The sequence below is a fragment of the Oncorhynchus mykiss genome, chromosome 2 (assembly GCF_057628025.1).
Source record: "Oncorhynchus mykiss isolate SJ-2025 chromosome 2, ASM5762802v1, whole genome shotgun sequence".
Classification (NCBI taxonomy): Eukaryota; Metazoa; Chordata; class Actinopteri; order Salmoniformes; family Salmonidae; genus Oncorhynchus; species Oncorhynchus mykiss.
Window position 1 is genome coordinate 84,504,087 of NC_143023.1, and position 949,780 is coordinate 85,453,866.

The 949,780-nt window shown below is 42.7% G+C and overlaps 9 protein-coding genes across 20 annotated transcripts in view; 5 read left to right on the plus strand and 4 right to left on the minus strand.

Moving 5' to 3' along the window:
• Window positions 1–679: 679 nt before the first annotated feature.
• Window positions 680–431,391, minus strand: LOC110498022 (tetraspanin-9). 5 transcript variants are annotated; one of them, XM_021574569.3, is made up of 10 exons: window positions 292,910–293,519; window positions 262,138–262,202; window positions 214,868–214,960; window positions 135,253–135,332; window positions 43,625–43,816; window positions 38,337–38,411; window positions 14,218–14,319; window positions 13,668–13,799; window positions 9,660–9,743; window positions 680–5,434 (listed from the first exon to the last, which is right to left on the minus strand). In XM_021574569.3, the coding sequence occupies exons 4-10, from the start codon at window positions 135,313–135,315 to the stop codon at window positions 5,363–5,365; spliced, it is 720 nt and encodes a 239-aa protein (XP_021430244.3). In that variant the 5' UTR covers window positions 135,316–135,332; window positions 214,868–214,960; window positions 262,138–262,202; window positions 292,910–293,519; the 3' UTR covers window positions 680–5,362. The 5 variants fall into 5 exon arrangements, with proteins under 5 accessions (XP_021430244.3, XP_090066717.1, XP_090066720.1 ...); XM_090210591.1 differs by lacking the exons at window positions 214,868–214,960; window positions 262,138–262,202; window positions 292,910–293,519 and adding exons at window positions 430,825–430,886; window positions 431,255–431,336; XM_090210594.1 differs by lacking the exon at window positions 135,253–135,332 and having other exon boundaries at window positions 292,910–293,204.
• Window positions 392,987–435,239, plus strand: LOC110498034 (protein arginine N-methyltransferase 8-B). Of its 3 annotated transcripts, XM_090210605.1 has the most exons (11): window positions 393,711–393,836; window positions 396,125–396,139; window positions 402,341–402,562; window positions 403,196–403,351; window positions 409,185–409,248; window positions 416,444–416,586; window positions 416,807–416,894; window positions 421,492–421,607; window positions 424,131–424,281; window positions 428,768–428,889; window positions 432,949–434,896. In XM_090210605.1, exons 1-11 carry the CDS (start codon window positions 393,768–393,770, stop codon window positions 433,030–433,032), a joined length of 1,230 nt encoding a protein of 409 aa, XP_090066731.1. In that variant the 5' UTR covers window positions 393,711–393,767; the 3' UTR covers window positions 433,033–434,896. The 3 variants fall into 3 exon arrangements, with proteins under 3 accessions (XP_090066737.1, XP_090066731.1, XP_090066729.1); XM_090210611.1 differs by lacking the exon at window positions 396,125–396,139 and having other exon boundaries at window positions 392,987–393,842; window positions 402,335–402,562; window positions 416,444–416,590; window positions 421,463–421,607; XM_090210603.1 differs by lacking the exons at window positions 393,711–393,836; window positions 396,125–396,139 and having other exon boundaries at window positions 402,152–402,562; window positions 432,949–435,239.
• Window positions 435,240–435,292: 53 nt separating this feature from the next.
• Window positions 435,293–482,618, minus strand: LOC110498041 (EF-hand calcium-binding domain-containing protein 4B). 2 transcript variants are annotated; one of them, XM_021574603.3, is made up of 18 exons: window positions 482,450–482,618; window positions 470,622–470,914; window positions 461,259–461,370; window positions 460,827–461,022; window positions 459,531–459,677; window positions 458,016–458,106; window positions 457,705–457,800; window positions 456,534–456,721; window positions 455,961–456,032; window positions 455,386–455,434; window positions 455,100–455,185; window positions 454,328–454,679; window positions 453,399–453,531; window positions 452,046–452,127; window positions 444,456–444,570; window positions 442,285–442,386; window positions 440,354–440,430; window positions 435,293–439,919 (listed from the first exon to the last, which is right to left on the minus strand). In XM_021574603.3, the coding sequence occupies exons 2-18, from the start codon at window positions 470,835–470,837 to the stop codon at window positions 439,832–439,834; spliced, it is 2,202 nt and encodes a 733-aa protein (XP_021430278.3). In that variant the 5' UTR covers window positions 470,838–470,914; window positions 482,450–482,618; the 3' UTR covers window positions 435,293–439,831. The 2 variants fall into 2 exon arrangements, with proteins under 2 accessions (XP_021430278.3, XP_021430269.3); XM_021574594.3 differs by lacking the exon at window positions 482,450–482,618 and adding an exon at window positions 477,656–477,824.
• Window positions 482,619–563,784: 81,166 nt separating this feature from the next.
• On the plus strand, window positions 563,785–569,615 carry LOC110498064 (uncharacterized). Its single transcript, XM_036934715.2, has 7 exons — window positions 563,785–564,233; window positions 564,548–564,641; window positions 565,420–565,521; window positions 565,611–565,937; window positions 566,060–566,202; window positions 566,285–566,394; window positions 566,497–569,615. The coding sequence occupies exons 1-7, from the start codon at window positions 564,219–564,221 to the stop codon at window positions 566,633–566,635; spliced, it is 930 nt and encodes a 309-aa protein (XP_036790610.2). The 5' UTR covers window positions 563,785–564,218; the 3' UTR covers window positions 566,636–569,615.
• A 9,085-nt stretch (window positions 569,616–578,700) lies between these two features.
• LOC110498083 (protein O-mannosyl-transferase TMTC2) lies at window positions 578,701–742,671 on the plus strand. The gene is made up of 12 exons (XM_021574670.3): window positions 578,701–579,387; window positions 657,838–658,417; window positions 693,392–694,238; window positions 696,436–696,550; window positions 697,108–697,193; window positions 698,935–699,119; window positions 699,721–699,799; window positions 702,924–703,045; window positions 710,121–710,202; window positions 711,540–711,654; window positions 715,755–715,818; window positions 739,587–742,671. Exons 1-12 carry the CDS (start codon window positions 579,305–579,307, stop codon window positions 739,767–739,769), a joined length of 2,541 nt encoding a protein of 846 aa, XP_021430345.2. The 5' UTR covers window positions 578,701–579,304; the 3' UTR covers window positions 739,770–742,671.
• Window positions 742,672–830,740: 88,069 nt separating this feature from the next.
• LOC110498095 (protein FAM180A) lies at window positions 830,741–836,308 on the plus strand. Its single transcript, XM_021574681.3, has 3 exons — window positions 830,741–830,963; window positions 835,580–835,677; window positions 835,791–836,308. Exons 1-3 carry the CDS (start codon window positions 830,861–830,863, stop codon window positions 836,136–836,138), a joined length of 549 nt encoding a protein of 182 aa, XP_021430356.3. The 5' UTR covers window positions 830,741–830,860; the 3' UTR covers window positions 836,139–836,308.
• A 44-nt stretch (window positions 836,309–836,352) lies between these two features.
• On the minus strand, window positions 836,353–852,196 carry LOC110502232 (solute carrier family 23 member 2). Of its 2 annotated transcripts, none has more exons than XM_036957475.2 (12): window positions 851,635–852,196; window positions 850,045–850,179; window positions 849,515–849,672; window positions 847,481–847,640; window positions 840,709–840,890; window positions 840,256–840,376; window positions 839,932–840,088; window positions 839,381–839,634; window positions 839,076–839,240; window positions 838,624–838,732; window positions 838,370–838,465; window positions 836,353–838,171 (listed from the first exon to the last, which is right to left on the minus strand). In XM_036957475.2, the coding sequence occupies exons 1-12, from the start codon at window positions 851,680–851,682 to the stop codon at window positions 837,909–837,911; spliced, it is 1,848 nt and encodes a 615-aa protein (XP_036813370.2). In that variant the 5' UTR covers window positions 851,683–852,196; the 3' UTR covers window positions 836,353–837,908. The 2 variants fall into 2 exon arrangements, with proteins under 2 accessions (XP_036813370.2, XP_090066751.1); XM_090210625.1 differs by having other exon boundaries at window positions 850,073–850,179; window positions 851,635–851,915.
• A 28,005-nt stretch (window positions 852,197–880,201) lies between these two features.
• Window positions 880,202–949,780, plus strand: part of LOC110498104 (protein bicaudal D homolog 1-like) — an 81,014-nt gene continuing 11,435 nt past the window's right edge. For 3 of the 4 annotated variants that reach the window (XM_036957511.2, XM_036957505.2, XM_036957497.2), the window contains exons 1-5: window positions 880,202–880,803; window positions 929,362–929,574; window positions 944,316–944,468; window positions 945,920–946,399; window positions 948,864–949,780. The exon at window positions 948,864–949,780 is cut by the window's right edge and continues 247 nt beyond it. In XM_036957511.2, coding sequence (XP_036813406.2) covers window positions 880,588–880,803; window positions 929,362–929,574; window positions 944,316–944,468; window positions 945,920–946,399; window positions 948,864–949,780 — 1,979 coding nt within the window. In that variant the 5' untranslated portion in view covers window positions 880,202–880,587. The remainder of the gene's footprint in view (window positions 880,804–929,361; window positions 929,575–944,315; window positions 944,469–945,919; window positions 946,400–948,863) is intronic. The other variant, XM_090210672.1, reaches the window with a different exon arrangement.
• LOC110498116 (pyrin-like) lies at window positions 903,743–911,766 on the minus strand. The gene is made up of 2 exons (XM_021574712.3): window positions 911,597–911,766; window positions 903,743–906,206 (listed from the first exon to the last, which is right to left on the minus strand). The coding sequence occupies exon 2, from the start codon at window positions 906,202–906,204 to the stop codon at window positions 904,855–904,857; it is 1,350 nt and encodes a 449-aa protein (XP_021430387.2). The 5' UTR covers window positions 906,205–906,206; window positions 911,597–911,766; the 3' UTR covers window positions 903,743–904,854.

Genomic DNA, 949,780 nt, shown 5'->3' on the forward strand with positions numbered 1-949,780 from the left:
TGCTGGGATGCGAGGCCGAATTGCTGTGGATGCCAGGGAATGGAGTGAAAACGTCAGGAGGACTACATGAGAAGACTACTATAGGGGTTTTCTAGTTTTTCTTTCTACTGATGAAATAAAAATACAGTATTACCCTATGCTGGAAAATCAACAAAAAAAATCCCCATTCATCATTGATTCTAATCACTTTATTTCAATACATATTACTAATACAAAATAGTATGTACAAAGGCTAAACTAGGTATTTTTTGCATAGACGGAACAGTGAGGTTAAAGAAAGCCAGAATGGAATGGCACAGTAAACTCCAATAACTACCACACAGGAAGGACAGATGACTTCATGGGGTAAAGCTCAGTAAAAAAAATACTCGTACCCACATCAAGCAGTAAAAATACTAGATAAAATGGCCAATGTTATAGGATGCTCATCATCTGTAGAAACCAACTCATAAAATCAGAGAGAGAGAGAGAGAGACTCTGATGACAACTATCATTTGAGTTTCTATTAAGATAGTTCATCACACTGTCTGCCGTACCGGTCCCGATTCAAACATATACGGTATAGTTTTTTAGATTCAAACACATACGGTATAGTTAACAGTGCCAACAAAAAAGCAACACATCAACAATGTCAGTCTTCAAACATGAAAGGCAAATGAGTGTACAGGGTATCATGGAATTTTACGACACACTTTCCTTTATTTCAAAAATAGCAGGATTTAAAGAATGAAATGTAGTGCACCACCTTATATTCAGAGTGATTTTACATGTAGCAGAGAAACTCCACAGGACAAGGCTGACATGGAGCAGATAATACTGCCGTTTGCCACTACATCAAACACACTATTCAAGAGCATACACTTCAGAACAGCTCAGATAGTCAGCTTTAGTGGTGGGGGATTAGAGAAGAGATTATACAAATATGTCAAAGGTGGTAGATAGAAATGAGCTGCTTCCTTTCAAATTCCCTCATAGCCGACAAAACCCCAACAACCATTCTTCCCTTTCCGTCTCTAGTCTGTGGCAGTGTTTCCATGTGAAGAGAGTCAATACTTAATGCTCATTCCAAATCCATGCATGAAATGTATCTCTCACTACAAGCTGCAATAGTGTAAAAACATGAATACAGTACTAACCTCAAAAAACATATGAACATTTCATATACACTGCTCCTGAATGAAAATGTACAAATGCAAACAAACTATCAAAGGATTAAAATATGAATAAAATAACAATTAATGGGTAGGATATTAGTTATCACCCATACAGCTGAGAAAATGATTTCCAAAAATATACAGTCAGAGAGAGCGTAGGTGTTAGTTGGTAAGATCCTGCTGTCATTTAGAATTTCATATCAAATGATGCCAATAGGTATTAGGTTCATGAGTTCCTTCCTACTGTAGAGGTGCAACTGCAACAGTTGATCATTTGTGAAATTATATTATTTACACTCAGGACTAGCATAAGCTTAATGCAGTAAAAGGAATTATGTTGCTTAGTCAGTGTCATCTGAGATTTAACACATTCCACAGGGCAAGGTTGGGCAGGCATTTATAAAAGTGGTACAGGCATGGTTAAAGACATACTGCAGATAATAGAATAGCACTCTTAATTTAAAAGATCTTCATATATCGTCCTACTCTGACTGCATGTTCCTCCCTCAAAACGGGACTTGGATAAATGCCTGTGGCAAAGTTAAGACAGGAAGGTGGTTTAGTTGCACCTTGAACAGGAAAGTTTATTTTATCTTCAACTCTCCCGTCTAACCATCCTTTTATAATCCCGAGGATAAAATACTAATGATGTTATGTTCTCCGGATAACTGACAGTGAGCTTCAGACAAAACAAAGCCAAGTAGAACATAGTAAAACAGCATATTGTATAAAAGCAAGAGACAAAAACAATTTGTGTTAAAGTAACAGGCCTTCTTATACTGCACCCCTACGAACATGAACAAACAACAATTGTTAAAACACTGAGAAACCAATTGACGATGGGAGAATGTGAGAGAAGCACAGACATGAATGAATTCCTTCAGAAGAACAGAAACATTTCTGAATGGTTGAAAACTGACATTTCAAAGAGGGCAGTGACAGTTACATGAATGACAACGGAAAAACAGTTTGGGATTTTGAGATGATTCTTGAACCACGTCTGACATATAAACAGTGTGAAGCTGGTTCGTCTTCAGGATTTTTAAATATATATCTATCTATCTTCATGCTGAAAAGGCTATTCTGCATTTCATTCAACATCAAACCATTCCACCCCAAATCAGTTCACACAATGTGGCAATGTCAGACTTTTACAATACAGTAATGATCACAGATATGATCAGTTAAGTCTATGATGTTAGATGCAGTATTACTTCTGGGAGCAAACATAGTGACAAATAAAACGCCCCTCACCACCACCCAATCTTACTCAAGGGAGAGGGTGCAAGGATTTACAAGGGAGGTACAAAGGATACACATGTAGGTCTACACTCTACAGCAAACAAGTTCTTAAGGGACCAAAAACAACTGTCACGTCGGTACAAATGTCTATCCTGGCATGTACCTTGCAGAATTTGCTGGAGCGCTAAATTGTGACGACTGTTTGTGGATGCACCCAGGCTGAGGGGATGTGAAACCTGTGCTTTACATCAGCAGCTGTCATGTTTTCCCTGTGGAGTATGACGGGGGCATCTGGTGAATCAGAGGTAAAGGTGAGCAACAACCTGTGCCTGTGACGCAGCTACCCACAAACCAGCATCTGCCCGAATCTACCACTATGTAGGGTATGTACATCCCAATATGTTCAAATAAAGATGTCCTAATCAGCCTTAATTAATGACCTTAGATGATCCTGCAGATGATCCTTGCTGCAGACGGAGAGTGTAAAAGCTAGGCAGCAGTGTCTCTGAGCTAGCTGTGTTTGGTTACATTACCTCTACTTCCCCTTTATTCTTCATGTAGCAGCAATGCAGTGTCAGAGTTCTTACACTTCTTATCCCAAACAGAATCCTAGCCCTAACCCTCCTACATTTGTAAGATCACATTTATTAGGGCCTCCCGGCTGGGGCAGTGGTTAAGGGCGCCAGCTGTGCCACCAGAGACTCTCTGGGTTCGTGCCCAGGCTCTGTCGTAACCAGCTGCGACCGGGAGGTCCGTGGGGCGACGCACAATTGGCCTAGCGTCGTCCGGGTTAGGGAGGGTTTGGCCGGTAGGGAAATCCTTGTCTCATTGGTTGGGTTGTGTATTGGAGGATGCATGACTTTCAACCTTTGTCTCTCCTGAGCCCGTACGGGAGTTGTAGCGATGAGACAAGATAGTAGCTACTAAACAATTGGATACCATGAAATTGGGGAGAAAAAGAGGTCAAATTCATAAAAATATTACATTTTTTAGCTTTGCAACTTCTGGGCCCGATTATCAAATTTCCCAAAGTACAGTAAACATTCAGCCAGTTCAGCCAACCTCCATGTTAATGATGAATCAGTTTATCGATTACTACAAGCAGACGGTTGGCAGTGAACGCCTCTTAAAGTTCCCTCTTCTTCTGCACGATGACATGTTAAAGGAAAACTGGGTTGCGTTCATTAGGGCAAGCATTGGAAAATGTGCGTTTCCAGGTAGTCCCACACTGTTTCGGTCTGTTTTGATGGAGCCTAATGGACATGATCCTGTTGGTAAAGCCCTCCTAAGTAATTTAGAGTGTAGATATCCAAGTGGCCTGAACAGAACTACACTTGTTGTTCAGGACTCCTGTGGTTGAGCCATACATTGACCTACGTTGTGGCGCCAGTAACAGGACGCGTTGCCGTATCTAAACCACTGCATCACCTTTTGATCCGATTCCCTCCCTCACCTTCCACCCCCTCTGTGACAGACTGAAGCAGGGGATGTGCTTTGAAAACTACAACAGCAGTAGCATCCAGACTAGAGGTATAGATAGATACATCATCACTTAGTCTAGAAGGAATGTCAGTGGAAATGTGTACTGCGAAGAGTTTCTATCCCTCCTGCCGTTCTGACATGTAAAAAGGAAGAGAGAGAGGAAGAGGAGAGAGCGAGAGAGAAGGGGATAGAGAAAGAGAGGGATTAAAAAAAAGAGTTCAGGTGTGCAAGAGGAGAAACAGCAGAGAAACTCTTCAGACGATCAATGCCGTAGTAGACGTTTGAAGGCAGCCATCCATCCAGCAGTTCTGTTCTCTCTCTCCTCTCAAATCTCACGCTGCCTCCACTGCAGTAGCAGCTCCATCAGTCTGATCTAATGCTGCAGTCACTAGTCTCAGCCCTCAGAGAGAGAGAGAGCACCAGATATGTGCCAGTCCTGACGGGCCCGTATTAAACATTCATTTTGTAACCGTCTATTTATTTTATTTCAGAATGGAAGTACTGGTGGTTATAGACTATCTTAAGATGAATGCACTAATTGTAATTCACTCTGGATAAGTGTCTGCTAAATGACTAAACTTTGAAATGTAAATGTAGGTGGAAGTTGAAAAGAGAACAACACTGGTATGTTTCTTTGTGTCTTGCATGGTGAGATGGTTATCTGGGGGATTTGGTTGAAATGACTATTGATTTCAAGATTTGTAATTCTTCCTATCACAGAACATTCCTGACGTTCCAAGAACCTGTCTGAATCCAGAGCACCACGCACTAAGGACTCCTGGCATTATAACCTTGATCCTAACCCCTGACCTCTGGCCATCCACAGCCTCATCCATTTTACAGCTCTGACAAGAGATAAGACTTAGCATATCAAACACTCCATTCCATATGAGCGTAAAGAACACATTTAGAAAAAAAATCATGTTGTAATGGGGAAAAAAACATTGTTGTCTGACATTTTCAATAACAAAAAGTTCCAGGGAGTAGAAAACTAGCATGCTATGTTGGAGCCTTTCATCATTTACAAGGGAAAGTTAACGTAAATAATCAACACGACAAAATCCATGAAAGCCAGGAGGGAACTACAATATCGGTTTTGTTGTCTTCTCTTTCTTTGCCTTGCAGGGGGATGTGAGTATTAGTAAAGCGTTTGTCGTTTCACAAAATGCGTACTTCCCACAAAACTGTTAGTACAAGCACCCCAAAAATAGAAATGTACTTCTGAAGAGGAGAGCGATAACCTAAGGGTTCCTTGCCAAGTATATTTGTCCTTTTATCTTCCAGTCCGATTTTTCTTTGGCAAATGAATGGTGGCGTGGACAGAGCAGAGGAGGAGGGTGACACAGCTGCAGTCTGTACAGGGTTTCTGGGAAGAATGGGGAGGCTTAGTGATGCAGTGGGTAAGGGGGGATAGGGGGTCATCCAGAGTCTTTCCCATCAGGCAGCGTATGGGGCTCGTTTCACTGTGTGCCTTCTGTCACCCGCTAAGCGTCGTACTTCTTCCCCGTTCTATGGATTTGGTGGAACAGTGTCATGGAGAACGCCATGCCGAGGAGCTGCAGAGGAGAGGGAGAACACAGTGAATTTGAAGTCTAAATGGGTTTTATTATTGTTATTGACACAATGAATGGTACAGTGCAGCCAGCTCTGAGTGATGTGTATACAGATGTAAGATCTTAATTTGAGCCAGTTTGCTACAGCAGGAAAAAATCTTGCAGCCACAGGAAATGCAAATTATTATTTGGATTATAATTAATGGATATTTGTGTCAGACATTAAGTATCTGGTATAAAAAAAAAATATTGTCTGTGTCAAATCAAATTGTATTAGTCACATGCGCCGAATACAATAGCGAAATGCTTACTTACGAGCCCCTAACCAACAGTGCAGTTAAAAAAATAAATAATAATTAAATAAATAAATAAATAAAATAAGAGATAAAAGTAACAAGTAATTAAAGAGCAGCAGTAAAATAACAATAGCGAGACTATATACACAGGGGGGTACCAGTATAGAGTCAATGTGCGAGGGGCACCGGTTAGTTTAGGTATTATATACATGAAGGAAGAGTTATTAAAGTGACTATGTATTGATGACAACATAGAGTATCAGTGGTGTAAAGAGGGGGGGAGCAATGCAAATAGTCTGGGTAGGCATTTGGCTAGATGTTCAGGAGTCTTATGGCTCTTGGACCTAGACTCAGGTACCGCTTGCTGTGCAGTAGCAGAGAGAACAGCCTATGACTAGCGTGGCTGGAGTCTTTCACAATTTTTAGGGTCTTCCTCTGACACTGCCTGGTATGGAGGTCCTGGATGGCAGGAAGCTTTACCCTTGTGATGTAATGGGCCGTTTGCACTACCCTCTGTAGTGCCTTGCAGTCGGAGTCCGAGCAGTTGCCATTCCAAGCAGCGATGCAACCAGTCAGGCTCTCGATGGTGCAGCTGTACAACCTTTTAAGGATCTGAGGACCCATGCCAAAATTTTTCAGTCTCCTGAGGGGGAATAGGTTTTGTCGTGCCCTCTTCACGACTGTCTTGGTGTGCTTGGACCATGTTGGGGCGGCAGGTAGCCTAGTGGTTAGAGTGTTGGACTGGTAACTGAAAGGTTGCAAGAGCAAATCCCTGAGCTGATAAGGTACAAATCTGTCATTCTGCCCCTGAAGGAGGCAGTTAACCCACTGTTCCTAGGCTGTCATTGAAAATAAGAATCTGTTCTTAACTGACTTGCCTAGTTAAATAAATAAAAAATTGTTTGTTGGTGATGTGGACACCAAGGAACTTCAAGCTTTCAACCTGCTCCACTGTAGCCCCGTCGATGAGAGTGCTTGGTCCTGTAGTCCACGTATAAGTATTTTCAAATACACAGTCAAAAACAAGTACTTTTATTTGAGTATTTGAATCGTTAATTGTAAAAAAATAAAAAAATAAAATACTTGACCAAATTGTATTTAAGAAGATTTTCAAATAATTCTTTAAAAAAACTATTTTTAAATACCTGGGTAAACGCATGCAAGTGTATTTGAGTCAGTGTATTCACATTTTTTTAATACTTTCAAAACTTTGGACGTTTGTGATATTTGAAATCGTATTTGAAACATGGTCAGACTTTTGTAGCGGTTGATTTTTTGTAAGGTAAAATCAAGTCTGAAATTTCTAAGGGGAAATTACAAACTTCAGAAGCCTATTTAAACCTCAAATACTCTACAAGTTGCAGAAAGTTCTCCTGCAACAGGGTGATAAAATTAAGATTCTACATCTGTACTGTGCTACACTAGTGTTGTGTTACCTCTCTCTCTCCACACATAACAAGCTTCCTCTGTATCTCACTGAAGGAATAACGTGAGATAAGTGAGCGCATTATGTCAATTAGGTGAATTTTGATGCACCTCAAAGAAATGGTATTCTCTTTGAAGTTTTCCATTAAGAAATAGCCTGTGATACGCACAACTACTTTCACATCAAACAAAGTCGGAAGGCTGATCCTAAATTCTTTATCTGAAGCAGTAAGGACGGGAGTGAGTGGTACTCTTTATTATAGAACAGACCTGGGTTCAAATACTATTTAAAATCTTTTAAAAACCTTCAGCGTTTGCCTTAGCCTGCCTGGAGTGCCATATGGATGGGGTTCACAGTTTTGAGACTGAAACCAGGTCTGTTACAGAAGCAGACTGCACTTACTGCAGCCAGAAGTTACCTTGAGTGTGTAATCACAGTTATTATACCAGTCTCCAGAGCAAGGCTAAGCACACACCACAGATCACACCCCAAACCATACACTGTCACACACAGACCCACACCCTTGTTGTGTATATGTACTGACATGTATGTTAACCAATAGATGCACACACACACTACATGTTCATGTTTTGAAATGTATGTCAATTGTAAAGTCTTGTCTGTAATGTATTTTTCGTTAGGTGTCAGACCCCTGGCATACAGGTGTACTGTACTGTCTCACTAATGGGCTGTGGGATGTTATCTAGGTGGTGGGGTCAGGTCAAAGGTCAAAACCCTGCAGAGGAAAGGGGAAGGGTCTATTGCCCTTCTGCTGCTGCATGCTCAACCTACTATATACTATGCTTTAGAGGAGATCCAGATCCCCATTCTCTCTCATTCTCTTTCCTGCTCTCTTTCTCTCCCTCCCTCTCAAACACCCTATGCAAATGTTAGGTGTGTTTGGGATTTGTGTGTGTGCAGACAGAAGCATACCATCCCTGTGGTACAGTCTAAAATCATGGTGACTACACTAGTCTACATGAAAGAGATTGGGCTCTGCTGCTTCTGAGACAGAGGGTAGGTGATAGCAGAGTGACAGAATGCTGGAGTTAGACAGGTTGGGAAGACAGGAAGGGTAGACAAGGAGACAGACAGGTAGGGAAGACAGGAAGGGTAGACAAGGAGACAGACAGGTAGGGCACAGAGAATCACACAATAACAGAAGATAGTCAGACAAAAAGGAAAGTGAGTCAGACTTCTGAGTTGGGTACTTTAGGTTAGTCAGAGAGACAGACCACAAGGACAGAGAGACAGGCAGGTACTTTAGGTTAGTCAGAGAGACAGACCACAAGGAGAGAGAGACAGACAGGTACTTTAGGTTAGTCAGAGAGACAGACCACAAGGACAGAGAGACAGGCAGGTACTTTAGGTTAGTCAGAGAGAGACCACAAGGACAGAGAGACAGGCAGGTACTTTAGGTTAGTCAGAGAGACAGACCACAAGGAGAGAGAGACAGACAGGTACTTTAGGTTAGTCAGAGAGACAGCCAGGTACTTTAGGTTAGTCAGAGAGACAGACAGGTACTTTAGGTTAGTCAGAGACACAGACCACAAGGACAGAGAGACAGACAGGTACTTTAGGTTAGTCAGAGAGACAGACAGGTACTTTAGGTTAGTCAGAGACACAGACCACAAGGACAGAGAGACAGACAGGTACTTTAGGTTAGTCAGAGACACAGACCACAAGGACAGAGAGACAGACAGGTACTTTAGGTTAGTCAGAGACACAGACCACAAGGACAGAGAGACAGACAGGTACTTTAGGTTAGTCAGAGACACAGACCACAAGGACAGAGAGACAGACAGGTACTTTAGGTTAGTCAGAGAGACAGACAGGTACTTTAGGTTAGTCAGAGACACAGACCGCAAGGACAGAGAGACAGACAGGTACTTTAGGTTAGTCAGAGAGACAGACCACAAGGACAGAGAGACAGACAGGTACTTTAGGTTAGTCAGAGAGACAGACCACAAGGACAGAGAGACAGTCAGGTACTTTAGGTTGGTCAGAGAGACAGACAGGTACTTTAGGTTAGTAAGATTGCACACCACAAGGACAGCGAGACAGAGATGTACTTTAGGGTAGACAGAGAGTAAGACAAGAAGGACAGAGAGACAGAGATGTACTTTAGGGTAGACAGAGAGTAAGACAAGAAGGACAGAGAGACAGAGATGTACTTTAGGGTAGACAGAGAGTAAGACAAGAAGGACACACATGAGGAACATAGAGATGCAGCAGCATGCTGAGATCTCTTTATCAGGTCTCATATCACTTCCAAGTGTCTGGCTCTGGATCCAGCTCCAGTGTTCGGCACAGCGCCAGGGGGATTTCATTCCCTCAGACAGGACCAGGGTGCACCAGACACCATCTTCAATATTTCAGTATGGCAGAATGTGTGTGTGCTACTACACTCACGGATCATGGACCTTATTACGGGGCTGTCTCTCACAGGCAGGGTGAGAGAGGAGTCACTCACACACACAGGCTCCATGGAGAGCTTGCTGCTTACCTGCACTACCAAGATGCACATGCCAATGGTTCCCATGAGATGCTTATTGTCATCGAGCCACTCCTCCACCTTCTCATAGCAGCCCTAGGGGACAGAAAGATAACAATAGAAGAGTGAGTGGACACTAGCACCTGACAGAGAGAGAGTGAGAAAGAAGAGAAATAGAAGAGAGAAGGATACAGGGCGATGGAGAAGATATAGAGGAATAGTGATAGTTGATGGAGATGAATAATGGTCTGCCGAAATTGTCAAGCAATTTAACACGATACATTTTGAATGTGGGAGACATGACATATTTCAGACAAACAAGGGTATTCAGAAAAGAACACAGACGCAGTTAAATCACTGTAGCTATCATCTCTGGTTCATGCATACGGTTAGATGTTATCGCAAGTTCATTCGCAGGTCACAATTACTATCTCCATTTGGCGGGGGGAGTTTGTTACAGTTTCAGCTGTTACAGTGTGTCCTGTCTATACTGAAACATACATGACTATCTGGTCATCCCCGCTGGGCAGGATTACATGGCAAATATTAGAACTGAAGTCCCTGATGTTTTGTATTGTAAATGCTCAGGACCGGCATGTTGTCAGGTCCTCTAGCAATCTCTATGGGGGTACCACAGGGTTCAATTCTCGGGCCGACTCTTTTCTCTGTATATATCAATGATGTTGCTCTTGCTGAGGGCGATTCCCTGATCCACCTCTACGCAGACCACACCATTCTGTATACAGTGCCTTGCGAAAGTATTCGGCCCCCTTGAACTTTGCGATCTTTTGCCACATTTCAGGCTTCAAAAATAAAGATATAAAACTGTATTTTTTTGTGAAGAATCAACAACAAGTGGGACACAATCATGAAGTGGAACGACATTTATTGGATATTTCAAACTTTTTTAACAAATAAAAAACTGAAAAATTGGGCGTGCAAAATTATTCAGCCCCCTTAAGTTAATACTTTGTAGCGCCACCTTTTTGCTGCGATTACAGCTGTAAGTCGCTTGGGGTATGTCTCTATCAGTTTTGCACATCGAGAGACTGACATTTTTTCCCATTCCTCCTTGCAAAACAGCTCGAGCTCAGTGAGGTTGGATGGAGAGCATTTGTGAACAGCAGTTTTCAGTTATTTCCACAGATTCTCGATTGGATTCAGGTCTGGACTTTGACTTGGCCATTCTAACACCTGGATATGTTTATTTTTGAACCATTCCATTGTAGATTTTGCTTTATGTTTTGGATCATTGTCTTGTTGGAAGACAAATCTCCGTCCCAGTCTCAGGTCTTTTTTGCAGACTCCATCAGGTTTTCTTCCAGAATGGTCCTGTATTTGGCTCCATCCATCTTCCCATCAATTTTAACCATCTTCCCTGTCCCTGCTGAAGAAAAGCAGGCCCAAACCATGATGCTGCCACCACCATGTTTGACAGTGGGGGTGGTGTGTTCAGGGTGATGAGCTGTGTTGCTTTTAAGCCAAACATAACGTTTTGCATTGTTGCCAAAAAGTTCAATTTTGGTTTAATCTGACCAGAGCACCTTCTTCCACATGTTTGGTGTGTCTCCCAGGTGGCTTGTGGCAAACTTTAAACAACACTTTTTATGGATATCTTTAAGAAATGGCTTTCTTCTTGCCACTCTTCCATAAAGGCCAGATTTGTGCAATATACGACTGATTGTTGTCCTATGGACAGAGTCTCCCACCTCAGCTGTAGATCTCTCCAGAGTGATCATGGGCCTCTTGGCTGCATCTCTGATCAGTCTTCTCCTTGTATGAGCTGAAAGTTTAGAGGGACGGCCAGGTCTTGGTAGATTTGCAGTGGTCTGATACTCCTTCCATTTCAATATTATCGCTTGCACAGTGCTCCTTGGGATGTTTAAAGCTTGGGAAATATTTTTGTATCCAAATCCGGCTTTAAACTTCTTCACAACAGTATCTCGGACCTGCCTGGTGTGTTCCTTGTTCTTCATGATGCTCTCTGCGCTTTTAACGGACCTCTGAGACTATCACAGTGCAGGTGCATTTATACGGAGACTTGATTACACACAGGTGGATTGTATTTATCATCATTAGTCATTTAGGTCAACATTGGATCATTCAGAGATCCTCACTGAACTTCTGGAGAGAGTTTGCTGCACTGAAAGTAAAGGGGCTGAATAATTTTGCACGCCCAATTTTTCAGTTTTTGATTTGTTAAAAAAGTTTGAAATAAATGTCGTTCCACTTCAAGATTGTGTCCCACTTGTTGTTGATTCTTCACAAAAAAATACAGTTTTATATCTTTATGTTTGAAGCCTGAAATGTGGCAAAAGGTCGCAAAGTTCAAGGGGGCCGAATACTTTCTCAAGGCACTGTACTTCTGGCCCTTTCTTGGAGACTGTGCTATCTAACCTCCAAACGAGCTTCAATGCCATACAACACTCCTTCCATGGCCTCCAACTGCTCTTAAACGCTAGTAAAACCAAATGCATGCTTTTCAACCGTTCAATGCCTGCACCTGCACGCCCGACTAGCATCACCACCCTGGATGGTTCCGACCTAGAATATGTGGACATCTTTAAGTACCTAGGTGTCTGGCTAGACTGCAAACTCTCCTTCCAGACTCATATAAAACATCTCCAATCCAAAATCAAATCTAGAGTCGGCTTTCTATTTCGCAACAAAGCCTCCTTCACTCATGCCGCAAAACTTACCCTAGTAAAACTGACTATCCTACCGATCCTCGACTTCGGCAATGTCATCTACAAAATAGCTTCCAATACTCTACTCAGCAAACTGGATGCAGTTTATCACAGTGCCATCCGTTTTGTTACTAAAGCACCTTATACCAACCACTGCGACCTGTATGCTCTAGTCGGCTGGCCCTCGCTACATATTCGTCGCCAGACCTACTGGCTCCAGATCATCTACAAGTCTATGCTAGGTAAAGCTCCGCCTTATCTCAGTTCACTGGTCACGAACACCCACCCGTAGCACGCGCTCCAGCAGGTGTATCTCACTGATCATCCCTAAAGCCAAAACCTCATTTAGCCGCCTTTCCTTCCAGTTCTCTGCTGCCTGCGACTGGAACGAATTGCAAAAATCTCTGAAGTTGGAGACTTTTATCTCCCTCACCAACTTTAAACATCTGCTATCTGAGCAGCTAACCGATTGCTGCAGCTGTACATAATCCATTGGTATATAGCCCACCCAATTTACCTACCTCATCCCCATACTGTTTTTATTTTATTTACTTTTCTGCTCTTTTGCACACCAGTATCTCTACCTGCACATGACCATCTGATCATTTATCACTCCAGTGTTAATCTGCTAAATTGTAATTATTCGCCTACCTCCTCATGCCTTTTGCACACAATGTATATAGACTCTTTTTTTTATTTTTTCTACTGTGTTATTGACTTGTTTATTGTTTACTCCATGTGTAACTCTGTGTTGTCTGTTCACACTGCTATGCTTTATCTTGGCCAGGTCTCAGTTGTAAATGAGAACTTGTTCTTAACTAGCCTACCTGGTTAAATAAAGGTGAAAAAAACTATTTAAAAAAAATTGAAATCAAACTGCTTTACGCATAATGAAAGCAAAAGTTTACATGGTGACCAAAAATGCAGACCATTTAAAATCTTAATGATATTCAAAACAATTTAATCCTTATCTTAACACACTTGCAAATTAACTAGTTTAGTAATATAATAATAACAATAATAATAGTATAAATAATAATATAATAACATATGTTATTTAGCTTTTATCCATTTAAAAAATATAGATTTTTTTTTTCTGGGCAGAAAAGTGCCCTTTTTTTCCCAGGCTTGTGACATTGGCAAATACATTGGATTGTTGCACATTACCTAGCCAGTTTGCTACAGCAGGGAAAAAGTCCTGCAGCCACAAGATATTAATTATTTTCTGGATTACAATTAATGGACATTTCAAAGGGAAAATTACAAACTTCAGAAGTCTTTTCAAACAAGTTTAAAATCTTGTGACTGCCCAGTGCCCACCCAGTTCGCTCACCCTCGTCCAAAACATGTTGGTGGAGTTGCGTCCGCATTCTTGGTAGTGCTCCTGGCAGCAGCGGTCGGGCACCATTTTCTCCTTGAGGGCCTCATGCCAATCTGTGTACCCTACCACCCCACAACACTTCCACTGCATGACACACACACACACACACACACACACACACACACACACACACACACACACACACACACACACACACACACACACACACACACACACACACAGTTAGTGCTACCTGTCTGTGAGCCCTTAAACCAAATCTGATAAATACCACAGTAGTAGTCTACTGTAATGATTTATGCTCCCTGTACAATGCAGTCCCTATGTAGCTTCAAGGAGCCCATAGCATATTTGAAGAAACAATATGGACTTTCCATACTGGATGTTCCATTAATAATACATTTTTAAACATTCATTGTAAATAAGGCTTCGCTATACAGTAAATGCATTTTTGTACTATCCTGAGGTGAACTTGAGTCCACATGAAAGTTAGTGTGCAGTCATGATGATCCCAGAGTGTTCAGTGTGTTCACATACTACAAACCTCTGCTTGGATGATGTTCCATGCATTCCTAAGGCCTACGTTGTTGTCTGTGTTGTACAGAGACAAGCCATCCTTCAGGTCCTGCTTGGCATTTTCACTGACCTGAGGACAGATCACAGACAACACAGAAACCTTGATTACAACAATACGTGCTTCGCATTCTCGCTGACCTGAGGACAGATAACACAACCCTGGGTTAGATAGATAGCTTCAGGTGAGCTAGAAATCCGGAAGAAACATTGAATTATACTGTATATCTATTTGACTTTGACTGACGTCACTCGAATCCCTCCACTGAGCTTACATTTAAATATGCCTTATGTATTGCTATAGCATTTTCCTCTCGACTGGATCTTAACAATAAGACCAGTGCTCATGCCATATCTGGTGGAGATACATATTTCAATGCTTGGCTGTTCCACAGCAGCCCTGTATACCTAGAGGGCTGGGAAACTGCGATAGAATATTGGAGACGCAGAATGGAGATGAGAGTCATTATATTGGGAAATTACACTGTGGAGTGGTTGCTGATTATTTCACAAGGAAGGAAGGAACGGGGCTGGGGCTGGGGAAAGCAATTTGTATCATATTGAAATCTTAAAACGTAAGCACGGTGTCTGTAGAAGTACAAGATTTCCCCCCATTGAAGTGAATGGCACATTTATTGTGCCAATGCGGTCAGTGGAAGATACAAGGATATGCAGTGTGTCTGTCATCTCTAATCTACACTCTGAGATGAAGCACAAACAGACTGACTGAGGAAAAGTTGAACAATGTTTCCATTTACATTTCAGTCGTTTAGACGACGGTCTTATCAAGAGCGACTTACAGTTAAGTGTATTCGTCTTAAGATAGCTGTGTGAGACAACAACATTGTTACTAAAGACTGGCTCGTTGTTTGGTAAAAGGTGAAAATTAATATGAAAGGACCGGACATCAAAGTACAATACTTCTGGACAGGAACTGAGCAGCCAGAGAATAACAACAATTGATTCTTGCTGAGGACATTGACATATAAGATGACCCTTTGAAAGACCAGTAGTCCCCTACTATTCTGTGTCACAATCAGTGAGCCACAGCAAAACATTTGAACTCATTTGAATTATCTTGAGTGATACATACTGATTCATAATCGGTGTGAAAAAAATAAAACAAGTGTAAATAAATGATTTGCTGAATTAATCATAAGAGAGGAATTTGTTTCTTCAGAGTAATTATAATTTCACAAAGAATAAAAAATGATCATTAATCATGCATAACCCACTTAAATTCTCCCAAATCTTTGAAATAAGATTACTATAATTTCAAATCATCCTTTTTTTCTCCCTCTCTCTGCCAAAGTGGAGCAGTGTGTGTGTAATGTACCTCATCAGTCGGGAGGAATCATCATATCTGTCTCTTAGTGCTCTCCATCATTTCCCTGCACAATCATCCATCTCTCCCTCTCTCAGCCCCATGTCTCCATCATTTCCCTGCACAATCATCCATCTCTCCCTCTCTCAGCCCCATGTCTCCATCCTTTCCCTGCACAATCATCCATTTCTCCCTCTCTCAGCCCCATGTCTCCATCATTTCCCTGCACAATCATCCATCTCTCCCTCTCTCAGCCCCATGTCTCCATCATTTCCCTGCACAATCATCCATCTCTCCCTCTCTCAGCCCCGTGTCTCCATGATTTCCCTGCACAATCATCCATCTCTCCCTCTCTCAGCCCCATGTCTCCATCTCTCCACTATCATCCATCTCTCCCTCTCTCAGCCCCATGTCTCCATCTCTCCACTATCATCCAGCTCTCCCTCTCTCAGCCCCATGTCTCCATCTCTCCACTATCATCCATCTCTCCCTCTCTCAGCCCCATGTCTCCATCTCTCCACTATCATCCAGCTCTCCCTCTCTCAGCCCCATGTCTCCATCTCTCCACTATCATCCATCTCTCCCTCTCTCAGCCCCATGTCTCCATCTCTCCACTATCATCCATCTCTCCCTCTCTCAGCCCCATGTCTCCATCTCTCCACTATCATCCATCTCTCCCTCTCTCAGCCCCATGTCTCCATCTCTCCACTATCATACAGCTCTCCCTCTCTCAGCCCCATGTCTCCATCTCTCCACTATCATCCATCTCTCCCTCTCTCAGCCCCATGTCTCCATCTCTTCACTATCATCCGGCTCTCCCTCTCTCAGCCCCGTGTCTCCATCTCTCCACTATCATCCAGCTCTCCCTCTCTCAGCCCCGTGTCTCCATCTCTCCACTATCATCCAGCTCTCCCTCTCTCAGCCCCATGTCTCCATCTCTCCACTACCATCCAGCTCTCCCTCTCTCAGCCCCATGTCTCCATCTCCCACTGAGTCTCTCTCTACTCTCTCCCTCCTTCCTACCTCTCTACTCTCTCAGCCCCATGTCTCCATCTCCCACTGAGTCTCTCTCCACTCTCTCCCTCCTTCCTACCTCTCTGCTCTCTCTTGCTCATTACTGCTCCCCACAGCCACACAATCACAGGAGAGAACAGGGGACCAGTCATCATTGAGCCCAAAAGCACCTTATTCGAACCTGGCTTGAAATGCAACATAATGATCAAGTGTTTACCGCAGTTAGCGAGGCATACTAATGACTGCAAAACAAACGACAGGCTTGATCTCTCACTACTTTGATCAATTTTTCTCTCTTCACAGCAGAAATGGTTGCAAACACATTGTGTGAGTTCTGATAAAACAGTCTATGCTGATGGTGAAGTAGTTCCCTGATAGCAAAACTATGCCATTCCTAGAGAAAAATCACTCATGATGAGATTAACTTTCCTCAGCACCTGTCAAAATGCATCAACAGAATACCTAAAGGAGACATATTGACAGAGTGTAAAATGTGTCTCATTATGGAGCACACTGTACTGGCTTCCTCTGGGCTGCAGATCCACCTGCATCAGCAGAATAGGATGGGAGCGAGAGAGGCCATCCATCATGTCCAAGCAAGCCAGGGGGATGCGGGCTGCAGGCTGGAGCCATGGCCAGGTGGACGGGATGGACAGTGAGAGGGAGTAAGAGGGAAAGGCCATTACACTACTGTAAGTGATTAGATAAGGAGCCAGCTTCCCACCGGTCACCGTGTGTCTCCGGTGCTGGAGACAGACACACTAACATAGAGGTGGGTTGTGCTGTTTGGTGTTGTCATGACGTTGGCCTCTTTGGGTATAGCAACCCCATCCCCCTCTCCCTGCCTCCCCCTTTCCTCCTTCAACTAGGCTGCTGTGGTCAGAGGTCGTCAATTCCTGAGAAGACCCTGCCACATGGCCACATAGTAGAGAGAGAGTAGATTTTCATGGAGAACAAAGGAAATCCTTCCACCTCACAGAACTTGAGGTACGAACAAATTTCATGTTCCGGAGAAAGTATAAAAGATCAGTGAAGAATCCAGCTACGAACTGGTTCGTTTGTCACAACTTGGGGAAGCTCATGGGAGACAGCGTGGCAACATTACCATAACGCTCTTTATATAATAGCCTCAGATATGAGGTTTACATCTAATTGTTGTATAAGATGAATGAGTGAGGATGATACTGTTTGTATAATTGTGTAATATGATTTTGGACTGTTTAATGAAGAAAAATACAATTCCCTTCTGAGTTGAACTAAATCAGAGGACCGCTCCTGAGCCCAGTTAGGGTCAGACATCCTGGGACAGCCCTCTTCGGCCCTTCCGAATAAAACCCCCACTCGGGTTTTCGATCAGCAGACTGAGCTTACCTCAATTACGAGATGGCTAAAGGTTACAGAACATGCTTTTCTCCATTAGGATGAGACAAAGGTTGTAGACCATGGCTGAATCTTTTAACCATACCACGTGGTTAAACTCTTAGACTATCGATACCGACAGAATAAGAACAAGTCTTTGGTATTAATTACTAGTCTGCAGCTAGGAATTCCGTATCAGTGAACGCGAAGAACGACAACCGCCGAAACATCCATTCTATAACGAATGTCACTCTGAACAATCCCCTCTAACCACGACAGAGAGAGAGAGAGAGGGAGAGAAACAGACAATTCTACAAAATAAACAAACTTTTCACCAGCGATCAAGATGACATACTGAGCATAAATATATATATACTGAAATTGTTCCCAAATGAGTGAGCGTTCATGTGCAAAGGATTAGCATTTCAATTGTTAGAATTATCACTCTGTAGTGACCTCTTAGTCGATCCCCACTTCCCTTTTGTCTAACAAACCGCCATGCCAGTTTAGCCCACTAGGGCACATTCCCCTATCATTTAATGTAACCACATTTACCTTGTTTGTTTGTTTGTTTGTTTATGCATTTCTGTGAATTACTTAGTTAGTAATAAATAAATTATTTAAGACAATTGAGGTATGGATGACTCATAGTGAAGACTGGGTTCGTGCAGATAACCAACAATTTACGACGTTTGTAATGAGACTAATGTGAGGTAAAGTAAATCATGAATTAATTCGAAGACTAATTGATCAGATAAAATATCTGAAAAGTTATTTTAAGAAATGATAACTTTGTAATCTGAATATTTTTCCTTGGTGCCCCGACTTCCTAGTTAATTAGTTACGTGATTAATCAGTTGATCGCGTAATAACTAATTACAGAGAATCTTTGATAAAAACTATCAGTCTTCAGTTAATGATAGTAAAGACACGACAGTGTCAATGTGTCCTGCCCTGGCTGCAGGGGGCAAGTGGCTCTGAGATCACTGTAAAGTGTTTCAGAGCAGACAGCCAGTGTGAGAGAGAGGAACACTGCTACCCCCTGCCTGCTAATGACCTACAGACCTGGGGGATGCCTGGCTCCTCTGGCTCCTTTGTCATGTAAGACAATGGCCTTGTTGGGTATGAGTATGACATCCTGGCATTTAAAGCATACACATTTTCCTACATTTCATATACTATGAAAGGTCATATTTTCCACATACGGTCTAAGTAGTAGACTGCTTGGGTAAGTACAGGCATTTGGACACGGACCATGATTTTCCTCTGTCATGGAAGACAATTTCTTTCTCTCTCTGGGGCTTGGGTCACTTGGCCAGGTGAATGTAAAGAGAATAGCTTTTTAGTATCAAAGCTTTTTTAAGTAAAATATCCCGTTTGAAAATATACAAAAACATTTTGAGTACATTGTCCATTGTTTTGTTCACTTTCAGAAGTGACATGTTTACATGCTATTATTTTCTTATTTGTGGTGCAGGGAATTACAGCTCCAGCGATTACTACTTTGTAGAAAAGATAGCAGAGGTGACAGCTCCCACACACATCACCTCTGCTACCACTGTTTATCGTGTTGACGTTTCAAGGTCAGAAATTGATTGGAATTGAAAATGAGAATTAGATTACATATTTGGCGAACCTGGACAAGTAAGGGTTACATTCAGGTAAAAATAGGTAAGAAAACCACTAAAGGCTGTGTGACTCACCACACATCTTACAGCTTACAGCTTACATTGTGGTGCCTTAATGCTCACTGAGGGAGAACTATATTGTTGATCAAAGAGAAAATATTTCTTAGACATCCCCATGGTCAAATCCTAGCGTAATCCTCCTGACCTGCTCCCGTTGGATTTGTTCTATCCACAGTTCACTGAACATTCCGCTACCTGGCCAGGGCTGCTACTGAGCACACCTGGGTTCAGATACTACTCACAATCGTTCAAATCATTTTACCGTTTGCTCTAGCCTGCCATTTAATTGCCAGATGGTCAGGTTTTGCACTTTTGCTAATATTCTATTGGTTCCATTGAGACAGGCAAGTTCAATCAAGCCCAGCAAAAGTATTTGAAATGATTTCAAATAGTATTTGAACCAAGGTCTGCTATTGAGACCCAGCCACACCACCTGGGACACTCTACGATACAGACAGACACACACAGGTGTCCATGCTAAGAGCTGGCACAACAACACTCAGCCAGGCTGGGTACCACATGGTATCAGTCACATGGTTTGGAATGGGACAGAGCACCCCACCCAGTGTCCCTTGCTAGTGCTCACGTATATGAGAGACTTAGCCAGATTGGGTTCTACTGTATGTTTGGAACCTGTCCCAGTGCCCCACCCAGTGTCCCTCGCCAGTCCTCACATACAGTAAGATACTCTGGGGGTCATCCCATGTCTGTCACATGGTTTGGAACTGGTCCCAGAGCCCCGCCGTATCTATCTATGCCCCTCCCTCAACAGTTCACATACACAGATCTCCTCCTCTGACCACTAACGGCTTGTTCACTGTCCCTCTAACAGAGAGAAACAACAACAAAAACAGCAGGGCAAAGCCAAGAAGCCAAAAGAGCCCAACAACACAAGTTCATTAATAGAGCTACTCTAATCTCCCTCTATAGACTGTAGAGTGATTAAGGTCAGTGCTGACTGCAGGGGGTCCTGGCTGTGGACCGATAGACAGGGCAAGAGAGTGTAATTGAATGGTGGATGGTGGATAAATAAGGTATGGGTGGGGATTTATAGTACAGTACTACTTTAATTCTCCCCATTTGTCCAGCACTGTGAGATGCCAGAGGGGCTCACAACCCCATACACACTAAAATGCTGTTGCGGTCTCCTAGCAGGGGCAAGAAGGAGCAGCAAAACCTCCTGAAACCCTCTAGGGCCCGGACATCGCCCCGTCCTCCCTGATTCTCATGCTTCATAAACAACAGCTGTAGACAGTGAAATGAAATGCTTATTTACAGGTCGTTTTCCAACCATGCAGAGTTCAAGATACAAGTAGAATAAAACAGAAATAGCGACACGAGGAATGAATAATGCATAACAATAAGGAGTAAAAAATAACATGGCTATATACAGGGAGTAACAGTGCTGAATCCATGTGCAGGGGTACTGGTAATTGAGGTAGCTATGTACATATTGGTAAGGGTAAAGTGATTAGGAAACAGGAAATATAATAGACAGTAACAGCAGCATATGTAGTGAGTGTGAAAGAGTGTGTGTGTGTGTGTGTGTGTGTGTGTGTGTGGTGTGTGTGTGTAGCATCAGTATGCATTAGGGATGCAACAGTATGTTGTCAAACCTTTCGGTATGCCCCCTACGGTTCAATACGCACCCGTGAACCGCAGAATTACGATATGCCTGTACTTTTCCTATAATTTCCTAAACTTGCTTATTGTGCTGCAGACTACACACAAGTTGTACATTCAGATCCACAGAACCAAACGCCCAGATTGTGAACAGGCAAGGCAGGCAACTGCTTGGGGCCCCAGGCCGTTAGGGGGCTCCTGAGGGCTGACAAACTTTACTCCACAGCAATGTATCCCTTGCAGCTGGAGCAAGGAGAGTCCACTCGTTAGCCAAAACACAACAATCTCTCGCCGTTGTCTTCCAACGACAATTTGCAACAAATTCAGAAAAACAAAGAAATAACGAAAGCAGTGGGAGTATTCATAGCCAAACATTTGCAGCCCCATTCGGTGGTTACTGACTCAGGATTTCGTCACCTGATGAAAAACATGTAACCGTGTTACAATGTCCCCTCCCGCACACATTTCAGCGGAAAAGTAATTCCCAAACTCTATGAAACATCACAGAGAGAAATTGAAAATAAATTGACACATACAACCTATCTAGCTCTCTCCACTGATAGTTGGACATCCAGAGCATCTCAAAGCTACCTCTCTGTGATGGTTCACTATGTACTGGAAGCTACCTCACTGTGATGGTTCACTATGTACTGAAAGCTACCTCACTGTGATGGTTCACTATGTACTGGAAGCTACCTCACTGTAATGGTTCACTATGTACTGGTTTGGGAGATGAAGAGCTACGTGTTGCAAACTCGTCCCCTGTATGAGAGTCATACAAGTGCAAACTTAAATATAAAGATACAGAAATCGTACCGTTACCGTGGCCCACAAACCGTGATACATACCGAATGGTGGGCCCACTTTACTGTTGTATCCCTGGTATGCATGTGTTCGCATGTTCCTCCGCCAACTCGGATGTCCTAGCCGTGTCTGAATCCTGGCTTAGGAAGGCCACCAAAAATCCTGACATTTCCATCCCTAACTATAACATTTTCCGACAAGATAGAACTGCCAAAGGGGATGGAGTTGCAATCTGCTGCAGAGATAGCCTGCAGAGTTCTATCATATTACCCAGGTCTGTGCCCAAACAATTTGAGCTTCTACTTTTAAAAATCCACCTTTCCAGAAACAAGTCCCTCACAGTTGCAGCTTGTTATAGACCCCCTTTAGCCCCCAACTGTGCCCTGGACACCATATGCGAATCGATTGCCCCCCATCTATCTTCAGAGTTCATACTGTTAGGTGACCTAAACACGGACATGCTTAACACCCCGGACGTCCTACAATCTAAGCCAGATGCCCTCAATCTCACACAAATTATCAAGGAACCTACCAGGTACAACCCTAAATCTATAACCATGGGCACCCTCTTAGATATCATCCTGACCAACCTGCCCTCTAAATAGACCTCTGCTGTCTTCAACCAGGATCTCAGCGATCACTGACTCATTGCCTGCATGCGTAATGGGTCCGCGGTCAAACGACCAACCCTCATCACTGTCAAACACTCCCTAAAACACTTCAGCGAGCAGGCCTTTCTAATTTTTTTTTTTTTTTTTTTTTTTTTTTTTTTTTTTTTTTTCACCTTTATTTAACCAGGTAGGCTAGTTGAGAACAAGTTCTCATTTGCAACTGCGACCTGGCCAAGATAAGGCATAGCAGTGTGAACAGACAACACAGAGTTACACATGGAGTAAACAATTAACAAGTCAATAACACAGTAGAAAAAAGGGGAGTCTATATATACATTGTGTGCAAAAGGCATGAGAAGGTAGGCAAATAATTACAATTATGCAGATTAACACTGGAGTGATAAATGATCAGATGGTTATGTACAGGTAGAGATTGGTGTGCAAAAGAGCAGAAAAATAAAAATAAATAAATAAAAACAGTATGGGGATGAGGTAGGTGAAAATGGGTGGGCTATTTACCAGTAGACTATGTACAGCTGCAGCGATCGGTTAGCTGCTCGGATAGCAGATGTTTGAAGTTGGTGAGGGAGATAAAAGTCTCCAACTTCAGCGATTTTTGCAATTCGTTCCAGTCACAGGCAGCAGAGAACTGGAACGAAAGGCGGCCAAATGAGGTGTTGGCTTTAGGGATGATCAGTGAGATACACCTGCTGGAGCGCGTGCTACGGATGGGTGTTGCCATCGTAACCAGTGAACTGAGATAAGGCGGAGCTTTACCTAGCATGGACTTGTAGATGACCTGGAGCCAGTGGGTCTGGCGACGAATATGTAGCGAGGGCCAGCCGACTAGAGCATACAAGTCGCAGTGGTGGGTGGTATAAGGTGCTTTAGTGACAAAACGGATGGCACTGTGATAAACTGCATCCAGTTTGCTGAGTAGAGTGTTGGAAGCAATTTTGTAGATGACGTCGCCGAAGTCGAGGATCGGTAAGATAGTCAGTTTTACTAGGGTAAGTTTGGCGGCGTGAGTGAAGGAGGCTTTGTTGCGGAATAGAAAGCCGACTCTTGATTTGATTTTCGATTGGAGATGTTTGATATGGGTCTGGAAGGAGAGTTTAGAGTCTAGCCAGACACCTAGGTACTTATAGATGTCCACATATTCAAGGTCGGAACCATCCAGGGTGGTGATGCTGGTCAGGCGTGCGGGTGCAGGCAGCGAACGGTTGAAAAGCATGCATTTGGTTTTACTAGCGTTTAAGAGCAGTTGGAGGCCACGGAAGGAGTGCTGTATGGCATTGAAGCTCGTTTGGAGGTTAGATAGCACAGTGTCCAAGGACGGGCCGGAAGTATATAGAATGGTGTCGTCTGCGTAGAGGTGGATCAGGGAATCGCCCTGGCCAGGGTATCCTGGAAGGATATTGACCTCATCCCGTCAGTAGAGGATGCCTGGTTGCTCTTTAAAAGTGCTTTCCTAGGGCCTCCCTGGTGGCGCAGTGGTCTAGGGCACTGCACTGCATCGCTGTGCTACCAGAGACTCTGGGTTGGATGCGAGCTGTGTTAAATAGCAGTGCGGCTTATTTGGGTTGTGTTTCGGAGGACGCATGACTTTGGACCATCGTCTGTCCCGAGGCCGTACGGGAGTTGTAGCGATGAGACAAGATAGTAACTACTAGCAATTGGATACCATGAAATTGGGGAGAAAAAGGGGCTACATTTTTTTAAAGTGCTTTCCTCACCATCTTAAATAAGCATGCCCAATTCAAAAATGTTGAACTAAGAACAGATATAGCCCTTGGTTCACCCCAGACTTGACTGCCCTCCTGTGGCGTACTGTATTAGATGAACAGGAACCAATATACTCAGTCAGTTAGGAAAGCTAAGGTCAGCTTTTTGAAACAGAAATTTGCATCCTGTAGCACTAATTCCAAAAGTTTTGGGACACTGTAAAGACCATGGAGAATAAGAGCACCTCCTCCAGCTGCCCACTGCACTGAGGCTAGGAAACACTTTCACCACCGATAAACCTACGATAATCAATCATTTCAATAAGCATTTTTCTACGGCTCGCCATGCTTTCCACCTGGCTATCCCTACCCGAGCCAACATCTCAGCACCCCCTGCAGCAACTTGCCCAAGCCCCCCCCCCCCCCCCGCTTCTCCTTCACACAAATCCAGATAGCTGATGTTCTGAAAGAGCTGCAAAATCTGGATCCCTACAAATCAGCTAGGCTAGACAATCTGGACCCTATCTTTCTGTAATTAACCGCCAAAATTGTTGCAACCCCTATTACTAGCCTGTTCAACCTCTCATTCGTATTCTTTGAGATCCCCAAAAATTGGAAAGCTGCCGTAGTCATCCCCACACTCAAACTGTTATAGACCTATATCTATCCTACCCTGCCTTTCTAAGGTCTTCGAAAGCCAAGTTAACAAACAGATCACCGACCATTTCGAATCTCACCGTACCTTCTCCGCTATGCAATCTGGTTTCCGAGCTGGTCATGGGTGCACCTCAGCCACACTCAAGGTCCTAAACGACATCATAACCGCCATCGATAAAAGACAGTACTGTGCAGCCGTCTTCATCGACCTGGCCAAGGCTTTTGACTCTGGCAATCACCACATTCTTATCGGCAGACTCACTAGCCTTGGCTTCTCAAATGACTGCCTCGCCTGGTTCACCAACCACTTCTCAGACAAATTTCAGTGTGTCAAATCAGAGGGCCTGTTGTCCGGACCTCTGGCAGTCTCTATGGGGGTGCCACAGAGGTTCAATTCTCAGGCCGACTCTTTTCTCTGTATATATCAATGATGTCGTTCTTGCTGCTGGTGATTCTCTGATCCACCTCTACGCAGACGACACCATTCTGTATACATCTGGCCTTTCTTTGTGTTAACAAACCTTCAAACGAACTTCAATGCCATACAACACTCGTTCCGTGTCCTCCAACTGCTTTTAAATGCTAGTAAAACTAAGTGCATGCTTTTCAACCTATTGCTTCCCGCACCCTCCCGCCAGACTAGCATCACTACTCTGGATGGTTCTGACTTAGAATATGTGGACAACTAAAAATACCTAGGTGTCTGGTTAGACTATAAACTCTCCTTCCAGACTCACATCAAGCATCTCCAATCCAAAATTAAATCTAGAATCAGCTTCCTATTTCGCAACAAAGCATCCGTCACTCATGCTGCCAAACATACCCTCATAAAACTGACTATCCTACCGATCCTTGACTTTGGTGACGTCATTTACAAAATAGCCTCCAACACTCTACTCAGCAAACTGGATGTAGTCTATCACAGTGCCATCCATTTTGTCACCAAACCCCATACACTACCCACCACTGCGACCTGTATGCTCTCGTTTCCTGGCTCTCACTGCATATTTGTCCCCAAACCCTCCTGGCTCCAGGTCATCTATAAGTCGTTGCTAGGTAAAGCCCCGCCTTATCTCAGTTCACTGGTCACCATAGCAACACCCACCCGTAGCACACGCTCCAGCAGGTATATTTTTCTGGTCATCCCCAAAGCCAACATTTCCTTTGGCCGGAGTCATATCTCTCTCAAGCATCAGCTGTCAGAGCAGCTTACCGATCACTGTACCAGTACTTGGCCAATCTGTAAATAGCACACCCAACTCCCTCATCCCCATATTGTTACTTATACTCTTGCTCATTTGCACACAAGTATCTCTACTTGCACATCATCATCTGCACATCTATCACTCCAGTGTTAATGCTAAATTGTAAATATTTCGCCTCTATGGCCTATGTATTGACTTACCTCTCTACTCTTCTACATTTGCACACACTGTACATATATTTTTCTATTGTAATATTGAATGTACGTTTGTTTAATGTGTAACTCTGTGTTGTTGTTTTTGTCAGAATGCTTTGCTTTATCTTGGCCAGGTCGCAGTTGTAAACGAGAACTTGTTCTCAACTGGCCTACCTGGTTAAATAAAAGGTGAATTATAATATATATATATATATATATATATATATATATATATATATATATATATATATATATATATATATATATATATATATATATATATATATATATATATATATATATATACAGTGCCTTGCGAAAGTATTCGGCCCCCTTGAACTTTGCGACCTTTTGCCACATTTCAGGCTTCAAACATAAAGATATAAAACTGTATTTTTTTTGTGATGAATCAACAACAAGTCGGACACATTCATGCTGTGGAACGACATTTATTGGATATTTCAAACTTTTTTAACAAATCAAAAACTGAAAAATTGGGCGTGCAAAATTATTCAGCCCCTTTACTTTCAGTGCAGCAAACTCTCTCCAGAAGTTCAGTGAGGATCTCTGAATGATCCAATGTTGACCTAAATGACTAATGATGATAAATGCAATCCACCTGTGTGTAATCAAGTCTCCGTATAAATGCAACTGCACTGTGATAGTCTCAGAGGTCCGTCAAAAGCGCAGAGAGCATCATGAAGAACAAGGAACACACCAGGCAGGTCCGAGATACTGTTGTGAAGAAGTTTAAAGCCGGATTTGGATACAAAAAGATTTCCCAAGCTTTAAACATCCCAAGGAGCACTGTGCAAGCGATAATATTGAAATGGAAGGAGTATCAGACCACTGCAAATCTACCAAGACCTGGCCGTCCCTCTAAACTTTCAGCTCATACAAGGAGAAGACTGATCAGAGATGCAGCCAAGAGGCCCATGATCACTCTGGATGAACTGCAGAGATCTACAGCTGAGGTGGGAGACTCTGTCCATAGGACAACAATCAGTCGTATATTGCACAAATCTGGCCTTTATGGAAGAGTGGCAAGAAGAAAGCCATTTCTTAAAGATATCCATAAAAAGTGTCGTTTAAAGTTTGCCACAAGCCACCTGGGAGACACCTGGGAGACACACCAAACATGTGGTCAGATGAAACCAAAATTGAACTTTTTGGCAACAATGCAAAACGTTATGTTTGGCGTAAAAGCAACACAGCTCATCACCCTGAACACACCATCCCCACTGTCAAACATAGTGGTGGCAGCATCATGGTTTGGGCCTGCTTTTCTTCAGCAGGGACAGGGAAGATGGTTAAAATTGATGGGAAGATGGATGGAGCCAAATACAGGACCATTCTGGAAGAAAACCTGATGGAGTCTGCAAAAGACTTGAGACTGGGACGGAGATTTGTCTTCCAACAAGACAATGATCCAAAACATAAAGCAAAATCTACAATGGAATGGTTCAAAAATAAACATATCCAGGTGTTAGAATGGCCAAGTCAAAGTCCAGACCTGAATCCAATCGAGAATCTGTGGAAAGTACTGAAAACTGCTGTTCACAAATGCTCTCCATCCAACCTCACTGAGCTCGAGCTGTTTTGCAAGGAGGAATGGGAAAAAATGTCAGTCTCTCGATGTGCAAAACTGATAGAGACATACCCCAAGCGACTTACAGCTGTAATCGCAGCAAAAGGTGGCGCTACAAAGTATTAACTTAAGGGGGCTGAATAATTTTGCACGCCCAATTTTTCAGTTTTTGATTTGTTAAAAAAGTTTGAAATATCCAATAAATGTCGTTCCACTTCATGATTGTGTCCCACTTGTTGTTGATTCTTCACAAAAAAATACAGTTTTATATCTTTATGTTTGAAGCCTGAAATGTGGCAAAAGGTCGCAAAGTTCAGGGGGGCCGAATACTTTCGCAAGGCACTGTATGTATATATATATATATATATATAAAGATAGTGGGGCAAAAAAGTATTCTGTCAGCCACCAATTGTGCAAGTTCTCCAACTTAAAAAGATGAGAGAGGCCTGTAATTTTCACCATAGGTACACTTCAACTATGACAGACAAAATGAGAAAAAAAATCACATTGTAGGATTTTTTATGAATTTATTTGCAAATTATGGTGGAAAATAAGTATTTGGTCGATAACAAAAGTTTATCTCAATACTTTGTTATATACCCTTTGTTGGCAATGACAGAGGTCAAACGTTTTCTGTAAGTCTTCACAAGGTTTTCACACACTGTTGCTGGTATTTTGGCCCATTCCTCCATGCAGATCTCCTCTAGAGCAGTGATGTTTTGGGGCTGTTGCTGGGCAACACGGACTTTCAACTCCCTCCAAAGATTACAGGCCTCTCTCCTCTTTTTAAGTGAGAGAACCTGCACAATTGGTGGCTGACTAAATACGTTTTTTGCCCCACTGTGTGTATATATATATATATATATATATATATATATATATATATATATATATATATATATATATATATATATATATATATATATATATATATATATATATAAATATATATATATAAATATATAAATATATATATATAAATATATAAATATATATATATACATATATAAATATATGTATAAATATATAAATATATATATATGTAGTATATATATGTGTGTGTGTGTGTATGTTGGTAGAGTCCAGCGTGTGTGCATAGAGTCAGTGCAAGTGTGTTAGTGCAAAAAGGGTCAATTTCCGTTTAGTCCTGGTAGCCATTTGATTAGCTATTTAGCAGTCTTGTATCACAGTCTATGGCTTGTGTGCCTGGAGTCATTAACGTTAGCATAGGGTAGCTGACCCAGAATGAGGCCACGGCGCTGAAGACAGATGATAGTCATTTTTTGTCTGGCCTTGCCATCTGCTGTAGTCAGATAGTGGGTCACTGCAGGGCCAGTAGTAGTATACTGGAGGGCTTTCATCAGAGATGAAGCCTGTGTTTGCTTATTTTGAAAAAAGAGGAAAGAAAGAGACGTACCTGAGTCTCTGCCATACCTGGAGGCAAGACTCCCATTGCAGAGCCACCGTGGGAGAAGGGGAAGATACTAGCCTGGAATTAAAAACTGATATGCCATGTTTCAATGATGAAATTAAGCATATCAACTAGATTCCAGGCTAGGAAGATACTCCCATATTCCAGTGAACTGACATATCCCAAGATGGTAGCACCTCCCCATCATGTGGTATCACAAACACCAGAGCATACTCATGCCTTGTGATTTCCATATCAAATAGCCTTGGTAAACTAGCCATACTTCTGATCGTAGAGCTCGAGGATGGGGGAGAGTCTAACACGAGATATAAATATATATATATAGAGAGAGAGAAAAAATAAACAAATAAATAACGAGAGCGATAGAGAGAAAGCAAAAGAGAGAGAATGAGAAAGAAAATTAAAAAACAAAACCAATTATGTTCAGGGCCTACAAATCGCTCCATACTCTCTCCTCACCATTCTCATATCCAGTAGCCTCATGTAATGTCACAGTCTGAACACAGTCTGAATAATCCTGTGCTGAACTATTCCTGACCTGATACGGAGTTCCTGAACTAAGAAAAGCAAGACATGCCACATTCAATAACACACAATTTGCAGTAACAGCTTTACATTTGAATGACACTTAGAGACCAACAAAAGAAGATACATTTCAGGCCATCCGCGTTATCGTCCCTTCATCTAACCTTAATGTGCAAGTGGAGTTCACACCGCTACCATCCTGTTCAAACCACTGCCTGTTTACACCGCTACCATCCAGAAGGCAAGGTCAGTACAGGTGCATAAAAGCTGGGACCGAGAGGCTGAAAAACAGCTACTATCTCAAGGCCATCAGACTGCTAAACAGCAATCACTAACTCAGAGGGGCTGCTGCCTACATTGAGACCCAATTACTGGCCACTTTAATAAATGGATCACTAGTCACTTTAAATGATGCCACTTTAAATAATGCCACTAATTATGTTTACATATCTTACATTACTCATATCACATGTATATACTGTATTTTATAGCATCTACTGCACGTTGCCTATACCGCTCGGACATTGCTCATCCATAGTTATATGTACATATTCTCATTCACCCCTTTAGATTTGTGTGTATTAGGTAGTTGTTGGGGAATTGTTAGATTACTTATTAGATATTACTGCACTGTCGGAACTAGAAGCACAAAGCATTTCGCTACACTCGCATTAACATCTGCTAACCATGTGTATGTGACCAATAAAATTACATTTGATTTGATTTTGAGATACACACAGGAGACAGAGGGCTCAGAAAGCACTGTAGCTATTGACTGGATTTGAATACAACTAACTTGAGACAACTCTTACAGTAAAGCCTAAAGTCGGTCTTACAGCACAAAATGTCAGGGTCCATATTTATGAAGCCACTCCAAGTAGCAGAGCTGATCTAGGATCAGGGCCTGTATTCATAAAGCCTTTCAGAGTCTAATCAAATCAAATTGTATTTGTCACATACACATATTTAGCAGATGTTATTGCGGGTGTAGTGAAATGCAATTAATGAACATGCACCTGTGGAACGGTCGATAAGACACTAAAAGCTTACAGACGGTAGGCAATTAAGGTCACAGTTATAAAAACTTAGGACACTAAAGAGGCCTTTCCACTGACTCTGAAAAACACCAAAAGAAAGATAGCCACAGTCCCTGCTCATCTGCGTGAATGTGCCATAGGCATGCTGCAAGGAGGCATGAGGACTGCAGATGTGGCCAGGACAATAAATTGCAATATCCGTACTGTGATACGCCTAAGACAGCGCTACAAGGAGACAGGACGGACAGCTGATCGTCCTCGTAGTGGCAGACCACGTGTAACAACACCTGCACAGGATCGGTACATCCGAATATCACATCTAAGGAAGTCTCTAGATTTTGCTCACCTGAAGTAGTGTATATTGGGATAAATTGCAGGCCACACTGCTTGCCAAGAGAGTTTTCAGCTATACTTTGCGTGGCTGTTTATTTACCACCACAGACAGATGCTGGCACTAAGACTGCACTCAGTCAGCTGTATAAGGAAATAAGCAAACAGGAAACCGCTCACCCAGAGGCGGCACTCCTAGTGGCCGGAGACTTTATTGCAGGGAATCTTAAATCAGTTCTACCAAATTTCCATTAACATGTTAAATGTGAGGGGAACCAGAGGGGAAAAAAATCTAGATCACCTGTACTCCACACACAGAGATGCGTACAAAGCTCTCCCTCACCCTCCATTTGGTATATCCGACCACCTGATTCCTGCTTACAAGCAAAAATTAAAGCAGGAATCACCAGTGACTCTTTGTTCACCCACGACTGCATGGCCAGGCACGACTCCGACACCATCATTACATTTGCAGACGAGACAACAGTGTTAGGCCTGATCACAGCCTATAGGGAGGAAGTCAGAGACATGGCCGGGTGGTGCCAGAATAACACCCTATACCTCAACGTGACCAAGACTAAGGAGATGATTGTGGACTACAGGAAAAGGAGGACCAAGCATGCCCCCATTCTCATTTACGGGGCTGTAGTGGAGCGGGTTGATAGCTTCAAGTTCCTTGGTGTCCACATCAACAAACTAGAATGGTCCAAACACACCAAGACAGACGTGAAGAGGGCACGACAAAGCCTATTCCCTCTCAGGAAACTAAAAATATTTGGCATGGGTCCTGAGATCCTCAAAAGGTTCTACAGCTGCAATATCGAAAGTGGGTGCATCACTGCCTCGTATGGCAATTGCTCGGCCTCTGACCGCAAGGCACTACAGAGGGTAGTGCATACGGCCCAGTACATCACTGGGGCAAAGCTGCCTGCCATCCCGGACTTCTACCTGGCGGTGTCAGGGAAAGGCCCTAAAATGGTCAAAGACCCCATCCACCCCAGTCATAGACTGTTCTCTCTACTACCACATGGCAAGCGGTACCGGAATGCCAAGTCTAGGACAAAAAGGCTTCTCAACAGTTTTTACCCTTAAGCCATAAGACTCCTGAACAGGTAATCAAATGGCTACCCGGACTGTTTGCACTGTGTGCCCCCCAACCCCTCTTTTACGCTGCTGCTACTCTCTGTTTATCTTATATTCATAGTCACTTTAACTATACATGCATGTACATACTACCTCAATCAGCCTGACTAACCGGTGTCTGTATGTAGCCTCGCGACATGTTTTATTTCTTTACTTACCTATTGTTCACCTAATACCTTTTTTTGCACTATTGGTTAGAGTCTGTAAGTAAGCATTTCACTGTAAGGTCTACACCTGTTGTATTCGGCGCACGTGACAAATAAACTTTGATTTGATTTGACCTGTGGGACAGGTACAGGATGGCAACAACAAATGCCCGCGTTACACCAGGAACGCACAATCCCTCCATCAGTGCTCAGACTGTCTGCAATAGGCTGATAGAGGCTGGACTGAGGGCTTGTAGGCCTGTTGTAAAGCAGGTCTTCACCAGACATCACCGGCAATGGGCACAAACTCATAGTCACTGGACCAGACAGGACTGGCAAAAAGTGCTCTTCACTGACGAGTTGCGGTTTTGTCTCACCAGGGGTGATGGTCGGATTCGCGTTTATCGCCGATGGAATGAGGGTGAGAGCTAGGGCCATTCCTCCCAGAAATGTCCAGGAACTTGCATATGCCTTGGTGGAAGAGTGGGGTATCATCTCACAGAAAGAACTGGCAAATCAGGTGCAGTCCATGAGGAGATGCACTGCAGTACTTAATGCAGCTGGTGGCCACACCAGATACTAACTGTTACTTTTGATTTGACCCCCTTTTTGTTCAGGGACACACTATTCCATTTCTGTTAGTCATATGTCTGTGGAACTTGTTCAGTTTATGTCTCAGTTGTTGAATCTTGTTATTTTCACACAAATATTTAGACGTTAATTTTCTGAAAATAAACACAGTTGACACTGAGAGGATGTTTCTTTTTTTGCTGTGTTTACATATGAAATGAATAAAGCAGTATGTAAACATTAATACAGTGACTAGTGTTCCATTATTAAAGTGACCAGTGAATCCATGTCTATGTATATAGGACAGCAGCCTCTAAGGTGCAGGGTTGAGTAACCGGGTGGTAGCCGGCGAGTGATGACTATTTAATGCACCTGTACCCGATGGCTTCGATGCACCTGTACTGACTTTGCCTTCTGGATGGTAGCGGGGTGAAGTAGGAGTGTCTTTGCCTTTTAGATCTTAATGAACAAGATTACATTGACAGAGTGGTACTGATCCTATAATCAGCAGTCCCAAGTCCCCCTGTCTATTTATACCTGGTAAAATAAGGTTTAAAAATATAATAAATAATATAAATAATAATAATCTAAAAGGCAAAACTGATCCTAGATCAGCACTTCTACTCTGAGTGGACACGAGCCCAGGCTTCTCTGACTGCCGATCACCCCACACCTTCACAGGTGATCTGAGACTGCTGTACTGCTGTCAAGTACTCTCCTATAAGATCCTTTGGAAAGGCTCTCGTTTGGGTTTATGATGTTAAGCTGGTGATATCTGGAAATAAGGCTACGGCAGACATATTGACTCCTGATAGTGTGTGCCTGCCCGCCTGCCTTCCTGGGAGACAGGGATAGATTCAAATATCTGAATGGATTGGGTGCTAACTGCTAAAGTCATTCCTTTATCTGTTGGAGAAGCTGAATTTGAGCAATAACCTCAGAACAAAGCGAATTAACTTATGTCCCGGAGGGAAACGACTTGGAATATATAAAGAAAGATTTTTCCCTGACTCATTTTTAAAAATGTCATACAATGCCCTAGGACAAAAGAGGATACTTTCACAATTTCATTGCTGGTCCATATGACCTACACAAAATGTATGTTTATTCTGTTATATACTGTTGTTGACTCAGTGTGCATGTACAGTATATACTGTATTCTCGACATAGCTCGTCTTAATTTAACTACTACTGTACATACCATTTTCTTTCTGTCATTTCTTGGTTTATTGTTTTGATTTCTTTTTTGTGTGTATTTGCATTGTATTTACGTGACATTCTATTGCACGGTTGGAGTTAGTAACATAAGCATTTCACTGCACCTGCTATAACTCCTGCAAATCTATGTACGTGACAAATAAACTTTGATTTGAAATATTTGGGTGCGTCATCTATCTGTGAACATTTATAGGTTGATTTTAAGACTTCACCCATGGCGGTCAATAATCTCATGAGCTTTACATGCTATCCAGTGTTCTCAGATTCTCAGACCCTTGGCCATACATAGCAGCACATAGCAACATCCCAGGCTCTAGGGGTCATGGGAAATGCTGATCTAAAGATTTAGGTGGAGGAAATAAGAGAGTGGGGCTAAAACAGAGCTCAGGAGCAATTACACCGAGCCAACTGGCCAGGGGTTAGACTGCATTGTGCGGGCTGACCTGTGATCTTTTTAACCCTGGGGGTCACCTCTGAGGGGTGAAGACGCTTAAACTCTCGCTGTGAGACAAGTGTCTTTGAAAGGGGAGACTGAGGACACTCAGCATAGAACAACTGGGCCGTGCTTATGTACATGACACCATTTGTGTCTTGGGGTGTGTGCAAATATGCAGTATGTCTGCAGGTTTCATGTCGGTTCATGTGAGGCCTAATACATGATAAGTAATTAAAGGAAAGTAGATGTTAAGTGAATTGGGAGATTCCACGCCAGAGTTGGCCGAAAATGTTCTGTCAATTGTCACATTGTAACTTCATTGGGAGGAAGGACATTTGACATGCTTATACAATTTGTATCACAAACCATTTTGGGGAAATTCATGATGAAAGTGGCCATTTTAGGCCCTTTTTAGATCTATACATGCCTGCAGTAAGACCCTGATCTGAGAACCATATATGATACAGACAACATATTGGTGTCATTAGATTCTGAAACACTATTTTTCAAATTAATTTATTCAACATAATAAATATAAATATTACTATCTCAAAAGTACCCTATTTCATTTGTTTGTAACAATATACTCTTCAAACACGTCAAATTTGCACATTCAGCAAATCACCAGAAGAGGGAGTACGCTTTGAAACCATTTTCCCATTCACTGTGTTGGTGGTGCTCGTAAAATGCACCTACCTTCAGAATTAGCAGAGCCCACACTGGAAATTTGCTGTACTTGAAGAGTATATTGTTACAAACAATGTCTTAAGCAAAGTCAAAAAGGCAACTTTTCAGATATTAATATTTGTAATATTGAATAAATTAAATCAGACATTTTTTAATTCAAAATGAAGACATACTTCATATTTTAGAACAACATACTATAAGGAATATAATGACATCAATATGTTGTTTGTATTATTAGAATGGTGCCGGAGGAGATGGCTGCAGTGCGCGATGAGACAAGGATATCCCTACCGGCCAAACCTGGATGACGATAGGCCAATTGTGCGTCGCCCCACGGACCTCCCGGTCGCGGCAGGTTACGACAGAGCCTGGGCGTCTCTGGTAGCACAGCTGGCGCTGCAGTACAGCGCCCTTATCCGCTGCGCCCGGCACGCCACAGGAGTCGCTGGTGCGCTGGTGTGCCTCTACTTATCTGTTTTTTACACTTATTTTTCTTAACTGCATTGTTGGTTAAATACCTGTTGTACTTGCCGCATGTGAGAAGTAGAATTAGATTAGATTTGTATCATGTATGGTTCACAGATCATAGGGTCTTACTGGAGGCATGTATACTGTAGGTTTAAAAAGGGCCTAAAATGGCCACTTTCATCATGATTTTCAAAAAAAGTCAAACAAATGTAAAAAGCGGTCAATCATCCTTCCTCACAATTACGTTTCTCTGTGAGAAGTGCCAGAACAATCTGAGATACAATTTTTTTTGGGGGGGGGCTACGCTGGCATGGATTCTCCCAATTCTGATGACAAACATTGTGACTTCGTACAGCTGGGGTAGGTTACCAACCCCCGACCTCAGCCTGAAGCTATTTTCCTGCTGCAGAAGGCCACTTCACACCTATGTCTTAGGGACCGGGTTGTCATGGACCAGAGTCAGCTGACCCGGTCAGCCAATCAGTGGTATATCTTGGGGTTGGAGACACCAGTCTGGCCCTGAACTCTTTTGTTGTCTCCAGGAGGGCAGATTGAGACAACCTTTATAAAGTCCTGTCCTCCACCTCAACTCACTTCTGGACCCGTGCAACATGAACAATCCTTCTTCTGGAGTCCCTGACTGGTGTTAGTGAGTCTTTGACCAAGCAAGTGTTCTAGTAACTGGTTACGGTTCAGTTGATATACAGTACCAGTCAAAGTACTCATTCAAGGGTTTTTCTTTATTTTTGACAATTTTCTACATTGCAGAATAATAGAGACGACATCAAAACTATGAAATAACACATATGGAATCATGTAGTAACCAAAAAAGTGTTAAACAAATCAAAATATATTTTATATTTGAGATTCTTCAAAGTAGCCACCCTTTGCCTTGATGACAGCTTTTCACACTCTTGGCATTCTCTCAACCAGCTTCAGGAGGTAGTCACCTGGAATGCATTTCAATTAACATGTGTGCCTTGTTAAAAGTTAATTTGTGGAATAACCTATTTGGTAAAAGACCAAGTTCATATTGTGGCAAGAACAGCTCAAAAAAGCGAAGAGAAACAACAGTCCATCATTACTTAAAGTCATGAAGGTCAATCAATGCATACATTTTCAAGACATTCAAATGCAGACGCAAAACCCATCAAGCGCTATGATTATGAGGCCCGCCACAGGAAAGGAAGACCCAGAGATACCTCTGCTGCAGAGGATAAGGTCATTAGAGTTACCAGCCTCAGAAATTTCAGCCCAAATAAATGCATCACAGAGTAACAAGTAACAGACACATCTCAACATCAACTTTTCAGAAGAGTCTGCATGAATCAGGCCTTCATAATCAAATTGCCGCAAAGAAACCACTACTAAAGGACACCAATAAGAAGAAGAGACTTTCTTGGACCAAGAAACACCAGCAATGGACATTAGACCGGTGCAAATCTGTCCTTTGGTCTGATGAGTCCACATTTTAGATTTTTGGTTCCAACCACCGTGTCTTTGTGATGCAGAGTAGGTGAACAGATGATCTCCGCATGTGTGGTTCCCACCGGGAAGCATGGAGGAGGTGGTGTGATTGTGTGGGGGTGCTTTTGACTGGTACTGTCCAAAAATGTATGTAGCAACTACAGATTTCCTCTTAAGTCTATCAAAAGTGTGTGAGTTTGAGCATGTGTCCATTAGGCCTACATATTTATTTTTTTATCAGCATGAATTAGAAACCCCACTTTTGGATAATCTTTGGGTGCCGACAGCAGTCGGACCATTGGAAGACATTGGACTATAGCCTACAAAAGCCTATTCCGTCTGTTTTCCCGCGATCCATCAAACATATTTGGTGTGTCATCATAGTGGTCTCTGACTTGTGGTCAGACTCGCTCAGGTGGAACAAATTTAAACTTGTGCCTTTTTTCAATGCTGATTTGAATGTCATTGAGAAAACAGAGAAGTGTCAAAGATGTTTTTCGCAAACATCCTTTCTGAATTTAAAAGTAATCATCTAGTTTTTCAAAAATATGTAATCTGATTACAATATTTTTTACTGGTAACGTAACGGATTACAGTTACCGTTTTTTGTAATCCGTTACTCCACAACCCTGATTGTAACCCTGTCTCCTGCTGGTCATTATCAGTCCTCTTGCCAGGACTCTGGGACAGTTGTACCTATTTCAAAGACCACCACTTGGTGGCGCTCTTTTTCATGGTCACTGAGAAGTACTCTTGGGCAACTGTAAGGGTTTTCTGGAGTATCTTATAATGTATCATAGTCAAACACTGTTAACCTTGGGGACATTAAAGTATCCTTACCTTATCTGAATACACAAAGAACAGGATGAGTAGTATCAGCTCTGCCAGCAGGATTATCAGCAAGACAATGAAGAACTGCAAAAGAAAGGGAGATAGAGAGAGGGGGGAGAATAGAGGGAGATGAAGAGATACAGAGGGAAAGACAGCAAGAGAGGGAGGGAGAGAGATGGAGAGAAAGTGAGTGCCCGAGGGCCAGTGAACATGCATGGAGGAGGTTTAATTGCTCTACAGATTCATCTCCCACGGACGCAGCCCAGTGCCTCCTCTCTCCTTCAACTAAATATTTACTCTGTCCCTTCTTCACAGCATGGGAGCGCAGCAACCGGCACATTCAGAAATTCAATTTGGGTAGAGTTCTATTAATTTTGTTATGCGTTTATTATTTGTGTCACGGTCTGTATGAACAAGGGATCACAGCGAAAACCACACAGACAATTGTTTATTGAATCTTTAGGTGGCCAGTTCAGCGTTAGATTGTTTCATTGAATGTTTTGTCTTTTGTTGGCAGGTCCCACAAAGTTTGTTTGTCATATTTCCTCTGGGTGTGGAAAGTTTCGGGAACAGCTTGTTTAGACAAAAAGTTAGTGCTCTGATTACGGTGTGTGTGTGTGTTTGTGTGTGTGCGCGCACGGACACATACACACTCACTTTCATGTCAACAATATCGGCCGAGTGTGTCACACATAACAATCCTGCCTTTTGAGATGGGCTCAACTTGTCTAGCCTAGGCGCAAGCTTCCTGATGGAAAAGGTTCTCTGAGCTTTATACATTTCAAATAGTTCCAATCTAAAGAGAGTTTGTTCACAGAACAATTTTACAGATAATATGTCAGGCCGGTACCTCAGATCTGATTGGCCCAAAGAGGGCAAACTCCAATCTGATGTTTCCAAACAGACAGAATTTATCTTCCCAGGTTTGGGAAGGTTTGGGCGAATAGCAATCAATCAAATTAATTTATAAAGCCATTTTTACATCAGCAGATGTCACAAAGTGCTATACAGAAACCCAGCCTAAAACCCCAAACAGCAAGCAATGCAGATGCATGAAATACCCATTGGCTCAATATGATACGGCTTAAAGATGCATGATGCAGAAATTACTCTGCCAATTACTGGTTGCTAAAATTCTAATAGTTTGCCTAATTTCAGTTTATGTGGCAAAACAAGTATAGTGTGTAGACAATCATTGTACCATCTAAATCACAGTAAAATACATTTTCCATAACCAAAAATACTGTGTTTTCAGCTGTTTGAAGCTGGTGCACAAAACCAAAAGTAAAAGATGCAAAAACAAAACTGAAGACCTGTGTGGCTCATCTGGTAGAGCATGGCACTTGCAATGCCAGGGATGTGGGTTTGACTCCCACGGGGGACCCGTATGAATTTAAATGTATGCACTCACTACTGTAAGTCGCTCTGGATGAGACCATCAACAAAAAAACTCAAATGTAAAACCGGGAAGCAAGGAAATAGCACACATAGAACTGATCACATGCTTCTTAGACTTGCTTTCAATGAGAATGACAGAACTTTAATTTACAGGAAGTTTACATACACTTAAATACACACATTTTTCAACCACTCCACAAATTTCTTGTTAACAAACTATAGTTTGGGCAAGTCGGTTAGGACATCTACTTTGTGCATGACACAAGTCATTTTTACAACAATTGTTTACAGACTGATTATTTCACTTATAATTCACTGTATCACAATTCCAGTGGGTCAGGGGTTTACATACACTGAGTCGACTGTGCCTTTAAACTGCTTGGAGAATTCCCGAAAATTATGTCACGGCTTTAGAAGCTTCTGACTGGCTAATTTACATTATTTGAGTCAATTGGAGGTGTAGCTGTGGATGTATTTCAAGGCCTACCTTCAAACTCAGAGCCTCTTTGCTTGACATCATGGGAAAATCAAAAGAAATCAGCCAAGACCTGATTGTAGACCTCCACAAGTCTGGTTCCTCCTTGGGAGCAATTTCCAAACGCCTGAAGGTACCACGTTCGTCTGTACAAACAATAGTATGCCAGTATAAACACCATGGGACCACGCAGACTTCATGCCGCTCAGGAAGGAGACGTGTTTTCTAGAGATGAACGTACTTTGGTGCGAAAAGTGCAAATTAATTCCAGAACAACAGCAAAGGACCTTGTGAATATGCTGGAGGAAACAGGTACAAAAGTATCTATATCCACAGTAAAACGAGTCCTATATCGACATAAACTGAAAGGCCGCTCAGCAAGGAAGAAGCCACTGCTCGAAAACCGCCATAAAAAAGCCAGACTTCGGTTTGCAACTGCACATGGGGACAAAGATCGTACTTTTTGGAGATATGTCCTCTGGTCTGATGAAACAAAAATAGAACTGTTTGGCCATAATGACCATCGTTATGTTTGGAGGAAAAAGGGGGAGGCTTGCAAGCTGAAGAACACCATCCCAACCATGAAGCAATGGGGGTGGCAGCATCATTTTGTGGGGGTGTTTTTCTGCAGGAGGGACTGGTGCACTTCACAAAACAGATGGCATCATGAGGCAGGAAAATTATGTGGATATATTGAAGCAACATCTCAAGACAGTCAGGAAGTTAAAGCTTGGTCGCAATGGGTCTTCCAAATGGACAATGACCCCAAGCATACTTCCAAAGTTGTGGCAAAATGGCTTAAGGACAACAAGGTCAAGGTATTGGAGTGGCCATCACAAAGCCCTGACCTCAATCCTATAGAAAATTTGTGGGCAGAACTGAAAAATCGTGTGTGAGAAAGGAGGCCAACAAACCTGACTCAGTTACACCAGCTCTGTCAGGAGGAATGGGCCTAAATTCACCCAACTTATTGTGGGAATCTTGTGGAAGGCTACCCGAAATGCTTGACCCAAGTTTAAATTGTTTAAGGCAATGCTTCCAAATACTAATTGAGTGTATGTAAACTTCTGACCCACTGGGAATGTGATGAAAGAAATAAAAGCTGAAATGAATCAATCTCTCTATTATTCTGACATTTCACATTCTTAAAATAAAGTGGTGATCCTAACTGACCTAAAACAGGGAATTCTAACTGACCCAAGACAGGGAATTCTAAATGACCTAAGACAGGGAATTCTAACTAACCTAAGACAGGGAATTCTAACTGACCTAAGACAGGGATTTCTAACTGACCTAAGACAGGGAATTCTAAATGACCTAAGACAGGGAATCCTAACTGACCTAAGACAGGGAATTCTAAATGACCTAAGACAGGGAATTCTAACTGACCTAAGACAGGCAATTCTAACTGACCTAAGACAGGAAATTCTAACTGACCTAAGACAGGGAATTCTAACTGACCTAAGACAGGGAATTCTAACTGACCTAAGACAGGGAATTCTAACTGCCCTAAGACAGGGAATTCTAACTGACCTAAGACAGGGAATTCTAACTGACCTAAGACAGGGAATTCTAACTGATCTAAGACAGGGAATTCTAACTGCCATAAGACAGGGAATTCTAACTGACCTAAGACAGGGAATTCTAACTGACCTAAGACAGGGAATTCTAACTGACCTAAGACAGGGAATTCTACCTGACCTAAGACAGGGATTTCTAACTGACCTAAGACAGGGAATTCTAACTGCCCTAAGACAGGGAATTCTAACTGACCTAAGACAGGGAATTCTAACTGACCTAAGACAGGGAATTCTAACTGATCTAAGACAGGGAATTCTAACTGATCTAAGACAGGGAATTCTAACTGACCTAAGACAGGGAATTCTAACTGACCTAAGACAGGGAATTCTAACTGACCTAAGACAGGGAATTCTAACTGATCTAAGACATGGAATTCTAACTGACCTAAGACAGGGAATTCTAACTGACCTAAGACAGGGAATTCTAACTGACCTAAGACACGGAATTCTAAATGACCTAAGACAGGGAATTCTAACTGACCTAAGACAGGGAATTCTAACTGACCTAAGACAGGGAATTCTAACTGACCTAAGACAGGGAATTCTAACTGACCTAAGACAGGGAATTCTAACTGACCTAAGACAGGGAATTCTAACTGACCTAAGACAGGGAATTCTAACTGACCTAAGACAGGGAATTCTAACTGACCTAAGACAGGGAATTCTAACTGACCTAAGACAGGGAATTCTAACTGACCTAAGACAGGGAATTCTAACTGACCTAAGACAGGGAATTCTAACTGATCTAAGACAGGGAATTCTTACTATGATTAAATGTCAGGAATTGTGAAAAACTGAGTTTAAATGTATTTGTATGTATTTGTAGGTGTATGTAAACTTCTGACTTCAACTGTACATTTCTATGTGAATTTGGTCAGGATTGCACACAAAATTACATACTACAGTGATGTGTTATGAAGCTTTTACACCAGAGTTCATTATTTATAACTGTGGTGTTCTGGCAAAGATCCAGGCCCTCCCTCACTCTTTCTATTTTTTATCTATTTTTTTGTCTCTCTCTCCTTCCTTCTCTCTATTTCTGTCTTTCTCTCTTGCCGTCTCTCTATTTCTGTCTCTCTCTCTGTCCGTCTCGCTCGCTCTCTCTTTCTCTCTCTCTCTCTCTCTCGCTTCATGCTATACAAAATTGTTATAGCACATAGTGCAGACGTAGTGATTTGCTGATGCGGAATATTCAATATGCTTTTAACTGATGTTTGAGATAGCTGCTCCAAGGGATTGGAGGTGTTTGAAATTCCAACTCGTCTCATTTTCAAGTTGATATAAAAAGTTTTGCATCCAGTTATGTAAACCTACTTGTGCGTTATCTTTTCAAACTTTGCTACTTAAATAACACTTGAGATAAAACTCTTAAGTTAACAGTTCTCCGGGAACAACATGAGTCTAGACAAACAAGAGTATTCTTTGTATTAAATAATTCAATAAATAAAATAAATAATTATTTTTACCAATACAATGAATGTCTAATCTACATAACTCAAGCATGTGACAGCATGTCACAAAGGGCCTCACACTGACAATTCTTTCAATCAGGCTGTGACCATGGCCATGGAGGAATGGGAGACTCCCGCAGTGCCTGGCACTCGGGTCTAATTTTATCTGTGAGCCCCCAAGGTTTTTACTGAGGATTCATCTCCCCCGTTGAGCTCGTTAGCCTGACTGCTCTACTGAAGGCTGGTGTGTGTGTGTTTGTGTGTGTGTGTGTGGGACTGGGGTAGAGAGAGAAATAGATAGAGGGAGAGAAGAAAGACAGAAAGACAGAGTTGTATATATGTGCGTGTGTGTTTGTATGTCTGCCTGCGTGGGCAGGCCAGTTCTTAACTCACACTCAGAAGCAGGCACTTGTTCTCCTTGATGGCTCCCAGGCAGCCCAGGAAGCCGGTCACCATGACGATGGCGCCGATCGCGATGACCAGGTTGGCAGCGGAGAGCGACGGGAAGGAGGGTGAGAAGGTGGCAAAGCTGCCCTGGGACACAGATAGCCAGATGCCCACGCCCAGCAGCCCACAGCCACACAACTGCAAAGCAAGAGATACCAGGTAAGAGAGGTTTAAAATAGAATCATCACAAAGACATGTCTGTTCTGAATTAATTGGAGTTGGCAGAAAACAAGAGGCTTATAGTTTCTTTGCAGTACTGAAATGAGCATGCATATTCACTAGGGATGCAATGGTACACAGTATGTTGTCGAACCGTTCGGTACGCCCTCTACAGTTCAATACGTACACGTGAACCTCGGAATTATGATATGCCTGTAATTTTCCTATAATTTCCAAAACTTGCTTATTGTGCTGCACACTACACACAAGTTGTACATTCAGATCCACAGAACCAAACGCCCAGCTTGTGAACAGTCAAGGCAGGCAACTGCTTGGGGCCCCAGGCCGTTAGGGGGCTCCTGAGGGCTGACAAACTTTACTCCACAGCAATGTCTCAAAATGTAGAAACTGCAGTGTCCACAACCCCCTCCCCTTAAACAACCTATGGACAATTTGCAATGACTTCTCAGTAGGAAATCCCCCTAAAAGGGCCCCATGAAGAAAGGCAAAACTAAAAACAAATATTCTCTCAGCTCCAACCTGACAATGGCGAGCGATAGCGAGACAGAGAGAAGCAAATTTGAAGAGGCACCACCGTCTTTCAAATCCGCTGTGTAGGAACATTTTGGATTCAACGGTCAATACAATGACGAGGGTAAGAAGACCATAAACAAACAAAGTACAGTCTGCAAGCATTGCTTTGTCACCATCAGCTACTCAAGTGGAAACAATTCTTACATGATGTGTCAATTATGTGGCCATCACCTGGCCGTAACCCTTGCAGGTGGAGCTGGAGCAAGGAGAGTCCACTCATTAGCCAAAACACAACAATCTCTCGCCGTTGCCTTCCAACAACAATTTGCTACAAATTCAGAAAAACAAAGAAATAACGAAAGCAGTGGGAGTATTCATAGCCAAAGATTTGCAGCCCTATTCTGTGGTTACTGATTCAGGATTTCATCACCTGATGAAAACAATGTGACAATGTCCCCTCCCGCACACATTTCAGCGGCAAAGTAATTCCCAAACACTATGAAACATCATGGAGAGAAATTTAAAACATATTGACACAGACACAATATCTAGCTCTCTCCACTGATAGTTGGACATCCAGAGCAACTCAAACGGGGTGGCAGGTAGCCTAGTGGTTAGAGCATTGGGCCAGTAAGCGAAAGGTTGCTAGATTGATTCCCCGAGCTGACAAGGTAAAAACCTGTCGTTCTGCCCCTGAACAAGGCAGTTAGGCAGCTACGCTGTCTTTGTAAATAAGAATTTGTTCTTAAAACTGACTTGCTTGGTTAAAAAAAAAAAAAATTATAAAAAAAAAGCTACCTCACTGTGATGGTTCACTATGTACTGGAAGCTACCTCACTGTGACGGTTCACTATGTACTGGAAGCTACCTCACTGTGACGGTTCACTATGTACTGGAAGCTACCTCACTGTGACGGTTCACTATGTACTGGAAGCTAACTCACTGTGACAGTTCACTATGTACTGGAAGCTACCTCACTGTGACAGTTCACTATGTACTGGAAGCTACCTCACTGTGACGGTTCACTATGTACTGGAAGCTACCTCACTGTGATGGTTCACTATGTACTGGAAGCTACCTCACTGTGATGGTTCACTATGTACTGGAAGCTACCTCACTGTGACGGTTCACTATGTACTGGAAGCTACCTCACTGTGATGGTTCACTATGTACTGGAAGCTACCTCACTGTGATGGTTCACTATGTACTGGAAGCTACCTCACTGTGACGGTTCACTATGTACTGGAAGCTACCTCACTGTGATGGTTCACTATGTACTGGAAGCTACCTCACTGTGATGGTTCACTATGTACTGGTTTGGGAGATGAAGAGCTACGTGTTGCAAACTCGTCCCCTGTATGAGAGTCATACAAGTGCCGTTACCGTACGGTACCGTTACGGTACAGTTACCGTGGCCCACAAACCGTGATACATACTGAACCGTGGGCCCACTGTACCGTTGCATCCCTAATATTCACAAATAATGAAAAAATATATATTCATTATGTATTTTCATAGTCTTCACAAAGTATAAATCCAAGCTAAGTGAGCATATAGATATCCCCAGAAAGGCTGTAGCAGTAGGCTGTAGCAGTAGGCTGATTACCCTCTACGCACCAGGGGAGGAGAGAACAACTAATCAAGAGCATTTACACCCATTACAGCATATTAACTGATTCTGTTAAGCCAATAAGAGCTCTACCAATGATTAGGAGAGAAATGCGTTCCGCCAGTCTGAGCAGCTTACTGGCATTGAACAAACACAAAATTACACACCGGCACCCATATGACACCAACCTGCCCCCCTCTACCCACCCACACGGCACCAACCCGCCCCTCTACCCACCAGCACTCACACGACTCCAACCCGCCCCCCACCGCGCACACACACACACACACACACACACACACACACACACACACACACACATAATGCAGTCTAGGTTCATAACACTGTAGGGCAGGGGTATTCAACTCTTACCCTACGAGGTCCGGAGACTGCTGGTTCTCTGTTCTACCTGATAACGAATGATAATGGTGTCCCAGGTCTACATTTGAGTTTGAGTTCCTCCTCAAGACACTGCCCCTCTGCCCCTACAGAGACTGACTGGAACTTGACTGGACACCAAGGAACTTGAAGCTCTCAACCTGCTCCATTACAGCCCCGCTGATGAGAATGGGGGCATGCTCGGTCCTCCTTTTCCTGTAGTCCACAATCATCTCCTTAGTCTTGGTCACGTTGAGGGATAGGTTGTTATTCTGGCACCACCCGGCCAGGTCTCTGACCTCCTCCCAATAGGCTGTCTCGTCGTTGTCGGTGATCAGGCCTAGCACTGTTGTGTCGTCTGCAAACTTAATGATGGTGTTGGAGTCGTGCCTGGCCATGCAGTCGTGGGTGAACAAGGAGTACAGGAGGGGACTGAGCACGCAACCCTGGGGGTCTCCAGTGGTGAGGATCAGCGTGGCAGATGTGTTGCTACCTACCCTCACCACCTGGGGGCGGCCCGTCAGGAAGTCCAGGATCCAGTTGCAGAGGGAGGTGTTTAGTCCCAGGATCTTTAGCTTAGTGATGAGCTTTGAGGGAACTATGGTGTTGAACGCTGAGCTGTAGTCAATGAATAGCATTCTCACATAAGTGTTCCTTTTGTACAGGTTGGAAAGGGCAGTGTGGAGCGCAATAGAGATTGCATCATCTGTGGATCTGTTATAGTGGTATGCAAATTGGAGTTGGTCTAGGGTTTCTGGGATAATGGTGTTGATGTGAGCCATTACTAGCCTTTCAAAGGACTTCATGGCTACTGACGTGAGTGCTACGGGTCTGTAGTCATTTAGGCAGGTTGCCTTTGAGTTCTTGGGCACAGGGACTATGGTGGTCTGCTTGAAACATGTTGGTATTCCAGACTCAATCAGGGACATGTTGAAAATGTCAGTGAAGACACCTGCCAGTAAGGTCAACACATGCCCGGAGCACATGTCCTGGTAATCCGCCTGGCCCCGCAGCCTTGTGTATGTTGACCTGTTTAAAAGGTCTTACTGACATCGGCTACGGAGAGCGTGATCACACAGTCATCTAGAACAACTGATGCTCTCATGCATGCCTCAGTGCTGCCTGCCTCGAAGCGAGCATAGAAGTGATTTAGCTCGTCTGGTAGGCTCATGTCACTGGGCAGCTCGCGGCTGTGCTTCCCTTTGTAGTCTGTAATAGTTTGCAAGCCCTCCCACACTTTGAAAGTGGCAGCTCTACCCTTTAGCTCAGTGCGAATGTTGCCTGTAATCCATGGCTTCTGGTTTGCGTATGTACGTACAGTTACTGTGGGGATGACGTCCTCGATGCACTTATTGATAAAGCCAGTGACTGATGTGTTGTACTCCTCATTGCCATCGGAAGAATCACGGAACATGTTCCAGTCTGTGCCAGCAAAACAGTCCTGTAGTTTAGCTTCTGCTTCATCTGACCACTTTTTTATAGACTGAGTCACTGGTGCTTCCTGCTTTAATTTTTAATTGTAAGCAGGAATCAGGAGGATAGAGTTATGGTTGGATTTACCAACTTGCAAAGCGTCTCTGTGTGTGGAGTACAGGTGATCTAGAAATCTTTTCCCTCTGGTTGCACATTTAACATGTTGAAAGAAATTTGGTAGAACTGATTTAAGTTTCCCTGCATTAAAGTTGCCTTGGCTCTAGTGATAAAGGCAGACCGGACAGACGCTGGGATGCATCACAAATGTTTTATTTTATTTATCCATTATTTCACCAGGTAAGTTGACTGAGAACACATTCTCATTTGCAGCAACAACCTGGCGAATAGTTACAGGGGAGAGGAGGGGGATGAATGAGCCAATTGTAAACTGGGGATTATTATGTGACTGTGATGAGACACAGCCTGATACTGTGATGTTAGCAAACAGTGATGCGCTGCAGCCCGCCATGCCGGCCCCAGTGAAATATAAGTGGAGAGGTAAGTAGTGACATTTTCCCTCTGCCTAATGGAATGAAATATCCCATGCAATCATGTCGTGAATAAGAAATCACAACAAGTTGAAATATGGTTAGACACCGTGGTAAATCATAGCACCGCCACTCCTCCCTCTATCCTTTCCCTCAAATCAAATCAGTCACATGCAGATGTTAATGCGAGTGTAGCGAAATTCTACACAGTGCAGTAATATCTAACAAGTAATCTAACAATTTTCCAACAACAATAGATGGTATAAAATACAGTATATACATATGATATGAGTAATGTAAGCTATGTAAACATTATTAAAGTGGCATTATTTAAAGTGGCATTGTTTAAAGTGACTAGTGATCCATTTATTAAAGTGGCCAGTGATTGGGTCTCAATGTAGGCAGCAGCCTCTCTGAGTTAGTGATTGCTGTTTAGCAGTCTGATGGCCTTGAGATAGAAGCTGTTTTTCAGTCTCTCGGTTCCAGCTTTGATGCACCTGTATTGACCTCGCCTTCTGGGTGGTAGCGGTGTGAACAGGCAGTGGCTCGGTTGGTTGTTGTCCTTGATGATCTTTTTGGACTTGACATTGGGTGCTTTAGGTCTCATGGAGGGTAGGTAGTTTGCCCCCGGTGATGCATTGTGCAGACCGCACCACCCTCTGGAGAGCCTTGTGGTTGAGGGCGGTACAGTTGCCTTACCAGGCTGTGATACAGCCCGACAGGAGGCTCTCGATTGTGCATCTGTAAAAGTTTGTCAGGGTTTTGGGTGAAAAGCCAAATGTCTTTAGCCTCCTGTTGCGCCTTCTTCACCACACTGTCTGTGTGGGTGGACCATTTCAGTTTGTCTGTAATGTGTACGGCGAGGAACTTAAAACTTTCCACCTTCTCCACTGCTGTCCTTTCGATGTGGATAGGGGGGTCCACGATCATCTCCTTTGTTTTGTTAATGTTGAGTGCGAGGTTGTTTTCCTGACACCATACTCCGAGTGAGCTCACTTCCTCCCTGTAGGCTGTCTCGTCGTTGTTGGTAATCAAGCTCACTACTGTTGTGTTGTCTGAAAACGTCCTTGTTTGCAGAGGACACTCCCTCCTTCCTTGTGATCACACCAGTGCTTTCCAACACATTAACGCCTGTCAGCAATATATGGAGCTGTGTACTGTACACTAACCAACCTGGAAACCTGCAACCCACCACAGGAACGCAGGCAAACCTGGACACAATAAATAATTAATCACACGTACCCACAAGCTAAATGAGTTGGTTAATTGGACTGACAAATAGCGCCTTTAATACCTCTAAGCACTGAGCACTTAAAGCCGGCTTACATCCAGAGATGACTAATGGCTCTGTCAGCCTCTCTCAACATCATCGACACCCTCATCTAAGAGCCCCACAAAAGTGTGACTTTACTTTACAGTAAGAACTTTACAGTTTGGCCAGGTTAAAGTAAGCGTCTTCCACACTGCTGGTGTATATGAGTGGGAGTGGGGTCTGGGAGGGCTGTGTGATGGTTATGTGAGGGCTGTGTCAAGAGGGGCCGGCCAGGGGTAAACTTCTGTCTGCTGCTGATGGTGGTGTCAAGAGACGTCTCAATCCTAATGATTCCTACGGGGTCTGGAACCATGGATATATAAACCTGAGTCCAGGTCGTCAACCCCCCCCCCCCCCCCCCAGCGGCCTTCTGTTGAGTGAAGGATCACTCGAATTAACCCTTGACATCTCCATTGTGAGGGCTGTGTGGCCTGTGTTTGTGTAGGCTAGAGTCGACGGGAGATGATACCGCTTCATATATACATGGGGGCTACAGGGGGTCTGCATAACCTTTTAAGACCTGAAATGGATGGAAAACACTCCTGTAATAAGTACCTCAGTCCGTTGGCAACAAAAGGTTGCCGAGTTGAAAGTACTGAGATTCTACCACAGAGAATGTGTTGCCAGGGGCCCGATCCTGACTGCCTGACTAAAATTAGACCCTCTATCATAACAAACAAAAAGGAGAGCTCCTGTGAAGGTTAAAGGATGGAGCAAGAGATGAGTCCATGAAGCCTCAGCGAAGTACAGCGTTCGATCCCTCCGGAGCGGAAGATAAGATTGGCCACCCGATGGGCATCCTATTCAAAGGGACACAGGGAGCATTTGCTCCTTCCCTCAGAAAAACAGCAGTAAAACAAACAACTAACTGCTGTGCGGCTAACAAAGAGAGAGACCGACCCAGGAGTTGTTTATTTGAATGGCATTAGATCAAGGGAGCATCAGCTCAGTACGGGGCCTCAAGAATGCTACAGTATAATTGTCACTCTGGATAAGAGCATCTGCTAAATGACTACAATGTAAATGTAATCATCTTAATAATACATAACCAACCACTCACTGGGAGGAGTGAACCAGGAGTGCCCGATTAAACATAGAAAATGAAAATGTCAACTGGAAATGCTGTGAAAGGTCACGTATGTCTTTATGCTGAGTGGATATGAAGATAGATTTCCCAGCTCATGAGGCCTCTGCCATAGAAATAGAATAACTAAATATTTCCCTTTCAAGGCTTTCCCTTTCATGTCAATGGGTCTGTGATGGGTGGAGAGGTGGCCATATTGAGTGTACCTATAGGAGTAAAGCATGCTTTTTTCCGTTCTAATAATTCTCTCTCTATGGCCACAGTTGCTGTTGAGTGAGAGGGTTTATTGCAAGGACATGTAGTGGCGGTACTAGGTACATTATGAGGGCAGACAGGCTGTATTTACGAGGAGGGAGCGCAGAGACGTTAGCCAGTCCAGGTGGAGGTAGGATCCTGTGCCTAGTTGATTGTGAGTAATGCCCGAACGCGTCCAAGTGTGTCTGCTGTAAGTGACTGTGAAGCCATCCAGCCCCCACCCAATCTGTCTGATCTCTGTCTGTGTAATCTCTGTCTCACAATACCATTACTACCAGCCCTAATGTCAAACGTGAACAGATGTTATGTAGGGAAGCCCAGAGTAGAGAGCGATTGGTCGTTTGACCTTCGATGGTCGCGACTGACCTCAAGCCTGCCTACTGAGATAGGCTTTTTTTCACATCCCATCTGTGTGGATCAAATCAAATTTTATTTGACACATGCGCCGAATACAAGAGGTGTAGTAGACCTTACCATGAAATGCTTACTTACGAGCCCTTAACCAAATAGGGGTATGCTCGGCCCGCTTTTACCTGAAGCACACAATCAGCTCCTTTGTCTTGCTCACGTTGAGTTGTTGTCCTGGCACCACACTGCCGGGTCTCTGACCTCCTCCCTACAGGTTGTCTCATTGTCGTCTGTGATCAGGCCTACCACCGTCATGTCGTCTGCAAACTTAATGATGGTTTTGGAGTTGTGCCTGGCCACGCAGTCATGGGTGAACAGGGAGTACAGGAGGGGACTAAGCACGCACCCCTGATGGGCCCCCGTGTTGAGTGTCAGCATGGCCAGCGGTGTGTTGTTGCCTACCCTCATCACCTAAGGGTGGTAAGTCAGGAAGTTCAGGATCCAGTTGTAGAGGAATGTGTTTAGTCTCAGGGTCCTTAGCTTAGTGATGAGCTTGGAGGGAACTATGGTGTTAAACACTGAGCTGGAGTCAATGAGCAGCATTCTCATGTAGGTGTTCCTTTTGTTCAGATGGGAATGGGCAGTGTGGAGTGCAATAGAGATTGCATCATCTGTGAATCTGTTGGGGCAGTATGCAAATTGGAGTGGGTACAGGGTTTCTGGAATAATGGTGTTGATGTGAGCCATGACCAGCCTTTAAAAGTATTCCATGGCTACGGGGCGGTAGTCATTTAGGAAGGGTACCTTGGCGTTATTGGGTACAGGGACTATGGTGGTCTGCTTGAAATATGTAGGTATTACAGGCTAGGTCAGGGAGAGGTTGAAAATGTCAGTGAAGACACAGCTGGTCAGCGCATGCTCGGAGTACATGTCCTGGTAATCCGTCTGGCCCTGCGGCCTTGTGAATGTTAATCTGTTTAAAGGTCTTACTCACACTGGCTATGGAGAGCGTGATCACACCATCATCCGGAACAGCTGGTTCTCTCATGCAGGTTTGTGTTACTGGGCAGCTTGCGGCTGGGTTTATCTTTGTAATCGATGATAGTTTGCAAGCCCTGCCACATTCGATGAGCGTCAGAGCCGGTGTATTAGGATTTGATCTAAGTCCTGTATTGACACTTTGCCTGTTGATGGTTGTCGGAGGGCGTAGAGGGATTTCTTATAAGTGTTCGGATTAGTGTTCCACTTCTTGAAAGCAAGAGCTCTAGCCTTTAGCTCAGTGCGGATGTAGCTCAGTGCGGATGTTGCCTGTAATCCATGGTTTCTGGTTGGGATATGTACGTACGGTTACTGTGGGTACGAGGTCGTCAATGCACTTATTAATGAAGCCGGTGACTGATGTTGTATACTCCTCAATGCCATCGGATGAATCTCGGAACCTATTCCAGTCTGTGCTAGTGAAACAGTCCTGTAATTTAGAATTAGCTTCATCGGACCACTTCCGTATTGAGCGTACTGGTACTTCTAGAATTTTAGCTTGTAAGAAGGAATCAGGAGGATAGAGTTATGGTCAGATTTGTCAAATGGAGGGTGAGGGAGACCTTTGTACGTGTCTCTGTGTCAGTGGAGGCTGCTGAGGGGAGAACGGCTCATAATAACGTCTGGAACGGATCAAATGAAATGGGATCAAACATATGTTTGATGTATTTGATACCATTCCACCTATTCCACTACAGTCATTACAGTCACTACAGTCTCTAGCTGCACGTGACATACTGGTAGAAATTTCAGTCTTCCTGCATTAAAGTTCCTGGCCATTAGGAGCTCCGCCTCTGGATGAGCATTTTCTTGTATGCTTATGTCCTTATACAGCTCGTTAAGTGTGGTCTTAGTGCCAGGATTGGTTTGTTCTGTCAAATTGACAGCTACGAAGAATATAGATAAAAACTATTTGGGAAAATAGTGTGGTCTACAGCTCATTTTTTTATCTTTATTTAACGAGACAAGTCAGTTAAAAACAAATTCTTATTTTCAATGAGAGCCTAGGAACAGTCAGGTTTTTACAGAATGACAGATTTTTACCTTGTCAGCTCAGAGATTTGATCTGGCAACCTTTCAGTTATTAGTCCAACACTCTAACCACTAGGCTACCTGCCACCCCATCATGAGGGTCTCCAGCTTAGGCAACCAAAACCTTGAGACTTCCACTAGCTGTTGTTGACAAAGAGACACACACCACCCCCCAATCTTGCCGCTGCATGGAAAAATCCAGCTAACTGTATATTATCCATGTCCTTGTTCAGCCACGATATTACAGTTTTTATTGTCCCGTTAGTAGGATAGTCTCGAACGGAGCGCATACAGTTTATTCTTCCGTGATTCCACGTTCACCAGTAGAAAAAGGGTAAAGGCGGATTATCCACTTGCTGATGCAGTCTCGTCAGGCATCCAGCTCGTCAACCTCTGATGTCCAGAAGCTCTTTTCGGTCATAGGAAACGATGGTGTAAACATTATGTCCCCAAAAAATTAAAACAGCTCAAAACAGCACACAAAATAGAACAATTATTGGTCAGGCCACATAGAATGGCGGCCATCCCCATTCTTTAACCAATGGATCTCTTATTATTTTACTGTAGGATCTCAAGATACTGAATAACTCAGAGCGGTCATAAAACAGACATAATGCACACGAGTGTACAGTAGTTAAAAGCCACATGAAAATGATGGACCAAATGTCCTTCCACATGTGAAATAGCTAGATCTTCATCCCACATGGTTCCACATTCCCTAAAGTTATGTGGTAGTAGTCCTGCATTACCATACTTCCAAGTCTTGTTTATCATTAAGCTGGTGGGAGATGGAAAAGCCTGGAGTCGAGGCCAACTATGTGGGAATAGGGAGCCATATAAGACAAAAGCATAGTTTAATGTTGAGATGAAAGTAATGTGTGAGCTGGGTATTTTGGTTCTGGCTGCCTCTCTTTGCCGCATGGCAAATCCTGCAGTAATTAACTTTGCATCGAACGGGGCGGAGAGAGACAGAGGGGCGCGTTGGGCTCTGACATTCTGTCTTAGCTCCCACAATCCCCTGGCTCCCCGTGCGCGCCCTTGCAGCGACACAGTCTCTCCCATTAAGCCAATGCTGGGAGTGTGTGGGGGCGGTACGCTGCTTTCTACTACTTCTCTGCCAGCGTTGACAAGCTTTTACTGGCTGATGGGGATGTGTTAAAAGTTTTTAGTGCATCATAACATTCAAATATGTATAGCATTGGCATACTGTACATACAGTGAGCTCCAAAAGTATTGGGACAGTAACAAATTGTGAGTAAGTTACATATATCATACACCCCCCCAAAATGTCTTGAGGGTATGATATTTGTGCATCTGTAACTTTATCACTATCATTATTCACAATTTATTCAGGACTACCTGTAATCATGGTAGCACCCACATGTATCTCTTCATTCAAAGACTCAATCATGGACACTTACTAACAGTTGTGGCTGCTTTGCGTGATGTATTGTTGTCTCTACCTTCTTGCCCTTTGTGCTGTTGTCTATGCCCAATAATGTTCGTACCATTTTTTTGTGCTGCTACCATGTTGTGCCGCTGCCATGTTGTGTTGCTACCATGTTCTTGTAATGGTGTGTTGCTGCCATGCTATGTTGTTGTCTTAGGTCTCTCTTTATGTAGTGTTATGTTATGTTGTCTCTCCCAGGCCTTTTTGCCTTTTGGTAGGCCGTCATTGTAAATAAGAATTTGTTCTTAACTGACTTAAGAAACATATTCTATTCTTATTTACAATAAAAGTGACTCCAAAATGACACAATATAATATTTACCATTAATTTTCTGAAACACAACCAAAACAAACAGCAAATGCATCCAACAAATGTGTAGAGTCACAAGCTTGATGTAATCATTACGTGCTATGAATGTGGGACCAAATACTAATCTTTTGACTAGTTGAATACACATACATACATTGCATTCTGAAAATATTCAGACCCTTGACTTTTCCACAAAACTGAGCAATCGGGGGAGAAGGGCCTTGGTCAGGGAGGTGACCAAGAACCCGATGGTGACTCTGACAGAGCTCCAGAGATTCTCTGCAACACTCCATCAATCAGGCCTTTATCGTAGAGTGGCCAGACAGAAGTCACTCCTCAGTAAAAGGCATATGACAACCCACTTGGAGTTTGCCAAAAGGCACCTGAAGGATTCTCAGACCATGAGAAACAAGATTCTCTGGTCTGATGAAACCAAGGTTGAACTTGGTGAAGCATGGTGGTGGCAGCATCATGCTGTGGGGAAGTTTTCAGTGGCAGGCACTCGGAGGCTAGTCAGGATCGAGGGAAAGATCAGAAAGAACGGAGAAAAGTACAGAGAGAGATCCTTGATGAAAACCTGCTCCAGAGCGTTCAGGTCCTCAGACTGGGGATAATGACCCTAAGCACACAGCCAAGAAAACGCAGGAGTGGCTTCGGGACAAGTCTCTGAATGTTCTTGAGTGGCCGAGCCAGGGCCCGGGCTTTAACCCGATCGAACATAAAGGTGTGCCAAGCTTGTAGCATTATACCCCAAAACACTCTAGGCTGCAATCACTGACAAAGATGCATCAACAAAGTACTCTGTGAAGGGTCTGAATAGTTATGTAAATGTTATATTTCTGTGTTTAAAAAAAAAAATGTATACACTACTGTTCAAAAGTTTGGGGTCACTTAGAAATGTCCTTGTTTTTGGCAGCTTCATTAAATAGTACCCTCAAAACACTCGTCTCAACGTCAACAATGAAGAGGCGACTCCGAGATGCTGCCCTTCTAGGCAGAGTTGCAAAGAAAAAGCCAAATCTCAGACTGGCCAATAAAAAGAAAAGTTTACGATGGGGAAAATAACAGACACTGGACAAAGGAACTCTGCCTAGAAGGCCAGCATCCCGGAGTCGCCTCTTCACTGTTTGCTGGTACTATTTAATGAAGCTGCCAGTTGAGGACTTGTGAGGCATCTGTTTCTCAAACTAGACACTCTAATGTACTTGTCCTCTTGCTCAGTTGTGCACCGGGGCCTCCCACTCATCTTTCTATTCTGGTTAGAGCCAGTTTGCGCTGATCTGTGAAGGGAGTAGTACACAGCATTGTACGAGATCTTCAGTTTCTTGGCAATTTCTCGCATTGAATAGCCTTCATTTCTCAGAACAAGAATAGACTGACGAGTTTCAGAAGAAAGGTCTTTGTTTCTGGCCATTTTGTGCCTGTAATCGAAACAACAAATTCTGATGATTCAGATACTCAACTAGTCTAAAGAAGGCCAGTTTTATTGCTTCTTTAATCAGGACAACAGTTTTCAGCTGTGCTAACATAATTTCAAAATGGTTTTATAATGATCAATTAGCCTTTTAAAATGATAAACTTGGATTAACTAACACAACGTGCCATTGGAACACAGGAGTGATGGTTACTGATAATGGGCCTCTGTACGCCTATGTAGATATTCCATAAAAAATGTTAATGCCATTTCCAGCTACAATAGTCATTTACTACATTAACAATGTCTACACTGTATTTCTGATCAATTTGATGTTATTTAATGGATAAAATAATTGTTTTCTTTCAAAAACAAGGACATTTACAAGTGACCCCAAACTTTTGAACGGTAGTGTATATTTGCAAAAAAAAAAAAAAAGGTTTTTGCTTTGTCCTTATGGGGTATTGTGTGTAGATTGATGACAAAGCATGAAAATGTAATCCATTGTAGAATAACAATAACAACATGTGGAAAAAGTCAAGGTGTCTGAATACTTTCCGAATGCACTGTATAAGTGAATTTGTCCCAATGCTTTTGGTCCCCTAAAATGGGTGGACTGTAATCTAAGTGCTGTAATTTCTAATTGGTTCACCCGATAAGGATGAAAATACCCTCAAATGAAAACTGACAGTCTGCACTTTACCCTCACAGTCATTGTATTATTTCAAATCCAACGTGCTGGAATACAGAGCCAAAACAACAAAATACTTTTGGAGCTCAATGTATATATACTGTAGGGCTGTACATACACATACACACACACACACACATATATATATATATATATATATATATATATATATATATATATATATATATATATATATATATATATATATATATATATATATATATATATATATATATATATATATACTGGCCTATATATATGTATATAGGCCAGTAACCGAAAGGTCGCTGGTTCAAATATGCGGGCCGACAAGGTAAAAAAATCTGTCCTTGTGCCCTTAACAAGGTACTTAACCCGAATTTGCTCCAAGGGTGCTGTACTGCTATGGCTGACCCTGTAAAATAACACATTTCACTGCACCGATCTGGTGTATTTTTTGGTTAAAGGCCTGTAGTACACAATCCCTGGAATACATCAAAAGAAAAGATCCAAGTCAATACAAGTCTACAGTTCTTAACATCGAATATACAGTAACTTAGACATTTGGGGAGATGATAGAAAGAGGACATTGAGTTTCAAGGTTCAGCTGGATGAAAAGGGTCCTACGAGGGTACCAAGGAGATAAAGGCTGAATGAAGACCAGGCTTGTTTTGAATTTGTGACTAGACTACTGTACCTATTCCTTTAGCCCTTTATGACTAGATTGAGTTATTCCCAAGTCAAAATACCAAATGGCATTGGTTACTAGCTGGCTGTCAGTGTTGTGGAGAGAGGAGCGAAGCAGTAACCTTATTAGCTTTTGGGAAAAGACTGGAGGACATGATAGAGAGCTCTATTTGACTGGAGGACATGAGAGAGGGCTCTATTTGACTGGAGGACATGATAGAGAGCTCTATTTGACTGGAGGACATGATAGAGAGCTCTATTTGACTGGAGGACATGATAGAGAGCTCTATTTGACTGGAGGACATGATAGGGAGCTCTATTTGACTGGAGGACATGATAGAGATCTCTATTTGACTGGAGAACATGAGAGAGAGCTCTATTTGACTGGAGGACATGAGAGAGGGTGCGATATGACTTGAGGACATGATAGAGAGCTCTATTTGACTGGAGGACATGATAGAGGGCTCTATTTGACTGGAGGACATGAGAGAGAGCTCTATTTGACTGGAGGACATGAGAGAGGGTGCTATATGACTTGAGGACATGATAGAGAGCTCTATTTGACTGGAGGACATGATAGAGGGCTCTATTTGACTGGAGGACATGATAGAGAGCTCTATTTGACTGGAGGACATGATAGAGAGCTCTATTTGACTGGATGACATGATAGATATCTCTATTTGACTGGAGAACATGAGAGAGGGCTCTATATGACTGGATGACATGATAGAGAGCTCTATTTGACCGGAGTACATGATAGAGGGCGCTACATGACTGGAGGGCATGATAGGGAGCTCTATTTGACTGGATGACATGATAGAGAGCTTTATTTGACTGGAGGACATGATAGGGAGCTCTATTTGACTGGATGACATGATAGAGAGCTCTATTTGACTGGAGGACATGAGAGAGGGCTCTATTTGACTGGATGACATGATAGAGAGCTCTATTTGACTGGAGGACATGATAGAGAGCTCTATTTGACTGGAGGACATGAGAGAGGGCTCTATTTGACTGGATGACATGATAGAGAGCTCTATTTGACTGGAGAACATGAGAGAGGGCTCTATTTGACTGGAGGACATGATAGAGAGCTCTATTTGACTGGAGGACATGATAGAGAGCTCTATTTGACTGGAGGACATGAGAAAGGGCTCTATTGGACTGGATAAATGGGAGCCCTGCTGTGTGGGTCCTTCTCAATGCTCAAGGTCAGGGTAAGTTAAACTGTAGAGACAAATTCACCAGTAGAGAGAAGAGAAAGAGAGGATGGAGAGAGGGAGGAGAGCGAGGGAGAGAGAGAGGGGGAGAGAGCGAGGAGGAGAAGAGCAAAAAGAAGAAGAGAGGAAGCGAGAGCAGCACTTCTCATGACACTGTCTGGGTGTTTTATCAGCAACCTGCTCAGTGACATGGAGAGTCACGCTACGCAGGACGCCACTTCAATCTTCCCCCTCAGTGGTGCAAGCAGGCCAAGCAGGAGGGACGTGACTTGGAGAGGGCCTGAGACTGGCTGAGTGTGGGCGGGAGGAGTTTAACTTTTCACACTCTCTCAGAGGTCACAGGGCACACAGCCGCAAACAACCCGGAATGATGGCTTTGATGGCTTTTGTTAAATAAAACTGCTTCATCTCTTTTTTTGGGCTCTTGGTATTACAATGGAGGTTGATCAGGGGTTGATTTCTGAAGGGGTTTGGTGTGTGTGTGGGTTGGTTCTTCTATCCTTGTGGGGACCTAAAATCCCCAAAAGTCCTCACAAGAATAGTTAAACAAGAAGAATTCTCCCTAGTGGGTACATTTCCCACATCCACATGAGGACAAAGGCTATTTTAAAGGGATTATATGGGATTTTGGCAATGGCGCCCTTGATCTACTTCCCCAGAGTCAGATGAACTTGTGGATACCATTTGTATATCTCTGCGTGCAGTTTGAAGGAATTTGCGAACAGCACTAGCACAATTGCTAACTAGCGTTAGCACAATGACAAAGTCTATGGGTATCTTCTAGCATGCTAGTAAAATCCCCTAGACTTCGAGTCATTGTGCTAACACTAGCTAGCATTGACGCATGAAACTACCTCTAACTTCCTTCATACTGGACAAAGAAACATTACAATGGTATTCACTAGTTCATCTGACTGGGGAAGTAGATAAAGGGCCTGATGGCCCAAATCCCGAAGTATCTCTTTAAGCTTGAAAGTTAGATTTAGAGTTTTGGTTACAATTAGGTTAGGGTAAGGGGTTAGTGGTTAGGTTTAGCATTAGGGTTACGGGTTAGGCTTAGGGTAAGGGGTTAGTGGTTAGGTTTAGCATTAGGGTTACGGGTTAGGCTAACGGCTAGGGAAAATAGGATTTTGAATGGAAATCAATTTTAGGTTCCCATGAGGATAGAATAACAAAACATGTGTGTGTGTGTGTGAGTGTGTGTGAAACTGACCCTCCAAACTACTCACTCACCTCAACCTGTTTATTGGCTTGACAACATAATTTTGCAACACAGAGGCTGAAACTGATGACTGACCTGGCCAGCTCAGAAGTCATCCATTCTGGACCCAAAACTCTTCAGAAGTGTAATGGTTCAGTGAAAGTGTGTTTTGTTAAAGAATACCTCTAACATTACAGACTGGTGACAAAGCTTGACTGTTCTGGTTCTGAGAATTAGTGCTCCATTATCCCTTTATCATTCCCAGCCACTCTATTCTTCACTTCATTGGAAAAAACATATTTTTAGCAGCAAACATGATTGCCCACCTTTAAAAGGGCGGTTAGCTCTCATTGATTTTACAATTAAATAACCCTGGATACTGTAATGAAGACAGACAATGTCTAACACCTTAGATAAAACGGGGTTGGGGCAACATAATTATAATTTGTACACTTCAAATTCACCACAACTAGGCCAAAAAAAGATTGTATTTGAAAATAATAATTTCATACCTTGATTAGATTGAAACACGATCACTTGTCTCTTCTTTTATTTGTGGGAATATTTGGGAACAGATTTCCTAAACTAAACGATTTGTTTGCTGAATTCCTGGTTAAAGAAAATCACTCTCAGGACGCTTTTTAGCGCTGGCAGCCTGTTACCGACCCATGATACAGGCCTACAATGCTGCTTGGAGATTGTGGCATATGGCCATACTATAGGTACATGGACAAAGTTCAGGAAATGTACTTTTGACATAGGAAAATATCTGAAATGACTGAACAAATTAAACTTACAAATTACACAAGAAATTCTATCATTTCCTTTCCATACTGAATCATGACTCTAAATAACGTTAGTCTAAAATAAATGGGAAAATGTATTTCTCATGAAACTCCATCGTAAATCAAAAGGATCATATATACCAGTCATCTTTCCAGAACCAACCTTTTCAGCCTGGATGTCAAGTTAACTGTGCACAAGTCTAGTCTTGACTGATACAGCTTGGCAAAAGCTGCCATATTTTTAGATGAAAAGTTATGAATAAATATAGGGAAATGTAGTTTCTATGATGAACACAATATTTTGGGGGACTTAAGCAAAACAGAGTGATGAGAATAGCAATGGCGCAGCATTCTAAGGCACTGCATCTCAGTGCAAGCGACGCCACTGCAGTCCCTGGTTCGAATCCAGACTGCATCACATCCGACTGTGATTGGGAGTCCCATTGGGCATCACACAATTGGCCCAGTGTTGTCTGGGCCTAGCTGGAGTAGGCCCTCATTGTAAATAAGAATTTGTTCTTAACTGACTTGCCTGGTTAAATACATATTATTTAAAAATAACATCCCTTATGTTTAAAAATGTATTCCTCTTGCTTGGCTCTCATCAAATACTAATGAAATCACAGTCGTCATTATACAGAACGTCTTACTTGATTATGTGTTAAATTGGAACGATCGGAGAGAGGGGCAGTATGCTCTCTTGTTGCCCTCATTACCCAGCCGAAACCAACAGACAGATGAATCTATGTTTGACGTTTTTATAGTTTTGGCTGTTCAACATAACATTGGTTATGATCATACGCCTACATCCTTTAAAAACCCAGGTGCTGGGCTTATAATAATGTGTACACTTCTGTGTGATCCGATGAAGATCCTGTTCGGATCGGAACGTTGCCATTAAAGGTAGTATGATAAGCATACGGAGTGTGGGCCTTTCTGTTCTTTTCATGTACAACATAACAGCTTGAGTATTGTCAGTGGATTCTTGTACGGTTTTCTCATACCGGAGCGTAGTCTGTGAGTGTGAGCCATACAATATCCCAGGTAGATGTCTCGAACAGGGCAAGTACTGGTTGAATCAACGTTGTTTCCACATAATTTCAACCAAAGAAAACAATGTAATGGTGTTAAATCAATGTGGTAAACTGATTGGATTTGCAAAAGTAATCAACATAAGGGCATTTCATATTTTGTTTGACTAAACTTTTAACCTAAATCTAATGACATGGTGACATTTTTAATGATTTCACATTGAATACACGTGAACTAAACATTGAACTGATGTCTGTGCCCAGTGGGTAGAAACTATTTTATCACTCAAGTACAAGTGAAGTACAGAGTGAATATAATGACCCACAGCTTCTCACAGCGCTGTCTGGTTCAAAGTCCATGTATATATATATATATATATATATATATATATATATATATATATATATATATATATATATATATATAGAGAGAGAGAGAGAGAGAGAGTTATGTTCAGAAAACTCTGTTCTGACGCAGAACTCCTCAATACAGAAGAATCTCTTCTGCAGCTCAGATGAAATTGGAGGGCACCATCATACTGTGTGTGTGCGCGTGTGCGCTCAATATTGATTGGACTCGAGTCTGTCTAAACTATACTTTGGCACAAACAAATATACAGCATTTATAGCCCCGTCTCGATCTACATGACTATTGTTTTGCAACACCCAGCAGGCACTACAAACAAACACAACCAATGACTGCTGCCTGCTGGTCCTTATTACATTCAGGAAGCCTTTCTCTCTGCTTTACAGCAAAACACATCCTATGTACTGTACACTATCTCCTTGGTGTGTTCCTGGGTTGCTACTCTGCTCCACCGTCCTAGGTTGAGTATGGTACAGTAAACTTCCCACTAAATAATTCAGTAGGGCAATTTCGAGAACAGCACAGTGCTCTCGGGGATGAGAATAAACATGAAAAATACTTAAAAAGTGAGACAGATGCAGAGTATGAGATTAAAAAGCAGTAGCACCTGCTTAAAGTTTAATTCGGGGCACCAGAGAGTCTTTGGGAATTCAATTGTACATAAAAAAAAGCACAGTTGAAGGCAAAGCTGTGTAACAAAGTACTGTGTAAATGGGACTATCGCCAGTGGCTTTGAAATTATGCCTCTGTTGGAATGTTAATGTAAATGCCTCAATACAGTCCTGCTTCATTAATGCCCCATCCAGGCTTGCTTCTCCATCAGAGTCTTAATCAAGCGTTCCGATTCAGAGTGAATTCTGCTGACTGTGGCAGTTGTGCCCTATACACTGTCCTGCTAGCGGCTTGGTTGAGTTCTCTGAACCCAGTATGTGTAAGATTGGCTAGTTTAAGGGCATTTAGTAAAGGGCCTTTTGACTCTGGAGAGAGTGAGAGAGAGAGAGATAGAGAGAGAAAGATACAGAGAGAGAGACAGACAGACACACCGATACTGATACATAGACAGAGAAAAAGAGCGAGAGAGAGATATAGAGAGAAAGAGAGGAAGACAGAGATACAGAGAGGAAAAGAGGGAGAGAGAGATACAGAGAGGAAGAGGGAGAGAGAGATACAGAGAGAAAGAGGGGGAGAGAGAGATACAGAGAGAAAGAGAGGGAGAGAGAGATACAGAGAGGAAGAGAGGGAGAGAGAGATACAGAGAGAAAGAGGGGGAGAGAGAGATACAGAGAGAAAGAGAGGGAGAGAGATATACAGAGAGGAAGAGGGAGAGAGAGATACAGAGAGGAAGAGGGAGAGAGAGATACAGAGAGGAAGAGAGAGAGATACAGAGAGGATGAGAGGGAGAGAGAGATACAGAGAGGAAGAGAGAGAGATACAGAGAGGAAGAGAGGGAGAGAGAGATACAGAGAGGAAGAGGGAGAAAGAGATACAGAGAGGAAGAGGGAGAGAGATACAGAGAGGAAGAGGGAGAGATACAGAGAGGAAGAGGGAGAGAGATACAGAGAGGAAGAGGGAGAGAGATACAGAGAGGAAGAGGGAGAGAGATACAGAGAGAAAGAGAGGGAGAGAGAGATACAGAGAGGAAGAGGGAGAGAGATACAGAGAGAAAGAGAGGGAGAGAGAGAGAGATACAGAGAGGAAGAGGGAGAGAGAGATACAGAGAGGAAGAGGGAGATAGATACAGAGAGGAAGAGGGAGAGAGAGATACAGAGAGGAAGAGGGAGAGAGATACAGAGAGGAAGAGGGAGAGAGATACAGAGAGGAAGAGGGAGAGATACAGCGATAGAGTGAGGGAGAGAGATAGAAAGAGAGAGAAAGATATCCATCTGTCTGCCTCCTGAGCAGCACTGAAGAGAGGGAGAGAGGAGTGACTCGAAATCAATCAGGTCGGGTCAGGAGAGGAGTACTAAAGGACAGGGCTCTATCTCAGCCTGTCCCACGCAATCCCACTCTTGGCTCTGACGCTCCTCCTAACAACTATCTCCAAAGTTAGGCGAGAGGAAAGAGAGAGAAAAGAGAGAGGAAAGAGAGAGGAAAGAGAGAGGAAGGAGAAAGGAAAGAGAGAGGAAGGAGAAAGGAAAGATAAAGGAAAGAGAGAGGAAAGAGAGAGGAAAGACAGAGGATAGAGAAAGGAAAGAGAGAGGAAGGAGAAAGGAAAGAGAGAGGAAAGAGAGAAGAAAGAGAGGAAGGAGAGAGGAAGGAGAAAGGAAAGAGAGAAGAGAGAGAGGAAGGAGAGGGGAAAGAGAGAGGAAAGAGAGAGGAAGGAGAAAGGAAAGAGAGAAGAGAGAGAGGAAGGAGAGGGGAAAGAGAGGGCAAAGAGAGAGGAAAGAGAGAGGAAAGAGAGGAAGGAGAGAGGAAAGAGAGAGGAAGGAGAGAGTAAAGAGAGTAAAGAGAGGAAAGAGGGAGGAAAGAAGACAGAACAAGAAAAGCACTGTAGATCTACAGGCAGGCAGCCCAACAGGATTCTTCAATCAGCCGGGGCAGTCACCTGCACTTCAATTATGTATTGAAACAAGGACAGACAGAGAGACAGAGAGGGAGACAGAGGGAGAATGAGAGAGTGAAAGAAAGAAAGAAAGAAAGAAAGAAAGAGAGAGAGATAGACAGAAAGAGGTGGTGCTACTACAGTGATTGGAGCTCTAGAACAGCCCATGCAGCAAAGCAATAGAACAGCCCATGCTGCAAAGCAATAGAACAGCCCATGCTACAAAGCAATAGAACAGCCCTTGCTGCAAAGCAATAGAACAGCCCATGCTGCAAAGCAATAGAACAGCCCATGCTGCAAAGCAATAGAACAGCCCTTGCTGCAAAGCAATATAACAGCCCATGCTGCAAAGCAATAGAACAGCCCATGCTGCAAAGCAATAGAACAGCCCTTGCTGCAAAGCAATAGAACAGCCCATGCTGCAAAGCAATAGAACAGCCCTTGCTGCAAAGCAATAGAACAGCCCATGCTGCAAAGCAATAGAGCAGCCCTTGCTGCAAAGCAATAGAACAGCCCATGCTGCAAAGCAATAGAACAGCCCATGCTGCAAAGCAATAGAACAGCCCATGCTGCAAAGCAATAGAACAGCCCATGCTGCAAAGCAAAGCTGCACCCTTTACTTCTCTGCTCTGTGAGTAGACTAAAGCAGCCATCTGAGGCAGCTGTCTCCTTTTCTCAGCGGAGCCACAAAGCACCCAAACAGTTTTAGAATCGCAGATATGAAGGATCACAAACACAAACCATCCTTGATGTTCTAATGAGGACAAAACAATACAAAACATAAACAGAGTTGATAAAGAAAGACTCAACACTACAAGAGCAACTGATTAAAAGAGCCAACTGCTGCTTGCTGTTGACATCAAGCAGTTGGGTTATATTAACAGAACAAGTCATGGAGGTCCCATAAAACTGGAAGTGCTGTAAGAAATAGAAATATCTGTTAATGTGGCACTGGGTATACAAGTGCAATTTCCCCTACGCTATACTTCTCATCTATCGAGGCAAACAAACACACACATAGAACAATCTGGCTCTGTGTCTTGCCAGTGCATTTATCCCTTTCATTCAATGGTGCAGACAGTTAGACTGACGCTTGGCCTCCCTCCAGCCCTGTTTCTATCTAGAGAGATGCTTAATGAGGGGCTGTGCTGGCTCATCAGAGTAGGTGTGGTACAGGTTCAGAGGCAGCTCTAGCCTAGATAGTACAGCTACTTGGCCCGGAACAAAAGTCCACAGGGCTGCAGGTGATGAAATGGCCCATCGGGCATGGCCTCATGGTGAGATCTAAGATTTTTACTGTAGTACAGTAGACTGGGCTATTAAAGACCGGGACCGTGAGAGATACAGCTCACCAAGCACACTGAGCAATTATTACCAGGTCTGCTGATCTGTAGGGATGTAGTGGACTATAGTGCAGATGATACACACACACAGTAAAGGGGGCGGTAAGCAGAGTTATATCCTCTGGGCTACTATGCACCGGCTGCATACACTAATATGTCCACTGATGTAGCTGTCCAAATGCTGCATATCTAAAAGTGAAACTCTCTCCCTACAGTAAACACAACAACAGTGTTGCTGGGCTTTCCAGGCATGCAGTGGGACTGTCAGAGCTGAGCTGTCATGACTTTGGAGTCAGAGAGGCCTAAGTAGAGCCAGAGGCACTGAAACGCCAATACAAGTATATTCAAAGTGTCTGAGAATAGTCTTATAGTTAGTCTGAAGTGGGCTGGTTTGAAGTTGCCTCTCTGGCCTGGCTTGGGAACAAGTAAGGGGCTTGGGTGACTTGGGTATCAGGGTGATGGTATCCGAAAGGTCAGCCATTTTGACCTACTGCATAGAGAGAAAAGCCACTGGGGCTTCTGGGTCTATTGTGAGCCTCCCGAAGGGGTTTATTAGCTCATGTCTAATTCAAGGGCATTGACCGCTGTGGCCTCACTGCTGCCTTGCTGCCTGGCCAGGGATGCCTTGCCTGCCTGTGCTATTGGGTCTGACAGGTGACTGAAAGTGGGCTCTGGTTACCACATAACCACCTCTCATCTTCAGTCATGGTCCCCAACATACATCAGACCCAGTGGCACACAAATGACTGATAGCATTTCAACACAACGTGATGGGAGGTTGGGTTACCATCGCTATCAGTAATTAGATAGACTTTCACTTAAGACTGGAGGGCTGCATGAAACTGCACATTACTTGAGCGACTGTACGCGTATCAAGACATCAAAAGATGTTGACTAGGTATTGTGGTTCAGTTTGTGTGCCACTGCTACCTGTACCTGTTTCGATGATACCTGTCGTTTCACAAATGCATGGTTCATTTGGGAACATTGAACATGCTTATTCCAGAAGCAATCTGACTGTGTGCTGGAAACACACTTGTGTTATGCAATGTGCATAACATTACGCATCCCCTGGGAGGGAAGGAATACTCAAAATATGCACATCCACTTAAGTATAAACAATACGAGCATCATCAGGTATCTCCCCCCTAGTAAGAAAGACGAAGTTCACCATAGTGGGCGTCTAATCAATAGCCACTTTACATCCACGCCACTGGCTAAAGGTCTAGTTTCCCTCCATTTGAGGCTCTTCTTAATAACCCACCTTCTCTTCGTGTTGTAAACAACCACACTCTTAAGGCAGAGACAGAGAGAAGGAGAGGAAGAGAGAGAACGAAAGAGGTTACTGCTAAAGTTATTATATGCTGCTGAGGGGAGAGAAGAGGATAGTCAACTCTGCTGTGTAGAGATACAGTGGCCTGGAACTACGCTATACAGTGGCAACAAAAAGTATGTGAACCCTTTGGAAATACCTGGATTTCTGAATAAATTGGTCATATAATGTGATCTGATCTTCATCTAGGTCATAACAATAGACAAACACAATCTGCTAAAACTAATAACACACCATTATACATTTTCATGTCTTTATCGAACACAACGTGTAAACATTCACAGTGCAGGGTGGGAAAAGTATGTGAACCCTTGGATTTAATAACTGCTTGACCCTCCTTTGGCAGCAATAACCTGTTGTTTTGGACAACTGTGGCTTCTTCCGTGGTGTCCTCCCATATAACACCATTCTTGTTTAGCATTTTACGTATCGTAGACTCGTCAACATATTCAAGAGATTTCTGTAAGTCTTTAGCTGACACTCTAGGATTCTTCTTAACCTCATTGAACATTCTGCACTGTGCTCTTGCAGTCATCTTTGCAGGACGGCCACTCCTAGGGAGAGTAGCAACAGTGCTGAACTTTCTCCATTATAGACAATTGGTCTTACCATGGTCTGATGAACATCGAGGCTTTTAGAGATACTTTTGTAACCCTTTCTAACTTTATGCAAGTCAACAATTCTTAATCTTAGGTCTTCTGAGATCTCTTTTGTTCGAGGCATGGTTCACATCAGACAATGCTTCTTGTGAATAGCAGTGTTTTTTAATAGGGCAGGGCAGCTCTAACAACATCTCCAAACGCATCTCATTAATTGGACTCTGACTCCAATTAGCTTTTGGAGAAGTCATTAGCCTAGGGGTTCACATACTTTTTCCAACCCACCCTGTGAATGTTTAAATTATCTACTCAATATAGACAAGAAAAATACAATAATTTGCGTGTTATTAGTTTAAGCACACTATGTTTGTCTATTGTTGTAACTTAGATGAAGATTAGATCAAATTTTATGACCAATTTATGCAGAAATATGCAGGTAATATTTTTTTGGAATATGCAGGTAATTCCAAAGGGTTCACATACTTTTTCTTGCCACTGTAAATGTGGACACCCCTTCAAATGAGTGGATTATGCTTTTTCAGCCACACCTGTTGCTGACAAGTGTATAACATTGAGCACACCGCCATGCAATCTTCATAGACAAACATTGGCAGTAGAATGGCCTTACTGAAGAGCTCAGTGACTTTCAACGTGGCACCGTCATAGGATTCCACCTTTCCAACAAATTTTTGCCCTGCTAGAGCTGCCCCGGTCAACTGAAAGTGCTGTTATTATGAAGTGGAAACATGTAGAAGCAACAGCTCAGCCGCGAAGTGGTGGCCACACAAGCTCACAGAACGGGACTGCAAAGTGCTGAAGTGCATAGAGCATAAAAATCAAGCAAGTCAGTACAAGAATTGTTCGTTGGGAGCGTCATAAAAGGGGTTTCCATGGCCGAGCAGCCGCACATAAGCCTAAGATCACCATGCGCAATGTCAAGCGTCGGCTGGAGTGGAGTAAAGCTCGCCGCCATTGGACACTGGAGCAGTGGAACTGCTTTCTCTGGAGGGATGAATCTTGCTTCACCATCTGGCAGTCCACCGGCTGAATCTGGGTTTGGCAGGTGCCAAATGATTTTATTGAGTTACAGTTCATATAGGGAAATCAGTCAATTAAAATACATTTATTAGGCTCTAATAAACCGATTTCAAATGAATGGGCAGGGGCACAACCATGGGTGGGTCTAGGAGGACATAGGTCCACCCACTGGGGAGCCAGGCCCAGCCAGTCAGAATGAGTTTTTCCCCACAAAAGTTGCTTTAATACAGACCTAAATACTCCTCACTTTCATCAGCTGTCCGTGTGGCTGGTCTCAAACGATCCCGCAGGTGAAGAACTCGGATTTGGAGGTTCTGGGCAGGTGTTTTTACACATGGTCTGTGGTTGTGAGGCCGGTTGGATGTACTGCTAAATTCTCTAAAACGACATTGAGGCAGCTTATGGTAGAGAAATTAACATCACATTCTCTGGCAACAGCTCTGGTGGACATTCCTGCTGTCAGCATGCCAATTGCACGCTCCCTCAAAACTTGACACATCTGTGTCATTGTGTTGTGTGACAAAACTGCACATTTTTGAATGGCCTTTTATTGTCCCCAGCACAAGGTGCACTTGTGTAATGCTCATGCTGTTTAATCAGCTTCTTGATATGCCACTCCTGTCAGGTAGATGGATTATCTTGGCAAAGGAGAAATGCTCACTAACAGGGATGTTAACAAATTTGAGAGAAATAAGCTTTTTGTGCCTTTTTTTCACCATTCTGTGATTTTTTGTTTCAGCTCATGAAACAATGTTGCGTTCATATTTTTGTTCAGTATAAAAAAGAAATACAAATACACCATTTTTACTTACATATTCATTTGAAAGAGGTAATGAACTGCTTCAATCAATCCCTACTAGAGTCGCGCCGAGCGGCACAACTATTATCTCTCTGTTTTATATTCTGTAATGAACCAGAGTTTAACCCTGGTGTGTTTTAGTATTTCCTACAAACTCGGCTCATTCCAGACAACAAGTTGCACATGCTGAATCAACAGATTTAGGCATTAACAAGCATTTGGAATACTACCAAACATGGTGTAAAAACCCACAATCACACACACTGTATACACATACGGTGCACACACCCACGCACACGTACACACTGGCACCTGCACCTGAAAATAAGTTTAGAGCGTAGAGAAAACAGCGTGTGAAAACAACACCATATACATACACTCAGCCCCATCTGTATTCATGAAAGTCTTATGTGGTCGTCCGTGCTCTGTGAATGTTGATGATGCTCACTCTGGCCTGCAGCTGTCTCCACATCAGGGGAAAAATGTGTGTACGTGTGGTGTGTACGTGTGTGCATGCATTCATGCTTGTGTGTTATTTCACCTTTAGAATGAAATAAGACGCATACACGGTGCCTGTCTAAAGGCTAAACTCTCCCGTATTATTCATGATTATGAAAAGCCCATTCAAAGACACCACCAGGTTGGCATAAGGATAAAACAGACTTGACTCCGAATAAGAATCACAATGAGTCTAGCCTTGACAGCTCAGTGTATACTGATTAGAATCAGAGGACGCATGCATTTTCCTCCGGCTACAACAAAAATGATAAGAGAGTGGCTTAGTGTTAAGGGAGCTCGGATAAAAATAATGAAAAGAAACGTCCTTCAGAAATTCAAACTTATGCAGGTTTCTGTAAAATGACATTCTAGCTTCTCAGTATCTCCTCTAGAATCCCCTGTTGATTGCACAGCATCCATCTCGCTCCCCATCTCTAATCTGTATTGTCTAGCACCATTCACTGAAGGACTGTGTGTGATGGAGGGGGTTGGATTGTGTGCCTTCTCTGTATGTGTGACAATATTAAGGTTCTCATGGAGGGCTCCCTAACACACTGACCTCAGTCACACCTCATTCTGATGACACTGAATAATAAAAACCTACCCTCCCTCAGCCTCCACATACACACCCACACAACTAACCATAGACATACTGTGCTGACACCCTCATCACCAGTGCAAGGGTAGTCTCTTCAACACTAGCAACCCTTCATGCCCCTCCACACCCCTTTGACCTGTGGAAAGGACAGGTTCTATGGTGCTGGGTGCAATGGAGCAGGGAGTATCCACCACTAACTTGCCCCCACTCCCCCTCCACCTTAACGGCTCATCGGAGGCAACTTTACAGTTGACATGCTAGTTAGCACAAAGGGAAGGCTTATGGGGTGTTTAAGGGCTCAGACACACTAATAAGGTTTGCTGGCCAAGAGTACTTAGCCTCTCTGAACAGAGTCCCGGACATAATTTCTGAACTGAGTACGCACCGATTTTACATGCAGAATTGCTTGAAAATGTCGGCAGTCAAACATTTACAGCGAGTGGCCCCTAAAACACACCCAGCTGGACAATCGGCAGGCGAAATCCACATTCGGTGCGCTGTGTGCGAGCCTTAACCAGTCTGTTCTAGTCAGCGAGCTCCTGGATCTAACCCCCCCCCCCCCCCCCCCCCATCCCAAAGCATTGGAACGCATACATGGAGGTTTCTTACAAAACCATATCCACACATGAATCCATTCTCTCATATTATACGTGTGAGGAATAACGCAGCCATTGGAACAGACCCAGGGCGAAGGGAGGGGAGCGGTGAGGGATCATGTAAGCCTGTTCTGACAGTTATGTTCCTCCAGACTGATCGGCTGGTAATGGCATACAGACGATGACCTCCACTGCAAAGGAGGCTGGGTAGTGCTGAAGGCCAAAAAGCCAAACGACCTAATCAACTCCCCCATCGCCCTGCTCCCAACTCTGCCATAAATGAATAGAAAAATGGGCCGGGACGAGGAGAATAAGCCATAAAGCATGCTTGTCATTTACACACAGGTAGTCCTAGCTATACACACATGACGTAGGCACATTAATAACATCAACTCACAGAGCCAGGTTTGAAGGCAGGGGAGGAAAGTAGAGATCCCCCCCCCCTCCACAAAATTGAAATATTACAATGTTTATCCGATTGTTCCGAGGTGAGGACGTCAGCGCATGGGGAGAAAAGTAATCTTGGTTTATCCAGAACTAAAGTATTGCGTAATTGGTCAGATGCTCGATTAAGTTCTGGGTCCATATGTGTTAATAGAAGAGATTGAACAAGGAACGGAACGAAGATCTCCACCCTCTCTCTCATTGCAAGTTACGGGCAAGTCTATGGGCCAATTGTCCTCTCCCTTCCGAAATTTGAAAGATTATAACACCTGCAAAATTGTGATTTATCCAAAGTCCCCGGAACTAATGCTGCTCGTTATCTCACCCATCTCATTGTATCAAGACTGATCTATACTACAACATCTGTCCAAGAGAGATTAGGAGAAAAGACACTGGGAGGAATGGGGACAATATGGATAACTGGCTTGCTCCGAAGACTGACCCTGAATAAATCAATACTCAGTACATAAGTATGAAGGTGTGCGATAAAATAATACTGGTTAAATTAAGTAAAACAGGGCCTCCCACGTGGCGCAGCGGTCTAAGGCACTGCATCGCAGGTGTCACTACACATCTGGGTTCAATCCCAGGCTGTGTCGCAGCCGGCCGCGACCAGGAGATGGGGAGGGTTTGGCAGACCAGGATATCCTTGTCCCATCATGCTCTATTGACACCTGTGGTGGGCTGGGCACATGCATGCTGACACAGTTGCCAGGTATATGGTGTTTCCTCTGACACATTGGTGCTCCTGGGTGAAGCTTGGCTCTCCCGAGTCCGTACGGGAGTTGCAACAATGGGACAAGACTGTAACTACCAATTGGGGAGATTAAAAAAACATTTTTTCTTAAATAAAACACTGTGGACTACGGCGCAGTCCCCCAACAACTATATGAATCATTCTCACACCTTTAACATAGTCCTATATGTGTGCTATTAGGGTGTTCTGTCAATCCTCCACAGACTCCCAAAGGTATAATAAGGCAGTGATGCCTATTCCCTCTGGGCCTAGCCACCTGTAGTAGGTGGGGTTGCTAGAGTTCTACGAACGTTTGGGGTGGGGTTATGGGGTGCATTGAGACAACATCTCAGTTCCTCTCCAGTCCCTCCCAGGCAGCTCGGTCACCTGTCACCAGACACGGGTTCAAAGACAAAGCCAGGCAGCAGGAGGAGTGAATGCCAACAGGAGGTCGTCTCTCTCTGTGACAACTACACCTCTTTCCTCCCATACCGTTGGTGGTTAGCTTGGAGCTTAGTCCCTGGCCAAGACTTAAGGCACACAGGGAGAATGTGACATAGCTTGTCATGGGGTCTTCAATAATACATTATGGTAATCCCCCAGACCTCAACCTTTCCTATTCCCTAATTCCAATCAATGGTGCTGTAATAGGGTCGTCATGATTCTTAATATAACCGATTGTTGTTGCAACTATTGTATATTGTCTTGATAGCAGCATTGGTATATCAAGCCAGTTAAATTGCTCAAAGATAGGACACAGGCTAGCCCGAAATGGGGCAGCAGACTACTACTCAAACATCAAAGTCATCAAATATGTATGAGTGTTTTTGACAAATTCTAATTTCCGTACCCAATTAACTTTTTTGAAAGGATTTTAAATATGAAGACATCAAAGCGGGGGAAATGCACTCTCATTTCGAAAGGGGAAGGTTGATTATACACTTCAGGGGGCATTTGAGATGTGATGCTGATAATTTGTTTACTTAGCCCGAAAATACACAGATCTGGAGGACGTACTGCTGAGTGCACTTGCTGGGCAGCAGTAGTAAGACACTGACATCTACAGACTCACAGGGATTTGATGCAGATAGACAAATCTCTACTCTGTCCCTAAATCATGATTACAGAATGGCAAGATCTAACACTAATGCTCTTGGCCTCCAAATTCAACTATCCATATTCTATAACATGAATGAGTAATGCCATTTGGCAGACAATGTTATCTGAAGCAACTTTGTTTGGGTGGCCCCAGGAATCGAACCCACAACCCTGACATTGCAAGCATCATGCTCAACCAACTGAGCCATACACACTTGTAAAGGTGCTGTAGAAATACAATATCCTGTTCTCTAATATGGTTATCCCTGACGTAGAGGCAGATCATCTAATCTTCAAATGTACCGAGCTGTGAGAACATCCCAACCTCAACCGGGTATCTTCCACCGAGCATCTTCCACCGAGCATGCAGAAAGTCAGTACCCTCCGTCCTCCTAACCATAACCTGTTCTAGGAATAGAGGGGTGTTTGAGGAAAATGCTCCAGCCAGGCCTCTCGGGTTGCTTTTGTTAAAGCACCGGAGCATGTGGCCCAGGTCAAAGTGAGACGCTAGTCAGGCTTCCTCCAGAGAACACACATCATACTGTCATAAGAAAGTTGAAATCTTCTGCAGGAAACAAGAAATACATGCAAACAGCTGTAGGGAAGAGTAAACACTGCAGGGTACAATATTGACGTGGGAGTTGACAACTGTCAGGATCACTTGTTATCTGTTGAGCTGTAGAATTCAAGTTAAAAATAAATAGCAGGCGGTGAATGCTGCCTTCGAGCTCGGATAAGTACCGTCAATGCACCCTTAGAAAAAAAATGCTATCTAGAACCTAAAAGGGAACCCTTTGAAGAACGCTTTTTGGTTCCAGGTAGAACCCTTTTGGTTCCAAGAATAACTATTTCCACAGAGGGATCTACATGGAACCCAAAATGGTTCTACCTGGTTCCAAAAATGGTTTTACCTGGAACCAAAAAGGCCTCTCCTTTTGGGACAGTCACAGAAACATTTTGGAACCCTTTTTTCCAATTGTCAGTCATGTAGCCTAAAAAACGGTTATTTCTGTGTGGTATAGAAGAGGCCTATTTTGGAGTAAACTGACATAAGCAATGACACACACCGAGGCATAGATTTCCCTTCAGGAGGCGCTCATGGGAAATGTCGGTCAATGTGACCTCTGGCTATGGGGTTGTCCACCTTGGACACCCTATGGATTTTCTGCTCTACATCTTCACATACCAACGATCCCTTTCTCATACCGACAATTCCTCTGTATGTATTTCAGTCCATTCTGCTCTCAAGGTCTCATAAACACCTACTGTCAATGTCTTACACCTACAGTGTCTCTCACATCTATTTGTATCAAACCAGGCAACATGTCACTTTGCATTCTGCCATTTTTGTGACTTATTCAAATATATTGTCTTTGAATTAAACAAGATATGTGTGTGTGGGTGGGTGGTTGACTGAAAAGAAACAGAACAAAAACTGAAGAACAGTTCTGAAACTTTTGCAAAAGCATTAAATGAAACAGGTTTTATTTTATTTTTAATAAAACAAGTGGAAATGGCCATTGTCTAAACAGAGAATCTCTATTGGGTAGGATAATATCAGGTTGAGCAGGTAGTCTTGTCCTAGCTACTGTATCTGTGTGACTGAGACCTCTCAGGTGTAGGGGTGTGAACAGTATCATGTCAGCCTGTTTACCTCAGCTGTTTCACAATTCCCACACCAGGCAGTCAGAGGTTCCTGCTCACCCATGGCAGCTAGGGCTCTCCCAGTGTAAAATCACAGGGCCTCTCTACCCCATTTAACACTGTAAGGTCATGCCAAGTCCAGCCAGCCACTGAGCTGATGAGGGGGGGGCATATTTAGAGACGTCACTGAGCCAGCAATGAGGGGATCGCACACTGAACTGTTCCTGCAGTGCTATCAGCCCAGCAGAAAGAAAAACGGAGGACGTAATACCGTGGCATATCAATTATAATGAAACTTTATAGAGACAGAAACGATAACAATATTTCCCCTTAAGTGTATTGAACCAATTCAACATAAATGGATAAGAATGATCCATTAAATGCCCTTGTGAGAGGCCACAGCCACCGCAGCAGAGTGAGAGCAGGGCATGGTCAGTGGGTGGTATGGAACCGTTTAACTGTGCCTTAGAGGGATCATGCCCATGGGATTCAGATCATTTGGACATAATCTGAATAGCATTGTGTGCCACTGTGATGTCAATGTCTATGGGCTATGTACTGTATGTGGACACATGGGCTGCAGTAGAAACCTACAGTGTAATCCCCGGGCACCATCACTCTAGGCATGCCTGGCGTAGCAGACATGGAACAACACCGGGTCCCTGAGGGCAATGCGGCATTCTGGGTACTTGCAGTGTTCCATCGGTCTCGTGGCATGGTATAGCATGGCTGAGATGAGCCTTTTATGCTGGCTCTTATAAAATCTAGTTTAAATTAAAGGGGTCAGATTGGGAGATATATTTAATTGTTTCGTTAATTTTGGTGTCTGCTTATAAATATCTGCCCTCGTTCTCTGATGTATTTATTCAATCTTAATTACATTTGAGAAGCTTATTGTATGGAAACCTCCAGAAATACATAGGCAAGCCACTTGTCTTGCCTGTTGAGGAACTAGTAGGAGGTGATGTTTAACTGGTGAAGAATTAGGAGGAGGTGATGTTTAACTTGTGAGGAACTAGGAGTAGGTGATGTTTAACTTGTGAGGAACTAGGAGTAGGTGATGTTTAACTTGTGAAGAACTAGGAGCAGGTGATGTTTAACTGGTGAGGAACTAGGAGTAGATGATGTTTAACTGGTGAAGAACTAGGAGTAGGTGATGTTTAACTTGTGAGGAACTAGGAGGTGATGTTTAACTGGTGAGGAATTAGGAGTAGGTGATGTTTAACTTGTGAGGAACTAGGAGGTGATGTTTAACTGGTGAAGAACTAGGAGCAGGTGATGTTTAACTTGTGAGGAACTAGAAGTAGGTGATGTTTAACTTGTGAGGAACTAGGAGGTGATGTTTAACTTGTGAGGAACTAGGAGTAGGTGATGTTTAACTTGTGAGGAACTAGGAGGTAATGTTTAACTGGTGAGGAATTAGGAGGAGGTGATGTTTAACTTGTGAGGAACTAGGAGTAGGTGATGTTTAACTTGTGAGGAACTAGGAGTAGGTGATGTTTAACTTGTGAGGAACTAGGAGGTGATGTTTAACTGGTGAGGAATTAGGAGTAGGTGATGTTTAACTTGTGAGGAATTAGGAGTAGGTAATGTTTAACTTGTGAGGAATTAGGAGTAGGTGATGTTTAACTGGTGAAGAACTAGGAGGAGGTGATGTTTAACTGGTGAAGAATTAGGAGGAGGTGATGTTTAACTGGTGAGGAATTAGGAGTAGGTGATGTTTAACTTGTGAGGAATTAGGAGTAGGTGATGTTTAACTGGTGAAGAACTAGGAGGAGGTGATGTTTAATTGGTGAAGAACTAGGAGGAGGTGATGTTTAACTGGTGAGGAATTAGGAGTAGGTGATGTTTAACTAGTGAGTAATTAGGAGTAGGTGATGTTTAACTTGTGAGGAACTAGGAGCAGGTGATGTTTAACTGGTGAAGAATTAGGAGTAGGTGATGTTTAACTAGTGAGGAATTAGGAGGATGTGATGTTTAACTGGTGAAGAACTAGGAGCAGGTGATGTTTAACTGGTGAGGAATTAGGAGTAGGTGATGTTTAACTTGTGAGGAACTAGGAGTAGGTGATGTTTAACTGGTGAAGAACTAGGAGCAGGTGATGTTTAACTGGTGAAGAACTAGGAGCAGGTGATGTTTAACTGGGTGAATGAAGGGTGAAATGCTCGAAATATAGGATGTAAGTTAAATAATGTTCCGCACTCATGTATCTTAAATGATACACTGTTCCAATGGAAAATGTATTGACGCGCAAAACAACTTGTGTAGCCGGCACAGTGTAGGCACCATTAGTGCTCTTATTCTAGACTAAAAGGGTTTTCATAACAGTATAACCATAGCCTATAACAGTACAGAACGCTTCTGTAACAATAGGAACATCCTTTTTCCTGGACTGGAGAAAAGGTATGAGAGTATATTTATTTGACTGCACTTCATTTTAATCTAATTCTTTCTCAACCATTTTGTGTCACAGGGGAATTATTTGATTGATGTGAATCCCGGTAATGAAACAGAGGAACATTTTCATTAAGTCTGGTCCTCCTTACACGTAGAATAGACTCAATTCAAGCCCTTCTGAAACAAAAAGGTTAACTTTATTGAAACATAATCATAAGTGGAAATCAAAATGACTAAATAGAGGAGGACTATTAAGAACACTTCAGGGAAGCGGACTTAACTTTTAATGGAGTTCAATTTTGTTCAATGGAGTCCAAATAAAGCACATCTGGAGATGGACAGATAGCATCCATCTCCAACATTCATTTTACACCAGGTGCCAGCTTTGGACCTCAAATCAAAGTGAGGCAAGTTAAAGCATACACGTATGCAACGTACACACATAGGGCCGGATGAAGAAATCACAGGCACCGGGGCTTCGTCTTTTTTTATAGGGGGGTTCCTGGGACACCATAATGTTCTGTAAACAAATCTGTGGACCAAGATGAAATTGGATGCGTGGTAAATTTACTGTTCAAGAAAAAGCCCCTTTATAATAAAGCCATAATAACGTTTGTCATGTGTAGGCTAGAGTTGAGCAGAGACAGTTTTAGGATATTTTTTTTTGTCAGTTATATTATAGAAGACATTAGTTGAATCTTATCACACAAATGTGTGGCTACTCTGACACTGGCAAACAAAGATCAATCTGGTCTTGAACTCAAACAATAACTCAGGCCAATGAAGCGACACACAGTACAATATTAGGAGGTAATATACTCTGTATCATATCATAGGCTAGAGTAGGCTACTAAATAAAAATTCCGGTGGCACAATGACTCACCTAACGATGAAGATGAAGCCATAGGCTACTCACGGTGATGGCCAATGCGCTCGTTGTGGCAACAGCCTATCTCAAGATGAGATACTTTGAAAAACAGTGCTGCTGTTTGCTACAAATTGGGAGTTGAGAAAAATGGTTTATATTGGATCTAAAGACAGATTAGTCTTCTCTTTTCATCAGTAGTCATTTGCTTTCCAAACTGTGTGTTTCTCCAGCAATTGTGTTTTGAAATCTACAAAAGGCAAACCGACAACTGCAATAATCCATAGATGGCAGTTCCCATTATGTCACACCCTGATCTGTTTCACCTGTCCTTGTGCTTGTCTCCACCCCCCTCCAGGTGTCGCCCATTTTCCCCATTATCCTCTGGGTACATATACCTGTGTTCTCTGTTTGTCTGTTGCCAGTTCGTTTTGTTATGTCAAGCCTACCAGAGGTTTTCCCTCTGTTCCTGTCTATTGATTCTTCCTGTTTTTCCCGGTTTTGACCTTTCCTGTCCGGCCTGAGCCTGCCTGATGTCCTGTACAGTTGCTCCACTAGTCTGGATTACCGACCTCTGTCTGACCTGACCCCGAGCCTGCCTGCCGTCCTGTACCTTTGCCCCATTACTCTGGTTTATCAACCCCTGCCTGCCATGATCTGTCGTTTGCCTACCCCTGTTGCTGTAATAAACATTGTTACTTCAACACAATCTGCATTAGGTTCTTACCTGAAATGTGTTACATTCAAGTCAGGACTGGCATCAACTGCTAGTGTACCCATGACTTTAACAGTCAAATTACCAGGGTAAGCAATACCCTTCTATGGATTACATGTCTATGGCTACAACGCAACAGGCTTTTTCCAAATAAACCAGTATACGGTTTATACGGTATACCGCCCAAGCCCCTCACTCATGTATGCATGTACAGAGGAATGTGCACGGCCAACCAGACACACACACACACGTTGGCCTGGATCCTATTCTACAGTGCATGGGTTATATATTCCACCTAGGCAGAGGAGTATAGGAGGTTTAGCTTGGTGAATGTCTTCATTAATGCTTCTGCATCTGTCGAGCCAGGCTGCTCACAGTGGGCTTAGTGAAAGAGGGCTGGCGCATTAATCTCTGCTATGCAACGATTGGAGAAACAGGGACCTTTGACGTAGCCAGATTACAGTGTACTAGGTCTGCCTTGGAAAGGCTCCCTGAAAATACCTTTCACTGTTTTACATACAGATATAAACTTCCACATTGGTGCATTTGACATTAGAGACACATGAGTGCCAACATTAGAGCTCAAATGGAAGAAGTTCAAGATGACAGTCAATCACCCTCGGTCTGGGGCACCATGCAAGATCTCACCTCGTTTGGCATCAATGATCATGAGGATGGTGAGGGATCAGCCCAGCACTACACGGCAGGACCTGGTCAATGACCTGAAGAGAGCTGGGACCACAGTCTCAAAGAAAACCATTAGTAACACACTACGCCATGGATTCATGGATTAAAATCCTGCAGCGCACGCAAGGTCCCCCTGCTCAAGCCAGCGCATGTCCAGGCCCGTCTGAAGTTTGCCAATGACCATCTGGATGATCCAGAGGAGAAATGGGAGAAGGTCATGTGGTCTGATGAGACAAAAATAGAGCTTTTTGGTCTAAACTCCACTCGCCGTGTTTGGAGGAAGAAGAAGGATGAGTACAACCCCAAGAACACCACCCCAACCGTGAAGCATGGAGGTGGAAACATCATTCTTTGGGGATGCTTTTCTGCAAAGGGGACAGGACGACTGCACCATATTGAGGGGAGGATGGACGTGGCCATGTATCGCAAGATCTTGGCCAACAACCTCCTTCCCTCAGTAAGAGCATTGAAGATGGGTCATGGCTGGGTCTTCCAGCATGACAACAACCCGAAACACACAGCCAGGGCAACTAAGGAGTGACTCCGTAAGAAGCATCTCAAGGTCCTGGAGTGGCCTAGCCAGTCTCCAGACCTGAACCCAATAGAAAATCTTTGGAGGGAGCTGAAAGTCTGTATTGCCCAGCGACAGCCCCGAATCCTGAAGGATCTGGAGAAGGTCTGTATGGAGGAGTGGGCCAAAATCCTTCCCGCAATGTGTTTAAACCTGGTCAAGAACTACAGGAAATGTATGATCTCTATAATTGCAAAAAAAGGTTTCTGTACCAAATATTAAGTTCTGCTTTTCTGATGTATCAAATACTTATGTCATGCAATAAAATGCAAATTAATTACTTAAAAATCATAAAATTAGATTTTCTGGATTTTTGTTTTAGATTCCGTCTCTCACAGTTGAAGTGTACCTATGATAAAAATTACAGACCTCTACATGCTTTGTAAGTAGGAAAACCTGCAAAATCGACAGTGTATCAAATACTTGTTCTCCCCACTGTATATATACACTGTATGTATATATGATGATATTTGAGGTGTGCACACAAGCCAACTGGGGGTTGAGGTCCTAAAAAATGTCTAAATATCACTGAAGGACAGCTCATCATTCCACTGCACCATCTCAACACTTACAACACAGGCAGTTTTCAGGTCAACTAAGGAACTTCAATGTGGGGTCCCAATGCCATTCACATGGGCTGACCTCAATTTCAGAATAGGTGGAGAGTGAATAGATGCAATGTTGTCCTATTCTGGGGGGGAAGTTCAACCTCTCTTTTCCTAATTCAAAAATTGAATGAATAATAGATTTCTAGAGGCAGCGTTGCAAGATGAAAACATCACTGTTGCTAAATCTAACCAGACCCCTAGAGTGAAGGACTCTAGAGGACGCCACCTATTTCATCACTTAAAGTTCAGGACAAAAATTGAAAGGCAGTGAGTTACAAAATATGAAAAGACCTCTTTCAGAGTAAAGAGTACTAAAATGGAAACGGACCACTCCTGCTTAACTATCATTCATTGAGACACAAAGCTAACTGTGTATCAAAATGTGAAAGAATAGCGGCTGAGTTGACCTTTTATTTGCTAAGCAGGACTAATTGATTCCTTGATTACCTTAATTAAAAATAACTCCATAATTATCCACAGTTAGCTCAGCTGATCTCATCTCCCCCCGTCCCTGACTGACAGCTCTAGACAATAATAACTTTATTTGGCTGGGCACATTATCATTCTGATACTTGAAGAAAGGTGAAGCTTCTAGTCCGTTCCATCACAAGGGAACAGCAATTTATAACGGAGCCACCTGGCTTTTAAATGTGATCATCCCTGTCTCCTTTGTGTGCTGAACACATTATATTTGGACTGGACATTGGTACAGAGCAGGCCATTATGAGAGGCGACCGGTTACAACCCAGGAAGGGAGTAGATCAGACAGAGAGAAATCCTACAGCCACCTCTGTCTCCACTGTACGCACAGGGTTGAGAACTAGACCAGCTAGCAACAAGCACATCACATGAGTTCAAAATCCTTTTGTGTGTGTGTCAACACCCCCCCCCCCCCCCCCCCCCCCCAAAAAAAAATAATATTTAATCTAAAAACCACTAATCCCATATACAGTATGATCTCGTCAAAAACTGTCACAATCCTTTCCCCCATATAATAAAGTTGGATTGCATTTAGATGGATTGCATTTATACTGTACATTTAATTCATAGGAATTTAAAGGGATTACTAGATATACAATAAAAAAAATCTATTAAAAAGACAAATGATTCCCCAAACATCAATATAAGGCTAAACCATAACTGTAATGGTGGAAAAGGGATACATTTCTATGAGTTTCACAAAGAATTACCAAATGTACAGTACCAGTCAAACATTTGGATACACCTATTAATTCAAGGGTTTTTCCTTACTTTTACTATTTTCTACATCAAATCAAATCAAATGTAATTTGTCACATACACATGGTTAGCAGATGTTAATGTGAGTGTAGCAAAATGCTTGTGCTTCTAGTTTCGACAATGCAGTAATAACCAACGAATAATCTAACCTAACAATTTCACAACAACTACCTTATACACACAAGTGTAAAGGGATGAAGTATATGTACATAAAGATATATGAATGAGTGATGGTACAGAACGGCATAGGCAAGATGCAGTATATGGTATAGAGTACAGTATATACATATGAGATGAGCAATGTAGGGTATGTAAACATTATATTAAGTGGCATTGTTTAAAGTGGCTAGTGATACATTTTTACATCAATTCTTCCATTATTAAAGTGCCTGGAGTTGAGTCAGCATGTTGGCAGCAGCCACTCAATGTTAGTGGTGGCTGTTTAACAGTCTGATGGCCTTGAGATAGAAGCTGTTTTTCAGTCTCTCGGTCCCTGCTTTGATGCACCTGTACTGACCTCGCCTTCTGGATGATAGCGGGGTGAACAGGCAGTGGCTCGGGTGTTTGTTGTCCTTGATGATCTTTATGGCCTTCCTGTGACATCGGGGGGTGTAGGTGTCCTGGAGGGCAGGTAGATTGCCCCCGGTGATGCGTTTTGCAGACCTCACTACCCTCTGGAGAGCCTTACGGTTGTGGGCGGAGCAGTTGCCGTACCAGGCGGTGATATAGCCTGACAGGATGCTCTCGATTTTGTGCATCTGTAAAAGTTTGTGAGTGCTTTTGGTGACAGGCCAAATTTCTTCAGCCTCCTGAGGTTGAAGAGGCGCTGCTGCACCTTCTTCACCATGCTGTCTGTGTGGGTGGACCAATTCAGTTTGTCCGTGATGTGTGCGCCGAGGACCTTAAAACTTACTATCCTCTCCACTACTGTCCCGTCGATGTGGATGGGGGGTGCTCCCTCTGCTGTTTCCTGAAGTCCACAATAATTTCCTTTGTTTTGTTGACGTTGAGTGTGAGGTTATTTTCCTGACACCACACTCTGAGGGCCCTCACCTCCTCCCTGTAGGCCGTCTCGTCGTGTTGGTAATCAAGCCTACCACTGTAGTGTCGTCTGCAAACTTAATGATTGAGTTAGAAGCGTGCATGGCCATGCAGTCGAGGGTAAACAGGGAGTACAGGAGATGGCTCAGAACGCACCCTTGTGGGGACCCAGTGTTGAGGATCAGCAGGGTGGAGATGTTGTTTCCTACCCTCACCACCTGGGGTGTCCAGTACCCAGTTGCACAGGGCGGGGTCAAGACCCAGGGTCTCGAGCTTGATGACTTATTTGGAGGGTACTGTGGTGTTAAATGCTGAGCTGTAGTCGATGAACAGCATTCTCACATGGGTACTGTATTCCTCCTGTCCAGATGGGTTTGGGCAGTGTGCAGTGTGGTTGCGATTGCATCGTCTGTGGACCTATTGGGGCGGTAAGCAAATTGGAGTGGGTCTAGGGTGTCAGGTAGGATGGAGGTGATATCGTCTTTGACTAGTCTCTCAGAGCACTTCATGATGACGGAAGAAAGTGCTACGGGGCGGTAACAGGGAACAGGAACAATGGTGGCCCTCTTGAAGCATGTGGGAACAGCAGACTGGGATAGGGATTGATTGAATATGTCCGTAAACACACCAGCCAGCTGGTCTGCGCATGCTCTGAGGACGCGGCTGAGGATGCCGTCTGGTTCTGCAGCCTTGCGAGGGTTAACACGTTTAAATGTTTTACTCACGTCGGCTGCAGTGAAGGAGAGTCCGCAGGCTTTGGTAGCGGGCCGTGTCAGTGGCACTGTATTGTCCTCAAAGCGAGCAAAGAAGTTGTTTAGTCTGTCTGGGAGCAAGACATCCTGGTCTGCGACGGGGCTGGTTTTCTTTTTGTAATCCGTGATTGACTGTAGACCCTCCCACATACAGTGCATTGCGAAAGTATTCGGCCCCCTTGAACTTTGCGACCTTTTGCCACATTTCAGGCTTCAAACATAAAGATATAAAACTGTATTTTTTTGTGAAGAATCAACAACAAGTGGGACACAATCATGAAGTGGAACGACATTTATTGGATATTTCAAACTTTTTGAACAAATCAAAAACTGAAAAATTGGGCGTGCAAAATTATTCAACCCCCTTAAGTTAATACTTTGTAGCGCCACCTTTTGCTGCGATTACAGCTGTAAGTCGCTTGGGGTATGTCTCTATCAGTTTTGCACATCGAGAGACTGACATTTTTTCCCATTCCTCCTTGCAAAACAGCTCGAGCTCAGTGAGGTTGGATGGAGAGCATTTGTGAACAGCAGATTTCAGTTCTTTCCGCAGATTCTCGATTGGATTCAGGTCTGGACTTTGACTTGGCCATTCTAACACCTGGATATGTTTATTTTTGAACCAATCCATTGTAGATTTTGCTTTATGTTTTGGATCATTGTCTTGTTGGAAGACAAATCTCCGTCCCAGTCTCAGGTCTTTTGCAGACTCCATCAGGTTTTCTTCCAGAATGGTCCTGTATTTGGCTCCATCCATCTTCCCATCAATTTTAACCATCTTCCCTGTCCCTGCTGAAGAAAAGCAGGCCCAAACCATGATGCTGCCACCACCATGTTTGACAGTGGGCATGGTGTGTTCAGGGTGATGAGCTGTGTTGCTTTTACGCCAAACATAACGTTTTGCATTGTTGCCAAAAAGTTCCATTTTGGTTTCATCTGACCAGAGCACCTTCTTCCACATGTTTGGTGTGTCTCCCAGGTGGCTTGTGGCAAACTTTAAACGACACTTTTTATGGATATCTTTAAGAAATGGCATTCTTCTTGCCACTCTTCCATAAAGGCCAGATTTGTGCAATATACAACTGATTGTTGTCCTATGGACAGAGTCTCCCACCTCAGCTGTAGATCTCTGCAGTTCATCCAGAGTGATCATGGGCCTCTTGGCTGCATCTCTGATCAGTCTTCTCCTTGTATGAGCTGAAAGTTTAGAGGGACGGCCAGGTCTTAGTAGATTTGCAGTGGTCTGATACTCCTTCCATTTCAATATTATCGCTTGCACAGTGCTCCTTGGGATGTTTAAAGCTTGGGAAATCTTTTTGTATCCAAATCCGGCTTTAAACTTCTTCACAACAGTATCTCGGACCTGCCTGGTGTGTTCCTTGTTCTTCATGATGCTCCCTGCGCTTTTGACGGACCTCTGAGACTATCACAGTGCAGGTGCATTTATACGGAGACTTGATTACACACAGGTGGATTGTATTTATCATCATTAGTCATTTAGGTCAACATTGGATCATTCAGAGATCCTCACTGAACTCCTGGAGAGAGTTTGCTGCACTGAAAGTAAAGGGGCTGAATAATTTTGCACGCCCAATTTTTCAGTTTTTGATTTGTTAAAAACGTTTGAAATATCCAATAAATGTCGTTCCACTTCATGATTGTGTCCCACTTGTTGTTGATTCTTCACAAAAAAATACAGTTTTATATATTTATGTTTGAAGCCTGAAATGTGGCAAAAGGTCGCAAAGTTCAAGGGGGCCGAATACTTTCGCAAGGCACTGTATCTATATATATTTGTAATAATGACGATTACAACAATACTGAATGAACAATGAACACTTTTATTTTAACTAAATATAATACATAAATAAAATCAATTTAGACTCAAATAAATAATGAAACATGTTCAATTTGGTTTAAATTATGCAAAAACACAATGTTGGAGAAGAAAGTAAAAGTGCAATATGTGCCATGTTAAAAAGCTCATGTTTAAGTTCCTTGCTCAGAACATGAGAACATATGAAAGCTGGTGGTTCCTTTTAACATGAGTCTTCAATATTCCCAGTTAAGAAGTTTAAGGTTGTAGTTATTATAGGACTATTTCTCTCTATACCATTTGTATTTCATAGACCTTTGGCTATTGGATGTTCATATAGGCACTATAGTATTGCCAGCCTAATCTCGGGAGTTGATAAACAGCACTGTGCTTCATGCATTGCGAAAATCTGCTGGCAAACGGAGGAAAGTGCGGTTTGAATTGAAGAAATGTTAGGAAGAAATGGCCTTCACACAGTTCGCAGCGAGCCAGGCGACCCAAACTGCTGCATATACCCTGACTCTGCTTACAATGAACGCAAGAGAAGTGACACAATTTCAGGCACCGCATTGATTATATGCAATGCAGGACAAGCTAGTTAAACCAGTAATATCATCAACCATGTGTAGTTAACTAGTGATTATGTTAAGATTGATAGTTTTTTATAAGATAAGTTTAATGCTAGCTAGCAACTTACCATGACTCCTTGCTGACTGCACTCGCGTAACAGGTGGTCAGACTGCCACGCAGTCTCCTCGTGGGTTGCAAAATAATTCAAAATTTGTCCAAAATTTCTGATTACCTATTGTTATGAAAACTTGAAATCGGCCCTAATTAATCGGCCATTCCGATTAATCGGTTGACCTCTAGGGCTTTGCTGGTGACACTGTAATTTATTTAGGACTCAAGGCACACTTAACCAGCATGGCTACCACAGCATTCTGCAGCGATACGTCATCCCATCTGGTTTGCGCTTACTAGGACTATCATGTGTTTTCAACAGGACAATGACCTAAAACACACCTCCAGGCTGTGTAAGGGCTATTTGACATAATTCCATATGTGTTATTTCTTTTTTATGTTTTTATCTTGTCACAATTGTTCTACAATGAAGAAAATAGTAGAAAAAAAGAAAAAACATTTAATGAGTAGGCGTCTCCAAACTTTTGACTGCTACTGTACATATTCAGAATAATCACCTAACAGGTGACACAATTATTTTATGTGCATTACGGGAAGACAGAGACTTACAACAATACCTAGATGTACTAGTTAACTCTGATGTATGCTCTTTAGCACATGTTAAACAAGGTTTTCCCCAGGCATTAACACAGCGAAGAGACGCAACCAAGCACAAGCTTAATTCACCAAGCCATAGCTAGGGAGGGAGGGAGGAAGGCAGGCAGTGAGGGAGGAAGGGGAGACAGTGAGTGGAGTCCTCAAGGCAGAAATGTAGTAAAATGAATGTTTTGAATATCAAAACACTATTGCCTTTATATAATACTTTTTAACTCGAGCCCAGATCTTTCTCTTTGGGAAAAGGATGCAGGACTGAAAACTCAATTAGGAATCTGAAATCTGAAGAAAGTCCTAAAATGAGTAAGAACGGATGGCTCTATAAAGTGAGAGGGCTGTGCTGAGGGGCAGAGGAAGGGGTGACAGAGATTACCCAGAGAAAGAGACGACCTAAACACATGCAAATCCCAGGAGCGGTGGCAATTTGACTGGTACATTTCCACTGCTCCCTGGGTGACGAACTGTAATGCAGTGGTAAAGCTGTGAATCGGAATCCAGCAGCAAGTGACTTACTACTGTTAAACAGCACACACTCCTGACACATTAGAGATATAGGTTGCTGTAGCTATGCAACAGAGCATGGCTTTCAGGTGTAGCTTTAAGGGACAGTAACGGGTACAGACAGTAACAACATACCTAACATTAGCCTAGCTGTGATCTCTGATCTGATCTGGAGTTTGGGGCCAGGTGATACTAAATACTAACACAAGCCGGGCAGCTTTGACTTCTGATCTAGAGTGAGATGTGGAGTGATTTATTAGTGGAACAAAGAACCCCTGTGATGTACTGACTGCTCCACCTCATTCGTCACGCCGGGTAACACACACGGCCCTGACGAGGGCCTATCTCTACCAGGTGACCAGGCATCACTTGGCCAGCTATATTTCCAGCCTGACATTATGCTCTGTCATTGCTAACGTCATGGTCTTATCCTGGTGCCCAAATCTATGAACAGAACAGCCCCCTTAAAGCTGGGGAGCAAGATACTAGAGCTGTGTCATGACACCTGTAGCAGCATGACAGCTGAAGTGTAATAAAGATGTACAACATCTCTCACCAGGTGTCCATCTAACAGAAAAAAACATGGGCTTGACGTACTGTTTCTTATACTAGTCTACAGCCTGGGGATCTACCTACAGTATGACGTTCCGACCAGGCAGATAAGCTTGAGGCACTTCCTAACTCCACCGACTACGCCATCTCACTCAGAACTCGCTTGGCTGGACAGAGAGAGAGAGGATGGAAGCGTGCACTGCATTATAGAACACTAGAGGAAACACCAACTCTCTCCGGGCCATTAGACAGAGAGGCTGGTGGAGACACAGAATGATCTCACTATACCGCTGTTTAATATTACATCAGCTTCCATAATCTCCATTGCATCGTATTGTTTAGAGATGTGCATCTTTCCCTTTGAAGATGATTCGATACACATCTAGATGCATAGGATCCGATACAGGAACGATACGTTTTAGTTAGAAATGATCTGGTGCGATTCTGTTTGATTATAGGAACAAATCGATGTGATTCGGTCCGATGAAATACAATTCGAGGCACTAACATTTGTTGTATAAACACATTCATTTTCCATTCTAAATTGTGTGTGTGCGTAAATGATGGACAGCTAACTGCCAAAATAAAGGAAACACCAACATAAAGTGTCTTAATAAGGCGTTAGGCCACCACAAGCCGAACATCTTCAATGCACCTTGAGATAGATTCTACAAGTGTCTGGAACTCTATTGGAGGTATGTGCCACCTTTCTTCCACAATAAATGTCATAATTTCGTGTTTTATTGATGGTGGTGAAAAATGCTGTCTCAGGCGCCACGCCAGAATCTCCATTAAGTGTTCAAATGGGTTGAGATCTGGTGACTGAGATGCCATAGCATATGGTTTACATCGTTGTCATCTCTTCAAACCATTCATTGTCCACTTGTACACTGTGGATGGGGGAATTATTACCCTATGGGTGCAAAGCCATGGTATAGCCAAACAAATGGCCAGCACAGTATCTTTTTACATGACCATTAGCATGATGGGATGTTAACTGCTTAATTAAATCAAGTGCCACATGTGTGTGGAAGCACCTGCTTTTCAATGTACTTTCTATCCATCATTTACTCAACTGTTTTTACAGTGCTTTTAGAAAGTATTCACATCCCTTGACCTTTTCCACATTTTGTTGTGTTACAAAGTGGAATTATAAATGATTTAATTGCCATTTTTTGTCAACCATCTACACAACATACTTGGTCATTTCAAAGCTGAAGAAAAAGGTGAAACAAAACTTGTATTAATGGAAAATAAAACACGAATATATTTAAATTCGATAAGTATTCAACCCGCTGAGTAAATATATGCATGAATGAATTTATGAAATGTTATTTGAGTGTCAAATCGCCAATTGGCAACCCATCCCTTATGGGATTATTTGACACATGAACAAACATTACAATAATTCATTATGCTAATTAAATGATAATTCTTCTGGCGCTCTCTGTATTGCGCATCACATGAAGAGTGAAAATAATTGAAACAAAAAAGTAAATAAATAGATAATAGTAAATAAGGTTATCCAAACAATAATAAATCCTAGAGCAGTAAAATAATATACATACATATACACTATCGTTCACAAGTTTGGGGTCACTTAGAAATGTCCTTGTTTTTTAAAGAAAAGCAAAAAAAATTGTCCATTAAAATATCAAATTGATCAGAAATACAGTGTAGACATTGTTAATGTTGTAAATGACAATTGTAGCTGGAAACGGCAGATTTTTTATGGAATATCTACATAGGCGTACAGAGGCCCATTATCAGCAACCATCACTCCTGTGTTCCAATGGCACGTTGTGTTAGCTAATCCAAGTTAATCATTTTAAAAGGCACACTGATCATTAGAAAACCCATCTGCAATGATGTTAGCACAGCTGAAAACTGCTAATTAAAGAAGCAATAAAACTGGCCTTCTTAAGACTAGTTGAGTATCTGAAGCATCAGCATTTGTGGGCTCGATTACAGGCTCAAAATGGCCAGAAACAAATAACTTTATTCTGAAACTCATCAGTCTATTCTTGTTCTGAGAAATGAAGGCTATTCCATGCAAGAAAATGCCAAGAAACTGAAGACCTCGTACAACGCTGTGTACTACTCCCTTCTCAGAACAGCGCAAACTGGCTCTAACCAGAATAGAAAAAGAAGTGGGAGGCCCCGGTGCACAACTGAGCAAGAGGACAAGTACATTAGAGTGTCTAGTTTGAGAAACAGACTCCTCACAAGTCCTCAACTGGCAGCTTCATTAAATAGTACCCGCAAAACACCCGTCTCAACGTCAAAGGTTAAGAGAGACTCCGGGATGCTGGCCTTCTCGGCAGAGCTGCAATGAAAAAGATCTCAGACTGGCCAATATAAAGAAAAGATTAAGATGGGCAAAAGTACACAGATACTGGACAGAGGAAGAATGTAAAAAAGTGTTATGGTCAGACGAATCTAAGTTTGAGTTGTTCGGATCACAAAGAAAAAATGAAAAGATGCTGGAGTGCTTGACTGTCACGTTCTGACCTTAGTTCTTTTGTTATGTCTTTGTTTTAGGTTGGTCAGGGCGTGAGTTGGGGTGGGTTGTCTATGTTCGTTTTTCTATGTTGTGTTTTGCGTTTGGCCTGGTATGGTTCTCAATCAGAGGCAGGTGTCGTTGGTTGTCTCTGATTGAGAATCATAGTTTGGTAGCCTTTTCACACCTGTGTTTAGTGGATGATTGTTTTCTGTCTTTGTGTATGTCACCAGACAGGACTGTTTAGTTTCGTGTCATTCTCTTTGTTATTTTTGTTTTAGTGTTCTGTGTTTAATAAATTCATCATGAACACGTACCACGCTGCGCATTGGTCCTCCGATCCCTGCTACTCCTCCTCAGAAGAGGAGAAAGACGAGCGTTACATTGACGCCATCTATCAAGCATGGTGGAGTCAATGTGATGGTCTGGGGGTGCTTTGGTGATCGTAAAGTGGGAGATTTGTACAGGGTAAAAGGGATCTTGAAGAAGGAAGGCTATCACTCCATTTTGCAATACCCTGTGGACGGTGCTTAATTGGAGCCAATTCCCTCCTACAACAGGACAATGACCCAAAGCACAGCTCCAAACTATGCAATAACTATTTAGGGAAGAAGCAGTCAGCTGCTATTCTGTCTATAATGGAGTGGCCAGCACAGTCACTAGATCTCAATCCTATTGAGCTGTTGTGGGAGCAGCTTGACCGTATGGTATGTAAGAAATGCCCATCAAGCCAATTCAACTTGTGGGAGGTGCATCAGGAACCATTGGGTGAAAAATCTTCAGATTACCTCAACAAATTGACAACTAGAATGCAAAATATCTGCAAGGCTGTAATTTCTGCAAATGGAGGATTCTTTGATGAAAACAACGTTTGAAGGACGCAATTATTCCAATTAAAAATCATTATTTATAACCTTGTCAACGTCTTGACTATATTTCCTATACATTTTGCAACTCATTTCATGTATATTTTAATGGAAAAGGACATTTCTAAGTGACCCCAAACTTTCGACCGGTAGTGAATACATACAGTTGAAGTCGGAAGTTTACATACACTTAGGTTGAAGTCATTAAAACTTATTTTTCAACCACTCCACAAATTTTTGTTAACAAACTATAGTTTTGGCAAGTTGGTTAGGACATCTACTTTGTGCATGACACAAGTCATTTTTACTACAATTGTTTACAGACAGATTATTTCACTTATAATTCATTGTATCACAATTCCAGTGGGTCAGAAGTTTACACTGAGTTGACGGTGCCTTTAAACATCTTGGAAAATTCCAGAAAATTATGTCATGGCTTTAGAAACTTCTGATAGGCTAATTGACATCATATGAGTCAATTGGAGGTGTACCTGTGGATATATTTCAAGGCCTACCTTCAAACCCAGTGCCTCTTTGCTTGACATCATTGGAACATCAAAAGAAATGAGCCAAGACCTCAGAAAAAAATTGTAGACCTCCACAAGTCTGGTTCATCCTTGGGAGTAATTTCCAAACGGCTGAAGGTACCACGTTCATCTATACAAACAATAGTTAGTCCACAAGTATAAACACCATGGGACCACGCAGCCGTCATAACGCTCAGGAAGGAGACGAGTTCTGTCTCATAGAGATAATTCTGTCATTTAGGTTAGTATTGTGGAGTAACTACAATGTTGTTGATCCGTCCTCAGTTGTCTCCTATCACATCCATTTAACTCTAACTGGTGAAATCCCTGAGCGGTTTCCTCCCTCTCCGTCAACTGAGTGAGGAAGGACGCCTGTACTTTGTAGTGACCGGGTGTATTGATACACCACCCAAAGTGTAATTAATAACTTCACCATGCTCAAAGGGATATTCAATGTCGGCTTATTTGTGTTGTTGGAATCTACCAATAGGTGCCCTTCTTTGCGAGGCATTGGAAAATCTCGCTTGGATTTGTCAATGAATCTGTGCTTGAAATTCACACTCAACTGAGGGACCTTACAACTGTATTTGTGGGGTACAGAGATGTAGTCATTCAAAAATCATGTTAAACACCATTATTGCACACAGTTAGTCCTTGCAAGTTATTATCTGACTTGTTAAGCAAATGTTTACTCATGTAGTTATTTAGGCTTCGGATTATTGATACTTATTGACTCAAGACATTTCAGCTTTTCATTTTTTATTAATTTGTAAACATTTCTAAAAACATTTGAACCACTTTGACATTATGGGGTATTGTGTGTAGGTCAGTGCCACAAAGTCTAACTACTAAATTCAGTCTGTAACACAAAATGTGGAAAAAGTCAAGGGGTGTGAATACTTTCTGAAGGCACTGTATACACACTGAGTGTACAAAACATTAAGAACACCTTCCTAATAATAAGGTATTGAAAGTGTCCCACAGGGATCCTGGCCCAAGTTGACTTCAATGCTTTCCACAGTTGTGTCAAGTTGGCTGGATGTCCTTTGAATGGTGTACCATTCTTGATACACACGGGAAACTGTTGAGCGTGAAAAACCCAGCAGCGTTGTAGTTCTTGACACAATCAAACCGGTGTGTGTGCCTGTTCAAAGGCACTTACATCTGGGGTCTGCCCCGTTCACACTCTGAATGGCACACTTACACAATCCATGTCTCAATTGTCTCAAGGCTTAAAAAATATTCTTGAACCTGTCTCCTCCCCTTCATCTACACTGATTGAAGGGAATTTAACAGGTGACATTCATAAGGGATCATAGCTTTCACCTGGATTCACTTGGTCAGTCTATGTAATGGAAACAGCAGGTGCTCGCAATGTATAGTTCACTCAGTGTATGTCAATGGTGTATGTAGGCATCTGAGCTAAACAATAAGGATAGCTGGGATTCTACCACCAGTTAGGGGGCAATGTCTTTTAAACTGAAATCATCACCCACTAAGTAATGTGTCTTTTTGCAATTTAAAAGTATTAGCTATTAATGTCACTTTTAAAGTTAGCTATGACATAGCCAATATATATATATATATATATATATATATATATATATAGCACAACTTTGGATGTCAATCGAATGGTTTAGACCGTTTGGTAGTTGACTGACTCGGAGTGAGCTTCTCTTCAACCATGCAATGCGGGTAAAAAGAAAAAAATCTGTCTTCTTCATGACATTTTTCATCTTTACCCTGTATATCTTAATGACCATTTATACTGATTGTTTCAAGGAAAACTACCAAAATGATTGCTGATGGTGAACCTGAACAATCCATTTAAGATCTAATGTAAGCCCTGATCAGCTGTAGGCAGATGTAGCCTCATGTCAACCAAATATTCAAATCTTGATGAGTTGGTTATCTGAATCAGCTATGTAGTGCTAGGGCAAAAACCAAAACGTGCACCCCTTGGGGTCCCGAGGACCGGGTTTGGGAAACACTGACAGAGGCTTCAAGAAATGCCACAAAGCAGGACTACATTTATTTTCAGATCCTGCACCCCTCCTCAATATACTGGAACTCATCATAGGGTGTATCTTTTGGTGCGTGAAGTCCAGTCCTGCCCTCTTCATGGCCAATTCTGTGTGAAACACATCTCACTGACTTAGAAATACCTTGGATATTATCAAAACAAACCGGGGACCAGTCCATATCGGTGAATCGTTACATCTTGTGGCAGGGAGAGGTGAAGGGAGTGGTTATTGAAGGGAGATATATTGCAACCCGCTGGCTCCACCCCTGAGCCTTATATGGACTTCCTGCCCAACGAGGCGAGCCTGTGGATCATTAAGCCAGGGAGCACTGGGGGATAAAAGAGGAGGCGGCCCTACACAAAGGGTCAGAGAATGGAGAGGGAAGTGTATGTTATGAAGAGTGTGAGAAATAAGAGCAATAACTGACTACCCCCACTGTGTACCGAACCGGATTGGCTAAGGACCCAAATTTTAGGATTATCCCTGGAGAACTGAACGGACGATGAGAACGGATTGTGGGCTGTGAAATGGTTGGTGAATTCCCCCCTTTTCCCCAGTGTGCAAAACTCTCTAATAAACTCCATTTGCATTCTAGCTGTGCTCCTTGTGGTTGTTTGGTTATTGAACTTGGTGACGTGGAAACCCCACACCCTTGAACCTGCTACAATCCCTAGTATTGTTACTGTCACCCCTGATTGGATGTTCCTCGTTTAAAAAAACAAAGAGAACAATTACTGTACAAACACTGTCGCCTGAGGAATGATGTCTGGTAATTTCCTATCTTTAAAGATCTGGCTTTACCATCTACGGTCTCTGCGGACACACTACTGTGGGACTGGGTGTTAATGTGCTTAGTTCTCTAATTTAAATATTTAATCTTTATCCTTTTATGTCTCTAAAGGGTAATGAATAAATCAGTCATAAAAAATAGATACTTGGAATGCTGGCAGTGACGTAAATGGTAAATAGAGACAAATGGCAGAATGTATTAGCCATTCCATTAGCAAATATATTTAGGATGCTTGCTATTACAATTGGTAATTGGTATTTCCAATTCTTGACGGCAAACTAAGATAATGAATATAGAATAGTTAGACCTTAAAGAGTGAGTGTGCATGTGTCCGTATACTGAGAGAGTTAGAGTATCTGTAATGTCCCTGATGAGAGCTGTCTAGGCTGTTTACATCCCTAGCCTGTCTCCCTCGCTCTCCTCTTCATTACTCTGCAGCACGGCTGCTGATCCATGTTGTAATTTTTATTAAAAATCCTAAGAACGCTGGGAGAGAAGAGGGATTGGCTGTTGATGTTTTTTACTTTGTCTTCTTTAAAACACTTGAGTCTGGAGAGACATGTTCCTGACTGTGAGAAAGCCATTAATATGGGAGGGGAGAACACTGAGGACTGTGGGCTCTCACTCTCCTTGACTGACGTGAGTAAGATATTTAAGCGCGTTAACCCTCGCAAGGCTGCCGGCCCAGAATCGCTAGCCGCGTCCTCAGAGCATGCGCAGACCAGCTGGCTGGAGTGTTTACGGACATATTTAATCTCTCCCTATCTCAGGCAGCTGTCCCCACTTGCTTCAAGATGTCCACCATTGTTTCTGTAGCCAAGAAAGCAAAAGGTAACTGAACTAATTGACTTATCGCCCTGTAACACTCACTTTTGTCATCATGACGTGCTTTGAAAGGCTAGTTAAGGACTATATCACCTCCACCTTAGCTGACACCCTAGACCAACTTCAATTTGCATACCGCCCCAATAGATCCACAGACGATGCAATCACCATCACACTGCCATATCCCATTTGGACAAGAGGAATACCTATGTAAGTATGCTGTTCATTGACTACAGCTCAGCCTTCAACACCATAGTACCCTCCAAGTATCCTCATCATTAAGCTTGGGGCTCTGGGTCTGAACCCTGCTCTGTGCAACTGGGTCCTGGACTTCCTGACGGGCCGCCCCAGGTGGTAATGGTAGGAAACAACACCTCCACTATGCTGATCCTCAACACAGGGGTGGTGCTCAGCCCCCTCCTGTACTCCCTGTTCACCAATGACTGCATAGCCACGCACGCCTCCAACTCAATCGTGAAGTTTGCAGATGACACAACAGTAGTAGGCCTGATTACCAACAAGACGAGACACTACAGAAATGAGGTGAGGGTCCTGTCCTCTCCCACACCGTCAAGGAGGAGATCGTGGAAGGAGATGATCGTGGACTTCAGGAGACAGCAGGAGAGAGCATACCCCATCCACATCGATGGGACCGCAGTGGAGAAGGTGAAAAGCTTCAAGTTCCTCTGCGTACACATCACTGACAATCTGAAATGGTCCACCCACACAGACAGTGTGGTGAAGGCGGTACAACAGTGCCTCTTCAACCTCAGGAGGCGGAAGACATTTGGCTTGGTCCCTAAGACCCTCACAAACTTTTAAAGTTGCAACACTGAGAGCATCCTGTCGGGCTGTATCACGGCCTGATATGGCAACTGCACCACCCGAAACAGCAGGGCTCTCCATAGGGTGGTGCGGTCTGCCCAACGCATCACCGGGGGCACACTGCCTGCCCTCCAGGACACATACAGCACCCGATGTTACAGAAAGACTAAGAAGATAATCAAGGACATCAACCACCCAAGTCACGGCCTGTTCACCCCGCTATCATCCAGAAGGCGAGGTCAGTACAGGTGCATCAAAGCTGGGACCGAGAGACTGAAAAACAGGTTGTATCTCAAGGCCATCAGACTATATTAAATAGCCATCACTAGCCGGCCTCCACCCAGTACCCTGCCCTGACCTCAGTCACTGTCACTAGCCGGCTACCACACAGTTACTCAACCATGCACCGTAGAGGCTGCTGACCTATGTACATAGACACAAAATCACTGGTCACTTTAATCATCTTTACATACTGTTTTACAGTATGGTCGAATTAATAAACTAAACTACTAGTTTCATGTGTATCAAATCAAATCGAATATATTTTGTATTCTACTGTATTCTTGTCAATTCCACTCTGACATTGCTCATCCTAATATTTATATTTCTTAATTCCATTCTTTTACTTTTAGACTTGTGTGTATTCTGAATTGACGAGCTAGGAACACAAGCATTTCGCTACACCTGCAATAACATCTGCTAAATGTGTATGTGAGCCAATAACATTTGATTAGATTTGATTTGAGAGAAGAGGAGAGAAAGTGCCTGTTCTTCATTCCTGTCAGGCAGGGTCTGAGACCTGGGATACTCAGCTTACCTGCAGTAATCCTCTGCAATTGCACAACTAGCACCATGCTTCTCTGTGTGCTGAATGTTTTCCAATTATGACAGAAAGGCAATTTGTCAATTGCAGTGTATTAAACACCATACTCTCTGGCTAAATCAGCACCTGAGTACAATAAAGGTGTGAAGGTGCTCCATGGGGATGATCTAGCCAGGCCAGTGCTCATGGTGAAGTGAATGGCTTTTAGACTAGAAAGCCAGAACCATGTTTTATAGACCTTCATTAAGATTCTCCCAGCACTAAGCCTGAGCTCAGGGCAGGCATGTTGATCCCGATCATAATTAATGAAATCTCTCCTTATTCTATGTGCAGCATGAGGGACACTAGCCAGAACCACGGTCTTCATTGGGGACCCGTGGGTAGTTCTCTTGCATAATTTACTGAATTAAAACCCCCTGGCATCATCTAAATGAAGTGTAATAAAAGAAGAAGCCAGCTAAATTTGCCCTTGTTAATTGAGAATCTGCAGACGCTGGCTCCCAAAGGAAAGGGGATGTTTTGATTCCACACATCTCTATCCTTGTTAGAACCACAGAAACCCAGTCATACATTCCCTCCTTCTGTATTCACCACCTGAACAATGTATTCTCAGAGGGATTTTTCTGAATCCAATTTCAGATGCAATTCCACTTCCGCAGGGCGCTGTGTTTGCCATAGATCCACACAGTGGCTTCTAAGAGTAAGAAGTAATTAATATTCTTTAGAAGATAAATGACAGACTTTGTTTGGAAGAGCCACTGTGGACAAATTGGGCCCGTGTTCCCTGGAGGTTGTGCAAGCTCCTATCTTCTTATCTTCCTTCGATTGACTGGAAAAGTTCTGACATGATGGAAGATTGATCCAAAAGTTCCCTAATAAAAATAACTCAAGCAGGGGACAAATCAGCTTGTGTTTTCTGGATAGGGTAAAATAAACTATTGTTCACAGAATGGGTGGAAAACACGCTCTTAAAAATGTTTTTCAGAGTCAACATGTCATTACCTATTTAGTCATTACCCTATTTAGTCATTACCTATTTAGTCATTAACCTATTTAGTTAGTCATTAACCTATTTAGTCATTACCTATTTAATCATTACCAATTTAGTTCGTCATGAATCTATTTAGTCATGAATCTGTTTAGTCATCAACCTATTTTGTCATCAACCTATTTAGTCATCAACCTATTTAGTCAATCTATTTAGCAAGTGAAACAGTCCATTTGGCATTGTTGTGCACTGTTAATTCTCTTCCTGATTGAGCTTGCCTGCCTGCCTGTTAAAGACTTCCCTCTTCCGTACGATGCACCAGGGAGAACAGATAGCTTGGCAAGACCAACCCAAAATAAAGGCGCCTTAGGGGGCTCCGCACTTACAATGGCAGGAAATTACCATAATGTTTAAGATGTTTTGGCAACAATGCGTTTTGCAGTGGGAACCAAACATTACAGGAATGAAGAAAATATGGAATGTACCTTCTCCAGGTTAGGTACAAAACAAGGTCAACTTTGAGGGAGGGAGGAGAGCAGCGGTAGCAGCTTTTAATCCCTGTCACGCCTGCCATCCATCGCAGAGGGGCTACTGCAACACAAACTGCTGCCCTCAGTCCCCCATATCACCATATTCACCTTGTGCAGCTGCAATATGAAAGAATGATAAGGCACTGGAGTCACTCACCAAACGTTTTGCTATCTCTCTCCAGACACTAACTGCTGTGACTTGTTCACTTTGAAAACAAGGCAAAATTATGACTTTTGCCTGTTCTCTGTAGTAGCACCTCCATTTTGACTCATCTCTTATCATGCAATGGTTCAGTGCTGACGAAGGCTGTGATTGAGATTTCTGGCAGCCCCTTGGTGAGCATGAGTCCTGCACTGTGTGTTTGATGTGAAGGTTGGCTGCCGACAGCATGTGCCTTGCGAAAGTATTCGGCCCCCTTGAACTTTGCGACTTTTTGCCACATTTCAGGCTTCAAACATAAAGATATAAAACTGTCTTTTTTTGTGAAGAATCAACAACAAGTGGGACACAATCATGAAGTGGAACGACATTTATTGGATATTTCAAACTTTTTGAACAAATCAAAAACTGAAAAATTGGGCGTTATTCAGCCCCCTTAAGTTAATACTTTGTAGCGCCACCTTTTGCTGCGATTACAGCTGTAAGTCGCTTGGGGTATGTCTCTATCAGTTTTGCACATCGAGAGACTGACATTTTTTCCCATTCCTCCTTGCAAAACAGCTCGAGGTTGGATGTGAGGTTGGACCTCAGTGAGGTTGGATGGAGAGCATTTGTGAACAGCAGTTTTCAGTTCTTTCCACAGATTCTCGATTGGATTCAGGTCTGGACTTTGACTTGGCCATTCTAACACCTGGATATGTTTATTTTTGAACCATTCCATTGTAGATTTTGCTTTATGTTTTGGATCATTGTCTTTTTGGAAGACAAATCTCCGTCCCAGTCTCAGGTCTTTTGCAGACTCCATCAGGTTTTCTGTTGTCCTGATTAAAGAAGCAAAAAAACTGTCCTTATTTAGACTAGTTGAGTATCCTTAAGCATCAGCATTTGTGGGCTCGATTACAGACTCAAAATGGCCAGAAACAAAGATCTTTCTTCTGAAACTCGTCAGTCTATTCTTGTTCTGAGAAATTAAGATAATTTGGGACAACAGTTATGCTAACATAATTGCAAAAGGGTTTTCTAATGTTCAGGTAGCCTTTTAAAAATGATAAACTTGGATTAGCTAGCACAGCGTGCCATTGAAAAACAGGAGTGATGATTGCTGATAATGGGCCTATGTACACCTATGTAGATACTCCATTTAAAATCTGCCATTTCCAGCTACAATAGTCATTTACAACATTAACAATGTCTACACTGTATTTCTGATCAATTTGATGTTATTTTAGGCCTGCGTGTGTGTGTGTGGTACAATATGTGAGGAAATGTACCACACGTGTTGACAGGTCTCTCTCTCCCTGATTACCATTGAATGGTTTTCTCTATATGAAAAACTTTCTTTAATCACACAAACCCCATACATCTGAGACACTACAATGAGGTGTCAACGCTACAGACACCAGAGTGGAGATCACACAGTAGCTAATGAATCAACAGGCGGCTCGCTGTTCTCATTTGTTGGAGCTAATTAACCCCGCAAGCATCCGCAGGACGACCTCTGCTAATCTACACTCTTGACTCAGCCACCAATGACGATACACACATATTCTCATACACTATACACAGTCACATCCATACACCTACAGAAAATATATTCAACAAATGACATGTCAAGTCTACTACTCTCCCTGGGGTCCTCCACTCTATTCAGTGGGTAATTGCAGTGTTATTAGCAGAGAGAGGAGAGGAGGTCGTAGATGAGATAGACAAGAGAGGCTCATATGGTAAAGCGTCTGCCGCTAGTCTCTGGAGGGTTAGTCAATGTAACGGTTCTGCATGAGTGGCCATTGAGGATCCTCTCTAAACAAACACACACACATTCACCTAAACTCGCACCCACACCCTCACACACACCCACTCATTCACACACTTCTTTCTGGGCTATAAGAGGAACTCCACTTTGACACATTGCTGGAGGCTCAGATTCCCCGGGGGCAATGCATGCCAAGCTGCTCACTTCTAAAATATTAAGGGTAGAGTCCATTCTGTGTTACTAATTCTAGAAATGTGTGGAAAATATGGAAGTAGGCAGTCGTGTTCCCGATGTTTGGACTTGAGAACAAACACAGATTTCTGCTGCCTTTATATTAGAGCCAAAGTCCCAAATCCTTCATATAATTGAGGTCATAAATAAGCATTGGTGCCCTATCATGTCCCTGACTGACACTGAATGACAAATTATGTAATAATACACCAGAGACAAATCTATGAATGCGAGATGTCAAAGGCATGAGGAAATAAATTGAAGTTTAGCACAGTAAATAACTTCTCTGGCGTTTATATTTGTCGATGCATGATGTCATACATCAACAAACAAGACAGATTCCACTGAAAACAAACCGACCCATTTCCATACTCTGCATCTCATCCTTTCAATTTTAGAGTTTATGATACAACAAAGCTCTCAGGTGGCCGATTGAGGTATAATCTAGAATGTGTCGTATGTAAACATCTTGACGCCACTTAACTTGGCAGTGCCACTCTTGAAATTAGCAGGTTGAATTAATGGCCGATGTGCTTCCATATGGTGAGGATGGGGAAGCCCTGTCTGTCTCAATGTCAGGGGAGGCCTGTGGGAGGGCAGTGCAAAGGAGGAGTTTTTATTCCCACAGAGAGGGGATAAAAGGTCATTCATATTGTGGCCAATGATAACATACAGCCTCTTAGCAGTCCCCGCTCAATGCCGTGGTGATAACCAGAGGGAGATTACGAGTAGAGAGGGGAGGTCAGGATCCCTTCTGGAGCTAAATGCCTGCCTGCCTGCCTGGGAAACTCAATGGTCTGTGAAGCAACACTGCTGGAAAGATCAATACCTTCCAATCGTAGTATTTTTCTCCCCGAAGTGCTGAGAAATGACTTTCCCCTGCAGCAACACAATGGAGGTGTGTGGAGAGGAGGTCAATTAAATTACACCGCTTTCAGCTCACATTCTCTGTTGTTTACTCCGAGCCATGTCACTAGACAAAGGGGGAAATGAGGCAAATAATATGTCAGGTGACTCAACACATTTCCAATGGTCCTATCCAAATGGCCATTGGCATCTTCGAAACTTGATTGAAAGCTCAAAGTTATTTTATTCCGGCACCGAAATCTTAAAGCCTCAATCAAAATAGACAACAATCTGAGATTCGAGTAGAAGGTTATGCAGCATCCATTCTAAATTAACAGAAACGGGAAGCTAAGATGGGCGCTGAACTTCTCAAAGCTAATTTCCTCACACAAAGGTTAACAAAGCCCTTGGTTATAGTGACATTGTCATCCTGTGAATAAGCAAGAGTATGTGACATGGTGTCAGCAGTCCATCAACAGATGGTTTTGTAGCCATGACGACTCACTCCATGTCTACAGCAACAGCAGCAGGTGCATAGAGCGTATCGACTCTGATTTCACAGTAGTCATACATTTAACTTCTAACAAACCCAACTCCGCATTGGTCCCTCACACAGCAAGCACTGTGGTTTTCACCACTCAAGCTGAATTTATTTTCTTATTTGACCTTTTTTACAGTAATCATTTTTGCTCCCATTTGTTTTGGCTCTGGCTGGCAAATGAGAGGAAGTCCGAGAGAGGTTGTAATGACAATAATGATAACACATACCATTTATAATTTATGCCTAGTTTTCGACTGGGCGCTAATCCAATCTGGGTCCAAACGCTTCCATCATACCGAGGTCAGAGGAACTGTTTCACCAATAATACTCTCCCTTTCCGGGCAACAGAAATAAACAGAATAGACAAGGTTGGTAATAGATGGAGAGAAGCAGAGCTGTAAACATAATTTCCCTGTGGGGGGAAATGTTCAGAGCAGAGCTGCGGTCATCTAGTCTAATTCCTCCTCACATCAATATTGAAAAACTGCACTCTGCAACAGAACCAGGTCAGGCCAAGCATCTGCAGAACGAGGCTCATAATCCAATTGATGTGTCTCCAGATATGTGTCCACATACAGTCCAATGCCATCACAACTCATATCCCATTAAGCTAGAACGTAAACCAAAATGTTTCAGATAAGTTGCTGGGTAAACAAAACCTCAGGATTTATCTCCCAACTCTTCCATTAGTGGAGACAGGATGAAGTGATTCCTGTTCACTTGTTTAATCAAGAAGGCATTTCTGTTGTATAACATGTCAAACTAAATATTTGGTTTGAAAACTGTCATATAGATGATTATGGTGTGTTTCAATTGTTTCTTTTTATCAATCAAGTATTCCCAGAGCTCCTGGAAAAAAACAAGAAACAGGTGAGGCCTTGTGGGAAGTCTTAAAACTAAATGCACACAATATGAAATTAGCATTAAAGAGATGTTCCCACTCAAACAAACATCTGCTCACGCCAATAAAGATAAATGCATTTTCTTACACTGAATCCCCCGCTAGCCTCCAGTCACCATTGAGAGATAAACCAAAGCAAAAGCTCTGTGTTGTGTTCATCATTTCCCTCATTATGTTGAGGTGCTGGAGGTTTTCACGCCTACATGGCGAGGAAAAGACAAGCACTTCAGAGGGAGAGGGCGTGTGATCTATCACCCTCCGATGAGTAGACAACGAAACAGTGCACACTGGGAGCTGGAGAGGGGAGATACAGCAAATGAAACAGGAAAGCAAAACAAAAAAACAACACAAACAACTGAGAGACATTGGCAGTCCTATGGGGGGATATAGGCCTGCAATCCCACAGAGTAATACATGCAGCCGCTTCTTTGCATGGCTGCTGTCCTTGCAGCTGTGACCAGGCGTCCCTGGAGTGCAGTCAGATCACTGTGAAGAGGCACTACTCAGTAGGAGGGGAGGCAGTAGCATTAACACTTGGGAGTTCACATATACCAATAACATTTCAGCCTTTAGGCCAATTTACTGGAGTTGAGAGTAAAAGAGGTAATTGCAGATTGAGTAAACAAATCTCTCCACAAGCCATTCACATTGGGCAAACTTGTAATGAAATATTCTTCCTTCAAATAGTTGTTTGTAATTCCCTTATTTCCCTGGCTGTTATTTTCAGTGTAATGGAAATGGCCTGCAGACTGCAGGAAGATGTGTGGGTACTACAGGATGTGCTAGGGAGCAGCCTGTCGCTGCAGACCTGCAGACACGGGAGCTCTCGGCTCATGATCTAGTAAATATCAGCTTGCTCTACTGCTATGAATACTCAGCCATCCTTAGGTTCCAACCTGCAGTGAGCTCAGTCAGATTTGAGTTGGAAGGCTACTCTGCGCCACAAATAGGCTGTGTCACAAGGATAACCTTAAAAGCTACGGTGAAGGTTATTACCATCTATAATGTCTATAAATTATCATTCTTAACCCTCTGAGGACTGGCTGCACTTGCACACCTTACCTACAAATGCAACAGCGTGATATGAAATGTACATGCATAGATTTAAAACAGCAAAAATTGGAAGGAATGACGCTTTTAGTGTCAGCCGATGAAAAGCAAAGTGACAGGTCTAGAGAGGTAAGGAGTTCTACAGAGTTTCTAGGTTCTGGCAACATTCAGTCTGTACTTGTGCCTTTGCTGCTTGGCACTCCATATTTAGCATTATCTGCGCTTTGTTTTTCAGCCTGAGCCCAGAGAATGGGGAAGCAAGCGCCGAAAGAGTCCTTCGAAAGTGGATAAATACACTACAATCTCACCGGGGCGCATAGTCAGCGTACACATTGAGCCACCTCCATAAATCAAAATACATCACAGCCATCCTCCAACCACTGCTGCAACAGGTGTCCCCTCCTCCCTCTCCCCTCGTCTTACTATGCAAATAGCCTTCCTTCAGAGCTGTTGTGTTTACTGAGCAATGTCCATAGATTCTCTCAAGAGGCCCACCTAAGAAGGCTCGACATGGTAAGACGCTTGGAGAGCCCTTGCCTCAGAGTGGTAGGGAGGGACTGAATGCAGGATAAAGCCTGCTTCATCTTCTACGGCTTGAACAGCTCCTGCAGCGCACCCTGCGGCCCGAATGCTAACGAAGTCTGATGTTTACCGCAGTATAAACAGACAGCCTGATACTTACCGCAGTGTTAACTGCCACCTCCGCTCCTGGTGCTTTGTCTTCTAACTGGCTTTTCTTTCAGGAAGGCCTGTAACAGCGAGGATAATGGCAGTGGCTGTGAAAGTCGGCGGTCTGTTCGCCTGTCACACAGGTGCCAACAACAGCGGCTGGCCTTTATCAACACAGCCTGGTGGCCAACTGATAAGAGCCTGTCCCATCCAAACAGGAACAATGAACCACAGGAGACCACCACTGGTTGATCCATGCAACAGCTACTAACAGTATCTGTGTGTCTACAAAAGCCCATCACCCAGACCATAGATTAGATATACATTGTAACTCAATTCAAAAAGCATTCTGGTTCCTAGTGTTTCCATTCACATTGCATGGAGTGTAATGGGAGTGTAACTCAACTCTTTCACTATCCTAACCATTAATATCAAAGGAGGAGGAGGAGGTATTGCTGCAGCAGCTAAAGCAGACATTTGTTCCTCTTCTTTAGCTACTTGAGTTACCCTCACTGCTGTGCATCCTATATGATTGGCTATATATAATAAATGGTGTTTAAGAGATGGAAAAAGCTGTCTCAGATCCTGTGTGGTTGGACATGCCAGACCTCAGCCACTCCATTGTGTTGCACATTCTGATATTGCCTGATCTCTCTAATCACCATGTTCTACATGACCTGGACATGGGAGAAGGTGCAGAGGACATTTAGATCAATAGAGGACTTTATATTTGCTTAGTGACCTTAGTGACAGAGTGCACTAATGTCGTGTTTATATTCACATCCAGGTACAGACTAAAGAAGTGTCTTTATACTGTAACTCCTAACATGAGAGTCTAATGAGGCTTGCATTGGCATTTTGGGTGGCCAATGTTGTCACAGATTGCCATTTATTGTCATGAATTTTGCCCTGGAGGCAGCACTACTGAGTGATCACTAGCTGGCACAGCTACAAAGTCATTATATATATTTTTTAAACATAACCACACTGCTAACCCTAATGCCTAGTCCTAACCTTAACTGAAATTAGCTTGGTCTTTCATTAATTTCTACAATGTAGCCATTTTTTGCTATCTAGCGGAAATCTCTCAGTTCTGCCTCCAGAGCGAGTATCATGATAATAAACGTCAAGCTGTGATGTTGTCATCCGAGTTATTTAACACACAATATGACCTTGACAACTTAACAGAGGGAGCCTTATTTTTTGTTGAAGCCTTCATGGTCTTCATCAAACTTTATCAGGCTGACAAGCAAGGTTATCCCAAGCATGGATTCTCCCATGAACTACTGTCTGTCTACTTCTGTGTAATTAAGGAAGGATGACAATAAATAAATTGGGAACATTACCTTAGGGAATAAGACACAGATATAAATGTCAGTTATATATAAGAGTGATCACCAAGTTGAATCGATCTTTCGCGCTTTGAGCAATCCAAACACACTTTGATAGTGTAATTCAATTAAACGAGTAAAAGAAAGGAGGACAGACAGTGAGTGTAATCCAATAAGGTAACAAACAAGCTGTGGCGTACAGTAGATCACAAGACCATACGGTCATGGTGTTCACCTCTAATCATTAGAGCCCACTGACTCTGCTGTGCGTCTGTTCTTCCCCTCATTACTGGAGGGAACACAGAGAGAGTGGCCATTGCTCCTTCTCTCTGAGCTATGACCACTTTACGTCACTTTATGTCCCCTGTGCCTGGGAAGAATGGTCACATTACCGCCAAAGAAAGTGAAACAAAGACGCACGGAATGAGGGAAGGCGAGAAGGGCATCTCCCCAACCATGAAAAGCCTTCCGTTTAATGGCAGCCTACTTTTCTTCATACCTTCGTCCTATCCTGAGGCTACACTTTGCGGAGCGCCTTTTGTTTCCATTTGCGACGTGAGACAATAACCAATAAAAAAATAAAATAAAAGGGAGAGCAAAAGAGCCGAATCCCGATCCTGCTGATATTTATTATCAGTGGGTCTATGAATAACTACTATCAGGTAATGGGGGCTTAGATGTCCACAGTTTGCTGGGGCCCAGAGCCGGAGCCCACAGTGACTGACACTCCTAAGGAAACCTATTGACTGGGAGCTTCTTTTCATGTCTGGAGGTTTGCAGTAAATACATTTAAATGTGTATGGCTTCCAGGCCTTGTCAATGAATATACATGGGCCATGCTCTGCTGCCCTTGCCTGCCTCCTGTACACTGGGACTCATTGTGGACTGCATTATGCAGAAACTAAATGTTGACAGCAGAAAACCATGGGAAGATACTCCTCTATGTGATCCCTGCTGCACAGCAAGCCCACACAAATCCAATGGGCTCATCTCTGTGAATTGTAAATGCACTGTGATATAATGAGAGTGTCTTCCACACCAGCCTCACTCTGGTATTGATGAAGAGCGTAGATGTGTTTTGAAGACATATCGATGTTTTGTTTTGTTTGTATACGGTGCTTTTGTGCAACTTAATGTGCCTCGGAATTAAGTTATTCTTGCCGGTGAGACGAAAATGGAAACCGATGATCACTGGGGTATTCAGGGCTTATGAAGGCATCCACCTGTAATGCTTAATATCTGTTAAACAGCCAGCTTCCTCTAGTGAGAATCTTCAAGAGGCAATGTTCTGTCTGCTATCAAAGCAGATAAATAGACAGGGGGAGATGGAGGAACGTATGCTATGCGATTGCATTTCAGGAAGATTTAACACTATGTTAGCTAGTAAAAACTCAGAAAATAGGTCAGCTAGGATCAACATTTTATTTTAAGAATGTGAAATGTCAGAGTAATAGTAAAGGGACTGATTTATTTCAGCTGTAATTTCTTTCATAACATTCCCAGTGGGTCAAAAGGTTACATACACTCAATTAGTATTTGGTAGCATTGCCTTTAAATGGTTTCATTCTTATGGCTGAGATCCTGCTAACGGGATCAATATGACAACAGCCAGTGAAAGTGAAGGGCGCCAAATTTAAACAACAGAAATCTCATTATTAAAATTCCTCAAACATACAAGTATTTTATACCATTTTAAAGATAAACTTGTTGTTAATCCCACCACAGAGTCCGATTTCAAAAAGGCTTTACGACGAAAGCACAGCAAACGATTATGTTAGGTCAGTACCTAGTCACAGAAAACACAGCCATTTTTCCAGCCAAAGAGAGGAGTCACAAAAAGCAGAAATAGAGATCAAATGAATCACTAACCTTTGATGAGCTTCATCAGATGACACTCATAGGATTTCATGTTACACAATACATGTATGTTTTGTTCGATCAAGTTCATATTTATATCCAAAAATCTCAGTTTACATTGGAGCGTTATGTTCAGTAATGTTTTGCTTCCAAAACATCCAGTGATTTTTCAGAGAGCCACATCAATTTACAGAAATACTCATAATGAACATTGATAACAGATATAAGTGTTATGCATGGAACTTTGGATAAAATTCTCCTTAATGCAACAGCTGTGTCAGATTTCAAAAAAGCTTTACGGAAAAAGCACACTATACAATAATCTGAGTACGGTGCTCAGACACAAAAACAAGCCATACAGATACCCGCCATGTTGTGGAGTCAACAGAAGTCAGAAATAGCATTATAAATATTCACTTACCTTTGATCTTCATCAGAATGCACTCCCAGGAATCCCAGTTCCACAATAAATGTTTGTTTTGTTCGATAAAGTACATCATTTATGTCCAAATACCTCCTTTTCCCCCGCGCGTTTAGTTCACAAATCAATATTCACGACACGCAGGCCAGACGAAAAGTCAAAAAGTTCCGTTACAGTTTGTAGAAACATGTCAAACGATGTATAGAATCAATCTTTAAGATGTTTTTAACATAAATCTTCAATAATGTTTCAACCGGAGAATTCCTTTGTTTTTAGAAATGCAATGGAACGCAGCTACCTCTCATGGGTGTGCGCCTGACTGAGCTCATGACATTCTGCCAGACCTCTTACTCAATCTTATTCTCTCCTCCGTCACAGTAGAAGCCTCAAACAAGGTTCTAAAGACTGTTGACATCTAGTGGAAGCCTTAGGAAGTGCAATCGGACCAAATTTACACTGTATCTTGAATAGGCAAAGAGTTGAAAAACTACAAACCTCGGATTTCCCACTTCCTGGTTGGATTTTTTCTCAGGTTTTTGCCATATGAGTTCTGTTATACTCACATACATCATTCAAACAGTTTTAGGAACTTCAGAGTGTTTTCTATCAAAATATACTAATAATATACATATCTTAGCTTCTGGGCCTGAGTAGCAGGACGTTTACTTTGGGCATCTTATTCATCCAAGCTACTCAATACTGCCCCCCAGCCATAAGAAGTTAACTTGGGTCAAATGTTTTGGGTATCCTTCCACAAGCTTCCCACAATGAGTCAGGTTTGTAGGCCTCCTTGCTCACACACGCTTTTTCAGTTCTGTCCACATATTTTCTATAGGATTGTGTTTAGGGCTATTGTGATGGCCACTCCAATACGTTAACTTTGTTGCCATTTTGCCACAACTTTGGAAGTATGCTTGGGGTCATTGTCCATTTGGAAGACCAATTTGTGACCAAGCTTTAAAATGACTGATGTCTTGAGATGTTGCTTCAATATATCCACATCATTTTCCTACCTCATGATGCCATCTATTTTGTGAAATGCACCAGTCCCTCCTGCAGCAAAGCACCCCCACAACATGATGCTGCCACCCCCATGCTTCACGATTGTGGTGCTGTTCTTCGGCTTGCAAGCCTCCCCCTTTTTCCTCCAAACATAACTATGGTCATTATGGCTAAACAGTTCTATTTTTGTTTCATCAGACGAGAGAACATTTTTCCAAAAAGTATCCTCTTTATCCCCATGTGCAGATGCAAACCGTAGTCTGGCTTTTTTTATGGCGGTTTTGGAGCAGTGGCTTCTTCCTTGACTTTCAGGTTATGTCGATATAGATATAGGACTTTACTGTGGATATAGATACATTGTACCTGTTTCCTCGAGCATATTCACAAGGTCCTTTGCTGTTGTTCTGGGATTGATTTGCACTTTTCACACCAAAGTACATTAATCTCTAGGAGACAGAATGCGTCTCCTTCCTGAGCGGTATGAAAGCTGCGTTGTCCCATGGTGTTTATACTTGCGTACTATTGTTTGTATAGATGAACATCGTACCTTCAGGCATTTGGAAATTGCGCCCAAGGATGAACCAGACTTATAAGCATCCCAGAGACGCCTCTTCACTGTTGAAGTTGAGACTGGTGTTTTGCGGGTACTATTTAATGAAGCTGCCAGTTGAGGACTTGTGAGGCATCTGTTTCTCAAACTAGACACTAATGTACTTGTCCTCTTGCTCAGTTGTGCACCGGGGTCTCCCACTCCTCTTAATATTCTGGTTAGTTTGCACTGTTCTGTGAAGGGTACACCGATCTTTAGTTTATTGGCAATTTCTCGCATGAAATAGCTTTCATTTCTCAGAACAAGAATAGACTGACGAGGGTGGCGCAGTGGTAAAGGGCGCTGTACTGCAGTGCCAGCTGTGCCACCAGAGACTCTGGGTTCGCGCCCAGGCTCTGTCGTAACCGGCTGCGACCGGGAGGTCTGTGGGGCGACGCACAATTGGCCTAGCGTCGTCCGGGTTAGGGAGGGTTTGGCCGGTAGGGATTCCTGTGGCGGGCCGGGCGCAGTGCGCGCTAACCAAGGTTGCCAGGTGCACGGTGTTTCCTCCGACACATTGGTGCGGCTGGCTTCCGGGTTGGATGCGCTCTGTGTTAAGAAGCAGTGTAGCTTGGTTGGGTTGTGTATCGGAGGACGCATGACTTTCAACCTTCGTTTCAACCTTTTGTTTTGTTTGAATTTTACCCCTTTTTCTCCCCAATTTCGTGGTATCCAATTGTTTTAGTAGCTACTATCTTGTCTCATCGCTACAACTCCCATACGGGCTCAGGAGAGTGGTATGGGCCAGTATGGGAGTTGTAGCGATGAGACAAGATAGTAGCTACTAAAACAATTGGATACCACGAAATTGGGGAGAAAAAGGGGTAAAATTCAAACAAAACAAAAAAAAGAATAGACTGACGAGTTTCAGAAGAAAGGTCTTTGTTTCTGGCCATTTTGAGCCTGTAATCGAAACCCACAAATGCTGATGCTCCATATACTTCATATACTTCATATACTCATATACTCGTTGTTTTTCTTAAGGCCAGTTTTAATGATTCTTTAATCAGAACAACAGTTTTCAGCTCTGCTAACATAATTGCAAAAGGGTTTTCTAATGATCAATTAGCCTTTTAAAATGATAAACTTGGATTAGCTAACACAATGTGCCAATGGAACACAGGAGTGATGGTTGCTGATAATGTGCCTCTGTACGCCTATGTAGATAATCCATTAAGTAGATAGTCCATTCCTTTCCAGCTACAATAGTAATTTACAATATTACCAATGTGTACACTGTATTTCTGATCAATTTGATGTTATTTTAATGGACCAAAAATGTGTTTTTCTTTCAAAAACAAGGACATTTCTAAGTGACCACAAACTTTTGAACGGTAGTGTATCTGTTTAATTGTTTCCAATTTAATGTAATTTTTGTTACATGTAATCTTTTGGTTCAACCATAACGCATAAAAAGCATCAAAGTTGTAAGCTTATAAACTGTAGAAGGAATATATTCATTTATAAGACTTAATTTATAAGAATTGCTCATAAGAAGGGCCTGAGATCAAAGTCAATATTCAGACCATTAGGGGTCAATGTTTTTAGATAGGATATCCAGTAGGCCTCCCTCTGTAGTAGTAGGATGTACATTTTTCCTCCTCTCCTTGGTAGAGCAACATGCTCAATGCCTGTGTATTTGAGGGAGGATGTTTAGCTTCAACAAGGTGAGCTACTACAAGATAGTCAGTGTTCTTACCCCTGATTGAGCTGCGGTGTTCAGCTATGCATTGTTTTAAATGTATTTTTGTTTGTCCTACATAGGCTTTCCCACATGGACAGGTGATGAGATAGACTACTCCCTTTGTCTTGCATGAGATGATACCCCGAACAGGGATTTTTCGACCTGGGTGTCTGGGTGTCTGAAGAAGGATATTTTTGTAGTGCTTAGTGCACCATGCGCATGAGCCACATTTGTAGTTCCAATTTGGAATGGGTGTCAAAAGTGTGAGTGGGCTCAGGGGGCAGGTCAGATAAGCAGTGAGGGAAAAAAGTATTTGATCCCCTGCTGATTTTGTACGTTTGCCCACTGACAAAGAAATGATCAGTTCATAATTTTAATGGTAGGTTTATTTGAACAGTGAGAGACAGAATAACAACAAAAATAATCCAGAAAACGCATATCAAAAATGTTATAAATTGATTTACATTTTAAGGAGGGAAATAAGTATTTGACCCCCTCTCAATCAGAAAGATGTATGGCTCCCAGGTGTCTTTTATACAGGTAAAGAGCTGAGATTACGCTTATAAACCACCAGTAGGAGTTCCTTGGAGAGGTGTGCAATTTTTTTGTCTGATTGCAGAATATGCTTTTTCAGGATTGCTTTCATTTTCTCCAAACACTTGGTGTACTTAGTGCAAAATACTTTTGCGTTGTTTTTCTTATTTGGTTTACTTTTTAGCAATTCCTCTCTTGGTTTTAGATATTTTCATCATTGCAGCATCCAGAGTTTTGTCCTTGTAGTCTCTCATTTTGAATGTATCTGTAATTTTCTTAGCTTTGCTGTCAAAATCTGACTGGAGGCCACAGATTTGTTTAACCCTGCATAACTGGCTACATGGTAGACCATTCTTGAGGGGAAGGGGATACATACTATCCGCACATAGCAGGGTATTGTGGTCTGTGTGCTTTGTGTATACGTCTGTGTGAAATGAATCCTTCTCTTTAATGATCCAAGTCCAGGAAGTTTATTGATTCTCATCAGTCTGCATGGTGAATTTGAGATATTCAGAGCTCTCATTTAGCAGAGTTTGGAATTAATTTAGTTCCTGCTAACTTCCTTCCCAGAGCACAAATACAGTTGAAGTCGGAAGTTTACATACACTTAGGTTGGAGTCATTAAAAATTCGTTTTTCAACCACTCCACAAATTTATTGTTAGCAAACTATAGTTTTGGCAAGTTGGTTAGGACATCTGCTTTGTGCATGACACAGTCATTTTTCCAACAATTGTTTACAGACAGATTATTTAACTTATAATTCACTGTATCACAATTCCAGTGGGTCAGAATTTTACATACACTAAGTTGACTGTGCCTTTAAACAGCTTGGAAAATTCCTGGGTTTAGAAGCTTCTGATAGGCTAATTGACATAATTTGAGTCAATTGGAGGTGTACCTGTGGATGTATTTCAAGGCCTACCTTCAAACTCAGTGCTTCTTTGCTTGACATCACGGGAAAATTAAAAGAAATCAGCCAAGACCTCAAAAAAAATGTGTAGACCTCCACAAGTTTGGTTCAATTGACAAACGCCTGAAGGTACCACATTCATCTGTACAAACAATAGTACACAAGTATAAACACCATTGGTCTATGCAGCCGTCCTACCGCTCGGGAAGGAGACGTGTTCTGTCTCCTAGAGATGAATGTACTTTGGTGCGAAAACTGCAAATCAATCGCAGAACAACAGCAAAGGACCTTGTGAATATTCTGGAGGAAACAGGTACAAAAGTATTTGTATCCACATATGCTGATGCTCCATATACTCAACTAGTCTAAGGCCAGTTTTAATGATTCTTTAATCAGAACAACAGTTTTCAGCTCTGCTAACATAATTGCAAAAGGGTTTTCTAATGATCAATTAGCCTTTTAAAATGATAAACTTGGATTAGCTAACACAATGTGCCAATGGAACACAGGAGTGATGGTTGCTGATAATGTGCCTCTGTACGCCTATGTAGATAATCCATTAAGTAGATAGTCCATTCCTTTCCAGCTACAATAGTAATTTACAATATTACCAATGTGTACACTGTATTTCTGATCAATTTGATGTTATTTTAATGGACCAAAAATGTGTTTTTCTTTCAAAAACAAGGACATTTCTAAGTGACCACAAACTTTTGAACGGTAGTGTATCTGTTTAATTGTTTCCAATTTAATGTAATTTTTGTTACATGTAATCTTTTGGTTCAACCATAACGCATAAAAAGCATCAAAGTTGTAAGCTTATAAACTGTAGAAGGAATATATTCATTTATAAGACTTAATTTATAAGAATTGCTCATAAGAAGGGCCTGAGATCAAAGTCAATATTCAGACCATTAGGGGTCAATGTTTTTAGATAGGATATCCAGTAGGCCTCCCTCTGTAGTAGTAGGATGTACATTTTTCCTCCTCTCCTTGGTAGAGCAACATGCTCAATGCCTGTGTATTTGAGGGAGGATGTTTAGCTTCAACAAGGTGAGCTACTACAAGATAGTCAGTGTTCTTACCCCTGATTGAGCTGCGGTGTTCAGCTATGCATTGTTTTAAATGTATTTTTGTTTGTCCTACATAGGCTTTCCCACATGGACAGGTGATGAGATAGACTACTCCCTTTGTCTTGCATGAGATGATACCCCGAACAGGGATTTTTCGACCTGGGTGTCTGGGTGTCTGAAGAAGGATATTTTTGTAGTGCTTAGTGCACCATGCGCATGAGCCACATTTGTAGTTCCAATTTGGAATGGGTGTCAAAAGTGTGAGTGGGCTCAGGGGGCAGGTCAGATAAGCAGTGAGGGAAAAAAGTATTTGATCCCCTGCTGATTTTGTACGTTTGCCCACTGACAAAGAAATGATCAGTTCATAATTTTAATGGTAGGTTTATTTGAACAGTGAGAGACAGAATAACAACAAAAATAATCCAGAAAACGCATATCAAAAATGTTATAAATTGATTTACATTTTAAGGAGGGAAATAAGTATTTGACCCCCTCTCAATCAGAAAGATGTATGGCTCCCAGGTGTCTTTTATACAGGTAAAGAGCTGAGATTACGCTTATAAACCACCAGTAGGAGTTCCTTGGAGAGGTGTGCAATTTTTTTGTCTGATTGCAGAATATGCTTTTTCAGGATTGCTTTCATTTTCTCCAAACACTTGGTGTACTTAGTGCAAAATACTTTTGCGTTGTTTTTCTTATTTGGTTTACTTTTTAGCAATTCCTCTCTTGGTTTTAGATATTTTCATCATTGCAGCATCCAGAGTTTTGTCCTTGTAGTCTCTCATTTTGAATGTATCTGTAATTTTCTTAGCTTTGCTGTCAAAATCTGACTGGAGGCCACAGATTTGTTTAACCCTGCATAACTGGCTACATGGTAGACCATTCTTGAGGGGAAGGGGATACATACTATCCGCACATAGCAGGGTATTGTGGTCTGTGTGCTTTGTGTATACGTCTGTGTGAAATGAATCCTTCTCTTTAATGATCCAAGTCCAGGAAGTTTATTGATTCTCATCAGTCTGCATGGTGAATTTGAGATATTCAGAGCTCTCATTTAGCAGAGTTTGGAATTAATTTAGTTCCTGCTAACTTCCTTCCCAGAGCACAAATACAGTTGAAGTCGGAAGTTTACATACACTTAGGTTGGAGTCATTAAAAATTCGTTTTTCAACCACTCCACAAATTTATTGTTAGCAAACTATAGTTTTGGCAAGTTGGTTAGGACATCTGCTTTGTGCATGACACAGTCATTTTTCCAACAATTGTTTACAGACAGATTATTTAACTTATAATTCACTGTATCACAATTCCAGTGGGTCAGAAGTTTACATACACTAAGTTGACTGTGCCTTTAAACAGCTTGGAAAATTCCTGGGTTTAGAAGCTTCTGATAGGCTAATTGACATAATTTGAGTCAATTGGAGGTGTACCTGTGGATGTATTTCAAGGCCTACCTTCAAACTCAGTGCTTCTTTGCTTGACATCACGGGAAAATTAAAAGAAATCAGCCAAGACCTCAAAAAAAATGTGTAGACCTCCACAAGTTTGGTTCAATTGACAAACGCCTGAAGGTACCACATTCATCTGTACAAACAATAGTACACAAGTATAAACACCATTGGTCTATGCAGCCGTCCTACCGCTCGGGAAGGAGACGTGTTCTGTCTCCTAGAGATGAATGTACTTTGGTGCGAAAACTGCAAATCAATCGCAGAACAACAGCAAAGGACCTTGTGAATATTCTGGAGGAAACAGGTACAAAAGTATTTGTATCCACATATGCTGATGCTCCATATACTCAACTAGTCTAAGGCCAGTTTTAATGATTCTTTAATCAGAACAACAGTTTTCAGCTCTGCTAACATAATTGCAAAAGGGTTTTCTAATGATCAATTAGCCTTTTAAAATGATAAACTTGGATTAGCTAACACAATGTGCCAATGGAACACAGGAGTGATGGTTGCTGATAATGTGCCTCTGTACGCCTATGTAGATAATCCATTAAGTAGATAGTCCATTCCTTTCCAGCTACAATAGTCATTTACAATATTAACAATGTCTACACTGTATTTCTGATCAATTTGAGATGAATGTACTTTGGTGCGAAAAGTGCAAATCAATCGCAGAACAACAGCAAAGGACCTTGTGATTATTCTGGAGGAAACAGGTACAAAAGTATTTGTATCCACAGCAAAACGAGTCCTATAATCGACATAACCTGAAAGGCTGCTCAGCAAGGAAGATGCCACTGCTCCAAAAACCGCCATAAAAAAGCCAGACTACGGTTTGCAACTGCACATGGGGATAAAGTTCGTACTTTTTGGACATATGTCCTCTCGTCTGATGAAACAAAAATATAACTGTTTGGCCATAATCACCATTGTTATGTTTGGAGGAAAAAGGGGGAGGCTTGCAAGCCAAAGAACACCATCTGTGAAGCATGGGGGTGGCAGCATCATGTTGTGGGGGTGCTTATCTGCAGGAGGGACTGGTGCACTTCACAAAATAATGTTATCATGAGGATGGAAAATTACGTATATATATATTGAAGCACCATCTCATGACATCAGTTAGGAAGTTAAAGCTTGGTCACAAATGGGTCTTCCAAATGGACAATGATCCCAAGCATACTTCCAAAGTTGTGGCAAAACGGCTTAAGGACAACAAAGTCAAGGCATTGGAGTGGCCATCACAAAGCCCTGACCACAATCCTATAGAAAATTTGTGGGCAGAACCGAAAAAGCGTGTGCGAGCGAGGAGGCTTACAAGCCTGACTCAGTTACACCAGCTCTAGGAGGAGGAATGGGCCATAATTCACCCAACTTATTGTGGGAAGCTTTTGGAAGGCTTCCCGAATCGTTTGACTCAAGACAAACAATTTAAAGGCAATGCTACCAAATACAAATTGAGTGCATGTACACTTCTGACCCACTGGGAATGTGATGAAAGAAATTACAGCTTAAATAAATAATTCTCTCTACTATTATTCTGACATTTCACATTCTTAAAATAAAGTGGTGATCCTAACTGACCTAAGACAGGGTATTTACATTTTTTAATGTGTATGTAAACTTCTGACTTCAACTGTACATAATCTATATATCTCTTCCATAGGAGGCTTTTAGAAAGTAGGGTGTGTGTCTCTTTTGTAAACGAGTGCTTCCTCAAATTGTCCCACATACAGGTTTGCATAGTTGGGGGCAAAGGGAGAGCCCATGGCTACACCCTGAATTTGACATGTAGTTAATCAATCCAATGTGAAACGTGGGAGAGGCAGATAGCCTACAAACACACTGGCAAAGATTTTAAACTGGGAGGTAGGCGGACACTGGAATATCTTTCTAAGTGATAAGGTGAGGGCTTTGCATAGGTGCTTTGTTGCATTTTTTTGTGGGACTGGAAAAAAATGCCGAAATCATAAAATAATGTTATTAACCAGTTCCCATGCTTTTAAAATAGCGGTTATGTTCCGGAACAGTATAGATCACTTTCATTCTCGGTTCTGGTTCTGTTCCTCTATAAACATTGTTCTTTCATGGTTTTCAGTTCTATTCTCTAAACCGGTTCCAAACCCTGGTTGTGAGTGAGATTTCCTAGATAACTATGTTCTTCTAATAGTGAGATGAGGTGTGCTTTCATATCATATGAACACAGACATGAGTGACTGGGACTGGCAATTGATATCATCCTTCACATGTGAGGGCCAATGCAATGACGGTTATGTCCTCCTGCATCCAGCCATCTCTGGATAGTCCTATTTCTGGAGAATGCCATCGGCACACAATTAATCAGCCCACCCCCAGACCAGGTTGAAGTCCAGCTGAGAACAGGATGACCTCATCTGGTGGGCCAACACAGTGTAAAATCAGCACACCAACGCCACACCACCCATAAACAATGTCAATTGATTTGTGTGGGAACTGACTGTACACTGGGTGTTCACACATCTAACACTGTCATCATGTTTAGAATAGATGTAAAGTATACATTAGCCACATGTTACATTCTAGTGATTATGGGCCATAAATGAATGAATAAATTACTGAATGGATGGATAAATTAACAAACAAATGAATGCATTTATCCACCTATCGTGGTAAAGCAGAGGTCATTTTTAATCTAGCATAGTACAGCTTAATACAATTGCAGCCTTCCATATAGAGATGCATAATGCATAATGTGACCATGAAAGCATTGTGCTTAGCACAGCTAATCAGAGACTAGAGAAAGGATAAATGGAAGAGGGATCAAGCACTAAACACACACTGATTGTGTCAGCTTAATTCAGCTTTCAAACAGCCACTTAAAATCGAACCCCCTCTTTATGGTTTATCTGTTTTTATCTGTTCATCTCATTCTTAAATGTTCCCTCCTTTTGCACAGAGCGATAAACATCATTACACCTCAAAGGTGAGTGAACATTTCATCAGTGTAAATGACTCACAAACATTTTCTGGATTTTTTTTCTGCTCTGTTAATCAACATGTGCAGTCCCTTGATGAACATGTAATTTATAGTGTGTGGCAAATTGTTAGTTAATAAATAAGTATTCACCAGAGAGAATGAGAAACACAACACTGTCTAATAGAAAAAATCTAAACGGTTGTGCTTTTGAGCAGTTATAACCAGTCTTTCAGTTATTTCCCCATAAAACTGAGTTGGAATGATAAGCAACCTCTCCGCCTGAGGGAGAGTGACAAACAAACATGACATGACGTGTATGCCTTAGCAATCGCCAACAGGACCACTGAGATAGGGCTGGGTGAGTCACGTCATAGGACTTGTCACTACACATCACGGTCTTCACCTGACTGGGCTGTCAGGGCCCTGGGGTAGGATTAGGGCCCCTACTACCCACCGTAACCCAGCCCTATGAATAGAGCCCATGCATCCACAGATCCAAGACTAGGAAGCCATTTTGGGTCTGCGATGGGTCTGTGTATTCAGAGGGAGGATGGAGGAACCCTGTCCAGCACCGTCTGTTCACCATCTCCCCAGGAGCTGAGCTCAAGATGGTCCATGTGGCCATGCCAGCTACAGCAAACCCACTACCAACCAGGACCTAATATTTCTATATTTCTTAATTCCATTACTTTACTTTTTAGATTTGTGTGTATTGTTTGTATTGTTCAATTGGAGCTAGGAATACAAGCATTTCGCTACACCCGCAAACATTTGATTTGATTTTGACAGACCTAGCGGAGAGAATTATGACAAACTAGCTCTGAGCACCATTTCACACTGAAATGTGTTGACAGAGAATCGTTAATGGGGCTACACACTGACCTTTCCCTACCCATTAGCACTACCTAAAACATCATGATGTCTCTCGTCATCCTGCCCAGTAAGATTGAGTAGCACTACATTTATGTCAAAATGGCTGTATTTCAAATCACACAGCTTCAATGCTTGAATGACATCAAGCAGAGGGATGGTGGTGATGAGCTCATATTAAAGTGTACAAATCACAGTTCTCCTCCCCTCTATCTATATCCACCTTCATCTGCTCTTTTGTATTTTGTCACAGAACCAGAAATCATCCATTACTCATGCCTGGTTTGCCTAATCAGCCTAATAAGTGTAGTGCAGACATCTGTCCAGAAATAATGACTCCATTCATTCAATTTGCCATAGAGCTCTATGTGTGCCGCGTGGCCCACTTATACGCCATAAAACTATAAGATCCGTTCTAAAATGCTTTCTAAATGGGGTACTCTTCAGTGTTATAGATATATACGCTTCTAGTAGAAGGAGGCTGGTTAAATGCACTTCCTGCTTCAATATACACTTTATATGCTGTGGGCAATTAGACCTCTTCAGATCAGAGACGGCAAAACACATAAAACTCAGTCCCCTGTGAAAACGCAGAGTTCTACAAAGCAAATGCTCTTTTATGTCGGACTATGTTTGCATTAGCCAACATAATCCAACTGGGTTGTGAAATAAATGAGGAGGAATATGAGAGTGAAGTGTTTGATAAGACATGATGAAGGTCACAGGGACATGCAGAAGCTCAGTTCATGAAAAGAGTGAAGATTGGCAATTTGCATTTAGGAACCATGTTAAAATCCCTGTAAACTTGACAGAGTCAGTTTGCGATAGATAGAGTTGATGTTGCCTTGTTGCTGGTTTCCCCATCTATCTTCAGGGAGATTTATCTCATTATAGAAAAAGATGCATCCTCTTCCACTGAGAACACGGAGTACTGCATATAACACAGGGTCAGTATGTGCCAAATAAAGTCAGCTCACTAAACTAATAATGATAAAAACATGGCAATGATTAATGTCCAATCATTGGGCCGGGGCGTTTGTGTTTTCGTTTACACCATCCATAATGCTGTGCGACCCAGTCATAGGTGAGTTATTACCTGGCAGGATGACGGGGCTGTAAAGACTAATAAATCAATAAGTGTTATAATGTTTAAAGCATAAATATGCCTGATGCAGATTAGTTCCTGGTCCCTCCCACCTTGGGTGGTGCTCTGTGTCCTATAGGAGCCTGACAGGGGATCAAGTTGTTCACCCTGTCGCTGTGGGCCCATGCTCACCCTGTCACTGTGCACCACACTGGATCCCCAAGGCCAAATGCAAGATGATAACCGCTAGAAATGCATGTATTCAAAGGCAATTTGCCGCTCATATTTTGCATGCATCACTATTGGTGACTGAGATGCCAAAGTGAAGAGGTTGTGAAGTGTCTAGGTTATCTGACTTCGGTTTGGATAGAGGAAAAGAGATAAGCAGGAGGATGAGGAGAAGGTTGAGGAGGAGGAGGATGGTATCTGGATATGAGGGATGGAGAGCTATGGTGCGAAAGCAATCAAGCCCAATAGAATCAATTGCAGGATAGTGACCTTGGGGAAATACCCCTTAGATACAGTCAATGATGGATCCTCAGCCCAGAATGTCTAACCTCTGGAGGACCTGGCCAGTCAGTAAGACGGACCAGGCAGCTAATATAATTTCCTGATAAATTCAATTGGAAAACATTAGGGATTCCCATGATCGACCCGACAACAGTCTCACATGATGACCATTAAAGTGGGGCTCAAAATCCCCTATGGCAGCTACAACTATAAATATTCTATTAAATTACTAGAGGGGTTATGTCATAAACCCTCAAGGTTCCATAATGGGGTGAAAATGGCAGCCATCTTGATCAGGGAGAAATCCAAAACCAGTCTAATTGGAATTAACGGTAGTAGAGGCATAGGTGATGCATTTCCTGCTTTTACTTACGCAGGACAATAAAAGTAAGGCATGTGATGTATCAGAAATTGTGTAATGGAATTATAGTCGACCTAAAATATTGTCATATAATTAGAAATACAGTTTATACGGGTTTTATACAAATGTTCTGTATAAATAGCCTCTAAAATATACACTGAGTATAGAAAAATCCAGGTGAAAGCTATGATCCCTTATTGATGTCACCTGTTAAATCCAATTCAATCAGTGTAGATGAAGGGGAGGAGACAGATTAAAGGAATTTTAAGCCTTGAAACAATTGAGACATTTTATTTATTTATTTCACCTTTATTTAACCAGGTAAGCTAGTTGAGAACAAGTTCTCATTTACAATTGCGACCTGGCCAAGATAACGCAAAGCAGTGCGACACAAACAGCAACACAGAGTTACACATGGAATAAACAAGCGTACAGTCAATAACACAATAGAAAAAAAAGAAAGTCTATATACAGTGTGTGCAAATGGCGTGAGGAGGTAAGGCAATAAATAGGCCATAGTAGCGAAGTAATTACAATTTATCAAATTAAAACTGGAGTGATAGATGAGCAGATGGTGATGTTCAAGTAAAAATACTGGTTTGCAAAAGAACAGAAAAGTAAATAAAAACAATATGGGGATGAGGTAGGTAGATTGGGTGGGCTATTTACAGATGGGCTATGTACAGCTGCAGCGATCGATTAGCTGCTCAGATAGCTGATGTTTAAAGTTAGTGAGGGAAATATAAGTCTCCAGCTTCAGCAATTTTTGCAATTCGTTCCAGTCATTGGCAGCAGAGAACTGGATGGAAAGGCAGCCAAACGAGGTGTTGGCTTTGGGGATGACCTTTGAGATATACCTGCTGGAGCGCATGGATTGTGTATGTGTGCCATTCAGAGGGTGAATGGGTAAGACAAAAGATTGATGGGCCTTTAAACGGGGTATGGTAGTAGGTGCCAGCCGTACCGGTTTGTGTCAAGAAATGCAACGCTGCTAGGTTTTTCACACTCAACAGTTTCCTGTGTGTATAAAGAATGGTCCTCCACCCAAAAGACATCCAGCCAACTTGACACAACTGTGGGAAGTATTGGAGTCAAAATGGGCCAGGCCAGCAAACCCTGTGGAAAGCTTTCAACACCGTGATGAGTCTGGGGGGGCAGAGGGTGCAACTCAATATAAGGACGGTGTTCCTAATGTTTGGTATACTCAGTGTATGTAAACAGACCATAAATGTATCAGATTTTGTTTTCTTGGAAAGCTGTGAATTTGACTGCATTGTTTGAATAAAATGTTGGCATACTGGAAGTTCATTTGAAATATTACTGGAATCATTCCCCTGAAACTGGTTGGGTTGCTAACACACATACAGTGCAGATACATTTGTGACATTCATTGTTTTGCACAATATCTTATCACAGCTTTGGCAAATCATGGTTGACCAACTCCCTGACCAACATGGCTGACCTTTGGACCATCATAAGAAGTTTCATGTCCATTCTAGTATTCTAATTCCTAATTCTATGGCTACATCAAACACAGGAAACTGAGTGTGTTACGGTCTACAGCCAAGGGGCATCAAAGCCAACCGCCCAAAATTATTAACTTAATAGCAGAGAGGTAATCCAATCAAAACCAAGTTATCGCTCAGCAGACCAAGTGGAAAGAAATTGTCCCAGCTTTCTCCCTCAGAGTTGAGGCTCTGAGGGAGAAGGGGTATTTCCTTAATTTGCCTTTGGGTGACAGAGGAAAATGCTGAGTAGGACGAGGCAAACGAGCTAGTCTAACATTCTACATTAATTCACTGCAGATTAGCGGAGTTAGTGGAGGCATGAGATAAAGACAAGTTTCCAAGCACCTCCTACACTAAGACTTTTCTGTAATTTCAACCGTAAAATACTGTAGAATGCACAGTAAAATAGCGTAAATGTCTTTTACACCATTAATGCTGTAGGTTGTATGCCTCCTGTGAAATTACTCTAACATACAGTAGTTTATGCCTACTGTAGATTCAAATGGTGAGACACATGAAGCTCAGACTATTTTAGTAAATATCTTTGTGAAGTGGCTGTTAGGTGGAATAATGTTTTTAGCAGCTAAATTACCGTTTTAAGCTGGCAACTTTGGTGCCAATATGATGCTGTACATTTACAAGGAAAATGTTTACAGTTTACAGTATAAGGACAAGCATGGGCACACTTTATACTCAACACCTATTTGCATGAAGCTCCTTAGTAAATATTGTAGCACAATAAAACATACTGAGAGTCCCATTATTCTGGGTATTAAAGGTTGGGGATTTTTGTAACAATGTAAAAACAGTGCAGTAGCTCTGAACGAAAGAAGAGCCCGACTGTCTGAAAAGAAACAATAAAGTTAACTCAACAAACCAACTGAGAAATTATTCATACAGTAGACAAATAATCCGCTATAACCCTTAACAAGGTAAATACACTTCAAGGATATATGTTCTTTTAAATGTTGCTTTTACATACAGTAGATAAACAGCACCAGAACATCACATCTCAGTTTTGTGGGTAGAATACAACAAAAGTTTGCCTTACGCAACCATAAAATACCACAAAATAGATGGCCTATTTGAAGTATTTTTGATTTATTTATTTCACCTTTATTTAACCAGGTAGGCAAGTTGAGAACAAGTTATCATTTACAATTGCGACCTGGCCAAGATAAAGCAAAGCAGTTCGACACATACAACGACACAGAGTTACACATGGAGTAAAACAAACATACAGTCAATAATACAGTATAAACAAGTCTATATACGAAGTGAGCAAATGAGGTGAGATAAGGGAGGTAAAGGCAAAAAGGCCATGGTGGCAAAGTAGATACAATATAGCAAGTAAAACGCTGGAATGGTAGATTTGCAATGGGAGAATGTGCAAAGTAGAAATAAAAATAATGGGGGTGCAAAGGAGCAAAATAAATAAATTAATTAAATACAGTAGGGAAAGAGGTAGTTGTTTGGGCTAAATTATAGGTGGGCTATGTACAGGTGCAGTAATCTGTGAACTGCTCTGACAGTTGGTGCTTAAAGCTAGTGAGGGAGATAAGTGTTTCCAGTTTCAGAGATTTTTGTAGTTCGTTCCAGTCATTGGCAGCAGAGAACTGGAAGGAGAGGCGGCCAAAGAAAGAATTGGTTTTGGGGGTGACTAGAGAGATATACCTGCTGGAGCGTGTGCTACAGGTGGGAGATGCAATGGTGACCAGCGAGCTGAGATAAGGGGGACTTTACCTAGCAGGGTCTTGTAGATGACATGGAGCCAGTGGGTTTGGCGACGAGTATGAAGCGAGGGCCAGCCAACGAGAGCGTACAGGTCGCAATGGTGGGTAGTATATGGGGCTTTGGTGACAAAACGGATTGCACTGCATCCAATTTGTTGAGTAGGGTATTGGAGGCTATTTTGTAAATGACATCGCCAAAGTCGAGGATTGGTAGGATGGTCAGTTTTACAAGGGTATGTTTGGCAGCATGAGTGAAGGATGCTTTGTTGCGAAATAGGAAGCCAATTCTAGATTTAACTTTGGAATGGAGATGTTTGATATGGGTCTGGAAGTAGAGGCCTCAAAGTATTTTATTGAGAAGAATAAATTCCCCAGGGGGAATATGACAAAATATAATGTATGCCTAAGCCTTTTATACCAAATATACCACAGCCTCTATCGCTAATGCTGTATCAACACAATGACAATCACTTTCAGATGCATTTAATTTCTCGAAGAAAGCATTTTACAACCATCCACTATTGTGCAATGCACACAGCAATCATTGAAATTAAGATCCAATTGGGAATCAATGCAATGTTCACTTTGTAGTCAGTCTGTTGTGTAAATCCTTAACTATGTGTGTGCATAGTTCTCAAAAGTAAAAAGGCGATATTGCCAGCATCACAGACGTCTCCTACAGATCAAAATATATTTCGAATTGCGCATTCTCAGTACTGAATCCACTTCTGTGACCAAGTGATACTATTGCTTCGAAAATAATCCCAGAGGCACATGGTTTGACATGACATGTTTATTAATGAGGTCCTGGTTATCTATGAAGAACTAATGATGGTCATCTCTCTATATCTTTCCTTGGCTATATTTAAAAAGGAAGAGGACTTCCACCGAGAACAGGAGAAGTCAGAGGGATGCCAAGCAACTGTCACACAATGGCAGGTGCCCAAGGTTTTACGGAGATAGCTTAGCTACCTCTCTCACAGCAGTTGTTATTTCATCTGGTCTCCATCTCTAGCTGTTCACCAAATAACATTTCTTCCTGCCCTAGGACAGTGCTTCTCCAGTCCTCAGGTAACCTCAACAGCACACAGTTTAGTTGTAGCACGGGACAAACATACCTCATTCAACTAATTTAGGGCTTGATGATAAATTGACAAGCTGAATCACGTGTGCTTGTCCAGGGCTACAATAAAAATGAGTACTGTTGGGGGTACTTGAGGACTGGAGATGGGAATCACTACCCTATGATAATGCCTGATTAGATTCAAAATGTTTACCACAAAAAAACTAAATACATAACTCTTTGAAAAACTACACCCCCCACCAACCCCCCTATCTACCGCCCCCAAACCTCCCCAATCCCCAGCCTCTAGGCACCCCTGGAGCGAAACATACGTGCCCATATCCCATTTGATCTGCTACACGAGCGAATGAGCTCTGCAGAGGTATACTACGCAGCAGTGTGATGATCGAAGGAGCGGGGTGGGTGGAGATGGGTAAATTAGACTGATCTCCTCAGACACTTAGCTATTTGACACAGGCAGGGAGAGAGGGTATAGAATGGAGATATTCAAAGAGCAGGTTAGTGTAGGAATATTGAGCCAAGGCTTTGTCTTCTCCTGTGGGGTGCTAAATACAAAACGTATAATAATTAAATGCATATCAACTACGTCAACGTTTCTTCTATGTAAATGTAAAGAAATTAAATGCAAGGTCCAATGCAGGAGGATCAGATATGTCATGTTCATATTTGTAAAAATGGACATGGCAAGATGATGTGCTTTTGTACTGTTACGGATGGATATTAATTGTCTTTATTAACCTAAAGTATTGATCGATTTAGCTTCTCAATACTTTAATAAAAAAATATATATTTTCACCTTTATTTAACCAGGTAGGCTAGTTGAGAACCAGTTCTCATTTACAACTGCGACCTGGCCAAGATAAAGCAAAGCAGTTCGACACATACAGCAACACAGAGTTACACATGGAATAAACAAACGTACAGTCAATAATACAATAGAAAAAGAAAAGGTCTACATACAGTATGTGCAAATGAGGTAGGATAAGGGAGGTAAGGCAATAAATAGGCCATAGTGGAGAAATAATTACAATATAGCAATTAAACACTGGAGTGATAGATGTGCAGAAGATGAGTGCAAGAAGAGACACGGGTGCAAAGGAGCAAAATAAATAAAATAAATAACAGTATGGGGATGAGGTAGTTGGATGGGCTATTTACAGATGGGCTATGTACAGGTGCATTGATCTGTGAGCTGCTCTGACAGCTGGTGCTTAAAGTTAGTGAGGGAGATATGAGTCTCCAGCTTCAGTGATTTTTGCAGTTTGTTCCAGTCATTGGCAGCAGAGAACTGGAAGGAGAGGCTGCCAAAAGGAGGAATTGGCTTTGGGGGTGACCAGTGAAATATACCTGCTGGAGCACGTGCTATGGGTGGGTGCTGCTATGGTGACCAGTGAGCTGAGATAAGGTGGGGCTTTACCTAGCAAAGACTTATAGATGACCTGGAGTCAGTGGGTTTTGTGAAGAATATGAAGCGAGGGCCAGCCAACGAGTATCAGGCGTGTGCGTACTTGTGGTGAAGTTAGGTGCAGGAGCGCAGAGAATTGTGAACAGGCGCACACTTGATTACGTCAGGAGAGATATACAGATTGACACAGCTGCGTCAAAAACCTCCTCCAGCCAACAAGGCAAAGTGTATAGCGTGCACAAATGTCACACAACATAAATGTATAGCAATACAAATAAGCTTTGTGAAAACACACGGAAAATAACATACGCTTATGTTAAATAATTAGACACAAAGACATGAGGGGGAACAGAGGAATAAATACATGTAGTGTGATTGGGGAATGCAAACATGGTGTGAATGGAACAAGACAAAACCAATAGATAATTGAAGAATGGAGCGGCGATGGCTAGAAAGCCGGTGAAGTCGAACACTGAACGCTGCTCGAACAAGAAGAGGGGCTGACTTCGGCGGAAGTCGTGACAACGAGAGCATACAGGTCGCAGTGGTGGGTAGTATATGGGGCTTTGGTGACAAACGGGTGGCACTGTGATAGACTGCATCCAATTTGAGTGTTGGAGGCTATTTTGTAAATTACATCGCCGAAGTCAAGGATTGGTAGGATGGTCAATTTTATGGGGGCATGTTTGGCAACATGAGTGAAGGAGGCTTTGTTGCAAAATAGGAAGCTGATTCTAGATTTAATTTTGGATTGGAGATGCTTAATGTGAGTCTGGAAGGAGAGTTTACAGTCTAACCAGACACATAGGTATTTGTAGTTGCCACATATTCTAAGTCAGAACTGTCCAGAGTAGTGATGCTGGACGGGCTGGCAGGTGTGGGCAGTGACCGGTTTAAGAGCATGCACTTAGTTTTACTTGCATTTAAGAGCAGTTGGAGGCCATGGAAGGAGATTTGTATGGCATTGAAGCTCGTCTGGAGGTTAGTTAACACAGTGTCCAAAGAAGGGCCAGAAGTATACAGAATGGTGTCGTCTAAGTAGAGGTGGATCAGAGAATCACAAGCAGCGAGAGCAACATCATTGATGTATACAGAGAAAAAAGTCAATCTGAGAATTGAACCCTGTAGCACCCCCATAGAGACGGCCAGAGGTCCGGACAACAGGCCCTCCGATTTGACACACTCAACTATGTCTGAGAAGTAGTTGGTGAACCAGGCAAGGCAGTAATTGGAGAAACCAAGGCTGTTGAGTCTGCCGATAAAAATGTGGTGATTGACAGAGTCTAAATTCTTGGCCAGGTCTATGAAGACGGCTACTGTACAGTACTGTCTTTTATCGATGGCGGTTATGATGTCGTTTAGGACCTTGAGCGTGGCTGAGGTGCACCCATGACCAGCTCGGAAACCAGATTGCATAGCGGAGAAGGTATGGTGAGATTCGAAATGGTCGGTGATCTGTTTGTAAACTTGGCTTTCAAAGACAGGAACAGACAGAAAGGCAGGGTAGGATAGATATAGGTCTGTAGCAGTTTGGGTCTAGAGTGTCTCCCCCTTTGAAGATGGGGATGACTGCGGCAGCTTTCCAATCTTTGGGGATCTCAGACGATATGAAAGGCTAGTAATAGGGGTTGCAACAATTTTGGCGGATAATTTTAGAAAGAGAAGGTCCAGATTGTCTATCCCAGCTGATTTGTAGGGGTCCAGATTTTGCAGCTCTTTCAGAACATCAGCTATCTGGATTTGGGTGAAAGAGAAATTGGGGAGGCTTGGGCAAGTTGCTGTGGGAGGTGAAGAGCTGTTGACCGGGGTAGGGGTAGCCAGATGGAAAGCATGGCCAGCCATAGAAAAATGCTTACTGAAATTATAAATTATTGTAGATTTATCGGTGGTGACTGTGTTTCCTAGCCTCAGTGCAGTGGGCAGCTGGGAGGAGGTGCTCTTATTCTCCATGGTCTTTACAGTGTCCCAGAACCCTTTGGAGTTTGTGCAACAGGATGCAAATGTGAATTCGAAAAAGCAAGGCTTAGCTTTCCTAACTGCCTGTGTATATTGGTTGCATATCACGGGGGCTATTCGATGCTAATGCAGAACGCCACAGGATGTTTTTGTGCTGGTCAAGGGCAGTCAGGTCTGGAGTGAACCAAGGACTATATCTGTTCCTGGTTCTACATTTTTTTAACGGGGCATGCTTATTTAAGATGATGAGGAAAGCACTTTTAAAGAATTACCAGGCATCCTCTACTGACGGAATGAGGTCAATATCCTTCCAGGATAGACTTCTGGTGAGAGTTGACGTCATTATGGTTGTTACAATTTGAAGTCCATTGGGGCCGAGGGGCTGTGGATTAGTGAACTTTTTAGCACTCTGTGAGGGCCGAAAATAGCAGGCAAATTGCTTCGACACCTTGTATCGAAACCTGTGTTATGGAGGAATGGGACAGCATGAGTGAAATGTTTCCCAAGGCAATGCTTTATAGAGTTACCATTCAACTAGGAAAGCGCGTGCACATGCACACACACACACACACACGCACACGCACTCACACACACACACACACACACACACTTACACACACTTACACACACACACACACACACACACACACACACACACACACACACACACACACACACACACACACACACACACACACACACACACACCTTGAAACTGTCAATAGGTTTGAAACTATTTTATTTGGGTGGTGGCTAGCAACATTTAAAACAAAAACGTCAACTTAAATACAGAAACTCCAATCAGCTAAATCACAGCAAACCCAATCTTGCTGTCCGACTCATAGTGTGTCTACCAACATGTCATCCAAATGGCATATAAATAAGCAAGCATGGGAATTGATGAATGCACAGTTGGTTTCTCTACTCCCCACACAAAAGATTAGCTTCGATATCACCACTGCTTTGGCACTTTATAAGGATGCTGAGCGGACATTTATTCTCTAAATATAAATATCAAAATGAGGCTTTGCTTTTGATATATTATAATAATGACAGATTGGTGGGATGTGGGCTCCAGGCTCACTGCCCTCCCTAACAAAGGAAGTGTTAGAGAAAGGAAAGAAACAGGGAGGTTTTAGGGAGAAGGAACCGATTAATAGTGGAGGGAGTGAAGGAGGGCAGAGCAGACCGGAGTTTCTGTCAGACAGCAGAGAGAGAGAGAGAACACAGAGCAGGGGGCTGCAAATACACCAGCGCCAGGCTGCTAGCTGACACACATGCTGGAGGAAATCACAGCCAACAGAATCTTGCTGTGTGTCAAACCAACACTGTCTTTTAAGCAAAGCCACTGTGATTCAATGTGATTGGCATAAACATTGGCTTTATTGCTGGTGCTGTGCGTCACCCGAAGGAGACTTTCAATCCCGACTACTAACCCACCAGATACTCTGATCTGCCCCCCCCCCCCCCCCCCCCCGCAGCTCAGACTAACACTAATCCACATAAGTAAGAGAAGCCAGATGGTCAACAACTGCGGAAGAGGCCTGGAGATAAGTGCATTGGACATGCCTCCTACTAGCACTGACTTTGGTGATAGCTACTTTCCTGAGGAAAATGTATTTACTATGACTGAGATATGTGGTTGTCCCATCTAGCTATCTTCAGATGAATGTACTAACTGTAAGTCACACTGGATAAGAGCGTCTGCTAAATTACTGAAATGTAAATGTAATGTGTGGCGTGCCTGCCGCTGTTTACCTTGTGCTTCAAGTTACCACTGTAAGCCCTGTGGAGGGAATGGAGGATGAGGGAGTATAGCGAAGCTGGTGTGTGGCTCAGGGGAGGCCAACTCCGCTCCAATCTGAGGTGTCAGAGCTGAGGCCCTGGGCAGGTAGAGTATCCTTTCCCCCAGTTCTCATGCTCCCCTGTCTGTCCCTGAACTGGGGCCCACAACAGGCTTCAATCAGTCCCACCCCTGCCTCTAGACAGAAGGGCATGGGAACTGGGGACAGAGTAAAAATCAGCCCTGTATCCTGACACACCTGGGATAGAGCTGCTCTCCCTGTGGCACTCTACCTGCCCAGGGCCTCAGCTCCGACACTCCAGATTGGAGTGGTGGTGCGGAGGTGGCCTCCCCTGAGCCGCACACCAGCTTCGCTATACTCCCTCATTCTCCATTCCCTCCACAGGGCTTACAGTGGTAACTTGAAGCACAAGGCATGCGCTCGCACGGGATGTTCTCCAATGCTGGAAGGGAGGCCTGAGTAAAAAAGTTTGGGAACAGCTAGTTTAAAGCACACTTTTACAAGTCTCAGTCATAAATGACAGCTCCAATAAGCCCCCTATGGTGAACGGGATGTGAGAACAATAGGCTTGTAGAATCATGACCATTTCCAGTTTTCAGTTCATCGTCACTGGTAGGGGGTCCTGCGTTCTCTGGGCATTACTGACTCAAATGAACCAAATGAGCCGAAAGATTTGTTCTTTTGACAGAATGACTCGAGAAGATTAGAAGATTCGAGAAGAGTCCATAAAGAAAGCCAAACTTCCCATCACTAGTTCTAATGTTGTTTTTGTCACAAAAGGGGTGGCTACTTGCAATATGCTCCAGCATTCAACATACTTATTTACTACCTGAAAATTGAAGTGTCATTCCTTCCGCAGCTGTGGGAGCAGGGTCAGTGGTGTCCCTTGGCTCCTTGATCTGATCTATAGTCTATATTGGCTAATTACCAAAGTAGCCTATTTTGCATTGCTAACCAAATATAATCTCAGCGACTGTTCAAACAGTAAACCAAACAACAAGACACCACCCAAAAAAGGTAGTATGTTGAGAAGCAATAACTAGTGATTAGGGAAAGGGGGATACCTAGTAAGTTGTACAACTGAATGCATTCAACTGAAATGTGTCTTCCACATTTAACCCAACCCCTCTGAATCAGAGAGGTGCGGAGGGCTGCCATAATCAACATCCAGGTCTTCGTTGCCCGGGGAACAGTGGGCTAACTGCCTTGCTCAGGGGCAGAACGACAGATTTTTACCTTGTCAGCTCAGTGACTCGATCCAGCAACCTTTCGGTTACTGGTCCAACGCTCTAACCACTACAACTACTATAGCCAACTAGCTAGCAATGTGCTTTTTTCTCTGTGACCAAAACATGTTTTATTTTTCTATTTGAACTGATATGGGAATGAATACACAAGCAGCATATCAAACTGGGATAATGTTTTAAGTTACACCGGGAAGTATACAAATACTTGCTAGCTAGCTTGCGAGGATTTCATGTTACCAAAAGGTGTCCGCCACTCTAAAAATCCCACTCCATCCACGTGCACCCACGCACGTAGATCAACGGTTTAGTAACCTTTACTCTCCCCAACCCCAGGAGGGTACATGCAGTGGTAACCTTTACTCTCCCCAACCCCAGGAGGGTACATGCAGTGGTAACCTTTACTCTCCCCAACCCCAGGAGGGTACATGCAGTGGTAACCTTTACTCTCCCCAACCCCAGGAGGGTACATGCAGTGGTAACCTTTACTCTCTCCAACCCCAGGAGGGTACATGCAGTGGTAACCTTTACTCTACCCAACCCCAGGATGGTACATGCAGTGGTAACCTTTACTCTACCCAACCCCAGGAGGGTACATGCAGTGGTAACCTTTACTCTACCCAACCCCAGGAGGGTACATGCAGTGGTAACCTTTACTCTCCCCAACCCCAAGAGGGTACATGCAGTGGTAACCTTTACTCTACCCAACCCCAAGAGGGTACATGCAGTGGTAACCTTTACTCTACCCAACCCCAGGAGGGTACATGCAGTGGTAACCTTTACTCTCCCCACTCCCCCCTCCAGTCCTCCTTCTCCTCCTCCTCCCAGTGTGGAGCTAGAGCTGCAGGTTATTGACGTGGGGGTTTATGTTCACCAATAGGGGTTAAGTACAGATTTAGCAACACAGGCCCCGGGAAAGTGAGGGCAGCACTGACACAATGACCTCAGCCGCCATCCATCGGTCCGGCCTAGCCTCTGATCCCTCCAGATTCCACACGAACTGTAAACACACCTTGCCTGATCTGAGCCTGCCTTGCCAATCAGACACACATACCCCTCTGGCCCTGCGTGGATGTTTTGCCCTTGAGTTACATTGGAATCTGCTCTGTGCTGTGGACAGTTGGTCTCACTATAGTTCTGATATAATTTCCAGCAGCCTGGAGCCTGAGCCTCAGATGTGCCCCAGATTGCAGGGTGCACGTAGTAGGCTAGTGGTGACGTGATTGGAGATGTAGACCCTGTTGTGTTGTGATGTTTTTATGCTTCACGCATGATTGGCTCCACACAAAAGACTCTGGCCCATCAACTAAGCCCCCGTAATCCACTGGTTCAATATTCCAGGGGATGCCCACTTTCACAAACAAAACAACAGATGCAAACATTATGTCCACTGAAATCAAAACTGGGATATTTTGATTAGATTGGATGATGGGTGGAAGTGCTGTTAAAGGTGTAAAACATATAGAAAATCCAGCTACATTTGTGATTTTCAATTTTTAGTGGCACGGCCCAATCTTTAAATCCAAAACATAAAAAAAATGTAAATGTGTGAAATACTAAGTAAATAAAAACCACAAATCAGATTAATCCTATCTATCTTCTCTTCAGTGGCTCACCAAAATGAATGGAAACATTCTCAGACATTCTAAATCATTCATAATCAATCCACAGATATGTCATGCTTCCATCTCATACATGTAAGCAATGCCCCCTGTCCTTTGCCTAGACAACTTAACACGCTAAATACTCATAATGTTTGCAGTAAATCAGTAGCACCCATGAGGACCCATGTTGTAAAGCCATCTGAATGAGTGGCAGCCCCAGCAGAGCACACACAGGGAGACATGGTGGAGCAACCATTTCAACGACTCAATGACAACCAGGAATAGTAACATGCAAATTATTATGAGCCCCAGCATAAATCTTTCTCTCACATATCCCTGAAGAGAAATCCTTAAATGATCAGTATATCAGTTTACAACTATTATGTAATATGGCATTTTATCATCTTGTCTTGCTCATATGACTGTTAAACTAATGACTACTACTTTTACATTTGTATCTGCTGAGTAACTTCAAGAATCATGTCAGCATCACACTGCTTCTACATCCATACAGATACATAACTAGCACCCCAAAAAAGAGAGGACGCATGATGGAGAGATGTGAAAGAGAAGAACAACATAGTAAAATAGTGCTTTGCTTACCCAGAAGATGAGGTTGAAGAAGAACATCATGTACTTCAAACAGCAGAGACAGCCCCGTGCCATGTTGTACTTCTTGAACTCTAAAAGGAACACAAATGATAGATCCAGGTAAAAGACCACGTATTTGCTGCCTTTGGGCGCCGTGTACTTGTTATTGCTGCTCTTGTCTCCTCCGACGTTGACGCTGGTGTCGGCCGCTGTCCCAGCCTGCCCCTGTGCCGTGGTACCGCGCGGCCCCGTAGAGCCGTAGAACGCGCCGGCGGTGAACCCGCGGCCGCCAAAAGGGCGGCCAGACGTGGAGTCGCGGACAAAGTCGGAGTCGAGGCTATCCACGGATGGGCTGCGGTGAATGGCTGACTCCTCACTGCTGGACTTCTCCATGCTCTTGGGCTAACACTGCTGCTGAGGGGCTCTCTACCGTAACACACTCTACCATGTCTCAGAGATGAGAGGACACAACTCTCCCCCTCCAGCAGTCTCCTCTCTCCCTCTCTGATCTCCAAGCCCAGAAACTCTGAATCTTTCTATCCCCCCAACAATGGCACGACTAAACTGTATCGGGTAAGTAAAAAGAAGACACAGGCAATATTCCCGGCTCTATGTGTCGTCTGTCCGGTGTCCAATGTCTGCTCTCATGCTCCTGAGTTGGAGAAGTTGCAGAGAAGTCCTAGTCCAGCGAGGAGCATTATTACCCTGATGAGTTACAGCAAGCTACGTCCTTGAGTCAGTAAGTTTCAGTAGTGTCCCCTGGATCTCCACACTGATATGCTGTGTGTGTGCCTGTGAATCTTTCTCTCCAACTCTCAGCTGCTCCACTTCTTCCTCCCTACTGCTGACCTCAGGACTGATTTCTGCCTGGGGAGCTGGAAACTTTTGCCCCCCCCCCATACAACACAATCCTGTATCTGTATTCCTCTCTCCTCTTCTTCTCCTCCTTTAATGCGCTCACTCAGTCCTCTGTGCTTTGCGCTCTCCAACGTGCTGATGATAATCTGATTCAGTTATTCTCTCTCTCTCTCTCTCTCTCTCTCTCTCTCTCTCATTGTACAATTCTGTGCTCAGCTGCTCAGTCCCCCGCTCTCTGCCTGTGCTGTCAGTCGCAGTGCCGTGGCTGATGTGTGCTATTACCGGCAAGATGCATCTAACAGGCATTCCCTATCCTATCCCCCTTAACTAGAGCACTGCCCTTGCCCCCCCCCCTCTTCTCTCTGCTCTCCCTCTTACTCTCTTGCTCCCTGCCTCTCATCAACCCCTCCCCACTGCTGAGGGAGCAGCCAATGAGGCAGTTGCAGGCGGCTACAGACAACCCGGGCTCCTCCCCTGTGCCCCGACCATGTCTTTAATAAGCTGATCATAACACAGCTTTGACTATACAAGTTCAGCAATTTCCTCAGTGTTGTCTGTGCTTCAGGGCGTTCGAGAGGCCATACATTAATAATACGAAAATGATTATGTGATACCTGTGATTTCATTGAGACACTTGATATATTTACGCCCAATTAACTTTCACAGTGGATATTTATTTTCTATTTTGAAAGGCTGGATAAGATGACATCAGAGCACGATCATGATTAGGAGGATTACTTCATGCAGACTTGCAGAGGCTATGTGCAGCCTTGTCACAAAATCGTCAGTTGCACAATGTAGGCTCACTTCCATGCAAGGAGCACTGATAAATTGGCAGAGACCCAGCCTTTGGAATTATTGCACCATTTCAAGCATGGAAATGGGAGAGTGGCTTAAAGATACTCAACACTTTCCTATGGAAACCCAGGGTCAAACACCGACTCTCTCAGTTGTTTCACACATGGAGCTGACAACATATTACAGCTCTAATATTCTAGAGCTGCGTCCTTACATTTATCTAACCCTCTGGTTTGAAATACAATGTCAGAAGCCTAAATGTACATGATCTGTGAACAAAGAGAAAAATGCATTTTTACCAGATCAGATATCAACCCCCCCCCCCCCCCCCCCCCCATGATAGAGAGGCCATTTCAATCATATCGTACATGCTGATTTTATGAGATGGGGATGAAAGATTTGCAACCTTTTTATACAGCGTTTGAGTTTCCTTTGCAATGCCACATCTTTTCCTTCAGAGAGCTACCGTACAAACAACAGCAATACCATTATCTGTCCAACCACTCACATAGCCCTTTCACTGGGTTGGGTTTGTGAAAACAGCCTAATCTTTACTCTGTACTGCTGTGCTGTGGTAACGGTCCCTCTCTCTGTCAGCAAGGTGAGGTTGAGTGCTCGTGATGGCTGCAGCTCAGAGACGGATGGAGCAGAGTTCCAACTGAATGGTCTTAAAGTAAACCCAGTAATGCCCTGTATACACAGAGATACACTGATCCATGTATCTTGTGTTTCTACAGAGTATACACGGCTCTAACAAGTCTGACATCCTGTAGCTTGATGGTAGTGGTTGGAAGACAACACGAGACAAAATCACATTATACTAGTCTTAATCAGCTAGGAACAATGGAAGTGTTCCTCCAAATCACAAACCATTAAACCATTAACATATGTATTTTTTAAATTATCAATACCATACTTAACATGACACAGGTCTATAATTATAATTAAGTAGTATTAAAAGGTATGGAACTGGCAAACTTCCAATTGCTCCCAGTACTACCCACATCTTTCTTGTAAAAAATGGCAATGTCAGTGTCGCTGTTCATGCCATCCTGGTGTGGGATGAGAATTATGAAAGCAGTCCCACAGAGATAGAACAGGGGATATTTGACCCAGAATACTCTGTCCCTGGTGGTGCCATGGATAACTGAAGAAGCATTTGGCTCAGCTCCCGTGGGTCGTCTGATCACAGCCCGTCAGGACCTTTACTCTTAATTCAATATGTTGTGTGTCAGTAGCCGCCACCTCAGAGGAGGACATGCATTCATCAGAGGGCTATTGGTATTTGTATTTATTATGGATCCCCATTAGCTGCTGCCAAAGCAGCCGCTACTCTTCCTGGGGTCCAGCAAAATTAAGGCAGTTTATACAATTTTAAAACATTACAATACATTCACAGATTTCACAACACACTGTGTGCCCTCAGGCCCCTACTCCACCACTACCACATATCTACATTACTAATACTAAATCCATGTGTATGTATAGTGCGTGTGTGCATGTGTGTGTGTGTGCGTGTGTGTGTGTGTGTGTGTATGCATGTGTCTGTGCCAATGTTTGTGTTGCTTGGGCCTCTTAGCTTGCATGTGCTGCTGATGCCTCGACCAGACACAAGGGCACGTTCCTCCTCTCACTCCCTCCTGAGCCAAGCCCAGCTCAGCTCATCGCCATCCACTCAACAGAAGAGAACAGAGAGGCATGGGGCTCTGAAGTCCTTTATTAGGCAACAAGAGGTTACTCAGAGACTCAGAGAAACTCTGGAGAGACAAGGTCTATAGCATAGAGTCAGAGGAGTGGGCAAAGGAGCAGTGGAGATACAGTGTATAGATGTGGTACAGCAGAGTAGGCTTGGACAGGGATTCTTCATTCTAACTTTCCCTCTGATGCTGAATAAACCTGGCAGCTCCTTCAATACATGCTAAAAAGGCATACTGGAAGGCGAGCTTCGTGTTCAGTAGGAATTCATCTTTGAATCCTCCATTTCAGGGCTCTTCTAACCAAGACACTGCTGTTTTTCTATCATGGCCTGAAAGAGTATAACAACAAAATACAAGTAGAAATGTAAATATTAAATGGACAGTGTTGGTTCTGGCATATCTGTGTGGAGCTCTATTGAACTAAAGCTTGTGTAGTCTATCCAACATTGCACCACTGCCAGCACAACAGAAACAGTAGGGGGTGGCGGGCTAGTTCTTATTTATTTACACAGGAGGTTGGTGGCACCTTAATTGGGGAGAACGGGCTCATGTTAATGACTGGAGCGGAATAAGTGGAATGGTATCAAATACATCAAACACATGGTTTCTATGTTTGCTGGTTCCTGTCACGTTCTGACCATAGTTCTTTTGTGTTTTCTTTGTTTTAGTGTTGGTCAGGACTTGAGCTGAGTGGGCATTCTATGTTTTGTGTTTCTATGTTAGGTTTGTTGTTTGGCCTGATATGGTTCTCAATCAGAGACAGGTGTTTGTCATTGTCACTGATTGGGAACCATATTTAGGTAGCCTGTTTTGTGTTGGGTTTTGTGGGTGGTTGTCTTCTGTCTTTGTGTCTATGCACCAGATAGGACTGTTTCGGTTTTCACATTTGTTGTTTTGTATTTTGTAGTGTTCTTGTTTATCGTCTATATTAAACATGTTGAACACTAACCACGCTGCATTTTGGTCCTCTCCTTTGTCCACAGAAGAAAGCCGTTACAGAACCACCCACCACAATAGGACCAAGCGGCGTGGTAACAGGCAGCAGCAGCAGCAGCAGGAGAGGCAGCGCTATTTAGAGAAATGGACTTGGGAGGAGATCCTAGACGGGATGGGACCCTGGGCACAGCCAGGAGATTATCGCCGCCCCAAAGAAGAGCTGGAGGCAGCGGAGGCGCTGGTATGAGGAGGCAGCACGGCGACGCGGATGGAAGCCCGAGAGACAGCCCCAAAAATGTATTGGGGGGGGCACAGGGAGAGTGTGGCAGAGTCAGGACTCAGACCTGAGCCAACTCCCCCTGTTTACCGTGAGGAGCCAAGGATGGAATCCGAGCAGTCGGCGAAGTTGAGGTCTGTGTGTCTGAGAGTGTGGAGGAGTTATTGGACAAATTGGAGGAGAGTGAATGGAGGGAAGATTATGAGACATTTGAGGAGTTGTTGATAAAATTGGAGGGGAGTGAGGAGAGAGAGCTGTTGGTTTGGCGTAGTATGCACGGCATTCACCCTGAGGAGCGTGTTAGCGGTCTGATGCCACGTGTCAGTTCCTAGTACTCATCCTGAAACATGTGTTAAAGCTCCGGAACAATTGATGCCGGCTATACACACCAGGTCTCCAGAGTACCTTCACAACCCGGGTGTTCTGTTCCTGCTCCCCGCACTCGCCCTGAGGTGCGTGTCCCCGGCCCAGTACCACCAGTGCCGGCACCCCGCACCAGGCTTCCTGTGCGTGTCCAGAGCCCAGTACTCCCTGTTCCTCCTTCCCGCACTCGGCCTGAGGTGCGTGTCCTCGGCCCAGTACCACCAGTGCCGGCACCACGCACCAGGCCTACAGTGCGCCTCGCCTGTCCAGAGCTGCCAGAGTCTCCCGCCTGTCCAGAGCTGCCAGAGTCTCCCGCCTGTCCAGAGCTGCCAGAGTCTCCCGCCTGTCCAGAGCTGCCAGAGTCTCCCGCCTGTCCAGAGCTGCCAGAGTCTCCCGCCTGTCCAGAGCTGCCAGAGTCTCCCGCCTGTCCAGAGCTGCCAGAGTCTCCCGTCTGCAGGGAGCCACAAGAGCCGCCATTCAGCCAGACTATGGTTGAGTGGGGTCCACGTCCTGCGCCAGAGCTGCCACCGCGGACAGATGCCCACCCAGACCCTCCCCTATGGGTTCAGGTTTTGCGGCCGGGGTCCGCATCTTGGGGGGGAGGGGGTACTGTCACATTCTGACCATAGTTATTTTGTGTTTTCTTTGTTTTAGTGTTGGTCAGGACGTGAGCTGATTGGGCGTTCTATGTTTTGTGTTTCTATGTTGGGTTTGTTGTTGGGTTTGTTGTTTGGCCTGATATGGTTCTTAATCAGAGGCAGGTGTTTGTCATTGTCTCTGATTGGGAACCATATTTAGGTAGCCTGTTTTGTGTTGGGTTTTGTGGGTGGTTGTCTTCTGTCTTTGTGTCTATGCACCAGATAGGACTGTTTCGGTTTTCACATTTGTTGTTTTGTATTTTGTAGTGTTCTCATTTTATAGTCTATTTTAAACATGTTGAACACTAACCACATTGCGCTTTGGTCCTCTCCTTCGTCCACGGAAGAAAGCCGTTACAGTTCCAGCCATTATTATGAGCCTACCTCCCCTCAGCAGCCTCCTGTGTTTAAGAAGCACTTCAATAATTAGACCAATAGTGCAAAGTTTTCTTAGGTGGATTGGTTCTCCTTAAAACTATTGGAAGAAATTATAAAGAAAATATACATCTGTAGGATTACGACTCGGGCAACTGCTCTTAATGGAATCCAAAACAATTTTCACATGAAGAAATTAGATGTGTGATCGATCACAAGCCAAAAAACATCAAACAATAGCTTTATTTTGTTTTACAATGAACAAAAATATAACAATTTCAAAGATGTGGAACCCTTCCAGGAACTGAGTTACAGTTCACAAACTCAGCAAAAAAAGAGACGTCCTCTCACTGTCAACTGCGTTTATTTCAGCAAACTTAACATGTATAAATATTTGTATGAACATAAGATTCCACAACTGAGACATAAACTGAACAAGTTCCATGTGACTAACAGAAATTGAATAATGTGTCCCTTAACAAAGGGGAGAGGTCAAAATCAAAAGTAACAGTCAGTATCTGGTGTGGCCACCAGCTGCATTAAGTACTGAAGTGCATCTCCTCCTCATGGACTGCACCAGATTTGGCAGTACTTGCTGTGAGATGTTACCCTACTCTTCCACCAAGCCACCTGCAAGTTCCCGAACATTTCTGGGGGAAATGGCCCTAGCCCTCATCCTCCGATCCAACAGGTCCCAGACATGCTCAATGGGATTGAGATCCGGGCTCTTCGCTGGCCATTGCATAACACTGACATTCCTGTCTTGCAGGAAATCACACACAGAATGAGCAGTATGGCTGGTGGCATTGTCATACTGGAGGGTCATGTCAGGATGAGCCTGCTGGAAGGGTACGACATGAGGGAGGAGGATGTCTTCCCTGTAACGCACAGTGTTGAGAATGCCTGCAATAACAACAAGCTCAGTACGATGATGCTGTAACACAGACCCCAGACCATGACAGACCCTCCACATCGATCCCACTCCAGAGTACAGGCCTCAGTGTAACGCTCATTCCTTCAACGATAAACGCGAAACCGACCAAAACCGCGACTCGTCAGTGAAGAATTTGTGAACAAAATTTGAGAGAAATATGCATTTTGTGCTATGGAAAATGTCTGGGATTGTTATATCAGCTCATGAAACATGGGACCAACATTTTACATGTTGCGTTTAAATATATTATATATCTTTTTTTCAGTGTAGTTTGGATATTTAAAGGCAGTCATGAATCCATTTTGAAGGTGCTTATTGAATTGAAATGATGTCCGTTACATCTACAGTCATAATACCGTTTAGACATTTAACACGGTTTCAGGCTCAAACTCATACAGCTTTGCTGACTCTGTGACCCTTGATGAACTCTCTCAACTGCCTACAGTATTTTAGGAGTCTGTTTTAAACTTGAGTAAAGAAAAAGTTTGCCCACCCCTGGACTAGAGTGACTTACAAGCAGGAGCAGGGAGACAATTCTAAAGCCTTGCTGGAAAATCACTGCTTTGCTTTCTACTGCATATGTTAACTGAATGCGAGGGGGAAAATCCAAAGCAATCTCCTAAACCCCAGGATTCACAGCAGGCAGAAAGGGGATACCAACTGATCTATGAAAATAGAGGTCAGCTCTTCAACGTTCATTAAAACCGGTCTTTTCGGTTCCTGCAAAAGAGAACGAGTCTTTACCCTATAGCTTACCACATACTGTATGTGTGTCCTATGTATGTGTGTCCTATGTGACATGTGATAGTAGATAATATCCAGTGTGAAAGTCTCATGGAAGACTGAGCATGAGTGGAATAGGATGACAAAGGGCCTGTTCGCCCACACTATCTCAGCTCTCATTCCCCTTGGTTATTCTATACACTGTATACACACTGGGGCTGAAGCTGTTGCTGTGTTCATGGAGGACAACATGAAGGACAACATGGAGGACATGTCAGGTGATAAAACAGCCTAAATGGACCACACACTTCCAGGAACTCAAATGTCACCAGGGGCCAAACAGAACAAACAAGAGGGGGTCATCCCTAATTTGTCAGACACCAGTCAGTCTCCCGTGTGTCTGGTACCCCCCTAACAATCATTCCAGCTGGCTAAAGGTTATTATACATAGAAATATGTATAATAATAATACTGTCCTGTCCATCCTTGTCAGTATGCTAACAAGCTCTATTCTGCCTGGCCCAGTTTAATTGACAGACAGACGTCAATCCAATCTGATATTTAGGATTCTGTCTTGGCCTTTTATGATAAAGTCTGACATCCATGTATTTGGGCAATGAGACGATAGCAGACATTGTAAGTCCATCCCCGATGACTTAAAACAATAAAGTCGATAAAGGTGTCTGAAGAGTGTAACTAAATAAGGATTCATGATGCTCCTCTCCTCAGCAGACCCAACTAGAGGATCATAGGCAACATCTGCACCGAGTTAAAGGCAAGAGCTGCCCTTTCCCACTGTTGAACTGCACTGTTGTTTAAGCGCTTGTAAGTAAGCATTTCATGGAAAAATCTACACTTGTTGTATTCGGCGCATGTGACATATAAAGTGTGACACTAATCCGGACCCTTATAAGAAATCCAACTATTCCCTCAGATGAACCATCAAACAGGCAAAGCGTCGATGTAGGACTAAGATTGAATCCTACTACACCGGCTCTGACACCAGTCGGATGTGGCAGGGCTCGAAAACTATTACAGACTACAAAGAGAAACCCAGCCCCGAGCTGTCCAGTGACGCGAGCCTACCAGACGAGCTACATGCCTTTTATTCCTGCTTCGAGGCAAGCAACACTGAAGCATGCATGAGAGTACCAGCTGTTCTGGACGACTGTGTGATCACGCAATCTGAGCAAGACCTTTAAACAGGTCAACATTCACAAAGCCGCGAGGCCAGACGGATTACCAGGACGTGTACTCAAAGCATGCGTGGACCAACTGGCAAGTGTCTTCACTGACATTTTTTAAAGAGACAACCATTGTCCCTATACCCAAGAAAGAAAAGGTCAACTGCCTAAATGATTACCTCCCCGTAGCACTCACGTCGGCAGCCATGAAGTGCTTTGAAAGGCTAGTCATGGTTCACGTCAATACCATCATGCCGGAAACCCTAGACCCACTCCAATTTGCATACCGCCCCAACAGATCCACAGATGACGCAATCTCAATTGCGCAACACTGCCCTTTCCAACCTGAACAAAAGGAACACCTATGTGAGAATGCTGTTCATTGACTACAGCTCCACATTCAACACCAAAGTGCTCACAAAACGCATCAATAAGCTAAGAACCTGGGGACTAAACACCTCTCTCTGCAACTGGATCCTGGACTTACTAACTGCTACTCGCTGTTTATCTATGCATAGTCACTTTAAAAATTACCTCAACTAACCTGTACCCCCGCACATTGACTTGGTACCGGTACCCTCTATAAATAGCCTCATTATTGTTATGACATTTTCTTGTGTTACTTTTTGATTATTATTATGATTTTTTTTAAACTTTAGTTTAATTAGTAAACATTTTCTTAACTCTATTTATTGATCTGCATTGTTGGTTAATGGCTTGTAAGTAAGCATTTCACGGTAAGGTCTACACCTGTTGTATTCGGCGCATGTGACAAATAACATTTGATTTGATTGGATTTTTACTGTGTGACAGTAGGGGTGAGCTCCCAGGAAATCAGTGTATGGTTGTGTTGTTAAGCATCAGACATTTGAAATAATGTCAAGAGTTGCTACTCGTGAGAGAAGTTTGTTTGTGGTTGTTTAAAAAAAGATGGCAGTGTTAAAGTGAATTTCACACGCATTTTCACAAACACACTCAACCGTGATACACACTGGTGGAAAACAGTGGAAAACAGTGGAAAACTCCCACCTGACATCTCCCATATTCCGACTACAGGAGAAGAGACATATTTGTGCACTCTTGTCAACAAGAGAGTGAGGAAGCTATAGAGATGACAGAGCACACAGACCTCACACAGATAGAGAAGCCAGGTCCCCCAGTCTAAACAGTAGACATGCAGGCAGATCCATCACACAGACCTCTCACAGATAGAGAAGCCAAGTCCCCCAGTCTAAACAGTAGACCTGCAGGAAGATCCATCACACAGATAGAGAGGCCAAGTCCCCCAGTCTAAACAGTAGACCTGCAGGCAGATCCATCACACAGACCTCTCACAGATAGAGAAGCCAGGTCCCCCAGTCTAAACAGTAGACCTGCAGGCAGATCCATCACACAGACCTCTCACACCTAGAGAAGCCAAGTCCCCCAGTCTAAACCGTAGACCTGCAGGCAGATCCATCACACAGACCTCTCACACCTAGAGAAGCCAAGACCCCCCTTTTCTCTCCTGAAATACAACATATGCTACCAAAGATATCAGTCTGTAACAAAATAAGACAATTGGCGTTCAATAAGGCAACATGTTTGCAATGTTAAATACTATAGTGTATGATGCCTGGAGTTGTGCTGTAGCTCACATGAATTCAAAGATACACAAAAGAGATATGGTTCGTGACAGGGATTCATGATTATTATGTTGATCAAAGGAGCAGGACAGCTAAGTCCTCCGGACAGTGGACGAGTTAATGTAATATTTAAAAGGCCCATAACAGTATATGGAAGAATGGAACGTCAGTAATATGAATCTTATTCAGTTCAGGGGGAAATCAGTCGAGTGTTGAAGTCAGGCCCCGGTCATCAATTTATTGGCTGTAAGGTCATTTAAAGTTCACTATAAGCCTTCGAACAGTGTGTGGAAACCATCCATTCGTCCTCAACATGAGCTAGATTCAACTCTTAGATTCTGAAGATTTGTGATTTCATTTAGCATACTGTGGATAACTCAAAGGTTCACGAGAAACACACATGCACAGATGTGCACATACGCATGGACGTACACACTCGGACGTACACACTCGCAAGCCCACACATTATTATATTAAATAGCCCTTTTGTGCAGGAAAAATGGAACAAAACAAAGCAAAGCAGTATATGCCTTTGAATTAAATGGCATTTTCAGGTGAACAATGCACACACTGCTTGACAAATGCATCCCTGAGAGCTACTGTCTGTGATAAATGTTGAAGGTTGTGGGTTTCCTACCCTCTGCCTCCTCTCTGTAATGCCTTGAATCCATTGTCTTGCAGAAACTGGCGACCAAGGATATTTGAAGCCATCAACCAAGCAAACCTACATGAGTCCCTACACACAGCCAGTTGCCTGCAACATCGATGTGAGATGCAAAGCTTTAAAGCTACAATCTGGGATTTGTTTTAGCTTTAAGAGACAGGGATCTCTTTTTAAAAGGTCATTATCAGTTACACTTGCCATGATGGATGCCTATCCGTCGGCACGCTTACACAAATCTAATAAAACACACTCCGGAAATGAACGACGGAAAAAAACCACTTCCACTTCTATAGTTAGTGACAGTGGGTTAAGTTACTGGCCCTAGACTAGTAGGAGAAAAGGCGAGTGATCCGGGGGGCTTTTATTTTCGTCCGGTAAGGAACAGAGAGACAGATAAAAGGGGATGTGGTCTACGCCCCCCCTGGCCTCACTGCATGGAACCATCTGTAACGTAATCGTCTCTCTGGGCACATACTTTCATCCCTGTTTCATTCCTGTTTCCTAAGAACCTGTGGATGTTGTCCAGCCACAACCAAAGCCTATTTAGGGCTCTGGAGGTAAGTGTTTATATCAGCAGTCAGTCTGGGCTCGCCCGCAGATGGAGCCCTCTGTGAAGCAGTTTTCCTGTGGCGCCGCTCAGGCAATCCGACACATATTTAAATCTCCTCTGTTTTTCAGGGAAACAAGTTACAGGACACGGCATGGGACAGGGATAGAAATACATACACCATCCTGGGCACTGGCTAGGACTCTATAGAGAGAGATGGAGTGGGAAAGATAGAGAAAGGAAGGTTAGAAATGGAAGAGAGAGAGCGAGACAGAGAGAGAAAGGGGTTCTGACCTGGGTCAGATCCTTTATTAACCTGGTGGAAGAGAAGACAAGAGGAGCCCTAAAGATCCCTCTGTGGTTTCCACTAAGGCTCAGACTATGGAGTCTATGGCAAATCCGATAGATCTGTAGTGTTCGGATCTCTGTCTGTCAATGGTTCAGGATGAAGGGGTCAGCTTGCTGAGAGGTCACCTTGGTTTAATATGGAACTCCTACAGTGGGAAACAGCTGGTGACACCATGTGTGGAGCAGTTTGTAAAGAGTGTCCTATAAATGAGAGTTAGTCAATAAGACCAGGCAGAACAGGGTAGTATCTACAGGATACAGGACACAGCGCCGAAAGGTCAGGTGAATCACAACAATATTTCAGGGGCTGTCGCCTGCAATGCAAACAAAGGAAGGGGTGTCGACATGCCGCTGTGTCGAAAGAGTGAGGGATGCGGGAACATGGAGGGAACATGCGTCCATCTATTTGTTCTGTTCAGAGAGGATAGACACAGTAGCTAGATGGCTGAGGACATTTCCCATTGTGCTCCTGCTCCACACCACATATACTGTCATTCCTCAAGCCTCGAATACCCCCTGTTGTTGGCTGCTCTGATTTACTATCCTATGTCGTATATCTCACAATGCCATACTATTAGCATATCATCGGATAATAAAATACCACATGCATGCTCACATAGAGTACTACCCCAAGGGATGAGCGCCATACTGATCATAGAGGGGGACCCAGCAGGCCCAGACAGCTCTATCTATATGAAGAATCTAAAGAGCCTTCTTCCTGTCCACTCCAACCAGCCCACTGGCACTGATGCCTGACTGCTACAAGCAAACAGAGAAGTTTCCCTAGAAGTGCCCAGGCTCTCAGACCCACGAGCTGGGCAGCACCTCCCCTCGATATGACCCTCTGTCAGCAGCCTGTGTACTGTGAACTGTGTATGTGTGCGTGTGCATATGCTTGTGTGTTTGTGCACTGCGAGCTGGCTCAACCCTGTTCAATATGGCCCTGGGTCAATCTGAGCAGCCACACTGTCCTGGCCGTGCACCCATGGACAGACAAACACAGGGCAGCCAGGAGACCAGATCAGCAGTAAGCAGTAACCATGTCACAGCTTCCCAGATATGTTCTATTTGGATAAGCATTAGAGAAGTCACCCAGTAGGGCAGGGTTCATCAACTAGATCATTTGTACTCAGCAAATTGACGCAAGAAGCACAAACAGATATTGTATTTGACAAAAACATAATCATTTCAAACCTTGATTACATTGGTACACAATCACATACAGTATGTCTTTCTATTTACCAGTGGAAATATTTGGGAATAGATTGAAATAATTTTGAGGTGGATTCCTGTAACCATGTGCGCTGAGAGTCGGGAAGCAAGTTCAGGGAGTGAGTGTTTTAATAAAATAAACGGAACATAATACAAAACAAGAACCTCGAACAACACACAGACATGAAACAGAAACAATAACACCTCAGGAAAGGACCAAGGGGGGTGACAGATATAGGGAAGATAATCAAGGAGGTGATGGAGTCCAGGTGAGTGTCATGAGGCGAAGGTGCGCAAGACGATGGTGACAGGTGTGCGGGATAATCAGCAGCCTGATGACCTAGAGGCCGGAGAGGGAGTATACGTGACAATTCCTAGTGATTTTACAGTGTTTTATTTGGGGGGCCAAATAGAATCGGCCACGGGCCTCCAGTTGATGATCCCTGTAATAGGGGATTATGGGGCTGGACCAAGGAAGAGGCCAGCCCCCCTCTCTGACAGGGACATGCTCCACTATTGATATGAATTCACAACTGCTGCTAATAAACCTGCCATGGAGATGAACCCACTCACAGGAAATACTGTATGAGGCTGTAGAAGGCTCCCAAGCACAACCGGAGATTCACTCAATGAAGTGCTTCATCTGACAAAGTGCCCTCATTCAGAAAGTATCTGTACATGAAATTCCCCGGTGGCTTCAAACTCCATACCAAAGTGAAACACCAGGCCTAAGAAACTAGTTGATTACACTGTAAAGTGAAAGAAAAAAATATTTAAAGGATGCATGTTTTATTCAACGCGCACTTATGGGTCAAATCTAGCCTCTTCACCTCGCTGCCTCTGCGGATCTACAGAGATCCCAGCAGCAGATGTCTCCGTGTGAGGTTACCGCCGTAGCTCTTTGGTGTGGAACAACTTCGGGATGAACGCCATCACCATCCAAACCTGCTGAATACCAAAGAGCATTGCCCTAATCTGTCAACACAAAACAGTTACCTCACACTTTCTCTCACACTTTCACTCCTGCAGCCTCCCTGTGGATTTCCAGAAGGTAAATAAAGAGCCGATACAGAAAACTGAGTTTTTTATTTTACACTCCTGTTAGACAGTGATATGAATATTGAACAGAGTCCACGGTTAACATCTGATATTAAACTAACCAAATTATGGAATAATCAATTACCCACATTTATTCATTTCCCTCACAAAAACAACTCTGTCCTGCTAATAGGCAGTGTATATGAACATATTGTGCATGGCCCTGACAGATGTTCTTAATTAAAGTCTGCAGAAGGAGGAAATTCTCTTGAGGGCTTAAGTTTAAATTAGCTCAGGCTACTTCTGTTATTACACTAATACGTACTGTGCTGAAGGCTCCCAATTTCGCACAGCCCTCTGAGCATTGTGGATTCTAAATGGACTTCTTCTTGCACTCCAAGCAAGCAAGAGTTTAGCAGTGAAATATATTGAAATACAAATGCCTGTTGATGATTTGAATAAAATCTCTTTATCGTTTCCCAATACATGGGACGGTGGGAAAGTACATTACGTATTAATGTTTTAAATACATCCATATATACATTACACACAGCTATAGGTAAATAATAAGGGGCAAATTAACATATTCTCTTGGCGGAGTGCTTTGAGTGAGATTGGGTACAACAGCTCTCCAAAACTTCAGAGGAAAGTGGCAGGTGGGGATAGGCATGCAAACCCAGTCTCCCACTCTGTCATCAAATTTAAATCACTCTCAGGAACACAAGTTCTCTCTCAAAATGATTTAGGGCCATTAAGTAGCTTCCCCCAGAGCGCCCATGGTTTAGGATTATAATATCTACCTCCCATGTGTAAAAACCATGATCTTGCATCTTGAAAAATTAACCATGTTTGAAGAATTTCCGAGACGCACTCAGGGTGTCTTTGATAGTTTAAACCAAGCCTGTGATTCTGATGCAGACAGGAACACTTCCGCCATTATAAATCTAGATGAGAGAGAGAGAGAGAGAGAGGAGAGACCCGCAGGAACACTTCCGCCATTATAAATCTAGATGAGAGAGAGAGAGAGAGAGAGAGAGGAGAGACCCGCAGGCACACTTCCGCCATTATAAATCTAGATGAGAGAGAGAGAGAGAGAGAGAGAGAGGAGAGACCCGCAGGCACACTTCCGCCATTATACATCTAGATGAGAGAGAGAGAGAGAGAGAGAGGAGAGACCCGCAGGAACACTTCCTCCATTATAAATCTAGATGAGAGAGAGAGAGGAGAGACCCGCAGGCACACTTCCGCCATTATAAATCTAGATGAGAGAGAGAGAGAGAGGAGAGACTCGCAGGCACACTTCCGCCATTATAAATCTAGATGAGAGAGAGAGAGAGAGAGAGAGAGAGGAGAGACCCGCAGGCACACTTCCGCCATTATAAATCTAGATGAGAGAGAGAGAGAGAGAGAGAGAGAGGAGAGACCCGCAGGCACACTTCCGCCATTATACATCTAGATGAGAGAGAGAGAGAGAGAGAGAGAGAGGAGAGACCCGCAGGAACACTTCCTCCATTATAAATCTAGATGAGAGAGAGAGAGGAGAGACCCGCAGGCACACTTCCGCCATTATAAATCTAGATGAGAGAGAGAGAGAGGAGAGACCCGCAGGCACACTTCCGCCATTATAAATCTAGATGAGAGAGAGTGAGAGAGAGAGAGAGGAGAGACCCGCAGGAACACTTCCGCCATTATAAATCTAGATGAGAGAGAGAGAGAGAGAGAGAGAGGAGAGACCCGCAGGAACACTTCCTCCATTATAAATCTAGATGAGAGAGAGAGAGAGAGAGAGAGAGAGAGAGAGAGAGAGAGAGAGAGAGAGAGAGAGAGAGAGATACAGAGAGAGAGAGAGAGAGAGAGAGAGAGAGAGAGAGAGAGAGAGAGAGAGAGAGAGAGAGAGAGAGAGAGAGAGGAGACCCGCATGAATTTACCATTTTAATGACATGGCTTTCTGGATGGAGACACATTGGATATGTACATTATGCAGTGTGTGGTTTTCCTGCAGATCTGGAGGACCCGGCTGGATGTGATACTGTTCATTGCCTTGAGTCGTCCAGGTAAAAATATTCTGCAGCTGTTGCTGTAGTGCCGGATGACAAGTCTAATAAAGCCTAAATCACTTCCCAACATGCAGCACACCGCAGGCTTTAACTACACACACCATTAGAAATCAGATACAGTGTCTAAGACACAACCTGCCTACAGAGATACTGTATGTTTAATGCAGGCGTGTCCTCAAGTTCCTCTTCAGACATTGACCTTCACTGGTGACAGAAAACAACTTGGGCCAACTCCTCCACTCCTACTCGTTAACATTAATATAAAACACTGTAGCCCTGCCAGTGCCAATGACCTGTTCTTTAGGTGTGTTTACTCCCCATTGACATCAGACTGCAGCGCTATAGATGACTGTAAATACGAATGTGAGATATGAAGGACTGTTAGTACACTACATTAAAAAGCTTATTTAAGATGGTGAGGAAATTACTTTAAAGAACGACCAGGCATCCTCTACTGACGGGATAAGGTCAATATCCTTCCAGGACACCAGGTCGTTTAGAAAGGCCTGCTCGCAGAAGTGTTTTAGCGAGCCTTTGACAGTGATGAGGGGTGGTCGTTTGACCGCGGACCCATAGCGGATGCAGGCAATGAGGCAGTGATCGCTGAGATCCTGATTGAAAACAGCAGAGGTCTATTTAGAGGGCAAGTTGGGATAAGCAGATAATATCTATTAGGGTGCCCATGTTTACAGATTTTGGGTTGTACCTTGAGAGGAGCACATGGACGGAACACACCCTGATTTAATTATCTCTAAACTGTGCTGAGTGCTGACAGTACAGTGGTAAGAGGTATTTCTGAGGGAAAGGTTTCACACTCAGTCATTTGTAAGGATTTTGACATCCCCATATCTGGAATCAACAAAACTAAAAGTGAACAGCAAGGTGCTTCAGAAATAACACAGCCGAGGCAGCAGCAACACAGCAAAGAGTTTTCTTTGTTTATTTCTCCACTTAATGTTCTATTTTTGTGGTGCTTTTAATAAAGGAACGGTCAAATGAAAAGAGCACCCAGCCTGAGTCATCTAGATAATAGGATGTATCACGCATCATTGTTCATTCTTCTTCTTCTGCTCATTGATGTCATCTGATTCTTTCCTGTGAACCTAATATCCCTGCAGGGTATATTGGGTAATTTTTGTTGAACTATTGAACCAATGTGGAAACTACTGAGTATGAATCTGATTAAAATACACAGAGAAATATATAACATGGGCTATGCAGCCTAGTAGTGTCCCACTGTCCCGCTAAGAATACATTACCATTTCAAATAAATATCACAATTCAAGACCAGATATCCAAACATCAACTGTTCCTAGGTTGTGAGGAGTGAGATGTCCTGTCGACCATCTTGAAAATGAAAGCCCAGTGTCTGTATAACTAGAGCCACACACACACACAGATGACAGGACTGAGCGAAGCAGGAAGAGATGCAGTGAAATCCCTATGTTAGTTTCACCAGTGTAACTGGAGCTCTGCTAAAGAGCAGTGCATTCGCAAGTAATGCAGTGATTTATCTGCTTTATAATGAGCAGCTGTTGTAGGAGACAATAGCCCTGCAGTGGCCTGCACCGAGGAAGGCGCTTTCAGCAGCTAATGAGGCTGGCCTAGGCTGAACCACTACTCCACTACCACCCTTACTCTCCCTACAGTACAGAACAGTACAGTACAGGGACAGAGCTCAGGAGTATGAAGGAATGAGGGAAGGAGGGAGGGGAGGAGGGTCGGTGGCACAGAAACCTGAATCACTCAGTGAGAGAGAGAGCGAGAGAGGGCCCGGGTCCAACCACGATACATTTTGGTATGGCAAACAGAATTTGACAGAACATTATACCTCTATTTTGCTCAGGCTGTATGCCTATGACATTTTGTAATAGTGCAGTAGCATCTTAGAATGCAAAACAAGTTCATGTCTTGAGTAGACATAATGTAGAGCTGGCCAAAACCTGCCGTTCCCTGGTGTGTTTTGCATCAACTGTTTCATCATTTTTTAATAAGCCCATTGCAAAATATAACGCAGAACACACCTTGCATCATGCACCACCCTGGGTACACTAGAAAAACATTCCCTTCTCCAAGTCAATGTACAGCTCAAATCAAAGTGTTGAGTTACAGCAGTACCTATCTCCTACACCCACTGGCCCCAATAGCAGAGGATGACTTGTCCAGCAATATACAAAGCCAGTTTAGCAGCTAGCCAGTGGAGGGGTCTGATAACTGGCCCGGTTCAGAGTAGGGATTTCCCTCCCTTCCTCCCAGCCAGCTGCTGAAGACTGTCTGTCACTCATTCACTCAGTCACCCTGCCTCCTCCTTCACACAGCACGAGAACCAAGCCAGTCCATGACTCCACTTCCTGCAGCATGGATAAAACAGTTCCCAGTTCCCAGTTCCCAGACAGCATGGGAAAACACAGTGAAGAGAACAGGACAGTTCCCAGCTCCCAGACAGCATGGGAAAACACAGTGAAGAGAACAGGACAGTTCCCAGCTCTCAGAGCACTCTCCACACGTCTCCAACGTGTCCAGAGTGTCCGTTTGACAGAGGTTGACAGTAATGCTGCTTCTGTATGTCAGAAAATTGTAGCAAAATGGATGGTGCCGTGTATGGTCCCTCTGCAATTAGAAGAGACCATACAGGCGTTGGTTGTACCATGTTCGCTGCAGAGGCTTTATAAATTGATGATGGGTGCTGCAGTACATGGTAGACGGCTGGGACTGGAGAGTGGTTATGAAATGCCCTTATCACTCAAGGAGCTCTGAGTGAAGACAGCCAGTCCTCAGTTCACTGAGCCAATACAATGGAATAGAGAGGGATAAAGGAGGGAAAGTGAAAGAGGGTGAGTTCACCCCAGATTGATGGGAGAACAAAGTGGCAATCTGTCTAACTAAGCCTGTAATTTCACAGTGCAAGATAGGGGAGCGAGGTGAGCAGTAGAAGTAATAAACTGATAATCCACGGTCTACGGGTGTGGGAATCAACATGTCCGAACTATTAACACTAGAACCGCTAAAGCTGACTTTTTTGACTGCTCATTCATTTAAAACAATTATTACTATGCCATTTTAAAAACCATGCCCCCCTCTGTCCTTGACGTTTCCTAAATATGTCAATATAAAACACTGCCATTGTTAGAATCTTAATATCACTAACAGAACTGGAGTTATAACCAGTTTTATGAGGGCGCGAGTTTTCCTCCTCCTGACATTAGGGCCTGCTCTGCTACTCCCGACAGTGGAATGTGCCATGCCCAGTTGATAATCACCCCAATAATTGCCTCGAAACTGAACCTAAACTATATCTAAACTAATTTCACTAACAGGTGAAATAAATGAAGTAAAGTATGATGGAGTAGATGAGTGAGGGGAAGCGAACGAGGCAAAATTATGTAATCACCAATTGCGAATGAAGAACAGAGTAAGACATTTTATTATATTGGTATATTGTGACTATAATCTCAAAATGGTATGTACCCTATATCAGTCCAAAAAATCCAAGCAGTTTCATCAGTCTACTATAGCCTACTTGGAGTACACAGTGATAGCGTGTGTAATTTACAACTGCAAGAAGACCAAGACGAATGGATGCACATGCTGCGTTAGTGCTGCTACAAGATCTGAATGAAAGTGACTACGATGGCGGGGAAGAAATTCACTTCTTAGGGATAGCCCCCCTTTTTTAAAATGTTCGCCTAAATGACATACCCAAATCTAACTGCCTGTAGCTCAGGCCCTGATGCAAGGATATGCATATTCTTGGTACCATTTGAAAGGAAACACTTTGAAAACACTTTGAGGAAATGTGAATTGAATGTGGGAGAATATAACACAATAGATCTGGTAGAAGAAAATACAAAGAAAAAAATCAACCAGTGTTTTACCACCATCTTTGAAATGCAAGAGAAAGGTCACTGTTAAAGCCATCACTCTGGTTGTAATTCCGATAGTGTCCACAAGATGGCAGCAGTGCATGTGCAAAGTTTCAGATGGATAACTTGGAGTATGAATGATCCTCAAGACTTTTAGTGTGAAGTCCCCAGGTACATTTAGGCAAATTGTGAAGGAGACGTTCGTTTCATATTCCATTTTTCTGCAATAATATTGTCAAATCTGTATACTTGGACTTTGATTTAGCTTTCCAAGAATTAGTAGCCATATTATAAGTTCAACAATTGCAAAACAACCAGTTTTCATAACATCATAACTCTGAATATCCTGATAATTTTGGTCCAAAATGAAAAGTCATGCTGTCGTACAAGGTTAGAAGCTACATTTGACAACATATATGGTTTCTAGCTCACTGGCTATCTAGCTAGCTTTGTTTGATCCCAATTGGTGCTTATTTGACAAAGATACAGTTGTTCAAGTGATGGCCGCCCCCGTCATCGGCGTGCCATAAAGGCGTCGCTCTCTGACCAAATATGGTGTCCTATAGGATATACTACACCCCTAATGAAATAGTGAAGTCTTGTTACCTTCTAGGATATCTGAGGAATAGATACAAACGTGATTTGACTAGTTCAAACAACATTTAGGGTGAGATTTTCCCCAGATTCCTTTCTTTGCAAATTGAACGATTGGAAATATAAAATGGATTGTGCGTGCTATATGGACCTTTTTAGGATATGAAAAAGGATTTAATCTAACAAAACAACACTTCATGTTATCTCTGGGACCCTTTGGATGATAAATCAGAGCAAGATTTCAGAATGTAAGTACACATTTCACCTTCAGAGGTGAATTTACCAAACCTAAAGTGTTTTGTTGTTGTCACGTTCGTTGAACAAATAAGTGGACCAAGGCGCAGAGTGAGTAGAGTTCTACATATTTATTACAGTGAAACTTCAAAACAACAAAGATTTAATGAACATGGCATACGTAGTGCACATAGGCACTAAACAAAACAATATCAAAAGTGTGGACTCCGACCGCAAAATCTGAAACTAGATGGGGAGGGTTAGGGTGGACAACTAGCGTCTGTGGCGGCTCCGGTCAGACCGCGGATCCGGCCATGAAGCCGGACTGAACACGGACTGGGCGCCGGCGTAGAGGAAGGCTCCGGCCATGGAGCGGGACTGGATGCCGAGCCTGGACTGGGCACCGGCGCAGAGGAAGGCTCCGGCCATGGAGCGGGACTGGACACCGTGAACTGTAAACCGTCACTGGAAGCTCGAGACTGTGAACCGTCGCTGGAAGCTTCGGGCCGTGGACTGTCGCTGGAGGTTCTGGGCTGTAGACGGTCGCTGGAGATTCATGGCTGGTGACACACTCTTCAGGGTGAGTGCGGGGAGCCGGCACAGGACGTACCGGACTGGGGAGGCGCACTGGAGGCCTGGTGCTTGGAGCCGGCACAGGTTTCACCGGACTGATGACACGCTCTTCAGGGCGAGTGCGGGGAGCCGGCACAGGATGTACCGGGCTGGGGAGGCGCACTGGAGGCCTGGTGCTTGGAGCCGGCACAGGTTTCACCGGACTGATGACACGCTCTTCAGGGCGAGTGCGCTGCAGAATACACCTAACCAACATCTCTCTCCGATATCCCTCCTACAATTGCTCCATCGCCTCCCAGACGTTCTCTGGCTCTCTCCTCGGCTCGGCCAACCATCCCTTGTGCCCCTCCCCCCAAAAAATATTGGGGTTGCCCTTGGGCTGCTTGTGGCCGCGGACCCCGGCGTCGTTGCTGTCCTCCTATACTCCTTGGCGACTCCCACCAAGGAAGGTTCTCGCATCCACCCAGAATTTCCTCCCATGTCCAACTCTCCTTAACCTTCTGGGCACGCTGCTTGGTCCTGAAGTGGTGGGATATTCTGTCACGTTCGTTGAACAAATAAGTGGACCAAGTTGCAGCGTGAGTAGAGTTCCACATATTTATTACAGTGAAACTTCAAAACAACAAACAAGATTTAACGTAGCGCACATAGGCACTAAACAAAACAATATCCCACAACGCAGGTGGGAAAAGGGACACACTAAGTATGATCCCCAATTAGAGGCAAAGATCATCAGCTGCCTCCAATTGGGAACCATACTCACTCCAACATAGAAAATAAAACCTAGAAAAACCCCTAGTCACGCCCTGACCTAAAACAGCATAGAGAACCCCGAGGGCTCCCTATGGTCAGGGCGTGACAGTTGTTAGGAGCTCTCCTCAAACAATAGTATGGCATTTTTTCACTGTAATAGCTACTGTAAATTGGACAGTGCAGTTATATTAACAAGAATTTAAGCTTTCAGCCAATATAAGACACTTCTATGTACCGACATTTGTTGTTACTCTAAAATCTGTCATCTTGATATACTGCCTGCATGACTTACAACTGTCCCGTTGACGGATCGCCGATCCTTATTAATCATGACTTCTCTGATGATTATTCTTCTGATTCTGAGCCTCAGCCTTAATAACCTACACCTCCGAGGCCTAAGCGCAAAAAATCCGGAACGGTGTGCACTGAGCAGGTGCCCACACCACTACTAAATGAAACAGTGAGACAAGAGAGAGGAAGGGACGGCACGGTTAAGATAGAGCAAGAGGGTGACAATGCTTCTGGTCAATTATCAGCACAAAATGTAATCAATGAGAGAGCAGGCTCTACATCTCAAGCAAAAAACAACAACAGCAATGCACTCACCAGGTTTCATTGTTTATGTGACATGGACATGCTACAGTATTCAGGGACTGTACTGTGGCAAAGGCGCACACGGAGCTAGGAGACACTGCCTGGGACCAGTCTGTTGACGGATGAGCTGGAAGTGTGCGTTCATTTCAATCCTGTATGTCTGAGGTGCATTTGGTGGATAGATTGTTTAAATGTAGAGCTTCTGGTCATTTCTTTGGAGAAACCATGTCACAGGATCGTTTCAGAGAGATCATGGTTTAACTCCATTTTGATGACAAAGAAACAGACAAAATCGCCATTGGTATCTGACATATAAATAATTGACTATTTTTTACTGCTGTCATAGACACATATTCATTATAATGCCATTATTGCTTTTGTGTTGATTTTCACTATTTATCAAGCACATTTGGCGCTTATAATTATGTTTAGGCTACTGATGCTTTAATCACTTGACCGCAGTCTTGCAGACTGTGTGTCTTGGTCGTTGTGATAAAAAAAAAAGTGTCACTATAAAAAATAAGCTGTTACCCTGTTCCAACACATATAGTTTCTGTTTGATATTTGTATCGAAGGCACTTAAATTTGTGTTATTTTTGAATAGTTGTTTGTAGAGGCCGACCGATTAATCGGAATGGACGATTAATTAGGGCCGATTTCAAGTTTTCATAACAATCGGAAATCGGTATTTTTGGACACGGATTTTGCAGATTATTATAATTTTTTTACACTTTTTTAAATCTTTATTTAACTAGGCAAGTCAGTTAAGAACACATTATTATTTTCAATGACGGCCTAGGAACGGTGGGTTAACAGCCTCGTTCAGGGGCAGAACGACAGATTTTATATTATTTTCATATAATTGATGCGGTGCCTATCATTGCTCCAATGTGTACCTAACCATGAACATCAACGCCTTTCTTAAAATCAATACACAGAAGTACAGTGCCTTGCGAAAGTATTCGGCCCCCTTGAACTTTGCGACCTTTTGCCACATTTCAGGCTTCAAACATAAAGATATAAAACTGTATTTTTTTGTGAACAATCAACAACAAGTGGGACACAATCATGAAGTGGAACGACATTTATTGGATATTTCAAACTTTTTTAACAAATCAAAAACTGAAAAATTGGGCGTGCAAAATTATTCAGCCCCTTTACTTTCAGCGCAGCAAACTCTCTCCAGAAGTTCAGTGAGGATCTCTGAATGATCCAATGTTGACCTAAATGACTAATGATGATAAATACAATCCACCTGTGTGTAATCAAGTCTCCGTATAAATGCACCTGCACTGTGATAGTCTCAGAGGTCCGTTAAAAGCGCAGAGAGCATCATGAAGAACAAGGAACACACCGAGATACTGTTGTGAAGAAGTTTAAAGCCGGATTTGGATACAAAAAGATTTCCCAAGCTTTAAGCATCCCAAGGAGCACTGTGCAAGTGATAATATTGAAATGGAAGGAGTATCAGACCACTGCAAATCTACCAAGACCTGGCCGTCCTTCTAAACTTTCAGCTCATACAAGGAGAAGACTGATCAGAGATGCAGCCAAGAGGCCCATGATCACTCTGGATGAACTGCAGAGATCTACAGCTGAGGTGGGAGACTCTGTCCATAGGACAACAATCAGTCGTATATTGCACAAATCTGGCCTTTATGGAAGAGTGGCAAGAAGAAAGCCATTTCTTAAAGATATCCATAAAAAGTGTTGTTTAAAGTTTGCCACAAGCCACCTGGGAGACACACCAAACATGTGGAAGAAGGTGCTCTGGTCAGATGAAACCAAAATTGAACTTTTTGGCAACAATGCAAAACGTTATGTTTGGCGTAAAAGCAACACAGCTGAACACACCATCCCCACTGTCAAACATGGTGGTGGCAGCATCATGGTTTGGGCCTGCTTTTCTTCAGCAGGGACAGGGAAGATGGTTAAAATTGATGGGAAGATGGATGGAGCCAAATACAGGACCATTCTGGAAGAAAACCTGATGGAGTCTGCAAAAGACCTGAGACTGGGACGGAGATTTGTCTTCCAACAAGACAATGATCCAAAACATAAAGCAAAATCTGCAATGGAATGGTTCAAAAATAAACATATCCAGGTGTTAGAATGGCCAAGTTAAAGTCCAGACCTGAATCCAATCGAGAATCTGTGGAAAGAACTGAAAACTGCTGTTCACAAATGCTCTCCATCCAACCTCACTGAGCTCGAGCTGTTTTGCAAGGAGGAATGGGAAAAAATGTCAGTCTCTCGGTGTGCAAAACTGATAGAGACATACCCCAAGCGACTTACAGCTGTAATCGCAGCAAAAGGTGGCGCTACAAATTATTAACTTAAGGGGGCTGAATAATTTTGCACGCCCAATTTTTCAGTTTTTGATTTGTTAAAAAAGTTTGAAATATCCAATAAATGTCGTTCCACTTCATGATTGTGTCCCACTTGTTGTTGATTCTTCACAAAAAAATACAGTTTTATATCTTTATGTTTGAAGCCTGAAATGTGGCAAAAGGTCGCAAAGTTCAAGGGGGCCGAATACTTTCGCAAGGCACTGTATATATTTTTAAACCTGCATATTTAGCTAAAATAAATCCAGGATAGCAGGCAATATTAACTAGGTGAAATTGTGTCACTTCTCTTGCGTTCATTGCACGCAGAGTCAGTGTATATGCAACAGTTTGGGCTGCCTAATTTGCCATAATTTTACGTAATTATGACATAACATTGAAGGTTGTGCAATGTACCAGGAATATTTAGACTAATAGATGCCACCCCTTAGACAAAATACGTAACGGTTCCTTATTTCACTGAAAGAATAAACGTCTTGTTTTCGAGATTATAGTTTCCGGATTCGACCATATTAATGACCTAAGGCTCGTATTTCTGTGTGTTATTATGTTATAACTAAGTTTATGATTTGATAGAGCAGTCTGACTGAGCGGTGGTAGGCAGCAGCAGGCTCGTAAGCATTCATTCAAATAGCACTTTTGTGCGTTTTGCCAGCAGCTCTTCATTGTGCGTCAAGCATTGCACTGTTTATGACTTCAGGCCTATCAACTCCCGAGATGAGGCTCGTGTAACCAATGTGAAATGGCTAGCTAGTTAGCGGGGTGCGCACTAATAGCGTTTCAAACGTCACTCGCTCTGAGACTTGGGAGTAGTTGTTCCCCTTGCTCTGCATGGGTAACGCTGCTTCGAGGGTGGCTGTTGTCGTTGTGTTCCTGGTTCGAGCCCAGGCAGGAGCGAGGAGAGGGACGGAAGCTATACTGTTACACTGGCAATACTAAAGTGCCTATAAGGACATCCAATTGGCAAAGGTTAATGACATTCAAATGGTATAGAGAGAAATAGTCCTATAATTCTAATAATAACTACAATCAAAAACTTCTTACCTGGGAATATTGAAGACTCATGTTAAAAGGAACCACCAGCTTTCATATGTTCTCATGTTCTGAGCAAGGAACTTAAATGTTTCTTAAATGGCACATATTGCACTTTTACTTTCATCTCCAACACTTTGTTTTTGTATTATTTAAACCAAATTGAACATGTTTCATTATTTATTTGAGGCTAAATTGATTTTATTGATGTATTATATCAAGTTAAAATAAGTGTTCATTCAGTATTGTTATATTGTCATTATTACACTTTTTTTTTTTATTTTTTAAATCGGCCGATTAATTGGTATCGGCTTTTTTGGTCCTCCAATTATCGGTATCGGTATTGCTGTTGAAAAATCACAAACGGTCGACCTCTAGTTGTTTGAAATATAGCCTGTAGTAAGAAACATGAACATGCTATTGTTATTTGAAATAAAATAAAAAGTATATTCTACTGTTACCGTAGGCCTTCATAAACACAAACAAATTATTAATTTTTGCGATAGCATAAATGAAATGTATTAATTACATTGTTAAGAGTGTTGCTGTGAAAATGACTGCTCATTAGCATGAAGGGGGGTCCCTCAAGGTCCAGCGTGTCACGACTTCCGCCGGAGTCGGTCCCTCTCCTTGGTCGAGCAGCGTTTGGTGGTCGACGTCGCCGGCCTTCTAGCCATTGCCGATCCATTTTTCTTTTCCATTTGTTTTGTCTTTGTTCTCTACACACCTGGTTTCAATTCCCCCATTACATATTCATTATGTAACCCTCTGTTTTCCCCCATGTTTGTGTGCGTGTTTGTTTTATTGTTCTGGCTGTTACTGACGGCTGGTATTTTGTTGCTGGGTTTTGTTATTTCGCCCGTTTATTTCGTGGTACCGGTATTTTTCCCGCACCGTAGTATTGTGTTTATACTGGTGTTATCTTGTAGTAAATACCTTGTCCACGCATCTCAGCTCTCCTGTGCCTGACTCCTTTCACCAGTTACCCACAGCCTTGACACAGAGGTTTTAGTGTTAAGGAGAAAATACATACACAGGCAGGCTAAAGTATTTAGGCAACACACTGCTAATTGGACACTTTGCCATTGTGTGTACATTACAATGTAAAAGGATGGATGCCAAACGCTGGGCAGGCAGCTAGGCTTTGCCTCCACTAGAAGGTTGGGTTCTAGCACCAACTGCATTTTAATCAACAGCTGCTCGTCTCTCCCTCCCGCCTTCCCAGCTTCCCTCTCTCTCTTCGTTAATGATCTATGGCTAAGTGAATTGAAGTTGACCCAACCTTCTTCAGCCTCTTTGTAGGTACCCACACAGTACACGTGTGCCTGAGAGACTTTATCATAAACAATTTTTTCCAAGTTTATTTTCTTATATTATCATTCATTGGAGGAAAATGTCCTTAACTCTCAGCATAAATCAGTGATAGAAGTGTGACCTAATTTGGACATTTTGAGAAATCAGCTTTATGACAGCACCTTTGGCCGATGGGAAGTGATGACCGGGTCAGTGAGCCAGTGAGTGAGTCTATTGGATAAGGTGCAGTTGCGCTGGCTGTTGATGAATTACTTTTTAATGATAAACTAGCTGTGCCGCGAGCTACAGCCCTGGTCCCACGCTCTGATCAAGGTCACTGAGCTGTGGCTGTATGCTCCGAGTGGAAAATACTGCTGCTGTATGTTGCGGGCATCCTATTGTTGACACTCAAGCCTAAACTATCCTCCCCCCTAACTTGACTATTTCTCTCACTCTCCTCTCTCTGTCACCATCCATCCACATCTCTCTCAAAATGTCTTCCCTCTCTACTCTTTCTTTCTCTTCATGGGTGTCCTGTGTCTTTGTAGATGAAAGCCTTCCAGTGCTGTTGTCTTGTTGGTTCATAACTAAGTGTTATGTGCAGTGTGACAACAGAACTGTAAGAGATAAGGGGAATGAATCATGGGATTGTGTTGTCCTTTAAAACGATCCCTCTCCATACTGCTGCGGTGCCATGGAGGGTATGTGTGTGTATATGCATTAACATATGTGTTTTCTGTGTGTCTCTATCTTTTTATTGTTTACATTTTTTATTTAGCTAGTCAAGTCAGTTAAGAACACATTTTTATTTTACAATGACGGCCTACCCCGGCCAAACCCTCCCTGCATCTGCCCCGGCCAAACCCTGCATCTGACTAGGATGTTTGGTGCAATATTTCTCAAGTGAAAAAAATTGCATGAGGACGAGTCGCCTTTTGTTGAATGATAACAACTGTTGTCCAGTTGCAGACGAAGGGGGTGTAGATTTCGGGGAAACACTTCAGCTTGCCTCGAGAAAAAAATGTTGTGTGCTTGAGCAGCCAAAGAAACCCTTGCCGAAGTCCAAAACTAACAAAGACGTCACAAAATGTTGTCATAATATATGCATAAACTGTTCCGAACGGTTTTGGCTGGGACTTGCTGTTACAATTGGAACGCTCACTGCAGCCTCCTGTGTACACTCTACACTGTTCTGTGTGGTGCAGCGTGTCACGCACAGAGTCTCGCTACTGTCAGGGAGAGATCTATCTGCTAGAACACCCTGCAACTCTCCTCTCAGTGGGTGACTGTCACAACTTCTGCCGAAGTCGATGCCTCTCCTTGTTCGGACAGTGTTCGACGTCGACGGTTTTCTAGCCATCGCCGATCCATTTTTCATTTTCCATTTGTTTTGTCTCATTTTTCCACACACCTGGTTCTCATTTCCCTCATTATGTGTTGTGTATTTAACCCTCTGTTTCCCCCATGTCTTTGTGTGGTATTGTTTATCTGTTTCATATATGCGCACATATGTCTGGTTGCGCTGAGTTATGTTAACCCGTATTGTATTTCGTGTTCGTTGTGCCGTGTGCTTTTGGTTCGCCTAAATAAAAGGCTCAGTTTTCTACCCGCTATCTGCTTTCCTGCGCCTGACTCCCTTGCAGCCATTTACACATACCTGACAGTGACAATCAACCCCTGAAGGTTACAGAAGAGCAAGTCCATAAGGCATATATAACCTCATAGAAATTGTAGTGCTAGTTTCTAGTTATTTGTTTTTGGCCCCAATGTGTTGCTGTGAATGTTGGTCCCCATTCGAAGTCAACTTAATTACTATGCATGTCATGACGGTGAGTGCTGACAGCATTTGTGTTAATTAGATAAGCTTTTTACATGATTGGCAAAAGTGTCTAAATGTGGGTATAGACCTTTAATTTCTCAGTCAATGTAAAAACAGTCATTCTTGTAGTAATGACACTCATCTCCATATCTTTTTAATCAGTTAATTATGACATGCAATAATTGCTGGATACAAGTGACTTGGTTGATGCTCTGTGTTTTATTTAAGAGAATACTTCAAGTTGAGTAAACATTTTTGCTATTTAGCAGACGCACTTGTCAGTGCATTCAACTAAGTTTAGTAGGAAAAAACAACCACATACAGTTATTCCGAGTTACTGAGTTCCTCAGTATTTTCAATATACTGAAGTAGAGACAGGACTGAATAAATAAATTGAGTAGAAAAACAACAGAAGTTGAGCCGAGATAAGAAGAGTAAAGTGGGATGTTAAAACAACTTGAGATCTGTTGAAGCAGTGACACAGACAGTTCCCGGTCCAGACTCCAATCATCTGCTAATGTTCAACACAACACCTGTTACTTCAGCAAACAGCTTGCTAGCTGACGCTCTGTCCCCTTGATGAAGAATGATTGAGCGCACATTCATTGTGCCTCATTGCACTTAAGAGGTTACAATTGACACACACGCATGCACAGACACACTCTGTCTCACGCACACACACACACACACACACACACACACAGATGATTGGTTTTGTTCAAGCTCAATTACCCCAACCACAAGGACATTCCACATTCGATATATATTCATCAAATCATAGTAAGCTTAAAACTGCATCAAATTCACATCAGATGGAAATGCAGTCTGAAGGAACTGGTGAAATCACTCTTGAAGCTAGGGAGCACTATTTTCATGTTTGGAAAAATAACGTTCCCAAAGTAAACAGCCTATTTCTCAGGACCAGATGCTAGAATATGCATATAATTGACAGATTAGGATAGAAAACACTCTAAAGTTTCCAAAACTGTCAAAATATTGTCTGCGAGAATAACAGAACTGATATTGCAGGCGAAACCCTGAGAAAAAGGAAGTGGCTTCTATTTTGAAAACTCCATGTTCCATAGCCTCGAATTGCTCCATTTAAATGGATATCAACCAGATTCCTTTTCCTATCGCTTCCTCAAGGTGTCATCAGTCTTCAGAAATAGTTTCAGGCTTTTATTTTGAAGAATGAGCGTGAACGACCACATTGCGTAAGTGGATAGGTGGGGGCTCTCAGAGTGAATTGTGCGCAAAAGAGAAAGGCGGCCATTGTTACTCCCGGTCCTAGTGAAAAGCCAACTGTCCCGGTTAATATATTATCGAATAGATATTTGAAAAACACCCTCAGGATTGATTATAAAAAAACGTCTGACATGTTTCTGTGGACATTATGGATATAATTTGGAATTTTTGTCTGCGTTGTTGTGACCGCTCATTCCGGTGGATTCCTGGGCATAACGCACCAAACTAACGGAGGTATTTGGATATAAAAATATCTTTATGGAACAAAAGGAACATTTCTTGTCTAACTGGGAGTCTCGTGAGTGAAAACATCCGAAGATCATCAAAGGTAAATGATTAATTAAATTGTTTTATTTTTTATTTCACCTTTATTTAACCAGGTAGGCTAGCTGAGAACAAGTTCTCAATTACAACTGCGACCTGGCCAAGATACAGCATAGCAGTGTGAACAGACAGCAACACAGAGTTACACATGGAGTAAACAATAAACAAGTCAATAACACAGTAGAAAAAAAAGAAGTAAAAAAAAAGAGTCTATATGCATTGTGTGCAAAAGGCATGAGGAGGTAGGCGAATAATTACAATTTCGCAGATTAACACTGGAGTGATAAATGATCAGATGGTCATGTGCAGGTAGAGATACTGGTGTGCAAAAGAGCAGAAAAGTAAATAAATTAAAACAGTATGGGGATAAGGTATTGGGTGGGCTATTTACCTATGGACTATGTACAGCTGCAGCGATCAGTGTTTAAAGTTGGTGATGGAGATAAAAGTCTCCAACTTCAACGATTTTTGCACTTCGTTCCAGTCACAGGCAGCAGAGAACTGGAAGGAAAGGCGGCCAAATGAGGTGTTGGCTTTAGGGATGATCAGTGAGATACACCTGCTGGAGCGAGTGCTACGGGTGGGTGTTGCCATCGTGACCAGTGAACTGAGATAAGGCGGAGCTTTACCTAGCACGGACTTGTGGATGAACTGGAGCCAGTGGGTCTGGCGACGAATATGTCGCGAGGGCCAGCCGACTAGAGCATACAGGTCGCAGTGGTGGGTGGTATAAGATGCTTTAGTAACAAAGCGGATGGCACTGTGATAAACTGCATCCAGTTTGCTGAGTAAAGTATTGGAAGCCATTTTGTAGATGACATCGCCGAAGTCGAGGATCGGAAGGATAGTCAGTTTTACTAGGGTAAGTTTGGCAGCGTGAGTGAAGGAGGCTTTGTTGCGAAATAAAAAGACGAGAAAGACGATTCTAGATTTGATTTTGGATTGGAGATGTTTGATATGAGTCTGGAAGGAGAGTTTACAGTCTAGCCAGACACCTAGGTACTTATAGATGTCCACATATTCTAGGTCGGAACCATCCAGGGTGGTGATGCTAGTCGGGCGTGCGGGTGCAGGCAGCGAACGGTTGAAAAGCATGCATTTGGTTTTCCTAGCGTTTAAGAGCAGTTGGAGGCCACGGAAGGAGTGTTGTATGGCATTGAAGCTCGTTTGGAGGTTAGATAGCACAGTCTCCAAGGAAGGGCCAGAAGTATACAGAATGGTGTCGTCTGCGTAGAGGTGGATCAGGGAATCGCCCGCAGCAAGAGCAACATCATTGATATATACAGAGAAAAGATTCGGCCCTAGAATTGAACCCTGTGGCACCCCCATAGAGACTGCCAGAGGACAACATGCCCTCCGATTTGACACACTGAACTCTGTCTGCAAAGTAGTTGCAGAACCAGGCAAGGCAGTCATTAGAAAAACAGAGGCTACTGAGTCTGCCGATAAGAATATGGTGATTGACAGAGTCGAAAGCCTTGGCCAGGTCGATGAAGACGGCTGCACAGTACTGTCTTTTATCGATGGCGGTTATGATATCATTTAGTACCTTTAGCGTGGCTGAGGTGCACCCGTGACCGGCTCGGAAACCAGATTGCACAGCGGAGAAGTTACGGTGGGATTCGAGATGGTCAGTGATCTGTTTGTTGACTTGGCTTTTGAAGACCTTAGATAGGCAGGGCAGGATGGATATAGGTCTGTAACAGTTTGGGTCCAGGGTGTCTCCCCCTTTGAAGTGGGGGATGACTGCGGCAGCTTTCCAGTCCTTGGGGATCTCAGACGATATGAAAAAGAGGTTGAACAGGCTGGTAATAGGGTGGTAATAGGTGGTAATAGATTGATTTTCTGATTTTACCTGATGCTAAGTGTACTTATTTTTTTGTCGAGCGATCGATAAACTTACACAAACGCTTGTATTGCTTTCGCTGTAAAGCATAATTTCAAAATCTGAGACGACAGGTGGATTAACAAAAGGCTAAGCTGTGTTTTGCAATATTGGACTTGTGATTTCATGAATCTGAATATGTTCTAGTAATATTATTTGACTGTGGCTGATGACAATTATCCCGGATCCGGTATGGGTGGTTCAGAGAGGTTAAGAGAGCTTGGAGATCATAGCAGAGGCCAGCTAATATGACTCTGGAGCTTAAGGCCCGAGCTCTTGCCCCATTGCAAATGCACAGCTAATTTGTAATTGAATATCAAAGGGTATGAATAGGGGGAAACATTCAATTATATTTCCGCCAGCGGAACTCATCAATCAACCCCTCCAGTAGCACATTCTCCTTGCTGCTTAAAATGCTACCTAGCCCCACAGTGCACTTTTTCTCATTTTTCTGAGACTTGCTTGGAATTACAATTCTCCCCTGTTTAACACTTGGCTGGGCTCATATGCTGTGTTGTGCTTTACCCTGGGAGGAGGAAGAGATATGCCATATGCACTGCATATTTCTGTCAGACAGTCAGTGCTGAGTGGGGGAGGAGATGTGACACTTTTAAAAATGTACTTTTCTCATAAGGTCTGAGTAGCTGCATTCGGCAGTAGGGGGAAAGTAACTATGTTTCTGTTTACTGAAGATATATGAGTACACAGGCCCGGGGACATGAGTTCACACAGCACAGTGTGTGTGCATGCATGTGTCCTTAGAGCATCTGATGAATTGTGGGGGCAAACGAGGCCAAAACATATTACACAAGTGTTCCACAAATATTCCTTGGGCCTCTACGGCCCTGCATTAGAGTAGACAAGTAAAATCAGTAAGGACGAGAGAAAATATTAATATCAAAAGCCCTTGATGGCCAAATGGGTTTATGTAATGGTGTGATGGCTGGTGTCTCCACAATTCTAGTGTTAGTGCTGCTCTGCTCCTGTCCTGGATAGAGTCATTACTTTGACCTAGTATGACTTCTCTTCTGAAGAGGACACGGAGCAGAAGGGAAATTGGGCAAATGTGGCCTGGCTGTCTTCACTAAATAATACTAACATTTTACTCCAGTCAAAACCTCTCCTCTCCCATTCCCAATGATGTGATATTAATATAATATTTTAACAGAATGTACTAGGTGAACGTACTAGACAACCAGTTCTTATAGCCTTTAGCCGTACCGTTATCCTACTCCTCCTCTGTTCCTCTGGTGATGTAGATGTTCATCCAGGCCATGCAATGCCTAGCTCCACTCCCATTCCCAGGCGCTCTCATTTGTTTACTTCTGTAACCGTAAAAGCCTTGGTTTCATGAATGTTAACATTAGAAGCCTCCTCCCTAAGTTTGTTTTATTCACTGCTTTAGCACACTCTGCCAACCCGGATATCCTAGCCGTGTTTGAATCCTGGCTTAGGAAGACCACCAAAAACCCTGAAATTTCCATCCCTAACTATAACATTTTCTGACAAGATAGAACTGCCAAAGGGGGTGGAGTTGCAACTACTGCAGAGATAGCCCGCAGAGGTCTGTCTTACTATCCAGGTCTGTGCACAAACAATTTGGGTTTCTACTTTAAAAACACACCTTTCCAGAAACATGTCTCTCACTGTTGCCGCTTGCTGCTATAGACCAACTTCTGCTCCAGCTGTGCCCTGGACACCATATGTGAATTGATTGCCCCCCATCTATCTTCAGAGCTCATGCTGTTAGGTGACCTAAACTGGGACATGCTTAACACCCCGGCCATCCTACAATCTAAACTTGATGCCCTCAATCTCACACAATTATCAATGAACCTACCAGGTACAACCCCAAATCAGTAAACATGGGCACCCTCATAGACATTATCCTAACCAACCTGCCCTCCAAATACACCTCTGCTGTGTTCAACCAGGATCTCAGCGATCACTGCCTCATTGCCTGCTTCCGTAATGGGTCCGCGGTCAAACGACCACCCCTCATCACTATCAAACGCTTCCTAAAACACTTCAACGAGCAGGCCTTTCTAATCAACCTGGCTCGGGTGTCCTGGAAGGATATTGACCTCATTCCGACAGTAGAAGATGCCTAGTTATTCTTTAAAAGTGCTTTCCTCACCATCTTAAATAAGCATGCCCCTTTCAAAAAATGTAGAACTAGGAACAGATATAGCCCTTGGTTCACTCCAGAGCTGAATGCCCTTGACCAGCACAAAAACATCCTGTGGCTTAATGCATTAGCATCGAATAGCCCCCACAATATGCAACTTTTCAAGAAAATTAGGAACCGATGAATATACACAGGCAGTTAGGAAAGCAAAGGCCAGCTTTTTCAAACAGAAATTTGCATCCTCTAGCACAAACTCCAAAAAGTTCTGGGACACTGTAAAGTCCATGGAGAATAAGATCACCTCCTCCCAGCTGCCCACTGCACTGAGGCTAGGAAACACAGTCACCACCGATAAATCCATGATAATTGAGAATTTCAATAAGTATTTCTCTACGGCTGGCCTTGCCTTCGAGCTGGCTACTGCTACCCCAGTCAACAGCCCTACACCCCCCACAGCAACTTGCCCAAGCCTCCCACATTTCTCTTTTACCCAAATCCAGATAGCTGATGTTCTGAAAGAGCTGCAAAATCTGGACCCCTACAAATCAGCCAGGCTAGACAATCTGGACCCTCACTTTCTAAAATGATCAGACGGAATGGTTGCAACCCCTATTACTAGCCTGTTCAACCTCTCTTTCATATCGTCTGAGATCCCCAGAGATTGGAAAGCTGCTGCGGGCATCCCCCTCTTCAAAGTGGGAGACACTCTAGACCCAAACCGCTACAGACCTATATCTATCCTACCCTGCCTTTTTAAGGTCTTCGAAAGCCAAGTTAACAAACAGATCACCAACCATTTCGAATCCCACCGTACTTTCTCCACTATTCAATCTCGATTCCGAGCTGGTCATGGGTGCACCTCAGCCACGCTCAAGGTCCTAAACGACATCATAACCGCCATCGATAAAAGACAGTACTGTGCAGCTGTTTTCATCGATCTGGCTAAGGCTTTTGACTCTGTCAATCACCACATTCTTATCGGCAGACTCAACAGCCTTGGTTTCTCAAATGACTGCCTCGCCTGGTTCACCAACTACTTCTCGTAAAACTGACTTCCTACAGATCCTTGACTTCGGCGATGTCATTGACAAAATAGCCTCCAACACTACTCAGCAAACTGGATGCTGTCTATCACAGTGCCATCTGTTTTTTCACCAAAGCCCCATATACTACCCACCACTGCAACCTGTATGCTCTTGTTGGCTGGCCCCCGCTTCATATTTGTCGCCAAACCCACTGGCTCCAGGTCATCTATACGTCTTTGCTAGGTAAAGCCCCATCTTATCTCAGCTCATTGGTCACCATAGCAGCACCCACCCGTAGCACGCGCTCGAGCAGGTATATTTCACTGGTCACCCCCAAAGCCAATTCCTCCTTTTGGCAGCCTCTCCTTCCAGTTCTCTGCTGCCAATGACTGGAACGAACTGCAAAAATCACTGAAGCTGGAGACTCATATCTCCCTCACTAACTTTAAGCACCAGATGTCAGAGCAGCTCACAGATCAATGCACCTGTACATAGCCCATCTGTAAATAGCCCATCTGTAAATAGCCAATCCAACTACCTTATCCCCATACTGTTATTTATTTTTGCTCCTTTGCACCCCAGTATCTCTACTTGCACACCCATCTTCTGCACATCTATCACTCCAGTGTTTAATTGCTATATTGTAATTATTTCTCCACTATGGCCTATTTATTGCCTTACCTCCCTTATCCTACCTCATTTGCACATACTGTTTTCTTTTTCTATTGTATTATTGACTGTACGTTTGTTTATTCCATGTGTAACTCTGTGTTGCTGTTTGTGTGGCACTGCTTTGCTTCATCTTGGCCAGATCGCAGTTGTAAATGAGAACCTACCTGTTTAAATAAAGATGAAATCATTTTTTTTTAAACAGACGCTTTTATACAAAACAACTTACAGTACTGTGAGAGCATACATTTTCCTATATGTGTTCCCAGCAGGAAATGTCATGACAGGTGTTGTATCATAGACCCGGATGTTAGAACAGCCATTTTGTCTGTCTTCTGCCAAACATTCCCTCATCTACATCCTCATTACTCTCAGTGTTTTCCATATATTTATTTTATATGTATATTTTTCCCCTATATCCTTGCCGCCATCTACAACATATATGAAAACAAATAAAAATGTGGGATGGTAAAATGTTTTCATTGTAAACTTAAATGACTAAAATTAGATATAAGTACAAGTATAACGTCAGTTCATGCTGCAAGAGCTCTGAAAGGTTTGAGGACCTACTCTGGATGTTGTCATAATAACTATGGCAGTCTATGGAAGGGGAGGAGAACCATGAGCCTCCTAGGTTTTGTATTGAAGTCAATGTACCCAGAGGAGGACGGATACTATTGTTGTTGTCCTTCGGGAACACTATGGTGCCACCCTACAGAGTGCTGATGAGGCTACTGAAGACCTTCATTTTAAAACAGTGTTTTGAATCAATTATTTAGTGACGTGAATATATTTAGTTTAGTTTTATCTAAAAACGATAACTTTTTAAATGTTTCATTATTTTTATGAAATTCACTGAGGAGGATGGTCCTCCACTTCCTCATCTGATGAATTCTCCACAACATAGCATAAGAACAAGGCATGAGCTATGGCAAAATGAGTATACTTGCAGGAAATTAGCTTTAAACTGTAAAATGCTATCTCCGCTCCATGGCAAATCAGAAACATTTTATCTCTGCTGCTAAGAACAAACTTGAACACAGTAAGTTAGCCTACTTTGTCTTTCTAGTTGAATGCTAATACATTGGCAGGTTTTATATGCTTGATAGTTGACAATTTCCAAATTGAATAAGCCTAATCACAATGTAATAGCATACAGAATTAATTTTAATGTACTTAATTTGAAGCTTCGTTTATTTATATAGCATGAAAGCCTCCACTGCTAACTCAGGGTTAACCCAAACCATCTTGGACCTGAAGCACCCATCTCAGAAAAAGACAAAGACAGATAACCAAAGGTATCTTGGACTTCATTGCGACTTGGAGAAGTTGCCGCCACATATGAAATCACAGGATGTAAAAGGATTGCTGTGGTACACGACAATGCCGCAAACATGGTTTTGTGTGCAGATATACTGGGGCAAGACCTCATCTGTCGCACTGTGGCTGCAGCCAGACACATCGTGTCTCATTTTAAGAATGGAGAAAAAGACAGAAAGGGGCTAAATGAGAAACAGAAAGAACAAAAGGTGGTTGAACACCTCCTGATCCAAGATGTTTCCACGCGGTGGAACTCTTCTCAGGCCATTCGAAAAGCTTCTGCTAGAACAGAGATAGCAAGTAACAGCAGTGCTCTCCGACGCAAACTACACCGGGAAAAATGTACTGAACCTTGATCTCATCACAGCGCAATGGAACATGGCAGAGGACATGTAGAATGTGCTGAAGCGTATAGTCAGCAATACTGAGCTGAGGTCCGAAGAGCGTGGCGAAGCCAGAGGAGCCATCGCCCGCTGAGGGAGACAGAGACTGTTCTACATCCACGGATGAAGAGGAGAAACCTTGCCGTGCTTCTACATCTACAATGCTTGCTGTTTGGGGTTTTAGGCTGGGTTTCTGTATAGCACTTTGTGTCATCGGCTGATGTAAAAAGGGCTTTATAAATACATTTGATTGAAATTTGATTGAAACCTGCACAAACATTTTTGAAAACAGACAAGGAGCGGGAGATGGAGATGGTCATGTGTGGAGATGAAGGAGAGAAAGAGGACCAAGGGGATAGCAAAGAAGAAATTAAGGATTATCTCCAAGATACAGAACAAACGTCTATGCTGGACTGCTAGCTTGGTGGGGGGTAAATTAGGAAGCTGGCCAGAGCAGCGAAATACACATGGCCAAATGTATGTGGACACCCGTTAAAATGAGTGGATTCAGCTATTTCAGCCACACCTGTTACTGACAGGTGTATACAATTGAGCACACAGCCATGCAATCTCCATAGACAAAACATTGGCAGTAAAATGGCCCATACTGAAGAGCTCATTGACTTTCAATGTTACACCCTCATAGGATGCCAGCAGCATACCACCGTGCATCCCACTGCTGGCTTGCCTTTGAAGCTAAGCAGGGTTGGTCCCTGGATGGGAGACCAGATGCTGCTGGAAGTAGTGTTGGAGGTCCAGTAGGAGGCACTCTTTCCACTGGTCAAAAAAAATTAATAACTATTGCAATGATTGGGGACATTACTCTGTGTAGGGTGCTGTCTTTCAAATGGGATGTTAAAAGGGTGACTTTACTCTTTGTGGTCACTAAAGATCCCATGGCGCTTGTTGTAAGGGTTTTAAACCTGGTTTCCTGGCTAAGCTCTCAATCTGACCAGCTTCCTATTGACTCATTCTTCATCTCCCCTGTAACTACTCCCTAGGTTGTTGTTGTAAATGAGAAGAGAATGTATTCTCAGTCAATTTACCTGGCTAAATAACAAGTCAGTTGGTCAAATTTCAGCCCTGCTAGAGCTGCCCCTGTCAACTGTTATTGTGAAGTGGAAACGTTTAGGCTCAGGGGCGAAGTGGTAGGACACACAAGCTCGTGTAGCGTGTAAAGATTGTCTGTCCTCGGGTGCAACACCCACTACTGAGTTCCAAACTGACTCTGGAATCAACACCAATACAAGAACTGTAGTCGGGAGCTTCATGAAATGGATTTCCATGGCCAAGCAGCTGCACACAAGCTTAAAATCGCCAAGCGTCGGCTGGAGTGGTGTAAAGCTTGGCACCAATGAACTGGAATGGTAGAAATACATTCTCTGGAGTGAAGAATCACGCTTCACCATCTGGCAGTCCAATGAACAAATACGGTTTTGGCAGATCCCAGGAGAACTCTACCTGCCTGAATGCAAAGTGCCACATTTTGGTGGAGGAGGAATAATGGTCTAGGGCTGTTTTTCATGGTTCGGGCTAGGCCGCTTCAGCATACAGTACAATGACATTCTAGATGGTTCTGTGCTTCTAACTTTGTGTCAAAAGTTTGGAGAAGGCCCTTTCCTGTTTCAGCATGACAATGCCCCCGTGTACAAAACAAGGTCCATAACAGAAATGGTTTGTCGAGATCAGTGTAGTAGAACTTGACTGGCCTGCACAGATCCCTGATCTCAAACCTATTGATGAATTGGAACGGCGAGCCAGACCTAATCGCCCAACATCAGTGCCCGACCTCACTAATGCCCGTGGCTGAATGGAAACAAGTCCCCGGAGTATTGTTCCAACATCTAGTGGAAAACATTCCCAGAAGAGTTAAGGCTGCCAAAGCAGCAAAGGAGGGAACAACTCCCTATCACTGCCCATGATTTTGGAATGAGATGTTCGATGAGTGTCCACATACTTTTGGCCATGTAGTGTACATCTTCTCTATCCCAGCCACCTCGACTCCATCAGAGCAGATCTTTTCCAAGGCAGGGTTTATAGTCAATAAAACAAGGAGCTGCCTTCTGCCCGAAAATGTTGACAACCTGTCTCATAACTTGAAAAGATAGGGGAAGTAGGTTATTAAGTGGCAGTCCAGGTCTATGTGAGTAAGTAGGCCAGTACGATACAGTTAAGCTATGATGAAGGCTACTACATTTCGGAAAGCGTGCATTGCCTATGTTTTTTTTTTTAAGCAGCCAAGGCCTATACAAGCCAGTTTACCTGGTTGTTGTGGTCAAGTAAAAGTATAGGCCTCTGTGGTGTTGGGTTTTGGGGGAAAGGGGAATGGGAAGGGAAAAATCAACAAATCAAAATAAAATGACATTCTCTCGACCGGCAGCCTTCTCCTGCTATGCCAAACATTTCTGTCTCTGTAGCATACAGTTCCCGACTCCTATACCATACATGCTGCTGTGGGTGCGGGACGCGGCTTCTGCAGTGGCACTATCAAATGTGCTTAACTTAATCTTCAGTGAGCGCTTTTCCCCTCGTTGGATGGCGGGTAGGGTCGGAAAGGAGGGTAGGGTCGGGAACAGGATTTTTTCTTCTGGTTAACTTGATCTCTGGCTCCCTCAAGTCATTTGTGTGTCTTAATTATTTAATTAAACCGTGAGCTTAAAGCATCAGACAAGCTCAGTGCATTTAGTTAATTTTATTAAAACACATAGGGTGTGTACACCAATCTATTGGAGTCGGCGTTGGCCACGTCCACGCCTATCCCCCCACTGCTGCTGAAAAAAATCCTAGGGGACTTGAGCCACAATATAAAATAAACAATTAGAGGCAATTAAGATTCAATTAAGCCAGCAAAGTGCCAGGCTGCTGGGATCGAAAAACGTATAAAGCCACGGGTAAAGATTGCCACGGTTGACTCCTCTTTACTTCACAGAGGACGGCCCGCCTTTCATCCCAGCTACTGTACTCTACCCACCACCAGAGCACTGGGGCGGCAGATTTCACTAATGCACTGTGGGGGAAGTTGGAAGTGAAATCTTTAAATGAGTCAGATTGCTGCGGCTGCACCGAAGAACAGATGAAGCCAACAGGGAGCAAGTAGGGCTTTCGGAGAGAATAATTGCGAAAGCGCCTTCAATCAATTAAAGTGAAAGATTAAAAGAAAAAACAAATGTACTTTCTGCAAAGGTTTACTCAATCAATGATTAAAACAAATAGACAATTAACCTGTGGGTCCACATTGAAATGGATGATAAGATGCGGGTGTAGACTCAGACTGGTTACTTAGAAGACTCCCTGTTCTCTCTGGCTTGACATACAGATTTAGGGTGTATCCGACATGGTAACCTATTCCCCATAAAGTAGGGGAATAGAGTGCAATTTCAGATGAAGCCATAATTTCAATCCCTGCATGGAGAGTGAGTGGGTACCATCTGGAAACTCAAATACAGTATCATATCTGTTCATATGGCCATCTGCTTCATTCAAGAGTACTCTATTGACAATGTGTACTTTATGTGACTAAGACAGCCCTAGAGAGCCATAGAACGAGACGTTTTGTTGATGTTCTAAAGAACATAACTCACCAAGGTTAATGCACCGAGGGACGTTACACAAGACCTAAGGCATCCAATCAGCATGCAACTTTAATACGAAACTCTCTGCCATCATTTCTCCCAGCTCATGCAGTGAAAAAGCCTCAGTTCATGTAAGGTGAGGTACAAAATGGACTGAAGTAATCTAAAGTGCAGCACAAAAGAGTGAGAGTGCAGTGTGTCTCACTCCACTCTGATTCAAGTCTCATCCTGAAAATGATGGCTTTCAGCTATCTGATCTGTTTCACTTCATCAGACCTTTAACCTGGTTTCAGCCCATTGGCTGGATTACAGACCTCGTTTACACTCATAGGACGGAGAGAGGAGAGGCGGGGAGAGAGGAGAGGCGGGGAGAGGAGAAGGAAGGAGAGAAGAGAAGAGGGGAGGAGAGGCGAGAATAAGAAAGGAGAGAAGAGACGGTTGTTTAGCCAGTCATAGGCTGTACAGTCAGTCCAGGGTGGTACTGTGTTCAAACCTCCTACATTTTCTGGCACACATGCTCCCCAAACGCCACAAAGCAGGCTAAGGACATAGTACTTATTTATCATTGCTGCTTTCGGGAGATGAGCTCAAGTTACATTTACCAACACAGAACTGTTAAAAAATGTGCATGCAAATAGGATGCAAGGTTCTTTGAATGTTTTACATAGGGATTTATGTAACCAAACTCTGGGTAGTTGGAAAAGGACAGTCCACTATCTCAAGTGTATCAATTTCCCTGAATAACATTCAACATGTAACACACTTAAAAATACAGGAAACCAGGTACAAAAGCAAATCCTTGACATATATGCACTGACTTCCCAAAGACTGAGCAAACATATCAATAACAAACCATGTACTTCACACAAAACATTTTTTGTAAGTTCTTGTAAAAAAAAAGGAAGAAATCCTTTAAATATTCTGGACTGGATTCACAGGCAACGGCCATACCTAAGAATCATCAATGCTTCATGTTCAGGGGCCAGGGCAAAAACTGGGCAAAACACATCACACAAACTATTTTATTACTAGTTCACACACACACACACACACACACACACACACACACACACACACACACACACACACACACTCTGCAGGCTAAAAGGCGCAGAGTTGACACTCCTCCATGGAATGTGAGCTGCAGCAGTGCTCCAGCTGTCGGTGTGCCGTGACAGAGAGAGAGAGAGAGAGAGAGCTGTGTGATGAAAGAACCAGAGAACTGCTTCAGCACAGGGGAAATGAAGACCTAGCAACCCTGCAAAATTATCCATCAAGAGACGCCTCTCATCAATTCACCTCACTCTATTCCCCATTTACAGCGGGAGGGAGTTACGCAGTGAGTTTCTTGGGTGGGAGGGAGGAAGGAAGGGAGGGAGGAGAAGAGTTCAAGAGGACCCCCAAGGCTGGAGATACAGGAGAGGAGAGATTGACATGAGAATCAGGAACTGTAAAAGGTGTTCATTTTTAACTACAGTACGCAGCACTGAAACAGTAGACTTGACATGGGAGATAGAATGAGTCAATTTGACAATTTTTGATTATACAGTAGGAATTCATTCATAGATATATTCTGCAACTATGTACATTTAATCAATTTACATGACAATCATATAGAGGTCCTCACTTTCTGAAGCCCTGACTCTTTAAAAGGGATACCGCAAGATTCTGGCAATCAATTAATCTGACTGTAAGTAGAAAAACGGCTTAATTGCCAGAATCTCGCAGTTACCCTTTAACCAGTTTGAGGCAGAGAAGAGATAATGTATTTATGTGTGTGTGTGTGTGTGTGTGTGTGTGTGTGTGTGTGTGTCAAATGAAACATTTTCTATGAACAAAACAAGCCCTCCCATTGCTGCTATTGAAATCAAGGTCAAAAGACTGAAAAAAAGACTGAAGCTCACTGGAATTAATCCCAGGTCTGATTCATCTTCAAAAGCAGTGCTTTGGAAAATTGAGTTTATCTTTCCGGAGGAGTTATTCCTTTGAGAAATACAGTATATGCTATCCTGATCACAACCCTATCTCCAGGCATGACTGTTCGCAACATGGGGCGTGGATGAAAATCAGACAAAAGCAGACGAGTGCAGCAACAAAAAATGAGCTGAATGCACAAAGCCATGAACAAGGACCTATTTTCCATTAATATCTAGCTATTAGAGAACAGAGGCAAGCTCTCAGTGTGGGAGACACCTGTGTAAAATCTACTGTTGTATATTATGTTATAGTGTATTATATTGCACTTTTGAAATAGCATGAAACCCAGGTTGCATCTCAAATGGCACTCTATAGTGCACTCTTTTTGACAAGGGTTTCTTGTAGACGTGTAGACTACTCTCTGGTAGTCTACTCTCTGGTCAAAAGTAGTGCACTATTTAGGGAATATGGTACCATTTCGGAAGCAACAATTGCCTATATCGAATACAGTTTCGTAACGAAGGGAGCAAATAAGGTAAATGTAGCTACTATGTACCATTCTGGATCACTTCTGAGTAATTACAGGAGTCGACCCACAGTGGGCAATTTAAGTAGATCTTATTAGGAGCGAAGCAGGACGTTTAACTGATGAAACCTCTAAACTGATGAAACAATAAACTAATGAAATATCCCTGGCTCTGAATGTTTTCTAATGAAGTGAGATGAATGGGAGCAGCTCACCCAAAACATTAGCTATACTGAGTCAGCGGCTGGCTCACAAATATGTGAGACCTGTGTAGAGACTGAGGACAAATGCAGGGGAGGGTTGGGAGGGCTGGCTGTGGGAGACATGCAAAGCCCCTGGCTGATACTGAGTCTGTGAGAGTTGATGTTACGGATACAAGTATCCTGTGTGTGTATCCTGTGTGTCTGTTTTTCTTTTCTCTCCCTCTCCCATCACAGGTGGAAATCATCACTCCCCAATCAGTCCCGAATCAGTCACCAATCAATCATCAATCAGAAGACACACCTCTCCTGTTTCCTACCCAATCACAGTTCCTTTCCCTTGGTTTAAAAACCCTGTCAGTTGTTTGCTCTAGAGCTCAATCTTTCTGGTAATGCCATATGTCTGTAGATCTCTCTGTTTCACTCTCTCCTACGATGTCTCGCTCTTTATGTATTGAGCTATCTTTTGTTTGAGTACCTCCATATCACTTTGTCCTCACCTGTGAGTATTGTTTTTGGTAATGGTGTTTGATTGTTTGTTTGATGGTGGGAAAAGGGGGACCCAAGACAAGTTGCCCATGGGCATTCACTACCCGTAGGTAAACTTTGTTAAATACACTAGTTAGAACTGGGCGGACCACCCACTGTATTTTTGGTTAGTTAGCTGTTGTTAAAATAGGCTAGACTAGCTTAGGGGTGTTTTTGGATGCTTATTGTTTCTTTCCTTGGGTCCAGCTCAGCCCCTTTTCCTGCTCCCCCCATTACCGTGTGTTTTCCAATAAACCATGTGTTTGACGGTAATTTAGTTGTCTGTGGTTATTTCGTTCTCACTCTTACTTTTTCACTATTATAATTTGCATGAGTTATGTTACGGGTCTCGTTACCGTCGGGCCAAAAGGGATTCGTAACAGTTGAACATGACTGCCCTGTGGGGGTGGACCATCACCACCATGAACCCCGCCCTGCGCAACTGGGTTCTGGACTTCCTGACGGGCCGCCACCAGGTGGTGAAGGTAGGCAACAACACCTCCACTATGCTGATCCTGAACACAGGGGCCCCTAAGGGGTGCGTGCTCAGCCCCCGCCTGTACTCCTATTTACCCATGACTGCGGGGAAACACATGCCTCCAACTTAATCATCAAGTTTTCAGAAGACAACAGTGGTAGGCCTGATTACCAACAATGACAAGACAGCCTACAGGGAGGAGATGAGGGCCCTGGCAGAGTTGTAAAAGGGAAAATTACCTCTCCTTCAATGTCAACAACACGAAGGAGCTGTTCGCAGACTTCAGGCAATAGCAGCCCCCATTCACATCAACAGGACCGCAGTGGAGAAGGTGGAAAGCCTCAAGTTCCTCGGCGCACACATCACTGACAATCTAAAATGGTCCACCCACACACACAGTGTGGTGAAGAAGGCGCAACAGCACCTCTTCAACCTCAAGAGGCTGAAGAAATTTGGCTTGGCCCCTAAGACACTCAAACTTTTACAGATGCACTATGGAGAGCATCCTGTTAGGCTGTATCACCGCCTGATACGGCAACTGCACCATCCGCAACCGCAGGGGTCTCAAGAGGGTGGTGCAGGCCAAGAAGATCATAAAGGACCTCGGCCACCTGAGCCACGGTCTGTTCACCCTAAAATCATCCAGAAGGCGAGGTCAGTACAGGTGCATCAAAGCTTGGACAGATAGAAGCTGTTTTTCAGTCCAACTTAAGGCAATCAGACTGTTAAATAGCCATCACTAGCCGGATTGCACCCAGTACCCTGCCCTGAACATAGCATACTGTCACTAGCTGGCTACCACCCATCCCTGCATTTTAGAGGCTGCTGCCCTATGTAGACATGTAACACAGGTCACTTTAATAATGGAACACTGGTCACTTATCCAATTAATATGTACAGTCGAGGTCGGAAGTTTACATACACTTAGCTTGGAGTCATTAAAACTCATTTTTCAACCACTCCACAAATTTCTTGTTAACAAACTATAGTTTTGGCAAGTCGGTTAGGACAACAACTTTGCATGACACAAGTAATTCTTCCAACAATTGTTTACAGACGGATTATTTCACTTATAATTCACTGTATCACAATTCCAGTGGGTCAGAAGTTAACATACACTAAGTTGTAAAAAGAATTGTAGACCTAAAGTCTGGTTCATCCTTGGGAGCAATTTCCAAACGCCTGAAGGTACCACGTTCATCTGTACAACAATAGTACGCAAGGATAAACACCATGGGACCACGCAGCCGTCATACCTCCCAGGAAGGAGACGCTTTCTGTCTCCTAGAGATGAACGTACTTTGGTGCGAAAAGTGCAACTCAATCCCAGAACAACAGCAAAGGACATTGTGAAGACGCTGAAGGAAACAGGTACAAAAGTATCTATATCCACAGCAAAAGGAGTCCTATATCGACATAACCTGAAAGGCCGCTCAGCAAGGAAGAAGCCACTGTTCGAAAACTGCCGTTTAAAAAAATAACAAAAATAAAACTGTTTGACCATAATGACCATCGTTATGTTTGGAGGAAAAAGGGGGAGGCTTGCAAGCCAAAGAACACCATCCCAACCGTGAAGCACGGGGGTGGTAGCATAATTTTGTTGGGTGCTTTGCTGCAGGAGGGACTGATGCACTTCACAAAATAAATGGCATCATGAGGCAGGAAAATTATGTGGATATATTGAGTTAAAGTTTGGTCACAAATGGGTATCCCAAATGGACAATGACCCCAAGCATAATTACAAAGTTATGGCAAAATGGCTTAAGGACATCAAATTCAAGGTATTGGAGTGGCCATCACAAAGCCCTGACCTCAATCCCATAGAACATGTGTGGGCAGAACTGAAAAATCATGTGTGAGAAAAGAGGCCTACAAACCTGACTCAGTTACATCAGCTCTGTCAGGAGGAATGGGCAAAAATTCACCCAACTTATTGTGGGAAGCTTGTGGAAGGCTCCCCAAAACGTTTGATCCAGTTAAACAATTCAAAGGCAATGCTACCAAATACTAATTGAGTGTATGTAAACTTCTGACCCACTGGGAATGTGAGGAAAGAAATAAAAGCTGAAATAAATCATTCTCTCTCTTATTATTCTGACATTTCACATTCTTAAAAATAAAAGTGGTGATCTTAACTGACCTTAGACAGACAGGGAATTTTTACTAGAATTTAAATGTATTTGGCTAAGGTGTATGTAAACTTCCGACTTCAACTGTATATACTTTATTCTAGTCAAGTCTATACTATTCAACTATTGATGTACATATACTATTCTATCCACATTCTTCAGATATACTATATATTCTATGCACATACTGTCCATACTGTCTGTACATCACATATATACAGTACCAGTCAAAGGTTTTAGAACACCTACTCTTTCAAGGGTTTTTCCTTATTTGTATTATTTTCTACAATGTAGAATAATAGGGAAGACATCAAAACTATGAAATATCACATATGGAATCATGTAGTAACTTATATTTGAGATTCTTCCAAGTAGCCACCCTTTGCCTTGATGACAGATTTGCACACTCTTGGCATTCTCTCAACCAGCTTCATGAGGTAGTCACCTGGAATGCATTTCAATTAACAGGTGTGCCTAGTTAAGTTAATTTGTGGAATTTCTTTCCTTCTTAATGCATTTGAGCCAATCTGTTGTGTTGTGACAAGGTAGACGTGGTATACAGAAGATAGCCCTATTTGGTAAAAGACCAAGTCCATTTTATGGCAAGAACAGCTCAAATAAGCAAAGCGAAACAACAGTCCATCATTACTTGAAGAAATTAAGGTCAGTCAATTTGGAACATTTCAATAACTTTTTGCAGTCGCAAAAACCATCCAGCGCTGATGATGAAACTGGCTCTCATGAGGACTGCCACAGGAAAGGAAGACCCAGTGTCACCTCCGATGCAGAGGATAAGTTCATTAGAGTTACCAGCCTCAGAAATTGCAGCCCCAATAAATGCTTCACAAAGTTCAAGTAATGAACACATCGCAACATCAACTGTTCAGAGGATACTGTGTGAATCAGGCCTTCATGGTTGAATTGCTGCAAAGAAACCACTACTAAAGGACACCAATAATAAGAAGAGACATGCTTGGGCCAAGACACACAAGCAATGGACATTAGACGGGTGTAAATTTGTCCTTTGGTCTGATGATTCCAAATTTGAGATTTTTGGTTCCAACCGCCGTGTTTTATGTGAGAGACGCAGAGTAGGTGAACGGATGATCGCTGCATGTATGGTTCCCACTGTGAAGCATGGAGGAGGAGGTGTGATGGTGTGGGGATGCTGTACTGGTGACACTGTCAGTGATTTATTTAGAATTCAAGGCACACTTAACCAGCATGTCTACCACAGTATTCTGCAGCGATACGCCATCCCATCTGGTTTGCACTTAGTGGGACCATCATTTGTTTTCAACAGGACAATGACCCAACACACATCCAGGGTCTATTTGACCAAGAAGGAGAATGATGTAGTGCTGCATCAGATGACCTGGTCTCCACAATTACCTAAACTCATCCCAATTGAGATGGTTTGGGATGAGATGGACACAGAGTGAAGGAATAGCAGCCAACAAGTGCTCAGCATATGTGGGAACTCCTTCAAGACTGTTGGAAAAGCATTCCTCATGAAGCTGGTGGAAGGAATGCCTAGACTGTGCAAAGCTGTCATCAAGGCAAAGGGTAGCTACTTATATATATTTGAATTTGTTTAATACTTTTCTGTTTACTACACGATTCCATATTGTCACGCCCTGACCATAGAGAGCTTTTTATTCTCTATGTTGGTTAGGTCGGGTGTGACTAGGGTGGGTCATCTAGGTGATTTATGTTTCTATGTTGGCCAGGTATGGTTCCCAATCAGAGGCAGCTGTTTGTCGTTGTCTCTGATTAGGGATCATATTTAGGCAGCCATTTTCCTGTTGTGCTTTGTGGGATCTTGACTATGTATAGTTAGTTGCCTGTTAGCACTATTGTTAGCGGCACGTTTCGTTTTGAGATTTATTGTTTTGTTTTGCTGTGAGTTTCACCTAGTAATAAAAAGATGTGGAACCCAGATCACGCTGCGCTTTGGTCCACTCATTATAATGATCGTGACACATATGTGTTATTTCATTGTTTCTACAATGTAGACAATAGTAAAAATAAAGAAAAACAGTTGAATGAGTCGGTCTGTCCAAACTTTTGACTGGTACTGTAGATGCATTGTTGGAGCTAGGAACACAAGCATTACGCTACACCCGCATCAACATCTGCTAAACGTGTATGTGACCAATGCAATTTGATTTGACAGTACACACCACGGTGCTCTTCTCCTGCTCACACAGCAGGCTCACACAGAGACCCAGGAGGAAAGATTCAAACAAGCAAACACACAAGTCAGACAGGGGCAAAGTAATGACTCTATCCTGATTTGGCCAGGACAGGAGCAGAGCAGCACTAACACTAGAATCGTGGAGACATTGGATTGATATCACATGTCTATTTTTTTGATTTTGCTTGTCTAAAGCTGGGCCTCATGGGCCCAAGGAACATTTGTGTAATGTGTTTGACAGTGAGAAACGTAACTTCGTCTGTCCTTGTTTGCGCACATGCACACACGCACGCACGCACACACACACACACACACGCGCAGGCCCCCTGTCTCAGAGCACTGTATGTGAAATGAGAATGTACAATAAAAGAGAGGAGCAGAAATAAGACCTTTAATAGGTAACCACTGACATGAGACATCGCCACGCCAATACCTGAGACTGCAATTCAATGCAAATGATCCAACCATTTTTGTAAATTACAATAATTTTCCCCTTTCATTAATTTATATAATGTCACCTCCGCTCATACTGTCTAATGGGACTGTAACAAACAACAAGCAGCCAGGCAGGCACAGACCTGTGGTAATGGAAACCTATCAGCAGCAGTCTTAGACTAGACAGTAATCAATTTGGAGTATTTTTTAAATGTCTCAGGCTTTTCTGAACTGAATCTACTTGTAAAGCTACTGCCTTTTGTTTCTCCATTGGAGTATTTAGCCTATCTGTGGGTTGTTTCTGTGGACTTCATAAGGAACGTAGATAGGAGTTTCTAGCACGTACCAGTCATTTTAAAAAGCACCCGTCCTCCATCCATGTGAAGTCAAGGACTTGTGTTCAAATTGATTTACCTAAAACATCAATTTTAGTCAACAAACTTCAATAGCCTTGAAAGGGGAAAACAAAGTGTGGTTTTGACAACCGTCTGAAAACCAGCTGGACACACACAGCACGGCATCAGACCTCTAACAAAGCATGTCTTTTTCATGCTCTTTAACACTAAAAAGTTAAGGCCTGGTGTCTAGCTTTAACTTTTACCCCACATTCTTAGAAAAAAAGGTGCCATCTAGAACCTAAAAGGGTTCTTTAGCTGTCCCCATAGAACCCTTTTGGTTCTAGGTAGAACCCTTTACACAGACAGTTTTACATGGAACTCAAAAGAGTTCTCCCTGGAACTAAAATGGGTTCTACCTGGAACCAAAATGGGTTCTACCTGGAATCAAAAAGGGTTATTCTATGGGGACAGCCGAATAACCTTTTTTTCTACGAGTGTAACCCCTATCATGATCTGTGTGTGTGTGTGCATGCGTCGAGCATGGGGTAGACCTGTTATAGTGCTGTACAGACAGACAGGAAGACAGATAGACAGAAAGACACTCCCCATGCATACTGCAGACAGCAGACCATTCAAAGCCCAGTTTAAAGCCATTCTGCAGGTAGACTATATAAATCATAAATCAGCATTCAATGTGACCAGACAGACAGGCCCACCTGCCATCATAATACCCCCCTCTGCTCTGTCTTAAACCTGGCTGGGCCGCTCACTATAGTCGCTAGGCCGGGGATTTCATCCTTGCAAATAAAAATACACCAGTTTATGGGTCTAATGCAGACGTCAAGGGCATTGTGCCTTTGATTTACAGCTAACCTATTGCTGCATTGTGAAGTTTTAGGGAGGAGTGGCTGTTTCACATATTGATGAATACTCTTCTGTAGGACCAGATCAATTCTAAAGGACACCATAGGGGCTAGGAGCTGTTGTGCACAGTGCACGTTGCGACAGATGGGTTGCGACAGACGGGTACAACCATTACTTATAAAAACATTACATTTGTTTTATCAGCTCTCGACAAGAAACACATAAAATATTCACGTCTCTTTTCTTAAAGGTAAGAGTGGAGACTCAGAAAATGACTTTTGTTCTGTTTGAAAAGCATAAATTAACTAGCGCACCTGGGTTTGAGGATGATGTGATGTGACGGGTAGGGGAGTAAGCTCTAACAACATCTCCAAGCCTTTCTTCTGAACAGCTGTGCTTTCAATTTCAATTCATAAGCCAGCTGATTGCATGATGGAGAACACATACTTATTCAGCAATTGCCTGCTGAGAAAGAGTTATTCATTCCCTCTCGAACATCACCAGGGGAATAAGAACACACCTAAATGTGTTGGTAAACACAGGGGAACAAACAGGAGAGGAACCTTGGATAGTGTTGCATCTAATTTAACAGTCAACACCTCCTTCTGTAGTCACAGAAAGCTGCATTCAGTAAGTGTGCCTTTTGTAGTTCGCTTAGCTCAGCTACCCCTGATAATCATGCTTCTAGTTTAATGTCATAACATGCTGCAATCCTCTTAGGCTGGTAGATGATCCGCAGACAAAGGGAGCCTAGCCCACCCACCATCCAACCCCCCCTCCCCGGACACCAACAGACCAGAACCTCTCAGAGTAGGTACTGTACTGTGGGTGGAGTAGACAGACAGCCCCCCCCCCCCCCCCTTCCCTGCCCCATAATCTCCATATTCAAAGCTGACTGTACTGTATAAATCCGTCCGGGCGGGCGTTGAGAGGTTCTCCTCTATAGAATGGATGCTGGAGGACAGTAACAGTCCATCTCAATTTATTCCATCCCCCTCCCCTTTGGCACTACCCTTTCAATGTCTGGATAGGAATAAACCATTTAGTGGTGGAGCTGCATTACAATTATTTTGCTTACACCTTAAAGATCTGTAAACAACGAAGGCCAAGACAGAGGGGTGAGGAGTAAATTGGGACCTGCTGGGACTCTGTATACATCTTGGGTAAAAGGTGGTCCCTGATCTCACATCACTGGATATATAGTCCTGCCACCTGTCTGATTGTCACATGGGCCTTTTATACTGTCACAGTAGTACAATCATTTGTTTTCATTTAGAATGGACCATTATCATGCACCTGTCTCGAAACAGGGGCAGCGGGGAAAAATAAATGTAATCTCTGCACTTAAATAGCAAATTGAGGACACTTTTCCCTGTAGTTCATTTTCATGCCAGCGTGGTAGGCTATAAAGAAAAGGAATGTGCTTAATATTTACTTAGTATTAGGAATGTTGAGAAATAAATAGAGGAGGCCTAGCCTTTAGAAAGCTGATGGGAGCCTCCTATTTTTAATAGAGGTCATCACTCTGTTTATCACGCAATTGCATAGCCTATAGAAATGTTGAGCAACATGAGCTCATGGGCTCTTATTAAGTGTTTAATTAGATTTTCGATTACATTTGCATTGATATCAGAGTGATTAGAGGGAAATATAATGCTGAGGAGCAGGCAGTTAGCAAGTTTGGTAGGCTACTAATGACCATCAGCAGCATCAGAGCTTGGAGTAGCCTAATTACTGTGACTAAATAGGCAAGTGCAATTTGACTGGCTTCATGACTCGTGACCGCCGGTGTGGCGGTAATATGGTCACCGCAACACCCCTACGCCTGGCACATCCTACCATACCCCGTTCAAAGGGACTAAAATGTTTTGTCTTGCCCATTCATCCTCTGAAATGCACACATACACAATCCTTGTCTCAATTGTCTCAAGACTTAAAAATCCTTACTCCTCCCCTTCATCTACACTGATTGAAGTGGATTTAACTGGTGACGTCAATAAGGGATCATAACTTTCACCTGGTCAAGTCTATGTCATGGAAAGAGCTGGTGTTCTTAATGTTTTGTACACTCAGTATGTATATACTGAACAAAAATATAAACGTTACAGTTCATATATGAACATCAGTAAATTGAAATAAATAAATTAGGCCCTAATCTATGGATTTCACATGACTGGGCAGGGCATAGGTCCACCCGCTTGGGAGCCAGGCCCACCCACTGGGGTGCCAGGCCCACCCACTGGGGAGCCAGGCCCACCCGCTTGGGAGCCAGGCCCACACACCGGGGAGCCGGGCCCAGCCAATAAGAATTATTTATTTTCCCACAAAAGGGCTTTATTTCAGAAAAAAATACTCCTCAGTTTCTCGCAGGTAAAGAACCCGGATGTGGAGGTTCTGGGCTGGCATGGTTACACGTGGTCTGCAGTTGTTAGGCCGGTCGGATGTACTGCCAAATTCTCTAAAACGACGTCGGAGGCAGCTTATGGTAGAGAAATCATCCAATTCTCTGGCAACAGCTCTGGTGGACATTCCTGCAATCAGCATGCCAATTGCACACTCCCTCAAAACATGATACAATTGAAGGTACAGCAGATTGGATAATGTTGGATCACAAATATGTAACCTATTATTGAGGGATATTTATTTAAAGTAATGTCAACATACCATATTTTTTGAAGGACATTGACATGATATCCAGAGAAACAATACCAGATACAGTAAATTGTATATCGCTTGATATCAAATATGTAACCTATTACTGTAAGCATAAAAGGAGAGGTAAGACTGTGAGTATGATCATGTTGACTGTCGGTTTACATCTAAGGAACATTGTAGTGTTAATAGAGCTGCCTCAGCTGCGGCCTGGGCACCATATAGGCTACCATCAAGGTAGACATGGGTATGATTCTTGTCCAGTGATAAGCTCTGACTGAATTATAGGAGGCAGCGCAGGGCTGGGGACAGAAGGGCAGAAGACAGGATGTCACACACACACATACAAAGAGAGTCAGATACTCAGACACACACAGTGAGAGAAATCCCTGCTTTGGGCCCTCCGATGGCTTGACAGAACAGAGGGCACCTATACGACAAAATGCCACAGCTAAAACCCTCACCACCGCTCTGCTCCGGCCCAGCATATTAAACCCCTCTCTCTCTCTCTCTCTCTCTCTTACTCACTCCCCAGCGGCCCGGCGACACACATATCTGCACGAAAACCTGGACATAATCCCTCAATGCCTGGCACACAGCTCTCTAAAGGATCACAGATCAGACTGTTTTCATTTAATGCACTTTCAAAAAGAGTCATGCTGCATTTGGATTAGTCTGTCCATGATTATGAGATACTAACTTTTAACTGAATACCAGGAAAGCCAGGATCAACGGATACACAATGGGGGAGACGTCAGTCAGCTGTAAGTGTAATGATGGTGCTTAAAATGTATTACATTAGAAAAAGTACTGCCATACCCTGAGAAAGCTCTGGTTCATTGCCGGTGTTGGCAAACTGGTGGGGCTGGTGCTGGTGATAAGACAAGAGACATTCGTAATCCTTGTACTATCCTTGTTCCTCTCTCACTAACATCTATCAGCAATTAGTTCATTTGTTGAACTTGTCTGTGTAAGGCCATTAGAAGCTAACCAGTAACGCTCACTAAACCCTATAAACGTCTTAACTCCTTGAACTCTCTGGAAGCATACAATCTAAATATCCAGGATTGAGGACCCAGGACGATAAAAAAAGGATAGTTGTCCAAACATTTCCTCCAGTCTATGTCGATTCAAACTTTTTTTTGTTCACTGAAACATGCAAAAACTTCCTGCTTGGGGGAAATGCAGGTTTTAACTAATTAAACAACAAAGAATATGATCTACATGATCAGTCTCTGTGTGTAAAATAAAAAGTGCTTCATGTCAACCTAACTCACAGCTAAAAATGTAAAGAAAGCAATCCAATGTTATTTTTTGCCAAGACTTTACTGCAAATGGCACTCAAGTCTTGAGAAAAAACAATACAATACACAATACACACGGGGCGGCAGGCCTAGTGGTTAGAGCATTGGGCCAGTAACCGAAAGGTTGCTGAATTGAATCCTGAGCTGACAAGGTAAAAATCTGTCTTTTTGCCCCTGAACAAGGTGGTTAACTGACTGTTCCTAGGCCGTTATTGTAAATAAGAATTTGTTCTTATTAACTGACTTGAGTTAAATAAAGGTAAAAAAATATATATATTGCCATGACAGCCTTTATAATAGAACACTTGTGACCACACATATCTAAATATTGCACTTGGGGAAAAAACATCTTAAAGTAGAAATAGAATGAAACAAACAGGCATTCTATTTTTGCTCTATTATAGTGGCCACTATACTAGACATTGATCAAGTGCACAAGGCTACATGTGTGCAAATATAACATTCACTGAGTAAAACATGTAATAATCCCCCCTCACTCACACACAAGTGTCACTGTCAAGTTCAACACAACAAAAGCAATATCTTTGGGCTACACATTATTACATTGTACACTTTCTGCCTGTGTACAGGTGGCATCCAGCTTAAGCCAGGCACAGCTCCAGCTACACTTCATCCCTGAATCTACTTGTTTTAACAAGTAACGCCTCATTTTCACTTAATTCTCTCATTACGGAACATTTACTACATCATTTATAGGGAAAACGTCAGATAGTATTTAGCTAATTAACATTTCACACAGTAAGCAACTAACGCGTTATAACTTGAGGAACGGCAAGGAGTCGTTTACCCGTTAATACTAGGGGTCGACCGATTAATCGGAATGGCCGATTAATTAGGGCCGATTTCAAGTATTCATAACAATCGGAAATTGGTATTTTTGGGTGCCGATTTGCTGATTTAATTTTTTAATTTTTGTATCTTTATTTAATCTTTATTTAACTAGGCAAAACAGTTTTAAGAACACATTCTTACTTTCAATAACGGCCTAGGAATGGTGGGTTAACTGCCTTGTTCAGGGGCAGAACGACAGATTTTCACCTTGTCAGCTCGGGGGATCCAATCTTGCAACCTTACAGTTAACTAGTCCAACGCAATAACGACCTGCTTCTCTCTCATTGCACTCCACAAGGAGACTGCCTGTTACGCGAATGCAGTAAGCCAAGGTAAGTTGCTAGCTAGCATTAAACTTATCTTATAAAAAACAATCAATCATAATCACTAGTTAACTACACATGGTTGATGATATTACTAGATGTTATCTAGCGTGTCCTGCGTTGCATATAATCTGACTGAGCATAGAAGTATCTAAGTATCTGACTGAGCGGTGGTAGGCAGAAGCAGGCGCGTAAACATTCATTCAAACAGCACTTTCATGCGTTTTGCCAGCAGCTCTTCATTGTGCGTCAAGCATTGCGCTGTTTATGACTTCAAGCCTATCAACTCCCAAGATGAGGCTGGTGTAACCGATGTGAAATGGATAGCTAGTTAGCGCCGCTAACAGCATTTCAAAAGTCACTCGCTCTGAGCCTTCTAGTAGTTGTTTCCCTTGCTCTGCATGGGTAACGCTGCTTCGATGGTGGCTGTTAGTTGTGTTGCTGGTTCGAGCCCAGGGAGGAGCGAGGAGAGGGACGGAAGCTATACTGTTACACTGGCAATACTAAAGTGTCTATAAGAACATCCAATAGTCAAAGGTTAATGAAATACAAATGGTATAGAGGGTCCTATAATTAGTATAGAGATAAATAGTCCTATAAATACTATAATAACTACATCCTAAAACTTCTTACCTGGGAATATTGAAGACTCATGTTAAAAGGAACCACCAGCTTTCATATGTTCTCATGTTCTGAGCAAGGAACTGAAACGTTAGCTTTCTTACATAGCACATATTGCACTTTTACTTTCTTCTCCAACACTTTGTTTTTGCATTATTTAAATCAAATTGAACATGTTTCATTATTTACTTGAGGCTAAATTGATTTTATTTATGTATTATATTAAGTTAAAATAAGTGTTCATTCAGTATTGTTGCAATTGTCATTATTACAAATACATTTTTTTAAAATCGTCCGATTAATCGGTATCGGCCTTTTTGGTCCTCCAATAATCGGAATCGGCGTTGAAAAATCATAATCGGTCAACCTCTAGTTAATACTACAGCGAATTGGTTTGGTTACTGACGTTAGCGCATCTGATGTTGTAATGTTAGCTGTCTGACTTTATTAGCCTTTATTTATCACACCATAAACTCAATTGTTTGATCAGTTAAATTGGCTAATGTTGCTCAACATTTCTCTGGCTAGCTAACAGAGAATTCGATGAGCTAGCAAGATACTTAACAATGCTAACAATACTTGTTGTTTGAACTTCCGCCGCTGACAGAGATGGCCGCCTCGCGTTCCTAGGAAACTATGCAGTTTTTTGTTTTTTTACGTGTTATTTCTTACATTAGTACCCCAGGTCATCTTAGGTTTCATTACATACAGTCGAGAAGAACTACTGAATATAAGAGCAGCGTCAACTCACCATCAGTACGACCAAGAATATGACTTTCGCGAAGCGGATCCTGTGTTCTGCCTTTCACCCAGGACAACGGAATGGATCCCAGCCGGCGACCCAAAAAAACGACTTCGTAAAAGAGGGAAACGAAGCGGTCTTCTGGTCAGACTCCGGAGACGGGCACATCGCGCACCACTCCCTAGCATACTTCTCGCCAATGTCCAGTCTCTTGACAACAAGGTTGATGAAATCCGAGTTAGGGTAGCATTCCAGAGGGACTTCAGAGACTGTAACGTTCTTTGCTTCACGGAAACATGGCTCACTGGAGAGACGCTATCGGAGTCAGTGCAGCCAGCTGGTTTCTCCACGCATCGCGCCAACAGAAACAAACATCTTTCTGGTAAGAAGAGGGGCGGGGGCGAATGCTTTATGGTTAACGAGACGTGGTGTGGTCACAACAACATACAGGAACTCAAGTCCTTCTGTTCACCTGATTTAGAATTCCTCACAATCAAATGTCGACCGCATTATCTACCAAGGGAATTCTCTTCGATTATAATCACAGCTGTATATATTCCCCCCCAAGCAGACACATCGATGGCTCTGAACAAACTTTATTTGACTCTTTGCAAACTGGAATCCACACATCCTGAGGCTGCATTCATTGTAGCTGGGGATTTTAACAAGGCTAATCTGAAAACAAGACTCCCTAAATTGTATCAGCATATCGATTGTGCAACCAGGGCTGGCAAAACCTTGGATCATTGCTATTCTAACTTCCGCGACGCATATAAGGCCCTCTCCCGCTCTCCTTTCGGAAAAGCTGAACACGGCTCCATTTTGTTGCTCCCTGCCTACAAACAGAAACTAAAACAAGAAGCTCCCGCGCTGAGGTCTGTTCAACGCTGGTCCGACCAATCTGATTCCACGCTCCAAGACTGCTTCCATCACGTGGACTGGGATATGTTTCGTATTGCGTCAGACAACAACATTGACGAATACGCTGATTCGGTGAGCGAGTTCATTAGAACGTGCGTTGAAGATGTCGTTCCCATAGCAACGATTAAAACATTCCCAAACCAGAAACCGTGGATTGATGGCAGCATTCGCGTGAAACTGAAAGCGCGAACCACTGCTTTTAATCAGTGCAAGGTGACCGGAAACATGACCGAATACAAACAGTGTAGCTATTCCCTCCGCAAGGCAATCAAACAAGCTAAGCGTCAATATAGAGACAAAGTAGAATCGCAATTCAACGGCTCAGACACAAGAGGTATGTGGCAGGGTCTACAGTCAATCACGGATTACAAAAAGAACAGCCCAGTCACGGACCAGGATGCCTTGCTCCCAGGCAGACTAAATAACTTTTTTGCCCGCTTTGAGGACAATACAGTGCTGAGCTAAACGACTACCGCCCGTAGCACTCACTTCCGTCATCATGAAGTGCATTGAGAGACTAGTCAAGGACCATATCACCTCCACCCTACCTGACACCCTAGACCCACTCCAATTTGCTTACCGCCCAAATAGGTCCACAGACGATGCAATCTCAACCACACTGCACACTGCCCTAACCCATCTGGACAAGAGGAATACCTATGTGAGAATGCTGTTCATCGACTACAGCTCAGCATTTAACACCATATTACCCTCCAAACTCGTCATCAAGCTCGAGAACCTGGGTTTCGACCCCGCCCTGTGCAACTGGGTACTGGACTTCCTGACGGGCCGCCCCCAGGTGGTGAGGGTAGGTAACAACATCTCCAACCCGCTGATCCTCAACACTGGGGCCCCACAAGGGTGCGTTCTGAGCCCTCTCCTGTACTCCCTGTTCACCCACGACTGCGTGGCCACGCACGCCTCCAACTCAATCATCAAGTTTGCGGACGACACAACAGTGGTAGACTTGATTACCAACATCGACGAGACGGCCTACAGGGAGGAGGTGAGGGCCCTCGGAGTGTGGTGTCAGGAAAATAACCTCACACTCAACGTCAACAAAACTAAGGAGATGATTGTGGACTTCAGGAAACAGCAGAGGGAACACCCCCCTATCTACATCGATGGAACAGCAGTGGAGAGGGTAGTAAGTTTTAAGTTCCTCGGCGTACACATCACAGACAAACTGAATCTGTCCACCCACACAGAAAGCATCGTGAAGAAGGCACAGCAGCGCCTCTTCAACCTCAGGAGGCTGAAGAAATTCGGCTTGTCACCAAAAGCACTCAAAACTTCTACAGATGCACAATCGAGAGCATCCTGTCGGGCTGTATCACCGCCTGGTACGGCAACTGCTCCGCCCACAACCGCAAGGCTCTCCAGGGGGTAGTGAGGTCCGCACAACGCATCACCGGGGGCAAACTACCTGCCCTCCAGGACACCTACACCACCCGATGTCACAGGAAGGCCATAAAGATCATCAAGGACAACAACCACCCGAGCCACTGCCTGTTCACCCCGCTATCATCCAGAAGGCGAGGTCAGTACAGGTGCATCAAAGCTGGGACCGAGAGACTGAAAAACAGCTTCTATCTCAAGGCCATCAGACTGTTAAACAGCCACCACTAACATTGAGTGGCTGCTGCCAACACACTGACTCAACTCCAGCCACTTTAATAATGGGAATTGATGTAAAATATATCACTAGCCACTTTAAACAATGCTACTTAATATAATGTTTACATACCCTACATTAGGGTGTCTACGTATATACTGTATGTCTACGTATATACTGTACTCGATACCATCTACTGCATCTTGCCTATGCCGTTCTGTACCATCACTCATTCACACATATTTATGTACATATTCTTTATCCCTTTACACTTGTGTGTATAAGGTAGTAGTTTTGAAATTGTTAGTTAAATTACTCGTTGGTTATTACTGCATTGTCGGAACTAGAAGCACAAGCATTTCGCTACACTCGCATTAACATCTGCTAACCATGTGTATGTGACAAATAAAATTAGATTTGATTTGATTTTTGTTCCACAACACTTTCTCCCTCACCTAAAACTGTCAAATGTCAGTTATTTTCGGTTACAGCTAGGCTTCATCAAGTAGGCTTCATCAAGTAAGCTTCATCACCTTCTCGCCCCCATCTCCGTGGTCAGGCTTGTCACGTACAGTTGAAGTCGGAAGTTTACATACACCTTAGCCAAATACATTTAAACTCAGTTTTTCCACAATTCCTGACATTTAATCCTAGTAAAAAATCCCTGTCTTACGTCTAAAATTTGCAGGGAGGTGAGCACATTCTCACATCAAGTTACATTGTTATAAATGCCAACCTTTGCGTGAAAACAGGCTTACGCACATTTTGGGGTATATTTTATACTTACGCACGGTTTATAAATGAGGCCCCAGATCTCCACACTCCCTTTTGAGCTGATATCTAAAATTGATATTCAAGACAGACAGAGGAAGCCAAATATATCTAGATGTGCCTAAAACTATGTGTGAATACATAGGACCTATCCCTAATCAATTAGAAGTTATTTCTGGATATTGATCATCACATTTATTGGAAATGTGAACAATGTGTGTAGTGCACTCCCTGTCTATGATTGCCATTGCCTCCCATGTAGAATGTAACAGCATAGTTAAGGCTGCTCATTGATTTCTGTTCCAGCTTCTAATGCCTCATTGAGCAGAGACCTCCAGACGTGTTTTACATAAATCAGCACAGCTACAGTGCCTGGCCTTCTGACAGATATTAGGTAGCACTCTGTGATTTCACCACACATTACACTGTAATCAGAGCAGATTCAATCCCCCCACCCCCCGATTATACGTCCATTCTAGTCTGATAAGTACCTGGCTACCTGTATTTGACATTGTGTTGTTATTTCGCTTTACAGCAGATGGTTACATTTTATTTTGGCAGTGAAATGAGGCTACTCAGGCAAGAAAAAAAACTGACCAAAATGTATAGCCCCGTTAGAAAATGTAAATAGACTGTTTGAAAATGTGAAGAAAATAAAATGTAGACAATAACTAAATGAATCAAATTTTTATTTGACATACCCCTGACGATATTGTGCGCCATTTATCACATAGCACAAGAAAAACAAATAAGTACTAATCCTATATATTTTTTCTTGGCATAGAGCAGCACATGCCTTACCAGCTATTAGTGGCCAACATACAAACTTAGTTATACACAGTGTCACGTTCTGACCTTAGTTCCTTTATTTATGTCTCTATTTTTGGTTTGGTCACGGCGTGAGTTGGGGTGGGCATTCTATGTTTTTGTTCTTGTTTTGTATTTCTGTGTTTGGCCTGGTATGGTTCCCAATCAGAGGCAGCTGTCTTTCGTTGTCTCTGATTGAGAACCATACTTAGGTAGCCTGTTCCCACCTGTGTTTGTGGGTAGTTGTTTCCTGTTTTGTGTTTTGTCACCTGATAGGACTGTTTCGTTTTTTCGTTTTTTCACCTTTGTTATTTTGTGTTCAGATTAATAAAGTTAACATGGACACGTACCACGCTGCATTTTGGTCTGATCCTTCATATTCCTCATCAGACGAGGACGAGAATCATTACACACAGAGTGCTTCTTTAGTTTTGTCTCGGAGAGTCACCTGTTGAAAGGTCCTGGGCTAAGGAAAGCTTTTTTGCATTATCAAGTCCCTAAAATGAGCGATTGATTGCCCTTTTTGTTCAAGCTGGGCTGAAGTGCTTTTGGGTACACTTTCATTCCATGAGACTGTATTGGAATAATGACAATAATGACAAGGAGTACAGTATATCATAGACGACTAGATACTTTACATGACTTTGGCTACAGCACACAGTCAACATCTCTACTCACTTTACACAACATGTTGTTTCTGACATTCAGATCAAATCTGATTTAGGCTACAATAAGTGAAGACAGCACTTAGAAAAACAAAACGAAAAGTCCAAATATACTGCAAGTTTAAGCACTGGGAATATTCTTATAGTCGCAAACATCGCTTCTCGAGATGAGATTTGTTCACCTTTGAAGTCCTTTTCCAGTCATTCTGTCTAGACCTACAGTAAGCACTGCATGGTGAATGTAGTTATGTTCCAAAGGCCTGAGAGTTATCCCCAGTACCGTTTGTTTGTGTGAAGAGGATACTACAGTGAAGAGCTCACCTTGCGGGTGGTCTGAGAGAGGGGTGATGGGGGTCAGGATTTGAATGTATTCTTTACCCAGTTCTAAAAGAAGGCATATTTGTCTCAATCGAGGCAGCCAAGTTGAAGGCTTGGAATTGTCACACACACGCACACAGATATACTAAATATTATATCCACATACTGTCCATAATGTCTATACATCCCATCACATACACACATTTATATGCACATCTACATTGTAGAATAATAGTGAAGACATCAAAACTATAAAATAGCACATAAGGAATCATGTAGTAACCAAAAAAGTCGTTGGCCACTCCAATACCTTGACTTTGTTGTCCTTAAGCCATTTTGCCACAACTTTGGAAGTACGCTTGGGGTCATTGTCCGTTTGGAAGATCCATTTGTGATCAAGCTTTAGCTTCCTAACTGATGTCTTGAGATGTTGCTTCAATATATCCACATAATTTTCCTGCCTCATGATGCCATCTATTTTGTGAAGTGCACCAGTCCCTCCTGCAGCAAAACACCCCCACAACATGATGCTGCCACCCCCTTGCTTCACAATTGGGATGGTTGTCTTCGGCTTGCAAGCCTCCCCCTTTTTCCTACAAACATAACGATGGTCGTTAGGGCCAAACAGTTCTATTTATGTTTCATCAGACCAGAGGGCATTTCTCCAAAAAGTACAATCTTTGTGCAGTTTTTGTGCAGTTGCAAACCATAGTCTGTCTTTTTTTATGGTGGATTTTGGAGCAGTTTTTTATTTTACCTTTATTTAACCAGGCAAGTCTGTTAAGAACAAATTCTTATTTTCAATGACAGCCTAGGAACAGTGGGTTAACTGCCTGTTCAGGTGCAGAATGACAGATTTGTACCTTGTCAGCTCGGGGGTTTGAACTTGCAACCTTCCGGCTACTAGTCCAACACTCTAACCACTAGGCTACCCTGCCGCCCCTTGCTGAGTGGCCTTTCAGGTTATGTCGATATAGGACTCATTTTACTCTGGATATAGATATGTTTTTACCTGTTTCCTTCAGCAACTTCACAAGGTCCTTTGCTGTTGTTCTGGGATTGATTTGCACTTTTCACACCAAAGTACAATAATCTCTAGGAGACAGAACGCAGAATCTCCTTCCTGAGCGGTATGACAGTTGTGTGGTCCCATGGTGTTTATACTTGCGTACTATTGTTTGTAAAGATGGACATGGTACATTAAGGCGTTTGGAAATTGCTCCCAAGGATGAACTAGACTTGAGGTCTACAATTTATTTTTGAGGTCTTGGATGATTTATTTAGATTTTCCCATGATGTCAAGCAAAGAGGCACTGCGTTTGAAGTCAGGCCTTGAAATACATCCACATGTACACCTTCAGAAGCTTCTAAAGCCATGTCGTCATTTTCTGGAACTTTCTAAGCTGTTTAAAGGCACAGTCAACTTAGTGTATGTAAACTTCTGACCCACTGGAATTGTGATACAGTGAATTATGAGTGAAATAATCTGTCTGTAAAGAATTGTTGGAAAAATGACTTGTGTCATGCACAAAGTAGAAGTCCTAACCGACTTGCCCAAACTATAGTTTGTTAACAAAAAATGTGTAGAGTGGTTGAAAAACGAGTTTTAATGACGCCAACCTAAGTGTATGTGAACTTCCGACTTCAACTGTAGCTAGTTAAACTTAGGGGTTCTGAATTCTGTGTTTTTCACACAGTAAAAAAAATAAAACTAATTAAAAAAAGAATGTATCTTGCTGGGTTTTGTAAATGCATATCAAAAATGCTTCTTATTGTAATGTCTGCTTGGCATTAGAATAATTTTGTGCTTCAGTTGCACTTCTCCACACGAACGAGAATTCACAAACGGGTATTCGATCAGCGAACAGGCATTATATTAGCAGACAGCGCCTTTACTGATGTGTAACTACTTGTCTCTGGTCCCGTTCTTGGTGTAGCCAGCCCATTTTCCCCCGGTAAAATGTAAGGTTACCTTTAAGCAAAACATTAGGAAATGTAGCTGGCTACATGAAATATGTATGAAATATGATGGCCATACATTGTGTTTTACAAAAAATACCTTGCTTTTCATTGTAGGCTAATTTGCTTCTGTATCTTCCAGCCAAACAGCGTTGCACTTCTGTTCTGACGAAAATGAAGCTAGTTTCTGCCGAATGTGTTGCACTAATTTATTTTCTGTGAAGGAAAACTATAGTTGAATGTCCCTGATCACAATATTGACGCACTAAAACACTTGACTTTCTGTATAAAATGGGAACCCTGTCAATACACAGCCGGACAACTGTTCCCGCTTTCTCCTGTTGTGCTATTTACAGACAAAGGTAAGCTTAATAATTGAAAAAAATGTCACAGGTGAAATGAAGAACTGTCACGACTTCCGCCGAAGTTCGGGCGGTGTTCGGCGGTAGACGTCACCACTTTTCTAGCCGCCACCGATCCACTTTTCATTTTCCATTTGTTTTGTCTTCATTGTAGAACCTGGTATACATTCCCTTAAGTACAGTGCCTTGTGAAAGTATTCGGCCCCCTTGAACTTTGCGACCTTTTGCCACATTTCAGGCTTCAAACATAAAGATATAAAACTGTATTTTTTTGTGAAGAATCAACAACAAGTGGGACACAATCATTTTTTCCCATTCCTCCTTGCAAAACAGCTCGAGCTCAGTGAGGTTGGATGGAGAGCATTTGTGAACAGCAGTTTTCAGTTCTTTCCACAGATTCTCGATTGGATTCAGGTCTGGACTTTGACTTGGCCATTCTAACACCTGGATATGTTTATTTTTGAACCATTCCATTGTAGATTTTGCTTTATGTTTTGGATCATTGTCTTGTTGGAAGACAAATCTCCGTCCCAGTCTCAGGTCTTTTGCAGACTCCATCAGGTTTTCTTCCAGAATGGTCCTGTATTTGGCTCCATCCATCTTCCCATCAATTTTAACCATCTTCCCTGTCCCTGCCGATGAAAAGCAGGCCCAAACCATGATGCTGCCACCACCATGTTTGACAGTGGGGATGGTGTGTTCAGCTGTGTTGCTTTTACGCCAAACATAACGTTTTGCATTGTTGCCAAAAAGTTCAATTTTGGTTTCATCTGACCAGAGCACCTTCTTCCACATGTTTGGTGTGTCTCCCAGGTGGCTTGTGGCAAACTTTAAACAACACTTTTTATGGATATCTTTAAGAAATGGCTTTTGTCTTGCCACTCTTCCATAAAGGCCAGATTTGTGCAATATACGACTGATTGTTGTCCTATGGACAGAGTCTCCCACCTCAGCTGTAGATCTCTGCAGTTCATCCAGAGTGATCATGGGCCTCTTGGCTGCATCTCTGATCAGTCTTCTCCTTGTATGAGCTGAAAGTTTAGAGGGACGTCCAGGTCTTGGTAGATTTGCAGTGGTCTGATACTCCTTCCATTTCAATAGTATCGCTTGCACAGTGCTCCTTGGGATGTTTAAAGCTTGGGAAATCTTTTTGTATCCAAATCCGGCTTTAAACTTCTTCACAACAGTATCTGGGACCTGCCTGGTGTGTTCCTTGTTCTTCATGATGCTCTCTGCGCTTTTAACGGACCTCTGAGACTATCACAGTGCAGGTGCATTTATACGGAGACTTGATTACACACAGGTGGATTGTATTTATCATCATTAGTCATTTAGGTCAACATTGGATCATTCAGAGATCCTCACTGACCTTCTGGAGAGAGTTTGCTGCACTGAAAGTAAAGGGGCTGAATAATTTTGCACGCCCAATTTTTCAGTTTTTGATTTGTTAAAAAAGTTTTAAATTTGAAATATCCAATAAATGTTGTTCCACTTCATGATTGTGTCTCACTTGTTGTTGATTCTTCACAAAAAAATACAGTTTTAGATCTTTATGTTTGAAGCCTGAAATGTGGCAAAAGGTCGCAAAGTTCAAGGGGGCCGAATACTTTCGCAAGGCATTGTAGCTACAAATATAAAAATGTATTGAAAAATGTTGGTATTGATGATGATTTCCAAATACCCCGACACACAGTATACTGCCCTAGCCTACTGCATTCATCACATCTCAATACTGCAAGAGAGCTAATAAATCTTTACAGCTAAAATATTTTTTATCTCACAGTAGTTCTCTCATTTAACTGATAAACTATTTCATAGCACAAAGCTGCCTGACGCTCATACAGTGTGTAGGTTTTCCTCCAGAAAATAAACGTACTGTACAGTCATTGCTGATATATATGTAGCTACTCTTCCCACACAATGAAAGTCAACCAGTCAGGCAGTCCAAGCAGTATTCAGCCTGTTTAGAGGGAAAACCAATCTCCCAGTAGATCAGAGAGGCTCAAAGAAGATAACAGCCTCCTCTGAAACACCAAGCATGTTCATTAGACTGCTTAAAACCAGAGATTTGAACATTCTAACATCATCATACAACTATTTTATTGGAGATGTGTGTTGCAAATGCAGAAGTTGTAACATACTTATTTATAGTCATTCATTAGCTTTCACATGGAAGGGTGGTTCCTCCTCGCATTACGGTGAGACCGAGACGCATTCACATCCAAGCATACTTAATGAACCAATGACTCCTGGAAAATGAAAACTATGTGCAGGAACCAATTTAATTTCAAATGGATGTCATCAGAGGACAAAATTGAATTGCTCGTCCTTTCGTATTGACATAGCTCGCCTTATGCTAGTGACCTCTCCACAGAATAGAACCTGTATCCATGTCTTGACACTATATAAATAAATAAGGAAGATTCCATGTTGCCATCCCTCCATTTCGTAATGCATCATTAACTTCTTATGGCTGAAATCCCGTTAACCTGTTGAGTGTAGGGGACAGTATTTTGATGTTTGGATGAAAAACATACCCAAATGAAACTGCCTATTTCTCAGGCCCAGAAGCTAGAATATGCATATAATTGTCAGATTAGGATAGAGTTACCCAAAACTGTCAAAATATTGTCTGTGAGTATAACAGAATTGATAGTGCAGGCGAAAACCTGAGGAAAATTCAACCAGGAAGTGCCTCTTATTTTGAAAACTCCCTGTTCCATTGCATGCCTTCCCTCCATTTAAAGGGATATCAACCAGATTCCTTTCCCTATGGCATCCACATGATGTGAACAGTCTTTAGACATAGTTTCAGCCTTTTATTCTGAAAAATGAGCGAGAACGATCACATTGCGTCAGTGCATAGCTGCGTGTCCCCAGAGTTTTTCATAAGCCAACAGCTTGGAGCAGACCTTTTCTCTCTCTCTCCTATTGAAAAAAACTACCGTCCGGTTTAAATATTATTGATTATTTATTGTAAAAACAACCTGAGAATTGATTATAAAAAACGTTTGACATGTTTCTACGAACTTTCCGGATACTATTTGGAATTTTTCGACTGCCCGTCGTGACCTGCGAATTACTAACCAAAATGCGCCAACCAAATGGAGGTTTTTGGATATAAAAATAATCTTTATCGAACAAAAGGAACATTTATTGTGTAACTGGGAGTCTAGTGAGTGCAAACATCCGAAAATCATCAAAGGTAAGCGATTCATTTTATTGCTTTTCTGGCTTTTTTCCTCATATAAACGCTTGGTTTGCTTTCGCTGTAAAGCTTTTTTGAAATCTGACACGCCAGGTGGATTAACTTCTTGGTGACAGATCCAGGTGACGTCTGAATGAAATGCATGCCCAAATTCAACTGCCTGCTACTCATCCCCAAAATATAAGATATGCATATTATTAGATAGAAACAGTCTTTACAAATTGGTTGCGGTTTTTCCTTTGTGTAATGAAGAAGTACGGCCATTTTGAACGAGGGTAACTTGAAGTGTACTGTTAGATAGAGGCGCGTGACCAGAAAGCTAGCTACAGTTTGTTTTCCTCCTGTATTGAACACAGATCATCCCGTCTTCAATTTTATCGATTATTTACGTAAAAAAATACCTAAAGTTGTATTACAAAAGTAGTTTGAAATGTTTTGGCAAAGTTTACAGGTAACTTTTGAGATATTTTGTAGTCACGTTGCGCTAGTTGGAACCCGTGTTTTTCTGGATCAAACGCGCCAAATAAATGGACATTTTGGATATATATAGACAGAATTAATCGAACAAAAGGAACATTTTTTGATGTTTATGGGACATATTGGAGTGCCAACAAAAGAAGCTCGTCAAAGGTAAGGCATGAATTATATTTTTATTTCTGCGTTTTGTGTCGCGCCTGCAGAGTTGAAATATGATTCTCTCTCTTTGTTTACTATGGTGCTATCCTCAGATAATAGCATCATTTGCTATTGCCGAAAATCCTTTTTGAAATCTGACATGTTGACTGGATTCACAACAAGTGTAACTTTAATTTGCTATCTTGCATGTGTGATTTCATGAAAGTTTGAGGAATTCAAACAACAGAAATCTCATAATTAAAATTCCTCAAACATACAAGTATTATACACCATTTTAAAGATAAACATGTTGTTAATCCCACCACTGTGTCCGATTTCAAAAAGGCTTTACGACGAAAGCATACCATGCAATTATGTTAGGTCAGCGCCTAGTCACATAAAAAAAAAAATCCAGACAAAGAGAGGTATATAATCAATCTTTAGGATGTTTATATCATAAATATTGTTCCAACAGGACAAATCCTTTGTCTTTAGATATGAAAGGGAACGCAGCTCGCTCTCACGGCCACGTGCGAGACTTAGCTCATGGCATTCTGCCAGTCACCTGGTTCAAACAGCTCTTATTCGCTCCCCCTTCATAGTAGAAGCCTGCCTGCCGCCCAGTACCGTTGCCCCACCTCTGGTTTACAGACCCCTGCCTGCCTTGACCTGTCTATTGCCTGCCCCTGTTGGAATATTAAACTATTGTTTATTCGACGTGGTCTGCACCTGGGTCTTAGCTTCATACCTGATAGTATGAACTGGACATGACTGACCCAGCAGACCCGGGCCAGCTGCGCAACACCCTCTCCTCCCAAGGAGCCTCCATTGGTAGACACGAGGAATTGCTTCGTGGGCTGATGGAGGGGATCCAAACGTTGCATGAGCGCCATGACCGAGCGTTGGACATGCTGCTGGAGCAATTCCGCGGGTCGTCTGGAGCGCAGCCTGCCACGGTGGTAACCCAATAGCCGGTTAGCAGCGCCGCCCCACTAGCCACTCCACCTTCCTGGGAGCTCCGGTTACCTCCTGCGTAACGCTTTAATGGAGCGTCGAGCACCTATCGGGCGTTTATAGCTCAGTGTGCACTCATTTTCGTGCTTCAGCCCTCCTCCTTCTGCTTTGGTTGCTCCAAAATAGCCTACCGCATCACGCTGACATCTGGTGGGGCTCTCACCTTGGCTACCATCATTTGGGAACAGCAGCTGGCCATATGCGGGAGCCTGGAGGGTTGGGAGAGCGTGGGGAGAGAAGCTAATCCAGCTCTGGCAGGACACCCGCACTGTGGCCGACTATGTGGTGGATTTCCGTACGTTGGCAGCGGAGAGTGCGTGGAACCCGGAAGCACTGTTCGACATGTTCCTCCATGGCGTCTCAGAGGAGGTTAAGGACGAGCTTGCGGCTCGGTAGTTACCCACAGATTTTGACTCCCTCATCGATTTGACCATCCGCACCGATGGGCGATTGCAGGAACGACGGATAGAGAGGAAATTTAATTTCACTCACACGTCCAGGGATTCCACCTCTGAGTTATCCCGGAAGTTCTCAGCGGTCCCGTGGCCGAGAGCACCCGAGATTTCCCTACCTTCCTCGAGAATCACAGAGGAGGGCCGGGGCACGGTTTCCCGAGCCCATGCAACTATGCAGGGCTTGGCTGTTGCCAGCGGAATGGCAACACCGGATTAGCGCAGGGAGCTGTCTGTATTGTGGGACTTTTGGTCATTTTGTGTCCTCGTGCCCTGTAAAAGACCAGGCTCACCGGTATGAGCGAGTACACTCTATATGGGGAACTTTTCTGCTTCCTTTACTCGCACCTATTTTCATGTCATTCTGCTGTGGGGAGACCAGTCCAAATCTCTCCGGGTCCTCATTCACTCTGGGAACAATGAGAGCTTTTTGGATGCCACACTGGCTTCCGAGCTGAACATCCCCACTCAGCTCCTCTCCATTCCCGTGGATTTTAGAGCATTGTATGGACGCTCTATAGGTTGGGTAACCCATAACACCACTCCCATCAACCTACGGGTGTCAGGGAATCACAGCGAGACCATTCAGTTCCTGCTCATCAAGTTCCACCAGATCCCCGTGGTTTTTGGATTCTGCTAGCTCCAACAACACAACCCACTCATTAACTGGTCTATGGGTGCCATCATGGGCTGGAGTCGGTTCTGCTTTGCGCATTGTCTGAAGTCGGCGCAACCTGCCCAGGGACGTCTTCCTGGGTCCTCTGAGGTGGTTCCGGATCTCTCCGCCATTCCCGCGGAGTACCAGGATCTTTGGGAGGTGTTCAGCAAGTCCCGGGCAACATCCCTTTCACTGCACCGCCCCTATGATGGCGAGATTGACCTTCTCCCTAGCACCACGCCGCCCCGGGCGTGTCTGTGCACACTGTCAGGACCTGAAACCAAGGCTATGGAGGACTACATTGGGGACTCCCTAGCTACTGGATTTATTCATCCCTCTTCCTCTCCCGCTGGTGCAGGAGGGTTCTTCTATGTGGAGAAGAAGAACAAGACTCTGTGCCTGGTGTATTGACTACCAGGGACTCAATGACATCACTGTTAAGAACCATTATCGGCTACCACTCATTTCCTCGGCTTCGAGCCGCTCCAGGGCGCCACTGTGTTCTCCAAGTTGATCTACGTAACGCCTACCACCTGGTGCAGATACGAGAGGGGGACGGGGACGGGGGACGGGGTACTGTCACACCCAGATCTGTTTCACCTGCCTTTGTGATTGTCTCCACCCCTCTCCAGGTGTAGCCCATCTTCCCCATTATCCCCTGTGTATTTATACCTGTGTTCTCTGTTTGTCTGCTGCCAATTCGTCTTGTTTGTTCAAGTCAACCAGCGTTTTGTGTCTCAGCTTCTGCTTTTTCCAGTCTCTCTTTTTCTCGCCCTCCTTGTTTTGACCCTTGCCTGTCCTGACTCCGAGCCCACCTGCCTGACCACTCTGCCTGCCCCTGAGCCTGCCTGCGGCTGACCTGTACTGTACCTTTGCCCCCCCCCCCCCCCCTCTGGACTACCGACCTCTGCCTTACGGATGAATGGCACAATAATAGGCGTCAGGATCTCGTCATGCTATCTCTGTGCATTCAAATTTTCATTGATAAAATGCAATTGGGTTCGTTGCCTGTAGCTTATGCCTGCCCATAACCATAACTCCACCTTGGGGCACTCTGTTCAAAATGTTGACATTAGCAAACGCTCGCCCATATGATGCCATACACATGGTCTGTGAGGTCAGTTGGAGGTACAGTACCAGTCAAAAGTTTGGACACAGCTACTCATTAAAGGGTTTTACTTATTTTTACTATTTTACACAATGTAGAATAATAGTGAAGACATCAAAACTATGAAAAACACATGGAATCATGTAGTATCCAAAAAAGTGTTAAACAAATCAAAATATATTTTATATTTGAGAGTCTTCAAAGTAGAAACCCTTTGCCTTGATGAAAGCTTTGTACACCCTTGGCATTCTCTCAACCAGCTTCATGAGGTAGACACCTGGGATGCATTTCAATTAACAGGTGTGCCTTGTTAAAAGTTAATTTGTGATATTTCTTTCCGTCTTATTATGTTTGAGCCAATCAGTTGTGTTGTGACAAGGTAGGGGTGGTATAGAGAAGTTAGCCCTATTTGGTAAAGGACCAAGCAGCTCAAATAAGCAAAGAGAAACAACAGTCCATCATTACTTTAAGACGTGAAGGTCAGTCAATTTGGCTGAAAATTTCAAGAACTTTGAATGTTTCTTCAAGTGCAGTCGCAAAAACCATCAAGTGCTATGATGAAACAGGCTCTCATGAAGATCGCCACAGGAAAGGAAGACCCAGAGTTACTTCTGCTGCAGATGATATGTTTATTAGAGTTACCAGCCTCAGAAATTGTAGCCCAAGTAAATGCTTCACAGAAATCAAGCAACAGACACATTTCAACTTCAACTGTTCAGAGGCGACTGTGTGAATCAGGCCTTCATGGTTGAATTGCAGTAAAAAAAACACAACTAAAGGACACCAATAAGAAGAAGAGACTTGCATGAGCCAAGACACACGAGTAATGGACATGAGGCCAGTGGAAATCTGTCCTTTGGTCTGATGACTCGAAATTTGAGATTTTTGGTCCCAACCGCCGTGTCCGAGACACAGAGTAGGTGAACGGATGATCTCCGCATGTATGGTTCCCACCGTGAAGCATGGAGGAGGAGGTATGATCAAATCAAATGTTATTTGTGGGGGTGCATTGCTGGTAACACGGTCTGTGATTTATTTAGAATTCAAGGCACACTTAACCAGCATGGCTACCACAGTATTCTGCAGAGATACACCATCCCATCTGGTTTGGCTTAGTGGGACTATAATTTCTCTTTCAACGGGACACTGACCCAACACACCTCCATGCTGTGTAAGTGCTATTTAACCAAAAAGGAGAGTGATGGAGTGCTGCATCAGATGACCTGACCTCTACAGTCACTTGACCTCAACCCAATTGAGATGGTTTGGGAGGAGTTGGACCGCAGAGTGAAGGAAAAGCAGCCAACAAGTGCTCAGCATATGTGGGAACTCCTTCAACACTGTTGGAAAAGTATTCTAGGTGAAGGTGGTTGAAAGAATGCTAAGAGTGTGCAAAGCTGTCATCAAGGCAAAGTGTTGCTACAAAAAATATATTTTGATTTGTTTAACACTTTTCTGGTTACTACATCATTCCATATGTGTTATTTTATAGTGTTGATGTCTTCACTATTATTCTACAGTGTAGAAAATAGTAAAAATGAAGAAAATCCCTTGAATGAGTAGGTGTGTCCAAAATGTTGAACTGTACCGTACTTTCAAATTCTCTAAAACGATGTTGGAAGCGGCTTATGGTAGAGAAATTATCATAAAATTATCTGGCAACAGCCAGATATGGTGGACATTCCTGCAGTCCGCATGCCAATTCCACGCTCCCTCAAAACATGAGACATCTGTGGTATTGTGTTGTATGACAATTAAGAGTGGGCTCTTATTGTCCTCGGCACAAGGTGCACCTGTGTAATGATCATGCTGTTTAATCAGCTTCTTGATATGGCACACCTGTCAGGTGGACGGATTATCTTGGTAAAGGAAAAATGCTCACTGACAAGGATGTAAACAAATTTATACACAACATTTGAGAGAAATACGTTTTTGGAGCTTATTGAACATTTCTGGGATCTTTTATTTTAGCTCATGAAATATGGGACCAACACTTTACATGTTGCGTTTATATTTTTGTTCAGTATAAAACCAGAGATATAAATAAAGTAAACCAGGCCAGACTACTTTGTCTCGAGAAGCAGTACTACCACAGCGAGCGACCGGTAACTCATTGTCTCCCTTTGCCAAAGCACAGTCAATCAATAGCCAATAAACTGAGGCGTGCCATATCTCTGGTGGCCATCGGCGCGTGCTGCTGCTGCTTCAGCCTGGGAAAAAATAATTGTAAATAGTTCAATTGGAGGAGTAGCATCAGGTAGACTAAGATGCAGGGAGGGAGAATGGAATAGTCTGGCTCAGAAAAGTCTATACCTGTTCTTTTCGGCACATGTGACAAATAATAATTGATATTATGATTTGATTTATTTGAGTTGAGGGGGGTGAGGGTTTGGACATCCTCTCTGAGCAGGCCATCCCTGTCCTGTCGTCCTATATCCTCCACCGGTCTCAGTTACTCCTGACCTCCCAGCAGTCCACTTCACGCTGGCCCACATGCCTGTGGTCGAGGCCTGGGAGGCTGTGGAGGGGGGCTGATGATGTTTCAATGACCTCATCTGTCAATATCCCTAAATTTTCTGCCAGCTGAAGGTTGTCTAATTGAGTGAGGGGACTCTCTTCACACACATATGAGCTCACATTATGTGTATGTGCACATACAGTTGAAGTCGTAAGTTCACATACACTTAGGTTGGAGTTATTAAAACTAGTTTTTCAACCACTCCACAAATTACTTGTTAACAAACTATAGTTTTGGCAAGTCAGTTAGGACATCTACTTTGTGCATGACACGAGTAATTTTTCCAAAAATTGTTCACTGTACGCCAATTCCAGTGGGTCAGAAGTTACACTAAGAACATACACTAAGTTAACTGTGCCTTTAAACAGCTTGGAAAATAATTGACATCATTTGAGTCAATTGGAGGTGTACCTGTGGATGTATTTCAAGGCCTACCTTCAAATTCAGTGCTTCTTTGCTTGACATCATGGAAAAATCTAAAGAAATCAACCAAGACCTTAGAAAAAGAATTGTAGACCTCCACAAGTCTGGTTCATCCTTGGGAGCTATTTCCAAATGCCTGAAGGTACCACGTTCATCTGTACAAACAATAGTACGCAAGTATAAATGCCATGGGACCACGCAGGCGTCATACCGCTCAGGAAGAGGATGAACGTACTTTGGTGCGAAAAGGGCAAATCAATCGCAGAACAACAGCAAAGGACGTTGTGAAGATGCTGGAGGAAACAGGTACAAAAGTATCCATATCCACATTCAAAAAAGTCCTATATCGACATAACCTCAAAGGCTGCACAGCAAGGAAGAAGCCACTGCTCCAAAACTGCCATAAAAAAAGCCAGACTACGGTTTGCAACTGCACATGGGGACAAAGATCGTTTTTGGGGAAATGTCCTCTGGCATGATGAAATAAAAGTAGAACTGTTTGGCCATAATGACCATCGTTATGTTTGGAGGAAATGGGGGAGGCTTGCAAGCCGAAGAACACCATCCCAACAGTGAAGCACGGGGGTGGCAGCATCAATTTGTGGGGGTGCTTTGCTGCAGGAGGGACTGGTGGGAGGGACTGGTGCACTTCACAAAATAGATGGGGTCATGAGGCAGGAAAATTATGGGGATATATTGAAGCAACATCTCAAGATATCAGGCACGAAGTTCAAGCTTGGTCGCAAATGGGTCTTCCAAATGGACAATGACCCCAAGCATACTTCCAAAGTTGTGGCAAAATGGCTTAAGGACAACAAAAGTCAAGGTATTGGAGTGGCCATCACAAAGCTCTGACCTCAATCCCATAGAAAATTTGTGGGCAGAACTGAAAAAGCGTGTGCGAGCAAGGAGGCCTACAAACCTGATTCAGGTACACCAGCTCTGTCAGGAGTAATGTGCCAAAATGCACCCAATTTATTGTGGGAAGCTTGTGGAAGGCTACTCAAAACGTTAAACAATGCTAAAAGCAATGCTACCAAATACTAATTGAGTGTATGTAAACTTCTGACCCACTTGGAATGTGATGAAAGAAATAAAAGCTGAAATAAATAATTCTCTACTATTACTCTGACATTTCACATTCTTAAAATAAAGTGATGATCCTAATTGATCTAAAACAGGGAATTTTTACTAGGATTAATTGTTGTATGGGATCTTCAGTTTCTTGGTCAAGAATTGTGAAAAACTGAGTTTAAAATTATTTGGATAAGGTGTATGTAAACTTTCGACTTCAACTGTACCTGTAAATACATACACTACAGTTCAAAAGTTTGGGGTCACTTATAAATGTCCTTGTTTTTGAAAGAAAAGTAGGATGCTGGCCGAGACAAAGTTGCAAAAAAAAAGCCATATCTCAGACTGGTCAATAAAAATAAAAGATGGGCAAAAGAACACAGACACTGGACAGATGAACTCTGCCTAGAAGGCCAGGATCCTGGAGTCACCTCATCATCTGTCGTTGAGGCTGGTGTTATGTGGGTACTATTTAATGAAGTTGCCAGTTGAGGACTTTGAGGCGTGTGTTTCTCAAACTAGACACTCTAATGTACTTGTCCTCTTGCTCAGTTGTGCACCGGGGCCTTCCACTCCTCTTTCTATTCTTGTTAGAGCCAGTTTGCGCTGTTCTGTGAAGGGAGTAGTACACAGCGTTGTACGGGATCTTCAGTTTCTTGGCAATTTCTCGCATGGAATACTCCTGATACTCAACTCGTCTAAAGAAGACAAGTTTTATTGCTTCTTTAATCAGGACAACAGTTTTCAGAAGTGCTAACATATTTGCAAAAGGGTGTTGTAATGATCAATTAGCCTTTTAAAATGATAAACTTGGATTAGCTAACACAACGTGCCATTGGAACACAGGAGTGATGGTTGCTGATAATGGGCCTCTGTACGCCTTTGAGGTTATTTTAATGAACAAAATGTTTTGCTTTTCTTTCAAAAACAAGGATATATCTAAGTGACCCCAAACTTTTGAACGGTAGTGTACATGCATGCATACATACATACATACAAGTCACAGTCACTCACACACACACTATCATTCTCTGCCACACACACACACACACACACACACACACACACACACACACACACACACACATCTCCTGCAAACCACAAAGCCCAGAGGGGGATGTTTGTATGCATTAAAAGGGACAGTGAGGGAGAGAGAGCGATGCCCATATCCTTGACCCTTCATTCCCAAACCCCCCATCCTGTTGATTTCTCTTCTATGGATCTGACACCTCAGGGCCTGAGGCTTCTTACCGCATCACTCACATGACTGGCACAGTAGCCCTGCCGCCGCCGAGCCTGCCAGTTCAGCTACAGTACGCTTTGATCTAAAGATGTAGGATCTTCATTTGATCACTCTTTTGTTGCTGAGAATGTCTCTGTAAAGCAGGAAATGCAAACTTGTAGTGTATTTGAGTTTTAAAAAGGCTTGTAATGGCAGATTTCCGTGTAGCAGGGATCGGACCAAAACGCTGCGCGGTAAGTGCCCATGACGATTTTAATAAGAAAAGCCTGAACACTATGAAATACAAAACAATAAAGTGAAATAAACCGAAACACCCACAAACCAACAGTGAAACCCAGGCTACCTAAATATGGTTCCCAATCAGAGACAACGACTAACACCTGCCTCTGATTGAGAACCATATCAGGCCAAACACAGAAACAGACAAACTAGGCATCCAACATAGAATGCCCGCTCAGATCACACCCTGACTAAACAAAACATATAAACATACAAAGCAAACTATGGTCAGGGCGTGACAAGGCTAGTAAAGTTTGTAATTTCCACTTTTAAAATTTCAGACTTGATTTGCCCTAATGAAAAATGTACCAACCCCTACAAAAATGTATAATAACCCCTACAAAAATGTATATTAATTATAATTCACATAATAATTCACATTTCCTGTTGCTGCAGGATTATTCTCCTGTTGTAGCAAACTGGCTCAAATTAAGATCCTACATCGGTAGCTAAACACAAGTTAGCCGGTCTTTCTGAGCACTGGCTAGCGGCAAATTTTAGTCCTCCTTTTTTAGCAACGCTTGACTTTGAAGTGGGGAGCCACCGGGAAGGGGTCTGAGTGGCTATCAGAGAAGACCTTACACCTTGGAAGGCCCGGGGAATAAGAGCACAACTGACTAGGGAGTGTTTGCTGTAAGATGAAAAAGATTATACCATGCTATTTCTTAAAGACACACTGAGAATGTTTACATGGACAGTAATAATTCGCTTATGGTTGTAGGCAGATTATGCAATAGTCCTGTAAACACCTTACTTTGCTTATCTTAAACGGCATGAGGTCAAAATCAAAGAAAGCATGCGCTGATTAAAACTGGTTTTCTGACTGGTTGCATCACTGCCTGGTACGGCAACTGCTCAGCCTCCGACCGCAAGGCAATACAGAGGCTAGTGCGTACGGCCCAGAACATCACTACGGCTAAGCTGCCTGCCATCCAGGACCTCTACACCAGGCGGTGTCAGAGGAAGGCCCTAAAAACTGTCAAAGTCTCCAGCCACCCCAGTCATAGACTGTTCTCTTTGGAACAACTAAATGTATGTGTCTTAGAAGTAGTATATACAAACATTATAAGTCTTAAATCAGGATCAAATATGCTTCCCAAAAATGACATGGTAGAACGTTTATTTTGATTGGGAATGTTCTGCATTTACCAGTGTCATCAGGTAGCCTGATTTCAGATGTGTCCACGTAAACAGGATTATTAGGGGAATCATTCTTCTTGCAAAGCATGTAAACGTTTTAATCTAACTATTGTATTAATCTGATTATGCACAATAATCACATTATTGTGTGCATGTAACCATACTCACTGCAGAGAAAACAGTAGGGCTGTCAAAGGTGCAACAGTGTACTGTGACATCAGAGCAGAGGGGGTTGAGCTAGAGGAGCTAATGCTGATTACAGTGCAACTGAATCGAAGTTCATTGCGCAAACACATCGATGGTGACTGAGACGTGGCTAGGGCACTGGTATTATATCTCTGGTAGGTGTAATTACAGTGTCTTGTTCCCTTTGATAATGTGTTAAACAGGTCCTGAAACAGATGGGAACCCTGTGTGTGTGTGTGTGTGTGTGGAGTTCTTACCTTTGCTCTGGGGGTGAAGATGTAGAGGGAGACAGTGTCTGTTCCGCAGTCACAGGTCAGTCTCAGAGTCTCAGAGTAGGAAAGCCCTGAAGCCTGCCAAAAACACAAACTCAGTCAGCACTCTATGCTCTCTCTCTTTCTCACCACAGTCCATGAATAATAAACGTCATATGTATAGAGGGCCAGGCCTGTAAAACACAATAAAACCCAGAGTATAAAATGGCCACATGGATAGATCTATTCCACAGGCCAGGAGGGACAGTTAAAATGTAAAGAGCATCAACACCACAGTTTGAGAGACTAGAGCAAGTAGTAAGCTGTTTTTCACCAGAGTGGTCAGTTCATCACTCAGCTCCAACAAAACTCCAGGCGCTACGTGTGACCTTGAGCACTGCGGCAGAATACTGAGAGGGGGAAATAAGAAAGGACAATATGCTGGGAGTGGATGACAAGATGTATACACACTGTAGCTACTGGGTCTGATTCTGTGTCAGTGAGTCAGTCAGTCTCTCTCACTCTCACTTGGCAAGCATGGTAAAATACAAAGACTATCAATAGCCAGCACTTGCTCTGCAGAATGAATGATAGCAATCCATGAACAGGTGTGTGCAGCAGGCGTCTAGTCTACAGGCTGATCTACAGCCCCAATCATATAAATCAAATCAAATCAACATGGCCCAGGTTGCCTCTCCCTATAAGATGATATCCCAGGCAATACCTTACATTTCCATGTAATGATGAGCAATGGCATCTCCAGTTTCCTTTTATCATTTGGAGGGCTGTTCTACAATAGCGGCAGAAGGGAAACAGCCTTGGCGGTGCCAACAAACAATTCCAATATAGCCGTCGGGGCATTTGTATTTGTTAGGGATCCCCATTAGATGCTGCCAGGGCAGAACCTACTCTTCCTGCGGTCCAAACAATTTAAGGCACTTACATCACACATAAAACAAAATATAAAACAGTACATCATATAACATTATTACACCACTACATATCTACAATATAAAATGTATAATACCACCATACAACAATATTGTTCAGAGCTGTTGTGAAGGAAGTTGTCAAGGAAGTGAGTTTGTGTTTATAAAGAAAGTACCGCCCCCACCTAAAGTCAACCAATCATGTCAATTTCATCATTCTAAAATGTAGAAAATCGTCAAATTAAAGAAAAACCCTGGAATGAGTAAGTGTATACAAACTTTTGACTGGTACTGTACAGTATATATTTGCTCCTGCTCAACAACAAAAAATCTCAGTCAACCAACAGCCTAACGACCAAACAATCGACCAGTCGACTAATTAGGGTCAGCCCTAGAGAGCAAGAGAGTCTGCATAACAAATCAGTTGTGTCTGTCCCATTAGTGATCCAAATGAATGGCTTCTATGACAGTACCTAATAAGACTTATGTAATTACTCGCAATTATTTGAGCAGCGCATTTCCTCCTCAGAGAGTGTGGACAGCCACTGGACCTCCAGCTATAAACACAAGCCAAGGAAAATGATGGCCATCAGCACATGTTTAAGAAACTGCTAGAGCAACATTCCCACACTGGGCCCGGAGTAGTATAGTGTGCTCCCCTGTGTGTGTGACTAGAGGAGATGGATGACGTGGGGATGGGATGGTCAGCCTTCTGAGGAGACATGCTGAGGAGATGTTACTATATAAACCGTCTCAATCAGTATGTGCTATAAACAGGCCTGCTGTAATTTGGCCCTGGTCGTAATCGCTCACCCTCATTATTATTTTAACTGTCTGTGGGCCTCTGTCTGTCTGTGTGTGTGTGTCTGTGTATGAATGTGTGAGGTTTTTCCAAGCAAGCCGATGATAACTGGGCATCTTGAGAGACGTACTACACATGCTCCATTACACTGGGTGAACTATGGGAAATAGAAGTTCCTCCTCCTGCTGCAGCTGCTGCTGCCTTAACTGAAACCAGGCCTGTGTGATGTGTGTCAGTGTGTGTCAGCCCCACTCCACCAAGCTTCAAGGCCAGCCGTGAGATAAAAGTCAGAGGTAACCTTTGAGAAGCAGCCAGACCAAAACACACTGCGTGTCTCCCTCTGTTCATAGAAGCAGCCAGACCAAAACACACTGTGTCTACCTCTGTTCAAGAGAGAGTGAGACAAATCTAGTATTCACACAAAAGGGCCGGAGCCGGGAGTGGGAAATGCTCTGGAGCAGCGGTCTGCCGTAGAAGGGCTGTGATCTTGCTAGCAGTGGAGAGCCGTATAGAGACTCACTGGAGACTGGAGGGAGAGTAGCCATGTTCTAATAAGAAAGCTGGAAGAAGGTGTTGATAGGCCCATGGCGTGCTGTTGGCTGTATTGGCGTATCATTAGTCCCAGGGGAGAAAGGGGAGGCAGGCAGCTGCCCCTGTCACAGAGCCCCTCCAGCTGTGAGGGTGGCAGAGGGACGTCACTGTGGCACAGGAGGGCACAGGGCAGTCAGCTGGGCCTCCACCTAAGGCCTGGGACAAACACACACATACATACACATATGTGCGCGCACACACACACACACACACACACACACACACAAGCCCAAACTCCTTTCCAGTCCCATACCCGGCCTGCCAGGGAACAATGAAATTGAAAAGGGATATGGAACGAAGTACATCTCGATGAGATGAGGGGGTGATTTCATAATTTCAAAGTGCTGAGATGCTATTGATCACTCTCAGAATAATCCCTCCGGTTAGAACAAAATGTATCATCGTCCAGAAGGGCTGGATGTGTATGAAAAATATCTGGGCTCCAATGGCTGTCTGGACTGCTTGGCAAGGTGGTGGTTTACTAGAGGGCTTTCACCACAGTGGGTTAATACAGTGTGAAGACAGGACTCTAGGTTCTTGCTCTCATCCTTATGTAGGGAGCCTTGGGTTCAACAGCTGTCCTTCCTCGTCTCTCTTTTCCAATACAGTCTTATACATTTCCCTGTTATCATCTTCATGGCCCAGTGGTGTCCTCTCTCCAGGGTCTCTGAGTTTTCTGAGGCCAGGGCTCCTCTGCTGTTCTCCCTGCTTAATCCTGCTCCGAGTACAGCAGGGTAACTTCAGTCCACAAATCCCCAACAGCTGCATTGGTGCTGTGGCCCCTCCAGCCATCCAGCCCCTCCCACTCTAACCACATCCCCGCCTCTCCTCACTCAGAGTCCTAGTGGAGGATGGGGTTACACCACAGGGCATGACGCTACCGCCCAGGAATGCAATGAGGAAGGAGCCATGGCTGATCCCATATCACGGTACACCGTGAGGGAGAGGCAATGGGAAGGATGGATCCCATGATCCATGAGCCACGATCAGGAAACCCAACGTACTCCCTTGTTAATGGAGCTCCATGCCAATAAGACTCTGTGACTTGTCACACCCTGATCTGTTTCACCTGTCCTCGTTATTGTCTTCACCCCCTCCAGGTGTCGCTTGTTTTCCCCAGTGTATTTATCCCTGTGTTTCCTGTCTCTCTGTGCCAGTTCGTCTTGTATGTTTCAAGTCAACCAGCATTTTTCCTGTTCTCCTGCTTTTTGCATTCTCCTTTTTCTAGTCCTCCCAGTTTTGACCCTTGCCTGTTTCTGGACTTTGTACCCTCCTGCCTGACCATTCTGCCTGCCTTGACCACGAGCCTGTCTGCCACTCTGTACCTCCTGGACTCTGATCTGGTTTTGACCTTTTTGCCTGTCCACGACCATTCTCTTGCCTACCCCTTTGGATGAATAAACGTTGTAAGACTCCAACCTCTGCCTCCTGTGTCTGCATCTGGTTCTCGCCTTGTGCATTGAAATTACTTGTGTCAGGTACTTATCAGAGTAGAATGGATGCATAATCGAAGACTGGGGGGGGGGGGGGGGGGTGGAACTGCTCTGATTACAGTGTAATGTGTGGTGAAATCACAGAGTGCTACCTAATATCTGTCAGAAGGTCAGACACTGTAGCTGTGCTGATTTATGTAAAACACGTCTGGAGGTCTCTGCTCAATGAGGCATTAGAAGCTGGAACAGAAATCAATGAGCAGCCTTAACTATGCTGTTACATTCTACATGGGAGGCAATGGCAATCATAGACAGGGAGTGCACTACACACATTGTTCACATTTCCAATAAATGTGATGATCAATATTCAGAAATAACTTTGGTTAGAACACCAAAACTTTCATCACGCACACCTGTCCCCTATTCCCACTGATTAAATCAAATCAAAGTTTATTTGTCACGTGCGCCGAATACAAAAAGTAGACCTTACATTGAAAAGGTGTATGTATGTGTATGTGTGTGTGTGTGTGTGTGTGTGTGTAGGTAAGTAAAAAATAAAACAGCAGAAAAAATACATTTGAAAAAGAGTAGCAAGGCTATATACAGACCCCTGTTAGTCAGGCTTATTGAGGTAGTATGTACATGTAGGTATCGTTAAAGTGACTATGCATATATGATGAACAGAGAGTAGCAGAAGTGTAAAAACAGGGGTTGGCGGGTGGTGGGACACAATGCAGATAGCCCGGTTAGACAATGTTGGTCGGGCCATTTCCTGGTTGGTCTGACCATTTAGGTAGTATGTACATGAATGTATAGTTAAAGTGACTATGCATATAAGATAAACAGAGAGTTGCAGCAGCGTAAAAGAGGGGTTGGGGGGGGGGTGAACACAATGCAAATAGTCCAGTCAACCATTTGGTTACCTGTTCAGGAGTCTTATGGCTTGGGGGTAAAAACTGTTGAGAAGCCTTTTTGTCCTAGACTTTGGCACTCTGGTACCGCTTGCCATGCGGTAGTAGAGAGAACAATCTATTATTAGGGTGGCTGGGGTCTTTCACAATTTTTAGGGCCTTCCCCTGACACTGCCTGGTGTAGAGGTCCTGGATGGCAGGCAGCTTTGCCCCAGTGATGTACTGGGCCGTATGCACTACCCTCTGAAGTGCCTTGCGGTCAGAGGCCGAACAATTTCCGTACTTGGCAGTGATGCAACCGGTCAGGATGCTCTCGATGTTGCAGCTGTAGAACCTTTTGAGGATCTCAGGACCCATGCCAAATCTTTTTAGTTTCCTGAGGGGGAATAGGCTTCGTTGTGCCCTCTTCACAACTGTCTTGGTGTGTTTGGACCAATCTAGTTTGTTGTGGACACCAAGGAATTTGAAGCTCTCAACCTGCTCCACTACAGCCCCGTTGATGAGAATGGGGACGTGCCCGGTGCTCCTTTTCCTGTAGTCCACAATCATCTCCTTAGTCTTGGTCACGTTGAGGGATAGGTTGTTATTCTGGCACCACCCGGCCAGAATATTCTCTGACCTCCACCCTATAGGCTGTCTCGTTGTTGTTGGTGGTAGGCCAGCAAACTTAATGATGGTGTTGGAGTTTTGCCTGGCCATGCAGTCGTGGGTGAACAGGGAGTACAGGAGAGGACTGAGCACGCACCCCTGGGGAGCTCCAGTGTTGAGGATCAGCGTGGCAGATGTGTTGCCATCTACCCTCACCAGCTGGGGGCGGCCTGTCAGGAAGTCCAGGATCCAGTTGCAGAGGGAGATGTTTAGTCCCAGGATCCTTAGCTTGGTGATGAGCTTTACTATGGTGTTGAACGCTGAGCTGCAGTCAATGAGAGTCAACAGCATTCTCACATAGATGTTCCTTTTGTCCAGGTGGGAAAGGGCAGTGTGGAGTGCAATAGAGATTGCCTCATATGTGGATCTGATTAGTATTTGTATATATGTGCCCTTTGGTTTCCATGGTCTTGTCGATCATTGTTACAATGTCCGTTAGTGCATGTGAGTACCTGTGCTGTGTGTTTTTGGGCTTTCCTGCCCTTGTGGATTGCACAGATGATAACGGGTCTCGTCCTGTGTGATAATCATTGTGCGCGTGTGTTATTTATTCAAGGTACTCCTTGCTCTTTTTTGGGGTTTCAACCCTGTGTTTTTGTTACGTGTTTGTTTGGTCTTCGTCCCCGTGCCCTTACACGGCACGCCGTAATAAAAAATATTATGCATTCCTGCGTCTGTCATGCCAACGTAACAACACGCTTACTAATAAAAACATGATAACGAGGTGCAGCCATTTGCTGTTAGTGAGAAGAGCGAAAATCTGTGTTTTTGGGGGGGAATCTAAAATGATTACAAAAAGGAATATATTATTTTATTTTCCTAACCATTGGAGAACAGATTCCACACCTTTTCTGGCTGTGATGGGTTCAAAATTCCTGAAGTAGCCATACAACAAATTGTATTGTGGAGGTTTGTAAGTTTTTCGGTTGATTGTGTTTTATGGATTTACTGAATTATCATGTGACTTGTTTGTTCTCAGTTAATCATTTTGAATGAGACCCTGGTCTCAATTGGGCTCCCCTGAATAAATAAAAGTACAAAATTATAACAAAAATACGATGTGCATCTCTCATTTAATTGGGCCTATAGTAGCCTAGTAAATAGAAAGGCTATGTATTTCAAGTTTTGCTGTATGCAATCCCATAGGCAGCGCAGTTCATAGGTGAACATCAAGAAAGTTGATATTTTACTTTTAAGTAGCCGATATAAATTCAGCAAAAAAATAAACGTTCTCTCACTGTCAATTGCGTTTATTTTAAGCAAACTGAACATGTGTAAATGTTTGTATGAACATAACAAGATTCCACAACTGAGACATAAACTGAACAAGTGACTAACAGAAATGGAATAATGTGTCCCTGAACAAAGGGGGGGGGGGGGGGGGGGGGGGAGTCGAGTCAAAATCAAAAGTAACAGTCAGTATATGGTGTGGCCACCAGCTGCATTAAGTACTGCAGTTCATCTCCTCCTCATGGACTGCACCAGATTTGCCAGTACTTGCTGTGAGATGTTACCCTACTCTTCCACCAAGGCACCTGCAAGTTCCTGGACATTTCTGGAGGAATGGCCTTAGCCCTCACCCTCCGATCCAACAGGTCCCAGACGTGCTCAATGGGATTGAGATCCGGGCTCTTCGCTGGTCATGGCAGAACACTGATATTCCTGTCTTGCAGGAAATCAATCACAGAACGAACAGTATGGCTGGTGGCATTGTCATGCTGGAGGGTCATGTCAGGATGAGCCTGCAGGAAGTTTACCCAATGAGGGAGGAGGATGTCTTCCCTGTAATGCACAGCGTTGAGATTGCCTGCAATGACAACAAGCTCAGTCCGATGATGCTGTGACACACCGCCCCAGACCATGGCGGACCCTCCACCTCCAATTTGATCCCGCTCCAGAATACAAGCCTTGGTGTAACGCTCATTCCTTCGACGATAAACGCTAATCCGAACATTACCCCTGGTGAGACAAAACTGCGATTCGTCAGTGAAGAGCACTTTTTGCCAGTACTGTCTGGTCCAGCGACAGTGGGTTTGTGCCCATAGGCACAACAGCCTACAAGCCCTCAGTCCAGCCTCTCTCAGCCTATTGCGGACAGTCTGAGCACTGATGGAGGAATTGTGCGTTTCTCCTGTACCTGTCTCGCAGGTGTGATGTTCGGATGTACCGATCCTGTGCATGTGTTGTCACACGTGGTCTGCCACTGCGAGGACGATCAGCTGTCCGTCCTGTCTCCCTGTAGCGCTGTCTTAGGCGTCTCACAGTACGGACATTGCAATTTATTGCCCTGGCCATATCTGCAGTCCTCATGCCTCCTTGCAGCATGCCTAAGGCACGTTCACGCAGATGAGCAGGGACCGTGGGCATCTTTCTTTTGGTGTCTTTCAGAGTCAGTAGAAAGGCCTCTTTAGTGTCCTAAGTTTTCATAACTGTGACCTTAATTTCCTACCATTGGTAAGCTGTTAGTGTCTTAACGAACGTTCCACAGGTGCATGATTAATAATTGTTTATGGTTCAATGAACAAGCATGGGAAACAGTGTTTAAACCCTTTACAATGAAGATCTGTGAAATTATTTGGATTTTTACGAGTTTGCGCTACCACTGTATGAATGAAGCCTACTGTAATTTCTATTTGATTTGAGTAGCTTAGACAATGTTTCAGTCCATCATATTTAGGTTGGGTGAAAAGTCGATGCAAAACATTGTTGAATTCAATCGTTCTGCTCACAGGTCCAAAACAATGGGACATTGTTTTCTCTTTCAGAAACGGTCACAGTCCTTTGCCAATAAGCATACATTACTGCAAAATATGAAAACATTCTACCAACACAGTAAATAGAACTGTAGCTTATGTAAAATATTGAAATGTATGGACAGGCTATTGCTGTGCGATAGGAGTATGACGTCATCAGAGCCTATACCAAGGCAGGACATAGAAACACAATCTATTGATGAACTAAATATTGAACAACAATTCATATTTTGCATAGAAGTGAGGGCTGTAGCATTTAGACTACTTTTAAATTGTTTCAAGTATACAATCAATCTTACAGAATGTGCTGACAGGCACTCGCTAGAGGCAGCATGCATATTTAGTTTGAAAAGGTCACTGCAAAATATCACAACATTTTGCCCACACCTCCACAGAAATGTAATCACATTTACCATTGCTCTTCCTTTCAGGAACTGCAAATATTTCCAAATTATACAGCAAATAAAGGCTGTTATTGTCACCATAAAGAGGGAATGCAGGGCATTTTCCAGAATGCTCGTTCAAGCACGCAGTTTTATGACAGTTATTTATAACGGTAAACGTTAAATGTATGGCGTGAGACAAGTTTATAAATCTCATTTTTCAGAAATGCCGCACACAGATATTTAGTGTGAAATTTACACAACGTTTATAAATGAGGCCCCTGGTCAGTGCATTCATGTGTTGTACTATGAGTTGTACAGTCCGTCACAGGAGGTTGGTGGCACCTTAATTGGGGACAATGGGCTCGTGGTATTGACTGGAGCGGAATCAGTCAAATGTTATAATCTACATCAAACACATGATTTCCAGATGTTTGATGCCACTCCATCTGCGCCATTCCAGCCATTATCATGAGCCGTTCTCCTCAGCAGCCTCCACTCTTCAGTCCATGCAGTATATCAGTGAACTAGCCTATATCTCAGAGCTCAAGAGTTGTACAGAGAGCTTCTCTCCAGCCCTGGTCTGTCTCATCCCCCACCTTGTTGTTTCACCATGGCATCAGCTGGAGAAGTACTAGAATAAGGAGGACATTCTTTATCTCTTCAAAGCCATGCCATGAACTGGAATGGGTTTTGTAAATCACCACTCTATGCTATTATACTACTGTAGCTCAGGGGCTCAAAGTAAAGCAAATGTTGCAAATGTCTCCTGAATAGGCCAACTGAGCACACACCGAGCCACATGAACTACGGCCCTGGCAGACACTGTCATGAAAATGAAGCCTGCACATCAATGAGGAAGAAGGCCGTGTGGTGTTATGATTCTAAACAGTCAGATAGCTAGCAACAGTGACAATAATCTGCCATGTGGGGAATCATACGTGGCTCATTTCAGCTCGTTGTATCTTGTCATGTCTAGGGTTGCAAAGCTACCGGTAATTTACCAAAGTCACAGGAATCTTCAGTAATTTGGGTAATTAACAGAAAATATATTTTTTATAGCTGTGTCCATATTGTCTGTTAGTTTCTAGTAGAGGAAGGCCATTTTCTCTTGAAGCATATGGTCTAATTAATGAAAAAAGCATCTAATCAACAATTACATTATTTTCAATTAACTCTGCAACTCTTCCAACTATTGACTTTTTTTACAACTGTCACCAGTTTGTAAAATATTAGGCAAAAACATATCTGCAACGCTGACCGTCAACACTGGGGAACCAGGGGTGCTTGCTTAGTCCCCTCCTTTACTCCCTGTTCACCCACGACTGCAGGGCCACGCATGACTCCAACTCCATCATTAAGTTTACTGATGACATGAAGATGGTAGGACTGGTCACCGATGACACTGAGGCAGCCTATAGGGAGGAGGTCAGCGACCTGTCCCTCAATGTGAGTAAAAAAAGGAGTTGATCGTGGACAACAGGAAACGGAGGGCCAAGCACACCCGTATCGACATTGATGTATCTGTAGTGGAGTGGGTCGAGAGCTTCAAGTTCCTTAGTGTCCACATCACTAAGGAATTAAAATGGTCCACACCAACACAGTCGTGAAAGAAGGCACGACAACGCATCTTCCCCCTCAGGAGGCTAAAATATTTGGCATGGGCTCTCAGATTACGGCAAACGGTACTGATGCTCCAAGTCTAGAACCAACAGGATCCTGAAAAACTTCTACCCCCAAGCCATAAGACTGCTAAATAGTTAATCAAATAGCTACCCGAACTATCGGCATTGACCCTTTTTGCACTAAATATTTTGACTCATCACATATGCTGCTGCTACAGTTAATTATTTATCCTGTTGCCTAATCACTTTACCTCTACCTACAGTGCATTCGAAAAACATTCAGACCTCCTGACTATTCCACATTTTGTTACGTTACAGCCTTTTCCCTAATCAATCTACACACAATACCCCATAGTGACAAAGAAATAACAGTTTTTTTATGTTTGAAAATGTATTCAAAATAAATAACAAAAGTATTCAGACCCTTACGCAGTATTTTGTTGAAGCACCTTTGGCAGCGATTACAGCCTCGAGTCTTCTTGGGTATGACACTACAAGCTTGGCACACCTGTATTTATTATCCCATTATTCTCTGTAGATCATTTCAAAGTCTGTCAGGTTGGATGGGAGCTTCGCTACATAGCTATTTCAAATCAAATCTTACATTTTATGTCACATAAGCCGAATACAACAGGTACAGTGAAATTCTTACTTACAAGCCCTTATTAACCAACAATTCAGTTAAGAATAAGATAAATAAGGTAAAGTATTTACTGAAATAAACTGAAGTAAAAAATGAATTAAAATATAAAATATAAATATATATAATTAAAGAGCAACAATAAAATAACAGTAGGGAAGGCTCTATACAGGTGGTACCGGCACAGAGTCAATGTGACGGGTAGCAAGTTAGTCGAGGTAATTGAGATAACATGTACATGTAGGAAGATGTAAAGTGACTACTGTGTGCATGGATAATAAACAGAGAGTAGAAGCAGCGAGAAATGGGGAGGGAGGGGGGTGCAAATAGTCTGGGTAACCATTTGATTAGCTGTTCAGGAGTCTTTTGGCTTGGGGGTAGAAGCTGTTAAGAAACCTTTTGGACCTAGACCTGGCGCTCTGGTACCGCTTGCCATGTGGTAACAGAGATAACAGTCTATGACTTGTGTGGCTGGAGTCTTTAGCAATTTTTAGGGTCTTCCTCTCACACCGCCTGGTAGAGAGGTCCTGGATGGCAGAAAACTTGGCCCCAGTGATGTACTGGGCCGTACGTACTACCCTCTGTACTGTCTTGCGGTCGGAAGCCGAGATGTTGTCATTCCAGGTAGTGATGCAACCAGTCAGGATGCTCTCGATGTTGCAGCTGTAGAACTTTTTGAGTATCTGAGGACCCATCCCAAATCTTTTCAGTCTCCTGAAGAGGAATAGGCGTTATCGTGCCCTCTTCACGCCTGTCTTGGTGTGTTTGGACCATGATAATTTGTTGGTGATGACACCAAGGAACTTGAATCTCTCAACCTGCTCCACTACAACCCGTCGATGAGGATGGGGGCGTCCTTGGTCCTCCTTTTCCTGTTGTCAAAAATCATTTCCTTTGTCTTGATCATGTTAAGGGAGAGGTTGTTATCCTGGCACCACACTGCCACGTCTCTGACCTTGTCCCTATAGGCTGTCTCATCGTTGTCGGTGATCAGGCCTACCACTGTTGTGTCATCAGAAAACTTAATGATGGTGTTGGAGTCGTGACTGGCCATCATGGGTGAACAGGGAGTACTGGAGGGGACTAAGCATGCACCCGTGAGGGGGCCCCGTGTTGATGATCAGCGTGGCAGATGTGTTGCTACCAACCCTTACCACCTGGAGGCGGCCGGTCAGGAAGTCCAGGATCCAGTTGCAGAGGGAGATGTTTAGTCCCAGGATCCTTAGCTTAATGATGAGCTTTGTGGGCACTATGGTGTTGAACGCTGAGCTGAGGTCAATGTATAGCATTCTCACATAGATGTTCCTTAAGTCCAGGTGTGAAAGGCAGTGTGGAGTGCAATAGAGATTACATCATCTGTGGATCTGTTGGGGCAGTATGCAAATTGGAGTGGGTCTAGGGTTTCTGGGATAATGGTGTTGATGTGAGCCATTCAAAGCACTTCATGGCTACAGATGTGAGTGCTATGGGTCAGTAGTCATTTAAGGAGGTTACCTTGGTGTTTGTGGGCACAGGGACTATGGTGGACTGCTTGAAACATGTTGATATTACAGTGCCTTGAAAAAGTATTCATCCCCCGTGGTTTTCCTATTTTGTTGCATTCGTTGCGTATGAAGCACCTAAATAAGATCTGGTGCAACCAATTACCTTCAGAAGTCACATAATTTGTTAAACAAAAAGTCCAACTGTGTGCAATCTAAGTGTAATCTGTCACATGATCTCAGTATACAGTTGAAGTCGGAAGTTTACATACACTTAGGTTGGAGTCATTAAAACTCGTTTTTCAACCACTCCACAAATTTCTTGTTAACAAACTATAGTTTTGGCAAGTTACTTTGTGCATGACACAAGTAATTTTTCCAACAATTGTTTACAGACAAATTAATTAACTTATAATTCACTGTATCACAATTCCATTGGGTCAGAAGTTTACATTCAGTAAGATGACTGTGCCTTTAAACAGCTTGGAAAATTCCAGAAAACTATGTCATGGCTTTAGAAGTTTCTGATAGGCTAATTGACATAATTATAGTCAATTGGAGATGTACCTGTGGATGTATTTCAAGGCCTACCTTGAATGTATTTATGTATTTCAAGTTTTGTAGACCTCCTCAAGTCTGGAACATCCTTGCGATTAATTTCCAAATGCCTGAAGGTCCCACGTTCATCTGTACAAAAAATATAGACCGCAAGTATAAACACCATGGGAACACGCAGCTGTCATACCGCTCAGGAAGAAGACGCGTTCTGTCTCCTAGAGATGAACACACTTAGGTGCGAAAATTGCAAATCAATCCCAGAACAACAGCAAAGGACCTTGTGAAGATGCTGGAGGAAACAGGTACAAAAGTGTCTATATCCACAGTAAAATGACTCCTATAATCGACATAACCTGAAAGGCCGCTCAGCAAGGGAGAAGCCACTGCTCCAAAACCGCCATAAAAAAAGCCAGACTACGGTCAAGGTATTGGAGTGGCCATCACAAAGCCCTGACCTCAATCCAATAGAACATTTGTGGGCAGAACTGAAAAAGTGTGTGCAAGCAAGGAGGAATACAAACCTGACTCAGTTACACCAGCTCTGTCAGGAGGAATGTGCCAAATTCACCCAACCTATTATGGGAAGCTTGTGGAAGGCTACCCGAAACGTTTGACCCAAGTTAAACAATTTGAAGGCAATAACACCAGAAACGGATTGAGTGTATGTAAACTTCTGACCCGCTGGGAATGTGATGAAATAAATAAATGCTGAAATAAATCCTTCTCTCTACTATTATTCTGACATTTCATATTCTTAAAATAAAGTGGTGATCCTAACTGACCTAAGACAGGGAATTTTTACTAGGATTAAATGTCAGGGATTGTGAAAAACTGAGTTTAAATGTATTTGGCTAAGGTGTATGTAAACTTCCGACTTCAACTGTATATACACCTTTTCTGAAAGGCCCCAGAGTCTGCACCACCACTAAGCAAGGGGCACCACCAAGCAAATAGCACCATGAAGACCAAGGAGCTCTCAGGGACAAAGTTGTGGAGAAGTACAGATCAGGGTTGAGTTACAAAAAAAATATCTGAAACTTTGAACATCCCACGGACCACCATTAAATCCATTATTAAAAAATGGAAAGAATATGGCACCACAATAAACCTGCCAAGAGAGGGCCACCCACCAAAACTCACAGACCAGGCAAGGATGGCATTAATCAGAGAGGTAACAAAGAGACCAAAGATAACCCTGAAGGAGCTGCAAAGCTCCACAGCAGAGATTGGAGTATCTGTCCATTGGACCACTTTAAGCCATTCAATCCACAGAGCTGGGCTTTACAGAAGAATGGCCAGAAAAAAAGCCATTGCTTATTAAATAAAAAAATAAGCAAACATGTTTGGTGTTCACCAAAAGGCATGTGGGAGACTCCCCAAAAATATGGGAGACGGTACTTTGGTGAGATGAGACTAAAATGGAGCTTTCTGGCCATCAAGGAAAACGCTATCACTGGTGCAAACTCATCACCTCGGTTCACCCCAAGAACACCATCCCCACAGTGAAGCATGGTGATGGCAGCATCATGCTGTGCGGATCTTTTCATCGGCAGAGACTGGGAAACTGGTCTGAATTGAAGGGATGATGTTCCTAAATACAGGGAAGTTCTTGAGGGAAACCTGTTTCAGTCTTCCAGAGATTTGAGACTGGGACAGAGGTTCACCTTCCAGCAGGACAATGATATACTGCTAAGGCAACCCTTGAGTGGTTTAAGGGGAAACGTTTAAATGCCTTGGAATGGCCTAGTCAAAGCCCAGACCTCAATCTAATTGAGCATCTGTGGTATGACTTAAAGGTTGCTGTACACCAGCAGAACCCATCCGACTTGAAGGAGCTGGAGCAGTTTTGCCTTGAAGAATGGGCAAAAATCCCAATGGTTAGATGTGCCAAGCTTATTGAGACATACTTCAAGAGACTTGCAGCTGTAATTGCTGCAAAAGGTGTCTCTACAAAGTATTGACTTTGGGGGGGATGAATAGTTATTCACGCTCAAGTTCAGTTTTTTGTGTTATTTCTTGTTTGTTTCACAATAAAAAATAGTTTGCATCTTCAAAGTGGTAGGCATGTTGTGTAAATCAAATTATACAAACCCCCCAAAAATCGATTTTAATTCCAGGTTGTAAGGCAACAAAATAGGAAAAATGCCAAGGGGGGTGAATACTTTTGCAAGCCTCTGTACAGACTCGATCAGGGACAGGTTGAAAATGTCAGTGAAGACACTTGCCAGTTGGTCAGCGCATGCTCGGAGTACACGTCCTGGTAATCCGTCTGCGGCCTTGTGAATGATGACCTGTTTAAAGGTCTTACTCACATTGGCTATGGAGAGTATGTGTCACGCCCCGGCCTTAGTTATCTTTGTTTTCTTTATTATTTTGGTTAGGTCAGGGTGTGACATGGGGGATTTATGTGTTTTGTCTGGTCTAGGGGTTTTGTATGTTTATGGGGTGTTTTCTAGTCTAGGTGTTTATGTAAGTCTATGGTTGCCTAGATTGGTTCTCAATTAGAGGCAGGTGTTTATCATTGTCTCTGATTGGGAACCATATTTAGGCAGCCATGTTCTTTGGGTATTTTGTGGGTGGTTGTCTTCTGTCTTTGTGTCATTGCACCAGATAGGACTGTTTTGGTTTTCACATTTGTTGTTATGTATTTTGTAGTGTTCTCGTGTATGGTCTTGATTAAACATGTTGAACTCTAACCACGCTGCATTTTGGTCCTCCTCTCCTTCAATGGAAGAAAACCGTTACAGTGTGATCACACAGTCGTCCGGAACAGCTGATGCTCTCATATGCATGCTTCAGTGTTGCTTGCCTAGAAGCGAGCATAGAAGTAATTTAGCTCATCTGGCAGGCTCGTGACACTGGTCAGTTAGCGGCTGTGCTTTCCTTTGTAGTCCATAATAGTTTGCAAGCCCTGCCACATCCGACGAGCATTGGAGCCGGTGTAGTATGTCCTGTTTTGATGCTTTGCCTGTTTGATGGTTCATCGGAGGGCATAGCGGGATTTCTTATAAGCTTCCGGGTTAGAGTCCCGCTCCTTGAAGTGGCAGCTCTACCCTTTAGCTCAGTGTGGATGTTGCCTGTAATCCATGGCTTCTGGTTGGGGTATGTATGTATGGTCACTGTGGGAAAGACGTCATCGTTGCACTTATTGATGAAGCCAGTGACTGATGTGGTGAACTCCTCTATGCCATCGGAAGAATCTCGGAACATATTCCAGTCTGTGCTAGCAAAACAGTCCTGCATCTGACCCCTTCCGTATTGAGCGCGTTTTCAGACCCTTTGCTATGAGACTCGATATTGAGCTCAGGTGCATCCTGTTTCCATTGATCATCCTTTGTCCCTAGAGCTCCGCAACAGGATTGTGTCGAGGCACAGATCTGGAGAAGGGTACCAAAAAATTTGTGTAGCATTGAAGGTCCCCAAGATAACAGTGGCCTCCATCATTCTTAAATGGAAGAAGTGTGGAACCAACAAGACTCTTCCTAGAGCTGGCCTCCCAGCCAAACTGAGCAATCAGTGGAGAAGGGCCTTGGTCAGGGAGGTGACCCAGAACCCGCTGGTCACTCTGATAGTGCTTCAGAGTTTCTCTGGAATAAAATTAGATTTGAGTGTGACGTCAAAACATTGACAAGTACATATTGACAAAGTTTAAAAAAAATTGTGGCCTTTCGGGAACTTTCACTCGCACTTTACTTTCTCCCCCCTACTATCACTGACTTTGCTGTAACAATGTTCTTCACTGTAAAATGTATGCGGCCACTGTTGGGAAAACAAGGAGAGCAGGACGTTGAGGCTACAGATTAAAATAAAAATGCACAAATGAAAACCTTCTGGCTACTCCGTGACTCGGCTCCAATGAAAACTTAGAAGAACACACGAAGACAAGGAATTAAACTGTAGGGACTGAGATTGTTTTACTTTCTAAAAGCTTTTCTCAGCACCTTGTGACACAGACCATATTTTTATAGACACTTGTCCTTCAAAAATCTCTTGAATTAATTCAGCCTTGTTCTCATATCTTCAGTGCTGAAGTTTCACAACAGTAGAAGACAACAGCACCTCTGGCATGTGAGGAACAGATGGGTTTTCTGATGTTGTGGAACTCTACTCAACTGTAGCAGATTCATTAGCAGGGAGATATGAGGATCCTCGGGGAACATGGGGTATGATAATCCATAATTAGTTTCTTGTTGAGAAGAGACAGAAAACAGCATTCTCCAAACCACAGAATCCCCCCACTTGGCACATTGTTAGGGGCTTATCAGCAAGACATCTGTAATACAGGGAAGCAGTGCTGGTTGACTGTGGGCCAATGCCCATTCTTTCTGGCCAGCACTTATTTTTCATCATTATTAAGACACAATACAGCAAGTCAACTCTGACATTCACCAACATTGTTATAACATGCAAGCTGTGGGCAACAGGGGCTGCAATACTAAATAAATACAGAGTAGTTTTAAGGCTGTTGTTTTGGACACCTCGCCTGGTCCTACTCTCCCACGCAATGTTCAGGTAAAATAAACAAACTAGAATCCAAGGGGAGATACAATTACATTAGAATATCTCCATACTGTAGAATACAACATTATGAGTCATGAGGACATAAAACAACAAAAAGACTCGTTGTGAAAGTGATGGTGATGGTGTCCAATTTCAAAATTCCAATCTTGGCACTAGTGTTCTGAACAGCAAGTGTATGCAACACATGTTAACATCCCATATGGTACCTCACGATTACTACAGTGCATAAATAATGCAGTGTAATAACGCAGAGTTTTACACGGTCCAGCACCGTCCAATGAATCCAATGACTTCACAAATGTACTTCAATTACAGATCTGTAATGTCACATGGGTTGGATTGGGTGCAGATGACAACAGCTAGCGAGGCCATCCATCCATGTTATCTAGCTAACTACCTCCTGTAGCCATCTTTGGCTTAGAGCCGCCCAAGCACCAGCCGCAGCCTGACCTGAAACTGACGGACAGGAGACATGTTTTGTGTCCCAGGGGACTCGTGAGGAGATTAGCACCTCGGTCAGTAGATAAACAGCACTCATCAAGTCCACCCGTCACGAGAGGTCTGGATTGGATTCTCCGCTGAAGCTGTTTCATGGGTTTAGAAGCATGGCAGGCTGGCAGGACATGGGCAGCCTTAAATGTCTACTATAGTCCAAAATGTGTACACGTACACACAAGTGTTCTTGGCTTTCATACTTTTCAAATTCTCAACACAGCTCAATCAATTTCTCCAACTGTCAACACATTCAAATGAATATAGGAAGTGTACCAGAGACACGTTGGTTGGGGAATTGTGGGGAGGTGTGTGTTTGGGCTATGCGTCTCCCAATGCTGGTGGTCTCAGAGCTGCGTTGCTATGTCACAATGGGACGCTGGACTATCGCGTCTCAGCATCTGTGGACTGTGATTTAGGCCTTAGTCTTCTTTGCCCCAACAAGACCCAAACCTTGACTGGCTGCTTGGTTACCTCTTGTCCACTCATTTGATGAGGAATTTCCTTCCTGATCCTCCATGCAATTGGAGGCATCTGCAAAGTCCATTTAGCCAAGATTCTTGTCTCCCCAAACGTTTACAGATATACTGTGGCATCTGCCTGGGATGAGCCGGGGAGGCGTGCAGCTGTGCGCCACTCCATACCCCCTCCAAACCCCACACAAACACCAGAGCAACAAGTGCGGCATAGCTACAGGATGAACTGCCATTACCCGTGACCCCAGCATAATATAGCGCATCATCGGCAAGGCATGACATCATCAACTGGGCAGAGTTCACAACCTTGCAGCTAATGCGTCTGTTCTTTGGACCTGTGGTGCATCAGGCCATTAGACCATGACATCATGGATACAAAGTGGACCTATGGTGCATCAGGACATTAGACCCTGACATCATGGATACAAAGTGGACCTGTGGTGCATCAGGACATTAGACCCTGACATCATGGTGACAAATTGGACCTGTGCTGCATCAGGCCATTAGACCATGACATCATGGTGACAAAGTGGACCTTTGGTGCATCAGGCCATTAGACCTTGACATCATGGATACAAAGTGGACCTGTGGTGCATCAGGACATTAGACCCTGACATCATGGTGACAAAGTGGACCTGTGCTGCATCAGGCCATTAGACCATGACATCACAGTGACAAAGTGGACCTATGGTGCATCGGGCCTTTAGACCATGACATCACGGTGACAAAGTGGGCCTGTGCTGCATCAGGCCATTAGACCATGACATCACGGTGACAAAGTGGACCTGTGGTGCATCGGGCCATTAAACCATTACATCACGATGACAAAGTGGACCTGTGGTGCATCAGGCCATTAGACCAGGACATCACGGTGACAAAGTGGGCCTGTGCTGCATCAGGCCATTAGACCAGGACATCACGGTGACAAAGTGGACCTATGGTGCATCAGGCCATTAGACCAGGACATCACGGTGACAAAGTGGGCCTGTGCTGCATCAGGCCATTAGACCAGGACATCACGGTGACAAGTGGACCTGTGGTGCATCAGGCCATTAAACCATGACATCACGATGACAAAGTGGACCTGTGGTGCATCAGGCCATTAGACCAGGACATCACGGTGACAAGTGGACCTGTGGTGCATCAGGCCATTAAACCATGACATCACGATGACAAAGTGGACCTGTGGTGCATCAGGCCATTAGACCATGACATCATGGTGACAAAGTGGACCTGTGGTGCATCAGGCCATTAAACCATGACATCACATTGACTAATGAGAGGTTGAGGGGAGAGGAAAAACGTATTGTGCTGACTGAGCTGCGCTAGGCTACACATCAGTTTGGGTTTTAGGGGCTCCTATCCTTCATGCTAATTTTACAGTGTCTGCTAAGAGTAATGCCACACCGGATATATGAGAGATTAAAACATCTATTATTTAATCTCTCTCCCCGGGTTTTAAATGACGTTAATAGACAAGCTTGGTGCGATTTTACAGAATTAAGTGATGCCGAATGAAGACAGAGAGAGGGAGATAATGAGGGACTGCGAGCAGAAGATGAAATATGTACTTGGAAAACACAATTTGCAAGCATTGTCACTCGCTCTCATACTGCAGCACTGCACACTGCAAACTCAGTCTCACCAGAGACAACGTCAAAGGGAAAGTGGGTGTATGCAAAGATGGTCTGTCTTTACAGATAATGTACTGTCGGCTCACAAATCCAACATCCCATCTTTAATTCTCTACACTCTATACATACAGAACATCTTCATTTGGGATTATACTGTATAAACATCAAGATCTATCAAAATAATTCTTATCTAGCGCTACCACAGGGGAAGAGGAACAAGGAGGGTAGAAGACAGCTAGCATTGATCACTATTTTGCACACATTGTTTTATTCCTCAGAGTCCATCTCCTCCACCACGGTGTGAAGATAGAAGACTAGCAGCCAATGTTTCATAAATGGATTCTAGCAACACACTAGTTCTACTGTAGCTCCCGGTGTTGAACAACCTTCAGGTCTCCACTGCTGGTGTTGATAGGTGGGAGAGCCACATTGAATGTGTGTTTTCTATTGTGAATCTGTCCTTTAGTGTACGTGTATGTGTTGACCTGAACCCACTGTCCACACTCCCCTCTGCAGGAAGCCTGCTCTCCCACAGATCCCTCTTCCCACCTGATGAAGAGAACACAGGGCCTGCCAGGCTGCGTTACTGTTTCTCAGGCCTGGGCAGGATTGCTGCCAGCTCCTGGTGCATGGTATCTGCTCACTGGGCACTGTGTCAGCAGACATAGGAGAAAGTGAAGAGAGGGGGAAGGGAGGGTGGACTGAGACACAGAGATACGGAGAGAGAGAGCGAGCGAAAGTGAGCGAGGCAAAGACAGACAAGAGAGACCAACAGAAAGAGAGAGAAAAAGAGAGAAAGAAAGAGACAAAAAGAGACAGAAAGAAAGAAAGAGAGAGCAATAGAGGCAAATAGAAGTAGCGGCAGAGTGAGCATATAGAGACGGACAGAGAGAGATAGCGGAAGTGGAATACATGCATGAGAGGGCAGTAACCAAAGGGAGGGATATAGACAACAGTAAAACGGTACAGTAGATATAGAGAGGACAACCAATAGAGTAGAGAAATACAGAGAGAGCCCTTTGACTCATACATGGGCTCAGTGTGACCAGCTCAGCTCCATGGGGAAGCTTTTATGGGCATACTCCGGCATTAGATCCCATCTTAAACAAATGGCATTTTATGGTGTGTCTAATTATACTTTTTGTGAGTTTGATATTCATACAGTTTCTAATAGGTAAATACACTACATGACCAAAAGTATGTGGACACCTGCTCGTTGAACATCTCATTCCAAAATCATAGGCATTAATATGGAGTTGGTCTCCCCTTGCTGCTATAACAGCCTCCACTCTTCTTGGAAGGCTTTCCATTAGATGATGGAACATTACTGCAGGGATTTGCTTCCCTTCAGCCACAAGAGCATTAGTGAGGTCGAGCACTGATGTTGGACGATTAGGCCTGGCTCACAGTCGGCGTTCCAATTCATCCCAAAGGTGTTCGCTGGGGTTGAGTTCAGGGATCTGTGCAGTCCAGTCAAGCTCTTCCACGGCAATTTTGACAAACCATTTATGTATGGACATCGCTTTGTGCACGGGGGCATTGTCATGCTGAAACAGGAAAGGGCCTTTCCCAAACTGTTGCCAAAAAGTAGGAAGCACAAAATCGTCTAGAATGTAATTGTATGCTAGAGCGTTAAAATTTATCTTCACTAGAAGTAAGGGGCCAAGTCCAAACCATAAAAAACAGCACCGGACCATTACTCTACCAAACTTTAAAGTTGGCACTATTCATTGGGGCAGGTAGTGTTCTCCTGTCATCCGCCAAACCCAGATTTGTCCTTCGGACTGCCAATGAAGCGTGATTCATCACTCCAGAGAACACGTTTCCACTGCTCCAGAGTCCAATGGCGGCAAGCTTTACACCACTCTAGCTGACGCTTGGCATTGCGCATGGTGATCTTAGGCACATGATGATCTTATATTTGAGATTCTTCAAAGTAGCCACCCTTTGCCTTGATGACAGATTTGCACTCTTCCAATCGTGCAAAGCTGTCATCAAGGCAAAGGGTGGCTACTTTGAAGAATCTCAAATATAACATATATTTTGATTTGTTTAACACTTTTTTGGTTACTACATGATTCCATATGTGTTATTTCATAGTTTTGATGTCTTCACTTTTATTCTACAATGTAGAAAATAGTACAAATAAAGAAAAACACTTGAATGAGTAGGTGTGTCCAAACTTTTGACTGGTACTGTATATCTCAGGAGTAGTTTGGTGAGTTTTCATAGCAGTGTAATATTATTTCACATTAAATAAGAGCTTGTTAATAAATATCCTCTGTAGTCTAATCAGGATGCGCTAACTACGTTTTATACTTACTGCCCCCATTTACTGTGATGTCAAATGTTTCATATTTACTATCAACCGAGTCCTAACAGCCAAATACAAATAGAAAAATGTATATATCTTTCTAAAAAACAAAAACACCCCAAACACCTGTGATGCAAAAGAAAATGATCATCCTAAAGCTTTTTTTTTGCCTGGTCTCAGGAGATATAGTAAACAACCTACATACTCCAACACCCAACACTAGCATACCAGCGTAGATTCCATGAGCAGCTTTATAAAGTGCCGGATACCATAAAGCTATAAACACAGGCGAGGAATCCATACAGAGATACCAAGGGTCGTTCTGAATGGCACCCTATTTCCTATATAGTGCCTTGGTCAAAAGTAGTGCACTATGCAGGGAATAGAGTGCCATTTGGTATGCAGCCCTAGTCCAGTGATCCAGTCTCCCAGAAGCATCCATTAGTTCCCGAGGGAGAAAATTCCGCCTGATAAATCGCACATGAAACGTGAGAGATATGGACGATTTGTTTGCGTCTCCCAAGAGACACTATCCTCTGGCATTATTTAAGGGCTGAAATGAGATATGGCTGGAGGAGGAAGGCCGAGCAGACAGAGGCATTAATATAGGAATTCCTGTTAGGAGATACATGGGACTGTCTGCTGACGTCGGGTAAAGAAAAAGCCTGTGATTCATCTGAGATATCCAGAAGGAGGAGAGGAAGAGGAATGCAAATCTGGAAGAGGATATGCAAGTGTAAGTCTGGTGTGGGAATGGGGCGTTTAACAAGCGTTTCATGAGGAGTGTGTGACAGATCGACAGATCGGGGCTGAAGATTCAGCCGCTCCTCCTCAGATGCACAGGCCTCTGGTTTAACAGGTGTCTAACTGTCCAGTCAGACAACTTGTCCAGTGGCCTCCCTCTCCTCCATCTTTCACTAATCTTTACTGGCCCCAGTAATAATGTGAAACAGGCCTGGCAGATTCCATAAAGGCTCACTCCATGTACACTGCATTTTAGGCCTTCTTCCTTCCCTTTGGATTCTTATTTATTTATCTGCTGACAGGAGTGTTGATGAACAGACATCTCTGGATTTTCTTCCCCTGACAGCTTTATTAAGCAGAGGATGGGGCGTATGGGGACTGGTGCTCCATTGCCTGCCTTTGATCATGCAGCGCCCAGGGGATTGACAGGGTGACTGATAGGCCAGAGCCCTCTGGGTTCTGTACATCTCCTTACGGGGCCAGTAGAATCTCAGCGATGGGGCAATGATAAATCCAGACCGGGGGAACGGTTTCGATTTTCACGCCTATGGGAGTCTGGATTTTAATGCCATGTATCACAGTTCCTATTTTAATGCTCCCCAGTAATTCAGAGGAAGGACGTGCTGGCCTTTTCCAAGCAACCCTCCATAATATTTAGTGGTGGCGCTCTGGGGGCAGCACATAGCTGAGCGGGGCTGCGAGGCTGTGGTGTGTGTGTGTGTGTGTGTGTTTGTGTGTGTGTGTGTGTGTGTGTGTGTGTGCGTGCACGCCATGCCACCCTCTGCGTCTGTCAGAGGAGGAGAAGATGAGTCAGGCGCCTCGCAGACTCACTGGCACCTGGCCACTGTTTGTCCTTTAGGTGTCCTAGTGACCATAATGTCTGCCTGCGCTCACTGAGGGCTCTCCGCAGGGGAACACTAAGGCCAGAAACACAGCACGAGCCTGAGGCGTCAATACATCCTCCAGATGTGTGTGTGTGCGTGTGTGTGTATGCATGCTTACTGTGATGGGAAAGGACACAGCAGGTAGTGTCGGCTAGATGCTTTTCTCATTGCAGGATTCACACTTTCCCCTGCCGTCATTTCCATCACCCACTCTTTCCACTATTCTAAGCATGAACCCTTAAAGCCCTACAGTGTGATCGTGAGTAAAGCCTTCATGGAGAACCGTTAAAAGAAACAACCTTCAAATCCTGGAATCATCGTGAATGAAATAGTGAAAGTGTGCAAGACTATGGACATCCACTACAATACATCGCTATGCGCACTGAGGGAAGCAATCATAACCTAGGGGTCAAAGTACAGTATTGTACTGTAGGTAAGACGGTGTGTTGCTTCTTCGCCTTCGCAAGGCTGTGGCATTCTCTGTGTGACGAAACGTGTGGCGGGTGCATCATGACAGGCGGTGCACACTGAATAAGGGCTGACAGGGTAGCCTAGTGGTTAGAGTGTTGGACTAGTAACCTGGAACATTGCAAGTTCAAACCCCTGAGCTGACAAGGTACAAATCTGTCGTTCTGCCCCTGAACAGGCAGTTAACCCACTGTTCCTAGGCCGTCATTGAAAATAAGAATTTGTTCTCAACTGACTTGCCTAGTAAAATAAAGGTACATTTAAAAATTAAAGGGATACTTCGGTATTTTGGCAATGAGGCCATTTATCTACTTTCCCAAGAGTGAGATGAACTAGTGGATACCAGTTTTATGTCTCTTTGTTCAGTATGAAGGAATTTAGAGGTAGTTTCATGAGCCAATGCTAACTAGCGCGATGATTGGAAGTCTGTATCTGCTAGCATCCCTCATCACCCACTTTCTGAGTGCTTCGCTTCTTCAGTCTCTGACAGCTGTTCTCCACACCTGACTGCATAGTGTCAATGCATATTAATTCACTGGCTAAGACACTAAGACCAGTGGAGGCTGCTGAGGGGAGGACGGAGGAATGGAGTAGTATCAACCACGTCTTTGATGCGTTTGATTCCATTCCTTTGACTGTATTCCAGTCATTATTATGATCCGTCTTCCCCTCAGCAGCCTGCAATGACTAAGACACACCAGGAGCCAGCCCAAAAATTTTCACCATTTTTTTTTCAACAGATACCTCATAAAATCAATGATCATGCAAATAAGTAAGTTTAACTCTCATTTAGGGCTGAACCCATTTAGTCCACTGGTCGGTTTGGTGGATAGGCTGTTGGTCGACCAAGATTTATTTTGTCCAGCACTGTCAAATAGAGAACATAATTTCATGGCACACAAGACACCGTTTTGATTTTATGCCTGTCTCAGTGGACTCATTCAATAAGAAGGCCACGGGGATGCCACGGTCCAAGAGAAATGGTGTGGCTAAGATGCACAAGGCATGTAAAAATGGTGTGGCTAAGACGCACAAGGCATGTCAAAATGGTGTGGCTAAGACGCACAAGGCATGTCAAAATGGTGTGGCTAAGACGCACAAGGCATGTCAAAATGGTGTGGCTAAGACGCACAAGGCATGTAAAATGGTGTGGCTAAGACGCACAAGGCATGTAAAAAAGTGTGGCTAAGAAGCACAAGGCATGTAAAAAGTGTGGCTAAGACGCACAAGGCATGTAAAAAAGTGTGGCTAAGACGCACAAGCCATGTCTCTCTCCAGAATTCCCATCATTTCAAATCTACAATGTGTGTATTAAATATATTATTATTACAGTAATTTACCATTCTAATTGTCGGGGTGGACATGTTGTTTGCAGAGCTCACAAACTCAACATTGACAGAACCACTCCAAACAAAAGACAATGAATAAATTGACAAAACTCGTAAATTGATTGAAATAAACCAACTTGTTTCTCATTTACGAGTTTTGTCAATTTATTCATTGTCTTTTGTTTGGAGTGGTTCTGTCATTGTTGAGTAAAGAAGCGCACCTGATTACACATATAGAACTAGGCTTAGGCTACCTGGCCTGCAAGCAAATGTAAGCCTATAAATGTGCCCATTTGGGGATGTCTGATAGTATTTCTGATTGTCTTAACTCACCACCAGTAATGAGCTGTGGAGCTTCCTAAAGTTTTTTTTTTTCTTCACCTCAAACAGCAAGTAAACAAAGTCTGTTTTTAGAATCCATTGAGAATGACAATAGTTCATTTGAAAAATATTTCTTTACATAATCACTTGGCATGAAATCGAAAAATGTAATGCTCTGATCCAGTGAAAACCTCATAAAATACCTGACTACTTATTATCTCTTGCACAAATAGACTACAACTGGGTCTGTCCCGAGCTCACTGGCGCAGGAAACTCTGAGTGCCCAGAATATGTTATAAAATGTTGCAAGTTTGCTAGCACAAGCTTCGAGCCAGACACAGCTGATAGTTGATACAATGTTTCAAGTTTGATGTGTAGCCAATGTGGCTTAGTTGGTAGAGCATTGGCACTTGCAACACCAGGGTGTTGAGTTCAATTCCCACTGGGGACCTGTATCGAGAGAAAAAGTTATGTAATGTACGCTCTCACTACTGTAAGTTGCTCTGGATAAAAGTTTCTGCTAAAATGTACATTTTATTTTTAAATCAGGATATTTTCTACCTGCAGGCAGCATTATTTATATTTGTTGGCTTTATATAGGCTATTAGCCTACTTTTAGACAATCATTTTGAGATACAAAGTCTTTTATAAATGACATGTGCACATGAAAATCAGAACTGGCATGCAGATCGGTAGAAATGGTAAGATAAATTGACACTCCAAATGGAAAAGGTTGCCGACCCCTGGTGCAGCCTATTAACAGCAACTTCGGGAGCATAACGGCGCAAGGCCAGCAGCAGCGGGAGGAGGAGGGTCGGGAACAGTAGTGGTGCGTGGGTAAAAACACTGGGGAAGCCAAGCCAATAATAAAGCCAAATTACAACCTATGCTGTGACATTTGCTTTGTTCGCAGCATACCACCCACTGCTGGCTTGCTTCTGAAGCTAAGCAGGGTTGATCCTGGTCAGTCCCTGGATGGGAGACCAGATGCTGTTGGAGGGCCAGTAGGAGGCACTATTTCCTCTGGTCTAAAAAATATCCCAATGCCCCAGGGCACACTGCCCTGTGTAGGGTGCCGTATTTCGGATGGGACGTTAGACGGGTGTCCTGACTCACTGCGGTCATTAAAGATCCTGTGGCACTTATCATAAGAGTAGGGGTGTTAACCCCGGTCTCCTGGCTAAATTCCCAATCTGGCCATCAAACCATCACAGTCACCTAATAATTCCCAGTGTACAACTGGCTCATTCATCCCCTGTAACTATTCCCCAGGTCGTTGTTGCAAATGAGAATGTTCTCAGTCAACTTACCTGGTAAAATAACAAATAAATAAAATAACCCATTCATTCATACATTACTCCGTTCTGATATACAATAAGGCTGTGAAGACAACAGTCACAGTGGGGGAATAAATTCATCACGAAACAAAATCTGTCCAGTGAAGTCCACAAAGCAAATATTGCATGTAACAAACAGTTATATGACCTGCAGCATGGTCAAGCAAGTTAATGTTTTCTACGGTTTGCTAAACAACTAGTGATTTAGAACCACAGAGTTACCGCAAGTCAGCACACAGACAACAGCACCACTGCCTCCACCATTCCAGCACCATTTCAACTTAAACATCAAATACACTGAAAACAAACTTAAAGATACCAAAAACAATTCAGTCCAATCAATGTTCCTAAATATCATGTGGCTGTCCATGGGACTGATTTCTGTATGTCCCTCTGTGTGTGTGTGTGTGTGCGCAAAATAAGCCTAATTGAACACGTTAACTAGCTAGCTATCTTAGCTGGTTCATTTTAGCTAGCAAACATTTTAGCTATTAAAACTAAAAGCATACTGCATGACAGAGCTGACAACACTAGGCAAATTGTGCGTCACCCCAAGGACCTCCTTGTGGCATAGCTAGCGCTGCAATGCAGTGCCCTAGACCACTGCGCCACCCAGGATCCTCCTCTTTTATGTTGGCAAAACGGTCTATGGTTCTGTCATGCAGTACGCTTTTAGTTTTAATAGCCTACCTAGCTAAAATGTTTGCTAAGTTAGCTAGTTAGTTAACGTGAGCCTACATCTAGGCTACATATTGAACTTAAATCGTCTCAGGCCAGTGGCACAATATATTAATTTATGGTAATTCAGAATTGCCTTTTTAATCATTGGCCTTTACAGAGAGTTAAGTCAAAATCCACATCTCCATCCATGGCTTAGGAAAGGGATGATTTAGCAAGCTAGCTCCTGCAGGACATCAACACAAGCAGACCAGAAACACATGTCTGACAATGATGACATTTTGCTTAGGATGGAATTTGATTAGTGTGAAGCCAAATTCAAAATTGGCCTCCGTTGAGGGGCATTTTGCTGCGCCAGGACAACCCACAGTTGAGCTTAGCTTAACTGTGATTGGCAAATTATTTTAATATTTGTTTTTATCAAGGCAGGTCAAATGCTTGCTGGCATCAATCAATCAAATGCTACAATGGCCACATGTTTTGGTCCAGACAGCATCAGATACATGGGCTACACATACTGAGACAGAGGGGCGCTGGTTCCCTCGCTCAGATGATTTCTCCAGTGAGATTCAGCCACTTGATCATGGCTGGCTGGCTCATTTTCAGGTATTAATTATTTAACCAAATAGTGCACTTAAATCATCAGACAAGCTTACTACTTATTGTTGATTTTATTAAAACTCATACGGTGTGTCTATATATGGAAAGATCCACATTAAAATGATTTTGATTGGTCGAAAGAAGACTACTCTCAGTCTACCAATATTTTGGGGGTTTGGGACAGCCCTACTGTAGTTCGTGTTTTTTATTCTTACCTTTATTTTGTATGCTAATTTCTACTATTATGTAAATGATTATTATCACTGCATTGTTGGAAAGAGCTCTCAAGGTAAGAATTTCAATGTACACCTGTTGTATCCTGGGCACATGGTGAATAAACTTTAAAACATTTGAAACTTTGAAGTTGGCGATGGCTCACAGGATGGGATTCAGTTCTTGACTGCAGTGAGTCAGTGACCACTTAGGCATGGCCTGGTAAAAGTGTGTTTGGTTGGAGGAAGTTTTTCCCGAGACACCTATAAAAAGAGCGACGCTGTCACCTGTGTGGCACAGCAGCGGCAGCCATGATGGATCCCACAGTGACGCATGTGTACCTTTCTAGACAGCCTGTGGTTATTATTAGTTATCTACAGGGATAGACAACAGGAGAGCAGCTGAATGAACACACACCCTGATGAGCTCTCTGAGTGGGGCCCGAACTGATTCTAGAACTGCCCTTCCTAAGGTCATCAAAGGTCACTGTGCAACTGTGACAGGGCTGGCGGTGAGGTCCAACCCAGATTAGAGATCCATAGGCTAATGGCTGTTCTCAAAGTGTTGAACAGGCCTAATTGAGCAAGGACAGACTTAGCTACTGATAGAGTGAGTGACAGTCTAGAAGCTTGATTGATATAGGAAAGAGGTGAGGGACTGAAAGACTGGACTTTGAAGAAGTATAGATTAGTTGGGAAATGTACGTATTGAGTACGGAGTTGATTGACAGTGTATAGCAAGGCAAAACTAAATAGATTCCTATTCAACTGTTAATATTAAAGAACATTGGGGGTTTTCTGTATATTTTCTACCTTCAACAGCTCGGAAAATAATTTGTAGTGGTTTTTAGCACGTTCAACATACTCATTCGTATTGATATTCATACATATTGTCGGTGTTTCTTTTTTTTTTTATCACAGCCACCAAAGACTGTGCATTATTTGCTAAATACACTGTGCTCGTGTGTATTGATTATATTTCAATGCAATTTTGCTTTGGATTCCTATTGTCAATGTTGACCTTGTGTTGAATATAGTCATGTTCAATTCTATGGTAAGATTCTGAAGGCTTTTCTTATGTAAAAACAACACACAATTTATTTGGATGAACATTTGCCAATAACAATCGCAATGAAATTCAGTGCCTGGCTTAGCATGGTGGGTCGTTCCACGAAAAGAGTGTCTTTTGCGTCCCTTTTGATATTTTAAGTAGAAATTGTGCACCAATATTGAATTTTAAAAGCTTGTTATATTAAATTAGGTTCCATGGAGAATTCAGTAAATCCAATGTTTTATTAAATGAATAAAGGCTCGCTAAAGTGCAACATTTTTACATTTACATACATCAACCCTGTGTCACTTCTAGGAAAATTAACTTAATCTCAACCTTTCTCCAAGTTTCACTATCATTGTAAAGCCTTAGTTATTTTGTCATTTTTTCCAATTCTGAAGATTATTATTTACTTCATGTGATTAGGCGTTTCATTCACGTCTGTCTCTCATTTTAAGGTCAACCTAGTTATGTGAACTGAACTCTCATTTTAATATGGTGAAAGTATTCCTTAAAAATAAAAATCGAAAGAAACATTGAAAGTCTAATAGTCAAATCATAGAGTAAAAGCAGGTGAGCTGGATCTACTCTTTTTGGTGTTTTGTGGTGGAAAACTGAGCAGATCTGAAGCTTGCATTCTCCCACTCCATTCCCCTTGTCACAAGGGATTTTATAGCTGATTTAAGAAGAAATCGTCAACCCTGTTACGGTCAACCCTGTTACTTTATTTGGCACTTACTAAAGTATTGTTTTTATTTAACCTCTTGGGATGGGAAAATTATTTTTTTTATGAAGTTGAACATGTGCTCTTTATGACAGAATGTTAAAATCAGGTTAAATCAAACGTTTTTTTTGACCAAGTTACACTTCTCAAAAGGCACTGAATTGGTGGTCCTGGTGGAATTGAATGACCACTGCGAAGCTGGTGTAGTATTCCAGCCCATATCTACAAAAGGAATGCTCTCTGGAAACAACAAGGTATTCCTGATTTTGATTGGAATGACACCGTCACTCTGTAGAACTTAACACCAGCGCGGGGTCCACTGAATTTTTACAAGGAGATTAGTAAGGTATTATCCAACATCTGCACTGGATTTTGGTGAAAAGATCTCAAGTTAAAAGGTTCCTTGAAACTTCCAAAGAACTTCCAAAAAATTACATAAAATGCAACTCGAGCTTCATAGTGCAGATAACCCTGAGCCTATAGAAAGGTTGATTTGCATTTTACAGGGAGCACATAACACAGTTTTCTTAGTGGGATGATTATCACCAAGTAACACTTACGATGGAATGGATGTGATTTGTGTTTCATGACAGCCTAAACAGATTGGGAGACATTGGTATTCAACACCGCTGCACCCAGCTGTAATGATACACGTTTAGCATATTGGCAAATACACATTTAGCTAAATGTCTCCAATTAAGAGATTTAATACACTTAGCTACTGTAATTCTATCAAAACACAACAATTATGTAATAGTTAGGCTAATATACAAAATGTCAGCAACTATCTCTGAGGTTTAATGCAAAGGTAATAATCTCATATTTCCAATTAATAATGATAAAAGATTCATAAATGTTTAGATATTTTTGACAACTTGATTTCACAGATGTTTTATACTCAAGCTGTGCTATAATAGGCCTATCATATAAAAAATATCTGAACTTTAAAAAAAAAAAAAAAAAACTTGGGACTACAAAGCCCTCACATTGATCTACAAAGCAAACAGCTATCATTTTCAGTTTACTTGATCGGTGAAAAGCATATTTCAACGGTTACCGTTACCACAGAGTTGCACTTTGAAGATTCATTTGCAATCCTTTGAGTCTTTGAAAGGCTGAGAATGTTGCGGCATGAACACCATAGAGTAGACATCTGATTTTTACCAAGCCAGTCTGAACGCAGGGCTCATAATGTCGCTTCAATGCGTCTGACAAGGAGACAGAGGTAACTATAGTGATGTCACACCTGGACACTCCTGGATCCATTATCGCATTTCCAAAACAACATCAGGCAACATTGTCTTTTTGTCTTTGAGCTTTAGAGGGCCAACTAGCTTTCTCTACCACAACAAAATGGCACGGGAGAAAGCATGAGGGCTATTACGACCATCACATGTTAATCATACCAGTGCGTGGCTATAATATACATTTGCATCATCAGCCCGTATTTATTGCCTTAACTCCCTTATCTTACCTCATTTGCACTCACTGTATATAGACTTTTTGTTTTCTTTTATCTACTATATGTTTTGTTTATTCCATGTGTAACTGTTGTTGTATGTGTCAAACTGCTATGCTTTATCTTGGCCAAGTCGCAGTTGCAAATGAGAACTTGTTCTCAACTAGCCTACTTGGTTAAATAAAAGGTGAAATAAAAATTGTAAAAATAAAAAGTACTTTAAAGACCCCTTAACTTGTCAGCTAAGGGATTTGATCTTGCAACCTTTCAGTTACTAGTTCAACACTCTAACCACTAGCCTACCTGCCTAGTATAGCCCACTGACCCACTGCAGGGCGAGTTTATATAGCCAAGTTATCATTATTAATTTTGTACCTATTTCTCAATTTATTATTTTTCTATTATTTCTCTTTTTTTACTCTTTGCATTGTTGGGAAGGGCCATAATTTTTGTAAGCATTTCACTGTTAGTCTACACTTGTTTACGAGCATGTGACAAATATAATTTGATTTCATTTATGCAAGGTGTTTGCAGTTCAAGCTCCACACAGAGGAGTGGAGAGATTTACTCTCCCTTTCAAGGGCAAGTCAGTTGAGTCGATCCTCACGACAGTTTTATACAGTCTGTTTAGCCACACTAATTACTTTACTGAACAAAAAAAACTAAATGTACTAGAAAAGGAAGTGTCTGTAGAAATGTCTGCTTGCTCAGCTGGCCGAAAGTATTATTATTAATGTTAGTGGAAGAAGTTTACATAGTTAGTTGATTTATCGTCCAGTAAATGAAAAGTAAATATTTGGTGACCATTGAAACTAAATGTTCCAATGTTGGTTAATGCAACTTTAAATGCTAACAGTTTAAAAGTATAGCCTAACAGTTATCAAAATGCTGCATTGAAGCAGCTACAGTAAGAAAAAAAGTGTGTTTTGGATGTCTACCCTCAAAGATGAAAAAGACAACTTTAACCGTGGTTAGAGTTGGGCCATTAACCAAGAGGTTGCTGGCTTGAATCCCAGAGCTGGCAAAGTCAAAAACTGTTGTTCTGCCCCTGAACAAGGCAGTTAACCGACTGTACCCTGGTAGGCCGGCATTATAAATAAGATTTTGTTCTAAACTGCCTTGCCTAGTTAATTAAAGGTTCAATTTAAAATAACTGCACATTCAGGTGACCATAACTACACATGCAGTATAGACTTACGTCCATCCCCTCCCCCGACCAGGGACGCTCTGCACACGTCAACAGTCACCCTGGAAGCATCGCTCCACAAAAGCCGTGGCAAGTGACGTCACCGATTGAAATGCCAATAGCGCGCACCACCGCTAGTAGCTAGCCATTTCACATCGGCTACACAGGCTTGAAAACTCTTCCATAAGACGCAGTTAACACCTTAGAAAATGTTGTAGTTAAATGACATTGGGCTCCAATTTGCTTCCACTAAACTGGTGCGCAGCCCTAAAAACATATCCAAAGACTATTTTGGTAATGTGGTGTCACCCCAAGGTGTCTGCTCCGACCAACACACTTTGCACCAATACACAGTGGAACAGTAAATGGAGTGTTCGGGGCACTTGTCAAGGGGAGTGGGCAAAGTAGCCATTCCACGTTCAATAATTAACAATAGGCGAAAATAGACACTTACTTTATCATAACAGGTACACCATTGGTCGGGAAATATGTGGAAGTAGGCCTAGTGTAGGCCTAGTGCCTTATTTTTTTTACGTGTTTCCCAAGCCCGCTATCAGACATTTTTCATACTGCCCTGTTCACCCCGTCTAGACTGTCGCATTGGAATGTGAACATCGCTGTCTTAACAGGTTCAACCACGTTTGTGTATCTGTTCCACGATGATCCCGCAAAGTATTTATTTGTATAGGGCATCCACCCAGGCCCAGACTCATAGTGCAAGAAGACAAAATTTAGTGAAGGAATTTCGCTTCCTTATGATATAAAATATATTTCCCCAGAAAAATACGACCCTTCATTTTAGAGTTGTTCAGTGTTGTATTTCTCTAAGAAATCACCAACATTATGCCTATATTCAAAATCAGATTTTGTAACGTAATACATCCTACAATAAAGCACTTGAAACTGTTGACAGCGGTGCCGCTTTCTCGCGTCAGCAGTGGTTCTCTTACATGTTTTACACGGGTCGCAAAAGGTAAAATTAGGAAGACAGGAGCTAAAATATGCAGGCTTTGAATGTAAAAATGGTTTACACTAGAAGTTCCGTTGATATTTCGCAGAACTACGCTTATTTTTGTAGGAAATCATTGAAAAATATTTTTTCTTTGAATAGGAAAGCGAACCCCACTTTTTACCTCACGCCTCCCCATAACGGGAATAAAAAACGGGAATAAAAAACAATTTATGCTTGATCTGAAAATGCGTCGGAAGCTTGGTATGGACAGTGTGACACAATTGCAAAGCGTTCAGCGGTATGCAAAGGCCAAAACCGAGCTGTGTATCAATGCGATTTTGTAACAATTCTGAGGGCTCCATATAGCTCCGCATTGACATGATTGGTTGACGGTAGGTGGGGGCGGTACATCCTGTATAAAAACAAACTCACTTCCTTGACAACCTCCTTCACAACAGCTCTGCGTTGCTCCGCGAAGCGCAAGAATGTCCTGACTTCTGCAGTGGTCGTATCACTGTAAATGCAGCACGGCAAATGTGGACGCAGACTAACCATGCAGCACCTTTAACAGTAGTGTGTTTCTTTGCAATCACACTAAATATGGAAAATCCATTCTACCACAGCACTTCTACGCATGATAGCAAATCTAATAAATGCATTATATGCAGAGTAAAGTCAGCCAACAGAAGCTCCATGCCTCATGTTGCCTGGGAAATAAAGAGAGGTCTTATCTCCCATGCCCAGTGCAACGTATCCTGCCATTTGGCCTACTGCTATATACTCTATGTATAGGGGGGCGAGCTGGGTGATTCATATTGTGATTCAGCAGTGCCCTCTCTATCCTTCCGAGCTCTTCCAGAAGAGTGAGGGGCAGTGAGAGAGGGCTAGGCAGAGAGAGAGGGGCAGTGTGGACCTCAGTTTCAGCCCACAGCACTGAAGTAACATTGCTGCTCTCTGTACTGCTATATTTACTCCCTAAGCGGGCCAGGACATCAGGCTGGGATTCTGTTACCCCCCTTGCGTCCCGGCAAATACACCGTTAGTTATGTGAAAGCCTGTCGGGTCAGTCACAAGCCTTGCCGGCTGCCTGCGCCTGCCTGCATTCACTCCAGCTAACACCATCCTACCCAGCTGGCCCCTCCGGACTGAGACAGGGGGTCAGCAGGGGGCAAACCAGGGAGGGGACAGAGATTAATGACAGGACAGGGAAGACAGAATGAACTCAGACCAAACTGGGATCGATACAGAGCAGAGAGCTAAGGGATTTTGGATGGCTCAGTGCTCCTGATTTGGGCAAGGCAGGGGTTCAAGGAATGCCACTGGCAGATCGGATCTCATCATGGTTTGATTGCACCTGGCCCTGACTGACTGACTGACGCAAGTAATGCTGATCTACGATGGAAATCACAAGTAGATCTTTTAGCCTCACATCACATGAGATGGATGATTGGGAACCCTGAAATAGAGTGGCTGAGTCACTCTTAGTTAGCACAGTGCAGTCAGTCAGTGCTGTGGAGTCATAAGCTATTCCATTTGAACAGTGAGCTTCTTCTGACTGTAAATACACAGGGTTGAAGCATGTTCTGAAGTTTCCTTATGCAAATTGCATATTTAACTTGAATAAGTTTGTTAAAATGTGATCACAGAAGTGATATAGTAAAATTTTAACTACATCCAAAGCTATGCGTTTTTAATATGGACATATGGCAAGCGCTGCCAACTGCCCAATCCAAATATGACATCTTTACTGAATCTGGATTGTCACTAGTTACCACAGCCACAAGGTCAACATTGACTATATCTTAAATTCATTCATTTGTTTTCTTGCTTGGTCTTAATTTAAGGTTAGGGTTAGGCATAAGGTTAGGAGTGTGGTTAAGGTTAACATGAGCTGTATTAATATAAATTGTAGAAATAGGTGGGATTTAGCCATAATTATTACTTTGTGGTTGTGGTACCAGTGACAACCCTGACTCTGCCACATCAAGACTACACTACTTCCATCTAGTGGCATAGTCGGGAATAATCACCCATACCACATGTACAGTACGACCGATTGAGTGATCCCTTACTTGTACCCAATGTAATTTTGTCAGAACATTGATTTTGAGTCAGGGAGGTAGGTTCAGTGGCTCTCAGTATAATATGAATGAATAGCCCAGGGGAGCACTTTCCTTCAGCACACAGTATCTCTGATGTGCCGTCTTCGTCTCCCTGTTCTCCAATTATGCAATGTACCTCGATAACACCACTACCGGTTAACATCAATTTAAAGGCCCAGTGCAGCTAAAAATTAGATTTGTGTTTTATGTACATATTTACACACTGAGGTTTAAATAATGTGAAATTTTGAAAATTATGATAATCTTTTAGTGTAAGAGCTGTTTGAAAAAAACACCTAAAATGTCAGTCTGTTTTTGTGGGTTGGAGCTTTGGCATGTAAATGAATTAATACACCCATAAGAAAAAGAGTTCTAAAACTCTGCCAATAACAGCTACTTTTCCACCACTGATGGGAACACAAAAAGCGATGCATGAGTTTCTCTAAAGTAGACAACATAGAACACTATGTAGTTCCATGCCACTTTCACCAGATGGCGCTCATTGCAAGAAAACACAATCAGAGATTGAGCTTCCTTTGATTTTCCTCCATTCTTACCCAAAATGTTCACTAACACAAAGAGTTATATTGTATGAATATGTTTGATAATAGAATCAAATATACTCAATGGTACAAACATGACTACTATCATACAACTATCAGCTTGAAAAAGGGGGGTTGGTTACCTTGTTAGAAGAGTGATTGCATCATCAGAAGAGTGATTCATAAACAACTCCAGTAATGTTCCAGCAACCTAAACCTTGTTTCAGTCCATCAAACCAAATACCTCCTTGTTAAATAATGTTCTTTAGATAGAAGCTCTTCTACAGACCACACCATACCACATGCCCTGATGCCCCTGGTGAAACACACATTCTCCATTCATTCATCTACAATAAAAACAAGCCTAGGTGTCATCCAACCTATAGGGTCCTGTTACCTACCAGCCATGTTTCCTGGGTAACAGGTTGGAGTGTTGGGCATGGAATTGAAAGGTTGCTGGATCGAATCTCCGAGCTGACGAGGTAAAAATCCGTAGTTCTGCACGGGCAATGCAGTTAACCCACTGTTCCCTGGGTGCCGTGGATGTTGATTTATAGCAGCCCCCTCCACCTCACCAAGGGGTTAGGTTAAATACAGAAGACACATTTCAGTTGAATGCATTCAGTTGTACAATCGATTAGGTATCCACACATTCCCATATATGAGACTCATCGTCATCATCATGGCCTTTGATCCAGATTTCCTGAGCAGGAGAGCACTTTATTTTAAGTGTGATGTATGCGATCAGGGTTACGCCCACTGCTCTTTGGACATACATTGATCTTCCAGTGACAGTTCAGTTAGTCCAACATGTTGAGACAGTTGGCTTTCTTTACAAAGCATCTCAGAGTAGAAGTGCTTATCTAGGATCAGGTGGCCTCTGTTGATATAATTAAGATCTAAAAGGCTAAACTGATCCTAGATCAGCACTCCTCTACGATTTGTGTGGTTACTAGTGTAGACTGTGGTCCCTTGGCTCAGCAGGCCTGATGTGAGACAGAAATCTAAGTGAACTGTGAGTAAGTAGTAGCCCACATCAGCCCCACTACCAGCAGGCCTGGCACAATCAAACTGTGTGAATATTCCCTCTGCCGTGCTGGCAGCACACAAGAAAATCCCCCCATATTTACAGAGCTAATGAGAGAATGTACACAGACAAGGTGATAATGAGAGATAGAGTGGGTGGAGAAACAGGAGCTAGGTGATACAGAGGGAAGTAGAAGTTAGGGCAGAGGCATTGTTATGAGATTCTATGGCTACTGTAACTCACCCACTGCCCGCTAACCCCATTCACTCACTCATCCCTGACTGACTCCTGTGCCTCTATTGCTATTCTACTGCTCACAGGAGACCAAACACAATCGAAATGGTAAACAAACACAACAACAATTGCAGTGAGAATAAGGGCCCAGGGACTGGCGATATATATTCACATGGAGAACGGGAGAGTGGAGTTGTAATTATTGAAATAGTCTGTTGGTGTGTGGTTCACACAGGCCCCAGTGAGGCAAGAGTGAGAAAATAACAAATTTCAAATGAGATATAGCATGTGTAATTAAAAACTGTTTAACTAAACATAACAGAGCATGCGTGGCTGAATATAACAGACCATGTGGTTGTTATTATGGGGGTTGGTTACCTTGTTAGAACATGGAATAAAGGAGAGAGAAAGTCCCACTAATCTTCACTCACAAAAAAAACTGTAAGGTCACTATTGTCCACTGTTTTCTGTGCTTCTAACTTAAGCAGAATTATACAAGGCCAATCTTACATTTGTATTTTTCTCTCCTCCCTATTTTCTTGAAACCCCCTAATAGGCAAATAACCATCATTCCCCTCTCTCAGCAGGAGCAGAAACTCTATAGCAACACATTCAGGTACAGCGGGCACTCCAAGGGAAAACAGCCCTCACTGCAGAGAAGAGAGGCAAGATAATCATACATCTTGATAAAACCAACATTTGCGAGCAAAGTAGCACAAATTAATACCTGGTTGACTGTGTCGGTTCTCTTTTCCCATTGGACCTGTGGTGTATGCAGATATGGTCCTGTATGGCTCAGTTGGGAGAGCAAGGTGCTTGCACTGCCAGAGTTGTGGGTTCGATTCATAGGGCCACCCACGCGTAAAATGTATGCATACATGACTAAGTCGCTAAATTGCATATATAAATATGTAATTAAACCTCATATTACATTTTCCTTGTCAGGAGCTTTTGGCTGTATGCCAGTGAAACAGCTTCAAACTGATTATATGGGGCATTTAAAAATGGGATAGAATAGAAAATGTTAGTGATTGGCCTAGTTTGAAGTTGCAGTGTTCTCAAACTAGAGGCAGGATGGCATTTATTGTCATGAATCTTTCCCTGGAGGCAGCAATGCGGAGTGGTCACTAGCTGGCACAGCCAAAAAGTAATAAAATCCGATTTTAAACCTAACCTTAACTACACTGCTAACCCTAATGCTTAACCCTAACCTTAAATTAAGACCAAAAAGCATATTTTTGTTTTCATGAATTTTAACGATACAGACAATTTTGACGAAGTTCTGCCTCCAGGGCAAGATTCATGACAATAAATGTCAACCTGCAAACTAGGGATGCACAGGTCTAATAAAGGAACGCCAAAAGCTGGTGTATTCATCTTCTTAATATTCCCTGCTAACAATAATGAGTCATTAGGACATCACAAAATGGTCGCCTAAAGTCGGCAGGATGTTGTGTCATGGTTGGTTTTAGGAAATTCTTGGAGCATTGTGTCAAAATGTCCCCTGGAGATTTTATCTAGTTCCAAGTTTGTCTCTGGGGCATCCCCGAGGACTTTTGTAGGACATTCTTGGGATGTTGTGTCATGGTTCCCTGGAAGGTTTTGTTTAGTTCCCTGTTTTTCCCCGAGGACTTTTGTAGGACATTCTTGGGATGTGGTGTCATGGTCCCCTGGGAGGTTTTGTCAAGTCCCCGGTTTGTCCCGAGGACATAGCCTGATGGTCTCAAATAAACATTCCCCTTTCACCCAAAATAAAATATAAAAAAACATTCTATCTAGGGCACGTGGTCCATCAAAACCCTGATTGGTAAACCACTGATCCATTCACAGCTGTCTTTTGGCAATGCTAAGGACACCGAAACACACACAGAGCTTTTATCATAGCGTTTTCAATCAACATATTTAACACAATTTGGCATACTATATGAATAAACACACAATGTATTGTAATTATTATATAACATGTTCTCATCTGGTATTTCAGCTCACAACCTCTTGGTTCACAGCATTGAGATTTCCCTGCCATGCCACCATGTCTGATTTCACCTATAGGCATATTCCTACACTTTGCACTTCAAATCAAAATAACATTTTGTCACATGTGCCAAATACAACAGGTGTTGTAAGTGAAATGCTTACTTACAGTTGAAGTTGGAAGCTTACATACACCTAGGTTGGAGTCATTAATTTCTTGTTAACAAACTATAGTTTTGGTAAGTCGGTTAGGACATCTACTTTGTGCATGACACAAGTAATTTTTCCAACAATTGTTTACAGACAGATTAATTCACTTAATCACAATTCCAGTGGGTCAGAGGTTTACATACACTAAGTTGACTGTGCCTTTAAACTGCTTGGAGAATTCCAGAAAACAATGTCATGGCATTAGAAGCTTCTGATAGGCTAATTGACACCATTTGAGTCAATTGGAGGTGTACCTGGTGTACCTGCAGATGTATTTCAAGGCCTACCTTCAAACTCAGTGCCTATTTGCTTGACATCATGGGAAAATCAAAAGAATTCAGCCAAGACCTCAGAAAAAAAGTTGTAGACCTCCACAAGTCTGGTTCATCCTTGGGAGCAATTTCCAAATGCCTGAAAGTACCACGTTCATCTGTACAAACAGTAGTTCCTTGGTATCCACAACAACAAACTAGAATGGTCCAAACACACCAAGACAGTCGTGAACAGGGCACGACAAAGCCCATTCCCTTTCAGGAAACTAAAAAGATTTGGCATGGCTCCTGAGATCCTCATAAGGTTCTACAGCTGCAACATCCGAGAGCAGGTTGCCCAGCCCGGCGGTGATACAATCTTCGGCAAAATCATTCGCAAGGAGATTCCTGCAAAAATATTATTTGAAGATGACTGGTTTCATCACTGCCTGGTACGGCAACTGCTTTGCCTCTGACCGCAAGGCACTACAGAGGGTAGTGCGAACAGCCCAGTACATCACTGGGGCAAAGCTGCCTGCCATCCAGGACCTCTACACCAGGTGGTGTCAGAGGAAGGCCCTAAAATTGTCAAGGACCCCAGACACTCCAGTCATCGACTACCGCATGGTAAGCGGTACCGGAGTGCCAAGTCTAGGACAAAAAGGCTCCTCAACAGTTTTTACTCCCAAGCCATAAGACTCCTGAACAGGTAATCAAATGGCTACCCGGACTATTTGCATTGTGTTCCCCCACAACACTGCTGCTACTCTCCGTTTATCATATATGCAGAGTCACTTTAACTATACATTCATGTACATACTACCTCAATTGGGCAGACCAACCAGTGCCCCTGCACATTGTGTCCCAACCACCACTCCCTTTTTTTACACTACTGCTACTCTGTTCATCGCGTTCTGTCTCTTAGAGATGAACATGTTTGGTGCGAAAAGTGCTAGTCAAACCCAGAACAGCAAAGGACCTTGTGAATATGCTGGAGGAAACAGGTACAAAAGCATCTATTTCCACAGTAAAACAAGTCCTCTAGCGACATAACATGAAAGGCCGCTCAACAAGGAAGCAACTACACATGGGGACAAAGAACATATATTTTTTTACTTTTCTCCAAAAAGTAATAATAAAACTTTTTGGCCATAATGACCGTCATTACGTTTGGAGGAAAAAGGGGGATGCTTGCAAGCCGAAGAACACCATCCCAACCGTGAAGCACAAGGGTGGCAGCATCATGTTGTGGGAGTGCTTTGCTGCAGGAGGGACAGGTGCACTTCACAAAATAGATGGCATCATGAGGCAGGAAAATTACGTGGATATATTGAAGCAACATCTCAAGACATCACTCAGGAAGTTAATGCTTGGTCGCAAATGGGTCTTCCAAATGGACAATGACCCCAAGCATACTTACAAAATTGTGTCAAAATGGCTTAAGGACAACAAAGTCACGGTATTGGAGTGGCCATCACAAAGCCCTTACCTTCAATCCTATAGACAATTTGTGGGCAGAACTGAACAGGTGTGTGCGAGCAAGGAGGCCTACAAACCTGAATCAGTTACACCAGCTCTGTCAGGGGGAATGAACCAAAATTCACCCAACTTATTGTGGGAAGCTTGTGGAAGGCTACTCAAAATGTTTGACCCAAGTTAAACAATTTAAAAGCCATGCTACCCAATACTAATTGAGTGTATGCAAACTTCTGACCCACTGGGAATGTGATGAAAGAAATAACAGCTGAAAGAAATAAATCATTCTCTACTATTATTCTGACATTTCACATTCTTAAAATAAAGTGGTGATCCTAACTGACCTAAGACAGGGAAGTTTTACTTGGATTAAATGTCATGAATTGTGAAAAACTGAGTTTAAATGTAGTTGGCTAAGGTGAATGTAAACTTCCGACTTCAACTGTACAAGCCCTTAACCAACAATGCAGCTAAGAAAATACCAACAAAAAAGAGATAAAAATAACAAATAAAGAGCAGCAGTAAATAACAATACAATAGCGGGACTATATACAGGAGGGGGGGGGGGGGGGGGGGGTGTAAGCTTGGCCCCGGTGATGTACTGGACCTCAGTAGTGCCTTGCGGTTGGAGGTCGAGTAGTTGCCATACCAGGCAGTGATGCAACCCGTCAGGATGCTCACGATGGTGCAACCTTTTGAGGATCTGAGGACCCATGCAAGATCTTTTCAGTCTCCTGAGGGGGAATAGGTTTTGTCATGCCCTCTTCACGACTGTCTTGGTGTGCTTGGCCCATATTAGTTTGGTGATGGACACCAAGGAACTTGAAGCCCTCAACCTGCTCCACTACAGACAGCCCCGTCGATGAGATTGGGAGCGTGCTCGGTCCTCCTTTTCCTGTAGTCCACAATCATCTCCTTACTCTTGATCACGTTGAGGGAGAGGTTGTTTTCCTTGCACCATGCGGTCAGGTCTCTGACCTCCTCCCTATCGGCTGTCTCATCGTTGTCGGTGATCAGGCCTACCACGGTTGTGTCATCAGCAAACTGAATGATGGCCTTGGAGTCGTGCCTGGCCATGCAGTCATGAGTGCAAAGGGAGTACAAGAGGGGACTGAGCACGCAGCCCTGAAGGGCCCGCCATGTTGAGGATCAGCGTGGGGGATGTGTTGTTCCCTACCCTTACCACCGGGGTCGGCCCGTCAGGAAGTCCAGGATCCAGTTGCAGAGGGAGGTATTTAGTCCCAGTGTCCTTAGCTTAGTGATGAGCTTTGAGGGCACTATGGTGTTCACTTCACAGTAAATCTCAGCTCTTAAAATTAAACTCAAGAAAAACGATTATACACTGAAGAAAAATATAAACAACATATAAAGTGTTGGTCCCATGTTTCATGAGCTGAAATAAAATATCCCAGAAATGTTTAAAGCTTATTTCTCAAAAATATTGTGCATAAATTTGTTTACATCCCTGTTAGTAAGCATTTCTCCTTTGCCAAGATAATCCATCCACCTGACAGGTGTGGCATATCAAGAAGCTGTTTAAACAGCATTATCATTACACAGGCCACTCGAAAATTTGCAGTTGTGTCACACAACACCACAGTGCATTTGGCATGCTGACAGCTGGAATGTCCACCAGAGCAGATCATTTCTCTACCATAAGCCGCCTCCAACTTAGTTTTAGAGAACTACGCTGTATGACCAACCGGCCTCAACTGTAGACTACGTGTAACACTTTACATGTTGCGTTTATATTTTTGTTCAGTATAAATAAAATCAATGAGAATAGTCAGATGAAATGATAATTAACATGACAATCTTTCCTTAAGTGCAGAGATGTATTACAGGTAGGTAATGAATGTGTGGGAGAATTAACGCAGCAGAAAGATCCGCATGTTAGTTCAAATCCAAGGTGGGGTCCTATTCAAAAGTAAATATTAAGTGATCATGTCAAATGTTGTTTAAAGATTTGTACACTATTTTAGCTGAACGGCATTCCACTTACCTTAAAACCCAGATACCATTTCATTACTTTACTTAAAACGGTTTGGGTCACCAGGGACAATCAAGGGAGCTTCAGGTGACCATGACACAACAACAAAATCGTCTCCGGGACAAACTGGGAACTAGAAAAAAGTATGCAAAGGAAAAGGCACAACACTTGCTCACCATTAAACATTTGTTGTTTTATTTAAGCAAGGTTAAAAGACAAACATTTCAGCCTACATTGGCCTTAATCAGAATCATAATGTTTTTTATACACAGTATGCACATTGATTAGACACAGTATGTTTAACATAGTAGAAAACACACAAAGTCCCGGTCTTATAATATCACGTCAGTAAGCCATTTGAGCAGTATATGTTGGTCAAGAGCCAATGTCATTCCTGAACCTGTTGATCTCACACCGTGCTCTGTCCTGTTCTAGCACAGCCATCACACAGACAGACCTTGTGCTGCAGAGCAGTGCAGTGAAGCGAGGACTTGATGTTTTAACAAAAACACATAAGAGACAGTAAAATAGGACACCCAACTCACTCGGTCTTCATCTCCTCTCACTTCACCTGCACTATTAATCTTGGCAGCCCACTCAGCATTTACCACAGAATATGCAGCCCACAGGATGTACTGCAGAATGTGTAACTGCTGTAGCATGTTCACTGCAGAGGGTTGTGTGAGGACCGAGATGGCATTTGGCATAAAGACTTAATATTTAGCATGACAATAACAATTCAACAATCGGGTGGGCTGTGAGCAAACTTCACATCACAGTTAGAAAATAAAAAGTTTGACTAAGACCATTTCTTGTTTATACTGTACAGCCAAAGTCAGACTTCAGGCTATACCTCGATTTAAAGTTCCATTTTATGTTTGCCACAACATAAACCCTCCTGGGTTGTCATCCATTAGACACCAGCTGCTTCTACACTATTGCCAGCATGCTTGCTTAAAAAGCATTGGAAATCCATGCCTTCTTTGTGAGACTGCTGACTTAGCCACCAGCGAGATGTCCCGTCTCAGTTTAAAGGAATCCTAAACTTTGTTGTTTTATCTTGTTTATTTCTTCATGGCTATTGACTGACTCCACATGAAACCTGACCAGCGCTGTCTGTAGTGTTCAGAAAACGTCCTAGCTAGCATAGAAACACACAGAGATTAGGGAGGAGCAGCTCCCACACCACGAAGAGACAAAACATCACATGCATATTATGCACCCACACACATACCATAGAAACAGCCACACTCGTCACACAATCTGATAAACGCAGCTATACCTCTTCGTATGGATTTATGCTGACAACGTTGGGCTTTTATTTGCTTTTCTCTCCACAATTTCACCCCAGAAATGGCTTGGCCCGGCAGTATCCCTGGGCGACCCCCTTTTCACAGGTCTAACAAATGTAGCGGATGTTGCTACGCTACTGAGTGACCAATAGGGAACACTGCAGCATGGAAACTAGCTGCCAGAGGTCACTGCTGTACTGGGCACTGGGCAGTACTGCTGTACACAGCCTCTCTCTCTCAGACACGCCAGCCTGAACAGCATACCAAGCGGGGGCTCACAGCTCAGTTAAAGAAATCACTGGGATTCAAAGTTTGCTGGAGCTGGAGGGACTTATTGTTGGTTATTACGGGGCACTTTGTTTGTGGTCAGCGAGTCACAGAATTAATTATTCTTCTGCTCTCCACCCTGGTTTCACAGAATGAATTATTCTTCTGCTCTCCACCCTGGTTTCACAGAATGAATTATTCTTCTGCTCTCCACCCTGGTTTCACAGAATGAATTATTCTTCTGCTCTCCACCCTGGTTTCACAGAATGAATTATTCTTCTGCTCTCCACCCTGGTTTCACAGTTTGTGCTGGCAACTGGTGTACCCAACGATGTACATAAACTGACAGGGGTTATGTACTGAAGCCACCACGCTGCCATCTTGGTACTCATCCTCCAGTGTAAAAAAGATTTTGGAAGCTATAGGAATGCATTTATTAATGTCCACATTCGTTTTTGACACGTTTATTATTTTACAGACACCTTAATACATACTTTAAAATTATATTCATGTTAGCTAAACATGATTAAAAACAAGTATATATTATTTTGAGTACTAATATTACTGTCCCCACTACAACCCCCCAAAATACTGAAATACATGTAATTTTGTCCTTGAAACACTTAATTGAAATATTGTAGAATTCCATTAATTCCTGTGGAGGACTGCCGGTGGAGTACCAACATGGCCGACCGGTAGCTTCAAAGCCTCTCAATGGCCAACAAATAGCATCAGCAATCCAGGGTTTATACACATCATTGAATGTACCTAATTTTAATTGGAGCTCCTGAACCTCAAGTTTTTTCTTATTTTTGTCAGAGCAGCTAACTCAGACATGAATTAAGACTGGGGAGAAAGCCTTAAAGCTTGAGATAATATACAGTAAGTCTTACTTATTAAGACTCCTCAAATGTAACTTATTACATTTAACCTTCATGAACTTTGTAATATGGGGGCAGAGCAGGTTGAATGTGTTGAATGCATTCTGCAAATTGTTTCTGCTGCCATTTGGTACATTTAGGATCCCATCTGGGCTTCCCAGTGTGTTTCCATGTGTGCCTCCTGTCCTCTTGGGGCAATATTAATTACTACACCACTGAGACTGTGCCGGGAACAGAACACTTTCCTGGTGCACATAGTTGCCTGGAGGTCAGGCCTTGGCCCTGTGATGCTGGGGAAACTGGGACAACTCAGAGCCTACTGGGGGGGGGGGGTCTTTCCTGTTGCCATCGACCCAGGGCCTTGGAGACAGCCAGACAGGAAGCAGGCCCTATACCCTAGCAGTGAGCAACTCTCTCTGGGTAGCCTCTAATTTACCCCCAGGAGTGTACTTCCTGTTAGGCCCATTATCAGCCTTTGTGTAAACCACCCAAAATACCCGAAAGGGTTATCCCTCCTAATAGAGTGTGTATAAATTATCCTAAAGCAGTAGGAAATCAAATCAGGTAAGTATTTCCCACCATAAAATGACTCATGAAAAAGAGGAGGATACCTAAACCTGACCAGATTAATAAGCCATACATCTGATTTTATGGTTTCTTGTCTTTGGGGAAGCCAAATGGTATTTAGCTCATGGATGACATTTAAAACAAAGTCAAATGTAAAAACTAAGTATGGTAGATTTCATAAATGTTGTCTTTATTGGTTAATAAAATGACCTAAATACTGAAATGATATATAACAAACAAATGATTCAAGTTTGATGGGGTACAAAGAAACAGTCCATCACACGACTGGAAGAAATTAAGTAATTTAAAAGGTGATGTCATGTCTTACCGGCTTAGATGTGGTGGAGGCCAACAGAACAGAAGCAGTTGGGCCACTTGATGTAATGGAACAGCCTGTCAAACAAAATAGAAAAAAAACAGGGGCTGAACTTCAAGCTGACTCTTGATGAAATACAAGATGGATGGGGACATTTTAAAGTACAAACCACATACAGCTACTGTAAAGAACAGGCACACAGCAGTGAAGTGTTATTTGTGGGTAGATGTTTTGTAGAAGCCAGAATGGAGTCTACAGATAATGTGAAGGTAGGCTGTGTGTTTTGTGAATGAGTGAGGGTGAAGCCAAGTGGCAAATGTCATTCAGGGGCCATTAAAGGACTGGGAGATCACAGAAAACAATATTTAGCCTGACACACACAACTCTAAATTGGTAAACGAGGTCAACTGCTCCTCTGCCTGTGCGTGTGATTGTCTGCTGCACATCTGTTTATGTATGTATGTGTGTCTGTGTGTGCATTCACCTTTAAAAACCTCTACAGGCAGATGGCAATTGTTATCATGTTATTGAACCACCAACACATGGGAATGATACAGCGGAAAGCAGTACAAGAGGCAATGCACTTGTGATGAACATAGTATTTCCTTTGGAGTGAATTGAGTCAATTAAAATGGCAGAACAGACACTTAGTACAGCGAACCGCTGTCTATTTTGGGCCTTTGGAAATTCCATAGCCGTCCCATGATCAAATGGACAAAATGTCTTATGGGTGCATTTAAACACTCAAGAAGCTATTCTAGCCTAGATTAATAAGCTACCGAGCAGAGATGTCATCCTTTTCTGGGTAATGGGCATGCCAAATCTGTCAAACCAGAGGTTAGAATGAGTCAGTGAGTGTCTAAGTGGAAAGAATGCAGGTTGACGGTGAGTGGAGCGAGAGCTTTCAGTCTATTCCATGAGCTCATGCTGCATTAAGCCGTGCAGGTCTGAGTGGCATCTTCCTCCATTTTCCTAGTTAACAGCAGGCCAGCTGCTCAGCCGCTCTCTCACTCTTTCTTGTGGGGCTTTTCTCTCACATGGCACTCATTCAATTACAGGCAGACCAGTCAGGTGCTCTGCTTCCAGCCCCAGTCCCAGTCCCAGCCCCACTCAGTTCCCATTGATTGTGGAGTGGAGGGTGCAAGGGGTGGGAGGTAATAAAGAGAAACATTAACTGCGGACATGGTATTTTTAAGAGAGTACATTCATTTTTTTTTTTTATAAAAAAAATGAATGTAAAGTCAACATGTCATTACTTTTTGTTTTGTTGTGGATCTCAAACCATAAATAAACTTGTGAAACATAAGTTAAAGATGGCAATGAACTGGCAATTGGTATTTTTCTTTCTTCCTCAAATCTCCCCGATTCCGACATTCTGGGAGACCACACTCCACTGCTTTCGTATTGCTGTTCTCCTGTGAAACCTTAAAAGGGAAAGTTGTTGTTTGTTGTTGTTTCCTCCAAATCGTTTTTAAAAAATGGGTTAGCTGGTTCCTTGGCAATGTCCAGAATCTCCTGGCTAGTATTTATCATTCATGGTTAATGGAAAATAAGCTTAACTTCAAAAAAGTGTAATGTCCCTTTAAGACACCCATGTACGAGCACAGGGGATAGGGACAGAATCTCACTTTGAGAGATAATACCATCTTTGATATCAGATCTCAGGGATTATCAAAGGAGAAGAGATCTTCTACGGCACTCAAAGAATAGCAGGTGTGCCGACAAAGAAAAGGAACAAATCACCTCAATACATTTTCTTTCATTTCTGACCTTTGTACCTTTTCATAAAATCTTCAACAGATGACAGAGCTTAAAAACTGCATGCTTGGGGGTGTTAATAACGAGACAAAGCTTTTCACAATACATCTGATTTAATTTAGCAGGTTGAGCTAGTCTTTCCCAAAATGTGTTATAATTACTCCATCTGTACATTCTCACAGCCTACACACTGAGTATGACCACCAGGCCTGGCCTATTAAACATCCTACACACTGAGTATGACCACCAGGCCTGGCCTATTAAACATCCTACACACTGAGAATGAACACCAGGGGTGGCCTATTAAACATCCTACACACTGAGAATGAACACCAGGCCTGGCCTATTAAACATCCTACACACTGAGTATGACCACCAGGCCTGGCCTATTAAACATCCTACACACTGAGAATGAACACCAGGCCTGGCCTATTAAACATCCTACACACTGAGAATGACCACCAGGCCTGGCCTATTAAACATCCTACACACTGAGAATGAACACCAGGGGTGGCCTATTAAACATCCTACACACTGAGAATGAACACCAGGGGTGGCCTATTAAACATCCTACACACTGAGAATGAACACCAGGGGTGGCCTATTAAACATCCTACACACTGAGAATGACCACCAGGCCTGGCCTATTAAACATCCTACACACTGAGAATGAACACCAGGCCTGGCCTATTAAACATCCTACACACTGAGAATGAACACCAGGGGTGGCCTATTAAACATCCTACACACTGAGAATGAACACCAGGCCTGGCCTATTAAACATCCTACACACTGAGAATGAACACCAGGGGTGGCCTATTAAACATCCTACACACTGAGAATGAACACCAGGGGTGGCCTATTAAACATCCTACACACTGAGAATGAACACCAGGCCTGGCCTATTAAACATCCTACACACTGAGAATGACCACCAGGGGTGGCCTATTAAACATCCTACACACTGAGAATGAACACCAGGGGTGGCCTATTAAACATCCTACACACTGAGAATGACCACCAGGCCTGGCCTATTAAACATCCTACACACTGAGAATGAACACCAGGGGTGGCCTATTAAACATCCTACACACTGAGAATGAACACCAGGCCTGGCCTATTAAACATCCTACACACTGAGAATGAACACCAGGGGTGGCCTATTAAACATCCTACACACTGAGAATGAACACCAGGCCTGGCCTATTAAACATCCTACACACTGAGAATGAACACCAGGCCTGGCCTATTAAACATCCTACACACTGAGAATGAACACCAGGGGTGGCCTATTAAACATCCTACACACTGAGAATGAACACCAGGGGTGGCCTATTAAACATCCTACACACTGAGAATGAACACCAGGGGTGGCCTATTAAACATCCTACACACTGAGAATGACCACCAGGGGTGGCCTATTAAACATCCTACACACTGAGAATGACCACCAGGGGTGGCCTATTAAACATCCTACACACTGAGAATGAACACCAGGGGTGGCCTATTAAACATCCTACACACTGAGAATGACCACCAGGGGTGGCCTATTAAACATCCTACACACTGAGAATGAACACCAGGGGTGGCCTATTAAACATCCTACACACTGAGAATGACCACCAGGCTTGGCCTATTAAACATCCTACACACTGAGAATGAACACCAGGCCTGGCCTATTAAACATCCTACACACTGAGAATGAACACCAGGCCTGGCCTATTAAACATCCTACACACTGAGTATGACCACCAGGCCTGGCCTATTAAACATCCTACACACTGAGAATGACCACCAGGGGTGGCCTATTAAACATCCTACACACTGAGAATGAACACCAGGCCTGGCCTATTAAACATCCTACACACTGAGAATGAACACCAGGGGTGGCCTATTAAACATCCTACACACTGAGAATGAACACCAGGCCTGGCCTATTAAACATCCTAGACACTGAGAATGAACACCAGGGGTGGCCTATTAAACATCCTACACACTGAGAATGAACACCAGGCCTGGCCTATTAAACATCCTACACACTGAGAATGAACACCAGGGGTGGCCTTTTAAAAAGGAATATATTTTACATTAAACAGTCAGGAAGGGCGCTGATTCTATACAGTAAATCCAATGTGAGCCAGAATGGCTGCTACCTCTAATAAGAGTGAGTTCCTCTGCTGAGCGGGTTGCCAGGTCTGTGGTGTATTCCCCCCTAGGTTTTTAAATTCCCCACTCTGGGATGGTAGCTTTGGAGAAACAGAGAAGAGCCCTGGTGTCCCTGGCAGATACACTGGTACTCCCCTCCCCTTTTCCGCCTCCTTCCCCTCTCCTCGTTGGCAAAGCAATCAGCCCTACGTTTGGCCTCAATCAAATCAAATGTTATTGGTCACGTACACGTATTTTGCAGAAGTTATTGCAGTGTGTGTGTGTGTGTGTGTGTATGTGTGTGTACATGCGTATGATCGAACAGGCGGGCAGAGGTGTAGGAGTGCTTGTGTGTGTGTGTGTGTGTGTGGTGCAGTGCGGTCCAGTGATGCCTCAAGTTGCTAACGCTGTAATTATACTCAGAGAATGCTGGAGCCGGGCCAGTCATGTAGTGTGGCTGGCCATTCACCCCTCTGAGGAGCAGCCTCCACGGGCTCCACGTTCCAACAGGAAAACAGCATTTGGAAAAGACAAACACTATGTATACATACAATACCGTTCAAAAGTTTGGGGTCACTTAGAAATGTCCTTGTTTTTGAAAAGAAAAGAAACGTTTTTGTCCATTAAAATAACATCAAATTGATCAGAAATACAGTGTAGAGACATTGTTAATGTTGTAAATAACTATTGTAGCTGGAAACAGCAGATTTTTTTAATGGAATATCTACATAGGCGTACAGAGGCCCATTATCAGCAACCATCACTCCTGTGTTCCAATGGCACGTTGTGTTAGCTAATCCAAGTTTATCATTTGAAAAGGCCAATTGATCATTAGAAAAACATTTTGCAATTATGTTAAACAACCGTCTCAACTTCAACAGTAAAGAGGCGACTCCGGGATGCAGGCCTTCTAGGCAGAGTTGCAAAGAAAAAGCCATGTCTCAGACTGGCCAATAAAAATAAAAGATTAAGATGGGCAAAAGAACACAGACACTGGACAGAGGAACTCTGCCTAGAAGGCCAGCCTCCCAGAGTCGCCTGTTCACTGTTGACGTTGAGACTGGTGTTTTGCGGTTACTATTTAATGAAGCTGCCAGTTGAGGACTTGTGAGGCGTCTTTCTTAAACTAGACACTAATGTACTTGTCCTCTTGCTCAGTTGTGCACCGGGGCCTCCCACTCCTCTTTATATTCTGGTTAGGGCCAGTTTGCGCTGTTCTGTGAAGGGAGTAATACACAGCGTTGTACGAGATCTTCAGTTTCTTGGAATTTTCTCACATGGAATAGCCTTCATTTCTCAGAACAAGAATAGACTGACGAGTTTCAGAAGAAAGTTATTTGTTTCTGGCCATTTTGCACCTGTAATCGAACCCAGAAATGCTGATGCTGAACAACAGTTTTCAGCTATGCTAACATAATTGCAAAATGTTTTTCTAATGATCAATTAGCCTTTTAAAATGATAAACTTGGATAAGCTAACACAATGTGCCATTGGAACACGAGTGATGGTTGCTGATAATGGGCCTCTGTACACCTATGTAGATACCATTTGAAAAAAATCAGCCGTTTCCGGCTACAATTGTCATGTACAACATTAACAATGTCTACACTATATTTCTGATCAATTTGATGTTATTTAAAATGGACAAAAAAATAAGCTTTTCTTAGAAAAACCAGGATATTTCTAAGTGACCCAAAACTTTTGAACGGTAGTGTATGTGTGCACACACACACACACACACACTTGCAGCACAGGTATCCCAATGTCAGATCATCAGAAACTCTGAGATGCTGAAATATGGTAATGTCAAAAGCAGAGCCATGTGTTTTGATCCTTAAAACAGTGATATACTGTGCACCGCACCCGTATTGACCGGAGGCATTTTATTTGGCATGACCCTGCATTGCTGATATCATTCCGAGGGACAGGTTACGTCGCACAAGTGGAAAAGAAATTGCAGCCATCATTCACTGTATTATACACTAAAAAAGTAACATGAAAGTGGATTTGGAGAGCACATCTTAAAAATGACAAGCACTTGAATAAAGAGCAAGAGAGGTGCCGAGAGACCTGAAGGTCCACCCCAGAAACTACAGGTCATTAAATCAGAGAGGTCTATTCAGAGCTTATGGCATGGACGATCCCCAAGACATATCTGGAAATTCTGAAATCACTACAAGGCCCTGATACATTACATTGTCAGCAGCGGAACGCATACCTATGTGCCTTATTCCACAATAATTACATTTTAATCTATAAAGCTACTAGCTAAAGCACTTTGCATACTAAGCTTGTCACAGCTTTGTATATCAAATATGACAATGCCGTTACAATACCTGCAGTATGTCCGTGTCTTCATATAGTCCAGTCATCCCATTGGTCTGTCTATAACCTATGAGACAGGGACACACAGGGGCCACCTAGGCATCGTGGACAGCATGGGTTCAGAATTTATTATACACTAATTACACAGTAATTAGGCCATCTGTGCATTATTTAATTTATTTAACAAGGCAAGTCAGTTAAGAACAAATTCTTATTTACAATGACGGTCTACCCCAGCCAAACCTGAATGATGCTGGGCCAATTGTGCACCACCCTATGGGACTCCCAATCACGGCCAGATGTGATTTAGCCTGGATTCGAACCAGGGACTGCCTCTTACACAGCAGATGCAGTGCCTTAGACCGCTGCACCACTCGGGAGCCCATTAACAGTGCAGAATATTTCAGATCAGTTATAAACACCTTAAGCATTAAAAGTGTAGGACCAAATATCACAAAATGGGACACAAGTGCAGATAGGCTTTGTTACAGTTCAGATTCTAAAAATATGATTCACATTACAAAACATGAATTACCTAAATAACTCTTAATGGGAAAAATATGTTTCCCTGCAAGTGAAAAGCGATACAGAAAAATAAACTGTTTGAATTAAACAGATACTTTCCAAGGAATCAGGTCAAAAACAGTTGCATTTGGTGCAGTAACAATTACTTAATATTTAACCATGTTATTAAACACACCTTTGCCTAAATTGGGTAAATTTCTGCCAATACTACTGTAAATCAAGGAATATAAAATCACATACTGTATACGCAACATGATCGGTAAACACAAAAACACAATGCAAAAAATATTGTTCACTATTTGCAAGTGCTAGTCAAGTAAAGTGCTTCTTGACTTGTAAAGTGTACGTCATTTGATTGAATACAAAATGATCAGCAAATTATGGATTAAGATTTACACACAACTAGAAGCAGCCTGTGTATGATGCACCAGCTACTTTTGTCAGCTGCCCACATCAGTGTTCCTCTTGCATGGTCTGAGAGCTCCTGTCCTCTCCTGCAGTAGCAGAAGCAGCAGTGTGCTAAGTCTCATAGTCCTGTCCCAATCCTAAGAGTGAATGATGGGATCCTTTCCTGACTGACACAGCTTATCCCAGCTACACATGCACACACACACAGACATCTCTCCCCACAAACCGCACTACCCTGTCCCAGCTGCTTTCCTTGCACACTGGCAGCTGAGAAGCATAGCTTAAAGGGATACTTCAGGATTTTGGCAATGAGGCCCTTTATCTACTTCCCCAGAGTCATATCAACTAGTGGATACCAGTGTTATATATCCCATAACCAACGCTAACTAGTGCTAGCGCAATGATAACGCTAGTTAGTTGACTCGAGAAACATCTTATAACTTCCTTCACACTGGACTGAGAAAAAACAATGGTATCCACAAGTGTATCTGACTCTGGGGAAGTAGATACGGGGCCTCATTGCCAAAATCCGGAAGTATCCAGTGGGAAATCTGAGGTTTTTCCATATCGGCTAATAAAAATCATTGATTCCGAAAAGTTTTACACTGGGTAGACATAAAGAGGGAGGGAGAAGAGAGCCTTCATATGGAGTTAGTTAGGCTCCATTCATGAATGAAAGGTTGAGCTGCAGGATCAATCACAATGTGAACAACAAAGACAAAGTAGTGTGACGTTAATTTATTCCTCGTTTCATTCTTTTTTTTCTCTATCATTTTTCAACGTTTCTCTACATTGTTGCGAAGGGCCCATAAGAATGCATTTCACTGTTAGTCTACACCTGTTGTTTACCAAGCATGTGACTAATCCATTTTGCTTGATTGATTTGGATGGATTTGACTGAGAAACACATGCAGAGATAGAGTAGACTACCTCTGTCTGTGATTCACATTGGTCCTATACCCTTGGCAAGGTGCATTTAAACATCATTCAATTCACACAATGTCTGAAGCTAAGGAGAAGTGAGCATGTTAGACGTTGCAATTAGGGCACAGTAAATTAAATACCACTTTACATTGACAACTATTAGAACCAAGAAACTTGTGTTGTCTGTTCATTCTTTTGTTTCTGGATAATATAAGTCCTCATTTCTAAATTGCTCTTTTAGAATAGGTACTATATAATAATCCTCTTGACGAGAGCCACATTATTAATTACCACTTTGGACAGTATGAAAAACAGGCCTCATTCAGATTTTACTTCAGAGCCAGATAATGACACTACCAAAAAACCAGACTGGGCCACAAAACCATAAACTCAATCTTAAGAATAACCTCAGTCAGCACTGGAAACTGGGTTGGTACAAGAAGGCCAGTGTGTAGTGCTTATCCCCCATATAACACCATACTGTCCATTTCTACATACAGTATGTGTCCTCATAGAAAGATTATTGGCTTCCAGAATGCAATAATTAAATCAATCATGAGATGATTCATATCTTCAGTTCATTTTCAGAAAGTAGTCCATTCTTATTGATTTGATATCAAGCATATGTCCTGCAAATCACTTGACATTCCTCACCTGAAAATGACATGATAAAGAACAAAATGATGATATATAGTCTTCGAAGTCATATCATTTGAAACACTAATTTTTGGGTCAACATCAGTTCAAAACCTTGCACACAATTTTTTAAATAAATCACACTGCAGCTAAACATCTTCTCCACTTGAATTGCTTCTCAGGTATTAATATCCACTTATGAATAACAGATTTATTGAAAAAGAGCCATTGCAAATGATTGGCATGATAACCTCAGTGATGCTGAAGGACACTTTAAAATTACCTTACTTTTATGTGTACCAGTATAAGCATGAGAAAAATGTATATTATACACCCACTAATTCATTCTATTTCTATGTTACCATCTTTCAAAAGGCCGACGTACAGCCACGATGAGAGTTAAGCTACCTCTGATATGTAGTTAGTCTGGCTATCCAGCAGCCCAATTACTGTGACAGTATTTCCTGATCGGTAGCTAACCATTCAAATGCTGCGACACTGGCCATTATAAGTTGTATGTGTTATTTAGTGAACTTTAGTTTGTAAAACGGTGTACCACATTTTAGTATGACTTGGTGCTTCCTCATGCCATGTGCCTGTGTAGCGTCCAATGAGTTGACTGAGCCGGTCTGTGGCAGTTCCCACGTCTGTTGGGAAAGCCAGCACTCCTAGACCCATACCCAGTCCCACAGCTGCACAAAGATGGGGGGGGGGGGTTCAATGTAAATAGTACAGGTGGCCATTTGATTAATTGTTCAGCAGTCTTATGGCTTGGAGGTAGAAGCTGCTAAGGAGCCTTTTGGACCTAGACTTGGCGCTTGCCGTGTGGTAGCAGAGAGAACAGACTATGACTAGGGTGACTGTGCCCTGTGTCTGTGTCCATGTCTGTCCTGTGGTCACGTCTGCACATGGTACATCATTCTCAACCAGTCTCTTGAAGAAGAACAATACTCATGGAAACGCCTAGGCGAACGCTCTCATGGATTCTGATTTGAGTTTGAGGCAGAAACCACTGGCATCCTCTCTGGACTGTGTTTTCCATTGCTTTACATTTCAGGAATTGGCCAATGTTTTCTAATGGTCTTAAATGGGATCAAACCCTTCAAGCCCAAACTTTACCCAGTGGCCCAGACAATGGGTGTATTCAGCCACTTTCCTGGTGTGCAATTTAGTTCCAGAGTTCAAGCCTAGCTCGACTCTCCGTGCGAGCTAAGCAAGCATACAGCAGGCTACGCAGCATGCGTGGGTTTAACCCCATTTACTTGTTAAGTGGGGACCCCTCAAAATGTGTGAATGTGTTGTAGCAGCATCAAACAAACTCCCGCTGCCGCCCCCGGGTGGTGGATTAGAGGGGGACAAAGAGAGAGGGAGGGAAGGGGTTAATGGGTCAACTCGTCTGCGTCATCTCAGCTGAGGAGAGGCCAGTCCCTGGAAAAGAGGACAAGGACCTCATGACCGTAAACAAACAAAAACACTAACAGATCACTCTAGAATGTATGGATTTCTGCAATGGTCCGAGGACTTTATCAATGTAACATTTCTATTGTATTGACACAGTGTTGTTACTTTAGCCAACCATTTTCACACTTCAAAGAAGCTTGACAATTTGCCTGCTAGTTTGACTGAGAATAGAACAGGCTCTGGTTTGCCAAGTGGCAAGGACGTATCATGGTCTGCAGGCTTCAGTGGAGAAACTCCTTCTGGCCAACAATGTGCAGAAAGATCTAGAAATTCAAAAAGGCCATCATCCTAGCCTATTGCTTTCAATCAAGAAAAATCCCTGAATCTCACCTTCACAAAATAGCAAAAATAAGATTCCAGGATTTGTATGTATTTGTATGGGAAATGCTGATGGTCGTTTCCTTCCTGTGAACTGTTAGTAATCCATTAAATGTAGCTAGCTTGCAGGAAATGTTTGACTTTGTTTAGTTGCATTATGTGAGCACAAAATAATGTTAAGGTCCACATTAAAATGGCCATTGCAATGTATTTGAAGAACCCTTTATAATCCTCCCTTTATAAATTGTGACTCAAATACGAAATGCTTCGGTCTGTCAGCACTGCAGCACCCTTCGTACAGTGCCAGCCTGCCCTGCTCATGGTTACCACTGCAAACAGGGCCCAGACAGCTTTGTATTTAGATGAGAGATGTGGACTGCTGCTGCGTGTGAATTTGGAGGGCCTGTAGAGGGCACTCTTCCATCTGGATGAACAGTATAATTCATGGCTGGAGTGCAGTGATGGGGACACTGCAGTGATGGATGCTAACAGAGCAAGCTCACAGTTAGATAGTACAAACTGTCATACAATATCCTTCCAGTCATTTAATTAGGCCAACTGGAATTAGGCTAATCCTTTCTTTTCAAGGCACATTTCTTAATATTTATCATGTTATTTGTGAGGGAGAGGATAAAGAATCAAAATGCCTTTTCAAAGCAACTCTTACAATTTTATAGCAACATGAAACAAACCAAACAGCTCATTTGTACGCAAATTAAGTGCCGGATTAAATGAGGAAAACATAAATAGTTTAACCAAAATCTCTGAGAAGAAACTGGCTAAATGGGAGTTCATCTGCTAAATCAGTGTTCTGGGTGTCTGGGCAGCCCAGTGAACTCTACTTCCTGTGTGTGAAGTCACTCGTAAGACAGAGCAGGGAGGAAGTGCTAAGTCAGGAATATCCTCCTGAATGGATCTGCTGACTCAAACTGCCAGCAGCGTAACTCTGTTTTCTCTAAGATAAACACAGCGTCAAAGTAATTATATTATATATATATATATATAATGCTAAAAGAAATAAAGAGGTGCACAGGCAGGCACACACACAGCTCGGGTAGCCTAGTGATTAGAGCGTTGGACTAGTAACCGGAAGGTTGCAAGTTCAAACCCCTGAGCTGACAAGGTACAAATCTGTTGTTCTAACCCACTGTTCCTAGGCTGTCATTGAAAATAAGAATTTGTTCTTAACTGACTTGCCTAGTTAAATAAAGGTAAAATATATAAACACACACACACACACACACACACAATGCAACAGGTAAAGAGAACAAGAGAGGCTTCACATACCAGATGTTTGAGTGGAATGTATTATGTTATTGATAGTCCCTGGTGAAACCACTGGGGAGGACATTCAGAACATCTATTTTAGGGTCATAAAAGGACAACTATTTACAGAGAAGCTATCCAAATCAGACAGACATCAGACTCAATACACCAGGAAAAGCATTGACATCACTTCATCTTTAGAGCATCATAATCAGTGCTTCCATTTGCTTCAATTTGTGAATTTCAGTGAACCAATAAATAGTCGGGAACCCAAATATGATTTGAGCTTGTGTTCAACTTGCAGTAATGCAATGCAGGGGAATCAGAGTGAGATTGAAAGACAAACGACCCATGACTAGTCACTCAGCTGATGTTGGGGCAGACAGCAGGGGAAAGAAGAGGCTTGGCTGTTGCTTCCAGATGCACTACTGACTGTATTTAAGTGGTGTCAAATATAGTTTACGCCAGAGCGAGCAGACCAGTCCAAAACCACGACGGCTCAAGTCAAAACCACGATGGTTGAAGTCCAAACCACAAGGATTTTGCGAATGCAGGTGGCAGTGTGGAGTTGTGTAACTCCTCTGAGCACCTACCAGAACACAAGTCAACAACAGGGATGCAGCTATCCATTCCGGTAGAGCTCCATGATGCACAGCGATACAATTATAATAGGGGTTATAGGATCACATAGGTCGACAGGTAGCCTAGCCCAGCGGTTAAGCCTAGCTTAGAGGTTAAGAGTGTTGGGCCAGCAACCGAAAAGTTTTTGGTTCAAATCCCTGAGTTGACTAGGTGAAATTATTATTATTTTTTTTAATCAGTCAATTTCCCCATGAGCAAGGCACTTAACCCTAATTGCTCCTTTAAATTCACTCTGGATCAGAGAATGAATAGGAAAAAAATTCCCTGTCAGAGCTGGGAAGTGATACATGATGTAGTAATTACAGGTATAGGATAGAGGTCGACCGATTAATCGGAATGGCCGATTAATTAGAGCCGATTTCAAGTTTTCATAACAATCGGTATTTTGGGGTGCCGAATTCCGATTTAAAAAAAAATATATATATATATATATATATATATATATATTTTTGTATACCTTCATTTAACAAGGCAAGTCCGTTAAGAACACATTCTTATTTTCAATTACGGCCTAGGACGGTGGGTTAACTGCCTTGTTCAGGGGCAGAACGACAGATTTTCACCTTGTCAGCTCAGGGGATCCAATCTTGCAACCATCTTACACTCCACAAGGAGCCTGCCTGTTACGCGAATGCAGTAGAAGCCAAGGTAAATTGCTAGCTAGCATTAAACATATCTTATAAAAAACAATCAATCAATCATAATCACTACTTATAACAACTAATCCAGTTTAGCAGGCAATATTAACCAGGTGAAATTGTGTCATTTCTCTTGCGTTCATTGCATGCAGAGTCAGGGCATATGCAACAGTTTGGGCTGCCTGGCTCATTGCGAACTAATTTGCCAGAATTTTACATAATTATGACATAACATTGAAGGTTGTGCAATGTAACAGGAATATTTAGATTTAGGGATGCCACCCGTTAGATAAAATAACGAACGGTTCCGTATTTCACGGAAATAAAACATTTTGTTTTCAAAATGATAGTTTCTGGATTCGACCATATTAATGACCAAAGGCTCGTATTTCTGTGTGATATTATGTTATAATTAAGTTTGATTTGATAGAGCAGTCTGACTGATCAGCAGCAGGCCCGTAAACATTCATTCAAACAGCACTTTTGTGCATTTTGCCAGCAGCTCTTCGCAAGCACAGCGCCGTTTATGACTTCAAGCCTATCAGCCTAATGGCTGGTGTAACCGATGTGAAATGGCTAGCTAGTTAGCTGGGTGTGCGCTAATACCATTTTAAACGTCACTCACTTTTAGATTTGGAGTAGTTATTCCCCTTGCGCTGCAAGGGCCGTGGCTTTTGGTGGGCGATGGGTGTGCTTCGAGTGTGGCTGTTGTCGATTTGTTCCTGGTTCGAGCCCAGGTAGGGGCGAGGAGAGGGGTGGAAGCAATACTATAGTGCCTATAAAAACATCCAATAGTCAAAAGTATATGAAATACAAATGGTATAGAGAGAAATAGTCCTATAAATACTATATTAACTACAACTTAAAACCTCTTACCTTGGAATATTGAAGTCTCATGTTAAAAGGAACCACCAACTTTCATATGTTCTCATGTTCTGAGCAAGGAACTTAAACATTAGCTTTTTTACATGGCACATATTTTTACATGGCACATATTTTTACATGGCACATATTTTACATGTCACGCATTTTTACATGGCACATGTTTTTACATGGCACATATTTTTACATGGCACATATTTTAAATGTCACGCATTTTTACATGGCACATATTTTTACATGGCACATATTTTAAATGTCACGCATTTTTACATGGCACATATTGCATATTGGCACATATTACTTTCTTCTCCAACACTTTGTTTTTGCATTATTTAAACCAAATTGAACGTTTCATTATTTATTTGAGGCTAAATTGATTTTATTGATGTATTATATTAAGTTAAAATAAGTGTCCAGCTGTGCCACCAGAGACTCTGGGTTCGCACCCAGGCTCTTTCGTAACCAGCCGCGACCGGGAGGGTTTGGCCGGTAGGGATATCATTGTCTCATCGCGCACCTGCGACACCTGTGGCGGACCGGGCGTAGTGCACGCTAACCAAGGTTGCCAGGTGCACGGTGTTTCCTCCGACACATTGGTGCGTCTGGCTTCTGGGTTGGATGGCGCTGTGTTAAGAAGCAGTACGGCTTGGTTGGGTTGTGCATTGGAGGACGCATGACTTTCAACCTTCTCTCCCGAGCCCGTACGGGAGTTGTAGCGATGAGACAAGATAGTAGTTACTAAAAAAAAACAATTGGATACCACGAAATTGTGGAGAAAAAGGGGTAAAATAACAATAAATAAATAAGTGTTCATTCAGTATTGTTGTAATTGTGATTATTACAAATAAATGTAAAATATATATATTTTTAAAATCGGCCGATGAATCGGTATCGGCTTTATTGGTCCTCCAATAGTCAGTATTGGTATCGGCGTTAAATCATAAATCGGTCGACCTCTAGTATAGGAGCATCGAATCAGTAGTTTATTACTTCATAGACATCAGTAAATGACAGCCTAGCTGACCTCATTCTGCAAAACATTGATAAAAAAGAAGAGATGAGTTCAGAATAATATGTCTTCAGTGAGGAAGCCCGGGGGAAGTCGAGAGAAATAGCGAGAGGGAGGTCCATGTTTACCGACTTGTTTAATTGCCACAGTGTGGTAGCCTAGCCAAGAAGCCCAGCCTGCCTTTCTTCTAGCTCACAACGGTGCTTTTGATTATAGGCCTGGCGGGAGCTTGAGGGAGAGATGGCTGTGCCTTGGCAATGAGCTTCCCTTGTCTGCCATTAGTCACACTGGGGACAACTCTCTGAGGTCCTTCACTTATAGTAGCTACTACTTCACACTGTACAGAAGTGTTATGGTAGGCCTCTTACATATTGCCATATAATATTTCCTAGTAGTATGTGTTTTTACTACATTATTACCATGGTTGCTACTGAAATTGATAGAAATGAACAGAACATGATGTTTTTGTTGTTGTTGTTGTTGCACTGTTGAGAGGAGAGCTTGCAAGTAAGCTTTTCATTGTACTGTATATCCTGTGCATATGACAAAACAAACATCGACTTGATCTGAGATGCGATTCGAGAACAGAGAGGATGAAGAAAACAAACTTTCCAGGAACTGACTGTTCCCTGCTCTGACTACTAAAGGTTGTGAGCAACTCTGTCTGGAATAAGTGTAATTCCCCTGCTAGGTCTACAAAAGCTACTCATTCACATTGGACAGGGGTCAGACTATGCTGGCGCAGGAAATAGATGCTGTATTGACAAATTATTTATCCTACTGCAACTCACAAATAAACATTATAAGGGCCTGTGACGTGGGGTACAGATGTGTTCAAGTCGAAGCTGGAAAATCAACAATAATATTATTTTCCTGGTCTGAGTGAGAGACAGAGGTCAATGGTAGGAGATGTCAGGCAATGAGCAGTGAGTGTCTGTGATAAGTGATTGATGCTACAGACTAGCCTATAAACTTTAGGTAGGGACTAAATCATCTTGAGGTCAGAGCATACAGTAGATGATTTTTGAACCATTCCATTGTAGATTTTGCTTTATGTTTTGGATCATTGTCTTGTTGGAAGACAAATCTCCGTCCCAGTCTCAGGTCTTTTGCAGACTCCATCAGGTTTTCTTCCAGAATGGTCCTGTATTTGGCTCCATCCATCTTCCCATCAATTTTAACCATCTTCCCTGTCCCTGCTGAAGAAAAGCAGGCCCAAACCATGATGCTGCCACCACCATGTTTGACAGTGGGGATGGTGTGTTCAGCTGTGTTGCTTTTACGCCAAACATAACGTTTTGCATTGTTGCCAAAAAGTTCAATTTTGGTTTCATCTGACCAGAGCACCTTCTTCCACATGTTTGGTGTGTCTCCCAGGTGGCTTGTGGCAAACTTTAAACAACACTTTTTATGGATATCTTTAAGAAATGGCTTTCTTCTTGCCACTCTTCCATAAAGGCCAGATTTGTGCAATATACGACTGATTGTTGTCCTATGGACAGAGTCTCCCACCTCAGCTGTAGATCTCTGCAGTTCATCCAGAGTGATCATGGGCCTCTTGGCTGCATCTCTGATCAGTCTTCTCCTTGTATGAGCTGAAAGTTTAGAGGGACGGCCAGGTCTTGGTAGATTTGCAGTGGTCTGATACTCCTTCCATTTCAATATTATCGCTTGCACAGTGCTCCTTGGGATGTTTAAAGCTTGGGAAGTCTTTTTGTATCCAAATCCGGCTTTGAACTTCTTCACAACAGTATCTCGGACCTGCCTGGTGTGTTCCTTGTTCTTCATGATGCTCTCTGCGCTTTTAACGGACCTCTGAGACTATCACAGTGCAGGTGCATTTATACGGAGACTTGATTACACACAGGTGGATTGTATTTATCATCATTAGTCATTTAGGTCAACATTGGATCATTCAGAGATCCTCACTGAACTTCTGGAGAGAGTTTGCTGCACTGAAAGTAAAGGGGATGAATAATTTTGCACGCCCAATTTTTCAGTTTTTGATTTGTTAAAAAAGTTTGAAATATCCAATAAATGTCGTTCCACTTCACGATTGTGTCCCACTTGTTGTTGATTCTTCACAAAAAAAATACAGTTTTATATATTTATGTTTGAAGCCTGAAATGTGGCAAAAGGTCGCAAAGTTCAAGGGGGCCGAATACTTTCGCAAGGCACTGTATTGGCTCCGTCTCTACTAATGAGGAGCCTTAAGGTTCCACTTTGTATTGTTAAAATTTCACCACAGCATGATGACATCAACACTTCAAAAATTATCATATTATGCTGAGGTACTTCTCAAAAAGTATATTATTAAAAACCTGTTTCATAGACAATTAAAATGTAACTTTATGATCAAGAGGATCTGAATACTGAGGGATCCATCCACCCCTAGAACTACCTCTATCAGTCCTGTAGGAGATATAAAATATGGGGCCAATTCATCAAAACCAGGCCAGTCACAAACTGACTTAAGCTTGCTGGCAAGCTCCAGAAACAAATCATTTCCATATAACACTCACACTGGATATGATCATTAAAGTTGAATTGCAACCCAATATAGCAAGGGTTAGACATTAATAATATCACTTTAAATAATATATTCACTCCAGAAAGGTAGACTAGTTATCTAAAGCGACACAAAGAAATTGCTCCCTCATGCCTGACTGTGTATACTCCGTCAAGCCTCTGCTAAATAAAAGGTTCACAGATACGTACTACAACTCATCTTCCAAACTCTATTTGGGTTTCCACTTTACTCTCTCCCACGTCATCCATAATGTTTTAGTCTTTATAAAGGACATTTCAAAATCTTTCAACTTCATATTCATCATTTCCAGCACCACACCAAAAATCAACATGTGAAAATGGCTACGTTTTGTAGTAAAAAAGATATTGGAAACACTTTCCGCTTACATCAACATATTAGTAGACAATTAGTCAGTAATGCCTACTCATAATTGGTTAAAATCATATGATTTCCACACAACATAGAAACATACCATTTTCACATATGTTGATGTTAGGGTGGTGCTGGAAATGACGAATATAAAGCTGTTTTTTTTTTTTTAAATGTCTCTTTACAGAAACACTAGGACCAGACATCCCTTATGTTACTGTAAAAACATGACCCAAACCAATCCCTCAGATTGTGGCCTTTAAAAATTAAGAGCAATTATGAGGCCTTCATTTCCAAGTAAAGCATTTTTCCTCCCAAGAGAAGCAACCATTTCAATCATGTTAAACTTTACAGCACATATAGCTGATAGGGATCTTAAAGGTGTTGTCTAATCATCTACTACCTCACCAGTGCTGTAAAAGTCCCGTTTTATGCAGCAGTGGTGGCTCTCAACTCAGATAACAGTTCAAAACAGCCAGAGGCCAAGCCCAGACAAGGCTTGCCAAAAACCCAGACAAAGACAATTGTCACTGGCTAAATTCACTGTCAGGAAATCCTCCCCCATTAGTCAACAAGCTAGACATTACCACTGCTACGAGGTAGGGCTGCACTGAGCATGACTTATCGTAGAGTAACAGCCAGTCAAGTCTTTCTCAGGAACTCTAGCCTTTATAGGTAATAAGACATGTTGTATTTGCCATCATCTACCAAAATACTAAATAACAGAGCAATTCTGAGCCGATAAGGAAGATATCAACACCTCTCAGTCTGAGCAGGACACAGCTTGTCTTCCCATTCATAATACGGTCATTGTAGCACCTGTAAAAGCCTTGCCGAAGCTGAAGTAATCTGAGCTAATGGCAGGGGATGCTTTGGCAGTCACACCAGAACAACAGTTCTGAAACACTATAACCCAACAGTCTAAACAAGATACCATTAACCGCAAGGGAACCGAGCAAAAGGCTCCCTACCATTTGATAGCAAGCGCAACACAACAGGATGCCTCCATTCCCCGGTTCACACTGAGATTTCAAAGGAAATACTGCTTAAAAACAAGAGCATGCAGAATGCATGGCTCTAAAATAGTAAACAGCAGTGTGAGGTTGCTCAAATAGCAGTGTCAAAATATCGACACAGAATGTGCTCACAGCGTATGTATAGCTGGAGGCTGCATCCGAGAAGCATTTCATAAATGTGCACTACAGCACAGAAAAACATGGATACATTTACTGTCTTCATCCTGAAATGAGCAGTTTGAAAAGTATGGGTGTGATCTGAGCTGCTGTTTGTGAGCCAGCCAGGGGTAGATGCACAGTCAGAGGCCAAGCCTTGTTCCTGTTTGTGATTGGCCCTGAGCTGTAGCCACAGAGGGTACAGACTGGCACTGAGACCCTGAGCCAGATGTCAAAGGGACAAAAAAATGCTGATATAGCAGCCTTTGTGGCCCAGTGGCATGGGAGCTACCCAGTGCTGTTCAGACTGTCCAGGAGAATGGGAACTTTCATGAAGGGGCAGCGGAAAAGGGCTCTAGCTGGTCACCATGAGTGTAGCCTATGGGACACAGAGGCAAAAAAAACATAATTGGGACTAGGGTTGCATATTTTGAGGAATATTCAGAGGTGGGAACTTTCCGTGGGAATTAACAGAAATATATGCAATATCCATATTGCATTGGATATATTTACCACATCGTACGCAGACAGAAACAAATATTTTACCTTATCATAAGTAGACAATCATTTGCAATTAAGTGCTTCCAATAGAAGAAAAAAAGATGTAGTTACAAATTGAAATTTTATTAAATGATCTGACTCTTCACATGGGATGATTTGACTGTACAACAAATGAAAGGGAATATTGAATGATTCCCCAATGATCCATCGCATCTCCCAAAAATGTTTTCAACATACAGTTGAAGTCAGAAGTGTACATACATCTTAGGCCTTCCACAAGCTTCCCACAATAAGTTTGGTGAATTTTGGCCCATTCCTCCTGACAGAGCTGGTGTAACTGAGTCAGGTTTGTAGGCCTTCTTGCTCACACACGATTTTTCAGTTCTGCCCACAAATTTTCTATGAGATTGAGGTCAGGACTTTGTGATGGCCACTCCAATACCTTGACTTTGTTGTCCTTAAGCCATTTTGCCACAACAAGTCACAGTCAACTTAGCATATGTAAAACTTCTGACCCACTGGAATTGTGATACAATTAATTATACAGTGAAATAATCTGTCTGTAAAAAAAATGTTGGAAAAATTACTTGTGTCATGCAAAGTAGATGTCTGAACCGACTTGCCAAAACTATAGTTAGTTAACAAGAAATTTGTGGAGTGGTTGAAAAACGTGTTTTAATGACTCCAACCTAAGTGTATGTAAACTTCCTACTTCAACTGTACAGTCATGGCCAAAAGATTTGAGAATGACACAAATATTAATTTCCAAAGTTTGCTGCTTCAGTGTCTTTAGATATTTTTGTCAGATGTCACTATGGAATACTGAAGTATAATTACAAGCATTTCATAAGTGTCAAAGGCTTGTATTGACAATTATATGAAGTTGATGCAAAGAGTCAATATTTGCAGTGTTGAACCTTCTTTTTCAAGACCTCTGCAATCCGCCCTGGCATGCTGTAAATTAACTTCTGGGCCACCTCCTGACTGATGGCAGCCCATTCTTTCATAATCAATGCTTGGAGTTTGTCAGGATTTGTGAGTTGTTTATCCACCCGCCTCTTGAGGATTGACCACAAGTTCTCAATGGGATTAAGGTCTGGGGAGTTTCCTGGCCATGGACCCAAAATATCGATGTTTTGTTCCCAGAGCCACTTAGTTATTGCTTTTGCCTTATGGCAAGGTGCTCCATCATGCTGGGAAAAGTATTGTTCGTCACCAGACTGCTCCTGGGTGGTTGAGAGAAGTAGCTCTCGGAGGATGTGTTGGTACCCTTCTTTATTCATGGTTGTGTTCTTCGGCAAAATGTTGAGTGAGCCCACTCCATATTGGCAGACTGATATTCCCATTCTTTGGAGAGACTCCTTCCCCTCCAGGAGACTGTCAAACATGATAACACCACTCCAACGGGTGTTGGACAGCTTCAATGTGGTGCTCTTATTCTTCTCACTTTGCTTGGTGAGGTAGATTGCTGCTGTAACTTGATGACCCTTCACATACCTAACCATTCCTTGGCTCTCGTAGAGTGTATCCACTGTTTTCAGTGCCATGATGTCCTTGAGGAGCAGATTCAATGCATGAGCAGCACAGTCATATGGGTGTGATGTGAGGGTAGGACGACTCCACTTTAGACCAAGCATCCTTCATGTTCGCAACATTGTCTGTCACCAGTGCAAATACCTTCTGTGGTCCAAGGTCATTGATGACTGCCTTCAGCTCATCTGCAATGTAGAGGCCGGTGTGTCCGTTGTCCATTGTGTCTGTGCTCTTGTAGAATACTGGTTGAGGGGTGGAGATGTAGTTAATTATTCCTTGGCCACGAACATTCGACCACCCATCAGAGACGATTGTAAAACAATCTGCTTTCTGTATGATTTGCTTGACCTTCACTTGAACTGTGTTGAACTCTGCATCCAGCAAATTAGTAGATAAAGTATGTCTGGTTGGAGGGGTGTATGCTAGGTGAAGAACATTCAGAAAACTCGTCCAGTACTTGGAAGCATCAGAGATGAACCAGCTGCATACACAGCTCGAGCAAGACATTCATCAGCATTTCTCTGACTACGTTCCTCCATTGAGCTGTTGCTATCGATAACGTGTCTGATTCATCATTTTCACCTCTAATAGAAGTAGAGGGTCTTTTGTCAGAGGTTGCTTGTTGTGAGCGCTAAGGGAACTTCATGCACTTGGCCAGATGATTCTACATCTTTGTTGCATTCTTCACATATGATTTGGCACAGTTTTTGCAAATGTACTCAGCTTTTCCTTCGACATTAGCTGCAGTGAAATGTCTCCACACATCAGCTAGTGCCCGTGGAATTTACCTGTAAAGGATTGAAAAAAAACTAAAAAAATTCCAAACTAATACAATTCCATGTACAGATAAATAGTTACGCCGTCAGATTAAACAACTCCTTTGTAAGATAAATGTTTTAAAAATGAAACATGTATGGAAACAGGCTCAAGCAAGCTAAAACCCACATGGTAGCAAAAAACTAACTACCAGAAATTGAAGTTAGAAATGAACACACTTTGCTGTAGGCTACTACTTACTAGATAACAAAAAATATAATGTATGTCGTATAAAATATATTCACCCCACCCAGTATTGTAATCAAAACTTACCAGAAAGCATGTAGTCCTTGGCTCAGACTGTGTAGTAGTGTGGGCTCAATAGCATCTCATTAGTGTGCAAGATCTTGAGAATCAGCTGTACATGTGATGGAAGAATGCACTGTGCATGCAGAGGGTTGCAATTTCATTGAATTGAGGATAGCTTAACCAAAATATGCCACAATAACTTGAATTGCCTTGTGTATCACACAAAAAAAGGTTCACTGTCATAAGCTAACTTTATTGATGAATTTAAAACAAAATTCCCCAAATTCCAGGGTGTAACTTCCCATTGAAAAATTCCAGAAATTTACCGTAAAGTTTCCAACCCTAATTGGGACTGCTGCTGTTTGTCTAACACTGCTGCTGTGAATTAACCAGCGTATCTGAGGAGTTCTATGAGCTGCACAGAGTATGATCATTCATTCCAAATAGTCATGGAGAGGGATTGCTGTGCACAGTGCCCTTTGAAGGCAGCTTTATATTGGCTTCATTAAGCAAACCAGCCCAATGAAGGGCTCAAAACAATGAAAAACAGATGAGGGTCCTGGAGTGAGGTCATTTGTCTTTGGGTGCGGCATTGCTATTAATTATCCCTGGGCCTTCCTTGTAAGGGATATAGGGGAGATATCCATATGAGGTATGTAGCAAAGAACTCATCCATCTTTACATGTTGTCTACATATTCACATCACTCCTCTGAGAAGGACATAAAACGGGAAATTGACATTTCTCCTCAGTTACAGGTCTAAGAGGTCACAGACCCGTGGCCAGCATTAGAGCAGGAAGGGTTTGAGAAAACGTGGGGTCAACTGCAAAGCAGAAGGCTTAACAAAGGTAAATGAATTCCCTCTGCCAGAGCAAGGATGTGAACCAGACAGCCGTGTGTAAAGGCAGAGAGAAAAGCAAAAACAGTTCCCCATAAATCATTAGCCTTATTTAGAAAAGGCGTACTCTGACTTCTGTATTGGGCGTATGAATGAATTGGAGAATAAAAATGTTCTATTTGGTTTGTGCTTCAACACTTCCCTCTGCAGAGGGTGAAGAATCCGAAAGTATGGCAAAATTTGGTATGAAGGGACATTGGTCTGTTTAGGTGGACTTGGAAAACACTTGACAGACTGATAAATTAGAAAATGTCTGAACAAAATGTTTGTACAGGCTTGACAGACATTGTACAGTATATTGAGTGGTCAGCCACAACGGGCCTACAAGTGAACCGTTGAATATGCTTCAAAGCATGTAAAGTGCAATGCACATAACATCTGGAGAATGCACTGAAGGAATGAGATGCACCCCAAAAGTCACCCTTTTTCACTCATGGCTCAACTGTAAGAGCTCAATAATAAAAATAAAAACAGGGCCAACTGTCTATGGAAATAAAGGTTAAAGCCAAAAATGTGGCTGTTGACAATATCGACCAAGTGCTTTTGAGGAAACGTATCAGATCCAGGACAATGGAAAATGCAAGAAATACATTTAAAATGGCGCAATCTGATTTTGTATTTGATTTATTAGGATCCCCATTAGCCAAAGCCAATGGTGATATCTAGTCTTAAGGGGGTTAGACAACAAAAAATACATTTCAATTTACATACAGTACATTTAAAAACATTAACATGTAGTGTGAGTGTGAATCTATCAGTTTCACATACAATGCATTCGGAAAGTATTCAGACCCCTTGACTTTTTCCACATTGTTACGTTACAGCCTTATTCTAAAATGAACTAATTGTGTTTTTCCCCTCAATCTACACACAATACCCCATAGTGACAAAACAAAAAACAGGTTTTCAGAAATGTTTGCAAATTGAAATATCACATTTACATAAGTATTCTGACCCTTTTTTCAGTACTTTGTTGAAGCACCTCTGGCTGCGATTGCAGCCTAGAGTCTTCTTGTGTATGGCGCTACAAGCTTGGCACCCCTGTATTCGGGAAATGTATCCCATTCTTCTCTGCAGATCCTCTCAAGATGTTTTATTGGTTTCAAGTCCAGGCTCTGGCTGGGCCACTCAATGACATTCAGAAACTTGTCCCGAAGCCATTCCTGCATTGTCTTGGCTGTGTGCTTAGGGTCGTTGTCTTGTTGGGTCGTTGTCTTCACCCCAGTCTGAGGTCCTGAGTGGTCTGGAGCAGGTTTTCATCAAGGATCGCTCTGTACTTTGCTCCGTTCATCCTTCCCTCAATCCTGTCTAGTCTCCCAGTCCCTACCGCTGAAAAACATCCCCACAGCATGATGCTGCCACCACCATGCTTCACCGTAGGGATGGTGCCAGGTTTCCTCCAGATGTGATGCTTGGCATTCAGGCCAAAGAGTTCAATCTTGGTTTCATCAGACAAGAGAATCTTGTTTCTCATGGTCAGAGTCCTTTAGGTGCCTTTTGGCAAACTCCAAGCGGGCCTTCACGTGTCTTTTACTGAAGAGTGGCTTCCGTCTGCAGAGATGGTTGTCCTTCTGGAAGGTTCTCCCATCTCCACAGAGGAACTCTAGAGCTCTGTCACAGTGACCATCGGGTTCTTGGTCATCTCTCTGACCAAGGTCCTTCTCTCCCGATTGCTCAGTTTGGCCGGGCGGCCAGCTCTAGGAAGAGTCTTGGTGGTTCCAAACTTCTTCCATTTAAGAATGATGGCAGCCAGTGTTCTTGGGGACCTTCAATGCTGCAGAAATATTTTGTTACCCTTCCCCAGATCTGTGCCTCGACACAATCCTGTCTCGGAGGTCTACGGACAATTTCTTCAACCTCATGGTTGTTTTTTGCTCTGACATGCACTGTCAACTGTGGGACCTTATATAGACGAGAGGTCGACCGATTAATCGGAATGGCCAATTAATTAGGGCCGATTTCAAGTTTTCATAAATCGTAAATCTGTATTTTTGGGCGCCGATTTGCCGATAAAAAAACAACAACCTTTATACCTGTATTTAATCTTTATTTAACTAGGCAAGTCAGTTAAGAACACATTCTTATTTTCAATGACAGCCTAGGAACGGTGGTTAACTGCCTTGTTCAGGGGCAGAACGACAGATTTCCACCTTGTCACCTCGGGGGATCCACTCTTGCAACCTTACAGTTAACTAGTCCAACGCAATAACGACCTGCCTCTCTCTCGTTGCACTCCACAAGGAGACTGCCTGTTATGCGAATGCAGTAAGCCAAGGTAAGTTGCTAGCTAGTGTAATATCTGTGTTGTGGAGAAATGACCAGGCAGGAGACGGGAGTACCGTTAGTTTCTGTTTAGTCAAAACCACTCGTGCTCTACAGTTCGCGGCATTCCAGTGCGCATGTGCATTTCCTATTAGGTGTAGTAACGTAACACGGCCGTAATGCATTACTGCTTAGTAACAGCACAGTAACTAATATAAACAGATGTAGATCCCAGATACTACAGCTAGCATTAAACTTATCTTATAAAAAACAATCAATCATAATCACTAGTTAACTACACATGGTTGATGATATTACTAGATATTATCTAGCGTGTCCTGCATTGTTGCATATAATCTTGACTGAGCATACAAGTATCTAAGTATCTGACTGAGCGGTGGTAGGCAGAAGCAGGCGCGTAAACATTCATTCAAACAGCACTTTCGTGTGTTTTGCCAGCAGCTCTTCATTGTGCGTCAAGCATTGCGCTGTTTATGACTTCAAGCCTATCAACTCCCGAGATGAGGCTGGTGTAACCGATGTGAAATGGCTAGCTAGTTAGCATGCGCTAATAGCGTTTCAAAAGTCACTCGCACTGAGCCTTCTAGTAGTTGTTTCCTTTGTTAAAAGGAACCACCAGCTTTCATATGTTCTCATGTTCTGAGCAAGGAACTGAAACTTTAGCTTTCTTACATAGCACATATTGCACTTTCTTCACCAACACTTTGTTGTTGCATTATTTAAACCAAATTGCACATTTTTCATTATTTACTTGAGGCTAAATTTATTTTATTTATGTATTATATTAAGTTAAAATAAGTGTTCAAAAAACAACAAAAACAACAAAAAATGATTGCATTTTTTAAAATCAGTTGATTAATCGGTTTCGGCTTTTTTGGTCCTCCAATAATCAGTATCGGTGTTGAAAAATCATAATCGGTCGACCTCTAATGTAGACAGGTGTGTGCCTTTCCAAATCATGTCCAATCAATTGAATTTACCACAGGTGGACTCCAAATAAGTTGTGGAAACATCTCAAGGATGATCAATGGAAACAGGATGCACCTGAGCTCAATTTCAAGTCTCATAGCAAAGGGTCAGAATACTTATGTAAATAAGGTATGTTTAAATTTGTTATAAATGTGCAAATTAAATTTTAAAAAACTTTTCAATTTGTCATTATGGGGTATTATGTGTAGATTGACAAGGAAAAGTGTTATTCAATCCATTTTAGAATAAGGCTGCAACATCACAAAACTTGGAAAAAGAGAAAGGGTCTGAATACTTTCTGAATGCACTATATATGTTCCTCTCAAGTTCTTGGCTCTTTCCAGAACAACTACCCTGTCATTGAACCTCAGTAACTTGACCACTAACGGCCTGGGTTTGTCACCTGGTGGGTTTTCCAGTCCTGTGGGCGAGCTCCACCTCAATCTTCCTGTGGTCCATCTTCAGTTTCTCTGAGATCATTTCCATCATTTTGTGCTCAGACGCCGTCCAGGTCTCATGTGGATATTCTGAGATTCCATCCACAACCATGTCGTTCCACCTTGATTGTCCCTCGAGATAATCCGATTTCTCCGTAATTGTTATCATGGATTCACAAACAGAACTGTGGTCCTTCCTCAATGACTTACAGATTGCTGTCATCTTGCCATTCTCCTGTTTAAACTCATCGAGTTGACCCTGGGAGCTCGATGAGTTCTTCAAGTCCTGGACCTCTCTGGTCAGGTTGTCCATTATTATAATAGTTGACTCCACCAGTATTTGAACAAAACACTATTTTCTTGCTGTTGTAACAACTGCTTGTAGAACTATTTTTGTTCATTTAAAAGATCCTTCACCTGTGATAGAGACACACCCCGGTCCTCAACAGTACTCCTGCCAACTTTGGTCTTTGTCATGATAACAATGTAGGTTTCGCTGTTACTCCTCATTTCCGTTCCAGACAAGGCAGGTCACAGGGAAGATTGAAAAAAATAATAACAGCAGGGATCCAGACAGCCACAAATCTGGGACAATCCGCAATCTTGAGGAATATAATTTTAAATGGCTCTAACTTATTTCTTGCCCCATCAGAAACCCAACTACAAAGATGTTCTACTTGCTTTATTGTAAACATAAAAAAAAAAAAACTGTATAGCCTCAAAACATGGTATAAACTATTATTTTGAACTTATAGATAGATGGTCAGTACTTGCATCCATAGCTCCATCTATGAATTTGAGAGTGGTTACATTTCTCCAGCCCCTAAACTGTTTACCTAAAAAAGTGGTGGGGTGACCGGGTTGTTATCGGTTGAACTGTAGATTGTCACTTAAAATCTCTCTGTGATAGGGGGTGGTATTTTCACGTCCGGATGAAAAGCGTGCCCAAAGTAAACTGCCGGCTACTCAGGCCCAGAAGCTAGGATATGCATATTATTAGTAGATTTGGATAGACAACATTGACATTTCTAAAACTGTTTGATTAATGTCTGAGTATAACAGAACTGATTTGGCAGGCAAAACCCAGAGCACAATCCATCCAGGGAAATATTTGAGGTCAATATGTTTTCCATTAGTTTCCTATGGCAAGCCCGTTTTAATAGAAATATGCTTGCAGTTCCTATAGCTTCCACTAGATGTCAACAGTCTTTAGAAATTGGTTGATGTTTTTCTTTTGAGAAATGAAGAAGTAGCCATTTCCTTTCTGCGTGTATAGCCAAGTGTACTCTTGTTTGGGGCCCGTGAATTGAAGCTCGCTCCACTTTCATTTTATCCACTATTGAACGCAGTTTATTCCATCTTAAATTTTATAAATTATTTACGTTTTAAAATAATTCAAGTTGGATAAGGAAAGTTCTTTGAAATGTTTGGACAAAGTTTACAGGTTAACTTATTAGATATTTTGTAGCCATGCTGGGGGAGTTGGAACCAGTGTTTTTCTGAAACAAACACGCCAAATAAATGGGGATATAACGACGGAATTAATCGAACAAAAGGACCATTTGTGATGTTTGGGACATATTGGAGTGCCAACAGAAGAAGATCTTCAAAGGTAAGCATTAATTATATTGTTATTTCTGAGTTGTGTGTCATGCCTGGCAGGTTGAAATATGATTGTCATGTGTTTGTTTGATGGGGTGCTGTCCTCGGATAATCACATGGTTTGCTTTCGCCATAAAGCCTTTTTGAAATCTGACAGTGGCTAGATTAACAAGAAGTAAAGCTTTCATTTGGTGTATTGCACTTGTGAATGTAGGAAAGTTAAATATTTCTAATAATTTTGGGGGAATTTCGTGCTCTGCCATTTCACCGGATGTTGTCAAATTAATCCAGCTAACGGGATTTGGTCCATAAGAAGTTTTTAAAAGGAATGACAATGGTTATAGGCTAAACAAGGAATTAGACCGATAATGATTTTTGATAATGATTCAACGCCGAAATCCGATAACGATTATTGGAGAACCTAAAAAAGCCAATACCGATTAAATCGGCATACATACACACACATACATACATACATACATATATATATATATATTATAATGACAATTACAACAATACTGAATGAAGACTTATTTTAACTTAATATAATACAAAGAAAATCAATTTAGTCTCATAAATAATGAAACATGTTCAATTTGGTTTAAATGATGCAAAAACACAGTGTTGGAGAAGAAAGTAAAAGTGCAATATGTGCCATGTAAAAAAGCTAACGTTAAAGTTCCTTGCTCAGAACATGAGAACATATGAAAGCTGGTGGTTCCTTCTAACATGAGTCTTCAATATTTCCAGTTAAGAAGTTTTAGGTTGTAGTTATTATAGGAACTATAGGACTCTCTCTCTATACCATTTGTATTTCATATACCTTTGACTATTGGATGTTCTTATAGGCACTATAGTATTGCCAGCCTAATGTCAGGAGTTGATAGGCTTGAAGTCATAAACAGGGCTGTGCTTCAAGCATTGCGAAGAGCTGCTGGAAAATGCAGGAAAGTGCTGCTGAATGCTTAAGAGACTGCTGCTGCCTACCACCGCTCATTAATACGGTAAAATCCGGAAACTATCATTTCGAAAACAAAACGTTTATCCTTTCAGTGAAATACGGAGCCGTTCAATATTTTATCGAACGGGTGGCATCCATAAGTGTAAATATTGCTGTTACATTGCACAACCTTCAATGTTATGTCATAATTATGTAAAATTCGGGCAAATTAATTACAGTTCACAACGAGCCAGGCGGCCCAAACTGCTGCATATACCCTGACTCTGCTTGCACAGAACAAGAGAAGTGATACAATTTCCCTAGTTAATATTGCCTGTTAACATGATTTTTTTAAACTAAATATGCAGGTTTAAAAAATATATACTTGTGTGTATTGATTTTAAGAAAGGCATTGATGTTTATGGTTAGGTACATTGGTACAACGACAGTGCTTTTTTCACGAATACGCTTGTTAAATCATCACCCGTTTGGCAAAGTAAGCTGTGATTCGATGATAAATGAACGGGCACCGCATTGATTATTTGCAACGCAGGACAAGCTAGTTAAACTAGTAATATCAACCATGTGTAGTTAACTAGTGATTATGTTAAGATTGATTGTTCTTTTTATAAGATAAATTGAATGCTAGCTAGCAACTTACCTTGGCTCCTTGCTACACTCATGTAACAGGTGGTCAGTCTGCCACGCAGTCTCCTTGTGGAGTGCAATGGAATCGGCCATAATCGGATTCCAAAAATGCAGATTACCAATTGTTATGAAAACTTGAAATCGGCCCTAATTAAATCGGCCGGTCTGAAAAGCCATTGATACAGACATGATAGCATTGTTAAAGCAATAAATAGGCTTCATCTGTGCTTCAGACACATCCTTTGCAACACAATATGGCACTCAAACTAGACAGTTGTTCAAGCTAGAAGACAGTTGTTCGACAGGGCATGCTTCCCACATACTAGATCAGCACTAGCCGCCTCTCAGCTGTTCCTCCTCAAAGTGCTCTGAATTTATCTTGATACTTCACATTGCTTAGGTCTCTGCATGAGAGGAATAATAACCCCTATGCATTCCTTTAGGAATGATGCATGCAGCAATTTCTGCTGGCACCATGTTATGCAAATTGTATGCTCAGTTGGCTAATCACATGTGAAAACGTCTTCCCGAAAAGTACATTTCAAATGTTATGCTTATAATGTTTCTTCAGACTTCATGAGGTTACATTTTACTTTGTATTAATTTAGTAGCCTATAGTGACATGTTCACACATTAATCCCATGTAACTAACATCATGTGAACGTGATGTTATTTTATGGTAGACTACACAACATGATCGTTGTGTCTGTCGCATTGTAACAAATTATACGTGCTCTGTATGAAGCCCTAACAGCTCGTGAAATCAGCAGCTCAGCTAAACAAAGCTATCAGCAAACTTGGTAAAGTTATTGAACTGTCAACAACGAAACACCCATTAATTGTCTAAAACAGTACTGTGAATTACTACAATATAATGTAGAGTTTAATATGCGGTCTTACCTGTCGAGAATCACCTTACAAATTACTTTGTCGTAAACTGTCAGACTTGTATCAGCGCAGAGCAAATCCAGAAAAAAACATGCCTGGGAACTTGCAAGCAATGAACAAAGTTTTCATTCCGTTTTCTACAGCGAGATATTAGCCCTACTGTTTCATAATTTGTTCGAGCTTTGTCCCTCCATAGGGTGTCCAGGAAGACGGGGTATTTAGCAAAGACGTAAATAGTGACTTTCTGTAGCCTACTTCTGAATCTCGTTTACTTGCTAATACTGACCTCGTATTTCTCCCGTTGGATAAGGAAATGGAGCATGCTGGGGGAAGAAAAGTGGAGAAGCTTAGTTTGCTGACTCCTACAGGCATGATACGGACGTCTATTTAAGAATGTGATGTTTGGAGGGACCGCTATATTCCAAAACTGAACCATTAATTTTTTAACAATCCTTGTTTTTTTGCCATTGAGTGGAATTGATGTACTATGACTCACAGATCGTATCCCGTAAAGTGAAGATCTGAAAGCCGAATCTTCAGTCCTGGGGAATTTAAGTATTGTTAAACAATGGATTATTCCTGTCAAATAACATAGGTGACCTTTCAGTGTTTTGTCACAAGCAACATTAGTAGGCCTAGTCTATAGGTAAACCTAAACCCCAATGCTGTTTTATAAGTTACTAATGTGCTACTACTATTTTTGTTCCATAAAATACAGTTGAAGTCGGAAGTTTACATACACCTTAGCCAAATACATTTAAACTCAGTTTTTCACAATTCCTGAAATTTAATCCAATAAAAATGTCCTGTCTTAGGTCAGTTAGGATCACCACTTTATTTTAAGAATGTGAAATAGTAGATTGAATGATTTATTTCAGCTTTTATTTCTTTCATCACATTCCCAGTGGGTCAGAAGTGTACACACACTTAATTAGTGTTTGGTAGCATTGTCTTTAAATTGTTTAACTTGGGTCAAATGTTTTGAGTAGCCTTCCACCATCTTCCCACAATAAATTGGGTGAATTTTGGCCCATTCCTCCTGACAGAGCTGGTGTAACGGAGTCAGGTTTGTAGGCCTCCTGGCTCGCACATGCTTTTTCAGTTCTGCCCACACATTTTCTGTAGGATTGAGGTCAGGGCTTTGTGTAATAATAATAAACTCCAATACCTTGACTTTGTTCTTAAGCATTTTGTCACAACTTGAAGTATGGAAGTATGCTTGGGGTCATTGTCCATTTGGAAGACCCATTTGCGACCAAGCTTTAACTTCCTGACTGATGTCTTGAGATGTTTCTTCAATATATCCACATAATTTCCCTTCTCATGAAGCCATCTATTTTATGAAGTGCACCAGTCCCTCCTGCAGCAAAGCACCCCCACAACATGATGCTGCCACCCCCATGCTTCATGGTTGGGATGGTATTCTTTGGCATGCAAGCCTCCCCCTTTTTCCTACAAACATAACAATGGTGATTATGGCTAAACAGTTCTATTTTTGTTTTATCAGACCAGAGGACATTTCTCCAAAAAGTACGCTCTTTGTCTCCACGTGCAGTTGCAAACCCTAGTCTGGCTTTTTTATGGCAGTTTTGGAGCTGTGGCTTCTTCCTTGGTGAGTGGCCTTTCAGGTTATGTCGATATAGAACCTGTTTTACTGTGGATATAGATACTTGTGTACCTGTTTCCTCTAGCACCTTCACAAGGTCCTCTGCTGTTGTTCTGGGATTGATTTGCACTTTTCACACCAAAGTATGTTCAACTCTAGGAGACTGAGCGGTATGACGGTTGCGTGGTCCCATGGTGTTTATAATTGCGTACTATTGTTTGTACAGATGAACGTGGTAAAGAAGCACTGAGTTTGAAGGTAGGCCTTGAAATACATCCACAGGTACACCTCCAATTGACTCAAATGATGTCAATTAGCCTATCAGAAGCTTCTAAAGCCATGACATCATTTTCTGGAATTTTCCCGAGCTGTTTAAAAGGCACAGTCAACTTAGTGTATGTAAACTTCTGACCCACTGGAATTGCGATACAGTGAATTATAAGTGAAATAATCTGTCTGTAAACAATTGTTGGAAAAATTACTTGTGTCACGCACAAAGTAGATGTCCTAACTGACTTGCCAAAACTATAGTTTGTTAACAAGAAATTTGTGGAGTGGTTGAAAAACAGTTTTAATGAATCCATCCTAAGAGTATGTAAACTTCTAACTTCAACTGTAAATGCAATTGACTTCCCTTTAGGCCTACGACATGAAGATATTAGATACAATACAGTAATACAACATTTGCTTTATTGGTTCATCTGTCTGCATATTCTTTTGACTTATTTTTCCAGGTAAGTTGACTGAGAACACATTCTCATTTACAGGAACGACCCGGGGAATAGTTACAGGGGGAAGGATGGGAGATGAATGAGCCAATTGGAAACTTTGGAGGATTAGGTGGTCATGATGGTAAGAGGGTCTGATTGGAAATTTAGCTAGGACACGGGTAAACACCCCTTCTCTTACAATAAGTGTTGTGGGATCTTTAGTGTCCACTGAGCGTCAGGAGACCCGATGAACGTCCTATCGAAAAGATGGCACCCTACACCGGGCAATGTCCCCAATCTCTGCCCTGTGGTATAGGGGTGGTTTTTTTAGACCAGAAGAAAGAGTGACTCCTACTGGCCCTTCAACACCACCAGCAGCATTTGGTCTCCCATGCAGGGACTGACCAGGACCAACCCTGCTTAGTTGTACAATACCCAATTTGACACTCCACACATACATCACAGGCTGGGATCAGCGCAGGGGTTGCTTAGGGGTAAAGTGCCTTGCGCAAGGGCACAAAGGCAGTAGGTATTATACAGGATTTAAGCTCCTACCATTATCATCAGGGTGAGAATCAGATCCACTATGTGAAACATAAATATCCATATGTTTACCATGCAGTTGTTATTGGCACCCCCAACTCTACTGGCACGCCCAACTCTGCCCATGAGTTTCAAAATAGAATTATCCCTCATTAGTTTTTAAACTACCACCTGAAAACACTGACAAAGTGGGAAAAGTGAGATCAATAAACCTGTGAAGAGATATCCTCTGTCATACTAACAGTGCGTTATCGAGACATCTAAATGGCATAACCATTAAACAACACATGTATGGAACCATTTGAGTGGAAATCAGTCTCTATTTCTTTAAAATAGCTCACTAAAAACCTGACAACCTGACAGCTCACTAAAAACCTCTTAATGGAGCCTCCACCAACCCTAACTCCAGGAGCTAACATCTTACATTCAGACATTAAAATAAGGTGTGTTTTCTGTTGTCCTTTGTAGAAGCTTGTTTACTGTGTGTGTTTTTTTCCTGAGTGAGGTTTACATTTTTATTTTATTTTAATTGTTTTAATTTTTAAATATTTTTTTATTTATTTTTTGTTGTTTTTCAGGTGTAGTGTGATCCTGCGGCTACTGTTTTCTCAGTAAAGTATTATGTTAATCCTTAGCCACTGATTCCTTGTGTCACGACTTCTGCCGAAGTCGGCTCCTCTCCTTGTTCGGGCGGCGTTCGGCGGTCGACGTCACTGGCTTTCTAGCCATCGCCACTCCATTTTTCTATTATCCATTTGTTTTGTCTTGTTCCATTCACACCTGGTTCGCATTCCCCAATCCCACTACATGTATTTATTCCTCTGTTCCCCCTCATGTCTTTGTGTGAAATTATTTGTGTGTTACGTATTGTGCTCACTAGGCTAAGCTTTTGTTATTTTCCGTGTGTCTTCACAAAGCTTATTTGAATTGTTATACATTTATGTTGTGTGACTATTGTGCACGCTATACACTTTGCCTTGTTGGCTGGAGGAGGTTTTTGACGCAGCTGCGTCCATCTGTATATCTCTCCTGCCGTAATTAAGTGTGCGCCTGTTCACAATTCTCTGCTCTCCTGCACCTGACTTCGCGTCAAGTACGCACATGTCTGGCACCTTGTCTGGTCTCTTCTCTGCACCTGGGTCCAACCTCACCACGTCACAGCAAGCTTCTTCCTCAACATGGACCCAGCAGAGATCACCCAGATCCAGAATGCTATAACCCAGCAAGGAGCACTGCTGGGGCGGCAGCAAGAACAACTCTCCCAAATATCAGAGACCCTCCGGATCCTCCGGTGCTCTCTGGTGTTAGAGCTACAGTCCTCCTCGTTCCACACTGATTGGGCCATGATGGTCTATATCATCTCTCTACTCTCGAGCAAAGTCCTGGCGTGAGCAACGGCAGTGTGGGAACAGCAGCCACCATCTTGCAGCTCCATATTAGCCTTCACTGCCAAGCTGCGACGAGTCTTCAACCACCCAGTTAGCGGATGAGAAGCGGATAGCCGACTGTTCAACCTCTGCCAAGCGGCCAGACCATTGGCTGACTTCGTCATTGAGTTCAGCACCCTCGCCGCCAAGAGTGGGTGGAATACTGGGGCGGCTTTCCACCAGGGTCTGTCTAACTCCATCAAGGATGAACTGGCCGCTCTGGAACTGGGAGAGGACCTCGAGTCCCTGATAACGCTGGCCATCAGGGTTGGCATCCGAGAACGTTTGAGACAGCTCCTTTTTGACACATCCCGGTTTCCGGAGCACCCCAAGCCCCCCGAGCCCAGCATTGAGGAGCTCAGGCACCTGGGACGCACACATCTGAGCCCACAGGAACGTGACAGGCGCATGCGCAACGGCTACTGCCTCTACTGCGGAGGTCTCGGCCACCTCCATTCTACAAGCCCAGAGTTGACCGGAAACGCCGGGACTCAACAGGACAAGGGGAGACCCTGATGAGCTGTGCAGTTACAACCCAGCTACCCGGTCATCGTCTGACACTACCCGCAACCATCCATTGGGACAACTGTCAGCACCACATTCAAGCCTTTGTAGACTCCGGGGCCGTGGATAATTTCATTGACCAAGCCTTTGCCAGAGAATTACAAATCCCTTGCGTGAAATGTCCCATCCCTCTGCAGATTCAAGCCCTCGATGGACGCCGCTCTGGCCCGGTGGAATATCAGGCCAAGCCCATTCTACTGCAGGTTGGGGTGAACACTTAGACTTTTAGTTTTCATTTGATCACTGCTCTTGAGAACCCCCTTATCCAAGGGTACGCCTGGCTAGTGCTACATAACCCACTATTCTCCTGGTCCACGGAACAAGAACTGCCAGACTAAATGCCTAAGACCCCCACCAAGAGTCTCGCCGTATTCCCTGGCATCTATTGAAGAACAATACTTTTCTGTACTCCCTCTTGACCCCTGAAGCAGCAGTCATGGACAATTACATCCGGGAGTTGCAGCAGGCAGGTTTCATTCGCTCCTCTACATCCCCAGCTGGTGCAAGCTTCTTCGTGGGAAAGGATGGAGGTCTGCGTCCCTGCATCGATTAGAGGGCTGAACAGGATTAAGATTAAGAATCGTTACCCCCTACCCCTGATGTCCACCGCCTTGGAGTTGACCCATGAGGCCCAATTCTTCACCAAACTGAAACTCCGCAACGCTTACAATCTGGCGAGAGTCAGGAAGGGAGATGAATGGAAAACTGCCTTTAACACCCCGAGTGGCCATTTAGTCATGCCCATCGAATTATCGACCTCACCGGCAGTCTTCATTGGTCAATCACACGCTTAGGGATATGTTGAATCGGTTTGTCTTTGTTAACCTCAACGACATCCTGATCTTCTCCAAGACCCTTCCGGAAACCATCCTGCAAGTCCGCCAAGTCCTGAGTCCCCTCCTGCAGACTCAACTATACATCAAGATAGAGAAGTGTGAGTTCCATTTATCCCAAGTTTCTTTCCTAGGCCACATTATCTCTACCGCCGGCATCCAAATGGACCCCGTAAAAGTGAGGGAGGTCACCGACTGGCCTCGTCCTGCCTCACTCAAACAAGTCCAGTGGTTCCTCAGGTTTACCAATTTTTACAGGTGCTTTATACGCAACTTTATAATTTCTAAGTAAAGTATTATGTTTATCTTTAACCACTGATTCCTTGCCTGGTCTCTTCTCTGCACCTGGGTCCAACCTCACCACGTCACAGATGCAGTTAATTTCATACCCTGTGCTTTTCTCTTGTGACCATCTTGATCATTACACTACAAACAGAAGGTAGGTCATTATCATAATAAGATGCTAATTTAGTCCCTGTTCACAGCAGTAGTGATTTATCAAGCATGAAAGTTGCCCAGGTCGACCATGCTGTATTAGTGACTTAATCACAGGTGTGGGCCGCACATGGACCAGAGACAGACCCTGATTACCTGCATACTGTAGACCACTAGAGCTTAAACAAATCAGTCCTGCCTTCTGGACTCTAGGTATCTACATAGGCAGTGCTCCTATACCCCATACCCTCTGTCTCACTAGAGGTCATTCCTCCAAATTGGTATTCTATGCAACCTAGCAATCTTGGATATTAGTTTAGCAGTGGAGATGGATGATGTGCTTTGCGAGCATTTAGGTGAAATCCCTTTTAACAGCAGTGGCTGGGAGATATTGCCATTGTGAGGTGTTGCTCATTGTGATGCCGTGTGATACATTTACTGCCCAGAAGGACTGTTTCTCAGAGGCACTAGGCATGTGTGTGCCTTGTATGAGACATCAGGCGAAATGGTTGCCTTTTACTCACTGACAGAATGTATACACAGTATGTGCTCTGTGCAAAGCTTACAGAACTGACGTAGGACTGATGATGAGAGGTGTACATACTATTTGCGCACTCTTAGAAAGAAAATTGCTATCTAGAACCTAAAAGGGTTCTTCGGCTGTCCCATAAGAGAACCCTTTTGAGGAACCCTTTTTGGTTCCAGGTAGAACCCTGTTGGGTACCATGTAGACCCTGTTCCACAAAGAAAGGGATCTACATGGAACCAACAAGGGTTCTCCTATGGGGACAGCCAAATAACCTTTTTCTCTAAAGAGTGTGCATACTTAGTCTTCCATAGCCATACCTCCAAATCACGTTGTTGTCACACGTCCTTCTGTTTAGGGAAGCCTGGTTCTCAAGGCTAGTGTATACTATACATTTTTTCATCATAGTTAGAATCTACACTAGGCCTACATGTAACTGAATAGGTAGAATCAGACCTCACTGTCATCATCCTCAGCTGTTCCTTCTATCCTTATCTTCTTAGTTTGGTCCTGTAAACCACCATCTCCCATTAAAGCAGGTCGCCATGGTCACCATGCATTAAACCCCTCACATCAAATACACTTTAATTGGCTCAATCAGAGCCAATCAGGCGTGGCCCATTCTTCTAAAGTGAGTCTAATCACCCGGTGTTTATTGTTGTAGCCTTCCCCTCTGACTCAGGTGCAAGGTGTTCTCCAGGGCTCTGTAAGTCAACAGATATGGCTGGGGACCTTGAATAAACCCAGACATTCATGAGTCCTACCACATCATTAATCCAGAGGTTTGCTTGTGGAGCAAGATATTGTAATCAAATCCATTAAAACAAACGATTGACTTGAATAAAGTACTGGGGTGAATTATACAGTGTAATGTCACACAACCATCACTTACTGTATGTGTCACGCCCTGGCCATAGAGAGGTTTTTATTCTCTATTTTGGGTAGGCCAGGGTGTGACTAGGGTGGGCATTCTAGTTTCTTTATTTCTATGTTTTCTGTTTTTATGTTTTGGCCGGGTATGGTTCTCAATCAGGGACAGCTGTCTATCGTTGCCTCTGATTGGGAATCATACTTAGGCAGCCTTTTTTCCTTTGTATTTTGTGGGTAGTTATCTTTGTTTGTGGCACTATAGCCCTAGTAAGCGGCATGGTTGTTGCTTTGGTTCTTGTTTTGTTGGCAACATTTACATAAATAAAGGAAAATGTACGCTCACCACGCTGCACCTTGGTCCGGTCATGAGCGCACTAAATTTTTGTGCCTTTGTACACCAAGTTGTCAAAGTCAAATGTTATTTTTGTCCCATCTGCTGCCTGTAGTGTGTTTATTCAAAATGACAAATACAGGACTACAGTACTATGCATAAAAGTAAACCACAGTACTGTGCACTCAAACAACTGTCCGACTGTCCGTGTTCACTTATGAGAGGCAAGCGACCCTTTACAGGTAGGCTATTTTCATCAGCCTATTCAACTCCAGAAACAAGTTGCTTTACTTATGATCACACTTTAGTCTGGCAAAATATAAATGCCATTCTGCAAGACATGTTCCAGTTGGACATAAAGTCCAACATTGTTTATATGAAGCATAAATAACAATTTTTATGATCTTCAGAAAGTGCATGTGATTGCAAAGAACAGAGGGTGGGATATCCTAATCATTTGCTCTCCCTCCATAAGACAGGTTGGATATAGAAAACACATTCTGTATATTAAAATATGATGTATATAAAACATACCTTTTAATTTTAGCAGAGACACTGTAATATGATATTGGCAAAGAAAGAAATGACATAGGCTTGTTCTGTAGCCTATAACCAAATGTCCTTTAAATGACATGCTCTGCCTCTGATATATCATATAAGTTATGAATATATTATTATCTCATGTCAAAAGCAGATATAGGGACTCCGAGAAGTGCAGAACCATAAAAGAGACTTCAACCTTGAAATGTCACTGTCACTGCAGGGAGGCTTGTCATGTGAATCTGAGGTCACCAGTAGAGCCCTACAGCAGAGCACAGGTCCTGCAGGGCCCAGTGGATGTGGTGACAGTGGTGTCACAGCTGGGAAAGCACACATCTCCATCCCCGGCAAATGAATCTGACTTGCCAGTCAGATAAGTCAATGATATCACAACAGTTCTCTGATTACAATAAGTTGTGGAGATACTACTGTCCCTACCCTTCTGTTTTTACATTATGTCTAATTCTGTTTATTTTAAAGTGTGTAGTTTTTATTAGCATAATATGGCATTGGTGAATGTGGTATGATGTCAGACAAAGAGTAAGTAGTAAGGTATAACAGTGAAACAATGTGTATCTTCAATATCTACAGTTCTGTTCCTTTAGTGTAGGTTGTCTTTCTGAGGCATATAATTGTTCTATGAATGTCCATATGTCAACATGTCTCTTGTTCAGGGAGAGTGTTGAGGTGCAGTTGCTCTGAGCGTATACTCAGGAGTTAAGCCTTCGCACTAACTGTTGATTGTAGGGTGAAAAGGGCTTTGCTTTAAGCACCCTAGAAACTCTACAGGGGCTTCTCCATGTCAGCTAATATAGCTTCTTGAATGGGGTTTGCTTATATTAAATTACATGGTTAGCTAGTTCCAATTCCCTGTTTTTAACATTTAGCTGTTTGTGAACAACTGCGCTCTATGCTGCTAGTTGGCGTTCACTCCCCGGGAAGCTCCTTTAAAAACCATTAAAGTATGAACTATGAGGTAAGTGAAAATTGAGGGCCTTTTAGGGCCTTTGGGCTTTATTGAACTTGCTGTTGCCATTCAGCAAGAAAGCATTTTTCATGGAAAGTCAATATTCAGTCAAGTCTTTCTGTATAACATAAAAAATATAAGAACTGGGCACACCAAAGAATTGTCACACATATTTTACAATATATTTCCAGATAAGTATATACTTACCATATACTGTACATCCTTTACTATTTGTATTACACCTTACTCTATCTGTACAGTATTGTATCCATTTCATATCCTTGATGGCAGGGGCTTGACAAGCAGCTGGGAGTCTTGTCTGTACATCTTTGTATCAAATCAAATCAAATGTATTTATATAGCCCTTCTTACATCAGCTGATATCTCAAAGTGCTGTACAGAACCCAGCCTAAAACCCCAAACAGAAAGCAATGCAGGTGTAGAAGCACGGTGGCTAGGACAAACTCCCTAGAAAGGCCAAAACCTAGGAAGAAACCTAGAGAGGAACCAGGCTATGAGGGGTGGCCAGTCCTCTTCTGGCTGTGCCGGGTGGAGATTATAACAGAACATGGCCGAGATGATCAAATGTTCATAAATGACCAGCATGGTCAAATAATAATAATCACAGTAGTTGTCGAGGGTGCAACAAGTCAGCACATCAGGAGTAAATGTCAGTTGGCTTTTCATAGCCGATCATTGAGAGAATCTCTACCGCTCCTGCTGCCTCTAGAGAGTTGAAAACAGCAGGTCTGGGACAGGTAGAACATCTGGTGAACAGATCAGGGTTCCAAAGCCGCAGGCAGAACAGTTGCAACTGGAGCAGCAGCACGTTCAGGTGGACTGGGGACAGCAAGGAGTCATCATGCCAGGTAGTCCTGAGGCATGGTCCTAGGGCTCAGGTCCTCCGAGAGAGAAAGAGAGAGTTAGAGAGAGCATTATTAAATTCACAGGACACTGGATAAGACAGGAGAAATACTCCAGATATAACAGACTGACCCAGTGACTCAACCCACTCAAGTGACGCACGCCTACTAGGGACGGCATGGAAGAGCACCAGTAAGCCAGTGACCCAGCCCCTGTAATTAGAGGGTTAGAGGCAGAGAATCCCAGTGGAGAGAAGAAAAGACTTAAAGGTTGAGACCGAGTCTGCGTCTCTCACATGGGTAGGCAGACCATTCCATCAAAATTGAGCTCTATAGGAGAAAGCCCTGCCTCCAGCTGTTTGCTTAGAAATTCTAGGGACAATTAGGAGGCCTGTGTCTTGTGACCGTAGCGTACGTGTAGGTATGTACGACAGAACCAAATCAGAAAGATGAGTAGGAGCAAGCCCATGTAATGCTTTGTAGGTTAGCAGTAAAACCTTAATCAGCCCTTGCCTTAACAGGAAGCCAGTGTAGGGAGGCTAGCACTGGAGTAATATGATCAAATTTTTTGGTTCTAGTCAGGATTCTAGCAGCCGTATTTCGCACTAATTGAAGTTTATTTAGTGCTTTATCCGGGTAGCCGGAAAGTAGAGCATTGCAGTAGTCTAACCTAGAAGTAAAAAAAGCATGGATTAATTTGTCTGCATCATTTTTGGATAGAAAGTTTCTGATATTTGCAATGTTAAGTAGATGGAAAAAAACTGTCATTGAAATGTCTTGATATGTTCTTCAAACAAGAGATTATGGTCCAGAGTAACGCCGAGGTCCTTCACAGTTTTATTTGAGACAACTGTACAACCATCAAGATTAATTGTCAGCTTCAACAAAAGATCTCTTTGTTTCTTGGGACCTAGAACAAGCATCTCTGTTTTGTCCGAGTTTAAAAGTAGAAAGTTTGCAGCCATCCAATTCCTTATGTCTGAAACACAGGCTTCTAGCGAGGGCAATTTTGGGGCTTCACCATGTTTCATTGAAATGTACAGCTATGTGTCGTCCACGTAGCAGTGAAAGTTAACATTATATTTTCAAATGACATCCCCAATAGGTAAAATATATAGTGAAAACAATAGTGGTCCTAAAACGGAACCTTGAGAAACTCCGAAATTTACAGTTGATTTGTTAGAGGACAAACCATTCACAGATACAAACTGATATCTTTCCAACAGATACGATCTAAACCAGGCCAGAACTTGTCCGTGTAGACCAATTTCTAGGAGCACGAGGACAGATGCAGAGCCTCGGTCTGACGCCATTAAAAGGTAATTTACCACCTTCACAAGTGCAGTCTCAGTGCTATGGTGGGGTCTAAAACCAGACTGAAGCATTTCGTAACATTGTTTATCTTCGGGGAGACAGTGAGTTGCTGCGCAACAGCCTTTTCAAAAATTTTTGAGAGGAATGGAAGATTCAATATAGGCCGATAGTTTTTAATATTTTATGGGTCAAGGTTTGGCTTTTTCAAGAGAGGCTTTATTTCTGCCACTTTTAGTGAGTTTGGTACGCATCCGGTGGATAGAGTGCCGTTTATTATGTTCAACATAGGAGGGCCAAGCACAGGAAGCAGCTCTTTCAGTAGTTTAGTTGGAATAGGGTCCAGTATGCAGCTTGAAGGTTTAGAGGCCATGATTATTTTCATCATTGTGTCAAGAGATATAGTACTAAAACACTTGAGCGTCTCTCTTGATCCTAGGTCCTGGCAGAGTTGTGCAGACTCAAGACAACTGAGCTTTGGAGGAATACGCAGATTTAAAGAGGAGTCTGTAATTTGCTTTCTAATGATCATGATCTTTTCCTCAAAGAAGTTCATGAATTTATTACTGCTGAAGTGAAAGCCATCCTCTCTTGGGGAATGCTGCTTTTTAGTTAGCTTTGCGACAGTATCAAAAACAAATTTCGGATTGTACTTATTTTCCTCAATTAAGTTGGAAAAATAGGATTATCGAGCAGCAGTGAGGGCTCTTTGATACTGCACGGTACTGTCTTTCCAAGCTAGTCGGAAGACTTCCCGTTTGGTGTGGCGCCATTTCCGTTCCAATTTTCTGGAAGCTTGCTTCAGAGCTCGGGTATTTTCTGTATACCAGGGAGCTAGTTTCTTATGATAAATGTTTTTAGTTTTTAGGGGTGCAACTGCATCTAGGGTATTGCGCAAGGTTAAATTGAGTTCCTCAGTTAGGTGGTTAACTGATTTTTGTCGTCTGACGTCCTTGAGTAGGTGGAGGGAGTCTGGAAGGGCATCAAGGAATCTTTGTGTTGTCTGAGAATTTATAGCACTTCTGATGCTTTTGATGCTCCTTGGTTGTGGTCTGAGCAGATTATTTGTTGCGATTGCAAACGTAATAAAATGGTGGTCCGATAGTCAAGGATTATGAGGAAAAACATTAAGATCCACAACATTTATTCCATGGGACAAAACTAGGTCCAGACTGTGACAGTGAGTAGGTCCAGAGACATGTTGGACAAAACCCACGGAGTCGATGACGGCTCCGAAAGCCTTTTGGAGTGGGTCTGTGGACTTTTCCATGTGAATATTAAAATCACCAAAAATTAGAATATTATCTGCTATGGCTACAAGGTCCGATAGGAATTCAGGGAACTCAGTAAGGAACGCTGTATATGGCCCAGGAGGCCTGTAAACAGCAGCGATAAAAAGTGATTGAGTAGGCTGCATAGATTTCATGACTAGAAGCTCAAAAGACAAAAACATCATTTTTTTTGTAAATTGAATTTTGCTATCGTAAATGTTAGTAACACCTCCGCCTTTGCGGGATGCACAGGGAATATGGTCACTAGTGTAACCAGGAGGCGAGGCCTCATTTAACACAGTAAATTCATCAGGCTTAAGCCATGTTTCAGTCAGGCCAATCATGTGCTTGTAGTTCCGACAATGCAGTAATAACCAACGAGTAATCTTACCTAACAATTCCACAACAACTACCTTATACACACAAGTGTAAAGGGATGAAGAATATGTATATACAGCTATATGAATGAGTGATGGTACAGAACGGTATAGGCAAGATGCAGTATATGGTATAGAGTACAGTATATACATATGAGATGAGTAATGTAGGGTATGTAAACATTATATTAAGTAGCCTTGTTTAAAGTGGCTAGTGATACATTTTTACATTAATTTTCCAATGTTAAAGTGGCTGGAGTTAAGTCAGTATATTGACAGCAGCCACTCAATGTTAGTGGTGGCTGTTTAACAGTCTGATGGCCTTGAGATAGAAGCTGATTTTCAGTCTCTCGGTCCCTGCTCTGATGCACCTGTACTGTCCTTGCCTTCTGGATGATAGCGGGGTGAACAGGCAGTGGCTCAGGTGGTTGTTGTCCTTGATGATCTTTATGGCCTTCCTGTGACATCGGGTGGTTTAGGTGTCCTAGTTTGCCCCCGGTGATGTGTGTCGCAGACCTCACTACACTCTGAAGAGCCTTACGGTTGTGGGCGGAGCAGTTGCCGTACCAGGCGGTGATATAGCCTGACAGGATGCTCTCGATTGTGCATCTGTAAAAGTTTGACTGCTTTTGGTGACAAGGCATATTTATTCAGCCTCCTCACACCCACCCACACGCTGTCTGTGTGGGTGGACCAATTCAGTTTGTCCGTGATGTGTACGCCGAGGAACTTAAAACTTACTACCCTCTCCACTACTGTCCCATCGATGTGGATAGGGGGGTGCTCCCTCTGTTGTTTCCTGAAGTCCACGATCATCTCCTTTGTTTTGTTGATGTTGAGTGTGAGGTTATTTTCCTATATTGACGCTGTGCCTGCTTGATGGTTCGTTGGAGGGCATAGCCAGATTTCTTATGAGCTTCTGGGTTAGAGTCCCGCACCTTGAAAGCGTAAGCTCTACCCTTTAGCTCAGTGCGAATGTTGCCTGTAATCCATGGCTTCTGGTTGGGGTATGTACATACAGTCACTGTGGGGACAACGTCCTCGATGCACTTATTGATAAAGCCAGTGACTGATGTGGTGTATTCCTCAATGCCATCAGAAGAATCCCTGAACATGTTCCAGACTGTGATAGCAAAACAGTCCTGTAGTTTAGCATCTGCTTCATCTGACCACTTTTTTATAGATCGAGTCACTGGTGCTTCCTGCTTTAATTTCTACTTGTAAGCAGGAATCAGGAGGATAGAATTGTGGTCAGGTTTACCAAATGGAGGGCGAGGGAGAGCTTTGTACGCGTCTCTGTGTGTGGAGTACAGGTGATCAATAATTATTTTCCCTCTGGTTGCACATTTAACATGTTGATAGAAATTAGGTAGAACTGATTTAAGTTTCCCTGCATTAAAGTCTCCGGGCACTAGGAGCACCGCCTCTGGGTGAGCTGTTTCCTGTTTGCTTATTTCCTTATACAGCTGACTGAGTGTGGTCTAGTGCCAGCATCCGTCTGTGGTGGTAAATAAACAGCCCCGAAAAGTATAGCTGAAAACTCTCTAGGCAAATAGTGTGATCTGCAGTTTATCATAAGATTCTCTACATTAGGTGAGCAAAATATAGAGACTTCCTTAGATTTCGTGCACCAGCTGTTGTTTACAAATATGCACAGACCTCCCCCTCATCTTACCGTGTGCTGTTCTATCTTGCCGGTGCAGCGTATATCCCGCTAGCTGAATATCCATGTCATCATTCAGCCACGATTCTGTGAAACATAAGATATTACAGGTTTTGATGTCCCGTTGGTAGGATATTCGTGATCCTACCTCGTCTAATTCATTGTCCAATGATTGCACGTTGGCGAGTAATATTGACGGTAACGGCAGCTTTCCCACTCGCCGTCTGCTGATCCTTACAAGGAACCCCACTCTGTGTCCTCTGTACCTGCGTCTCTTCCTCTTGCCAATAACGGGGATGTTGGCCTTGTCGGGTGCTAGACGGATATCCCGTGCGTCCTGCTTGTTGAAGAAAAAAATCTTTGTCTAATCCGAGGTGAGTGATTGCTGTGCTGACATCCAGAAGTTATTTTTTGCTGTAAGATACGGTTGGCAGAAACATTATGTACAAAATAAGTTACAAATAACATGAAAAAACCCCACATAATAGCACAATTGGTTGGGTGCCCGTAAAACTGCTGCCATTTCTTCCGGGGCCATTTTTACAACACTGTACATAGACATGATATGACATTGGAAACGTCTTTATTCTTTTGGAACTTATGTGAGTGTAATGTTTACTGTTCATTTTATATTGTTTATTTCACTTTTGTTTATTATCTATTTCACTTGCTTTGGCAATGTAAACTTATGTTTATCGTGCCAATAAAGCCCCTTAAACTGGAGGGAGGGAGGGAGGGAGAGAGGGAGAGAGGGAGAGAGAGAGAGAGAGAGAGAGAGAGAGAGAGAGAGATGTTTCCCATGCCAATAAAGCCCATTGAATTGAGAGAGAGAGGAAAATAAACAAGAGGTGCTGCACAACTCAAATCAGAGAATGTCCCCTTTAAACCTCACTTATTACACCTTTAAGGTGAAATTGAGAACCTGAGTCATTAGAACAGGCAAAACCAAACAGATCATAAGCTGAATGAAGTGTAGTAGCTCCTTGTCATTCAGAACAATGGGCTTGTCCCCTGAGAGCCCAGGAAGATGTAAGCCACTATTAAACACATCTAGCAGTAGCAGACACCAGAGGAACAGCTACAGGGCGAGGTGGTATTGAGCTGCTTCAACACACCATGCCTAAAACAATATTTCTATGTTGTGCCACTTTGAGTGACAACAGATTACAAGGAGCACAATTCCCGGCCAAGGTAACAGCTCTCCTGCAAACACAGCACTCTCCCAGGCCTCAGACTGAGACCTTGAGAAGCCATTTGTTCTGCTCATTATTACAGTGGCCCATAGTCCTTTTTAGTATATTTATAAGCTCTTGTGTTATTGACACATAACACAGAGAGCAGTATCACATGATTGACCAGGAGAATAAGAGAAAATAGCTATTTCTTTCCAGACTGCCATTTTCCCCTGACTTTCCTGTGAGTGAAGGATGAGCCAGCTGGTGAGTAACTCTGTGGGACAGAAAGCTATAACTTTAAAACCATGGCTACCACACTATAGCCTCATTCATGAAACATAGACATCCATGACTTCTTAATGAAACTCACATGCCCCCAAAAACATGATCCAATACACTGTCCCACTTCAAAGGTGATGCCACACAACTATATGTGTCAGTTTCATCTCCTGCAGCCTCAAATCTATTCACTATTGTGTGCCCTGCCAATGCTTTGGTGTGATTGTGGCCTCCTGCTATTATGTGCCCTGCCAATGCTTTGGTGTGATTATGGCCTCCTGCTATTATGAGCCCTGCCAATGCTTTGGTGTGATTGTGGCCTCCTGCTATTATGAGCCCTGCCAATGCTTTGGTGTGATTGTGGCATGCCGGATCGGTTCTAGTGTTTTATTCTCCGCATTTAAACCTGTTATTGGAGAATATAAAAATAATTTATACATGCTCATACGTTTTTTGTTAGTAAAAAGAAAAATTACCAACACACATTTTCCGTCACAAGTTAAGGCTATCGAAGGTGTGCCGTAGTAAACAGTGGATAGATGCACATTTTAGCCATTACTTCTAGGGAATAGCACTGGGGTATTGTAAACACATAGGGTGATTAAAAACAAATAAACACATTTCATGGTCTTACCAAGAGCCGTCTCTCAAATAAACAAACTTCACTTCTTCCATCTTTGTGTCATTAGCTGGAGATATTGCACTGTTGAGAGCAGCTTGTTTAGATGTTCTGAGTGACCCTTTACCACTATGTAATTGCAGTGTGTGTGTTCATGGGGACCCTCGGTACATCAGGGAGGCCCCTCTGGGGAGTCCTGTGCCACGACTAGGAAGGACATGAATCTAATTAATGTGACGCTGCCACAATTCCCTTTGTTAAGCTCTGTTTTAAAAACAGTGTGTTTCAATGAATCATGGAAAGAAACAACACAAAACATAAAAATGATTGCCTAAAATGTTGATAAAGAACTGAGTGTTGGAGAGTCAGAGTGAAAGTCTTCAACACAACCACTCAGTGTTTGACTGTTATGGGCTTTTATCAGCTGGGATTTTCCAACATGCTATCACAGATTGTTGTGAAATAGACATAAATGACTTGCTAAATTCGTGACAGGCACACAGGTTAAGGTTATGGTTAGCTAACACGCTAGCTACGTAGTTAAAAAGTAGGAAGTATTTGCTAATTAGCTAAAATGCTAAAGTTGTCCATTGTGTGATTTGAACATGCAATTTAGGTTGCTAGACCTTCGCGTTAAACACCCACCTAACCTCCCTCCTATTGTTTCTGTCTTAAGTAACCTACTGCCTTCATCTGTGATTGGAATGTACTGAATACAAAATGGTTTGGTGGACACAAAAAATATATACTTTCTGTCTATTTCACGATAAGTTGTGATTGTGGGTTGTTTTTTCCTGTGGAGAAGAGAAGCTCCGTGGTTCTGAGCTCTGCATGGATCCTCTGGAAGACTCCTTCACTGTAAAAACATTTACTTATACCTGACCAAGACACACAAGGAACCATGTGTAAAATCTGATCTGTGTCACACACTGCATAGAGCAGTCTGGCAGTTTCCATAAAAAGGTGGGTGGGTCATTGAGGGGACTTTTACTGCGTTAAAGCTTGCACATTATAGTTACTATGGGAACTGGGACTCAGTGGTTATTCCACTGGTGCCATAATTAGGTCGTAAAGAAATTGAGAGAGAAAGAGAATGTAAATGTATGTGTGTTGTGCGTGTGCACGTGTGTGTGAGAAGTGCATGTGTGTGTTATAACCATCACCCCATATACAGGGAGTAAGGTAGACATTAGACAATGGCCAGGCAGCCATGAACCTGAGTCTCCCACTGTGGGGTTCATTAGGAGTGAGAGATTGTACCTGTTTATACTTCACCATTCACATACCGATGACATCTCTGCCTTTTGTATCACAAATGCCTCGAAACGGGCCAATTTTACATAAGGCAAATTACAGGACATAACAAACTCAGTGACATGAGTCTGAGGTTAAAACAGCATATGCAAATAACTTCAATGGCAGAGTAATGTTCTACTTTAGTCATGTAAATGATGTTTTCCAACAATGCTTGGTCATAACAGTGTGTAAATGAATAGTAAAGAGACACCACAGCTATTTCAGGGTTGTTTTATTTGTAGAAACAGAGGGATCGCACCAATGCAGTTTTATGGGTATTGTAGTGTCACACCCTGACCATAGTTTGCTTTGTATGTTTCTATTTTTTGGTTGGTCAGGGTGTGATCTGAGTGGGCATTCTATGTTACATGTCTAGTTTGTCTAGTTCTATGTTTGGCCTGATATTGTTCTCAATCAGAGGCAGGTGTTCGTCATTGTCTCTGATTGGGAACCATATTTAGGTAGCCTGTTTGGTGTTGGGTTTTGTGGGTGATTGTCCTTAGTGTCCTCTGTGTTAGTTTGCACCAGTTTAGGCTGTTTCGGTTTTCACATTACGTTTATTGTTTTTGTACAGTTCATGTTTCATCATTGTTAAATAAACATGGATCGCAATAGCCACGCTGTATTTTGGTCCGACTCTCCTTCTACCGAAGAAAGCCGTTACATGTAGTGACTGGAACACTTTCAACACAGATGACTGGCCCAGTTGGTCAGTGGTCATACCCTAACCAACTTCATGAATTTGCTTCTCTAAACACTGGGTAGGATCAGGAATGAACAGATCAATTACAGTTCAGGCGCTGCCAAGAGCCAAGGACTAGTGCCTATCAACACAATGATCCTCCAAATATTGAAAAGGCAGCCTTGAAACTGCAAGCAATATGATTTGAAGATCACCACACCATCTTGTCGCAGGCAGGAGATCTAAGATGGCATAGCAGTTCAGATGTCTTTTTGTCCTCGTCCTGTCGTGTCCCGTATATATATATATTTACAACTTTTGTTTCACATACATTTTTAATTTTCCATAAACTCATCTTCAGATAACTCTCCTGCAATCCGCTTCACCAATTTATATTTATATAAAAAAGTATTATTTACCTCAGACCTGTAATCCTTATAGAGGCTAGCCAGAAAGCTAGCCGGGAGCTAGCCAGAAGCTGGTCCAGAAGCTAATCAGAAGCTGGTTCAGAAGCTAGTTAGCTTCTTTACTGGCTAATCGTTAGTACTCAGCTAACCACGGTTTGTGGTCATCGGCTGTCCTTTGGCTCGAGAATCTATCGCCAGTTTTGTACGGCGCGGTGCAGCGCAGCGCGGCTCGGAACGGAACATACCGGACCAATTTTTCTCTCCATGTCCTTGGATTTCGGCCGCTGGCTCTGGACATTCATACCTGATCTCACAGCTAGCTAGCTGCTATCCGTGTGACTATCGGCTTTCGTCGATTCCGGAGCTAACATCAATTGTTCCAGAGCTAGCCAGCTGAAGAGTTCCATCAATCACTCCTGGGCTGCAGTCACCTATCCGGACCCGTTTTGCTGCCTACGCGGAGCCCCACTGGGCCTTCACAGCTGGACTGACGACTTGTCTACCCGAGGGAGTTGTCCGGCTGGCTCCTCCGGCGCGACGTTGCCTGGGCGCCTATCTGCGGCCTGCTAGCCGTTGGCTGTCTTATCGGCTGCTATCTGAATAGACAATCGGACAATTTTATTTTATTTTTATTTATTTATTTTTCTTCTTGGGCCTCTATAACTATATCTATTGTTTTTATTTTTGTTGTTGTTGTGTGATTTGGATCAATCCTCTCTACCACACGGAAACCCACTAATCTACTGACGGAACGCAAGAGGTGGCTAATAACAGACCTCCATCCTATGCTAGCTTGCTACCGATTTAGCTGTCTAAATCGCCGTGACCCCCAACCAACCTCTCCACTCACTGGACCCTTTTGATCACTCGACTAAGCATGCCTATCCTTAATGTCAATATGCCTTGTCCATTGCTGTTCTGGTTTGTGTTTATTGGCTTATTTCACTGTAGAGCCTCTAGTCCTGCTCATTATACCTTATCCAATCTATTAGTTCCACCACCCACACATGCAATGACATCTCCTGGTTTCAATGATGTTTCTAGAGACAATATCTCTCTCTTCATCACTCAATGCAATCTACTGCAAAGATAGCCTGTAGAGTTCTGTCCTAAGTGCAAAGTAGATATAAAAATAATGGGGTGCAAAGGAGCAAAATAAATAAATAAATTAAATACAGTAGGGAAAGAGGTAGTTGTTTGGGCTAAATTATAGGTGGGCTATGTACAGGTGCAGTAATCTGTGAGCTGCTCTGACAGTTGGTGCTTAAAGCTAGTGAGGGAGATAAGTGTTTCCAGTTTCAGAGATTTTTGTAGTTCGTTCCAGTCATTGGCAGCAGAGAACTGGAAGGAGAGGCGGCCAAAGAAAGAATTGGTTTTGGGGTGACTAGAGAGATATACCTGCTGGAGCGTGTGCTACAGGTGGGAGATTCTATGGTGACCAGCGAGCTGAGATAAGGGGGGACTTTACCTAGCAGGGTCTTGTAGATGACATGGAGCCAGTGGGGTTGGCAAGGGCCAGCCAACGAGAGCGTACAGGTCGCAATGGTGGGTAGTATATGGGGCTTTGGTGACAAAACGGATTGCACTGTGATAGACTGCATCCAATTTGTTGAGTAGGGTATTGGAGGCTATTTTGTAAATGACATCGCCAAAGTCGAGGATTGGTAGGATGGTCAGTTTTACAAGGGTATGTTTGGCAGCATGAGTGAAGGATGCTTTGTTGTGAAATAGGAAGCCAATTCTAGATTTAACTTTGGATTGGAGATGTTTGATATGGGTCTGGAAGGAGAGTTTACAGTCTAACCAGACACCTAAGTATTTGTAGTTGTCCACATATTCTAAGTCAGAGCCGTCCAGAGTAGTGATGTTGGACAGGCGGGTAGGTGCAGGTAGCGATCGGTTGAAGAGCATGCATTTAGTTTTACTTGTATTTAAGAGCAATTGGAGGCCACGGAAGGAGAGTTGTATGGCATTGAAGCTTGCCTGGAGGGTTGTTAACACAGTGTCCAAAGAAGGGCCAGAAGTATACAGAATGGTGTCGTCTGCGTAGAGGTGGATCAGAGACTCACCAGCAGCAAGAGCGACCTCATTGATGTATACAGAGAAGAGAGTCGGTCCAAGAATTGAACCCTGTGGCACCCCCATAGAGACTGCCAGAGGTCCGGACAGCAGACCCTCCGATTTGACACACTGAACTCTATCAGAGAAGTAGTTGGTGAACCAGGCGAGGCAATCATTTGAGAAACCAAGGCTGTCGAGTCTGCCGATGAGGATGTGGTGATTGACAGAGTCGAAAGCCTTGGCCAGATCAATGAATACGGCTGCACAGTAATGTTTCTTATCGATGGCGGTTAAGATATCATTTAGGACCTTGAGCGTGGCTGAGGTGCACCCATGACCAGCTCTGAAACCAGATTGCATAGCAGAGAAGGTATGGTGAGATTCGAAATGGTCGGTAAGCTGTTTGTTGACTTGGCTTTCGAAGACCTTAGAAAGGCATGGTAGGATAGATATAGGTCTGTAGCAGTTTGGGTCAAGAGTGTCCCCCCCTTTGAAGAGCGGGATGACCGCAGCTGCTTTCCAATCTTTGGGAATCTCAGACGACACGAAAGAGAGGTTGAACAGGCTAGTAATAGGGGTTGCAACAATTTCGGCAGATAATTTTAGAAAGAAAGGGTCCAGATTGCCATTGCAAATCTACCGTTCCAGTGTTTTACTTGCTATATTGTATTTACTTTGCCACCATGGCCTTTTTTTGCCTTTACCTCCCTTATCTCACCTCATTTGCTCACATCGTATTTAGACTTGTTTATACTGTATTATTGACTGTATGTTTGTTTTACTCCATGTGTAACTCTGTGTCGTTGTATGTGTCAAACTGCTTTGCTTTATCTTGGCCAGGTCGCAATTGTAAATGAGAACTTGTTCTCAACTTGCCTACCTGGTTAAATAAAGGTGAAATAAAAAATAAATAAAAGGCAGAATTGACGGTTTGGGGCCCCGTGTTTTTTTTTAAGGAACTAAGTAGGGCTCTCCACTTACTGTTGAGAGTTTGAATTATAGAATACACACACATTTTTTGTTTTCCTCTAGTTATGTCAATGACAGATCTTAGCTCAACTAGCCCAGGGAAGCAACATTTTTTTGCTTGCTAGGTAAGTTAGGCTAGCCAGCTACCTCAACCTTGTAGTAATCTTGGCAGGATTGTCATTGATCTATTCATTCCAAGCAGCCATGGCAAAATGTGGACAATTGTAGAAAATTATCTTTAAAACTGCACCTTTTTTTTCTTCTCCGCACCATGGCAAAATGGTGCACAGCGGTCTAAGGCACTGCATCAAAGTGCTAGAAGGGTCACTACAGATACTGGTTCGATCCCGGGCTGTATCACAACCGGCTGTTATCAGGAGTCCCATAGGGCGGCGCACAATTGGCCCAGCGTTGTCTGAGTTAGGGGAGGGTTTGGCCGGTGTAGGCCATCATTGTAAAACAAGAATTTGTTCTGAACTGACTTGCCTAGTTAAATAAAGATAAAATAAAAGTGTAAAAATGAAATTGTTACATTTTTGAAATTACCTTTAAAACTACATTTTTTCTTCACCCCGTGGTAGAATGCATTGAATTGCAGGAAATTCATATTCAAACTGCAAACATTTTGCGAAGGTCGAGAGATGGGGGGGCTCACAACCAAATGACTTGCTTAGGTTCCCCAAAAGGCTATGGCTAGCCCTGGCAGGCAGCTGCATATCGATGGATCGTTCCAAATCCATGAGCGTCTTTATGATACCACACTGCTGCAGGATCCCTCAGGAGTGACATCATCAAACCCAGTTGCTTCTCTGCGGGCACTCCCTCGGTGGAGAGTTTGACACAGCCTGATAAGGAGGAAGCATCTCAACCTCAGCCATCTGGACCACAGACAGGGGTGTACCTTGGCATCTGGTCCCTACTAATCATGGACTGTAAGCATACAGTAGTGTGTATGCAGCCAATAATGAGTGTACTTATACAGCCAAAGGACAATATACTGTGTGTCTCGTTGTTACAGATGGTCTTGTTAGATAGCGAGCTGCCAGTGTTCACAGGCTCTGCTGCAATAGCTTATAGTATCAGACACCCAGATTTCGGCTGGCTCACAGGAGCAGCCCAGTCAGTGGCTATGGGGTCAGTTTCTGCATTGCCGTCATGGCAGATTTAGCCAGCCCTGCCTCTCTGAATGATCTCTCGGCAGAAAGTCATTATGGAGTCGATCAGACAAGACTATCGTAATAGCCTTATAATTGCTAAAATACATCAGTGGTGTCCGCGAGGCAACATAATATAACAAAAATGGATTTTCATATAATAAATTGAAGTAGCAGGTATACAATTACGACTTTGATTAAGTTTAATCATTAGCGCACAGCAGAGAAATAAAGTATGATTATCGAAGCATTCGTTATAGAGTCAGGGGATGGAGGGAGGAGAATTCATTATTCATTAGAGAGGACGAGCAGCAAAGCCGTCATGGTTCCATTTGAGTCTGTCCTGTATCTCCCTGGCAGCTCATTCACAGTGAAAGAGTTGGAAAAGAGGCTCACTTGGCCTCCATAGATACTGGCATGGCTGGGTTTAGCCTGATGCCAACACAAACAGTGGAGGCAGAGGAGGCACTGTCATGGAGCACCTGAGTATCTCTCAGTAAAACCTTTCAGTAAATATCTTACTGTTGTGACTAACTATAAATGGATATATATTTATCACTCATTAATTCTAATTCAGATTTTTTGGATGGCCTCTATTTTACCTGGTTTTGGTTTTAGTCCCTAAAAGCTATGTGAAAGCAATATGTGAAGAGCTATAAAGAATCAGAAAGAATAAGTACTGTTCCCCCTGGTTTTAGCCTATGACTACTAAAATATACCATTGGGAAATATGGTTGATTCTATCAGTCCAATTGGTTTAACTTTGTTTTTTGTTTTGACCAAAGAAAAATTACTGTTACATCGATAAAGTTAGATCAGAAAATAACTGGCTTCTTCGTATGTGTCAAAGTGAATTCAGGAAGATACTATTCATATGATTTGCTTATTGGGATGGTGCAATGTCACCAATGGTAACGTCTTATTCTCTTACCAAATGTAAACACCACCTTGTAACCATCATCACATTTACAGAGCTATCTAGCTAGTCTACTGGTGCCAAAAGAAGACTGCAGGGTGTTAGCAAAGATACTTATAAGGTTTCCCCCATTCATAGATGTTTCCCATTTGATCTGTGTTTGTGGTGTTAGCTAGTTACTGTCTAGCTAGGTCTTCAGCCAGCATGGTATTTTTCCATGCAAATTACAAATATGCATCCCAATAAACCAAATCATTGTGGTTTTCCCTTTTTGGTGTGTGTAATTACAAGATTAAAGCGAGCAAGGAGTATGAAAACTGAAATGTAACATCAAAGCTAACAACAGTTTAGCCCATGTCCAAGCCCTTCCTATAGGAGGGCACTGGTGGTGAAAACTGCTGAGAAATGACACACTGTTGACTGACACATTTCAGTATAAAGATTTACAGAATTAATTTTGACAGACTGACCGCATTGTTGCTTATCTTTCTCACTAGAACAGAACATGTAACAAGAATATGCAATCATCTTATCCTTGTGCGGATTACATCATTTACCTAGATGTACCCAAGAAGCACGTAAAACACCATATATTTCCTCTGCCCTTGAGAGACTGTTATTAAGGCCGGGTTTGTCTCACTGTCAAGCCTCACGATCCAGGCTTCGCTGGAGGACGACACACATGGCCTTGTAACAAAGGAAGCAACACTGATTTCCATCGGTTTCTACTTTCCCTTTGGTCAATAATCAATTGTGTTCTTCCATGAAGTGTACTGTCTAGCCTGGCTGTTGGCTGACATGGTACTCCTGCTAATCTAAATTAGAGTATTTCTTATCTCATCACATTCCATATTCTATTGGCAAGTAATGAGCAGAGCGGAAATACTGTGAAGGTAAAATATGATCGTAATTGCAGAGTTCAAACAAAACCCAGCGCAGTCCCTCACACAAAAGGAGGCACACGATAAGAGGGTCTGGACTGAATAAAGGCCAAAGATACTCATATATTTTATGTGAATGAAAAATGTGAAACTTACTCAGTCTGGCTTTCTGTGGAGTTACTCCAGTGACTGATGTGTCTTCCCAACTGAAACAGAGCAACCATCCTTTCTCAAAAGGTGACTATAATGAAAAGGTGACGCTATACTGAGGGTTATGAGGAAGGTGATTTTGGTTTTAAACCCTGCCAAGAACTTTGGTTAGATCAGGAAAGTAGGTTAAGGCTAGCAGTGGGCTTTGACCGGTGGATTAGGTTTCTTAACTATTACAGTGTAAACCCATTAGTCTTGGTCATTAGTCTCATTATGTCAATTAAGAATAGAGAGTAGATCCCAGTCTGAAAATCTTAAGTCAATCTGTAATGTTTTATGCAAAAGTAAGCATAGAGAGAACCGGTCAAACCCCTCTCTATGTTTTCATTTTATTTTGTTGTATTTTTTTGTGACTACTTACTGGACGAGTCGTGGCAACAACAAAAAAACTTTTGAAAGTTCCCCTTCAGCTCTAAATCAATAGTCTTCTGGGCGTAGAAGAGAATGATAGATCAATAGATGCTGTTCTTCTGAACATTTGTCATGTGATTCTGTTTCATGGCATGTAATGCTTGCTATAAAGTAATTACCAAATGTGGAGGTTCACAAGAGCTCAGTACAAACCTTATCGTAATCAATAGCAGTTGTTGGCTGGCCACACATAGTGGTGTTTGAGAATGCTCTGCCCACATTGGTCAGTAATATGAACACCCTGATAGGCTGATCTCATACATTAACGAGCAAAAACACGTTTTGTTCTTTGCTTGCGGAATCTGTATACATTGTATGCTTTGGCATGAGGTGCAACACGGTGTGAGAGGTTTTTCAGAGAAAAAAGCGCAAAGCCAATAACATAATGAGGGATGTCAGGCCGAGATGGTTATCCTGACAAAGTAACCCAACTCTTTATTTCAGAGGAGTCTACTTTCAATCTCTATTGGAGTTTACTTTGGCTGAGGGAGTTAAGTCACTCTAATTCCTAAACTGGCATGAAAGCCCCGATGCATCTGTTTATCCCTTAGACTTACAATAGATGTCTGTCTCTGCATCACAACAGAATAAAACAGGGCTAAGTCGACAGCTTTCAAATGGAACCTAATGTCTCAAGGAAAATATTGTTCTCTCTCTATGGCAGTGGTGGAAAAAGTACTCAATTGTCATACTTGAGTAAAAGTAAAAAGTAAATGTTATACATTCAATTCCTTATATTAAGCAGTGGTGGATGTACTTAAGTATCAAAAGTAAAATAATGAAACGTAAGAGCAGTAAATCCAAAAACCAAACAGCCAGACTTTTTATTTGTTTTGAGCTTTTCTGAAAGGTAACATTCTTACAGATGCAAGAAGAGCTCAGATAAAAAAAATAAAAAATAAAGTTGATTCTCAAATAGGCAACAATCAAATAGGATTTGGGGGAAATAAATTCTGATTTGAGAGGGTTATGTGCTAATGACACAATAGTGCCAACCTTGTTTCAAACACCCCTGCAGAGACACACACCCCCGAAAAAAAACATTGTTTTTGAAACACACACGCACGTCTTTCCTGAAATACTTTTTTCTGAGACACACTTGGAGAGAGAGAGAGCATGATATTCCAGGCGTTAAAGGTGAGATACAATTTTAAAACCCTTAATTTAATTGTAAATATTTAGTACAGACCTTTTAAAACATGCTATAATTAGTACAAACAATTGTACTATTCCTTTCTGACAGATAAAGGGGTTAGCTTCTTACGGCTGAAATCCCGTTAACGGGATCGATATGACAACAGCCAGTGAAAGTGCAGGGCGCCAAATTCAAAAAACAGAAATCCCATAATTAAAATTCCTCAAACATACAAGTATTATACACCATTTTAAAGATAAACTTGTTGTTAATCCCACCACTGTGTCCGTTTTCAAAAAGGCTTTACGAAGAAAGCATACCATGCGATTATGTTAGGTCAGAAAAACAGCATAATTTAGCTCATGGCATTCTGCCGGACACTTGACTCAAACAGCTCTTATTCACTCCTCCTTCACAATAGAAGCCTGAAACAAGGTTCTAAAGACTGTTGAGATCTAGTGGAAGCATTAGGAAGTACAATCGGACCAAATTTACACTATCTTGGATAGGCAAAGACTTGAAAACCTACAAGCCTCAGATTTCCCACTTCCTGGTTGGATTTTTTCTCAGGTTTTTGCCTGCCATATGAGTTCTGTTATACTCACAGACATCATTCAAACAGTTTTAGAACCTTCAGAGTGGTTTCTATCCAAATCTACTAATACTATGCATATCTTAGCTTCTGGGCCTGAGTAGCAGGCAGTTTACTCTGGGCACATTATTCATCCAAGCTACTCAATACTGCACCCCAGCCATAAGAAGTTTTAATACAAAATAGGGTATGTATATTTTTATTTCAGACTCCTCCCCGGCGTATACCGGCACAGAAGGCCCAACACATTGAGAGGATGTGTTCGAGGAGGAATTCGTCGCCCAGGACATACAGAGTAAAACATTGAAATCTGATAATTTCAACGCCTTAAATGACAATTCTGAGCTAGACGATTTGCTGATGTATGAAGTAGCCAGCCATCTTGATACAGCCAATTCTGAGGTAGAAACAACAGATCCTGAAATAGAACAATATAGGTTTCTCACAGCCTTTTGCAGGGTTCTAAAATCCAGAGAGGTCCAGCTAGACAAATGTATGATTGCTTTACTCAAGCGGCAAGACAGTCAAGATCTTTCCTTCTAGCATAGTACAATCCCCCGTTTGTTAAACAACAATCTGATTAAAAATGCAGAAACAAGCGCTAAAAACCTATATGTAACATGGATCCTTCCAGAATACCACAAGAACACACGTCCTTAATTAACCTTAACCTGTTATCACAGATCCCGGCCGAACTCATATCCTCAATTAAAACCTGTTATGGATGATGCGAATTTTCGCAGCTTTTTGTAAAAAATTGCGCAACATTTCAAAGTCCTGCTACTCATGCCAGGAATATAGTATATGCATATGATAAGTATGTGTGTATATAAAACACTCTGAAGTCTCTAAAACTGGTTAAATCGGGTCTGTGGCTATAACAGAACGTGTTTAGGAGTAAAAATCCCTGGTAAAACTGTTTACCAAAAACACAAAAAAAATATTTGTCCGCCATTCAATGTATTGTTTAAGACGACAGAAAATATATGTGAATCCCCTGTAAACGCCTACAGCTTCCACACGATGTCGCCATTGCTATCTGACTCATTTATCCTTGGTTACAACACGAATAGACCCCTCCTTTCTTGAGGCGCACCACAGTATGTTGTGAAACTGAAAAAATGGACGATGATTTCCAGACTTGCTGCTATCGAATACAGATCGCCCCGTGATCAATTTGATACATCATTAACGTTTATTAATACCTAAAGTTGGTTTAGAAAAGTCGTTTGAAGTGATTATATGGGGTTATATCCTTCCTGTTTGGCCCTGTCCGGGGGTGTCCTCGGAGTGGGCCACAGTGTCTCCTGACCCCTCCTGTCTCAGCCTCCAGTATTTATGCTGCAGTAGTTTATGTGTCGGGGGGCTAGGGTCAGTTTGTTATATCTGGAGTACTTCTCCTGTCCTATTCGGTGTCCTGTGTGAATCTAAGTGTGCGTTCTCTAATTCTCTCCTTCTCTCTTTCTCTCTCTCGGAGGACCTGAGCCCTAGGACCATGCCCCAGGACTACCTGACATGATGACTCCTTGCTGTCCCCAGTCCACCTGGCTGTGCTGCTGCTCCAGTTTCAACTGACCTGAGCCCTAGGACCATGCCCCAGGAATACCTGACATGATGACTCCTTGCTGTCCCCAGTCCACCTGACTGTGCTGCTGCTCCAGTTTCAACTATTCTGCCTTATTATTATTCGACCATGCTGGTCATTTATGAACATTTGAACATCTTGACCATGTTTTGTTATAATCTCCACCCGGCACAGCCAGAAGAGGACTGGCCACCCCACATAGCCTGGTTCCTCTCTAGGTTTCTTCCTAGGTTTTGGCCTTTCTAGGGAGTTTTTCCTAGCCACCGTGCTTCTTCACCTGCATTGCTTGCTGTTTGGGGTTTTAGGCTGGGTTTCTGTACAGCACTTTGAGATATCAGCTGATGTACGAAGGGCTATATAAAATAAATTTGATTGATTGATTGATTGATTGATTTGTAAAAGTTTATAGGCGACTTTTGTAATTTTAAAAAGTGACGTTGCGTCTTGTAAATGGGCTTTTCGCGGCATCAGACTGGCCTTCAGCAAATGACATTTTGGGTATACAATGACGGATTTAATCGGGAAAAAGACCCAATTGTGATGTTTATGGGACATATAGGAGTGCCGACAAAGAAGCTCGTCCAAGGTAACGAATGTTTTATATTTTATTTCTGCGTTTTGGGTAGCGCCGGCTACCGCAAAATCTGTTGTTTACGTGTCGTGCTGGTATTTTGGGGGGGTGCATGCTATCAGATAATAGCTTCTCATGCTTTCGCCGAAAAGCATTTTACAAATCTGACTTGGTGGCTAGATTCACAATGAGTGTAGCTTTAATTCAGTACCTTGCATGTGTATTTTTATGAAAGTTTGAGATTTATTGAGTACTATACTCGAGTACTATAGGTGGCGCTCTGAAATTTCCGCTGATCTGTCCCTGTGCAGGGACCACCTCCGTAAGTCGTTTCAAATGAATGAGAGCACAAGATCTTCAACACCAGACCACACACACACACCTCCTTTAACTCCCATGTCCGAGGAGTCTGAGCAACAATACAATGTTTTTGAGGAATTGGAAAGTTGTATTATAAATCAGTGGTGATGGTCTTGATAGAAGTGTTCGGGTTGTGTACCGAAATAAATTCAACAATACAGAGATTTGACAGTTTCTTAATTTCACATGGCTGAATCAGAATCTTGATAATGCAGTTTTTTATGTGATGATCTTGGATACTCTGAGCAAACTTTTAGAGAGGGCAACAGATTTTGCCAGACCTCGTGATGTCTTACAGTTTGACATTTGTGGAGACACTGTATCTCTTGTTTTACCCAATGGCGCAATTTATAGCCTTGCTGTTACGTTCTGACCTTTATTTCCTTTGTTTTGTATTTATTTAGTATGGTCAGGGTGTGAGTTGGGTGGGCAGTCTATGTTTGATTTTCTATGATTTGGGGATTTCTATGTTTCGGCCTAGTATGGTTCTCAATCAGAGGCAGGTGTCATTAGTTGTCTCTGATTGAGAATCATACTTAGGTAGCCTGGGTTGCACTGTTTGTTTGTGGGTGATTGTCTATGTTGCTTGTTTCAGCACAGTTCGCATTAGCTTCACGGTTGTTATTTCGTTTATTGTTTTTGTGTTTAGTGTTTCAGTGTTCAGTGTTTTCTTTATTAAAATTCATGATGAGCACATACCATGCCGCATTTTGGTCCTCCGATCCATCTCGCCTCTCCTCTTCAGATGAAGAGGAGGACAACCGTGACAGAATCACCCACCAACCAAGGACCAAGCGGCGTGGTAAAAGACAGCGACGACAGCAGCAGCAGCAGCAACAACAGCGGCCAGCATCACAGGACTCCTGGACATGGGAGGAGATACTGAACGGAGAGGGACCCTGGGCACAGGCTGGGGAATATCGCCGCCCCAAAGCAGAGCTGGAGGCAGCGAAAGCTGAGCGGCGGCGATATGAGGAGGCAGCACGGCAGTGCGACAGGTACGAGAGGCAGCCCCCCAATTGTTTTTTGGGGGGGGGCACACGAGGTGTGGAGCTAAGCCAGGTAGAAGACCTGAGCTCACTCCTCGTGCTTATTATAAGCAGTGCGTTACTGGTCAGGCACCGTGTTATGCGGTTAAGCGCACGGTGTCGCCAGTACGTGTCCATAGCCCGGTGCGCTATAGGGCAGCCCCCCGAGAGTGTCATGCGAGTGCGGGCATCGAGCCAGGGCGTATGGTGCCTGCTCAGCGGGTCTGGTTGCCGGTATGCAGTTTTGGTCCAGGGTATCCTGCGCCGGCTCTGCCTGCTGTGTCTCTGGGGCGCTGGGTGGGTGCAGTGCGTCCTCTGCCTGCGCTCCTCTCGTGCCGGGCAAATGTGGGAGTGGAGCCTAAGGGAGAGGTGCGCGTAGTAAGCACTAGATCTCCCGTGCTTACCCACAGCCCGGTTCAACCTGTGCCTGCACTCTGGAGGGTCCGGGCTAGAGTAGTTGTCCAGCCTGGGGAAGTGGTGCCAAGGCTGTGCACCAGAGCTCCAGTGCTCCCCCAAAGCCCGGTCCTTCAGGTGCCTCCTCCTAACACCAGGCCTCCTGGAGGTCTCCCCAGCCTGGTGGGTCCTGGGGCAGCCCCACGCACCAGGCTGTTTCACTGTCTCCTCCCTACAGGTGGTCCTGTCTGTCCGGCGCTGCCGGAGTCTCCCGCCTGTCCGGCGCTGCCGGAGTCTCCCGCCTGTCCGGAGCTGCCCCTCTGTCCATTGAGAAAGGTTGCCATGGTTAGGAAGCCACGGAGGCGGACAATGAGGCGGACTAAGACGATGGTGAAGTGGGGTCCACGTCCCGCGCCAGAGCCGCCACCGCGGACAGACGCCCACCCAGACCCTCCCTTATAGGTTTAGGTTGTGCGGCCGGAGTCCGCACCTTTGGGGGGGGGGGGGTACTGTCACGTTCTGACCTTTATTTCCTTTGTTTTGTATTTATTTAGTATGGTCAGGGCGTGAGTTGGGTGGGCAGTCTGTTTGATTTTCTATGATTTGGGGATTTCTATGTTTCGGCCTGCGAAACACCTGCCAGTCTTCAAGCCTGTAGTCCACTCCTAAAGTCTGGTCTGTATATTATTCATACATACTAGTAGTGTCTTGAGTTAGAGTCTTGGGTGGATGTGTAGGGTTCCTCAAGCGTACTTTACATTGATATGAATAAAGTCAAGATGGCCTCTTGCTTTACCTACTTTTAAACACATGACAGAACTGACAGAAAAGGTCCTCCTTGTTTCAAATGAATAATATATTTGATATATATAATTTGAAAATATTTTTGTACTTGAAATGCTACTTGCTTGCTGAAAACAATTTTGTAATTTTAACGAAACTCTCTATGGCAAAGGTAAACACACGATTACAGTACAAAACATCCAACAAAGACATTTCCTCACATAAGCTAAATTCTAATTACTGCTAAAAGAAAAGAGGGAAAGACATAGCTTTGCCAAACGATGAGGTAGTTCAATGAGATCAACTGAAAAACAATGTTTGTGCTTCTGGACACAGGGCAGATTCCAGCTGGATACATATAAAGATCATAGATAAACGTTCTCTCTGTTTTAGGAGAAAACTCAAAAACTTGAGTAACCTACTGTATATCCAGCAGGGTCTCTCTGGGTCAACTTAGGGGTGCAGAGCGATCCCTCATAAAAACATTATCCCCTCACAATCCAACAAAAAAAAGATACAAGGCTGGTTTATAGTAGAACTAAGCCAAAGTGCTACAACTCAAGCTGTCACTGTTATATCACTCAATCAATTTCTGATGTGCTTGAGCCCCTGACATGAAGATAAATATTAAAGTGAGTTGGAAGCTGAAGTGGATGGCATCACTACTCAACAAATAAACCCTAATGAAGACAGCTTGATGCTGAAATATTGTTGCTCTAGTAAATAACTTGCACCAAAGTTGTAACAGAAACCTCCGCAGCCCCCGCAAGGCAGGGAGGTCCAGCTCTGTGGGCCCATCACCCTTCATCCCACACCTACTGTATGTCTAAATGTTATTTTTTTAAATAAATAACTTATCATGCATCTAATTAGCCAATTTCTCAGAGGCGTCAGCGGCAGCCTGCCTCGGTCTCTTCAACTAATTGGCTATTAAGTTCCAAAAGGTTTGGTGAATCAAGTCGGACTCAAATGGAGAGTGAGTGTGTTGTTCAAGATGGATAAACAAAAGTCAAGACCAAGTGGTGCACAAAAGCACTGCAAAAAACTTTATCTGATCAAGCTCATGCCAAGTTAGCACATCAGCAAAGCTATCACCTTGTCCTCATGCAGCAGCTAGCACTAGCAGCCTTCCAGTCCCGACAGAGACCCGGCCCCGGGAATGATAGTGGCCTTGCTCCTCCACTTCTTCCTCCCCTTGAGAATAGTGACAGTTCCACTAGTGAGAGTGCCAGGCCCCCTTCTCCTCTCCCAGAAAACCAAGCTGATGACTGCCAGAGACCCAGCGGCTCTCATGAGAGCAACCCCCCTTCTGTGACCACTCTGTGTTCTAATGTGTAATATAAATAGACTACCAGATAAATACAGTTCATAGCTATAGATAGGCTAGTAGGCTAGACTGCATTGTCTCCACAATGAAACAATCCCTAGTAAACTATTGTTTTGACGATGGATTGTATTATTTGGCATTAATAGATTTGTTTTATGCAGGACAAAGTTGCCATCCAAGCCTACAGGCCTACATCACAGTTGTATATTCAAAACAAATCTATTGGTTACAAATTAGTATGCTGTTGCATCGGAAATTCATTTTACAATCTGCAATGTTTGAATTTCCCACTTTAATTACTGAACAAGAAAATACATTAATGCCGCCATCCAGCATTCTAACTAGCAGCATTGCGACACCGTAGGCTTAACATGAGAAAATGTTTACCAAATAACAATAAACATGTATCCATTAAAGCAAAGCTATAGGCTACTTCAAGCACTAGCACCACGTAGATGTGACAATTTCAAAAACGTGGACAACTATTGGTAGTCTATACTTTGTGAGTGTCTGACTCATTTTTCAGAGGGGGGAGGCCAAACTCCAGGGGACCAGAGAAACTGTGCTACGTCAGTGACAGCTACACCCTTTCCCCTCTCTAGAAAACCCATTTGTTTCTTACCTGGCTCTACTACTATAGGTGCCAATTATAGCGACAACAAAATCAATCATCTGGATAAGCTTATGGATGTCAATCATATCACTTACAGCTTAGTTCAGCTTCAGAGGTGGTATAATGGAAAGATACTTGGAAGTGTATGTTAGGCTTGGCTTGTTTCGTCCACAAAATAAAAACAATAATACAGGTGCTGGGGCAGACTGTGGCGCTGTTTCCGCTATTGCAGATTCCGTCTTTAAGATGTTTTCTAGTAACATTTAGATACATCCATAACAATGAGCTGATGATAGACAATTCCGCCTGGCATAGAAATGTTTATTTCTCGTCATGACACTCACACTGTTCCTTACAGTGAAGGAGATCACATTGCAAATCAAACACTAGGATATAAGCCAAATAATTTGTTGCTAGCAAATCTGCCAATATGACAACCAAATCATCAATACCTGTTGCTGAAAACAGCTGGTCAAACGAGAAACATGTGGGAGGATTTTACAGCATAGCACAACTTGCATCATGTGACTGTCACATGCAGGGTATGGAGCCAGGATTGGCTTGTGTATCTTTTACACATGGACATTAATAGGGATTAAGGGCTAACCTTACAGGGATAAATCATTCCCATATGACCTAATGTCCATACCATTGCAATACAGTATAATGTATTTTGTTATGTTTTTGTCATTGTTGTCATCTTTGATTATAAAATCCTTGTCTGATATCTGCATTCAAGCGAGACAAATCCACAGCCATCAACATCATCTTGTGCTGCACATCTAAGCAGAATGAGATTCCAGGGAGCCCCATGCTAATACAGTAGAACTAGCAGCAGGCTGGCTGAGACATACAGACTCTTTTCTCATATTAACACCAGTCTGCAGGCTAGGATAGGGGTTTGTTATTTTCCCTTTGCCTATTAACTTCTCTCCATTCTGCTTACCACCTCTCTCTCTCTTACAAATACCTCCGCATACACAATAGGTTTTTAGGTGTTTCCCTTTATGTGGCCTAAGCAGACAAATACAGTCATTTGTTTATGGGGATGAGGATTCCTCTTTAACGTTTATATCATTACACCATCCATTTTAGTCTTTTTTGAATTGTAGTTTTACAGGGCCTAGATTAGAAGCTGATCCATCGATTTACCAGAAGATAAATTCCCCTCAGACACAAGACCATACAAATGACAGTTGCATAAAGCCTCAAATTATAGCTTGCGTGAATATGCACTCAATATATGCATTTCTGTGGATTCCCATAAATGACCTGTATGCTTTGACAACCACATGTCTGTTATTGTTGATGATTAGATCTTACAGCTGTGAAATACAACACAGCCACAGTTTTACACACTCTCATGGTCAATGTGAAAGTGATCAAGCTGTCGAACGTGCCAATCCCACATGACAGAGCCATTACTTTAAGTGAAGTCTGGGGACAGCATACGTAAACTGCTTCAACTGTTAGAGGGGGAGAATAAAAAAGCATTTTACTCATTAAAGTCTTTAAACTTAAATTAAGGCGACTAATTGTCTAATCCTAGAGGAGTAGGATTAATGAAGCCGCTCACCACCCATCTGCTTGTGACAGAAACAAATTCAAACCAGGGAGAGGGACGGATCCGCTTCTCCCGACCACCCCCCCCCCCCCCCCCCCCCCCCCCCATAAGTCTCTCTCTCTCTCCCTGTGCTTAGGGCCATGTGGAAACCATCAGCAAACATTCTAACAATACGAACATCTATATATTACACAGTGTCTCCGCTCTGAGAGACACAATTATTATAGTGTTGTCTCTCACTGTCGCTACCGGCTTCACTTTATTATAGCCTACATCCACTCTGAAAACGGTCAAGGAATCATAGGATGTGATTTCATATCAACATTATAGTTGCTTGTAAAAACCTAAAGCAAAGCATTTCTCGCCAGAGTGCTGAAGTGACCTGTAAGCGGATCCATGTGTGAACTGAAGGGGTTTGATACCCAATAATGATGATGCAAGACAGCTCTATGCAACCAACCCTGGTTGCACACCATGGCATGGACATTAGGTCATATGGGAATGATTTATCCCTGTAAGGTTAGCCCTTTAGCCCTATTAATGTCCCTGTGTAAAAGATACACAAGCCAATCCTGGCTCCATACCCTGTCAATTAGTTCTATAGGAGTAGATCTGTCAAATGACAGTAAGAACTGTAAATCCACTATCAGAAGTGCCTAAGATTACAAAGTTAGCCCGAAAAAGCACAAATTAACTTTATCTTGGGCCTCCTGAGTGGCGCAACGGTCTAAGGCACTGCATCGCTGTGTTGTGGTGTCACTACAGCTTGGGGTTCGATCGTGGAGGTCCAGGAGTCCCATATGGCGGTGCACAATTGACCCAGCGTCGCCCGGGTTAGGGGAGGGTTTGGCTGGGGGAGGCTTTACTTGGTTCATCATGCTCTAGCGACTCCTTGTGGCGGGCCGGGTGCCTGCAGGCTGACTTTGGTCATCAGTGGAATGTTGTTTCCTCTGACACATTGGTATAGCTGGCTTCCGGGTTAAGCAAGCGAGTGTTAAGAAGTGTAGCTTGGAGGGTCATGTTTTGGAGGACACATGACTCGACCTTTGCTTCTCCTGAACCTGTTGTGGAGTTGCAGTGATGAGACAAGATTGTAATCACGAAATTGGGGAGATAAAGGGGGTGAAAATGACAAGGAGTATTACAAAAGATAACCCCATCTGATTTTTGTGGAAATTAATTGGATCTCATTGGAACCACATGGGGCAGGCATGGACAGCAAAAATAAACAGCCATACAGGGCTTTCGTTTTTTGGGGTGACTGATTGGATCTTTCGGTTAGATTACGAAAATATACATTTGATTACCGTTTTACAGGGGCTTTATACTGTGCAGTTTGTCAGTGGGACAAACAGGGTCATGTGTATGTACTGTACCTATTGGTACAGAATATGGTCATGACAGAGACTTCATCCACATGCCTCATGTTTAACCAAAATGTTCTCTGTTGTTGGACTTCTAGTGAATGATCAAGTAATGATGTCTACATTAGATCAACAACGTCAGTACAGCTGAAAATAATGTATTCCCTTTCAGAAGGACACAGCATACTGGGTTATCATACGTCAACTTAGCAACAATAAATGTTTAATGCATGGTAGCATACCTAATGACTCTCACACCGTACCAACAGTTAGCGATCACAGCTACGGCTGTTTGAGTAGCATGCTTTGTAATATAGTTAATTTAACTCTGCACATGAGGGATATTTGATAGGCTTGACCATTGAGGAATTTCCTCCATTCACAAAGGGAAACAACAGGTGTGCCCTCTCTAACCCGGTGAAGCAGAATACCTTCAAAAAGCTCCAACAGGGTCGATAGGCCAAACCATTTGAAGAGCAATCTAACAACATCTGTCACCTCCACTTCTAGTTTCACTTTGCATTGCTTGCTCTTGGCTGGTCAGACAATTGCTGTTGCTCAATGAACCTGGCTTTGTGAGAACCACCATGTATCAGACAGAATGTGAAGTGAACAACATACAGGACTTCATTAGGGTACAGAACAGAGAAAATTCCGCCAGAAGGCCTCAGACAGTTACCATCATTGAGCACAATGTTCGTTCTGTTTTAACCAGTGTTTAAGACAGTAACAAAGTGAACAGTGTGTTCCGCTGGGGAAGGTGTAACTTTATACCCTGAAATGTCTTCCAATGAGCTTTGAACCCTGCATGGTGTGACACGTCACTGGTGTTTAAGAAGAAGCGTGTTCTCTCTGTGTGTGATCCAAAATGTACGACTTGACACCATGCAGGGTTGACTTGACACCAACGCTGTTCAAACATTGTACAAGATCATGGGTGCTGAGCCATGTTTCTCCATGTTTCTTTGTGGTTTTCCTTTGTGTCCCAAATTGTTCTTTTCATGACAGGAAACAGAAGTAAATCACATGGGTTATGTCCAACTACAGTTTTTTTTTATAATATTAAAATGTACTGCTGGGCGACCCGACCGAGTACGTTAGCCCCTTCCAGAAACTTGAAAGGGACCATTCTGCTTATTGGAGTCCTCATTAAAAAAAATTAAGCACTAGGACAGTGACGGATGAGAATGATTTGCTGCTCAGTGCTAACAAACACATCCATTCACCCACAAAGGAGTTGCATTAGCAAGATGAAGGCTGATGATGGCAAAAGGGTGCCCTGAACTGATGTTTCTGCTGAGAAGACCTCATCATGGTCTCGTCTTGCTCATGTTCTGTGGTCTTCCCTTGGCTTCCCACTGTTAGACAACGAGAACCAGATGGTTAGCTTAGTGTTTTAGTCCCGGTTTGCCCTTGACAGCACAACAAATAAAAAGCTCATTTTGGGACAGTGAAAGGAAATTAGTGTAGACTGGGAAGGCTTAGCATGCTGTATATGAGGATAGTTTAATGTCTTGAATCTTTAGTGCTGTAGTTGTACGTCCTATAATGTAAATTGAGCCCTAGTTTTGGTGTATAACAGTATCTCTTTATATCACCCCATCGTTACACGCTTTGGCATTGGATGAGAAAAGAGGAGCACAGATGAAATCAATCATAGACACTAATGACTTGTGGGATCAAAGAAGACGCCACTTCTCTGTAAATGTTTAACAAAAGGCACGTAAAGAGGACCTGCTCCTTTATGTAGAAAGTCTATTCTCCCTGTGCGACCTTGAGGACGGCTGGGAGGCAGCGACGACGGCAACCTGGCCTAGCACCTCTGGACACTAAAACCTGCCATCTGTCAAGACCAGAACCCAGTAGGTCTGTAACTCTTTCTCATCGCTCACAGTCTCCCTGTCTCTCTCCTTGTTTCAGCCACTGGTTGTCTCTTCTCTCTCGCTTAACTCTCCCTCTGTCTCTCCATCGCTCTCTCTGCTTCAGTTAATCGGGCACCATCATATGTTACTAGCCATTTGTCCCAGAAGAGACCATGGGAAGAAATATGGTGTCTCTCAAACACAATCCTGTCAAATAATTACAGTTTTTAATTTCCTAGGAGATTCCTGAATGTTGATCACTGGTCTGTGCTGCTAGGAAACAGGCAGAGGGAGTCAAAATTGCAATAATGTTAGTTTCCTGTCACCTGGTATTTTAAGTGGGAGCTTGTAAAAAGTGCCACTGGCATGCTATTTCTGACCTTGCTACGGTCGAAGGTGAAGTTAAATCTCCTAATTCCTGCCAGCCTGTCTTATATCATTGTGGTAGTAACACTAGCTTTGGAACAGTCTCCCTGCTTAGCAACTTAAATGGTTCTCAATACCTTACGAGCGTGGTGTTCTACTTCACAACACCCTCTGCTGAGCAAAAGCAGGACACAGCTTAAAAGTTCCAAACTAGATAGTAATATTTTCTCCTCGCCAAAGAACAGACTTCAAGGTCAGCGGCATACATCAACTTCAATGTTCAAACATTGCTAGGCCAGGTTGCCAGGTTGCCGTCATCGCTGCCTCCCAGCCGTCCTCAGGGTCGCACAGGGAGAATAGACTTTCTACAAAGGAGCAGGTCCTCTTTACGTGCCTTTTGTTAAACATTTACAGAGAAGTGGTGTCTTCTGAAGCCAATTCATCATCACAGCACTAATACATTAACCAGTAACAACAATGAAGCCAATTCATCATCACAGCTCTAATACATTAACCAGTAACAACAATGAAGCCAATTGTTATCCAAAGAAAAGATAGCTGTTATAAGCATCAGTGTACACACATATTTTGGGTTGCATTAACACGTTTTTAAAAATCAGTTTATCTTTAGCAAACAGTCTTTATGACCATTTACATGCATATTTCTCCTTTCGCCTTAACAGCATGGGGGTTTATATCAGTGAAATAAAACAGCCCAGTGACATCTAAATAAAGGCATGATTGATTATAAATGCATGTAACAAAGGCAGGCAGAGATGTTGTAGTAATATACTGCCGGTCAGATATAACAAGTATTACAGGAGAAGGAGTAGGGCAATACGGGGCAAGCAGGAGGCAGGGTCTGTTAGGAGGCAGGGCCTGTGTTCTCCGTGAAAACCCTATCCTTTCACACAGCCAAGAAAAACAATGAATTTCTACAAATGTCTTGTGTGAAGTCTTATGGGAAGTGAGTGGCTGCATTGCTGAACCAGAGTGTCCTCAAAGCAGTGTCACATACAAGCCTCCGTCCTCAAGGTTGCGTGGAAGAATTGAGCTTAATCCCTCCCCAGAGTGTCCACAGCTCCCCAGGAGATCTCAGCACACAGTCCTGCTACATTAGGCCTCACACCACATGGGTTCACATACAAGGCCCACAGACTCTATTTTGTGGGCTGATGAGACATAGCATACAGTAAATAAATTACAAAGCCATTAGAAGAAGAAGAAATGTCTTCATTGTCCACTTGTACACAAGGTCAACTTCGGTTTTATCACAACTTCTCCAAAAGACACATACAGTTGAAGTCAAAAGCTCCAGTGGGCCAGAAGTTTACATGCACTAAGTTGACTGTGCGTTTAAACAGCTTGGAAAAATCCAGAGAAGTCAATTGGAGGTGTACCTGTGGATGTATTTCAAGGCCTACCTTCAAACTCAGTGCCTCTTTGCTTGACGTCATTGTAAAATCAAAATAAATCAGCCAAGACCTCAAAAGACAATTGTAGACGCAAGTACAAACACCCTGGGACCACGCAGCCGTAATACCGATCAGGAAGGAGACGCGTTCTGTCTAGAGATGAATGTACATTGGTGCAAAAAGTGGAAATAATTCCCAGAACAACAGCAAAGGACCCTGTGAAGATGCTAGAGGAAACAGGTACAAAAGTATCTATATCCACAGTAAAATGAGTCCTCTATCGACAATACCTGAAAGGCCCCTCAGCAAGGAACAAGCCACTGCTCACAAACCGCCATAAAAAAGCCAGACTACGGTTTGCAACTACACATGGAGACAAAGATTGTACTTTTTGAAGAAATGTCCTCTGGTCTGATGAAACAAAAATAGAACTGTTTGGCCATAATGACCATTGTTATGTTTGGAGGAAAAGTGGGAGGCTTGCACGCTGAAGAACACCATCCCAACTGTGATGTACGAGGGTCGCAGCATCATGTTGTAGGGGTGCTTTGCTGCAGGAGGGACTGGTGCACTTTACAAAATAGATGGCATCATGAGGACGGAAAAATATGTGGATATATTGAAGCAACATCTCAAGACAGTCAGGAAGTTAAAGCTTGGTCGCAAATGGGTCTTCCAAACGGACAATGGCCCCAAGCAAAGTTGTGGCAAAATGGCTTAAGGAAAACAAAGTCAAGGCACTGGAGTGGCCATCACAAAGCCCTGACCTCAATCCCATAGAACATTTGTGGGCAGAACTGAAAAAGCATGTGCGAGCAAAGAGGCCTACAAACCTGACTCAGGTACACCAGCTCTGTCAGGCGCAATGGGCCATAATTCACCCAGCTTATTGTGGGAAGCTTGTGGAAGGCTACCCGAAAAGTTTGACCCAAGTTAAACAATTTAAAGGCAATGCTACCAAATACTAATTGAGTATATGTAAACTTCTGACCTACTGGGAATGTGATGAAAGAAATAAAAGTTGAAATAAATCATTCAATCTACCATTATTCTGACATTTCACAATCTTAAAATAAACTGGCGATCCTGACTGGCCTAAAACAGGGATTTTGTACTAGGATTAAATGTCAGGAATTGTGAAAAACTAAGTTTAAATGTATTTGGCTAAGGTGTATGGAAACTTCCAACTTCAACTGTACATTAACACAGATTGTAGAGGTTGGAACAGAGGGCAACCAGCTTGAAGCCAGCTCCACTGCATGTTTTCATTATCAAATCAAATCAAATTGCATTAGTCACATGCGCCGAATACAACAGGTTTAGACCTTACAGTGAAATGCTTACTTACGAGCCCCTAACCAACAATGCAGTTTTAAAAAAAATACAAGTAAGAATGTTTTTAGATTTTACCTTTATTTAACTTATTTATCATTTAAAGCAAGTCAGTTAAGAACAAATTCTTATTTTCAAGGATGGCCTAGGAACAGGGGCAGAACGACAGATTTGTACCATGTAAGCTCGGGGGTTCTGGTTACTAGTCCAATGCTCTAACCACTAGGCTACCCTGCCAACCCAGAATAAGAAATAAGTAACAAGTAACAAGTAATTAAAGAGCAGCAGTAAAATAACAATAGCAAGACTATATACAGGTGGGGTACTGGTATAGAGTCAATGTGCGGGTTCAACGGTTAGTTTAGGTAATATGTACATGCAGGTAGAGTTATTAAAGTAAATATGCATAGATGATAACAGAGAGTAGCAGCAGTGTAAAGGGGGGGGGGGGAATGCAAATAGTCTGGGTAGCCATTTGATTAGATGTTCAGGAGTCTTATGGCTTGGGGGTAGAAGCTATTTAGAAGCCTCTTGGACCTAGACTTGGCGCTCCGGTACCGCTTGCCGTGTGGTAGTAGAGAGAACAGTCTATGACAAGGGTGGCTGGAGTCTTTGACAATTTTTACGGTCTTCCTCTGACACCGCCTGGTATAGAGGTCCTGGATGGCAGGAAGCTTGATGTACTCGGCCGTACGCACTACCTTGCGGTTGGAGGCCGAGCAGTTGCCATACCAGGCAGTGATGCTCTCGATGGTGCAGCTGTAGAACCTTTTGAGGATCTGAGGACCCTTGCCAAATCTTTTCAGTATCCTGAGGGGGAATAGGTTTTGTCGTGCCCTCTTCAAGACTGTTTTGGTCTGCTTGGACCATGTTAGTTTGTTGGTGATGTGGACACCAAAGAACTTGAAGCAATCAACCTGCTTGTTGTCCTGGCACCACATGGCCAGGTCTCTGACCTCCTCCCTATAGGCTGTCTCATCGTTGTCGGTGACCAGGCCAACCGCTGTTGTGTCATATGCAAACTTAATGGTGTTGGAGTCATGCTTGACCATGCAGTCATGAGTGAACAGGGAGTACAGGAGGGGACTGAGCAGGCACCCCTGAGGGGCTCCTGTGTTTTGGATGGTAGCGTGGCAGATGTGTTGCTACCTACCCTCACCACCTGGGGGCGGTCCGTCAGGAAGTCCAGGATCCAGTTGCAGAGGGAGGTGTTTAGTCCCAGGGTCCTTTGCTTATTGATGAGCTTTGAGGGCACTATGGTGTTGAACGCTGAGCTGTAGTCAATGAACAGCATTCTCACATAGGTGTTCCTTTTGGGCAATAGAGATTGCATCATCTCTGGATCTGTTAGGGTGGAATGCAAATTGGAGTGGGTCTAGGGTTTCTGGGATAATGGTGTAAGCCATGACTAGCCTGTCCCCTTCTAATTAGGGACTGATTTAGACCTGGGACACCAGGTGTGTGCAATTCATTATCAGGTAGAACATAAAACCAGCAGGCTCTGGACCTCATAGGGTCAGAGTTGAATACCCCTGTTCTAGACTATTTAAGTTTACTCTCATCCCCCCACTTTTCATCTCTTTGCTGGGAACGCATGATTCCACCCCATTTGCCCTGAGGTCCTCTGAGAAAGAGCCCATCTCCAAATAAACTTCTTTAGGAAAACACCCCTTTTGTTGGAAACAAACATCATTATTTTCCAAGATATAGCACACAATATATATATATTTTTTATTTTTTATTTTTTTATTTCACCTTTATTTAACCAGGTAAGCTAGTTGAAAACAAGTTCTCATTTACAACTGCGACCTGGCCAAGATAAAGCAAAGCAGTGCCACACAAACAACAACAGAGTTACACATGGAATAAACAAGCATACAGTCAATAACACAATAGAAAAAAATAAAGTCTATATACATTGTGTGCAAATGGCGTGAGGAGGTAGGCAATAAATAGGCCATAGTGGCGAAGTAAATTACGTTTTAGCAGATTAACACTGGAGTGATAAATGAGCAGATGATGATGTGCAAGTAGAGATACTGGTGTGCAAAAGAGAAGAAAAGTACTTAAAAACAATACGGGGATGAGGTAGGTAGATTGGGTGGGCTATTTACAGATGGACTATGTACAGCTGCAGCGATCGGTTAGCTGCTCAGATAGCTGATGTTTAAAATTAGTGAGGGAAATATACGTTTCCAGCTTCAGCGATTTTTGCAATTCGTTCCAGTCACTGGCAGCAGAGAACTGGAAGGAAAGGCGGCCAAATGAGGAGTTGGATTTGGGGATGACCAGTGAGATATACCTGCTGGAGCGCGTGCTACGGGTGTTGTTATCGTGACTAGTGAGCTGAGATAAGGCGGAGCTTTACCTAGCATAGACTTATAGATGACCTGCAGCCAGTGGGTCTGGCTGTCACGACTTCCGCCTAAGTTGGACCCTCTCCTTGTTCGGGCGGTGTTCGGCGGTCGAAGTCACAGACCTTCTAGCCATCGCTGATCCTCTTTTCATTTTCCTTTGGTTTTGTCTTGTCTTCCATCACACCTGGTTCCAATCCCATCAATTACATGTTGTGTATTTAACCCTCTGTTCCCCCTTATGTCCTTGTCAGTGATTGTTTGTTGTAGGTTGTAGTGCTTGTGCATGTCTGTCCTGGTGTGCGTTGGGTTATGGACCCATTTATTTTATTATTCTGTTTTCCGGTGGGTTTTGTTAATAAACTGTGCCGTTGGAAACACAGTTATTTCTCTCCTGCATCTGACTTCTCTGCCGCCAGTTCGCACCCCTTACACTGGCAACGAATATGTAGCGAGGGCCAGCCGATTAGAGCATACAGGTCGCAGTGATTGGTGGTATAAGAGGCTTTGGCAACAAAACGGATGACACTGTGATAACTGGATGCAGTCTTTCTGAGTAGAGTGTTGGAAGCTATTTTGTAGATGACATCGCCGTAGTCGAGGATCGGTAGGATAGTCAGTTTTACTAGGGTAAGTTTGGCGAAATAGAAAGGCGATTCTAGATTTGATTTTGAGTTGGAGATGTTTAATATGAGTCTGGAAGGAGAGTTTACAGTCTAGCCAGACACCTAGGTATTTGTAGTTGTCCACATATTCTAGGTCAGAACCGTCCAGGGTAGTGATGCTAGTCGGGCGGGTGGGTGTGGGCAGCGAACGGTTGAAAAGCATGCATTTGGTTTTACTAGCATTTAAGAGCATTTGGATGCCACGGAAGGAGTCTTGTATGGCATCGAAGCTCATTTGGAGGTTAGTTAACACAGTGTCCAAAGAAGGGCCAGCTGTATACAGAATGGTGGCGTCTGCGTAGAGGTGGATCAGGAGCGTCCCTGATCCCATATCTCTCTGGACTTTGTCACTGGGCTACCTCCGTCTGATGGCAACATCGTCATTCTGACGATAGTGGATTGGTTCTCCAAGGCCGCCCATTTCATCCTTCTCCCCAAACTACCCAGCTCGACGGCCCAGCTCATGGTGCAGCATGTCGTCTGGATTCATGGATTCCCGGTGGACATTGTCTCCGACCGGGTTCCTCAGATCTCATCTCAGTTCTGGAAGGTGTTCTGCACTCTCTTATTGAGTCGTCGGCCAGCCAATCCTCCAGATTCCATCGCCAATCCAACAGCCAGTCGAAGTGAGCTAGCCAGGACCTGGAAACCACCCTAACAAGCCTGGTCTCAACCAACCCCACTACCTAGAGCCAGCAACTGGTTTGGGTGGAGTATGCCCGGAACACCCTTCCCTGTTCTGCCACGGGACTCTCCCCTTTTGAGTTCTGAATGGGGTAGCAGCCTCCCCTCTTACCAGAACAAGAGCAGGAAGTCAACATACCCTTGGCCCAGATGTTCGTACCTGGAGAAGAGCTCAGACGACTCTTAAGACCAAATCCAGGATTTGTCAGCAAGCGGATAGCCGCTGGACTCCAGCTCCCCATTATCGCATAGGGCAGAGGATATGACTTTATACAGGCCCGCAAACTGTCCCCCCGTTTCATTGGTCCTTTTCCCATCTCTAGAGTCCTCAGTTCCACTGCTGTCCGTCTTGTGTTACCCCGTACCCTCTGTATTCACCCTACTTTCCACCCTACAACCATGGTTGTAAAATGAGCATGACCAGAATGCATTACCCTAGTCACACCTCCTCAATGTTATTTACAACACTCACTGTCACAAACAATAGGATGCCAGCTCTCAGTTTGCATACTGACACATTCTGTTCCAAATGATCCCATTTTACAAACTCTAGACTCACATGTCATCAGAGTTTGTGTCCATGTGTGTGAATGCTCCAGGAGCCAGGGAGAGCCAGGAATAGATTAGGGGGAAGAGAGGCCAGCCAGGGAGGATGCTTGGCATTGCAGCCTTCAGTAGTCACTTATGCATGGGGCCTGGGGAGCTCAGACTGCTATTAATACTGCATGATGTTGGAGTGAGGAGCCAGCAGACACTCCTCATAATGCCCTGGGCTAATAGCCAGGGTTGGGTTTCCCAAAATCATCGTAGCACTAAGATCATCTTAATTCCGTTGAAACTAAATGGTTGAAAGATGATCTAAGTGTTCCAATGCTTTTGGGAAACCAAGCCCAGCACTGCACCCTTAGGATGTTTACAGGGATAGAATAGTCAGGCAGCACCACCAGAAGCACCACAGCAGAATCTCAACATGATGGATATGCCACTCCCTGATTTATCGCTAATTGATGTCTGGGAACAGATCAGGGTGTGATTCCAGCAGACAGGGATGCTCAGACCACCAGGGGTTAGAGTCCTAACAATGCACCTTAACTGTGGCCACATCGACAACCCTGGATTAGCTCTTATCAATTCTTCAGATTCTTCTGGCCATGCCATCAGGGGACAAAAGCAATATGGATGGGGTTGTGTAACCTAACCAACTGTGGTCTCTCTGTTAATGTAACTGGGACTCTACCTTAAAACTCTTTAAAAATAAAGTTGGAGACTTTGTTCCAAAGCATAATTGTGTTAGATTTAATTACTACAATCATTTGTGGCATCTCAAACTCAAATTATAAAATAATTTCAAGGTTTCATTACAGTCATATTTTTAGGATGCTATTTACAGTAATATAACTTTTTAAACAGTGAGGATATTGCAGTTTCTTTGAAAATCAACATAGTAAAACAAAAGTAGCCCTGTGACAATAAATGTCACTGTTATTGTACATTTATATAATTTTCCTCATATAGGAATAGAAAGGAAATGTTTCAGTGAAGGAATCATGTTATTTCTTCACAAAACTAACTACTGAGTGTCATAGCATTCCATCTAACGGTCTTATACTCACTATATGAGTTCCAATTCAGTGTGGAGCTGGACGCGCCCAGGACCCACACTGCTTCGTAGGGAAATGCACCTTTTTTGGCCTTACTATGATGTTGGCAGAACCCTGCCTTAGTGTGAATGGTACAATAGAAGATGAAAGTTTACATACACTTAGGTTGGAGTCATTAAAACTCGTTTTCAACCACTCCACAAATTTCTTGTCAACAAACTATAGTTTTGGAAAGTCGGTTCGGACATCTACTTTGTGCATGACACAAGTAATTTTTCCAACAATTGTTTACAGACAGATTATTTCACTTATAATTCACTGTATCACAATTCCAGTGGGTCAGAAGTTTACATACACTAAGTTGACTGTGCCTATAAACTGCTTGGAGAATTCCAGAAAATGATGTCATGGCCTTAGAAGCTTCTGATAGGCTAATTGGCATCATTTGAGTCAATTGGAGGTGTACCTGTGGATGTATTTCAAGGCCTACCTTCAAACGCAGTGCCTCTTTGCTTGACATTATGGGAAAATCAAAAAAAATCAGCCAAGACCTCAGAAAAAAATTGTAGACCTCCACAAGTCTGGTTCATCCTATCACGTTCATCTGTACAAACAATATGACGCAAGTATAAACACAATGGGACCACGCAGCCTCAGGAAGCTCAGCTCAGGAAGGAGACGCGTTCTGTTTCCTAGAGAAGAACGTACATTGGTGCGAAAAGTGCAAATCAATCCCAGAACAGCAGCAAAGGACCTTGTGAAGATGCTGGAGGAAACAGGTTTTTAAAAAAGGATCCATATCCACAGTAAAACGAGTCCTATATCGACATAACCTGAAAGGCCGCTCAGCAAGGAAGAAGCCACTGCTCCAAAACCACCTTTAAAAAATCCATACTACGGTTTGCAACTGCACATCGGGACAAAGATTGTACTTTTTGGAGAAATGTCCTCTGGTCTGATGAAACAAAAATAGAATTGTTTGGCCATAATGACCATCATTATGTTTGTAGGAAAAAAGGTGACGCTTGCAAGCCGAAGAACACCATGCAAACCGTGAAGCATGGGGGTGGCAGCATCATGTTGTGGGGGTTCTTTGCTGTAGGAGGGACTGGTGCACTTCACAAAATAGATGGCTTCATGAGGCAGGAAAATTATGTGGATATATTGAAGCAACATCTCATGACATCAGTCAGGAAGTTAAAGCTTGGTCACAAATGGGTCTTCCAAATGGACAATGACCCCAAGCATACTTCCAATGTTGTGGCAAAATGGCTTAAGGACAACAAAGTCAAGGTATTGGAGTGGCCATCACAAAGCCCTGACCTCAATCCCATAGAACATTTGTGGGCAGAACTGAAAAAGTGTGTGTGAGCAAGGAGGCCTACAAACCTGACTCAGTTACTGTCAGGAGGAATAGGCCAATATTCACCCAACTTATTGTGGGAAGCTTGTGGAAGGCTACCCGAAACGTTTGACCCAAGTTAAACAATTTAAAGGCAATGCTTCCAAATACTAATCGAGTGTATGTAAACTTCTGACCCACTGGGAATGTGATGAAAGAAATAAAAGCTGAAATAAATCATTCAATCTACTATTATTCTGACATTTCACATTCTTAAAATAAAGTGGTGATCCTAACTGACCTAAAATAGGGATTTCTTACTACGATTAAATGTCAGGAATTGTGAAAAACTGAGTTTAAATATATTTGGCTAAGGTATATGTAAACTTCCGACTACAACTGTACCTGTGTTCTCTGTCTGTTGCCAGTTCGTCTTGTCCCGCCATGTCTTACCAGCGTGTTCCCTGTGCTCTAGTTTTTGTTTTTCCCTAGTCTTCCCAGTTCTGACCTTTCTGCCTGTCCTGATCCTGCCTGCCATCCTGTACCTGCCTGAATCTGATGTTGATTACAACTCTTTGCCTGCCTTGACCTACTGATTGCCTAGCGTCCTGTACCTGCCTGACTCTGATTTGGATTGCGACTCTTTGCCTGCTTTGACTTACCTTTTTTCTGACCCTTGTTCTCTAATATTTGTATTTTTTTTTTTGTTTAACCTTTATTTAACTAGGCAAGTAAGGTTAAGAACAAATTCTCATTTACAATGACGGCTTACGCCGGTCAAACCCGGACGACGCTGGGCCAATTGCGCGCTCTCCTATGGGACTCCCAATCACTTTGCGGCTGAGCCGTTGTTGCTCCTAGACGTTTCCACTTCAAAATAACAGCACTTACAGTTGACCGGGGCAGCTCTAGGATGGCAGAAATTTGACGAACTGAATTGTCGGAAAGGTGGCATTCTATGATGGTGCCACGTTGACTGTCACTGAGCTCTTCATAAGGCCATGCTAATGTTTGTCTATGGAGATTGCATGGTAGTGTGCCCGATTTTATAACACCTGTCAGCAACAAGTGTGGCTGAAATATCCAAATCCACAAATTTGAAGGGCTGTCCACATACTTTTGTATATACTGTATAGTGTAGGTGTTCCCCTTCTCCAGGTGGGAGAGGGCAGTGTGGAGTGCAATAAAGATAGCTTAATCTGTGGATCTGTTGGGGCGATATGCAATTTGGACTGGGTACCAGGGGGTCTGGGATGATGATGTTGATGTGAGCCATGACCAGCCTTTCAAAGCATTTCATGTTCTATGGGGCAATAATCATTTTGACAGGTTACCTTGCCGTTCTTGGGCACAGGGACAATCATTTCGCTCCACCCACAATAGCATCTGCTAAATATGTGTATGTGACCAATAAAATTTTATTTGGTGGTCTGCTAGAAATATGTACGTATTACAGACTGGGTCAGGAAGAGGCTGAAAATGTCAGTGAAGCCACCCGCCAGCTGGTCAGCGCATGCTCTGAGTACGAGTCCTGGCAATCCGTTTTAATATAAACCTGTTTAAAGGTCTTACTCACACATTTACTCATCGGCTACGGAGAGTGAGATCACAGTCGTCCGGAACTGCTGGTGCTCTCATGCATGGTTCAGTGTTTCTTGCCTCGAAGTGAGCATAGAAGGCATTTAGCTCATCTGGAAGGCTCCCGTCACTGGGCAGCTCGCGGCTGGGTCTCTCTTTGTAATCCGTGATAGTTTGAAAGCCCTGCCATATCCAACCAGCATCAGAGACAGCGTAGTAGAATTTGATCTTATTCCTGCATTGACGCTTTGCCTGTTTGAGGGCTCGTTGGAGGTGGTAGCGGGATTTCTCAAAAGTGTCCGGAGTAGTGTCCCACTCTTCGAAAGCGTCAGCTCTAGACTTTAGCTAAGTGCGGATGTTACCTGTAATCCATGGCGTTTGTTTGGGATGTGTGCGTAAGGTCACTGTTGGTACAACGTCGTCGATACACTTTTTAATGAAGCCGTTGACTGATATGGTAAACTCCTTAATGTTATTGGAAGAGTCTGTGCTAGCGAAGCAGTCCTGTAGCCTAGCATCCGCTTCATCGGACTACTTCCGTATTGAGCGCACTGGTACTTCCTGCTACTTCATGTTTGAGTTTTTATTTCTAAGCAGAAATCAAGAGGATAGAGTTATGGTCAAATTTGCGAAAAGGAGTGGCTAGGGAGAGCCTTTTATGCGTTTCCTTTGGTTTTTGTCCTAGCACTACACAGCTGATTCAAATAATAAAAGCTTAACATAGGTATTATCATATCATGATGAAAATATTCTACATTTCACTGGGCTGGTTAGATGCCTTGCAGATATTTGTTAGGACTGTGTAGAAATCTATAATATATTCCACTATCCCCACTTCTTATTCAAAATGCTAGCTAATGAATCTCTCTCATTATAACTCCATGGGAAGGGGAGGTAATGACTGTGAATATAAGGTGAGCTCTCAATCTGTTTGCTGCTCTGCATGGGAAGGCGAAGGGTGTGAAATATGCACACCATCATCATCAACGCTCTCCCCAGATGACGGTTTGAGAGTGTGCCAAAGTGTTTGGTGATTAGCACCATCATCAAGCTTCTTGAGTGTGCTGTTTATACCCATAAACCTGCTCATGAACATGTCTGTCTCAAGATTCCACAACTCTCTTTCTATCGCTCTCTCCGTCTCAGATTATTTCTCTCTTCACAGCTCTTTGGTACACAACAGATGGGCCTCTTGGAGAAACTAATTCTAAAAGTTATTCCTTATACACTGGTATTCACTTGAATGTTGTCCACACAGTGACTATGTACATACCCCAACCAGAAGCCATGGAATGCATGCAACATTTGCACTGAGCTAAAGGGTAGAGCTGCCTCTTTCAAGGTGAGGGACTCTAACCCGGAAGCTTATAAGAAATCCTTCTATGCCCTCCGACAAACCATCAAACAGGCAAAACGCCAATACAGGACAAAGGTTGAATCGTACTACACCGGCTCCAACTCTCGTTGGATGTGGCAGGGCCCTCAAACTATTACAGACTAGAAAAGGAAGCACAGCAGCGAGCTTCCCAGTGACACGAGCCTACCAGACGAGTTAAATCACTACTATGCTCGCTTCGAGGCAAGCAACACTGAGGCATGCATGAGAGCATCAGCTGGTCCGGACGATTGTGTGATCACGCTCTCCGTAGCCGACGTGAGTAAGACCTTTAAACAGGTCAACATTCACAAGGCTGCGGGGCCAGACGGATTACCAGGACGTGTGCTCTGGACATATGCTGACTAACTGGCAGTTGTCTTTACTGACATTTTCAACATGTCCCTGATTGAGTCTGTAATACCAACATGCTTCAAGCAGTCCACCATAGTCCCTGTGCCAAAGAACACTAAGGTAACCTGCCAAAAAGACTACAGACCCGTAGCACTCACGTCCGTAGACATGAAGTGCTTAAAAAGGCTGGTAATGGCTCACATTGACACCATTATCCCAGAAACCCTAGACCCACTCCAATTTGCATACTGCCCCAACAGATCCACAGATGATGCAATCTCTATTGCACTCCACACTGCTCTTCCCCACCTGGACAAAACAAACACCTACGTGAGAATGCTATTCATTGACTACAGCTCAGCATTCAACACCATAGTGCCGTCAAAGCTCATCACTAAACTAAGGATCCTGGGACTAAACACTCTAAACACCTCTGCAACTGGATCTTGGACTTCCTGACGGGCCACCCCCAGGTGGTGAGGGTAGGTAGCAACACATCTGCCACACTGATCCTCAACACTGGACCCCCTCAGGGGTGCATGCTCAGTCCCCTCCTGTACTCCCTGTTCATCCACGATTGCATGGCCAGGCACGACTCCTACACCATAATTAAGTTTTCAGATGACACAGCAGTGGTAGGCCTGATCACAGACAACAACGAGACAGCCTATAGGGAGGAGGTCAGAGACCTGGCCAGGTGGTGCCAGATTAACAACCTACCCCTCAACGTAATCTTGACAAAGGAGATGATTGTGGACTACAGGAAAAAGAGGACCGAGCACTCCCCCATTCTCCTCGACAGGCTGTAATGGAGCAGGTTGAGAGCTTCAAATTCCTTGGTGTCCACATCACCAACAAACTAGAATGGTCTAAACACACCAAGACAGTCGTGAAGAGGGCACGACAAAACCTATTCCCCCTCAGGAGACTGAAAAGATTTGGCATGGGTCCTCAGATCCTCAAAAGGTTCTACAGCTACACCATCGAGAGCATCCTGCCTGACTGGTTGCATTACTGCCGGGTACGGAAATTGCTTGGCCTCCAACCGCAAGGCACTACAGAGGGTAGTGCGTATGGCCCAGTACATTACTGCCTGCATTCCAGGACCTCTACACCAGGCGGTGCAGAGAAAGGCCCTAAAAATTGTCAAAGACCCCAGCCACTCCAGTCACAGACTGTTCTCTCTGCTACTGCATGGCAAGCGGTACCGGAGCGCCAAGTCTAGGACCAAAAGGCATCTCAACACCCCTCCCCCCACCACCAACCCCTGTTTTATGCTGCTGCTACTCTCTGTTTATCATCTATGCATAGTCACTTTAACTATACCCACATGTACATATTACCTCAATTAGCCCGACTAACCAGTGCCCCCGCACATTGACTCTGTACTGGTACCACCTGTATATAGCCTCGCTACTGTTGTTTTCACTGTCATTCGACTTAAAAAAAAAAAGTATGTCTTTACTTATCTATTGTTTACCTAATATCTATTTTTTACTTAAAAATTGCACTGTTGGTTAGGGCTTGTAAGTAAGCATTTCGCTGTAAGGTCTACACCTGTTGTATTCGGCACATGGGACAAATAAACTTTGATTTGATTTGAATGTGATGCATTATTTGTTCAAACAAAAAGATCCAGTAGTGTTACGTTCATTTGAACCGGTGTTCCATAATTCTCCTCATTCTCCTTTCTCTACCTATTTGTACATACAGTGCCTTGCGAAAGTATTCGGCCAGGTGGATTGTATTTCTCATCATTAGTCATTTAGGTCAACATTGGATCATTCAGAGATCCTCACTGAACTTCTGGAGAGAGTTTGCTGCACTGAAAGTAAAGAGGCTGAATAATTTTGCACGCCCAATTTTTCAGTTTTTGATTTGTTAAAAAAGTTTGAAATATCCAATAAATGTCGTTCCACTTCATGATTGTGTCCCACTTGTTGTTGATTCTTCACAAAAAAATACAGTTTTATATCTTTACGTTTGAAGCCTGAAATGTGGCAAAAGGTCGCAAAGTTCAAGGGGGACGAATACTTTCGCAAGGCACTGTATGTTTGAGGCACCTATCCTGTGTCTCCATACAGTCAGTGATACAGCTTCCACTGCTTCCAGCTTCCATACTGACAGCATAATTTGGCTGTTATGTGCTCCATTAGCTTGAAGGGGCTGAGGGGGGTTAAGGTGGAGAGCAGATGGGGGATGAATGAGTCTGAGCAGGTGGGGGGGTGGGGCAGGCTGAGGGGAGTGAGAAAGTTAAGCCTCTCTTCTTGATTAGAGAAGAGGGTTATCGTTTGCGAACATCCCCTGAATTTATTGCCTCACTCTCCTGAACTTTCATAAACTGTATGCATATTGGTTTTTTGTTCCACTCATTGCAGCTGAATTGCAATATCATCTGTCTTCAGGGTACAGATGTAGTACTAGGCTTGGAGAACAACGATAACAGCTTTATTTTCTACCATTCCATGAGACGACTCCAGGTTGAATCTCTAGTGCTCTCAAAATAAACTGGGAATCCCATATTATCTAAGAAAGTAGCCTACTTCTTGTTACTTCTGTGTCTCTTTGACGTTAACTTTTTTCACCAAACTATAGCAAGTACATCCACTTCTCTTGCATGGGTACTGCATGATGACACAAGACACTCCATGGGTGATTCCTTAACAATGCAGGATAACACACCGCTGTCCAGAAGCAAAAAACACCCGAATGGGCCCATACCAACATCCTCTAGTAATGTATATGTGGAGGGAGTAGATATAGATGGAAGTAGATGTAGAGGTGAATGAATGAAGTAGATGGAAGAGGTGGTAGAGAAGGAGTAATTTAGTTAATCTAACTCCAATAGGCCCGTGTCAATTAACACTCAGTGAAACTCTATTCTTGCCCATGTCTCCAGTTGGGAGGTCTCAGCCTCATAACCCTCCAGCCTAAATCTAATCTGTATTCCACGCCGGTAGTTTCTCCCTGCCGTACCATACTATAATCCACTGTTGATTACCCCATTTAATGATGTCAGCAGTGGAAAAGTCAATGAATGCTGATCGTCCAGTATTTATGAAAGGCAGAACGGATGGTGTTTGAATATAGAGCTCTGTATACCTTGGCACAGGCTGGCTCATTATTCACACTGGTGGTCCGTTAATCTTGCAGCTCCTAATGCTTTTCTGAGAGCCCTCATCGGACCATCTGCACCACGAGGCAGCCATGTTGGATCTGTGTGGTCCAGTGACTGAGTTTGGTGTGTGGTCCAGTGACTGAGTTTGACTGTCAAGCCATTAGCAAAACAATGCAAAAACTCTAGTGAATAATGTGTCACGCCCTGATCTGTTTCACCTGTTCCTATGATTGTCTCCACCCCCTCCAGGTGTTTCTTATTTTCCCCAGTGTATTTATCCCTGTGTCTCTCTGTACCAGTTCATCTTGTATGTTTAGTCAAGTCAACCAGTGTTTTTCCCATACTCCTTTTCTATTCTCTTTTTATAGTCCTCCCGGTTCTGACCACTGCCTGACTCTGGACTACTTTCCTGCCTGCCTGATCATTCTGCCTGCTCTATTGGACTCTGATCTGGTTTTGACCTTTTTGCCTGTCCATAACCATTCTCTTGCCTACCCCTTTGGATTAATACAAATTAAGACTCCGACCATCTGCCTCCTGTGTCTGCATCTGGGTCTCGCCTTGTGCCTTGATATAATGCAGCTTTCTCCCCATCATTTTAATGTTGGGGTCCTCCTCCGCTCCAGTCTGGTGAAACAATCCTTTAAAAGGGTCCTTTTAAAGCACTCGAAACACAGCCTGGCAGCTAGGGAGAGGTCAGCGGGAATTCACACTGGGATCAACTTTGGTTTAATGCCTCCCCACATCTATCACACAGGCTTTTACGGGTGAGACAAAGCCTTGTTTCCTGTCCACGGTAGAAAGAGGTTTTCAGTCTGCCGACAGGGGCCCTGCCCTAAATTTCTCCACGTGCCCTTCCTCTAGTCAATCTGATTGGTTGGTGGCAGGGGTCCGTGCCTACATACTGTAGTTGGTGCAAAACTATGGAAAGGGTCCCACACTGGCCACAGATCTCTGACGTACGTTGTCTTTGATCTTATCCATACTGGAATCAGGCTGAGGAATTGCCTGCTACCATCTCTCATTGTTTTTACCACAGAAATGTGCATCTCCGTGCCAGACAGCCGGGATTAGGGAGATGGAAAAAGGCAGTTCACATTAAAGGGGCTCGGTTTCAATCAGAGCACTCAACAAGGCTGCGGTTTGGTCCACTGACCACAATGTAGTGGTCCACAAACTAGCAGCATCCCTGATACCATGAATCAACCACTGCTCTGATGATCTCAAAACGCAAACAGTAATCTCAAATCACCCCTAGTCTCTACTGATCATTGCTGGGAAGGACTTTTATGTTCTCACCCCCCAGCACAATACTTTTTTACCCCCCCCAAGCAGAGATGACAAAGTGCAAAGCAGTTTATTTTCTTATGTTTTCCAATAAGAATGTTTGACAGGTTATTCCACTATACCTATTTCACCCTGTCAAAACATACTACCTTGTCAGTATTCATCTACCTCTCTTGTTGATAAGGAAGGCTGTTAACATCTTGTTTATTCCACCCTGTATTGTAGCCATGAGTTTTACTGGTTTTACACCCAATCACACCAAGGGTTTTAATGTGGGTGCATGATGGGTGGGGAATGGTTGATCCCACTTATGAGAAGGAAGTGTCGTTAAGTGTGGTGTAGTGGCTGCATGCGACCTGTGAGTCAGCTGTGTGGGAGGGGAAGACCGAAAACTTGATAAAGGTGATTGCTAGGTAGACATTTCTCATTTGAATTGACTGAAGATATATGACATATTGCCTGTGGAAACAGCTCTAGGGTCATGTCTATAGGCAGCAGGAACTGGATAGACATGTCCGTAGGCAGCAGCCCACCGGTGGTAGATAGATGGAGCTGTGGGCAAAGAGCGGGACTGGAGTAGGACTGCTTCACACCCTGCTACTGGGGGAGGATGACAGGGTCAAGTCTCCCAGTTTGGGCAGTGAGATGAATAGACTAGAGTGGTAATATTTATCTCAGCCTTTCCTTTAGGAACAATGAAGGAAGCACAACAATGTGGGAAATCTTGTCCTGCCTAGCATCAAGGTAAAACTATGATGATCTGTTTTGCAAAATGTGATGAAATTATCTACTTTACCAGAACAGGTAAAATCATTATTTTATTTTAGAATGGAAAATGTAACCTCTCAATTTTGTAATTCACAATAGAAAGCAGGCTTTACTTATAGAGTGAACAGTTCCTCATTATTCGCAGTGGGGTAGAGAGACAGAGAGATTTAGAGGCAGATGGAGGCTGAGACTAGTCCTCCAGAGCGACACACACGTGGACACACTCACTGAAGCCCATTTAATTCTCCTCCAAATCCTTAGCTACTCCTCAACCCCAACCCCATCATCAACTCACTCCCATTCCCCTCGCCGCCACCCAATAGTCAAGTGAAAACACATTGCAATTAAATGTGTCCTCTTATGTTTCCAGTTCCACTGCCTCTGTCTCCCTCTCTCTGTGTTTATTCAGACTATTCTGTCTGGGACAGTGAATGGACTACTAATCCTGGTGGTGGAGACCTGTAGTCCCATTCACACTGTGTCACCCCTCCAGTGAGACAAGCTGCTGTATATATCAGAAGACAAATGACAGATCCCATGTTTGTCATTTTGAGGTCCATCCAGGCTCACGTTTCCATGTAAAACTAAACCTCTACTTTGTTTGAGATTGGGCGGGATGAACATAAACCACAGTGTTTCGCATCCACAGCCACTCTCTATTGAGAGCAATAGGGTTTGATTTCTAAAAGTTTATGGGTAAACAAACTGAAGGGTGATATGTCCAAGGGGAGGCATGGGATTCGCTGCAAGTGGGTTTATAAGTGGTACACATCACTGGCCTCTAATTGGAACCAGTACAAATGATGTCTCTCTGCTTGTTTATGAGCTGTTTTAATTTCCTGTGTTGGATGCTTCTCTCTCTCTGTGATCCGTCCTGGGGCTATCTGCGATGCTGTTTAATTACACCAGTGACAAAAGTGGTGGTGGATATTGAGTAGGCTTAAACAACAAACTGTGCAAAGAAAAAACAGCTTGATTCAAGTGGTACAGTACACCTTTTTTACATTGGCTGTTTCATTACGGTAGTTGTATGTTAATGTTATATGGTGCCATGTCTCCCCTAACTAATGTACCCGGCCTTCATGCTGCATGTGACAGAGTACTTACTGTAGGTCTTGTGAACAAATGGGGTACTGCTGTACATGAACCAGCATCCCTGCTCACAAATTGCACCTGTCTCCTGAACCGCAGGAGCATCTTCAAACCAGAACGTTCTCAGCAGAAGGGAGTAAGAGAATTCTGGTAAAATTACATGCTTTCATCGAGACAACATGGCAGCTTATAGATGCCACCAGAGCCCCTGTTGCCACCTGGCTCCCTGCCTGCCTAGCGTCACCTGGCAGGCTGAGCTATGACGGAGAGCAGCATGGCACAGCTTTAATGAACCTAGTGGAAGATGAATCAACTCAACCCAATGAGCTCATCACAAGCTTTGTCAGACACAGTGAGACGCCCCATTATGTTTTACACTGTACGAGATGTAATCCTTCTAAGAGGGGAAATATCGATATATGCTTCATAGAAGTTGAGGATAACAGCTGTAACCCAATTGTGTGGCCTAACAGCCATAGGCCTACAGGTATTCATTGTGCATTGACAGAGGGGGCATTAGTATGTCTGCTCTGAGGATATCAATGTTTGATTGATCGTTTCTTTTTACCTCATCAACCTGTACCAAGTTACAACCTTGAAGGTAACATTAAGCTTTTAATTACATTACATACATTACAAAGGTTGAGGAGAGAGTATCGGCTTCCTTCTGAAGCACTCAAGGCACTCCCTCCTACCACGCAGTCAGACAGAGTTGTACACACATCAACATTTGAACTTCCATAGGACAGTGATGGACAGAGCCTATGAGTCTCTGTGAGTCATTTACAGTCACAGAGGTCCTGTAACGGTTGTCGTCTGGAGAAAGAGAGGAGGACCAAGGTACAGCGTAGTAAGTGTTCATTATTTTAATAAAAACAACTGAACACTGAACAAAACAACAACGTGAACAAACACTAAACAGAAAATAATCACCCACAAAACACAGGTGGGAAAAGGCTACCTAAGTATGATTCTCAATCAGAGACTACGATTGACAGCTTCCTCTGATTGAGAACCATACCAGGCCAAACACAGAAATACAACATAGAAAAAAGGACAGACTACCCACCCCAACTCACGCCCTGACCAAACTAACACAAAACCATAATATAGGAATTAAGGTCAGAACGTGACAGTTCCCATCATTACTGCAGTATGTAATAAGACTCCAGCAGGGTGGGCTCTAGCCCTGCCTTTGATCTGGTCTGGTCTAGACTTCAGTGTGGGTTGAGGTTGAGCCCAAGTCCTACTAGGTCTCCTAATTCGGTTCCTAATGGTACCGACCATATTTCTTCTGTACCTACCCAGACCAAAACGTGTTGAACATTTGTGCCAATTATCCCTTCCAACAGGTAATTCCTGTACGATAAATGTAGCCTAATCTTGGTTGTCGAAAAAAAGAAAGAATTCACAAGCAAGTACTGTGTATATGACTCAACAGTTGTACAGAAAGTGCACAGAGAAAGTGCACAGAAATGATGACCTGTAAAATGATGCAGTTTGGCTTAGTTTTTAAAAGCTTGACAATGATTATCCAAGAAATAAAAACTGCAACAGCAACAAAAAATGCGTTATTGACTTGAACCAGTACCGAAACATTTCAGACGATACCGATCCATAAGTCCTACCCAGTCGTCTTCAGGAGTGGAGCAGAGAGAACCGGGTGGAGGGGCAGAGCAGACCAGAAAAAAGGGTGGTAGCTCAGAGAGTGACAGACAGCCTGGGTGGTATGACACAGGAGCCTCCGGAAACCTTCCAATATGGAAATCAAAAGAATCCAGACTGCTACTGACAACACTTCAAAGAAAATCCCCAGGCATAACTGACTGTCACTGGGTAAGGATGCACTGGCAGACGAGCAGCTTTGTAGTTTTACTTCCTCATCACTGTCACTGTCAGGCAGGCAGTGGTGTGATCTGGATAAGACATTTGTTTATTTGGATCCCCATTAGCTTTTGCAGAAGCAGCTACTCTTCCTGGGGTCCACAAAAACACAAAACACAACACAAGGACAGTCACACAAATTTAACATACAGTGATATACAAACAATACAACTAAAAAACAATACAGACATAACTAAAAATGTGTGTACTATGGTGCATTTATTAAACTGGTCTAACCAGCTGTGAGATGATAGAGATTACTGGATTGACATTGGATATGCCAACAGCAGAAAAGAAAAATAACAGCACAAAAATGAACCATGTGCATACAGAAACAAGCTATTTCACTCTTCTAGCATAGAAAGTATATTTAGGGCTATAATTCATATTCCAGGCCGAGTCATATTTTATTCAGGAAGACTGTCACACTTGTGTCCAGAGACAAATGGCTCATTTCAATGCAATGCGAAAAAGGGAGATAAATCACGTGTGGGGAGAGGATGAAAGACTGCGTACCTGGCCTCCACACACACACAGACACACAAACAACACACACACACAGGAGCATGTGCACACACAAACATGGACACACACAGCCAAACACAGATGAACAGGTGGGATGTCACATTGAGGCATACTGGTGTCCTATTCTCAGGCCCAATCAGAACACTGCTAAATGAGTAATGACTGTATGCACCCGAACAGATAAGGGCCAGCGCCAATGTCAGCCTCTGCAAATTATCAAAACTCAGTGAACACAAAAACTGATTTAGGGGACTCAAATAAGATTTCTTTCAACAGATAAGACAGTTCCACTAGACCAGGGCTCCCAATCCAGTTCCTGGAGAGCTAACATGAGAGAGCCCCAGTAAGCCAGTGACTCAGCCCCTGTAATAGGGTTAGAGGCAGAGAATCCCAGTGGAAAGAGGGGAACCGGCCAGGCAGAGACAGCAAGGGCGGTTCGTTGCTCCAGAGCCTTTCCGTTCACCTTCCCACTCCTGGGCCAGACTACACTCAATCATATGACCCACTGAAGAGATGAGTCTTCAGTAAGGACTTAAAGGTTGAGACCGAGTTTGCGTCTCTGACATGGGTAGGCAGACCGTTCCATAAAAAGGGAGCTCTATAGGAGAAAGCCCTGCCTCCAGCTGTTTGCTTAGAAATTCTAGGGACAATTAGGAGGCCTGCGTCTTGTGACCGTAGTGTACGTGTAGGTATGTACGGCAGGACCAAATCAGAGAGATAGGTAGGAGCAAGCCCATGTAATGCTTTGTAGGTTAGTAGTAAAATCTTGAAATCAGCCTTTGCTTTGACAGGAAGCCAGTGTAGGGAGGCTAGCACTGGAGTAATATGAACAATTCTTTTGGTTCTAGTCAGGATTCTAGCAGCCGTATTTAGCAGTAACTGAAGTTTATTTAGTGCTTTATCCGGGTAGCCGGAAAGTAGAGCATTGCAGTAGTCTAACCTAGAAGTGACAAAAGCATGGATTAATTTTTCTGCATCATTTTTGGACAGAAAGTTTCTGATTTTTGAAATCTTACATAGATGGAAAAAAGCGGTCCTTGAAATGGTCTTGATATGTTCTTCAAAAGAGAGATCAGGGTCCAGAGTAACGCCGAGGTCCTTCACAGTTTTATTTGAGACGACTGTACAACCATTAAGATTAATTGTCAGATTCAACAGAAGATCTCTTTGTTTCTTGGGACCTAGAACAAGCATCTCTGTTTTGTCCGAGTTTAAAAGTAGAACGTTTGCAGCCATCCACTTCCTTATGTCTGAAACACATGCTTCTAGCGAGGGCAATTTTGGGGCTTCACCATGTTTCATTGAAATGTACAGCTGTGTGTCATCCGCATAGCAGTGAAAGTTAACATTATATTTTGACATCCCCAAGAGGTAAAATATATAGTGAAAACAATAGTGGTCCTAAAACGGAACCTTGAGGAACACCGAAATTTACAGTTGATTTGTCATACAGTCCCAGGAGAGGGTGCGTCCCCTGAGTGGGTTGATTCACTGATGTGGTCATCCTGTCTGGGTTGGCGCCCCTCCCCCCCCCCTTGGGTTGAGCTGTGGCGGAGATCTTTGTGGGCTATACTCAGCCTTGTCTCAGGATGGTAAGTTGGTGGTTGAAGATATCCCTCTAGTGGTGTGGGGGCTGTGCTTTGGCAAAGTGGGTGGGGTTATATCCTTCCTGTTTGGCCCTGTCCGGGGGTGTCCTCGGATGGGGCCACAGTGTCTCCTGACCCCTCCTGTCTCAGCCTCCAGTATTTATGCTGCAGTAGTTTGTGTTGGGGGGCTAGGGTCAGTTTGTTATATCTGGAGTACTTCTCCTGTCCTATTCGGTGTCCTGTGTGAATTTAAGTGTGCTCTCTCTAATTCTCTTTTTCTCTCTTTCGGAGGACCTGAGCCCTAGGACCATGCCTCAGGACTTCCTAACATGATGACTCCTTGCTGTCCCCAGTCCACCTGGCCGTGCTGCTGCCTTATTATTCGACCATGCTGGTCATTTATGAACATTTGAACATCTTGGCCATGTTCTGTTATAATCTCCACCCGGCACAGCCAGAAGAGGACTGGCCACCCCACATAGCCTGGTTCCTCTCTAGGTTTCTTCCTAGTTTTTGGCCTTTCTAGGGAGCTTTTCCTAGCCACCGTGCTTCTACACCTGCATTGCTTGCTGTTTGGGGTTTTAGGCTGGGTTTCTGTACAGCACTTTGAGATTTCAGCTGATGTATGAAGGGCTATATAAATAAATTTGACAGTAGGTTTTCACTCCAACCCTAATCTAGCACACCTGTTTCTAACAATCAGCTGGTTGATAAACTGAACCAGGGTTAGTTACAACTGGGTTTGGAGCAAAACCCTACAGGAGGGTAGCTCTCCGGGAACAGAGTTAGAGTGAAACCCTACAGGAGGGTATCTCTCCAGGAACAGGGTTAGAGTGAAACCCTACAGGAGCGTATCTCTAGGAACAGGGCTGGAGTTAAAACCTACAGGAGGGTAGCTCTCCAGGAACACGGCTGGAGAGCCCTGCACTAGACTCTGTGGATGGTTTTCTGCAACACATTATACCATTTTCCTGGCTGTTTTGCAGTCAGTACAATCGCTTTAGCCTGTATTCAGCTGTGAAATGAATGAAGAAATGTTAACATTTTGCTGCCGCATATAGAAGTTATTTCATAAAAATACACTTGATTAAATAGAGCGAGATAGGAAATTTCAGTTTGACAGATCAACTTGAGGTTACTACTTCTTAATGGCTAGTACTTCAGTGGCTTAAGCCAATACAACATTAGGGAGTGACTGTTAAATAGGCCCAGCTTGTCAGAGGGTTGTCATGGTGGCATCGCCAAATCAAATCAGATTTTATTTGTCACATACACATGTTTAGCAGATGTGTCTGATGATTTAAAAATGTTTTGTAATTCTATTCTATCTTACCCAGTTGATTAACTCACCCAAATCTTAAATGCCCAGATAAATCTACCCTGATTGATTTGATATTGACACATGTTCCACATAAATATTCTGTGGTTGGTGTTTTTGTAATGATTTAAGTGACCATTGTGCTGTTAGAAATACTAAGGTTCCTAAGACAAACCCACGTTTTATTCGTAAGAGAAATTTGAAGTGTTTTAATGAGCAAGCTTTCTTTCATGATTTGTTTTATTTTGACTGGAGCAGATTGAGCTTATCCCTGATGTGGAAACTGCCTGGAAATTCTTTCATAATGGTTTTTCCAAATAGCAAACAAATATGCCCCATTCCACAGGTTCAGGGTTAAAGGGCGGGATAATCCATGGTTTTCTTCTGAGCTGTCTTGTATTATTCACGACAGTAATATAGCTTGGGCTAAAGCAAGGAAATCATGTTCTGATACTGATTGGCTTATTTTTAGGCAGTTACGAAACAAGTGTTATTTTCTTCTCAGGAAGGCCAAGTCTGAATATTTTATGTCTGTTACCACTGATAACCTGAATGACCCTAGAAACTTTTGGAAGGCTATTAAGTCTATGTCTGGTAACAGTAATGTTAATGAATTACCGTCATGTGTTTTGAAGGACTCTGTTGCTGTATATGACAAAACTGAAATGCTGAATTGTTTCAATGAGCACTTTGTATCATCTGGTAGGCTGTTTGATTCAGTGTCCTCTGTCTCTGTACAACCCTGTGTGGATGAACCAGTGAGAGCTGGTCAAACTTTTTGCTTTTTGCCATTCTCAGTGCAGATGGTACATAAAGCCGTGAAATCCTTAGATCAGAGAAAGCCTGCAGGTCCTGATCTGGCAGCTGATTTCATAGCTGAACCACTTACATCTCTGTTCAATCTAACCCTGGAATGTAATGAGATTCCGAAAATCTGGAAATCAGCACTTGTCCTACCACTTTTAAAAGGGGGAGATCCAACTCTTTTAAATAATTAAAGGCCAATCTCAAAGCTGTCACCCCTGGTGAAAATACTTGTAACCCTTGTGAGTGAACAGCTAAAAGAGTTTTTATTTACTAACTATATTTTATCAATGTACCAAATCGGGCTTCAGGAAGAAGCATAGCAAAATTACAGCAGCCATGAAGGTTTTAAATTATATCACTGAAGTCCAAAAAAAACAGCACAGTGTCTCACTTTATTGATTGATCTCTCTAAGGCTTTTGATACAGTTGATAATGCAATACTAAGGCAGAGATTGTCGAGTGTAGGTCTTTCAGAGCATGCAGTTGCATGGTTTGCTAATTATCTGTCTGATAGAACTCAGTGCACTCAATTTGATGGGCTTATGTCTGTTAAATTGTCTGTCTTTAATGGTGTGCCCCAAGGCTCTGTACTTGGTCCTCTCTTATTCACTATTTATATAAATGATTTAGACAAAAATGTCCAAAATGTGCAACTTCATTTTTATGCTGATGATACTGTTATTTACTGTTGTGCCTCGTCTCTTACAAAAGCTTGTAAGAACTTGCAAACTGCTTTTATACTGTTCAACATACCTTGTGTCAATTGAAGCTTATCCTCAATACTGACAAAACTAAACTAATGGTGTTTTCTAATGCAAGAAATAGACCTCTGAACCTTTCACCTATTACTACATGTCAGGGCAAGGAGAGTGAGGTTGTAACCTCATATAAATATCTTGGAATTTTAATTGATGACGGCCTCTCTTTTAAATTGCATATTCAACAATTTACAAAAAAATTGAAGCTGAAATTGGGATTTTAATTTAGGAATAAGGCCCGTTTTTCTTTTGAAGCCAGGAGGCTAGTAATCAGCTACATTTATGCCTTTACTAGACCATGGGGATATTTTATATATGAATGCTTCCGCTCAGTGTTTGAGATGAATTGACACCCTTCACCATGGCACTGAGATATTTTTTTAAACTGCAAAATGCTTACGCAGCACTGCACTTTGTATACCAGGGTTGGCTGGCCTTCTCTAGTCACTCGTAGGCTCAGTCACTGGTATACTTTTTTTACATAGCCATTTTGGGTTTACTACCTTTTTATTTGTGCATTTTTATTGTTCAGAAATGTGGTGAGTACTCTCTTCGTTCGCTAGACTTTATCCTGCTAACTGTTCCAAATGTCCGAACTGAATTTGGTAAAAGGGCTTTTATGTACTCTGTGCCATCGTCTTGGAACGCCTTACAAAATATTTTTAAACTGGAAGAACTTGTCCCGATTGGTATTTTTAAATCACTGATGAATGATCTTGAGACTGATTCCCTGACCTGTCAATGTTTTTTATTTGCTGTTTTTTATTTTGTTATACTCTTGTGAGAGGGGGGGATATATGCGGCTGTGATTATAATAGAAGAGAATTCTCTAGGTAGATAATGCGGTCGGCATTTGATTGTGAGGAATTCTAAGTCAGGTGAACAGAGGGACTTGAGTTCCTGTATGTTGTTATGATCACAGCACGTCTCGTTAATCATAAGGCATACACCCCCACCCTTCTTCTTACCAGAAAGATGCTTGTTTCTGTCGGCGCCATGTGTGAAGAAACCAGCTGGCTGTACCGACTCCAATAGTGTGTCTCGAGTGAGCCATATATCCGCAAAACAAAGAACGTTACAGTCTCTGATGTCTCTCTGGAAGGATAACCTTGCACGGATTTCGTCTACGTTGTTGTCAAGAGACTGGACATTGGCGAGTAGTATGCTCGGGAGCGGTGCACGATGTGCCCGTCTACGGATCCTGACCAGAAGACCGCTCCGTCTGCCCCTTCTACGGCGTCGTTGTTTTGGGTCGCCGGCTGGGATCCGATCCATTGTCCTGGGTGGTGGGCAAAACAGAGGATCCACCTCGGGAAAGTCGTATTCCTGGTTGTAATGTTGGTGAGGTGACGTTGCTCTTATATCCAATATCCAAAAAACTAAGATTACCTGTGGTAACAATGTAAGAAATAACACATTTAAAAAAACTAAATACTGCATAGTTTCCTAGGAACATGAAGCGAGGCGGCCATCTCTGTCGGCGCCGGAAAGGGGGTGTTGTATAAACAATTCAACACAAGATATGTCAAGTGTTTTACAGGTCATATATTTTCCAAATAGGAGAATAGAACCACAAGAATGTGCCTAAGACGTGTTTACTACTGCAGTACATGATGTTAGGGGTTAAAGTCAACGTCCGCATCCCCCCGGAAATCCCCATCAAAATCTGTCTGTTTAAGCTAGACTGCACGAACTGTCTCAATCCACCACATCCGCCGATGTCGGCCTTCCGCATCTGTGGTGGAAGGTGACAGAGCTACAGCACTGTTTGTCAGACCAGGGGACATCCCGAAAATTGTTCTTACAAAAATTTCTGTAGCGTCTTAACGGTTTGGGTTACCAACTAATAAGGCACCGACAAGCGGTTCTAGGAAGTGAATTCTGAATGCAATCACCCATTGTAATATAAAATATTAGCGATAGTAGTCTGCAACGCAGATGTTCTATTTTCTCCAGAGGTTGCAAGACAATTCGTATGTTGATGTAATGCCCATCAGTTATGAATGTTTCAACCTCTGCATTGAGAAGTCATGTTTTTACTGTCAGCTTCTGGTGCAAAGAGCCCCAAAAACGACACTAACCATGAGCCTTGCAGTCTGTATTGTCCAGTCCCCGAGCTGATACAAGTCACATGATACGCAAGCGTGTTCGCCTACAAATCATGTCATTTGCATTTGCATTGGATGAGTACTTTGTTTGCTTCAAAACTCAGGTATGTACACAGTCTTGTACCCTTGACTTTGAATTAGGCTAATGGTTCACCCCAGAGATTTTTTTTACCTATTCAATATTTGGAACCACGATAACCATCATGTTGTTGAAATGTGTATGCAAAAAATTGTGGAAGTGTCAGCTTTGTAGCCACAACCATGAAAAGAGGGGTGTGGCCCGTCGAAAACCTTTATGAGACCTCTATGGAAAAATGTGACTCTCACAAACACGATGGTGCCAGAGTTTCTAAACACAGATGTGCAACATTGCGAGACTTCTAGGAACACTTGCGAAGCAGACCAGGCCAGGGTTTGAAAAGTCAATCAAGTAAGTGAAAAATGTTTCCTTAGTTGTTAATTTTCTCTGAATCTAAAGGCCCAACCTAGAGTCAAGCCAATGTCTTAAGTAGTTTAACATGCTATTACTCCAACCTCGTGAAAGCAACAAACTGACACATTTAAATTTGTCAAAAACTATATTGAAGGAGTGCCTTTGATTTGACAGCGCTACGACCTCCACAGGACTCGTCTGAAGTAGGTACCACCGATGTGCCAACTGTCCGTAGTGTCCCAATGGTTTGGGCTACACACTAATACTGTATGACCCCTCTATAGAAAGATGAGACTCTCAGGATTTGCTCTATGACCCCAACAAGTGTCACGGGACTCATCTGAAGGTAACCCTATACTGGGCCAAAACATTTATGGAAGTGAAATAGTGCATTTCCACTTCCCCCAAAAAATATATTCCTGCGCTTTCTTATCTCTCAGATATAGGACAGACGTTTCAAAACATCCTTTCTTTTGATTGTTTTTTTACTGTTTTTCCTTGCACAAATCTGTTATTCAATGTGTTTCTATGGGCTAATAGCAGTAAGGCCAAATGCAGCGTAAAAAAACCTTTTATATCTACAGGGGTGCTAAAATTCTAAATCGCTAAATGATCCTTGGTATGACCATCTTAAAACAATTCCATGTGTTAGCTTAGTAGAAACCCAGCCCTGAGCCCTTAGGGTTAACGCCTACTAAATATACTATGTGCGTCACTGTGAGAAGACTTCAAAAGTCATCACCTATATATTGAAGTTGAAAGTTTTGGAAGTTGCTTTGAATAACAATGGTCGCTTAATGACCCCTATTCTAACCCTGGAGGAGAATATTGGCTACAGGTACACACAAACTGTTCTCAATAAATCTACAGAAAGTTGCCGAGCACAGACAGACTTCATCCTCAAAAAGTTTAGTGACATTGACCTGCCTTTGATGAAGCTACAGTAGAAAACTTGTTTAAAAAGTGTGCAAGTAAAAAGCTGTACACTGACGCTGAGGGGCTGCTCTGTACTCACAGCTAATGCCCAACATTGTCGTCATATTACCCTCTAAGTAGCGAGCAAAGCACATCACTTTTCCAAGTGGGACCAGGAAGCCCTAAAATGTCAAAAGGAGGGGAAGTGTTATCCATCAGAAGGGTTTATTTTTAGCCATTGGAGGCCAGGTGGCCTTCATGCTGCTTCAGCCACTGCAGCTGATTGTTGGTCTGTAACCTTCTGAATTCTGACCCTAATGGCCCTTGATCAGAAAGTCACTGAATCACAATCAAAGGTTGGTAGGGTGATGGTGCTGTCTGAGAGAAACACAGTATTACTGGCATAGCTGTACTGTATTCTGACCATGTCTGCTTCATTCAATTCATTATCTTTTTGCGAGGTAATGCCTTGAATAGGCGATCAAAGGAAAGAACGGGGAACAGAATGTTGAAGCACACATTAAGCTTGAAACTTAGTGTAATTCCTTTCAAAGGCATTTCTTTCTGAAACATTTAGATGCAAGCTCTAGTGCTTTGATGAAGGTACTTATATTATTGAAAGGAATTAAGTTTGCCATCCTAGACCCATCTATATTTCAGTGTATTCACTGTAACAGTAAGTTACAGAGTGAAGTTATGCAGACAAGCCAGACTTTTGTACAGAGACTGTTTTACTTTCCATACCTGGAATAGGTCTTAGACAGAACCTCAAACCCCTCATGTTTACTGCCTAGTTCACAGGACATTACCAAGTAACCTTCCTACTCAACTTGTTGTATCATTCAACTCGTCAAACTGGACAATCCTTCAGGGTTTATATACTGAGAGCATCCGAATGTAAAGGCCAGACCCAGATGCAGACACGGGAGGCAGATGGTTTGAGTCTTTTGATATTTATTATATTCCAAAAGGGTAGGCAAGAGAATGGTCGTGGACAGGCAAAATGTCAAAACCAGTTCAGAGTCCAGGAGGTACAGTAGGAGGTACAGTGTGGCAGGCAGGCTCAAGTCCAGAAACAGGCAAGGGTCAAAACCGGGAGGACTAGCAAAAGAGAATAGGAAAAAGCAGGAGCACGGGGGAAAACCACACTGGTTGACTTGGACAAACAAGACGAACTGGCACAGAGAGACAGGAAACACAGGGATAAATACACCGTGGAAAATAAGCGATGCCTGGAGGGGATGGAGACACAAGGTCAAGTGAAACAGATCAGGGCATGACAGTCTCCTGTGTATGGCTCAGACCTGGGTTCAAATACTATTTGCAATAGACAAACTCAATTAGAAAATATATAATATTTGAAATAATTTAAAGTAGTATTTGAACCAAGGTCTGCTATAGATGCCTGTCTTCATCCTCACCACATTCTTACTCTGAACCCCACCAGTTAGTGATCTGCAACATGAGAATTAATCACGTCACACAAAAAATACAATCGCCCTGATGAGAACTTGGCAAATGGTAAAACATTGCCTGAAAAGTGGAGACCAGTCTCAAATTGTAATGTTCTGCCGACATGTGAGAATGTAACAGAAATCAATGGGTCACACAAAATGAATGAAGATTTAAGCATTCATGCAGCCATTACCTCTAAAGGTGTCTGAGTAGAAATTCAGTTTTCTAGGATTTTCATCCCTGCATAGCAACACCTCGACCTGGAGATTTTCTTTCTAATGACAAGGTGATAATTACACACTGGTATAGGCCAAATTACAATCAAGCATGTCATTATGACTTCAATGAGACTTTCTGCTAAACTGGAGTCAGAATAACTTTGAAATTAGTGGTCAAAGCTATGCATGAACAATACTGATGGCATTCTGACTGTCTAAATTTGTGATGATGCATTTAACCTTGAAAAGAACATGAAGGCTTGCTTGGCCAGTTTTAAATCACTTTAAATGTTACATGACTCCAGAGTGAGTTATATTAAACATAGGCAATGTCTGAAACCCGGTCAAGCTCTGATGAACATGTGATTTGAGTTTCACTGTGTGGTTTGGTTTTTTAGGAGGGTTTATACCAATGGAAAGTGCAACCATCCTTCTTGATGATGCCACTACTTCAAAAAAACAAAGCCCTCTAAACCAATGTTTCCCTAATAGTGGGCTGGGAGTCATTGGTGGCATATGGCTCTCAGCAAAATATGGGTTCTGACAGTGGCATTCTCAGTGGCATCCTCTTTGAGTTCACCTCCCAACCGGTCTGAATTCATTCCACTATTATCAGTAGCACTGTACTTGAAGGCGCTATACAAAAGGCATTCATAGGGAACCATTCATGAGTGTTGCAATCATTCATTCAGTATCACTACAACCACAGTACTCAACGTAGTTACCATAAGACATGTTTAGGTTTCCCTTCTTAGAGAACCCACTATAGACCTAACATGACATTTGGGGTTGGATCTCCAGAACTTACTCTAGGACTTTACTTCAGATCCACCTTGTCCCGCATATCAGTCAACTTTCTCACAGAGGGAAAGTCATAAGTACATCATTACAAGGACTGTTTAAACAGTTACTTCATGCCACATTGAAAGAACGGAACTTAATGCAGTCATACCACATTATTTCAACAGACAGTAGCAACTGCACTACCCTCAACCACATGCCTCTCCAGAGGGTGGTATGGTCAGCCCAAAGCATCATGACACGCTGCCCGCCCTCCAGGACATTTACAGCACTCTGTATCAAAGGCCAAGAAGATCACTAAGGACCTCAGTCACATTGTTTACTCGGCTATCGTCTACAGTTGGTCACAGATACCTTCAAAAAAGTAGGGGCGTGGATCAGAAAACCAGTCAGTGCCTGGTGTGACCACCGTTTACCTCATGCAGCGTGACACATCTCCTTCGCAGAGTTGATCAGGCGGTTGATGGTGGCCTGTTGCACAGCCATTGAAGAGGAGTAGGACAATGTTGATGGATGTTACACGCGCCTCTTGGAGGGAACGCAACTCCCTGCTACATTCAACTCCCCGTGGAGTGAAAGAGGTATGTGATTGTAGGTGCGGGTAAGGATGACAGAAGCAGTGCATAGACAGTACATACGGGTATATGTATGCCCGCAGGCCTCTTGCCTAAGTACACCCAAGGTACCTTCCCCCCCTGGGAACAAATTAAACAGAATAATACAAACTTAAAGTGAACAATTTCAATAATCAAAAACACAGCCCTATTGGCACACACATACCTCAGAAGTAGCAGCTACAAAATACTTTCAACAAAACTGTCTCTGAGCAACAAACAACACAGGACATCCTAGAAGCTTTCTCTCCTAACAAAGGAACACTGGCTTTTCAAGCTGCCGCAGGAGACGGTAATTGCCGACAGCTGTATCCCCTAACGAGTGGGCGGGATCAGAGCTCCAATCTGCAATGGGGCCGACCAATCAGCTGCTTGAGGGAATCCAGGAAGCCATTTCCTGAAATACACACATACTTAATACACAAACCCACAACACTGGGGAACTGGAATAAACTGTCGTACACGTCAATCCAGAGCATCCCAAACATGCTCAATGGGTGACATGTCTGGTGAGTATGCAGGCCATGGAAGAATTGGAACATTTTCAGCGTCCAGGAATTGTGTACAGATCCTTGTGACATGGGGCCGTGCATTATCATGCTGAAACATGAGGTGATAGCGGGTGAATGACACGACGATGAGCCTCAGGATCTCGCCAAGTACCTCAATGTATTAAAATTGCCATCGATAAAATGAAATTGTGTTCGTTGTCCATAGCTTATGCCTGCCCATACCATAACCCCACTGCCATCATGTGGCACTCTATTCACAATGTTGATCAGCAAACCGCTTACCCACATCTGCCCGATACAGTTGTTGAAATCGGGATTAATCTGTGAAGAGCATTGAAGGTGAGCGTTTGCACACTGAAGTCGGTTACGACACCGAACTGCATTCAGGTCGAGACCCTGGTGAGGATGACGAACACACAGATGAGCTTTCCTGAGACGGTTTCTGGCAGTTTGTCCAAACACAGTTTGCACAACCCTCAAAACTGCACATTTTAGAGTGGCCTTCTATTGTCCCCAGCACAAGGTGCACCTGTGTAATGATCATACTGTTTAATCAGCTTCTTAGCATGCCACACCTGTCAAGTGGATGGATTATCTTGGCAAAGGAGAAATGCTCACTAACAGGGATGTAAAGAAATTTGTGCACAACATTTTAGATAATTATTATTATTATTTTTTCAGCTCATGAAACATGGAACCAACACTTTACATGTTGCATTTATATTCTTGTTTAGTGTAGTATATGTTATGTTTGGTATGTTTACATAAGACAGAATGTTACTTAAGACAAAAAAGGAAGTAGGATGTTTGGTTGGGGTGGATGGGTGAGCATATAATGTGAGTGTCTAGCAACCCAAAGGTTGTGTGTTTAAATCCCATCATAGACAACTTTAGCATTTTGGCAACTTTGCAACTACTTACTACTTTTTAGCTACTTTGCAACTACTTAGCATGTTAACTAACCCTTCCCCTAACCTTAACCCTAACATGAACCCTTTAACCTAATTTCTCACCTTAACGCCTAACATTAGCCACAACAAATAGTAATTCTTAACATATTGTATCATATGTTTAGCAAAATTTTAACATATTGTACAAATTGCGATTCATAACATATCATACAAATAACATAATATAGAAAATGGATGATGAGCATTCACATGAAACGTAACATACCACACTAATTGGAGAGTCCCAGATTTACATATACTATCTTACATCTACCCCTGAGTCCAGGTTGAAATACTGTATTCCCGACATTCTAATATTTCTACTAGGGTACTTTGTTTTAGTTACACTGTTTATACACACCACATATTTATTTATATACTGGATTCATGGCATAGTTCACATTAATATATACTGTATACTGCTGTGCATATCATTCTTAGTATATCTTGTCTAAATTCTCCCGGTGTACATATGTATAGATCACATTTTGATTACTGTTACAGTGCTATTTGGGTGGTTGATTGGATTCGTCCCAATGTTCTTGATTTATTTTTTCTACATTATTTACAGTACTTGTTTGACATTTTACTTCACTGTTAGAAGCTAGTAATGTAAGCATTTAGCTGCACCCGCTATAACATCTGCTAAACTGTGCATGCGACCAATGAACTTTGATTTGATTTGGCTAATATTTGGTAGATACGTTGATCAATGAGATTCCATCCTATTTTCACCCATTCAGAAAGACAGCCAAAAGTGTGTTGAATTCCCAATGTGTTATCACTATGCTTTGAACCATCTAAAAGCACAACTAAATTCCAATGGAAAATACATGTACTGTTTCAGTAACCTCAAAATGTGTCTGACTATTACCAATGTGCTATGTAACCTTCATTTAACTAGGCAAGTCAGTTCCGAACAATTTCTTATTTACAATGACAGCCTACCCCGGCCAAACCCAGACAATGCTGGGCCAATTGTGCACAGCCCTATGGGACTCCCAATCACAGCCAAATTTGAACCAGGGACTGCAGTGGCACCTCTTGCACTGAGCTGCAGTGCCATAGACCGCTGCACCACTTGGAGAGAAATCTCCACTTAATAGATTCACTGTTGCTATCGAAGTAATTCCTAAAGGTAAGTTAATTAAATTAATGTAGTTAATTAAATGTATGTATTTATTTATCAATCATACATTATCAACAGCTATTGTTTAAAAATCTAAATTAAAGAATAGGATTATATAAAATCACACTGAATTTAAAGTGCATTTAAAGTTTGATTTGATTTAGTCTTTAAAAAAAACTTTTTGGTTGAATTTGAGATGTGAAAACTGTAACTAAAGCCAGACTAAGTGGCCCAGCGAGAGATATCCAAGCAGAACATACATCTTCTTCAAAAGTTGATATTTGGCTGCGTTGACAACCAAACAATGAGTAACAGACAAATATTAAAGCTAGGCAGGGCAAAAACCCTGGATGGGAGACTAGTCTGAAGGGATAGCTGTAGATAGGGCAACTTTCTAGTAGGAGGTGATGCCCAACAATCTGATACTGTTTCAAAGGTACAGATTCAACATATTGTATACAAGTTCTGTCTGTGTTGAAGACTGGTTACCAGAATGACATAATCCTGTGATTGAAATGTTACCCTCAAAACAATAGTTTGATTACTTTTTAAAATCCAATGTAGTTTTCACGTAAAGTCCATGTCACAATACATAAGCATTTTTCTAAGGCTGGCCATGCTTTCCACCTGGCTACCCCTACACCGGTCAACAGCCCTGCACCCCCCACAGAAACTTGCCCAAACCTCCCCCATTTCTCCTTCACCCAAATTCAGATAGCTGATGTTCTGAAAGTATTGCAAAATCTGGACCCCTACAAATCAGCTGGGCTAGACAACCTGGACCCTCTCTTTGTTAAATTATCCGCCGTCATTGTTGCAACCCCTATTACTAGCCTGTTCAACCTCTCCTTCATATCATCTGAGATCCCCAAAGATTGGAAAACTGCCCCCTCTTCAAAGGGGGAGACACTCCAGACCCAAACTGTTATAGACCAATATCTATTCTACCCTGCCTTTCTAAGGTCTTCGAAAGCCAAGTTAACAAACAGATCACCAACCATTTCGATTCCCACCGTACCTTCTCCGCTATGCAATCTGGTTTCCGAGCTGGTCATGGGTGCACCTCAGCCATGCTCAAGGTCCTAAACAATATCATAACCACCATCGATAAAAAACAATACTGTGCAGCCGTATTCATCAAACTGGCCAAGGCTTTCGACTCTGTCAATCACCACATTCTTATCGGCAGACTCAACTCAAACGACTGCCTCGCCTGGTTCACCAACTACTTCTCAGATAGAGTTATGTGTGTCAAATCGGAGAGCCTGTTGTCCGGATCTCTGGCAGTCTCTATGGGGGTGCTACAGGGTTCAATTCTAGGGCCAACTCTTTTCTCTGTAAACATCAATGATGTCGCTCTTGCTGCTGGTGATTCTCTGATCCACCTCTACGCAGACGACACCATTCTGTATACTTCTGGCCCTTCTTTGGACACTGTGTTAACTAACCTCCAGACAAGCTTCAATGCCATACATCTCTCCTTCTGTGGCCTCCAACTGCTCTTAAATGCAAGTAAAACTAAATGCATGCTCTTCAACTGATTGCTGCCCGCACCTGCCTACCCGTCCAGCATCACTACTCTGGACGGTTCTGACTTAGAATAAGTGGACAATTACAAATACCTAGGTGTCTGGTTAGACTGTAATCTCTCCTTCCAGACTCATATCAAACATCTCCAATCCAAAATCAAATCTAGAATCGGCTTTCTATTTCACAACAAAGCCTCCTTCACTCACGCCGCCAAACTTACCCTAGTAAAACTGACTATCCTACCGATCCTCGACTTCGGCGATGTCATCTACAAAATAGCTTCCATTACCATACTAAGCAAACTGGTTGCAGTTTATCACAGTGCCCTCCGTTTTGTTACTAAAGCACCTTATACCACCCACCACTGCGACCTGTATGCTCTAGTCGGCTGGCCCTCGCTACATATTCGTCGCCAGACCCACTGGCTCCAGGTCATCTACAAGTCCATGCTAGGTAAAGCTCTGCCTTATCTCAGTTCACTGGTCACGATGGCAACACCCACCCGTAGCACGCGCTCCAGCAGGTGTATCTCACTGATCATCCCTAGAGCCAACACCTCATTTGGCCGCCTTTCCTTCCAGTTCTCTGCTGCCTGTGACTGGAACGAATTGCAAAAATCGTTGAAGTTGGAGACTTTTATCTCCCTCACCAACTTTAAACATCTTCTATCTGAGCAGCTAACCGATCGCTGCAGCTGTACATAGTCCATCGGTAAATAGCCCACCCAATTTACCTACCTCATCCCCATACTGTTTTTATTTATTTACTTTTCTGCTCTTTTGCACACCAGTATCTCTACCTGCACATGACCATCTGATCATTTATCACTCCAGTGTTAATCTGCTAAATTGTAATTATTCACCTACCTCCTCATGCCTTTTGCACACAATGTATATAGACTCTTTTTTTCCTTTTTTCTTTTTTTTCTGTGTTATTGACTTGTTTATTGTTTACTCCATGTGTAACTCTGTGTTGTTGTCTGTTCACACTGCTTTGCTTTATCTTGGCCAGGTCGCAGTTATAAATGAGAACTTGTTCTCAACTAGACTACCTGGTTAAATAAAGGTGAAATAAATAAAAAAATAAAAAACTGCATCTGTACACAGCCCATCCAACTACCTCATCCCCATATTGTTATTTAGTTATGTTTTGCTCCTTTGCACTCCAGTATCTCTACTTGCACATTCATCTTCTGCACATCTATCACGCCCGTGTTTAATTGCTAAATTGTAATTACTTCGCCACTACAGCCTATTTATTGCCTTACCTCCCTAATCTTACCTCATTTACATACACTATATAGATTTATTTTCCTGTTGTATTATTGACTTTACTTTGTTTATTCCATGTGTAACTGTGGTGTTGTTTGTGTCGCACTGCTTTGCTTTATCTTGTCCAGGTCGCAGTTGTAAATGAGAACTTGTCCTCAACTGGCCTACCTGGTTAAATAATGGTGATGTAACCAGCGTTGTTGGAAGGATCGGACCAAGGCGCAGCGTTGTAGGCGTACATCTTTCTTTATTTCAATAAACACAAAAAAATACAAACTAAATGTAAAGTTTAGCACAGTACCAAAACAAGATCCCACAAACTACAGGTGGGAAAAGGCTGCCTAAGTATGATCACTGCCTAAGTATGATCAGAGACAACGATCGACAGCTGCCCCTGATTGGGAACCATACCCGGCCAACAAAGAAATGGAAAACATAGATTGCCCACCCTAGTCACACCCTGACCTAACCAAATAGAGAATAAAAAGGCTCTCTAAGGTCAGGGCGTGACAGGTGAAATATATATATATTTTAAATTAGAAATGACATTGAAACAATGTTGATTTAACAAGTTTGTGCCCAGTGGTAACCACTATCATTATGCTGCTCCTAGCCTGTTGAGCAGTGTGTCAGAGGGTTGGGTGCTGTGGCAGTAAAAATAGACATTTCAACTGTACAATGGATAGATGAAGATCTATTTGGGGGGACTTGTATTTGTAATACTCCTCATTAATTATGTTGACTGATACTACAACACTCATAAATGACTGGTTTCATGAAGGTGTTATGAAATTCTTACATGAATGCCTTCAGGTAAAGTATTACCCTGTGATACTTCACTTAGCCAAACAATTAGAAAAGCATAAAATGTGCACAGTGGCTTATCCATCTAATACACTTTAATCTCCTGTTAATGAGATGGAGTTCAGAGACGATAGAGCACAAAAAACAAACAGATGTGACTGAGACAGCTCGGTGACAAATCAATTTCATCCCTCGCACCGTGGTGAGATACAGCTGCACAGTTATAGAGAGTAAGAAATGATTGTGTTTTAATTTCACTCGTATAAGGGCTGTTTTAACATCTCTACATTATGGTGGGATGGGATTGTTCAGAGTGGTCAAATATGCTGAATAGAAATCATACTGCTATGAAGACAATGTTCACATTTAGAATACAAATTATAATACCCTATCTGGCCAAACATCCCGAACTAACGTTCACACGTTCACACGTTCACCCTCACACGTTTCAGTGTTGGGTATTAGAGACAAATGGAACAACCCAGACTTTGACACATACAATCAAAGTGTCAGTCTCAAATGTATATATTCTATGATCCTTCTTAATCCCTGGTTGAAGTGATTACATGGATGGTACAGGCAGACAGGGAAAAGGCAGTGTCACTTTTCCAATTTGTCATATTTCTCAGCCGTTTGAATGGTGTAAATCACAGGTGTCAAACTCATTCCATGGAGGGCAGAGTGTCTACAGATTTTCATGCCTCCCTTGTACTTTATTGATCAATCAAGGTCACTGATTAGTTAGGAACTCTTATCTTGAGATCTTAATTGGACACGAATTGAATGTAAATAACAAAAACCAGCATATACGCATATCTCCATGGAATGACTGACACCTGATTGTGTGGTGTAAATACTCTGTACGACCATCTAAACAATAGGAATTTGATCTGTGCATCTTTGGGATTGATGCCGCCTACGATAAGATAGCACTGTTGACACTATTGACATTTTCAGTGGGTGTAGCTCTGTTTTCTTAGAATGAGCGCTCTCTTATTGGTTTCCTTTAGTAGTGATTTCTTTGCAGCAATTCAACCACGAATGCACGATTCACGCAGTCTCTGAACAGTTGATGTCGAGATGTGTGTCTTACTTGAACTGTGTGAAGCATTTATTTGGGTTGCAGTTTCTGAGGGTGTTAACTCTAATGAACTTATCCTCTGCAGCAGAGGTAACTCTTGGTCTTCCTTTCCCTTAGCGGTCCACATGAGAGCCTGTTTCATCATAGCACTTCATGGTTTTTGCGACTGAACTTGAGGAAACTTTCAAAGTTCTTTAACTTTTCTGGATTGACTGACCTTCATGTCTTAAAGTAATGATGGACTGTCATTTCTAGTTGCTTATTTGAGCTGTTCATAATATGGACTTGGTCTTTTACCAAATAGGGCAATCTTCTGTCTACCCTCCTACCTTGTCACAGCACAACTGATTGGCTCAAACGCATTAAGAAGGAAAGAAGTTCCACAAATTAACTTTAACAAGGCACACCTGTTAATTGAAATGCATTCCTGGTGACTACTTAATGAACACTGAATGAGCAGGTGTGTCCAAACTTTTGACTGGTACTGTACGTTTAAGGAAAATGCCCTGTGGGGTGCTACTCGGCATCCCGATTCAGAGGAACTGAACCTCACTGCACCCCAGAAACTATAATTGTACTGTTAGTGTGTGATTGTGGGCTTCAGCCAAAATGATGGGCCTGGCAATGGGACTCAAACAAAATACTGAAAAGGTTAAAATAAAAATGATAAGTATACCAACGCACTCGGGTAAAGTTCAGCCTTCAACTAAGCAAGAGAATGGTTCTGAGGGGTGACTGTCGAATATAAGTCAGTCAGACTGTATAAAAATGATCAAATACCACACAGGTGCTGTCTAGAAACTAAAAGGGTTCTTTGGTTGTCCCCATAGGAGAAACCTTTAAAAAAAACTTTTTGATTCCATGTAGCACCTTTTAGTTCCAGATAGAACCCTGTTGAGTTCCATGAAGAACCCTTTACACAGAAGGTTTTACATGGAACCCAAAATAGTTCTACATGGTAGAAAAAAGGGTTCTGCCTGGAACCAAAATAACGATTATTCTATGGGGACAGCTGAAGAACATTTTTCAAAGAGTGTGGCTTGCTCCCCTCCTGTGTGTGTGTCCCTATAGAAATATCTGTATTATTAATACAACTCAGCTCAGCTCCTCTGTAAACTGTAGCATTAAAGGAGCCAGTGGGTTTATGCCCAGGTTTGTTCAACTACAGCATCCCATTTCCATGCATGCATCTGGGTCATGAAATATGGATAGGGAGAGAGGGAGTGCTGAAGAATTACACTGGAAGCACTGACTTTAACCTTCTCTCTCTCCCCTGTGGCACATGTATAGCCTGATCCATATAACATAATCATCTGATTGAATATAAGTAATTACACCAGTAGTGATTTTACATTACGAAGGAGGACATTATGGAGGACATCATTGTAAATAACCCACTGGGCACACACTGGCTGAATAAACATTGTTTCTACGGAATTTCTACTGAATTACGTTGAATAGACGTTGAATCGAGGTCTGTGCGCAGTGGGAACTCTCCTACAGTGATTGTTGATCATCATAGTTCTGACTGGATAAGACAGAACCTATGTGACGCCGTTGATGGAATGTCAGTAGAGATTCCAGAACAGCATCTGTAGATTCTCCCCACCACCTCACCCTTAATAACAGCCTGTCAGAGAACATAATCCCAGAATCCTCCCTCCCAATGTCACATGCACTGCCACAACCAGACCCGATCACTGTTAGGACTCCAGCCAACACCTGCCTCTTCCCACTGCAGGGCTGTAACCTCATCCTCCATCCTTAGCTGAACTTAAACCACAACCAGCTCTGCAGTATCCAGCAAGGGGGAAACATAGTGGCTTGGTTGTGTGCAATGTCACCCAACCCTGGTTTACCGTTTATCCTAATCTAAAAGCATAGAAGCCCTTATTAACCTGAGCACAGTGGGCTACCTGGACTCTCCCTGCTCACACTTTATTTGGCTATCAACAAACTATCTGTTGATAAGCAACTGCTTGCTAAGGTTACAGTTAGGGTTAGGTTTAGTATAAGGGTTAGGATAAGGGGTTAAGGTTAGGGTTAGAGCTAGGGTTAGGGTTAGGGTTAGTAGATTGTCAGCTGAAATGTTACTGATAGTCTGTATATACAGTAATCTGTAAAGCATCTACAGGTGAACTATCCAAATAAAGTGTTAGCCTCTCCCCAACACCCCCAGCCAGCATGGAGGCAGTGTGACAGGAGCACCAGTGATGAACATGCCCGTCAATCACAGCAGGAAATCAGGTTTGGTTTAGGAAGTGTATGTGTCTATTCTGGGGTGCACAGTCATTCCTGATTCCTGTAGGATAAGCAATTAGTATGTGTGTCATTGGTGCTTTAGCTGACAGGCAACTTAACTCAGGCAGTGTAGCCCTTGTAAAAAGTGGCCGTTGGCTGACTGCAGCTCTGTGTGTGTGTGTGCACATCCACGTGTGTTTCTGTGAATGTATGTGTGCAAGTGTTTCCATGACTATATGGCAGGGGTAGGCAACTAGATTCAGCCATGGGCTGATTTGCTCCCGGACAAGATAACCTTCTTTGCCTACTTCAGGGAAAGCACAGTGCCGACGACGCGGGCCACCGCCGCTCACGAGGACTGTGAGCTCTCGTTCTCCTCAGCCGGTGTGAGTGTTTAAAAATATCTATATATATTTCACCTTTTATTTAACCAGGTAGGCTAGTTGAGAACAAGTTCGACCTGGCCAAGATAAAGCAAAACAGTTCGACACATACGACAACACAGAGTTACAGATGGAATAAACAAACATACAGTCAATAATACAGTAGAAAAAGTCTATATGCAGTATGTGCAAATGAGGTGAGATAAGGGAGGTAAAGGAAATAAATAGGCCATGGTGGCAAAGTAATTACAATATAGCAATTAAACACTGGAATGGTGGATGTGCAGAAGATTAATGTACAAGTAGAGATACTGAGGTGCAAAGGAGCAAAAATAAATAAATACAGTATGGGGATGAGGAAGTTGGATGGGCTATTTACAGATAGGCTATGTACAGGTGCAGTGATCTGTGAGCTGCTCTGACAGCTGGTTCTTAAAGCTAGTGAGGGGGATATGAGTGTTCCAGCTTCAGAGATGTATTCAGTTTGTTCCAGACTGGAATGAAAGGTGGCCAAAGGAAGAATTGGCTTTGGGGGTGACCACTGAGATATACCTGCTGGAGCAGGTACGGGTGCTATAGGTGGGTGCTGCTATGGTGACCAGTGAGCTAAGATAAGGAAGGGCTTTACCTAGCAGAGACTTGTAGATGACCTGGAGCCAGTGGGTTTGGCGACAAGTATGAACTGAGGGCCAGTCAACGAGAGTGTACAGGTCGCAGTGGTGGGTCGTACATGGGACTTTGGTGACAAAATGGATGGCACTGTGATAGACTGCATCCAATTTGTTGAGTAGAGTGTTGGAGGCTATTTTGTGAATGACATCGCCGAAGTCGAGGATCAGTAAGATGGTCAGTTTTACGAGGGTTTGTTTGGCAGCATGAGTGAAGGATGCTTTGTTGCAAAATAGGAAGCCGATTCTAGATTTAATTTTGGATTGGAGATGCTTTACAGGCATACTATTCTAAGTCAGAACCAACCAGAGTAGTGATGCTGGATGGGTGGGCCGGTGCGGGCAGCGATCGGTTGAAGAGCATGCATTTAGTTTTACTTGCATTTAAGAGCAGTTGGAGGCCACGGAAGGAGAGTTGTATGGCATTGAAGCTTGTCTGGAGGTTAGTTAACACAGTGTCCAAAGAAGGGCCAGAAGTATACAGAATGGTGTCGTCTGCGTAGAGGTGGATCAGGGAATTACCAGCAGCAAGTAAGCGAGTAAGACATTTAAGCGTGATAACCCTCACAAGGCTGCCGGCCCAGACGCATCCCTTGTCGCGTCCTCAGAGCATGTGCAGACCAGTTGGCTGGAGTGTTTACGGACATATTCAATTTATTCCTATCCCAGTCTGTGTCCTCACTTGCTTCAAGATGTCCACCATTGTTCCTGAACCCTGCCCTGTGCAACTGGGTCCTGGACTTCCTGACTGACCCTAGGCGGTGAAGGTAGGCAACAACATCTCTGTTACATTGATCCTGTTCACCCATTACCGTGTGGCCACTCACTTCTCCAACTCAATCATCAAGTTATCAGACAACACAGCAGTGGTCGGCCTGATTACCAACAACACCGAGACAGCCTACAGGGAGGAGGTGAGGGCCCTGGCGAAGTGGTGCCATGAAAATTACAGATGGAGCTGATCGTGGACTTCAGGAGACAGCAGAGGGAGTACGCCCCCATCCACATCGACAGGGAAAGGATGAAAAGCTGCAAGTTCCTCTGCGTGCACATCACTGACAAACTGAAATGGTCCATCTACACAGACAGAGTGGTGAAGAAGGCACAAAGGCACCTCTTCAACCTCAGGAGGCAGAAGAAATTAATCTTGGCCCCTAGGGCCTTCACAAACTTTTACTGGTGCACCATTGAGAGCATCCTGTCGGGCTATATCACCGCCTTCTAAGGGAACTGCACTGTCTGCAATCACAGGGCTCTCCAGAGGGTGATGTGGTCAGCTCGCTCACTTCACTCACCCTAAAGAGGGAGGCTCACTCGGCTGGTGCTAGCACATGATCAAATACACCGCTGGAATGCCGTTTAAGGTGTTTACATGTCCTAATCATTTGAAAGATTCCCCCGAAAACCAGGTGTTTTAATTGGCATATGCTTACTTTGATTTTGAACCGTTTAAGATAAGAAGAGTAAGGTGTTTACGTGACTATTGCTTAATCTGCCTACTGCCATAATCAGTATCGAATTTTTACTGTACATGTAAACATATTCATTGTTACTAGCCGGCTACCACCCAGTATTCAACCCTGCACCTTAGAGACTGCTGCCCTACATACAGTGCCTTCAGAAAGTATCCGTACCCCTTGACTTATTACACATTTTGTGTTACAGCCTGAACTCAAAATGGATTAATTTAATTTTCCTCTTCACCCATCTACACACAATACCCCATAATAACAAAGTGAAAACATTAAGCAAATTTATTGAAAATGAAATACAGAAATATCTCATTTACATAAGTATTCACACCCCTGAGTCAATACATGTTAGCATCACCTTTGGCAGCAATTACAGCAGTGTGTCTTTCTGTGTAAATCTCTAAGAGCTTTGTCAGTTTTACTTTAGTGCCTTTTTGCAAACAGGATGCATGTTTTGAAATATTTTTATTCTGTGCAGTCTTCTTTCTTTCTACCCTGTAATTAGGTTAGTATTGTGGAGTAACTACAATGTTGTTAATCCATCCTCAATTTTCTATTTTCTCCTTTGCCATCCACCTGGCAGGCGTGGCATATCAATAAACTGATTAAACAGCATGATTATTACGCAAGTGTACCTTGTACTGGGGACAATAAAGGGCCATTCTAAATGTGTAGTTCTGTCACACAACACAATTGTCACGGATCCCTCCGGTACTGTTGCTCAGGCGTTCTCGACGACCAATTCCCATTGCTTTTAGCCGTACCCTTATCCTACTCCTCCTCTTTTCCTCTGGCGATGTAGAGGTGAATCCAGGCCCTGCAGTGCCTAGCTCCACTCCTATTCCCCAGGCGATCTCTTTTGAAAGACTTCTGTAACCGTAATAGCCTTGGTTTCATACATGTTGACATTAGAAGCCTCCTCCCTAAGTTTGTTTTATTCACTGCTTTAGCACACTCTGCCAACCTGGATGTTCTAGCTGTGTCTGAATCCTGGCTCAGGAAGACCACCAAAAATTCTGAAATTTTCATCCCAAACTACAACATTTTCAGACAAGATAGAACTGCCAAAGGGGGCGGTGTTGCAATCTACTGCAAAGATAGCCTGCAGAGTTCTGTCCTACTATCCAGGTCTGTACCCAAACAATTTGAACTTATACTTTTAAAAATCCACCTCTCTAAAAACAAGTCTCTCACCGTTGCTGCTTGCTATAGACCACACTCTGCCCCCAGCTGTGCTCTGGACACCATATGTGAACTGATTGCCCCCCCATCTATCTTCAGAGCTCGTGCTGTTAGGCGACCTAAACTGGAACATGCTTAACACCCCAGCCATCCTACAATCTAAGCTTGATGCCCTCAATCTCACACAAATTATCAATGAACCTACCAGGTACCACCCCAAAGCCGTAAACATAGGCACCCTCATAGATATCATCCTAACCAACTTGCCCTCTAAATACACCTCTGCTGTCTTTAAACAAGATCTCAGCGATCACTGCCTCATTGCCTGCATCAGTAATGGGTCAGGGGTCAAACGACCTCCACTCATCACTGTCAAACGCTCCCTGAAACACTTCAGCGAGCAGGCCTTTCTAATCGACCTGGCCGGGGTATCCTGGAAGGATATTGATCTCATCCCGTCAGTAGAGGATGCCTGGTTATTTTTTTTAAATGCCTTCATAACCATCTTAAATAAGCATGCCCCATTCAAGAAATGTAGAACCAGGAACAGATATAGCCCTTGGTTCTCCCCAGACCTGACTGCCCTTAACCAACACAAAAACATCCTATGGCGTTCTGCATTAGCGTCGAACAGCCCCCGTGATATGCAGCTTTTCAGGGAAGCTAGAAACCATTATACACAGGCAGTTAGAAAAGCCAAGGCTAGCTTTTTCAAGCTGAAATTTGCTTCCTGCAACACAAAGTTGTGGGACACTGTAAAGTCCATGGAGAATAGGAACACCTCCTCCCAGCTGCCCACTGCACTGAAGATAGGAAACACTGTCACCACTGATAAATCCACTATAATTGACAATTTCAATAAGTATTTTTCTACGGCTGGCCATGCTTTCCACCTGGCTACCCCTACCCCGGTCAACAGCACTGCACCCCCCACAGCAACTCGCCCAAGCCTTCCCCATTTCTCCTTCTCCCAAATCCAGTCATTGTGTGCTTGTGTATTTATTCAAGGTACTTGGGCTCCTTGGGATGTTTAAAGCTTGGGAAATCTTTTTGTATCCAAATCCGGCTTTAAACTTCTTCACAACAGTATCTCGGACCTGCCTGGTGTGTTCCTTGTTCTTCATGATTCTCTCTGCGCTTTTAACGGACCTCTGAGACTATCACAGTGCAGGTGCATTTATACGGAGACTTGATTACACACAGGTGGATTGTATTTATCATCATTAGTCATTTAGGTCAACATTGGATCATTCAGAGATCCTAACTGAACTTCTGGAGAGAGTTTGCTGCACTGAAAGTAAAGGGGCTGAATAATTTTGCACGCCCAATTTTTCAGTTTTTGATTTGTTAAAAAAGTTTGAAATATCCAATAAATGTCGTTCCACTTCATGATTGTGTCCCACTTGTTGTTGATTCTTCACAAAAAAATACAGTTTTATATCTTTATGTTTGAAGCCTGAAATGTGGCAAAAGGTTGCAAAGTTCAAGGGGGCCGAATACTTTCGCAAGGCACTGTAGTTTAGCCTACTCAAACACCCGGCTCAAACAGAGAGGGATGCTATGTTAGCTAGCTGGCTTTGGCTATCCAACACTGGAACTCTTCTAAGTCAAGGTAAGCTTTTGGTTTTATGAATTTATTGCCACGGGGCCCGTCGGTGAAACTGCTAAACTGCTTGCTGCTGACTGACTGTACACTGTACTGCATGATTATAGCAGGTTTAATAATGCATTAGTTATTGTAGCTATATTGACTCTGACTTGACAACGATGTAGGCTGTGTGTAGCGGTTAGTGGCTATGATATGAATGAAGGTTTGGCTTAGAAAGGTTTTTTCACCTAGTCACAGTCAGCTTATGTGTTGGGCACTGAAGTCCACAAGCGAAGGGAAAGGGTGAGAGTAGGAGAGCATGTAGATAGATGCAAGAAATAATTATATATTCAATGAGCTGTTTGTATGTGGCTGCTATGAAAGTGAATTGTGTTCGCATGTGATCAGTGGTGTATTCATTGCGCTGATTCTGTTAAAACATTTTTTAAACGGAAGCAAACGGAACGAAATGGGGATAAACATAACTGAATTTGTCCCATAGAAACTCTCGTTTGCAACTGTTGGACTAGTAATTACACCCTAGATCAGCTAGATGCAGGCAAGAGAGTGCAATGCGGTATTGCAAGTATGACTGTCTGTCACCTTGATTACTCAAAATTGTCTTCACCTGTGCACCTACATTGTAAACTTTAATTCATTACCTAGGTTGTAGCAACCTCATGATGGGTACAGGGAAAATTGGAGTATCATGTAGTAGCCTAAACCTATCGATATGCTACATTGAGCTGGGTGAATGGAATATGAATGACAGTCATCAAATATGCTGTAATAGAAATAAGGCCATGTTCATGAAAAAACATATATATCCCTCATCTTAAACAGCACCTACCGCCACTGATTCCCAGTCATATGAAGTCCATAGATTAGCGCCTAATGAATTTATTTCTATTGACTGATTTTCTTATATGAAATGTAACTCAACTCTACTCTAATCTTTGAAATTGTTGCATGTTGATTCTATATTTTTGTTCAGTGTATATTTATACTGCATATATACTCTGATATTGCTTGTTTAAATATTTCTATATTTCTTAATTAACTCCTTTTTTTGAGTGTATAGTTTTGTTTTGTTAAGTATTACTGCGCTGTTCGAGCTAGGAACATAAGCTTTTCACTACACCCGCGATAATATCTGCAAAATATGTACAGTTGAAGTTGGAAGTTTACATACACTTAGGTTGGAGTCATTAAAACTTGATTTTCAACCACTCCACAAATTTCTTGTTAACAAACTATCGTTTTGGCAAGTCGGTTAGGACATCTACTTTGTGCATGAAACAAGTAATTTTTCCAACAATTGTTTACAGACAGATTATTTCACTTATAATTCACTGTATCACAATTCCAGTGGGTCAGAAGTTTACATACACTAAGTTGACTTTGCCTTTAAACAGCTTGGAAAATTCCAGAAAATTAAGTCATGACTTAGAAGCATTTGAGTCAATTGAAGGTGTACCTGTGGATGTATTTCAAGGCCTACCTTCAAACTCAGTGCCTCTTTGCTTGACATCATGTGAAAATCAAAAGAAATCAGCCAAGACCTCAGAAAATGAATTGTGGACCTCCATAAGTCTGGTTCATCATTGGGAGCAATTTCCAAACGCATGAAGGTACCACGTTCATCTGTATAAACAATAGTACGCATGTATAAACACCATGGGACCACGCAGCTGTCATACCGCTCAGGAAGGAGACGCGTTTTGTCTTCTAGAGATGAACATACTTTGGTGCGAAAAGTGAAAATAAATCCCAGAACAACAGCAAAAAACCTTGTGAAGATGCTGGAGGAAACAGGTACAAAAGTATCTATATCCACAGTAAAACGAGTCCTATATCGACATAACCTGAAAGGCCGCTCAGCAAGGAAGAAGCCACTGCTGCAAACCGCAAAAAAAAAAAACAGACTACAGTTTGCAATTGCACATGGGGGATAAAGATCGAACTTTTGGGAGAAATGTCCTCTGGGCTGATGAAACAAAAATAGAACTGTTTGGCCATAATGACCATCGATATGTTTGGAGGAATAAGGGGTAGGCTTGCAAGCCGAAGAACACCATCCCACCCGTGAATCATGGGGGTGTCAGCATTATGTTGTGGGGTGCTTTGCTGCAAGAAGGACTGGTGCACTTCACAATATAGATGGCATCATGAGGAAGGAAATTTATGTGGAAATATTGAAGCAACATCTCAAGACATCAGTCAAGGAGTTTTAAAGCTTGGTTGCAAATGTGTCTTCCAAATAGACAATGACCCCAAGCATACTTCCAAAGTTGTGGCAAAATGGCTTAAGGACAACAAAGTCAATGTATTGGAGTGGCCATCACAAAGCCCTGACGTCAATCCTATAGAAAATTTGTGGGCAGAACTGAAAAAGCGTGTGGGAGCAAATAGCCCTACAAACCTGACTCAGTTACACCAGCTCTGTCAGGAGGAATTGGCCAAAATTCACCCAACTTATTGTGGGAAGCTTGTGGAAGGCTACCCAAAATGTTTGACCCAAGTTAAACAATTTAAAGGCAATGCTACCAAATACTAATTGAGTGTATGTAAACTTCTGACCCACTGGGAATGTGATGAAATAAATAAAGGCTGAAATAAATCATTCTCTCTACTACTATTCTGACATTTCACGTTTTTAAAATAAACTGACCCAAGACAGGGCCTTTTTACTAGGATTAAATGTCAGGAATTGTGAAAAACTGAGTTTAAATGTATTTGGCTAAGGTGTATGTAAACTTCCAACTTCAACTGTATATGCGACCAATCAAATTTGATTTGATTAGATTGTGCTATGGATGGTCTGGCCATTCTTTCGGAGTGTGTTATTTATATCAGCAACGACAGCCTCACTCCACACATATGGGCCTCATTCTGTGAGCTTAGGAGGATACTATTAATTAGCCTTTTCAATTAGTGTTCCCAGAGAAACCAGACTATCTTTACATCAACAGGAGATAAAACCCAAAGTATTTTCATAGTATGCAATGACATGGGTTTTTAAGGCAAGGACAACATCCGTTGCTGTGAAAGCAAACATCACGTTGACTAATTTCAATGGCAAAACACACACCCTTTATCATTAGCTCTAATTACAGATATTGGACGGACGCCAAAGCTAGTCCATGCCTGTGGGCAACCATTGCAGCTAAAAACAGACTCGTAATTAAAAACGTCCATGTATCCACAACACACAATGAGCCTAATGAGATTTCCAGACAATCACTTTGATTTGTCAATCATCTCCTCAGCTGTCTTCCAGTGGGACTGAATGACAGCTTAATCCAGTCTTAGTTTGCTACAGACTCACTGGAGAACACATCGCTCCATTCAACAACAACAAATCACCACACGGATAAAACCAGAAAGTCCCAAAACCTTGTGTGAGCATCGTAAACTAAACTTTTGGTAGATAGAGGACTCATCTTATATCTCTACCATTATAGCATCTGTGACAGCATGGGCAGAACCATATGGCTACAACCCATAGGAATCCCCACCCAGTTGACTACTTTAAAATGGAGGAAGCATGGTTGGAAGTCCTCAAGGGCGCTGCCCATGCTAAAACAGTCTTTTGGCCACAAGAGGCTATCATTCTATCATTCTCTATGTACTCGCCACAATATTGTCCTAGTTAGCAACCCTGACCTGTATAATAGACAAGTTAGGCCAATAGGGTGTCTATGAGGAAAGTTATCAGGAGGTACCGCAGAGGGCTTGGAGGCTAGTGTGGCTAGTTTAGTTCCGTATGGGTCAGTTGGTAGAGCATGGCACTTGCAATGCCAGGGTTGTGGGTTCAATTCCCATTGGGCACCAGTATGAAAATGTATGCACTTGCTAAGTTACTCTGGATAAGAGCATCTGCTAAATGACAGAAATGTAAAATGTCGTGCTGGCAGGTGCTCCATGAAGGGGAGTCTGCAGGCTTTTTTTGTATGTAGGTCTCCTCATCTGGGGTTATGGTTATATTGTTTCATAGAAAGTCTAGGAATTTAACTGGAGATAACATAATGTCACAATAAAAGACATAACCATATCACTTTACTACAAGACTGTTCTAAGACAAAACAGTATACATATTTTTGGGCAACGGAGTAAGCCAAGCCTAACCACAATGACATGACACCATGGTGTAGCTAATGTTGGCATATCATAGGTGAAGAGGTGCAATCGGAGACGGAAGAGGAAGTGAGACATCCCACTCCCTAATTTGTTTTGTTTCAATCGAAGTCAATGAACTAAGTAGACCAGACCCAGCTGCTATCACATTGGTGTCTATGGGAGAGCCACCCCCTTAAGTAGACAGGAAATGTAAAAAAAATTAAATGGTAAACAGCCTGGATGAATTATCTTCAATTATCCACCATCTTTGGTGTAATTTCACACCTGAGATGGCTGACAAACACACAAAAGGCTTATTATTACTGTATGAAGGTTAAATCTTTCATTGGGATTTACACTGTACAGTATTATCAGAACACTGTTCGCTTCAGTCTGACAAAATGAGCAATGCAGCTTTTTCCCTTCCCTCTACTTAATTTTGGCATTACTAACTCAGGCCAACCCTAAGAGCGCCCACAGACATCAGTAAATGGAAATGCTATTTAACATTAAACAGTCGTACACTATCCAGATCAGATGGAACCAACATCAAAGACCTATTTTCTCCACTGCACTCCATTATAACTGCTTAATTCCATTGACAGGTCAGGATAGCTTCCCTATCCAGAACCTCAGCTTTCCCGAAAATCGTACCCTTCCTTTCCAGGCAGTTGCTGGCCATAATTCGAACCAGTTTCGATGCCCATGTGTCTCAACAAATGAATCATGAAAAGAATAAGCCAGCTGTTTCTCTTTCCGGTTGATGACCACTATATTCTGTCAATTGTAAATGAATGCCTCCTGATTGATGTGTAGAATAACAAGGGGAACACAAACCTATCGCAGGAGTGAGTGAGAAAGTCACAAGTGAAGTCATTTTAGGTTCCATGCCAACAGTTGCTTGGTACCAGATGGCAACGCCTACTGTATCTGTTTGTCAGCAGAGTGTGTATGTATATATGTGTGTGGTGAGTGAGTGAGTGAGTGAGTGAGTGAGTGAGTGAGTGAGTGGGAGAATAAAGCATAAGCTAATACATTGCTCATTATCCTGTTATATTACACTAATCTGGCTACTACTGAGCTCTGTTTTGCCTGCTGACAGAGGGACTCAACTCCAACCACTTTAATAATGGGAATTGATGGGAAATGATGTAAATACATCACCAGCCACTTTAAACAATGCTACCTTATATAATGTTACTTACCCTACATTATTCATCTCATATGCATACGTATATACTGTACGCTATATCATCGACTGTATCCTTATGTAATACATGTGTCACTAGCCACTTTAACTATGCCACTTTGTTTACATACTCATCTCATATGTATATACTGTACTCGATACCATCTACTGTATCTTGCCTATGCTGCTCTGTACCATCACTCATTCATATATCCTTATGTACATATTCTTTATCCCCTTACACTGTGTACAAGACAGTCGTTTTGGAATTGTTAGTTAGATTACTTGTTGGTTATTACTGTATTGTCGGAACTAGAAGCACAAGCATTTCGCTACACTCGCATTAACATCTGCTAACCATGTGTATGTGACAAATAAAATTTGATTTTATTTATGTAGGCTGGCATACTCCGGTAGCAGAAAAGGGCCGTGATTTCAGTTAACCTCTCTTGGGAGAAAAAAATACGCTTAGCTACGTGTGGCAGGAAGTTGTTGGAATTCAGATAGGAGAGAGGGTAGCTTTGTGCAGTATGCTGAATGGCGAATGGGTAGATGATGCAACTTAGAAAGAAGGGTGCTAGGTACAAACCGCACAAATCTATGTCTATGAAATAGAAGCCGAGTACTTTCTTCTATCAGTCAACATATTGCTTAAAAAAATGGTGTTATGAATTAACATCCTCTACCTTATCATGGATGGACCGTTACGTATCCAATAGAACACAGAGAGTTTTCTTTAATGGAAGCTTCTCTAATGCAAACACAAGTGTGGTGTACCTCAGGGAAGCCGGCTTGGACAAATATTGTTTTCTATGTTTACTAATAACCTTCCACTGACCTTGAATAAAGGCTGTGTGTTCATGTACATAACTCAACAGTATACACGTTGGCTGCAACAGTAAAATAAATAACTGACACCCTTAACATAGAGCTCCAGTCAGTTTTAGAATGGGTAGCCAGCAATAGGCTGGTGCTAAATTTCTCAAACTAAAAGCATAATTTTTGGGACAAATCGCTCGCTAAACCCTAAACCTCATCTGGATCTATTATTGAATAATGTGGCTACTGAGCAAGTTGAGGAGACTAAACTGCTGGTTGTCGACCTAGTCAGCAACCTATCATGGTCAAAACATATAGACTCAATGGTTACTAAAATGGGAAGAGGTCTGTCAATGATAAGGTGTTTCTCTGCTTTCTTGATATCTCAGTCAACCAGACAGGTCCTACAGGCCTTAGTTTTGTCACACCTGGACTTCTGTCCAGTTGTGTGATCAGGTACAGCAAAGAAGGACATAGACAAATTGCAGTTGGTCCAAAACAGAGCAGCACGTATGTACACAGAGGGCGAATGTCAATGACATGCATGTCAATCACTCCTGTCTCAAAGTTGAGGAGAGATTGACTACATCATTATTGGTCTTTGTGTGAGGTGTTGAAGGTACCGAACTGTCTGTTCAAGCAGTTGGCACACAGTACGGACACTCATCGGTATGAGAAAAGACATGCAACCAGATGTCTCTTCACAGTCCCCAGGTCCAGAACAGAGGCTGGGAAACACACAGTATTAAATAGAGCTATTACTAAATGGAACTCTCTGCCACTCCTGGTAGCTCAAGCTAGCAACAAAACCAGATTTTAAAAAACACATAGTAGAACACCCTGTCACGCCCTGACCTTAGAGATCCTGTTTATGTCTCTATTTTGGTTTGGTCAGGGTATGAGTTGGGGTGGGTATTCTATTATCCATTATTTGTATTTCTATGTTTTGGCCGGGTATGGTTCTCAATCAGGGACAGCTGTCTATCGTTGTCTCTGATTGAGAACCATACTTAGGGAGCCCTTTTCCACCTGTCTTTGTGGGAAGTTGACTTTGTTTATGGTGCATAGCCTTTAGTTTGACGGTTTGTTTTGTAGTGTTTATTGTTTTCTTCGGCGTCTTTTCAAAATAAAATAATATGTACGCTCATCACGCTGCACCTTGGTCCTCTTCTTTTAACGCCCGTGACAGAACCTCCCACCACAAACGGACCAAGCAGCGTGGTAAGTAGGAGCAGCGTGTTCAGGAGGACTGGACATGGGAGGACATCCTAAATGGCAAAGGATCCTGTACATGGGAGGAGATCCTGGCGGGAAAGGATCGCCTGCTGTGGGAGCAGCTGGAAGCAGAGAGGAAGTTGGAGGCAGCGAGAAAGAGGGCCCAGGTTTACACAGGGTCACGGCTGGCACTAAAGACCGGGAGGCCACTCCCCAAATGTTTTTTTGGGGGGGGGGGGGGCATGGGGAGTGTGGCAGAGTCAGAATTCAGACCTGAGCCAACTCCCCGTGCTTACCGTGGCGAGCATGTGACTGGTCAAGCACCGTGCTATGGGGTGATGCGCACGGTGTCTCGAGTGAGCATTCACAGGATGGTGTGCTCTGTGCCAGCGTCCCGCATTTGCCGGGTGGAAGTGGGCATCCAGTCAGAACTGGTTGTGCCAGCTCTGTGCTCGAGGCCGCCAGTGCACCTCCACGGCCCTGTGTTTCCAGTGCCTCTGCCAAGAACTAAGCCTCCCCAGCCTGGTGAGTCCGTTGCCTGCTCCCAGAGCCAGGCCTCCTGTGTGTCCCTCTACTCCAGTGATCCATGGCAAGAAGCCTCCAGTGATGATCCATGGTCCGAAGCCTCCAGTGGTGATCCATGGCACGAAGCATCGAGTGATGATCCATGGCACGAAGCCTCCATTGATGATCCATGGCACGAAGCCTCCAGTGATGATCCATGGCAAGAAGCCTCCAGTGATGATCCATGGCAAGAAGCCTCCAGTGATGATTCATGGCACGAAGCCTCCAGTGGTGATCCATGGCACGAAGCCTCCAATGGTGATCCATGGCAAGAAGTCTCCAGTGATGATCCATGGCACGAAGCCTCCAGTGAGGATTCATGGCACGAAGCCTCCAGTGAGGATTCATGGCACGAAGCCTCCAGTGAGGATTCATGGCACGAAGCCTCCAACGACGGCCTCCAGTCCAGGGCCCGCAGCGAGGGTGCCCAGTCCGGGGTTCCGCAGCGAGGGTGCCCAGTCCGGGGCCCGCAACGAGGGTGCCCAGTCCGGGGCCCGCAACGAGGGTGCCCAGTCCGGGGCCCGCAACGAGGGTGCCCAGTCCGGGGCCGGCGACGAGGGTCCCCAGTCCGGGGTTGGCGACAATGGTCCCTGCACCAGAGGTGCCACCAAAGTGGGGTGAGCCAGTGGTGGAGCGGGGTCAGCGTCCCGCACCTGAGCCGCCACCGCGGATAGATGCCCACCCAGACCCTCCCCTATAGGTTTAGGTTTTGTGGCCGGAGTCCGCACCTTTGGAGGGGGGTACTGTCAAGCCCTGACCTTAGAGATGCTGTTTATGTCTCTATTTTGGTTTGGTCAGGGTGTGAGGTGGGGTGGGTATTCTATATTCTATTATTTGTATTTCTGTTTTGGCCGGGTAGGGTTCTCAATCAGGGACAGCTATCTATCTGTCTATCGTGACTTTGTTTATGGCGCATAGCCTTTAGCTTCACGGTTTGTTTTGTAGTGTTTGTTGTTTTGTTCGGCGTCTTTTCTAAATAAAATAATATGTACGCTCATCACGCTGCACCTTGGTCCTCTTCTTTTAACGGCCGTGACAACGATGGAGACTATGAAGATAGACAAAGAAATGTTTATGCATTATGTATTGTATGATGTATGTGATACGTGGATGGGGTACAACTGTAATATGTGGTTGTCTCGCCTGGCTACTTTAAGATGAATGCAATAGCTGTGGGTCGCTCTGAATGAGAACGTCTGCTGAATGGCTAAATTGTAATGTAAATGTAGTGCAAAAAATATAAGCGTAACATGCAACAATTTCTACGATTTTACTGGGTTACAGTTCATATAAGGAAATCAGTCGATTTAAATAAATAAGTTAGGCCCTAGGCTATGGATTTCACATGACTGAGCAGGGGTGCAGCCATGGTTGGGCAGGGAGGGCATGGGCCCACCCACTGGGGTGCCAGGCTCAGCCAATAAGAATTAGTTTTTCCCCACAAAAGGGCTTTATTACAGACAGAAATACTCCTCAGGAATGTTAACAAATTTGCTCACAAAATTTGAGAGAAATAAGCTTTGTGTGCATATCCCGGACAGCTGATGAAACTGTGGGTTTGCACAACCAAAGAATTTCTGCACAAACCGTCTCAGGTAAGCTCATCCACGTACTCATCGTCCTCACCAGGGTCTTGACCTGACTGCAGTTCGGCGTCATAACCGACTTCAGTGGGCAAATGCTCACCATCGATGGCCAATGGCATACTGGAGAAGTGTGCTCTTCACAGATGAATCCCAGTTTCAACTGTACAGGGCAGAAGGCAGACAGCGTGTATGGCGTTGTGTGGGTGAGTGGTTTGCGATGTCAACATTGTGAATAGAGTGCCCCATGGTGGTGGTGGGGTTATGGTATGGGCAGGCATTAGCTATGTAAAACAAACACAATTGCATTTTATCGATGGCAATTTGAATGCCCAGAGATACCGTGACGAGATCGTGGGGTCCATTGTTGTGCCATTCATCCGCTGCCTTCTCCTCATGTTTCAGCATGATAATGCATAGCCCCATGTTGCAAGGATCTGTACACAATTCCTGGAACCTGAAAATGTCCCAGTTCTTCCATGGCCTGCATACTCACCAGACATGTCACCCATTGAGCATGTTAGGGAGGCTTTGGATCGACGTGTATGACAGCGTGTTCCAGTTCCCGCAAATATCCAGCAACTTCGCACAGCCATTTAAGAGGAGTGGGACAACATTCCACAGGTCACAATCAACAGCCTGATCAACTCTACGCGACGGGATGTTTCACGCTGCATGAGGTAAATAGTGATCATACCAGATACTGACTGGTTTTCTGATCCACACCCCTACCTTTTTTAAAGGTATCTGTGACCCACACATCTTTATTTCCAGTCATTTGAAACCCATAGATTAGGGCCTAATGAATTGATTTCAGTTGAGTGATTTCCTTATATGTAACTCAGTAAAATCTTTGAAATTGTTGCATATTGCGTTTATATTTTTGTTCAGTGTTGATAGAAGAAAGTGCATTGGGTGTGGGATATCTATGCTATGGCATATTCACCTCAAATCCCTGCAGACTGAGACAACTGTAAAGCATGTGTGAAAAAGTTACAAATCGAACTATACACAAACTCTATGATCAACTCCTTGTTGAGATCAGAGCATCTTATCAAAATAACTTATCAAGCAAACTACAAATTAGATTACGTATCAGACATAAAAAATGTATAGCTTTGAAGCCAGACCAAAGAAGTACTGTGTAAGTTAGTTCACTGAGCTCAGTTCTCTCTCTGCGGGGTGCTGGAATGAACTCACTCACAATTCCCTCTGTTCAAACAGAGTAGACAAAGCCAGCCAAACAGGGGAAGACAGGAGCAGGTAAAGAGCGACAGAGAGAGAGAAAGAGTGGGAGAGAAAAAAAGAAAAAGAGCAAGTTCTGAGAGGGGGAGGATTATACTTTCATCCTCTTTTCAATATTTGTTCACTCAAAGCCCATAGATGTCATGCTATACTGTAGGCATGCTGTTTGCATACACAAGGTATGTAAGGGGCAATCAATGATTGTACACCAACTGGTTTTGTCTAGATCATTCTGAAAATAATAATTGTTGATTGCGAGCATTGAGCTTTGCACAAGATGTTAGTGAGCATGACATTGTGAGAAGCATTACATTTTCACCTTATCCACCACCTACTACTGCAACATGGTGATGCACTGAAGCCATTTTGTCCCCGAATGAATCAGAATTCTCAACACATATCAGTTCTTGCATATAATAAGGAATTAGAATGTAATAGGATCTATATTAGTTCTTGGAGAGGTGAGATGCACTGCTCACATTATTCAAACCACCGACAGAAATATCATCCTGCTGTACTCTCTATACTTGTATTCCCACTCCCTCCTGTGAGAGAGCAATGTTCTGGGACTAAAATGCACATTTTGAATATTTTGGAAATATCTATAGGGCATTGTACATTTTATGTGGAGGTGCTCTAAATTCTACCAGACCAGTTAAAAAGTTCACCTGTTAAATGGGAGGGAAAACTCCTCCAATCAGAACATCATGCAGAGGTAACTGAGAGATAACAGCAGTCAATAGATAGCTCTGAGCAGCATCAGTTAAAAAGAGGCTAATTGAGTTGTAACTCATTGTATTTTGCTATTGTCATTCCTTGTTACGTTGCTCTATTGTTAGACAAGAGATGATAGGACATTTTCGGTAGCAGTCGTTTGCTGATGAAAAGGCGGTATATAGATCAGCAGAAAGCTGAAGAGGAAATTGAAGCAATTTCAGTGCATCACTTTTTACAGAGACTCTTATGGGGAGAACAGTGATAGCTGATAGCTGACACAATGAGACTGCCCGTCCTCTGCCTTTGCACTATGTTCAGACAGAAATAAAGAGACAGATCGAGACAAGACACTGCATAACATCTGATCTGAGGAGCAATAACACTTAAAGTGATAATTCTAAGACTTAAGCCAAAGGGCTGGTCACCATTCAAACACAATCTGTCCCCTCCAATCTGTTCCATAGCCAAACATTTGTCAAGGGCCTCAAGTGTGTGTGTATGTGCTTGTGCATGTGTCCTTGCATGCGTGTGTGTGTGTTTTTTTGCATGCGTGTATGCGTTGTTTACAGTATCTGGGAGTCATGGTGTTTGTGCAGGCTTTGGTACGCAATTTCTCAGCTCCATGCATGATGTGCAGGGGCTGTGGAGAGTGGATGGGATGTACTGTATAGCATGGGCTTCACTGGAGCTGCTGAGCAGTGTGTCTGGTGAGTGGTTGCCCTCTGCCGTGAATAATGCAATGAGTGGTGTGGGTGGCAGAGGAAGTAGGTATTGCCTGATGATAAACACAGCTTTCACTCAGTCAAATTGCACTCAGCAGCACAACAATATATAGGCTACATGCAAAGAAATAGAATAGATAAGTACCGGTAGCTAAATAAAATTAGATGGCAAGCTCTATGTCATCCCTTACTTAGCCCAACAACAGTACCTTGTATTTACATTGAACAAAAATATTAATTCAACATGTAAAGTGTTGGTCCCATGATTCATGAGCTGAAATAAAAAATGTTCCAAACCCACAAAAAGCTTATTTCTCTCAAATATTGTGCACAAATTTGTTAACATCTCTGTTAGTGAGGATTTCTCCTTTGTCAAGATAATCCATACATGTGGCATATCAAGAAGCTGATTAAACAGCATGATCATTACACAGGTGCACCTTGTGCTGGGGACATTAAAAGGACACTAAAATGTGCCGTTTTGTCAACACAACACAATGCCACATATGTCTCAAGTTTTGAGGGAGCGTGCAATTGGAATGCTGACTGCAGGAATGTCCCCCAGAGCTGTTGCCAGAGAATTGAATGTTCATTTTTCTACCAATGTTCTTTTAGAGAATTTGGCAGTACGTCTAACTGGCCTCACAACCGCAGACCACGTGTAACCTCGCCAGTCCAGGACCTTCACAGTCGGCTTCTTCACCTGCGGGATTGTCTGAGACCAGCCACCCGGACAGCTGATGAAACTGTGGGATTGGACAACCAAAGAATTTCTGCACAAAGTGTCAGAAACCTTCTCAGGGAAGCTCATCTGCGTGCTTGTCATCATCTTCAGGGTCTTGACCTGACTGCAGTCGGCGTAGTCACCGACTTCAGTTGACAAATGCTTACCTTTGATGGCCACTGGCACGCTGGAGAAGTGTGCTCTTCATGGATGAATCCCGGTTTCAACTGTACTGGGCAGATGGCAGACAGTGTATATGGTGTCATGTGGGCGAGCAGTTTGCTTATGTCAATGTTGTGAACAGAATGCCCAATGTGGCAGTGGGATTATGGTATGGGCAGGCATAAACTAAGGACAACGAACACAATTGCATTTTATCGATGGCAATTTGAAAATATTTACAAATATTTTTTCTGCTAATACAGGAATATTAAAGAACCACTGCACTACTTTTGTGATTTAAGAAAAATGTATAAATATTTTTGTAAATATATTTTGGGGCTTTGGAGCAGCATAAATTCACTGACTAGACCCCTATTCCTATATCGTCTCACTGAATATAGGAATAGGTGGACAATCAAGCAGAATGGACTGATGTCACACGCGCAAGGTGAGGTGGTGGTGCCATGTCTTCCAAGCATCAAGACTTGCTTCCTGTCTTATCATCGCATTCAACCAGAGTAAAGTTGAACTTTATATAATAAGCTGCTTTGCAATTCGACAAAATGGCAATTAGATCAAGCAAAGCGTGAGCTCTTCTACGTTTTGGAGCTGCCTGCGCTGAAATGGGCTCATTAGAGGACAAGTTACTGCGCTATTAATAGGCTTAGTTAAATAGGCAATAGGCAATGCTTGCAATAGTTTCGTGGAAAATGAGCTGACATGAACATCTATGAGGCCTGATCAAGACATCACAGCAATAGGGACGTTGGATTATATTTTTAGAAACCAATTGTGTTGGGAACATTTCTGCTAGTGTGCGTCGCACCTGCTCTGGAGCAGCGTACACCGCTGGAGAATATGGAATGCCGTTTAATGGATTCCTTTTGCCCAAAGGTTGCAAAGTGAAGAGTGGTTGCTTTATGCTCTCCTAGAAAGCACATGTGAGATAGGTAACTTTTGCACTCTGGATTCCAGAACACGTTTATCTGCTAAAACGGGTTGCTATTCTTGTGGGACTTTATGTACTCTTTTCATCTTTGAATTGTAAGAGCCATTTTGTAAAATGTCATAGATGTGGAACATTTTTGACAAACAGAACTCCGACTAAATCCTTAAATATATACAATTTCATCCTATTTTGATCCATATCGAGACACCATCTCTGTGGCTCTTATGGGAATGAAACACTCCTCCCGCTGTATGCTCCTCAGGAGAAAAATGGCGGAGTCCGAGAGCACTGAGGTAGGTGTGCAAGTTACGATAAATTAATGTAGGCTACACTAAATATATGAGTGATGAATAGGCTAGTGCAATGAGCTGTCAGGTTTGATTATCATTTCGAGGATGCAAAACCCATCCAGAGTAGGCTGGTACCTCTGAGATGTATTTTCTAGTACTCATCGGGTCCACTCTTGTGCACCAAATGCCCTTCGGTGACAGTGGCACGCTCCACTCATGGCATATAATTTTAATCAAAGCATAAAATAGTGACTTCAAATTGTTCTCTGAGCATAAATTGAGTCTTGTGACACCCTGTTTCATGGTAGCCTAGCTATCATAATGATAGCCTACTCGTGTGTCTGCCACCAACTATTTGTTTGTCTCTTATTCTGAGAAATGTCGCACTCCGTCACAGGTAAAGATTCAGAGCGATGTGATTTAGGGCGCGAAGATTTGAGCTCGTGCGTCTTCCCTTGTCCTGTAGCTGCATTGCTGGACCATGCGCCGAATTGTCGACTAAAAACGAGTGTTATAACCAACATATGTTTTTAGTTTGTTGTTAGATTGTTAGGCGAGTGTTTAAACAGATTTGAGCAGGAATCTGACAGGCCAAAATCCCGTTCAGACGAGTGAGAGGTCCCTTAGTTTAATCAGTAATGTGTGTTTATCACCAGTAGCTAGCTGAGTGTGTTTGGAAAATGCATATATTTCTATTAAATGTTGGATAGGGTATTGGGAAGTCCATAACTCATATTTGTATGCATAGCATAAAATAATCTGCTCAGCATAATATGACAGCCTAGAAATCAGTTTCAATTTAGAAGTATGAGCAGGGTCCATGCTATTCAGGAACATCCCAGCCCCCATGAAGTTGAAATTTAAAATGGTTAAGGGCAGGGGTGTAAAAAAACTTTAAAGTACTACTTAAGTCGTTTTTTGTGGTATTTGTACTTAACTATTTATATTTCTGACTACTTTTACTTCACTACATTCCTAAATAAAATGTGATTTTTACTCCATACATTTTCCCTGACACCCAGAAGTACTCCTTACATTTTTAATGCTTAGCAGGACAGGAAAATGGTCAAATTCACTCACTAATCAAGAGAACATCCCTGGTCATCCCGCATTACTGCCTGTGATCTGACGGACTCACAAAATGCAAAATGCTTCGTTTGTAAATTATTTCTGAGTTTTGGAGTGTGCCCCTAGCTATCTCTGAATTAAAAATATTAGCTTAAAATAAGGAACTTTAGAGCATTTATTATTTTACTTTTGATACTTAAGTATATTTTATCAATTACATTTACTTTTTTCAAACCAAATACTTTTACTCGAGTAGTATTTTACTGGGTGACTTTTACTTGAGTCATTTTCTATTAAGGAATCTTTACTTTTACTCAAGTATGACAATTAGGTACTTTTCCACTACTGGGGCAGGGTTTAGGGATATTTAGGGATATCAAGAGTTAACAAAGGGTTGAACATTTTCTGGACATTTTCCATGGAAGTTAACCCCGGGAATTTAGGGAATTTTGCTTAAATTCATCAAAAAAGTTAGCTTATAACAGTGAACCTTTTTTTGTGGGATACACAAGACAATTCTAGGTCTTGTGGCATATTTTTGTTAAACTATCCCCAATTCAATGGAATTGCAACCCTCTGCGTGCACAGTGCATTCTTCCATCACATGTGCAGTGCACTCTTCCATCACATGTACAGCTGATTCTCAAGATCTTGCACACTAATGAGATGCTATTGAGCCCACACTACTAAACTGTCTGAGCCAAGGACTACATGCTTTCTGGTAAGTTTTGATTACAATACTGGATGTGGTGAATATATTTTATGTGACATGCATGACTTTTTTTTGTTAACTAGTAAATAGTAGCCTACAGCAAAGTGTGTTTAAATCATTTCTAACTTGTTAGGAAGTTCTGCTAGTTAGTTTTTTTGCTACAATGTGGGTTTTAGCTTGCTTGAGCCTGCTAACTGAGGAGTGTTAATTCACTTGTTTCCATACATGTTTCATTTTAAAACATGTATCTTACACAGGAGTTGTTTAATCTGACTGCTTAACTATTAATCTGTACATGGAATTGTATTTATTTTTTTACTCATTTTTTTCTAATCTTTATAGGAAAATGCCATGGGCACAACCTGATGTGTGGAGATATTTCACTGCAACTAATGTAGATGGAAAGCATTGTACATTTGCAAATACTGTGCCAAGTCATTTGTGAAGAATGTAACAAAGATGCAGAATCATTTGGCCTAGTGCATGAAGTTCCCTCAGCGCTCACAACAAGCAACCTCTGACAAAAGTCCCTCTACTTCTACTCGAGGTGAAAATGATTAATCAGACACCTTATTGATAGCAACAGCTCATGGTCCTCCTGGAATCAGAAGTTTTTTTGACTCAATCGTGGAACGTAGTCAGAGAAATGCTGATGAATGTCTTGCTCGAGCTGTGTGTGCAACTGGTTCACCTCTGATGATCACAGCAATGTTTATTGGAAGAGATTTCTGAATGTTCTTCGCCCAGCATACACCCCTCCAACCAGACATGCTTTATCTACTAATTTGCTGGATGCGGAGGTCAGCAGAGTTCAAGTGAAGGTCAAGCAAATAATAGAGAAAGCAGACTGTATTGCAATCATCTCTGATGGGTGGTCGAATGTTCATGGCCAAGGAATAATTAACTACATAATCTCCACCCCTCAACCAGTATTCTGCAAGAGCACAGACACAAGGGACAACAGACACGCTGGTCTCTACATTGCAGATGAGCTGAAGGAAGTCATCAATGACCTTGGACCACAGAAGGTATTTGCACTGGTGACAGACAATGTTGCGAACATGAAGGCTGCTTGGTCTACCCTCACATCACACCCATATGACTGTGCTGCTCATGCATTGAATCTGCTCCTCAAGGACATCATGGCACTGAAAACAACGGATACACTCTACGAGAGCCAAGGAATGGTTAGGTATGTGAAGGTTCATCAAGTTACAGCTGCACCAAGCAAAGAGAGAAGAATAAGAGCATCACATTGAAGCTGTCCAACACATGGTGTTATCATGTTTGACAGTCTCCTGGAGGGGAAGGAGTCTCTCCAAGAAATGACCGTATCACAGTCTGCCGATATGGACTGCCCCATCAAGAGGATCCTCCTGGATGATATATTTTGGGAAAGAGTGGTAAGCAGTCTGAAACTCCTGAAACCTATGGCAGTAGCCATTGCACGGATTGAGGGAGACAATGCCATCCTGTCTGATGGTCAGACTCTGCTTGTAGATGTAAGAGAAGAAATCCGTACTGCCCTGCCCACTTCACTGTTGCTCCAAGCAGAGGAAACTGCAGTTCTGAAATACATAAAAAAGCCAGAAGACTTCTGCCTGAAGCCCATACACGCCGCAGCGTACATGGTGAACCCCAAGTATACAGGCAAGAGCATCCTGTGTGGTGCAGAGATCAACAAGGCCTGTGGTGTCATCACTACTGTGTCTCGCCACCTTGGCCTGGATGAGGGCAAGGTTCTTGGCAGTCTGGCGAAGTACACTTCCAAGCAACATATCTCATCAGCCACCTGGTGGAAGGAACTTTGTGGATCTGAGGCTCTTTCCCCTGTTGCCTCCATCCTCCAAATCCCACCAACATCAGCCGCCTCAGAGCGCAACTGGTCCTTGTTTGGGAACACACACATCAAGGCATGCAACAGGCTGACCAATACAAGGGTTGAAAAATTGGTGGCCATCTGAGCAAATTTGAGGCTTTTTGAGCCTGACAACAAGCCATCCTCAATAAGGTTGGAAAGTGACAGTGAAGAATAGGCCTCAGAGTCTGATGTTCAAGAGGTGGACATTGAGGAGGTCCAGGGAGAAGACATGGGAGCCTGAGAGGAAGACAACGAAAGCTTTAGTTTCTAGACTATGATTTTACTGATGTATGTAGAAAATGTTTTTGGGAGATACGATGGATCATTGGGGATCATTCAATATTCTTTCTTTTGTTGTTCAGTGAAATCATCCCATGTGAAGACTCATTTAATTAAAGTTAAATTCGTAAGTAACATTTTATTTTTTTATTTAATCATTTGCAATTGTCATACTTATGATAAGGTCAAAGGTTTATGTTTCTGTCTCCATATAATATGGTAAATACAGTGCATTGCGAAAGTATTCGGCCCCCTTGAAATTTGCGACCTTTTGCCACATTTCAGGCTTCAAACATAAAGATATAAAACTGTATTTTTTTGTGAAGAATCAACAACAAGTGGGACACAATCATGAAGTGGAACGACATTTATTGGATATTTCAAACTTTTTTAACAAATCAAAAACTGAAAAATTGGGCGTGCAAAATTATTCAGCCCCCTTAAGTTAATACTTTGTAGCGCCACCTTTTGCTGTGATCACAGCTGTAAGTCGCTTGGGGTATGTCTCTATCAGTTTTGCACATCGAGAGACTGACATTTTTTCCCATTCCTCCTTGCAAAACAGCTCGAGCTCAGTGAGGTTGGATGGAGAGCATTTGTGAACAGCAGTTTTCAGTTCTTTCCACAGATTCTCGATTGGATTCAGGTCTGGACTTTGAGTTGACCATTCTAACACCTGGATATGTTTATTTTTGAACCATTCCATTGTAGATTTTGCTTTATGTTTTGGATCATTGTCTTGTTGGAAGACAAATCTCCGTCCCAGTCTCAGGTCTTTTGCAGACTCCATCAGGTTTTCTTCCAGAATGGTCCTGTATTTGGCTCCATCCATCTTCCCATCAATTTTAACCATCTTCCCTGTCCCTGCTGAAGGAAAGCAGGCCCAAACCATGATGCTGCCACCACCATGTTGGACAGTGGGGATGGTGTGTTCAGGGTGATGAGCTGTGTTTCTTTTACGCCAAACATAACGTCTTGCATTGTTGCCAAAAAGTTCAATTTTGGTTTAATCTGACCAGAGCAGCTTCTTCCACATGTTTGGTGTGTCTCCCAGGTGGCTTGTGGCAAACTTTAAACGACACTTTTTATGGATATCTTTAAGAAATGGCTTTCTTCTTGCCACTCTTCCATAAAGGCCAGATTTGTGCAATATACGACTGATTGTTGTCCTATGGACAGAGTCTCCCACCTCAGCTGTAGATCTCTGCAGTTCATCCAGAGTGATCATGGGCGTCTTGGCTGCATCTCTGATCAGTCTTCTCCTTGTATGAGCTGAAAGTTTAGAGGGACGGCCAGGTCTTGGTAGATTTGCAGTGGTCTGATACTCCTTCCATTTCAATATTATCGCTTGCACAGTGCTCCTTGGGATGTTTAAAGGTTGGGAAATCTTTTTGTATCCAAATCCGGCTTTAAACTTCTTCACAACAGTATCTCGGACCTGCCTGGTGTGTTCCTTGTTCTTCATGATGCTCTCTGCGCTTTTAACGGACCTCTGAGACTATCACAGTGCAGGTGCATTTATACGGAGACTTGATTACACACAGGTGGATTGTATTTATCATCATTAGTCATTTAGGTCAACATTGGATCATTCAGAGATCCTCACTGAACTTCTGGAGAGAGTTTGCTGCACTGAAAGTAAAGGGGCTGAATAATTTTGCACGACCAATTTTTCAGTTTTTGATTTGTTAAAAAAGTAGAAATATCCAATAAATGTCGTTCCACTTCATGATTGTGTCCCACTTGTTGTTGATTCTTCACAAAAAAATACAGTTTTATATCTTTATGTTTGAAGCCTGAAATGTGGCAAAAGGTCGCAAAGTTCAAGGGGGCCGAATACTTTCGCAATGCACTGTATATCCAATGCGAAAAACATCTACATTTAAATGGTATTAATCTTAATTTGCATATATTTTCGTTAATTCCCATATGTTCCCGTTAATTCCCATATATTCCTGTTGATTTCCACAGAAAGTTTCCCAAAAATGTTCAACCGTAGGGATGTCCCAAGAATCCCAGATAGCATTGGATGCTGCTGCTTCCAATTATTCAAAAACTACTTCTCTTTGCTGACATGTTGGCACATATAAGAGGCATATACATATAAGAGGCAGACTGGCACTCTGTTTTTCAAAAGGTCTTCTGTAAATTATTCATCCACAAAGTTCTTTCAGACTCGGATAATACAGGGGAAAAACATTGTCAAACCCCTCATCCTGTCGATTCTCATTACTAAGGTAGAGTGTAGTAAGCGGACTAAGACCATTATCTGAGGGCAGTGTAGCCCTCCCCTGAAGTAATGGAATGAGCCTAGTTGGATGTGAAGTGTTTGAGTGCCGTGGTGGCAGGAGCCCAGATCCACAGTGGTTTTCTTGACTTCTGAAAGTGATAGACTCCCCTGACCAGGGCCAGAATACAGAACGGGCACACAGGGCACGCGAACCGGGACCCGGGACCCCCGACCCCACAGATAGCATGTGATAGCAAAATGTGTACAATTGCAGTAAATGGGCTTTAACACTTTAAAATGATCTGTACTTCTTGGCAAAATAGGAGGAAATTATCTTTAAAACTGTAACATTTTCCCTCAGCCTCATGGCAAAATGTAAACAATAGCTTGAGATGAGCTATAAAACAGCACAATTTTCTCTCTGACCCATGGCAGAAAGTGTAGAATTGCAGGAATTTAGCTTTAAAACTGCAATATTTGTTGTCAGTCTCATGACAGAATGTGTAGAATAGCATTATAAAACTGCAAATTCTTCCCACAAAATGTGTTAGAAGCTAGTGCCCCGGGGCCCCAAATGCGGTAGACTAGCCCTGAGAGCAATGATGCCTTCATGCACGAATTGCTCTTAGGGAACCATGGTCAATATCAGTCATTCATTTATGGGGAGTTTGTCATGTCTATTCTGATGAAGAGCAGCATAATCTGCCATGCACCTATTTCTGTTTCTGTTTCTGTATTTGTCTACTGTGGTTGTTCTCCAGACACCAAGGACTGAAGAGGTCACTTGAGGGTTAAGGGGCTGTGGTTTACACTAGCCAAAATAATGCTCCTCCCAAATAACAAGACAACATGTTGAAGTCCAAATCTGACTGGTCAGTGAACAGAGGTTGATGGGGACACATCCTGTACAGTGTCTTAACCTTAAAAAACATCAGATTGCACGTTCCCCTTTCACACAAAGGACCCATCATTCCGCTCTTGCATTCTGAGTGTCTGTGCTTAGTGGAATTACCTTTTTCTCTGTCATTCTATACACCCTGGAACATTCTCCTCAGGCATCTGATGTTGAGCACAGCAACTTAACAGATTTAGGGAAGGATCTCAGCATTTATTTAATTAATGTCTCCAATTAACATTCATTCAGAGAGTCTGAGGTCCATTGCAGGACAATACAACTCACTGAACTTTAGCAGATAGAAAGTAGTGGAGTTTTCTTCTATTTTTGTGGATGTTCCTGAGTAAAATATTCCCTGCTGTTTTGGGATGCGCTGTCAAATTTCACATGACGTGAATTGCACTCATTGTGTGTCATTTCCCGATGGAACATCAGTAAATAGATAATACCAGTGGATCTCAGCTTGGCAATTCACTGGCAGCGGCTAAAGGCTGGTTTTCTTTACATGCTTGACATGGCAATTGTACTATTTTCTGCTTGAGAGTAAAAGTTGAGGAATAAAAAATTGTGGTGAAAAAAAGATTACTGCAGTACCCATATAGATGACCGCTCAGTCCCCTGCAGCTAGACCATCCCCATTACGAAAGAAAACAAGGACAAAGACAAAGCTGCACAGTCAGATTGGCTGCTGAAAGCACAAGACAGAGGAGAAGCACTTATTGTTTTTAACAAGACCAGATCCATATCACTGACAGCCATGAGAGTGAAGTCTAAATCGTAAGATGTATGTGCACCGAGGAATAGAACAAATGGATTGAGTTGAATGCTCACATTAGATTTTTTCCCCCTCTGTCCTCTGATAATATGTCCAGAAGGGATCATTTTGGATCATTTTTCTCCTGCTGAGCTATGGGCTGATCAGACAGGCTTTTCTCTCCTCTCCCAGCATTCATTGCAGGTGACTATCAGAGTTTTACAGGCACACCTGTGTAGAATTATGTATCTTCTGCTTTCCTCAGACAGACAGATATACAGACAGAAATGTAACATTTACATTTTAGTCATTTAGCAGACGCTCTCACCCAGAGTGACTTACAGTAAGTAGTGAGAGCATACATTTCCGTACTTTTTCGTACAGACCTCAGGTCAATACTGTTATCGTTGTCTAGGAGAATAGGCTCTGTGAACTCACCTCTGGGGCACCATGGGAAAGCTAATGGCAGCTGAGAGATGAAAATAGCAAAGAATATAAATGTCTGCACGATCTAAGCTTTCCGCAGATTGTGAGGTGAATGCAAATAGTGTTATGTTCTCCAGAGTCAATGCATTGGGTTTTTGAGTTTTATCATCATTCAGTATGCCCTTCACCCACTGTTTCTCTATGGAAGACTTGACTTATCTGCCCCCACCCCATGAAGTCTTTATTGTGTATTACCATTCTCTCCCCCACCCTTAGCAGCAGCCACAGCCAATCCGCATCATCCAGTCTCAGCGCGTGCAGCCAACCTCGCTGCCCAAGCCTGTGCCCTCCATCCACCATGTCCCACAGCCGCCCCATACGCCCCACGCTGCCTCCCTGCCCAGCTGCCCTGGCCGGGGGAAGATGGCCAAGTTCCTCAACCCTGAGGAGATGACCTCCAGGGACTACTACTTTGACTCCTACGCCCACTTTGGCATCCATGAGGTAGGGCTGCCCTGTGGCTGTATGTAATGTATCAAGCATCTCAAAGTGGTAGTGCTGATCTATGATCAGCAAAAGATTAGACGGGGGGGGGGGGGGGGGGGGTGCTTGAGTTTAGATGAGCCTTCCTACTCTATATTATGATTATGATGATTATTATTCCTACTTTGCGATACCATGTAAATACAGGCCCACTTCTTACCTACTGTGTCTTTACATGACTATGTAAAGTTTGTGTCACAATAGACTGGCCCACTTTAGAACATATCACAGTAGTGCATCTCATCCCCAGAGATGTACTGTGTTTCAGGGAGTAAGGGAGGAAGATGTCAGAAGGGTGCAGAGCATCTTTCAAGTTAGACCTGTGAGATGAGGTTTATTCTGTGACATTTTTAGAATGTAAGTCAGATGGGTTTTAATCATTTCTGCTCTGTAAATGTTTCTGTCAGAGAGAGAATGGCTGAAATTACTTAAGAGGGATATGCAGTAACGCATTGTTTTTCACTGTACCAGTGTGTCTGAAATGACTGCAGATTAATATCTACATAGCCTGTGCAATTATGATTTTTATCCATACTACACTAATCTAGATTTGGACATCTCCCACCCTGACATCAATCATTTTTCACTGAGCAGGAGATGCTGAAGGACGAAGTGAGGACGCTGACCTACAGAAACTCCATGTACCACAACAAGCACGCTTTTAAAGACAAGATCGTCCTTGATGTGGGCAGTGGGACTGGTATCCTGTCCATGTTTGCAGCCAAGGCAGGAGCCAAGCACGTGTATGGGGTAAGAAAAGCTTTCTCCCTCCATGCGCCCTGTCCGGTCTCAAACTAGAATGTTATCAGTCAGAACCATTATGACAGACAGCATCAGGAAATGCTGTGAAACCTAGCCTGACAATATGCTCGCTCTCCCCAGACTGTCTTTGTGTGTGTGTGTGAATTTGGACAAATGTTCTGCCAATACCGAGGCTGTGCAACACTAACTTCTCAATGCCTGCAAGTTGCAACTATATCGTTCCATCCGTCATTCTATTTTCCTGTTCTATTGGTTTTGATTTCCCATCTATATTCTACTGCAACCTATATGCAGTTTCCCGTCTTTGGTTTTATTATGCTCTCACTGTGAGCTCTGGGGCCATGCCGTTATCAGATCCATCACTTAGACTCCACCAGAGAGACAAACCCCAGAGAACAGATCTGGGCTCGAGGCCAACTCTGAACTCTTCCATACAGAACACCACCCTGTCAGAGAGACGGCCTTTCACAGAGAAAAGGAACATCTAATGTTATTATAAAAAACAGATCAAAGACCTTTCATACAGAACATCAAAACTGACATCCCAGTATCAAAATGGAGGATCATTCCTAAGCAGTGGTAGACTCTCTAAATCACACAATTGGAGTAAAATCCTGTATCACCATTGCTGAACTGATAAGCCACAGTCTAGGAGTTTAATTAACAGGAAAAGCACACCCAACTACAGCAGTGATGACATCTATGCTACTGTAAGTCCTTCACACTAAATAGTTTAACAGTTCTTATGCAGATGTTTGCCTGCCGTAAAGCCTACCTAGTAGAAGTTATTCCTAAGAGGTGTGCTATGTGTGTGACTATGGGAGACTATCTCCAGGTAGGAGCTGTGTGACTGCCTGTGGGTGATAGGTAGTGATGCCTCCTGGCCCCAGTGAGAGCTGAGAGATGTGAGGGGCATATAGATCTCTGTGGGAGAGAGTGCCCACTCAGGAATGGCACTGAAAGTAGATATATGTCCCCGTCTTGGGCAAGTGGAGAAATCAGTGCCCACACACACACACACACAGGCTACACAAATCAATGGCATACTCTCCTCCACATGCCGTTATACAGCAGGTCAGGCCTTGGGGAACAGATGTGGTGGCAGGCTGGCAGATGACCATGGGCACTGGGGTGTAGAGGGCCAGGCATGCCCCAGGTGACAGCCCCAGAACAGCGAGGCACGGAGCGGGCAGGCCTCAGCTGGGTCCCTCTACCCTGGCTTTACAAAGGGCCCAAGCATTAGCCAGCTCCACCCTGTTGCCCTGTTCCAGAGTTCATTACAGATTGAGATCCACATGGTTGGTGTAGAGCATGATTCCCCTTGTACACCTCAGACATACACATCCATAGTAGGCTGTGGAGCATACATGGAGGAAAAATCGATACCTTCAGAATCCTGACACTTTTAAAGTTCAATATTGATCAGTATGACTGTGTCCCGGGGCCTGCTTTATTAATGTGAAGGCTTTCAATGGAAGTCTCCACAGTTGATGGATGAGTGCTTTCATTGTAGAAAAACGTGTATAGTGAGCTGTTGGGCTCTCCTGGTGGGGTTCCAGACTATGGGCCTCAGCCCCCTACAGTGTGGCCATGGTGAAAGCCAGACAGGGAGGCAGAGTACCACTGACAGGGGGAGAGATGCTTTTTTATACAGGCAGAGAGCAAAGTGTGAAAATATGACATTTTATTCAGACACCTAACTCGCTGTGCTCTGTGTTTGTGTGAAAGGGAGAGAGAGAGAGAGAATAGAGATATAGAAAAGGCAAGCGTGCGAGAGGTTCTTCAGGTCCTGCTGAACTTGGGTTCCCGAGTGGCGCTGCAGTCTAAGGCACTGCATCTCAGTGCTAGATGTGTCACTACAGACATCCTGGTTCAAATCCAGGCTGTATCACAACCGGCTGTGATTGGGAGTCCTATAGGGCAGAGCACAATTGGCCCAGTGTCGTCCAGGTTTGGCCGGTGTAGGCCATCATTGTAAATAAGAATTTGTTCTTAACTGACTTGCCTGGTTAAATAAAATTGTACATTACCTGAAGAACACAGCTCTGACAGCTGAGCACAGGAAAGGACAGACTGTTATATTATTTGTTTCTACAACTCTACTGAAGAAGACTTCAAATCAAATTTTATTTGTCATGCTTTGTAAACAACAGGTGTAGACTACCAGTGAAATGCTTGCTTATGGATCCTTTTCCAACAATGCAGAGTTAAATTAAATTGTAATAGTGACACAAGGAAAAAATACAGTGAATAACGAATAATAATGAGTAAAAATAACATGGCTATATACAGGAAGTACTTGTAATGTCGATGTGCAATGGTACTAGGTAATTGAGGTAATGATGTATACTCAACAAAACTAAACGCAACATGCAACAATTTCAAAGATTTTACTGAGTTACAGTTCATTTGTAAGGAAATTAATCTATGGATTTCACATGACTGGGAATACAGATATGCATCTGTTGGTCACATACAGTGCGTTCTTGTCCTAGTCCTCTTCAATGGCTGTGCGACATGGGGCCGTCCATTTTCATGCTGAAACTTGAGGTGATGGTGGCAGATGAATGGCACGACAAGCCTCCAGGATCTTGTCACGGTATCTCTGTGCGTTCAAATTGCCATTGATTAATATGCAATTGTGTTCGTTGTCCTGTCCGTAGCTTATGCCTGTCCATTCCATAACCCCACCGCCACCATGTGGCACTCTGCTTACAATGTTGACATCAGCAAACCGCTCAACAACATGCCAACAGGCGGCTTATGGTAGAGAAATGAACATGACATTTTCTGACACTAGCTCTGGCGGTTATTTCTGCAGGCAGCATGCCAATTGCACGCTCCCTCAACTTGAAACATCTGTTGCATTGTGTTGTGTGACAACTGCATATTTTAGAGTGGCCTTTTGTCCTCAGCACAAGGTGCACCTGTGTAATGATCATGCTATTTAATCAGCTTTTTGAAATATCACACCTGTCAGGTGGATGGATTATCTTGGCAAAGGAGAAATGCTCACTAACAGGGATGTAAATACATTTGTGCACAAAATGTGAGAGAAATAAGCTTTTTGTGCTGATGGAACATTTCTGGGATATTTTATTTCAGCTCATGAAACATGGGACCAACACTTTACATGTTGTTCAGTGTACATATAGGTAGGGGTAAAGTGACTAGGCAACAGGATAGATAATAGACAGTAGCAGCAACGTGTCAAAGGGTTAGTGTGTGTAACTGAGTCAGGTTTGTAGGCCTCCTTGCTCGCACACGCTTTTTCAGTTCGGCCCAAAAAAATTCTATGGGATTGAGGTCAGTGCTTTTTGATGGCCACTCCAATACCTTGACTTTGTTGTCCTTAAGCCATTTTGCCACAACTTTGTATGCTTGGGGTCATTGTCCATTTGGAAGACCCATATGTGACCAAGCTTTAACTTCCTGACTGATGTCATGAGATGTTGCTTCAATATATCTACATAATTTTCCTGCCTCATGATGCCATCTATTTTGTGAAGTGCACCAGTCCCTTCTGCAGCAAAACACTCCACAACATGATTTTTCCACCCCCGTGCTTCACGGTTGGGATGGTGTCTTCGGCTTGCAAGCCTCCCCCTTTTTCCTCCAAACATAACGATGGTCATTATGGCCAAACAGTTCTATTTTTGTTTCATCAGACCAGAGGACTTTTCTCCAAAAAGTACGATCTTTTTCCCCATGTGCAGTTGCAAACCGTAGTCTTCTCCCTTGCTGAGCGGCCTTTCAGGTTATGTCGATATAGGACTCGTTTTGCTGTGGATATAGATCCTTTTGTACCTGTTTCCTCTAGTATCTTCACAAGGTATTTTGCTGCTGTTCTGGGATTGATTTGCACTTTTCGCACCAAAGTACATTCATCTCTAGGAGACAGAATGCGTCTCCTTCCTGAGTGGTATGACGGCTGCGTGGTCCCATGGTGTTTATACTTGCGTACTATTGTTTGTACAGAGAAACGAGGTGTTGGCTGATTTCATTTGATTTTCCCATGATGTCAAGCAAAGAGGCACTGAGTTTGAAGGTAGGCATTGTGATACAGTGAATTGTAAGTGAAATAATCTGTCTGTAAACAATTGTTGGAAAAGTGACTTGTGTCATGCACAAAGTAGATGTCCTAACCAACTTGCCAAAACTATAGTTTATTAACAAGAAATTTGTGGAGTGGTTGAAAAACAAGTTTTAATGACTCCAACCTATGTGTTCTTCCGACTTCAACTGTACATCTCGCTGTTTTTGCTATCTATCATCAAGACCGGACTGCAGACTGGTAAGACGAAGGGATGAGGGGTGTGTCTATTTAACAACAGCTGGTGTGCGATCAATAATATGAAGGAAGTCTCAAGTTTTTGCTGACCTTTGTTAGAATACCCCGTTGTAAGCTGCAGACCATACTTACCACAGACTCATCTCTTCAGTGGGTCATATGATTGAGTGTAGTCTGGCCCAGGAGTGGGAAGGTGAACGGAAAGGCTCTGGAGCAACGAACCGCCCTCGCTGTCTCTGCCTGGCCGGTTCCCCTCTTTCCACTGGGATTCTCTGCCTCTAACCCTATTACAGGGGCTGAGTCACTGGCTTACTGGGGCTCTCTCATGCCGTCCCTGGAGGGGGTGCGTCACCTGAGTGGGTTGATTCACTGATGTGGTCATCCTGTCTGGGTTGCCCCCCCCCCCCCCTTTGGTTGTGCCGTGGAGGAGGTCTTTGTGGGCTATACTCAGCCTTGTCTCAGGATGGTAAGTTGGTGGTTGAAGATATCCCTCTAGTGGTGTGGGGGCTGTGCTTTGGCAAAGTGGGTGGGGTTATATCCTTCCTGTTTGGCCCTGTCCGGTGGTGTCCTCGGATGGGGCCACAGTGTCTCCTGACCCCTCCTGTCTCAGCCTCCAGTATTTATGCTGCAGTAGTTTATGTGTCGGGGGGACTAGGGTCAGTTTGTTATATCTGGAGTACTTCTCCTGTCCTATTCGGTGTCCTGTGTGAATCTAAGTGTGCGTTCTCTAATTCTCTCCTTCTCTCTTTCTTTCTCTCTCTCGGAGGACCTGAGCCCTAGGACCATGCCCCAGGACTACCTGACATGATGACTCCTTGCTGTCCCCAGTCCACCTGGCCTGCTGCTGCTCCAGTTTCAACTGACCTGAGCCCTAGGACCATGCCCCAGGACTACCTGACATGATGACTCCTTGCTGTCCCCAGTCCACCTGACCGTGCTGCTGCTCCAGTTTCAACTGTTCTGCCTTATTATTATTTGACCATGCTGGTCATTTATGAACATTTAAACATCTTGGCCATGTTCTGTTATAATCTCCACCCGGCACAGCCAGAAGAGGACTGGCCACCGCACATAGCCTGGTTCCTCTCTAGGTTTCTTCCTAGGGTTTGGCATTTCTAGGGAGTTTTTCCTAGCCACCGTGCTTCTACACCTGCATTGCTTGCTGTTTGGGGTTTTAGGCTGGATTTTTGTACAGCACTTTGAGATATCAGCTGTTGTAGGGCTATATAAATAAATTTGATTTGATTACCAAGGGAGTTTTCATCTATAGTTTTCGTAGCTGTCTATTTACCATCACAAACCGTTTCTTCAAGTCCTGGACTTCCAGTGCCAACTACTTTCTCAGAACTCATCTGTTGGACGGAGTTAGAGAGCAGCATGTTCCACCATTGTTGATTTGATTTGTCATCCACACATCTGACGCACAATAGTGCCATTCTGAAGTATTTTTCAGTTAATTAGTTTTCTTTGGTGATCAGTGATATCGGTGTCAAAATGTTTGAAGTGATGTTTGTTTTGTTTTTTCCCCAGATTGAATGTTCCAGTATATCGGAATACTCTGAGAAAATCATCAAGTCTAACCACCTGGACAGTGGTAAGAGCTGAAGGTCTTTCTTATTCACTGTGCCTATTTACTTTTCTCCTCGGAGATGCAGTACAACAAAGATGTGACCGTGACTGTCATTGTCTAAAAGGGGAGGATTCACCAAGATCGTGGGAAGTTGTCCATCTGTGTGTGAGAGGAAATATGGCTAATTTAAAACATAATGCGAATGTAACTATATTCTCACTTCTCTGTAGAAAACAAGTGAGTTTACTTCTTGGGGATCAATTTCACAATTTGTACAGTGATATTTAATAGGGGATTAACCACATATTCATGCAAAATGTTTACTCAGCTAACAGCCAAGTTGCGATTTAAGCTCTACCAAAATAATAGCATAGACAAAAAGTAGCATCAGCAAAATCAATCTTTCCAAAGCCCTGCCTGTTAAATATGGATGGAGTAATTGTGTGGACCAGCTCATTTGCAACTTCCAGTGTGTTTAGGGAAGCTTTTGGAAAGCCAATGACAGAGTGGTAACTGGTACCAAGCCTGGGAGCGTTCATTTTCATGCTGACAAAGACTTCTGTTCTCTGAGAAACTGTATTCAATAACTCCAGGTAGGAGAAGAAACGTGATTGTCGCCAACTCATCTCAGCCGGAGTGAGATTCCACTTATTTTCTTTAGCCTCCAGGTGAGCTGATTTATATGAGAACATTATGGACTGGCTGTGTGGCTCTGTATAGGGATAGCTACCACTTAGAAAACATACAGTGCATTCGGAAAGTATTCAGACCCCTTGCATTTTCCACATTTTATTATGTTACAGCCTTATTCTAAAATGGATTAAATTAAAGATTGTCCTCGTCAGTCTACACACAACACCCCATAATGACAAAGCTAAAACAGTTATTTTTTATAAAAATAACAGAAACCTTATTTACAAAAGTATTCAGATCTTTTGCTATGAGACTCGAAATTGAGCTCCGTTGCATCCTGTTTCCATTGATCATCCTTGAGATGTTTCTACAACTTGATTGGAGTCCACCTGTGGTAAATTCAATTGATTGAACATGATTTGGAAAGGTACGCAACCGTCTATATAAGGTCCCACAGTTGATGGTGCATGTCAGAGCAAAAACCAAGCCTTGAGGTCGAAGGAATTGTCCGTAGAACTCTGAGACAGGATTTTGTTGAGGCACATATCTGGGGAAGGGTACAAAAAATGTATGCAACAAGAACACAGTGGCCTCCATCATTCTTAAATGGAAGAAGTTTGGAACCACCAAGACTCTTCCTAGAGCTGGCCGCCTGGCCAAACTGAGCAATTGGGGGAGAAGGGTCTTGGTCATGGAGGTGAACACTCTTACAGAGCTCCAGAGTTCCTCTGTGGAGATCTTTCCAGAAGGACAACCATCTCTGCAGCACTCGACCACTCAGGCCTTTATTGTTGAGTGGCCAGATGGAAACCACTCCTCAGTAAAGGCACAGCACACTTGGGATTTGCTAAAAGGCACCTAAAGGACTCTCAGACCATGAGAAAAAAGATTCTCTGGTCTGATGAAACCAAGATTGAACTCTTTGGCCTGAATGCCAAGTGAGATGTCTGGAGGAAACCTGGCATCGTCCCTACGGTGAAGCATGGTGGTGGCAGCATCTTGGTGTCGGGATGTTTTTCAGCGGCAGGGACTAGTCGGGATTGAGGGAACCGTGACGTGAACTGAGCAATGAAAACCTGTCAGGACCTCAGACTGGGGCAAAGAATCACCTTCCAACAGGACAACAACTCTAAGCAAACAGCCACAAGAATGCAGGAGTGGCTTCGGGACGGTCTCTGAATGTCCTTGAATGGCCCAGCAAGAGCCTGGACTTGAACCTGATCAAACATCTCTGGAGAGACCTGAAAATAGCTGTGCAGCGACGCTCCCCATCCAACCTGACAGAGCTTGAGAGGATCTGCAAAGAAGAATGGGAGAAACTCCCCAAATACAGGTCTGCCAAGCTTGTAGCGTCATACCCAAGAAGACTCAAAGCTTTAATCGCTGCCAAAGATGCTTCAACAAGGTACGGAGTTAAGGGTCTGATTACTTATGTAAATGCCATATTTAAGTTTTTTATATTCATATATTAAAAACCTATTTTATATTTATAAAAACCTGTTTCTGCTTTGCCATTATGGGCTATAGTTTGAAACCCCCCCTGATTTAATCCATATTAGAATAAGGCTGCAACGTAACAAAATGTGAGGGGTCTGAATACTTTCCGAATGCACTGTATGTGTAGACAAAGCGCATACTGACTGGAAAAGGACTTTACATTTGTTCAACTTTAATCTCAAGAAGAGATACGTTTTTGTGGCTACAACAGTACTTTGAGCCCACTATTCAGTCATCATTAAAGGGTAAATCTGATTTGATCTGAATGTCAGAAACAACATGTTGTGTAAAGTGAATAGAAATGTGTGCTGTAGCCAAGGTCACCTAATTTTCCATGATGCACTCTACTCCTTGAAAAAGAAAGGAGAGCCGCACACTAGGAGCTCAGATGCAATAATTTAATAACCAATCATCTGTCGAATGTTGGTTATTAAATTATTGCATCTGAGCTCCTAGAGTGTGCGGTTCTCCTTTACATTTTCAAGTGTACTACACCGCTAGCCAGCACCTCGCCTAAATAGGTGTGCGTTTCTTTCGCCTCCAAATTACACTGTACTTGTCATTATTGCGTTACCCAAAAGCACTTCAGCCTAGCTTGAACAGAAGGGGAATCAGTCGCTCAAGTGAGGAACTTGATTATCCAAAAACGTTTTCCTTAGCCTAGGACACTTCAACAGGTGACTCTCCCAGAAAAAACAAAAGGATCTTTGTTTTTATTCATGGGACCAAACAGACAGGCTTGCGTTTCAGCATAAGACGCCTTCAGCAGAGCCTGAAACTCATTGGTTTGATCAGAGCTAACATATTTGTCTTTGTGTCATTTGTAAGTGCACTTACTCTACAGATGATCTAGGGTAAACGTGAAGATAGCCAGATAGAGATTTTGTTGTTTGTCAACTGGTGCGATACATTCGGAGCAACACAGGTTTGTCGCTGTGTAAGGGGGAGTCACACAAGGCACAGGGCCTTTTGCAGGGGGTGGATTTAGTGATTTGTCAAACAAATCAGTTCAAAAAGTAGGTTACCTTTGAACATTTATCCAAAATAACAGTGCACTGTGCACCTCCTCCAACTTTCCTTCAATTCACAAGTGGCTGAAACATCTCACTGGAGAAAGCATCCGAGCGAGTGAATCGGCCCTCTCTGTCTTACTATATGTAGCCTGTGTATCTGATGCTGTCTGGCCAAAAAAATTGTAGGAGGACATCTTTTGGTCCAGACAGCATCAGATACATGGGCTACACAAACATGTCCTCTGCCTCGAAGACGATGGCAGTATTTTACTAAAGAAATGTGTAGGCTCGAGTCACTGTGCACCTCGCTGCTGGGTCTCTCTTTGTAGTCCGTAATAGCCGGTGTAGTAGGATTCAATCCTAGTCCTGTATTGACACTTTGCCTGTTTGATGGTTCGTCTGAGGGCATAGCAGGATTTCTTATAAGCGTCCGGATTAGTGTCCCGCTCCTTGATAGCGGCAGCTCTAGCCTTTAGCTCGGTGCGGATGTTGCCCGTAATCAATGGCTTCAACGTCGTCGATGCACTTATTGATGAAGCCGGTGACTGAGGTGGTGTACTCCTCAATGCCATTGGATGAATCCCAGAACGCATTCCAGTCTGTGCTAGCAAAACAGTCCTGTAGCTTAGCATTTGATTCATTGGACCATTGAGCAAGTCACTGGTACTTCCTGCTTTAGTTTTTGTTTATAAGCAGGAATCAGGAGGATATAATTATGATCAGATATACCAAATGGAGGGAGAGGGAGAGCTTTGTCTCTGTGTGTGGAGTAAAGGTGGTCTAGAGTTTGTTTTTTTTTTCCTCTGGTTGCACATGAGGTAAAAATGGATTTAGGTTTGCCTGCATTAAAGTCCCCGGCCACTAGGAGCGCAGCTTCTAGATGTACATTTTCTTGTTTGCTTATGGCCTTATCTAGCTCGTTGAGTGCGGTTTTAGTGCCAGAATCGTTTTTTTGTGGTAAATAGACGGCTATGAATAATATAGATGAGAACTCTCTTGGTAGATAGAATCCCTCATGATACGCTGTAGATCACACTATCTCAGGCGAGCAATACCTCGAGACTTCTTTAATATTAGACATCGCGCACCAGCAGTTATTGACAAATAGACACACACCCTGTCCCTCATCTTACCAGATGTAGCTACCCTGTCCCTCATCTTACCAAACATAGCTACCCTGTCCTGTCAATGAACATATTTGCACACTCTTGGCATTCTCTCAACCAGCTTCACCTGGAATGCTTTTCCAACAGTCTTGATGGAGTTCCCAAATATGCTGAGCACATGTTGGCTGCTTTTCCTTCATTCTGCGGTCCGACTCATCCCAAACCATCTCAATTTGGTGAGGTCAGATGATTGTGGAGGCCAGGTCATCTGATGCAACACTCCATCACTCACCTTGGTAAAATAGCCCTTACACGTCCTGGAGGTGTGTTGGGTCATTGTCCTGTTGAAAAACAAATGATAGTTTCATTAAGCCCAAACCAGATGGGATGGCGTATCACTGCAAAATGCTGTGGTAGCCATGCTGGTTAAGTGTGCCTTGAATTCTAAATAAATCACAGACAGTGTCACCAGCAAAGCATCCCCACACCATAACTTCCTACTTCATGCTTTACGGTGGGAAATACACATGCAGAGATCATCCGTTCACCCACACAGCATCTCACAAAGACGGCGGTTGGAACCAAAAATCTACATTTGGACTCATCAGACCAAAGGACAAATTTCCACTGGTCTAATGTCCATTGCTCATGTTTCTTGGCCCAAGCAAGTCTCTTATTATGATTGGTGTCCTTTAGTAGTGGTTTCTTTGCAGCAATTTAACCATGAAGGCCTGATTCACACAGTCTCCTCTGAGCAGTTGATGTTGATGTGCCTGTTACTTCAACTCTGTGAAGCATTTATTTGGGATGCAATTTCTGAGGCTGGTAACTCTAATGAACTTGTCCTCTCCAGCAGAGGTAACTCTGGGTCTTCCATTCCTGTTGTGGTCCTCATGAGAGCCAGTTTCATCATAGTGCTTGATGGTTTTTGCGACTGCACTTGAAGAAACTTTCAAAGTTCTTGAAATGTTCCGTATTGACTGACCTTCATGTCTTAAAGTAATGATGGACTGTCGTTTCTCTTTGCTTATTTGTGCTGTTCTTGCCATTAATATGGACTTGGTATTTACCAAATAGGGTTATCTTCTGTATACCCCCCTACCTTGTCACAACTCAACTGATTGGCTCAAACGCATTAAGAAGGAAAGAAATTACACAAATGTACTTTTAACAAGGCACACCTGTTAATTGAAATGCATTCCAGGTGACTACCTCGTGAAGCTGGTTGAGAGAATGCCAAGAGTGTGCAAAGCTGTCATTAATGCTACTGTGTTCTTGGGGACCTTCAATGCTGCAGCCATTTTTTGCTACCCTTCCCTAGATCTGTGCCTCGACACAATTCTTTGTCGGAACTCTACAGACAATTCCTTTAACCCCATGGCTTGGTTTTTGCTCTGATTTGCACTGTCAACTGTGGGACCTTATATAGATAGAGGTGTGCCTCATCATGTCCAATCAATTGAATCCAAATCATGTCGAATCAATTGAATTTTCCACAGATGGACTCCAAGTTGTTGAAACATCTCAAGGATGATCAATGGAAATAGGATGCACCTGAGCTCAATTTCGAGTCTCATAGCAAAGGGTCTGAATACTTATGTAAATACTTTTAAAAAACATTTTTTTTACATTTATTGTTTTAATAAATTTGCAAAAATGTCTAAAAAACAGTTTTTGCTTTGTCATAATGGGGTATTGTGTGTAGATTGCTGAGTTTTTATTTTTTTATTGAAGCCATTTTAGAATTAGGCTGTAACTGAAAAAGTGAAGTGTTCTCAATACTTTCTGAATGCACTTTATGTACGACAGAATTACACTATTACAGAAAAACACTTCAGCTAATTGAATTCTTGTCATGGTTCAAGGCTAGCATCATTTGCAGATTGTGTTATTAGAAGCAGAGCTTAAGTGATAATATTAAGTGGTAAGCAAATGTCATAGTTGAGTAAAAGAAAATATACCTTAATAGAAAATGAAAGTCACCCAGTAAAATACTACTTGAGTAAAAGTCTAAAAGTATCAAAAGTAAATGTAATTGTTAAATATACTTATTTCAATTTCCTTATATTAAGCAAACCAGACATTTTCTTGTTTATGGATAGCCAGGGGCACAGTCAAACACTCAGACATCATTTACAAATTAAGCATTTGCATTTAGTGAGTCTGCCAGATCAGAGGCAGTAGAGATGACCAGGGATTTTCTCTGTTTAGTGAGTCTGCCAGATCAGAGGCAGTAGAGATGACCAGGGATTTTCTCTGTTTAGTGAGTCTGCCAGATCAGAGGCAGTAGAGATGACCAGGGATTTTCTCTGTTTAGTGAGTCCGTCAGATCAGAGGCAGTAGAGATGACCAGGGATTTTCTCTGTTTAGTGAGTCCGTCAGATCAGAGGCAGTAGAGATGACCAGGGATTTTCTCTGTTTAGTGAGTCCATCAGATCAGAGGCGCTAGAGATGACCAGGGATGTTCTCTTGATAAGTGCATGAATGGACCATTTTCCTGTCCTGCTAAGCATTCAAAATGTAACGAGTACTTTTGGGTGTCAGGGAAAATGTATGGAGTAAAAAGTACATTATTTTTATTAGGAATGTAGTGAAGTAAAAGTAAAGTCTACTTAAGTAGTAGTACTTTAAAGTATTTTTTCTTAAGTTCTTTACTCCAATGCTCCCATGTTATCTTCACAGATACAGTGGGGCAAAAAAGTATTTAGTCAGTCACCAATTGTGCAAGTTCTCCCACTTAAAAAGATGAGAGGCCTGTAATTTTCATCATAGGTACACTTCAACTATGACAGACAAAATGAGGGAAAAAAATCCAGAAAATCACATTGTAGGATTTTTTATGAATTTATTTGCAAATTCTGGTTGAAAATAAGTATTTTCACAATTGGTGGCTGACTAAATACTTTTTTGCCCCACTGTACCTAATGTGATTTGCTCCATGTTAATGGTGTGTAATGATATGTTTTGCAGTTATCACCATCTTCAGGGGCAAGGTGGAGGAAGTGGAGCTGCCAGTAGAGAAGGTTGACATCATCATCTCAGAGTGGATGGGCTACTGTCTCTTCTACGAGTCTATGCTCAATACCGTAATCTTTGCAAGGGACAAGTGGCTGGTAGGTGTGTGTTTGAGGTGTGTGTGTGTGTGTGCACATGCACTGACCAGACATGCTAGCAGCATGACGAGTGCTCTAGCCTCACTGACTTACCCAGGGATAAAAAACATAACCTGGCCTGGTGTTTGCTTCTTCTCACATGCAGCACAGCTGAGAAATGAGATGTCCTTCTATGCAGGATTGATTGCAGGTACTTTTTTTCTCCCCAAATTTTAAACAGAAACCCGGCGGTCTGATGTTTCCAGACCGTGCTGCATTGTATGTGGTGGCCATCGAGGACAGGCAGTACAAGGACTTCAAAATCCACTGTGAGTGTGTATGTTTACTTGGCCCTGTGCCCCTGACTCGCTCTCTATTCCCGTGGTGGGTCTTACCTGGCTTATATTTCTGCTTTGCTAATCAACCGTGAATGTAGAACAACCACAGCAGCACACGCACCAAAGAGACACACTTAAACATACATAATATACTGTACGCAGACACACACACACACATACGGCAGGCACACACACACACGGCAGGCACACACATTAGTGTTGGTCATACATTTGAACTTTTCAAAGGCATAAGTGATGATCGATACAATATTCAAGTCAACAAGCCTCTCCATCTCAGTGCTAGCCCACACAAAGCTCTCCTGGTGGATTTGGTGGAATTGTTCATCTCAGCACAGAGACCAGAGCCATGACAGTCAAACAGAGGACATGAAGCAGAACAATGCCTCATACCACCACACACACCCATTCCACATACCTACACACACATACGTACACCACCAATAGGGAATTCCAAACCAACACAATACTCTGAGACAGCGAGTTCCTTAGGCTTACAGAAACCCAGACCACATGACTGAGCGAGCACTGAGGAGAAGTCCAGCCAGTGCTGTTCCGCTTTCTCAGCCTTGTGCAGTGAGAGGTTTTAGTGAAAGCAGAGATAGGAGGTAGAGGACGAGTGGGGGACAGTGTCCATATTTGGCCCAGTCTGGTTCCAACAGACAGATGTCTTTTGGGAAAGAATGACATACCTGATCACTTAGTGTGCTAAAATAATGTTCTGCCATCATGAGAACAGGGTGGTATTCATTATGGCATATCATAGCAAAGCATTTTGAAACGGAAAAACGAAATTAGCATTTCTTATTGGATAAAGTCAGATAGTCACTCCCTGTTTCAATCTGTGTTCTTGCATGTTCTAGAATAATACCCAGGATTACTTCAGTTTTAGGGCCTGATAATGCACAGCTGAGGTGCGACCTGCTCATTATTCCCTCCTCCCCCTGTCACGCTTAAGTGTTTCCACTTCAAAGGGACACATAAAGATGTTTACACACTCTTTGAAAAAATATATTATAATTATTTATTTTTTATTAACCCATCCACCACGCCCCCTCTTCGGATTACACAAATATCTTATTTTGTTTTTTCATCTGTTATGCTACATATACATACATTTTACATATCACACTTTATATATACAGTTACACATTTGACATACATGGTACTTTTATATACAGCAATCACATACAATAACACATGACCAAACATAAGCTCTTAATCTCACCCCTCAGCAACTCTTAGCCCATCCCACCTATCACCCTAAACCACCCTCAAAATATACAGAGCTGAGGTTGTTGTATGCCCCATATATATAGCATTCTGTTGGTATAATAAACCACATGGAAAAATGTGAAGTGTTGAATCAAGAATTGTTTTTTTTTGTATCAGTTCATATGCCATGGAATCGGTACATCGAACATCTCTGCCCATTTATTTTGCAACCTGTAAAAAAATAAATAATAATAAAATCCTCAAATGAAACTGGGATATTTGTCCATGCCACTCCTTTTCAGCCAATTCGTATCTTTAATATATGGCAGACAAACAAGTTCTCATTTTTGCGGTAATGATGCAATCAGTTGGTTGTAAATTTGGATTGAGCAGACATTCCCATTTATTTTTGATAGCTGCACCATTTCTATTCATAGTATCATTAATAAATATAATAGAATTTAAACACTTTTTTCCCATAGTTTTTTTTATCAATCACTATATTTGAGTTTAACCATAATTGTTGTAATATTTGTTCTTTCTTTTCTGGAGGATAAAATTGAAATTGTAACCAGCTTTGTATGGCTTGTTTAAGAAAGGGTGACTTTTAACAAAGTTTAATTTTCAATTTTTCAGAAATGAGAAGTGGTAATACGTATAAAAGCTCATTCTTTGTTCCAACTTTTGCCTTAATAATTTACTGGAGAACCAGTTCAGGTTTTAGTATAACTTATGTATGAGTGAAGCTTTTAGTGATAGATTTATTGCTTTAATATTTAACAATTTTAGCCTCCCAAACTCATATTCATTATATAAATAGGCACGTTTAATTTTGTCTGGCTTAGCATTCCAAATAAAGTGAAATACTTTTGGCTAAAAACGAGTCGTCTGGAGTAGGCAACACCATCAGTAAGTAAACTGTGATAGGACCAAAGAGTTAATCCATGTGATTTTTTTCCATAAATAGACATGTACAGTGCATTTGGAAAGTATTCTGACCTGGTGACTTTTCCCACGTTTTGTTACATTACAGCCTTATTCTAAAATGGATTAAATAGTTATTTTCCCTCAATCTACACACAATACTCCATAATGACAAAGCAAAACAGGTTTATGTATTTAATATAAAAAACTGAAATTTCACATTTACATAAGTATTCAGACCCTCTGCTATGAGACTGAGACAGGATTATCTCGAGGCACCGATCTGGGGAAGGGTACCAAAACATTTCTCCAGCATTGAAGGTCCCCAAGAACATAGTGGCCTCCATCATTCTTAAATGGAAGAAGTTTGGAACCGCCAAGACTCTTGCTAGGGCTGGCTGCCCAGCCAAACTGAGCAAACGGGGGGAGAAGGGATTTGGCCAGGAAGGTGACCAAGAACCCGATGGTCACTCTGACAGAGCTCTAGAGTTCCTCTGTGGAGATGGTTGTCCTTCTGGAAGGTTCTCCCATCTCTGCAGCATTCCACCAATCAGGCCTTTATGGTAGAGTGGCCAGACGGAAGCCACTCCTCAGTAAAAGGCTGACTGCCTGCTTAGAATTTGCCAAAAGGCACATAAGGACCATGAGGAACAAGATTCTCTGGTCTGATGAAACCAAGATTGAACTCTTTGGCCTGAATGCCAAGCGTCACATCTGGAGGAAACCTGCCGCCATCCCTACGGTGAAGTATGGTGGTGGCAGCATCACACTGTGGGAATGTTTTTAAGTGGCAAAGACTAGTCGGGATCGAGGGAAAGATGAAAGGAGCAAAGTACAGAGAGATCCTCGATGAAGACCTGCTCCAGAGCGCTCAGGACCTGACTGGGTTAAAGGTTCACCTTCCAACAGGACAAAGCCCCTAAGCACACAGCTAAGACACGGCTGGTGTGGCTTCGGGACAAGTCTCTGAATGTTCTTGAGTGGCCCAGCCAGAGCCCGGACTTGAACCCGATTGAACACCCCTTGAGAGACCTGAAAATAGCTGTGCAGCGACGCTCCCCATCCAACCTGACAGAGCTCGAGAGGACCTGCAGAGAATAATGGGAGAAACTCCCCAAATACAGGTGTGCCAAGCTTGTAGCGTCATACCCAAGAACACTCGGGGCTGTCATCACTGCCAAAGGTACTTTGACTATGCACTGAGTAAAGGGTCTGAATACTTACGGAAATGTGATATTTCAGTTTTTTAAATTTAATACATTAGCAAAAAAACTGTGCTTTGTCATTATGGGGTATTGTGTGTAGATTGAGGGGAAAACTGTATTTAATCAATTTTAGAAGTCCAAAAAGGGGTCTGAATACTTTCCGAATGCACTGTACATACCTCTCCATGGTTGCAGCATCTTATCTGAGATATGAATACCAAGTATGTCTACTTTACCATCCACCAATTTTATTGGTAAACTACAATACGTAATATGGTACACTTTTCATAATTCGGTTTTAATCGAGAGAGGCTAGAAAAGTGATCAAGATCTTCATTGAGACTGTGTAGGGATCCAGATTGCGGACTCAATAAAATACTTTATTCATTGCAATACATTAACATTTTTGTTTTTATCCCCTGGATTTCTAACCCCTTGATGTTCTTGTTGGATCTAATTTTAATAGCTAACATTTCAATGCCCATAAATAGATATGGAGACAACAGACAGCCTTGTTTTGCTCCTCTTAACAGCTCAATACTTTCTGAGAAGTAACCATTATTTACTATTTTACACCTGGCATTGCTGTACATATCATTTACTTATTGTATAAGATATTCACTGAAATTAAAGTAGTCCAGGCATTTATATATAAATTCTAGTTGTACTTTATCAAACACCTTTTCAAAATCTGCTCTGAAGACCAGGCCTGGTATTTTTGACGTTTCATAGTGTTCAATTGTTTCAAGTAATTGTCGTATATTATCTCCAATATATCGTCCTTGTGAAAAACCAGTCTGATCAGGATGAACAATATCTGGTAAAACCTTTTTTATTCTATGTGCTATGCATTTCGCCAGGATTTTCGCATCACAACAGTGTAAGAGGGCTCCATTTTTTAAAATTTATTTTTTCATCTTAAACACTATCTTAAGTACTGTAGCCATGCTTAATACATGATGAGTTAGCCTGAGGAGAGATTAGGCAATCTCTCTGTTTACTGCGGTGCACTGCACTACAGTGATGGTTAGCCGACACTGCGTCTGAAGTGGCCCCCAATTCCCTATTTACTCCACTACTTTTAACCATGTATCTTGTGCCTTGGTCATCTACATAGGGAGTATGGTGCCATTTTGGACACACACTATGTATTCCTCCCTCTCTAAGACTGATTTATTTAATTGCCCTTCCACAAAGGTGTTCCATAATGCGCTGTGCATCCACAGGGTGGGAGAACGTGTATGGCTTTGACATGACCTGCATCCGTAACGTGGCCATGAAGGAGCCCCTGGTGGACATAGTTGACCCCAAACAGATGGTCACCAACTCCTTCCTGATCAAGGTCCGCTTTGTCTTCATTTCACGTGTGTGTGTGTGGATGTGTGTAGAACTATTGCATGTCTCTGTGTGTGACTGTATGTGTGTGTAGTTAATTTGTTTTGTATTTGTGGAAAACCAGCAGTTCGAAAGCCCACTGTTGAATCACAAAGCATTGCGTCAGCGTTGTCTCTGCCCATAAAAACGACACCCTTTTAAACTGTTTGTCTTCTGTGCCCGTTTCATTGTACCCTACGATGTAACTGCAATGATGAGATAGATGTTCTTCTTTGTTTTTCTGTTTTATTATCTCGCTGCCATACTGTGTTCATCCGTGTCTCAAGAGGACCACAATCCCTTTATTGTGTTATCCTCCATGATTTTACTCAAGTGCACCTATGGCTTTTTCAAATGTTGTGTGCTTGTTTTTTTAAATAGTTGAAATAATAAAGTAAACAAAAAACTCTAGGCTAATGCAGTGTAGGATTTACATAACCCGGTGTTACTGTTATTAGTATAACAGGCCACCAGACGATTTCTTGATCTGTTCATTCGAATGGTGAACATAGCTGCCAAGCTTCAGGTTTTGGACTGCTGAGGTGTGTACTTCTCATCCACGTGCCTCAACGTAACATTGTAGCATTGTTGAAAACACACTGTAGGAATCAATACTTTTTAAACTGTTTAACCTAATTCAGAATCTGGAAAGAGACCATACGTTACAGTAAAGAGACTGTAAATCATCCACATACATATCACAATCTAGTGGCGTATGTCTTCAGCTGTAAATTGACAATATTTCACCCTAATGTGATCCTCCAATTCCAGCCTTCTGGCCATGCTTTCTGTGGCCTTCACTACTAGCTACAGATTGTGCCATGTTAATTCCCATGTCTAGACTGCTGATTGTCTGATTGTCTTGTTTACCTAGATTATTGATTGTCTTGTTTACCTAGATTATTGATTCTTGTTCACATAGATTATTGATTGGATTGTTCACCTAGATTATTGATTGGATTGTTCACCTAGATTATTGATTGGATTGTTCACCTAGATTATTGATTGGATTGTTCACCTAGATTATTGATTGGATTGTTCACCTAGATTATTGATTGGATTGTTCACCTAGATTATTGATTGGATTGTTCACCTAGATTATTGATTGGATTGCCATTTCTAAGTGCATGTGTTTATGTTGTTTCTTTCTAAAGCCTTTTGTCTGTAAAAATAACACGCAGGGAAATAATCTTTTGAAAAGTCAGTGTTTTATCTTCCAGATTTTTATACTGGCACCTTCTTTGCACTCACGCCTGGCAAGATTAAACCTGACAACCCAGAAAATGACAAGCCACTGACAAGGTGTTGCATGTCTCTGAATGGATTATAGAATGAGTCCTGTAATTAATATTGTACACAGACAGTGCGCAAAGGAGCTTAGGATGTTAAAGGGATCAAACAAGTTCCTTGTGTTCAAAATGTTTCCTTTACTGTGAGTGAGAGGGCACCGAAGAGGAATTGTCGTCCTGCACTATGAAATATGGCTTTAAGGAGTTTGTGGCGCATAACCAAAGTAAACAGTTGCTACTCTTACGAAAGCTGGGAGTTGTTTGAGAAAGATAGCTGGGGACGTTGACTTGAATTATGCTGTTTTAACTGCTGATCGCCCGATACATAAAAATGGTATTTTTCCACTGCAAATGTGTCACTTTGGAAACAGAGCCAGTTGCCCCCCGCGGTGAATACATTATAGGGGACTGCATAACAACACATTATCTGAACCATCTGTCTGCTTACCTAGCAGCAACAGATTCAGATGGGAGGACGCTCCTGATTTCTCTGTAATCAAACGCTAACGTGATTTGGGAACTGCTGGTGTGCTGACATTTGAGTGAAAGATGAAATGTGGGCCTCACCGGAGCAGAAAGCTGTGTTTCACAACCATATGCTCTCCTCTCCCACTGCAGAATCACGAGGCAGTAGATACCCTTTTAAAATATGGGATATGAATCATACTGTAGGAGGTCTATAAAGGAGCAGCATGTGAGCACAATAGAAGCCTAACAATAGTTATTGCCTTGGTTCTCCAGCCACATGACCCCATCTTCTCCTCATTTATCCACCTTTAGTGGGGGTTTCTGGGCTGGTCCCTCTGGGGTGAGGTGGGGTTAGTGGGGTTTCGTTTCAGCTCTGTGGCCCTTGAACCCAAAGGGAGAGGTTGGAGCAGAGTAGCAGAGAGCAGAGGCTTCAGCTTTGACAGACAGAACAAGAGGCTCAGGGATAATACAGGACTCAATGCCCAGGGGCACCGCCACATAGATCATATGACTCACATATAAGACATGCACGTGGACCTGCTCCGTACAAGACTTGTAAGGCAACAGAGGAAGAGTTAGGCCTACATGTACACATACACAATGGAGAAACTACTGTGCTGGCAGTGAATGGTGTGAATAGAACCCCAATCACTATGGAGTATGTATGTGATTAGCATTAACACTGCTAGCTGTAGATGTAACAGGGAAGTGTGGTTGTTGTCCCTCTTCAACAGGAGGTGGACATCTATACAGTGAAGACTGAGGACTTGTCCTTCACCTCAGCCTTCTGCCTTCAGATCCAGAGGAACGACTACATCCACGCCCTTGTCACCTACTTTAACATCGAGTTCACCAAGTGTCACAAGAAGACTGGCTTCTCCACCGGTACATTTTCAACTCTCTCTCTTCCTGTTCTCTGCCTCTCTTTCTCTGTTATTGATATTCACACAGGCTTACACAGGTGTAGCCTAATTGTAGATGTAAGATTGACATGTGATTAATAAGAGGAATGTGTAGGTCAGGGGTTGGCAACAGGCAATTGTTGGGGGACGACGACAATAAACTGGATGATAAGAAAGTTTGAGCAATAAAGGAAGGCTCGGTGTGGAAGGCTCATTAGCACTCTTTGTACCGTAGTACTAGCAGCTCTTCAGTTCACAGTGTCGTTATCAGAACAACTTCTGCAGACCTAGGATTTTATCCTTTTAATTGGCAGCAGCAGCAGATTACAGGCTAGGAGAGTCCTGCTGCTCCCTGATAGGTTAGCTAGAGTTCCTGCTCCCTGCCCACCATCCATCCTCCCTATGGGTTCCATCCCAAGACAAAGAACCCCCTCTAATGAGCTCTTTGGTAAGCCAGAAAGGCCTAGACTACAACAGCAAACGCTGATACACTATATATATTTATATAAAAGTAAGTGGACACCCCTTAAAATTAGTGGATTTGGCTATTTCAGCCACACCTGTTGCTGACAGAGGTATACAATTGAGCACACAGCGATGCAATCTCCATAAACAAACATTGGCAGTAGAATGGCCTTACTGAAGATCTGTCTTTTTCAATGTGGCACCGTCATTGGCTGCCACCTTTCCAACAAGTTGGTTCATCAAATTTTGGCCCCGCTAAAGCTGCCATAGTCAATTATTGTGAAGTGGAAGCATCTAGGAGCAACAATGGCTTAGCTGCGAAGTGGTGGCCACACAAGCTCACAGAACAGTGTGTTAAAGTGCACAGCGCTCCAAAGCAACGTCAGCACTGGAAGCAACGTCAGCACAAGCACTGTTTGTTCGAAGCTTCATGAAATGGGTTTCCATGGCCAAGCAGCCGCACACAAGCCTAAGATCACCATGGGCAATGCCAAGCGTCGGCTGGAGGGATGTAAAGCTCCCCGCTATTTGACTGTGGAGCAGGGGAAACTTGTTCTCTGGAGTGATGAGTCACGCTTCACCATCTGGCAGTCCGATGAACTAATCTGGGTTTGCCGGATGCCAGGAGAACGCTACCTGCCCCAATGCATAGTGCCAACTGTAAAGTTTGGTAGAGGAGGAATAATGGTCTGGTAATATCGATGCATCGCCTGTGTAAAAGAGTGCTTGCGTGTGTTTGTTTGTATTACTCTTGTATAGCCAGCCAGCGCAGGGAGTTTTACAACCCTTCAAGTGTAAAAATGTGTTGTAACTCTCTATCTAGACCTTTATGGTGGTTCGGACTAGGCCCCTTAGTTCCAGTGAAGGGGAATCTTAATGCTACAGCATACAATGACATTCTAGATGATTCTGAGCTTCCAACTTTTTGGCAACAGTTTGGGGAAGGCCCTTTCCTGTTCCAGCATGACAATGCCCCGTGCACAAAGCGAGGTCCATACAGAAATAGTTTGTCGAGATCGATGTGGAAGAACTTGACTGGCCTGCACAGAACCCTGACCTCAACCCCATCGAACACCTTTGGGATGAATTGGAATGCCGACTGCGAGCCAAGCCTAATCGCCCAACATCAGTGCCCGACCTCACTAATGCACTTGTGGCTGAATGAAATCACAATGTTCCAACATCTAGTGGAAAGCCTTCCCAGAAGAGTGGAGGCTGTTATAGCAGTAAAGGCGGGACCAACTCCATATTAATGCCCGTGATTTTGGAATGAGATGTTTGACTAGCAGGTGTCCACATACTTTGGGTCATGTAGTGTATCAAGTCTAAAATTAGAAGAGGCCCCAGGTTGAGGCCCCAGTTGATTTGCATGTCCACAGAACGTAGAGCGATGAGCTGAGTTCATTTGGATCAGTCAGTGAGCGACCTCTAGTGGTGGTGTGATGTTATACATTTTGTGATGTGATACCGCATAATATCTTCATTCGTTTGCCTTCATTTGAATTTGTGACGCACATAGGAGACTTTGCACTGTGACTTTCTGTGGCGTACATTTTGCAGAGGCAGTGGCAAGATGACCATGTGTTGTCACTCTGCAAAGTGGACCATGTCTTAATTTTGACCTCCAATCATACAGCTCTTCCACCTCTTTGTATTGATTTGAGCCAGTTCCATCAGACTAAATCACCTTAGCCAACGCTAAATCTTGCTACCCTCGCTGCACCCCTGATACGCATCTAAATGCACACACAGAGGCCTAAGTCCTTTAATGCCATTGATTTCCTATCTTCTCCTGGAGGACAGGTATATAGTGTATAGAGCACACAGAGACACTCAGACATGCTGAGTTGAGGTAGAAAAAGTTGAAGTTAACTTTTATTTTTATTTTACCTTTATTTAACCAGGCAAGTCAGTTAAGAACAAATTCTTATTTTCAATGACGGCCTGGGAACAGTGGGTTAACTGCCTGCTGCTGGACAATAACAACTCACCCATTGAATTAGCAAAACAAATCGAATCAAATGTTATGTCACATGCGCCGAATACAACCTTACCGTTAAATGCTTACTTACAAGCCCTTAACCAACAATGCAGTTCAAGAAATAGAGTTAAGAAAATATTTACTAAATAAACTAAAGTTTAAAAAAAATATGTATGCATGTGTTACAAGATATTTAAGATTACAGTAACAAGGCTATATACAGGGGGTACCGGTACCAAGTCAATGTGCAATGTACAGATTAGGCGAGGTCATTTGTAAAGTGACTACGCATAGATAAACAGTGAGTAGCAGCAGTGTAAAAACAAAGGGTGGAGGGGGTCAAAGTAAATAGTCTGGGTGCCCATTTGATTAGTTGTTCAGCAGTCTTTTGGTTTGGGGGTAGAAGCTGTTAAGGAGCCTTTTGGTTCTAGACTTGGTGCTCTGGTACCACTTGCCATGCAGCAGCAGAGAGAACAGTCTATGACTTGGGTAGCTGTAGTCTTTGACAATTTTTTGGGCCTTCCTCTGACACCGCCTAGTGTATAGGTCCTGGATGTCTGGAAGCTTTTCCCCAGTGATGTACTGGGCCGTACGCACTAGAATCTGGGGACCTTTCGAGGATCTGGGGAGGAAGAGTCTCCTGAGGAGGAAAAGCTGTTGTCATAACCTCTTCACAACTATAGATTTACCTATTCTGTTTGTTCCCACACAGCTTTCATACTCTGTGTGTGTGTGTGTGTGTGTTTATGCAGCAACCATGCTGATCAGAAACTCTGTTTTTTCCATGAGCCATCAAATGGCATACATTTTTAAAGGTGCAAAGATACCCAGGGACAGCCTGCTGAGATTTGATTAAAGGTGTATTGACCTTTGGCTTGGTCCAGCAATCGTTTAACAGCGCATTCACAAGGGAGCGCACACTTTTGTTTGGGGCGGTGATGTCGGCTATCATCAGTGTGCAGCTGGAGATAAGCTGCCACACACATATACACACACAATTCAGGTAGCGGAATGCATGATGAGTGGCGAGGTAATGGGAGGATAAAGATGGATAAAGACGAATGTCGGTGGGGAGGTCAGCCCAGTCAGTTCCTCTTATTTGTTCATTACACCAATGATATTTATATCCTCAACCAGCATTTTAGCATTACACATCTGTGGTGTTACTAAATCGCATGATGATTAGTGATCAGGGTTCAATTCCCTCAGGCTTTCAGACGTATCATGTCCCTGTTCAGAGAGCCTAGCTGTCCTGGAAATTCAGCAATACAAGTTGAAATGCATTTAAACAAATCCTGCAGTCCATTTTTGACACTAAGTGCATTCATTCTATTAACTGGGAAATGTACAAATAATGAATTTCAATTCCAAGGATTTTACTGAGTTACAGTTCATATAGGGGTCAAAACTTTGGCTCATGATTGTTTTGGTTTTAAGGGTAAATGGTCTGGGGGTCATGTCCACTCCAAGGGCCGAATTCTAAAATGAACTCTTCAGTTGACAATTATGCATAATGTACGTGAAAATACGAGTATAAGGGGCAGTGCAGTCAAAAACATGATTTTCCTTTGTTTTATATACTGTATATCTCCACACTATGAGGTTGGAATAATACTGTGAAATTGTGAAAATTATGAAATTCCCTTTTAGTGTAAGAGCTGTTTGAAAATAGCACCTGGAATTTCAGCTCGTTTAGCAAGGGTGGAGTTTTGCCCTGCCTGGCTACATCACCAGGTATAAGTTAATAGACCAATAACAAAGATAACTTTAAACCTCTTTGCCAATAGCAGCTTCTTTTCGGGGTACATATCCCTCCCATTAGGTCCTTGTCTCAGACCACTCCCAGACAGTCCTAGCAAAATTATTGCTATTATAAGCTATTTATTTATTTTTGACCATTGTAATTGAAAACAATTATGCAGAAATGATTTGATATTAAGATAAAAACGGTTGCATTGGACCTTTTAAGCACACTGACCTGAAGTTAGGATTTGGCCTTAACTGCCTGTCTGTCTTCCTACAGCCCCTGATGCTCCGTACACACACTGGAAACAGACAGTGTTCTACCTGGAGGACTACCTGACTGTGAGGAGAGGGGAAGAGATCATTGGCAGCATCAACATGAAGCCCAACGACAGGAACATAGTGAGTATCTGGAATCTATGACCAGTAAAATGTCATCAATTTAGAAGTTAAGCTTATAAGGGTAATTTCTGGGACACAGTCTAGAATATCCATTGAAAGTGCTTTGTAGTCCAGGACTAGGCTAAATCTGTGTCTGGGAACCCCCCCCCCATCTAGGTACCAGGTTTGTTCTGGTCCCCAAAAATGTTTTTTAAAGGCCCTAGCCCCTAGCCAGGCCCCACAGGGATAGGTACAGGTCATATACAGTGCCTTGCGAAAGTATTCGGCCCCCTTGAACTTTGCGACCTTTTGCTACATTTCAGGCTTCAAACATAAAGATATAAAACTGTATTTTTTTGTGAAGAATCAACAACAAGTGGGACACAATCATGAAGTGGAACGACATTTATTGGATATTTCAAACTTTTTTAACAAATCAAAAACTGAAAAATTGGGCGTGCAAAATTATTCAGCCCCTTTACTTTCAGTGCAGCAAACTCTCTCCAGAAGTTCAGTGAGGATCTCTGAATGATCCAATGTTGACCTAAATGACTAATGATGATAAATACAATCCACCTGTGTGTAATCAAGTCTCCGTATAAATGCAACTGCACTGTGATAGTCTCAGAGGTCCGTCAAAAGCGCAGAGCATCATGAAGAACAAGGAACACACCAGGCAGGTCCGAGATACTGTTGTGAAGAAGTTTAAAGCCGGATTTGGATACAAAAAGATTTCCCAAGCTTTAAACATCCCAAGGAGCACTGTGCAAGCGATAATATTGAAATGGAAGGAGTATCAGACCACTGCAAATCTACCAAGACCTGGCCGTCCCTCTAAACTTTCAGCTCATACAAGGAGAAGACTGATCAGAGATGCAGCCAAGAGGACCATGATCACTCTGGATGAACTGCAGAGATCTACAGCTGAGGTGGGAGACTCTGTCCATAGGACAACAATCAGTTGTATATTGGAAGAGTGGCAAGAAGAAAGCCGTTTCTTAAAGATATCCATAAAAAGTGTTGTTTAAAGTTTGCCACAAGCCACCTGGGAGACACACCAAACATTTGGAAGAAGGTGCTCTGGTCAGATGAAACCAAAATTGAACTTTTTGGCAACAATGCAAAACGTTATGTTTGGCGTAAAAGCAACACAGCTCATCACACTGAACACATCATCCCCACTGTCAAACATGGTGGTGGCAGCATCATGGTTTGGGCCTGCTTTTCTTCAGCAGGGACAGGGAAGATGGTTAAAATTGATGGGAAGATGGATGGAGCCAAATACAGGACCATTCTGGAAGAAAACCTAATGGAGTCTGCAAAAGACCTGAGACTGGGACGGAGATTTGTCTTCCAACAAGACAATGATCCAAAACATAAAGCAAAATCTACAATGGAATGGTTCAAAAATAAACATCTCCAGGTGTTAGAATGGCCAAGTCAAAGTCCAGACCTGAATCCAATCGAGAATCTGTGGAAAGAACTGAAAACTGCTGTTCACAAATGCTCTCCATCCAACCTCACTGAGCTCGAGCTGTTTTGCAAGGAGGAATGGGAAAAAAATTCAGTCTCTCGATGTGCAAAACTGATAGAGACATACCCCAAGCGACTTACAGCTGTAATCGCAGCAAAAGGTGGCGCTACAAAGGATTAACTTAACCTTTCTGATCTCCCCATCCCGGATCCGGGTTCGTGAATACAGACTCAAGCTCATTACCATAACGCAACGTTAACTATTCATGAAAATCGCAAATGAAATGAAATAAATATGCTAGCTCTCAAGCTTAGCCTTTTGTTAACAACACTGTCATCTCAGATTTTCAAAATATGCTTCTCAACCATTGCAAAACAAGCATTTGTGTAACAGTATTGATGGCTAACGTAGCATTTAGCATTAGCATTCAGCTGGCAACATTTACACAAAAAAACAGAAAAGCATTCAAAAAAATCATTTACCTTTGAAGAACTTCAGATGTTTTCAATGAGGAGACTCTCAGATAGCAAATGTTCAGTTTTTCCTGAAAGATTATTTGTTTAGGACAAATCGCTCCGTTTTCTGCGTCACGTTTAGCTATGAAAAAACCCCTGTATCCAGGATTGTGTAAATCTATCAGCAAGCTCATTAGCATAACACAACGTTAACTATTTATGAAAATCGCAAATGAAATGAAATAAATATGCCATCTCTCAAGCTTAGCCTTTTGTAAACAACACTGTCATCTCAGATTTTCAAAATATGCTTCTCAACCATAGGAAAACAATCATTTGTGTAAAAGTAGCTAGCTAGAGTTAGCATTTCGCGTTAGCATTTAGCGTTAGCATTAGCGTTAGCATCCAGCACGCAACATTAACAAAAACATAAAAGCCTTCAAATAAAATCATTTACCTTTGAAGAACTTCTGATGTTTTCAATGAGGATACTCTCAGTTAGATAGCAGATGCTCAGTTTTTCCAAAAAGATTCCTTGTGTATTAGAAATAGCTCCGTTTTATACATCACATTTGGCTACCAAAAAAAATCCATAAATTCAGTCCTCAAAACGCAAACTTTTTTCCAAATTAACTCCATAATATCGACTGAAAACATGGCAAACGTTGTTTAGAATCAATCCTCAAGGTGTTTTTCACATATCTCTTCATTGATACATCGTTCTTGGACACATGCTTTCTCTCCTGAATCCCAGGAGAAAATGCCAGCACCTGAAGATTACGCACAAATTTAGACAAAGGACACCGGGCGGACCTCTGGAAAATGTAGTCTCTTATGGCCAATCTTCCAATGATATGCCTACAAATACGTCACAATGCTGCTAAGACCTTGGGCGAACGACAGAAAGTGTAGGCTCATTCCTTGCGCAATCACAGCCATATAAGGAGAGAATGGAAAACAGAGCTTCAGAAATTCTGCTAATTCCTGGGTGATGCATCATCTTGGTTTCGCCTGTAGAATGAGTTCTGGGGCACTTACAGACAAAATCTTTGCAGATTCTGAAACTTCAGAGTGTTTTCTTTCCAAAACTGTCAAGAATATGCATAGTCGAGCATCTTTTCGTGACAAAATATCGCGCTTAAAACGGGAACGTTTTTTATCCAAAAATGAAATAGCGCCCCTAGAGCTCTAAGAGGTTAAGGGGGCTGAATAATTTTGCACGCCCAATTTTTCAGTTTTTGATTTGTTAAAGTTTGAAATATCCAATAAATGTCGTTCCACTTCATGATTGTGTCCCACTTGTTGTTGATTCTTCACAAAAAAATACAGTTTTATATCTTTATGTTTGAAGCCTGAAATGTGGCAAAAGGTCGCAAAGTTCAAGGGGGCCGAATACTTTCGCAAGGCACTGTAATATCTGTACTTGTCTACCCCACAGGGATAGGTACAGGTCATATATATAATATCTGTACTTGTCTACCCCACAGGGATGGGTACAGGTCATATATATAATATATGTACTTGTCTACCCCACAGGGATGGGTACAGGTCATATATATATATAATATCTGTACTTGTCTATCAAAATAAAGTCACAAAGTCTAATAAAGTCATTTCAGGCAGATAAAGCACTTATTCTAACATTATGTAGCTAGAAAGAAAGTCCATTCCACTGCTACTTCTCCACCGTAGACAGCTTGTTTTAATCATGTTTGCAATAAAGGTCAAAGAAGAGAAAACACTGATCATTCCCAGACCAAACAGGAGATGATACAGAGTCCTGGAATCCACCCTCTTTCCTCATCTGTAGAAATGGCCTGTGTGAGAACTCTGTCAAGCCCATGTTCAGGTGACAGGCCTGAAATAAGAAACGTTTGATTTAACACTCACTCTGATTTCTCTCTTCCCCCCCTGGTGAATTCTCTCTTGGTCTCTCTCTCTCTCTCTTTCTCTCTCTCTCTCGTTCTCTCTTTCTCTCTTTCTCTCTTCCCCCCCTGGTGAATTCTCTCTTGGTCTCTCTCTCTCTCTCTCTCTTTCTCTCTCTCTCTCTCTCTCTCTCTCTTTATCTGTTTCTCTCTCTCTCTCTCTCTTTCTCTGTTTCTCTCTCTTTCTCTCTCTCTCTCTTTCTCTCTCTCTCTCTCTGTCTTGCAGCGGGACTTGGATTTTACCTTTGAGTTGGATTTCAAAGGACAGTTATGTGAGGCAGCCATCTCCCACGACTACAAGATGCGTTAGCTAGGTGTCCAGCAGGGAGAACCGGTGTGCAGTGCTGCCTGCAGCCCCACAGAGGGAGGCAGAGGCACCCCCCTTAACAACAGACACTGAGGAGAGAGAATGGGGTGGAGGGAGATGAGAGAGTGGGATGGAAGAATGCGAGAGGTTGGGATGGAGGGACGAGATGGTGGGAGGCAGGAATCAAAGAGCAGATAGATAGATGGAGAGAAATGGTGGGATGGGCCAGATCAGAGGAATCAGGTGACGATGAGAGAAGAGTACAGGGGTGGCACTCCAAGCAATATCAACATGCACATCAACACCTCTCACTGGCACTTTTTTCATTTGCATTTTTTTAATTGAACCTTTTTATTTAGCTAGGCAAGTCCTAACTGTTAGGCCAACCGTTCAGAGGACAACTTTGAATGTAACACCTCGTGAATTCAAGAATGTTCTAGTCATAATGAATGTTATTTATTATTTATCAATATTGTATGTTATCTTGATTTTGTTAATTGTTCTTCCAAAATAACCAGGCCACAGGATTAGTTAGCACTTTTTAAAATGTCTTAATTTTCCCCCCTTTTTGGAGAAAATATTTTCTGTGAGCTTCAGTGTTTGGAGCCCATTATGATCAATTACTGTAGTTACTGTACTTTGCATATATATTGCATATAATGATACTTTTTAATATTCTACATCCTAGGCCAGTATCTTCTATCTTCAAATATACTTTTAAATTACCCAATTTTGCATGTTTGCAAATAATCTTCACCATATCTGGTAGTGCAGTAATTAAATGTATCGGCCAAGAAAAATTCAGTGCTGCGTAATGTATGTGTAACGATGTGAATGAGAGTGTGTGTTTGCAATCAGGTCATGTAATGTAGCTTTTTGGGGGTGTGCAATATAACAGTATGAGCGCTCATACATTTGCGCAGCTTGCACTCCAAAGTGTGGTCTGTGGTTTCTGTTAGAGCTGTGATGTCGGCGTTGTAATCAGCATTGTCTGCGGCTCTTGTCTAGATGCCTGCAAAAGCTCCTGATTACAAGGCCTACCCCACTGGGCAGACACTGATCTTCAATAATAACCATTGTCTCTTAAATTCTGTGTACACACTGAAGCCATACCAAGAAGTGGCGAATGTGCCGAAGCATTCAGTGGGTGGGGCCTCACTTCGGTAGCTGCTGCTCACTGAACTTCTCTCAACTTGAGGGCATTGTAGTTACCATGCTTTCCCTGGCTCTGCTGATCTCGGGTCAGTGACTGGCTTGTCCTCAGAGCCTGGCCTAGCAACTGTCAGCAGTGGTCCTGTCCTTAGATCAGTAGCAGACAGTTCATTCCAGCCTCTGCTCAGCGCTGGAGTTGGACTCTCAGGCGGCAGCTCCTTCCCTTCACCTGTGCTCTTACTAACTCTTAAGGTCATCGCCAAGGCAACAACTGGAGGTGTCCTCCAGTCCAACTGTGTGACCTCCCCTCACAGTTGTGTAGTACTGTTACACCATCCTTCCTCACCAAAGACGTTCTATCTGCAGCCAAGATACAGACTCACTTCCAGTCCCCTCGCTCTTCCATGCCTCTCAATGAAGCTCATCAGCACAACACTTATGACTGTTCAGAAGACGTAGTGTGACATGCCATGTATGAATAGACTAGTGGCTAGTAATGAGTGAGTGACATTTGGCTCATGCAGACTCTTTACGGAACAGATTGTACGTTTTGATCTAGAAGGGCAGGGACCGGTAGTTTCATGTTGACAGAGCTGTCTCTTGTGAGCAGATAGTATGTCTTTCTTACCTGTTTTGCTTTTGATCCAGTATCAATGTGTGTATGTATAGCACAGCGTGTGAAATATAATAAAAAAGCAGAATAATGTGAAGAAAATCTAACTGAAATAGTATCCACTAAGTAGATTGTGTGCAATAGCAAGTCAGTGATTTAAGCTAACTAACTTTAAAGTTTACCCTTCAGCAGATATAACACTTGATAAGTGTTATTCCTGTTTACCACTCATGGCATTCATTTAAATATTTACACCTGGTAACCTGCCTAAGTACTAAAATGTGGTTAACACTATTTAATTCAAGTCAGCTACTGAAATTGTGCTATGTTCATTTTGTATGGCAATTCCATTTTCTATAGAGTTTAAAAATAGTGCTATTCAAGCATTGTATTGTTCATTTGACCAACTGTCGTGTAAGAGTTAAATAAAAGTTAAGCTAAAGACTAACATTGTCCACTAGGTGGCATCTGTAATTCAAGTTCACACAAGATCCCTGAAATATACAATATCCATTTATTATTCAGAGAAGCCATAACATTGTTCATATTTACATTTTCACATTATTGTGCAAGAACACAGGCACAGTAACGTGGCACAAATGCAACCGGGTTGGTTAGTTTAGAGTGGCCATAGCACACTGTCAAATACACAAGATACTCTACACCGGAGGACCCCAAAGGACGATTTGTCAGTGTTCCTCAACATCCCAGAATATACACGTACTAACGACACCTCCATTGTCTCATAGGTATCGATTGGAAGCTAAATGACTATACTGTACGAGTGCAGTGATGGTGTACATTACAATATGTTATATTTACAACAAATTCCCAGCTGGAGCACAAGAATTTGTTCAAGAATACTTGGTGCTATATCAACTTTTATGGAATTATGAGATGTTTTGGCACATCCACAAAAACACTAATAAGAGATCTGGTTATGGAAAAGGCATATCACTTGGCAAGATTGAGCAAACAACTGCAGTTCAATAGACAACTCCTTCATAGAAATAACACTTTACATTACATAAAATGACATAAAAAAGCCAAATAGTGGTGACAGTTTGCATGCAAACGCTTTGATAGAGGTACAGTATGGCAGAGCTCTACTACCGTCCACTGTCATTGCAAAGGCATTTCTATACACATAGTTGACTTCTGGACAATCATCCCCACATACAACAGTAAACCTTATTACGTTTAAGAGAGGCTAATCTAGTAACCAAATTGATCTGAGATAAATAGAGTCAATCTGACAAATAATATTAACTCTTCTTTACTGTTGGAAATGTTCAATTAGTTCTGAACAAAATCCCCATTTCACAAATTGTCCAAAACCTAACCCAGCCATAAACAAAGGTTTACTTTAACCGTTTCATTTTTATACAGGATATAACTTGGTTTTGGCTTAGCTGGTTGAAAATACATTTTAATTAAAAATACATTGTAATTATTAGGAAAATACATCTACAGTGCCTTGCGAAAGTATTCAGCCCCCTTGAACTTTGCGACCTTTTGCCACATTTCAGGCTTCAAACATAAAGATATAAAACTGTATTTTTTTGTGAAGAATCAACAACAAGTGGGACACAATCATGAAGTGGAACGACATTTATTGGATATTTCAAACTTTTTTAACAAATCAAAAACTGAAAAATTGGGCGTGCAAAATTATTCAGCCCCTTTACTTTCAGTGCAGCAAACTCTCTCCAGAAGTTCAGTGAGGATCTCTGAATGATCCAATGTTGACCTAAATGACTAATGATGATAAATACAATCCACCTGTGTGTAATCAAGTCTCCGTATAAATGCAACTGCACTGTGATAGTCTCAGAGGTCCGTCAAAAGCGCAGAGAGCATCATGAAGAACAAGGAACACACCAGGCAGGTCCGAGATACTGTTGTGAAGAAGTTTAAAGCCGGATTTGGATAAAAAAAGATTTCCCAAGCTTTAAACATCCCAAGGAGCACTGTGCAAGCGATAATATTGAAATGGAAGGAGTATCAGACCACTGCAAATCTACCAAGACCTGGCCGTCCCTCTAAACTTTCAGCTCATACAAGGAGAAGACTGATCAGAGATGCAGCCAAGAGGCCCATGATCACTCTGGATGAACTGCAGAGATCTACAGCTGAGGTGGGAGACTCTGTCCATAGGACAACAATCAGTCGTATATTGCACAAATCTGGCCTTTATGGAAGAGTGGCAAGAAGAAAGCCATTTCTTAAAGATATCCATAAAAAGTGTTGTTTAAAGTTTGCCACAAGCCACCTGGGAGACACACCAAACATGTGGAAGAAGGTGCTCTGGTCAGATGAAACCATAAATTGAACTTTTTGGCAACAATGCAAAACGTTATGTTTGGCATAAAAGCAACACAGCTCATCACCCTGAACACACCATCCCCACTGTCCAACATGGTGGTGGCAGCATCATGGTTTGGGCCTGCTTTTCTTCAGCAGGGACAGGGAAGATGGTTAAAATTGATGGGAAGATGGATGGAGCCAAATACAGGACCATTCTGGAAGAAAACCTGATGGAGTCTGCAAAAGACCTGAGACTGGGACAGAGATTTGTCTTCCAACAAGACAATGATCCAAAACATAAAGCAAAATCTACAATGGAATGGTTCAAAAATAAACATATCCAGGTGTTAGAATGGCCAAGTCAAAGTCCAGACCTGAATCCAATCGAGAATCTGTGGAAAGAACTGAAAACTGCTGTTCACAAATGCTCTCCATCCAACCTCACTGAGCTCGAGCTGTTTTGCAAGGAGGAATGGGGAAAAATGTCAGTCTCTCGATGTGCAAAACTGATAGAGACATACCCCAAGCGACTTACAGCTGTAATCGCAGCAAAAGGTGGCGCTACAAAGTATTAACTTAAGGGGGCTGAATAATTTTGCACGCCCAATTTTTCAGTTTTTGATTTGTTAAAAAAGTTTGAAATATCCAATAAATGTAGTTCCACTTCATGATTGTGTCCCACTTGTTGTTGATTCTTCACAAAAAAATACAGTTTTATATCTTTATGTTTGAAGCCTGAAATGTGGCAAAAGGTCGCAAAGTTCAAGGGGGCCGAATACTTTCGCAAGGCACTGTATATGATATTTTAATAGTACAATACTGTCTTTTTTTATTTAATTCTATTCACCAATGGTAGTGTCAGCCCATAGTCTGGCTCTTTTCGTTGGGTGAAGTGCTAAGATAACATCTGAAAGAGAGCTGTTTTAAAAGCCACAGACTCATGAAAAAAGGTGTACACACTGCATGTGTAGAGAGTTAGAGAGAGAGACAGATCAAAAGAGGTACAATTGAAGTAGGAAGTTTACATAGACTTCGGTTGGAGTCATTAAAACTAGTTTTTCAACCACTCCACAAATTTCTTGTTAACAAACTATCGTTTTGGCAAATCGGTTAGGACATCTACTTTGTGCATGACACAAGTAATTTTTCAAACAATTGTTTACAGACAGATTATTTCACTTATCATTCACTGTATCACTATTCCAGTGGGTCAAAAGTTTAAATACACTACATTGACTGTGCCATTAAACAACTTGGATAATTCCAGAAAATGATGTCATGGCTTTAGAAGCTTCTGATCGGCTAATTGACACCATTGGAGTCAATTGGAGGTGTACCTGTGGATGTATTTCAAGGCCAACCTTCAAACTCAGTGCCTCTGCTTGACATCATGTGAAAATCAAAAGAAATCAGCCAAGTCCTCAAAAGAAATTGTAGACCTCCACAATTTCCAAATGCCTGAAGGTACCACGTTCATCTGTACAAACAATAGTACGCCAGTATAAACACCATGGGACCACGCAGCCATCATACCCATCAGAAAGGAGACACGTTCTGTCTCCTAGAGATGAATGTACTTTGGTCCAAAAAGTGCAAATCAATCCCAGAACAACAGCAAAGGACCTTGTGAAGATGCTGGAGGAAACGGGTATAAAAGTCTCTATATCCACAGTAAAACGAGTCCCATATCGACATAACCTGAAAGGCCACTCTGCAAGGAAGAAGCCACTGCTCCAAAACCGCCATAAAAAAGCCAGACTACGATTTGTAATTGCACATGGGGACAAAGATCATACTTTTTGGAGAAATGTCCTCTGGTCTGATGAAACAAAAATAGAATTGTTTGGCCATCGTTATGTTTGGAGGAAAAAGGGGGAGGCTTGCAAGCCGAAGAACACCATCTCAACCATGAAGCACGGGGGTGGCAGCATAATTTTGTGGGGGTGCTTTGCTGCAAGAGGGACTGGTGCACTTCACAAAATAGATGCCATCATGTGTCAGGAATATTATGTGGAAATATTGAGGCAACATCTCAAGACATCAGTTAGGAAGCTAAAGCTTGGTCACAAATGGGTCTTCCAAATGGACAATGACCCCAAGCATACTTCCAAAGTTGTGGCAAAATGGCTTAAGGACAACAAAGTCAAGGTATTGGAGTGGCCATCACAAAGCCCTGACCTCAATCCCATAGAAAATTTGTGGGCAGAACTGAAAAAGCGTGTGCGAGCAAGGAGGCCTACACACCTGACTCAGTTACACCAGCTCTGTCAGGAGGAATGGGCCAAAATTCACCCAACTTATTGTGGGAAGCTTGTGGAAGGCTACCCGAAACGTTTGACCCAAGTTAAAAAATGTAAAGGCAATGCTACCAAATACTAATTGAGTGCATGTAAACTTCTGACCCACTGGGAATGTGATGAAAGAAATAAAAGCTGAAATAAATCATTCAATCTACTATTATTCTGACATTTCACATTCTTAAAATAAAGTGGTGATCCTAACTGACCTAAAACAGGGAATTTTTACTAGGATTAAATGTCAGGGATTGTGAAAAACTGAGTTTAAATGTATTTGGCTACGATGTATGTAAACTTCCGACTTCAACTGCATTGTGCTATAGATCCTTGAGTTCCTAAGGACCGGAGGTTAAAATGTACAGTGAACATCTGAACAGGTACATGTGAGTACACTATGGTGTTGTGAAGACAGTAACTAATAGCCATTAAGTTGCTAGCAGCAGGACCTCTTATTCTGTGAAGGGCTGTTTACCAGATGGATCGTCTTCTCTTTCTCTCTGTCCTCCTGCTCTTTCAGAATTCTAGAAGACACAGCAGAAGAGATTTCACTCAGAAATGCGCCAGTCACACATATACTTTAGGTTAATTGTTTATTATTGAGAGTGAGAACACAACCTCTATTACAGTGACTTGACTAGAGAAGAAATTGCACACAATATAAGATTCTGATCCTATTATTGAAGTTCTAGGATAAATTGATGTACTACGTGTCTAAAGTGTGTATTTAGGAATGATAAGATTGGTCATTGTTTTCTTAATCTTGCCGTGACACATTTGGCTTAATGTCCAAGCAGACAGTTATTACATTTTTGGCCTGACAGTATTAAGTTTGTTTTCCCGTCATTTATAGCCTTGTTAATTAATGGCCTAAATTAAAATGACAAATAGTGTTAAGACAATAGTAATGTGGAATAAGTAGGAATTATGTCCTGTTAAATTTTTGTACTCAACTCACCTTGCCAAATTTACCATTGAGTCTACCACGTTTTGTCCAGAGCAAGCACTGCACTCGTAGAAAATCAACTGGCAGTCCTGCAAAGGAGATTTGATAAGTCTTTACCAGATGACAAACATGAAGTCCTCTCCCACACAGCCATCTCCTACCCAGGCCTCTTTAGTAGCATTAAGGTGAACATCGTCTGGACTAATGGCCATAGGAGCAAAATGAAAAAGAAGAGCAGCTCTTGACTGATCTGAGGCACTTAGCAATTATCTATCACCATAGAAACTACATACCCAAAGAAAGGAAAAAGAAAACATATACAGTGCCTTGCGAAAGTATTCGGCCCCCTTGAACTTTGCGACCTTTTGCCACATTTCAGGCTTCAAACATAAAGATATAAAACTGTATTTTTTTGTGAAGAATCAACAACAAGTGGGACACAATCATGAAGTGGAATAACATTTATTGGATATTTCAACTTTTTTAACGAATCAAAAACTGAAAAATTGGGCGTGCAAAATTATTCAGCCCCTTTACTTTCAGTGCAGCAAACTCTCTCCAGAAGTTCAGTGAGGATCTCTGAATGATCCAATGTTGACCTAAATGACTAATGATGATAAATACAATCCACCTGTGTGTAATCAAGTCTCTGTATAAATGCACCTGCACTGTGATAGTCTCAGAGGTCCGTTAAAAGCGCAGAGAGCATCATGAAGAACAAGGAACACACCAGGCAGGTCCGAGATACTGTTGTGAAGAAGTTTAAAGCCGGATTTGGATACAAAAAGATTTCCCAAGCTTTAAACATCCCAAGGAGCACTGTGCAAGCGATAATATTGAAATGGAAGGAGTATCAGACCACTGCAAATCTACCAAGACCTGGCCGTCCCTCTAAACTTTCAGCTCATACAAGGAGAAGACTGATCAGAGATGCAGCCAAGAGGCCCATGATCACTCTGGATGAACTGCAGAGATCTACAGCTGAGGTGGGAGACTCTGTCCATAGGACAACAATCAGTCGTATATTGCACAAATCTGGCGTTTATGGAAGACTGGCAAGAAGAAAGCCATTTCTTAAAGATATCCATAAAAAGTGTCGTTTAAAGTTTGCCACAAGCCACCTGGGAGACACACCAAACATGTGGAAGAAGGTGCTCTGGTCAGATGAAACCAAAATTGAACTTTTTGGCAACAATGCAAAATGTTATGTTTGGCGTAAAAGCAACACAGCTCATCACCATGAACACACCATCCCCACTGTCAAACATGGTGGTGGCAGCATCATGGTTTGGGCCTGCTTTTCTTCAGCAGGGACAGGGAAGATGGTTAAAATTGATGGTAAGATGGATGGAGCCAAATACAGGACCATTCTGGAAGAAAACCTGATGGAGTCTGCAAAAGACCTGACTGGGACTGAGATTTGTCTTCCAACAAGACAATGATCCAAAACATAAAGCAAAATCTACAATGGAATGGTTCAAAAATAAACATATCCAGGTGATAGAATGGCCAAGTCAAAGTCCAGACCTGAATCCAATCGAGAATCTGTGGAAAGAACTGAAAACTGCTGTTCACAAATGCTCTCCATCCAACCTCACTGAGCTCGAGCTGTTTTGCAAGGAGGAATGGGAAAAAATGTCAGTCTCTCGATGTGCAAAACTGATATATCTTTATGTTTTATATCTTTATGTTTGAAGCCTGAAATGTGGCAAAGGTCGCAAAGTTCAAGGGGGCCGAATACTTTCGCAAGGCACTGTATGAAAGAAGAATGTAGGAAGTAGAAAATAAATCCTGGGCCATATTAATAAGACCACATACGTCTTGTTAAAAAGCCTACATTTTTTGCTTTTACTTATTCAGTGAGAAGATCTGTGGGCACTGTGAAGCCTGTGGGTTGAAGACTGGACCATTACCAACGCCCAGGGAATGGCTGATAGACAGACCTTGGCTAATTTTTCGCCCATTCTCGTCTGAACCTTCCGCTCACTCCCCTTGTCCATTTTGTTCCCCAGCAGCATGATGGGAATGTCCTCGCCAGCCCCCTCCTGTGAAGAGAGACAGAGATGATGGACACAGAGGCATTACATTAGGGCTAGATCTCCTTCTCTCTCAGGTAGTACATGACAAAGCTGGCTTTATCAGTATAGTGGACATGATGTACTCTGAACTGTGTCACCGAATGCATAACGATATTGAATGGTAACATGTATCGTGCCTCTACAGATATCCAGTATGAACTACAATAAGTGGCGCATTTGATCTGGTATTGTATATCAATGTTATGTAGGCATACAGTGAATGTGCTATTGAGCAGGAGGAGGCCCTCAGTGCGATCTACATTTCTATGAGCTACAGTGGCAAGAAAAAGTATGTGAACCCTTTGGAAATACCTGGATTTCTGCATTAATTGGTCATAAAATTTGATCTGATCTTCATCTAGGTCACAACAATAGACAAACACAGTCTGCTTAAACTAATTACACACAAACAATACATTTTCATGTCTTTATCGAACACACCGTGTAAACATTCACAGTGCAGGGTGGAAAAAGTATGTGAACCCTTGGATTTAATAACTGGTTGACCCTCCTTTGGCAGCAATAACCTCAACCAACTGTTTTCTGTAGTTGCGGATCAGACCAGCACAACGGTCAGGAGGAATTTTGAACCATTCCTCTTTACAAAACTGTTTCAGTTCAGCAATATTCTTGGGATGTCTGGTGTGAACTGCTCTCTTGAGGTCATGCCACAGCATCTCATTCGGGTTGAGGTCAGGACTCTGACTGGGCCACTCCAGAATGCGTATTTTCTTCTGTTGAAGCCATTCTGTTTTATTTGTGTGGTTTGGGTCGTTGTCCTGTTGCAGAACCAATTTCTGTTGAGCTTCAATTGGTGGACAGAGCCTAACATTCTCCTGCAAAATGATAAACTTCGGAATTAATTTTTCCGTCGATGATAGCAAACTGTCTTGCTGAGGCAGCCCCAAACCATGATGCTCTATCCACCATACTTTACAGTTGGGATGAGGTTTTGATGTTGGTGTGCTGTGCCTTTTTTCCTCCACACATAGTATTGTGTATTCCTTCCAAACAACTCAACTGTAGTTTCACCCGTCCACAGAATATTTTGCCAGTAGCGCTGTGGAACATACAGGTGCACTTTTGCAAACTTGTTTAGTGTTTTACGTATCGTAGCTTCGTCAACAGAGATGTTAGTATGTTTTTGTTCGAGGCATGGTTCACATTAGGCAATGGTTCTTGTGAATATCAAACTCAAATGTTGTGAGAGTTTTTTATAGGGCAAGGCAGCTCTAACCAACATCTCCAATCTCGTCTCATTGATTGGACTCCAGGTTAGCTGACTCCTGACTCCAATTATCTTTTGGAGAAGTCATTAGCCTAGGGGTTCACATACTTTTTCCAACTTTCTGTCAGGCGTGTGCGTACTTGTGGTGAAGTCAGGTGCAGGAGAGCAGAGAATTGTGAATAGACGTACACTTTATTACGGCAGTAGAGATATACAGACGGACGCGGCTGTGTCAAAAACCTCCTCCAGCCAACAAGGCAAAGTGTATAGCGCACACAAATGTCACACAACATAAATGTATAGCAATACAAAATAAGCTTCGCAAAAACACACGGAAAAGAACAAACGCTTAGCCTAGTGCGTACAACACATAACACAAAATAATTAGACACAAAGACATGAGGGGGAACAGAGGAATAAATACATGTAGTGTGATTGGGGAATGCAAACCAGGTGTGAATGGAACAAGACAAAACCAATAGATAATTGAAGAATGGAGCGGCGATGGCTAGAAAGCCGGTGAAGTCGAATGCTGAACGCCGCCCGAACAAGGAGAGGAGCCGAATTCGGCGGAAGTCGTGACACCTACACTGTTTAAATGCTGTATTCAATACAGACAAGAAAAATACAATTTGTGTGTTATTTGTTTAAGCACACTATGTTTGTCTATTGTTGTGACTTAGATGAAGTTCCGATCAAATTTGATGACCAATTTATGCAGAAATCCAGGTAATTCCAAAGGGTTCACATACTTTTTCTTGCCACTGTATGTCAGAGGTGAGCAGTAAAGTGTTTGGGCACTTCCTACCTGTACACTGGTCAGCCACTGCCTCACCGCGGTAAAACTCTGCTCAGCAGTAATGTCATATATGACTACCACACCGTCAGCCCTGCGGAAGAACTGCTTGGTGATGCTGCGATACCTGAAATCAAATCAAATAGTATTCGTCATATGCTTCTTAAACAACAGGTCTAGACTAAGAGTGAAATTCTTACTAACGGGCCCTTCCCAACAATGCAGACAGAAAGAAAATAGAGAAATAAAAGTAAATACACAAAGAGTAACGATAACTTAGCTATATACACGAGGTACAAGGATATTGTAGTCATTTAGCAGACACTCTTATCCAGAGTGACTTACAGGAGCAATAAGGACACAGACAGATTTTTCACCTAGTCGGCTAAGGGATTCGAACAAGCGACCTTTCGGTTACTGGCCCAACGTTCTTAACCGCTAGGTTATCTGATGCCCCAGTACCAATATCGAGTCTATGTGCAGCGGTACGAGGTAATTTAGGTAGATATGTAAACTACCGTTCAAAAGTTTGGGGTCACTTAGAAATGTCCTTGTTTTTGAAAGAAAAGCACATTTTTGGTCCATTAAAATAACATTGAATTGATCAGAAATACAGTGTAGACATTGTTAATGTTGTAAATGACTATTGTAGCTGAAAACGGCTGATTTTGCTCATGGAATATCTACATGGGGTACAGAGGCCCATTATCAGCAACCATCACTCCTGTGTTCCAATGGCACGTTGCGTTAGCTAATCCAAGTTGATCCTTTTAAAAGGCTAATTGATCATTAGGCAGGGAGCTCAGCCCAGTGATGTACTGGTCAGTATGCACTACCCTCTGTAATGCCTTGTGGTCAGATGTCAAGCAGTTGCCATTCCAAGCAGTGATGCAGCCAATCAAGATGCTCTCAATGGTGCAGCTGATGGCCCATGCCAAATCTTTTCAGCCTCCCAAGGGGGAAGAGGCATTGTTGTGCCCTCTTCACGACTGTGTTGGTGTGTGTGGACCAGAAGAGATCCTTAATGGACACCAAGGAACATGAAGATCTTAACCCACTCCACTACAGCCCCATCGATTTGAATGCGGGTGTGCTCGGCCCTCCGTTTCCTGTAGTCCACGATTAGCTCCTTTGTCTTGCTGAAGTTGAGGGACAGGTTGTTGTCATGGCACCACACTGCCAGGTCTCTGACCTCCTCCCTATAGGCTGTCTCTTCGTCATCGGTGATCAGGCCTACCACCGTTGTGTCGTCTGCAAACTTAATGATGGTGTTGGAGTTGTGCGCGGCCACACAGTTGTGGGTGAACAGGGAGTACAGGAGGGGAATAAGCACGTGTTGAGGGTCTGCATGGCGGATGTGTTGTTGCCTAACCTCACCACCTAGGGTTGGTCTGTCAGGAAGTCCAGAACCCAGTGCACAGGGCAGAGTTCAGAACCAGGGCCCTGAGCTTCATGATGAGCTTGGAGGGTACTATGGTGTTGAAGGCTGAGCTGTATTCAATGGAATGCATTCTTACATAGGTATTCCACTTGTCCAGATGGGATAGGGCAGTGTGGAGTGCAATTGAGACTTCGTAATCAGAGGATTTGTTAGGGCAGTATGCGAATTGGAGTGGGTCCAGGGTGTCAAGATGATGGTGTTGATGTGAGCCATGACCAGCCTTTCACATCATTTCATGGCTACAGATGTGAGTGCCACGGTGCATAAGTCATTTAGACAGGTTACTTTGGCGTTCTGGGGCACAGGGACTATGGTGGTCTGCTTGAAACATGTAGGTATTACAGACTGAGTCAGGGAGATGTTGAAAGTGTCAGTGAACACACTTGCCAGCTGCTCAGAGCATACTCTGAGTAATCCATCTGGCCCTGCGGCCTAGTGAATGTTAACCTGTTTAAAGGTCTTACTCACATCGGCTACGGAGAGCGTGATCACACAGTCATCTGGAATGGCTGGTGCTCTTATGCATGGATCAGTGTTGCTTGCCTCGAAGTGAGCATAGAAGACATTCAGCTCATCTGGTAGGCTTGCGTCACTGGGCAGCTCGTAGCTGGGTTTCCCTTTGTAATCCATGATAGTTTGCCAGCCCTGCCACATCCGACGAGCGTCAGCGCTGATGTAGCAAGATTTGATCTTAGTCCTGTATTGACGTTTTGCCTGTTTGATGGTTCGTCAATGTCGTTAATGCACATATTAATGAAGCCGGTGTCTGATGTGGTACAATCCTCAATGCCGTTGGATGATGGGCGGAACATATTCCACTCTGTGTTAGCGAAACAGTCCTGTGTCTTAGCATCTACTTCATTGGACCACTTCTGTATTGAGCACGTCACTGGTACTTCATTTCAGTTGTTGCTTGTAAGCATGAATCAGGAGGATAGAGTTATGCTGAGGGAGAGATTTATATGCGTTTCTGTGTGTGGAGTAAAGATGATCTATAGTTTTTTTTCACCTCTCGTTGCACAGGTGACATGCTGGTAGAAATGAGGTTGGACGGATTTCAGTTTACCTGCATTAAAATCACAGGCCACTAGGAGCGCCGCTTCTGGATGAGCATTTTTCTGTTTGCTTATGGCCCCTATACAGCTCATTGAGTGCAGTCTTAGTGCCAGCATCGGTTTGTGATTCTAAAAAGACTGCTATGAAAAATATAGATTAAAACTATCTTGGTAAATAGTATGGTCTATATATAGCTTATAGGTATTCTAACTCAGGCGAGCAGAACCTCGAGATGGCACACCAGCTGTTGTTAACAAAGAGACACCTCCCCTCTTGAGATTACCTGCTGCTGCTGTTCTGTCCTGCCGAAGCATGGAAAAACCAGCTAGATGTACACTGGGTGTACAAAACATTAGGAACACCTTCTCTTTCCATGACTGACCAGGTGAAAGCTACGATCCCTTATTAATGTCACCGTTTAAATCCACTTCAATTAGTGTAGATGAAGGGTAGGATTTTTAAGCTTTGCGACATGGATTGTGTAGGTGTGCCATTCAGAGGATGAACAGGCAAGACAAAATATTTAAGTGCCTTTGAACTGAGTATTGTAGTAGGTGCCAGGCACACCGGTTTGAGTGTGTCAAGAATTGCAATGTTACTGGGTTTTTCACCCTCTACAGTTTCCTGTGTGTATCAAGAATGGTCCCCCACCCAAAGGACATCCAGCCAACTGTGGGAAGCATTGGAGTCAACATACAGTGCCTTGCGAAAGTATTCGGCCCCCTTGAACTTTGCGACCTTTTGCCACATTTCAGGCTTCAAACATAAAGATATAAAACTGTATTTTTTTGTGAAGAATCAACAACAAGTGGGACACAATCATGAAGTGGAACGACATTTATTGGATATTTCAAACTTTTTTAACAAATCAAAAACTGAAAAATTGGGCGTGCAAAATTATTCAGCCCCTTTACTTTCAATGCAGCAAACTCTCTCCAGAAGTTCAGTGAGGATCTCTGAATGATCCAATGTTGACCTAAATGACTAATGATGATAAATACAATCCACCTGTGTGTAATCAAGTCTCCGTATAAATGCACCTGCACTGTGATAGTCTCAGAGATCCGTTAAAAGCGCAGAGAGCATCATGAAGAACAAGGAACACACCAGGCAGGTCCGAGATACTGTTGTGAAGAAGTTTAAAGCCGGATTTGGATACAAAAAGATTTCCCAAGCTTTAAACATCCCAAGGAGCACTGTGCAAGCGATAATATTGAAATGGAAGGAGTATCAGACCACTGCAAATCTACCAAGACCTGGCCGTCCCTCTAAACTTTCAGCTCATACAAGGAGAAGACTGATCAGAGATGCAGCCAAGAGGCCCATGATCACTCTGGATGAACTGCAGATATCTACAGCTGAGGTGGGAGACTCTGTCCATGGGACAACAATCAGTCGTATATTGCACATTTATGGAAGAGTGGCAAGAAGAAAGCCATTTCTTAAAGATATCCATAAAAAGTGTCGTTTAAAGTTTGCCACAAGCCACCTGGGAGACACACCAAACATGTGGAAGAAGGTGCTCTGGTCAGATGAAACCAAAATTGAACTTTTTGGCAATAATGCAAAACGTTATGTTTGGCGGAAAAGCAACACAGCTCATCACCGTGAACACACCATCCCCACTGTCAAACATGGTGGTGGCAGCATCATGGTTTGGGCCTGCTTTTCTTCAGCAGGGACAGGGAAGATGGTTAAAATTGATGGGAAGATGGATGGAGCCAAATACAGGACCATTCTGGAAGAAAACCTGATGGAGTCTGCAAAAGACCTGAGACTGGGACGGAGATTTGTCTTCCAACAAGACAATGATCCAAAACATAAAGCAAAATCTACAATGGAATGGTTCAAAAATAAACATATCCAGGTGTTAGAATGGCCAAGTCAAAGTCCAGACCTGAATCCAATCGAGAATCTGTGGAAAGAACTGAAAACTGCTGTTCACAAATGCTCTCCATCCATCCTCACTGAGCTCGAGCTGTTTTGCAAGGAGGAATGGGAAAAAATGTCAGTCTCTCGATGTGCAAAACTGATAGAGACATACCCCAAGCGACTTACAGTATTAACTTAAGGGGGCTGAATAATTTTGCACGCCCAATTTTTCAGTTTTTGATTTGTTAAAAAAGTTTGAAATATCCAATAAATGTCGTTCCACTTCATGATTGTGTCCCACTTGTTGTTGATTCTTCACAAAAAAATACAGTTTTATATCTTTATGTTTGAAGCCTGAAATGTGGCAAAAGGTTGCAAAGTTCAAGGGGGCCGAATACTTTCGCAAGGCACTGTAGGCAGCATCCATGTGGAACGCATTCGACACCTTGTAGAGTCCATGCCCCAACGAATTGAGGCTGTTCTGAGGGCAAAAGGGGGTGTTCCTAATGTTTTGTACACTCAATGTTTATTATCCATGACCTTGTTCAGCCACAACTCTGAGAAACATAAGATATTACAGTTCTTCAGGTCCCGTTGATAGGATAGTCTTGAACAGAGCTCGTCCAGTTTGTTCTCTTTTGAGTGTAGAGGCGGTTTATGTACTCGCCAATGTAGTTTTGTCAGGGTGCCCACATGCCAGCCTCTCTTTTCTCTGGGATTAGGGTCTGGTCCGGGATGAGCAGTATGTCCAGTGCCTACGACTTGTTGAAGTAGAAATGTACATGCAAATCAAGGTTATTGATCGCTGTTCTGGTGTCCAGAAGCCCTTTTTGATCATAGGAAACGATGGCAGAAACATTATGTGCAAAAAAAGTTATGATCAGCGCAAAAAACCCACTAAATAGTAGAATTGTTCAGGAGCCTGTAAAATGACTGCTATCTATTGCAGGACCATTCTGATAGTCCTCTCCTGAAGTGGTGGAGAAGGGAGTCATTGTAAGACTGAGAACATATTACATTTTTTTATTTCACCATTATTTAACCAGGTAGGCTAGTTGAGAACAAGTTCTCATTTGCAACTGCGACCTGGCCAAGATAAAGCATAGCAGTGTGAACAGACAACACAGAGTTACACATGGAGTAAACAATTAACAAGTCAATAACACAGTAGAAAAAAAAGAGAGTCTATATACATTGTGTGCAAAAGGCATGAGGAGGTAGGCTAATAATTACAATTTTGCAGATTAACACTGGAGTGATAAATGATCAGATGGTCATGTACAGGTAGAGATATTGGTGTGCAAAAGAGCAGAAAAGTAAATAAATAAAAACAGTATGGGGATGAGGTAGGTAAAAATGGGTGGGCTATTTACCAATAGACTATGTACAGCTGCAGCGATCGGTTAGCTGCTCAGATAGCAGATGTTTGAAGCTGGTGAGAGAGATAAAAGTCTCCAACTTCAGCGATTTTTGCAAATCGTTCCAGTCACAGGCAGCAGAGAACTGGAACGAAAGGTGGCCAAATGAGGTGTTGGCTTTAGGGATGATCAGTGAGATACACCTGCTGGAGCGCGTGCTACGGGTGGGTGTTGCCATCGTGACCAGTGAACTGAGATAAGGCGGAGCTTTACCTAGCATGGACTTGTAGATGACCTGGAGCCAGTGGGTCTGGCGACGAATATGTAGCGAGGGCCAGCCGACTAGAGCATACAGGTCGCAGTGGTGAGTGGTATACGGTGCTTTAGTGACAAAACGGATGGCACTGTGATAAACTGCATCCAGTTTGCTGAGTAGAGTGTTGGAAGCTATTTTGTAGATGACATCGCCGAAGTCGAGGATCGGTAGGATAGTCAGTTTTACTAGGGTAAGTTTGGCGGCGTGAGTGAAGGAGGCTTTGTTGCGGAATAGAAAGCCGACTCTAGATTTGATTTTCGATTGGAGATGTTTGATATGAGTCTGGAAGGAGAGTTTACAGTCTAGCCAGACATCTAGGTACTTATAGATGTCCACATATTCAAGGTCGGAACCATCCAGGGTGGTGATGCTAGTCAGGCGTGCGGATGCAGGCAGCGAACGGTTGAAAAGCATGCATTTGGTTTTACTACCGTTTAAGAGCAGTTGGAGGCCACGGAAGGAGTGTTGTATGGCATTGAAGCTCGTTTGGAGGTTAGATAGCACAGTGTCCAAGGACGGGCCGGAAGTATATAGAATGGTGTCGTCTGCGTAGAGGTGGATCAGGGAATCGCCCGCAGCAAGAGCAACATCATTAATATATACAGAGAAAAGAGTGGGCCCGAGAATGTGGCACCCCCATAGAGACTGCCAGAAGACCGGACAGCATGCCCTCCGATTTGACACACTGAACTCTGTCTGCAAAGTAGTTGGTGAACCAGGCAAGGCAGTCATCAAAAAAACCGAGGCTACTGAGTCTGCCGATAAGAATATGGTGATTGACAGAGTCGTAAGCCTTGGCAAGGTCGATGAAGACGGCTGCACTGTCTTTTAGTACTGTCTTTTATCGATGGCGGTTATGATATCGTTTAGTACCTTGAGCGTGGCTGAGGTGCACCCGTGACCGGCTCGGAAACCAGATTGCACAGCGGAGAAGGTACGGTGGGATTCGAGATGGTCAGTGACCTGTTTGTTGACTTGGCTTTCGAAGACCTTAGATAGGCAGGGCAGGATGGATATAGGTCTGTAACAGTTTGGGTCCAGGGTGTCTCCCCCTTTGAAGATGAAATATGAAAGAGAGGTTGAACAGGCTGGTAATAGGGGTTGCGACAATGGCGGCGGATAGTTTCAGAAATAGAGGGTCCAGATTGTCAAGCCCAGCTGATTTGTACGTATCCAGGTTTTGCAGCTCTTTCAGAACATCTGCTATCTGGATTTGGGTAAAGGAGAACCTGGAGAGGCTGCCAGGCATGGCCAGCCGTTGAGGAATGCTTGTTGAAGTTTTCGATAATCATGGATTTATCGGTGGTGACCGTGTTACCTAGCCTCAGTGCAGTGGGCAGCTGGGAGGAGGTGCTCTTGTTCTCCATGGACTTCACAGTGTCCCAGAAATTTCTGACCTTGACTTTTTTACCTTTTAAAACGTTTGTCTCATTATTAAAATACTGACATTTAACCATAGTAGCAGTGGTGCGCCATTCAGCCTAACTGCTTGTAGCAAAAATAAAAGCTGCTGAGGCAAAAGGTTGAACATGTGTAAATCCACCCAGTAGAGTTCCCACCTCTCCTGTCCTGCTGTATCCCACATCTGCAGCGCCACCTGGCTGTTGTCCACCCGTATCGTCTTCACACTGTAGTCTATGCCTGTTGATGATGCAGGACGGACAAGATATCATTCATCTGATTTAAGTAACTTTGTCATTTACAATTTTTTGCCTTACAATAATATTTTGTCCCTGTAATTTTGTATCCATATTCATTTTCAAAAGCAAACAAGAAATGATTGGCACGTAATAAGATACAAACGTGATGAAAGGAACCAACAATTGATTTCCGGGCTAAATCTGGATAAAACAAGGAACTTCAAAGGATAACATGTGGAACTTTATATGGAAATGTCCTTCTGAGTTTCTGAAATGTTACTTATCCATTGATGATTCCAATCGACTACATTTGTCTCCAGTGCTCAAATAGAAATGGCGAAACAACATGTTTTATTGTCAATGCTTGCGTCACAATTGCGTCAACAGGAGTTGATCAGATATTGTATATTGTTCTAAAGGGACCACACAATTCAAAATCCATCTGACTTTCTCAACAACAACCAAAATACATTCTCAGAATCGTATGACTATTTTGAGAATCAAATGCTTCCAAGCAGGGCCTAAATAGAGAGGATATTAAGAAATCTGGAGCTGCTTGTACCAGGCTGCAGAATGACAGGAGAGGAACATGTCTTCACAAGCTGTTTCATGTGGCACTGTTTGGTCTGCCCAGCTCTACTCGTTTAAAACTACAAGATCCCCAATACACTTACAGTGCGCTTGATTCATGTATGCAGAATAGTGCACTGACTTACGATGGGATTGCACAGCACTGTATGAGTGAAAAAACTTAATTGAATTAAACCAATATAAAATGGTATGGTGAGTCATGACATAATTGAGTATGCTCTCAGTCACACACAGAACAAACTCGTTTTGGGTGTGCAACATTAACCTACAGTACAACAGAAAGGTCAATCGGAAGAATCCAAGTCATGGTCAGTGTGAGTCAAGTCAGTCAATATACAGCACCACAATATGGTTTCTCTGCTTATTAGGCTGTGGCCTATAAGTGCAAGATCAACACAACATAATCAGCTTTCCACAGTGTTAAACAATCAGCATCTTAAAGTGCTTAGTGAGTAAAGCCAGTGTGAGAGGGAGGGTGGGGTCAACCAGCCACAGGACTGGGCTCGGCTCTGAGTCGTGTTCATTAGGGCACACCGTAGCGAAACATTTTTCAGCGTAAAATACAATGATTCTTCTACAACAATTCCAGGTAGTTCTGTTTCAGTTGGTTTTGTTCCGTTGGTGCCTAATGAACACAACCCTGCTCTGCTGTAGAAAAGGAAGCCTGGAAAGGCCACTCACCGACGGTGGCAGAGGTGCCTGGGTAAAAGCAGTCATCACAGAACCGCCTGAGGAGAGAGGTCTTCCCCACACTGGAGTTGCCCACCAGGACGATCTTAAACAGGCGGTCTGGGGCCAACGCTGCACCCTCCTCCTGGAAACACAACACAGAGTGAAAGAGGGAGGTGTGTGTTAAGACTTCATATTATACATTTCATCCAACTCACTAACTCACTATGTACTCAAGTCTACTTTTCCTCAAGTAATTACCAGGATAATTCAGATGGCAAGTATCCAATTCAATATATACTGGGAGAGAGTACAGTACAAACGACGACATGGCAACAAATATTTGAGCATTGAGCAGCATATTTGAACATATTATGAACACTGCATAATTAGCCCCCTAATTCCAAGAAACTCCACAACTATTATCCTATTATACTATTCTGTTATAGTAAAACAAAGTTGCACAAAGTTCTTGAAATACATAGTAATTTTCTAAAATCGACAGTAAATCATGGAAACACTTTCAACAAACACTAATACAAGTAGCTAATCCTGTTTGTGAGGTTCACTGCGGGGTCAACTCACTCAAAGTGAGAAACCCAACACCTGTGACTGTTTTGTTCCTTTCTCAGGTCTGGTCTGTTGGAAAAACTGAGCTTTGTGAACACACTGTGCTGTACATCCACCTACACTCCTCCCCCACAACTCTCTTTACGGGGTCAGGAGAACAAACAAAAACCTGGTGACCTACAAACAACCCTGGAGGGAACATAATGTGAAAAATGCTGAACAATCTCTTTCACTTCAAATGGAGGATAATTATGCCAAGCCAACTGAATCCTTCTAGTCTATTCAGTAGACGGACCACAATGTCTCTCCACATAATTTCATACCAACACTGATGTTGTGTCTCTATCTGAGCCCTGGTCCTACATGCTTACATTCCCCATAGTCTCCTTTCCGACAGGCTGGCCCCTGGGGGATGTAGGCATCTCTGTCTCTCTGGTGTCAACTGGCTGCTGCTGCTCCATCGTTGGAGGAGAACTGGGAGGATTTATAGAGGTCATCTGTAGCTCTATGTGCTCTTCCTCCTCGGCCTCCTCATGCCACTCCCAGAGCTGAGTCTGGTAGTTATCCTGTAGGAGCTGGGGTAGGTGGTCCTCCTCTATGGAGATGATCCTCTGGAGGGGTCTGTGGAGGGGTCTGGAATCCACCACGTCCTCCAGGCTGTAGCCATTCACTCCACCTGGACTCTTACTCTTAGATTGGGGGAGCACTACCTCCTCATCCTCACTGGAGAGACAGGGATGAGATGGAAATTGATGGGGAAATTGGCTCAAATGCTTTTTTTGGAGTCCAATGGTATGGATGTAGAATGTGAATGGACTTACAGGCATTTGCATATATTAAGAACAATGTAAAAAACTGTACAGACACGTTCTACACAGAACTTAAGCTGCAGCCCTATTGAGCAGCTTTCTGTCCAACATGTGAAATCTGTTTCATGTGCTTTATTTGGCTTTTTGCAATGCCACCTACTTAGAAAATATGAATCATTCACTATTAATAACTATTCAAACTACAGTCATATTCATACTGAACAAGAGTGTATTGTAGGTGAATTGAACGTTTGTATCAATTAAGGCTTCCATAACAGCACCAGCCACTATCCATTCAATTTGTATTAAAAGCCTTTCTAAGCAAATAGTATACCTAAAGGCCTTTCTGTCAAAGGGATTCAGAGTATTTGATCCAGGTCTCAGGTTGGAAGCAGGATTTTTAACAGTATTCCTCAGTTTCTGCAAAACAACAAAACAAAAACAAATTCATCAGCAATTTGATTGAAAATGTTTTCTAGATTCCATGCTTTTCAAGGAATCATGTTTTTAAGTTAGTATCTATCAAACTTGATGGAGACAGACAGATACTGTAGATATATAGAAGGGGATTTCACAAAAAGAGAATGATTAATAAATACATTGCACCTGTGTATACTTACTTGATAAGAGCACATGTCTCGCTCATCTCGTAAGTGCTTGTTCATTTCCCTGAAGATAATATAACAAGGAAGGGGATCATTGCAACAGAAATACATACTTTCTAAGCACTTATAAACTGGATGGTTGGAGCACTGAATGCTGATTGGCTGAAAGCCATGATATACGAGACTGTATACCACAGGTATGGCAAAACATTTAGTTTTACTGTTCTAATTACATTTGTATGACTAATTTACCACTGCTAAGGGCTGTTTCTAGGCACTCTGCATTGCGTCGTGGTTAAGAACAGCCCTTAGCTGTGGTATATTGGCCATGTACCACACCTCTCGTGCCTCATGATTTAGTATAAAACAGCTTGATGAGTTTGCCTGCGGTCTGTTGGATTGATGGCCTTGGTTTGTAGTGAATATAACATAACCTTCAGTATTGTACAGTATGATCATTGCTCCTTGATTTGGAGAGTAGTGGCTCTGAACTGATATACAGTAACCCACTGCCTCTCTCCTAGTGTGTGTGTGTGTGTGTGTGTGTGTGTGTGTGTGTGTGTGTGTGTCTGTTCCATCTCCGCTTTTACCTCAGCAGGTCAAGTTGTTTCAGCAGGCTCGCTCGCTCCCTCTGCAATCCCTCTGTCACCCGGTACATCTCCCTGTGTTGGACAACAAATACACATATTCATGTTATAATATCAGTATTTCATTAGGATCCCCATTAGCTAGCAGCTGCGACTCTTCCTGGGGTCCAAACAGAACATAAAACATGATATAATACAGAACATTAACAGACTAGTACATCACACAGACATAACTACATAAACATAAATGTAGGTATAGAGGCTTTTATACATTTATGCCTTCATAATCATGTGATTTATAAACGCTACTGAACGCAAGTAGCGCCTATGACAGATGTTCCCAACTCCAGTCCTTGAGTACCCCAAACAGTACACATTGTTATTGTAGCCCTGGACAAGCACACCTGATTCAACAAATTAGCAGGCCCTCAATTAGTTGATTCAGGTATGGTTGTACGGGGCTTTTGGGGTACTCAAGGAGCGGAGTTGGGAACCACTGGTCTAAGATGTGGACTCACAAGGAGAAACAAGCACCCAAACAGGATCAAAGACACAGCCAGCCATCCAGATACCTACATCTCCCTCTCCTGGTTCAGGTGTGAGGACTGCTCCTGCAGGAGGACCAGCTGCTCCTGGGCCAGGCTCAGCTCCTGACTGGTGTGCTCCAGCTCCTGGGCCAGCTCCTCATTGGTCTGCTTCAGTGCCACGTTCTCCACCTTGGTCACATGTTGCTCGCTGTGCAGCTCCCGGCACTGATGCTCCCACTGGGAGAGGAGACAAGCAGAGGTGACAACACACAAAACAACACTACAGCCTAAAGCAGACGCACTACAATAACCTACACTTTCATTTCATTGATATCCCAGATGCTACTATGCAGTAACAATCATGGTCTGGGGTCTATGATTGGTAGAGTATGATCAATGTGCGATTGCTATGACACACCAAGCATTGATGAATCAAAGGATGAAACAAATTATATCTTCTAAACACATACTGGTCTGGTTTGACACGCATCCATTGAAGCCAGGGGTTGTGTGAGGACACGCAGATAAGGCTATTGTCTGAATGCAGCCACAAACACTACTATCACTGTTCTAAATATATAAGTGTCACAACGGATCCAACACAACAACATAAGAGATGTTTTATCTAGCGACACTGATTAGGCTATCCAGCATAGCGCCTGTATGCCTGCTCTACAGAGAAGTGTTGGCACCATAGAAATAGAATATCTACAACGGACATTCCCAATCCAGTCAATGTTCTGCCATTCAATTTCTGGTTGGCAGAGAGGAATGTGGATGGTGCCAGGGAGATCTGAGTGAAGGCTTTGGTGACTTGGGCACAGTACAAATTAAGGCCTTGTTTCCTTTTATAAAGCAAATTAAGATGCACTGGTAAGACTCCTTTCCATTTGATTAATTAGTTTTAAAAGCTTCCGTGGAGTTCTGTTTTTGATAGTGTTATTGTTGCGTATTATCATCATTGGGTATTATCATCATTTAATTTCCATTTGAGAGTAAGCTGCAGACACTCAGGGACAGCTCTTAGAGCTTCAAGTCTACTAATAAGGCTGGTCACAATTCATTCCAGATCAATCAGAGTTGATATTTCACATTGTTCAAAACACTTTCAGGAAAATGTGATTTAATAAATAATAATGATATGTTTTGTACAGTAGAATTCTATCCTTTACTGTGATGCCAGTGATGATACATTTCTCATCATTGGTGTCCCGACTCACCCTCCTTTGTTTCTGGAAGATCTGATCCAGCTCCCTTTCCTTACTGGACAGCTGATGCTCCAGATCCTGACTCCTAGACAAGAAGTGCTCAGAGTCCTGCAGTGGAGAGTGAGAGTCAGTGTGAAACAGAGTGAGAGTCAGTGTGAGAGAAAGAGTGTGTGTGAGAGAGAAAGAGAGAGAGAGAGAGAAAGAGAGAGAGAAAGAGAGAGAGAGTGAGTGTGAGAGAGTGTGTGAGAAAGAGTGTGTGAGAGAGATCTCAGAAAACTGAAGTTACTAACAAGTGTGTTGTATTCAGTGGGAGATCTCTTTACCTGCAGTAAGATCCTGTCCTTCTCCTTTTTGATTTGCTGTTCCATTTCTTCATATAAGCGATGGATCTCATCGTCATGTGTTGCTGATTTTCTGTTCGGATTTAGAAATATTTTCATCTTGTTAATGCTAATACAGCATATTCCGTTAGTTTGGTGAATCACATGCATAGGCATAGAATCACATGCATAGGCATAGAATCACATGCATAGGCATAGAATCACATGCATAGGCAGCACATAAATTCCATACTTGAGATCTTACATGAGCTTCCAGTCTGCCATTTCAATCATACAGTAGGTATTTGTAACCTATTGTGATGCATTCCAAACAGGCACAGCAACAAATAGATTTTCAAGGGAGTACCATGAAAAAAGAACACTTATTATCAGTCTAGCATTACATGCAGTTCACATCTGAAGATAATAGGGATAACTGTAGTTACTGAAACATTCCAGGCCTGACTACTCTGGTCAGCTTTAATTAAACATCCCTGCGTGTCTACAGCTCAGAATACAGCAAGAAATACATTGACAATACATTTTGAAACAGCTGCAAAGTGTGAGCCACACGTTCTCTCTCTTACGCAACATTTGCATTCATTTCTGTCAGAAACAGCCCACCGAACTGGATGCTTTTCAACTATGTGAAACTGTGTGATAATGCACCACTGCGGTACAACAGCTGTGCTCAGTTGAAAAGTGACATAATAAACAAGTACTGTAGGTAGAGATTGTGGAGTACTATTCCTTGTGTAAAATTGCCATACATATTGCCCGATTTGAAGAAAGTTGGTGTTTAGGGAGAACATTCACAAACACTTAACATGGCTTTGGAACTGGAAGGTTGAGTAAATGTGTCTCTTGAAGTAAATGTTTGTTGCACCCACACTGTAAAACTTTAACACTTTTACCCTCCCAAGGCAGGACTAACACTCAATGTGTGGAATTTAGCTGGCTTAACTAAGGACTACAAATCTGAAAGAAAAAGTTATGCTTTTAGTAATAGAATGAAAAAAAAACAGGGAAAACAGATACATACCTGGGGATGACCATTCTGTAGATGCCCTCATGCCATAAAGGTCTAACTGGCACACATAGCAAGTACATGCAGTAGGCTACTTCGCCCTTCATTACTCAGGCAATGAGGTTTTCTGTAAAGGAACATTTAGAGCTAGCCTGGTCCCAGGTCTGTTGGTGCTGCCTTGCCAATGACCATAGGAGTTGGCAAGACAGCCCAAACAGCCCAAACAGATCTGGGACCAGGCAACAGTGGGCTGCTAATTGCCTAAATCCTACATGTGCACCAATATCTGATGAATGAAGTAGTAGGCTTCACTAGGCAGGGTAGCCTAGTGGTTTGAGCGTTGGACTAGTAACCGGAAGGTTGCAAGTTCAAACCCCCGAGTCGTTCTGCCCCTGAACAGGCAGTTAACCCACTGTTCCTAGGCCGTCATTGAAAATAAGAATTTGTTCTTAACTGACTTGCCTAGTTAAATAAAGGTAAAAATAAATAACCTTTTAAGGGCGCTCTCCATCTCCATCCTCTCCTGGTTGGCCCCTGTGATCTGTAAAATTACTCTGGCCAGGAACTCCTCAAAGTTGGACAGGAGGTGCGGCTCGTCCCTCCTCAGCTGGGCCCAAAGACTACGCACCTCACCAGGGCTGATGGGAAGCGGGTCAGAACAAAGATTAGCCTGAATGACAAGACCTGGAATACAGTCTGTATACTGCAGTTAGATTTCTGTAGAAGAACTGTACTGAGGTTCTTCATGGAGGAAAGAAATTGAATTATACTTGAAGTAGAATTGTATGGAGACACGGACATAGAAATAGAGCCATGAATAGATTTTCTTTTAAGACAAGGTCAATGTGAACAATTAGGACAATGTAGGCAGGCAGGCTGTGGACAGGCAGGCAGTGGGTGGCTGTGGGCTGCCTGAAACCATGCTTACATATTTGTTTAATATGTACATTTGGGCAAGATGATCTTGGCCTTGAAAATCCCCTTTCCGGTTAGAAGAAAACAACTATTTTGACGGTTTGAAGCCATCTTTGTCTGTGCCCAGGTATTCACGTCAGTGTTCAGATAACGACTGCTATTGAACATTGTATTGTAAAAGGCAGGTGAATGTGTGGAAAGACAAAACAATCATCCTCCGCCATGGAAGACTCCTTACAGTAGACTCCTACGCCATGCCAACTTCAGGAAGACACACCAGAGGTTGGTGCACAAACCGATCTGATGTAAATTGTCAGCATTCCTCTCTGGTTCTAACCCAGGTTTACACAGTCAATAGGAAGTCCTTATCAAATGTACATCCTCCACTACTACTGTTTAACTTTATTGAGCTGTACTTGTTTGCTAAAGGTGAGTCTAGTCATGCGTTATATGAGGCCTGGCTTTATCTTTTCCCTCCCAATGCCTGGAGTTCAAAAAGCCAAAATCATTGGTACCAGCACCCAGTCACCAATGTCTGGAATAGACATGAATGTCGTCGACTGTAATGATTTGTCGAAGGTTAAGCAAGCCAAATCAATTTTGATGAACTTTTCCTATGTCTGATGTTTTTGAGGAAGAAGACAGTACACTTCAGGATTTAATCTATGTTCTATGCTTGGTTGTTAAGCTCAGAATTTCCAGAGAAATATCAAAGCAAGTAGATTGAAACAGCAAGTAGTGGCTCGCACTACTAAGGAGTGGCAACTTACAGTGCTTTTTGTTTTGCACAGCTGACCAATCTAATGGAATAGACAAATAGGTCATTTGAGGGCATTGTTGAGGGGTGGATTGCATAAGACAAAAACACTCACTCCTCAAAGACGTTGCTGGCTCCCAAGCTCTCCATTAGCATGCAGAAGTGCTTCTCCTCCTCGTCCTCGCTGCCCACCAACCGTTCCTCCCACTGTGTCTGGTACAGGGAGTCTGGAGGGCCCTGAGTGGGTTCCTTGGCAATGGGGCTGTCCCTCCCCTCTGTTGCAGAGATCCTCCGGCCAAACAGGAACTCACCTAAAGAAACAAGAGTCCAGGAGATGATTCATAATATCCTTTACTCTCACTCTCCACTCTTTCCCTCTACCTGCACCTACGCTGAGCTACCATGCTCCGCCTGCACGGTGCACTAGCACTGTTGATGTTATTATGTGGAAATAGAAGACACTAAGATTGACATCAACACTGAACAATCACAGCACAAAAACATACAGTGGAGAGTAGAAAGTGAGAAGGGAACATAGTCAACCTACTAAAGCCCAAGGAGAATTCCTCCAGGGTGAGGTATCCATTGCCGTCAGAGTCCAGGGTGTCAAAGACGTTCTCCAGCTCCTCGGCACTGAGGGGCAGCTCTCCATGGAGCCTCTGTGGAGTAGGACACACGGTCAGGTGACATTGACACGACTGGGGACCTGAAGGATTCTGGAGTATTTACATTAACAATACAGTACATGGTACAACAGCTGCCAGCCAGGCATAAGCCCCTGGGAAAACACTCAACACTATGATTAGCATCAGAAGAGATTTGTATCCAAGTACAGGACGAGTCTTTGTAAGGACTTCATATTCATAAGGAGTAGGATAGTGTATTATTTACGCTCACACAACTGATCTAATGGATGTAAACGGGTTCATGATGAAGGAATCGTGAATAACTACTCTATTTGTTTTGTAAAATGTTTATATTAATGAACCTGTGACATCTTTATTCGGATTGAACCCAAACATTTTAGAAATTAATATATGCCCAGTCAACAAACACAGCAAAAAAAGTCAACAACATAAACCTTAATCTGTGTTAATACATAGCCCGAACCACCATTTACACACCAAGGCCAAGCAGAGTGTAAAAACTGTTTGGAATATAGACAAGCAAACAAGAGACTTAAAACCTACTGAAACTCTGAAAATAAACAGTAAAGACCAGAATGATCCTGAAAAGTCAAATGCTGCCACACCTCTGTGAGCTGTGCATGTCAATGTTTACACTGAAACAAACCACTTGTGAAATTCATAGTAGGAACTCTGCTGTCCACTGCTTGTACATTCTGTTATCTGGACTGAACACATCCCTTATGTCAGCAAACAGAGTTCACAGAGACACACCACTGTCAACCTTTAGGTCATGGTGTGAAAAACATTGTACAGGCTGTACAGTATGTGCATCAGCACAAAATGCTACATGTGCACATCTATGGCAATGCTGTCATTTGCTAGAATACGTTATTAAAGTAAATAAAACATATATTTTAAAAAGGGTTCTTGTGTCACTTAACCAGATTCTTAACCCTTGTGGTCAAACAAGGGTTGCCTTATCAAGCATAGTAAATACCTGACTAAATCAAAATTACTTTCTTGTACCACTTGCTCTGGTTGTATGTAGTGGATTCGGAAAGTATTCAGACCCCTTGACTTTACCCACATTTTGTTACGTTACAGCCTTATTCTAAAATGGATTAAGTAGTTATTGTCCTTTGTCAATCTACACACAATACCCCATAATGACAAAGCAAAAACAGGTTTATGATATTTGTGCAAATTTATTTTTAAAAAACCCCATCAATATCACATTTACATAAGCATTCAGACCCTTTACTCGTTACTTTGTTGAATCCCCTTTAGCAGCGATTAAAGCCTTGAGTCTTCTTGGGTATGACGCTACAAGTTTGGCACACCGGTTTTGGAAGTTTCTCCCATTCTTCTTTGCAGATCATCTCAAGCTCTGCCAGGTTGGATGGGGAGCGTCGCTGCACAGCTATTTTCAGGTCCTTCCAGAAATGTTTGATCGGGTTCAAGTCCAGGCTCTGGCTGGACCACTAAAGGACATTCAGAGACTTATCCCGAAGCCACTCCTACGTTGTCTTGGCTGTGTGCTTAGGGTCGGTCCTGAGCACTCTGGAACAGGTTTTCATCAAGGATCTCTCTGTACTTTGCTCCATTCATCTTTCCCCCAACCTGAATAGTCAAATCAAACCACATGTGCTGAATACAACAGGTGTAGACCTTAAAATGAAATGCTTACTTACGAGCCCTAACCAACAATGCAGTTTAAAAAATACGGATAAGAACAAAAAATAAAAGTAACAAGTAATTAAAGAGCAGCAGTAAAATAACAGCGAGATTATATACAGGGGGGTACCGCTACCGAGTCCATGTGCGGGGGCAACCGGTTAGTTGAGGTAACATGTACATGTAGGTAGAGTTATTAAAGTGACTATGCATAGATGATAACAGAGAGTAGCAGCGGTGTAAAAAAAGCGGGGGGGGAGTGGCAATGCAAATAGTCTGAGTAGCCATTTGATTAGGTGTTCAGAAGTCTTATGGCTTGGGGATAGAAGCTGTTTAGAAGCCTCTTGGACCTAGACTTGGCGCTTTGGTACCGCTTGCCGTGCGGTAGCAGAGAGAAAACTTATGGCTTGGGGATAGAAGCTGTTTAGAAGCCTCTTGGACCTAGACTTGGCGCTTTGGTACCGCTTGCCGTGCGGTAGCAGAGAGAACAGTCTATGACTGTTGTGGCTGGAGTCTTTGACAAGTGCCTTCCTCTGATGGTGTCAGAGGGCCTTCCTCAGACACCGCCTGGTATAAAGGTCCTGGATGGCAGGAAGCTTGGCCCCAGTGATGTACTGGGCTGTACGCACTACCTTCTGTAGTGCCTTGCGGTCGGAGGCCGAGCAGTTGCCATACCAGGCAGTTATGCAACCAGTTAGGATGCTCTCGATGGCGCAGCTTTAGAACCTTTTGAGGATATGAGGACCCATGCCAAATCTTTTCAGTATCCTGAGGGGGAATAGGTTTTGTCGTGCCCTCTTCACAACTGTCTTGGTGTGCATGGACCAAGTTAGTTTTTTGGTAATGTGGACACCAAGGAACTTGAAGCTCTCAACCTGCTCCAATACAGCCCTGTCGATGAGAATGGGGGCATGCTCGGTCCTCTTTTTCCTGTAGTCCACAATCATCTCTTTTGTCTTGATCACCTTGAGGGAGAGGTTGTTGTCCTGGCACCATATGGCCAGGTCTCTGACCTCCTCCATATAGGCTGTCTCCTCGTTGATGGTGGTCAGGCCTAAAACTGTTGTGTCATCGTCAAACTTAACTTCTTGGTGAAAGGGGGGCAGTATTGAGTAGCATGGATGAATAAGGTGCCCAGAGTAAACTGCCTGCTACTCTGTCCCAGATGCTAATATATACAGTGCCTTGCGAAAGTATACGGCCCCCTTGAACTTTGCGACCTTTTGCCACATTTCAGGCTTCAAACATAAAGATATAAAACTGTATTTTTTTGTGAAGAATCAACAACAAGTGGGACACAATCATGAAGTGGAACGACATTTATTGGATATTTCAAACTCTTTTAACAAATCAAAAACTGAAAAATTGGGCGTGCAAAATTATTCAGCCCCCTTAAGTTAATACTTTGTAGCGCCACCTATTGCTGCGATTACAGCTGTAAGTCGCTTGGGGTATGTCTCTATCAGTTTTGCACATCGAGAGACAGACATTTTTCCCATTCCTCCTTGCAAAACCGCTCGAGCTCAGTGAGGTTGGATGGAGAGCATTTGTGAACAGCAGTTTTCAGTTCTTTCCACAGATTCTCGATTGGATTCAGGTCTGGACTTTGACTTGGCCATTCTAACACCTGGATATGTTTATTTTTGAACCATTCCATTGTAGATTTTGCTTTATGTTTTGGATCATTGTCTTGTTGGAAGACAAATCTCCGTCCCAGTCTCAGGTCTTTTGCAGACTCCATCAGGTTTTCTTCCAGAATGGTCCTGTATTTGGCTCCATCCATCTTCCCATCAATTTTAACCATCTTCCCTGTCCCTGCTGAAGAAAAGCAGGCCCAAACCATGATGCTGCCACCACCATGTTTGACAGTGGGGATGGTGTGTTCAGGGTGATGAGCTGTGTTGCTTTTATGCCAAACATAACGTTTTGCATTGTTGCCAAAAAGTTCAATTTATGGTTTCATCTGACCAGAGCACCTTCTTCCACATGTTTGGTGTGTCTCCCAGGTGGCTTGTGGCAAACTTTAAACAACACTTTTTATGGATATCTTTAAGAAATGGCTTTCTTCTTGCCACTCTTCCATAAAGGCCAGATTTGTGCAATAAACGACTGATTGTTGTCCTATGGACAGAGTCTCCCACCTCAGCTGTAGATCTCTGCAGTTCATCCAGAGTGATCATGGGCCTCTTGGCTGCATCTCTGATCAGTCTTCTCCTTGTATGAGCTGAAAGTTTAGAGGGACGGCCAGGTCTTGGTAGATTTGCAGTGGTCTGATACTCCTTCCATTTCAATATTATCGCTTGCACAGTGCTCCCTGGGATGTTTAAAGCTTGGGAAATATTTTTGTATCCAAATCCGGCTTTAAACTTCTTCACAACAGTATCTCGGACCTGCCTGGTGTGTTCCTTGTTCTTCATGATGCTCTCTGCGCTTTTAATGGACCTCTGAGACTATCACAGTGCAGGTGCATTTATACGGAGACTTGATTACACACAGGTGGATTGTATTTATCATCATTAGTCATTTAGGTCAACATTGGATCATTCAGAGATCCTCACTGAACTTCTGGAGAGAGTTTGCTGCACTGAAAGTAAAGGGGCTGAATAATTTTGCACGTCCAATTTTTCAGTTTTTGATTTGTTAAAAAAGTTTGAAATATCCAATAAATGTCGTTCCACTTCATGATTGTGTCCCACTTGTTGTTGATTCTTCACAAAAAAATACAGTTTTATATCTTTATGTTTGAAGCCTGAAATGTGGCAAAAGGTCGCAAAGTTCAAGGGGGCCGAATACTTTCGCAAGGCACTGTACATATTATTAGTAGTATTGGATAGAAAACACTGAAGTTTCTAAAACTGTTTGAATGATGTATAACATAACTCATATGGCAGACGAAAACCTGCGAAAAATCCAACCAGGAAGTGGGAAATCTGAAGTTTGTAGTTTTTCAACTCTTTGCCATTCCAATATACAGTGTAAATGGGGTCATATTGCACTTCCTAAGGCTTCCACTAGATGTCAACAGTCTTTAGAACGTTGTTTCAGGCTTTTACTGTGAAGGGGGGCCGAATGAGAGGGGATTGAGCCAGATGTCTGGCAGAGTGCCACAGATTCTGACGTACGGTCACGAGAGAGTTAGCTCTCATTCCATTGCTTTTCTATAGACATAGGAATTCTCCGGTTGGAACATTATTGAACATTTATGATAAAAAACATCCTAAAGATTGATTCTATACTTAGTTTGACAAGTTTCTACGGGCTGTAACAGAACTTTCTGAACTTTTCGTCCGATGTTCGGCTGGACCTGAATGCGCGTTTGGATTTGTTTACCAAACGCCCTAACAAAAGAGGCTATTTGGACATAAATTAACTTTACCGAACAAATCAAACATTTATTGTGGAACTGGGATTCCTGGGAGTGCATTCTGATGAAGATCAAAGGTAATGAATATTTATAATGCTATTTCTGACTAATGTTGACTACACAATATGGCAGATATCTTTTTGGCTGCTTTGTTGTCTGAACGCTGTACTCAGATTATTGCACGGTTTGCTTTTTCTGTAAAGTTTTTTTGAAATCTGACACAGCGGTTGCATTAAGGAGAAGTATATCTCTAATTCCATGTACAACACTTGTATTTTCATCAACATTTATGATGAGTATTTCTGTAAATTGATGTGGCTCTCTGCAAAATCACTGCGTTACTGAACGTAACGCGCCAATGTAAAATTTGATTTTTTTATATAAATATGCACTTTATCGAACAAAACATACATGTATTGTGTAACATGAAGTCCTATGAGTGTCACCTGATGAAGATCAAAGGTTAGTGATTAATTTTCTCTATTTGTGCTTTTTGTGACTCCTCTCTTTGGCTGGAAAAATGGCTGTGTTTTTCTGTGAGTTGGTGGTGACCTAACATAATCATAAGTCTTTTTGAAATCAGACACTGTGGCTGGATTAATGAGAATCTTATCTTTAAAATGGTGTAAAATACTTGTATGCTCGAGGAATTTTAATTAGGAGATTTTTGTTGTTTTGAATTTGGCGCACTGCACTTTCACTGGCTGTTGGCGATGTGGACGCTACCGTCCCACGTATCTCAGAGAGGTTAATGGTGTTGGAGTCGTGCCTGGCCGTGCAGTCATGAGTAAACAGGGAGTACAGGATGGGGCTGAGCACGCACCACTGAGGGGCCCTTGTTTTGAGGATCAGCGTGGCGGATGTGTTGTTACCTACCCTTACCACCTGGGGGTGGCCTGTCAGGAAGTTCAGGATCCAGTTGCAGAGGGAGGCGTTTAGTCCCAGGGTCCTTAGCTTATTGATGAGCTTTGAGGACACTATGGTGTTGAACGCTGAACTGTAGTCAATGAATAGCATTCTCACATAGGTGTTCCTTTTGTCCAGATGGGAAAGGGCAGTGTGGAGTGCAATAGATTGCATAATCTGTGGATCTGTTGGGGTGGTATGCAAATTGGAGTGGGTCTAGGGTTTCTGGTATAAATGGTGTTGATGTAAACCATGACCAGCCTTTCAAAGCACTTCATGGCTGCAGACATGAGTGCTATGGGTAGGTAGTCATTTAGGCAGGTTACCTTAGTCCTCTTGGGCACAGGGACTATGTTGGTCTGCTTAATAAATGATGGTATTACAGACTCGGACAGGGAGAGGTTGAAAATGTCAGTTTAGACACTTGCCAGTTGGTCAGCGCATGCTTGCAGTACACGTCCTGGTAATCCGTCTGGCCCTGTGGCCTTCTGAATCTTGACCTGTTTAAAAGGTCTTACTCACATCGGCTGCTGAGAGCGTGATCACACAGTCTTCCGGAAGAGTTGGTGCTGTTATGCATGTTTCAGTGCCATCTGCCTCGAAGCAAGCATAGAAGTAGCTTAGCTCATCTGGTAGGCTCGTGTCACTGGGCAGCTCTCGGCTGTGCTTCCCTTTGTAGTCTAATGGTTTGCAAGCCCTGCCACATACAACGAGAGTCAGAGCCGGTGTTGTGCGATTCAATCTTAGTCCTGTCTTGACGCTTTGCCTGTTTGATGGTTTGTCGGAGGGCATAGCGGGACTTCTTATAAGCTTCTGGGTTAGAGTCCCGCTCCTTGAAAGCGGCAGCTCTACCCTTTAGCTCAGTGCGGATGTTGCCTGTAATCCATGGCTTCTGGTTGGGGTATGTACGTACGGTCACTGTGCACGAAGCCAATGTACGTACGGTCATCGATGTACGAAGCCAATGACTGATGTGGTGTACTCCTCAATGCCATCAGAGGAATCCCAGAACATATTTCAGTCTGTGCTAGCAAAACAGTCTTGTAGCTTAGCATCTGCTTCATCTGACCACTTTTTTTTATTGATCTAGCCACTGGTGCTTTCCGCTTTAATTTTAGCTTGTAAGCAGAAATCAGGAGGATAGAATTAGGGTCAGATTTGCCAAATGGAGGGCGACGGAGCGCTTTGTATGCGTCTCTGTGTGTGGAGTAAAGGTGGTCCAGGTTGCACATTTAACATGCTGATAGAAATTTGGTAAAACGGATTTAAGTTTTCCTGCATGAAAGTCCCCGGCTACTAAGAGCGCAGCCTCTGGGTGAGCGTTTTCTTGTTTGCTTATGGGTGGAATACAGCTCATTCAATGCTGTCTTAGTGCCAGCCTCTGACTGTTGTGGTATGTAAACAGCTATGACAAATACAGATGAAAACTCAAAGTAGATAGTGTGGTCTACAGCTTATAGAGCTTACACTCTACCTCAGATGAGCAATAGCTCGAGACTTCCTTAGATATCATGCCCCAGCTGTTATTTACAAAAATACATAGCCCGCCGCCCCTTGTCTTACCAGACGCCGCTGTTCTATCCTGCCGGTACAGTGTATAACCAGCCAGCTAGCTGTATGTTGATAGTGTCGTCATTCAGCCACGACTCCATGAAGCATAAGATATTAGTTTTGAATGTCCCGTTGGTGGTTTAATCTTGCGCGTAGGTCATCTATTTTCTTCTCCAAAGATTGCACATGTGCTAGCAGAATGGAAGTAAGTGGGGGTTTATTAGATCGCCAACGAATTCTCAGAAGGCCGCCCGCCCTTTGGCCCCTTTATCTCCACCTCCTCTTCACGCAAATCATGGTTGTTTTGGTACCGTCTCCCCAGATCTGTGCCTCGACACAATCCTGTCTTGGAGCTCTACAGACAATTCCTTTGACCTCATGGCTTGGGTTTTGGCTTGCCATGCACTGTAAACTGTGGGACCTTATATAGACAGGTCAATTGAATTCCAAGTTGTAGAAACATGATCAATGGAAACAGGATGCACTTGAGCTCAATTTCGAGTCTCACAGCAAAGGGCCGGAAAACTTATGTAAATAAGGTATTTCAGTTTTTTATTTTGAATACATTTGCAAAAATGTTTTTTTTTTAAACGGTTTTCGCTTTGTCATCTTGGGGTTTTTGTGTATAGATTGATGCGATTTTTATTTATTTAATACATTTTAGAATAATGTTGTAACGTAACAAAATGTGGAAAAAGTCAAGGGGTCTGAATACTGTACTGGGCTATAGACCAGCAGATTTGCATTTCAGTTGCTAACACTGACTACCTACTTGTATGTTAATTAGAATTTACACAGTGGGAGAATCAATGTACTGTGCACTCCTGCATATGTTGAGTTATGCATTTCCATTACTAAAAAAAATGTAATTCTTCCACTCCTAATGAACATGAGGAGTGGGTATAAGGTCATTTTCTATATATTTCCGTAAGCAATGATCAAAGAGACCTATCCATTCTATTGAGAGACCCTTGTCACGGCGTGGGCTCACAAGTGCTCCATCAAAATAATACTACCATGGATGAATGTGAAAGGCTTCTGGATCTGCACAATAATGCAGCTGAAGGAGATGTATGACAAAGCGTGGATCCGCTTGGCTCTTTGCTGCCAGTAGGTGTTGTGGGTTCCTGGCACTCTTTTCACATACACTCCTGAATTAGAACGAATGTCCTCAGAAACATCTCTAATGAGCATACAACAGAGATATAGAAGTGTTCTAGCTAATTCTAAGAGCACACACAGTCTCTGTCTTCCATGTGCAGCCTAATGAAATTACCAGATATTTGTCTCCAAATCTAACATAAACGTCTATGGAGGATTTGTTGCAGTTGTTAGATTGCTATAATTTCCTCATTGTTTAGTGTATTCTACTGTTATCAGCAGTCATTCAGATGCCCTTACAAAAACCTGAATGATAACAATAGTGAGATACGGGACCAGGTGTGTTGGCTAGAATACATCTAGAGAAATCCATCACAACTCCAACCGACTACCACTCAGAATTATTTTGAACCTTCAGAGCGGCAAAACAATATTCAGCATGAATCACAGTTCAAAACAAAAGGGTCATAACTTATTGCATCGTAAAAATCAGTATCAAAAGTTGGAGCTTTAAAATATTTGGTACTCTTGACCTAATGACAACAAAGTAACATTGACACATGACCAGGGAACTACACAGTAGGGAGTGGAACATACATAATGCACGTCTGGTGTAGCCTAAACATTTCAATAACTTCCCATGACATGATTGTCAGACTCGGTGATCCCATATAGGTGATCTTACCTGCATGTCCCGGCGGGTGATGAAGCCCTTGTCCTCAATGTCACAGGTCTGGAAGAAGTCATGGGTCTTCTCCAGCATGGTGCGATGTCCTCTAGACCTCTCGCTGCCTCCAGTGTCATAGTCCTTCCAGTCACACTTCGCTGGGCTCTCCACCCTGAACCCGTGGCGAGGAGCACTCCCGGAATTCACTTTCGGGGTACTGGTGAAAGCTGCCATGGCGTGTGGTATGTGGTGTGACTCCGCTTTCTCTCTCTCTCCCCCTACTCCTTCACATGGGTCAGGTGCACTCAGGTCTACATGGGGGTTAAGAGAAGAGACCCAGAGTAGAGATGCAGGTTCAGGCTGCAGCACATCAGAGGCTCTCAGCAGCGATGTCACTGCTTGTTATCTCTTAGCAACTGCCTCTTTAATTAGTAGATGAAGCCTAGTCTGAGAGAGATAGACAGGAAAGAAGCAAAGGTAAAATAGATCCCTTTAAATAACTCTCTCTGAATGAAGGAGCATGTCAGACTATTGTCTTTCTATGTATACATAGCATTTTAATGTTGTTCATTTTCTCTAGATAACATAACCTAGATCTTATTAGAATATAATGACATGTAGCCTAATAATTAGTGATGAGGGCAACAAACAAAAAAATCGATAGTTACATATCGGGATATTATTTTTGATGATATATCGTATCGTATAATTTTGACAAAATCACAATATATTTTTTTCTCTAGTTGGCTGTACCGGCACCAAAACTCAAGTATTTTTCCTTCATAGATTGTTCATCTTCTTTTTAAAAAGGGAGTCAATTGATTTCAACACTTATATCCATGACTGATGAAAACAAATTCTTATGGCTCTGTCCCTCTGCTGCAGACATATGTTGAGTAATATGTTTGGAACATCGAATCTGAATAAAATCACAGTATCAAATCACAATACATATAGAATCGTGATAATCGCAATTAGGGTTGCACATTTTGGGGAATATTCAGAGGTGGAAACTTTCCGTGGGAATATATGGGAATTAACGGAAATATGCAAATTAATATTAATACCATTTAAATGTAGATGTTTTTTGCATTGGATATATTTACCATATCATATGATCCAAGATGGTGTAGCAGTCAGACGTCTTTGTCTTGTACCATGTGTATATATCTATTTCTTTGCGTTATTGACTGTTTTGTTTATTCCATGTGTAACTAACTCTGTGTTGTTGTATGTGTCGAATTGCTATGCTTTATCTTGGCCAGGTCGCAGTTGCAAATGAGAACTTGTTCTCAACTAGCCTACCTGGTTAAATAAAGGTAAAATAAATAAATAAATATGGAGACAGAAACATAAATCTTTTACCTTATCATAAGTAGACATAATTGCAAATGATTAAATCCTTCCATTTGAAAAAAACAAACATTTAGTGACGAATTCAACTTTAATTAAATGAGTTGACTCTTCACATGGGATGATTTCACTGAACAACAAAAGAAAGGGAATATTGAATGATCCCCAATGATCAATCGCATCTCCCAAAAACGTTTTCAACATACATCTGTAAAAAGTCTAGAAACTGAAGCTTTGGTTGTCTTCCTCTCAGGCATCCATGTCTTCTCCCTGGACCTCCTCAATGGTCACCTCTTGAACATCAGACTCTGAGGCCTATTCTTCACTGTCACTTTCAACCTTGTTGAGGATGGCTTGTTGTCAGGCTCAAAAAGCCTCAAATTTGCCCGGATGGCCACCAATTTATCAACCCTTGTATTAGTCAGCCTGTGTGTGTGTTCCCAAAAAAAGGACCAGTTGCGCTCTGAGGCTGCTGATGTTGGTGGGATTTGGAGGATGGAGGCAACAGGGGAAAGAGCCTCAGATCCACAAAGTCCCTTCCACCAGGTAGCTGATGAGATATGTTGGCACGACTGCCATGTTGGCACGACTGCCATATTGCATCTCCATCTCAAAGCCCTTGCTTGGAAGTGTAAAGCCCTTGCTTGGACCACAAACCTATTTCAACCAGTGAGGTGCGACACGAAGATCAGAAATATCGATATAAAAAATGACTTACCTTTGATGATCTTCTTCTGTTTGCACTCCAAAAGGTCCCAGTTACATCACAAATGGTCATTTTGTTCGATAATGTCCTTCTTTATATCCATAAAAACTTAGTTTAGCTAGCGCGCTTCAGTCAATAATCCATCCAGTTTCCCTTCATCAAAATGCATACAAAATGAATCCCAAACGTTACTAATAAACTTTTCCAAACAAGTCAAACAATGTTTATTATCAAACCTTAGGTATCCTAAAACGCAAATAAACTATAAAATTTAAGACGGAGAATAGTATGTTCATTACCGGAGATAAGAAAGAATGTGCTTTCCTCCACGCGCTTGGAAACACTATAGCCAAAATGGGAGCCACCTAGAAAAACTACAATTTCTGGATCATTTTTCCAAAAAACAGCCTGAAACTCTTTCTAAAGACTGTTGACATCTAGTGGAAGCCATAGGAACTGCAATCTTGGAGGACTTGGCCTTATGATTAAAGTTCTAGCCATTGAAAATAGTGGTAAGCTGAATTTTTTTTTTTTTTGGGGGGGGGGGGGGGTTGCCCTTGGGGTTTCGCCTGCCATATCAGTTATGTTATACTGAGACATCATTTTAACAGTTTTAGAAACTTTAGACTGTTTTCTATCTAAATCTACCAATTATATGCATATCCTAGCTTCTGGGCCTGAGTAGCAGGCAGTTTACTTTGGGCGCGCTTTTCATCCAGACGTGAAAATACTGCCCCCTATCCCTAAGAAGTTTTAAGCAACAACGAAAAAAATTCCCATGGAAAATTCTGGAAATTTACCGGAAGGTTTCCGACCCTTTGCAACCCTAATCACAATACATATCTGCACCTAAGGAGTGTTAATATCGTATCATGAGGTCCATGGAATTTCCCAGTCCTAGTAACAATGTAAAAAAACATACAGTTCAACAAGTCTAGAAGGACAGATGCAAAGCTCAAAGCTCACAAGGAGAAAGTTAGCCTACTTGAATACTATTTGAAAACATCAACAAAGGGACAAAGAGGAGCACAGACATACGCGTGTAAAGATATATTAATTATAGAAAGCCATTCAGTACATTCACCGGAGCAGAAGGTGATATATGAGCTTAGTTCCCTTCCCATCATGTTCTCTCTATCACAGTAGTTCAAACAAAACCATTAGGTTGGCACTAGGCTTAGCCAATTCTTACTGGTTGCAACGCGCTAACACAGGACATTAACATGAAAACTCAATCCAACAAGGTCCACTGTGTGTTGTGCATCCACAAAAGACTACAGTAGTGCTGTTTGCTTGGTACGGTACACATCAAGACTACAGTAGTGCTGTTTGCTTGGTACGGTACACATCAAGACTACAGTAGTGCTGTTTGCTTGGTACGGTACACATCAAGACTACAGTAGTGCTGTTTGCTTGGTACGGTACACATCAAGACTACAGCAAGTATGAGTGATGGGATTGATGATGGCGACAAGTTAAACCAGAGTTGGAGGAGTTCTTTGGCCTGTCTGGAAGGGATTCTTGGAAATATTGACTGGTAAAGCCACACAGTGGTTAGTGGTTAGGCCTACATGGGCTCCTGACTTCAAAAAGCTGTCCCCCAAGCCCGTAGGCTGCAGCCTGAGTCACTGCAGGGCAGGCAGAGAACAGACAGAGCACCACCACACATGCAGTCAGAGAGACACACACACACTCCCTATTCTTCCTCATGCTCCAACCAATCTCTGATGCTCCGCATTAGAGTTTTTGGATGGTTATTTTGTTGGCAAAAAAATAGCTCACTCCAAAGTAAGGGAACAAAACACCCTGTTGGCCAAACCCTGGAAGCTGAACCAGGAAGATATCCTCAACACTATTGATGAAACACAATTTGAAACACTTGATTGTGCATTTCACTCTAAAGCGCTAAAGTTGCACTGTTTTATTTTACAAAGGACCAGTAATCTTACCACAACACAACTACCCCCTAGCCTAGGCCAGGGTTTTTTAAACGTCTCCTCGGGGACACCCAGCCGTTCCTTGAATTTGAACTATTGCACCGCTAGCCCACCTGTTTCAACTTGTCAACTAATCATCAAGCCCTTGACTAGGTGTATCAGGTAAGCTAGTTCACGGCTACAACTAAATTGTGAAATGTCTGTGGGTTCCCGAGACAAGGTCTGAAAAACACAGGCCTATAGGCTATCATGAATTGGCCTAGTCAGTTTAAGAGCTTGACCGATAATCTCATTATCATGGATGTATCTCGAGCCAGGGATCGGTCCAGTCTCAAAGACAATATTTGACACTTTGAAGTTGAACACTGTGGTGACAACTTATGTAATCGGCTTTTAACAATAGACACAGCATGATGACACGTCGCCAACTCAAAGACATAGGCTATTTATAATGCAATGAATGACACATGGTACGCCCACTGTTGAATGCAAACAGAAACCTGTACGTCTTAACTATGAGTCTATGACCTACAATGTTAACTAATGGGAGAAGAAGAACAGCCTAGGCCTAGTGGAGCTTCCATAACAATTGCATTTCAAACAGAGGCTACATTTCAATGTAAGGTATTGGCTTGTTTCAACTGTCATCTTCACAAAATAACCTGCTGTACTACTTTGCATACAGTCAGCTGACTTATCTTTCAAGTACAACAAAACAGCTACAGAGCCAGCCTGTACTAGGGACAAAAAGTCACGTAGGGTTACTGGATTGTGGAAACAGGATAAATGTACAGTTGAAGTCAGAAGTTAACATACACCTTAGCCAAGTACATTTAAACTCAGTTTTTCACAATTCCTGACATTTAATCCTAGTAAAAATTCCCTGTCTTAGGTCACCACTTTATTTTAAGAATGTGAAATGTCAGAATAATAGTAGAGAGAATTATTTATTTCAGCTGTTATTTCTTTCATCACATTCCCAGTGGGTCAGAAGTTTACATGCACTCAATCAGTATTTGGTAGCATTGCCTTTAAATGGTTTAACTTGGGTCAAACGTTTCGGATAGCCTTCCACAAGCTTCCCACAATGAGTTGGGTGAATTTTGGCCCATTACTCCTGACAGAGCTGGTGTAACTGAGTCTTTGGAAACCTTGGAAGTATGCTTGGGGTCATTGTCCATTTGGAAGACACATTTGCGACCAAGCTTTAACTTCCTGACTGATGTCTCGAGATGTTGCTTCAATATATCCACATATGCCATCTATTTTGTGAAGTGTACCAGCCCCTCCTGCAGCAAAGCACCCCACAACATGATGCTGCCACCCCCGTGCTTCACGGTTGGGATAGTGTTCCAAGGCTTGCAAGCCTCCCCCTTTACCTCCAAACATAACGATGGTCATTATGGCCAAACAGTTCTATTTTTTTTTCATCAGACCAGTGGACATTTCTCCAAAAAGTACCATGTGCAGATGCAAACTGTAGTCAGTGGCTTCTTCCTTGCTGAGTGGCATTTCAGGTTATGTCGATATAGGACTCATTTTAATGTGGATATAGATTCTTTTGTACCTGTTTCCTCCAGCATCTTCACACGGCCCTATGCTGTTATTCTGGAATTGATTTGCACTTTTCGCACCAAAGTACGTTCATCTCTAGGAGACAGAAAGCGTCTCCTTCCTGAGCGGTATGACGGCTGCGTGGTCCCATGGTGTTCATACTTGCGTACTATTGTTTATACAGATGAATGTGGTACCTTCATGCGTTTGGAAATTGCTCCCAAGGATGAACCAGACTTGTGGAGGTCTACAATTTTCTTTCTGAGGTCTTGGTTGATTTCTTTTGATTTTCCAATGATGTCAAGCAAAGAGACACTAAGTTTGAAGGTAGGCCTTGAAATACATCCACAGGTTCACCTCCAATTGACTCAAACGATGTCAATTAGCCTATCAGAAGCTTCTAAAGCCACAACATAATTTTCTGGAATTTCTGGAATCCAAACTGTTTAAAGGCACAGTCAACTTAATGTATGTAAACTTAATGTATGTAAACCCACTGGAATTGTGATACAGTGAATCTTAAGTGAAATAATCTGTCTGTAAACAATTGTTGGAAAAATTACTTGTGTCCTAACCGACTTGCCAAAACTATAGTTTGTTAACAAGAAATTTGTGGAGTGGTTGTAAAACTAGTTTTAATGACTCCAACCTAAGTGTATTTAAACTTCCGACTCCAACTGTATACTAAATGTGATAACGAACAGAGCATTATTCTGCCTCCTACCACGCCAATTCATACACCAATGGTGTGTGTGAGTAGAATTTTTTTTACATTGTTTTATATATATTTGTCCAGACAACGATTAAGATTTGAAAATGTTTAAGATCTGAGAAAGAGAGAAAACACTGTAAAATGACTCACTATCCAGTCTCCATTGACTTCCATTAGATTTGCCTATACTGCATGTACTCTAGAGGTGTGTGTGTGTGTGTGTGTGAAAGAGTGTGTGCATTCGGAAAGTATTCAGACCCCTTCACTTTTTCTACATTGTTACGGTGCAGCATTATTCTAAAATTGATTCAATTGTTTTTCCCCCTCAATCTTACATGGGTCAATGACCCATTGACCATTCATGTAGAAAATAAATCAGCACAATGCCTAACACACCCTATGAGACAGACAGATACCTTCATCTTCAATGATTTACACGACTTATTTTAACAGATCATCAAGCCAAGGCATGTGAAACATTCAGTTCACAACACCTGAAACAAAATGTAACCGACACTTCCTGATCACGTCATATTTTTGGCGACGTACGTGACTTTCGTTACTAAAATAGAAAATGTTCCTCCTCCCTAAGAAAAACATATTTATATGTGTAAGGTAAAACCGCTGGCACGGCCGCAATGAAAGAGTTGCCGACATAAAGTTAATATCAAGCCAGGGTGATGATCCGTCAAATCTTTCTCAAGTTAACGTTAACTTACTGTAGACAGTTGTACAGTCCAACTAGCTAAAGTAGCCTAAAAAAGTAAGATAAAGTAAAGTAATACGTTACCATGTGAAGGCAGTAAAGATAGTCGTAGACAACATCAAAAGTGTGTCTTTGTCACAATTTGATAAAGCTGTATTTCTTCTGTTTACAATGTAACAGTGGAGGAATTTCACTGAACTGCCTGCGGGGGAGGAACTTTCAAAAAAGCTGACAAGACTCGCGCATCGTCTGTAGCTATAGTAACCTTTCCACGCAGAAGTTACATGGGACAACCTGGGGGAACAGGTCGGAAAATCTCCATGCCACAGCTGGACTTTCTCAAGACATAATGCAGTGTGCCAAATGTGGTTGAGGAAAATAATTGATTCACTCCAGTATCCAGAGAAGAAAAAATAAATTGATATTTGTTATTAGCCTAGCTAGATCTTTTTACATCATAATTAGGCCTGGCCTTTACACTGTATATCTAAATTGGACCATTACCTCTGATCCTTATGTATGACATTTGCAGCTGAATCCCATTCACAGCATAATTTCACAGAGAGCTTTGACAATACCGCCTAATAGGGGCTCCTGAGTGGCACAGCAGTCTAAAGCACTGCATCTCAGTGCTAGAGGCATCACTACAGACACCCTAGTTCGATTCCAGGCTGTATCACAACCAGCCGTGTATTAAAAATAAAAAACTGAAATATGACCTTTACATGAATATTCAGACCCTTTACTCAGTACTTTGTTGAAACACCTTTGGCAGCGATTACAGCCTCAAATCTTCTTGGGTATAGTTTCCCCCATTCTTCTCTGCAGATCCTCTCAAGCTCTGTCAGGTTGGATGGGGAGCGTCGCTGCACACCTATTTTCAGGTCTTTCCAGAGATGTTCGATCAGGCTCTGGCTGGGCCACTCAAGGACATTCAGAGACTAGTCCCGAAGGCACTCCTGCATTGTCTTAGCTGTGTGCTTAGGGTCATTGTCCTGTTGCAAGGTGAACCTTCACCCCAGTCTGAGGTCCTGAGCGATCTGAAGCAGGTTTTCATCAAGGATCTCTCTGTACTTTGCTCCATTCATCTTTCTCTTGATCCGGACTAGTCTCCCAGTCCCTGCCACTGAAAAACATCCCCACAGCATAATGCTGCCACCACCATGCTTCACCGTAGGGATAGTATTGGCCAGGTGATGAGCGTTGCCTGGCATTCAGGACAAAGAGTCCTGAGAATTTTGTTTCTCATGGTCTGAGAGTCATTTAGTGCCTTTTGGCAAACTCCACACAGGCTGTCCTGAGGCCGCATTTATTATAGCTGTGGATTTTAACAAAGCAAATTTTAGGAAAACGCTACCGAAGTTCTATCAACACATTGACTGTAGTACTCGCTTAGGAAAAACATTAGACCCCTGCTAGTTACCTTTTCAAGATGCCTACAAGACCCTCCCCCGCCCTAGCTTCGGCAAATCAGATCACAACTCCATTTTGCTCCTCCCTTCCTATAGGCAGAAACTCAAACAGGAAGTACTTGTGCTGAGGTCTATTCAATGCTGGTCTGACCAATCGGAATCCACGCTTCAAGACTGTTTTGATTACACAGACTGGGATATGTTCCGGGTAGCCTCTGAGAATAACATTGACGTATACACGGATACAGTGACTGAGAACATCAGGAAGTGTATAGGGGATGGTGTTCCCACGGTGACTACTAAAACCTACCAAAACCAGAAACCGTGGATAGATGGCAGCATTTGCACATAACTGAAAGCGCGAACCACCACATTTAACCACAGCAAGGTGACTGAGAATATGTTTGAAATCAAACAGTGTAGTTATTCCCTCCGTAAGGCACTCAAACAGGCAAAACATTAGTACAGAGACAAAGTGGAGTCGCAATTCAATGGCGCAGTCACTAATCATATGTGGCAGGGTCTACAGATAATCACGGATTATAAAGGGAAAACCAGCCACGTCGCAGCGCCGGCGTCTTGCTCCCAGACAAGCTAAATACCTTCTTCTCCAGCTTTGAGGATAACACAGTGCCACCGACGTGGCCCTCTCCCAAGGACTGTGGGCTCTCCTTCTCCGTGGCCGACTTGAGTAAGACATTTAAGCATGTTAACCCTCGCAAGGCTGCTGGCCCATACGGCATCCCTAGCCGCGTCTTCATTGCATGCGCAGACCAGTTGGCTGGAGTGTTTCTGGACATATTCTATCTCTCCCTATACCAGTCTGCTGTCCCCACTTGCTTCAAGAGGTCCTACATTGTTTCTGTACCCAAGAAAGCAAAAGTAACTGAACTAAATGACTATCGCCCCGTAGCACTCACTTCTGTCATTATGAAGTGCTTTGAGAGGCTATTTAAGTATCATATCACCTCTGCCTTACATAACACCCTAGACCCACTTCAATTTGCTTACCGCCCCAATAGATGCACAGACGATGCAATCGCCACTGCATTGCAAACTGCCCTATCCCATCTGGAAAAGAGGAAGACCTACGTCAGAATGCTGTTCATTGACTACAGCTCAGCATTCAACACTATAGTACCCTCCAAGCTCATCATTAAGCTTGTGGCCCTGGGTCTGATCTCCGCTCCTGGATTTCCTGACTTGCCACCCCCAGGTGGTGAAGGTAGTAAACAACACCTCCACTTCCCTGATCCTCAACACAGGGGCCCTGCAAGGGTGCGTGCTCAGCCCCCTCCTGGACTATCTGTTCACCCATGACTGCGTGGCCATGCACACCCCTAACTCAGTCATCAAATTTGCAGACAACACAACAGTAGTAGGTCTGAGTACCAACAATAGCGAGTCAGCCAGCAGGGAGGTGGTGAGGGCCCTGGCAGAGTGGTGGCAGGAAAATAACCTTTTTCTCAACATCAACAAAATGAAGGAGCTGATTGTGGACTTCAAGAAACAGCAGAGGGAGCACGCCCTGTCCACATCTACAGGACTGCAGTGGAGATGGTGGAAAGCTTCAATTTCCTTGGCGCACACATCACTGACAATCTGAAAAGGTCCACCCACACAGACGCCTCTTCAACAGCGCCTCTTCAGGAGGCTGAAGAAACTTCGCCTGTACCCTTACGAACTTTTACAGATGCACAATTGACAGCATTCTGTCGGGCTGTATCACCGCCTGATTCGGCAACTGCACCGCCTGCAACCGCATGGCTCTCCAGAGGGTGGTGCGGTCTGTCCAACGCATAACCGGGGGCACACTGCCTGCCCGCTAGGACACTTACAGCTCTTGATTTCACAGGAAGGCCAAAAATATCATCAAGGACATCAACCACCCGAGCAACGGCATGTTCACCCTGCTGTCATCCAGAAGGCGACGTCAGTAAAGGTGCTTCAAAGCTGGGACTGAGAGACTGAACAACAGCTTCTATCTCAAGGCCATCAGACTGTTAACCTGTTTAGCCATCACTAGCCAGCTAACACCCGGTTACTCAACCATGCACCTTAGAGGCTGCTGGAACTGCTTTACTAGTCACTTTAATAATGATTACATACTGCTTTACTCATCTCATATGTATGTTCTGTATTATATTCAACTGTATTTTAGTCTATGCCACACCGATATTGCTCTTCCTAATATTTATATATTTCTTAATTCCATTATTTTACTTTTAGATTTGTGTATTGTTGAGAATTGTTAGATCCTAACTTCAACAGTGCAGTAGTAACACAAGCATTTCACTACACCCGCAATAACATCTGCTAAATATGTGTATATGACCAATAACATTTGATTAGATTTTTGATATGGTAGTAAACATAGTACAGAAACGTGAAGGGGTTAATACATTATAAGTGATCTTGTCCATATACTTATGACACCTTCAAATGGGGGGGACTAGATACATAAAGTGCTTTCATTTCTAAATGGCAAAAAATACCCTCAAATAAAAGGTGACATTCTGTACTGTATCTCAAATCCAAAATGCTGGAGTACAAAGCCAAATTAAACGTTTTAGCTGCAATGTCCAAATCAATATGTATGGGAGTGTAAGTAACTAGGTCAATGTGTGTGGTAACTAAACAGCATCCTGTCTTGATATGTGACAATCTAGTTCAATCAGGCCGAGGCCATACATCAGTCTGTGGTTCCAGCACATCTTACCGGGTCAGAGGTTTTTCAAGTACACCAAGTCAGACAACTGGCAATTGAAACTCACTTCCGGGTTGAGGCCACTTCCCAATGCTGCTCTCAATTTAACATTGTGGATAGTGGAAAAATTATACAATGCTAAAGTAGTGTAGTGAAATTGTCTAACAGGTCTGCACTGCAATATTGTAATGCAATGGCAAAGCAGTGTTGCAGACTATATTATAAAACTAATGACTGGATGAAAAATGAGGTTCTGATCTGCATTTTCTAAAGATGTAGACATACTTTTTTTAGTGGACTTAAGTACGACCAATTGATCATTCGTGTAGAAAATCAATCAGCACAATGCCTAACACACCCTATGAGACAGACAGATACCTTCATCTTCAATTATTTACACGACTTATTTTAACAGATCATCAAGCCAAGGCATGTGAAACATTCAGTTCACAACACCTGAAACAAAATGTAACCGACACTTCCTGATCACGTCATATTTTTGGCGACGTACGTGACTTTCGTTACTAAAATAGAAAATGTTCCTCCTCCCTAAGAAAAACATATTTATATGTGTAAGGTAAAACCGCTGGCACGGCCGCAATGAAAGAGTTGCCGACATAAAGTTAATATCAAGCCAGGGTGATGATCCGTCAAATCTTTCTCAAGTTAACGTTAACTTACGCGCCACTGTAGACAGTTGTACAGTCCAACTAGCTAAAGTAGCCTAAAAAAGTAAGATAAAGTAAAGTAATACGTTACCATGTGAAGGCAGTAAAGATAGTCGTAGACAACATCAAACGTGTGTCTTTGTCACAATTTGATAAAGCTGTATTTCTTCTGTTTACAATGTAACAGTGGAGGAATTTCACTGAACTGCCTGCGGGGGAGGAACTTTCAAAAAAGCTGACAAGACTCGCGCATCGTCTGTAGCTATAGTAACCTTTCCACGCAGAAGTGGGACAACCTGGGGGAACAGGTCGGAAAATCTCCATGCCACAGCTGGACTTTCTCAAGACATAATGCAGTGTGCCAAGTGTGGTTGGGGCAAATAATTGATTCACTCCAGTATCCAGAGAAGAAAATATAAATTGATATTTGTTATTAGCCTAGCTAGATATTTTTACATCATAATTAGGCCTGGCTTTTACACTGTATCTGCAAATTAGACCATTACCATCGTTATGCATGACATTTGCAGCTGAATCCCATTCACAGCATAATTTCACAGAGAGCTCTGACAAACCTGACAGTTTTCCACTTCAAAGCCATAGATACCTTTGAAATGCTTATTGACATGGGCAATAATTCCTGCCTGTTTACTCTTCTCTGCATTTGAGACAGTGCATTAGAAATGAATTCGTGTCTATGTTGATTATTAAAATACCTAAGTATGACGTAAAAAATCTCAAAATGTAGAGAAATGTCATTAACCAGAACATTTTTGGAAAGAGGTTCTTGGCTTTTGTCCGTTTGTCAACTTTCCTCTTGGCATGCAGAGATGCTTCAATGGGGATGCAGATTCTTAGATGAAGGTGCCACCAAGTGGTGTCAAATGAAACAACACATACATTTGATCGAACTTGAACAATGCAATGCCATTAGTATAGTAGTGAGACCATGACAGAATAGGCTACTCATAATAAAGGTTGGTTTTAATGTCACTCTCAATGTTATTTTTTTACCGAATGGTATTTGTGTGGTGACTGTACAGATCAGAGGTATGAGATTTGTAGTGTCAACAATATTCAGATAAGGGCATTAGAGGAGCATGTACCATAGCCTGTAAAGAATGTATGTACACTGGTGCTTTCAAGAATGAAGTACAAAACAGTATGGTAAAGGTGTGGTGGCCCTAAGGGGCAAACCAGCTTTCAAAATAGACGTGTCAAATATTTCAAAAGGTTGCAAAATATTTCCATGGACAACAAAATATATTAAATGCTCACAAAGCAATTCAAAGGCTGTCAAAATAAAGTCCTGCGACATATTTTTATGACTGAAATATTTAGCAGGTCTTTGAACATTTTTGCAGGTCTTTGAAATATTTATAAGGTCTTTGACATATTTTGCATCTTTTTTAATTATAAAATATATGTATATATATATATATTTCACCTTTATTTAATCAGGTAGGCTAGTTGAGAACAAGTTCTCATTTACAACTGTGACCCGGCCAAGATAAAGCAAAGCAGTGCGAGACAAACAACACAGAGTTACACATGGAATAAACAAACGTACAGTCAATAGCACAAAGGAAAAATCCATATACAGTGTGTGTAGATGTAGTAAGATTAGGGAGGTAAGGCAATAAATAGGCCATAGTGGCAAAATAATTACAAAAAAAGAAATAACAATATGGGGATGAGAGAGTTGGGTGGGCTTTTATAGATGGGCTGTGTACAGGTGCAATGATCGGTAAGTTGCTCTGACAGCTGATCCTTAAAGTTAGTGAGGGAGATATAAGACTCCAGCTTCAGTGATTTTTGCAATTCCTTCCAGTCATTGGCAGCAGAGAACTGGAAGGAAAGGCGGCCAAAGGAGAAGTTGGCTTTGGGGATGACCAGTGAAATATACCTGCTGGAGCGCGTGCTACGGGTGGGTGCTGCTATAATAACCAGTGAGCTGAGATAAGGCGGGGCTTTACCTAACAAAGACTTATAGATGACCTGGAGCCAGTGGGTTTGGCGACGAATATGAAGCAAGGGCCAGCCAACGAGAGTGTACAGGTCACAGTGTTGGGTAGTATATGGGGCTTTGGTGACAAAACGGCACTGTGATAGACCATCCAATTTGCTAAGTAGACTGTTGGAGGCTGAAGGATAGTCAGTTTTACAAAGGTATGTTTGGCAGCATGAGTGAAGGATGCTTTGTTGTGAAATAGGAAGCCGATTCTAGATTTAATTTTGGATTGGAGATGCTTAATGTGAGTCTGGAAGGAGAGTTTACAGTCTAACCAGACACCTAGGTATTTGTAGTTGTCCACATAAGTCAGAGCCATCCAGAGTAGTGATGCTAGATGGGCGGGTGTGGGAAGCGATCGGTTGAAGAGCATGCATTTAGTTTTAATTGCATTTAAGAGCAGTTGGAGGCCATGGAAGAGTGTTGTATGGCATTGAAGTTTGTTAACACAGTGTCCAAAGAAGGGCCTTTGAAAAATGTATCAGGTCTCTGACATATTTTTCAGCTTTTTGAAATATTTTGCATGCCTGTGAAATATTCCGCAGGTCTTTGAAATATCTTCATGGCTTTGAAATATTTTTCAGGCCTATGGAATATTTTGCATCCTTTTTAAATATTCTGCAGGCCTTTGAAATATTCTGCAGGCCTTTGAAATATTCTGCAGGCCTTTGAAATATTCCGTCAGTAACAATGAAGCTGACTAGTTAGCGCTGCTGACGTCGTAGCTAACTTGTTATCACAACTACAGACTTAGTTAACATTGCTAACTTCGAAGGCAAACAAATATTTCTCAGCGCTTTAATGAACTTTACAGCCTGAAAAATTTAGATGGCCTTTGAAATATTTTGATGGTCTTTGAAATATTTAGCAGGCCTTCAAAATACTTAGCTGTTCTCTGAAATATTTAGCAGGCCTTCAAAATACTTAGCTGTTCTCTGAAATATTTAGCAGGCCTTCAAAATACTTAGCTGTTCTCTGAAATATTTAGCAGGCCTTCAAAATACTTAGCTGTTCTCTGAAATATTTAGCAGGCCTTCAAAATACTTAGCTGTTCTTTGAAATATTTAGCAGGCCTTCAAAATACTTAGCTGTTCTTTGAAATATTTAGCAGGCCTTCAAAATACTTAGCTGTTCTCTGAAATATTTAGCAGGCCTTCAAAATACTTAGCTGTTCTCTGAAATATTTAGCAGGCCTTCAAAATACTTAGCTGTTCTCTGAAATATTTAGCAGGCCTTCAAAATACTTAGCTGTTCTTTGAAATATTTAGCAGGCCTTCAAAATACTTAGCTGTTCTTTGAAATGTTTGGCAGGTCTTTGAAAATGTTTGGAGGCCTTAGAAATTTTTTTCAGGTCTTTTCATGGCCTTTAAAATATTTTGCAGCTTTTTACCAAACTTCGCAGTCCAAATTATATAGCTGGCCAAAATATTTCACAGGCTGAAATATTATACTTTCCCAACATTTTTTTTATTTTGCAGGCCTTTGAAATATTTTGCAGCCTATTACCAAACTTCGCAGCCTAATATTTTGAAAGCTGGTTTGCATCTTAGGGCCAGCGTATGAAGGCCTTTGTGACTAAGAAACTGAGATGTTATGCATCTTTTCTTCAAGGCATTGTTTTCGGAAAACTGAGGTTTGTGTCGAGCATTTGGAAACTGCATTAGTCTTTGATGTGGAAGAACACATTATCATGAAAACAGAATTACCCTCTAAAGTTAACTGGACCAAGTCTTTCATAGCCTTTATTGAGAATGTATTTGTCTTTGGGAGAATCAAAGACCAATAAATCAGAGTAAAGAATAGTTCCATGGTTTAGATGGCTTATGAAGCTGTATCTATAGAAATTCCTTAATTGGTCAAACTTAGCATTCAGTAGCAGTATCTCCAGGCTCAGCAACTATATTTAGTCTGACAAACAAAGTCATTTAATTTACAGTAAAACTGTCATGCATCCATAAATAATGTGATCACATTTTTACTTGATACTTGACCGTTCTTTGATCATTCTTTAGTATGTGAATAAGCGAGTGACATGTTCATCAACCTGCCAAAGTGCTGTTTTATACGTGGCTGTTTCAAACTTGTCTGCTCCATCTCACGGCATCCATGTCTGTCACTGTCTCCCAGGTTTTGGACTTGACTAGGGCTTGTGAATGTTCCTCATATCTTGTGATGATTAAGGCTAGAGCTTTGTACATCTTCTAAAACAGCGATCATCAACTAGATTCAGCCGTGGGCCGATTTGTTCTTGAGCAGATGGTCGGGGGGCCGGAACATAATTGCAAATAATGTGTAGATTGCATATTGACCCTAAGAAGCCCAAAGAGATATAATGTTTAACTAAAACATAATAATTTCAAATCGTGCTCACATTTGTATACGATCACGTGTCTCTCTATTATGAGTGGGAATACTTGGAAACAGACTTCTTACATCAAAATCACTTAGAGCTGATTTCCTGGGGGTTTTACAATATTTTATGTCCATCAATGAAACAATTCTAAGCCCTTATATACCAAATACATGTATTTGATTAAATTCATTGTCGCTTCTGAACTACAGCCATTTCAGTATCATACTATACTTAGTCTTTGGACACATGGGGTTACTGTTTTTTGCACATTTCATGAAGCAAGTCATGTGAATACATGTTCAAATGATCAGGTCTACTCATTGAAGGGTTTTCTTTATTTGTAATATTTTCTACATTGTAGAATAATAGCGAAGACATAAAAACTATGAAATAACACATATGGAATCATGTAGTAACCAAAAAAGTGTTAAACAAATCAAAATATATTTTCTATTTGAGATTCTTCAAACTAGCCACCCTTTCCCCTGATGACAGCTTTGCACACTCTTGGCATTCTCTCAACTAGCTTCACCTGGAATGCTTTTACAATAGTCTTGAAGGAGTTCCCACATATGCTGAGCACTTGTTAGCTCCTTTTCCTTCACTCTGCGGTCCAATTCATCCCAAACCATCTCAATTGGGTTGAGGTCGGGTGATTGTGGAGGCCAGGGGCCTCATTTATAAAACTGTGTGGCGGATTCAAGTCAAAAGATGGCATACGGACGAAACACAGAAAGTGCTTACACACAAAAATATTCTGATTTGTTACACAGTGCGCACGCACGTCCCACGCCGGTTTCCATTTATAAATCACAATCAACTCGAAATTTGGCGCACGTGAGCGAGCGTCTTGTCCCACCCTTTTAATGCCCATAGTTGCCTATAAATAGTCAGTGAAGCGCTCCTAATTAATATTCATCCATACTGACTGCATGACGACAATGACGTCAAATCCCGACATAAATGCTAAAAAAGAAAACATTCACCCAGTGTGAAATGAAAGTTCTTGTAGGGGAGATTGAAGCAAGAAAAAATATAGTGTGGTGGATATGTGGGCATTACAAATGCCAAAAAGGTGTTAGAGTGGCAGCATGTGGCGGACGCTGTGAATGCTGCTGGCTCAGAAGGTCGGACCCTCTCAGAAATAAAAAAGAAGTGGCCAGACATAAAAGTGGAGGGCAAAAGGCTCGTAGTGTTTGTGCCACTGGCAGGGGGGAAAGGGGACACCTGTCACACCCTGACCATAGTTTGCTTTGTATGTTTCTATGTTTTGGTTGCTCAGGGTGTGAGCTGGGTGGGCATTCTATGTTACATGTCTAGTTTGTCTAGTTCTATGTTTGGCCTGATATGGTTCTCAATCAGAGGCAGGTGTTCATCATTGTCTCTGATTGGGAACCATATTTAGGTAGCCTGTTTGGTGTTGGGTTTTGTGGGTGATTGTCCCTAGTGTCCTTATGTCCTTTTTCTGTCGTGTGTATGGGAACCAGTATTAGGCTGTTTTCGTTACGTTTATTGTTTTGTCGTTTTTGTATTGGATTCGTGTTGCTTCAGTTTCATTAAACATGGATCGCAATAGCCACGCCGCATTTTGGTCTGACTCTCTTTCACATACAGAAAACCGTGACAACACAGGAGCTCAACACCATTGATGAGCGACTTGCCGGTATTGTAGGGGACATGCAAAACGCACCGGATGATCAAGGTTTGTAATTAGTATTCCCGCATTTGAAAAGAGTAAACCAAATGCATTCATGTTGTGTTTAAACTTTTGTTTACACAAACAATAGTGACATTTTCTATTGTTTTTAGTCGCTGCGTGTTCCAGTGGGGTTGGTGGTGCTGCAGCTGAGCAGGAGCTGAGTGTGCCAAGCCCCTGTGTCTCCACTGCAACTAGTGCATCACAACCCTCCAGCGGCCGTGTCCTCACAGATGTAGTCCTGCAAACGCAAAGAGACACCATCGATGCTATTAACGAGGTTCCCAAGGAGTTGACATGGGACAGGCACGGCTTGGTTTCTGCAGGTTCTTCACTGTAAAGCTGGGCCCACTGCAGCACAGAGGTCCAAGAGAACAGCTCTTGGTAATCAGAACCAGCTCATAAGCCACTCATCATTGGCCAGTAAATCTTGCTGGTCTCTGAAAATTCACTTTCTTCGAATTCTTCCATTCACCAAATCTTCCAGCAGTGCCAAAGCAGCCATTGTGTGTCATTAGGCATTGTAATTGCATGCCTTTTATACCCACCCATGTGATTGTCAAAGCTACCCAATTGCATAACACCTTCAGGTGTGGAAATGACCCTGACTGTAACTGACAATGACAGTTCTGCGCAACGAACATGTGCTAAAAATATATGAAACTGTGCACTTGTATCTGCCTGACTGAGGCATTGAAAACAGCTCAGTTTAAATGTAATTTGTCTTACTGTTCACCTTATTTATGAGCATAACATGCAAGTATTATTTAGTAATTACAGATCAAATTAAACATGATTCCTGATTAAACTGTACTACATATTTGAGGGGTTCTTTTGCAAAAACATATCTCCATTTGTATTTATTATCCTAAATCATGTTTATGTGCACTTCATTTATAATATGTGAGGTAATATTTCAATTAATTCTATTGTTTCTCAAAGTTATATCCATTCTCATTTCTCCAGTTTGGGTCAAAGTGTCTGTGGAGGACAGGCACATTCTCCTGTCAAGTTTGTTTCTTATAAATCCAAGTTTTTTGCCTATGCAATGTTAATAAATCAAATGTATTTATAAAGCCCTTCTTACTTCAGCTGATATATCAAAGTGCTGTACAGAACCCAGCCTAAAACCCCAAACAGCAAGCAATGCAGGTGTAGAAGCACGGTGGCTAGGAAAAACTCCCTAGAAAGGCCAAAACCTAGGAAGAAACCTAGAGAGGAACCAGGCTATGAGGGGTGGCCAGTCCTCTTCTGGCTGTGCCAGGTGGAGATTATAACAGAACATGGCCAAGATGTTCAAATGATCATAAATGACCAGCATGGTCAAATAATAATAATCACAGTAGTTGTCGAGGGTGCAACTAGTCAGCACCTCAGGAGTAAATGTCAGTTGGCTTTTCATAGCCGATCATTGAGAGTATCTCTACCGCTCCTGCTGTCTCTAGAGAGTTGAAACCAACAGATCTGGGACAGGTAGCACGTCCGGTGAACAGGTCATAGCTGCAGGCAGAACAGTTGAAACTGGAGCAGCAGCACGGCCAGGTGGACTGGGGACAGCAAGGAGTCATCATGCCAGGTAGTCCTGAGTCCTAGGGCTCAGGTCCTCTGAGAGACAGAGAGAAAGAGAGAAACAGAGAATTAGAGAGATCATATTTAAATTCACAGGTCACCGAAAAAGACAGGAGAAATACTCCAGATATAACAGACTGACCCTAGCCCCCCGACACATAAACTACTGCAGCATAAATACTGGAGGCTGAGACAGGAGGGGTCAGGAGACACTGTGGCCCCATCCTATGACAGGGCAGGGCCAAACAGGCAGGATATAACCCCACCCACTTTGCTAAAGCACAGCCCCCACACCACTAGAGGGATATCTTCAACCACCAACTGAGATATCGGATATCGCAACCATCCTGACACAAGGCCGAGTATAGCCCACAAAGTTCTCCGCCACGGCACAACCCAAGTGGGGGCGCCAACCCAGATAAATGAGGCCCCTGGTCATCTGATGCAGCACTCCATCCCTCTTCTTCTTGGTCAAATAGCCCTTACACAGCCTGGAAGTGTGTTTTGTGTCATTGTCCTGTTGAAAACAAATGATAGTCCCACTAAGCCCAAACCAGATGAGATGGTGTATCGCTGCAGAATGCTGTGGTAGCCATGCTGGTTAAGTGTGCCTTGAATTCTAAATAAATCACAAACAGTGTCACCAGCAAAGCACCGCCACACCATCACACCTCCTCCTCCATGCTTCACGGTGGGAACCACACATCTATTCACCTACTCTGCGTCTCACAAAGACACGGTGGTTGGAAGCAAAAATCTTAAAGTTGGACTGATCAGATCAAAGGACAGATTTCCACCAGTCTTATGTCCAGTGCTTGTGTTTCTTGGCCCAAGCAAGTATCTTCTTCTTATTGGTGTCCTTTAGTTGTGGTTTCTGTGCAGCAATTCGAACATGAAGGCTTGATTCACCCAATCTCCTCTGAACAGTTGATGTTGAGATGTGTCTGTTACTTGAACTCTGTTAAGCATTTATTTGGGCTGCAATCTGAGGTGCAGTTAACTCTAATGAACTTATCCTCTGCAGCAGAGGTGACTCTGGGTCTTCCTTTCCTGTGGTGGTCCTCATTTTTCTACTGCACTTGAAGAAACTTTCAAAGTTCTTGACATTTTCCACCGGACTGTCTTAACACTTTTTTGGTTACTACATGATTCCATGTTATTTCATAGTTTCCATGTCTTCACTATTATTCTACAATGTACAAAATAGTACAAATAAAGTAAAACCCTTGAATATGTAGGTGTGTCCAAACCTTTGGTACTGTAGATATATAAAACATTGGGGGCCGCCAGCTGGGTAACCCTGAGCTAAAATGTTGTGTTGTGAGTCTGGTGCAGCTGACAGATACAGGTGGGATTCCAAATAAGATTCTAAAGCCAGGTGCATGTACAGAGTTTTTTTATTTTTTATTTTTATGGATTGACAATGTTACTCCAATTTAAAGATCACAGGGAATTATTTTTTTAATGTTCATTCGGTAAATGATGCACAGCACTGATGAAGAGTGAGATGGTGATGGCACTAGAAGCTAGGCTATATGCTTCCTCCTTATTGTGCTTACACAATCAATGGGCTCTGGCTGTGGAGAGCACTGGTTTCCCCTGTCTTCCAAGGGCTCAAGGTTTACAGCTTTGACTCATCCAGCACTAACTCCCCGGGAGGAGCCCAGGAGAGGAACAGGAAGCTCAAGAAGTCATCTGAAACATACCAAAGACTACTAGACCCTTGGGAGCCATCTGATTTAGCGGAGAGGAAAAGCAGACCACATGAAGAGAGTAACAACGCCGCCAGGCCAGAGTCACACGGCACAGGTTTAAAGGGCGTGGAAGGACTGACATCACTCTTGGAGTGTCCCTCTGCCTCGCTGAGAATGACCGTGGCCTGAGGACCCACCGTGGTATTCCTGTTTCAGGCTCCAGGAGAAAAGCCCACTGCTCTTTTAGTGTTACAACAGGATACATGCACTGAGAGATGGAGGAGGATGTTAAATTACATGGCTTATGGTTACGTCAGTCTTGCTTATTAATTCACATCTGACCTTTTCTGTCAAAAAGGAAGACAAGAGTCATCAAAACGTTATAATGAGCAACCCATGCCTTTTTTCCATGTACCACTTCAGTCTCTGCACTGCAAATAAATACATGTAAGGCTTTCAAGTAGGTCAGAGACACTTTGAAGGATTGCTTAATTTCTGGCTTGAGCCCTCCAAATCTCGCCCCAGTGTGACAGCTATGATACAGTGAGTGTCCTCAGCCATGTACTTGGAGGGCCTTACTAACGTATCCGGGTTCTGTTTCACCGCTCTACTGTTTTGTTTTGTGTGATTGCCATCTGTTTTTTAGCAACTTTTGATAGTGTTTTTGGGTTTGATATATTTACTTTGATCAGCACTAAAACAAAACATAAGTAGGCTAGTTTTAGGTAGTGTAATGTAAATCGTTGAGTTGCAGTCCCCCCAGGAAAAGACAATAAAGCAAATAGATATTGAGGCATTTGAATCAGACAAACTATTGTTGAGTAGTGGCTGAATATTAATCAATCATTGTGATGTTTTTAGGGCATGAAATGTGTCATTGAAGAGTGTTCCTGTGCATGTGAAACATTGGAAATATGAGAGCAGAAATATATTGGTATCATTTGCTTGTTGCCACCCCTAGGTGGCAATCTTTAGCAGTGATAATGATGTTGGGAGCAGAATATTTGGTTGAGCACCTGTTTTGTTGCAAACACTGCCAAAAGCTTCCATGCACTTGAACTCTGACTCTTCCTTGCAAGAATGTGTCACTTTATGTTTTCTTCAAATCATATTTGAGCAACATTTTATGACTTGAAGACAAACAAATATATTAAATGAATCAATCTAATACTAGTATTAAACTGTTTTGACTTGTGGAGGTACTGTACTCAGCAAATTGGCCAGTGTTACATACTGTAATGTTGATTTTTCTATGTAACATTTATAGTGTTGATTAAGGGCTTAAATTAACTCTGTAAAAGTGAAATTAACACGCAGTGGTGGAAAATAACCCCAGGGTTGGTGTTAATAACCAGTGTTGAGTGGGAGAATGTGAATATGTCAGTTTTATTCTGTGGAAAGTAAAACATTCCCATCAAACCATGCCCATCATTATCAGATTTCCCCCCATGCTCTACTGCAGGTAGACATTTTTAGGATTGTTTTCACTATCTTTGTTTTTGCATGAAGGCCTATATTGACTGATTGATTGATATTATGCTACACAAAGATAAATAACGTAAATGTGTATAAACGAATCCAATAATTTTGTTAGATTTATTGCAGCCGTTGCAGCCGTCCCAGTTTAAATGGTTAACCTAGTCTCCTCACAATCTTTCTTATCCTGACAGTCATTCTGAATGCAGGTTGCAGGTGAATAAAAATTCCCACTGTTGGATGTACTAACTCCTGCTGGATTGCAATAGGAATTACACAGCACTTTGTAAGCCAGCGAAATGTTACTTGCAGGCCTGAACCAGGGAGGTTCCTAACACCACTGTGTTAAGGAAGAACTTGGCCTTGACTTGACTTGACAACCAAGGCCTTATTATATATTTAATGTATTGTCCTAAAGAGTTTGATTTGAATGATAACATCTGCCTCCAGTAGGAACTTACTTAGTGAAATCCACAGGACTGAAAATGACCGAATTCAACAACCATGTCTCTCTCACTAACAAAACAGTCATGGGTGGTAACGCTACAATTCACGCGAAAAGGCAAGGCGTTATAATGTAGGCATGGCTTAGTGGGGGCGTGGCTTTCAATTTGTTTTTTGTTTGTTGTTTTTGGCCAGCCATGAGTGGAAGTTTTGTACTAGTTTAAGTGGTCTATGTTTATGTTAATTAAAGTTTGAGCTTGTCTGCTGCCAGTCCTGAAGTCTTTGGAAATCAGCACATAAGAGCATATGAAAATAAAGACTTATTATAAATAACAAATATTATTGTTATGTCCTTAATGCAACATGAGTTGGATCTCTTTGTGTAATTGTTAAAAATACTATATGAGGTGTTATTGCATAACATCATTGGTGTAAACTTTATACAATTCCTAGTGTTAAATGCTAAAATGTTAATTCCCTAGCACTGACCAAGTGTAACAGTGTCAGCACTAAGCACAGTGTTAACTTAACACTGAAAATTGTGGACTCGTATAGACACTGGCCCAGTGTTAAATTTGCTTGCTGTGTAAGGTGCAGATAGTTATATATATACGTTGAATCAATGTGGAAAACTGATTGGATTTGCAAAAAGTCATCAACATACAGTAAGGGCATTTTGTATTTTTTTTCACACAAATTTAACCTAAATTCAATGACAATGGTGAAATGTATTTTTTGATTTCACATTGAAGAATGCAGTCATGGTTGGCCTGCAGTCATGCGACAACCTGGCTCCTAACTCTAGACAAGTTAACGCTTAGGACTGCATGCAGAGTAGGCTGCTTTCCTTGCTGCTATCGCCTCTTATCACACACAGTCTTATTGTGCAAGACAAGCTATTACACACCCCATTTTCAGCCTGGCTGCAGATACGATGTGGAAGGTCAGAGTTGCCAGATTACTTTGTGATATGGAACAAAGCTGCCCATTACGGAGCATTATCAATCCAGCCACTTAGACTGGATTCAATCTAGATTAGGATACTGCAATTACAGCTAATTGATTGGAAAGGCACCTGTATTTGTGCTCACCATTACAGTATATAAATTAGCATTAGGGTTTTCCATCGCCTCTTGTAACTGGCCTACGGCCGTTAGACATGATTGTATGTAAGCACCACTCCCCATAGGCCTCTCCTTTGAGAACATATGGTTCCCATTGCTTAGTGTGTTCCACCATTCAGTACAGTATTTTGGCCTCTCAGGCTTTCCAGTGTCTCATATGCCTCCACAGTTCTCCCGCTTTCTCTGTATTTATATCATAGACTAATTCCAGACCCTGAGGTTAGTAGCACATTGCATGCTTAATATTAGTATTAGTATTTAATCTAGTGTGAATCAACCACATTATCGCTGCATTACTTGTATGTTGTGCAGTGGCAATTGGTGAGCTGTAAATGACAGATTTATGTTAGTTTATATAAAAAAAACAATATAAATGCCAGGTCCCAACATATCGTAGCGAACGAGAAACAAACTCAGGTATCTGGCGTGAAAGGCAAATATCCTACGCATCACACCAATAGGGTTAACCCACTTAGTAGGAATTGAGGTGTGGCTCATATATAGGAAGGATCACTAATCTATTGAATTATAATTGAGAGTTGAGGTGATCTGAAGGGTCAAATATTCGTTGAGGGAATACTGCAAAGTGTTCCCCAAGTCAGAAGAGAACATTTAAGCCCCGCACCACTGTTTTTCCAGTTAGTTGCTAAGTGTGCTACACTGCAATTTCAAACATCTGTCTGAGTTTCTGCAATCCCTTTAATTTCAGCCCCAACCATAACCTGGGCAAGTGAAAACATTATATTTGGATCTTTTCTTTGGCTCAACCTCTCAAAAGTCCCTTTAAACAACCCACAGGAGTCAAAACCTCATACTCGAAGACAACTTTTTTGGCCTGCACAGCTTCAAGATAAATGTTGCATGTAGAAATTAATTACAGGTGTTATTTCAATCATGTCACAGCCCTGTTTTAAGATAAATGGTTTAAAGTCCTACATCAGTCTCCTTTTTAGCTAATTTATCACCTGTTTTACTTAACTAACGGCTCATCTCAGTTAGTGTCCCTGGTGTCCTCTGACATAGCTCTTGTTCCTCAAGCAATGGGAGACCGCTGACATCACGAGGCTCCATTAGACCAACTCCTTGAATGGCCTCCTTCATGAAGTTTGCGCTTGTGTCTACAAAAAACACTATTTTGCAACAAAAAAACATGTTTTTTACCCTTAAGTGTGTGTACATTACTGTACTTAAACATGCCGTGGGATTTTTCAACAGGAATAGTTCAGAAATAGCTGGAGTGTGTCTTTAAGGCTTGTTAAACCAAACTAAACTTAGCTTATGATTTTTGGCTGTGCAAGCTAACCAGAGGTGAACCTGAACTGTAGCACCCCTCCCTTATACAGAAACAGGTCTTTGTAGTTCATGCACTGTCCTCCTGTACCCACATTAAAATACAACCAGAAAAGCCTCAAGATGAACTAGAGCCATTGGAATTTCACATTTAAAATTCCCATTCATTTTGTTGTTAGTTCTACATTTTTCACACCTCGGATTTGTGTATGTTGAAAACTCTACATTCGTCAAGGTGTGTGTGTAACGGATGTGAAAAGGCTAGTTAGCAGTGGTGCGCGCTAAATAGCGTTTCAATCAGTGGTCACTTGCTCTGAGACATTGAAGTAGTGGTTCCCCTTGCTCTGCAAGTGATGGGTAACGATGCTTCGTGGGTGACTGTTGTTGATGTGTGCAGAGGGTCCCTGGTTCGCGCCCGGGTATGGCCAAGGAGACAGTCTAAAGTTATACTGTTACATGTGCCAAGTATTTGTTGTCCCTTAAAAACTACACTACAGCATCGTAGCATGGTAAGATGTAACATGGCACTTTTTTTGTTTGAAGAATGACAATTCCCACTGGATATTTTGGGAAAGTGGGGGAGTGGTGTGAATGTGTTTACTTGACTGTACTAAAATGTTTCCCGACTGAAATGTAAGGTCATAGGTAATGAGGTCATGCCTGGTGTGCCACTCATTTCGCACCGTGACACCGTCAGTCCTCCCACATGACATCATGTTCTCAACCTCCAGTGAGTCATGTCATTTTGCTGGGGTTTTGACGTACACCATATTTCCACAGGTTGTCTGTTTTTTGTTCTACAACTGGTCCCTTGCCCAGTTTTGTGTGAAAAGGTGAGGGTGTTTGATGAGGTGGAGGATGGAATGGAGGGATGAGATCACTAGTTTTCCCTATATAAAAATACATGTCATAGATCCCCCCAGTAGAGGGCACTATAAATTGTAGTGACTCCAAATTAAGAAGACACTTCCCACTGGGCAAAACTGGTTGAATCAACATTATTTCCATCTCATGTGATGACATTGAATAACGTGAAAAACTGATTGGATTTGCAAAAATAAATCAACTTAATGGAATTTAGTCTTCCTTTTTTTGACATGGTGAATGTTTTTGTTGATTTCACAGTGAATTCACGTCAGTTGACAACTCAACCAAATGTTGAAATGACGTCTGTGCCCATTGGGTTGGTTTTGCAAAACTGTCAAATGTATTGGCAGCAAAGCCAGCATGAAATGTGTAATTGTTGTTGTTTTTCCACAATAAATGGGTTTTACAGTCATGGTCAAATCAAATCAAACCAAATTGTATTTGTCACATACACGCGATTAGCAGATGTTATTGCGGGTGTAGCGAAATGCTTGTATCTAACAATTCAAACAATCTAAAGTAAAGGAATGGAAATAAGAATATATAAATATTTGCACAAGCAATGTCAGAGCGGCATAGACTAAGATACAGTAGAATAGGATGGAATACAGTATATACATATGAGATGAATAATGCAAAACATGTAAACATGATTAAAGTGACTAGTGTTACATTATTAAAGTGGCCAGTGATTTCAAGTCTATGTATATAGGGCAGCAGCCTCTAATATGCTAGTGATGGCTATTTAACAGTCTGATGGCCTTGAGATAGAATATATTTTCCAGTCTCTCTGTGAACAGGCAGTGGCTTGGGTGGATATTGCCCTTGATGATCTTTTGGCATATCTGTGACATTGGGGGCTGTAGGTGTCCTGGAGGGCAGGTAGTTTTCCCCCAGGGATGAGTTGGGCAGACCACACCACCCTCTGGAGAGCCCTGCGGTTGCGGGCGGTGCAGTTGCCGTACCAGGTGGTGATACAGTCCGACAGGATGCTCTCAATTGTGCATCTGTAAAACTTTGTGAGGGTTTTAGGTGCCAAGCCAACTTTCTTCAGCCTCCTGAGGTTGAAGAGGCACTGTTACGCCTTCTTCAACACACTGTCTGTGTGGGTGGACCATTTCAGTTTGTCAGTGATGTGTACGCCGAGGAACTTGAAGCTTTCCACCTTCTCCACTGCGGTCCCATAGATGTGGATAGGGGATGCTCCCTCTGCTGTTTCCTGAAGTCCACGATTAGCACCTTTGTTTTGTTGACGTTGGGTGAGAGGTTATTTTCCTGGCACCACACTCCCAGGGCTCCTCCCTGTAGGCTGTCTCATCCTTGTTGGTAATCAGGCCTACTACTGTTGTGTCGTTTGCAAACTTAATGATTGAGTTGGAGGCGTGCATGGCAACGCAGTCATGGGTGAACAGGGAGTACAGGAGGGAGCTGAGCACACATCCTTGTGGGGATCAGTGAAGTGGCGGTGTTGTTTGCTACCTTCACTACCTGGGGGCGGCCTGTCAGGAAGTCCAGGACCCAGTTGCACAGGGCGGGGTTCAGACCCAGGGCCTCGAGCTTAATGATGAGCTTGGAGCTATGGTGTTGAATGCTGAGCTGTAGTCAATGAACAGCATTCTTACATTGGTATTCCTCTTGTCCAGATGGGACAGGGTAGTGTGCAGTGCGATTGAGTTTGCATTGTCAGTGGACCTATTGAGGCGGTAAGCAAATAATCCTTGACTACTCTCTCAAAGCACTTCATAATGACTGAAGTGAGTGTTGCGGGGCGATAATAATTTTGTTCAGTTACCTTTGCTTTCTTGGGTACAGGAACAATGGTGGACATCTTGAAATATGTGGGGACAACAGACTGGGATAGGGAGAGATTTAATATGTCCGGAAACACTACAGCCAGCTGGCCTGCGCATGCTCTGGGGACGCGGCAAGGGATGCCGTCTGGGCCGGCAGCCTTGCGAAGGTTAAAACGCTTAAACATCTTACTCACATCAACCACGGAGAAGGAGAGCCCACAGTCCTTGGTAGCGGGCCACGTTGGTGGCACTGTGTTATCCTCAAAGCGGGCGAAGAAGGTGTTTAGCTTGTCTGGAAGCAAGACGTTGGTGTCTGCGACGTGATGGTTTTCCCTTTGTAGTACGTGATTGTCTGTAGACCCTGCCACATACATCTGAGCCATTGAATTGTGACTCCACTTTGTGTCTATACTGACGTTTTGCCTGTTTTATTGCCTTACGGAGAGAATAACTACACTGTTTGTATTCTGCCATATTCCCAGTCACCTTTCCATAGTTAAATGCGATGGTTTGCACTTTCAGGTATCACATCTAAGAAGACGATAAGGATGAGTATTATTTGGATGCATGTGAGGAAGAGCGTTGTATAACACTGAGTGATTTGAATGTAAAGCACTGTCCTGGAAGCCAATATACAGTAATTCCACTAAAAATATATTCCTGTCTGGTTGTTGGCCGTTGGACCCTACATCTGATGATGTCACTTACTGTTGACAGGGGGCAACTGGGTACTCTCTATTATTTCCTCAACTGTTCAAGACAACTTCCTTTAAGTCCCTTCTACATTTCAAAATGTACTCCTATGTAAAAAATGAAATTCTTCACTATATTCTTTACAGGCCCAGCCATAAATAATTGATTGATTTATAACGCTGATAGCGAGCCAGACGAAATAGTCCCTGTTCCTTCTCGCAGATCGTACAGACTTTATATGTTATTTTAATTATATTCTGTCTCAGCTCGTTACCCCGTCCCGATGGGTCATATTTCCCATTTGACTGGTTAGAAGGACTTCCTGGGTCAGTGGATTCAGGTCGTTGTTAAATGCATTTTCAACTTCAAAAGGTATCTCAAAGTCAGATACCACTCTTTCTGCGATGTAGTGTAGTCAGCATTTTTACTCAGCACATAAAAGTGTTTTTTTCCCCTCTTAGAATCTTTTCATTTGCACAAGAGGGCACTTGTTCATATTTTATCAGACTTGGTTGAATTACTTTACATAGTCAGGTTAAATTCACAGCCTAAACTCACAACTTTTTTAGTCTCTTGATCCATATCATGCATACCTCTGTCATGCTCAATGTGTCAGTACATTTTTGCCATAAATTTCAATTTCAGACTAAAAAGAATGGAGCATCGTTATACCTCTGTTTATATACTTGTTATAGGATACCATGATATGTATTTTATGATCAAATAAGTGTATTTTCTGTGTAAACACTGCTGAAAGCAGGACAAAAGCTCTACCTGACGGTATAAAGGTTTAGAGAGGGAACAACTATATTTCACTTTTCTATATTTAATGTACTGGACTGTAGGCATTGTCACGGCAGGTTATCTGTTGAAGTAAAAGGCTCTTGTTATCTCAGACAATCCATGTGATATCTTTACTTTATTATAACTTGCAACATATCTAATTTAATTGTAACATATTAAATTAGATTTGAACACTTCATCTGGTAGTCACCCCACCATGCTGCTGTATGAATGACTAGAACCAGATGTCTCAATGCTTGCATATCAACCTACTGTTCTGTCTCATCATTTTGAAGATATCTCACACCAATGTACTGTTATTCTCCCCGTTTCCATGATCTAACATTCCAGCCATGGCTTTGATTTATGTTGAGATAAACTTTGCAGGTGCACCAGAAACGATAGCCAACGTCATTGTGTGGATTGTGTGACCTGTCTGAATGCAGAGGCCATGATTAACATGGTGACTTGCGAATGACGTACCGTTGTGAACTTTTGACATGGAAATATTTTTATTGCCAAATATAATGTTTGATCTCTCACCCTCAATGTTGAGATACTGCTGTACCCTGGCACTGTCTGCTTGTTGACCTGATTTGGATTTGGAATATGCCCAGTTTAATAGGTCTGCAGACAGTATCCCAACTCCCACAAAGTGCCCCTCAATGACATGCAGTTTGCCAGGATATACAGTATGCCAAGATGGAAGACCTAAGTCAGATGATCCATTGATGGCGTGTTTAGTGTGTATAAAATGGAAATAGCTGAAATCAAGTATAGATTAATGAGAAATAACTGTAGCTATGTATCCTTCCTCCTGGACTATACAACTTGAAATGATTGTGTTTTTCCCTTGGAGTCAGCAGTATGTCAGTGTCTCTGCGCTGTTGACTTGGTTAACCAACCAAGATCTGAAAACCTCCCTCTTTAATAGGGTGTGGGTAAACACAGCTTTTAAAGCTTGTCATCTTTTGGTATTCAACGGTAAGAAATGAAAGGATGATTTATTCTACAGCCTTTAGCCCAAATAAATAGTTTATTAGTTCCCCCAGATCTCAGTCTAAAATGTCCTGGGAACAGAATGGAGTGAACAGCGAAGCTTCGCTTCAGTGTTCCTGAATGAGTGTAAAACATTTCCAGTGTAACAGTATAAGTTTAGACCGTCACCTCGCCCATACCCGGGCGCGAACCAGGGACCCTCTGCACACATCAGCAACAGTCACCCACGAAGCATCGTTACCCATCGCTCCACAATTACATAGATGATATGGTATCATGCTAAATAGTATTTAGGCCTATGTTTTCTGATTTTAGAGAAGGCAGTCTATGTTGCCCTCAGCCTTGTTCTCTAGCTAGGCTGTATCATCAAAGCGGTTGCTTGCTTTGTTGGTATGTTAACATTAGCTTCATTAAAAGGGTTATGATGCTTTAGTACATTATTCACCTGGTATACACTTCAAAATGGCATTGTATGTCCATTTAAAAGTGTAATTCACCTGTGCAGCTGCACAGGCCTGTCAAATGATAGGCAACAGACTATAAATAACAGAAAGGTCTGTGGAAAATATTGTACATACCTTGAGTTGCACAATGAGATTTCTCTTTTAGTTTCCATGGTCCAAGTTCTAATGTAATCTGCCTCCTGTTGACCAGCAATAGCACAGATATCAGGGTATCAGAAGTTTAAAGGGTACTTTGGGTCAACGGTTTACTGTTTGGCTTGATAAGGGTTTTAGTTTCCATGGCAGTAGGGTTCAATGCAGTTCTGTATGCTACAGGCTGAGCAATTTTTTCAAAGTTATAACAGACAGAGACACCCTCTATAAAAAGATGGATGTAGGATCTTCATTTACTGTATGGTTTTTGTTATAATCCACTCACAATAGTTGTGCATGTCCCCAGTTCATAGGCATTTTTTTGTGTTGTCATTGACCTTCACGATCGTGAAGACAATTGATGAATTTCTTTCTTTTCTTCCTCATGGCAACCTATTGATGCCATTTTCCTTCACTGGTAAATCCCACTTTTGTTCTCCTCGTGGAGATATAAAATGTTAGCTGGATTCCTTTTAGTCACAATAGGTTAAGTGTCAGGCTGAAAGCTAACAGAATGAGAGTATGGTGAGAACCATATCTCCCTCTGGGGAGCACAGGGCTTCGGTTCAGAACTACAGCTTATTTTCTACAGCCAGCTTCAACTGATTATTTCCATTCCAGCCCACAGTCGCCACCTCTGCCAAACACCAGCTTTTTCACATAGCGTATACTTACTGCACAGTGAATACTGCTCACATAGCACCCTCAGGGACCTTCAGTCTGTTGGAGGACAAAACATCAATGTATTTAATGTTGGGGGTTGTTAGTTACTGGTATATGGCTTATAGAGTGTAACAGTAAAGGCATGCATAGAGTGCTGTTTGAAAGTCATTTTACAGAGTGATAGGCAATGTATCTCTCAACACATTTACTGTGGGCATGACGGTCAGCCCCAAGCTGCTCTCTCAACCACAATGGTGCCCTGCTTGGGTAGGGAGACCACCCACTGGTACGATGAGTGGGCATTGCTGTCTCTATGGGTGGCATCCCTTGTAAGAATCGTTGACCTCACAGACAGACCCACGTAACCCGGCCAATACTGTGTTTTGGTTGGTTAAGGCTCATGAAGGCCAAGACATCAGTCAGACAGGAGCTTGAGAACACTCCCTATGATACAGTTCCAAACGAAATGGGAGGAGACCTAACCCAAGGCCAAATTGCTTAAAGGTTGATGTACAGGACTGCATAATGAGGGAAGACAGGGCATTTTCAACACCCTGTGTTCTGTTGAAAGATGTGAGGGTGCATCATTTTCTTGTTGTGTCTGTCAGCATAGATTAATGGGAGAATGGAGCTTTGTCATGCTGTTTATTACACAGCAGGGTCATCCACCAATTAGGTGCCTTTTGAGATGTGTAACTTGGTGAACACATTTTAACAATCTGTCATAAAGAGCAAATGTTCAACAATAATAAAAAAACATATCAAGAGGTTAAAAAAAATTACTATAGTAAGTTTCTGGGGGAATAGGTGTAATGGGGAAATGCTAGCTAGCTTTCCCAACCTGTGTTAGTATATTTTACTAACTAATATGGCTTTGCTTTGAGTCTGAAATGGGAAATTGAATTTCAATGGTTTGAATATGAATCTTAGTGATCTGTGTCCCCGCCCACGGGACGGTTAGGCTAACATAGGCTAATGTGATTACCATGAGGTTGTAAGTAACTAGAACATTTCCCAGGACATAGACACATCTGATATGGGCAGAAAGCTTAAATTCTTGTTAATGTAACTGCACTGTCCAATTTACAGTAGCTATTACAGTGAAATAATACCATGCTGTTGTTTGAGGAGCGTGCACAGTTATTAACTTGAACATGTATTAATAAACCAATTAGGCATATTTGGGCAGTCTTGATACAATATTTTGAACAGAAATGCAATGGTTCATTGAATCAGTCTAAAACTTTGCACATACACTGTTGCCATCTAGTGGCCAAAATCTAAATTGTGCCTAATTATGGCCTTTCTCTTGCATTTCAAAGATTATATATTTTACCATATCTAATGTGTTGTATTCTCCTACATTAATTTCACATTTCCACAAACTTCAAAGTGTTTCCTTTCAAATGGTATCAGGAATATGCATATACTTGCTTCAGGTCCTGAGCTACAGTCAGTTAGATTTGGGTATGTCATTTTAGGCGAAAATGGAAGAAATAAATGTCTGATTCCTAAAGAAAAGTCCAACTGAAAAATGTATCTGGTCTCCTTTTTCTCCTGGTTAGCCTAATGTCTGCAAAGGTTGTCAGGTTGTAACTACAAAGTAATTTAAATGTCACTTGATTTCACATTAAGTTGCTTGCTCCTGGGTAAGTACATTGTAAATACATGTATATCCCTTGTAACAACAATGTAATTACAGAGTTGGTTGATAAAGATTGTTACATTGTAAGAACAATGTAACTAAAAGGTTTATACCTAATGTTGTCCTGTCTCATAATTTCTCCTCGTTAGCCTATTGTCTGCAAAGGTTGTTACATTGTAACTGCATAGTAATTACAAAGGTTATACTCTACTGGGATTCACTTTATATCAAGTTGCTTGCTTCTGGGTAGGTACATGATAACTTCAAGTATCTCTATCTATCTATGTAACTATATCGTTCTTACATTACATTTGATTTGGTACAGCATTTGAGCCAGGTCATAGCATAGTAATAAATTAATTGAACACGGCTGGTAGATAATGACAGGGTGTTTCTTGTTATAATTGTTGTTAACAGGTCTAAGCCTATTTATAAACTCTGGTATTACATGTGGATTCAATGGTAGTGGCACCTTGCAGTAACATGTAACAAGGTCAGATTTTGGTTCAAGTTAATAACACGGTATTCACAGGTGACTTTATAATGTATAATTACAAAACATTATTTACATAGTGGAACAAGAAATACGTAGTAATATTATGCAAGTGGATATGTAATTACACATTCCTTGTTACAATTGTGTAAAAACTGAAACAGCTACAACCGTATTACTATGTAATTCCACTACTATGTCATTAGTACAGTTATTACTGTGTAACTAAATAGTAATAGGGGCAACTTAATGTAAAGCGTTACCTAAACAACTTCAAGCATATCTAGCCTGTATATTTTTGGGTAACAGGGTTGTTTGCTCGACCCGTTCAGATTTCCACCCCCAAACACCAGAAAAAGGCCAAAACAGCTCAACTGCTTTTATGCTATGACTTGGCAATTAGATGTTCTTTAAAAAAATACATTTGAAAGTGAATGGTTTCACCATATTAAAACGAGAGTTCAGTTCATGTAACCGGGTTGACCTTAAAATGAAGGACAGGTTGTTGTTTTTACCTTCAAATAATTACTAATAACATGAGCTTTACAATAATGGTGAAAACCTGGATATATTTTGGTGGGTTAACATCTTCCTGGAAGTCACAGAGGATGCACGGAGGGACAGAACAAAGTTAAGAATTTTGGCACTTTAGAAAGTCTTTATTAACATGAAAAATCTACATATGGTCTGCAGTGCATTCGGAAAGTTCAGACCCCTTGACCTTTTCCAAATTTTGTTACGTTATTGCCTTATTCTAAAATTGATTAAATCGTTTTTTTCCTCATCAATCTACACACAATACCCCATAATGACAAAGCAAAAACTGTTTTTAATAGATTTGAGCAAATGTATTGGTGGAGTGCTGCAGAGATGGTTGTTCTTCTGGAAGGTTCTCCCATCTCCACAGAGGAACTCTGGAACTCTGTCAGAGTGGGTTCTTGTTCACCTCCCTGACCAAGGCCCTTCTCCCCCGATTGCTCAGTTTGGCCAGGCGGCCAGCTCTAGGAAGATTATTGGTGGTTCCAAACTTCTTCCATTTAGGAACGATGGAGGCCACTGTATTCTTGGGGACCTTGGAAAATTCTTGGAAAATTCCAGAAAATGATTTTATGGCTTTAGAATCTTCTGATAGGCTAATTGACATCATTTGAGTCAATTGGAGGTGTACTTGTGGATGTATTTCAAGGCCTACCTTCAAACTCAGTGCCTCTTTGCTTGACATCATGGGAAAATCAAAAGAAATCAGCCAAAACCTCAGAAAATAATTGTAGACCTCCATAAGTCTGGTTCATCCGTGGGAGCAATTTCCAAATGCCTGAAAGTACCACGCTTATCTGTACAAACAATAGTACGCAAGTATAAACACTATGGGACCACGCAGCCGTCACACCACTCAGGAAGGAGACACGCTCTGTCTTCTAGAGATGAACGTACTTTGGTGCGAAAAGTGCAAATCAATCCCAGAACAACAGCAAAGGACCTTGTGAAGATGCTGGAGGAAACAGGTACAAAGGTATCTATATCCACAGTAGAGTCCTATATCGACACAACCTGAAAGGCCGCTCAGCAAGGAAGAAGCCATTGCTCCAAAACCGCCATAAAAAAACAGACTACAGTTTGCAACTGCACATGGGGACAAAGATCGTACATTTTGGAGAAATGTCTTCTGGTCTGATGAAACAAAAATATAACTATTTGGCCATAATGACCATCATTATGTTTGGAGGAAAAAGGGGGAGGCTTGTAAGCCAAAGAACACCATCCCAACCTTGAAGCACGGGGGTGGCTGCATTATGTTGTGGGGGTGCTTTGCTGCAAGAGGGACTGGTGCACTTCATAAAATAGATGGCAACATGAGGTAGGAAAATGATGTGGATATGTTGAAGCAACATCTCAAAACATCAGTCAGGAAGTTAAAGCTTGGTCGCAAATCTGTCTTCCAAATGGACAATGACCCCAAGCATACTTCCAAAGTTGTGGCAAAATGCCTTAAGGACAACAAAGTCAAGGTATTGGAGTGGCCATCACAAAGCCCTGACCTCAATTCCATAGAAAATGTGTGGGCAGAACTGAAAAAGTGTGTGCGAGCAAGGAGGCCTACAAACCTGACTCAGTTACACCAGCTTTGTCAGGAAGAATGTGCCAAAATTCACCCAACTTATTGTGGGAAGCTTGTGGAAGACTACCCGAAAAGTTTGACCCAAGTTAAACAATTTAAAGGCAATGCTACCAAATACTAATTGAGTGCATGTAAACTTCTGACCCACTGGGAATGTGATGAAAGAAATCAAATCTGAAATAAATCATTCTCTTGTCACTTTCTGTCCTTAGTTATTTTGTTATGTCTTTGTTTTAGTATGGTCAGGGCATGAGTTGGGTGGGTTGTCTATGTTCCTTTTTCTATGTTGTGTTTTTGTGTTTGGCCTGGTATGGTTCTCAATCAGAGGCAGGTATCGTTCGTTGTCTCTGATTGAGAATCATACTTAGGTAGCCTTTTCCCACCTGTGTTTTGTGGGTGATTGTTTTCTGTTGAGTGTTTCGTTCATTCACTTTGTTGTTTTTGTTCAGTGTTCTATTACATTATTAAAAATATGGACACTTACCACGCTGCACATTGGTCCTCACCTTCTTCCACCGCCAACGGCCGTTACATCTCTCTACTATTATTCTGACATTTCACATTCTTAAAATAAAGTGTTTATCCTAACTGACCTAAGACAGGGAGTTTTAACTAGGATTAAACGTCAGGAATTGTGGAAAACAGAGTTTAAATGTATTTGGCTAAGGTGTATGTAAACGTCCGACTTCAACTGTGAATAAGGTATTTCTGTAAAATAAATTGTAATTTTGATTTGTCATTATGGGGTATTGTGTGTGGATTAATGAGGTTGTAATGTAACATAATTTGGAAAAGGGAAGGGGCTGAATACTTTCTGAATGCACTGTATATTAAAGGGCACTTCATTGAATGTAACATGCTTTTAAAATTCAATGCTGGTGCAAAATGTCTACTTAAAATATCAAATGGCACTCATTTGGTGGAACGACCTAGCAGCTCAACCAGCAGATAAAGCCATTGTAATAATTCAATGCAATCAAAGAGTTTAGATTTAAGCATGCATTCACGTATGTAACCGTGCTTCATATCACTATGATGCACATACAGTATCTATCAACCTCAGCAGTCCATGATGTCCCTCTTTGTGGAAATGTCCTTCACCATGATCTTTCTGTTATTCACGTCAGTCATGATTTGTTACTGCCTCTTTGTCCTACTGAGAACTTTTAAGATCATTTAAATGAATTGGATCTATTAACTTTTGGCTTCGGACGATACATTTTAATGTTGACCAATATGCTATAACTCACTAGATTTTCTGGATGTGCTTTGTGAAATCGGTGTGTCATTTTATAGATGAGAGAATTGTACTGAATCCTACTCGGTTCTTACTGCTTCTTGGAGACACTTCTAATGCTATCACTGGCCATGAGATACTGGCTCTTCTCCTAGCTACCTTTGTGAGGTTACGGTAGTTGTTTGAGTTGGAAGTAGTAATGTGGTGATACTGTAGGAATGCCTGAGGGTGGCATACTTTTACTCCTCACAATCAACTGCTTCTCTGCCCTAGAAATAAGTGATATCAGAGTGGTGTCTTACCACTGGAAGAATTACAGTATATTTAAATATCAACTTTATTTGGCTTATTTGGTCATTTTAGTATTCAAGGCAGGTAGCCTAATGTGGTAGCTGTAACCTATAAATACCTAGTTGGTTGGTTGGACAACACGCTTTGGTGGTGTTTATATCCATGATGATAAAAAAAAGATAAATGTACTGTGACTAACTCTGTTAAATGGCTTTAACTGGAGTTGCTGTTGGCTGCAGGGCAGGATTACCGAACGGGCACGCAAGGCACCCAGGGTCTCTAACCTCCATGAAGGTCGGGGAGGCCCCAGATAGTATATGATAGGAAAATGTGTAGAATTGCAGGGATTTCGCTTTAAAACTGTTACATTTTTTTCTCATGTTCATGGCAAAATGTGTAGAATAGCGGTAAATGACCTTTAAATCTGCTACATTTTCTCTCAGCCTCATGGCCAAATGTGAACAAAAGCATCAGATGAGCTATAAACCAGCAACAACAACAAATATCTGCCCCATGGCAAAAAGTGTAAATTGCAGGAAATTAGCTTTAAATCTGCAACATTTTCTCTTAGCCTCGTGAAAAAATCTTGAGAATAGCATTACAAAACACATTTTTCTCACTGCACCATGGCAAAATGTGTTGAAATGTAATAACTTAACTGATTAGTCCAGACGTGGTTGGCTGAGGAGTATAGTTATTGGCAGACATGAATTTGGGGAATATAAAAGTGGCTGCCTTCGTGCCGTGTAAGAGCCAATTCATGTACTGCTACACTTATTTGAAGTTACATTACTTCTGTGAGTTGTTTCGACCTATCTAACTTTATCAGATTTTCTTATAAATGATGTATGCTTAAATGACTTGAGCTCTCGACATTGGGCATCTCACTGCCATAATGAAAAAACGTATATGCCACAGCACTGTAACCTTGCCACAGCACTGTAACCTTGCCACAGCACTGTAACCTTGCCACAGCACTGTAACCTTGCCACAGCACTGTAACCTTGCCACAGCTAGCGTAATATGTTTGAAATTTGGTCAATCAAGATATTTTACTGTTCCAGACGTGTCAGGAATGACCAATTGTGACTCTTGGTCAAAACATGAGAAGTGCAATGGGAGCTGTCACAACTATATTTTTTACAAACTAGGAGACAAACCCTACATTTCAGTGTACCCAAACATAAATCTGTCCAAAGTGCCTAACAATGATGAGTATGTGGCATACTGTGGTACTGGTTTTGGAGCATTTGCTGTATAGCATTACATAACGTCAGTGTTGCAAGTGCGACGAGACAGTGTAAACAGATTAGAATATTATGTTCCATATTTTTTCCTAAGCACATTTCAGTTGTCAGTGTCACACTCAAATGCAACGCATTGGGTTGAAACTCATTACATTGTTTAGGATGCAGCCGAGTCTCCACTGTACAGTATGTACCTGAAATCACTCACACAGTGAACAATGAACATCTCTGACAACGACCTATTCACCAGCACAAATGTATAAATGTTTTCTGTTTAATGAAACCATAGGAACTTGTTCAGTCAGGCCATAATAGATATGTTTTCTCTGCACAATGTGTTTTTAAGAGAACCACATCCTGCATTGGAGCCATCCACCCAACAGTAAAAACAAAGCAGGGACTTTCAGCTACGGTTTATATGGATGCTCTATCCTGCATTCTGCGGAGCGTTGCAGCAAACACTTCTCGTTTAGCTTCAAAACAAGCTGCCACCGTGTGTATATCATGAAGACCTACAACAACAACAACAAAAAAGATTACACTGGCTGGATGTTACACTTCCATTGACACGATTTTTAAAACATTGATTTGGACAGGCCACGGTTTATGTGATGTTGTCTTAAATATATAGATCAAACTGTGATTACATTTGCCCTAAAAATCTCACAGGAATGTAATATCGTTAACCTTGTTTCAAAATGGCCTTATGCTACCACTCAGCAGCAGTGGCAGCTATGACATTTGCTTTGGTTGATTTGTTTGCCAATCCGTCTGGTTCAATTATCCAGTGTTAGCAACAGCAAATTAAGTGCATTAAGTACCGTAACTGAGTTACCGTATCACAGTCATCATCTGTTGCCAATTGCATTGCCATGATTTTCTACGCTATGGTTTCACCTGCAGTTCTGCTGATGCATTCCTTAACTCAAGCAACCGCTCCAGAGTCTTGAGTACGAAAGGAGGCATTCAAAAACATACATCTGACCTTGAAATTCTATTAATGGAGTGAATCTAATGCATGTACTTGGGCAACTCAAAGAAATATGTCAAACTATGCATGTGTGAGCGGCGTGCACAACCTCCCAAGTAATCACCTTATATGAATTCAATTTGAATCCATGATGGATGGCATGTTCTTGACCGCAATTTCTGGTCCAGAAGTTGTGTTAAGGGCAGAGATGTGTGAGCGTTCTCTCTGTGTATTAATCATGTTGAGTGCTGTATGGAACAGCCTTTAAACAGGCTCTAGTCTTGGCAGATGAAGCACAAACTCCACAAGGAAGTACATCACAAGCAAAGCTCTGTTATTGGAGCTGGTGCAGAAGTCCTTTTGGACTCAATCAGCAGAAATGGGTTGTTTATATCAGAATCAGACTCTGCCAGAGTGTTATTTGAAAAGCCACCATGACATCTTGGATGTGTGCAGGGTTCTGTCTTGGAATGGACTGAACTGACAGTACAGTGGTTTATATCTTATGCCTCATGCATTCCTTGAATTCCTCAGACCTGGGCTTAGTGTACTCTGAGGCAGCACACTCTATTGTTCTCATTTATCTTTGTCACTGTTAACACTAACTGGACTTGTCCATTCATTCTCAATCTGATTGGCTTTGGATCCTTGTTTTCTCTCTTAGCATCCCAGAAGGCCCTGATACTAATGTGTAGGGAAACAAGGCTATTCCAAAGAGCATGTATTCTCTGTCTTAAGTTGAAAGCCAAATATTTGATCAAAATGTAAGCGGTAACATCCATTTCCTGCTGGATCTAGATTTTAGTAAAGAGTGTTTCCTATCTGGCCCTGATGATACAAGCTAAGCTGTGAGTCGACATCGAAGACATAATACGTGTGGTCTCTCAGACTATGTGAGTGACCACATTCATGCACTTATGTCTAAGTGTTTGCAGTTGGACAGACTTGAGACATTTTCTACAGGTTTTTATTTGCCAATGATGTCACCACACCTGTTAAACTTCCCATGAAATCCTCCAGGCCTGGTACTCTGCACCTCACAAGTGGTGTTTCCTGCCTGCCTCCGCATCACCATACATTCAGATGCCCCAGAGCAGAACAAAGCCTCCTCATATACTAAAACTTTCCATTTGCCTGTTTTAAAAGTTGTACCGTAAGCATCCAGATCTACTGGTCATTCAGGCGTCTTCTACGGTGTTGCTGATATTAAATTCCTCTCCTTCGTCTTGCTTTTAGCCTCATATGCCTCGCCTCAATCATGGTAATGACTGTGCTGATTAAATTAAGAAAAGCGTACATGTTAAAACATATTCTCTTTGTGCTAGAGCTTGGAGAGCTCAGGCCATCTTGGTCGTGTTCCAGCCCACCATATGCTTCCAGTCTTTATGTTTTTGTCTTCAGTTTTATAAAATGAGGAATTCTGTCGAAAAAGATAAGACCCATCAAGGGCACTGAATAATCATGAATCAAGTTTCCTCCTCTCTAAGGTAGAAATGTGCGTTCCACATGGTCCATAAATTCCCCCTGTATGTACCTGGCTGGAGAGACCTTGGGTGACCTTACCTTTCTGCTGTCTCCTAATCCTTCTTTCTCCAGAAGAACAGGACAGCTGCCTCCCAAAAATGGTGTACAATTGATTATTATTTCTTGAATGCTGTTTTTGTCCCTCGTTTTATATAATTCAGTGTATTCATCTTGCACAATGCACAATGCCAACACCCCCATGACCATACTATGCTTTATGTCTGTTATTTTTTTTAAATCTTTGCCAGACATGATTCTTCCTATTGTAGAATCCTTTCTATGTGATGTGATGAGTACTGATACAGCACATGACGCTGTACCATGCATAGAGGACAATGCAAGTTTGTTATGCCATGGCTCAAATCACCTCATTAATGTTTGGTTGCTTTTGAAAGAACAAGTCACTATCCGTGTTGGTTTGCCAAGTTATTCAGTAAGTGAGTGAGGAAAAATCACTGATACTGTATGTTTGCTTTTTGATTATGCTTCCCCAAATGAATCTCCACTTTGAATATTTTTGAATCTCCTGCAGAGCTGTAATGGATTGGTCTTTGTCCTTTTGTTCTTTATCACAACGCAAGTAGTTTCAGAACTTTAAGCACTTGGGCCACATCTAGGATTGTCTTCCAAATGCACACTATCCGAACATTCTGACCCATCCCCACAATCTCTGATTCTAGTTTATTTTTGCCCAAAGTGACCTCACCCAAGTCTCATGTCTGGAACATATGTAGGGATGTAGTACCTCGCCAAACATGTGCAAACATTGCTCTCTGATACTGTTTTTATTTCTTTCCAGAGACAACCTCCTGCTTTCTCCCCTGACTTCAGAAGTCCATTCCTCACAGCAGTCTCTGTTTGTTTGATTTAGGTAACTATCCTGGTGTGAACACAATGTGCATTTATTAACGTTGGAGTGAATGCTTTAATCATATATTCCCAGTGCAATACTGCATTTAATCATTAAGCTAAGTGTTTTAAACTACTCCAATAACAAGTGATAACTCTGAGAATACAGCATTGTTGGAGTAGTACTACGTTTGATTCTATAGTACGATATCCATTGACTATGTACTCTTTTCAGTAAGATCTATATTATTGTTTTTTTTTTTGTACAATTTAAAGGGAGCGTTGGCTGAAACAATTCCAGGTTGAACTCATCCATCAGCACACATATTATAGGAGAGGGGAAAGAATGTATTTGCCTAACTCCAAGTGACCTATGGAATGTCGAGTTTAAGCATGCTGTGCTTTATGCTGTTGAGCATTAAGGGCTGAAGATGTATTTGAAATGCGTCCAGAAAGACGTGATGAATGAGTGGTGAAAACATAAATCAAAATAGAACACTTGTATCCACTTAGAGAAATGCTTACCGCTACACAAGTTCAACTTACTGGCCTGAAGTGGTGTTTATTTTTTCCATGCCAACTGTATTAATGACCCAACTGGTACTTGGGAGACTTGACTAGGAAAAGTGTCTCTCTCTCTCTCTCTCTCTCTCTCTCTCGCTCTCTCTCTCGAAAGAAAAGTATTTGATCTCCTGCTGATTTTGTACGTTTGCACATTGACAAAGAAATGATCAGTTCATAATTTTAACTGTATGTTTATTTGAACAGTGAGAGACAGAATAAGAACAAAATAATCCAGAAAAACTCATATCACAAATGTTATAAATTGATTTGCATTTTAATGAGGGAAATAAGTATTTGACCCCCTCTCAATCAAAAAGATTTCTGTCTCCCAGGTGTCTTTTATACAGGTAACGAGCTGAGATTAGGAGCACACTCTTAAAGGGAGTGCTCCTAAGCTCAGTTGATACACCTGTCCACAGAAGCAATCAATCAGATTCCAAACTCTCCACCATGGCCATTACCAAAGAGCTCTCCAAGGATGTCAGAGACAAGATTGTAGACCTACACAGGGCTGGAATGGGCTACAAGACCATCGCCAAGCAGCTTGGTGAGAAGGTGACAACAGTTGGTGCGATTATTCGCAAATGGAAGAAACACAAAAGAACTGTCAATCTCCCTCGGCCTGGGGCTCAATGCAATATCTCACCTCGTGGAGTTGCAATGATCATGAGAACGGTGAGGAATCAGCCCAGCACTACATGGGAAGATCTTGTCGATGATCTCAAGGCAGCTGGGACCATAGTCACCAAGAAAACAATTGGTAACATATTACACCTTGAAGGACTGAAATCCTGCAGCGCCCGCAAGGTCCCCCTGCTCAAGAAAGCACATATACATGCCCGTCTGAAGTTTGCCAATGAACATCTGAATGATTCAGAGGACGACTGAGTAAAAGTGTTGTGGTCAGATGAGACCAAAATGGAGCTCTTTGGCATCAACTCAACGTGTTTGGAGGAGGAGGAATGCTGCCTATGACCCCAAGAACACCATCCACACTGTCAAACATGGAGGTGGAAAAATTATGCTTTGGGGGTGTTTTTCTGCTAAGGGGACAGGACAACTTCACCACATCAAAGGGACGATGGACGGGGCCATGTACCGTCAAATCTTGGGTGAGAACATCCTCCCCTCAGCCAGGGCATTGAAAATGGGTCGTGGATGGGTATTCCAGCATGACAATGACCCAAAACACACGGCCAAGGCAACAAAGGAGTGGCTCAAGAAGAAGCACATTAAGGTCCTGGAGTGGCCTAGGCAGTCTCCAGACCTTAATCCCATAGAAAAGGGGGGAGCTGAAGGTTCGAGTTGCCAAACGTCAGCCTCGAAACCTTAATGACTTGGAGAAGATCTGCAAAGAGGAGTGGGACAAAATCCCTTCTGATATGTGTGCAAACCTGGTGGCCAACTACAGGAAACGTCTGACCTCTGTGATTGCCAACAAGGGTTTTGCCACCAAGTTCTAAGTCATGTTTTGCAGAGGGGTCAATGTCACGTTCGTTGTAACGAGGAGACCAAGGCGCAGCGTGATGAGAATACATTCCTCTTTATTAAAGGAAGAACAGCTATAAACACTGGTGCTGACATAGGCAACTAATACATAGACACTAACCCACGAAATACCCAGGGAATATGGCTACCTAAATATGGTCCCCAATCAGAGACAACGATAAACAGCTGCCTCTGATTGAGAAGCAATACAGGAACATAGACATAAAAACACCTAGACTAGACACAACCCCATAAACATACAAAAACCCTAGACAGGGGAAACACATATATCACCCTTGTCACACCCTGACCTAACCAAAATAATAAAGAAAACAAAGAATACTAAGGTCAGGGCGTGACAGTACCCCCCCCCCCCCCCCCCCCCCCCTAATGGTAATGTATACATGCAATTAGGAGTAATAGTGACCAGTCACAGAATAAATAGATAGATTAAGGTTAATGGTAATCAATAATCAATGAACAGCAGCATAGTGATAGTAATAAATCTAATCATTAATAATTTTAGCAGCAGAGAAGGTGTGAGGGGGAGCCGTTTTCTGACCTACTCTCTGTAGGCTGTCTCCTCGCAGTTGGTGATTAGGCCTAGCACCGTCGTGTCGTCAGCAAACTTGATAATGGAATTGGAGTTGTGCACGGCCACACAGTCATGGTTTAACAGGGAGTACAGGAGGGCTCTAAGCCACACCCCTGAGGGGCCCCCGTGTTGAGGGTCAGGGTGGCGGAGGTCTTGTTGCCTACTCTTACCACCTGGGGTCGGCCCGTCAGGAAGATCAAGATCCAGTTCGAGAGGGTGGTGTTCAGTTCCAGAGTGTTGATTTTTGCCATGGTCCACCATTCAAAGCACCTCATTTTTACAAATGTGAGTTCTTCAAGGGTGGTAGTCATTGTGGCAGGAATGATGGTAGTCAGCTTGAAATGTGGGGATTACAGGCTGGGACATGGAGAGTTTGAAAATGTCAGTGAACGCCAACCAGCTGGTCTGCACATGCCCTGAGGACACGCCCTTGAATATAGTCTGGCCCTGCGACCTTACGAGTGTTGAACTTACTCATGTCAGCCTCAGAGAGCGAGATCACCCAGTCCTCCGGATCAGCGGGGGCCCTCATGCAGGGCTCTGTGTTGTTTTTGTCGAAGCGTGCATAAAAGGCATTGAGTTCCTCTAGTAGAGAGGCATCGTTGGGCAGATCACGCCTAGGGCTTCTTTTGTAATCCATAATGTGCTGTAGCCCCTGTCACATGCATCGAGAGTCAGAGCCAGTATAAGGTGATTCCGAAATTGTCCTTTTGATGGTTTGATGGCTCTATGGAGGTCATAGCGGGACTTCTTGTATGCGTTCATGTCCTCAACCGTAGCCTTAGGGTTGGCTACGATAGCCTTGTGAGCGGTAACTCGGTCCTTTAGTTTAGTGTGCAACTCGTTTTAATCCAGGGCTTTTGATTGGGGAAGCAGCGAACCTTCACTGTGGGGACGAAGTCGACGATGCTTTTCCCAATCAAGTCAGTGACGGTGGTTAGCTCGTCGGTGCTATCTACAGCAATTTTGTGTCTACCTACAGTATTTACATACAGTATATATATATATATATGTCTATCTAGTGAGGTTCTGAAACAAAATATGATTTTCTGAGACCTACATGCCTGATGATACAGTGCCTTGCGAAAGTATTCGGCCCCCTTGAACTTTGCGACCTTTTGCCACATTTCAGGCTTCAAACATAAAGATATAAAACTGTATTTTTTTGTGAAGAATCAACAACAAGTGGGACACAATCATGAAGTGGAACGACATTTATTGGATATTTCAAACTTTTTTAACAAATCAAAAACTGAAAAATTGGGCGTGCAAAATGATTCAGCCCCTTTACTTTCAGTGCAGCAAACTCTCTCCAGAAGTTCAGTGAGGATCTCTGAATGATCCAATGTTGACCTAAATGACTAATGATGATAAATACAATCCACCTGTGTGTAATCAAGTCTCTGTATAAATGCACCTGCACTGTGATAGTCTCAGAGGTCCGTTAAAAGCGCAGAGAGCATCATGAAGAACAAGGAACACACCAGGCAGGTCCGAGATACTGTTGTGAAGAAGTTTAAAGCCGGATTTGGATACAAAAAGATTTCCCAAGCTTTAAACATCCCAAGGAGCACTGTGCAAGCGATAATATTGAAATGGAAGGAGTATCAGACCACTGCAAATCTACCAAGACCTGGCCGTCCCTCTAAACTTTCAGCTCATACAAGGAGAAGACTGATCAGAGATGCAGCCAAGAGGCCCATGATCACTCTGGATGAACTGCAGAGATCTACAGCTGAGGTGGGAGACTCTGTCCATAGGACAACAATCAGTCGTATATTGCACAAATCTGGCCTTTATGGAAGAGTGGCAAGAAGAAAGCCATTTCTTAAAGATATCCATAAAAAGTGTTGTTTAAAGTTTGCCACAAGCCACCTGGGAGACACACCAAACATGTGGAAGAAGGTGCTCTGGTCAGATGAAACCAAAATTGAACTTTTTGGCAACAATGCAAAACGTTATGTTTGGCGTAAAAGCAACACAGCTCATCACCATGAACACACCATCCCCACTGTCAAACATGGTGGTGGCAGCATCATGGTTTGGGCCTGCTTTTCTTCAGCAGGGACAGGGAAGATGGTTAAAATTGATGGGAAGATGGATGGAGCCAAATACAGGACCATTCTGTAAGAAAACCTGATGGAGTCTGCAAAAGACCTGAGACTGGGACGGAGATTTGTCTTCCAACAAGACAATGATCCAAAACATAAAGCAAAATCTACAATGGAATGGTTAAAAAATAAACATATCCAGGTGTTAGAATGGCCAAGTCAAAGTCCAGACCTGAATCCAATCGAGAATCTGTGGAAAGAACTGAAAACTGCTGTTCACAAATGCTCTCCATCCAACCTCACTGAGCTCGAGCTGTTTTGCAAGGAGGAATGGAAAAAAAATTCCGTCTCTCGATGTGCAAAACTGATAGAGACATATCCCAAGCGACTTACAGCTGTAATCGCAGCAAAAGGTGGCGCTACAAAGTATTAACTTTGTAAATATTTTTGTATCCAAATCCGGCTTTAAACTTCTTCACAACAGTATCTCGGACCTGCCTGGTGTGTTCCTTGTTCTTCATGATGCTCTCTGCGCTTTTAACGGACCTCTGAGACTATCACAGTGCAGGTGCATTTATACGGAGACTTGATTACACACAGGTGGATTGTATTTATCATCATTAGTCATTTAGGTCAACATTGGATCATTCAGAGATCCTCACTGAACTTCTGGAGAGAGTTTGCTGCACTGAAAGTAAAGGGGCTGAATAATTTTGCACGCCCAATTTTTAAGTTTTTGATTTGTTAAAAAGTTTGAAATATCCAATAAATGTCGTTCCACTTCATGATTGTGTCCCACTTGTTGTTGATTCTTCACAAGAAAATACAGTTTTATATCTTTATGTTTGAAGCCTGAAATGTGGCAAAAGGTCGCAAAGTTCAAGGGGGCCGAATACTTTCGCAAGGCACTGTATATGTTAGATATAAGATAGTTAGATATAAGATAGTAAGTGATTTGGTTATAATAAAAAATGCAAGGCAGATGGACTGAGTCAATGTCTTTATGTATCTGCCTATCATTTTTTAGCCATATTTTTTCAACTGTGTTGATTTCAAAGAGGTAGATTGATGATCATGCATAGCTACATGGTTTCTTGTGTCACTCATTGATAGCCTCAGGACCAAGTGTTCTACCTCCTCTGCAGCTCTTTGACAACCTCATTCAGAGACACGGGACAATGATGAGGAAGATAGAAGACCTCCGTGTAATGCTATTCTCTCTCTGAATACTAACCTGTAAAGTCATTCCTTAGGGGGAAACCATCTGATACTGCCATTGAAAGTAATCTCATAATTTGTAAAACCGGTATGTGCCTCAGTCTTTCTTAACTTTCTTAACCCTGCTTGCAGTGCAGTAGACAACAAAGCCTCAACTGATGTAGATAAATGCGCATATTCCATATTCCTAGTTCAGACTCAGCCAAAGTAGTCTGTATTGATTGATCACATGCACACAGTTCTTTATGTTTCCTGGACAATGTTTATGGTTACAGGACTGTTATGGGTAAACAGTAAGATTAACGCAAGGGGAAAGATCTGTGTTACATCAAGATATGCGCTTTGGAAACGTGTGGAGCCAAAAGCACTAATCCTGTTCATGAGATCCATCAGCTGCTGATCTTTCAGATGAATACACTGTGTGGAGATGGATAGACTTACTGGGGAGCTCCAGATAACACACAGCCAGCTGTTTAGACAGTCTAGTGCATCTGTCAAGCTCCCCCAGTAACAGCGCTCTCCTCCAACGGGGCTGTAACACAAATGCAGATACAGTACTGGAATACGGTATGCATGCTCTTTGGGGTGATCTCACTACTTATGCAGCTTTTCACTGTGCCATTTGTAATTTGTTAGATGAAAGAATCGGCACCGTAAAGAAATACGAGAAGAACACATGCAGATACATAATACTGTATAAGCCCCTAAGGCACTTGTGTTGGAAGAATTTATTCTAAACACAGGAAATTGTGTTATTCGAGCTAGATTTAATACACACCAATCTACCGTGATTTATTGCACATAGCTAATGAGCTTTGGAACTACTGAATAAAATGAATATGTATTGCTCAGATGTAGGTGCAATAATCAGTGTTACACTATAGATTTGGACTGTACTGTATACTGACCTGTCTGCCTGCCTTTGTTAAAAGATTTGTGGTAAGTTTAAGCAAAAATGTGAAAGATTTGACCGCCCTTGTTTTCAATCGTCCCCTATTCTCAGAGGTAACCAGCTCCACATGCCATTGGCTTGACTTAAAGTTAGATCACCTTGACTTTAAACATATCCCTCTGCCGTTGAAGATACAGTGCCTTCAGAAAGTATTCAGACCCCTTGATTTCTTCTACATTTTGTTATGTTACAGCCTTATTCAAACATTTATTCAACCTACATGCAATAATACCCCGTAATGACAAAGCAAACACAGATTTTTAGAAATGTTTGCTAAATTATAAAAAATTAATCAAATTAAATATCACATTTACATAAGTATTCAGACCCTTTACTGAGTATTTTGTTGAAGCCCCTTTGGCAGCGATTACAGCCTCGAGACTGGAGTATGACTCTACAAGCTTGGCACATCTGTATTTGGGGAGTTTCTCCCATTCTTCTCTGCAGATCCTCTCAAGCTCTGTCAGGTTGGATGGGGAACATTGCTGCACAGCTATTTCAAATCAAATGAAATCAAATTAAATTGTATTTGTCAGATGCACCGTATACAACAGGTGTTGATCTAATAGTGAAATGCTTACTTACAAGCCCTTAACCAACAACAAAGTTTTAAGAAGAAAAAAAAAAGAATAAGTAAGAGATAAGACTAACAAATGTATTTATTTTATTTATTTATTTCACCTTTATTTAAACCAGGTAGGCAAGTTGAGAACAAGTTCTCATTTACAATTGCGACCTGGCCAAGCTAAATCGAAGCAGTTTGACACATACAACAACACAGAGTTACACATGGAATAAACAAACATACAGTCAAAAATATAGCAGAAAAATAAGTCTATATACAATGTTCGCAAATTAGGTGAGATAAGGGAGGTAAAGGCAAAAAAGGCTATGGTGGCAAAGTAAATACAATATAGCAAGTAAAACACTGGAATGGTAGATTTGCAGTGGAAGAATGTGCAAAGTAGAGATAGAATAATATATTAAAGAGCAGCTGTAAATAACAATATAGTGGGGCTATATACAGGGGGTACCGGTACAGAGTCAATGTGTCGAGGTAATTGAGGTAATTATGTACATGTAGGTAGAGTTAGTGGCTATGCATAGATAATAACAATAGGGGGGAGGGTGGGGGGGGCAATGCAAATAGTCTGGGTAGCCATTTGATTAGTTGTTCAGCAGTCTTATGGTTTGGGGGTAGAAGCTGTTTAGAAGCCTCTTGGACCTAGACTTCGCACTCCGGTACTGCTTGCCATGTGGTAGCAGAAAGAACAGTCTATGACTAGGGTGGCTGGAGTCTTTGACAATTTGTGTGGCCTTACTCTGACACCGCCTGGTATAGAGGTTCTGGGTGGCAGGAAGCTTGGCCCCAGTGATGTACTGGGCCGTACGCACTACCCTCTGCACTGCCTTGCAGTTGGAGGCTGAGCAGTTACCATACCCGGCAGTGATGCAACCGGTCAGGATGCTCTCGATGGTTCAGCTGGAAAACCTTTTGAGGATCTGAGGACCCATGCCAAATATTTTCAGTCTTCTGGAGGGGAAAGGTTTTGTTGTGTCCTTTTCACGACTGTCTTGGACCTGCTTGGACCATGTTAGTTTGTTGGTGATGTGGACGCCAAGGAACTTGAAGCTCTCAACTTGCTCCACTACAGCCTCGTCGATGAGAGTGCTCGGTCCTCATTTTCCTGTAGTCCACAATCATCTCCTTTTTCTTGATCACGTTGAGGGAGAGGTTGTTGTCTTTGCACCACACGGTCAGGTCTCTGACCTCCTCCCTATAGGCTGTCTCATCATTGTCGGTGATCAGGCCTACCACTGTTGTGTCATCAGCAAATTTAATGATGGTGTTGGAGTCTTGCCTGGCCGTGCAGTCATGAGTGAACAGGGAGTACAGGAGAGGACTGAGCACACACCCCTGAGGGGCCCCCGTGTTGAGCATCAGTATGGCGGATGTGTTGTTACTTACCCTTACCACCTGGGGGCGGCCCGTCAGGAAGTCCAGGATCCAGTTGCAGATGGAGATATTTAGTCCCAGGGTCCTTAGCTTAGTGATGAGCATTGAGGTTACTATGGTGTTGAACGCTGAGGTGTAGTCAATGAATAGCATTCTCACACAGGTGTTCCTTTTGTCGAGGTAGGAAAGGGCAATGTGGAGTGCAATATGGATTGCATAATCTGTGGATCTGTCGGTGCGGTATGCAAATTTGGGTTGGGTCTAGGGTTTCTGGGATAATGGTGTTGATGTGAGCCATGACCAGTCTTTCAAAGCATTTCATGGCTACAGACGTGAGTGCTACGGGTCGGTAGTCATTTAGGCAGGTTACCTTAGTGTTCTTGGGCACAGGGACTATGGTGGTCTGCTTGAAACATGTTGGTATTACAGAATTTTGACCTGTTTAAAGATCTTATTCACATCAGCTGCTGAGATCGTGATCACATGGTCGTCTGGAACTGCTGATTCTCTCGTGCATATTTCAGTGTTACTTGCCTCGAAGCAAGCTTAGAAGTTATTTAGCTCGTCTGGTAGGCTCGTGTCACTGGGCAGCTCTCGGCTGTGCTTCCCTTTGTAGTCTGTAGTAGTTTGCAAGCCCTGCCACATCCAACGAGTGTCAGAGCCGGTGTAGTACGTTTCTATTTTAGTCCTGTATTGACGCTTTGCCTGTTTGATGGTTCGTTGGAGGGCATAGCGGGATTTCTTATTAGCTTACGGGTTAGAGTCCCGCTCCTTGAAAGCGGCAGCTCTACCATTTAGCTTAGTGCGAATGTTGCATGTAATCCATGGCTTCTGGTTAGGGTATGTACTACAGTCACTGTGGGGATGACGTCCTCGATGCACTTATTGATAAAACCAGTGACTGATGTGGTGTACTCATCAATGCCATTGGGAGGATCCTGGAACATATTCCAGTCTGTGCTAGCAAAACAGTCCTGTAGTTTAGCATCTGTTTCATCTGACCACATTTTTATAGACAGAGTCACTGGTACTTCCTGTTTTAATTTTAGCTTGTAACGGGAATCAGGAGGATAGAGTTATGGTCAGATTTGCCAAATGGAGGGCGAGGGAGAGCTTTGCATGCATCTCTGTGTGTGGAGTAAAGGTGGTCTAGAGTTTTTTTCCCTCTGGTTGCACATTTAACATGCTGATAGAAATGAGGTAAAACTGATTTAAGTTTCTCTGCCACTAGGAGTGCCACCTCTGGATCAACGTGTTCCTGTTTGCTTATGGCAGAATACAGCTCCTTAAGTGTTTTTTTTATTTATTTTACCTTTATTTAACTAGTTAGGAACAAATTCTTATTTTCAATGACAGCCTAGGAACAGTGGGTTAACTGCCTGTTCAGGAGAAGAACGACAGATTTGTACCTTGTCAGCTCGGGGGTTTGAACTTGCAACCTTCCGGTTACTGGTCCAACGCTCTAACCACTAGTGTGGTTTTAGTGCCATCCTCTGTCTGTGGTGGTATGTAAACAGCTATGAAAAAAACAGATGTAAACTCTCTAGGTAGATAGTGTGATCTATCTTGGCCATGTTCTGTTATAATCTCCACCCGGCACAGCCAGAAGAGGACTGGCCACCCCTCATAGCCTGGTTCCTCTCTAGGTTTCTTCCTAGGGAGTTTTTCCTAGCCACCGTGCTTCTACACCTGCATTGCTTGCTGTTTGGGGTTTTAGGCTGGGTTTCTGTACAGCACATTGAGATATCAGCTGATGTACGAAGGGCTATATAAATAAATTTGAATGTGGATGTCGATTAAGGCAGGCCCCCGCACTTCTCTAATTTAGAGGGGTTGGGTTAAATGCAGAAGACACATTTCAGTTGAAGGCATTCAGTTGTACAACTGACTAGGTAGCCCGCTTTACCTTAACATGTTAGTTAAGTAAACCCACAACAATCATACAGTACAGTGTATACACTGTACTGTATGCAGCAAGCAGTTTAGCAGTTACACCAGTGGACCTCTGTGACAATAAATTAATAAAACCAAAAGCTTACTTTGACTTGGAAGAGATTCAGTATTGGATAGCCATAGTCAGCTAGCTAACATAGCATCTCTCTCTGTTTGAGCCAGATGTATCAGGCTCAAACAGGCTAAACTCGCTAGCTACATTAGATTATCTAAGTAAGTGAAAGTGAAAAAAGTATCTTTCTCTCTCTCTCTCTTGCTTCTCTTGCTTCTTTTTCATTTTGGAAGAAATGTATTTGTTCTGAAAAAGTTCAACTATTGTGTTTCTCTCTTTGAGTCAACTACTCACCACATTTTATGCACTGCAGTGCTAGGTAACTGTAGTTTATGCTTTCAGTACTAGATTCATTCCCATTTCCTTTGATGTTAGTTCATGTTGCAAGAGCTCTGATAGGTTGGAAGACATCCTCTGGAGGTTTTCATAATTACTGTGTAAGTATATGGAAAGGAGTGAGAACCATGATCCTCCTAGATTTTATATTGAAGTCAACGTACCAAGAGGAGGACAAAAGCTAGCTGTCCTCAGGCTACACCATGGTGATACCCTACAGAGTGCTGATGAGGCTATGGTAGACCTTCATGGCAAAACAGTGTGTTTTAATCAATTATTTGGTGACATGAGAAAATATTTATGCTGAACAAAAATATAAATGCAACATGTAAAAGGTTGGTCCCATCTTTCATGAGGTGAAATACAAGATCCCGGAAACGTTCCATACACACAAAAAGCTTATTTCTCTTAAATTTCATACAAATTTGTTTACATCCCTGTTAGTGAGCATTTCTCCATTGCCAAGATAATCCATTCACCTGACAGGTGTGGCATATCAAGAAGCTGATTAAACAGCATGATCATGACACAGGTGGTCCTTGTACTGGGGACATTAAAAGGTCACTCTAAAATGTGCAGTTTTGTCACACAACACAATGCCACAGATGTCTCAAGTTTTAGGGAGTGTGCAATTGTCATGCTGATGCAGGACTGTCCACCAGAGCTGTTGACAGAGAATTGAATGTTCATTTCTCTACCATAAGCCTCCTCCAACATTGTTTTAGAGAACTTGTCAGTACGTCCAACCGGCCTTACAACCGCAGACCACGTGTACCACACCAGCTCAGGACCTCCACATTGTCTGAGACCAGCCACCCAGACATCTGATGAAACTGTGGGTTTACACAACCGAAGAATTTCTGCACAAACTGTCAGAAACCATTTCAGGGAAGCTCATCTGCATGCCCATCGTCCTCAACAGAGTCTTGACCTGACCGTAGTTCACCGTATTCCAACTTCAGTGGGCAAACGCTCACGGATGAATCCCGATTTCATCTGTACTGGGCAAATGGCAGACAGCGTTATTAAAAAACAACAACATTTATTTCACCTTTATTTAACCAGGTAGGCCAGTTGAGAACAAGTTCTCATTTACATCTGCGACCTGGCCAAAAAAAAGCAGAGCAGTGTGACAAAAACAACAACACGGAGTTACACATGGGATAAACAAACATACAGTCAATAACACAATAGAACAATCTATATACAGTGTGTGCAAATGTAGAAAGGCAATAAATAGGCCATTGTGGTGAAACAATTTAAATTTAGCATTAACACTGGATTGATAGATGTGCAGATGTTGATGTGCAAGTAGAGATACTAGGGTGCAAAAGAGCAAAAAAATAAATAATAATAACAATATGGGGATGAGGTAGCTGGATGGGCTATTTACAGATGGGCTGTGTTCAGGTGCAGTGATCGGTAAGCTGCTCTGACAACTGATGCTTATAGTTAATTGCGCCTTCTTCACCACGCTGTCTGTGTGGGTGGAACATTTCAGTTTGTCTGTGATGTGTACGCCGAGGAACTTAAAACTTTCCACCTTCTCCACTACTGTCCCGTCGATGTGGATAGGGGGGTGCTCCCTCTGCTGTTTCCTGAAGTCCACGATCATCTTCTTTAATTTGTTGACGTTAAGTGTGAGGTTGTTTTCCTGACACCACACTCCGAGGGCCCTCACCTCCTCCCTGTAGGCCGTCTCGTCGTTGTGGGTAATCAAGCCTACTAGTGTAGTGTCGTCTGCAAACTTGATGATTGTATTGGAGGCATGCATGGCCACGCTGTCATGGGTGACCAGGGAGTACAGGAGAGGGCTGAGAACGCACCCTTGTGGGGCCCCAGTGTTGAGGATCAGCGGGGTGGAGATGTTGTTTCCTACCCTCACCACCTGGGGGCGGCCCGTCAAAAAGTCCAGGACCCAGTTGCACAGGGCGGGGTCGAGACCCAGGGTCTCGAGCTTAATGACGAGTTTGGAGGGTACTATTGTGTTAAATGCTGAACTGTAGTCAATGAACAGCATTCTTACATAGGTATTCCTCTTGTCCAGATGGGTAAGGGCAGTGTGCAGTGTGATTGGGATTGCGTCGTCTGTGGACCTGTTGGGGCGGTAAGCAAATTGCAGTTGGTCTAGGGTGTCAGGAAGGGTGGAGGTGATATGATCCTTGACTAGTCTCTCAAAGCACTTCATGATGACGGAAGTGAGTGCTATGGGGTGATAGTCGTTTAGCTCAGTTACTTCAGCTTTCTTGAGAACAGGAACAATGGTGACCCTTTTGAAGCATGTGGGAACAGCAGACTGGGATAGGGATTGGTTGAATATGTCCGTAAACACACCAGCCAGCTGGTCTGCACATGCTCTGAGGACAAGGCTAGGGATGCCGTCTGGGCCAGCAGCCTTGCGAGGGTTAACACATTTAAATGTTTTACTCACGTTGGCTGCTGTGAAGGAGAGTCTGCTGGTTTTGGTTGCGGGCCGTGTCGGTGGCATTGTATTGTCCTCAAAGCGAGCAAAGAAGTTGTTTAGTTTGTCTGGGAACAAGACATCTGGGTCTGCGACAAGGCTGGTTTTCTTTTTGTTGTCCGTGATTGACTGTAGACCCTGCCACATTCCTCTTGTGTCTGAGCCGTTGAATTGCGACTCTACCTTGTCTCTATACTGACGCTTAGCTTGTTTGATTACCTTGCAGAGGGAATAGCTACACTGTTTGTATTCGGTCATGTTTCCGGTCGCCTTGCCCTGATTAAAAGATGTGGTTCGCGCTTTCAGTTTTGCACGAATGCTGCTATCAATCCACGGTTTCAGGTTGGGGAAGGTTTTTATAGTCGCTGTTGGTACAACGTCATCGATGCACTTGCTAATTAACTCGCTCACCGAATCAGCGAATACATCAATGATGTTGCTCGACGCTATCCAGAACATATCTCTGTCCACGTGATCGAAGCAATCTTGAAGCGTGGAATCAGATTGGTCGGACCAGCGTTGAACAGACTTGAACACGGGCGTTTCCTGTTTTAGTTTCTGTCTATAGGCTGGGAGCAACAAAATGGAGTTGTTGTCAGATTTGCCGTAAGGAGGGCGAGGGATGGCTTTGTATGCGTCGCGGAAGTTAGAGTAACAATGATCCAGAATTTTCCCAGCCCGGGTCGCGCACTCAATATGCTGATAGAATTTAAGGAGCCTTGTTTTCAGATTAGCCTTGTTAAAATCCCCAGCTACAATAAATGCAGCCTCAGGATATGTGGTTTGTAGTTTACATAGAGTCCAATGAAGGGGATGTACACGACTGTGATTATAATCGAAGAGAATTCTCTTCTAGATTTCCTTTTGGATTGGAGATGCTTAACATGAGCCTGGAAGGAGAGTTTACAGTCTAACCAGACACCTAGGTATTTGTAGTTGTCCACATATTCTAAGTCAGAACCGTCCAGAGTAGTGATGCTAGTCGGGCGGGCGGGTGCGGGCAGCAATCGGTTGAAGAGCATGCATTTAGTTTTACTTACTCCGATTTGACACACTGAACTCTATCTGAGAAGTAGTTGGTGAACCAGGCAAGGCAGTCATTTAAGAAGCCAAGGCTTTTCCAAATCAAATCAAATCAAAGTTTATTTGTCACGTGCGCCGAATACACCTTACAGTGAAATGCTTACTTACAGGCTCTAACCAATAGTGCGGAGGGGAAAAAAAGTGTGTGTGTGTGTGTGTGTGTGTGTGTGTGTGTGTGTGTGTGTGTGTGTGTGTGTGTGTGTGTGTGTGTGTGTGTGTGTGTGTGTGTGTGTCTGTGTGGGTAAGTAAAGAAATAAAACAACAGTAAAAAGACATTTGAAAATAAGAGTAGCAAGGCTATATACAGATACCGGTTAGTCAGGCTTATTGAGGTAGAACGAACATGTGGGTATGGTTAAAGTGACTATGCATATACAGTGCCTTGCGAAAGTATTCGGCCCCCTTGAACTTTGCGACCTTTTGCCACATTTCAGGCTTCAAACATAAAGATATAAAACTGTATTTTTTTGTGAAGAATCAACAACAAGTGGGACACAATCATGAAGTGGAATGACATTTATTGGATATTTCTAACTTTTTTAACAAATCAAAAACTGAAAAATTGGGCGTGCAAAATTATTCAGCCCCCTTAAGTTAATACTTTGTAGCGCCACCTTTTGCTGCGATTACAGCTGTAAGTTGCTTGGGGTATGTCTCTATCAGTTTTGCACATCGAGAGACTGAAATTTTTTCCCATTCCTCCTTGCAAAACAGCTCGAGCTCAGTGAGGTTGGATGGAGAGCATTTGTGAACAGCAGTTTTCTCCACAGATTCTCGATTGGATTCAGGTCTGGACTTTGACTTGGCCATTCTAACACCTGGATATGTTTATTTTTGAACCATTCCATTGTAGATTTTGCTTTGTGTTTTGGATCATTGTCTTGTTGGAAGACAAATCTCCGTCCCAGTCTCAGGTCTTTTGCAGACTCCACCAGGTTTTCTTCCAGAATGGTCCTGTATTTGGCTCCATCCATCTTCCCATCAATTTTAACCATCTTCCCAGTCCCTGCTGAATAAAAGCAGGCCCAAACCATGATGCTGCCACCACCATGTTTGACAGTGGGGATGGTGTGTTCAGGGTGATGAGCTGTGTTGCTTTTACGCCAAACATAACGTTTTGCATTGTTGCCAAAAAGTTCCATTTTGGTTTCATCTGACCAGAGCACCTTCTTCCACATGTTTGGTGTGCCTCCCAGGTGGCTTGTGGCAAACTTTAAACGACACTTTTTATGGATATCTTTAAGAAATGGCTTTCTTCTTGCCACTCTTCCATAAAGGCCAGATTTGTGCAATATACGACTGATTGTTGTCCTATGGACAGAGTCTCCCACCTCAGCTGTAAATCTCTGCAGTTCATCCAGAGTGATCATGGGCCTCTTGGCTGCATCTCTGATCAGTCTTCTCCTTGTATGAGCTGAAAGTTTAGAGGGACGGCCAGGTCTTGGTAGATTTGCAGTGGTCTGATACTCCTTCCATTTCAATATTATCGCTTGCACAGTGCTCCTTGGGATGTTTAAAGCTTGGGAAATCTTTTTGTATCCAAATCCGGCTTTAAACTTCTTCACAACAGTATCTCGGACCTGCCTGGTGTGTTCCTTGTTCTTCATGAATCTCTGCGCTTTTAACGGACCTCTGAAACTATCACAGTGCAGGTGCATTTATACGGAGACTTGATTACACACAGGTGGATTGTATTTATCCTCATTAGTCATTTAGGTCAACATTGGATCATTCAGAGATCCTCACTGAACTTCTGGAGAGAGTTTGCTGCACTGAAAGTAAAGGGGCTGAATAATTTAGCACGCCCAATTTTTCAGTTTTTGATTTGTTAAAAAAGTTTGAAATATCCAATAAATGTCGTTCCACTTCATGATTGTGTCCCACTTGTTGTTGATTCTTCACAAAAAAATACAGTTTTATATCTTTATGTTTGAAGCCTGAAATGTGGCAAAAGGTCGCAAAGTTCAAGGGGGCCGAATACTTTCGCAAGGCACTGTATGATGAACAGAGAATAGCAGAAGCGTAAAAAGAAGGGTTGGTGGGTGGTGGGACACAATGCAGATAGCCCGGTTATCCAATGTGCGGGAGCACTGGTTGGTCGGGCCAATTGAGGTAGTATGTACATGAATGTATAGTTAAAGTGGCTATGCATATAAGATAAACAGAGATTAGCAGCAGCGTAAAAGAGAAGTTGGGGGATCACACAATGCAAATAGTCCAGGTAACCATTTGGTTACCTGTTCAGGAGTCTTATGGCTTGGGGGTAAAAACTGTTGAGAAGCCTATTTGTCCTAGACTTGGCACTCCAGTACCGCTTGCCATCCGGTGGTAGAGAGAACAGTCTATGACTAGGGTGGCTGGGGTCTTTGACAATTTTTAGGGCCTCCCTCTGACACGACCTGGTGTAGAGGTCATGGATGGCAGGCAGCTTTGCCCCAGTGATGTACTGGGCCGTACGCACTACCCTCTGTAGTGATTGCTGTCGGAGGCCGAGCAATTGCCGTACCAGGCAGTGATGCAACTGGTCAGGATGCTCTCGATGTTGCAGCTGTAGAACCTTTTGAGGATCTCAGGACCCATGCCAAATCTTTTTAGTTTCCTGAGGGGGAATAGGCTTTGTCGTGCCCTCTTCACGACTGTCTTGGTGGGTTTGGACCATTCTAGTTTGTTGTTGATGTGGACACCAAGGGATTTGAAGCTCTCAACCTGCTCCACTACAGCCCCGTCGATGAGAATGGGAGCGTGCTCGGTCCTCCTTTTCCTGTAGTCCACAATCATCTCCTTTGTCTTGATCAAAACCCTAGTTTTAGACTGTTCTCTCTGTTACCCCCCGGCAAGCGGTACCGGAGTGCCAAGTCTAGGTCCAATAGGCTTTTAAACAGCTTCTACCCCCAAGTCATAAACATCTAATCTAATCATGAACATCTACTCAAATGGCTACCCAGACTATTTGCTTTGCCCCCCCACCCACTCTTTTATGCCGCTGCTACTCTGTTATTATCTATGCAAAGTCACTTTAATAACTCTACCTACATGTACATATTACCTCAATTACCTCGACTAACCGGTGCCCCCACACATTGACTCCTGTACCTGTACCACCTGTATATAGTCTCGCAATTGTTATTTTACAGCTGCTCTTTAATTACTTGTTCCTTTTATTTCTTATTCTTATTTTTTTTACTTGCATTGTTGGTTAGGGGCTTGCAATTAAGCATTTCACCTGTTGTATTCAGCGCATGTGACTAATAACATTTGATTTGATTTGATTTGATTACCCTAAAAAAGGATAACTTTGTTAATGATTCACATTTTTTTTTAAATATAATTCACTGAGGAGGATGGTCCTTCCCTTCCTCCTTTGAGGAGCCTTCACTGCCTGTTAAATATAAACTTGGATGTGATAATTTTCTGATCACAACAGAGAAATTATTCTCTCAATGGGCTGGCAGGTAGCCTGGTGGTTAGAGTGTTGGGCCGGTAACTGAAAAGTTGCTAGATAAAATTGTTACGGTGCGTGAATGAGGACCCAAAAGCGAATCAACTTAAACAGAGCTTCTTTAATTACCAAACATAGGTAGGCTCAGACGGGCCGGCAGATTCCGACAGGACAAGACAAGGTTACAGCAAACATGACGACAGTCTGGTTCAGGCATGAAACACAACAAACAAGAATCCGACAAGGACAGGAACAAAAACAGAGAGAGATATAGGGGACTAATCAGAGGGAAAAGGGGAACAGGTGGGAGAAGGGGTGACGAGGTAGTCAAGAGGAGACAAGGAACAGCTGGGGGAAAGCGGGGGAGAAAAGGTAACCTAACAACGACCAGCAGAGGGAGACAGGGTGAAGGGAAAGGACAGAGACAAGACACAACATGACAGTACATGACAAAAATACCCTAGCTGACAAGGTAAAACAAATCTGCCGTTCTCCTCCTGAACAAGGCAGCTGACCCACTGTTCCCCGTTAGGTTCTCATTGTTAAAAATATTTTTTTCTGAACTGACTTGCCAAGTTAAATAACGGTTAAATAGAAAAATGGATGCCAGTGTTTCCTTTCACTGTGCTCATCCTTTCCACCACTGTTGTTAATTCATCTGGGTCATATGCAGAACAGATGTTTGGTTTAATTTGCTGTAACCACAAACAAAACATTTAATGTCTCTGTAACTTCTCCAGAATGACTTGTGTCTGCAGCCTAAAAGCCACCTCATATGAAAACATTACCTCAAGAATTCATATGAGAAGAAAATATTTCAGAGCTGCTGTATATTGTGTTCATAGAAGCTAAGTCATGTCCTCTTTGAAGCTCAGAGAAAAAATGTGTCCGTTGGTGCTTTGTGTGTGCGTGCGTGTGTTTCTGCGTGTGCGGTGCCTGTGTATTCGTTGCTCTAACAGCATATACACGTATCCCTACTGCAACAAAAGGGCAAACATGCTTTTTGACATTACAAAGATATAGAGGCAGTATTATAATTACATGTTTGTTTAAAAAAAAATACAAAAATGACCACATATTTGGATGTTGGCAAGCCATACTGCATGAAAAGCACAAGCCATCGTTTTTTTTAAGTGAACATGTCTTTAGCTGTCCTATGGGGGTGACTTCACAGCCAGTAACTCTAAATCGAATAAACCTCTGCTCTATAACTTCATTGTATGTTTCTCCATATTTTACATGGATTTCTGGGCCTGTTAAATTGTCTTGATGAAAGATATGCAAGACAAGTCTGCTCACTGAAATCCAAGTGGACATCATGACAGTCCTCTTGGTTGCTATTTGTTATTTCCGAGCTTTTGCGGCCTTCTACAGTTTTAACAGCCTGGAACATGAAACCATGATTCTACATTGCAGCCAGGAAGCTGGGTTTCATAGGCTGTTATATTGACTGGATACTATGGGACTATGCTATACTGGATCTGTGGATCTCTTAAGACAGGGTTCATTTGAAACTCTACTGGATGCAGGCAGCAATCAGATAGAGATGTAGGATCTTAATTTGATGACTCTTTTGTTGCTGAGAATGATCCTGCAGGAGGAAATACAAATTTGGAGCAGATTCGAGGTTTAAAATTGTATTATTAATTCCATTAATTATCATCCACATAATAGTTCACATTTCCTGTTGCTACATTATTATTTTCCTGCTGTAGAAAACTGGCTAAAATTATGATCCTACATCTGAATGTCTCTGATATGATCTGAGTAATAGGCTACACTCGAAGGCCTACTGTAAAGTTGCTCTCTTCTCCCTAACATGAAGCCACTTCTTCTGTGGTAAAAAGCAATCACTATCGCATTTAATTTTTTACTCAAGATGGTTGACAATGGAAATATAAAATGTACCACCACTTAAGCCTTCGCAATTTAGAGTAATTTACATTTCGATCTTTCCATTTTCATGGTATGGCATAACTATCTCCATATGCTAAAGTGGAATAGGCTGTTACAGTACTCCCCATTCAGGACTAGTGAAAAGTGAGATAAATTGACTAATGTTCATGTTCTCAAACGTTATTTTGCCAATCAAACAGAGATTGATCCATCTGTAGTGGAGGATTTGATCTGATCTGACCTCCATGTAGCCTCTTAGCGTTAGCCACATTAAACTATGAACCCTTCCCCCTGGGACACCAATGTTCCTGAGCCATATTTGGATTCAATTTGCAGCAGAAATTCTTTGCTGTTCAAAAAATTATGTTTTATTTTAAAGGGTTGTGCAGGGTGGTCGTGGCATTGTCGTGGAAACTTAGCGTGGGGAGTGTTCACTGGGATCAGATAGCTGTGGATTTATGGTGCTCAGTTGCAGTGGGGCTTCGTCACAGCTCTTGTTTAAATTTCTACATCTTGTTTTGATGAATCTTGTTTTTAATGTCCCGGAAACACCACTCTCTTTTTTTGTCTTGTCACACTGCAGTCACTCGTGTCTCTTCAGCCCCAGTGAGACTTTTAGGTCATTCATTTTCAGCTGAATATTATCTTCAGCTTCATACTTTTCCGGCAATCACACAGATATTGCAGCAGAGATGGAAAATTCTATGAAATGTTGCAGTGACATTACAGCATTGTTTCCTCTGCAGTCGCCATATATGTCATATTTATTTGTTGATGCACATCACTGTTAGTGTTTCGCCTGTGTCTGCCTCGTGTGGACACCACTGGTGTTGTCTGTTGTTTCCAATCAGACATGTACAGATTACAGTATGTTACCTATTCTTCAGATCCCATAACATCAGACGAGATGTTTCTGAACATACAGTTGAAGTTGAAAGTTTACATACACCTTAACCAAAGACATTTAAACTCAGTTTTTCACAATTCCTTACATGTAATCCTAGTAACAATTCCCTATCTTCGGTCATTTAGGATCGCCACTTTATTTTAAGAATGTGAAATGTCAGAATAATAGTAGAGAGCTGTTATTTCTTTCATCACATTCTCGTGGGTCAGAAGTTTACATGAACTCAATTAGTATTTGGTAGCATTGCCTTTAAATTGTTTAACTTGGGTCAAACATGTTGGGTGCATTTTGTACCATTGCTCCTGACAGAGCTGGTGTAACTGAGTCAGGTTTGTAGGTCTCCTTGCTCGCACATGCATTTTCAGTTTTGCCCAAACATTTTCTATGGGATTGAGGTCAGGGCTTTGTGATGGCCACTCCAATACCTTGACTTTGTTGTCCTTAAGGAATGTTGCCACAACTTTGGAAGTATGCTTGGGGTCATTGCCCATTTGGAAGACCCATTTGTGACCAAGCTTTAACTTCCTGACTGATGTCTTGAGTTGCTTCAATATATCCACATCATTTTCCTACCTCATGTTGCCAGCTATTTTATGAAGTGCACCAGTCCCTCTTGCAGCAAAGCACCCCCACAACATGATGCTGCCACGCCTGTGCTTTACGGTTGGGATGGTGTTCTTCGGCTTGCAAGCACCCCCCCTTTTTCCTCCAAATGTAACGATGGTCATTATGGACAAACAGTTCTATTTTTGTTTCATCAGACTAGAGGACATTTCTCCAAGAAATACGATCTTTGTCCCCATGTGTAGTTGCAAACTGTAATCTGGCTTTTTTTTATGGCGGTTTTGGAGCAGTGGCTTCTTCCTTGCTGAGCAGCCTTTCAGGTTATGTTGATATAGGACTTGTTTTACTGTGGATATAGATACTTTTGTACCTGTTTCCTCCAGCATCTTCACAAGGTCCTTTGCTGTTGTTCTGGGATTGATTTGCATTTTCACACCAAAATACGTTCATCTCTAGGATACAGAATGCGTCTCCTTCCTGAGCGGTATGATGACTGTGTGGTCCCATTGTAACGAACTTCTTCTTTGTCTGATGAGGAGTAGGAAGGATCAGACCAAAATGCAGCGTTGTAAGTGTCCATGATAAATGTATTATATCAGAACACGAAAAATACAAAATAACAAAACCGCAAAACCTAAACCCATAGGGGAGGGCCTGGGTGGGCACCTGTCCGCGGTGGCGGCTCCAGCGCGGGACGTGGACCCCATCCACCTTAGTCTTGGCACACTTAGGTGGTGCCTTTAGAGCGCCTTACACACTTAGGTGGCGCCTTACAGCGGGCCCCGAATAGACGGGAGACTCTGACAGTGCCGGACAGGCGGGAGACTCTGGCAGCGCCGGACAGGCGGGAGACTCTGGCAGCGCCGGACAGGCGGGCGGCTCTGGTAGCTCCTGACTGACGGGCGGCTCTGGCAGCTCCTGACTGACGGGCGGCTCTGGCAACTCCTGACTGACGGGCGGCTCTGGCAACTCCTGACTGACGGGCGGCTCTGGCAGCTCCGGAAAGATGGGCGGCTCTGGCATCTCCTGACTGACGGGCGGCTCTGGCAGCTCCGGACAGACGGGCGGCTCTGGCGGCTCCGGACAGGAGGGAGACTCTGGAAGCGCCGGACAAGCAGGAGAACCTGGAGGGAGGAGACGGAGAGACAGCCTGGTGCGTGGGGCTGCCACAGGACCCACCAGGCTGGGGAGACCTACAAGAGGCCTAGTGCGTGGAGGAGGCACCGGATGGACCGAGCTGTGGGGGAGCACTGGAGCTCTGGTGCACAGCCTTGGCACCACTCCTCCAGGCTGGATGACCACTTTAGCCCGGACCCTACAGAGTGCAGGCACAGGTTGAACCGGGCTGCGGGGGAGCACTGGAGATCTGGTGCATACCACTCGCACCTCTCCCTTAGGCTCAATGCCCACATTCGCCCGGCACGGGCGGAGCGCAGGCATAGGGCAAACTGCACCCTTCCAGCGCCCCGGAGACACAGCACGCAGAGCCGGCGCAGGATACTCTGGGCCGAAACGGCGTACCAGAGACCAAACACGCTGAGCTGGCACAACACGCTGAGCTGGCACAACACGCCCTGGCTGGATGCCCATGCTTGCATGGCACTTGCGGGGGGCTGGCCTATAGCGCTCCGGGCTATGAGCGCACACTGGCAACACCGTGCGCTTCACTGCATAACACGGTGCCTGACCAGTACTACGCCTCTCCCGGTAAGCATGGGGAGTTGGCTCAGGTCTATCGCCTGACTCCGCCGGGGGCTGCCTCTTGTGCCTGTTGCGCTGCCTTACCTCATATCGCCGCCGCTCAGCTTTCGCTGCCTCCAGTTCTTATTTGGGGCGGCGATATTCCCCAGCCTGACTCCAGGGTCGCTTACCGTCTAGTATCTCCTCTCAAGTCCAGGAGTTTTTTTCACCTTTATTTAACCAGGTAGGCAAGTTGAGAACAAGTTCTCATTTACAATTGCGACCTGGCCAAGATAAAGCAAAGCAGTTCGACACATACAACAACACAGAGTTACACATGGAGTAAAACAAACATACAGTCAACAAGTCTATATACGATGTGAGCAAATGAGGTGAGATAAGGGAGGTAAAGGCAAAAAAAGGCCATGGTGGCAAAGTAAATACAAAATAGCAAATAACACACTGGAATAGTAGATTTGCAGTGGAAGAATGTGCAAAGTAGAAATAAAAATAATGGGGTGCAAAGGAGCAAAATAAATAAATAAAATTTAAAAAATACAGTAGGGAAAGAGGTAGTTGTTTGTGCTAAATTATAGATGGGCTATGTACAGGTGCAGTAATCTGTGAGCTGCTCTGACAGCTGGTGCTTAAAGCTAGTGAGGGAGATAAGTGTTTCCAGTTTCAGAGATTTTTGTAGTTCGTTCCAGTCATTGGCAGCAGAGAACTGGAAGGAGAGGCGGCCAAAGAAAGAATTGGTTTTGGGGGTGACCAGAGAGATATACGTGCTGGAGCGCGTTTTACAGGTGTGTGATGCTATGGTGACCAGCGAGCTGAGATAAGGGGGGACTTTACCTAGCAGGGTCTTGTAGATGACTTGGAGCCAGTGGGTTTGGCGACGAGTATGAAGCGAGGGCCAGCCAACGAGAGCGTACAGGTCGCAATTGTGGGTAGTATATGGGGCTTTGGTGACAAAACGGATGGCACTGTGATAGTCTGCATCCAATTTGTTGAGTCGGGTATTCCAAACACCTGAAGGTACAACGTTTACCTGTACAAACAATAGTATGCAGGTATAAACACCATTGGTGTCACGTCCTGACCTTAGTTCCTTTTTAATGTCTCTATTTTGGGTATTGTTACCATGCTGCTTGGTCCTTTTTTGGTGGGTAGTTCTGTAACGATCTTCTTCTTCGTCTGATGAGGAGTAGGAAGGATCGGACCAAAATGCAGCGTTGTAAGTGTCCATGATAAATGTATTAGATCAGAACACGAAAAATACAAAATAACAAAGTGAGGGAAAGAAATAAAAATCGAAACAGTTCTGTATGGTAGAATACAGACACAGAAAACAACTAACCACAACCCATAGTGGGAAAACAGGCTGCCTAAGTATGGTTCTCAATCAGAGACAACAATTGTCAGCTGCCTCTGATTGGGAACCCTACCAGGCCAAACACATAGAACTTTAACACACAGAACAAACATAGAATGCCCACCCCAACTCACACCCTGACCAAACTAAAATAGAGACATTAAAAAGGTACTAAGGTCAGGACGTGTTTATACCTGCGTACTATTGTTTGTACAGATGAACGTTGTATCGTCAGGCGTTTGGAAATTGCTGGATGAACCAGACTTGTGGAGATCTACAATTTGTTTCTGAGGTCTTGCCTGATTTCTTTTGATTTTCCCATCATGTCATGCAAAGAGGCACTGAGTTTGCAGGTAGGCCTTGAAATACATCCACAGGTACACCTCCAATTGACTCAAATGATGTCAATTAGCGTATCAGAAGCTTCTAAAGCCATGACATTATTTTCTGAAATGTTCTATTTAAAGGCACAGTCAACTTAGTGTATGTAAACTTCTGACCCACTGGAATTGTGATACAGTGAATTATAAGTAATTTAATCTGTCTGTAAACAATTTTTGGAAAAATTACCTGTGTCATGCAGAAGGTAGATGTCCTAACCGACTTGCCAAAACTAGAGTTTGTTAACAAGAAATTTGTGGAGTGGTTGAAAAATGAGTTTTAATGACTCCAACCTAAGTGTATGAAAACTTCCGACTTCAACTGTATGTGTATACATGTTTGGCCGGAAAAGAGGGTCCGTGGTTGTTCTTTGTATTACTTATGTTGTGTAAGACACATTCAAAGTACAGTACAGTACAGTACAGTACAGTACAGTACAGTACAGTACAGTACAGTATCAGAGCGTACATTTCTGATAAGACTAGAGCTATATTGAGTTTCACCATATTATGATCAATATTGTGTTACAGTTTTATGAGTGAACAACTCCCATACTACACTACATATGCAATACAAACTAGACTGTCTCGATCCCATCAGAGCGAGGTCTCCAGCAGCGCAGGCCTCTAGTTGACTCAGGGGCTATTTGGACAAGGGAGTTTCACTGTGTTACCATTATCGCTTCATAAACACTTACTACCCGAGAACTTGGGGTTTTTTCAAACCAGCTGGGAGAAAAATTGAGCTCCCATTGTACATTAATGTTGCTCATATGTCCTGAGATGGTCTGAGAGAAGGAGAGGGGAGGAGAGCTAGGAGGTGAAGAGCATTGTGCCACAGAGCTCCCCAGGGTATGCTTTTTAAGACGCCTCTTCAGTCTATGTTTTCAAATCCAATAATCATGTTACCGGAAGTGTGGCGGTTATACTGCTGTGAATGGGGGTTGTGAACGATCATCATATTAATAGCTAAGAGTTCTATGATGTACCCCCACACACAGATAATGGCTTAATATTGATTTTCAGTCTGCTCATACTGTATATACTGAGTATACCAAACATTAGGAACACATTTCTAATATTGAGTTACACCCCACCCCCTGATTTCCCCCTCAGAACAGCCTCAATTTGTCAGGCATGAACTCTACAAGGTGTCGAAAACCTTCCACAGGGATGCTGGCCCATGTTGACTCCAATGCTTCCCGCAGCTGTGTCATGTTGGCTGGATTTGGTGGACCATTCTTGATATACACGGGAAACTGTTGAGCGTGAAAAACAAACCGTTGCGCCTGGCTACCATACGTCGTTCAAAGGCACTTAAATATTTTGTCTTGCCCATTCAGCCTCAGAACCTTCACAATCCATGTCTCAATTGTCTCAAGGCTTAAAAATCGTTCTTTAACCTGTCTCCTCCCCTTCACCTACACTGATTGAAGTGGATTTAACAAGTGGCATCATTAAGGGATCATAACATTTACCAGGATTCACCTGGTCAGTCTATGTCATGGAAAGATGTTTTGTCCACTCAGTGTATATCGTAGTATAGAAGTGTGGAATTCCCGGGAATGTCCTGTAACTTTAGACCCAACAAAGTCAACACTTTCAATGATTTAAAAATATATATTTCCACAGACCACTTTGTGCTTGACACACCTGCTAGTTAGATTTTCTGTTGTGTTTTGGTCATATATCTCTTTTACCTGCGTCCTGTGAGCACAATGGCCACACAGCTTCCAGTAATACAGTCCCACATGTGCAATTGGGCAGTACATCTCCAGCATGGTGCTCCCAGAGTGAGGCCTTAGATGATAAAGTTATGTCTTACTGACACTCTATGTCCTTTCTGTCTAAGCTTCAGTACTTGTATTCAGCTTACTACTAATGATCCTTTAGCTTCCGTGCTCTGATCAAGCACAGGCTACATCCTCTGCACAGCAGTCTAGTGTTTGATCTCTGCCTGATGAAAAATGTGGGGATGCTGGCTGCTGAGTCCAAGGTCGAGTCATGCTCATTATTCCACAATCAGGCCACACCAATAAGCAGCACATTGGCTTCGTCTTCTTTATGGTTCACAGTTTATTCACTTTCTCATCTAATGGAGGGTAACTTCCATGCACATGTTCCTGTATGATGAGTCTATGTTGTTATATACTCCTTTGTAATTGTTTAATTTCTGTGCCACCATCTGACAGAAAGGGAAGACATAGTGCTTTATAAAATGTCACAGAGAGAATGTATCTGTAAGGAAGAAACCTTTACCTGAGTAGATTTTAATGGCTTCTCTTCTGGCAATGGACATCGTCAGGACAGTAAGGTCAGTTCACTTCAAGAGGCTTCATTCAGCCATCAACATCATTAGGATAAGCCTTGAATGGTGCAGAGCTAATCAGCACCCCCAACATATCAATGAGGAGGGAGGGTGGTGAGCTGCTAAATTAGGGATATTTATTATATACCGAAGAGAGAAGAAGAAGGAGGAGGAGGAGGAGGAGGAGGAGGAGGAGGAGGAGGAGGAGGAGAGGAGAAGAAGAAGAAGAAATCCAACGTTAGGGAAGGTGAATACTGTGAGGTGATGTATAGTCCAGAGCCATTTTAAAATAGCACCACCATGAACATTTTACCACATACATCATCATATATACGATGTGAGCAAAAGCGTGGGTGTTGGAGTGATCTTTTTCTTCCTATTCGTCAGCACATACAGGTGTGAGCGGATGGAAGCCTTGATCCCGTTCGCAGTAACCTGTAAAGTAAAAGTCCAACTCATGGTTTATTTTGGTAGGGGGCCAGGAACAGCACCTGTTTTTATCTCATTGAAAATATGAGAAATTGATTTGTAGTCTTTCAAAGTGAAATCCAGTGGCAGTGTTTCCAAACCAAAATAAGCAAAGAGCTGCCTGAGACTGACAAATCCATGTCACTTCAACACTATATTAGACCAAACTTACAAACCAACTACATCCCACTCTTCCAACATGCAGTAGGCCTAGGATACTGTATCTCCCAGAGTCAATAAGGGGGTGGTGTTAGGCCTGAATAACCTTTAGAGCCCCTAGTTTAAATGCTGTTAATCTTGACAATTAAATATTCAGTTTGCCAGTTCATCAGAATAAGACTCCCTGTCATCCTGGGTCATCACCACAAGAAAGAAAGAACTCAGTGATATGATGCACAATAGGCCTGTACATGGGCTGTGCTCGTTAGGTCAAAGCCTGTGAGGAGCTTGCATGTCAGTGTGGGGGAGATGTGCGCCAGATGGCTGCAGATATATGGCCGAATGGTTGCTTTGTAATTTGAACGTGTGGGATGAGAGAGCGGGGACCTTGGAGCTGCACTGCTGTGATCCAGTCAGCCTGGCGGGCCTGCCACAGGTCTGGGCTCTATGTTAATTGCCTGTTCCACGCAAACGTTCCAGCTTGAGCCTTAGAGGGAAAGGAGGAGGAGAGGAGCCACTGCTGGCAAGCACTCTAATCCCAATAAAAAAGCATCCTCCATATTTTCACAGGCACTCTGTTGGCTGTTATCTTCGGGGCATCTAATATCTCACTTGTGGCTGTGAGTGTTTACATGTCAGTGTGGAACAGTGCTTCTCTCTGACCGATCCACAGGCTCACTCTCAGCCCTCAGAGCCACGGAGTCTTACTTACCTCTACATTGGAGACACACAAGCACACGTGTGCGCATACACACACACTCACAAACACACAGACACACAGAAATTCTCCAGTGCCACTCTTTTCATTCAGCAATTCATGTAGGTGGCGTCATTTCACCAGAGGTGGATGGCCTCCAGTCCTGCCCTACACATCACCATCTATACCCGAGGGTAATGGGAGGAGTGAGCTGAGGATTAATTGGGATTTCGCAGGCATCAGGCTGCACTTTATGATGTATGGGTGGAGTATGTACAGCTGAGGCTCAGCCAGCCTGCCACTTCTGAGAGAGCGGCAACACAAATAACAGCCTTGATGAGATTAAGAGCTTCAAGATGTTCATTTAAGGCAAATAGCAAGAGAACCACTCATTGTGACTCCATTGTCACTTTTTGTTGTTTTGTCCTTGCCTCTCTCTCCCTCTCTTTTCCCCCTCCCTTTCTCTCTCTCCCTCTCTCTCTCTCTTTCTCTCTCCCTCTCTCTCTCTATCCTTTTCTGCCTATCTCTCTCATTCTTTCACTCACTCACATCAGCAGCAGGAATGCTGTACCCACACCAACACTGCAATACACAAACATTCAACGGAAAAGGAAAAAAGGCACATGCATGATATTGTGAAAGATGCACTTGAAGACATCTGCTGGCCTTAAAATAGAGGCTTGATGGGAAACAATTCTATCTCGCCTAGGTTCCTGGATAATCTTTTTACTGGCAGAGAGGAGCAAGTGGAGAACTCACAGCGAACATGGAGGAAAATGTGTCCTTCCTTAGAAGATTTCTGGCAGCTGTTTGCCTCACACACATTTGTTACCTATTCAAAAAAAAGTTTCCATTTGGGAAGCCAAAATGTGACAGGGCTTTGGCCTCTTCAATCCCGTTGCAAACCCTGAGTTATAACCCTAAACAAATTTTGTCTGAATAGTTCGTTTTATACTTGCGCATGCACACACATCCCCGGCCCGGCTTGTCCTGGAGGAAGGCCCAGTGTCCTGATTTCTGAGCCGGAGCAGCTTTCTAATTTGGCCCCTGGTTTCCTCCATGTACACAAGTTCATCATTTTTTTTTCCAATCAAAAGGGAAAACACTCTCATTTAAAAAGCAGCCCTGGAATAACCTTTCTGTGTTTTGTTTTTCATGGTGTTATCGCACACAGGGAGTGAAAATGGTCTGCGTTTGGAGAACGTGCCACAGAGGGTCACAATCACACACAGCTCTGTGAGTGGCAGGGCCTGCACAGCAGTAGAGAGCAGGGTCCACAGAGCACCGTAGCACTGATAAGACCAGAGGGAAGTGAAGGCCAGCTGATAATCAACAACCCAATGACAAACAACAGGTTAATGAAGGGCATCTGACATTGAAGCAACAACGATTTACGCTCTCTGTTACCTGAGTGAAATGATTTCACTGAGCTATTGGGTACACAGAGATCTTGGTTGAATCAATTCAAAAATCAAATCAAATCAAACTTTATTTGCAACATACGCTGAGTACAACAAATGAAGACTTTATTGTGAAATACTTACTTACAAGCCCTTAACCAACAGTGCAGTTCAAGAATAAGAAAATGTTTAACAAGTAGGCTGAAATAAAAAGTAATAATAAAAAGTAACACAATAAGAAAAACAATAACGAGGCTATATACAGGGGGCACCAGTACCGAGTCAGTGTGCGGGGGTACAGACTAGTTGAGGTAGTCTGTACATGTAGGTGGGGGCGAAGTGACTATGCATAGGTAACAAACAAACAGCAAGTAGCAGCAGTGTACAAGAGGGGGGGTGTCAATGTAAATTGTCCTGGTGGCAATTTTTATGAATTGTTCAGCAGTCTAATGGCTAATGGGGAGCTGTTGAGGAGCCTTTTGGTCCTAGACTTGGCGCTCAAGTACCGCTTGCCGTTCGGTAGCAGAGAAAACAGTCTATAACTTGGGTGACTGGAGTCTCTGACAATTTTATTGGCTTTCCTCTGACAGATATAGGTCCTGGATGGCAGGAAGCTTGGCCCCAGTGATGTACTGGGCCGTTTGCACTACCCTCTTTAGATGTCGAGCTGTTGCCATACCAGGCGGTGATGCAACTGGTCAGGATGCTCTCAGTGGTGCAGCTGTAGAACCTTTTGAGGATCTGGGGACTCATGCCAAATCTTTTCAGTCTCCAGGGGGGGAATAGGTTTTGTTGTGCCCCCTTCACGACTGTCTTGGTATGTTTGGACCATGATAGTTTGTTGGTGATGTGGACACCAAGGAACTTGAAACTCTCAACCCGCTCCACTACAGCCCTGGTGATGTCCACTACAGCCCTGCCTTTCTAAAATGAGGGTGCCACAGGGTTCAATTCTAGGGCCGACTCTTTTCTCTGTGTATATCAATGATGTCGCTCTTACTGTTGGTGATTCTCTGATCCACCTCTACGCAGACAACACCATTCTGTATACATCTGGCCCTTCTTTGGACACTGTGTTTACAAACCTCCAAACTGGCTTCAATGCCATACAACACTCCTTCCGTGGCCTCCAACTGCTTTTAAATGCAAGTAAAACTAAATGCATGCACCTCAACCGATTGCTGCCCGCACCCTCCCGCCCGACTAGCATCACTACTCTGGACAGTTCTGACTTAGAATATGTGGACAACTACAAAATACCTAGGTGTCTGGTTAGAATGTAAACTCTCCTTCCAGACTCACGTTAAACATCTCCAATCCAACGTTAAATCTAGAATCGGCTTTATTTTTTATTTATTTTTATTTATTTCACCTTTATTTAACCAGGTAGGCTAGTTGAGAACAAGTTCTCATTTGCAACTGCGACCTGGCCAAGATAAAGCATAGCAGTGTGAACAGACAACACAGAGTTACACATGGAGTAAACAATTAACAAGTCAATAACACAGTAGAAAAAAAAGAGAGTCTATATACATTGTGTGCAAAAGGCATGAGGAGGTAGGCGAATAATTAAAATTTTGTAGATTAACACTGGAGTGATAAATGATCAGATGGTCATGTACAGGTAGAGATATTGGTGTGCAAAAGAGCAGAAAAGTAAATAAATATAAACAGTTTGGGGATGAGGTAGGTAAATTGGGTGGGCTATTTACCGATAGACTATGTACAGCTGCAGCGATCGTTTAGCTGCTCAGATAGCAGATGTTTGAAGTTGGTGAGGGAGATAAAAGTCTCCAACTTCAGCGATTTTTGCAATTCGTTCCAGTCACAGACAGCAGAGAACTGGAAGGAAAGGCGGCCAAATGAGGTGTTGGCTTTAGGGATGATCAGTGAGATACACCTGCTGGAGCGCGTGCTATGGGTGGGTGTTGCCATCGTGACCAGTGAACTGAGATAAGGCGGAGCTTTACCTAGCATGGACTTGATAGATGACCTGGAGCCAGAGGGTCTGGCGACGAATATGTAGCGAGGGCCAGCCGACTAGAGCATACAGGTTGCAGTGGTGGGTGGTATAAGGTGCTTTAGTAACAAAACGGATGGCATTGTGATAAACTGCATCCAGTTTGCTGAGTAGAGCATTGGAAGCTATTTTGTAGATGACATCGCCGAAGTCGAGGATCGGTAGGATAGTCAGTTTTACTAGGGTAAGTTTGGCGGCGTGAGTGAAGGAGGCTTTGTTGCGGAATAGTTAGCCGACTCTAGATTTGATTTTAGATTGGAGATGTTTGATATGAGTCTGGAAGGAGAGTTTACAGTCTAGCCAGACACCTAGGTACTTATAGATGTCCACATATTCTAGGTCGGAACCATCCAGGGTGGTGATGCTAGTCGGGCGTGCGGGTGCAGGCAGCGAACGGTTGAAAAGCATGCATTTGGTTTTACTAGCGTTTAAGAGCAGTTGGAGGCCACGGAAGTAGTGTTGTATGGCATTGAAGCTCGTTTGGAGGTTAGATAGCACAGTGTCCAAGGACGGGCCAGAAGTATACAAAATGGTGTCGTCTGCGTAGAGGTGGATCAGGGAATCGCCCGCAGCAAGAGCAACATCATTGATATATACAGAGAAAAGAGTCGGCCCGAGAATTGAACCCTGTGGCACCCCCATAGAGACTGCCAGAGGACCGGACAGCATGCCCTCCGATTTGACACACTGAACTCTGTCTGCAAAGTAGTTGGTGAACCAGGCAAGGCAGTCATCAAAAAAACCGAGGCTACTGAGTCTGCCGATAAGAATATGGTGATTGACAGAGTCGTAAGCCTTGGCAAGGTCGATGAAGACGGCTGCACAGTACTTTTATCGATGGCGGTTATGATATCGTTTAGTACCTTGAGCGTGGCTGATGTGCATCCGTGACCGGCTCGGAAACCAGTGTGCACAGCGGAGAAGGTACGGTGGGATTCGAGATGGTCAGTGACCTGTTTGTTGACTTGGCTTTCGAAGACCTTAGATAGGCAGGGCAGGATGGATATAGGTCTGTAACAGTTTGGGTCCAGGGTGTCTCCCCCTTTGAAGAGGGGGATGACTGCGGAAGCTTTCCAATCCTTGGGGATCTCAGACGATATGAAAGAGAGGTTGAACAGGCTGGTAATAGGGGTTGCGACAATGGCGGCGGATAGTTTCAGAAATAGAGGGTCCAGATTGTCAAGCCCAGCTGATTTGTACGGGTCCAGGTTTTGCAGCTCTTTCAGAACATCTGCTATCTGGATTTGGGTAAAGGAGAACCTGGAGAGGCTTGGGCGAGTAGCTGCGGGGGGGAGCGGAGCTGTTGGCCGAGGTTGGAGTAGCCAGGAGGAAGGCATGGCCAGCTGTTGAGAAATGCTTGTTGAAGTTTTCGACAATCATGGATTTATCGGTGGTGACCGTGTTACCTAGCCTCAGTGCAGTGGGCAGCTGGGAGGAGGTACTCTTGTTCTCCATGGACTTTACAGTGTCCCAGAACTTTTTGGAGTTAGAGCTACAGGATGCAAATTTCTGCCTGAAGAAGCTTGCCTTTGCTTTCCTGACTGACTGCGTGTATTGGTTCCTGACTTCCCTGAACAGTTGCATATCGCGGGGACTATTCGATGCTATTGCAGTCCGCCACAGGATGTTTTTGTGCTGGTCGAGGGCAGTCAGGTCTGGAGTGAACCAAGGGCTATATCTGTTCTTAGTTCTGCATTTTTTGAACGGAGCATGCTTATCTAAAATGGTGAGGAAGTTACTTTTAAAGAATGACCAGGCATCCTCAACTGACGGGATGAGGTCAATATCCTTCCAGGATACCCGGGCCAGGTCGATTAGAAAGGCCTGCTCACAGAAGTGTTTTAGGGAGCGTTTGACAGTGATGAGGGGTAGTCGTTTGACGGCGGATCCGTACCGGGTACAGGCAATGAGGCAGTGATCGCTGAGATCCTGGTTGAAGACAGCGGAGGTGTATTTGGAGGGCCAGTTGGTCAGGATGACGTCTATGAGGGTGCCCTTGTTTACAGATTTAGGGTTGTACCTGGTGGGTTCCTTGATGATTTGTGTGAGATTGAGGGCATCTAGCTTAGATTGTAGGACTGCCGAGGTGTTAAGCATATCCCAGTTTAGGTCACCTAACAGAACAAACTCTGAAGCTGGACACTCATGAATGGTGTCAGGGCACAGCTGGGAGCTGAGGGGGGCAACAGTGAGAGACTTATTTCTGGAGAGAGTCATTTTTTAAATGAGTAGTTCGAACTGTTTGGGTATGGACCTGGAAAGTATGACATTACTTTGCAGGCTATCTCTGCAGTAGACTGCAACTCCTCCCCCTTTGGCAGTTCTATCTTGATGGAAAATGTTATAGTTGGGTATGGAATTCTCAGAATTTTTGGTGGCCTTCCTGAGCCAGGATTCAGACACTGCAAGGACATCAGGGTTAGCAGAGTGTGCTAAATCAGTGAGTAAAACAAACTTAGGGAGGAGGCTTCTGATGTTGACATGCATGAAACCAAGGCTTTTTCGATCACAGAAGTCAACAAATGAGGGTGCCTGGGGACATGCAGGGCCTGGGTTTACCTCCACCTTACCCGCGGAACAGAGGAGGAGTAGTATGAGGGTGCGGCTAAAGGCTATCAAAACTGGTCGCCTAGAGCGTTGGGGACAAAGAATAAAAGGAGCAGATTTCTGGGCATGGTAGAATATATTCAGGGCATAATGTGCCGACAGGGGTATGGTGGGGTGCGGGTACAGCGGAGGTAAGCCCAGGCACTGGGTGATGATAAAAGAGGTTGTATCTCTGGACATGCTGGTTGTAATGGGTTAGGTCACTGCATGTGTGGGAGGTGGGACAAAGGAGGTATCAGGGGTATGAAGAGTGGAACTAGGGGCTCCATTGTAAACTAAAACAATGATAACTAACCTGAACAACAGTATAAAAGGCATATTGACATTTGAGAGAGACATACAGTGAGGCATACAGTAATCACAGGTGTTGATTGGGAGAGCTAGCATAAACAGTAGGTGAGACAACAACAGCTAATCAGCTAGCACAACAACAGCAGGTAAAATGGCGTTGACTAGGCAGAGAGGGTCGGATTAACTACATACAGAGCCTGAGTGCAGCTGGGGCCGACAGATATAACATAAACAAACAGAATGGAGTACCGTGATTAATGGACAGTCCAGCAGGCATCAGCTATGTAGCCAAGTGATCACAGTGTCCAGGGGGCAGCGGTGGATGGGACAGGGAAGCTAGACTGGCGAGTATTATCCAGGCTAAAAAAAAAACTGGCTGGCTGTGCAGAAGTTAAAAGCCGCTAGCAGTGGCTAACAATGACTACAGTGCCTTGCGAAAGTATTCGGCCCCCTTGAACTTTGCGACCTTTTGCCACATTTCAGGCTTCAAACATAAAGATATAAAACTGTATTTTTTTGTGAAGAATCAACAAAAAGTGGGACACAATCATGAAGTGGAACGACATTTATTGGATATTTCAAACTTTTTTAACAAATCAAAAACTGAAAAATTGGGCGTGCAAAATTATTCAGCCCCCTTAAGTTAATACTTTGTAGCGCCACCTTTTGCTGCAATTACAGCTGTAAGTCGCTTGGGGTATGTCTCTATCAGTTTTGCACATCGAGAGACTAACATTTTTTCCCATTCCTCCTTGCAAAACAGCTCGAGCTCAGTGAGGTTGGATGGAGAGCATTTGTGAACAGCAGTTTTCAGTTCTTTCCACAGATTCTCGATTGGATTCAGGTCTGGACTTTGACTTGGCCATTCTAACACCTGGAAATGTTTATTTTTTAACCATTCCATTGTAGATTTTGCTTTATGTTTTGGATCATTGTCTTGTTGGAAGACAAATCTCCGTCCCAGTCTCAGGTCTTTTGCAGACTCCATCAGGTTTTCTTCCAGAATGGTCCTGTATTTGGCTCCATCCATCTTCCCATCAATTTTAACCATCTTCCCTGTCACTGCTGAAGAAAAGCAGGCCCAAACCATGATGCTGCCACCACCATGTTTGACAGTGGGGATGGTGTGTTGAGGGTGATGAAGAGTGTTGCTTTTATGCCAAACATAACGTTTTGCATTGTTGCCAAAAGGTTCAATTTTGGTTTCATCTGACCAGAGCACCTTCTTCCACATGTTTGGTGTGTCTCCCAGCTGGCTTGTGGCAAACTTTATATTACACTTTTTATGGATATCTTTAAGAAATGGCTTTCTTCTTGCCACTCTTCCATAAAGGCCAGATTTGTGCAATATACGACTGATTGTTGTCCTATGGACAGAGTCTCCCACCTCAGCTGTAGATCTCTGCAGTTCATCCAGAGTGATCATGGGCCTCTTGGCTGCATCTCTGATCACTCTTCTCCTTGTATGAGCTGAAAGTTTAGAGGGACGGCCAGGTCTTGGTAGATTTGCAGTGGTCTGATACTCCTTCCATTTCAATATTATCGCTTGCACAGTGCTCCTTGGGATGTTTAAAGCTTGGGAAATCTTTTTGTATCCAAATCCGGCTTTAATCTTCTTCACAACAGTATCTCGGACCTGCCTGGTGTGTTCCTTGTTCTTCATGATGCTCTCTGCGCTTTTAACGGACCTCTGAGACTATCACAGTGCAGGTGCATTTATACAGAGACTTGATTACACACAGGTGGATTGTATTTATCATCATTAGTCATTTAGGTCAACATTGGATCATTCAGAGATCCTCACTGAACTTCTGGAGAGAGTTTGCTGCACTGAAAGTAAAGGGGCTGAATAATTTTGCACGCCCAATTTTTCAGTTTTTGATTTGTTAAAAAAGTTTGAAATATCCAATAAATGTCGTTCCACTTCATGATTGTGTCCCACTTGTTGTTGATTCTTCACAAAAAAATACAGTTGTATATCTTTATGTTTGAAGCCTGAAATGTGGCAAAAGGTCGCAAAGTTCAAGGGGGCCGAATACTTTCGCAAGGCACTGTAAATAGCTTGTAGCTAGTTAGCTTCTGGAGGTTCTTGAATGTGTTCTAAAATTTAAAAATAATAGCGATTCCGTATCACATTGGGTGAGGCAGGTTACCGGAAGGTATAATCGAATTAAAAATCGAAAAGAGATAGAAAGTAAATATGGGTCCAGTGAGTGGTTGGGCTGGCTGGGGACGCGGCGATTCAGACTGTTAGCACGCCTGTGCTAACAAGCTAACAGTTAGTAGGCCGGGGCTAAACAAGCTAGCAGTAAGCAGACCGGGGCTAAACAAGCTAGCAGTTAGCAGGCCGAATTAGCAAGCAAGCAGATAGCAAGGGCTAGAAAGTTAGCCTTTGGGGGACGTCATGATTGGGGTTAAGTCTGTTTATGCCTCTTCATGCGGTGACATCGATAGACCTGTCATGGGTCCGGATATTGTAGCCCAAGAGTATGCTTCGGTGGTAGCACAGGCGCTCTGACCGGGCTAGCTTCAAGCTAAGTGGATGGAAACGCTAGCCAGGAGTAGTCATCCGGAATGTAGTCCATCACAGTGCCATCCGTTTTGTCACCAAAGCCCCATATACTACCCACCACTGCGACCTGTATGCTCTCGTTGGCTGGCTCTCACTACATATTCGTCACTCCGGGTCATCTATAAGTCTTTGCTAGGTAAATCCCTGCCTTATCTCAGCTCAATGGTCACCATAGCAGCACCCACCTGTAGCACGCGCTCCAGCACGTATATTTCACTGGTCATCCCCAAAGCCAACACTTCCTTTGGACGCCTTTCCTTCCAGTTCTCCGCTGCCAATGAATTGCAAAAATCACTGAAGCTGGAGTCTTGTATCACTCTCTCTAACTTTAAGCATCAGCTGTCAGAGCAGCTTATCGATCATTGCACCCGTACACAGCCCATTTGTAAATAGCCCACCCAACTACCTCATCCCCATATTGTTAATTATTTTTTGCTCCTTTGCACCCCAGTGTCTCCACTTGCACATTCATCTTCTGCACATCTATCACTCCAGTGTTTAATTGCTAAACTGAAATTATTTCCCCACTATGGCCTATTTATTGCCTTACCTCCCTAATCTTACTACATTTGCACACACTGTATATAGATTTGTCTATTGTGTTATTGACTGTACGCTTATTTATTCCATGTGTAACTCTGTGTTGTTTGTGTCGAACTGCTTTACTTTATCTTGGCCAGGTCGCAGTTGTAAATGAGAACTTGTTCTCAACTGGCCTACCTGGTTAATTAAAGGTGAAATAAAAATTAAAATAAATAAATAAAAATTTAAAAAACAAGAGAGGTCATGATGTGGACGATGGTCAAAATACCAATCCAAATATTTACCTTGAATCCTCCATTTCTCTCTCCACCCTATGTCCGCTGTGTTCCCAGTGTTGAAGTGCTGTCAAGATTAAGGCCTATTATAACCAGAGGGATATCTCTGATCACCAGGACTGTCTGGAAACCACAGAGCCTACAGTATGTAACCCTAGACAGTGTTATAAACAGTTTGAAATATTACACAGCCCAGAGCACAGAGGACAAAAAACATTCCTGTATGTTAGGACGTGTTTAGCTCACGGAGACCATTATTTTTTGATACAGTGCTGAGCTATCTGAGGATTTCCTGTAATTTCATGCCGGGTTTTGAACTGAGCACTTTCTGCCCTTTTATCTACTTGACTTGCTGCCATACTGTAGTCTCTGTAAGGGAAGGAAGCTGGGTCGCAGATAAGCAGACTCCTTTATAATGTTAAGTTGCTGATAATAAACTGTCGTTAAATGGACTCTTAGGAACCTCCTCTGTGTCTGTTAATTACATGGATACTCCTGCAAGTGTTTATAGTGCCTTATATTTCAAGAGGACATGAAGGCTTAGTGGTAGAGCAGCGGTATAGAGCAAGGGAATTGGCCATGTGTGTACGAGAAGTGGGTGGATGTGACTCCATGTACTGTCTCAGCAGCACACAGAAACCTCTCATGATGTTGAATACTACCCTCCTTCAATGATAATTGAGAGGATATTGACTTTGTCTCCTTAGATGAAAAGTTCAACAGTCTTGGGGGGGCATGTCTATTAGTGGCTGCTGTATGTTTGGGTTATGTCATATAGAAACATCCCAATATAAGCACTGAAACTGACAGGTTGTCAGGATGTTCACACTGCCCTGTCCTCACTCCTGACCATCTCCGTTGAGTCCAGTTATTTCAGGGCAACAGACCCTCCTCCCCACTCCCATTATGTGCAATGGCCCAATGCACCATATTTCCCAGCAATACTATACGTCATCATGACCTTGTCTAAATAAAAGAACTGACTCAGAGACCCAATAACGGTCAATGCCCTTTGATCAATGCGCTCTACTGAGAGCAATGTGGTGAGTTCACTCCGCTTCCCTCCACTCCTTTGGGTGGCAATACTATACGTCATCATGACCTTGTCTAAATAAAAGAACTGACTCAGAGACCCAATAACGGTCAATGCCCTTTGATCAATGCACTCTACTGAGAGCAATGTGGTGAGTTCACTCCGCTTCCCTCCACTCCTTTGGGTGGCAGGTACCCTAGTGGTTAGAGTGCTGGGCCAGTAACCGAATGGTTGCTAGATCAGAGCTGACAAGGTAAAAATCTGTTTTTCTGCCCCTGAACAAGGCAGTTAACCCCTAGGCTGTCATTGTAAATAAGAATTTGTTCTTTACTTACTTGCCTAGATATATAAAGGTTAAAAAAAATGTTGAAGTGTCCTTACTCCAAAGTAACTGCTCTGCTGTTTTTCACAGCCATGTGGTTTCTAAAGACTTTTCTGCTGGAATCACTAAGTCCCTCTCCCCAGTATTCTTTACAGTTCATTTTTTAGCAGCTTCCAGGAACTCTAGGAACTGCCGATCCTTGTGGTACTGAGTTAAACGCTACGGTATTATGGGCTCATGGGACTTATGTCCTATCCATGTTAATTCAGTCTGATATCACAACCAACACATAGCTTCAGTGAGCCTCCTACCTGAGATGTGGCTTTCAACGTGCAATGGGAAGACAGAGGGAGGGAATCACTGGAGTCTTGACGGGAAAGACCAGTTCCCCAATAAGCTACATTAACCAAACTCTAAACCACAACCCACACCTCTGTGTGTGTGTGTGTGTGTGTGTGTGTGTGTGTGTGTGTGTGTGTGTGTGTGTGTGTGTGTGTGTGTGTGTGTGTGTGTGTGTGTGTGTGTTGGAGCTAATGCCTGAACTGAACTGACCTTAAAAATGTGACATTTGGAAGAACATAGAAATTTGACGTTTGTGGAACACGGATGAACGTCTAATTCTGACGTGAGACTGTGAGAGCTAGTTACTCTATGCATCCATAATATATGATGCTTATTGCATTTATATGCCAGAGAATATTGCTGAAATACATGTAGTCTCCACATGTATTGTAGACAAGGTGTGCACAAATACCTACAGTAAACACAGAGTGCTCTCTTGTATTACTGTTTCTTAATGATGACGATTGTATATGAAGACAATTCATCACAATTATCACTCCTACCCTTTCAGACTTAGGCTACCTTTGTGCATGTTAACTCACTCAAATCATCTGTCCAAAATGTGTAAACATGTTGCCTTTTGTCCTGGAATGCCTGACTCCAGTAGGCCACACATAACACCACTTCGCTGTTAGCATAGCTGGTCCCTCAAGTCACTCTGATATAATGACATCAGCACAAAACACCATTCCTGGGAAGAAGCCTCAGACCCCGGTCTGTCCATATTCTCTACCTTCCCTCTATCAAAGGAAGGGAGGATGAGGGTAACAGGGGTAGGAGAGGGAAGAGCAGTGGGTGAAGAGGATGAGGAGGATGACTCGGCTCTCCTCACGGCTCCTCTGCCGGACGCATTCACATAGATCAGCTGGGATTCTCATCAGAAGAGTTTAGGATTATTACCACATGCTACACATCAGGCCCAGTGCTGCTCAGGCATTAACACACACACCGCATTGAGATTCATTATCTGCACAGACTTCCAGGGTGGAGCTGGATAGTGTACGCTCATTAATGTAATCCCCACTCCTATCACACATAAGTACCAAGAAGTACCAAGATGGCGTAGCAGTGAAGACGTGTTTTGTTCATGTCTCGTGTACTTTTGTATTTTTCATATTTTTTGTATATATATTTCAATTTTATTTTCAATCTCTTTTCGATTTTTAATTCGATTATACCTTCCGGTAACCTGCCTCACCCAATGTGATACGGTATCGCTATTATTTTTAATTTTAGAACACATTCAAGAACCTCCAGATGCTAACCGGCTAATTAGCTATTCAGTCATTGTTAGCCACTGCTAGCGGCTTTTACCTTCTGCACAGATGCCAGCCCTGTTCTTAGCCTGGATAATACTTGCTAGTCTATCTGTATCGGACTGTCTCTCCACAACAACGCCGGATTCCTGCCGTAATCCCTGGACCACTACTTCTGATCTTCACAGCTAGCTTGCAGCTAGCTAGCTCACCGTGGCACCCAGTACCGAAGCGATCCTTGCTGTAAACTCTGGACATTGGCACCGGATCACCGCTGCTACCGATTGACTATAGTAGATAACGCCACTGCCACAAAGCTAGCACCAGTTAGCCGTGAGCCAGGAGCATCTCCCGGCCAGCAAACAAAATTCTACAATACCTCTTTCGCCATCTGGCTTGGATTCTCTGTCGCCCCGCCGCACCACCACGAGTGGTCTGCCGACGAATACTCCATCCTCTGTGCCTTCAACCGGCCTCCGTCGGAGGGCTACTCACTTTAAACGCCTTGTCGCCTGCTAACGTAGTGGCAGGTTCCCTGTTCCATCTACTGCTGCCTCATGGACACTATGATCACTTGGCCACATAGATGATGCCTTCTGGACTGTCCATTAATCACGGTACTCCATTCTGTTTATTTATTTATTTATCTGTCGGCCCCAGCCGCGAACTCAGGCTCTGTGTGTAGTTAATCCGATCCTCTCTGCCTAGTCATCACCATTTTACCTGCTGTTGTTGTGTTAGCTGATTAGCTGTTGTTGTCTCACCTGTTGTTTTAGCTAGCTCTCCCAATCAACACCTGCGATTACTGTATGCCTCGCTGTATGTCTCTCTCAAAAGTCAATATGCCTTGTATACTGTTGTTCAGGTTAGTTATCATTGTTTTAGTTTACAATGGAGCCCCTAGTTCCACTCTTCATACCTCTGATACCTCCTTTGTCCCACCTCCCACACATGCAGTGACCTCACCCATTACAACCAGCATGTCCAGAGATTCAACCTCTCTTATCATCACCCAGTGCCTGGGCTTACCTCCGCTGTACCCGCACCCCACCATACCCCTGTCTGTGCATTATGCCCTGAATATATTCTACCATGCCCAGAATTCTGCTCCTTTTATTCTTTGTCCCCAACGCTCTAGGCGACCAGTTTTGATAGCCTTTAGCCGCACCCTCATACTACTCCTCCTATGTGATCGAAAAAGCCTTGGTTTCATGCATGTCAACATCAGAAGCCTCCTCCCTAAGTTTGTTTTACTCACTGCTTTAGCGCACTCTGCCAACCCTGATGTCCTTGCCGTGTCTGAATCCTGGCTCAGGAAGGCAACCAAAAATTCTGAGATTTCCATACCCAGCTATAACATTTTCCGTCAAGATAGAACTGCCAAAGGGGGAGGAGATGCAGTCTACTGCAGAGATAGCTTGCAAAGTAATGTCATACTTTCCAGGTCCATACCCAAACAGTTTGAACTACTAATTAAAAAATGACTCTCTCCAGAAATAAGTCTCTCACTGTTGCCGCCTGCTACCGACCCCCCTCAGCTCCCCAGCTGTGCCCTGAATACCATTTGTGAATTGATCGCCCCCCATCTAGCTTCAGAGTTTGTTCTGATAGGTGACCTAAACTGGGATATGCTTAACACCCTGGCAGTTCTACAATCTAAGCTAGATGGCCTCAATCTCACACAAATCATCAAGGAACCCACCAGGTACAACCCTAAATCTGTAAACAAGGGCACCCTCATAGACGTTATCCTGACCAACTGGCCCTCCAAATACACCTCCGCTGTCTTCAACCAGGATCTCAGCGATCACTGCCTCATTGCCTGTATCCGCTACGGGTCCGCAGTCAAACGACCACCCCTCATCACTGTCAAACGCTCCCTAGAACACTTCTGCGAGCAGGCCTTTCTAATCGACCTGGCCCGGGTATCCTGGAAGGATATTGACCTCATCCTGTCAGTTGAGGATGCCTGGTCATTCTTTAAAAGTAACTCCCTCACCATCTTAGATAAGCATGCTCAGTTCAAAAAATGCAGAACTAAGAACAGATATAGCCCTTGGCTCACTCCAGACCTGACTGCCCTCGACCAGCACAAAAACATCCAGTGGCGGACTGCACTAGCATCGAATAGTCCCCGCGATATGCAACTGTTCAGGGAAGTCAGGAACCAATACACGCAGTCAATCAGGAAAGCAAAGGCCAGCTTTTTCAAGCAGAAATTTGCATCCTGTAGCTCTAACTCCAAAAAGTTCTGGGACACTGTAAAGTCCATGGAGAACAAGAGCACCTCCTCCCAGCTGCCCACTGCACTGAGGCTACCTACCTCATCCCCATACTGTTTTTCTTTATTTACTTTTCTGCTCTTTTGCACACCAGTATCTCTACCTGCACATGACCATCTGATCATGTATCACTCCAGTGTTAATCTGCAAAATTGTAATTATTCGCCTACCTCCTCATGCCTTTTGCACACAATGTATATAGACTCTTTTTAAAAAATGTTCTACTGTGTTATTGACTTGTTTATTGTTTACTCCATGTGTAACTCTGTGTTGTCTGTTCACACTGCTATGCCTTATCTTGGCCAGGTCGCAGTTGTAAATGAGAACTTGTTCTCAACTAGACTACCTGGTTAAATAAAGGTGAAATAAAAAATAAAAAACTCCCATTTCCATGGCGTGGAAATATTCTGTCTGAGAAAGACATTCAAGTTGTTTTTCAATTAGATCGTTAAACCAAGGATGTTGAAACAATGCAGGTGCTCAGACATTCCCCTATGTGCATGGGTTTGGGGTTTGGGGGTTTTATTTTACAGAGGTTATCAACCTTCCTCTAACCATCTATATCCTGTGTGCAGCCAAACGTTCTCTCTGTCTCTCACGCTCTATCTTCCTCCCTACACTTTCTTTCTGCTTTACCCTCTTCATTATTCCTCCTTTTCATCCCTCTCTTCTCAGTGTCCATTAAAAAACAATCTCAGCCATGTAAGCTGGTTGTGGAGGCATGTTGTGGCGACCATGTTGGAGGCAGGATATGGCGGGCTATAGTGATCCAGTAAAACACTTTTTGTGTAACAACCTGAAATGTCTCCGCTTGAGTGGCAGAATAGCTAGCTTTAGTGTGGTGCGACTGGTTAATAAGAACGTTTTAGGAAGGCGGTCACGTGTGTTTGCAAGTTCCCGAGTTCTAGTCTCAGTGTGAGCTAGAGCAGGAGGAACAGGTACGGCTAAGCAAGCAGGCTGATGTCCACTATACTTACCTAAGAAGAACTGCCCCTGAGGTGGCTACAGAGGGAGTTTCAGGAGGATATGAGCAGTTACAGGAAGATATGAGGATAGTGTGAGATTTTGTTATTTCAGCTAGCAGTTCCCATAGACTTCCAGGCATTGTGCTAATGCTGGTTAGCAATAACTTGTGAAACTACCTTCAACTTCCTTCAAACTGCACACAGAGACGTAAAAAATGTATCTAAAAATCTGTCGTTCTGCCCCTGAACAAGGCAGTTATTAACCTATTGTTCCTCATTAGGCCGTCATTGTAAATAAGAATTTGTTCTTAACTGACTTGCCTAGTTAAATAAAGGTTAAATAAAAATAATAAAAATAAAAGTTTATCTCACTCTGGGTACGTAGGCAAAGGCATTAATTGCCAAAATATCGCGCTATCCCTTTAAGATCAGAGTGACAAGTTACAACTATTTGTAGCAAACAGAGTGAACAGTGGAGTGAATGAGCCACTGCTTGCTCCTCATCATCTGTCACAACTTCTGCCAAAGTCAATGTCTCTCCTTGTTCGGGCGGTGATCGACGTCTCTGGTCTTCTAGCCATCGCTGATCCATTTTTAATTTTCCATTTGTGTTGTCTTGTTTTCCCACACACCTGGTTTCATTTCCCTCATGATGTATTGTGTATTTAGCCCTCTGTTTCCCACGTCTTTGTGCGTGATTGTTTATTGTTAGGTTGGTACGTTTCCAGCTGGTTTATTTCCTGGGTGCTGTTTTACCCGTGTTTAGTGGCAACCGTTATTTTGTTCACACATTTGGGTTTGTTACTTTGTGCTATTGCCTTTATTAAAGTCTATTTATTATCTCTGCTCTCTTGCGCCTGACTTCATGCACCAACTACACCCACCGCCTGACATCATCTCCTTACAGTGCAGTGGCGCGCATCACTTATATTTCAGATGGTGTCCACCAATGTTAATTTTCATACATTTTGGAATAGAAATTCCTCTCAAAAAGGACCCCCACCACTACCGTTGTCACCTCTTCTGAAAAAAAATCCTAGAGGAAACACTGCGAGACGTTGATTCAACCGTGGAGAAACTCTGGTGTAATTTCATTATGTAAATTAGTAAGAGTGCTCATGTGCTTGAGTGTATGCTGAAAGGGACAGGGGCGTGTGTCTGGCAGGACGCGTGTGGACTGGCAGAATTATCTGTATGTTTGCGCAAAGCGTGCACCAACCTGACACTCGATGACTTGCAGTGATTCCCTTTCCTTGCTTTGCTTGAGAAAGGCATTTTGAGAAATCCGCAACATTCCTCCCGGAATGTCTATGTCTGTATAGAATAGATGTGAGGTATTGGCTGCATCAGTCCAGACAGATATAACCATAGGATTTCTTGTTTTACTTCTAAAAAGCAGTAGCTTTTGCAAGCTAATTCTACTAAGGATCCATTCAATCAGATGATGTTCATTGTCAGCAGTACATGCTGCTAATTATTAATTCATAATATAAATGCCTAGTTGGTAATGCATTTATATAAATAGTTTCTAAATAAATACTTGCTTGTCCTTTCTGGCAGTTATTTACATTGTTCCTTGTCCTTTCTAGTTCCTCTCTGTGCTGTGTGAATAAACCGAGTGCTCCATCTTGTCCTGAAGTAACCTTGATCTCTTCTGTTGAGTTGCAAATGTGTACAGCTACCAGAGCGAAAAAGACTGATGCTTTGAGCTTCATGGGTATTAAAAACATTGCCCCCTGTCCCATAATAGGAAGTGACTCGTGGATATTGCCCAAACTGAGAATTCGTTCCCACTTTACATCACAAGTGCACATACCTGAATGGCCACGAGAACTGAGACAAGCTAAAAAAACTCAGTTCCCCAAAGAGATAGCGGAGGCAGATGCTACAGCGTGGGAGCAGGAGCGGAAATATTAAAGTTATTTATCCGTGACTCATTCAATCCGGCTTCCACAAATTCTATCCCGGGAATATTGAGAATTAATCTCACAACAACCCTTATGCTTGTAAAAAAAAGGACACCTGTTACCCTCATAGCCAGAGTTCAAGACAGGCCTGCTCCCCTTAGACACGTGAAAAATACACAATGTATCCAGTGTCTTGAAGTCTGTCACAGTTAAAAGGCGAAGGCACTGAGGGCATTGACACCAGCACATGATGGACTAAGAAGAGTGAGGTTAGACTACTGGTCATCTCACTGTAGAACTGGAAGTGTGTTAACATAATGGGAGTCCATGCCCCTCTGTTTAAAGAACCTCTGAATTAGTCAAGTTCAGTCTAAGATAATATTGAAATTCCCTGATTATATAGGGAGCTTTCCACTTACTTTCCCACTCAGCATTTAATTGCTTTTTAAAATTGGATTGTCTCTCTCTCTTTGCATCATTACACTTGGCGAGAGCCGAAGTCATCGTAAATGATGGTTCCCCTAATTTTATATAGCCAGACAGCTCAAGAGTCCCAAGACGCTACTACCCTTCAGCAATGTTAAAGCCTGTACATGTTCTGAAACAGTACCACACATGTCAGTGTGAGAGACATCCACCCTCCCAACCTCCTCATTATTAACAGGCCTGCTGCTGCTGTAGTAAAAGTCTCTTCACACTAACGCGGTGGGAAACAAATGATGTGAATAACCATGGCACTGATTCTAGACCTATAATGTGTACATCATCAATATTCTATTCCATCTAGCCATCAGCAGCCTGTCCCCCTATCAAGCCTGAAGTGACAACATGATTTATTTAAAATACATCTATTTTGCTGCAGTGCAAGCCATGTGACAGGAGGAGTATTTTGAGCAATGATATAAAGCTAATGATCTCATGTTTTCCCTTATGGCTGTGAGGCTGCCCAATATGGAACTAGACCGCTGCACAGATTGGACAGCAGAAGGGAGGTTTGATGTCACAACAGGGAAGGACAATATGATCAACAATACAAGGTAGAGGAAATGAAGTACAGAGAGGGAATAACATTACAGAAAAAAGAACTGCTGATGGTGCTACAGCAATGTTGCTTTTGCCAAAGATAATGCATTCATATGCGATAATCCCACGTTACCTCATGCATCACCTACAGAATGATGATCTGTCTTCTGTTTCCAGCTTGTTTGTCTTTCTCCCTTTCCATTGGTATGGATGAATGAATATACATATCCAGGTGGGCTTCATTGGGTTGCTGTAGTGTAATTGGGGAGAACGGGCTCGTGGTAATGGCTGGAGAGGAATGAGTGGAATGGTATCCAGTACATCAAAGACATGGTTCCCATTTGTTTGATGTCATTCCATTAGCTCTCTTCCAGACATTATTATGAGCCGTCCTCCCCTCAACAGCCTCCACTGATCTGGTTGGTTAGCCCTGTATGTCTGTCCATCACCCTCATTATATTTTATGTGCCAGTCAAAGCGTGTTACATGTGAATCCCTTCAAGAAGGGCCTGTACAGTAGATGCTACCATTGGAGTTCATACAATGTTACTCTCCACAACCAACTTCAGTTGCTTTAAGTTCCACTTTTTACCACACTCACGTTTCTTCCACTTTTAAACTTCTTTCCAGAGAGTACTTGTTTTACCCCCAGAAGTAGTCCTTAAAACCTGTTATTACCCCACAATCCCAGAGCAACGTCCCTGTACTTACTTGAATATGTAAGATCTGAGGATAGTTAGACAAAGCAAGACGGACACCTCACACGTGTCGGGGCCGAGGCTTTATGGAATCAACAACAGAATGAGAGTGCTCTGAAAGGGGAGCAGCAGTGGATGATGCAATAACTTTAGCTCAACCAAACCCAATAGCACAAGTGTTTTTCTTAGAATGGAGGGAAATGAGAAACCTTACTGTCCACCAGTCTTTAGTAGCACATCTGGAGCATAGAGTGAGTACAATGACAAAGAAAATGTCAATGGTTGGATGAATGGATTAAATCCAATTTTAGACATAAAATGACATTACCATTAAAACACTTAATTTATTGCAGTGGGCTAAATCAGGGTCAACCAGAATGATTCTTGCTAGTCTTAAACAAATCTACTTTGAAACAAAAGTATACACCTCGTGCACACATGGTTGTGGACTTAAAAAAGAAGATACCTGTACCATGTCAGATATTGAGTTGAAATATATTTAATTTTGGAGTTTGCACTCCAATATTTCATTTTACATACATCACAAAAAACTGCAATATAACAAAACTGTTTGACATAGAAACATCGGAATTTGTCAGGATTAAAAAGAGGCCAAAGAGGGCGCTTTTGGTCATTGACTGCAGGAAAGGGCTACAACATACAAGAAAATCAGAAGAAGGTGTAACATTCATTTGCATAATAACAACCTGGATCAGGCAATGAATAGTGTAACAACTTCCCAATTTGTTCATTCTTATCAGAAGCACATTGAGAGACAAGTCTAGTGCATTGCATGCTGAGACATTTAGTGGTCATTTAACTGATAATGACAGAGAAACATTTGTTTGGAGGATTTATTTTCCGGGGTGTTGTTAGGCTTCGTGGACATTATCACTTTTATGCAACCGGTTACCAACATATTCAAATAATGATTGACATACTTTCATTAAAAACTTTATTTTGATGAACGTATTCATTCTATTTCATCCTTATAGTTCTGACACAGAGGTAGCGTTGCGACCCAAACCTGCTAGTCATTCGTTCTATTGGTTCAGTTGCCAGAGGCGTGACCCAGTCGTTTTATTCTAAATCTATGGACGCGACCCAGTTGTTCGTTCTAAATGTTCCATTGCCATGATGGTGGGCAATGTTCTTATCCCTTGCTCACTAGCTAGCCAACTTTGGCTAACAGTCACATCAAACAGTACAGCCATAATAACAGCAAAGTACCTGCATTGTTTAAGCTGTTTTTTAGTGATTTTTTGGGGATACATCCATAACAATGAGCTAATGATGTGCAATTTCACCTGGCATAGAACATTTGCTCTCTCACCAGGCCACTGTTCAGAAGAGATAGCTAACACAATCACTTCAAACTGAAGCTGGAATGACAGCAAACTAGCTGCCTTTTGTGCTTTTCTATTGACATTTCTTTGTATATATCCATAACAATTATGCTGATTCATGACTTCGTCTGGCTGAGAAAAGCTGCCAGTCTGTCTCTCGTCCCGACTCCGACACGCTCATTATCATAGGACAGCTATAGATCCAATTTCAATATTGAAACAATGTTGCAAATGTCGGAGAGACAGACAGCAAGGTTATTTCAAATCCCTGCTGTTGAAAACTAAAGGCTAGTCTGAAGGAAATGGGAGATCTGATGACCAATTTACTCCTTTAAACAAAGGGCACCTTTTATTTACCAAGATCAATTATTGTGTACGAGGCACCACTTCCCTGTCTCGTTCTGACCATAGTTCTGTTATTTTATTCTTTGTTTTAGTATGGTCAGGGTGTGAGTTGGGGTGGGCAGTCTATGTTTGTTTTTCTATGTTGGTTTTTGTGTTCAGCCTAGTGTGGTTCTCAATCAGAGGCAGGTGTCGATAGTTGTCTCTGATTGAGAATCATTCTTAGGTAGCCTGGGTTTCACTGTTGGTTTGTGGGTGTTTGGGCCACACGGTACTGTTACGGTTTTGTAAATTCACGTCATCGTTTGTTGTTTTGATTCAGTGTTTAGTGCTTTCTTTAATTAAAATCATCACGAACACTTACCACGCTGCGCTTTGGTCCGATCCTTACTCCTCCTCAGACGAAGAGGAGGAAAGCCGTTACATTCCCTTCTTTGTTCAAGAAAGTACAAAATCTTCATGATGTACAGTAAGCAAAAGGAGCAAACATACTGTATAAACATAAAACATTATTTTATACAGTCACTTAAATTAATGTATGATTAACTCAACAGTGATTTATTGATCACTGCTATTGAAGATATACATTGTGTAAAATGTGCACACACTTTGTGTGTGTGTGTGTGTGTGTACGGGTGCCATTCTTCCACATCTAGTTCAGTGTATATTTCTTCAAGGGAGCATCTTTCGTCATTCCAATCCTCTGGTCTGTTGAATGGTGTACAAACTCCCCACAGTCCTGTTCTGTTTCTTTCCAGCTGTTAGGCTTCCCATCCCCCCAATACCTGCAGTTGAAACAACACAGACTCACAGTCAACTATATAAGAGCCTACTACTCCAGTCAGTGATTTCTAATAGACACATCCCTCTGATTGACCCTGATTCGGCCCACTGCAGTAAAATGTTAAACCAGAGATGTTTCTTGTCCCTCTAAACACCATGTTATATTAACCTCACGTATCAAATCTTTTTTAAATAAATTATAGATGAAAATAACTTATTGCAAGGAACAATTCTGGGAGGCATTTCAGGAGAGTGACTTGAGTCTGCTTATGGAGCATTTCCTTTTGATTTCACAATATCTGCATCTGCATAATAATGCAGAACGAAGAGAGAAAAAACAAGAAAGAGAGAGGGAAGTGAAAGAGTGAGAGTGAGAGAGGAGGAGAAGTGCCATTGACCAGTACAGTGCCAGTACAGTAGAAAATATATCAGCTAAAGAATGTTGTTCTGTAAAATCTTTGTTCGACCATGAACTGCACCTCGTCTTCTAAAGAACTATGACCTCTCTTAAATCCTATGCAGCACCTTTCCTGGGAAATCACATTATCTTGACTTCCGCCTAACCATAAGGCCTTAGACAGATGGATAGTTTCTTACTAATCATCACATTTGATGGGTACGCCCAAATCAACCACAAGTTACAATGGTACATTATTACTTCATAACTGTTTGACCAAGTAATGGTATGATGATGTTGGCACAAAATGTACTGTACTTTGGACTATAAAACACGTTTGGTGACCAGGATCTTGCGTTTGGTGCTAGATCAATACATTTCAGTACAGTAGGTTCATCATATGACTTAAATCCACACAAGTGCAATATATTTGGATTAATCAATTTTCAAATGTCAAAGACCATGGTAAGAATGATTTCCATTGCATTTGTTATTTTGTATTCATTGTCTGACTATTTTGTGGGCTAATGTGTCACTGAGAGTCTGAGAATCTGTCTGTTTATGTGTGCTTATTTGGCATGCTAGTATATTTGACTTTTTTAGCTTCAGTGTTTTGGGTTAAAGTGTTTTTGATAGACAAACTTTGCCAATACATACTGTACATACACACATACTGCGGCCATCAGATTTTCTGAATGTAGACCTAAAGTACTGCAAGGTACAGGGACAGTATCTGAGCATATGTGTACAGATACCTGAGGAAATCTTTACAAACACAGGTAGAAGACAATGATTCCAGCACAATGAAGATATTGGATATTGATGACGACACACATAGCATGACCAGAACAAGAGATGGCGTTAAATATTCAGGTACCAACACACACACACACACTAGTGGTGCGGGTCAGTTGTTTGTTCACCCGCACCCAACCGCATTTGTTAATAATCCATCTGCAACCGCCCGACTATTCGTGATAAAGTGAAAATCTGAGGACCGCACCCGACCCTAACCCACTAATATACAAAATGTGTCATAGGATATAGTCAGAGACAGCGGAAATATTTTTTGACATGATTTAGATATGTTTCTGCTTATAATTTCCAACATTTTGGTAGGCTATTTGTTAGTCAACTTGTCTATAATTAGATACATGCAGCTTCTCTTCTGTCATTATACTGTATGTTGCCCTAGAACAGGGCTTCCCAAACTCGGTCCTGTGGCCCCGTTGGGGGCACGTTTTGGTTTTTGCCCTAGCACTACACAGCTGATTCAAATAATCAAAGCTTGAAGGTGAGTAGGTTATTTGAATCAGCTGTGTAGTGCTAGGGCAAACACCAAAAGGTGCGCCCAGGGGAGGCCCCAAGACAGAGTTTGAGAAATCCTGTTCTAGAAGACTAAATAAACCCTTGCTCACCAGAGTAATGTCATACATCGATAGAATTAATACTTCCGTCTAGTTGAGATTGGTCAAGTTTTCTCTGTCAAACGTTTAGGGACCGGGGAGAAAATGCATTAATCAAAAAGAAGGGAAAGATTTTCTGTGCAAAAGTTCCAAATGGCATCAGTTTGACCAGTTGTAAGGAAATAGAATGCTGTGAAAACGACCCAATATGTTTCTAATAAGATTGATAATATCTTGTGATGTAGTACATTTTCAGTGGTGGAAGAGACCATACAAAGTTGCTGCATTGTGTCTGGGGCTGCTGTGTGTTCTCCTACTGGCTGGGATCATAGGCCTGTGTGTACACTGTAAGTTTAGTATGTTCTCACTAAAACATTGATCTTCTTCAGTGACATAATTATTGATAAATGTTTTCAATGTTTCACTGTTCCCCTAGTCACTGGTCAGCATTATTCTCCTGAGAGAGACCAGCTACAGACCAGCTACAACAACATGACTAAAGAGGGAGACCAGCTACATATCAATTATAGCACCCTGACTAAAGAGAGAGACCCGCTACAGACCAGTTATAGTACTCTGACTAAAGAGAGAGACCAGCTACAGACCAGTTATAGCACCCTGACTAAAGAGAGAGACCAGCTACAGACCAGTTATAGTACTCTGACTAAAGAGAGAGACCAGCTACAGACCAGTTATAGCACCCTGACTAAAGATAGAGACCAGCTACAGAGGGAGACAATCAGACTGAACAAGAAGCTCAAAGGTGAGTAAAATGACATTTGACTTCATTAGAAGTCCTTTCTGTGTCATGTTGTTTTCTTGCTACTTCATTCAATGAGAGTGGTATCAATCAATGATTGTAAATAAAGTAAGGAAAACTTCTAGGGAGACCTTGTCACGAAGGATGGATAAAGTTCGAAACCAGCTGTTACTTCTTCTCAACTGTGAATAAAACCTGGGAGGAGAGCATAATGGACTGTCTAAGGAGAGAAGCACACCTTGTGATCATAAACAACAGAGAGGAACAGGTGAGAGAGATAAAGACAGAGAGAGAGGTGGGTGATAGAGGATATATATGAGCAATGTCTTTTTTCTGTGCCGCAATGACAGGTATTTATCAATGGGTTAAACGGAGCAAATAAACAAATCTGGATTGGTCTGACTAACACATTTGCTGAGGGAACCTGGAAATGGGTGGACGGCACACCACTGACTACCACGTAAGACATTTGAAGAGTTCTGTTTCTATTAGAAATCACTGACTGGAGTAGTAGGCTCTGATAGAGTTGCCAGTTTGATTCTATGTGTTGTTTCTACTTCAGGTATTGGGGGGATGGACAGCCTAATAGCTGGAAAGAAACAGAGCAGGACTGTGGGGAGTTTATACACCGTTCAACAGACCCAGGGGATTGGAATGACGATGGGTGTTCCGTTGAACAATACTGTGTCTGTGAGAAATAGGATTATCATAGATACTCTCTCTGCACTGTCATCAATTTAAAGGACCTCTCTATGTCCTATGTTACTCCTTTTAGTCTTATGACTGAAGACAGATGTTATTTGGTGGAATGGTACTAGATGTGGGAGAATGCCACACGCTGACAAACACACACACATGTACAGTGCCAGTCAAACGTTTGGACACACCAACTCATTCAAGGCTTTTTCTTTATTTTTACTATTTTCTACATTGTAGAGTAATAGTGAAGACATCAAAAAGATCAAATAACACATATGGAATCATATAGTAACCAAATAAGTGCTAAACAAATCAAAATATATTTTATATTTGAGATTCTTCAAAGTAGCCACCGTTTGCCTTGATGGCAGCTTTGTACACTCTTGGCATTCTCTCAACCAGCTTCATCAAATCAAAATCAAATCAAATCAAATCAAATTTATTTATATAGCCCTTCGTACATCAGCTGATATCTCAAAGTGCTGTACAGAAACCCAGCCTAAAACCCCAAACAGCAAGCAATGCAGGTGTAGAAGCACGGTGGCTAGGAAAAACTCCCTAGAAAGGCCAAAACCTAGGAAGAAACGTAGAGAGGAACCAGGCTATGTGGGGTGGCCAGTCCTCTTCTGGCTGTGCCGGGTGGAGATTATAACAGAACATGGCCAAGATGTTCAAATGTTCATAAATGACCAGCATGGTCGAATAATAATAAGGCAGAACAGTTGAAACTGGAGCAGCAGCACAGTCAGGTGGACTGGGGACAGCAAGGAGTCATCATGTCAGGTATTCCTGGGGCATGGTCCTAGGGCTCAGGTCCTCCGAGAGAGAGAAAGAAAGAGAGAATTAGAGAGAGCATATGTGGGATGGCCAGTCCTCTTCTGGCTGTGCTGGGTGGAGATTATAACAGAACATGGCCAAGATGTTCAAATGTTCATAAATGACCAGCATGGTTGAATAATAATAAGGCAGAACAGTTGAAACTGGAGCAGCAGCACGGCCAGGTGGACTGGGGACAGCAAGGAGTCATCATGTCAGGTAGTCCTGTGGCATGGTCCTAGGGCTCAGGTCCTCCGAGAGAGAGAAAGAAAGAGAGAAGGAGAGAATTAGAGAACGCACACTTAGATTCACACAGGACACCGAATAGGACAGGAGAAGTACTCCAGATATAACAAACTGACCCTAGCCCCCCGACACATAAACTACTGCAGCATAAATACTGGAGGCTGAGACAGGATGGGTCAGGAGACACTGTGGCCCCATCCGAGGACACCCCCGGACAGGGCCAAACAGGAAGGATATAACTCCACCCACTTTGCCAAAGCACAGCCCCCACACCACTAGAGGGATATCTTCAACCACCAACTTACCATCCTGAGACAAGGCCGAGTATAGCCCACAAAGACCTCCGCCACGGCACAACCCAAGGGGGATGAGAGACAGGATGACCACATCAGTGAATCAACCCACTCAGGTGACGCACCCCCTCCAGAGACGGCATGAGAGACAGTCTTGAAGGAGTTCCCACATATGCTGAGCACTTGTTGCCTGCTTTTTCTTCACTCCGCGGTCAACTCATCCCAAACCATCTCAACTGGGTTGAGGTCGGGTGATTATGGAGGCCAGGTCATCTGATGTAGCACTCCATCACTCTCCTTCGTAAAATATCCCTTACACGGCCTGGAGGTGTGTTGGGTCATTGTCCTGTTGAAAAACAAATGATAGTCCCATTAAGCACAAACCAGATGGGATGGTGTATCGCTGCAGAATGCTGTGGAAGCCATGCTGGTTAAGTGTGCCTTGAATTCTAAATAGATCACTAATAGTGTAACCAGCAAATCACCACCACACCATCACACCTCCTCCCCCATGCTTCACAGTGGGAATCACACATGCACAGATTGTCACGCCCTGACCTTAGATAGTCTTTTTATGTCTCTATTTGGTTTGGTCAGGGTGTGATTTGGGGTGGGCATTCTATGTTTTTGTTTTCTATGATTTTGTATTTCTATAATTTGGCCGAGTATGGTTCTCAATCAGGGACAGCTGTCTATCGTTGTCTCTGATTGGGAACCATACTTAGGTAAACCTTTCCCTCCTTTCAGTGTGGGAAGTTAACTTTGTTTGTGGCACATAGCCCTCAAGCTTCACGGTTGTTTTTTATTGTTTATTGTTTTTGTCGGCGTCATCCTAAATAAAAGGAATATGTACGCTCACCATGCTGCGCTTTGGTCCGCTTCTTTCGACGGTCGTGACAGAACTTCCCACCACAAAAGGACCAAGCAGCGTGGTAAGGGGGACTCATGGACTTGGGGGGAAATCCTGGATGGTAAAGGACCCTGGAGGCAGGCTGGGGAATATCGCCATCCCAAGGAGGAGCTGGAGGCAGCAAAGGAGGAACGGCATCGTTACGAGGGAACATGGCTAGCAAGGAAGCCCGAGAGGCAGAAATTCGACAAATTAACTTTTAACATAGTACACCCGTTAATTGAAATGCATTCCAGGTGACTACCTAATGAAGCTGGTTGAGAGAATACCAAGAGTATGCAAAGCTGTTATCAAGGCAAAGTTGGCTACTTTGAAGAATCTCAAATATAAAATATATTTAGATTTGTTTAACACTTTTTTGGTTACTACATGATTCCATATGTGTTATTTCATAGTTTTGATGTCTTCACAATTACTCTACAATGTAGAAAATAGTACAATTCAAGAAAAACCCTTGAATGAGTTGGTGTGTCCAAATGTTTGACTTGTACTATACACACACACATTGTGTACACATTTCACACAATGTACATCATTCAATAGCCGCTGTCAATATACAGTATCACTGGAAAATTTTAGTCATAGATTAAAGGGACTGAATAAAATGATGTTTCATGTTCTTACAGTATCTTTGCTGCTTTTGCTTACATTGTGCTGTACACTAACTAGCAAGGCGTAATTTCTGCTTAGTCAATAAATCATTGAACCTCAATGACATTAAGGAGTTTAAGTCATTCCCTTATTGCTCTCTACTCTCCTTTGCAATACAGTCGGTAGAGCATGGCGCTTGCAACTCCAGAGTTAGTGGGTTCGATTATGAAATTAAATTATGAAAAAAAGTATGAAAATGTATTTAATCACTATTGTAAGTCGCTCTGGATAAGAGTGTCTGATAAATTACCAAAATGTGCTCCATATTGAGTTAATAGGGGGTGGCTGGTAGCCTAATGTTAATGTGACAAGGTAAAAATATGTTGTTCTTCCCCTGAACAAGGCAGTTAACCTGTCATTGAAAATAAGAATTTGTTCTTAACTCTCTTGCTTAGTTAAATAAAGGTCAAATAAAAAAATTAAAGAAATAGCAAGTAGAATTGGAATCTTTGGTCCCTGCCGAAAAAAAGCCTTAGGTTTGAAAGTAACTATCTAGCTAATTACTACAAATACTACATATGTCCTTGTTTTAACTATACTGCTTTCACTGTCAATGCAGAATACATTGCCTGATCACAGACATTCACTGGTAGATGGGTTACAGGCACATAAAGTAGAATTAATTCTTGCGAATGTATCGTCTCTTGCTGTTCAGTGAATGGCCACATTGATACCTTCTTGCTAGATGGGGAACTCTATTCAAATAGCATTTGTATTTTACCCCTTTTTCGTGGTATCCAATTGTTTGTAGTAGCTACTATCTTGTCTCATCGCTACAACTCCCGTACGGGCTCGGGAGAGACGAAGGTTGAAAGTCATGCGTCCTCCGATACACAACCAACCAAGCCGCACTGCTTCACACAGCGCACATCCAACCCGGAAGCCAGCCGCACCAATGCGCCGGAGGAAACACCGTGCACCTGGCCACCAGAGTGTACACTGCGCCCAGCCCGCCACAGGAGTCGCTGGTGCGCGATGTGACAAGGACACCCCTACCGACCAAGCCCTCCCTAACCCGGGCGACGCTAGGCCAATTGTGCGTCGCCCCACGGACCTCCCGGTCGCGGCCGGTTACGACAGAGCCTGGGCGCGAACCCAGGGACTCTGATGGCCCTTAACCACTGCGCCACCCGGGAGGCCGGCAAATAGCATTTCATCAATTGCCTTGGGTGCTTGACTTTGTCTGAAAGTGGGATGCAAATATATATTTTTATACTGTTTCTTCATAGAGGGAATCATATTTATGAACAGAACACAACTATTTTTCTGGTCCTGCCACAATAAATTATATTGAACTTGAGTACTCCAATTAAAAAATATATGCATTTAAAAAAAAATCTAAAGCCCAGATGTTTTTTTTCTTCTTTTTTTCTCTCTTTTATTGATATGCCAACAGTGCTCAACAATGTCTAATGTATCATAACCATTACAGATAACACATCATAATAGCTAAATTGCCCGATATATTCAGTCAATAAAAAAACAAGTGGCATTTATGATTGATGTATTGAAACTGTACTATTAACTGGTTATATTATATCGTGGAACACAATCTTGAAAAAGGCAGCAACCTCAGCAGTGACACTTGCTTGTAGAAGCCTATGGCTGTGCAATGGCATAGCCTTGTTTCATTAATGTAGCAGACAAGACCCTCTTATTTCTCGAACCCTTATCACAGTCAAGACACTCCTATTTTATAGTAAAAAACATGTAATATAACATAATAAAATGGAAATGTTTTCTTTTTCCAAATAAAAAAAGTTGCAATTGCGAAGTGATGTGCATCTTGCGTCTAGAATAGTTATTTTCAGGCTTAATTATTCGGATGAAAATATGGTATTTGTCTTTATCAAACAAATGTTTAGCATATTTTCAGTGCGGAATCTGTCTATGTTTAGGGGGTGACATCCTAACCCTAGGCTAACCAATTCTTAAACGGTACTGACAGTTTGCAAAGTAGCTTAAGCGGAAAATACAGTGAATTCATAAAATCTTCACACCCCTTTGCTTTTTCAACATACATTTTTGTTGTGTTACTGCCTGAATTTTAAATGGATTCAATTGAGATGGTTTGTCATTGGCCTACAAACAACACCCTATAATGCCAAGGTGGAATGGTGTATTTAGACATTTTTACAAATGTAGTAAAAATGAAAAGCTGAAATGTCTTGAGTCAATAAGTATTCAACCCCTTTGCAAGCCTAAATCAGTTCAGGTGTAAAAATTTGCTTAACAAGCCACATAATAACTTGCTATTATGTGTTTTTTTCCCGCGTTATTTGTAACTTATTTTGTACATAATGTTTCCTACATGTACATACTACCTCAATCAGCCTGACTAACCGGTGTCTGTATGTAGCCTCGCTACTTTATAGCCTCGCTACTGTATATAGCCTGTCTTTTTACTGTTGTTTTATTTCTTTACCTACCTATTGTTCACCTAATACCTTTTTTGCACTATTGGTTAGAGCCAATAAGTAAGCATTTCACTATAAGGTCTACCTACACCTGTTGTATTCAGCGCATGTGACGAATAAACTTTGATTTGATTTGATAACTTGCATGGGCTCATTCTGTGTGCAATAGTAATGTTAAACATGATTTTTGAATCATCTCTGTACCCCACACATACAGTTATCTGTAAGGTCTTTAAGGCAAGCAGTGGATTTCAAACAGATTCAACCAGCATTTTATTTGTCACATGCTCCGAATACAACAGGTAGACCTTACCGTGAAATGCTTGTGTGTGTGTGTGTTTGTGTTGGAGTGTCAGTGTCAGTGTAGTACAGTATGTGTGAGTGTGTGTGGTTAGAGTTCAGTGAGTGCATATCAAGCCTACGCCAGAGAGCCAGTGCAAAAAAATATAATAGATAAGAATAAAATAAGGGGGTCAATGTAAATAGTCCTGGTAGCCATTTGATTAACTGTTCAGCAGTCTTATGGCTTAGGGGTAGAAGCTGTTAAAGAGCCTTTTGGTCCCAGACAGTCTGTGACTTGGGTGGCTGGAATGTTTGACAATTTTTTGTGCCTTCCTCTGACTCTCAGCCTGCTATAGAGGTACCATACACACTACCCTCTGTAGCTCCTTGCGGTCAGATGCCGAACAGTTGCCATACCAAACGGTGATGCAACCAGTCAGGATGCTCTCAATGGTGCAGCTGTATAACTATTGTAGGATCTGAGGTCCCATTACAAATCTTTTCAGCCTCCTAGGTGTTGTCGTGCCCTCTTCATGACTGTGTTGGTGTGTTTGGACCATGATAGGTCCTTAGTGATGTGGACACCGAGGCATTTGAAGCTCTCAACCCACTCCACTAGCCCCATCGATGTAAATGGGGGTATGCTCGAACCTCCTTTTCCTGTAGTCCACGATCAGCTTCTTTGTCTTGAACACATTTGAGGGAGAGGTTGTTGTCCAGGCACCACACTGCCAGGTCTTTGACCTCCTCCCTATAGACTGTCTCATCATCGTCAGTGATGAGGCCTACCAACGTCATGTCGTCGGCAAGCTTAATAGTGGTGTTGGAGTTGTGACTGGCCACGCAGTTGTGGGTGAACAGAGAGTACAGGATGGGACTAAACACTCACACCCCTGAGGGGCCCCCGTGTTGATGGTCAGCGTGGCGGATGTGTTGTTGCCTACCCTCACCATGAGGTGTTCAGTTCCAGGTTACTTAGCTTAGAGATGAGCTTGGAGGGCACTATAGTGTAGAATGATGAGCTGTAGTCAATGAACAGCATTCTTACATATGTGTTCCTTTTCTTCAGGTGGGAAAGGGCATTGTGGAGTGCAATACAAATTGGATCATCTGTGGATCTGTTGGGCAATATGCAAATTGGAGTAGGTCCAGGGTTTCTGGGATGATGGTGTTGATGTGAGCCATGATCAGCCTTTCAAAGCATTTCATGACTACAGATGTGAGTGCTACGGGGCGGCAGGTTATCTGGTGCTCTCAAGCATGGTTCAGTGTTGCTTGCCTCGAAGCAAGCAGAGAAGGCATTTAGCTCGACTGGTAGGCTCGCGTCACTGGGCTGCTCGCAGCTGGATTTCCCTTTGTAATCCGTGATGGTTTGCAAGCACTTCCACATCCGACAAGCCAGTATAGTAGGATTTGATCTTATTCCTGTATTGATACTTTGCCTGTTTGATGGTTCATCAGAGAGCATAGCACAATTTCTTATAAGCGTCCGGATTAGTGTCCCGCTCGTTGAAAGCGGCAGCTCTAGCCTATAGTTCAGTGCGGATTTTGCCTGTAATCGATGGCTTCTGGTAATACCGCAAAAAAATGCACTGCAAAGTAACTCATTTTTTGTCCTGAATACAAAGTGTTATGTTTGGGGCAAATCTAATACAACACATTACTGAGTTCCACTCTCCATATTTTCAAGCATATTGGTGGCTGCATCATGTTATGGGTATGCTTGTAATCGTTAAGGACTGGGGAGATTTTTAGGATAAAAATTAAACGGAATAGAGCTAAGCACAGGGCAAATCCTAGACGAAAACCAGGTTCAGTCTGCTTTCCACCAGACACTGGGAGATAAATGCACCTTTCAGCAGAATAATTACCTTAAACATAAGGCCAAATCTACACTGCTTACCAAGAAGACAGTAAATGTTCCTGAGTGGTTGAGTTGCAGTTTTGACTAAAATCTGTTTGATAATCTATGGCAAGACTTGAAAATGATTGTCTAGCAATGATCAACAACTAATTTGACAGAGCTTGAAGAATTTTGAAAATATGAATGGGCAAATATTGTACAATGCAGGTGTGCAAAGCTATTAGAGCTGTAATCGCTGCCAAAGGTGATTCTGACATGTATTGACTCAGGAGTGGGAATACTTATGTAAATTATTGTATTTATTTTTCACTAAATTTGCTAACATTTCTAAAAACATGTTTTCACTTTGTCGTTATGGGGTATTGTGTATAGATGGGTTATAAAAATAATACATTTAATCCATTTTGAATTTAGGCTGTAACACAACAAAATGTGGAATAAATCCAGGGCTATGAATATTTTCTGATGGCACTGTACACAGGAATGCAACTATTCCAACACTGAAGCTCATTGTTGGAATATATGTGTGTTCACTCAAGAAATGTGTGTAGAGGGATCGGTTAGAATGCAGTTGAGTGAGTGAGACATGGAGGGGAAAGGGAATTTAGAGAGAAGAACTGTGTGATGCTTGGTTTGGTTTATTTTTTGTTATGCTCCGCAAATGCCTGTCGGCAAATGCACATGTAGGCAAATGGTACACTAGAGACAAAGCAAATTAATGTTGTCTTCAAGATATAACATTTAAAAAAGTCAAAGCACATTCCACCAAATAGTTTGACAGTATTTAAAGAATAAAAATATTTCTGGTTAACACCACCCACAGTCGGTCTAAGGCACTACATCGCAGTGCTAGCTGTGTCACTACAGATCCTGGTTCGATTCCAGGCTGTGCCGCAGCCGTCCATGACCAGAGACCCATGAGGTGGCGCACAATTGTCCCAGCATCGTCCGGGTTAGGGGAGTGTTTGGATGGCCTGGATGTCCTTGTCCCATCGCGCTCTAGCGACTCCTGTGGCAGGCCGGGAGCATGCATGCTGACACAGTCGCCAGGTGTACAGTGTTTCCTCCTACAAATTGGTGTGGCTGGCTTCCGGGTTAAGTGGGAATTGTGTCAAGAAGCAGTGTGGCTTGGCGGAGTCGTGTTTCGGAGGACGCATGGCTCTCGACCTTTGACTCTCCTGAGTCCGTACGGGAGTTGCAGCGATGGTACAAGACTGTAACTACCAATTGGATACCACGAAATTGGGGAGAAAAAGAGGGGGAAAAAATATATATAATATGTATATATATATATATATATATATATATATATATATATATATATATATCAAAAATTATACTTTCAAAAAATAAAACACCCCCTACAGTCGATGTCCACGTCCCCGCGGAAATCCAATTACAATAATAAAAAGTACCCCATCAAAATCTGTCAGTTTAAGCTAGAGATATCCGTTTTTTTTTGCATTGGATGCGTCTCAATCAACCACATCCACCTATGTCACCCTTCCGCATCTACGGTGAAAGGTGACAGAGCTAGAGCAGTGTTTGTCAGACCATGAGACATCCCAAAAATCATTTTACACACAAAATCATCTGCAGCATTCAAACGGTTTGGCCTAGAAACCATTTTGACCCCTCGATGGATAGTTGACTCTCACAAACAAGATGGTGTTCTCCTTTTTTCTCTACGACCCTCACAAACATCTTGAGACTCATCTGAACTCAGTACAGCCGATCTTAAAACTTCTGTCTTCCACCTTCACACTAATATGACCCTTCTGTGCAAAGGTGAGACTCTTGTGAGGCCTGTAGGATGTAGGATGTAGGATGCCCACCGGCCTCACAAGATCCGTCTGAAGGTCCCCGTTACCGTTTGAAAAAGTTAATGGAAGTATATAAGGAGACTGTTCAGTGCCAAAAATAAGGGGTTAAATACATGTAACAAAATATATAATTACCTATAATAATAATAATAATTCCTTAGCTTTCTTAAGAACAAACTTCCTTCAGATAATTTTTTGGTGACTATCTGTTGTTCCATGTAGTGCTTCTGTTATTCAATGCGTTTGTATGGGCTAGTAGCAGTAAGGCCAAATAACATTTTTCCTCAAAAAACTATTCTATATATTTTTTGATACTTCAAGGGATCTTAAAATTCCAAAATCAAATAGCAAAATATTCCTTGTTATGACCTTAAAACAATATATAGCTTAGTTCTACGCATCCAATTAGCTAACTAATGTCAACATGACATCACCTACAAGTGTGATCAGAGATTTCTATTGGAGATGCAGTTCTAACCTATCTTCACACCAGTGGAGGCTACTGAGAGGAGGATGGCTCATAATAATGGCTGGAACGGAGCCCATGGAATGGCATCAAACACAAGGAAACCATATGATTGATGTATTTGATACCATTCCACCCATTCTTCTCCAGCCATTACAACGAGCTCGTCCTCCCCAATTAAGGTGCCACCAGCCTTCTGTGCTTCATACTGAACTGTCTTTGGTATATTCTTGCGAGCTACTCATTGACAGCCCGTGAGCTACCGGACATTCAGTTTTCTCCAAAGGTCCAACCTTTGGTAGGCTGATGGATGTCAGTGGCAGAATCTCAAATGCATACTCCTCGCATCCTCTCTCCTTCTCAAAACACATTGGAGTAGAAAGCCAGATGTCCCTCCCCTCTGAGGCAAGGAGAGAGGACGCAAGCAATTGAGATTCTCCCAGAGGCTGCGATACAGTGAAGCCTAATCAGACATGCCTGTGCTCATCATGGTTCTTACAGGCAAAGTCAAATGACAAAATTTGCTTGTGGTGGACGCCTCTCAAATGATATGTAGGAACACCTTGAGTGCATTAGACATGAAACAACGATACAAATGTAACGGTACAACAAAATAGATTAACAATTTTCTTTTCCAGGTGTCTTTTCCTTTTCAACACCAATGGTACAACTAGTGCTTTCTAACTGCACTAAACCAAAACAGTGGTGTGTGGGAGGGAAGCAAAACTTTCCAGTGGGCTAAAGCATTCATCTTGAGGCGACGGGGGATGCAAAATGCAATCTGTTAATTATTATATCGTACATAAAATGGACATATCAATTTTAATGCAGACTAGCTCAAAACATTACTAATCATTGACAATGGCAAATTACCCGATGGATCGTGATACTTTTTGGGTAAGAAAGTGGGGGTGCAAAAAAAATAAATGTGCACTTCTATTTTGAAAGTGGAGATGCTCTGTTATCTCCATTGCTCAAGCGTCTAAGTGCAGTGTACCATACTGGCCTCTTCGTCTATGGATCACACTATGGAGCACAGAGATTGATTCCGTTTTTAGTTTTTCTCATCTGTTCCCCCTACTTCATCTCAATCTCTCCATATCCAAACACTCAAATGGTTATATTATTCCAATAGTACATATTGAAAACACTTTCCAACACACATACAGTTGGAAGAATGACTGTGCTGCATTGCTTCAAAGTTTGACTCCCTGTTGCTGAGAACAGTCAGTGTTGCTCTTCTTGCTGTGTGAGCCCTCTACTGGATGTTTTCAAAGACCAATGGAAGCACTCGTCGTAGTAGCCTGCAATGGCCACAAAAGTAAATGATTGCTGTAAAGACACCCCGCCTGCCTTGATTCATACTAAAGGAATGGATCTGTTATAAGTGTTTTATAACCATGTTGTAGATTATGGATAGTAATAGGTCATTCAGATATTACACCTACTTCCCCTGAAATATTTTTTTCCCCCCAGGCGGTCATATTATTTCTCTGCCGTAGATTTCTTTAACACAATTTAACTTCAAATGATCTCCTGAGGTAGCAGAATAAACTCCACTCCATGGTGAAGGACGTTTCTGATGTCGGTGGTTGTATTTGATTAATGTTTATTGAAAAAGTATGGAAATAAAGAAAGGCACGCAAATACTAAGGACGAACACAGGTACAAGGTTAGCGTTTCATAATTTAAATTTTTAAAGTATTGATCTTGGGCGAATCGATGTAATCGGAGCTAGATTCCACAACGTCTTGTCTCTGCTCCACTCCATTGAGTATTAGAGTATTCTAATCAGAGTTTAGTCTGTTTAGAATATTGTTTGTTCTTTTTTTTATTGGACCATTTTTTCTGCCTCAGGTTTATTGCAATTTAAGTGGAGTGTTTTGCCTCTGAAGACTAACCTCAATGGAATATTTACTACACGGTTAACGTGACGTAACACTTTAGAGAAGACACCTGTCATTTCACATTCTCATTTCTGACATACAATCCTTAGTCTCTAATCAAATGTCTGTTGATTGGTTATTTAAGAGTAATGAACAACAACCATTATGCCATTTCAGATTTTATAATCCAGTAATCAACAGACATTTGAAGCCTGAATAACTCATATTTTGTATCCTTGTAGGTCAGTAGTTCTATTCAATTAGTTTCAAATTATATTTATATAAAAAAAATGGTTTCAGCAGAAGGTAGATCAAACCTAGTGTTTGTATGCCTTGCGCAGTGTGGCCCTAACCAAGTACTGTTTATGGCCTACTGCTCGGTTTAAAACCAGATTATGCGACTATGCTGTGTTTACAAAGAGCTCCCCAGAGGTTGGAAAAAACACGCGCGACCGGTGTCACTGTTCCTTTAAACCAAGAATGGCATATTCACACTCATAATGGGCTATATAATCACGGCTAGAATACACATAGAAGGCTACGGGGGATACCAGCGGTTCGCAATCAAGAGGTGTGCCATCACCATGCAGTCAAACCTAATCCTCAAATCATTAGCATCCTTTCTTCTATTCACTGTTGGGAGGAGGGGCATCGCACATGCGCAGAATATCCTTTGAACCACACGCGGCTCAATCACGACGTTTATCCAGCGGACCACTCACTATGCATCATAGGAGCAGTCTTGTAGGAAAGGCGTGCAAATGCAGTCACAGAAACCGTAAATGCTGGCCGTTTTGCTCTATTTCGTGTCGGATCAAAACTGCCCTCCTCTAGCTCAAAATGGGTTAGAAGGAGGATGCCTGGATTATCCACTTTCAACACTTTGCGAGGATGGGGAATTGGAATTTATGTTTTCGTAGAGACTTCTTGACAAAGACGGAGATAGAGAATAGAGATCGGATTTGAGATCTATCTCCACTGTTCTTCGTTTTCTTTTCTTGTTTTCTTTTTTGAGAAATGATTGCAGAATTCGTGTGCAGCGCTGTGGCTTTGGTCCTCTATGTCAACACTCTGGGCGCTGATTTCTGCTACGATGACAGGTACATGATTGCATGACAGATGACGTCCGCCTCCGATGGCATTGCTGTTCTGCCCATATTGTCATACAACACAATGGTTTTGCATAATGGTAGTTTATTGCTTGGCATAGTAGGAAACGTGTTCACATTTCTATACAACATTTCGCGGTAGTGTAAGGAATGGCGGGCCGAGGGAGGGTGACTTCTGTCAGCTCCGTGTTGGCGGCAAGGTCTTGGTAAACAGCAGGTATAGCTTGCCAGTACACAGTGTCACTGCATAAAGTTTGAATCCTGAGATGATAATACATTATTACAGGCGAAATTAACCTAACGCAACAAAATGATTATGAGAGTAATTTGATACGTTGTATTCCATAATTTTTTATTTTTTTATTTCACCTTTATTTAACCAGGTAGGCTAGTTGAGAACAAGTTCTCATTTGCAACTGCGACCTGGCCAAGATAAGGCATAGCAGTGTGAACAGACAACACAAAGTTACACATGGAGTAAACAATTAACAAGTCAATAACACAGTAGAAAAAAGGGGAGTAGGTTCAGCAAAAAGTTTTAAAGATATGTGAAGAAAAAAAAACGAAAACAAACGATATATACAAGGGACACAACACGACAATACGTCCTACTGCTACGCCATCTTGGATAATCACCATGTCCATGGCACATCACTAAAATAAAACCGTTATCATGACCAAGTCTTTTCAAATTACGTGTGAACCAGTCGTATTTGTTAGGTGCTGTACCGTCCCGAGAAACAGGTGAATCATATTTAATGAATATCATTATTCTAACAGACAATATTGATTGATGATCCTAAACAAATTAAATAAGCCAACCCTGTTTTAAATAGGCAATAGGACGTCTTAAAAACAGCGTGCTTTATTAGGCAGATTAAAACATTGATCAATTCTCAAGTGGTTCATGCTCCATTGAAAGCAACGGTCTTAAAAGTAGAGATGCGTTCAGTTCAGTCTGTTGCCGTCTGGGCTGCACCGTGAAAATGTATCTGCCTCCAGGGAAACAATATTTCTCCCGGGCCTGAGAATGTATTGTGCCAAACAGATTTAAGTACCTGTAAGGAATGAAGATCTTAACACAAAACCTAAGCACTTTTCTTTTACCAACTTCTTACTGCTATAGACCTACTGCTGGGCATTTAACCCGCTATGGCCTCAGTATATTAGCTTGGTTGATTTATTAATTAATTGATTAATAATTTAAATATAATGTTTTAACTTGTAATGCCTGATGTCTAAATGTACACCAGGTTTTTAAAACTAACCTGGTGGTCTATGATAAGCAAGTAATGCAGTGTACTACATAGGAGGCTTATACTGTAATGCGGATGCCAATGTATTACACTTCAATCATTTGGTCAATAGCCTAACTGCTTATAAAAGGTTTGATACATGCAGAATTAGAGCCATCATTGTTATGTATTTGGACAGCTATGGCCTATAGGAAATTAAGTTATTAGTATAAGTGCTACTGTTTCTATGGATGCATTGAGACCATTAAAATGTAGCCTGGGGATGCTGTTCAGTGAGCGTAAATCTACTGCACTCATGCCAAGTGGTGTGTTGATGTTTTTTAATTTTTTTACATGTTTTTTTCCCCCACATACACCAGATCGGCACACTGAAATGTGTTGTTTTACAGGGTCAGCCATAGTAGTGCGGCGCCACTGGAGCGAATTAGGGTTAAGTGCCTTGCTCAAGGGTACATTGGCATATTTTTCACCTTGTTGGCTCGGGTTTTCGAACCAGCGGCCAAAGTTTCATTGTAATCTTATAGCCTACATTTTTGTGATGGAGTCATAAACTTAGACAGGAGTATACGCCTTTGTACTTTGTGCTCAGGACACACCATCACTCATGTGACAGCAGTGGTGTTCAGTTTTCATAAATCTTCCTGGGAGTGGCTACAATGTGGAGAGGTTAAGGCTACCACTGACTGCTGCAGGACCACTGAGATGTGTCAGTGTACACATTCTACATTTCTGCCTCCAGGTTGTAGTTTGTGTGTGCGTAGCACGCACCCCCATGTGAATATATTATCCTCAATTTTAAACTAATGGCCATTGTAATAATAGTCTATCTTATGACAAACCCACTCTTTTACTGTGCTGAAGCCCAAACCATATCAACTGCTATTTGTTTCTGAGATATGACATACTAACTATCCTATCTGTTTTTAGCGCTGGCGTTTTGTTCAGGCTTGTACAGTATGTAATTAGTAGTCATTAGTGAGGTGGTATCCTGACTTGTTAACATGTGATTTGCCTGGAGAAGAAGCAGATGTGGTATAATGATAGGGAAAGGGGCTTACTGATGGCTGATATCATATGTGTGAATAAGAAGCTTTATCTTTATCAAACCGTGAGCTCACTTTTTGGGGAGAACTGAATTTAAACCATAAACCTTAAAGGATCTTATCGGATTGGATACCACTCTTTTGAATAATATTTGAGGTAATTTCAATGCAAATTGGTTTGCATCTTCTAACATGACAATCTGTTATCTATACCTTTAGGCTACATGTAGTTGTGCACTTAACAACATGCATTTCTTAAATTCTAAATAGCAAGGAATCAAATATGGATATTTTGTCTCAATGTGTAATACACCCTCCTCTCGAAATTCAGAGAGCAATTTTGTACACGAGTTGAGAAACTGCTTTGATTTAAATATTTAATGATTAAAAGTTGAAATCCAATGTGACAGTTGTGCATTGAGCATGGCCAGGAGCACCAAGGGTGGCTGACAGCATGCCACATGAGGATTTCACATCGATCTGCTCTTGGAGTCTTGTTGCTCAGGAATACATCATTATACTGTTCTTGTTACTTTCAGTTGTATTCTTGAGAAAATAGCGCCTACAAGAATGGAGTGCTCTGCCTGCTTTAATGAATGTAGGGTTTGCTGAGTCAGATCTCTGTAGGAAAAACCTGATGAAAGGTCACTGGTTTTACTGGTTAATTTAAGTTACCTGCCACATACCAGTTGTTATTAATTGTAACTCGTCATGGTCTAAGTTAACAACACCGTAACTACACGTTTTGTGCAATGTGTTTGCTAGCCTAGCACCGAAGATAACTTTTCTATGGAGGAATGGAGGGGCCTCACAAGGCTTTCTTCTGTCAATGCTTTCACCACCACCACCACACCCAACTCCCTGCACAAACAGCCCATCCTTGAGGAGTGGACAATTACTCCATTATGTGATGTCAGAATTACTTCTGGGAGTTCTCCATCTGGGCACGGTCATTATTATCACACAGAGCCTTGACACCTGGATGACAACATAGTGAGTCATATGTCATACGTGTTGTTCATATCTCTGTCTATAGCTATAATCCTGAGACCTTTACCACCAATAGGAGTGAATAGGTTTGTGTCAGGAGAAAAATACCCTCAACATCAACAGTGAAGAGGCGACTCCGGGATGCTGGCCCAACAAAGTACTGAGCAAAGGGTCTGTTTTTCCTTTTTTTGCTTTGTCATTATGGGGTAATGGGTGCACATTGATGAGGGAAAAAAAGTATTTAATCAATTTAAGAATAAGGGTCTAACGTAACAAAATGTGGAAAAAGTCAAGGGGTCTGAATACTTTCCGAATGCATTGTATCTCTTGTCATGGCTAGTATGAAATGCCTTGCTCTTCTTCAACAATGCTGCATGGCACACTTCTCTTTCTCAGCTAAAATGTTATCTTGTTAGGATGGTGATGTATATAAATGTGTGAATGACACACATAGTTTGTTATTGAGGACATAGCCTTCCTGAGCGTTGCTGTGGCCTGACAGGGGGATGCAGTCAAAGCATGTAGCACTGCAGTCGGATGATGTGGTCTGGGACTTGATGGCCAGAGTGCCAAATGCTTCAGGTCATTGACACACAAGGCTTCGTCGGTTGGGGAGAAGCAGTGGATTACCGAAATTCCTAGACTTTTTTATGATAAAGTAGGGATATGTGGAATATAATTAGAATCATATTTTTACAGATATAAAGCACTGCTTAGAGTTAGGATGAATAATTTTTTCCCCCAACATGTTGTTACTTAATGTTCAGAATGGATTCATGGTCCATAGTTCCTGCCTGGCTGTCCAGTAATCTGTTCTAAATAAACCTTGACATGGTTTCTTCCACGTATCGCATTAAGGAGTGGTTGAGTGGCTCAAACTATAATGAATCACTATGTTTGATGACACGTCATTATGTAGCTTTCTGTCAATTAACAACCTCTGCCTCTTATAGTGTAGTCAGAGTGCTGTGTGTGTTTAAAGTTTTATTGTCATGTGCACAAGTACAGTGAAATGCCTTCCCTGCTTGCTCTTTCCCAGAAATGCAGTAATCAATATCAGTAGTACTATAAAAAAGGTAAATTAGAACAGAAACACACCAGAAATATGAGGAAGTAAGTACACTATATACAGGGCCAGTTCCAGGGTCAGTAGCTATATACAGGGCCAGTTCTTTCAATGATGGCCTAGGAACAGTTCTGCCCCTGCCTGTTCAGATTTGTACCTTGTCAGCTCAGGGATTTGAACTTGCAACCTTCTGGTTATTAGTCTAACCACTAGGCTACCCTGCCGCCCCAGCTATATACAGGGTCAGTAAGGTGCAGTTGCTAGGTTCAGTAAGCTATATACAGGGGCAGTTCCAGGTTCAGTAAGCTCTATACAGGGTCAGTTCCAGGGTCAGTAAGCTATATACAGGGTCAGTTCTAGGGTCAGTAAGCTATATACAGGGCCAGTTCCAGGTTCAGTAAGCTATATACAGGGTCAGTTCCAGGGTCAGTAAGCTATATACAGGGTCAGTTCCAGGGTCAGTAAGCTATATACAGGGTCAGTTCTAGGGTCAGTAAGCTATATACAGGGTCAGTTCTAGGGTCAGTAAGCTATATACAGACGCAGTTCTAGGGTCAGTAAGCTATATACAGGTGCAGTTCCTGGTTCAGTAAGCTATGTACAGGGGCAGTTCCAGGATCAGTAAGCTATATACAGGGCCAGTTCTAGGGTCAGTAAGCTATATACAGACGCAGTTCCAGGTTCAGTAAGCTATATACAGGGTCAGTTCCAGGGTCAGTAAGCTATATATAGGGTCAGTAAGCTATATACAGGGTCAGTAAGCTATATATGGGGTCAGTAAGCTATATATAGGGTCAGTAAGCTATACAGTGCCTTGCGAAAGTATTCGGCCCCCTTGAACTTTGCCACCTTTTGCCACATTTCAGGCTTTAAACATAAAGATATAAAACTGTATTTTTTTGTGAAGAATCAACAACAAGTGGGACACAATCATGAAGTGGAACGACATTTATTGGATATTTCAAACTTTTTTAACAAATCAAAAACTTAAAAATTGGGCATGCAAAATTATTCAGCCCCCTTAAGTTAATACTTTGTAGCGCCACCTTTTGCTGCGACTACAGCTGTAAGTCGCTTGGGGTATGTCTCTATCAGTTTTGCACATCGAGAGACTGAAATTTTTCCCATTCCTCCTTGCAAAACAGCTCGAGCTCAGTGAGGTTGGATGGAGAGCATTTGTGAACAGCAGTTTTCAGTTCTTTCCACAGATTCTCGATTGGATTCAGGTTTGGACTATGACTTGGCCATTCTAACACCTGGATATGTTTATTTTTGAACCATTCCATTGTAGATTTTGCTTTATGTTTTGGATCATTGTCTTGTTGGAAGACAAATCTCCGTCCCAGTCTCAGGTCTTTTGCAGACTCCATCAGGTTTTCTTCCAGAATGGTCCTGTATTTGGCTCCATCCATCTTCCCATCAATTTTAACCATCTTCCCTGTCCCTGCTGAATAAAAGCAGGCCCAAACCATGATGCTGCCACCACCATGTTTGACAGTGGGGATGGTGTGTTCAGCTGTGTTGCTTTTACGCCAAACATAACGTTTTGCATTGTTGACAAAAAGTTCAATTTTGGTTTCATCTGACCAGAGCACCTTCTTCCACATGTTTGGTGTGTCTCCCAGGTGGCTTGTGGCAAACTTTAAACAACACTTTTTATGGATATCTTTAAGAAATGGCTTTCGTCTTGCCACTCTTCCATAAAGGCCAGATTTGTGCAATATACGACTGATTGTTGTCCTATGGACAGAGTCTCCCACCTCAGCTGTAGATCTCTGCAGTTCATCCAGAGTGATCATGGGCCTCTTGGCTGCATCTCTGATCAGTCTTCTCCTTGTATGAGCTGAAAGTTTAGAGGGACGGCCAGGTCTTGGTAGATTTGCAGTGGTCTGATACTCCTTCCATTTCAATATTATCGCTTGCACAGTGCTCCTTGGGATGTTTAAAGCTTGGGAAATCTTTTTGTATCCAAATCCGGCTTTAAACTTCTTCACAACAGTATCTCGGACCTGCCTGGTGTGTTCCTTGTTCTTCATGATGCTCTCTGCGCTTTTAACGGACCTCTGAGACTATCACAGTGCAGGTGCATTTATACGGAGACTTGATTACACACAGGTGGATTGTAATTATCATCATTAGTCATTTAGATCAACATTGGATCATTCAGAGATCCTCACTGAACTTCTGGAGAGAGTTTGCTGCACTGAAAGTAATGGGGCTGAAAAATTTTGCACGCCCAATTTTTCAGTTTTTGATTTGTTAAAAAAGTTTGAAATATCCAATAAATGTCGTTCCACTTCATGATTGTGTCCCACTTGTTGTTGATTCTTCACAAAAAAATACAGTTTTATATCTTTATGTTTGAAGCCTGAAATGTGGCAAAAGGTAGAAAAGTTCAAGGGGGCCGAATACTTTCGCAAGGCACTGTATATAGGGTCAGTAAGCTATATATAAGGTCAGTAAGCTATATATAGGATCAGTTCTAGGGTCAGTAAGCTATATACAGGGTCAGTTCCAGGGTCAGTAAGCTATATATAGGGTCACTAAGCTATATACAGAGTCAGTTCCAGGGTCAGTAAGCTATATACAGACGCAGTTCCAGGGTCAGTAAGCTATATACAGACACAGTTCCAGGGTCAGTAAGCTATATACAGGGTCAGGTCCAGGGTCAGTAAGCTATATATAGGTGCAGTTCCAGGTTCAGTAAGCTATATACAGGGGCAGTTCCAGGGTCAGTAAGCCAAATACCGGGGCAGTTCTAAGGTCAGTAAGCTGTATACAGGGGCAGTAAGCTATATACAGGGTCAGTTCTAGGGTCAGTAAGCTATATACAGGATCAGTTCCAGGGTCAGTAAGCTATATACAGATGCAGTTCCAGGTTCAGTAAGCTATATACAGGTGCAGTTCCAGGTTCAGTAAGCTATCTACAGAGGCAGTTCCAGGGTCAGTGCCAATACAATATTTACAATGTGCAGGGATACTGGAGTAGTAGGGGTAGATATGTATGGGGGTAAAGTGACTACTCATCAGGATATATGATAAACAGTAGCAGCAGCGTAAATTATGATTTTATGTTAGTGTGTGTGTAGACTCAGTATGAATATGTGTGCGTGTTATGTGTGTGTGAGAAAATGAAGTGTGTGTGTGTTGGTATCTGAGTGTGTGTAGTGTGCATAATGTCAGTGTAGAAATACAAACTAAAACAGAAGGGTCAATGCAGATAGTTTTTGTAGAAATGTTGTTAGTCTGTGTGTGTGAGTATGACCTATGACCTATCTACTCTCCCCCTCCTGGATTGTCCGTGTAAAGTTGCTTGAGCCCTGTAAATAGCCTTGGCTGGCCCTGGTTGGGTTTCTGTGGTACTGCTGTCTGGGCTCTGCTCTGCTCTGCTTTGCTCCAGCCCTGCCTGTAGTGTCCATCTAGTGGGATAGAATGGACCAGCCCAACCCCAGCCTGCCCCAGCCCAACCCCAGCCCGCCCCAGCCCCAGCGCAGTGGTAATGTAACGAGCCCAAGAACCCAAGGGCGTCAACCTAACAGTCTGAGTATATCTCCCTCAGTCTCTCCCAGTTCCCTGTAATTAGTGGAAGCATCCAGAGTGGGGTGGATACACGGACGGCAGACAAGGCGTGCAGGACCTCCCGCTCTAATCTTCCGTCGGCCGCCGCCAGATGGTCACATTTGCGAAGCGTTGAGGGTTTTTCTCCCCTGTTCCCTCGGGTTTGAGGTGGAGTCAAGAGGAACATGTTCAGTGCAATCAGGATGGCGATGTCAGTGTTTGCCAGATGTCAGATAGTCTGAGCGATGAAGCCATCTAAGAGGTCCATGTGAGAGGAGTCCCTTGTATTGTTCACACATTGTCACCTGTTATTTTTCCACGTGCTTTGAGATTTCTTTGAACGTCATTGAGACGGAAGAGTTTTGAAATGTTCTCTTATTTCAATGGTTTACCATACAATACAATGTCCTTCCATTCTATTATTATTACTATTATCTCTTGCGACTTCCAGTTATTGAGTTATGCAGTTATTGTTCCCTTAATGCAAATGCTTAGAAGTTGGTTTCAATTGTGATCAGACATACGATTTCTCATCTACAGTCTAAAAAGATCAGCACAGTTCTGATCAAAGATACATGGGTTGACTTCACTTCATAACTGTATTTTCCAGCAGACATGAAGATGTTATTTTCACTCTCGCCACAAATGCGAGTCTAAAAAGCTTTCAATATTTAATGCTAAAAATACTATTAATAAGAGGTTGCAGTATGTTGTGCATTGCTTCAGTTTCCCACAAACCCACATAATTACTTGAAACATTTTAGCCTTGGATACGATCAGTTCACTTTTAGGTCATGGGAAACAGTTGACTAGATACGATACACATTTTCCTAACTGCCAATAACCTCTGAATACGATTTGAGGAGACCTTGGTATTTCACTTGACAAACTGACTTCATTTAAAGGCACTGGCCCTCAGTCCACATTTCCTGAGCTGTGGAAGCAAGAATAGCTCAAATACATGCAATGAGTTTCCATTGAAATGAACAATCGAATCGCATAACATGTGGAAACATTTGCTCAATATTCCAAGTTTGAACATGAGAATGTGTTGTGTTGATGCACTTTACAGCACATAATCAGGCTCAACGTGGAATGACAGGGAAGGAGGGAGGGTTAACTAACTAAGGGGTATTTTTTACTGCCCTTCTTTTCTGGGTCACTGCCTCTCTCAGTGACTGTCAGCATTATTACATGTGATGGCAGCTCCCACTGGGTGATCTGGTGTGACCCTGCCGCGCTGAGGTGAACTTTCTCAGTCATAATCCCTCTGAGCTCTCACTGTCTAAGCACTGCTTCGGGTGATCAAAACTGGATTTGGTTTGAAAAATCAAGGGCGTTGTGAAGAGTAATAACCTTTTGGGTAGGTATCTGCTCTGTAATAACATATTATATATTTTTACATAATTTCAAAGTGACATTTCCTTACATATCCTCTGTAACCTTACATATCCCAGTATCTCTACATTCATCTTCTGCACATCACTCCAGTGTTTAATTGCTAAATTGTAATTACTTCACCACTATGGCCTATTTATTGTTTGACCTCCCTAATCTTACTTTATTTGCACACACTGTGTATAGATTTTTTCTATTGTGTTATTGACTCTACTTTATTTATTCCATGTGTAACTCTGTGTTGTTTGTGTCGCACTGCTTTGCTCTATCTTGGCCGGGTCACAGTTGTAAATGAGAACTTGTTCTCAACTAGCCTACCTGGTTAAATAAAGGTGAAATAAAATTAAAACATAAAAAAATGTATCACTGTAGGTTAATTCAAAACAGTAGTGCAAAATGTCAAGTGCTTATCAATTGCAAGTAAATGATCTTTGGACTTTTAATTAATTATTGATGGCATTTAACATAATGAAGGTGTTTCAGAGATGCCAGCATATAGCCATAACCACCATGGTCCAGATGGTGTCTAGACGTAGGTCTTAAGATAGAGGTCTTACCCTCCCTCTGTCTCCAGCTATTTGTGATGAGCTGCATCAGCATGGAGAAGGTTGAGAGGTTGAAGGGATCAAACTCCCCATGGCTTTGATTGCTGGAGCTGACTGGTATCGGCCATGGGAGAAATTGGATAGACTTGGCCCATTCTGCTGCCTCTGTGATTGCCTTGGCAGATGATTGTCATGTGTGAGTTGCAGTAGGAATAGGGTGAGTGTGGGTTGGTCTGATCAGTCACTGCCCACCGGTTCATGAAAGACCCTGTGCACAGACTGACAGCCTCACAGTCAGTGCTCCTAAAGGAAGCAGGATGCTTTGTAATCATCCTACAGGCATCCACAGAAATGAGATGGGCCTTATGTAGTTGTCGGGTTTACTGCTCTGTGGTGGACAGCATTGAAGATGAACTTGAAGCATGCTACACAAGAGTTTAATCTGCGCCCTCTTTGCTTTTTTCCAATCTCTTTGCTGGCTATTTAATTATAGCCAACAGATTATCTCTCCAAATGTAACATGTGGTGCCCTCACCATCCCCTCGACAGACACGCACACACACACACACACACACACACACACACACACACACACACACACACACAGCCTACTCATAATCATTTTAGACATTTAAGATTGAACAGAAGATTTGATCAACCAGCACGAAAATCCTTCACATGGGCAGCAGTGCATTGCAAAAAATGCAAGAGTGCGACACAGTAATGTGACATAAGTAATTAAGCTGCCAAAAGAACACATGAAGCTTGGTCAAAGAGTAGAACCCTTGCAGCACACTCTCCACAATATCTGAAGAGAGGCCCCCCGCAGTAAAGGTTTGGTGTAGTGTAGGGATCATCAACAAGATTCAGTCGTGGGCTGATTTTTTTCTTTAGCAGATGGTAAGGGGGCCGGAACTTAATTGAAAATAATATGTAGACTGCAAATTGACCACAAGAACCCCAAACAGATATAACATTTGACTAAAACATAATCATTTTAAACCTTGCTTACATTTGTATAGAATCACATATACAGTTGAAGTCGGAAATGTACATACACTTAGATTGGAGTCATTAAAACTTGTTTTTCAAACACTCCACAAATTTCTTGATAACAAACTATAGTTTTGGCAAGTCGGTTAGGACATCTACTTTGTGCATGAAACAAGTCATTTTTCCAACAATTGTTTACAGACAGATTATTTCACTTATAATTCACTGTATCACAATTCCAGTGGGTCAGAAGTTTACATACACTAAGTTGACTTAGCCTTTAAACAGCTTGGAAAATTCCAGAAAATTATGTCATGGCTTTAGAAGTTTCTGATAGGCTAATTGACATTATATGAGTCAATTGGAGGTGTACCTGTGGATGTATTTCAAGGCCTACCTTCAAACTCAGTGCCTCTTTGCTCCAAAACCGCCATAAAAAAGCCAGACTACTGTTTGTAACTGCACATGGGGACAAAGATCGTACTTTTTGGAGAAATGTCCTCTGGTCTGATGAAACAAAAATAGAACTGTTTGGCCATCGTTATGTTTGGTGGAAAAAGGTGGAGGCTTGCAACCCGAAGAACACCATCCCAACTGTGAAGCACGGGGATGGCAGCATCATGTTGTGGGGGTGCTTTGCTGCAGTAGGGACTGGTGCAATTCACAAAATAGATGGCGTTATGAGGGAGGAAAATTATGTGGATGCATCTCAAGATATCAGTAAGGAAGTTAATGCTTGGTCGCAAATGGATCTTCCAAATGGACAATGACCCCAAGCATACTTCCAAAGTTGTGGCAACATGGCTTAAGGACAACAAAGTCAAGGTATTGGAGTGTCCATTACAAAGCCCTGACCTCAATCCTATAGACAATTTGTGGGCAGAACTGAAAAAGCGTGTCCGAGCAAGGAGGCCTACAAACCTGACTTAATTATACCAGCTCTGTCAGGAGAAATGGCCCAAAATGGCCCAAACCTATTGTTTGACCCAAGTTAAACTATTTAAAGGCAATGCTACCAAATACTAATTGAGTGTATGTAAACTTCTGACCCACTGGGAATGTGATGAAAGAAATAAAAGCTGAAATAAATCAGTCAATCTACTATTATTCTGACATTTCACATTCTTAAAATAACATGTTGATCCTAACTGACCTAATACAGGGAACTTTTACTAAGATTATATGTAAGGAATTGTGAAAAACTGGGTTTAAACGTGTTTGGCTAAGGTGATTGTAAACTTCCGACTTCAACTTTATCTCTCTATTACACATAGGAATACTTTGGAACAGGTTTCCATAATTAAAATGACTTGGAGTTGATTTGCTGGTGTCTTTTACAGTCTTTTACAGTCCCCCCCAAAAAACAAAAATCTTTCTCTCTCATATACAGTACATATTCAGTACCAGTCAAAAGTTTGGACACACCTACTCATTCCACCTACATTGTAGAGTAATGGTGAAGTCATCAAAACTATGAAATAACACATATGGAATCATGTAGTAACCAAAACAGATAGCCTAACATTCTCCTGCAAAATGTCTTGATTAACATGGAATTAATTTTTCCGTCGATAATAGCAAGCTGTCCAGGTCCTGAGGCAGCAAAGCAGCCCCAAACCATGATGCTCCCTCCACCATACTTTACAGTTGGGATGAGGTTTTGATGTTGTTGTGCTGTGCCTTTTTTTCCTCCACACATAGTGTTGTGTATTCCTTCCAAACAACTCAACTGTAGTTTCACCTGTCCACATCCAGGTGCACTTTTGCAAACTTCAGATGTTTTTTTTGGACAGTAGTGGCTTCTGTGGTGTCCTACCATGAACACCATTCTTGTTTAGTGTTTTATGTATTGTAGACTCGTCAACAGAGATGTTAGCATATTCCAGAGATTCCTATAAGTCTTTAGCTGACACTCTAGGATTCTTCTTAACCTCATTGAGCATTCTGCGCTGTGCTCTTGCAGTCATCTTTGCAGGACGGCCACTCCTAGGGAGAGTACCAACAGTGTTGAACTTTCTTCATTTATAGACAATTTGTCTTACTGTGGACTGATGAACAGCAAGGCTTTTAGAGATACTTTTGTAACCCTTTCCAACTTTATGCAAGTCAACAATTCTTCATCTTAGGTCTTGTGAGATCTCTTTTGTTCAATGCGAATAGCAAACTCAAACGTTGCAAGTGTTTTTTATAGGGCAAGGCAGCTCTAACCAACATCTCCAATCTCGTCTCATTGATTGGACTCCAGGTTAGTTGACTCCTGACTCCAATTATCTTTTGGAGAAGTCATTAGCCTAGGGGTTCACATACTTTTTCCAACCTACACTGTGAATGTTTAAATTATGTATTCAATATAGACAAGAAAAATACAAAACTTTTTGTGTTATTCGTTTAAGCACACTATGTTTGTCTATTGTTGTGACTTAGATGAAGATCAGATTAAATTTGTTGACCAATTTATGCAGAAATCCAGGTAATTCCAAAGGGTTCACATACTTTTTCTTGCCACTGAATGTGTGTGTATATATATATATATATATATATATATATATATATATATATATATATATATATATATATATATATATTGCTTAGACAACTTCGGGGGACAAATAAAATCAACCGTGGGCCCCCAGTTGGGGAACTCTGGTGTAGTGTTCCCCCCCATCAATAGACATGGGTCTCACATCATTTGATTTCATGTGGGTGTATCAGTAATGGGTCTAGACAAGACCTTGGATTCAGAGGGCCAGTGTTGGCTAATGGGTCTAATGCCGTGATCCAGCACGGGTTGCCGAGCTCTCTTCATATTAATGGGATTAACGGGTTGTCGATGAAGGGCCGAGTAAAGAACCCAATCCATGAGAAACAAAAACTCCCTTGTTGCCTATATCGAACAAGGATGCTGTAGTTCGGCGTTTCAATAAAGGAGACACTTTTTTCAGTACCGCCATCTCGGTGGCCTTGTTTCCCCGTAACACGGGACATTGGCACATTGTGATAAGACTGTGACATATCCTGGTACAGGCCTGTGCCTTTGTGCATTGTAAAGGGACTGTGTGGGTCTCACTATTCTCCCTGGACCCAATGAAGGTCCTCATTTGTCACAGAATTATGGCCCTGGTTGTGTCGGCCGTTGTTTTGGACAGACAGTGAAATAAGACCTCACTGTTGGGGCAGAGAAAAGATGCGGCACCTTTGTGGAACAACTTGTCAGAACCAATCGGGTCAGCTCTTTGTGGGTGGATGGGGTGTACGTGCCTGGCTTAATGTAGCCTACCTAATGGGAGTTCAGTGTTGCGATGGCCAACTGAAGCTGTTCTGCTGTGTCCACTCAGCAGTGGGTGGCATGGCTGTGGGATGGATGGGTGTCTGAAGAGTTGAGAAATGAAGTCACCTGTGATAAAATTGTAATCTATTTTACAAATCAACTTTTCTCAGTCAGTGAATGTTCTCTGTTGGAGATACACTCAGCTTTAGCCAGTGCTGCAAAATACAGGTGTTGGATTTCTTTGAGGTTCTGTTATTATTGTGGTCGTTTTAAAATATGATGACTGTATCTTGTTTTTCCTAAATCTGGAGAGTGAGTCAGATGTAGGACAGGGGAAACTGTGGTTAGTTATATTTAGTTGCTGTAGTGTTGGCATACCAGGCTCTCTCCACAGATCCTTACTGTCTTACTGCTGAGGTCATATTGTTTTTTTTCATTTTACCTTTATTTAACTAGTCACGTCAGTTAAGAACAAATTCTTATTTTCAATGATGGAATACCAGGAAATAGTGGGTTAACTGCCTTGTTCAGGGGAAGAATGACAGATTTTTACATTGTCAGCTCAGGGATTTGATACAGCAACTTTTCAGTTACTGGCCCAACACTCTAACCACTAGGCTACAGACATGCATGGTTTGTTACAGCAGATGAGAAAGATCAGGCCAAGGTGTGTTTTGAATACTAAAGTAATTTGATGGTGATTTGTGGGTAGATAGGCTGTGTGGGAGGTGCCTGCACTGAGACCCAGAATACTAGTCCCAGTAGTGGGCCTGCGCTGTACCGTACTTTATGTCATCCAGGTTTGTGTGAGTACCCATCTCAGGTTGTCACAGTTCATCTCTAATTGTTACTGTAAAGGCAGAGCCCTCCCAACATAGTGCTTTGAATTCATGTCACTCTGCATCGTCTGGCAACCTTTGGGACCCTTTAGGACAGTGGCACGTATTAACATCCAGACGGTACAGTCTTTACTGTACAGTATATCATTTGTCTCAAGTGGGTGAAGAACAGCTTGGAAGTGTGACCCCCAACCTTTCATCAAATTGCTACATTGAGAAAGGGGAAGTTGAATCCACTCCAACACTGTAATCTCAGCCCTCTGGGGCTTTTCACCAAGTGGTTGTGTGGGATATAGAATAATGAAACCTGAGATGTTGCAGGGTTAAGTCATGGCTATTGAAGCTGGAGTTAACTAACATCCCCCTACGTTTCATTCTTTGCTCAGTCTGACTCAAGCTGGCTGTTATTTTAACTTCTGCTGAGCAGTGAGGGTTTCATCAACCCTACTTCTGTTTTGGCAATAACTGTGTTTTTGTGTGCATGTTGGACGATTGCATATGGCATTATTTGCACAACAAGTAACAACTATGGTAATGAAATTTAGTGTGTAATGGATTTTATTCTAATTCCAGTTTTCCTGGCTCTGAGAGGAAGACAAGTCTGACATTTCTCCAGATGGAGAAAGACTCATGTTGTATTGTATTTCACATTTTCATCCAACTCTCTCTCTCTCTCGCTCTCTGTCTCTCACCATCAAACTTCTTTCTGTTTAAACAGAAAGTATTTCATTAAGACTTCAACAGTGAGTCAGCGATAGACAGTGTCAGTCCACCCACTGTTTGAAACATTAACACATTTGCTTCCCGTCGTTTATTTTGGCTGTGTGTTGACCCTTAGGATCGCAAACCGTAGCATTTATTATCATCTTTGAACTTGGTATATATGATTTTCCCCCTCTGCCGATCAAGCCAAGTGAGGTCTTCCTCTCCGATGCAAGGAGGGTGCACGTGGTGTGTGACAGAGGTTATTTTTGGTCGGTGAGGAAGATTGGGGTTCTGAGAGAGTGTGTGCAACTGTTTTTACTTCATGGGCCCTCAGGTTTGAGAAGCTGAAGTAGAGTGCTGTTAGCTCATCTGACAGACTAATGAGACTTCCTAAATGTAATCTCTAGAAAAATAAAGGATTCAATCTGGAGGGGGAGAGACATTATGAAAAAGGCTGATCTCTGTCTGTTGGTTCATGCTGCTAAGAAGGCATTGGGCTATCTGTTCTGACCATAAACTTCTGCAGTCTATAAGGACTTGACTTAAAGGACTTTTACCTGATGGCGTCGACACCACCTCCATATTTAGCACAGTCAGCTCAGTCGCAAGTTTAAATCATCAGGCTGTCTAATTATGAGAAGTTTAAGTCAATTCATCCTAATACCGATTGGTGTTTTATGTTCTGCTTGTCTTTAGTGTGAGCGACTGGTGTAAAAGCCGGAGCTCCTCTTCAAGTTGTTCACATCTGAGCGAGAACTCTTGAAACAAATTGTCGCTCAAAAACTTCAAGGGCCCCTCTCTCTACCTCATCAGGGCTCATTTGGACCAACATTCCAGGATTGGTAATGTAGGGCGCCTGTCACTCTCTCTGATTGATGTGACTGAGTACGGGATGGATGCTAACTAGCGCAGCCCGGCATTCTCAGGTTGGTGCCATGTGTGCTCCCAGGCCCCCAGGCTCTTTGTTCGAACAGAATAGATTGACACCATTATCTGTCAGCTCCCTCAGGAATGCTCCCATGCAGCTCAGCTATTGTCAATTGCCTGACAATCATAGAGGCACTACAGGCTGACATTATGGGGTTATTGATTTCTGTTGATGAGTAAAATTGTAGGTCACAGTTTGGCAGTGAGACACCGATGGCTGGTCCTCTTTGGGAGATTTTTGACATTTTATTAATTCATCCTCAGTTTGACAATAAAGGGTATCCATAATGGAAAATAAAGGGTTTTAGCGTCTCTTGCCTGCAATGTCACAGAGCCATACTTTATGTATTATATATACACCCTGGGTCTGGATACTGTCTCAAAATGGCGTGTGCACTTATTTATTGATGAATGGAGCCAAGAAGCCACTTTTTTGACTAGCACAAGGAAATGAAATTGCACTAAAAGGACTCTCCTATATCTTCTTAACGTCTGATCCATAGCATGTGGGGCCTGCTGACACACAGAGATCTGAGGTGTGTCTGGAGATGTGGTATATCTCACCCGCTGGGTGCTGTATTGGGAGAGGCGTCTGGGAGTAAACCATGGGAGTGATTGATACTGGGTGTCATGAAGAACAGATGAACTAACAGGACCCATGCTCTGTGTTTGTCTGCTCAATGAGCTTTTAATTTTGCGGTAATGACTCAATGAACAAAGATGGGGGTCTCTGGTAATCAGAAGTCGTAGGAAATAATGCTACCAGGTTCTGTTTCCATTTCTCAGAGTGATCTGTTGTAACACGTGTCCGTTGTGTCTGATAGAATACTCTTGTGGTGAGAAAAGAGTTGAAATACATGTTTGTTGGATATGGGTGAGACCCAATGAAATGAAAGCTTTCAAAAAGACAATCCGGTGACGTTTGTTTGTTTGTTTCAAGTTATAGTTTTTTTTCATCGCAGTATTGCCCCACCACTTTCATTTTGATGTCTTGCTTCCGAAGTGCTTGCTCTTTTCAAAAGCGAACAGAAAGTGAACACTAGGAGACATCTCGTCTGAAAATACCTAAATTACACAAGGCGAAATAACAGTCATCCTTGCTTGCTGGAACATTGGGCTCGTCCCCTTCAAAATCTAACAAAAGAAACCATGATTACAATGAATTTCTGTTACTCTCCACAACATCTCTGATTGATCAAAATCTTTCAAACAAGGCTAGGCTATATTTTAGCCCACCACTTTGTGTGATGCTATTCATGCAAATGTCACATCTGCAGCTTGATTGCGATACACTTATGTCAACTATTGTCGAGCCCCAATTTTTTCTTGGTGTTTGACCAGGAGTCCTGCAGCAACTGGGTCTGTCTTTGGCAGCCTGTGTTTGAGCGAAACATTTGACTAATTACTGTTTTGGTCTCTGTATGCAGAATCTGGCCTGATGTGAAATACAACGAGGCTCAATAATGCACGGAAGACGAGTATTACGGTTGGAAGCTGCCAATGGTCGCTTGATTTAGCCACATCTGGGAAAGAGCTGTTAGACGTTAAACATTAGTTTACATGAATTATCCTCCCCTTTCTTTTTGGCCATTGTTCTTGTACCTTAGGTTTATTCTAGGACAATTGGCGGTTGGTTCCATGCAGGTTTGCATTTACACAACTTAAGATCTTGGCCCTCACCCTGCACAATTACAATCCCTCAGTTGTGTGCCGTGATTAGCTGTTCTTGCTCTCCATGACCCACTCAACACTAGTCAAGGCCAGCTGTTCCATTAGCCTAAAACAATTCACTTGATCAAAAACCTTCTGTGCAAATACCACAATGCTGTTGTAGTTCTTGACCTTATGGTTCCACTGTGGATGATACCACTGTAGTGTCAGAGCTCATGCACTGTTGGAGAGCATCTACAGCTCTGCTATAATCATCGTGAAGGTTCTCGTGTCAGTGAAGAGGGATTCTGCCTTGCTTCAGGAGTACTGTGCTGCTTTTCCTATTTCCGGCTTTGATTAATAGTGGAAAGAGCTGTTTAAAATAACAGTTTCTCTTGGAATATATATCCTCGGAAGCCATCGGAGCTCATGGTTTTTCACAGTATAACATTTGCCCCCTTGTGGAATGGTTGTCAATGTTAAATATCAACTAGTTCAGCCCCATTACATTCCCTTTAATCATCATCTTGGGCAGGATAATCTCTTGTGTGGGACAAGGCAGTAAGGGCATGGCAGGCGGAATCTGCACTGGAAAATCGGAGCTTGGTTTGAGATTAGCCGTAGGTCCACTGCACTGCCGCATGTGCTCACTACAGTGTGTGTCTCAGCAATGATGCAGCCGCCCGTAATCAAAAGCAGATTTGGTGTGTTATGCAAGTCCTCTCCAAAACCCTGCTGATAAGGCTGATGCCTTGTGGTGTATGTCATCTCACATGAAAGTTTTCATGTTCCTTTTTGTGTTGAGCTTTTCTTCTCTCAAAGTGAAGAGCATGACACACAGACGATTTGGCATTCTGAAATGTTTTTCTCATTAAGGCATTTATTTCCTCTGTGTGCAAGTTCTGGAGATATTAAACAATGAAACCCACCGAAGCTTTAATTATTTGCAGATTTGTCTGACTTAGGAGACTTTGTGGGTAACTGTTAGGAGATTCACAGGGGATGAGGCAGCTGTTACAGAACTAGATCCCCACTAAACCAGATAAGGGGTTAAAACACTCTAGAGGCAGGGGTTGAGAAGCTCTTTATAACTCTCCTGTGGTGTGCATCTATTCTCTACAAAGGCCTATACAATACATTGGAGAACAAGGTACAGTAATTGCATTTCTATGAAAAAGGAACATCACAAATCCTCATTATCATTCAACTCAGGGTTAGAATCCAGTTTTATCTGCAGGAACATGCCCATATGAATGACAGAAGCCTGTTCTGCTGCCATGGCTCAAAACTGAGGATGAGCCTAAAAGGGTCAAAGAATCAATCCTCAGATCACTGGAACCAGAGGCAAAATGTTGCTACACTTTCTAACAGCGTTCTATTTGGACACCCAGGTTGACCTAGCACAGGGAGGTGTACAAAGCTCTGACAGCGGCAGGAAAGGGCAGCCTTGACAGGTTCATCCATGGCTGTTTGAAAAATGGTCGTGGGATTTATTGAGATCACACAAAAGCAAGTCTGGCTGTACACATCTTTGCTGAGGACTTGCAAGAAGGACCATATATCAGGGCAGGTGTCCAATAAATAATGATTTTCAGGAGATTGCAGCTGCTGTCATGCTGCAAAAAAGTGAACACCTCTATAAATGGTAGGCCTAGACACCAGGATTGTCAAACTCACTGAAAAAATAAGAAATATAGGCACCTCATAGAGCTCCTGTGCTGTCGATCCAATGAACCAGTGATGATAGTGTGCATGTTGTAGGGTGAGGGGTAGCCCTTGGCTGTCTCGCTGGTTGCCGCAGGCCCAGCCAGCCCTGTGTAGCAGCCAGCTTCCTCTCTGCCCTTAGCTATGCGGTCAGCTTCCACATCTACTATTATGGAAGTAGCTGCTGGCAACAGTAGCAGGCATGGGCTTACACAGCTAGATGTGGCTTTATAAACATTGATACATTCAGCTAGTCTCCTCAGTATTTTTTTTTCTACACAAACAAATCGGACAAACGGCCTCTTTAAGGGTGTTTCTGAGGTCTAACCAATCTTTATTAGCACAGGCATGTACAGTCGTGGCCAAAAGTTTTGAGAATGACACAAATATTAATTTTCACAAAGTCTGCTGCCTCAGTTTGTATGATGACAAATACTCCAGAATGTTATGAAGAGTGATCAGATGAATTACAATTAATTGCAAAGTCCCTCTTTGCCATGCAAATTAACTGAATCCCCCAAAAACATTTCCATTGCATTTCAGCCCTGCCACAAAAGGACCAGCTGACATCATGTCAGTGATTCTCTTGTTAACACAGGTGTGAGTTTTGACGAGGACAAGTCTGGAGGTCACTCTGTCATGCTGATTGAGTTTGAATAACAGACTGGAAGCTTCAAAAGGTGGGTGGTGCTTGGAATAATTGTTCTTCCTCTGCCAACCATGGTTACCTGCAAGGAAACACGTGCCGTCATCATTGCTTTGCACAAAAAAGGCTTCACAGGCAAGGGTATTGCTGCCAGTGAGATTGCACCTAAATCAACCATTTATCGGATCATCAAGAACTTCAAAGAGAGCGGTTCAATTGTTGTGAAGAAGGCTTCGGGGTGCCCAAGAAAGTCCAGCAAGTGCCAGGACCGTCTCCTAAAGTTGATTCAGCTGCGGGATCGGGGCACCACCAGTACAGAGCTTGCTCAGGAATGGCAGCAGGCAGGTGTGAGTACATCTGCACGCACAGTGAGGTGAAGACTTTTGGAGGATGGCCTGGTGTCTAGAAGGGCAGCAAAGAAGCCACTTCTCTCCAGGAAAACCATCAGGGACAGACTGATATTCTGCAAAAGGTACAGGGATTGGACTGCTGAGGACTGGGGTAAAGTCATTTTCTCTGATGAATCCCCTTTCCGATTGTTTGGGGCATCCGGAAAAAAGCTTGTCCGGAGAAGACAAGGTGAGAGCTACCATCAGTACTGTGTAAAAGCCATACAGGTGCGGAAAGGGTTTTACATGGAACCCAAAAGAGTTGTACCTGGAACCAAAAAGGGTTCGACATTGAACCAAAAAGGGTTCTTCAAAGGGTCTTGGGGACCGCCGAAGAGCCCTCTTTGGAACCATTTATGTGTAGTGTTGGAAGGTCTGCTTTAGCCTTTACATTGATGAAAGCAGGTTGTCTCTGCCCCTGACCTCAACGCACTGAGTTTTTTCCCCATCGTCTAACGTTTTCTACTTGGCAGCATTGAATCAATAGCACCTGCCGTAGAATTGGCAGAATGAGCCCTTTTCGATCCACTGTGTTTCCCTCTGATTGTAAGAGACATAAGGAGTACCACAGGCAGTCCACTAGGACTAAATCATTTAAACACTGTCTGTGTTCTAACACACTTTGGCCTAAGGCTGCCCATGGCTTGGAAAATGTTCACCACAAATGGTCCAAAAAAGACAACAGCGCATTCAGACGAGGGATACTACTGTATAACCTTCTTTGTGTGCCTTGGCAACACAATAACAAAATGGTGATAACTCAAGGATTACTGCTGTGGAAGATCAAATTAGTCTGAAGCATGAAAGAACCCAACAGAAATGCTTGTGATAATGTGTGCATTCAAACATACAGTATTCAAGCGTAGGTATTTTAGGTATTTTTTTTTTGTTTAATCATGTACGAATTGTGTCCTTATTTTTTTTCTCCTCTGTGGTCCTCAACCTCTCCCTAACTCTGTGCTGCTGGCTCCTTATCAAAGGTAATGCAATCATGTTGATTTCTATATGCAATGCTGTGCTCTGCTTTGTTGTTAACATCAATGGTGTCTTTAAGTGGAAATTCCACCTATTCTAGATCAGTCCCAAACTGCCCTCTCTTCTCAATACTTTCACATTTCAAACAAAAGGATTCCAGTTTTTCTCAGTGATTTGAAAGAAAATAGGCATTGGCAGAGTATCTGGAAACAGGCAGCAATAGATCAGTCCAGTTCATCCCTATCAAGCGGAGAGAGCAGTGTCTGAGCTAACTAGACAGACTAAAGCCAGGAGGGCTCCCCATCAGAGGCACCCAATAAGATTATGTTATTTGCTCAACTTGTCAGTGTTCCAAACAGGACATTATTTGTATTTTTACTTAAGACAGTACTTGACTTGGGCAGGAGCTCACCGGAACTGAGTACCGGCACCTCACATGTTCTTCTGCTTGAGTTCCTGCACCTCCTGTAGAATATTAGCTCAAAAGAATTAAGGCGTTCCTGCACCTAAATATAAATGGTACCGGCACCCAAAATGAGTACAGGCACCTATTTCAGTCCAAGTCAAGCGCTGGCCTAAACATGCATACAGTACAGTGCCTTCGGGAAGTATTCAGACCCCTTGACCCCCCCCCCCCCCCCCCCCCTCATCATCTACACACAATACCCAATAATGACAAAGCAATAACAGGTTTTTAGAAAACGGAAACATGACATTTCCATAAGTATTCAGACCCTTCACTCAGTACTTTGTTGAAGCACTTTTGGCAGCGATTACAGCCTCGAGTCTTCTTGGGTATGATGCTACAAGCTTGACACACCTGTATTTGGAGAGTTTCTCCCATTCTCTGCAGATCCTCTCAATCTCTGTCAGGTTGAATGGGGAGCGTTGCTGCACAGCTATTTTCAGGTCTCTCCAGAGAAACAGCAGAGGGAACACCCCCCTACCCACATCGATGGAACAGTAGTGGAGAGGGTAGTAAGTTTTAAGTTCCTCGGCGTACACATCACAGACAAACTGAATTGGTCCACCCACACAGACAGCATCGTGAAGAAGGCGCAGCAGCGCCTCTTCAACCTCAGGAGGCTGAAGAAATTCGGCTTGTCACCAAAAGCACTCACAAACTTCTACAGATGCACAATCGAGAGCATCCTGTCGGGCTGTATCACCGCCTGGTACGGCAACTGCTCCGCCCACAACCGTAAGGCTCTCCAGAGGGTAGTGAGGTCTGCACAACGCATCACCGGGGGCAAACTTCCTGCCCTCCAGGACACCTACACCACCCGATGTCACAGGAAGGCCATAAAGATCATCAAGGACAACAACCACCCGAGCCACTGCCTGTTCACCCCGCTATCATCCAGAAGGCGAGGTCAGTACAGGTGCATTAAAGCTGGGACCGAGAGACTGAAAAACAGCTTCTATCTCTAGGCCATCAGACTGTTAAACAGCCACCACTAACATTGAGTGGCTGCTGCCAACACACTGACTCAACTCCAGCCACTTTAATAATGGGAATTGATGGGAAATGATGTAAAATATATCACTAGCCACTTTAAACAATGCTACCTAATATAATGTTTACATACCCTACATTATTCATCTCATATGTATTTGTATATACTGTACTCTATATCATCTACTGCATCTTTATGTAATACATGTATCACTAGCCACTTTAACTATGCCACTTTGTTTACATACTCATCTCATATGTATATACTGCACTCAATACCAACTACTGTATCTTGCCTATGCCGCTCTGTACCATCACTCATTCATATATCTTTATGTACATATTCTTTATCCCCTTACACTTGTGTCTATAAGGTAGTAGTTTTGGAATTGTTAGCTAGATTACTTGTTGGTTATTACTGCATTGTCGGAACTAGAAGCACAAGCATTTCGCTACACTCGCATTAACATCTGCTAACCATTTGTATGTGACAAATAACATTTGATTTGATTTGATTTGATATGTTTGATCAATTGGGTTCAATTCCAGGTTCTGGTTTGGTCACTCAAGGACATTCAGAGACTTGTACTGAAGCCACTCCTGAGTTGTCTTGGCTGTGTGCTTAGGGTCATTGTCCTGTTGGAAGGTGAACCTTCGCCCCAGTCTGAAGTCCTATGTGCTTCGGAGCAGGTTTTCTTTAAGGATCTCTCTGTACTTTGCTCCGTTCATCTTTGCCTCAATCCTGACTAGTTTCCCAGTCCCTGCCGCTGAAAAACATGCCCACGGCATGATTCTGCCACAACCGTGCTTCACCGTAGGGATGGTGCCAGGTTTTCTCCAGACGTGACTCTTTGCATTCAGGCCAAAGAGTCTTGGTTTCATCAGACAAAGAGTCTTGTTTTCATCAGACTAGAGAATCTTGTTTCTCATGGTCTGAGAGTCTTTAGGTGCCTTTTGGCAAACTATAAGCGGGCTGTCATGCACCTTTTACTGAGGAGTGTCTTCCGAAGTTGCTTCCACTCTACTATAAAGGCCTGATTGGTGGAGTGCTACAGAGATGTTTGTCCTTCTGGAAGGTTCTCCCATCTCCACAGAGGAAATCTAGAGCTCTGTCAGAGTGACCATCGGGTTCTTGGTCACCTCCCTGACCAAGGCCTTTCTCCCCCGATTGCTCAGTTTGGCCGGGCGGCCAGCTCTAGGAAGAGTCTTTGTGGTTCCAAACTTCATCGATTTAAGAATGAAGGAGGCCACTGTGTTCTTGGGGACCTTCAAAGCTGCAGACATTTTTTGGTATCCTTCCCCAGATCGATGCCTCGACACAATCCTATCTTGGAGCTCTATGGACAATTCCTTCGACCTCATGGCTTGGTTCTTTCTCGGACATGCACTGTCAACTGTGGGACCTTATATAGACGGATGTGTGCTTTTCCAAATTCTTCAAATAGTGTGCTTTTTCAAAAAAGTGTGTGCTTTTCCAATCAATTAAATGACCACAGATTAAATTTGTAGTGACATCTCATGGTTGATCAATGGAAACAGGATACACTTGAGCTCAATTTCGAGTCTCATAGCAGAGCGTTTGAATACTTATGTAAATAAGTTATTTCTGTTTTCGCTTTGCCATTATGGGGTATTGTGTGTAGATTGCTAAGAATTTTTACTTTTTTAATCCATCTTAGAATAAGGCTGTGGAAAAGTAATGGGGTCTGAATACTTTCCTAGGGCACTGTACACCATCGTATTGAATTCGTTGAGAAAGGGGTTGGAAAATGAAAGGGATATGTATTGACAATAATAATAATAATAATATATTTCATTTGGCAGATGCCTTTCAGGACATCTTACAGAAAATCTAATGCTGTACATAAAATCAATTTCATTTAGGCTTATGTAATGAATTTGAATTATGCTTGATCAATAATAAAAAAAATGAAAGATCAGCTTATCAATTTCAAAAATAATGGGTGGTTTCTGGCACGTGTCACTTCACACTGATACCGTCTGCAATAAACAGTAGGTATTGCTGTGTAGGCTGCTCACCGTTGGCTGGCTAGCTAAGAATCACCAGCCAACTTGGCTAACAAAAACAAGTAAAATGGCCAAACAAAGCTCACCCTTTATACCAATCACTGATTGCCTTGATCCAATGGAAGGCCTTAAAGACAGTTTCAGTACATTCAGAGACAATGATCAGTACTACAACACTTTTTATTCAACACTTTTAGAAATCATGAAACACACTTCTCCACTTCGACTCACACTATCTCCCTCCGCTGAGACCTGACCTTCAGTCCAGTGAAATAAAAAAACAAGTTATTTAAATTATGCTCTGATGTGCCTCACAAGTAATAGGCTACAGCTGACCTATTACCAGTGTTATCATCTAGTCTAGCTACAACAACTGACCTATTACCAGTGTTATCATATAGTCTAGCTACAACAACTGACCTATTACCAGTGTTATCATATAGTCTAGCTTGAGATTCAACTTTTGAAATATAAGGGACTCTATGTTATTTATGATAAGGTGTAGGTCTACATGGAGAAAGACCTCTTATTATATATGAACATAGGCAAATGCATGAAATAATATTTATTTTCAGTCAATGTAGTAGCCTATCACCATTGATCATTTTAATTGATATCAAACAATACATTGTCGGAGTACTTCATCTCCCGCGCCTAGCAGAGAATTGCACTCTGCTTGCATTTTGACTAATAAAGTGATCTCTACTAAGAAAAGGTTGGTGACTATTGTGATTATTACTGTTATATCAAGGCATTATGTTCTAATCTCATAGTCTATTATATGCCTATGGTTTGTTATGTGTAGGTTATGTAAGCTCTCTGTTAAATTCTGGACGTAGGCCGAGAAGACTATTTGGTCTGTAATGTTAGATGGTTTGTTGTGTGTGATACAGTAGGGCATAGGGTAGGTTATTATGTTATGATCATTTAATGATGATTTGAGTGCCGAAATGTTGTCCCACCTACATTTTTGCTGGCCCCACGGCAGTGTTACCGGTAATTGATTTGATTGAACTACCTGCTGAGGTGACAAGTCCAGAGTGGACAATGGGAGATGGGAGAGCCTGTTCAATGCTGCAGATTATAGGCTGTGCATGCTGCAGATTGTGGGCTGTGCATGCTGCAGATTGTGGGCTGTGCATGCTGCAGATTGTGGGCTGTGCATGCTGCCGATTGTGGGCCGTGCATGCTGCAGATTGTGGGCTGTGTATGCTGCAGATTGTGGGTTGTGCATGCTGCAAGGCCTTTGTTCCCAACTATCCCTCTCAGTTTTGAGATTACAAAAGGACCATATTTCTGCACAGCCCATTTGTTTTATGGCCGTATATTGGACCCTGTGGTTTTCCATCGTACCACAGGCCAAAAATATTTATTTTTTCATTTTAAGAGATATCAAAGTCATAAAATGCAATATGAATCCTAACCAAGGGCTGTTAATACGGCATGACATAGACGTCCTGCTATGAAGGGATGTACACGTTATTCACCCTTCTACTGAACTCAAGTGTGGTTTAATATCCCCTACAAGCCATAAGGAAGGGCAATAACCACAATTCCTTTCTATTAGAAATCTGGTGATATATAGTACAACAGCCAATGCACGACATTGAGAGTGCAGTAGATTCCAACAAAATCTGTCGTTGGGGTTTGGAAGTTTGTGAGTACATTATGAATTTCACAGGGAAACATTTAATGACAAATTATTTATTTTAGTACTCCTAAACTCCAAAACCAGCTGTACCCATAGTTTAATTCATATGTTTTCATGCAACTGAACCTTACCTCACAGTACAGTACCTGCCAGCTTTGCCTTCCAGCAAAGACTTTTGTAGCCAACAGACTGGCTTGGTCAATTGTACTGACACTTCTCAAATCGTAAAATTCCATATATGGTACATATTTTTTTATTTAGGTTCACAATTCCATACTGTGAGGACGAGAGGGGAAGATAATAATACCCCACTTTGCACCTCATAAAAACCTGAGTGCACCCCTATTGTTGCAGCAGAGTGCTTTCTCTCCCCCTCTGGAGGGGCCTCAGTTGCACCCCTCCATGGGGGTGTCCCAGAGAAGAGTAATTTGAGGTGGTGAGGGAAGGTGTGTGAGGGCACTAACTGTCCTCATATTTAAAGTTGTGGAAATGTCTGACAATTGAGAGTGCTTCTCTGTCTCTGCTTCTCTCCCTCTCCTTCTCTGCCTATGTTTGACAGTTTAGAGTGGAAGTTGATAGAACGCAGGAGGAGCCTGTGACTGGCTTCCTCTTTGACCCTGCTGGCACATCTAGCCCATTGCGGCTGCCGGTTGACACTGCCGAGAAGTAAAATGATTATCCCCCTTTTTGTCGCAAATACAAGCGTCTGGGCTGAGCTTTTGCCCACTGAGCTGAATCGAATGTATATACTGTGTGGTGTTTTAATCCAGTTTACACAATGGACATTTTTTATATCTGTTAAGATCCAGGAATGCATTCTGTTGCACTGAAGTTGTTGGATGGGGGAGAACTACCCTCTCCCCAGGTGATTCAATTATTCTGCAACAGTTCACAAACACCCACCAATTAGTGCTCTCCCAAGCTCAAAATTGAGTATTGCCACACATGTCGATGATAAAGGCTGATTGAATGGGACGGCAGGTAGCCTAGTGGTTAGAGCATTGGACTAGTAACCGAAAGGTTGAAAGATCGAATCCCCAAGGTACACATCTGTCGTTCTGCCCCTGAACAAGGCAGTTAACCCACTGTTCCTAGGCCGTCATTGAAAATAAGTATTTGTTCTTAACTGACTTGCTTAGTTAAAAAAATGTGTTGTTGGTTTGAAAGTAGTAACATTTCCATATCTGGAAGCTTAAGTATACAATTCTGATTCCCATGTAGTTAATTTAAAACTAAGAAGAATGGGAGGGTATGCTCATAATAACACACTGGGTCATTATCCATGGAATGTTGTTATAGACTGGGAGATGGGTAGTGATTGAGGAATGATTGATACTATCATTCCAGAGGTATCACCAGAGCTTATCAAACCACTGCTCTGCTCATTACTACACAATGATTGTGATGTGTAACCTATATCAGGCTGCTAGGACAGGAGGTATTTTGGAACTGATATAATTTAGTAGGCCAGAAATATCAAGATAAAAGGACAATTATAGTCTAATTGATTGTCTGGGGGTGTCAAAAATAAGCAAGTAAATGTCTTCCCACGCTCTTCTCTGAAGTCGTTCATTATAGTATGCCACTCTGATCCAGATGAATGTGGTTCTTATTTCAGTGGATGATGTTCCACTAACTCTAAATAGCTAAACACCATTAAGAAATACTGGGGCATTTCTGTGGTAATTTGTCCATATTTCTTTCTGCACATAGAGTTAATTAGAAATGTGTCTAATTATCAGACTAGGTTGGAATATCATTTGAACTACAACTAAGTCTGTACAGTACTGTAAAGTTTGAATTAATCTCTTCCTTCACTGACTTATCCCAGACAATGAGGCCTAAGCCTAACAATTAAAATTAGTGACCTCTTCTGAACTCTGTTATCAGGGAGAAGATCTCTTACTGGCAGGTTAAACCCAACCATGAGTATAATTCAACTCAATGCTTTAATAGGGGCTTTCTATCTACTATCTCTGTCTATCTCTCTCTCTCTCCCTCTCTCTCTCTTTCTCAGTCTCAGCATTCCTCATTTATTAAGCATACTGTTTGCTCCTAATTAAGTACATTAGTGCATTAAAGGCCGGCCACACACACACACACACACACACACACACACACACACACACACACACACACACACACACACACACACACACACACACACACACACACACACACACACACACACACACACACACAGAGAGCACTCTAAGCCTGATGGAATTCAGGGTGTATTAGGATTTGCAGGGCACCTTTGCTCAGCATAGTGGAAGAGATTATTCATAGACATATTAGATATGTATTTTTAGAAAGTGCCATTACATACCACATAAAAAGGATGTTACCTGAATACCATTATGCTTTAGAAAATATGTTTAAATATAGGCAATGTGATCAATCAAATTTAAATCAAATTTATTTCTAAAGCACAAAATGCTTATACAGAAAGCAAGCCTAAAACCCCAGAGAGCAAGCAATGCAGATGTAGAATCACGGTGGCTTGGAACAACTCCCTAGAAAATCTGGAACCTAAGAAGAAACCTAGAGAGGAACCTGGCTCTGAGGGGTGGCCAGTCCTCTTCTGGCTGTGCCAGGTGGAGCTTATAAGAGTTCATGGCCATTAAAGCCGAATCGCTCTTCAAGATGTTGAAATGTTAACCAACAGGGTCAAATAATAATCTGTGGTTTTCAATTCAAATCAAACTTTATTTGTCACATGCACCGAATACAAGGAGTGTAGACTTTACCGTGAAATGCTTACTTACAAGCCCATAACCAACAGTGCAGTTCAAGAAGAGTTAAGAAAATATTTACGAAATAGACTAAAATAAAAAGTAATCATAAAAAGTAGAACAATAAGAGTAACAATAACGAGGCCATGTACAGAGGGCACCGGTACCGAGTCAGTGTGCGGGATAACAGGTTAGTTGAGGTCATTTGTACATGTAGGTGGGAGTGAAGTGACTATGCATAGATAATAAACAGCAGTAAATTGTCCGGTGCCAATTTTATGAATTCTTATGGAAGTCTTATGGCCTGGGGGTAGAAGCTGTTGACGAGCCTTTTGGTCCTAGACTTTGCGCTCCAGTGCCGCTTACCGTGCTTTAGCATAGAAAACAGTCTATAACTTGGGTGACTGGAGTATCTGACAATTTTATGGGCTTTCCTCTATTATATAAGTCCTGGATGGCAGGAAGCTTGATGTACTGGGCCGTACGAACTACCCTCTGTAGCGTCTTACGGTCAGATACCGAGCAGTTGCCATACCAGGCGGTGATGCAACCAGTCAGGAAGCTCTCGATGGTGCAGCTGTAGAACTTTTTGAGGATCTAGGGACCCATGCCAAATCTTTTCAGTCTCCTGAGGGGGAAAAGGTTTTGTCGTGCCCTCTTCACTACTGTCTTGGTGTGTTTGGACCATGTTAGTTTGTTGGTGATGTGGACACCAAGGAACTTGAAACTCTCGACCCGCTCCACTACAGCCCCATTGATGTTAATGGGGGCCTGTTCGGCCCGCCTTTTTTTGTAGTCCACGATCAGCTCCTTAGTCTTGCTCACGTTGAGGGAGAAGTTGTTGTCCTGGACACCACACTGCCAGTACTCACACTGCCAGTACTCTCACCACACTGCCGTCTCATCGTTGTCGGTGATCAGACCTACCACTGTTGTGACGTCAGCAAACTGAATGATGGTGTTGGATTCGTGTTAGGCCACTCAGTCGTGGGTGAACAGGGAATACAGGAGACGACTAAGTACACACCCCTGAGGGGCCCCAGTGTTAAGGATCAGCGTGGCAGACGTCTTGTTGCCTACTCTTACCACCTGGGGGCGGCCCGTCAGGAAGTCCAGGATCAAGTTGCAGAGAGAGGTGTTTAGTCCCAGAGTCCTTAGCTTAGTGGGCACTATGGTGTTGAACGCTGAGCTGTAGTCGATGAACAGCATTCTCACATAGGTGTTCCTTTTGTCCAGGTGAGAAAGGGCAGTGTGGAGTGCGATTGAGATTGTGTCATCTGTGAATCTGTTGGGGTAGTATGCGATTTTGGAGTGGGTCTAGGGTGTCCGGTGGGATGCTGTTGTTGTGAGCCATGACCAGCCTTTCAAAGCACTTCATGGCTACCGACATGAGTGCCACGGGGCGGTAATCATTTAGGCAGGTTACCTTCGCTTCCTTGGGCACAGACTCGGTCAGGGAGAGGTTGAAAATGTCAGTGAAGACACTTAACAGTTGGTCCGCGCATGCTTTGAGTACACGTCCTGGTAATCCGTCTGGCCCAGCGGCTTTGTGAATGTTGACCTGTTTAAAGGTTTTGTTCGCATCGGCTTCCGAGAGTGTTATCACACAGTCATCCAGAACAGCTGGTGCTCTCATGCATGCTTCAGTGTTGCTTGCCTCGAAGCGAGGATAAAAGGCATTTAGCTCATCTGGTAGGCTTGTGTCACTGGGCAGCTCGAGTCTGGGTTTCTCTTTGTAGTCCGTAATAGTTTCCGATTTTTTTTCTGGTTGCACATGTGACATGCTGGTAAAAAGTTGGTAAAACTGATTTAAGTTTGCCTGCATTAAAGTCCCCAGCCACTTGGAGCATCGCTTCTGGGTGAGCATTTTCTTCTTTGCTTATGGCCTTATAGAGTTGGTTGAGAGCGGTCTTAGTGCCAGATTCGTTCTGTGGTGGTAAATGGACGGCTACGAATAATATAGATGAGAAATCTCTTGGTAGATAGTGTGGTCTACAGCTTATCATAAGGTACTCTACCTCAGGCGAGCAATACCTTGAGACTTCTTTAATATTAGACATGGCGCACCAGCTGATATTGACAAAAAGACACACACCCCCATCCCTCGTCTTACCAGAGGTAGCGTCTCTGTTCTGTCGGAGCATGGAAAATCCCGCTAGCTCTATATTGTCCGTATCGTTGTTCAGCCACGCCTCGGTGAAACATAAGATGTAACAGTTTTTAATGTCCCGTTGGTAGAATAATCTTATTCGTAGGTCATCAATTTTATTTTCCAATGATTGAACGTTAGCAAGAAGAACGTGGGAGTTTACTCACTCGCCTACGGATTCACAGAAGGCTGCCCGATCTGCGGCCCCTTTTCCTGCGTCTTTTCTTCACGCAAAAGGCGGGGATCTGGGCCTGTTCCAGTGAAAGGAAAAAGTATCTTCCAGTCCTCTGTGAGTAATCACCGTTCTGATGTCCAAAAGTTATTTTCGGTCATTAGAGACGGTAGCAGCAACATTATGTACACAATAAGTAAATAAATAAGTTACACAAAAAGCAAAAGAACCAACAAAATAGCACAATTGGTTGGGAGAATGTAAAACGTAAATGTAATGTGGATTTTCATAGCCGAGGATTCAAAAGTTGAGACAGCAGGTGCAATAGAGAGAGAGAGAGGGAGAGTCGAAACAGCAGGTCCGAGTCAAGGTAGCACGACCGGTGAACAGGTCAGGGTCCATAGCCGCAGACAGAACAGCAGAAACTGGATCAGCACATGGACTATTTCAGCATAGATACTGGAGACTGAGACAGGGGGAGGATTGTCAACCAGGCAGGATATAACCCCACCCACTTTGCCAAGCACAACCCCCACATCACCAAAGGTATATCAACAGACCACTAACTTACTACTCTGAGACAAGGCTGTGTGTAGCCCATGAAGATCTCCCCCAACGCACAAGCCCGAGGACAGGAAGGAAGATCAGGTGAGTGACTCAACCCACTCAGATTGAGAATAGATTAAAAAAAGCCTGGTACAACGTGATGCACCACTCCTGGAGATGGCATAGGAGAGTGTGTGCAAGCCAAGCCCTGAAATAGGGTCAGAAGCAGAGAGTCCTAGTGGAGAGAGGGGAGACAGCCAGGCAGAGACAGCAAGAGTGGTTCATCACTCCAATGTCTTGCCGTTCACCTTCACAGTCCTGGGCTACACTCAATCATAGGACCCACTGAAGAGATGAAGACTTAAAGGTTGAAACAAGGCCTGCATCTTGTGACCATAGCATACAGTACCAGTCCAAATTTTGGACAAGCCTACTCATTCCAGGGTTTTTCTTTGTTTGTACTATTTTCTACATTGTAGAATAATAATGAAGACATCGAAGCTTTGAAATAAAACATATGGAATCATGTAGTAACTAAAAAAGTGTTAAACAAATCAAAATATATGTTATATTTGAGATTCTTCAAAGTAGCCACCCTTTGCCTTGATGACAGCTTTGCACACTCTTGGAAAATCATTCCTCACTGAGTTCCCTGAATTCCCATCGGAAGTCAAAACTCGGCCACTCTATCAGGTTTCAGGTAAGACCCAAGTGAGGACTGTTTTGAAGTAACAGTGTTTATTGCAATAACAGCGGTAGGCAAACGACAGGTCAAAGCAGGCAGGGGTTGATAATCCAAAGTAGTGGGACTAAGGTACAAGACGGCAGTCAGGCTCAGGGTCAGGTCAGGCAGAGGTCGGTAATCCAGAGTAGGGGCAACATGAGACAGAAGACAAAGGGCTGTGAGACATGGGTTTAGATCTAGACACATGAAAGTAGAAAGTATGCGGAGGGTACGGGGCAGAGGACGAACAGCAGAGGGCTATTGATGTTGGAGCAAGGTAAGGTCTTCCGGGGGTCTTCCGGGGGTGTAGCCGCGGGGCTATACCGGCGTGACCAGCACATCCGGCTTAACCTCCTTGGGTAACGGTTGGTGTTTTGAAAGCAAAGTGGCCCGGGCCTTACTGAACCCTTCCCGGAGGTCCTGGTACTCCGCGGGAGTGGTGGAGAGGTTTGGGGAAATTTCCAAGCACCCGAGAAGATGTCCCAGGGCAGGCAGAGCTGATTTCAGGCAACGTGCGTGGCAGAACGGGCTCCAGCCCTCGATGCCACCAGTAGACCAGTCAATCGAGGAATTGTGTCGCTAGAGCCAAGAGAATCCCAATACCACAGGAACCTGTAGAGACTCAATTGGCAGGAATTGGATCGTCTCGCTGTTGTTCCCCAACACTCGTAGGTTGATGGGGGTGGTATGGTGGTTGACCTGGCGTATAGAGCGCCCGTCCAGCACTCTAACATCCATGGGAATGGAGAGGGGTTGAGTTGGGGATGCCCAGCTCGGGCGCCAGAGTAACGTCCCCTGAGTCGATGAGTATCTGGAGAGACTTGGACTGGTCGCCCCACAGCATGGTGGCATGGAGAGGGGAGCAAGTAGGGAGAGAAGCAACATTATCCTTAAGACCCACCAGAGTACTCATTCCTACCAATGAGCTAGGTCTCTTGAAGTGACAGGTAGACACAGGTAGATAATGACCGGCAGTACCGCGGTACAGACAACTCTGGGTGTTAAGTCTGTGTACGCGTTCGGCCGGAGACAGCCTAGCCCTGCCGAGCTGCATCGGCTCGGGAAGGGGAAAATCGGCAGTTTTTGGAGGCTCTTGGAGGAACTCGGGTAAGCATGGATACTCTCGGGGACTTCCGGGACGCCGAGGACTTCTGGAGTTCATCAGATGCAAGGTGGGATCCTTGAGTGAGCGATAGGAGGGAGACCTCTTCTCCATCAAGTGAGTCGAGATCCGTCGGTAGTTCCCGGGCTGCAAGCTCGTCCTTTACTTCCTCCGATAATCCATGCAGGAACGTGTCGAACAGCGCTTCCGGGTTCCAGGCACCCTCCGCTGCTAGCGTGCGGAACTCTACCGCATAGTCTGCCACACTGAGGGAGTCCTGCCTAAGCTGGAGTATCTTCCGGGCAGCCTCTCGCCCGGACACCGGAGCCTCACTTTTCTCACCTCCACCACGAATACCTCCAGACTGAGGCAGATGGCGGATTGTTGCTCCCACACCACCGTGGCCCAGGCGAGTGCCCTCCCGGACATCAGCGTAATAATGTACGCTATCCTCGAGCGGTCCGATGGGAATAAAAAAGGCTGCAGCTCAAAAACGAGGTAGCACTGGGAGAGAAAGACACAGCAGGTTCTGGAATCTCCATCGTAGCTCTCCGGGGGAGGTAAGCCAGCTTGGTTACTGAGGGGCTGGGAGGTTACCATCGTGGTAGACTGTCTAGTAGGCAAACCACTGAATTACATCCCGCAAAGCGTACAATGCTAGCTCGTGACGTTTGGCCACGTCCTGGAACCCTTCCATCAGACCATGAAGCAACTCCCCGTGTCTACCAATGAGGGCTCCTTGGAAGGAGATGGCATTGCGGAGCTGGTCCAAGTCTGCTGGGTCAGTCAGGGCCAGATCATACTATCAGGTTTCAGGTAAGACCCAAGTGCAGACTGTGTTGAAGTAACCATTTTTAATTGCAAAAACAGGGGCAGGCAAACGACAGGTCAAGCAAGCAGGGGCCGATAATCCAGAGTAGTGGGGACAAGGTACAGGACGGCAGGCAGGCCCAGGTTCAGGTCAGGCAGAGGTCGGTAATCCAGAGTAGGGGCAAAAGCACAGGACGGCAGGCAGGCTCAGAGTCAGGACAGGCAAGGGCCAAAACCATGAGGATGAGAAAAAGAGAGACTGGGGAAAAGCCGGAGCTGGTTGACTTGAACAAACAAGACAAACTTGCAACAGACAAACAGAGAACACAGGTATACGTACCCAGGGGATAATGGGGAAGATGGGTGACACCTGGAGGGGTGTGGAGACAAGCACAAGGACAGGTAAAACGGATCAGGGTGTGACACACTCAGGAACATTCACTGTGTTCTTGGTAAGCAACTCCAGTGTTGATTTGGCATGGTTTTAGGTTATTGTCCTGCTGAAAGGTGAATTAATCTCCCATTGTGTGGTGAAAAGCAGACTGAACCAGGTTTTCCTTTAGGATTTTTCCTGTGCTTAGCTCCATTCTGTTTCTTTTTTATCCTGAAAATCTCCCCAGTCCTTAATGATTATAAGCGTACCCATGACATAATGCAGCCACCACAATGCTTGAAAATATGGAGAGTGGTTCTCAGTGATGTGTTGTGTTGGATTTGTCCCAAACATAACACTTTGTAATCAGGATTTTTTAAAATTCAGCATTACTTTAGTGCCTTGTCTAAACAGGATGCATGTTTTCGAATATTTTTTATTCTTTACAGGCTTCCTTCTTTTCACCCTGTCAATTGGGTTAGTATTGTGGAGTAAGTACAATGTTGTTGATCCATTCAGACTGTAGCACAACAAAATGTGGAAAAGGTCAAGGATGTGTGTTCCATCCTCAGTTTCCGTCAATCACAGCCATTAGACGTGTGTCTGTTTTAAAGTCACCATTGGCCTCATGGTGAAATCCCTGAGCGGTTTCCTTCCTCTCAAGGCAACTGAGTTAGGAAGGATGCCTGTTTCTTTGTAGTGACTGGGTGTATTGATACATCATTCAAAAAGTAATTAATGACTTCACTATGCCAAAAGGGATATTAAATGTCAGTTGTTTTTTACCCATCTACCTATAGGTGCCTTTCTTTGCGAGGCAATGGAAAACCTCCCTGGTCTTTGTGATTGAGTCTTGTGTTTGAAATTCACTGCTCGACTAAGGGACCTTACAGATATTTGTATGTGTGGGATACAGAGATGAGGCAGTCATTCAAAAATCACGTTAAACACTATTATTGGATGCAGTGAGTCCACACAAATTATTGTATGACTTGTTAAGTACATTTTTATTCCTGAACTTATTTAGGCTTGCCATAACAAAGGGGTTGAATACTTATTGACTCAAGACATTTCAGCTTTTCATTTTTTATATATTTGTGAACATTTCTAAAAACCTCATTCCACTTTGACATTATGGGGTATTCTGTGTAGGCCAGTGACAAAACAAATACATTGAATCAATGTTAAATCCAGGCTGTAACACAACAAAAAGTCAAGTGGTGTGAAGGCACTGTATATAGTGAAAACAATAGTGGTGCTAGAACACCGAAACTTAACCATTGATTTGTCAGAGGATAAACCATCCATAGGGACAAACTGATATCTTTCCGACAAATAAGATCTAAACCACGTGTACATCAAGTGTGTACATCAAGTACGGTTTCCAATCTGGCCAAAATAATCTGGTGATCGAAAGCGGTACTAACGTCTAGGAGCACAAGGACAGACGCAGAGCCCTGGTCTGTCGCCATTAAAAGGTAATTTACCGCTGAGTGCGGTCTCAGTACTATGATGGGGTCTAAAACCAGACTGGAGTGTTTTGTATACATTATTTGTCTTCAGGAAGACAGTGAGTTGCTAAGAAACAGATTTTTAAAAATAAATCGAGAGGTATGGGAAATTCGATTTAGGCTAGTTAAAAAAACAAATCTGGGTCAAGGTTTGGCTTTTTCCGGATAGGCTTTATTACTGCCATTTTTAGTGAGCACAGGAAGTATCTTTCAGTAGTTTAGTTGGTTCAGTAGACAGCTGGAAGGTTTAGAGGCCATTACTATTCTTGTGAATGTGTCAAGAGATACAGGATTTAAAAAACTTGAGTGTCGCCATCGTCCTGGCAGTTCTGTACATTCAGAACATCTGAGTTTTGGAGAAATGTGCAGAGTCCATAGTTTGTATTTTACTGATTGTTTGTGAATGTGTCAAGAGATACAGGATTTAAAAAACTTGAGTGTCGCCATCGTCCTGGCAGTTCTGTACATTCAGAACATCTGAGTTTTGGAGAAATGTGCAGAGCTATAGTTTGTATTTTACTGATTGTTAAAGAAGTGAAGGCCATCCTCAGTGGGAAATGCTGTTTTTTAGTTAGCTTTGGATTGTTTTTAATTCTCCTCAATCAGGTTGAAACAGTAGGCTGATCGAGCAGCAGTGTGGGATTTTCAATATTGCACTGTACTGTCTTGCCAAGCTAGTCGGAAGACTTCAAATTTGGTGGAGCGCCATTTCCGTTCCAATTTTCTGGATGCTTACTGGAAGGTTTCTGTATACCAAGGAGCTACTTTCTTGTGACAAATTGTTTTTGTTTTTAGCATCTAGGCAAGATTAAGATTTTGTACTCCAACGTCCTTGGGTAGGTGGAGGGAGTCTGGAAGGGCATCTTTAGGTTGTCCAAGAATTTATAGTGTGGCTTTTGATAATCCTTGGTTGGGGTCTAAGCAAATCATTTTTTTGCGATTGCAAACATAATACGATGGTGGTCTGATAGTCCATGATTATGAGCAAAAGCATTTAGATCCACAATATCTATTCTACTGGACAGAACTAGATCCAGGGTATGATTGTGGCAATGTGTAGGTACCAAGACATGTTGGACAAAACACACTGAGTCAATGATGGCTTTGAAAGCCTTTTGGAGTAGGTCTATGGACTTCTCAATGTGAATATTGAAGTCCCCAAAAAATGTAATATTATCTGCATGACTACAAGATGTCACGTTCTGACCTTAGTTCTTTTGTTATGTCTTTGTTTTAGTATGGTCAGGACGTGAGTTGGGTGGGTAGTCTATGTTCTTTTTTCTATATTGTGGTTTTGTGTTTGGCCTGGTATGGTTCTCAATCAGAAGCAGGTGTCGTCCGTTGTCTCTGATTGAGAATCATACTTAGGTAGCCTTTTCCCACCTGTGTGGTGTGGGTGATTATTTTCTGTTATGTGTCTGTCACCTTACAGAACTGTTTCGTTTCGTTCTCCTTTGTTATTTTGTTTAGTGTTCTCTGTTTAATAAATAATATGATGAACACTTACCACGCTGCGCTTTGGTCCGATCCTTGCTACTCCTCCTCAGACGAAGAGGAGGAAAGCCGTTACACAAGATCCGATAGGAATTCAGGGAACTCAGTGAGGAACACTGTATATGGCACAGGAGGCCTGTAGACAGTATATGCTCTGTGCATCTCAAATCCTTTATACCATTTCAGATAAGACTTGTAGTCAATTCAATCAGGCTTTGAGTTTGTTTATTTGTTTGGCACTATGCTGTGTCTGCTTTTCTGATGTCAGAGATTTTGGATTTAAACCACATTATCAATATCGGTTTTAGTTAAATTTAATCTGCAGGTTGGGTCCTGTGAAATAAGAGAGCTATATGCATGCAAATATAAAATAGCATATAATTTCTTGGCATAAACCTGTTAGAATCAAGTCTCAACTCGTTAACGGTACGGTCTATCAACATGTTGTGTTTGAGGCTATATCATTTATAGTTTCCTGGTTAAAGTTTAGTTGACACAGTGAATATCAACTAATTTAATCAACTTTAAAAGCTAATGTTGTTTTTCTGCCTTAGGGCCTTCAGTGCTGTACTGTTCTAGTCCATAGTAGATGATCATCACTCTTGGAAAACCTTCCATGTTAGAGAAACACTGCAGCCCAGTCTCTAAGGATTCTAAACACCTTTCAACATGTGTCAAGAGAAGCAGTAGGTGTCATACCCTGCTGGAATAGATGTAGTTTCCGGCTCCAAAGGAGATCAGGAAAGCATAGCACAACAGCAGAAGCTCAATGTCTGAAAACATCATCTCTCTTCGGGATAATGAGAAGCATTGTGGGTCATTGAGGGAGACGGGGGGGATTTAGACGATGATGTGATCAGCTCTCGAGGCTTTCTCCCCAATAATCTGAACTAGTCTGTATGATCAGTGAAGAGAGACGCTTACTGACCTTTTGATTTACTGATACTCTGGGCCTTTGTTCAAAAAGCATCTCAGAGTCTAGGATCAGGTCCCCTCTGTCCATATAACCTTATTCGTTATGATATCAAAGAAAAAAAGTATATCAGAACTCTTTTGTCAATACGGGACCTGAACTCAGCTCCTCTCCCACTTCAGAGGATGGGCTTGGTGTGTGCTTACAGATGAAACCAGGAGTGAGTTCAAGTCTAAGCAGCTGTAATTTCATCACTGTTAACCAATAAACCCTGATGTTTGAGGGTTTCCAAAGGTCTTGGCTTCAAGGAATGTTTACAAATCGGCCCTGTCCACATGATGAGAAAGTTATCGTTTTACACCGCAAACAGAAAGATTATCTATCGACCCTGGAAGCCTCGACTGACATGCCGAAGCCACCAGTCAGCCAACCAAACAAAAACCAAATCCCAGTCCAGGGACCAAGAGTGATAAATTCCGCTGAAATTATGATGATTGCCTCTATGTTCCTCAAAAAGCAGTTTACGCTTAGTCACTCACTGAGCCCAGTTTTTACGAGCTCGTATCTGTAATATCCCATAGAGAGTTTTACTACTAGATTCCTCTAGGATGAGTCCAACTGTTTCACTTCTCTGCTGAACTCCAAATCTCCCAGTCTCTGGCTTCTTAATGAGCATCGCTCCTAACCGGTGGTCCCTCTGCTCTGGAAAGGCATGCGAGGAAGGATGTTTGTATGTGTAATATTTATTTGCCTTACTGAATATTATAGGCTATACTCTCATATTCCACAGTCGTCTTCTATGCAGCAAATGGTGATCCATAATGTTGGAATCCCAATATACTGTATGTCCAATGCCTAAAGAGAATGCAAGATCTTAAAGTGAATAAGTAATCATCCTGAATTGAAATATGTTGTTTTACTATGACGTAGTAATACTGTAATAACTCCTAACATGAGGCTGCTGACGTTTCCTACACATGCTGCATTCCACAGTGAGTGAGCTGTATTGGAATCCCAATATAAAGGCGGCTCCATGTTACAGCACAGCTGGAATGAAAACAGCCATAAAACAGGTTATTGTTTCCAGGAGTTGCCTGTCCAGCATTTTTCTGGTTCACAGCAAGGAGTCTTACATCTTTTGTGAAACTGTATCTGTATATATAAAGGCCTTTATCCAGCCACTCCTTCTGCCCAACCAATTTAGCAACAGTTTTCATGCGGATTTTATCTCAGTATCAAATCATTTCTGGGTAACAATTAAGTACCTTACCTTTTTCAATTAAAATAATAGCAAAAATAGCTTCTTAGCAAAGAGCAAGGCCAAAACTCCCACCACCAAAACAGGCTGACATTTCAGGCGTTCTTTTCAAACAGCTCATACACTGAAAGGGCATTATCATAATTTTCACAATTTCACAATATTTTTCCAACCTCACAGTGTCAAACTGTATATATAAAACACAGGAAAATATTTTTTTTTAATGCACTGGGCCTTTTATCTGAAAACGTTGCCCCCATAACTATGTTTGTGTTTTACATATGCTGAGGGCTGAGTCAAGTTTATTTGTTTAAATTAAATACAACTTCATATTTGACTCGGAATTTAAATACATACTCTTCCATTTACATTTTTTACAAGATCCGAATTCTCTGTAATACTTTGCCATTTTTTCAAATGAGGAGAGTACTGTTACTTTAGCTATGCCAATTGTTACAGTCTATGGTTTTTCCATTTATATTTTAAAGGTTGTACTTCAGCACGTATTGCTCGTTAATATGTAGGGTGCAACGATTTGTGTCACCTCGTTAGTCAGTATGTGTTACACCGGTGCTGGTTGACATCTCGTTAGTCAGTATGTGTTACATCGGTGCTGGTTGACATCCCATTAGTCAGTATGTGTTACATCGGTGCTGGTTGACATCCCATTAGTCAGTATGTGTTACATCGGTGCTGGTTGACATCCCATTAGTCAGTATGTGTTACACCGGTGCTGGTTGACATCTCGTTAGTCAGTATGTGTTACATCGGTGCTGGTTGACATCCCATTAGTCAGTATGTGTTACATCGGTGCTGGTTGACATCTCGTTAGTCAGAATGTGTTACACCGGTGCTGGTTGACATCTCGTTAGTCAGTATGTGTTACATCGGTGCTGGTTGACATCCCATTAGTCAGTATGTGTTACATCGGTGCTGGTTGACATCCCATTAGTCAGTATGTGTTACATCGGTGCTGGTTGACATCCCATTAGTCAGTATGTGTTACACCGGTGCTGGTTGACATCTCGTTAGTCAGAATGTGTTACACCGGTGCTGGTTGACATCTCGTTAGTCAGTATGTGTTGCACCGGTGCTGGTTGACATCTCGTTAGTCAGAATGTGTTACACCGGTGCTGGTTGACATCTCGTTAGTCAGTATGTGTTACATCGGTGCTGGTTGACATCCCATTAGTCAGTATGTGTTACACCGGTGCTGGTTGACATCCCATTAGTCAGTATGTGTTACACCGGTGCTGGTTGACATCTCGTTAGTCAGTATGTGTTACATCGGTGCTGGTTGACATCCCATTAGTCAGTATGTGTTACATCGGTGCTGGTTGACATCCCATTAGTCAGTATGTGTTACACCGGTGCTGGTTGACATCTCGTTAGTCAGTATGTGTTACATCGGTGCTGGTTGACATCCCATTAGTCAGTATGTGTTACATCGGTGCTGGTTGACATCTTGTTAGTCAGAATGTGTTACACCGGTGCTGGTTGACATCTCGTTAGTCAGTATGTGTTGCACCGGTGCTGGTTGACATCTCGTTAGTCAGTATGTGTTACACCGGTGCTGGTTGACATCTCGTTAGTCAGTATGTGTTACATCGGTGCTGGTTGACATCCCATTAGTCAGTATGTGTTACATCGGTGCTGGTTGACATCTCGTTAGTCAGAATGTGTTACACCGGTGCTGGTTGACATCTCGTTAGTCAGTATGTGTTGCACCGGTGCTGGTTGACATCTCGTTAGTGGGAAGGTGTTTCACCTGGCTCGCCCTATTTTCATTTCTAGACAAGCAATCCTTTATCCGATTTCCCTGGTTGAGTTTTGTGCCACCTTTTTGGTTTGCTTCCTGTCTTTAAGTTTGTTGTGGGTTTTTCTTTAGTTTTTCTCTTAGTGGGTCAATTTAGTGGGCACTCATTGTGGGTGTCTTTTAGGTCCCAGTTGTTGTTGCTATGCAACTTTCAGTGGACACCCATGAGTGTCTTTTAGAACCCCTCCTGAAACCCCACCTGTTTAATTTTGGATGTTGTCAGTGACTCTTTGTTAGTTCCCCCTTCTGTTTGAACAACTTGCTGGGGAACGTAACACAATGCGTAACAGGAGCACTCCTGTGTTCTTCTCACTCTCACTCATCTCTGCCTCACTTGTCACTGTGGTTTAGCCACCTGTTAGTTCCCCCTCTCCCATGCTACTCCCCCCATGGACATCCTCCACCCCACCCCCTCAACAGTCTTTACTCTGCCTCCATCCCAATGGACATCCTCCACCCCACCCCCTCAACAGTCTTTACTCTGCCTCCATCCCAATGGACATTTATTTATTCATCACTGCCTCAGTTGTTATGGTGTATAAAGTGCTATTTCTATTGTTTTTTTATTGCCAATTTAATTATTTTATTTTGCTAGTACTGCATGTTGGAGCTTGAAGCCTAAATTCTTCACTGTACCCTGCAATCACACCTGCAACCCGGTATATGTGACTATTAAACATTCTGAATCTCAATCTGAATCTGAAAGCTGTCCATATGAAAAGGAGTGCTGTGTTACTTGTAGTTGTCACTGCCATTAGAACATTGGAGAATGTTCTAATGAGTCACGCCAAATACATCTACTCTGCAGCCCCATCCAACGTCTATTATTTAATGTACAAACTGTGGGGGTGCAGTCCTAGAGAATAAAATAAACCACCTTTCATCTTTAGTCACTGGCAGTAACTTGGTTTTCATTTGATTACAGAATAAAAGTTTGACACTTGCAACAAACAAACTTTCTCACAGACTAACAACGTGCACTGTGCTCCCCAGCTGTCCTCTACAGAAACCAAATGAGTCCCACAAGACAAAACATTACTGAAGACTTATTTGATATACACTTTAATTTCAGTTTCAAAGGAACAAATGTGGATTGATACATGCTTCATCTGAAACATCCCGCTGGGCACAGACGTCAATTCAAAATTCATTGAAATTATATGGAAACAACGTTGATTTAACCAGCTTGTGCCCAGTGCGATAACTCTTTTTTTATATTGATAATTCATACTTATGCAGTCTCATTGTCAGAAGAAATGAATGGTTTTGTAGTATTTTGGAACAAATTACTTAAAAATGTTGCACTAATCCATTGTAAACTTTTCAGAAGATTAATAATCAGAGAACCAGTGCCGGCCGTGTGCCTGGGCAGTTGTTTCCTTGGCAGCCTAGACTTTTGGAAAGCTGCTTGCTTAGGCCTATGCCGACTGCCAAGTGGCGATTCCACATAAAAGCACCAATCTTCAACAATATCCGGGGAAAAAATGTGAAAATGGAGCTGTCATGGACATAGTTCAGAAAAGATTATGATGAATTAGATCAAGCTGTGTTTCTTTTTCCTTCTGGGTTGGGGATTCTTGGTCAGTGCAGAGCCGGCTAACCAGAGTGATGAAACAAAGCAGGCCTGTCTGGCGAGCCCATGTCTTTGTCTCAAAAGTACAGCTCATTAGTTGATGATGGCTGCTCAGGGCATTCCTCTGCACTACAATGTTACTCCACAGGATCACTTCTGGCTGCAGCTGACTTTCGTGGGGGTATGGTTTTTAGGTCACTGTGCCATCGTTTGTCCCTGGTCTGTCTGAGGAGGAATGGCTTGGGGGAGGGGTGAAGGCCGCGGGGGAGAAGGAGAAGCCGGTGATGGTTTGTTCGCTTGTGTTGTCAAAGAATTTCAGCACGTCTTGCGCTGCACTGCTGTAGGTGGACTGGAAAATATCCCCCAGCCTGCTTGACCCAGAATTCCCCTCTCCACAGCAACAAAGGGATTAAAATCCAGATATAATTAATCTATATCATGAATATACTTATTAAAAGCATTTTTAACACATGCAGCGATGAATTTCTAATCTGCATCATGAATATGCATGCATCATGAAAAGCTGCCTCTGTGTTAACTTTAGTAGAACAAAGAAAACACATTATATTGTTTACATACTAAACGTTTTGTATTCTTTAGTAGAGGTACTTTAAAGGAGGAGTGATGTTCAATAGAGTAATTATTTTCCCATAAGTGATTAGAGAGCAAAACAAGAGTTGCAACGTGCATGCATTTGATTTAATGTAGATTATTTAGTAGTATATAGGTTGCACTTGAAATATTACTCATGGTGTTGCATGCAGTATTGCTCTCTATCAATGCACTTCTTTTTTATGAATAGGGTGCACAGACAAATATCTTTTCACATACCTGATATTGCAGTTCACTAATTGCAGTTCACAAATTCCTAGACAGATGTTCTCATGTCTCTATAATAAAATGGAGCCAGCCAAACTAAAACAACTTTGATCTCCACTTTGTTTACATTATTGGTGTCATTCTTATCTATCTCTGTATGAATTAATGAATAAATTAAGTTGTATTTTCGTGTTAAATATCCAAGTTGCAAGCCGTCCCTTATGGGATTAATTGACACATAAACAAACATTACAATAATTCACTATGGTAATTAAATGATAATTCTTCTTCCGGTGTTCTCTGCATTGCGCATTGCATAAAGAGTGAAAAAATAAGTAAGGTAAAAATCCATACATAAAAGTAAATTACATCCCCAGAGCAGTAAAATAATATACATACATACATACATATGTAACCGATGTGAAATGGCTAGCTAGTTAGCGGGGTGCGCGCTAATAGCGTTTCAATCGGTGACATCACTCGCTCTGAGACGTTGAAGTAGTTGTTCCCATTGCTCTGGGGGTCACGGCTTTTGTGGAGCGATGGGTAACGATGCTTCGAGGGTGGCTGATGTTGATGTCTGTAGAGGGTCCCTGGCTCAAGCCCAGGTAGGGGAGAAGAGCGGGACGGAAGCTACACTGTTACATTGATGCTGTTGACCCGGATCACTGGTTGCTGAGGAAAAGGAGGAGGTCAAAAGGGTGGTGAGTGTAACCAATGTGAAATAGTTAGCGGGGTGCGCTCTAATAGCATTTAAATCGGTGATGGGTAACGATGCTTCGTGGGAGGCAGTTGTAGATGTGTGCAGAGGGTCCCTAGTTCGAGCCCAGGTAGGGGTGAGGAGTGTGACAGAAGCTATACTGTTACACATACATACAGTTAAAGTCGTAAATTTACATACACTTAGGTTGGAGCCATTAAAACTTGTTTTTCAACCACTCCACAAATGGCCAGGTCGCAGTTGCAAATGAGAACTTGTTCTCAACTAGCCTACTTGGTTAAATGAAGGTGAAATTAAAAATAAAAAAATTAGGACATCTACTGTGTGCATGACACACGTAATTTTTCTAACAATTGTTTCTAGACAGATTATTAGACAGATTATATAATTTATAACTCACTGTATCACAATTCCAGTGGGTCAGAAGTTTACATACACTAAGTTGACTGTGCCTTTAAACAGCTTGCACAATTCCAGAAAATGATGTCATGGCTTTAGAAGCTTCTGATAGGCTAATTGACATCATTTGAGTCAATTGGAGGTGTACCTGTGGATGTATTTCAAGGCCTACCTTCAAACTCAGTGCCTCTTTGCTTGACATCATGGGAAAATCAAAAGAAATCAACCAAGACCTCCACAAGTCTGGTTCATCCTTCAGAGAAATTTCCAAACGCCTGAATATACCATGTTCATCTGTACAAACAATAGTATGCAAGTATAAACACCATAGGACCACGCAGCCATCATACCGCTCAGGAAGGACACGCCTAGAGATGAACATACTTTGGTGCGAAAAGTGCAAATAAATCCCAGAACAACAACAAAGGACCTTGTGAAGATGCTGGAGGAAACAGGTACAGAAGTATCTATCACAATATCGACATAACCTGAAAGGCTGCTCAGCAAGGAAGATGCCACTGCTCCAAAACTGCCATAAAAAAAGCCAGACTACGGTTTGCAACTGCACATGGGGACAAAGATCGTACTTTTTGGAGAAATGTCCTCTGGTCTGATGAAACAAAAATAGAACTGTTTGGCCATAATGACCATCGTTATGTTTGGAGGAGAAATGGGGAGGCTTGCAAGCCGAAGAACACCACCATCCCAACCGTGAAGCATGGGGGTGGCAGCATCATGTTATGGGGGTGCTTTGCTGCAGGAGGGAATGGTGCACTTCACAAAATAAGTGGCATCATGAGGAAAGAAAATCATGTGGATATATTAAAGCAACATCTTAAGACATCAGTTAAAGCTTGGTCGCAAATGGGTCTTCCAATTGGACAATGACCCCAAGCATACTTCCAAAGTTGTGGCAAAATGCCTTCAGGACAACAAAGTCAAGGTATTGGAGTGGCCATCACAAAGCTCTGACCTCAACCCTATAGAAAATTTGTGGGCAGAACTGAAAAAGCATTTGCGAGCAAGGAGGCCCACAAACCTGACTCAGCTATACCAGCTCTGTCAGGAGGAATGGGCCAAAATTCAATTTATTGTGGGAAGCTTGTGGAAGGCTACCCGAAACGTTTGACCCAAGTTAAACAATTTAAAGGCAATGCTACCAAATACTGATTGAGTGTAATGTAAACTTCTGACCCACTGGGAATGTGATGAAAGAAATAAAAGCTGAAATAAATCATTCTCTCTACTGTTATTCTGACATTTCACATTCTTAGAATAAAGGGGTTATCCTAACTGACCCAAGACAGGGAATTTTTACCAGGATTAAATGTCAGGAATTGTGAAACTGAGTTTAAATATATTTGGCTAAGGTGTATGTAAACTTCTGACTTCAACTGTACATACACAATGTATACATACATACATAACATATACTGATGAATAAATACAGAAGTCACTTGAACCCAGTCTGGCATAAAGAGAAGATTCATAAAAAAACAAGCCTATACACAATCTATATACACACATGCCGTTAACCACATGTAAACTAAATATTTTTTTACAATTTAAATTATAGGTAGCCCCTTTTCTTTTTTTCCAGGCTTTATCTAAATATTCTGCAAATGGAAATACACATTGGACAAAAAACATTTCAATTTCTCCTCATCACTCAGCCACATAATGCCAGGGTTTATCTGGTGGGCTTTCTGGAATTATAGCAAGCGTATATCATGGTAGAAAGGGCAATAGAGGATAAAATGGGTTAGTTACATAGGCTTTCCTCTTCCATTTCACCACAATATGCATAATATATCTCTCACACACAAATTCACCCTTAATCAAACAGCAGGTTCTCAATTTGGGTTTATGATTTATCTCCTCCACCCATTTTTTTTCATATTGCATCAACATTTGTTTTTGAATCATATCTATGTCTCCCTTTTTGTTCAGATGTTCACAGACATTTCAGTTGCCAGGCTCCCCTTATGGATAGATGCCATTGAAAAACTTACTTTACTAGCTATTCTGTAAATTACCATGAGGTGGAGAGGTTTAGTAAGGCTGTAGTAATCATTCTGTGTTTTCTTAGGTCACACATATGGAAAAGGGCTGTGTTCCATTGTGGCTGGCTCTAGTTGTCTTGTTGAAAGTCTCTTACGTTTTGAAAAGGCATATCCCAGGCTCATACGTTTTGAAAAGGCATATCCCAGGCTCATACGTTTTGATAAGGCATATCCCAGGCTCATACGTTTTGATAAGGCATATCCCAGGCTCATACGTTTTGAAAAGGCATATCCCAGGCTCATACGTTTTGATAAGGCATATCCCAGGCTCATACGTTTTGAAAAGGCATATCCCAGGCTCATACGTTTTGAAAAGGCATATCCCAGGCTCATACGTTTTGATAAGGCATATCCCAGGCTCATACGTTTTGATAAGGCATATCCCAGGCTCATACGTTTTGAGAAGGCATATCCCAGGCTCATACGTTTTGAAAAGGCATATCCCAGGCTCATACATTTTGATAAGGCATATCCCAGGCTCATACGTTTTGATAAGGCATATCCCAGGCTCATACGTTTTATGAGAGGAAGAAGGAGACAAGAGATGTAGTCATAGTGGGTAGTTTCATAGTGGGTAGTTTCACAGCATGTTCATAATTCATGATAGTGACAATTACATTACTGTTTTAATTTACCATGAGCATTTAATGATCTTCATTAATATCGGATCAATTCATCACACAATCCTTTATCAGTTTATCACACAGGCCTAATTGGTCAGATTGTGTTGCTTTGATGCCTGATGCTTCTCTGTCTCACATGGGATGTGTTTGACTTTGCATGGTGGGAGAACATGTGGGTCGTGTTACTCTGTGATGTATTGTTTGTCGTCATTTTTTCCACATTACCTCTTTATACCTGGGTGGTCATCCACCCATAATGTTGAACTATGCTGTTTTACTGCTCTTTTTTAAACTTATCCTCTTACAAGGGATCAAAGTGTTTACACAGTAGGACCGTTTTACTACAGGTACTTTTACTGGTTTACCTCACCAGCTCAGTACACATCACTCACACTTTACGTCGTGGGGGACGGATCCTAACGGGGATATTTCCAGATGTTCTCATGGTCAACTCACCACCCCTATTCTGAGACTTGTTGATTTTACATCTGGTTAAAGGGTCCAGTGAGAGCAGGGTCTTGATTTTTATTCAGTATTAAAACATTTTACTGTGTAAATTGTTAGATATTACTGTACTGTTGGTGCTAGGACAGAAGCATTTTGCTGTGTAAATTGTTAGATATTACTGTACTGTTGGTGCTAGGACAGAAGCATTTTACTGTGTAAATTGTTAGATATTACTGTACTGTTGGTGCTAGGACAGAAGCATTTTGCTGTGTAAATTGTTAGCTATTACTGTACTGTTGGAGCTAGGACAGAAGCATTTTGCTACACCTGCAATAACATCTGCTAAATATGTGTAAGATTTGATTTGATTTTGTTCCCAAAGATCTTGCATTTACTGCCACATCTTGGGACATGCACTCGCCTACAGTTGAGAGATTTTTCTCTTCTTCTGGTACAGTGTTGAGTTGCTTCCTTAACCTTATCTGAACCTTATCTGAACAATCCCATGTTCCATGGACCAGGAAATACTGTATGCCCTTCACACTTCCTCACTAAGCCCTCCGCACGTACTCCATGTGAATTCAAACGTCATGTCGTCACTCAGGCATCCGTCACCGGCTGTAACAAGTGGCGGTTCAAAGTATTTGTGTTTATGTGCTCAGCGTTGCAGGATCCTCTCTGACCCTTTAAGATACAGAATGCAGCAACATACCGCAGGCTGGGGTTGTGTGTCAGAGGGGGGTCCCCTTCGCTGACCCGCCCTCATTCTCTCTAAGCAGCAGATAAGATGGCACATAGCCTGTTGTGTAAGACCTGGCTGACTGGTCAGGGCAGGGGAGTGACGTCAGTGTCCTCTTGTTCTTTCCTGTGTTCCCTTGACCTCTTATCCTGTTCACTGGAAGAACATGGCAGACCCTATTTCCTTAAAGAAAGGTTTCCTGAAAAGAGCACTGTTAGGCTGTTACATGTCTTGGCAGGCTGATCTGGAAACAGTGAGAAGATAGCTAATACAGATACATCTGTATGTTTGGAGAGGCATAGACCTGGTCTGTTATGGCCGCTTCCATCCTTTGATGTGAGAAGGACATGGTTCCATCTGTTTCCTGCTGTGCTGTTATGTTCTCAGTATTTGGAGAAGACGATGAGGACAGATGAATGTGGAAGGGATGAGGTCTAATATTCATAGAGACACTTGAGTGCTTTAGTGTGATCGTTAAACATAGGTTCAGATTATGCTTCGTAGAGATAAAGGTGGTGTTTCATGATTCCAGATGGAACAGAATAAACACCCTTCGTTCTCAGATGAATCCGTAGACAATAAAAACGTTTTCATGTGGTTTACCTGGTAGGGTTCCATTGTTTGTCCTTTCTTAACAAGTTACACAAAATGCGAGACATCAATTCCGGCGGTGCTCTCATCAGAGAGACGGTTGTTTTGTAGGAGTTTGCTTGTTCTGTTTGCTAACCAGTCATCTCCACACTGTGCCTTCTCTCTCTGTCCTCCTCCAGCGCCTGTCAGTGCCATTGTCCCCCCCTGAAGGAGAGGAAGCCCACGCAGTCATGCTCTTACGGCGGCCCCTAATCAATGGCCCTGGTTCTCTCTCACATTCAATGGCTGGGTGTGCTGGGTGTGGTAATGGACCACACATGGTTCTGCTCCAGTGGTTCTCTAAGGCCGGGCCTCAGTGCATGGGCAAAGGACCGGCTCTCCTTCTCCCTCCCTGATCGATGAACAGATCCACTCAGCTCTTTGTCTGGCTAGTTCACAGAGCCAGCTTCTAGGCAGAGCTCTGCCTGTCTCTTTGTCCTCCTCGCTGGGGGCTTGTACCACTGTGTCCTCTGTCCCCTCCCTCTGCTTTATTCACTCCATCTACAATATGCCACCAGAAAGTATTCCAGAAATGCAATGAATGCCAGTCCCTTTGTGAATTTGAATATGCTTAAGTGAAGTGTTGAGTAGGTCGGTCTGTGAATGTATTCGGGTATAAGGATAAACTAAATTCCAGAATTCCTTTCCTTTCTTATAAAAGCTAAAGAGGGTCCTTTACAGGGGGTCTTGCTCTTCTAAATTGGTATTTCTGTAGGGTATTTTGCTGCATAAAGGACTTCACATGTAATTGTGTCATTTTGTTATGTCTATTTGAGTTAAAGGCAACGTGTTGCAAAATATTCCGAATGCTTTGGATTGAAACCCCATATATGGTCAACACTTCAGCAATACTGAACAGACATCACACCCACGCCACTGCTATTGAGTTGTTGAATCCCCTACAGTACTGAACAGACATCACACCCACGCCACTGCTATTGAGTTGTTGAATCCCCTACAGTACTGAACAGACATCACACCCACGCCACTGCTATTGAGTTGTTGAATCCCCTACAGTACAGAACAGACATCCCACCCACGCCACTGCTATTGAGTTGTTGAATCCCCTACAGTACAGAACAGACATCACACCCACGCCACTGCTATTGAGTTGTTGAATCCCCTACAGTACAGAACAGACATCACACCCATGCCACTGCTATTGAGTTGTTGAATCCCCTACAGTACAGAACAGACATCCCACCCACGCCACTGCTATTGAGTTGTTGAATCCCCTACAGTACAGAACAGACATCACACCCACGCCACTGCTATTGAGTTGTTGAATCCCCTACAGTACAGAACAGACATCCCACCCACGCCACTGCTATTGAGTTGTTGAATCCCCTACAGTACTGAACAGACATCACACCCACGCCACTGCTATTGAGTTGTTGAATCCCCTACAGTACTGAACAGACATCACACCCACGCCACTGCTATTGAGTTGTTGAATCCCCTACAGTACTGAACAGACATCACACCCACGCCACTGCTATTGAGTTGTTGAATCCCCTACAGTACTGAACAGACATCACACCCACGCCACTGCTATTGAGTTGTTGAATCCCCTACAGTACTGAACAGACATCACACCCACGCCACTGCTATTGAGTTGTTGAATCCCCTACAGTACTGAACAGACATCACACCCACGCCACTGCTATTGAGTTGTTGAATCCCCTACAGTACAGAACAGACATCACACCCACGCCACTGCTATTGAGTTGTTGAATCCCCTACAGTACAGAACAGACATCACACCCATGCCACTGCTATTGAGTTGTTGAATCCCCTACAGTACTGAACAGACATCACACCCACGCCACTGCTATTGAGTTGTTGAATCCCCTACAGTACAGAACAGACATCACACCCACGCCACTGCTATTGAGTTGTTGAATCCCCTACAGTACTGAACAGACATCACACCCACGCCACTGCTATTGAGTTGTTGAATCCCCTACAGTACAGAACAGACATCACACCCATGCCACTGCTATTGAGTTGTTGAATCCCCTACAGTACTGACCACTAAACATTTTAGTGAGTGTGGCAAGAAATGGGTGCTTGGGGTTTGATCAAGCTCAGTTCTGGAGACATTATACTGTGGCTCTGCTGAAAGAAAGAGCCAAAAATTATCCTAAAAATCTGGATATCGTAAACACAAACGTCTGCAGGATAATATATGCCCCCCCGTTTCCTTCTAACATGGCTGGCATTGGACCCATAAATCCCCCTACATGTGAAATGTTGACTATGGGGCCTTTCTTTCAAGAAGGGGTGCTGTTTGATGTGTCACCCATATGTTGGAGGATTGTCTTTCTCCTTTTTCACGGCGCAGGAGAGCTTGTTCATTTCAAAAACCCCCCGGTGGTGCCCTACCTACTCTGATAAATTCACGAGTCACGTTTAGTAGAAATATGATGTCACCTTAATGATAACCCCAGACTTGATTAACTACAATTCATAGTAAACACGCTGTAGTGATGAGAAGGAGGGGGCATTTCCAAATCCCTTGTGAAATGTTTTATATCTTGTTCACTCTCGTCGATATAACTGTCATGGCCAGAAAGACAGGGAAGAGTCAGTTCGGTGTGGCGATGGATTTTTCAGCAAATCCCATGATTTATCAAGACTGCCTTGCCGGCTGAAACCAGCCATAGAAATAAACAGACTGACGTATTCCCTCTGTGGCTTGGGTTTATCCATGCTAACAGTATGTACTGTCCCCTGTTGTTCTGGTGCTAATCAGGAAAAATATTTTGTGCAGGGATTCTTTCCTTGAAAAAACACTTAAATGTTTGTTTTTTTGCTAGGCTATCTGTGCTGGGATCTGTGCTGGCAATGTCATAGTTTAATACATTCAGAGTGGATTCTTTGAGCTATCATTGGGCAGAAAACATCCTATTATTATGCAAGGAATGGATTTGATTCTTGACTAGGTTACCAGACCCATGTGAAATTGCTGCTACTTTATTCCAACATTATTTTGCCTTTTTTATGACTGTTTTTTTCTTCTCTGCTACATCAGATCTAACTTCTGGTAAACTTTATAACCCATCATTAAGAAAATACGAGTACGTAAACCAGGAAATCCCCCCAGACCAATTGTGCGTAGTTATACAGCTCCTTCAGAAAGTATTCACACTCCTTGTCTAATACCACATTTTGATGTGTTACAGCCTGAATTTAAAAGGGATTACATTTTTTTTTCTACAAACAATAACCCATAAGTGAATAAATGTTTTTAGACATTTTTGCAAAACATTTTATACAGAAATGCCTCATTCACATACAGTACCAGTCCAAAGTTTGGAAACACCTACTCATTCAAAGTTTTTTTAAATTTTTTTTACCATTTTCTACATTGTAGAAATTAGTGAATACATCAAAACTATGAAATAACACATGGAATCATGTATTAACCTTGTTAAACAAATCAAAATATATTTTATATTTTTCAAAATAGCCACCCTTTGCCTTGATGACAGCTTTGAACATTTGGCATTCTCTCAACCAGCTTCACCTGGAATGCTTTTCCAACAGTCTTGAAGGAGTTCCCACATGTGCTGAGCACTTGTTAGCTGCTTTTCCTTCACTCTGCGGTACAACTCATCCCAAACCATCTCAATTGGTTTGAGGTCTGCTGATTGTGGAGGCCAGGTCATCTGATGCAGCACATAGTACCACTAAGCGCACACCAGATGGGATGGCGTATCACTGCAGAATGATGTGGTAGCCATGCTGGTTAAGTGTGCCTTGAATTCAAAATAAATCACTGACAGTGTCACCAGAAAAGCACCCCTTGATTCACGCAGTCTTCTCTGAACAGTTGATGTTGAAATGTGTTTGTTACTTGAACTCTGTGAAGCATTAATTTGGGCTACAATTTCTGAGGCTGGTAACTAACAAACTTATCCTCTGCAGCAGAGGTAACTCTGGGTCTTCTTTTCCTGTGGCGGTCCTCTTGTGAGCCAGTTTTAACATAATGCTTGATGGTTTTTACGACTACACTTGAAGAAACTTTAAAAGTTCTTGAAATGTTCTGAATTGATTGTCCTGGGGTGGCAGTTAGCCTAGTGGTTAGAGTGTTGGGCCAGTTACCGAAAGGTTGCTGGATCGAATCCACGAGCGGACAAGGTAAAAATCAGTCGTTCTGCCCCTGAACAAGGCAATTAATCCACTGTTCCCCAACAGGTGGGGATTCCACTGTTCCCCTGGCCTGGGTATCCTGGAAGGATATTGACCTCATCCTGTCAGTAGAGGATGCCTGGTTGCTCTTTAAAAGTGCTTTCCTTACCGTCTTAAATAAGCATGCCCCATTCAAGAAATGTAGAACTAAGAACAGATATAGCCCTTGATTCTCACCTGACCTGACTGCCCTTGACCATCACAAAAACGCCCCTGCGATATGCAACTTTTGAGGGAAGTCAGGAACCAATATACTCAATCAATTAGGAAAGCAAAGGCTACCTTTTTCAAACAGAAATTTGCATCCTGTAGCACTAATTCCCAAAAGTTTTGGGACACTGTCCATGGAGAATAAGAGCACCTCCTCCCAGCTGCCCACTGCACTGAGGCTAGGAAACACTGTCACCACCAATAAATCTTTGATAATTGATAGTTTCAATAAGCATTTTTCTACGACTGACCATGCTTTCCACCTGGCTACCCCTACCCCGGCCAGCAGCACTGCACCCCATGCTGAAACTTGCCCAAGTCCCCCCCGCTTCTCCTTCACCCAAATCCAGACAGCTGATGTTCTGAAAGAGCTGCAAAATCTGGATAGGTAAAGCCCCGCATTATCTCAGCTCACTGGTCATCATAGCAGCACCCACCCATAGCACACGCTCCAGCAGGTATATTTCACTGGTCATCCCCATCCCCAACAGCTCCTTTGACCTCCATTCCTTACAGTTCTCTGCTTCCAATGACTGGAACGAATTGCAAAAATCACTGAAGTTGGAGACTTATATCTCCCTCTCTAACTTTAAGCATCAGCTGTCAGAGCAGCTTACCGATCACTGCACCTGTACACAGCCCATCTGTAAATAGCACACCCAACTACCTCATCCCATATTGTTATTTAGTTTTGATCTTTTGCACTCCAGTATCTCTACTTGCATATCATCAACTGCACATCTATCACTCCAGTGTTAATGCTAAATTGTAATTATTTCGCCTCTATGTCCTATTTATTGCCTTACCTCCCTAATCTTACTACATTTGCACACACTGTATATAGATTTTTCTATTGTGTTATTGACTGTATGTTTGTTTATCCCATGTGTAACTCTGTGTTGTTTTTGTCGCATTGTTTTCCCTTATTTTGGCCACGTCGCAGTTGTAAATGAGAACTTGTTCTCAGCTGGCCTACCTGGTTAAATAAAGGTGAAATAAAAAAAATAAAAAATTACATTTTTGGCTGATACCGATATCCATTATTTTCATTGCCCCCAAAAATGTATACCGATAACCAATATTAAATACATTTTGGCTGCCTTTAAGCATTATAGTAATAGTTAACACACACACACATGGACGCAGCGGTCTAAGGCACTGCATCTCAGTGCAAGAGGCATCACCACAGTCCCTGGTTCAAATCCAGGCTGAATCACATCCAAAACGGGATTGGCAGTCCCGTAGGGCGGCGCACAATTGGCCCAGCGTCGTCCGGGTTTGGCCGGGGTAGGCTGTCATTGTAAATAAGAATTTGTTCTTAACTGACTTGTCTAGTTATATAAAGGTTACACACACACCCACACACACACACACCACCACACTGACCAAAAAGTTATTTTGTTGGCATTTACATATGTCCCCATTACCAGTAAAACATAATCAAAACCTTTTTCTTTCACTTACTTGCTGTGCTGTTTCATTGTTCATTTGATCATTCTCAACCAGGATTTCAATGGAATGCCGTTTGGGTCTTTCCGTGTCAAAAAGTATACCCTTTAACACTCTTTGACGTGTGAAATAACACTATTTGACGTGTGAAATAACACTATTTGATGTGTGAAATGACTCTATTTGACGTGTGAAATAACACTATTTGATGTGTGAAATGACACTATTTGACGTGTGAAATAACACTATTTGACGTGTGAAATGACTCTATTTGACGTGTGAAATAACACTATTTGACGTGTGAAATGACTCTATTTGACGTGTGAAATGACACTATTTGACGTGTGAAATAACACTATTTGACGTGTGAAATGACTCTATTTGACGTGTGAAATGACTCTATTTGACGTGTGAAATGACACTATTTGACGTGTGAAATGACACTATTTGACATGTGAAATGACTCTATTTGACGTGTGAAATGACTCTATTTGACGTGTGAAATGACACTATTTGACGTGTGAAATAACACTATTTGACGTGTGAAATGACTATTTGACGTGTGAAATGACTCTATTTGATGTGTGAAATGACTCTATTTGACGTGTGAAATGACACTATTTGACGTGTGAAATGACACTATTTGACGTGTGAAATGACTCTATTTGACGTGTGAAATGACTCTATTTGACGTGTGAAATGACTCTATTTGACGTGTGAAATGACACTATTTGACGTGTGAAATGACTCTATTTGACGTGTGAAATGACTCTATTTGACGTGTGAAATGACTCTATTTGACGTGTGAAATGACTCTATTTGACGTGTGAAATGACTCTATTTGACGTGTGAAATTACACTATTTGACGTGTGAAATGACTCTATTTGACGTGTGAAATGACTCTATTTGACGTGTGAAATAACACTATTTGACGTGTGAAATGACACTATTTGACGTGTGAAATAACACTATTTGACGTGTGAAATGACTCCTATTTGACGTGTGAAATGACACTATTTGACGTGTGAAATAACACTATTTGACGTGTGAAATGACTCTATTTGACGTGTGAAATGACACTATTTGACGTGTGAAATGACTCTATTTGACGTGTGAAATGACACTATTTGACGTGTGAAATGACTCTATTTGACGTGTGAAATGACTCTATTTGACGTGTGAAATGACTCTATTTGACGTGTGAAATGACTCTATTTGACGTGTGAAATGACACTATTTGACGTGTGAAATGACTCTATTTGACGTGTGAAATGACACTATTTGACGTGTGAAATGACTCTATTTGACGTGTAAAATGACTCTATTTGACGTGTGAAATGACACTATTTGACGTGTGAAATGACTCTATTTGACGTGTGAAATGACTCTATTTGACGTGTGAAATGACTCTATTTGATGTGTGAAATGACTCTATTTGACGTGTGAAATGACTCTATTTGATGTGTGAAATGACTCTATTTGACGTGTGAAATGACTCTATTTGACGTGTGAAATAACACTATTTGATGTGTGAAATGACTCTATTTGACGTGTGAAATGACACTATTTGACGTGTGAAATAACACTATTTGACGTGTGAAATAACACTATTTGACGTGTGAAATAACACTATTTGACGTGTGAAATAACACTATTTGACGTGTGAAATGACTCTATTTGACGTGTGAAATGACTCTATTTGACGTGTGAAATAACACTATTTGACGTGTGAAATAACACTATTTGACGTGTGAAATAACACTATTTGATGTGTGAAATGACTCTATTTGATGTGTGAAATGACTCTATTTGACGTGTGAAATGACTCTATTTGACGTGTGAAATGACTCTATTTGACGTGTGAAATAACACTATTTGACGTGTGAAATGACTCTATTTGACGTGTGAAATAACACTATTTGACGTGTGAAATGACTCTATTTGACGTGTGAAATAACACTATTTGACGTGTGAAATGACTCTATTTGACGTGTGAAATAACACTATTTGACGTGTGAAATGACTCTATTTGACGTGTGAAATAACACTATTTGACGTGTGAAATGACTCTATTTGACGTGTGAAATAACACTATTTGACGTGTGAAATGACTCTATTTGACGTGTGAAATGACACTATTTGATGTGTGAAATGACACTATTTGATGTGTAAAATGACTCTATTTGACGTGTGAAATGACACTATTTGACGTGTGAAATGACTCTATTTGACGTGTGAAATAACACTATTTGACGTGTGAAATAACACTATTTGACGTGTGAAATAACACTATTTGACGTGTGAAATAACACTATTTGATGTGTGAAATGACACTATTTGATGTGTAAAATGACTCTATTTGACATGTGAAATGACTCTATTTGATGTGTGAAATGACTCTATTTCACGTGTGAAATAACACTATTTGATGTGTGAAATGACTCTATTTGACGTGTGAAATAACACTATTTGACGTGTGAAATAACACTATTTGACGTGTGAAATAACACTATTTGACGTGTGAAATGACTCTATTTGACGTGTGAAATAACACTATTTGACGTGTGAAATAACACTATTTGACGTGTGAAATAACACTATTTGACGTGTGAAATAACACTATTTGACGTGTGAAATGACTCTATTTGACGTGTGAAATAACACTATTTGACGTGTGAAATGACTCTATTTGACGTGTGAAATAACACTATTTGACGTGTGAAATAACACTATTTGACGTGTTAAATAAGCTTGTTGACCATCAGGACCTGAATATGACTGCACGTCACATAATAATTTAACGCATTCATAATTTTTGTACGTAGTTATTACACATTGATTACACTACCACTATCTCATATATCACAACAATTAATCGATACGTATGCTATGATGCTGGTAAAGTTGTCTCGCGCACCTACAGTGCTGGTCATTAAAAAAAACTAGCTAGCTCATGGATGTAAACAATGTTCTTCCCCAAAGACATAGCATCCCTATTCTACAATGTAGAAAATAGTTAAAATAAAGAAAAACCCTTGAATGAGTTAGGTGTGTCCAAACTTTTGACTGGTACTGTAAGTATTCACACCCCTGAATCAATACATGCTAATCACCTTTGGCAGCGATTACAGCTGCAAGTCTTTCTGGGTACATCTCTAAGAGCTTTGCACGACTGGATTGTACAATATTTGCCCATTATTCTTTTGAAATTCTTCTAGCTCTGTCAAATTGGTTGTTGATCATTGCTAGACAACCCTTTTCAAGTCTTGCCATAGATTTTCAAGCAGATTTAAGTCCAAACTAACTTGCCCACTCAGGAACATTCACTGTCTTCTTGGTAACCAACTCCTGTGTAGATTTGGCCTTGTGTTTTAGGTTATTGTCCTGCTGAATGGTGAATTCATCTCACCGTGTGTGGTGGAATGCTGAACAAGGTTTTCCACTAGGATTTTGCCCATTACGTTTCTTTTTTATCCTGAAAAACTCCCCAGTCCCTAATGATTACAAGCATACCCATAATATGATGCAGCCACCACTATGCTTGAAAATATGGAGAGTGGTACTCAGTAATAGTTTTATTCTTTACAGGCTTCCTTCTTTTCACTCTGTCAGTTAGGTTACTTTTGTTGAGTCACTACAATGTTGTTGATCCAGTCAGACTGTAACACAACATGTGGAAAAAGTCAAAGGGTCGACTGAAAAGGGGTCGGCCGAAAAAGTTAGAGGTCGACCGATTAATCGGCATGGCCGATTACTTAGGGCCGATTTCAAATTTTCATAACAATCGGTAATCTGCCTTTTTGGATGCCGATTACATTACAATCCATGAGGGAACTGCGTGGCAGGCTGACCACCTGTTACGAGAGTGCAACGTCAAAAAACGGTAAATCTTATTTAGGTCAAACGTGTACATTCTGGGAAAAATTGAGATGCAGAAAAGCTCCCAGCTTAAATCCCACAACACTGTTTTGGCTAGCTAATCAAGAGAAGCAGGTAGCCTAGTGGCTAGAACTTGTAACTGAACTGAAAGATTGTAAGATCGAATCCCTGAGTTGACAAGATACAAATCTGCCATTCTGCCCCTGAAAAAGGCAGCTAACTTGCCTAGTGAAATAAAGATTTAAAAAAGCAGCTGACATGTCTACCCACAGAACAGGGTTGTTTTTCCAATAATTAAATTCTCTTTCATCACAGCAGGGAGAATACATCAGGCAAAGCACATTGATCATAGACTATCGATTCTGCTTAGTTTTTCCCAAGCTATTTCAATGCTAATTAGCATTTAGCTCTTCCCGTTTAAAACCCCTCAAATGGGATGTTGGCTTTCACAAGGAAAACAAGTGTGCAGTACTTATGGAATGTCTTTTTTTATGGCACAAGAACCACACAGAGAGAAATGAGCTGATGATTGCCTCTGTACTGTGGAATTGGTTTGCTGAATGGAATGTGCTGACTGTTGTAGTACATCTAGGTCTGTGATTCGATTGAGCCAGCTGAAGGAACTGAGGAAAAATGTTATTTTTTTTATTAACTCATGGAAGTGGATTAAAGAAAGTATCTCTTAATACCACAGTGATATAATAATGCAGACTATGTGAAGGGACCAGGAAACTGTCCGAGAGGTTGGCTTGGTTAACATCACTGTCTGTGTGGTTGCACTGAAACTGTATGACTTCTTTAGCCTGATTGTAAGGGGCAATCCTGCTAAAAGTGTTGTTTTCCCCAGATATCGATCGGTCTGTTTGATCAGTGGTTTTGCATGGTATGTGACCCATAATCTGACACTGTTAGACTGTGTGACAATTAAGCTCGCTTTGTTGTAGGTTTTCACCAATACTTTTCCATTATTCTATTTAAACATCTTGTTTTTATTGGCCAGCAATCTTTTTAACTAAGCCTATGGCAGACTTAAATAACCTGCCACGCCATCAACTGTCTGACCATGTTGTTTATCTGTGTTAATTTCTACATTGATGAATTCAGCGTTATATAAATTAAAAAGTAAATGGTCAAATCTAAAGGCAGTAGTAGCAGTACAACTGCTTACCAGGAAGTGCGGTTTTCGTTATTTGGTGGCCATAAAATTTGAAATACGTAAATGAGCTCCTTCACAGAAATGCAAATTGACACCATGTGGAAGACAAAAGCATTTAAAAACACGTAAGTGGCTATTTGGGTTCCTCTTAGCCATGTTTATAGGATTACTAGACTCTGCAGTCTCACGCGAGAGCTGTGTCCTCGTTTGAATTGCATTAATGAAGGCCTGAGATATGAGATATGAGATAGACCAGATCATGAATCCTCATTTCTTTATACATAGATTTATTTATTTTGATCTAACTTTTCATTTCAACCACACATTTCAGATTTTTTTTAAATTCTATATTCTGATATTTGTGTTTATAATCCTGAACTATTACATAGTCTACTCTGGCTCACCAGTAAATACCCCATTATGTTTGATACCCGATTACTAGACCTTGACCAGATTAAAGCGCATCGTGTTTGTTTTCCAGATCACAGCCTGTCATTGGTCTTGGCTATCTAAGAACAAACACTGCGTTAAAGGCTGCATTATCAGATGGAGCAGTTAGGCCGCATTGAAGACCATTGGAGAGCTACCAACTACACAATGGGGAACTACTCAATGTTAAGCTAGCCGGGCCCTCCACTGTAGCACTGGGAGCCTTCGCTCAATATGGTCTCCTCCAATGGGGGCTCCATGCACATGTGCCTTCATTTAAGCCCGGAACCCTAATGGGGAAGTAATAAGCTGTACGTTTGGGTGGGAGGCATATGTGAACATAGGCCTGTTGTGATACTATCTAATGAGATCACACAGGGCCGCATCCTGCTCGAGACCGCCCTCATTTGCATAATGAATGTGTGCAGATGTGGATACGCAACATATGCCACCAGTCTGTGATGTTGATGCCTCGTGAAAAACAAGGGTGCAGTATCCTGTTTCAGAGAATACACTTGTTTCAAATTAGCAAATGTGTTAGTTAGTGTGTCATAGGATTTTGTTTTTCTTTACATAATTTAAACAGAGTTTTTATTTTAATTTGGTTATGGCATCCACATTACACTGATTATCACAATGTGCCAGCCCTGAAGTTGAAAAGGATAGCTGGGTTTTTTCACCTCTTGCTCATCTACATAAAGAGAAAATTGGGAATACAATCATGTAAAACCCTAGTTCTCTCTCTTTCTCTCTCTCATGGCTCCTTGGCCTATTCTAATTGATTTGCTGTCATGGCTCTTATGTTGATAGATTGCACTGAGCTCTCAGAAAACGCTAGGTAATCACAATTGCTGCCGGAGTGACCAATAGAGTGATAAGCCATGGCCTCATTATGTACTAACGCACCAGCAGAAGGACAATTGGTGGTAGTAGTAAGATGAATAGAATTTAATGTTACTCCTACAGCTGTTTCGAATGTCACAGACTGAAATAAGACCGCGCTTGCAGAGGTCAGATCCCTAAAACCGTCCGCTCCTTCTTGGTCCACTGGCATTCTTTGTCAGTGGCTCTTCCTGCTACTTATGTTCCTTCTGTAAACTTCAGTGAACAGAGGAAGAGGGCGGGTCAGTGGTGGTGTGCCACGACCTAGCCCATCCTGAGTGTCGGCGTGCCTCATAAAATCCTTCAGTGCAGGGGGGCACAGGCCCACCACCCACCCCTCTTCCCTGCTACATGTGCAGCCTGCATGGGAGTCTAGAGCTCGGCATTCCACAGGCGCGCTCTCATTCATCTGGTGTCAGCCCTCTCTTTATATCTCCCCGATCCCCTCCCTTTGCCCTCCTCCAGGTCAACAACCCTCAGCCAAAATGATTAAACAAACCCATGGTTAGCAGGATGGGACTCACATGCAAAAATAGCATGAGCAGATGAGTGAATGGGCCCCCATATTGATGTTTCAGTCCATGAGAGATGAGGGCTCTCCAAAACACAAGGGGAACAAAGTCGAAGGAATTGATTAAACCCTGTCCGAAAAGGTCAATGTTTGACAAAATCTCTCCTGTTGTGAGGAGGCCCCCAAAAACTAGAGAGAAACTATTGTTCCTCCGGAGCATTGGATAAAGCTTATTTGTCTGTCAGAGCTGCCTATCAGTAAAATTCTTAAGAGCTAAAAAGTTAAATGCATTTTTTTTTAACTAGGCAGGTCAGTAAACACTTAAAATGATCCAATTGAAAGATTGTTTGGCTTAATAGACTTAAAACTGTTTTTAAACATGTATTCCTCTGACTTCACCATCTGCACAGACGTTCAAGCCAGCAGCACATGTATGACCCCAAGACAGGCCTAGTTCCCTGTCTTGTATGACCATACTTTAGACCTGTGTACATGTCTCCCTACACCATAGTCTTATCATTTGTCAACAGGGAGCTGTTTACCAGACAGGTGTTTGGGTCTGTGAGTGGAAGTCCTCACAGGAGGGCCTGCATGTTGAATTAAACCCTCAAGAAGTGGATTAACCCCTGAAAGAAACCATCTGAGACACAAAAGTGGAAACCACTGACTTTTGTCTACCCACAATACTTCACCAAAGACAGAGGAGAGAGGTGGGATGGGGATGGGGGCTATATGTAGAGGGGAAAGAAAAATAGAGAGAGAGGGACGGTTAGAGAGTGCATGTTGTGTTGTCCCAACAGCCTCCTGTTTTCTATGCCGGAGTCAGGAGCTCGTTGACAGATTTATGGGATGTAATAATCTGGGTGTATATCACCCAGCCTGCTCTGCACTGGCAGGTTTGTAATTGGCTCTCACACCTGGCTGGGATTGGCTAGGCAAGGCTATAACCTACATACAACTTGAAAGTTAACCTTGGAAGAGGCACTACAAAAAAAGGATTGTTGTACTGAAGAACACCCTAACTTGGCTCAATAGAAGCAAAAGTGTTTTTGCCATAATTATCACTTTACAGAGGAACTGCTACTGTACATTAAAAGGGTTGTTATAGCTTTCAGAAGAAGCTCAACTACGCGATGCAGTTACAAAATGCAAGATGTGTGAAAAGTTGAACTGCTCGCAGAACATGTATCGCCATCCGTGGTTCCTGTTTGACTAAACAGAGCTAAGCTGAGTGCCGAACATTTCCTTAATTACTCCGTCCAACCCTGGACAGTGAAGCCAGACAGTGTTCTGTCATAGGGCTAGGGGCACTCCAACAGCGCTATCAATCACAGCCCTGCTGTGGCTCTGCTCTCGATGAGTCTGTTACAGTACCGCCAATGATGCAACAAACACCTCACCCCCAACAACCACCATTCCACCATGCATAGCTGCCTAACCAGGGCTGCCCTGCGCTTATTTCTCCATGGTGATCAGGATGCAGAGCACACCCCAATGGGACCGTCCCAGTCTAATACAAAGGACTGATCAGGATGCAGAGCACACCCCAATGGGACCGTCCCAGTCTAATACAAAGGACTTATCAGGATGCAGAGCACACCCCAATGGGACCTTCCCAGTCTAATACAAAGGACTGATCAGGATGCCGAGCACACCCCAATGGGACCGTCCCAGTCTAATACAAAGGACTGATCAGGATGCAGAGCACACCCCAATGGGACCGTCCCAGTCTAATACAAAGGACTGATCGGGATGCTAGGAAGCAGGCAGTGTTGTCCATTGAACTAAAACAGCGCAGCAATGCTGCCTGCTTGAGTCTGCTCCAGTTTCCTCCTGTTTGCTTATCTACTGTTGCATGAAATGGAGTGAGTCTGTGTTTGTACTGACGGAGTGTTGCAAATAACCCCTTGCAGGGATAGACAGCTACTACTGTGTTAGAACATGCTACAGTTATTAGGTACACAGTCAAAATTGTATTGGGGTTTCTAGAAAAGAGAGGATGCTTATAAAAAAATAATCAACCTACAGTATATTTTTCAGTTTTCTTGGAGGTTTATGCCGCAGCATTGAGTTTCTGACCTAAGGATATGGAATGAGGTGAATATGAGTGAATAGCCTAAATGGGAGAAGAAGGAAATTCGTAGAGGTTGAGCATTGCTCTTGTTTACTTTGGCCCTGTGGTCTATAGGTGTCCATGTCCTGTATCTTGACCCTCCGGTCTCTACTCCTCCATTAATGACTTTGATGTAGGATTGCACAGGAGTCATTTACCCTTGTCTGAGGAGAGACGTGTAACACCCAGCACTTAATTTGTGTGGTTCTCGCTACATCGTGGTATGTAGAAGATGTCACATAAAATTGTGGGTCTTCTTTAACCTGTATTTTAGGAATTTAGCTGTGTGTAATTAATGTAAATATGTTTTTTCCCTCTGACTTATCAAACAACGGATGCATTGAAAGGGATCCTGATTTGTATAACACTCACGCTTCTCAAGGCTGGTTTTGTCTGAGGCTTCTATTATAATCTCACTAATCATACGTGTCAAAGAGTGGAGGAACTATTCATCCCTGACAATGGGGATTTAACGGTGGCCACAGTGGTTGTGTGCTGGCTACAATGAGCTACACCACAATAACCTTCTCTGTTTCTCCGGGGTGACTCTACTCTACTCCACTGGCTGTATAGCCTGGTGGTCCTGACTGACTGGCTGACTGGCGGGGTGATTCTACTCTACTCCACTGACTGTATAACCTGGTGGTCCTGACTGACTGGCTGACTGGCGGGGTGACTCTACTCTACTCCACTGGCTGTATAGCCTGGTGGTCCTGACTGACTGGCTGACTGGCAGGGTGACTCTACTCTACTCCACTGGCTGTATAGCCTGGTGGTCCTGACTGACTGGCTGACTGGCAGGGTGACTCTACTCTACTCCACTGGCTGTATAGCCTGGTGGTCCTGACTGACTGGCTGACTGGCGGGGTGATTCTACTCTACTCCACTGACTGTATAACCTGGTGGTCCTGACTGACTGGCTGACTGGCGGGGTGACTCTACTCTACTCCACTGGCTGTATAGCCTGGTGGTCCTGACTGACTGGCTGACTGGCGGGGTGATTCTACTCTACTCCACTGACTGTATAACCTGGTGGTCCTGACTGACTGGCTGACTGGCAGGGTGACTCTACTCTACTCCACTGACTGTATAGCCTGGTGGTCCTGACTGACTGGCTGACTGGCAGAGTGACTCTACTCTACTCCACTGACTGTATAGCCTGGTGGTCCTGACTGACTGGCTGACTGGCAGGGTGACTCTACTCTACTCCACTGACTGTATAGCCTGGTGTTCCTGACTGACTGGCGGGGTGACTCTACTCTACTCCACTGGCTGTATAGCCTGGTGGTCCTGACTGACTGGCTGACTGGCGGGGTGACTCTACTCTACTCCACTGACTGTATAGCCTGGTGGTCCTGACTGACTGGCGGGGTGACTCTACTCTACTCCACTGACTGTATAGCCTGGTGGTCCTGACTGACTGGCTGACTGGCGGGGTGATTCTACTCTACTCCACTGGCTGTATAGCCTGGTGTTCCTGACTGACTGGCTGACTGGCGGGGTGACTCTACTCCACTGGCTGTATAGCCTGGTGGTCCTGACTGACTGGCTGACTGGCGGGGTGACTCTACTCTACTCCACTGGCTGTATAGCCTGGTGGTCCTGACTGACTGGCTGACTGGCGGGGTGACTCTACTCTACTCCACTGGCTGTATAGCCTGGTGGTCCTGACTGACTGGCTGACTGGCGGGGTGACTCTACTCTACTCCACTGGCTGTATAGCCTGGTGGTCCTGACTGACTGGCTGACTGGCGGGGTGACTCTACTCTACTCCACTGGCTGTATAGCCTGGTGGTCCTGACTGACTGGCTGACTGGCGGGGTGACTCTACTCCACTGACTGTATTGCCTGGTGGTCCTGACTGACTGGCTGACTGGCGGGGTGACTCTACTCTACTGACTGTATAGCCTGGTGGTCCTGACTGACTGGCTGACTGGCGGGGTGACTCTACTCTACTCCACTGGCTGTATAGCCTGGTGGTCCTGACTGACTGGCTGACTGGCGGGGTGACTCTACTCTACTCCACTGGCTGTATAGCCTGGTGGTCCTGACTGACTGGCTGACTGGCGGGGTGACTCTACTCTACTCCACTGGCTGTATAGCCTGGTGGTCCTGACTGACTGGCTGACTGGCGGGGTGACTCTACTCTACTCCACTGGCTGTATAGCCTGGTGGTCCTGGCTGACTGGTGGGGTGACTCTACTCTACTCCACTGGCTGTATAGCCTGGTGGTCCTGACTGACTGGCTGACTGGCGGGGTGACTCTACTCTACTCCACTGGCTGTATAGCCTGGTGTTCCTGACTGACTGGCTGACTGGCGGGGTGATTCTACTCTACACCACCTTTGCTCTTGCCAGAGAGACCACCTCCTATCTGCTCCAAAAACGGAAAACCCGCTGGTTGTGTGTAATCCAGTTGGATGTTGGAGGAAAGCCAAATCTCAGAAAAACAGTATGTTGTCCTTCTGGAAGGAGATCCTCATTCTGAGTTTGTCAAGTTTGTTCATTAATGATTGAACATTGGCGAGTAGTATGCTCGGTAATTGAGGACGGGTCGCCCGTCTTAAACTCACTAAGACCCCACCACGTCTACCTATCCTTTGACGTCTTTGCTTCCTACTCTCCAGTAGGACTCCCAAGCAGCTAGGCGCCTTACCGAAGAAGCTATTCCGTTGTTCCGCCTTCTCAGTGTGTATGTGGAAGTCGGGTGGACAGTGTGTACTAAGTGATTCGTATTCCAATAGTTCTACCCGGGTGTACGTAGTAATGCACGAAACAAACTGATTAAGAACATTTGAGAAAAACACTAGAAAACCTGCAATGTTTTAACAGAGCTCAAGGCGAGGCCATCTTAACCAGTTAAACTGCACAAGATGGCACATACAGTGGGGCAAAAAAGTATTTAGTCAGTCACCAATTGTGCAAATTCACCCACTTAAAAATATGAGAGAGGCCTGTAATTTTCATCATAGGTACACTTCAACTATGACAGAAAAAAAAATGACAGACAAAAAAACATCCAGAAAATCACATTGTAGGATTTTTAATGAATTTATTTGCAAATTATGGTGGAAAATAAGTATTTGGTCAATAACAAAAGATTATCTCAATACTTTGTTATATACCCTTTGTTGGCAATGACAGAGGTCAAACGTTTTCAGTAAGTCTTCACAAGGTTTTCACACACTGCTGGTATTTTGGCCCATTCCTCCATGCAGATCTCCTCTAGAACAGTGATGTTTTGGGGCTGTTGCTGGGCAACACAGACTTTCAACTCCCTCCAAAGATTTTCTATGGGGTTGAGATCTGGAGACTGGCTAGGCCACTCCAGGACCTTGAAATGCTTCTTAGGAAGCCACTCCTTCGTTGCCCGGGCGGTGTGTTTGGGATCATTGTCATGCTGAAAGACCCAGCCACGTTTCATCTTCAATGCCCTTGCTGATGGAAGGAGGTTTTCACTCAAAATCTCACGATACATGGCCCCATTCATTCTTTCCTTTACACAGATCAGTCGTCCTGGTCCCTTTGCAGAAAAACACCCCCAAAGCATGATGTTTCCACCCCCATGCTTCCCAGTAGGTATGGTGTTCTTTGGATGCAACTCAGCATTCTTTGTCCTCCAAACACGACGAGTTGAGTTTTTACCAAAAAGTTATATTTTGGTTTCATCTGACCATATTACATTCTCCCAATCTTCTTCTGGATCATCCAAATGCTCTCTAGCAAACTTCAGACGGGCCTGGACATGTACTGGCTTAAGCAGGGGGACACGTCTGGCACTGCAGGATTTGAGTCCCTGGCGGCGTAGTGTGTTACTGATGGTAGGCTTTGTTACTTTGGTCCCAGCTCTCTGCAGGTCATTCACTAGGTCCCCTCGTGTGGTTCTGGGATTTTTGCTCACCGTTCTTGTGATCATTTTGACCCCAGGGGTTGAGATCTTGCGTGGAGCCCCAGATCGAGGGAGATTATCAGTGGTCTTCCATTTCCTAATAATTGCTCCCACAGTTGATTTCTTCAAACCAAGCTGCTTACCTATTGCAGATTCAGTCTTCCCAGCCTGGTGCAGGTCTACAATTTTGTTTCTACAATGTGATTTTCTGGATTTTTTTTCTCATTTTGTCTGTCATAGTTGAAGTGTACCTATGATGAAAATGACAGGCCTCTCTCATCTTTTTAAGTGGGAGAACTTGCACAATTGGTGGCTGACTAAATACTTTTTTGCCCCACTGTATCTGAGACCAGGCTACTTATAGGCCTACGAAACTCAATTATAAAAATGGCTGACATTTATTCTAGTCGGCTGCCAGCGGGCCATATACATTTAAAAAAATAATAATTGGGGTTTAGCTGGGTGGGGCAGAAATGAATGGTAGTGATAACTCAGGAGAGGATGAGTGTCTGTTGACAAAGAGATCTGTTATGATTGTTGTCTGAATATGAATGGGACGCAAACCAGCTGTTTCTCAGAGAAGTATTTTATAGCGCTAAGACATGATTTTGAACATTTGGCATATTCTTTTCCAGACATGTCCCATTAATAGTGTGTTTTTTTAAGAAGTGATTTGTAACAATGACACAAATGAGTAGGTTTTTCTCTTTCTAGGCAAGTCTTTCTCTAGGCAAATTACCCCTGTGACTGACTTTGAGCTTTTTATTTTTCCCTGAGTGAAAGAGACTTCTAAATTTTAACATCTTCAATCAGATAGATGACTTTCACTGTAGCATCTATGTTCTCTGATGTTCTTATATAATAACATAATTTTCATGTTACACTTCCTTAACATATATTGTATGTATTGTCAGGATTTTACAAACAAAATCAGCTTTCAAAAGCACTCAATAGTACAAAATGTATTACATTTGTGTTGTTATCAAAAGAGAGTAAGATTGCCAACCTTGAGAAATCACTCAAATTGGCACCATGAGGGCATTCTACTATTCTGTTATTGACCTGCTAGCATGCCCATGGGAAGAAACATTAAACAAAGGAGCTGGCAGAAAAGCTGAGTGGACAACCCTGAAGCCTCAGTAGGCATTCGCAAAATATGGCTGTGTTCCTTTCAGATATTGAACCAGGGTGATGACACGTACTTGGCATAGACGACATCACTTTTCCCAACTGCCAGAGCTGTTTTCCTTCATTTCACATGCTGGCATAAATAGAAAAATATGTTGTATTGTTCTGAGAAATTTCACTTTCTTCGGTCCTTGCTCTCGCTCTCTACAATTGTCTCTCTGATAGCATGCTGCATGGTTAAAGTTACATTTATGTAGGCTATTTAAGTGTTTTACCTAGTAGTTAGTCATCTTTCCATTCTTTTAATCTTAACATTTCCTGTCAAAGACGATGTGTAGTTGTTTTGATGTGAAACCCTCCATTCATGCTACTCAACTGTCATTTATTAGAGGAAGGAAGGAAACGCACTGGAAAAATGAGCATAGTCATTCATCTGCAGGTTTCTTTAGTCTTTGGAAGACTATCTGTCCTCATATCTGGCTTCTGCTCTCAGAATGATCTGATTCACCATACCATCCCAAATGGCTAATGGTACTGTCAAAGGAAGATGTGGATTTATATTCCTCTGGCTTTCAGTCACAACTCTATTATCTCATCTCATCTCTGTCTCTGACCGCTCCTGGGCCTTTTCTGCCCCTCTTCCTCCCAGAGAGGAGATGGAAAAGTCAATCAATTCTCAGTTTCAGATGGTCTTTTAATGTGGGTTTCTGTTGTCATGGGAATGGTGTAAGCCCTATTTATTTAACCCCAACTGATGTATTCACGTGTCAAGCTCTTCTAGGAATACTGAATGATACTGAATGCTAGTTACCACGGTGACCATGTCCTCTGGATGAGGACACTGAAGGTCCTGTAGACAACTTCCTACAGCAAAGCTGCATCAGTATCTGTCAACAACGAGAGATAATATTTAATATCACAATATTTCATTACTGACAGAGTAAAAACAACAATTTTGTAAACTTTTTTGCAAAAATACAGTTACAAAATACATTGAGTGTTCAAAACATTAAGAACACCTGCTCTTTCCATGACATAGACTGACCAGGTGAAAGCTATGATCCCTGATTGGTGTCACTTGTTAAAACCACTTGAATCTGTGTAGATGAAGGGGCGGAGACAGGTTAAAGAAGGATTTTAAGCTTTGAGACAATTGAGAGATGGATTATGTATGTGTGCCATTTAGAGGGTACATTTTTTTTAAATGGGTGCAACTGAATATTAGGAAGGTTTTCCTAATGTTTAGTATAGTCAGTGTATAAAGCTGTGGTAGCCATGTTTTCTGTTGCTGTCTCTTTAATGTTGAGCCTGTTTGAAGGGAAAGTGATCCTCCTCATTGAAAGAATTTGGAAGTTGTGAGGAGGGTTAGTCACTACTTTGATATAAGCACCATACACTTTACTGGGTTTGTTTTTCTTTCTGGGTGAATCACTTGCCTTTATTTCAATGCACTATTCTGGTCAAAACACTGGGGTGGCGAGCTGCTGTCAACACTGCTGCATTTGGGTTTTGTCTAGATCCACCGTAGTAATCACTATGAGTACCATCTTATCTGGAGGATTCAGTTGTCTACATACTAGATCCACCGTAGTAATCACTATGAGTACCATCTTATCTGGAGGATTCAGTTGTCTACATACTAGATCCACCGTAGTAATCACTATGAGTACCATCTTATCTGGAGGATTCAGTTATCTACATACTAGATCCGCCGTAGTAATCACTATGAGTACCATCTTGTCTGGAGGATTCAGTTATCTACATACTAGATCCACCGTAGTAATCACTATGAGTACCATCTTATCTGGAGGATTCAGTTATCTACATACTAGATCCACCGTAGTAATCACTATGAGTACCATCTTATCTGGAGGATTCAGTTATCTACATAATAGATCCACCGTAGTAATCACTATGAGTACCATCTTGTCTGGGGGATTCAGTTATTTACATACTACATCCACCGTAGTAATCACTATGAGTACCATCTTGTCTGGGGGATTCAGTTATCTACATACTAGATCCACCGTAGTAATCACTATGAGTACCATCTTATCTGGAGGATTCAGTTATCTACATACTAGATCCACCGTAGTAATCACTATGAGTACCATCTTATCTGGAGGATTCAGTTATCTACATACTAGATCCACCGTAGTAATCACTATGAGTACCATCTTGTCTGGAGGATTCAGTTATCTACATACTAGATCCACCGTATTAATCACTATGAGTACCATCTTATCTGGAGGATTCAGTTATCTACATACTAGATCCACCGTAGTAATCACTATAAGTACCATCTTGTCTGGAGGATTCAGTTATCTACATACTAGATCCACCATAGTAATCACTATGAGTACCATCTTATCTGGAGGATTCAGTTATCTACATACTAGATCCACCGTAGTAATCACTATGAGTAAGTACCATCTTATCTGGAGGATTCAGTTATCTACATACTAGATCCACTGTAGTAATCACTATGAATACCATCTTATCTGGAGGATTCAGTTATCTGCATACTAGATCCACCGTAGTAATTACTATGAGTAAGTACCATCTTATCTGGAGGATTCAGTTATCTACATACTAGATCCACCGTAGTAATCACTATGAGTAAGTACCATCTTATCTGGAGGATTCAGTTATCTACATACTAGATCCACTGTAGTAATCACTATGAATACCATCTTATCTGGAGGATTCAGTTATCTACATACTAGATCCACCGTAGTAATCACTATGAGTAAGTACCATCTTATCTGGATGATTCAGTTATCTACATACTAGATCCACTGTAGTAATCACTATGAATACCATCTTATCTGGAGGATTCAGTTATCTACATACTAGATCCACCGTAGTAATCACTATGAGTAACATCTTATCTGGAGGATTCAGTTATCTACATACTAGATCCACCGTAGTAATCACTATGAGTACCATCTTGTCTGGAGGATTCAGTTATCTACATACTAGATCCACCGTAGTAATCACTATGAATACCATCTTATCTGGAGGATTCAGTTATCTACATACTAGATCCACCGTAGTAATCACTATGAGTACCATCTTATCTGGAGGATTCAGTTATCTACACACTATATCCACCGTAGTAATCACTATGAGTACCATCTTGTCTGGAGGATTCAGTTATCTACATACTAGATCCACTGTAGTAATCACTATGAGTAAGTACCATCTTATCTGGAGGATTCAGTTATCTACATACTAGATCCACCGTAGTAATCACTATGAGTAAGTACTATCTTATCTGGAGGATTCTGTTATCTACCTACTAGATCCACCGTAGTAATCACTATGAGTACCATCTTATCTGGAGGATTCAGTTATCTACATACTAGATCCACCGTAGTAATCACTATGAGTTCCATGTTATCTGGAGGATTCAGTTATCTACATACTAGATCCACCGTAGTAATCACTATGAGTACCATCTTATCTGGAGGATTCAGTTATCTACATACTAGATCCACCGTAGTAATCACTATGAGTTCCATGTTATCTGGAGGATTCTGTTATCTACCTACTAGATCCACCGTAGTAATCACTATGAGTACCATCTTATCTGGAGGATTCAGTTATCTACACACTATATCCACCGTAGTAATCACTATGAGTACCATCTTGTCTGGAGGATTCAGTTATCTACATACTAGATCCACTGTAGTAATCACTATGAATACCATCTTATCTGGAGGATTCAGTTATCTGCATACTAGATCCACCGTAGTAATTACTATGAGTAAGTACCATCTTATCTGGAGGATTCAGTTATCTACATACTAGATCCACCGTAGTAATCACTATGAGTAAGTACCATCTTATCTGGAGGATTCAGTTATCTACATACTAGATCCACTGTAGTAATCACTATGAATACCATCTTATCTGGAGGATTCAGTTATCTACATACTAGATCCACCGTAGTAATCACTATGAGTAAGTACCATCTTATCTGGATGATTCAGTTATCTACATACTAGATCCACTGTAGTAATCACTATGAATACCATCTTATCTGGAGGATTCAGTTATCTACATACTAGATCCACCGTAGTAATCACTATGAGTAACATCTTATCTGGAGGATTCAGTTATCTACATACTAGATCCACCGTAGTAATCACTATGAGTACCATCTTGTCTGGAGGATTCAGTTATCTACATACTAGATCCACCGTAGTAATCACTATGAATACCATCTTATCTGGAGGATTCAGTTATCTACATACTAGATCCACCGTAGTAATCACTATGAGTACCATCTTATCTGGAGGATTCAGTTATCTACACACTATATCCACCGTAGTAATCACTATGAGTACCATCTTGTCTGGAGGATTCAGTTATCTACATACTAGATCCACTGTAGTAATCACTATGAGTAAGTACCATCTTATCTGGAGGATTCAGTTATCTACATACTAGATCCACCGTAGTAATCACTATGAGTAAGTACTATCTTATCTGGAGGATTCTGTTATCTACCTACTAGATCCACCGTAGTAATCACTATGAGTACCATCTTATCTGGAGGATTCAGTTATCTACATACTAGATCCACCGTAGTAATCACTATGAGTTCCATGTTATCTGGAGGATTCAGTTATCTACATACTAGATCCACCGTAGTAATCACTATGAGTACCATCTTGTCTGGAGGATTCAGTTATCTACATACTAAGCCTACATAAAGTTGATAATGTTTCCTCTTTGAGCTTACACCCTTTATAGTTGATGTTTATCTGACTTGCCTGCCCTGTCTGTATCTCTTGAGCTTGAGACGAACCCTCCTTTTGAAACGGAAGTTTCACTACAAATATTTAGTACATAACAAATGCACCTCTGTGACTCTGTGCAAATACTTTGACAAGGCAGAGTGATAAGGAAACAAATATCTGACCGATTGAGTCACCTGATACTCTTCCTAGAGATTGGGTGCAGCCATGACTTGGCTAGGACAGAGTTGAAGTCTTCGATGGTGATGGGTGTGGGAGGTAGTGCTTTTCGGGTTTAGCTTGTTAGCGGTCACATGATACCGCCGGTCCTCTGGGAGTCGCCACGCAGGCAGGCGGATAAAGCATGGTGTTGGCGGAAGGAATGCGCTCCCGGCTGGAAAAGGTTTGCAGTGCACAGAGAGGTCCTGCTACCGCCAGCTTCCCAGAAATATGGGGCCCAGCCACAGAAACCCAATCTTCCACTCCACCAGGCAGGCAGGCCCGGCAGGCCCTGTAGCCAGAGCTGAATGGGGCTGGATGCGCTGTGGTGATCAGGACCCACGCAGCCATGCAGGATTAATGAATGAATGGCCTTGGATTGCATTGGACACATCATCATGCAAATTTGTTGACATCCACTTGTAACAGTGGTGGGTAAGGAGACATGAGTTAGACGACCCCTTCTCTTTTCCCCCTCTCTCTCTTTCCACATTCTTCTATCCTCTCCCCCTAGAGTGCCTGTCAACCCCAGTGGTGTAGGTGCTCACCTGCCTCTCTAATATTCAAGAAGATGGCAATCTGAGAGCTGAACATTTGCGTTGTGATTCATGTATGACTGCTTCAGAGAGACTGGCATTAGTTTCTGGCCTTCTATTTTGGTGCCAGAGCTGGAGTTGGTTTTGAAGCAATATATATTGTATCTGTCCTTTCTGTCTCCACGGCAATGTGCAATGGAAAAAAGGCACACTTGTCATCCAAATGGTTTAAAGATGTAATTGAACCATAACACCGCTGATGTGAGCCTTTTGTGGTGGAGTGAAGATCTCACTTGACAAATGGGCCAGAGAAAATAAACTGGCATATAGTCATGAAAGAGAGAGAGGCCTAACCCTGCCAGTGATGAGCTGCCTGGAGCCCCACAAAAACCCATCAGATCTATGTTTAAATATTATTCGAAAACTATCAAATATTTTCAGCGTTTGCTTTAGCCTGTTTGGAGGTCCAGATGGGCAGGGTTGGCACTTTTGCAACCATTCTATTGGTTCCATTGCACCAGGCAAGCTCAATCAAGCCCAGCTTATAGATATGAAATGATTTAAATAGTTTTTAACCCAGGTCTGAAACCTAATGATCTGCTTACTGACATGTCAGGCATTTCTATTATATAGAAATATCCCAGGCTGATTATCTTTGCCTCTCCACTTCCACATAGGCCAGGTTAGTTGTATTCATTTCCCCCCCAGATCTATCATAAGGCGGGCGATTTCTCCTCGCCCTGTCAGAAGTCCTTTATTTGGTCATTTGTTGTGGGTTGCAATCTCCACACCCTTTCCAACAAACCCATCTGCTTTCTGGTAAAGCCATATTAAGGGTCAGTGCAAGATGGTTGCTACTGGCGGCTACACTATTCAATAGGACAATGTCAGGTAAAAGTTCTAGGTTTCAGAGCAACACAAATGCTGCGGTAGTAAGACAAAGACATTATTTTTATGATTTCAACAAAAACAAGGGACCCATAGATCAATTTCAGCTTGATTCATCTGCCGCCATGGATTTTTCTTTTGAATTTCTTGTTTGTCTCAGTCTGTGTTGTGCAGTGCGTGCCTGTTTTCTCCCTCTCCTCGCTCCACACCTAATTGTGTGTGCTAATTGGGCTTGCCATGGGGACTGATTACAACCTGGAGCTCTCTGTGTGTTATCACATGTGTCATATCCCATCCATCACTTTTTTAAATTATGCATTCTATGTTATCTCCTCCTCTCTAAAGAGACTCATTACTTTGCCATCAACTCCCTTTTTGCTCCCCCTGCCTCTCATACACCAGGGTCAAGGCCTTGTCTCACTGCCAGAGCCAGACAACACCTCAGAGCTGGGTGACAAATACCCAGATACTCTCTGCTCCGGTAGGGGGCAAATAGCACACCCTTCTACCCCTCACACAGCTTGGGGCTGATGTATGACCACCAGGGTCAAACACTCAGACTCGACCCCAGCCATGGGGAGAGGGGATAGTACAGTACCCAGGCCAGGGCTGCCCTGTGGTGGGGTAACTACATGTACAGAAATACACAGACAGCATGGGCGTTCCATGGCCCCTCAACACTGATTATCCATGGCCTTAACACTGCTCCCCCCCCCCCCCCCCCCCCCTCCAGTGTGGTGTGTCTGTGTGTGAGATACCCGGTAGTCAGCGGTTGGTAGACACAAGGCTAGCTGTGATTGACAGGTCCCTGGCTCCCCATGCTCCATTACGCCAACATGGCATTCCCCCTCTATCTCTCGTTTGCTTTATTTGTTTTTGGTCAAGGGTGTGGTGCATGCTCCTCCCAGGCCCCTGAGTCCACACAGTAAGATCTCAGAGGAACTCTGAGGAGTTTTACACAACTTTAGAGCTACAGTACTTGTATACGCCAAAGTATACTACAATGCATAGCCTACTACTTATGTTTAGGTCTCCAAAACATCTAAAAAGGAGACAATACATCCATAGTTTATCAGGAGAAAGGACACACACTGCCTGTGGCATTTGGTCTTGTTGGTATAAATGGATTGAGGCCCCAGGTGGTCAAATTGGAGAAGCTGAGATGGTCACTCAGAGGTTTGATCACACATCCTTACATGTACCTCATCTCTCACTGTGATTGGTTGTGTCTCTGTCGAGCATGACAGTTCAAGGTGAACTGATTTCTTTCAGAAGCTCTTTTCTTTGGGGCATGATAAATGACCACTTCTGAGTTTAATAGAAATCTAGACATGTATTTCAGTCCTTGCAGTTCTACTGAATGTCATAGTACAGTGAAGACTGAATTGATTGAATTGACTGAAAAGACCCAAGTACTATGGTGGCGTTGCTCTTGATCAGGTTATCCATAAGCATGAGGATCATTACACATACACCTTCTAACCCCTCTGTTGTCCTTCTCTCCACAGCCGTGCGATCAAAACCAACCAGGACCTGCTCCCAGAGACCCCGTGGATCAACATCTTCTACGATGACTTCTGGGGCACCCTGCTCACCCACAGCGGCAGCCACAAGTCTTACCGGCCCCTGTGTACCCTCTCCTTCCGCCTCAACCATGCCCTGGGCGGCTTGGAGCCCTGGGGCTACCACCTAGTCAATGTGGGCCTCCATGGGGCAGTCACAGCCCTCTTCACCTGGTTGGCCCGCCTGCTGCTTGGAGGGGGCCTGTGGAGCCTCCTAGCTGGGTTATTGTTTGCCTCGCACCCCATTCACACAGAGGCAGTGGCGGGCGTGGTTGGCCGGGCCGACGTGGGCTCTGCTCTGTTCTTCCTGCTGTCGCTGCTGTGCTACGTACGTCACTGCACCCTGCGAGGGGGCTCTGCGGGGCCCTGCAGGCTGGGGGCCTGGCTCCTGGGCAGCCTGGGCTGTGCCGCCTGCAGCATGCTGTGGAAGGAGCAGGGGGTGACGGTGCTGGCCGTGTCGGCCCTCTACGACGTCTGTGTTTTCCACCGGCTCAAATTGCGTCAGGTCATCATGCTGGTTTACAAGGTAAACAGTTTGTCCTTGCCCTGCGGTGTTGTTTTTTCCCATGTATCTCATTTCCTCCTCTCTCTCCCCTTGGCAAAAGCCTGGCAAACCGCAAAGTGGAAAGCTGATCTGTTCACATGGGTCTTGCTATGTGGAAGTATTCCTGTGTGTTGTTTGTTTTCATTAGGATGTCATTTACATTTTTAAAATTCATGTATGTACAGCTGTGTGATCTGGAATGAGCTGTTGTTTTGTCCTCTGAATGCAAGGAAAATATACAAGTGGGGAAAGAAAACAATATACTGTTTTTCTATTTATCCTGTTTCTTCATGGAAATTGTTTATATACCCATACAAACACACAGAAACACACATCCATACATGAATGTCAGAGCAGTGACTAGCACTCCAAACCCTTCTTATTATCCCTAGGGTTTTCAGTGGTTAGCTTCGCCCACGGTTGGCTGCGCATGAACTACCATTCTGACGCTGTGTTCAAACGTTTAGAAACGTCAATAATCATTGCTTGCGAAACGGTTTTCGAAACATACGCTGATATTAAACTTATCTTTCATATCAGTCTGATAGAATCACTCAAATAAAAAATATATACTTACTGTAGCAGTTTGGCACAGATCCACAAGTTGTGTGCCTCCAGCTGACGAACTACACTTCCTCCCATGTTACGCTTACAAACAGGTGTTCAGAGCATGCTAGATAGCTAATTAGCACGGGTGGCTGCCTATCTTCCGTGTGTTTTCCATAACAAGCGATGTAACATGGCCGTGTGGGAACACTAACCCTAACCCTATAAAGGTGTGTAGTAATTGAACCTTTTGTTTTTTGGAAAAAAATGTTTTGCTGAATTGAAAAATACGTTCCTTATGTTTCCAAAACCATACGGAAGCGATGCGTTTTTACGTTCAGAATGAGCTTTGGGGATCTTAACAAAACGCCCTCAGCCAGATGATACTATCGTCAATAGACACTAAAGCAGTTGGCGTCTATGAATGGGTTATGCAGTGACATGAGTTAGGGAACCATATTATTATGGAAATGGGGTCATGGGAGGCTGCTAGAGAGTTTTGTCAGTTGAATTTGAATTCCCATCGTGCCTACATCATTACATTATCCTTAAACAGTGTCATTATCATTATGCATCATTGCCTTCCCTTGCAACATGATTTGTTAGCAAACCCCAATTAGAAAACGCTTTAGTAATAAGTAAACCATTGACCCAAACTCAGTTTGTTAATGATTTGTTAATTACTCGTCCGTCACCATAATGTAGTGCATGTTATTGAGATGAATGATACTGTAATGTAACATAATGATGATGAGGAGCTATTTTGTTTACATGAAATGCATAACATTGACATGAATCTTCAGTGTGTGTGTGTGTGTGTGTGTGTGTGTATGTGTGTGTGTGTGTGCGCGCGCGTGCTTGTGTTAACTGCGCCTTGTCAAGTGCTTACTGTCTGCTGTCTAGTCAATGTCACTTCCACCAGTCTTTGCGCATCAGGCCAAGTTGAAAAAGACGTGCACAAATGTGACAAAAGGGATCCAAGAAGAGTCGATGGCACTCTAGGATGCTGACGCATACATGCGAAGGATGAAGGGTGTTTCTGGGAGCGGGAGAGTTGGTGGAGGGGGGTGGGCGGGGGACAGGGGAGAGTGAATGAACAGAAAGAAAAGAGGGAGAGACAGGAAGAAAAAGTCTAGCTTCTCCGTTTTAGTGCTCATCACAGTGTGAAAAAGTGAGTGAGGGCCCTTGCTGTCTTTGTCTCCATGCTAGCCTCTCTCTCTTGATTTAAGTCTTATCTGAGGTTTGGTGTCCTCTGGAGTACTGCCCATTCGTTGACAGAGGCATACAGGGCTGCTAATAGTGTGTCAGGGCTGGCTGGGAGAATGCAGTGCTAGGAGGACTGAAATAAAGTATACCTCATATCTGACAGCTTCTCGACATTTGATTGGAAATCCACCGTACCAACACATCTCCCCTGATAACCCTTCCCTGAGACGAGAGTCGCAGATCTACTTACACAATGTTCGCATGGATGGACCCGAGCCTATGGATTTCTGTCATGCTTTGCCATGGTGTTGATGAATGGTCTTGGCAGACACCCGTGGGCCATAAGCTATGCATACGCATTTCTAGTGTGCAGCTTTGGGGTGGCAGTTGTCCGTTTCACAGACGCACTGCATATCTTTGAACCCCAGCACAGAAGAAACAAGCAGGGAACGTTGAGTGATGTTAAGGCTGGCAGGTCTCATGCATTCCTTGTTAATTGTAATGTTACAGTATGTCTCTTTCTGTGATCACGACGCCAAGTCACCTGAATGAATTCTACTTTGTTATTATATTAGGACCAGCATTCTCTCTCTCTCTCTCTCTCTCTCTCTCTCTCTCTCAATCTCTCTCCCTCTCTCTCTGTCTCTCTCTCAATTCAATTTAAATATAAGGGCTTTATTGGCATGAGAAACATATGTTTACATTGCCAAAGCAAGTGAAATAGATAATAAACACTTAGTGAAATAAACATTAAACATTACACCCACAAAAGTTCCAAAAGAAAAAAGACATTTCAAATGTCTATATACAGTGTTGCAACAATGTGCAAATAGTTAAAGTACAAAAGGGAAAATAAATAAACATACATATGGGTTGTATTTACAATTGTGTTTGTTCTTCGCTGGTTGCCAACAGGTCACAAATCTTGCTGCTGTGATTGCACCCAGCAGATATGGGAGTTTATCAAGATTGGATTTGTTTTCAAATTCTTTGTCGGTCTGTGTAATCTTAGGGAAATGTGTCTCTAATATTGTCATACATTTGTCAGGAAGTTAGGAAGTGCAGCTCAGTTTCCACCTCATTTTGTGGGCAGTGTGCACATCGCCTGTCTTCTCTTGAGAGCCAGGTCTACCTACGGTGGCTTTTCTCAATAGCAATGCTATGCTCACTGAGTCTGTACATAGTCAAAGCTTGAACAGACTAGTAATAGGGGTTGCAACAATGGCGGCAGATAATTTTAGAAAGAGAGGTTCCAGATTGTCTAGCCCAGCTGATTTGTAGGGGTCCAGATTTTGCATCTCTTTCAGAACATCAGCTGTCTGGATTTGGGTGAAGGGGAAGCGGGGGGGGGGGGGACTTGAGCCAGTTGATGTGGTTGATGCAGAGCTTTTGGGGTAACCAGGTGGAAAGCATGGCCAGCCGTAGAGAAATGCTTATTGAAATTCTCTATTACTGTGGAATTATCGGTGGTGACAGTGTTTCCTAGTCTCAGTGCAGTTGGCAGCTGGGAGGAGGTGCTCTTATTCCCCATGGACTTTACAGTGTCCCAAAACCTTTTGGAATTACTTCTGCAGGATGCAAATTTGTTTGAAAAAGCTAACCTTTGCTTTCCTGACTGACTGTGTGTATTGGTTCCTGACTTCCCTGAAAATGTGCATATTGCGGGGACTATTTGATGCTAGTGCACAACTCCACTATGTGTTTTTGTGCTGGTCAAGGACAGTCAAGTCTGGAGTAAACCAAGGGCTATATCTGTTCTTAGTTCTACGTTTTTTGAAAGGGGAACGCTAAGATGGTGAGGAAAGCACTTTTAAAGATCAACCAGGCATCCTCTACTGACGGGATGAGGCCAATATCCTCCCAGGATACCCCGGCCAGGTCAATTAGAAAGGTCTGCTCGCAGAAGTGTTTTAGGGAGCGTTTGACAGTGATGAGGGGTGGTCGTTTGACCACGGTCCCGTACGACTTTCTGTCGGTTGACATTTCCAGAACTGTGTTCTAGGATATTGAAATGGGATCCTTATGTGATTGTGGCTTTCAGTCTATTACTTTATCATTTTATATCCACTGCAAATCTCCCATTGTGTTATTATGGGTTCGTTTTGTGGTTTCAAACATGTTGACAGTTAAGAGCTAGGAGCTTGAGAGTTATTATGTGAAAGCAGAGTCATTCTGTGAAGTCAGTGCAATAGTATATTATTCAGTCCAAGTTCTCCAGTAAGAGGGGATTTCTACGCAACATGTTAATTTGGATAGCCACTCTAGCTTTGCCCTCATGTGTGTTAGCAAGCTAGCAAGCAGGCTAGTTAGTGCTAGGTATCAACAGCCAATCCAGTAGGGGCTGGAAGCTATAGTGAGCTTTGATTGGGCAATAGCGTTGTGATACAGCAGAATATTTGCATAAAGTTCACATTTTCCCCAACTTTGGTCCCGCCCTGTTCACGCTCCAGCACCCGTGCTCACATAGGAAAGAATGGAGAATGTGCACGGCTCGCTCTCTCTGTATATCCCAGTTTCAGCTGGCCCACTCTCCAAGAACACAAACCACTGGCGTACACTGTACCAGGCACACGTCCACACAGTAATCACTCGACAATGTGAAAATCCCTGCATATTTCATCACGTTTTATTGGAGTGTTGTTGTTGTTCCACCCCTCCCATTCCATATGTATGAGCCTTGGCCCCTTCGAAGTGCTGCTTTATCTGGGCCTAATTTATTAGTGCTTCTATTTACATGCTAATGTTCTTTGTCTCTGCCAGTATCAGGTGGCTGCTGTCCATGTCTTTTCATACCTCGGAAGGCTCGCAACTGATTGGTCGGTTATGAAGCCCTATCACACATATGCAGGGGAGAAAGCATGTTGTTGAACTAAAGACAGAGAGGTCAATCACCCCAATTTAGCATGTGCAATTTCCGGGGAAATTACATGATTATTTTCAGACCATTTTTGTATGCAATCTATTGATAGCACTGAGAATAAATGAATATAATTATATTTTTCTATGCCTTGTCTCAAAAGAAGGATAGAATTTATATTACCCTCTTTGGAGGAGGGTCACATCAAGTGTGTCTCTGCTGTCAACCTGAAACAGCCGCCTTTTGGATTTTGTGTTTAGCCGTGCTGAAAGAACGTTACTTTCCACTGGGCACAGATGTCAATTCAACGTCTGTTCCATGTTGGTTCTATATCATTTTGTTGAAATTATGTTGAAACAACATTTATCCAACCAGTGTTTGCCCAGTGGGTTATATTTCAAATGTCATTGGTTTCAATGATTGTTGGTGCTGGAGGGTGGTCACATCAAATGTGTCTTTGTTGTCAGCCTGAGACAGCCACTATTTGGATTTGTGTTGAAAGATAGGTGTTCTGAAAGAAAGTTGCTTATATTTCAAATGTCTTTGGTTTCAAAGATTGTTGGTGTATTACAGGCATGTGGATTTTCATAAGTAAGCATGCTGAAACGCCAGTCTGACTGTCATGCATAGGTGTAATAGGTGGCAGGGAAGTCAGGTGCAGGAGAGTCAAATGGAGTGTAAAATGGAGTCTTTTAATAAAGTCCACGGAGTATGCTCCATAACACTAAATGTACATAAACATGGGTACGAGGACCCGACGCGCACCTATACAACAATCATACTACACTGACAATAAAACAATCTCTGACAAAGACATGAGGGGAAACAGAGGGTTAAATACACAACGATGAATGAATGGGATTGAAAACAGGTGTGTGGGAAGACAAGACAAAACCAATGGAAAATTAAAAAAGGATCAATGATGGCTAGAAGACCGGTGACGTCGAACGCCGAGCACCGCCCGAACAAGGAGAGGCAACGACTTCGGCAGAAGTCGTGACACTGACTGACGATAAACATGTAATTAATTAATTTGGTAACTTTTTTTCTTGTATGTATTACAGTATGTAGCCAATCTGTGTATGGACCCTAAAACGTTTGGTATGAATATTAGTTCAGAACCTATCTATGAACCTCAGCTATCATAGTTGTTGTATCAACTTCAAGTCTGAATGGCATTAATGAAGCCTATGGATTGAGTAGAATATAATAACTTTATTGTGCCAAGGATGCAAGTCCTATATACATGTAGTTATTACCACGCATGGGATCCCCACGTTGTAGCCTGTACATTGAATATATTCACTGATCGTGTTCTCTTCCTTGGCAAATAAAGGTGCGGTTCTATTCTTTGAATGATGCTGTGTCTGGATGTATGTATTACAATTATACACTTCAACAGTGTTTACCACTCCTGCTCCTGGGACATCAATGATTACACATTGTAACTATGCAATAGACTAGAAACATGATTTAAGTGAAGGCTGATTTGTAATTCATATATACAGAAAGAAAACAGTACACTACACTTCGTATTCGTGTCTAACTCCCTTCATCTGCATTCATCTGAGGACACAGGATAGGTGTAGTATTTCAATAAGAACTTCATTTCAACAACTGTAGAATGTGAAATACTTTTTTTAAATGTTCATTATCCAGGTGTTATATATGCATAATACATGCATTATGAATATTATAATTGTAATATTATATTATAAATATAAGTTAAATCTGTACATCAATGCACATATGGTGTGCATTATAAAAAAAGAGGCAGAAAGACGAGGTGGGTAGAGAGGTGTAGAAGACAGAAAGGGAAAGAGATAACAGAGGAGCAGGGAAGACAGGATATGATTAATGAATTACAGTGCTACCCTAATATTCTCTCACTTCATCACAATTACATAGTGTCTCTAGCGGTGTCTCCTAACCAGCCTTGGGCTCCCAGTGGTGATGACGGGACTGGCTTCCTCTCTCAAATCAAAACATACCTGCAGACGAGAGAGCATGATTAAGCCTTGTTTTTTTATTCTAACACGGTCAGTCATCTTAAATCAGGAGGTGAAATGCAAAACTGACCTTGGATCATTAACTCTTGGACTACTGCATCTCTATCTGTATGTCAATGTAAAGCATCTTTTTAATAACACTTCATGTTGATCCGACCAAGTGTCATCTCAATTATGATGATGCTGTGCCCTCTGTGTCAGCCAGTTCTGATGCGGGAGGGGTTCATATTGATATAACCTAGAGGATTTAGGGAGAAGGGGGTGAGGGATGAAGTGAAGGAGAGAGACTGTTATTGAGAAAATAAGGTAGTTAAAGAGACTGTTCAACAGGAATCTGTGTGTGTGTAGTCTCACCTGGTGTCCACACTAAGTGGCTACAGAGTACTTTATGCTGAAAAACAGACACATGAAGATAAATAGACTTTTACATTACCAGATCATTGTGAATTACTAAAGTATAAAGTAAAACAAATAATGATAACTGTCACGATCCTCTTCCTGGAAATGACTGGACCAAAGCGCAGCGTGATGAGTGTACATTTATTTTTATTTGAAATGAATGTCGCCAACAAAACAAGGAAAAGACCGTGAAGCTTAACTTGGCCAATATTGCCACTAACAAAGATAACTACCCACAACTGCGAAAGGGAAAAGGCTGCCTAAGTATGATTCCCAATCAGAGACAACAATAGACAGCTGCCTCTGATTGAGAACCACACCCGGTCAAACACAAAGAAATAGAAAACAAAGAAACTAGAATGCCCACCCTAGTCACAATAGCATTGGATAGATAGGTACATGTGCATGTGTAGCATGTGAAAATAGCAGGATCATATCAAGGATATCGTCACAAATGAATACATAAATACCACTTGAAGCTTGATGATAACTTGATCATTTGAATCAGCTGTGTAGTGCTAAGGCAAAACAAAAATGTGCACCCCTGTGAGTCCCCAGGGCCACGACTGAGAACCGCTGCTCTTCATTGGGACCTCTTAATCTGCAGACAGGCTTTCACAGCTTTCTGTATCTGAAGACAGAAAACCACAATAAATAGACTTCATTATACTCAAATTAAACTTGAGTATAATGAATATGATCACTGAATATGATGTTCTCTGTCCTCACTTCTAAGGACTGGAACTACACAAAAGTACCTGCTCTATCCAGAATAGCCTACTCTCTCACTTTGACAGCTGGGCCTGCTATCCTTTCACCCTCCTCCATGGCTGTTAGCTAGCTACCTAGGTTCTCCCAGACATCTGGACGATTGAAAACATGGCAGCAAAGTTTGTTTGTCACCAGAGCGGTTTAGAGAATATTACTATTTGCCTGTGAATAATCAGATCTTCATACAAACTTGCTATGCTGAATTCTAGACGCACAACCGAAGGTGCTGCCATATCATGCCAGCACGCCCACAAGCGAGCCACTCAGGCGAAGAATGACACAAGGAAGAGGGTCTAGGAACAAGATGGGAGTTACAATCCAGGCTATTTAACAAGTGGAAAGGGGAAAATTATTATTATTATTATTAACCCCGCAAATTAATTATATAAAAGCCCTTAGATATTCTGTGTTTCGACAGCTGGAGGCATTTTGTGTTTCACAAGCGTCCTGTAACAGGCTGTGAATTCTGCAAACAATGTTTCTAGGATGGGCTTTTAGCTGAACTGTCACGTCTGCTCCTCCCCTACAGCGTACGACGTCGCCAGAGCACTAACCACCGGTCCTGGGATTCATCATTACGCACACCTTGCACTCATCATTACGCACACCTGCCACACAATTTCCTCCCCTTTTTATGTCACTCTCCCAGGTTCACTCACCAGTTAGTATTGTTCTTGTGTATCGGTGTACTGCCTTTTGTTAGTGTCGTGTTCTTGGTTTTGTTGTTTTATTAAAACGTTTCACCTGCACCTACTTCCGACTCACCGCCCATCATTACATGAACAATAGACTATTCAACCTTTACTACAGAATTGTCTAATAGCCGACCTAGGTGTGAAAAACCCCTCTCCCCAACTCGCAACATATCATTTGTATCGACCTTTCTAAGGCACTGCATCTCAGTGCAAGAGGCATTACTACAGTCCCTGATTCAAATACAGGCTGTATCACATCCGACTGTGATTCCGAGTGCCATAAGGCGGCGCACAATTGGCCCAGCGTCATCCGGGTTTGGCCAGGCTAGGCCGTCATTGTAAATAAGAATTTGTTCTTACCTGACTTGCCTAGTTAAATAAAGGTTAAATAAAAAAAAATACTGGCAGCAACCGCAGCGCAATCAATAGGAGGTGAACAGGGCTGGTGCTGAAAATATAGCTAACTTGTTATGCAAGTGTTGCACACCAACAGATGGAGAAAACCTACACAAGTCGAGCAATTCATTTCAACAATAATCTTCATTTTAATTTGACTTTACAAACAACAAGAAGGTTTAATTGGAGTCTATTTCTTCAAAGCCTAGACCTATACAAAATAACTTGACTGGCTGATGATGCAGGTTCATAACTTAACTGGCTAATGCAGGTTCGATACCCGTGCCAGCCTCCACCGGGAGCCCTATGAGGTGGCTTTTGGTTTTAATCCTCCAATCCTCTATATGTCATTATTGGCGGAGTGTGGCGTCATATTTTTCGATAAACTATAGGCCTACCGTAGACGACATGAGTCTCACTAGTGTTGAGTAAAGTGCTGTTAAAAGTGGTTTAGGTCTTTATTTAAAGGGCATATTGAAGTTAGAAGCAGTAGTGTTATACTGTTATAATCTCCACACGGCACAGCCAGAAGAGGACTGGCCACCCCTCACAGCCTTTTCCCTCTCTAGATTTCTTCCTAGGTTCCGGCCTTTCTAGGGAGTTTTTCCTAGCCACCGTGCTTCTACATCTGCATTGCTTGCTGTTTGGGGTTTTAGGCTGGGTTTCTGTACAGCACTTTGTGACATCAGCTAATGTAAAAAGGGCTTTATAATTACATTTGATTGATTGATTGATTGAATAGGATTTGAAACAAAAGCCTACAGCTATTTTAGCACTGTTTTGCATTGCTCTGAGACATGCATGGGGACTGGTCTTGATAAATCAATTACATTTTTATTTTCACTTAATCTCCGTTTGGGTATTGGTTAGACTAGAATAAAAACATTTGGGTGCAGAAATGTTATGCTCTTAGTGTAACCTTTATTTAACTTGACAAGTCAGTTAAGAAACAATTCTTACATACAAGGGAATTGAGGGAATTGAACCCCGGTCTCCCGTGTGCCCTGCCTCTTTAGCTAAATAGCCCATTTCTGTACTGCAGACCGCCACTTACAGTGCCCCATATTTTCTATTCCATCCTAACGGAAACACAGAGGGTATTTCGTTTTTCTTTGAATAAAAGCACCTTAATATTAATCAAATTAATTAAGCAAGTACCAGACAAAAGTTTGGACACACCTACACATTCCAGGATTTTTCTTAATTTTTACTATTTTCTACATTGTAGAATAATAGTGAAGACATCACAACTATGACATTTGGAATCAGTTAAAAACAAATTCTTATTTACAAGGACAGCCTACTCCTTCCTCCCCGTCTGGGAATTGAACCACGGTCTCCCATGTGCCCGTATTCTCTAGTACAGCCATTATTGAAGGTACTTGAGGTCACCAAGAAAGTCAGGACATGGCCTGCTCTCCCTTATGTAAGGAATTAGGCACCTTCCTATGTTTACTACAGTATGTATTGTAGGCTATGTTTACTTGTTAGACTGCACAGTAGCCTAATAAACAAATGCAGGTAGCTTATATCTTCAAAATACTTTAAATGCTTTATTATCCAAATGTAAAGCATATACTGTACAGTACTGTATTTCTTCATGAGCATCTTTATGCTTTCGTTAATAAAATAATGATAAAAATGCTCTTTCAAAATGCAGATGTTTATTTAGTTACGGATCCATAACGAATTACTATGTGAGTAAATATCACTGAATTACAGAAATATTGGAATAAAGTTCTCTAATGAAGGCAAACAAATGGTTGCTTACTGGAAATGATGGCTATTGGCAGGGCTATATTTTGGCCTTTATTCAGATTACAATCGCTCACTGTCATTTTTTAAAATGAAATCATCTCCAAAATATCATTATATACAGCCTTCCCGCTGTGGACATCTATTTCAGCACCGTTCCAGATATATGTGTTGACTGAATATAAGCAAGTGATGTCTGCTAAACAATCAAGTTAGGTTTCTCTAGAAATAAATCATTCTAAATAACAAACTGTATTTATTTACAAATGAGTGGTGAATGTCTCACACCATGTTCAAGAATTGCCTTTTTCTTCACTCACTCTAGGTTAAATGAAAACAAAATCTCCAAAATACCGTTACTTTTTAAACAAAGCCATCATTATTATTATTCTTTTTATTTTTTATTATGAATTAATTTAGAATTATATAAAATCTCCTTAGATATTCTCAGATATTCTCACAGACCTTAACGGAAAATGCCCCTAAGATATGAATGTAGAATCCTCCAATCCTCTAAATGTAATTTTTGGCGGAGAGTCACGTTATTGAAAAACATATTTTTAGATATACTGTAGGCCTACCATAGGCGAAATGAGTCTTGGTTACACTACAATTAGGGTGTGGAAATGTTATGCCCCATAGATATTAATTTGGAATCCTCCAATCCTCTTATGCTGTAGCCTACTCCCGACCGTCACGTTGAACAGCACAATATTTTCCATTCCATCCTAGCAGAAACCCTGAGGGTTTTGATTTTCGTTTTTCTCAGAATAGAAACACCATAATATTAATCAAACCAAATTTCTTAAAATCAATCCCATGTACTATGTTATTTCAATTCTAAGTAATTTTAATTCTCTAGTAATGCCAATATGGGAGACTATCAAATGCTTCTAAAAGATGCCCTCTTGTGGTTAAACAAGCACTAACTCCCATTAACTTAAAAAAATGTCTGACAATTAAATAACATACCATAGAATGCTGCAGCAGCCCGCAAGGTGTGCTGCAGTGTGACGCAACTTTTAAAGGAGGGACCACTGTATGTGCTTGTTGGAATGGTAGATTTAATCTCATCAGCATGAAGTATAATCAGCGTCAAATATGCTGATGTTCAGTATTTCCCGTTCCTTACAAAGTCAAGCAATGAAGAGGTGTGCGTGTGTGAGAGGTGATTAGACGTGTGTGTGCGTCCAAGAACGAAAAAGAGGATGAGAGTAAGTGAATAAACACATGTTGGGTTAACAGAGAGAAAGAGAGAGAGAGAGCGGCTGGAGGCTGAGTCTAGTGAGTTCTTGGCAGCCTCTCCTTCTCTGGGGTGAGTTTTATTGAGAGACCTGGTAGAACTCTTGGTTGCTTTTGGTTGCTGTTCACTTTATAAAAAAATCCAAAACACACTGTACTCCTCCAGCCAATCACAGTCACCCATCACTAAGCTCAAAGAGCTGTTTTTAATTACCATGCAGACTTTTTGTACATCTAGAATGCTGATGGTGTGATATTAACGTCTTTATGACTAACGAACAAACCATGGTATATCCTACTGCAAACATTACTACTATCACGTTTCTTCTAGCTAGCTATAGCTACACTGTATGGGAGTTGGGCCCAATGTTTACAGTAGGATATCACATTCTGCACTATTTCCAACAGATCAGGATTAGACTCTTTTTCAATAACAGACTACAGCCAAGACATGTAGTCGATAGGGATAGGAGTACTTTTCTACACTGTCAGTTTGTTTATTCAAGTCCCCCTTCTGTACGTGGATATTCGTAATGTCGCCTTTGTGAGTGTTGTAGCATTTATGGAAGGATAGCATGCTAGCCTGTATGTACGCCTACCAAATACTTTATTAGCATCCAAATATAACATGGCTGGCAGCGCTTACGTTTGTGGTCTAACCGATTTATCTTTATGTGGAAAAATGTTTTTTATGAGCTAATTTTGTGCGTGGAACTGGTTAATAGGCTCATTTTCAATAACAGATACTGAAGTAAGATACAATTAGTACACCTAGCTTGGCCAACGTTAGCATTGCTTTTCAGTATGAGCTCTTCATTAGCAATATGCAGTAAAATGTCTTTCCTTAGGACTTGGCTTTTGCAATGTTTTTCCACCACGCAAATTGCTTTGTTGGTTGGCTATTAAAGTAAATGTTTGGACAACTGTGTGACAAAGAGTTTTGTCTACTCGGGAGCATTAAAAATGAAAAAAAGAGAGGATATATAAATGTTTACCCCATGCTTTTGGATAAACATTTTATAATGTCTGTAATTAAAATAGTTCCCTTTTGATGTGTGGTTAAAATGTTGTTTAAATGGACTGGGAGTGAATGCCCATTTGTTCCTCTTGTTTGTGACTGTGGACAGTTGTGCCCACATAATAGTACATTCTGCCATAATATCTCAAACAGGGGTAAAACAGAGCACCTCTTGCATCATGTGTACTTTTTATGTTGGGGAAAAGACAGTGGTGGTCGGTGATGTTGCTTTAACTCATATGGTCTTATGTCCCTTAGGGGTTGTCAGTCATTCTTTACCATATCATGCCTCCCATACTCTGTGAATACACAATGCTGAAACACGATACATTACAACTATCAGCTGGATAAAGAGGACTCCTGGTGTTATGTCATGACACCTCATATGACTAACACTAAGGTTAGGTCATCCTCAGCGTCACCCCCAAGCTAGTTCTACACTCACCTCTACCCAAACAGTCTCACTCCTGTTCAAGTTCATATGGCTGCAGAGAAACCTGAGAGCAATTGGCAGAGGTCATTTAACCCTCGTCAACATCTAGAAATCAACCATTACACGCCTATTTCCTTAAACAAAATTAGATTGAGTGTCAAGCTAACATATTCGTGACATCTCACACCAACTCACATTATCCCCACCTCACATGACATTTGATGCATAGATATAGAACCCTGATATATTGTTGAAGGATGTACTCTCCTCAGACTGCTGCTATTAAGGACATTGTTTCTTTGTTCAGGACTGAGCATGCCCAGTGTAACCAGCCTGGCTCAGGTGTTGTGGAACTGCCGAGGGCTTGGCCTCTCTGTCTGAGAAGAGGGCACTATCTGGGTGTGTTTGGCTTTTTAAGTAAATACCTGCAGTCAACTTGTGCAATGCGTTAGGAGATAAAGCAGGTCTCGTTCTTATTTCACCTGTCACATTATTTTACATTATGAAGCTTACTTAGTTCCCCAGCACAGTTGAGCCAGTTACGTTTGTGTTTTTTAAATAGCACAACAGGAGTTCAGCTGTGTAGTGACAGGAGTTCTACAGTATATTGAAAGCCAACAGTGTATTTTTTTCCTTCAATATAATGATCAAGGACGTGCAACTATAATTTTCCTTCACAGAAAATACATTAGTGCAACACATTTGGCATAAAATATATTTATTTTCATCAGATGACAAAAGAAGTGCAACTCTATTTTGATGGTAGCCACACAAGTAAATGAGCTTACAATGAAAAAGCAAAAACGATGCATTGCCATCATATTTCTAATGTTTAGGCCTATCACAGAAATAATGTAGCCAGCTGCATCTCCTAATGTTTTGCTTAAAGTTAATCTTGCATTTTACTAGAGAAAAATAGACTGGCTACACCGAGAAAAGTAGCCTACCAGAGAAAAGTAGCTTCACATCAGTCAGAGCGCTGTCTACTGATAGATTGTGTTTTGTCTTGCTTAAAAACGCAGAATTATATGTTAACACAACCCATAGTTACTTGCTATCTAAGTAAGTAGCTGAATTAATAAAATGATGGTGCATCTTATGGTGATAGCTTTATGCCGTGTTTGAGAAGGCAAAGCCCTTTGGATGAGTCATCTGTACAGCTGCCACTGCTATCTTGATTTCCTTGCATTTTTTCTCCCTTCTGTTCTCGTAAGTCTTCTCCTCCCCCCTCTTCTCTGAGCAGAGCAGGCAGGCCCGTTACCCTAGCGACTCCACACAGACACAGCTTGTAGACATGCTGCTGGAGAGCCAGTACTGCATGCATCAAAACTGTGTTCATTTGTTCACATTCACTTGTCATTGTCGAAACTCACCAAAAAAAGTTTGGACACACCTACTAATTGCAGGGTTTTTCTTTATTTTTACTCATTTTTTTTAATTTTACCCCTTTTTCTCCCCAATTTCGTGGTATCCAATTGTTGTAGTAGCTATTATCTTGTCTCATTGCTACAACTCCCGTACGGGCTCGGGAGAGACGAAGGCTGAATGTCATGCGTCCTCCGATACACAACCCAACCAGCCGTACTGCTTCTTAACACAGCGCGCCGCACCAATGTGTTGGAGGCTACACCGTGCACCTGGCAACCTTGTCTAGCGCGCACTGCGCCCAGCCCGCCACAGGAGTCACTGGTGCGCGATGAGACAAGGAGATCCCTACCGACCAATCCCTCCCTAACCCGGATGACGCTAGGCCAATTGTGCGTCGCCCCACGGACCTCCCGGTCGCGGCCAGTTACGACAGAGCCTGGGCGCGAACCCAGGGACTCTGATGGCACAGCTGGCGCTGCAGTACAGCGCCCTTAACCACTGCGCCACCCGGGAGGCCTTTACTCATTTCTACATTGTAAAATAATTGCGAAGACATCAAAACTATGAAATAACACATGGAATCATGTAGTAACCAGAAAGTGTTAAACAAATCAAAATATATTTGAGATTTGAGATTCTTCCAAGTGTGCTAAGCTGCCTTGATGACAGCTTTGCACACTCTTGGCATTCTCTCAACCAGCTTCATGAGGTAGTCACCTGGAATACATTCCAATTAGCAGGTGTGCCTTGTTAAAAGTACATTTGTGGAATTTATTTCCTTCTTAATGCGTTTGTGCCAATCAGTTGTGTTGTGACAAGGTAGGGGTGGTATACAGAAGGTAGCCCTATTTGGTAAAAGACCAAGTCCATATTATAGCAACAGCCTCAGAAATTGCAGACCAAATAAATGCTTCACAGAGTTCAAGTAACAGACACATCTCAACATCAACTGTTCAGAGGAGACTGCATGAGTCAGGCCTTCATGGTCAAATTGCTGACACCAATAAGAAGAAGAGACTTGCTTGGGCAAGAAACATTAGCAATGGACATTAGACCAGTGAAAATCTGTCCTTTGGTCTGATGAGTCCAATTTTGAGATTTTTGGTTCCAACCTCCGTGTCTTTGTGAGACGCAGAGTAGGTGAACGGATGATCTCCGCATTTATGTTTCCCACCATGAAGCATGGAGGAGGAGGTGTGATGGTGTGGGGGTGCTTTGCTGGTAACACTGTCAGTGATTTATTTAGAATTCAAGACACACTTAATCAGCATGGCTACCACAGCATTCTGCAGCAATACGCCATCCCATCTGGTTTGCGCTTAGTGGGACTATAATTTGTTTTTCAACAGGACAATGACCCAACACACTTCCAGGCTTTGTAAGTTGAGATGTGTCTGTTACTTGAACTCTGTGAAGCATTTATTTGGCCTGCAATTTCTGAGTCTGCTAACTCCAATGAACTTTTCCGCTGCAGCAGAGGTAATTCTGGGTCTTCCTTTCCTGTGGCGGCCCTCATGAGAGCCAGTTTCATCCTAGTGCATCCTTGCGACTGCATTTGAAGAAACTTTCAAAGTTCTTAACATTTTCCATATTGACTGACCTTCATGTATTATAGTAATGATGGACTGTTGTTTCTTTTTGCTTATTTGAGTTGTTCTTGCCATAATATGGACTTGGTATTTTACCAAATAGTGCTATCTTCTGTATACCACCCCTACCTTGTCAACAACACAACTGATTAGCTCAAACGCATTAAGAACAAAAGAAATTCCACAAATTTCCTTTTATCAAGGCACACCTGTTAATTGGAATGTTTTCCAGGTGACTACATCATGAAGCTTGTTGAGAGAATGCCAAGAGTGTCCAAAGCTGTCATCAAGGCAAAGGGTGGCTACTTTGAAGAATATAAAATGTATTTGGATTTGTTAACACTTTTTTTGGTTACTACATGATTCCATATGTGTTATTTCATAGTTTGATATCTTATTCTACAATGTAGAAAATGGTAAAAATGAAGAAGAATCCTTGAATGAGTAGGTGTGTCCAAGCTTTTTACTGGTACTGTATGTATAGCTTTATGAGCTGGATTGCCTTTCTTTGCAATTTGTTTATTTTCTGGATACCACCCAACCCTAGTGTGTAGCCTCTCCGGGGGCGGTGAGAACCAGAGGCGGCCAGGTGTGTGTGAGGGCACATGAGTTGTTGTCACTGCATGTAGACTTGACATGCCCTTGGCATTTAATTTTCTACTGTGAGACCATTCAGGGTCTTATATCTTGGGCTCCACAGATGGCTTATGCATGCTCTAATGGCTGCTGTCACCGTATGATGGAGTGAGCATGGTGGAGGTAGCCAGTATCCCCTGCCCTCACCCACCTGCCTCCCACCTGGGTATGGCTACACTCTAGTGGACCTCGCATGACTGAGCAGACCTATAGGCAGACGGTTCAGGTCAAATGCATCTGTCTTTGGAGAGAGCTACTGTTCTGGGTATTTAAAAATTAAGCAGATATTTTCCACATAAGAGTAGACAAGTTCATTCTATTTAGGTTGGTCACATGGTCAACAATAAGGCTTTGTTCTCAGTGCTTTTTCTCATTCTACAGATGCTAATATCAAGTAACAGTATAATAATGTGTAGAAATTCCATCTGATGCTGAAGGAACAGATATTTCAGTGCATCCAGAGTTTCTCCCATAATGTCCTCCACAGCTCCAGAAAATGTGGTTACAGTAGTGGGCCTGTGCTGATAGAAAGTGACTGGATTAGGAAGCTCTTGATCTCTCTCTCTCTCTGGCCTACCACTCATCAGGGATAAGAGGAGCTGACACACATCGTGTCGGAGAAAGCCAAAGCTCTGACCCTGGTTCTCCCTGTGGCGAGAGAGAGAAATCAAGAGAGTGTGAGCGTGAGAGAGAGAGAACCCGAGAGAGTAAGAGAAAAAGAGAGAGTGAAACAGAGAGAGAAACAGAGAGAGAGAGAAACAGACTACACTCACTAAGCAGAAAGGAACATTACATCTCTCCGATAACAAAGACCCATCCGTTCGCTAGCTGCTCTAAATATCTTACAGCCACTTTCACTCTCTCCGTCTCTTATTCTCGCTCTTCTTTATTTATCACCAGTCTGTTCCCCCCCTTCAGCATTGGCAAGCAGTGTCCGAACTTCTTCCTTTGATTCTCTGTTAATTTTCCCCCAGAGCTGCACGCTACAGAAAGAGTGAGAAGTGTCATGCAGCACCCGCTTTAGGTTAAATATAGATTCTGTGGTTGGTGAGTCTGTCTGTTCCATGATCATTGAGGCTTTCACTGAGCATGTTTGATTTATACGCTGGGCTGGAAATAACCCTGGTCACAGATACAGTTGAGAAATAATATGAAGCTCATGTCTTCGTCAGTGCAGTGTCTTGGAATGCCTATTTTCATGCAGAGCTAATTCAATTCATTTGGTTGTTGTACATTTTACATGTTTTTTTTTAACTTTAACTTTTTACCCATTTTAATGAGTGTTTTTATTGAAATCACTCTTGATTTGTTTTGACTGCTGATGCATTTTATTTTAAATATACATATTTTTAATTTCACCTTTATTTAACCAGGTAGGCCAGTTGAGAACCCGGGCCAGGTCGATTAGAAAGGCCTCCTCGCTGAAGTGTTTTAGGGAGCGTTTGACAGTGATGAGGGGTGGTCGTTTGACAGCGGACCCATTACGATGCAGGCAATGAGGCTGTGATCGCTGAGATCCTGGTTGAAGACAGCAGAGGTGTATTTAGAGGGCACGTTGGTCAGAATGATAGCTATGAGGGTGCCCATGTTTACCTATTTAGGGTTGTACCTGGTAGGTTCCATGATCATTTGTGTGAGATTGAGGGCATCTAGCTTAGATTGTAGGACGGCCGGGGTGTTAAGCATATCCCAGTTTAGGTCACCTAACAGTACTATCTCTGAAGATAGATGGGGGGAAATTAATTCACATATGGTGTCCAGGGCACAGCTGGGGGCTGAGTGTGGTCTGTAACAAGCGGCAACAGTGAGAGTCTTATTCCTAGAAAGGTGGATTTTTAAAAGTAGAAGCTTGAACTCTTTGGGTACATACCTGGTTTGTAAGACAGAACTCTGCAGGCTATCTCTGCAGTAGATTGCAACTCCACCCCCTTTCACAGTTGTATCTTGGCGGAAAATGTTGTAGTTGGGGATGGAAATTTCCTAAGCCAGGATTCAGACACGGCTAGGACATCAGGGTTGGCGGAGTGTGTTAAAGCAGTGAATAAAACATATTTAGGGAGGGGGCTTCTGATGTTGACATGCATGAAACCAAGGCTTTTAACGATTACAGAAGTCAACAAATGATAGCGCCTGTTGGATAGGAGCAGAACTGGGGGCTTCAGGGCCTGGGTTCACCTCTACATCACTAGAGGAACAGAGGAGAAGTAGGATAAGGGTACGGCTAAAGGCTATATGAACTGGCCGTCTAGTGTGTTGGGGACAGAATAGAATGAGCAGATTTCTGGGCGTGGTAGAATAGATTCAAGGCATAATGTACAGACAAGGGTATGGTAGGATGTGAGTACAGTGGAGGTAAACCTAGGTGTTGAGTGACGATGAGAGAGGTTTAGTCTCTGGTGGGACAAGTTAACCCAGGTGAGGTCTCCACGTGTGTGTGTGGTTGGACGAAAGGGCTATCTAAGGCATTTTGAGTGGGACTGAAGGCACTACGGTGAAATAAAGCAGTACAAACTAGCCATGACAGCAGTAGACAAGGTATATTGACATTAGAGAGAGGCATAAAGCAATCACAGGTGTTAATCAGGAAAGCTACGACAACAACGGGTAAATGGCGATGAATGGGCAGAGCGGGTCAGTTTGGTACATACAGGACCTGAGTTCGAGGATGGGGCCGACAGGTAAACAAAATGTGGCACCGTGTTATTGAAACAGTCCAGGGGGCATCAGCTGTGTAGTCGAGTGATCATAGGGTCAAAACAGAAAACGCCTTAAGGTTAATATTTTTCTAACTGTGATTGTATTGTCGCAAACCACTCTTTTGGAACTCAAAGCAATTCATATTTTTCTCGTGAACAACTATTTCAGCCTTGATTCAATTACTAAACCACAATCTCTGTTGTATCTGCCTCCTTTTGTGGCTCGCCCAATAAAGAGACATGTCAAGTCATTCAGCCAGAACCAGCTAATTTGGGAGTATAAGTGAGGATGGTAGTGTAGTTGCTGTGATGTGCCCAATACAGCCTGAAAATACTGCTTTATTTACCACAATGTGTTATCTGTTATCCTCTTCGATCAAATCTTTTTTATCCACTTTCATTACATTGTGTCTTGTGGGGTGGTCAGTAATATACTCTAATAAACGCCTACCGCTTGCTTTTTTTTGCATTTACATCTGAACCCTAGAAAGGCACAGAAAATAGGAATGTATATTTGTCAGAGCTCTCCTGCATGTTGTCCTATAACATCCAGAGCAGAGTTGTTTCATTTTTACCTGCGTTAATTGGCTAGCTTTATGATGATTGGCTAGCTGTCTGGTGATTGGCTAGCTGTCTGCTATGGTTATGTGTCAGGGCTGTGATCGCTCTCTGAGCACAGCAGCCAAGGCCAGTAGACTACTGCCCACCTACATCTCCCTGCTGCCAAGGCTTCTGGAGATGAGAAGGAGGGAAAGAGAGGAGAGGGAGGAAGGGAAGAAAGGAAGAAGGAAGAATGGGGAGTGAGAGAGGAATGAAGTAAAGAGAGAGAGGGAGAGTGATGGGCAGAGAGAGAGCGAGAGAGATAGATATACAGAAAGAGATGATGGAGAGAGAAATAGGAAGAGAAAAATAAAGACAAAGATGGAGGCTCTGGATGGAACATTCTCAAAGAGCAATGTTCCATCTGAAGTCCTTCACTCAGACTTTTTGTATTTAGCAAATGTAAGCCAGTTCGATGCACTTATTTTTTTGTTCAGAGCTTTTTAAATAGCTGTAAAAAATAAAATAAAAATAGTTATTCCTAAATGTCTTCTGCATATTTTCTGATTAAGTGTAAAAAATAATGGAGCAAAATAATGCTTACTCTTGATTATTGATGGTCTTTGTCACCAGTATAATACATTTTTCCAGGTCTTTTGTCAATATTTCTGTGACCTTATTTGAGGGGGGTTTCTATTGAGTGCTCTGTAATGAGCCAGAGAAAATGGCTCTGATATTCTACCACACACTCTCTCTCTCTCTCTCTCTCTCTCTCTCTCTCTCTCTCACACACACACACACACACACACACACACACACACACACACACACACACACACACACACTGTCCCTGACAAGCTAATTATTATCTGTTTTGTCATTCATTTGTGAAACCTGCAAGGTTTTATCCTTCACTTTACCTTGCGGTGTGATCGTGTGATTGTGTGTGTGGGAGGGGTTGTCATATATTTATCTGTTCATATTTTACTTTTGTGTATAGACAATTTAATTCACTCTCATATTTATAACTTAAATAGCGATTATGAATGTCTAATTGCTTATTATCGGGTGGGATTTGATCTTAAAACAAATATAAAACATTTTATTATAATTGTTGTGTACTTTTTTAGTCCCGAATGTTGTGATGTCCATTTGATAGTTAGTCTTGTCCCATCGCTGCAACTCCCGTACGGACTGGGGAGAGACAAAGGTCGAGAGCCATGCATCCTCCGAAACAAGACCCCACTTAACCTCTCTGCTTCTTGGCACAACACTCCCTTAACCCGGAAATCAGCCACACCAATGCATCAGAGGAAACACCGTACAGCTGGCGACCGTAGTCAGCATGCATGCGCCCAGCCCGTCACAAGGAGTCGCTAGAGCGCAATGGAGCAAGGTCATCCCGGCCGGCCAAACCCTCCCCTAACCCGAACGAAACTGGGCCAATTGTGCGCCGCCTCATGGGTGTCCCGGACCTGCGGCCAGCAGCGACACAGCCTGGGATCAATCCAGGGTCTATAGTGACACCTCTAGCACTGCAATACAGTGCCTTAGACCACTGTGCCACTCGGGAGGCCTTAAAACCAATATTACGCACTAAATGCTCCCTATAAACCTGCGTCAGCAATTCATTGTCACACCACAAGTCATCACTTTGTCTTTATTGAAGTGTGGCCAATAGAAACAGCGCTAATGTTACGTTGTCACAGAGATGCGGTGAAGCTTAACAAGACAAGACAACACAGCAATGTCCAGTGAAAACCACTCTATGAAATGACCCCTCTGAGAGAAGTGAAAGCGATTTGCTTCTGACAGCCCTATGACAGCAGATCTTCTTGGCTTAGATAATCAGAGCTCTTGTCTGCCTCCAAGCATAATCTGTGAAGAGGCTTACAGTGGTCTGATCTGCCAAACGGCATGGTAATGAGTGGGAATCCCAGGCAGAGGGCAAAGCTCTTTCAAATATTCAACAAGTGTTGTCAACCAACAGGCGACTGGGAATATACAGCATGTGGCTCTGTAGAAATTTTTGTTTTTGTGGATCGTGTGGAATTATCATCAAACTCCTCTGTCCTCTCTCTTTCCTTCCCCCTGCAAGCAAACTTGAATCAGCATCTTGTCTCAGCAGATTAGACATGTATTTCTCACACAGACAAGCAGGACTCACACAGCCAAGCGGGCAAGATAAATAGATAGGGAAACTGGAGGACTAGCATATAGGAGCTGTCACTGGTTAGATTTCAGGCCCTTACTTGTGGTTTCACTCAATAAATATTTCCAATGAAATGTTTTGACTTGTGTTTTTTGTTGTCATTACAGTATTTTAATTTGGTCTCCATTACCCTTTCTCCTCTTCTGCGAACGGTTTTGGCTAATTTTGGTTACTAATGAAGACACATATTCAAACGTATTTCCGTTGGCCTGGTAATAAGGCACTTGAATGAATTGATATTGATTTAATTCTGATTCCACTGTTGATGGATGAGGAGCTAATGTGAGGTAACAACTCTATGAAGTCAGCACATTTTCAGGTGAGCATGACCCTTTGACCTGTTAGACCCTCTCAATCAAGTGTTGTACTGGCCTATGATTGGCATCTTCATGGCAAACTTTCAAACACCGTATCAGCTCAGGTTACGATATTCACTCAAACTCAACACCGTAAGGATCTCCCATTGATGGACTGTTTATGTTTCTTAAGGCTTTCAGGTTGGTGTTAGACCACCTCCATCATACTTCAGGGAGAGAAACTGTAGCGCTCCAGCTAACGCAGCACATTCCCTACCCAGCGTTGTTCTACACAGCGATCCGCTTACCCGACACTAGAAGTTAACATTTCCTCCACTCAAGAGCCTCTCTCCAGTTGGGGTGAGGGAACATGTCGTTTTTACACTTTGAATTAAGCTCTTCAGGTTGCCGTTAATTATTGCTACTGATGAGGGGCATTAATGGGCTCTAATTAAGGCACAAGGGGACAACATGGGAAAGGGGAGCCTCACTGACCCTCAAACCAGGGTCACCTGTCTTTGGAACAAAAAGGAACCATTTCCACAGGAGTGTGTGTGATTGTGGTTTCCTCAGAAGGAGCAGAGCGGATTATTGGAACATCAAATGAGAGTGTGCTAAAGAGGTGGAGTTTGAGAGCAGGGGAGACGGGGAGAGAGGAAGAGAGGTGCTGGAATGTAGCATTCTGTAAGGGGTCCTCTGTTGATTTTGTGATTATGGTTAATAAAGGCTGACCAACAGAACATGAGCTGGCGTAACTCAAGGCATTTCAGTTTGAACAGTTTCCAGGCTCTATGTGCGCTCTTCATCTAGGGTGAAATTCCTCCTTGGTTTTGTATATACAGTGCCTTGCAAAAATATTCATCCCCCTTGGCATTTTTCCTATTTTGTTGGATTACAACCTGTGATTTAAATTGATTTTTATTTGGATTTCATATCATGGACATACACAAAAGAGTCCGAATTGTGTAAGTGAAATGTAAAAAATAACTTGTTTCTAAAAATTCTGGGGAAAAAACAGGAAAAGGGTATTCACATGTTTTGCTATGCAGCCCCTAAATAAGATATGGTGCAACCAATTACCTTCAGAAGTCGCATAATTAGTTAAATAAAGTCCACCTGTGTGCAATCTATGTGTCACATAATCAGTCACATGATCTCAGTATATATGCACCTGTTCTGAAAGGCCCCAGAGTCTGCAACACCACTAAGCAAGGGGCACTTGGCACCATGAAGTCCAAAGAGCTCTTCAAACAGGTCAGGGACTAGGTTGTGGAGAAGTACAGATCAGGGTTGGGTTATGAAAAAAATATCTGAAACTTTGAACATCCCACGGAGCACGATTCAATCTATTATTAAAAATTGGAAAGAATATGGCACCCCAACAAACCTGTCAAGAGAGGGTAGCCCATCAAAACTCACGGACCAGGCAAGAAGGGCATTAATCAGAGAGGCAACAAAGAGACGAAAAATAACCCTGAAGGAACTGCAAAGCTCCACAGCAGAGATTGGAGTATCTGTCCAGAGTACCACACCAGCCATACATTCCACAGAGCTGGGCTTTAAGGAAGAGTGGCCAGAAAAAAAGGCATTGCTTAAAGATAAAAATAAGCAAACACGTTTGGTCTTTGCCAAAAGGCATGTGGGAGACTCCCCAAACATATGGAAGAAGGTACTCTGGTCAGATGAGACTAAAATTGAGCTTTTTGGCCATCAATGAAAATGCTATGTCTGGCCCAAACTCAACACCTCTCATCACCGAAATACAGGGAAATTCTTGAGGGAAACCTGTTTCAGTATTCCAGACATTTGAGACTGGGACAGAGGTTCACCTTCCAGCAGGACAATGACCGTTATCATACTGCTAAAGCAACACTTGAGTGGTTTAAGGGGAAACTTTTAAATGTCTTGGAATGGCCTAGTTAAAGCTCAGACCTCAGTCCAATTGAGAACCTGTGGTATGACTGAAAGATTGCTGTACACCAGCGGTATCCATCCAACTTTAAGGAGCTGGAGCAGTTTTAGCTTGAAGAATGGGCAAAAATCCCAGTGGCTAGATGTGCCAAGCTTATAGAGACATACCCCAAAATACTTGCAGCTGTAATTCCTGCAGAAGGTGGCTCTACAAAGTATTGACTTTAGGGGGGTGAATAGTTATGCACGCTCAAGTTTTCAGTTTTTTTTGTCTTATTTGTTTGTTTCACAATAAAAATATATTGCATCTTCAAAGTGGTAGGCATGTTGTGTAAATCAAATGATATAAACCCCCCCAAAATCAATTTTAATTCCAGGTTGTAAGGCAACAAAATAGGAAAAATGCCAAGGGGGTGAATACGTTCGCAAGCCACTGTAGGCTGAAACAGAATGCCTAATCCAATCAATATTAGTATAGAAAGGAAATAAAGTGCTTTTAAAGTTCAGCAGTGAGTTCTTCATGTCATTTAATATTTTACCCAGATAACCATGGATGATGAATGTTGTAAGTCTCATGCAGAGTTATACTCTTTGATAGGTAATGTCCTGTCATGTGAAGTGATGCCGTGCCATCCTCTCTCATCTTCCCCTCTTCCTGGCCTTTGCCGCTCTGCTGGAAGCCCCCATGTTTTTATCTTCAATGTTTCACAGTCAATAAATGTCAGATTTTATCTCAACCAGATTCCTGCCTCATCTCTGGTCCATTCCCAGAGTCTCCTGTGGGTTTCTCCATGACTGTCAGCTGTGGCTGACCCACTGAAGGTTTGAAGTTTGACCCTGTAACCCCTCGGACCCTATGGCCTGTGGTCACAACATGACTGCCCCCAGCGTTGTATCTCGATACAACGATACCAGATTTTCCTTGGCAAAAAATAAAACGCGAAGCAGACTCAACTCTATGGTCCTTTTAAAACCTACTGTATGTAAAATAACGTGTGCTACAGCCTGCAAAATAAAAAAATGTGCCTCTCGGTGATAATATAAGACTGTTTTTGCCAACATTGGGACTGTGTTCCTAAAGAAATCGAGTCCGCTTCATGTTTTGTTTCCTTTGCTTCCTTACTTCCTAGCATTACGATACTAGTATCGTTATAACGCTACTGCCTAACATGCGAAACCATCGAGGAAACCTTGACCAGCTGTTGGTAGTCCACAACACATTTTATGCAAGTAAAATAGCCAGCCTCTTATCTTGTCATGGCTGCAAACAATCAGTGTTTTACTCACCAGGGTTCCATGCTTACTGAAAGCCAAAGACCAGAACAAATCTGTCAGATAAGAAGAGAGAACACAGATTATCCAATAGTACATGATAGGCCAAAAAAGGGCTTTTGCATGTGCTGCATGCTAAAGGTTTTAGAGGTCATTCTGTGGTTTAAAGCGGTTGGTTCATATGGTTGGAGTTGTCTCCAATCTATTTGTGTGAAGGAAATCCATGATGAAAGTCCCCCGTTGGACGATCGATCTGGGTAGCGATGAAGATGAGAGAGAGGTCAGTCACGCCACTTCTCATTTCAAAGGATTGGTTCTATGGGGGGGTTGATCTGTCAGGCTGACTGGATCTGGCAGTGCCCCCAACTACAAACCAGTTGGGAGATTGGCTTCAGATGAATTTGTTAGGTGTTACATGTAGTAGATGGTACTCAAAGTAATGTTGAACGATGGTAGGTTATAAATGACATATTCAAAAGTAAATGTGTGTGAGTTTTGAAAACCGGATTGCCACAAAAAGAAAATGTTTTTAACGCTGCCCATTCCGGTCACCAAGCATAATCAATGGCACAGCACCTATCCGAAAATTCAGTGGCAGCACTCAAGAATCCTTTCTGGATTTAATTTTCTTACCGGTAGTTTCCACCCCAAGTGTTGAGAAGAAAGGCATTCAAAGCACCAGAAAATACTTTGTGTAAATTGGTCTATTTTGCACTTCATCTCCAAGGATATTTTCTTCACATGCCTGCCTCATAAAAGCAAAATTGTTTCAGTTCTGAACTGATTGAGCCTGAAATACAAAAGAAAAGCCCCATGCAACCTACCGGCTTGTGCTAAACCACTTATTTCAAGCTAAACTGGATTATAGACAAACGAGACAAAGCTGAAATTCCTTGGCTCGCATCATAATGGGGTTGCGGCAATCGGGTACCCCTCGCCGGGCCCCTATTTGAACTTGTGCTTTTGAAAAGGCGGACATTTTAACTGGAGGCATATTAGGGAGACGCACATGTTTGTTTACTTGTGAGATAATAGTGATGGTCCTCTAGTTATCCACCGCCGAAAGGTTAACCCTTGAGAGTTTTATTAGCAGGGCCTGATGCATTTCCAGTATGTTCAACTGATATCCTGTTTTGCAGGCAGTGAGGTTAGTCCATATACAAAAGATTTCAGAGGTCACAAATGTGTCAATATCATTAAAGGCTCTTTTCATGTTTGCCGTACTGCCCTAAGGTATTAGCCTGTACTTAACAGAGAAACATCAGAACATATACACACGTGAATAAAGAAAACTCCAACAAACATATGGATGTGGTTAGCATGGTGGTGTTTGACAGTGTGCACCAAGGCTGGGGAGTGAGTTAGAGAGAGTTACCATGACATACATTTGTGCCTGAGCCAGGTAGTTCACATGTGTTGGCTCTGGGCTAGAAAGCCATCAGCAGCACACAGGCAGCAGGAAAGACTCCCTGCCCTTCTGGAGGGTGGTCCCATCACAACAGGGATAAATCTGCCTGGCAGAGCCAGAGGCAGCCGTGCACAGCGAGCTCAGTCCTGCAGAGTGGTGTGGTTGCGTGGCGTTCGTTACGTGGCTACAGTACCTCTTACTCTGGCTCCCTGCCAGCATCCTACAGCAGCTTCAGGCCGGGGTCTCCGTCTACATCCACATCATCTTATTTACAGTTTCTCCCGCTTGTTTCCATTTGAGAAGTGGCGGAGCTACTTTGCACTGTAATCTTTTTTCGAGTTGGATTTAGTGTGTGTAAAGCCCATGGTGAGATTTGTGGAGTTTTTCAAGCGGACAGCCGACAGGTTCCCAAGAAGTTCATAAGACAAAACTGTGGGACCTAACGGCAGGGTGATCTGGGATGTAGGGTGGCCACCAACAATACTGCTGATTTATATCTGTTGAAAAGCATTAAATGTCCCCGTCGCCGCTATCCTTCTTTTATGCATGTCATATTTCAACCCAAAGCTGTGCTTCTTCTCTGTTACTTCATCCCCAAACTAAACCACATGAGAGACATATTTTAGGCTTTTAACTTCCCTTAAACATAGCAGGAACTCCTACAGCTGTTTACTTCTCAAATTCTTCCTTTTGAAAGATTATGAATTAAGAATTGAATTCGGGCACATCACTATCATCATTAGATGTGCGGTAGACCCGTTACAATAACCCTGTTTGTTCTATCCATTGCCTAAATTCAGCTCCTCACACCGATACATATGCTGTCATAAGAGCATCCCAATGTTATCCCGCTCCCAGATCTGGTTATGCTGTCTTGCCAACTCCTGTGGTCATCTGGGACCAGGCTATCCAAAGGTCAAATCATCTTTAAAGTGAAAGCTGTACAGTAAGATATATTATTTGCTGAATACAAGCCCTAATGTAAAGGGGTGATGACATTGACCATAATCCCCTTTGTTCATCTGTTTATTTTAGTCATAAGCATGGCGAGTCCTTTGAACCGACCCAATGGCTAATCCTGTGGTCAGCTAAAACATACAGTACATGCCACATTCATCTGTCACTCACTCTTCCTTTATAGTCCTATGATACATAGCTGTGCTATTCACCTCGGTTCCAGGGGAAGTGGGCCCTTATTTCTTCCTGTCCTATAAGGCTGCTAACCTACTTTCCGTCTCTCTATGCCTCTGCTTACAAATCAACCCCTCTGTCTTAGAGTTTGTCCTTTCACAGTCTCCTGACACAGATACCTTCAATTCGCCACAGCAAATAACACAGTGATATTGGTGTGGTGTTTATCAAGAGATGTAATACTGTAGTCAGTAATGCTGTAGTTGTCAATTTGTTTCCTTAGAGCAGAACGACTAAGTTCACGGTGGGTTAGGCTACCTTTCCAAAATATGTATCATGGCCGGGTGTTGTAATAGCTTTAAACCTCCACAGAACAAGTTTTGTAGGAATTTTATGACATGAAAACCAATGATTTCTTAATTCTTTATTTTTCGGGAAGAATAGCCATTGTATGCTATTTACCTGAAGTAATGCTGAGTCGTCTGTTAACGTGTGAAACTGTACCTCTTCAGCCGTTTACACAGGGACCTGACCTTTTTTTATTTACTTAAAAAAAAAAAATGTATTTAACCAGGTAAGCTAGTTGAGAACAAGTTCTCATTTACAACTGCGACCTGGCCAAGATAAAGCAAAGCAGTGCCACAAAAACAACCCAGAGTTACACATAGGATAAACAAACGTACAGTCAATAACACAATGGAAAAGTCTATATATAGTGTGTGAAAATGAAGTAAGGAGGTAAGGCAATAAATAGGCCATAGTGGTGAAGTAATTACAATTTAGCAATTAACACTGGAGTGATAGAATGTGCAGATGAGGATGTGCAAGTAGAAATACTGGTGTGCAAAAGAGCAGAAAAAACATAAACAAATATGGGGATGAGGTAGGTAGTTGGATGGGCTATTTACAGATGGGCTGGGTACAGCTGCAGCGATCGGTAAGCTGCAGTGATTTTTGCAATTCGTTCCAGTCATTGGCAGCAGAGAACTGGAAGGAAAGGCGGCCAAATTAGGTGTTGGCTTTGAGGATGACCAGTGCAATATATCTGCTGGAGCGCATGCTATGGGAGGGTGTTGCTATGGTGACCAGTGAGCTGAGATTAGGCAGAGTTTTTCTTAGCAAAGACTTATAGGTGACCTGGAGCCAGTGGGTTTGGCGACAAATATGTTGCGAGGACCAGCCAACAAGAGGATACAGGTCGCAGTGGTGGGTAGTATATGGGGCTTTGGTGACAAAACGGATGACACTGTGATAGACTTCATCCAATTGGCTGAGTAGGGTGTTGGAGGCTATTTTGTAAATGACATCGCCGAAGTCGAGGATCGGTAGGATAGTCAGGTTTACGAGGGTATGTTTGGCAGCATGAGTGAAGGAGGCTTTTTTGCGAAATAGGAAGCCGATTCTAGATTTAATTTTGGATTGGAGATGCTTAATATGAGTCTGGAAGGAGAGTTTACAGTCTAACCAGACACCTAGGTATTTATAGTTGTCCACATATTTAAAGTCCTGGGTAGTGATGCTAGTCAGGCGGGCGGGTGTGGGCAGCGATCGGTTGAAGAGCATGCATTTAGTTTTACTGCCATTTAAGAGCAGTTGGAGGCCTCGGAAGGAGTGTTGTATGGCATTGAAGCTCATTTGGAGGTTTGTTAACACAGTTTCCAAAGAAGGGCCAGATGTGTACAGAATGGTGTCGTCTGCGTAGAGGAGAATTACCCACAGCAAGAGCGACATCGTTGATATATACAGGGAAAGGAGTTGCCTGAGAATTGCACCCTGTGGCACCCCCATAGAGACTGCCAGAGGTCCGGACAACAGGCTCCCCGATTTGACACACTGAACTCTATCTGAGAAGTAGTTAGTGAACCAGGCGAGGCATTCATTAGATAAACCAAGGCTGTTGAGTCTGCCGATAAGAATACGGTGGTTGACAGAGTCGAAAGCCTTGGCCAGGTCGATGAAGACGGCTGCACAGTACTGTCTTTTATCAATGGCGGTTATGACATCGTTTAGGACCTTGAGCTTGGCTGAGGTGCACCCGTGACCAGCTCGGAAACCAGATTGCATAACGAAGAAGGTACGAAATGGTCGGTGATCTGTTTGTTAACTTGGCTTTCGAAGACTTTAGAAAGGCAGGGCAGGATGGATATGGGTCTGTAACTGTTTGGGTCTAGAGTGTCTCCCCCTTTGAAGAGGGGGATGACCGCGGCTGCTTTCCAATCTTTAGGAATCTCAGACGATACGAAAGAGAGGTTAAACAGACTAGTAATAGGGGTGGCAACAACGGCGGCGGATAATTTTAGGAAGAGCGGGTCCAGATTATCTAGCCCAGCTGATTTGTAGGGATCCAGATTTAGCAGCTCTTTCAGAACAAAAGCTATCATGATTTGGGTGAAGGAGAAGCAGGGGGGGCTTGGGCCACTTGCTGCGGGGGTGCAGAGCTGTTGGCCGAGTTTGGGGTATCCAGGTGGAAAGCATGGCCAGCCGTAGAGAAATGCTTATTGAAATTCTCGATTATCGTGGATTTATCAGTGGTGACAGTGTTTCCTAGCCTCAGTGCTGTGGGCAGCTGGGAGGAGGTGCTCTTATTCTTCATGGACTTTACAGTGTCCCAAAACCTTTTGGAATTAGTGCTGCAGGATGCAATTTTCTTTTTGAAAAAGCTAGCCTTAGCTTTCCTAACTGACTGTGTATATTCGTTCCTGACTTCGATGAAAAGTTGCATATCGCGGGGACAAGTCGATGCTAGTGTAGTACGCCACAAGATGTTTTTGTGCTGGTCAAGGGCAGTCAAGTCTGGAGTGAACCAAGGGCTATATCTGTTCTTAGTTCTACATTTTTTGAAAGGGGCATGCTTATTTAAGATGGTGACGAAAGCACTTTTAAAGAACAACCAGGCATCCTCTACTGACGGGATGAGGCCAATATCCTCCCAGGATACCCGGGCCAGGTCGATTAGAAAGGTCTGCTCGCAGAAGTGTTTTAGGGAGGGTTCGACAGTGATGAGGGATGGTTGTTTGACCGCGGACCCATAACGGACGCAGGCAATGAGGCAGTGATCACTGAGTTCCTGGTTGAAAACAGCAGAGGTGTATTTAGAGGGCAAGTTGGTCAGGATGATATTTATGAGGGTGCCCATGTTTACGGATTTGGGGTTGTATCTGGTAGGTTCCTTGATCATTTGTGTGAGATTGAGGGCATCTAGTCTAGATTGTGGGATACTGGTGACCTATCTGTTGCCAAGCAACATATTAACCTCTAGAACGGTGGTGGATTGTCTTCCTTTGGAAATCATGTCCTGATTTGTCAAAAGTTTTGTTGTGGTTTTGATAGTGTTGCCCTTACACATTGTTTTAATAGGGATGACTCTCCTGAGCGAGGGAGTCTAAGGTAAAGGAATCTTGCTCTGGAGCTGTATGGTAGCATAGCCTACATCAACAGGCTTACTCACAAAATTAGTACCACATGGCTGAATACATGTTTAATACATGTCTTTTCAATCTCTGGAACTGTCTCTATTTTCCCCCAGCATATGCGACTTGGCATAATCAACAGCATTTTCCAAGAAGCATTGTGAATAAATTTAGCTCCAACATACCGAAGGCCTATTTCAAGGCAATGACTAGGAAAGCATTGTTGCTGAACAATTTGTGCCTTCACTGAAGAATTGCTGAAACGCCTAAGATAGGAAGAGTCTCGGGCTGGCTCTGTCTTTCTCTTCAGTCATTATTTTCCTCTCAGCCTCTGTAGCCTGACACTGGGTACACAGTTAAAATACCAGGCCCTTTTGACATGAGGCCTACTCCATGGGGGCCTAGCCGGCCCACACAACCATACCAGGGGAAAAGGAAAGAGACTAAATGCCGCAATCCATCAAGATTTGATCACTGTCACTGTCAATAGTCCTACATCTAATGATCCGATGATCATCTCGTAGCTACTCTGACACCACACCAGTTTATATTTGGTAGCAGAATCTCAACTCAATGTTTATTCGAAGAAATATGACGTCTTCAACATGTAGATTTGCAACATTTATTTCTGTAATTTACTAGATACAGTTAATAAATAAAGTCGCTATACTAACTACACATTTGGAATGAAGTGATGTTATGTTATAAAGCTACCAATCGGGTTATGGTTGATACGATATACTTTATTGTCTATTTACATGGAAATTAATTTTGTGATGTCAGCATTCAAATACACAAACACAACATATTACATGCAGTACGAAAAACTGGAAAGTTAGTACACTAGTCACACATTTACATTTTCACATATTCAAAGTTTCTGCGGCCTACTGTCCGACCGTGTGTTTGGCCTGCATCTGTCCTATATCCCACTGTTCAGCAGTCTGGTGGCTGATGAAATGAAACTTGCCTTGTTCCTATTCTTACTGAACAGTGGGAACCTTAAATTCCTTCCGGGGGGGGGGGGGGGGGGGGCAGCAAGCTTGTGCGTGGGGTCTTCTATGATGCGCTTGGCCTTGTCCCTTGCCCATTTCTCATAGAAGCCCTGAAGCCCCCTGCACTGCAACCGGCAGAGCTAGGACCCCATGTTCACAGTCCGACTGAGGATACTCTTATTAGCCACTGTGATCTATTTGGCATGGAAAGATGGAAGAGGAGACATCAAATGGACTTAACAGGATTTTCAGCTGTACACTAGCCATGGCTTTTCATTTAATGGTAAAGAAGGGTTGTGTGTATATTACCAAAGGAATACTGTACAGCACATGGGGAATAAATACTCAATTATGTGTAAGCCTGTAATCTTGAGATCTGTAAGGAATGATATGAATTAAAGACAATTGCAATGATTTTGCCTTTTGGTGGGCCGTCATTGTAAATAAGAATTTGTTCTTAACTGAGTTGTCTAGGTAAATAAAGGTTAAATACATGAGATAAATAAAAACGTTGCAGGGCTTTTTGCTGGACAGTTAATCAAATGGCGATGCGGAAAATGTACATGGACCCTTTTATTATTTATTTATCTGAGTTGTTTTGTACTGGCTCGATGCACTCTCACTAGACTACCCATACACTCACACATACTACACTGACACTCCAACACACACACACACACACTACATACTGTACGCTCTCACACACACAAAACACACATGCATGTTGATGCCACACACACCCAAACTCACACATAAACACTGTCACACACCAAAAATGCTGCTGCTACTCTGTTTATTATTTATCCTGATTGCCTGATTATCCCGCTACCTACATGTACATGTACATACTGTACTACCTCAACTACCTCATACCCCTGCACATTGACTTGGTACTGGTGCTCCTTGTATGTATCCTGTTAATAGTTTTTTTTTTTTACTATTTCCTTTTTTTATTTTGCATATATTTGTCCATATTTTTAACTCTGCACTGTTGGGAATGGGCTCATAAGTAAGCATTTCACTGCAAAGTCTACAACTGTTGTATTCGGCGCATGTGACCAATAAAATTTGATTTGATTTGCTTTGTAATGTCCCTATCCTCTACATTGAATCTCTCTGGGGAAATCAGTCAATTACTGCATTGCTCGGACATGAAATGCATGTACTGAATGCTAGCCTCATTGTTGTGTACTGTACCAGTATGAGATCATCCTCCCTTGAATACAGAGCACCACTGCAGGGCACAAATGGATGTTGCCCTGCATGTATTAGCTGACAATATTTTGGAAGGGAAGCCATAAATATTTCTTAGCAGGAGTGTGACTTCCAAAATAAACCCCGTAAGAAAGACTGGTTGATCCTACAGCAGGAACAGTTCTATTGGGAACAATATAGGCCAGGTTTTTTCCTGCACTCCCACCAACGTGCACAAGTTTCAAACACTCAATACTTCATAATCATTTCCATGCAGGAGTTTCAGAAAGTGTTTAATATCGAGCCTGCATGATGATGAATAGGACTGTCTATTGGCCTGTATTCTGGTGTTTATTTAGTCATGTCTAAGGCCAGGTGCGTGAGGAGAAAGATAACACAGAATAAGGGAATGCTATGATGTAAGACCACATTTGCTCAGCAACAGTCAATGAATCCAGTATAGCCGTGATTATTTTGGCTTGAATCAAAGACAAAGTCACAGGGCATTTTTCCCCTTTCTTTTTTTGATTTGTTTGGTTTATAAGCCCCAGCAACAAAGCCATTCACGGTTAACTGATATCTTCCTGTTCATGGGTATTCAAAACCCCACATCACAGCCAAAACATAACAATAAAATCAATTGTAGTTGACTTTCTTTGCAATGCATTCTAAATCTGCAGTCTAACACTTGGCTGGACAAATAGTGCATGAACACAGCTTTTGTTCCAGACAACGTTACATAACAGACTCTTGCGGTTTTTTTTCTTTTAAATTACATTCAATCTTATGCTCGATTTACCAACATGGCCTGGATCAAAGTCAAATGCCAAGAGTCAGAAAAATCACCAACCAACCAGAAAACTACTTTGGCCCTAGCGTCTCATAATATTTTTTCTTGCCTTTGCTGCTAGCTTTCCAGTCGATTGCCGTTCCTCCTAGTTTCAGCTCTGTTGTTGTTTTCTCTCTTCTAGAGGAGGAACGTCCACCTGCTGTTGAGTGTGTTGCTGTTGGCTGCCTGGGGGGCTGTTCTGCTGGCCTACCGCCTCTACTGGATGGGCAACAAACCACCCAACTTCTCCAACTCAGACAATCCAGCGGGGGACTCCCCATCCCTCCTCACTCGGACTCTAACCTTCCTCTATCTGCCCGCCGTCAACATGTGGCTTCTCTTGTGCCCAAACACCCTGAGCTTCGATTGGTCCATGGACGCCCTGCCTCTGATCAGAAGCATCGCCGATTGGAGGAACCTTCATACTTTGGCCTTCTATGTGGGACTGCTCCTTCTGGCTTGGTTTGGGCTTCGCACCCGCCAGGTCAAGGGCAAGGAGACCAACGGAAAAGCCCATCATGTAACCAACGGGAACGGGAGGTCCCACACCAATGGACACAGTTGCCACCACCCCGATGTTCCCAACCACACAAACTCTGAAACAGAGCCTCAAACTGCAAGTGCACAGAACGGTACCAAAAAGCACTACGTCACCAGGACTCCACTGCCCACCACTGAAAACGTAGTGGTGTTCTCCTTGGGCCTATTGGCCATCCCTTTCCTCCCTGCCACCAACCTGTTCTTCTACGTGGGCTTTGTGATAGCAGAGAGGGTACTGTACATCCCCAGTATGGGCTTCTGTCTGCTGCTGGCGGTGGGGCTGAGGGCCCTGTACGTACGGCTGAGGTGGAGCTCCTCCAGGACTGTGGTGGTGTACTGTAGCGTTACCCTGGTCCTACTGTTTGGGGTTAAAACAGTGCTGAGGAACCAAGACTGGCAGAACGAGGAGATGCTCTACAAGTCGGGAATATACTTTAACCCTGCTAAAGGTAATACACAGACAGATCGACACATAGAGACACACTCACACACTCACACAACATCTCAGACTGTGACGTTTGCATAGCCTGAGTGTGCTTTAAAAGGTGTTCAACAGGCTAGTGTGTGTCATGTCAGATGAGCTTTCATGACTTCTGCACTGAATAATGTAGCTTAGAGCTGCCTGAAAAAGGTCCTACTTAGACAACCTTCTTCACTTTAACATTCTCACATAATATATTTACAGGTTGACTGTATGACCTAAAGTAGCATTGCGTTAAGTGATAGCTACTTCCTGGGATTGAACGAAAGTGTGATTTTCAAGATGTACCCTGAGAGGTAATACAAAAAGAAAAACATAAGTCAGTTAAGACCAAATTCTTATTTACAATGACTGCCTACCCCAGACAATGCTTGGCCAATTGTGCGCCGTACTATGGGATTCCCAATCACGGCCAGTTGTGATACAGCCTGGAATCGAACCAGGGTCTGTAGTGACACCTCTTGGACTGAGATGCAGTGCCTTACACTGCTGCACCACTCGGGAGCTCATGAGGAATCATGAGTGTTAAGCGCTACCTGTTAAATTGTTTACAGTATGTCTACTTCCAGACAGTTTATCCTCTCCAGGCAGTATATCATGGCTGAAGGACCTTTCAACACAAGGCCTCCATTGTAAACCTACTAAATCCCTCACTATGGGCAGACTACAGTTTCTCTCATTTTTACTTTTGGAGGGCATCTTCACTGACATCCCTGCTTGACTGGCAATGAGGGGAAACTAGAATACTTGAATATTCAAACATTCAAATTCAGGTTCATCCAAAGATAATACTGAATAACTGGTAGTGTACTAGTGTTATTCTTGAGATAGTGATCCCGGGCTAGGGACAGAGGTAACGGCAGGACATGTTGCAGCAGAGCTGGGACCAACACAGAGCAGAGCAGCAGCTACGTTCCTTCCCTGGCTCACTGTCCTCATACCATTTGTGAGTCTGAAATAGTGACACGCTCGTTAAGCATTGAGAATGAGTTCAAATACACAGTGGATGGTAACACCACTTAGAACATTTTCTGTTCTAGCATATTTATTTTAAAATGTTTAATATTGTGTTTACAATAAAGTTCTTGTCTTTTTTTCTCTGCTTGTCTTTGCTAATATTGAATTTGAGACTTTTGGGATATCTGACTCAGACGCCTTAACTAATAAATAAAGCACAGCTCAAAGGAGCCTTTGGCATAAGTGAGCACTCGATACATTTGAATGAAATGCTACACAGGTAACCCGGTAACTACTATAAGCTCTATTTTACTTTCCACTCCTATACAGCCATCAGGAGAACAAGAAGAAACCGTGCCTAAGGGGATGATTCTTCTCTGTCAGGCCTGTTCACAGTGCTCATATTGTTACCCCAGTGTGCCCTGGCTTCAGCTGTACTGTATGTAGACACAGTTAAATAGTGTATAAGAGTATAAGCCCATATGTATACATGATGGATTCCAACTGCCCATACTAAGCTGTATGGATTTAGTTTCCAAGCTAAAATATTGAAGGGAAACACTATTCAGTCAATTTGGTTGTCAGGCTATGTGCATTTTCCTCTATATGTGAGTTAAAGCAGTAATCGATGTAGATGTATTTCCCAAGGAGAATAGAATATACAATTACCACTTGACAACTGAAAATTGCCTACCAGATTCATTCCTATAATTTTCACTATTATGACATTTCAAGACCCAATTTACCTGTCAATTAATCTGCAATCCATTTTACAGTATTGCCATTAATCTACTATGGAGTGTCAGGGGGAGCCATTGATTTCTTCCTTTTCTGTTAGGGAATAAATGGGCTCTTTGACACACTCACTCCCAGGTGCGCCATCAACTCTCTCTGTCCTCAGTCTCTAAGCCCAATAGTTCAGTAGCAGCAGACATACCCTCTGTTTTAGCCTGCACAATGTCTTCTGTGGAGGGTCAAAACCAGCCTGGTCCCAGATCAGTTTGTACTGTCTTACCAACTCTATACATAGCCTATATTCATTGTTTGACTTGACATTTGACGTGACCAGGCAAGACAGTACAAATAGATCTGGGACCAGGCTCGATAACAAACCCTAAACCCAGGAAGTGATAGTGTGTCCAAAAGGGGCGGGCAGCCATGTTGGTTGACCCTGTTAACCTTAATTACTTTATTCCTCCCTCTATCAGCATGGGGCAACCTTGGGAATGTCCTGAAGAACCAGGGCAAGATGGCGGAGGCAGAGCAGGCATACAGGAATGCCCTCTACTACCGCAGGAACATGGCAGACATGCTGTATAACCTGTGAGTGTCTATAGACTCTGTATGCATACATGAGCAGGACTGTCTCTCCTTACACACACACACACACACACACACACACACACACACACACACCAGATGGGCTGGTCCATTTTTTGCCTCGGGGGGGAAGAAAGGGCCCGATGTGTTAGAAATACAGGGCCGATTTCTGGTCCCAGTCTGTCCCGGCACACACGACTGTCTAATGATCAGTGGTCTTCACAGAGAGGTAATGGTGCTTTGTATTCCCCTGAGTGCTGTTTCTGTGAAAGTAGGTTATTAATCATGCTGTGTCAGCCTGAGGGGAGGACAACAGGAAGCACACAGTCAATACTCAACACTAGCCCCAAGGGCTTTAGATGTTACTCAACAGATCCATTTACAGAATTAGATTGTTTAGAACAGAACTAGAGATTTGGTAGCACTTCATTTTACAGTACTGTATTTACTAGGAAACTGTATTACATTTAGTTGTCTTATGTTGTGTTATTCAGTCCTAACAGACACACACTTCTGTTGAGATTTGTAGCCATGAGAGTCCCTAACTTTCTCTGTTACAGTGGTTTGCTGCTACAAGAAAACAACAAGTTCTCTGAGGCACTCCACTACTATAAACTGGCCATTGGGAGCAGGCCAACTCTGGCTTGTAAGTACCGCTCCTCTTTTTATTGACCATTTCAAACTCTTGTGTTTGCACAGCGCAGGTGTCCAGGCATCTGCCAATGGGGGAGGGAGGGCACAGACAAGCTTGCTCAATTACTGGATGAATGATTGAGTGTTCAAGGACCACTCATGTCAATAGATTCAATTATTACACAATTGTATTTATTATGAATCCCTCTCCCCCTTTCTCCCTCTCTCCCTTTCTCCCTCTCTCCTCTCCCCCTTTTTCCCTCTCCCCCTTTCTATCTCTCCCTTTCTCCATCTCTCCCTTTCTCCCTCTCCCCCTTTCTCCATTTCTCCCTCTCCTCTCTCCCTCTCTCCCTCTCCCCCTTTTTCCCTCTCTCCTCTCCCCCTTTCTCCCTCTCCCCCTTTCTCCATCTCTCCCTTTCTCCCTCTCTCCTCTCTCCCTCTCTCCCTTTCTGCCTCTCTCCCTTTCTCCCTCTCCCCCTTTCTCCCTCTCTCCCTTTCTCCCTTTCTCCCGCTCTCCTCTCCCCCTTTCTCCCTCTCTCCATTTCTCCCTCTCCCCTTTCTCCCTCTCTCACTTTATCCATCTCTCCCTTTCTCCATCTCTCCCCTTCTCCCTCTCTCCTCTCCCCCTTTCTCCCTCTCTCCCTTTCTCCCTCTCCCCCTTTCTCCCTCTCTCCCTTTCTCCATCTCTCCCTTTCTCTCTCTCTCCTCTCTCCCTCTCTCCCTTTCTCCCTCTCTCCTCTCCCCCTTTCTCCCTCTCTCCATCTCTCCTGTTCTCCCTCTCCCCCTTTCTCCCTCTCTCCCTTTCTCCCTCTCTCCCTTTCTCCCTCTCTCCCTTTCTCCCTCTCCCCCTTTCTCCATCTCTCCCTCTCCTCTCTCCCTCTCTCCCGCTCCCCCTTTCTCCCTCTCTCCTCTCCCCCTTTCTCCCTCTCCCTCTTTCTCCATCTCTCCCTTTCTCCATCTCTCCCTTTCTCCCTCTCTCCCTCTATCTCTCCTTTCTCCCTCTCTCCTCTCTCCCTCTCTCCCTTTCTCCCTCTCTCCCTTTCTCCCTCTCCCCTTTTCTCCATTTCTCCCTTTATCCCTCTCTCCCTTTATCCATCTCTCCCTTTCTCCCTCTCTCCATTTCTCCATCTCTCCCTAAAGCGGTGGTGGGGGGTATTGGAGGTGAAGGTATGAGAGTCAGTCAGATAATAAAAGTCATTTGTCAAGGTTGTACCATAATTCAATGTGTTTAGCTGGCAGCTGGTACAACGTAGAATCTGTTCATGAACAATTCCAAAGTGGCAGCTTCATGACGATACTCTCATGATATCCAGTTCCATTCCTACTGTTCCCTCTTTCAGACACACATCCTTTATGTAAACTGTCTTCAGAAACACTCTAGCCAGGGGGATATATGCAATGTATTCCTACAAAATGATTGTTGATTAGACCAGTTCACTTTGGATGGATGAAAGACAGAGAGAACTGAGGATAGGGGCTAGGTCAAACTTTAGTCTAGCATACAGTTCATCTTGGCATGCCGATGTATACAGTATTGGTGGAGCCACGACCACCCCATACACTCCCTTCCACGAGTGTTGAATATGTATTGTTACCCCATGGATGCGGCAGCCAATTGATCATCACTGGCTGGCCAATTTATTCAGAAAGAATTTTCATAATGACTAGTTTCAGCCCCATAGAGCCTAATTACTCTCTGGCTGCATGTTGATCACGTAATGGATCACCTATATGTCTCTCGTTCCCCCCTGCAGCTGCCTACTTGAACACTGGGATTGTCCTGATGAACCAGGGGCGACTGGACGAAGCCAAGAGGACCTTCCTAACCTGCGCCGAAATCCCTGACGAGAACCTGAAGGACCCCCACACACACAAGAGCTCTGTCACCAGCTGCCTGTACAACCTGGGAAAGCTGCTCCATGAGCAGGGGCACCAGGAGGTAGGATAGGGGAGCAGACAGGGGTGCACACACACACACACACATACACAGGGGGACACACACCAAACGTATTCACAGGAACACACACACTAATCATATACAAGCAGGTTGAAAAGTGCATTCGTTCTGAGATTGTGGAAATTGTCAGGAGAAAAGCTCCACCACCCACTGACCTTCTACACTAGTATACCCACTAATTAACCTAGGCGTAAAAGAAAACGCCTGAGTGGAGTTCCTGAATCTGGTTTTCAGCAGATGAGGAAGCTAGGTTGAATTAGTTGTATCCCTGAAAACCGGATGCATCCGGTTGTTGGCAACTCCGCTAAGCCTACCCACTAACAGAGCCTAAAGGGAATCACTGCCTTGGGCTTTAGCAAGAGAGAGGCTGTGTGACACTGCACTAGCTCTCTGACTGGCCATGTCATGGAGAGGATAGATCCTTTCTCCTCCACCAAGTCTTAACCACCTCTCAGTGACCTCTGATTCCATGCTTCCATTCAGCTTGTGAGGGCCCAGGCTGCAGTGGACAAATGACTTGTGGCCCTGGCATGTTTGGCTCTTCATGCCTAACGGATGGTTCCTTTTGTTTATTCATTCATAGGAGGCCCTCTCCGTGTATAAAGAAGCAATACAGAAAATGCCAAGACAATTTGCACCTCAGAGCCTCTATAACATGATGGGTAAGTGGCAATTATCTTTCTCTCAAACTAAACACACAAGCTTAGATTTTTTGCGAGGAGAAAAAGGAATGAAATAGAAGATTGGTAGATTGGAGGTGTGGGGGGTACATTTGCAATCATTGTGTTAGCTGTTGGTTGTCAGCTTGGGTCCATGCACTTCTGGCTGAGTTTGTTGAACTTTATTCCACCTGAAGGGGGTCACAGGATTGAGTTGCATTGATTGTGGCCAGGGTCTTGAGCTCGTCAGCTGAGCTATGCTTACAGTAAGCATTACACATTAGCCCGTTTTTGTGTAGCAGTGTAGACTCTGCTTAAGGCCGTTGGTTTTAGAGGTGCTCTGTTTTCATAACGTGTAAATCAGCGTCAAAGTCGGGTGTGTGGCTCCAGCTCAACGCTCCCATCGAGGCCCCGATGTTGAGGTTTCCACAACGTGTTAACGATAATAACTACGCTCCTCGTGTTACAGTCATGTGAAAGCAGCTGCAGACTAAATTGCGACTTTTGATTTCAAAATGTAATAATTTTCAATTTCAAGTAACCCCTGATTCCACTAGCACTCTTGTCACTCAATGGGCCTGCTGACATGCCTTTGTCCTTCTCTGTGGCTCCCCCATGTTGTTCCTCTGTCTCTCTTTCACTCTTTTACTCACTCTTTCTCTCTTTCTGTCACTCTCTGTCTTCTCTCTCCCTCTCTATATTTTCTCTTTGCCTCCCTCCCTCTCTATATTTTCTCTTTGCCTCCCTCCCCCTCTATATTTTCTCTTTGCCTCCCTCCCTCTCTATATTTTCTCTTTGCCTCCCTCCCTCTCTATATTTTCTCTTTGCCTCCCTCCTTCTCTATATTTTCTCTTTGCCTCCCTCCCTCTCTATATTTTCTCTTTGCCTCCCTCCCTCTCTATATTTTCTCTTTGCCTCCCTCCCTCTCTATATTTTCTCTTTGCCTCCCTCCCTCTCTATATTTTCTCTTTGCCTCCCTCCCTCTCTATATTTTCTCTTTGCCTCCCTCCCTCTCTATATTTTCTCTTTGCCTCCCTCCCTCTCTATATTTTTTCTTTGCCTCCCTCCCTCTCTATATTTTCTCTTTGCCTCCCTCCCTCTCTATATTTTCTCTTTGCCTCCCTCCCTCTCTATATTTTCTCTTTGCCTCCCCCCCTCTCTATATTTTCTCTTTGCCTCCCTCCCTCTCTATATTTTCTCTTTGCCTCCCTCCCTCTCTATATTTTCTCTTTGCCTCCCTCCCTCTCTTGCTCTCACTCTTCATATTGTTGAGTTCCAGCAACCCCCCTTAGTACAGTACATTCACCAGTGGAGTCAAATTCAGCTTGACGGAGGTGCTGAGAAATCATTAACAAATCGCCTCCATCAGTTTGAAAGCTGTAAGGCCATTAGCAAGGTGGATGTTGCGGCATGTTCCCATATTTCTTGCAGCTGATTTTTACATTACTCCGAGGAGCTCGTTTAAATGTTTGGTGCACCTGCTCCTATCTATTTACAGTCCAATTCACTTGGGTGCTGCCATTGTGTTTGTCATTCTCAAGAGGGGGAACTTTCGTCAGTGTACATGGCAGTCTGGGTCAAAGTTGGGTCTTTATCTGCCAAAACCCCCCTCCGCTCAAATGGGCAATGGAATGTTCCACTAGATGTGATTTTCAACTCCTTGGAAATTGTGTCGCTAAGTATTTTATGTCCATGTCTGTGCTTCCTCATAGACCTCCATCTGAATCTGATGGTAGACTAGAGAGGCACAAAGCCTGTTTCACCACACTCAGTCTTCTGCTGTTACTAGCTCTGCGTTACACCATGTCTGACAAATATGTAGATAAAGCTACTCATGTTGCCCTTATCATAATCATAGCAGTCAATGTACAGTATTATATTAGCTGCTGGAAAGGAAATACATTAAGTCTAGGCATTCTGTAACCCAACTAGGACATACAGTAAATGCTTCTGCTTTTGCAGAACAATTTGAAAGATATCTACTCCAACATAAAGCTGGCTTTCCTTGGATACTTTATATACTTGCTTACAAAAGACTGCAGTAACTCTGATCCTTATCATGAGCAAAAATGGAATTGGGGTCTTATATTTGATACCACTACATGCTTGAGTACCTTGTATTTAGAGGTATATTAAAAGGTCTATTACAGGCCATTGCTAATGAAGAACAGGGGGGACGTCTGTTGATCGTCTCAGAGGTCAGCAGGTCAACATTCATCACCAGCCACCTGTTGTTTCTCTCCTGTTTCTTATCAGTGGAAATGATTTGCCATAATCCCCCATTTATAATCTAGCTTCAATTAGCCCTCCTCTCAAAAACGAAAAAAATATATAAGACCCCTGTTACAAGTTCATGTGAAACTTATTGCAGTCACGTCCCCTATCCCAGTATTATTCCTGTGATCATTACATTTGAAGTATTGTTTTGGTTTGTGTTTTCCCCAATTACCCGACTATGTCGTGAAATGCAGTTATAATACGTGTCAGGGGCAGGAGAGAGAAAGAAAGAGGGACTGTTTGTTCAGGTGGGGGTAAAGTCTTCAAGGCTGGAAGAGGTATCACTGTCTGAAGAATCAGGAAGGGTGTTTCTACACATGTCATCAGCAACATATCAGACAATCAGCTCAGGCCAGTCATATTAAAGGATTGAGTCAGGCCCATGCTTGTTCTCCTACTCTGACTTTAGACTTACTTTAGACATCCCATAGAACTCCATCCAACTAACACATGGGGGATCTGAAAGTACACCTTAGTTCGATGACTATTTTTATAGGATTGTTGCTGAGCAGGTATAAGGAGTTTGTTATAGGATAGAGGATATTAATAAAACATATTGTGATCCGATCTAGGCTTTTAGTGGGACACTATTCAACTGATGCAGACCAATTCAAAAGCCATCCTTTACTTTGCGATTTTGTTATGACCCTAGTCCTAGTAAAAGGTCCTTTAGCTAATAAAACACCCGTTTGGTATCGGGTTTCGAAGTGCACTGAAGTGATGGCAGGCCTTTCTGCATGACTACATACATGCATGCATGACTGTCATTTGATTCCTTAGTAAGACAATGGGACGACGTGTGGTTCCTTAACCTCTGAACCTTGACCTGATGCCTCATTTCCCCTCACAGGAGAGGCCTACATGAGACTGAACAAGCTGACCGAGGCCGAGCACTGGTACAGAGAGTCCCTGAGAGCCAAGCCAGACCACATCCCAGCACACTTGACCTATGGCAAACTCCTGGCCCTCACGGTAACTTCTTCACCATCATCATCTTCCTCCTCCTCCTTCTCTTCTTGGCTTTCTTATTCTTATTCAGCTCTGCAAGTAGCCTGAGAGTGTGCATGCAGATCATCAATGGCCTGTGTGTGCGTGTGTGTGTGGGGGGGGTGATCACATTGAGTTTCTCAAGGTGCCCCATCGCTCTGTGGGGATAGCTTCCTGATTGAAACTGATGTCACAGCTGCCCTGTGTGTTTTTAAAATCTGTTACCAAATCCCGGGAGTGATTCTATACAACTGCCTAAACCGGCTCTCCATATTGACCTCTTCTCAGTTTCACTAATACAGGTTGCAAATGGCTCCAGCTAACTAACCAGCCCCTGCAACACATTAGCCCTGAGGGACTGATCTGATGTGGATCCTCCTCTAACTCCGGACCCTACTGCCTTCTGGGCCTCCAGGGCCTTCCGACTACTCAGATGCTTTTCACCACGGTCACGTAGTTGACCTGGGTTGGACTAAGAGGAGAAAGGCTGGTTTGTGTGCTAGGGGTAATTCACTCCACAGGGTCCCAGACAAAGACAAAGAGCACATTTATCTTTGTCAATCACTCGTTTACCTTTCTAGAGAATAATGGCTGTAGATGAACATGATCTTTCTCCATATTGACCACCTTGCCAGATGTATTTCCCTGTCTGTAGTAAGTGAGTGGTGGTAAGTTTAACAAACAACTTAGCAGGCATTTAAGGGAAAAGCTGACATGAACTGGTCTCTTATCAAGAGCCATTAGATACAATCTCTGAAACGTATATTTGTCTCATCATACACCAGGGGAACAACAACATACAATAGAAGAAGAAAAACTTCCCTTGAGTGAGCAGTCAAGGGAAAACACACTGTTGTTTTAGTAAAGAAAGGGATATTGATTTAGAGGAACATTCCGAGCTCATGCCTGTATTCCTCTCGATCATCCCTGGAACACAGGTGACGTCATCATAGTGTGCGGCTCAACACTATGCAGGAAACACTTGTTTTGTTATTTTTGACTAAAACATAACCAATATTCATTAAATATCAATACCGAACTTGTTTTTGCATGTATTCCATGACGTGGTTAGCTTTTAACAGCTGGGACCTCTATTTCTTGTCCCGGAATCCCTGTTAACAGACAGCCTGCTTAACAGAGCCGCTAAGCTGCTAGCCATCAAGCTAATGAAGTTAGTCCCAGATGAGTTTTGCAATTGGAAATAAATGAACGGTTCCAGCGCTGTAGATACAGATACAAACAACAAGTAGTTTCGCCGTCCTGGAGCCTGATCTTCCTACACTTTCGTCGCTGGGGGTACCTGTGTCTGCGGCCGGAGTGCCTACTACTACGATTTCGAAGTCGACGTTGGCAACCTTCCGTCCATGCTCTGGATTGATCGGGGATTCTCCATTTGTCGGAGGCCTGCACCAGTCCCGGGAGCAATGGGCTCAAGTTATCCTGCCTCTCGCCCGTCCAGAAAGGGTTCTCTAAATCCTGTGAATGAAACGTGAGAGTGGACAGAGTTCCTCGTCCTTCTCGCCAGCCATGATTTTGGGCAGCTCCATGGTTAGAAATATGACTGTTCCTGGTGCAAAAACAATGTCCTATCCCGGAGCTCGAGTAAATTACATTACTAAACTGCTCCCGAATGTACTACGTCAGGACATGGAAATCGATTCTATCATAGTCCATGTGGGTTTTAATGACACTATGAAGGGCAGTTGAAACTGGATTTTAGAGCTGACTAACTCCCTGCTAGACACTAATAAAAGACCCATCATATCTGGCCCTGTGCCCTCTCTGAATTGTGGCATTGAGCGCTTTAGCAGGATTCTTTCTCTCCACAACTGGCTAAGTGATTATTGCAGCTCAATGGGTGTAACTTTCGTTGACAATTTCAATACCTTTTGGAAACAAAACACATTTTATAAGGAGGATGAGATCCACCCAAATAATTTGGGTTCCTGGATCCTTTCACAGTATTATAAAGCTGCATTGAGACAATGGCTTGTCAATGACCCAAGCCCAGCTCAGTTAAGCTCTACCATTGTGACACTGAGTTGTCATAATGCTTCAGCAAATGTTCATTATACCAGGTGCATTGGTAGACACAATGTAAGTAACCTAATTTATGTTCCTCCAGCTAACCTCTGCTGATCCTACAGCTATTGTATGCAGTAATCATGTGCCTATAAACCGGATGTATACGGTTAGCACTGAGGCGGTGTGCCCTAGTAGGAAGTCCAGTGTGCAGCTCACCCTGCACCAACAAAAATAAGATGTGAATATCTACTTCTGCTAAGCTTCCCAGTAAAGCAATGAAAACATGTAAGCATCATGTAAGCATCATGTAAGCATCCCAGAAGAAAAGTTCTCAAAAAAGCCCACGTTAACATATGTATGTTCATGAAATCAATCATTTGCTAGGAACAGATGACAATCTCTAGAAATCACTTAGATAATACCTTTTATGATACAGTGGTAGCAATAAAAGGTTATAACATGTACAGAAATGGCAATGGGGAGATGTTGCTGTTTTATATTCAGAACCACATTTCTGTAAAGCTTAGAGAGGATCTAATGTTAAATACTGTTGAAGTAATATGGCTACAGGTTCATCTGCCTCACCTAAAGCCCATTCTTGTGGGAAGCTGCTATAGACCACCAAGTGCTAACAGTCAGTATCTGGATAACATTTGTGAAATGATTGATAATGTATGTGATAGCAACAGAGAGGTGTATTTTCTGGGTGATTTAAATATTCACTGGCTTTTGTCAAGCCAGTGTGTTGGTGTGTAATGATGAGCAAACATACGCTGCACTTGACACATTTATGAAATTGCTTATTCCAGTTACTAATAAGCATGCAGCCATTAAGAAAGTGACTGTAAAAACGGTTAAATCCCTGTGTTTTGATGAGGAAGTGAAAAGTTGTATGGTTGAGAGGGATGAGGTAAAGGAATAGCAAATTAGTCTGGCTGCCCAACCGATTGGCAAACGTATTGCAAATTGAGAAACTACACTATGAAACAAAGGTAAATGACAAAAAGAATGATAGTAAAAAGCTTTGGAACACCTTAAATTACATTTTGGGAAATAAGGCAAACTCAGCTCCATCATTCATTGAATGAGATGGCTCATTCATCACAACACTGACTGATATTGACAACTACTTTAATGATTTTTTCAAAGGCAAGATTAGCACACTTAGGCATGACATGCCAGCAACAAACGCTGACACTACACATCCAAGTATATCTGACCAATTTATGAAAGACAAGCGTTGTAATTTTTAATTTCGTAAAGTAAGTGTGGAAGAGGTTGTTTTTTTGTTGTCTATCAACAATGACAAGCCACCGGGGTCTGACAACTTGGATGGAAAATTACTGAGGATAATAGCGGACGATATTGCCACTCCTATTTGCCATATTTTCAATTTAAACCAATGTGAAAGTGTGTCCCCAGGCCTGGAAGGAAGCAAAAGTCATTCCTCTACCTAAGAATAGTAAAGCCCCCTTTACTGGCTCAAATAGCTGACCAATCAGTCTGTTACCAAACCTTAGTAAACTTTTGGGAAAAATTGTGTTTCACCAGAAACAATGCTATTTTATAGCAAACAATTTGACAACAGACTTTCAGCACACTTGTAGGAAAGCACATTCAACAAGCATAGCACACAAATAAGGAATTGATGACAAAAAAGATTGTGGGGGCTGTTTTGTTTGACTTCAGTGCGGGTTTTGACATTATCGCATATAGCAGCTTACGGGGATCCATAATAAATACAAATATCAATACAAATCTGAGGCAGAGATCAACAATGGTTTACCTAGGCCTTCTTTCTCCTCTGTGTGTAAATGATGCAACCTCAGGGATAAGGAGAGGAGAGAGCTGTCAGACTTACAGACTCAATAGCCTTGAGATGGTTTTCAAAGAACAGAGTGTAGTGTGAAATGCAGTGGCTCAACCAATTCTAGCACACATTTGTATCTATGAGGGCCCAGGTGTGTAAGTTGGTAAGAGCTACCTTGAAGATGTTCACTTCGCCTTCTACCTCCATCAGCCCCATCGTGACCTCCGGCCTTTCACCATACCACTACCTCTACTGTCTCTTCACTGACGACTGAGTTTAGTCTTGATCAGATACCACACCAGGAAAGTGACCCCCACCTCCACTCCCATACCCTTTACCCCCACTGTGAGTGATGAGGAAATAGCCTTCCTGTCAAGGGTCCTAAGTTCAGATCCTGGCAGGGGATCGTCTTTTGGGGGAGGGGTTGCGCGCATTGGGGGACAGGGTTTGGCGTCGTTCTCCTGCTGGGCTGACCCCTGTGCACCACACCCGGGACCCCCTGCGGGGAGGGGTGTAGCTGAGGGCGGAGATGTGTACCATGGTGGTGGGTGTTATTGAACTCAGTCATTCACAAGGCATTTCCGGGCCTAATCAGATGCAGGCTCCATTCATAATCACCTTGATGGCTGCCAGAGTGGAAGTACACATCTGTTCCACGTCTGATGTCACTGGGAGATTAGGGGGTCAACACTAACAATAAGCGCAGTATGTGTGAAAACCGGAGATTTCACCTCCATAATGAGTTGATATTGAATAGGAAGTGGATATGGGTGGTGGGAGACAGACAGACAGACAGACAGACAGACAGACAGACAGACAGACAGACAGACAGACAGACAGACAGACACAGATAGAAAGACAGACAGAGCTGTTTCTTCCATCGATTCCAGTCCATTCAAACACTGCAGGCTGTCAGGCCATCTATCAGCATCGATCACACATAGTTAATAAGAATCTCTCTCTGCTGCTGTTGCTGTGGGCCGATGTGCTGCACAGCCAGTTTAAGAACCTACTAGGATGCATACAAACCGCCACTTTCCCCTCACACACTAAATAATGTTTTGATCTGGATACCTGACAGTTGTGAGGGGGAAAGCTAATGAGCTCTAATGTTGAAATTATGATGTCCGTTAGCAGTCTAGACATGAAACTGGATTTCATTGAACAAGCCACTCAGGAATAAAACTCCTCTAAGATTGATAATGCCAAAATTGGATTCAAAAGATGAGAACATCAACAGGGGCTCATGGGAAATATTATTTTCACATTCAGCAAAGATTTCTTGACAACTTTTCTCCAGTAAAGAGAGTTTCCTCACTTCTCAGTCAAATCTGCAAAGTACAAGTAACTGCCAAAATAATGGAAACACCTGAGTAAATGAGGGAGACAAAGTGTATTGAAACAGGTGCTTCCACACAGGTAATTAAGCAATTAACATTCCATTATGCTTAGGGTCATGTATGAAAATCCTGGGCAGGGCATTATTTTGGTTACCATGGCTATGCCCCCATAGAATGGCAATGCCCGAATCCACAGAACACAAGAAGTCACTGAATGGTTTGATGAGCATGAAAACTATATCGTCCTCTCAGTCACCAGATCTAAACCCAATTGACTACTTATGGGAGATTCTGGAGCAGTGTCTGAGAGCGTTTCTTTCACCACCAAACAAAACACAGAATTATGGATTTTTTTTGTGGGAGAATGGTGTCACATCCCTTCAATAGAGTTCCAGACACTTGTAGAATCTATGCCAAGGTGCCGTGAAGCTGTTCTGGTGTCTTGTGGTGGCTCAACGCCCTGTTAAGACACTTTATGTTGGTGTTTCCTTTATTTTGGCAGTTACCTGTATGTACCACATGATTCAAATCCACACAAACAATGAGAGCCAGTGCAATAAATTGTCATAACGTGGTTTCCTGACAGGCTTTTTGTTTGAACTTCAATAAATAGAAATATGCTGATGTTATGACTATTCCAGCTGCTCCTCAGCTGAGCGCTTTGTACTATTTGTGAATTTGAGAGGCTTGAGCTGCATTAAACATATAATTCAATGTTCCATCTCATCAATGGAGAATAAACTCTAATATTTACACATGGACATTTTGAGTACTTTTTGAGTTATTGAAGGTAAACCCGGTGAAAAATGTATGAGGCACGGAATCATCCAAATCTGATTTCAGTGTTTGGATAAAGGCTTTTTGTTCAAAGCCTTTGCAATTAAAATGAATGAATTGTGTTCATTCTATATAGTGTATTTAGTAAACATAATTTATTCTGGTTAGTGGTTTATGTAATATTAAGGGAGCTCTTGCCTCTTTTTGTTCATAATGTGAAATGCTGTGGCATTTCATATATTTAGGTTTCTATAGGCTTTAATTGATTAGTTGAACCTCTATTGTGATCTTCATCTCCATCAGAGTGCATCTGATACACAGATGAGATCTGCGTTTTGTGTGTGTGTGTGTGTGTGTGTGTGTGTGTGTGTGTGTGTGTGTGTGTGTGTGTGTGTGTGTGTGTGTGTGTGTGTGTGAGACAGAGAGAGGAAGCTGTGTTGGCTGGAGCCTTTGTGTGTTAGTTGTAATCTGATCCTGCTCTCTGAGGCCCCCGGGGCACGGCTCCTCTGGGCTCCACTGGGCCCCAATCTGTCACTGCTGCTGCTGCCCCTCATCAGGCTCCAGTCACCCTGTCTGTCACTCCTTGTGTGACGGAACCCGGAACGACTCTATCTCAATCTCTGTGTGTGTGTGCACACATTTCTCTCTCTCCCTCTTGTTTATCTCTCTCTCTTTGTGTGTCTGTTTGTCTCTCTTGTCTCTCTCTCTTTGTGTGTCTGTTTGTCTCTCTTGTCTCTCTCTCTCTTTGTGTGTCTGTTTGTCTCTCTCTCTTTGTGTGTCTGTTTGTCTCTCTTGTCTCTCTCTCTTTGTGTGTCTGTTTGTCTCTCTCTCAGCTGCAGTGGATTAGTCACAGCCTCTGTGTACAGATATATTTGTACAGATATAAGTGTGTTATTATTAAATGCTCAGACCAGGCAGTCAGCTGTGCCAAGCATGACATTGTGTACTTTGAGGGTAAATCTTTTTTAGGATGACACAAGGTGTCATATTACGATTTAATGTTACATTAAGTTTGTGGCTTAGCAAAATCATTATGTATTATAATAAAATGTAAAGCATCTCAAGGCAACAAATACTGACAATTGATTTAATTCCTCTCCCTTCGTAGGGTCAGAAGACTGAAGCAGAGAGGTTCTTTCTGAAGGCCATCCAACTAGACCCCACAAAAGGAAATTGCTATATGCATTACGGTAAGTCCTGCCATTCTGGGTCAGTTTCTTTTGATTCACCAACATTATATTAAGGTTACAAATTAAGAAATGATCATGGTCAACACACATCAACACAGTCGTGAAGAGGGCACGACAATGCCTCTTCTCCCTCAGGAGGCTGAAAAGATTTGGCATGGGCCCTCAGATCCTCAAAAAGTTCTACAGCTGCAGCTTTGAGAGCATCTTGACTGGCTGCATCACCGCTTGGTATGGCAGCTGCTTGGCATCCGACCACAAGGCGCTACAGAGGGTAGTGCACACGGCCCAGTAAATCACTGGGGCCGAACCCCCTGTCAACCAGGACCTCTATACCAGGCGGTGTCAGAAGAAGGCCCTAAAAATTGTCAGACTCCAGCCACCCAAGTCATAGACTGTTCTCTCTGCTACTGCACAGCAAGCAGTACCGATGCACCAAGTCTAGAACCAACAAGACCCTGAACAGCTTCTAAGACTGCTAAATAGTTAGATAAATAGTTGACACTTTTTTCACTAATCTCTTTTGACTCATCACATATGCTGTTGCTACTGTTTATCGTCTATCCCGTTGGTTAGTCACTTTATCCCTACATATATGTACATTTCTACCGTAATTAAGCATATGACAAATCACATTTTATTTTATTTGATACTAAGTCATTTCTTGATATTTGAAGGAATTGCTCTTACATATTCTTAACCACTCCAATAAAATAAGAGTTTACATATTGAAATCTATCCCTTGCCATTGCAATGTTTCTAAGCTGTAGGTGCTCTGCAATACATTGGTAATCAGTCAGGAGCGAATCAGTCTTTCCTTCACATAAGGCTTGTAGCAAGGTCTACATTCACAGCTATTTAGGAAAATATACTTGGTTTCACCCAGTGGTTTGGAAGCATGGTACAGTAGTGGAGCCCACCAAAATCAACAGACTATTAATTCCTCCCAGTTCGTGGCTCCTTCAGGGGTCCACACTCTAGCGTTATTAGGGAGGTCTACAAAGGCCCTGCTCTACATTTCAGCTGCATCTCAGACGTACAGAACTCAGATCTCCAGCCAGGCCTGACGCACATGTAAGAGAAACATTCCTATCACAACCCTACTAATTGGACAAATGGGCCTGAGTGATGGCCAAAGAGTGATGGTACGCTCCACTCGTATCTTGTGTTTCAGCAAATCACTCTTAGGGCTGACAGAGGCTTGCCTATCTCCCCTGGCCAAAGGCAATATTCCCAGCCACTATTCATCCCTCTCTAGGAATACATCCACACACCGCGTTTTAACATGGTGTTCCTGTTCTCTCTCCTTCCCTTTCCTTTCCCCCTCTGGCTGCTCCCAGGTCAGTTTTTGTTGGAGGAGTCTCGTCTGCTGGAAGCGGCTGAGATGGCGGAGAAGGCAGCTCGTCTGGACAGCGGGGAGTTTGATGTGGTCTTCAGCGCAGCCCACATGCTCAGGTGAGTGTTGGATGGGACAGACACACTGAGAGGGAGGGGACAAGGGCTGGAGGAGGGAGGAGACAAGGGCTGGAGGAGGGAGGAGACAAGGGCTGGGGGAAGGAGGGAGAGCATCTACTGTCTCTATGCTTTATTCCAGGGCTTACAGCTCTCCTCTGCCAGTGTGATTTACTTGACCAGCTTCTGTAATCCCCTTCTCTACTGCAGCGAGCGGTAGCCAGGGAGCTGCCGTCTTGTCTTAGTGCGGCGCACGGCTACGTGCCTGCCTCGTCGCTCCCTCTGCTGTTTCTGTCTTATTCATGCGGAGCCAGTTCCAAACCAGAGCAAAGTTCAGCAGCGCGGCGTCTGTCTCACAGCTCTCCTGGAAGCTGCAAGGTGCTGTGTTTCAAAGCACAAGGCGCGAGTGCAAATTTGTAAATAGAGGAACATGCCAATTTAGAATATGCCACATGGACTGAGAGAGGATTACTAGAGCCAAGAATATTATATTTCCCTTGTTAGGACTTACCATGGTTAATCAGGGGTTTTCTGTGTGAGGATTACTACTGCTGGCTGTGGGAAATTACGACTACTAAAACAGTTAATGCGATGTCTTGAATCATTGTGCTTCGGGTTCACTTTCTTGACCAAAGACAGAAAGAGGCCATGTCATGCAGCTGTGTATAATGTCTTTATCCAGCTGGTTTTCACAAGGTGTCCCACTGCACAGCACTATGATCCAGGGGGATCTGCACCACCAGCATCCCAGCCGTCCATGCTTTACAGAGCCTCTTCCAGGGTCAGGGCCCCTGGCTTTTAAAGAGGGTCTCAGGCTGGGCTCATTGAGGGACTCCCCACCGCCACGCTGGCATGGGGTCTCTCTCCTCTGGAACTCATGTTCTTTATGTGTTTGTCTTGGAACCAAGACGTGGAAGGCCCTCGGTTGGTGGGGGATACTAGTGAATCTGAACAGGGGAGGGAGAGGGTGGGGAGGAGTCGACTTTAAGATGTACAAACCTTCTCTTATTGCTCTCTGGGGCTCTTGGTCTTTGACAAGTTTACTTCCTTGCTATCCATTTCCCCCGGCCTTCTTTAAACAATCAGCACGTTATTCCAAACCTTCGTCCGGGTCTACAGATCAGTGGCAGCAGCCAGCAGACGAGGCGAGGCGAGGCGAAGGAAAGGGAGAGGAAGGTTGGCTGACTGCTGGCTCCCAGGGGAATGTGCTAATGCTGCCCTTTAAGTGCTCAAATCCCTCTGCAAGCCAGGCTGTGTGGTGTCACATCACTGTTCTGGAAACCCAGATCTGTTTGACAGAAGGAACAAGGAACAATTGAGTAACGTTTGTGTAACAAGTGTGTCTTGTTGCACGAGACAGATGGGCTAGATGTCGTTAGTACACAGATCGTACACTGGCGGTTGTTGCTGGAACAATTAGTTAATTAAGTCATCTCTATTTTTTAAATGAAGTAATGTGTAGTGTCAGCCGTGTGATTTGTGTGTCTGTGCGTCTGCACCGGGGTTAATAAAGCACATTTAGATTACCGACTATCAAGACTCGTTTCATCCAGGGAGTTATTTATTTTCGTTCACTCATTATCCCTATTTTCCCTCTCTCTTCCTCTCCGGGCTCTTCTAGTTCTCCTCTCTCATCTCTCTTCCCAACAGCTGTATCTCAGTGGACGGGTCTAACCGAAGGCAGAAGGCAATCCTTTGCCACTCACATTAAAGATCTTGTTTGTCTGGTGACAATGATGTGGCAGTTCTCCAGTCTGATAATGATGTGTTTATAGACCTGAAAATGACATAGAATTAGATTCATTCTTGAGACAATATTCTATTCTGAATATGATTGCAGTTATTGCAACACATGGTTACGGTCACAGTTAGACAACAAACCCATCTTTGTCATTACTGTACATTTTATGGAACTTAATATTCTCAGGATTTTTGGTATTTAAGTTGCTTTTTAAAGGCTATTGATTAAACAGTTAATTGAAGATAAGCAAATAATTATTGTTGAGCAACGAAGTAATACTGGTTGTATGATGGTCATTTAGGGTGAAATATTTGTTTATTCAACTTGACAAAGGATCATTCTTGCTGCTTAATAGAGGTTTTAGTTTGGGCTCTGCTTCCTGGAGTTGAATAAAGACAAGGTGTTTGAGGTTTCGTTGTGAGGACACACACCAGTTCCCACACCTCCTACACAAAGGCCTTGAACTAAAGCGTATGAATAATTATTTGAGTGAGGCAGTGCTCTCTGCACTGAGTAATGATTCTCAATGAGTCTCAGTGATTCTCCACCCTCATTAGAGCTGGAGACACAGTATGACAGATGCAGAAGACAAAACTGTGATCCTATACGTCAGTCATTCTTCTTGAGTTTGATCATGTCGTGTCCGTCCAAAACATATATCATATCAGTTCACACCATAGAGACTCATTCACCCCAACACTGGTGTTACCTCATAGGGAAAGCATCCACTCCCCATGTCTGTTGGCCAGCCATTACCACTGTGGCCTAACGGCAATGTTGGTCACATATGGAGCTTAATGGTCTGTTTGTTTTGAAACGAGCCACAAGGGTATCAAGTGTTGTTTCTTGGAGTCATTTGTTTTTGTATGTATATTTAGTTTAGTTTAACCGTCCTAAGAATACACAATGACCCATTCTCTTACCTTATGAAGTACAAACCGTTTTAGCATCTCAAATGTGATTGACTGATTTGGCAGAATTAACATTTCATGAGGGGAAAGCCCTACAGGTGATTTAAATGTCATTGTCGGATGCTGGATAGAACTGTTTTTGCTAATATTAGAATCACATGCTGTATGCTAGTAATGCAAACTGACATAAGATTAAGATAGCACATTTACCAAAACTGCTTCTCGTGCCTCAATCATGTCATATTGTGATGACAGTTCCACAGGAATAGGACAGCACTCATGCGCTACGGTATGACATGTAGCTCAGGTATTAGCTCTATTGACATCCTATGAGATTTCGTCCTGGGTTTAGAGACTACTCAGGTATGGTGTTGTCATGCTAGTTGTGGAATATGAAAATGTCTGTATATGCTGTATGGAGGAGGATACCATATGGAGGAGGATACCTTAATAAGATCAGACAGGCTTAATGGAAGCCCAGTTCAGTTCAGATGGTCTCGCTTTCATCATTACGACTCAGGGCTCCGGAGCCAGCCGTCCTTGACTCCGTCCTTGACTGTGTCAAAGTTAAACTGTTTGCAATGAGACAATTGCTACCATCAGAGAAATGCAGCTGCAGGTTGTAAAAATGATTCCTGGTTTATAGGAATATGAATAAACGGAAAAGCTCTTGGCCAAAGGGAAAGAGTCACACAGTCAGGTACGATGGTAATCTAAGTGTACTGGCGTGGTGTATTGTACACGGAGATGAGCATATGGAAGACATTCTTGTTTTGACTGGATTTTTCATTGGAGCGTCTACAGACTTTAAATACTTGAAGTCTTCTGGGATTCTCAGGAGGACATCTGTCTAGAGGTGCCTTTACCTTAAAATATGTTTTTCACTGTCTTTCATTGTATGATTTGTTGTATTTGTGGCGTCCTTTACAATTTCATTAGATATGATAATCGTATGTGTCCAATGTTTTTGTAAGAAATACTTTAAACGTGCAAATTATTTGACATGGATTTTGTGACGATCTTCTTCCTATACCTCAACTCCTCCCAACCCCACAGACCTTCAGTACCAAAAACAACAGATATTTTTTACACAGAAGACAGGAGACTCGCCTTTGAAGTTATGTTTGTTCTTACTAAGGCAGTGGTTGATGAGAAGCCTATTTTAATGACACACAGGTCAAAGCTCATGACATAAAGGTCACAACCCCGGATATAATGGAAACAACCAGGGCATGCTGTACACCACTCAGCATGGGGTGCTGTCTGCTGAAAGGCCTGGAAACAAACGGCCTGTTTCATTGACTCCTCTAATTTCGACACGGCATTCTCTCCTCAGCCTGTCCTCACTGACCCCGGAGCAGCAGTAAACAGACAGAGGTCAAGGTCTCCTCTGAACCCTCTGAAGTTCGAAGAAATAATTGATGATTGTTTTTTTTTGCTTTCCTTTGCAGACAAGCCAGTCTCAATGACGCAGCCGAGAAGTATTACGGACGGGCAGCCAGCATAAGACCCAACGTGAGTATATCAACCTTTAATCACCCTTTAGTTCTCAACATGATGGACACTGTCTGAATCACTGGCTGGGTGGCGCTCTGGCCAATCACTGGCTGGGTGGCTCTCTGGCCAATCACTGGCTGGGTGGCTCTCTGGCCAGTGGCTGTTTGGCCAATCACTGGCTGGGTGGCTGTTTGGCCAATCACTGGTTGGGTGTCTCTATGGACAATCACTGGCTAAATGACTCTCTGGGCAATCACTGGCTATGTGGCTCTCTGGCCAATCACTGTCTTGCCTGTTTCCTCATAATGGCCTTTATTGTCAAAAGAGTCATCAGAGTTTGGAGAAAGACATGGGTTAAGTTGTTCTGTGCTGTAAGGTTTGTGTGTGCAGCATCAATCAGGGACTTCAAAGGAGGGGCCAGGGACATTTTAGGGTGGTCAGATTGAAAGGAATAATGATAATAACACTTATTCACAGGGCTTTGGTGTGTGGATAATGAATAGACCCAGATAGTTGAGTAGGCTATCGTTTGACAACACAGATGTTTGAACTGCAGTGGGGGAAAGAATGTTTGGCTTCTGTGGTCTTAATGTTAGTTCCTGATTGGAATAATTCACTTGTCAAGGAACAATCCAAGTGTGTCTGGATAGTGTCAACCGACATTGATGTTTGATTCCGCCAACTGAAATGTTTCCTGTAGATACAAACGTACAAAATACACAATTTACACAGTTTACCCACTATGTTTATGTAATGGTAGTGAGTAAAAACGTTGATTATTTGTTTGAATACATTCAAATATCTGTCTGGCTTCAATGGACTATTTTGTATTTATGAGTCAAACTCCCACCCTCTTAGAGCAGCACAATCCTCATTATTGTCATAGTTCAACTAAATGCATTGATAGAGACCGTACACCAAAGAGGGGAAGGTAAAGTGTGAAACTCATTTCCATAACTCAGTGCTACTAATAGTATAGACCCCCAGACAGTCCCCGCTGTGAAGACACTGTGACTGTTGTATACTAACACAGTTATTCTGTTTATTTTTTATTTTATTTAACCTTTATTTAATTTATTTAACCAGGCTTGTCCATTAAGAACTAATTCATATTCACAATGATGTCCTTCCACAGCAAACTGGAAAAAGGAAAGAGCATAATGTAGTTGGTGTTGGAGTGATGCAAGATATCCAACCTTACTGTTAAAAATACTATCTAAAATTAGAATAGTTCTTGTTTGTGCTGCTTGAAGTGTGAGAACCACAATAAGGTCAGAACATTGGCTGAGATCAGAGCAATATATTTAGAGAGTTAGGCCACATTTTAGAATATTGTTCTGATTCTATACATTCAGTTATATAGCATTGTTTAAATATTCCCCATGTAATGTTAATGGGGAGCTGACATGGCTGCCATAGAATGTTGTAGTGTCATGTAAATATTTCATGCAGAAACAACATTGGCCCAACTGTCTAAATTGGTTGTTATCAATAAAACGTCACAATAAGGTGCACAGTGTTTTGCCTGCTGGGGGGCAAGCTGGGGGGATATCTAGCTAATAACAGATCACGTCAATATGGCAAGTTAACAAGCTAACTTTCAGAGGATAAACTAGATGGCTATATGGCTAAAATATTGTTTGATTTTCTTGCCATCTAGTGGTAATGACATTAGTCCGACTGACAACTTTACCAGGACGAGGATTTGCCGATGTCAAGCTCTGTCCAAAAGCCTAATCTCTAATGAAGCAAGCTAAATGACACATGTTGCTTAGCTACATGGATAGGCTACCGTCACGTATCTAATACATGATCAATTGATGTTTAGTGATCATAAAAAGCATGCAGTTACTTGCTGTATAACTCTGATGATAGAGCTAAATGTGGAATGCTCTTCAAGATATTATGATATTAAAACCAAATAGTCATAACATTTATTTAACAATCCCTTGAAAACGGTATGTAGTTGTGAATGATTTTAGTTGAGCTGGGGGTTTCCTTGCCCCCCAGCAGCCAAATTGAATGCTCTGCACCCATATTGTTACATTTTATTGATAATATATATACGTGGCTCTGGCTATATTTTTGCCCTCGGAGCAGCAAGGCTTTCCTATGTACTTGTCTATTTCAGGAACAGATCATCATTATAATATTTACATTTTAGTCTCTTGGCATCCACAAATATGTAAACATGCATTTGATGTATCCAAGTCCAAAAACAGAGGCTGTATCAGCCCAATGCGGTCACATTGTTGGGATGCCTCCCTTGTCATTTCGCTTGCTTACAGTGGAGGCTAGGTAATGATTGAGGATGTTCATCCATCTTCCCCAGTATTACCCTTTGTTCTCTCGAAAAATGTTCCTGTCTATCTTCATTTGTGATTGCATGCTATGCTTCAACTCCTGTATAGCTTGATTGCTTGACTTTCAAGCACTGGCATTTTCATATTATATTAAGTCCACTTGTCCGATCACTTTACTTAGGACTGGACGATTGGCTTAACTCAATGGCTTTGGTGCCTCAACCCTCCCCTTCTCCTTCTGTCCAGAGACCAGCCTATCAGAGGCCTGCTTTGGTCACCATAAAATTACAGCATCTGTAGTCTTTACGTTTGCCAGTCCAATTAGATATGGTCCCTATGCTTTCTATTTACAGTGGCATAAAGTAGGTTTATGGCCAGTCGTTGCTCCCTCCTCATCATACTCCCATGGCTTTAAGCAGCTGTTTCTTCTGAGGTCCAGCTAATATACTCCACATCTGGTGACGCTTCCATTACAACTACATGCCAGAGGAAAGGTTTGGAGGGTGTGGAGGGTCGCTGGGGCGGGGATCTTTTGAAGCTCGACTGGAGAAGGACTAAAAGGAAAAGCAGGAAAAGAACGAAGAGCAGTAGAATCCCTACCCAGGAGTCCTTGCACACCATTATCTCTCATGTGTAAGTGTCTGAGGCTGAGGATATAAAGGCCTAGCCTGTGATGGTATTTCATTGTGTTCAGTCCAAGGAGCCAGAGGTGTTCTCCTCCAGGGGTCTCAGCTTTTACTTCCCCTGATTCTTTCTTCCCAGACAGCTGGTTTCAATTAGTCTTCCTCAAGACAGTTTGATTAAATCAATCCCTAAAACATGTTTACACACTGTCGCACCCCCCTTCTCTCTCCTTCTCGCGCTCTCTCGTTCTTGCTCTCACTCTTTCATTCTCTCTCTCTGTCACACACACATGCACCACACACCCAAATATTATGGTAAAGTACAGAATTGCAAATCAGACAACCAACATGGCTTGGACATTATAAAGATTTTCATATCGTCATACCGGCCGTCACTCATCCCAGGATTCACGGTATTACCGGCATATCACACAAGGGGTCGCTAAAACCACAAGAAAAGCCCACCAGGCCTCTATTATCAGAATGCTAACCAAATTTGCACAAACTAATAGAGAAATCACATAGCTAAATGCTAATGAGCGAAAAATAACAAAACTCATTGCAAAGACAGGCAAATCCAGCTCATAAAGTTATACAAGCATAGCTAGTAGCTACCGAATGTAATTTTCAGTGAGTGTAGACATTTACAAGCGAAAGTGAACGAGAGAAATTGTGCAAATGGACAAAGTTGTGATGCATGCTTTTCTGAAAGAAGAGCGGCATACAGTATATCACAAAAGTGAGTACACCCCTCACATTTTTGTAAATATTTCAGTATATCTTTTCATGTGACAACACTGAAGAAATGAAACTTTGCTACAATGTAAAGTAGTGAGTGTACAGCTTGTATAATTTTGTAAATTTGCTGTCCCCTCAAAATAACTCCACACATATCCATTAATGTCTAAACCGCTGGCAACAAAAGTGAGTACACCCCTAAGTGAAAATGTCCAAATTGGGCCTAAAGTGTCAATATTTTGTGTGGGCACCATTATTTTCCAGCACTGCCTTAACCCTCTTGGGCATGGAGTTCACCAGAGCTTCACAGGTTGCCACTGGCCACTCCATGACGACATCACGGAGCTGGTGGATGGTAGAGACCTTGCATTCCTCCACCTTCCATTTGAGGATGCCCCACAGATGCTCAATAGGGTTTAGGTCTGGAGACATGCTTGGCCAGTCCATCACCTTTACCCTCAGCTTCTTTAGCAAGGCAGTGGTCGTCTTGGAGGTGTGTTTGGGGTCGTTATCGTGTTGGAATACTGCCCTGCGGCCCAGTCTCTGAAGGGAGGGGATCATGATCTGCTTCAGTATGTCACAGTACATGTTGGCATTCATGGTTCCCTCAATGAACTGTAGCTCCCCAGTGCCGGCAGCACTCATGCAGCCCCAGACCATGACACTCCCACCACCATGCTTGACTGTAGGCAAGACACACATGTCTTTGTACTCCTCACCTGGTTGCCGCCACACATGCTTGATACCATTTGAACCAAATAAGTTTCTTGGTCTCATCAGACCACAGGACATGGTTCCAGTAATCCATGTCCTTAGTCTGCTTGTCTTCAGCAAACTGTTTGCAGGCTTTCTTGTGCATCATCTTTAGAAGAGGCTTCCTTCTGGGACGACAGCTATGCAGACCAATTTGATGCAGTGTACGGCGTATGGTCTGAGCACTGACAGGCTGACCCCCCACCCCTTCAACCTCTGCAGCAATGCTGGCAGCACTTATACGTCTATTTCCCAAAGACAACCTCTGGATATGACGCTGAGCATGTGCACTCAACTTCTTTGGTCGACCATGGCGAGGCCTGTTCTGAGTGGAACCTGTCCAGTTAATCCGCTGTATGGTCTTGCCACCGTGCTGCAGCTCAGTTTCAGGGTCTTGGCAATCTTCTTATAGCCCAGGCCATCTTTATGTAGAGCAACAATTCTTTTGTTCAGATCCTCAGAGAGTTCTTTGCCATGAGGTGCCATGTTGAACTTGCAGGGACCAGTCAGTATGAGGGAGTGTGAGAGCGATGACACCAAATTTAACACACCTGCTCCCCATTCACACCTGAGACCTTGTAACACTAACGAGCCACATGACACCGGGGAGGTAAAATGGGGCTAATGCCACCTCACACACAATCAGACCACTACAACACCACAGAAGAACAATAACATACATGTAGCCGGTATTTCACCACTACCAACGTGTGGCCCTTTCATATCACATATATTTAAAAAAATAAAAACTAGACAAGTCAGTTAAATACAAATTCTTATTTACAATGACGGCCTACCCTGGCCAAACCCAGACGACTCTGGGCCAAATGTTCGCCGCCTTATGGGACTCCCAATCACAGCCAGATGTGATACAACCTGGATTCAAACCAGGGACTGTAGTGACGTCTCTTGCACCTAGATGCAGTGCCATAGGCCGCTGCGCCACTCAGGACCATCTATGTGCTTTCTTTTTAAAGGAGTTACATTTCGTTGTGGTCAGTTATGGTTATTATTTTCTGTGTTCTAGTTAAAACGCTCCGTCCTGCAAATCGGTTCCTAAAATCTTATCCCGCGCTTTGACCCATCAATTGCAGGGTCAAATACAGGGTAATTTATTACTTAAGCCAGTAAAAAAAAGTACCATGACCGTTTAACCATGAAATCTGGCTTCTCGTGTGATTTAAACGAATAGAAATGTTTTTACTTCTTCTGCTAGAGGATATTGCTTTAGCTACAAAAGTACCAGTCCCGCAGTCTGTGGTTACCGAAGCACTTCTAAGATGAAATCACAAATTATTATTTTTTCTGGCAATTAAACGCTTTAACACATTGGAGAAAGCGGGAGTGGGAATTCCTGGTCAGGCCAGCCTTTACTTTGGCCCCGGCCACTGTAGCCAATGTGTTTTCTTACATCTGTTAAGGGATACGCGGGGCTCTCTAAGGGACAATGAGATTATTCCACAGGCAAGTTTGATTTATTTATCAATTTAATTCCCCCTATGAGAGAAGAGGCGATATTGGACATATTGTTCCCATCGAAATGCTCATGCATGGAGCATCACTCATCTAACCTTGACACTGGAAAAACAGAGATGATGAGTGTCTGAGACCAGAGCAGAACAGCCCAGTGCAGAGCAAAGCACAGCTGAACACAACTTCTACTGCAGGTAACACAGCTCAGATTACTGTGAACAAAGCAAGACAAATGGCCAGACAATGGGAGAGAGTCTGTGGTTTTATGTCCACAATTCCAGGACCTCATTCATGACTAGATGACCAAAAATGCCTGAATTGTAGTTCACTGTCACCATGACATAAGAAGTATTTTAGGTTGCATACCTTCAGAGTAACGCTTCTAGGGTAAAGGGGTCAGACATACAGGTAACTGCCAAAATAAATAAAACACTTGAGTAAATGAGGGATACTAAGTATTTAAAGCAGGTGCTTCCACGCGGGTGTGGTTCCTGAGTTAATTAAGCATTAATTATCCCATCAAATCAAATGAAAATACAACAGTGAAATGCTTACTTACAACCCCCTAACCAACAATGCAGTTTAAAAAAATATGGATAAGAGTAAGAAATAAAAGTAACAAGTAATTATAGAGCAGCAGTAAAATAACAATAGTGAGACTATATACAGGGGGGTACCGGTGCAGTGTCAATGTGCGGGGGCACCGGTTAGTTGAGGTAATATGTACAGTGGTTCCTCCATTAATAGTCGCGAGCTTACGCCACGTGACTTAGAGGTCATTTGTGGTTTAGTACGGTACTCTGTGTCACCTCTTATTGCTCCTGGCCAGCGCAAGTGGGATTTTCTTTTCTTTTTTTTTACCAGAAAGGGCTCATTGAGATTAAAATCTCTTTTTCAAGAGCACCCTGGCCAAGTTAGGCAGCACCAAGTCATTACAAAAAAATTACAGACAGACAACAGGAATAACTACAAGTAATCTAGTAAAAACCATTGAATTCACAAGAGTATAAAACAGCAAATAAAAACATTGACAGGTCAGGGAATCAGCCTCAAAATCCTTCATCAGTGATTTAAAAACACCAATCGGGACAAGTTCTTCCAGTTTAAAAGTATTTTGTAAGTTGTTCCAAGACGATGGCGCAGAGTACATAAAAGCCCTTTTACCAAATTTAGTTTGGACATTTGGAACAGTTAGCAGGAAGTCCAGCGAACGAAGAGAGAACCCACCACATTTCTGAACAATAAAAATGCACAAATAAAAAGGTAGTAAACCCAAAATGGCTAAGTAAATAAAAGTATACCAGTGACTGAGCCTACGAGTGACTAGAGAAGGCCAGCCAACCCTGGTATACAAAGTGCAGTGGTGTGTAGGGGTTTTGCAGTTTAAAAAAAATCTCAAAGTGCCATGGTAAAGAGTGTCAATTGATCTCAAACACTGAGTGGAAGCATTCATATATAAAATATCCCCATAGTCTAGTGAAGGCATAAATGTAGCTGACACTAGCCTCCTTCTGGCTTCAAAAGAAAAACAGTCCTTATTCCTAAAATAAAATCTCAATTTCAGCTTAATTTTTTTTGCTAAATTGTTGAATATGCAATTTAAAAGAGAGGCCGTCATCAATTAAAATTCAAAGATATTTATATGAGGTTACAACCTCAATCTCCTTGCCCTAACAGGTAGTAATAGGTGAAAGGTTCAGAGGTTTATTTCTTGCATTAGAAAACACCATTAGTTTAGTTTTGTCAGTATTGAGGATAAGCTTCAATTGACACAAGGTATGTTGAACAGTATAAAAAGCAGTTTGCATGTTCTGGAAAGCTTTTGTAAGAGACGAGGCACAACAATAAATAACAGTATCATCAGCATAAAAATTAAGTTGTGCATTTTGGACATTTTTGTCTAAATCATTTATATAAGTAGTGAATAAGAGAGGACCAAGTAGAGAGCCTTGGGGCACACCATTAAAGACAGACAATTTAACAGACATAAGCCCATCAAATTGAGTGCACTGAGTTCTATCAGACAGATACAGTGCCTTGCGAAAGTATTCGGCCCCCTTGAACTTTGCGACCTTTTGCCACATTTCAGGCTTCAAACATAAAGATATAAAACTGTATTTTTTTGTGAAGAATCAACAACAAGTGGGACACAATCATGAAGTGGAACGACATTTATTGGATATTTCAAACTTTTTTAACAAATCAAAAACTGAAAAATTGGGCGTGCAAAATTATTCAGCCCCCTTAAGTTAATACTTTGTAGCGCCACCTTTTGCTGCAATTACAGCTGTAAGTCGCTTGGGGTATGTCTCTATCAGTTTTGCACATCGAGAGACTGCCATTTTTTCCCATTCCTCCTTGCAAAACAGCTCAAGCTCAGTGAGGTTGGATGGAGAGCATTTGTGAACAGCAGTTTTCAGTTCTTTCCACAGATTCTCGATTGGATTCAGGTCTGGACTTTGACTTGGCCATTCTAACACCTGGATCTGTTTATTTTTGAACCATTCCATTGTAGATTTTGCTTTATGTTTTGGATCATTGTCTTGTTGGAAGACAAATCTCCGTCCCAGTCTCAGGTCTTTTGCACTCCATCAGGTTTTCTTCCAGAATGGTCCTGTATTTGGCTCCATCCATCTTACCATCAATTTTAACCATCTTCCCTGTCCCTGCTGAAGAAAAGCAGGCCCAAACCATGATGCTGCCACCACCATGTTTGACAGTGGGGATGGTGTGTTCAGGGTGATGAGCTGTGTTGCTTTTACGCCAAACATAATGTTTTGCATTGTTACCAAAAAGTTCAATTTTGTTTTCATCTGACCAGAGCACCTTCTTCCACATGTTTGGTGTGTCTCCCAGGTGGCTTGTGGCAAACTTTAAACGACACTTTTTATGGATATCTTTAAGAAATGGCTTTCTTCTTGCCACTCTTCTATAAAGGCCAGATTTGTGCAATATACGACTGATTGTTGTCCTATGGACAGTCTCCCACCTCAGCTGTAGATCTCTGCAGTTCATCCAGTGTGATCATGGGCCTCTTGGCTGCATCTCTGATCAGTCTTCTCCTTGTATGAGCTGAAAGTTTAGAGGGATGGCCAGGTCTTGGTAGATTTGCAGTGGTCTGATACTCCTTCCATTTCAATATTATCGCTTGCACAGTGCTCCTTGGGATGTTTAAAGCTTGGGAAATCTTTTTGTATCCAAATCCGGCTTTAAACTTCTTCACAACAGTATCTCGGACCTGCCTGGTGTGTTCCTTGTTCTTCATGATGCTCTCTGCGCTTTTAACGGACCTCTGAGACTATCACAGTGCAGGTGCATTTATACGGAGACTTGATTACACACAGGTGGATTGTATTTATCATCATTAGTCATTTAGGTCAACATTGGATCATTCAGAGATCCTCACTGAACTTCTGGAGAGAGTTTGCTGCACTGAAAGTAAAGGGGCTGAATAATTTTGCACGCCCAATTTTTCAGTTTTTGATTTGTTAAAAAAGTTTGAAATATCCAATAAATGTCGTTCCACTTCATGATTGTGTCCCACTTGGTGTTGATTCTTCACAAAAAAATACAGTTTTATATCTTTATGTTTGAAGCCTGAAATGTGGCAAAAGGTCGCAAAGTTCAAGGGGGCCGAATACTTTCGCAAGGCACTGTAGTTAGCAAAACAAGCAACTGCATGCTTCGAAAGACCTACACTCGACAATCTCTGCCTTAGTATTGCATGATCAACTGTAGCAAATGCCTTAGAGAGATCAATAAAAAGTGAGACACAGTGCTGTTTTTTGTCAATGGCTTCAGTGATATCATTTAAAACCTTCATGGCTGCTGTAATTGTGCTATGCTTCTTCCTGAAGGTACATTAAACGGTATGGTACATTGATAAAATAGAGTTAGTAAATAAAAACTATTTTAGCTGTTCCCTTACAAGGGTTTCAAGTATTTTCAGCAGGGGGGACAGCTTTGAGATTGGCCTATAATTATTTAAAAGAGTTGGATCTCCCCCTTTTAAAAGTGGTAGGACAAATGCTGATTTCCAGATCTTTGGAATTTCATTACATTCCAGGGTTAGATTGAACAGAGATGTAAGTGGTTCAGCTATGAAATCAGCTGCCAGATTTAAAAAGCAGGGATCCAAAAGATCAGGACCTGCAGGCTTTCTCTGATCTAAGGATTTCACGGCTTTATGTACCACCTGGACTGAGAATGGCAAAAAGCTAAAAGTTTGACCAGCTCTCACTGGTTCATCCACACAGGGTTGTGCAGAGACAGAGGACACTGAATCAAACAGCCTACCAGATGATACAAAGTGCTCATTGAAACAATTCAGCATTTCAGTTTTGTCATATATAGCAACAGAGTCCTTCAAAACACATGACGGTAATTCATTAACATTACTGTTACCAGACATAGACTTAATAACCTTCCAAAACTTTCTAGGGTCATTCAGGTTATCAGTGGTAACAGACATAAAATATTCAGACTTGGCCTTCCTGAGAAGAAAATAACACTTGTTTCGTAACTGCCTAAAAATAAGCCAATCAGCATCAGAACATGATTTCCTTGCTTTAGCCCAGGCTAGATTACGGTCGTGAATAATACAAGACAGCTCAGAAGAAAACCATGGATTATCCCGCCCTTTAACCCTGAACCTGTGGAATGGGGCATGTTTGTTTACAATTTGGGAAAAACCATCATGAAAGAATTTCCAGGCAGTTTCCACATCAGGGATAAGCTCAATCTTGCTCCAGTCAAAATAAAACAAATCATGAAAGAAAGCTTGCTCATTAAAACACTTCACATTTCTCTTACGAATAAAACGTGGGTTTGTCTTAGGAATCTTATTATTTCTAACAGCAACAACAGCACAATGGTCACTTAAATCATTACAAAAAACACCAACCGCAGAATGTTTATGTGGAACATTTGTCAATATCAAATCAATCAGGGTAGATTTTTCTGGGCATTTAAGATTTGGGCGAGTGGGTAAATTAATCAACTGGATAAGATTCATAGAATTACAAAACATTTTTAAATCATTAGACATCGACTTTAACCAACACCAGTTGAGATCACCAATCAAGATCATTTCACTGTAAAAAAGTTTAGACATAAGGTACGTCAAAGAAGAAAATGCATCACAGAGAGCAGAGGGTGGTCTATAACAGCCAATCACAGTTATAGAGAGCAGAGGGTGGTCTATAACAGCCAATCACAGTTATAGAGAGGCCCTTTGAAACCTCAATATTCAAAGCAAGAAATTCCAACTGTTTACAAATAGTTTCAGACTTTGCCACACTTACATGGAATTCAGATTTTTACATATATAGCCACACCCCCAGAAAAATAAGAATAACTAGGCACCTCTGTTTAATAACCTTGCACGGCTTCTCTTTTTTAAGAGACCTACTGCAAGCGAATTCTACAAGTGAGTTTCCAGACAATACAAAACAGTCATTTAAAACCATTAGACTTTGGTAGTGACACAAATTCGTACTGTTCAAGTGGACCGCGTGAAAATTCGTACTGGACGAGTGGACCGCGTGAAAATGAGCGAGTTCCTGCAGACAAAATGTCCAATGGACGGGAGAGCACATTGTCAAATGTACTCACCCAAGCGACAATGTTCGTTTTCTCCAGAGTTCAGTAAAGTCAGTGCACAAAGCAATACCACGAAACTGTCATTTTCTCTGACTATTTTTATTTTTATTTTTATTTTTTTAATTTTTTTTAAATTAGAGGCCAATGAAAGTAAGGGGAGAGAGAGACTCTCTGTGTATGTATGAGTCTGAATGTGAGTGTTTGCGCGTGTGAGTAGATTGGGTGTTGAGGTCTACAGAGAGAACGTTGAGATTGTTGAGCTGCCATTGACAGTCAGGCGAAGAGCAAAAAGGAGCAGCTTGGACAAGCCACTCCGCAGACGAAGGAGGAACTCAGACCAGAGATAGGGTTACTTTGGTAAACTTCAAGTAATGAAGTGCTGAGTTGAGGAGGACCCGTGATCTTTACACCAGCAAAAATAAAATAGTTTGCACTACACAACAACGAAGTTACGCAACCATAAATAAATAGGTCATTAGTAGGTTAAAATGTACTAGTCACAGACAAACAGCTTGACATGCTGCCATCTTGGAGTTAGAGTACTGATTATGCTTTTGGGTCCTACTGTGTCTCTAACTGACAAAGAATGGGCGACATAAACCTAAATAGAAACTGATAATTGTGCACGACTTCAGTATTACTTACTAAAACTCTTGTAACACTAAGGTTTTTATTATTTTATTTTGTTAGGATTATTTTGCTTTTACTGTAGTACGGCCAATCCCGACCGGTCATGTTGTACAGCGCCTGAGTGGCGCTACGGTCTACGGCACTGCATAGCTGTGCAAGCTGTGTTGCTACAGATGCTGGTTCAATACCTGTGCTGGCCTTCACAGGGAAACCCATGAGATGACTCCCTCTAAAAACATCAATAAATAATTCTAAATAACAAACTGGCTTTATTTACAAATTAGTAACAATATCTCACCCCATGTTCAAGAATGGCCTTTTTCTCGCTTATTTTACGTTATTTGAAAATCTCCAAAATATTAAAGGGGCATTGCACTAATAATGGCGCTGACTAGGGAAACGTTCCCAATGTTCTGTTCTTAGTGCCAGTCTGCACGTTCAAACTAAAATAATGTAACTAATAATGTCATCTTTAAAAATAATGATAACAATACTCTTTCAAAATGCCGATATTTATTTAGTTATGGGAATAAATATTTGTATTTATTTCACCTTTATTTAACCAGGTAGGCTAGTTGAGAACATGTTCTTATTTACCACTGCGACCTGGCCAAGATCAAGCATAGCAGTATGAACAGACAACAACACAGAGTTACACATGGAGTAAACAATAAACAAGCCAATAACACAGTAGAAAGAAAAAAAAGAGTCTATATACATTGTGTGCAAAAGGCATGAGGAGGTAGGCGGATAATTACAATTTTGCAGATTAACACTGGAGTGATAAATGATCAGATGGTCATGTGCAGGTAGAGATACTGGTGTGCAAAAGAGCATAAAAGTAAATAAATATAAACAGTATGGGGATGAGGTAGGTAAATTGGGTGGGCTATTTACCAATGGACTATGTACAGCTGCAGCGATCGGTTAGCTGCTCAGATAGCAGATGTTTGAAGTTGGTGAGGGAGATAAAAGTCTCCAACTTCAGCGATTTTTGCAATTCGTTCCAGTCACAGGCAGCAGAGAACTGGAAGGAAAGGCGGCCAAATGAAGTGTTGGCTTTAGGGATGATCAGTGAGCTACACCTGCTGGAGCGCGTGCTACGGGTGGGTGTTGCCATCGTGACCAGTGAACTGAGATAAGGCGGAGCTTTACCTAGCATGGACTTGTAGATGACCTGGAGCCAGTGGGTCTGGTCAGTGGGTCTGGCGACGAATATGTAGCGAGGGCCAGCCGACTAGAGCATACAGGTCGCAGTGGTGGGTGGTATAAGGTGCTTTAGTAACAAAACGGAGGGCACTGTGATAAACTGCATCCAGTTTGCTGAGTAGAGTATTGGAAGCTATTTTGTAGATAACATCGCCGAAGTCGAGGATCGGTAGGATAGTCAGTTTTACTAGGGTAAGTTTGGCGGCATGAGTGAAGGAGGCTTTGTTGCGGAATAGAAAGCAGACTCTATATTTGATTTTGGATTGGAGATGTTTGATATGAGTCTGGAAGGAGAGTTTACAGTCTAGCCAGACACCTAGGTACTTATAGATGTCCACATATTCTAGGTTGGAACCATCCCGGGTGGTGATGCTAGTCGGGCGTGCGGGTGCAGGAAAAGCATGCATTTGGTTTTATTAGCGCTTACGAGAAGTTGGAGGCCACGGAAGGAGTGTTGTATGGCATTGAAGCTCGTTTGGAGGTTAGATAGCACAGTGTCCAAGGAAGGGCCAGATGTATAAAGAATGGTGTCGTCTGCATAGAGGTGGATCAGGGAATCTCCCGCAGCAAGAGCAACATCATTGATATATACAGAGAAAAGAGTCGGCCCGAGAATTGAACCCTGTGGCACCCCCATAGAGACTGCCAGAGGACCGGACAACATGCCTCCAATTTGACACACTGAACTCTGTCTGCAAAGTAGTTGGAACCAGGCAAGGCAGTCATTAGAAAAACCGAGGCTACTGTGTCTGCCGATAAGAATATGGTGATTGACAGAGTCGAAAGCCTTGGCCAGGTCGATGAAGACGGCTGCACAGTACTGTCTTTTATCGATGGCGTTTATGATATCGTTTAGTACCTTGAGCGTGGCTGAGGTGCACCCGTGACCGGCTCGGAAACCAGATTGCACAGCTGAGAAGGTACGGTGGGATTCGAGATGGTCAGTGATCTGTTTGTTGACTTGGCTTTCGAAGACCATAGATAGGCAGGGCAGGATGGATATAGGTCTGTAACAGTTTGGGTCCAGGGTGTCTCCCCCTTTGAAGAGGGGGATGACTGCGGCAGCTTTCCAATCCTTGGGGATCTCAGACGATATGAAAGGAGAGGTTGAACAGGCTGGTAATAGGGGTTGCGACAATGGCGGCGGATAGTTTCAGAAATAGATGGTCCAGATTGTCAAGCCCAGCTGATTAATGGCTCCAGGTTTTGCAGCTCTTTCAGAACATCTGCTATCTGGATTTGGGTAAAGGAGATGCTGGGGAGGCTTGGGCGAGTAGCTGCAGGGGGGCGGAGCTGTTGGCCGAGGTTGGAGTAGCCAGGAGGAAGGCATGGCCAGCCGTTGAGAAATGCTTGTTGAAGTTTTCGATAATCATGGATTTATCGGTGGTGACCGTGTTACCTAGCCTCAGTGCAGTGGGCAGCTGGGAGGAGGTGCTCTTGTTCTCCATGGACTTTACAGTGTCCAATAACTTTTTGGAGTTAGAGCTACAGGATGCACATTTCTGCTTGAAGAAGCTGGCCTTTGCTTTCCTGACTGACTGCGTGTATTGGTTCCTGACTTCCCTGAACAGTTGCATATCGCGGGGACTATTCGATGCTATTGCAGTCTGCCACAGGATGTTTTTGTGCTGGTCGAAGGCAGTCAGGTCTGGAGTGAACCAAGGGCTCTATATATGTTCTTAGTTCTGCATTTTTTGAACGGAGCATGCTTATATCTTCAAAATGTTTAAATGCTTTATTATCCAAATGGAAAGCTTATGCTGTACAGTACTGTATTTCTTCATCACTATCTTTATGCTTTCGTTAATAAAATAATCATAAAAATACTCTTTCAAAATGCAGATGTTGATGTAGTTATGGATCCATAACAAATTACTATGGGAATAAATAACACTGATTTACAGAAATATTTTGCAACAAAGTTGTCTAATGAAGGCGAACAAATTGTTGCTTACTGGAAAATACTCTTTCAAACACACATGGTCATTATGGCTATTAGCAGGGCTATATTTCGCTCACTGTCGTTTTTTTTTAACAAAATAATCTCCAAAATATCGTTATATATTGCCTTCCCGCTGTGGACGTCTATTTCAGAACCGTTTCGCGCTGCTCTGAGACAAGGATGGAAAAATTAAAATGTTCAGTTATATTCCATGATATTCTTAAAATATATTTGTTGATGGAATATAAGCAAGTGATGTCTGCTAAATAATACAATTAGATTTCTCCAGAAATAAATCATTCTAAATAACAAACTGGCTTTATTTACAAATTAGTGAGAATGTCTTACCCCATGTTCAAGAATGGCCTTTTTCTCGCTCACTCTAGGTTAATGGGAAACGAAATCTCCAAAATATCGTCATTTTTTAAACAAAGTCATTATTATTATTATTATTATTAATTAATTTAGAATTATATAGAAGCCCCTTAGATATTCTCACAGATCCTAATGGAAAATGCCCCTTAGATATTAATTTAGAGTCCCCCAATCCTCTAAATGTAATTATTGTCACGTCATTGAAAATATTATTTGTATATATACTGTAGGCCTACCATAGATGAAATTAGTATTGGTTAACTACAATTAGGGTGTGAAAATATTATGCCCCTTAGATATTAATTTAGAATCCTCCAATTGTCACACCCTGACCTTAGAGAGCCGTTTTATTTCTCTATTTGGTTAGGTCAGGGTGTGATTTGTGGTGGGCATTCTATGTTGTCTATTTCTTTGTTTTGGCCAAGTATGGTTCCCAATCAGAGGCAGCTGTCTATCGTTGTCTCTGACTGGGAATCATACTTAGATAGTCTTTTCCCCACCTGTGTTTGTTGGTAGTTATTTTCTGTTTAGTCTCTGTTACCTGATAGAACTGTTTGCTTTCATTTTGTTACTTTGTTCGATTGTTTTTTGATAATAAAAACATCATGAGCACTTTTCACGCTGCGCTTTGGTCCACTCCTTCCGACGACAGGCGTTACACCAATCCTCTTATGCTGTAGCCTTCTCCCGACCGTCACGCTGTACAGCGCAATATTTTCCATTCCATCCTAACGTAAACACTGAGTTTTGTTTTTCGTTTTTCTCAGAATAGAAACACCATAATATTAATCAAAATAACTAAGCCAAATTTCTTAATCATCCCATGTACTATGTTATTACAAAAAAGGTTTTAAATTCTCATGTAATGCCAATATGGGAGACTATCAAATGCTTCTCAAAGATGCCCTCTGGTGGTCAAACTAGCACTAACTTCCATTAACGTAAAAATGGCTGACAATTAAATAATGTGCCATAGAATGCTGCAGCAGCCCGCAAGGTGTGCCGCAGTATGACACAACTTTTAAAGGAGGAACCACTGTAGGTAGAGTTATTAAAGTGCATAGGTGATAACAGCAGAGGGTAGCAGCGGTGTAAATGTGATGTATTGGGGGGCATTGCAAATAGTCTGGGTGGCCATTTGATTAAGTGTTCAGGAGTCTTATAGATTGGGGGTAGAAGCTGTTTAGAAGACTCTTGGACCTAGACTTGGCACATGCCGTGCGGTAGCAGAGAGAACAGTCTATGACTAGGGTGGCTGGAGTCTTTGACAATTTTTAGGGCCTTCCTCTGACACCGCCTTGTATAGAGGTCCTGGATGGCAGGAAGCTTGGCCCCAGTGATGTACTGGGCCGTTCGCACTACCCTCTGTAGTGCCTTGCGGACGGAGGCTGAGCAGTTGCCATACCAGGCAGTGATGCAACCAGTCAGGATGCTCTCGATGGTGCAGCTTTAGAACCTTTTGAGGATCTGAGGACCCATACCAAATATTTTCAGTCTCCTGATAGGAAATAGGTTTTGTCGTGCCATCTTCACGACTGTCTTGGGGTGCTTGGTCCATGTTAGTTTGTTGGTGATGTGGACACCAAGGAATTTGAAGCTCTCAACCTGCTCCACTGCAGCCCGTCGATGAAAATGGGGGCATGCTCGGTCCACTTTTTCCCGGAGCCCACAATCATCTCCTTTGTCTTGATCATGTTGAATGAGAGGTTGTTGTCCTGGCACCAGAAGGCCAGGTCTCTGACCTCCTCCCTATAGGCTGTCTCGTTGTTGTCGGTGATCAGGCCTACCACTGTTGTGTCATCGGCAAACTTAATGATAGTGTCGGAGTCATGCCTGGTCATGGAGCCATGAGTTAAAAGGGAGTACAGGAGGGGACTGAGCACACACCCTAAGGGTGAATGAAGACACTTTCCAGTTGTTCAGCGCATGCTCGCAGTACACTTCCTGGTAATCCGTCTGGCCCTGCGGCCTTCTGAATCTTGACCTGTTTAAAGGTCTTACTCACATCACCTGAGGAGAGCATGGTCACACAGTCTTCCAGAACAGCTGGTGCTCTCATGCATGTGTCGTGTTATTTGCCTCGAAGCGAGCATAGAAGTAGTTTAGCTCGTCTGGTAGGCTCGTGTCACTGGGCAGCTCTCGGCTGTGCTTTACTTTGTAGTCTGTAATGGTTTGCAAGACCTGCCAGATCCGAAGAGCGTCAGAGACGGTGTTGAACGATTCTATCTTTGTCCTGTATTGGCGCTTTGCCTGTTTGATGGTGCGCCGGAGGGCATAGCAGGATTTTTTATAAGCTTCCGGATTAAAAAAAAAGTTTCAAACAACACAAATAAACGAACAAAAAAACACAATCGGTTGGGGTCATGTAAATCGTCTGCCTTCTTCTCCGGCGCCATCATGCTTAGGGCCATGTATAAAAACAAATGCCCAGTTGCCCATTATTTTGGCTACCATGGTTAGAAGATGTGCACTCAGTGACTTTGAAAGAGGGCTCTCAAAGGAGGATAGGGGGTTTAAAAACAGAGGTTTAATAAGAACTGGAGACTGTCTCCAAGATGTCTGACTGTTGTTTTCAAAGTAATCTGTTTTTGTATTTGTGTTCTGTTTTTATTATTAATTTAATAAACATTACAATACATTCATAACAGATTTCCCAACACACTGTGTGCCCTCAGGCCCCTACTCCACCACTACCACAAAGCTACAGTTCAATATCCATGTGTATGTGTGTGTATAGTGCACATGTTATCATGTGTATGCATGTCTCTGTGTCCGTTTGTGTTGCTTCACAGTCCCCGCTGTTCCATAAGGTGTTTTTTTATCAGTTTTTTTTTCTAATTTTACTGAGTTATTTGATCCTGAATAGAGTTCCATGTAGTCATGGCTCTATGTAGTACTGTGTGCCTCCCATAGTCTGTTCTGGACTTGGGGATTGTGAAGAGACCTCTTGTGCCATCTCTTGTGGGGTATGCATGAGTGTCCGAGCTGTGTGCCAGTAGTTTAGACAGACAGCTCAACATGTCAATACCTCTCATAAACACAAGTAGTGATGAAGTCAATCGCTCCTCCGCTTTGAGCCAGGAGAGATTGACATGCATATGATTAATATTACCTCTCTGTGTAAATCCAAGGGCCAGCCTTGCTGCCCTGTTCTGATCCAATTGCAATTTTCCTATGTCCCTTTTTGTGGCACCCGACCACACGACTGAACAGTAGTCCTGGTGCGACCAACCTAGGGCTTGTAGGACCTGCCTAGTTGATAGTGCTGTTAAGAAGGTAGAGCAGCACTTTATTATTGTAAGGGATTTCCTCCTCTTCTTCCGAAGAGGAGAGGCGAAAAGGATCGGAGGACCAATATGCGGCGTGGTAAGTGTCCATGGTTCTTTTAATAAGAAATAGTACACATGAACAACTGAATACAAAAAACAATAAACGTGGAATGAACGAAACCCAAAACAGTACCGTGTGGTGAAAAACACAGACACGGAAACAAACACCCACAAACACACAGTGAAACCCAGGCTACCTAAGTATGATTCTCAATCAGAGACAACTAATGACACCTGCCTCTGATTGAGAACCATACTAGGCCGAAACATAGAAATCCCCAAATCATAGAAAAACAAACATAGACTGCCCACCCCAACTCACGCCCTGACCATACTAAATAACGACAAAACAAAGGAAATAAAGGTCAGAACGTGACAATTATGGACAGACTTCTCACTATCTTAGCTGTTTTGACCATGACAGTTTACAATCCAGGGTTACTCCAAGCAGTTTAGTCTCCTCAACTCGCTCAATTTCCACATTATTTATTACAAGATTTAGTTGAGGTTTAGGGTTTAGTGGATGATTTGTTCCAAAAACATTTTTTTTTGTTTTTTAAATATTTAAGACTAACTTATTTATTGCCACTCGTTTTGAAGCTGACTGCAGCTCTTTGTTAAGTGTTGCAGGGATTTCACTCGCTGTAGTAGCTGATGTGTATAATGTTGAGTGACGCAGGTCATTAGTAAAGATTGAAAAAAAGTAAGGGGCCTAGACAACTACTGTCATGGAAATTCTAACCAGAAAAGAAGAGAGACTGTAGATTCTTCAAACAACAACTTTTATTAAAGAATTGCAATTCTGGAGTGGTTAACAATCTCTCAAAAGGTTTTTATTATAAAAGTACAACCCCCCTTTGGGTGGTGTGACAACCAAACAGAACAATAGCCATGAGGAAGCACTGGTTGGTGACCCCAATGTACAGCCAAAGAACTATGAGAAGCTGAGGTTGCCTGTGGTGAGGTCTTGTTGATAAATGTCACGCCATTTCTAAATGCTCATTGTCTCGACACTGTTTCTAAAAGGAACCGAAACCATTTGTCTTGCTCGTCTCTCAGAGCTTAGTCCAGTCTACTGCTAAATTTGGCCTTAAGTCCAGAACCATGAGTCAGTCACTTAGACAAAGGGGAGTGTTCTAGTAGAGGGAGCAAGTCATATTAGTACATTGTGACTTTAGTTAAATGCATAGATACACTGGATAAATGTTATAACAGCAATTTTGCCACCATCCTGCCCTGGGGAATGCCTGATTCTGCCTGGATTATGTTGGCAAGGCTACCATTAAAGAAACACTCTGTGTTCTGTTAGAAAGGTAACTCTCAATCCACAGTATAGCAGTAAAGCCATAACATGTACATTTTTCCAGCAGCATACTATGGTTGATAATGTCAAAAGCCGCACTGAAGTCTAACAAAACAGCTCCCACAATCTTTTTATTATCAATTTCTCTCAGCCAATCATTGGTCATTTGTCTGAGTGCCATGCATGTTGAATGCCCTTCCCTATAAAATGTGCTTTTATTTACTGTAAAATAACATTGTATCTGGTCAAACTATTTTTTTCTTCAAAAGTTTACTAGGGGTTGGTAACAGGCTGATTGGTTGGCTATTTCAGCCAATAAAAGGTGCTTTACTACTCTTGAGTAGCGGAATGACTTTTGCTTCCTTCCAGGCCTGAGGACACACACTTTACTGTAGGCTTAGATTGAAGAGATGGCAAATAGGAGTGGCAATATTGTCCGCTATCATCCTCAGTCATTTTCCATCTAAGTTGTCAGACCCAGGTGACTTGTCATTGTTGATAGACAATAATACTTTTTTCACCTCTTCCACACTCTGAATTCGAGATTATGGAATTCATAATTACAATGCTTGGATGTGTAGGTTCGGCATTTGTTGCTGGCATGTCATGCCTAAGTTTGCTAATCTTGCCAATGAAAAAATCATTAAAGTAATTGACAATATCAGTGGGTTTTGTGAGTTATCAGATTCAATGAATGAGGGAGTTGAGTTTGCCTTTTTTCCCAATATATCATTTAAGGTGCTCCAAAGCATTTTACTATCATTCTTTATATAATTTATCTTGGTTTCATAGTGTAGTTTCTTCTTTTTTTTGTTCTGTTTTGTTACATGATTTCTCAATTTGCAGTAGGTTTGCCAATCAGTTACGCAGCCTGACTTACTTGCCATTCTTTTTGCCTCGTCCTTCTCAACCATAACATTTTTCAATTTCTCATCAATCGACAGAGATTTAACATTTTTTACAGTAATTTTCTTTTACAGTCCGTTTCATAAATATGTCAACTGCAGTGCCTGGTTGCTCCTCATTACACACCACAGACCAGTAAATATTCTTTACATCAACTCACATACTTTGATTCATAGACGGTATATCTGGTTTATACGGACCAACATCACATGCACACTATCACTCAGTGCACAAAGGGAGCCACGTGAGCAGCGACGACGTCATGAATATAAAATATATTTGGCTGTGTGTGTGTGTGTGTGTGTGTGTGTGTGTGTGTGTGTGTGTGTGTGTGTGTGTGTGTGTGTGTGTGTGTGTGTGACTCAGTCACCGGATCTCAACCCAATTGGGAAATTTTGGAGCAGCACCTGAGAGAGCGTCAACAAAACACCAAATTATGGAATTGCTCGTGGAAGAATGGTGACACATTCCAGACACTTGTAGAATCTATACCAAGGCGCATTGAAGCTGTTCTGGTGTCTCGTGGTGGCCCAATGCCCTATTAGGACATTTTCCGTTTCCTTTATTTTGGCGGTTACAGTACCTGTATCTATTGTTAGCTAGCACACAACATTATTTGGAATTACTAGTCCAGTTTCTATTTGTTCCACACAGTTGATGTTGTTTCATCAATTACAACATGCAAGGTGAAAAATATTTTTGTTTTAAGGACATGAATTGAGTCCAGAGATTTAAGTTCTTCATGTCAACTTTTAATATATCACCAAGACGCTGTTGTTTATACTAATGTGCATAGTGTGGTCCATTTAGAAATGTGTAAACCTTTGCCACGCAGCATTTCCCATTCCGTTCATAGACACTTTTCCCCTGCCATGCTACAGCATTGGCAGCAGTATTACTCCACAGTGGTGTATGGTCTGAGGGGAAGAAATGAAGTATTTTATAAACTTTTGGTGAAATTTGTGAAAATGTCAAACCATGATGACATAAACACATGGCATTTCATGAGGCAAATACCTATGTGTGATAATTACTTATAAGTCACCAAAACAGCAGAATTATATTCTATGACTTTACAAACTGTTATTGATATTTTTTATTGAGACAGATTACATTTGACAAATAGCAAATCAGAAAAAACGATCAGAAAAGCAATGCATGTGCAGTTCAGCAACTCACCCAGTATGTGTCATTATTTAGTTAGAATTATTTTGATCTCTCTCATGACATGCTCTGAACTTTACATTCAAAACAGTAATTCATCAACCATAATATAATGCTGTGTGTTATTACCCTGTAACAGTTGCGTAACTGTACACAAGTACAATTCATTATCTTCCGAATGAATATGAGACGTGAGACACTTCCTTGGTCTCACGTCTCTCTGGATTGTTTTGGTCTTGTTTCGCCCTGGATTGTTTTGATTTAGATTGGGACCTGAACGCCACTCTCTTACGATCCCGTGTGACACATCACTTGAACTGACTCTGGCATTTTACCTCATGGCATCAGCAGAAAAATGCATTAAAAGACATTAATCCATGTGTCCCACTTCAAAGAGCTGGGTTCAGATATGGAGCCCCAAACAGAGGGACATTGAGAAGTCCTGACACCACCCCCTGAGAAGGGCACTATGGCCTGGGCGGTCTAGATGGCTGGTCCAACAGCATATCACTACTGTCACAGTATGATGTGTAACTTTGGCGATTGGTCCTGTTAACTGAGACTGATTTAGTTTAAGGTCTGAAAAATGACTACTATTGGCTGACTGAATTAACCTACAGTATCATGACATTTGTCCTCTGTTTTGGCAATCAGACATTATTGTAATAGGTCAACTGAAAGCATGTTGAGTAGGCCTGTATGATAAAGAGGGTTGAGTATTCTGTATTGAGGTAGAGCTTGGTTTCAGGCAATAAAATGCCTCCATTCTAGTCAAACAACCCCACCAATTTCTATGTGATTAAAACTGTTCTGCTACTTTATTTCAACTTTAATCGTTGTCCTATCAATATTTTCTCAGGACTTGTTAGTGGACTGTCATGCCGTCTCTTTCGAGAAGTGCTTTTCTTATTAAATAATGTATCCGACCAAGTCTAGATTCATAAAATAAGTAGATATGACATAACTTGCATTATTTATATCCAAACATCTTTTTATGGCTGTCAGCCTTGGGATGTTGTAACATTATATATGATCTATGCAATTAATTCCACAGTCAAAACAGAGGCTGTTAGTGGGAGGTTAATAAAGTGTTTTAATGAGCTAACAGCTCTGGGGGGTTCTGACTGAGTTGTACTGTAGGAGACTGTTACTCTCCTGCCACGTCTGCTACTGCTTCAATAGGCCTGACTGTGCTCTCAGCACTCTACTCCACTCCCAACCACATACTCACTCCCCTTCATATCCATCTCTGACTGTTAGTGTCAGCGATTACTGAAGACACCATTCAGAGTGACATTTGAACAAAGATTTTCTATACTGCTAGAAGAAATGGTGCTATAAAGAACCAAAGATAACCATTATTTTAAGTAGTGTTGCCTTATGTGAGATGTGATTCTGAGAATGACTGAACTGAACTGTCCTGCTCTTGTGTTCCAGTACCCAGCAGCCCTGATGAACCTAGGGGCCATTCTCCATCTCAACGGGAAGCTGCGGGAGGCGGAGACCAACTACCTGCGAGCTCTGCAGCTGAAACCAGATGACACCATCACCCAGTCCAACCTGCGCAAGCTGTGGAACATCATGGAGAAACAGGGCCTCAGGACCATGGGGCTGAGTTAGCTCTGAGTTATCTCTCCAGCCAGCAAGCCATCTGTGCAGCAAGCCTGGGGAAGAAGTGGCTGCTTCACCCTCAGAGGAGAGAGGGAGGAGAGACTGGGAAGGTGAGGAAGGGGGAGGACAGCAGAACGCTCCTCGTGACTGTCTGTTGTGAGGAGCACTACATTGGATGATGACATTCTGGAACTTTGTCCAAAAAGGGTGCTCTCCCAGGATCTGTGATTCTTGAACAGAGCACTTAACTTGAAGTGGGCCATATTTTGTGGTTAATTAGGTTTTGAATTAGTTATAGATTCTTAAAAAATATTTAAGGACAACGTTTGTCCTGGGACAGTGCAAGATTAAAAGTGTGTGCGAGTGACAGGAAAAAAAAACTTCCCAAGGCGCTGCCCTCTGAAGCAGGAGCAGTGGAGTAGAAGTTACTTTTACTCACCGTCTAATTACGTTTTTCGTCTGAAGTCAGTTCATTGGCTTCTGTGCATATCAGTGGAACTCGTGGCATGGTATTGGAGTTTACAGCTTTATCAGTTGTAAACAGCTTTATCAGTTGTTCACAAATGTAACACTCCCACTGGGTACAGACATCAGTTCAACATCTAGTTTTGATTTACATTTGGTTGAGTTGTCAACTAACGTGAATTCAATGTGAAATCAACAACAACAAAATCACCATGTTATTGGATTTAAGTAAAAAAGAGTGAAAATAAGACAATTGCCTTACGTTAACTATTTTCAAATCCAATCTGTTTTCCACGTTGATTCAACGTCATCACGTAGAATTTGGGGGTGGAAATTACATGAAAACAACCTTGACTCAACCGGCTTTTGCCCAGTAGGCAACTAGTGGAGGTCAGGGTTGATTAATTATTGATTCCGAATGCCTATGAGATTTCACTGATTTGACATGTTGTTGGACATTGAGACCTACAGCACCATGCCTGCAAACGATATGTAGCAGATTGTTGAGCATCATTGAGTGATAAAAAGGGAACCCGTCATTGAAAATAAGAATTTGTTCTTAACTGACTTGCCTAGTTAAATAAAGGTAAAATAAAATTGTTGCCAAAAAACACAGTGGTAGTTGTGAAATAAAATGCCAATACATCTGTCAGATGGAAAGGTGAAATGACTTTGAACTGAAAGAAATGTCTGTCATTATTTGCAAACTCTATTATTCCTTTCTAATTGAAGGTGTGAAACTTTTCCATGTAAATGTAGCAGATAATTTCACATTCCTTCATTAAGCTTGTTGTTTCATAGAGAGACATCACATGGCTCCTGTGTAGGCTACTCATGTGTCCTTGGATATTTGTCTTAGAGGACAGCAATGTGTTATGAAAGGAAATGGCCAACTAACTTCCGATGGTACTAACATTAGCCCCTATAAGTTGATGACTGAAATCTCCTAACCAAAATAGCTGTCTAATCGATGCACTCCTTTACATAACAATGCACAGCTATAGTTTGTCTGAGGGAATATTTTTATGTAATATTGCTTTGAAAACATAAATGTTATTTTATTTGTATGTATACATGAAGTTTAATATATACAGTACAAAGCCACATACATTATAATGGAGACAATAGTCTGACTTGCAAGGGAAGGTCAGTGCCCAGCAGGTTCAGTATCTGTAAGATATGAAGTATTTTCCATAGTATCAATACATAATGTTCTCTCACTCTTTTTGGTCTTAAACGTCCATTTTGTATATATCATGTGTAATTAACATCTACTTGGTGCTTGTCATTAAAACATTTACCACCGTTTAAAAAACGTACATTTGGAAGGAAGAAAAAGTATTTTGGAGATGATCCCGCTATGACATTTATGTTTATGGTAAAGAAGCCCACAGCCACCGGGCGGTTTAATATTTGTAAGTTATTTCTTTGTGTTATCTTGGCATATAAACCAGCTGGTACTGTGTTATCTTTTTAAATGTATGTTGAAGGAAGTTCGTAAGATAAATATTGATCCATTTCCCTTCAAGAAATGTGATATACCTGTACACGTTTGTCTGGAAGACTTTGCCTTGCATTATGACTGAAAAAAAGGATTATACAGCTATGTGATTCTCAACCCCATTTTCTGACAGGTGTATCTTGATTATGCTAAGATATTGCATTTGATAAAAAAAAACTAAGTTCATCATAGACAATAAATTCAATGGCTACCAAAAAGTCAAAAGTATTAAAATATTGCCATTTCTTTTGCTGTTCTTTTGCTGTCTCTGCAGTCACCCCATCCATCCGAGGTCATATCCAGTGCTTTATGAAGTTAGTAGTCTGATAGTTGCCTTGTTCTTTCTTGAACAAAAAAAATGATAGTTGCCCTGTTCCACTCTGTACGTAACCTCTGTTCTCATGTCTGTCTGCCAGTATTGGAGTCACAGCATGGCACTGTGTCTGGCTGGAGCTGGATGGTCTTACTGGTTGTTACAGTGCTGACGATTGTGATGGTCTTGACCATACAGCACAACACTGTACAACACTGTGTTGTATATAGCTATGGTCACCATGTCTATCTGTCTGTAATAGTGAAATGTTGAACTAGGTTATCACAATAAACTATTCTACCTTCACACCTTCCACCCCACTCCTACAACCCCCATCACAAGTTGTGCTAATTTCTCTTGTGGATAAATTGTTTATGAACAAATTATAGTATGAATGAAGATGGAAATAAGTGTTTCATTCTGTCTCTCTGCTCAGGGATTTCAAGCGGTGGGTTGTATTGCTGAATCATACTCACGGAGCACTCGGAGAGTTTACTAAATTAAAGTTTTATTTTTTGAAAGTTGTTGTATTTGTATAAATTATCAAGATTTGTAGCCTTTGCTTAAACGATGCGCCAGTATAAACTTTCCCAATGTTGCTTTTTTTCCACAATAAAGTAATAGTGTTCTGCTTTCATTGTCTGCCTGAGTATTTTAGGGAGACAGTTTTGGAGAGTTTATTTTGCATTTACAGTACTTTAACATGTCACACTTAGCCTCAAAAACAACATTCCCATGACGTCCTTCTATATACTGATATACAGTGCATTCAGAAGATCATTTTTCCACGTTTTCTTACGTTACAGCTTTATTATAAAATTGATTAAATTGTTTTTTCCCCACATCAATCTACACACAATACCCCATAATGACAAAGCAAAAATATGTTTTTACAAATGTGTGCAAATGTATTAAATATAAAAAACTGAAAATATCACATTTATATAAGTATTCAGACCCTTTACTCAATACTTTGTTGAAGCACCTTTGGCAGTGATTACAGCCTCGAGTCTTCTTGGGTATGACGCTACAAGCTTGGCAGACCTGTATTTGGGGAGTTCCTCCCATTCTTCTCTGCAGACCATCTCAAGCTCTGCCGGGGTGGATGGGGAGCTTCGCTGCACAGCTATTTTCAGATCTCTCTTCAGATCTCTTTTCAGATGTTAGATCGGGTTGAAGTCCAGGCTCTGGCTGGGCCACTCAAGCACATTGAGACTTGTCCCGAAGCCACTCCTGCATTGTCTTGGCTGTGTGCAACAGGGTCGTTGTCCTGTTGGAAGGTTAACCTTCACCCCATTCTGAGGTCCTGAGTGCTCTGGAGCAGGTATTCATCAAGGATCTCTTTGTACTTTGCTTCGTTCATCTTTGCCTCGATCCTTACAAGTGTCCCAGTCCCTGCCTCTGAAAAACATCCCCACAGCATGATGCTGCCACCACCATGCCATCACCGTAGAGATGGTCCCAGGTTTCCTCCAGATGTGGCGCTTAGCATTCAGGCCAAAGAGTTCAATCTTGGTTTCATCAAACCAGAGAATCTTGTTTCTCATTGTCTGGGAGTCTTTAAGTGCCTTTTGGCAAACTCCAAGCGGGCTGTCATGTGCCTTTTACTGAAGAGTGGCTTCTATCTGGCCACTCTACCATAAAGGCCTGATCGGGTTCTTGGTCACCTCCCTGAACAAGGCCCTTCTCCCCCGATTGCTCAGTTTGGCCGGGCAGCCAGCTCTAGGAAGAGTCTTGGTGGTTCCAAACTTCTTCCATTTACGAATGATGGTGCCCACTGTGTTCTTGGGGACCTTCAATGTTGCAGCTATTTTTTGATACCTTACCCCAGATCTGTGCCTCGACACAATCCTGTCTCTAAGCTCTACGGACAATTAACGGACAATTCAACCTCATGGCTTGGTTTTTGCACGGTCAACTGTGGGACCTTATATAGACAGGTGTGTGCCTTACCAAATCATGTCCAATCAATTTAATTTACCACAGATTGGTAAATCAAGTTGTAGAAACATCTCAATCAAGTTGTCGAAACATTTCAAGGATTATCAATGATAACAGTATGCACCTGAGCTCAATTCCGAGTCTCATAGCAAAGGGTCTGAATACTTATGTAAATAAGGTATTTCTGTTTTTTATTTGTAATAAATTAGCAATCATTTTTAAAAACCTGTTTTCGCTTTGTCATTATGGGTGTATTGTGTGTAGATTGCTGAGGATTTTTATTTATTTAATCAATTTTAGAATAAGGCTGTAATGTAACAAAATGTGGAAAAAGTCAAGGGGTCTGAATACTTTTCGAAGGCACTGTATACAGTCCATAGGCATAAGGCATATTTACCTCCTATTCACAAAGGGTATCAGACATAATGGGGTGGTCTTGCAGGCTATGGAAAAAGGTTTTTGAAGGCATTTGAAGTTCCCCTGCAAATTTGCTAAAATGTGTCATACAATCAGCTCAAACTGATCTCCTGCTTTCATCTTTGTACAACACAAAGGGGAAGTAAACATTCCCATATGGAAGGGAAGGGTGGATAACACAGTGTCTACATGTGGCCTGCCTGTCTTGCCCCCTCCTTCCCCGCCCCATACCTTGGACCCCGCTGACAAGCAGAAGTCCTACCCAGTAACCCTCCAGACATGGGAGGCAGTCTTGTGATGTTTCTCATGTGTGAGCCTGAAGGCCACTCGCATGATGTGAACACCCCATGGTGACCAGGGTTCCTTATTGATTCATTCAAAATGTCATGTGCAAAGGCCATTGTCATTGTCTCTTCCATTTTGGAACTGTATTCTCCCAATGCAGCTGTGCTCTTATCATGACAAATCATGATCAAACATGTCAGAAAGCAGGGCTGTGGACATTCCCTTTCAGATGCTAACCATATGCTATGGTTGACTTGGACACCATTCCATAAATGCACAAGCAGTTAAAATACATTCTGTGCATGTGTGGTGACTGCCGTTAGAGTGGAAGCCTATGTTGCGCAATGCCAGTTCAAATCCATTTTTATTTGTCACTATTTTCTATTGTGGCTAATGCTTTCTCCATTTGCTCCACTCACGTCTCACATTAATTAAAACGTTAATTCGTCTCCTCGTTGCCAAAAAGTGAGGTAATAGTTCTGAAATGAGAGAAACAGGCACACATGTAAAGGGTGTTCACGCACAATAAAAAAATAAATATAATAATAAATTAATATAAATAAATAATTAAAAATCTCCCCATCATAATATTTCTTCTTTTGCCTAGCTATATACAGTGGGGCAAAAAAAGTATTTAGTCAGCCACCAATTGTGCAAGTTCTCCCACTTAAAAAGATGAGAGAGGCCTGTAATTTTCATCATAGGTACAATTCAAATATGACAGACAAAATGAGAAAAAAAATCCAGAAAATCACATTGTAGGATTTTTTATGAATTTATTTGCAAATTATGGTGGAAAATAAGTATTTGGCCAATAACAAAAGTTTATCTCAATACTTTGTTATATACCCTTTGTTGGCAATGACAGAGGTCAGGGTGTCCTTTGACAGCTCTTTGGTCTTGGCCATAGTGGAGTTTGGAGTGTGACTGTTTGAGGTTGTGGACAGGTGTCTTTTATACTGATTACAAGTTCAAACAGGTGCCATTAATACTGGTAACGAGTGGAGGACAGAGGAGCCTCTTAACTTCTTGGAACTACCCATTCCGGAGAATTGTCATCAACTGACACTAATTAGCATAACGCAACGGACAAAAAATATTACTAGAAAATATTCAGATTCATGAAATCACAAGTGAAATATATTGAAACACAGCTTAGCCTTTTGTTAATCACCCTGTCATCTCAGATTTTGAAATGATGCTTTACAGCCAAAGCAAGACAAGCATTTGTGTAAGTTAATCGATAGCCTAGCATAGCATTATGCCTAGCTAGCAGCAGGCAGCTTGGTCACGAAAATCAGAAAAGCAATCAACTTAAATCGTTTACCTTTGATGAGCTTCGGATGTTTTCACTCACGAGACTCCCAGTTAGATAGCAAATGTTCCTTTTTTCCATATAGATTATTTTTGTAGCTGAAATAGCTCTGTTTGTTTTTCACGTTTGGCTGAGAAATCGACCGGAAATTGCGGTCACGACAACACCGAAAAATATTCCAAATTAGATCCATAATATCGTCAGAAACATGGCAAACGTTGTTTATAATCAATCCTCAAGGTGTTTTTCAAATACTGTATCTATTCGATAATATATCAACCGGGACAGTTGTATTCTTAGTAGGAGCGACAGAAACAATGGCCACATTTGTCTATTACGCACAAATCACTATGAAACTATGTCTTGTGACACTAGACACATTAAGGAAGCCATAGAAAAAGGAATCTCGTTGATATCCCAGTCACTGCTCAATAGGGACGCATAGGAAGGGACTCTTATTTAGAAACCGCTGCGTTCCTGATTGGATTTTTCTCAGGCTTTCGCCTGCAATATCAGTTCTGTTATACTCACAGACAATATTTTTACAGTTTTGGAAACTTTAGAGTGTTTTCTATGCTAAGCTGTCTTTCTATGCTATGCTAATTATATGCATATTCTATTTTCTCGTCCTGAAAAATAGGCCGTTTACTTTGGGAACATTATATTTCCAAAAATAAAAAAGTTCCCCCTAGTTTCAAGAGGTTAAAGAAGAAGTTACAGGTCTGTTAGAGCCAGAAATCTTGCTTGTTTGTAGGTGACCAAATACTTATTTTCCACCATAATTTGCTAATACATTCATAAAAAATCCTACAATGTGATTTTCTGGATTTTTTTTCTCATGTTGTACCTATGATGAAAATTACAGGCCTCTCTCATCTTTTTAAGTGGGAGAACTTGCACAATTGGTGGCTGACAAAATACTTTTTTGCCCCACTGTACCTATCAGCATTACAGGTATTTATGTACCACTAATAACTCCATCAGGCATTATTAGCAAGGCATTACAAGTTGAGGACAGATGATGACAGATTACATCCAGTAATGCCATAAGGATGTAATGGTCAATAATAGTAAGTATAGTCACTTACTAGGAAAGCAGTGATGTGTTTGGCCATTTTTCATAATACATGTATTGTTCGCTGCTGCCATATGGGAGCTTTTGTATGCACACCTACATGACAGAGCAGATTGAGAACCTTGTATTCTAACCATGTAAGATGACCACGACGACGCTTTAAATGTTATAATGAAAAAGGTCTGAACTCACTAAAAAACGTTCCATCTCTGAGGAGCACATCTCATGCGATCTGATATCCTGCTTCTCTATCAATAAATGCACATTTTCATCAGGGCATTAAGCATTAAGTCATGGATTCTCTGTGTCCAGTACCCAAGGAAATACATCACATCTGTCTTCCATTTTCATGACCTACTTCATCACGTTACGATATTGCCTTTTGCATCCAGAGGAGTCCGAGCTGGAAGAGAGGGGCTTACCATTTCCTTATGAGGGTATTTTTCTTATTATGTTGTTATATGGCAAATCTGCCAGCTGTTATCAAGCAAATATTTTGCGGAATGCGCCGGTGACCTATCAGGGCTTTGATCTGAGCGGCATGGGCCAGCCGCTTGGAGCGAACATGCGGCGTCTTTAGAACGGATCGCTGTGCGTGACGCATGGAAGTCTTTCCCTCTGGACCCAATAGCCATTGTTATTGCTTAACAGAAGAAGCATTAGAACGAGGATTAGGCACGAAATGCTTGACTCAACAATAAGGTATCTTAAGGTATCTCTCCAAGACACTGCTTCATATTATTGAAGGGTCTTTTTTAGCTTCAGGAAATTGCATTTATTTTTGCATTTCTGTGGAAATACTCCTCTCAATGCTCTCTGATCCAGAGGTAGCAGAGGTACATTATCAGTTAAGAAAACATTTTCAGGCCCTGGGGATCAAAGATGCTGGAATGATGGTAGGCCCTCTCTTCCTCTGCTTTGTAGACAATGTCTGAGCTAGGGTTGCAAAATTCCATGAACTTTCAATACATTTCCTGGTTTTCCAGAAATCCTGGTATTTGCAACCATAGACTGACTCAGAAGTAACTCAGGGAAACCAACAGAGAAAACCATCAATTTTGAACGATTAAACCATTCCATAAATAGTAGTTATTGTCCTAAATGCTTGTGAAGATAGTCTTTACTGAAGTCACATGAATCTGTGGTTTAATACCAAACACTGCGGCAAATGTACCTATAGCTAAATGTAGTCTACTTTTGAAATTTCACATGCCACAATCTGCCTACATACTTCCCTTATGTCAAATAAATAATCTTAGCTGAGAGTAGAGGACGACTAGTCTTTCCGTAGTAGGGCCTGCAGAATCATCTCTGACATAATCTATTGTATGGTTTATATTTTTTGATATTTTTTATTTAAACTTTATTTAACTAGGCAAGTCAGTTGGGAACAAATTCTTATTTATAACGAGAGAGAGACACTGGGCCAATTGTGCGCTGCCCTATGGGACTACCAATTCCGACCGGTTGTGATACAGCCTGGAATTGAACCAGGGTCTGTAGTGACGCCTCTAGGACTTAGACCACTCGGGAGTGAACTTGGGTGGTCCGTCGCTATAGAAACGATCAGAAACTAAAAGTGACACCACAGCTCTTTACAGATACAACAATGAGAGCGATGAGAGAGTTATCTTGTCTTTACAGGTACAACAATGAGAGAGAAGAGAGAGGTATCTTGTCTTTACAGATACAACAATGAGTGAGATGAGAGAGGTATCTTGTCTTTACAGATACAACAACGAGAGAGATGAGAGAGGTATCTTGTCTTTACAGATACAACAATGAGAGAGATGAGAGAGGTATCTTGTCTTTACAGATACAACAACGAGAGAGATGAGAGAGGTATCTTGTCTTTACAAATACAACAATGAGAGAGATGAGAGAGGTATCTTGTCTTTACAAATACAACAATGAGAGAGATGAGAGAGGTATCTTGTCTTTATAGATACAACAATGAGAGAGATGAGAGAGATACCTTGTCTTTACAGATACAACAATGAGAGAGATGAGAGAGGTATCTTGTCTTTACAGATACAACAATGAGAGAGGTATCTTGTCTATTGTGAAGGAGCACTCTTAGTTGTGGAGGTTTCCGAGATAAGGCAGTAGGATGGTAACGGTGCAATGCTCAAGGTGAGGCATTTAAGTTTAAAGTTTTATTGTCATGTGCACAAGTATCGTGAAATGCTTTCCCTTCTTGCTCTTTCCCAGCAATGCAGTAATCAATATCAGTAGTACTATAAAATAAAGTAAAGTAGAACAAAAACACACCAGAAAGTAAGTAAGCTATATACGGGGTCAGTTCCAGGGTCAGTGCCAATACCATTTTTACAATGTGCAGGAATACTTGAGTAGTAGGGGTAGATATGTATAGGGGTAAAGTGACTAGGCATCAGGATATATGATAAATAGAGTAGCAGCAGCGTATATGATGATTGTATGTGAGTGTGTGTGCACAGTCACTATGAATGTGGGTGCATGTTACGTGTGTGTGAGCAAATTAAGTGTGTGTGTGTGTGTGTGTGTGTGTGTGTGTGTGTGTGTGTGTGTGTGTGTGTGTGTGTGTGTGTGTGCGTGCGTGCGTGCGTGCGTGCGTGTGTTTGTTTGTGTGTGTGTGTGTGTTGGAGTGTCAGTGTCAATGTGAGTGTGTGTGAGTGAGTTAGTGTGTAGAGTCCTGTGAGTATGCATAGAGTCTGTGCAGCTGTTTAGTTAGCTATTTAGCAGTCTTATGGCTTGGGGATAGAATCTGTTCAGGAGCCTGTTGGTGTCAGACTTGTTGCTCCGGTACCTCGTGCCATGTAGAAGCAGAGAGAACAGTCTAGGTCTTGGGTGGCTATAGTCTCGGCCCCAGTGATATACTGGGCTGTCCGCACCACCCTCTGTAGCGCATGCAATCGAGGGCGGTTCAGATGCAATAACAAGCTGTGATGCAGCCCGTCAAGATGCTCTCAATGGTGCAGCTTTTTGAGGATTTGAGGGCCCATGCCAAAATCGTTTCAACCTCAGTGAAGTAGGGAAATAAGCTGTAGCAAACTTAATTACAATATAAATATAGAAAACAATAAACAGTACAATGAACAAAACGGAACATAAACTGGACAGAAAACTAAATAATAAGTAAAGAAGTGTAAACCATGACTTAAACCACGGGGACATGTTGCTACATGGCTCTTTCTTATCAGGCATTATTGAGGCCTGGGTTTAAGTCTTAGTTTAGACTTCTTGCTGAGCAGGGGAACACAACTATGAACTTGAGCATTACTGGGGAACGTTTTGGCCTGACCACTACTGTCCGCTCATTATAAACCCAGAGGTTTAGATGGCAAATTGGCTTGCATTTAAAAGCCAGAGCATTAGCCTACATAGCCTATAGTAGGCCTAGGTCTGAACCTGAATCCTGCATAGATAAACAGCTTGCTTGTCTTTGTGGCACCGTGTTAACAAACATTGTCTCATTAGTTCACAACAGGAGGCCCAACATGTGTGAATGACAGTGAATCAAACAAAATAATTGCATTCCTGCTGTTTTGTCACCTGCTGAGATGCATAAACAGACTTCGTTATATGACTGACCTTCATTCTGTACTTAGTCTTCTATGAATAAATGTGAAAGTATATCCCGGTTAGTCACACATTTGAACAATAGTCACTGTACCAGACCAAACTCCTGAATAAAGGAGGATTATTAATATTGAACGTTTGTTTTTTCCTGTCTAATTTAGGAACCAGGGATTTTACCAGATTGAACACCTTCAATTTACCAGTCTGGGCAGTTAATAGGTTAATAGAATGCATGAAACCCTACAAAAATCTACATAGTTCTCATCTCCTGTTGGTGAAGGATCATTTTCCTGATGTAGCAAACTGGCTCAAATGAATATCCCACATCTATAGTTCACATTGTTGTGCTATACATGTTTATTTCATCATAACACAAGGAAAAAGTGTAATCACTTGTTTTCTCACTACAAAATGCAATCCTAACTTTCTGTTTTTCCTTTTTAATGCATTTGCAAAAATGTCTAAACAACTTTTTTCGCTTTCTCATTATGGGGTATTGTGTGTACATTGCTAAGGAACACAATTCATTTAATACATTTTAGAATAAGGCTGTAACGTAACAAAATGTGGAAAAAGTCAAGGGGTCTGAATACTTTTCAAAGGCGCTGTATATTCATGTGAAACGTTGAGAGATATGTCAACACTAAGCTGTAGAAAAATAGAGATTGGGGATTTTTGATCCTGCGGTTAAACCAAGGCAATCTTAGTGATTCATCATTGTTGCAGAGGAAATGTGCTTCTTAATTCCAATAAAAGCCAGCAATTTCTGATAATATTCACAGCAAATGTTACATTTCTAATACATAAAGCAAACACAACTGACACTGTTATCATGGAAAAATATTTCACTCATCTCCTCTGCCAGCATCCTTTTATCACTTCATAACTCCTTTAACAAGACACTGCTTAAGACCCCAATAAAGAGTAAACATATTTCTCCTCCTCCCCACTCATGACTCCTTATGTAGGAGAGGTAGAGCCCACTCAAATGACAATGCATTTATCAACATGGCACATGGTTATGCTTTCAGTAATTCATTTATGTTTCAACATGTAGACACGTGGCGGTGTAATATAATACCCCACTGATGTGACTGTGTGATAAAAGTAATGAGGTGTGTGTCAGTCACAAATACTGCCCAGTGAATGTAATTACATTGGGTGGTCCTCCATTATCCTTGGTGAAAAGTTTCCTCTGCATTTCCTCATGGCATTGTCTTCTTGTATCAACCCTGGTGTGTTCCATTTTTACCTTGGAACACTCACTGCTACATTGAAAACAGGGAAACCTATTCAAACATGTTCTATTTCCCTTTTCTATATTTGGTAAAGAATAAGGAAGGTCATTATCAACATAATCCATTTAACTTACACAGTCGATATCCTGATTGAGAAAAGAGATCATACTGAGAGACTTTTTGTTGTAATCTTGTTTCATCGCTGCATCTCCCTAACAAGCTCAGGAGAGGCGAAGGTCGTGTTATGAGTCCTCCGAAAAATGACCCACCAATCCGCGCTTCTTAACACCCACTCGCTTAACCTGAAAGCACCAATGTGTCGAAGGAAACACTGTTCAACTGACGTCCGTAGTCAGCCTGCAGGCGCCTGGCCCGCCTCAAGGAGTCGATAGAGCAAGGTAAAAAAACAACAACCCAGAGCCAAACCCTCCCCTAATCCGGACAATGCTGGGATAGTTGTGCGCCGCCCAATAATAACACAGCTTGGGAACGAACCCCAGGCTGCAGTGACGCTGCAATATTGCAATGCAGTGCCTTAGACTGCGCCCTGAGAGAGAGTTTTTAACATAAATCAACAAACACGTTACACTCTACCACTACAGTCAACCTCAGGATAACCTCTGTGGAGCCTGGCCTGTCCTCAGATCACCTCTAAGCTTTATTCTCCCAGTGCCCCGGGCCCAGCCTGCAATGGCAAACCGCGCGTGTGAAACAAGGAGCCAGCGATAGAACCCAGAACCGTGTTGTGTCAAAATGGCAGCTTTCGAGGATTTACAGAGCACTGTTACAGCCAAGGCCCATGGGCCTCGTAAACTCCCTATCATTTGGCAGCATCTGAGTGACCAAGTCCTTTGTTCAGGAAATTTCCCTTTTTCTCTCTCGGGGAGGACAGGACACAGTTTGTCTTCTGCCAGTCCTCACCAGTCTGGCGCCATGGGCAGCCATTCCCATAGTGTTCCCAGCCTGTGTTGAGTTTGTCTATGCATTCTATGCATTACTGTATACTGTGAGAGCAGCAGGTGTGGCCAGAGTGCGGGGTCAGGTTTGATTAGTTCCAGGGAGGGAGACGGATGTGAAGGATCCAGCAGGGTATGTCAAAACGAGAGACACTCCTCCAGATTCCTAGACAGCTGGAGTTCCATTCAAGATGAGGGAATATGGAGCAGGGAACATGGGAGGTGGGGAGCTATCCATGAGACAGCAATAGTTTTTTGCCCAGCAGGAGACAGACGCTCCATACACAATAATAATGGGCTATTAAGCATCTGGGCTACATCTGGGCAGGTTTCCCACTTGTCAGTCCCTCTCTCAGGGCAGGGGTGACTGTGGTCAGTGGGCTTCTATCCACTACTACTTACAGGTGGATTAGGGAAGAACATCTGTGGCTATGGAGCATGTCTGTGATGACAGAAATAGAGCATGAACACTACATAGAAAATTATATGGAGAGCTGCATTGGAGAAAATGTAGTCCAAGCTGTCTTTAGTCTTCCCAATAGCCAGATCATGAATGCACATTTTCATAGCTGCATGACTGTCAAAAATAAAACATTCTACTGTCTTGTCCGCATCATCACCCTGAGTCATGTTTTGTACCCATAGAGATGCACGTGGGTGTTGATCTTTATCGCTTACATAATCCACATCTGTTCTTGCCAAAATCAGCCCCAAGAGTGCATAGCAAATTCAAAACTACCCGTCACAAATAGCAATTAGCCTAAATTGTATGGCAAAATGTGCTAAGAGAATCAAAATGATATCCCCCAATATAAGTTAGAATAGAGAATGATTACTGTTTATGTGACGTAATCACATCAGATTCACAAAAAGCACTACAAAGCACTGTTATTCACAGCACCATTTCTGTTGGTAAATCCAATGTTCCTCTCTTTTCCTCGGGATTGTTGAGAGAGAAAAAAAACATATTCTGTTCAGGATAGAGCTACATTTTCACATTCCAATGTAACACTAGATACTGCCTGGCAACCTAGAATAGTTTTTTCTTCCTTGCTCTAAGCTCAAACATCAGAACTAGAAAGCAGCTTGGCAACACTCTGTACCTATTACAATTCCTACAGATATGCTATCTTAATTTGATCACTCTGTTGTCACAGACAGTTTCCCTGCACAGTAGGAAATGCAAATTGTAGTGTATTCAAGGTTTAATAAAGCTTCTAAAGTTTGTAATTTCTCCTTTAAAATGTCAACCTTGATTTGCCCTAATGAGAAATGTATCATCCTCTACAAAAATGACCATTCATTCTGATCCACATAATAATTTACATTTCCTGTTGCTACTGTGAGATACAGGGACAGTGAATATAACGCAATTTTATCTATTTTTGTTTTCTCTCTGTCAGTTTACTTAGTGGAATTAGTGCCCTAACTTTTCAATATGGTCGTTAGGTGCTCTCTGTGTTTCACCAGCCCAGTTAGCATCTACATTTCTTCATCCCAGATATTGTTGATTTTAATGATTGATTTCATTAATGCAGCTTCTTGGGAATTATAACCTGTGGAAGTTGCCATTATTGTCGGCTGCACTGGCCTTTTAGTTTTCAAACGTCTGTTAAGGGAAATTCCTTAGTATTTCATTGAGATTTAAGGCTGTATCAAATCAACTCTAATTTATTTTACAAAGCCCTTTTTACATCAGCAGTTCTCAAAACCCCAAAAGAGCAAGCAATGCAGAGGCAGAAACATAGTGGCTAGGAAAAAGTCCCTGGAAAGCAGGAACCTAGGAAGAAACCTAGAGGGAAACCAGGTTCCAAGGGGTGGCCAGTCCTGTTCTGGCTGGACCGGTTAGAGATTTAAGAGTACACCTCTGTAGCCATTTTGACTTAATAGTCCCAAAAAGTTCTATGTTCCAAATGTTCATAGTGTATTTATTCAAACCATAAGGCTGTATATCTATCACAATCAGACCCAGCCAGCACTATCCATCCGTTCCAAAACAGTACATTTCCGTGCCCTAAGTAGATTTTTATTAAGAGGTCTTGTCAGTGTAATGCTTAACACTTCAAAAAGGAGACAGCTTCCAGTGAACATAAACATTACAGTGGAGTTAAACTCACGGCTCACAAAGCAAGAGAAACTGTCTAGGGCTCATGCATGTGATTCGACCGGGAGCCAGCACACCTTATGCTACCCTTCATCATGGATTTAGAAACATTGTGAATTCACACAAATGGACAGATAGGCCATGATTTGGGAAATATGGACATATTTTAGTAGTGTGCAACTCCTGTTCTCTGCCTTCACTCCACATTAGGATCATTTTCCGAAAAATGCTATTATTGACATTTTCTCAGGGTGCCGTGCCGCTGGTTTCCTTCCTGGTCCCCGTTGGACCCCCGGAGCAGAATCCTCCCACTCGTTATTTATCTGGAGCACAGCGGGAATGGCTGATTGTGCTCCTTAGAGACCTATTAGAACAGACAACCTGACGCAGCCAGACACTGCTCTCATCCATCATATAAATCTGGAACATGGACACCGTGCGCAAATCCACTAACGTCTGCTTTATTACACCCGTGTGTCAGGAGAGAACCCAAAGTTTTGCTAATAACTCTGGACACCAGGATAGAAAAACACAAATAGAGAAATGGAACACCAGCGGTTGGGTGGGTGGGAAGAGGTGCAACAGGCCTTATATCAGTGAGGATTCTGTTACCCAGCTTTGACACTCCTTGGCTCCCCAACTCTCCCCACGTCTGCCCTGTGCAGTAGCTGTCCCAGGTACTCCTTGAATGGAGAGCAGACTGTTATTCTATCCTCCTCTCTGGTGAAGGAGGTCATTTGCAAATAGGCTTCAGAATGTCGAGCACCAGGGTTTCGGAGGCCCTTGACACTTCTGATATGAATTCCAATGGAAAACTCTTAGAGTTGTGGTTTGGAAATGGACCAGTGTCTGTTCTGGATTGATATAAACAGTGTGTTTTCCTCATATTTAGGATGTCAGAGAATCCGCTTGTGCTGATATATGCAAATAATTGTGATGAAGAGTGTGTGTGACGTGACTTAACTTACTTTCCAAGAAACGATACGCTTCATAACCTTTACTGTGACTCACTCTGTGGGAAATGACCCATTGAAAGTGGAATCAACTATGCTCTTTTATCTATTACTGTAATCATCTCAACTTTGCTTCAGTTAGCAGCAGCTCACATTTGAAAGGCTTGGGGTCGCATTTCTATTCATATAGGAGCATATGCAAACCATTTGGTCTTCAAAACTAAAGCCAAGATATTAAGATTGCTGAGGAGGCTGAGGGTCTTGCCGGTTCCTACTGGGCCATTGACTTTATATTCATATTCTTATCTTTTATTATTTCTTGATGTTGTTGCATTGTCGAGAAAGAACCTGCGAGGAAGCACTTCGTTGGACGGTGTGTACCATGTGTATCTTGTACAAACCACTAATAAAACTTGAAACAGGGTTTGCTATGTGACAGTGATGTAGCATTAATCTATTCTGAACTGTTAAAGCTAATTATTGAGCTGTGTTTCATTTTCTGGCAAGTATTGCCATTTTTTCTAAATGTTGAAAAAACATAAAAGCAATATTAACAAACTTGTGCACTCCTTGCGCAAATCATGCAAATGTGTCTTTCCTCAAAACATTTTATTCAGCTAAAGGACTGAGGCAGTGTTTCCAAGTCATTTCTACTTTAAACAATCCTGATAGTTTCCACACACTCCTGATTGTAATCAATCCCTTTGGAGCAGATGATTGTCTCAAGCGTTGATATCAGCAGCACATTCCTACAAAAAGGAGTTGAGAAGCTTCCTCATAATATGGCTAAATGTACCAAACATTATACAGTGCACTACTTTTGACCAGAGCCCTATGGGAATAGGGTGCCATTTTAGATGCATACCGTATAGCCTACTAATACTACTCTCTATCAAGAAGCCTGTACGGTAACAACTGTACTACGGCAAAACGAGACTGGTGTGATTGAATAGCTACTACTTTGAGGGAAAAGAGCTGCAGACTGAAAAGGAAAATAACTGTTTTATTGACAACATTGTATACCGAAGTGGACATGGCTTTAAACGTCTTTCCACCTTTCCACCGAAAACATGTCATGGTTTGTCATGTTCAATTTATGTAGAGGGCTGAACCATATAATTGGTTTATTCAAATGTTTTTCCTAAAATACACACAAGATACAGCTGGTATCAACAGTCGTGTTACACAATATGTTAATATTCAGCTCTTGAAATCTCTAAAACTAGAGTTCTCAAAACTAGGTGTTGATTTAATTTATTATTGGAAGTAACCAGCCTTTTAATGGACACCCATTAAGTACATTTTGTCCCATAAATAAAATGCATGGCCATGTATCTCAGCCATGCCACTAGGTAACATACTATTCTTTGTAAACCTAGAGGTAGCCTAAGTGTTTTTCATTTATCAGTAGTCATTTAAATGGGTTCAGTGTATCATTCCATTATCTAGAGAAAGAGCAAAGAGCAGATCTGGAAGCAATCATATTATGTTTATATATTTTCCAATATAATATTCAGTTTACTCACTGTATAAAATGGCATTGTGGTGCTGAATGTGGACTGGCAGTGGGTTAACTCATTACTAACCCAGCCATTAAGCTGTCAGTGTAAAACCGGCCATATTTCTTGATTAGTTTGAGAATCCCAGAGTACTTTACAGGGTTTAAAGACATTTTAACCAACATGAGCGACCAGCCCTTAATGTGTTCTTATTTGTTATTTTAATTAAAATTGTATAATTACCCCTTTTTCTCCCAAATGTGTTCTCTGTTTGTCTGTTCCCAGTTCGTATTGTTTCGTCAAGCCTACTAGCGTTTTCTCCTCTGTTCCTGTCTCTTGATTGTTCCTGTTTTTCCCGGTTTGACCTTTTCTGTCCGCCCTGACCCTGAGCCTGCCTACCATCCTGTACTTTTGCCACACAACTCAGGATTATCAACCCATGCCTGCCATTGACCTGTCGTTTGCCTGCCAATGTTGCAGTAATAAACATTTCTACTGTGTCAGCGTGCACTGTGCCCGGCCTGCCACAGGAGTCGCTAGTGCGTGATGGGACAAGGACATCCCTGCCGGCCAAATCCTCCCTAACCCGGAAGATGCTGGGCCAATTGTGCACCATCCCACGGGTCTCCCTTTTGCGGTCGGCTGCGGAAGAACCTGGACTTGAGCCCATAATCTCTAGTGACACAGCCTTAGACCATTGCGCCACTCATGAGGCCCTCCCTTAATGTGTTCTATATACACTTAGAAAAAAAGGTGCGATCTAGAAACTAAAAGGATTCTTCGTCTGTCCACATAGGAGTACCCATTGAAGAACCCTTTTTGGATCTATGTAAAACCCCTTCCATAGAGGGTTCTCCATGGATCCCAAAAGGGTTCTCCTATGGGGACACATGAAGAACTCTTTTGGAAGCTTTTTTTCTAAAAGTGTACATCAACAGCTTCTTGTTGCGAATGCTTAATGGCCTTTTTAATGCTTTTGCATGGTGTGAATCATTCCTCTGTTACTGTGTCATAAGGGGGACACTCTTAATTAGTTAAAGGACCCCTTCTCTGCACTCATTCCAGACTTTTCATCCTTTTAATAACTGGACACATGGAGTACATTGAGATTTGAATTGCATCGTAAGTATTGTCGTGTCTTTGGCATCATTAAACTGAAGATTAAACTTGATCAAAAAGTCTCTATTATTACGTGATTAAACTACTTAATCACGTAACTGTAATTAACTAGGAAGTCGGTGCACCAAGGAAAATATTCAGGTTATAAAGTTATAATTTTCTAATATAACTTTCAGATATTTTAATATCTGATCACTTAGTCTTCGAATTAATTCATTATTATTTACCTCATGTTAGTCTCATTCCAAACGTCATAAATTGTTGGTTATTTGCACCAGCCCAGTCTTCACTATGAGTCATCCATACATCAATTGTCTTAAATCATTTATTTACTAAGTAAGTAATTCACAGAAATGCATAAACAAACAGTAGATAGTTACAAGGAAATGATAACGGATTTTCCCTAGTGGGATAAACCGGTATCGCGGCTTGGTGGACAAACAGGGAAGTGTTGGTCAACTGAGATGAGACACTACAAAGTTGCTAATTATAACAATTGAAATGCTAATCCTTTGCACATCCTTTACTCACTCATTCGGGAATAATTGCAATCAACATATATATTTACGCTCAGTGTGTCGTCGGGATCTCTGTTGAAAAGTTTGTTTTGTTGGAGAGTTTGTCCACCCTCTCTCTGTCGTGGTTAGAATGGATTCAGAGTGACATTCATTCATGCCGTTATAGAATAGATGTTTCAGCAGTTGTCGGTCTTCGTGTTCAATGATACCGAATTCCTAGCCGCAGACTAGTAATTAATATCAAAGATTTGTTCAATTCTGTCAGTATCGATAGTCTTAAGAGTTTAACCACATGGTATGGCTAAAAGATTCAGCCATCTACACAAACTTTAAGCTCGGTCTCCTCTCAAACCTTGGCCCTCTCGTTATCGAGGTAAGCTGTTCTGCAACCTTTGTCCTCTAGTAATTGAGAGAAACATGGTCTGTTGAGAAATTCTCAGTGTGGGGGTTTTATTTGGAAGAGCAGAAAGGGGCCTGTCTCAGGACGCCAGACCATAACTGTGCTCATGGGCGGTCCTCTGATTTAGTTCAACTCCAAAGGGAATTGGATTTTCCTTCATTAAACAGTCCAAAATCACATTACACAATTTCACAAACAGTATCATCCTCACTCACTCATCTTATACAACAATTAGATGTAAGCCTCATATCCGAGGCTATTGTATAAACAGTGTTATGGTAATGTATTGTCTCCCATGAGTTTCACAAAATTGTACCAAACGGACCAGTTCGTAGCTGGATTCTTCACCAATCTTTTATACCTTCTCCAGAACATAAATGTTGTTCGGACCTCAAGTTCTGTGAGGTGGAAGAAATTCCTTTGTTCTCTCTATGAAAACTCACTCTCTTTATATACGATGGTCATGAGGAGATAATCTCCTCCAGGAATTTACATCCTGAGGTCGCAGCAGCCTGAGTGTAGGAGACAGAGAGAGGGGGATGGTGTTCGCTGTACCCAAAGAGGGCAACGTCATGACAGTATAGTGCCTTAATGATGCAGTTTGTATCTGAATTGTTGAATTAAGTTACATTTTATTAGGATCCTCATTAGCTGACGCCATAATATGACTACATTATGTTATTTTATTGGTCTGAGAAATATTATGGTTTCTTGAAAAATATATAAAAAATATATGAAATAAAAAAAACACTGGATAGGTGCTCTGAAATGTGTTGTTTTACAGGGTCAGCTATTTTAGGAGTCGTTTTGGCTTGTTTCTATGTTGTGTATTTGTTGTCTGTCAAGGGTTATTTTAATTTGTTCTGTACACTAGAGGGCTCTATATTTTGGGGTCTTGGGTCAATGGTCACATGTATTGTATATAGGTACGTAGGTGACCAGGAAAAGTTAGCACAGGTGAGATGAGGAGGTATACAGTTTTTAGCATATCACAGATACAGTTTATAGAATGCATCTCTCTACACCTTTTGTATAGGACTATGTGTATTTATATTTTATATGGGCAATAAATGGAAACTTCACTCAAAAAGAGTAACGTTTGGAAAGTTGATTCTTGTGGACAAGTTATGGACGGCTCTCTCCTGTGCTAGTGGCTTTTTATAGGGAATTGCCACTATTGCCATAGTAGTACAGGGCCCCTGGAGCAAATTAGGGTTAAGTGCCTTGCTCAAGGACACATCGACAGATTTTTCCCCTTGACGGCTCGGGTATTCAAACCAGCAACCTTTCGGTGACTGGCCCAAGGCTTTAACCGCTAGGAAAATGTAAAGACTGGATAGCAATGTGTGTTTAATGCAACTGCTGTGTCAGATTTCAAAAAAGCTTACCTTTGATGATCTTCATCAGAATGCACTCCCAGGAATCCCAGTTCCACAACTTCGATAAAGTCCATCAATTATGTCCAAATACCTCCTTTTTGTTCACATGTTTCGCCCAGTAATCCATATTCATGACGCACAGGCCAGACGAAAAGTCAAAAAGTTCCGTTACAGTCCGTGGAAGCATGTCAAACAAAGTATAGAATCAATCTTTAGGATGTTTTTAACATAAATCTTCAATAATGTTCCAACCGGAGAATTCCTTTGTCGTCAGAAATGCAATGGAACGCAAGCTAACTCTCATGCCACTCTGCCAGACCACTGACTCATTCAGCTCCCATTCACCCCTCCTTCACAGTAGAAGCATCAAACAAGGTTCTAAAGACTGTTAACATCTAGTGGAAGCCTAAGGAAGTGAAATTTGACCTCATAGACACTGTATAATCGATAGGCAAAGAGTTGAAAAAATACAATCCTCAGATTTCCCACTTCCTGGTTGGATTTTTTGTCATGTATTTGCCATATGAGTTCTGTTATTCTCACAGACATCATTCAAACAGTTTTAGAAACTTCAGAGTGTTTTCTATCCAAATGCTATGCATATATTAGCAACTGGGCCTGAGTAGCAGGCAGTTTACTCTGGGCACCTTATTCATCCAAGCTACTCAATACTGCCCACAGCCATAAGAAGTTAAAGGGATTTCATGAGAGATTATCAGGCTTTAGGTTGACATTCATTTGGATAAAGCAATGAAGAGCTAATCTGGCAGCTCTGCTTTGAGTGAGTTGGTATTTTTTTTGCTGCAGATGACCATATGACTGGACAATACCCTAGCTGTGAAAAAACCCAAGATTGAATCACCTGATTCAGAGTGCAGGATGTTACATACTCAGGACATTTTCTTGTTACAGCAATGCCCTTGCCCATTTTATTATCAATATGTTCAGACCAGGATAGAGCTGCGTCCAACGTGATGCCAAGTTGTTTGGTATTTTAAACTTGTTCTACAGGCGTCCCATTCATCAACTCATTTAATTGGGCGTCTCCAGCAAGCATTACAGTATCTTGAACCATTTTGTTTAAGAAATATTCAACACAAATGTGTTTATATTAACACCACTGACACCATTCATAGTTATCTGCTCAGTACATCTGTTAGATCATTACATGCTGATGCAGCGCTATACATTGCAGAGCCATCAGCATGCATAACCACTCTTGCTCTGTTCATTACTGAGGGTAAAGCATTAGTAAAGATAGAGTAGAGAAGTGGACCTAGGCAGCTGCCTTGAGGAACACCACAGCGTAGATCTTTACTGTACAAAATACTGCCATTATAGAAAACGTTTTGCCTTCTACTGGAAATATATCTTTCCATCCAGGATAGAGAGGCAGACATAAAACCATAACATTTGAGTTTACCTAGCTACAGTTCATGATAAACTACATCAAAACCAGCACTAAAGTCTAACAACACTGCACCCACTAACTTCCTGTCATTCATACTCTTTAGCTAATCATCTGTCATTTGCATTACTTGTGGAATGCCCTTCTCTGTATGCATGGTGGAAACCCGTTATCAGACCATTACATAATAAATAATATTGGATTTGTACAGATACCATTTTTTCCAATAATTTACTTAACACAGCTTATAGGACTACTATTTGGATCAATGAGGGCGGATTGTTTTATCCATAGGTAGTGGAATAACCTTTGACTCTTTCCACGCCCCACAGACTTCTGGGCACACCCTACACATCAAGCACCTATGAAAAAATATTACAAATTGGGGTGGATATGTGGATGGCTGTAACTCTAAGAAATTTGCTTACCTGATGCTCCAGGTCTTCTGTCTAAACGCTTACTCCGACTTCCCAAAGCTTGACATTTTACCAATAGTATTGAGATTGAAATTGAAATGCACAGTATCCGTCCACTTCTCCCCTGCCTCTGGAATAGGCTACACTGATGCTATTGTCATACTTGAGGCTCTGAATGTATTACAGCAGATATAAATTATTTCTCCAGATCAAAAAATCTAAGCATTCCATGTAGTCCTATTGGTCACATCAACTTTGGGATAAGCTCAAACAAAATATTTAATTCAGTATTGTGGTTGCCCTTTAATATCCAGGGCAACCTACCTTAAACAGAGTGAAACTGTGGGACTACTTATAAATGCTTTTCAGGAACATAATGATGACTGACATGTAAAGGAAGGTGGTGGAGCCAGAGTTCTGCAATGAAATGACACAATGTATGATAAAATGTCCACTCTGGTATAAGTATAAAATCGTAAACAGATTATGTGGACATCCTTAACTTAATGTGAATCAACAGGTATTTGGCAAGGTTAGGGAAATTAAGTGAACGGTCAGGTGATTACATCTAAAATAAAGGGATTGAGGTGTTCAGTGTCAGGGATCCCATGGGAGTAGTGCACCAAATAATTACCGGTTAGACATGGAAGGGGATTTCCTGTAGATATGCAAAATAAACAGAAAAAGTGCATGTTCCATAGGGGGAACAGAGCACACAAGAGGCCAAACACATCTTGACTTAACTGGGAAAGACTAAAGATCACGTGACGATAGCAATGTTATCTTTGAATTGATCAATGACAAGTAAGTAAGTTGTGACTGAAATACAGTATAATAATGTTAGGAGAGCCTCTCTCTTCTGCAGATTCTTTATATGAATTGTACATTTTTAAACCTAAAACTGTTCATTTAAGATCCTCTTCTGAGAAGGTATAACAGCGATCATTCCGTTAAAATTACATTTAATCTCCTTTTGAAACAACTGCATTTCGCCTTCAGATATAGGCTAGCAATTCTATTCTCATCAAGCAGCTGCTTCTAGATAAAACATACAAAAACAGTCTTCTTTTATGTTGAAAATTGAATCAGAACACAAATAAATTAATCCCGAGCCGTGAGCTCTGTTGGTGATAACATAGCGCTTGTTTAGCCATCCCAGCAGGATCCATTTGACTCTGCCCACTGCAATTGCCGGACATCACAAAGGAGGCACACTGTTCTAATATTGGCTGCCTGCTCCTGAGGTGGTTCTTTTCATGTTTTCTGTCAACATACAGGTCTTCATCTACCACAGGATATCTGGATAGTATATCAGTATATCAGCCACAGGGACAGCTAATGGCATTGTAAACATTTGCTGAGAATTTTACAAGGTGATACATTTAGATATTTATGGAGGTGAAAAAGCATGTTCTTAGTTATTGCACTGAGCGTATTAAAGAGTGTTTTTTAATGAACCCAGGTAGAACGTGCCATTTACACAGACCATGCCTTTGACCTTTACATCCACACCTGGATGAAAAAAAACACAGAGAAAAGTATGGAGGTGCAGCAGCAGCAGCAAGACTGGCCTGGTCTGTTTGGATCAAAGGCTTTCATTCTCTCCCTTTGTCTGTGCACATGTGCGCAACCACAGCCAATTACTCAGGTTCTACCTAAACAATGCATGTGAAAGACCGATTCACCATTCACAGTCATGCCCCACATGCTCACATACTCTAAACATGAACATTCCCTACAGTTTTAGCCATTCCACCATAATTCCCATATTTCAATTGACTCACAGAGTGTGTTTGTCCACACCAGTATTGAAGATCAAACTTGTAGCAGAGGATTAATCATTTGTGAGGATTTAAGTACTATACCAGTTGCTTGACCTCTGACCTAAGAAAGAATGTCCAGTGAGTATCAGTGAGGAAAGAGCGGGAAAAATGTTCCTCCTAATTATGTACGCCCCACACTTCCTGCATGTCCCCAAAGATTGTAAATCATTGTTGGGTCAGTTAGCTAAAACACTTGAGTTAGCTAATACAACATCAACAGCAAATTACCCTTAGAATGAACATCTGTGTACCATAGCGGATATACTTCCTATTAGGCCCACGAGCTGGAGAACACATGTGGAGGCACCTATGTTATTCATGACTGACAAGAACAGAGCCATGTGAATAGCAGATAGAAAGAGCTGAGGTAGGATCCCTAAATCTGGTTTGGATATGTGTTGACTTTCAAAATCATTGGAATATGTGGAGACAAAACATTGAAATGAACAGTGACCTATGCTAATTTGGCCCTTGTACATATATGTACTGATCCCTATCCAATTCCAATGCCTTCATTTATACTTAACATTATCCTGAATAAATGATACTGTAAATTATCCTAAATAAATGATACTGTAAAATATCCTGAATAAAAGCTTCCTGTAAATGATCCTGAATAAATGATACTGTAAATCACCAGGGTAAACATTAACAATCAGAGATATAGCTGCCTTCTTGCTTGGCATATGTGAAATATGGGTCCTGGAGGAGATTAGAGGAGAGGAGGGGCAGGGAGAGGAGAGGAGAGGCAAAGAACATACACTGAGCATGTGAATCGCATCCATCTGCCCCAACCAACCAACCACAGCCTCACCACCAGATGTGGCTGAGGTCTGGACGACAAATAAACCAATCAAAATGAGATGATCTAACAAGGACGTTTTGGAAACTTTGTATGGGAACATCTGAAGGCTTTGTTTTGGATGGCTGATCAAGCACGGGTTTGTTTCATGTCAGACTCTAAGCCTGGGCAGATTGATTTTGTGTGTGTGTGCGCACGTGATAATAGATTTTCAAAATGTAATCATTTCATCTAATCACACCGAAATATACATCATACTTACAGTCAATTACATAGATTATTTTTGTCATGGGTTGAATTCTGAAATGCATGTTTATAAGAATGAAACACAAGCGTGGGTTTTGTTTATGGGTTGCAGAGGCACTTTAAACATTGACCCAGATGGAGGAGTGATCTGAGCACAGATCAGGGAGGTCAATATTGCCTGGGTGGTTTAAAGACTGCTCTTCTCCTCCTCATGTGATGGGTACACTCTGTTGGGTTTATATGCAGGGATGGTTCTAGGCATCAGCGACATAAGTGGTCTCTCAGGAACTCAGTCGGTGTCTTAACTTACTATTGAGAGTAAGAAAAGTAAGCATAGTAGTTGATGTTTAGTGATCATGAAAATCATGCAGTTACTAGCTGTATAACTCCTATGATAGAGTTAAATGTGGAATAATCTGACATTTTGTAGTTCTGACTATGCTCTTCAAGAGGTGATGATATTAAAACCAAATATTTAAAAAATGTATTTAACAATCCCTTGAAAACTGCATGCAGTTGTCAATGGTTTTGCCTCCCAGCAGGAAAATGGAACACTCTGCACCTATATAAAACACAGGAAAATCCCCTTGACTGCAACGGCCACATTTTCTCTACACCCCATGGAAAATGTTAGGAATTGTAGGAAATTAACTTAAACTTAAATGTTTCTCTCCACTGTCAAGAGGGGAGCCTCTAAAATATTTTTTCCAGAAGGTGGGGGGCCCCCCAACCAAATCTCGATCCCCCAAAAGGGGGGTAATAGGTACACCCTGTTGGGTTTATATTTGTTCCATGTTATAAATATGAAGAGAGCCTCTGAAAATCCTTTCCTTTGAATCCATACAAGCACAAACACTAAGGCAGCAAACAGAAATAAGAGCAAATTAAACAAAAATAAGAGTAAACAGAAATAAGAGCAAATTCAAAAATATAGTTCAGCCGTTACCTACCTCGACAAATGCCTAATGATATATTAAAAGACAGGGAACAGAGCTTTCAAAAACATCACTCCACATCAAAATGAAATCTTGACTGTTTTTTCTCACTTTTCCCAAGAACCCTAGAACCAAATGTTTTGTGTTAGTTTGGGATGTTTGTGAGATTAACTGTTACTTCACCTTGAGAAATTTTGTGATCCATTTTCTGACAAATAAGTAGAAGATTATAGCCTTATGAGTCAGTCACATATCCAATGTGTGATCTATTTCCTGGCTTGCTATATAATACATTAATCAAACGTAATGAGTGTTCTCACAGCCAGAGGCCAAGCGGTGTCTTTTAGTTCCTCATCGAACTGACTGACATCATCGCAAAACAAGTGAGAATACGATGCATCTGTGTTTTTATCATCATCTCCCATCTCCCATCTTCTCCCCCCAGATAACTCCTTTCACGAGTCATCATTTTCGATAGAAAATCTGGAGGCGGGGGGGAAGTGGAGACACAGACAAAGGTTCTGGTTTAACCATCAGGTTTAACAGATGTCCAGAACAAGCCCAGAGTTCAGGAAATAAATGTAGATTATCACTTTAAAGGCCCTGAGTGGTATGGAAGCTCCAGTTCTTATAAACAAGAAATAGCTGGAAGGAGTCTCATGGCATAGGAACAGACATCCATTAGGCCATGGTATTGCTGTGAGACAGCACTGGCCATCTGAGTGGATGTGATAGATCTTTTTATTCCATGACTTCAACACTTGCCAAGACTTTGGTTTGGAAGTGTACACCTGAAGAAAGAATACATTCTGAGGCATGTGTTATTTTGTACTATATATGTTGAACGAATCTGAAACATTAGTTCAAGTCAGACTCATATCAAGACCACACGAACACCAACATGTAATTGTATTTGGGATGGGTAATGTATACCATCCCTTTAATACACACAAGGGTAGAACTCTGCAGAACTAAAAGCACATTGGTGAACAAGTAGTGTTCATGATTAGGGCTTGGATCAACCTGACAAGCAAAAACTCCCGAGCCCTAGTTTTTATTTTTTTCCTGGCCAGGTCACAAGCTCATGCAGGAAAAGCTCTTTGCCCTATTGATAAGATTTATAATCCCATATTGAACTCTTGTCCTCTATAAGAGAAGCAGCTGATGAGGATATGAGCTGGCTAGAATGGAATGGACTGGAGAGAGGACTGTGACTGCAGATAATGACTGGCTGTAGTCAGACTAATCTGGAGAGTCCACAATGGAGACCCCAGTCCCCAGGCTCCCACATAATCACAGCCAATCCAAACATTTAGATGTGTCCGCCACTTATTCATTGCAGTAAATAGCTTGGACCTTAGCCCTGGTCAAAAAGTGACATTAACATTATGTTGGGTACATCTGAACTAGACTGGAATGTTCTAGTCTGATGGCCTTTATTTAACTTCTACTCATTTACTGTAGGCCAACAAGAGTTAAGTAGGTTATAACTGTGCCATAACTAGTGTTACACACATTGTAATGCTCAGGTCACACTTGTACTTGGCCCTACTTATTACTGAAGTTTTGAATGCAGTTTATTTTATAGTTTTTTTTTTATTATTCCCCTCCTCCCTGTTAAATGACAAATCACTGTAAAATGACTGTAAAATTTTTTAAAAACGAATCCTCGATACTATCAAAGTAGTTGGCCACATTCTCTCCAATATAAACGTTTGTAGATGTGGCCATTGGCCCTGCTATCCCAGTTTGCTGTGGTGAGGTAATTGACGCTGCACAAAGTAACGTTTCCCAAGTGGTCCTGACATATCATCACTTTCATTTTTAGAAAATAGGACTTGGCAGATAGTTTTAACACGCAAAAGAAAAACAACAAGCCACACTGTCACAACGTCCAACAATTTATTTAGAGATAACAAGCGAAATGAGAGAAAGACCAGGAAGACCATCCAACTATAATAATATAACTCCATCTAAGGATCTGACGTTTTGGAAGTTAATACAGTCAATGAACAACGTTCTTCCTCTGAGAGCACTATATCGTACCTGACTACTTGGATCAAAACAAAGACGTCACTCACAGTGATGACAAAAAATGTATGGTTGCTCAATAAGATCTCAAAGTTCAGCAAAGGGCAAAAACATATCATTTTAGTACAGGAGAATTTAGAGACACGTTTGTTAGTCTACACCTGGGTGGTTTACATATCATAATTCACATGTCATTCATCAGAGAGTCTGCAGTCCAACATAAGCACAACCAAGAGCTTTTAGTGTTTGGTTTTCCGTAACTTTTAAAATAAAATTCCCTGGTGACTTAGTTCATTATAAATAGTGTTGTGCACTTAAAGCAAATACTTTTCTGGTTCTGTTGTGTGAGATTGTTCAGAAGTCAATGTTGCTGTGCAGTCAGGGTGAAATGTTTTAGCAAGAGAATCAAATGTATCTCTCGGCCCCAAACTGTTTAAATATAAGCTTTCTGAAGATGGCATGTCATATTTCCAACATAAATACTTTAAATGATGCTTTTCTCTGCTAAACTGTTTTCAAATTTGACCCATTGAGTGCCACCAAATTAAGTTGTGTTATTCAATACTTGCAATCCATGTATGAGGGCATGTCCTGTTATGAAACTGTTCCCCACCTTATAAGCTTTCAGCACTATCAGTAGGCCTATAGTGCATTCTAACATTTTTGGTCAGTGGGTCATTTTTGGTCAGTGAATGTGGTTCCGTTAAATATTTAGGATATTTCTGTAACTGATATCTATCCCACATAATACAAGAGGCTCAAAATGTTAGCTTTCTCATAATAAATCATGAAATGTTAATAAATAAAAAAAAATATATGGTTGTCACATATTTGTCTTTGAAAAAATCTAAATTGCATAGCAGAATCTGGACAGGAACTTTAATCCACATAATAAATCAGAATGCCAGAAATAAATATAGATAAACCTCAATCATTCTGAATCGGAGTCATTTAACAAATTAGTTTTGGAAAACAAGATAATCATTTCTTTGGCTTCTAATAGTATGGTTTGTGGTTGATTCCATTGTTTGCCACTCAAACTTGGAGCACATGTGCTGTTACTGTTTTACATAGTTTATTTGCTGTCTTCCTTCTCTCAAATAACACTGGCTGAATGTAAAAGCAACACGTAGTTAAACCCAGTGGTTATTGAAGGTATTCTCAAATGTTTTCAACCCAGACCATCAATTTCACTGTACGTTTGTTTATGTGTAACTCTGTGTTGTTGTTTGTGTCGCACTGCTTTGCTTTATCTTGGCTAGGTCGCAGTTGTAAATGAGAACTTGTTCTCAACTGGCCTACCTGGTTAAATAAAGGTGAAATAAAATAATAATTAAAATCAATTCACTTGAGAATGCTATTTATTTTCCTTGAATCACTGTACAATTCTGTTCCTGAGCTGAATGTCTTGCATTGTATCCTTCTTGATTTGGGTGAATGCACTTTGAGGAGGAGTTTCTCCATCAACAAAATTATTCCGTATGTTACAATATTATATTTCCATAAAATCATAATTTAAGCCAAGCTCTGAAAAAACAAATGACTAGTTACAACTCCATTAAAGTCTACTATTTAACATGCAGCCAAATTAATACTGGTGGCATGTTTTCATCTGGGAGTGATCATCCATTTTAACTTTGGACTGTTGACTAGCCAGACGATGATGATAATTAGCCACTCACTCTTTGATTTCCCCTCGTCTCAGTGCTTTTCTACTGCCCCATGTCACAACAGTAGAAACTTGAACTTGCCATGGTGAGAATGACTCATATATTTGACAATGGTGTTGCCTTCAGCTCAATACACATAACCGCGATCTCAATACACATAACCGCTATCTCAATACACATAACCGCTATCTCAATACACATAACCGCTATCTCAATACACATAACCGCTATCTCAATACACATAACCATTATTACGCTGTTCACAGATATTATCTCTAAACTATATAGACGTGCCTCTACTGATGTAGATAACAAAGAATTTCACAAATAAATGTCAAGAGAGAAGAGCATCATTCTCTTCACGAAAAACCTTGAAAGATTAAATGAAAAGACCACAAGAATCGAGAGCACAGTACTATTTAGCAGTAAAATGTTACGTTTAATTAAAGTAAAAACTGAAGTTTCTTAAGCAGGTATTCATGGAATTAGGATACCCTATGTTTTTTTGTGGAAGCAGTCAACCCAGGCCTTGGTGACTCATTCATCCTCAATAGGACTCTTTGATCCAAAATATAAATCCTCAGAGACGCTCTGGTCTCCCTCATTCCTGGGATAAATCAGGACCAGTCCTACTCCGCTGATTACACACTCATTCATCTCACTTGACACACTCGCTGTCATTTTATTTTCAGTATTCTCCATGAATTGGAATGCTCTATGATCTTACCAGGATTCCACTTCATGGGAATAAGACAGTGTCCAAATCAAGAGAGCACCAGCCCTCAGTTTCTCTTTTTCTGTACTTTTACGAAAATTATATTTTGGATACAAGTGTAAATCTGATACACGTGTTAATTTGTTAGAACACGGTTGTTGTGGACAGCTCTTGAACTGAAGTTTGGTTGCTACTCATGAAGATACAATCGACCCAAGTGTTAAAGTGGTTAAAACACTAGACCAGAATTATCCAGCTCTGAGTCTTGGGAATCTTCACCTGAATGGCCCCTCTCTGGTAAAAAGCAGAGCCAGTCATTCACACAGGCGTCAGCAATCTCCTCATTCAGAGCAGCAGGCCTGTAGGAGTCCCTTAATGAGACTGGGTGCATGTCTTTGGCCAGCTCTGAAGTGCTATGCGTGGCTGCCATTCTCATGAAGAGAGGCCGCATCCCATACCAGCAGCTATTTTTCAAAGTGAAAGGAATTCCCAATTAATGACGGAATTATGCTAATCGTATTGTTGAGCTGCTTGCTTGCATCCACTCCTCCAAAGTATCAGTCCCATTGAGGAATGTGTACAAGTGAAAGAATGGCCAATTTGACCTCGGATCGAGCATTCATCCATACATCTGGGCCTGAGGGGGATAATACAAAGCTGGAGGAGCAGAGGAGAGTCTCAGGGCAGCAAAAGTTCTTAGAAAACAAGTTGTCTGGGAACCGACACAATTACCATTTTCATCAGTCAACTTTCTATAACCTGTGTGTTTATTTACTTACAGTAAGTCTATTGCTGAAAGACATGTACGTGTATGAATAGACTCCATATGGGCCACTACTAGGTACACAAAATATATTGCGCACACTATGCTGTAGATCTGCAGAATGTCACAGATGTGGAGCTGACACAAACCTGTACGTGCTCATGTATCAATTCCATGTATGTCATTCAGGTCCCTTTTTAAATATAAGTCTGTCAAACAGCATACACTGTTATCCAAAGCAACTTAAAGCTCAGTGAGTGCATTCATGTTTAGCATGTGATCCTTAAAGGACTTGAACCCACAACCTTTGTGTAGTCAACACCACAGTCTTAACAACTGAGCCACATAAGTCCTTGTATTCACACACTACATTGTACTGGCTGTTTTGCAGGACGATGGGCAATTTGTGCAGTTTCATTATCTTGTCAGTCATGTTACAATGGTTTGGACCAGTTTTGACCAGTTTGGACACACTCAGTTGGGTATTCATTTGTATTTAAACTGAGTAGACCAAAACTGTATCTTCTTGACTATACAGCAGACTACAATAAATCTGGAGTACTGCTAAAATGGCATAATATAAACATCATTTTAATCCATGGTGACAAATAAGTATTTCATGAATGGAGGACCTAATTGCGCTTGCATACCTAGGACCTAATTGCAGTTGCCACAACAGTGGCCACACTGTAAAACCAAGGAAGACTGGTGTATTTTTGTTGGCTTTGCCACTATCTTTTAATAGAGGCTTGACTGTTTCTCTAACACAATGCATGGTTTCCATTCGGAACCATGCAGTGCTTGTATTTCTTCATTCACTCTGTCACGCTCTGTTCTTAATTCACCATGCTCCATGCCAATTCTAACAGGCTATTTTTTTAATACCACCTGAAACCACCAGCTACAGAATCTATTTACTCAGCAGGTCTGTATTTATCTATGGTTATGCTTGTAAAATCAGGAAAATCTAAACCTGTTCTGTTCTGTAGTAGCATACCGACTATTATCAGTGTGTTTTGGCATGTGTTTTGAGATGTTCAGTAATAGATTACAAGGATATTCTTCATCCCCTATACATGAGAAGGATCCAATGTCAGTACCCTTTGTTGAAAGGTTAAAAATGAGTATCAGCAGACCAGATTTGACCCTACACATATCCTGTATGATGGTTTAATGTGCCTAGTTAAGAAATGAAATGCAGTCTAACATGTCTGGCCTCTCCAAGCCTGTTCTTCGAAAGATGTTGTTTATCAATGAATATTGCTTGGATCCAGCACAACAATTACTTTTTATATTTATTCAACACTGTTGTGATGAAACTGAGATCCAGACTTCAGACAGGTCAGTTGCAATAGTCCCATCACGCTATACAACTTTGCTATACTCTGGGGTTGTTTGGTTTGAATGAAAATGTGAGCAGCAATTACTGGCAACGTTACACCTGTAATTACATTATTCCCAATGTTTAAAACTTTCATTTATATCTTCGACAGCGGTTCCAGGGGAAAAAAATATTTGAGTAAGGATATTGCTCTAATGTCCTCAGGTACACCTAACGATAAACACACATTTTAAACTTGAATCTTGAAAAGCATGATAAAATATACTTACTGTCCATCCTGTACTGTGCTGTGCAACCTACTGTACATGTCTCTCATGGAATTGATTATTGGTGTGAGAACAAACATATAGCTGGAAATGTCATTGCTGTAAAAGATTACCATTGGATACTGACAAGCCATATTTCATTCATTACACATCTCTGGCTGGCACATTGCCACAACCCAGTCCACCTCTCTGACAATCAATGACAGTGAGCTGTGCATCTAAAGGCATGTACTAGGAACAACCCTAAAGAGGATCTACAATGGCTACCCAGAGTGTGACAGTCTGCCGGTGGAAGAAATGAATACTAACTACTAGTAGACAATCCCGCCTGTATGTGTGAGGGTTGTGAACTGGGGGGAAATTCTGCTGATGGTTCCGGAGACTTCTGTCTGAGATAATAAAAGGGCTGGCTCAATGTTTAGTCTTGTCAGTCACTGGCTAGATGACTACAGAGAGAAAGCAGCACTCCCAGCCAGCCAAGACTCTGAGACTCCTCTTCTCATCACTAGTCTCAGCCATGGAGACAGTGATGCAAGCTGGAGTTGGAGAAGGATTTTCTTCTGGATTTACTAAATAACCAAGTGCTGTGCCAATGGAACACTCACATTGCCTGTGTTAGCATTGTATGCTTTTTTCACTTGTGCATTGAATGCTTTAATAATGTAGGATACGTTAGATAGAATACTGCTCCTCTAAGCTTATCTTGCCTAAAAAAAAATATGAAACTACATACAGATGTAGGCCACTGTACTATCTTAAATTAAGCTGGTTTGGTACAGCAGGGAAATACTCATGCACCAACAGGAAATATGAATTATTATGTGGATTATACTGTAGTTGATGGACATTTTATGTTGGGGTTGATACATTTTTTCGTAAGGTGAAATGCAAGTCTGAAATTTCAAATTGGAAATTTCACACTTTAGAAGCCTTTTTAAACCTCAAATACACTACACGTTTTACATGTTTTGCATAGCAGGAAAGCTCAAATTCAAAAGGGTGATAAAATTAATATCCTGCATCTGTACATTCTATAATGCAATAGCAGTGGTTTTTAAAAGATTCCATGATTTATCTGTAGATTACATTTTTATCAAATTAACTGAGTGGCCCAAATACTGTATATTCTGAACTAGCCTTCAGATCTTGCAACGTGTCCCTGAACCCTCAAAGAATAACAGTACAGCACTGATTTATCCCAATTCCACCAGATTATATTATATTTCTTAGATTCAGTTTCCACACATGGAATACTTTTATAGGGATACTCTCTTGATTTATGTTAGCCTCACCATGGTTCATTATTTTTCAATTAATATCTCTGACATTGGTTGATCACACACTCATTACCACATGTGAGAATAACACCCCAGTGAGCTCCTAAAAATGAATTGGCTGTTTCTTCAAATAACATTTTAGGAGAAATGTGTAGGCCTAGTGATAGTAGATTTTCCAGATCATGTGACCTGATCAGGAAAAACTCTGAGGTCTACTTGGGTTAAGACTACAGACCCAGAGTTTTTCTGGTCTGTACATGTGGTCAGTCATCAGGAAAAACTCTTGATACTAGTTTGATTTTGCAATAAAGCAACAAAAGCCTCTAGACCTTCACACACACATGTCCATCTGTATCCTGCATGGATTATGGCCATCATGGACTTCACATCTAGGACCATGGAGAGGAAACAGTTTATGAGAAAGTCTGATGAGGACATCGTAAAATTAAACAATGAACTTGTATGATTAGACAGATTACAGTTAAATCCATTATAATACAATGATTAGACTAGTTGCATGTAATGACTTGACAATACACCATTAAACATGTAGATAGGGATATTATGTGCTCAAATTCTGATTAATTGAATTCTCAATGCTCTCAATTTATTACATTTTTCCTCTTAGACATTGATGGTGGTTGTTTCTTAATTTTTGTTCCTTTACGTATTATTGGATGTGCCCAATATGAGGTAGGCCCATCTAGTGACTAAATCAAGAAGCTAAAAGTCATTCCTACACTTGGTGTGTGAAGAACAGCCTGCCTGTTGTATCCATTAGAGTAGGAAAACCTGCACATAACAGCTAATTTCCCTCACGCAGGGATTTCCTCTCAGCATGGTCCAATGGTACCTCCTCTACACTGGACACCACACGGGTCACCTCCAACTAAACTCAATGGAGATTGTTTTCACGGCACATCTACACAACAGCATGAAGTGCATCATAAAAAAACGCCACAAAAAAGCACTTTGGTTCTCAGTTACAAACAAAATAGGAACATTTAGTGCGTACCGACATTCATTCAAAAATGTTACAGCTAAGACCTCCAGAATTCTTTAAGCTTTTATGTTACAAAAAATAAAGTTAGAATGCAATAAACGCTGGAATGCCCTTTTCTCAGTTGGTTATTGCCCTTTTACTGAGGCAGGGTTAACCAGTTGTTTGATAACACTCCTCAACATATGCAGTATATTTGGAAGCTAAAACAACTGAGTCCTAAAACATCATCTCCTGTGTACAGATATTGCCCTCCTGGGGCTTGCTGGAAATGCTGGCTGCGTGGTCCAAATCAGTCCAATTCCTTATTCGCCAGCTGGAGTACAATCATCAACATTTCTTTGCCACTGAAATTATGCAACGTATACAATCCAACCAAGTATTTGTCTTTTAGCTGTAGTCAAGAAGGATTTCACTTTGTTTACGAATCATAGGTTCCTCTGATTAAATGGAAATTACAGTAGAGGGAAGAGACAGGGCTCTGGACACTCTCCTATTAGAATTCTTCTTCTCATGAAATCATTACCAAGAGTTTAGAAAATAGTTACCTGAAAAAACTAAAGTAAAAAATAATAAATAGTAGCAAAATGAAAATAACGAAGCTATATACAGAGGGTACCGGTACAGAGTCAGTGTGCGGGCGTACAGGTGTCAATGTAAATAGGCCGGTGGCCATTTGAGAAGTTGTTCAGCAGTCTTATAGCTTGGGGGTAGAATCTGTAAAGGAGCCTTTTGGTCCTAGACTTGGTGATCCGGTACAGCTTGCCATGCGGTACCAGAGAAAACCATTTATGATTTGGGTGACGGGAGTCTCTGACAATTTTATAGGCTTTCCTCTCAAACCGCCAATTATATACAGTAGAAGTCGGAAGTTTACATACACCTTAGCCAAATATATTTAAACTCAGTTTTTCACAATTCCTGACATTTAATCCTTGTAAAAATCCCTGTCTGGGGTCAGTTAGGATCACCACTTTATTTTTAGAATGTGAAATGTCATAATAATTGTAGAGAGAATAATTTATTTCAGCCTTTATTTCTATCATCACATTTCCAGTGGGTCAGAAGTTTACATACACTCAATTAGTATTTGCTAGCATTCCCTTTAAATTGTTTAACTTTGGTCAAACATTTCGGGTAGCTTCCCACAATAAGTTGGCTGAATTTTGGCCCATTCCTTCTGACTGAGCTGGTGTAACTGATTCAGGTTTGTAAGGCCTCCTTGCTTGCACACGCTGTTTCAGTTCTGCCCACAAATTTTCTAAAGGATTTAGGTCAGGGATTTGTGATGGCTACTCCAATACCTTGACTTTGTTGTCCTTAAACCATTTTGCCACAACTTTGGAAATATGCTTGGGGTCAATGTCCATTTGGAAGACCCATTTGCAACCAAGCTTCCTGACTGATGTCATGATATGTTGCTTCAATATAGCCACCTTAATTTCCTCCCTCATGATCTCATCTCTTTTGTGAAGTGCATCAGTCCCTTCTGCAGCAAAGCACCCCCACAAGATGATGCTGCCACCCCCACAAGATGATGCTGCCACCCCCGTGATTCACGGTTGGGATGGTGTTCTTCGGCTTGCAAGCCTCCCCTTTCTCCTCCAAACATAACAGTGGTCATTATGGCCAAACAGTTATATTTGTGTTTCATCAGACCAGAGGACATTTCTCCAAAAAGTAAGATCATTGTCCCCATGTACAGTTGCAAACCGTAGTCTGACATTTTTATGGCAGTTTTGGAGCAGTGGCTTCTTTCTTGCTGAGCGGCCTTTCAGGTTATGTCGATATAGGACTCGTTATCCTGTGGATATAGATACTCATGTACCTGTTTCTTCCAGCATCTTCACAGGGTCCTTCGCTGTTGTTCTGGGACTAATTTTCACTTTTCGCACCAATGTACGTTCATCTCTAGGAGACAGAACGTGTCTCCTTCTTGAGCGGTATGACGGCTTGGTGATCCCATGGTGTTTATACTTGCATACTATTGTTTGTACAGATGAACGTGGTACCTTCAGGTGTTTGGAAATTGCTCCCAAGGATGAACCAGACTTGTGGAGGTCTACAATTTTGCTCTGAGGTCCTGGCTGATTTATTTTGATTTTCCCATGATGTCAAGCAAAGAGGCACTGAGTTTGCAGGTAGGCCTTGAAATACATCCACAGGTACACCTCCAATTTACTCAAATGATGTTAATCAGCCTATCAGAAGCTTCTAAAGCAATGACTTCATTTTCTGGAATTTTCCTTGCTGTTTAAAGGCACAGTCAGCTTAGCGTATGCAAACTTCTGACCCACTGGAATTGTGATACAGTGAATGATAAGTGAAATAATCTGTCTGTAAACAATTGTCCTAACCAACTTGCCAAAAGTATAGTTTGTTAACAATAAATTTGTGGAGTGGTTGAAAAACAAGTTTTAATGACTCCAACCTATGTGTATGTAAACTTCCGACTTCAACTGTAGGTCATGGATGGCAGGTGCTTGGCACCAGTGATTTTTCTGGGCCGTACACACTACCTATTATAGCTATTGCAGATGCCGAGCAGTTGCCATACCAGGCAGTGATGAAACCAGTCAGGATGCTCTCGATGGTGCAGCAGTATGACTTTTTGAGGATCGGGGACCCATGCCAAATCTTTTCAGTCTCCTGAGGGGGAAAAGGTCTTGTTGTGCCCTCTTCACGACTGTCTTGGTGTGTTTGGACCATGATAGTTCATTGCTGATGTGAACACCAAGGAACTTGAAACTCTCAACCCACTCCACTACAGCCCCGTTGATGTTAATGGGGGCCTTTTCCTCTAGTCCACAATCAGTTTGTTTGTCTAGCTCACATTGAGGGAGAGGTTGTTGTCCTGGCACCACACTGCCAGTTCTTTGACCTCCTCACTATAGGATGTCTCATCGTTGTCAGTGATCAGGCCTACCACTGTTGCATCGTCAGAAAACTTAAGGATGGTGTTGGATTCATGTTTGGGAGTACAGGAGGGGACTAAGTACACACCCCTGAGGGGCCCCAGTTTTGAGAATCATTATGGCTGACGTGTTGTTGCCTACCCTTACCACCTTGGGGAGGCCCATCAGGAAGTCCTAGATCCAGTTGCAGGGGGAGGTGTTTAGTCCCTGGGTGATGATAGCTTAGTGATGAGATTTGTGGGCACTATTGTTTTGAACTCTGAGCTGTAGTCAATGAACAGCATTTTCACTTAGGTATTCCTTTTGTCCAGGTGGGAAAGGGCAGTGTGGAGTGCGATTGAGATGCATCATCTGTGGATCTGTTGGGGTGGTATGGGAATTGGGGTGGGTATCTGCGATGATGGTGTTGATGTGAGCCATGACCAGCCTTTCAAAGCACTTCATGGCTACGGACATGAGTGCTATGGGGCTGTAATCATTTAGGCAGGTTACCTTCACTTCATTGGGCATAGGGACTATGGTGGTCTGCTTGAAACATGTAGGTATTATAGACTCGGTCAGGGAGAGGTTGAAAATGTCAGTGAAGACACTTGCCAGTTGGTCTGCGCATGATTTGAGGACACGTCCTGGTAATCCGTCTGGCCCCGCGGCTTTGTGAATGTTGACCTGTTTAAAGTTCTTGCTCACATCGGCTACCAAGAGCATTATCACACAGGCATCCAGAACAGCTGGTGCTCTCATGCATGCGTCAGTGTTGCTTGTCTCAAAGCGAGCATAAAAGGCATTTAGCTCGTCTGATAGTCTCGCGTCACTGGGCAGCTCGCGTCTGGGTTTCCCTTTATAGTCTGTAATAGACCGTAATAATTCAAACCTGTCTTCACTGCATGTTCAAGACTTTAACTGGTGGAATACACCATGTACTGTATTCCATATCTCTTTTTAGACATAGAACAATATAGTCACACTTGTTTCTATTTCCTTGATAATATACTGTAATAATATTTTTTATCCAGGTACTACTTTTGACTTAAAATTGACCACTTCATTTGTATTTCAGGGGTAGAGACTAACAGTCTTTCAGATCAGAGTCCTTTTTGGAGAAGATATTCCTTTGACACTAGGCTTATTTTTCCAGTTGTGGTTTTTTGATTGACAGATGAGACAGAGGTCAGCTCCAATTAAATCCTCAGGCTATTGTAGGGAAATCTTGTGGGTCTGTTTTGGCTTCACATTAAACCACACTGAACCACATAGAAAGGATGATTACTGTGTTATGATCCTGTGATGAGGTTTTCCTCAGGGTCCCAGGGAGAACAGAGGTTTCAGCCATCATGTCATCAGGCTCAGGAACTAACCAGAGGATTAACCATAAACTAAGTGGTCAGGGGGGAAACATGCTAATGCAAACAACATTTGTTTCCATGTGAAGTGCAAACTAAATATAGAACACTGCATAGGAAATACAGTACATGTAATTGTTCATAAAAAATAAAAAAAAGTTTTTAACTACAGTATATTCATAAAGCAAATGTCAAGAATATAGTGTTTCAGGTTAGATCCTGGTTTCACTTCCTCTACTGAATTCAGAAGTAAATTATTCAAAGTCACTTATTGTATCAGATAAAACAGGTGGACACAAAAAGTGTTTTTTATAACTGGTCTGTGAAGACAGAAGGTCTGTCTGTGAAGACAAAAGCGCTGTCTGTTCATCTTTAGAGCTTAATATGGGTATGTGAGTCAGCTGTCATTTGTTTATCATACAGTGCAGTACCTGAAAAGGTTCTTAATCAAGAGTCAGGTCTCACCATTCCTCAGATCCTCTCCCACAACAAATGTTCATGGGACGTTAAGGATGAGAAAGGGCAGTAAAGTGTCTGAGGAGTGATGTACTTGAGCTATATGGTTTTAAGTTACCCATAACACTCTGCTCACAGTAGCACTGTGTGGGTGGTGTGCAGTGTGTCAGAGTACAGCTGACAAAAATACATTTCCACCATCCTATTACGACAGGGCGCAAACACCATCTCAACTCTCTGTTGTTAATTTCAGGCAAGAAGGGAAGTAAGGTCAAGTCAATGAGGAGAGAAGGTTTGAGGTTGTTTGAAGAACACTTTAATAGTCTGAACTGAGGGTGACATGTGCATGCTTTTCCAGCATACGCACAAAAGAGCCTTAGTTTCCCGAGCAGTGGGAGGTGAAGAGAGGGATAAAGGGAGTGTGGGAACAGGGGGTTCGACTCTACCCATGTAGGTCCTGCTGAAGGCAGCATTCATTTGACAAATGAAAAGCAAACCTGTGTGGAATATGGGCCCTCAGCTTTTAAAACCCCATTTGTGTAACATTACAACTTGTATCAGACCACTCCCAGTCCAGCTACTACATACAGTTGAAGTCAGAAGTTTACATACACTTATGTTGGAGTCATTAAAACTTGTTTTTCAACCACTCCACCAATTTCTTGTTATCAAACTATAGTTTTGGCAAGTCGGTTAGAACATCTACTTTGTGCATGACACAAGTAATTTTTCCAACAATTGTTTACAGACTATTACAGACAGATTATTTCACTTATCATTACTGTATCACAATTCCAGTGGGTCAGAAGTTTACATACACTGAGTTGACTGTGCCTTTAAAGAGCTTGGAAAATTACAGAAAATTATGTCTTGGCTTTAGAAGCTTCTGATAGGCAATTTCCAAATGCTTTGAAGGTTACACGTTCGTCTGTACAAACAATAGTTTGCAAGTATAAACACCATGGGACCACGCAGCTGTCATACCGCTCAGGATGGAGACTCGTTCTGTCTCCTAGAGATGAACGTACTTTGGTGCGAAAAGTGCAAATCAATCCCAGAACAACAGCAAAGAACCTTGTGAAGATGCTGGAGGAAACAGGTACAAAAGTAACAATATCCACAGTAAAACGAGTCCTATATCGACATAACCTGAAAGGCCGCTCAGCAAGGAAGAAACCACTGCTCCAAAACCGCCATAAAAAAGCCAGACTACGGTTTGCAACTGCACATGGGGACAAAGATCTTACTTTTTGGAGAAATGTCCTCTGGTCTGATGAAACAAAAATATAACTGTTTGGCCATAATGACCATTGTAATGTTTGGAGGAAAAAGGGGGAGGCTTGCAAGCCGAAGAACACTATCCCAACCGTGAATCACAGGGGTGGCATCATCTTGTGGGGGTGTTTTGCTGCAGGAGGGACTGATGCACTTCACAAAACAGATGGCATCATGTGGGAGGGAAATTATGTGGATATATTGTGGATATATTGAAGCAACATCTCAAAACATCAGTTAAGGTTTGGTCGCAAATGGGTCTTCCAAATGGACAATGACCCCAAGCATACCTCGAAAGTTGTGGCAAAATGGCTTAAGTACAACAAAATCAAGGTATTGGAATGGCCATCACAAAGCCCTGCCTCAATCCTATTGAAAATGAGTGAGCAGAGCAAAAAAGCGTGTGCGAGCAAGGAGACCAAAAAACCTGACTCAGTTACACGAGCTCTGTCAGGAGGAATGGGCCACAATTCACCCAACTTATTGTGGGAAGCTTGTGGAAGGCTACCTGAAACGTTTGACCAAAGTTAAACAATTTAAAGGCAATGCTACCAAATACTAATTGAGTGTATGTAAACTTCTGATCCACTGGGAATGTGTTGAATGAAATAAAGGCTGAAATAAATCATTCTCTCGACTATTATTCTGACATTTCACATTCTTAAAATAAAGTATTGATCCTAACTGACCTAATACAGGGAATTTTTACAATGATTAAATGTCAGGAATTGTGAAAAATGAGTTCAAATGTTTTTTGGCTAAGGTGTATGTAAACCTCCAACTTCAACTGCATGTGGTTTTGGATTAAGACTTCAGTGGAGGCTACTTTAAAGAGATACATATTGTCGTCTCGTTGGACTGCATCCATACGGAAGGGCTATGGTCCTCTTTTTAGAATTTACACCTTGTGATTAACCTAAAGTAGCAGGCGTAAAATAAACGCCTGAGTGGCTGAAGATACTGTATCCCTGAAAACTGCAAAGTTCTGGTTTCTGTCGCCCCTCTGAGGGTGCCTTGTGGTTGCTCCATATAATACAAAGTACTGTTATAAGGTTAAAATCCTGGGGTAGCTAAAAAGTGCTGAAGGCCTCACACACACCTATACAGTACAGCTATCCACTCTTTATGTCCTTATAAAAGGTCTCCCTCAGGCAGTTCTAATGGCATTCCCAGGCACAGTTTGACTGTGTTGCATCATAATGCTTCTGTAGACAATGCCATCCCTCAGAGCTGGGAGGGAAATCTATTTTACAGCAGGGGTAGCCTGATACAGATGTTAACAGAATCATCACCATCTGTCTCAAGATGGCCGCCCGCAGCAGACTCTCCCATACTGCCATGCCCTGGGTTCTGGGTTTCAGCAGATACACACTGAGCCGACGGCTGTAAAACATCCACAAGGTCATAAAGGGTTAAACCTGTCTCTGCCTCTCTTCCCTCTTCTCCTTCTCATAGGGGTCACCAGTTGACTTCTTGGCCGCTCCTTGTCACCCACATGCCATCCTCACCGCACGCTCCGTCATACGACACACAATGACTCCACCGGTTTGATGATTCATGAGATTTTCAACACCAACAACACCCCGGGTTCTGTGGTTAGTGTATCATATATATTTTTTATTTAACTAGGTTGGCCAGTTGAGAACAAGTTCTCATTTACAACTGCGACCTGGCCAAGATAAAGCAAAGCTGTGTGACAAAAACAACAACACAGAGTTACACATGGGATAAACAAACGTACAGTCAATAACACAATAGAAAATCTGTATACAGTGTGTGCAAATGAAGTAAGGAGGTAAGGCAATAAATAGGCCAGAGTGGCGAAGAAATTACAATTTAGCAATTAACACTGGAGAGAAATATGTGCAGCTGAGGATGTGCAAGTAGAAATACTGGTGTGCAAAAGAGCAGAAAAAAATAAAAACAAACGTGGGATGAGGTAGGTAGTTGGTTGGATGGGCTATTTACAGATGGGCTGTGTTCAGCTGCAGCGATCGGTAAGCTGCTCTGGCAGCTGATGCTGAAAGTTAGTGAGGGAGATATAAGTCTCCAACTTCAGAGATTTTTGCAATTCTGTCACGCCCTGACCTTAGAGAGCTGTTTTATTTCTCTATTTGGTTAGGTCAGGGTGTGATGTGGGGTGGGCATTCTATGATTTGTATTTCTGTGTGTTTGGCCGAGTGTGGTTCCCAATCAGAGGCAGCTGTCTATCGTTGTCTCTGATTGGGAATCATACTTAGGCAGCCTGTTTTGCCACCTTAGTTGTGGGTAGTTGTCTTTGTTAGTTGCCTGTATAGCCGAAGTAAGCTTCACGGTCGTTTCCTAATTCTTTGTTTTGTTGGCGACATTTATAAATAAAAATAAATGTACGCTCACCATGCTGCACCTTGGTCCGGTCATTTGGTCCAGTCATGGCACGAAGCCTCCAGTGATGATCCATGGCACGAAGCCTCCAGTGATGATCCATGGCATGAAGCCTCCAGTGATGATCCATGGCACGAAGCCTCCAGTGATGATCCGTGGCACGAAGCCTCCAGTGATGATCCATGGCACGAAGCCTCCAGTGTTGATCCATGGCACGAAGCCTCCAGAGATGATTCATGGCACGAAGCCTTCAGTGATGATTCATGGCACGAAGCCTCCAGTGATGATCCATGGCCCAGAGCCTGCAGTGAGGATCCATGGCACGAAGCCTCCAGTATTGATCCGCGGTCCTGAGCCTGCAGCGACGGTCTCCAGTCTGGAGCCTCCAACGACGGTCTCCAGTCCGGAGCCTCCAACGGCAGTCTCCAGTCCGGAGCCTCCAGCGTGGGTCCCCCGGACTGGGGACCTTCTCTGCAGGCCCCAGACAGGGGACCCTCGCCGCATGTACCCCGGACTGGGGACCCTTGGTCCGGTCATTTCCACCCTGACGACAGTCGTGACAAATTCATTCCAGAGAACTGGAAGGAGAGGCGCCTCCAAAGAGGGGTGAGCCAGAGGTGGAGCGGGGTCTGCGTCCCGCACCGGAGCCGCCACCAAAGTAGATGCCCACCCGGACCCTCCCCTATAGGTTCAGGTTTGCGGCCGGGAGTCCGCACCTTTGGGGGGGGGGGGGGGGTGTTGGCTTTGGGGATGACCAGTGAAATATACCTGCTGGAGTGCGTGCTACTGGTGGGTGTTGCTATGGTGAGCAGTGAGCTGAGATAAGGCGGAGCTTTACCTAGCAACTACTTAAGGATGACCTGGAGCCAGTGGGTTTGGCGATGAATATTTAGTGAGGGCCAGCCAACGAGAGCATACAGGTCACAGCGGTGGGTAGTATATGGGGCTTTGATGAAAAAACGGATGGCACTGTGATAGACTACATCCAATTTGCTGAGTAGAGTGTTGGAGGCTATTTTATAAATGACATCGCCGAAGTCAAGGATCGGTAGGAGAGTCAGTTTACGAGGGTATCTTTGGCAGCATGAGTAAAGGAGGCTTTGTTGTGAAATAGGAAGCCGATTCTAACTTAATTTTGGATTGGAGATGCTTAATATGAGTCTGGAAGGAGAGTTTACAGTGTAGCCAGACACCTAGGTATTTATAGTTGTCCACATATTCTAAGTCTGAACCAGTTGAAGAGCATGCATTTCGATTTACTTGCATTAAAGAGCAGTTGGAGGACACAGAAGGAGTATTGTATGGCACTGAAGCTCGATTGGAGGTTTGTTAATATAGTGTCCAAAGAAGGGCCAGATGTATACAGAATAGTGCAATCTGCATAGAGGTGGATTAAAGAATCACCCACGGCAAGAGCAACATCATTGATGTATACAGAGAAAAGAGTCTGCCCGGGAATTGAACCCTGTTGCACCCCCCATAGAGACTGCCAGAGGTCAGGACAACAGGCCCTCCGATTTGACACACTGAACTCTATCTGAGAAGTAGTTAGTGAACCCGGCGAGGCTGTCATTAGAGAAACCAATGCTGTTGAGTCTGCCGATAATAATATGGTGATTGACAGAGTCGAAAGCCTTGGCCAGGTCGATGAAGATGGCTGCACAGTACTGTCTTTTATCGATGGAAGTTATGATATGATGTCGTTTAGGACCTTAAGCGTGGCTGAGGTGCCCCTGTGACCAGCTCGGAGACCAGATTGCATAGCGGAGAAGGTACGGTGGGAATCGAAATGGTCGGTGATCTATTTATTCACTTGGCTTCGAAGACTTTAGAAAGACAGGGCAGGATGGATATAGGTCCGTTACAGTTTGGGTCTAGAGAGTCTCCCCATTTGAAGAGGGGGAGGACCGCGGCCACTTTCCAATATTTAGGAATCTCAGACGATGCGAAAGAGAGGTTGAACATGACTAGTAATAGGGGTTGCAACCATGGGGGCAGATCATTTTAGGAAGAGAGGGTCCAGACTGTCTAGCCCAGCTGATTTGTCAGGATTGCAGCTCTATCAGAACATCAGCTGTTGGGATTTGGGTGAAGGAGAAGCGGGGGGGGGGGGGGGCTTGGGCCAGTTGATGTGGGGGGTGCAGAGCTGTTGGCCGGGGTTGGGGTTTTCAGGTGGAAAGCATTGCCAGCCGTAGAGAAATGCTTATTGAAATTCTCGATTATTGTGGATTTATTGGTGGTGACAGTGTTTCCTAGCCTCAGTGCAGTGGTCAGCTGGGAGGTGCTGCTCTTATTGTCCATGGACTTTACAGTGTCCCAAAACATTTTGGAATTAGTGCTGCTGTACGCAAATTTGTGTTTGAAAAAGCTAGCCTTAGCTTTCCAAACTGCCTGTGTATATTGGTTCCTGACTTCCCTGAAAGTTGCGTATCGCAGGGATTATTTGATACTAGTGCAGAACGCCACAAGATGTTTTTGTGCTGGTCAAGGGTAGTCAAGTCTGGAGTGAACAAAGGGCTATATCTGTTATTAGTTTTTTTTTTGAAAGGGGCAAGCTCATTTAAGATGGTGAGGAAAGCACTTTTAAAGATTAACCAGGCGTCCTCTACTGATGGGATGAGGTCAATATCCTTCCAGGACACCTGGGCCAGGTTGATTAGAAATGCCTGCTCGCAGAAGTGTTTTAGGGAGAGTTTGACAGTGATGAGGGGTGGTCGTTTGACCATAGACCCATAATGGATGCAGGCAATGAGGCAGTGATTGCTGAGATCTTGGTTGAAAACAGCAGAGGTGTATATAGATGGCAGGTTGGTCAGGATGATATCTATGAGGGTGTCCATGCTTACGGATTTGGGGTTGTACCTGGTAGGTTCATTGATAATTTGTGTGAGATTGAGGGCACCTAGCTTAGATTGTAGGACGGCCGGGGTGTTAAGCATATTCCATTTTAGGTCACCTAACAATACGAACTCTGACGATAGATGGGGGGCAATCAATTCACATATGGTGTCCAGGGCACATCTGGCAGCTGAGGGGGGTCTATAACAAGCGGCAACAGTGAGGGACTTCTTTCTGTCGAGATGGATTTTTAAAAGTAGAAGCTCAAACTTTTTGGGCATAGACCTGGATAGCATGACAGAACTCTGCAGGCTATCTCTACAGTAGATTGCAACTCCACTTCCTTTAGCACTTCTATCTTTTTGTCATTTGTAATGACGTATGTTTAAATATCTCTAAATGTGTCTTTAATTCATTTATTGCAATTCCAACATGAGGCAACTAATCTGAACCTGTGGCAGAATTAAAAAGGATATTAAAATAAACTGGTTGTCCTTGACCTTTGCCCTCACACCGGTAGGTGGCTGAAGTGGATTAGAGTGCCAAAGACTGCAGACCACATGAATCCAAGAGCCAATGGGTTTTTGGGATGTGAGGCTGGCAGAGTCCAGACAGAGGAAATAAATACCAGCTGGGACAATACCCAAAGCACAGGGCATTCTTGCATGACTGGCACGGTCAGGGCGGTCAGCTCTGCATCGGAGAAGGAAGGATGTTGGTCGGAAAGATGCTGGACAGAGATGCCGGGTGTGGTGGATGGAGAGCACAGTGAGTGAATTGAATGAAAGGAATAAATGCTTGGGTGGAAATAGGTGAACCAAACCTCCTGCATTGTCATCATGTCTGGCTCATTAGTCATTCGAACTTACTTTGCTGTGCTCTGCTTATTTTTCAAAGAGGGCTATCACCAGCTCTTTCTGGAGCACAGGTCCAAGGGATATTCTCTGGAGTTTCACCCTGGGAAATAGAGAAGAAAAAGAAACATGACAAGGAAAAAGTGGAAGAAGCAGACCTATTACTCACTGAGTTAAACGTCACATGAATCTTCACTTCCACAAGCCCCCTAATGGAACTGTTTGATGTCTGCGCTGCATGGCCTGATGGGAAACTGCTTCTGAGGCTCTCTGCCCAGTAATTGCTCCTCGGTGGCCACTCCTCTCTGCAGCTGTGGGCCCGCCATGCCAACTCACATGAATCTGGCCCCTTATTGCCACATTAACATGGCAGGGATAAAAACAGACCAAACCTGGGGGGACAGGGGAACGACATGACCTGACCATTGTCTAATGCTGACTGAGTAGAGACTACAGTACATTATTTTGGTTACATCATGGACTTTAAAGATCATTTGCTTTTTCATTCTATAAATAGTGAATGACACTCTCCCAGAGCTAATGTAGTCCATGCCACAAACATCTGAACTGGATGCTCCCTGAATCGCTCTCATGAATACATATGGAGCTAATGGAGAAATGCTGTGGCTGCCATGTAGTTCAAGTAAATCAGTACCGTTCTTACAGTACAGCACAGGCCTCGCTCTCATATTGGAAATGGAACTGTATTTGGTGGTGGTGGTGAGGTCTCTATTCTAATATACGCATAACTGGAGAAGTCTGCCTTTCTCATGAATGATCTAAACCAGCTGTCTCAATTAAAAAGGTAAGGACCACAGGAAGTCCCCCCCAGCATTTATCTTCCCAGTACAACCACAGAACATGCTCTCTACACTATAGATCTCATACAAGCACACTGATTTAAAGCTGCTGGACCTTCCAGACTCCATCAAATCACACTCATTTAGTCTTGACATTACACATTCATTACACAGTCAACGCAGCAGATACTGTACATGAAAACCATTATACAGCTTCCATTCCAAATCAAATCGAATCAAATTGTATCAAATGTTATTGGTCACATACACATGGTTAGCAGATGTTAATGCGAGTGTAGCGAAATGCTTGTACTTCTAGTTCCGACAGTGCAGTAGCAGTAGTATCTAACAAGTAATCTAATAAACACAAAGGGATGGAATAAGAATATGTACATATAAATATATGGATGAGCGATGACCGAGCAGCACAGAGAAGATGCAATATATACAGTAACACCAGTCTCTGCCTTCTAGGCAGAGTTCCTCTGTCCAGTGTCTATGTTCTTTTCCCCATCTTCATCTTTTCTTTTTATTGGCCAGTCTGAGATATGGCTTTTTCTTTACAACTCTGCCTAGAAGGCTGTCACGTCCTGACCTTAGTTCCTTTTTTATGTCTCTATTTTAGTTTGGTCAGGGCGTAATTTGGGGTGGGCATTCTATGTTTTGTTCTGTGTGTTATATTTCTAGGTGTTTGGCATGGTATGGTTCCCAATCAGAGGCAGCTGTCAATTGTTGTCTCTGATTGAGAACCATACTTAGGCAGACTGTTTTCCCACTATGGGTTGTGGGTAGTTGTTTTCGGTTTTGTGTATTGCACCTTGCAGAACTGTTCGTTTGTCGTTTTGTTGTTTATTTGTTCAAGTATTCATACTGTTAAAAGGTATTATGAATACTTACCACGCTGCATCTTGGTCTTCTCCTTCTCCCGACAACAGACGTTACAAAGGCCAGCATCCCGGAGTCGCCTCTTCACTGTTGATGTTGAGACTAGTGTTTTGCGGGTACTATTTAATGAAGCTGCCAGTTGAGGACTTGTGAGGCGTCTGGTTCTCAAACTAGACACTCTAATGTACTTGTCTTCTTGCTCAGTTGTGCACCGGAGCCTCCCACTCCTCTTTCTATTCTGGTTAGAGCCAGTTTGTACTTTTCTGTGAAAGGAGTAGTACACAGCGTTGTACGAGATCTTCAGTTTCTTGATAATTTCTCGCATGGAATAGCCTTCATTTCTCAGAACAAGAATAGACTGACGAGTTTCAGAAGAAAGGTCTTTGTTTCTGGCCATTTTTAGCCTCTAATCGAACCCACAAATGCTGATGCTCCAGATACTCACCTAGTCTGAAGAAGGACAGTTTTATTGCTTCTTTAATCAGTACAACATTTTCCAGCTGTGCTAACATAATTGCAAAAGGGTTTTGTAATGATCAATATGCCTTTTAAAATCATAAACTTGGATTAGCTAACACAACGTGCCAGGACTGATGGTTGCTGATAATGGGCCTCTGTATACCTATGTATATATTCCATAAAACATCTACCATTTCCAGCTACAATAGTCATTTACAACATTAACAATGTCTACACTGTATTTCTGATCAATTTGATGTTATTTTAATGGACAAAAAATGTGCTTGTCTTTCAAAAACAAGGATATTTCTAAGTGACCCCAAACTTTTGAATGGTAGTGTACATTATCAAGCATTTCAGACATGTTATCCAGATACTGACTGTTAGCACATGGTGGTCTTCAGCAGCTTCCCACCAGAATGGGCCTTAGATGAGGCATATGAACCTTTAGCCATATAACTTCAACAGCATTTAACAAGAGATCCTCTCTAAGTTTTACAGGAATGTTGTTCTAAATATAAACAGCCACACCTCCACCTTTGGCATTTCTGTCTTTCTCTAGGTCCTATAACCATGTATTGCTACCACTGTATCAACAAATGTATTATCTAAGTGAGTTTCAGACATTGTCAGAATATGAATGTCATCTGTTACTAGCAAATTATCGATTTCATGAATCTTGTTCTTAAGCTACATATGTTAACGTGGGCTATTTTTAACACTTTCTGGGATGCTTGATTGTTTTTCTTGCTTTACTGGGAAGCTTATCAGAGTTAGACATGCTCAGGTTATGTGTATTAGTGCAGGTTGAGCTGCACACAGTGGACGTCCTACCAGGGCACACTACCTCAGTACTAACAGTATTATTCTGGTTCATAGGCATATGATTATTGTATACAATAGCTGTAGGATCAGCAGGGGCATTCAGGGCAGTATTTTATTTGATTTATTTAACCTTTATTTAACTAGGCAAGTCAGTTAAGAACAAATTCTTAAGTAAGAGGAACATAAATTAGGTTACTTATATTGTGTCTACTAACGCCCCTGGTATAATGAACATTTGCTGAAGCATTATGACAACTCAGTGTCACAATGGTAGGTATTAAATGAGCTGGACTTGAGTCATTGATAAGTCATTGTCTCAACACTGCCTTATAATGATGTGAAAGGATCCAGGAACCCAAATGATTTGGGTGGATCCCATCCTCCTTATAATACAAGTTTTGTTTCCAGAATGTATAAAAATTGTAAATAAATGTTATACCCACAGAGCTGCAATAGTCTCGTAGCCAGTTATGTGGGGCTACAATTCTGCTGAACTGTTCAATGCCATGGTTTAGGGAGAGCAGAGGGCCAGCTATTATGGGGCATTTGTTGATATCAAGTAGAGCCCCAATCCGTTCTTTAAAATCCATCTTCAGCTGTTCTGAGCTGCCCTTCATAATGTAATTTGATCCCACATGAACCATGGCCGTATCAGCCCCCAGTGACTGACTCAGCCTCGGGAAGCAAACTGGTGATATCCTGAACTTTGACCCCACATGAACCATGACAGTATCAGGCCCTGGTGACTGACTCACAGCCTCGGGAAGCAACCTGGTGATATCCTGGGTACAGATATACAGTGGGGAGAGCAAGTATTTGATACACTGCCGATTTTTCAGGTTTTTCTACTTACAAAGCATGTAGAGGTCTGTAATTTTTTATCATAGGTACACTTCAACTGTGAGAGACGGAATCTAAAACAAAAGTCCAGAAAATCACATTGTATGGTTTTTAAGTAATTAAAATATAAATTGACTATTTGGGGGGGAATGGTGCAGATTATAATTTTAAAAAATAGGCCCCTCTGCTGGTACTTCGTAGAAATGTCATTTACCACCATCTCTAATATTGATTGAGAAAAACTGTTATATTGAGAAAGTGTACACATACACTCGAACACACACACACCTCATCATTTCACCTTTTAAACTTTGTCAAATCTCCCCCTTATAATTTGGGATCAAATATGCTCTGAAAGCAAACATGTTGACATGAGTACCCTGATATCGGGGAATTTGTGCCATTCTGAAAAAATTGTTAGTGTGATACCTTGGGAGTATCCTTTAATCAAGCTGTGTTATTCAAATGTTCTTCCTTTTTGAAAACTTGTTTCCTTGGAATCACACAATTAAATAGGCGACTTGAAGAGGTAGGTACAAACTATGAGGTTGAAATAAAACTGAAATTGTGAAAATTATGATAATGCTTTTTTCCTTTTTGTGTAAATACAAAATAATAAGCCTGGAATTTCAGCCTGTTCAGGTGGGATGGAGTTTTTGGCTCAGAACATGATTCAACATTTGATCTGATTATACTGACCAATGACCAGTCATATTTTATTTGCATATGTATCCTCCTACTAGATGCTCTACAGATGGTCATACTATCAACAAACTATGGTCATACTATCAACAAACTATGATCGGGCTGTCTATATAAATACATTTACATTTGTATCAATGCCCACACAATCAGACTGAGCATTTAAATGGCAAAAGGAGGCTCAGGGGGAAAAAAGGTTACAAAAATATATTTGGATTTATTTTCATGAAATTAACACACAGTGATATACTGTATTAGACATACAGTGATGATTTAAAAAGACTGCATGGGGGCTTTAAGACTTTATGACTCTATAAAAGTCAAATGAAGGAAGAAAAAAGCGTCCTATTTTTTTCTGAAGGTTAGCTTGGGGCCTCTGTTATAACGGTAGCTCTCTCCTCTTGCTAAAACACTGCTCTTACTCTGAAAGAGAGTTTCTGCCTGTATATTTATGTGCTAGGAGGTCACTAACAATAAAGCATGTAGCAGGAGTGAAAACAAGCAGTATATGTCTCTCACAGTGAAACTAGAGTGCAAAATATCTTAAACACCGACATGGGTCACGCTGTGTTTGCAGTTCATGGGCGAATAGTAATTTTATCTGAGACGGAAACCTACATTGAATTTATGAGCCGCTTCTCACATATACAGTGCCTTGCGAAAGTATTCGGCCCCCTTGAACTTTGCGACCTTTTGCCACATTTCAGGCTTCAAACATAAAGATATAAAACTATATTTTTTTGTGAAGAATCAACAACAAGTGGGACACAATCATGAAGTGGAACGACATTTATTGGATATTTCAAACTTTTTTAACAAATCAAAAACTGAAAAATTGGGCGTGCAAAATTATTCAGCCCCCTTAAGTTAATACTTTGTAGCGCCACCTTTTGCTGTGATTACAGCTGTAAGTCGCTTGGGGTATGTCTCTATCAGTTTTGCACATCGAGAGACTGAAATTTTTTCCCATTCCTCCTTGCAAAACAGCTCGAGCTCAGTGAGGTTGGATGGAGAGCATTTGTGAACAGCAGTTTTCAGTTCTTTCCACAGATTCTCGATTGGATTCATGGCCTGGACTTTGACTTGGCCATTCTAACACCTGGATATGTTAATTTTTGAACCATTCCAATGTAGATTTTGCTTTATGTTTTGGATCATTGTCTTGTTGGAAGACAAATCTCCGTCCCAGTCTCAGGTCTTTTGCAGACTCCATCAGGTTTTCTTCCAGAATGGTCCTGTATTTGGCTCCATCCATCTTCCCATCAATTTTAACCATCTTCCCTGTCCCTGCTGAAGAAAAGCAGGCCCAAACCATGATGCTGCCACCACCATGTTTGACAGTGGGGATGGTGTGTTCATGGTGATGAGCTGTGTTGCTTTTACGCAAACATAACGTTTTGCATTGTTGCCAAAAAGTTCAATTTTGGTTTCATCTGACCAGAGCACCTTCTTCCACATGTTTGGTGTGTCTCCCAGGTGGCTTGTGGCAAACTTTAAACGACACTTTTTATGGATATCTTTAAGAAATTGCTTTCTTCTTGCCACTCTTCTATAAAGGCCAGATTTGTGCAATATACGACTGATTGTTGTCCTATGGACAGAGTCTCCCACCTCAGCTGTAGATCTCTGCAGTTCATCCAGAGTGATCATGGGCCTCTTGGCTGCATCTCTGATCACTCTTCTCCTTGTATGAGCTGAAAGTTTAGAGGGACGGCCAGGTCTTGGTAGATTTGCAGTGGTCTGATACTCCTTCCATTTCAATATTATCGCTTGCACAGTGCTCCTTGGGATGTTTTAAAGCTTGGGAAATATTTTTGTATCCAAATCCGGCTTTAAACTTCTTCACAACAGTATCTCGGACCTGCCTGGTGTGTTCCTTGTTCTTCATGATGCTCTCTGCGCTTTTAACGGACCTCTGAGACTATCACAGTGCAGGTGCATTTATACGGAGACTTGATTACACACAGGTGGATTGTATTTATCATCATTTAGGTCAACATTGGATTATTCAGAGATCCTCACTGAACTTCTGGAGAGAGTTTGCTGCACTGAAAGTAAAGGGGCTGAATAATTTTGCACGCCCAATTTTTAAGTTTTTGATTTGTTAAAAAAGTTTGAAATATACAATAAATGTCGTTCCACTTCATGATTGTGTCCCACTTGTTGTTGATTCTTCACAAAAAAAATACAGTTTTATATCTTTATGTTTGAAGCCTGAAATGTGACAAAAGGTCGCAAAGTTCAAGGGGGCCGAATACTTTCGCAAGGCACTGTAACTGAATTGATGTTTAACTCAGTGCATAAGTGAAGTAATGTTTTCCAATCAATCAACACAGGAAGCAGTATTGTTTTTTTATTTGGTAACACTCACATATTGTTTGTGAGTTTCTTTCTTGAAAAAAAAGTCTAGGCCTAAACTCAAAGCTGGTTAATTTGTTCCTGTGCGTTTATCTGAATTCTCCACATGGCCTTGCCTCGTCATACAACGTCATGCTCATTGAGACAGGGATTGTATCACATTAAGAACAGCCAGTCAATGCGTTGTTTGGGAAAACACTATGGGCCAGATCCAAAGGCCTAATCCTAGGTTCTACTGAACAGATGTGTCATACCGTTACCCTCAGTGTCGGACCTTGTCATGCACAAAATAAGCATGGACTGCCACTAATAAATCTACATCTGAAGAAAATGTACCATGAGTCCATTTCACATACCATCAAATGCCTAGTGTAGTTGTAGCCACAATCAGAGTAGAGAGGTTTCACCATCTAAGGCCTCCCCCTCCTCCTCCTCCACCTCCAACTCTACTTTATTGACTCATGATTCAGTGAGGCTGACCCTAAGCTCCTAGCACCTGGTCCTGATCACAAGCTTGTCCTCCCAGATAATATATGGGTTAGACATGCTCTATATTCATTTTCATAAAGTGACTTGTTCAGAAAATTATAACGGATACCAAAGTACAATGTAATAACAAAGCTTTATCTTGGTACTGTGTTGACTGTCTGGGTTGTGGGTGACATTTTGGAATGCATGTTCGTCTTCTGAAAGACATTTTCTTTCTTTACCCCTTCGTGAGTCTCTCCGTCATTGCACTCTACCTTTCACACTGCACAAAGTAGCCTAGACATACTATTATTTGATTGGATTTGGAACATAAATTCAATAGATGAAGATAAATGCCTTTGATATCTCTTTTATAACACAAGTGAGGCACATGAACTCCCTGCCTCACTCTTTGGTTTCCCCTGTCATAAATAGTGTCCAGTCATAAGGGATTATTATCCTCTGGTTAACGGGGCCCCTTGGGTTAGCGTGTAATAATTTATCTAAGAACATTAAAATAATCTATCATCAAAAATAAGGTTACTGATAGACTAGTGACAAGTAAAGACAAATGTTGATAAGAAAAGAAACAAACACTGAACAAAACTCCCAACCGTGAGTAATTGGCATTCAGTTGTTTTAAATGTCATTATATTTGCACAAATATCCATAATAGCTACCTAAGGTGTAAGATGGACACCTGAGTTCACTTATGTTTGTTAATGCTTTGTTCACTTTTTAAATGGCCTTTGATGGTTGTTTCTCAATCCACCACAGTCCCACCGAGCCCTCAAGTACAGTTGTAACTCAAATCAAAATATGTTTCAGTGAAAATGCTTGGAACAAACACAAAAAGGGACTCTCAACAGCCCTTAAAAAACAATTTCTCAGAATCTAGCTAATGTTTTAGACATTCCCCTGTGCTGATGTGGTAAGGACTATCTTAACGGAGCTCATGGGGTGAGAACAGAAGACGCTAAATCTTATTTTGGATAGTAGTTCAGGTCTGTCATGCAGCTGGACAAAAATACAGAGACAAAACTCTTGAAAACAAGCCCTGTCTCAGCCACAAGAACGCAACTGAAATGTGTGTTTTCAATTATATAAAACCCACTCAACCAAAGTCTCCTTCATTTGGCTGCCTGTGAAGAAGACTAAATTACACTTCTTCACAGTAAATCAGTACACTGTCATGTTAATGCACACACAATCTCAAATGATTTAAATTAGGAAATAAACCGTGACAAATCCTAGGTTCTCCAAAACAAATCTGTAAATTCAAACTAAAATAGGTGGTCTCCTGGCAAAACGGAAATATCTGTGGTTTTCAACTGAAGAAAGTGAGCGGTATGCTAAAAAGAATTTGGAAATCTCCCCTGCCATGTTCTTGCATACTTTGGTGGAAAAGAGGGGAATACTGTCAAAGTTAGCCATTGGGAAGGCAAATATAGAATGATGTTCTAGAGTTAGGGTCTATTCGGTGTGAAATAGCAGATATGTTTGTATTGATGGAAAATATCTAAGTGACTGATTCAGCTGTATTGTTTTTCTAATGTCAAGCATATGAGCTTTGTGTAAATTATTTTACTTGACTTTAGTCAAGTTGCCATAGTTCTGATGTGTCTCTACAACCTCATTCATTCTTACAGTATATAATGCAACACATTGCTACTGATTGAGCCTCTCTACCCAAGCATGTATTTTAGACAGCCAAATGTATTTGAGAAAAAAGCAGTAGGAATTCTAAATAGAATGAACATATATGGAGTAGGTGTGATGGTTTCTAAACCCCCTGCTACTGCGATTTTCAATGTGAAATAATCTACAGTTGATCTACACAGCCCATCTGTAAATAGCCCACCCAACGACCTCATCCCCATATAGTTATTTATTTTTGTTCTTTTGCACTCCAGTATCTCTACTTGCATATCATCATCTGCACATCACTCCAGTGTTAATGCTAAATGTGAATTATTTCGCCACTATGGCCTATTTATTGCCTTACTATCCTAATCTTACTACATTTGCACACACTGTATATAGATTTTCTATTGTTTTATTGATTGTACGTTGGTTTATCCCATGTGTAACTGTGTGTTGTTTTTGTCGCACTGCTTTTCTTTATCTTGGCCAGGTTGCAGTTGTAAATGACAACTTGTTCTCAACTGGCCTACAGGGTTAAATAAAGGTGAAAAAGGGAAAAAAATCAGCTGTGAGAGTTGAGAAGAAAAGCCTCAGACTGTCTGTTTACCCCGCATATACAGTGGGGCAAAAATGTATTTAGTCAGTCACCAATTGTGCAAGTTCTCCCACTTCAAAAGATGAGAGAGGCCTGTAATTTTCATCATAGGTACACTTCAACTACGACAGACAAAATGAGAAAAAAAATCTAGAAAATCACATTGTAGGATTTTTTATGAATTTATTTGCAAATTATGGTGGAAAATAAGTATTTGGTCAATAACAAAAGTTTATCTCAATACTTTGTTATATACCCTTTGTTGGCAATGACAGAGGTCAAACATTTTCTGTAAGTCTTCACAAGGTTTTCACACACTGTTGCTGGTATTTGTTGTCATCCGAGACATTCTCATCAATGATAGGATGACATGAACTCTACAGTCTATACATTATAGTTTTCAGATTCACATGGAATTGTTGGGCAATTTAGAGGTTTGAATATTAAATTATTTGTGATGGGATGAAATGTGATTTTACCTTCTAAAATGTGAGAATTGGGTTTTCATGAGTGAATTAGGCCTGACTCAGTAGCCCACCCACGTGAAGAGACATAGGTTGTAAACTATGAAACACACCCCTTTTCTCCCTCCACTATTTAAGCCCTTGACGAAAATGTAACCTCCTGTTCTGAGGACGTGAGGACGACGGTCCATACGTTAAAAAGGACTAACATGTCAACTACAGGGCCTCCCGGGTGGCGCAGTGGTTAAGGACACTGTACTGCAGCGCCAGCTGTGCCATCAGAGTCCCTGAGTTCGCGCCCAGGCTCTGTCGTAACCGGCCGCGACCGGGAGGTCCGTGGGGCGACGCACAATTGGCCTAGCGTCGTCCGGGTTAGGGAGGGCTTGGTCGGTAGGGATGTCCTTGTCTCATCGCGCACCAGCGACTCCTGTGGCGGGCCGGGCGCAGTGTGCGCTAACCAAGGTTGCCAGGTGCACGGTGTAGCCTCCGACACATTGGTGCGGCTGGCTTCAGGGTTGGATGCAAGCTGTGTTAAGAAGCAGTGCGGCTGGTTGGGTTGTGTATCGGAGGACGCATGACATTCAACCTTCATCTCTCCTGAGCCCGTACGGGAGTTGTAGCGATGAGACAAGATAGTAGCTACTACAACAATTGGATACCACGAAATTGGGGAGAAAAAGGGGTAAATTTATTATTTTTTTAAAATAAAAAAAAACATGTCAACTACAGAACTAAGCCAACCTCAGCATGAGCTTTGGTTGTGAATGGCATGAACTTTGAACTCTTATTCACTAAAGAAGTGAGACATCCTAGCCGTTGAGTTAGCAACAGCAGCTGAAAACGTGGGCTAGGAAAGGACAGACAGAGTATCCCGTCTACCACCCAACGACGACACTTCAACGTTTCCCGTTCACCACCAGAGACACTCTTCAAAGCACAAAGGACTCTGTTGGGCAACACGGCCATCCATCTACCACCAACCTATTGAAGCGCAGCTCAGAGTAAATCTTTATTGCATTTTCCTTTTCCAAATGGGCGGTAATTTAGAATGCATAGGATATTGTATTTACGATAGCACAGCTTCTGCCTTTGTTCTTCAGTCTTCCCGCTCTTTCACTCAAACCCAACCCACTTTCCTTTGTGTAACCAGCTGTCATATCTGTTCCGTCCGCTAGGGACGCTTTACTTTATGACATAATTTGTAACCAAGGTATGATTCATTCTGTGTATATGTAATTCTGTGTGATTAGTTAGGTATTTAGTAAATAAATAATTAAACCCAATTTTGTATTGCTGATTCAACTTGTTAGCCAGGGTTCGTGAAGATAACCAAGAATTTACAACTTTCAGATGAGACTGAAATAAGGTGACGATTAATATAGACTGCTATTGATGTAAAATATTACTAAGTCTTTAAGAGTTTATTCGGAAGATAACAGCTCTAAATATTATTTTGTGGTGCCCCGACTTTCTAGTTAATTACATTTACATGATTAGCTCAATCAGGTAATATTAATTACAGAGAAAGGATTTTATAGAATAGAATGTCATATCACTTAATCAGGCATAGCCAGACACGACAGTATCATTTATTAAACTTTTCTGTCATTCAACCTCACATGTGTCTAATTGTGAAATACAATGCTCTGAGCATCAATTGATCACACTCCATAAGAAAAAGAATAGACAAGCTCTAATTATTTTCCTGTAGGCTCTCTTACATTACAATCCCAAAATGTCTACTCCAGCAGTGGCTTATCCCATTTCACATCTCAACATGTACCTACTTGCCCTTTGATCTTTTGTTCGGCAACCCCTCCTCTGCTCACTGAGAGACACGCTCAGGCCCCTACTCCACTTCCATATCATCAACAGTGAGATAAAGCTCTCTCTGATCTATAATTTACAGTGCCCGCTGCAGCCGTTCAGCCAAACAGCAGGCCATAGCTCCACTCTGCAGCCTGCCCAAACTTGAGTTTGCTACCTGATATTTGTCGAGCTTTTAGCCAGCACTTTTTTATACTGCCAATAAAGACTCTAGCAGAGAGTGGGGCTCTATAGGAGCGTGGGTCAGCTGAAGAAGGGTTGCCCATTGATGGAGTATTTTTTGCCATTAAGATCCTCAGCACGGTAGGATGGATACATTCCAGAGATATGCACGAAGCGTTATGGAAGACAACCGTGTTCCAGGTTCCATCCCTCAACACTCTTAGAAAAAGGGCTTCCAAAAGGATTCTTCGGCTATCCCCGTAGGAGGACCCTTTTTGGTTACGGGTAGAACTATTTTGGGTTCCATGGATTACCCTCTGGGGATTCTACATGCAACCCAATAGGGTTCTTCCTGGAACCAAAAGGGGTTCTTCAAATGGTTCTCTAATGGGGACAGCCGAAGAACCCTTTTAGATTCTAGACAGCCCTTTTTTTCTAAGAGTGTAGTCTATATGATTGTGTTCTGAATGTTTTAAAACTGTTTTTAGGTATGGAGACTTCTTAACCATACATACTTTCAACGCCACTTTTTGCAGTACTTATACCACTAGTACTGTACCACTATGTTTCCTCTATATCTTCCACATAAATTGGTGTGTACAGTTTTTAAAAGGGATATAAAAAAAGAACAATACTTTCATGGACATTCTTGTGGACAGAGAAGTTGTAAATTGTAATTATTACCCACATACCCTTAGTGGATAGTTTTCGCAGTTGTAGCCTGTTGGTCCTCTTCTAAATTAAAAGTGAATCCTCTAGTAAATAAAAAATGGCTTGGTGGAAAACAATAACCAAGACCTGGAGACAGCTAATGTATACAACAGTGGACACTAAGACGATTTCATCCCATTACTGTCCACATTAAGGCTTTCAAAGGGATTTCCTTTTCTGGGAGACGCTAATGCGGTTTACAAGTCTTTGTTACCTAAAGGTCTTGTGGTCCCATTGCGCTGGGAGACCACAAAAAAAGTGTCATTAAAATATCATGAGGCAGATGGTAGATCTGCTAACAGGCTTGGGGTATAGGCCATCCACCGCAAGATATCAAATATTATTTTGATATGTGTTAATGCAGAGACTTTGATATATGGCTGCTGAATGCAAGTTTGCCTGTTTGTTTTGATTCAAATCATGGGGATATCTGTGGGTAGGAGCCGTTCCTATTTCCCCTTGCTATAAGTCACTGTCAGAAACAGATTTTCAGCATCAGCACATCAGCTTTCTGCAATTGGGAAAATGAATAAAGTGAGAGAAAATCTCACTGAGGTCACAATGAATCAACAGCGGCAGAGTTACTTTTAGAAGCTGGTATTCTGTATATAGCACACAAGAGCCGCAAGCCGAGCGGTGGGCAACAGTGAGAAATTCTAGAATACACACTCATTATTCTGTCTTGACCTCTAGGGTCAAAGAGAGGAAGGAAGCCGGATACAGTGCCAAAATGGAGCCGAGACACTTGCTTTAAAACCAGCCTCAGACAACAAGATTCACTGTTTTCAACTGCTGGAATTACAAGGAAGTGGTATCTCTGGAATATATCATTACCGTCACCACTTTTCCTTTGACTTATCCTATTGCTCATTGGTGTTTGGGAACAAATGCCCCTAGCCAATACAAACAGAGCTCTCAGTCTAAATACTAATGGCTATGTCTTATTTAGAAAATATTCTCTGTATTTGGTTCCAACAAAGGAGAAAGTCTGGGTATCTGAGTTCAGTTTAACCTTTTACCAGTCATTAATTCATGGGAAAAAATGCTTTTTTAGAATGCAAGCTAGTTGATTGGTTGATTAGGGATTATTATGGTCTCCATAGTACAATTAAATGGAAGCAAAATTACTGCAATAATGGTTAGTCTTCAGAAGAGTTTATCTTTGTTTTTACATTAAAAAAATGTCAAAATCATTGTGGCTAGGTACTTTTGAAATGTCATCCACCCTGCAGTTATAATCTACCAAATAAAGCAGTTTGCAGTTTGGCAAAGACTTGGCACTCCCGTTTTTATACAGAACTCACTGCATACATTATAGGGCTAGTAAACACATGTGGTCTGGCAAATCCAAACATTCTAGGGCCTAAGGCTAGCATCTTACCCAAATAGCAGTCCCATGCTGTCATATGATTCTTAAAGTCAAATCTCTTTGGAGAGGCCACTTTCACATTGAGTTTGGAATATTCATATAGAAGTCAGCACATTGGAATTACAAATGTATCCTGCATGGTCTAGTAGTGTCATTCTTTAGTCCCCTAACCGATTGATTCAATAAGGATTCAAAATGATTGGAAAATCCTATTGTGCATGTATCTCGTGTTGTTGGCATGCCAAGACTTTCTCAACATTTGGCTTTGGGTAATATGTATCATCCCTGATTGTGCATTACTGTGTACATGTAATGTAGAATTGTGCAGTATACAACTGTGCAGTGTACTGTAATTTGTTTATGAGGCACAGTACTGACTTGAATGCCCCTCTCCTCAGCATCATCTCTCAGCATCATCTGCCAAACCCACCTCATCTATAGAACCATACTACACAGTCATTAGAAAGCTATAAATGTACCGTTTATGCCGGCTTTCTCTTGTTTGCATGTGGCTTGGATTGAAATTAGCTGGTATTTTCTCTATCCTCTATAATTTTCAGAGATCAACCACCTCCACTTAAAGCAGAATGAAACCTCCCCAATGGGAGCTCTCTTCAACCAGATGTTCACTATCTGACAACTCTGAGTGCACTTTTTCCATTCCATATAAACACTTGGAAAACAAATAAGAGAAGACTGGGAATAGAGTTTTGGCACTATAAACTGGCATGAATTTCAGGTTTGTAGACAATACAAAGCAGTAGCTAGAATAACTACACATTGGGGGAGAGAAAAATACACATTTGTCAATGTGAATTTCCATTATATTCTTGTCATCCTTTCTGGTTCCACAACTAATTTTTAGAATTTTGTTTATTAATGTATGTTTATTAATCTAAAAGTCAAAATGAGAATCTGATAGTTAAAAACTGTTCCTTTCACTCATAACAAAGCATTAGAATGACATGCAATGGAGAGAAACCATGCATTCCTGGACTGCCCCAGAGCTAAGATTTGTCGGGTCTGTTTGATGCCCAGTGCTGTAGTAGGCTAGCCATAACATTCAATAAGACTGTGACTTATGGTGCTCATCTTCATTGGATTGCCACTGGACACCTGGGCTCATAGTCTGAGGAATGTTGAGGGGTTTCATCATGTATGATTTACATTCTGTGTCTCTGGAACTAACGCTGTAAATTGCTCAAGTCATTGTACGTATCTGTCCTTAATACTACATTGATGTGCCTCATCCAAAATGAATGTAATTTGTACAGTGCACATGGTTCAACACACAGAGTTGTGCATATTACTGGCAAGATATGTATCACACTAAACCATGAATGCTGAGCACAGTCCATACTTCTTAGCTGCCACGTTGCAACATCAATTATTACCGCACAGTGTGTCCAACTGATTACCATTCAACATACAAACGCATAATTTATTAAGACTTTAATGTTTTGTATAGGCACCCAAGTTGACCCTTATGGAAAAGACACAGGAATTTCACATGTGAGTGTAACCGATGTGAAATGGCTAGCTAGCTAGCGGTGGTGCGCGCTACCAGCGTTTCAATCGGGTGATGTCACTTGCTCTGAGGCCTGAAGTAGCTGCTCCCCTTGCTCTGCAAGGTCCGTGGTTTTTATGGAGCGATGGGTAACGATGCTTTGAGGGTGTCAGTTGTTGATGTGTGCAGAGGGTCCCTGGTTTGAGCCCGGGTAGGGGCGAGGGGACGGACAAAAGCTATACTGTTACATGAACACATCTGAAGTGTTCCAAAAACACATGTTTTCATGTGATCACGTGATCTTATGTGAAGTAAAGCAACATGTTATAACATCATGTGATTTTCCACAAGTGAAAACGTTGTTTTTTTTGTAAGGGGAGGAACAACATTGTAGCAATGTTCTACTAATTTAAGACACTACAGTACTGTATGTACAAAGCCTGCAGCGTACTACTAACCATAACACTAAAAGATGCAGCCTGTGGTACAGAGTCATTCTAATTGCACATTTCTTGGAAAGATTTAATTGGTTTGTGAATTTAAATGCTTTTCGCCTCTAGTTTAAAGATCCATTAAAGCCATTCAAAAGTAGGATCAAGTTTGGTGTGTGTGTGAATGGCACAGTCTGGAGAGAGAACACTTTGTATAATAAGACTAATGCGCTCTCAGCGACACTTCTCTCTCCTGCTCAGGGAGGACGATAGTGGAGACAGCGTGGAGGTGCACTGAGCTGAGCCCAGCATGAGAGACACAATACAGAGAGGTTCACAACAGATGGAAGGAGCTTATGATTTAATAACATTGTTTATACCTGCTGGGTTGATAACATTTCAACACATTGAGAGGAAAGACTGCGTGCTGATGAATGTCAGCCAGAGGACACAGAACTGCGTATTTTTTAGAGGATGACTTTCAATGTTTCACTTTAACTATGTAGTATAATATCTGTAAACTAAAGATCTATAAAAAGGGCATTGAAAAAACTTTGGTAAGGAATTCATTTTAGCATATTAGTCAAAAGATCCATCAAACTACTCTGACTTTAGCAGAGTAGCTCATTTGATTCTGGGTGCCGGGATTACACTCAAGCTGATTTACTTCAACTAGTATTCTAGTTGGTCTCAACCTATATCAAATTGAACAGTGATACTATCCTAGCCCATGTTGTTTGGTGGTTACAACATACATCCTTTAGATATTCAACAGTTGCAATAGTTTCTGCAACAATATCAATATCAAGACAAACCTGACCTCTAACCCCAAATATTTTGAGAACCACACAATAATAAGTGTGTTACATTTTGCTTTGCAGCTAAAACCTCTATTGGCTTTGTTGGATCTTGAAAATTCCCTTATGTAGAGAAAAGAAGAACAACTTGCAATTGTTATTAAACATGTGGCTATGGTTATGTGGAAAGGTCTAAAATTACACTGGATTTGCAAAACATCTTATGATCAACATTCGGAGCTCCATGCAGCCAATACAAACCAAAATCAAATATTTCACAATGGCTGTTTTATCTTCTTGGTGTAGTGGTTGTAAAAAAAATCACTTGCAAGCCAAACGTCAAACAGGACCATCCTCCTGACACTAAAGTTCTGCAATGGCAAATCAACTGGAATTTCATCATTTAGTCCACTCCCCCAAAAAGAAAACAAACATATATTATTTGACTGAATGACATTGATTTTGCCTGATTTGTAACCTTGCATTAGGATTGTCAGCTTCCAAGACACTGGCCAATGATATACAGTTGGTGACATAGCCTGTGTACTCTAGAAATGTATAGATGATACATTAGCACACTGGGAGGAGGGAGATATTGAAATATGTGTCCTGTTTGTTTAACTTGGAACAAGGTGCAAATCTTAGCACATTTTGGAAATGAAGGAATATTTCTATCTTAAACGCATCTCATCCCTGACAAGAAATGAATCTGAATGTGTGTTTTTTCTTTTTATTGACTTGCCACTGGGAATTAGATTTCCAAGGCATTGTAATAATGTTTCATGAAGAATGCCTTTCCCTGAATGATGCATACTGCTTATTGCCTGCCAACTCAACCAGGGCAGGGGCATACTGTATAAACCAATCTAGCTGGGGTCTGTTTGGACTGCTGTGGATTTTCAGAGGTGTTTGTCAAAATGTCCTCTACTCTCGCTGTGGTCTGGAAGACAGAGTTATAAATGCTACCCTGCTCAGGCCCAATGGGTGCAATGAAAATCCACACAGCTCTAAATGGTACTTACTTGTATTGCATAAGCTTTATTCAGAAAGCCTTTGTGATCATTTCACACACCCACTCCCAACACATAATTCTCATTGACAAACCATGAATTAGTAGGAATATGTTTTTCTAAAAAGCATCTTCTTCGCAGCACAGATCTGTCATCTGGAGATCTCTGTCATGTGGTGGATATTCTTGTTTCTGCTGCATGGAAGATTTCCATGATGTCATAGGGTCTATGACATAGACCAATATCATCTCCAGAGTGATGAGGATTGTTTACACACACACAATAGAAAAGTCCTTGTCGGTTCTGTAAATGTGTAAAGGTTTTATGTCACCCTCATAAAACAGGATCATGTCTGGTTTTGATTGTAGTCTGATCTGGTGCTATTATTGCAAAAGCATTCCTCATATCAGGTTTTCAATGGCTACATTTCTGACACCTAACATACAGTAAATATACATACACACTACATAACCAAGAGTATGTGGACACCTGCTCGTCGAACATTTAATTCCAAAATCATGGGCATTAATATGGAGCTGGTCCCCGTTTTGCTGCTATAACAGCCTGCACATTTCTGGGAAGGCTTTCCACTAGATGTTTGAACATTGCTGCGGGGACTTGCTTCAATTCAGCCACAAGAGCATTAGTAAGGTTGGGCACTGATGTTGGTGTTCGATGGGGTTGAGGCCAGGGCTCTGTGCGAGCCAGTCAAGTTATTCCACATCGATCGAGCCAAACCATTTCTGTATGGACCTCGCTTTGTGCACAGGTGCATTGTCATGCTGAAACAGGAAAGGGCCTTCCCCAAACGGTTGCCACAAAGTTGGAAGCACAGAATCATCTAGAATGTCATTGTATGCTGTAAAACAGCCCCAGACCATTATTCCTCCTCCACCAAACTTTACAGTTGCCACCATGCATTGGGGCAGGTAGCGTTCTCCTAGCAACCGCCAAACCCAGAATTGTGATTCACCCCTCCAGCCGAAACTTGGCATTGCGCATGATGATCTTAGGCTTGTGTGAGGCTCCTTGGCCATGGAAACCCATTTCATGCTCCTGACGAATAGTTATTGTGCTAACGTTGCTTCCAGAGGAAGTTTGGAACTCGGTAGTTAGTGTTACAGACGATTTTTACACACTACGCGCTTCAGCACTCGCCGGTCCCATTCTGTGAGCTTGTGTAGCCTACCACTTCCCGTCTGAGCCGTTGTTGCTCCTAGACGTTTCCACTTCACAATAACAGCATTTACAGTTGACCGGCCAGCTCTAGCAGGGCAGAAATTTGACGAACTGACTTGCTGGAAAGGTGGCATCCTATGATTGTGCCACGTTGAAAGACACTGAGCTCTTCAGTAAGGTCAATGTTTCTCTATGGAGATTGCATGGCTGTGTGTTCAAATTTGTACATGTGGCTGAAATAACCGAATCTACTAATTTGAAGGGGTGTCCACGTACTTCTGTATATGTAGTGTATGTTATACATGTACTGTCCTGTACTGTAGGGTTCATGCTCACACACTTACAAACTGACACACATACTTAATCGACTTAACTTGAACGTGTTCACAGTCATACTGTACACACACACACACACACACACACACACACACACACACACACACACACACACACACACACACACACACACACACACACACACACACACACACACACACACACACACACAGTGAACCACAGACAGACGCATATCCCTCTGTGACTAATGAACTGATTTGAGTGTTTTCTTTGGCTCATTTGGTCTTCTTCATTAATCAAACCGGGAAGAAACTTCCCCTGGCCCTTTGAACCATAAAGAGTCAAAACACAAATAAAAGTGAAAGTTTGCCTCAGAAAGGCTGAGCCGGTGAACTTGAGCAACGTGGCTGGTGTTCCTGCGTGTGTAGATTTATGAGATAAATTATTGGCCAGAGTGTTCTCGGTAATGTGTATCCACAGTACTCATCATCAGAAAGCTGAGAGAGAGGGATGGCAGCCCTGGAGACCATACAGATGGACTCCCAGATCACCTTTCAATACCACACTGAAAGCCCCGCTCTCTGAGCTGCTAATGTTTATGTAAATAACTTGAAAAGGAAATGTTCGGTTCCCCACGGAATGTTAATCGATTTACCCAGACAATGTATTAAATCACTACATAGCCAGCCAACAGTATATGAGAGACTAATATTTTTTGGTAACAATTTATTTGGATAGTCCATCTGTAGATGCTCTATAGACTATCTACAGACTATCAGTAACATTTCAACATTTCATAACTATCTACTAACCCTATCCCTAGCCCTTAAACCTTATCCTAAACTTAACCCTTATCCTAGCCCTTATTCTAAACCTTACCCTAACCCTAACCGTAACCTTAGCAAGCAGTTGCTTATCAACAGATAGTCAGTTGCTTATCAACAAATAGTTTGTTGATAGTATGACCATCTGTAAAACATCTACAGATGGATTATCCAAATAAAGTGTGACCTGTTTTTCTTTATAGAATCATTTGGATTACATTGCATTTCACTGTAAAAGTATGGATATCTTGATTTGGTTTAGTGGCAGCAGAAAGATGAAATACAGAATGTTTGTTAATTCCTGTACATAATTTGCCTGAACCACTGTTCGTTGGGCTAGCTACACATTGGAGCTGGTGTGATTTACTGTGTTGGATGCCTTTCCCATTGAGTCAGCAGGGAAGAATGCACCTTGACCCACGTCTTCCAGTAAACCTTAGACAGTCAATTCATTGTAACTGGAATACAAGAACAGTCAATACCCTATATTTAAGCATATGCTATTGCTCATGTCCTTGTTTTTCACCAGGGCCAGGCAACACAAAAATGTTGTGTGTCCTTGTAATGTCAGAGTAATCACTAAATACAATTGATTTTTACATTTAAAAGTTTGTACTTTTCCTAAAGTGATTTAATAATAGTCTGCTGATAAAATAGTGGGTACTTTGACTTGCTAGTTCATTATTAAAGAGATCCTAATGACCTGCAAAAGCTAAATTAGGATGATTAATTGACCCTCTGTTCCCAGAACCTCTGTTAGCATGGAACAGTATGGATGCTTGTTTTGAAGTGGTCTGTTGTTGTGCACGGCAAAGGGAGGGACCTGCCTGCTTAGTTACTCTAACAATCATCTCCTAAAGTCTGTGAAGCAGTGAGTCAGTCAGGCAGGCAGTGGTGCCAGTGGTGGGATCAGACCACAGGGCAGCGAGTAGCTCAATATTCCGAAACAAAGAAAAGTTGTTTTGATTTACCCACTATTGCATGTGACTTCAGAATAATCCTTGGTATGATACAAGTCTCTTTCCCGAAACTCTTGAGCCTTGGTGTGAGTTGCCTGTTACCAAATCAGTTTGGTAACAGGATTTAATCAGCCAGTGCTGGCACGAGCAGCCATAGGCTGAACCTATAATAAAAGACTCAGTGGACTCAGTGGAAGATGTTTTCATTCACTTTTCATCTCACTCAAACTTGTGTTTTTGTGTTTTGAGTGTTTTTGTTTCCATGGCTTGCTGGGAATAACAACAAATGTCATGTGTTATTTCATTAATCAGGCTACAGTATTATCAGTATATATGTATACAGGACACAGTATTAGAGGTTATGTTTACTGCTATTTTTACAAGTGGCTATTGTAATGGGGAATTCCATAATATATGAATGTCTGGACTTATAGTATGTTGCATCATTTGTCTAGACTTATTTAACATAATTTAACACATAAAGCCCTCAGCCTGAACTAGTAGCTGGACTGTGTGAACCTATTAGATGTCTCTGTTTCTTCTAAGGCTGAAAGTTGAAGGTCAGGTGAGATTACAACACTAAAGTGATGGTGGAGATCAGAGGACATAAGAGAAACAAGCATATTTCATTTAATTTCTTCATCAATGCAGTGTCTCAAATAATATGTGCTTTGAAGTTTTGCATGAAATACTTCCCTCAACCTCTGGGTTCCACCATAGGGAATTCCTCTCCTCTTATTGGGACATTAGACTTACTCAAACTGCATTACAGTCAAAGAGCAATCCTTGCATTTAGCACTGGACTATGATTTCATTACAGATGCTTTATTTATTTATATAAACTCATATGACTACGAGGCAACGAATCGATGATAGTGCGACAAGCCACCCTATCCATCTCCTCCCAACCTCCCCTCTCATCTTGGCTAATCAACAGGTCAACCTGCTCCACACACCATTCATCCATCGCTGCTTACAGCATCCTAATAAAGTCTATCCCTCTCTTGAACTGTGTTTGCCTGACACATACTCCAGCCTAAAGCGTTGGCGCCAAGTGCACAGCTGTGAAAACAATCCTTTCACATGCATTTCCCAATTTTAGAGCTTGAAATCATTTTACATTTGGGGTCTTCCCAGCTAGCACATTTGGTTCTTTGGAAGTTGTGGGAACATATGTTTTCAGCTTCACATTGGTTCTACGAACGAAGCCATACGTTTCCTAACCGGTAAAATGTAACTTTTTTTTAAACATTCTGAGAACGTAAGTAAACATTTCGCCTGTTCTGGGAAAGTTTATTTTTAGGTTGCAGAGAGCTTCTGGGGGCATTTTACTCTGGTTCCTTAAGTTTTCTTGGGAAGTTTCATTAACACTCTGAGAACGGAAATTATAGGTAATTTCAGGTTTTAAAATAAATTCCTTAAAACTTTCACTGAGTATTTCAATAAAACTTCAAGTAACACTGCTAGCTTATTTTGAGTTAACATTTTTTAATCTACAAGCACAGATAGAACACATAGAAAATAATTTCTTTAGGCATTAATCACATAACACATTTTTTTTATTGGGAGATTCTAACTTATAATATTCTGTTCTATATCCATGGAATTAGTCTACTGCGCCACCAGGATGGAGCCAGCATGGCATGTTTTTTAACTCATACAAAGCTGTTATTTTTTTCTATTCAAACAGACCCCATCAAAGGAAACAAAACACTCGTTAAGATCAGGTGTGGCTAATGAGTGGGCACAGCCAGAACACCTAAACACACTTTAAAAATATATATATATTTCACCTTTATTTAACCAGGTAGGCCAGTTGAGAACAAGTTCTCATTTACAACTGTGACCTGACCAAGATAAAGCAAAGCAGTGCGACACAAACACAGTTACATATGGGATAAACAAATGTACAGTCAATAACACAATAGAAAAATCTATATACAGTGTGTGCAAATGTAGTAAGATTAGGGAGGTAAGGCGAAATTATTACAATTCAGCAATTAAAAACTGGAGTGATAGATGTGCAGAAGATGAATGTGCAAGTACAGATACTGGGGTGCAAGTAAGCAAAAAAACAAAAACAATATGGGGATGAGGTAGTTGGGTGGGCTATTTACAGATGGGCTATGTACAGGTGCAATGATCGGTAAGCTGCTCTGACAGCTGATGCCTAAAATTAGAGAGGGAGAAATGAGTTTCCAGCTTCTGTGATTTTTGCAATCCGTTCCAGTCATTGGCAGCAGAGAACTGGAAGGAGAGGCGGCCAAAGTAGGAATTGGCTTTGCGGATGACCAGTGAAATATACCTGCTGGAGCGCGTGCTACTGATGGGTGCTGCTATGGTGACCAGTGAGCTGAGATAAGGCGGGGCTTTACCTAGCACAGACTTATAGATGACCTGGAGCCAGTGGGTTTGGTGACGAATATGAAGCGAAGGCCAGCCAACGAGAGGATACAGGTCGCAGTGGTGGGTAGTATATTGGGCTTTGGTGACAAAGCGGATGGCACTGTGATAGCAAATTGGATGCAGTCTGAGTAGAGTGTTGGAGGCTATTTTGTAAATGACATCGCCGAAGTCGAGGATCGGTAGGATAGTCAGTTTTACGAGGATATGTTTGGCAGAATGAGTGAAGGAGGCTTTGTTTGCGAAATAGAAAGCCAGTTCTAGATTTATTTTTGGATTGGAGATGCTTAATATGAGTCAAGAAGGAGAGTTTACAGTCTAACCAGACACCTAGGTATTTATAGTTGTCCACATATTTAAAGTCAGAACCGTCCAGAGTAGTGATGCTAGTCAGGCGGGCGGGTGCGGGCAGCGATCGGTTGAAGAGCATGCATTTCGTTTTACTAGCATTTAAGAGCAGTTGGAGGCCACGGAAGGAGTGTTGTATGGCATTGAAGCTCTTCTGGACGTTTGTTAACACAGTGTCCAAAGAAGGGCCAGATGTATACAGAATGGTGTCGTCTGCATAGAGGTGGATCAAAGAATCACCAGCAGCAAGAGCGACATCATTGATATATACAGAGAAAAGAGCCTGTGAATTGAACCCTGTGGTACCCCCATAGAGACTGCCAGAGTCCCGGACAACAGGCCCTCCGATTTGACACACTGAACTCTATCTGAGAAGTAGTTAGTGAACCAGGCAAGGCATTCATTAGAGAAACCAATGCTGTTGAGTCTGCTGATAAAAATACGGTGATTGACAGGTCGATGAATACGTCTGCACCGCACTGTCTTTTATCGATGGCGGTTATGATATTGTTTAGTACCTTGAGCATGGTTGTGGTGCACCCGGACCAGCTCGGAAACCAGATTGCATAGCGGAGAAGGTACGGTGGGATTTGAAATGGTCAGTGATCTGTTTGTTAACTTGGCTTTCGAAGACATTAGAAAGACAGGATAGGATAGATATAGTGTCTCCCCCTTTGAAGAGGGGGATGACCGCGGCAGCTTTCCAATCCTTGGGGATCTCAGATGATACGAAGGAGAGGTTGAACAGGCTGGTAATAGGGGTTGCGACAATGGCGGCAGACAGTTTCAGAAATAGAGGGTCCAGATTGTCAAGCCCAGCTGATTTGTATGGGTCCAGGTTTTGCAGCTCTTTCAGAACATCTGCTATCTGGATTTGGGTAAAGGAGAAGCAGGGGAGGCGTGGGCGAGTATCTGCGGGGGGGGGGGGGGGGGGGGGCGGAGCTGTTGGCCGAGGTTGGAGTAGCCAGGAGGAAGGCATGGCCAGCCGTTGAGAAATGCTTGTTGAAGTTTTCGATTATCACGGATTGATCGGTGGTGACCGTGTTACCTAGCCTCAGTGCAGTGGGCAGCTGGGAGGAGGTGCTCTTGTTCTCCATAGACTTTACAGTGTCCCAGAACTTTTTGTACTTAGAGCTACACAATGCACATTTCTGCTTGAAAAAGCTGGCCTTTGCTTTCCTGACTGACTGCGTGTATTGGTTCCTGACTACAGCTGCATATCGCGGGGACTATTCGATGCTATTGCAGTTCGCCACAGGATGTTTTTGTGCTGGTCGAGGGCAGTCAGGCCTGGAGTGAACCAAGGGCTATATCTGTTCTTAGTTCTGCATTTTTTGAACGGAGCATGCTTGCCTAAGATGGTGAGGTAGTTACTTTTAAAGAATGACTAGGCATCCTCAACTGACGGGATAAGGTCAATATCCTTCCAGGATACCCGGGCCAGGTCGATTAGAAAGGCCTGCTGGCAGAAGTGTTTTAGGGAGCGTTTGACAGTGATGAGGGGTGGTCGTTTGACCGCGGACCAGTAGCGGATACAGGCAATGAGGCAGTGATCGCTGAGATCCTGATTGAAGACAGCAGAGGTGTATTTGGGGGGCAAGTTGGTCAGGATAATGTCAATTAGGGTATCCATGTTTACGGATTTAGGGTTGTACCTGGTGGGTTCCTGTCACACCCTAGTCAAAGTATTTTGTGTTTATCTTTATTTATTTGGTCAGGCCAGGGTGTGGCATGGGTTTTTGTATGTGGTGTGTTTGTATGGGGATTGTAGCTAGTGGGGTGTTCTAGCTAAGTCTATGGCTGTCTGAAGTGGTTCTCAATCAGAGGCAGGTGTTTATCGTTGTCTCTGATTGGGAACCATATTTAGGCAGCCATATTCTTTGAGTTTGTCGTGGGTGATTGTCCTTAGTGTTAGTTTGCACCAGTTTAGGCTGTTTCGGTTTTCATTACGTTTATTATTTTTGTAGTGTTTGTATTTAGATTCGTGTTGCTATAGTCACAATAAACATGGATCGCAATCTACACGCCGCATTTTGGTCCGACTCTCCTTCTCACCTAGAAAACCGTTACAGAATCACCCACCACAAAAGGACCAAGCAGCGTGTCAACAGGCAGGAGCAGCGCGAGGAGATGCGCAATAAGGATTTCTGGACATGGGAGGAAATCCTCGACGGGAGAGGACCCTGGGCTAAACCAGGGGAGTGTAGCCGCACCAAGGTGCAGCAGGAGAAGGAACAGAGGCAGCAGGAGCAGCAGCAGCTGCAGTGGGAGAGGCTGCACCACCTGGAGAAATGGACATGGGAGGAAGAACTGGACGGTAAAGGACCCTGGGCTCAGCCTGGAGAATATTGCCGCCCCAAGGAAGAACTGGAGGCGGCGAAAGCTGAGAGGCGCAGATATGACGAGGCAGCTCGACGTAGCGGATGGAAGCTTGAGAGGCAGCCCCAAAAATTTCTTGGGGGGGGGCTAACAGGGAGTATGGCTACGCCAGGTAGGAGACCTGGGCAGACTCCCTGTGCTTACCGGGGGGCTAGAGAGACCGGACAGGCACCGTGTTATGCAGTGGTGCGCACGGTGTCTCCAGTGCGGGTGCATAGCCCGGTGCGGTATATTCCAGCTCCGCGTGTCGGCCGGGCTAGATTGAGCGTCGAGCCTAATGCCATGAAGCCGGCTCTACGCAGCTGGTCCCCAGTGCGTCTCCTTGGGCCGGCTTACATGGCACCAGCCTTGCGCTCGGTGTCTCCGGTTCGCCTGCATAGCCCAGTGCGGGCTATTCCACCTCGCCGCACTGGCAGGGCGACCGTGAGCATTCAACCAGGTAAGGTTGGGCAGGCTCGGTGCTCAAGAGCTCCAGTGCGCCTGCACGGTCCGGTCTACCCAGTACCACCTCCACACCCCAGCCCTCCGGTAGCAGCTCCCCGCACCAGGCTTCCTGTTCGTGTCCTCGGCCCAGTACCACCAGTGCCAGCACCACGCATCAGGCCTCTTGTGCGCCTCGCCTGTCCAGCGCTGCCAGAGCCTTCCTCCTCTCCAGCGCTGTCGGAGTCTCCCGCCTGTTTAGCGCTGTTAGAGCCTTCCTTCTCTACAGCGCTGCCGGAGTCTCCCGCCTGTTCAGAACTGCCAGTTAGCATAGAGCTGCCAGTTAGCATAGAGCTGCCAGTTAGCATAGAGCTGCCAGTCTGCAAGGAGCTGCCAGTCTGCAAGGAGCTGCCAGTCTGCAAGGAGCTGCCAGTCTGCAAGGAGCTGCCAGTCTGCAAGGAGCCGCCAGAGCTGCCTGTCTGCAGGATGCCGCCAAAGCTGCCAGTCTGCAAGGAGCCGCCAGAGCTGCCAGTCTGCAAGGAGCCGCCAGAGCTGCCAGTTAGCATGGAGCAGCCAGGGCCGCCAGTCAGTATGGAGCAGCCAGGGCCGCCAGTCAGCATGGAGCAGCCAGGGCCGCCAGTCAGCATGGAGCAGCCAGGGCCGCCAGTCAGCATGGAGCAGCCAGGGCTGCCAGTCAGCATGGAGCAGCCAGTCAGCATGGAGCAGCCAGTCAGCATGGAGCAGCCAGAGCAGCCAGTCAGCATGGAGCAGCTAGAGCTGCCAGTCAGCATGGAGCAGCCAGTCAGCATGGAGCAGCCAGAGCTGCCAGTCAGCATGGAGCAGCCAGTCAGCATGGAGCAGCCAGAGCTGCCAGTCATCATGGAGCAGCCAGTCAGCATGGAGCAGCCAGAGCTGCCAGTCAACCAGACTCTCCCAGATCTGCCAGTCGACCAGACTCTCCCAGATCTGCCAGTCGACCAGACTCTCCCAGATCTGCCAGTCGACCAGACTCTTCCAGATCTGCCAGTCGACCAGACTCTTCCAGATCTGCCAGTCGACCAGACTCTTCCAGATCTGCCAGTCGACCAGACTCTTCCAGATCTGCCAGTCGACCAGACTCTTCCAGATCTGCCAGTCGACCAGACTCTTCCAGATCTGCCAGTCGACCAGGATCTGCCAGTCAGCCAGGATCTGCCAGTCAGCCAGGATCTGCCGAAACCGCCAGCCAGCCAGGATCTGGTAGATTCGTCAACCTGCCTGAGCTTCCTCTCACTCCTGAGCTTCCTCTCACTCCTGAGCTTCCCCTCAGTCCCGAGCTGCCTCAGTCCCGAGCTGCCCCTCAGTCCCGATCTGCTCCTCAGTCCAGTGGGGTTCTGGGTGAGGACTACTAGGCCATGGTCGGCGGCGAGGGTGGACTATCCAGGGACGCGAGGAGAAGGGACTAAGACATTGATTGAGTGGGGTCCACGTCCCGCGCCGGAGCCGCCACCATGGACAGACGCCCACCCGGACCCTCCCTATTGTTTTGAGGTGCGTTCGGGAGTCCGCACCTTAGGGGGGGGGTTCTGTCACACCCTAGTCAAAGTATTTTGTGTTTATCTTTATTTATTTGGTCAGGCCAGGGTGTGGCATGGGTTTTTGTATGTGGTGTGTTTGTATGGGGATTGTAGCTAGTGGGGTGTTCTAGCTAAGTCTATGGCTGTCTGAAGTGGTTCTCAATCAGAGGCAGGTGTTTATCGTTGTCTCTGATTGGGAACCATATTTAGGCAGCCATATTCTTTGAGTTTGTCGTGGGTGATTGTCCTTAGTGTTAGTTTGCACCAGTTTAGGCTGTTTCGGTTTTCATTACGTTTATTATTTTTGTAGTGTTTGTATTTAGATTCGTGTTGCTATAGTCACAATAAACATGGATCGCAATCTACACGCCGCATTTTGGTCCGACTCTCCTTCTCACCTAGAAAACCGTTACAGTTCCTTGATGATTTAATGTGAGATTGAGGGCATCTAGCTTAGTATGTAGGACTGCTGGGGTGTTAAGCATATCCCAGTTTAGGTCACCTAACAGAACAAATTCTGAAGCTAGACGGGGGGCGGTAGCAGGCGGAAACAGTGCTGCTTCCTGCTCGCTGAAGTGTTTTAGGGAGCGTTTGACAGTGATGAGGGGTGGTCGTTTGACCACGGACCCATTGCGGAGCGAGGCAATGAGCCAGTGATCGCTGAGATCCTGGTTGAAGACAGCAGAGGTGTATTTAGAGGGCAGGATGGTCAGGATGATATTTATGAGGATGCCGGTGTTTATGGATTTAGGGTTGTACCTGGCAACAGTGAGGGATTTATTTCTGGAAAGGTGGATTTTTAAAAGAAGATGCTCGTTTGTTTGGGCACAGACCTGGATAGCATGACAGAACTCTCTGCAGACTAACTCCACCCCCTTTAGCACTTCTATCTTGGCGGAAAATGTTGAAGTTGGGGATGGAAATTTCCGAATTTTTGGTGGCCTTCCTAATCCAGGATTCATACACGGCTAGGACATCAGGGTTGGCGGAGTGTGCTAAAGCAGTGAGCAGCCATCAGCAATCTTAGGGAGGGGCATCTGATGTTAACATGCATGAAACCAAGGCTTTTACGGTTACAGAAGTCAACAAATGACAGCGCCTGGGGAATAGGAACTGGGGGCTACAGAGCCTGGGTTAACCTCTACATCACCAGGAACAGAGGAGGAGTAGGATAAGGGTACAGCTAAAGCTATAAGATCTGGTCATCTAGTGTGTTGGGGACAGAGAATAAAAGGATCAGATTTCTGGGCGTGGTAGAATATATTCAGGGCACAATGTACAGACAATGGTATGGTAGGATGTGAGTAAAGTGGAGGTAAACCTAGGTGTTGAGTGACGATGAGAGAGGTTTCGTCTCTGGAGGCACCAGTTAAGCCAGGGGAGATCTCCGCATGTGTGTGGGGTGGGACAAAAGAGAAAGAGAATATAAAAAGTTGCGGGAAGGTTGTATTCAAAATAACCATAGGACAGCCACGTTCTCACCAAGCTCTAAGAAACATGTTTCTCAGAATGTTATGTGCTTGCTGGGCAAAGTAATGTGAAGTAAAGTAGTGAAAGATGTAACCGTTTTAATATAATTTCAGTGACAGCCTTTTAGAAGATTGATTACTGACAATATTGCAACAATGCAAATCTCTGTATGTCAAATAATTGCCATTTCAAAATAGTGTGCATGACTTTGTATGTGCATATTTTTTATTTAACTAGGCAAGTCAGTTAAGAACAAATTCTTATTTTCAATGATGGCCTAGGAACAGTGGGTTAACTGCCTGTTCAGGGGCAGAACAAAAGATTTGTACCTTGTCAGCTCTGGGGTTTGAACTTGCAACCTTTCAGTTTCTAGCCCAATGCTCTATCCACTAGGCTACCCTGCCGCCACAGCTGAACTGACCATATCATCCAGGTTCTATGTGATAATGCTCCGTGTGGCCATTAAAAAGGGGATTTCCTCCTTGGCAGGCTATTAAGGCCACAGGCCCAAGTCCCAGATCCCAGCAGGAGATGTGATCATATCCAAAGTAATAGCCTTAGACAGAGGCTTCACAGCCCATAATAGTGCTTCAAGGTCACTCTCACTGAGGCTTTTGCAGTTAATACCCTTAACCAAGAATGAAAGAGTTCAGGACTAGGATTTGATGTGATGGATTTAAACGGGCCGTACATTTAAACACACCGAGGCAGCTTTGACATTGAAGTGGTGTTAAAACAATACAAATGAAGTGGTGTTAAAATATTTTAAAGTACAACTCAAGTCATTAATTTGGGTTTCTATTTTTTTTTCCTTTAACTCCACTAAATCCACTCCACTAAATCTGTACTTTTTTCATACATTTTCACTGACACCAAAAAGTACTTGGTTACATTACAAATGCTCAGGCAGAACAGCAATATTGTCCAATCCTATCAACAGAACTATAAGGGCACAAGGCGATACCCAAATGCAGACACAGGAGGCAGATGGTAGAGCTCCGATATTTATTAGAACAAAGGTAGTAGGCAAAGGCAGGTCGGGGACAGGTGAGAGTTCATAAACTATATCCCGAGTCCAAAACAGTACAAGGGGATAGGAAGGCTGGTAGTCAGAACAGGCAGAGGGGTAAGGCAGGCGGGGTTGGAGTCAGTACAGGCAAGTGTTGAAACCAGGAGGACTATAATCAAACAGAGACTGGGAAAGATAGGGCAAGGGGACAAACGCTGGTTGACTTGGCAAACAAGACGAACTGGCACAGAGAGGCAGGACGTACAGGGACATATACACCTAATAAGCAACACCAGGAGCGGGTGGAGATTATCACAAGGACATGTGAACCAGATCAGGGTGTGACAATACCCCCCCCCCCCTGGCATCCTACCTGGTTGCATACCTGGTTGACTGGGGTGTTTGGCGGTGGAAGTCGGCGATGAGGGCTGGATACAGGATGTCTCTAGCGGGAACCCAGCACCTCTCCTCCGGGCCGTAACCTTCCCAGTCAACCAGGTACTGGAAACCCCTACCCTGTGGTTAAACACACAGGAGGCATTTCACAGTGTATGCTGGATGGCCATCAATGACAAGTGGAGGGAGAGTGGGCCTGGGGACAGAAGACATGCTTTATCCTAGACACATGGAAAGTAGGGTGAGTACGGGGTAACACGAGACGGACAGCAGTAGTTCTAAGGACTCTAGAGATGGGAAAAGGACGAATGAAACGGGGGGAACAGTTTGCGGGACTCTACCCGAAGCATCAGGTCCCATGTGGACAGCCATACCCTCTGCCCAGTGCAGTAGCGGGTAGCTGGAGTCCTGCGGCGGTCCGCTTGTTGACGATATCTGGAGTTGGTCTTGAGAAGTGCTACTCAAGCCCTTCTCCAGGTACATCGACAGACAAACATCTGGGCCGAGGGTACGTTGACTTCCGGTTCTTGTTCTGGAAAGAATGGAGGCTGGTACACCATTGAGCACTCAAAAGGGGAAAGTCCTGTGGCTGAACAGGGAAGGGTGTTCCGGGCATACTCCAACCAGACCAGTTGTTGGCACCCGGTAGTGGGGTTGGTTGAGGTCAGGCATCTTGGGGTTGGTTGAGGTCAGGCATCTTAGGGTGGTCTCAAGGTCCTAGTTAGCTCGCTCCGACTGGCCGTTAGATTGGGGATGTAATCCGGAGGATGGGCTGGCCAACGTCCCAATTAGGGTGCAGAACACCTTCCAGAACTGAGATGAGAACTGAGGACCTCGGTCGGAAACCATATACACCGGGAGTCCATGGATCCGTAAGACGTGCTGCACCATGAGCTGGGCCATTTCCATGGCAGAGGGAAGTTTAGGGAGAGTGATGAAATGAGCGGCCTTTGAGAACCAATCCACCACCGTCAGAATGATGGTTGTTACGGATACAGGTATCCTATGTGTGTGTTTGTTTTCTTTCCTTCTGCCCTAGTCACGGGTGTCACTCAGTCGCCAATCAGTCACCAATCAGTCGCCACTGAAGACACACCTGCTCCTTTCCCTTACCCAATCACACCCCCTTTCTCTTGGTTTAAAAGTATCCCAATCAGTTCTCTCTGGAGATCTCTCTTTTGTTTTTGCACCTACATGTCACTGTCTATTATCCTGTGAGTATTGTATTGTTATGGTGTATGTCTGTTTGTTGGTGGGAAAAGGGAATAACCAGCCAAGTCACCCATGGGCCTACATTACCCGTAGGAAAACAGTGTCTAAATACCCTAGTTAGAACTGTATTTTTGGTTAGTTAGCTAGCTGTTCTTAAAGCAGGCTAGACTAGCTTAGGGGTTTGTTTGGATATTTATTATTTATTTCCTTGGGTCCAGCTCAGCCCCTTTTTCCCACACCCCATTACCATGTGTTTAAAATAAACCTGAAGTGTTTGACAGTAAATTTAGGTTGTCTCTGGTTTTTTTTAGTTCTCACTGTTACTTTTTCACTGAGGTAATTTGCATGAGATATGTTACGGGTCTCGTTTCCATCCCCCCTAGATTGCAGGGCCAAAGAGGTTCATAACAATGGTGTTGCCATCAGATCGGGGAAGCCCAATGACAAAGTCCAGAGAGATATGGGACCAGGGACGATTAGGGACCAGTAGTGGCTGAAGAAACCAGAAGGAGCTTGCTGTGGTGTCTTGTTCTGAGCACACACCGTGCACGGGGCAACGAAGGCAGAGAAATCAGGAACCATTGTGGGCCACCAGAAACGTTGTCGGAGGAATGCTAGGGTACGGCGGGAACCTGGATGACAGGTCTGCCTGGAGGAATGAGCCCATTCCAGGACCGGACTGAGTTAGGGACAAACAGCCGGTTAGCCGGGCCCCCTTCAGGTCCAGGCTGGGAACGCTGTGCCTTGCAAACCAGGGTCTCAATCCCCCAACCCACTGAGGCTGCAAGGCATGAGGTAGGGAGAATGGTTTCGGAGACCGAGGGTGTGGCAGAGGAACTGTATAGGTGGGAGAGTGTGTCAGGCTTCACATTTTTGGAACCTGGGCGGTAGGAAATGGTGAAGTTGTATCTTGCAAACAAGAGAGCTCAATGGGCCTGCCTGGAGTTAAGGCGCTTGGCTATATGGGTGTATTCCACATTTTTATGGTTAGTCCAGACCAAGAATGGCTGTTCTGCTCCTTCCAGCCAGTGCCGCAACTCTTCCAACGCCATCTTGACCACCAGCAGTTCTTGGTTTCCTACATCGAAGTTCCTCTCTGCAGGATTGAGACGATGGGACAGGAAGGCACAGGGATGCAGCTTTTGGTCCTGGGCAGATTGCTGGGACATGATGGCCCTCACTCCAACGTCAGAAGCATCAACCTCTACCACAAATTGACAGGACGGGTCTGGATGGACGAGGATGGGTGCTGTGGTGAACCGATGCTTCAGGTCCACATAGGCTCTGTCGACAGCTGGAGACCATGTGAACGGTACTTTGGGAGAGGTGAGTGCAGAGCGGGAGGCCGCCAGGGTACTGTAGCCCCAAATGAAGCGGCGGTAGAAGTTAGCGAAGCCCAGGAAACATTGTAACTACACCCTGGACGTAGGTTGAGGCCAATCTACCACTGCTTTCACCTTTCCAGGATCCATTTGGGCATATCCCTCAGCGATGACATATCCCAGAAAGGAGATTGTCGAGCAGTGGAACTCACACTTCTCGGTTTTCACGAACAATTGGTTCTCCAGGAGGCACTAAAGGACCTGTCTGACATGAAGAACATGTTTTTGGGCAGACCGGGGGAAAAAACAGGATGTCGTCAAGGTTTACAAACTCAAAACGGTTTAGCATGTCCCGGAGCACATCGTTTACCAGAGCCTGGAAGACAGTTGGTGAGTCCAAAAGGCATGACCTGGTACTCATAATATCCGCTGGCTGTGTTGAATGCTGCTCCTTCGCGTATCCGAACCAGGTGGTAGGCATTCCGAAGGTCCAGCTTGGAAAAACTTGTGGCCCCCTGGAGAGGTTCAAAAGCCAAGGAGAGGAGTGGTAACACAAGGTAACAATTCTTAATCGTAATGTCATTCAGACCCCGGTAGTCAATGCACGGACACAGGGTCCTTCTTCTCCACAAAGAAAAACCCTGTGCCGGCAGGAGATGCAGAGAGACGCCTCCAGGAGCCAGAGACTCCTCTATGTAATCCTCCATGGCCTTGGTATCCTGCCCAGATAGAGAATATAGCCGACCACAAGTAGGTGTGGTGCCTGGGAGGAGATCAATGGCACAATCATAAGGACGGTGCGGGGGAAGAGATGTAGCATATGCCTAACTGAAAATGTTCCTGGCTCAAAAAAGGAGGTCATGGTATTCAGTGGGAATGGAAGAGACATCCAAAGCCTTGCTAAAGCCCCGAGGAGGACATCTCTGGGATGGCTGTGCTGCTTTAAGACAGTGAGAATAGCAAAATGGGCTCCAACCCATGATGGAGCTCGTAGTCCAACAACAGGGTTGTGTTTTTGGAGCCAGGAAAATCCCAAGACAACAGGAACATAGGGAGATGCAATGAGGAGGAACTGTATGGTCTCACTGTGGTTTCCTGAAACCCGTATATGAACGGGCACTGTACTATGGGTGACTCTTCCAATTGAGCAGCCGTCCAGTGCCCTTGCATCCATGGGGACAGAGAGGGGTTGAGTGGGAATACCAAGTTCAGAAACAATAGTAGCATCCATAAAACTTTCATCAGCCCCAGAGTCAATGAGCACTCGGAGAGACTTAGACTGGTCTTCCCAAAGAAAAAGCACAAAAAAAGGAGTGCTGGTGATGGGAATTAGGGAACTCCCAGTCTGGCTCACCAGAGAACGTGTACCCACCAGAGGCAAGGGTTTCCTAACAGGGCAGGTTGCTATATAATGTCCTGCCCCTACACAGTACAGACAACAGTTTGAACTCAGCCTACTTGACTGTTCCCTAACCGATAAACTAGCTCTTTGCAGTTGCATAGGCTCAGGAGTATCCAACTCACCCATAATTGATGATTCTCGGGGAACCTTGGGTGTTTTCGGCTCTCCTCGGAAATACAAATGTCGGGGATTTCCGGATTCCTTAGGACGAGTGCCATCATACGAACGAGTGTTCCCAAGGCCCGACCTCCTCGTAGGCGGCCATCAATCCTAATCCAAAGGGCGATAAGGGAATCTAGGTCCAGTGGTATTTCCCGAGCTGCGAGCTCGTCCTTTATCCCATTCGACAGTCCATGGAGGAAGGTGTCGAACAGAGCCTCCGGATTCCAGGAACTCTTGTTGGCCAATGTGCAAAAATCTACTGCGTAGTCTGCCACACTACAGGAGTTTTGATGTACCTGCATTAGCTTGAGCCGCCTCTCTCCCGGGCACCGGAGAATCGAAAACCTTCCTCACTTCTGCCATGAATTCCTCCTAGCTCTGGCACACAACGGGTTGCTGCTCCCACACAGCTGTTGCCCAGGAAAGCGCCCTTCCAGACATTCGCATGATGAAATACGCGGTCTTTGATTGGTCCGACAGGAACGAAGAGGGCTGGACTTCGAAGATGAGATAGCGCTGGGAAAGGAACGCACGGCAGGTACCAGAATCACCTGCATAATATTCCGGAGGTGGTAAGCGAGGCTCTCGGGGAGCCGGGGTAGGTTGAACCAATCCACAACTAGTAGGAAGGTTACTGGGTGGTTGGGAGGTCTCAGATGTGGCGTGCTGCCTATGAGCTAATTCACTGATTTGCTCCATTATCACCTTGAACCCATGGTCGTGGCTTTCCGTCAGGGAACAAAGTAGCTCCTCATGCCTCCCAATGGTGGCTCCCTGCAGGGAGACCTTGTCCAAGTCTGCTGGGTCTGTCATGGCCAGTTCATACTAGAAGGGCACAAGGCGAGACCCAAATGCAGAAACAGGAGGCAGATGGTAGAGCTCCGATATTTATTATTACAAAGGGAGTAGGCAAAGGCAGGTCGGGGACAGGTGAGAGTTCATAAACCAGGTCGGAGTCCAACTAGGACCAGACGATAGGCCAGGCATGGCTCAGAAACCAGATCCGAGTCCAAAACAGTACAATGGGATTGGTAGGCTGGTAGTCAGAACAGGCAGATTGGTCAGGCAGGCAGGTTTGGAGTCAGGACAGGCAAGGGTTGAAACCAGGAGGACTAGAAACAAACAGAGACTGGGAAAGATAGGAGCAAGTGGAAAACCGCTGGTTGACTTGGCAAACAAGACGAACTGGCACAGAGAGACAGGAAACACAGGGATATATACACCGGGGATAATAAGCGACACCTGGAGGGGGTGGAGATAATCACAATGACAGCTGAACCAGATCAGGGTGTGACAATAACGCATTGTCATTCCTACTGCCTCTGATCTGGCGTACTCACTAAACACAAATAGCATGTTTGTAAATGATGTCTAAGAGTTGGAGTGTACCCCTGTCTGCTTGTAAAGTAAAAATACAAAAATAAATGTGTGCCTTTTGTTTGCTTAATATACGGGATTTGATGTATAGCAATTACTTTTACTTTTTACTTCTACTCAAGTGTGTCAATTGAGGACTTTTTCCACCACTGTACTTAAGTACACTTAAAACCAGATGCTTTTAGACTTTCACTCAAGTTGTATTTTACTGGGTGACTCACTTTTACTTGAGTCATTCTCTACTAAGGTATCTTTACTTTAGCTCAAATCTGACAATTTAGCACCATTTCATTCACAGTACAATTGACACTCTTTCTTGCCTGTCACCTTGGATATTGTGTACTGTCCCTCTCTGTGTCTCTGTGTCTCTGTGTCTCTGTGTCTGTCTGTCTGTCTGTCAGTCTGTCTGTCTGTCTGTCTGTCTGTCTGTCTGTCTGTCTGTCTGTCTGTCTGTCTGTCTGTCTGTCTGTCTGTCTGTCTGTCTGTCTGTCTGTCTGTCTGTCTGTCTGTGTCTCTGCCTGCCTTTCTGTCTGTCATTCTGTCTGTCTTTCTCTCTCCCTCTTTCTCTTCACCTTTCTCATGAAGCAAGTCAACAATAGGCAGGCCCAGGTGGATGAGAGGAAGTTGTGAAAGCTGGTACAGAGCAGAGGAGGATCCAAGAGGAGTAGGAGGAGACCTTGGACCTGAGTAAATAAATGACAGAAGGTCTGGCTGGCTGGAGGTCTGGAGTCATATCAGTAAAGTGTCTTAGAGTAGGAGTACTTCAAGGGAGGGGGTTCTGATCCTAGATTAGTACTCCTACTCTGAGGCGTTTTGGACCCGATTCAGACTTAGGAAATGTATCCCTTTCCTACGCACACCTTTTTCTATGCACTTCTCAGTAGTTGGTATTCATACTTACCTTATGCAGTTGTGTAAGGGGCTTTGCAGACGTGGTTCCCTTGCGGGCGCTGAATACATTTAATTCAACCGCTGAAAAGATTCCCACATGCTGGCCAACAGATTTTCTCGTGGATTTTCTCGAGTGGACTAATGAAACAAATACCAAAAGATCATTTGGGGTTTTCCTTTAAGTTCAAGGTCAGAATATTCATAGAGAGAAAAGTGCATATAAAGGGAATTGCGTTCCATTTATGCACACTAAACTCAGGTCGGAATTTCCCCCAATGAATACGAGCCCTGGTGTCCTGTGTGCTAAGAGGGGGGTGAGAGAGCCTGAAACCTCATGGAGCTTCTGGCACTGTAGTAGGATCATCTGTCGCCCCCGGAGACCGGAGGAGGTGGATTGTGGGGCGATGAGACCAGGATGTTGAGCAGACTTTATTAAGGTCTGTGTGTCTCTGGGGGGAGTCGAGTGTTTAGGATCTAAATGTTTTGTAGAGCTTCACGGTGGAAATGGGAGACAATACGGTGGAGTTCTCAGAATTTCCTCTATATTCTCCTCTTGAAGTCTCCTTTTTTAAATGAACTAAAAAGTAAAGGAAAGCATTAACAGTACAATTTCAGATGGGAACCATAGAAATGAAGTCTAAATAAAAATAATAATGATCACGAATCACAAATGTTTGGTGCCTCATAACAGTTTAACATCTGAGAACCTTTGTGTAAATAATATTGTTCAAGAATTACAAATATTTGGTGCCTCATAACAGTTTAACTTCTGAGAACCTTTGTCTAAAAGATGTTCCCTTTGGCGGTCTTGCTTGTATCGAGGCTGAAGTAATCTTTATAACCTAGACTGATAGAAAAATCATACAACATTATCATAAATCCACACCAAAGATTTCATTTTTCCATCAGTAGATATGCTGGCGAGTCATTATTGAAGTAATCTGAACTGCATCAAGGTGGAGTATTGTGCATATTTGACAAATCTGACCATAGGTGAATATTGTTTTATTCTTTTCTCATAGGTTTAATATATAAATTGAGTTTTTCGCTCAGTGGGGGATTTAATACTGTAATTTGTCAGAGTAATTGTGCTCAGTCAGTGCAGGATCCAGCATTTCCCAAAATGCTATTTTCGGTGCAGATTTGATATAGCAAATATGGCCTGTCCTAGAAAGTCACGTTTTCTGTGGGGATTTGTTGACTGATTCATGTGGTTAATTACAATGATCATTCGGCTGTCTATGAAGAACAGATGGACAATGGATTTGATGGTCGTGCTTGGTGAAGTGTGAATGAATAAGGGGACATTTGTTCAGTCCCAAACCTCAATGTTGGTAGAGTTTAAAAAGGAATGGTGGAGGGAGAAGGGGGAGGAGGGCTTCACCAACTGAATTTAGCCTGAGGATAGAGTACTGTAATGATGACAGCTGACTTCTGAAGTGACTATGATCTCTCTGGAGCCAGATTGGGAAGTGCCTAGAGTGTAATTTAGCTAGGATAAGATGTGCTGACATTAAGTTTTCAGCCCACAACGTAGCATCACTGTAGGAGAATTATGATTTATATTGGTTTACCTTAAAATAAAACTATACCCAGAAACTATCTTTTGGCATTTGTTTAATTAGTCCATTGTTGAAATTGGCCCAAAATGTTTTGCGTGTCAGCAATCAAATTGACAAGATATGTAACTTTCAAAATACAGAAATCTGGCCCGTATGATGCATTTTGCATCATATAATGCCAAACGCAGCGTCATATGATGCAAAATGCATCATACGGACCAGATTTCTGTATTTTGAAAGTTACACATATCTTGACAACTTGACTGCTGACATGCAAAAGATTTTGGGCCAATATCAACAATGGACTAGTTAAACAAATACCAAAAGATAGTTTCTGGGTGGAGTTATCCTTTAAGGTACATAATGCTGTTCTGGATAGGCCTATTGTTTAGGCAGAATATTACCAATACATCAGAACACTATTTGCTGAATTTTCCAAAGGAAATTATCTTTGCCGATCTTAAAAGCATACTCACTGTACTTCTATAGCTGTGCACTGTTGCTTTATGCATTGCTGTGAAGCTGACAGATAATCAGGGGCAAAGGTAGTTGAGGGAATTCGCTGAAAGGTTATATTCTGTTGGCTGCTGTCATCTAGTGGACATTTGATGGTAGCATTGATGGTCTCAGTACATTTTCAAACAAACCCTAAATGAGTACAGTCAATTTAGTTGTAGTTTTTGATTGGCCTACAGTATTAGAATTGACTGGGAGCATTAGTTTGAGAAGACTGCCATCTTCTGGCACATTGCAGTAGGACACTGAAGTTGCTTCATTATGTAATCTTGGCACATAGAACCAGACCCCATGTTCACTCTGACCAAATACTTAATGGTAACAGTCTGTCACAAGAGACTACTTTAGTAGATGATGGGAAGCATTGAGGATCAAACAGCATGGCAATATTACAGTATGCATGCCTGAGCTGGGTGAAAACGTGGACGATAGACAGTGAACCTGGAAAATCCTTCCAAGAAATGTTCCATACATCACACAGTAGTACACATGATAAATCAGAATGTATCTGCCCAGTGAAAATCTCATATTCTGTTAACCCAAATAACGTTGTTCACCTGTCTTATGCTCATATTTGTGGCCAAAGCATAAATTGGAGAAAAAACACTTCAAAAACTCCATCTCAAACCTGTATCTCAAACAGAATGTTTGAAAACACTTGCTATTTTATCATAGAGAATTATGTCATCCTTCCTCATTGGCTAAGCTGGCCAATCAGCGGTCATCTCACATTAATATTTGTAATGGCCGGTATACGGCCACACCATTCGGTTACACTTTATTTGGATAGTCCATCTGTAGATGCTCTACAGACTATCAATAACATTTCAATGAACTATCTGTTAACCCTAACCCTAACTCTAGCTCTAACCCTAACAATAACCCTTGTCCTAACCCTAGCCCTAACCATAACCTTATCAAGCTTTTTAACAGACCTAATTTAAACAAATTATAAGGAAAAGCATTTCACTGATATTGTAATGAATTATAGGTCACATTTCATAGAAATCTGAAATACGGGCCAGATACTTGAAGGGTTTGTTCTAGATGTGACAGTGAGTACTACATGTTTTACTCTTCTGGCTCTGTTGCATAACTTCAGTCCTAGAATTCTGTTAGTACTTAAGCATGTCCTGAAGAAAGTTCCTCACATATTTAAGTTTGTCAATAGATAACTGTACTTCAACAATAGATAACTGTACTTCAACAATAGATAACTGTACTTCAACAATAGATAACTGTACTTCTACTATATATAACTGTACTTCAACAATAGATAACTGTACTTCAACAATATATAACTTTACTTCTACTATATATAACTGTACTTCAACAATAGATAACTTTACTTCTACAATAGATAACTGTACTTCAACAATAGATAACTTTACTTCTACAATAGATAACTGTACTTCAACAATAGATAACTTTACTTCTACTATATATAACTGTACTTCAACAATAGATAACTGTACTTCAACAATATATAACTGTACTTCAACAATAGATAACTGTACTTCAACAATAGATAACTGTACTTCAACAATAGATAACTTTACTTCTACTATATATAACTGTACTTCAACAATAGATAACTGTACTTCAACAATATATAACTTTACTTCTACTATATATAACTGTACTTCAACAATAGATACCTTTACTTCTACAATAGATAACTGTACTTCAACAATAGATAACTGTACTTCAACAATAGATAACTTTACTTCTAATATATATAACTGTACTTCAACAATAGATAACTTTACTTCTACAATAGATAACTGTACTTCTACTTCTACCATACTTTCTGCAAAGCTATGTCTATTTGGACATGACTTTTACTGTAACAGAATAAAGACAATTACCTTCTCCCCTTTTCTAGGAATTTAATGAAACTAGATAAATATTCACTCACATATCAATTATTTCACATCCTCACAGACTGTGGTATTACTAATAGGGCTAGGAGAAGAAACTACGTTACATAGGGCAACTCTTTGAATTGGAGTGTGACAAAAACAACCCATTTTCTTTTAATTTCCCCTGTGAGAATAGAATGTTTGTCCAACTTATTGTGTTCTAATTTAGAGATTCTATGGTGGCCCCATCCATCTTTCTAACTTTAACACTGTCTCTGCATTCCCTGGCAGCTTCATGACTGCCACATCTCATCAGTATGAGAGTGTCTCACTGGTCCTAAAGAGAGAGGAGTTCAACCCTCGAATTGGAGGATGAATTATAAGTTAAGGAAAAACTGAGCTCTTTCTGAATTACGTTTCATTTACTGTACGACTATTGTTAGCTATAAGTTACATAACACTACTAAATAACACATTTCTTCTTTGTGATGTTTCTTCTTTTGGTGATCTTACTGCCAGCCTTGGAATAGGACGTGTTTATTTGAAGAAGCTTCTTCAGATGGTTTGTATATAGGCGTTGGCTGTGTCCATTCCACTGTGTGTTTGGATAGCTATAATCTCTAGTAATACATAATAATACTCATAATAATCATAATAATAATACATTTCATTTGTAGAGCAACAATATGCTGTGTTGGGTTGTGTGTTTGGAATGTGAAGTCTCTACACTCCACCTCCCAGAAAACAAAACTGGGTTGGTTCCCTGAAGTGTTCCTGGCACAGACACACACGTTCCAAGTTCCAACCCTCCCAAGGATCCTCTCGTTAGCACAAGCAGAACTAATGTTGATCATGGATACAGAAACATGGTTCAGCAGTCTGGACAACAATAAATGCTTGCATTCATCCATTCACAAACCTCAAACTCAAGGCAGAGTCCAGTAATATGTCCTCAAAGCATTTTTTAAACCAAAAGGGATCATACACTGATTATACAGTTGCATTGAGTTGCATCCCACCTTTTGCCTTCAGAACAGCTTCAATTCATCGGGGAATTTCACACGGATACTGGCCCGTGTTGACTCCAGTGCTTCCCACAGTTATCAAGTTGGTTGGATTTCCTTTGGGTGGTGGAACATTCTTGATACACACGGAAACTGTTGAGCATGACAAACCCAGCAGAGTTGCAGTTCTTGACACAAGCCTGGCACCAACTATCGTACCCTGTTCAAAGGCACTTAAATATTTTGTCTTGCCCATTCACCCTCTTGAATGGCACACATACACAATCCATGTCTAAGTTGTCTAAAGGCTTAGAAATCCTTCTTTAACCTGTCTCCTCCTCTTCATCTACACTGATTGAAGTGGATTTAACAAGTGACATCAGTAAGGGATCATAGCTTTCACCTGGATTCACCTGGTCAGTCCATGTCGTGGAAAGAGCAGGTGTTCTTAATGTTTTGTGTACTCAGTGTATATTATTGATGAACACAATATGTTTCACAGAAGAAACTGGACTGCACTTATTAACATCAATGTAATTAACGTGATCAGGACTAGGAGGACAGTTCGGCATTAAGGAGAAGGAGGAAGAAGAGAAAAGGAAGATAATGAAAGAGAAAAAAGGAAATTATCGTAAGGCGCGCTTACGGTCAGAAGAGGACAAGGAGACAACAGTAAGAAGTAGACGTGTCTCTCTGGGTCTGATGACTGCCAGATGACAGCACCAACAGTGTCAGCTGGTGAGAGAGAGAGAGAGAGAGAGAGAGAGAGAGAGAGAGAGAGAGAGAGAGAGAGAGAATTTCAGAAAGGAGGAGCGCAGTTGCAGTGGTGGGATGGTCTGAGGTTTTTCCCAGTGGAGTGACTGTGGTCCTTGATCGTGGTCCTCGACCTGTGGCTCTGTCCAGTCTGTCCCTGGCTACTGGATGCCAGGTGGATGCCAGGTCACCATGATGCCCTGGAAGATGGTCATTGTTGCACTATTTTATTGCAATATCCACACATGTGCCACTTATCGGCATAACAAAGGTAAGAATATCTTCACCCATATTAATGTGTTCAATTGGAAATGTTATACAGTTTACAGTATGTTTATATGCAATGATTATGTTTAATGTCGCTGTGTAATTGTAACCTGTGCATATGCCCTTTTAAAGGGTAAGTTTTGCTGCAGTAGTTGTCCATAAATATAATTGATAGGAATGCACCTCATTCCCAGATGCTATACTAAACTCAACAGTAATTCTGCCAAAAGAATTCAAGGCATTACTGAGAATCAGCTCATTGTGGATTAGAATATGTATCCAGTGATGGAAAGATAGATGTAATTCTCTTATTCCAGAGAAAGGACAGATTAATGATCATTCTGTTATGATAGTCACAAAGTCCAATATCATTCCTGGTATCAAATGTCAAGCTAAAGTCATTTTACATATGCTTCTCTCTTGGCCTCAGCATCGCCGTCTCAAATCCAGAAGACTAATACAGAATATAGACTTACCCTATCCCATCCCCATCACACAGAAAACTGCAATCAATAGTTAGCCTAGTCACACATTTAATTCTGTCCTCTGTGCTTTGTCTGTCCAGCTCTAACCTCTGATTGAGCAAAGTCATTTCACAACAGTATGTGTTAACATTACTGATTAGTATGTACACAGATCCAGCAGCAGCATCCACCAGCACAGCTGTAACATGCTGCACACATCACAACAATGTGCAAGCTGTGTGGTGGGGAGTGTACTGGGGATATTTTGGTATTTTGATTTGTTTCTGTGTTTCTTTAGGGTTAAAGGAGGAGTGGCATTGAAATCATTGTTTTCTCTCCAGCTGTTTCGATCCATCTGAAATTCAAGTGCCCTACGGATTGACCTTAATGATGCTGAGCAACTGTAGCAGTGCTATACTTGGTTGGATAAATGATTTGACATCAGAAAAATCCAGATAATTTCTAAGAAATAGAATGGATAACTATTTTGTACTGTATATGCACTTGGAAAAAAGGGTTCTAAAAGTGTTCTGCAGCTATCCCCATAGGGTAGCTGTTCCAGGTAGAACCCTTTTTGGTTCAAGCTAGAACTCTTTTTCGGTTCCATGTGGAACCCTCTGTGGAAAGGGTAGAACCCTCTGTGGAAAGGGTTCTACCTGGAACCAAAAGGTTTTTTAAAAGGGTTGACCTATGGGGACAGTATAAGAGCCCTTTTTGGTTCTAGATAGCATATTTTTCTCTAATAGTGTACAGGTGTAGCTGCCAAAAACTCACATTTCTGGTCCTGCAGAACAGTTGGGTCCCATTTTCTAGCACAATTAAACTATGGTCCTTAACGACTTGTATGTTTAAAGTTCCATTTCGGTTTATGTGTCGGCTACTGGGCTCAATGTGTGTATGAACTATCCGCATCTGTTTCTGATATGAAAACAATGAAAGGGCTCCAAATATGAACTGCAGCAGGAAACTGATAGGCCCCTGAAGAATGAAAAACACACCACCAAAAAGTTTTCAAAGCTGTCTTGAATCTGGCTAAATAAGGTATTTTGTGGTTTTTGTTTCAGTTATTCTAGATATTATGTGATGTGTTGTGGCAATTGGATCATACGGAAAAACATGTTCTTAGAATGAGAGGATTGAGGCTCAAACAGTACAATGACAGCTCAGAAGTACTGTCTTTCTAGCTTTTCTTGGATTACATTTGTTGATATTTGTTTCTCCTGGCTTTACTATGATTTTTGTATGGGTGGAGCATCTGGAACATTGTTTGACATGCTCTGGTATATCTGATGAAATCATATCAACTTTGTGTTTGCTATTACACACATTCTGAAGTCATAGCAATCTCAATTACCTCAATGGAAAAGTAGTGATCAAATAGCATGAATTGTTTGATTTCATCATGGCATCATCAAATCTTATTAGCTGAATGTACTAAAATAAAGGCAAACAAAAACCTTATCTCCATGTAGAACATTTTACTATTTTGGGGTGTGAATAAAAATATTTGGAAAGTTTTGCCCACGATGGACAACATATATGTGCTAGTACACTCTTAGAAAAAATTGTTTCTGAAAGGGTTCTTCAGCTGTCCCAATAGGAGCAACCAGTTCCAGGTAGAAGTAGAACCCGTTTAGGTTCCATGTAGAAAGGGTTCGCTATGGAACCCAAAAGGGATCTACCTGCAACCAAAAAGGGTTCTTCAAAGGGTTCTCCTATGGGGACAGCCGAAGAACCCTTTAAGGTTTGAGATAGCACTTTTTTTCTAAGAGTGTATGCTTGTATGCTGCACCCTTCGTTTGTCTAGGTGTCTACTGCATGGCTCCTGTCTCTATGGTCCTAGGACACATCTCTGTTTCCAGCTTGCAAGCGATAGCTTTGTTATGACACACTCCTCTTCGCTTCCTGATGATTTTCTTCTAAACTTATCAGCCCTTCTTAAACAAGTACTATTTCAGGGCCTTCATTAGCTGGATTGACTGTAAACACCAAAGGAAGCACTGGAGAGAATATTCCAAAGTTTCATTCCTGGTATGTGCACTCAGGAATATGTCCAATAATGGATTTCCTCCTTAGAGTTTGTTTTTCAAAGAACATCTGAATAAGATTTGCTTGTCAATGCACACTGAGTTTACAAAACATTACGAATAACTTCTTAATATTCAAACGCTTTGCACGTTTACAGCACCCCTATCTGACATTTGAATGGAGCTGCAGTGGATAGCTGCCAATTTACGGGATTCTGACCAAGTCTGCTATTTATATTTTATACCAATGACAGCTCAATACGGAAATGGTCCGATGAAGCGGACGCTGAGCTACAGGACTGTTTCACTAGCACAGACTGGAATATGTTCCAGGATTCATCCGATGGCATTGAGGAGTTTACCACATCAGTTACCTGCTTCATTAATAAGTGCATCGATGATGTCATCCCCACAGTGACTGTACGTACATGTCGCAACCATAAGCTATAGATTACAGCAATATCTGCACTGAGCTAAAGGCTAGAGCTGCTGCTTTCAAGGAGTGGGACACTAATCCAGACTCTTACAAGATATCCCACTATGACCTCCGACAAGCCATCAAACATGCAAAGCATCATTACAGGACTAAGATGTAATCGTTCTACGCCGGCTCTAATGCTCGTCGGATGTGGCAGGACTTCTAAACTATCATGGATTACAAAGGGAAACGCAGCCACAAGCTTCCCAGTGACTTGAGCCCACCAGACGAGCTAAATGTCTTCTATGCTCACATCGAGGCAAGCAACACTGAACCATACATGAGAGCAGCAGCTGTTCCGGACGACTGTGTGATCACACTCTCCGTAGGCAATGTGAGTAAGACCGTTAAACAGATTAACATTCACAAGGCCGCAGGGCCAGATGGATTACCAGAATGCATGCTCTGAGCATGCGCTGACCAGCTGGCAAGTGTCTTCACTGATGCTCTCAATCCCTCTCTCTCTTTGTTCTCCATATTTTTTTCCCTCTGTCATGTACAGACACAATGCTTGTTCAGCATAACCGGTTTGTGTTTTTACAATATTTGTGGACTTGCGGAAATATGAATGGCTTTGATGTTATAGAACAGGGATCATCAATCAGATTCGGCCGCGGGCCAATTTTTTCTTGAGGGGATGATCAGGGGACCGGAACATAATTACAAATAATTTGTAGACTGCAAATTCACTGGAAGAAGCCCAAACAGATGTAATATTTGACAAAAACATAATCATTTCAAACCCTGCTTGCTTTTGTATACGATCACCACTCTCTATTATGCTGGGAATAAAAAATCACTTGGAGCTGATTTCCTGGGTTTTTTATAGTCTTTTATGTCCAACAATAAAAATCGAACAACAAAAAAACCTTGGGGGGGGGGGAATAAAACCACTCGCGGGCCAGTTGTGAATGATAGCAGATTTCAGTAAGTGGTGGTCCTTATCCCATGTGAAAATAACTCAAAAGATGAGTAGGTGAAATGTTCTTTGGGAAGTGTCCTGCTATGACCAGGTCACATGTTCTGGTTAGCACGCACTCTTAAAACCAGTGTCCAACGTTGCTCTGGTAAGTGAGCTCTGTCTATTTATGAAAAGTAGACTCATCTCCAAGTCAGTTGCTCTCTCTCTCTCTCTTTCTCTCTCTCTCTCTCTCTCTCTCTCTGTGTCTCTCTCTGTCTCTGTCTCTCTCTGTGTGTCTCTCTCTCTCCCTCTCTCTCTCTGTCTCTCTCTCTCTCTCTCCCTCTCTCTCTCTCTCTCTCTCTCTCTCTCTCTCTCATCCCATGTGCCTCTCTGCTTTGAATTCTCTGCCTTTGAAGCCTGAGGTTATTTCTTACAGTCTGCTGATCAGAGCTATTCGTAAGGTCACACATTTCAGGTTTCTCAACTGAACCGTGTGGTGCTCTATGGTCCTCACATGTCTGTGAACATTATGGCTGTAAAGTCTACCCTGTTATATACAGTACCTGTCAAGTCATGCAAGGTGTACTGTATGTTAGCCTTGTCTCGGGAATTCATCTTAATATGCAATACATCTGGTTCAAGCCACATGGTCCGCATCGCATGACGAAACCCTGGGCAAGAGTTAAAGAGAAAGTAGTAGGTTGGATAACATTCTATCTATCTCTTTCTCTCTCTCCCTCCCTCTTTCAGTCCTTTACCCATCAACTGTTCGAGTGAAGAGAGGAATGGCATCAATGGTGAACCCCACTTTTCAGAACTCTATAGAGGATGTCAATTTACTATTTGAGGTGAGACATTTTCCTTGGATAACTACAGTAGCAAATATTGTATGAATCCTCTGAGTTAGCAACCAAAAATATGGGTTTGTAATGAGTCTACTGTTTTTGGCTGTGCTGTGTAGATCCTGCTGGCTGGCCTGCAGTTTGGAGACGAGCACACTCTGTTCTCCGTGCAGGACGAGGAGTTGGCCTCCCTGCGGAAGACCAAAAAGCTGGAAGTCATCTGCGAGGACATCCTGCCCAAAACACTCTCTGATATCCATCGCCTGACCTCTGACCTTTCCAATCACATGGGCCACCTGCGCCTGGAGGACTTTGAGCGCACTGTGCTGACCATGGTGTACACCGCCCAGCGGCTGGCCAACGCTACCACAGACCAGCAAAGAGACTTGTGGGCAGAGTCCTTTGTCAGTTTGTACAGAGCTATCAAGCTGGACCTGACAGCTGAGAACGACCTCACAGCTAAATGATATCGCAATGTTGGGGATTGATACTGCCTTTATTTCCAGATCTCTATTGGAGAAGGAATTTCTCTCATTTTCTATCATTCATTATAGATACGATGTTTCAGCATGATATTCTTGGCAACCCTTGAGTACTATCGTATCACATGGACTTAAAATTAAAGTTTCTGAGATATACTTTAATCCTATTGCTGTTTTTTATATGCATTGGGACAAAACATTTCTTTGATTTATTTCAAACTTTTTAAAAGGTTTATTACTAGTGTTACCCTGAACAAACTTGGAAATGCAGAGAAATCAGTGTGATTATATTCATTTTAAAAATCAAGGTTTTTCTTTAAAAAGCACCAATTTTTGTAAAATTCGTATACAGTTCTTATACATTTTCTTATCATTAAATACAAGATCCACTGAAAAGAAACAAATATTAACAATGTACAACATTTCCAAGCAAAAATGTATTCACACCCGAAAAAGCCAAAAGTTCATTTAGAAAATACAAAGCAAATCTATACAAGGGCCAGGATTCAATCCGATCAGCGGTAACAATCATTACCGGACAAACACAGAGCTTTTCATTGATTTTTTTATGGGCCATTTATCTGCATTACATGCTGACCATACCGCACGCATCGCGTCCGTTGCAAAATACACATACATGTTATTCAATCATTGCACCCACACTGCTCGCACAAGTCAGCAAGCATCTGCGTAGCCAGGCGCTAAAATATAACTTGGTTGTATTTGTGATGCTCAACGTGCTGCAAGTCCTTCCTCTCCCATCTCCTCATTGGTTTTTAGGAGCATATACCAACATGGGTGATTGAAAGATGAACTGAGATCCACACTCCAGTCGGTTGTGGTAATGCACCTTAAAGTTGGTTGCCAACCGGCATATAAAGTCCAAATAATAATAAGAAGCCTGAAGGAAGGAGGAGAGATGACTAGAAACTAATTTGGTTTACCGTTTTATCTGTGTATTAATCGTTGGAGTAGAGGACTTGTGCATTTCAGGTAAAATAACAACCCAATGTTTATATCCCAGGACAAATTAGCTAGCAAAAGCAAGCAAGTTAGCTAAATTGCCATAAATGTTTAATGCTTTTCATTAATTTGTCCCCAAATTAATATAATTGGTTCAGAGTTTGTTTTGATATTTCAAACTGCGAGTCCTGATCGCGTCTGGTGTGGGGGGACAAAATCAATATGTGCGCAATGGTGCACGCAGATGTTAGAGCTGTCAATATGTATAGCAGCAGCTGGTGTAGTCATTGTCATGAAACCACACCTGTCCTGATATCCTAGCCATGTTAAAAGTTCAGAATGAGAAAGTGCAGGCTTTATAGAAATAATTACACATTTAAAGTCATTAAACAACATAATAGGGATTTATATCAATGTAATCAAGATGTACATTACATCCCACATTCCAGTGGGATGGCTGTATGGGATTTCTACTAATTCTACTGGGTGCATCCAATGGCAATGTGTGCGATAGGTAATGCCAGGAGCCGCTTGTGGATTATTACAGCTCTAATGCAGTTACACCTCTGACACTGCCTAAACAAAAACAATGAAAAGCTATGCGTTTGTTGGCTAACGAGGGTTACTGCTAATCTGATTCTGGCCAAGAAGTGAGTAGAAAATGTCTGACTAAATAAGTATGGATAGCGTTCTTTTACAGTGTCTTAAGAGCAGGACAGGTGGTCCAAGTCACGAGAGCTGCCTTTGTTATTGTTGTTGTGGTTTTAGCCAGAGTCTGGGCTTGCTCAGTGTTCATAGGGCCACTGATCTGATGATATGTGAGGGCTCTGGCTTCCCAGGTTGCTTCTTGGCCTCCAAAGAGTCCACCCCGGGCTTGTCCTGTGAGCTGGGTGCATTCAGAGGGAGGAACGGCACATATCGAACCCAGGTGTAGGAGGAGAGGCAAGAGCTGATTCCAAATGGAAGGTTGTACACCTCGCTACTCTCCAAGGTGTTGCTGGAGTCGTCCAGGTGGATCTTGTTCCAGGCTGTGATGCCTCGCTCTCGCTTGGTTCCTGTGTGGCACAAAGCAGTGGCATTAGAATGCTTCAACTCACCTATAACAGAGACTTGTGAATCTTAGGAAAGATGTGTAATGTTTTTGAGGTCTGGGGAGGAGATTAACTAACACTGAATATATACTCTTTACCTAATCATTACTCTATGTGAAACAGTTGATAGATATTCCCCCTTATTCCTGGGTGGAAGCTTACCAGGAATGGTGTTATCAAGGAAGAACCCAAAGAAGCCTCCAACAAACATGCTGGTTGTCAGAAGCACCTGCAGCAGTTGGTCCAGCTCGACCACACCTGACAAAGAGAATAGAGTTCATCACACTGGGCCAATTCACATACTAGAGGAACCTTAGATCTCCATATTGATCTTCTGTTGAGCTTTTCCCGCAGCTTTTTTGAAGATGTTTGAATGTTTTGTTTTACAGTGTGACATGCGTTATCTGCTCTGATACCTGTTGCTATGGCATCTGGGTTCTTGAATATCCAGTTTGGAATGACCAGTCCGGAAAACATGGAAAACCCAAAGATAAAGATGTTCCGGGAGGAGTTCATGTCTGCATACTGTCAAATGATAAGGAGAGAGGAGATGACAAATAAACAGAGCCAACCAGTCATTAGGGTTGCAAAAGTCCAATAACTTTCCCCAAATTCCCATATTTTCCATAGATCCTGGTTGGAAGATTCCTGGAGATCCTGCTTATTCCCTCCTGATACCAGACATATTTTAACTGGGATTTCTGGAAAACCTTAGAATTTGACCTGAATTTTGCAACCCTACTTGTCAGTAAAGACCTGAATGAAAAAGCCTTCACATGCAAAATGTCTTGTGGCCATTGTACAATAACAATAGGTAAATAAACCTAGGCAACTGTCCAAACTGGTGTGAGTCTCCACAGGAGTTTACCTGCAGATTTGAAACTCCAGCTGCAGATATGACCCCAAACATGACCAAGAACATTCCTCCAACCACAGGTGTGGGGATGGTGGTGAAAATGGCTCCAATTTTACCAAACAGTCCCATGATGATCAGCAAGACGCCTCCAGCAATGATCACCATTCGACTGCCCACCTGCAAGAAAAGAGAACATTGTCTATTTTGACTGTTCACAGCTAATAGCTTTTATAAGTTCCATATTCCCAAAAAAACATTGATTCAGCTCAGTTTAACATCTAAAAACAGATTCTATATTGAAAAATAGCCCATCTCACCTTGGTGATCCCCAATGCTCCCACATTCTCACTGTAGGAGGTGGTTCCGTTGCCTGTGCCCCAGGCCCCAGCCAGCAGACAGCCAAGCCCCTCGATGCCAATGCCCCTGTTGATGGCATGTTTTGGGGGAGGAGGGGCCCCTGACAGCCTGGCACAGGCGTGGTAGTCCCCCACCGACTCTATCATGGAGGATATCACCCCAGCCAAGATCCCTACCACTCCTGCCAGGCTCACTGTTGGTAAGCCCCACTGACCTGAGTTTGGGTGGTCCAGTTAATGTATAATACATTAGGGTCTTTTTAATAATGCACATATCAATAAACCATACATATTCATTACCCATATAGTGCAAAGGGTTAGGGTTAGGGCTAGAATAGGTGATAAGCCCTGAGTTTTTCCTGACCATGTGACCTGACCATGTAACCAGACCATGCGACCTGACCATGTGACCTGACCATGTGACCAGACCAGGAAAAACGTATCCAAACATCTGATTATCAGGTTATGGAGTTGTTGCTTATGATCCCCCCCTGAGCGGCTTTGCCTCCTACCTGGGTATGGGAATCTGAACCAGGGGGCCTGGACTATGACATCCCCTTTCAGGTCTGTGCGAGCCAGGTAGCCATATTGCCCCGGCTGTGAGGGCAGGACGTCAGAGATGGTGAAGATGTAGCAGATCAGCCATGACAGTGTGATGCCAAGGAGCACCTGAGGAAGACGTCACATACAGTACATGTAAATATGTTACAACAGTCATTATTAGGACCAGGAGTTTTTCCAGACGATAGAAACTGACCAGGGAAAACTCTGGGTCCTATATAAGGGCTTGAGAGAACAGTGAACAGCTTTGAGTCTTAATTTTCCAATGGACTTACTGGTAGAATCTGGAAGATGTAGATCTTGGTGGTGTGGAGTTTCTTGGTCTTGCTGTATGTGGGAAATGGTACAGGGATGTGTCGGAGGTACTGGGAGAACAGGATGATCAGAGCAGTCGTCCTGTAGGAAAGAGACTAACTCTGTTCACAAAGCAGAATGTGCCCTCTAGTTATGCACTTAGCATGGGTACCATCTTACAGTATGTAGCCATTGACATGCATGAATTCATAGCTACGCCAAACCTGGTCTGGGACAGCTCGAGGGTGAGCATGCTTTTGTTACAACCCTAAATCCAGCCAATTAATTTAATCTGGAGTTTTAATGCGGGGCAGGTACACAAACCTGCACACCTTATGGCTCTCCAGGTCAAGGATTGATGACTACAGGCTTGTGGGTGTTTGGAAGTAAAACCCATAAATCAGACTTAAATAACCATACTGAGAGGTACATACATAGTTGAGATGCCCCAGTGGTTCCCTGCATTCATTCCAGCTGAGTCGTATAGGGACAGGCCAATCAGAGAGATGGTGGGTGCGATGGTGAGGGGGCCAATGAAACGCATGAAGAGACCGATGAGGCCAGAGAAACCCACCAGGACCTGGAACAAGGAGCCCACCATGATGGAGCCCTGTAGCTGTAGAGGAATAAACCACATAATCATATACACACAATCAATAACCATAATAAGATGGGAAATCCTATAGATGGGAATCCTGTAAATAATGGGTTGTCAAGGCTTATTAAGAAATGTTCAAATGTGGCTAAACTCGCCCTCTCTCTCAATAAAATACACTGAGTGTACAAAACATTAGGAACACCTTCCTAATATTGAGTTGCACCCCCTTTTGCCCTCAGAACAGCCTCCATTCGTTGCGGCATGACTCTACAAGGTGTCAAAAGCATTCTACCGGGATGATGGCCTATGCTGACTTCAATGCTTCCCATAGTTGAGTCAAGTTGGCTGATTGTCCTTTGGGTGGTGGACTGTTGAGCATGAAAAACTCAGAAGGAATGCAGTTCTTGAGACACTCAAACCGGTGCACCTGGCACCTACTACCATACCCTGTTCAAAGGCACTTAAATATTTTGTCTTACCCATTCACCCTCTGAATGGCACACATATACAATCCATGTTCAATTGTCTCAAGGCTTAAAAATCCTTATTTAACCTGTCTCCTCCCATTCATCTACACTGACTGAAGTGGATTTAGCAGGTGACATCAATAAGGATTCACCTGGTCAGTCTATGTCATGGAAAGAGCAGGCGTTCCTAATGTTTTGTACACCCTGTGTACTGTTTATGCCATTTAGCAGACACTTTTATCCAAAACTTACAGTCAGTACATACATTTTACAATATTGATGGTTCCAGGAATCAAACCCTGGCACTACAATCGCCATGCTCCTCTCTCTCTCTCTCTCTCTCTCTCTCTCTCTCTCTCTCTCTCTCTCTCTCTCTCTCTCTCTCTCTCTCTCTCTCTCTCTCTCTCTCTCTCTCTCTCTCTCTCTCTCGTCGGAGTGCATGCTGGGAGTGAGTCGTCAAGCAGAGTGTTTGTGAGAGCGAATGGAATTTATTTTCACTCTATTGGGTTTTGGTATGTACATATATATATATTGATTAGTTTAGTTGTTTTAAGGGTATATTGTTTAACTATCACTAAGCACGTATAGGGGTGGTGGGATCTTTGAGGTTGGTTTTTCGCGAGGGCACAACCAGCGGGTGGGGCTGGTTGCAATGGCCACTTGCGGAAATGTAGAGTTTGAAAAACTTAGTCGGAGGCATGGAGTAAAAATTCCTGCTGCGGCTGGGTGTTCAGTGGAAGAATGTAGCTTGGCTGTGGGTGCTATCATTGGGTATGATAGCATCAAATCAGCCTCAAGGATGAATAGCGCTGTAGTGATATTCTTAGATTCAATTGAAAAGGTGAATAAGATAGTTGAGAGGGGTGTTGTGTTGCGGGAGACACAGACGCCGGTATTTCCGCTTATGAATCCTGCAAAGAAAGTTATGCTTTCTAACGTGCCACCATTTGTTAGAGATGAAGTGTTAGAGCGAGAGTTATCTCGCCATGGTCAAATCGTATCTACAATAAAGAAGGTTCTTTTTGGATGCAAATCTCCGTTGTTGAAACATGTCGTGTCTCATAGGAGACAAGTGCATATGATTTTAAAAAAGGAAGGAGATGAACTGAATTTAGCGTTTAGTTTTAAGATTGATGGATTTGATTATGTCTTCTATGCATCTACTGAATCAATGAAATGTTTTGGATGTGGAAGAGAGGGGCATTTGGTGCGTAATTGTTCCGAGAATGAGCGCGCTGAGCCTGGTAGTAGCTTTAGTGCGGGTGCAACTGACGTACCACAGCGAAGGGATGAAAATACTTCAGGTGTAGGGGAAGAGAGAAGGTGGGCAGATGTGGTTGGAAAAGTAGGAGAGGAAGGCATTGTGGATACGGGGGCAATTGTGGTAGATCAGAACAAAGAGGGAGGGGAAACAGTAGGTGAGATTGCGAATGCCGTCGCTGAGGTGGTGCTGGAAAATGAAATTGAAGGTCAAGAGGAGATTGAAATAACGGAAAAGGAAGCGGATGTTTTCAAAATACCGAGGAGTAAAAGGAAGAATTTAAGGGGTGGTGAAGGGTCTAATTCTAAGAGAAAGGTAGAGATGGATAAATCAGGTGAAGATGAACAGGTTGTAGAGATGGGGTTTTCTTCTGGGGAGGATAGCGAGAGTGAGTCATCTGACGCGTCACAACAATATAGTGAGATAGATGGGGTGGAAGGGAGGTATGGGATCGAGAAGATACGTCAATTTCTGAAGTTGACAAAAGGGAAGAAATATATGCAGGATTACAATGTAACTGATTATTTCCCTGAACGTGAATTGTTTATTGAATCAGCAAAGTTTCTGATGTCAAAAATTACAGGGGGAGGTTTGAAAAGCCCTGAAATTGCTAGACTCAAGAAAGTGGTCACGAGAGTAATAAGTGATGTAAATTCTAAAGAAAATGAAAGAGTTCAGTTGCAGTTTTAACTCTGTAAAGAGATGTGGTGGCTGTATCTTCCTCTGTTTTTTTTTCTTATCCATGAGCAGTTTTAAGATCTCTTCTTTAAACGTAAATGGGGCAAGAGATGTTAAAAAAAGAGCCATGGTGTATGAGTTAATGAGGGGAAAGGGAAGTGACATAATTTTTCTGCAAGAAACGCATAGTAATTTGGAAAATGAAGTTATGTGGCAACAGGAGTGGGGGGGGGACAGTGGTGTGTAGTCATAAAAACTCAAAAAGTGGGGGTGTGGTTATCTTGTTCTCAAAAGGGTTTTTGCCTTTGTCATACGAGGTTGAAGAGGTAGTTGAGGGGAGGTTATTAAAAGTTAGAGCAAGGTATGAAAATATCAATATGTGTCTGATAAATGTATATGCCCCAGTGGTGACAGTTGAGAGGGTATGTTTTTTAGAGACATTATCAAATACCATTGAGAAATGTAACAAAGAAGATTATTTGTTTATTGCTGGGGATTTTAACTGCACAGTTAGCGATTTAGATAGAAATCACCAAGAACCTCATATAGCCTCAAGGACGTTTTTAAAACGCCTTATTGTAACAAATGAACTGTGTGATATTTGGCGGAGTCAACATGAAGGAACAAGGCAGTACACCTGGGCGCATGTGAGAGAGAACATCATCTCTATGGCCAGGTTAGATAGGTTTTATGTTTTTGAGCATCAATCTCAGGTCTGTAAATCAAGTGTGATAACTCCAGTGGGATTTTCTGATCATTGTTTAATAACAGAGGTGGTGTTCATTAACGATGTAAAACCTAAAAGCGCATATTGGCATTTTAATATAACTTTATTGAGTGATGCTCACTTCAGGAACTGTTTCAGTATTTTTTGGGAGAGGTGGAGGTCTCAAAAGGCCAGTTTTGTATCCCTTCAACAATGGTGGGATATAGGGAAAATCCAGATTCAACAATTTTGTAATCAATACACGAGGAATGTCACCAAGGATATCACCAGATCAATGAAAGCCCTAGAGATTGAAATAGTGGAACTCATGACGTTGGTTGAGACCACAGGAGATCGAGGCCATACTCAGGTCCTCAAGAGGAGAAAAGCTGCATTGGCAGATCTGCTGGGTATCAGAGCACAGGGGGCACTGGTGAGAAGTAAATTTCAGGGCATATCTGAAATGGATGCCTCATCCAAAGTTTTCTTTGGTTTAGAGAAAAAGAATGGACAAAGAAAAATTATTCATTGTCTCAAATCAGCTGTTGGACAAGAGCTCACTAGCCCTAGTGAAATTAGAAAGAGGGCAGTAGAGTTATATGCTGAGCTCTACAAGTGTGAGTACAAAGAGGACAAAACAGTGACACAGCAGTTCTTTGATGGGCTCCCAAAGGTGCCTGCAGAAGCTCAGGTTGAGCTTGAGCAACCATTGTCTTTGCAGGATTTATACACTGCATTAAAAGGCATGGAAAATGGAAGGGCACCAGGCATTGATGGGCTTCCCGTTGACTTTTTTAAGTCTTTTTGGGCTATGTTGGGAGAGGATTGGTTAGAAGTAGCTAATGATAGTTTAACCGGAGGGTTACTACCAATAAGCTGCAGAAGGGCTGTCCTCACCCTACTGCCCAAAAAGGGTGACCCGAGGGAGGTGAAGAACTGGAGGCCGGTGGCTTTATTGTGTACTGATTATAAGATATTGTCAAAGGCTTTGTCCAACAGGCTGAGGGAGGTGATGGGGCAAATCATACATACGGATCAGTCCTACTGTGTTCCTGGCAGGCAGATAGGGGATAACATTTCTCTGATTCGTGATTTTTTGGACGTCTCTAGGGCTATTGGGTTGGATGCTGGTCTAATTTCAATTGATCAGGAAAAGGCATTTGACCGAGTTGAACATCAATATTTATGGCACACGTTTGAGGCGTTTGGGTTCAGCTCTGGTTTTATTGCCATGATAAAGGTGATATATGGTGACATTGAAAGTGTATTGAAAGTTAACGGTGGTTTGAGTGCTCCTTTTAAAGTGTGTAGAGGTATTAGGCAGGGATGTTCTATGTCTGGGATGTTATATGCTATTGCTATAGAGCCACTACTAAATAGCATTAGAAGTCGCATTGCAGGGGTGTGCCTTTCAGAGGATATTCCTCCTATTCGTCTTTCAGCCTATGCTGATGATGTAGTTGTGCTAGTGAAAAATCAAGCGGAGGTGGATAGCTTGAGTCTAATGGTTGATCGTTTTAGGGGAATATCCTCTGCAAAGGTAAATTGGGAAAAGAGTTGTGCTTTACAGATTGGAGAATGGTCTGGAGGGATCATGGCTTTGCCAGGGGGGCTAGAATGGTGTAAGGGAGGTTTTAAGTATCTTGGAGTGTATCTAGGAGATGAGGGGACTATGGAAAAAAATTGGAGTGGGGTGGTTGAAATGGTGGAAGGGAGGATGAGGAGATGGCGTTGGTTACTATCTCGTATGTCATATAGAGGGCGCACTATTATAGTTAACAATGTGATTGCCTCTGCACTGTGGCATCGGTTGTCAGTTTTAGAACCACCATCTGGCCTTCTGGCTAAGATACAGGCAATTATTGTGGATTTCTTTTGGGATAAATATCACTGGGTTCCACAAAGTGTTTTGTATTTGTCAAAAGAGGAGGGGGGACAAGGTCTTGTACATCTTGCTAGTAGGGCTGCTGCTTTTCGGTTTCAGTTTATTCAAAGGTTGCTTTATGGACCGGAAAATGTGGTGTGGAGAGGGGTGGCAGGTCTTATATTACAGCGGGTTGGAGGATTAGGAAGGAAGGCTTTATTTCTGGTTGATAGTAGCCAGATTTCTAGGGAGGGAGTACCTCCGTTTTATAGAGGCCTTCTCAGAGTGTGGAGCATAATGAAGGTGTCCAGAAGAACTTCAGCGGAGTCAGTGCATTGGCTGTTGGAGGAACCTCTGGTGTATGGGGCAAGACTGGATTGTACAACTGCAGCTGTTCCACATTTCTCCAAGATTCTGGTGAAGGGGAAAATCATCACCTTAAGACAGTTAATGGCCATGGCTGGGCCCGCCTTAATGGATGGAAGAAGGGTGGCAGAACATTTGGGGATGAGGTCGGAAAGGATTGTCGGACAAATGCTGGGGAGCTGTAGGAAGGCTCTGTCAGCGGAAGAATGGGATATGCTTAGTAGCCACAAGAAGAAGGTGCAAGATGAAGACGTCTCATTTCCAAAACTAGGGATTACACCAAATATCCCAGAGTCAGAAAGAAAGGCGTTATTGCTGGATTTGAGAGGGTTGGAGGAGGTGGGTTTGGATGAGGTGAATGGGAAGGAATTGTATAGGGGGTGTGTCAAGGTGTTGAATAAAGATCAATTGAAAAATAGAAAAGATACTCCATGGAGGGTAAAATTGGGCATTGATGACAAGGTAAAGCCAGCATGGAGAGCACTGTACAAACCACGGTTACAAAAGGGTACTGGTGATATGCAATGGAGGGTTTTACATGGCATCATTGCAGTTAATGCTTTTGTATCTGTTATTAACTCAGATGTTAGAGATGGATGTCCTTTTTGTAATATAAGAGAAACCATTTTTCACTGTTTTATGGAGTGTGAGAGGATAAAACCGCTATTGGAAATGTTGGAATCTTTGTTTAAAGCTGTAGGGGAGTTTTTCAATAACACTGTTTTTATTTTGGGGTTTCAATATAGTAAACAACAGAAAAGAAAATGTCAAATGTTAAATTTTATTTTGGGACAAGCTAAGATGTCAATTTTTCTGAGTAGGAAACATAAGATAGAAACACAGAAAGATGTGTTTTTAAAGGTTTAGTGAAAGCAAGAATAAAAGTAGATTTTGAGTTCTTTTCAGCTGTAAAAGATCTCCTATTATTTGAGGAGAAGTGGGCTTACGAAGGAGCGCTTTGTTTTGTAGAGGAGGGGAAATTATTTTTTGCTGCTGAAATAAGTTGAATGTATATGTTATGTATTTATTTTTGTTTAGGAATTACATTTGTTATTTCATTTATGAAAAGGCAGTGTGTCATTATTTATGTTAACACTTGAGTAAAAAATAAAGGTTTTATAAAAACTAAAAAAAAAAAAAAAACTCTCTCTCTCTCTCTCGCTCTCTCTCTCTCTCTCTCTCTTCTCTCTCTCTCTCTCTCTCTCTCTCTCTCGCTCTCTCTCTCTCTGTCTCTCTCTCTCTCTCGCTCGTAAGTGTGTCACTCACCGCTCGCATGCGGCTCTGCCACACCTCTACATACTCAGGAGAGGTGGCATTGACCAAGGAAGCGTTCTGGGTCCAGGCAGGGCATGTCCACTCTGGCATCGACAGCATGGCCATTGAGGGAGCCAGCAAGGTGAAAGTACCCCCCTGTAGAATGGGCAGTCTGAGGGGTAGAGAGAGAGAAAGCACGAGAGAGGGGGGGGGGGGGGGGTATGATGTCTGAAATCACAATTGCAAAGATGTTCTGTCTAAAGTGTAGAGACTAGTACATAAGGAATTCATCCCCATAATCAATTTCACAGTGAATTAGGATTAATTTAAATCCCTTTGCTTTGTAGTATCATCTGAAACAGACTTGTCTTGTACAGTAGTACAAGACAATCATCCAAACAAAAGTTGCCTTTTATGAATCAACCCCTCCTTTTCTTCCGTAGAGAACAGCCTCAATCAATTCCCAGCCAAAGTGCAAGTCCTTAGCTAATCCTCCAGGTTCAAACAGCATGGCCCGAATCACACAGCACATTGTTTCTCTAGATCTAATTTTAGGCTTTGAAGGGCTGATTCAAATCTTGTGAGGACGTTATGTAAAAACCACGTCTTTCCAATCAAGACTCCTACAGGTTAATGTAATGACTATCTGCTGTGTGTCTCCATCCTCTGATACATTAGGCCGCACTTTCAATTCTACTATTGTTGACAGATGGATCAGTAATGACAATGGAGCCACTAAATACATTGAAGTGGTCGTTTGTCTGTGTAAATGTTGACTCCTATGGCATTACAATACAATTAGCTAAGTTTCTAACTGACACGTATAAATGTGTCACATCTCATATCCTGATCAGGGCTGTGCTGGAGTTTCACTCCCTACTAGCGAGTTCAACACATCCATTGTTTTCCTCACAGCTGACCTCCAGGCTTTTGGAGATATTTGCCTGCAGGAATGTAGACTTAATGTGAGCTGGTTTATCAACCAAATAAGATGGAAATTCCTACCTAATCCTGTTATGATGATATGATGCAGAACTCTGGGTCAGGTTATGGTTGGCCAGGTTGGACCTGGGCAGCTGGGCAGTGCCATACATGGCCTTACAGTACACCATAGACAGAACAACACCTTGCTTACAGTACACCATACTGTAGATAAAACAACAAATTGCTTACGGTACACCATATATAGAACAACACCTTGCTTACAGTACACCATATATAGAACAACACCTTGCTTACAGTACACCATACTGTAGATAAAACAACAAATTGCTTACAGTACACCACAGACAGAACAACACCTTGCTTACAGTACACCATACTGTAGATAAAACAACAAATCTAGCACTTGCATACCATACTAAGACCTAGCTAGTGCACAATAATGGCACATGCTTTAAGAACCTAAAGCCCCAGTGCCCACTGCATAATATCCTATTGTGTGAGGATAATGCATCACACGGACAGGAAAAACATGCTTCAAAGGTCAACAGAGGCTTAGAAGGAAACTTAAGAACCCATAGTATACAGCCCAGTTCAGGGGTGTCAAACTCATTTTGCCCCGGGGGCTTCATTCGGTCTTCAACAAGGTCTGGAGGGCTGCACAACATTACTCTTTTTTCCATCGCGGTCAAAATTTGCTAAACAAATTCCTGTATCTATCCATTGTTTTGGGAATGTTCGATGCTCCCTGACTGTCTAGCGTTCTTTTGGGTGATTATCAGCGAGCTGATAACATGTCTACACAGTTTGGATTTGGTTTCATTGGTTTTAAAGTATATTGATTTCATGGAATTTATGGCACTTTGTTTTGATTCCAACATGACAAGACAACAAGGAGATGCCAAGCCTCACCCTCTACCTGTATGGTGTCTCAATATATCATGGGTAACTCCACCTTATCTCTTTATTGACCATATAAAGTTTGGCCCCTTTCTTCTTTCTTCCCCTTGCTGTAGGCCCCCTTTATGTCAACAGTCACTCTGTTGTTGCTGATGAATGATTGGCCCAAAGCCATATCCAACCAACCCCAGCTCCCCTCCTCACCTGATTCCAAAGGTGACCTGCAGCAGGGTGCACACGCCTGACACAAAGAAGATGGTGCTGATAAGGTGACCCTGGGTCAGGCTGTCATGCTGCAGACACAGACCCTGAGACAGGATCAGAGGGATGGCGATGATCCCTCCAAACGCTGTCAGGCAATGCTGAGGAGAGACAGGGAGGATGGAGGGGAGAGAGGAAGAAGAGGAGATGCACTCATGAGGATTAAACCCACCGAGGATACTGAAGCCAAGATGAGCAGCTGAAATCACAGGTACATGTTCAGTGTTTGCCATCAGCCTCAACAAAAATCTCGCTGTTGAATATTTAAGTTTGAGGTCCTCATGTGACTTGGTGGCTTTCTTTTTAATTTGAGCCCAAATGAATCCTGGGAAACTAGGTTATTTGACTGTTCATCCAATTGATTACACTGCCTAATCAAATCAATGGAGCCCCGAGGAGGCCAATCCTCAGCTGCACCCAGGCCAACCTCTACCAGTGAGCCTCCAATTATACAAAGTAGGGCTTTGAACTACCTGGATGCCCAGAATGATGCAAAGGTACCAGGGTGGGATGTCTGTGACACAGTAGGCCAGTTTGTTCTTGTCGTCCTCCTCAGATAGGTCGGAGCCCTCCTCATCCTTCTCCAGATCACAGAAACGCCCATCAATCTACAGGACAGAGACCAGGGTCGCATTCATTGGGGTACAAATGGGTCTGACAGACATAATATCACTCATTACACAGGCATAATATCACGCATAACATAGGCTTAAAACCTTTTAATGCAGTGAGATAAATCAGGGTCACACAGAGTGATTCTTGGTAGTCTTAAATAAATCTACTTTGAAACTAAAGTATATACCTCACACACTTCAGACACCTATACCATGTCAGATATTGAGTTGAAATGTATTTAATTTTGAGTTTGCATCATAATATTACACTTTATTTACATTACAGAAGACTTAAATGCAACAAAACTGTTTGACATAGAAACACTGAACACTGAACTTTAAAAAAAAAAGTATATTGATGATGAAATTATGAATAACATTTCACCCATGAGGCCAAAGAGGGCGCTTTTGGTCATTCACTGCAGGAAAGGGCTACTATCACCCATAGGGGTTTTAAATGATTTACTTAAAGTGTTGTGTTAAGACATTCTGGAAACCCGTGTCACGTATAGTTGTATACCAAAGCCAGCCTATCAATGCTAGCTGAATAGATTTACTCAGAGATGTGTGTAAACTGTTTGCTTACACTGTGGAAGTTTACTTGCTAATGTTTTTGTCAAATTTGACTTGAATGTTGACTGTATAGCGTACAGTATATGATTTAAGATGAATACATTTCTTATCTCATTAAACTACACAAATCCTTTATTTCAGGCAAACATTATATGATTTTGATCATGGGGTTGGGGAGGTGTGCCCCTTTCTGTACAATGAGCTGATTTCTGGACAATATTTCTGCAGAGAATAAAAGCCTTATTAGCTACTTCTATACACAATTATAAACTACAAATTAGTGGCTAATATGTGTAGCTAAATACATTTTCATGGCTTTCATGGACAAAATCAATTATGTGTGTCAATAAATGAACAAATCCAACAACTCACACAGAAACCCAGTATCCTTCATGTTTTTTCTTGCCCCTTACTGTAATGTTGCGGTCAATTATTTGCACCAGAGAGACATTATAAGTAAGTTATGCATGAGGGACTAATTGTGGGTCAAGTGATCGTACCGACAGAACCGTATAGAAAGTTAACAACACTTCTCAGCCTAATAAGAATGAGCAGCTTCAATATATCACCAAGGCTGAAAATCACTGGGAATTTGTTTCTTTGTTTGAGTTTACACATTCATCTATGTGCAGAAAATGCAATACATGTGTTCCCTCAGAACTTGTACCTGTAATAGGTGGCGCTCGCAAATGTCCGTCTCCGATACTAAGAAAACTATCATTGTTGAATATCGTGTAAACATATCTAAATGTTACAGCGTTTATGCTTTACAGCCTGTAACTTTTAGGTTTACTATGAACATAATCTTTACTCAAATTCACTGCAGCAAATGTCAACATAATTCTCCAGCACGGGAATAATTGTGTTCATACTTACAGCAAATGCGTAGTTTTCGAGACCATTGCTTTCCTTTTCTGGAGCCATGGCTCCAGTCTGGACTCAGCTAGGATGTTGGGTCCTCTGAGTTATGAGTGAATAATCTCAACAGGCGAGCAAAGAGGAGAGAGAATACAGGAGCAGGAGAAAAAAAGAGAGCTATAGTATGCAGGGAGATGGGAGAGAGAGAGCAAGATAGGGGAAGGAGGGATGGAGAAAGTTAGAGAGAGTAAGTAAAGAGAGAGTTGAACACGAGACTACTGCTGTTGCTGATTGTAACTGAAATGAGTTCCACCACCAGCCTCTCATGTGAACCCAATTACAACAGCAAGGCAAGCAGCTGATCAGGCCCTCGCGACCGTAGAATAGATCCTTTCAGGACACTAGCTCTACCTCTCTTTCTCTCTCTCTTTTATTGGCATGACAAACAATGATTGTGTTGCTAAAGCACAATGTTGAACTAATAGAAACAATAACACATTTAGAGTAATTGGAATCCTACACACTCTTTACTGTATAACCCTGACATCAGTACCGTATACCAGAGAAAAATACTGTATGTGATTCAACCTCCTCCCCCTTCTCCCCATTCTAATGAGCCAAACTATGACATATAACATCTCTCTCGCTCAATTCAATTTCAATTTAAGGGTGTTATTGGCATGGGAAACATATGTTTACATTGCATAAGCAAGTGAAATAGATAATAAACAAAAGTGAAATAAACAATAAAAAATGTACAGTAAACATTACACTTTAAAAAGTTTCAATTATGTATATATACAGTATTGCAATGATGTGCAAATAGTTAAATGCCAAAAAGGAAAATAAATAAACATAAATATAGGTTGTATTTACAATGGTGTTTGTTCTTCACTGGTTGCCCTTTTCTTGTGGCAACAGGTCACAAATATTGCTGCTGTGATGGCACACTGTGGTATTTCACACAATAGATATGGTAGTTCATCAAAATTGGATTTGTTTTCAAATTCTTTGTGGGTCTGTGTAATCTGAGGGAAACATGTGTCTCTAATATGGTCATACATTTGGCAGGAGGTTAGAAAGTGCAGCTCAGTTCCCACCTCATTTTGTGGGCAGTGCACATAGCCTGTCTTCTCTTGAGAGCCAGGTCTGTCTTTGGCGGCCTTTCTCAATAGCAATGCTATGCTCACTGAGTCTGTACATAGTCAAAGCTTTCCTTAATTTTGGGTCAGTCACAGTGGTCAGGTATTCTGCCACTATGTACTCTCTGTTTAGGGCCAAATAGCATTCTAGTTTGCTCTGTATTTTTATAAATTCTTTCCAATGTGTCAAGTAATTATCTTTTTGTTTTCTCATAATTTGGTTGGGTCTAATTGTGTTGCTGTCCTGGGGCTCTGTGGGGTCTGTTTGCGTTTGTGAACATAGCCCCAGGACCAGCTTGCTTAGAGGGCTCTTCTCCATGTTAATTTCTCTGTAGGTGATGGCTTTGTTATGGAAGGTTTGGGAATCACTTCCTTTTAGGTGGTTGTAGAATTTAACGGCTCTTTTCTGGATTTTGATAATTAGTAGGTATCGGCCTAATTCTCCTCTACATGTATTATTTGGTGTTCTACATTGTTCACGGGGGATATTTCTGCAGAATTCTGCATGCAGAGTCTCAATTTGATGTTTGTGTCACGTTCTGACCTTAGTTATTTTGTTATGTATTTGTTTTAGTATGGTCAGGGCGTGAGTTGGGTGGGTTGTCTATGTTAGTTTTTCTATGATTTGCTATTTCTGTGTTTGGCCTGGTATGATTCTCAATCAGAGACAGCTGTCTATCGTTGTCCCTGATTGAGAACCATATTTAGGTAGCCGGTTTTCTATTGTGTTTGGTGGGTGATTGTTTTCTGTGTCTGTGTTTACCATACAGAACTGTTTCGTGTCATTCACTCTCTTTGTTGTTTTTGGTCATTTAGTGTTCTGTTTATTTTATTAAACATCATGAACACTTACGACGCTGCACCTTGGTCCTCTCCTTCATACGACGACCGTTACAGAATCACCCACCACCAAAGGACCAAGCAGTGTGGTAACAGGCAGCAGCAACAGGCTGCAGCAGCAGGAGCAGCGCTATAAGGAGGAATGGACATGGGAGGACATTCTGGATGGCAAGGGTTGCCACACATGGGTTGAGATCCTGGCTGGAAGGGATCGCCTCCCATGGGAACAGGTGGAGGCAGCCAGGAGAGCGGAGGCAGTAGGTAAAGGGAGCCAGCGCTTTGAGGGAACACGGCTGGAAAGGAAACCAGAGAGGCAGCCCCAAAAATGTATTGGGGGGGGACACGGGGAGTGTGGCTAAGTCAGGTAGGAGACCTGAGCCAACTCCCCGTGCTTACCGTGGAGAGAGAGGGACCGGGCAGGCACCGTGTTATGCCGGTGTCCCCGCACAGTGTCCCCAGTGCGCAGGCATAGCCCGGTGGGATACATAGCAGCGCCTCGTATCGTCCGGGCTAGAGTGGGCATCGAGCCAGGTGCCATGAAGCCGGCTCAGCGCATCTGGTCTCCAGTGCGTCTCCTCGGGCCGGGGTACATGGCACCAGCCTTACGAATGATGTCCCCGGTTCGCCAGCACAGCCCAGTGCGGCCCACCTCGCAGCACTGGCCTGGCTACGGGGAGCATTCAACCAGGTAAGGTTGGGCAGGCTCGGTGCTCGAGAGCTCCAGTGCACCTTCACGGTCCGGTCTATCCGGTGCCACCTCCACGCACCAGCCCTCCGGTGGCAGCACCCAGCACCAGGCTGTCTCTCTGTCTCCTCCCTACAGGTGCTCCCGCCTGTCCAGCGCTGCCAGAGTCTCCCGTCTGTCCTGAGCTGCCAGAGTCTCCCGTCTGTCCTGAGGTGCCAGAGTCTCCCATCCATCCTGAGCTGCCAGAGTCTCCCTCCAGTCCTGAGCTGCCAGAGTCTCCCGTCTGTCCTGAGTTGCCAGAGTCTCCCTCCAGTCCTGAGCTGCCAGAGTCTCCCTCCAGTCCTGAGCTGCCAGAGCCGCCAGTCAGCCAGGAGCTGCCAGAGCCGCCAGGAGCTGCCAGAGCCGCCAGTCAGCCAGGAGCTGCAAGAGCCGCCAGTCAGCCAGGAGCTGCCAGAATCGCCCTTCACTCCGGAGCTGCCGGAGTCTCCCGCCTGTCCGGGGGCTGCCGGAATCTCCCGTCCGTCCGGTGCTGCCGGAGTCTCCCGTCCATTCGGGACCCGTGGCTGTGTGTTTTGGGATTTCATGCCCTTGTGGATTGTGCAGATGATTACGGGTCTCGTCCCGTGTGTTAATCATTGTGCGTGTGTGTTATTTATTTGAGGTACACCTCGCTCTTTTGTTTTGGGTTTCTACCCTGTGTGTTTTGTTACGTGATTGTTTGGTCTTCGTCCCTGTGCCTTTACACGGCACGCCGTAATTTGGGATGAATAAAACCCCGATCACGCATTCCTGCGCCTGTCTCTCGAATCATTGTTACCAACGTGACAACTGACTGTGAACGCTCTAAGAAACTCTGGGTTGAGGTCAGTGATCAAGTAGTCTACAGTACTACTGGTGATCTATACTGTAGGTGTACAGTACCTACCATAGGAGTCCCCTCGAAGCCTACCATTGACTATGCACATATCCAGCATCCGACAGAGCTGCAGGAGTTGTGACCTGTTCTTGTTGGTTATGTTGTTGTAGTTATGACTAGAGGGGCATATGGGGGAGGGAATGCTGTCACCTCCAGTTAGGTGTTTGTCCCCATGTGTGTCAGGTTCTTGTCCAGTTCTGGCGTTTAGGTTGCCACAGAATAGTACATGTCTCTGAGCCTGGAAATTGTTGATCTCCCCATTTAAGATGGAGAAGCTGTCATCGTTAAATTATGGGGATTCCACTGGGGGGATATAGGTAGCACACATGAGGACATTTTTCTCTGTTGAGATCATTTCCTTATTAATTTCTAGCCAGATGTAAAATGTTCCTGTTTTTACTCATTTAATAGAGTGGTTTAGGTCTGCTCTATACCAAATTAGCATATCCTCTGAGTCTCTTCCCTGATTTACACCTGGTAGTTTGGTGGATGGGACTCTGTAACCTAGATGGCAGCCAGTGGGTCTGTCTCCTTTATACCACATTTCTTGTAGGATTACAATGTCTGCATTTCCAATTTCTTTGAGGAATCTGGGTTCCTGCTCTTTAGGCCAAAGACAGTTGACCTCAGACCATTTAATTCCAGAATGAGATAGTAAAAGTGTTGTGTTCTATAGTGTCTAGTGTTATTTTTGTGTGGTTTATGCCCAGACCGTCATAGTAGGGTCTCGCTCTCTTTCTTTCTCTCTCTCACACACACACACACACACACACACACACACACACACACACACACACACACACACACACACACACACACACACACACACACACACACACACACAGTCTTATCTCAGGACAAAGGTTCTTATACATAATTGAAAGATTGCATGAGTGGAGTAAATATTTTTATTGAAGGATGATCCTATGTACTAAGCGTCAGTATAGAGACAGAGTAGAGTCGCAATTCAACGGCTCAGACATGAAAAGTATGTGGCAGGGTCAACAGTCAATCACGGACTACAAAAGGAAAACCAGCCCCATCGCGAGCCACGATGTCTTACTCCCAGACAAACTAAACAACTTATTTGCTCACTTTGAGGACAATACAGTGCCACTGACACGGGCCGCTACCAAAACCTGCGTGCTCTCCTTCACTGCCGCTAATGTGAGTAAAACATTTAAATGTGTTAACCCTCGCAAGGCTGCCAGCCCAGACGGCATCCCCAGTCGCGTCCTCAGAGCTTGCGCAGACCAGCTGGCTGGTGTGTTTACGGACATATTCAATCAATCCTTATCCCAGTCTGCTGTTCCCAAATGCTTCAAGAGGGTAACTGAGCTAAATGACTATCGCCCCGTAGCACTCACTTCTGTCATCATGAAGTGCTGTGAAAGACGAGTCAAGGACCATTTTTCATGGAAGCTAGAAACCATTATACACAGGCAGTTAGAAAAGCCAAGGCTAGCTTTTTCAAGCAGAAATTTGCTTCCTGCAACACTAACTCAAAAAAGTTCTGGGACACTGTAAAGTCCATGGAGAATAAGAACACCTCCCAGCTGCCCACTGCACTGAAGATAGGAAACACTGTCACCACTGATAAATCCACCATAATTGAGAATTTCAATATGCATTTTTCTACGGCTGGTCATGCTTTCCACCTGGCTACTCCTACCCCGGTCAACAGCACTGCACCCCCCACAGCAACTCGCCCAAGCCTTCCCCATTTCTCCTTCTCCCAAATCCAGTCAGCCGATGTTCTGAAAGAGCTGCAAAATCTGGACCCCTACAAATCAGCCGGGCTAGACAATCTGGACCCTTTCTTTCTAAAATTATCTGCCGATATTGTTGCCACCCCTATTACTAGCCTGTTCAACCTCTCTTTTGTGTCGTCTGAGATTCCCAAAGATTGGAAAGCAGCTGCGGTCATCCCCCTCTTCAAAGGGGGGGACACACTTGACCCAAACTGCTACAGACCTATATCTATCCTACCCTGCCTTTCTAAGGTCTTCGAAAGCCAAGTCAACAAACAGATTACCGACCATTTAGAATCTCACCATACCTTCTCTGCTATGCAATCTGGTTTCAGAGCGGGTCATGGGTGCACCTCAGCCAAGCTTCAATGCCATAAACTCTCCATACAACTCTCCTTCCGTGGCCTCCAATTGCTCTTAAATATAAGTAAAACTAAAAGCATGCTCTTCAACCGATCGCTGCCTGCACCTGCCCACCTGTCCAAAATCACTACTCTGGACGGCTCTGATTTAGAATACGTGGACAACTACAAATACCTAGGCGTCTGGTTAGACTGTAAACTCTCCTTCCAGACCCACATCAAACATCTCCAAACCAAAGTTAAATCTAGAATTGGCTTCCTGTTTCGCAACAAAGCATCCTTCACTCATGCTGCCAAACATACCCTTGTAAAACTGACCATCCTACCAATCCTCGACTTCGGCGATGTCATTTACAAAATAGCCTCCAATACCCTACTCAACAAATTGGATGCAGTCTATCACAGTGCCATCCGTTTTGTCACCCTCGCTTCATACTTGTCGCCAAACCCACTGGCTCCATGTCATCTACAAGACCCTGCTAGGTAAAGTCCCCCCTTATCTCAGCTCGCTGGTCACCATAGCATCACCCACCTTTAGCACGCGCTCCAGCAGGTATATCTCTCTGGTCACCCCCAAAACCAATTCTTTCTTTGGCCGCCTCTCCTTCCAGTTCTCTGTTGCCAATGACTGGAACGAACTACAAAAATCTCTGAAACTGGAAACACTTATCTCCCTCACTAGCTTTAAGCACCAGCTGTCAGAGCAGCTCACAGATTACTGCACCTGTACATAGCCCACCTATAATTTAGCCCAAACAACTACCTCTACTTTCCCTACTGTATTTATTTTATTTATTTATTTATTGTGCTACTTTGCACCCCATTATTTTGATTTCACATTCTTCCACTGCAAATCTACCATTCCAGTGTTTTACTTCCTATATTGTATTTACTTTGCCACCATGGCCTTTTTTGCCTTTACCTCCCTTATCTCACCTCATTTGCTCACATCGTATATAGACTTGTTTCTACTGTATTATTGACTGTATGTTTGTTTTACTCTATGTGTAACTCTGTGTTGTTGTATGTGTCGAACTGCTTTGCTTTATCTTGGCCAGGTCGCAATTGTAAATGAGAACTTGTTCTCAACTTGCCTACCTGGTTAAATAAAGGTGAAATAAAATATCACCTCCACCCTACCTGACACCCTAGACCCACTCCAATTTGCTTACCCAGACCCTGGGTCTCGACCCTGCCCTGTGCAACTGGGTCCTAGACTTCCTGACAGGCCGCCCCCAGGTGGTGAGGGTAGGAAACAACATCTCCACCCCACTGATCCTCAACACTGGGGCCCCAGAAGGGTGCGTTCTCAGCCCTTCTGTACTCCCTGTTCATCTTTTAAATAGAGATATCTCAATCCACCGCATCCGCTGATGTCGCACTTCCGCATCTGCGGTGATAGGTGGCAGAGCCAGAGCGGTGTTTGTCAGACCATAAGACATCCTGAAAAACGGTCTTCTCACAAAATCTTCTGTAGCGTCTAAACGGTCTGAACACAATGGTGTTCTCCGTTTTGCTCTATGACCCCCACAAGCGTCTGAAGGTACAGCCAATCTGCTGTGATCTGTAGCATCTGAACAGTTCAGGCTACACACTAATATGACCCCTCTGTGGAAAGGTGTGTGTCACGGTGTCACGCCCTGACCATAGAGAGCCTTTTAATTATCTTTTGGTTAGGTCGGGGTGTGACTAGGGTCAGTAATCTAGGTTGTTTTATTTCTATGTTGGCCTGGTATGGTTCCCAATCAGAGGCAGCTGTTTAGCGTTGCCTCTGATTGGGGATCATATTTAGGCAGCCATTTCCCCATTGTTTTTTGTGCGTTTCACAAATTAAAAGATGTGGAACCCATATCATGCTGCGCTTTGGTCCGAATGTTCTTACGGCGACCGTGACAGAAGATCCCACCACACCAGGACCAAGCAGCGTGCGGAGGGATATCGGAGGGATACCGGAGAATGTCTAGAATCTCCTGCAAAGGTCCACGGTCCGGAACCTCCAGCGACGGTCCATGTTCCGGAACCTCCAGCGAGGGTTAACGGTCCAGAGCTTCCTCTGCGTCGATGCCCAGTCCAGGCATGGTGTCCAGTGCCGCTCCAGGGCAGGAGCCTACCTCTGCGCCGGTGACCAGACCAGGCACGGCGTCCAGTCCCACTCCAAGGCCGGAGCCTCCCTCTGCGCCGGTGCCCAGTCTGGGTACGGTGTCCAGTCCAGCTCCATGGCCAGAGCCTTCCTCTGCGCCGGTGCCCAGTCCAGGCATGGCGTCCAGTCCAGCTCCAAGGCCAGAGCCTACCACTGCGTCGGGGTCCAGTCCGGGCACAACGTCCAGTCCAGCTCCAAGGCCGGAGTCTTCCTCTGCGCCGGTGCCCGGTCCAGGCACGGCGTCCAGTCCCGCTCCATGGCAGGAGCCTTCCTCTGCTCCGATGCCCAGTCCAGGCACGGCGTCCAGTCCCACTCCAGGGCAGGAGCCTTCCTCTGCTCCGATGTCCAGTACAGGCACGGCGTCCAATCCCGCTCCGAGGCCGGAGCCTTCCTCTGCGCAGATGTCCAGGCATGGCATTCAGTCCTGCTCCATGGCCGTAGCCTTCTTCTGCGCAGGGGCCCAGTCCACACACGGCGTCCAGTCCCGCTCCATGGCAGGAGCCTCCCTCTGCACCGGTGCCCAGTCCAGGCACGATGTCCAGACCAGCTCCAAGGCCGGAACCTTCTTCTGCGCCGGTGCCCAGTCCAGGCATGGCGTCCAGTCCCGCTCCCATGGCAGGAGCCTTCCTCTGCGCCGATGTCCAGTCCAGGCACGGCGTCCAGTTCCGCTCCAATGCCAGAGCCTTCCTCTGCGCCGGTGCCCAGTCCGGGTGCGGCGTTCAACCCAGCTCCATGGCCAGGGTCCTCCTCTGCGCCGAGGCCCAGTCCGGGCACAGCGTTCTACCCGGCTCCATGACCGGACCCGTGTTCTGGGTGGGGGCAAAGTCCCGAACCAGAGCCGCCACCGATGCTGGATCCGCGGGATGAGCGGGTTCTTCGTCTCTGATTGGGGATCATATTTAGGCATCCATTTCCCCACTGTTTGTGGGATCTTGTTTATGTGTAGTTGCCTGTGAGCACTATATAGCTTTACGTCTCGTTTACTCTTTATTGTTTTTTTGTGCGTTTCATGAATTAAAAGATGTGGAACCCATATCACCCTGCGCTTTGGTCCGAATGTTCTTACGACAACCGTGACACACAGGCCTCACAAGACTCCTCTTAAAGTCCCCTGGTATGCTACTGGCAGGGGGAGGGACTATTAAACATATGATGGCACATGAGCAAATCCTGGTCATTAGCAAGCAATAGTGTGGTCACTCTGTAATGGCCGGTTTGAAATCAACTTAATGATGTGCTGGTCAGAGGGGATCGGGAATCTGGCCCAGGATATTGTCATGAGTTCCCCTCGTGTGTGTGTGTGTAGACATTACTGTCACGTTACCATATCAGTCCCTACTAGTGTCACTCACAAGACTTCCCTCTGTGATGGAGACATGCATGAGTCAAGCCAAACACTTTTACTCAAAGGCACATGATGTCCAGACAGGGGAGCATCTGCAATGTAGTCTACATTATGTTTTTATTATTGAATTGGGTTAAAGGTTGTTAGGTATCTTGAAAGGTATCATGAAAGGTCTTTCTTGATTTTCATTGAAGTGTGGATCTACATGTTTGTTTTTTAAAGCATTGAGTGGTTAAAGACACTGCAGTGGGAAAACCCTCCTGTGCAAGAATCATTCTGACTAATGTACCCTATGCACCCTTAGGGAGGGTTAAGGGTTACATGGAGAAAATATGACCTCTCTGTAATGAAAATGTATGGCCCTCCCTTCAGCAAAATACATTTGACCTAAACCCTCCCTGAATGCCTGAAAAACAAGTGACTCTCCCCTATACTCAAAATAATAATTAAAGGAAAGTGGATAGCAGAGAACACTGTCTACCGTTTAACCTCACTTTTGCACAGACCAGTTTTAGAAACTGGTCTTTGTCCTGTAAGTTTTACAGTGCCTTCGGAAAGTACTCAGACCTCTTGACCTTTTCAACATTGTTACTTTACAGCCTTATTCTAAAATGTATTTTATCTCAGCAATCTACACACAATACCCCATAATGACAAAGCGATTTTTTGCAAATGTATTAAAAATAAAAAACAGAAATACCTTATTTACATAAGTATTCAGACCCTTTGCTATGAGACTCGAAATTGAGCTCAAGTGCATTCTGTTTCCATACATTCTCCTTGAGATGTTTCTACAACTTGATTGGAGTCCACCTGTGGTCTACTCAATTGATTGGACATGATTTGGAAAGGCACGCAGCTGTCTATATAATGTCCAGTTGACAGAGCATGTCAGAGCAAACACCAAGCCATGAGGTTTAATTAATTGTCCGTAGAGCTCTGAGACAGGATTGTGTCGAGGCACAGATCTGGGGAAGGGTACAAAACAATTTTGGCAACTGTGAAGGTCCCCAAGAACACTGTGGTCTCCATCAATCTTAAATGGTATGGAACCACCAAGACTCTTCCTAGAGCTGGCCACCTGGCCAAACTGAGCAATCGAGGGAGAAGGGCCATGGTCAGGGAGGTGATCAAGAACCCAATGGTCACTCTGACAAAGCTCTAGACTTCCTCTGTAGAGATGGGAGAACTTTCCAGAAGGACAATCATCTCTGCAGCACTCCACAAATCGGGCCTTTGTGGTAGAGTGTCCAGGCGGAAGCTACTCCTCAGTAAAAGGCACATGACAGACCGCTTGGAGTTTGCCAAATGGCACCTAAAGACTCTCAGACCATGAGAAACAAGATTCTCTGATCTGATGAAACCAAGATTGAAATCTTTGGCCTGAATGCCAAGCGTCACGTCTGGAGGAAACCTGGGACCATACCTATGGTGAAGCATGGTGTTGGCAGCATCATGTTGCAAGGATGTTTTTCAGCGGCAGGGAGTGGGAAACTAATCAGGATTAAGGCAAAGATGAACGGAGCAAGGTACAGAGAGATCCTTGTTGGAAACCTGCTCTAGAGCGCTCAGGACTTCCGACTGGGGCGAAGGTTCACCTTCTAATAGGACAACGACCCTAAGCACACAGCCGAGACAATGCAGGAGTGGCTTCGGGTCAAGTCTTTGAATGTCCTTGAGTGGCTGAGTCAGAGCTCGGACTTGAACCCGATCGAACATCTCTGGAGAGACCTGAAAAAAGCTGTGCAGCAACACTCTCCATCCAACCTGACAGAGCTTGAGAGGATCTGCAGAGAGGAATGGGAGAAACTCCCCAAATACAGGTGTGCTAAGCTTGTAGCGTTCTAACCAAGAACACTTGAGGCTGTAATCGCTGCCAAAGGTGCTTCAACAAAGCACTGAGTAAAGGGTCTGAATAGTTATGTAAATTGCGCTGCAGGTAGCGTAGGGGTTAGCGTGTTGGACTTGTAGCAAAAAGGTTGCAAGATCAAATCCCTGAGCTGACAAGGTAGAAATCTGTCGTTCTGCCCCTGAACAAGGCAGTTAACCCACTGTTCCTAGGCCATCATTAAAAATAAGAATTTGTTCTTAACTGGCTTGCCTAGTTAAATAAAGGTAATAAAAAATGTGATATTTCATCCTATTTGCAGGTCAGTGAAACATTTGCCTTTTATAAACATTTTATACAATTCTATGTCATTTTACGTAATAGCAGAATTTTTCATAACACACAAATTGACTAAATTATTGGCTAAGAATGGACAGAGAGATCAGCCTGGTCTCAGACTAGATGAAACAATAAAAGTAAATCTGTGACACTCAAATTTGTATGATATGGCACATTTGGTATGGTTACATGAGACGTATAACATGAACGTCTAGCAACCCAAAGTTGCAATTCAAATCTCATCATGGAACATTTCAGCTAATTAGAAACTTTTTAACTACTTTATAGATACTTTGCAACTACCTAGCATGTTAGCTAACGCTTCCCCTAACCCTAACCTTAACCCTTTAACCTAACTCCTAAACTTAACCCTAACCCTCACCTCTAGCCTAGCTAACGTTACCCAGCTAGCTAGAATTCGTAACATATCATAATTTTTCAAGTGCATATCATATTGTACATTTTGTAATTGTAAATAGTGTACATAACATATAATATGAATTGTAATTCGTAACATATCATACAAAATGGGTGATGGACATCCACAAATGACTACATACCATACGGAACGTAACATATCACAATAAATGGAGTGTCTCAGATTTCCGTACATGATTGTATGTAAATGCTCTGAGACTAGGTTTCAGTGATAGTCCAGTGTTCATCTTGTCATATTTCTCCAATGCCAACCTAGATATGCCTACCGACACAGAAAAATGTAAGCTACTCTTCTTCCGTGGCTTAACCCAAAAAGAGAAGGTCACAAGCGTCTCCTTAAAAGCTGTCTGGGTTTAAACATCTTCTATTGTACAGAAAGTGAATAGCTTAATCAATTGTTTGTGACATAATTTGATTACTTCCCAAGCAAAGTCAATTTTTTGTGTCCTCGGCTATAGAAGGTTGTAGCTAAGCCTCAATGTCAAAGAAACAAAACCATGATATCCCCATATACATCTGAGTCACGTCTTTCCTGGGTATTTTACAGCTTGTTTCTAGAATAAAGCATTATGAACCAAAGTGCTCCCATAGGTCACTTTATATAATCGGGTCCATTTAAAATCGTAAGCTAACAAAGGGTAGCTAACAAGGGGCACCCGTGGCGCATCGGTCTAAGGCACTGCATCTCAGTGATAGTGTCACTACAGACCCTGGTTTGTTTCCAGGCTGTATCACAACTGGATGTGATTGGGATTGGCCCAGCATTGTTAGGGTTATATTTGGTGACCTGGCCAAGATAAAGCAAAGCAGTTCGACACATACAACAACACAGAGTTACACATGGAATAAACAAACATACAGTCAATAATACAGTAGAAAAAGTCTATATACAGTGTGTGCAAATGAGGTAGGATAAGGGAGGTAAGGCAAAAAAATAGGCCATAGTGGCGAAGTAATTACAATATAGCAATTAAACACTGGAATGGTAGATGTGCAGAAGATTAATGTGCAAGTAGAGATACTGGGGTGCAAAGGAGCAAGATAAATAAATAAATACAGTATGGGGATGAGGTAGTTGGATGGGCTATTTACAGATGGGCTGTGTACAGGTGCAGTGATCTGTGAGCTGCTCTGATCGCTGGTGCTTAAAGCTAGTGAGGGAGATATGAGTCTCCTGCTTCAGTGATTTTTGCAGTTCGTTCCAGTCATTGGCAGCAGAGAACTGGAAGGAGAGGAAGCCAAAGGAAGAATTGGCTTTGGAGGTGACCAGTGAGATATACCTGCTGGAGCGCGTGCTACGGGTGGGTGCTGCTATGGTGACCAGTGAGCTGGGATAAGGCGGGGCTTTACCTAGCAGGGACTTGTAGATGGCCTGGAGCCAGTGGTTTGGGCGACGAGTATGAAGCGAGGGCCAGCCAACGAGAGTGTACAGGTCGCAGTGGTGGGTAGTATATGGGGCTTTGGTGACAAAACGGATGGCACTGTGATAGACTGCATCAAATTTGTTGAGTAGATTGTTGGAGGCTATTTTGTAAATGACACCGCCAAAGTCGAGGATCGGTAGGAGGGTCAGTTTTATGAGGGCATGTTTGGCAGCTTGAGTGAAGGATGCTTTGTTGTGAAATAGGAAGCCGATTCTAGAGTTAATTTTGAATTGGAGATGCTTAATGTGAGTCTGGAAGGAGAGTTTAAAGTCTAACCAAACACCTAGGTATTTGTAGTTGTCCACATATTCTAAATCAGAACCATCCAGAGTAGTGATGCTGGTCGGACGGGCAGGTGCGGGCAGCGATCGGTTGAAGAGCATGCAATTAGATTTACTTGCATTTAAGAGCAGTTGGAGGCCACGGAAGGAGTGTTGTATGGCATAGAAGCTCGTCTGGAGGTTAGTGAACACAGTGTCCTAAGGGCCAGAGGTATACAGAATGGTGTCGTCTGCGTAGAGGTGGATCAGAGACTCACCAGCAGCAAGAGCGACATCATTGATGTTTACAGAGAAGAGAGTCGGCCCGAGATTTGAACCCTGTGGCACCCCCACAGAGAGGTCCGGACAACAGGCCCTCTGATTTGACACACTGAACTCTATCAGAGAAGTAGTTGGTGAACCAGGCGAGGCAATCATTTGAGAAACCAAGGCTGTTGAGTCTGACGATAAGAATGTTGTGATTGACAGAGTCGAAAGCCTTGGCCAGGTTGATGAATACGGCTGCATAGTAATGTCTCTCATCAATGGCAGTTATGATATAATTTAGGACCTTGAGTGTGGCTGAGGTGCACCAATGACCAGCTCTGAAACCAGATTGCATAGCGGAGAAGGTACGGTGGGATTCAAAATGGTCAGTGATCTGTTTGTTAACTTGGCTTTCGAAGACCTTAGAACGGCAGGGTAGGATAGATATAGGTCTGTAGCAGTTTGGGTCTAGAGGCAGGGTAGGATAGATATAGGTCTGTAGCAGTTTGGGTATTGAGGCAGGGTAGGATAGATATAGGTCTGTAACAGTTTGGGTCTAGAGGCAGGGTAGGATAGATATAGGTCTGTAGCAGTTTGGGTCTAGAGGCAGGGTAGGATAGATATAGGTCTGTAACAGTTTGGGTCTAGAGGCAGGGTAGGATAGATATAGGTCTGTAGCAGTTTGGGTCTAGAGGCAGGGCAGGATAGATATAGGTCTGTAGCAGTTTGGGTCTAGAGGCAGGGTAGGTTAGATATAGGTCTGTAGCAGTTTGGGTCTAGAGGCAGGGCAGGATAGATATATATCTGTAGCAGTTTGGGTCTAGAGGTAGGGTAGGATAGATATAGGTCTGTAGCAGTTTGGTTCTAGAGGCAGGGTAGGATAGATATAGGTCTGTAGCAGTTTGGTTCTAGAGGCAGGGTAGGATAGATATAGGTCTGTAGCAGTTTAGGTCTAGAGGCAGGGTAGGATAGATATAGGTCTGAAGCAGTTTGGTTCTAGAGGCAGGGTAGGATAGATATAGGTCTGTAGCAGTTTGGTTCTAGAGGCAGGGTAGGATAGATATAGGTCTGTAGCAGTTTGGTTCTAGAGGCAGGGTAGGATAGATATAGGTCTGTAGCAGTTTGGTTCTAGAGGCAGGGTAGGATAGATATAGGTCTGTAGCAGTTTGGGTCTAGAGGCAGGGCAAGATAGATATAGGTCTGTAGCAGTTTGGGTCTAGAGGCAGGGCAGGATAGATATAGGTCTGTAGCAGTTTGGGTCTAGAGGCAGGGCAGGATAGATATAGGTCTATAGCAGTTTGGGTCTAGAGTGTCTCCCCCTTTGAAGAGGACCGCGGCAGCTTTCCAATCTTTATGAATCTCAGACGATACGAAAGAGAGGTTGAACAGTCTAGTAATAGGGGTTGCAACAATTTCGACAGATCATTTTAGAAAGAGAGGGTCCAGATTGTCTAGCCCAGCTGATTTGAAGGGGTCCAGAATTTGCAGCTCTTTCAGAACATCAGCTATCTGGATTTTGATGAAGGAGAAATGGGGAGGCTTGGGCGAGTTGCTGTGAGGGGTGGAGGGCTGTTGATCTGGGTAGGGGTAGCCAGGTGGAAAGCATGGCCAGCTGTAGAAAAATGCATATTGAAATTCTCAATTATCATGGATTTATCGGTGGTGATTGTGTTTCCTAGCCTCAGTGCAGTGGGCAGCTGGGAGGAGGTGCTCTTATTCTCCATGGACTTTACAGTGTCCCAGACATCCGGGTTGGCAGAGTGTGCTAAAGCACTGAAAAAAAAAACTTAGGCAGGAGGCTTCTAATGTTAACATGCATGAAACCAAGGCTTTTACGGTTACAGAAGTCAACAAATGAGAGCACCTGGGGAGTAGGAGTGGAGTTAGGCACTGCAGGGCCTGGATTAACCTCTACATCACCAGAAGAACAGAGGAGGAGTAGGTTAAGGGTACGGCTAAAGGCTATCAGAACTGGTCGTCTAGTGTGTTCGGAGCAGAGAGTGAAAGGAGCAGGTTTCTGGGTGCGATAGAATAGATTCAAGGCATAATGTACAGACAAAGGTATGGTAGGATGTGAGTACATTGGAGGTAAACCTAGGCATTAAGTAATGATGAGAGAGATATTGTCTCTAGAGACATTTAAACCAGGTGATGTCACCGCATATGTGGAGGTGGAACTAAATGATTGGTTAAGGCAGATTGAGCAGGGTTAGAGGCTCTACAGTGAAATGAGACAATCACTAACCCGGACAGTAATAGACAAGGCATATTGATATTAGGGAGAAACATACTTAGCCAAGTGATCGTAGGGGTCCAGTGAGTGGTTGGGCAGGCTGGAGACACTGCGATTCAGACAGCTAGCAGGCCGGGGCTAGCAAGCTAGCAGTAGGGCCTTAGAGGGACATCGCGAGGGAGAAAAGTCAGTTGTAGCCTCCGCGTGCGGGGACGTCGATAGACCAGTCGTGATGGATTAGATGAGTTCCGCGTAGCAGAGGGGTACAAGTCCAATTGGCAAAATAGGTATGTGGCCGAAGAAATTGGCCGATGGATCTCTTCAGCTAACAGTCCAATATGCTCTAGACAGCTAACGGGCCGCGGCTAGCAGGCTAGCAGATGGGCATTCAGGGGACGTCGCGACGTAGGAGCCAGTTGAGTACCCCCTCGAGCAGATTACGTCGGTAGTCCAGTCGTGAAGGATTGGCGGGGTTCCGTGCCCCGTACCGGCAGTAGAAGGGGTCCGGGTATTGTAGCCCAGCAGTGGCCGATGGGCCTCTTCAGCTAGCTCGGAGATGGGCCTAGCATGGGCTAGCTCCAGGATAATTGGTGCTTGCTTCAGGACAGAGACGTTAGCCAGGAGTAGTCACTCAGATTGCAGCTAGCTAGCTGCGATGATCCAGGTGAAAAGGTTCAGAGAGAAAATAGGTCTGGTATGCTCTGGTGTGAATCGCGTTGTACAAACTGGCGAGAGCTTTCCGAGCTAGAGGTTAGCTGATGACCGCTAGCAGTGGTTAGCTGACTACAAGCTAGTAGCTAGTAAAGATGGCTAGCTTCTGATGGGGGATTCCGGTTCCGAGGTAAAGAAAAATACTTTAGAAAATAGTAGATCCACACCACATTGGGTGAGGCATGTAGCAGGAGAATATTTTGAAGTTGAGGTTTAGAAAAATATTAAAAAGATATGCGTAGAAAAATATATAAAAAGATAAATACATGGGACACGACAAGACTAAGGACAAAGACGTCTGACTGCTCAGCCATCTTGGATATTCAAGGATATTCAGGGTTTGGCCGGGGTAGGCTGTCATTATAAATAAGAATTTCTACTTAACTGACTTGCCTAGTTAAATAAAGGTCAAATTAAAAAAAGGTAGATGAAACACATTGGCATGATAACACCAGAGTACAAAACCTGTCACAAAAAGGTAAACATCGAGGCTTAAAACTCTCTCTCTGTGTTGTGTGGACATCTCTCTCTGTGTTGTGTGGACATCTCTCTCTGTGTTGTGTGGACATCTCTCTCTGTGTTGTGTGGACATCTCTCTCTCTGTGTTGTGTGGACATCTCTCTCTGTGTTGTGTGGACATCTCTCTCTGTGTTGTGTGGACATCTCTCTCTGTGTTGTGTGGACATCTCTCTCTGTGTTGTGTGGACATCTCTCTCTCTGTGTTGTGTGGACATCTCTCTCTGTGTTGTGTGGACATCTCTCTCTGTGTTGTGTGGACATCTCTCTCTGTGTTGTGTGGACATCTCTCTCTGTGTTGTGTGGACATCTCTCTCTGTGTTGTGTGGACATCTCTCTCTGTGTTGTGTGGACATCTCTCTCTCTGTTGTGTGGACATCTCTCTCTGTGTTGTGTGGACATCTCTCTCTCTGTTGTGTGGACATCTCTCTCTGTGTTGTGTGGACATCTCTCTCTGTGTTGTGTGGACATCTCTCTCTCTGTTGTGTGGACATCTCTCTCTGTGTTGTGTGGACATCTCTCTCTGTGTTGTGTGGACATCTCTCTCTCTGTTGTGTGGACATCTCTCTCTGTGTTGTGTGGACATCTCTCTCTGTGTTGTGTGGACATCTCTCTCTGTGTTGTGTGGACATCTCTCTCTCTGTGTTGTGTGGACATCTCTCTCTGTGTTGTGTGGACATCTCTCTCTGTGTTGTGTGGACATCTCTCTCTGTGTTGTGTGGACATCTCTCTCTCTGTTGTGTGGACATCTCTCTCTGTGTTGTGTGGACATCTCTCTCTGTGTTGTGTGGACATCTCTCTCTCTGTTGTGTGGACATCTCTCTCTGTGTTGTGTGGACATCTCTCTCTCTGTTGTGTGGACATCTCTCTCTGTGTTGTGTGGACATCTCTCTCTGTGTTGTGTGGACATCTCTCTCTCTGTTGTGTGGACATCTCTCTCTGTGTTGTGTGGACATCTCTCTCTGTGTTGTGTGGACATCTCTCTCTGTGTTGTGTGGACATCTCTCTCTGTGTTGTGTGGACATCTCTCTCTGTGTTGTGTGGACATCTCTCTCTGTGTTGTGTGGACATCTCTCTCTCTGTTGTGTGGACATCTCTCTCTGTGTTGTGTGGACATCTCTCTCTGTGTTGTGTGGACATCTCTCTCTCTGTTGTGTGGACATCTCTCTCTCTGTTGTGTGGACATCTCTCTCTGTGTTGTGTGGACATCTCTCTCTCTGTTGTGTGGACATCTCTCTCTGTGTTGTGTGGACATCTCTCTCTGTGTTGTGTGGACATCTCTCTCTCTGTTGTGTGGACATCTCTCTCTGTGTTGTGTGGACATCTATCTCTGTGTTGTGTGGACATCTCTCTCTGTGCCATCCAAAAAAGAAGTGGGACGTGGTGTCCTTCCTTGTGCTCCCCACTCTGGTTTGGTAAGGTGTCAGCTGCTTTCTGTGTAATGTATGAAAACACAAAAGTTTCTGTGTCAATTGAATACAAGCAATCTTCAGACAGGTGATATTTTACAAACTAAATTATTACATTGATGTTATTGGACTGTGATCTAATCCAAAATCTCCTATAGGAGAAAATAAAGATATTTTACTGCCATACTTTTCTCCACCACTAGAGAGAGACACCCTCAAAACCTTCGATGGCTCTGCTCTGTAGTACCATAAGAAGTCCCTCACAAACAGCAGACACAGGCAGCCCAATTCTGATATTTTTTACTCTAAATTGGTCTTTTGACCAATCACATTAGATATTTTTCAGAGCTTTTCTGATTGGTCAAAAGCATAATTCTGATATTTTAAAAATGCGAACAAGTGAAATAAAGATCAGAATTGGGCTGCCTGTGTAAACTCAGGCATAGTGTATGAGAGTTCATGTGGAGGCCAGAGTAGTAAAGGTAGAGAGATATGTGGATAATATACCTGTAGACAAGGAAGGGCAGCAACACTTACAACATGACACGCACAACACAATAAATGCTTAACTAAAGTTTCATAACATTACATTGATTAAATTGATTAGAATTACACAACTACTGTATATATAATTAAATATCCCTTCAGATATAGTGTTGCTATGTACGATAGTTGTTGGTACGTGTGTTCAGCACTGTTCAAACTGTGCTGGTAGTAAAACATGCAGCAGTGAAAAAGAAAAGGTGACACAAGGTTAATTGGAGCTGGGATATCTCAACTCAGTGCAACACTGTTTAGTGTTCGAGGATTACCAGGAAAGGCACAGTTAAATAGTAAACTTTACCATTCCTCTTAATGATCATATGATGCTGGCCTATGTAACATAAGAGATTTTGGGGGAGTATACATTACAAGGAGGCAAAGGGGTTAGATGTCAAATGGCTGATTCTGTCTCAAGTCTGGGAAATTGTATTCTGTGTATCATATTTTATATTTTATGGTAACATTATCTGAATTGAGTTAGTAGTTCTTAAAGTTCTTTTTAGGACAAAGATAATCAAGCAATATTGTGCTTTCTTTCTGTCCACAGAAGGAACTTTTCAACACAGGGTGCTGCCACAGCATGTGCACATCGTCACTGACTGGAGAGGTGACCACAACACAGAGGTCACAAGACTACACCCTGGAGAGTGCAATATTGACCGCATCTCTCAAGACCACAGTGGGGACTCCAGCAGCCACAGTAATGGCTCCTGTAAAGATAGTATTGTTCAGGACAGAGCAGGGAGAGAGGAGGGCCAGGACCAAGGCAGAATACAGTGGGAGGGGAACAGCTGCCAAGCTCATCATGGTGAGATTTAGCACAAGTCAATATTGCTGGAATCAAGGAGCGGAATTATATCTGAGGATGAACGACATTATAAAAAAGGGGTTTTGATTATAACGATGATAAGAATGAGGAGGACGAGGATGGATGATGATGTTGATAATGGTCATTTTGACAATGATACAGACTCTTTTGCTTGTGTTTGGTGTGCAGAGGAGGAGAAGGAAGACCCGGACCAGCTTCACTCCAGGTCAGGAGGAGAAGGAAGACCCAGACCAGCTTCACTCCAGGACAGGAGGAGAAGGAAGACCCAGACCAGCTTCACTCCAGGTCAGGAGGAGAAGGAAGACCCAGACCAGCTTCACTCCAGGTCAGGAGGAGAAGGAAAACCCGGACCAGCTTCACTCCAGGTCAGGAGGAGAAGGAAGACCCAGACCAGCTTCACTCCAGGTCAGGAGGAGAAGGAAGACCCGGACCAGCTTCACTCCAGGTCAGGAGGAGAAGCAAGACCCAGACCAGCTTCACTCCAGGTCAGGAGGAGAAGGAAGACCCAGACCAACTTCACTCCAGGTCAGGAGGAGAAGGAAGACCCAGACCAGCTTCACTCCAGGTCAGGTGAAGGAACTGGAGAAGGTGTTCTTGGAGACCCACTATCCTGATGTCCACATTCGTTACACACTTGCCTCTCATCTGCAGCTCACCGAGGGAAGAGTACAGGTATGCTAGCATGGAACACCTGAGCCATGCTGAAATATATATACAGTATGAGCTTCTTATTGTACATTGATTACAAGTACAATTAATTAAACATGGTAGTATATGGGTTCAACAAAGATTTCTAATTGAATCTTACAAAAAAATCATATGATATTAAAGCAATAATCTGTGAGAATTAAACATTGACACTGTTATGAAGAGTTGTCTTGAGTTATCACTGTTATCCATGTTGGCCATCTGGAGAAACATAAACAGTCCTTATCATCTGCTTGCATAAATCAAACACCAAGTTATAGGAGGGCACAAACATCCATTTGCTATCATGCTAACTCATTCACTGTCGTCTTCAGATTTGGTTCCAGATCTGCAGAGCCAAATGGAGGTAGACTGAGATGCTAAGGGATGTGGAAATGATGGCCAGAGACCAGACATATGTACATCCACACCTGGGCTTCTTTATAGGGAGGTGGGTGTAATATAGTTGTAATCAAAACCAGCAAGAGTATAATTACATTGCATAGGCATCAAAACAAACTATTAATTACCTGTCAGATACAGATCTGCCAGATAAGGATATATATTTTTTTTTTTACCTTTATTTAACTAGGCAAATCAGTTAAGAAAAAATTCTTATTTTCAATGACAGCCTAGGAACAGTGGGTTAACTGCCCGAATGACAGATTTGTATCTTGTCATCTAGGGGGTTTGAACTTGCAACCTTCTGGTTACTAGCCCAACGCTCTAAACACTAGGCTACCCAGGATACAGATACTCAGTATACAATGGAGGCTGCTGAGGGGAGGTCGACTCATAGTAATGTCCGGAATGGAGTGAATGGAATGGTATCAAACCATTGTGCGTTTGATACCATTCCAACTACTCCATTCCAGCCATTATTATGAGCCGTCCTCCCCTCAGCAGCCTCCACTGACAGGACAGTCGTGGCCAAAAGTTTTGAGAATGACACAAATATTAATTTCCACAAAGTTTTGCTGCTTCAGTGTCTTTAGATATTTTTGTCAGATGCTACTATGGAATAATGAAGTATAATTACAAGCATTTCAGAAATGTCAAAAGGCTTTTATTGACAATTACATGAAGTTGATGCAAAGAGTCAATATTTGCAGTGTTGACCCTTCTTTTTCAAGACATCTGCAATCCGCCCTGGCATGTTGTCAATTAACTTCTGGGCCACATCCTGACTGATGGCAGCCCATTCTTGCATAATCAATGCTTGGAGTTTGTCAGAATGTGTGAGTTTGTTTGTCCACCCGCCTCTTGAGGATTGACCACAAGTTTTCAATGGGATTAAGGTCTGGAGATGGACCCAAAATATCAATGCTTTGTTCCCCGAGCCACTTAGTTATCACTTTTGCCTTATGGCAAGGTGCTCCATCATGCTGGAAAAAGGCATTGTTTGTCACCAAACTGTTCCTGAATGGTTGGGAGAAGTTGCTCTCTGAAGATGTGTTGGTACCATTCTTTATTCATGGCTGTGTTCTTCGCCTCACTGTGTGTGCAGATGCACTCACACCTGCCTGCTGCCATTCCTGAGCAAGCTCTGTACTGGTGGTGCCCCGATCCCACAGCTGAATCAACTTTAGGAGACGGTCCTGGCGCTTGCTGGACTTTCTTGGGCACCCTGAAGCCTTCTTCACAACAATTGAACCGCTCTCCTTGAAGTTCTTGATGATCTGATAAATTGTTGATTTAGGTGCAATCTTACTGGCAGCAATATCCTTGCCTGTGAAGCCCTTTTTGTGCAAAGCAATGATGATGGCACGTGTTTCCTTGCAGGTAACCATGGTTGGCAGAGGAAGAACAATGATTCCAATCCCCATACTCCTTTTGAAGCTTCCAGTCTGTTATTCGAACTCAATCAGCATGACAGAGAGACCTCCAGCCTTGTCCTCGTTGTCTTGGCTGGCTGAAGGACTGGACCAAGGTGCAGCATGGTAAGTGTACATTTCCTCTTTATTCAAAAAATGACACCGACAAAATGAAGAACAAAAACCAAACCGTGAAGCTTTGGGCTATGTGCCCTGAAAGAAGACAAAGTTAACTTCCCACAAAACAGATGGGGGGAAAAGGGTACCTAAGTATGGTTCTCAATCAGAGACAACGATAGACAGCTGCCTCTGATTGAGAACCACACCCGGCCAAACACATAGAAATAGAAAATCATAGAACATGGAACATAGACTGCCCACCCTCACACCCTGACCAAACCAAAATAGAAACATAAAACGCTCTCTACGGTCAGGGCGTGACACTCGTCAACACTCACACCTGTGTTAACGAGAAAATCACTGACATGATATCAGCTGGTCCTTTTGTGGCAGGGCTGAAATGCAGTGGATATGTTTTTGGGGGATTCAGTTCATTTGCATGGCAAAGAGGGACTTTGCAATTAATTGCAATTCATCTGATCACTCTTCATAATATTCTGGAGTATATGCAAATTGCCATCATACAAACTGAGGCAGCAGACTTTATGAAAATTAATATTTGTGTCATTCTCAAACTTTTGGCCACGACTGTATATGTGATTGAATAAGACGTGAGTCATGCTTGAGACAGTTGACAAAAACTTCAATAAAATGATCCTGTCATTTGTTTCCATGACAAAACAGGGTGAAGAGGCTATCTATCTGTTTCCGTTGAATGCTTGCTCACTACAGTACGGGCCATTGCAACTACTACAAAAGCTTTACCCAGGGATATTGCCCTTCCAACCTTTTCTACCTATGTTGCCACACCTGCATCATGTTGCCATTCCCCATCCCAATAGTCACTTTCAGTTGACACAATGAACACTAAAGAAATGTATCTTCAAAAGCTTTGTAAATAGGATGTATCTGTATGTTGTCATCTATGTCCGTGATGAGGGAATCCTGATGCTGCTATCTCAGAAGCTGTTGAAACTGATGAAGTAATTGATAATTGAGTATTATCTCTCACAGATAAAGCAATATGGCTGAGTAAAGTGAATAACATTTTTGTGTTTTTTATCAACTCACTCTCCACTCATCCAGATATGTTGACTGGAATTGTATAATGATATTGTACATACATGAATACACGTACATAAAAAAATACCGTAATACATCTAATTCCTAATGATTACATTTGTATGGTCTGTATTTCTCATGCGGCTGTGGTCCTGAAAATCTTGTTTAACATTGATGATAATCCCTATTCTAGGACTTCTAATGCTATAAATATATGTGAAAGTGTACATTTCCATATATATTTACAACAGCATGCATCTGAAGCTGCTTATTCAACCTACAGTACTTGTGTTTTGGTGATAACTCTCAATACGGATATTATGTGAGGAGTGTATTTCTGAGTACAACGGTTTAATGGCATAATTATCTGCAGGACAGAAGGTTTAGGTCTCATCACACTACCTCCTGTTGTCAATCTAAGATAGTGTCACTATTGTACAGTGGTGGGCCGTCAGGGCCAGCAAGGCCTTCTCTGCTGGCCTAAACATCATCAGAATATAATTTAAAAATATATATTTTTTCCCACAAATATGTATTAAATTATTCCCCAGAGTAAGAGTTATACTCTTCATTTCATAGCTTTCCTCTTGGTTGCACTGCTTCCAGCCCCAGGTTGAGATTTGGAGGGCTGGTCTTTATGTTAGATCTTTTATCCAATCATATTCAGCCATCATGAGTTGCCAGGGGTCTAAAATCTGCCCTCATGACTTCAGAATCAACAGTGCAGGCGCTTGTAGCTTGAAGTGAATGGAAATGAAAATTTAGTGTCAACCAATCAGCTTTAGAGTTGGCTATTGTACGCCTGCTGGCTGGCTCCAGTGTTACACAGGAGCCAGCTAGCAGGCGTAGTGCGTGCACGTCTTTTGATTGGATTACCAATATTGAGAGGCAGGTCCTGTGGGCAGGTCAATGCAGAACCTCAGAACTAGGAAACTGAATTTGATAAACAAATTAATTTGCGTACTACTAAGCTGTTTTTTCAACCCACAATGGCGGAAGGAGGAGAAGATATCGATTTGGTCGAGGATATAATTTAACGCCATTCTCAAGACGAACTTTTCAAGAAAAGTTAGACATTGTAAGGAGAGGTCGCCCAACGCCGACGATACAAAGCCTGTCACAGGTGGGAAAGGGGTTTGTTATATAAATATTCATACACATAGCTCATAAACAAAGACATTCCGTCGTAAGAACACATACACCCAGCCATAAGACTGACCCCCTCTGTTCTCTTCTTTCACGACCCCCTCTGCTCTCCTGTATCAGATTTCCAGACACACAAATATCTCCTTGTATAAACACACATCTCATCTCCCTCTACTGGCCGGTCCCAAGAGCAAAGGACTTTTGCTGTGCACCAATGGGGCCCGCTCTGGCTAGAGCAAGGCCCGCCTCCAACCCTCCGACCAGTCAAGAAGACCGAAACGACAAGACTCCACCTACTTTATTCTATGTTTAAAAATGAATGTAACCGTTGTATAAGGTCTCTTTTTCACCTGACTCCTTGCCGAGTTATATGAACTAGATCCGTGCACGTAAAACTGCGGGACAAGATATCTCTGACTCATTAAAACTGTCTTTTGTTACAACTGAAATCCACTCTGTCCAGCGTCCGTGATTTGGTCTCAACTCTCCAGTATTTAAACACTAACAGGTTCGTTCGCCACTTTCAAAGTTCCAACTACGAGCGCTATCAATGGCTCACAGGCTCCGAGAAGCACTGTAAATTGTATTGCTGGGAATGCCTATTATTTGCAAGTGATGGATTTGGTGTTTGGAGCCAGACTGGCTTTGCAAACTTGAGTTGTCTAACCAAGGCAGTAACGAGACACCAAAGTACGGCTGGGCACTTACAAGCAATGGTGCTTTTGAAAACTTTTGGGGACTCCCGAGTGGATCTACAGCTCAACGAACAAGCGCTCAGGGCAACGGAGCCGCACAATGAAAAGGTGAAGAAAAATAGGGAAATATTTAAAAGACTCATTGATTGTGTCATGTTTTTGGGTGACGCCTGGTTATACTGTGTTTCTGTCTAAATGTATAGTGTCTAGAGCCATGGCATCATAATGATGGTAATAAGAGGTGGATTAATTCGGGTGGGACTGTGTAGGACCTCACTGAAGGCCCAGGCCTCAGGCCCACGGCACGCCACTGCTATTGTATGACTGTCACGCCCTGGTCTTAGTATTTTGTGTTTTCTTTATTATTTTGGTCAGGCCAGGGTGTGACATGGGTTTATTATGTGGTGTGTTTTGTCTTGGGTTTTTGTAGGTATTGGGATTGTGGTATAATGGGGTTATCTAGAAAAGTCTATGGTTGCCTGAAGTGGTTCTCAATCAGAGGCAGGTGTTTATCGTTGTCTCTGATTGGGAACCATATTTAGGCAGCCATATTCTTTGAGTGTTATGTGGGTGATTGTTCATGTCTCAGTGTTTGTTTGCACCAGATAAGGCTGTTTAGGTTTTCACGGTTCTTGTTTTGTTAGTTTGTTCATGGGTAGTTTCTTTATTGAAGAACCATGAATCAAAATAACCACTCTGCATTTTGGTCCGCCTCTCTTTCACCGGAAGAAAACCCTAACAATGACATAGCCGTTTGACTTTCACATTTTTTCTCAATGTGTTTATAGTCTACAAAGATCTACTATTGCGTGCCCTAGCAGCCCTTCCCTTCCTTATGCTTTCTATGGGTGTATTGTTATATTGAGCTATAGCTCTCCTTATCTTCATTTGAGCTGGGGTTATTTACGGGTCCGATGGTGAATTCAGAGAACTACACTTCCAAGAATTTCAGCTATATTTGACCCATACTGACAAAATGTAGACAGGCTATAACCTTTTAACTTTTTTTTTTGTGTTATCCTTGACGATTGTAAGTGCATTGTGTCCACATAATGTGGTTGTATTTTATGTTTTTTTTTAAATGGTCAAATAAATTCAAAAAGAATACAGTATATCTTGTCCTAGGCAAGATACAGTACTGTTATGGTTCCAGTGACTCAGAATGTTGGACCATATAGTGCTTGCAACCTCAGACCATTTTGGTTTCTGAAAAGGCCACATACGGAATGAGTTAACTGTATAACTCACTTTGGAGTAAAATTGTCTGCTTATACCTGAAAAAAATACATTCTTATTTATCACTTATACATATTAACAATGCTGATACATCAATTAGTTAAGTAAAGGTGCATGTGGAAAGTGAAATGATTAACAAATAAAAAACACTCACATTTTCTGTAGTACAATTGCATTTTATTGGACATTTATTCTATATTTATTCCACTGAGCTTTTATTTTGTACTACTTTTCAAATTAATTACTTCTATTTGTATTACTGTCACATTTTTGAGAGGTGAATCTGCAAGTACGCATTTCACTGTACTGTGTACACCATGTGTATCCTGTGCATGGGACAAATAAACTTCACTTGACTTGAAGTAATTACTATTTGGGGCCAAATGGTGCCATTTTGGATTTGTCGAACATCTCATTCCAACATCATGGGCATTAATATGGAGTTGGTCCTCCCTTTGCTGCTATACAGCCTCCACTCTTCTGGGAAGGCTTTCCACTAGATGTTGGAACATTGCTGTGGTGACTGATGTTGTGCGATTAAGCCTGGCTCGCAGTTGACGTTCCAATTCATCCCAAAGGTGTTCGGTGAGGTTGCGGTCAGGGCTCTGTGCATGCCAGTCAAGTTCTTCCACACCAATCCTAACAAACTATTTCTGTATGGACCTCACTTTGTGCACGGGGGCATTGTCATGCTGAAAGAGGAAAAGGCCTTCCCCAAACTGTTGCCGCATTCACCTAGCATCCACCAAACCCAGATTAATCCGGCGGACTGCCAGATGGTGAAGCGTGATTCATCACTCCAGAGAACGCGTTTCCAGTGCTCCAGAGTCCAATGACGGCGAGCTTTACACCACTCTATCCAACGCTTGGGATTGCGCATCGTGATCTTAGGCTTGTGTGTAGGTGCTACGCGCTTCAACAGTCGGCGGTCCCATTCTGTAAACTTGTTAGGCCTACCACTGAGCCATTGTTGCTGCTAGATGTTTCCACTTTAAAATAACAGCACTTACAGTTGAACGGGGCAGCTCTAGCAGGGCAGAAATTTGACAAACTGATTTGTTGGGAAGGTGGCATCCTATGACGGTGCCACGTTGCCAATGACGGTGCCACGTTGCCTATGACAGTGCCAAGTCACTGAGCTCTTCAGTAAAGGCCATTCTAATGCCAATGGAGATTGCATGGCTGTGTGCTAAATTTTATAACGGGTGTGGCTGAAATAGCCGAATCCACTCATTTGAAGGGGTGTCCACATATTTTTGAATAGATAGTGTCCCTCATCAAATACATATTTCAGACAGGTGTTTGTGCTTATAAAGTAGGTCAGAAAGACCATAAGTTACGACCTGTTGCCTTTGTCGGTCATTTGGAAGAAGTGAACAATCAGGTATATACATTTCTGTTAATAGGTTTTTCTTTAAAAAACTGCCTGAAGCAAGCACTGTAAGTTATGATCCTTACTGGCCATTGCTTTGATGTGGGATGTTCCTGTATCATCCATTAGATGACAATGTTGAGTGCAATTAATGTAACCAACATTAACCCAGTTCAAATGACTCTGCTTGTATTTTTTATTTTTTATTTTGTAGCATAATGAAGCTAATTTAACATTTAAATGATTTTATGCATATAATACACCATAGACATGGGCCTATATGGTTTGGTCATTTCTTAAGCATAAAACACGAATATTGACAGTGATTGAATCCAATATCTCTTAAGAAGATAACCTTTTCGGTATCTCTAAAGATAATATTTGCCTAATAATTGTATATTTTTCAAAATTCTGATCTTCACAGGTTTCAGGTAAACCTATTAAAATGTACTCAGACAATACATGTTATTTTCTCAGCGTTGACAGGCAAGATGCGTCGACGTGTAGTCCTAGTGACGCCATGAGAGATGGGTGCTTCGTGGACCACTTTTCTTCATAAAAATCGAGAGATGGCGTCCTGCACCCCGTGAATAATCAAAAATGATCATAAAGAATTGATGAAGAGATCACTCTACCGTAATGTATCATTATGCTACGACCCCTCAATTGAAGTAGGCTAATAATCGTCATCTTTCACTGATAGAAACAGCATTTGTTTTGGTGCTGTTCTGCAATAGCCTATTCGTATTCCACCTGACTTTCCCACATTTAACAGGGGGGTTGGTTCCGCTGGGTTTGTTTCAGCATCCTCCAACTTCCGCCTCTGGGTGTCCAACGCAGGGAGACAGGGAGAGAAGGGCGATGGCTGCCGGTGGAGGATGCGGGGAGACTGTGGATCAGTACCGGGCGGAGGTGGAGCGGCTTACCCAGGAACTTGCGGAAGCGAACAGAGAGAAGATAAGGGCGGCAGAATGCGGTCTTGTTGTGTTGGATGAGAACCAGACTCTAAAGCACCAGTATGCCGATCTGGAATCGGAACAGGAGACGCTGAAGCAAGAGTTGGAACAATTACAAGAGGTAGGTTATACAGTATGTTACAGTAGGATACAGCCTTTCTTTCCTTATTCAAGATAATTCAATGCTGTATGGGTCAATCAGGACCAAACCTATTATTAGATCCTTTTACTAGGTAGGCTACATGAAATGGCAAGATACATTTATTGTATATAAACTATAGCATGTTTATTTAAATTTGGGTGAGCTTATTGCCATATGTTGGTAAATTCTGAGACATTAATGACATATTATTTGTATGGAAAAGGTGTGTGTGCGTGTGTGCGTGTGTGTGTGTGTGTGTCAGTGTGTCAGTTTTTCCATTAGCTGATAATATCTGACTTTATGTAACAACAACAAAAAAGAAAAGCAATAAATAAAATTGGCATCAGCCAATGTCTGGGAGAACAAAAAAATCCCGTTGCTAACTAAACATGTTTCGCCTATTCCTTGATTAAAACAACCATTCAATGTAAATATAGATTAATTTGCATAATTTAGTGGAATTGGTGCTTGTGTATTTTCGTTAGTTATTATGATTCTTACTTGTCACATGCGCACAACATACAGATACAGAGCCTAGTTTAAGCGGAAAATCTGTCAGACAGAGCAAGAGCTGCTGCTGCTGGAGTCAATTGTGCTTTTATAAACCCACTGGTGCAAAAAGTACCCAATTGTCATACTTGAGTAAAAGTAATGATACCGTAATAGAAAAGGGCTCAAGTTAAAGTGAAAGTCATCAAGTAAAATGTTACTTGAGTAAAAGTCTGAAAGTATTTGGTTTTAAATATACTCAAGAATCAAAAGTAAAAGTATAAATAATTTCAAATTCCTGATATTAAGCAAACCAGATGGAACCATTCTCTTGCTTTTTTAAATTCATGGATTGCCAGGGGCATGCTCCAACACTCAGAAATGATTTACAAACGAAGCATGTGTTTATAGTGAGTCCGCCAGATCAGAGGCAGTAGGGATGACCAGGGATGTTCTCTTGATAAGTGTGAATTAGACCATTTTCCTTTCTTGCTAAGCATTCAAAATGTAACGAGTACTTTTGGGTGTCAGGGAAAATGTATGTGTATGTTTGTATCTGTGGGTTAGTTGACCCATGGGCATGGGGTTGCTGCTGTGAGGTCATTGTGAGCTAATAAGTAATACAGTTCTATCATTCATATACTATCATTTTAGATAACAATGAACATGGATAGAATATGTAAACATGTGACCATAGACCAGATATTCCCCCTCTGTATCACGTATGTTAGTGAGATGTACACTTTAGTTGTTTTCTTCCGATAAAGAGCCAGGCAGAAGCTGTATTGTGTTATTCATTTCTGAAGTGTTTCATTGTTACTGTAAAGAATATCATAAACTCCATAGGTACTGAGTTTTGTCTGCCTCCACTTGCTAGAGCTTGAATAACGTATGACTTCTTTTTTTATTTTTATGAATTCTGTCATTACTGCAAACATGCATAAAGCAACAGGAAGGGGCAGCTGCTGACAGAGCTCAAAGCGCAAAGTCCTTATGGACATGGGGAAGCTATAGGGCTATTGGGAGGAGAGACTGGAGGCAAGGATGGTGGACGTGGCGAGAGAGGTGGGCAGTAATGGCAGTTTGATATGGAATAACTTCCCTTTGCAAAGCAGCCCGGTTCTATATCAGATTTAACCAGAGTCATCTCTTATAGTACGGTACATGGCTAACAAGCACTTACAGTCTTAGTTCTCAGGATGTATTTTGCTGGCCTGAATCTAAAGCCTGGTTTAAACTACACTTTAGGGCTGTCCCGACTAAAAACAATCCTTGGTTGACCGGAAGTTTTCTGTTTTTTCGACCAATCGAAAACATTTTTAAAGGTGTATTTTTACATATATAATTAAATCAATTTAATGAAATCAACTATATTCATTGAGCTTGTCTGATGCTTTAAGCTTACGGTTTGATTAAATAAGACACACGCCTCAAGAGGGCGCCAGAGATCTAGAAACTAGAAAGAAAAAAAACTTAACCTGAGCCAACTATTCTCCTCCCACTCCTGATGGCTTTCACAGATTCTGCCATTACTCTCCTGAAGTTGCCGGTCATGAGGAGTCGGCAAACCTTCTCATGTTAAATGGCAATTTATCTTACCATTTCTGTGTACCAGTTATGGTTTTCATTTGCACATTTTTGTGAAACAGTAACTTATTTTGCCATTGCCAACTATATAAAAATAGCCTACATAAAGTCAACAAATAAAAACATTGCAGCCTGCAGGTAGAAAATATCCTGATAAAAATGAATATCCTATGAATCTCATTGGCTACACATGGCCTGTATGTAACGAATTTGAAACATTGTATCAACTTTTAACTTGGGTCTCGCCTGAAGCTTACACTAGCGAACTAGCAACAATTTATGAAATATTCTGGGCCTTCAGGTTCCTCCGCCAGTGAGCTCGGGACCGAAGCAGCTGTAGGCTATTTGCGAAAGGGATAAGAAGCAGTGCTTGACTTGGGCAGGAGCTCACCGGAGCTGAGTACCAAATGTTCTACTGCTTGAGCTCCTGTTCCTCTTACAGAATATTAGCTTGAAGGTATTGTGGAGCTCTTGCTACTAAATATAAGCAGTACCAGCATCCAAAATGAGTACCGGGACCTATTTCAGTCCAAGTCAAGCACTGATAAGAAGTAATCAGGTAAGCCTATTTTATGACCTTTCCACTGGATCAGAGCAGGACATTTTCCCTTTCAAGCTGAGTGGTTATCGAGGCCGCGCCTCATTAGCTCATTGTTATGTATGTATCCAAATAAATGTCTCTAAAAAACAGCTTAAACATTTGCAAATGCATCTAATTTGCTATTAGTCTTAAACATTTGCAAATGCATCTACTTTGCTATTGTTCTGGCTTTCTGATGTGACTGTAAGTTAGACATAGTTGGCTAGCTAACAAGCAAGGGATAAGAACGTTGCCAGCCAGTATGGCAATGGAACACTTAAAACGAACAACTGGGTCGCGTCTCTAGCAACCGAACCGATAGAACGAACGACCAGCCAGCTTGGGTAGCAACCCTAGATTTGTATCAGGACTATATAATGTGGAAGGATAAAATAGTATGAAAAAATTCATGAAAATAACGTTTTTAATAAAAATATGTCAATCATTATTTTAATATGTTGGTAACCCGTTGAATAAAAGTGATAATGCCCTCAAAGCCGGTGTTTGGAGGACATATTAGCACAGTTTGCCGGCCCTCGACGAACAACAAATGTGACAATATATCCTCCAACCACTGGCATTATCACTTAAATGGATGTGCACAAATTGGCGGGAGAGAGAGCATTCTGGAGAGAGAAGTGCATTGTTTATCTGGGCGCATGTTCAATCTGACATCTGCATTGGCTATGCAGCATTTCATGGTTATGTGGCCTCAGCAGAAGTCAGGGCATTTTAAAAATGTTATTCCACCTTTATTTAACCAGGTAAGCTAGTTGAGAACAAGTTCTCATTTCCAACTGCGACCTGGCCAAGATAACGCAAAGCAGTGCGACACAAACAACAATACAGAGTTACACATGGAATAAACAAGTGTACAGTCGATAACACAATAGAAAAGAAAGTCTATATACAGTGTGTGCAAATGTCTTGAGGAGGTAAGGCAATAAATAGGCCATAGTAGCGAAGTAATTACAGTTTAGCAAATGAACACTGGAGTGATAGATGATCAGATGATGATGTGCAAGTAGGAATACTGGTGTGCAAAAGAGCAGAAAAGTCCCATTAAAACTGTATGGGGATGAGGTAGGTAGATTGGGTGGGCTATTTACAGATGGACTATGTACAGCTGCAACAATCGGTTAGCTGATGTTTAAAGTTAGTGAGGGAAATATAAGTCTCCAGCTTCTCCATACTCCATACTTCTTGCGCTTCACAGAGCAGTGTAGAGCTGTTGTCAAGGAAGTGAGTTTGTGTTTATACAGGATGTATAACGCCCACCAATTATGTAAATGCGGAGCTATACAGAGCCCTCTGCATTGTTACAAAATGTGGGAGGCGCAATGAGATGGAGTATGCAGCTCGATTTGGCCTCCTCATGCCTCTGGAGGAAATTATGTCACACTCTCCATATGGAGCCTCCGACCATCAAGCTCACTGAGATGGGCGCAAATATATATGTACATTTGTTACTGCTCGATTAAAACAATCTCGGTCGATCAACAGCCTAACGACCAAACAATCGACCAGTTGTTTGGGGTCATTGTGGTCAGCCCTACTGCACTTAGACCTGGGTTTAGACACCTTAGAAAGTTATTAGCGCCATATTTTTGGAGCTAGCCAATGACAGAGTTCCCTTGTCAACTTATTAAGTTTAGCCCTGGGCTAAGAAAGTTGATCTTTTACAAATCGATGATCTAGTGTTAAAGATTCCTAATCTGATATAGTTGCGGAATTTCACTCCTTGGTTTTGTCTTATGTCTTATAGCCAAATAAATGTTGTCATTATCCTTTTCCCCAAAGCCAGTTTAATACTTCACTTATATACTGTAGTTCACATGCACTCAATCTGGGAGTGGCCAACCTGAGCCTAAGAACTGATTGGAGAACATCTGCTCACTTATTCTCTTTCTCTCATTCTCTATTTCTACCGACACAGTGGGTGTTCTGTAATTAATCCATGGCTGAGCATATATGGGCCAGATTAAAAAGTCATGATAATATCCCACTGGGCACACACAGGTTGGGTCAACGTTGCTTCCATGTAATTTCAATGAATTTATGTTGAACCAAGATGGAATAAACATTTAATTGACGTCTGTGCCTAGTGGGATAGCACGCTCTGGATGAGGAACTTAAAATATTAAATTCTACATGCATCATGGCTAGTTCTGTGTGCATTTATGGGTTGTATGCATTCTGCTCCACTAGCTGGACTTCAAAGGATGGTGTAGATATTTTTTTGCTTTCACTGGCACTCAGATTGCAGATCATCAAAATGAACTCGACCTCCTGCTACATTTGTATTTATACTTGTTTATTCAGATTGATAAAATATTGATTTTCAAAGCACGATGTTTGTTTGAGTGTGTGTTGTGTTGATGCCACCCTTTCATCTGACGATCTTATGAGAGAAATAGAGAGACATACTAATGCCTAGCAGTATACTCATTGTTGGGGTGGGATTGGCGTGGGGTGTCGGGTGGGGGTGTCGGGTGGGGGTGTCGGGGGTCCATTGATGACTTTTGACCGCTTCTTTGGATTCCTCATGTTTAACTCACAACTCAAAATCAGATGTTAGGTACTACAATCATTGAATATTATATGAATCCTCTAAATTAAAATGACCAATTTGGGTGCAATCTATTACCTTAATTTATCAGAGATCAAATTATATATATATATATATATATATATATATATATATATATATTTTTTTATTTCTCCCAAATTTCGTGGTATCCAATTGTTAGTAATTACAGTGCCTTGCGAAAGTATTCGGCCCCCTTGAACTTTGCGACCTTTTGCCACATTTCAGGCTTCAAACATAAAGATATAAAACTGTATTTTTTTGTGAAGAATCAACAACAAGTGGGACACACAATCATGAAGTGGAACGACATTTATTGGATATTTCAAACTTTTTTAACAAATCAAAAACTGAAAAATTGGGCGTGCAAAATTATTCAGCCCCTTTACTTTCAGTGCAGCAAACTCTCTCCAGAAGTTCAGTGAGGATCTCTGAATGATCCAATGTTGACCTAAATGACTAATGATGATAAATACAATCCATCTGTGTGTAATCAAGTCTCCGTATAAATGCACCTGCACTGTGATAGTCTCAGAGGTCCGTTAAAAGCGCAGATAGCATCATGAAGAACAAGGAACACACCAGGCAGGTCCGAGATACTGTTGTGAAGAAGTTTAAAGCCGGATTTGGATACAAAAAGATTTCCCAAGCTTTAAACATCCCAAGGAGCACTGTGCAAGCGATAATATTGAAATGGAAGGAGTATCAGACCACTGCAAATCTACCAAGACCTGGCCGTCCCTCTAAACTTTCAGCTCATAAAAGGAGAAGACTGATCAGAGATGCAGCCAAGAGGCCCATGATCACTCTGGATGAACTGCAGAGATCTACAGCTGAGGTGGGAGACTCTGTCCATAGGACAACAATCAGTCGTATATTGCACAAATCTGGCCTTTATGGAAGAGTGGCAAGAAGAAAGCCATTTCTTAAAGATATCCATAAAAAGTGTCATTTAGGGCCTCCCGGGTGGCGCAGTGGTTAAGGGCGCTGTACTGCAGCGCCAGCTGTGCCATCAGAGTCCTGGGTTCGCGCCCAGGCTCTGTCGTAACCGGCCGCGACCGGGAGGGGCGACGCACGCGACCATGGGGCGACGCACAATTGGCCTTCGTCTCTCCCGAGCCCGTACGGGAGTTGTAGCGATGAGACAAGATAGTAGCTACTACAACAATTGGATACTATGAAATTGGGGAGAAAAAGGGGTAAAAAAAAAAAAAAGTGCCACAAGCCACCTGGGAGACACACCAAACATGTGGAAGAAGGTGCTCTGGTCAAATGAAACCAAAATTTAACTTTTTGGCAACAATGCAAAACGTTATGTTTGGCGTAAAAGCAACACAGCTGAACACACAGTGAACACACTGTCAAACATGGTGGTGGCAGCATCAGGGTTTGGGCCTGCTTTTCTTCAGCAGGGACAGGGAAGATGGTTAAAATTGATGGAAAGATGGATGGAGCCAAATACAAATATCCAATAAATATCATTCCACTTCATGATTGTGTCCCACTTGTTGTTGATTCTTCACAAAAAAATACAGTTTTATATCTTTATGTTTGAAGCCTGAAATGTGGCAAAAGGTCGCAAAGTTCAAGGGGGCCGAATACTTTCGCAAGGCACTGTACTATCTTGTCTCATCGCTACAACTCCCGTACGGGCTCGGGAGAGACGAAGGTCGAAAGCCATGCGTCCTCTGAAACACAACCCAATCAAGCCGCACTGCTTCTTAACACAGCGCGCATCCAACCCGGAAGCCAGCCACACCAATGTGTCGGAGGAAACACCGTGCACCTGGTGACCTTGGTTAGCGCGCACTGCACGCGGCCCGCCACAGGAGTCACTGGTGCACGATGAGACAAGGATATTCCTACCGGCCAAACCCTCCCTAACCCGGACGACGCTAGGCCAATTGTGCATCGCACCACGCACCTCCCGGTCGCGACAGAGCCTGGGTGCGAACCCAGAGTCTCTGGTGGCACAGCTAGTGCTGCGATGCAGTGCCCTAGATGACGGCGCCAATTGGGAGGCCCCTATCAAATTATATTTCAACAAAATAATTTTTCAGGAATGCTAATCTTATCTATTTCTAACAGTATAAACTACAGTACCAGTCAAAAGTTTGGACACTCCTACTTATTCAAGTTTTTTTTTATTTTTACTATTTTCTACATTGTAGAATAGTGAAGAGATCAAAACTATGAAATACCACACATGGAAAAATGTAGTTAAAAAAAGTGTTAAACAAATCAAAATATATTTTATAATTGAGATTCTTCAGAGTAGCCACCCTTTCTTTGACAGCTTTGCATGTTAAAGCATCACTCCCTGTCTCTCAAGAGGTCTGCTCCACACAAGTCTGCTTATTGATTTAGATATGGTGTTTTGATTTGTGTGTGCGTTTGTGTTTTCATATGTCTTTGTGTGTCTGTCATTGTTGATGTTTATTCTGACCCCAGCACGGTTGTATAACAGAAGCCAGTGTTGACTAAGCCACATCACTCTGGCTTGGCTGGGGGGCCCTGGCCGGATCTTAGCTGTGCTGACTTGGCAGGGCCTCAGCATGGTCGGTCCACTATAGTGATGAGTCTGTCTCAGAGACTAGGTCAGTCAGAGCAGAGGGCTCAGCAACACCAGCCCACACTGGGCTAGAAAGCTGCGGTTGCATTCTACACACTGACACATTCCTATGGACAATCAGCATGACTCAGGGGTGAACCCATACCTGAGAAATGTCAAAAACTAACGTGGTGTTGCTAATGACATGACGGTAATGACGTGTTGGTAATGACATGTCTGTAATGACGTGTTGGTAATAATATGTCGGTAATGACGTGTTGATAATGAGATGTTGTTAATGATGTTCTGGTAATGACGTAAAATCACCAACACTGATCAAACACAGACCAAACCGCCACTGTGCTCACTGTGTGGAACCATATAAAGTAACAATGTCAGTAGCTTACTGTATATGCATGTTTCTAACATCGATTTTCATGCTCTCCACAGACAGTTGCATAATGCTTATTGTTTTATGCCTGAAGGACAGAGCAGAAATAGGCTCTAGTACTGTTACACTGAAAGCAGCCGATACATTTTTATCTCTTATGGGTGAATCCCCAGCGTTTATAGAGTATTCGGGTTGGCTGTCATGGGTTGTCCTTCGTTTACTCACAGACCAGTGTTTTAGTGACAGGCCTGGACTCCATGGTTGCAGCTGGATCCCTTTCCACAGTGATGGTGTCTCCATTATCCTCCAGTTCAAAACAAATCAAATGTTATTGGTCGCATACACATGGTTAGCAGATGTTAATGCGAGTGTAGCGAAATGCTTGTACTTCGAGTTCCGACAGTGCAGTAATATCTAACAAGTAACCTAACAATTTCCCAAAAACAACAACAATGGCTTGCGAAAATATTCACCCCCTTAGTATTTTTCCTATTTTGTTGCCTTACAACCTGGAATACATTTTTTGGGGGGAATTTGTAGAATTTTATTAACACAACATGTTAATAAACACTACCACTTTGAAGATGCAAAATATTTTTTATTGTGAAACAAACAAGAAAGTACACAAAAAATGTCAACTTGAGCATGCATAACTGTTCAACCCCCAAAGTCAATAGGCAGGGCATCCCACGGAGCACCATTAAATCCATGATTTAAAAAAATAACAAAAAAAAGGTTCTCTGGTTCGATGAGACTAAAATTGAGCATTTTGGCCATCAAGGAAAACGCTATGTCTGGGTCAAACCCAACACCTCTCATCACCCCAATAACACCATCCCCACAGTGAAGAATGGTGGTGGCAGCATCATGCTGTGGGTATGTTTTCATCGTCAGGGACTGGGAAACTGGTTAGAATTGAAGGAGTGATGGATGGCGCTAAATACAGGGAAATTCTTGAGGGAAACCTGTTTCAGCCTTCAAGAGATTTGAGACTGGGACGGAGGTTCACCTTCCAGCAGGACAATGACCTTAAGCATACTGCTAAAGCAACACTTGAGTGGTTTAAGGGGAACCATTTAAATGTCTTGGAATGGCCTAGTCAAAGCCCAGATCTCAATCCAATTGAGAATCTGTGGTATGACTTAAAGATTGCTGTACACCAGCGGAATCCATCCAACTTGAAGGAGCAATTTGGCCTTGAAGAATGGGAAAAATCCCAGTGGCTAGATATGCCAAGCTTATTGAGACATACCCCAAGATACTTGCAGCTGTAACTGCTGCAAGAGGTGGCTTTACAAAGTATTTACTTTGGGGGATGAATAGTTATGCCCGCTCAAGTTCTGTTTTTTTTTTGTCTTATTTCTTGTTTTTTTTCACAATAAAAACTATTTTGCATCTTCAAAGTGGTAGGCATGTTGTGTAAATCAAATGATACGAACCCCCAAAAAGTCAATTTTAATTACAGGTTGTAAGGCAACAAAATAGGGATAGAGGACAGGCCTATCAGAGGAAACTAGCGGAAGGAGGAGAAAGGACATTACAGCAGCATAATATTAGAAGCTCTACATCCAGATGTGTGCTCATCTGAACAATGATGACAACTCCATCAGCAAGTCAACCAGGCTGAAAATCATTTACAGATATACTTGACAGTACAGCATATTACACAGGCTTCAAGTAAGAAATACTTTTCAAAAATACATTAGGTAGGTATCGGCATCTAGTGTACTAACCACCTAGACATGGCTCCCTAGTCCTACACAGACTGTCACATATAGGATTTAACCCATATAATTTTCTCTATGCTGTCACACACGTTCAGGTCTGAAGTGTGACTGATGTCTGTCTGAGGAGCACAGCTCTAACATCACTGGAGGTTTCTGCTCCCAAGGCTTTAATAATAGCAGAGAATGTTAGAGGTTCAGTGTGCCACAACTCATCCCTGTCGCAGAAGGCTCCTTGCTTAGCTTGCATGCATACAGTCTTATATTTCACAGGAAGTGTATGATTCGATATTACACTATATATACAAAAGTATGGGGACACCCCTTCAAATATCTGTATTCGGCTATTTCAGCCACACCTGTTGCTGACAATGAATACAATCGAGCACACAGCTATGCAATATCCATAGACAAACATTGGCATTAAAATGGCCTACTGAAGAGCTCAGTGACATTCAATGTGGCACTGTCATAGGATGCCACCTTTCCAACAAGTCCGTTCGTCAGGTCCCTTAGTTCCAGTGATGGGGAAATCTTAAAGCTACAGCATACAATGATATTCTAGATGATTCTGTGCTTCCAACTTTGTAGCAACAGTTTGAGAAGGCCCTTTGCTGTTTCAGCATGACAATGCCCCCATGCACAAAGTGAAGTCAATACAGAAATGATTTGTTGAGATCGGTGTGGAAGAACTTGACTGGCCTGCACAGAGCCCTGACCTCAACCCCATCGAACACCTTTGGGATGAATTGGAACGCCGACTGCGAGCAAGGCCTAATAGCCCAACATCAGTGCCCGACCTCACTAATGCTTTTGTTGCTGAATGGCAATGTTCCAACATCTAGTGGAAAAACTTCCCAGAAGAGTGGAGGCTGTTATCACAGCAAAGGAGGGACCAACTCCATATTAATTCTGATTTTGGAATGAGAAGTTTGATGAGGACGTGTCCACATACTTTAGGTAATGTAGTGTATATGAGATATCATCAACCTAAGATACATTTCTCCAGGAAGGACAGCTAAGCATGGTCATAAATCATGTCACATTCCCTTGGATAACAAGGTGTTACTTTAAATGTAAGGCTTCAATGAGTACGGTTACATGCACACAAGAATGTGATTATTGTGGATTGTGTCAGATGAATATAATAGTTAGATTAAACTTCTTTGGGATCGGTGTCCCTTCCACGGGACGGTTGAGCTAATGTAGGCTAATGCGATTAGCATGAGGTTGTAAGTAACAAGAACATTTCCCAGGACATAGACATATCTGATATTGGCCGAAAGCATAAATTCTTGTTAATCTAACTGCACTGTCCAATTTACAGTAGCTATTACAGTGAAATAATACCATGCCATTGTTTGAGGAGAGTGCACAATTTTGAACATGAGAAGTTATTTATAAAGAAATTAGGCACATTTGGGCAGTGTTGATACAACATTTTAACAGAAATGCAATGATTCATTAGATCAGTCTAAAACGTTGCCTACATACTGCTGCCATCTAATGGCCGAAATCTAAATTGCACCTGGGCTGGAATAATACATTATGGCCTTATTCCAGAGTCACCTCTTCACTGTTCAAATCAAATCAAAGTTTATTTGTCACGTGCGCCAAATACAACAGGTGTACATTGAAATGCTTACTTACAGGCTCTAACCAATAGTGTAAAAAAGGTGTTAGGTGAACAATAGGTAAGTAAAGAAATAAAACAACAGTAAAAAGACAGGCTATATACAGTAGCGAGGCTATAAAAGTAGTGAGGCTACATACAGACACCGGTTAGTCAGGCCGATTGAGGTAGTATGTAGATATAGTTAAAGTGACTATATATTTGACTATATATATATGATGAACAGAGAGTACCAGTAGCGTAAAAGAGGGGTTGGCGGGTGGTGGGTGGCGGGACACAATGCAGATAGCCAATGTGCGGGAGCACTGGTTGGTCGGCCCAATTGAGGTAGTATGTACATGAATGTATAGTTAAAGTGACCATGCATATATGATAAACAGAGAGTAGCAGCAGCGTAAAAAGAGGGTTTGGGAGGGGGGAAGACAATGCAAATAGTCCGGGTAGCCATTTGATTACCTGTTCAGGAGTCTTATGGCTTGGGGGTAAAAACTTTCCAACTTTCTGACGTTGAGACTGGTGTTTTACAGGTACTATTTAATGAAGCTGCCAGTTGAGGACTTGTGAGGCATCTGTTTCTCAAACTAGACACTCTAATGTACTTGTCCTCTTGCTCAGTTGTGCACCGGGGCCTCCCACTCCTCTTTCTGTTCTAGTTAGAGCCAGTTTGCGTTGTTCTGTGATGGGAGTAGTACACAGCGTTGTACGAGATCTTCAGTTTCTTGGCAATTTCTCGCATGGAATAGCCTTAATTTCTCAGAACAAGAATAGACTGACGAGTTTCAGAAGAAAGTTCTTTGTTTCTGTCCATTTTGAGCCTGTAATCGAACCCACAAAGGCTGATGCTCCAGATACTCAACTAGTCTAAAGAAGGCCAGTTTTATTGCTTCTTTAATCAGAACACCATTTTTCAGCTGTGCTAACATAATTGCAAAAGGATTTTCTAATGATCAATTAGCCTTTTAAAATTATACATTTGGAGTAGCTAACACAACGTGCCATTGGAACACAGGACTGATGGTTGCAGATAATGGGCCTCTGTACACTTATGTAAATATTCCATTACAAATCAGCCATTTCCAGCTACAATAGTCATTTACAACATTAACAATGTCTACACTGTATTTCTGATCAATTTGATGTTATTTTAATTACCCAAAAATGTGCTTTTGTTTAAAAAACAAGGACATTTCTAAGTGACCCCAAACTTTTGAACGGTAGTGTATGAGGTAGAAATGTGACTACTATTTGACTACTATTGTAGGGAGGCAAGATTGTTCTTGAGGAGTTCAGTTATGAAGCTAAGGATTAGGACGCCATATTAATCATGGATGATTAATGGTTGTGCTCGGTGGTGGGCATGGTAACCATCTTTGTAGTTCTGGGCCTGTGGCTGGAGTGTGTTGGAGTCCATAGGAAGACTAGCTCAAAGTCACTTCAGTTAGCAGGCTGGAGATAGAGGACCTCTGTGTGTCAGAGATTAAGTTATTGTTATCATAATGTATTGTGTACTTTTATAACGAATTGCCTCCACTACATTGTAGCAGAACTGTCTTCAATGCCTAGTTGGAGAAACTTTGTTGATGCCTGATTGTTCACTTCATTGACAATGCCACTGAAACCTGTCTTGGTGTGAAATGAAGATAAGTGAAGATCTGAATGTACTCTCAGTTTGACAGGTTGTGGCATATGGAGAGAACATTGAAAAGTTAGAGAATAGATGAACATTTTAAAAACTTCAATTTGGAAAAGTATGCTTATTAGCCCTACTTTGCTTTGCTGAATCTGCCTACTGTGGTTGTGAGTGTTCCCTTCATCCAGTGACTAAAGAAGGAGTGGGAAGGAGATCAGCTTCAGCCCTACTGTGGGGACAACTCTGGTAGTAAATCTGTATTTTCTGTCTGGAAAAAGAGACAATGGAGAGATGCATCATGTATGTCATTACCCTGCTCTCCACCTCCTTCCTGATGACATCAGCATTGGGAAATGGGAAAGGGGAGGGCAGAATCGATACCCCATGAAATCCGCTTCCCCCCTGCAAAGTCTCACCTCCCTCTCCCTGCAACTCCTTCTTTCCCCCTCACCTTTCCCTCTCCTTCCCCCTCTCCTTCCCTAGCTTCAGAGAGACTCCCATGTGGCTCCCCCTGGGGAGAGGAAGGGGGAAATATGCATTGATTTCTGCCTGTTGGTGTAAAAAATATATTATGCCTGAGAGGCATTGTGTTGGGCTGCGTAGTAACCTGCAGTATGTGGAGAAGCATGTGGAAACGAGAGGAAGAGGGACGTGACATGGAGGTGCGGGTGTTATTACTGAGTACACAGAGGGACGAATGACAGGGGAGGGGTGGAGGATGACACTGACCTGTCACACTCCACAGAAAGTGATCTTGTGTGTTGTTTCAGGCCTTTGTGACAGTGTGGACATTGTGACGGTGTTGACTCTGGAGAGAAGAGGGGAGTGGGTCGCAAGCAGATTACACAATACGCAGTAGTAGGAGAGGTGTGGCCTGCAGATAGAGAGATAATGACTTGGCATTTAAAAATAGGGAGCAAATGTGATAACTGATACATGTGGGGTAGAAAGTTTACCCTTTAGGCCTTGCAAACTTGAACAAATCCAGCGGGCAAAGAAATGTGAAGAGGGGCATTTATTTAAGTTGGTATGGCATTATCTAAACAAGGTACATTTTACTTGGTTTTAGATTAAGCATTAAAAAGATGGTTACTGTGAGGATTAAGTCAACTTTGACGTTCATAAGATAAAGCTAATCAATCATGTTGCCAGCGGGGCCTCTTAGAAAGTCTATATCCTGTATATTTAGTCGATGTGTATATTTAGTCCCCTCTGTGTTTTTTGTGTCCTCCCTTGTGATTCTCGCATGAGTAAGTCAAGGTCTAATGCTGGTCTATGGGAGCAGCCTGGGGAGCAGCCTGGGGTGCATCCAAGATATCATGTTTTTCAAATAGCTCTTTTTACTGCAGTGAAATGATTCTGGAAAGGGAACTGGACTCCTGTGCCTGTAGGCTTCTGTATTGATTGTAGAGCCCTACTTCAGCTGTTTGTGCAGCAAACTCAACTTTGAAGTCACTGCAAAAAGGAATGGACCCATTCACAAGGGAAGGTTTGTTTTAGTTGGTTTTTATACCCAAATGACCTGTTTTAGGCTATTTTGAGGAAACTATTTCTGTTAATTTTTCTAAGTATACTTCATGTACTTTTCACTGTTATACACTTTTGTATGTCAGTATGAAACAGCTCTATAAGACCATAAAATATCATGGTAAAGTATTACAGTTAACTTCAGACCTAAAGTAACACAGTGATTTGGGTTTCATTTGCTAATTAAGATGGAAACAATGACCCTTCTGAACACAATCGAAGTAAAGCTTCTGCAAGCTTTAGTTTTCATGTCTGTCATGTCATAGATGTTTCCACGCAAACTGAAGCAATTATGGGGTGGGATCCAGTCTTGTTTCATGTTTCTCATTTCATAATCTCTCCATGGAGGAGAAGAAAAAGAAGGAAGAAGAGGAGGGGAGATAGCAAGAGACCATTTTATTCCATAATGACCTTGGGAGGAGTTCTCCTGTGATTATAGAGCAATGACATATACAGTTGAAGTCGGAAGTTTACATACACCTTAGCCAAATACATTTAAACTCAGTTTTTCACAATTTCTGACATTCAATACTAGTAAAAATGCCCTGTCGTAGGTCAGTTAGGATCACCACCTTATTTTAAGAATGTGAAATGTCAAAATAATATTAGAGAGTAATTTATTTCAAGCTTTTATTTATGTTATCACATTCCCAGTTTACATACACTCAATTAGTATTTGGTAGCATTGCCTTTAAATTGTATAACTTGGGACAAAAGTTTCGGGTAGCCTTCCACAAGCTTTCCACAATAAGTTGGGTGAATTTTGGCCCATTCCTCCTGACAGAGCTGGTGTAACTGAGTCAGGTTTGTAGGCCTCCTTGATCGCACACACTTTTTCAGTTCTGACCACAAATTTTCTATAAGATTGAGGTCAGGGCTTTATAATGGGCACTCCAATTACCTTGACTTTGTTGTCCTTAAGACAGTTTGACATAACTTTGGAAGTATGCTTGGGGTCAATGTCCATTTGGAAGACCCATTTGCGACCAAGCTTTAACTTCCTGACTGATGTCTTGAGATGTTGCTTCAATATATCCAAATCATTTTCCTACCTCATGATGCCATCTATTTTGTGAAGTGCACCAGTCCCTCCTGCAGCAAAGCACCCCCACAACATGATGCTGCCCCCCGTGCTTCATGGTTGGGATGGTGTTCTTCAGCTTGCAAGCCTCCCCCTTTTTCCTCCAAACATAACGATAGTCATTATGTCCAAACAGTTCTATTTTTTCTCTAAAAAGTACGATCTTTGTCATCATGTGCAGTTGCAAACCTTAGTCTGGCTTTATTATGGTGGTTTCGGAGCAGTGGCTTCTTCCTTGCTGAGCAGCCTTTCAGGTTATGTCGATATATAGGACTTGTCTTGCTGTGGATATACTGTAGATACTTTTGTACCTGTTTCCTCTAGCATATTCTCAAGGTTGTTTGCTGTTGTTCTGAGATTGATTTGCACTTTTTGCACCAAAGTACGTTCATCTCTAGTTTGACAGAACGCGTCTCCTTCCTGAATGGAATGACGGCTGCGTGGTCCCATGGTGTTTATACTTGCGTCATATTGTTTGTACAGATGAACGTGGTACCTTCAGGCATTTGGAAATTGCTCCCAAGGATGAACCAGACTTGTGGAGGTCTACAATTGTTTTCTGAGGTATTGGCAGATTATTATTTTTTTCTCTCCATGATGTCAATCAAAGAGGCACTGAGTTTGAAGGTAGGCCTTGAAATACATCCACAGGTACACCTCCAATTGACTCAAATTATGTCAATTAGCCTATCAGAAGCTTCTAAAGCCGTGACATCATTTTCTGGAATTTTCCAAGCTGTTTAAAGGCACAGTCAACTTAGTGTATGTACACTTCTGACCCACTGGAATTTTGATACAGTGAGTTATAAGTGAAATAATCTGTCTGTAAACAATTGTTGAAAAAATTACTTGTGTCATATAGTTTGTTAATAACAATAAATTTGTGGAGTGGTTGAAAAACTAGTTTTAATGACTCCAACCTAAGTGTATGTAAACTTCCGACTTCAACCGTATAAACCCTGGATTGCTATGTTTTGGCCATTGAGAGGCTTTGAAGCCGCCGGTCGGCCAAATTGGTACTCCCCAGTAGGAGCAGTCCTCCACAATATTTCAATGAAATGTTTCAAAGATAGAATTACATGTATTAAAGTATTTTTGTTGTTGTAGTGGGGGCAGTAACATTAGTAATCTCAAAAATGTTTACTTCAGGGAAAATATTTTTATATACTGAACAAAAATATAAACGTAACATGTAAAGTGTTGGTCCCATGTTTCGTGAGCTGAAATGAAAGATCCCAGAAATGTTCCACATGTACATAAAACTTATTTTTCTCAAATGTTTTGCACAACTTAGTTTACATCCCTGTTAGTGAGCATTTTTACATTTCCAAGATAATCCAACCACCTGACAAGTGTGGCATATGAAGAAGCTGATTAAACAGCATGATTATTACACAGGTGCACCTTGTGCTGGGGACAATAAAAGGCCACTCTAAAATGTGCAGTTTTGTCATACAACACAATGCCATAGATGTCTCAAGTTTTGAGAGAGTGTGCAATTGGCACGCTGACTGCAGTAATGTCCACCAGAGCAGTTGCCAGAAAATGTAACGTTGATTTCTCTACCATAAGCCGCCTCCAAGGTCGTTTCAGAGAATTTGGCAGTACGTCCAACCGGCCTCACAACCACAGGTGTAACCACGCCAGCTCAGGACCACAGGACCTCTTCTTCACCTGCAAGATCATCTGAGACCACCCTCTCGGATAGCTGATGAAACTTGGGTTTGTACAACTGAGAAATTTCTGCACAAACTGTCAGAAACTGTCTCAGGGAAGCTAATCTTCGTGTTTGTCGTCCTCACCAGGGTCTTGACCTGACAGCAGTTTGGTGTCTTAACCGACTTCAGTGGGTAAATGCTCACCTTCGATGGCCAATGGCACGCTGGAGAATTGTGTGCTCTTTGCGGATGAATACCGGTTTCAACTGTACTGGGCAGACAGCGTGTATGACGTCGTTTGGGCGAGCGGTTTGATGATGTCAAAATTGTAAACAGAATGCCCCATGGTGGCGGTGGGGTTATGGTATGGGCAGGCATAAGCTACGGACAACGGACACAATTGCATTTTATAGATGAAAATTTAATGCGCAGAGATACCATGACGAGACCCTGAGGACATTGTCGTGCCATTCATCCTCTACCATCACCTCATGTTTCAGCATGATAATGCACGGCCTCATGTCGCAAGCATCTGTACACATTTCCTGGAAGCTGAGATTGTCCCAGTTTTTCCATGGCCTGCATACTCACCAGACATGTTACCCATTGAGCATGTTTCGGATGATTTGGATAGACGTGTACGACAGACAGCGTGTTCCAGTTCCCGTCAATATCCAGCAACTTTGCACAGTCGTTGAAGAGGAGTGGGACAATATTCCACAGGCCACAATCCACAGCCTGATCAACTTCTGTGTGCAGAAGGATTTTGTTAGAGTCTAATGCTGTGTAAATTCTTGAGTTGAATAGTACTAGTCACTGGTAGTTTTCCACAGTCACTGGTAATTTTCCACAGCTGTCTAGTAACCTCTTTTCATACTGGCTCATTATCTATAGGGCACTAAAAGCCTAGCCACGCAGAAATATAGTTTCCTCTGGTTAGGCTTTAAATATCTTATCACTCATCTATCTTGGACATAGAGGCTGTGAGAACTGGTTAGAACCTGTTCTCATTTGTACTTTTTTTCTACGGAAGTGGAGCCAATTACGCCATCTCTTTTCTAAGTTTACCTCCCCCTAGAAGGGTTATTTATATTTTGTAGAGGAAGTCTATAAAGACTGTGTCATTTGTAAATTAACAAGATCCTCTCCTGATTCATCCTGAGAGAGTGATCTCCCTTGTAATTGCTTGAATAAACCTCTTATTTCTGATAAATTAGTTCTGCCTGATTTCATGAACAAGTTTTCCTCAACAAGCTCTATGCGAAGCAGATGTGTAGCGCTGCATGAGGCAAACGGTGGTCATACCAGACACTGACTGGTTTCCTGATCCACGCCCCTCCTACCTTTTATAAAGGTATCTGTAACCAACATATGCATCTGTATTCCCTGTCATGGGAAATCAATAGATAAGGCCTAATGAATTTATTTCAATTGACTGATTTCCTTTTATGAACTGTAACTTAGTCAAATCTTTAAAATTGTTGCATGTATGTTTAGCTCACATAATATACTTTTAAAGTATTAATTAAGGTGTGTGTAATAGAATAAATGTGGCAGAAATTAATGTAGACTTTAATGATATCTTCCTAAATATTTGTTTGCAATGGTGCGGGAGTCCCAAGATGGAGGCGCGGTGGCTTCAACAGAGCACAGGTGGACTCCAATCAAGTTGTAGAAACATCTCAAGGATGATCAATGGAAACAGGATTCGTCTGACCTCAATTTCAAGTCTCATAGCAAAGGGTCTGAATACTTATGTAAATAAGGTACTTCTGTTTTTAAATTAAATTAAAAACCTGTTTTCACTATGTCATTATGGGGTACTGTATGTAGATTGAGGATTTTTTTCAAATGTAATCCTTTTTAAAATAAGGTTGTACAACATAACAAAATGTTGAAAAAGTGAAGGATTCTGAATAGTTTTTATTTAACATCACATTACATATTTTCACAAATAGTTTCATGTTTAACTACATACGTTTCACAATATTTAGAATTAATATTTCAAGTTGGAAGTTTACATACACTTAGGTTGGAGTCATTAAAACTTGTTTTTCAACCACTCCCAAAAAATTATTGTTAACAAACTATAGTTGTGGCAAGTCGGTTAGGACATCTACTTTGTGCATGACACAAGTAATTTTTCCAACAATTGTTTACAGATTATTTCACTTATAACTCACTGTATCACAATTCCAGTGGGTCAGAAGTATACATACACTAAGTTGACTGTGCTTTTAAACAGCTTGGAAAATTCCAGAAAATGATGTCTTGGATTTAGAAGCTTATGATAGGCTACTTGACATAATTCGAGTCAATTGGAGGTGTACCTGTGGATGTATTTTAAGGCCTACCTTCAAACTCAGTGCCTCTTTGCTTGACATCATGGGAAAATCAAAAGAAATCATTCAAGACCTCAGAAAGAAAATTGTAGACCTCCACAAGTATGGTTCATCATTGGGAGTGCTTTCCAAATGCCTGTAGGTACCGTGTTCATCTGTACAAACAATAGTACGCAAGTATAAACACCATGGGACCACGCAGCCGTCATTCTGTTCAGGAAGGTCTCCTAGAGATGAACGTACTTTGGTGCGAAAAGTGCAAATCAATCCCAGAACAACAGCAAAGGACCTTGTGAAGATGCTGGAGGAAACAGGTACAAAAGTATCTATATCCACAGTAAAACAAGTCCTATATCGACATAACCTGAAAGGCTGCTCAGGAAGAAGGAAGAAGCCACTGCTCCAAAACCGCCATAACAAAGCCAGACTAAGGTTTGCAACTGCACATGGAGACAAAGATCATACTTTTTGGAGAAATGTCCTCTGGTCTGATGAAACAAAAATATAACTGTTTGGCCATAATGACCATAGTTATGTTTGGAGGAAAAAGGGGGAGGCTTGCAAGCCGAAGAACACCATCCCAACCATGACGCATGGGGGTGGCAGCATCATGTTGTGTGGGTGCTTTGCTGCAGGAGGAACTGGTGCACTTCACAAAATAAATAGCATCATGAGGGAGGAAAATTATATGGATATATTGAAGCAACATTTCAAGACATCAGTCAGGAAGTTAAAGCTTGGTCACAAATGGGTCTTCCAAAGCCCTGACCTCAATCCTATTGAAAATGTTTGGGCAGAACTGAAAAAGCGTGTGCGAGCAAGGAGGCCTACAAACCTGACTCAGTTACACCAGCTCTGTCAGGAGGAATGGGCCACAATTCACCCAACTTATTGTGGGAAGCTTGTGGAAGGCTACCCAAAACATTTGACCTAAGTTAAACAATTTAAAGGCAATGCCACCAAATACTAATTGAGTGTATGTAAACTTCTGACCCATTGGGAATGTGATGAAAGAAATAAAAGCTGAAATAAATAATTTTCTCTACTATTATTTCACATTCTTAAAATAAAGTGGTCCTAACTGACCTAAGACAGGGTATTTTTACTAGGATTAAATGTCAGGAATTGTGAAAAACGGAGTTTAAATGTATTTGGCTAATGTGAACGTAAACTTCCGAGTTCAACTGTCAACCTGACAGCTGAGAAATGTATACTTTAAGAGATACAGTTATGTGTGTTTCCTGTCCTTTATGAGATCACCAAATGAAACACACTCGACATGAAACACACCGTATACCTATTTTTTATTTAAAAATTGCACTGTTGGTTAGGGCTTGTAAGTAAGCATTTCAGCATTTCACATTTCACTTGTATTTGGCGCACGTGACAAATCATCTTTTGATGACTGTCCTTTAAGTGTCCACGGACCATTCCCACATTCTCAAAAATATAAATATAGTTTAATTATTCAAACTTTTGATGTCCAAGTGTCTCTCTGTGCTCCACAGTTTACATTCCAATCTCAAACACTACAGAGCGTAGGGGCAGCGTCTTTTATGAACGACCATAAAACAGCTGACTTCCACTCTCCCCCTCTATGAGAGAGAGCACGCTGTAGAGCGGACCCACGGTAACCTGATCCTTCAGATTGTCGCAGGAGAGTTATGGCACACCTAAAGGACTCTCAGACCAAGAGAAACAAGATTCTATGGTATGATGAAACCAAGATTGAACTCCTTGGCCTGAATGGAGGAAACCAGGCACTGCTCAGCACCTGGCCAATACCATCCCTACGGTGAAGCATGGTGGTGGCAGCATCATGTTGTGGGGATTTTTTTCAGCGGCAGGGACTGGGAAACTAGTCAGGATTGAGGGAAAGATGAACAGTACCATCCTTGATGAAAACCTGCTACAAAGCGCTCAGTAATTCAGTCTGGGGCGAATGTTCACCTTCCAACAGGACAACGACAAGTCTCTAAATGTCCATGAGTGGCCCAGCCATAGCCCTGACTTGAACCTGATCGAACATCTCTGGAGAGACCTGAAAATAACTGTGCAGCGACACTCCCCATCCAACCTGACAGAGCTTGAGAGAATCAGCAGAGAAGAGGAGAAGCTCCCCAAATACAGGTGTGTCAAGAAGACTCAAGGTTGTAATCGCTGCCAAAGGTGCTTCAACAAAGTACTGAGTAAATGGTCTGAATACTTTTTGCCGTTTTTTATTTTTAATACATTTGTAAAAATGTCTAAAACCTGTTTTGACTTTGTCATTATGGTGTATTGTGTGTAGATTGATGAGAAAAACTGTAACGTAACAAAATGAGCCGCTAATGCTGATGACATCACCCCTGTGAGTGGACCTTCCATAGACCCAAATTCCAAGGCCTACCAGCACACATTCACACCAAGAGCGCTCTGTTGACTGCTCTGTAAACTCTCTCCTGTAATGATTAACGTTGTGTATGGAGAATACTGGATTGTTCCCAATCACCCAGTGCACTAAAGACTGGAGTATAGAGACTAGAGCCTGTGGGTCTTGTTCCCAGCTCAGTACTCCATCTTCCTGGCTATAAGCCTGGCATCTCTTATTAGCAGCCCAGTACTCCATCTTCCTGGCTATAGACCTGGCAAGCAAGCCACGGAGACTGTAGACTCTCTCTGTCTCTTACATAACTCCTGCTTTGTGAAACAGCCATAAGTTGCCTCTGTCTCATACTCACCTCCTGCTCTGTAACACAGCAATTAGCAGCCTTTCTCAGGGTGTCTGCTGGAAAACCAATCAGCCTGCCTGGGATTAACAGTGTCTCTCTCTCTCTCTTTCTCCCCCTTTCTCTACCCTCTCTTCCTATATCTCTCTCCCTCTCTTTCTACCATGCAATTAATCGGCTAATGCAGATTTGTCAAAAAGAGCGTGTGTGTGGGAGTGGTTCTCCTAGAGCTTTGATTCTATCTCACCCTATGGTATCAACGGAACACTTGGAGAGTCATACTGTAGAATTCTAAGGGTGAAAAGTGTTGTCATTCAGATGCTTCTGGATGGAGGAACCACATGGACCTTGACATAAGAGTTGTCAGGATGGAAGGCGTTGTGTCATTCAGAATGTTCTGGATGGAAAACCACAAGGACCTTGAGACGTATTGTTGGCTGAATGGATTCATTTAATTAGACCTTCAGTTAATGTAATTTATAACCTTTAATTTCTTCAAGAAGGGGAAAACTGGAGAGACATTTTGAAATAAGACATTTGAAACTTGCAACAAAAAAGTAAAATGATTTGATTTGATGTAACACAGTGCTTTCCCAATGTACTTCCCTAAACATTGATATATAATGATATTCTACAGATACTAGGGCCGTGAAACGATACCATTTTTAAGTATAATTAATCGCAGGACTTGCTGTGATAAATCACAATTATTTGCATATTCAGAATTAGCTCAAATTGAGCTGTAATTGAAGATTATTTTATACAAAAAGCATTACAAGAATATTGAAGTCTTGATTTTGTCCAAAGTAACAGTTAACAAAATCAGGTAAATTGATAAAGCACACTTTCTTTAACCTTGTTTTGACATCACAACTTTTTTAGGTGTATATGATATGTATTTTTGATGTTTTCAATTTATTTTGAATGCATTCAGACAATGCGATTAATAACAAAACGTAAACTAACTCTGACAGACTCAATACACTGATTGTACAAAACATTAGGAACACCTGCTCTTTCCATGACATAGACTGACCAGGTGAAAGCTATGATACCTTATTGACGTCACTTGTTAAATCCACTTCAATCAGTGTAGATGAAGGGGAGGAGACAAGTTAAAGAGAGATTTTTAAGCCCTGAGACAATGGAGACATGGATTGTGTATGTGTGCCACTCAGAGGGTGAATGATCAAGACAAATTATTGTAGTGCCTTTGAACAGAGTATGGTGGTAAGTGCCAGGCGCGAGTGTGTCAAGAACTGCAGCGCTGCTGAGTTTTTCACGCTCAACAGTTTCCCGTGTTTATCAAGAATGGTCCACTACCCAAATGACATCCAACCAACTTGACACAACTGTGGGAATCATTGGAGTCAACATGGGCCAACATCCCTGTTGAACGCTTTCCACACTTTGTAGAGTCTATGATGAATTTAGGCTGTTCTGAGGGCAAAAGTGTTGGCTGCAACTCAATATTAGGAAGGTGTTGCTAATAGTTTGTATACTCAGTGTATATACACATTGTAAGTTGTATTTTATCAATTTTCAGGCTTTTTCAAAAGTGAAGAAATGAATACTCAGTTGTTGATTGACTGGGGTAATGACTAATGGGGCTGAGTTTTCACCATCGTCGTCGGTGCCAGTGCTAAAGAAGGGATAGAGTTTCTTATTGAAAGAATAATCAGTGAAGGAGTAGATATGAGACCTGTTATCCACATCATAGAAGGAGACCTGGCCTTGTTCATAATCAACATAAACCCCTATCTTCTGGGGCTTCTGGCTAAGAGCGATGAGGATAGCAGGGCTTTCAGCAGCTACATACCTATCCCCATCCCTCAGACATATAGCCAGGTATCCATGGCCAGGGCTCAGGGTGCCCCCACTCTTCCTGTTTATGGACTCTATGGCCACTCCTAAATCCAACCTAGTCTTACCTTTCACCTGCACCTCATAGTAGAATCTCCCTGAGGAGAAGCCCTCCTTTGCTAGGACATTAACGACTGAATTAAACCTTTCAGGGCCATCTGTGACATTTTGCCGGAGATCTCCAATTCTCACTTGTTTCCCGTCTTCAGAGACAATGAGGTACGGATGTGCTGTGTCAGGGTCCAGAGTCACATTCACTGCACACTTCTTAATCCTTCCCAACTCAGCTGCAGACAGCCTGCTCTCTTCACTATTGAGTGCTTCTCTCAGCTTGTTCACAGCTCTCCTCATAGACCCCACACTTGGATCACTGTGAATGCTGACCTCAGACCAGTCAATGGTGGCCGGTGGGGTACACAGGGACGGGAACATCTGGAGAAGGTGAAGGTGGTCCTCAATGTGTGAGAGCTGCTCCAGTTCAGAGCTTCTCTCCTGTAGTTTAGAGATTTCCTGTGTTAGCTCTAGAATGTGCTCTATAGCCATGGTTGTTGCTGCTTTCTGCTTCTTTTCGATCTCCTCAATGACATCTACATAGGTCTTCTGAATGAGCCGTGTCACTTCAGTCAGGAACAGCAAAGTGTCCTCTTTCTCCCTCTCCACATTTTTCTCGATGAGTTTTGCAGAGTGTACGATCTCCTTCATCTTCTTTCGTCGGTCCTGGATCATCAGCTGCATTTCCCCCCGCACTCTCTTGAAGTCTGTCTCTCCACACTCATCCCTTGTGTCGACGTAGTGGTGAATGACCTGGTCCTTGTCCTTACAGAATGGATACTGACCAGTTTGACCGCTTCCACAGGTGTGTCTGTCTTGTTTTATACTGTATTCATACTCCAGGTCTTCCTCCTCCTCATCATCAATCTCAATATCTTCTTCGTCCAGAGTAGCGGTGCGCACCAGGCACACAAATAAAACCAGGTACAACAGGCTGGCATGCAGGCCCCTCCCTATCCACTTGTTGTTTGGCGACATAGCTGGGAACAAGACAACACAGTCAGTTATTTTTTGTTTTGTTTCTATTTAGTTTAGTTCAGTTTAGCTTAGTTTCAGTTCAGTCTATGTAAAACATGAATGGAAATTCCCATTCAAGAACTGACACTTCATTGACTGGTGCAGATCAGACGTACAGATAAAGCCAGCATTGGTCACAGGTATTCTCGGGGTAAAACCTTTGGTTGGCACAGTCTGCCAGTAAGTGACTCATGCATCACATGCCTTGTTAAACTGAAACCAAAACAATGATAGAGACACGTATATATGCCTCTAAAATATATTTTCTATTTCAGTTTTAAAAAGAATACAAAAAAACATTCAAACACCCAGTAGGGACAGTAGGGTCGTTCCACTAATAGAGTGTCCTTTGCCTCCCTTTGATATTTTATACTGAACAAAAATATAAACGCAACATGTAAAGTGTTGGTACCAGAAATGTTCCATATGCACAAAAAAGCTTATTTTTCAAAATTTCTGCACAAATCATTTTACATCCCTGTTAGTGACCATTTCTTCTTTACCGAGACAAAGTAACCCCTTTTTCAAACTTGAGTAAAAGTAATGTTATGTTAATAGAAAATTACTCAAATAAAAGTAATGTTATGTTAATAGAAAATTACTCAAGTAAAAGTGAAAGTCACCCAGTAAAATTCTACTTGAGTAAAAGCCTAAAAGTTTTTGGTTTTAAATATATGTACAGTACCAGTCAAAAGTTTGGACACACCTACTCATTCAAGGGTTTTTCTTTATTTGAACTATTTTCTACATTGTAGAATAATAGGTAAGACATCAAAACTATGAAATAACACATATGGAATTATGTAGTAACCAAGAAAGTGTTAAACAAATCAAAATACATTTTATATTTGAGATTCTTCAAAGTAGCCACCCTTTGCCTTGATGACAGCTTTGCACACAAGTAAAAGTATAAACAATTCCAATTCTTGCTATTAAGCAAACCAGACAGTACAATTTTCTTCTTAATTTTTTTTTACACATAGCCAAGAGCACACTCCAACGCTAAGACATAATTTACAAATGAAGCATTTGTGTTTAGTGAGTCCGCCAGATCAGATGCAGTGAGGATGACCAGGGATTTTCTCTTGATAAGTATGTGAATTGAACCCTGTCAGTGTATTGTTCCCTGTCCTGCTAAGCATTCAAAATGTAATTAGTACTTTTAGGTGACACGGAAAATGTATAGGGTAAAAAGTACATCTTCTTTTTTAGGAATGTAGTGGTGTAAAAATATAAATACTAAAGTAAAGAACAGATACCCCCAAAAAACTACTGGAGTAGTACTTTAAAGTATTTTTACTTAAGTACTTTACACCACTGAATACATCCACCTGACAGGTGTGGTATATGAAGAAGCTGATTAAACAGCTTGATCATTACACAGGTGCACCTTGTGCTGTGGAAAATAAAAGGCCACTCTAAAATGTGCAGTTTTGTCACACAACACAATGCCACAGATGTCTCAAGTTTTGAGGGAGTGCGCAATCGGCAGGCTCTCGGCATGGTCAGATGAAGCAGATGCTAAACTACAGGACTGTTTTGCTATCACAGACTGGAACATGTTCCGGGATTCTTCCGATGGCATTGAGGAGTACACCACATCAGTCACTGGCTTTATCAATAAGTGCATCGAAGACGTCGTCCCCACAGTGGCTGTACGTACATACCCCAGCCAGAAGCCATGGATTACAAGCAACATTCGCACTGAGTTAAAGAGTAGAGCTGCCGCTTTCAAGGTGCGGGACTCTAACCCGGAAGCTTACAAGAAATCCTGCTATGCCCTGTGACTAACCATCAAACAGGCAAAGCGTCAATACAGGGCTAAGATTGAATCATATTACACACCGGCTCCGACGCTAGTCTTATGTGGCAGGGCTTGCTAACTATTACAGACTACAGTGCCTTGCGAAAGTATTCGGCCCCCTTGAACTTTGCGACCTTTTGCCACATTTCAGGCTTCAAACATAAAGATATAAAACTGTATTTTTTTGTGAAGAATCAACAACAAGTGGGACACAATCATGAAGTGGAACGACATTTATTGGATATTTCAAACTTTTTTAACAAATCAAAAACTGAAAAATTGGGCGTGCAAAATTATTCAGCCCCTTTAAGTTAATACTTTGTAGCGCCACCTTTTGCTGCGATTACAGCTGTAAGTCGCTTGGGGTATGTCTCTATCAGTTTTGCACATCGAGAGACTGACATTTTTTCCCATTCCTCCTTGCAAAACAGCTCGAGCTCAGTGAGGTTGGATGGAGAGCATTTGTGAACAGCAGTTTTCAGTTATTTCCACAGATTCTCGATTGGATTCAGGTCTGGACTTTGACTTGGCCATTCTAACACCTGGATATGTTTATTTTTGAACCATTCCATTGTAGATTTTGCTTTATGTTTTGGATCATTGTCTTGTTGGAAGACAAATCTTTGTCCCAGTCTCAGGTCTTTTGCAGACTCCATCAGGTTTTCTTCCAGAAGGTCCTGTATTTGGCTCCATCCATCTTCCCATCAATTTTAACCATCTTCCCTGTCCCTGCTGAAGAAAAGCAGGCCCAAACCATGATGCTGCCACCACCATGTTTGACAGTGGGGATGGTGTGTTCAGCTGTGTTGCTTTTACGCCAAACATAACGTTTTGCATTGTTGCCAAAAAGTTCAATTTTGGTTTCATCTGACCAGAGCACCTTCTTCCACATGTTTGGTGTGTCTCCCAGGTGGCTTGTGGCAAACTTTAAACAACACTTTTTATGGATATCTTTAAGAAATGGCTTTCTTCTTGCCACTCTTCCATAAAGGCCAGATTTGTGCAATATACGACTGATTGTTGTCCTATGGACAGAGTCTCCCACCTCAGCTGTAGATCTCTGCAGTTCATCCAGAGTGATCATGGGCCTCTTGGCTGCATCTCTGATCAGTCTTCTCCTTGTATGAGCTGAAAGTTTAGAGGGACGGCCAGGTCTTGGTAGATTTGCAGTAGTCTGATACTCCTTCCATTTCAATATTATCGCTTGCACAGTGCTCCTTGGGATGTTTAAAGCTTGGGAAATATTTTTGTATCCAAATCCGGCTTTAAACTTCTTCACAACAGTGTCTCGAACCTGCCTGGTGTGTTCCTTGTTCTTCATGATGCTCTCTGCGCTTTTAACGGACCTCTGAGACTATCACAGTGCAGGTGCATTTATACGGAGACTTGATTACACACAGGTGGATTGTATTTATCATCATTAGTCATTTAGGTCAACATTGGATCATTCAGAGATCCTCACTGAACTTCTGGAGAGAGTTTGCTGCACTGAAAGTAAAGGGGCTGAATAATTTTGCACGCCCAATTTTTCAGTTTTTGATTTGTTAAAAAAGTTTGAAATATCCAATAAATGTCGTTCCACTTCATGATTGTGTCCCACTTGTTGTTGATTCTTCACAAAAAAAATACAGTTTTATATCTTTATGTTTGAAGCCTGAAATGTGGCAAAAGGTCGCAAAGTTCAAGGGGGCCGAATACTTTCGCAAGGCACTGTACAAAAGGGAAGCACAGCGTCGAGCTGCCCAGTGACACGAGCCAACCAGACGAGCTAATTCACTTCTAGGGCCTAATGAATTTATTTCAATTGATTGATTTCCTCTTAAATGAACTGTAAATCAGTAAAATCATTGAAATTGTTTCATAATTATATATTTCTAAATTCCATTATCTTACTTTTTAGATTTGTGTGTATTGTTAGATATTACTGCGCTGTTGGAGCTAGGAACACAAGCATTTCGCTACACCCGCAATAACATCTGCTTAATATGTGTATGCAACCAATAACATTTTATTTGATTACCCAAAATGTACTCTATTGGTGGAATGACCCAGTAACCAGCTACACATCCACCAGAGCAGTACAAAATGAAAAGCACTGTGAATATCACTTAATAATCACCAACCACATACAAACAAAATAATGTGTACCAGAGCCCAAAGAGTTTCATCTATCCTGGGGCATATTGGTAGGATACTACAATACAATAACATTTGTGCTGTATAATGCAATGTAGAACTGCCACATGTTATGTAATGTTGAACAGTCAGCTGGTGACTGTCAAGCAAGTGACTGCCAGTCTCACGGTAATTAATATAATAAATATAATTCCCTTCTCCCGGCTGTATGCTCCGAAGCATCTCTCACTCATATGGCTCTCTCTGCCCTTCACGTGATCAGGTCTTTCTCACAGGCTACAAGTGAAGACATATACTTAGGGGACGCAACTGCACTCGTCCTTAACCAATTATGAGGTGCACATTGAAGATATTGGAAGAACTGTCCACATTTACTTTTTGTCAGCCAACAAGATGAGTAGACCTAACAAACAGCGAAAGCACTAGCCTATATCAATCTACTTTTCTCCATAGTACAAAAGTTGACCTTATCTATTCTGTGTGAGAAATAAATATTCCAAAGATAGTCTGAGACAGTTGTGGGAAGCAATAGATCCCAAATTAATACAACCACTAGCATCAAAAAAAAAAATCACACGATGAGGCTGAAGCAACCGATCATAACGTTTAGCTTAAAATGTTGATCAACAATTAGGCTATTTCTTTGCATTACAAGCGTAGCAATGCGCACTAGACAGTAGGCTATAAGCACAAATGTTCCAAAATGCAATCAATTAGCAGTAAAATTCCATTCTCAAAAGTGACCGCAAATGCGATTATGCATGTAATGCCGCCTTTATTATAAAAGTGATTTTTATGGTGAAAATTATCTTTCCCAAACTCGGAACTTATGTGCTGTGTATGTATGCCAGGTCGGGTTTACACCCGTTGTAAATCAGGATTAATGTGCATTTTAAGACTTTAGTTGTTATACAAACCTTATCAAAAATAGGCCTATGGGCTACGGTACATGAGGTGTGCGACTATGATTTGAAAAAGTTGCAAAAAAGGCATGCGCTGTTTTTGCCTTATTGCACACTAGCTGGGCATCACTCACAAGTGATAATATATCTCTCTGTTTTCTCACGCAATTTCATAGCCTATAGAAATGTTGAGCAGCATGAGCTCATGGGCTCTCATGAATTGTTTGATTTTCAATAACATTTGCATTGGTGTCAGAGTGAATTGAGGGACAATAGAGTGCTGAGTACCAGGCAGTTAGCAAGTTTGGTAGTCTACTAATGACCATAAGCAGCATCAGAGCTTGGAGAAGTCTAATTACCGTGACTAAACTAAATTTGACTGCCGTCATGACTCGTGACGGCCGATGTGGCAGTAATACGGTCCCCATAACAGCCCTAGTCCAATCTATACATGACTTTTCTATCGAAGCATTAAGAAATATCCCCTTGGTAAATAAACCTGTTCACTCACCTGATTGTGTGCTTGTCTAGTAGTGTTTCTGTATGACTATCTTCTTTCACTTCAGTGATAATCACTTGAGGCGATTACTTTATATAGCCTACAGTACCTGGCCAGGACAGTTTCACTTTATTGTATTACCCTGAAGTCAGTTACCGTACCAGCGTAAAATATATATTTCCTCCTCCCCTTCTCCTAAAGAACTATTACATCATATCAACTTGAGGTAAGTTAAGTTAAATATTAACTTCGCCGTAGCAGTGCTCATTCTATCATGTTGGCTACAATTAAACACCCTAAATTACTTTTTCACATCGAAATACATATTCATTCTGACTGTCCTGCCCATTGTCTCCAGCCCGGCCAGTATATAGGACAGGGATGGGCAACTGATTTTGTTAGTCACTCTCACTCAGATATCATATTAAATAAAAACTGAAAACATTTCTCTTCACCCTATGGCAAAATGTGTAGAATTGCAACAAACTTGCTTTAAAACTGCAACATTTTCTCTACACCCATGGACAAATGTGTAGAATTGCAGGAAATGAACTCAAAAACATTCATTTTTCTCTCTCTGGTCAAGTGTGGCACAATTTTTGGGGGGGAAGGCAACATTTTTTCACTTATGGCCCCCAAAAGGCTAGGTCCGCCTCTGACTGCATGTGTGGGTATGGGTTGTGGGTACGCAGAACCGCAAACCACTGCGGCCCCCTCATGATGAGTTCAGATTTTTGGTGGCCCCCACCCCCATCCCTGATATAGGACATAAGGCTTCTGAGGCCCTAATGAATCTCTGACTTTATGGATAGCTGGAGCCAGAGGAGAGGGACACATCCCTCTCCATGCAGACACACACACCTTGATTTACCATGTGGCTGCCTGGAGTTTACTAGACAGGTCCTCTGTGGAAGAGTAATACGGCCCAGGCACACCTGTGGTTCTTAACAGTTTGATGGATGGAAGATGAGATGCTGTCACAGCCTGAGGGAATCTGGTTAAGGGACAAACGGTTCACTGGAAGTGGGAAGGCGACATTAGTGGTTCATGTGAGACTACTCTGCACTGGGCTGTATGAAGATTTTTGAGCTTTCAGAGCAGAGACTGATTTAAATTGAGCCCACAGGCACATACTTACCACCCAATCATTTAATGTACGAATATCTGTAGTTATTAGAGTATCTTAGCTGTTATGACTTATGACTGTGGAGGATATTATACGTTTTATTTTTTCAATTTGTTCTATGGCAATAGTCCTTTATCTGAAACGCTCTAAGAACAAAGGCTAGGCAACAGTTGTTATGAGATGAGAAGATATAGGAGGAGGGTGTTTCTCTCTCTCTCTCTCTCGGAGTGACTGAATCTAGGGTGATGGAAGGGGTCCAAGAGCCCATGCAGTCTGCCATTGCATCATGCTGATGAGTCAGGACAGGTCTTACAGGGCATCTTGCATCAAAGCCTCCTCTCTTTTCCTCTCCTCCTTTCAGCCCACTTCGTCTGTGTTCTGACCTTTTGGCGCAGTTACCACTCTGCTGAGCCAACCGTCCCCAACCGTCCCCTCTAGGGCATATTACCCAGCTGAGAGAGCTGGTAAAATCCGTTATAAAATGATGTGTTAGTAAATACTGTAAAAGCCATCTCTTTTCTCTTCCCTCTGTTTGTCTGTATTTCTCTCTCTTAATAAATGAATACAGTTATTATGACACTAGCACTCCTATCCATCTGGATTATGCTGTCATTTTGAACCACTTCTTGTATAATAGATTTTATCTCAGTAAGACCGTAAGGTTAGATGAGATGCAATGCTTATCCTACCTGCTGACTTGTTTGTCACATATGTGATGTGTGGAAGAGTTAATGCCACTCCACTTAATAATCTCAAACAGGGCAGTGAGCTGTTAAGGGCCAGTTTGCAAACCATCTGTTCTCAGCTGGAGAGGGAAGGAGATGAGAGATGAGGAGAGGGAAGGAGAGGAGAGATGAGGACAGGGAAGTAGAGGAGAGATGAGGACAGGGAAGGAGAGGAGAGATGAGGAGAGGAGAGATGAGGAGAGAAGAGGGAAGGGGAGGAGATATGAGGAGAGGGAAGGAGAGGAGAGATGAGGAGAGGGAAGGAGAGGAGAGAAGAGGGAAGGGGAGGAGAGGGAAGGAGAGGAGAGATGAGGAGAGAGAAGGAGAGGAGAGATGAGGAGAGGGAAGGAGAGGAGAGATGAGGAGAGGGAAGGAGAGATGAGGGAAGGGGAGGAGATATGAGGAGAGGAAAGATAAGGAGAGATGAGGGAAGGCGGGGAGAGATGAGAAAAGGAGAGGGAAGGGGAGGGGATATGAGGAGAGGAAATGGAAGGAGAGGAGAGATGAGGAGAGGAGGAGATATGAGGAGAAGAGAGGAGATATGAGGAGAGGAGGGGAGAGATGAGGAGAGTAGAGGATACATACAGAATGAGCCTTAATAAGTGATGGGCATTCTGGGCTCTGGTCCAAGCGTCCCTCTTATCAGTGGTGGAATGATGACTGGGGGCCAGATGTAATTGCTTCAAAAGGACAAGCTAAACATTGGCTTTCTCCTGGCTGACCTTTAGAATGAACACAGCATGTGGACAGACCACACACAACCAGAGATGGGAGGGAAAGCACTAGACTGGATAGGATACTATTGTTGGTTGTTGTGTCTGGTACGGTTTTGGTACCACCCACACACACACAGTTAGTCATCATAATACCGGCTCACAAATCGGCAAATGTGTGGTATAAATATGCACACACACACGCACATACATACGTGCACACCCAATCCTTATGATACCATTCATATTATTATTCCAAGATGGCGTAGCAGTGAAGACGTGTTTGTTTTGTCCTCTCGTGTACTTTAGTATTTTTTGTATATATATTTCAATTTATTTTCAATCTCTTCTCGATTTTTTATTCGATTATACCTTCCGGTAACCTGCTTCACCCAATGTGATACGGAATCGCTATTATTTTCAATTTTAGAACACATTCAAGAATCTCCAGAAGCTAATTAGCTACAAGCTATTTAGTCATTGTTGGCCACTGCTAGTGGCTTTTACCTTCTACACAGATACCAGCCCTGTTTTTAGCCTGGACAATACTCGCCTGTCTACCAATATCGCTTGTTTACCAATATCGGACTGTCTCTCCACAACAACGCCGGACTCCTGCCGTAATCCCTGGACCACTACTTCTGATCTTCACAGCTAGCTTGCAGCTAGCTAGCTAGCTCACAGCTTGCTCACAGCTAGCTTTCACTCACCGTGGCACCTAGTACCGAAGCTATTCCCTTAGGCCCACCTCCCGGCCTACTCAGCTGTTCACCCGAACCCCACTCATACACGGCTAGAGCCCAAAACTCCACCGGATCCTTGCTGTAAACTCTGGACGTTGGCACCGGATCACCGCTGCTACCGACTGGATATAGTGGCTAACGCCACTGCCACGAAGCTAGCACCAGTTAGCCGTGAGCCAGGCACATCTCCCGGCTAGCAAACTAAATTCCACAATACCTCTTTCGCCATCTGGCTTGGATTCTCTGTCGACACGGCGCCCAGCCGCACCACCACGACTGGTCTGCCGACGAATACTCCATCCGCTGTGCCTTCATCCGGCCTCCGTCGGAGCAGACGCTACTAACTTTAAACGCTGTGTCGCTAGCGTAGTGGGGCTCCCCTGTTCCATCTACTGCTGCCCCCTGGACACTATGATCACTTGGCTACATAGCTGATGCCTACTGGACTGTCCATTAATCACGGTACTCCATTCTGCTTACTTATTTTTTATCTGTCGGCCCCAGCCGCGAACTCAGGCTCTGTGTGTAGTTAATCCGACCCTCTCTGCCTAGTCATCGCCATTTTACCAGCTGTTGTTGTGTTAGCTGATTAGCTGTTGCTCTCCCAATCAACACCTGTGATTACTTTATGCCTCGCTGTATGTCTCTCTCAAATGTTAATATGCCTTGTATACTGTTGTTCAGGTTAGCCATCCCTGATGTCCTTGCTGTGTCTGAATCCTGGCTTAGGAAGGCCACCAAAAATTTGGAGATTTCCATACCCAACTATAACATTTTCCGTCAAGATAGAACTGCCAAAGGGGGAGGAGTTGCAGTCTACTGCAGAGATAGCCCATCTAGCTTCAGAGTTGGTTCTGTTAGGTGACCTAAACTGGGAAATGCTTAACACCCCGGCAGTCCTGCAATCTAAGCTAGATGCCCTCAATCTCACACAAATCATCAAGGAACCCACAAGGTACAACCCTAAATCTGTAAACAAGGGCACCCTCATAGACGTTATCCTGACCAACTGGCCCTCCAAATACACCTCCGCTGTCTTCAATCAGGATCTCAGCGATCACTGCCTCATTGCCTGTATCCGCTATGGGTCCACAGTCAAACGACCCGCCTTATCACTGTCATACGCTCCCTAAAACACTTCTGTGAGCAGGCCTTTCTAATCGACCTGGCCCGGGTATCCTGGAAGGATATTGATCTCATCCCGTCAGTTGAGGATGCCTGGTCATTCTTTAAAAGTAACTTCCTCACGATCTTAGATAAGCATGCTCCGTTCAAAAAATGCAGAACTAAGAACAGATTTAGCCCCTGGTTCACTCCAGACCTGACTGCCCTCGACCAGCACAAAAATATTCTGTGGGGGACTGCAATAGCATCGAATAGTCCCCGCGATATGCAACTGTTCAGGGAAGTCAGGAACCAATACACGCAGTCAGTCAGGAAAGCAAAGGCCAGCTTTTTCAAGCAGAAATGTGCATCCTGTAGCTCTAACTCCAAAAAGTTCTGGGACACTGTAAAGTCCATGGAGAACAAGAGCACCTCCTCCCAGCTGCCCACTGCACTGAGGCTTGGTAACACGGTCACCACCGGTAAATCCATGATAATCAAAAACTTCAACAAGCATTTCTCAACAGCTGGCCATGCCTTCCTCCTGGCTACTCCAACCTCGGCCAACAGCTCCACCCCCGACCCCCCGCAGCTACTCGCCCAAGCCTCCCCAGCTTCTCCTTTACCCAAATCCAGATAGCAGATGTTCTGAAAGACCTGCAAAACCTGGACCTGTACAAATCAGCTGGGCTTGACAATCTGGACCCTCTATTTCTGAAACTATCCTCCGCCATTGTCGCAACCCCTATTACCAGCCTGTTCAACCTCTCTTTCATATCGTCTGAGATCCCCAAGGACTGGAAAGCTTCCACGGTCATCCCCCTCTTCAAGGGGGGAGACACCCTGGACCCAAACTGTTACAGACCTATATCCATCCTGCCCTGCCTATCTAAGGTATTCGAAAGCCAAGTCAACAAACAGATCACTGACCATCTCGAATCCCACCGTACCTTCTCCGCTGTGCAATCTGGTTTCCGAGCCAGTCACGGATGCACCTCAGCCACGCTGAAGGTACTAAACGATATCATAAACGCCATCCATAAAAGACAGTACTGTGCAGCTGTCTTCATCGACCTGGCCAAGGCTTTCGACTCTGTCAATCACCATATTCTTATCGGCAGACTCAGTAGCCTCAGATTTTCTAATGACTGCCTTGCCTGGTTCTCCAACTACTTTGCAAACAGAGTTCAGTGTGTCAAATCGGAGGGCATGTTGTCCGGTCCTCTGGCAGTCTCTATGGGGGTGCCACAAGGTTCAATTCTCGGGCCGACTCTTTTCTCTGTATATATCAATGATGTTGCTCTTGCTGCGGGCGATTCCCTGATCCACCTCTACGCAGACGACACCATTCTGTATACTTCTGGCCCTTCCTTGGACACTGTGCTATCTAACGTCCAAACGAGCTTTAATGCCATACAACTTTAGCATGACCACCCTGGATGGTTCCGACCTAGAATATGTGGACATCTATAAGTACCTAGGTGTCTGGCTAGACTGTAAACTATCCTTCCAGACTCATATCAAACATCTCCAATCCATAATCAAATCTAGAATCGGCTTTCTATTTCGCATCAAAGCCTCCTTCACTCACGCCGCCAAACTTACCCTAGTACAGCTGACTATCCTACCGATCCTCGACCTCGGCGATGTCATCTACAAAATGGCTTCCAATACTCTACTCAGCAAAATGGATGCAGTTTTTCACAGTGCCATCCGCTTTGTTACTAAAGCACCTTATACCACCCACCACTGCGACCTGTATGCTCTAGTCTGCTGGCCCTCGCTACATATTCATCGCCAGACCCACTGGCTCCAGGTCATCTACAAGTCCATACTAGGTAAAGCTACGCCTTATCTCAGTTCACTGGTCACGATGGCAACACCCACCCGTAGCACGCGCTCCAGCAGGTGTATCTCACTGATCATCCCTAAAGCCAACACCTCATTTGGCCGCCTTTCCTTCCAGTTCTCTGCTGCCTGTGACTGGAACGAATTGCAAAAATCGTTGAAGTTGGAGACTTTTATCTCCCTCACCAACTTTAAACATCTGCTATCTGAGCAGCTAACCGATCGCTGCAGCTGTACATAGTCCATCGGTAAAAAGCCCACCCAATTTACCTACCTCATCCCCATACTGTTTTTATTTATTTACTTTTCTGCTCTTTTGCACACCAGTATCTCTACCTGCACATGACCATCTGATCATTTATCACTCCAGTGTTAATCTGCTAAATTGTAATTATTTGCCTACCTCCTCATGCCTTTTGCACAAAATGTAGTATATAGACTCTTCTTAAAAACATATTTTTTTTTGCTACTGTGTTATTGACTTGTTTATTGTTTACTCCATCTGTGTTGCTGTCTGTTCACACTTCTATGCTTTATCTTGGCCAGGTCTCAGTTGTAAATGAGAACTTGTTCTCAACTAGCTTACCTGGTTAAATAAAGGTGAAATAAAAAAATAAATAAAACATATCACACACACAGAATTCCTGAATCAGTAAGAGCTTTCAGTGGGCCTGGCAATTTAAACAAAGGTGCAGCAGTAACATGCCTCTGCTCTCAGCCTTGTAATAAACATACTTACTGATTTAGATGGAGATTTTGGTCCATTTTACACTCACACACACACACACACACACACACACACACACACACACACACACATCAGTGCAGCAGCTTTAGAGTTGGCAAGCATCATGTGGGGAGGCAGAGTGCTGAGAGCTCTTCCCTTGTGTGTTACAAGGGGACATAGAATGCTGTCGTCTACAAGCTCCTGTTATTCTGAACTATGCCCCCCCCCAATACTTTTGTTTGTACTTATTTTGGTCCAATAGAAAGAGTGAAAATAAGCCACGTCATGTATATTTATATTTCCTGTTTTTGACTGACCGGAGCCTAATGTATCCCATTCTGCCCTCTGACTAATGCTGCCTGAATGATGCCTGTTCATTTATGGGATTTTGACTGTTTCAGTCTGGCAACCTGGCAGAGCAAAGGGAACAAACATTTTCACAATGTAAAGATATTGTTATTTAAACCTAATAGACGATATACAGCAGGCTGCCCTACTTTGTGTTGGATGATTAATACTAATGAGTGGGAAATGTGCAAGTACTGAAGGAGCATTATACATCTAATTACATCGCTCAGATGTTCCATTGCTGTGCACATACACTCAGACATTCACAGACAGACACACATTCATACACAGACAGACACACACACGCAAAGCTCTCCTGAGCTTTTTAAGATGACGCCGAAGAGGATGGCTGAGGTTTTACATGCCCGTAACCAATTGCGCTATTTTGTTCGTTTTTTTTAGTTGTTTGTAACTTATTTTGTACATAATGTTGCTACTACCGTCTCTTATGAACGAAGAGGATGCAGATCGGGCTGCCTTTTGTCAATCCGTAGGCGAGCGAGGAAACTCCCACTGCTATCAATTCTACTTCCTAACATGCAATCGTTGGAAAATAAAATTGATGACCTTCGATTACGATTATCCTACCAACGGGACATTAAGAACTGTAATATCTTATGTTTCACCGAGTCGTGGCTGAACGACAACATTTTCAATGCACCGGCAGAACAGAGAAGCTATGTCTGGTAAGACGAGGGCTGGGGTTGTGTGTCTTTTTGTCAATAACATCTGGTTTGCGATGTCTAATATTAAAGAATTCTCGAGGTATTGCTCGCCTGAGGTAGAGTACCTTATGATACGCTGTAGACCACATTATCTACCAAGAGATTTCTCATCTATATTATTCATAGCCATCTATTTACCACCACAGACCGATGCTGGCACTAAGGTCGCACTCAACCAACTCTATAAGGCCATAAGCAAACAAGAAAATGCTCACCCAGAAGCGGCACTCCTAGTGGCCGGGGACTTTAATTCAGGCACACTTAAATCAGTTTTACCAAATTTTTACCAGCATGTCACATGTGCAACCAGAGGGAAAAAAACTCTAGACCACCTTTACTCCACACACAGAGATGCATACAGAGCTCTCCCCCACCCTCCATTTGGGAAATCTGACCATAATTCTATCCTCCTGATTCCTGCGTACAAGCAAAAACTAAAGCAGGAAGTACCAGCGACTCGCTCAGTATGGAGTGGTCAGATAATGCAGATGCTATGCTACAGAACTGTTTTGCTAGCACAGACTGGAATATGTTCCGGGATTCATCCAATGGCATTGAGGAGAATACTACCTCAGTCATCGGCTCAATAAGTGCATCGACGACGTTGTTCCTACAGTGACCGTACGTACATATCCCAACCAGAAGCCATGGATTACAGGCAAGGTTATGCTGATCCTCAACACGGGGGCCCCTCAAGGGTGCGTGCTTAGTCCCCTCCTGTACTGTCTGTTCACCCACGACTGCCTGGCCAAGCAAGACTCCAACACCATCGTTAAGTTTGCTGATGACACAACAGCCTGATCACTGATGACATAGAAACAGCCTATAGGGAGGAGGTCAGAAACCTGACAGTGTGATGCCAGGACAACAACCTGACAGTGTGGGTCCCCCTGCTCAAGCCAGCTTGCCTATTGTCGTTGTAGCCCATCCCAGCCTTGTGAAGGTCTACAATTTTATCCCTGATGTCCTTACACAGCTGTCTGGTCTTGGCCATTGTGGAGAGGTTGGAGTCTGTTTGATTGAGTGTGTGGACAGGTGTCTTTTATACAGGTAACGAGTTCAAACACGTGCAGTTAATACAGGTAATGAGTGGAGAACAGGAGGGCTTCTTAAAGAAAAACAAACAGGTCTGTGAGAGCCGGAATTCTTACTGGTTGTTAGGTGATCAAATACTTATTGCATGCAATGAAATGCAAATTAATTACTAAAAAATCATACAAAGTGATTATCTGGATTTTTTTATTTTAGATTCCGTCTCTCACAGTTGAAGTGTACCTATGATAAAAATGACAGACCTCTACATGCCTTGTAAGTAGAAAACACTGCCGATTTTGCAGGTTATCACATACTTGTTCTCCCCACTGTATATACTAGGCTATGTCAGAGGAAGGCCCACAAAATTATCAAAGACTCCTTAACTTCTTATGGTATAGGGGGCAGCATTTTAACTTTTGGATAAATAGCATGCCTAATTTCAACTTCCTGCTACTCATGCCAAGAATATAAGATATGCATATTATTAGTAGATTTGGATAGAAAACACTCTGAATTTCACGTTCTGACCATAGTTCTGTTATTTTATTCTTTGTTTTAGTATGGTCAGGGCGTGAGTTGGGGTGGGCAGTCTATGTTTGTTTTTCTATGTTGGTAGTTGTGTTCGGCCTAGTATGGTTCTCAATCAGAGGCAGGTGTCGTTGGTTGTCTCTGATTGAGAATCATACTTAGGTAGCCTGGGTTTCAATTTTGGTTTGTTTCTGTGTGAGTGTTCGTGCCACACGGTACTGTTTCGGTTTTGTAAATTCACGTTGGTGGTTATTGTTTAGTGTTCTGAGTTTGAATTAAATCATCATGAACACTTACCACGCTGCACTTTGGTCCTCCTCTCTTTCTCCCGAAGACAACCGTTACACTGAAGTTTCTAAAACTGTTTGAATCATGTCTGTGAGTATGACAGAACTTATGTAGCAGGCAAAACCCCGAGGACTAACCGTTCAGAATTTGTTTTTTTGAGGTCTCTGTCTGTTCACTTGTTTTCAGTTCCTACCGCTTCCACTGGATGTTACCAGTCTTTGGAATTTGGTTGAGGTTATTCCTTTGTGCAATGAAGTAGGGCCAACTAGGAACTGGGTAACACAGTTGAGAGATGGCCAAGACTTGAAAAGTAGCGTTAGTTTCCTCTCAGACCCGTCTTCAATTTGATCGATTTTATTAATGTTTAAAAATACCTAAAGTTGTATTACAAAAGTAGTTTGAAATATTTTGGCAAAGTTTTTAGGCAACTTTTGAAATATTTTGTTGTGACATTGCGCATTTTGGAAGCTGTTTTTTTTCTGGATCAAATGCCCCAAATTGACATTTTGGATATATATATATATATATATATATATATATATATATGGATGGAATTAATTGAACAAAAGGACCAATTGTGAAGTTTATGGGACATATTGGAGTGCCAACAAAAGAAGCTCGTCAAAGGTAAGGCATGTGTTATATTTTATTTCTGAATTTTGTGTAGAGCCTGCAGGGTTGAAATATGCTACCCTCTTTGTTTACTGTTGTGCTATCAGAAAATAGCTTCTTATGCTTTCACCGAAAAGCCTTTTTAAAATATGACATGTTGGCTGGATTCAAAACAAGTGTAGCTTTAATTGAGTGTCTTACATGTGTGATTTAATGAGTTTAATTTTTATATCAATTTATTTGAATTTTCCGCACTGCATTTACCCTGGTTTTTGGCCAAGTGGGACGCAAACGTCCCTTATACCATAAGAAGTTAACAGCTTCTTCTCATGTCACACCCTGATCTGTTTCACCTGTCTTTGTGATTGTCTCCACCCCCCTCCAGGAGTCGTCCATCTTCCCCATTATCCCCTGTGTATTTATACCTGTGTTCTTTGTTTGTTTGTCGACAGTTCATCTTGTTTGTCAAGTCAACCAGCATTTTTTTTCAGCTCCTGCTTTTGCCAGTCTCTCTCTTTCTCGCCCTCCTGGTTTAGACCCTTGCCTGTCCTGACTCTGAGCCTACCTGCCTGACCACTCTGCCTGCCCCTGAGCCTGCCTGCCATCCGGTACCATTGCCCCAACTCTGGTTTACTGACCCCTGCCTTCCTTGACCTGCTCCTGTTGGAATATTAAACCATTAATTCAACGTTGTCTGCATCTGGGTCTTACCTTCATAACTGATACCTCAAGACATAAGACTGCTAAACAATTAATCAAATGGCCACCAGCACTATTTACATTAACCACCCCCCCCCCCCCCCCCCCCCTTATATATAGCCTCATTGTTGTTATTTTATTGTTACTTTTCTTACCTATTTTTCTTGCTCTGCATTGTTAAGGGCTTGTAAGTAAGCATTTTCACTGTAAGGCTGGATTCGGCATATGTGACAAATCAAATTTGATATGATTTGAAAATGGCTGTGCAGCGACGCTCCCCATCCAACCTGGCAGAGCTTGAGAGGATCTTCAGAGAAGAATGGGGAAAAACTCTCCAAATACAGGTGTGCCAAGCTTGTAGCGTCATACCCAAGAAGACTGGAGGCTGTAATCACTGCCAAAGGTGCTTCAACAAAGTACTAAGTGAAGGGTCTGAATACATTTTTAGATTTTATGATTTTGCAAAAAAAATCTACAAACCTGTTTTTTTTCTTAGTCATTATGGGGTGTTGTGTGTAGATTGGGGAGAAGAAAAAAACAATTTGACACATTAGAATAATGCTGTAATGTAACAAAATGTGGAAAAAGTCAAGCGGTCTGAATACTTCCCGAATGCACTGTATTTATAAAAAGTCCAAACTAAGTGAAATAAATAAGTCATAGCTAATCTACATAGTCCACTGATCTATCCACTATGACCCAACCTACCTTTGACCTTAATCTTAAATTCACCTCTCTTACATTGAAACTTGGATTCCAAGTTTCTTTTCCATTTAAGCAATCAGGTGTTTGTTGAAAAGTCTTGGTTTTTATCATTTGTGTTGCATACTATCACAAGTGAGGTCCAAGAGGGCTCTACCGTGGAGGTGAGGTTGGAGATGAATCACTGTTACACCGAAGTAGTTCAGTGTCCTGCCTGCTGAGCTCCCTGGGTCTAAAAATGGCACAGAGCTGTCCCACAACTCCCAAACAGGGTATGTCGCAGGGGGGAAGGATTTCAGGGTAGCAAACCACTCCACAACACACCAGACTACACAACATACCAGTCAACCGTCCCGTGTCGACCAGAGAACTGTCTGCTCCTCATCCTATGCCTGAGGGATGAATATCCATAGAAAGGGCTTTCTTTGTGTGGCTTCTATCGCAGATGGACCAGAATGCCTCAGGGTGGAATCCACAATGTAGTATACAACTATAATCAGTATAAAACACTGGGCTGGACCCCGCTTGTTAATCACATATCACCCCAGGATATGACAAAACTTTAAACATCCTCCCATCCACCATGTTTAATGTGACATAAGACAATCTTGTTATTCTGTGATAGCAGTGCACCTTATATTTTTGTTGATCTTCATATACAGTTACAGTACAGACGTGGAGTTATTTTAAGCCGTGCATCAGAGGAGGATGCCTCATGCAACAGGGAGCCAGAGCACGTTTTCCTCATGTGTTTGAGCTGTGTTACAGGTGTGATGTGTTCTGTAGAGAATAACAGGAAGCAGATGGAGAGAACAGGCTTTGAGGTCGCCTAGCTTCCCTTTGTTCGAAAACCATCTGCCACTCCCACTATGCATCCAAGATCCCCTATCTCTATGGATGAGCAGCACTGACTCTGAATCACAGGCAGCCTCCACTGTCTGTTCTCCCTCCATCCTCCAGAGTGGGGCCAGGGGGAGAGAGGCCTCAGAGTGGGGCCCAAGCCAAGCTCCTGCTCCAGGGACCCAGCTGGACTCTCGAGGGGCCTGTGGAGCCTGGCCCTCCTGCCTGTCTGGATATTAACAGGCTTTCATCTAAAAGCAACAATGCCAGCTCTTTCACTCTGGTCGAGCGACAAATTAATCACATCTTTTGTTCTAGGGACTACGGGGCCTCCCACCTAATCACTTACAGAATCACTCTGTGGTGTTGCACTGGGAGGAGAGGACACACAAGGGACATCTGAAACAAGATAGCGAGAGAGAGCGCTCCTCACATCAATGCATGTTTTTGTAGTGGCCAGACAGAAGCTCCTTAGTGACTGTTTGTGTGTGCAATTAAAGATTGATTACTCTCTTGTGTGTTTATATGTGTAGTTCCTATGCAAACGTGATTAGCACTAGAAAAATAGAAGGCAAGAGAAACACTGTGCACAGCTGCGTTTGTTCACATGCTGTTGGTACATGTGTGAATAGACAAAGGTGACTTACACTGCAGTCAATGTCAACATATTGAAAACACATTCTAGATGTGACGTAGCTTTAACCTGCTTTAACCCAATCCTCTCCTGTCCCATGGGCCGGTTGCTCACTCGCTGACTGTAAACATTGAATAATTGAATGGTGTGACAATCTGTGTCATATGGGGCAGTTTGTGGTTGATTGACCATGATGACCGTGACCGAGGCTTTGCATTACAGTTATTCAGTAGTCATGACTGGTTGAGCTCTCTTTCTATTGTCTGTGTGTGTGTGGGTGTCCAGTTGGAACATTGGTGTGCTGTGTTGTTTCAGTGGAGATGGGATGGGGATCAGCTGTCAGTGTCTGTGTGTGACGCAGGAGGTGGCCAGCGGTCAATGGAAGGATGGTTATTGTATACATCTTCTGCTGCTAAATCTCCTTATCTCGTTCACACACACACACACACACACACACAAACACATGCACACACAGATAAGTAATGCTATACATGTACTGACTCGATCCCCCTCCACACACAAATTAACAGCCAAACCCCACCAACCATGAAAGCTGGTCAAACCTGAAAACGTAATAACTAAATCATCAGATTGTATGTACATCCACTTTTTGTTGGGGAGCTTTAACTTCATTCACATTAAGCTCTCCATTTCAGCGGAGCCCTTGCTTGTATTCTGTATTGATCTCCTTCCTGTATTAAGATCTGCTCTGGAGCAGAAGGGATTTAACAATGACAAATTACCCCTATCTACAAACACACCTCAAAATGCTGCATGCGGCTTATTCCACACTAATAAATTAATAAATTGTTATTAAACTGTGGTAGAAAAATGGTGCATTGAGAAAGAAGTCTATTGAAGGTAGTATGATCACAAGTAATAAAGGCTCGTTCGTATCTTATCAATGAGTCATCCTTCTGCTCAAATGTTGTGGACATGATGATGATAAGGTGGGAACAGTGTTCCTGAGTTATTCATTCACCAATCAGAGAGAACCTTTCTCAAGCTCTCTGGGAGAATCATTCAGCTGGGTTTGTTTTTGAGGGAGTGTGGTGCTGAGAATATTACATCTGAGAGGACACAGCTCTCTGTCCAGACCTCTCCCACTGGGCAAAAAGTGGTTGAATCAACATTGTTTCCATGTCATTTCAACAAAAAAACGTAATGTGATTATGTTGAATCAACATGGAATACTGATAGGATTTGCAAAAAGTTATCAATGTAAGGGTCTTTTTTCATGTAACTTTTAACCTAAAACCAATGATATGGTGACATTTTTGTTGATTTCACATTAGTTGAAAATTCAACCAAATCAAAACTAGACGTTGAACAGATGTGTCTCTCAGACATGCACCAGAAGCATTTTCAGAAGCATTTTCACATAGCAAAATGATTATTGGACAAAATTATTGACTTTTATGTTATATCAGTATTATACAATAAAGAAATATTGTAAAATTAACATATACATTTCTCATGAAAAAGTCCTAATAAAAAAAGACACAGCACAATTTGACAGTTAAATTCAAATCTGAGCTCTGAGCCTCACGTCCCTCTGCAAACTGACTAGACTGCCTTTTTCTTCTTCTAGCAGATGCTGGCTGTATTGGGAGATAAACAGCCTTATTTGGCGTGACCAGCGCTCCCAGTACAGCATACGGATGCTGAAATCATATACACTCATTGTACAAAACATTATGAACACCTGCTCTTTCCATGACATAGACTGACCAGGTGAAGCTATGATCCCTTATTGATGTCACTTGATAAATCATCTTCAATCAGTGTAGATGAAGGTGAGGAAACAGGTTAAAGAAGGATTTTTAAGCCTTGAGACAATTTAGACATGGATTGTGTATGCGTGCCTTTCAGAGGGTGAATGGGTAAGACAAACGATTTAAGTGCCTTTGAGCGGGGTAGGCGTACCGGTCTGTGTCAAGAACTGCAACGCTGCTGAGTTTTTCACCCTCATCAGTTTCCCGGGTATAGCAAGAATGGTATATATCGTGTGGGTTAGCTAGACTCATATCCCTAAGCATGTGTGCCAAATTTCATCACTCTGAGTCAAACAGACCAAGAGATAAACATATGCCTGTTATAGCTCCACCGTGAGGTCGATATGAATGTTCTTGAATATGTTGAGTCTTGGCAGTGTTTGCAACATGTGGACCACATTTTCTGATTGCATTTATGTGCCAGACCACACCCAAGTGAATGTTTATTGGTCAATAAATGAACATGTTTTAGGTACTGGTGTAGAACATGTTTTAGGTACTGGTGTGGGGGACATTTATTTGAACATAAACACACACGGATATGATGGCGGCAGGTAGCCTAGCAGTCAGAACATTGGGCCAGTAACCGAAAGGTTGCTAGTTGGAATCTTTGTGCCGACAAGCTGAAAAATCTGTCAATGTGACCTTGAGCAAGGAACTTAACCCTAATTGTTCCAGTGTTGCCGTTGAAAATCACATTGATTGTACTCCATAAATGATGGTGTCTTGTTTTAGGGTAATCCCTTAATTCATGTGTGGAACTCATTCCACGGAGGGCTGAGGGTCTTCGGGGCTTCCTCCGCTGTACTCGATTGATGAATTACGGTCACTCATTAGTAAGTAACTCCCCTCACCTGGTTGTCTAGGTCTCAATTGAAAAAAAACAACAACAAAAAAACAGCAGAAATGAGGCCCTCCATGGCATGAGTTTGACACCCCTGACTTAATTGATTCCCTTCTCTGGCATGAGGTCTCTTCATGTACTAACTCCCATCCCAGACATGGTCTGACTAAGACCTTTTGGTTGATATGGCAGTATGAGATATTTGGTGAGCCATTGAGTGTTGCAGAAGCTAAGAAAGAGTGTGTGTGCGTGTGTGTGGCTTTTTTAAATACTTTTATAAGTAGACAACCAAGTACAATCTGATTTAATTGCATACTCTAATCTTCTGCACTTGACCTGGCATTACATAGAACCTTAATATACTGAAAAATAAATAAATGCAACGTGCAACAATTTAAATTACAGTTCATATGAGGAAATCAGTCAATTGAAATACATTCGTTAGACCCCAATCTATGGACATGACTGGGCAGGGGTGCAGCCATGTTGGGCCTGGGAGGGCATAGGCTCACTTACTTGGCAGCCAGACCCACCCACTGGGGAGCCAGGCCCGGTCAGTTAGACTGAGTTTTTCTACAAAAGGGCTTTATTACAGCCAGAAATACTCCTCACCCTTCCTCAGAAGCACCAAGCCCTCCTCCCCCACCCGTCCTCAGAAGCACCAAGCCCCCTTCCCCCCACCCGCCCTCAGACGATCCCGCAGGTGAAGAAGCCGGGGCTGGTCTGCAGTTGTGAGGCCGGTTGGACGTACTGCCAAATCTAAAATCTGGAGGCAGATTATGGTAGAGAAATTAACATTCTCTGGCAACAGCTCTGGTGGACATTCCTGCAGTCAGCATGCCAATTGCACGCTCCATCAAAACTTGAGACATCTGTGACATTGTGTTGTGTGACAAAAACTGCACATTTTAAAGTGGCCTTTTATTGTCCCCAGCACAAGGTGCACCAGTGTAATGATCATGCTGTTTAATCAACTTCTTTATATGCCACACCTGTCAGGTGGATGGATTATTTTGGCAAAGGAGAAATGCTCACTAACAGGGATGTAAAGAAATTCGTACACAAAATTTGAGATAAATAAGATCTTTGTGCATATGGAAAATATCAAGGATTTTTTATTTCAACTCATGAAACATGGTATAAACACTTTACACATCGTATATATATTTTTGTTCAGTGTGTTTTTCATAAGGCCAGGTAATCCTGTTTCAGTGTGTTTCCTTTCGTTTGGTACCTAATGAATACAACCTTGGTGCTGTAGAGGTAGCTTTTACAGGTGTGAATAGGAGCCACCTTTCCAACATGGCAGGTATCCAGGGGTAATTGCATTGTCAGCTTGGAGTCAGCTTGGAGCGCTGTGTGAAAACCTGTGTCAGGAGAATGGGAACACAGTGTCTATCGATCAGAGACAGGGGCTGAAATATCATTGCACAATACCCTTGAGGCGTTGGGAGGGACAACCTTGGAGCTTTGTGGGTGATAAGAAGGCACTTAGTGACCACGCTGGACATAGTCTCCTCCACAACCATATCCAAAGTGTATTAGATTTTTTGTTATTAGCTACTTCAGGGATGATGGTGTCAGATTATTACTACCTCTACCGTTGTGCACTTGAGCAAGGCATTTAACCCCAAAAATAGCTTTCTATCTACGGACGCTGTACCCTGGCTAACCCCCTGCCTCTTGAAGATACATTCCTTTCTAACCAAACAGACAAAGTACTGTATCTCATTCTGGTCTATTCCCTCTCTGCCTCCCCAGGCGTTTGGCCAGGCATACTCCAACCAGCGTAAGGTCGCGGAGGATGGCGAGATCAACGAGGAGTCGCTGCTGCAGGAGTCAGCATCAAAGGAGGCCTTCTACATGGGCCAGCTGCTGGAGCTGCAGACGGATTTGAAGCTGAGCCGCTCCGTGGCGTCCAACGCGTCCAACGAGAGCGAGAGGCTCAACGCCGTGCTTCAGGAGCACAAAGAGGTAGAGACTTTTGTCCACTGATGTCACTCTCTCACACCTCTGACTAGTGTCATGCTGTAATACATTTTGAGCTGTAGTATTGTATTTGGTTCAAAAGTGTTGTTTTTTTTACAGAATAATTCGTATTCCTCTTTTTCTTTTTTTCACTTTTGGTCCAAAAACCGTGCTAAAGCTGTATTACACTTTTTCTGTTCCCATGAGTGTTACATATGCACTTTCAGGGTTTTTTGCAATACATTATTGTTAAAAATGTGATTGTTATAAAATATTGTTAAATTTAGTCATTCGGTGCACCCACGAATGAAAAAAAAACTGAGTGTTATGTAAAGAAATTAATAGTAAAATATGAATAAATGCATGATCTCAAATGTTTAGGTTTTAGGTTTTTAGGTTTTATTTATTCACACCAAAGAAAAGAAGTGAAAGACAAAACAGTACAGATTTTTTAAAAACGGGTAAAAATGGTGTGCAGGTGAGGTTAGAAGCCCAAAATGGCAACAAAGAAAAGTTTGTTCAATCAGTTAAACAAAGCATATTAATTATAATTGTACATGATATACAATTGGTCTCAAATATTCAACATCTATGAGGTCAGAAGTTACATGATAATGATTTTTTAAAAATCACTTTTTACTGCAATTTATGTTAGGGAAATATAAACCATGTGAAATGTCTCTTATCGGCTGATCTTCTCTCTGCATTTTTTAGACAATAAAATAATGTCATTGTTTTTTTTACATTAAAAATACTGGTTGTATGTATGACTTTTCTCACTTAAACATGTTTTACAGGCGACTGCTTGTGCACCCATGTGAAAACTTGACTTTCAATCTTAAGTATTGAAATAAAATATAAAGTTTCTGATAATTCAACATTTTTATGGTTTTGTAGCAGTTGTATGATGTCACATCCTGTCAGGATGTCACATCCTGTCAGATCAGTATCGTCATGTGATTTCATCCAAAATTGTGACTTTTGTCGGTTGCACCAAACGATAATTATTAAGGACACTTTTCCAGACAAAAGTATTTAAAGTATTTAAAACCTTTCTGCATAAACTGTCTTACCCATATAGCAGTATAGTGGTATACACCTTCCAAAATCATGCTAGAATAATATTTGTTGACCGTTGTATTATGATTTAAGATGTTTTATTAACATTTATCTACATTACCTTTGCCTTCGGACGGTTGCTCCTAATCCCATTTTTTAAAACTTCAGGGCACCAAAAATAACACTTTTTTTCTTCACATTTAACCATAACTCTTTTATAACTCGTATAAAAGAGAAAAGTCAAAGTTACATTATGTAGAATTTGTAAACATTAGTTCTTGACTTTGGAAAATATTTAATTCGGACACCAACATTTACACATCACGTCATTGACCCTTTTACATGTTTTCCTGTGTAAGCTACTGTGAATCCACAAAATGAGGTTATGTACTCAATTTAGCCTACAGCCTACTGTAATGTCACACATTGAGATATTATTTGTAGATTAACATGAGGTGCATCTTGCTACCCTGCTGATAGGGACCAGCTGTTTTGTGTCAAACTCTGTGTGAAGTACAGCAGCGGTCACAGGGTCACTCTAAAGGGCGGATAGGGGTCATGCAGAGAGTGACTGTGTGGAATCTGTGTGGAGTGTGTGTGCAAGCGTACGCGCCAGTGTTTGTGCGCTTGGTGCATGCCTGTGTGTGGGGGGGGGCCACGTACATGTGCTTGTCAGCAGAGGCAGAGGGGTTCAGGCCGGGGTCAGACGCCGCTGTGGACATGACCCCATTGTGGAGGGCAAATCCGGTGCTAAGCTAGGGAATAAGAAAAATGCCCTGAGCTCGGCACATGTGCATCCCTGAGTGAGCCAGGCTGCTCTCTCATCACACAGTGCAGGACAAACTGTGCCCTCCCAGCCCGGGGGTGGCAGCAGTTCATTCACTAGTTAGATTAGATGCTTCACACACTGTTGGCAGGAACCGCTGGGGTCGCACAGCCACTGTTTATGTCTGCTTCACTTGTCATTCCAAGCATTCCAAAAATGTGAGTTCAGTTATTGTGAATCAACTTTTTGTAAAATATCTACACTACCGTTCAAAAGTTTGGGGTCACTTAGAAATGTCTTGTTTTTGAAACAAAAGCACGTTTTTCGTCCATTAAAATAACATAACATTTATCAGAAATACAGTGTAGACATTGTTGTAATGTTGTAAATAACTATTGTAGCTGGAAACGACTGATTTTTTATGTAATATCTACATAGGCGTACATAGGCCCGTTATCAGCAACCATCACTCCTGTGTTCCAATGGCACATTGTGTTAGCTAATCCAAGGTTATCATTTTAAAAGGCTAATTGATCATTAGAAAACCATTTTGCAATTATGTTAGCAGAGCTGAAAACTGTGTGCTGATTAAAGAAGCAATAAAACTGGCCTTCTTTAGACTTGTTGAGAATCTGGAGCATCAGAATTTGATTACAGGCTCAAAATGTCCGGAAACTCTTCTGAAACTCGTCAGTCTAGTCTGTTTCTGAGAAATTAAGGCTATTCCATGCCTTAATTGCAAAGAAACTGAAGATCTCGTACAACTCTGTGTACTATGCGTGGAGGTGGTACCGGATAGACCGGACCGTGCAGGCACACTGGAGCTCTTGAGCATCGAGCCTGCCCAACCCTACCTGGTTGCATGCTCCCAGGCGCCCTGCCAGTGCGGCAAGGTGTAATAGCCCGCACTGGGCTATGCAGGCGAACCGGAGACACCGAGCGCAAGGCTGGTGCCATGTAAGCCGGCCCAAGGAGACGCACTGGAGACCAGATGCGTAGAGCCGGCTTCATGACACTTGGCTCGATGCTCACTCTAGCCCGGCCGATACGCGGAGCTGATATGTACCGCACCGGGCTATGCACCCGCACTGGAGACACCGTGCGCTCCACAGCATAACACGGTGCCTGCCTGGTCTCTCCAGCCCCCCGGTAAGCACAGGAATATTGCGCAGGTCTCCTACCTGGCGTAGCCATACTCCCTGTGAGCCCCCCCCCAAGACATTTTTTGGGGCTGACTCTCGGGCTTCCATCCGCGTCGCCGTGCTTCCTCCTCATACCAGCGCCTCTCTGCTTTCGCCGCCTCCAGTTCTTCTTTGGGGCGGCGATATTCTCCAGGCTGTGCCCAGGGTCCTTCTCCGTCCAATTCGTCCTCCCATGTCCATTCCTCCTCGCGCTGCTCCTACTGCCGCTTCTCCTGCTGCACCTTGGGGCGGCGACACTCCCCTGGTTTTGCCCAGGGTCCTCACCCGTCGAGGATTTCTTCCCTAGTCCAGAAGTCTTTATCGCGCTGCTCCTGCTGCTGCCCGTTACCATGCCGATTGGTCCTGTTGTGGTGGGTGATTCTGTAACGGTTTTCTTTAGGTGAAGGAGAGGCGTACCAAAATGCGGCGTGGTTATTTAGATACAGTGCCTTGCGAAAGTATTCGGCCCCCTTGAACTTTGCGACCTTTTGCCACATTTCAGGCTTCCAACATAAAGATATAAAACTGTATTTTTGTGTGAAGAATCAACAACAAGTGGGACACAATCATGAAGTGGAACGACATTTATTGGATATTTCAAACTTTTTTAACAAATCAAAAACTGAAAAATTGGCCGTGCAAAATTATTCAGCCCCTTTACTTTCAGTGCAGCAAACTCTCTCCAGAAGTTCAGTGAGGATCTCTGAATGATCCAATGTTGACCTAAATTACTAATGATGATAAATACAATCCACCTGTGTGTAATCAAGTCTCCATATAAATGCACCTGCACTGTGATAGTCTCAGAGGTCCGTCAAAAGCGCAGAGAGCATCATGAAGAACAAGGAACACACCAGGCAGGTCCGAGATACTGTTGTGAAGCCGGATTTGGATACCAAAAGATTTCCCAAGCTTTAAACATCCCAAGGAGCACTGTGCAAGCGATAATATTGAAATGGAAGGAGTATCAGACCACTGCAAATCTACCAAGACCTGGCTGTCCCTCTAAACTTTCAGCTCATTCAAGGAGAAGACTGATCAGAGATGCAGCCAAGAGGCCCATGATCACTCTGGATGAACTGCAGAGATCTACAGCTGAGGTGGGAGACTCTGTCCATAGGACAACAATCAGTCGTATATTGCACCAATTTGGCCTTTATGGAAGAGTGGCAAGAAGAAAGCCATTTCTTAAAGATATCCATAAAAATTGTCGTTTAAAGTTTGCCACAAGCCACCTGGGAGACACACCAAACATGTGGAAGAAGGTGCTCTGGTCAGATGAAACCAAAATTGAACTTTTTGGCAACAATGCAAAACGTTATGTTTGGCGTAAAAGCAACACAGCTGAACACACCATCCCCACTGTCAAACATGGTGGTGGCAGCATCATGGTTTGGGCCTGCTTTTCTTCAGCAGGGACAGGGAAGATGGTTAAAATTGATGGGAAGATGGATGGAGCCAAATACAGGACCATTCTGGAAGAAAACCTGATGGAGTCTGCAAAAGACCTGAGACTGGGACGGAGATTTATCTTCCAACAAGACAATGATCCAAAACATAAAGCAAAATCTACAATGGAATGGTTCAAAAATAAACATATCCAGGTGTTAGAATGGCCAAGTCAAAGTCCAGACCTGAATCCAATCAAGAATCTGTGGAAAGAACTGAAAACTGCTGTTCACAAATGCTCTCCATCCAACCTCACTGAGCTTGAGCTGTTTTGCAAGGAGGAATGGGAAAACATTTCAGTCTCTCGATGTGCAAAACCTATAGACATACCCCAAGCGACTTACAGCTGTAATCACAGCAAAAGGTGGCACTACAAAGTATTAACTTAAGGGGGCTGAATAATTTTGCACGCCCAATTTTTCCGTTTTTGATTTGTTTAAAAAGTTTGAAATATCCAATAAATGTTGTTCCACTTCATGATTGTGTCCCACTTGTTGTTGATTCTTCACAAAAAAATAGTTTTATATCTTTATGTTTGAAGCCTGAAATGTGGCAAAAGGTCGCAAAGTTCAAGGGGGCCGAATACTTTCGCAAGACACTGTACATGTTTTATGACGATGAAAAACGAACAATACAAAAACAACAAACGTAACGTGAAAACCTAAACAGCCTTATCTGGTGCAAACAAACACAGAGACAGGAACAATCACCCACGAAACACTCAACGAATATGGCTGCCTAAATATGGTTCCCAATCAGAGACAATGATAAACACCTGCCTCTGATTGAGAACCACTCCAGACAGCCATAGACTATGCTAGAACACCCCACTAAGCCACAATCCCAATACCTACGAAAACCCCAAGACAAAACACACCACATAAATAAACCCATGTCACACCCTGGCCTGACCAAAATAATAAAGAAAACACAAAATACTAAGACCAGGGTGTGACAGAACCCCCCCCCCCCCCCCCCCCCCCAAGGTGCGGACTCCCGGCCGCACACCTAAACCCATAGGGGAGGGTCCGGGTGGGCGTCTGTCCACGGTGGCGGCTCCGGCTCGGGACGTGGACCCCACTCTAACAAAGTCTTAGTCCATTTTCCTTGCGTCCTTAGATAGACGACACTCACCGCCGACCTTGGCCTAGTAGTCCTCACCAAAGGCCCCACCAGACTGAGGGGCAGCTTGGGACTGAGGTAGCTCGGGACTGAGGGGTAGCTCGGGACTGAGGGGTAGCTCGGGACTGAGGGGTAGCTCGGCACTGAGGGGTAGCTCGGCACTGAGGGGTAGCTCGGCACTGAGGGGTAGCTCGGCACTGAGGGGTAGCCCAGTACTGAGAGGAAGCCCAGTACTGAGAGGAAGCTCAGGCAGGTAGTTGGCTCTGGCAGATCCTGGCTGGCTGGTGGTTCTGGCAGATCCTGGCTGACTGGCTGTTCCGGCAGATCCTGGCTGACTGGCGGATCCTGGCTGACTGGCGGATCCTGGCTGACTGGCGGATCTGGAAGATCCTGGCTGACTGGCGGATCTGGAAGATCAGGGCGTGACAGTGGCATAGTTTAAAGTGGCTAGTGATACATGTATTACATAAAGATGCAGTAGATGATATAGAGTACAGTATATACATACAGTATACATATGAGATGAGTAATGTAGGGTATGTAAACATTATATTAAGTAGCATTGTTTAAAGTGGCTGGTGATATATTTTACATCAATTTCCATCAATTCCCATTATTAAAGTGGCTGGAGTTGAGTCAGTGTGTTGGCAGCAGCCACTCAATGTTAGTGATGGCTGTTTAACAGTCTGATGGCCTTGAGATAGAAGCTGTTTTTCAGTCTCTCGGTCCCTGCTTTGATGCACCTGTACTGACCTCGCCTTCTGGATGATAGCGGGGTGAACAGGCAGTGGCTTGGGTGGTTGTTGTCCTTGATGATCTTTATGGCCTTTCTGTGACATCGGGTGGTGTAGGTGTCCTGGAGGGCAGGTAGTTTGCCCCCGGTGATGCATTGTGCAGACCTCACTACCCTCTAGAGAGCCTTACGGTTGTGGGCTGTTGCCGTACCAGGCGGTGATACAGACCGACAGGATGCTCTCGATTGTGCATCTGTAGAAGTTTGTGAGTGCTTTTGGTGACAAGCCAAATTTCTTCACACTCCTGAGGTTGAAGAGGTGTTGCTGCGCCTTCTCCACGATTCTGTCTATGTGGGTGGACCAATTCAGTTTGTCAAGGTAGGAAATTATTGTTATTTTGAAATATAATCACTTTTTTGGGTTTAGTTGTCGTCAATTTGCTGTGAACAAATTATTAGAATTATGTTCTGGCCCCCCTACCATCCACTCTGACAAAAATCAGCCCGCGGCTGTATCTAGTTGCCTGTTTGTGATATCTTTACTGGGCCTAATTGAATAAACCTTGTAAAATGTCCCAGCCACTTCTCACGTGCACCTGTCACCTGTTTGCTTCGTGACCTGGGTGGCCCTTGGCTCTTTGATGATCTGCTGATTAGCCTGTTGCCTTGCTATGTGGGTCTCCTTTGCCTGTGTCGTGCATATTAATTAGGAGACAGTCTCTTTTTAATGTGCTGGAGCCACACAAGGGGCTTAATTTGTCGCTAACTGGATCTAATCAACTGGTTTAATGTGGATCCCAAGCAGATGCTAAAGATATACGATCTTAATTTGATCTCTCTTTTTTTCATCCTGTTGCTGCAGGATTAATTAAGATCCTACATTTTTTTTCTCCTAAAATCAAAGGAATGTACAGACAAAATGATAGAGACTAAGTTAATAGTAGGTTCTGTGTGTTTTACAGTTTGTATTTCAAATAGGCTCTGGCCTACCGCTAGTAGTTCACCTGCATTGTTTAAATGAATCCTGGCCCTGATGTAGAGTGGGACACAGGGCTACAGTATTGGCCTTTCCCATGGCGGTTGTGTTGTGTGAGTGTTTGGTGGTGCACTGACCATGCCCTGATTATGTGGTGGTGTTGAGACAGTAATCATTGGCCAGTAATCCCCTGTACTTCATGGACAGCTCAGTCCTAATGCCCTGCTTTGTGGGGAATATGTAATGAGACAACACCACCCATTAGCAAACCACAGTGGTCACGTACAGTTAATCAATAAAGTCACGGATTAAGAGTTTGTTAATGAACTGTTTGTGTTTTGCCTATGGTCCATATTGGAATATCTGTATTTTTCGCTTCCATTGTCACAAGTGTAGGGGTAGCTACAAGTGAAGGGGTAGCTACAAGTGTAGGGGTAGCTACAAGTGAAGGGGTAGCTACAAGTGTAGGGGTAGCTACAAGTGTAGGGGTAGCTACAAGTGTAGGGGTAGCTAGCTACAAGTGTAGGGGTAGCTACAAGTGAAGGGGTAGCTACAAGTGTAGGGGTAGCTACAAGTGTAGGGGTAGCTACAAGTGTAGGGGTAGCTACAAGTGTAGGGGTAGCTACAAGTGTAGGGGTAGCTACAAGTGTAGGGGTAGCTACAAGTGAAGGGGTAGCTACAAGTGTAGGGGTAGCTACAAGTGTAGGGGTAGCTACAAGTGAAGGGGTAGCTACAAGTGTAGGGGTAGCTACAAGTGTAGGGGTAGCTACAAGTGTAGGGGTAGCTACAAGTGTAGGGGTAGCTACAAGTGAAGGGGTAGCTACAAGTGTAGGGGTAGCTACAAGTGAAGGGGTAGCTACAAGTGTAGGGGTAGCTACAAGTGTAGGGGTAGCTACAAGTGTAGGGGTAGCTACAAGTGAAGGGGTAGCTACAAGTGAAGGGGTAGCTACAAGTGTAGGGGTAGCTACAAGTGAAGGGGTAGCTACAAGTGAAGGGGTAGCTACAAGTGTAGGGGTAGCTACAAGTGTAGGGGTAGCTACAAGTGTAGGGGTAGCTACAAGTGTAGGGGTAGCTACAAGTGTAGGGGTAGCTACAAGTGTAGGGGTAGCTACAAGTGAAGGGGTAGCTACAAGTGTAGGGGTAGCTACAAGTGTAGGGGTAGCTACAAGTGTAGGGGTAGCTACAAGTGTAGGGGTAGCTACAAGTGAAGGGGTAGCTACAAGTGAAGGGGTAGCTACAAGTGTAGGGGTAGCTACAAGTGTAGGGGTAGCTACAAGTGAAGGGGTAGCTACAAGTGAAGGGGTAGCTACAAGTGTAGGGGTAGCTACAAGTGTAGGGGTAGCTACAAGTGTAGGGGTAGCTACAAGTGTAGGGGTAGCTACAAGTGTAGGGGTAGCTACAAGTGTAGGGGTAGCTACAAGTGAAGGGGTAGCTACAAGTGAAGGGGTAGCTACAAGTGTAGGGGTAGCTACAAGTGTAGGGGTAGCTACAAGTGTAGGGGTAGCTACAAGTGAAGGGGTAGCTACAAGTGTAGGGGTAGCTACAAGTGAAGGGGTAGCTACAAGTGAAGGGGTAGCTACAAGTGTAGGGGTAGCTACAAGTGTAGGGGTAGCTACAAGTGAAGGGGTAGCTACAAGTGAAGGGGTAGCTACAAGTGTAGGGGTAGCTACAAGTGTAGGGGTAGCTACAAGTGTAGGGGTAGCTACAAGTGTAGGGGTAGCTACAAGTGTAGGGGTAGAGCTGCATAAGGATCTGCAGCAACGCTGTGCTTTCAAGTACAGTGCTGTACAGTGTGTCATGACATGGAGATCAGGTGTCAAATAATATGCTGCTACAGGCTTGAATACAGAAACAGCAGCATGTACAGTTGACTGTACATTGAATTGACCTTCCATTTCTCAGTCCATTTCCCTGAGTCCTGCTGTTCCTCCGGTGACTGAAGATGTGGTCACGATTCCCACAATTCTCACTATTCTATATGTATTGCAATTCAATACTGCGATTTTATTGCGATTTTATGTTCCAAACATATTGCTCACTAAATAAATTGAAATAAATAAATTAATTGCTGAAAACATGTTGGCTCACTATTTAAAACTACATGTTGGTGCAAGTACAGCCAACTTTTATTTTTCTTTACAATTTGATACTTGGAGCCAAATATCGATATAATATCATCCAAACATAACTGTATCGATATTTTCCCCCATCACTAGTCTCTTCTCCTGGTGAGGCTCTGGCCAGGGTCCCACTGGTCACCCCATATCTAGAACCCAGAGTCTGAGCCAGCACTTCTATGTAGTGCAGGCTAGGAGCCACTTATCAACTTTATTGAGGAGAGGGGAAATAAGAAGCCCTGAATAGGTCTGAAACCTGTTCATCATTTATGGTGTAAATATAGGCTAACATACACACACACACACACACACACACACACACACACACACACACACACACACACACAATGTACTAGCTGCAACCCAAACCAATTTGAATTTAGTAAGGCAAGTCTATTGGCTGGGGTTTGAGTCAGTGTAAATTATGTTAAATGTTTGATAATATGTGTCCAGCCATGTAAAGCCAGACTCTGAGGCTTCTGTACTGTAAATCCATACATATTTATAATGCCTGTTGCCATGGGGATTCACAACTCCTCTTCAGGAAATTGCATTGGGTGTGTTTGTGTGTGTGTACACATTTTTGCCAAAAGACCTCTCAAGAATAGTAAACCAACAAAAATTCAGAGAAGTGAGGACATTTTGATGGTACTCACTTAGGAGTTAACGTTAGGGGTTAAGGTTAGGGTTAAGGTTATGGTTAGGGTAAAGGTTAGGGGTAAGGGAAAATAGGTTTTTGAATGGGAATCAATTGTTGGTCCCCAAAAGGTATAGTAAGACATAGTGTGTGTGTGTGTGTGTGTGTGTGTGTGTAACTGTAACAAAGCTGTGCATATTAAAATTGTGTTATTTTCTTCCTTCTTCTTCTTGACATTTAGATTAACATGAAAATGTTGCTGAGACTCAGCTTCCTACCTTCTAACCCAGTTCCCAGATTTATGACATTACCAGAATTTTTCCCACCTAATATATCATCTGATCCACCACAGCATGTTGTGATCTCTATGGCTGCTGCCTCCATTCTCTGTGATTGGCCCAAAATAATGATCTTGCAGAGAGTGAGAGTGCTGACTCTTTGCTTTACTACTCAGAGGGCCAATTTGTTTCATAGTGTCAGGCTGATCCCGTCTCTGAACTGAACTCTAGACTGCCTCATCATCATCACATCAGAGGAGATACTGTGTGCGTGCGTGTGTGTGTGTGTGTGTGTGTGTGTGTGTGTGTGTGTGTGTGTGTGTGTGTGTGTGTGTGTGTGTGTGTGTGTGTGTGTGTGTGTGTGTGTGTGTGTGTGTGTTTAGAGTTGGTGCATTTAGAGTTGGTGCATTGTGCTATTATGTGTTTCTTTTTGCGATATTTGTAAATTATTTTGTACATAATGTTTCTGCAACCATATCTTACAGACAAAAAGAGTTTCTGGATATCAGGACAGCGATCTCTCACCTCGGATTAGACAAAGATTTCTTCAACAACAACAACAAGCAGGACTCACACGATATTCTCCAAACATCCCACAGGGCAGACATCCCAATTATCATCAAAAGGAAGCGACGCTGAGGACGAAGAGCCGGATGCCTCGTCCGGACTCGCAGAAGGCAACTAGCAAAGCTGCCGTTACCGTCAATATTACTCGCCAATGTTTAATCATTAGACAATAAACTAGACGAGGTACGATCACGAATATCCTACCAACGGGATATTAAAAACTGTAATATCCTATGCTTCACGGAATCGTGGCTGAATGACGACATGGATATTCAGCTAGCGGGATACACGCTGCACCGGCAGGATAGAACGGCACACTCCGTTCTAAGACGAGGGGGAGCGGTCTGTGCATATTTGTAAACAACAGCTGGTGCACGAAATCTAAGGAAGTCTCTAGATTTTGCTCGCCTGAAGTAGTGTATATTGTGATAAATTGCAGGCCACACTACTTACCTAGAGAGCTTTCAGCTATACTTTTCGTAGCTGTTTATTTACTACCACAGACAGATGCTGGCACTAAGACCGCACTCAGTCAACTGTATAAGGAAATAAGCAAACAGGAAACCGCTCACCCAGAGGCGGCGCTCCTAGTGGCCGGAGACTTTAATGCTGGGAAACTTAAATCAGTTCTACCAAATTTCTATCAACATGTTAAATGTACAACCAGAGGGAAAACAAATTCTAGATCACCTGTACTCCACACACAGAGACATGTACAAAGCTCTCCCTCGCCCTCCATTTGGTAAATCCAACCACAACTATATCCTCCTGATTCTTGCTTACAAGCAAAAATTAAAGCAGGAAGCACCAGTGACTCGGTCTATAAAAAAATGGTCAGATGAAGCAGATGCTAAACTACAGGACTGCTTTGCTATCACAGACTGGAACATGTTCCGAGATTCTTCCGATGACATTGAGGAGTACAACACATCAGTCACTGGCTTTATCAATAAGTGCATTGAGGACGTCGTCCTCACAGTAACTGTACGTACATACCCCAACCAGAAGCCATGGATTCCAGGCAACATTCACACTAAGCTAAAGGGTAGAGCTGCCGCTTTCAAGGTGCATGACTCTAACCCGGAAGCTTACAAGAAATCCCGCTATGCCCTGTGACGAACCATCAAACAGGCAATGAATCAATACAGGGCTATTATTGAATCATACAACACCGGCTCCGACGCTCGTCGGATGTGGCAGGGCTTGCAAACTATTACAGACTACAAAGGGAAGCACAACCGCGAGCTGCCCAGTGACACGAGCCTACCAGATGGGCTAAATGACTTCGATGCTCGCTTCGAGGCAAGCAACACTGAGGCATGCATGAGAGCATCAGCTGTTCCGGACGACTGTGTGATCACGCTCTCCGTAGCCGAAGTGAGTAAGACCTTTAAACAAGTCAACATACACAAGGCTGCGGGGCCAGTCGGATTACCAGGACGTGTGCTCCGGGCATGTGCTGACCAACTGGCAGGTGTCTTCACTGACATTTTCAACATGTCCCTGATTGAGTCTGTAACACCAACATGCTTCAAGCAGACCACCATAGTCCCTGTGCCCAAGAACACAAAGGCAACCTGCCTAAATGACTACAGACCCGTAGCACTCACGGCCGTAGCCATGAAGTGCTTTGAAAGGCTGGTAATGGCTCACATCAACACCATTATCCCAGAAACCCTAGACCCACTCCAATTTGCATACCGCCCAAACAGATCTACAGATGATGCAATCTCTATTGCACTCCACACTGCAATTGATTTGATTAAAGAGAGGCGAGAGGCCAGGTATCTGGACTGGACTTATAGAGCAAAGACATCTATTATTACTGCATCCAGAGCGTTCAGAACATGCAGCAAAGTGCCACAAATGCACATACTATAAGTGCTGATGCATGCCAGACTGTTTTAGTTCATGTTTTTGACACATAGATACTGTAAGTATTATAATGACATCATATTGTAACTACCGAGTATAGACAGGTTGGCAGCTAGCAGGTGATCTACACATAGTCCGTGCAAACTATTATATGTCATATACATGTATTGTGAATGTATATACAGTATATTATACAGGGCCTTCAGAAAGTACTCACACCAGATGACCATTTCCACATCCTGTTGTGTACAACCTGAATTTAAAATGGATTCAATTGATATTTTGTGTCTACACACAATACCCCATAATGTCAAAGTCAAAATATGTTTTTAGCAATTTTTATGAATGAATTAAAAATTAAATGCTGAAATGCCTTGATTCAATAAGTATTCAGCCCCTTTGTTATGGCCAGCGGTGAAAGTAATGCGGTACGGTCCGTTACCGCGTCTCGACAAAATAATTCGTGGGGGTACGCTGTACCAGTAAAATATGACCCTATCACAACAATTAAAACAAAATGTCAAGAAAAGTGTTGGCTATTACAACACTTTAAAAAAATCATAACCGCATGTCAGAGGCATGAAAATGTATTGAATTTACTTGAAAACGGCTGGTATAGCCTACGCTCCAAAGTGTGATGTGGTTCGATGATAACACTAAGCTTCAAGTAAATGTTAGGATATTACCAAAATTATATAACCTAATTAGTCTACTCCTGTCTATACAGAAATACATCAAATCATTACACCAGAAAGCATGTTTTGGCCACAGACGATCATTAACTTATTGGAATATGAAAATTGTTTTAAATCGCAATGCCTAAAGTCGGAAGGGCACTCAATTTGGGCAGCGCGCGCGGCAAATACCAAATACATGATTTTTGAGTTGGAAAGTATAGAAGCCCAGCCAGGTATATCGCAATACTTAAAAATGCAATCACTGGAAAACATCATTTGGAAAGAAAATGGCTATTGCTGTAAAGAGAAGACAATGAAAAAACTCTAATCTATCTTTTAGTTAAATTCTCAATTTAGTAGGCAGCAATCTTAGGATATTGGCACCAGCGTAGAGAGCATCGGCCATATCTCCGGTGGATGCGCATATTTACTATTTTATCATTGTTGGGTCAGTGCCACTTGAAAGTTTGTTTTTGGACAATCATTTCCTCCTCCAGGTTAGATGGACATCGTATTGTATTTGAGTCCCCCTTGTCGTTGGCCTATAGCAAGTAGACCTACAAATCTGACTCCGTTACATCCGCTCTGTCAGGGGGAATGAACCAACATTCACCCAACTTATTGTGGGAAGCTTGTGGAAGGCTACCCGAAACGTTTGACCCAGGTTAAACAATTTAAAGACAATGCTACCAAATACTAATTAATTGTATGTAAACTTCTGACCCACTGGGAATGTAATGAAATAAATAAATGCTGAAATAAATAATTATCTCTATTATTCTGACATTTCACATTCTTAAAATAAAGTGGTGATCCTATCTGACCTAAAACAGGGAATTTTTACTCGGATTAAATGTCAGGAATTGTGTAAAGCTGAGTTTAAATGTATTTGGCTAAGGTGTATGTCAACTTCCGACTTCAACTAAGTATTCACACCCCTGACTTGAAAATGGCTGTCTAGCAATGATCAACAACCAACTTGACAGAGCTTGAATAATTTTTTAATAATAAGAATAATGTGCAATTATTGTTCAAGACAGCTGTCCAAAGCTCTTAGAGACTTAATCAAAAAGACTCACTGCTGTAATTGTTGCCGAAGGTGATTCTAACATGTTTTGGGGTATGAATACTTAAGTAAATGAGAGATTTCTCTATTTCATTCTCAATACATTAGCCAAAAAGGGTTTTTACTTGTTTTCACAATGTGGAATAAGTCAAGGGGTTTGAATACTTTCTGAAGACACTGTATATATTGATCTGTTGAATTGCTTGCAGATTATGACCTGACGGCCCTTCTCTTTCCTTCCCAGAGTAATGAGATGCTGGAGCTGCAGGGGAGCAGGATGAGAGAGGAAATCAGGGAGTATAAATTCAGAGAGGCACGACTCCTACAGGATTACACTGAGCTGGAGGAGGAGAACATCACCCTGCAAAAACTAGTCTCCACCCTCAAACAGAACCAGGTCAGCATCAACACCATTACTGTTTATGGTTTACTGCACGCCAGTGGAGGCTGGGGGGGGGGGGGGGGGGGGGGGGCGCTATAGGAGGACGGGCTCATTGTAATGGCTGGAATGAAATTAATAGAACGGAGTCAAACATGTGGTTTCCATATGTTTGATTTGTTTGATACTGTTTATATTCAGAACCACATTCCTGTAAAGATTAGAGAGGATCTCAATTGAAATACTGTTGAAGTAAGATGGCTACAGGTTCATCTGCCACAAGCCCATTCTTGTGGGAAGCTGCTAAAGAGGACCAACTGCTAACAGTCAGTAACTGGAAAAGATGTGTGAAATGCTTGATAAGGTATGTGATATCAACAGAGAGGTATTTTTTATGTGATTTTAAATATTGGCTGGCTTTCATCAAGCTGCCCACTCAAGAAAAAGCTTCAAACTGTAACCAGTGCCTGCAACCTGGTTCCGGTTATCAGTCAAACTACCAGGGTAGTTACCAACAGGAATGAAATCATCAACATGTATTGATCACATCTTTACTCATGCTGCAGAAATGTGCTTGAAAGCAGTATCCAGATCCATCGGATGTAGTGTCGCAATATAGTAGCCATATCTAGGGAAACCAAAGTTCCAACGGCTGGGTCTAATATAGTGTATAAGGGGTCATACAATACATTTTGTAGTGATTCCTATGTTGATGTAAAGAATATTTGTTGGTGTGTAATGAGGAGCATATAGACGTTGTGCTTGACACATTTATGAAATTGCTTATTCCAGTTACTAATAAGCATGCAGCCAATAAGAAAATTACTGTAAAAACTGTTAAATCCCTGTGGATTGATGAGAAATTGAAAAATTGTATGGTTGACAGGAATGAGGCAAAAGGAATGGCAAATAAGTCTGGCTGCACAACCGATTGGCAAACATATTGCCAATTGAGAAATCATGTGACTAAACTGAATAAGAAGAAGAAGAAACTACACTATGAAACAAAGATAAATTACATCAAGAATGGTAGTAAAAATCATTAATTGAATAAGATGGCTCATTCATCACAAAACCGACTGATATTGCCAACTACTTTAATAATTGTTTAATTGGCAAGATTAGCAAACTTAGCCATGACATGCCAGCAACAAACGCTGACACTACACATCCAAGTATATCTGACCAAATTTTGAAAGACAATCATTTTTGAATTTGCTTTGAATTGACAACAGACTTTCAGCACGCTTATAGGGAAGGACATACAACAAGAACAGCACTTTTTACAGTCAATTTATCTGACCTTAAACCTACTTACAGTGTACTTTACTTAAACCTATCCCCTTTCTGTGTCCTCTGTGTCCTTTCTGTCTGACTGTCCTCTATGTGTGTCCCCTTTACTCTATCTGTGTGTCCCTTTTCCCTCCTGTCCTCTCTGTCCCCTGTCCCCTGCTCCCCCTCTCCACCAGGTGGAGTATGAGGGTCTGAAGCATGAGATCAAGGTTCTGGAGGAGGAGACGGTGCTGCTGAACAGCCAGCTGGAGGATGCTGTGCGTCTGAAGGACATCTCTCAGTCCCAGCTGGAGGAGGCTCTGGACGCCCTGAAAATTGAGAGGGAGCAGAAGAACAGTCTGAGGAAGGAGCTAGCCCACCACATCACCCTCAGCGACAGTGTGTATGGTGCCGGAGCCCACCTGGCTCTCACCGCCACTGTTGACGGGCTCAAATTTGCCACCGAAGAGGTCGGGAGTAATGGTACAGCCATGCATAATGGAGCCAACGGGAATGAGGATAGCAACGGCCACTGTAATGGGCACCTGGGATTGGCTAAGATGAACGGCGACTACCGGCTGCCCAGGAAGGGGGAGGGGCTGCATGGTCCTGTGTCTGACCTCTTCAGCGAGCTCAACCTGTCTGAGATGCAGAAAGTTAAAAAGCAGCTGTTTCAGGTGGGTCTCTAGTCTAGATGAACGGTGGAGAGACATAGTGTGTTCTTCTCATTACTATGGCTGAGTGATTGTTAGCCTGGTCTCAGATCTTTTGGCAAGACAGCACAAACAGATCTGGGACCAGGCTAAGATATTGTTGTGACAATGTTCAAGGGAGGTTGTACCTGGGTCTTGTTGTTACCAGGGAGTCTTTTAATATCCTTCATCCAACCAGCTTCCTCATTTGCTCTGAGAAAATCAATGTGGTTAGAGAGACAAATCCAGCGATTTACACACCCAATGCATTAGGAGACTGTTATCGACCTCCTCTGTCCACAGCACATTTTATTAAGGAATGGGAGTGTCTCACCAGCATCATTGGACAACCTAACAACCTGACCCTCTGATAACAACCATCCTGTCATCACACTACTGCAGCCTGCAGCCAACCAATGACAAGGTGATGACATTTTGAGAACAAGACCCCCCCCCAAAAAAGCTTGTCAGATGTCATCCATCTTTTTTTCTCTAACAGACCATGAGTCTGTGACCACACTCATTATGATTTACCAATTTGTATTTTTATTTTACCTTTATTTAACTAGGCAAGTCAGTTAAGAACAAATTCTTATTTTCAATGACGGCCTAGGAACAGTGGGTTAACTGCCTGTTCAGGGGCAGAATGACAGATTTGTACCTTGTCAGCTCGGGGGTTTGAACTTGCAACCTTCCGGTTACTAGTCGACTGCTCTAACCACTAGCAGGGGGAGAGTAGAACGGTAGGAGTGGAGGAGGACGGCGTGTGCCATAGGGAGGCCTGTCAAGGCGATTAGTGTCCGACAGCGCAGTGCAGCGCAGGGCAGGGCAGAGCAGAGCAGAGCAGAGCAGCGCAGCGCAGGGCAGGGCAGGGCAGGGCAGAGCAGAGCAGGGCAGGGCAGGGCAGGGCAGGGCAGGGCAGGGCAGGGCAGGGCAGGGCAGAGCAGAGCAGAGCAGAGCAGGGCAGAGCAGAGCAGAGCAGAGCAGGGCAGGGCAGAGCAGCGCAGGGCAGAGCAGTGCAGAGCAGCGCAGGGCAGAGCAGAGCAGGGCAGGGCAGAGCAGGGCAGAGCAGGGCAGAGCAGAGCAGGGCAGAGCAGCGCAGGGCAGGGCAGAGCAGGGCAGAGCAGAGCAGGGCAGGGCAGAGCAGCGCAGGGCAGAGCAGAGCAGGGCAGAGCAGCGCAGGGCAGAGCAGAGCAGGGCAGAGCAGCGCAGGGCAGAGCAGGGCAGGGCAGAGCAGAGCAGAGCAGAGCAGGGCAGAGCAGAGCAGGGCAGGGCAGAGCAGGGCAGAGCAGAGCAGGGCAGAGCAGGGCAGAGCAGAGCAGAGCAGAGCAGGGCAGAGCAGCGCAGGGCAGAGCAGAGCAGGGCAGAGCAGCGCAGGGCAGAGCAGAGCAGGGCAGAGCAGCGCAGGGCAGAGCAGGGCAGGGCAGAGCAGAGCAGGGCAGGGCAGAGCAGAGCAGAGCAGGGCAGGGCAGGGCAGAACAGAGCAGAGCAGAGTAGGGCAGAGCAGGGCAGGGCAGAGCAGGACAGGACAGGGCAGAGCAGAGCAGCGCAGAGCAGAGCAGGGCAGGGCAGAGTAGAGCAGGGCAGAGCAGAGCAGGGCAGGGCACAGCAGGGCAGAGCAGTGCAGGGCAGAGCAGAGCAGAGCAGAGCAGGGCAGAGGATCCAGAGGAGAGTGGAAGGAAGGCAGAGAAGGAAAGAAAGGCTGCTTCACTACTACGCTGCTTAGAGACAGAGGACAGGAATAGAAGCCCTTACAAGGAAAGAGTACAGAGGGATAACACACACACAGAGGCCCCCAAACCTCTTTTTTTTCTCAATGGGTGAAAAATGAAACATCTGATTGCTGATGCTATGGCTATGCATACAAATCAGTGGATCAGTTCTGTGTGAGAATTTACAGATTGAGCTTTGTATTGTTTTACCTTTATCTCTGTCTGTAGAGACGTGTAGATAACCTGGGACTGTGCAGTACCTTTGTATTTATAGGGTGTTGTCTGGTCAGAGGACAGGAACAGACACAAATTTCTAAGACACAATATTCTGTTCTTTCAAGCGATCTCTTGCCAGGTTTCACAGTAGTGGAGTGGAAATCACCTGTGGTGCAGTTCTAATAGGTAGAATCTGAGGTCCCAGATGGCAACCTACACACACACACGCACACACACACACACACACACACACACACACACACACACTAGTCAGACAGAGTTATTTATGGGACTAGCGTACTGTACTGCTGAACTCATTGAAAGTTTTGACTGCTTCTAAACTTTCTTCAATAATTAATTTGACTTTGTTTCCCTGGGCCTCTTCCAATAGTCAGCCAATAGGGGATGGCTGACTAGCTCCTCTGATATGATGACTGATCACAAATACGTTCAACTGTCTGTGGTAATGCTGGCCTGGTCTGAGAGGTCCTCACCCTGCAGTATGTCCTCCCAACCTATAGGTGGAGCGTGAGAAGTCAAGCCTCCTGATGAACCTGCAGGAGTCCCAGACCCAGCTGCAGCACATGCAGAGCGCCCTGACGGAGCAACACGAGAACGTCCAACACCTCACCGAACGCGTCAACGTCATGAAGCACCTCCAAAGTGACAAGGAGATGGCTGATTCTCAGGAGTCTGAGAAGTCCAACGGGTCGCCCTCGCCCTGTCACCGCGACGACGAGGTGGACATCCACGGGATGGACATCCTGGAGTGTAAGTACAAGGTGGCAGTAACCGAGGTGATCGACCTGAAGGCGGAGCTAAAAGCCCTGAAGGAGAACTATAACCAGTGTGTGGAGGGCCAGGGGGAGGAGCGGAGCAGCAACGATGGGAAGGTCCAGGCTCTGGACGAGCAGGTCAACCGGCTGGAGCAGAGCTGTCACGATTCCCACGATAAGGTGGCGTATTTGGAGGCGGAACTAAAGACGGCGACTGATGTGGCCTCAGAGAGCCACAGCATGCTGAACACAGCGCAGGACGAGCTGGTAACATTCAGCGAGGAGCTGGCCCAGCTCTACCACCATGTGTGTCTCTGCAACAATGAGACGCCCAACCGCGTCATGCTGGACTACTACCGCCAGAGCCGTAACACCCGCAGCGGCAGCCTCAAGGGCTCCGAGGACCCCCGGGCACTCCTCTCTCCCCGCCTGGCTAGACGCCTCGCCGCTATCAATGCTGGGTTCACCGAGGCCCCACGGAGCCCCATAGACTCGCCCTCCAAAGAATCCCCCAGTGGGGACAACGGGGAAACAGGGAGGGAGTCCCCAGCACCAGGCAGCCAGGGGAGCCCAACCCGCTCCCTCATGGGCTCCCCGGTCATCAACGGCACCAACGGCCCTTCCTCCTCCTCCCCCGTGCCTCCCGAGGCAAGTGGAGATCT

Bases quoted from the DNA above. Each gene is read 5' to 3' on its own strand.
- LOC110502232 (XM_036957475.2), bottom strand. From the start codon at position 851,682: ATGGCTCCAGAAAAGGAAAGCAATGGTCTCGAAAACTACGCATTTGCT. The intron at 847,641-849,514 runs GTGAGGAGGGGA...TCTACCCCTCAG, and splicing joins CAGGTCACCTTTGGAATCAG to ACTGCCCATTCTACAGGGGG. The intron at 840,377-840,708 runs GTATGTACCTCT...TCTTTCCTACAG, and splicing joins CACTGGGGCATCTCAACTAT to GACGACTGCTCTGATCATCC.
- LOC110498064 (XM_036934715.2), top strand. The intron at 565,938-566,059 runs GTGAGTAAAATG...GAAAACTTCTAG, and splicing joins ACTGAACAAGAAGCTCAAAG to GGAGACCTTGTCACGAAGGA. The intron at 566,203-566,284 runs GTGAGAGAGATA...CCGCAATGACAG, and splicing joins TAAACAACAGAGAGGAACAG to GTATTTATCAATGGGTTAAA.
- LOC110498022 (XM_021574564.3), bottom strand. From the start codon at position 135,633: ATGGAGAAGTCCAGCAGTGAGGAGTCAGCCATTCACCGCAGCCCATCC. The intron at 38,412-43,624 runs GTGAGTTAAGAA...TTTCTTTTGCAG, and splicing joins ACAAGTGCCTGCTTCTGAGT to TTCTTCATTGTCTTGCTGAT. The intron at 14,320-38,336 runs GTAAGGATACTT...ATCTGTCCTCAG, and splicing joins TCTTTGTGTATTCAGATAAG to GTCAGTGAAAATGCCAAGCA.
- LOC110498083 (XM_021574670.3), top strand. From the start codon at position 579,305: ATGATTGCAGAATTCGTGTGCAGCGCTGTGGCTTTGGTCCTCTATGTC. The intron at 658,418-693,391 runs GTAAACAGTTTG...TCTCTCTTCTAG, and splicing joins TCATCATGCTGGTTTACAAG to AGGAGGAACGTCCACCTGCT. The intron at 694,239-696,435 runs GTAATACACAGA...TCCCTCTATCAG, and splicing joins ATACTTTAACCCTGCTAAAG to CATGGGGCAACCTTGGGAAT.
- LOC110498034 (XM_090210611.1), top strand. From the start codon at position 393,768: ATGGGAATGAAACACTCCTCCCGCTGTATGCTCCTCAGGAGAAAAATG. The intron at 403,352-409,184 runs GTAAGAAAAGCT...TTTTTTCCCCAG, and splicing joins GAGCCAAGCACGTGTATGGG to ATTGAATGTTCCAGTATATC. The intron at 409,249-416,443 runs GTAAGAGCTGAA...TATGTTTTGCAG, and splicing joins GTCTAACCACCTGGACAGTG to TTATCACCATCTTCAGGGGC.
- LOC110498116 (XM_021574712.3), bottom strand. From the start codon at position 906,204: ATGTCGCCAAACAACAAGTGGATAGGGAGGGGCCTGCATGCCAGCCTG.
- LOC110498041 (XM_021574603.3), bottom strand. From the start codon at position 470,837: ATGGCAGCTTTCACCAGTACCCCGAAAGTGAATTCCGGGAGTGCTCCT. The intron at 459,678-460,826 runs GTGAGTGTTTTT...GCTTCCCATCAG, and splicing joins GCCAGCAACGTCTTTGAGGA to CCCTGGTGAGGTGCGTAGTC. The intron at 455,186-455,385 runs GTAAGTATACAC...GTTGTTTTGCAG, and splicing joins GAGACATGTGCTCTTATCAA to AAACTGAGGAATACTGTTAA.
- LOC110498095 (XM_021574681.3), top strand. From the start codon at position 830,861: ATGCCAGGTGGATGCCAGGTCACCATGATGCCCTGGAAGATGGTCATT. The intron at 830,964-835,579 runs GTAAGAATATCT...TCCCTCTTTCAG, and splicing joins CACTTATCGGCATAACAAAG to TCCTTTACCCATCAACTGTT. The intron at 835,678-835,790 runs GTGAGACATTTT...TGTGCTGTGTAG, and splicing joins ATGTCAATTTACTATTTGAG to ATCCTGCTGGCTGGCCTGCA.